Source organism: Sus scrofa, chromosome 1, assembly GCF_054392235.1.
Source record: "Sus scrofa isolate SSC_HxYL_T2T_F1_AM1 chromosome 1, Sscrofa_HxYL_maternal_Yorkshire_Landrace_v2.0, whole genome shotgun sequence".
In the NCBI taxonomy this organism is placed as follows: Eukaryota; Metazoa; Chordata; class Mammalia; order Artiodactyla; family Suidae; genus Sus; species Sus scrofa.
Genome location: NC_139383.1, coordinates 4,620,216 through 5,729,138, shown reverse-complemented (window position 1 = coordinate 5,729,138; position 1,108,923 = coordinate 4,620,216). Strand labels below are relative to the sequence as shown.

Below are 1,108,923 nucleotides of genomic sequence, written 5' to 3'. Positions count from 1 at the left end.
AAGATTCCCATGAGTTTAGCAGAAAGATTCAGCTCTGACAGCCTGTACTAACTCACACTGCCTCCACGGTGCTCCTCTTAATAAAAAAAATCAAAGACATTGTGTTAGCACTTATGGTGTAGCAACAGAAAAATGACTCAAGCCACTTTATAGACTAAAGACCCACCAGGGTGTGTCTAAGAGCCCTAGGCATGGGTGGCCCCAGCCACAAGGCTTTACTGGGTCTTATGGAGATGTGTTTGCCCTTTCCTCTGAAACTAGTGATACCATTTCTCTTTTTGGAACCAATATTCCCCTCAAGACCCAGGCTGGAACCTCTCCGTCTTTTCACGTGCTTCTTTTCACTGCCAACTTCCATATCACTTCTTCAACGTCCCTCGGCTCTGTCCTGTCCTTTCCATTCCTTCTGTCACTATGCTCATTACATCACGTCTAGATTCTTGCAATAGCCTCCCAACTGGAGTCTTAATATACTTTCTTCATTTCCAAACTGTCCGACACTGTCGTGCAAAGTAAACCTTTTTAATCTAGACCTCTGAGCATGCCACAGCCCTCAAATCTTTTCAAGTCTCATCCTGTCCACGGGGGAGAAAAACTCAAGATCCCTCTCATCGGGCACGAACCTATATTCCAGAGTTTTCTCCATTAGTCTCAGCAAGTACTCAGCTAAACTAAGTACTCCCCCCAAAACACATCGCAGAAAACTCCTGCCCCCACTCCTCGCTTTATCCGCGTCACTTCCTTCCTCACCTCTGCCTGTCGAAAGCCTGTTCACCTCCATGATCCACCTCAAACGTGACCTCCTCCCAGAGGCCTCTCACCATCAGCCCCGTCAACACTGAGCTCACCTCTTCAGGGCTCCAGCGGCTTTTACTGTGTGTGTCTTACAAGACTTGCCACATTCTCTCACGGACACAGTATAGCAGAGGTGAAAGACACCTCCTCCTAAGTCAGAGGACCTGTTCACTGACTCCGGTAGGTGCCTTATCAGCTTAGCCAACTCGGGGAAACACAGTAATCTTTCCTCTTAACTTCCAGTTCTTTAATCTTCAAAATATAAATAAGCCACACAGGGTGTTTCAGGATATGCTAAGTAACATTTACAGTGTTTACAATGATCTCATAGTTACCTTCGAAAGCAATAGATATTTGAATGTGTCTTAGACATTTTTGTATATATTTTATCTTTTTTAAAAGATTATGAACACCTCAAGGCCAGGCACTATAGCTTATTTGCTGCTGCTTCTCCTTTAAATGTAGCATTATCACATACTCGTTCTCAATTCAAATGTGAGATGGCCCACCAAATAATAATTATGATAAAATTAAAATTGCAATGCCAATCGTATTCGAGCAGTTACCATGGGGCAGAAGTTGTACTTGACACATGCTACTTTTAAACCTCCTGATGAACGGGTAAGGGCGGTATCTCATTTGATAGCAAAGCAAATGAGGGAGGGCCTAGAGAATTGTCATCACTTTCCTAAGGACATCAGCCACTCTGTAATGGGATCGCAATTTAACTTTGGTTCAATCCACCTCTAAACCCCATTCCATTTCTACTAAAACATACTGCCTGAAATTGCGTCAGAAGTAAAGTCCACACACCTTTTCCTGACAGTAAAAAAAAAATACAAAAAGAAAACCCTCTGAAAAGGCCTTTTCTAATATACTTCAGATAGTCTCTATACAGATTAGCAATAGAAAATGAGGTTTAAAAAAATAAAAGCTCCAATAAGGAGGTAAAAGCAAAGAACAGTGAGCAATAGTCATAATACATGATGAGATAAAAAGACACCAAACTGAGAGTCGGTGCCATACATGACACCACAAGAGCAAAAACCTGACATATTTTACCAGCAGAGAAATATTTAGAAAGAGTAAGGACTAGAGGTGACAAAAATTTTCCAAATTAAGAAAACTGATGAAGAAAAAAAAAAAAAAAAAAAAGAGTTGCAGAGAGGAAATGGTGGCTTTGCTGTACTTTTAAGCAGATGTCATGCGACACTGGTAAACGTAGAGGAGGAGAAATAAAAACGTCTTGGAAGCCCTGGAGGTACATCCCCAGTATCCTCAGATCAGAGGCCATAAGACGACCAGTTCATCAGACAAGACATGGCAACAAGTGAGGCGCTAGAAAGGACAAAAGCTATGGCCCCAGTTCTAAATTTGATTTTCTACTAGTAGGAACAGATTTTTTTTTTTTTAATGTAAAATCCCACTGGGGTGGAATATGGGAAGAAGCAGCTGAAAACTATACCAAAGCTACAAAAAGAAAGAAAGGAAGGAAGGAAGGAAGGAAGGAAGGAAGGAAGAAAGAAAGAAAGAAAGAAAGAAAGAAAGAAAGAAAGAAAGAAAGAAAGAAAGAAAGAAAGAAAGAAAGATTGATTGATTTCAGGAGATCTAATGTTGCTGATTTTCTCCAGGGGTTCAGATCATGGGAATTTCACCTTAAAGGACAGGAATTATAAAGAAAATGAAGGGAACAAATCTTCAAAAAACATGGTAGATAACTCTGCACCACTAATCAAGTCATTACTATCTAAAAGCCCTTTTTTCCCCCTTAAAAATAGAAAATTTAAGTTTATGAGCTTAAATGCAAGTTGGATAAATCATATCCACACTTTTTATAAATGAGTATTTTTGAGCAGCAAGTCAGAAATACAGTATGAATTTATGATGGGAAGACTAATCAAACGCATAGCAGGCATCTGGCCAACGAAAACACGGGTGTGGATAAGAAAAAGCATCTTAGAGCGGCCAGATAAATAACCAAATGCCCTTATGTGAAACATGGCCCCTGCTCAATGGCGGCAGCGTAATGTGAAGTGGGTCTCCATCTTTTCCTGACCCGTGTGAAAAAAGCGTCACGTCCTGTGTGTTCTAGCCCTGGAATCTCAGCCATGATTCCTAAAAGAGGAGAGGAGGGAGCACAAAACCCTCCCTCTACCATGGCTTTAAGAGTCACAGGAAGCGAATGCCCTTAGAGCCAGGAAGAGAGAAGCTGGAATCTTGGTTGTGCCACTTGCTGATTTTATTTCTTAGGAAAAGATACCTGGTTACCTGGATTCTTAGCTTCCTAACCCGCTAAACGTAGATAACGCATACAACCTTAAAATATACAGTAGTTACGAAAGATTTGTTGAGGTTACGGGTGTATCAGGAAGTTTTGGAAGGAGTCCTTAGTACAGACCTTGTACTCCTGGTACAAGGTAAGCTTGTACTTCCAAACTAGTTCCCTGGTTTTGGTCACCTACAGGAAGTAGCACTAATTAAAGCAGCTTCTATTGTCTGCATTGTAACTAAAATAGGTTACAGGGGAGATGAGTAGAAGCTAAATTAAGTAACCTATTCTTCTGGTTTGCTCCTCTTCATGCAGTACAGAAAACTTCCAGGAACAGAGACATAATAAAGAATTTAGCTTACCTCTATTCTCTGACATTTAATTATAAATCAAAAGTTCGGAAATATTGTTTTAACGACAACTTCAATAGCATGAGAAATAAACACCACATCACTGAACATTATCTAAAATGTGTATTAACAATAAACATCATAAAACACTGATAAGATAATGAAATACATACATTTTTTTCTTTTTCTTTTTCTTCTTAGGGCCGCACCTGCAGCATATGGAAGTTCCCACGCAAGGGGTCAAGTCAGAGCTGCAGCTGCTGGGCTACCCCACAGCCACAGCAATGCAGGATCTGAGTGGCATCTGTGACCTACACCGCAGGTCGTGGCAACGCCAGATCCTTAACCCTCTGAGTAAGGCCAGGGATCAAGCCAGCATCCTCATGGATACTAGTTGGGTTTGTAATTCACCAAGCCACAATGGGAACTGGCTACACCCTTATTTTTTGTTATCCCTGACCAGGGTTCAGAAGACCCACAGGATAAGAAAGGAACTAGGAGTAAAGAGGGGAAGGAGTCATAAGTTCCATTTCTCTCAAGGCCATTCTATTTGTCCTATCTGATCAGGAGAGATTTTATATATATATATATATAAACTACAACAGTTTCATGGATGATTATGGTCCTTGTAGGATTCTGACTGCCTTGAAAGTGGCGCCATCATGCTTCTCCTGCGCTGAGAGCAGTCATGGGATCCAGGGGGGGCGATTCACCCTCCCCCACCCCCAACGCCGGGGTGAACTCTTATTAATCAGCACAACCTCATCCTCTTTGTCATAATGACTGCCTCTAGGACGGGCATAAACCAGTCAGTGGCTGGTGTTCCCCAGGTCACAGTGATTGAGTCCCTGGAATAGAGGTGACCTAAGATAGGCCAATCAAAGAGAAATCCAGGACTTATTAAAGGCTTGGTGAGAAAGTGGTTTTAGATGGCATGGATATTTTTGAGCCTAGATATTTTTGCTGAGAGAACCAAATAAAGACTGAGCATTGACAGACCATTGCATACAAATGGGCTCAATGCTTTTCGGGCGAGACAACTGCTTCTCAGGAGAGAATGATCCAAGCTCTACAGTAAATATCAGGAGGGCCTCTAATAACTGTGGCAACCAAACGTAACCCCGCCTATCTCTGAATGTCCCTCAGTGAGGCAGTTCCTTCTTTACTTTGAGAAACGTCACTGTAGTCTCTCCCACCTAAACCAACAGACCTTGTCTTCACATTCCACTATCCCTCTTCTCTGCATAAAACAATGCACTGCAAATTTCTTACAGTCCTGCTCCCCAGGTTTTTACTTTGCATTCTTTTGGAAACCCACCCTGGAAGACTGCTCCTGGTAGCATCTCCACATTTCTGATTCAACGGTCATTTTCATGTTCCAGCATTTGGGCATTCAGATGCGGGGAGCCGAGGAGATGCAGAGACTCGAAAAAAGGACCTTGCCTGACAGCAGAAAAACCTGAAGGCAGGTTCCCAACCAAGGAAGGGAGCTCACCTGAACGGTACAAGCCGAAGGTGGGCTTCTGGTCAGGATGAAAGCCTGCCTGCACGGTACAAGCCGAGGGCAGGCCTCAGGTTACACAGCTCTCACTTTGATGCTGATGGGGAAGAATGGGGGCTTTCCTGGGAAAACAATTTCCATGTTTGCGCTGGAGAACATGGATTGTTGCTCGGGTGACCTAGTCTTTCCTGTTGTTTTATTCGTTATTCAGTTTCCCTCAGTCTTTCCTGATTATTTACTTCTTATTCTTATTTCCCATTCTTATTTTCCTGTGGTGATTTGTGATTTAACAAAGTTACAACAATAATATAACAAGAATTTCATCCTGAAGGACTTTCCCCTATTTAAATCCAACTTAGTTAAAACATAGTGTTTATCTATTAACTAGTTATATAGTAAACTTTAGAGTTAGGATCTTAATGAGGTTCATAAAAGTTAGACATATATTATCCAAAAAACCTAGCTGTGAGTTTTGTCTTTGATTTTAAAAGCTTTTAAGTGATAGCTAGTTTAGTTAAGCTGGTTTATATTTACTTACACTCTCTCCCTGCCATAACGCTTTGAAGATAAGCACCAGTCTACAAACAAGGTTTGTGAATGCCAAATTCTTGTGTCTATGGCCTCTTCAAAGTACTCACTAAGTTAAGTTAAGATAGAGATCTTAAAACATGATGCACATGCTATACCATGTAATAGTTAACCAATGTACTTTTAACACTGTGATGTAATCTGTAGTGAAAAACTGTCTATATCATCAACCACTGTTGCCAATAAAGTTTGAGCAGTCCAGCGCCCTGAAAGAAGGGACAAAGAGGCTGTCTCCGACGCAAAAGCCGACGTCTGTCCATCTTCTTCAGGAAAGTGTACACTCCTTGGCCGCCGGAGCTGGCCTCCGACATTCAGAGACATTCAGTAAGGTTCTTGTTCTGACAACATGCCTGTTCCTCTTGGCATCTGCCACTGGGCCCTGCTGGTTTCCCCCATCAACATAGGACGCTTCCTTAGATTCATCCACCAGGTTCTCTTTTTTATTGTTTGACCTACTGATTGATTTTAGAGTGGCCAGGGGTCTGCTTGAACCCTCTTATTCTCTGAGTGTCTTCCCAGGGTTGTACTGTCTAGGCTGCACATCTTACAATTCTTGAGCAATTTAACATATTTCAACGGAAAATTTTCATTTAACATGATTTTTACTTCATACTCTTATTTTAAAAGCAACTCTCTCACAATCTTCTACCTCAGACCAACGGCAGAAACGTGGGAGTCCATGGAGTTGTCTAATTATGAGGACCAGTTCCTTCACTCCTCAAGTTATACAATTTGTCACAGCTACCATGCTGAACATGTACTTAAAACTTTCACATAGGAATTTCAAAATACATACACAAAGGTAAAATTAACCTCTCACAAATCACACAGCATACACTCGGGATTCAGAAAGCAAAATCTGTTTTATTTATTTATATATATTTTTGCTTTTAGGGCCACACCTGCAGAATATGGAGGTTCCCAGGCTAGGAGGAGAACTGGAGCTACAGCTGCTAGCCTACACCTCAGCCACAGCAAGACAGGATCTGAGCTGCATCTGGGACATACACCACAGCTCACAGCAATGCCGGATCCTTAACCCACTAAGCAAGGCCAGGAATCAAACCCGCAACCTCATGATCAAACCCACAACCTCATGGTTCCTAGTTGGATTCGGTTCTGCTGTGCCATGAAGGGAACTCCAGTAAAATTTGTTTTAATCTTAATTTCCTGCATTTATAATTTAAACCATTCAGAATATTAGACAGTTTTCATAGCTGTACTAGTAAAAAGTTTTAATATACTTCAAATCATCAAAAATTAGTTTAAGAAACCATCACAAAAGAATATGAAGGTGTATTCATATATAGATATATATGTGTGTAGACACACGTGTGTATATATCCAAGTTAACAAGACTACTGTGTATGTGTGAGTATATATATAAATATATATACATACATAATGTATATTCATATATAAATTAGTCAATGACATGTTAATATTAGTCTAAGAAATAATTACAAAGATATATGTATATATGTATATATGTAGACACAGTATATTACACATATGTATATATCTGCATACATGTATTTTTACACATACATATTCATATACAGTATTCTATAAACATAGATAAAAGAATTATTAAATTGTGTACTTTATTGTGTGTTTTAAACTTGAACTTTTTTTTTTTTTTGGTCTTTTGTCTTTTTAGGGCCGCACCTGTGGCATATGGAGGTTCCCAGGCTAGGGATTGACTTGGAGCTACAGCTGCCAGCCTACACCACAGCCACAGCAATGCAGGATCCAAGCCACATCTGTGACCTACAACTCACAGCAACACCAGATCTTTGACCCACTGAGTGAGGCCAGGGATCAAACCCACATCCTCATGGATCCTAGCTGGGTTCATTAACTCTTCTTTCTGATAAGAAATTTTATTTAGTCTCCTCACTCTCACTATCACAGTGTTAAACAGATAGATGCCAGGACTTTTGCTTTTTGTCATGACTGAGTAACATGTCAGATCAACTCCCTGAAGAAAACAGCTATAATATCTGGACTTTTTATAAAAACCAGACACTTGAAAGCACAGAAGAGTGAAAAAAAAAAAAAAAAAAAAAAGGAGTAGGAAGATTCTGGTAGGGATTACATGCCAGGAGAAAGTCATACAAGGTCACTTTCACAGCTTTTAGTTTGCAACCAGGTACAGTCAGGTTGGCACGAAGGGCTGCAGGCACACTGGTGGCAAAAACAATCGTTCTGGCCTAAAGAAGCAAAATATTGAATCTGGAAAAACTTGTCTCTGAGAAGAGCCAGGAAAATCCCAGAAGGAAAAGAGTTGAAAAGAGAATCCTAAAATGTGTCTTCCCACGTATCTGAATGACTCATGAATCATGAAGGCATCTAACACCCTCAAAGCATCTGAGGAAAAGAAAAGATCTTCTCAAAGAGATGGAGTTTAACTCTCCACCCTTTAAACGCGCACTTCAAAAAGGGACTTCCTTCCAAAAAGCACAGTGTGGGGAAGGGGGACAAGGGAAACTTCACAGTGGAAAAAGCTGAGGACCTACGTTAGGTAGGTGGTCACGGCGCACGTGAACAGTGGCAGGCCATACTGATGATGTATACCCTTCATCTGATGTGATGAGGATGGCATTTTATCCCGGGGGGCCTCCTCCCAAAACACACAACCCCAGCCTAATCGCAAGAGAAGCATCAGAAAAAGGCCAACTGAGGAAAAGTCCAAAAAAATCCGACTAGGACTCTTTAAAACTTTCCAGGTCATCAAACACAGAAACTGTCACTATCAAGAGGAGGCTAAGGAAACATGGGAACTAAATGGAACATGATATGATAGATGGGATCCTAGAAAAGTTAAAAGATCATTTGGTAAAAAAAACAAAAAAAAAACAACGAAGTTTGAACCTAGGTTAATAATAATGTATCAACATTGGTACATTAATTATAACAAACATAGTATAATAATGTAAGATGTAAAAAAATGGGGAAGCTGAGTGTACAGTATTTGGGAACTTCCTGAACTATCTTTGCAATTTTTCTCTAAAGATAAAGCTGTTTTAATAAAAGTTTACTGAAAAAAAAAAATTCTTATCTGATTCCACAGTTGCTGCCCAAAGAACATATTTTTTCAGTTCAAATCCAACCAAAATAATTGCCTCATAAAAAAAGAAACAAATGTCATAAAAAAATGACAGAATCAAGATTTTTCCAAAAATTACATTCTTAATATCTGGGATACAATTAAAAAATTACCCAGTATTTGAAAGAACCAGGAAAACAAACAAACAAACAAAAAAAGCACATTTTCAGGAGAAAAGAACATTAACTGAGAAAAACCCTGAGGTAACTTTAATTTTATAACTAGTATACAGAATTTTAAAGTGGTAGTATTACCATCATCAGTGAGATAAAACAAAAATATTCTTGCAATGAATGGAAAGATAGAGTAGATGAGCGGAAAAAAAAAAAACCACAGTAATAAGAATCAACTGGAAATTCTAGAACTAAAAGTACAATACCTGGAATAAATATTTACTGATGGATTTAGTAATAAAATGGGGATAAGAGAGGAAAATATTAATGAGGAATAGAGAGAAAGGAGTTTTTAATGTAAAAGTGAGCAGACCTCAGGGACCTGGATCTGCTAATATTGAAAGGTCTAACATATATGTAATTACAATGACAAAAGGAAAGAAGAGAAAATGGGACAGAAAAAAATATTTGAAGACATAATGGGACAGAAAAAATAATTGATGATGAATATTTGACCCAGAATTTTAAATGTGTGATAACAAAAATGTACATATTCAAGATGCTGAACAAACAAAAGCAAGATAAATATTAATAAGAGTGCATCAAGGCACATCAGAGTCAAATTATTGAAATCCAAAGATAAGCAACAAGTTTTGAAAGTAACAGGAAGAGATTCCTTCATATACAGACTTGAAATAATGTATTTAATTAACACATCATTAAAAACAATGGGGGTCAGAAGTAAAAATACAAGTCTTTAACATATCAAATTAAAAACAAAAACAAAGACATTGTTAAACACAGAATTCTATACCCAGTAAAAATATCTTTCAGGAATAAAGGCAAAATAAGGACATGTTAAGATGTAAGAAAACTAAGAAAATGCATCACAAGCAGGATCACTCTAAAAGAAATGCTAAAGGCAACTCTTTATTCTAAAAAGAAATGCTAGCAGATAGAAATGCAGATCCTCAGACAGGAATAAGACCATGAGAAATACTAAATGCTGGAGTAAATACAGAAAACAATTATATGGAGATTTTTTTGGATTTCTTCATCCTCATTGCTTTAACAATATAACTGTTTATATGAACTAAACTGATGCCCCCTCCAATTCATATGTTAAACCCATACCCCCCACACAATGGTATCTGGACATGAGATCTTAGGCAGATAGGTAGGTTTAGATAAGGTTGATTTAGTGTCTTTATACTATAAAAAGAGACCCCAGAGAGTTTGCTGTCTCTCCCTCTGCTGTGAGGATGCAGTAAGAAAGAGGCTGTCTACAAGCCAGGGAAAGGGCCCTCCCCAGAATGTGACCATGCTGGCACCCTGATCTCAGACTTCCAGCCTCCAGGACTGTGAGAAAATTAATTTCTGTTGTTTAAACCACCCGGTTTACTGGTAATTTCTTATAGTACTGAGCTAGGAAAACATTCAACTCAAAAGTTTTAAAGTTTCAGGGAGTTCCCGTTGTGGCTCAGTAGAAATGAACCCAACTAGCATCCATGGGATCCATGGGGATGTGGGTTCAATCTCTGGTCCTGGTCAGTGGGTTAAGGATCCGGTGTTGCTGTGGCTGTGGCACAGGTTGGCAGCTGTAGCTCCAATTTGACCCCTTGCCTGGGAACTTCCACATGCTGCTGGTGCAGCCCTAAAAAAAAAAAAAAAAAATTCATGAGGAGTCCAAAATACATACAAATATAATAACTATGACAACGACAGCCTAAAGAATGGGAAATGGATATCAACTATTTATTCTATATTTGGGGGGGGGGAACTGCTACAATTATTGTAACTCCTAGAGTAAAAATTAAAATGGATAGAAATATTAAGCCAAAAAGCAAATAAAAATTACAATGGAATCCTACAAAATCTTAAACCCCCTAGAATCAAAAAATGAGTAACAGAGGCACAGAAATGGAAGAGTAAATAGAAAACATATAATGAAATGCTAGACCCAAATTCAAGGGTAGCAATAATTACACTAAATTAAAATAAATACTGAAATTAAAAGGCAGAGACTGTCAGAGAGCACAGAACAAAGTGGACCTAACTATGTACTTTACGCAAGAGCAGCATTTTAAATAGAAAGACAAAAATAGTTCGAAGGTAAATGAATTTTTTTAAAAGCCAAGCAAAATAATTAAAAGAAGTCAGGAAGGCAATAAACTATCACATGGATTGAAAGACAAAATTATTATGAAAAAATAAAGAGGTCTGAGACTGTGTTGTCTTCACTTTAGGTGAGAGGGAAGGCTCAAAAGTCACACTCTGCAGCCTCCATCCCTTCTTGTGTTTGAGTTGGGAGATGTGCCTGATGCCCCATCTAGCCAGGCTTGGAGTGGATGGGTCTCCCACTACTCCCAGCCTCCCAGGATAGACACAGAAAACAAAGTGAGCCCTTCCTACCCTCCTCAGTGGGTAAGAGACCCGGAGACAGAGGCAGGAAAAGCTGTAAGCAAGGACTTTATTTATGGTCTCCAGTCAACCGCTGTGCTTCTTTTTTTTTTTTTTTGTCTTTTGTCTTTTTGTTGTTGTTGTTATTGTTGCTATTTCTTGGGCCGCTCCCGCGGCATATGGAGGTTCCCAGGCTAGGGGTCGAATCGGAGCTGTAGCCACCGGCCTACGCCAGAGCCACAGCAACGCGGGATCCGAGCCGCGTCTGCAACCTACACCACAGCTCACGGCAACGCCGGATCCTTAACCCACTGAGCAAGGGCAGGGACCGAACCCGCAACCTCATGGTTCTTAGTCGGATTCGTTAACCACTGCGCCACGACGGGAACTCCGCTGTGCTTCTTTGACAAAGGCATACCCAGTGGATTTCGCATTAGTCCTTCTTTCTCTCTGTCTCTTTTCTTGTTTTTGCCCCAATCCTAATTTTTGTTCTCTTATTAATTTTATTTTGCAGAAGTGACATTACTGGAAGTGGAGAGTGGGGGGAAGGAAAAATGTAATTAAGGCCCTACTGTATCACACAGGGAGGTCTGGTCAAAGTTCTGTAATAACTTCTATGGGAAAAAAAGAATGGGTATATGTACATATGTGTGCATATATAGATGATTCACTTCACTGTAAACCTGAAGCTAACACAACATTGTAAATTAACTATACCCCAATAACATAAAATGAGAATCAACATAACAAGACGTGTGTGTTGTGGCTAAGACCATGAACTCTGGAACCACCTGCTGAGATTCAAAGCCTAGGACTGACCCTTATCAATTGTGTAACCACGTCAGACAGTTTCTGGTCCTCAGTTTATTCTATATAAAATAACAATAGTACTTGCCTCATAAACTGGTTGTGAGAATTAAATGAATTAATCCACGGAAAGTATTTAGAAAAATGCCTCGCACATTGTAAATTTTAACAATTATTAGTTCTTATCTAAGGCCCAATATGTGGCTTAAAAAAATTGTGGTACTTTGTCAACTGTACAGTATTAATGTTTAGGAAACTAAAAATTCTACCTTTTATTTTCTCTCAGTAAGAAAGGTTTTCCCGATGGAGTTCTATCTCACTATGCTTTAGAGTACATTGTAATTGATCTAAAGTGACTTTAGGATACTGATAATGATAGCTTACGTTTGGATAGAGCTTTCAGTTTTCAAAGTGCTTTTATAGACATTATCTCAGTTAATCTTCACAATAGCTCTGAAAGACAATTGTAACAGCATTTACTACTCCTACTTTTAAAATGAATAAACCGATGTACAAGAAGGAAAAGCAGCTTGCGGAAAGGAGTAGGAACTAGAACCTGTGTCCTGAACCCTCTCCTTTAGATCAGTGAGTTTCACACAGGACTGGACGTTACCCCGGAGGGGCGTCTCCTAACCTCACTACCTTAAAACTGACGTGTCAGAAAACGTGCCGGTGGCTGACGTGTCATTGAATAGTCTTTTGTCCCACCTTCTCTTCAAAAACCCACGTTTTACCATTTTACAAAAGAAAGCCATGTCATTCGCTCTTCCCCAATTTCTCTATGCCACATTAACACAGGGCATCAAAAAAGGACCACTTGAATTATTGGTGACTGAGAAGTTTGGGGGTGGGGGTTGTTTTTGTTTTGTTTTTGCTTTTTAGGGCGTCATACATGGGATATGGAAATTCACAGACCAGGGGTTGAATCAGAGCTGTAGCTGCCAGCCTCCACCACAGAATCCAAGCCGCATTTGCAACCTACACCACAGCTCATGGAAAGGCTGGATCCTTAACCCACTGAGAGAGGCTGGAGATTGTACCTGCATCCTCAGGAATACTAGTCGGGTTTGTTACCCCCGAGCCACAACGGGAGCTCCCTGAGAAGTCTCTCTAACCGAGGTCCCATTAACCTGCAGTAGAGCTTCACTTCTTACACAATAAGGTGAAAGGGGGCTTTAGGAACAGTGTATTTTTAGCCGCTTCTCACTGTCATCAGCATTGGGTTGAGGTTGGTTGTTAGGAATTCAGAGTAAAGAGGGACAAAGATGTGTTTCAAAGTGATGCATAAAGAAATTTAAAGCAAAAATAATCCATTGTTATTACTTGTGTTAGTTGGTTATAAAGTCACCACAAACAGTGAATTAGTGTCTACTGAACCCGTACTCACAGGAGAAATACAGGGTTAGGCTCCTGTGAGCCTTTGGTCATGATTTCACCAACCTATCAATACGTAGCCTTGTTTTATTGTGTGCCTGTTCAAAGACACTTCATTTTATGTACATATAGTTGATTCGTTAACATTGAACTCATGGCCAACCGCAGTCAAACTCAGATCGGACCCAAATGTCTCTAATACACACATTTCTCCGTGAGGCACGTCACAGCCTTCTTCCACTGAGGACACTGAACGGCATTTCAGCACTAGGCCGGGGGGCGGGGAACGGGGCATTTTATTTTTTATTTTTATTTTTGTCTTTTTGCTATTTCTTTGGGTCGCTCCTGCGGCATATGGAGGTTCCCAGGCTAGGGGTCCAATCGGAGCAGGAGCCACCGGCCTACGCCAGAGACACAGCAACGCGGGATCCGAGTCACATCTGCAACCTACACCACAGCTCATGGCAACGCCGGATCGTTAACCCACTGAGCAAGGGCAGGGACCGAACCCGCAACCTCATGGTTCCTAGTCGGGTTCGTTAACCACTGCGCCACGACAGGAACTCCGGAACGGGACATTTTAAACAGCAAAATCACCAACAAAAAGCACAAAAATATGAAAACAGGCACTAAATAGACCACAAAAATGACACTTGCTGTCCCTATGAAAAATGAACCGGGAAAGCAGAGCAAGGCTTTGTTCTGTCTCAGCATGGAATCTGCACAGGGCGCCCAAGTTTTCACCACTCCCTGTAGGTCTGTGAATGACCAGGAAAACGCCACAGCCCTGATTGGAATGCTAGAATACAACACACTTTAATGTGCAGGTGAATTTGCAAATACAGAATCCACGAATAATGAGGGCTGACTGTATTACATCAGATAAAGTTCTGGGGGGGAAGGAAAGAAAAACAAGACTGAGAAAAAGAACCAACATAAAATTTCTGACTATTAAAAATAAGCTTCATGTGTATTACTAAAATGACGATCGTGCAAAAAAGATCATGAAAGTTTTAACCTTCCATTGGAAACAGTTTTTTTCAATGCACTTGTTTTATTATTTAAACCTTAATATAAACAATGTGACAATACTGTGACTATTTAAGCCTATAATTTTGGGGGGAGTTACTATTTTTGAAATTTCCTGGATCATTCAGGTAGCTATATTAAATGATTATAATTCTCTCCAGATTCCATTTGAAACCAAAATAAACACTTTAAATATATTCACCATTGACACATTTTATAATCACAATTTTATGTAAAATAATATTGTGGTATCGACTTGCTATAAATATAATCCTATAATAAAGGAGAGTCCTCAAAATTCCAATTTCTCTTTTTGAAGAATAGTTGATTAACAACGTTATGTTAGTTCCTAATATACAGCAAAGCCTGCAATAATTTTCTATCAACTTAAAGATGTGCAAGAAAGCATGTGATTTTCCAAAGTAAATATTTTTATGGTGTATTAAAACAGTTTGAGGATTACTGATATATAATGCTAATACAACATCACAATGAGGCTGATTAATACAAAGAAATAAAAACTAAACAAACTCCAAATTGAATGTCATCCTACTGAGAGTCAGTGGTGAAAACAAAGTAATCTAGTGATGTGGACACAAACTCGAGGCCACACTGTACTGCAGTTCCACGGTTTGTCTCTTTGTTCCTTGCGTGTTTCACTAGTGGAATATTTTTCAAATTTAATAATTCATTTATTCCTTTGCATAGAGACAATTTTCAAACAATTTAGCATTCTTCCTCTTTATTCTTTTTAGGGACGCACCCACCACATATGGCTCCAGCTGCCAGCCCATGCCCCAGCCACAGTAACGTGGGATGTGAGCCTTATCTGCACCCTACACCACAGCTCATGGCAACACTGGATCCTTAACCCACTGAGTGAGGGCAGAGATGGAATCTAATATATGGCACAAATGAACCTTTCCACAGAAAAAAAAATCATGGACTTGGAGAACAGACTTGTAGTTGTCAAGGGAGAGAGGGAGGGAGTGGGATAGACTGGGAATTTAGGGTTAATAGATGCAAACTACTGCATTTGGAATGGATAAGTAGTGAGATCCTGCTGGATAGCACTGGGAACTATGTCTAGGCACTTATGATGGAGTGTGATAATGTGAGAAAAAGAATGTATACATGTATATGTGTCTGGGTCACCTTGCTGTACAGAGTTACCATACAACCCAGCAACTCTACTAGGCACAGACCCAAGAGAAATGAAGACATAAAGAACCTCGGAGTTCCCGTCGTGGCGCAGTGGTTAACGAATCCGACTAGGAACCATGAGGTTGCGGGTTCGGTCCCTGCCCTTGCTCAGTGGGTTAACGATCCGGCGTTGCCGTGAGCTGTGGTGTAGGTTGCAGACGCGGCTCGGATCCCGCGTTGCTGTGGCTCTGGCGTAGGCCGGTGGCTACAGCTCCAATTCAACCCCTAGCCTGGGAACCTCCATATGCCGCAGGAGCGGCCCAAGAAATAGCAACAACAACAACAACAACAACAACAACAACAACAACAACAACAAAAAAAAAAAAAAGAACCTGTACACGAATGTTCATATCAGCCTCATTTTAACAGCCAAGGCGAATCAGTTAATAAATGCATATGGGCATATCTATGGTATATTCATACAATGAAATATCTTTCAGTAATGCAGAAGGGATGAAGTCCTGATTCACACTACGGCATGAATGAAACTTAAATGCTAAGTACAAGAAGCCAGATATTACAAACGACATATTATAGATTCCATTCAGATGAAATGTGCAGAACAGGCAAATCTATAGACACTGAACATCTACTAGAGGTCGACTAGGATGGCAGTGGAGGGTACTGGGGGAGAAAGGGGAGTTATTGCTAAAGGGCAAGCTTTATTTTGGGGTGATAAAATATCCTAAAATTGATTGTGGCAAGAGTTGCAGGATTCTGCAAATATGCTAATGACCACTGAATTTAAACTTTAAATGGATGAAACTTATCAAATGTGAATTATATCTCAGTAAAGCTTTCTCCCCACAACACCATCCAAAATATTTCTATATATTTCATCACTTATTAAAGTACTTGGCAAGGGACAGTTAGTATTTTGGAAATAAGAAAATGTGTGCCTTCACTTCACTTTAAGTGGCTTTCTTTCCTATTTTTATCCATTTAGAGAAGCCTGCAATTATGGGGAAAAACTATAAAATTTATAAACATCATCTTTTGCATTGGGGTATTTATTTTATAATGTAGTAAGTTTTCTTGTTAAATATCCCAGTTTCTGTGCCTAGAAGTGCTTTAAGGACCCAAACTAGTGCTAATGGTATGAAAAAAGAGAGACATATATTTCAACATTAATACAGAAACTCCAATTTGCACATATTATTAACACTATTCTAATTTCCATATGCTCTAATGTCAGTATAAGATTTAGAACAAGTTGCTGGTGACATTAAAATTCATTCATTCATACTTTCAACAAATATTTACTGAATAAGTAACTATGTGTTAGGCACAGTGCTAGAAACGGATGTCACAAAAATGAATAACAGCCTGAGGGCCGAGATGATAAAGCAGAATTATGCACTACAATGTGCTTATGTTATATTAGGCATTATACCATGTGCAATATATTGAATGCTTTGGGAACAGAGAAGAAGGAGTAGCTAAAGGTTAGAGGAGTTCAAAATCTTTCAGAGTTAAGGGAAAATCTATGGCAGAGAGAGAAAAATAAAGGATTTCCAGGTAAAGTTTTTTCCCCCCACAGGTAAATGTCATAGTTTGCTAATCGCTGTTTTAGGGGGAAAAAAACCAAAGTGTTTTCATTAGCCATAAGGATATGGATGGATATATTTGCAATAGTGAACAGATAACAGTAAGGATCTCAATTTTGAGAACTCTGGGGGGGGGGGTGTTTCTTAAAATTTTTAACAGAGTAACTTTCCTACTGCACAAAGGAACAATCTTTCAATATTCAGACAATATGTTACAATCTGGGGATCACATATTCCAAAAGGAATATGTCAAGAGCGCCATGTTCATATTCTGAGTTATACGATATTCTAAAAGTTGTTTCATGATTATGAACTTCACACCTGAGGCCAACATCTGGTTTACAAATGTCCACTGTTAAGTTGGCCATCAGATGTGTGATCGTACATGGTTTCTCACAAAGGCATCTCTGGTTCAACAATGCAGACTGATATACAGCTGACGCTTTAACAGCTTGGGGGCTGGGGTGCCGACCCTCTCATCAGTTTAAAATCCACATACAACTTATAGTTGGCCTCCAAATAGGCAGTTCCTCAGTATCCATGGTGTCTCAGAATCTGGGGTCCTGCATCTGCGGATTCAACCAACTGAAAATCATGTAGTATCGTAGCATTTACCATTGAACAAATCTGCTTGTAAGAGGGCCCACCCAGTTCAAATCCATGTTGTCCAAGGGTCAACTGTAATTATCCAAAACATCAGGCCCCCTTCACTTCAACTTGACTTTTATGACAAATTTATGTGTGTATATACATATAAATACATAGACACACACAGCCTCTCCTCTAGTATCTGCTTTAGTGGTTAAAAAGCTAATGTGCATCTTGTCCTCTCATCACACACAGTTGTTCTGTAAGAACAACTATGTGCTCTGATAGATGGCCAATTAACTTCCAAATTTTAACAGTTACAGAAAATATTATAGGTCCAAGAGACCATTTTAAAGCTAAATACCTGAGGTTCAAGATAAGGAGTCAATGAAAACTTTAGTCCAGTAAGTTAAAACTAATCTTTGAACATGTTAGTATATGCTTTGATGTGAAGTCTCTGCAAGAGGGTATTAAAGCATTTAACTCTCCATTATTAAATGTTGGTAACACTCTGAACCTATTTCAAATGACTGCTCTTCAGGAACTACAAGAAACATTACGGTAAATATTATTTAAAGCAAAAAGTTTTCCATTAAATCAGTATAGTAGTAATGTATGCCATAAAAAAGAACTCAACTCAAATCTTTCTCTTGGGAGATCATTCTCCATTGGGTCCTTGGTGTTCCTACCATCTTGCCTCCCTCACCTCCATGCTGGACAGTCTTTTCATGGGTCTTTGTATAGTAAACCTCTGGATCAAAGGGAAGATATGCTTACTATCTTTTATAAAAGACTTAGGTTCCCTGACTTTTGGGTTCCTCTCCTTTAATGCTACTCACTACATGTGCAGGTGTCACCTGGCCCTCTTCATGTGGCCCTATGGAGATTGCTATGGGGAGAATGGATATTTTAAAAATACTAATTCTCCTAATCCATTAGCATGGATTACCTTTCCATTTATTTGTACCTTCAATTTCTTTCATATTTGTCTTTTATCAACCCTCCACAGTCCCACAGACTTACATGGATGTGTATTTTCAATATCTAAAAAAGGAATAAACTCAACATGCAACATATTTGTCAAGTACTAAATCCAAACCCATACTTCATGCCTGTGAGACTTAGTTCCTCATTTATAAAATGGAAGAATAATACCTATTACCAAACTTTAGGGGGACTAAAATGTGATGTGTATTTATAGTACCCAACCTAGCACTGCCTGGTACAGAGAAAGGACAATACAGGAACTCAGAGAAAGAGTCTGATTTTGCTCAACAAAATACAGGAACTCAGAGAAAGAGTCTGATTTTGCTCAACAAAAATCTTGAATAGTGAATGAAATGAATTTGGATTAAGGATTCAGTTTGGTACCTAAACGTATTAAAATGTTACATGTCAATTATATATCTCAATTAAAAAAAATCAGTCCTAGAGAGGGAATGCTGTGATGTGTGCCAAGTTTGGGGCAGTGAAAAAGCACCAATTACATAACATAAGAGAGGTGAAAATCCATCATTAAAAGAGAAGGGGAAGATGCCTGTAAAATTTGGAGACATACAAGCAGAGAAGTAAAGATGGCTATCCCAGTGTGGGAAGGCATGCCCCCATTTATCCCTCAGTGCCTGGCCCCTTCCCCCCACCCCAGAAGTCAGTCCTTTTGTACTAGGTGCCCAACAAAACAGGATGTCCTTAGGACCAAGTGGAAGGACATGCAAATACTACTAATAACAGGCTTGCACTTGATGATCACCACAGGTTGGGATTTACTGAAACTACTACAAAAGAGCTGCACCCAATAATAGGTTAAAAATAATCTGCAACATAATGGCAGCAAAATACACTTGTCCATGATTATACCTGGCTCCTCTCCAACCTGGATAGAAGGTAAATGAAATTACAGGTGATCCTATTTTATTTCCTTCACTCTTCCGTATTTCTTGCTGTGCTTTTAAAAGGAGGAAAATGCCTCCAAATTAACTTAATTTTAAACTTAAAAATCAGTTTCTTGATAATAGAAAAACCTACATTAATTAAATAGAACAAAAATTCTATCATCCTTTATTTTTTGGTGAGAAAACTGAAACAGGAGATTATCTTAGACAAGCCAGGTGTCCCTGTTTTGGCTCAGTCATGTGTGTGCCAGAGCCTTTTCAGGCCGCACATCAAAAAATCATGTAATTTATAGTTTTCAGTTCTTTATGATCAGAGGGAGGGAACGAAGGGGTGGCGCAGAGTGGAAAGGGAAGAAATATTTCAAGAAACTTTATAAAGGAAAAAAGGTAACTTCTAGGTTTCTTCATTAGCCTGGAAAACGAGGTAGAAGGTAAAATAGCGTGGGGCAGTTTGGCTTGTGTGGCTCTGCATCTGTGTAAGCTGTGGGGAACGGTGGGACAAGGGACGCAGTGCATTAACTGCAATGACCGACCAGCATCCGCCCAACGCTTAGATTTCACTTCCTCCACTTCATCGCAAATGATGACTTTAGACCTTGTCTTACTAAGTTACGGTTCTTATAAATTTGTATGTCCACTGTAATTTGAAAGTAGAGATGAAATTAGATATTAAGATGAAATTAGGATTAAGTTTCTGGTCTTTTCTACATCTAAAGGAATGATCACTCATTTTAATATAAAGTGTACAGATACATAGCTCTTAACACAGAGAATATTATTTTCTACACATCTGCTGCATTTTCATGTTTGGCATAAATAATATCAATAAAAATGACAAGCAAAGAAATGGAGTGCTCATGTTAGAAGAAACAGATTAAACAAATGACTTCAGAGTTCCAAAGACATCAAAGTGCACACTTCCCCTCGCCCCGGAGTTATTATTTAACTAAATGGTAGTATTTCTTTACAAATTTCAAAATAGAATAAGAAATATTAATGTTATATTAATTAATGTCAAGCACTACTAGCAAGAAAAAAAAAAAACAGAACACTGATTTCACCTGCACACATTATATGGAAATTTTGTCACATATAAAATTATATGGAAGTTTAATCATGGATAAATTCTTCCATAGGTTTTAAATGCCCCAGAAAATCCACTAAAATTGAGTTAGGAGGAGGGTATGATAATATTTAAGAATTTAATAGTTATCACAATAACATCACACTCAAATTTTATTCTCTCTTTCTGCAAACTCTAGATATATGCTGACCAATATATCTTAATGTATTTCAGTATATCAAATATTTTATGATATTATTTCTTAGCATGACAACTTCAAATAACTAGTGCTGAAAGAAAATATCAGAACCACTAATATTTTTCCTTTCTTGACATACTTGCAGATGTATATTTTTATGTTTATAACAGAAGTTAATAAAGAAACATGGCTGGCTTATTATTTCTAGATTGATTGCAGAAATAGCAACTACCCTTTTTGATGATGTGTAAGTTTACACATGTATTGATCAAGCAAGAGCCATGATAAATTACTTCAAGAAAATAACACTTCCCATTGCTTTTCTCTTTTTTCCCGACAACTTATGCTAGGAAGTGATATGTGCCTGGGCTTGTCATTAGGAGGAAGAAGCGGTAATTTGCAGAAGAGGCTGTGTGTACTAATATTTAATATTCACCTATGCCCCAGGTTTTATGCGATTATTAATTTTGAATAAAAGCTGACAGTGTACATTTTTTTGTGCCATTGCTGAATCTGCTTCTACAGCACAATACAATAAGTACTGTTATTCTTTTTGTTTTTCACTTTCCTTCCTTTTAAATTCTATTCATTTATTTAAAGGGTAGATGGATTTGGCTAATTTCTCATCCTTAAGTGAGGTAACTAAGAACTATTCCTGAATATCACACATAACAATACTTTCTTTCAAGAAATTAGCAGCCAGGAAGCCATCTCCTATTTTTATCCCCAAGTTCTAGCAGAAGAGTAGGGGCCATATAAATAAGCAAATACGTTAAATAAAAATACACTGAGCTCAACTATTATGAATCATTCCTATGATTCTACTATTACATTTATTTATTAATATTACAAATCTATGCTAAAATGTCAACTTTGGGGGAAGCCTGTATCAACTACGCTCTTTAAAACCACAAAAAAACTCCTCCTTTGGCACATGTAACCCTCACTCCCTTCTTTCTTTTTTTCCACAGTATTTATCAATATTAGACATGCTTCATCATGTCCAGGATTTGTGTCTGTATTGTTCACCACTTCATCCCAGTGTCTGGCACATACTAGATGCTCAGTAAATATAGGATGAATGAATATTACCAATATGTATGAAGTATGGTAGGTGTTCATTGGGGCACTTACTACAGTTTATCTCATCTGCCATCAAACATTCCCCCCACCCCACCAGCTCCTCTCTTAGTCTTCAATGAATAAGTGGGGCCAACAATGAACGGCTATGCCAAAACCACAGCAGCCATCATCAGTTTATTCCTTTCCCTTATTCTTCTTATTGTTAAGGCCTTGGTTCTATCTCCAAAATTATCTTGGAATTTTCTACTCTCCATATCCACTGTCTCCACTTTTATCTCTCTATTGAATAAGAGCAGTACTATTTTTTTTAATTTTTAAATTTTGTTATTGTTATTTCCCCAATACATTTTATTTCTACTGGACACCATGGTGACCCAATTACACATTCATGTTTACAATCTTTTTTCTCCCATTATCATGCTCCATCATAAGTGACTAGACATTTTTCTCAGTGCTACACAGCAGGATCTGATTGCTAACCCATTCCAAAAGCAGTAGTTTGCATCTATTAACCCCAAGCTCCTAATCCATCCTGCTCCCTCCCACTTGGCAACCACAAGTCTATCTTCCAAGTTCATGATTTTCTTTTCTGTGGAAAGGTTCATTTGTGCCACATATTAGATTCCAGATATAAGTGATATCATATGGTATTTGTCTTTGTCTTTCTGACTTATTTCACTGAGTATGAGAGTCTCTAGTTCCATCCATGTTGCTGCCAATGGCATTATTTTGTTCTTTTTTTACGACTGGGTAGTATTCCTTTGTGTATATATACCACATCTTCCTAATCCAATCATCTATCGATGGACATTTGGGTTGTTTCCATGTCTTTGCTATTGTGAACAGTGCTACAATGAGTATGCGGGTGCGTGTGTCTTTTTCCAAGAAAGTTTTGTCCAGATATATGCCCAAGAGTGGGACTGCTGGGTCATATGGTAGTTCTATGTATAGTTTTCTACAAATAACAAATGCTGGAGGGGGTGTGGAGAAAAGGGAACCCTCTTGCACTGCTGGTGGGAATGTAAGCTGGTACAACCACTGTGGAGAGCAGTACCATTTTAATAGGTCTTTCTCCTTTATACGTAATCCTCCCAAGAGCAGCGGATGAATCTCCTGACCCAAGAATAAAGTCACGTCACCTCCTACTTGAAATCTCAATTTCTTCCTGTTGTTAGAGCAAGCAACTGACACTCCTTATTACAACCTATCTCTCCTCTAACTTTCAGGCTATATTGTTTATCATGTTGCAGCTATTTTGGTTTCTCCTTTGTGTTTCTTGAATAAGCCAAACTCTTTCTGAATTCTGCATCTTGGCATTTGTTGTCCCCTCTGTCTGGAACACTCTTCTCGTATCCCTACAAAACTCATATTCGTCCTTTGGACAGTGTCTCAAATGCCAGCTTCACATAAGACCTTCTCATGACCACCCTAATGAAGTGGCCTCCACAGGCCTTCTCTCATCAGTTTGTTCATTACCACCATAGTTCTTATCATGAGATCACTTGTTTACCTGCTGTTTATTAAAATGTAAGCCTCCACAGGGCAGGGACGTTGCCTCTTTGAACCGGCAGGTTCTAATAAAATGGTCAGCATATAAGAATTGCTCCTTATATGGCAACTGAATCAATAAATATAACATTCTCCTCCCCACAGTGTGCACCATTCATCTTTGTAATTCTAAGACCTATCACAGAAGAGGCATGCTACAAATGTTGAACGAAGTGAATAATAAGCCTAAAATCTTTTCCTGGTATCATGAGTACCTCCCAGAAATACATTTTTCATAAGGATTTGCATATGATAACTGAACTGAGAGAAAATGGAGAATTCATTCAAACGACATTTACTCAGTGTTCAGCAAGTGCTGGAAAGAGCATAGGGTAACTTGGGTTGTGGGTGCACAACAGAGGATATCATTTCTTGATTGTTTTGTACTCCCATAAATGCTGAACACACAGATTTCAGTGGGGCATTTGGCAATATTTTTCACTATATCTTTGTTTTCAAATGCAGGAGTGTGGGTTGGATAGTAGCCCTGCTAATGGCTTAGGTACAGTAAAGTCGCTGGATAAAGAGTTCCACTCCAAGAGTACTGAGTGTGTTCAACAGCTCATTCAATGCAGCAAATATTTGTTGAGCAGCTCTTGCCAGCCAAGTACTGAGCATGAGATGAAAATAATACAAGAATTATGTATAATCTTTCACCTGGGAGGGTGCATAATTTCTCTAGGAAATAAGCACAGACCTATCCCCTGTAATATTAATACCACTTTTAAAATTAATACACTAGATGAATACATAGAGAATATACTACTATAATTATCACAAGAAAATTGTAGGAAGACAAAAGCAATAAATTGATCAAGACCCAAGAGATTATAACTGTCTAGGAGGCTAGGGTGAATTTTTTTTTTTGGTCTTTTTGCTATTTCTTGGGCCGCTCCCGCGGCATATGGAGGTTCCCAGGCAAGGGGTCCAATCGGAGCTGTAGCCACTGGCCTACGCCAGAGCCACAGCAACACAGGATCCGAGCCGCGTCTGCAACCTACACCACAGCTCACGGCAACGCTGTAACCCACTGAGCAAGGGCAGGGACCGAATCTGCAACTTCATGGTTCCTAGTCGGATTCGTTAACCACTGCGCCACGAAGGGAACTCCTGAATTTTTTAAATGAAATTTAACTCAGATAAATATAAGGTCCTACTCTTGAGTTCCAAATACCAACCACATATTTACAAAATCGACATGATAGGGGTTTTTAACTTAGAGTATTATTTGTAGAAATTGACTGTGACACAACTGTCATAGAAACCAGTTTCATTTTCTGGTGCCTTTACAAAGGAGGACCAGTCCTAGGCCAGTCAGACTTCACTCTGAATTCAGACTGTTATGTTCAGAAGTGGGGTACCGCAATGTAAGAAAACATCCAGAGGAATCACCAAGCAGATAATGAGGATCCTGGCTGCTATAGCTCTTGGACTTGCTGAAAGACTGATGCTACTATGGAGTCTGCACAGGCAGGTGGGTACATTAAGAGGGGTGAGTGATGGCTGGGAAGGAAGGAGCCGATGACTGTCTTCAAAGAGTCAGAGGGCAGAAATACTAGATCCCGTATTTATGACCCCAGGACAAAAACTAGGAAGCTATAGTAGCAGAGACTTTTTTTTTTTTTTGCCATATTTTATTTTGATTTATGCCATATTTTATTTTTTAAGATTTTTATTTTTTCTATTATAGTTGATTTACAATATTCTGTCAATTTCTGCTGAACAGCAAAGTGACCCAGTCTCTCTCTCTCTCTCTCTCTCACACACACACACACATTTTTTTCCCACATTATCCTCCATCATGTTCCATCACAAGTGACTAGATATAGTTCCCTGTACAATACAGGGATCTCACTGCTTATAGTAACAGAGATTTTGATTCACTATAAATAAGGACCAACTAATACTGCTTTCCTGAGAAAGTTTGAACCATCTCACAAGAAAAAGAGTCCTCTACCAATGGCAAGTTTCCCGTGGCTGCTGATATGTCCTCTTAGCATAAGTGTCATATGGGAGATCTGAACAGTGTTAGGTGATCAGGTTAAATAAGTTCCAGATTCTAAGATCTTTATATTCTATGATACAATGAAAAGCGATTAAAAATTGGGAAGGGTAAATTTTCATTACTTCAGTCATTCACCTAATACTTGCTATTGCTAGGCACTGTTAGAGGCGCCATAGTTGCAAGAGTAAACTTAAACAGGCGAAAGCCCTGGTCTTGTGAAGCTTACATTTCAGATAGCTTGGAACAAAAGTGCTAGTCTGAGGCAAAGCCATGTTTGAGAGACTGATTCATCATCCCTTTTGGGGGGGGGGGGTGCTGCACTCATGGCATATGAAATTTCCCAGCTTATGTGTCGAATGGGAGCGGCAGCTACCGGCCTACACCACAGACACAGCCATGCCAGATCCAAGCTGTGTCTGTGACCTATACCACAGCTCACAGCAATGCTGGATACTTAACCCACTGCATGAGGCCAGGGATTGAACCCACATTCTCATGGTTACTAGTCGGGTTCATTACCACTGAGGCACAACGGAAACTCCCCCCCCCTTTTTTTTTTTCAGTTAAAAGTTATGATGGATATAGTCATTTGTTTTGGACACAAAAACTGTATCAGAAACTTTTGCCTTTATCACTGCCATATTTTCTCCCTTCTTCTCTAATCTATCGCTTTGCTCATCACCATTGCAAAACAATGATTTATAACTAACTGTTTATACATTGCAATCATTAATAAAATATATTTTTCCATTTACTAAAGTATTAGATATTAATGGGTTCTCTTGGGTCTGAATTCCTACACATTAAAAATGCCCATTTAAAAATTAGAAAATAAACATAAGGGTTCACTATTAAAATTTATAAATTACAGATAAGCATAAAAATTAAAAGATGCATATATTTCTGACCTATTATAATAGCAAGATATAGGAGTTCCCGTCGTGGCGCAGTGGTTAACGAATCCGACTAGGAACCATGAGGTTGCGGGTTCGATCCCTGCCCTTGCTCAGTGGGTTAACGATCCGGCGTTGCCGTGAGCTGTGGTGTAGGTTGCAGACGCGGCTCGGATCCCACGTTGCTGTGGCTCTGGCGTAGGCCGGTGGCTACAGCTCCGATTCAACCCCTAGCCTGGGAACCTCCATATGCCGCCGGAGCGGCCCAAGAAATAGCAACAACAACAACAACAACAACAAAAGACAAAAAAGACAAAAGACAAAAAAAAAAAAAAATAATAGCATGATAAGTGCACATATACAAATGAGGATTTAGGTTGCGTGGTATTTCTCTGGTTTTGTATTGTATTCCACTTCTAAAATTATTAGAACACTAGTCTTTTGGGAATTGATCTTGCAAATCCCTAGACTGGAACAGCAGATGTCTGTCATCATCTCTGGGCTTGTCTTCAGAGTTAAGAAGATACACAAGCTACCATCATCAAATGACACTAAACATCCCGTGTCGGGTACCTGGTGCATAAGAACATGAAGTGCGAAGAATTTCCCTATTTAGTTAGATCAGTTCATCTACATCAAGTCGTTGATACTTGAGAAAGTTCTGTGGCTAAAATAATTGCCTTCTACATCATGATAGGAAACCTAGAAATATACACATATGATTCCTTATTGATTTGAATATATCTGCAACTTATTTATACTTTTGACCGCTGTCACATCATGGAGACGTTCCAAAGTTTATATTTTCTGAATAATTTAGTGGACTTTGAGAAAATATTCCAAAGCTGTTTGAGACAAACAATTCATTGAATAGTATAGGCCCTCACTTAAGCATGGAAAACCCATATCATAGCCTCAATATCAAACAATTGTATTTGCAAGGCAGCTCCATGATATATACCCAAATATTGCAGCCAGCTCCTCCAGAAACCTTTAGTTGTGATCTTTTGATTTTGGTGGGCCAGAGTTATTCAATTAAGGTATAAGGTTTTTTTGGTGGGGTGGGGAGCACACCCATGGCATATAAGGTTCCCAGGCTAGCGGTCGAATCAGACCCGTAACCACTAGCCTATGTCACAGCAACTCCAGATCTGAGCTGCGTATATAACCTACACCACAGCTCACGGCAACACTGGATCCTTAACCCAATGAGCGAGGCCAGGGATCAAACCTGTGTCCTCATGGATGCTGGTCAGATTCGTTTCCTGCTGAGCCACTACAGGAACGTCCAATTAAGGTATAAGTTCTTAAAGATTTTTTATATCAGCTATTTCTGCTCAGGTCCTTGAAAGAAAGCATTAAAATTGCTAAATCTATTGTCTGCCTTCCATAACTGCTCAATTAATCACTCTTTTTAAACCCAGGAAGTTCTAACTTCTTTACATATACCATCATAAATATGAATTTCTTAATAATTTTATCTCCCTTGAAAATATTTTAAGTCTTTCTGGGTCCTTGTTAGGGGGCTTACTAGGACTGGATATTTCAAGTATGGAAGCACAATAATTTTAAGTATAGATTGGAAAGTAACTTTTTTCTTTTGCATGTAAATGCTCTCTCACATTTCATTTCAGGTAAAAGAATTATACTAAACTTCTGTCTTCAAAGAATGGGACTTAATGACTTTAAGCCTTGGTTTCTAATAAGCACAATTTAAATTAATTTTCTCCAAATGCATTTCCTTATTTTTGCCAACATTAAGCTTGATATTAGATACAATAATTTTTCAATGCCTAACTACAAAGAGTGTGACATTTGTGTATCACCCACTTAAACGTCTTAGTATAACAAAAGTTATAAATGTGAATCACATATGTAATTTTTAGTTTTCCAATGGAAAAATTTTAAAAGTAAAAAAAGATGAAATTAATTTTAATGTTTTATGTATGTGCAAAATATGATCATTTCAACATTTAATCAATAGAGAAAGTGTTAAGAAAATATTGTACATCTATTTTTTCATATTGTTTTTGAAATCTGGTGTTTTACAATTACAGAACAATTCATTTCAGACTAGCCATGTGTGGCTAATGGCCACCATACTGGAAGACACAATTCCACAACCCAGCTGTCACGCCACATGCTGATGGAAAGTTTAGAAATAGCAGTTTTCATTCTCAGGTTACTAAATTACCAAGACTCTACTCATAACATCGAATATGAATTCATCTATTAAAATGCTACAATTTACAACAATTTAGGTTAGTTTTTGTTTTAAAATGATGGGAAAAAATGGCTAATTTCCCATCAGCCTTTTGGTTCCAACAACCATTACCATAATGACTTTGGGCCCCAATTTTTTCAATTAATTTAATCAAAACATGGCATTTTAAAGGTAATATGGGTGGCCAGTTTGTTTTACTAGTAATAGACAGGCCTTCCCCCACTCATATGAAGTTAGAACAATATTATTCAAATAGTTTAATATCTTTGAAAGAACAAAGTACACAAATATTTACATACCATAATACCATAGTAGAATTCCATCTTAACCTAATGTTAAGAATGACAAAGGGGGGAGTTCCCGTCGTGGCGAAGTGGTTAACGAATCCGACTGGGAACCATGAGGTTGCGGGTTCGATCCCTTCCCTTGCTCAGTGGGTTAACGATCTGGCGTTGCCCTGAGCTGTGGTGTAGGTCGCAGACGCGGCTTGGATCCCACGTTGCTGTGGCTCTGGCGTAGGCCGGTGGCTGCAGCTCCGATTGGACCCCTAGCCTGGGAACCTCCATATGCCATGGGGGCGGCCCAAGAAATAGCAAAAAGACAAAAAAAAAAAAAAAAAAAAAAAAAAAAAAAAGAATGACAAAGGGGAGATAAACCAGCATAATACATCTCATTTATTTCCCAAAAATACAGCTGGGATATTCCATATACATAACTTCTTCAACCTGTCAGGAAGAGTAACTTATCTGTATTTAATTTCCTCCTGCACATATTGAATGAATAAATTGTGAAAATATGTTTGAATACTTCTTATACAACTATTATTTCTTTTTAGGTTATTTAGTTATTTTGTGAGAAACCATCAAATCCTATTTCAACTAAAAAAAGGTAAATAAAGAATAAAATGAATATGGGGGGCTAATTACATGTTATAAACATGATCTTCAAGCCTATAGTATAAGTTCATACCTTTCAGTAAATCACAGGAAGTCAATATAAAAGGTGTTAAATTTTTGCCAACACATTCGATTTGTTTTAAAATATTCTAACTGTTGATAGTAATATTAATAACAGACAGCTATGTTCAAAGAAATTTTTCAGGGGAAAGAGAAAACAAGCTGTTCATGAAGTCGGATTATGAAATACAAAGATGAGAACCTGCTGGCTCGAGGGTGTGGTGACCGACACCACCTCACAGGCAGCCCGGGATGAAGGCCGGGAGAGCGTCTGAGACTGGAACTGTGAGATGGTTCCTGGGGGTCTCCAGTCAAGGGGGACTGGGCGGGGGCTCAGAGCACGAGTTCTGATGAGATGATGAGATGATCAGGAACTCTGAATACCAAGAGATCAGGAACTAGGGGAGGAATAAGTAAGACCACTAGAAGAAATGTATTTCCTATGTTGGGCCAGAGCTGGGCTTCAGGGTGTGGGCAGACCTGACACCACAGGCCCAATACAGAAAAAGAAACAAGAAAAGGATGAAGGCTCAAGAACAAACTGATACTGCCATTATTTCAAAAGCATGTCAAAATTGAATTTAGAGTAAAATAGACTTTTTTTTTTTTGGCCGTGCCTGCAGCATGGGAAGTTCCTGGGCCAGAGCTCGAGTCTGTGCAATGGCAGTGACCCTAGCCACTGCAGTGACAATGCAGGATCTTTAAGCCACCGTGACACAAAGGAACTCCACAATGAAACAGATTTTCTTTTAATTACCAAACATTCCTGAGAATCCTTCATTTTCCCCTCCAGGAAAATGTAAATCCAAGGAGTTCCCGTCGTGGCGCAGTGGTTAACGAATCCGACTAGGAACCATGAGGTTGTGGGTTTGGTCCCTGCCCTTGCTCAGTGGGTTAAGGATCCGGTGTTGCCGTGAGCTGTGGTGTAGGTCGCAGATTCAGCTTGGATCCCGCATTGCTGTGGCTCTGGCATAGGCCAGGTGGCTGGGCGGCTACAGCTCTGATTTGACCCCTAGCCTGGGAACCTCCATATGCCGCGGCAGTGGCCCAAGAAATGGCAAAAAGACAAAAAAAAAGTAACTTTAAGATAACAAATCATATTTACCTCCATATATGCTTCACGTACTATTTGCTAATTTTTATCAACAATATTGAAAACAATTACCTGAGGACTCATTTTCATGCTGGACTCTCAAAAAGCAGGCAAAAAAATCAAAACAAAAGTTCATCACCATTAAAAATAAAAGTCTGGGAGTTCCCGTCGTGGCGCAGTGGTTAACGAATCCGACTAGGAACCATGAGGTTGCGGGTTCGGTCCCTGCCCTTGCTCAGTGGGTTAACGATCCGGCGTTGCCGTGAGCTGTGGTGTAGGTTGCAGACGCGGCTCGGATCCCGCGTTGCTGTGGCTCTGGCGTAGGCCGGTGGCTACAGCTCTGATTCAACCCCTAGCCTGGGAACCTCCATATGCCGCGGGAGCGGCCCAAGAAATAGCAACAATAACAACAACAACAAAAAAAAAAGACAAAAAGACAAAAAAATAAATAAATAAATAAATAAATAAATAAAAGTCTCTGAAAATGCACAAATGACCTTGGTCCCCAGGGCTAAGGCTCCCATTCACTCAGCATTTACTGAGGGCTCACTAGATGTAAGGGCTCCTAGGCTTATGGAGTCTAGTGTGACGAGTCAAAAGCTGACATAAGCAGAGCAGAAGTATAACTTCAAAGTCTAGCCCAATAATTCCATAGTTGAGAAGGATGGGAGGGAGAAACAACCACAGAAGACAGAAACTGAGAGCGAAGATCACAGTAGAATAGGAACAAGTAAGCAGCAAACACGCTGTTGGTGGCAAAGAAAAGAAAGGGAGGGAGAGGCCAGAGGTGGGAACGGTGCACGTCCGTGTGCAGGCCTGTGTATGTACGTGGAGCAGGTGGGCACAGGGCTGCCTGCGTCACATCTCTGAAAGTTTAAGGCATCTTTGCACGTTTTAAGGGCAGGGTTCACCACCATACACCTCTAACATTTTAGCCCTGAGACTTCTCCAAAGTGGTAAACAACAATATTGCAGACTCATAAATTCTAAGTTTAAACCAAAGTTTAGTAAATCTCATTAAGAGCATTCTGAATAGGCTGTCTTCTCAATCAAAACAAGTGGGTGAAATAAACCATAGCCTCGCTGACTGTAAAGGAGAAAATAAGCAGTGCAGAACCTGGAAATGGCAAACACAGGCCACCTTGATGGGTCAGAAGGATGCCCAGTCTTGGAACAGGCAGCTATTGAAATTCCTCACTGATCAACCTCCTGAACAAGGGAAAATAAGCAAACATGATAATCCCAGCCATAAGAATAATGATGATGAAGATAACTACAACTTTATTTCTACCATTCATGTGTGGGCCTTACGCCAGTTGCTTTTGAATCGTTACCCACAAGAAGCCTGCAAACCTGGCAGCGTCATCCTAATTACTCGCAAAAGCAAAACGAAGCGAGAGAGACTCTCGTCATACAGAAATAAATGGAGGAGCTGAGGGCTAAATCCAAATGTGTCTGCCTCCAAATCTGTGTCTCTCACCTACGCTGGAATCTAACCTGGAACCGAAATTTTAATCTCTGAATGAAAGATAGGTAGTTACTCTACCTCCAGTCGAAACTCAGTGAAGAGGCAAATCACTGAGCAAATGCATTTGACCCTCTGAGGGGGTTTTAAAACATTAAAATGAGGCCAGAATATATACTGGAGAAAATGTGATGTCTGTTTCCTGAAAACTCATTTAAGAGCACAATCTGACTCAGTATTTTTACAAGGCTAATCTAGGGTATTGCATCAAGTCCTACCAACAGTCATCCTAGTAGATACCAGTAAATTAAGGTTGGAGCTTCCAACAAAGGACAGATTGGCTCTTCTTGCTCATAGCGATATTGTCGACAATCACAAAACAAAGTCTCTGAGGAACATGTCACCTCCTAGGCCTTTCATGGATGTGATATACACACTAACGCACGCATCTGCATGGGTCTTTTGCATCTTTAATCCCTCACTAATTCCTGGGCCAGGGATCAAACCTGTGCCACAGCAATGACCCAAGCCACAACAGTGAAAATGCCAGATCCTTAACTGCTAGGCTAACAGGGAGCTCCTAAAAGGTATTTCTGAAGGAGAAAAAAAAAAAAAAAATGCTTGAGGGATGGCTCTTTGTGCTGTGGAATCACAGATGAGCATGACTGAAAAGTAGTCACCCAACCATAACCATGTCCTGATCTGGAGCACACAGCACCACCAGAGAAGTCCCTGAACACTGTGGCATGGCCTGACCTGGAGCATGCATGCCACCATAAACGTCCCTGAACACTGTGGCACAAACTGGCGGGAAGGGTAGCTGGGCATAACTGGTTAAGAACATGTTTTGGCCCACCAACCACCCGCAGATATAAGGCTTCATTGACTCTAAATAATCACAATAACCCAAATACATAAATAAAGATCCCACTGAGTCACCAAGGAAAGACTTAAGTTGCATCTAGTACACTCTGATTAAGATGGTTTGGAAAGATACAGTACATTTAAACTGATTTTCAGGCTAAAATTAATTCCAGAATTATAAAATTAAAATATCTCATTTAAAGGATTAAGCAGACAGCTATATAGCAAAATGAAACTTTCAAAAATAATTGATTCTCTCTTGATCTAGCCAGCTTCAGATTTATAATAGCAAATGGGTTACCAAACTGTAATGATACAAAATCTGTCTACAGATGTCCTAGTTATATTTGTAGCTACATTGTTCTGCTGCCCAAGGAGAGCTAAACTTACATCTCTTCAAAATCTGTAAATGCTATTATCTCAATATCTAAATGTAATACTGATACATTTTAAGGTTTCTCTTTTTAAACTCTACCACTGTTGGTGAAAACACAAAACAGATTTATTTTCTTTACCTACAGTTTTTCCATTGAATAGAAAGTCAAGGGTAGGCAGAATCTATCTCTTGAGAGTGTGCGCCATATTCAAATTAACTACCATAGTGTCTGGCATCTCACTGGGATGCAAAAGGAACACAATTTGCTACCTGGCACCACTAGCAACCAAAACATTTTTCATAAAATGGAGAAGCTCCATTAATCTATTATTTTCTAAGGTCTCCTAGAATATAGATTTGATTAACTAATTTTTTTTTAAATGAGAGGATGATAAGGTAATGACCAGAGCACTACCTTAAAAGTTAAAAATGTGAATTATAGACCAATAATGTCATGATTTTCTATCAAAAAACCAAAGGCACTTTTTGGCCGCGCTCACAGCATGCAGAAGTTCTGCCGCCAGGAATCGATCCCATGCCACGGCAGTGACACCTTGGGTACTTAACCAACTGAGCCACCCTGGAACTCCCCAAATGCTTTCTTTTGTGTCCTTTATATGGACCAATGTGAGCTGTTCCCATTACTTCTAGAGGTATTGGATTTACTAGCCCCATAAAATCAAGCAGACTAAAAATTATTAAAGCATTTCTTTCAGGCTGAAAAACATAAAAGGAACGATCTTCGGTGGTGTGGAATTTTATGGTGCCCTCTACTTGGTTTTGTTCTTACCCTTTCTCTTCTTCTTTGGGTCTTGCCTTCTCAGCATGTTTAAACTTTAGGTATAAAAACCCATGACAGTACTCACTGGATAACTACGTTTACTCAGATGATGAAAAGTGGTGCAGTAATCTTTTCTCGTGAGACAATGAGGTTCAATCCCCAAAGCCAAGCACCTTAATGATCCTTTTCAAATATCTCTACTTTTATAAAGGCACTGACTTTATTGCAAAAATATTTAACAGGATGTGTGCGCAGGCTTTCTGCTATTTTTAATACTTTCACAACTTTATATTTTATATTAGATATGTTCATCTAAAAGCCAAAAAATTTTCTACAGTATATGACCAATATACCATCACATAAATACCCCCTCTTTCACCTAAGGAAGTTCACATGAAGCAAACCCAGTTGAAAACACATAAGTACCACTGTGGTTACTCAGGAAACCTATGATGACAAGTTATGTACATGTCAAAACACATGAGACTATAACTTCATACAGTCACATGACTGAGAGTGCATCGGGGGATAAGCTGCACGACAACAACAGAAGAAACAACAATGGGAGTTCTCCTTGTGGCTCAGTGGGCTAAGGACCTGATCTCTCCATAAAGATGCAGGTTTGATCCCTGACCTTGCTCAGAGGGTTAAGGATCCAGCATTGCCACAATTGTGGCATAGGTCGCAAATGTGGCTCAGATTTGGTGTTGCTGTGGCTGTGGAGTAGGCTGGAAGTTGCATCTCCAATTCAATCCCTAGCCCAGGAATTTCCATATGCCTCAGGTGTGGCCATGAAAAGAAAAGAAAAAAGGAAAGGAAAGGAAAAGGAAGGGAAGGGAAGGAAAGGACAAAAATAGCAATAGCAGCAAAAGAAAAATTAATAACGTAGAATCAGAATAATTGTTGTGGCATCTAGTGTGGATTAGCTATCCATAATTTTTTAAAGATTTTATGTTAAAGTCAATAAAGGAAAAATATATGAATCAGGTATGTTTGTAAAATGAATAAATTAAAGCAGAGAAGGATAAAAATCTACTCCAAAACCCAACTCTAGAAGATGGATAGACGCTTAGAATCACAAAAGCTCTGCAGCTTATCAGGGGAAAGACCCTTAGGGATCATCTTGTCCATCACACATTCCAGTGGGAAAATCTCCTATACATCACCCCTGATACTAAAAGCTGACACAATCCCCACCTGGAGTACGGTTGGGATCAGAGTGCCCACAGATTTCACTGTTGCACAGCTCTATTTGTTAGAATTCAAACTTTTTTTTTTCTTTTTTTGGCCACTCCGTGGTATACGAAGTTCATGGGGCTATGGATCAGATCCCAGTTGAAGCTGCAGCAACATCAGATCCTTAACCCACTACCAGGTAGGTCATGGATGGAACCTGTGCTCCAGCACTGCAGAGATGCTGCTGATCCCATTGCGCCACAGCAGGAAGTCCTAGAACTCAACCTTTAACTGGTGTGTGAGGTCTCGAGCCGTTAAGACTCAGAAAAGAAAAACATGGACTTGGAGAAGAGACCTTGTGGTTGCCTGATGGGAGGGGGAGGGAGTGGGAGGGATCGGGAGCTTGGGCTTATCAGACACAACCTAGAATAGATTTACAAGGAGATCCTGCTGAATAGCATTGAGAACTATGTCTAGATACTCATGTTGCAACAGAAGAAAGAGTGGGGGAAAAACTGTAATTGCAATGTATGTATACATGTAAGGATAACCTGACCCCCTTGCTGTACAGTGGGAAAATAAAAAAAAAAAAAGAAGTGAATGACTATTACCCATTATAATCACTACCTACTCCAAACTATAAAGTGCAAAAAGTCACATCACCAGAGTACACACACAATGTGATATCCTGCCTCAAGGAAAATTCACCTGCCAATTTATCTTATTAATTTGTAAGAATGGCATGCATATTAAAGAAATTAGTCCTTTGATCATATATACTAAACATGCTTTTAAACTTTTTAAATTTTGTTAGAACAGTTTATCACTTTTACATTGTTTATAATATCATTTTTTGTTGTCGGACGCCAGCTCCAGCAGCCAGGGAGTGTACACTTCCCCAAAGAAGATGGATGGCGTCGGCAAATGTACAAATACGGAGACAGCCTCTTTGTCCTTTCTTTCAGGGCGCTGGACTGCGCAAATTTTATTGGCATAAGTGGTTGATTATATAGACAGCTTTTTGCTACAGATGACATCACAGTGTTAAAAGTACATTGGTTAACTACTACATGGTATAGCAGCTATATATCATGTTTTAAGCTCTTTGTTTTAACTAAACTTAGTGAGTACAATTTAAGAGCAATTAGGTACAATACATCATGTGGAAAGGAGGAGACAGTACAAACCATCCCATGGCCAGCCAGTCTTTACAAATTGAAGAGTTCACGACACAAGAATTTGGCACTCACAAACCTTGTTTGTAGACTGTGCTTATCTTCAAAGCGTTATGGCAGGGAGAGAGTGTAAGAAAATATAAACCAGCTTAACTAAACTAGCTATCACTTAAAAGCTTTTAAAATCAAAGACAAAACTCACAGCTAGGTTTTTTGGATAATACATGTCTAACTTTTATGAACCTCACTAAGATCCTACCTCTAAAGTTTACTGTATAACTAACTAGTTAGTAGATAAACACTAGGTTTTCACTAAGTTGGATTTAAACAGGGGCGAGTCCTTCAGGATGAAATTCGTGTTATATGATTGTTGTAACTTTGTTAAATCGCACATCACCACAGGACAATAAGAATGGGAAATAAGAATAAGAAGTAAATAATCAGGAAAGACTGAGGGAAACTGAATAACCAATAAAACAGCAGGAAAGACTAGGTCACCTGAGAAACAATCCATGTTCTCCGGTGCAAACATGGAAATTGTTTTCCCAGGGAAGCCCCCATTCTTCCCCATCAGCATCAAAGTGAGAGCTGTGCAACCTGAGGCCTGCCCTCGGCTTGTACCGTGCAGGCAGGCTTTCATCCTGACCAGAGGCCCACCTTTGGCATGCACCGTTCAGGCAGGCTTTTTATCCTGACCAGAAGCCCACCTTCGGCTTGTACCGTTCAGGTGAGCTCCCTTCCTTGGTTGGGAACCTGCCTTCAGGTTCTTCTGCTGTCAGGCAAGGTCCTTTTTTCGAGTCTCTGCATTTTCTCGGCTCCCCGCAATATTTCTTAGAGGAATTCTGAATTTTCTGAGGTAACTTACTAATATTTTTCTATGTTCTGGCATATATTCCTTTCACAACCAGAAAAAAACTTATTTAAAGACAAATCTCATTACTACCTCTTAATGTAGTTCTACAACAGAGACAATACATTTTATATAATTTCAGGCAGTTTGCAAAAATGAGGCAGGTTTTGAGGGTGTATTTTGTAGTTACACCACTGGAACATCTTTTATAAACTGATAGCATTGCTTATTCCTTTAAAATATATATTTAGGGACATTCTCCAGTCTAAAGTCCGCAATGAACCAAGTACTCCTTAAAAGAATAAATAGTCTATTTTGTTTACAGCATTAAAACTTGGCTAGAGATAGCAATTGTGTCTGTATAGCACATTTTAAAAACATATTGGCAGTGAGTGTCTTCAATTAGTTATTTTTTAAAAAACACAAGAATAGTACGAGAGGCTTTGTTATTTTTTAAAACGCTACTCAGTAAACTAACGACTTCATAGAATAGGTAATTATTTCCTTTGCAGTCAGAAGTAGATTTAATGTTAGAGTAGAAAATCAAAATAAATGTGATTGGCTTTTCTCAAAATAGGAAATTAGCACTTGACTCCCACCTGCACACTGGCATTTATCTTTGTCTCCAGAGCTTGTAACTAAATCTGACGCAGCAGCACGGCACAGAGATGCCACTCACTGTTTAGCTCACCAAGCAACAGCTGCTTTGTACTGACATCCGCCGCACTTGTCTTTAGACCCAACAGCTGTTCACATTAATTTGGGCTGACTACCTGTTGGAATAACCTGTTCAACCTCAGTTACCTCGGTTAGTTCTTCATTAGATGTGAGCAACCCCAAGGTGACTGAGATCCCAGGGAGCCAGAGTTATGGACCGACAAGAATGGACTCTCACCGCTAAGTCTACAGCTTTGCTGGAGACTCCAAAAGAACTACTGCCTACGAAGAGCCCCCAAAGAACCACAATCTTTTATTCCATATGCAAAACATGTCTCACTTCAAAGGATTATTAGCAGCTAAGCTGCTTTCATATAAATCTCTCACCAATTAATCTGATATTAAGGAGAGCTTTATTTCAGCCTTCATAGTGCTAAATATTTGTTTTCTTAAATTATAAATTGATGGCAAAAATTTTAAAAATGGAAGTGCCTCCTCCGCATCAATACCGTCCTAATTTCGCTCTCCAGAAGTCAACACTGTGAACAATTTGGTGTATATTTTTTCCAGACCTCTTAATCCTGCATTAACATGCATATCATATATGTGCATACTTATATTATATATGTGTATATATTTATGTATATATACACATATCAATCTATTCTTCTTTTAAACAAAAATTATATGATAATGAAAGTTCTATAAATTCATTTTGTATTCAATAATACATCACAATATTCTTTCCATTAACGTAACTACAGTTCTGCTCCATTCTTTCTTTTGGTGTCATGGTGTACCATAATTTGTAGGTATCATAATTTATACAAACTTTCTTCCTTTAGGGGACATTCTGATTGCTTTTGGTTTTCATGATTAAAAAATTATCTAATGAAGATAAACTCTTGTTCACATATTTCTGTGGAAGACCATATTAGAAGTGGAATTCTTGGGTTAAAGGATATGTGATTTTAAATGTTTACAGTAATTACCAAAATGCTTTTCCAAATGTTTTTGACTCTTTACACTCACATTAGTAAGAAAGAACATTTTAAGAACCAAGTTACCCATCTGTGTATCTTCTTTGGAGAAAGATCTATTCAGGTCTTTTGAACATTTTTCAACTGGATTGTTGGCTTTTTTTGCTGTTGAGTTGTATAAGTTGCTTGTATATTCTAGACATTAAATCCTTGTCAGGTGCATCATTTGAAACTATTTTCTCCCATTCTGTAAGCTGTCTTTTTGGTGTATTTTATTGGAGAAGTAACAATTAAAAATAAATAAAATTTAAATAAATAAATAAAGTAAAAAAAAAAAAAAAAGAACCAAGTTACATGTAACACACTATACGAAGCATATCACAGGATAAATACATTAGCACCCATTTAAAAATAAAGGGAAGAAATGTTTATAGCCAATAAATAGCACAGACTCCGGTAATGCCACTCAGCAGTTATGGCAATCACCCAATTTTTAAAACCTAATCACACATGAATGCTGATCCCTTGGCTACCAGTTTATTAAAATTTATTCCAGAGGGCCAACTTTTTTTTTCCCCCCACAAAAGGATGCTTTACTCATTGTCGAATGGTTCTTGGTTATCTTTACCAGATAGCTTTTGTAACATTTCCATTTTCTAATACAGGCTTATAAGACGTTTTGCAGAAATAAAAAAAGAATGAAAAAAAAGTGTTGTTTCTATTTGTTCTTACAGAAAGGTTAAGTGTTTTTGATGTTTCTTTTTTTCCTTAAAGAAAAAAAAAAAGCAAACACTAATTTCCACTTTGTTTCTTTAGGGAAAAGACCATAGCAATTAGTTTTCAAGGCAGTAATTCTCAAGTGCACGTCCCTCCCGGCAGAAGCTTCACACGCAGCAGAACATGTCTCGTGGGCAGCAGACCTTTCTACACTCTCTGCCATTCTGCCTTTGCATCTTTATGCTTTCTTACTAATTAATTTTATAAAACTGGAAAAACAAACAAAAAACTACATAAATCTATACAAAGATTTCCTCCAAAAACGTTTCACTGACTTTAAATCCTTAGGATCAGTGATTCCCAAACTTTGGGATTTCATGGAGCAGTAGATGAAAACAAAGGTGGGAGATTCAACATGGGGTCAGCAACTATTTATTTTTTCAAACAAATATATAAAAAATAGAAGCAAAGAAAACAAAATAAAATAACCCACCAACCCAGAATCTGCTAGCAAAACTGTTTTATGAAATAATGGCTCTTTTAACATCAAAAAGGACAGTTTCACAAAGGCTGTCTCCCATGACTCAAGTGCAGACACCACGTACTCTCTCCTCTCCTCTTTCAGGCAGACGGTAAAGAGTCACTGACCGGTACTTTGCAACCACTGCTCTGCAATAGCTCACAGGTGCTGCTAAAACCCAGACTTGCAAAGTTTAACTGTTTCAAAAATAGCTGTGCTGCTTATATAATGAAGAATTCTTGTTAATATTAGCTGAATATTGTGGCTATGTCTGCCTTTCTTTGTCTTATTAAATCAATGAAAATCTCCAGACATGCATGTTTTACATAAAATTCAAGAAACACCCTTATGCCTCATTCTATTTAGAATTCCCATTTTTACTCAAATTTGTCCCAGGAAAACAAATTTATTGAAAAGCAAGTTCCGACAGGGTAGACGTGAAGCCCTTCTCCCTGGACGGGCTTTTTCTACATCTACCAGGTGTGGGTCATCTTCAACCCCAGCCCCCATGTTGTAAAATCGGCAGAGCTCAGACTGAAGACTTTATTACTCGTTTCCTCCCTTGTACAAGTATTTGATGGTCCCAAGAGCATGAGCTTTAGAGCCAGACAGCCATTATGAATGCCAGTTCTGCCATTCCTTACGTCTGTCACACTGGACAGGTGACAGAGCTCTCCGAGTATCACGTTCCTCTCCAGAAATGGGAATGATAACACTTGCTGTACGGGGTTGTGGTGACAATTAGATGAGAGGATCCAGGAAGTGGTGGAACAGGTCCTGACACATAATAAGTACTCAACAGTGTTGGTGATTATGACCAGCCCCTGCCATGTTCCCAAGCATTGGGAATCTGCTGTTGAACAATAAATATCCTGCCCTGATGATATTTACAATTTAATGAGAAAGACAAGTATTAAGTAACCACGCAAATTGAAAAATGTATCCTGAAACACAATACTAAAAGGAGGGCAGGTGCCATCGAAGCCTGTGGTGACTGCATTTGCCAGCGGGGATGTCCCCACGACAGACCTTCCCTGAACTCTGAAGGATGGGTAGAACTTAACAATTAGGCACAGGAGAAACAGAGCAGAGCTCCAGGGAGAAGGAAGTGGCCCTCTTTCCTTCATTTTTCCCCTATATTGTACATGTCAACTAGTGTCTTCAAGAACTGCCTAATAGTTAGAATTTACTGCAATGCACAAAAAATTCCACTAATCCCTCTAAAACAATCAGCAATGACATTACACCCTAAACACCATCCATTATCCCTCCTTCAATGCCATATAAGAGCTGAAACAGCATACTCTTAGCTTGTACCACAGAAAAATACTTATTTTCTAAAGTGCACCAAATAAAACATTAGAAAGACATTCAGGACAGAACACTAAAACTCTATTTTTTTAACTGCCTGCATTAAGAAAAGATAGCAAATATATCCCATAAAAAACTATTTGGACGAGATCTGCTTTTAATCTATGGCTGATGAATCAATTTTGTTTCAAGTCCATATTTTACAGCAAAATCATATTTTGTCCTATAGCATGATGGAACTTGAGAAATAAATATTTTTTGAGACCTAAATTTCAAAGGACTCATAAGTATGTCTGAGGTAGAAATCCCAGAATTACTTTCCCAAGCCCTGTGGCTTCCAGTTTGTAGGAAAACAATTTCCAATTTGCTTTCTACTTTTCTCCCCTTGTGGCACCTCAGATCTCATAGCTATTGTGCAGCAAGTTAGCCCACACCTGCTCCAAACACCTGACGCTGGTGCTGTCTCCACCTCCTTATAGGTAACTTCCTTTTCGCCTTCAGTAGCTCTTCTCTACAGTCTAGGGCCTCAACCCTTCCTCATCACTGGCCTCCAATTCCTTGGAGCAAGTTTTAATAAGTGTGTTAAAACTTAAAGTCTCATTTCTTTTCAAAGTGATAGAATACTGGTGTGAAAAGAGAGGCATATAATGCTGTACACCTCCCCAAACAATTCGTTATCATTCCTTTAAAAATGGAGATGAATGCTTTTGCTACCATGACAGCACCCTCTCGCCCTGCTCTAGGCAGTGCTGGGGCCTAACCTGTCCCCACAGGCAACGTGATGGTTTTCGTAAAGGAAAGAGGAAGACAGCAAAGTATAAATACTGCGTAGTATCAACGAATATGTGGAATGTATGTATTTTAAAGGCGATTCCATAGAGACTGAGAATAGCATCGTGGTTGTCAGTGGCTGGGGGGAGGGAGCTGGGGAGACGTAGGTCAAAGGGTTTAGTTATAGAAGATGCTCTGAGGACCTTCTCGGTCACTACAGCCAATGATACAGCACCGTCTACTTGAAAGTGGCTGAGGGGAGGTCTCCAGCATTCTTGGCACACACACACCTACACACACATACACACAGAGAGTTCACTATGCGACGTGGTGGTTGTGTTAGTTGCCTTGATCTTGGTAATCATCCCGCCATGTATGTGTACATAAACCACACACAACTGTATACACTGCACTGTACACAATTACAGTTATATATAATTACATGTAATTACACAGTTACACACATAAACAATTATATTTGTCAATCATTCCTCCAAAGATGGAGAAACTGAAAAACAAAAACTGAAGGAGGAAGACAACAGAAAACAGTCATGCGGGGTCTCTACCCTTTTCTACATGGGGGGGAATTCTTCATGACGAACAAAAAAACCCACGTGCTTTGGTTTTCAGAGTCTAACTTTTTGTTACATATGAAGAAAACATTGGTTTTCTTTCAAACTACCAGGAAAAGAAAGGAAAACAACCAAATACTACCTTCTTGATGGAAACACATTTTACTAAATGTTACAGCTTTAAATTTTTTAGGTCTGTAAGATCATGAATACCATCATCCATACTTTTCCTCATCAGTGCAATAAAAAAAATATTTACTAATGACGTCAGATAACCAAGATGGCAACAACTAATTCCAGAACCCAAGATTTTGCTAGCTCAGATTTTTCTGTAATTCCTATAAACCTCCAGAGATAGTCTACCTTTTTATCTTTAACAAAACAAAGTTAACTTGACCATTATTTAATGTCTCTGATAAGATTCTATAATGACAGATGAAGACAAAAATAAAGATAGTCTATATTTTCGAGGAAAAAAGGCAGCCATAATTCTATTTTGTGAATGGACAACTTATTTGCTTTCATCCTTAAAAATTTCAAGTGCAAGGGCACAAGATGTGGTGAAAGCTTTTAGAATATTATTCAAGCCTTAAAGTTGCCCTCACTCACACTTAAAAAGTCCCCAAAGATGACCCCAGGGACCATTTGATGGAAGGTATAGCCAACAAAGTGTTGGCGTAAGAAGCAGTTGAAGAACACGATGAAAGGAGTTCCCATTGTGGTGCAACGGAAACAGATCCAACTAGTATCTATGAGGATGAGGGTTTGATCCCTGGGCTCACTCAGTGGGTTAAGGATCTGGCGCTGCCATGAGCTGTGGTGTGTGTCACAGATGTGGCTTGGATCCCTCATTGCTGTGACTGTGGTGTAGGCCAGCAGCTGCAGCTCTGATTCAACCACTAGTCTGGGAACCTCCATATGCTGCAGGTGCAGCGCTGCCCCCCCCCCAAAAAAAAAGCAAAACAACAAAACAAAACAAAGCAAACCACAAGGAAGGAAAACCTAAGATGAATACATTTCACTGGGTGGCCTGCCCGCTGCAGAGGCCTGAGCACTGTGTGGTGCAAGGCCAGCCCCACAGCCTTGGGCCATCTTCTCACTGTGGCATCACTACAGCATCACTAGAGCAGCCAGCACAGCCACTGACACCTGACAGCAGCACTATAGTTCTGGTCACCTTGGCTCCCTCACTTTCCGCCCTGAACCCCGACAGCTCCCAGCTTGTGGGGTGTGTGAGGGGAGCACTCAGTCAATCTGACTCATGCAACAAATCTGGAAGAGCAGGCAGTGACCCACAGGCTCACCTTGACCCAGCTCCTCAGGGAGACTCATTTGACGCCCTCTTGACGCAGTTTCTCAGAGGCTCTCCGCGGGGTGGAGGCCCAGATGCTATTGTGGTGACCAGCGTCACAGTGGGTTAGGGTCAGGGACTGGGCTGGACTGAATTTCCCTCTTTTCCTGAGTCACTCTCCCAGCCAGTCCTGTCCCGGGAGCACTTTCCAAGGTAAAATACCTGCGAGGAAGCTTTTGTCATAGGCTCTGCTATTTTTTTTGGTGGGGGGGGGAGGGTGATGGTAAGAAACCTAGGCTAAGCAAAGACCTAAAAAGCAAAAAGGGGTTTTGAAGGAGAATCCTACAAGACCTCACTCCTGAAAATTGTATGCAAGGACATACCAATTCTTTTTTTTTTCCCCCTTTGGTCTTTTTAGGGCCACACCCTCAGCATATGGAGGTTCTCAGGCTAGAGATCTAATCAGAGCTACAGCTGCCAGCCTACACCACAGCCACAGCAGTGCGGGATCCTCTGAGCCTCGTCTGCAACCTACACCACAGCTAACAGCAATGCTGGAACCTTAACCCACTGAGCGAGGCCAGGGATCAAACCCATATCCTCATTGATGCTACTCGGGTCCGTTAACCACTGAGTCACAATGGGAACTCCCGATGCTTTAATTCTAATCATTCGTCCCTACCCTTTCTGGATGACTGTCTCTATCTTAATGGCTAACCTTTTCGGGTGTGTAATTTTTAGGGCTGCACCCATGGCATATGCAAGCTCCCAGGCTAGGGGTTGAATAGGAGCTGTAGCTGCCATCTTACGCCACAGCCACAGCAATGCGGGATCTGAGCCACATCTGTGACCTACACCACAACTCACTGCAACACCGCATCCTTAACCCACTGAGCGAGGCCAGGGATAGAACCTGTGTCCTCATGGATACTAGTCGGGTTGGTAACCTGCTGAGCTACAACGGGAACTCTAAAGACTAGCTTTTATCATTGCAGTCACTTAGGCATCTGGCGTTTGTTCCTGCAGGCCACCTGTAAGCGGCAAATGTGAGATTCTGGAAGCATAGAAGGAGAGAGGAAGAGATAACAACCGCAGGCAGGAGCCATGACAGAGTTCTGAAGCCCTAGTGGGAATAAGCAGCATCACTTTCACTTCTGCACCTAAGGCACCTGTGCAATAGTCACGTTTTGAAATCAAGGCATTTATTCCCTGGCTTTGGGCAGATAGTTGTCCATCTTATATGTTTTATCCAGAACAATTTCTCAATAGCAGTTTCTTTTCCAAGGACACACTCTGCTGTCTGGATACTTTTGCTTAGAAATGTTCTGGTGACTGGCCTGTTCTCAAGTGGACAACCAGCCAAACCCCCTCGACTCATCCAGGAGGCAGAGAAGACTGGGGCAGCATGAGGTTTCCCATGGCTGCTGGCTGAGCTCCAGGAAGGGAGCCTCCAAGAGCAGAATGAGGGATAAGCTGAGCCTCATCCTCTGACCTCAAGTATCACTTGTCTTTCTCGGATGGAAGAGAGGTCCCTCGAGGCCCTCACACACATTGGGAGGCAGGAAACAGAAGAATGTGTTGCTGACAAATATTATTGTTTTGTGTTTCCCTGCCTCCCAGTCATAGGAGGAGAAGGCGTTAACAGAAGAGATGAGTTTTCCTTTTCCAAGTTCTGCTGTTCTTAGGCCACCCCCCCTCTTACCTCCCTGCCCCGTCAGCAGGGTCAGGTCAAAGGCATGCTTCTCTCCAACCCGATGCTGCTGGGAAGCACCACTCCTTTAGGCAGAGGAAGAGGGGGCCAATTTAAAGTGGCAAAGGAGCGTGTGTGAGGAAGGGCGGAGCAAAGACCGCTTCTCCCTTTATTTTTCCTGGTGGCCGAAAACTGGAGAAGGTAAAAGGGAATTTTGCCACAGTTGTAGGGGAAAAAGAAAAACAAAGAGATACTTGGAACATCTTTTCAGATGGAGGTGGTCACAGAAGAATGGGACGCAGGCAGAAATGTGCCGAGGACACTTAGAAATGACAGGAACAGTGCTTCATTCCACAAATAGGTATCAAGTGACCATAAGGTACTCAGATAAGAGGTTCATATTTCAGATTTAAGAAGATTTATCTCTTTTGTCTAAGAAACTACATATATCAAAGAGAAGGAAGAATAATCAGCTTATTACTAAGAAGACAGACTCTAAGGAGTATTATGAGCCAAATGGGAATACTGACAGTTACTCTGAAGTTAAGACAGTGATAAATAAATAATAAGAGAATTACCTCCCTTTGACTAAAATGTCATGCATGAGACAACTTTTCTTCAATAACGGCACCCTGATGTCACACTGAGTCCACATTACTCGCTGACTACTGTACACCACTGAAACCTGCAAAATGCATGACACTTAAGGAACGTGAGGCCCTTCAACCTCCCATTAGCTCGCCTCACTGGGTGTCTTGAGAAAATTTCTTCACCTTAGTCTGTTGGAGCTGCTGTAACAGAATATTGTAACGTGTAAGGCACATAAACACAGAAGTGTGTTTCTCTCAGTGCTGAAGGCTGGGAAGTCCGTGGTTGAGGCCCCAGGAGGCGGTGTCAGGGGAGGCCTTGCTTCCTGGTTCAGGGTGAATATCGTGGCCTCCTCACCCTGTGGAGGGGGTGGGGGCGCTCTCTGGAGGCTCTTTTATACGGGCGCTAAGCCCTTCCTGAGGGTTCCACCTCATGACCTAATCCTCTCCCAAAGGCCCAAGTCCAAATACCATAGCATTATGGGTAAGAATTTCAGCATTCAAATTTGGGGGCTGGATGCAAACTTGCAGGACGTAACCCTTTTAAATTTTGCCTGGACTTTCACATTCATGATTTGAGGGTGAAAACAATGACATCTATGCCCCTCTCTCACTCTGAAATGTGCAAACTGACTGGATGATAGATGGTCACATTGTCCATATTTAATCCACTCTTTCTTCTTTTTTTTTTTTTAATGGCCACTCTTGCAGCATATGGGAGTTCCCAGGCTAAGCAGTCAAATTGGAGTTGCAGCTGAGGCCAATGCTGCACCTTGTGGCAACGCCAGATCCTTAACCCCTTGAGCGAGGGCAGGGATCAAGCCTCCATCGTCACAGAGACATCATCAGTCCTTAATCTGCTGAGCCACAGTGGGAACTCCCACTCCCCACTTTGAGACTTCCCATCAAACTCTTGTTCCTGGTTGTGGAAACTCTGAGACACGGCAGCTTGGCAGGTGCATCACCCTTGCCACAGTTTCATTCCCCAGCTGGCTCTGACTGGGGTGGGGCCACAGAGAGAGTCTTAGGCAGGAAAAGGTGGAAGGTAGGAAGGAATCAGCTTACACAGGTAGTTGCTCCTTTATGGCCCTTGGTGATGGCATAAGGCCTCAGCTGGGCCCATCATTGCTTGGCCTTCGCCAGGCCTTCTTCAGGGTCTCTGACTGCCAGCCCCGCGTGCTTGCTCAGCTCCTAATGGAAAAGGCCTGGCCAGGTCTGAGGGATGAAAGCGGGCAAGGGTGCCAGGACTGCACTTGTGACTTCCAGCTTTGTCCTGGCTCTCACCCACTTTATCCATTTTTCTTCCCCAGTGCCTGCCCTGTGAATGTCGAGCTCCAGCATGGGGTGTGAAAAGAACAACCTTACAGCGACTCTTTGACCAGTGCCCAGAACTGCATAAAGTCAAACCCCTGTAACAGACCCTCCTATACACATAATCGGACGTGTGTGCGCTGGAGTCTTGAATCCATCGGTTACCGGCCACATGACAGCAGTCAAGGAACTCACCTTTTCAAAAGCTCTTAAACAGGGATTACGACTGTGACTACCTCACAGGATAACTATGTAGGTTAAGTGACACAGCACGCGTAAAGTTGGCACAGAATGCCCAATAAGTGATGGTCACGCGTAAAGTTGGCACAGAATGCCCAATAAGTGATGGTATTATTGATTAACTAAAAATCCCAATTACACAGCAGAGGCAATCTCTTATTATTTGATAGCTCTAGACCTAACAGCAATAGACAACTTGCCCTCTCCTTATTAGAGACTGAGCTAACAGAGCGCTGGTTCCATTGAAAAAGGCAAGAGTTTATCACTCTTTGTTTTTTTTCTTTCTTTTTTTTTTAATGGGAGGACAGAACAGAGTAGCTACCATAGGTAAGCACTGAACTTCTATCCCAAGCAAACGATGGCAAAGCCAGAAATAATGGTATCAAAGTAGAAACCATCGCTTTCAAAGATATTTGAATGGCACTTAATAAAAATATAATTTTAATGGAGGGGTTTAATATCCATATTTAAAGACAGTTTAGGAGTTCCTGGTGGCTCAGTGGGTTAAGGACCTGGCATTATTGCTGCTGCAGCTCTGGGTTCTGCTGTGACAAAGGGGTCCATGGCCCAGGAACCTCCATATGCCATGGGTGCAGCAAAAAAAAAAAAAAAAAAAAAAAAAAAAAAAAAAAAAAAAAAAAAAAATTTCATTGTTAAGGCATCATATAATAGGACTCTTCTGGTGAAAAGAATACTTTTGTTAACTGAAAGCCTAATGAAATAATCTTTCCTTTTTCAGATCTTACTAATGAAAAAGTTATTCAGAGAAGAATTATTTGAGATAGACTTAAATATAAAACTGCATGTCTACTTATTTAAACTACTTATACCATATCTTGTTCCAAAAATATCTAACTATATAAAACTGTTTTTTTCTTCAGGAATTACAATTTAGGACCTTCAAGTAATCTCAAGATTTCTGATCTAAAAGGCACCTTTCTTTTTTCTTTCTCTTTTTTTTTTTTTTTTTTTTTTTTTTTTTGTCTTTTTAGGGCCACACCAACAGCATATGGAAGTTCCCAGGCTAGGGGTCAAATCAGAACTGTAGCCACTGGCCTGTACCACAGCCACATCAATACAGTATCCAAGCTGTGTCTGCAACCCACACCATAGCTCACGGCAACGCCAGATCCTTAACCCACTGAGCGTGGCCAGGGATCGAATCTGCATCCTCATGGATGCTAGTCAGATTGGTTTCCACTTAGCCACGACAGGAACTTCCCTGTAAGGCATTTTTCAGGCTTTTTAATTTTAGTATTACACATTTTAAACGAGGTTAAATGGTTAGATGTTTTACCCATGGTCATATAGTGAGCCAGAGAAGTTTGAGATGAGCAGTTAGGGCCCAAAAGTCAAGAGGTCTGGGGACCATTTTTTTCACTCCATTACGACTGCCAAAGTGACAACGGTACCCCACTGATTGATTTCAGCTCGTTTTACAACCTTTCAACCGCCTCTGAACACATGCATTTTGATAAAATGGTGTCATTGTCCTCAGAGCCATACACCTTTACAGAACTCTCTGCCAATGCCATCATTTTCATAATCTTCCAGGTTTAAAAAACTAGTGCCAACTTTTCTTCTTCTTTCATGACTTGTGTTAATAATCAATCACCGACTTCTCTGAGTCCCGCCTAGAAACATCTCTATTAGGCTGCCACCCTCCTTATCAACGTTCTCACCCCCACTCTTCTGGACAACTGCCCACCTGTCCGACAGACTCATTGCTGCTGCCCCTCCCTTTCCATACACTCATATACCACATAGTCCCACCCCAGTCTTCCTTCGTTGTAACTGTGACTGTGCCATCTTTTCTATATAAACCTTTAATGTCTCCTAGTTTCTGGATACAATCTAAACTCTACTAGTTAAAAAACAATATCTTACTAGGACTACTACTGGCTCTGGAAGCAGTTACCCAGTTTGGATGGCTGCCATAGCTTGGAGAAACTGTTATATAAGGTTTAAGTGTAGACAGATGTTTGTTTGAATCCTGCCTATGCCACTGAGTAACTATGTGACTCACTCAACTTTACTTTCCTGGTATGAACTGAGTTAATTTAGAACCTCATAAGGTTATTACAATTAAATGAGATAATGTATGCAACATGCCTGGCACAGGTGGAGTTCCTGCTGTGGCTCAGTGGGTTAAGAACCCAATATAATGTCCATGAGGAAGCAGGTCCAACCTCTGGCCTCTCTCAGTGGACTAAGAATCCAGCATTGCTTCAAGCTGTGGCATAGGTCACAGATGCGTTTCAAATCCAGTGTTACTGTGGCTGTGGTGTAGACCACAGCTCCAGGTCTGATTTGACCCTCTAGCCCAGGAACTTCCATATGCCACAGATGCAGCCATAAAAAGAAAAAAAAAAAAAAAAAAGCCTGGAACAGGGAGAAATGCATAATTTGTGGCTTTTATAAAAATCAACAGCATCTTCTTCAAGTTTTCTCTTCCTCTCTCCTCATACGGGGCTGAGGATGGCTCCTACGGAGAGAGGGCCAGGTCCCTAGTTTCAGCAATGCTACAGGCGCAGGTAATTGCATCAACCCACTTCCACACTGCATTTTAAACCAAGTTCTCATATCAACTTATTTTCCTTTGAAAAACTAAATGCAAAAGATGTACTCTATTTCATTAGGGGTACTACTTACTTAGGACAGGGTTAATCAGGCTCTTAATTCATATGATTTTTCACCAAGTATTTATAATTTTACGTATATATTATATATATTATATATGTAAATAGATATCAATTAAGGAATTTTATTGAAACATCCTTATTTGGTTCAAACTATCTTAATATTGGTGAAGTCCCCTTAAAAATTAGGTCCCAACAGTATAGATTAAAATGATAAATTGTAGAGAATTCTGCTGGTTGAAAGTTAATTTATACTTGCTTGCATGAGTAACTTCTACATTCTTTGTAATGGATTTTACCTAATAGGAGCATGTATTTTGTGACAATAATAAGCCCACTCAAGCAGCTGGATATACAGCTAACTCTTTATCATTGTCAGGGTTGCAATAAAACTTGGTTTACTTCCTACATGGAAAAAAAAGTCCTGCTTTTCCAAAATACAAAATACATGAACTTAGATTCATTTAGAAGAGTTTACTCCTCAGTAGATAATAAATGTCTCATACAAAACAAACCTCGCTCTCTCTCTCCCTCTAACTCTCTCTCTCTCTACACACACACACACACACACACACACACACACACACCACACAATGGGAAAGAACCAGGAATACCTGGGCTCAAATTCTAGTTGTGCTCAATGATCTCAGGTACGTAACTTTCCATTTCAGCTTTAGTTTGCTCTTTCTTGTGCAAGGTAGAATACGTGTCTACTTGACAGGATTGTAATGAGGGTAAAATTAGATATTATTTCTTTTTTTTTTTTTTTTTTTTTTTTTTTTTGTCTTTTTGCTATTTCATTGGGCCGCTCCAGTGGCATATGGAGGTTCCCAGGCTAGGGGTCTAATCGAAGCTGTAGCCGCCGGCCTACGCCAGAGCCACAGCAACGCGAGATCCGAGCCGCGTCTGCGACCCACACCATAGCTCACAGCAACGCGGGATCGTTAACCCACTGAGCAAGGCCAGGGATAGAACACGCAACCTCATGGTTCCTAGTCGGATTCGTTAACCACTGCGCCACGACGGGAACTCCTAGATATTATTTCTAAAAGCACCTAGTATAGTGGAAAGCAATCAATACATTTTGTCTATAAGCATGTATTTGAAAAAGTTAAGAATATTAACCTCTTTTCATGTTGTTTATTCCTTCAAAGCTGTATTTTTCAGATAATCATTATGGAATTTCTATCTGCTGTTGTCTTGGTTTACAGTAAAATTATCTTATAATGACATCTTTCTAAACCTTCTTTAGATATAATCCAATAGGATATATCCTATGTGCATAAATACACATATTCTTATTTTAACAGATTGATGTTATTGATGTAATTGCTGATTTGTACATTCAAGTTCCAAATCACCCTCATTTTCCTTTACCTCAGTCAATATAAATATACTGGCTCCTTCGCAAATGAAGAATCACAATTACACACTGCAGTATTATCATTACCCTCCCTGTACACCCCATGTAATTTGACTGTAATAAATACTGCAATACTGTTACCACTTTACATAGTAGATGCTCAAGAAATACTCGAAGAATTTAGGAACACTCCCAAAGACACTCTGTGATGCCACCATCACCGTAATTCCAAAACCAGATAAAGATACCACCAAAAAAGAAAACCATAGACCAATATCTTTAATAATTATAGACACAAAAATTCTCAACAAAATTTTAGCCAACAAAATCCAACAACATATAAAAAAAGATCATACACCACAACCAGGTGGGATTCATTCCCATTGCACAAGAATGGTTCAACATACACAAATCAATCAACGTCATAAACCACATTAACAAAAGTCAAACACCACATGATCATCTCAATAGATGCAGAGAAAGCATCTAACAAAGTCCAACATCCATTCATGATCAAAACTCTTACCAAAGTGGGTATAGAGGGAACTTAACATAATAAAAGTCATTTACAACAAACCCACAGCAAATATAATAGTCAATGGAGAAAAGCTTAAAGCCTTCCCACTAAAATCTGGAACAAGACAAGCATGCCCACTCTCACCATTGTTATCCAACACAGTACTGAAAGTCGTAGCCACAGCAATCAGACAATCAAAAGAAATAAAAGGCATCCATATAGGAAGAGAAGAGGTAAAACTGTCACTCTATGCAGATGACATGATATTATATATGGAAAACCCTAAGGACTCAATCCAAAAATTCCTTGAAATGATCAACAAATTCAGCAAAGGAGCAGGATATAAGATTAACATTCAGAAATCACTCGCATTTCTGTACACTAACAATGAAATATTAGAAAAGGAATACAAAAATACAATACCTTTTAAAATTGCACCCCAAAAAATCAAATACCTGGGAATACACCTGACCAAGGAGGTAAAGGACTTAAATGCCGAGAACTATAAAACATTAATCAAGGAAATTAAAGAAGATGTAAAGAAATGGAAAGATATTCCATGCTCCAGGGTTGGAAAAATTAATACTGTAAAAATGGCCATACTACCCAAAGCAATCTACAGATTCAATGCAATCCCTATCAAATTACCCATGACATTTTTCACAGAACTAGAACAAACCAGAACTTTATATGGAACCACAAAAGACCTAGAATTGCCAAAGCAATCCTGAGGAACAAAAACCAAGCAGGAGGCATAACTCTCCCAGACTTCAGGCAATATTACAAAGCCACAGTCATCAAGACAGTGTGGTACTGGTACCAAAACAGACAGACAGACCAATGGAACAGAACAGAGAACCCAGAAATAAACCCAGACACCTATGGTCAATTAATCTTTGACAAAGGAGGCAAGAACATAAAATGGGAAAAAGACAGTCTTTTCAGCAACTATTGCTGAGAAACCTGGGCAGCTGCATGCAAATCAATGAAACGAGAACACACTCTTACACCATGCACGAGAATAAACTCAAAATGGCTTAAAGACTTAAATATCAGACAAGACACCATCAAACTTCTGGAAGAGAGCATAGGCAGAACATTCTATGACATCAACCTTACAAATGTTTTCTCAGGTCAGTCTCCCAAAGCAACAGAAATAAGAGCAAAAATGAACCCATGACACCTAATCAAACTGACAAGCTTTTGCGCAGCAAAGGAAACCAAAAAGAAAACAAAAAGACAACTTACAGAATGGGAGAAAATAGTTTCAAATGATGCAACTGACAAAGGCTTAATCTCTAAAATATACAAACAACTTACACAATTCAACAGCAAAAAAGCCAACGACCCAATTGAAAAGTGGGGAAAAGACCTGAATAGACATTTCTCCAAGGAAGATATACAGATGGCCAACAAGCACACAAAAAAAATGTTCAACGTCACTGATTATTAGAGAAATACAAATCAAAATGACCACAAGAATCCACCTCACACCAGTCAGAATGGCTATCATTAATAAGTCCACAAATAACAAATGCTGGAGGGGGTGTGGAGAAAAGGGAACCCTCCTCCACTGTTGGTGGGAATGTAAGCTGGTACAACCACTATGGAGAACAGTATGGAGGTACCTTAGAAATCTATACATAGAACTACCATATGACCCCACAATCCCACTCTTGGGCATATATCCAGACAAAACTTTCCTTTAAAAAGACACATGCACGTGCATGTTCATTGCAGCACTATTCACAGCAGCCAAGACATGGAAACAACCCAAATGTCCATCGATAGATGATTGCATTAGTAAGATGAGGTACATATACACAATGGAATACTACTCAGCCATAAAAAAGAACGAAATAATGCCATTTGCAGCAACATGGATGGAACTAGAGACTCTCATCCTGAGTGAAGTAAGTCAGAAAGAGAAAGACAAAAACCATATGATATCACTTATATCTGGAATCTAATATACAGCACAAATGAAACTTTCCACAGAAAAGAAAATCATGGACTTAGAGAATAGAGCTGTGTTTGCCAAGGGGGAGAGAGAGGGAGTGAGATGGATTGGGAGCTTGGGGTTAATAGATGAAAACCATAGCTTTTGGAATGGATTAGCAATGAGATCCTGCTATGTAGCACTGGGAACTATGTCTAGTTACTTATGATGGAGCATGATAATGGGAGAAAAAAGAATGTATACATGCATGTGTAACTAGGTCACCATGTGGTACAGTAGAAAAAAAAAATGTATTGGGGAAATAACAATAAAAATTTTTATTAAAAAATAAAGAATTTAAACCTGGCAAGTAGTCAAAGAGAAAAATTTTTAATGAATTTAAAAATCTAATTACACCTCCAGAAATAGGCAAAAAGCTAAAGATAACACAAAGTTTCCAGTATATACATCTAGAAACAAACAAATCTATATTGTCAAAGTGTGAGTCCAGAAATAAATGCCCATACCTTTTCATATTAGCAAACTGGCTTTACAATTTTTACAAAAGAACTGCAGCTCTCCACTCTTAAATTCAAGTGCTCTCTGCACTGCATTTTTCATTAATACAAAACACTTAGAATCATTTTGTAGAGAAGCTTACTTTGTAAAGCAGAGGGATGCCATAAATGTCTTGGTTATACATTAAATAAAGCTTTGCAATTTTAGTCTTCTCTTAGCTAATTGAATTTCAGTGCTTCTATTTCTTACATGCCATGTAAATTCCATAATTTGAAAAATATATTCAAATGCTTCTTATATTTCACCATTTTTAAGCAAGCCAGAAAAAGAATGTGCACGTTCTTTTTTACTGATAGGCTCCTCATATGAATTGTGGTCACTTCCTCCTGTGAATCGTCATAGCATGAGATTCGCACTTGCTGATACTTACTCAGCTCTACTTGGTGTTTGACTCTTTTGTGTACAACTTTCAATCTATTGCCTTTCATGTGTACATCTTATCCTCATGCCCCACCCTATAAATTTTAAGGTCCATGAAGACATAAACCCTGCCTTGTCCTTCTTGCTGTGACAATCAACATGTGATGTCTAGTCTGTGTACCCATCTCTTCCAGCAGAATCTTCCTAGAAAAGTTCACAAACTACTGCCTTTAAATGACTAAATCCTGGAAATAAGTGCCAAGAAGTCTAATATGCATCCATGAAAGCATTACAGTAAATGACGTAATATGAATACAAGAAAGAAATTATATTGTTTTGTAAAATGCAACTAATATTTACAAAAGCTGGATTATCACTTAAAACAGTAGCCTTTAACTGCTATTGTATGATTTATCACCATCCTTCATGTACAGGCATGATGAAACTTAAAATGATCATTGTTTACGTATGTCTGAAAAAAAGTATGTTCATTCATTCACTCATTCATTTATTAAACAAATATTTTAACCATTTCCAGAGTATATATCTATTGTTGCCAAAAAGAAATTTGATTTGAACGTGTCCAACCTAAAAGTACTTCAGTGGGTCCCAAACGTCTTATCCACGGCACACAAGGTCTGGTCCCTCCCTGTCTCCAGTCTCCTTTCACTATTCCCCTACTTACACTCTTTATTCTTGTCTTACTCTTTCAGATCCTTCATCCATCTGTAATCTTATTCTCTCTGTAAGGAAGATTTTTCTCCTCCCTCCTAACTCCTGTAGGACCATAATGCCTCATCTGAGGCCACTCTCTGTCGCGGTAAGTCTTCCATATGTCCTAGTCTATGTTAAGTTCTTAATTAGCGGTCCCTCCTTGAGTATTCTGAGCATCCTGTGTTTGTCTGAGCATTTATCACAACTCTTCAAATCTGTTTCTTTCTTTGTCTTGTCACCTATACTTGTGACAGGCACTATGAGACTCACATCTGTGTGCCCAGTTCCCATTATAGGGCCTGGCAAGCTGTAGGCACCCAATGCATATTTAGAGATGATTATTCATGCAACACATGTTATAGGTTACTGAAAAATGTGGAGAATGGTGCAACCAAGACAGAGAGAAGAAACAATTAACTAGAATTCGGGGGTCCCTAGACTCTGTCCTCAAGATTGAAAGATCTAGGGAAAATTATTTGATCTTTTCTGCAACTCTTGGAGTTCACTAAAGTTTTAAAAGTCTGCCTTAGTTCCATGGTTGTGTGACATTTTCTAAAAGTGACAAGGTTCTAATGTGTCTCTAGCCGAAGGGAACAGTTGGCAACTTGAAAGAAGATTATTTGTTTGCTTTAGGAGGCATTCTCTATCTTAATTCCAGATTGCTTATGACAGGTCTTTGATAAAATGTATGAGGTGTCAAATATATCATCTTTTCCAAAAGATTTTAATCCAAATAAAATCTTACAAAAAAAAGATTGTCTTGACAATACATCTATAGACAGTATCTGAATTAATAAACAGATGACTTATTTTCTTTCCTAGTTAAAGATGTTATCTAGTACTAAGCCTTAACCACAGTCATTCTAAAGTCTATCCAATGGGTCATATTCCTAACATTTGCAGAGATGGGCAGTGTTTCACTCCTGTCCTGCCTCTCATCACTTCAGATACATATCTCTTCCCTTGCAGTCCAAACAGTTATCCATATGGCACTTCTGATGGTCGAGTGCAGCTCCACTCCATCTCCAGAAAGGTATGAGGAATGAGGATTCTTAAAAGCGATCTTCACATACTGGAAAACCTTATCAACCTGAATTATAAAGGAAGAACTACTGAATCAGTGCAGAGTCTGTTTTCTTAAAATAGCTGAAATGCTTTAGAACATAAAAAACTAAATAAGGTATGCTAATAAGTAGATTTGCCATTGAAGTTTTATCTTTCTTTATCTTGTTCTTGTTCTTATCAACAGAACAATATGAAATGAATATATTGTCTATACAGAATCTGAACATGTCAAAATAGGGGCTTTCAAAGTTCTTAAAAGTTATGTTCCTCTGTATATATTTAATGTTGCTAACAGTGTTGAAATAAATATGTTAAATAAATATTGTTAATATTATTACTTTACTCTGTATGGTGTTTTTAATGCTTTTTCTGTCAAGCTCCAAAAGATAAATTCTGAATTAGCAGAGACTGGATTAATAAGGTTTAAATGGAATAAAAATAATCCAACATAGTATGATGCAACATTTCCATCTAGTCCCTTTACTTCAAGTCAGACCTCATGAACCCAGTCTCTTTAAATTTAATTAAGCTCCTGAAACGCTTACCTGTGAATTGAGAAATAGGTTTACATGGAAGTTCTAGGTGGAGGACACACAGAGCCTTCTCAAATTGGTGCCAAAGGCAAAACCAAGACTTATATTAAGAGTGTTGCCAGGGCACCAACTGTCTTGTCAGAGTGGTGCCCTCTGAAGATAAGAAATAACTGACAGCCAACACCAAGTATTTGCCCACTGGCAATGCAGATAAATGCAACTCAGCCCTCTCCAAGCTCCACTCCTTGTCTGAGGACTGAGATACGTGACGCACTGTTGCAATGGAAAAAGAGCAATAAGATAATTTTAGAAATTCTTTGACTAGACCACTTAGCTAGAAAGAATGGTTAGGAGAAAGACCATGGCAGGGAACGCACCATTTTGTTTTTCAAGCAGTAGATTAACCTGATCCCTTAAAATATAGGGACTGCTGTTCAAATTAAGCAAACATCATTGCTAGGATATTTTAGATAGTTAAAACTGATACCCCTTGAGATGAAGCTGTCATAGGGAGTGTCACTAAAGTGCAGCATTCCAAGGGAGAAATATTCATACAATAGGTATACAGAAAAGTTAATATGTCTAATAACTTTTATTCCACTTGAATAATTATAATTTATGACATATTTATTTAATATTTCCTATTTCCACTTAAAACCTGGAAATGAAATGATTTAAATTAAATGAAAAACTGACTTCTTAGAACAGCATATACATTGTCAGGAAAGGGATTATCACAGCATTTTACAGAATTGGAAAATACCTGTGTAATGATCAAATCCAATTCCCTCATTTCATAAAAACAAAAGATACTCGAGAACTTAAATAATTACTCAATTTTATCCAACTTGCATGGGATAAATTCTATAGAATCTACTTCTGGATTTAGAAAGAAACCAGTGTTCTTTCCAGCATAATATTGTGTTACGTAATGTTATATTTATTTAGTAAACTACTTCTTTAAACTTAAAAAAGTCTGCATGTATAAAAAGTTTCATGTACTATCTTCATAGAAAAATAAAATATAATAATTTTGTGTAATATTTTTATTCAAGCATAGTTGATTTACAGCGTTGTGTCAATTCCTGCTGTAAAGCATAGTGACCCAATCACACACACACACACACACACACACACACACACACACACACACACATTATTTCTCACAACATCTCCCATCATGTTCTATCCCTAGAGATTGGATATAGTTCCCTGTGCTGTACAGTAGGACCTCATTGCTTATCCATTCTAACTGTAATAGTTTTCATCTACCAACCCCAGACTCCCCATCCATCCCGTTTCCTGCCCCCTTCCTCCTGACAATGACAAGTCTGCTCTCCCTGCCCATGATCTGTTTCTGTTTTGTAGATAGGATCATTTGTGCCATATTTTAGATTCCAGTACCCAAGGCGACCTACAGATTCAATGCAATCCCTATCAACTTATCAAGGACATTCTTCACAGAACTAGAACAGAATATTTTAAAATTTGTAGGGAAGCACAAAAGACCCCAAATAGCCAAAGTGTTATTAAAAAAGAAAAATGTAACTGGAGGAATTAGGAGCCCTAATTTCAGACTATACTACAAAGCTACAATTATCAAAACAGTGTGATACTGGCACAAAAACAGAAATATAGGAGTTCTCACATGGCTCAGCAGTAACCATCCTGACTTATATGTATGAGGATGCAGGTTTTACCCCCAACCTCACTCACTGGGCTATGAATCTGGCATTGCCATGAGCTGTGCTGTAGGTCACAGAATTGGCTCAGATCTGGTGTTGCCATGGCTGTAGTGTGGGCTGGCAGCTACAGCCCAGATTCCACCCCTAGCCTGGGAACCTCAATATACAGTGGGTGTGGCCCTAAAAAGACAACAACAAAAATCCAGAAATGTAGATCAATGAAACAGGATAGAAACAACCAGAAATAAACCCAAGCAGCCATCGTCAACTAATCTATGACAAAGGAAGCAAGAATACAGACTGGAAGAAAGACAGTCTCTTTGGTAAGTGGCGCTGGAAAAACTGAACAGCAACATGCAAAAGAATGAAATTAGAACACTAACACCATACACAAAACTAAACTGAAAATGGATAAAGACCTAAATCCTGCATAATATTTAATAGGTAATTTCTTAAAATATAAAATTAATATATTAATAACTATAAATCAGGCATTCTTGTTTCTCAGTGCAGAATTTGGCATCCTACAGAAAATAATATACATTTTTCTTTCATGTAATGGAAATATTTATGAAAATAGATTGTGTATTTAACCACATAAAAATTTTACTAAATTCTAAAATGCAAGAAAATTATAGGCCACAATACTTAAATATAATCAAAAAAGTATTACTAACTAATAAGACAGTTTAAGTGTTTTAATCACTTGAATAAAAAGTAAGTCTTTTAAACTTTGAACACAAGAGAAAATCAAAATTATGTTTACAATGATCTAAAAGTAAATTAAATGGAAAAAATACTTAAAATATGAATACAGATAAAGCAGAGGTCAGAGGAATTGAACAGCTGTCATACCCTGAGAGAAGAGGCAGCCCAAAGAAAACCATATGGGTTGAGAGAAGGTGATGAAGGACAGTGGCAAGGACAAAGCAGGAGGACCAAGCTAAGTCAGACTACGTAGGGCTGCAAACACCAAGCAGAAAAACTGAATTACTTTCAGATTAAAAAAGAACAGATAAGAATGTCTCCAAAGAAATACATACAATGACTTTTCAGTGGTACACTTGACTGACCTAAGGGGAAGTAAGTCCTTCCTCTTGCTATCATGTGAAATTGCTGAAGAGAATGAGGTAGAAAGAGAGGAGCAGAGAGAGAGAGAGAGGAAGAGAAGGGGACAGGTAGAGTGGGAGGGGCAGAGAGAGGTCAGGAAAGAGGGGAGGAAGGAAAGCAGTGGGAGAGGCGACCTCCAGATGTTAGAAATGAAGAGGAGAGGCCAGTCCAGAGTGGAAACAACACTAGGTCCAGTGGACCCTGGACCTAGACCCTGCTGTCAGGGATCAAGGATGGAGTTGAAGACACGTACAAACACTAGACATTATTTTAGGGCCCACAGAGGCAGAAAGCTAGATTTGAAAATCAAGCTTAAATTCAGTACCCTGGATGAAACCCATGAAAAGGAGGTTTATAAAGTTTCACCCAAGGAAGTGGCAATGAAGCCAAATGTGAAAAGCACAATGTTGACACCTTAGATATGAATATAGAAAGATGTTTTTATAATATTAGTTTAGGTAAGCTTTTATATAAAAAGGCCATGAAGAGAGGACTAATATATTTGTCTTCATTAAATTTAAAATATCTGTATGTTAAACACACTATAGACCAAATAAAGACAAGCCATAAGCTGGAAGATGACAGCCCTGATAAAGTGTCCAAAATAAGGCAATCCTAGAAGGCAGAATGGAAATTAAAAAAAAAAAAAAAAAGAAACAAAAAACAATAGAAAATAGCAGACAAACTGGGCAATGCCCAGAGGGTGTACAGAGAATAACCACTGGCCATAAAGATTTCTCACTAGTAATCAGGAAACACTGCTTCTTGCATCAATGACATCCAAATTCACACACATCTCACTGGAAAAAAATGTAAAATTCTAAAAATACTAAGTTAATGTGAAAATGAGAAGCAATGATAGCTTTCATAAACTTCTAGGGAAAATGTGGGAATATACATACACAACCCCAGCTTGAAGAGAAATTTGAAAATATCTAATAAAGTTTAATACAGTTCATTGGACTCTGCAACTCCACATCTAAAAATATGTTCTAGGAGTTCCCGTCGTGGCTCAGTGGTTAATGAATCTAGACTAGAAACCATGAGGTTGCGGGATCAATCCCTGGCCTCGCTCAGTGGGTTAAGGATCCGGCGATTACGTGAGCTGTGGTGCAGGTCGCAGATGCGGCTCAGATCCTGAGTTGCTATGGTTTTGGCGTAGGCTGGAGGCTACAGCTCCAATTAGACCCCTAGCCTTGGAACCTCCATATGCTGTAGGAGTGGCCCTAGAAAAGGCAAAAAGACAAAAAAAAAAAAAAAAAAAAAAAATATATATATATATATATATATATATATATGTTCTAGAGGCATTCTTTTTATGTGTATAAGTAAACATACGGAAGAATGTTTGCTATAGCTTTTTTGTGATTGTACAAGTTTGGCAACGTAGGAAATGTTTATCAGAAGTACAATAACGGTCATGTAAATTGTGGTGATATCCATGATCACAATGAGCCTACTAGAGCAATGTTTCTCAAAGCATGGTCCAGGAAGCAGCATTAGCACCACCTGAAAATGGGTAAAATGCAAACTCTTGGGCCCCAGCCCACATCCACTGAATCAAACAGCAGCCAAGACTGAGCATCCTTTGTTTCAACAGGCCCTTGGGGTTCCAACTTGAGAACTTCTCTACCAAAGTTATACAAATAAAAGTTACTCAAATAAACTGGGCAAGGCTATAGCTGCCATAGATACTGATTCTTCTGATGGATTTGGGCAAAGTAAACTGAAAACCTTCTGGAAAGGATACATAAATCTAGGTGCCATTAAGAACATTCATGATTCTTGTGAAGAGGTTAAAATATCAACAATATATAGCATGTAAAAGAATGATACTGGGACATTTTCTTACACCAAAACCAAAATTCAACTCAAAATGGATTAAAGACCTAAATGTAAGGCCAGAAATTATAAAACCCCTGGAAGAGGAGCTCCTATTGTGGCTCAGTGGAAATGAATCCAACTAGTATCCATGAGGATGCGAGTTCGATCCCTGGCCTTGGTCAGTGGGTTAAGGATGTGGCATTGCTGTTAGCTGTGGTGTAGGTCACAGATGCGGCTGGGATCCCCTGTGGCTGTGGCTGTGGGTAGGCTGACAGCTGTATCCCAGATTCAACCCCTAGCCTGGAACTTCCATATGCTGTGGGTGCAGCCCTAAAAAGCAGAAAAAAAGCAAAAAAAGCAAAAAAAGAAACCTCCTAGAAGAGGTTTTTGATACATCTCCCAGGATGATGAAAATAAAAACAAAAATAAATAGAACCTAATTAAGCTTAAAAGCTTTTGCACAACAAAGAAAACCATTAAAAAACCAAAAAGACAACCTACAGAATCCGAGAAAATCTTTGCAAATGAAGCAACCAAAAAGAGATTAATCTTCAAAATAAGCAAACATCTCATACAGCTTTATATTAAGAAACCAAACAATCAAATTAAAAAATGGCCAGAAGATCTAAATAGACATTTCTCCAAAGAAGAGAGATGTAGGGCCAAAAAGAACATGAAAGATGTTCAACATCACTAATTTCTCTAGTGAGAAACTCAAATTAAAACTCCAAAGAGGTATTACCTTGTACCAGTCAGAACGGCCATCAACAAAAAGTGTATAAATAAAAAATGCTGGAGAGGGTGTGAGAAAAGGGAACCCTCCTATTCTGCTGGAGGGGATGTAAACTGGTTTGGCCGCTATGGAGAACAGTATGGGGATCCCTTTAAAAACTAATTATAGGAATATTGCATGATCCAGCAATCCCACTCCTGGGCATACATCTGGAGAAAACTATAATTCAAAAAGACACATGCACCCCAATGTTCACTGTAGCACTGTTTACAACAGTCAAGACATGGAAGCAACCTAAATGTCCACTGACAGAAGAATGGATGAATAAGTATGGTACATAATATACGACTGAATATTATTCAGCCATAAAAAAGAATGAAATAATGCCATCTTCAACAACATGGATGGACCTAGAAATTATCATACTAAGTGAAGTAAGTCAGACAAAGACCAATATCATACAAAATAACTAATATGTGGAATCTAATAAAAATGATACAAAATAGCATTAAAAAACAGCAATGGACTCAAAAATTACAAAACCAAACTTACTGTTACCAAAGGGGAAACATTAGGGGGAGAGACAATTTAGGAGGTTGGGATTAACATATACACATAGTATATACAAAATAGATAAATAACAAGGACCTACTGTATAGCATAGGTAAATCTATTACATATTGCATAATAATCTATATGGGAAAAGAATCTGAAAAGGAATGGATATAAAGATATGTTATATTTATAAATGATTCACTTTGATGTACACCTGAAACCAACACAACATTGCAAGTCAACTGTACTCCAGTATTTTTTAATATATCAATAATAACAGGAATTTGGGAAAAGTTGATTCCAATCCTCATGGACGACTCTGAGGGATTGAAGACTTCATTGGAAGGAGTACCTACCTGCAGGTGTGGTAGAAATAGTAAGAGAACTACAACTAGAAGTGGAGTCTGAAGATGTGACTGAATTGCTGCAATCTCATGAGAAAATTTAATAGTCGAGGGGTTCCTTCTTATGAATGAACAAACAAATTGGTTTCTTGAGATGGAGTCTACTCCTGGTGAAGAGGCCATGAAGATGGCTGAAAGGACAATGAAGGATTCAGAATATTATTTAACCTTAGTTGATAAAGCAGTGGCAAGTTTTGGGAGAACTGATTCCAGTTTTGATAGTTCTATTCTGGGTAAAATGTTACCAAACAGAATTGGATGCCACAAGGAAATGGTTCATGAAGAGTCAATCCATGTGGCAAACGTCATTGGGGTCTTATTTTAAGAAACTGCTACAGTCACCACAACCTTCAGCAACAACTGCCCTGATGGGTCAGCAGCAATCAACACTGAAGCAAGAGAAGGCTCAGATAACGGTTAGCACTTTTTAGCACTAAAGTATTTACAATTAAGGTATGTACTTTTTTTTTTAGACATAATGCTATTGCACACTTAATAGACAATAGTATAGTGTAATAAAACTTTAATATGCACTGGGAAACCAAACAATTGTGTGATCCACTTTATTCTGATATTTACTTCATTATTTATTAATAGAGGAATTCCTGCTAAATGATTCTACTTTTAAGGTCATTTTATATATTGCAGAAGTACAGAGACATGGCCAAGTTTGTGTTTTGTAAGATGACTAGGGTCTAGACAAAGTTGTAACAAGAGAGACGGGGGCCGGCATACAAGTAAGTTAATGTCATTTCAATGACCCAGTTAGGTGAAATGGCTTTAACTGCAGCAAGGGGAGCAAGGGACTCACTAGGAAACTAGTTCAGGTGTCAAGTACATAGGAACCGATAACTTATTACGTGCTGGAAGGAAAGGGGCCGTCAAGAGAGTGTCCGAAATGTATAATTTAGTTGAATAACTAGTGCATCGAGACTGAGAATAACATCTCAAATTGGAGGTGGAAAATAATCAAATTCTTTTGACAAAGTAAAAAGCATAATATCTGAATCTAGAGAGAAACGATGTCTTCACTGTATAGTGAGGGTATGATATAGGGAAAGTAAACAGTGGGGAAAACAAGAAGAAAAGAATGTTGACAACAGAATTCAGGGGGAAATAAAGAGAACAAAAAATGAAGGCGTGCCTTTCAGGTAGAAGTGCAAACAAAAGCAAAACGATGTCTAGCAAGGTCCGGGGAGTTGACAGTGGAAACGAACATGGAGTGGGTTGCCCAGATAGTTAAAGACCGAGAAGAGAACTGGGATTCACGAAGGGGCTTTGAGCATTTGAGAGTCTTCCTTCCTCCCGAAATACCTATTTTATTAAAAGTCTTGGAGAAAAAGCCATATTACGTTGCCTGGAAGGTCAAATGTGTGATATGGACTTGGTGACAGCAAGCATGGACTTATCTTTTAAAATGTTCTGAGGCAAAAATGTAAGTAAGGGAAGCCATAATTAATGGATTAAAGTTAGGAAAAGGTGAGATTAAATGGAATTATGATCTTTTGAAAGGGTCAGTTTTGGAAAAGATGAGGGATGCAGAGAGGGCAGAAGATAGAGAAGAATTAAGATAACAGATAAGCTGGGAGGAGGCAGAGATAAGGTAAGAAAAGTTCAAGGAGAAGACAAATTCCATCAAGTCTGAACTTGGAGGCAAGATCATATAACAGGCACCAGAAGTGAAATTAGAGTCGAGGAGAAGAAACAAGGTTGGGATAGCTGCCATGGAGAATGAAAAATGGAGTTTAACATGAAGAGCGGTCAAAAATTATCCACCAGCATTTTGAGGGCATCGAGGACAAAAAAAAAAAAAAAAATACATATTTTATAAAATGAGCCCAATGAGCATAGCTATGTGATTTTTTTTTTAAATAGCTTGATAGTGGAAGAACAGAAAGGGAGTAACAAAATAGCACTGAGAACTATGTCTAGTCCCTTATGATGGAGCATGATAATGGGAGAAAAAAGAATGTATACATGGGTCACCATGTGTACTGTAGGAAAAAAAAATGTATTGGGGAAATAACAATAAAAAAAATTTTTAAATAAAGTAAAATAATTTAAAAATGAATTTCTCTAACGGTGAAGCCTGAGTAGGCATCACCTCAGTATTCCTGTTATCCAAATATCCAATGATCTGAAAGATGTACTACAGCCACCTCCAGAATATAAGGAATTTACATCCATTCTACTTTCCCCTCTAGCTCAAAATACCATGATTTCTTGTCCAGAAGAGTGCAATATCCGTAACTAGTCTCTCTTCTACTCTACTTACTTCCTATCCACTATGACCCATTCTTCTCAGAAGCCAGGGTAACCTTTTAAAAATCTAAGTCACAGGATTTCACACCCTGTTTAAAACTATCCGAAAGCTTCCCACTGTCCTAAGAATTAAATCCAAAGATTGACCCTGGAAACAGGAAAGGCAGTGGAGAGCTTTTCCCATTAAAAAACCAAACAAACCAATCCTGAAAGATTAAAAACATCCAGTTCATTCCTTTTACCAGTACCGTATAGACAGCCTCAGTGATTTTGAAGAATAAAAATACTTGTGAAATTTAAGTAAGCATAACACCTACTAGACAACATAATTATTGCTAAGTGTGAATTTAGTGAATTAACTGAGTTAAGAACATATTTTCATGGTATGTACAAGATTTATGAAAACATATACTATACTTTTTTTTCCATATGGCATACTTTGTAATTATATATTTGACTGATTATCTGATTAATATCTATCTTTGTTGTTGAATTATAAGCTTTAAGAAAGCATGAACTGGCGTTCCCATTGTGGCTTAGCATTTAACGAAAACGACTAGGATCCATGAGGATGCGGGTTCAAACCCTGGCCTCACCCAGTGGGTTAAGGATCTGGCATTGCTGTGAGCGGTGGTGTAGGTTGCAGACTCAGCTCGGATCCCACATTGGTGTGGCTGTGGTATAGGCCAGTGGCTACAACACTGATTCGACCCCTAGCCTGGGAACCTCCATATGCCATGGGTGCAGCCCTAAAAAGACAAAAAAAAAAAAAAAGAAAAAAAAAAAAAGAAGGAAGGCAGGAACCATATCTCCTTTATTTTCAGGTGTGTTCTCAGCACTTAGGACAGATCTAGTATGTTGTATGTATTCTATATACATTCGTTGAATTACTGAATACATCTGAGCAAATGTTAGCTGAATTACAGAATATAGTAAGAGGTAGAACAGAAAAGGATCCAGATCCCAGATAAGATGAAGGGTCAGTGGCCAAGCCCTGTGACTGAGCAAGTACACAACGTGGTTAGGTCATCTGACTTTCTGAAGCCTCAGTCTTCCCACCTTTGGGGTGCCATAACATGATCTGCATTCTAAGCAAATTACAGTGCTGACGGTCCTATTATCACAAACTCTGAGAACTAGTCATTATATCGAATGCAGTGAGAATCAATTTGTTTTTTGACACAGTAAAAACCGTGAAGGTTTAAATGTGCAACAGAGTCTGCCATTCCGTTTTCTAAGAGGCATCCTTCGTGAAGCAGACGGTGGCAGCTGTGAACGATTGCTCAGAAGACCACGGCGCTTGTCAGTTGAAAATGCTCAGGGTTAAGATTCAGGCACACTCTACATATTTTCTCTTTATGACACTTCAAGCCTAAACATTTTACCTAGAAGAATCTTGGTACTCTAAATGCAAAACTGCAGGTAAGTGGGAAGCTGCAGGTTTTTTACAAAAGAGAGGCACAGTGGACATCACAGGGACGCATACTTAGAAAATCTTCTCAAGATCTTAGAATTATCAAAAAATTAAGAATGAGGAGAAGCCACTGACATTCAATGATGTCATTACACTTCAAATAAATCCCTATAATTCTTCGCAAGTATCCTTGTTATGGACAATAATAAATAAATTTATCATTTATAAAACTCGTTTTAACATCATAGTCCTTCTTTTTTTTTTTTTTTTTGGGCTTTTTAGGGCTGCACCCGCCGCATATGGAGGTTCAAAGGGTCAAATCCGAGCTGTAGCTGCCGGCCTACGCCACAGCCACAGCAACACGGGATCCAAGCTGCATCTGGGACCTACACCACAGCTCACAGCAATGCCCGATCCTTAATCCACTGAGCAAGGCCAGGGATCGAACTCATGTCCTCATGGATACTGGTCGAGTTCGTTCACTGCTGAGTCAAGACGGGAACTCCAGTCCTTCTGTTTTTTTAAATAGGTATTTGTATAAACATTTCCATTAAATCCTATTTACTTCCAATTTTAAAATGCAGTTTTAAAGCTTTCATTACCATCACTGTCCTGCTCCTTTACAACCAGAAACCTACTTTCCATTAGGAGCCTTTTGAGTTTAGTTTGGAACAGAAAATCCATTCCACAAATACTGGCAAAGACTTTACTGAATATTTCTTATAGGTAATTCAGTATATATAGCCACATGTATGTATATTGTTTTGTCGTTTTTTCTGAATATTTAAATATAAAGATCAACAAGAAAAGAATTTGATAAAATGTCTACATGCCAACATTAGCTGATCTTAATTAAAAACAAGCTTACGACATTCTCGCAGGAAAATCATGCATAATTTGTAGATTTGTTTTCTTAAAACATTTCATATGCATATCCATATATCTCAAATCATTAAAAATAAATTATTTGGAAAATGATAATCATAAAATACGATCCCATGATGGAAGAGTTACTGAGACAGCAAATGTCTTATGTCACAAAAGATGTACCTTTGCTGTCCCTTGGGCAGTATTTTACACAGTCACTGCTGTATTTAAAAAGTCATTAGTTGTTTTATTACACAGTTCTATTTATTTATTTTAATAAAAGTGATGTAAATCATTAGACTGCTTTGAATTTGAAAGGCAATTCCTCACTCCTACTAGAAACCAAACTGCTGGAGATGAGCAGCCCTGCTGATGCTGCTTATGTGGAACTATTCCTCCAGGTGAATTATGCAACCCCTTAATACACAAAAGAAAATAGGCAACTCCCATTTGGCATGTCATTCTTTTATGCTGGAGACCTCATTTCACATGCAACAAATCTCTACAGCAGTACTGAAAGGGTATAACAAAGCAAAACGAAGAAACACAAGATTTAGGTCAGCCCAAAAAAGGCTTTCATTTCTTCAAGGAAGAATATTTGGAATCAAAGCACTTACTCCCATGTAACAGGAAAAGATTGAAGTCTGCCAAAGCAACCATCAGTACTAAACACTGCAGCATTGTATGCTCAATAAATATACATTTTTATTTATTCAATCCAAAACCAGAGTGGTCTAAGCATTAGATACATGTGAGCATCCTAGTTTCTAAAATTGTAATTGCAATTCTGTTGGCTGAAAAAAATTGGAACATGTCTTTTCTATGAATGGATTCATGCCATAGAACGTTTAGAATTTGGAATGCATTTTCCCTACGAGGATGGCAGATGCTCTCCCTCAAGTAAGAGGGAGATACTGACTCCTTCCTAGACAAGCCTAGTAACTGTTAAATCTCTGAATTTTCTTAAAATCAGGCACTCATCTGGACCAAATGCTCCTCAGTCAAGCTGCACTGGGGCAACAAGGGCAGCCAATCTGGGGAGGCCAGAGAAACATCCAGCGTCTGACTTCCTCACTGCCTATTTATGATTGAAAAGCTGCCTCTACTCCCTCTTCAATGCTAAATACTTTCTCACTACCTTAAAAAAATATTTATATGGAATACTGAAACTTCCCATCATTTGGGAAGAAGAATAATTTCATAAAGACCAATGGATTTATTATTTTCCACTAATAAGTTTTTAATGATTTGGCCTTTGAGGTTTTTTTTCTATAGAAAGAAACAGTAATTTTACATTTTAATTATGTACTCTTTCTTTTTGTCTGCCTGATTTAATATTACTCTTTGTTTTCTTTGAAGGACTGAAAGGGACTACTCTTTTGTATTACTTAATTGTATTTCTAGGGCTTATTGAGTTATTTAGTGCAAATCCAAATGGGAGCATGAAATGCAATGGTGCCTACTTACACACCTTCTAGATAGACATTTACCAAGTCCTTTAAAATACCGTCTCTTCATTTTACTTGATGGAAAAATGGCGATGCTAGGATTTCAGACTGTACACACTGACTGAAAAAAAGTCTATATAAGATAAAATCTGCTTTCCTTTCTCACTGTTTTCAATGATTTAGACTCAAGTTCTTATATATAAAACGTTCGAACATAGAAAATGTAGATGATTAAGAGTGAATAGGAAAACCGACTCTAAGCCATTGTTGAGGTCCGTATTATTCATGGACTGATATATATGTCTTTAACTAAAGAGATTATACAAACAAAGCCCGGAATTGGGTATATGAAGGGCTCCTTATTCACTTCAGACCACTCTAGAGACCACCATCCTACCCCTCCAGCTCTGGTGTTAAGTCCCAAATTGGCAGCCCCAAGCCCAGAGCTACCCAGCCTTCAGTGACACCAGACCCACAGCTCTGCGTGGAAAAATGACACAACTTCAGCGAGTACTGTCTCTTGGAAGCTGCAGTTCACAGAAAAAGATGTAATTTCTAATAATTTAAAAGCAGTGGGGATTACACAGAACATGATGATTTCTCAGTGAAAATAAGCCTCCTCTAATGCAATGTACATTTGACTGGAGATCCGTTTGACGGGGGCCACTGAATATTTATGCTGAGTTAGGGAAACAGCACAGAAAGGCTGAGGAAAAATGTTCACTGTGTGTCAATATGCTAAACATCACAGGAAGTGTATAAATGGATTAGGATTCTCAGATGAATCTATCCAGCACACAACGTGTAACAAATTAAAGTGGAAGAATGAAAATGTCACTATCATCACTTTCCTTACAGCTTCCCTTTCTAAAAATGGGGTATGTCATTTCTTATGACAACCCAAGTTTCCCGAGATGAGACTATCATTAATATGGTAAGGAGAGGGACAGATATTAAGCCTAAGTATAAGAATTTAGTTGCACAAAGTATACACGAGAAACATTTTAGCTTGAAGTTTTCTTGGCACTGACGTTCCACTGCTGATTTCATATTCTAGAATTAATTAATGCTAGTCTCAATTACTAGCGGGCAATTTGCATTTTCAGCTAACTCATATTTTCAGCTAAAATGCCAACAGAAGAGAATTTCCTTTATGATATTCAGAGGTTCTCATACTTGTTAAAACGTCAGAATACCTGGAGTCACAATGGACTTTGTGGTTATTGTTATAGCTAATGTCTTCATAGGTACCAATAATTTTGCTAAGCATAAATGATAATATTATTCCAAAAATCACAATTATAAGCATGCCCAACAAGAAAAGTAGTGAGCAATCCGTCTAAGTACAATGGACTGCTTCAAGGTTTTCCTGCAATATGTTTGTATTTGTTTGCCTGTTTATTCCTAGCTAATTCTCATTAGCAGACAATGGTAGGTTAAGAACAATTACAGAATGAAATCTTTAAATTTACAATAACTCTTCACTTACTCACTTCTCCTGTAAAACTGGGGAAACATTTAAATTATTCATTTCTACTGGTAAAGATCAGCCCAGCTCACTGTGCTATACATAGGGGTTCAAAACACTTGTAAGACACAGTCTTTGCCCTTGATGTACTTTAATCTGATAGGAGTGACAGAGACTCTAAATTCATAAATATGCTTCTCCAGCCCCTGCAACAGTGGCGGCTTGAGTTTCAAGGAAAAATGGAAACAATAAGCCGCACAACCAAGGCAAGGAGGCATTAAAGAGACTATTGCGAGGAGGAAGACAACTGATGGCTTTTCATTTCTATACTGTTAAAGGTTTTGTTTTTGCTTCTGCGTTTTTTGTTTGTTTGTTTGTTTGTTTTGCCATGGCATGAAGCAGCTTGATGTGGGATCTCAGGTCCCAGACCAGGGATTCAACCCAAGCCATAGCAGCAAAAGTGCCAAGTCTTAACCACTAGATCACCAGGGAACTCCCTTAAATGAATTTTTAAATGCACAAAACGAACTCTTAAAACAAGTGAAATAAGGAGACCTTCTCAAGGCTAGTTATTTTCTTCCCTTTTGAGCCCCACTGGTTGGTTGGACCCAACATACTTTCTCATAGCATTTTACTTTCCATCTTGTTGAAATGGACTTTCAAACAAATTTCTATTAATAAATAAATCAAATCCAGGGTAAGCTTGATGCTCCCAATTTATTTTCAAACAAAGATATGAGGTCAAGTGGGGTGGCTACCGAGCAAGGCTAGAAAAATTGAGTCATTTCATTTGACAAGTGGCAGGGTCAAGAGTCTGGTATTTTCAGGGAACTTCACCACAATGCTTAGCTTTAAGACAATCAGAAAGGCATCTAAACTTTCTCTCTTTCTGTCCTCACCTCTTCTTCAGTAACTCAGATATAAAAGTCTTGTCACAATGACTCAAGTTTCCTTGAACTCTGTACAAAAATATAAATACCAGGACTCTATAAGAATAGAATTCTGGAGAGAATCATGGTTTTCAGTTCTGACTAATAAAACTATTACACTTAGAGAAAATAAGTTTCTTCAATTAAACCCATTTAGGAAGTATATGTAGTTAATAGAATATATTTCCAATTTGCAATATAGTATTGGAGATATGCTTGTTAGACTGATTTTATTTACCAAGCAAAATAGAAGGAGTGATATGGACAAAAAAAGATGAATTTCAGACAACTAGAGACACTTCTACGTTTAAAAAAAAAAAAAAAAGCACCAAATACCATATTTAGGAGGCTTTGACAATGTAATTTTGCTTCTAATTGTTTGGGAGAACGCCAATAACTTTAGTAAGTGTTACAGGAACTTAAAACCACATAAACTTCCCAAATCATAATAATATACTTAAAAATTTGAACAAATACAGTCAGGGAAGAAGTGTATGTATTGGTGAAACAAATTACTATCTTCAATGTGAAGAGAAAGCAATAATCTTTGGAGTGAACTGGTTATGGAATAAATTAAAGGTTTCAGTCATCCAAATGTTTGTAATGATTTATTTTTTTTCACTTTAATCAATTTTCTCCTCTTGTGTCGTCTCTAATTTTAAGTCTTTAGCTTTTTGTTATTTTTCGGTCCATGGAGTTACCAAACAAATACACTAACAAACTCGGAGCTGTTGACCTCAGGGGATAAATTAAGGAGTTCTGATTTCTACCTAACAAGGATTCAGACAATACCTAGACTAAAGAAGTCATGGGTCCCCACAGCTGGCTAATAGGCTAGGCCCCATATGAGAGTTAAGAAGGGAGGCCCAGGGATATTTTGATTTACAGATTAAATGCAGTCATTTGCTAACGCTTGTTCTTGTGGGAACTCATGATGGAAGCTTTCTTATCCCAACAACCTGCTTCTTTGTGCTAATGGGATTGGGAGCTACGGCAGACACTAGCTCTTCCTCCCTGTCACTGATTCCCATTTATCTGCTCTATGTGGTTCTCTGATCCTTCTAGGCCCCTGACATCTAACTACTACGCCCAGTAATCATACTTTTGACCTGTGGTCCCTTGACTCAAAGTAACTGTCTGTGAGATTTCACATCTGCAGCCGCCAGCTACTGCTACTAGAACTCCCAGCCCCTCTTCCTTCCTGCTCTGGTGGATGCCTGGCTGCGGCCCCGGTGCTACACCCTGCATGTGCACACTGAGGTCCCATCAGACTCAACCTGACTCCTACATCAGTATTCCAATTTATATTATTTGAAAATGTTTCTTACTAGAACATTCTTCATTCATAGCCAGTGAACTACACTTTTTTGGTACCTGCTATACACCAGGAATTCTGACAAGAGTTGAGGATATTGATCAGATACACACGGGCCCTCAAAGACTTACAATCTAAAAAGTGAGCTACCGATGTAAGTAAGTGGATAAATGAAGATGTCACCTGGTGGAAATACATATGGGATTGCAGTGGAGGAAAGGAGTCAATCCTTCTGAATGTGCAGGGCGAGGTGGGAGGCGTGCTGAAAGCTCTCAAGTGTCTTTGTAGATCTAGCTGAAGTCCTAACCACACTGACGGTTCCAAATATCATGCATGTCAGAATTCTGTGGGGAGTTTTCAAAATCCTGATGCCAGAGTTCCCCTTGTGGCTCAGCAGGTGAAGAGGCTAACATATGTCTATGAGGATGTAGGTTCGATCCCTGGCTTCGTTCAGTGGGTTAAGGATCCATCATCACCACAAGCTGTGGCATAGGTCACAGATACAGCTCAGATCCTGTGTTGCTGTGGCTGTGATGTAGGGCAGCAGCTGCAGCTCTGATTGGACGCCTGGGAACTTCCATATGCCGCAGGTGTGGTCCTAAAAAAGGAAAAAAAAAAAAAAATAGTCCTGATGCCCGGGCTGTGCCACCAAATAAACCAGAATCTCTGGAGGCAGAACCCAGGCATTATATATATTTTCAGCGTGCACCAAAGTCTGAGAACCAGTGAACTAGATCATTGCTTCCTTGATGAGATAGTCTCATGCTAATTTTAACTCCAGAGAGCCCAGCAAACACAGATCCTTTACATGGATTTGTTAGTTGAACAGATAGTTGAATATGGGAATCATTTTATTAAACTAAAGGACACAAAGCAGCATTTAATTTTATCTGAGAAACTGTTTATGTCTTAATTCAGATATGACATTAACCAACAATATTTTAGGCTTTAAAATTAGAAACTGCATTTATGAATATACATTATATTTATGACTATATATATATAGCATCAGGGAAAAATTCATAATAGCTAAACCTTATCTTATTATTATGTTGATATTTTAAACAGAGCTATTTTTTCAGTAGATGCTATAAATGCACACAAATGGTAAAAGTGATCAAACTGACTTAATGCAGAGTTGTGTAAACTGTTTGTTAGTTGCTTTTAAAACATGTTTTCATGTGCCAAGAGCCATTAATGCAGTTTCAGTGAAACAAACAATCCATTAGTTTGAGAAGATGAGTCAATACACATATAGAACTACTTGCATGGTGAGCTAATTATTCAATAGGTTTACAATATAAAATTTACTAGAGTTTTCACTAAAAAATAAAAACTTAACATTGGGATAGGCACAGATACACACACATATTTGTATACACGTGTGTGTATGTATATATATTTCATATATACACATATATGCATATATACACACATATATATACACCTCATTAAAGATTGCTTAGGATTATTTCATAGTAGTGTAACATTTAAATAATAAAAAATTAAATAATTTTCTCTTTAATAGTAATTATTGCATTTAGCAGGGGTTAATTCTAACTTTAAAGTCACTAGCAGGTATGTATAAGTTAAGTACGTTAGAAAACATACTTAACATAATTTGAATAATTCACAATAGTTCATCATAAGCAAAGAGCAATCAAACAACTGCTAAATTACGTCTGCCACCTTAAATTTATACTACACATACAGCGGTTTCTTAATACATGATAAATACTCATTTTAATTCATGTTTTAAATTTTGCCTTCAAAACATGAGATTTAGCTACTGAACATTTAAAAGCTGCTGGGAATAGGAGATGTACGCTATTTGCAAAGTGGTTCACTTCCAGTAAATAATAACACAAACTGGCATGAGACACTGGATCCCAGTGTAAACACCAGTGACGTAGGCTTGGTGGCACTTGGTTGTCTTCCAAACTCCAAACGTAGTTCAAGCAAATGACCTTAACCTTCTAGTTCCTTACTGTGTAATAACCACTGAACTTTCATGGCTCTAGGCCAGTTATTGCCATCAGTCTATTTGAGGGGTTCCTGCATATGTTTATTTTCTTGTTTTGTGTGGCCAGAATGTGCCCCCTTGGTGTAAATTCTGTTTACACCAACTCTTTTCCTCCTCCCTGACTGCATTTCTTTGAGATGCGCCTACCTTTCTGCTTCTCGTGGAGGTTTAGCTGAAGAGATAACATATATAGAAAAACTACAGAGATAACATTATGCATATAAATTAAACAAAGCCATTGATTAGTTATCTTCCCAAAAAGAATTCAGACTTTTCTCAGATATCTATACTGTGGTTACTATTTTTGTGTTTAAAAAAAAATTAAATTCTAATTTGTTAGCTGATGTTTTAGTGCAAACTGGAACCAGCTGCATTAAAAAAATAACAGCAAAATTAAACAAAGCCATTGATTAGTTATCTTCCCAAAAAGAATTCAGACTTTTCTCAGATATCTATACTGTGGCTACTATTTTTGTGTTTAAAAAAAAATTCAATTCTAATTTGTTAGCTGATGATTTAGTGCAAACTGGAACCAGCTGCATTAAAAAAATAACAGCAGTTATAAAAACTGTAATCATCATATTAGTACCTATTGCCTCCAAACTAATTCCAAATAAAATGCTGAAATTCAGAGAGGCCAAGAGTGACTTGACCTAATCACCAAATCATTTAACCTATGAAATCTATGCTCTGTATACAACTCTCTTCTCAGTAACTATTTCTGTATCTACTGTCAATTGCTACTGTAAACTAATGTATTTAAAACCTGTTCAAACACAAAGAAGGGATAGAGTGTATTGTCTTATAATTGTTGCTATGTTCCCTGATTAAAATTTAGTGATTTTTTTTTCCCCTGGGTAAAAATTTGTTCTTTACTGCACTATTTCTAGTAAATTACTTACTCGATTTTGTTATTCAAATGTTTAAATGGAAAGAAAATGTCTAAGGCTCTTAGTAAAAAAGGAAGATTAAGAGTGTCAGAATTATTCTGATCCTATGACTTTAGCTAAGTAAATCTTTTTAAAACAGCTCAAATAGAATAAGCATTTTACAAATGAGCTTTAAACATCCTTAATCTAAATTGCTCTTAACTTCTCAATACCTAGCAAACTACTATTTGCAGCTTGAATATAAACATTCATGCCAGACTAATACAGAAATATCTAGGGAAAAATCCATGATTAATATTTTTTTCCAGTTTGCAATATCTAGTTCTATTTAAGAAAGGGGTTTAATGAACAGCACTATGATAATTTAAATAGGAAATTGATTTCATTTCTGCATTATCACTGTCATTTCCATAAGAATCGTCCCTATCACTTGCATCTTCTATTCATTACCTCCATTTCTATCTATAATCCATTCACAAAGAAAAAATGCATCATTAAAGTCATCACATTTTCCAAAACTATTAAGTAAGCATACAAAATCCTCTCTTCTTTGCAAAGATCAACATGTGAGGACAACTGCAGCTAACAGAGAGAAGGATGGATGGTCAAAATCTATCCCTGTGAGTTACAGCTACACTTAAATTTAATCGTCCGTAAACCAAAGACCTGTAAACTAGAGGGTGCCTTTCTCCCTCTGGATAATCTTAAATATTTCACCATGTTCATTCAAACTGTGAAAAGTCAAAGCTTCGTGATTACATCCATTTTTGTCTTTCGATGTAAAAATAGTAGCGCTTAAATGCATTATAATCACTTCTCATATTCTATAATGTTAAAGATTGGCTTCTCAGAAAAACAGTATCTTTAATATACATACATAATTACAAACCCATATGGTAATTACATTATAGGTATAGTATATATTATACATATTTCTATGTTTGTCAACCACTTTCAGCCTAAGGAATATGGTTGAAATATAAAATATAATGTGGTTCAAAGTGAAAAAACAATCACACTTTAGATAATGAGAGATTAGAAAAGTTAAGCAAATTGATCACATGTGTTAGAACCAGCCAAGCATTAAGTAGAGTTTAAACAATATCTCATTTTGATTCAGTATTTTTTTGTTTCAGATCATAGATTTAGTGAAACAGAGTATGAAACTATAAATCTGTAAGGAACATTGGGTGGGATTACTTATAGAGACATTTAGCTTTTTTTTTTTTTTAAACTCCCAAGTTAAAAATTATTATCCTCAATTGAAAGTTCTATTTGAACAAGAATTTAGTGCTAGAATATTAATGCTTGTATAACCAATTACAATTTTATTTTGATGAGATTAGTCAACAATAAACAAAGCAATGGTGATTAGCCTATATCATCATAAAGAAGCAGATTAAAAAGAGTACTTAGCTTTTGTTTATTCTTGCTAAACTGTTTTATAATTAAGGAAGCAAGTTGCACTCAGAGCCACTTAATCTAACCAGTTTTCTCCATGGGCTGCTGGGAAGTTGAAACTCAATGACTGGGGCAGGTCAGCAGCTCACCCCAAGAGCCAGGAGGTGAGTCATGTTAACTAGTGCCACTCCATTTGTCTCATGTTCCGAAAATTTTTCAAACAACGAACCAGAAAAACTGTATCCATTATGCAATAAGTAGTCCTTTCTCCCATAATATTGCCAAGCAGAAGATCTGATCAGCTAAAACTCATTAGTGTTTATACACTGTTAGAATTTCAGTTAAAAAAAAGAATTTCAGTTGCATTACATTATGCAACCTTAAAAAAATATAAATGATTTACCCTTCAGCCTTGATCTTTTCAGTAAATAAGTCCTATTGCTCCCTTCAAGCTTCCCTTATCTTCCAGCCTTTGCTCATTCAGTCACCAGTCAAAACCTTAGCATCAAGACCCATGTTTTACTCTGCTACCAACAGCCACATCCTAGAAGGTGCTGAATCCAGGGGGTCAACTGTTTCCTCCTCCCCATTTCTGTTATCACCTAGCTAAGTGACAGAAAGCTTAGAAAGGGGTCAGGGGGGCAACGTGGAGTTAATAAAATTAGGAATGATTTGATGAAAATACAGGCAAGGCTCCGGGAGTGGAGGGAGATGTAAAAATGGGAGATGGCGGCTTGTCGAAGAGGTTCAGAAACAAGGAACGGAGGTCAGTGGAGGCTACGGAAGCTAGAAATGCTACAAAAGAAGCCAGGAAAGGAAAAACCCACTGGATACTTCAGCATATTTATTTATGGGGCCAAGAGAACTGTGATGTTAAAAACTCTAAGATTAATGAAAGCAGTAGCAGTGTGAAATGGGCACTAACAGGTATATTTCAAAATAAATTCCAGAACATTGGCTCTGTTGGCAGATATGGGACTTTGAAGAAGTTATTTCACCTTTCTGTGCCTCACTTAAACCTCAGCTGTAAGATGAGGATATTAACAGTACCTGTACTCTGTAGTTCTTTTGAAGATTAAATGGAAAACAAATAAACATGTCTAATTGCTAAAGGTACAAAAGCGATGAATTACAAAACCTTCTTTAGCTCTGAAATTTGCTTTTCCACCTGGTCATTCAATGGTGTGATGGTGTTCCTCTCAACTACCTGCGTTGTGCTACAACTTACCTAAGTCACCATATTTCTCCATGACTACCCAGTAACTATCCAAAAAATCAGGGACTTTATTTTTAATAGATGTCACTTGAGGTATTCCTGTCATTTAAAGGAGTCATTTACTTATATTTATTTTTTATTTTTTTATTCCTTCTGACTGGATAACTCTGAATTTGGTATTACTTTCAAGTAACCAGATGGTTCAAGGGTTAATAGTGACCTGTCATGGTCAGAACAGTCTGTGAATTCTAGAAATATAATGCCTGGACCTTGACTTAGAGAGGAACAATTTATTCAGGTGTATTTATCAACAATTCCTTCCTCTTGAGCTACTTTCATTTTTATGTGAATTCTTTGCAAAGTCAGAAACAACTGATGTGTTGTCTTAGCTGCACACAATTCACTTACAAAGCATCTAGACCTGGGGCTGGGGTGAGTTATAGGGCTGGCTTAGCAAGGCTAACTAGTTTGAGGTGAGTCCACAACCCAAAACAACAACAATCCTCTTTGATATAACATCAAAATCTTCTTTCCAGATTTTTAGTAGAACAAATCCTCTTTGGGTGAACAGCTTGATTAATTTATGAAGGTTTTTATGTCCTCTAAAGAAGTCTGATGTTTCACACCAGCTCAAGGTTATAATAAGGCCAAAGCCAAGAATACGTGTGATGCAAGGGTTCTCGTCGTGGCTCAGCGGAAATGAATCTGACTAGCATTCATGAGAATCAGTTTCAATCCCTGGCTTTGCTCAGTGGGTTAAGGATCCAGCATTGCCGTGAGCTGTGGTGCAGGTCGCAGATGTGGCTGGGATCTGGTATTGCTGTGGCTGTGGCGAAGGCTGGCAGCTACAGCTCTGATTCGACCCCTAGCCTGGGAACCTCCATATGCTGTGGGTGCGGCCCAAAAAAGACAAAAAAAAAAAAAAAAAAAAAAGAAAAAGAATATGTATGATACATACTCACCTCTGCCTTTTCAATTTGAAATACCACTTACCCTTCAAAAAGGAGGAAGAACAGAGGTCAAAGTGAAAAGAATTGACTTTTCCTTAAAGAATTCTAGAAACAGATGTTGTTTACTCCTATCCAACAATGAGATGAGCAAAGTGAGCAATAAAATGTCAGCCACTTAGAGCAAAGATGAAAACTGTGTCAGAAGACCCGACAACCCCCAAGCCTGGGCTCCAACACATACTAGTTACGCTGGCTCTGCACTTCCTATGTGTAAGCCACTGAGGGGTGGAGGGTGTGCCAGGTCCACTCTGATCATTGGCTTTGTTTTGCTTGGCTCTTTGGTACAAAGGGGATAATCACGCTATCATCATCCCGCTGGCTCTCTGACTTCACCTCCAACTACCTTCCCTTTAACTCCCTTCCCTGGAGACACACGGTCCTCTCTGTTCTTCAGCACCCCGACCTGGGTCCCACCTGAACGGCCTCTGCACTTGCCCTTCCCCATTCTGGAAAAGCTGTTCCTCTTTCTCACAATGACTGGCCCCAAGACGGCTACACAAGTCACTCCCTCAGGAAGATCAGGCTTTATCCATATATCACTGCTCAGGAATGTCTCACCTTATCTAAAACCACAAATAAACCCCAGCCCCATCTACTTCCTCCCAAGTCCAATATCTCTTTTGCTTTGTTACTCCTTATCATCCATCAGCAATACACCATATAGTTAACTTATTTTTTTTATGCTTATATTCTTCCTATCTTACTTGAATGAAAGCTCTGTGAGTCAGAGGCTTTGGTCAATTTTGTTCACATCTCTATTTTTTCAGGACTTCAAATAATATCTGCAATGTCATAGCTATTTTAAAAAACATCTGTGGAATCAATGCCCCATAAGTTTGCTGTGATGATCAAATGAAATATCATAGATGGAATTTACCAAATTGTAAAATACATGATTCATATTTCTTTTGGCTTTAGCATGTGGATGTTCCCTGGCCAAGGATCAAACACACGCTGAAGCACCGACCTGAGCCTCTGTGGTGAAAACACCAGATCCTTAACCCACCACACCACAAGGGAACTCCTGATTCACTATTTTTAATTCACTTTAACATTCCTTCAAAACAATAAAATGTAGGTTACAATTAAGCTGTGGGAGTCAATATAAAATAATCAAATAAAAATGAGTTATAAGAACTGAAAACATAAGGTTTTAATAGAAGCTAAGATGAAAAACAGTTTTAGAAAACAATTCATGGCTTAAACATGTACCAAAAACATAAACAACCTAGGTTTGTGAGTAAACCGGAGCTGTGACCTCTGGTCTGAAGAGCTAAATCTCTGACCTGTAGCCTGCTAAAGGAAAGCCAGATGTGGGGATGGGGGGGAGGTGCACAAGAGAGCATCAATTCTGGAGACAGAGCAGGAAAACAAGGCAAGAGAAGAAAGCTCTAGAGAATTAAGGTCCACTCAGCAAATACACTTACAGATTAGATTTTCAGATGCTGTTGACATAAGCAATAAAAAGTACATCAAAGTGTACCCTGTTGATGAATGGCACATAACTAATAATTTCTAGGTTAGCCCTTTCAGGCGCATTGAAAGATTGGTCATTCCCTAAGTATGACACTGGGAAATGAAACTATTGTTGACCATATCAAGTCTCAGGGGCAATAACCTGGTTTTGGCTTGAGCTTTTTCCAGGGAGAAATCAAAACAAACTAAACAAATTAAAAGCAAAACCCAAAACACAAAATAAACAAAATTCACCTGATACAACCAACTTCATATTTGCATATATTGGGGGCATGTCTCTCTGTTTAGTCCAAAGTAAGAAGAGCAACTGACATATATGCACACAGGGGGACTGGTTTCAAAGCATAATTTCCAGCAATGCTGAGCACTGTTTCCGATCTGAAAATGGGATAAAACATAGTTGAGTATTCCACAGCTCACAGAAAGACTGTCGAGCAGGATGCATAGTTACAGTAGGTATATAATGAAGCTAACTATACGTTTTAAATCTTTAGAGAACGTAGGTTGATAGGTATGCAAAAGTCATTTTCAAAAACAGGGCGATTCAGAATAAGCAGCGTAGGTGATTTTCTTTCCACGAAATAATTACAAAAGTTGCATAAAAATTGTCAAACTGAAAATTACTTCATACTGGGACATAAATTGCTGTTTTTTTGGTAAACGAAAGTCATAAGATTTATTAAAACAAAACCATCAGCATCTAGTTGTAAATCCTTTCATAAAAACCAGTTCTAAGATGAATAATTCACTAAAATAACTAAGCTAGGTATAAAGGTAACTTTGCGATAAGTTAAAACTCAACAATTCAAACAAAGAACTAATTTTCAATCAGCTTATAAAAACTAAGTTTAACAAAGTATCAAGCTGTTTATTATATGCGTAGATGTAGCCTACACATGTTTGAATTTTTAAAAGGAAGGAGAAGGAATAATGAGGGCAAACAACATAACGCTCATGGATACTTTCTGTCAACCATATACACATTCACTCGTTTTAATCTCACAGCCCCCCTGGGAAGTAGAATTAGGACAATTCAGGAAAGTTAAGTGGGCTGCCCAAGACACACTAACAGATGACAATGTCTGGGAGTTCCTGCTGTGGCTCAGTGGAAACGAATCTGCCCAGCATCCATAAGGACGCAAGTTCGATCCCTGGCCTTGCTCAGTGGGTTAAGATCCAAGTTATAATGGAAGCAAAAATCAGGAAGAAAGAAGTGTAAGTAATAAACTCATAATTAACAGAAAGTAATCATTATACTCTGTTTGAGCCCAGATGTAGTCAGGATAGTAAATTCTATTTGCAGAATATTTTAACTTCTCCTTGAAGGGTAGTGTTGTCTTTCTGAGTGTAAATTTAAAGTACTATGTAAATAATAGCAAATAACACAGAAAAAATAGTTAGGCTAAGACATTACCAATTAAATTTTAATGTTTTCCTGCAAAGAGACAGTACCATGAGAGTAAAAATACCTAGAAGAGAGTAGTATAACCATATCAGCTGTTCAGTTATACATTCACACTGATCAGTTTCATTCCAAAGTGATAAAAATAAAATCAGTAGCTGGGAATGAATGTATGGAAATATCACTTTGCTCAGTAGTCACAATCACTTGTTACATTTAAAATACCCTTACACTTGAAGGAGCTGAAAATGCCTGGATGTACACTCTAAATGCTCCTTTTCTTTTCCACACTCTCCAAATCCCACCCTGAAAAGTATGAAACTGATATTACAACAGAAATGTATAAAGATAGTATACTGCAACAGTTCTTAATTTTCATTCACTCTGTGAGTTTCTTAAAATGTACAGAATGAAGGCCCAAACACCAAGACAGGAAACAGAAATTAGAAAAGCAGTTTTCTGGAAAATGGTAGTGGAGTGAGATGGAGAGAGAACTTCATTTGCCTGAGAAAGAGCTGGATGACAATTTCCTATGGTCAGCTGGATGCTCAGCTCAGGCTTTGAAGACAGGCCCAGGCAAGATTCAGAGAACCATGGCTCATTGAAAGTACACTGGCTGTCATAAAGCAGCCTCAAGGCCACATAGAAAAGGCAAAGAATTTGGAGTCAGAAGTTCCAGGTGAAGTCTTACACCCACCACTTAGTAGCCTTTGCCTTGGATGAAGATTTGATTCTTTTTCATTTAATTTTTTTTTTTCTTTTTTCTTTTTAGGGCTGAACCTGGCGCATATGCAAGATCCCAGGCTAGAGGTCGAATCGAAGCTGCAGCTGCTGGCCTAAACCACAGCCACGCAACACTGGATTCCAGCTGGGTCTGTGACCTACACCACAGCTCACGGCAACGCCAGACCCCCAACCCACTGAGTGAGGCCAGGGATCAAACCCACATCCTTATGGATACTAGTCGGGTTCATAACCCACTGAACCACAACAAAAACTCCTAAATTTTTTTATTATAGTTGATTTACAATCTTCTATCAATTTCTGTACAGCAAAGTGATGGGTGAAGATTTTAAATATTCAGTCTCAGTTTCGTCATCTGTGAAAGGAGAAAACACTCTGCCTCAGCTGTCACTTAGAGCTCCTCCGAGCATGCAGTGAGAAAAGCACTGGAAAAGGTCTTAAGAGGCCCAGTGTGTGCCTCTACAATGCTAGTGGCATTTTTAATGGAGCACATGTTCTATAATGAAAGCACAAAAATATCTTTAAATTTAAAGAAAAATAATGAGTAAAAAGGTATGTAATAGACAGTCACAAGCTGAAAGCAGGAGTTAACAAAAGAAAACACAAAAGGACAATAAAGAAGCTTTGGGGCAAAGTTCCATTGTGACTCAGTGGTAATGAACCCGACTGGTATCCATGAGGATGCTGGTTAGATCCCTGGACTCACTCAGTGGGTTAAGGATCCCACGTTGCCATGAGCTGTGGTGTAGGTTGCCCAATGCACTGACCCCTAGCCTGGGAACTTCCATATGCCTTGGGTGGGGCCCTAAAAAGACAAAAAAAAAAAAAAAAAAGCAAAAAACAAAAACCCACTTTGGGGCTACTGCCTTTCTGTCCAACCACTCAAACTTGGCTGGATAAAATAAAATAAATATATACTATATTTACTTTTTTTGACCGTATTGTTGTAAAACTTGGCAATATTCTTTTTTTTTTTTTTAACAATATTCTTTATAAAAAGACTCAGCCTACACCCAGTTCTTAGAGTCAACCACATCTCTACTTTGGCCTAAACATATTTCCTTCACTTCCCCAAATTGGAGATGTTTTCCTAATGTACATTCTTACTGAGATCGGTCACCCCCATTCCTTTCTTTCTCCAGGTAACACAATGGCTACAATCCCTAACTGAACCTTCATAGCACAAAACCAAGCATGTCTCTAGACTCTCAATAGCTGTTCTTACAGACATATAAAACCAGCAAACTAGCTTTCTGCAAACTTTACTAAGATTAGTGAAAATATGAGATTATTATATATGCATGCACACAGCATATTTGTCATTTCTCAGAGCTGAACCTGTATCATGGATACTGAGTGATATTTCATAAGAGCATATCACGCACACATCTCCACCTCCACCGCCCACCCTCACCCCCACCCCATGGGCTAACGGGCAGGGGTTTAGTTTTGTCTTTGCTGCTCCATCCTCTTGCAGTAAAGAATCCCTTGGGGTATCTTCTGCAGGCTCAGATTTGATATTTCTTACTTGGGCTTACGAATTCTGCCCTAAAACTGGCTGGACTGTGATCTCCTCAAGGGTGTTAAGTCTTTTTCTCTGTGTCCAGCACCTGCCCCACTCTGGTACGCACCGGGTTCCCTAGTGATGTTGAGTGAATTAATTTGGTCTGAGTTAATAAGACAGGTAAACCATTTGTGATAAAAAGATACTGTCTCTTCCACACAAAAGATCAGTATAAATCTGGATTCAGAATGCAACCTGAAAGATTTCCTATCTCTACCTAAAATAAAACGCAGTGTGGCCTTCCGTGCATAGAACAAAGGAAAGAGCTACCCTTTTTACGTAGACCTACGTGAGAAAATCTGTGTTTCTCTCCCAAGAAGACGTCATACACTCAGTAGCCAGCATTCTGTGCTGCTGCCAGAAGCCAGAATTGGAAATCATCTTTCCAAGTCTCCTTTAATAAAGCAGAAAAGATGCGATAATGTCTTGGCAATGTCAGTTCCCAAACACTGACAACCTAAACCACATTGTCTGGCTCTGGGTGGTGAATAGCTGCACAGACGCAGCTCACATTTATAATGTGGCTAAAATATGGCCACAGACTTGCGGCTTTCTAATTCTCATGTTAGCTTAGCCAATCCCACCTTGAAAGTACTGTAAACAGTAATAAAGAGCAATGACACTCTCCCAAAACGGGACACTCACGCTTTACCCTCTTATAATACTATTGTTCTCTTGATCAATCCATTTTAAAGTGCATACATTTTACAACTCATCTGTCCATTCTTTCATTCACACATTTAATGAATAAGCATCAGTTAACCATCTTTGAAGGAGGCAATTTGATGCCCTGGAAAGAGATTTAGCCAAAACATATCAGGTTTAAATCCTCGCTTTACACGTTACGAGTTTAATGATAATCTACAAAACACTCTGTTTCCTGAGTACCCATTTCCTCTCTTGTAAAAAGGGATCTGAAGGAGTAAGATAACGCACCTAAAGTATGTGACACAGTGCACAGCACAGTTGTGTTTTTGTTTTCTTTCTCTTTCTTTGCTAGATCATGGGTCTAGAAAGATGAGTAAGTTGGGTTTGTGCCATTTAAGGACATCAAGCATAGTGGAGCATGTGAATACCGAGCAACGAACAAATTAATACCCAAGACGATAAGAGATAAATTTCAAGCTTGACTATAATACTATTATTAAGGAGCAGTAACAGTTGACAGTGATCTCAACTAAAAAAGCCAAGCCAAAATTATTTGGCAACTTACCGGAACTGACCACAATGAAAAAAAGGAGAGTTTCAGTGACAAGCTGCTAGAGGCTACGTGTCATGCTCTCAGATGAATCCACATCAGGAAATCCCTGATGTTGGTCATACAGCCTCTGCTTAAAATTCTGAATATTTGGGGTGCTCCAAAAAAACAAAACGAAACGATGACTTGCCTATTCGATAAAAGGCAAAGTCTTTAACCTCAGCTCTTCTGATCTTGCGTGATTTTCCCCCCAAGGTGCCACAACAGGTATATTTCTCCTCCAAGTGACAGGATGCTCCTGTTCACCCAGACGCTGCTTGTTCTCCAGCAGCCTCATCTCTTTCCACGCCCAGCGCCTTCCTCTGGCAGGTACCTCTGCGCCATCTCTCAGGAATCCTTTACACACACACACACACACACACACACACACACACACACACACACTTCCGATATGTATGTGGCAACACATACACACATATAATGCCCTTGTGCAAGACAATTTACCTCTCTATACAGACAGATAGTAAACAGACATACATGTATATTCTAATCAAAGAACTCTGCTTTCTATTTTACCAGACATAATAATCCATATTCATGAACAATAATTCTCCGACACCCCAGAATCAAAGATAAAATTTTTCACAGGGCTAGAGTGTGCTGGTCTGATGCGTTGAAAATACTTGCAAAGCTTCCCTCTACACAACGGAAAACCTTATTTACAAACAATTTTCTTAAGTAGTACTTGCTTTACACTGGACTACAGCAAGACATGCTGATGATAACGGCACTATCTGACTCTTCCGAGAAGATGGTGGAGGGCTGTCTCCAAAGCATTCTGCTTATAACCTGAGGCCAAACCAAAGAGCTATGGTTCTTCTGCATGATGATAAGAAGATCTCAGGTTATTTCCAGTCATGCCACTTTAAAGGACTGTAGCAACTACCATAAAAATGTGTGGTATAATTCATTCAGCAATATCACCACTACCGTATGTTGAAAATCTGAGTATTTAGGTCACAGCATGGACAAACAGAAAGCACTTCCTATTCTAATATCCAAACAATGACTGTCCTGTCATTGTGACCGTAGAGGTGTTCTGCACAGCCCAGAGTAACTGTTCCACCTCCCATTCTTGCCAGTTCCTCTGGGTACCTGATGGCACATTGGCTCTGAGTTGTGTAGTAAAGGGACTTTTTTTTAAATGAAGACAATAGATGGAACTCAGTATAAAAAGTGAAGTTTATTGCTGCATCTTCAAGGCGTGGGTCCTCCTCTGCTTGCATCTAGGGATCCCACGAGCCACCGTGCCATGCATCTCCCTAATTACTTATCCCAGTGGGTCATCGCTGGGATGCTGACAAACTCCTTTACGTCTAGGTCTCATCACAGTGAATCTCCTTGATGGAGAAGCTCTCTGCTGCCTAAGTTGGAAAAGTCAAGGCCAGCTTTAGCCTTACTTGGTCCATGACAGTCAGAGGTAAGTTTGGAATTGTCTTTTGCAGAAGTCTTCATGTTCTTTAAGCATATTGTCAGAACCAGCATGATTTAGGGACTTCTAAGGTGATACAAAATTAATTAAAATATGACTTATGTTTCTAGAACTTCGACTTTGACATGTAAAAAGGACTTCTTTTGTTGAAAATGTTAACTAGTCTAAGAAAAGTCACACCATTATTTAAAAGAGTGCCAAAATTATTTCCCTGAAGCAGACAACACTATAGGATGTATTATCCACCTGAAGGATATAGTTATTCATGGTAGAATGCCTGGGTTTTTTTTTAAGAACTGTATGAATTATTTTAAAAAATACATTTTTTGAAGCTTATGTTCTATTGTAGCAACACGAAGTGTCTATAGGGAAAAAAAAGTAACACAGGGTGCAAAACTGCATTAATTCTTCTTTGCTTCCAATTCTATATAGTATACATATGTGCATGTGCCTGTGCGTGTGTGTGTAACACGGTTGAAGAAATAGATGGTTGCTGGCCAAGGAAAATTGTATTTTTTTTTGAGTAGTGTTTTATGATTTATGTTTGTTACTTTATCACTTATAAAGATTGTTTTGAAAAGATTCTCATAACTCTCCCAGAAAAGTTTTAAGTGTCTAGCTTCAACAGGAATTGCCTGAACTAATTATATTGAAGGATTTGGTTATAGCAGTTTCCAACTTCGGCTGTACATTAAATTCACCTGGGGAGCTTTTAAAACTATTAAATAGCAGAATACCTGACACATGGTAGCCAATCAATAAGTGGAATTTTTTTTTCTCTATTATCCAATTCCATATTTCCCAAATGCCTACAGAGTATAATCTGACACATCCCTAGTACCTCACTCACCAGACCCCAAAATCTCCTACAAAAGTCACCACATATTCTATTTCCATACCCAAAAACTGGCCAAGAGTATCAGATTTATCTATATGATGTTTTATATTGTACCTTCTCTTGCTTGCAGAATACTTTTGAACTATCTCCCAATTTTAAACTCTCAGTTGACTTCCTGCAGCCTGACTCCACTGCAGGTGTGAACTGTACCAGTGCCATCTTCCAAAGTTCACACTCCTTAGCTCCTCCAAGGTCCCCCTGCCATCAGAAATTCCCTTAGCTTTGTAGCCTCATTTCCACGTTCCCCTTGCTGGGACCCTATATTTTAGCCAAACAGAATTGTTCCTGGAATAAACAGAAAGTTTGAAATAGATGACTTACCCCATTCTCTTCACATTTTTTTTCTAGGTAAACCTCTTGTTAATTAATGCTTTATCCTGTTATCTCCACTGGAAACTTCCATCTCTATGTCATCTGTACTTTTCCTATGGCACTTGTCACTTGTATATATGTGGGATGTTTTAATATAATAGGGAATACTATGTAATTGGTGAAGAAACAAATCATCAAGAATCATTGTATGATTTAATCCAGGGCTCACCCTTCTCTTTTGGTAATATTCACATTTGTGAGTGCTCTTCATAAAATATATTACTCCCAAACATTTAGTGGGCAGCTACTATAGTATTCTTTCAGTACTGTTATAAATATTATAAGCTTTATAAATTAATACAGCTCTTCCACAACAATTCACTGAGGAACAGCAAAATATTATTTCAAAAATCAAAACCAGAAATATCTAAATACCTAAGGCAAATACCACTTAAAAACCATCACTATACATCAAACTAAAATCAAATGTCCTTACTGGAGCACAAAACTAACCTCAACAAATTTAAGAGTGTAGAAATTATTTCAAGTATCTTCCCTGACCACAGTGGCATGAAACTAGAAATCAACCACAAGAAAAGAAATGAGAAAAAAACTCACTGCATGGAGACTAAACAACTTACTACTAAAAAACCAATGGTTCAGTGAGGATATCAAGAAAGAAATTAAAAAATACCTAGAGACGAATGACAATGAAGACACAGCCATTCAAAATCTATGGTGTGCCACAAAAGCAGCACTCAGAGGAAAATTCATAGCAATACAGGACTTCCTCAAAAAAGAAGAAAAATCTTAAATCGAAAATTTAACCCACCACCTAAATGAATTAGAAAAAGAAGAACAACGCAAAAGCTAAAGTCAGAAGAAGGAAGGAAATCATAAAGATCAGAGAGAAAATCAATTAAATAGAGATTCAAAAAAAAATAGAAAAAAATCAATAAAACACAGAGCTGGTTCCTTGAAAAGGTAAACAAAACTGACAAACCTCTGGCCAGACTCACCAAGAAAAGGACAGAAAAAACCCAAATAAACAAAATAAGAAATGAAAAAGGAGAAATCACAATGGATACGACAGAAATACAAAAAAAAAAAAAAAGAAAGAAAGAAAGAAAGAAAGAAAATACGATGAACAATTATATGCCAAGAAATTTGACAACCTAGAAGAAATGGACAACTTTCTAGAGACTTACAGCCTTCTAAAACTGAACCAAAAAGAAATAGACCAACTGAACAGACTGATCACTATAAATGAAATTGAATATGTAATAAAAACCTCCCTACAAATAAAAGTCCAGGGCCAGATGGCTTCAGGTGAATTCTAACAAACATATGAAGAGGAAATTATACCCATCCTCCTTAAACTTTTCCAAAAGCTTGAAGAAGAAGGAACACTCCCAAAGACATTCTACGAGGCCACCATCATCCTAATTCCAAAATCAGACAAAGATACCACCAAAAAAGAAAACTACAGGCCAATATCTTTATGAATATAGATGCAAAATTCTCAACAAAATTTTAGCCAACCAAATCCAACAACACATAAAAAGGATCCTATACCATGACCAAGTGGGATTCATCCCAGGTCCCAAGGATGGTTCAACAGGCGCAAATCTATCAACATCATTCGCCACATTAACAAAAGAAAAGTGAAAAACCACATGATCATCTCAATAGATGCAGAGAAAGCATTTGACAAAGTCTAACATCCATTCATGATCAAAACTCTTACCAAAGTGGGTATAGAGGGAACATACCTTAACATAATCAAAGCCATTTATGACAAACCCTCAGCAAATACAATAAATACTCAATGGAGAAAAGCTGAAAGTGCTCCCACTAAAATCTGGAATAAGACAAGGATGCCCACTCTCACCACTGTTATTCAACATAGTATTGGAAGTCCTAGCCCCAGCAATCAGACAAATAAAAGAAATAAAAGGTATCCAAATTGGAAGAGAAGAGGTAAAATTGTCACTGTATGCAGATGACATGATACTATATACAGAAAACCCTAAGGACTCAATCCAAAAACTCCTTGAAATGATCAACAAATTCAGCAAAGGAGCAGGATATAAGATTAACATTCAGAAATCAGCTGCATTTCTGTATACTAACAATGAAATATTAGAAAAGGAATACTAAAAATAAAGTACAATACCTTTTAAAATTGCACCCCAAAAAATCATACACCTGGGAATACATCTGACCAAGGAGGTAAAGGACTTATATGCTGAGAACTATAAAACATTAATCAAGGAAATTAAAGAAGATGTAAAGAAATGGAAAGATACTCTGTACTCTTGGGTTGGAAAACTTAATATTGCAAAAATGGCCATACTACCCAAAGCAATCTACAGATTCAATGCAATCCCTATCAAATTACCCATGACATTTTTCACAGAACTAGAACAAACAATCCAAAAATTTATATGGAACCACAAAAGACCCAGAATTGCCAAAGCAATCCTGAGGAACAAAAACCAAGCAGGAGGCATAACTCTCCCAGACTTCAGGCAATATTACAAAGCCACAGTCATCAAGACAGTGTGGTACTGGTACCAAAACAGACAAGACAGAGGAATGAAACAGAACAGAGAACCCAGAAATAAACCCAGACACCTATGGTCAATTAATCTTTGACAAAGGAGGCAAGAACATAAAATGGGAAAAAGACAGTCTTTTCAGTAAGTATTGCTGGGAAACCTGGACAGCTGCATGCAAATCAATGAAACTGGAACACACCCTTACACCATGCACAAAAATAAACTCAAAGTGGCTTAAAGACATCAACATAAGACACCATCAAACTCTTGGGAGAGAACACAGGCAAAATGTTTTCTTAGGTCAGTTTCCCAAGGCAACAAAAATAAAAGCAAAAATAAACCAATGGGACCTAATCAAACTGACAAGCTTTTGCACAGCAAAGGAAACCATAAAAAAAAAAAAAAACACGAAAAGCTGTGGTGTAGGTCACAGACGCGGCTTGGATCCTGCGTTGCTGTGGCTCTGGCCTAGGCTGACAGCTACAGCTCCTATTTGACCCCTAGCCTGGGAACCTCCACATGCCGCAGGAGCGGCCCAAGAAATGGCAAAAAGATGAAAAAAAAAAAAACAAAAAAAACAAAAATACAACTTACAGAATGGGAGAAAATAGTTTCAAACAATGCAACTGAGAAGGGCTTAATCTCTAAAATATACAAACAACTTACACAACTCAACAGCAAAAAAGCCAACAACTCAATGGAAAAATGGGCAAAAGACCTGAATAGATATTTCTCCACAGAAGATATACAGATGGCCAACACGCACATGAAAAAAATGCTCAACATCACTGATAATTAGAGAAATACAAATCAAAACTAGTGTGAGGTACCACCTCACACCAGTCAGAATGGCCATCATTAATAAGTCTACAAATAACAAATGCTGGGGGGTGTGGAGAAAAGGGAACCCTCCTCCACTGATGGTGGTTATGTGAACTGGTACAACCACTATGGAGAACAGTATGGAGGTACTTTAGAAAACTAAATATAGAACTACCAGATGACCCAGCAATCCCACTCTTGGGCATATATCAGGACAAAACTTTCCTTGAGAAAGCCAAATGAACCCGCATGTTCATTGCAGCACTATTCACAATAGCCATGACATGGAAACAACCCAAATGTCCACCAACAGATGAATGGATTAAGAAGATGTGGTATCTATACACAATGGAATACTACTCGACCATGAAAACAATAAAATAATGCCATCCACAGCAATATGGATGGAACTAAAGACTCTCATCCTGAGTGAATTAAGTCAGAAAGAGAAAGACAAATACCATATGATATCACTTATATCTGGAATCTAATATACGGCCCAAATGAACCTTTCCACAGAAAAGAAACTCATGGACTTGGAGAATAGACTTGTGGTTGCCAAGGGGGAGGGGGAGGGAGTGGGGTGGATGGGGAGCTTGGGGTTAACAGACTCAAATTATTGCCTTTGGAATGGATAAGCAATGAAATCCTCCTGTATAGCACTGGAAGCTATATCTAGTCACTTATGATGAAGTGTGATAATGTTAGAAAAAGAATGTATATATGTATGTGTGACTGGGTCACTTTGCTGTACAGTAGAAAATTGACAGAACACTGTAAACCAGCTATGGTGGAAAAAATAAAAATCTTTTAAAAAATAAAGAAATAAAATCAAATGTCTTAATGAAATAAGTGGCAGAAAGCTTGGTATGCTATGGGTGCAAAATGTATCCAGTTGTGAGTACTTTCCAGGATGAGTCCGTGTTTTTGTATTTTACTGTAGCCAGAAACACCGAATCTGGATGGGACCTAAGGGGAGGTCACAAGGTTGGAAACTGCCCGTGTAACTTGAGATCGGCTTACCTCTGAATTGGGACATGGCTTTCAGGCAAAGAGGTGAAAAAAAGCCTATGAGTGTTTTGGATTGCAACAAGCACTGCCCTCGGAGTGAAGAACTTCTACAACGCACGAAGCCCTGAACGCTTTCAGGCATTTCCTCTGCAAGGGAGAAAGCACATGATAAAGACAGTGCTGTCTTCAGCGCTGTACATGCCCAGTAACATGGGTGTTATTTACTGATAAAAAGCACATGGCAGTGATTTTAAAACAGGGCTTGTCCTGTCAGTCAAATTAGAGAGCAGGATATCCTCTCCAAGTGATTACTGTCTGGGCTGCAGTGTGGCGGCCTGCCAGGTCAATTACAGTGCGGCTGGGGAGGAAATATGAAGACAGATCGGCTTAATTCTAAACAGGAGCATCAGTAAAATAGAAACCCGAGGACACATTAACGCAATGGCCAATTACTTAAAAGTGTGGCTTTGGCAAGAGCTGCAAAATGTATTTGTATTGAATCCCAAGGAGTGTTTTATTAACTAATGTGGACATACAGGGAGTTTTTAACATAACATTTGGTATCTTTATTTCTGGAGCAAAACATTTCTCACAGAAAAATTAGGATTCTTTAATTTTCTTTTCATCTAAAAAATTAGACGTGGACATATTAATATTTGGGAAAACTGCCCAGTGATATTTCATAATCTTTCACTGGTATGTCAATTTTGCTTCTGCTTTTCCTTACCAAAATTGACTTAAGTTTTAAATTCTCCTAATCAATTTCCTCCTTTCTATTGCACCTACAGCTTCTTTGTCTAGAGGAAAAAATATTAAGAGCTCAGCAGCATCAATCTGAGAATTTATCTCACAGAATATCTATAAACAGGGTTCCATTTCCTTTGTTTCAGATGCAGATTCTAGGAGTTTCATGGAGATGCATGAAACATCAGATTTGCTGAAAAAAAAAAGAGACCACTTGAATCACAGCTTAATTGCCTATGAACTAGATTCTTTCATTCCTATAATAACAGAAGAAAATCCCTGTCAACATCTATGTGAAGAAAATGCCAGGCTGCTGACACTGAATTTTGCAGCTCTGCTATTTTTAATGATGATTAATAAGCTCTCATATTAAAGAGTGAAAGATGATAAAGGACACGCACAAAAAGATGCATATTAAAACCAAAATAGAAGAAATACTATCATAATTTCATACCTACCTAAAGAGATGGCTTTCTAAATAAATAAATAAATAAATAAATAAAAGCTCCGTGAAGAGTTTACACATATTCTAGGACACCACCCATGTTTATTACAACCTCAGTAATACAGGGGGCCGTAGGATGCAATCCTGGAAAAGGTGCCAAAAGCTGAAAAAATAGAAGTTAAATACAGTCTCCCAAGGCCAATATTATGTTATGAAATTATTAACTTATACTTTAATTATATAAATGAAAATAAACACAGTATTTTATTTATCTCTATGTACTATTTATATGGATAAGAAGGTGCCTAAAAAATCTCTAATTGGCGCAAATCAGTTAACCGATGACTTAATAACCAATCACATACCAAATCACAAACAAAAGCTAGTAACAGAATCTATGACATTAAAAATGGGGAAATGACCCTCGATAGTCTCAACATAATTGTCCAGAGATGTGTCACGTATTCAAACCATCTAGAAAGCAATCTCTAAAACTGTTGATGTCTGTATGTCTAAATATTTCGCCATCTTTAATCTGTCATAATAGTTATGATTCACAAGCCAGCATAACTGAGAAGTGTAGGACTAGAGTCAAGAGATCTTAGAAATCTTTGAAGATCCCCTGGAGACTCTTCTTTTCTGCTACCCCGCTCCTTCTTTTAAAAAGTAAGTACCTGTTAGGTGCCAGACCTTGGCTCTGGTAGTGTAACAATGAACAGACAGCAGAAACCGCCCTCACGCAGGGAGACACAAGCTGAATAAACTACATGGGCAGAAAGTGTGGGTGGGATGGGAAAGAAGTACATTGTTTTTATTTGGGTTGGTCAGGAGTGGCCTCATTGAGAAGGGGACATTTCAGCAAAGACCTCAGAAGTGAGTGTGTGCGCCATGCAGATACCTGGAGATGAAGGACTTAGGGGAAGGAAAAGCAAATGCAAGGGTCTGGCCTGTGTGCACCTGCCAGTCTGAGGGGCAGCAAAGGACAGGGGCTGGGCTGCAGCCAGGCAGGGAGGGAGCCCCAGGAAGATCTCTGCAAGGGCAGGGCACTTGGACCCCCATGTGAGTGAGCTGGAAGGCAATGGGGATTTCAAAGTTAGAGCGTAAAAGAATCCCTCAGGGTGACTTTTAAATGAAAATTCTCAGGTTTCCCCTTCACAAGGGATAAATTACAATTCAATGAGTTTGAGCCCCAGGAATTTTTTAGTCCCCAGGCAGTTCAGCTCAGGGTGACCCGAAGACTATTTTCCTTTCATCTCCATTTTATAAGTTTTATCGAATTATAGTTGATTTACAATGTTGTGATAATTTCTGCTATACGACAAAGTGTACGCACACACACACACATATCCCATTTTTTACAGATTCTTTTCACATATGGGTTATTACAGAATAGTGGGTAGAGTTCCCTGCGCTATGCAGACATTTAAATCTTAGTTTCACACACAAACGTCTTTTGTAACAAAAGAAAAAAAAAGCTGTTCTGATTTAGGATCCATTCAAGGATTGCGTGTTGTATTTGGTTCTGTGCCAAAGACCATTTTGAGAAACACACTTCTCAATCCCTGACAGTTTGCCACCCAACCCCTGTTGCACATTTTCGGTCAGCTAGTCACTACAAAATGTCGCCCACATCTGTGCAGCTGTTCATGCTCAACAAGTGGGGCAGAAAAGGGGAGAAGGGGCACCTTATACATTGAGTGTCAGAAACTGAACTGTCCAGTTTTCACTTAGCAAGAGAGCTAAGTTCCAACATCGGCTGAGATATGTTGACACTTGGTGGCTGGCTAGCAACAGGCAAACTGATGAATGATATGAATATTGACAATCCTAGAACCCTCTTGGTGATGGATTTAACTAATGATTCCTGTGTCCTTGGGGCTCGCTAACACATAAGGCTTTTTCGTTTGCTAGAGTTTGTTAAAGTGAAGTCATGTCAAACATGAACTGACAGTTGGAAGTTAACATCACATGACAGGACCCAAATCCCCAGGTTGTGGGAAGCTAAGGAATCCAGATAACTGGCACCATAGGTACAAAAATTAGTTCAATGATGCTAAATAGCATCAGTTCAGGAACTGCTTTTAGGGATATTACTTAGCTCTTCATCACTCTTCCTTTACTGTGTATATAAATCTAGCATATTACACTCATAGAAACCACCAACAAAAGGTGCTTCTTCTGTACATCATCTTACTTAATCCTCAAAACAGCCCAATGAGGTAAACACTGTACAGGTTAACTGAACCCCAGAGAAGTTAAGCACCTTGCCAAAAGGTCACAAGGCTAATAATGGGCAGACTTGGAATTTTAACCTCTCTCTGATTAATACAATGCCTGTGTATTTTAACCATTAAAACACACCATTTCTGAAATCTTTTTAAAAACCACGCTTAATGTAAATGTTTGACATATGGCATTTCAACATCAGAATTTAATATTGAGATGGTCCATTCTCAGAAATAACAAGATTAACTGGGAACACGAGCTTTGGAGTGAAACAGACTTGGAATATGGAATCCCCTACCTGACCACTCATCAACCTGTTCTTAACACACCTAGGCCTCGGCTCCTTCACTCATACGTGGGAGATAATACACCCCAATTAAGTGAGACAAAATGAGCAGTGCATGGGGCACAGAGCATGAAATGTAGATAGTAATTCCTTCGTTACCCAATCCACCTGCCATGAACTCCTGGACCAGGTCCTCTAAGCTGTGCCTAGACATCTCCTGTGGTCAGGTGTCCTCAGCCAGGCAAGGGCAGCTCTAGTAATTGGGAGCATCCTTCCTCTTGCTAACCTGATCCCTTCCTTTACCAGGCAACACTGGACAATGCTGCATCCACTGACACCTCCACTGACACCTCTTTCCAGGTGGCGATGTCGCAAAACAAAAGATAGTCAGTCATGCTACCTGGCCTTTCCTTCTCTACATTAAACACACTCACTTCAGTCAGAAGTCCGTCCCATCACAATAGCCCAATTTTCCTCTATTAGAAAAACCTTAGGGTTTTCCTGTGTGCTTGAAAATGCAAGCCTAGGGCAAGGAATGAAATACACACTGGTGTAATAAGCAGAGTGAAATGGGACCATTACATGAGATGTTGGTCAGGAAAGCATACTCCATAATTCAAGCCTTGTTGGGCCACCTTGGTGCTTTTGTCCAGGGTAGTCACACCAGCAGAAAACCCCCCTTCTAGTTCCTGCTCAAATCTTTTCTTCTCTCCCCCACACCTCTCAAGATTCTGCCCCTGCTCCGCCCAGTCTCTGAAGGCATCCCCTCTTGTGAGCCCAATTCCACACCTAGGTAGCCTCTGTTCTAGGTTCTTCTCAATTCTGTTCTTCTAAGCTTCTTGCCTCCCCAGTTAGCTCAGCAAAACAGCCCTCAATATTAGGTAGAGAGAATGATATAATACTCATAATTTTTGGACTCTGTCCTAATTCAGCCCAAGACTGTTATCACATCTGTCCTTCACACTGTTGGACAGACTGAGGTCATGGTCAAGCTCAAGTCCTAGAACTCTATCACCTCCGCTTTTGTCCAGGAACTCATCCTTGAGCCTGTGGCTATATAATACCATGTTTCTAAAGGGTAAAATCAAATCTTTAGTTTCATCTCCAATAAGTCCAATTTCAGTTTCCCCTTATTGTTCCTTCACCACGATCATTTGATTTTTGATTCTGTTTCTCTTGTGTTAATTCCCCTTTCCAGATTTGTACCATTGGTGAATGTAGTATGACTTCTAAGCCTTCATATGAATCATGGACAAAACTGTTAAGGGTAAAAAGTCTGTTATATACATAAATACCTATGTATAGGCAGTACATAATCAATACGAAGCCATGTTAAGTACAAATCCTCATAAAAGAACACAACCCAATGGACAAACAGATATGACAGCTAAGGTCATCGCACTGAGCATAATAGGCTGCGGCACTCCCACACAAGCCAAAGGGACTGGGATTTTAAGGGTAAGTTGCTTGTCTAAGTGGCCCTGGGTTTTGCCTATTTTTCCACTGGCTACTTGGATTTTAAGTGGTGCTTAATATAGGAATCATATTAACTTTCTTATGTATGCATGTTGTAATTACACCTATGTCATTCTAATAGATGTTTTTTTAAAAATATATAATGCAACAAAACTGATGCAAAATCGTGTCATTTAGGGACCTAGGAATACTAATAGCATAGAATTAAAGTGTGATTCTAAGTTATTTAAAAGGGGCAGCAGGGAAGGGTGGGAGTTTTCTGATTTAACTGACAATAAAGTTATCTTAATTATATAGTGCAGTGGAATAGAAAAGCTTTGTTGAAACCACACACTCTTATTAACCCCAGAAGTTAAGTTGTAGGTATTAAAATTTTACCCATCTCAGTGTCATTTGTTTTCTTTCTCTGATAAACAGTGATGCTTTATTTTTCTTCACTGTCTTCTCACTTTTAATATAGTCACAAACTATTTTCTCCTGTGCTAGCTCAACTTCATTTTAAAATCTGGATTGTCCTGATGGTCCAATGCCAGTTCAAGTTGTTTAGAAGAAACATTAATCTTGATTTCTGTGTCCTGCTAGCATCAGATTTTGCTTCATTTCCCCAAAAAAGTCAAGCCAAAGGGACTGGGATTTTAAGGGTAAGTTGCTTGTCTAAGTGGCCCTGGGTTTTGCCTATTTTTCCACTGGCTACTTGGATTTTAAGTGGTGCTTAATACAGGAATCATATTAACTTTCTTATGTATGCATGTTGTAATTACACCTATGTCATTCTAATAGATGTTTTTTTAAAAATATATAATCGTATCTATTACTCTAACGCCTAGGGAGGGTAATAAATGTCAGATGACACTGAAATAATTAACTTTGAATTAGTCACAGATTATATCACCTTATTGCCTTCAGTTTTTTAACATGTTTGATAAGTTTAACCTTCCAGAAAAAAAAATAATAGAAAAAAGAAGTCTAAAATTTTCTCTTCAGAATTGGTTATTAGGGAAACAACAGATATGGGCGGACAATAAGCAAATGAATGTGGTGCGTGAGGGCTAAAGAATTTAGAATATACCGCAGATGAGTTAGTTCAGGGTCATTATTAGGGGTTAGATGTTTAAACAGAAGTTGAGGAGTTCCCGTCGTGGCGCAGTGGTTGCAGTGGTTGGCGAATCCGACTAGGAACCATGGGGTTGCGGGTTCGGTCCCTGGCCTTGCTCAGTGGGTTAACGATCTGGCGTTGCAGTGAGCTGTGATGTAGGTTGCAGACGCGGCTCGGATCCCGCGTTGCTGTGGCTCTGGCGTAGGCCTGTGGCTGCAGCTCCGATTAGACCCCTAGCCTGGGAACCTCCATATGCCGCAGGAGCGGCCCAAGAAATAGCAAAAAGACAAAAAAAATAAAATAAAATAAAATAAATAAATAAATAAACAGAAGTTGAGTCACTGTATTGTCCATTTCTCCATATAAGGATCTTCTACAGCACAAAAGTAACTGATTATTCTCAGTTATCTTAATTTTTGAAAGATAAAAAGTTAAATCTAAGTAAATAGCAATTACCATGTAGAAGTCTTGATCCCGTAATTAGACCAAGGAAATTTAGCCATCTAAAGCACATTATTTCCTATATTAATTTGATGTCCCCTTTCATCAAACGAGAGCAAAATGTGTGTCTAACTGAAATACAGTGAAAGTGTCACATAAAAACCAAAACAAAAAGCAAATAACCTAGGCACTGATTAAGAAAACATCACTTTTCCCCTGATCCTGACTTTTTTCTCATTTGCCTCTGTTTGCATTATTCATAGGTTTTATCAGAGTTTTGTTTCACCGGGTTAATGATAAAACATTTTCTATTTGTTTCTGCCAAGGGGCTTGCTATTCCATTACTGCTCAGTGCTTTCAGTGTCTCAATATGACAAATGCCAAACATATGCCAATCAAAACATTAGACGGATAACAGACGCTGAATTTCCCAGATGCTAGAGTTCCATCAGGAACTTTTTGGTTTAATGAGTCTTGCCTATTGTGGTTCTAACACACACCATTACGGAATTGTTCCCATCTTCTCCAAAGATCTAGCACTAGTCAAAAGAACAAACAAATTACAACAAAACTTCGATAAATTCCCCCCTATGCTTATAACCTATATGTCATATAACAAAATTAGTTATGCTGGCAGCATTTACTGAGGGCACTGCAGGGTCTACTGAGGGTTCTCATATTACAGGCAAATTTTATCAAAGGTGAAAATAATATGTTGTATCCATATAACTTTATACTATTTATTTCAGAGGACTTTCAGAACTATGACCTAATCAGATATTTGCAACAACCCTCTGATTGAAGTAGGTAGGATTTTTTTTTTCTCATTTAATAGAAACAGCCCAGACTAATTAAATGGCATATCCAAAGTCACAGTTCGTCATTAACAGGGCCAAGACTAGATCAGCACTAGTCTTGAAACTCTCAACCAGGCTTCTCCCCCTATTCCTCCTTAGGCTTGTCTCCAAGGACACAAAGTTGACAGGGACCGAAACACCATCAAGCTCCTTCCTATGTATGACTGTAAGGCAGCCCTCCTCACTCTCTGAGTGATTTTTTTTAATATTTGAAAAAATACACATGCACAGTTTAGATCTATGCCTATAGTCAGTCCCTGAGAGGAAATTATACCTCAACGGCAAACACAAAGACCAGTCTTAAATCTGGACCTAAGAACATCAATCACTCTGGTTAAGTACAGAACCCCATTTCTAACTCTAGAGACCACTGACATTCAAAATGCCTCATTTCTTTTATAAATATTCTTAGGTAGATTCCAATACAATCTCTGGAGACAGATGATTACAATTGTGGGTTTCTTTTGTAAGTACGACGGTCCTTCCTACTGAATCTAAAATAGATTGAAAGTCATTTGAGCTTTAGCATTAATGAGCTGAGGTGCAAATTTCTTTACAAACACAGCTAATGGCAACTCAAAATTTCAGAGAAACCAAATCTTGTTTCATAGGTTATTTTATGTGGCAATCATTCCAAGTTACTCAAACTGACCTTTTTAAATTGGCATTGGGTAAACAGCTCTGAGGTGCGTTTCACAAATCCTCTCATTTCCCTCATCTTCACGCTGACTAGGGAAAGTAAACGATATTCCCTGTCAAGAGATGGGTGACGTTTTATCCCGTGAGATAAAGAGAACCCCCACCAAGTCATCTCTATGTGACATTTTCATCTAGCCTGGAGAAACTGAAAAAAACGATAATCCTGCTACTGGGTTATTTCTCAGGTGTTATAAAAATGCACCCTCACCATGTTCTCTCTGGACAAACTGATGCACTCCTGTACTTATGCACCTGTTTACCTACCAGAAAAGCCGGTGGACGTGACCCAGTTACGCGCTTTCTTTCCTATTAGTTTTTCACCAGAAGTAGCTGTCAACTACATTAACAAAAAATTATGGCTGCAATGGCTCACACTCTTTGGCTTTTCCAAATAAACTCAAGATATTCCATCTTCCTATCAATGATGTTACTGTTCCATAATTAGTTGAAAATACAAGAGAAAAATTTCAGTTTCATCTATAAATAGTATTCCATCGAAATTCCACAGTCACAGTCAATTTCCTAAAGAATTCAAAACTGAACCAAAACTAATACAAGCTGAAGTACTGTTTAAGGTAAATATAAAAGATTACTAGTCTAAGAATTCTGGGTTGTTATCCCAAAATTTTCTCAATAATGAAAAGGATGGTTTTAAAATTTTAGGGCATAGATACGGTTTACAACTATAATGAAACATAATTGTGTATTGTGTTAAGCCACTAGTTTGTGAAGTAATTTGCTACACAGAAATAGGTAATACATGTAACAACCTGGGGAAAAACATCTCAGGCCAGGCCCCAGGCACACTTGGTTGTTTATTCACTATTTTAAGTTGTCTGTGAAATGCCTTGGAAACTCAAATCAGAAACAGTGTTGATCAGAGGCAAGTGGCGACGGGTAGAAAAAAATGAAGCCATAACTACTCAAATTTGCTGTATGTTTGTGTTTTGCAGATTGGCAGAGGACTTTTTCCTCCAGTGTGTTACACTGAAAAGGTTGCTTAAAAAACAAGTGGAACAGACATGCTCGTTGTCGAGAATTTCACCTGTAAGGGGAAGCGAGGGCTCCAGTCAGCCCTGCCAAGGGCAAAGTGGCAGAGGGCAGGAGTCACCCTCTGACTCTACCTTCCATGGGTATAAGACAAAGAAAGGTAAATAAACATTCACCCCATTTGAGGAAATGAAGCAGTAAGAAGAGATTAAATTTAAACAGGCAGATATCCATTTTTCTGATGTCCAAGCACTACTGCACAGAAAGACACTGTCTCTGCACTAGGAGTATAATGAGTGTATGACAGCCCATACATGGGGAAAATCTTTGACATTGCCTGGACAGAAATCAAGACAACAGAAAATTGAACAACTCCCTTTGCCCAATACAAAAAATGTTCAGTAAGGCTCCAGCTTGGAAGAATTCAGAAGGTCTTTAAAACTAACAGCAAATGTTGCTACTGTTACACTTAATCCCATAGGCCTCCTAGTACGCCATCCAACCCAAGGTCATCACAGCATGGGGGCGGGGGGGACGACGATTATCTCAGCGTCAGAGGCTCCTGTCCTTCCTGTGGGGCGTGAGCTTCCCTGAGTCTGGCTGCAGCCGTACTGAGCCAGAGACACCTGGTCCCCACAGGAAAACCACCGACCGAGCCAGGACACGGAACGAGGAGCGTGGACTCCACCAGCTGCCCTGACTGTGCAGTTAAACCACAGCTGGGAGCTGCCACGGCACAGGTCTTTACCAGTTTCTCTCTTGCTTCATGAGCTTCCACTCGGGAGGTAACGTGGAATCAGACACTGAAGGAAACTTCCATAGCAGCAGAATTTGTCGTTATTGTCTAGCTTTCTTGGCAAAAAAGCTAACGTTTTGACTTGGTATAATCACAACAACAATCTATATATTACACAAGCATCTAAATATATCCTTTAAGAAGTTCCCGTTGTGGCTCAGGGATTAATGAATGTGACTAGCATCCATGAGGATGCAGGTTCAATCCCTGGCCTTGCTCAGTGGGCTAAGGACTGGCATTGCTGTGAGCTGTGGTGTAGGTCGCAGACACGGCCTGAACCCTGTGTTGCTGTGGCTGTGGTGTAGGCTGGCAGCTGCAGCTCCAATTTGACCCCTAGCTTGAGAACCTTCATATGCTGTGGGTGCAGCCCTAAAAAGCAGAAAAAGGAAAAAGAAAAAAAACAAAAACAAAAACATAAAACAAAGCAAAACACAAGGCCACACACGCGTGACCTTGCCCAGCCTTCCTATTCTATCCTGTCTGGGTGTAACTAACATCCAGAAAGACATGCCATAGTTACCATGTGGGCTCGGCCTGCCCTTGGAATGGCTTTACATAAAAAGCTAAGAAACTTTTTCTCTAAGAAAGCCTTGGTTCACTACTGAAAGGCTCTGACTCATTTTAGACGAGGCATTTCTCTTACTGCTGGAACCACTGGTGAAAAGGAAAACCTCATCTCTTGAGGTCGTTTAGTTATTGGGGCAATAGAAAAAGCAATGGCCACTGTAAACTTAAAAACATAAACTGCACATTTTTGTGCCTTTCCCCATACGTTAGCAGTTATTTTTAAAACCATTTCCAACCGTATCTCGATCCTTTATTCCTTGCAAATATGCCTTATCAGTTAGGAACAAATGTCCTAATGACATTTTGTTATCAGACACTTTTAACAGAAATGGAAATTGAATAGGAAACAAATGCCTTCCCACATGCGAGACAGGAAACTTACAGAATGAAGAGCGCCTTTAGCAATCTAAGTTTGCCAAGCTATTGTGACCCAATCTGTGACGACCTCTTTAGTCTCCACTTTCTTCCATGAAAAATGAGGTGACTAACTAAGAAGCAAAGTCAATTAACACTTGAGACCATTATTATTAAACTTCTATTTATATTTATGTGTATTTCATCCTCAATTACCTATGATGACAGAAGGGTATACTCATACTTGTCAACTACATTAACAGTTGAATTTCTTTCCCCTACTACACTCATTAACAAAGAGATTATAATTAGCTTCCAAGATAGCCATTCATGAAGTGAAGGACCATAAAATTATTCTGTGTCTGCATGCAGTAAAATATTAAAAAATGTTGTTACTTGACTATGTTAGCTTTGTAACTATAAATAATGCATATATTATAATCTTGGGTTAAAAATCACCTTCTAACCAAAAAATTCATAATGACTTCATAAGAGCATTTGTTCAATTAACTGTGTAAATTCATAAAGGATTAACACATGACAATTCCAAATTGGAAACGGAAATATCAAGGTAATGTCACAATAAACATTCAGTTTAAAGAAATGCAGAGCCCAAACAGAGCCTCAAGGCAGTTTCCTTGATCATGCCTCCTATTTCATGAATATGAACACCCAGGGCCTCAGAAATCAAGTGACATTTAACAAGGTCATATATCTGATGTATCACAAAACATGAACTAGATAGGACCAATCTCAGGACTCTGCTGTTCTGGCGTTCTTTCCATTAAAACAGAAATATTCTTATCTTTCACTTTTGGTATTTCCCTATAGTGTAAATTACAGATTATATTAATGCACTGCCAAATCATGGCATAAATATCAATTGCTATCATTTATTCATTCAATTTAATCAGCATATATGTACAGAGTGCCTACTCTTTTTCAGAAACTTCTCTAAGGTGAGTAAGATGCCCTCAATTACACCCCAGAGGGAGAGGCAAACAGACAAACCATAAAGATATGACATTAAAACCTGGGCAGGGATAAGGATGCCCACCGGGTATGAAGGCACCAGGATGGACAGTAATAATAACGATAACAAAGAGAAGACTTTGTAAGAGGGTAATGCCTGAACTGCATCTGAGCGGATGGGTGTTTAACCAGATGGGACCAAGGCGGAAGGAGGAGAGAGGAATGACAGCAAAGCAGAGCACACGAGCCAGGCTTAGGGGTGAGACTCAGCACAAGGTGTGTGCAGCTACAATCATCTTGGGGCTGCCAAGGCTGCCGTCTTAAGTTCATGGAGAAGTAAGATGGCCAGACTGTGCAGGGCCTTACCTATGAAGGAGCTTGGGCTTTTTTCTTTATGCAATCATGGCTATGAATTAGTTTTAAGTATGGGGATTCCATAGTCATATTTTTCATTTTATAGATAAATTTTTATAGCAGTGGAATAGATATTGTGGAGAAAGACTAAGAACAGAAAGATTACCGTTAAAAAGAATCTAGTTAAAAGATGATACAGGGCCTGACAAGGTCATTCGTAGGGGAAAAAAAAGAAAAGAAGAAAATGCTTTGACAAATTCTGAGTAGGAAAATGTGTGATTGGTTGAGTTGCAGATTCTGGGTGAGAGGGTAAGATGTGAGGAACCCAGTGGAGGCCTAGGTAGATGTGGGCTCATCAAGTGAGAGGGCAGATACATAGTTAGGGACAGAGACGATTATTTTAGCTGAATTTGAAGTGTCTGTGGGACACCCAGGTGGAGGTATCCGACAAGTAGGTCTATGAGCTGGCACCAGGGAGAAGCCCAGCACGTAGCTAAGACTCAGCATCAGCATATTTGCCATGTGTTAGGAGAGGACTGCAGTTGAAGTCACCTAAGATACATATGCCACATGAGGAAAGAGAATCCATAAAAGGCACACAGGATAAGGAGCAAGAAAAAAATGAATAAAAAGCAGGAGGATATAATTGCTGAGCACTATCAATAAAACATTTAAATGTGAGCTATGCTACCCTGTACTGTCATCTCAGACCATTAAATTCAAAAGTTCCTGTAAGAACAAATATAATGGAAGTAGAGATAACGTGAAAGAAAGAATTGCTTAGACAAAACACTGTAAGTAATTACATACATACATAGATAAAATTAGACATTCCAGAAGCAAACTGAGGAGGAAGGACTTGGTGTCTCCAAACCATCCCTCTGCCCAGAGTAAGGAAGCAGCCAGTCTGAATATCTCACTTCTCTGTTACGTCAAAAATCCCGGAAGACAAGGCTTATAGCCATGGTCTTGCTCTGAGAGCCTCCTGACTATCCAGGAACTTCTCCAGTCAATCCAGGCGATATGGGAAGGACAGCCCAGCATGTGGGGAGGTCTGGACAGCCTGGTCCATCTGACAGCAGAGCAGCCCCTACTCCTCCCTCAGAGAGATGTCAGCCAAAAGAGCCACCCGTGAGTTGTCACTCATCTCTGGGGCTCAAGGGCAGAGGCTCAAGGCCTTGGCATTTAAGGTCCTATAAGTGTATTTTATGTTCAAAGCCTGGGTATCAGAAGAGCTTAATGTAGCTGGCCTCTCTAAGTTGAGGCAAAAGTGAGCAGTAGTGCAGGGGCTGACACACGCTATGTTTTTGGCCCGTACCTGGACACGACGTAGGCTCTGGGCCAACTTGGAGGGGCTGCTTTCCTCTCCCAACTTTGCAATTCACCAGCTGAGTGTGTGACACCACACCCAGCATCCTCTTACCTATCACACTGCCCCGTTTTCTTCAGGACCCATATTACTAAGATCTTATCTATCTGTTGATCTCTTCATTGTTTTCACCATTTTCCACCTGTCTTTAAGCTCTGTGAAAGCAGGAACTTCTATTTCCAACGCTCGGTTTTAGCAAGGCACCCGGATATCGACTCAAAACATCTACAGTATGCTTCAGATTACCGACGATGCAACTTCCCATGCATTTGTGAACAAAAGCGCACAGAGCTTATACAGAGACATGATATAGAGATTACATATAGCTTTATTGCAGATTCAGTATGATTTGGTCTATCCTTGCAGGTCCTTGATAGAGAGTAATCAGAAAAAAGTGTAATGGAATGAAAACCAAGAGTAACCAGGGCCAGCATCATTCAGCTCCAGCTCTACATGCCTTTTTTGGTGACCATAATGTAGGTATGTAGTCCTGCAGAAACACGTTCTCTCTGCAGAACAGACTGAGTACTTGTGGTAACAGTACTGTCATTTTAATCTATAAACAGACAATTTAACAAAGCCCAAGAGACCTCTTGCTTCCTCCTTTACTGGGAGAAAAGAGGCAATTCATCAGAAGAACCCCTTCTCTGCTCTCTCCTAACTTATTTCCCTCAACAGGGGCACTGCCCACTTTCCCTCCTGCTTTGATAGAGAAGACCACCTACTTCTGCCCGCCTTCAGCTCACACCTTTCATTTGGATCCCGTCCCCTTATTTCCTCCTGTACGAATTACCTTGTGTGTCACATATGTGCCTTTAAATGTCCATGTGGGTTGCAAATAAGGTCAGAATATAACCTAGGCCTTCAAAGTGCCATGCTGAAAGAGGTAAAATTTCCAGAAAAATCCATATCCTGAATCTCTTGCATAAAATTAAAGAACTCCGTTTTTACTGTACATACTCATATACCACTGCGGAAAACACTCACGAAAAAGAATCTGTGGCTCATAAGGCATATCCAAGACTTATACATGAAAATCTGAAAGTAAGACCTGGCATTAATTTGCTTTGTGATCTAGAATGAGCCATCTGCCCTCCTCTTGCTTCAGTTTTGTCACCAATAGAATAAAGCAATGGAATGGCACATTTGTCAAAGCATCCAAATTACCGCTCTGATGAGCCATATATAGACAGACATCTTAAACTTTGTCACTAGGTAGAGTGACTGAAAAATCCTCGTGGAGGGAAAGAGCAGCTTTTACAGTATTGGAAGCACTAAAATATTCTTTTCTGAGTGCCTTTATTTAACTACGGAATGTCCTACCTGGGAAAGAAATATATTATCAATTCTATGGAAAGAAAAGCATTAAAGAAATCTTACTAAGGTCTTTCAGCAAAATCAATCAGGAAATCATGAATTTTAATATTTATTACATAGGCATGTATTACCCACCCCTTGTTTTAAAAGTATTTATGGAAAACCAACTATATTCCCGTGATTGCACAATTGGCCTCAGTAAACTGTGTGTGACCTAAAAATAGCCCTCGGTGCTCTTCCCTTCACCCCCAAGTATTTCTCCTTTGCCTTTGTTATCCGCATGTCAACCCCTCCTCAGTGATAAAGCTGCCCATGCCCATTCAATAAAAGACAATAGAAATGTTTCATTAAACTCTGGGTTTAATATTTTTTGTGCTTTAATATTTTCAAGCACAAGTATTATAGAATATCTAAAAAACTGCCCTCTGACTGCCCACTTCTCTCAAAATAATCATTATTAATTTTACTTTCTAGGTTCTTCATTTTCCATCTTTGTCATGTTTTACGTACGTATTCAACAACAGAGAATGAGTTCTAAGCAATTCTCCAAAACAAAGTGCCGTCTAAACTTGAAGCCTCAACATTATTCTTCTCAGTGCATACACCCTTTTATCCTGGTCTCCAGTTAAGACGCTGCTCCTCGGGACCAAACAATGCCCCTTGTGTTTCTTGACCCATCTCCTGGGGCCAGGGGCTGCTGTAGCTCTCTTGGGAGCCTGCAGACTTTCAGCATCCTCATGCGTGTGTATTTATCTCCTTTCTTGATCATTTCACATTCCAATTCTTATTTTTATTTTTATGTTTTTAGGGCTGTACCCGTAGCACATGGAAGTTCCCAGGCTAGGGGTCGAATCGGAGCTGTACTGCCGGCCTGCACCACAGCCACAGCAATGCCAGATCCGAGCCATGTCTGCGACCTACACCACAGCTCATGGCAAAGCCGGATCCTTAACCCACTGAGTGAGGCCAGGGATTGAATCCATGTCCTCATGCACACTAGTTGGGTTTGTTACTGCTGAGCCCTACAACAGGAATTCAAATTCTTTTACCTTTTAATTCCCTCATTGTAAATACCTTCCAACCAGTCCCAGCTTACTCTCATTAAGTCTGTTCTTCTCCTGCTTATTGTCTTTTGTTATAAAATAATTTATCCCTTTTTATTTCAGTGATTTCAATTAAATGAGTTATACATGCTTTTATACTAACTCAAGTGACGCTAATTTTTCTTTTCTGCACTTTAAGACTCATAGCCCCGCTCTACCAATTATATATGTATGTATATATTGAGAGAGAGGGAGAGAGAGACTCTCCATACAGCATGTGCTCTCTAGACCCACACTGCTCTCTGTTCAGTTTCATTTGGTTTTGCACCCGGTGGCCATGAAACGTGAATCTTGATTGCATTTCTTCTCTTGGTAAAGATCTTTTTTTGGTTCCACTGCTTTTAAAATGAAGTTGAACCTTCTTACTGGGTTTATGAGACCACAAGAGCCCTGAACCTTGCTCCCTTCTTCAGGCTCTGCCCTCACTCGCATGCTTTGTCATCTCTGCAGTAACCATATCCTAATTTCCAGTTTCTCCATATGGAGTGTTCTCTCTCACCTGTGTGCCTTTGCTCATGCAGTCCCCTCTGCTGACTCACTCCTAAAATACAACAGAAAGGCGAGATCATCCCAGAAATGCTTGGGGAGTTACACGTAATTACTAATCAAAGTCAGGTCTAAAATAGCATGCTCTCTAGAAACACTGAGAAAGGAAACTGGATATTAGAAGACAAAATCAATATCATACTAAGGATACCACTAACTTGAATAAGGTCAAGCTATAGAAAGAGAAACAGAATTATCCAACGTTACATTCAGATTGGATTTGAAATCTCTCAGACTTTCCTAGATAATCATTTATTTCCTCTAAAAAAATAGACTAGTTATTGTAAATTTTGAATAAGAATAGAATTGAGACAGGATCTGACAGCCCTCAGGTCATCTTAGTAACTAAAGATTTACCATCAGTTAGTGAATCAGTTTCTTTCTTCCAAGTAAAATAAAAGTGGCAAAAAGAAATGCCTTTCATTTCCAACTATGACCCTAAAGATAAATCCTAAAAAAAAAAGACAGATTTGATTACCTAAATCTAAAAATTCCATATGTTAAAATGCACATACAAACACACAATTCAAATGAAAACCTAAATTACCAAGTAGAAAAAATTAATCATTATAAAAAAGAATTTTATTTCTAACCTCTAAAAACCTTGACAAAGTAACATGAAAATATTTATACACAAATTAAAAGCTAAGCAAAGAGGAGTTCCTGTCATGGCGCAGTGGTTAACGCATCCGACTAGGAGCCATGAGGCTGCGGGTTTGAACCCTGGCCTTGCTCAGTGGGTTAAGGATGTGGCGTTGCTGTGAGCTGTGGCGTAGGCTGCAGACGTGGCTCGGATCCCACGTTTCTGTGGTTCTTGCGCAGGCCGGCGGCTACAGCTCCGATTGGACCCCTAGCCTAGGAACCTTCATATGCTGAGGGAAGCGGCCCTAGAACTAAAGGCAAAAAGACAAAAAAAAAAAAAAAAAAAAAAAAACCTAAGCAAAGATATGAACATATAACTCAAAAAAAAAAAAAAAAAAGATGACCAATAATATTGGGGAAAAAACACAAGTAAATCACATGGAAAACAATGCACTGTCAGTTTCACTTCTGAAATTGGCAAAAACTAATGGGAAACTAATGTGAGCAGTGATGAGGGTTGGCAAACATCTGTACTCCTGGGAATTACTGTTGGGAATATAAAGATCCATTCAGGAGGCCATTTGGTAATAAATACGTATTGAAGTTTTAAATATACATATATTTCTCTTTTTTTTTTCGTTTTTCTTTTGGCCACCCCAAGGCATATGGAGTTCCTGGGCCAAGGATCGGAGCCACAGTTGCAGCCTATGCCACAGCTACAGCAATGCGGAATATTTTAACCCACTGTGCTGGGCTGGGGATCAAACCTGCATCCCAGTGCTCCAGAGATACTGCCAATCCCATCGTGCCACAGAGGGAACCCCTTAAATATATTATATAAACTAGCAACTTAACTCATAGGAATTTATCCAGAGGAAATACTTAGACATAAAATAGTATTTAGCAATTAAAATAGTAGTAGCCCAAAACCCCGATGTTAATCTATTAAGTAAAAACATGTACAGTATATATACATGGTACAAGACTTTTTGATTGAAGTATTAAGTATACAAAAAGGTGTGTATGGGAGTTTCTGCTGTGGCGCAGCAGGTTAAAGATCCAGTGTAGTCTCTGCGGTGGCACGAGTTCAATCCCAGGGCTGGCACAGTGCATTAAGGATCCAGCATTGCCACAGCTGTGGTGTAGGTGGCACCTGCAGTTTGTATTTGGTTCCTGGCCTGGGAATCTCCATATGCCACAAGTTTGACCATTAAAAAAAAGTTGTGTGCGTGTGTGTGTGTGTGTGTGTGTGTGTGTGTGTGTATGCCTGCCTACACTACACATGCACACCTAAAATGGTCTAGAGATTTCTGTAACAGAAGTTTAACAGTATCTCTCTTTTTTCTTTTTTTTTTTTTTTTTTGCTTTTTAGAGCTGCACCCATGGCATATGGAAGTTCCCAGGGTAGGGATTGAATCAGAGCTACAGTTGCGCGCCATAGCCGCAGCAACACAAGGTTCCAGCCACATTTATGACTTATACAATAGCTCACGGCAACGCGGGATCCCCAGCCCACTGAGCGAGGCCAGGGATCGAACCTGCATCCTCATGGATACTAGCTGGATTCTGTTCCCCTGCACCACAACGGGGACTCCAACAGCAGCTCTCTCTCGTATGCGGACTTAAGTGTGATCACTGCTCTACTTTTCAAATTTTCTAGATTTTTATACATATTTAAAGTCTAAATATTTTTTACAATGAGAAGGACAACACTGTTTTTAAAATGATTATTTTGTTTTGAAGACAGTATTTTTAAGAAAATTACATGTAGACTAATAAAGTAATACATCCATGGAAAACAGAGAAGTCAGTTTTGAATTATTAAGCCTGATCACATATTCTATTTGCCCATCATTCAGAATATTTTTTCAAATGGTTTCAATATAATAAAGCCTTAAATGTTTTGCTCCAAGCATTCCTGATTTGATTTTTCACACATCGTGCATTTTAAGAGCTGTTCATCTGATTGCTTTTTGTTCATTTAAACTTATCTCATCAAAATGCAAAATTTATAAGAGCTATTTCATCCCCCCAAAACATTTAAGTCTAATTTATTTTCTAATTTTTCTTAGAAAAAGGAAAACAAATTTTACTAAAAGTAAATGAACTTAAGCTACAAAAGTTTGAGCCTGACACAGAAATAAGTTAAACATCATGAGACTGAAAAGCACCCAGGCCTTCAATTCTTAATTCAAAAGGTTTATTTACCCACATACGATTAACACTCAGAACAGCTTTTCTTCTCTCTTAGATCTTATATTCCACATTCTTCTGTAACATAGCAAATGGATGGCGACCTTGCTCCTAGGAAACAGGTGGAAATCTGCCATAAGCCTGTGACTGACCTGGGCACTGATTCAACTTCATTCTTTCCTCTTTCTCAGTGTTTGGTGCTGGCCATGGTTTCTTCAAGGTCTCTTCTTAATTAAGATCTTGCTACCTGATCTTCAGCCTCATTTTCTGCAGAGTAGGTTCTGAGCTTGCTTGCTCCTCACACAGACTGGATTTCCACAACAAGCCACACTGAATCAGCAGACTCCAAAGTCTCCATTCTCCTGGTCTGTCTTCCACCTGAGGACGGCTTTGTCCTGAAGCTCTCTCCTGTCTCATATACTGGGAACCAAAGCCTGTCCTGCTTGCCATTTCCCTCCTTCTCTTTCTCCAATCCTGTGATTTCAAGTCCATCAAATCTCTCATTTAGTTTCAAGACTCTTGACACTAAACTTACTAATTCCTCTATCTAAAACGTCCTTTGAAATTGTCCGTCTACCACACCTAGCAAATACTTCGTTGTATGTCAAGACTCAATTTAATCACCTCCTCCCTAGGGACTTCTAATCTCTCTAGTAGAGTACATGTCCACTTTCTTCTCTGAGCAACCCCCCTCCCACACACAGTGACACACACAGACACACAGACACACGCACACACATGGGCTATTTATCTTATGTTGGCATTACTTGTTTACATGTCTTTCTTCTCGACCAGACGCTAAGCTCCTTAAAGACACGCCATGCCTCACTTGTCTACATGTACTCAGTACCTCCTCGAGACAGGCAACAGTCATAACATATTCTCCATAAGTCTGTTGGGTGAATTAAATATGGCGTATCAGGAGGCTTATCTTTATTTTTAGACACTATCCTTGGTATGGTAACCTTCTCTTAGCCTACATTCAGCTATATGTGAGTAGGCTAAAGAGCCTGGAATTTATACAATGGTCAGTTGGGAGACACTGCACTTTCAGAGGCCAGGAACTCTCGTATCAGATGGTACTTTGGAAAAGTCTGGAAATAACATCCAGAAGTGACTGAGACCTGAGAGGAATTTAGCTGTTACCCAACCTCGCCTGGGATGACAAGTTTCTACAGTAAGATGGTGACAATAAAAGATAGAGAAGGAAAAAAAAAATCTCTAAGATGTCCCACAATGCATGTCAGGAATAGTCAGGAAAAGGTTTGATGGGCCCCCCTCTGCACATGCAAAAACACAGTACTGTGTTAGGGAACAAATACAGTGAGGTAATTAGGGGAGGGCCCCTTTCCCATAGAAATTCTATATATATGCATGTGTGTGTGAGTGTGTGTGTGTATATATATGTATATATGTATACACACACACACACACACACATATGCACTTATATATGTATACAGGTAACTGTTTATAGTTAAGTATATATAAATAGTAAAGAAAAAGGTACAGTATCTTGGCAAGTTGGTGAATCTGAGGCTCAGAGGTGCTACATCTGCAGCAAATTCTCAAGGGCTTATTGAAACCAGTGGCTTTCCTACTCCTTCAAAGACTGCTCCTCTCCCCTCAAAATGTGAGATACTTATGACTCAGTTAGATGTACTAATAACACAGTGGGCTGCCAAGCATACTCGCTGAACTGAGAATACATTAATATTCCATGCTTCTTGGGTACAAGGTTGGAGTCAATGCCAGAAATGGCTCTTCCTTATAAGAGCCAAAAGTTCCATCACAGGTTCAATAAGGGTGTCATCACTAAGTTAAGATGCTGTTACAAAGGCTAATAAGAGGATTAAATACATTAAAAAGAGGGCCAAGACTCATACAAATTTGATTTCCTTTCCCCAAAAGAATACCAAGCATCTGAGATATAGGAGGTTAAGTGAAGGGCAAAAGAGATGCCTAGATTCATTTATAAGTGATTTACTTTTGGAGAGATTTTGAAAGATTATTTAACTTAAAATGAAGAGTAAAATATTCAAGGCACTTTTATGCTAATTAATGAAAAAGTGGAAATGGATATTAAATTTCTAACTCACCAGCATCATGGACAAGACAAGAAAAGAAAGCCAATTTTCGGTTTTTCTGAGGAAATTCTTACATAATTCATAGATACACTTTAAAACTGGACTTTAAGAAGTTTTTTCAATTAATATAGTTGGGTAAAGTAAAGAAAATAAGCTTACATGAACTATCTACACATTTTTCTTCAATTTACTTCTGGAATACTGTTATGAGAGGACTGGCCAAAATTGTGATGCAAAAGTTGGCCAAAAAAATCCAAAGGAAGGAAAATAATTTCTTCTCAGAACTAAGCAGAAGACCTTAGTTGTAAAAGTCAAAAACTTAAACAGATAAAAATTTAAATTATTAATTTCTAAACACAGAGTACTAACCACTACAGTCATTTTTTTCCTGTGGTTGAGTCTCTTAACTATAAAACATAAATAAACGGATGAATCTCTTTGATGATATTATTAAGTATTTCACACCTTACATATCAATCGGTGAAGAGAGCACTGAAGCACAGAAGAACAAGATTATGTTTGCAAAACAGGGCTTGTAGGAATAAGTCTTGTCCTTCTACAAAGTTCCGAATCCTTTATAGGTCTTCAAATTTGTAAGAATTAGGCTTAAATACTTTTAAATGGAAAGCAAAATACACTGGAATAAAACGCATGTCTATATGACTTTAAACATCAAATATGAACATATTTTCTGTATCATCTGGTTAATATGCTGGCTTCAGAACTTAACAATTCTGAGGATAACATATGCTGATTATGGTCCATGTGTTTTTTGTTTTTTTTTTTTCACATGGTTTACTCTACCATATAGACAGTCCAAGTGCCCCTGAAAAAAAAAAAAAGATGTTATGACTAGAAATCCATTTCTAGAAACAAGTTCACGCTCAAATTTGCATGACAACGTCTAGGATGCTTTATCCCTCTTAAAACCAGAGTCACAGCTCTTAAAATCACTTCTTGCACCTTAATAAACAGAGTCCAAGCTGATGGTTACGTGGTTTGTGTTTATCTTAAAAGCTCATGAATCCCACAGAAGACTTACAGCCATATTGAGTAAGGGGGGGGGGTGTCCCCAAAAACTTACTGGTTATTTTTTAAATGGTACCTTGCCTGTCTCCAAACAATATGAAACTCAACAGCAAGAACAATAATCCGTTAAAGTGATATTTTGCTCTACACCTAAGCCAAATTCAAAGATGATATCTATGAAAATATGATCATTCTATGTTGCAAAACCTAGATAAAGCTTCAGGGTTTGGCCGGCCTCCGAGGTAAGCAGCAAAGATAAATATTGCGCAACTACTAATCTGTAAAGAATTCCGTGTGGATTTCATGGTTTCAGCTTCTAGACTCCCCTTTCCTTGCACACTAACACAAATAAATAAACAAGTAAACAAATAAAAACCATACCTGTGAAAGAATAGAGTGCTTTAATACCCAAAAGAGCTGACTGGCAGTGAGAGAACAAGTATATTCCTAAAGGTTTTCCTTAAATTGCATAATGGTTTCTCACTGACAAACCCAACAATTATTCCTGAGATGGATGTGTTGATTTAGCAACGCTCTATCACTCAGAATGCCCCTGTTTATGCTTTTCCTCTCCCACGGGGCCGTCATTCTCAGGAGTTATCCCTTTGCACGAGCAGCGAGACCCATATCGGAAAGAGATACCAATTAAGCAAGTTATTCTATAAAACAAAGAAAGTTTTTAAAAACAGAAATAAAGCAAACCTCAGGAAAGTCATGCAAACGTATAATCTACTACCAAGAAAACTTGAAATCTGTGAAAATCTCCACTGATTGAAGTACTTGAAGTTTCAGTGGAGTTCTGTTGCTAGAGCTGACTCTATTTACGCCTGTCTGGAGAGAGAACGTGGAATAATGCGTGCAAAGTATTATCTGATACATCTTTAAAGTCCCTCCGTCAATTAGTAAATAAACAAAGGCAACTGCTAAGGTTTTCACTATGCTGATTCCTGCCCTGCCCGTATAAGAGTTTGAACATAACTGGTGCGTGAGTGTCCTGGGAGTCTCAGAACACCAAGAAAAACTGTGTAATCCTTTCCGATGTGATTGTGATTTAAAAGGGGGAAATCTCTGTGAGGGGCCAGAAGCTGAGTTTTAATTTTATGGCTTCTGCATCCTAAATCACATAGCAAGAGGCAAACAGGACCTTTAATTAAGTAAATGGGTTTTGTTTTTCCTGAAACAGAAAGAGAAGCTCTGTAAAAGTGAACGTGTTTGGAGGAGAAAAAGAGAGAGAGAAGGAAAGAATATGGCAAAAGATACCTGAAATAAAGTTTACAATGGAAGGAATTTATATTGATTATTTATTGAGTTAGGTTGAGTTCGTAGGCACTTGGTGATTCTGCAGACGTGCTCCTTGACAGCAAAGTCCTAGGGATCCAACAGTCATATAAAAGGTGGCTCATGCAGAATGCCACATGCAGCAAACCGTATCCACGTGGAGGAAGGATGTGACTTATTCATTTGCTACTTGAGTAAAAAGACATATTCGGATAGAAGCATAAAGCAAGCATCCTCTGGCATCCGTTAGACTCTGGGGTTACACTTGTCCCTGGCATAAGCACTAGCATTACTTCTTGACCTGGTGGCAACGATCAGAAATAGAAGCAAGGTATCAAGAACAGGCGACAGTCCTTCCCTCAAACAGAAAAATGGCAACACAACCAGTGATAATCAGAGTAAATATTACATTATTTTCATGGAAAGCATAGATTAGTCTGATAATTATTACAGATACATAACATGTAATTGAATATCAGCATAATGATTATCAGTCTGGTTACAGTGATTTACCTTTAAGGATACTGGAATAAATCTATTTGACAATTACAAAGGGGTCTGTCTCATACAGAAGCACAGAAAGACAACAGTCTTGAGCAAAATGAAACCCTTACTAACTTGAATTATCATGCAGAAAAAAGGGAGGAAAATTGTCATTATCTATGTTGCAAGGAGATTAAACATCTCTCTTATAACTTGCGCTCTCAATATCACAAATAAATAGAAACTTTTCATATTTCCTCTGGGAAAAAATTAGGTAGCAAGATGAATTTATCTGAGCTAAATGAGTCTTGCTGACAAAGAAGCCACGTGATATTCTTGACTTGGAAAGTGAATAAGACAATAACCTGAGGGGACGGGATGCAAATTTCCTCGGTGAGGAGGGAATGATTGGACGGTAACGTTAACAACAACAAGGACAGCAAAATAGCAGCAGTGTGAAACTGGGGTTGTTCAAAACCACGGCGTGTCCCAGGACAGAGGGGATGTCACGATGCTCTCAGGCCGGCGGGCGCTTCATCCCCTTTGCTCTGTCGGAGCAGAGCTCAGTTTTCTGCGGCATTCACGCCGTACTCTAAACACAGCACCTGGCAGGGTCCTCGGCACGGGGTGGGCGCCCAGCCAGTTGTGGCTGTTGTCACTGTGGCTGTCCTCCACCGTCCGTCTCCCCGTCCCTCCACGAACTCTACCGTTATCACTTTGGCTCACCACGCTGATCCTGGTCGGCCCCGGCTGGCGTTCTGTCAAAATCTGTGACTGGAAAGCTACCTAAGCGTTAGTGTTGTCTACAGAGTCTCATGAGCCAGAAGGCAGCACGGACAGCACAGAGACTTCACACTGGGCAAACCCACGCAGTCAGAAAATCCCACCACCATACTCTCTTGCCTTCTCCTTTCCTTGAATGTAGACCCCTTACATCTTGGTTGCATTTACTCTTTTTCTTGATTTAGATGGACAACTGGAGCGTGAGGTGTTGGGCGGCGTGGCCTGCATCTCCTCTTCTGTGCTGGGCTGTAGCCCCGAAGACCGGCTTTCTACACGGTGCTCCGTGGGGGAGGGGGCGGGGGGACTTCTCAGGGCCCTTCCCACTAAGCCCAACTGGGTTCATTTTAGAGCAATTTTCTTCTGCTGCTTCTTCAAAAAAAAAGTTTATCTCTGTTTTCTCTTTTAGTAAAGTAATAAATGTTCACTATAGAAGAATTTGACAATACAAAAAAAAAGTTGAGACAAAAATTTAAAAATATGTAGCCTCTAATGTTCCAAAACACTTGCTAACACTTTATTTTTCCTTCCCAGCCTTTTTCTTCCTCATTCGTGCTTCTAGGGAAGGAAGTACAGTGGCTGCCTCTTAAACAGCCATACTACTAAATAAAGTAAGTACATGGGTTTTGTTCTATCTTTCAAAATTTAATGTTATAATATAAGCATTTTTTCTGTGTTTGAACTTATTTGCAATATGCATTCAAAGCAGCTAATTTTTATGGTGTGACTGAATAAAGAGTGTAGCTCCAAGTTTTCCCAGACCCATTAACAGCAAGGATGTATATTAAAAGTAAACATAAACTTGGGGTTATTATTGATATTGTGTCTGTATTTAATACTTTCATCATTGCTGGGAATTTGGTCTTATTACTCTATTTTCTTCCATTAAAACACACCTGGTTGTTATGAACACCTGTTAACACATTGGTATTTTATTGTTTTAGGTTTTTGTCTTTGTCACAGTAATATGATAATTTAGCTTCAAATCTCCAACAGCATCTAGCATATATTTTGCATATAGTAGCCATTAAAGAAACCCTTTTTAAACTGGACTACTTGGGAAGATTTTAATTACAAGGAATAATGACTTATCAGGAATTAAAGAATCTGTGAATGAAATACCAAGTAAATGTATTAGTTACTTTCTACCTTTATAAAATTTTCAGATATGTGTGTGTGCATGTCTGTGTGTGTATGTGTTTGGCCATCTCCCAAAATTATTTTTGCGTAATTATCCTCTCTTTTTCTTTAAAATACAATTTATGAATTTTTTCATTAGCAAAGTAATAAATGTTCATTACGGAAAATTTCCTACCTATAGAGAAAAAAGAGCTCTTCATGGCCCATGCCTAATAGTAATATGTTTTAGAAATAATACTAACATTCTGAAATCATATAATTGCCATTCAGATTATTTTTCCAAAATAAAAGAAAATATCTGGTATAAAATTTTAAAATAACTGTTGATCAATCAACGAAATGAAAAGTGAAAATAATTATCTTAATTTCAACTTACATCAACTTTAATCCATCTGTAAAGTTAACCGCCTTTCCTTTTTATTAGAAAAGTGAATTAGTGAGGTATATAAAAAGCGGCATATATTCCAAAATGTATACAATACATTCCAAAGTCTCCATTGATCCTCTGGGCTTTCCTGCCACTTTCCATCTGAATTTTCTGTCCACCAGTCCTTACAAACTAAACCAGTTGCACTGAAGCACATAATGCAAACAAACCCCAGGCTCCATTCTCAGTGAAGACTAATGAAAACAAGGAAAGCCACAATCAGAGCTGTAAGAAACACTGACACAAGCTACTGGCTGGCCAACCTTTAATCGGTGCTCCTGAGATTTTTTTTTAATGAATGAAGCAGTGCTCCCAACAACACTGTGATCCACACGCACACAAAGACGCCACGTGCTGCTTGGGAGACACGCAAGAGCCAGACACACAGGAGCCTGAGCGTGGTCATTCTGTGATCACAGGTATCTCTGGGACACACAGTTGCCTGAACGTGATCATTTTTGCCACCAGGAAATGGGTGGCTCTCTGCGTTACCTTCCCCATAGCTCACAAAAACCAGCCTCTCAACTCAGGAGCTATGCTAGTTCCAAAGTCACCAAAGTTGATGACATCTTAGAAGAAGTAAGCCGGAGGCAGGGGCCAGATTCTGAAGGAGGAGGCCCTCGCTTCCGGGTGTGTGCTGAAATGTGTACCAACCCGAAATGACACTTCCAGGTCCAAAAGGTTGTCTGGAAATCATTACAAATGGCAAAGGACACAGAGAAGTAAACATAGCTGGAAATACACATGAAGAATGCTATAATTTCAAAAGTATTATTATAAAGATACAAGTAATTAAAAGGAACATTTTATCAGATTCATGTCTATCTCTTCTATGTATTTTAAAATCTTAATACTAAATATAAACTAAATATGAGCTTCCCCCCTCCCCATAATCAATAAAGTGGGAGTGAGGGATTTACCTTGAGGAATTTAGTACATTGAGGATTTAAGTTAAAACTGAGTTAATTTAGCAGCAATTTAAAATATTTCTGCAATGAAGGATAACAATTTTGACAATTATACAGTAAGTGTGAACTAAATAACTACTAATTCCTTTTGCAGTAGTAATCAAAATTAGTGATTTTCTGACCCACATTCTAATTTAGATCTAGTGAACTGCTAGAAAGTATTTTAGTGATGTTAAAAAAAAATGATAAGAGAAAGACGAAGTTCCAGTAACAGCAAATATTTGCTTAAAAGTTTCACAGCCGACATATTTATCCATGTATCCATTAAACACATGTTACAAATAGTTGTTTCAAGAATACATCTTCCAGCACCTACTTGAGATTCTGCTCTGTGGTGATTATTTGGTTCATAGTTCCTGTTTCTGCTCCTCTGGGGTGTTTATAGTTGAGTAAAACCCTGATTTAGGGTAGGATCCATCCATAATCACTTTGGCCCAAGAGAGATAGCCTCTGAAAATTTAAAAGACTTATCAGCATCTGCCTGTTTACTCATCAGCAGCCTGCTTCCAAATACCATAGCTTCAGCATCTGCATGGAATAAAGCAGCTGTCACCAAAAAAAAAAAATGTGATTTACTTTCTGCCCTAGACATATAGGTACTTGTTAGGGAAATAAAACCAAGTAAGTACTTTGGTTCTCTAAACTAGAACAACAACAAAAAAATTATTTTAAACATTCAGAAGAGTTAAAGAGTGGGACATGAAAAGAGAAAACTTCAACAAAATAAAAAATTAGATTTGAGTATTATAAGACGAAAATTAATCTACAGACAGATAGTAAGCGCTCTAAGAGAATGAAATCAAACACAATCTCGGGATGCATGTAACGAAATTTTAGAAATAGATAACATATCACCATTTCAAAACCCACAGGATATAAGCCCTAAATCCTCTGTACAATCAGAGATGTGTGATCCAGGACCACTTATGAAAGGACATCAAGAAGTATGATGAGGTCCCATTGTGGTTCAGTGGGTTAAGGACTAGATGTTGTCTCTATGAGGATGTGGGTTCAATCCCTGGCCTCACTCAGTGGGTTAAGGGTCTGGTGTTGCCATACGCTCCAGCATTGGCTGAAGCTGCAGCACCAATTCAATCCCTAGCCTGGGAACTTCCTCCATACGCCACGGGTGCAGCCATAAAAAGAAAACAAAACCAAAAAACAAAACAAAAATGTATAACAAGGGGCCTAAGAAAGGGGAAGTTTGGGAGATGCCATTTCAGCTTATAATGAGCTCTGCCAATATCTGAAGGTGAAAAACAAGTAGTTACAAAACAGAAAAAAAAAAAAAAGAGTTAATTATAGAATAAAGAGAACAGTGGAGGAATACAGAGGTAAAGTCAGAAAGGCCCAGAAACAAGCACACCAGCCAAGCCTACTGTGGGCAAGTGGAAGCCAAAATGCTAAGATGCCCACTATCATTCATTTTGAAAATGTATGAACAAATTCATTTTTAGCAGTTGGAAATGTTATATGCTCCCTTTTTCCCTTTAAATTATACCGCTACTGAATTTTATTCTAATACATTTTTATGCCTCAAAGTCTTATTGATCACTCTGCATAGTTCCTACAACAAAAAATATGTATGATTTCCATGGCAACCAAATTACATAGACTATTCCACTAAGTAGGCTACTTAGGGGAATTCAGTAAGCATAAATGTATGTCATCCAAGCTATAAAACACCCACATCTCAAATTCTTACTATGAAATTTGTTTTAAAAAATACAGCGGCCCAAGCCTAAAATGCTTTCTTACACTACTGAATATGACATATTTTGGATATTATGTGGGACTATTTTTCTATGCTTGAATTATGGTCCTGTTGCCTATTTCATGTCCTAGAAATTGCTTTCAGCTTTTGAAGACCATTTCAGAAAAATTCATGACACATAACTGCAATATACCCCACAAACAATTGAAAGTTGTTCATAATTAAATTATTTTAAAAAGGTGGTAATTTTTTAAAACACTTAAAACATGGTAATAATAACTTGACTTTTCCTTAGAGTTTAACTCCAATAATTGTGCAATTATGTCTTTTATATGTTTGGTATTGCTCTATTTGAATAATTTTAAAGTGTCATTTTGAAATATAAAGGATATTTTATTGCTAATCCAAAAGTAAATAAAAAACACTTTTAAAAAGATCAGAAAAGAGGGAGTTTTGAACATTTGCACATTTCTACAGCAGACATCCAATAATACTTATTAACTCACTTTTAAGAAAAAGGTTCCATTTTAATTAAAGATGTTAAGTGTTAGCAAATTAAAAAATTATTAGATTTTTATTTCATAATAAAGAACACAGACTCATTCATCAATGTTTATCTAGTAATGCCATAATCAAGTCCTAAGATACCTAACTTTTAACTTAATACGAAATACCTTCATTATTTCTGAGAAATCTGTTGGAGAAACTCAGGTACATTTGGGAAAAAAACAATTCTTAGTTTAATTTGTCTAGGACTGCTTGAATAATGAGACTATATCAAGACAAAGATATCAAGAAGTCAAGACTGTAGTTATCTCAACAAAAGGTAAAATAACGGCATATTAAAATATTTATGAAAATTTGTAGAATTTTCAATGCTCTAACTTGTTATAAAAACCACTCATTTCCACTCCTTCCCCATGAAATAGTGAAAGTCATAGAAGAATAACTGGATTATCAATTTTTCTTTTTCTTGCTTGTATTTTCCACAAGTCACTCAATGACTTATAAATGTTTCACAGTTATGTTTCAATATTTCAAAGGCAGGCTGCAGATATAAAATATTTCATTGTTATTTTTCTTGTTAATCATGTTTATTGAGTGAAAGGTAATGATACTAAAATACAGTATTTCCCACTTTAATCATAAGAAGTAGATCAGCATAATATTTCCAATATTTCCATAAATTGTGCAATAGACACTCAGGAGGAAAAAAAGCAATAACTTGCTAGACAATGAAGTAAAGCAATTAAGCATCTTTTCTTGAACAAATCACTCTTTATAGAAACCAAAGCAGAAAACTGGTATGATCAATGTTAATGTCTATGTCTCATGAATTTTCTGCCATGAAAAAGAGTCTGTACACTTTAAATTATATTAGTGGTTGAAACTAGGTATCTGAGTGTACTAGAACAACTATGCAATCTACCTTTTTTTTTTTTTTGCTTTTTAGAGCCACACTCGCAGCACATGGAAGTTCCCAGGCTAGGGGTCGAATCGGAGCTGCATCTGCAGGTCTATGCTACAGCCACAGCAATGCCAGATCCAAGCCTTGGCTGCAACCCAGGCCGAAGCTCACAGCAACACCGGATCCTTAACCCACTGAGTGAGGCCAGGGATACTCAAGGAGACTAGTCCGGTTTGCTAACCACTGAGCCACAGCAGGAACTCCCGGCAATCTAGCTGTTGACAGAATCCTGTAAGCATTTAGTCTAATCACAATCCTATGTCATAACAGTTTTGAAATGAGGACAAGAGAGGAGGCTTGTGTTCCCCTGGTGCTAAGTGGGGGATGGTCTCTCCCAGAAGCCCAGTGAGGGCCTGACCTCCTCAGGGAAGGAAGCTGCATACACAGGGAATCCCCCTTCCTGCCACCCTATAGACAGGAGTCACGGAACACTGGCGCAGAAAGATACTCATTCCAGGCATCAGACACAGGTGGCCTTCAAGAAATGCAGTGTTTTTTTGAGTCTGAGTAGTTTAATCTAAAAATTACAATTCAGGAAATTTTTTGGAGTTTGCTTTGTATTTTGGGTTTTTTTTTTTTTTGGCCTTTATATTTTTATTCAAGTTTGTGTTGCTTTATAGATACAGACAATGATTGCCTATCATTTAGGAAAGGAAATGGCAGAGAACAAATCTGTCTAAGGTTATTCTAGAAGCACTTTACTAGTTTTCACTACAGCTTTATAATTATGTTTTAATTATTTTTGAGCAACTTCTATTAGATTTTGTTTGTTTTTTTAATAATGATTTTTAGTTTTCCATTATAGTTGGTTTATAGTGTTCTGTCAATTTTCTACTACTGTACAGCAAAGTGACCCAGTCACACATACATATATATACATACATATATATATATATACACATTCTTTTTCTCACATTATCATGCTCCATCACAAGTGACTAGATATAGTCCCAGTGCTACCCAGCAGGATCTCACTGTTGATCCATTCCAACAATTCAGGAAACGTTAGCGAGATGTTCTAACAACTAAATTAATTAACTAATAAAGGCATACCTCCTTTTATGCAACTGCCTTATTTGTGTTAGTTTCCGCCTAGCTTTCTCTCCTAATCTACGGAAATGAGAGTAATGGAGGTGAGACCAGAGAGGTGGGCAGACAGACACCGGAACATTCGGGGCCAGGCAGGGGTCTCAGAGAATTAGGGGTTTACCCTGAAGCCTCGGAGGAACCACCAAAGACTTGAACTCGGAACGAGCAGGCCCACATGTGTGCTTTGGGGTCATCACCCTCATTGCGAAGTGGACACAGATCAGTGTGGGTGAAACGGGAGCAAGGAGATGCATTTGAAGGCTGCTGTGCTCATCCAGGTGAGAGGAGCTGGCTGTGAAAGATGGTGGTGGAAGTCGGCTAGAGATCACAGAAGCAACGCATATTCTTTCACCTCTCTTCCTATTTCACATGGGACTAAATGCAAACTCACATGTTCTAATAATAAGCACATCAAACTCTTTTCAAAGTTCAAAATACCATCCTTAAAGCAACAATGAGTTTTAAAGTAGATAGCAGCCTTCTAGAAAGGAAAGGGGGAAGCGAATTGGTGTTCTCTGCCTGGCAGTGGACAAGTGAAAGGCAGAGCAAGGCTGTGTCATTTCCTCACTTCCTGGTACCCATGGCTGACGTTATCCATTACGACTATTTAGCCTAGCTTCTAAACTCTAGTTGTGTTCCTCAGTACTTATTTTGACAAGCGAGTTCTTCCTGAAGCCCCAGATGCATTGCTGTTATGTCAAACTTTACTTCTCCCCTGTAGCAAAGAATTTGCTCTTTTGGCTGGCAGGATGTTTCTCATGAATGAGCTGGAGAGAACTCTGGGAAATTTCTCTGTCCCTGGGTGAGGGATTCCTTAACTGTGAATTATTAAGGCCATAGAGATGCATCTAAAAGCAGCAGGAAACATCTAGAAAATAATGATCTTTGAATTTCTACATATTTTGCTATTAAGTGACATTGACTGGAACCATAGTCTTCTAGCCTTAGTCACTGAAAAATGTGAATAAAATATACACTCATTTTACCCTCAGCTTTTCTTCTAAGTCTGGTTTTGGCAAACTACAACCCGAAAATCAAATCCAGCAAACCAAACCCTTTTGTAATTAAAGTTTTATTGGAACCCAGCCCCACCTATTGTTTCTATATTGTCTCTGACAACTTTCACTTTCCATCGTCTGAGCTGGAGTTGGGACAAAGACCTTACAGGTCACAAAGCCAAAAACATTTACTATGTGTTCCCTACAGAAAAAGTCTGTAGGACCCTGCTCTCAGCAAAGCTGAAAAACAGCACGTAAAATATCCTCTTTTCTAAACTTTCTTGAAAGGATAAAAATGAACAGTCATTGAAATCACAGAAGAAAAAGAATGGTTTAAAAACTCCCCCAAGCTATACCTTCTATCTCCTCGACACTCAGAGTATAAAACTCAAGCGCTGCCTGAGGGTGGAGCACCCTGGAAGCCACCGTATGTGACATCGGCAGATGGAAAGGCTGCCACTTTTCTGAAAGGGATCCCAGGAAGGTCGATTAACCCGTTAGGAAAACCATCTAAGGGAGATTCGCCAGTCCCCAGAGACAGATGCGGATTTAAGAGGATGGAGATATTAGAGGATCCCAAGTGGAGACTCACGCCCACCATGAGGCAGAATCCCTGGTGAACCCACACTTCCTCCTGCCCCCCACCTGCCCTGCAGACAGGTGTTAACGTGACAGAGGACAGCACTGACTCTGCAGCAACTTTGCCTGTGCGACCAGAGGAGCCTTGCCGCTTTTAATAGGAAAGCTTCGGTGCCACCCCTCGAGTGGAGGGAGACCTGCTGTAATAAATCAGGGCACGAGATGGCAAATCTTCCCTCACTTCCACCTCAAAAAGAACCATCCAGCACTGTTTTAACTGCACCCCAGCACGATCTCCTTGTGTGTTCCCTGGAGCACTTGTGGTAATCCTTATTTGTTTCACAGCTGGTGCAGAATGAAATCCATCCCCGTCAAATACCCTGCTCTAGGGCAGCTGCCCTCGCTCTTCAGTTTGCATTGCCTGGCCAAGCTAGCGTGAAGCACACGGTATTGATTGGAAAGGCACTACCTAGACCCTTGAAGGGCAGTCAAATGATCACCTACCCTGTATTTCCTTATCTCCCCACGTATAACAGCAAATACAATTGATCAGTAAATGTCGGAGCGTAGTTTGGGCAATTAATGAATAAAACCTTCTTGGGGAACATGGTCTACCCCGCCCCTCCCCCCACACACGAAGCGTCTGAGTTGTGAGCCCCTGTGTGACAGACAAATCACAGCCCTTTCCCCACAGGCTGACTGCCTCTCCTCTTGCCTTGTTTTACATAGACCCTGCTCTTCATTTTCGCCTCTGACAGTAAAAACCCCAGGACAAGACTGTCACAAAAAGGATTATCTTTCAGATCAATGGTGAAATCGATTCCAAACTCCACTATTTATCAGCCTGCAGCAAAAGTGCAACTGGATAGGAAATATGTCCTCTCTTTTGAATGCTTGTTTGGTTCATCTAGGCAACAATTCACCTCCTTCTACACTGATGCGGCAGCCTGACTTTTTACCCATAGATGCATAATCATAACGTACACCTCACCGGCCGAAAGCACTCTTTTCAATATCCTTTTATAGGTGATGCAGAGTCCTTCACGCTCAACTTAATATATTTATAGTACACAAGGTACAGGTTATTTTTTTCAGTTAAACTTTCTAACTCTAAAAACGGAGGCTAAAGCATACACTAAATGGTAACAGGGCCAAGAGAAACAGCACATTAGTTAACTTACTTCCACCCTACCTCTTGATAGATTTCTGTTCTCCCACAACTCCCCTCAAGTAATTGTTTTACACCAAAACCCAAGGGAGAGTTTACTAAGATTACCGACAACTTCACTGACCTACGTGTTATGTTACCCATATAATTCAATAGCAATGGATTTTATCAACATCAACTGGCTTTCACAGGACCAGAAAATGTAGGCTTTCAATTCCTTGGTATAATTAAATAAATTATTTAAAACTCCTACTCACCTTAGTAATTCAAAACATTTTCCTTAAAAAAAGTCTAGATACTGAAGTGACCTGTAAAATTGATTTACAACAGGTTGATGTAATTTATTAAAAATAAATTATCGCAGCCAGAAGTTACCTTAAAGAAATATGGTAAAAAAAAAAAAAAAGTCTCTGGAGTTCCCTTCACGGCTCAGTGGTTGACAAATCTGACTGGGAACCATGAGGCTGCAGGTTCAATCCCTGGCCTCGCTCAGTGGGTTGAGGATCCGGCGTTGCCGTGAGCTGTGGTGTGGGTTGCAGACGCGGCTCGGATCCCGTGTTGCTGTGGCTGTGGTGTAGGCCGGCGGCTGCAGCTCCAATTGGACCCCCAGCCTGGGAGCCTCCATGTGCCATGGGAGCGGCCCTAGAAAAGGCAAAAAGACTAAATAAATAAATAAATAAATAAAGTCTCTTTTTGGCAAGAAATATTTATCTATATACTCATATATAGATACATGTGGAGTATTAGAGCAATGATTTATTATACTCCAATAGCAAATAAATAGCTAGAAAGAAAATGTCAAAATGATATATTCATATCACAGTGCCTTGTACAAACATTTTGCAATATCTAGTGTAGACACTTCAAGTTTCTTAAAGTAGAAATAAAGATTGACCAAGACTTGCCAAAGGCTTCTAATTTAAACATTCCTATTTAAGTCAATTATTTAGACTCTAAAATGTATTTTCTCATAAAAATGATTATATGCAGTGACAAAAATTATATATAACTGAAATGCCACTGAATTCAAATGCACAGATTCAAAGTTTATTGTGAATCTTAGATTCCAAGGCCATCCCAGCCAAGCCTTTTATCCAAGACCAGATGTGCATTTAGAAAGATTAATTAGCTGACAATGAAGAGAATGTTCGGCAAAGAATCAGAACACATGTGGATAAAACCAGCTGATAGATTAATCTGTGTGTCATCCATCGCCTCTTAATGAAGTAGGTCAGTCAAGAAAAGATGGTTGAGGTTGTGATGATTGTTGTACAACTATAAATGCAATAAAATTCATTGAGTAATTTAAATAAATTCAAAAAAGAAAAAAGAAAAGATGGTTGACTAGACCAGGCATGGTTATGTCAAAATGGAGACTCAGAGATGAAAGGTTAAACTGACTCTCCTGATGATAGATTTGATACTGAGATAAGAGGAAAGTTGTAAGGAAGATTGCCAGGTAAATGGTTGACAGTTAAACCATCTGAAACAGAAATAAATGCTGGAAGAGAACCCAGCTTGGAAATGGCAGGGTGGGAGAGAGCCCTGAATTTAACTGGGACACATGGGGTTTGAAGTGTCTTTGAGACATGTAACTATCAAAGTCATGAAAGCAAACGGTCTCGAGCACAGAGAAGCAGAAATGTGGAGTAAAAAATGCCCCCAATCCCAAGACCTGGCCCTGGAGTGAGTTTTCTGGGAAGATTACTGTTCGCAACATGGCTGGGCTCCCAGGGAAAGAAGGACCTCAAATGAGCACTGGGGCTGAGTAAGCCCAGGAGGAGAAGCTAGACACCCCGCTGGTCATGCAGTGGCGTCTGAGTAGGAAAGAGGTTTACGACGTGGGCCAGGGGTGCATCCAGCCCTTTGGGAATGAAGGTCAGCGGGATGTGTGTCAGCTGAACGGGGGCTGGGGGACTCATCTCCACGGGGTTTCCTGGGAGTGGGTGAGTGATGGCCCTGCCACCCGCCCAGTGCGGCTTCTCCCTGAGAGAACCAGAGCCGTGATAACACAGCGCGGAAAGAGGCAACGTGGGTGGGAAAGTGGCAGCTTTGAAGCACTTTGCGCAGGGAACAGACACTAGTTCCACCCCCACCACCTCAGGGAAAAAGTTAAATCTACAAGAGATGTTAAGGCAATCTATTCAAACTCCTTTAGTTTGATCAAACTTGGTCATGAATTTAGAAAAGGGCCAGAATAGCCAACTTAAGCCAGAGTCCCATGGTCCCCAGACCGCAAATGTTTCTGCCATCCCCCCTGTCCCCAGCTTGCCTTACACTGGTCACCTGAAGGCTTGAAGAACTAGCTCGTGAAATAAGGGTCATAATAATGAAGGAGGAAAAATAAAATAAAATCAATGCCTTGCGAATAATAACCAATTTATTCTTGTCTTTTTGAGGGAGGGGGGGCTGCAGCCACGGCATATGGAGGTTCCCAGGCTAGGGGTAGAATCAGAGCTGCAGCTGCTGGCCTGCACCACAGCCACAGCGACATCAGATCCGAGCCACATCTGTGATACACCACAGCTCACAGCAGCGCTGGACCCTTAACCCACTGAGAGGGGCCAGGGATCGCATCTGCGTCCTCATGGATACTAGTCGGGTTCGTCTCTGCTGAGCTATGTCGGGAACTCCCAAACCTATTTATACTTCACAGCTACCATGTGAGGTAGATCCTGTTGTTGTTCCCGTTTAGTCACTGAGACAGAAAGGTTATGTAAGTCACCCACAGTTACACAGCTGGCTATTGGCAGAGGCAGGATCTGAACCCAGGCAACTTGCTCCAGAATCCAGGCTCTTAACTATGACAAAGCATGGTTCTTTCACATGAAGGATTCCATTTGTTAAAAAAAAAAAAAAAAAAAAAATAGCTCTAGCAATCCTGCTCACTAATAAGGTTATAATGAGTATGCTACTGTGCTGTTTAGACATCACTATTTCAAGCAATCGTGTCCTGCTATAATGCCTCAGCAGGTTCACAGATTTTAGAATATTAACAAGTAACTTTAAGCTATAAAACAATTTACACATAAATGAAGGATTTCCTATGCTATAACAGTAACCATAGCAACAGAGTAAGATGGGTTTGCAAAGTGAAAAGTATCCTAAGGTATTTGATGCCCTCAAAAAAGCTTTCTTCCCATTTATAATAAAGACATGACCATAGCAGCAAAATAATAGCAAATTTTCATAATGGATTATATTACTATCTAGATTAGCAATATTTCATCTTAGCATTTTTATTTCCAAAAGAACAAGGACTATATTCAAATCTGTCCAATTTACATCTCAATAAAAGAAACGCTAACTTCATTCAAGGTTTTATACTAAATCTTGAATAAAGTAACATTTTTAAATAAATCATGATATGTACAAAGGTTCACTGAGAAAAATATGCAATTAGAATAAATTTTTAACGGTACCATCTGTGTACTATATTTACAAAAGGTAGATATGTATTTAGTATAGAGTATAGCTTTTGCCACAGGGTTTGTGAAGCCCGCCTCTCATTAATGTGTATCAATGACATGGATAAATCAAAGCAGGTTATTGTTTTTCATATATTTGGATGACAGAATAAAAATGCAAAATTCAGAGTTTGGTACAATGTGCTGATCTTATCAAGATGAAGTTTAATAGAAATAACTGTGCCTGAGTTTTCAAAAAACCAATTTTATAAGTATGAGAACTAAGGAGATTAGGTAATAACTGATCACAGCTTTCACATAATCCACAGTGTATGACCAGCAAAAGAGTAAATGCTATCCTAGGTGTGCAGTGGTTGTATCACATTAGAATAAGTGAGTGGACACCTGACCGGTGCTACCACAGCTCTCACCTCAGCTTCTATGGCGCCACCTTTCTAGGTCACATGAACTGAAAGGCATTTAGAGGAAAAGAGCCAGGTTGATGATGGAGTGTTAAAATCATGTCACATGAGGCAAAGCTCCCCAAGGTCAGACACTGGATGCACTTAGTTTTGGCACCAATACCTCGTACACAGAGCAAATATATGTTGTACAAGTGAACAAATGAATGTATTTTGACGTGCATAAAAGAGTTAAGACAAGGCTGAAAATCTTCAAATATTTGAAAGAGTGTATATAGAAGATATAAATTATTCTGTTCGGCCCCCAGAGTAGAACCAAGACCAGAGTTTGGAAGTCACAGGAAAACACATTTTAGCTCAATTAAAAGAAGACCATTTGCGTTTCAGAGGCCGCCTAGGATGCACTGTCTGTGCAGATTCCTTTTCTGGAAGAACCAAGCCAGAGGCGGGACGAGAGGGAGAGAAGCCTTCTGGTGCATGGGAATCCTAGAGGCAAACGGCCAGCACGGGCAGGGTTCCTCCCTCAGGTGAAGATGCTGACCTGCTGATGCTCAGTTTGGTTCAAGGCGCCAGTGTTTCTCGATTCTCCTTAGGGTATGGGGATCATTACTGTAAGTTTCTCCAAGGCATAGTGAGCTTCTTGGTGCTGTCTAGGGAGGGTGGGGCAAGAGAACCCCCAGAGATACAAAGTCGGGCTACACCTGTTCCTGCCCCTAGACGGGCCACTGTGCCACTTAGACACTTTCATACCAGTGGATAATTAAATAGTAGGTTTGCACGTAGTCTCTCTCCCTGACCTGCAACTCCCTGAAGGTAGAATGGTTAAGGTTCCGTCTAACCCTGAAATCGTGTTGTACAGGTTAAGGCGGCTCAGATGAACACTAAGAGGACCTGTGGAATATACACAGGACTGCAAGACTCTTGTTATTTATTGAAGATTATCACTGAATCTTGATGGTGATAACTGATTCCTGCAACAACTGCTTCTATCTCTTCACCAGTAATTGCAATGCTTGAGTTTTTAAATAAACATAAAGAGAACTCTTATAAGAAAAAAATGAAAAAAGTCACCCTTCCCAAGAAGATATGCCCATATGCCACTGTGCACAAGGACAGCTGAAGAAGATTCCTTAGAGGTCAAAATGTAAGACAACCAAGTGTAAGGATCTGAATAAGGGAATGCTAGATGCAACAGAACTAAAAATATAATCTACTATAGTCATTACCTGCGAAAAAAATTACTGTGGATTATTTAGCATCTATTGAAGCACAAATAAAAAGGCCAAGCTCTTAAAAGAACAGATATTAATTACTGAGGAGATTCAGGAAGAATACAGATAATATGAAGAAACAAAGAGAACAACATCCTTGGGAGTTCCCACTGTGGCACAGCGGGTTGAAGATCTGGTGTTGTTGCAGCTGTGATGTAGGTTGCAGCTGTGGCTTGAATTCAATCCCTGGAACAGCCATATGCCATTAGTGCAGCCGAAAAAGAAAAAAAAGAGAGAGAGAGAACAATCTCTTGCATTCAGCAGTAGCAAAATTAATAATAATAAAAAAGTTACGCAAGAATTCATATTATGTATTAGGGAAAATACTTTTTTCATTTAAATATATATCCTCAGTACATATGGGTATCAAAATATCCTGTAAACATTACTTCAGCTTCTCCTAAAGTAATATTACTTCAGCTTCTCCTAAAGTAATATTTCGATCATAGTTTCACACCCCCTAAATACATAAGATCCGTCTAAATTTTGTAGAGTAAGTACCTAAACAACCTGACAGTTTAAGAATGAGGGGATCACCTGGATGTCTCCTACCTTACTGGAGATGAATGAGGCGCTGGGAGAGATGGCACGGACAAAAGTGGTAGGTTATGGGAACGTAGCACTCAAAAAGGTAAAAGGTGATTTACCAAGATCGGCAAAGAAATGGCTCTTGCACTCATTGCCAACTGTACTGTGAAAATCCTAAACTCGTGTTACTGTGATGACAAAAATGAAATAGCGGAGTTCCCGTCGTGGCGCAGTGGTTAACGAATCCAACTAGGAACCATGAGGTTGCGGGTTCGGTCCCTGGCCTTGCTCAGTGGGTTAAGGATCCGGCGTTGCCGTGAGCTGTGGTGTGGGTTGCAGACGTGGCTCGGATCCCGCGTTGCTGTGGCTGTGGTGTAGGCTGGTGGCTACAGCTCCGATTCGACCCCTAGCCTGGGAACCTCCATATGCTGCTGGAGCAGCCCAAGAAATAGCAAAAAGACAAAAAAAAAAAAAAAAAAAAAAAAAAAAATGAAATAGCCACTACAATTTCTGAGTGAGGAAGCTGGCTGTCACAGCCCGTAAGTGCAAAATCATGCAATGGGCCACGTATTTATGATTTACAAACCATTTTACTTTCTCTTTTAAAAATATTTTAATGGTCCTTATGGAGTTGCCATCATGACTCAGTGGTTAACGAATCTGACTAGGAACCATGAGGTTCTGGGTTTGATCCTTGGCCTCACTCAGTGGGTTATGGATCCGGCGTTGCCATGAGCTGTAGTATAGGTCGCAGATTTGGCTCGGATCCCGCGTTGCTGTGGCTGTGGTGTAGGCCGGCGGCTACAGCTCTGATTAGACCCCTTGCCTGGGAACCTCCATGTGCTGCGGGAGCAGCCCTAGAAAAAGAAAAAAGACAAAACATATATATATATATTTTAATGGTCCTTATAAAATGGTTGATATATGTTAATTTACACATAATGTGTGCATAAAATTTAAAAATCTCTAGAACCCTGAATATATTTAAATCATGCCCTTAAATTTGTATTTATATATCACAGATATAAAGGTCAAATACATACATAAATTTTCAAACCCAAGAACATTTTTAAGGATGACCTCTGGTTTAATAGCAGAAGGGGAAATCTTGTCTGCACCAAACAAATGCACATGAAGGGAAGGTTAGACACTAAAGCTTGTTGGGAGAAGACCTGCATCTGAGCTTTGAAAACCAAGTTTTGAATCTACAAATACTATTCATCGATTTTAGATTTGTGAACTGTGATCAATGAAATCTCAAGACTGTATTCAAAACATCAAAGGAGATATAGCATAAAAAGAGCCATATAGATGTTTGAGAAGGTTTTGCTATTGTTTGCACAAAAAGAAAAGCAACTGAGCTCAGTAAAGACTACAGGCAATGCGCTGCAAATGTAATTAACACGTACTCTGTGTCTGTTCCATTTCTACGCAATGAGAATAGAGTCGAGATGTGTCCATGGTGGCTTTTTGCTTTATTCTCACCAATTAACAGACTATTGGATATGACAGTAATTAGGCACCTCAGCTGGAAAAAGATCATTATGTCTTAATGAGATGATTAAAAACAACAAAAAAGTATGCTTCTTGCAATATATTAGCATGTACTTCAAGTAACAGTAGCACAATTTATTTTGTTTCCCAAGTATTATTAGTTCACATTAACAAAAAATTCTCTAACCAAAATACGCCTTAGAAAATTACACAATCTAAATGTAAAATAACTATTTTTAATGACTCATCTGCACATTTTGGCTATATCTATTTTGAGAATGTTTACCACTATTACTCTGACCTGACAAGTTACAGTTGCCACGGGATATTTTAATCTGACACTGGTACACTTAGCATTCCAAGAATTTCCCTTTCCACACTGTTATATAGTTCAGGCCACCTTCCAAAATTTGGCTTATTTAATTTCCATTAGATAGATTAGGTTTAGGCCCAAATACAGATTTAACTATGAACACCCCTGGGAGGCACACACAAACGAGAGCGACTGGTCTCTGAGAATGCACACCCCCACCCAGCCAAGGTCGAAGATCTCCCAAATCTTCTTTGGGTTAGAGTTCTGTTAGCCTAAAGCGGACGTTTCATTGCAGAGGTCATCTAGAAAAGGAGAGGAACTAACATCTCCCCACATGTCACCCTGAATTAATTATCAAATATGCAAGATCTGTTTTGGAGAAACTGGAAAGTGCAACATAAAACCAGGACGGGAAAGAAGAGCGAGACCAAGATTGAATACCTACTGGCCGTCTAGTCAGGCGGCATCTGAGTGAAAGCACTTCCTCACTAATCCACACACTCCCGGCAGTCCTTTCATTCGCTCATTCATTCATTCAGAAGACTTTTGCTGACTACCTATCATCCAAATAAGCAGAGTGTAAATTTATACATAACCAAGGTAAACATCCTTTGGCCCTAAAACAAGAGGTTGCTCTCTTCTTAAGAAGTATTTATTATTGCTAGGATGAAAATAAAACTGTACCCCCTGCAACTCCATGCCTGCCTATTCAAAGCCAGAAGCCATCACCCAGGAACACCACTGCTTACTGCTGTCAGACCGACACATATCACTGCATGCAAACGCGTCCTCCTGGCCTTCCTTCCTGAGGCATGGAAGAGGCTTTCCCTTTTTTATCCAGGGATCATCTATTTGCATTTGCTGGATGCAGGCCCAACCCCACTGCCCTCGGAAGGGTTGCTCTGTGAATTATCCCACAGCAGCTGGCACTTGGAGGGGTAACTATTGGTCTGTCAAGAGTAGGCCCACTGAGGGCAGGAATATTGCTTACTTTACTCATTTTTATAACTCTAGCACCTAAGACACTTTAGCTCCTAATATTCAGCCAATCAACACTTGCTGAATAAACATACTTAGCAACATGTGCCACCTCTGCCCCATTGCTATATCCTCTTCAGATACCACATACACTATTTATAAAAAAAATAAAAGGTACACTGGATCCCAGGGATGAGTGTATCATTGTTTTATGACACAACACACGACTACTCCCCGCTCCTGTCATATGCTCACTTCAAAGTTTTTAAAGTGTAACGACAACCTTCTTATATTATAAAGGTGAAATGGTATACAGCCAAGCATATCTGAGCCAAGATATGTTTTTTTCCTGCTATCTTCTATCAATCAATTTATTGGTATAGCACGAAACCGCTATTCCTCTGAATTGAAGCAGGAGAAAGCCTTACATAATATAACACTATTTTGATATACCTTGACATATACATTATGTAACAGCATCTTCCTTTGCTATACTTCACAATATAATAGAGGAATGCTTTTCTAAAGTCAGCAACATCAGCAGGAATACGACTTTTAAATGAATCTCCTAGGAAGACACAATTCTCACACTTAAAGACCAAGAGTTTATTCCATAAAAACTACTTTTTTTTCGAAATTATTAAACTGCCATGAACAGGTCAAAATTGCATTATTAAGCGACAACAACAACAAAAAAATTGTGAGAATGTGTGAGAACTCTACCTAGACATTTTGGACGATTTTTAAAAATACTTTAATGTAATGGCACTGTCAATTGTATTTTTAATGTAAAAATGAACTTGTTTTCATGACTCTATGATGAAATATAAAACCATTCATAACAAACAAATAACAATACCACCTGAAATTTATAGAGCACTTCATGTGTCCAGGCTCCGTTCTGAGTGCTCTCTACTGACGAGTGCATTTAAACCTCAGACCGGCTCAATGACACAGGCACAATCATCATCGGTGTTTATTATACGCAAAGAATCTGAGGCACAGAGATTTGAAGGCATTTTCTCAGGACTCCCACTGACAAGTGGCCGACGCAGGATTTAAACCCACGCTCTTCGTATTAAATATTATACTTTTTTCAGTGTCTTCATGTTTTAACATGAATAAAAGTAAAATACTGTTCTCCTTCCTCTTTCTCTCTAAAAACGGGAATTGTTTCTTAACCTGTTTCACCAGCTTTTCGGATTACAGTATCTTACGGAGAGGATCTCACAAGGTGTGAATTCAGTCTTACCAAGGCACGGATAATGGTGGGCTACCCAACCACTGCCAAAAGCCCACCACTGCACAACTTTGTCGAAACAAACAACTATTTTCAACACTACTCAATGACTACGCTGCCAAACCGACACTGCCTTATGTTAAATAATACACCTTAATAATCAATGAGTCAGCTTATAATAAATTACATATTTTTAAAATATTTATATAACTACATGGGCAGCCCAGATATATCTCTCCTTTAGAGAGTTAAGCAGAAGCAGGTCTCCCTTCCTGTGTTTGGGAAAGTGAAGGTTCTTCGTGAGTAGGCTCTGAATCTAAATAAGCTTCAGTCCAAAAGGAGTTTTCTTGCAGACTGATAATCCCCTAGGTTTATAATAAAAATGCTGACATAGCTTTAGCTACAGCATAACAAATGCAAGGCTATAATGTTTGCCTGTCAGAAATTCCTATTTATTTGCAATGTCCTAACAGATGTGCTTTACTGCTTTTAAATTCCCTCCAAAAGTTAATTGCTTGTCTATCAAAAAGATAAACATCTTGTTTTAGGCGTTGAGGATATTACTTGTGGAGAGAAAAACCAATACTCTAGCAATACATTGTGTCCAAAATTCTTTTGCAGTAAGAAAGCCAAACTCTCAGAGCATGAGAAAGCCACCAGGAAGGTGTAGCCAAATCAAACCAAGGTCTTAAAAATTATAGGATTCTCTTATAGTAACGTTAAAATATACAATATACTTAGATTTCATCACACGAATGAAGCTTGATTTAATGCTACATAATGACTATAATATTTTAAAAACAAATTCCATATTGAATAAAAATTTAAAGTTAAAAAATAGATAAAATAAAAATAAAAATAAAAACAAATTCCATAACGAAGGTGACATCCTTTCAGACTCTTAGAATCAATTAGTGCTTCAGACAAAATGGGCCTTCAATGTCTCCAGTCCAATACTTTTCAAACTATAAATCCTGATCAATTAATGAGGTACAGAGTTTTTTTAAAAATTAAAATAAATAGGAGTTCCCACTGTGGCACAGTGGGCTAAGAATCCAACTGTAGCAGCTCAGGTTGCTGCCAAGTTGCAACAGCTGTGGAGTAAGTCGAAGCTGTGGCTGGGATTTAATTCCATATGCCATGGGTGTGGCCATAAAATTTTAAAAATTAATTAAAACAACATAGAGAATATCAGAATATTACATCTAGAAATAATAAATATCATTTTAGGAAACATTTCTGTCAGATAACCACAAGTACGGGCATACAGTATTGTGATACAAAATGAATTTTACAGTGAGATACTTTTTTTTTTTTTTTTTTTTTTTTTGGTCTTTTTGTCTTTTAGGGCCACACTGGCAGCATACGGAGGTTCCCAGGCTAGGAGTTGAATCGGAGCTGTAGCCGCCGACCTACACCACAGCCATAGCAACACGGGATCTGAGCCGCATCTGTGACCTACACCACAGCTCACGGCAATGCCAGATCCTTAACCCACTAAGCGAGGCCAGGGATTGAACCAGCATCCTCATGGATGATGTCATGAGCCATGATGGGAACTCCGAGATACCATTTTTAACATTTTTAAAAACACTAATCCTGGGTAATTCTTTTCATAGGTGAAAAAATAGGTTCAAGGGGACTTCCTTCCCTAAGGTTACAACTCATTAACAACAGAGCCTGAAACAGAACTTATTTATCTATGTCTATCCACAGCCCATATTTATATATTATTAATGACTGCATTTGTCTTTAAACACGTATATTTATGTATATATCCTCACCTTAATTGTATATCTTAATTTCATGCTTTAATTCTACTCTTGCCCCTTGATACAGTGCTATATAGTGTTACTATCACAAGGACGAATTAAATATTTACTGTGAAGGTAGATAATAACAACCATAGCAGAAAATTTTCAATACCCCCCTTTATAAAGTTGTTCCTAAAATGTGTGACAACAGCATGAGCAAAGGAGCAGCTACAACAAAGATATGCCCTGTTGTCAGCAGCTTGACTATAGCAAGTTCTTTTGGAAGAACACAGACAAAATACGTTTAGAAAAATGCACACACTACTTTAGATACTGACAGACAGCAGCATGAGTATCCCATCCTCCAAAGAACTGGTTTAAACTGAAAATACATAAATAGCCCCAGGAATGTAAATTTTTAGAATTAACCACTCAGAGGAATTAAGATGTTTGAAAGTAAATCCCTTAATTAGTGATTAACATTAAAGAGAAAAATTATGACTTTAACACGAGTCTTGACACCACTGTTAGATTGGATGACTGACAATTCTGACCAAATCTGGATATTAGTGTGTTCTTAGGTTATTTATTTATTTATTTTTGTCTTTTTGCCATTTCTTGGGCCGCTCCCGCAGTATATGGAGGTTCCCAGGCTAGGGGTCAAATCGGAGCTGTAGCCACCGGCCTACACCAGAGCCACAGCAACATGGGATCCGAGCCGTCTGCAACCCACACCACAGCTCACGGCAACGCCAGATCGTTAACCCACTGCAAGGGCAGGGACCGAACCCGCAACCTCATGGTTCCCAGTCGGATTCATTAACCACTGCGCCGCGACGGGAACTCCAGGTTATTTTATTTATAAACCTAAATGAATGAAAAGTAACAGTTACCTATCATCTTTTGAGTTTTCCCATTCACATAAATATACAAACACACCAACGATAGAAAGGCAGACAGGCAGATAAGCAAGCAGATTAAAGCAAGTTTAAAAGAAATGGTTCCTCTTATTGTTCTACAGAGTCTTTCTTTGACTAAGGAATGTATCATGGGCATCTTTCATGTCCTCATTCATTCTAGTTCCCATTTTATACTTGTTCTAATATTTAATAAATGCATTGATTAAAGTATTTTACGACAAATTTTATTTTTTCCAAACATAAAGGTAATATTTGCACATGCATTATGATAAATACCAGTATAACTACATAACGCTTTAAAGAATATACTCTTCCTTGATGTATCTACTCTGCTCGGCGCATTTTGCTTGTCTGCTATGGCAGATGAGGAATTAAGGGCACTTACATCCATTCCTACCTTCCTCCTACTCTACCTCTTTACTTTTGGCATTTATGTTTTATTTTTTTGCTCTTCTACTGGTTACCATTTACATCTGAAAATAGTCTATACTTAACTCTCTTGTTGGTTTGTCAGCCTGAAATCAATTCCTGCTTCAGTGAAAGGTGAAGAATGTGCTGCACATACACTTCCTTCCACCATCTCCTTGTCCAATCATCTTCTGATTATTGCTAATTATTATTTTTATAACATCAAGACAATAACTTTATCTCCAGTACTTTTAATACAATTTGATTCCAGAAGTTAAAATTCACTGTAAGTATATATCTGACCCTATGCTTATTTAAATATGCTTCATGGCAGAATAAAGTAACATGCTTAGATCCTGAGGGAAGGACTTTTCATACTAACACTGAAGTCTTTCTCAATGAAAGGAGAACTTTCAAAGTTTCAGTCTTCAGCAGATTATCGTTTAACCTTCTTTTGGTTTTCACAGTTCTGTCTAGTTTATATTCAGCCAACAATTTTCCTGTATTTCAACTTTTTTTTAAGGGCCGTACCCATGGCATATGGAAGTTCCCGGGCTAGGGCTTGAATCAGAGCTGCAGGTGCCAGCAACATCAGACCCCAGCCATGTCTGCGACCTACACCACACCTCGCTTCAACACCGGATCCCTAACCCACTGCGTGAGGCCAGGATAACCCACATCCTCGTGGATAATAGTTGGGTTCATTTCCCCTGAGCCACAACCACATACTATCATTTCACTCAAACTGCTTTTGATGACCACTCGAAATATTTTCACATGGACATTCTTATCATCGTTGTATTCTTCTGGAGTGTGATTAAAAATTGGGCATAGGATTCTTTATTTAAATGAATTTTCTCTCAGGTCCTTGAAGATATTGCTTAGACGTCTTCTAGGATCTAGCGTTGGTAATGAAAATCCTGTTACCCCAATTTTCATCTCTTTACAGATAATCTAGTTTGCTCTCATTTGGAGATTGTAGCATGTTCTGCTTTATCATAAGCATTTTGAATTTTCATCAAGATATGTTTACATACAGTTCATTTTTATCCATTCTGCTTGTCAGACTTTTTAATCTGACAACGGATGTCTCTGGTAGATTTAGTGCAGTGATAGCCCCGTTTCTGCACGCCTGCCCAAATCCAAGCCCTTTGGTTCTCGGGACGGGCCTTGTCATTTGCTTTGGTCCATGGGACCTCTGCTTTGATGAAGGGAGGGAATCAGTGTTTGAGAGAGCCATGTAACCCAGAACTTCCACCCTTGCTGCCCTTAGGGATCCTGTACCGAGGGAGCAAGCCCAGCTTGGCAGGATTTTGAGACACGTGCTCAGTGACTCCTGTCCTCACAGTCAGCTGCCAGCCACACCATGAGTTTATTTTATATCAGCGAATCCCCAGCCAGTCATCCAGCTGCCCAGTCACATGAGCTAGTTCAGGTCAAAGAGCCACACCTTGCCCAGGCCCGAAGGACCAACCGGTCAAAGCACAGCATATAAGCTAAACAAATGACTGCTGCTTCAAGCCACTAACTTTCCCAGTTCTGTGTCACACAGCCAAGGTGAACTGGCACAGAGCATTTATTCAGCTTGTAAAAATATTCTTTCATTAAACTGCGTTCCCTGCCTTTCATTGTCTTACTCATTTATATTAACCAGATGCTGACTCTATTGACTCTCCTTCCTGGTCTGCTTAACTTTTCATTTTACATTCCCTTTTCTTTCTGTTTTAACCATTGGAAGTTAATTTTCAATTTAACTTGAAGATAAAGACAAGACTAAACTACAACAATGTCTTTTCTGCCTATCAGTTGGTCCAATAAAATTTTAATTTAGTAATCATATTTTTAATTTCCTGGAAATTTCTTGTCTCTGATTGCTTCTTTTTCATAACAGCCTGTTATGGCTATTACATCCTCTCCAATTCTGCTAAGGATACTAATTAGACTTCTCTTTAAAATCTCTGTGTTCCCTGAATTCTACCTAAGCCTGTGGTATCAGTTACTCTTCTTCATCTAAGAAAATATAGTTTTTCCTTAAATATCTAATGATTCTTGATTGTCAGTTCATCTTTCTAAATAAAAATGCTATCACTTAATACAGGCAGTTCATACTGTCTTATCTATACTGTAAAATGCATTATCCCACAAGGTCTCTCCACAGGACAAAGACGAGGTCAACAATCAGGCTGTCCGGTGGGGCTTCATGAGCAGAAATACGGGCCAGTGACCCCCCTACGACTGCCAACCAAGATGTATTTTATTTTCTGTATGAAATGTGCTATGAATTTCATTACTGGACAACTTTTCTACTTTTCCTCCAAGGTTCGATGTAGAATTTCACTGTAGGGAAAGAAAAAAAATCTGTTTCATTATTTTAATGCTATCATAGGACAAAAGAGAATGGGCTGCTGTGTTTGGTCTGCTGGCTTCAACCACACCACAGTAATTAGCTTCTACCTCCTTCTAGATTCTCATATGTTAGCTTCTTTGGGCCATAAAAGCCTGATGCTGAGACTAGAATTCAGGAAATTTTACCTTTGAGAGAATACATTTTCAGAATGATTTACGTAAGGGATAATTTACTTGTAAAGAATAAAGTTTATAATACAGAGATTTTATAAGGAAAATGTGGCTTTTCTCTTAAATTTAAAAGAACAGATACATTATAATATGTTCCAAAAGAATTCTGAAATCAGCGATTATATAGGCGAATGGTTTATTATTTACTATACTAAACACTCTGGAATTTAAAGTTCATTTAAGCTTTCTGACACCAAATTTTATATGTATACATATATATATATATATATATATTTACATTTCAAACTTAACAAAAGCAACATAAACTCAAAAGGAGTATCTTAAAAGTTTCATGGTGTTTTTTTTCCCCCCAATGGCAATGGAAATAAATCATTTCCCAAGGAGAGTGCATCAAGGCTAGAGACTGTCCAAAGAATGGCAGAAATGGCAGCCTTCACCTTCAAACACACCTATATGCTGTTTAGCTTTGATGTATTAATATGCTCATTTGTCTTCAGTCTCAAGGCTGCGTTCCAACAGGTTATAGTTATCAAAAAAACTATGTCTTATATAAAAATGTATATCCAGTAAGGTTCACTCTATTTTTATTTTAAAGCAGTTATTTTTTAAAAATTGGCAGCAGAACCTAATTTTCAAAAGAAAACTTATAAGGTGCCCACAGATATATATATATATATATATATATATCTCAAAGAAGTAAAGTGGAGTTGTTTGGATTAAGGCAGTTGGCACTGGGGGGGACAAAAAAGAATCCTTCCTCAGCTTTCTGGCCTAGAAACACAGCAGACACCTTTTTCCTTGAAGGAGACTAAAATTCACTCTTCAATTACAGGAAGGAGAAAAAGAGTTGTGACTCATAGTTTGAAATTAATATAGATATATTTTCCATAAATACTTATTGGAAATGATCAAATAAAATACTTCAGCAACTAATTCATTAACCATCTCTATGTAATCACATGGTAGAGGCATGTGGAGAGTTGCATGTAACATAAAAGACACAATTTCTTTTTTTTTTTTTCCTCCGTTCTTTTTAAGGCCACGCCTCTGGCATATGGAAGTTCCCAGGCTAGGGTCAAACCAGAGCTGCAGATGCCGGCCTACACCACAGCCACAGCAACGAGGGATCTGGGCGGCATCTGTGACCTACGCCGTGGCTTGCCGCAACACTGGGTCCTTAAGCCACTGAGCAAGGCCAGGGATAGAACCTGCCATCCTCACGGACACTGGACACTACGTTTGGTTCCTAATCCGCTGTGTCACTACAGGAACTCCAAAAGGCATAATTTTATAATCTCTAGGATCAAATATAATTCCATATAGAGCTGAAGCCATGCTGCGTGGGTCTTAATTCTGCAGCAGACCGATGTGGGCTGGAGTATAAGTCGAGTGAGTAACCACGAAGAAAAGCAGAAGATGTTCCTCAACTGCACCTGTGAAGACCACTGGCACTCAGGCAAACCAGGGGAGGGGGACAGGCAGCAGAGTGGGGGGAGACACGGACGGATTTTTAGAGAAGAGGCCATAGCAGGGATGTGGTGAAAAGAGAGCGTCTGTGTAATGAAGCAGAAAATGCATTTTCAGAGTTTGAAGGAAAATATAATTAAATCGCTAAGCGTGGGGAATATGGTAAGTGTTCATATCATTTGCTTCCGCCTCCTCCTGTGCCTGTCCCTCCGAGAGGGTTATACTTCCCTTCTGCACTCGGGCCAGGCTTGGGCAAATACACCCATTTCCCTCTGCCATAGGCTGGAAGTGGCCTATCAGGACCGGCTCCGTCAGCCTTTATCTCAGTGAGGTCAGCACGAGCAATGCTGTGCCAGCCTGCAATGAACATGTAACTGAGTGAGGAAAAAATCTGTAGTGGTCAAGCTACTGGATCCACAAATGCTGCAGCATAGACTATCCTGACTGATAGGTAGGTTAGAACCAAATTAAGGATGATGTCAAAATGAGGCCCCAATGTCAGAGGAAATAAGTTTCTAAAGTAAGTCACCAGTTTTCATTCCCAAACATGAGTTTTTGGGGGTTTTTTTGTTTTTTGTTTTTTTTCACTCAGTGGTTTTAACCTGATGATGAGTGATGCTGAGTTTGGCTTTTCCTGGTTTTAACTTGATATGGCAGCATGGCAGGCAATATTCATGTCTACCCTTCTAGAAATCAAAGATGAGAAGAAACGTCTTGGCTAAAATATCATGATCTTGGTGAGACTTGATGACCTCATTTAAAATTGTAAAGCAGTCCCCTCCTCATTTATTACACTCTGAAAGTCCTTTTATTGCTGTCTTTTTCTCCACAGCACACCACAACCATTTATCTGTGTATGTATAAATACAAACATATGCATATACATATGCATATACATATATACATATACATATGCATATACACCTTATCACCTTATTTGTTTACTCATAAGTTGCAAAGCCCTGAAAATTTCTATCCATTTCACAATATCTTCCTAAAAAATTATGATCTCTATATTTCCAAGAAGAAGGCAGGTGACAATTTCCTTTTTAACAGATGGAAAGAGGAAAGACAAAGCACTGGGAAATTTACTCTTAGTTCCTCAGTATCCACTTGCAAGGAAGACCTCAAACCTGTTCGCTCTGACAGTATTTCACACTTCAAGCACATGTTGAATTGCACTGGCTTGACAGATTTTGACTAATGAATGACTTATTTATAACTGAGTAAGTGCTAGAAAATCCCCACACATGTTGCCAAAGTCTTACTGGAGATCAAAGTTAGAATATGGAACTCGTTTTTCCCACAAAATGATAGCTAGTTATATTAAAATCATTGATGAGTGAGATCTTTCTGGTACATTATGGGTTAACTTGTTTTTTGGCATGCTGGCTGGTTACCATTTTCGTGTTTGTTTAGTTTTAATGGCAAAATAAACGTGAAGTTTTAAACAAGTGTTAATGTGCTTCTGGAATGGTACTATTTGAAAAGTAGAGACTGAATACATTATATTTGCAAAATATCAGACCTCTCACGGATAGAACGATTTTTTTGCTTTCAAAAAACTTTGCCCCTCAAAGCGAGCCAAAATGCCTTTGAGAACAATTCCCAAACTAATCACAGAGAAAGAACATTTGCTTATGAATTTCTACTCTCATTATTTCACAGAAAATGAAATCTAAACTAGAGCACTCTATAGATGTTCTGAAAAATCACCTGAGCACGGGATGATTAAAATAGAGTACATTCTTTAGTACATTCGTTAGCAGCATTATATTCTAGGAGACATTCATTTTAAAATTAAAAAAAAAAAAAAAAAAAAAAGCAACTGACCTTTCAGGTTTTGAACAGAACAAAAAAGCTTCAAATACCTGACAATTACCACTAGTTTTAAATGTGCTATGTCCTGGGGGGATTCAACTCCAGAGTCAATAAGGCAAAGTTCCTGCTCTATGGAATTCACTACGCAATAGTGATTGAGACAGAAACACATAATTACATCATCTCAAACTGACTAAGGAGAAATGTATAGAAAGTGCTATGACCACTTCAAGGAGGAAATACGTATGTCTTGAAGATAAAGGAAGATTTCTGGGAATTAATGCTTAAGCTCTACCCTAAAGAAGGGATAGAAATGAATCATATGAAGTCCTTCTTTATAAAGAGTCTAGTATGTGCAATGGCACAGAGGCAAAACAAACAAAAAAACAAACAAAAACATATTCGGAAAATAGTTTACAGCTGCCGCATCCAGAATATAGAAGATTCAGTAAGTTAGAAGTTTTAAGAGATTATTCCTTCAAAAAGTATTCGTACCAACTCAATGTTTGTCATAGTAAGTGTCTCTGGCAGAAATGATGCCCTAGGTGTGAAGAGCTTTATACGATAATGAGAAGTCACTTTGGAATTTATTTAATAGACAATGAGTCAAAAGGACTCCCGGTCAGGGGAGTGATAACATCTTTTTTTTTTTTTTTTCTTTATTTGAGGAAGGTAACTTGAGTTGTAGGGTGAGGGACTGGCAATCATCAGGTTACTGAACAAATCACTGTAGTGATTGAGATGAGAGACAAGGAAGGGTTAAAACAGGGCAGTTAGAGTCAGTGGAGGTGAATGGATAGGTTTTAAGAGAATTATCTGTAGTCAAAATGATATGATTAAAAAAAAAAAAAGGCAGAAAGAGGCAAGAATCAGCAACAACTCCAAGAATCTGAAACTTACAGAACTGTCTGGGGCATGTTACCCTTTAGGTAACTGAGAAACAAGTAGAATAAGCAGCGGGTGGTTTCAAACTATGGGATGAGGCCGAGAAACACTGGAGTCATCACTGCACACATGGCAGCTGAAGTCAGCTCAACCATCTAAGACAGCGCCGTGGGATGGGGCCACAGATGAAAATACGGAGGGAATCCAGGAGCCCAAGAAGGCAGGATCCCAGATATAAGGCAACTCAATAGAGAGTGATACCCTAGAAATCAAGGGACATGGGCTTCAAGTCAGAGACATAATGTCATAAGGTCAACATAATCCAACATATGAGACTATAGAAGTCCTTGGATATAGCAATAAGGCAAAGCCATTGGTGAGGAAAATCGACAGTGGACTAGAACTCAGGTTATGTGGAAATCGGGAATGAATGGGAGGTAAGGTAGAGGAAAAAGCTCATTCTTTCTGAAAGTTTGGTGACAAAAAGACAAAGGAGGGAGTTCCCGTCGTGGCGCAGTGGTTAACAAATCCGACTAGGAACCATGAGGTTGCGGGTTCGATCCCTGCCCTTGCTCAGTGGGTTAATGATCTAGCGTTGCCGTGAGCTGTGGTGTAGGTTGCAGACGCGGCTCGGATCCCGCGTTGCTGTGGCTCTGGCGTAGGCTGGTGGCTGCAGCTCTGATTTAACCCCTAGCCTGGGAACCTCCCATATGCCGCGGGAGCAGCCCAAGAAATGGCAAAAAGACCAAAAAAAAAAAAAAAAAAAAAAAAAAAAAAGACAAAGGAAAATAAGGACAATTACTTGAGGGCAAAGTAGAGTTGAAAATTGAGAACTGCAACATAACTGTATAGACGGCAGTGCAGAAGAGACTGAAGACGGATCCATTCCAGATATGAAAGGGAGAAGATGTAATTGTGAGGCAAAATTAAGCAGAAATGACCTTGGAGGTGAAGGAGAGAAGACCATCCTTTCTTGAGCATTCAGTGGGTGCCAGATGTTTTATTGTGCACTTTTTAATTAGGCAAATACTGCTTACAGGGTACTGTTATCCCTCATTTACAGTCAAGGAATGATAGAGTAGAGAGGTTTACTAAAAATAGACTATCTTGGAAGTGATGGCCTCTTTCTGTGAAACAGGAGGCAAGGTCATCTGTTCTAACAGCCTCAGAAGTTGGGTTGTGGAAATGGCAGCGCTCCTGTGTTCAATGCAGAAAGTGATTTCTAGCAGATAAAATAAAAAAGAAGTCATTAGAGTACATAATAATTATTGTATCATAACAAAAAATCAAGAATGGTTTAATTTTTTTCAAGCACTCATTCAACAATTAGTGTACCTTTGTATATGGATAAGGATCCAATAGATGCTTGAATGAACAATGGGCCTCAGTTTCGCAAAAGAATCAAAATGGTTCAAACTGATGTTATCTACATCAATTCTCATAATGTTTAATCTTAATTCAGCAAAGGCATTTCTATAAGGCAGTTGTACTAAAATAATGGCTCATGTACTATTGCACAAATATTTTCCTATATGAAAACTTCATGCTGAGAATCACTATCAAATGATTGATTTAAAACTCAGTATTTCAGCATTAATTTAGATAATGATCCATAATGAATGGAAAAAAAAATCTGATATTTCATGGATTTCCTACTGCCCCAAATTAGATGCCAGAAAATACTTTTGATGTATCTTTTATTTATAGATAAAAACACACCCTAAAATAACCCTAAAGTGTTGTCATATATATAAATTATATTTTAGTTGATCATAGAATGCACTGAATAAATAACAGTTTTAACACTGAGTTAATTAAGGAAAACTCAATTTTATAACTTTTTTTTTTGGTGTGGTAAAATAACTAATACATAATGCTTGACCACATGGTCTCAGAGTCCTTTTGCTAGTTACCGACAAATCACTGCATAGGTTTTACAACAGCTACTTTTTACTATTATTTCCCTAAAAAGTTGTTCCTATTTCACACATTTTTTTAAAACCACTATCAAAGAACGTTTATATTTTTTAACAACATCTATTGCAGATGATAGACTATACAACATGATGCACATATATTTAAAGGAATGATGGTATACATTTAAATTAATGTTAACTGAGAAAAGTTTCAGCAAAGCAAAATATTGCAATAGTTTTATTTTAGTCAACATTTTAAAACTGTTCGTTAAAATCTGGCAGCCTGAAGCACAAAATGTGGCAGACAGGCATTAAAATGTTGTAATAACAGTTTCTAATACAGAAAGCAATTAGCTCTTTTAAAAAATGATCTATTTTATGTAAGCTGTATCTGATTTTGGACATATGCTTTAAACAATATTAGAATTAAATCTGAATTTTGTCATATAATAAATCTATCATGAGAATTAATTTTTAAATTACAAGCAGTTGGATAGCCTGGCAGAGGAAATGCTATGAAATTAAAAATTGAAAAGTATTTAAATCCTAATAAAATCTTTGCTTCTACCCCTCCCAGAAATATTTATGTGTTCTACCTTTTATTCAATTGGATAAAGTATCTAGCCCGAGGTAAAATCCTACTGGGCCAGAAATGTCTGATTCATCACACGCATCAACCATCCACAATGGTCTGTACAAGTATTTATTGAAATATAAGATACTTATTTATTGAAGGTATTTATTGAAATATAAGATCCATAACTTTCTTTTTTTTGTTTGTTTTTTGGTTTTTTTTGTCCTTTTTGCCATTTCTTGGGCCGCTCTCACAGCATATGGAGGTTCCCAGGCTAGGGGTTCAATCAGAGCTGTAGCCACCGCAACCTTGGGATCCGAGATGCGGCTGCGACCCATACCACAGCTCAGAGCAATGCCGGATCCTTAACCCACTGAGCAAGGTCAGGGATCGAACCTGCAACCTCATGGTTCCTAGTCGGATTCCTTAACCACTGCGCCATGATGGGAACTCCTAAGATCCATAACTTTCAACTCCAGCAAGGGTCTTAGAGCAAACACACTGATTTATCACATTAGTCATGTAGTAATAGTGTATAAAAATATCAAGACACTGAATATTATCAAATAGTTAACTGGCATTCTAAAGGCCCTTTTAACTAAAACAACTGTAAAACCTTCCCTAAGCTTTACATTGTCCTGCCAAGCTAACGGGTTTTCTTCTTCTTAATACTGAACAGATCTTCAGAAAAACTAGTATCAATTACTTTGATTTCCCAGGCTGCTGAAACTGCTAATAGAACTTAGTAATTAAAGTCCTTTAAAATGATCCCAAATCTGAGCATCTTCCCATCCAGCCTTGATTAGAAGCCGCCACCAACATTAATATCAATCGTTCACAATGCAATTTACATTCGACGTGGGCAGAGGTGATCATTATCTAAACTTCTTTTCCTAAAATGTGACTTCTCTCTAGGGAAGAACATGCAATGGAGATTGAAGATATTTCCATTTCCAATAACTGATTCTACAATGAACTTGTACAAAGCACTCACATTCAGAGGCAAAGATTTCTTTATTTGTAATATGCTCTATCTTTCACAGTAAATGGCCTTGAATTCTGCCAGCACTTTAAAAGGCTACTTTGTTCATTTCCTCCCTTTCATCAAAAATGCAATAAGATATCAATACATTGTGTACTGTCTTATAAATCTATTTGGAAGCAAGTCCCCAAATTGATTATCAGTAGCCGGAATAAAACACTCTCTAATCAGAACTGCTAACCTGTAAAGCTAAAAATCAATAAGAATCAAAATGAGTCTGAGAAAGAAGGGAAGAAAAAACATTTTATAGAACTACCTGGCCACAATTTTAGGACTTTGGTCAAACTGACTAGTAATACTAGGAAATTACAGTTAGTAGTCCTTAAGTCCTTTGGTAGAATTCTCCTCTTTTCCCAAAGCTTCATTCAAATACGACAGGCCACAAGACCTCACAGCAAACAAGTGATGGTCTGATGAACCTGCCACGGCATCTGAAAGGCACAGTGATCGACTTTCTAGAGAAAAATAAAAGTTTTTAGAGCAGAGTCATCTGCATTTTCAGAGTGGACTTCAATGAGAGGTCAGATCACCAGAGGAAAGATTGTTCTACTATAGTCCATATAAATTTCTAAGTCAGATACATTAAGTAGTCTATAAGTTTAATGTCAAAATTAAATTGCACCTGTCAATAATCACTACAGACTGAAGACCAATTGTCATTATGTTATAGTAACCAGGTTTTCCAAAAGGAAGCTGCAATATTAACCCTGTGACCTCCCTGAGAGTCCTTTATAAGAAGGATGTTTTAGGAGTTCCCTTGTGACACAGCTGGTTAAGGATCTGGCATTGTTACTGCAGCAGCTCAGGTCACTGCTGTGGCACAGGTTCCACCCCTGGCCCGGTGAACTTCCACATGACACAGGCATGGCCAAAAAAAGAAAAAAAATAAGGATGCTTTAAGAATTGATTCTGTATAATTTTAATAAGAAAGAGAAATGTGTAAAAATATATTTATTTGACAGAAGCAAAACCCAACTGACAGGCAAAACTATGACCAAAACACAAATCAAGTTTGTCAATAATTACATAATATACAACTATAGGAAAATAGTTTAATAAAATAATCTAGTCTAATATAGTAAAAAATAATCAGGCTAACTTCCCCATTAAAAAAAGTTATAAATATCTTTCTGGAAAACATCTGCAAAACTGAAATTCAAAGGATTTGGTAGGTACAGTCTTTGTGAGAAGGATTTTTCATTTAAATTATGAAATAGCATTAACTTTCAATACTTGTCATATTTAATTTGTACTTCACGTGTGTATAAAACTTGAATGTATCTTTAATATCTGTCTTTTAGTATTTGGTGCTATTTCTTACAGCAACCTAGGTAAGCATTACTATTTAATTGCATAAAATCGTCAGGCTAGGAGATCCTATTGTGGCTCAGAGGATTAAGGACCCAACTTTGTGAGAATGTAGGTTTGATTCCTGTCCTCATTCAGTCAGTTAAGGATCCAGGCATTGCTGCAAGCATAGGTCTCAGATGCAGCTCGGATCCAGTGTTGCCATGGCTGTGGTGTAGGCTGTAGCTACAGCTCCAATTCAACCTCTAGCCTGAGAACTTCCATATGCCACAGGGATGGCTGGAAAAGAAAAAAAAAAAAAAATCATCAGGCTAAACTTGAGGTAAATTAATCCATTTATCCTTAGGAAAAGAAAGATTATAACTCCTAAGATTCCCATTTCTAGATAAATTCAACTGTGTATAAAGACAGATTTATAGAACTTCATACACTTGGTTGCTTTTTCACATGGGAAGTCTCATGAATGGACACATGCCTGGAGGTTGTGGGTGGCTTGGTTTCCATTCCCTCTCACTGAATGTAGGTGTCCAGTGAGCCCTGTAATGGTCTCTCTCACCCTTGGACCCAGAATGTACCTGGGACGGCAGAATGATGGGACAGAGGGAAGAAGACAGCTTGTGCCAAGAGGAAATTTTTTAGTTTCTCTTGGAACTAAATAATGATGGAAAACTACTGTTTATCAGCACCCCCCAAATCCGAAGTATGAGTGACATATAATCAATGTTTAACTCAACATTAATAAGTAGCTTCTAAATAATTAGGAGTGGAAAATGTTAAATGAGAAACTAAACAGTGACTGAAAACTCAGTGCATGAAGAAACTGCTACAAGGCTACAAGGCGCAGAGACAAGAGAACTAGCCAGCGTTTAGAAAGAGACTGCAGTGAGCCTGCATTTCCTCCGATCCCAGAACAGCTGCTGTGCATTCACGTCTCTACCCTTGGCTCCGGCTGTCCTCTAAGGCTGGAAAGCCAGCAGCACACCCTGGGGGCTCAGACCAAGGCCTCTGGAAAGACTTCCCGCTGCTATTTCTTCAACAGTCTGGATCACTCCGCCTTGTAAATACACACTCGTATGCATGTCTCTCTCCCTGCAGACCAAACACCTCTTAGGATCCTTTTTATGTCTTATTCAGCGCGTATCACCAGTAATGGCTGACACAAGGAGAGTGGTGGACAACTTTTAATTCAGCTAAATAAATCCTCCTAGACTCCAGTTCTCTCATCTGTAATACTGAAGTTTTATGTTTCTTTCAACTTCTATAATTTTAAGAGTTCTTTAAAGAAAAATCCAAATGCTGTACTCTTCCTTCAGCTGTTTTGCGTATGTCAAAGAACAAAGCACCTTTAAGAGTTCACCTTGATTTCTCCCTTTCATGCAAGCCCATCCTGGCTGCTCATAGAAGCCAAGTTTCACACACAGTAGTTAAGAGAATAGCCTCATGCATAACTTCTGTTTGTGGAAAACAGACATCGCCTTGGGTCTTGCAAAGGGTCTGCAATTGCCCTCTGAGCCACGTATTCAATTTCCAAATATGAAATCCCCTTTAGTCTCTCTTCTCCCTTTCCTTCTCCCACTCCCTCGCCCCACCCCAGTCCCTTTCGCTTTCTAGGTGTTTGGAAATCAGCGCAACAAAGGACTTGACTTTTAGGATAAAGTCATCCACATGATTGTAAGTGAGGGACGTATACTCAAAAGGTTCAAATTTGACTTTGCCTGGCTGGGCATGAGACCACGCCTCCAAGGGATGCTTCTCGTACCCTCCATTTCATATGTTCTCTAAGAGTACAGAGAACTTTATCACATTACCGCAATTTGTTATTAATTTTTTTCATATTTGATTTAAATAACATTCTTAATTTTCATTACTCTTCCCACAAATATTATTTCTTAATTTGGCTGACATTCAGATTTTTCAACTGTCATTATGATTTAAGAGTCTGCTGATTCTCAATGATAATCACATAGAAAAATGTTCAAAGAAAAAACAATTTGGTGACACTTAATAGTCTCTGATGGTTCCACTAATTATTTAACAGAGGCAGATCTATTACCTAGTACATAAGACTATGTCAATCTCATGACTAATTTCAGGTTTCAGGGATTGGGAACCTGATCTATTTTGTATGGTGTCGCTAGCTGAAATCTAGGAAATATCACTCACTCTTTCTAGCTCTTCCAATCTCAACTTGCATTCATTCAGTTAGTAGCAATACTACCTCTAAATCAAAAAGGCATTAGGGATATTTGGAGAAAAACTTGGCTCTCAAACAAACAAACAACAGTTAGAAAGCATCCTGCACACAAGGCATTCCATAAGAATTAAAATGCTTCTATTCTCTGGAGTGCTGTGACTGAAAAGCAGTGGAAATTATAATAAACATGAATTATTTGATACTTGCCAAATCTCAGTAACAGCTATATATTACTTAAATATTCACATAATTCACTCACAAAAAGTTAACTCTAAATTGCTCTAATTTTCATACGGTCCTAATTCTACCATTGGACAGCACATCTTTTTCTTTTTCTGTAGAAACAAGTTACTAGAAAAAAACATGTATCTCAGCTACATAAATTTAATTTACAAACCTGACATGAAATAAATACTCAACACAAATACATGAGAAGAGCATTAAACATTTGACTAAAAACTATTGTGGAGCAATGCAGGCAACCAACCGACAAATAAGCTGGGTTTTAAACTTCTCTGTTTTATCAACAAGGAAAGTGTGTTCAAGGGTAATAAAGAGATTACCAAAGGTAACAGGATGTCTTGTTCAAGGCATCTTAAGAGACTTCATTAGATGAAGGTACGCAAATCCTAACTGTCCCTGGAATTTCTCAAAAGAAATTAACTGGTATGAACAGTGACAAAGAATGCATCTAGTGTAAACAGAAATGAAGAAAGAAGGTATGAAGAAGCAAAATACAGTTAGAGACATACACAGTTAGACGGAGACTCCAGGGGGTCAAATCTGCACACACACACACACACATGCATACACACACTCTAACTGAGGCCAAACACCCCTTTTAACTCTAGAATTCTAACAACCGGAAGAGAGGAAAGCTTCCTAAAAGAACTACTGAGCATGAGTTCCCAGCATGGCTCAGCGGAAACGAATCTGACTAGCATCCATGAGGACCCACGTTCGACCCCTGGCCTCGCTCAGTGGGCTAAGGATCTGGCGTTGCCGTGAGCTGTGGTGTAGGTCACAGATGCGGCTTGGATCCCATGTTGCTATGGCTGTGGTGTAGGCCGGCAGCTGTAGCTCTAATTCGACCCTAGCCAGGAACGCTATGCCATGGGTACAGCCCTAAAAAGACAAAAAAACAAAAAACAAAAACTACTGAGCAAAGCTGGCACAACTGAGTGAGAGCAGGATGACACATTTTCAGTCAGAAATGGCCCAACCCTTGAGCTTTCACCTCCACTTTGCCTTAATTTGAGTCCCATGGATTTTTTTTTTTTTTTTTTTTTTTTAGCTTTTTAGGGCCTCACCCTTGGCATATGGAAGTTCCCAGGCTCAGGGCTGAATCAGAGCTACAGCTGCCGGTCTACACCACAGCCACAGCTAAGTGGGATCTGAGCCACGTCTGCAACCTACACCACAGCTCATGGCAACGCCAGATCCTTAACCTCCTGAGTGGGGCCAGGTATCAAACCCGTATCCTCATGGATACTAGTCGAGTTCATTTCCACTGAGCCATGAGAAGAATTCCAAGTCCCATAGAAATTGATTCAATTCACACAAAATTTCTAACTTGAAATTAGGATGAAAATAAAACTATGATTTCATATTTGATTTTTGTATCCTTTTCTTCCCTAGTAGCTGCCTATCATAAATGAAACTAAAGAATGAAAGAGTATCTTAATTAAAAATGTTAGCAAATCATTGTAAATTTGGGTCATTTGTTAGGTTAATAAGAAACTTGCTTTTCTCCATTTAGTTTCGTTAAAAGCCACTAACTTACATCAGTTAAATTTACTTCATCAATACTAATTTTCATGCATTCATGTCTAATTAGGGTTGAATACTTAAAGAAATACAATATTTTTTCTGTACAAAACTATGTTTTTTAATCCAACAGATGATGAGACTGAAACTGCTTGAAGACAGCATCTCTAATTCAGATCCAAGTCCTACAATGTAGTCACTGCGGATGGTATTTTCAAGTTCCTTCATAGTTTGTTTCATTCATAATCAATTTTTTAAAGAAGAATTACTGAATTGTGAAGTTCTTTCTTGACTTACAATTTGTTTTCATAGACTTGTATTCCCCTCTGTAAAGAATTTCATATTATTTCTTTTCCTTTACACCTAACTATAAAAGTAAGACAACAATATTATCCCAAAATGGTTGTAACCACTCTCCAACTCTTTGAGGCATGGGATGAATGATGATAAGCTTTCCAACAGCTCTTTTATAATGAGGTGATAAAGAATAAGCATAAACAGACTAGACAAAAAAAAATGTTCTAGACCAACTGAAGCACAGTTGTTTGTTTTTTATATTTGTATTAAGAAAACAGGAAAGTAGATATATTGTCTATACATATGTACCCAAAATCAGTTAAGAGAAAAACTGGTGAAAGACTATAATCTGGACTTTGTCTCCTTGGTGACAGAAGCCTATAATTATTATACATGAACACAAAGGATTGGGCAAATTACCTAAATTCTTTTTTTTTTTTTCTTTCTTTCCTTAGGGCCTCATCTGCAGCATAGGGAGGTTCCCAAGCTAGGGGTCAAATCAGAGCTGCAGCTTCCAGTCTACACCACAGTCACAGCAACGCAGGATCCAAGCTGTGTCTGTGGCCTACACCACACCTCACGGCAATGCCAGATCCTTAACCTACTGAGTGAGGCCAGGGATTGAACCTGCAACCTCATGGATACTAATCAGGTTCACTACCACTGAGCCATTGCAGAAACTCCCCAAATTATGTAAATTCTAATACTTTCCTCCCATCCATCGATCCTAGATTCCCTCTTGACAAGTCATCATACACATTGACATCAGTTGAATCTTTCTGAAGTGCTAGGCTGTCATTTTTCCAAAGGTTTTGTTGACTGTGCCTTCTATTACACCTTGCACACATATCTCTCCACACCTTTGTGATTCTGGCTGCTATGCAAGGTCGAGTTTGCTAGTCTTCCTCTATGTCCTGTTGCTTCACACTACTATAAACTTTCTCAGGCGAACAAAGATCTGTTTTGAATTAAATATTTCCAAAACAGTATGTTTAATTTTTTTCCAGTCATCTCATTCCTGTCCCTGACCTTTTTATTCCTCAGAATTCTCTGCTTGGATAAATGACACATCCTGCCCCCAGTTTCTCAGGGCTAGAAAAGTACAACTTTCAAAAAGGTAAAACCATGACTCACATGTAAATGTAAAACAACGTATGTCAAAGATTTTGTACACACAGCAATTAATGAAGAAACCAGTAAGATGTTAAAATGAGAAACTGAAGAGTGAGGCATTGAAAGTCAGTTTTAGAAAGTTGTATTAGGATAAGATTGCTGGACTAGATACAAAATGGGTTAATGTCCAAAGGGGTAATAAACTATATTTTTTGAATCACCTTTTTTACCAGGCAAAATTTACCTGCATCTCTACCAGATAATAATCTATAAATTGACCTCTTCCCCAACAAAGTTATACAATAGCCAGGAAAACAAAAAATCAAAGGTAAAACTGTACTGAAGAAACACCCAGGAAAGCCTGCCCATTTTTATGTTTCAGAATATTTTTCTGATATTCCTACCCCTTGATCATAAATAATCCCCACAGATTGTTCTTTAAACAGAAAGTCTAGCCTCATTAGGTTTGGCCTAATTATACACAGAGATGCAATGCAGCAAGAGTTCTAATTAAACAGACAGGCCTTCTTGAGTTTGCTCTGCAAATTCAAGGCCTTACAGTACTAAACAACTATGAAGAACTGAGAATTAACTACTGCCTGGACTTTTCATTGAGGATCTTGTATGGGATTAGTTTAGTTTTGTTTTGTTTTTTAATTGTATGGTCACACCCACAGCATATGGAAGCTCCTGGGCCAGGGACTGAGCCCAAGCCACAGCTGGGATCCATGCTGTAACCCACTGTGCCAGGCCAGGGATCCAACCCACACTTCCGCAGTAACCTGAGCTGCTGCAGTTGGATTCTTAATCCACTGTGCCACAATGGGAAACCTGGATTAGATTTTTTCAAACTTCAATTACTTTTTATGGTGAGTCTAGAAGACCAAATGCAAGACACTTTCTCCAATAGATTTCACCTTTAATATCTATGTATCGGGGTGTATGTGTATATATACTCTCTTCCTGGATTCCAACATTTTCTCAGTTCTCTCAGCTGGCAGACCATTCCAGTTGGGAGGCTGGCTCTAATAAGCCAGTTCCAAAGCCAAGGTTCTTGGAAGGACTTTGTAGGCACTAATCCACATTAAATAGTCTTGCATACAGGCTTCCAAGGAAGTACTTGTTCTCTAATAGTGGGTTCTTCATGCCTGGTTAAATGACAAACACTCTCAATTATGATACTGGTTGCACGATTGATTTTTCCAATTATATTCTGGTAAAAAAAGGGGGGGGTGCAAGATTTCTATGAACCTATCCAAATAATTAGGCTGTCAAGAATCCTAAGGGACAAACACTCTCAATTGTGATACTTGTTACACAATGGATTTTTCCAATTATATTCTGGTAAAAAAATGGGGTTGGGCAAGATTTCTATGAATCTATCCAAATAATTAGGTTGTCAAGAATCCCAAGGGACAAGTGAAAATCACTCATCATTAAAATGCCTCATCTCAGCCTTAATGTCTACCCCAAAATGAGGAAGAAGGTGGTCTCCTCTTCTCCCCACTTCTTTGATATAAAAATGGAGCCCTCTTTGTTCTTGGGGCTGAACTCCTTTGCCTGCCCATTTGTTTTTCTCACAAGTGCTCTATAATATTAAACTCATTCTTTGCCTAAAGAAAAAAAAATTTCATTTCAGTTTACCAAAGTAAATTAAACTTAGACTTGGGTACATCTCAAGAAAGAGAAAGGGCTTCCTCATATAACCAAAAAGAACAGAGTATTCAAACAGTACCAACAATAACCACAAATAAATTTCTCTCAGTTCATTCAGTCCTCAGTGATTAAGTCTTGCTCCACTGAAGAGAAGAAAGGCCTGGAAATCCTGACTGTCCCTAGTAAAGTCTGAACATTGTCTAACAGTGTCCACTTGGAAGCCTGCACTCAAGCCTGCCTACTGAAGTGAGGTAGTTCAGAGTGCTGTACAGTCCTTTCCACAGATTCTGAAACTCTTCTGAAATCCTAGCCTATAGCTTAGAGCAGAGCCATCAGTCAAGTACTGGAGAAAAGAACTCTATTTCATAATGAGACTCATGACAGTGGTTAACTTATTTCAACAGCCAATAATAGCACAACGGACAATAGTAAAATTAGCTCTTGGGATAGAAGGCATAAATATTTCATACACTTTCCCTGAGAATAAAAATATATTAAGAACTGACAAATTTCCAGGGCCTTTTCACTTGTGGTTGCCAAGGGGGAGGAGGAGGGGAAGGGAGTGGGATGGACTGGGAGTCTGGGGTTAATAGATGCAAACTCTTGCATTTGGAGTAGATAAGCAATGAGATCCTGCTGTAGAGCACTGGGAACTATATCCAGTCACTTGTGATAGAACATGATGGAGGATAATGTGAGAAAAAGAATATATATATATATTTATATATATACATATACACCCCCCCCACACATATATATGTATGACAGGGTCACTTTGCTGTACAGTAGAAATTGACAGAACACTGTAAATCAACTATAATGGAAAAAATAAAAATCATTTAAAAAATGCACTGACAGATTTCCAGGGCCTTTTCAAAATGTGTGTAACCTATAAAACAGGTATATAAGTCAATAATATTTTGCTTTTACAAACTTAACCTATTGAAGCTTTCCAGGGGCCCTTTGGAAAACTGCAAAGATAATTTTCAGTGTAAAAGATATCCTGAATTTTTTTTTTTCTAAATTTAGGATCAAATCCAGGGAAAGCAAAATCAAGCTGTCAGAGGAGATTTGCTTAATTAATTAAGATAGGAGCATGGGAGCATGAGAAACAATACCTGGTTACTTATTTAATCAAGGTGGTAAAGTATATGGAAACTTTGGTTCTTCATAAAGAGAAACCAAACATTGATTCTTCACTGTTTATTGATTTTTTTTTTGTTTTGCATATGTTTGGTTTATTTTGTTTTTGTAAATAACCAAGGACATGTTAAGGTCAACACAAATCTGAGAAAATTATTGCTGAGATACAAAATCTCTGACCTATAGGAAAATTACTCACAGCAAGTAAAGAAAACCTTTTCATTCTTGGTTAATTCTAAGAGCAAATTATTATTTAAATAGAGTGAATTACTTTCCAGTTTTGTATTAGTGCAGTCCTTGGCAGCGAAGTTTTCATGGGATCCTTCTAGTTCCTTAAACTGTCTTGTGAATAACTCTATCAACACTGAGCAAACTCTGCTAAATATTTAATACATTTCATTATTTCTTATCAGATTCAGATATTATAAAGCAAGCCAAATAAAATTTACTTTCCTCAATCACTCTACAACTTGCCATACTCACTATCTTTCACAAATCTTCCTTTACTGGAACTAACTAATAATTTACTTTAGGAAAACACTAGTCTTACTTTTTTTCTTGAGAAGCAAAAGCACTTACACACTTGTGTTCCTTTGTCACCATTGCTTTTAGTGAAGTTAGTTATGACTTTTAGCAAATGTTATAACTTCTATCTCATAGAGAAAACTGGGTGGCAGGTACTGAGAGCTGTCTGTCATACCCACCGTTTTAGCAGGGCAGCAAAGCTCATAAACATACATTGCACGATTTTCAGTAGCCGCATTCATCCCCATTATATCTTTCAGAAGTGGAAAAAAATGAACACATTCATTGATGTGAGACACACATTAAGAACCAAAAATATAAAAAATTTAAATTACCTTTAGCATTATTTTATTATTCTATCTTACATAAAAATTGTTATCCAAAATATTATTTATTAATTCAATTAATATTAATCCAAGTTTTAAAATTATCTCAAGCCTTGAAATCACGTTTAAGCTGCCACTCTGCAAAATATAATTACTATTACAAAATCATTGGTCTAAATTATTGTTAAATATATTTGAAAATATTTTATAATCTCAAACACTATGTAGGAGTAATGTATGCATATACTATGCTTAAAACTGAAAAATCAGAGAAAAGCTGTATAACATTTTTCTTAAGGTAAAATTACTAAGTCAATCTAATGTATTTAACTATTCACCTTAATTTGTGAACTTGTAGTCTTAACTATTTTTATTTAGTAGTTTCTGTATGAAGGTTATTTTAAGTCTAGCACAGTAATAGAAGATCAGCTTTCAGGTGTGTGAATTTGGGGAATATTGACTCTATACAACTGCTTTATTTACCTCTATAACCATTAAGGAAAAACATCTATAAATTTCATAACAATCTAATGAACTATACCTGGAAAGGGTAGGAAAATACATTATAATCACATGATAAGTGGATTTTTCCTGAATTACAGACACAGATACATAGAGTTCTACAACTTCAGTCCTACCTTTTACATTCAGTTCTACAACTTTAGACACAGATCAAAATAATCAGAAAAACAAACAAAAAACCTCATTAGTGCTGATCTCAAAGAATTTCTCTCCTTTTTTTTGTGTGTGTGTATACACACACACACACACACACACACACACATATTTCTTTGAGTGCACAGATTAAAAAAAACAGTAATACCAAAACAAAAGACTAAAATCTTGGACTCTCTGTCACCACTCACAGAACAGAAAATAGGTCAGAGCATAAATCCAAATTGCCAATCATCACCACCAATAAGCTTATTTGTGGCAAGGCACCTATGCATTTCATTTCTATATCCCATCTAGAATCTTAGGTGAACTTCTCCCATGAAATAAGCAGCCAAAATATTTGTTGAATTAATTGCAAAGCACAGGATGCCTGAAAAGTAAGAGCATATAATGGCCAGTTAAATTTAGAAACATAGGTTTTAAAAGTTTTATCTTTTCGTAGCTATTTCATTTTCTAAGAGCCAATTACTGAAGCACTGGCTCTGTAATCAGAAATTAAAGTTGACACAGGCATAAAGCCAAAGGACAACAGGGGTAATAAGAAAGAATCAACAGATCTTTCACTTTGTTTAATTATTGAAAATGAGCTGATAACCCTTAAATTTACCTAGAAATTAGATGCTCTGCAGACACATTTCAGCAGAAAAGCAAAACTAAAGAGCACAAACACCTTCCAATAATGAGCTCTTTCTACTGAAGAGGGTGGGTGTCCTGAGACCTCTATCAAGTCTTCATCAGTTTATTTCCAAGTACTAATCAAACAAAACTAGTCTTGGTATGAGTTATAGAAAATAATATTGATGCATGTTTACTTTTAGCCTATAAATATAGTGGAATTCATGAACATGCACTATACTTCGGGAGGATTTTCAAAGCAAAGGTTGTATCCAGAAACTTCCTAAAGCTTTTATGTTTTCCAAAGTATCCAAATTTGCAATTGGATAATTTAGTTCAATTAATACTTATTTTTATTCATGTGTAGTAATGAATTATTCAACTTACTAATACCCTCTGAGATTCTATAATTTTTCAAATTACAACCAATGCGGATTGTCTGCAGTAGATTGTTGAGGTAAAATCATCTATGTACACATATATATATTATACACATTTTGCCTTTCTTGGGCATTGTTTTGGTTAACAGAATAGATGATAAGGAAGAGGTGCTGTGTTGGGAAAATACACGTTTCTACCCTAAAACTACTAGCTAGGTTTTACCGAATGATCATATATCTTCAATAAGCTTCACATTCATAAAAAGGCCCTCAGAAGAGAAATAATTATTTTAGTAAAATTTAAAAGAAACTATCAAACAAAAATACAGTTTTTATGTCACACAGCTAAAAGTTGACATTGAAAATGACACTCCAGACTGATAAATTAGATTCAGCCTTAGTTAAAAACAACAGCCAATATTAGTATTGAGAACTAAAACAAAAGAAAGTTTTAAATGAAAAGTGGAGTTTTTCTGGTCATCTTTTAAACTAATTCAACCATAAGTATCTATTATAAATGTAGTCTCTTACTACTTCTGATATCAATAACCTGAAAAATATAAACATAGCCTCCTTATTACAACCCTCCAGTCATTTTTTTTTTTTTATGTCCAGCAATTTCTAAGGTTTCTACTATTTTCAGCTAGCAAAGCAGACAACACTCTAAAGGAAGAGAACTTGTCTGAAATCACACAAGGCTTCCTGTCTTTCGTAAATCATGAGTGTCTACCTGCTATCTAGTCCCCAGCTCCTTGCCTGCCCTCCCTTCCTCCCACTGTCTTCCAGATAGGCTAGAAAGGCCTGATGCTCCATTTTTTTTTTTAAACAGATCCTGCTCTGCTAGGGAGGGCTCTCACCTGGAGAAGCACACCACCAGTCCAGGCCACACACGGGAGGAGTCAGGGTAAAGGACTAAAGTGCACTTGTCAGGTGAAAGTATATCATGTCCTGCTCACAGCACCTAAAGAGAGGACTGCTGACCACTGTCACTGGAGCTGCCACCATGGCCAGCCCTCACAAACCTAATCCTTGCCGGGGAGCTGACATATCCACAGCCTAAATCATAAACGAAGTCTTTTCACAAAGCCTGAGCCTTCTACCAAGAACACATTTGGCTTTTGGAGCTCCTGTTGTGCAGCGGAAACGAATCCGACTAGAAACCATGAGGACGTGGGTTCAATCCCTGACCTCACTCAGGGAGTTAAGGATCTGGTGTTGCCATGAGCTGTGGTGTAGGTCTCAGATGCAGCTTGGATCCCATGTTGCTGTGGCTGTGGTGTAGGCTGGCAACTGCATATCCAATTGTACCCCCAACCTGGGAACCTCCATATGCCATGGTGAACCCCTAAAAAGAAAAAAAAAAAAGGAAAAAAGAACACAGTTTACTTCTTTCATAAATATAAGTACTCGCTAAGAAAGAGACATAGGTTCCCAGAAAATACAGTAATCCAGTCCCAGTTGGCTAACCCTAAGTCTTAACTCTTGGTAAACTGGTGCTAACTACGTTCTATTGGCCAAGATCTTCCTGATGCCATCTACAAAAATAAATTTCATATTTAAACACTGCGTGTGTACAGGAATATAAAAACAAAACAAAGCTGAAAGCAATATGGTATACTACAAAGGGTATACGTTTTGGAATCCTATTGACTTGAGTCCCTGGTTAGAGGCACTGATGCTAAAGAGCTGTATGTCCTTGAAAAACTACCCTAAGCTCTCACAGGCTTAGAAACAATAGCCCTCAAGTTGTTTTCAGGATGAATGATATGAGAATATACCATTGATATATATTATATTTAAAAATAATGGAAACCTAAATGTCCATGAACAGAAGAATTGATAAAGAAGATGTGGTACACATATACAATGAAATATTACTCAGCCATAAAAAAGAATGAAATACTGGCCATTTGCGGCAACATGGATGGACCCAGAAATCATCATACTAAGTGAAGTTAGACAGTGAGAGACAGACATCATACGATATCATTTATATGTAGAATCTTAAAAAAGGATACAAATGAACTTCTTTGCAGAAAAGAAACAGACTCACAGATGCTAAAAAGTAAGGGGAAGAGAGGGGTGAACTGGAGTTTGGAATGGAAATGTTCTAAAATTAGGATGTGATGATGGTTGCACAACTATAAATATAATAAAATTCATTGAATAAAAAATTTAAAAATAAAATAACAGAAAGGAATATAAAAAGGTATATATGTGTATAACTAAGTCACTCTGCTGTACAACAGAAATTAGCATAACATTGTAAATTAACTATACCTTAATAAAAATTTCAAAGGATATACTATTTATTAAATGACATTCATAAATAATGATATTAAATAGTATTTATATAACATTATTTGCCTATATATAAACATATATACTATTATAAAGATATTATAATCATTAATTACTATAAGAGAGAGGGGATTTGGCATAGTTCCTGGAATGTAATAAAAGTTACAATTTACTGAGCTATTTCTGTTAATACTGATGAACACTATTTCAGTGTATTCCACTTTTTTCAATGGCATATTTATATAGTGTCTTCCTAAATACACATTTACTAGTAGTTTATTTTGTCTGAGAACTTGGCTAGGCTATAGTACCCAGTTGTTTGATCTAACACTCATCTAAATGATGCTGTGAAGGTCATTTTGTCATTATGATTAACATTTACAATCAGTTGACTTTAAGTAAAGGAAATTATCTTCCACAATATAGGTGGGCCTTGTGCAATCAGTTGAAGACCTTAAGAACAAAAAAATCTGAGAAGACGGAATCCTAGAGAAGAAGGAATTTTGTCTCAATTCTGTCACACAAAATCCCTGCCTGAGTTTCCAGACTGCTGGCCTGCCCTAAAAATTTCAGGCTCACGGGAACCTACAATCATGTGAGCTGGTTCTTTAAAATACATCCATATCTATCTATCTATCTATCGATCGATCGATCAATCGATCGATCTATCTATCTGTCTATCTATCTATCTCTTCTTGGTTTTATTGCTCTGGAGAACCCTGATACACATATCAAATATCTGTCAACAAAATATTCAACAAATACTTAGTGACAGTATTTAATGTGCCAGGATGCCGGTGACACAATAAAGAGACAAACATCTCCACTTTCACAGAATTTGTACTTTAGTTATACTGAGATGACTAGTTAAATTCTGGGGATAACGTGACCATGTAATTTATCACATAATCAAGGATACTTTAAGGGTTAAATTGGACACAAAAAACCAATTACGCCAGGAAAGCAAGCCTAAATCACAACTATTCTTTACAAAACAAGATGGTAGGTACAGATCACCTTAACTTTTGGTAAAACTTAGGCCCATCTCCCCTAAATAACCATGTAACTGGTTAATTTCATAAAGCCAAATAAATCTATAATTAATCAAGGCTGAGGGGTAAACCTAGAAAGACCTCAGGTTTAGGGTTCATATTCCAGTTATACCCAGCTCAGTTATACATTACACAGAGCATTCAACTTTTAAGAGTCTCAGTCATATTCTTTAGAAATCAATATATCAATCAGAACTAATAAGATAGAATATATAAATCATCTATAAGAGGAATTATGACATGACAAGTATTTAATAAAGTATATATAAAAGATCACCAAGCTGAGCAAGAGTGGGGATAGTTTTGTTTAAGATTATATAAGTCTTTCTATACTACTTAAATATTCAGCCCTGGAATGAGGCATTTTATGAGATGCAATAGTAGTAATAAAATTACAGCAATGTTATAATAATTGTGAGCATGGGCATGCATCACTGACTAAATATGCCATTAATTATTGCTAAAAGTCACTCTGGATTTACTTTCAAAATTCTTTTATTCACTAAACCAAATTCTTCACCAGTGTGCACTGAAGTAGAAGCTGACTTAAAAGGTGACCTCCTCGCCCAGCCTCTTGGAAACTGCTCCCAAGAAACAATGAAGAGATTTTAGCCTAAAGTGATAGCACCTGAGCCACAACAGCTATAAACAAGCCACAATGCTTTTGAAGCTGGTTTGAGAACTCTTCACCCACAGCTAAAACCTCAGACTGCATACTGGACCATGCCTGCTAGCTATCTGCAAAGAATAGAAATACCTCTGAGTATGATCTCAAAGGTAAGAAAAATCCTCTTTTGTGTCCTGTTTTTACCCCCATTGGTTTATTACAGGGCTCAGTAATTTTTCTCCATTGCCTTAGGGTCCTCCCAATGAAAACATGAATCAAGGGAATCTACTGTGAAAATGACATTAAATCTAAGAAAGGAAGGGACAGGAGTTCCCGTCGTGGCGCAGTGGTTAATGAATCCGACTAGGAACCATGAGGTTGCGGGTTCGGTCCCTGCCCTTGCTCAGTGGGTTAACGATCCGGCGTTGCCGTGAGCTGTGGTGTAGGTTGCAGACGCGGCTCGGATCCCGCGTTGCTGTGGCTCTGGCGTAGGCCGGTGGCTACAGCTCCGATTGGACCCCTAGCCTGGGAACCTCCATATGCCGCAGGCGCGGCCCAAGAAATAGCAACAACAACAACGAAAAGACAAAAAAAAAAAAAAAAGAAAAAAAAAAAGAAAGGAAGGGACAGCTCAGGTGGGACAATCATTTCAGAGGACAAAGCCTAAACGATGCCAAACTGAGTACAGTCCCTTCTGTTATGGCAGAGAGAATGTGGGTGGGTGGAGTGGAGAGGATATCAAAGGAAAGGAAAGCTAAGAGACACAGCACCTTTCACCCACAGGACAGGAATGTGTAGGACTCCAGAGTCCTATATACACACTTAACTGCCATTAGATAATAAAAGCTTAAACTCACTGTAAAAAGTAGGATTTTTTTAACATAATGATTTTTTTCCATTATAGCTGGTTTACAGTGTTCTGTTAATTTTCTACTGTACAACAAGGTGACCCAGTCACACATACATGTATACATTTTTTTCCCTCACATTATCATGCTCCATTATAAGCGACTAGATATAGTTCCCAGTGCTATACAGGAGGATCTCATTGCTTATCTATTCCAAAGGCAATAATTGGCATCTATTAACCCCAAATTCCCAGGCCATCTCATTCCCTCCCCCTCCCCCTCCCCCATCACAAGTCTGTTCTCCAAGACCATGAGTTCGTTTCTTTTCTGTGGAAAGGTTCATTTGTGCCATATATTAGATTCCGGATATAAGTGATATCATATGGTATTTGATTTCTTCTCTTTCAGACTTACTTCACTCAGGATGAGAGTCTCTAGTTCTATCCATGTTGCTGCAAATGGCATTATGTCATTCTTTTTTATAGCAGAGTAGTATTCCATTGTGTATATGTACCACATCTTCCTAATCCAGTCATCTGTTGATGGACATTTGGGTTGTTTCCATATCTTGGCTATTGTGACTAGTGCTGCAATGAATATGCAGGTGCCTGTGTCTTTTTCAAGGAAAGTTTTGTCTGGATATATGCCCAGGAGTGGAGTTTCTGGGTCATATGGTAGTTCTATGTATAGTTTTCTAAGGTACCACCATACTGTTTTCCACAGTGGTTGTACCAATTTATATTCCCACCAACAGTGGAGGAGGGTCCCCTTTTCTCCACACCCCCTCCAGCATTTATTATTTGTGAACTTCATATGAATGATGGCCATTCTAACTGGTGTGAGGCAGTATCTCAGAGTAGTTTTGACTTCTATTTCTCTAATAACCAGTGATGTTGAGCATTTTTTCATGTGCTTGTTGGCCATCTGTATATCTTCCTTGGAGAAATGTCTATTCAGGTCTTTTGCCCATTTCTCCATTGGGTTGTTGGCTATTTTGCTGTTGAGTTGTATAAATTGCTTGTATATTTTAGAGATTAAACCCTTGTCAGTTGCATTGTTTGAAACTATTTTCTCCCATTCTGTAAGTTGTCTTTTTGTGTTTTTTGTTTGTTTGTTTGTTTTTTATGATTTCCTTTGCTGTGCAAAAGTAGGTCAGTTTGATTAGGTCCCACTGGTTTATGTTTCCTTTCATTTCTGTTGCTTTGGGAGATTGACCTGAGAAAATATTGCTAAGGTTGATATCAGAGAATATTTTGCTTATGTTCTCTTCCAGGAGTTTGATGGTGTCTTGTCTAACATTTAAGTCTTTAAGCCATTTTGAGTTTATTTTTGTGCATGGTGTGAGGGTGTGTTCCAGTTTCACTGATTTGCATGTGGCTATCCAGTTTTCCCGGCACCACTTAATGAAAAGACTGTCTTTTTCCCATTTTATAAGTTTGCCTTCTTTGTCAGATTAACTGACCATGGGTGTCTGGGTTTATTTCTGGGTTCTCTATTCTGTTACATTGGTCTGTATGTCTGTTTTGGTATCAGTACCACACTGTTTTGATGACTGTGGCTTTGTAATATTGCCTGAAGTCTGGGAGAGTGATGCCTCCTGCTTGGTTTTTGTTCCTCAGGATTGCTTTGGCAATTCTGGCTCTTTTGTGGTTCCATATAAAGTTCTGGCTTGTTTGTTCTAGTTCTGTGAAAAATGTCATGGGTAATTTGATAGGGATTGCGCTGAATCTGTAAATCTTTGGGTAGTATGGCCATTTTTACAATATTAATTTTTCAAATCCAGAAGCATGGAATACCTTTCCATTTCTTTGAAACTTCTTTAATTTCCTTGATTAATGTTTTATAATTCTCAGCATATAAATTTTTCACCTCCTTGGTCAGGTGTATTCCCAGATATTTGATTTTTTGGGGTGCAATTTTAAAAGGTATTGTATTTAGTATTCCTTTTCTAATATTTCATTGTTAGTGTAAAGAAGTGCAACTGACCTCTGAATGTGAATCTTGTATCCTGCTACTTTGCTGAATTTGTTGATCAGTTTGAGTAGTTTTTAGGTTAGGTCCTTAGGTTTTTCTATACATAGTATCATTTCATCTGCATACAGTGACAATTTTCCCTCTTCTCTTCCAATTTTGATTTTATCTCTTTTGTTTGTCTGATTGCTGTGGCTAGGACTTCCAATACCATGCTGAATAAATGTTGTGAGAGTAGGCATCCTTGTCTTGTTCCAGATAAGAAGGATTAATTTGCCTTTTCTCACAAAGATAAATGATCATGTTCTAGCATATTCTAATTGATATTTATACTTCAAATTTTCAAACCTTCTGATTCATTAAAGAGTAAACTGATTTTTAATGTTTCCTTAATACACAGAAACATTCTTTAAAAAGAACACTCCAATATTTTAATAAAGAAACCCCAATATGATTTTATAACCAATTCTCTGTTATACCAACATAAACTTAAATGATTCAAAATTGTTGCACCAATCAGCTGACTGTGTCCTTCTCCCCGTGGGGTCCCTGTGCAGAATGGCTGCAAACAGCAGCCTCTGTGGTAGCCGATGCGGCCTGCTGCCTGTATGGGCTGCTCTAACAGATCTAGGAGACACCATTTTCCAGTGGACATTCATGCCGGCACACAGTCCCCAACCTGGGCTCCTGATAGGTATGGTGGTGCCTTTGGCAAGCCCGCATTGGACAAGTCTTAAGATCCAGCCTCACCAAGCTGCCAAACAAGGATGTGTTTGAGGCCCTATGCAGGGCCAAGTTCAAATTCCCGGCTGGCAGAAGTTCTGTATTTCCAAGTAGGGATTATTTAATGCGGATGACTTTGAAAACATGGTGGCAGAAGAGCTACTCATCCCCACTGTCTGTGGGGTCAAATACATCCCTAATGGTGGCACCCTGGACAAATGGCAGGCCTTGGACTCATGACAGTCTTGACCCTGCCCCCTTCTTATGCATGGCCACCAATAAGTCCAACTGTCCTGTCAGAAAATTACAAAATAATAATAAAATAAAATAAATAATTTGAAACACCATTGATCTTTTTAGTGGAGTACATTTGAAAGGTACTTTTTAAAAATTCCATGGAAAACATCCCCAAAATAATAAATGATATGGAATCTATTATTATAATATATAAGTGATTTTGTCATTCTTACCTATAACACAGTTATTGGGCTTAAATATTTGACCACATTTTTATTGAATAAAAGTGGGTACTCTCTGACATGCATTCTGTTAAAATAAGTACAATCGCAGTTGGATTAATCCATGGATATTTACAAATTTCCTTAATAGTTTGTTGGTTAATGGTTGCATTCCAACATTTGAGAACTAAACAGCAGGGATTTTTTTGCCTCCAGAAACTTATCTAGAAGCTTAATCTTGCAGTCATATAGAAAGAGTCATATATTCTTGATTTTTTGAGTTTATACAAAGAGAAAGTATATAAAATTAATACTAATTAGCAAGTAAAGCAAAACATATTTCCCCTTAGCTTTTATGAGTGTTCACATGTAATTTACTCCTAAAGAAATTTTAGTGAGTTACAATATTGTGAGAATTATTTTAATTTTATCATTGTAGCAGGGAAAAAAATTACAAGAAGCCCCTTTGGAATTCAATCACAGAAAGGAAAGATTCAATTACTTGGAAGGTCTTTGGCGCTGTGAGATAGATACACAGAAAATAAGAGGCAGACTTGGGTCATCATTAAACTCTAATCCCATATGGCATTTCCTCCTCTAAGCTTCTGCTACAATCCATTTACATAGAATATGAGCTGCAAACCAATAATTACAAACACACATACACTCACAAATGAGAGATAACTATGCTAAGTGAAATGTAAACTGACTTTTAATTATTCATTAATAGTAATTTAGAATATTAGTGGCATGACACGATGTTCTCCTCGGGGTCCATATATACCAGAAATTCACCTTACAGATGAGAATCCCACTATTAAAAGGCCTATTAAGCTTAATTTATATAAATTCTACTTGAACAGGAGAGGGTTTGATATCAACCTATATCATTCTAAATGCTAATCTACATTCAAGGTTAAACAGCACGAAGTAGACTGTACACTTAGACTAGCACCCAGCACATGCTTAGCATTCTCTAGCAACAGCTATTGTATAAACATTCACCCTACTGTGACATTTCAGCTACAAACGTCAGTGTCAACTTAAGAGCAAGAACTGACTCAGGATATACAGAAACATACTCCATCCACAATAGTTTTTAAAATTAAAGAGTTGATCATGAAAGATTCTATGAACTTCAAGATCTTTCTCAATCCAAGGCCCTAGGCAGCCACTATCGATGGAAGAGAGCTGGCAGGTAAAATGGAAGTTATCTTCCATATATGACCTGTGATCTGGTTTTCCCCAGAAATTCAGATTCCAGTGAATTATTTCACCATACATCCTATTTTTTAAGCTAAAAAGGTGGGTGTCATCCTTGAACCTCTCCTTCACATGCCTCTACAGTCAGCCAATACTCTGTGGAATCACCTTCTAAATACACACCTGTCCTGTTGTTCCATCTTCACCACAGCACAGGACAAGACTGCAATCACTCCCTATCATCCTTAGCTGCCCCTCTAACTCTTGCTCTTCACTGCGAAAGGGTGTTCCCCTGGGAGAATACATAAGCCCACCATCAACTGTACCCAGCCCTAGGAGAGTTTGCATGCCTCTTCCTCTCAAATCAGGCCTTTATCTCTAACTAGCCCTTCTGCTATCAGGCCGTTTCAGATAAGTTCCAGCCTCAGGCCGTACTCCTGTCCCCCCCTTGGCACTCCAACCACATCACCTTTTTTTTAGCCCCAAGCATTCATCTTCCAAGCACACTCCCACCACAAAGCTTGGACAGGCTCTTTCCTCTCCTTTTCAGTTTATTAAATATCTACTTCTCTTTCTGAGCTCAGATAAACTGTTCCTCAGTCAGAACTCCTTCCCTCACCCTTGTTTATGGACTCTTGTGACATTGCCTACACTTGCCTTGGGTTTTATTCTATTGCTCCTTGAAGACAGGAGCTGGATTCCGATGTGCTGTCCGTATTATATCCAAAGCACCCGGTACAGTGCGTAGCAATGGTAGATGTCCAACAACTCTCTGAAAGCTGGTGTGAGTGAATAAAAGAGTGAAAGAATGACTAAATGGATGCAATTAAAAACATATGTGATTATCATATCTTTGACAAAGCCAGTATTACAGAAGATTTAGTTTCCAATTCAATAGAGATTTGTTTGGTATGTGGGGCACTCTATTTATTTGATACTGTGTACTTGCTCAGTATTGCAAATATATTACCAATTTTGCTAAAATAATAATCACATGTGGGTATGATCAAAACCCCCAAATCTACACTAACAAAGCTCCTTAAAATCAAAGTCAAGTAAATTTATATCGATTTTCAATCAATAAGTGTTTTCTGTCCACTCATTTAATTATTCCAACGATTATTAAATTTTAGAAAAAATGTTAAGCACCAAAATAATTCTTTTAAAAGTTTTCAGGGCAAAGAATGCATGATGTTTCCTCTACTGAAGAAGACGATGCTATCTAAAAGTTTTAGAACGGTGTCCAGCAAAATTCCGCATAATATAAATTCCGCACAGCAACTTTACTCCTGTAAAAAAGTAACTAACGAGCTTTAAAAGACTTCATATCTCTTAATCAACATTTTGATGTTCTCTGAGCCTGACGTTTCTCTGTGTACAGTTCTCTACAGGGAGAGCAAAAGGGGACAGCCACCCCCCAACTCTCCGCACCCTGGCCCCCTGGGAGCTGGGCTACTGGGAAGATCCCCACAAACAGCACAGAGGCCACCTAAGCAGGAACTAAACAGACAAAGCACTGTTAATGAGCCACCAACAGGGACCGCTTCACAGGACTCTGGACCTCAGCAGTCTCCTCTCTCTTCTTAAAATGACAGCCCACCTTTGCCAAAGGTTCTTTGCATCTGAAGTTCACAGTATCAAAATTCAACTGACATGTTACTTCCTTACCCAGTACCAAAGCAACGTTAAGGTGCGTTCCCACTTCGTTTCTTGACATATCCCTTTAGGTTTGCAAAACAGTACAAAACAATACATTTAAAGAAATTTCTACGTGCTTCACAGTATTAGGAAACATAAGGCTTTTTACTCATTTATTTATTTTTGGTCAGTGTTAAAGTTCGAAGGGGAATTTAAATGCAGTTGTCTCAACTGCTCAGGAGTTCTTAAGTGTTTTTATACAAACGTTCCACATGTAAGTCACTTCAAGTTAGAAATAAAGTAGATGAGCCACAAATTTATAATGTGTATTTCATAAAATATGCATCAATTATATGCGACGGTTATCATCAAAGCCCCATAAAAGATAATTAATAACTAGCTGGCTCTTTTAAAAACAGGGGCAGTGCCAACAACTGAGGCAATGAATAGGAAGCCATAAAATATCATTTCGAGTCCCAATCTGGCCATGAACTCATTGTGTGAGCTAGAATGAACACTGAGCCCACTTGGACCTTGGTTTTCAGATACACAGGTGAAGAGTTTGGGCTAAATGATATTAAAGACTTCTTCCAATACTGGTGTTTCTAAAGATACTCCTGATGTGTTGCATTCCAGTGCCAGCTGGATCAGACCTCTAAGGAAAGCTTTCCTTAGTGCACAAAGAACAGTGAAGCAAGTTTGACCACTGCTTTCTTCCATCCAAGTACTAACCAGGCCTGACCCTGCTCAGCTTCCACGATCAGACAGGGTCGGGCAAGTTCAGGGTGGTATGGCCATAGACTTGTTACTGCTTTCTTAATCTATGCTGAAATACCCATACTTTTATCCTTTTCTAATATGGCTATTTCAAAAAAAATTCCATTTTTATTAACTTTTTTCTTCTCTTCATTTTTTTTTCCTACCTACCAAACTCTAGGCATCAAATAATACATCCAATAAAAGTATTATGTTGCTGCCATGTTATGGCTGAGAATTTAACATGCAGATAAAGATGTTCAAAATTATGGTTCCCACAGCAACTCTAACTGCCAGCGGGAAGCATATATGTAGTATTTTCTTATCAGTGGCTACGCAATAAAATGCATGCCTTATATACACTGTTTAGGCAGTCTACATGAATTATGCTTGCTATGAGGAACATAAACTTTGAGTTTTCTTTCCAAAACTTTAATTCTTAGTCATAATTTCACATTAACATCAGGCCAGGGCAACATTTTTGTCAGAGTTGCTCATATCACATCATATTTCTTTGGAGGAGACACAATAACACAACAAAGAGTGAAACAACAGGAAATTAGAAGACACTGATGCCGATCTATATTCAGGTTTATGCCTGTGCTCATGCTTGAAGACTGTCCCAGGGTTCGCGCAATCACGTTTTCCTGGGATAGAGAGATCAACAGGAGTGGTCTTGCTTAATGTCAATATTAAGCAATAAACACAGTATGAGGTTAAAAGTTGAGAATACGATTTTTTTCACTAAAATCCTAACAGTCTGTTTTTTATTTCTAGATTACACATAACGTCTATGCCAGTCAGATAATAGAAATGAGTGCTAGATATACATGTCCCAGAGAGGCCTGATTCCAAATGGACCTCGTCATACTTGTGATTGCCTGACAGCCCAATACCTGGCCTGAGAAAATCAGACGCTCTATTGCTCGCTCATACAAATAGAGAAAACTTGAAAAACAAAACAAAACGAAACAGAAAAACAATTCTAACCAGGATCTGGAAAGTCAACCATGACAGTGGACTCCAGTGCACCTGCTGCTGCAGAAACCCAGCAATAGGGCAACGTGAGGGGCTCATGGGGAATGGAAACGCCCTCAGCGGGTGGTTCCTCTGACTCAGGGACTGTGTTCAGTACATTATCATTTATAATTAGTAACACCATTCTGCTTAATGAACACCATGACGGGGATGCCATAACCATATCCAATAATTAATTTAATGGGTCATCTTAGTTAAGATATGAAAAGTACTCAGGCTATTTATGTTATATGCTCTCTAAGTCTTGTTTTTGCCATATTCTCTGCTATAATTAGACAAATTAAACTCAGTAAATTAAAATGGATTAGGAAGATACCTGCAAAATATCTAGGGCAGAGAAGTCCCCACCGAAAATGAATGTGAGGCCCTTGATGTTGTTTGTAGACCTGAACACTGTCATCGTGACTCTTGACTGCTGCCAGTTCAGTCTGGAATGAAATAAGGACACGAGGGTGCTGGGCCTGACACAAACACCAAGTTGTTAGGTGACACTATCATCTGAAGTCTTCAGATTCTGCAACTCCAAATCTGAAAGGATATTTGTGTTTCTAGCTCACATATTTATTGGAAGGGGATGATGCATCCCTCAGTACTTTAGAATTCAGAAAAAAATGCTAATATGAAATATCATGAGAACAATTCTGGGATTTTGAAGTCATTTACAAAAGGAATGCAACATATTGCCAACTCCTGTGACAAAAGCCTACCCTTGCATGGTACAATGTTCGTCCATCCTGCTGAAATTTAACCAGATGCATTTCAAATTACTACAGTGCACACAGGTTCCTTAGTTACTCATTCTTACACACTTCCTCCAACATATCATATTGGTATTAATAACTTTTTAGTGGGTAGACATTGCATCTATTCAATTTTTTTCCATAGGGTTATAGCTCTTTATGCAAAGATATACTTAATAACATGCTTATGCAGAGCCAGATGATAATACAAAATATTTACTCACAATAAAACTAGCTGAGGGAGTTCCCGTCGTGGTGCAGTGGTTGACGAATCCGACTAGGAACCATGAAATTGCAGGTTGGGTCCATGCCCTTGCTCAGTGGGTTAATGATCCGGCGTTGCCGTGAGCTGTGGTGTAGGCTGCAGACGTGGCTCGGATCCCGCGTTGCTGTGGCTACAGCTCCGATTCGACCCCTAGCCTCGGAACCTCCATATGCCCCGGGAGCGGCCCAAGAAATAGCTAAAAAAAAGACAGGGAAAAAAAAAAAAAAAAAAAAAAAACTAGCTGAACATTCAGTACTCATAGCCATGTAACCCTTACATGAAATAACCCTAAGATTTGAAGGTAAATATCTATATATCCCATTCTTAGTAAAGCGATTGATAATCAGGTATTTAAGACACCAATATCATATAAGCCACTTGGATTGCAAGTACAACACAAGACAAACTGTACGTCAAAGATCTTATGGAAAAATTTAAAGTGGAGCGTTTACTTAAAATTTTGTATGACATTTAGGAGTAAGCACTGGGGCTCAGCAGGTTAAGAACCCCACATAGCGGGTTTAAGTACCTCACATAGTGTTTGTGAGGATGCAGGTTTAATTCCTGGTCTCTATCAGTGGGTTAAGGATTCAGCATTGCTGCAAACTGTGGTGTAGGTCACAGATGTGGCTCAGATCAGGTGTTACTGTGGTTGTGCAAAGGACAGCAGCTGCAGCTGTGAGTCAACACCTAGCCTCAGGTGGATTCAACTTCCACACGCCACAGGTGCAGCTGTTGGAAGGAAGGAAGATGGAAGGAAGGTAGGAAGGAAGGGAAGAAGGAAGGAAGCAAGGGAAGGGAAGGGAAGGAAAGGAAAGGAAGAAGGAAGGAAGGAAAGGAAGAAGGAAGGAAGAGAGGGAGGAGAAAATTTTAAAAAAGAAAAGAGAAAAGAACCTTGTATGATATTTAAAATAAACCCAGGTCTTAGCATTTCTGTGGTGGCAAATTTAAGAAATAGTACGGAGATAGGAAGGTAGGTAGGTAAATAGGTACGTAGGGATATAAACATATATTTACTTACATATAGATGGAAAAAACCAAGCTATAAAAACCTTGAAAGTTCTTTAATTTCCATAGGTGACAGTGACTTTAAAAGTGTAGCTTTTTATGGTTTAATCATTTACAACCTTTCACGTCTTTGTAATACTGTAGGGGGGTTAAATGCTACAATATTTTCCTTAGTTATGTGAATTCAAGCGGCTGCTATTCAGTAATTATAAATAAAATTCCTTTCTGGCTATGCTAAATAATTATATACTTTATGCCATTCTTCCCTTAACTCAAATATACTGTTCAGTCAACCTCCAGCTTCATATTTTTAAAGTTTACATTGGAGCAAGCTCCATTCCAGTTTGATTTGTGACGTAGATAACACTGTAAGCTCCTTTACTACATTGCTTCTTAAAGGCCATTTCCACTCCTGCACAGTATACAGATTAAGAAAGTTACACATAGTAAGTAATGTGCCACTATAATCTGAAAATATTCATCTTGTTCACGTTCTCCAGCTCCTGCTAAAAGATTTATAACACTACTGAAACAGGAATTGATGAATTCATCACTGTCTGGGGCATTTTGATCATAATCAATAAAATAATTTTACCCTTAAATAGGATTTCAATTAAAGCATATTTTTCAAAGTAATTTTACTTTAACATAAAAATGGGCTCTTGTATCATGAAGCATTAACCCACTGGGTGCCAAAAAGGAAGTTGTTGCTCAGTGATTAAATGCCAGTCCTTACCGAGGCCTGTTCTACATCAGAAAAATAAATGAAACCAAACGCTCTTCAATTTCACATTTCCCACAAGTACATTTCATAAAAAGTTACATTATTATATTTTCATCATGGAAATGAAAAGTCATACATTTTTATAAAATAATAGAACCATAAAAGGTTTATCAGATTAAAGTGATGATCCACCCAAATACATTGCCTCTGCTTAGACACGTGCATTTTATCTGCAAAGAAAACATCTTCACTTAAATAAAATTAATTTGTCATATCATTAATAAATATCATAAAGTATCAAAAATAATCTTTAAAAATCTGTGAAATTTATATATGGTATAACATGTACAATGTATTATCTGATAATCCTGTTTTACCAAGTCATGTATTTTTTTCCTGCTCTATTAGAATGTCCAAAGTATACACATTTCTTCCACAAAACGAAATTGCTTACCTCAAAAGTAAATAACATCTCAAGAGCTATTCTAAGGAATTCACTCCACTTTTTAAGATTTAAAACACAGAGTCCATCCCGATTTGCCATTTACTGAGAAATAAGCCTAAGCAGTTTACTCCTTGTTTAAACCATATGAGCTTGTTGTTGCTCAGTGATTAAATGCCAGTCCTTGCCAAGGCATGTAAGAGGCTTCTTTGTTGCCTTTCCCTCTGCCATGGTCTATACCTCTGACCACTAAAGATCTTTCTGTTTAACCAATGCCCTGTGTCTTCGCATGCAATTTCCTTCGCATGTTCTCCCCTTTCCACCTAGGATATACAAGCCACTCCTTCAAAATGAAGCTCCAACATTGTCTGTTGTGCAGTCTTCCCTGACTTCCTTGGATAACTACTACCTTCTTTCCCTGTGATCCCAGAGCTGTTCATACAGATTCCTAAGTCAGTCTCATTGCATGCTCTACTTATTTATCTATTTGTCTGTCTGTCCCATGTGAGTGGAGCTTCCTGGAGAGTTGAGCTCTTATTCATCCTTGTATCCTGAGGATCTCTCAGATCCACTACACAGAAGACACTCAACCAAGGCAGTACATAGATGAATGAGATGAAGGACTGTAATCCACATACTCTGTTCATTGATTTTTTATATTAAATGTTTAAGGTTGTACTGTATTTACAGTTATTACAAAATATTCTTTATACTGCCCATGTTGTAAAATACATCCTTGTCGCCTATCTTACACCCAATATTTTACACCCCTACTCCCCAGGCTATATGTTGCCCCACCTCTGGCAACCACTAGCTTGTTCTCTATACCTGTGAGTCTGCTTCTTTTTTTGTTATAGTAGTACTTTGTTGTATTTTTCAGATTCTACATATAAATGATATCATACAGTGTTTGTCTTTCTCTGACTTACTTCACTTGGCATAATGCCCTCCAAAACCATCCATGTTGCTGCCAATGGCAAAAAAAAAATCAATGGAATTTTTCACAGAACTAGAACAAATCATTTTAAAATTTGTATGGAAACACAAAAGACCCTGGATAGCCAAAATAATCTTGAAAAAAAAGAGCAGAGCTACAGGAATCATGTTCCCTGACTCCAGACTATATTATAAAGGTAGAGTAATCAAACAGTTCAGTACTGGCACAAAACCAGACACACTGAACTGGAATAGAGCCCAGAAATAAACCCACACAGTATTTTATGGTAAATTAATCTATGATGAAGATGGCAAGAATATACAACGGAAAAAGACAATCTCTTCAATAATTGGTACTGGAAAAACTGAACAGCTACATGTAAAAAAATGAAATTAGAACAACAAAAGGAAAAGACAACCTACCGAATAAGAGAAAATACGTGCAAATGATATCATGGATAAGGGGTTAATATCCAACATATACAAATAGCTCATACAACCCAATCAAAGAAACCAAACAACTCAATTGAAAATTTGGCAGAACTGAGTAGACATTTTCCCAGTGAGGAAATGCAGTTGGCCAGTAGGCACATGAAAAGATGTTCAACATCACTGATCATTGGGGAGAAGCCACTCAAAGCCACAATGAGCTATCACCTCGCACCTGTCAGAACAGCCTCATCAAAGAACACAACAATATGTGGGCAAGGATGTGAAGGAAAGGGAACTCTTGTACCCTGTTGGTGGGAATGTAAATTGGTGCAGCTACTGTGAAAAATGGTATAGAGGTTTCAAAAAAACAAAAAATAGAACTACCATGTGACCCAGAAATTCCACCCCTGGGTATATATCACAACAAAACAAAATACCAAGTCAAAAAGATATATGCACCTCCCAATGTTTGTAGTAGAATTATCTGTGATGGCCAAGGTCTGGAAGTAACCTAAGCATCTATCAACAGATGAATGGATAAAGAAGGTTTGGAGCGTGTGTGTGTGTGTGTGTGTGTGTGTGTGTGTGTGTGTGTGTGTGTGTGTACACATATATATGAACTACTAATTAGCCATAAAAAAAACTGAAAATTTTGCCACTTGTTCATTGATCTTAAAGTGGTCAGCCCTAAAGTGTGGACTTGCCCACTCATTAATAAATGCCTATCTAATGTTTCTACTGTAATCAATTTGTGTGTATATGTTCTGGGATTTGGTTCCCAGCAGTTTGCCTTTCAAACTGAAGAAGAGATGAAATTATGACTCAGAGCTCTGAGTGCTGAGCAGCAACATTCAACTGCGAAAGCACAGTGCTTAGGGAGCATTGGCCCTTACTGATTTCAATTTCTTATACTGAGTCAGGAAATCAAAGAACAAGTTGCTAATAGCAGGTTTGTGACAATTCTAATGCCTGAACACAGCAGGCAGCTGAACAGAATAAAATTGGGTGGAAACTGAAAAATAAAGACAACTAACTAATCCTGGGAGAAAATACAAGGGTGCAGAGACACGGAGTTCCTACAGACATCGGGTAGTTTTGGTTGTTTGGAAAACCAGCGGTGGCAAGAGGCACAGAGAAGAATCTGGAAGACAAGGAGGGAGATTTCATTCCACTCCAGAAGGAAGAGTCAAAGCACCTGCAGACAGAGTACCAATGGGCCCCTGTTTAGTCAAAGTTATCTTGAAACCACTTTATCTCCAGAAGATGTAATCACAAAAAATAAGAGCATTTTTAAATTGTTTTAACATGTGCTTTTTATACAGGTTAAAAAAAAAATGCTGTGATTAGAGATCTTGCAAATGGAAGAAAAGTGTGTACATCCAGGAAAAGACAAGATATGGGGAGCGGAGAAACATGTAAGGTTGCGAATGAAATTTCCTGACTTTAAAAAGAAAAGACAGAATTTAAAAACAAACCAACCAACCCCTCTTTCTAAAACCCCCACCTAGCTCAGGTAACACGACTCTAGGAAGAAAGTCCAAACCTTGGAAGAGAAGAATGCAGTCAAATGCTGCAATGGTGAAGACCTGCCAGATTTTTAATCATTTCTATTTTGATCAATTACATTAATTTAGTTTTAAGACAGCACCAGGGGAAAAAAAATAAAACAGGTAGCATTTGCTTGTACCATGATGAAATGTATGCTTTTTCACACTGTGATTGGAATGAGGCTAGTTTTCAAAGTCTGAAGACCATTATAAGAGTATATATATATTAACACCTTGCATTTTCCACTGATTCCAGGAAAATAATGAAATCTACAAGAGATCTGCAACTCCTTGGAAAACAGATGTGAACTGTCACAGCACTTAAAAAAAAAAAATAACATTTGTGTATATACAAATGATGTTGCCATTCCTTCTAAAAGCCAAGTTATACCACCCAGCTTTCATAGTTCCACAAAGCCCTTAAGAGATTAGTCCTAGCAGAGTGAAATGTTCTGGAAACTGAGGAAAGTAGAGGAGATAAGAACACGGGCAAATGCAGTGGGTAAATTAAGGCTGTTCACATGAACTACCATTCTATAATGTTTTTATGTCACAAATAAATTTAGGATTAATTATTTTAGAAAAAACTGCACAAACTCAATTTCAAAATAATGTCAGAAAATAGAAAAATAGAAAACATTTAAAATAGAAAATTCATTTTTCATTTAAAAACAGAAAACTCATTTCTACTATGTTAAAAATATTATGGTACATCAGAAAAATAACAGAAGTTTCTTGGTACTAAGAGGTAGCTGGTACCTAAAAATCTGCACATTAAAATTTAACAGGTAAGCACTTAGATAACAACAGGACAACCAAATTCAACCAATTCTTGTTTCCATTTTAAACAAACGTCGAATTTACGGGTGAAATATTAAAATGAGGTTATAAAGTATTTAGGATTATGCATTTCAACCCATATTAATAAGGAGAGTGAACACATCAGGTTACTGTTAAACTCCAGTAATTACATACAAATTAATCAAGGACAATAAAGGAAATTACCATCTGAAAGACACTTATGATAACACTACTAAGAACTGTCAAGCCTCGATTATCCATGCTAAGTAAGAGAGCTGGCTAATCCTAAACAACGGATAATTTAACAATTCTTTTCATTGGCACAGATTATATTTCTGTGCTTGACAAATTGACCTGAACATTTTACTTTCCTTAGTTCAGTATTAAAAAGAAGTTTTCCTTTCTTGGTAGATCATAATGTAAGCCAGCTAGGAATTTTTCAGTTTAAAATGGGTAAATTACAAAGTATATAATCCACATGTACGTTAGATTTTTTAGTTTAAAAATACATTTAATAAATGCATGTTAAGGTACATGAAATGGAATAAAAATGAAAAAAGATTAACTTTTCAATCACATTGAAAGTGTCTCAAATTTAAGCCATATAGTAAGTGCTTTGTGAGTCACCATTATTTCATTTTACAGATAAAATTATGGAATCTTTGATAAGTTACACAGTGAGTTACATGAAGTAAGTGAACAGATATATTATTTTTAATTTATTTTTAAAACAATCTATTAAGACATATATTTTTGAGTCCTTTCCTTCTCTCTCTCATTTTTCTCTTCTTTCCACAAATAAGTACTACCAACAAAAATAATTAAATTAATTAAATTAACTACCCTCCAAAAAAATTAACTACCTACCAACAATACTAGAGGCCAAGTATAAGGCAGGTTTTGTTAGACTGCTAAATAAAGGTCTGAATTGCTGGTAAGACTCTTGGTTACACATAATTTATTAAAATAATATTCAGTAACTAATAGAAAGACGGCATACATAAGTAGTGATTAAGAACACGAATACTGGAACTTGAACATCTAGGAGAGAAACACAGTTCACCACTTACAGGTGTGTAAAAGTAGGCAAATTACTTAATTGCTTAGTGCCCCCCCCATTTTTTCATCTATGAAATGAGGATAATAGTAGTACTTACCTCTTAGGGTTGTCATGAAGAATAAATTAGATAATACATACAAAGCACTTGGAACAGAACCTTGCACATAATAAATACTTACTATACATCAGGTCTTATTACTGAAAAAATATTTATTTTCAAATGGATAAATCACAAAAAAAAAGGAAAAAAATGACTTTTTCTTTAAGAGTAATGTCATAATATTTATTTCCCACAGTTAAGCTTATGTGATGATGGTTAAAGCAATGACAAAAAAAAAATCTATCCTTTGGACAATTACAGTAATGATTTTCAATTGGTATTAGGGGTAGAAAGAAGAGGATACAGCTTCTGCTAGACTTATTACACATCTAGTCAATATTTTAATAGAAAATTATATTTAGAAAATAAAAAGTTCATAACCGTAACACTAAAATACGAAATTTTAAAGTAAAAGGGGGCGTGGATTGAAAACGATAAGAAGGATTTAGACCAGAAAGGCATATTATCACATCTAGTAATATCCAAATACCCATTTTATATTGTTTTCACCACTACAGCAGTAGAATTAGAATCAACAGAACCTCACCAACAGAGGACTTGAAGTTGCAGGAGTGCTAAGGGCCGGTTATGCCAGGGACGGCCCTGAACTGAGGTCCTGGGCTATGAGCAGCAGAGAGGTTACCAAAGAGGGACCACTGGCGTGGAGTGGGAGCCGACACCGCAGAGAGAGGGGCTGGCCACCCACAGGAAGCAGGAGGAGGAAACACTAAATGCGCGTGGATGGAGCAGAGCCATCCATGGCCAGACCAAGGCTGTGGTCATCACTCCACAAGTTCCCACAGAGCTCAAGGGCCAGGCAAACGGTGTGAGGGGAAGTACAGGTGCAGGTTGCAGCTGCAGCAGCTTGAAACCTCGAGGCCTGGGCCCAGCACATGGGAGGCACTAGTTCCTGTAAACTGAGGCTGAAAGGCAGGAATACCCAACCTGAAGGTTAGGCTAATTACCAACGTTTCCTTAAGCTCCTGCCAAAGTTTGCCAACTTACAGAAAAATGCTGACTGATGGTCATAACTGATGGCTTAGGGTGATTCAAGGCTGTAGGATGAGAAATACGTAATAGGCCCTGGAAACCTGAAGTAAGAATATAAGAACATCTCCTCAGAAAAGAAAATCATGGACTTGGAGAAGAGACTTGTGGCTGCCTGATGGGAGGGGGAGGGAGTGGGAGGGATCGGGAGCTTGGGCTTATCAGACACAACCTAGAATAGATTTACAAGGAGATCCTGCTGAATAGCATTGAGAACTTTGTCTAGATACTCATGTTGCAACAGAATAAAGGATGGGGAAAAAATGTAATTGTAATGTATACATGTAAGGATAACCTGACCCCCTTGCTGTACAGTGGGAAAATAAAAAAAATTATAAAAAAAAAAAAAGAATATAAGAGACAGAGCCTTTCAGCTGCCTTTCCCCACATCTCCAACAATACCTGCCTTCCACGTTTTCTCGGAGGGTGGTGATGATGACGACGGTAACAGTGAACTTTGACCTACACTGCTGATTTCATTCTCATTTTAAGATCAGTCCATTATCAGCATTTCAGAATGTGACAGACCAAGGCCCAGAGAGGGTAGACAATTTACCTAATTCATAACTGAGTAACTGAAAAATTGAGTTTTGAACTCAAGTTCCTAAAATGCCAAAGTCTATGCTTTTTTCCTTTTTTCCTACTATACCATCCTCTCCACAGGAAAAGGCACCCTGTCATTGTCTTAGAAGCCTTAAGTTTCTACTTGCGAGACTGAAAAAAAAAAAATGTGTAGACATCTTTTATCAAGTAAACATCTTTTTACATGTGTTCACATCTGAACATACTAGTAAAAAATCATCAGGAAATATAAAATGGATATATAGTCACAACACAGACAAAAATATTAAAAGTTCTGTCTTGAGTTAAAAAGTGCCCCCATTTAAAAATATTCTGTTTTAAACATCAATGCTTATTTAGAAGTCTCAACGGTAAGCTAAGCTTCAGGATTAAGAAATTCAGATTTAACTCGTTATTTATATAGGTTTCTACATTTATTACAAAATCACTTCCTAATTCGGGGAAATTATTCTCATTGGCAATCTCTTTCCTAATCTATGTCATTACAAGCCTTGCATTTAGTTCTTGCTTTTATGTACAACAGTGAATTTCTGGATGCCAATAATTCTCACTTCTCAAAACAAGATACTTGAAAACATGAGTCATCCTAGCTGCTTAAATTAGGAATGCACTATTAAGAAAAATAGCTGACAGGTAAATGGTATGAACTAATCTGCAGCTACTCCTTTGGTATCTGTCCCTGAGGTAGCACCATAAAGAAGGCTCCTAAGCATCACAAGGAGCGATCATCTGGTGAGGGATTACAAGGGTGGAGAAGGGGGCCCTGGGCATGGATATACTCAGAATGTCTCCACTCTCTTCCAAATTTAAAAAGCGTGCATGTAAATATTACAGCTGGAGGATAAGTTAAGAAATAACCAAAGATAGCACTTTAGAAACACTTTCTGTCCCTACAAGTTAAAACGAAATAAAACAAGAACCAAATTTCCTTCCTTTGTGCCGCCAAACATTTGCAAAACCTGAAAGTGTCCTGGGTAAAGTGGGTAATATACTACAGAATTATACGTCACTTTTAGGTCCAGCTTATTCCATATATGCGACTGTACATACAAAACTCTATTTATCAATTTCAGACTGCTGTGAAAAGTGCTGAATTCTATTCTTTCAGGGAATAGAAAACATTTATAATAGCAACAGCTCCACAGCCACATCTTCTTGTGACCGTCTCTAAGAATGAAAAAAAAAATCTTTATGACAATAACAAGAAAATGAATTTTCATTTTCAAAGGCAGCCTGTACCATCACTGGCTGTCCTGCCACCCAGCTCTTCTGAAGGCATTCAGACCCTTCATTGCAATGTCTCAAAAATCAATAGCAATTTATTCTCTTTGGACCCCAAGCAACAAAAGTAAATAATACTGTCACCTCCAGTCTGCCTGCAGAACATGGTCACAAAACAGACTTGCCACTAAAATACAACCTTATGCAGCTCCTTATCTATGCTGGTGCCGCTGATTGTATTGGCTTCCATACGGGACAAATACTTCAGCAGAGCCACTCAAAGAGGTACCTTCCCCAGACTGAATGCTGAAGCCTGAATTAGAAAGAAATCTTGACATTCACCTAAGCTTCCTACTCCAGTGACGTGGGTTTCATGGAAAGACAATGAGAATTTTTTTTCAAGATCATTAAAGCTAAGAGGAAAAATGAAATGAAGTATATCATATTTACAATTTGTTTTCCTATAGAATTTAAGAAAATCACCAGGCTTTCTGAAGCAACTATTGAACCACACTGTTTTGCAGTTTAATTTGTACGTAGTCATTCGATATTTACATTATCTGACCAACAGGAATATTAATCAATCTATAAACAAACTAAGAGTCAAAAATGAAAGTTCTATTTTGATTATGCTCAACAGAATAAGTGACAGCAACATCGGGACACTACAAATACTCTGAAAAACGTAATACGGCATTTCAAAGCAATAGAAGGAATCTTAGGAATCACCTAGTACAATCCAATCTATTTACAGATAAAAGAAATTAGGCTCCACATCCAACCCCAAAAAGCTAGTTAATGGAAGAAGCAGGACTCAAATATAGATCTGAAATACTTTTCATTACAGTGCTTACTAATGAAAAATTATTTATAGGGACACTAAAGAAGAGACAAAGTCTTTTTGATGAGACCCTAGAGTGAGCCAGGATCCCTGCAAGATCACAAAGTATTCCTTAAAAGAAAAACCAAGCCCTTAGGAAACTTTGTGCAGCAATTAAAATTTTTAAATCATAGAAGAATTTACCAGTCATACTAAGAATATTTATTGAATTGTTGCTGTGAACTTATTAGCAGCAGGGACTAAGAAAAAATACAAGTTTAAGAATTATAAAAAAATAAATAAATAAAATAATCAAATGTCAAATCATATGGCTGAAGAATTAGCAGAGTTTGGGCAGGTGGGGATGGGGAGGAAGAGAGTTAGTCTAGAGACAGGGAGGCGGCTTATCCAGGCAGGCCCTGGAAAGCACGTCCACTGAGGGGGGAAGTTTTGCGTAGGAGTGCTGGCTTGCCCAGCAGTGGGTACCCGCAAAGTGAAGTGAAGAAGCAGAGTGAGGCCAGATGGCCCAGAAAATCAGGCAGAGAGACTTGAATTTGATGTCATAGAGAAGCCACATAATATAGAATTAAGCATTTTATCTTCAGACAATCACTGCAGTTGAAACTTGGCTCATTCCTAGCTAAAAACCAAACAATTCTTTAAAGGTGCTGTCTTACTAGTCAGAAAAATAAAACTTAAAATACAACTTAATTTTCTAAACTGAAATAATATTTTTTTCTTGAAATTTCATTTAAATAACCAAAAACATATCATTGTGAAGGAAGTGACTCACAAATTATGATCTAGGTTTTCTGGCAAAATCACTATCCCTAAACTAAAGAGAAACATTTCTGAATCCTTCATTTTTATTTTGTGACATTAACCACTTGATAAAGAAAAATTAAAACTAAGATTAAAAGGTTTGATAAAACAGATTTAAATTTTGTACCTTAAAGAAGATATATCAAATTGATATACTCTTGTCTATTAAAATACAAAGTATCTTAGTAGGTTATTCATCAAAGCTGATTCAACATTAAATTTAAAAGCAAACATCCTTTTCTGTTTTTTTAAATTTTAGAAAGTTTAGAGACTTTGGTAGAAAATCAACATTCTTTTTTATCTTACACATTCACTGCAGAAAGTTTGGAGGAAAAAAAATACGTAATACACAAAAATACAAATAATCACATGAAAGCCTCTACAGAGGTGGCTACTGCAACATTTGGTTTTGGCCTCTAATTTAAAAACAATGTACATAATAGATGCAAACTATTGCGTTTGTAGTGGATAAGCAATGAGATCCTGCTGTATTGATTGCACTGGGAACTATATCTAGTCACTTGTGATGGAACATGATGGGAGGATAATGTGAGAAAAAGAATGTATGTGTGTGTGTGTGTGTGTGGGTATGACTGGGTCACTTTGCTGTACAGTAGAAAATTGACAGAACACTGTAAACCAACTATAATGGAAAAAATAAAAATCACTAAAAACTAAAGAATAAAATAAACATAATAAATGATAAATAGTAAAAATAAAAACAATCTACAATGGAGATGTAAATATTTTACCTATAATTTGACAATGCATACAATGTCTGAAATTTCCACATCAAAGTAACACAGTAACCCCACTTATAAGAATTTACCTTAAAAAAACTGTAGATGTGAACAATAATCCAGCAACTGGAATGTTGAATGCAATATTGTTGAAAAGAGTGAAAACTGGAAATAACTGGAATCAGGAACAAGACATTCAAAACATAATTTATAAACAAACAGGCCAATATTTTGTCATGATGATTTCCCTTTTTATAAACACTGAATATAGTCAATGCTCACCTATTTCTTTTTCTTATTGTCCTGATTTTTGAAGAAACGCTCCTAGAATTTTACAAATTAGTTTGTAAACACTGAATGATGGTGGCTGCGCTGACCCTAACATTAAGTACCTTTGAGGCAAAACCACGTGTGTCTCATGGACCCTTGTCTCTTGAGTAGCCAGAGCAGCGTGGGGCACAGAGGAGGTGGTCAATACACATCTAACTTAATGAAAAGAGTTAACTAGTCCTTTATAACATACAACCACGCACTTTAAAACAAAAACAAAGCTTAGAATAAAGCATGATAAAATGTAGGTTTAAAAAATGAATGTAATTAAAAGGAAGGGAAGGGGAGGCAAACGAACACGCAAACCACAGAGTGCGAGGAGGAAAACCACAGAATCGGAAGCCCAAGTTCATACCAACAACCGTATATTCATGCTGGATTCCAGGCAACCATATGCTGTAAGTGAGGCAATAGAAGACAGTGGTTAAAAGTTAAAATTCTAAAAGTCCAGGAGTTCCTGTCATGGTTCAACGGAAATGAATCTGAATAGTATTCATGAGGATGCCGGTTCAATCCCTGGCCTTGCTCAGTGGGTTAAGGATCCAGCGTTGCTGTTAGCTGTGGTATAGGTTGCTGACGCAGCGCGGATCTGCCATTGCTGTGACTGCGGTGCAGGCCGGCAGCTACAGCTTAAATATGATCCCTAGCCTGGGAATTTCCATATACTGCAGGGGCAGGCCTAAAAAGACAAAAGACATACATACATATATACATACATACATACATACATACATAAAATAATGACTAAACAGAACCTATGTGAAAAAAAACAAGCTATACGAAGGAACAAATGGAAACACCTCAATAATAGAGAGGATGTTATGTGTCTGGATGGAGAAATAGTTCGGTTAACGTCATCCATTCTCTAATTAATCTGTAGATTTAATGCAGTTCTAAAAAAAACCTGCAACATAATTTTGGGAAACCTAATAACATTATCCTAAAGTCATCTAGAGTAAGCACCTGAGAATGACTGTTTTTTAAAGAGAAATAATATAAGGAGAACCTGACCTAACACATACGAAATCATATTATAAAAACACAGTAATATAGTACCAACTCACATACAGAAAAATTACTATACCAGAAATACACACAAGTACACATAGTTATTGAAATTATGAACTCCTGGACTTGCAAATCAAAGGGAAAGAGATAATATGAAGTAATATATAAAAAATCTTTTTCTTCTGATATGGGTTGAAGTGGATGGAAGAAGCCTGAACTTTTCATAGAGTGGAAGGCTTCAGTGACATAAACACAAAACAGAGGGTTCACCTACTCTAAGTTATGGAAATAAGGGAGTTGTGGATTCTTTGAATGTTTAATGCTGGAAGGATCAAAGATGAAACCGTCCACCATAATGAAATGAAGCCTTTAGAAAGGCAAGTGTCAAGAAGGATTATTTGACTATGATGATAGGGACAGCTCTTGAGAACAGATGTCTTGATGAGTTTTGATATCTGACCTACAGGAAGTGAAGGAACAGTGGAAGAGAAAAAATAAAACTTTATTGTCAGAGACTGGGCTCGCCAAGCTTAAGATTTCTGAGTTGTCAGGTCTGAGAAATGGCATAATAAATCAGACTGCAGCAGTAGAAATGTCTGGCCAGGATTTTGACAGGTCAATAATGTAAGCTCTGAAATTCCCACAAGAAGTGCTAAGAATCAAGGCAGAAAGGGGATGTGCAGCAAGGTGATGGAGTCCTCTGTTACTGTGGAGCACTGGCCTCCTGGTAAATAAATGAAGAGAGAGGAAAGGAAGTGACTTCACTTAATATTTTTTGAACTTTGACTAAGGTAAAAAGTTACTGACAGCCAGATTGTGAGGCAGATGTGTAATTTATCTCTCCACAGTGTCTAACACACTGCACACGTAGTGGAAAAGATTACCAAAGAATAAAGGGATGTGGTAGGATATGCTAGAAGACACGTCGTCGGAAAACCTAAAGCCAACCCACGATCTGACCACGGCACAGGAGATAAAACAGACAGTGCAGCAGCCACGAGAGTGCATGGAGGTGAGTAGTGTCCAGGGTAACAACTGAGAGTGTGAAATGAAACTACCCAGAAGATCCACTTTTGCACCAGCATCAATTCAGAAAGTTGGCTAGCTTGAAAATTTCTTTGAAAAAAAATTAAAAGGACTATATTTTTTACACGACTTATTGACAAGTATAATTGGTACACTATAAACTGCACATATTTACTGGGTACAATTTGATAGGTTTGGGCACGTGTACGCACCCATGAAACCATGATCACAGTCAAGGTAGTGAGTAATTCTCCCCCAAAAGATTCCTCCCGCTACTCTGTACTCCTCCCTCCGGGCCCTTGCAGACCTGCTCTTGCCCTCTCCCCCTCTCCCCAGGCACCACTCATTTGTTCTTTGTCTCTATAGATAAGTATGCAATTTGGAGAATACGTACAAATAAAATACTCTTTTATTTTTTTTGGTCTGGTTTATCTCTTTTCACACAATGATTCTGGAAATCATTCAGGTTGTTACATGTATAAATAATTCACTTTTTTTATTACTGAATAGTATTAAATTGTATAGAGATAGTAAAACGTCTTTACCGAATTATCTGTTGATGGGCATTTGGATTACTTTTAAGTTTTGCCTACTGCAAATAAAGGTGCTATGGACATTTGCATACAAGCCTTTGTACAGCCTATGCTTTTATGTATCTCAGCTAAATGTCCGGGAGTGGAATAACTGGGTCATACAGTAGTTGTATATTTAACTGCTCAAGGATCTGCCAAATTTTTTTCCTGTTTTTCCATTTCCATCCTCATCTGTGGTACAGGTGTAAGATACTTCTAGTTGTTCCACATCCTCACCAATACTTGGTATAACCAGTCTTTTTAATTTTATGCATTCTAATAGGTGTGTAACGGCATCTCATTGTGGTTTAAAATTGCATTTCCTTAAATAATAATGATGTTGGACATCTTTTCATGTACATATTTGCTACACATGCATGTATGTATGATATATATACATATACATCATCTTATGAAATATGTGTTCGAATAATTTGCTTATGTTTCATTAGGTTATTATTCACTGAGTTGTGAGAATTCTGTATTTCTAAATATAACTCCATTACCAGATATATGATTTTTAAATATGTTTTTCCCAATCTTTCCTTGTCTTTTCACTCTCCTAACAATGTCTCTTGAAGAATTTCTTAATGTCAATAAAAATGTTTTTTTTTTAAATTTTATGGATCATGCTCTTAGTGTTGCACCTAAGAAACAGCTGCCTATTTCAAGGTCACTGAGAGTGTTTTCCATGTTCCAAGAGTTTTATAGTACTAAGTTTTACATATAGATTTATGATCCATTTTTAGTTAACTCTTATATATGGTGTGAGGTATGGACTAAACGAAAATAACCTTCTGTATTTGAAAGTGATCTTTAAGATCTTCCAATCTAAGCCCTATGTTTGTAGATGTTATCTACACTATCGGACAGCGGCACAGTTGGTACGTCTAAAAATATACATCTATAAAGTAGATTTGAACCTAAGTTCAGATCTAAACAAAACTGACAGTCTGTAGTACCACCTTTAAGTTCTCAAGGTAGCCTGATTACAGAAAAATCCTGCAGTTTTAACAGATGCTGATCTGAAAAGCTGTTTTTACATGTTTAAATTGTCATTTCCAGAATATATTTTTAAAACAATATGTAACAAAAAATAAAAAGAAAAGTTTACTGAAAAGGGGGATATTTTAAAGGATAGCTCCCATGATGGAGGTAGGTAACCACATCTACTAATGAAGTTGTGGCATTGTGCCTCAACTACCCGAGGAGACAGGTTAGGACAAATCTTCTCTCATGTTTATTTGATACTATTACTCAAATGAGCAAACATTTTGCCCAAGGGTCAACATCAAGCAAGCAAAAACTGTCGTGTAAGAGTGCTGCTCCCTGATTGTACTTCCTACTTTTCCTCTGACCCATGAAGTCTCAAAATTAAGTGTTTTGAGGAGGAATATGCCAGTGAGGTTGGAGACATGGGTTACAGGCCTGAGCTCAGCAGTCAGAGGGTCAGTATTTTAAATTCTCCCTCACGGTACCTCTCCTGGTCACTGTTTGAGTATATGTCTTTTTCACTATTAGTGAAATATCACTGCCATTTAGGGTTTTTTTCCTTTCTCATTTCTCATTTTCACATTAAAATTTTTTCCTGATTTGCCAAAATTATAAAATTCATACAACTATCTTTCTCTTTTATCCCTCAAACAATATTAAGTATAAACACATATATACATATATATGTTGTTGTATCAAGATTGTTAACATACAAATCCATAGCTAGCTAGCAAAGGCAAAATTTGATTTCCACTGCAATTTTAACTCAGCAAGCAGCCTTGATAAATTGATGAGAGAGAAATAAGTAGTTTAATTTTTAGAGGTACCACTAGATCTGTTTCTAGACTTAGGACATTTCAAGAAAATGTTTCTTTCAACAAATTAACTTAATGCAAAAGATAAGATCATAAAGGCTTGTAAATCATTTTTTTAAAATCTGAAACATGTAAGTTCACTAGTGAAGCTCACTATTTAGATAACAGACCTACAATAAACAAGTTTATAGCATAAATAACCAGTCCTTATTCTTCTCATAGATTCAGGTGTACATCTGTGGGCTTTGTTTAAAGCAATCTTCAAGCGAATCATTTCCCAACCACTATGTCCAAAATACCAATGGAGATGTTTAATATAAACTTTTCCGAATCGCCTTTATTACTGTTTTCACAGCAGCCACAATGCGACAAATATTGAAAAAGGTACTATTATATTCCAGCCTCACTTTCAAGTAGATGCTATTTAAAGTATGAGACAAAGACAAATATGACAAAAAGTTATTACGAAAAAATAGGAAATCTCTGATTCAGCCTCTCAACTTCACAGGTTTTTGAACAACTCTAAAAATAGCCAAGGAAAGTCCTCTTTGCTTAACAGCACATGGCTCTCTTATTTCCTTTTCTTCCATCAAGAAAATAACAAAGTGAAAGATAAGGTAATATACCAGCAAAAAATGCAGAAATTTACCAAGGATAAGTTCTCTTGGGAGACTTCTGCCTATTTAAATTATAAGATAAATGTAACTCAGAAAAAATTTATCAGGAAATAAAATTTCCATGACAGAAATTTTAAAAAAAACAACAAAAACTTAAAGCTGTATTGGATGTCCAGTGTTGGTCTTGGGTGTACTGTTGTATGTGACAACATTTTAGAAAAATAATCTGGCTCTACCTATCAGCTTTAAAATGTGCATACCCTTCAACCCAGTAAATCCCATTTCTCTGAATCTGACGGAAATTCTCAAAACTAATTCTAAATTTGGGAAAAATTCACTCACAAAAGATGCAGAGAGCAGCGTGATACATAACAGCAACATACTGAAAACATCCCAGCTAGCCAACAACGGGGAACTGACTGACTAAAAGGGGGTGTTCCACTCCCTTGGTGGATCGTTATGCAGGTATTAAAATCTCCCTGCGAATAAAACATATGAATCCTATAATGGTAAATTAAATGTTCAGACATAGAATTGTACAAAAAAGATATAGTTACATTAAAAATGACCTGGAGAATCAAAAGCACTATGAAGAAATCCACTATCAGTAAAAATTTGAACAACGGGTTTATTGGGACAAAAAGGTTACAACTTTTTTAATTTTTATTTTACTTTAATTTTCCAAATGTTATTTAATAAGCATATGTTATTTTAAAATGCAAAATATTTGATATTTTTAATAAGAGAGGCAGGAAATAGAAACCCATTCATGCTTCTCCCACGGTGAGGGGGAGGAGGCTATCTTATTCTAGGCCTCTGCTGTTCAGGAAAGCTAGTGATAGCCACACGTAGCCATTAAATTCAAATTGATTAAAATAAAATATAATTCAAAATTTAGTTCCTCAGTCAGACTAACTACATTTCAAATGTGCAACAGACAGATATGGTTAGTGGCTACCCTGTCAGACAGCAATCATCCCAGAAAATCTACTGGAAAAACTGCTCTAGATAATTTGCACAACCACACAAAGGAGGATGATTCAGAGGTGCAAGCTTTCTGGTGAGTCCATGCTAAACCAGCAACCGCAGTCTACTGAGGGGGTCCAGGATGGGTTACGTTCTAGACGGTTGGCTCCTGCGTCAGTAGCAAACAAGCTATCGACCATCACTTCATATATTTCTGCTAGTTTCATGGGGATATTCTTTTTCTGGTGACTAATAAATTCACACAAAAATCATATCTCTAGGAGGTTTACAAACTTTACTGAAAAAACTACACTTCACCCAAAAAGGTAACAATTTCACCAAAAGGCAGCCTTTCCAGAGAATAAACAAATTTGTCTTGTGTTGTAAAAATGGCTTGTCCTGAGACAGAACCAGAGTAAACTGAAAGAGACTTTTAGCAGTAACATTTTAAAATTCTTTTTAAAATTTCTGTTAAAAAGGGCAAAAAGAAATTCTTCTGAAAAACTAGCACTTTTTAGTATCAAAATCACTTTAGTGGATAAATTTTAAGAGTGAAAAAACATACGTCTTTCAGAAAATGCAATAGTATAAAGCAATAAGAATACAATTCACTGCATCATTAATGCAAGTTTTATCTACTACAATATCTTGTGCAGCTGGTATTCCATTACATATTACACATTTCCCATTAGAATGTTTATTTAATTTTCTTGATTTACCCTCATCATCTTATGAAGATGTTCCGATCAATTTCAAATTAATAGGCTGTCTTCATTTCGAATATGCACACTGTATTTCACTGACATATTGTGAACACCACAAAAGGCCGATTATCTTTGTTGAAATATGCAAGATCCTCTGATTTTTTCAGCTTTTTCCACCCTTGAGATTTAAAACTCAACTCTTCAGCCAAAAAAATTGAGGCGGTATAAACTAAAACTATTAAGACAAGTCACATTTAAAAGTGTTTTAATTCCCCACAGCTTTCTACACAATTAAAAAATCATGTATATTTTGAGAGGTTACAAAATGTTCCTTACAGTTGGGACTTTTATTCCCATTGCAATTAATATCAGTGGATAATCCTTAAAAGTATAAACTGGCTTAAAAATGTATCTTTTCTTTTTTTTTTTTTGCTTTTTAGGGCCATACCCACAACATATGGAAGTTCGCAGGCTAGGGGTTGAATCGGAGCTACAACTGCCTGCACCACAACCATAGCCACGCAGGATCTGAGCCGCGTGTGTGACCTATGCCACAGCTCAAGGCAACACCGGAGCCCGGACCCACTGAGGGAGGCCGGGCATGGAACCCGAATCCTTATGGATACTGGTAGGGTTAGTTTCCACTGCGCCACAACCGGAACTCCAAAATGTGTCTATTTAGGCAAAAATCGTCAACAAAACAAGGTTAATATTTGGAGACAAAAGGGTTGGATTTGATTAACAATTCTATTGATTCTTTAAACCTGTTTCCTTAGGAGAAAATAGGGCTTGTAAGACATGATTCAAAAGGGGGTGGCTGTAGCAGTGATACAGAATATGACACAAAGAGCAGGTTGCTAATTTTTTTTCTCTTTTTTTTTTAGGGATGCACCCGCGGCACATGGAAGTTCCCAGGCTAGGGGTCGAATTAGAGCTACAGCCGCCGGCCTACACCATAGCCACAGCAACGCAGGATCCAAGCTGCGTCTGCGACCTACACTTCAGCTCACGGAAACACCAGTCCTTTACCCACTGATTGAGGCCAGGGATTGAACCCGCAACCTCATGATTACTAGTCAGATTCGTTCCCACTGCACCACAATGGGAACTCCGAGGTTACTTATTTTAAAATCTGATCAATGTTAATAAGGTAAATTGTTTGAAACAAAATAGCTATGATTAAAAAACAAATCACAGTAACAAATCCCTTTAAATATATCCAGTATATGAGCAAACAGATCTGAGGGAAATATAAATAAATGTGGCATTAAACAGAACTTCCTGGGGCTTTTCAAATATAACTTAAAAATGTAATTTAGACATAATATTCTTTATGAACACATTTATGACATAAAATAAAGATGTGCAACTTATGTAAATTGCATCTGTGATATTGCTAAGTCAGCAGATCCTGACATCCTCCGGCCCGTGTTCAAATCAGCCCACCACTGACTAGCTGTGGGCCTTGGACAGCTTGTACCTCTGAACATGAATGCTCTCATCTGTCAAATGCAGATGATGACACCAACCTCATGGTGCTGCTGTAACAACCATGATGCTTTGAAGGCTGGCTCAAAAAAGATGTGTACTCTAAAGTTTCAGTGAACATTTGCAATAATCTCAGCAGCATGGTTGGTTATGAACAAATACTGTGTCCTCATGCACTGGTGGGGAGAGAAAGAGGGCAAGCTTCCTGGTGTCTCTTCCGATACTGGCGCTAATCCCATCATGAGGGCCCATCCTCATGACCTCAACTAAACCTAATAACCTCCCAAAGACCCACAACGCTAGGGAGCTGGGGCTTCAATGTATGAATTTGGGGGCCATGGAACAATTCAGTCTATAGCAGCAACTTAAAATGAATCAGTGCTGAAAGAGGGCCCTGAATATTTGGCAGGACATGGGAATTGTTTGGCAACCCTGACTAACTAAAGCTAATTTACCTTCATAAACCAAGATAAAAAAGAAAGACTTAAAGCTGTGTGGAGTAGGACCTAAGCTATATTCCTGAGAACATCTTAAGAGCCTTTTCTAGAAGGACAGTTTCCTTCCACTTTTTCTGTATGCTGGATAAATTTAAGTTAATGGTCACACACTGCCATGCCTCTTTTTTAACGTGGTCATCGTATTATAGAGGTTACGTTATCTAAAAATGATGGGCATGTGATCACACTCTTGATTATGAACAATCTATCTCACCTACAAAGTTAGTCTTCTTAGAAACAATTTGTTATTGAAGACATGTATGCAAATTGTTCCACCTGTGCTACTTTTCACACAGGCCAAACCTAGCAGGAATCTCTAATTATCATACCAGTTGGACGGCTTAACAAGGGTGTTGCCAGCCCACAAATGCAATTTGATTCTCAGCATGACTGCAAGAATGGCAATTTACAACCTCTAGCAAGGAGGAACTAAGAATATTAAGGTCTTATTAATTTATACAATGGAGAGCGCACTGCTCTTAGATTGGCCAGAACAACAGAAAAGGAACATTTCGAGGGCACTTACATTAATACTACACTCATTACTTGATGCTAAATTTAGATTACAAAAGTCATGGTAATGATTCGTCTAGTTATAAAGCACTTACACATACCTGTGATCAAGGTATTCGTTATAATTACTCTGCTCCAACCAGACAAATATTTCACTTAAATAAGCAGCCTGAATTAAATATAAGGTAAATACCTAAATTACCAAATGTTTCTGCTTCACACATGGATAAAACTCACAGACATAACACTGACTGAAAGAAACCAAACATAAAAGAAAACATAATACATGATTCCATTTCGATGCAGTTCAAGAACAAGTGAAACCAATCTGTGGTGATGGGGTCAGAGAGTAGTTAGGTGTGGTGTGGTTATTGCCTGGAACAGTGCATGAGGGAGCCTCCACGACTGTTAAAAACCTTCTATATCTGAACTAAGAGGTGAGAATGTGGGTATTGACATTGGGAAAAAAATTCCTTGAGCTCTATACATAAATTTTGTATATTGCATTATCGCATACCTCAATTGAAATGAACAAAGTCTATAGTATTAGATAACTATCTAATAGAAATGAATAACAGATCAATGGCACTAGATAACTAAAGATAATCTTTACCTTTCATAAAAGAGAATTTTCAATTTTAACTTTAGTAAATACAGACGGTCCCCTTAGAACATTATAAAACCCATCTTCTTGTGGTAGCACAGCATGACATATTTTACATTTCAATGTGGCTACAACTCCTAATCCTTCTGTCAAGGTTCCCACATAAGCTGGGCTATTGATAAAACAATTGCTACTCTTGTGCAGAATTTTATTTGCTCTTGTTGCCTATCGGCTTAATACAGAGCAAAAAATATACTTGAAAAGGATCAAGTTCTATAAACAGGACTAAATGATTACAGAGTAGGCATCTTTATAATTGCATGTTTGTTTTTTTTCCCCCTAGTTGTTTTTCAAGAAATACAGCCAAAGTTGAACCATAAAGCTTGGCTTGACAGAAAGGCATTAGCCTACCACACTGAACCACGAAGATAGGAGAGACAGTAATTTATGAAGAAACACAATTTGCTGTTATCCTTTTGAGATTCTACAAAAGGGCTAAATATTGATGCATTTCCAAGTCACCTTTCCCCTACTTCTTGTATTAACACGCAGGAGTATGTTTTAGATGCTCCTAATTTGTCAAGATCAGGTGAGCAGAACTGTTGTACAGAGCACACTGCTCTCGCTCCTGCAAGGGCTCTGCAACCCTGCAGGTCATTAATAATTCATAGGTCTTTCTTAGTTCACAACAGGGGCATTACTCAGAGGGCATCACTGTTACTGAAAGAAGTTAACAGCAATGGGCCTTCAATGCATAAGTCAAACAAGAAAACTTCTATGAATGTGTGGACATTTAGGACTTGTTAAAGGGCTCCAGTTACTACAGCTAGTGCCCCCCAACCCCCACCCCATGCTCAGCATTCTTCACTGATGTTTACACTGCCTGTTAGGTTAAATCTCACCATTTTTAGAGTTTTATCAGTTATAGTAACACAGACATTTAAAAAAATCATTTCACTTTGTTGTATGTTGTAACAGCCAATACAACTGGGTGTAGTTTTCAGCAGGACTATGGCATCCATGATAACACTGAAACTTTTAGGTTCCAGTATAATTTATTTATCAAGGAAATACATGAAGGATCCCATTCTTTTTTATGACAGAACAAAGTCTCCAGAAAGAGCAACACCATTTTTATAGTCCTCCACAATATGCTTAGGCTCCCCCTGGGTAAAATGCAGATCACTCCATAAAATTCATCTTAAATAACTGGAGTCCCATCTCAGAAGCCCAAAGGGGAGAACATAGCAAGAGTTTAAGACAGCAGAACAAGGCAAAGCCTATGGCCTGTGACATGCCTTGCTTCTTAAAAGCATCTCAAAAAGAAAGAAAAAAAAGACAAAACCAAAACCAAATATTGTTAGGCCAACATGCAAATGGGCGTGTGGTTACCAACTGCAGACCTAGAGCATAAATCAGAACTGTTCTTTCTTAGTACATGATGACTCAGAACAGCATATATTACTCCCTCTAAATGGAAGACATTCATGTTGGTTAAATCAGAGCATTAATTTATTTTTCTGAAAATGTATTTGAGGTTATACACTTGATATTATTTAAAGTGTACTCCAATAAAATATAAGTTTCAAGTAAAGTTTAGACTTTCGAAGTATCAATAAAAAGCAACCTTGTTCTAACTCAAAATAACAATACCTAAATTTTACTGAGCACTTACTATGTGCAGGCACTACTCTAAGCACTCTGTATGTATTAGCACACTTATAATGCTCATGAAAACCTAATTTCACCATCTGTCTTCAGAGCTCACACTCCCAAATTGATGCTTTCTCTCTGCCTCTCAGTTAAAAGCACTGTCTGTTTACTCCACATGAAAAGATCATTATGGAAAAGGAATAGCTTTCACTCATTAGCAACTCTGAATCAATTTGGGGTAGGATACCTAACATTTATCCCATATAAAATAAATAGAACTACACCACCAAAATCACTACATCAATGACAACCTGCTCAGCTACTAGGCAGAAGAGTTTCAATAACTAAGAAAGCAGAGTTCCCATTGTGGCTCAGTGGGTTAAGAACCCAGCTAGTATCCATGAGGATGTGGGTTCAATCCCTGGCTTCGCTCAATGGGTTAAAGGATCCGGTGTGTATGTGGCTCACAGATGTGGCTCGAATCCCATGTTGCTGTGGCTGTGGTGTAGGCCAGCAGCTGCTGCAGCTCTGATTCGACCCCTAGCCTGAGAACTTCCATATGCCACAGGTGTGGCCCTAAAAACAAAAAAAGAAAAAAAACTAAGAAAGGGCTTTGAGACAACCTGTAAATGGGTATGGTTCCCGATAATAATAGATCTCCTCATCACCACACGTTATGCCTTCAGGCTGCAATAAACAGCTTTGGTCGTGAAGGATACAATGTCCTAAAAAATGGAGTCTTCAGTAGATTTACTGAAGTTTTAAATACTATAATCCTTCTCCTATTGACCTTTTTCAAAACGAAAAGAACTCCACCAGAATGAAAGTGAGTATATTACTTATTTTCCACACGTGATAAGCATCAGACTATAAACACGGAACCTCTTCACAAACACATGAAAAGCTTTTGACAGTGAAAGTCCTCACTATATCCAAAGATATAGTTAGAAACGAAAAGCAAGAACATTTCAGTCAGATAATTACCAAGAGTAAAAATATTTTCCTCAATTTATACACACTCAAAATAAAGATAATGAAATGTTTTAGCACCCAATATCTTACCTTTTTCAATGAATTAACAATACATGTCACTATCTCAAAATAGATAAAGCCTTATAAAATCCTGCATAACAGATTAGTGCCGAAAAATATCAACTTTTTCATAATTTCAAGAATATGTCCAAAGTAAAGAAGTTTGGTGTCAAGATTTCAAGATCAAAATCAATATGGTTAAATGTACCTCCCATTCTGAGTTCCTCTAAACAATCATCTCATTAGGCAGCCCAAGGAAAAAAAGTTCTATGGTTAAAGAAGTTTGTTTAATACCTGAAGAATCAAAATGTGCTCTATCTCATGAAAGACTCTGAAGAGTCCTGCTTTTTTTTACAGTAACCTTCAGAACCCACCATTTCTCCAGTTCAGTTGACCTATAACCTATAATCTTTATCAAACCACTAATGGTTTTGGAAAATACTCTTCCATGAACACATGTGGGGGGATGTATTTAGCGTTTTTCAGTTAATAAATTACTTCCACTTGCATTATTCTCACCTAGTTATTCTACATTCAAAACAAGTTTTTATCAGCAAAGAAATTCCACCAAACAACCAATGAGAAATGGTCAATTTATAAGCAAGGGAGAGGAAGGCAGCCCCATCTCCCTGAAGCATCAGTAGCTCAGTACCAGGACAGGGAGAAGAGAAACCTGCCATGCCAATACTTTGGACCACATTGTAGCTACTCTTGCTAGATCTCTTCCTGGCTGGACTCTTAAGCATGTAGGTGATAACACTGTCATAAAAGGCCATGTGTATCTATACGCACAGGTAACAAAAATCTACTGCTTCTTTAGAAGCAGAAAAGACACTAGGAATTATGAACACATATTCAGAGACTTCAATTTATTATTTTGTTGACTCTAAAAATTCATTAAAAATTCTATAAAGAAATGACATTAAAAAGAACTGAGTGCCAGGAAGGATGAATGTACAACCACTGTATTGACAAACATCAGTGGTAGGTACAGGAATACTAGACAGAGACACTGGTCAAACCAATGAACAGAGCTTGCACATCTAAAGCAGCAGCTTTCAGAGCTTTTAAATCACAAAACACAGTAAGAAACACATTTTGTATCACAACCTAAAAATCACATAAACGCTCAGTTTTGCAGAACCACAAGGACCTTACTAGATGAGAAGCTCTCTCCTTTCTACTCTGTTCTGTTCCGTTCCATTCCATTCCACTAAAAAATAAAAGCTAGCTATAACTTGCTAAATTAGTTTCCTAAGCCACTATTAGCTCATTAAGCCACACTAGACAGCTCTGACGATGAGAAAGACAACATAGTCAGGATATTCAGCAGCAGAGAAACAGTTAACAACGCCCAAAACAGAGACATCACGGTTTTCAGACTCCTACTGCTTCCAGCAAGTGATAGCCGAAGGATGTCGCATGAGACCTCCAGAATCCTGAGAGTCTCTGCTGCCCCAGACTTAAAGAGACAACTATTCCTGCAAGTAGCCTCCAGGAGTCTCCTTACCCAGGTCAGGCACAACTTTCAAAACTCCTGGAGTTGGATGTTGCATCACATGGAAGCAACAGTACATCCAGACACAAACATGTTCCCACTGGTGGAGGAGTGAAGAGGAAATGCAGAATCCTGAAAGGCCCTCAAAAAGCTCGGCCTCCTCTCTCTGCTTTCCCCCATTCCAACTCTCCGCAACTTGAGGTCTCCACCATCACCAAAGATATCAGGACTAGTCTCGTTTATGCCCCTCCATGCTTCCTATCCTTTTCCCCGTTTTTTTTTTTTTTTTTCCCATAAAAACATCAATATACGTTATATTACCTACTTTACTATTTGTTCACTCTAAGCTCTTTGAGGGCAGGGATTTCTCTGTTTCATTCACATCTCTCAGTGCTCAGCACACTGTAGGCACACAGTAAATGTTGAGAGAGAAAGAGGAAGGGAAAGAGAAGAGGAAAATAAATAAAAGCAAACACATATAGCCCTAATCCATCATCTCCAATCTCTTTAAACTTGTACAGCCTGGTTGAAGCACTTACCTACTCTTCTACAGACCAGAAACGAGATCAGTTTCCCTGACGACTCCAGGAGCCAGGCTGGCGATCCCTTGGCCAAGCGGCAGGGCTCAGCCTGCCGTCAGTCACAGCTGCAGTTCATTCGGGGAATTCCTTAACCACGTCCTCGCCCCACCTGAGTGCACAGTACAGCAGGGGTATGTTTCCAGAAGAAATGCTTACTACTTAGCAAAGCAGAGCAGCCAAGCCAAGATGGAAAAGGTAAAGGAAAACCGAAGAGAACAATATAATACCCTGTAAAAGGTCAGAAACATATTGATGTAAGTGGTTTTTCTTGGGTACTTCCTTGTAAAATTATAATAGAAAAAAAAAAAGAAACCTTAGAAATGATGTAGTCACTCCTCCTCATTTTACAAAAGAGAAAACTGAGGTCCAGAGATTTAAAAACAGCTAATATTAATACAAACCATTATTGAGAAATTTTGAGAGATTCTCCCTCAAAGGCACCAGGGAGTGTCAGTGAAAGTACCTGTTTTCTCATTGTTTCTGAGACAATAAAAGTTATGAAACAATGATGTTTGCTATAGCTCCTTGACCTTATCTTCCACTGCAACATTGCTACAGCTCCTTGCTCTGCCCTACCCCACCCTAATTCTGGCTTCAGGTAGAGAACACAGAAGGATCAGGTGCTCAGCTTAGGAAATGAGTGTCTAGTTACAAAGATTTTATTGTTATCCGTTTCCTGGTACCAGTTCAGCCCAAGCTGACAAACTATATTGATTCTGAGCCCTTGGCTCCAACTATAGTACAATCCATTGGCCATGTGCTTGTGCATCCCCAGTGCTTGTCTATTTCGAGGATTCCACCCATTATGTGATCACAGTTGTTTGTTTCTAAGACCTTGATCCAGACAGTCAAACTGAAGTTCATGGCCCTATGAACTAACTGGCACAGATTCATGCTATGCTAGTGTGTTCAACCTCTGTACATTCTAAAGAAAGGACTGGCCTCTGACTGGCTCCTGAGACAGAACTTCTAACCTTTAGCATACCCAAGCATCTTTTATATCTAGAGGTTTGAGCCACAGCATATAGTCGACATGAACAGTGTGATTTATGATGAACACCTGCTTTGGTTCAACTAGTGCCTGGGCCAGTTTGACCTCTAGAGGGACTAAAGATGGACCAACTACCATCCATACTGGTGCTCCATGCTACAACACAAACCCCACCAAAATCCCTGGAAACCAAGGCTCAGTGAGCTTCTCTGGCTGAAAATAATCCATGAATGTCATCGTACTTCATTGCTGGAGAATTAAGAACCAGTCCCTACAACTCCACTGGGAGAAGAGGACTAGGAGCTTGTACCCGGTCTCATCTGGGCTCTGTTCTATACAGCCACACCTAGTTTTACTGTACTTTGCAGATATTGTGGTTTTTATGAACTAAAGGTTTGTGGCAACCCTATGTTGTCAGGTGATAGCATTTTTTAGTAACTAATAAATATACATTTTTAGACATAATGCAATTGCGCATATAATAGACCATAGAATAGTGTAAACCTAAGTTTTATATGCACTGAGAAATGAAAAAAAATTGTGAATTGCTTTATTGCGATATTTGCTTGTACTGCAGGTGGTCTGCAACTGAATCCACAATATCTCTGAGGTATGCCCATATTTATCTTTGCTTATTTTAACCTGTATCCTTTGCTGTAATAAACCATAACTGTGAGAATAACAGCTTTTCTGAGTTCTGTTAGTACCTCTAGCAAACTGGGCCTGAGGATGGTCTTGGGGATCCAGGGCATAGACTGTTCTCTCTTCTCACAAATATCTCTAGTATTCATCAGCCTTATTATCCAAGTCCTTGGTCACAACCACCATCTCTTCAAAAACCTAATATCCATTAAACCTCTTACATTTAATCAGCCTCAGGTCTCAGTAGAAATAAATTCACAGAAAGAATAAGCCCATATAATTTGCATCAGAAAAAAAAATAAGCACCTTCTGAACCAATTACAGGAATCGACATAAAATGAATGAATGTGACTGACCAACTGCAAACCAGATTATTTTCAGCTTACTGCTGATAATACACTCTTGTCCTGGAGCAGTCATCTTGCCTCTCTTTCTGACCACCTTGCCACACTGATCACCTTACAACATCCTCAGGAGAGATGGTATGTTGGGCTACCCAAATATTCACCATAAAGGTGTAGGATCAAAGAAGCATGTTACCAGTCCTGCTTTGGGCAATGAAGGATAATAAGAGTTTATCTTCAGGTTTTTCTCTTAACATGGTTTTGGGGTGACAGTGAGCAGCTGCACCAAGCACTGTCCACAACAACGTGAGGGGTGGGAACAGCACTGGAGCCAATTATCATCTCTGACAGCCCCTCCTCCAAATGTATGAAAGGCACCCAAGCTGGAAAGGGAGACTCTCCATCCATTGAACTTCATTCTTCTATCACCAAAATATAAGATGCCAAAAACTAGCTTTTTAAGCTTCTAAGAAACTTTTGTTACTGACACACAGATCTCTCAAAATATTCAAATTAACCCAGTCAGATCTCAGAACTCTAAATGCATAACAAAAGTTTAATTGTAGCCTTTTTAAAAGAGCTGTTTGAGGAGGTGCACAATGACTGAATCATTCAAACAGTAGGTAAATATCAGAAATAAGTCAGCTAATTCAATTTGCACATGAGCTTTTAATGTGACACACAAAATTTACTGAATATACTAAAAAAAAAAAAAAAAAATTGCCTATCGACCTGTGTAGTTCCAAGGATAAATACTGGAGCAACTTGGTGTTTTAAGACATAGACGAGGAAATATGGAGTTCTGGTAGGCATTTCGGTCAACAGCTGCAATCAGTAGCTTAATTGTGATTGCTTCTCTTATTCTCCAGGCCAGAGATAAGGGTGATAATCATGGCAATTGGCAGAACAAGAGGCCTCCAGAAGCAGAACTAAATAGAAATAATAAGTATATATGATGCATGTCTTTTACTGCAGCCCTTTGGAAACCTGTCCATTAGCACTGGTGCTCCTGGAAGCAAACGAGCAGATGGGCGCTTCTAAGCCTAAAAACTCAGTTACTCAGAATTAAACTGTATCACTCCTCAAGAGAAATTATAGTCCTGGAAGAATTCATTTACCTTTGACTAATCTAAGGGCAGTTAACATAATTGAAAATTACATACAAGTCAAATTAAGTTAAATTTTAACCTTTTATCCTTTAAAAAAAAATCAGTATCTGGGAATAGAAATTTTTTTTTTACCAGATTTGAATTAATTTCATTTAATGATACATTTTTTGAAATGTAATGATATATTATATGTGGAATAGTTTAAATTTTCAAAAATAGTTCAAAAGCAGGGTTCATGTTAAACGTGAAATTTCAATCCAAAAGGAATGGTTCTTATCTGTATTTTCTTTGTCAGGCCTGCATTCGTTTTTATAAGTAAGAAATAAAGTTTAGCACTACAATAATTAAGTGAATAGAGTTATCGCTGGATTTGTCAGTGTGCTTTTTAGTGCTAAAGCTTTAAAGTCAAATCCCAGAAACTGTCAATATCCTCCTATCATGTCCACACTCGTCATCTGCACCACAAGTCAGTGTAATCTGCAGACAGAAATGAGAAGAAATTGAACATATTTTATGGCTGTTCTGCTTGAGGGGAGAAGAATAAGGTAAATCAATACTTCTTGTCATTTCCTGAAAATACTGTATTCTCTAAGACATTTAACCAGCATTTGCCCATTTAAGCAACGACAAAAACATAAAAAGAAAGTTTTTAACTCAGAAAATTAGGACGTCGATATTTCTGGGTCACAGAAATTGAAATTTTATCAAGCATTACTCCAAAACCTGAGTTAAATACACTCTCAAGGTTGGTTGCTCCCAGTAATGGCAACTACCATTAAGAAAACCTAAAATTTCAGGAATGAAGAGTCCTATTTAATATGCTATTATTGCCACTGAACTATCACTAAATTTATAGCCCCATTCAAAATGCCAGGACATGACTTTCTTTGTAAAATTAGATCTGTAAAAAATTCTATGTCTTTACTCATACAGTATATTTTCCCTACTCATTGTTATATCGATTCAACAGGAAATTTTCCTTAAAACTATGCTGTTCAATATTACTTCTGATCTTTAGAAATAGACAATTCTTGATTAACTAGCCATATTATTTGTACATTTAAAGAGAACAATGCAAAGTTGAGTCAGAAAGACTCCCAATAATCTGTCATAATTTAGGAAATGAATTCTGAATCTGAATAAAATGTAATTGGACCTGAGTTATAAAACATGCTATAACTATGTAAATTAAAGAGTGCCCCCCCCAGCAATAGTTAGCAATGTTATAAAGTATTAATAATAAAACATGGTAACATTAGAAATACATAGAATGTCAGAGAAACTAGGGTCTTAACTGCTGATCTTGGGGTAATTGCGGCCTCTCTGAGCCTACAATACACTTTTTATACAATAGGGTTATGAGGAATGCATGGCTGCTCTGAAGATTAAATGAGCATCCGTCTACACAATCATAGTGTCTGACACAAGGTGTTTATTAAATACTATTTTCTCTCTTCTACAAATGAACTGATTACAGAAAACACATGCACGTGGGAGTGAGGGCTGGAGTGAGGCCAGTAAGGGGCGGGAGAGAGAAAGAGAGAGAATGGTAAAAGAAAAAAATAAAAGACAAAAGATATCCAAGTAGTAATGATTGCTAAATATCATGAAAACAAAAAATTAGGAAAACACAGAAGCTACATCACTAAAATCTTGTTTTTTGAGGCCAAGAAATTCAATCTATATCTTTAGGAAGATGGGGTTGTGCCTACATGAGAAAAGGCCATGTTCAGGAGAAGAAGAATAAAAGGAACTTCAAACTTTGTTTCCCTTGTGGGTTACCGCTTGAAACTTTTGATTTAGAGGTGGCTCAGATCCTGCACTGCTTTGGCATAGGCCAGAAGCTACATCTCCTATTTGACCCCTCTCCTGGGAATCTCCATATGCCATGGGTGCGGCCCTAAAAAGCAAAAATAAAAAAATTTAAAAAAAGAGAGAGAGAAAAGAAAAAAGATAACAGAAATTGACAAATCTCCACCTGTTTCTCTTGAGAATATCAATCACAGGAACCTCTGGGGACTTGACACATATCTTTAGACTTACATGTAAGGTAAGGAAAAGTCTTTTTGGTGTATAAGGAATGCTTTTCATCCCTGCTTGAGCAAGCGTCTCAGCAGATGTGACAGTTGATCCTAGAGGAGGATCAGCATATATAAAGCATCTGTAACTATGGAAAATCCTGCTGGGTGCCTAGTCTCCCTCCTTGTTAACAGAACCCTGATATCATCGGGGGTAGCGGGGTGCCTAGATTTACAAAACTACACTTAACAACCAGGGGTGGCCATATTACACAGTCCTTGTTACTGAGATTTAAGCAGAATCATTGGTGGGCTGGGAAGAAGTACCTTACAAGGGGATAGATGGGCTGGTTCACAACTTTTTGCCATTAGCCATTTGCTCCTCTAGTCTTCTTGCTGGTAACTCTATGTGCTGGCTAAAGTTCAGCATGAGGACCCAGGCCAAACTCTAAGGATTGTGGCTCCTAAAGCCAAATGGTTTCACTTTTCTGTGTCCCCCACTAGAAAGACTGAGTTTTCCTATCCCTGTGCCTCATGTGTCCAGAAGTACTAGACTTGGCCCCAGGCTAAAATACTTGAACCTATCTCTATAGCTCCCTATCTCCCTTCCCCAAGTCAGCATGCACCTGTCACCAGACTTTCTACTTCTCTTCACCCTCTGCTACCTTCAGTCAGTTGTTCTGTATTATGTCCAAGATTTATAGCTATTTTCCTTTGAAGAGAGTGGATTCCAGTAGGGTCTTAGGTCCTCATACTTGGAAGCAGAATATCTTAAATTTCACCCCTAATTAAGTCCGAAGGAACTGCTAGAATATAGACATTGCTATAAATGGTTTCTCGATCAGAGAATGGTACTTGTAAGACAAGACCCAGCAATGGAGCTCACAGAAATGATGGTACTTCAACATTTTTTGAAGAGCTCTTCATTGTCCACTAAAAAGTTCTGTTAACCATTTTGCAAATATTATTGAGTTACTCCCATGAAGGGTTTAGGATTAAGTGATGGTTGGTATGGGCTACATATAGACACTGGAACAGAAAAAAAGCTATGGTATTTTATACATCAACATGTTTCAGATCATTTCAGGTAATGTAAATCAGTAGATACATTTTGACTACCAGGTGATGGGCAAAGTGTGGGGAAGATATTGAGGAAGCATATAAAATCATTCTTGCCTTTTCATAATCTCACTCAAGAGAGAAAAACTAACATGGAGAAAAAAATTGAAATCAATATATGATAAAATGCTAAAATATGGAGGAAAAAATACAAGCTAAAACTCTACTGTATTATAGCAAAATACACAAGTCTAAGACTAGATAGTTGAATTAACTCCTTCTATATACTATGCTGAAACCGTGAATAGATAATAGATCTAGTAAACCGTGGAACATGATTAGTATCTGTAGGACAACGGAGATCACCAACAATTTAGGCTTACTGTAGTAATGATAATTAAGAATGTTTTTATGCATAATCTACTCTTTGTCCACTTCTTCTTCTACTTTTCATTTAGACATCATATATGAAATAAAAGCTAATTTTAAGAATAAATATGACTCCAGTGTTTTAAGTCTGAGTTACTGGAAGAATGATGAAGGCATTCATAAAAACAAGTTGGAATAAATTGATGTGGGAAGAAGAAAAAGAAATGTTATGTTTAAGTATGTTCGATTTGCATAAACAGCAGGACCATCCTTGTTTTGCCCATCATCTTCGGATGGGACAGGTGAAACAGTAGAAACTTTGACAGCACAAAGACTTGACTATTCACATCTGAACCCGCTCACTTCTTTGTTTGGTGGCCTTCTGCAAGATTCTACCCCGGATTGCAAAACTGTGATCACAACATCAAACTACAGGGTTGTATCTTGAGAAGTACGTGGCATAATTCAAGTAAAATACCCAGCAAAAAGTAGGTGCTAAATGTTCACATCTTTCCCTTCCTTCTTCTATCTAGCCTCTTTCTGAAACCCAGCTTTGGTTCTGTTTGAGTCTCCACCTCAGACTAAGCCGTTTTCTAACCATCCTTCAACACGATATGCTCATATCACTCACGCACCCGTTAATCCTGTCCTTTACATTCCTCTCCATCTTACAAAAGCCAGACATTCTTCAAGGTTCAAGTCAACGTTCATCTTTTTGATGTGCAAAGAAACAATCGTTCCAACCTGGACTGATTTTTCCTTAGCCGCATGTCTCATATGGCTGTTCCTATTAATTATTGCATATACGTAGGTCTTATTTCTCCAACTAAACACAGCTTCTAAACAGCAGAAACTGTGCCTAAATTGCTCTAGTTTGTAACCATGGGCATTGGCTCTCTTCCGAGATCGATTAAAAAAAAACTCACTGAGTAAAGAACTCAGTGATGCTAACCATTAAAACCTGAGGACTAATGTCAATTAAGATATACCTAGTAAAGTTAAAAATGTTGTCATTTTTTTTTTTTTTTACTGTCAATTGGTAAGAAAACCAAAATTCAAGGTGATTATAATAGAAATGAACAAGAAAAATAGCTATTGGTTTGGCCTAAAAAGCACTGCTTCAGTGAGATACTATGATAAGGTACTTCTGTAAAAGTCATAACACCACAATATTTAAAAATTGCACAGAAGACAAAAATTAAGAATGCAAATGGACTTTTATCAGATTCTTTATAAAGTCATAGCAAAAAGTTTAAGTATCCAAGAAGTAATTTTTTAGTTTGCAATGCATTCTTAAAAAAAACACTCACTTGGAGTTCCTGTAGTGGCTCAGTGGAAACATATTGACTAGCATCCAGGAGGACGCAGGTTCAATTCCTGGCCTCACTCAGTGGGTTAAGGATCCGGTGTTGCCGTGAACTGTGGTGTAGGCCACAGGTGTGGCTTGGATCCCACATTGCTGTGGCTGTGGTGTGGTGTGGCTGGCGGCTAAGGGTCTGATTTGACCCCTAGCCTGGGAGCCTCCATATGCTGTGGGTGTGGCCCTAAAAAGACAAAAAAAAAACAAAAAAACAAAAAAACAAAAAAAAAAAAAACTGGCTAAGTTAGTATTAGAATTAAACCTACTATAGCAGTAAATTACACAAACTATCAATCATTTCAAACGTGACAAAAAAACAATGCATTTATACAGAAGTGCAGCATACTTGTATGCCAGTCAATTTACCTAGGGCTTGAAACAAGGTAATAAGACTGCCTGGAAAGTCATGGATCAACAAGCAAGAGTCTTCTATTTATAGGTCAATGTACAATCAGACTCAACATTTAAGACTTCAGTTATGACTTCATCATTTATCACTGAGGTTAGCAAAATTATAGCTTTAAAACCTCACTCTTTATTTACACACGCACACAAAATAAAGCCAACAGAAGCATATGACTGCATGTGGGGAATAGTTTCATTTATAAACAAACTATTTTCATGTATTTTTCTATTAAAAAATGTTTAAAAAAATGAAACCATATTATAATGTCTTTGTAAAAGTAAGTATCTCCTTTAAATTGATGTGCCTTTAAAATAAAAGCTGAGGGAGTTTCTGTTGTGGCACAGGGTTCGATCCCTGGCCTTGCTCAGTGCGTCAGCCATCTGCGACTCAGGGCATTGCTGTGGCTGTGGTGTAGGCCAGCAGCTGTAGTTCTGATTCCACCTTTAGCCTGGGAACCACCCTAAAAAGCAATAAATAAATAAATAAACAAACAAATACATGCTAAAATTTATCTTGACCATTGTTCCATAAGGTCAAAAAAAAGTAAAAATAACAAAGAACAGAAATTTTATACAACAATATTTATGCAAAGTCTGCAGATTAATGAACTTTAAGTATTATACACTTGGAAGGATACGTAAATCAATGTTTCTAAACATCTACCATGATATACTGATTCTCTGGTTTATTTTAAATTGCTTCTTTGAAAGAAACTTTAAGCAACAAAAGTCGTCTAATTTGAAAAAAAAATAATATTCTAGTTCTCCCATAGATGATCACTGCAAAGAAGTTTAAACCACTCTAATTCTCAGCTAATAATATGCAGAGAGCTGATACTCACAAAAGGTTCATTTAGATAAAACGACAAAGAAAACTACCATTTCCTGATTTTCTTCCTCAGCCCTCCCCACCTACCGCCTTGATTCTGCAAATGGCAGAATAAATTAAAGCTCCTTTCTTCTACATCAGCTCCTTTGTCCTCTCAAGGTTGCCTAATCATATTCATCTCTTAAAATGAAGTGAGAAACATTTCAAAAGCTGTATTCACATTAAATCAACTTTCTGATTCCTGCATTGCAGGAATAAAGCAATGTAATCACATCTTAAATTGGTTTACAGCAGGCTGTCTACCTTATCCTAGTTCTCAGGATTGATGAAATGAATAGTTTTAAAATAGCACTTTTTGAAATGACATGAGAATTAATAGTGCATAATTATCTCGGTGTTGACAAGTGAGAGATGTTTAACTCCTTAAATGAGCTTTCCTAATGAATCAGTGTCAGAGAGAAGCTTCATTGCCTGTACATTGTTGATTGATATCTAAGGGATTGATTTAACCATAAAGGCATACTAAAAGCTAACTTTTTAAATCATTTAGGTAAAAATTAAATGACCCAAACCTCACTTAATATTTGAAACATTTACTTCAGATTTTCTTGTGGATTTCAATAGTATTCTACATGTTGGTTACTAGGAAAATCTTATTTTACATTTTATCTGTCTGCTAAGAAATATTCAACTTTTCCATATGGTTTCAGATAAACAGACTTTAGACTAGACTCCATATTATCTAAAAGAAAAAAGTCAAAAGTAAACTATTCTGTTTGAAAAGCAGTATAGAGGTACGTTTCTGGCATTTTTAGAGAATTCTAATGAAAAACAACTACAATATAATAAAATAAATCATTTGCTTTTTAATAAACTTTTAGTAAACATAACAAAAATTATTAAAGTCTTATTTCTACCACATTGAACTTTACCATTTTATATTCATTCCTGTCTCTAATTCATGTTAATTAACTCATAGCTATACTGTTAAATTTCATATTTTAAAGCCTGTGGGTTAAACCAAAACAGATTCATATTTCTAAGCACCTGGAAAAGAGAAAAACAAACACATTCTCAGCAGGAGGGCTATGTGGGTGAAACGTAAGAGACCAGGTCTTTATTTTTCTGTATCTTTCACATACACCAATTGTCTAGCTTGAGAATGTGTCAGGTACTGGGCTAACTTAATATTTAGCCCTGGACGCCTCCCTAGAGGTAGCTCACAGTATCCCCACTTTTCAGATGAGGAAGGGGGTCCTTATGGGGGTTCCTGTCCCACAGTCACACAGATGGTAATGAGTGGAGCCTGATTATGAACTAAGATGACTGAAATGCAGAATCCACACACACTGTTCGGCAAATATTTTTCTACCTAGATTTTCTTTGCAGGACTGCCAATATTTTATCTGTCAGCAGAATGTGGAGGTCTTAGACTATGTTCAGTTGTTCCTTTGTTGAGTCAATATATTCGAGAGTCAGTTAAGTTCTTATGCTCTCCCAGGTGCTGAAACTGCAATAGCCACAACACAGAGTTGGCGCTTCTGCCTAAAAGGCTATAGATAGCCGTTGCTTTGTAATTAAACCCCTTACTTAAGAGACAGCAGGGCCTGGGGATGGATAAATTTGGGACAAAGATTCACATTCTTGACCTGACATCCTCTTTAGTTAGCATCAGAGAGGAGGACTGGGGAGGTTCATTCTTAAAAGCAGGGACTGAGAGTGAAACAGTGAGAGGGAAGAGTGAAGACACTGTCAGCCCAGGTTCTCAGAACTAACACGACTGCCTGAACTGGTAGCACCCTCCATCTGGACAAAAGGAGCCCAATGCCAACGGGCACTGGTGGACCAGAGGAGGTTGTAAGCAGAACATCCAGCCTGGAAGGTGCTCTGGAGAGATACTATCTTAACATCCCTTAGGAAACCGAGGCCTCTGTGTCTGTATTCCTCCCCATGTACAAACCCGCCATTTCTTCCTCCAAAGTCCCTAGGAGACTGAGTATCAGGAGTGCAACTAGAGCACTAGCAGCCAGATTCTCAGCTTCAGTCGCCTTAGATTTCCAATAAAATAATTAGATACATGAATGCCTTAGGCCATTCGAGGCCATACGTCAAAGCTCACTAGAATATTTTCCAAACTGACATCTTAAAATGTTTTCAGGAGTAATGCATTCTGAGTTCCAAAAATGACTTTCTAATGCATAATCAGGAGTTCCTGTTGTAGCTCAGCTGAAGCAAACCCAACAAGTATTCATGAGGACATGGGTTCGATCCCTGAGCTTGCTCAGTGGGTTAAGGATCTGGCGTTGCCATGAGCTGTGATGTAGGTTGCAGACATGGCTCAGATCCCCCATTGCTGTGGCTGTGGCACAGGTTGCAGATGCAGCTCTGATTCGACCCCTAGCTTGGGAACTTCCATATGCCGCAAGTGCAGCCCTAAAAAGCCCCTCCCCCAAAAAAGCATAAAATCAGCTAAGAAACTTTAGTCAATGTTATAACATTTTATAAATATTTGTGACTATATATAAATATGTTCTGAATAGAAAAAAGCAAGGTTTGATTTCCTCACCTAAAAATTAGGGATCATATGGGCTACTTCTTAAAGAATATTAAATTAGTTGTTATACATAAATGGGCCTGATAGGATCTAGCACCAGCAGGTGATCAAAGACAATCGCACATGAAGTGTAAAACAAAAGGACTTCATATTTTGCACTGCAAAAATCTACAAGAAAAATAGGATTATTGTTAACTACCTATAAACTATATCAAATAATTTCATTGCATTTACCAATTGTGTAGAGATTTATATTGGAAAATAAAAACACTGAGAACTACAGAGTTTCAAAGATGAAGATTTTCTTTACACATTACTTTGTATGTTCCTTCATTTTTTTTATTTGCTATCTTTAGCAATAAAAATGAAAATTGTAAGTTCTAGAAATTTTTTCCAAATTTTTTTTAATGTCTGTGATGGACACACTCCACATACAGCCTTATACCAGCCTGATGTCAGACAGGCACTAATAGGAAGTCGGCAGCAGGGCTGGGAGCAGCCAAGTGCAGGAGGAGGAGGGTCAGGGGAACCCTTTCTCAGGCTGCCCCCCTCCTATCCAGCCTTCAAGTGATACCCCTGAAGATCTCTTTGCTCCCTCAAAGGAACATGGACTTAGAAACAACTTTATGGCAACATCATTTGCAATCATAATTCTGTAGGTGCAAACTTGAGACTGCAGGGCCATCCTAATTATTTGGGGCCTGAAATCCCACTGTCTTCGTCAGCAGTGCCCCTAATCAGGTGGCACCTCATAGTATCTCTTTAAGAACACACATTCCCGGGTATGAAATCGAGACATCCTGTCTGTGAGTTGACATTTAAGGAGCAGTATCAGGCCTCTAGGAGGTAAGGACCTGGCTTTTTTGAACTCTTCCCTCAAAATAATGAGATGTGGAAGTCACGGGAAGACATCACCAAACACTGTATGATGACCTCTTGAAACCTGGTTCTAAAAGAAAATTAGAAATTAAAATAATACATTTAACCACTAATAAAGTTTACAAGATTCTTACCTGCTCTGAAACACGAAAAGAATCAAATTATTTTCTTAGCCAGAGAAACTCAGGTTCCATTTTTAAGTCCCCATTCTGTAACCCTCAGTCAGCCCTGTAGGAAGGTAATTACCAGGGCCAGAAGGATGGTCCCTGCGGCTTCTTAGAAAGAAACGCAGAGAGCTAAATTCAGGTACTCAGAGGTAAACTCACAGGCTGTGCAGAGCTTAGCTGTTTGACTCCGTGGATTCTAGAGCAGAACACTAAACACTTCTCTTTATTCAGAGAGCAGGCACAGAATAGAGCAGCAGAAACACGGCTTTCTCAATCTTCCCCTCCAGCTCCTGCTAATCAATGGGAGTCACACAACTAACAACCTTATACAATGGTCTCAGAATGCAAGTTTTAATGATATTTCATTGTAGTGTCCTTGTACCAAAATGTGTTTATTATGTAGTTTCCATTTCACCTGTGTGTTCGAGAGAGCGAGAGCGAGAGGGAGACCACAGACCACAGCAGGAAAGCTGCTATTGTGAGAAAGGACATAAAATTCAAGCAATGAATTAAAGAGGCAAATGAAGGAACTCTTTTCCTTTATTAGAAATAGAAGAAACAGATTGTGTTCATCTCCCTCGGGCCAACAGTCGAACTGTGTGGAATTCAGCCAGCTTCAGTCACAAAGCTCACTTAGGAGCTTTGCTCTGTGAAGAGGAAACCAGATGGGCTATTTACTTTCAACAAGATAATTCTGGAGGAAATTGTTATAAGTCAAAGAAACTTTTTAGCTTCATCTGCTATTTTAGCCTCTAAACTAGATTCAGGAGGCAGACAAGAAGGGTTCTGTTAGGGAAAAAATAAGAGACCTGGAAAGAGAATTGAGGAACTAAAAGAAAGCACAGTGCAAACTTGAGCAGCAGTGTCATCCAAGTACAGCAGCTCCAAGGCCACACGACCTGGGCTCACATCCTTCCTCTCGGGGCTACTCACTATAACCCTGAAGAAGCAACGTGACCCCTCAGAGCTTGTTTCCTCCAGGGGGTCATGGGGATCATTTGGGTCACATCATGTTGTGAAGATTAAATGGCATGATAATGCAGGTACAGCACTTAAAGTGTAACATCCAACGTGAGCTCTCAAACACTGGGAATTATTTTTTTCCATGTCACTTTCTCTTCTATTTACAAAATGTAAAGAGAATCATATTTTATGTATGTATATATATACACACACATGTATTTATATTATATATTATAAGTCATATTTTACATATATAGACTAAATTCTTAAGAACATAGTAAGAGCTAACTGTCATATTAATCTACGGATCATGCTCATGAAATTTCTATGTATAAAAACAACTTTTTTATTTTGTGATCACAAGGAAAGAATAAAATAATCCAGATAATTTTATCCTTGGATAAAGAATTTTAAAGAGATTTTTCTCCATAAAATTACTTCTTTAAGAAAAATAGCTGTGGAATGAATACAGAAAAGCCCATTAAACTGTGCGTTAGAATTCTCATAAATATAAAAGATGCTTCCTAACCAGGAAAGCAAAGTTCTCCCCATCAAGCTATAAGTAATAGATACTGGGATGGAAAAGGCATCCAGCCGCCAAACTCTTAAGATCTGTAACATACATACAGCATTTAGTAGGCCAAAACCAAAAGTATTCAAGTTAAGTTATGGAATCATTTGGCATCCAAGTTAACCTACTTTTCTTTTTCTAATTTGCAGTATTGTTGAATGTTAACTGATAATTTTAAGAGAATAAAAGATACTTTCTGAATGAAGCAAGACATAATTATATTCCAACTATGATTTTAACTATGGTCGGAGAAAGGAATACATTGTTAAGCAGATTATTCAACATGCAGGACTGAAATAAAAATAGTTTAGTTTTGCTTATCTTTGAATTGGTTTTGAGGAAATCACAAATATGTAATTTCACTGCTATATTAAAGAAACAGAGGAGTTCTCTCATGGAACAGTGGGTTAAGGACCTGGCACTGTCACTGCAGCGGCTGGGTTGGTGCTGTGGTATAGGTTTGATCCCTGGCCCAGGAACTTCCACATGCCATGGGCATGGCAAGAAAACAAAACAAAACAGAACAAAACAGAAACAGCATCATTATTTTTTGGTAATACATTATCTTGCTGTAGGGGAAAATATTCCAAAGAAATGATCAATTTTATTTTAAAAATTTACTTATGGGTTCAGATAAGGCAAACAAAAAAGCAAATTGCATATTTTAAAACTAGAAAATCTAAAAAGAATTGTTAATATATTTAATTTTTACAGTCCTAGTGACTCAATTCAGCTGTGCCCCAACACAACTGTTTATAAATATATGAATTATTTGAAGAGTATGAGAAAATATATATGTATATGAGACTTACAGATTTTATGCCCCAGATAAATCAGTAAATAACCTAACAAGGGTCTAAAAGGGAAGGCAAAAAAGTGGAAATATCATATCTTTAATTAGCTTTACACTGTTAATATAAAATAAAATTTCCCTCAGTACCAGGGAAGAACAAATAAAAAAGCAAGACAATGTTGCATTTTCTATAAACTGGAAACAGGCAGGAGAGCTGATTCACTTAGAAACAATCAAATAGGACTATTAAGACACTGACTCTAAACAGTGATGAAATATTAAATGAAAGATAAGTTTGTCATCTTTCTCTTCTACACCTAGAATTTGCTCCCCCGCTTTGAAAATATCTATTATTTCACTAATCCAAAGGCCAAAAATTGAATAGCTTTTGTTATCTATTGTTTCAGCCACTGGTTTCACCCCATTCTGGGTAGCTCTGGAAATAACACTGCCTGCCTGTTCCAATGCAGTGTCTGCAGAAGCGAAAAGTGTTATGCCTTATTGAGAAAGCAGTCTTCTTTGAGCCTAACTGGGTATGCAAAGACTGCAAAAGTCTGGCTCCTTTTTCACCTGGGCCATTTCTCAGAGTTCCTCTGAAGATGAAAGACAAAGACCAGGCTTGACTACTGCTAGTTATAAAAGCAGTGACTTTTCTAAGCTCAGAGTTCCTCAATTGCAATGCAAACCCACTATGTACACAGTTATTTATCTGGACCCTGGGATTTGGGAGCAAAGCATCCGATGACAATATGCTGATGCTCATGCTGCTGTTTGTGCCATAGATGATAACATCTTTTGTCTCTGTCCCAGGAGTCTCCTGTCTCTGCCGGCAGCCATGAACTAGCAACTGGCTAAATTATTATTTGTCAGTAGGGTAAAATCAAATCTCAGATCTGACAGTTTGGGCCAAGGAAGAGATACTGATAGAAACATGGATTTCTGCAAGAAGGAAAAGGGTCAAAGGCTGAGTTTGGTGATATGAAAAACTTCCCAGGATCTAGGAGTGAGTGCACTCACCCAAGTGAGGAGGGGAGAAATAAAAGAGTCCCCACTTTTCTGCTGAGAGGAGAGAGGCAGAACTGAAAAAGCTACACCAGTAGTACCCTGGTAGTTGCTTACTCACTCTCCTCCAGGCAGGGGAGGACGGGATGGTATCGTGACAGCAGGAAACCTAGGACTTAGGCCCAGAAGGAAAGCGCCGTGTGTGGGTGCTGAGCCAAGGCGTCGGCGGTGTCTGTAATGAAGACCTTGTTAGGGACAGTCTCTGAGAGGACCAGCAACATTAGAAATTACTTCAGGAGTTCCCGTCGTGGCGCAGTGGTTAAAGAATCCGACTAGGAACCATGGGGTTGCGGGTTCGGTCCCTGCCCTTGCTCAGTGGGTTAAGGATCCGGCGTTGCCGTGAGCTGCGGTGTAGGTTGCAGATGCGGCTCGGATCCTGCGTTGCTGTGGTTCTGGTGCAGGCCAGTGGCTACAGCTCCGATTAGACCCCTAGCCTGGGAACCTCCATATGCCGCGGAAGCGGCCCAAGAAATAGCAACAACAACAACAACAACAACAACAAAAGACAAAAAGACAAAAAGACAAAAAAAAAAAAAAAGAAATTACTTCAGCTAAGCCCCGAGTGTGCACCTGATTGGAACCAATGGTAAATGTGCCCTCTTCACAAACATGGAGCAGCTAATTCCATTTATACCAACATGATCCCTCCTTCCCTCTACTCTGACCTCACACGCTTTGAGGAAAAAGATCTTCCCGTTCCCAAGAGTTGCTCAAAGTTATACATACCTTTCCCGGTATGACGGCGAAGAGAGGGACTCAAATTGTTATGGTTCTGTTGGGTACCAAAACCGAATCTGTCCCATCCTACCTGTTCCCACAGAGGACGGGACCCTGAATTCACTGGTGGGGTCTGGTGCTTCTCAGTGGGTATGGGAAGCTAAAATAACACTGTGGAAGGAGGCTTTGGGCTTATTTAATGTGTTATTGTTGTGGTTTTCGTATCTGACTGGGTACTAAGAATGGAAGTGTTACATGTCCATACGTCACAGTTCCTGTAGGGGCGAGAAGGGCCATGTTCAGGAACCGCTGCCTGTGGAGAGGTCATTTCCCAGTACAACAGAATCACCTTCTTGGTGATTCTTGGACCCCACAAAGTCCAGTCCTTTTCATACAACTAAGCATTTGCTGAAAACGAACACCTGACAGCCTCATTGTCATACAGGAGTACTCAGGCTCAAAGATTAATGATATGGGAAGAGTCCACAGGCCTCATTAGTCAAAACTAAATGGTATATTTAAGAGTAAAGCTGTTTTGGTACACGCATCTTTTCAGTTTTACATGAAAAAAATGGCAGCTATTCCTTTGGGACAAACTAATTAATACACCCTCCAGGTGAAGCCCAATCAAAAGGGGTCCTAGAAGATGCAAACATAATTTTGGTTCAGCCGCTGGATATCGTGTTGGACTAATACGGCCCCAGATCACGAAGACAATGACCATCTGGGTCACTGAATTGAGTACGCGGCTCAACAAGTTCCTTCACGGTGGCCAAGGTGGTGGACATGATGGGCCTCTGATTTACAGAGACTCAAGTTTACATTTACATTACAAATTTTGTAAAAATGCCCTTATCCTGCTTGCGCCTGACCCTTCTAGACTAAATGTCTGGGTACAAGTAGGGAGTGACTGGAGAGGAGATACAGTGATGGCTACCAGGAAGGGACAGAGCAATTTCATGGCTGTGCAGGGAGAACCAACAAACCCAGAGTGGCAACTAGATCTGATCACCTCAAACTCCATGAAGCATGGTGGGGGGGAGATTTATGCTCTCTTAGTCCCCTGCAGCTGGTGCCTCTTCCTGGCAAAACAGTCATGTGATCCAAGTGAGTCGAGCTGCTGAGGTGGCTGGCATTCTCACTCACTGAACTATTTCTGAGTCTTTTACCCCCTCCATGGGCTACAAAACCAGAAGAAGTTATGTGGACATGGCTGGTGATGAACTACTCTGCTGTGCCTGATGCCATCAACAGCAGCTCCAAAACACGGACCTCCCTCTTGTGTCAGTACAGACGCTCAGACTGGCACAAGCTTATTTCAACCTGATTGGAGAAGAAAAAAAACCTAGGCTTGTCCTGACTCCAAAACAGTCTTAGGTTGTGCCATGTGTAGCACTTAAGGCTGCAGCTACTCAGAATATTGTCTATGCAACTTAATCAAACCAGTGTAATAAAGACCCAAACCAAGGGTAACAGCAAATTCCAAACAAGAAACCTGTGCTCTCTCCATGGGGGAGATGGGGCTATGCACTCTTTTTTTTTTTTGGAAAGAAAAGTCTTCCTTTCTTAGGCATGGATTATACATCTAGAATCACACTTTAATAACCAAAGTGAAAATGTGCATGGGACATCAACAAGCCAGACACTTCTGTGCTGGGTTTATGCACATATTCAAACCAATATACTGTATTAAATAATGTACTCAGGCTTTTTAAAAACCCTTTAAAATAGATGTATTCAAATGCTTCATACATCTCAGAACATTCTTTGTCACCTGTCAACACAACTTCATTTGCTATAAGGGTTGCTTTTTGGATCATCTACTGCCCCTTGTTATTACTGGCAATATCATTCCAAACCTCCTTGTATGGGTCATAACAGACAACAGACACGACTTAAACTGCCTTAGTTAAGAACTACTGGTCTTAGAGTTCTGATCATGGCTCAGTGGTTAACGCGACGAGTATCCACGAGGACGCGGGTCTGATTCCTGGCCTCACTCAGTGGGTTAGGGATCTGGCATTGCTGTAAGCTGTAGCGTACACTGAAGATGTGGCTCGGATCCCATGTTGCTGTGGCTGTGGTGTAGGCTGGTAGCTGCAGCTTGGATTTGACCCCTAGCCTGGGAAGCTCCATATGCCACAGGTGTGGCCCTAAGTAGACAAAAGACAGACAAAAACCACTGGTTTCCCTCCTGGGATTTATTCACACTAGGCCAAGTCAGAAGCCCTGTCAGGATGGAGGCAGGTGGATGGAGTCAATAGGGCAAGTAGGTTTCTCCTGCTGCTTGGGATCCTGTTGATCACAGCCTGAATTACATGCTGTATGAGACAGGATGAATAGATCTGGTCTGGGTTTCTGCTGGCCTAACGCATCAGACCCACCACAGAGGATGAAATTACTTAGAAGCAGAATTATAAAAGCAGGTTAATGTCTAGACTTCTGGCTGAGTAAATATCAAATATGATCAGTAAATATTCTACATTTATGGCTTTATAGCCCATATGATTAAAACAAACTACGCTTAAAATTAGGAAAATTCACATTACTTCGGAAAGTAACTTCATATTCACTTGTCTCCATAATTCACTAAAAATAAAAATAAATGGTTTTTGAGAACAACCACAGACATGACTTTGATGAAAGACCATTTCTCCGCCCCCCTGTGAGCCATGAGGAAAAGGTAGATATGTTTATTCATAAAGTTCTGTATCTTCATGGACAAGTGAAGCTGCTGGCATATCCTGTTATTTAATTGAAAGGAGGCAGAATAAATGCCTCATGTAAAGCCACTGTTGGAGCTGCACTTGCATACTGTAAACAGATACAAATATTTCAACATTATCCACACTTTAAGTTTAAAATTTAAGCCTATCTTATACATAACATGAAAGAACATCTTTAGAACAATTATGAAAAAAATCCGACTTCAGTTCTTTGTTTTAGAACTAGGGCTTTTGTATCATCCGGGGTCTCTACCCAGAAGGCTGAAGAGAAGGTGGATGAATGCTCCAGGCAGAGGGCTAGATAGATGACATCAGAGTCAGTCAAAGACAAAAAGCACGAAAATAAATCTATTTTTCCTATTAAAAAATCGCTCAGAATGATTAAAATGAATTCCTACCCAAATTAAATTGTCTTGAAGTTTTCTGTGCAAGGCTTTAGGCATTATGAACACTCCTTGACTTTGGCCTGCCATGTTTCCTTAATCAATCATGCAGTAGCCTAAAATTAAATTGAAATGATTGGATCAAGGAAAATCAAATTTTTTAACATTTAGTTGCAGTAATGTGATTATGAAGCTTTTAGTGATATTGTAATTACTTTGAAGCTTCAAGCATATGTTTCTACTGAGAGTATTCCATGGAGAAAAGCTGCATTAGGGAAACAAGTAAATACAGACCCCAGTGATGCAAAAATATATTTGCTATAAAGTTAAAAGCTAAAGGTTGGAAAAGTGACAATGCAGTCATGTAATTTATACTCTAGACATCCTTGTAGAGTAAGCATTTTAAAATCCCAGCTCATTCCAGAATTAAAATAACGTCATGGCTTCTCTCTAAAGGGAAGCATTAGAGAAGCAATAAGAAGAAACAACAGTAAAGGACGGGGGTGGGGGGAGAAAAAAGTCATCTTGTGTAAGCTCCATTTGTGCACAGAAAAAAAAAAATGTGACAGACTAAATTCTCTCTCCTAAACTTAATGAATCAACTTCTCAGAATATGAAACATTTTAATACGCTTGGTATTTACCAAAATCCAACCATAGAGTTACTATCCCTTAGAAATTCTTTCATCCATTTCAACACTTACTGGGATTATGCTGGGCTTGGGGGCCACAGAGATAAATGAGATGAGGCCCCACCCTCAAGGCAATTGTCATAGAGATTAGATTCTTTAACCAGGTACTTGGGCCTCTGAAACAGGGAGGGAGACTGGAGAAAACAAAATGAAGAGACAAGACTTGTCTCTCCTTTTCTTTGATTCTTTCACTCATTCAATAACTATTTAAGTACCTGCCTATTTAAGAACCAGGCAGGTAAGTAAACACAAAATAGTCAAATGGAATGGGTTTAGGTCTTCAGACTTTAACAAACAGGAAAATGATTCCATCAAAATAATCAAGGTTACAAAGCTTTTGAAGGATTTGTTCATTCTGATTGCATCAAAGCACAGCTAACTGTCCTAATCACTTAAAGATCCTAAGGAGGAAGCAGTGCATTGTACCTAACAGCGTTTAATTTGGCTAATGCCAATTTTATTTATTTATTTTTAATGTGAATTTACTTCTCACTTTCAGCCATAAATTTTGCCACTTCCTAAACTCTCAGAGGAGGCCGATTCCGATTCACCTGCCACTGACCCCTGCCAGCTTTCGAGTTTGCTCCCTCTGCCCAAGTGGGCCTTACAATACATCACAGAGTGGCCATTAGTTACAGACACACTCCTTTTTGTTAATTTTTATTAATTTTATTATTATGACCAGATTAGTACTGTCATAATCCTGTGTTAGTCAAAAGGAAATGAGTGAGCTTTAACATGGCCCAGCTGCCAAAGCTATCTTTCTAATAATAACTCTGACCATGCCCATTCCTAGCCTTAAGACCAACCGGCTCCTCATTACTTACAGAACAAAATCCACATTCTCAAGCAGGCCCTGACCCTCTTTCCCTGGATTGCTCCTCACTTTCTCCTTCATGTGTCCCATGCTAGAACCCTGTCAACAACTCCCTACCATAGCATCTGCCTCCAAACCTCCATGCCTCACTGTTTGCACTTGGGAAAGGACTCAGCTCTGAAGGTCCAGCTCACATACCACCTCTGTTCTGGAGGGTCCCCGGCTTTATCACACAAAAAAACACACCTCCATTATAGTGTCTGTTGCTGCTGATCATGATCTTACAAGTGGACTCAGCCTCTTCACAAAATTGTGCTTCCTCATTTACATATGGAGACATAGCAATATCTCAGATTATAACTTACAGTCACAATACATGTTTGTTGAAGTTAACATTTATTTTCTTTTTTCCCAATAAAAACCAAAGTTTTTCTTTTCTTACAAATCAAATTCTGCATCTATTTTAAAAATTCACTTCACATTTCCTTTCCAGTTTCTCCTAACTGCACTAACAATGCATAATGGAATATCTTCCAAATATTCAGCTAAAAGTGACTCATGAAACCAAATTCTATACAAACATCATTTAAAAAATGAAGTCAAATTAAGCTTGATTCTTTTTTTGTCCTTCATAACTTTACTAGAATTTGTTTAAAACTTGTAATTGTGTATTTCCAGCCAAGCCAGATTAGTAACTACTTACAAAGGGCAGGACAATGTTAAACTATTCCACAGGAGCATTGGTGTCTAACTTTCACAGTGAGCTGGTAAATCAGAAATCAGAATGTACATAAAATGGTTATCTGCTCCCGCTTTGCCTGATCATGTGTTGTGTGAAGTCCTATTTCCTGTCAAAAGCATAACAAAGCTTCCCCTGCTCTACAGGATACAAATGAGCAACCTGGTACAGCAAATTATGCAGCTGTAATTCACCATTTCAGTTCTGGAGTGGAGCCACATGTTCTTCTGCCACCTGGGAAAACCACCTTGAAAAGTGAGTTATGTCCTTGGCCAGCTTTATCAATTAGTTGTCAAAAAAACCACAAACAATCTAGATTCCTCACATGTAACATTGAAGAGCTGTCAATTCGATGTTCTAGATCTTCATCCTTAGTTTATAATAAGATACTTTAAAACCAGATTTCGAATAGTGAAGGCCTTAATCATTACCGTTGTAATGGTTACTGTTGAACAGACCCCTTCAAAATGTCATGTCCTAGTCTCTGAAACCTGTGGATACAACCTTATATGGCAGAGGGACTTTGCAGGTGCAATTAAATTAAGGATCTTGAGATGCCAGTTCATCCTAGTGGCCCCTAAATGTAATCACAAGTGTTCTCATAAGAGGAAGACAAAGGGAGATTTGACTACAGTAAAAGAGAAGGCAATATGACCACAGAAACAGAGACTGGAGTGAGGCAGCCAGGAGCCAAGAAGCCAGCAGCGTATAGAAGTGGAAGAGGATTCTTCACTAGAGCTCCCAGAAGGAACTAGTTCTGCTAATACCTTGACTTTAGTCCCTTAAAACTCATTTTGGACTCATGGCCTCCAGAACCAGAAGAAAATAAATTTGTGTTATTATGCTAACTTGTTACAGCAGCAACAGGTAACTAATACAGTGACCGAGGCATGCCTCAAAAAATAGTACTGAAAACAGCTAGTGAAACGACGGTACTAATGGTGGGTTTTTTTGAAAACATTACTTTTACGACCAGAACATAAAATCATTAGATGTATGCTACCATTAATAATTTATTTGACAATTTGTCACAAAAATATAATCAGTTTTACATAGTTTCCAGGGATGCATTTGTCCTCTCCTTCACACTACGTTTATAACATTTACTGCATTCCTATATTTCCAAAATATTACATGCTTAATGCTTAAAAGCTGAAAAAACAAAGAAAACCACAGTGAAAGGAATCCCACAACCCGAAGATAATAATTTTAAAGCATACTTCCCAATGTTTTTACATATATAAATGGCACCTAATGCCATCTAGTTCTAGTAAGAAAGTGCTTATATTAATTTTAAAAAATCTTTCTAAACTATTAAGAAATTCACACACAATTATCAGTCTTGGGCCATTAATGCTATCCTATTACCATCACTGCTTGAAGACCAAAAAAAATCATGTCACCCCCAGAAATCAGCCCACAAATGGCATTTCCACCCTTCTCTAACTTTACCTGCATAACTTGTATTCTAGAGGGCATAAAATGATTAAATTGGCTACAGAAGCCAGAAGAGATGTTTAAATTTATATGTGAGTAACTGTGACACTCATAACTGGACTCTAGAGAAGTTCCTTAGATGTTAAACCACAAATCAAAATTATTCCAGAGTTTCCCCTCACCCCTCCAAAAACAGAGTTATAAAATGTGCTGCAGTGATGCTCAGGGCCCAGAAATCGCCAAGGTACAGAAGGCAAGGATACACACCTGGTGTGAAACTCTACAATCATGCACTACGAATAAGATTATTTGATGACTTTCTTGAAATCAAACTGATAGGAAAAAAAATCAGTATATTTGATAGAAAATTTGCATGCAGTGAGAAACATACAAACACATACACACATATATATATATATACAGAGACAATTAAAAAAAGAAGAAAATTCTAGAGAGGACCACAATAAAGGAAGAAATTCCCTTCCCTCCTACTGACAGTGCATATCACCAATTCCTCAGTGACAATAGTAGGAAGCAAGTATCAGGCCTCCACTATACATTACTTTCTGTTTTTATCATCTATCTATGCAGAGTGAAACATATACAATTCGCATCCAACACCCTGAACTCAGGCATCTTTAAAAACATCTTTAGGTACTGTCACACATACTTATCCAGATTTAGGAGATGCCAACTGACTTGTGCAATCTACATGTGTTTGTGATCAGCATTCGGAGAAGCAGCAACTCAGATAAAGCTGCCCCGGTTGTGCTTAAATCTGTACCTCTCACTCCCTACGGATTCACCGGGGAGCTAGAAAGGACTTCAAGCCAGAGTTCAAAGGTAGAAATAAGACTGAGAGCATGAATTACTACTTGTAACCGTCTCTGCAGGCAGCAAGCCTAACGCCTGCCCTATCCTCTAGCCAGCCCAAGGTTCTTCACTCCCCAAAATTCTGGCTCACAGAAAAAAAAAAAAAAAAAAAAAAAAAAAAAATGTAATCAGGTCCAGATTCCCCTGAGAGCAAAATGCAGAGGCTGGGCCTACAAGCAGTTTGGCTGCAGACAACGCCCTGTCCCCAGAGTGTCTATGGGAGGAGCCAGAGGTCCTGGTCTGTTCAGTCATGCCATTCCTGTCACAGAATGACAGGAACACTTGTAAAACCAAGCAAGCCCTGCGGAAACCCCAGAGACAACCAAGGACAGAGCTCACTTCTTTAATTGGTCAGCCAACAGCACTTTAATTGGTCAGCCAACAGCTGCTCCTGTGACCTGAGGAATGAAATGTTAACATTCCAGCTTCTGACAAAATCCGGAAAGAAAAAAAAAAGAGAGAGCGCGCGAGAGAGAACAGAAAAGGGGAAGTGCAGGTAGACGCTAAAACCAAAGGTTCACCTCAGAAACACAGATGGTACAAACTTCGGGTCTATTTCTCCATGTTATTCATATAGAGTGAATTTCAGGTGTCTAATCCCTATCTTTCCGTGTTCTGGACAATGGATCTACTCTGCACAACAAGCTTAAAAAATGTAGCTGCAAAGGGCTTCATCTCAGGTGATCTTACTTATGCACTGAAGCTTCAAAAAACATTTAATAGTAGAAATAACTGCTGCATTCATCAATTACATAGATAAATAATGAGCACATCTCAATCGGAACACCAATATCAGTTCCCTAATCGCTATTTCTTTCTCTCATTTGATTATGGTCGGGTGGGGGGCTTGGGGATGGGTAAGTTGCCCGTACATAGAGATTTTTTCTCTCTTCTGATGTTAAGGGCTCCAATGTTACCCTTTATGGGAAAGCCTGCTCAAGCCCTACAGTAAGAGTCAACGGGAGAAAAAATCAAGAACCCATCAATCCTCAAAAATACAAAGGTCCTAAAATGGTCTCAATATATGGTCAAGCGTATAAGTAAATAAGCCAGGAAGGTGAGCTGCAACATAAATCTCCTTTAATATTACAAAATTTAAGAGGGAATGCATTCAGAATACTACAAAGAAACATTTAAAATGAGCTCATTAAATGCAAATTAAAACAGAAACACTATATAAGCACTGGGCCACAATTAAAGGCTGAAGAAACAGCAGGTAAGAAACAATTTTCATTGATCAAAAAACTAAAAGCTAACACAATAAAGTATTCTGCACTGAAACTGCTTTCATGAATATGAAACATTACCAAGTAAGGAGAATTTTTTTTCCCTGCATTTTTCAAAGAAGCTTTGGAGGTAGAAATGGATTTGCATATCTTAATACAAAGTACTTTCACTGTATCATTTCCAAGCAATGAAGTCACGAGGTTTCAAAAAAAATGCAGATTTCAAGAAAATCCTTAGAAACAGTTCCAAAGTTGAAAAGGGCATAGAGTCATCATTTTAGAGCCTTTGGACCTAAAGAAGAACTGTATATAATTAAATGAAATCTATGCAAAAATTTAGCAGAACTTCTTTTGTGACACAATTGCCATGAACAGCTTTCAGAGCCTATCCTGGGTACTTAGATGTAGGGTCGCTCCTCATCTAAAATTACTGAAATGGCAGAGCAAGTAGCAGTATACAGTATATTTAACTGAAATATAAACTCAGACTTTAAAATTCACCACATACAAGCTTTAAAACAGATATGCAGTTCTGTGGGAAAACAGTACATACAGTTAGACTGTGCATTCCTGATGTCAGGGCATGTTTTTTTCTTTCCTTTTTTTTTTTTTTCTTCACTCATGTACCCTTAGCACCTGGAAGTACTGGGCATAGAGTAGTAGATATTCAATTATTGAATCTGCTTTCATGAAAATAAAGCATTATTAAATGAGAGGGAGAGGGTTTTTTTTTTCTTTCTTAAGTTCATTTTAAAAGTTAAAATACACTGTTTTTCATATAAAAATATTTTACGGTACACATGGGCATTCTTATCAACACTGTCAGGCAGGTCCAGGGCCATCAAAGATAGTGCTGCATCTGATGCACTGATTAAAGGCACTCAGTCTACAGTGGGGGAGGCCATGGTGATGGGGAGAGAGGGAAAACCCAGTAGGTGCTTTGCTGTTGTAAACTGGGTCAGTTCTGGGAAGGATGTCTTTTTGTAATTTTTCAGCTCAGAGGTATTAGGATAGCACTTTGCTACCTTGTTGTGGTAGAGAGAAGTATAAAATAGGGTGATTTATTTTAACCAATTTAGAAATACCTAGCAAAATTCAAAATCTACAAACCCTTAACTAGGAAATCCACTCAGAAATTGTAATAAGATTTTATTTTACATATATGTTTACATGTGCAAACAAAATGATAGGGACACAGGGAGTTCCCATCGAGCCTCAGTGGAAACGAATCTGACTAGCATCCATGAGGACACAGGTTTGATTGCTGGCCTTGCTCAGCTGGTTAAGGATCTGGCACTGCCTCGAGCTGCGGTGTAGGTTGCAGACATGGCTGGGATCTGGCGTTGCCGTGGCTGGGGTGTAGGCCAGCAGCTACAGCTCCAATTCGACCCCTAGCCTGTGAACTTCCATAGGCCGTGCGGGTATAGCCCTAAAAAAGACAAAAAAATAAAAATGATAGGGACACAAACATTCCTGATGATAGAAACTGTCTGTAAACCTATTGTATGCTCATTTAGTGGCAAGCATGTGCATAATTTATGAACATTCATAAAGACAAAACAGGAATTACTGTAGAGTAGATCTGTACGTGCAGATATGTAAGTTTTCTAAGAGATGTTAAGGTAGAAAAGATTATGTTCTAAAAATTCTTTTAAATCAATCAAAAATAATATTTAAGACACTGAATTTGAATTTCAAATTCCGTGCACTTTAACATATGTCACTACTTAAATACATAAATCCAGTTTTATGCAACATATATACATAAAATATACCACAAATATCACTATTAAAATTCAATTTTAAACACAAAATTTGCCAATTCTAAAAAGGATGAAATATATTTTTAATATAGATGCCAAAAATTACTTTTTTCTAAGTTGAATTTTCTTGGTTTTTTTTCTTATTCTGCTTTTTATTATCTTGAAATTCTCTCCAGACTTCTCAAAAAGTCGTAATTTTTCACCTACTTCAATTAATTATGTTTCTGTTGCTGTCTGGGTCAGGGCATTTAACATACTAATCACAATTCAAGTGGAAAATGTAACTACTTTTGAAAGAGTTTCTGTGTCAAGAAAGAATCCTGGGTTTTGAGAAAGTAAAGGAAGGTAATTTTATTGGTAGAGAAGTAACAGTCAATCCTATTCTACTCCTATCCTCCTATTTTAGTCCTATTACTCCTATTCCACTAAGAAATGCAATTTTTGTTTTTCCTTAAAAGTGAAATGAGATTTAAATAAAGTTGAGGAGTGCTATGTGCTTTAAAGAGTGTGTAGCCATTAAATAGATCATAGGCACAAAAGGCCAATTTGAATAGCACGTCTTTAACAAAAATAATCCCCATATATATAAGTGTATTTTAATCTCAAGTATATTACTGGATATGGACTATAATGCCTTTCCTGGCTCCAAAGTTTAGTCAGCAACAAGAAACCCAGCACCCCAAGACTTTCCTTCAATTGCTGCTGCTCTCACTGAACTTTGTCTTGATTCAACACAACCAAGTTCAAAACTGGCAATTCAGACTTTTTTAAAAATATATTTTCTGACAGAATTAGACAATACAAGTAGTTGACTAGCTGCATGGAATAATTTATTGTACATAATCCAGATGGTTTTAATAAGTAAGGTACTTTTCTTGGGAGGGAGCATGGATTTAATTATTTATGTTGTAATACACTTATTTGCACTACGTAAAACAATAGCTGGAGTATAAGCAAACATTTTTATAAATCCACCCTATTTTCTCCCTATCACCACCTGTTAATAAATGCTTAATCATCAAATCTAGGAGTTCCCATCATGCTCATTGCTTAGCGAGCCTGACTAGCATCCATGAGGACACAGGTTCTATCCCTCACCTTGCTCATCAAATCTAAAGGTAATAGTCTTTTTTTATAACCCTATATCCCAAATAAACTGCCTAAACATAGTTCATTCTAACAGATATCTATATAATCATCTATTAGATAACAATTGAGAATTAAGTGATGATTTTTTAAATTTTTTTTTTTTTCTTTTCTTTCTGTCAGCTCCCGCTGCATATGGAAGTTCCCAGGCTAGGGGTCTAATCGGAGCTATAGCCGCTGGCCTACACCAGAGCCAGAGCAACACGGGATCCGAGCCGCATCTGCGACCTACACCACAGCTCACAGCAACACCGGATCCTTAACCCACTGAGCGACGCCAGGGATCGAACCTGCAACCTCATGGTTCCTAGTTGGATTCATTAACCGCCGAGCCACGACGGGAACTCCGATTGTTTAGATCTTAAGTATTTGTCTTTACATAGCTTTACCTATATAGTTTTAGGTAAAATGAGTTTATCACGCATACAAACCTATATGTTTTTAAAAATTCACCTCTCATCTTCCTAGATCTGATTTCAGATGTACTTGAGGCAAGTATAATATGTGGTACCCATCAGGAATAATCCCCAAATAAACTCATCAAACCGATACACAATCTAGAGGAAATCTATCCTAATAAACTCCCCAAAGCAATGTTTTGTAATCATGCTGTGCATTTCCACTAATTTTCAGAGATAACCCTTAAAATAACTTTTGGCCTAGCAATTCTGGAAGAGAGGAACTTTTGTAACCTTATACATTACCGTGTTTACACGCAATTCTCATAGCAACTTCCAAAGCTTTATTCAAGAAATGCCCTTAGGTCATTTTGCACATTAAAAAAAAAAAAAATGTAATTTCTGTTTCCTGCACAACAAGTCGTTAATTCATTATGTGAGAGTTTTAGACCTTGCCACCATTTACTCTTAATTGCCCTTTCATCTCAGACCTCCAATGCGAGACTGGGGAGGCAAAATCCTAGGGAGCAGTGAGTTGAAATCCGCTTGAAGGAACTTCTTTGGACCGGACCATCATCCCAGGGGCCTTCCCCTGGAGCTTACGGCTCTGCCAGCGCTTCCCTTACAGAGTTCTACGGCGGGTCCCCAACTCTCCCACGCTGGGAGACAGCCGCCCCGGCGCCCCGGGGGCCGGAGGTCACGCCGGCGGGAGGAAGGGCCCTGCCACCACCCTCAGGGTCCGGCGGCGCAGAGCGCCCGCCCTGGGACCGCGGGGCCAGCCCTCGTGCCCCTCCGGCGGCGGAGGCGCGCCCGAGGTCCCTCGCCAAGTTGTCTCCAGGGGAGCCCGTCCGACCCGGGGCGCGTGGGGACTTGGGACACACACACACTTATTCTCCAGGACCGCGGCGGGCGCCGGGCCGCGGGCGGCGCAGACGCCGCCTCCCCGCAGTGTCAACTGACAGCCGACCCGGGCGGGCACCTCGGGGTCCCCGTCGGCCGAGGCCCGGCGCGGCGCCCCAGCGGGGCGCGGGGCGGCGCAGAGAGGCTGTACCTGGCAGGTACTCACGTACCTATCATGGTCACTGGGCAGGTGGAGGCTGCCGGGCGGGCAGGGGCCTCCAAGCACACTGGCACCCGCCTGGGCTCACACGAGCCTCGCTCCGGAGTTAAATCCTCCAGGACGCCCCACCCCCGCCCGCCGGCCGGCCAGCCAGCCAGCCAGCCAGCCAGCCAGCCTGCCGGCCTCGGAGTGCGCACGCGCGGAGGGCGTGCGGCCCGAGGCCTTCTGGGAGTCGTAGTTCTGACGCGTGGTCTCGCCTCACGTCGCTCGCCGCCCGCCGCCGGTCGCCCTCCGGTAGCCAACCGCCCTTCCGGCCTGAGGCCCGGGAAACGCACGTCACCCGGAGGCAGCCCTTTCGGTCGCAGTGTTGACGTGTCGCCTAGCAACCGGGAGGGTTACCTTTGGAAGCTTGGTGCAGCTCTAGCCACCGGCCTGCCCTCTTCCCGCCCCGCCCCTCCCTCAACTCCCTTCACCTAGGAGCTGCCAAACATCTGGATCCACCTGGGCACCAGGAGCGGTTGAATTTCTACCATTCACGCGCCTTTTTACAATTTCTCCCGACCTCCCACATCCGTAAAACTCACTGACTCTTTTACTACACGTTTTATGAGACCAAGACATTTTCTAGGAAGATGGTGGCAGAAAAAGAGACCCTGAGCTTAAGCAAATGCCCAGACAAGATGCCGAAGAGGACCAAGCTGCTGGCACAACAGCCGCTCCCGGTGCACCAGCCGCACCCCCTGGTCTCTGAGGGCTTCACAGTCAAAGCCATGATGAAAAACTCAGTCGTAAGTGATCTTCCTGACCCGAACCACTCGCTGCCAGGCGGGGGACACCAGGTTGTAGGGTTGGCCGGCCCTAGGACGGATGCCGAGCCCGTACCCCGGGTGGTCTTTGCGGAAAATTGCCCTTCCGCGGCCAGCAGCAGGCGGTGCCCAGCAGTGTGGAGTCCGGCGAGGGTGTTAGGAAGGGCCTCGGGCGGCTGATGCGCTATGCCCATTTGCAGACACCTTCCTAATAGCTCAGGGTTCTAGACACCCCAGATTACTTTAAGCTATTTACACAAAGAGGAAGATGAAAGGTCCCCTTTACTTACTGATCCCTCAACTGGCCCCATTCAGCGAAGGGCCTAAGAGGAGCAGAGTTCTTAGAAAGCATGAACTCTCCTGCAAAATTTCGACAGGTGCTCCTTTAGAGCTGGGCACATAAACTCGTTTATTAACGATAAATTTCATCAGTTCAGCCTGGGAATTTTCAGAGTATCTTAGCGTTTATTCGAACACTACTCTTTCCCACAAAATGGCATGTTAAGAGTACTGAAAAGCAACTTAATAAGAAGTCTATTTGCAGATAGACCTTTTAAAGCCTTAATTTTTAACAATCTAAGCTGTAGTTCAGGTATCTCTGCCTATTAATACAATTCCTATGTCATTTTTTCTTTTTGTGTCAGTAAAAAAATCAATTATTCTCAATACTATTAGAGGGAAAAGGTTTAAATTATGTACAAATGGTTTGGCTACATGCACGATAATTTTAAAAAAATAGCTTTAAATTTGGTATGCTACACGAGATTTTACTACTGAGTAAGCACCTGTCTGGAAATGAGATATGAAATAAGAAATGCAGCTTTCGAATTTGTATAATTTACACTCTGGGAGGTTCTGACTTACTGTATAGCAACTCATTACGGTAAATGAATAGTGTTGCTTTCCAGGGTCACATTGTTTGCTTTACATAAATGTTGCAAACCTAATACTTTATTCCTAAACCACATCCTTAAAATACATGAATGAAGAAGTTCATCTTTAGACCCCTAGGCTAGATTCCCATGTTGCTACACAAAGTATAATTCTGGTTATTGGAATGTGTGTCAGTTGAATTGCAGTAGTTAAAATTCTTAGAAATAGACTAAAACTTCTGCTTGTTGTGACTGCCATCCTTTCGAATGCCTTTCATGTCTTTATGTGGTCATGGGAGCCAAGATGCTAATTTATCAACAATACGGAATATTATAACATCTAATCTAATTATACTTTATTTTTTTCTTCTAAACAATATTTATTCCGTTAATTTTGGTGATGATTTTAATGTTATAGTTCTCCAAAGACTTGTAAAAAAAATTGGTCAGATTCCTTTTTTCCCTGAGCCTGCATTTACAGTAATTTCTATTAAAAAACAAAACAAAACAAAACATAGACTTTCACCTAAAGTCATATTCTGGAAATCAATAATTTCAGTATTGTCAAAAGTAACAAAAAAGCTTACAGGCTCAAAAAAAAAAGAAGACATTAATTATGAAGCAGACTTCATTATAAACATCTTATTTGAGATAAATTATCTTCCTGTTTTTATGTATTTAAGAGGAATCCCTTAGTGTAATAGTTATGTCTCCTTCGGGATTTTCAAAAGAGGATGAGTCATTCACTTCATTTAGTGGAAATCATAGTTGTTAGATGCAGATATTATTCATCCATCCATCCATTCTTTCAATCAACAACAGTTGTGTGTGTTTGTGGGGTGTGTGTTTAATCTAAGAATTTGCTAAGCACACTTCTGGAGATTTGGAATCCGCAAAACAAAATCCCTGTCCTCACTACTCCAGGGAAAACCATAGCAATAGTTAAGTCTTGATAAAGAGACTGTTGATACAAACTAACTTCAGTGGTACAGGAAATAAAAATGTTTCCCTTTTGCATCCAGTATTTACATTTCAACATTTCTGTCTTTAACAGTATAGACCTTTGAGCATTATAAAGCAAAACACCCCTGTTTCTGAAGGTTTATTTCTATTCAGAAAAGACCATGCCAATCTCCAGCTTTTCTTCATTGCAACCCCTTGTTCCAAAAGCCAATGCCCAAACCATTTTTCTGGTTTTAGGGCTTGCCATCTGTTTCCTCTTTCCACTAATTAAGTCACCATTCCAGTGCACCTCCACAAAAGACATGTAGAACTCTGTCCTAAGGAGGTATATGAAGACTCCCAATATTTCTCTGAGGTGCTGTAGTGATATAAGTCTACAGGCTTGACCATAGACAGATATGATTGGATGGTTGTGTAAGCCGAGATTCTTAAACAGTCATAATCTATAGCTATAAATACAGTTATTTACAAAATAATGATTGTTTTTCAAATCCCAATATCAAATGTTGTTCTTCAATTATAAGTAGTTCCTTTATTTCCTTCACATCGTTGCTGCATTCTATATGGAAACAAACCATGACAAAAATCCTACAGAGAATAGTAAATTAATATTATTATAATGTTTGACTCAAAAGAAGGATATAAAATTTCATAGTTTATTTTTTCCTTGAAAGACCTTATTTGTGGTATGATAAAACCCATAACAAGAAACCAGTAACCCAGTGTTGTGTTGGCTTCATCTCAACAGGCAGTAGATGCTTTCTGTACTACTCTACCTTATGAGGCAAGGATATGGACCCAAGGTTATATTGATTGAACTGACTACATCTTTCTTTTTCAGTAGACTATAGATATTTTATGCTCAAAGCTTAGGGGAATGGGAGAAATAATTCTTTAATATATTATATTAAAACTTTATTCTGGGAGTTCCCCCTTGTTGGTAGAAACGAATCTGACTAGTATCCCTGAGGGTGTGGGTTTGATCCCTGGCCTTGCTCAGTGTGTCGGGGATCTGGCGTTGCCATGAGCTGTGGTGTAGTTTGTAGACATGGCTCAGATCCTGTTGCTGTGGCTGTGGTGTAGGCCAGCAACTGTGGCTCCTATTCTACCCCTAGCCTGGGAACCTCCATATGCCACAGGTGTGGCCCTACGAAGCAAAAAATAAATAAGTAAATAAGTAAATAAAACTTTTATGCTTACCAATTCATTCAACACATTGCTGTAATGGTCAATATTTATAAATTATATACTAAAATATTGATTCAGCTGCTTTAACAGTGACCAAATAACAATAGCTTAACCGAGATGGAAGTTGTTTCTTTCACATGTAAAGTCCAAGTTTATAGGCAATTCACGGCAATGGGGCACTACTTCCCCATGCGATAGATGCAGGACTTAGGAGTTTGTATATTCTTGCTTTGATGCCAGGAGTCTAGGTGGGCTTACACCACTAGGTCAAATCCCTATTCTCAAGACAGAGGAAATAAGAAACAGAGCGCTTTCTTTTATGGGAATGACCCAGATACAGCATCTCACTTTCATTCACCTCCCACTGGCCAGAATTTAGCCATAGGCCTATATTTTCCCTTTTTGCAAAAGCCTATGAAAGACTGGCCCTTATAGCAAGTTAGCCTCCCATACCTGTTCCATCGGGAAAAGGGCTAAGAGTTATATAGTTCAGAAAGGGCATAATCTCCAACACCTACTTCATGTAGGAGGAGAGAAAAGTGGGTAAGAAGCAACTTGCAAGAAGAGGTAGGAAGAAATGGAGAGCAAGCAGCATGTCCCAGAAGCTGCATTCATCACTTTTGCTCGAGTCCATTGCCAAAGCTTAGGCTTATGACAACATCCAGTTACAGGAGAGGCTGGGAAATGCAGTCTCTGACTGCTAGCTCTGAGTCCAGCTATAGCTCAAAGTGCTTCATTACTGTAAAAAAAGGAAGAATGGAAATCAGGGGTTGATTACAAGTGTCCACCACGAGTGCTAAATATTGCTAGTGAAGAAAAGGAGATAGATGAGTAAAATATTTACAGTACAAATAAATCCACATCTATGGTAAGGCTTACAAATCCACAGTTAGGACACTGGAAGCGCTAGTGATGAAAGAACTAAGTGGCAATAACCTGATTGAGGCCGTCATTACCTCGGTTTTTGCCGTATCATCTAAACTGATCTGAAGTTCCTGTTGTGGCTCAGTAGTTAAATCCAACTATGAACCATGAGGTTGTGGGTTTGATCCTGGCCTTGCTTAGTGGGTTATGATCTAGCGTTGCCGTGAGCTGTGGTGTAGGTTGCAGACATGGCTCAGATCCCATGTTGCTGTGGCTGTGGTGTAGGCCGGCGGCTACAGCTCTGATTAGACCCCTAGCCTGGGAACCTCCATATGCCAGAGGAGCGGCCCTAGAAAAGGCCAAAAGACAAAAAAATTTACAAAATTAAAAAAATTAAAAAAATAAACTGATCTGTAGACTCCATCCACCAATCAGCTGATTTCCTCAATCACCTATCAGTGCTATTACACACGTCCTTCCAGTATAAAGTTCTATTATTACTGTTGAAAGCTTTTGGAACTCCTTGGCTCTTATAGGGGAAAAAAAAAAAAAAAAAAAAAAAAAAAAAAAAAAAAAAAAATCATGGCACCTCTACAAGACCGGCAAGGCCTTCTGTGACCTAACCTTATGCTATGGTTTTAATTTCATCTCCCACTATTCTCATTTCCTTCTACTCAGTTCAACTGTAACTCTTCATAGTTTTGAGTTTGTTTATGTTGTTCCCTTTGCTTGACTGCCCTTCTCCCTGCATATCTGCCCACTCAAATTCCTTCTATCATTAGGTAACAGATATCTGCTGTTCACTCTCTGTGCCACGCACTCTTTTAGATGCTGGGAATCTAGCAGCAAGGAAGCATGTATGCCATCAAGCAGCTTATATTTTTGTGGCCACTGCTTCACAATGACTTCCCTAATTCTCTTTGTCAACCAAGTTGGAAACTTTGTTCATTGTTTTCTACCACATGTTAGAGTTGTGTCTGCTCATGTTTTATCTCCTCAAATAAATTCTCTGTGAGGGCAGAACCCATGTCTAAATTATTTTCTTCATCCTACCCAGCACTTAACAATGAACTCAAGAAATATTTGATGAATGAAGGAATGCAATTCTACACTTTCTTGTTATCACATCGTTTTCCTCTTTCTTGTTGCCATAATTTGTTTCTGTCTTTAGTTTGGGTTTTTTTTAAATCGACCGTCCTCAGTTTAGAAGTCCGCAAGTTCCCTTTAAAACTCAGCCATGTCATGATGATGTTCACGTCAAATCCTCAGGTGGCTGATCTTAAAGCTAAAGTTTTTGAACTCCTAAATGGTCCTATGTAATCTGGGGGCTGTTTCTTCATTAGACATGTAATTTAGTACTTTCTCCCTCCCCCAGTCTGTTTCATCCACAGTAGTTTCCTAGCAGTTGCCCGGCTGCCACAGTAGCTTTACCCTTCCTGTTCCCTCTGCCTGAAACACACTTCCCCCTACGTATCACCATCTTTCGATCCTTCAAATTTTTGTTCAAAAACTAATGTTTTAGTGAGGCCTTTTCTTTCCCTGTGTTGTACTTTTCCATAGACATTTATCACTCTCTACTATTAATCTAGTTTTTCCTCTTTTTTTTTTTTTTTTTTTTTTTTTTGGCTGTACCTGTGGCATGTGGAAGTTCCCGGGCCAGGGATCAAACCCATGCCACGGCAGCGAACTGAGCCACTGTAGATGATGCCTGATCCTTAACCTTTTATGCCACAAGAGAACTCCAGTGTCTTTTCACTGGAGAGTCAGCACCGTGAGGGCAGAGGACTATTACTCTTTCACTCACTGCTGCATCCGCAGTTTCAGATAAGTTCCTGGCAGTTTGTAGGTGCTAATTAATTAATTAGCATTACTTCCTCAAGTGAAGTAATGAATGACCGTGTTTTATACTATAATTGGCAATCCTCTTCAAATTAGCACCTTCAGGGAAATACTGATGGTGTTATATAAATATAAGCTATAGGAATGAGAATAATTTACAAATGTTTTATGACTTTTTAAATTAGCTTTTTATTAACATTATACATACCCATTGTAAAATGTTAAAGTGGCTTGGCTTAGTGAAGCTTTATCCTATTTAAGATTATGGGGAATTTTTAAATCTTTTTCCCCCTAGTCCTCTTATAATTTAATGTTTTATTTTAAAGATTTACCACATATTAATTCATTTTGGCTTAAAAAGTGAGATAGAATTTTTTTTCCAAATTGGTCATAAGTTTTTACATTACCTTTCACAAATAGTTAAACTGAATTATATAAAAAATCTTCCCATTTGATTTGAATTATCTATCAGTGTTATATGTGTATTAATCCTAGTGACTTTATATCTGCTCTAATAAGTAATAGGGCTAGTCCTCTCTATTCCATTTGACTTTCCAAGCAATCCTATAAGGAGGCAGCGTAGTCTTTTTCCCATTTAGCATATAAATCTCAGACAATTTAATTTTTGTCGTTGGGGGTCACTTACTAAACAGAAGAGCAAAGAATGGATTCTATATTAGTAGATTTTTCTAACTGAGAGAAGTCGTCTCTTATTTGTTTTTTTATATATGTTGGTTGATGCTTAATATAAAAGTGGAAAAAACATACATAGCACTTGATAAATATTAAACCAAACGCAGTGGTATAGCCAGCACGCAGATCAAGAAATCTTATCAGTACCACAGAACCCCTGCAGGACCTGTTCAGTAACTGTCCCAGTGTACCACAAGCTGACCTTATCCCGGCTTATGTCAACACATTTATAGTTGTATTCATGGAATCATAAAGTATACAGTTGTTTTGCATCTGACGTCTGGGGTCACCATTGTGAAATTCACCCACATTACTGCATATGATTATAGATCCTTCATATTCATTCCTTTATACTGTCTTTGTGTGGGAATATAATTTATTGATCCGTTCCTCTATTGCTGAGTATTTATGTGACTTCTAAGTGAAGACTGTTAGAAATAGTACTACAAGGAGTATTTTAATACTTTTTTAAAATTGAGGTTTAGTTAATGTACACTAAGTTTCAAGTAAGTAATTAGTGATTCACAATTCTTAAAGAGTATATGTCACTTAATAGTTATTATAAAATATTGGCTGTAGTCTCTGTGCTGTACAATATAACCTTATAGCTTATTTATTTTATACGTAGTAGCTTGTACCCCTCCTTATCCCCTACGACCTTCTTGTTCACTCTCCCCTTCCCGCTGCACACTGGAAACCACTAGTTTGTTCTCTGTATCTGTGAGTCTGCTTCTTTTTTGTTATATACACTGGTTTGTTTTATTTCTTAGATTCCATGTATAAGTGATGAAAAAATTTGTCTTTCTCTATCTGATTTATTTCAGTAAGCATAACATCCTCTAGGTCCATCCACGTTGCTGCACATGGCAAAATTTCATTCTTTTTTATGGCTGAGTAGTATACTATTATGTATCTATATCTATATATTGATGGACATATATATGTGTCCATCTGTTGGTGGACAGTTAGGTTGCTTGCATACCTTGGCAATTATAAACAATGCTGCTCTGAACATTGTAGTGTATGTATCTTTTTGAATTAGTGTTTTCATTTTCTTTGGATATATACACAGGGATGGAATTGCTGGATCATAAGGTAGTTCTGCTTTTAGTTTTTTTGATGACCCTCTTTACTTTTTTCCATGGTGACTGCACCAATTTACATTCCCACCAACAGTGTATTAGTGTTCCTTTTCTCTGTATCCTCACCAACATTTATTATTCATGGTCTTTTTGATAACCATTCTGACAAGTGTGAAATGATACCTCACTGTGGTTCGACTTGCATTTCTCTGATGATTAGTGATGTTGAGCATCTTTTCATATGCCTTTTGGCCATATGCATATATGTCTTCTTTGGAAAAATGTATATTCAGCTCTTCTACCCATTTTTTAAATTGGGTAAATTTTCTAAAAATACTGCTAAACCTATGTCAAACAGCATATGACATATTTTCTTCTAGGACTTTTGTGGTTTCTGATCTTACATTTAGGTTTTCAAACCATTTAAAATTTATTTTTGTATGTAGTGTGAGAAGATGTTCTAATTGCGTTCTTTTACATGTAGCTGTCCATTTTCCCAGCACCACTTATTGAAGAGACTGTCTTTTCTCTATTGTATATCTTGCTTCCTTTATGGTAGATTAGTCTATCCTAAGTGCATGGGTTTATTTTTGGGCTCTCTATTCTTTTTCATGTATCTATGTGTCTGTTTTGTTTTTATTTTTGCCAATACCATGCTGTTTTGGTTATTGCAGTTTCGTGGTATAGTATAAGTCAGGGAACATAATACCTCCAGCTCTGTTCTTCTTTTTAGTACAATTTTTTTGGAGAACACATGCGTGAATGTTGCTGGGTCCTAGGGTAAGCACATGTTTCCTTTAGTAACTATATCAAAACCATTTTGAAAATCAATTTTTCAACTTCAAACTCCTGCCAGCTCTGTATGAGTGTCATTTTCTCTAGCATCATCAATAATTACTATTTTCTTTCTTTCTCTGTCTCTCTCTCTCTTTTTTTCTTTTTTGACTGCCCCATGACATATGGAGTTACCAGGCCAGGGATCAAATCCCAGCTGCAGTCATGACCTAAGGCAACACTGGATCCTAACCCACTGTGCTGGGCTGGGGATTGAACCTGCATCCCAAAGCTCCCAAGATGCCACCCATCCCACTGTGCTACAGTGGGAACTCCTATTACTGTTTTCTTTATTGTCTATTTTAGGTATTCTAGTGGATGTATAATGGTATCTCATTGTGGATTTAATATTCATTTTTATTGTGACTAATGAATTTAAAAACTTTTTAATATATTTATTGGCCATTTGGTTCTCTTTTGTGAAGTGATGTTTAAGATTTTTGCCTGTTTTCTATTGGCTTTTGATTAGGTGTTTTGTTTTGTTTTGTTTTGTTTTTGCCTTTTCTAGGGCTGCACCCGCAGCATATGGAGGTTCCCAGGCTAGGGGTCCAATCAGAGCTATAGCTGCCGGTCTACACCAGAGCCACAGCAATGCCAGATCTGAGCCGCATCTGTGACCTATGCCATGGCTCATGGCAACACTGGATCCTTAACCCACTGGGTGAGGCCAGGGATTGAACCTGTAACCTCATGGCTCCTAGTTGGATTCATTAACCACTGATCCACGAAGGGAACTCCCTAGGTGTATTTATTTGTAATGATTCATATTTTTCCTATTTTATTCTGAGTGATATAAAGCATTTGTCAAATATATGTATTTCAAGTATAGTTTCCCACTCTGTGTGTTTCCTTTCCATTCTCTTAATGGTGGCTTTTATCCTTCTCATAATATACATTTGTTAGGAAAAAATGATCGTAAACATTTTATTTGTGTATTTGTTTATAATTTTTCCTCAACCACTTTCAGTAGTCTCACAGTAAAATACATATACATTAAGACAAAAGGCTTTGAAAATAAACTGGAATGATCAGAAACAAAATAGAACATACAATAGTGAAACAATGAAATAAAATATAATTAAAGTAGAAAGCTTGAACTAAAGAAAAGGAGAATCAATTTTTTCATTCATAAGGGTCAGTATATTTATTGATTGATGTTCAGATTTCATTCTGAGCTTCTTGGCATTTTCTGCCAAAAGAGGAAGATTATACACTTCTCATTATCACAAAAGAAGTAGCCTATCAATTCCTATAGGGAATTCAAGCTTTCTCTACACTGAATTCTCAGAGAAATTGATCCTATAGGATTTTCATTTATAGCGATTTTTATTTTTGCCATAACATGCAACAAACCATATCTACACTTTTGTTTCTTACAAAAAATATAATAGCACATTTCATCCATAAAAGACTTCAGTAAGGGCCAGGTATGTGATATTAAAATCTATCTTGAGGAACTTGATTTTTCAAGGGGTTAAATTCACATGTACATTTATGTAGGCTCTTGGTGGTCCAATTTGATCCAAGAACAGAATTCAGAATTCCCAGTGCCTGAGGAGTGTGTAGTTGTTTTTTTGGTTTTTTTTTTTTTCAGCCCTGGATGTTCTCGGTTCATTTTGTGATAGGAGCTGTTTTATAAGGAGTCAGAGGAAGTGCTTGATGCTATGAGACCACATTGCTGAATGGTCTGAAAGAGTAGCTAGGACAGGAAAGACTTCCCAAAGGGAATCTTGTTTGGTGAAATATAAAAAATGAGGGAGACCCAGGGGAAGCATTAGGGAAAAGGCTCAGAGACAAGACAGATGAGGCTTCCTGCTCATTCAGTTTTCAATTTTTATTTTCTGCTTTCTTTCCCAAAAAAAATTATGTCATAAAATCTATTAATTATATATATGTTTAAAATTCTTTAAATTGTATATATTTTATAGAATATATATAAGCAAAGTATATGGGTACTCTATGAAAAACATGACATAATAGACGTGTTTATATAGCTTGAATATTTAGTTTGTATTCTATATAATTTCAATACTTTCTATGAAATATTATGGATTCCTTCTAACTTGCTAATATTTTACAAGTCATTACAAACTCCTCTTGAGCATCTAAAAGGCTTCATAAAATTCTGTCCTCTCAATGTGCCACAATTTATTTAATCATGCACTCAGGTTGCTTTCAGTTTTTTGCTATTATACATAATGTCAAAATGGATTTTTTTTTTTTTTTGGCTGTGTCCACAGTATTTGGAAGTTCCCTGGCTCATGCCACAGCAGGGACCCAAGCCACTGCAGTGACAACGTTGTACTGCATCCTTAATCCGCTGTGCCACAAGAGAACCCCAAAATGAATAATTTTATAATTTTTTCTGTATTTTAGAATATCTCTTTGAAATACAAGATTTTCTGAAGTAGAATTACTGAATCAGAGATCTTCAGAATCTGAAGACTCTGATGGAGGTTTGATCTATACACTGCCTGCAGTGCTTGATTGACTCTGCCTGTTCTACTCTGTCCTTGTGGCCTGCGGGACTAGGCCCGAGGCTTCTAAGTACCCCAGCCCTGCCAGCCATCCACCTTCCCCGTGTGCTGTGTGTTGGGGGCGTGGGGCAGTCAGCAAATCAGCACCTCTGACTCATTATTCATGATATGTATTGTAAATGGGTTGGAAACATCTAAGGCTGTGGGTCACAGATTGAAAATTGAAATCACCTGGGAAACTTAAAAATACTGATTCCTGGGTCTGTCCTCCAAGATTCCAATTTAATTGTTCTACTTGTGTCTGGATTTAATTAGTATTTAATAGAGGTTTAGAACATTCGTGGACATGGTATGATGTTATTCAGATTTTCCAAAGACATTTATTAAAGGATGGTCTAGTCTCTGCTGATTTGTGTTATTCCTTTTTTTGTACTATAATTATACGTAATATTCAGAGATATTTCAGAGGAAATTTTAACCAAGGTAACACAGTTTAAAGTACTGTAGTCATGCTTTAGTAGCGTTTAATATATACAACCAATATATATAATTACCAACAGCTGTATCCCAGATCCTAATCATTAAGTGATATCAGACACTGAAAACGATGCAGATCTGAAGGGTATGAAATAGTATCTTGTTTTAATTTTACATTTCCCTGATAACTAGTGATGTGTTTTCTTTATCATATGGGTTTTTTCCTCTATTGTGTGCCAATTTTTAGCCTTTGCTCATTTTTTTCTTATTAGGTTGTCGAGGGTTTTGTTTTTTGTTATTTGTTTTTTTTGCTTTTTAGAGTCACACCTATGGCATATGGAAGTTCCCAGGCGAGGGGTCAAATCAGAGCTACTGCTGCTGGACTACATCACAGCCACAGCAGCACCTCGGGATCTGAGCCGCGTCTGCGACCTACACCACAGCTCACAGCAACTCCAGATCCTTAACTGAGCAAGGGCAGGGATTGAACCTCTGTCCTCATGAATACTAGTCGGGTTCATAACCCGCTGAGCCACAATGGGAACTCCCTATCCTTTTCTTTTCTTTTTTTTTCTTTTTTTTTTTTTTTTTTTGTCTTTTGTCTTTTTTTGTTGTTGTTGTTGTTGCTATTTCTTGGGCCGCTCCCACGGCATATGGAGGTTCCCAGGCTAGGGGTTGAATCGGAGCTGTAGCCACCGGCCTACGCCAGAGCCACAGCAACGCGGGATCCGAGCCGCGTCTGCAACCTGCAGCACAGCTCACGGCAACGCCGATCGTTAACCCACTGAGCAAGGGCAGGGACCGAACCCGCAACCTCATGGTTCCTAGTCGGATTCGTTAACCACTTCGCCACGACGGGAACTCCCCTATCCTTTTCTTATTGACATACAGATGTTCTTTATATACTCAGGATATTTATATATTCCAGATATGGACCTGGCATATTGTCTTCTGGCCTGTGACAGCATTATACTTTTTTTCATTTTCTTTGCTAAACAGGAAATGTAAATTTAATTTTAAGTATTTAAAAAAATTCTCCCATTCTGGTTTGTATATTTAGTGTCTAGTTTCTGAAATAATTTTTGATCCTGGTATGTTATTTTCTTGCACATGTTTTATTCTTATAATGTTTACAAACAATGTTATTTAGGCACTGATTCATTTTTTGAGATGAGAGATACGTTTAATTTGGTCTATTCCATATGGACAGCTACCCATTCATTGGAATTTATATATAGTAAGTAGAGATTCTCTGGCCTGTCCTATCAGTGTGTTTATCTATTACCAAGCCAACGTAACACTGTCTTAATTGTAGCTTTATAAATCCTGATTTTTAGTAAGGCAAGTTCCCTAAGTTTGTTGTTGCATCCCCTTTGCCATTATTAGTCTCTTACCATCTATAGGAATTTTAGAATAAGTTGTCAAGTTTTATGAGAATCCTTTTTGGGATTTTGATTGGAATTGTATTGAATGTATAGAATAATTTGGGGATGATAGTAACCTATTCTTAATTTCCTAAGGGTTTTGAAAAAAATTGTGACCAGTTTTGAACTTTATTAAAGATACTTTCTGCATTTATTGAGATGATCATAAGGTTTTTCTCCTTCAGTCACTTAATATTATGTTAATATCATCTGGCACTCTAGCATTAATTTATTCTTAAGTTCATGTACTTTATTTATTTATTTATTCATTTATTTATTTTTGTCTTTTAGGGCCACACCCACGGCACATGGAAGTTCCCAGGCTAGGGGTTGTATCGGAGCTACAGCTGTCAGTCTATACCACAGCCACAGCAGTGCCAGATCCGAGCCACATCTGTGACTTACACCACAGCTCACGGCAATGCCAAATCCCACCCACTGAGCAAGGCCAGGGATCTAACCTGTGTCCTCATGGATGCTAGTCAGATTCATTTCCACTGAGCTATGATGGAACTCCTTGTGTACATTATTTAATCATGAGGTGTGTAGCTTAAAAAATTAGTATAAATTAATTTATTAGTATAAATGAAGTATTTCTTTCGTTTACCAAGGAGCAAAATCTTTGCCCACAAAGTCCCTGGGGGGTTAGAATTTAAGCATGAATTTTGAGAAACAAAATATTCAGTCAATAACCATTGGGGAGATGGGATTGCAAAGTTTTACTCATCCTTTGGGCTTCAGGAAGGGCCTCTCTCTCTCTGGCATTCTGTGCTGCTCCAACAAAATGATGTTTCTAGAAACTAAAACTTTCCTTTAGGAAGAAAATTAAATATGTGTACTATGTTTTCATTCTGCAAAAAGTAATTTATTGGATTTTAATGTTTTCCTTTTAATAATGTTTTTGAGAAATTATTTTCTTTGTAATGGAGAAAATTCTTATGTAGAATTTTAAGCAAATGTCTGAAGAGGAAAAAAGAAAATAAACATCAAACGCCTTTCACTAAAGTTAATCACCTCAGTCCCCAAAAGCATCACTAAATACTTTTGAATAAAATTGTAGTTGTCCTATGATACATACATTGTTAATACATTTAAAATTTTACTATCTGCCATTATATTCTCATCGCTAATTTAGTACTTCTTCTTAATTAGGTTTATTTATGGTTTGTTTTGCTCTTCTTATTTCTCTCTTCATGTACTCTCTTCTGAATTTATATACTAATTCTTCTGGTTTTGACAACAGATTTCTTATTTCTGTTCTTATATTTTCTTTTTCTTACTCTCCCTTATTAAAAAATTCTACTGAGTTTTTGATTAGAATATTTATTTCATGTCTTTCTTTTAAAATACCTTTATTTTTAATAGATATGTGTCTTGTTATTTAAGAAGATAGGTAATTTTAATTTTGCTTTCAACTTTTGTATGATCATTGTTTATGAGGGATTATTTTCCCTAAAGGTTATGAGGGATTATTTACTATCTGTTTGGATCATGATTATTTTTTTAGTGGTAGCTTTGTTGATTGACAGTTGTATAATTTGGTTTCTACAGCTTTAGCTGTTTGGAATTTATTAAAGTTATTGGGGTAGAATAAGATCATTTTCTAGAAATGTTCTATGGGTCCTTGAAAAAATTTTTTTGTCTATACTTATTTTGGATTATTAATTCCAGATAATTTGTTTTTGAGCAAAAGATTACAAAAAGCATCTGTATAAAAGTATTATTAGTATTTTATGTTATGAAAAATAAAGATTAGGTCCATCCTAAGGAAGTCTGAAATAGGAAGATAAGTTTTGGTATTTCTTCTTATTTTCTGGATTCCTATTTAATAGTCCATGAGACAGTGCTTTCTCCTAGATTATTTAAATTGTTTGAAGATTTTTAAAACATAACTAGGTACTAACACATATCATCAAATGTTCCTGACTCTTATGATTTTCTCAGTAAGGAGAAAAATACAAAAGAAAACAAGTTACAAACAGGAAGCAGAAAATAATGGAGAAAAATAGATCAAGATGGATTCTTTAGCTTCTCCTTAACCATATCGGAGGACCTAACAAATTCCTGGTTTAAGAGTTCTGAAAATGACCTAACTATGGGTAACCATCTTTACTCATACTTGTGAGACCTAGAATACCAGAACCTGTCTAAGCTATTTCAGTTGTTTAATTTTCTGGAAAATATGTATATGTTTCAGTGTGTATATTTCTATTTGAGTCTTTAAATGAAGTTTTAAAAAGAGGATTCAGGAAGAAATATCTATTGGTTTTCCTTCTGCTTCCTTAATCAGAATTGACTTAAAAATGCATCTGTTACATTATGTGTGGCGGGAGGAGTTGCGTAGACACAGTATTGATCAGAGAGTCCATGTGTTGGTGCAGAGCCCACCGAACTTTAATACATACAGTGATCACAGGTTTTGTAGGACCAAGACAGCGAGGCAAGAGACATTTAGGTTTAATATTTGGGAGACAAGAATTGAAACTAAAGCAAGTGTAAGGTAATTCAGTTAATCTGTGGTAGAGAAGTATTATGCTCAGGGAGAGATTTACTTTTAAATTTTCTATAAACATTTGTTATTAGCCTAAAAAAAATTTCAGATATTGTTATCCATGAATTTTCTTATTACCAAAGTTACTATCACTTAAAGAAAAGCATGTAAATCGATTATATTATAAATAATTTATATTTTAGAAGTATCCTCCTAAAGCAATTCAGAATAAAGTCTGATGTACCACAGACTAGAGAACGTAAGACTAGAAAAAATATGATTATATAATAAATGCCATGTAATGAGTACTACTTCCTTTTGCGGTATTTACTTACAGCAGAATCCACAGAGAAATATATTTTACAGATTGTTTGTTCTAAATCAAAGTAGCTATGAACAAATGGTCTCTGAGACAAACAGTAAATGCTTCACCGGATTTTATGTCTTACACTTTGTATTAAAAAAGTTATTTTATAAGATAAAATTATAGGTTTATTTCAAAATTAGGTAACATTAAATTTTTCACACTAACACTAACAAAATATTATTTGAATTTAACACTGTATTATACTTAAAAACATTTTAGAATTTAGATAATGTAGCGATTATTGACACAGAACAGCAACAGCTGTATAAAATAAATATTAGTACTTTTAAGTCATAATGAAAGATGCCTCTGTATATACTTTATTTCTCTTTGGAATTTCTTGAGTAAATGACATATTATATTTACTCGTGATTACACCAGATTATACATACATTCACGGGGATTTACATACACAAAATTATCTTTGGTCATCTTTAGGAGTAAATAATGACAATGTTTTAGAAGAAATTCATCAAATATAGCTTTTATAAGATAAAGTATAAAGTTTAAGTGGCCAGGGTCTTGTAATTCTTTGTCCCTGGGCCTCTCAGCATTATACACAGTGTTACAGACATCAGAGATGCTCAGCTGTGTTTCTTGTTTAATCCTAACCTACTCTATGAATGTAATTCTTCTGTGGATGTCCATGTACATCTATTAGACATGTCCTACCTGTTCATTACCTATAGAAAACATATAGGTTAAAGAACTTCCTTATGAGTAAAAAGACCTTCTCTAAGTCATATTTGGCCTTTTGCTTATGTGATTAGAAGCTGATTTGAATTCATTTGAAACTTGTCAACACTTGATACTGCAGCAAAAATCACAGGAATGGTGTTTTAGATTAGGATCTATAAAGCCAAGAGAATCAAAAACCTTGAGAGGATCTCAAAGGCATGAATCAGCAGCAAGGTATCAGGTATATTAGATATTGGACATGATTGAAATACCTTCAGTGACTTACTTAGTACAAACATCAGGTTTATCCAGCACTAACACTGACAAACCCAGGATCAACCAAATTGATTCTGCCAGGGTAGGACTTAAGGTGAGACGGACATGGGAGACAGCTTAACAGGATTCAGCTGAGGCAAACATTGGCCTCAAAATCCAAACCTACAGCCCAAGTGAACCAAGATCCAGGCATGAACGATTAGTAACAGGAGGCAGGAGGCTCACAGAAGCCCAAAAATGCTTAACCCTTAATCTTCTGTTAGGAGATGTGGCTAATACCACCCTCTGGGAAGAGTTGAGAGTATTCTGCAGAGCAGATGTTAAGCAGGCTGAAAAATTGTGTCAGGTTCATATGAACAAGTTCAGCTTCACTTTCACTTTTACTGTTCTGTGAAATAATTGGTCTGACTTGCTGATTGTACTCTACTTTGAAACCTTAGATCTCACCTGTATCCCTGTTCAGTCATCCACATGTAGTAAGTGACACTTGTCAGCAATGAAAGTAGGCTGGAGTGAATCTGCTGAAATATATTAAAATATTGGAAAACAAACTCAAGACTTATATTCAGTTTATGATGAAGAGCCATATAATCTCTGTTCCACTGTCAGTGGCTTTTCAAAATGAAAATTATTTCTCCAAGTGTCAATGCGATACAGGCACAGAGTTGATAAAAGTTGTGAGAATAGCTTATCAGAGATTATCAGTCCCTGGCTGCCCCCACCATCCCACCCCAGGGCCACATTCCTTCGCTTCTGTCTCTTTTAACTCTTTCTTATTTTAAATATTTTTTATCACTCAATGAATTTATTACATTTATAGTTGTACAATGATCATAACAATCCAATTTTATATGATTTCCTTCCCACAACCCCAGCGCATCCTCCCACCCCCCAAACTGTCTCCTTTGGAAACCATAAGTTTTTCAAAGTCTGTGAGTCAGCATCTGTTCTGCAAAGAAGTTCCGTCTGTCCTTTTTTCAGATTCCACATGTCAGTGAAAGCATTTGATGTTGGTGTCTCATTGTATGGCTGACTTCACTTAGCATGATAATTTCTAGGTCCATCCACGTTGCTAAAAATGCCGTTATTTCATTCCTTTTAATGGCTGAGTCATATTCCATGGTGTATTTGTACCACATCTTCTTGATCCACTCCTCTGTAGATGGGCATATAGGTTGTTTCTTGTCTTGGCTATGGAAAATAGTGCTGAACATTGATGTACAGGTGTTTTTTCGAGTCATGGTTTTCTCTGGATTGATGCCCAGGAGTGGGATTGCGGAATCAAATGGTCGTTCTATCTTTAGTTTTCTGAGGAATCTCCATACTGCTTTCCACAGTGGTCGCACCAATTTACAATCCCACCAACAGTGTAATGGGGTTCCTTTTTCTCCACACCCTCTCCAGCACTTACTGTTTGTAGACTTTTTGATGATGGCCGTTCTGGCTGGCGTAAGGTGGTACCTCATGGTGGTTTTGATTTGCATTTCTCTAATGATGAGTGATGTTGATCATCTTTTCATGTGTTTCTCGGCCATCCATATGACTTCTTTGGAGAACTGTCTGTTTAGATCTTCTGTCCATTTTTTGATAGGCTTGTTTGTTTTTTTGGTATGGAGCTGCAGAAGGTGTTTATAAATTTTGGAGATTAATCCCTTGTCAGTGGATTCACTTGCAAAGATTTTCTCCATTCTGTGGGTTGTCTTTTCATTTTGTTTAGGGTTTCCTTTGATGTACAGAAACTTTTAAGTTTGATTAGATCCCATTTGTTTATTTTTGTTTTTACTGTCAATACTCTGAGAGGTAGATCTGAGAAGATGTTGCTGTCATTTATGTCAGAGAGTGTTTGGCCTATGTTTTCCTCTAAGAGTTTTATGGTATCTGGTCTTATATCTAGGTCTTTAATCCATTTGGAGTTTATTTTTGTGTATGGTGTTAGGGAGTGTTCTAATTTCATTCTTTGCCATGTGGCTGTCCAGTTTTCCCAGCACCACTTATGGAACAAGCTGTCCATTCTCCATTGTATATTCTTGCCTCCTTTGTCATAGATTAGTTGGCTGTAGGTGCGTGGGTTTCATTCTGGGCTTTCTGTCCTGTTCCACTGATCTATATTTCTGTCTTTGTGCCAGTACCATGCGATTTTGATGATTGTTGCTTTGTAGTATAGTCTGAAGTCCGGGAGCCTGATACCTCCAGCTCCATTTTTCTTTTTCAGGATATCTTTGGCTATTCTGGGTCTTTTGTGCTTCCAAACAAACTTTAAAATATTTTGTTCAAGTACAGTGAAAAATGTCCTTGGTAATTTGATAGGGATTGCATTGAATCTGTAGAATGCCTTAGGTAGTATAGACATTTTGATAATATTAACTCTTCCAATCCATGAGCATGGTATATCTTCCCATCTATTTGTGTCATCTTTGATTTCTTTCATCAGTATCTTAAGAGTTTTCAGAGTACAGGTCTTTTGCCTCTTTAGGTAGGTTTACTCCTAGGTATTTTATTCTTTTGGATGCGATGGTAAATGGGATTGCTTGCCTAATTTCTTTTTATGCTCTTTCATTGTTAGTGTTTAGAAATGCCATCGATTTCTGTGTATTAATTTTGTATCCTGCGACTTTGCCAAATTCATGGATGAGCTCTAGCAGTTTTCTGGTAGCGTCTTTAGGATTCTCTAGGTATAGTATCATGTCATCTGCAGATAGTGATAGTTTTACTTCTTCCTTTCCAATTTGGATTCCTTTTATCTCTTGTACTTCTCTGTTTGCTGTGGCTAGGACTTCCAGAACTATGTTGAAGAGTAGTGGTGAGAGCGGACATCCTTGTCTTGTTCCTGATCTCAGCAGGAATTCTTTCAGCTTTTCACCATTGAGAATGATGTTGGCTGTGGATTTGTCATATATGGCCTTTATCATGTTGAGGTAGGTTCCCTCTATGCCCACTTTCTGAAGGGTTTTTATCAGAAATGGGTGTTGGATTTGTCAAAGGCTTTTTCTCTGTCTCTTGAGAGGATCATATGGTTTTTATTCTTAATGCAGTTATTTCAAATCTGTAAATAATACACTTTTACTACTATATCTCTTCTTAAAAGTGCTTAATTGACATACTAATGATGAACTACATAAGGTACAGTAGTGAATACTCTTTGGCATATGTATATATATATGTGTGTATATACAACTAAAACCATCACAGCCATCAAAATTGTGAACATGTCCATCACCCCCAAGCTTCCTATGCCTCTTTGTAATCCTTCCCTCTTTCTCCCCTATTTCTGCTTTGTCACTCTAGGGGAGTTTGCATTTAATGTATAATTAAATAGAGTTATATGGAATATACTCTATTTTCCTGGTGTCTTTTTCAGTCAGCATGATTATTTTGAGATGCACCCATTTTGTAGAATGTATTGATACTTCATTCCATTTTATTGCTAAAGTATTCCATCCATATGACTATAGGACAGTTTGTTTAAAAACTCACTGTTGGTGAACATTTGAGTATGGCCAGGTGTATGGCTATTGAAAACAGCTGCTATGAATGTTGGTATAAAGGTGTCTGTATGGATGTGTTTATCTCTCTTGGTTAAACACCTAGGAGTAGACTATCTGTGCCAACTGTCAAAAGGTAGAGAGGATGAAACTACATCATCACAGCCCCAACCCTAGCTGGCATATGAAGTTATTAATGAAATGACAAGTTCATCCTTGTCTTCTCTGAACCATCTGAAGGATCTCACACAGTATGTAAAGCATGGTTACTACATGAAGGGTGTTCTCTTAGGCCCATAGTATATAGAATAAAAGAAAAAAATTATTTCTTATTTTAATAAGGTTAAACTGTATCACTATGTACAGCATGGTCATCATCATCTGAAATCATCCATAACTGATTTAGGTATAGTGTTAAGTCTATATTTTATTTTATTTTATTTTATTTTTGCTTTTTAGGGCCGCACCCATGGCATATGGAGGTTCCCAGGCTAGGGGTCGAATTGGAGCTATAGCCGCCAGCCTATGCTACAGCCACAGCAACGCCAGATCTGAGCCATGTCTGTGACCTACACCACAGCTCACTGCAACACCAGACCCTTAACCCACTGAGCAAGGCCAGGGATCAAACATGTATCAAACATGTATCCTTATGGATACTAGTCAGATGAGTTTCCACTGAGCCACAAAGGGAACTCATTAAGTATATAGTTTAAATGAGCTTTATTGAAGTGTTGTTACATTAGGCTATGAAAACAAAGTCGTCATCATTTTCTCCACTAAGTATATTTATGTTCCCATTCACTGTCTTCATTACAAGTTATCCAGCAGATATTAATATTAAGGATCTCTCATTGAAAACTATCATAGGTAGTACTTTAACATTTTGCTTTATTTGTTAAGATCTATTTATTCCTTGTATATAAAACTCAAATTTATATCTGTCTTCATTTATTTTCTTTCAAAGACATCTTAGGAATCCTTCACATTTTATAAGGAACCATAAATTTATTTCAGCCTAGAGCCAACAGCAAGCTTTCATGCTGACCTAAATGCATATATGCAATTTAGTCAATGAATTTTGAAAATTTGAACAATAGCACATTAAACTGGAATAATAATAAAAATTTTTATAGCATTCAAAAAAATTATTTCTTAAGACATTCATACTGTCATTTTACTCATTATTCTAATATCGTAAGTTGGATCATAAATTCCTAAGCCTTGCAAAAATTAACAGATCTTTTCTGCTGATCAGATGATTTGACTTGACTGCAAGATACCAAAATCTTGTTTTCAAAAGCTAGACTAGGCATTTGTAATTAGATTATCTATCTTTAGCCAACAGAGTAAAATTATTTGAAAACCTTTCATGTGGCATCTGTAATGTTCTTCAAATGTTAAATAGTATGGTTGGCCACAATTAAAGTTTGTATCTTCATACAGTCCTTGTCAGGATTTGACATTAGCTTTAAACTTGCAAAGCCTCAAATGCCTCATCAGCTGATGGAAAGGCATAGAAGTCTATAGTCTATAACTTCAGAGGGTTTTTATGGAGATTAAATGCAATATTAGAGTAAAACAGACACATGCTCAGCAACATGGAGATCAAACCTAGTAAGTTCTCAGGAGATAGTGGTTTTCTATTTTTCCTAAACCTGCTAACATGTAATTGGCCTGACCTATAAACTAGACCTTTAAGGATTTTATAGGATTCTAGTCTCCTCAGTGCTTTAGCCACTCAAAGTAATGAGTTATGTGCTCAGAAAGGCATGTTAATGGCTAGGAGTCACTAAGGTACTAGTTTGTGTTTGCCTAATCACTTCATTGGCCTTTAACTTGTTTTACAAATGCACTTAATTCAATAATGTGCTTCCCCTGAAGTTTTTACACTATTAAAAGGTGGTTCCAAGCCATGTGCATTATTTTTATTTGGGTGATATATATGTTTCAAGAAGTTTTTTTTCAATATAATTATTTTAATTATTTTCCATTATAGCTGCTTTACAGTGTTCTGTCAATTTTCTACTGGACAGCATGGTGACCCAGTTACACATACATGTGTACATTCTATTTTCTCACATTATTGTGCTCCATCATAAGTGACTAGACATAGTTCCCAGTGCTACATAGCAGGATCTCATTGCTAATCCATTCCAAAGGCAATAGTCCACATCTATTAACCCCAAGCTCCCCAGTACACCCCACTTCCTCCCCCTCCTCCTTGGCAACCACAAGTCTATTCTCCAAGTCCATGATTTTCTTTACTGTGGAAAGCTTCATTTGTGCCATATATTAGATTCCAGATAAAAGTGATATCATATGGTTTTTGTCTTTCTCTTTCTGACTTATTTCACTCAGTATGAGAGTCTCTAGTTCCGTCCATGTTGTTGCAAATGGCATTATTTTGTTCTTTTTTATGACTTGAGTGGTATTCCATTGTGTATATATACCACATCTTCCTAATCCACTCATCTGTCGATGGACGTTTGGGTTGTTTCCATGTCTTGGCTATTGTGACTAGTGCTGCAATGAACATGCAGGTGCCTGTGTCTTTTTCAAGGAAAGTTTTGTCCGGATATATGCCCAGGAGTGGGGTTTCTGGGTCATATGGTAGTTCTATGTATAGTTTTCTAAGGTACCTCCATGCTCTTCTCCATAGTGGTTGTACCAATTTACATTCCCACCCACAGTATAGGAGGGTTCCCTTTTCTCCAGGCCCCCTCCAGCATTTGCTATTTGTGGACTTATTAATGATGGCCATGCTGACTGGTGTGAGGTGGTATCTCATGGTCGTTTTGTTTGCATTTCTCTTAATCAATCAAGTGATATTGAGCATTGTTTCAAGTGCTTGTTGGCCATCTATGTATCTTCCTTGGAGAAATGTCTGTTTAGGTCTTTTGCCCATTTAAGAATTTTTTTTTAACAGGGCCACACCTGCAGCCTATGGAAGTTCCCAGGCCAGGGGTCGAATCAGAGCTGCAGCTGCCAGCCTACACCACAGCCACAGCAATACCGGATCCACTGCACGTCTGCAACCTACACCACAGCTCATCACAACACTGGATCCTTCCCACTGAGTGGGCCAGCAACTGCACCTGTGTCCTCATGGATACTAGTTGGGTTCTTTACCACTGAGCCATAATGGAAACTCCCAAACAATTTTGTAAATAATTTTTTTTAAACTTTTTAGGAAGCTCTTTAAAGTTAGCATTACACCTAACTATGTTGGTAGTTCTGTTTTATGTTCTAATGAGGAGAGGCCTTATATTTTAAGTAAATAATAAAAATCTAAGTAAAAGATTTCATACATCAGTATTTTTTATTGTAGTTTGGGAACTGAATGCATTAATCCAAACAAATAGAAATTGTAGAGATTATCCAAGTTCCCATTTTGCTTAATCATTGGTGTCTAATTGTCACTTTGTTTCTGCTTTAATTCAGTTCATCTGCTATAATTAAATGACGTCATTCATCTAACAGCAGTCCTGAAATTATCTGTATCTTCACAAAACACATTAAGGAAAAAGAATAAGAATTTTCTATGTAATGTGCTTTATTCTTCAGTTAGAATTTTCTTAAGTTTTTAGTTTTTGTCTTAGTTGTGAATATCAAATTGAGCCTCTCAGATGAGTGATATGGGCTAATTTCAGATTTTCTCTAAATCTACAAATACACTCTTCATTTTCCCTTGGCTGGGCCTAAATTGCTCTGCTTGCATTTGTAATCAGAAATTGATTGGGTTGCTGTGGAAACTGGAAAAGTGTATTGCTGGTTGACGAAAAAATGAGATATAAGAAGTACTGTTATCATATAATTGTCTTCCATCCTAAATGACTCTCATTCTCAACAGTACATTGGTAAAATTTTCGCATTCTCAACCCCAAAATTCTTCACTTCAGAATACTCTTTTGTGGTTAGTGTTAACCAGATTGGTCAGATTGATTTTCTGACACCAATGCCTTTGCTACATATTTAATTTGTTTCAAATTGAACTGTTTTTTTCAATAAAATTAAATTAGTTTCCATTTTATTCATACCTATAAAACATACCATAGGAAAAAATATGAAGCTCAGTAAAACATTATAGTTATTTAGAAGCCAGTCCTCTGAAACATTTCAACTGCTGACCAAGAAGACATGAAATTCGTGCAAAAAAATTCAGTTGAAAAAAGAATTTTTAGAATCTGGTAATGAAGAGTCTAAAAGAAGTGAAGGTCTGTTTTACACACGCCACAATGGCAATTTATGCATTTTACCATGTGAAAGAAAAACTGAACTCTAATTGTCTTTAAAGATGTGTCTTTCAAATGAGAGTTGAGAAAGTGAAGATTAATGAAAGAAGCGAAGCAAAAAAGCAAAGGAGAAGAGCAAACAGCCTTCAGCAGAGACAGGAATGATGGGGATGGGAGTGATGACAAAGCACATCATTCTAATGGTACAAATTTCCACGAACACAAGCAGCTTTCCTGGAGACTTCCATTGATTCCCTGATTTCAGTGGGAATAAATGCAGAAAGTTATGCGGCTTTTAAAGTTTAAAACAAAATGTCCCCATTTTCCCATAAATCTTAGGAATCCAAGGAGCCATAAAAGAGAGAACAACCTGCTAAGAAAGGTTGACAGGACAGAACCTCTCTATACAATGAGCCCCTGCTCGAGAAGAGACTGAATGATGGCACACATCATCTTGGGGGTGTCGGGGAAAAGAAAAATATGGTACTTTCTTTAGTTCTATTGTTATAAATAGTGCTAGACCCTGAACAAAGAAATCTACTTTAGCAGAAAAATATTAAAATATATGTGTGACATACTCTAAGTGATATATTATCTTTTGTATGGATTTTTGATATTTGCATGCCAGATACATGGATCCTAGTTTTGAGTAGTTCATTCCACTGTATACTTCAGAAAGAAGTTTTAAACCATCACTATCTTTTATTATTTATTTATTTATTTATTTATTTATTTATTTATTTTGTCTTTTTAGGGCTTCACTCACAGCATATGGAGGTTCCCAGGCAAGGGGTCAAATTGGAGCTGTAGCTGCTGGCTTACACCACAGCCACAAAAATGTTACCATTAGCTGTAGCGTAGGTTGCAGAAACCATCACTGTATTTTTAGAAGTAAGTTCTTGTCTTCCTTTTAAGAACTAGGACATAGGCAAAAAATACAGATCAGTGTTCAAGTACTGTTCACCCTGATGCACAGTTGAAATTGTTTTGGCATTATAGATTTGTTACTCACTAATTTAGATTCAGAGGAGAAAAACATCTATCTAGATACATATAGTATACTGTATACTTTTTGTTGTTTTTGAATAGATAATAGATTTAATAGGTAATTTCCCCTTTACAAATGCAGCCAGTTATTTGTGTCTTACAGAAGTATATTACACCTTTTGATTATGTAGGTTTATATGCATTACTGTCAGACTTCTTAATTTGTGCTCATCTGAGAATTGTATAGTATATTACTGTTTTGTTTTACCTTCTCTCATTTATGATCAGGTTGAACAGCTTTTCACATGTCCCTTAGCTGTTTGAATATCTTCTTTGTGAAGTGCTCATTGCACTCTCCTGCCGATTTTTCTATTAGATGTCTGTCTTATTATTATTGACTTATGAGAGCTCTTTATATATTGTAGGTCTTTAAACCTTTTATTGGCTCTCCTTCTGTGGCTTGTCTTTTCACTCAACTAGTTGAGTCTTTGGAGAAACAAAACATTAATTTTAATGTCAAATTGGTCAGTCTTTTCCTTCATAGTTAGAACCTATTTGGTCTTAAGAAGTCATTACCCATCTTGAGGTAAAAATATCCTTACTTTTCCCATTTACATCTATGATTTACCTATAGTCAGTTTTTGAGTAAGCTTAAGAAAGGACCTAGTTTAATTTTATCAATCTGCATATCTTGTTGACCTAGCACCTTTTTTTTTTAAATACCATCATTTCCACATTTTGCACTTCATAGTGCAAATTCTATCACAGGTAAAACATTCATATATGTTTGTATTTGTTTCTGGACTCACTATTCTGTTCTGTCTTCTGTCTGCTTGTTGTAACTTTATACCCTGTGATGCTATCTGGAAATGCAAGTCTGCCAATATTTTTCTTCTTAAGGAGTGACTTGGATGTTTTTGGCCCTTTGAATTTCCATATAAACTTTAACTTTCCATATAATACTTATCAAGTTACAGAAAAAAAGAGTTTGGCTATTGATTTGGATTGCAGTGATTTGTATAATCAGTGGTGACGTATGTGTTGGACCTTCTAAGCCATGAAGTTTTAGGTCTATATCACTAATTATGTAATTTCTCTTTATAAAGTTTTATAATCTTCTTTATAAAGGTCTTACATATATTTTTGATCTTCATTCCATAGTATATTTTTAAGCCAGTGTATATGATATGGTTTTGAGATTTTTTTCTAGTTTTTGACATGTACAGTTAATTTTTTATGTGGTGAAAATTGTCTATTCATTTTAATAATGTATGTGTGAGTTTTAGGACTTTTAGGACACAATCATATTATATGTTATTGAGACATTTTTATTTCTTCTTTTCCAATCCTTAGAACATTTTTCTCGTCTTACTGGATGGGGTTGGCTTTCTAGTTCATTGTTGGACACTAAGTAATAATTGCCTTCCTTGCCTTCCTCCTGATTCCACAAAGAGAGCTTTCAATATTTCATGATCAATTGTAGTATTTATTGTAGTTTTACTTTAGATTCCCTTTGGATTGTTGCAGTGTTCTTCTATTTGCAGTTAACTTAAAGTTTCTAGCTTCGATATTGATTTTATAATTTTATATTTATTGAGATGATCACATGCTTGGAATCCATTTGATAATATTTTGTTTATGAATTTTATATTTATGTTCTTAAATGATATTTTCCTCTGAATTTCCTGTTCACATTATCCTTTCTGGATATCTCTGTGTATTGTGGAAATACAATAAAACTGGCATTAGAAGATTCAGGAACATATGGTTCAATATATAAACATGACATGTTTGTTATGTATAAATGAACCAATAAGATACAATGGCCTGGGTGTCAGAGTATTATAGTTTTAGTTTTAGTTTTCTCCTCAGACAGCTGTGTACTATTTTGCAAATCATTATTTTCCTTGATCTCTTACCTTCTTTAAATGAGGGCTTCTTTTTCGTTTTGAAAGCCTCTTGAAGCTCTAGATTCCTGTGATACACAAACAGTTGATGCTTTGCATGAATCTAAATATACATAAACTCATGTTAAGGTCTTTTCCCTTGACCACTGCCTATTTTCGGCTTATGTTTAGGATTTTAAAGTGAGTTTCCACCTGATGTGAATTGCCTAGTTTTCAACTAGTTGTCATGTGGCTACTTAGTATGTTATTTATGGTATTTGTATCAATCCATAGATAGTTATAGATGGGGTTATGTACTATGCTGTAAGCATTAAGAACATATGGGAAGTACTATACTGTAATCTTTCTGAACAGCAGAGGCAGACTGCTTGGCTTGGAATCCCAGCTACACTGTCTGTTGTTGGGTGAGTTGCTTCTCTCTTTCACCTTTTTCTCCACCTATAAAAAATGATAATCAAAGTACATACCTCATATAGGTATTGAGATGAACTAAGCCAATATATTCAAAGTGCTAAGACCGTCTCCTGCTAAACATATGTCAGCTATTTGTATTGGTATGAGGATGTAGCTGTCTATACCAAGACTTGAAGATAAGCCATTTGATAAGCCTTAAACAAAAATCATGTATAGGCAAAATTTATAATCTATTTTCAAGATAAAAATAGTATACATTTTTGAAATTTTGAACATCAATAGTATTTAAAAATTTTTCACTCAAAAAAATTTGCCTTCGACCCAAACAATTCTAAGCTTTAGGGTAGTACTTCACATTTCAGTGTGAAATAAAAGCCTTCGTGTTCCTAGCCATTGAACAAAAATTAAGCTACTTCTGTATAAACTGGCATGAAGTTTCCTTATCATTAATATGAATAATTGGGTAGAAGAATACTCTTTGGATAAGGGAAGTAGCTTCCAGGAATACAGAAGTATTCAGGTGATTTCTACTGATTACAATTGATCTTATTTATAAATTTCCAAGACCAGATTTCATTGAATAAAATAATAAATTGGTCCTACTAAGAGTAAGAATACTTTTGTTAGTCAAGGACATGTCCTTCCAGTTTTTATATTGTCTTCATATGAGTGTAGTTGTTAGGTTAGGATTTGGGCACCTGAGAGTAAATCTAGGTGTGGTTTCTAGGTTATATGAACCATGAGAATTTTCACAGTACCTCATGTTTCTGAAGATATTCTTGGTCAGTGAGAAAATATGCAGTAATAAAGGTCCATAGCCATATCCAACATCGAAAAGAGTAAGAGCTGATGTGAGACACAGGAGGAGAAATGGTGGTTATCAGTCGTATGAGTGAATTTTATAATATACTTGTGCCATGATTTTATTTCCTTAGGAACTGTCCTCCCAGATTTACTAATAATTATGGTAACTCATTTTTTTCACTACTTTGACCAGGTTTGAATGTCTTTAGGGAACAAGAGACATGTATTTGTTGGATATATAGAGGTAGTAAATCTACTATCTGAGGATCTTAGATAATAGGATTACTGAAAATTCATTTAATGGAAGGCATGGTTAAGTGTAGGCTATTATTTTTTGTCTACAGCAATATAAATGCAGCTTTAGGTAGAGTATTTGCATTTAATCCAGTGTTCTAAGAGCAATAGTGAGACTATTTTTCTTGAAAATAAACCTTCAGATATTTGTATGTATGTTTTAGCTCTGATTACCGGGAAGTGAAGCCCGAGCCAGGGATTCTCATGCAAGTATTTTGTGAAGAGAGAACTTTAAGGGAATGCCTCTGAGGGAGTATGTGAGGTATGGGGAAGAAGGAGAGCTGAGCAAAGATGTGGCTCCAAGGATAATCTAGCCTCATCCTGCCCCCTAGCCTCAGTCTGAACCCATGAAGAGATCACACCACAGGTTTGGTCCTGACTTGAAGCAGAGGACTGAGGCTTTTTTGTGCATGAGAGCTGTTCTTGCTCCCTGCAGCTGTCAGGAGGGCCATGACCTGGCTAATCCTGATAGGCGCCGTCACTCCCAGGTCCCTTTGGCAAGAGCACTCCGGTCGCCCAAGCTTGGTCTTCCTGAGAAGGTAGCAAGTGTGCGCCATCCACTGTGACACACCCAGAACCTCCAAGGATTTGCATGGGGCACCAACAGCTTATCACTAACAAAGGTGGGGCCTTCACTGTTTCACCATCAGCAACTATTGAAGGACCTCTGTGATGATCAGAGGAAGGGAATTTCAAGTGGACCCACTGAAGAGCAAGGACACACTTTCAGAGGCAGAAATGAGTGTGAGATTCTTGAGGACCATGGTGAGAAAGGGGGTGGGGAAGTTATAGAAGAGCAGCTCAAGAAGATAGGAAGGAAAGGGCACCAAAAGCCGTATGGACAAAGGAGGAATGTAAGGATTGTTTTAGGTGTCATGCAAAGCTAGTGGAGATGGCTCATGCTTGATGTGATTTGGGAACCACAAGAAGGCCAGAGTGACTGGAGGAGCGTGAACCAGGTAGGAAATGAGATGAGAGAGTGGGAACTTAGAAAGTACAGGGATTTGTAGGCCTTTGGAAGGGCTTTTAGCTTTTACACTGGGTGGGACAAGCCACTGAAGGATTGGAAGACAGCAGTGTCACAGCAGTAGGATCATTCTCGATGCTGTGCCCAGAGCAGACCTTAGGGCTGTGTGGGCAGAAAGTAATGAGACTTTTGCCATGGTTGGGCATGACGTGGTGGTGACTCAGATGAGGGTGGTTGTAGTCCACATATGGAAAACTGAGTAAATTCAGGGGAGATGCCCTGGCTGGCAGCGGATAGCTTGGTTAGGCAGGAGGTAGGGATGTGCATGAGGAAATAGACGAATGAACTCCTAAGTGGCTTTCTTTCTGGACACTCATCTCTGCATGTTCAGCCTCCCCAAGGAGCTGGATGACTTCTCTCTCCCTGCTTCTCTGTTGTTCACACTGCTTTCCCACATGCGGCGGGAAAAACTTGAATTCCTTTATGTACCACAGGAAGAACCTCTGCGCCCTGTCTTCAGATGTCTCTGAGCTCACCTCTGCCTATCTAAAGATGAATCTTTGGTTTGCCCTGCTCAAAAAAGTGCCATCTTCAGTTGGGTCTGACCCTCTCGCAAGTAGTTGAGCTGGTAGAAATATTTACATTGTCTTTCCTTTTTCTGTTCGCTACAGTGCTCTTTAAATAGAAATAAAGAGGGTCAAGGCTTTTTTTCTCCCCCAGTGCGAAGTAGCCTATTCCCTTTAGAAACCATAATATATTTTGGTTTTTAATATTTTCCCACAATATTGGTGCTAAACACTGTGCTAATTATGTATCTTTTTTAATACAACATTTTTAGATGGCAAGATCTCCAATATTTAAGTGGGAAAATTGATTCACAAAAGTTAAGTGAATTGCCTATGATGAAATGCCCAATAGGGGAATTTAAAAAGTTTATCTTCGATGAAGCTAAAACTTAACTACTTTATGTCTTTAAAGATACAAGGAAAAAAATAGATCTCATAAGCTCAATATGATCTAGGAACTCCACTTTCACTGTCATTGTTATATTAACTGGCATTTAGTAGGTCCCCGGTAAGTAATAGTTGAATGAATGAGTGAATCATTATAATAGGGCATTATCAGCATGGCACTGGAATTGCAGAGGAAGGAGGATCTGGTCCTGAGTGGGAGCTTCATAGCAGACATGCTGTTCCAAAGTCTTTGACACTGAAAAGAATTTCAGTAGGCCGAGAAGAGGGATCAGTTTATTCCAAGCCAAGAAAACAGTGAATAAAGCCAAAGACTTATGTAAGCCCTCATATCTTTTGTGTGGAAACACTGAAAATTGAGGCTGGAAAGCTCATTTATGACGGATCACTTTCGGGACCCCGATCACCATGTTCTTCCTTCTTTTTGCACATTGGAGAACCTGTGGGAAGTTAAGAAGTAGGAGTTATGAGAGCCTTGGAATTCATTTTCTTTATATTATTTGTGGATTTTAGTTTAAAAGGTCACAGATACATAGGTGTCTTTTTTAAGACTTTATAAACTCCTTTTTTTGTTGTTGTTGTTGGTAATAAGAGAGTTTAGTATGACAGGGATGCCCATGGTCTTTGACTTTATCTTCTCTTCATCATGGGTACTGATTTACATTATGTTGAATAGGTTACCAGTTGTACCTTGTTGTATGCGGAAGGTATCATATTTTGAAATCAATTTTACATATAGAACAGTGGGTAATCAATTTAGGAAGCAGATTAGGTTTGCATTTCTCAAGCGTAATCTTTGTTTTTCATTCTTGATAGGAACTATTGATTTGAGTATAAATAACCTTGATTTATATTCTGATGTTAAGTATTTATACAGGTTTACCCTATATGTGCACTACTTTATCTCTGTAATCACACTGGATGGCCTAGGTTTTCTTTTTAATGACATTTAATAATACATTTAATTAAAATACCCACCAAAGTGCATGTGGGTTCTGTTTTCATGAAATCAATTAATGAGCCTGGCACGTTCTCTGTTTTTTTTTTTGTTTTTTTTTTTCTAAATTTTAAAACGTGCCTCACACAAATGAGAAGTATCCAGACTTTCAAATTTACAGTCTCCATTCAAACTTTAACTGCCCTTGATTAATAAAAATACATGTGACAGCAAAGTATAGCTCTGCTTTTAAGCTGTTAGAGAGAACATAAAATGATTATGGCTTGCAGTAAATGTTATTATGGCCCTAAGATGTTTCCTGAGGGATTCAGCAATCTCCTGCACATTCCTTGACTGACCCTCTCTCCTTGAGAAGCAGACAAGAAGGGAGCTGCGGAGGCAAGACCACTGTCGGGTCACCTGTCATGGAGCTGACAAGACTCTGATAGAAAACCTAATTTACAGTTTAAGAAGCACATCCATTATCCTTCCGATTTTAAAATAGAACATACATCAGCAAAATGATAAAAGAAAGTGCTTAAGAATTATGAAAGTCAAGGACTGTTTTACATTATAAAGTCACAACCCTCTTTGAATATTACTTTAAATTATAACAGAGTATAATGATATTCGTGTGTTCTGTTCTCTGAAATTTAGCATCACAGTATTCCAACTACTGATAATCTAATAATCATGGATTGACTCTGATTCCCTTTTACACGTGGGTAGATGCTTATCACAGTGTTTATGAAATAGGTGTGCACCAGAAAATAGCTAGGAGAACTTAAATAGTGAATTTCTTTATGTTGATTTACATTAAAAGTTCAGTGATATTTCTAATAAAACTTCAGTTGGCAGAATTCTTATTCTCTCTCTCTCTTTTTTTTTGTTTTTTGTTTTTTGTTTTTTAGGGCCACACCCATGGCATATGGAAGTTCCCAGGCTACAGGTTGAATTGGAACTACAGCTGCCGGCCTATACCACAACCACAGCAACACAGGATCCAAGCCAGGTCTGTGACCTACACCATAGATGATGGCAACGCCAGATCCCAAACCCACTGAGTGAGGCCAGGGATGGAACCTGCATCCTCATGGATCCTAGTCGGGGTCATTAACCACTGAGCCACGAAGAGAACTCCCAGAATTCTTATTCTCATTACTTCTGTCTCACTCCTGACTCTTGTTTCTCCAGTTATTTTCAGATAATTAATGATATGTGAACAAATCCTGGTATGTATTTTTCTTTTAACTCAGCTGTCCTCTTGAAATGCAAATAAACTGTTTCAAAGTAAGCCATCTCTACAAAACCCTTGAATTTTCTTTTAAAAAAGTATTTCATATTAACTAAGATCATGAATTTCATTACAGTAGTTGCCTGTTATAATAATTGGTGGTATAAATAATTTGAATTTTTCTAGCATTTTTGAAACAGTTTCTTGTAACAATCAATACTTAAGCATATATTATAGTATATTATAGGTAACAGAATAAGATTTGAGATTTGATACTTTGACAGCAGAAATGTTGAAATATTTGCTTTGTAGTCTACTCTAGTGGAAATTCAAGTTTATCCTTAACTTACTCATATTCAGATATAGAAAGAAAAGACAGGAGCTCTTGCTGTGGCGCAGTGGATTAGGAAACTTACTGCATTGGCTCTGGTCGCTGCAGAGATACCAGTTAGATCCCCAGCCCTGCACAGTGGGTTGAAGCATCTGGCATTGCCACAGCTGTGGTGTAGGTGCAGCTATGGCTCAGGTTCAGTCCCTGGCCCTGGAACTTCCATATGCCGTGGGTGTGGCCATGAAATTAATAAACAAGTAATAAATAAATAATTTTTAAGTGAAAATGGAAATTAATAAACAAGTAATAAATAAATAATTTTTAAGTGAAAATGGAAACTGATTAGTGTACCCTCTCTGCTGTATTTTAATAGACTAAACTTATCTCTTCCTGTCTGAGAATTTTATTTTAAGTATAAATTAATGTTTAAGATACAAATAAGAATAGAAACAAGAAATGTATTGATAGGCTACTAAAGACGCCGAAATTCAAGTGTCCCGTTTGTATTCTCTATCTATCTATCTATCTATCTACCTACCTATCCATCCGTCATCCATCCATCCATCTATTTATCCATCTGACTTCAATCTCTCTGTCTCTCTTTCTAACTACCTAAGTACCTACCTAAATATTGAACTTATTTGAACCAACAGTGTGAGATGCCGTTTTAATTTGGCTACTTGGCTTTCTACCAGTCTGCCTAGCTCATAATAAATCTCAGGCACTTCCGAGGTCTCCTTATGAGAAAAGAGGGGAAAATGCAGAAGACCTTTTCCCCACTCGGACTCAGCACCTGGTGCTTCGCTCCCAGCCCTCCCCCTTTGCCCGTCCTGACCCCAGGATCCATACCACTTTGGGACCCTCTTGTTTAGGATTCCCTCAACTGCAAGACGACCCTCCCTACACAGTTCCTATTCTTGGGAGAGATGTAAGGAGGACTTGCCATGGTCTCCAGTTTCTGCTCTTGTTTCTTCCACTGCAGTAAGTGGCCAAAGGTTTAACTCCTCCACTTTTTTTACTTGTTGCTTTAATCAGCCAGTCTGATACCCAGCAGTTCAGCTTTCTCTTCCTAGATCAGCTGAGCTTCTGATGCATATGTATATACCAATACATATTATTTTTATATTTATATTCATGACAGAGATTTACCTTGTTACTTTTCTTCTTGTTCCAATTTGGGGGGATCTGATTTCACAGAATTGGTTAGGGTATATTCCAGGTTTTCGCCTTCTGCAAGAGCTTCTATAAAATTAGAATAATCTTACCCTCAGTATGATAAGATTATAGCAGTTTCAGTGGCCCTTATATAAGCTCCGATTAGACCCCTAGCCTGGGAACCTCCATATGCCATGGGAGCGGCCCTAGAAAAGGCAAAAAAGAAAAAAAAAAGAAAAGAAAAGCAAAGAGTTTATGTAAGTAGATGTTGGTGTTACATAGATAAGTGTTGATAAATTGTGAATAGTCATCTATACCTTAGATCTGAAAGGCTGGTTTTACTTAAATAAGTAAATTAGATATATATGAATCCAAACATTATTGTTTTAGCCCTTTCAGGCTGCTTTAAAAAAGTTAAACAGAATGGTTTATAAACAACAGAAATTTAATTCTGACAGTTCTGGAGGCTGGAAGTCTTAAGGTTAGGGTGCCCTCATGGACAAGTTCTATATCTGGCAAATGCCAGTTTCCAGGTTCATGAATAGCTGACTTCTTTCCATGTCCTCACAAAGGGGGAAGAGCAAGGGAATTTTCTCAGATCTGTTTTATAAGAGCACTGTTCTCATTCATAAGGACAGAACCCTCAGGACCTAACACCTCTCAGAGGAAGGCCTTACTTCCAAATGTCATCATATTAGGCATTAGATATCAACACATTGATTTTAGGAGAATATAAACATTCAGAGCATAGCAATTATCCTTCTTAAAAAATAGGTTAATCAGAAAAAATTATCAAAGATTATTTGTTTTTAAATGCAAAATAATGTTATGCAAGTGCTATATATTTGATATGTTGTAGAACCTGTAGTTAGTAATATCATTCTGATTGACTCTTGTTGATTACACTAGAGTGGTATTGCATCTGGATTTTTCAAATATTTTTCTTTTGTACACATAAGGACTCCCAGATTTTCAGTATGATAAGATTATAGCAGTTTTAGTGGCCCTTACATAATTTCTATCAGATACTCTGGGGCCATCCCAAATAATTTAAATATCTATTTAATTTCAAAGCAAATCAATTATTGCTCCACCCATCTAAATAATATCTATATTTCTAGTACAGACTTCTGGAGTATATTGTATTGAGGAATTTTAAACTTGAATTTCATGGCTGTAGTCCTTTCAAGCTTTAAAAGTATTTATACTGGGAGTTCCCGTTGTGGCGCAGTGGAAACGAATCTGACTAGTAACCATGAGGTTAAGGGTTCCATCCCTGGCCTCTCTCAGTGGGTTAAGGATCTGGCATTGCTGTGAGTTGTGGTGTAGGTCACAGACTTGGCTTGGATCCCGAGTTGCTGTGGCTGTGGTGAAGGCCAACAGCTGTAGCTCTGATTGGATCCCTAGCCTGAGAATTTCCATATGCCACGGGCGTGGCCCTAAAAAGCAAAAAAAAAGAAAAGAAAAGAAAAGAAAAGGTATTTATACTGCTCACTGTTACATATTCCCCCAGAATAATTTCCTTTCAATTAAAAAATCTATTAATGATCTTCTCATAATTGGGCATAATCAGGCACTCCTTAGCACAACTGTGTGGATTTACATGCTGGCTGCTCTCATGTGCCAAATTGACTGAGCCCTGAACTATGGCATCCATCTGTGGTATGCTGTGTTTTTCACAATCCTTAACTGCTAATTCTTGAACAATCTTCTGCCTTTGTCTTAAATTAATTGTGGACTAATAGTCTTTCAAACTTGATTCAGTTTTTCCAGCCACATACGGTACTTTATTTTCCCTTTTTCCATTTAATCAACCAGGTTTCCTCATCTTTTGTACTTGATAGTCAGTTGAGCACTTTTCATATGTTTCCTGTGTTTCCTACATAGGGATGCTCCATCCATCATTTCTCATGACTTCCTTCTTATTGTTACCATATCCACATTCATAAACTCCTTCTAAGTATGCTTTGATCACTCAGACTGCTTTGTGCTTAACAGACATAATTTAATGGGCTTAATAACAAATACTGTAACCATTTCTTGGACTAATAAACAACTTGATACTCAGTGAATACCATCTCTTGGTAATGAAAATGTTTGGCTGCTAGCATAATTTTATACTGATTAAATTGCATAGGCTTAATTGTATAAATGCAGGTATTTCTTTAGTCATATAGGGCTATGGGGAAATTCCTATCCTCAAGAAGTTTATAAGTAGGGCACACTTTCTGATATTTCTTTTATAATTCAAAATAAAATTAAAATGAAATGCATTAGATTTTTAAAACTTAATAAGTTATAAATTCTGAAATTAAAATTAGAAATATTTCCTTCTTGTGAAATAGGCTCATACCTCCCTTTTTGGTTACTTTATTAAAACATCGGTTGAATTATTGGATAAAATGTCTTTACTCCAGGTAGATACTCTTTTAATTTATCTATGCAAGTACTTTACTGACATATAAACTTGGATAATCTTTTCACTTAATGGTGGAGAGTGGGGTCTGTCAGGTAGACAGTCTACCATCCCTCTCGTAAGATTATATTTTATTGTTTTATGAGTTTAAAGCATATTAGAGTGTCTGGTGTTTCTACATTTTTGATTTGCATGTAACCAGATCCTGAGAACTATAATTATTGTGACAATAGATGAAGAGAGGAGGATTGGTAGTATCTTCTACAATTTTAGACTGTAAAACCCTCTGTAGAGGAGATGGTGTTTTAGAGAAATCACAGAGACGAGACTTCATTTGTATTCTTCTTGCACACCTTTCTTAAATTGCATTAAAATTAATTATCACCGTGAAAGTGTGCAATAAAGGAGAAATAAATATGGATACTTGTAGCTCCTGACATCTTTGCAAGATAAAGTGGATAATGGTTTGAAAAAATAAAGAGAAATTTCCTTCGGAATAAGGAGAATAACTACTAGAAATATATTGGTAGCGAAATCCTTCCAAGAAAAATGTACTCACTTTATTATGTTATTAATGGAATATTTGTTGATCATTACTGTGTAGGAGACATTGTCTCAGGTGGAGGCAAATGAAACCCCTTTCCCTTTTTAAGGAGTCAAGCAGGGATATATGACAGCGAGAGTACAAATACTGTACTGCAAAGGAGAATAAATAAACTGTGTGGAAGATGGAGGGAAGGAGAAATTACTTCTGGTGTGAGGTGATGGTAGAAAGGATTTGGGAAAGACTTTTGCATGTTTTGAATCTGATGCTAAGACAGAGATAAGATGGGAAATATGAGCAAAGTCACAAAGGTGTAAAAACAAAAATGTTTTCAGTAAATAGTAACTTAAATTATGTTATTAAAAAGTAATGGGACTTTTGTTTGGGGCATGACAAATTGCAGCAAATGTGTTTATTTCCTGTCAATCTTAGCCCCACTAAAACAACAGAAAGAGGAGTTCCCGTTGTGGCTCAGTAGTTAACCAATCCATCTAGGAACCATGAGGTTGCGGGTTCCATCCCTGACCTTGCTCAATGGGTTAAGGATCCGGCGTTGCCGTGAACTGTGGTGTAGGTTTCAGATGCGGCTTGGATTCTGCATTGCTGTAGCTGTGGTGTAGGCCGTCAGCTACAGCTCTGATTCAACCCCTAACCTGGGAGCCTCCATATGCCGAGGGAGCAGCCCCAGAAAAGGCAAAAAGACGAAAAAATTTTAAAAAAAGACAACAAAAAACAAAGAGGTTGTTTTAAAACGGTATGAATTTTACAAAGCATGGGTATAAATATAAGACAAATATGACTTTGGAAGTTACAAAACTTCCAGGGGTGTAACTCAGTTAACCGGGCAAAGAAATCTAAAAATTGATTTGTAGGGTTGCAAATTTTTGAAGAAAGCCTCTAGCACAAAGAGAAAAATCAAAGCAAACAATTTTTTTAATTACATGCAAAGAGCAAAATATAACATGGAAAACACTTGATATTCTTGGAGAAATAAGAAAAAAATCATCGTTGAAACAGAAAAAGGAATGCGCATAAACATTTTTTCTATAAGAGAGATTCCTGTGAGACAATTGCAATAAGACCTCCAGGGTCCACCTTACCCTGAGCCTTGACTTCCTGGTGTTGAACTGTTGATAGCATTCGAGCCAAGGGTGCTCATGATGAAGACCTTTAGAATCACTGACACCGTTACAGAGAATGCGGTAAGATAAAAGCGTGTATACAGGTATGTGTAACTGGGTCACCACTGCTGTACAGAAGAATAAAAAAAATAATGGACTGGGGAAATAAATATTTTAAAAAAGTGAAAGAAAAAAATAAAAAGTAAGAGGAATTCCCTTGTGGAGCAGCAGGTTGAGGACCCAGCATTGTCACTGAAGTAGCTCAGTTTGCTGCTGTGGTAAGAGTTTGATCCCTGGCCTGGGAACTTCCACATTTTTGGCATGGCCAAAAAAATAAATAAATAAAAATTAAAAAAAAATAGAAGCAGAGAGGTATGGTAAAAATTGTATAGTGAAAGGAACTGAGGGTCCAAATTCAAGAGAGGCTAGTAGGAATAGAGGAAGATTTAGGAGAAAAATCATCAGGGAGTGGAAAAGAATTGAGTATTTAAATGAAAGAAGTAGAGGTAAAGTGTTGCGTATTATGTGAGCTAATTTCACTTTTTAGCCTCTTGCATTGAGGCATTGATGGAAACTGCAGACAGAGCGGATTGAGCTCTGAAGACTGAGGACCAAACAGTGAATTTGGCAACATGGAGGACATTGGTGATCTTGAAAAGAACAATTTTTATGGAGGGGTGGAGGTGAAATGCGATTGGATGGGATTGGGAGAACACGAAGAGATGAACCAGAGACTATAGGAAGAATACTGGCAAGGAGCTTTGCAGCAAAGGGACATAGCTAGCAGAGATTTCAGGAGAAGGTTTCAGCAAGGTGAAGTAGAGGAGAGACAGAGTAGGAACTTCTATTTTTGTTTGTATTTTCCAGTTGAGTAGTAGAGAGCATCTGGGAAGTTTTACAAAACTTCACTGTGTTTTTTATAAATAATGGTAAGAGACAAGCTTGGTTTTTAAAATACACAAACTGTCCTCAATATACTCAGACACACAAACTAGTCTGTATATTTTAAAAATAGGCACACATTAATGCTAACAATTTTCTGGTTATTATCATTGATTAAATAAAAAGCTTATTTTAGGTCTTCATGGAAATCAGCATATGATGTAATGATAGATCCTGAGTCTCCCTGAAAAATCCTAAAGAAGTCATATCTGTGATGTCATCTCATGGTCTGAATGAAGGTAGAGCTCTTCCTTTGAAAATAAACAGGAGCTCCCGTCATTGCTCCACGGAAACAAATCTGACTAGTATCCATGAGGACACAGGTTCGATCCCTGGCCTCGCTCAGTGGGTTAAGGATCTGGTGTCGCCTTGAGCTGTGGTGTAGGTCACAGACACAGCTTGGATCCTGCATTGCTGTGATTGTGTACTGCCAGCCTACGCTGCTGGCAGCTGTGGCTCTGATTTGACCACTAGCCTGGGAACTTCCATAGGCCGTGGGGATGGACCTAAAAAGATAAAACAAACAAACAAACAAACAAACAAAAACCTGTGTAGTGCTTTGTAATTATGGAATTGCTTTTCCATAGATTCTTTTTTTTTTGATACATTTTGATCTGTATGACAATACTATGTATAAGATTTTTTTTTTCAGTAGTAGAAATAATGGCATGGGAGAAAAACTATGTTCCATTTACAGAGGGATCATTTTCTCCTTTTATCCTGTGTAGATCTTCTGGTTGCCTCTCTATCTTCTTTAATCCTCCATGTCCAGGCTGATTAAAGGTCTCTATCTTACTGTACTCAGGTCTTGTAGTCAGCTCTGGCTGCTCTAACAACAACGACAACATGTAGACTGAGTGACTTAAACAACAGAAAGTTGTTTCTCACACTTTTGGAGGTTAATCAGGGTGCCAGCTTGATCTGGTTCTGGACTCTCTTCCTGGCTTGCAGATGGGCACCTTCTTGTTGTGTCCTCACATGGCAGAGAGAGAGGTCATCTCCCTGGTCTCTTCTTATAAGGGCACTAAAGGAATTCTTGGGGCTCCACTCTCACGACCTAAGCACCTCCCCAAAACCCAGTTACCAAATACTATCACGTTATGCATTGAGGCGTCAACATATTTAACTGCTTTTTTTACATTTCAGCTTTTTTATAGGCTTTGGTAGAAACACATTAAGACTACACTTAAAAGTTTATAAAACATTATAAAATGTATATGATTACCTAGTAGCAATTAATTGCTCTTATACAATTCAAAATTTTAAACCATATAAAGAATGCTACAACAGACAAGAATCTGCACTTAGAGACCAAGGAAAAGAGAGACTCATGGGCAAGGTCCATTGTCTTTCCCTTAGAATAAGTATTGAGAGTATTTATTTTTACATGGTAATGCAAAAATCAATAGAAATGTAATTTAACACAATGACTAGTCCATTTATAGTCAAGATGGGATAGCAGGAACTGAATTATCTTTCCATCTTAACTCCAGATAAAATATATTTTTTAAAAAAGTGCTCAAGCCACTGAACATCGGGAATGAAGGACACTGATCCCAGGGAGATGGGAAACAAAAGGGGTGAACCCTACAATTGCCTCAACTTACTGCCTGGAGAAAGTTTCCAGGGCATAACATAGGAGGCATGCTATGCACTGAATTATCTCTCCCTCCCTGAAATTCATATATTAAAGCCCTAATGCCTAATATTTAAACATAAAACCCTCGGGAGTTAAGTTTATATGAGTAATGAGGGTGGAGCCCTCATGATGGGATTAGTGCCCTTTTAAGAAGAGGCACTAGTGATCTTGTGCTCTCTCTCATGTGAGGACACAGCAAGGTGACCATCTAGAGCCAGGAAGAGAGAACTCATCAGTACCCAACCATGCTGACACTCTGACATCAGAATTGTAAACAGTAAATTTCTGTTGTTTAAGTCACTCAGTCTGTGGTTTATTGTGGGCTTGAGCAGACTAATACAGGGTGGGAACCCAGGTAGAGCTCAGATGTCACCTCAAGTTCAGGAAAGGGAGCTGCAAATTTAGGTGAGGCAAGTCAGCTAGAGATCACAGGGCAGGGTCTGAGAGAGGACCAAGGTATGCAGAAAGAACCCCAAGATCTGCAGGGGTCCCCTCTCAAGTGGTCTGCTGAGTACTGATCAGTGCACGTTTGAGGAAACCAGCAGAGGCTGGGAAAGGACCACCTGGAAGGATAAAACCGAAGGTAGTCAGGGCTCAGCAAGGGGGAAACAGTTCCTGTTCCCAACAGTCTAACTGCAAACCTAGTAATTCAAAGGGCATTGGTTAGAGTACTAAGAAGAGTCTTCTACCATTAAGGGAGAAATGAACCCTAGTCAAAATGCTGATTTGGTACTACCTAATAAAACTTAAAAGCAAGACTTAAAAGTATCAAAGTGATCCCAAATATTCCAAATAAACTAACCATGGCTAGAGAAATCTCAAGAATATTTATATGAATACTATAATTCTCAGAATTCAAAAAGTTAATGTCTGGAAACCAATAAAAAATTCTGAGACATGCAGAGGAGCAGAGAAGTACAATCCAAAATAAGAATAAAAATCTATTTATTGAAACTGATGCAGAAAGTACACAAATGATAGAAATAGTACATTAAAATAATTCTTTGTCTCTATGTCATATATTCAAGGACCAAGAGGAAATGTCTTACATGTTTGTAGAAACACTGAAGACACAGAAAGATCCAAAGCCAGTATTTACCAATGGAAACTACAATGTCCAAGGTGAAAAATGCGATGGATAGAATTAAAGGAAGATGAGACATTGCAGAAAAAATGATTAGTGAACTTGAAGGTAGCAATAGAAACTATCCAAAATGAAACATGAAGGAAGAAAGAATTAATAAAAAATGAAAACAGCATTAATGAGCTGTGACACAACTAGAAGTGACCTTATATATGTGTCATTGAAATTGCAAGGCAAAGAAATAGTAGGTAAAATAACTGAAGATACTATGGCTTAGATTTCACCCAAATTGGTTGAAATTATAAACCTACAGATTTCAGTAAAAAGCAAGCACAGGAAACAGGAAGAACATGCACCAAGGCCCATTATAATCCAGTTGCTTGAAGCAAGTAATAAGAAAACCTTAAGAACAGATATAGAAAAAAAAATGACACATTGTGAGCAGAGAAAAGAAAATAAGTATGGCATCTCATGGGAAAAAAGAAATTGCTGGCTAGGAAACAGTGGAGGAACGTCTTTAAAGCACTCAGAAAAATTGTCAACATATAATTCTTTATCCTAAGAAAATATTTTCAAAACTGAAGGTGAATTCAGGCTTTTTCAGACATATATAAGTTGAACATTTTTCTCACCAGCAGACATTCACTAAAAGAAATGTTAAAAGAAATTCTTCAAACAGAAGGAAAATGAAACCAGAGAGAAACCTGGATCTACACAAAGGGATGTAGAAACCGGAAACAAAATCTACAAGAGTAAAAATATGCTTTATTTCTTTAATCATTCCAGGTGATATATAACACATTCTAATTATTTAAACCTTTAAAATTTACCTACTATTTAAGGGAAAATAACAATGTGTAGTGCAAGGTTTATAACTATATACAAGTAAGATCTATGATTATAATATCATAAAGCCCAAATAGGAGTAAAGGAAGTACACTTTTGGATGATTTTTATGTGCTATACTTGATGTGTAGAATACTGTCACTTGAAAGTGGACAGGGACAAATTAAAAATATTTGCTCTAAGCTCCAAAGCAATCATTAAAATAACAATAAAAATTATAGCTAATAATCCCAAAAGAAGATATAAAACACAATAATAAAAAAATTCCCAAGATTTCCAAAAGAAGTCAGGAAATAGTGAAAAAGGAACAAATGAAATAAAAAGAAAAAAATAGCATTTTGTATGTTTAAACCCATGATATCAATAATCATATTAAATGTAAAAGGCTTAAAAACCCCAATTAAAGGCAGTGATTATCGATTGGGTTTAAAAGGAAGAACCAACTATGTTTTGCCTTCAAGAAACCCACTTAAAATATAAAGACATAGTAGGGTAAAATTAAAAGGAACAATATGTAACATGGTAGTACTAGTCAAAATAAAAGTGTGGTGGTAATTAGTATCACACAAAGAAGATACAAGAACAGAAAATACAAGGAGTAAAGGGGATCATTTCATAATAATAAAGGGATCAATTCATCAAGTCAAAACAATCCTAAACATTAAGCAAAAACTGATAGATAGAACTGCATGGAGGAATACACAAATATACAATAATAGTGATATCAACACTTCTTCCTCAATGGTAAATAACAGAGTAGAAGGAAAATTAGTAAGGATATAGGAAACTTGAAAAATGCTGACATTCAAATTTATCTAATTAACATTTATAGAACATCCCATCAACAATATAAGGATATCAGAATATACACTTTTTCTGAGTCAACATGGAACCTCTATCAAGATGAGACATATTCTGGAAAAATGGATCATATCAACTTAATTCAGAGTTTTCTACCCCAAAGTTTAAGCTCAAAGTTTGTGTAAATCCAGAAATTTTTTTTCAGATGCTTTTATGAAAAAATAGTTTAAAAATAATTTTGTTGAAAGTGTTAAGAACTTTTAAATATCTAATCTAATCTTACAAGTTTGTGAAGTAGGCATTATTATCTCACTTTTACAGTTGAGAGAACTCAAGCTCATATGGTTTAATAACCTGCCAGAAGTCACACAATTGCATTGCTGCTGCTAAGGATCTTCTAAATCTATGTCACAAAGTTTCTCCACAAACTTTGTACTGCAACTTAAGACAAATATCACCTATATGCATACCCAGAAATAACCACTTTTAACCTTTAACACAAGTTCTAGACAACCATTGACTGGGAACATGAGTGATGAATGCTTAATATTTTGTAAGCATTCATTCACAAGTTCTCAATTTTCTCTTTTTCTCTCCTCTCCATATACACACATACTTACTACTTATAAAATCTGCTTTTTTTTTTCATTCTTCACTATGTGTTGGCACCTCTTTATATGTGAATAATTAGCCTATATTATAATTTTTAATGGCTGCTTTTTAAGGACATTATTTGACCAGTCTGTTTTAGAGACATTTAGTCATTTTTATCCAATTCAAAGTGTGATATAATAAGTATTCTTACATCTCTGTGAACTTTACAATTATCTCATTAGTATAAATTCCTAGAATTATAATTGCTGGATCAAAAGATGTTAACATAAAATTTGAAACCTATTCTCAAACTTCCCTCTAGAAAGACTGTACTTGATTTGGAGTCCCTCTAACAGAAAATGATTGTAAGAATCCTATGATTATGTATGATTTCCTTTCTATACTTGTCAACAATTGATATCATCAATGCATTTTGGCAACTGGTTAGAAGGAAAGGGAATCAACTTGTTTTTATATTAATTAAACATAAGCGTCCTATCTTTTCACATGCCTTGTTACCATTTTAAATATATTTTACTCTTTATTATAAACTTGAAATTATTATTATCTAAGTTCCTTAACCACTCCATTAATTGGGTTATAATTATGTTGACTTTACATATTAATTAGATGAAAATGGAGAGTTTAGAATATCAAGTCTTTCCTCAGAAAAACAAGATTTGAATCTTCATTTCTTCAAGTCTTCCTTTATGTCCTTCAGTAGAGCTTTGTTATTTTGACTTTGTTATATGTCTGGAACTCACCAAACCTCTTTCTGTTTTTTAATTCCCTTACATGTAAATATGTTCTAGCTAATGGACATACCTCCAACCCTTTTTCTAAAACCCCCTCCCATGGTCATCTTATCTCAATTTCTCCATCTGCTTGTCTGGTGGAGAGGAGTGTGAGGATCTAGAGGAAGGTAGTAGACCCACAAGATGGAAGCATTGCCTTAAAGCCCACCCACCAAGCAGGAACCCTGACATTGGGCTTTGTGTGCTTAAAAAATTAGATGTTATAGTTTTAGGCCGTTAAGGGTTTTTATTTTGTTCTTTTGTTTTCTTGTGTGTGTGCGTGTTTTCCTAATACAGAAATTCAGAAATTGGTTCTAGAGTGAGATTATATAACAAAAATCTGAAAGTATGTGTTAATGACTTAGCAATTAGGCAGCAAGGCTGTGAGAAAAAGATACAGCAGACTGAAACACTGAGAAATACTGGGATTCTATGAAAAAATAATGTTCACTGTCAGAGTTCCCGGCTTGGCGCAGCAGAAACTAATCTGACTAGGATCTAACACAGGTTCGATCCCTGACCTCACTCAGTGGGTTAAGGATCCAGCGTTGCAGTGAGCTGTGGTGTAGGTCACAGACGTGGCTTGGATCTGGCATTGCTGTGCTGTGGTGTAGGCCAGCAGCTATAGTTCCAATTCGACCCCTAGCCTGGGAACCTCCATATGCCACAGATGTGGCCCTAAAAAGACAAAAAAAAAAAAAAGTTCATTCTCAATTGTAGAAATTTGAAAGGCAGACTTAGTGTCCTTTGGGACTGTGGCTCTGGGGAGCTGCTTAGAAAGGCTCATAATAATAATGTTTTGGCTACTCTTGATTCCTTCAGCAAGGTGTAATAAGAAAGAAGTGTGATCAGGTAGGAATTTGCTCATTTCCAAACGTGAAAAATGAGAATGGAGACATTTTAGTGATCAAAATCCTTACAGGTTTGGAAAATAGAACTTCTTACTGACCCTCAATAGTAGTAAATATGCTTGAGAACGTTCTTAGCTATAAAATCCCAGTTAAACATCTCAGTTGAACAAACTGATGCAGCCCTGCAGCCCATATCAAAGTATGGCTTTCCCAATTAATTTTCACATAGCTTTAGGGGAGCCACAAGTATGTACACACATATACACTTGCAGAGAGAGAAAGAGTGTCATGGAGGCAAGGAAGTACGGAAATAAATCAAGCTTGAGGAAACAGCACTCAGAAAGACATTTGGCCATGGTTATCAGAACATACCACTGACAATAAAGAAATGCACAATTTCACAATATTTGGGGGATAATTGTTTTGCCAAAGAAACCATGAACTGGGAGTTCCCGTCGTGGTGCAGTGGTTAACGAATCCGACTAGGAACCCTGAGGTTGTGGGTTCGGTCCCTGCCCTTGCTTAGTGGGTTAACTATCTGGCGTTGCCATGAGCTGTGGTGTAGCTTGCAGACGTGGCTCGGATCCCACGTTGCTGTGGCTCTGGCGTAGGCCGGTGGCTACTGCTCCTATTCGACCCCTAGCCTGGGAACCTCCATATGCCACGGGAGTGGCCCAAGAAATAGCAAAAAAAAAAAAAAAAAAAAAAAAAGAAAAGAAAAGAAAGAAACCATGAACTAACCATTTGCTTGTTAACTTCTTAAACAAATCCTTGGATCCTTAATCTTGCAAAGCATGAAGAATATTATGCAAGCTCTACCAATACCGAAGGAACTGAGCCCCCAGTTCTGATGGTGTATACTTAATATCCAATTAGAATAATAAATAAGTAGGAAACTCCTTGAGAGTAGAGCCAGAACCCATGGAGAGCGATATAGGAGGAAGGGTCCCTCCAGAGAATAAGATTAGGTGCTCAAGGAATTTTTCTTACCACCTTTACATTGCCTTTCTGGCAGGAACTGCCACATCTCTATGTTCCCTTTCCTAAATTCAGGTCATCATTGTGCCTGCCTGTCCTGATCCGTCATCGTATATTGGTGTACGGAAGGGCAGGTAAACTGCCCTTTGAGATCATACATATCACATGACTTAGAGGTCCTCAACTTTGAGCTTTATATGATGCCTATGTGGAACTTTGAGTTGTCTGTGGTGAAAAAAAAAAAAAAAAGAGTAAAATGGAGATCTGATGGTGAGACTGGTGGACTTAGGCAAAGACTAGTTAGACTCTTACAAAACCTGTCTTCTCATGTTCCTGAGCACACAACTAGACAAAGTTTCCCATCCTCTTTTTCAGGGAGAAGTAGCCATTTTACTGAGTTTCGGCCAATGGAATGTGTGTGGAAACAATATATGCCATTTCTCGTGTGGTCCATTGTTGCCAGAGGCCAGCTCCAGCGGCCAGGGAGTGTACACTTTTTCCCGATAGGAGAGGGATGCGGCATCGGCGAATGTACAATTACGGAGACAGCCTCTTTGTCCCTTCTTTCAGGGCGCTGGACTGCTCAAACTTTATTGGCAACAGTGGTTGATGATATAGACAGTTTTTCACTACAGATTACATCGCAGTGTTAAAAGTACATTGGTCAACTATTGCATGGTATAGCAGCTGTACATCATGTTTTAAGATCTCTGTCTTAACTAAACTTAGTGAGTACTTTGAAGAGGCCATAGACACAAGAATTTGGCACTCACAAACCTTGTTTGTAGACTGGTGCTTATCTTCAGAGCGTTATGGCAGGGAGAGAGTGTAAGAAAATATAAACCAGCTTAACTAAACTAGCTATCACTTAAAAGCTTTTAAAATCAAAGACAAAACTCACAGCTAGGTTTTTTGGATAATACATGTCTAACTTTTATGAACCTCACTAAGATCCTAACTCTAAAGTTTACTGTATAACTAACTAGTTAGTAGATAAACACTAGGTTTTAACTAAGTTGGATTTAAACAGGGGCCAGTCCTTCAGGATGAAATTCGTGTTATATTATTGTTGTAACTTTGTTAAATCGCAAATCACCACAGGAAAATAAGAATGGGAAATAAGAATAAGAAGTAAATAATCAGGAAAGACTGAGGGAAACTGAATAACCAATAAAACAGCAGGAACGACTAACTCACCCGAGAAACAATCCATGTTCTCCGGTGCAAACATGGAAATTGTTTTCCCAGGGAAGCCCCCATTCTTCCCCATCAGCATCAAAGTGAGAGCTGTGCAACCTGAGGCCTGCCCTCGGCTTGTACCGTGCAGGCAGGCTTTCATCCTGACCAGAGGCCCACCTTTGGCTTGTACCGTTCAGGTGAGCTCCCTTCCTTGGTTAGGAACTTGCCTTCAGATTTTTTTTTTGCCATCAGGCAAGGTCCTTGTTTTGAGTCCCTGCATCTTCTCGGCTCCCCGTGGTCCATAAAAACCTGGTATGGTCCATAAAATCCTTGTGTGGGCACTCATCCATTCTCTCTCTTTCCCATCAGCTGACTCAGTGGAGAGAAATTCTAGGACCTGGGAAAGAATAGAGCCACAGTGTAGAGGAGGCTGATTCCCAGAAAGACCAAGTAGAAGGCAGAAATATCTGCTTTGAATTTTGGAAGAAGCAAAATTTTTCTGGATTTCACACAATAAAAATTGGGGGTTTTGATTGTTATAGTAGCAAGTAGTTTTTGACTAACACAATTTTTGTTTTTTTTGTAAAATTTTTCTTTCTCATTTTTTAATGTTTTGGAGTTTGTCCTTGTGAATTGTTCAAGAATCCATATGAGCAAGGTCCATAATTTTTTTCTTTTTAAGAATGATTTTAATTTTTTCCATTATAGCTGGTTTACAGTGTTCTTTCAAGTTTCTACTGTACAGCAAAGTGACCCAGTCACACATACATATATATACATTCTTTTTCTCACATTATCCTCCATCATGCTCCGTCATAACTGACTAGATGTAGTTCCCAGTGCTATCCAGCAGGATCTTATTGCTTATCCATTCCAAAGGCAATAGTTTGCATCTATTAACCCCAGACTCCCAGTCTATCCCACTCCCTCTACCTCCCCCTTGGCAACCACAAGTCTTTTCTTCAAGTCCATGAGTTTCTTTTCCGTGGAAAAGTTCATTTGTGCCGTATATTAGATTCCAGACATAAGTGATATCAAATGGTACTTGTCTTTATGACTTACTTCACTTAGTATGTGGGTCTCTAGTTTCATCCATGTTGCTGGTAATGTTTATCAATCACATTGTATTACTTAGGTTGAACTTCGATTTCAATAAAAAGAACTTAAGTTCATTATTAGTGCAGAGTTCTCTTAGGTCAAATATAATGTACAGTGAAGTATATCCTATACATAACTTCCAAATAACATTTTAAATGACACAAAACTGTAGCAGTTTTGTAAATATAGAAATGCTAAAATTTATAACATGAGTAATAGTTTATAATAGGAAGAAAAATAAATAAATGATCTGCCCTTAGCGTTTGCATGATGGCAAAGAAGTGATTGATATTAGGTTATTCATTTATGGGTAGCTCATCTGTGTTTTATTTCTTACCCTGCCAGACTGAGAAGACCTACCAATTTTATTAGGGCTGCTGATGTACTCTGTACTTATAGTTTTATTGCCTGGTGGAGAAGCTACAAAATATTGGCAGGCTTTAATAAAGAGCACTTTATGTTTCCTTATGTCAGCAAATTTCTTAGATTAATACTCTGTTTGATTGATAGAATTGTACTGAGGTTTTTTTTTTAACTCTAATTTCTCTAACTGCTTGTTAAAAAAATGTAGCAGGAGGCCTAACATGTATATCTAGTGAGATATATATATATCGTTGACCTATCACTTTCTCTTTTCCAAGGCAAACCATTGTCTGAAACAGATGTTAATATTTGTCTGTGATTATAAATAACACATTGCCATCTGTGTTAGGTTTGTGAAATATTTTTAAAAATCAGCCACACAAGATTTAGGAAGAAAATAAAAACCTTAATGTTCTAATGTTTTGTAACAAGTCAACTAATTTTTTTCAGCTTTTTTTTTTTTTTTTTTTTTTTTTTACTTAGCCATTCCATGTGTAGTTCATTCTTTTAATCTTTCCCATTTCCTTCAGAGTTGGGAGACTGAGATACTTGTCCTTTCAGTTTTTTGAAATGTATTAAAGTTAGTTCGATGTAGGTGTTGGATAAGTGCCCAAGATTTTTAAAATCTTGAGAAATTTAAAAGATTAATTGAAGTAAAAATTTGCAAGAAATCTGAAAGAATGCAGAAGACATTTTTTTCCCCTTGTTTGATCTTTGAGTAATAAGGAAGTAACTTGATGAGTCTTAAAAGTTTGAACAATTTTCAGAGCAATTGAAACTTGACTGAACTTTATTATTATCATTTTTATAATATTTCCATCAAATAATTTTTAGTTCCTGTAGCACTAGGTAACAAAGTGTTGGTAAAATATATTTATTTTATTTTATTTTGTAGCATAACTATATCGGTACATCAAATACTTGAACATGCTTACTATTTTTAGGGAACTAAAGATCTCTGTTGAAAGGAAAAAAATCAAAGAAGTTTACCATAAAAATCCATAGTCATGTTGTTTTTCAAGATATAAATTTTACTAAGAAGCATATATTTTTCTTTCTAGAGATTAAAAAGGAATTTTACTGTCTCATTATTCTTGGTTAAGTTTATAGGGTGAGGTGCCCATTTAAAGTCTCTCTCTCTCTTTTCCAAAATACATTGTAAACCTGATTTTTCTCTCTGCACAAAATTTATTATACATCCTTAAGTAGGCTGAAGATGTAAATTGGTTTTTGGAGGAATAATGTTTTAACATTAAAACACCTCTAAGAGTAGTCTTATCTTGATCTGTGTTGATCTGGCTATGTATCAAAAGACAACTTAAAGCAAGAAGAGATCTGAATAAGTCTTTTAAATTACTTTGCACTTCCAAAATATCGAGTTACATTTTATTGGATAGCTGTAGTAAAATGACAAGATTTATCACTTATAAAACCTGAGACCCTTATTATTGTAGATTGTCCAGGAAAATTTCTCAAAGGGAAAGCATATATATATTTAAAGAGGTAGTAGAATAGATTTTTTGTTGTTTTGCTTACTATTCATTAATTTTGACTTTTTTGAGGAGAAATTGGAATATAACATGTTTCAGGTGTGTAGTATTATAATTTGATATTTGTACACTCTTCAAAGCGATCACCCCAATAAGTCTAGTTACCGTTCATCATCATAGTTGATCCTCTTTATTTTGCCCACCCTTCAATGCCGTTCTCTCCAGTAACCACCAGTATGTTCTCTGTAGCTACGAGCTTTATTTATTTTCTTTTGTTTGTTTTATTTTTCGGATTTTACATATAGGTGGAATCAATGGTATTTGTCTTCTCTTTGACTTATTTTACTATCATAATACCCTTAACGTCCATCTGTGTTGTTGCTGATAACAAAGTTTCTTTCTTTTATTAATGGCTGCATTGTGTGTGTGTGTGTGTGTGTGTGTGTGTCTTTATCTTATATATCTTTTACAATTTCCTTATCCATTCATCCATTGATGGACACTTAGTTTGTTTCCATATCTTGGCTATTGTAAATAATGCTGCAGTGATCATGGGGTGCATACATCTTTTTGAATTACTGTTTTCATTTTCTTTGGATAAATACTCAGAAGTGGAATTACTTGAACATATGGTGGTTTTATTTTTAATTTGGGAGGAAGTCTCCATACTGTTTTTCTTAGTGGCTGCTCTAATTTACATTCTCATGAACAGTGTACTAGGATTCCCTTTTCTTCACATTCTCACCATCACTTGTTACCTCTTGTATTTTTTTATAATAGCCATTTTAGGAGGTGTGAAATGATATTTCATTGTGGTTTTGATTTGCATTTCCCTCGTAATTAGAGATCTTGAGCCTCTTTTTATGTACTTGTCAGCTATCTGGATGTCGTCTTTGAAAAAAGCGTGTATGAGATCCTCTATCCTCTACTTTCTAATTGGATTGTTTGTGAGGTTTTGTGGGGTTTCTTGTGTGTGTGTTTGTTTCTTGCTGTTAAGTTCTTTGGGTTCTTTTTGTATTTTGGGTGTTAAACCCTTACTGGATAAATGATTTCCAGATATTTTCTGTCATTACATAGATTATCTTTTCATTTTGTTGATGGTTTCCTTTTTTGTGTGCAGAAGTTTTCTAGTTAGATGTAGTCTCACCTGTTTATTTTTGCTCTTGGTGCCTTTGCTTTTTGAGTCCAATCGAAAAATTCAAAACCAAAAATGATATCAAAGAGCCTACTGCATATATTTTCTTCTGAGAGTTTTATAGTTTCAGGTCTTACATTGAAGCCTTTGGTCAATTTTGAGTTAATTTTGGGGTTAAGATAGTGGTCCACTTTCATCCTTTTGCATATAGCTGTAACATCATTTATTGAAGAAACTGTTCTTTCCCTATTATGTGTTCTTGGCTCCTTTGTCTAAAATAATTGACCATGTAGGTGTGGGTTTTTTTTTTTTTTTTTCAGGGGACGGGCTGCTCTATATTCTGTTCCATTGACCTATGTGTCTCTTTGTTGCCAAAACCATGCTTTGATTACTATAGCTTTGTAGTATAGTTTGAAAACAAGGAATGTAATAGCTACAGCTTTGTTCTTCTTCCTCAAGATTGCTTTAGTTATTTGGGGGTTTTGTGGTCACATACAAATTTAGAATTATTTGTTCTAGTTCTGTGAAAAATGCCACTGGAATGTTGGTACAGATTTTACTAAATTTGTAGATCGTTTGGGGTAGTATGGACATTTTAACAATCTTAATTCTTTCAATCCATGAGCACAAGTTATCTTTTCATTTATTTCTGTCTTCTTCAATTTATTTCTTCGGTGTTACAGTTTTCAGTATTCAGAGTGTTTTCAACTCTTTCATCTCCTTGGTTTAATTAATTCCTAAGTATTTTATTATTTTTGATGCAATTTTAAATGGGATTGTTTTCTTCAGTTCTCTTTCTGATAGTTTTTTATTAGTGTATGGAAACAGATAAGCTTTCCATTTATTAATTTTATATCCTGCAACTTTACCAAATTCATTTATTAGTTCTAACAGTTATTTGGAGGAGTCTTTAAGATTTTCCCTTTATAGTATCATGTCACTCACAAATCGTTTCATTTCTTTCTTTCCAATTTGAATTTTTAAATTTATTTTTCTTGCCTAATTTCTGTGGCTAGGACTTCCAATACTATGTTGAATAAAAGTGATGCAAGTTGGCATTCTTGTCAGGTTCCTGAACTTATAGGTTTTAATGGTTGTGTGGTGTTAGCTGTGGGCTTGTCATATATAGCTTTATTAGGTTGAGGTACATTTCCTCTTTACCTATTTTTGTTGAGAGTTTTTATCATAAATGTATGTTGAATTTTGTCAAATGCTTTTTTCTGCATCTACTGATTTTTTTAATGATTTTTTTCCCATTATGGCTGGCTTGCAGTGTTCTACTATACAGCAAGGTGACCCAGTGAATTTTTTTTTTTATGATCATATGATGTTTTTCTCCTTTGTTTCATTAATGTAGTGTATCACATTGTGATGTTGAGCCGTCCCCGCATTACTGGAATAAATCCCAGTTAGATCTCCTTTGCTAGTCTTTCACATCATCCACTTTGGTCTCTCACATCATTCATTTTTCCTAGTTCAGTCAGCTATACTCTCTCTTCTTCTTTTTTTTTTTTTTTTTTTTTTGCAGTGTTCCTTTTCCCTTTTACCTTGTCCAGTTTCATCTTCATATTTTGATTTTTTTATTCCTACTTGTTCTTAGAGTTATACCAGCTTATGTTTCATTTTCTTCTATCACATTAGAATCTCTTCCCTTGTCATAATTCTTGCATTTCTAGTTTTTGATCTTTTTCCACAGAACTAATTGCTTCAAGTTGTTGAAATTCTTGGCAAAATGTTTCATGACAGTATTCATCTCTGCATGGTATTTTCTTCAATTGGTAAGTTTTGTTGCTCTCTCATTACTTTTTTTTTCTTACAGTGTTTTTGTTTTAATGCTGTGTTAGGTTTTATTTGAATACTCATCATTGAATGAGTTAGCTTTTCCTAAACGGTAATTTGAACTAGGTTTTTGGGTCGTGTAGAGTATAACATTCTTCTGGAATTCTTAATCTGAAATGCTTCTTTATCTCAGCTGTCAGAAAGAATGATGGTTGCAAAAATTACTTGTTTATATATTTATTTTGGTGGTCATTCTCCTCTGCTTCTCTGATGCCAAATGGATATGAATCATCTTCTTCTGTAAACTCTATATAACCTCATTTTTGCAAATAAACAAAGTTTGCATTTCAGGAGATTTTCCTCATCCAAAATTATTTTTGTGTTGTTTTCTGGATCCTCTCAGTGAACTCTCATCACTCACTGTATTTCATCTCTTTCTGTTCCTCCCACATGACTTGTGCTTTATTTATCTCAGTGAGCTTTTGGTGGTCAAATTTTTCTCCTAATTTTACAGTAAATGGAGTTCATACTTTATTTGTATGATTTTTGAATACAAAGAAGGAATAAATGTTTATTATAGAAGTAATTTTTAACTTTTGAGATTTGGTACTTGCCAAATACTAAGGAACTAAAGTAGGCTGTCAGGGAGGGCATTTTTTGACTCCTATATTTCTTTTAAAGTCAAGGTTATTTCATATTTTATTGTATAATAAAAATAAAGATGCAGTAACATATTTCAAAGGAAGACAGATGAGTGAACTCCTCCCTGACTCAGGCTTTATAGAAGGTGTGTGCATGCATGTGTATAAATTGCATATTCAAGTATGTGGAATTTTGTATGTAATTCTAATATCTAACATATTTCAAATCATGCTTACAAATTTTACTCAAATCATCTAATTACATCCATCTAAAGTAAACTCTATCTGTGCAAGAAGAAACTCTTCTGAATGAAAGGAAGACATTGATAAGTCTGGTTTTATAAGTCGTGAGTGTCTGGTTAGCATTGGTTAGACAAATGGCCAAGACTGGCTTGTTGTTAATAAGGAAGAGGTTAAGAATTTAGTATCCATGTGCACTAGCTGGCTTTATTTTGGCCACAAGCTGACCTAATCTCAGCTTGCTTTCACACATAAAGATCTGGGCTCAGGAAGAAATGTACTTTACTTAAAAATAAAAATATAAGGTAGATAAAAGTAAAAACCTACTGCATACGAGTAAGGAATGATGCATTACTATCTTTACCTCGGATAGATGACACACTCTTTAGGTGAGTCTTCATTCCTTCATTTCCTCTCACATTCTCAACATTTCTCTTATACTTGAACGAACCATGGTAGTAGTAGAAACCATGGTGGGAAAAACCCAGAGTTATAAGACTCTAATATTGTATTTATTACTTTGTTAGCTTCCAGTTAAGTTGTAATATGCATGCTTTGTATGCAATAATACATGTTTTCGTACATTGCTTTCTTCTTTTATCTGACCATTAGAATTTTTAAATTATAATCACAGTAATTAATATCTCTGTAAATTGTATGAACTTTCAAATTACTTTTAGAAGAAGTCATTTGACTTATGGGAAGGAAGAACTCTTTTTTAACCAATGTAAATGTCTTTTTGTTGTAGATAGTTATAAAAATTGTTTTCTATTAAACAGTTAGTTCTTTCTGGAGGATATCAGTTTGCATCATTAGGCACAGGATTTTCAAATTTTCTATTAAAATATGCATTATATGTAAGATGGAAATGCTAATAGTCTCTTCATATACACAAAATAACATTTTTACTCTAATTATTCAGTAAGAAATATCTCTGTTGCCAGACACTAAAGATGCATGTTTAGATATAAACTATTTTCCATACTTTCAATGTTAAAGGCATAAGAGGAATAGAATATATTTTAAACTCTAACCCATTTATATTCTCCTTTCACATTTAGTTCACTCATTTCTTTGGCCTTAGTGTTAGGTGTGACAGTGTATTAGCCAAGCTGTCTCAGTCATTCAGGCATTTTATCAGTTGTACAAGACAGATGCTAAATAGCACAGTCTAAATTGAAATCTCTGATGACTCTCTAGGGACAAGTTGATAGCAAGAATCACACTTGGGCACTTGAATACGTGGCCTTTTCCCATATTTAGCTATAGAAAGAGAGCTGCTTTTGAGTGAACTTTTTTTAGCCTTCAGCTGTCAAGATTTATTTTTTATAATTTGATTGTTGCATCTCATTTTGTTAGGAAAGGCTATCAATCTTCTATTTTTTTCCCCTCTACAACAAAGAACTTAAAGGACCACCAATGCCTATTACTTTAAACAAAACAATTTAAAATAAATTGTGTAGACCAACCATTGCTTTCAGGACTATTTTTAGATAACAGAGACATCATTTTGAAATAAACTCTCAATTCCAAGTGTGTTATATTTTAGTTATAAAATTAAAACTACTTAACTGTAATTTGCTCAGCAATATTTGGGACTTCCTTTTGTCATACAGTTATTGCAGAAGCATTTTTAAATCAAGTTCCATGGATTCTAGCCTAAAAATGTCTAGAATCCATGAAACTGAGCTTGTTATTGTGATGATAGAGCTGAGAAAAAAAAAAAAAAACTTAAAATTTAAACTTGGATGTGTTTCCAGCCCCTTTGCATTTCAGTTTATCAAAAGTAAAACAAGGAATTCATATGCTGCTTGAGATTCCTTTTAGCTCTACAAGTAGATAAATTCTCTGATAATATTGTATGTCCTCAATATTTGGTGAATTAATAAATATGCATGTTAAGTTACAGATGTGTAGAAAGTATTTTAAAGGTCAGCCACTGTAATTTTAAAAAAATTTTTAAAGTAAAGTATGGTTGATTTACAATGTTGTGTCAATTTCTGCTATGTAGCAAAGTGATCCAGTCACATGTATACACACACACACACACACACACACACACACACACACACGTTATTTTTCACATATTACATTGTGTTCTATCACAAGAGATTGGATATAGTTCCCTGTGCGATACAGTGGGACCTCATTGCTTATCCATTCTAAATGAAACTCTAAAACTTCTGTTTGTAATGAAGGTTTAAAATTGCCAAGAAATGTAACTATTTAGTAAATGAAAATTTAATCATAATGTGTGATAGTCACCATGCTCAAGCAGTTGATCTTTAATAGAAATCTTTTTTAAAAATGATTTTTATTTTTTCCGTTATAACTAGTTTACAGTGTTCTTTCAAGTTTCTACTGTACAGCAAAGTGACCCAGTTACACACATATACATTTTTTTTCACATTATCCTCCATCGTGCTCCATTGCAAGTGACTAGATACAGTTCCCAGTGCTTTCCCGCAGGATCTCATTGCTTATCCATTCCAGATGCAGTAGTCTGCATCTGTTAACCCCAGAGTCCCAGTCCATCCTTTCCCCTCCCCCCTGGCGACACAAGTCTGTTCCCCAAGTCCATGAGTTTCTTTTCTGTGCCACCCTAATTTTGAATCTGACACAGGAGGAATCGAGGCTGCAAAGGGTCCAGTCACTTGCCCTTGTAAGGCATCACCTCCACCTCAAGTTTATCCTTTCGTCTGTATCGCATGTATCTTTATGATCCTTTTGGGAACAAGGCAAGATATAATTTAATGTCAAGTAGAGAAATTTAGCACAGTACCAAAGTTTTCTAAATTTTTAATTGAAGTATTTGTCCTTTTATTCCATGTTATTCTTTTCACTAACAGTATATCTTTCTCATGCTACCTATCTGAAAAACTATGTTATTTCTTTTTTAATCGCTATATGACGATGCTAATTTAAATGCAACTTATTATAATATTCAAAAATGCCAATTTTAGGGTTTCTTGTGCTAATTATATTTAAACTAATCTCTGCAAGCACCTTAGCCTAGGTTATTTCATTTTACCTATCAAAGAGCCCTTGACTTTTAAGCAAAAATCTTCCATTTATGGCAGTGAATTTGAAAATAGAAAATATGAGCTTTAGGGTGAGAGGTTTATCATAGAAGAGAAATGTACATTGGTCTAATCAATGGCGAATTTGGGGTTTTAAAGTTGTGGTAATAATTGACGATTACTTAGATGTAAAAATATACGGAAAACCCAGGCTAATTAATTCTAACTAATAATTAATCATTATGTAGGTTATAAATAGACAAATCTATGGTAGCAAACACAATTATCTGATAATTATTTCTAATTAAACAGTATAGAATTCAAGCTTATAGGAAATTATGATATATTTCTGTTTTTTCCTACTGAAAAGTGCAGAGGTACCTTGTAAGGCTAAATGATATTTTCTGATGAATAGTAGCAATGCCTTAAAACCTAAATGTTGTATCCTCTGAGTGTTCAGAATTCTATATATCTTTCTGTGGCATTTATTTCATTCTCACTTTTACAGAAGATTCTGGGGGATATTGTTATCTCTTTTCCTAAATGATATATGTCTTGAGGATAATATATTTGACTTATCTTTTTATCCCCAATAATACCAACGCTAGTGACTTGGAAATATTATGTATTCACTGCACTTTTCAATGAATGAATAATATAAGTAGGATATATTTTAGAGAAAATTTCTTAACTCTGTTTCTAATAAGTATTTTAGTTTATTTGACCATAATTTCTTAAATTCAGACTTGTGAGTTTCTTTCTAACACTGAAAAACCTATACTTTATTTCACAGTTTCCTCTGGGGCCATTTTAGGTAAACGTATTAGTTATATGTGTATCTGTTATTATAAAATCCATCCTGGTTCTATAAGTGATTAAGTAGTTTATGAATTCCAGTATTATAATCTGTTGATATTCTTTTCTTTCCCCCTTTCCAATTACCATTAACTTTACCCGCTTTGACAATGACACCTTGCTAGCCGCTCAGATTTTGACAGCCTCCGGGGCAGGATAGCTCCCCAAGAGTATATTTGTTTTTACTTTCATCTTCCTTATTCATTCCTCAATTCACTGTAGTCTGGCTTCCATTCCCTCATGCCACTATAGATGTTTAATTTTCGGAGGTCTTCCAGTCTTCTTAATTCTCCTCCTTGTATCATTAAAACAAAATAAAACAAAGCAAAACTTCTCCACATTCACTAATTTCTGTAATACCATCCCTACCCCATTTGTGTGTGTGTGTGTGTGTGTGTGTGTGTGTGTGTGTGTCTCTTCTTTTCTTTTGAAGGCCTTACCCACGGCATATGGAGGTTCCCAGGCTAGGGTTGAATTAGAGCTGTAGCTGCCAGCCTACACCACAGCCACAGCAACGCCAGATCTGAACCATGTCTGTGACCTATACCACACCTTACAGCAATGCCAGATGCTTAACCCACTGAGCGAGACCAGGGATTGAACCTGCCACCTCATGGTTCCTAGTCAGATTCGTTTCCACTGCACCACGATGGGAACGCCCCTCCCCCATTTACTTGCCACCATTCTTACTGTCCTTCCTAGTCTCCTGTAGAATCCACTTACTATTTTTTAAATTATTTCTAAAAATTTTTATTGGAACATAGATGCTTAAAGTGTTGTATTAGTTTCAGGTGTACAGCAAAGTGAATCATTTATGCATATACATACATGCATTCTTTTTCAGATGAAATCCACTTATTAAATCTCCAGGTAATGTCTTCAGTTCCCAGCGTTTTGCTCACTCTATACTTGCCCCTTGGGAAATATTGCCAATTTCCCATGGATTTAACCCAACCACTTGCTAATAGACAAACTTTGTTAGCATCCTAGACATCCCTAATAATCTCCATTCAAACTGTTCCAGAGGTCTAATGGCCACGTCTATTTCGTCCTCCAGGCATTTCAATCATAAAGTAAAGGAAAACATAATCCCAACAGGGTCAAATATGGCTCGTTAAGAAAGGTTTCTTTGTGATGCATCATGAAGGTTATTAGTAATTTCAGGAGAAAAAGAAGGAGGATAAAAAGAAGTAAAGGAGTGAGAGGGAATAACATGTTTATTGGACAACAAAATCATGAAGACCAAAGAGCAGAGAGTATCTGAGAACTGCCAGTGTTTGGGTATAATTTATGTCTGGGCACCTGTAAAGGAATGACTGGGACGATCTTGACAGTCAGCTTGCAAATGTCTTTGAGTAGCATGTCAATGGGAGATCATTTATGGATTTTAAGTAGATGAGCGATATGACTTAATTAGTCAATTAAAATATTCATTGTGCAACTGACAGAAGAATGATCTAAGTAAGGCAAAGCCAGAGGCAAAAGAGCAAGTAAAGAGAAAGAAACTTTCCTATAAAAATTTTAAAATATTTGAATGCTAAATAAGTAAACATAGAAAACAAAGATGATTAAGATTTTTGTTGTAAATGCAAACATGGTTAATATATTTTAATATAAAAAGCTCAACAAATTGATTTTAATACAGAAAAGACATGAACATATAGTCACAAATGTATTTTATTGCATTTATGCTAAAATGAACAAATGTTTATCCTCATTTGTTAAACATAGTAAATTAAATTGAACAGTATGAAGGTGTTACAGAATGAGTGTTTGTATCCCTCCAAATTTATATGTTGGGGGTTTCCCGAACCCCTAAGGTGATGGTATTCAGAGGTAACAGGGTTTATAGAGAGTGGATCTCCATGGTGGGATTAGTAAGGATTTTTGTTGTTGTTTGTTTTTAGGGCCACACCTGGGCATGTGGAAGTTCCTGGGCTAGTTGTCCAATCACAAACACAGCAATGCCATACCTGCGACCTACACCATAGCTCATAGCTCGTGGCAACACCAGATCCTTATCCCGCTGAGCAAGGCCAGGGATCAAACATGCATCCTCATGGATACTAGTCGGGGTCTTAACCTGCTCATCCACAATGGGAACTCTGGGATTAGTGCTTTTATAAGAAGAGGAAAGAAACCCAGAGATGGCATGCGCTCTCTGCCTGTGAGGATCCAGCGAGAAGGTAGCAATCTGCAAGCTAGGAAGGGGGCTCTATCCTGAACTTTCCCTGCTGGCACCCTGATCTCAGATATCCAGCCTCTGGAACTGAGAAAATGAAATTTCTTATTTTAAGTCATCCAGTCTGTGGTAATTCCGTTGTAGCAGCCCAAGCAGACTAAAACAGAAGACCTGTTCTCCTATTTAATTAGCAAAGAATTTTATCAAGAATCATAAAAAAATAAATTTCGACCTCATATTGAAAACTCTGTCTGAAGGTAATAATATAAAATGTAGAAAGTGTGATATGCCTGCGACGTTCATAATAATGTAATTATGAAAGGCACAAAAAGAGTATAAACGCCAAATATAATTGTGAATAGTTGGTGGAATATTGCTTAGCCACAAAAGATGAAGTTTTGATATCAATAATAATATCAAAATATATTACATTAAGTGAAAAAGTGCACCAAATGGAAAGGGACATAAAAATGAAAAAATGGTATTTGAATATATGTTTTAGAAAAAAGTCTAGAGGGAAAGCACAAACTTATTAATAGGTGATAGAATAGTAAGTGATTTAATAAGATTTCCCACCATTCTGTTATTATTTATGTAACTTAAACAGATTGATTATTTGCATCTTTGTAGTGGGAAGCCTGTCTCACCTCTGCCTCTAAATCTCTTCCTTCAATTAGCCAGGTGCTCTAGTCATTCCCCTTTTGATTTTTCCCAAACCCAACCCTCTAGTACAGGGACTGAGGACAAGTGCTATAGCGATAGAGGGACTGGGAGTCAAGCCTCTTACCTACTGCTTACTACTTCTGTGATTTCTCCCGGGTGTTGAACTTATCTAAGCTTTGATTTCCTTGTCTGTAAAATCATTTTACACGGGTTTAATTGAAAACTTAAGCCAATAATATCTGCAAACAATGCATGCAGTTTTAGGGAGTTTTATTATCATTCTTGGTACCACCGTCATTTAGGGCCTCTGCCATCTTATGCTTGGACCACTCCAGTAAAATCCAGATTGATCATCTTGACTCCACATTCTCCTGACTCTAGGCCATCCTGTTAGACCTCAGGGGAAAAGCTCCCTAAAATAGGTTACCTACATCACTTGGAAGTTTTCTCTGCCACTCACTGTTACCGTAGGGCCTGACTTTAAGGACTCCATAGTATGTCTTTCTCTATATATATAGAATAGTTATTAAAATATATATATTGTATCATATAAGGTAGCTGTTATCTTTCTTGGCTCTTATAAAAACATTACTATCGTAGTGTTTTGTTATATTGTTAAATCGTTGTGTTGTTAAAGCTTCTTATAAAAAGTTTATTTGGTAATATAATCTCACTTTTGTCAATGTTGAGGTGCCCTACCTACTATTACAACCAGATCTGTTAATTGTTAATCTTTGCAAAGTATTTTTCTGGTTATTTGGTAAACTTAGCTATTGAAAAATGTTCTGATGTACTAAAAGTTATGACGACAAATAGGACAGACACTAAATGACAATACTCCTTACTTAGAAATACAGGCTGATGACAACAAATTTACCAGTCCTGGGCCAGCATTCCAATGTCTGAGTAGCCTGGAGACAATACAACTCTGGTCTACCAGCTGCTTAACCACAATGATTTCATGAATCTGAATTTCATATTGAAATATTTACTAATGAAATTAGGAAATTAATGTCTTTGCATTTTATTATCTCAGTGTTGGTGTATTGGCTAAATGGACCAATTAGAATAATATAAATTCCTTACCTGAAGTAAAAGTCTCTCTCTCTCTCTCTTTTTTTTTTAGCAGTTTCAATTTATGCTAAAAAAATAAATCTACTGAAAAGGAAGCTTTCAAACCATATAGTTTCTTTATGTAATGAAGAGTTTTAGAGAGACTTAACTTCATTCCTACTAATTAGTATTAGTTTTGTGACCACATGCCAGAGACTGTGATCTAAGTCCTAAATCCATTACAGCACATTCAATAAATGTAGGCACATAAAGTATTCTGTCATCTGTAGTCACTTCAAAGCACATTCAATATCTTGGTTCCCAAGTGCATTAGATTTTATTAAAAGCATTCTGCTGCAACATCCATTCTTCCTAATTGGTTTACGGATAGCCCCCACCATTTGGGCGAATCCTAATTGCATTTTCCCACAAATCTAATTTGATTTATGGTTCCTATGCTCTATATTATTTATAATAAATCGGGATAAAATTCTTAAGACATTAAATAAAATTTACAGTAGTTCTTCTTGTACAAATATGAGACTTACATAAGGATTCTTAACAGTATTTTTTGCTTGTTTTTAAAGTTGTTTAGTTCAGCTATATCCATCTGTGCGATTTCCAGTAATATCTTTATTATCTTTTCAGAAATGAATTATATTTCACTTGATTTTGTCATGTACAGATTTTTAGAATTAGTTGGAATATATTATGTATGGAATATTAAAAATGGTATGTCCTTCTGTAAGATTTAAGTGGGAATATATGTATTTGGAACAGAAAAAATAATTGTCTAGGGACATAGTGATGGGGCATCTGCATAAAATTAGGTAATGCCCCGTTGCACTAACAAGTTTTGTAATTTAGTCAGTTTTACAAATTGTAACTTTTGAGATTCTAAGAGTTAGTTTGGAATGGATTTATAGCAGAACTGAAAAAGTATGCTGTTTAAAAATAAGTAAATGACAGAAATGTAAAAAAAACCAGAGGATAACGGTTACTCGAGAAGATTTCCTCACTGTTGAGTTATTATATATTAGCATGGCCAATTTTTGTAAAAATAAGTAAAGACTTCCATGGAACTGTAGGTATAGAATCATTTCTGTAAAGAGTTCAGGTAAGGTTCTTGGAGGAAAGAGGAAGTATAAGCTACCTACCACAATTTATGAAAAGCTTTCTAATCATCTTAGAAATATTTTCATTATTTGAAAAATTTGGACGATTCGAATTTTGAGTTCAGTATCATAGATATTGGAGTATATTTAGAATAAGACAAAAGAGGAAAGAGAAATTGATTTTAACATAAATAACAAAGAAAAGGGGAAAGATGGATAATCTCAAATTTTAGGTCAATTAAACAAATGAAGGGCTTGCTGTCAATGGCATAAATAATAACTTGGCATCTAGAAAAACTGAAAAGGATAGTTACCAGATGATGAGTAGACAGAAGGTCAAAATAATGGTTGTAGCTCAATTTTTTAAACTAGAAACTGTCTTTGATCGCCAATTGAAAGAGAAAAGAGGTCCTTAACCCCCACAGTGTCAGTGGGAAGACACAAGGGAAGCTTAGCTTCCACCCCAGCCAGCAGTAACAAGGTCTTCCCCTTCCCGTGGGGTGCATCAGAGGATGCCTCATGGAGGGACAGGCATTCACCACTGCCCCGTGGTGATGAGGCCACCTTATCTGTGTTGTCAGAGTGAGGGATGAAATGAGGCACCACCACCCTTTCCTCTCAGGGAGCTGACAGTGGAGGTCAGTGATGCCGAAACTCCCAGCTTCACCAAGGATTAATGGGGAGCTCCCTCCGCACTGTTCAGTTGAGGCCAGGTGAGGCACCAGGACTTCGGCCCCAACCTCTTTGCACTCCCCCCACCTCATTTCTGCTAGAGATATGTCAGAATAAACCAGCTGAAACATAAGGTTTAAGATCTGGTGTCTCATAATACACTAATTTCCAAGATTCAATTTAAAAAAAAATCAGCTGTCACATGAAGAATCAGGAAGATTGTAAAGCAAACACAAAAAGATAGTCAGATGTCACCACCCCCCATTCCTGGCAAATAGCATTCCACTTTCTTTTTTTATTATTATTTATTTATTTATTTATTTCGTCTTTCTGTCTTTTCCAGGGCCGCACCTGTGGCACACGGAGGTTCCCAGGCTAGGGGTCTCATCGGAGCTGTAGCCTCCGGCCTATGCCACAGTTAGATCTGAGCTGCGTCTGCGACTTACACCACAGCTCATGGCAAGCCAGATCCTTAACCCACTGAGCGAGGCCAGGGATTGAACCTGTAACCTCATGGTTCCTAGTTGGATTTGTTTCTACTGTGCCACGATAGGAACTCCCCACTTTCTTTTTGTATGAGTTCACAAAAAATAAGGTCACACAGTATTTGTCTTTCTCTGACTTATTGCACTTAGCATAATGTTCTTAAGGTTCATCCATGTTGTTCCAAATGGCAGGACTTCCTTCTTTTTTATGGTTGAATAATATACCGTTATATATTTTTTACCCATTAAGTATTAATTTTTCAGAAACATAAAAAACGAGGCATCTGTTGACCAGTTATCAATACTGTGGAATAATACACACATATGCATTATTGCACTATAATTTTCTATAACTACCTATGCATGCTGGCCACATTTTCTTTCTTTAGTTCATGTTCTAACACTTTTTGAGGGGTGTTAAAATGGTGACATGATGGTAGAGAGTAATTTTTTTAATGTAATTTCTTGGCAAAACAAAAAATTGTCAATTCTTTATTAGTTCCCAAAAGTGTGATTCAGAATTTATTGCTCCCTGACTTGCAGAAGTCCAGGAATGAATCTCTACAAGTTTCCATTATGCTAATATTGTCGAGTATGTTCTCCTTTATGTATAGCACCCATTTCAGAGCTCTGCACCAAGTCGCTGCCGTACACATATGGTTATTTAACAATTGAGTGCATTTGGCTGAAAACAGTGGCTGATAATTCTAATACCAGAGCAAATTTCAAATATTCAAAAAGTAAGTGGGAAAACCTGCTTTCCCACTTCCCAGGGTCATCTCAGGGTCATACATATGTAATTGTATGCTGGGAATAATGTGCTATGTAGTGAAAAACATTTTAAACTCTAATAAGCACCTTTGTATTACCTCACTCTTCACTTCCACTTCAGCATTTAATTATCTTAGTAAGACATTTCTTAATATCCACTCAGTCTGTAACACCAGCCTTTGTGTGTGCTTCAGATAAAATATATTTGTCATTATCTAATAATACCCTTGTTGTATTGGACATAGTTTACATATACTTTGCTAAAATTAAAATTTTTCATACAGGTATTAAAAATCAATAACATTGAATGACAAAATATTAAGATAAGTAAATTATTTGCTTTCTTGTCTATATTAAGAATTAAAGTAATTATGCTTTTATTAAAATAACGAATATTTACCTTTTTTTTACAAGCAGGTAAAGATAATCACAGATTATATGTAAACAGGGTACTATAATTTTCTAAAAAAATTCTCTAGTCACTTTAATTCTATAACCTAATGAATTGGTTCATATGTAAATAATGCAGATTTAAAAGTTGTATTCAATGTGAGTAACACAACGTGAAATATTTCTTCTTTGATAAAAATGAATATTCAGCAGATGAAAGACTTGTATGTAATTTCTTCTAATGTTTCTTTCTCATAAATTAATGTTATCATATGTATACTATACACACTTGGTAGACCAATATTTTTCTTTTTAAATTCTCTCATTTCTCATTACTTAATTTGATATCTTATTTTTATGGTTTTGTTGTTAATAATTCATTACATGAGAATATATCCTACCATTTTTAAAAAAAATTTTGTAAAAGAGATTTTATTTGAAGGTTTTCTCTACATTCATATTTAGTATCTTTTTTCAAGCTTTTTATTTTTCTTTTTTAGTTGATTTGCAATGTTCTCTCAGTTTATGCTGTACCACAATGTGACCCAGTTTTACGTATATATACATTATTTTTCTCACATTATCCTCCAGGGCATTGCATCCCTGTGCTACACAGCAGGATCTCACTGCTTAACCACTCCAAATGCAATAGTTTGTATCTACCAAGCCCAAACCCCCAGTCCATCTAACTCCCTCTGCTCCCCCTTGGAAACCAGAAGTCTGTTCTCCAAGTCCTTGAGTTTGTTTGTTTTCTGTAGATAGGTTCATTTGTGCCATATATTAGATTCCAGATATAAGTGATATCATACGGTATCTGTCTTTCTGACTTAGTATGAGAGTCTCTATTCCATCCATGTTGCTGCCAATGGCATTAATTTGTTCTTTTCTAGGGCTGAATGGTATTCCATTGTGTATGTATACTACATCTTCTTAATACATTCATCTGTCAATGGATATTTAGGTTGTTTCCATGTCTTGGCTATTGGAATAGTGCTTCAGTGAATATATGGGTGCACATATCTTTTTCAGTGAAAGTTTTGTCCGGATATATGCCCAGGAGTGGGATTGCTGGGTCATATGATAGTTGTATATTTAGTTTTCTGAGGAACTTCCATACTGTTTTCCACCATGGTTGCACCAATTTACATTCCCACCAACAATGTAGGAGGGTTCCCTTTTCTCCACACCCTCTCCAGCATTTGTTATTTGTCACCTTGTTAATGATGGCCATTCTGACACATGTGAAGTGGTTCCTCATTATAGTTTTGATTTGCATGTCTCTAATAATCAGTGATGTTGAGCATTTTTTCATGTGCCTGTTGGCCGTCTGTATATCTTTTTTTTTTTTTTTTTTTTGGTCTTTTTGTCTTTTGTCTTTTTTGTTGTTGTTGTTGTTGTTGTTGTTGCTATTTCTTGGGCCGCTCCCGCGGCATATGGAGGTTCCCAGGCTAGGGGTTGAATCGGAGCTGTAGCCACCGGCCCACGCCAGAACCACAGCAACGCGGGATCCGAGCCGCGTCTGCAACCTACACCACAGCTCACGGCAACGCCGGATCATTAACCCACTGAGCAAGGGCAGGGACCGAACCGCAACCTCATGGTTCCTAGTCGGATTCGTTAACCACCGCACCACGACGGGAACTCCTGTATATCTTTTTTAGAGAAATATCTGTTCAGGTCTTCTGCCCATTTTCAATTGGGTTATTGGCTTTTTTGCTGTTGAGTTGTATAAGTTGTTTGTATGTTTTAGAGATTAAGCCCTTGTAAGTTGTATCATTTGAAACTATTTTTTTCCCATTCCGTAGTTTGTCTTTTTGGTTTTTTATGTTTATGGTTTCCTTTGCTCTGCAAAATCTTGTCAGTTTGATTGGATCCCATCGATTTATTTTTGCTCTTATTTCTGTTTCCTTGGGAGACAGAAAATATTTGTAGGGTTGATGTCAGAGAATGTTTTGCTTATGTTCTCTTCTAGGAGTTACTTAATTTTATATCTTATTTTTGTTTTGTCGTTAATATTCATTGCATAGGAATATATGCTACCATCTTATTTATATAGAAAGACTTAAAGGAGTTATTTTAAATTTATTTCTTCAATGTTGCACAAAGTATCTCAGACTTGAGATTAGAATTTGCATTTATTTGGAATCTTAAATGTTTTAATATGCTTAGCTTAGTTGCTTCTATTAAAATGTTTTCCGTATACTAGTTCTGGCTTTTCTTTCTTATGAAGTGATATTTTTAAAGTGACATTCTCTAGGAATGCTTTGTAAAGTAGCTTGAAATAAAGTAAATCCTTAGTAGTGACTATGAAATAATTTTCTTCTCCAAATGTTTGTATTATTGAGATTTCTGTTGTTCATTTTTAGGATAATTTGGTGTGTCTTCCAGAACATTTTGCACAAAATGTAACTTTAAAGAAAACCAAAGTCCTTTCAGTACACATTTTTCAATGTTTTAAAACCAAATTCCTATTTTTCTTTTTTTTTTTGAAGGTGAGAGGCCCACCAACTGCAGGAGCATTTAAAGAAAGACCAACCAAGCCTACAGCATTTCGAAAATTTTATGAACGAGGAGACTTCCCAATTGCCCTTGAACATGATTCGAAAGGAAACAAAATAGCGTGGAAGGTAAGTCAGGGCACAGCTGGGAGAACCAGCTGTGCTTGCTATAGATGTGACATCTCCCAATGCCAAACAAACTTGGCTGATAAATAAATAAGCTGGAGTGATTTCTCGGCGAATGGAGAAGAAGGTGAGTAAGCTCTTAGAGAAAGCCCCCTTGTGTCAGCCGTCCACCTTGACTAACAATTAAATTATAGCCTGCAAAAAAGAAAATGACAGAGTTGCTTTGCCTTAGAGAATTGCCTGCTGCCCAATTCATCTCTATTTTTATGAGAACCTGGCATCCCCGCCTGTTTCAGGCAGTCTATCAAATGATGGAACTGGTGGCTGGTTACAGAGAACACCAGCCATTTATCTCCCCCAAATTTCACCTTCCTGCAGGACACTTCCAAATGGAAGCTTTAATTACCTAAATGGATAGGTCAGGATTGTCTGGTCCCTGGAAATGCAGAGTGGAATACAAAAGAAGGCCAGCTCTCACTGCTGCCCCCTCCTCTCTGTCTGCAGCGCGTGTCAGCCAGCGCAGTGGCTGTCATACTTGCCCTGTTAGAGGCTGACCTCCGCGGCTGAAACCATTACAGCACCGACATTTTTCTGACAAAAGGTTAATTGGCTTCAAAATAAATGTATTGCCTAATGACTCCATTCTAATGTGTCTGTGTTTCTTTCGAAAAGGCTCACTGATGTTATTTGTAAAAACTTGCCAATCTCTTAACTGGAGAAGGCTTTTACATTTAATTTGAAAAATGAATGCTGATCTCTAACCAGCTTCTATTTAATTGTTTTTGTTATCAAGGACTTCGCTTGGGGTGATATTTATCAGCTAAAAGGGCCTCTCTGCCTAAAGACAGAAAAGCGGTTGTACACGCGTGAATATCACATCAGGTTAGGGAACATAAACAGTTTTTGCCAAATATCATTTTAAATTTAGCAGTTGACCCATTTAATGAAGAAGTCCTACAGCAGTGTCTGAAGGTGAACATCAGAATTGTTGTCATTAGTTGCAAATAAGTTTATGTTAAAAAATAAAAATGATCCAAGTGAAGGATTCATCGAAGTCAGTAGTTTAGAAAGATTCATTAAATTTAGCCTTTTCCTTCCTTTATGAAAAAACTAAAATAATTGTTTGCATTGTTTCTACTATGTCTTTAAATGTTTTCATATAATTGTCAGACATTCCTAAGTCTTGAGCAGTCCACGTGATATCCAGTTATTGAATTTAGGATTATTACAAATTATTTGACAAGAGAAATCTGAAAGTCACCTTATTACTAAATTCCGTCATAATAACTTTAGGAGCATGAAGGACATTATTATTTTGCTTTTAATTCTCTCTACTAAAATTTGAATTTGTTCTGTGAAAATGGGCATAATGATGAGAAAAATGTATAGCAAATATAACTAATTTAGATATTTTAGGCTTAACATTTTAGTCTTAAAACCTTGAATTTGGGGGTTTGCTTATATTTGATCAGTTACATGGATTTTGTGTTTATTTGTCTATGTACCAATTCATATAAGATAATATTGTAGAGGTTCTTAAGAATTTCATTCCTTTTTAGGAAAAGAATATGCCATCTTTCTTTATAAAAAGTGAGTGGATTTTGGTGTTTAATGTAATTATAGCACATAAAAATTGTATCAATAAAAAGAATTCATAATTTTTTTTACCTATTCAGATAATCTTATGAGTATCTTTTTAAAGTTTCAAGAGACTAGAAAAAATTCATATTGAAAATAATAAAAATATGGAATGAATCACTTGCTTTATCTTTGATAACCCAATAGTCAAAAGGGATATAAACTGCTTTTCTTTTTTATAGCTATATTAATTCTTTTAAGCTACTATTGACTTTTGTACTGATTCAGCAACTAAAAAGTCAGAATAAAGAGGGAGCAATTTATTCACTGCCACTGGTAGGCTAATAGCATACATTTAAAGAAGCATCTTATCCTGTAACCCGTAGACTTCTATCTTTTAAAGCTTTGCCAACCATATTTCAATTGTACTGCTGTAGTGTTGAAGATAAAACATTAAAATTATTAAGCACAGGCTTGCAAACAGTCTCTCAATATATTCATATTTATTCCCTGGTGCATGTCCTGTGGGAAAAGTCTGATACTTGGTGAGACCAGGAGGCCTTCTTTTAGGATGTCACTTCTAAGCAAGGGGCCTTGAATGTTGAAAAAAGCAGGGCTCCCCATCCATGTACCTGGCAAAAAGCAAAGTAACCAAACACCCCCAAATCCTGCATTGTATTTCCGTGTGTGTGGACAGAGTGCACGGGGCCTCGTCAAGCACACCTCTCATCTCATGCCATAGCTTGCCCCTTGCTGAAGGCTCTTTGGTAGCCATGATTCCCAGGAAAATACCTGTCCCCTCTCCACGCTGCCTGTGACATTCCTGGGACTCCAAGGGCAGTGACGAGTACCTGAAATGGTGTGTGTAATTAAGTAGCAAGGAGATCCGTTTCCTTTATCAAAATTTCCAGAGGCCTGATTGAAAGACCAAAGAGTCACTGCCCTGAACCCTGATGAAGGTCTTCCCTGCATCTCGGGCTCATTGCAGCCTGTCAAGTTGCTGAGAGAAGATCCCTGCCCACGACCTCATGCTCCCCCTGTACTTGTTCTGGATTAGCCGACCCAACCATGGCCATATTGGAATCATTCTAGAAATAATAAAGGCACTCTAATACCGAATACATGACTTACTAAAGTCAGAGCATAGAAGGAAGAGTTAGAAAGAGGTCAACATCTTTGCCAGTTTAGGTTTTTCAGCCCGCTACCTGAACTACCATCATAGGTCAGGGCACATGAAATGGTCATGTGTTCCACATGCCAAAATAACAGGGCAGACCCAGTGCCATGATCCGTGTGTATCCACGTGGTAGCACTAAAGATCCGAGCACTCATGCGACTTTGTGCATATGTGCCGGCCAGTGCATTACCAGCAGCCGTATGTGGCCATTACGCACTTGAAATGTCCCCAGCGAAGCTGAGAAACCAAATGTTTAATTTTAATTAATTTTAATATAGGTAGCCACATGGTTACCGTATTAGACAGTGCTGCTCTAGATAAAGAGAATGGCCGTCAAAAATAAATGCCTGAAACTGCTAGGCAGATAAAAGACTAATATCTATGTGAGAATTATTATTAAAATGAAAATAAGATTGATATATATATATATGTTTGTCATGATGATCATATATTCCTTGGTAAATATAAAAAACGTTTTACAGAATGTTTTTAGTAAAATTTTCTATATGCTTGTTGGTGGCAAGTTAATGATCTATGAAAGATGAATGGATCTAATCTAAATTGTGAAATCTACCAAGCAAGCTCTACCTACTTTTACATTTATTTTTAAATGTGCATTTTCTAAATATAGCTAAAGAACTCTTGATTACCAGTGGTTGACTCCATTACAAAGCGTACTAATTGCTTTAAATGTTTAATATTTTTTTTGACTCTACTAACATTCAGGAAACATGACTTTATTCTGTTGCTAATATCTTCAATATCCAGAGTACAGGCAACAGAAGAATTAACCCCTCTAAGTAAGTTACAAAGCAGATAATCAGCATGAATAGTAGATATTTAAAAATTGTATTAGTTTCTACCCCTTAAATTTCCACTGTTCAATCTCCTGTACTTTTGTGATATAAGATACATTTATGAGCATAGTGTGGGGTGCGGTGCACTGTACCCAGAGGACATTCTGCAGACAAAAAAAATCATACGAACTTGCAAAATATTCAGCATGTTTTCTCCACTTCTGCTGCTTAAAGGAGGGGTGAAGCAAGGCCTAAGTGTAGAAGGTGGTTCTTTGGTGGAGAGGAGCTTTCAATTCACACCAAAGCCAAGGCTCCAAGCAGGAGTCATGGGGAATATGAAATCGTGGGAGGTTACCCTGCTTTTCTGTGAACTGTCCTCTCTCCTTTGCAGCCAGGCATTCTCCACCCAGCAGTTTAAGACAGCCGTCAGGTCTCCTCAGGTGTCCTCCTCTCCCTCCTCCCACTGCTCACTCTTCTCCCTCCTTCCCTATGCGCCTTCCTGCTCCCTCCCCCAACCCTCCTCCTGCCTCTCTCCTCTCCCTCCTCACCATCTTTCTCTCCTTCCTCCCCTTCCCCCCCTTTTCCTTCCTCTTTCCTCCTCCTTCCTCCTTTTCCTCTAAGTGTTTGTTTCCTCCTAGAATCCATGTCCCCCCCACCCCCTGTTTTCCCAGGAGAAGAAGCCAGAAGTCCATTCTAATTCTTTATTTTGGACAGGAGTCTGAAATAATTTCAAGTAGTCGCTCTTGAATTTGGTTATAGCACTTATTACTTACACACGTAATAAGGAGCAAAATATGTACCATTGGTGCATTATAAAATTTAGTTTTATTATAAATTCTAAGACACTTTTAAAATTGTGTAAGAATATTCTAGTATTCAACATACACATTGGGAGAAAGAGTTGGAGTAAAGTATAAAAGTCACATTGGATTTTTTAAAATATTTATGGTATTATAAACTGTTTCACTTATTCTGATGCCATAAGATGAAAATAGCTACAACTGCACTAAGGTGTCTCTAAATGTCTTTACTTTATAGACATTTTGATGTAGTAGATGTCAGTAGAAACCACCTTACTCCATCTGTCCATGACGCCATATGCTTTGTGACAGAATGTGACATGCACTGGGCTGCGCTAAGAGAGTATTGTTTTCCACTAAATTTCAAACGAACATGCTTAAGGATCTTCCAGTATTAGAAAGGTTTGAGTAAGAAACAGACATTAACTGTCTAGCCAAATCAGGATAGAATACAAAGCCTATTACAGATGTGACTGAAAATCACAAACCTTCAAATTGTCTCAAAAAGGGAAAAGCTCAAAATGGGCTTGTGCTTTGCCTCAACCCCTCATCTTTCAGCACTTGTAACCCCTCCTTTGACAATGCCGAGGTGGCATTGTCCCGAGTAGCACTGCTGTCTGGGCATTTCTGCGTTCTTGCTTTCTTAACCTTAATTTGATATGTTAATGATCTTTGGTTGCCAGTTATATTGAAATGAAATCAATAAAGCCAGAGCCACGTGCCCACGATGCACACAGGCAGATACAGGTGATCGTGGACTGTAGGCAGCTCTCCTCACGGCCCAAAAATATCTCCCTCCCTGGCCTCTTGGAGATGTATGCAAGTTCACCACTCAAGGGCACTTCCCCTGAGGTTACTGTTACTAATTATTCAATCACGTGTTGATTAAACCTTGGGTCACAGACCTTTGTTTTTTGATTAGAACATTAATTCACATATTAACATTAGTTAGGTCACTAAACACGTACTTTTGTTTCTTTTTAACCAGTGAGTTTTACATGTATTTATTTATATATTTATATCCCACTTTAATGCTGCAGTATTTTAAGCTGTTTTACAAAGAACTGTAAAATACAGTAATTTAGCCTATAATAGGAAAGATGAGAATGAAAAGCAGATAGGAAGCTGCCATGGAGCCAATATGAAGGTTAATAAAATGACGTATCCTAAGGACTTCTGAGACTGAGACGTTGTATATCCCTAGCTTGTTCACTCCTTTATCCCAGTGCAGTGCTTGGAACAGTGTCTGGCACAGAGCTAGTGTCCTGTGCTGTGTGTTGAATGAATGTAAAATACCCCAGGACTGGTTACCTGCATATTTTCTTTCTCTAGACACTGTTTTCGTGACTGTGCTTCTCACTCTCCAGGCCTTCCTCTCCTCTTCTGTGATGACCATGTACTGAATGATTCGTGTGTGCCCCCTGCCCTTTCTTTAAATTTAAATTTTTTTGGAGTATAGTTGACTTACAATGCTGTGTTGGTTTCAGGTGTGCAGCAAAGTGAATCAGTTTTACATATACATATATCCATTCCTTTCCAAATTCTTCCCCCATATGGGTTATTACTCAGTATTGAGTAGAGTTTCCTGTGCTATAGAGTAGGTGCTTGTTACTTATCTATTTTATATGTAATACTGTATGTGTTTTCATCCCAATCTCCTAATTTATCCCTCCCCCCATTGTTTCTCCTTTGCTCACCAGAAGTTTGGTTTCAAAATCTTTAAGTCTGTTTCTGTTTTGTGAATAAGTTCTTGGTATCATTTTTTATTAGATTCCATGTAATCTACATATGATACTTGCCTTTTTCTGACTTACCTCACTCACACGATAATTTCTAGGTCCCTAGGTTCTTCCAGGCCCTTTTTAATTGGGAGGTTTAGGAAAGTTTGTTTCATAATTACTAAAAATAACTATGTTTTGAGATGTTCACCGAATACTTCAAAGGACAAACATTGATTAGAAATTAGCCATAGAAACCTAGTCTTCTGGTAGCAAATTAGCAAGATTAGCACCAGCAAGTTAATTTGAGTGCACAGCCCAGAGTTATATGCAATCGTTTCTGTAGGTTGAACTTTTACCTTGAAAATGTTTGGGTTATATGCAATGCTTTCCCAATGACTATTGATTTCTTAAATTTCAAAACGACAAGTTTATTTTTCTTTCTAAATGACTAAAAATGTATGTCCAGTCTGAACATCCAAGAAAAAAAATGCTCTACTTAAGTTAATTGGATGACTAAATTTGTTTTAAAATCTTCTGCTGATGGTGGCTGGTCAATACCGTCAATTCTGTGTCAACCCCTTAGTCGCCTAACACTCATAGGTGATTATTTTAGAATTTCTTCTCCAGGATGTTCTCCTTTCCTTTCTTTCTTTTTTTTTTTTTTTGAAGTTCTTGGAGGCATTGGTATTCATGAACTATAAAAAGCTCTGTCAATGTGACTGTTTTCATTGACATAACTGATAATTTCCTACTAGGAAAAACATTTATTGAATATAATTATTATTAAAATGTGCACTAATTTTCTTACAATTAAAATCAGCCCCAAACCATGATAGCTCATTATCTGTAAATACTACTGCATTTTAAAGTAAGTCACACTGTGATATGATACCTGATCCATTAACCCTAAATATATTGTTCTCAAAACTCTGCAATTTTGATTTGTAATTTAGTTTTCTGATGTCTTCAATTTCTTAGTGTTTCAATTTCTTAAGGATTCATTACCCCCTCAGAAAAAATTGATACTGATTTTTGAAATCTTGTAAGCAAATGTATTTTGAGTTGAATGATTTGTTTTACATGGAGAAAAGTGAGTGTATTCTTGGAATTGCCATGGGCTTCTGTTCCTTTTGATAACTGCCAAAGGCTTAGTTTGGATAACAGGCCTTAGTAGAATTTGTAAGGCAAATTTTACAAGAGAAGTGACAATTTACCTGATTTTTGTACAAGAAGGCTGCCACACTTCCACTATTAATTCCTCTGTGATTAATTAATAGGCAGAGCTTATTCTAGAAGTCTTGAAAAAAAAGAATCCTCTGGCAATTAATGTGCTGTTCTGTGTTTTTTGGAAGAGGGGACGGCATATACAATTAATGCCATTCTTTTATTTGATGTAAATTGCTATGTCTTAAAAGTGTACAGAATGAAAATACAGCCATGTATCAGAAATAACTTTAATTTAAATTGGTTAGATGACCTCCGAAAGCTAGATGAAAGATTTTCTGCTGAATGGGCTGGTGCTCCCTGCTGCCTATATAATTTATGTGAGAAATTAGTGCGAATGGTTCACTTTTATGGAGCAGAGCTGCTTGTAGCAAGCCTGCAGAAACAATTTTCCCCCAAGCCTCCATCTGTTCTTCAAACTAGGGCATATGCCATCTCATCGAGCTTGAAAGTCAACTAATTTATAACTCCTGGAAAGTGCATAGATTGAAAAGAAAGGTCGACCGCTGCTATGTGACAGGGATTTGGTAGGCATCGTCTAAAGACAATTCCCATTACTAGGGGCCCAAGGGAAACAAGCAGGGCCATAAGTTTCAGATCTCAGTGGACTGACATCTAGAAGAAAAACAAATCACTCCTGCTTTTCCAGTTACACAACCCCCGCTGTTGAAAAGTAGGAGTGGTCTTGGTAGAGCAAGCATCCCATAGCTAAGATGCCCTTTCGCTATCCTGTGAAGAGGTGGGACTGCTGCCCCCCGCCCAGTGCCCAGTGATAAATGTTGCCACCTCAGAAATGTCGGAACTGTGGTCTTTAAATTAAAAATGTGTATTGCTGCTTTTCAGAAAGTTTTGTTTGGGGACACATATCGGACTTTGATGATTTTTCTGTATCTGCCTGGAGGGCAAAGTTCAAGTTCTGTTCCAATTAGTAATTTAATGAGTAATCCCCTCTCTTGTCTTATTACTTGTCACATATCCCCTCTTTTTATTGAAGTACTTTTGAAATCAAAAATTCTTTGACAGATGACAAATAGAATCAGATTGATGGTATGATAGTAAAAAAAAAAATCAGTGTTTGATGTTTTTATTTAGAGTTGTCAGTATCTTTCTATATGTGAAGCTTCTAGATACTCAGTAAATTTTCAACCCTTTGCAATTATTTTAAAGATTTTCCTTCTCTTTTAGGTAAAATCTAAATATTGTATTAATGAATAATCATGTTAATTCTAATACATATTTGAAGCAGTAATTTTAGGAAATTATATTTTACCTTTATCAAAAGAGGATTATCCCTTTTTTGAAAGTTCTATGCAAAAATTAATGCTAGTGTAATAATCACATGAACACATGCAAAAAATGGAAATTTTTATCCTCATTATTGGTTAAAGTTTTATTCTCAACATGAAATGCATGTTTATTTTATGCATTTTTATGCATATGCAATATGCATCTTTATTTTATGAAATAAAAGAATATGGAGAAGGAGAAGGAATAAATCAATCATCTTTCTGTCATTTATCAAATGTAACTGTTATCATTTTGGAAGGATTTGTCTTATCTTTCTTTTCCTTAGTCGAGATCATAGTATTTACAATACTTTGTAGACAAATGTGTCACTCACTATATGGTATATGAAAATTATATGCACTTAGATTTTTCTGACTTTTTTTCTAGTTTAGAAGTAAAAGGTGATTATTTTAGAAAATTTTGAAATTGGATGAAATATATACATAACTTTAATTCCTAGATAACCATTTTTACTATATTGCTTTAGTTCAGTCTGTCTTCTACATGTATGTTTTTACTTTGTTAAAATTGTGTTTCATATAATGATTTTTTAATTTTTAATCTTTTTTTGTCTTTTGTCTTTGTAGGGCCACACCTGCGGCATATGGAGGTTCCCAAGCTAGGGGTCGAATCGGAGCTCCAACTGCCAGCCTACGGCACAGCCACAGTAACATGGGATCCAAGCCGTGTCTGCGACCTACACCACAGCTCACGGCAATGCCGGATCCTTAACCCACTGAGTGAGGCCAGTGATCCAGTGATCCAACCCGCAACCTCATGGTTACTAGTCATGTTCGTTAACCACTGAGCCACAACGGGAATTCCCATATGGTTATTTTTAAGGAACCCAGAGGAACATTCTAGGACCTGTTTAGGAGAGGAGATTTGTAATGGACATGATGGCCACAGGATCATTAGTAATGAACAGTTTTCTCGAATTTAACAACAGTAACAACAAAAAATTCAACCATGATTTAATGTGCATTTTAAAGTTTCCAGTGGTCAAAGCCTTTGGAAAAAACATGTGCCAATATGTGCCTCTGTGTGGCTTTGCTTTGGCAAGGTACGTATGACTTTTCCTTAAGCAATTCTTAAGCTACCAGGCCAACCACATAAGTGAATCTGCCATTGTGGGCATGTTAGTCTGTTTTTTGGAGAATAGCAACAGATATTAAGAAGAAGCTTTATTAAAAGTGAAACACATTTCTTGCTAGAGGAAAAATTGTAAAAATGGACAAAGATAGTTGACAGAATCATTATGAAACTAGTCTCTGCCTTTGATCTAAGACATCCCTTACAGGAAAAAATCCTGAAGAATTTCCAAGATTGGGTTCCAATTTGAATAAGGGAAAGCATAAAACCTTCAGGTCATAAATTCTTTCTTGAGTTCTTATTTAAGTTCATCTCTTTCTGTTCATGTATATGTTTAGGGAATTTTATAAGAAACAAATACAAGAATTGAATACTTCCGAATTCTTGAATACCTTGAAAATACAATTTTTCAGCATTCATACATGCAACACATTTGATTCAAATTAGCATTCTTAAATTATAACTGTTTCCCTCCAAACCTGAAGACTGTGATATCATTGTAGTCTAACATATGATTGCTGAGAACTTAAGGCCAGTCTGATTTTTATCCCTTTGATCTGTTTTGTTTTCTTGTTTGTTTTTTTTATTTGACAGTCTGGGTAAGTGAACTATTTGTGTACAATTAGAAGTTGCTTCCATATTTTTTTTTGTTTTTATTGAGTCTTTCTTTAATATAGTAAGCTTATTTTGTCTGCTTCCTTGAATCTTCTCAAGTGAGGAGAGTTTTCCATAATGTCATGGATTTTTTTTTTGTTATAACTTTTAAATTCTTTCTTAGAAAAAATATCATGCATAGACTATAAACTTATATTGTTCCTGTCATTTCTATAATTGTCTCCCTCAATATTTTTATCTCTTTATTCATTTGTTTAAAAATTTCTAGGAGAGCTTTCTTATATTTTCTATTTTCTTTAGTATCACTTTGTCCACTACTACCTCAAGTTCAAGTTTTACTTCTTCCGCTATAGTTAATTTTGCAAATCTTTATAAAGATTTTGCTCATTCATTAACTCATATCATTGTACACTCTGGCTTAAAAATTTTGTATAAATGTTTGTCTTAGAAAATGTTCTGATTTTTTCATCTGTATTTTGTAATCCAGATAGCCAAAAATAAAAATATGAATCAACCATAGTCCCACAACCATGCGGTAGCTTCTATTAAATTTTTAGTGTTAGCTTTTCAGACCCTTTTTTCTCTCACATGCAAATCTATGTATGCATGAACATTTTATAAAACATATTACTCATACTTCCTAACTTTTTTCGAGTAATTACAGGTCATAACTTGAATATGCTATTTTAAAATCATTTTGGGAAGTTCTGGAGTGGCAGTCCATAATTTAACCAATTTCTTATTTTTGGATAATAATGTTTTCTTTAAGTATAATGTTTTCTTCAATACTTTGATAATATAAGCAATAGTATTATTAGCACCACTGTACATTTTGTATATATTATGGCTTGCAAATATGTCCAATTATCCTATAATGGTAAAAATCTCATTTTTAAGTCTTTGCCTATTTTCATCATATTAATTTCTGCTCTTCTTTCATAAAGATTTGGCTTCTTAAATCCTTGACCATGCTTATTTCTAAAAATCACTGACTACTAAAGTAGCGAATTTAAAAGGGGCTTTTTCAACATCTAAGTCTGCAAGATGATATTGTTTCCTCTTTTGTGCATGATATTTATAGAACCTGTATATTACTGTTTATTTATTTCTAATTTTACCTAAATCTAGAATTTGTGCTTGCCAAGACTTAGAACTTGTGTTCGTGCGTGACCTCATTCATTCTTTGCTTGGGGACTGAGCTGTCCTTAACAGGTCTGTTTAGGTGGACTGCCAAGCTCCCAGCCCATCCCTAGTGTCCGGTATGAACGTGCTTCAGCTAGTCCTGTTCTGCTATTATAAAAAGAAATTTTCTGTGACTTCTGATATTGACATAGAGGTAGTAGGCAGATACCTACAATCTCAGAAATGCACATGTACTCAGCTGTGTTTTTCTCTGCTCTTTCCAGTGTAAGGTAGCATTTTGCTTGTGGGCACACCCCTTTCCAGGATGCAATGCAGTGTGCCCCCAGGGTTTCTGTCCCTACTCCTTGTTCAGTTGTTTTCTGAAAGTTGGCTATGAATTGGTGTGGATGTGATATTTACGGGGAGGAGAATGGAAAGGTCGCACTTTGTCTCACCAAGCAAGTACTTCACAGCAGTGGGATAGTGGTCTAGTCCACACCCACCCCCGCCCCCAACAGAGTTTGTTCCAGACCTTATGCTTCTGAGGGGGGCAGAAAGTATAGGAGGGATTAAAAACAAAACAAACAAACAAACAAAAAAAAAACAAACCAAAAAACCCCAAACCAAAACAAAAAAACAAAACATCTGTCAAATTTAGGGTGGGTGCCTCTGGTTCCAAAATGTGAGTTGACAGTGAATTGTGGTTTTTCAATCCAGTTCCATCGACCTCTTCATTTGTACAAATTCTTTATTTCTACCTGTGCATTCACTGACGCTTTGGCTTTTCTTCCTACTTGTCTATTAATTATTATATAAACAAGTAGTAAATTTTGCCTCTAAAAGGACTTTGAGGTGATCAATCCACATACCTATTTATCTAAGAAGTATGGCAATCCCAAATAGCAGTGAGACACCACTGACTCCAAAATTCTACACTGCATTTTAAAACAAATACTGTTATTCATATTTTTACCTAGGTGTGAATTTTGAAGCTTTATCCTGTTTGGGACTCAATCTGATTTAAATTTGAAAACTATAGCATCAATATTATATACCAATTGGACTTACTCACTTTAACCTTCATATCTCTTAGTTTGTTTTTTCTTATTTCCTATCTCTTTGATCTGTTGTGTTTCATTCTATGTGGTTTCTTCAAATCTCTCTTCCAATTTAATATTTCACTTTCTTCAGCTAGGTTTAATCTACTGCTTAACTTGTGTGTAAATTATTATTTAATTCGGTTTCGGTGAACACCAGTTTTAAAGTTTATTTTTGTTTCTTAAAAAGATCTGCCTGTTTTTTTCATTTCTCCTTTTTTGCCTTATAGTTTCTCTTCCTGTCTTTGTTGAGTTGTATATTTTAGATATATTCATTTAAAGTTTCTCTCACGTTCATCTACTATCTCTTTTTCTAGGAGTGTGTGTATTTGAATGTGCCACTTTCTCTTATTCTCAGCATTTTAGTTCCTCAAGTGCTTTGATATTTCAACTGAGAGCCTCCCTTTTGTGAAAAGAATTTTCCTTGGGACTCCCTCTTGCCCTGGGAAGTGTGTTTTCAAGTGTGTTCTCCACAGGTGCAAGTTATGAACTAGTTTCTCTGTGATTCAGACTCCTCATTTCTTCACCAGGCTACTGTCCACCATTTAAGATGTGTTTCGTTTATGAGAGCCTCATATTTGCCTTTCTGACTTTTGAGAATGGCCATGTATTTTGTAGTCTTTCATTCAGCATTTATAGCTTTTTTTTTTTTTGTCATATTGATCAGAGGTTTTTCTATAGGATTATTTTTCTCAATTAACCTAGTGTCTTGTCTTGGATAAGAGAAAGAGCTATCTTAAGATGCAATCTTTTTCCATTGTCAGACCAAAGCTAAAATTTTCTCACTTAAAAAAAGACAGTTCCCGTCATGGCTCAGTGGAAACGAGTCTGACTAACATCCATGAGGACACAGGTTCAACCTCTGGCTTCGCTCAGTGGGTTGAGGATTCAGCGTTGCCATGAGCTGTGGTTTAGGTCGCAGATATGCCTCGCATCTGGCGTTGCTGTGGCTGTGGAGTAGGCCAGCAGCTACAGCCTGGGAACTTCCATATGCCGCAGGTGCCGCCCTAAAAAACAAAAAAAGAAAAAAAAGTCATTTAAAAAAAAAAAAAGATGAGATGAAATACTCTTTGTATTTCTCATGGAAGTCTTTTTATGTAAACAGTTACCAGCTAATTTATATTGCATGATTTAACATGTGTGCACATAATCACACACAGACAAGTATTAAATCTGTTTTGAAGGTAGTAAAATTCGGGGTTGGAAAAATCACAGGATAAAGAATTATAAAGATTTTGTATCAGCCCAAATTCTCATATGTGTATATATTGTTTGTGTATACATGTGTATTTGTGTTTATATAGATGTCTTGTTTCTATTTCAATATTGGAGCTAAGGTTTAAATTTTCATTCTGTTAAATTTAACCAGTAAATTAAAGTGAGTGGGATGACACTAGGGAGACCTGTATCTTCTCATCATTTATATCTGGTAATACTGAATCTCTTGAGAAACATTAACCTATCAACTAAAAAACATTTTTAAATGTTTTCCATGTGCAGTAAGTTGTATAAAATTTTACTAAACATAATTATTTTTTGAAATATCAAGCTATAACATTATATTGAAGAGATTTAGTTTTTTATAAATCATCCTTCCCAGAAAGAATTACTTTAGATTTGCTTCTATTTTTGAAGAATTGCTTGGGTAATAAAGTATTTGTATATGCACAAAATAAACTGCTCTTTTATGTACATTTTAATTTTTTCTTTGTATTTTTAAAAATGTAGTACCACAAGCTCTAGTGTACTAGACTGGTAATATTAAAACCACAAGTCAAAAAATAGAAAAGTTAAGATTTTTATAATTCTGTTTGGGAATCTTTAGCCTTCTCTGCCTATGTTGGTTATAATTTTAACACTTCATTATTGTAACTTATTGTATTTAATAAACTAACAATTGGGACTAGCTTCAAATCTCAAGCAGCAACTTAGCAGATGGTTCATTTCATGAAGGCAAAATGTAGACTCTCCTGATTGTTTCTGTATCATTGGGGGAATGCTCTGGTTCATTGCAATGCTACCAGTCATATTTTTTTCCAGTCACAAATGTTAGAATTTAGGTCAGTTTGCAGAAATAATGACCTCAATACCCAATGAATACATGCTCTACAGAATATACTATTATTGTACAAATGGTTTTTGTTAAGAAATTTTTCATGTTATTAAGGTAAAACATCACTATTTGGCATCTTAAACCTTGGTTTTCCCATCATTTTCTGCTGTGTACTTTATATATCAGCAATCTTTGCTCTTGTGGATTCCCAAATATGGCATCTTGTTTCTTGCTTCTTAACCCTCATTTTGGTTTAGTAACCCCCTCTGGGAAACTAGGGCATCCTATTACTAGTCTCAAAGCTGAGAAACATGGAAATCTGGTTCTGTGTCCCCCATTGAGATGGCAGATTTAGATAGGATGGAGGCAGTACGTTATTTAACTTTCACCTACCATAGCCCCAATATATCATGAATAAATATTTTAAAGTTGATGTTTCAAATAATTTATTAAAATATTATATTTTTACATTTGACACATTTTATTTGTTTAATACAACAGCAATTAGAATTTTCATTACCCATTTGCTCAAGAGCCAAGAGTTAGGATGGTTACCTTAGGCATATTTTAAATTTTACTTTCAAAAGGTTTTTTTTCTTTTTCTTTTCTTTTTTTTTATGGCCACAGCTGTGGCCTATGCCACAGCCACAGCAAACCAGATCCAAGCCACATCTAAGACCTGTGCTGCAGTTTGCAGCAACATTGGATCCTTGATCCACTGAGCAAGGCCAGGTATCAAACCCACATCCTCACAGAGACATCAGGTCTTTAACCCACCGAGCCACAATGGGAACTTCCAAAAATCTTTTGATAGCTGTTTATTTTTATATTTCCTTGTAGAATGTGGTTTCTAGTTCTTTTAGGATCTATTTTGGATCAGCTCACTGAACATTACTTATTGCTGATAAGTGGAATAAAATGTATTTAAACTCCAATATTTGGATCATCTTGAAACTGTATTATGTAAGTGTTCTTTTTAAATATGTATCATCCAGTTGATGTCCATGCAACTAAGAAGCATCTGTTTATTCAATAGATGTTACATGAATGCCTACTATGTGCCAGACACTGTTCTAGACTCTGGAAATACAGCAGCAAATAAAGCAGACAAATTATCTGTCCTCATGGAGCCTGCATTATAGCAGTAAGAAAGTAAACAATCACACAAGTATAGAGACTGTTAAATGGTAATATTACGAAGAAAAATAAAGCAGCGTGATAGAGATATTCCTGGGAAGACAGGTTACAGTTTTATGGGGTAGTCAGGGGAGACTCTTTTAATAAAGTGACATTTAGGCAGAGGACATTTGGTAATGTCTAAATTTTTTTTAAGATAAGTGTCCAAACTTGATGCTTTTCTGTTATTAATATGTAGTAATATCAACAAAGAAGGAAATGATAAAGAGAAAATACAGTTAAAACAACCAAATAAATTGTGTGCTTTCAAGACCTATTAATTTCTGAAAATCATTGTCAAAATTATAGTCCAACACTAATGAATTAACAAATTATAATTTAATTAAATTCTTATTCTACTTAAAAACTAATTAAGGGATCATAAATGACTGTGTTTTGTATATTTCACCATAAATATTTTATGAGCACATGCAAATACATATTTTCTTTGTGAAAAATACTTTTCACATTTTAAATAAGAGCAAACCTAAAAACAAGCAAATCTATTTTTTTATGTCCCCCATCACTTTTCTTTTGAAAATAAAATCATTACTAGTAAGTAGATTTAGACCAGCAAACAATAAATGATGAGATACACATGAGCAGACACATCTAGGTACAGAAATGCCGTAGCACCACTGTCTTTCCATGGGTCACACAAAACATGAGCTTCCAGTTCAGGTAAAGCCTGGACTGCAGGGGAGATTTGCTTCTGTGCTTTTGGAGACACAGTCTGATGGATTCACAGCATAATATCCTTTTACTCATATAAGCATATCAAAGTACTTACTCTGACGTTACCCACTATCATGTATCTCAGAAATTAATAGAAGTGAATAAAAGGAGATTAAACTGGGTATTAAACACATGCTCTCTTCATTTGTTTATTCTGAGCATTCTTTCATCCATCACACACTTTGGAGGGCAGCAATTTATTAGGTGCAGTAGAAGTTGTTGGTGATAGAGTCCTTTGTACAGTGTGTACAATTAGTCACAAGTGGAATGAAGTAAAAAGTAACTTAAAACAGTGCAGAATTACCTGTATTTTCAAAACCATAAATCTCAATCCCTGCCCACTGTGAGCCATGACATTGGTAGAGGGAATGTGCTTGAGAAATCAATTGGACATCAAAATTACATTGTCAAAAACCCAAACTCGCAAAGCACTGTAAATCAACTCTACCTTAATAAAAAGTTAAATTAAAAATCTAAATCGTGTGTAATGAATACACACATTTTGTAATTTATTTTGCTTTCTAAAATTATTTTATCAGCACAAAAATGTTCATCTGTATCAATCTAAATCTGATGAGGGTTTTACAGCAGATGGACTCTAAACATATTAAATCTATTTTTTATTGAAAGAGTAATAGAATATTTAAGGGGTTTTTAAATATGTAATTTAAGCCTTCATTTTAAAGAAAACAGGGCCAAGTTCAGATTCTGACCAAAAGAACTTCAGCCATATTTTGGACCTTAGATTCTCTTGAGCTTCTTTTTCATTATTTATTCAAATGTGATTTTAATACCAAATCAGTATATAGTTTGGAATGCTAGAAAAGGGGGACTGGGTATGATTTCTGTGATAGCAATAAACAGAAGGAAGGACATACTGTCCTTTCAGAAAACCCCGATGTTCACAGCTGATTAACATTTTGAATTATGTTTTCCTCTTCTCTCACACACCTCCTTGTGCTGAGTCCCTACCCTAAAGAAACACTAATGCATTTTCTGGTATAATTGGATTACTTTTGATGAACTTAAGCTACAAGCAGACTTCAAAGAGAGGAGATAAATTTAAATGCTTAGATGATGAGGGATTAAAATTTCAAAGCTCCATAGGTCCTGGGGAGATAGTTGAGCTAGGTCAGGAGGCCAGATTGGAAATCATGTGATGTCACTGGCAAGTTTAAAGCTTTTATTTCATCATGACTCTCACTTCCTGTGACCCCAGCCTGCCCCTTACCTGGCTTCAGCTATAGGGTCTGCTTGATTTTCCAAGAAAAAAAGCCCAGAGCTGGCGCTGGCCTTCACCAGGAATGCTTTATCCCCAACTCTTAGCCAAGGTGCCTCCTTCAAGTCTGTGGTCTTGCACATCAAAGCGGCCTTCATGGTTCATCTTCTTTAAATGGCACCCCCCCCCCCCAACTCCCACCCCTGCTCCAGGGCTGATGTGATGTTTCTCCAGAGCTTAATGGAGAACATAAACAGGATGCAGATGTTTCTCCAGAGCTTAATACCATGCCTGTCCCAGGCAAAGCAGCAGACTAAGAAAGACCTTTTGCCTGTGGATCTCTTTGCCAGCCACATTTTTTAGATGGAAGTATTCAAGGATGGTCATCCAAATGGAAGTGTGAAGGAAGTGTGGGGTTAGGGGACTTTAAAGCTCTTGTGTTAAAATGGCTTTTGGTTATCAAGCATGTGGTTATCTGGACAACGTTGGTAGAGGTGGCAACTGAAGAGATGAAGTTAGAGAGAGAGGATGCCCTTGTGATATACTCCTTCTCATCTCTCCTTTTATTTTATTCACTAATTTACTCATTTATTCTAGAACTGTTTATTGAGCACCCTTACTGTCACTAGTTCCAATGATCCCTTTTGCCTTATTTTTAAACTGTTTTATTCTTCTGACTCTTAAAACTCACCTGTGTTAATCACATTAGAGTATTGCTGTGTCCTTCCAAAGTGTCATTCAGTGCTTAGATCTAAGAAGGCAACTTTAATGCACAATTGCCTGCAGGTGGGGTTTAGGGAATTGGAGGAGGAAGAGCCACAGTGTCTTTCAACTATGCTCTTTAGAGCTGGCACACACACTGCTACTTATTCCATCTAAGATAGGCCTACATGATTAAGAGTTAATGGAATTAATTTCTACTTCCTGCTTTTCACTGTGTTATTATATTTCACTCATCAAGTACGTGTTCAATGTCTATATATATCAGGCACTGATTCAGTGCTGGGCATGCAGCATCTAAATCATTGCCCTAATGGTGTTTGTGTCATTGAATATGATGAAATCATATTTTTTAAAAATAGACTTTTTGGTTGTCTGAGATTTCAAGATGCCATTTGATGATATTCTTGGGCATTAGAAAAACCTGAAAACTGTATTTTATGTTTCTTTGGTTAAACTTCTTTCTGCCTTATTAAAAGATGGGTTTAGAGGAAAGTAAAGCTATTTAAGAAAAGAAATATTTAAATCAATAATTTTAATAATGTTGTAAAATCTAAACATGCCGTATCAGTATTCTGACCTACATAGGCTGGTTGCTTTTAAATTTCATTTTTAATAGTTGAATGAAATTGAACAAAATTCTTATTGTATTTGGTTTAAAATTATTTTGTGATCAGCATGTGTTAGTAGCATTTACAAATTCTGAAAAAACTTTCACCACATCTATTATATTCTTTAGTTCCTTCTGGGATTTGCTGCTTAAAGGAAAGTGCAAACAATGTAGCTCACATTATTCTGATAATTAACATCTGTGAAAGACAAGCTTCTGCATAAATTTTTCTCATGATAGGAGAAAGGAAGTACATAGAAACAGAATGATGCATCATGTGCTGTGGTTTTAATATTTAAACATTTTTTTTTTCTCTTAGGGAGTCTCACCTCCAGCTTCTACACATAACAATTTTTTTAAAAATTTTTTTCCTCAAATAAATATAGATGATTCCAAATAAGCTGTTTGGCAATAGTCTTCTACACTTGAAAATTGGTAGTTCTAGTAGCTTTTCAAGTAATTTCTTATTTTTTTTTTTTTTGAAAATCATTTTTGTATGATTTATAAAACAAAGATTTTTTTTTAAGTTCATGGGTCACGGGGTAACTGAACATTTAACTTTTATTTTATTGTATTTTATTTTATTTTTAGGGCTGCACCCATGGCATATGGAAGTTCCCAGGCTAGGGGACAAATCAGAGCTGCAGCTGCTGGCTTACACCATAGCCACAGCAATGCCAGATCCGAGCTACATCTGTGACCTACACCACAGCTCATGGACATGCTGGACCCTTAACCAACTGAATGGTCCAGGGATTGCCTTCACGGATACTAGTTGAGTTTGTTACTGCTGAGCCACAATGGGAACGCCTATAAAAGGAAGATTTAATCAACATTTGATTTTTATCTAATTCCTCTTACTAGCTCTCTCTTGCTATATTCAGGCAGGGATTCAGGCTTTTAAATATTTCCCCCATGGGCTTATGATAATTTTTTGAATTTCTCATGATTCCCGATAGAATGGATTCTGCAGCCTTCCTCTTAGTAGCTTCAAGATTAGCTTTCTTTTGTGGCCTAACCAGAGCTAGGCTGTCAGCCCTCCCATCAGTCCTGGAAAGTGCTCCTCTTCAACACTTGGGTAACGTGGCTTCCACTGGCACCAAGATTTCTGGCTTGGGTGGAATGATTGTCTTTCTCCAGGTAACTGCATCATTCTTGAGAAAACAGCATCAACACTTATTCTCACTTTGGCTATCTGGAGCTCCTCTAGTCACCTTGGCGTTTTATAAAATTGTGAAGTTTTTCTGGAATTAGAGCACAGTTTTTTGTCTTCTTTAAAAAAATGTGTTGATTATTTAAAAAATATTAGGAAATGAACTTTTTAATTATTTGTACTAATGACTTCCTATAAGTATTGATACACTCTTATTGATGTTCTGTTAAAAAAAATGATAAAATATACATGACATAAAATTTCTGACCTCAGCTATTTTTAAGTGTACAATTCACTAGCATGGGTTGGGCTTGAGAATTAAGTTGACATAATAGAGATTAACAGGAGGGAAGTAGAACAAATTTATGTCAGTTATATGTGACATGGCAGACCTCAAAAGGAGTCAAGACTCAAGAAAATGGTGGAACCTACATGCTTTTACAGTCAATTGAACAAAGAAAGGAAAGCATGGAAAAGTAATTAGACTATGTAAGGAGGAAAGGAAAATATGAATCATTTTAGCAAGGCCTATTTGTAAAGAATTGTCTTATTCTCAACTTCTTGCCCTAGGTGATAAGAATCTTACTTACCTATACTAAAAAGACTACATGTGGGAATTTCATTGCTTGCTTTTTTAAAAAAAGAAGGAAAGTCAGTGTTTTCCCTGCATTTTCTATTGTTCAGGTACCTTAACCCAAAGTAATCCTTCTGCCAAAGGGGCATATTGGTGATGGCATTTCTGCCACTCTTCAAGTATTAAGTACATTCACATCGTTGCACAGCCAATCTCCAGAACCCTTCTATTTTACAAAACTAAAACTCTATGATCATAAGGGAACTTTCTATTCCTCTGATTCCCCCAGCACCTGACAACTATCATTCTAGTTTATGTTTCTTTTGGGGGTAAAATAAAGGATTTTATAAGAGCTTCAATAAATATACATAGTTAGATTTATTTTGCTATTTATGTAGGTATAAGGGAGGAAAAATACCTTCCTTCTACCCTCTTAGGTTTTGTGACTGAGGAATGTGTATTAAACTGACCAAAGTCAGATTAACAGGAGTAAATATTTACTTTGTTTGCATACATAGGAGCCTCACAGAACAGAAATAAAACCTCAAAGAGGCTGTTAGATGGTACGGGAATTATATACCATTAAAGATTGGAAAAGAGACTAAATAAAGAAAAAGTGGGGCAGGAGGGCTGGGCATCTGAGGCAAGACAGAGGAGAGCAGGTTATGGGAAGGTGACTAGGAAATGTATGGCAGTTAAGGGTTGTTTAATGAGATATATGTTCTGCAGACTCAATGTGTCTTAAGTGATAAGGTGTCCCCAGAGTCAATATCTTCTTTCTGGTATGGAAGAGGAAGACATTTTTACAAATGGAAATTTCCTTTGCAAAAGAGAAATTTATGTCCTGCTTTTAGGCAAAAAGGGGTGAACAGAAAGCTCCTCCTATATTTGCTGTTTTTTTCTTTCTTTCTTTTTTTTTTTTTTTTTTTTTTTGGTTTTCAGGGCGGCACCCAGGACATATGGAGATTCCCAGGCTAGGGGTCCTTCGGAGCTATAGCCGCTGGCCACAGCAGTGCCAGATGGGAGCTGCGTCTGCGACGTACACCACAGCTAGTGGCAATGACAGCTCCTTAACCCACTGAGTGAGGAGGCCAGGGATGGAACCCACAACCTCATGGTTCCTAGTTAGATTCCTTTCCACTGTGCCACAACAGGAACCCCTGTTTGCTGTTTCTTAGTTGTCTTCAACTCAAAATAATCCTATTAAAGTGGCATATTTTGGGGTGGAATAGTCTGATGTCTTTCATAAGTTACTGGTTATTTTGGACTCCTAATGTTAAAAAATAGAATAGTTAAGTCAATTATATAACACTTATTTGGAATGTTTAGTAGGCACTGAAAGGGGTAAGAAAACTACCTGTGTTACAAAATACATGTGATAGAATTAGAAATTAAAATATAAGGGTAAAAATGTGTTTTTAAATCTGGTGTAAAACTATAATGCACTGCATAATGAATGCATGCAGAAAAGGTTATAAAACCTTTAAAAATGACATAAGTTGTTTTAGGCCAGTGGAACTACGTATATGCCATTTTCCAAATATTCTGTTTAATATCTCTCAGACCTATGAGCATATGTTTATTTGTGTGTGTTGGTATTCAATTTACATTTCTACCAACAAATATACTGTCTTTCATATCCTTACTAAAAATTGGAATTGTTTGATTTTTAAGAAAATTTTAATAATTCTGAAAGGTATCTAGCTAGGCCTTAAGATTTTAGACTCTGCTACCAACTTTTGCTAAAAAAACCCGAAAGCAACTCTAGCACAGAAGACTGGAGGTTCTATTTCTACTTGGGTCGTTTTCACTAATATCATTTGTGTGCGACTTTGTGACAGCTTAAAACCAAGAAGCAGTGACTTCATGTTAAGGAGTATGACGGCTTATCATAAGGTTTATCATATACTAATCTAATCCAAAATTTAATTCTAATGTAATACTTAGTAATGCATTTTGAATGAAAAGGGGTTTGCTTGGTTTACATAACAGATTAAGTCTCTTTTATTTTAGAATATTAATTGAAATAAGCTTAAAAATAACTTAAACATATATGTTTATTTATATTTTTCCCGCATTTCTTGGTATCATTCAACTTTGTTTCAAGGACTTTTGCCTGATGTTTGTTTGTTTTCATTTTCCCATTTCCTTCCATTGTTTGTGGGTTAGAATAAATTATACAAGCTAAACTATATCATTTTTTCATTACCCAAGTACATTTTTCTGATGATGAATATACTTTAGAAATGGCTTATTTAATGAAACAATCTTTCATCAGTCATTCCTATCTGATTCAATATGCAAAGTATACCTGAAATATTACAAAAAAGAATTTTTACATTAAATTTTATTCAGTTCACCATTTGTCATCCTTTCATTGTTGTTTATAAAGCAAATCTTGCTTCTGAACTAAAAATACAATATAATCAGGTCTTTGCCTACACTTTTTATTGCTATCAGTAATTTAGTAATAGAGAACGAAGCACTGTCCTTAGTTATTAGAACAGACTAGGGAATCATTCTTTGATATGCACCAAGGATTTAAGAAACTCTTTACTAAGTACAGAGAAACTCTGGGTATTTTCTGCTTTGTGATGTTATATACTATTACACCTTTTAATCTCTGCTACCATTTATGTTAGACTGTCAGATGCTTTCATTGATGAAAAGAAAATTAATGGGGGCTTATAATCTTACATTGGACAAATTTCAACAAAAAATAATTCACTGCTAATTTCAATTCTTTTTTTTTTTTTTTTTTTTTTGGTCTTGTCTTTTTTTGCCATTTCTTGGGCTGCTCCCACGGCATATGGAGGTTCCCAGGATAGGGGTCGAATTGGAGCTGTAGCTGCTAGCCTAAGCCAGAGCCACAGCAACGCAGGATCTGAGCCGCGTCTGCAACCTACACCACAGCTCACGGCAATGCCAGATCCTTAACCCACTGAGCAAGGCCAGGGATCGAACCCGCAACTTCATGGTTCCTAATCGGATTTGTTAACCACTGCGCCACGATGGGAACTCCTCAGTTCTTTTAAGTTCTGCCATTACAAATTTTAATGAAAAGTCTCATGCTATTTGTATTCTTCAGTAAAATTCTTCTTTCCAATATGACAAAAGGTGATTAAAAATAACATATGCGTTTTCTTTCTCTCTTCTTTGTATTTGTCAGTTGTACGTCCCACATCCTGTTCTGTCTTCTCTTGCTTTATTGTTATTAAATACTTTCCTCTCCTAAATCTTGAGTTCTGACTTATTGTTTTAAGGTTATAATACTTCCTTTCTGACATTCATCTTAAAACAGTTATTTTTTATATCTTGTCCAGTTTGTGGTTATTTTGTATGTGAATTCTAGCTCTGTACCAATCATCAAGTCTAGGTGTAGAAGTACCCCATGCTTTAATTATTATTTTTGTGTGTGTGCAGTTATACGTCTTCCTTGTGTAAGCAGTTTCTTCTGTTAATCCAACCTGAGAGTCTTTGCCTGATAGTGGAGTCATAAAGCTGATATGCTCTTTGATAAAATAACCCCATTTCCTGGGCACCCTAGGAAATGATATAATGAAGGTAATTTTTTTTTTTTTTTTTTGGTCTTTTTTGTCTTTTTTGTCTTTTTGTCTTTTGCTGCTGTTGTTGTTGTTGCTATTTCTTGGGCCGCTCCCGCGGCATATGGAGGTTCCCAGGCTAGGGGTTGAATCGGAGCTGTAGCCACCAGCCTACGCCAGAGCCACAGCAACGCGGGATCCGAGCCGCGTCTGCAACCTACACCACAGCTCACGGCAACGCCGGATCGTTAACCCACTGAGCAAGGGCAGGGACCGAACCCGCAACCTCATGGTTCCTAGTCGGATTCGTTAACCACTGCGCCACGACGGGAACTCCCAGTGAAGGTAAATTTTATAAGAAGATGTTCGTTTTATAACAAACACTTGAAAGTAGTCTAAATATCCACAATTTTGTAATAGCTAATTAAATCATAATACATTCACTTGATGAGATATTACATTGTAATTTTTGGGACTAGCAATGTAGTGAAAATATTTATGATATAGTGCTTAATTATAACACAAAACCTCTGGATATGAAATGGTATATTCCAGAATTAGAACTATGGAAAATACCTTCACATGTCAAAACAGTGAGCAAGACTATCCCAGTTTGCAAAATCTGTTGTTTCAGTGGAAGAAGAAAGTATCATTTTTTAGGGGGGGAGGGTGGGCAGGAAGAAGGGATTGCCATACTTTCAGACAAAGTTAATTCCTTGCACAATTAAAAATAATTTTTACTATAAAGATAAAATGTAAAAATTTCAAATATTTAAATTTTTAGATGTTCTATGTATATATATTGTTCTAAAGCCTGCTATGATCAACATCTACTTAACTAAACTTTTCTTCTGTTATCTTAAGAAAATGTCACTTGCTGCCACCTTGAAATTTTCTGACATCAGATCCCTGCAGACTCATGCCAGCACTCTTTCTCAGAGCCTTAAGACTTTAACCTGTAGGATCTGCTTAGCTTCCTTCAAATTACTTTCTTGAATTACATGTTTACAGTTTAATAGAAAGGTGTTAATTTACCTCCAGCTGCTAAAATTAATTGCCGGTTTGCTTCTTTCAATCTTTGCATTTTAATTTACATGTTATCATACACCACCCAATGTTTCATATCCTAATTTTTACTAAATATCACATTATTATTATTTCCAGGTATCAATAATGATGTAGTCCCTGTGTCCCCAAGACGTCAGATAATCAGACTAGGATAAACATGCAAGAAATGTATAAGGGTAACACCCTTTGAGAGCAAGGAGGGAGCCAGGGAGAGGAAGGAGGGGTGCTGGGTGGAAGCCCTCGAACTGCACTGCCCTGCAACCCTGAGGAGAGTTTGAAAGGTGGTCAGGAGTCCTCCGGGCCACAGTCACTTGCCTGAGGGTCCTGCAGCTCCAGAAACAGGATCGCCCTAGTGTGCCTACAACTCTTAGTCGCTGGCTGGAAACAGCCTGTGGGCAGCTTGGCCTCTGCTGGACTGCAGTGATAAATTTCTGAGGACAGCAGCCGGGCCCAGTGATCAATCACTTCCCTGCAGAGATCTGAGAAGCACATTCTTGTGCCCTCAACACTTTGTAAAAATAATTTCTAATGCTGTATAATATTCTATCTCAAAGCTGTATCATATTAATGCAATTCTTCTGAGTAATCCAGAAATCTAGAAATCTTCCTTGGCAACTCTTTCTCCCTCACCTCCATAGCCAATTCTTCATCTTCAATACCAAGACTCTAATTATTCTACTTCTATCTTTTACCTGATAATGTCCCAAATCTACTCCGTCTTCCTTCAATCTCTACTCCACCAAGGTCACCACAGTAACCTTGGACAAAAAGAACATGCCCAACCACACCCCACTGAACCCCTTTCAAATCCACCTATTCTCTTTGGTGGGTACAAAATGACCTCAATGTTTTCTGTGTGTGTCAATTCTCCATTGCTCTCTATCCTCCTTCCACTGGCCAGTGTGTCCCACAATGGTCAGTGTCCCCTCCACTGACCACCTTTCAGTTTACACATGAGCTATGTCTTCGCCTAGCACAGACTCCACGCATGCTCCTTCTCCTGGATGCTCTTTATCTTCCTCTTCATCAATCATTTGTGCACAACTCAGACCACAGTTCAAGAGCCACTCCCTCTCTTGACGCTTCTGACGACGTCAAAGCCCTTGATGATGAGCTTGTGTAGCACCATGTTTGTCATCTTCATAGCATTTACTATAGCTTCAACTTCCTATGTACTGATTACCACACTCTGTAATACCCTGAATACTATACTCTGTGCTATGAGGGCCCCTGTTTATTTTTGTTCACCAACAATGTCTAGCACTTAGCACTTAGGACAGTATCTAGAACAAAGTAAATACTTGTTGTTGAATGAAAAATTGGGCTAGTGTAAGCTAAGATATAGATATGGGAACAGTTATAGCTGAAAGAATGGATATGGCCCCAAGGTAAGAAGAGAAGAGAAACCTTACTGTAGAGAATGCCTACATCCTGCATTCATGTAGACATGTTAAAGCATCTTTGGAAGCATAAAGGTGCCCACATGAGCTTTCATGTGAAGAAACACAAGTAGTTCTGGATCACTCGAGACAGGAAGATACTTTGGAAATGAGCTGATAATGAGGGTAGATGCAAGGAGAAGTATTTTATGTACAAGTTGAATATTTGGACTTCACATTAAAAGTTATCGAGAAGCACTGGAAGGATTTAAGGAGAGAGACCTGAGCAGTTTTGCCTTCTGGAAACATCATTTCATCAGGAATGAGGAGGAGAACATGGAGGTCCCAGCTGGATCATGAAGCCCTGTTTGGGTATTTCTACGTAGCAGGTGGTAAGGAGGAAAGCTTCCACTAGAATGGCGGCAATAGTGAGACTGGAAGGGGAATGGAGGGCCCATACTCAGGGTTGTTTGAGGAGTTAGCAACTGCAGCACCATGTCAGCATGAAGAAGGCCAGGGGATGAAGTCAGAGAACAGGACTGTGGATTTGGCAAGAAGTCGCGTCGCATCCCTCACTATGAGCCTCACATCAGCTTCTGCCTTCCCCCAAATAGCCCTTGCAGGGAAACGGAATTGTTTCCTTACCTTTTCCTGGGTGTGTGCTGTAGCTTTGGGGGGGCCTAGAATCAGGAAGAGGAATGGGAACATTCAGCTGGCCAGTTGGTCAGGAGAGCTAAGTCTGGGATCAGTGGTATCACGGTGAGCACCAGGAGGCCCAGACGTGCATTGAAAAGATCACAAAATGCCTGGTATGCTCCTTCAGGGCGAATAGGCTGCTTCTCAAATCTACCAAAATGCATTCATAATCAGTAATTCGCTTTGTAAAAGGATATCAAGAAAAGCCTTGGAAAAATACTTAAAATACTCTTTTTCTGACTTTTAAATCAAGGTAACTATCTTTATTCTTTCCAAGGCTTCCTTAAGTCAGTTTTTATGAAGAAGAGGAGAAAATTTTGAAAGCTCCTTATCTCATTCTTTGTGACTTTGTGTGATTTCAGACCTCATTTATGTCAAATCAGTTGGATAATGATCACTGACTGAATATGTTCAGTGAGCCAGGCCCTGTACTAGGAGCTAGAAATACAGACACATCACGAAATGGTCTCCGCCTTCCAACAGAGTGACCTGGGGAGAAAACCCCATGTGTGAGTTGTCGAAAGAAAAGGAAAAAAAAAGAATATATATTTGTAACAGAAATATGAACATCAAATGCTAAGGAAACACAGAGGAAGGAACAACTTGGGGAAAGTCAAGTTAATGCCAAATGGGAATAGTGGTTTGTCAAGAGAAAAACAAGAGAGTTTTGGGGGAGGGAATTCAGGCAAAAGAGACAATATTTACAGAGGTAGCAAAATACCCAAGCAATTGACATTGTTGGAGAACAAGTAAACAACTTAAGGTGTTGGCATTGGGAAGAGAGTGAAGGAGTTAGAAAGAGACCCATTTAGAACGTTTCCAAGCTTTCATTTAATACACACAGAGGAATGGAATATCACACAGATATATGAATTTATAATAAGGCATGAGGACAGGGGAGAGAGAAAAGAGCAGAAAAGAGTAAATCATCTCAAGGTTCCATGGAAAGTTCTGCAATTATAGTCAGTCCCCAGTTCTATCTGTGTCTCTGGTTATCAATTTGTGCTTATGCTTCTTGACTTGCTCTACATATTCACTTTTATCATCCTTCTAAAATTGTGGAGATTATGGAAAACTGCAATTTAGTATCTGCAATAATTAAAACAACTGAAGCTTAGAACTATGACTTATAAATGCTGTTATTAAGATAAAATAATTAAGGTAGACTTAAGATGCATCAAAGGGAAGAAGCATACTTTATTGTATAACATGAAGTAATAGCTGATCGGTATTCTTAGTAAGAAAGAGATATATAAAGATGTATTACATATAAAGATGTATTATAATACATATAAAGATGTATTATGAAATCTTGAGCATGTTACTTAACCTCTCTCTGAGCTCAGTTTCCTTATCTGTATCTCCATGTCTACCTCATAGAGTTGTCATTTATTATAAAAATTAAATGAGATAGTAGATGCTGAAGTTAGAACAATGTTTGATCCATAGTCTGTGACAGGCATAAACACTAACTATTGTTTTTATTGTCATTAGTATCATTATATGTTTAAATACAGTAACCTATGCTATGGTCAAAAGTAGAAGAAAATATATTATTAATATATGCTATGAATTCTACTTCCCATGTATTTTGCCTTAAACTGTAATTATTTATTTTGTGTTTTCATTTAAGTTCTTGGTTCTCAGTAATTTGTGAGTTCTTGGAATTAGGGGGCTGTTTCTTTTCTGGTTTAAAAAATAGGTGATTTTTATCTTATTCCTTTTTACTTTCTCGATCTTATGTAACAAGCGCCTTGCACACAATAAGCATTTAGTAATTGTGGACTTGAATTGTGTAAAGATTCACCTTTTCTTATCTGTGAAAGCCCATGGGTGGCTAATAGTCTATTAAGTTGGTAACAGAAATTTCTGCCTCCTAATTCCGCAGAAAAAATACATCTGTAATGTTTGTTTACCAGTAAAATTAAAAGATGTTTTGAGTTTGCTTTGGGCATTAGAGCTTTACCTGACCCCCAGATAAATGCCATCTGACACAAAGTGATACATTGAGGCAAAGGGATTAAAAAACAAGTATTACAAGTCCTTAATTAATCTTTTTCTTTCTTTCTGTTTTTCCTTTGATTTGAGACTGACTTTATTTTTTACCAAAGAGAAATTAAAGCAAATGTGCTTTTAATAACATATTTGTTTGATAGATAATATCACTGATGTTAGTTGCTATGTACACATGAGAGCATGGCTGAAAAAGCCACTGTGTATCTAGCTATGGTTAAAGTCTTTCAGCTTTGAGGAAGCCCATCTGAACCTAGTAGGAAACGTGTTTCGTTTTGACTCCTCCTAAACAAGCCTGATGATGTGTTTCAAGGGCCCCTCTCAGTAGCTAGTTTTTAGCATGACAGCCTTTTCAGTCACCACCACTGCCACTTCCCATCAAACCTTCATTGGTTTTCCTTTTGGAGGTGGTATTGTGTCCAAAAAGCCCACACTCCTTAGAATTGTATCCTGGCACACTTCCTGGAGAGGCAGTTGAGCCACTGCAGTGGTCAGTTCCTGGGTGTTGAGCCAACCTCTGGCCAGTTCCGGGGGTTGAAGCAACTGGAACAATCCGGCCTTAGTTGGTGTTGACCACCCGAACCCTGAGCAGAGGACTCCTGACTCAGTCTTGAGTGTTGACCATGACTGAGTCGTTCGTTTCCAACCCTGTTTTTTATCAGCTGTTTGAGCTTGGGTAAATTATTGAAACTTTCTGGGGTCCCCGATTACTCCTTTGTACATTGGGGATAATTATACCACAACCCAGTGGGGCTGTTGTGAGGATCGGATAAAACAATGCATGTAAAACACTTAGCCCTCCACTTACCACACAGTAAGAATGCATTAAGTGGCGATCATGTTATAACAACTCATCACTTGTAACACTGAAGAAATCATTAGAAATAGTGGCCTCTAGGTCCTTTAGCTGTTCGGCTTAGACCTGTCCCTGATGACACAGAGACGCTCTGTTTTTCAAGGATATATAAGTATGATCAATTTGTTTTTGATCATATATTATTCTCTGAGGTAGAAATTTTTGTAGGCATCTGCTTCAGATCATTACTATTTTAACAACAACAACAAAAAAAAATGGAAAAAGAAGAAAACCAGGGTAAAGGACTTGACCTACCAAATATTAAAATGGATTTAAAAATAAAATAATCCCAGGAGTTCCCGTCGTGGAGCAGTGGTTAACGAATCCGACTAGGAACCATGAGGTTGCGGGTTCGGTCCCTGCCCTTGCTCAGTGGGTTAAGGATCCGGCGTTGCCGTGAGCTGTGCTGTAGGTTGCAGACGCGGCTCGGATCCCGCGTTGCTGTGGCTCTGGTGTAGGTCGGTGGCTACAGCTCCGATTCAACCCCTGGCCTGGGAACCTCCATATGCCGCGGGAGCGGCCCAAGAAATAGCAACAACAACAACAACAACAAAAAGACAAAAGACAAAAATAAATAAATAAATAAATAAATAAAATAAAATAATCCCAAAACATGGTGCAAAAATCAATAGAGAGATCAGTGAAGCAATAACAAAGAAAAAGCCCTCATATCAACATGGCTATAATGCGTGTGGTGTATGATAAGGGGCTTTGGAAGAGAGCACAGGATTGTTCTGGGAGCCAGGATGAGTGGGTTTTATGATACTGCCATGGTGACTCCTTATTATGGAGAATTTTGTAGTGTTTTCTTCCACTTGAGATGCCTGGGAAGTGCTTCTGTGTATGCAGTAGACATTTGGTAGGAGATAGATGATTTAACTGGTCTTCCTGGGGCACCAATAACAGATACTGCCAATCAATTCCAGTCCTATCTCTCATGGAGTCTGCATTCTCCCTCAGATCCTCTTTCAACAGGGCTCCAGCCCACCTCTACCAAAGTGAAACCTTATGCATACTTGATCTGGAGGGCCTCCTAGCCTTATTCAGTCCTAAAACTATGATTTTAGTACAGCAAAGTGCAGAATTGCATTGTCATCTAGAACTTTAATAGCAGTATTTTCAACTGGCTGTGTGATTTTAGCAAAGTCATTCCAACATGATGAAGGATTTAAACCCCTGAGATTGTCAGGGAACCATCAGGAGTCACTCTGCAGCCCCAGAGCACCTTATGGTAGCACAATAGCAAATACCATACATGGCATTTTATTAAGTATATGTCATGTTTCAAAAAAAAATCTCTACACAAAAATGGCAAAGGCTTTGCTTTAAAGAACTTACAGCTCTTTTGCATGTGCCACATCCCACTTTAAAATATCCTATGTAATGTGTTTATGTGGTTTGCTGATTTAGCTTCATAAGCCAAATTATTGTTCTCTTTAAGTGATGTGAATCATCGTTTAAATTTTCCCATAAAACAACATAGCGTTTTAAATGATGGTTCTTTATGTCTGATGTTTAGACAGTGTTTTACTAGAAGGGTTTTTTCTACTGTCTGGAGGTTTTTCTTCCCCTGAATTCTTCCCGTTTTTGGCTGACGGGGCATTTGGAGTGAATCCAGTTTGTTTACCTAGGTCTTCCCTAAAGAGGTTAGGTGCTTAGACAATAAAAAGAGGAAAAGTGTTGTTGCCAGTAGGTGGCTCACTATGAATGTGCTTGGGACAGGATCAGGAATGTCACCCCTCCTCCACTTGGCCTTTGTTTTCAATCCCTGCTTCTTTGAGCCTTTTTCTATAACGTCTGAGTCATTTACAAGGGGGAAGAAACAGGGGGTTTAAAAAAAGAAAGAGAAAGCAACAGCCTTTGAGATCTGGAATAGGAAAGGCCCCCATCTTACTCTGCGCGCTCCGAAAGTCTAGCCTAGTCCGAGTTCTCTTTTCCACACACAACTGCTTGTTCTTTTGTTCCTTGTGTCCTTGGCAAAGACTGAAAGAACTGAGCCTGTAATACTTGGGCCTCCTGTGTCACTTAAGAAATAATAAGCCATTGTCTTCATTAAGCCACCCTTGTTTTAGCAAATAGAATCCAGAGCCTGGAGAAGGGGGCATTTCGAAGGGGGGGGACTTAGAGTAGAGATGCTTGCAAAATTCCCTAGAGAAACTGCTTTGTCTCCTGTTTTATTGCTTCTTACTAAAAAGATTCATATTCAAATGGGTTGAGGTTGTGAATAGTTGCTTGCACATTCTCATGCACCCAGGAAGGCTATGATTATGGCTAATTACAATGAAGAATGAAGTCCTAACAAGAGTGCTCAATCAGATTGTTGTTCGAGCATGAAGTAACTAAGGCCAGCCAATGGAGGTGTGATTTTGGTAATTACAAACAATGTGGCTATTTGAAAAATGCTTAGTAAATCTGTTCAAGACAAAATAAGGTCTAATTAATCACTTGAGGCTCTGAATTCTCCAGATGATCCGTTTGCTTTTTTTTTTTTTTTAGGGTCCCTTTAATAAACTATATCTAAGGTATCAAATATGTTCTTGTTGCCCACACTCCCATTTGTTGGAGGAATGCAACTGTGACACCTGTTAGGAAGCTTCTTTTCTAACAGTCACGTCACAACCTACTTTTAATGGAACTTGACAGAAGGTTTTTAAAAATAAACATGTATGTATTCTTGTTATTATCCATCAGGAAAATGCATTATGAAAAGTTACTGTAAAATATTAACTACTAATTGAGTAACCATTTTGGTCTCTTCATGGTATTATGTATGTTAACTCTTGAATATTCTGTGTATGTTATTTCTGGCCCTTGAGTTAAGTTACTGACTTAAATAATTGGAAGCCTCTATGAAGAAACTACGATGTAGGAACTGTATCCTCCCCATAATTTTTTCAAAAATTCTCAAATTGAAAATTGCTTGAGCATGACTCTTCTTATATTTATCATTTTGTACCTTTGCTTACTCATACGAAAATAGGTTAATAAAATGGCCAGAGTTACTGCAAGAAATTAGCAGGAATAAAAATCATCCAATAAAGCTTGTAAATGCATTAAGCTCCAATTTCATTTAAATGTCCAGTAGAATGAACTTTGCCTAACAGGTCAAGGAGTTTTATTATTTTTGCCTTATTTGTTTTCTATACATGAACCAAAAGAAGCTAGCTTTTCTTAATTGAATTTACACGACTAAAAATTAAACAGCACAAATTCTGACCTAAGGATCAATGGATGGTGATCTTACAACCTCAGCTGCTATTCTTTCTACATGAAGGGGAAGAGGAGGGAAGGGGAGAAGGAAGACAAAAAGGGTGGAAGCAAATTTTACATAGATATCTTCTTATTTTAACTGATTTCCATCATTAAAGGAGAAGCAAGTAATAAAGTTATTAGTTTTCTCAGGAGGATAAGAGAAAAAAAAACATTCTTATAGCAGGGAAAAAAAAATTCCACACTTAATATATCTATAAAGCTCTGTATTTCATTTACTTAAAAACTAGTAATTTATAATTAGAAGCCTTCTTCCAGTTTTCAACCAAAGGAATTTTACTTACAATGAAGACAGACAAAATAACAAACAATGCCAGGAAAAGATGAGTTTTAGAGCCTTGTCTTAATTCTTTAAAAAATATGCTTTCTATACAATACACTAACATGAATGCCTAATAACAATATAAAAGTGAGTCACATGTACCATATTACACTATCATTGTTTACATTTGCTAATGATTTGAGTCTTTGGATCTGTAATATGCATGAGTTAAAATACTTGTGGCCATTATTTTATTTACCAAAAATATAGGTATTCTAGGATTTGCCAGTATAAAGCATTTGCTTTAATTTACCAGGATTTAATATTTAATGGCTTATCTCAAATTCCTTAATCACTGGTCAATACTTGGTTGTCAATTTTAAAATTTTTAAACAGGAAAACATACATTTGAAATGACTCCACGTGTGTCGTAGTAGAGAAAGCCACGATTATGTTATGTTCTCTAAGCCAGTCGTGGAGAGTATGAGTGGGTAACTACTCTACCCTTGTTCTGGCGCCGCCTTTGAAGAATTTACATTTCGAGCGTAAGAGAAGGTAGTTAAGAATCTGATGAATCCCAGTAGTTGCTTGTGAGAACGAGTAAAGTCCATTTTTTTCCCTGATTAAAATTGAATGTGTTACTTCTCTTCCTGCTCACCAAACACATCAATACAGATGCAAATAAGGTGAGGCCACTTCCTGTAAATCAGCTGTCAGCATGTGTCAGGGAGAAAAACAATGAACAAGGAGAACTGCTTCTCACAGAGGCTGTGCAGTTCTCTTTGCAAGAAGAGTGTTTATGGCCTACACAGCTGGCAGCAAAAACAGTTAAAAATATAACTTCATAGGCATCCAATGCATTTTGTGAATTAAATCAAAGTATAGAATTTGAGAAGGTTAATAGAATTTTTTGGTAACTGTTTAATAACATTAAAGTGTTGCTGGTCTGATGTCTTATTCAACTGCCTACTAAATATTCCTAATTTTCACTCATAGACGAGCCTTGGAAAATTTAATAAAGATTGTTTAAAGGTTGCCAGTTTCCTAAGAATGTGAACACAATAAAGTGCAATTAGTCAAAACATTAGTCTTTGATTTAAGCTCTGTTATGATAATAATAATAATAATATACATATACATAGTGCCTTATATAGCCCTCTAAATGTATATTATTTCCTCTAATTTCTAAATTAAAAAAAAAATTTCAAGAAAAATAGGGCAGGTGTTCCTAGCTACCTATCAAAAGGAACCAACTCTGAGTGAAGTGATTAACCTAAGATGGCTCGCGGGGGAGACGGGGGGAGGAGGGCCAGCCAAAACTCATGTCCCTCTCCCACATCGAACTCTCTCGTGTTAAAAACACCAATTTCTGGAGTTCCCGTCGTGGCGCAGTGGTTAACGAATCTGACTAGGAACCATGAGGTTGCGGGTTCGGTCCCTGCCCTTGCTCAGTGGGTTAAGGATCTGGCGTTGCCCTGAGCTGTGGTGTAGGTCGAAGACGCGGCTCGGATCCCGCGTTGCTGTGGCTCTGGCGTAGGCTGAAGGCTACAGCTCCGATTCAACCCCTAGCCTGGGAACCTCCATATGCCGCGGGAGCGGCCCAAGAAATAGCAACAACAACAACAACAAAAAAGACAAAAGACAAAAAACAAAACAAAACAAAACAAAAACACCAATTTCTCCCACACCGTGGATATGCTGAAATCCTGGCAGAAAGTTCTGAGTAGTTGAGTGTTAGATAAGTCAGTTTTTACTGAATCTTGTTAAAGTATGCCAATTACAATTGTTGGTGGAGTCACTTTACATTTCTGTTGTATAACCATGAAACTTTGCATTTATATCAGTGTCATAAATTATAATTGATAGAGTTGAAATTCTTCAGAGGTAGTTTGCATTAGAAAGATATTTCTGTATCAGTTAGGATCTTTGGTTTTAGACAACAAGTTAGCCTCTGCCTAACTTGGGCACATGTTGGTTGGGAAGAGGCTGGGCGCTGATGACCTGCAGAGGAAGTCCAAGAGCCAGGTTTGGAGGGTCTCTGGAAGAGTTTGTTTCCCACCTTGGACCGTGCTGCCCAAGATTCAGTTATAGGCGAGAGATGGGCAAAGTCTCCATCATGCAGTTGTGCCAGGAAGTGAGAGGCTAACACTAGCTGGAGGAGCTTCCTGGGGCCTGTCTTAGCTCCAGCTGCCATACAAAAATATTAAAGCTGGGATGGCCTCTAAACACCAGTCCATTTCTCACAATCCTGGAGGCCAGAATTCTGAGATCAGGTGCCAGCAAGGTGAGGGTCCTCTCTTGGGTTGCAGACCACCTGCTTCTCCTGGTCTCCTCACATGACAGAGCAGAGAAGCAGCAAGCTCTCTCATGACTCTTCGGAGGCCGCTAATACCACGCATGAGGACTCCACCCTCATGATGTCATCTTATCCTAATTATCTCCCCAAGGCCCCACCTCCTGCAGGGGTAGAGTTTTAACACAGGAATATGGGGGGGGGGGGACATAGACCATCCAAAACAGGACCAGAAATGCTCTTTTCCTTTGGGTATAGAGAGCATACCTCTCCCAGGAGGGTCTCATGACCTGCTTCAGGGGAAGGTCAGAGGGTCCCTCCTGCATCTCACATTCCTTCAGCTTATAACATTCCATATGCCAACGTGTGCCATATTTTGGAGTAGCGTGTCCTGAAACCCATTAACTCAAAGCCAAATTTCTGTTTAATGTGCAAATGATGATGGCTAAGGGACCATCTTTATAAACTAGAAATATTTACATTTTCCAGACTCAGAATTAATTTGAAACCCTCTTCTCTTGCTTCTCTGCAGGTCAGCAATTAACTAGACTTTTAGGGCCCCAGGTTTTTCCTGTTGATTCTAAGTTTGTGTCATACATAAAAATAGGCTTAAACGCAATCAGAATGCTCAATATAATGGAAAACCCGGGCTGAGAATTCTGCCCAAGTGCCCTCACCAGCTACACAGCTGGGCAGCCACAAGGCGCTCAAGGCCCTAAGGCAGGCAGTCTGCCTTCTGTATGTACTCTTTCCCACTTTCATGCCTGGCGGGTAGCATGTGCTCAACTCGTATTTGTCGAGTGAATACTCAGATGACCACATGAAAATGTTACCTCTCTAGGCCTCAGCTTCTCCAATTTGTAAAATCAGAGAGCTGGATTCCTCCTAGTACAAGGATCTACGTATAACATAATGACCCACGTTACCTAACTCTGAAGAGAATATAAGACTTAGGTCCTCACTGACATATTTTAAAACATCTTATTCCATTTTGAAATGTGTTTGAAATTATGTGGGCAGATGCATCCATTTTTCTCCTCAGAATTAAAAATAAACTCGCCTTCTTCACAACCAAATAAGGTAGGATGACCCTGCAGAGAAGGAGCTGGGCCAGAGGTGAGGTACCTGTTGAAAAATGAGTTAACCCAAGTTTAAACCTGGAAACTACGTTTGTGCAGTGAGCGAAAACAGTATTTATAGAGCATCTATGCTGTGACATACCAAGCTAGTTTCATATGTTATTTTATAAAATTCTTAAGAATGCTGTGCAGTTTGTATTATTTAATAAATAATGCAATGTAGGCTTAGAGAGATGACTTAATTTTCTGAAGGACAGATGGATAATAAATGCATAGAGCTAGGATGTGAATGTAGGTCTGAGTAAGTTCTTCATGCTTTTGTTCCGGCCTACTTAATGTTTCATTTCAAAGACTTCCACCTTTCTGCTTTCATTTCCTTTCATGTATTTTTACTCTGCGCGATCCTTATCTTGAGGCCCTCTGTCACTTTTTTCCTCCTCTTGATTCTTCCATTGTTTCTTTCTAATTTGTCCTTTGATGCATCTCTTTTTCCCGCTAAGCAGAGATGTTTTTCCTCCACCCATTTTCTCATGAGGGTACAGAAGTCCTCTACTTCTTAAATCCCAGTGCCAACTTGCATATTTCTAAATCTCGCTTTCAAATAATTATCTTTTTATTTATCTTAATTTTATTTTGTTTGCTTTTTTTTTTAAGGCCACACTTGCAGCATATGGAAGTTCCCAGGCTAGGGGTCAAATTGGAGCTATAGCTGCCGGCCTACACCACAGCCATAGCCACGTGGGATGTGAGCCGCGTCGGCAACCTACACCGCAGCTCACGGCAACGTTGGATCCCAGACCCACCGAACAAAGCCAGGGATAGAACCCACATCCTCATGGATCCTAGTTGGATTCCTTTCCACTGCGCTACAGCAGGAATTCCCTAATTATTTTTTTAAAGTTTTTTCTTCCTTTAAATTATGTGCTGTGCTCCGTGTTGACATTTTTAGTCCTTTACACATGCTACTTGAACTAAATATTTTATATTTAAAATTTTCTGACCACCAATTATCTATATATGCTGTTCGATTTCTGTAATGAAATCATAGCTTGACATGAAAAATGCTATTCTAAAAAGAAGTCAGTTTATTAAAGCAATTGAGCAGAGCTTAAAAAAAAAAAGGATAAACAAACACTTATTCATTCCATACCTGTTTATTGATTAATTCACCATGCATCAGGCATGATTCAGGTGCTAATATGTAGCACCACTGAGCATCCTGTTGAGCCTAGGAGTTTAAGCGTAGACAAATAAGTAGAATGATATAAAATAAGACAGATAAATGCCTTCCATCTGCCTACCTGCCCATGTCTATCTGTCATCATAAGAAAAGGACTCAAGAATAAAATATTGAATGCTTAATTTTTTCTAGCTCTTGTTTCAAAGTTTTAATCCAGTCTTACCTCTATAAATTTAATTTTCACTAACGTAAGCTTTTAGTCCCTATGAATATTGACTTTTAGTTGACTTTTCTCCTTTAGTTGATTGGGAAATCATTTCCGATAAAGTTACTACTACAGGGGAGGAGACTTCTTTGCCTTGGTTATTCCTACCTTTTATTGAGAACTGACTACATATGCTCGACATTTGTTGTTAGCAAGTTCCATGTGTGATTTTGTTATATTTCTACAACTGATCTATAAAGTATATGCTGTTATGTTTTTTCATATCACATTAAATTTTTTTTAACCAAAAAATTGGGCAGAAATACATTTAGACTTACATGGTGATTGTTTTGGTTTTTTGTTGTTGTTGTTGTTTTCATTTTTTTAGGGCTGCACTTGCAGCATGTAGACGTTCCCAGGCCAGGGGTAGGATCAGAGTTGCAGCTGCTGGCCTACGACACAGCCATAGCAACACCAGATCTGAGTCATATCTACACCACAGCTTGCGGCAACACGAGGTCTCCTTAACCCACCGAGCGAGGCCAGGGATTGGACCAGCATCCTCATGGATACTAACTAGTTGGTTTCCTAACCTCCTGAGACACAGCGGCAACTCCCTTACTTGGTGATTGTTAAGAGAAAGGTATATGGCTGCCCTGAGTTTTCAGAACCTTGAGTGAATCTCTTACCAATTACTAAATGTTCACTGAACATTTATGAACACGTGTCATATAGTCCCCCTAGGATAGTATAAACCTTAGGAATTCTAGGAAAATGGCCAAATTCTTATTCTAGACTGTGGCTCTCAGCAATATTTGATATACACTGGTTATTTAAGACCTTGTATCTCCTACATTCAGGATACTACTTGACACATAAATTTTTAGGGTAGCTATCCAATCTGCCTTGGCTCTTACAAAATTTAGGTTTTTTTTTAAGGTGCATAAGTATATTGAGAAAATAATATATTTATGCTGAATATGCTAGTTTTATTCTTTTACCTACTGTTTCTGAATATGATAAAAGGACTCCATCATCTTAAAATACTTTACATTAAAGCTGCTCATGGTAAATTAAAATGGGTGTTTCACATCCAAACGGAATTCTTTTTTTGTGTATCTATCACATTTCAACTGTATCGACTCATTCTAAACTTACCTAAGAAGGTTTTAAAAAGCTTAGACTGTAGCTATCTAGGTTTGTAATTCTACTCAACCTTGTTATATAATCCTAAAAATGTTTAAGTACCTCACGTATAATTTAAATTATTTAAAAGTTTATTTTACACTTCTTGGAGACTCAGAACTCCTTAAAATTATTTCACAAAAGGCCCATCTTCTCTAGAATAAATTTAACTTGCCTCATGCAATTAGTGTTTAGAAAGACTCAAATTAACTAGAACATAGCTAAATAGAACCTTTAATTAACTAGATTTTTTTCTTTTGCTCTACTTTTAGAGAGAGAGCATAAAATCACTAGAAAACAAACAAAATAGCAGGGATTTGTTTTAAAAATTGGACTTCAAGTTTGGAGCTGGTTCAGTAAGTAGCTTGCCCACTTTTCATGTTATAAAATCATAAAGTTACAATTCATTTAAAATAATGAACTGGAGATACCAATGTTCTCTGACTTATGAAAGAAGTATTAACTTATGCCTGGCATACTGTTATTTGCTAAGGCGGGAAAGTGAGCTAATAGATGTTGAGAATACTTCCAGCAATGAAAGATTGAATCAGAATTGGTTTTCTAGTTATCACTCTGAAAACCAAGAAATTAAATTAACCTAAACTCATTTTTACCTGAGCATTCTAATTAATCAAATGGATTAAAAGATGGATGGATGAGAGAGGAAAAATACTTGTGGGGAAAAAAACGGAGGAAATACTTTTGGTGAGAGAAACTGCTCATTTAAAATAATTGTGATAAAAGCTACCCATTTATTGAGAGCAGCAGAATCCTCTTCTAGTCTTTGCCGACTAATTTCCCTCAGGCCCTGATTTCACCCACCCCTTTTCCAGAAATCTTCTAAAGACAACTGCTGCCTCCAAGTCTCTCTAACAAGCTCCACTCTGCTCCAGTTAATCTTTACTGTAACACTGAAAATAAATAAGTATATACAGTCTGACAATATGGATATGCAGGACCCTAGCCTCAGTAGCAGAAACCCTGCTTCCTACAGATCTGGTACATTTGCCATAACTTCTTACAGAGTTCTCTACACTTCAGAATTTGCAAGTTCAGGCACTTTATTTTCCCCGTTTTCCTCAAGAGAGGCTTACCACATGCACAGGAAACAAAACCTCTAAATTAGAATTCTGATTTCCCAATCCTCAATTTCATCTACTTACTGGCTTTCCTATTTCCAAAAAGAATTTGAAAGGATTGTTACAATAAAAGTCCAAATAGAAAAAGGACAGAGGTGGAGGAGGAGGATTCTATCAGAATTTTCACCCAAACACAAACATACCCCTGATACTCACACAGTACAGAAAAAAACCAGGAAATGGAGTGAGTTCTCCTGTTCACGGTGGATTAAAGGAAGTAAATCGGTGCATCAGGAAAACTAAACATTTTTTCTGGACTGTAACTTCAAGAGGTGTTTCCTGTGTGGTTCTTGTCTCAGGGCTTGTCACATGATGGGCATTTGATAAATACTTGTTGAATGCTGAATAACGAATATAAGTGGTGTTTCCCAGGTGTGACTCCCCATCCTCCTCCCACGGTGAAGGACCCCTTGCGAGTGGGTCAGCGCTAAACATTTCACAGGCACCTGAGACGTGTCACCTGAGTCCTCCCCAGTCCTCTAGCCCACCTGGGCACCCAGTTAAGATGGTTTGAGCCTTTATCTCACGTCCTCTCAGACGCTCCAGGCCCCGCCCAGTGTTTTCTTGTTTGACGGTTTGACCTTCTCTTTTCCTTTTTTTCCCTCTGTTTTTATTTTGGTTCGAATTTCCTGCTATAGGGTCTTTTAGGTTATCCCTTCATCGCTATTGCCGTTTCTTCCCCCAAATCTCCAGTGAGAGAGCGCAATGGTAGCAGATTTTTCTTTTTTAACTGAAGCCTTGTGGCGGGGGTGGGGTGGAGGGGAGAAAGTTACGGAATGGGTGAGCCCTAGACCTCATGCAGTGAAGACCACAGCCGTCTCTCCCCCGCTGTGACTTTTTACAGAACTGCAGGGACCTCTCTTTCTCAGTTCCTACCTCGGATACACTTCAGAATCCCTTTGACGTGCAGAACAACCGGCTTCTCTCTCTCTTGTTCTCTCTCCTCTCCCATCCGAATAGTTCAGAAGGCCCATCTTTGCATAGTCAAAATGTACCTGAGGTATTTTCCAAACAAAAAGAGCAACTGTCCCCAAGAGGAATGTAGTCATCCTGGAGCAAGTGGCTCAAACTGGAATCAGTTTTGAAGTGGTGACTTTTCCCCCTGCTGTATACTCATGCCTCCATGAATGGGATCCTGTGAATCAGGTGGTGACCCGCCAGTAGCCTGGAACATCTGCTAATCCAGTCTTACTTGTTGCGTCCGGTAGGAGAAGAGGCCTCTAAGAGCCAAGCCCTGGTCCCGGGAGGCAGTGTCCCAGAGGAACAGAACCTGCCCTCCAGCATGGCTGTCTTTGGGCTGACTCTTCTTCTAACACTCGTTACATGGCTGTTTGCTTTTGCACAGTTTTCAGAACCTTTCAAAGCCTCACTTTTCTCCTCAACGAAATGGAGAGAAGAGTGTTTAACCTCATGTTGTTCTATTTGCCCTTTGAGGTGACTTCATTTTTTAGACTATTTGCATATTGTTTTCTCTTTCGTGATATAAGGAGAGGCTTTACTTCAAAGGGTTTCTGTGCTCCTGGAACAGCTAACAGGTGTTTGCCAGCACCTTTGCGAACTGGATGTTCCACCATATCATTCACAGAGCCGGGCCAGTAGGTGTGCCTGCTTTAATCCTTGAAGATGAGTGTGCTTCCCTGGATGGCCAGTGGGCATTCCAGTCAGACAGCTCTGGTTTTGAATCCTAGCTTTTCCACTTACTAGAGTGATTTTAAGCAAGGCCTTCACCTTTTTTTAACTTCGATTTTTTTTCTCTATTTTTTTTTTTTTTGTCTTTTTGTCTTTTTGTATTTTCTTGGGCTACACCTGCAGCATATGGAGGTTCCCAGGCTAGGAGCCTAATTGGAGCTGTAGCCTTTGGCCTACACCAGAGCCACAGCGATGAGGGATCCAACCCACATTTGTGACCTACACCACAGCTCACGGCAATGCCAGATCCTTAACCCATTGAGCGAGGTCAGGGATAGAACCCACAACCTCATGGTTCTTAGTCGGATTCGTTAACCACTGAGCCATGACGGGAACTCCTCAATTTTTTTTCTCTAAATGAAAGAAGTAATACTGTATCTTAGGGTTGTTATAAGGAAGGTGTTTCTCATCGTGCTTGGTATACCGAATGTGCTCAATTAAGTGTAAAGTGCAGACGCCGGAGCAGGATGGTGATGTGGTCCACAGTCTTTCTCCCTTGGGGCATAAAGGATGGAGATCCATCTGTCTCCCCCTGTTTGGGGAAGTGCCCTTGATCTAGCATCACTAGCTTCCACTCCAGCCTCCCAGAATGCATCTTTCCTTTCTGACTCTCACCTTCTCTTTTCCTGCTGTGTTAAATGTAATTCCCTCCCCATCCACATGCACAGGTGGTCTGCCGGGAAAATGCCCTGTTTTCTACAGGCAGAAGACTGTTTGGGATTGTTATGCAACCACAAACCAATATTCTGAATCCTTTACTGAAGAAGGACACAGGCTCTTCCACCTTCACACTAGAACCTGAAATCAAATTTCTTTTAGACTTCTCAGAGATGACATTAACTCTAGAGCTGTGATGAAACCACAGCATGCACATAATGGACCTCAGTGGGCTGGCTGGCAGCGTTCCTTATTTTTCATTTTTGGATGCTGTTTATGCAGAGAAGTATGATGAGATGAGTACCGTCTAGTCGGTATTGTTTCCGGGGCTCCTTATGGAATGCAGAGAAAGAGAATGGCCAAGAGTTGTTGGTGTTTACCACTGAATAATAGTGGGGGAAAACCCAGAATAATTGTGGATGTACTTTGTTATCAATAAAATGAAGGTGTTGGGATAAATTGGCTTCCAGATCCCTTCTGGCTCAGAATATTCTTTGATACTGTGATTCAATCACCCTAACATATCCTTAAAGTCTTAGAGAATGTTTTCTCAGTATATCCTAGTAAATACCTTGTCTGCGAAAGACTGAACGTTATTATTTGGTAATAATAGCAGACCAAAAAAAGATGTAGAGTCCATGGTATATTATTAGTTTTCAGTTTGCTAATCCTTATTTTATGAGGTTTAATTTTCATGATGTTTACTTTTCCATTCAGCCTATTGTCAAAAAAAAAAAAAAAAAAAGAATGCTTTTTGTGTTCAATGAAGAGCGAGGCCAGAGACTAATGAATGTGTGCTTTGCCCTTTGCTCAGATAAATGCGACAGTTATAAGAAGCAATGGCAGGGTGTGGGGGCACTTCTGTTTACCATGATAAAATTAATATCTTACAAGTTTCTAAGGAGTTTGTAAGATGTCACGGATTTATTTTTAATATAATTTCAAAGTTGGAAAGCCAAGAAATATGAAGTCTGATTTTTGATAAATTCATTATCAATAAAACCAAATTCAGAACATTAAATATTCAGCAAAAAAAAAATGATATTCCAAGGTATTTTATTACTACTCTGAGACCAAAAATTGTAATTTGCAAGTAATTAAAAAATTTACTTGAAAGAAAGTAAGAATCCTCTTGAGAGTATGTGGAACATTTTGTATAACTATTTAATATTCTCTCTTTTTTCTTGATCACTATATTAGGGAACTGTAGTCTATATGGTTTTATAGTAGTAAGGCAAATCATTGAGTAATTGAGTTAGGGGATGCATTAAGAGATCATCTGTCTCTATGAAACATGGTTCTTTTTTTTAAAGGCCTCAAGGGATGGACCAGAGTCATTCTTGAAGGCCTCTCCGGGATTTTATTATCCAAGTAACTACCACTCCATTCACTCTAACATGCCCTGACATTACTTAAGTGCATTTTCACTTCCTTATTTTTTACATTTAGGGAATGCTTGCAGAGTAATCAGCACACTGCCTACTAATTACTAAGTTCTCAATAAAAGATGTTAGTATTGTTCTCTGTACAAGAATTTTTGGGAGGTTAACTGAAATCTGTGGGAAATATTTGTCAATTAATAAATGTATTATTAAAACATCTTCATTCTATAAATACAGATTCATTATTCTAAGTAAATGTTATTTCTAATAATTGAAAACTAGAATGATACTATTATAAACAAAAATTAATATACCAACACACCAACAAAATTTAGTCATATTGAATTGAGAGTCAAAAAAGAAGGAAAGGAGTTTCTGTGGTGGTTCAACCTGACGTTGTCTCTGTGAGGATGTGGGTTTAAACCCTGACCTCTCAAGCTGCAGCATAGGTCACAGACGTGGCTCAGATCTAGTGTTGCTGTGGCTATGGCATAGGCCTGCAGCTGCAGCTTCAATTCAACCCCTATCTTGGAAACTTCCATATTGCACAGGTGTGGCTGGGAAAAGAAAAAAAAAAAAAAAAAAGAAGAAGGAAGAAGGTATTTAAATCTACCATTCCTCACATTTGTGAAGAAACTGCTCATTTCTTAAAAAAGGAGAACTCACAACTGGTAGTACAGAAATACAAAAAACCATGAGAGAATACTATGAACAACTGTATGCCAACAAATTGACAACCTAGAAGAGACGGACAAATTTCTAGAGACTTACAGCCTGCCAAAACTGAATCAAGAAGAAATAGATCAAATGAACAGACTGATCACTATAAATGAAATTGAGTATGTCATAAAAACACTCCCTACAAATAAAAGTCCAGGACCAGATGGCTTCACAGGTGAATTCTACCAAACATACAAAGAGGAACTTATACCCATCCTCCTTAAACTTTTCCAAAAGCTTGAAGAAGAAGGAACACTCCCAAAGACATTCTGTGATGCCACCATCACCCTAATTCCAAAACACAGATAAAGATACCACCAAAAAAGAAAACTATAGACCAACACCTTTGATAAACATAGATGCAAACATTCTCAACAGAATTTTAGCCAACCAAATCCAACAACATATAAAAAAGATTGTAGTACACCATGACCAAGTGGGATTCATCCTAGGTTCACAAGGATGATTCAACAGATGCAAGTCTATCAACATCATTCGCCATATTAACAAAAGAAAAGTGAAAAACCACATGATCATCTCAATAGATGCAGATAAAGCATTTGACAAAGTCCAAAACCCATTCATGATCAAAACTCTTACCAAAGTGGGTATAGAGGGAACATACCTTAACATAATCAAAGCCATTTATGACAAACCCACAGCAAATATAATACTTGATGGAGAAAAGCTGAAAGCCTTCCCACTAAAATCTGGAACAAGACAAGGATGCCCATTCTCACCACTGTTATTCAACATAGTATTGGAAGTCCTAGCCCCAGCAATCAGACAAACAAAAGAAATAAAAGGCGTCCAAATAGGAAGAGAAGAGGTAAAATTGTCACTGTATGCAGATGACATGATACTATACATGGAAAACCCTAAGGATTCAACCCAAAAACTCCTTGAAATGATCAACAAATTCAGCAAAGGAGCAGGATATAAGATTAACATTCAGAAATCAGTCGCATTTCTGTACACTAACAATGAAATATTAGAAAAGGAATACTAAAAATAAAGTACAATATCTTTTAAAATTGCACCCCAAAAAATCATACACCTGGGAATATACCTGACCAAGGAGGTAAAGGACTTATATGCCAAGAACTATAAAACATTAATCAAGGAAATTAAAGAAGATGTAAAGAAATGGAAAGATATTCCATGTTCCTGGGTTGGAAAAATTAATACTGTAAAAATGGCTGTACTACCCAAAGCAATCTACAGATTCAATGCAATCCCTATCAAATTACCCATGACATTTTTCACAGAACTAGAGCAAACAAGCTAAAACTTTATATGGAACCACAAAAGACCCAGAATTGCCAAAGCATTCCTGAGGAACAAAAACCAAGCAGGAGGCATAACTCTCCCAGACTTCAGGCAATATTACAAAGCCACAGTCATCAAGACAGTGTGGTACTGGTACCAAAACAGACAGACAGACCAATGGAACAGAACAGAGAACCCAGAAATAAACCCAGACACCTATGGTCAATTAATCTTTGACAAAGGAGGCAAGAACATAAAAAGGGGAAAAGACAGTCTTTTCAGCAAGTATTGCTGAGAAACCTGGACAGCTGCATGCAAATCAATGAAACTGGAACACACCCTCACACCATGCATGAAACTAAACTCAAAATGGCTTAAAGACTTAAATATCAGACAAGACACCATCAAACTCCTGGAAGAGAACATAGGCAAAACATTCTCTGACATCAACCTTACGAATATTTTCTCAGGTCAGTCTCCCAAAGCAACAGAAATAAGAGCAAAAATGAACCAATGGGACCTAATCAAACTGACAAGCTTTTGCACAGCAAAGGAAACCAAAAAGAAAACAAAAAGACAACTTACAGAATGGGAGAAAATAGTTTCCAATGATGCAACTGACAAGGACTTCATCTCTAAAATATACAAACATCACTGGGTCAGAAGCTCAATTTTATTAGTATATTCAGAAGATAGTCAATTAGGAAGTGAAAGTACAAAACTAATGTGCAGTAAAATAATTTGCAGCACAAGGATGATTCTGACTCAGATTCAGATTTCAGAAATTAATGCTAAGCCTGGGCTTTCTACCTCGTATGTTTTCCTCCTAATGTATTATTTAGATTATGAAATTTGATTATTAAGAAATAAAAGGAGTATTGAATTTCAAGAGTGGTTTTTTTCAGGTAGTGGATAAAATAAAGTTGCCCTATGGATAATTAGCTGGACCATGTTCTTAGTGAGGGCACAGGTCTGGTTTCCCACCAGGTCTCCAGTACCTAGTACAGTGCCCAGTGCATAACAGATAGTTAACAGACTGTTAACCGACTCATTAAAGGTGAGTCACACCATTATTTACTGCATTTTATTGGTAAGAACTACTTCTTACTAGACTGTCACTTTTCATTCACTCGGCAAATATGTACATGTCTTAGCTCTGAGTTTATCATTGTAAATCAGAAAGAAATTGTTTAATTGTTCTTGCCATAATGCCATGAAATTATGTAGTCTTGTCAATAGCAGGGAAGTGTAAATTTGTCCAATTGTCTAAAGCAAAGCCTATTTAGGAATCATCGGAGTTCATTCCTAGATGTTACTGGTAACTGTTTTTGGTGTGAAATCATCAGTGAAGCAAACCAGGCTGACCTTCTTAGATCCCTACTAGATCCTAAATGCCATTAAAAGCACTAAAGCATAAATGCATTAAATTTCATTCTAATCCACCCAGAAAGAGTTAATGCTAACTTCTGCAATAGGCTTAATATTTGTCTAGATACTAGCTTGCTTAAAACCCAATTTGGCACCCAAACTTTCAGTGACTAATGTGTTATTATCAGGCCACCTTTAAAAGAAAGTAAGGATGGCCCACCATTCAGCTACAAACAGAAGAGCCAAAGCACTGCACATTCACTCTAAGGCTTCTTGTAACTCAGGTTATCTTCTTTTTGATAAATTAAACCAAGCTAGAAACAGATTGTATTGCTTGCCAATGAGTGGTGCTTCTCTTGTGCACTCTCATGTTAGACCTCATATTAACAATATTGATTATTTTAGGGATTTGCATAAACTCAATATTGGAATGAACTGTTTTACACTTGTTTTGTATTCTAAATCAGACAGATCAGACAAAAATATGGGAGAGTGAAATAATAAAGCTCGAATGAAGGATAGATTGTCAAAATGTTCAGAGATTTTTTTTTTTATTATTTTAACTTTGCTTCCATTGCCCTTGAAAATGTTCAGGTAACCTAAAGAATGTTTATTAATAAGACAAAGTGCTTTAATCTTTCCTCTCAAACTTGATCTGCCAATGTGCCTTTCATTTTGTGCGATCGGAACATAATTTCTTATTTCTTTATATCACTTATAGCTTTGGGCTGGAATTTGGGGGTATGAATCTAATACTCGTCCATCTTCCTTCTTAGAGTTCTTAGCCACGGGGTCTGTACACAGGAGAACAAGAGACACATAGTAAACAAAGTGCCAGCTAATTAATTAGACTGGAAAAGTGCCCGACAATCATCAAATTCAGGATTCTTGTGGAAAAGTGGCCTTGGCCAGAGGCTCTAGTTTCCCTCCCTAAATCTCTTGCCAAATGAACCCCTCGGATGCAGAGATTAGATTTGCTTATTTCAGTGTGGAGTAAGGTCCATCAGAATTGCCCCACAGCACCTGGCAACTGAGGGAGAAAATGGAGGGTGCCTCGGCCGGGTAGACGCACATACACACCCACACACATATGCAACTATAGTCCCCGGGTAGTGTGGTGTGTGGACATCCCCCATCTGTTCTCAATGAAGATTTTTTTAAACGCTTAGCCAAAAGTGGCTGGGAAAACACCTTCTTTATTATTCTATACCTTTTTTTCCTTCTGAATTAGGGGCCTGTCCTCTTCCTTTCTGTGATACAGCTGGTCTTCTCTGCAAAATTGTGTGTAATAATTGTGTCCTTCACTTAGGGGTCTTCATACTAAATGCAAAGGATTATTAGTCTTGAGATCTGTTAACACTCCACGTTTTATTTTAAAATAGCCTTCAACAATTGTATTTCCAGGGACGTTTTCCCCCTCCATTAAGATTTGCTGGACACTGCCAGATTGTTCAGTCTTGGAAATTTCTTTCTTTTATTCCCCCATTTCCCTGGAGCTTGAGCCCCTGGGTCTGCCTCTAATTGTTCTCCTCCCTGTTTGTTTGAGGTAAACTGCAGTGATGAGAAGCAGCATGTTTATGTGTATTTCCCTGGACAGAGTCCAGGCTTTGAAAGGGTCCCCAGCTCTTTGCCTCTTCCGCACCTCCCCTTCCTTCCTATGCAAAGCCGAGCCTGTCAAGATGCTTCCTGGGTGTCACTAAAGCCACGTGAGATGCAGTCATCTGGGAGCAGAATTTCAGTATCCATGGCCGCCATCATAGGTCTTAATCACAAAAGAACAATTAGGAGTGGAGCCTCACTTTAGGTGCATTTTCAAGGGGCTTTAAGTCACACTGAGGTTTTCTTCTGATGAGGGGAGACTCCTCTGAAAACCTCCTCTTCTTGCCCTCTAATGATGCAGAGAATACGGGGACAGCAGCTTGCAGCAGGTAGGCACCTCCAGAACCAACTGGGTGTCTTGAATCTGGTGAGCTTGTCCTTCTTTATTGTTCACATCAAACCACTTTCATATTCAGGAGTCCTCAGTCAGACACGGACTGTTAGGGACCACATGTATAGCAGATGTGTTGATAGCTTACAGAAATGTTTTACGGAACCTCTTGCACGGTGTCCTTTGGCTCCCAAATGGCCTTTCCCCTTCTTGTCTAGCACAGAAATAGAACATCAGAAGGTTTTTGCTCTCCTTTAAAAAGATAAAGATGTTGATCTTTTTCTTTATAAAGTTAACGATGAACAATCTCTGACCCCTAAATTATTAGGTAGCAACTGTCACCATGGTAACTAAGTTGAGTGCTTTAAATTATTTCTTAAAAATATTATTTTTGGAACTTTACCTAAGGTGGGAGGTAGGTTCATTTTTATGGGTTATAAATTGTATGAACAAAAGCATAAGTTTGTGGGTTAAAATTCTGAGACATTTTTATATTTGAGAAATTACAGTCATAATTAATTAATAATTAATGTTAAAACATTGAAATGAGATATGAAATTTAAAAAACAGTAGTTTTAAAAAATCTATGTGAATAATAACAAGAAAATTATTATTATGAACTTTTTTTTTTTTTTTTTTTTTTTTGCTTTTTAGGGCCAAACCTGCAGTGTATAGAAGTTCCCAGGCTAGGAGTAGAATTGAAGCTGCAGCTGCCGGCCTATGCCACAGCCACAGCAATGTGTGGGATCTGAACTGGGTCTGTGACCTGCATCACAGTTCATGGCAACGCCAGATCTTTGACCCACAGAGTGAGGCCAGGGATCAAACCCATGTCCTCATAGATACTAGTTGGGTCCGTAAGCTGTTGAGCCACAACAGGAACTCCCTGAACTTAATTGTTAATATGTCTTCTCTAGGTGAAGTTACATCAGTATAACTTAATGATTAATTCTTTGACTAGAATAATAAACATGTTTTTATAAATAAGCTAAACATTTTACTTTTGTGCAGTGTTTGACACTTTAAAAAATTTTTTTGGTGATTTTTTTATTATGCCTTTCTATCTATGTATGGGATAGGAATTAGATGGTCAAGTTATACATTAAGATATTTTATTAATACTATTAGAAAAATTAGAAAATAGTCTCGCCTTTGAGTTTGGAGATAGTTAACACATATCAGGCAAATTAAAAATTAATCCTCTGACTTCATATATCTTTTTTTTAGCTTGTAATTTACTATGGCTTGTAGCATGTTATATACACGCGTAAGTCCCACATCATTCTAGATCTGAGTGGAGTGAATGATTACGGGGAAAAGTTTAATTAAAGATGTCTTGCTTTTCTTAGTTTGTGTTCCAGAAATATTGCTATTATAGACTGACTCTTTGTATTTAATATTAAAATTTTAATACTACTTAAATTTTTATTCTCTGAATTTTTCCTGTGATATGTAAATTGCATAGAAGGAACTTTTAGATTTCCAACAGAGCCCAAATGCCTTCCTTACCTCAAAATAACCTCTTGGTTTACATGATGTTCCTCATAAATTAAACCCTGATTTGATTCTCTATCAGTTCACAAAAGAACAATCTTAACCTTTATGTAAAATATATAAGATAAACACTTTCTCACTAGTTGTACCAGAGGAAACACAGCCTTTTTTTTTTTTTTCCGTCTCTTTAGGGCCATACCTATGGCATATGGAAGTTCCCAGTCTAGGGGTCGAATCAGAGCTACAGCTGCTGGTCTATGCCACAGCCACAGCAACATGAGATCTGAGCCGCATCTGCGACCTACATCACAGCTCACAGCAACGCCAGATCCTTAACCCACTGAGCGAGGCCAGGGATCGAACCTGTGTCCTCATGGATACTAGTCAGATTCGTTTTCACTGAACCACAATGGGGACTCCAACATAGCCTTTTCTCAACATTAATTAAGAGTCTCAAGTCCTCTGTTCTATAGAAATCATTCTTCAGTGAAGGGAGATATTACCACAAAAGACAATGCAATTGCATTTAACTCTTTTTTGTGTTCCAAAGTTCTAAGTTTAAAAATTTCATTATAGCTGTTGGACAAAAAGTGGCCTTGCCACTGTGTGATTTGGGGCCAGATTGGCCAGGTATTCAGCTCTCTGTCTTAGTATCCTTCTCTACATTCAGGAATCCTTAGTGGTAATGCATGAGTCTTGCTAAAACTGATGAGTTCTGTTCATTTGGATCAATCGAAACATTTGCAGTATACAGATTTTAGGTGAAGTTGATGACGGACGTAAGAATTCAGTAAAGGTTTTAATCAATGGTTAGGGTAAATGAGGGAATTTATTTATTTATTCATTCAACAAATATTTATTGTGCCTCCGCAGTGTGTCAGGTCCTAGGCTAGTAGACATGGCTAGGGCAGTGAGTGAGATGGACACAGATGTAGATTTTAATCTGCCAGGAGATGAGGAGAAACAGTGGTCAGGCAGCTTATAGGAAGGCATAATGCAAGGAGAAGAGCAGCGCCTCCTAATGAGTTCCTTCTCTGAGTCTGTTTCCTTTTATTTATTTATTTATTTTTGCTTTTTATGGTAGCACCTGTGGCATTGAGTCTGTTTCTGATGCATCTGTCAAATACCTGTCTCATTAAGTGTTGGGACGAATGCAAGCAGGAATATATTTGAAAGCTCTTAGCTGAGCACTTGGCCTGCGGTAGGTACTAGATAACACCCTTCCTCTACTATGTCAAGGTCAAGCCACACCCCCAGAAAAGACAAAGGTCAGTCTTTGTTGCTTCCTTTGTCTTTATGAAAGCCTTGTGTGCTCCACACTAGGCTGCTGTGTCCTTGCAATAAGGAGGCGAGGAAGGGAGAGGCTGACCAGAGGGAAGGGAACAGGGTGATGGAAGGGGGTCCTGTGAGAAAGGGTTGCCTCCAGCAGCCCTGGTGTGGAAGTGCATCTTCAGCTGGCAGGCTTGTGCTGCGAGAGGGAAAGTCTGACCCCCTGGGCTCTGGTTGCAGCTTGTTTTGTTGCCCCTGTATAAATTGTAGCAACTCTGGGTTCTTAGGTACCATTACATTTTAATTTGATTCAGCAAACATTATTTAGCACCCATCATATAAAAGCCTGTGTGACTTGCTCAGGATGTGTAGGTGATATGACCCTTACTGCAATCTACAGAACAGAATTATCACTTAGGTGACATTGTTTTTTGATAGATTTACTCAGGACCTTTGTGAAATATATTGAAATGCCAGTGTGTATTTCTGTCTATTAAGAAAAAGGGAAGGAAAAAAAAAAAAGAAGAAAGTTTCTCATAAAATCTGCTTCAGAAAGTGAGCATCTTGTAGTGATTTGGATGCCTGTGGCAGATGGTGAAATGAAGCCAGAGGTTCTTTTTTGTGGACAAAAAAGGTGAAATATAATATTTTGTACCTTTCAGGCAACTCTAGATTATACGAAGTAAGGTTGGTCGTGGTTATTAAACAAGAGTGCCTTTAAAAAGAGAAAATGAAAATTTATATTCTTTTTAGAATAAAACATCTTACATTTCTATAAATTGTTGTTTTATGCATATTACAAAAATATGCAATAAAAAATAAATTGTGCCTATCTGAATTAGTCCAAGGTGTCCTAAAACAACAAATCCCTGTAATCTTAATAGGCCACCGTGTAAGCTAGGCCACATTTTATGCCAGGCAGATCAAGATGTGCGGAAAGCCTGCATCAGGAACGCAGTGTGCAGTCCTTGCCAGCAGTATTGTGTCAGATGGAGTATTACACACACAACCCAACGCATTTATAGAAAGGCGTGACTCTTCCAGATACTCTTTAGACACGGCTCTCCTTGTCCTGGTCCTGGTAGCGGCTCGTGGCGATGCTGGTCATAGCACCCAGGTATAGAATTGAATTTAAAAACCATTGTATGGGCCACAGTCTTGACCTCCCCCAGAGCGTGTACCTTGTTCTTTGGATAGCGCCTATTGACAGTATATTACAACCTAAAACCTCGATATCTGGCTTAGAGCCTCGCTTGAAGGTCTGCCGGACAGCTAGAGCGAAAATGAATAAACTTTCAGTGATTGCTACCGTTAATGAACCTATTTTCCTTGGGGCTCAGATGAGGTCTAGCTTTCATGTCAAAGTCACACAGACGCCCACACAAAAGATAAGTGCTTATGAAGAAAAAATTGTATTAATGGCTCTACTCCTGTGGGAAATTTAAATCAGGAGGGCAGAGAGATGAGCATCAGTGCTTCAACAAGTGCAGATAAAGAAAGGAGTTAAGAAAGTGGTATTTCCAGTGATGATGTTCAAGAGGTTTGCCAGGCAGCGCAAACCTCATAGGGGCTGAGAAAGGGAGTCCAGGGCTGCTCCCCACACACAGTAGACCTCGTCAGGTGCCGAAACTGCTCCTATGGGGGGTCTGAGCCCTGAGGAGCCGATGAGTTCATTTCAGATGAGACTCATCCCTCCAAACAGCACGTTACACTTTTTTTTAAATTTAATTGGCGATTGATTTTATATTTCATAATTTCTTTTAAATGATATCTTTGATTTTATCAGTTTTTTTAACATTTTACAGTCTGGGACAAGTTCATTACACTTGAACTTTTTTCAGCAAGAGTAAACATGAAATGATTCAGAATGCATCAAGATTTTTTAAAGTATATGTGTGCGTATATATATTTTCACAGTATGCATATGTATGTATATAATATATGGAGAGAGATGATAGGCGGATGGATGGTTAAATAAGTAGATTGAAAATTATACGGCCATTAGGATAAAATATTAACATTAGATGAATCTGGGTAAAAGCTATATGGGTGTTATTTCCACCATTTTTATTTTTGCAACTTTTTTGAATTTGAAATTTTTTCCTAACAAAAGTGAAAAGAAAAAGCAAACACGTAAACCTCTAATTACTTCATAACTCTTAGTGACCAGTGGTACGTGATATGAGTGCTTCATACTAAGATAGGAATAAAATAGTGTTCATGATAAGCCTGAACTAGAAAATGACAGTGTTAATATGTCCCTTTCTCTCCTATCAAGAGATGTGTGTATGTGAGGGTGTGCTATGCCCATGTGCTATGGGTTGTATTCATATGTATTTCCTCAAATCCCCAAAGACTAACTTGTCTCAGCAGTAAAAATTCAGTTAGGGCAAAGGTGTCAGGAATGGAGGCTTACATGTCAGCATAACATGGACATGGCCTGCACAGCTATGTTGAAATTATGCTGTATGATCCACACTTGCTGTGACAGAGGTTCTGTGTTCTCTAGTCATAAGGAACATTTGTTGAGGACCTTGCTTAGCTTTGAGGGTGAAGTAGAGGCTGAAGATTAACCAGGTCACCATGTCTATTACAGCTGCCACCATTGCCATGATAGTACTGCAGTTAAATTTGGTATTAAACCCTTGTTGAGGTTACTATAAATATAGCCCTACACAGAGCACTGCAGGGCTTATAAACTGTGAATGAGAAATGCTTCTTTCTTATGGTCTGTGGCATTTAACGTTTGACCCACACTTCTTTCTGGAAGCTCTCTTTTCAATCGTCTTTCTTGAAAGCTCTCTCTCCTGGTCTCCTTCATCCTCTGGCCAATCCTTGTCAGGCTGAGACCAAGGTTTTATTCCAGCCTCTGCCTTCTCATCATCCACATCCTTCCTCCAGGGCCACTCTTCTGTCCTCATTTATTTGGGGTTATTCTTTTTCAGAAAACTCTTTTATTCTTATGTATCCCGTGAACTTGATAAAGCCTTCTGTGACTTAAAATAAATATATAGCAGGCGTTCCCGCTGTGGTGCAATGGGATTGGTGGTGTCTTGGGAGTGCTGGGACACGAGTTTGATCCTCAGACCAACACAGTGGATTAAGGACATAGTGTTGCCGCTGCTGTGGCTCTGATCTGATCCCTGCCCTGGGAGCTCCATATGCCGCAGGGCAGCCGAAAACAAAACAAAACAAAACTAACTAAATAAATGGTACAGCATCTCCTCCAAGTTCAGAGATCTGTTCCTTAATTCCTAGACCTACAACTATCATTTTTGTGGCAGTGAGAATGTGAGGAGTAGAAGCAGAAGACTCTTCCCAAAGCTGTTCTCATTTTAATTAATTATTTTATAGTTTTAAAGTATCTGCTCTTTTCTAGAGTTTCAGCCATTGGTATGTCACAGAGAGAAAACTTATTTTCATATCATATTTTTGTTATGCAAATCTGGGGGAAAGTGTCAGTGTCTATTCCCTTACAATGACTAGTCACGTCTCTCTGCTTTTTCCTGGAGATAAGCATATAGGGATGAAAACTATAAACTCTAGACATTATTTTTTGTGATTTAATTTCTCACTGAAAAGGAATAAATGTTATCCATAAAATAATTGTGCAACCTCAATTATATTTGGATAGTGTCTTTGGTATTGTGGCAGTGTTCCTTATCAACAACCAGACTGGACCAGGTTCCTCCTGGATGGCAGGTCATTGCTAGTTAAGTGGAAGATGACTTGAGTGGATAATGGGTGGGTGACTTCCAATGCGTACTTTGGAGTCTTAGTGAAAAGACCTAATGGAAGGTACCATTCTAAACACATGGTCTCCCTTGGTGCAAGTGACCACAACAGTTTTGTGGACGGTATTGAGTGAGACTCATTTAATCGTTAGGTATTCCCAGGGAATTGCCATTCACTGTCAGAGAGAAAGAACCAAAGATATTTCTCAATAGACTTATCTTAGGACATAATACAAAATGTTAATAAATGTAACTATTTAAAAATCTCAATTGAAGTTGAATCTTGAGATACTCCCAGAAGGCTCTAGCCTCACTCCATCACCATCCCTCAACATGCTCCCGAGGTTTTTGATTGAAAGAGCCCAGTCCTGATGGTGGAGTGAGGGTCTGGCCCTCAGTCTTGGTTGACTGACTACCCAGTCCCTCAGCATGGAGAGTAGGACTAGTCTTCATCTGTCGGCAGTCCGTGCTGGCAGCACTGAAAGAAGCTCTCGGGTCTGGATCTATGACTCCACCCCTCATACCCATTTGGGTCCCTGGATTCTTCTTCCTGTTTGCTGTTGCCAGGGCAGACACAAGGCATCCTTCTGGAGCTTCCGGAAATCCTGTCTGTACTCCTTTTCCACCTGCAGAATCATTTGGCTGCTTCTGGGCTTTGGCCATTTTCAGACACCATGAGCTGACTGCTCAGATGTGAGGCATAGCTGCTCCAACTGCTGCCAAGCCCTGCTGGCCTGCAGGGGACCCAGGCGTTTTCACCCTTCTTGAGCTCTCCCCAGGTGAGAGGTTCCAGAGCCCTTCTGCTCTTGGACTTACGTCATCTCACTCCCTGACCTCAGCTCATGGGAAAGGTGGAGAATCTGGAGGGCCCAAGCCCAGTCTCTTTCTGAAGTCTCACCACAGCTCCCCCTGCCTCAGTCTGGAGAATATTCTCTGAGCCTAGAGGAGAGAGGGCTTAGAAGCATTTCCTTAACCACCCATTCTCATGTGGAACTCTAGGTTCCCATTGGCCTCTTTCTGCTTTGGAGAAACCAATGCCCAGGAATTGAAGAGACAAATTTTTTTCTCTGATTTTCTTCTCTGGCAACCCTTCCTCAGACAATAAGATCTAGCCACAGCACCAGTTGAATTTATAAGGATTAGCAAGGAAAGAGGGCATAGGTATATACTGCAAAATAATATCCTTCTAGGATATCATCACTACAGCCTTGGCTGTCAGATTAGAAGCTCACTTGTTAGGCTAATTTGGGCCGCAGTGATGGAGAAGTATAAAATTGTCAAAAACATGAGCACTGTAATTACAACATAATAATGATGCTGTGAGAGTGTCAAACTGGATTAAATGAAGTATTCATCTCACCTGAAACTGGATTAGATAAAGTATTCATTTCACTTGATAAGCCATTAGGACCCTCAGGCTTTTGAGGTCCATTTTTGGCTATTATTCATCAAGGTAGTTATAGTAATGAAGAACTGTATATTGTTCCATAATATACACTCTATTTTAAGTCTGTTCAGATGATACCGAATTTTCTACACCATTGATCCATTAAAAAAAAATCTTTCCTTGAATTCTGCTTGCCACTAATCAGGCTATTATATTCAGCTTTTTAGTTAGGTTGACAAATTGAAAACCCAGCTTTAAATGTTGCAGTGGTTTAAAAATAGAAGTCTTTTACTTCAAACTATTCTGAGTTGCTGCTTTAAGCAATAAAAATGTACTTTATAGCTTGTTAACCTAGATCTCATGGATATCCTTTCTACAATGATGTAAGTAGATCATTGTTTACTGTCTAAATCAGCCTTGTCAGAGTAATGCTCTCTAGCGATTTTTTAAAGTCAGAGTAAACTGATACATTCTGCCTTCTGTGATTATCCAGCGTGGCATGGCGTTCTTCTTGTATAGTTGTATTTTAAGTATGAATAACAATCTTTAGCTGACTTTAGCAATCTATAGAAATTTTTATATGTAACTTCTACTTATATCAACATCTACCAAATATATTAACTGTGTTTTATGGCTTGGTTATTTTCTATTTCGGTTACTTCTAAGATTTTTGAATACACATTCATATACTTTATATTCATAAAATCACAGTATTGGGAGCCACTTTATTTTGAGTGATAACATAAAGCACTAGAAAGTTCAGTTACTATACATTTTTACATAATCTACTCAAGGTTAGTACATGTTGCAAAAAGCACAGTGCCCCAGGAGACAATGTAAGGGAGACATGGAATCTTATGATCTGAAATAAAGTATAACAAACTGATTAGAAAGGCCTACGTATATCTTGAAAACTGGCAGATATTTTAGGAAGAAATGATGAGTCATTAGAGCTCAGGCCAATTACATTAGGAGATTAAAATATATCACTTGGAGAGTCTACTGCCATACACTGTAGTTTGATATTGAACACAAAGTCTAATCTAGTTTTGAAACTCAAATGATCATCCTTTATCTTGCATTCTTAACACTTTAGAAATAGTTAAGTACAGTGTGTACTTGTGATGTCTGTCTGTCTATTCCTATCTATCTATCTATCTATCTATCTATCTATCTATCATCTATCTCTATCTGTCTATCTATCTAATCATCTATCTCTCTATCTATCATCTATAACAGGATAATATGTCGTAAAGAAATCATCCTCTCGGTTCAAGTTCTGAAATCCTGACCAGCTATCAGACTCTTCCTTTTTTTTTTTTTTTTTTCTGGCTTCTCATCATCAGCATTTAAAAGCTCTAGTATTTACATTTACCACAGTAAAAGTAGTTTTCTTTCTTTCTTTTTTTTTTTTTTCTGTCTTTTTGTCTTTTTGCTATTTCTTTGGGCCGCTCCCGCAGCATATGGAGTTCCCAGGCTAGGGGTCTAATCGGAGCCATAGCTGCTGGCCTACACCAGAGCCACAGCAACACGGGATCCGAGCCGGGTCTGCAACCTACACCACAGCTCACGGCAACGCCGGATGGTTAACCCACTGAGCGAGGGCAGGGACCAAACCCGCAACCTCATGGTTCCTAGTCGGATTCGTCAACCACTGCGCCACGATGGGAACTCCAAAAGTAGTTTTCTTGACATAACTTTCTCTCAGGTACTGTCCCAGTGCTCTCTTGCTCTTCAGAACCAGCCCTGCTAAGGGTTGTTCTTACATTTGGTGGCTGCACTTCTCAAGATCACTCAGACAAGAAAAGACTTCTGCCTCTTTGTCCTCACCACTAAAAGGTAGGCCCAGTGCCTTCCTTATTCTTTGGATTTTGGGAACACTATGTGCCCCACTTGAGACTTCTCCTTGATCTTATCTTTCACATAACCCACAAACCAGCCTCCTTGGGGTGGGACCCAAACCAACAGGTTGTGCTGGAAGTCATCCAGCAAGCTTTAGTTCATGCTCTACCCTGGAGGCCCCATACGCTTTGTGACGCATTGAACTCCAACTCTCTGTGACTTGTGGTTTTAATAACTGGAGCCTGGAAAGGGTGGCATCCTCTTCCTAGAAGCACCCCTTGGAGTTTTGTTCTTATACCTCTCTGATTCAGCTGTAAGAAAAACCTTTTGCAAAGCAGCTATTAGCCTACAGCTAGATTCTTTGCAAAACTGAGTGCCTGATCCAAAGAGGCCTTGTGATTCTTGGGCCTAATGCCAACATTTTGGCATGCGCCAACTTAGACTCAGTGACTAAGGCATGGGAAGGGTCCAAGAAGCTTTCCTGGTCAAATGGCAGTAAAATTTTCAGGGACATATCTAGCCTAACCCCAGTGGCATTGCAGCTTTTCATGAAAAACTGACAACTGTCCATTAGGGGAAATTTATCTCCCACTCTGCTACCTGAGACAAAGCTGGTAGTTCTCTGGGGCCCCCAATCTATAAAGGTTTCCCTGTGTGCCTACACCAGGGCCTGGTTCTCTGAAAATCAGGCTGAGGTCCAGTGGTGTCCAGTGGACAGTCCCCACTCCAACTTGGCAGAAATGAAAATGATCATGATTGTTCCTTTCAGCAGGCGTAACTCAAGGCCATTCTCAGTTCTGGCCAATACTCCTCTTAATAAACCTTGTTATAATTTTCCTGACTCTTACTTTAGACTAATGCCAATGGCCAACCACTTGGTCTGCCACGTTTGGAAAACTTCAACCTGGCAAATAAAATGTGCTTACTTGGGGGGCTGCAGAACCATGGAAACAAGTCACACTGATGATCAAACCATCTGGGTCGCTCGTATAGGTGCCCACATATGGGCCATACAGGTTTGTTCTTTGACTAGACCTACTGGACTCAAGCTACTGATGGAACCACCATGGCTGCCTGGACCCATCTTCATACTGTATATGGCAATATGTCCACCATCGTGGACTGGGCACAAAGCGAAAAGGCGAACTGCTCTGTTTCTGCCACCGAGCTACCACTGCATGCCAGATTCAAGACCCACCTATATCACAGGGACATTTTTTTGCACAGGGCGTTACCACCACCTGTTCCAAGAAGACTGATCACATGGGACCTTTGGTCTCCTCTTGAGGCTGTTGGCGAATGGTGCTTCATCACTGCTGACACTTCTTCAGGTTACGGTGTTACCACTTCATTCTGATCAGCTCACTTCAGCCGTCCCATGGGCCCTTGAAACACACTTTTGGTTCATGTTTGCCATCTGACAAAGGTACACTTTTGATCTCAAAACCAACCACCCAAGTATGAACTGATGGAACTTCCACGCTGCCTATAATCCATAGGCAACAGGCATTACTAAGCATTGGCACGATCTCTTCAAAACTGACTCAGAAAAATCTTTTACCTCCTCCTGGTACACATGCTTTAGTAGGATACTTTAGTCACTGAATGGAGTTGTCCCAAGAGATGGATCGTCTTCTGTCCACTCCCTGCGTAATGGTCAGAATGAGGAGTTAAATAAATATGTAGACCTGTTTTGAAAATTTGACAGTCCACCCCCGTCATTCCTGGACATAAAGCCTCTTTCTTTACCCAGTGGCACCCCCAGGCCCACCTGGTTGGTGCACCCTCCAGCACCCTGTGGGTTCAAATCTGATTTTGATTCAGCCACCTAGATTCTCTTGTGGGGTTGCCATTGACCTGGATCATTAGGAAAATGGTCACAGCTGAGCATTCTGCTCATTGAACCACAGAGTGCCCAGTGTGGACCTGTTCTCTGATTAAGACCACAGTATGAACCTGTCCTCACACAGGCCAAAGTGGTCGTCCTAATGGATGCCTATACATTTTATAAAAATGTCCTTGTATTGCTTACACCTGACCCATCAGAGAAAAGGTCTGGAGTCGAGGACATTGGAAAACAAGACATGGAGTGTGCCAGTTTGTGATGGTGCGGGGATCAGCCACCTCAGCACTGTGTGGGGACACCTCAGACCCAAGGAAGCTTGGAGAGGTGAGGGACATTCACCCTTTAGAGTCACCCCTGGTGTCTTTTTGTGAAGGAAAATAACCCAATGCCGTTCAATCAAATTATCCTAAGCACCTTAAATTTAACTGACTACTGGATATGCCATCTGTCACTAGACGGATCTGACTGGATCAGGTTGCTACCCCCTTAAGTTATGGAGAAATTTGTTGGAAATGGCAGGGAAAGGCCCCAGACTGGCTATGGTATCGACAAATGGGGCAGGTGGACTGATGGCTCTCAGGCAGTTCCTCCAAAACCAAGGGCTTAACTTATTCAGCCAGAGCTATAAATCTGGAATTTTACCAGCTGGCCAGCAGGTCATATATATTGTCAAAATACACCTCCCCATTCAAGTTGAGTCTGACTTAGAAGCTCCAACAGCTGGAACTAACACTATTTTCAGAGGTTCCCCATGTGCTCCCCAGTCCATGAAAGTCAAGCATTAACTTGCTCCCCTCCTCCTTACACCAGATGGGTGCTCATAATAGTTTAGGGAAACACCAGCAATAGAGCACATAGCCCTTAGGGGGACATCCTAAAATGAGGCTGCCTTTGGTGGCCCACCCCCTGTGGGAAGTTATCCACATGCTGGGAGTCATCTAGTTAGGAAAGTGGTATTAATATGTCCCTGACTTTAACTGAAATAATCACTGGCGTCGCCCTGGAAGGCTATCAAGTCATCGTCAGCTCAGTGGCCAGAGTTGCTATGGTTGATGGAATTGCCTTAGACTTACTCTTAAGGGGCCAAGACAGAATCTGCACGATCACTAATGCCATCACTAACTCCTTGGGACAAGCAGAAGTCAGGTATTGTGTCAGCAGTAACAAAAGCATAACATGGCAGGTAGACTCAAGCTGGGTGCACAACAGTACTTGTTCACTCTCGTCTTACTAAGACGTTATACTTGAAGCAGTTTGGGTAATTATATAACATAACTGTGATAATTCCCAATAATAATTAGAGGAAAATAGTGGAACTATACAGCTTAACTCTCTGTCTTTGATCTTTCGTCCAAAGTTCAAGGTCATAGAGTTAGTTCTATGACTGTCAGAGTTACCAATATCTAAGGAGCGTTATGTATATATATGTGCTCTTATATCACTTAATCTTTACTGAACATCAGATGAGATTATTACTTACTTCTTTATATACTTAAAAGCTTTCTTATGAAAACATATTCCCTTTGCCTCATCTTGACAATAATGCCTAGCACTAAGCAAGTCAGCGTTTGCATTTGTTTGCTTAATCTTTGCAAATATAATGGCTTAAGACATATATAATCTGGAGATAAAACCTGCAGTACTTTTTATATATGAATAATAATCTTAGTTCTTTCTGAAACCTTACAAAAACCTGCATAGATGCACACGCTGCATATTATGTTTCCGTCAGTCTTGACTGGAGTTATCTGATGATTACAGGATACAGTGAGCTTTAAACACATTTAGTTTACACTACAGGAATATATTTTGGTTACATCCTCAGCGAATTTGTTGCTGCTTTTGCCCAAGTCAAAAAGGCTATTTCTTTGTAATATTTTGTAATGAGGACCGTTGAATGTTTTAGCCAGGCTTCTTCTTTCTTTTACAGGATAATATTGCCAGTGATTAACAGAGAGAGACCTTATCCAGGGTGCATCAGGAAAGGCTAATACAACACCTGATTGATCCCAGTGCATTTGGTTATGTCTATACAGAGATGGATTTGCCATCAAGACCAAACACCTGGGAGGGCCTAGGCAGGGGGTTCACATGGCATGTACCTTCATAAAATTTGCGAAAGTAGATATTTTAGCTGCATTCAGATATGCTGCTGCCTCTTTATATTCTGACTTCCCTCCCATCTCATTCCCCATGTCCAGTGGAATTAGAGTGGCACTTGGCAGTTCTGGGATCCGGCCGAGGGAACATTGATGTGGAAATACACTGAGTATGAGTTTAGGGTGATGCATTTTGTGGTTCACTCTTCACGTTGACTGTGCTGACCTAACCAAGGACATTACACGGAGGTCCAGCGATTGCATGATATGAACATGTTGTGAATGCATCATGTGGGAAACATGTTAGGAGAAAAAAGAGGAGACACAAAGTCAGGAATATGTGGAGCCAGAGTAAGTCTCTGGTAAATTCTTGGGTATGTAAAAATTATGTGATGTGTTGGTTGTTCAAGAAAATTCTAAGAGGAAGGTTGTGTTCTCTCATTAATAATGCACCCGTATATTGATTTGTTTTTTCATGTGAATTATGTAAAACAAAACTTATCAGCATTTTTTTCCTTTGTAGGACAGCAACCTGTAGTAGCACTTCAATAAGCAAGTAGTCTGTGTGTGGAGTTGAATGTATTTTGCCTCTCAACATATTCAACCATGTCTTAACACGTCTGTTATCTTGTCCTGCAGCAGTCTGGCATTTCCAAACAGAACGTATGTTGTACCAAAAACAATAATTCATTACGAGAAAAACATAAATTTTAAGTAGTTATCAGATTGTTTGATAAGCCAATTAATGCAGAGAAGTGATGCATATGAACCCATAGGGAAAAGATTTTAATTTCTTGCTATTTTTAGATAAACTTCTGACATCAATGAAAATAATCTAGTATGTCATAGATATATGCCAGTAAGCCACTACCACAGGGGACTTACCTCAAGCTAGTTAATGAGTGGCATCAGTTCAGAATATTTAAGATTAGTTTCCATGCAAGAAAAGTTGAAAAACACTGAAATCATATAGCTCGCATATAAGGGAAATTTTGGGTTGCCCAAACTTGACAGTTCTAAAAATGTGTATGATATATCCTGTAGTGAGTTGTGAAGATGAAAGAAAGCTATCAGTAATAAAAAAGAAATTTGGACTAACCAAGTTAAATGAAAGATTGAATTACCTCTCTATTTTCTCAAATAGCATCCCCAAATTGTATAAGCCTCAGACTAACAGAACCTGGATTTACCTTGTATCTTTGCATTTTGCATTCTTTCCAGAACTTGAAGTCTTATCATTAGACTAGACAGTGAGATAGTAATTAGCACATATTCACTCCTCCATGGGGTAGACAAAGCAAACTTAGCAAGAAATAAATGCGTGGCTGTAATAGAGTTGTTCGTGCCAAGATAACAAACCCATGCCTATTAAAAACAGATAGTGTGGTTTCATTTGACAGTGGCTTCTGGTCATCACAGAAATATTACACTGAGGTATTGTCGGAGTCTGTGGTCCTTTCAGATCTCATGTTTACTGATTCTGTTGCTCTGTCATCAGTGGATTTCTTCACTCCACACAGAGTTTGTGCTCTGGGAGTGAGTAGGTGTGACGTATAGCTCAGCGGCATGCAGAGTCTTCTGACATTGTAAGCTTCAGGGCACAGAAAGGGGATAGCATGGGGGATGGTTTTTGGTGTGTTGTCAAGGCCATTCTTCCACGGGAAGTAGGGTGAGGGGACTTTCGTGTTATGAAGGGGGTCTCAGGCGAGCTGGAACACCTTGTCACCCTGATGTGACGGGAGTGCACAAAGCAGGAGTCCCAGTGCTTAGTTTCACACCCCTGTCCTCAGCTACATCCACAGGAGACCCCCCACTCTCCAGCAGAGGCACTGCCGAGTACTCGGCAAAGGGATTCTGGGACTCTAGTATATGTCTTGAGGACAGTAACCCAAGCAGTCTGAGTCTCTGATAGTTACATCCGTCTTTACACTGAAAGGAGATGATATATACAAATATACTCTGTGTGTGGGAATAAATCACCATGTTGAAGTATTTTGATAAAGAAAAGACCCTTAAATATACATAGCAACATTTCAGAAATTTCAGCCACATGCAGGTGCTGCCGTGGTTATGACCACAGACCCCAGAGCCAGACAGTGTGCCAATCCCAGGTCTGCCTCGCATCAGCTCTGTGACCTTTGGCGAGTCCCTTAACTCCCTGTCTCTATTTCTTCTTCTTCAAATAGCAATAATAGAGCCTGCCTCACAGGAGGTTGTTAGATTAGAGGAGCTCATGCAAGTACAGAACTTTAATTATTAGTCCCCACTGCGACTCAGAGGGCTAAGGAACCGACCTGTTTCTGTGAGGATGTGGGTTTGATCCCTGGCCTGGCTCAGTGGGTTAAGGATCCGGCATTGCCTTAAGCTATAGCGAAGGTCACCGATGTGGCTGGGATTCAGCGTTGCCGTGGCTGTGGCACAGGCCAGCAGCTGCAGCTCCAATTCAACCGCTAGCCCGGGAACATCCATATGCCACAGGAACTGCTGTAAAAAGGAAAATAAATAAATAAATAAATAAATATTAGCTATTATTGTCATTGCTGTTATTATTATTGGTGCCTGAAACAATTTTGAACTAAAAATCAGGGTGTAAGATTTTCTTCCAGAGATTTGGAATTATTACTAAAATCCACCAAACCTTGATAAAATATTAAATAAAATAGAATTTCGGTTAACATTCCGATTTTCTTATCTAATATCTAAATACATTATTTGACTGATTTATAGCATGCGCATTTATACTTTCAAAACCAAAGAAAGTGGGTTTAAATCTCATCAGGTGTTAAATTTAAGTCTGAGAATGATCATCCCCTGGAGTGAACAAGTACTGGGGTTATCTCTGCTGCTGCGCTGCAGCCCTGGAAGATGGGCGGGCCTGGGTGAGTCTCTAAAGATATTTTTTGTTGTGTGCTGAGCGGTTCCCGGTTGTGCAGCTGTCATAGCCCAGTGTTAATTGCTGAAAATTAGTGGCACGATCAGGCAGGGTGAAGAGGGGATACCAGTATGAAAGAGGCTTTGGTAAAACGACCACAAAGTGAGAGGGGAAGCAGCTTACTAGCAACCAGCCGGGGCCTAGAGGACTCCTGACCTTTCCAGATCCTGTGTGCACCACGGCACCGTCGTTGCCAGGAGCTGTTGGGAATACTGACTCTCAGGCCCACCTCAGACCTTCTGAACCAGAATCTGCATTTTATGGCTCTCATGGTGCCTCTTGAGCCAGTTAACATCTGGGAAGCCCTGGCCAGGAAAACTTCCTTCCGTTCTTTTTCTGCCTTGCCCCGCTGACATCCTCTCTGAAAGGAAGGCCTTTCTCCCAGCCAGGGCTGGGCCTTATCTGAAAAGATAGGATGCAGGTAAAATGTGAGCATGGCTTGAACTACAGTAATCACACCAGGCATGTAAAGAAATTGCTGGGCATGAAAAGTACTAAGATATTAAGATACGAAATGCTGCTGCCTGGGAGACAGAAAGGTGATGATGAAAAGAGTGGCTAGCACTTTCTTAAGCACTTAGATACTTCCATTATCCCTGTTTTTACAGACAAGGGAACTGAGTCAAGAAGAAGTTAATTCGCTCATGGTCTCAGAACCAGGAAGGGGTAAAGCCAGGGTCCTCGGCTCTGTAGCCCGCACACTTGGCCACCATGTATGCAGATGATGAGAACAGGGAATGGTCAGGCAGGACGCCCAGACAGTTCTGTAGGGGAGGGCTCGGGAGAGGAAGCATCAGTTTACTGTGGTCAGACGAGGACGTGTTAAGATTCCCTAGAGAGCTAACATTCTTTTTTCCGGAAAGGATGAGTCTAACCCACATACGCATTCACAGCACCCGCATCTGTTTCTCTGGTTATTGAGCTGTGTTCCCACTTACCATCTGAGACCCTTATTTTATACCTCTCTTCGGGCCTCAACCTTCCCTCCCCATCTCACTCTTACTTCTTCATCAATTATGCCTAAGTCATCACATGCCTAGTAGAAATGATAATATGAAAGACTCCTGTCTTAGGTGAACTCTAAATTTAAAAAGAAAATATGTGGGTGTATAGATACTTAACATAGTCTGACACTAAAATACTATCACATAAATGCAGAACATTTGAAACCATTGACCCTTCTCTCATAAGATCCTTCCAATTTCTGTGAGTTTGATCTCTCCTCTTATTTCGGCTCCTTGACTGTCTTCTCCTCCTCCTGCGCTCCTAAAAGGTGGAGCACCTCAGAGCCCTGCCTTAGGCCCTAGTCGTCTCTGTTTTCTTTCGTAACATAATAAAGACCAATTCCATGGCCTTAAATCTCATCACCATGACGCTGACTCCCACGTGGATATCGCTAGCCCCTACCTCTTCTCTTGAACTTCAGATGTGTATCCATAGCCACCTACTTGATGTTTCCATTTGGCTGTCTGACACCTCACAGCTAGTGTGTCCAAAACATAACTCATTTCTCTGCGCCACTCATGACTTCCTGCAAAATGCTCACACCCCATCTCAGTGAATGGGACCAGCATCTTAACCTGTTGCCCAGATTTGAAACTAGAAGTCATCATTAATCCTTCTTTCCCTCAAATCCTCACATTAGAACCACAAGCAAGACCTCTTAACTCTCTCTCTCAGAGATGTTCTTGTATGACCACTTCTCTCCATCTCCAGTACTACCTTCCAGGGATAAAGTCCCATGTGTCTTGCCTGGACTATTATAGTAAGCGTCTCACTAGACTTCCTATGTCTACTCTGCCCCTATAATCCATTCTCCAGCAAGCAGAGTTATCTTCTTTTATCTTTACAAATCAGATTAATTTCCTAATTAGTATTCTTTCAATAGTTTCCTACCAGATTTAGAATATGATTCAGCACCTTCCACCCCCACGGAGTCCTGCATGATTTGGCCTCTAACCCACCATTCTAAACTCACCTTTTATTGCCACCTTTCTTATTCTCCAGGCTCCACACTGGGCTCCCCACTATCCCTTGAACATGCAGGTTTTTGCTGCCCCAGGGATTTCATGTTTGCTTTTCTTTCTGTCCTCATCAGGTCTTTTGCATGGCTGACTCCTCATCAGCTTCAGGTTTAGATCAAATGTTATCTCTCTGACAGCCCATCCCCAGACAGTTTATTTCCCTCGGTTATTCTTTATCTCATCACCTTGTTTATTTTATCCAAAAGACGTATCATCAGCTAAAATTATCCTATTTGCTCATTCCCTTTCTCCCCAGCTGGAATTTGTGAGATCTATACTACATCTATCTTACTCACTTCCGTATCTTTCATGATTAGAATGTGCGCTTGGTGAATATTATAAGCTTATTAATATTTAATCAAGCGCACATATATTAATGAATGTAAAATGCATAGAAATATAATACAAACAATTTAACCTGGTATAGAATGGACCAGGAGAGATAGAGCCTCTGTCTTCTAATAGCTAGAAGATTGTCATGAGGGACTTAATTTATGCTAGCAGTAAGAGCTTTCCAAAGAGGCATCGCCCTGTTTTGGGAAGTGATGAGTTTCTTGTCACTATAGCTGTTCTCAAATAGGCAGCATGGTTTGGGGGCAGAGACATTGCAAAGGAGATTCATAGTTTTGTGTGATAATGGCTTTTAAGGTCCCTTTCAACCCTGACTGTCTTTAAGAAGTTGAGTGCAGTGATTTGCTCTAAGATGCCTATTCTAGAATAGAGCTTAGGTTCATAGGAAAATGGACTAGGTTCTTTAGTCACATCCCAATACTCTTCATTGAAGACTAAGTTGGGCATTTGCACTTTTTAAATTAAATTAGATAGAAATAAATCAAAACTACAACACATTCTTGTCCTGTGGAGCTGCCTTTGCTCAGTGTCCTTAGTGTGTCTGCTCCAGAATTTCATTCAGAGTCATGTAAAGGGAGGAATCTCATTACTTTGTAGTTTCACTATAATATTTGCAACAAATTTGATTACCCACATTTGTCACACATTTTATTCATTAGATCTCAAGTCAAATAACTTTCACTTCAAATCCATCCCTGAAGAATGAAGTTTACCTCCATTGAGGATATTTGGAAAAACAGGTTAAAGTCTCTGAAAGCAAATCTGTCCAAAATATTTTGTATAAGGGCAGGACTAAAATATTTAGAGTTCCTTCCAAGGCAATCACTCAGAGATAAACATCTATTAGATATACTGGTTCTGTTGAGAGTGCTAAAGAAAGATGCATGAATGTATTTCGTTAATGTCACATGATATACGTATACGTCATTGTGTACATATCAAAATACCAAAACTCTTTTCTTAAGGATTTTATTTTGTTTTGACAAGAATATCATTGCTATGTTTCTTTACATAGTGCACACACGTAATTACCTATGCCTTTGCAATTAAAAAAAAAATTTTTTTGGAGGGTCCACCCATGGCAGATGGAAATTCCCAGGCTAGAGGTTGAATCAGAGCTGTAGCTGCCAGCCTTCACTATAGCCACAGCAACTAGGATCTGAGCTGCATCTGTCACCTACACCACAGCTCATAGCCACACCAGATCCTTAACCTCCTGATCAAGGCCCGGGATTGAACCTGTGTCCTCATGGATGCCAGCCGGGTTCGTTACCACTGAGCCACAATGGGAACTCCTGCATTTGCAATTGTAACTTGCATTTATTCTGCCATTTTCAGAGATTTTTTTCATAGTATTTAAAAAAAAAAATTATGTGTTTTCCTCTGCACGTGTACAATCAATGTGTAGTGAGGCTCTATCTGTGATTATAGCACTGTACTCACAAGGAAATAGCTACTAGTATGAAACGATCAATTTGGATGTTCCAAAGAGTAATTTGAATGGTCTGTAAACCTTTTAATGTTTTGTATAGAAAATATATTGCTGATTGTATACCTTTAAATCACCTTGAAATAAAGTAGTTTATTTTCTATGAGTGATTATAGAAATTCTAAGCGTATTCTCAGTGCATAACATATTCTAAATTATATCCTTTTCTAATTTTTCAGAAAGGAAATGCCTTTTCATGTCTAGTTCTAATTTGTCATTTTGTAGTTACATCCAATGAAGTGATAGACTATTATCCTATCTTATTAAAACACTCATGGCTTTCTATTTCAACAATATATCAAAAGAAGAGCAAAACAAGGAGATGTATACAGAATGCTTCAGTCAACTTCATCTCTAATATGAGATTTTTAGGTATGTAGAGATAATGCAATTCTTTTTTAAAATTTATTTATTTATTTAATTGTTATTTCCCCAATACATTTTTTTTCCTACTGTACCCCATGGTGACCCAGTTACACATACTTGTATACATTCTTTTTTCTCACATTATCATGCTCCATCAGAAGTGACTAGACATAGTTCCCAGTGCTACACAGCAGGATCTCATTGCTTACCCGGTTCCAAAGGCAATAGTTTGCATCTGTTAACCCTAGGCTCCCAATCCACGCCACTCCCTCCCTCTTGACAACCACAGGTCTATTCTCCAAGTCCATGATTTTCTTTTCTGTGGAAAGGTTCATTTGTGCTGTATATTAGATTCCAGATATAAGTGATATCATATAGTATTTGTCTTTCTCATTCTGACTTACTTCACTTGGTATAAGAGTCTCTAGTGATGGAACTAGATAATGTAATTCTTAATGATAAAGGCATAGCATGGTTTGGTTTTGCTTGAGTTTCAGATCAATTTTTTAGACAAAAGTTAGTTCAGTAGTTTCATATTGGTATTCTTTTTTTTTTTTTTTTTTTGTCTTTTGTCCTTTTTAGGGCCGCACCCAAAGCATATGGAGGTTCTCAGGCTAGGGGTCTAATCGGAGCTGTAGCCACCAGCCCATGCCAGAGACACAGCAATGCCAGATCCGAGCCGTGTCTGCGACCCTACACCACAGCTACAGCAATGCTGGATCCTTTACCCACTGAGTGAAGCCAAGGATCTAACCCAAAACCTCATGGTTCCTAGTCAGATTTGTTTCCCCTGCGCCACATCAGAAATTCCAGTAGTTTCATATTGGACCAAATTATTTTCTTCTGAAGCTCCTAAAAGGAAAATAAAGCATTCCTTATATCAGTTTGACCTTGTTATAAATGTTGCCCTTGAGGTTTTGTTCTTCAATTCCAAAGACATTTTAGCAACCATAATCCAAGAGAGAAGATATTTATCATTTGATCACTTTCACAACTTATACATTTCTGCTATAATAATATATGTTAATACCCATCCTCCACAGCTATTAGTGTAAAACTCTTAGATTAAACTATGTCGGGTTATTTATTTATTTATTTATTTAATCTTTTTAGGGCTGCACCTGCATCATATGGAAGTTCCCAGGCTAGAAGTCGAATTGGAGTTGTAGCTGCCAGCCTATACTGTAGCCACAGCAACGCGGGCTCCAGGCCACATCTGTGACCCACAGCATAGCTCACAGCAACGCCTGATTCTTCACCCACTGAGCAAGGCCAGGGATCGAACCTGCATCCTCATGGATCCTAGTTGGGTTTGTTAACCACTGAGCTACAAAGAGAGCTCCTATGTCCAGTTATTTAAACATCCAAAAACTGAGATCTTTTATTATTTCTACCTTTTCATTAAAGGAAAGCTGAAATTTTACCTGATATTGATAATGTTGGAATTACATTAATATGAATTTCCCCAACACTATGGTTTGTTGTCATGTCCCAGATAGTAATATTGTTATAATCAGATTCTTCCTCTGCACCCAACTATATGAGCAAGAAATATCACTTTATATGCTAGCAGCGGACTAGAGGATGAGGCATATTGGAGAATATTATTCTCTGGGGGGAAAAGAATAATGTATTAAAAACATAATTAAAATTGGGGAATATATAGATGTCTTTTACTTTTTTTAATCCTCCTACTTTGCTTAATTTGGGAAACGTTCCCAACTCTCATGTGATTGTGGTAGATTTGTAAACCAGAGGCTCTATTCACCCTGCCTCTGGGCGAACCAGGGTAGCACTCAAGATTCTCCAGAGAAGCAGAACCCATAGGATATACAGAAATAGACTTATTTTAAGGAATTTTCTCACATGATTGTGGGGGCTGGCAAGTCCAAGACCTATAGAACAGGCTAGCAGCATGGATATTCAGGTAAGAGTAAATGCTGCAGTTTTTGAGTCTGAAATTTACAGGCCAGGCTGGAAACTCAGACAGGTTTCTATGTCATAATCCTGAGGCAGAATTCTTTCCTGCCTTCTCTGGAAAACCTCTTTTCTTTCTCCGTGCCTTCAACTGATTGGATGAGGCCCATCCACATTATAGAGGGCAATCTGCTTTATTTACAGTCAACTAATTACATGTAAAACTACCTTCAAGGCAACATCTAGACTAGCATTTGGACAAACATCTTGCCACCATATCCCAGCTAAGTTGACACCTAAAATTCACTGTCACAGCCCTGCCCCCTAGGGCTCTTCTGTGACACTGATATAGACTCAGGAAAACCAGGTCAACATTCTCTTTCTTAAATCATAGCTATAAAGACTGTGCTTCAGCTTTGGGTTGGGTGAGGATTGGGGAGCAACAGTTCCAGCTGGTTGAAAGAACCTGGTAGAGAGTTCAGCACACCTTGGGTAGATCAGGAACATGGGATGATGGAAAGAGGGAGAGAGGGACTGGCAGCTAGTGAGGCTGATCTGGTGAGGGCGTTTGAACCCTGGACTCAACTGTGTCGTGAGTCTAGCTCAAGCCAAAGATTCCCTCCTTTTCTTGAGCAACTAAGACTTGACAAATGAAGAGGACCTTTGAAAAACCCTTTAATACTTGGAGTTATCATGATGCAGTTATGCATTAAAATGATGCTCATAAATCCACTGAAAATCACAAATCATAAATGTTTTAGGGCCTATTTTTGCCTTTGTAGAAATGTTAAGCACTGTGCAAAGCTTTGGAATAAAGCAGTGAGCAAGAGAAACACAACGTCTGACCTGTCTGGTAGAACAGGCAAACAGTGAACAATTGATGGCAAGTGACATAAAGTTTATAGAGAGGATTGAGACGATCTTGGGTTAAAGAATTAGACTTCCTTGAAGAGATTTGAATATGATGACACCTGGAGGATGAGGTGGAGAGGCTAGAAAAGGAGAAAGAGGGTTCAAGTCAGAGGGAAGAGTATGAGTAAAGGTACCCAAGTGACAGACCAGGAATTATACAAAGAATTGCAAAGGCAGAATGGCTGAGACAGAGACAGAAAGAGAGGCACAGAGGCTTTGTAAGAGGAGACAACTGAGCATCAGCCAAAGCTTCTCAGTGCCCTTACAAGCCATGGCCAGTTTGAAGGACAAGGTAGATGGTAGCACCATTACCTGAGACAGGTGTGCTGAAAGGAGGAACTTTTTATAAGGAGCCAACATAGTCATCCACCTTTGGATATACTAAGTTTGAAAGGAGATATTAAAGAAGGTACATCAATGTTTGGAGCTCAGGAGGCATGTCTGCACTGTCACCTGGCATCTGGGTGAATCGGGTGGGCAGAGCCCTAAAAATGGAAAGAATTCTTTCTGAAGAATATTTTAAAAAAAGCAATGGGAAGATGGCGCTTTAGTTTACCGCCACTTAAACAAAGGTGTCAATTATTAAAGAAAGGAAAACTTGAAGTTGCTGATTGCACACCAGAGATGCAGTCACAGTTGGAACAATCCTATAGCTCATCTAAGTTAAAACTTTAATTTTAAAAAATTAAAGAAAATTGAAGTCAAGAGATCATCAAAACCAAAACTAAAACTTCTTTATGGGGTAGAGAAAGAGAGTACTTTAATGTGATAAATATTTCAATTTTCCCATACCGCATTCTCAATTTTATTTCAATGCCTATTCACCTATTTTCGCCTTCAATTAGTGTTGAGCTGTGATTTATTGGCAGTAGCTGCCTGAAGCACTGTATCTGAAGCCACAGTGGCGTGGTGTCTACTACAAGTAGGCCATATATCTAATGTCCAAAACACTCTCAAAGGACAGTGGAATGAAGATTGATTATCAGTTTTTCAGGGATACTGGGCAGGATCCAGGACTGTCCTGGCAAACTAGAACCTCTGGTGGCCCTAACCACAAGGGCTGGAGGAAGAAAGTGGGGCACTGTTGCCATTTTGCCATTCCTGTTTCATACGGTTTCCTCATCAAAGTTAGGATGTGTTTTGATTTTGACAGGGGAAAAAAAGAGAAGAAAAAAAAATTGATTCCCACCTGGAGCAAGGTTTTAGGATTTTTTTTACCATCATCTTCTTCATGGAGATTTATTAAATACTGGTACTGGATGTTAATAATATTTTTTCCAAAGGGAGTAATTAAAATAGAGTTACTTTTTAGAACTCTACCTTGATCCAAAATACGTATCTCAAAATAGGAACCGTGTGTAAGTATTGGTCTAACCCAAAGCTCATCCTTCTGCTCTTTAAGTTAATTCCTCTTTCCTCTGAAGGAACCTCTTCTGTGAAGATAATAGCTTTGTCTCTGCTTTTGATGGGCATTTTTAGAGCACTGGAAATAACTTTGACAGGTTGGAAATTTTTTAGTAAAAGCTAAGTAATCAGTAGAGAATAGTGCTTCTAAAACAATTTTAAATGCCAAATCATTTTTGAAAGAACCAGATAATTAGAGTTAAATAAATTTAGGAAATGTAGTTACCACCTATGTTAAGAGAAAATTTAATATTTGTAGTAATTCAAAGATATACAGCAAGGACCAATGAATGTATCTGTTCTGGAATTTCCTCTTGACCTTCTTCACCGGTAGGTGATGCCAGCACTTCTGTGATGTTACCTGCACATCAATACAAGCAACATCCACAAGGAGTGCAAACTATCGAAAGTCTTAATCCTTCAGACCATGGAATTTCTATGGGGAATCAACATGTTGCCAAAGAATAGACTAAATATTTAGTACCACTTCGTACTGGAATCCCTGTGTCTCAAATTTCACTGAAAACAGTAATCGTACACCTAGTGAATCAGAGAAGTGTCCATATTATGGGAAATGCACAGTCACTTCTAGAATCTAGTGCATTAACAGCATCTGAAAATCCAGTGAGTTTTAGGGACAGGTATAAATGTGGACAATGCAAACTGAACTAAAATGTGGAATCCTCTGTCATGTGAGGAGCCGAGGTTTTTAGGGTATTGAAAGTTAATATTCTATGAAATTCTTCTTAAGCATAAGCCTTAAGTGAAAAGCCTCCCCAAATAAAACTAAGTCTCATTATTGAAAAGGAGTTTGTTCATATACCATGAGCTCTTTAACTATTGGCGTATATAAAAATTTTTTTCAAGACATTTTGCCCTAGAAAATATACATTTGTTTATGCAAATTTTGCCTTTTAAATCTTGCAGCTTTTTGTAAATCAACTATACTTTAATTTAAAAAAAGATTAAGATAGTAAAAAAAAAAAACTTGCGGATTTTAAATTTGCTTTCTATTCTATAGTTTTGGTTTATATTTAGTCACATTACTAAACGTATCAATATATACCTAGTTCTCCGAATCTAGTAAATGGATATCTGAATTCATTTGTGGAGCAGATTTGAAATTAAATAGTTTTTCTCCCAATTGGACATTTATAATATTTTTTCATAGTCTGAAAATCAACTCTTAGCATTATTTGAAAATTTTTCTGGTCAAGAGAAAGGAAAAAGCATGGAAAAATATTTTCTACAGATTTATCCCAGTAGATAATAGGACCCAAAAGGCAAGGTTAGGGTGGTAGAATTTCATCAAGCATAACATGGTAGGAAAAAGAATGAGTTAATTTGTTTTCATCTATAATCTCAGATTACATAGAGACCCATTAACTTTTTATATGAGTGGCTTGCATTTTGGGGAGCAGGGGGGAGGGAAACTATATTATTTAGTATTTATTATTTCTAAAAGTTGCATTTACATTTGAACTAGACTCATAGATTCTGTTGAACCTATGGAACACATTTTTTAAAAAGTTCTAATATCTTCAGTATCTGTCCATTCTTCTGGTGGAATAATGAGCTAAGCCCCCTTTATCTTTCAGAATTTATGTAGCCAAATCTCAAGGACCAGACTTATTACGTAGCTACCATCTTCAAGTATTTTCCCCCTGATTTCAGTGATTGAAATCTCATATGCCTTGAAAACTTAAAAATTTATGTGATATCACAATAGAAAAACTCCAAGTGGCATTTCCTGCAAATTTTAAGAGATATTTGTGCCTCTCAAAAAAAAATCAAAATTTCAATTTGGGTATGTCACCACCAAATGTCACTTGGGATTTTTAGATGCTAATATTAAATCAGAGGTTTCTAATTAATCAAATCATTATTGCTGACTATAGTGGACAAGCAATAAAAATGATACTACATTTCTATGTGATTCTGCAGTTCAAAGTTCAGTCAAGTTGTCCAAATTTGCATGTATGGGTTCTAAGTAGTAGTTATCAATGATTCCCAATGGATACTTTTCTGCAGTTTCAAACTGGATTACTCTCCATCATAATGTTCAGGACTATTTGGGTTGTAACTTAAGGAAACCCTACTTGGCCTAAATACAAAACAGGGAATGTGTTGCCATATATCCAGAAGGCCCATGGCTTACTGTCTTCAGATATGGCCAGTTGCAAAAGCTTTAAACTATTTCATCATGGCATCATCTCTCAGAAGGTTCTCTACCATGTGGGGGATGATACATCCTGGAAGCTGAAGTCCCACGTTCTGTGGGCTCGTCAACCCCAGCAGACCACCTTCCCCAGTAACTGGAAGAAATGAGCAGGAGTAAGTTTTGATTAGCCAACCTTAGGGGATGTGAACGTCAAGAATACAGTCACTATGGATGGGGGGTGGGGGTGGGTACTTTGATTAGCCCTTATTGTTTATCTACCCCTTGGCTGTGACCACACAACCAGTGGCTGTAGGATCAGGCTGATTTAAAATGTGTGGGAAAGGAGGGGCTTATTACTAAAAGAGAGGTGGATAGAATTCGGATGGGCAAAACCAGTAGACGTGCATGACAAATTGTTGTATGGTTTTCCTGCATCTCTACACTTTTGAGGAGAGGGAAGTTATACTCAAGACTGTCAGACTGATATTTCTAGAATAAGATTGAAAATGACACTCTTTTATCAAGACTGCCAAAATTCAGTCCAAATCCCTAGGACACAGATGCCTCTCCAGCTAACTTCTTCTTTGTCCTTCTTTACTCCTCTCATCTCCAGTTGCTCTCCTCGACTCCAGCCACACAGAACTTGGCTAATTCTTCCAAATGTTCATACTATTTCATGTACCATTTCCCACCTCAAAGTCTTGTTACTCTTTCTCATAACAGAGATTTTCCCCAAGTTATATCTTCTTCCTGAAGCCCTTCTATACTGTTGCCTTTATTCATCATTTAAAATCCCCCTTAAGGAGTGTTTTTGGTTTAGCAGTAAGGAACCCATCCATGAGGACACAAGTTTGATCCCTAGCCTCGCTCAGTGGGTTAAGGATCTGGCACTGCCATCAGGGTGGTGTAGGCCCGCAGCTGCAGTTCTGATTTGACCCCTAGCAGGGAACTTCCATATGCCACAGGTGCAGCCCTAAAAAGCAATAAGTAAATAAATAAATCACCCTTAAGCATTGCCTTCTCCGAATTTCCGTCCTTGACCACACTCCCTGTTTCTTCTCAGACAGAGTTAGATAATATACTCTTCTACATGTCCATGGTACTTTGTGCATACAAGTATCATTAGCATTTATTATACTATATTATAATATTTGGTTTATGGGCATATCTCCCCATTAAACAATGAACTTATTAAAAGTAGCGTCTGTGAACTATCTGAGTGCTCTTTCATGAATTATCTCATAGTATTTTGTACAGATCTTGGCACATAATACGCATTGGATGAATGGGTGATCAGCAGATGGATGGATGCATGAGTGAATGAGTGGATTCAGACTAGTTTCACGCTGAAGCAATTACTTATATCCTCATCAACAACTAGCTGGTTTGGAAGGCAGTATGCATTCAGTGTAAGCTGCAGAGCTAGAAGCCCAGTGCTCAAAATCCTGCTTCTTCACTTGCCAGTTGTACAGCTGTGGGCAAAGTACATAATTTTGTATTCCTGTGCATTCTCCAATGTGGAAAGAGAAGGATAATTGTTTCCACTATATTAAGTATTCCCTTCTTTAATTTTTGCCAACTCTGCAATAAATATAATTATTCCTGTTTTAGGGGTGAGTAGACTGAAATTCAGAGTGGTTAAGCAGCCTGCTCAAAGGCACACAGGTTTTAAAATGGGGAGCTAACATTTTGCTGAAAGACATGCCTGATTCTAAAGCCCTCACTGTATAGTCTGCATCGAGATTTCACAACTTGTTTTTATTGACTGGAAAATGGTACAGGGAAATATTTTTCTTACCTTAGATGAATATTCTACTAATTATTTTTTCTGTATAAGAAGAATGTAAACTGAACCAGTTCTTAGATGTCGTTATAGTTGAACTCACTACTTTTTAAATATTTAAGGATTATTCCTTTGAGTGGATAGTCAATGAATAAATGACAATTTTTTCATTCGAATTGAAAAAAACTCTTCTATCCAACTTTCTATCTATCCTTATTTGTGTAGATACGATCAATTTGTTCACCCCAAAGAATAAGATCTATTGAAAAGTATATTTGCTCATAATAGTAGAAGTTTATTCAGGATGCATTTAAATTGGGTTTCTTTTCTCCATTTCCATGTGTCAGATTGCCTAAATGGAGACAATTGGGTCTCCAAAGCACTCGATGGAAGCATTAGCAGTTCATTGCCCATAATTTTCTCTGCAAATGAGTTCTGAGACCTACCCAGAAATGAGGAAAAGCGGATCAAACCAAAAGTGAAAGAAACTTTCTCACCTTCTGGCAAACCACTGGCAGCCAGCACTAACTGGCTATAGTAATTCTGAGGATTATATTATAGATCATTTTACCATCCCAAACTCATAAAATTAGACTTTGCATGAGAGGCTGATTGACCAAACTAAGTCATATTAAGAAGATAAGGAAAATGAGAAACAATTGTTTCAGCAGGATAATCGATATATGTTCCAAGTCATGATATATATCCGCATGATATCAATTTGTTTTCATTAACCTAGACAATTAAAATCAAGAACTAAGTTATTTTAAGCAAACAGCTTCATTTTACATTCATTTATTTCTGCTTTGCATGAAGCACAGCTGCATTGTAATGTAATCAAGCTCAATAAAATGTGTTCCATTGTTTATAGATGGAAGAATTATACCTCTAAGGTAGATGTACAATTTCACCTAAAGTGTTTTAAAAGCACAAGCGCATGAGATTTTGTTCATCCCAAAATAACTCTTACTCAAACTTCAGAAACTAGATTTTCTACCTCCTATTGACAAACAAACAAAAGGGAATGTTCTGGGACAGTGGTCTGGAGTTATTTAATTGAAGTTATTTAACTGGTAGGAACTTTCCCAATGTTTTTGAATCCTTTGGACAAATAAAAGCAAAAATAGCTTCTTCATTTGAAATATTTCCAGAATATATACAAACATACTACTACAAATTATACAAATGTATGTAGTATATATATACTATATATGTAGTAAAAAAAATAGATGATATATACATATATTTATATAACATATGGTAAATGTGTGTGTGTGTGTGTGTGTGTGTGTGTGTGTCGTAGTTTATTTGTAGATCTTCATAGATCTTTCCTGGCACACACGTGTATGACAGTCCTCTAGGTATAGAATCAGAAGTAGAGTCCCTATCTCATATAAAATATCCACCTTTAGCTTTACTAGATGTCACCAAATTCCTCTTCACTCAAATTTAGGTTAATTCAGGAGGGTTTATTTTCAAAGATTGACAAAGTTGTGAGGAGAGGGCAAACCAAGTGACAATAACCCAGGGCTAGTGGCAGCTGAGCTTCTAACACTCCCAGGGCCCAAAGAGTGACTGACAGAAGGGGACGTTTACTTGAATGTGGAAGTAGTAGAAAAAAATGCCTTGGGAGGAGTGGTAACCTACAGTGGAGAAGACCTAGCATAGAGGAGCCAGAGTAATAAATATTGTTTTCACTCTCCACTCCTCTTCCCTTTTTATACCAAAGCCCTCCATTGGTCCTTCTGCTGGAAAACAGAAGGTATTGCAGTCTTAACATTGACCATCAAGTTAGCTTCTCAAGTGGGGATCAGAGGTGGTCTGGAGAGGGAGATAAATGTGTCCTCTGTAATATCTTCCCAAATCATTGAAAGTGACTCTCATCTGTTACTGCTGTCTGCTGTAAAGTACTTCCTAGCACGTTTCCATTTTATCCTCTTCTACGGTGATGAATTCCCTCATTCTTTCCAGTACCTTGTTGTCAAAATAAAGCTGCAGCAAACCTTGTCTTTTTATGAACCTGATTTCTTAGGGCTAAAAATCCAGGAGCAGAATTGGTCGGTCTTAGGTGCATGTTTATACTTCACTTGACTAAGAAGTGGTGGTTTTTCACTAAAAATGATTTTCATGGTCCGCCTTATGAGTAGCAGTGATTCTTTCCCTTTTCTTTCTGAATCGTGTTTTTACTGTACAGATATGCTATAGTTTATCCTGTTGATTGATATTTGAGCTATTTCTGATTTGAGGACTTTTACAAATAAAGCTGCTATGAACACTGGAGTATAAGTTCTTGTTTGGACACCTATTTTAATTACTCTCGAGAAAAAGTCTGGGAGTATAATGGCTGGGTTTTATGGTAAATGGCACGTGTGTATCTTTTTAAGAGATTACCAGGTAAATTTTCAAGCAGCTGTGCCATTTTACATTATCACTAACAGTATATGAGCTTTCCAGTTTCTCCACAGTCCTATCAATGATTTCATATGGTCATTCTTTTTAATTTTAGTCAACTAAATGGATGTGTAATGAGATATGTCTTTGGGCATTTTCCTCAACTAATGAAGTCGATTATCCTTTCATATACTTTATATACTTATGTAGCTTCTTCTATTATCTGCTCAAATAGTTTGCCCATTTTTATTGGGTTGTCTTATTTGGTTGGAAATATTCTTTCTGTATTTTAGAAGTAAGTGCTTTATCTAATATTTTGTTATATTTTAGAAACATTATATTAACAATATTATATTATAATATAACATCAATATTATATTATATATTATGACAATATTATAATATATTATATATATAATATATTCTAACATTAATATTATATTATAACAATATGATACTATATTAACAATATTATATTTTATAATATTTTCTATATTATAGAAATAAGTGCTTTATCTAATGTCGTGTTTTAAATATTTTATCTGAGTCTTGGTTAGCTTTTTCATTTTCTTAATGGTGACTTTTTGAAGAGCAAATGTATCTAATGTTGATAAATTTTAATTTATCCTTTTTTCTTTTATATGTGGGTTTTTTTATACACTAATAAAATTTTGCCCACTTTAAGATCTATGCATCATTTGTTTGTTTTTGTGAAAGTTTCATATTTTTAGTTTTTACATTTAGTGCTATGATCACTTTTGAGTTAATTCTTTTTTTCCACACAGATATTAAATCAATCCAGCATAATTTGTTAAAAATATTCTCTTTTCTCCATCAAACTCCTTTGACATCTTAATCAGAAATCAATTGACATTATATGTATGGGTCTATTTCTAGACTTTATTCTATTCCATTGATCTATATGTCTTTTTTGCCAATTTCAAACTGTAACTTTATAGCAAGTCTTAAAATCAGGTAGAATAACTCCTGAAGGTTTTGTTTTTGAATGATTTTCACTTTTGCCCTTTGCATTCTTTATAAAGTTTAGAAATGAACTTGTAGGTTTTTACCAAAAAAAAAAAAAAAAAGTAAAAAAGAAAGAAAAAAAAAAAAGCTGATGGACATTTGTTTGAGATTACATTGAATCTATAGATCAGTTTGGAAACAATTGCCAGTTCCAATCCATGAACATGGCACATTTTTTAATTATTTAGGTCTTCTTTATATTCTCAAATTTTTTAGTGCATAAATCATGAATATCTTTTGTTAGATTTGTTCATGGGTATTTTCGTAACTTTTGTCATTAATATAAGTTGAATTTAAATGATTTTCCGGAGTTCCCGTCGTGGCGCAGTGGTTAACGAATCCGACTAGGAACCATGAGGTTGTGGGTTCGGTCCCTGCCCTTGCTCAGTGGGTTAACGATCCGGCATTGCCCTGAGCTGTGGTGTAGGTTGCAGACGCGGCTCGGATCCTGTGTTGCTGTGGCTCTGGCATAGGCCGGTGGCTACAGCTCCGATTCAACACCTAACAGTTAGTATAAAAGAATATAAGTAATTTCATGTTAACCATATGTTCTGCCACTTACTGAATTTATTTATTATTTCTAGTAGTTATGTAGATTCCTTGAGATTTTTTGTGTGTGAGTAGTTAAATATATGAAATAGGGACAGTTTTACTTCTGCCTTTTCTGATCTTATTGCCCTATAATTCCTTTTCTTGACATCAAAAAATGTGATATAGGAGCGATGAAAGTGGGACTCCTTGCCTTAGTCTTAGGAAAAGCAATTTAGTCTTTCATCACTAAGTATGATATTGGTTATAGGTTTTTCGTAAATGCCCATTATCAGTTTGAAGAATTCCTTATGATTCTTAAATTGCTGAAAGTTTTAATCGTGAAAGAGTATTAGTTTTATACATTGCTTTTTCTGCATATACAGAAATGATCTTATTTTTTTCCCTTTCATTTTCATTTTATATGGTGAATTACACTGAATGATTTCAAGTGTTAAACCAGTCTTGCATTCTTGGAATGAACCCAATTCAGTCATGATGTATTACTCTCTTCATATATTCCTGGATTTAATTTTTTAGTTTGTTAAGAATTTTTGTGACTGTTTCATGAGAGATAGCTGTAATTTTCTCTCTTTTAAATTTTTTTTGGATCAGACTTTGGTATTATGTTATACTGGCCTCCAGAACTTGTTGGGTAGTGATCTATCATTTTTTCTTTTCTAAAAATGTTTATGTAAGTTTGGTATTATTCTTCCTTGAATGTTTGATAAAACTCAGCAGTAAAACTATCTTATCTGGGATTTTCTTTTGGGTAAATTTTCCGTAAAAAATTCACTTTCATTAATAGATAGAGGAATATTCAGATTTTCTATTTGTTTATGGACATTGTGGTAACATGTAGGATAAAGAAATGCATCTGCTTTATCTAAATTGTCATTTTTCGGCATAAATTTGCTCACAGTGCTGTATTATTATCATTTTAATAACTGCAGAGTTTGCTGTACAGCCCTATTTTCTTTCCCCATATTGATGATATTTGTTGTCTCATTTTTCCTGATCAGTGTTATCAGGGGGCTGACAATCTTGTGATCTTTTTAAAGATTCAGCTTTTGCCGTTGTCAATACTCACTATTGTTTGTTTTCTATTTCATTGATTTCTGCTTTATCTTTATTATTTCTCTCTTTCTACTTTGATATTACATTCTTTCATTTGTCTAGTTTCTTCAAGTAGAACTTTGGGTTAATCATTTTAAGTATTTCTTTTCTAACGTAAGCATTTAAAGTTTAAGTGTCTTTATAAGCACTGCTTTAGTTGCACCCCACAAATTTTGATATGTTGCATTTTAGTTCTCATTTAGCTTAACATTGTCTAATTTACCTTATGATTTTGTTTTTGAGCCATGAGCTTTTTAGAACCGTGTCATTTATTTTCCAGTTATTTGACGTTTTCCCCAATATGTTATTATTATTTATTTCTGACTTAATCCTATTGTCAGAGACTATGCTCTGCATGCTTTTAATATTTTTAAACTGTTTATGGCTTATAGTATAATTCTATCTCAGCAACTACACAATCTGCACTTGAAAAAATATGTTTTCATTCTGCTCTTGTTAGGTGTAGTATTGCATTATGTAATGTCATTTGTATAAAGGTAGTTGATCTTGTTTTTCAGTTCTTATTCACTTTTTGTCTAGTTCTATCATTTCCTGATGTATTAAAATCGCCTACAATGGCTATGGAATTCCCTCTCTCTAATTCTGTCAATTTTTGCTTCCTATATTTTCTGAATCTATTTTTAGGGGCATACTCATTTATAATTATAATGTCCTCCTAATAAATGGGACCGTTATTACAAAATGCTTCTCTTTGTCTTGAAATCTACTTAATCTGATATAAAATAGCCTCTTATACCTACTGTTTGCATGTTATGTTATGTTCTATGTCACTACTTTTAATCCATTTGTTTATTACCATTTAAAGTGTGTCTCTTGCAGGCAGCATGTAGTTATGCGTTGTTTTTTAAAAATCTGCTCTGTCAATATCTGCCTTTTAATTGTCATGTTTGGACCAGAGGTAAGAAAGTTTTTCTTAAAGGCTGTATAATAAATATGTTAGGTGTTTCAGTCCAAAAGACAAATTTGAGGACACACACATCATTTTAGGTATTTCTTATTTTCTAAAATGTGTGTGTGTGCATAACTATTTAACAATGTGAAACCATTCTTAGAGTGTAAGTATTAAAAAAAAATGGGTGACAGGCAGTTTAGGCCTGTGGTCTATTGTTTGTCAATCTCTGTTTTGTACTATTAATATCTAGTATTATTGCTATTGCTAGATTTGGGTCTATCATTTTATTTTGTGCTTTCTATTTGTACCAATTATTTTTACTACTCTATTCCCCTCTTCTGCCTCCATTAAGAATGTTTGAATATGTTAGTTTTCATGTGAGTGTACTCTTAGATATCAGCTCTATCTTTTCTATTACTCTTGAGGTTGCTTTATGGAATATGACATGTATGCCTAAACTTTGACATTCTCCTTAGAGTTAATATTGCACTGCTTGTTATATGAAGAAAAAGTTTGCAACCATAGGGGTCCCTGTACCACCCTCCCTCCCTTTATGCTACAGCATGATCTTGGTTACATCTACCTACCCTGAAAACTGCACAAGATAATGATACAACGTTGCTGCTAATTAGTCATCTGTATTTCAAAGAGCTTAAGAGGAAAGTGCCTTTTTAAACTTACCCAACTATTTATCATTTCTATGGTTCTTCCTCTATCCCAAAGTTCCAAGGTCCCTCTTGTATCATTTCTCTTCAATCGGAAGAATCTCCTTCAGGATTTCTGGTAGAGTAGGTACACTGACAATGAATTTTCTTGTTTTTGTTCACCTGAAAATGTTCTTATTTAGCCTTTATTCTTGAGGGATATTTTCACTAAATATACAATTTTGAGTTGATAGTTCTTTTATTTGAGCACTTTAAAGATGCTGTTGCTCTGTCTTCTAGCCTTTGTAGTGTCTGATGAGAAATTTTATAATTCATGGACATTTGAATCATTGTTTCTCTGTATGTGATGTGTTTATTTCTAGCTTTTTTAAAGGGTATTTTCCCTATCCTTGTCTTTCAGCAGTGGGATAATTTTAAGTCCAGGCATAGTTTCTTTGAACTTATTCTGTTTGTGGTATTTTGAGATTCTTTAAATCTCTAAGTTTATGTCTTTAACCAATTTGGAGATATTATTTATTCTTCAAATATGTTTTCTGCTTTAATGTCTTTCTCCGCTCTTTCTGGAAGTTGAGCTACACATCTCTTATGCTGTGCGTTTTGCATTCCATCCTGTTTAGCTTGTTTCTTTAACCTCTTTTCCTTAGGACAGTGTCTGCTTTTGTAGAGACCATGTCCTATGGTACTGATCTCCAGAGACCAAATAGTTTCATGATTTTTTCCTCTGCAACGTACAAGTAGATAAGTTTTATAAATATATACTTACGCTAAGTCTTCCAGATGCTATTTTATTTCTCTTTTATATGCTCCAGGTCACGTTTTTACATTTTTTTTAAAAAACTTGTATAATTGATATACTATATGCACGACATATATGTATATGACATATGTTATATATGATATAATTGACATATAGTATGTTGTAAATTTAAGGTATCCAAGGTAATGATTTGCTATCTATATATGTTGTGAAACGAGTTCTGCAGTAAGGTTAACTAACACATTCGTCACCTCACACAGTTATAATTATTAAAAAAAAAAAAAAAAAAAGAAGGCCTGCCATTTGCAACAACATGAATGGAACTTGAGGGAATTATACCAAGTGAAATAACTCAAAAGAGAATGACAAATACTGTACAAATCTCACTTATGTGTGGAGCCTAAGAAGACAGAACTCATAGAAAGAGCAGATTGCTGGTTGGCAGGGATGGGGTGGAGGGAGACCAGGTGAAGGAGGTCAAAGAGTTTGTTACGATTGTTACACGTCCTCAAACAGAGCAAGATCTCACAGGAGTCAGTATCTGTCAAGAGACACACTGAATTAACAGATCTGTGTCCTCGTCACTACCCACAGTTATAGCAGCCAAATCTCCTTCTCAGAACAGTGGTAGTTAATGTATGACATTCCCAAAGTTCCCGTTCCTCTTGGGGGCTTATTTCTTTAACCCATACTGCCCTGTCTTCTAATTGTCTGGAAGATTATAATTCCAAGAGTGCATTAATTTTTTTCTGTATCCTAGAATGTTTTAATTATGGAGATTATGCCTTCCAAGTTGGCCTATAGCTTCACTCATGGTGTCACTTTGGCTTGGTTTTTAGGCTGGCTTCATATTGACTGTGCTATATTTTAAAAGATTTTATTGAAGTATAGTTGATTTACAGTGTTTATTTTTTGTCTTTTTAGGGCCACACCCATGGCATATGGAAGTTCCAAGGCTAGAGGTCGAATCAGAGCTGTAGCTGCCAGCCTACACCACAGCCTTAGCAACGCCAGATCCAAACCACATCTGTGACTACACCACAGCTCATGGCAATGCCAGATCCTTAACCCACTGAGTGAGGCCAGGAATTGAACTCACATCCTCATGGATTCCAGCTGGGTTTGTTACTGCTCAGCCACTGTGGAAACTCCCAATTTACAATGTTTTGACAATTTCTGCTGTATAACAAAATGATCCGTTGTACATATACACACAACCATTCTTTTTCAGATTCTTTGCCCACATAGGCTGTCACAGAATATTGGGTAGAGTTCCCTGTGTATACAGCAGGTCCTTGTCGACCATCCATTACGTATACAATAGTGTGTATGTGCCCATCCCAAACCCCCAATCCAGCCTTCCCCCCTCACCTGTCCCCTTTGGTCACCATAAATTTGTTTCAAAGTCTGGGAGTCTGTTTCTGTTTTGTAAGTTCAATTATATTCTTTTATTTTTAGATTCCACATATAAGTGATATCACATGATGTCTTTCTCTGTCTGTCTTGACTGTGCTATTTTGATAAAACTAAATTGGGATATTACTGGTTTTACTTAACGTGGCTGGGTTACATGAAGACACCTTGAAGTGATGCTCATGAGTGCCCTTCCCAGCCCCCCAAGGTGCACAGGAAAGGGGACCTCTCTCATCTTCAGCTTCAGCAGCGTGACCATCTCTTGGTGCTTCTGGCTGCTGCCAGCCTCCTCTGCTTCTGCTTGGAATTTAAAGAGATTTATAGTCTTGGCAAATGATCCTATGCCTGGGTTAAAAAAATGCAACACTCCTTTTTTATATGTTTTACATGAGATTTTTAGCACAGATGCAAAGGTTTATTTAGCCAGTACTCAACTCACTTATGAAATGGAAACAAACTCACTGATTTTGAAATCAGACTTATGGTTACCAAAGGGGAAACCGTGGAGGGTGGGGGGATAAATTGGGAGAATGGGATTAACACATACACACTCCTATATAAAACAGGTAGCTAACAAGGGGCTACTGTATAACACAGGCAGTTCTGCTCAATGTTCTGTAGTAATCTGTATGGAAAAAAGAATGGATCTATGCCTGTGTATAACTGAACCACTTTGCTGTACACCTGAAGCTAACACAATGTTGTAAGTCAGCTGTACTCCAATTTAAAAAACAAAAACAAAAACAAAAACAAAAACAAAAACAAAAAAAACCCAACAATACAAGGCAATACTCCTTAAGGAGTAGAGCTCTCAAGGGCCTGTAGGGTCAGTGTTCTGGCCCTGTTCCTCTGAGTCAGGGGACAAAAGTCTCTATGTCCATTTTAGAGAAAAATAGAAGAGGCAGGTTTGGGGTTCAGGTAGCCAGACATTTTAAATCAGAAAGCATACCTCACTGCCCAGTATTTTAGCTAAGGAGCATTCAAATCTATCTACCTCTCCCTACCTTTAGCCTTTTGGTTGCAAACTCCATGCCAGCCCCTGGCCTCTTCCTAGCACACGGCATCATTGGAGCACTTGACTCCTGCAGCCTGTCCGTTGCCTCATGCAAGTCTCCTTTGCTTCACCTCCCTTCTCCCTCTAAGCATGAGATTAGTTTACCAACAGTGTTTGGAGATAAGAAACCATCCTGCAAATAAGGACAAAATGGAATATATTTATATTTGTAGGCTTCCGCTCATGTCTGTGTAATCATTCTTCCAGTCTTTAGGTCTGTAAACCATTCTGTAAACAGCAAATGTATTGACAAGGTGTAAATTTTGTGCTATGTGACTAGTTATTTAAATGATGTAACACAGTGACCAATCATTTTACACATAGATAAGCAAGCTATTACTTTTCCTTATCATTTTGTTAGCATATTCTATAATATAGTACTTTTTAGACCACCAGATATTTTAAATTAATAATAGTCAATAAATTAGAAATCAATTTTCTCCTCATTGCAGAAGGAAGCCAGTTGTCATAGGCATTATTTATTAATCTTTCTGGATTAAATTCATTAAAAGATGTGTCCTCTTAGAAAATTTGATAACATTTTATTTTTTAGTGACCATTAACTAATACTAAATTACTACATAATGCTTCTGGAAGTGCATGTGACATCCATATGAATACCAAATGAACTCATAATTATCTATACTATAATAATGAATATCAAACCAATTTATAATGGTACACTTAAAGCACTTCTGAAATGTTATATTCTCATCAATTTTATGAATGAGACATGACTGACTGACTGTACTGTACTGTAGTTTGTTGGAGCAATTGTGGGCACTCAGTGAATTGCACTCCAGGCTGCAGTTTTGTTTGCTGGTATTTCAGACACCATTACGATGACTTTGAAAACTGAAAAATATCATGACAGCATGGTGGGGAAGGGTGTATATATTCAAGAGAGGAAGTGCTTATTTGTAGGTATGATTATGAGGAACATTTTTAAAAATAGAATAAAATGATTATATTTCAAAATAAATGACAGACATATGTATTAATTATTAAACAATTGAGGAATATAATAAAAAATGTCCAGTGGCTAGCATGTGGAAGTATGCAGCCCTAAGCAGGCCTGGCCAACTACAAGTAAGTAAACTATTCCATTTTACCTTCAAATATCAATTCATTGCTCTAGATTCCTCTTTTGTATCACAAAAGAATAATTTTACCGAGTTCACAGGTTGTCTTATTAGGTGTAATAATTAATACTCTAGAGATTTGGCATACAGGCCTAATATTACAAGGGTGAGAGAGGCACCAGTCATGGTGAAGCTGGACCACCATGACTGAAGAGAGGACCAAGCTCTACAGAGTTCAGATAAGGTAGAGGAGTTAGTTGCATATTTTACAAATAACGTTTGTAGCAAGGCTGAAAGAATGTAATATTGAGAAACACAGCAGTTGAGGGGATGTGTTTTAGATGACGAACGCATGGAGACGGAAAAGTACCGTGTGTTTCTGGAATAGCAAGGATGTTGTGCGTGTGTAGAGCTCGTGTCTGTGGTTTCTGGGAAGTTAGCATGAAAAGCATAGTCTCTGATGACCTGAGGCCTACAGTGACCAGATGAGAAGTCTGGTGTTAATTCATAAGGATAGTGCGTGAATGACTAGGAAAGAGAGAAAGACAGAAGCTTCTTAAGTCATGAGTCTTCTGAGCCGTGCTCCTGTCGCAAACGGAATAAACTGAGGAGTAGAGAAACTGATGGGGTTCCCAGCGAGGGGGTTAATACAGTGTTTAGGTGAAAGTAATGACCAACAGTGGCAGCAGGAAAGGAAAGAAAAGGTACGGATGAGTGATGGGCACGGTGGGGGTGGCTTCAGCAGGGTCTGAGCGTGTGGTTTTCAGGCCACTTGTTTACAATGAAGTCTTTCCCAGCATACTATTGTCCTTGAATATATCAGTATTAATTGAAGGCGTTGCACTGAATTTTATGTATGCCCTTATGTATTTATATAATTCTAGTGTACATGACTCATTAAAATTCATTTAAGATGATGGCAAACATTTAAAATTTAAAATGTATTACCTGATATGAGTAATACAAATACCTGTGTAATGATAAATCAATGCATTATGCATTTTAAAGTATAAGTATATACATATTTTATGAAAAGAACCTGTGCACATCTTCCTCTTCACTCCACCATCTCACCATCCCTCTTCCCAAGCACAGCTCTTGGTGCATGTCAGGTGTTTGCTGTTGTTCACTAAATGAATGGATGGAGGGAGGGAGGGAGGGAGGAGAAAAGGAACGAGGGACGAAGGGGAGGGAGGACAGGAGCTGTGTGTTCACCTCACCAGCTTTATCATCTCAGGCAAGTTAATTGACTCCCTGAGGCTTTAGTATTTCTATTTGTGAAAGGGAAACAGTAAGACCGTTAAGAATATTTAAAAAGCAGCCAATTACAATGTCTGGTATTACGCCAGGCAGATAGTAGTGGACGCTCAGAGCTGCTTCCACTTTTGTTAACATCGAATTTTACCCCCTGTGTTCCACTGCCTTTCTTTGGGTTCCTTACTTGCACTTAGATGGCACAGAGAACCATGAAGCCTGACAGTTATGGATGGATAAACAAGTGATGGATCAGCACATTTCTAGTTACTAGATTTATATCAGTCCATCAAAATTCCCTTACCTTGTCTCTTTTATAATTATTGGTAACTATTTTAAAACTGTTGACTGGATATGAAGTGTGGGTGATGACCGTGCAGCAGAATAACTCAGTGGTTCCGAGCATGAAAGTCTCATTTTGGCCTTGTAAGTACAGTTCTCCAACTGAGCAACTGGTTACAGGTCATCATCAAATATAGGTAAATAAACATCCTCTGTCACTTTCAGTAGAGCACAACTAATATAGAGAAACTAATTTGGTTACCACAATTAGTATTTTTTGGCAGCCAAACAGAAGGTAAAGTTCATCAGTCCATATTTAAATTAGAGCTTGTTTTTATTCTAGGTAATAGGGAGAAAAAGCTATTATTTTTAAATTCTACAGAAATGACAAAATAAAGCTATTCATATTATATCTGCCTAAGGCTTTCATAAAAACACGGTTAATTTCCAAAATAAGGTATCTATTATATTTTATGTTCATGAGGATAATTTGAAACATATATTTCTACTCAGAGACTTTTGAACTAAGCAATGGAACAAACTGCAATAATTAGCTGAACTGCAAACTTGAGTGTTAATATGTTTTTACATAAACACATTCTTGTTACAGAAGATTGTCTGAGGAACTTAAAACATTTTTGTATACTCTGTACCTGAATCAGTCAGCCTTGTATAGACCCGAAAGGGGCGGAGTCAGGAGTAAGCAAGCAGCTGACCTTCCAAGTTTAAGCAAAGCCTTTCTCCCTCTTCCGCTAGGCGACCGGGCAGTGGGGCAGGGCCTGTACAAAAATCGCCTCCAATATTTTCTCCAACATCCAAGGCCAATGTTAAGAGGAAAAGTCAGTGTCAGACAAGGGGGCCTTATTGTATCCTGGTGCATCTCCCTTCCCTTTGGACCTATTTTCCTTGTTATTTGGATATCTGGAACCTTTTTTTTATCGGATGCTAAATATTGTGATTTTACACATTTGGAACCATACATTTTTTTTATGCCTCTAAATATTCTTGAGCACAATGAATTTTTTGAATTTTTTTGGAATGAAGTTAAATTGTTTGCAAACAATTCATCTTTCCAAGGTTTTTATTAAATCTTTTTGATACCTTACGGTAGATTTTTTTTACCGGTTGCTGAGCCAATCCCCGTCCTATTCCTCTACCCAAGGCATGTTGAATCATGAGGGTTTTCTACTCTGTCTGGTGAGAACACGATCTCGTCCCAGCCCTGTGTTGCTTTGGGGAGTATTTCCCCTGCCCCTTTTGGGTTGTTCATTCCCCTGGCTCTGGCAGTTTCCTTGTATGCATGCACTGATCAGTAACGCTGTCCAGGACTCTGCGTGTCTCCAGAGCTCTCTCTCTTTCTCCGAGCAAATCTCTCCTTGCTTCTGTCCTGTGAACCGTTGTCATGTTGACCTCCCAGGACTCAGCTCCACCTGGTATGTGTAGGCTCTCCTGCTCTGTGCCTGGAGGCGAGTTGGAGCCACTGTAGGGCTCTTCTGGGGACCTAGCATCAGTCCCATGCTGCCTAATGCTAAGTATCTGACAACCATTGCTTCTTACAGTCCATGCTGCTTTAAGTATTTTAAGGAGGGAGAGTAAATCTAGTCCCTGTTACTTGAATTTGTGGAGATGATAAAAAAGTTAGAGAGAGACCAGATATTCCTAGGATTGTCAGCTGTTACTGAACAAAGTAAAGATTGGCACCTTTTCGATCTTTGTGGGTGGATAACGTGCGGAGAAGCTGTGTGTTTTGTACAGTGATATTGACTATGAATGAGAAGACTTTTGGGACTACCTGAATCTTGAGAGTGTCATCAGATGACCTTTCAAATGTGAAGGTGGCCAGGAAATCATGTGATTTTTCTCATTTTATATAAAATGTCCTTATCACAGTGTAGGAATTCATAAAACCCTACATTTATATTTTCTAGGTATTCAAACTAAGAAGCACTGTAACATTGTGTATCATCCGAGAGAAATTATAAATATTTCATAGCTGCTCTGACTGAAAAGAAAAAAAATCAAAACGTACTCGCCAAAGGTGTGACGTCTAAAGCCTTTTGAACATAAAGAGAAAATTCTGAAAAATTAGAGAGCATAGGTAATTGGAGGACAGTATAAAATTACTATTTATCATTATGGATTGGATAACATATTACCAAATTTAACCTTAAAATTTAAAGACTGGGAACAAAATAAAACACATTTCAGAATTACTGTTTTCAAAACACCATTACCAATCGCTACACATGCTCAAGAATTCCATAGACTTGCTATAAGTAGCATCCCAGAGCTCAATTTTATTTATGAGTATATTATTTTAGGCAGTCTTTGCTATTCGCTCATAATTTCATTGCAAACTTTGTATGTTGCTAAGCTGTCATATGTACATATTATTTTGATTTAGCCAATTCCCTAGAGCAAGCATCATTTGCAGTCCCTAAAAATATACTTGGCGCTGGGGGTGCAGGGACATTCTGGTACTGAATACTGCCACGTAGATAATATTGTGGAAAATTTTGTCATGCCATCCAAATGATGACTGATGACTTACACCAATATATTGTCTCTATTAGAATTTTGTATTTCAATTACTTATGTTGTATATCATTTTGTTAAAATGGGTTCTAAGCCTTGCTTCTATTAATAGGCTGTTTTAAGAGATATCCTTGCATTATATAAAAGCAAATAGTCCATTTGAAAAGTGTATAGCTAAAATTTGTCAGACCTACTTACTTTCAGGTTCCTAAAATGATGTGCATTTTTAAAATACTTTAGAAACCATGCATCTGTATGCCTGAGTTAAGTATTGAATACAAGAGATAGGAGAGAAGTCAAGGACTTATATTGCTAATGAAAGCTGTGACTGCAGAGGGAACACGAGGGATATGATAGGATAGTGATAGGTTTCTGATGAGAATGAGACAGGTAAGTTGAATTTGGAATATGCTGAATTTCAAAGTGTCATTCAGACTATCAAAGGAATTTATAGATTTGAAGCTCAACAGAAAGATCTGGGCTGATGTTGTTTACCAGAAAGGATGGTTAAGCATGTGGTAGCTTGTGTAGGGCAACACTATCCAATAGAAATATGAGTCATATAAGTAATTTAAAATTCCTCTAATAGCCACATTTAAGAAAATTAAATTTAAAAAAGAATTTTAATGGTATTAGCCAAATATATTCAAATCATCTCAATCTGTGGCACTAGCCACATTCAAATGCTCACAGACACATGTAGGTCCTGGGTTGTGCTGGTTTAGAGTGAAGAAGGATGGTTGTGGACACACCTTGAATGATACCAGTTTTAAAGATTCAGAGCCCTGATTTGGAGGTTATGAGAGTTCTTTCTAGATCTCAGCTTGCCTGAAAGTAGAGAGCAGCTTCTTGACATCTCTCACCCAGGGGCTAATTTCTTGAGAGAATGCAGCATTCAAGGTCACTCCGAAAACCAGCTTCCATTCTGATAAAGGATGTCTTCTTTCCAGGCTGCAAGTGAGTGATGACCTCTCCACCTGAGGCTCACAGGTGTGTTAACCAAGCAAATCTTCTCAACACAGGTGCAACGCGTAGCGTTGCTGCAGCAGTCATACACATTTAGCGTCACATCCTACTCTCTCAGTGGCCCTGGGACTTGCAGTCTAGGAAGTGCTCATGTTGGGAGGGTCGAAGACAGCAAGCCCCCTTGCTTGGTGCTTTGCAGTGTATTTGCAGCCACTGACAGCCAATCCCTCCTCTAGACCTAGAGACAACACTGCCAGAGATGGAAGTTTAGTGGGGGGGAGGGGAAGGCCATCAACTAAGCTCTCTTCTCTTTAGTGTTTTCCTTTATTCCCTACTCTTCCCCTCCTGCTCCTCTCCCCTTTTCTCTTGTTTCAACTCTCATGTGACTTTTTTCTCCTTCCTCCAAGGAAACTATCTTATCTCCTCTTTTTTTCTTATTTTCTCCCATTCTTTGGTTTTATTTCTTCCCCATTTATTATCCTCTATATTTTTCCTATACTTTATTATACTTATAGGCATTACATATCTATAACTAGATATAGAGATTCTACATTTTATATATATATATATATTTCTACCTACTCTATTTGCCAAATCATTTGACTGCCTTGAAGAGATAGTTCCTTTATCAACTATTGGCATTAAAAAAAAAAGTCGCACATTCAGGGAGGATTGTTTTCATTTAGCTGACTCCAATATGGACTTAGAAATGCATGTTTTATGATGTTATATTATTGAACACTGTTGTATGTGCCAGGCTTTTATTTTATTTTTAAGTAATATTTTAAATCCGTAATTACATTTAAGTTGTTAATTTGCAAAATTTATTTAGTGCCTGCTGTCAGTCTTTTTCTTAAATTAAGAACCATGCAATAAATTAGTTCATACTGGTAATTATATTTTCTGAAATTATTGAAGCAAATCAAAACTAGAATGTCAAAGTATTTTCTCAAGTGAAGCTGAACCAAACCTATAATTTAGGTTTGTTGCTAATTCTAATTGCATATAAATACTCCTTATAATAGATTTCTATACTTCTTCTGGGTCATGGATCTGGAGCTATGGAATATTAAAGTTGAAAAGAAACATCAAGAGCAAATCTTTCAAATATCTCATTTTACAGATATTTATGCTGAAGCTTGGGGAAGTGCCCTGATGTGCCCAAGGTCAGAGAGCAAATTCAAAGCAGAGGCAGATTTGGAGGAGAAGTGGAGAGAACTCAAACCTAGCAGACCTGCTCTGTTCTAGGCATGGCCAGGACTTGATACACCCTGCCGTCTGTTCTTTTTTGTAGGTGGTTCTCTATGTTTTCTCTCTCTCTCTCTCTCTCTCCATAATGAAGGAAAGAGAGCAAGAGACCTGCTTCTCTAAGAGTTACATAGTGTCAGGAAGGAATCTCTTCCTTCACAAGTCATGAAAAATAACATCTAAAGCTCCGCCCTGCTCATCCCCAGACCTGGACTGGTCACCAGCACTCTCCGTTGGTCTCATTTTTCATCATCAGCAGGCGCAGGTGATAGTCTTTCCTCCTGTCTTGGTTGTTTTGTGGATATTTTTTGGAGGGGTGAAATGTCATGAAGAAAGGTGATGGCAACCACCATCATTTAATCACACCAGCACACATTGCTATAGAGTCACAATCTGGAGGAAATGAGATTTTATTAGATTATCAGAAACTACAGTACAGGATATAAAAATATTGTTAAAACTCAGAATTTGTTTTTCAATCAAATTACGTGGGTAAATGTATGCTTAATGCCTAGAGTAGGCATGCTTCTCTTTCATGCGTGTGAGCCTGTATGATCTCAGTGTCTGCCACCTGGTATCTCCACATCTTCCAACCTTTTGGGGTCCCCTTCTCCTTTACTGTTGAGTCAGGTAGCTCAAGCCCTCATCCCATGTACTGTGAGGATGTAGCGGCTTATCGCCCCCCTTCGTCTCTCCAGCAGCCCCCAAGTTTTTTATGCTTTAATTATATGACTTCCCGCTTTGTGGGATTTTGTCTTTCTTGGCATCCTGCATATGGTGTCCCCTCTTTTTCATTCCCCAGAAGTACCACTAACACAAGGCTCGTGTGTTACATGCTCTGACCAAGGGTTTGGGAAAATACGTGGTGATTAAAGCTCATCACAGTAAGAGGAAACAGAAGCAGATAAAATTACACACTAGACACCACCCTCTTCAAAATTCACACAACTTCCTGACATGGGGAGGTTTTGTTTGTTTGGGGGCTTGGGGGCATCTTTGTCTCCTTTAAGCCTCTCTGACTCCCTCTCAGCTCTCTGGACTCCAGAATCCTTTTCTGACCTGCTCTGTCGCTGCAGATTCCAATCCCAGGTGACTGCTCCTCTCCGTGTGCAACATGTGAGCGATTCCACTCCTACCCCCGCACTACATTCACCCTCCTTGACACAGCCTAAATTGACGCTTTGCTCAACAGACCACTACTGCTTATTAACTCCTGATACCACCTAAACAAACAAACATTTTTTAAAAAAATTTCCTTTGGAACTTTGAAATTATAGTTCTATAACATCATCAAATTCCTAAGCAGATTTCTTTAATCGGGAGAACAACAGAGGGAGGGAGGATTATCTTCAGTTTGGGAAAATTATCAGCCAGTATCACTCTCACTGTTACTGCACATTCTCAGTCTCTCTGCAGGGAAACAAAGGATGTGTGTCTGTCACCAACTCTCTTCTTAAAAGTGTGTATCCTATTTTTCCCTCTGTGATAATATGGATATTTTGTGTTCACCAGTTTTCCAGCTCATTAGTCATCTCTTCAATATGGCTGATCAGCTGCTAAACCTACCTACTGAATTCCTGACTTCAAAATATAATGGTGTTTTTCAGATCTAGAATTTCCATATAGCATATTTTATATGGTCTAGTTCTTTGATGAAATTCTTCACAGTTTCATCTTTTTGAGCACATTAGTTATAATTATTTAAAGTCCATATCATTTTATGGTATGTAATTCATCTGTCAATCACTTTTAGTCAGCTGCTTTTATTCTTGTCTTTTGGTCATTTGGTCCCAGTTTCTGGAATGACTGGTGGTGTTTGGTTGACTACTAGAAATTGTGTATAAAAGGTTTTGGGACATTGCATGATATATTTCTCCAGAGATGATATATATACTTCTGAGTGGCAAATAGCGTTGGGGCAGAACCATATCCTAGGGTAACCTCAGGCAGATTCTGCTATCTGCGTGGCTCTAGGCCTCTCCCCTGGGCAGGTGGAGCTGAAGCGGCAAATGTCTCCAGGGGAAGTTGCATCAAATGTCAGATGTCAGGCTCACTTCTCTGAGGTTGGTTCCTTTTTCTCTGGGATCTTGGATCTGCAAGACCTACTTGACAAAAAGAGCTCAAACTCCAATATTTTTCCCCTACATGTGAGACTGACAGGAATTCTAGGCCACTGTTTTCTAAAACTTAGTCTCTATGCCCTATGAAGTTTGGAATGTATCTCAAGGAGGAAAACCATCTGTGAATTTTTAGGCACTTTCCTTCTTTCTAGGATTTTGGCCTTTCAAGTCCTAGATGCCTTGGTTACTATTGAATGTCTTCACACAGTTTGTGTCTGCATTTCATATAAACACTACATTTGTTTGGAATATGAGATTAGTTTGATATAAGATGTCCAGAAATAGGAGTTCCTGCCGTGGCATAACAGAAACAAATCTCACTAGGAACCATGCGGTTGCGGATTTGATCCCTGGCCTCGCTCAGTGGAGTAAGGATCTGGCATTGCTGTGAGCTGTGGTGTAGGTTACAGATGTGGCTCGGCTACCGTGTTGCTGTAGCTGTGGTGCAGGCTGGCAGCTGTAGCTCCACACGAACCCCTAGCGTGGGAACCTCCATATACCGTGGGTGCAAAGGAAAAAAGATATCCAGAAGTAGAAATTCTTTTATATTAATTTTTTTAAGTGTTATCTCACCTTGCCTCTCATCTTTCTGCCCTCAAAATACAAAGAATAACGTATTTCTGAAACTTTAATTACCTGAAGACTCCAAACCTTTCCTATTTTGGCAAAAAATATCCAGGAAAATTAATACAAATATTGTCCTTGTATATAAATATATCGGTTTTTATTCTGTCATTCTATACTCATATATTTAGAAGACTCAGTGCCATTGGGAATGCTTATGTCGAGTTTGTAGAACTTTGAATTTCTTTTAGCAGTTTTGACAGATTTTACCATTTTGCTGCTTTACATCTTAGAAAAATATATTTAAAAAATTAGAGTATTGAAGATACATGACAAAATATTATTTTTTTAACCATTCACATTTTTCCTGTAAATTCTTATTTTTGGGGGGAGTGAATTTGGAGATCATACACTGAACAGAACAGAGAATAACTCCATCAGCCAATGGAAGGACTCTACTCCTCTAAGCATTGCTCTGGCACATTCTTGGTCCACAATGCACACAGAGGTCCAGGCAATTTGTGAATGATACTTCATTTTTTCTCTTCACCTTAAACATCCTTACTTGAAATTTCATTAAAACAAGTATGTAAAACTGTATTAGAAGAGGCATGAAAGCTCAAACATTCAGATTAACCTTAGTCTTGAAAGATTTGTTTTTGCAGTGTTATATGTTTGCACTTTTAAAAAACACTCTTATATAATTATTTTTGAAAATTAAATTACATTATTCATCTTTGTGGAAAAAAAAAGCATTTGATTTCTATTTTTTCTTTGAACACATTTATTTCCATGAATTGAATTTTCCTAATATATGGTGCAGTTTTGGGAAAATTATTTTTAAACTTTAGTGAACAGATCAGATTTTGTACAGAGAATCACGTACCTTCTCTTCCCCAAATTAAAAATATGCTAGGTTTGGAAATATGTTCATTACTCACAATGTTTCCACTATTTAAAGCATATCAATCTTTTCAAATGTATTTGTTCTTTGTGAATGAATTAAATAAAAAAGTACAATAAATATCTCATTATTCCTGGATTCAATCCAAATTGATTTTTTAAGCTTATAAAATATATATGGTAAGGAATTTAATATGACCACTCAAAAAATTCTTTCAGTATGGAAAGGGCTGAAAGACAAAAAAGAAAAAAAAGAAGCCAGACAGAAAGAGGAAGATAAACCACTGATGAAAATAAAAAACCTTGTCCTAGCTCTCAGGGAAAACAAGTAAACAAATGTTGAGAGTCTTAAAATACAGCTTTTAAACTGATATAAGGAAAAAAATACAAAATGAAACAGATGGCATGTTTAACTTTTCCCTGAATAGATGAGATGAAAAATGTTGTCCTCTTAAAGAGAAACCTGAATCTTATAGTTAACGGTGATGGTTGATGGTATTCATTTCCCCTGTAAGTTGGGTGGCATTAATTTATATTCTAATTTCTTTTTAGTTTACCCCAATTCATCAGTTACTGGGTTGTGAGCATTCGGAGATGAAATTTCAGTATTCTTTCAGCTGATGGTTTTAAAAGAGCAAATTTGTTTAGCCTTTTGCCCTTGTTTTAGTCTCCCCAGTGTGAGGAAAGCCAGCAAACGGGGTGGGGAGCCTTTCTCTCGCAGCCAAATAGCTTTCCTGGCCTTAACCCCTTCATCTTTGCTTTGAGTCTCAAGAATTCTATTCTGCTTTCCAGGTTTCTGCTGGTAAATCCTAGGAGAGAACTCCTGTGCATTCCACAAACATAGAAATGAGACCCACCATTAAACAAAAGTGTCAGTAGCTCCCCCCTAGCCGAAGTGGATGAGCAAAGGGTAGTAACCTATTTTCCCAGTGCTTCTGAGAGTCGCTGAAGATGGAGATTCATCTTCTAATAAATTTCCTCTCCCCTCTGTAGGCTATAAGACATTGTTTGTTTAGTTACTAACGTAGTCTCTAATTACAACACAGTACTGAGGGGAAAATATAACTAAATTTTTTACACTTTTGTTATAGGTCAGTAAATGGTTTGAACTTATTTACATCCAATTGCTTGCCTTCAGCAGCTCGAGTATTCAAACGTGGGAATCCCTGGCTGCTCTGTAGCTTACTGAATTTTCATAATATAACCTTTCCCTCTTTAATGCAAAATATCCTAAAAGAATCTTCCATCAGAAACCACTTTAACAAAACCTAAGGAATTGGGGCTGGTTCAATAGATAAATAGTACTGTTCCACGGGGAGCGAAGTTCACGTCCAGCCTCAAGTCTAAATTAAATGAGCTTGATAGTATCTCTTCAGTCTCTTGTGAACAGCAGTCCAGAATACTGAGCTGTATGAATAATTCCACCGTTCGCTGTGATTGATAGTCTTGGCTCAGGAGAGTCCCAGAATTGAACTAACAACCACACTAAATTGTATCGCATCTTTAAAGGAGATAGCCCTGTTTAGTGAGGGCCCAGCTACACGAAAGGGGCATGTTAAGTAACATGCACCATCCTTAGCCTGTGACTAGATGTAGGATGGCTCCCAGCGCTGCTGCTGGCTTCCTCTCTGAATCAGATTGTGCAGCTCCAATTGCACAGAATGATTTATTTTCTTCTCTGGGGCTGCTTCTAGCTTCGAATTTTTTTTTTCATGTGATATTATATCTACTGATAAATATGTGAATTTTTCTTGCTAAATAATTTGTCTCTTGCAGTAATAAGAAAAATCTGTATTTCAAATATATAAGAATATTCTTATGGCTGTAGTCCACATGCATTCTTGGCATCCAAAACTTCATTGGATTTTTTACCTTCTATTTGTCTTTAAAAAAAAAAATCTTAAATTGGTGAAACCTGAGATTTCAATTGACTTCTCTGCTTAGATGTAAAGAACTAGAAATGTCATAACTGCATTGAAAATGTTTTTTTTTAATAACCTATACTTAGTCAATTGTGTTTATTGCCATTTGGGCTCTGTGGTAACAGTAGTTAAGGAGTGGCTCCAAAAGAAATAAAATTCAAAGTATGGTTTTAGCAATCAGTATTGCTTTAATATTTTAAGATTGTAATTAAGCTTTCACAAAATGAAATCTACTCATAATTTTCAGGCTTAATTAAATTCCTTAAATGATATAGAAAACGTTTCTTTTGAATATACAGTATGTAGATGACTCAGTGGAAGAAAAATAATTTAAAATGAAACAATTATTCCTAAATAAAATGAACTTTTTTTTCTGAAAGGGACCAAAAAGCAGTAACTTTTATTTACTAAAAATAGAAAATTTAATGTAAATTGCTCCCACAAATGTTAGGGTTTAAATGACCTTGAGATTATTCTTTGACTGTCAAGCTAACATATTAGATAGTGATGATTTTCCTCTGGAACTGTCTAGAACTGCGATAGTACTTGACTGACAGAACTTTCTCTCTCTGAGTCTCTCTGTCTCTCTCTCTCCCCTTTATTGTTCCACTACCAAATGTCAATCATCCATGATTAAACAGGAAAGAATGATGGCACATTCTATTCTCAAACATAAATTCACTTTTTCACTAACTGTAGACCTTATGGTGCATAGATAGGCTGTGGTTTTGTTTTGCTACTCTGCACAGGCCAAAAACTAGCAATTGAAAGTAATATATGAACTTTTTGATGCTACTCTTAAAAATTCTATTAACACTAAAGTCAATAAGGGTGAAATATTGCTATGGAATACTAATTTTTATTTGAAAAAAATTTTATGTAGAACTAAATAGCTGTAAACTCAATATTTTTCACATAGTTTTTATTTACTAATTGAAAAGTAACTAAAACAATGTAAAATAATAATTGCTTTTCCTGTGGATAAGTGTATTAGAAAGTAACATTTATCTTTACAAAAGGTGCATTCCTATCATATGTTATAGTATAATCTCACAAGTTGGAGATTTATTAAGGATTTCATTTTGCACGTGTTGTTACTAAACATTTCAAAGCAGTAATCTATCGTATTTTAGATTAATTTTCAGATGAACTAGAAAGAATGATGGCTTGGTTATTTAGTTGCCACACTAATGAAGCAGGTGTTTTAAAATCTTTGACCTTCATGTTTAACATAAGAAACATAGGTAATGTATATAAATTTATCTTAATCTTCCCTTCCTTAAACTTGCAGGCTAGGAAAAAAACTACAGCTTTCATTATTGTTTGAATAACCCAGAGTTTCTCAGTTTAGAATTGATCACCCAAAATAGTTAAACATTATTTCTATAATTGTGCAAACTTTTAGCCTCAAACACTAGATCATTATAGCAGTGTTTTTGGCATCGGTTGCTACATAATGTTTCCCACTAATTAATTTGGAGTGATTTTCTTCACACCTTATTAGCATTCATTTATTATCTCAAAAATTTTTGAAGCCTACGTATTAGAAATTAGGCTGAAATGAATAAAACTGTATGGGTGAATAAAAATCTCATGTCAGAAAGATATTATTAAAAAGGAAACCTCATGCCAAGTAGCTTACAGGGAAGTATAGTAAGATAGAAAGAAAAAAAATCAAATAAATTCAGTGTTTTGGCAAGTGTATTTTTTTTTAACCTTAATCCTGAAAATTGGTTCTTATGATACTTTGTAGCAATAATTGCTGACTACTCATGTCATAGCTGGCTTCATATGTTTAGGATTAACCTGAATTACTAATTGATAGCAACAGTAGCAAAAACTGGTAATTAACCCATCATGACAAATCCGTTGGAGACCAACAGCATCTGCTGCTACTGGGCCATTATAAATATATCAGCTTTTATGTAAAAATAACCAATAATTCTTATTTCATAGTCCCTTTGACTTGAAAATCAAATTATTTTGACGTTGTCTGTGGCTGTTCACACTCACAGGAAAGAAAGCCCCAGATACATGAGATCAAGAGAGAAAGAAAAGGAACAAGTAAAAGCAAAATGGAGAGTTGACGGAGTGGGAAGGTGGCTGGTGGGCTCATAAACAGGAAAAAGGGAATGTATTTCAAATTCCCTTGGTGGTCTAGAAATATGTTTTAGTATTCCATTTATAGTTTCTGGGAATACTTAGAAACAATATGTTATTTATTTATGATACTGAACCTGTCCCAAAGTTCCAAGATGCACTGCAGCCCATCCTTCCAATTCTAGTTGGAGCAGGGTGGAGTTTCAGTCTTAGACATGAATGTGTGAGGTCTAGGCTGAACCATACTTTGTCTTTCTATTCTGACTGTGATTTCTACTGCTTCCATTGCTTTCTGAGCCTGCTGTCCACAGAAGGACAGCAGGCAGCACATGTGTATAGACAGCCAGTATGGGCAAGCAGGTTCATGCAGGAGATAAAGGATGTCTGAGTAGCATCCAAGCTCCTCTCTCCAGCCCTTTTTCTTTTGCTGTGTGCGCAGTGCCAGCATATACTGTGGCTCCAGCTTAGTCCACTCCTCAGACTATCTTTGTCTCACGTTAAAGCTTAAGATAAGGTGGAAGTCAACACTGATGAAATAGCCAGGAATATTTACATGGTGCTAAACTGAGGATCAAAGAAAATAGCATCCGGTTTCAGAGAAAGGCAGAGAGTCTAGACACCAGTTATGGGATCACATCATAATGTTTTCTGCACAAGATTCCCAGTAGGTGGGGATCACTCTCTTTTACCAGCATGTTCTTAACAGTATCTTGTGATATTTTCCTTTATCCACCCCAAATTGTCAGATTACTCTTAATCACCTGCACACCAATAAGCAGCATCATCACCCTTTACCAGTCAATCCAATGTTCCTATGTTAGTTCCCTAGGGCTGCTGTGACAAATACCACAGACTGTACAGCTTAAACAAGAGAATTTTATATTGTTTCACAGCTCTAGAGGCCAGAAGTCTGAGATCAAGATGTTGGCAGGGTCATGCTCCCTCTGAAACCCATAGGGAGAGGATGCTTCCTGGCCTCCAGCATTTGGTGGCCAGATGTTCCATGGCTTGTGGCAGAATCTCCCAGTCTTCACACAGCATCCTCCTCGTGTCTCTTCATACAGTCCTCCTGCTAAGTGTGTCCATCTCTGTATACAAGTGTCCCCTTTTTATAAGGACATTGGTCATACTGGCTTAGGGCCTATTCTCATGACCTCATCTGGACTATATCTGCGAGGACTAATTCCAAGTAGAGTCACATTCTCTGGTACTATAAAGACACAATTTAACTCATAATAATTATCCAAGTTGTTCCAATTAGTTTACTACTTTATTTCACCAATAGAGGCTTATAAAATTTTTAATATGGACTTTGTATGGATCTCCAGTTATGCTTTTAGAAACACAACCGTTTAACCTTTCTTTCAGTGAAAAGTAAAAACAAAGTGAACGTCAGAAGCAGAGATTCAAAGACAGGCTCTGCTGTCAGACTTGGGCTCAAATCTCATTTGTGCTCCTCACCAGAAGTGTGACCTTGGGCTTCGCCTTTCTTGAGTCTCAGTGTTCTCATGCGCAAAACAGGAGAATAGTCCTCACCTTGAAAGGTAAAGGAATTAAGCTCCTTGATCTAGTTAAATGTTTGGCATAGTGTCTTGCAGGTAGCCAACACCCCATTCCTCTTGAGATTATTGAAGCCTATTGTCTCTTGGCTTCCAGAAAAATCTTAGTTTCGGTAGAATATAAAAATACGCCCCATGAGGCACTCTCTTGTAGTCCCTCTTTCTTTCCTTGTAAATGTAGGGCATTACATCCTGCTCCCTGAGCCGTGGATAAGCAAACCAGAATCACCTTGTCACCCGTTACCATTCTGTTGGTGCTAAGAGACTTCCTTGGTGCGACTGGAGCTAGAAGTCTGGGCAGACTCAGTGCAGAGATGGTAGGCACAGAGAGTAGAGGAGCCTAGGACATGAGGAGCTCAAGGGTGCAGGCAGCAGGTGTGAGAAACGGAGATAGTCAGGGTGGTCAGAGGTTGAGAACCCGAAGTGTCAGAAACAAGCATCCAGAAGTACCCCTTACCAGACACAGGGTGAGCCCGATCTCGCTGTGAAAGGAGGCACCAGGCCCAGAGGTGCTGGCAAGAAATACTTGATGGAAATTCAAGCCATTTGATTTTAGGTATAATCAAGTGTGAGTAGGGCAGGAGACAGACCTCAAAAGGCTTCTAAGTGTCATGAGAAGAGCTGTGCTTTTCACCATCAGGCATCAGCAGGCCTGAGCCACAAAATCTGAGAAAGAATTAGGTGGCAGCCTCTATTATTTGATCTCGGAAATATTTCATAGGTCCTGAGAGACACACTAATCCTCTTAACTGATGTCCTCAAATTCCAGACATTTTAAATAATTTCTGTTGGTTGATATTCTAAATCTACCCTTGTGGAAAATCCATTAACCTGTTATTAATCATTGATTCCAATTATGGGATTGTATTATTAACGAGCACCTTTGGACAAGGAGGTATGTGGCATCTGAATTGAGAGCAATCTCAGTGACGGGGAAGGGGCCACACATTCCCAGCTTTATCTTCTGACCGTGGGCAGTCCAGACAGAGGATCAGGAACAGAGTCTTGCTCCCTACCTAGGGTGTAAAAACCATATTATAAATACTGCTTACATTTCTAGGTAGCGTACAGAAGCCATTGTAAATGTTTGTGCAACTGAAATAGAATGCATTTATTGTAAAAATGAGGGGGAAAATGTTTGGCAAAGACTCAGTAAACCTCTTTTCCATCTGCCAGTGACAAATATCACTTAATTAAATCACTTGGTTGTTGGCTGTACAGAACAGTGGCTCCAGCATTTACAACAGGTGGATCTGTTAGCATAATGTGTTTTTCTTAAGGTGAAAGGGTATTATGTCTACTTTGTCTTGGGTCTTATTTTTATTTATTTGTTTACTTATCTGTTTGTCCAACATCCCCATGAGATAGGGTCACTTGAAAATGTTTTCCTTTCAAAATCAACAAGTGGAGAACTTTAGTTCATTTTACGTACTGAGTTAGGAAGATGCAAAATTTAATTGTGAAGAATGTATATCAATCCGCAATGCCAGGAAACAGAGATGCAAATGTAAATAAGCAGGAAGCAGACCTCCCTGTTCACTTGCTAAAGAAATAAGCCACATGTATTACTCTGGGTGTAAGGGAAAGCAAGATGAAGTTTATTTGGAATTTCCAGTGATGGTATTTTAATTTCATTATTAAAGGTATTGAAAAATATTCACTAATGATATAAAACATATTTTTGCTTTAGTGAAAATGGAAAGGTTTTGAAATCCTCAGAATAACCAGATTTTTGACTGAATGAATCACCCAGATATCCTCCAGAACTTTAAGCAAAGAGGCTAAATTAATAAAACAAACAGCCATTAATTAGACTAGTGTGGTTCATGGATTGTTTGGAGCCTTGATGGTGGTGCTTTGTGAATTTAGCTAGCAAAAGGTTTTAAAAACTATGCCAGCCTCAAGATTAACTCTACTTTATGAAAAAGAATGAATTTCAAATATTAATATCCCATATTAATATTTAAATATTCATTTAAAAACCCATTTTTAAAATAGCTCAGTTAAGGATTTTTTACAACATACCTCATTTGTATGACAGACTGTTGCCTACAGTGGCTCATATAAAATTCTTAAAATGAAAACTGTGAAATTCCCAAGCACACCTGATGCCTGTTTATAAACTCCTATTTCCAACGCATTGCATTTGCTAGGTACTCTGAATGGCCTGAACAGTGGTGGTCATTTTTGCTGTAGCATCTGCCCTATTGATCCATAGTCAGATGTGTTGCTTTGCTTTTAACATTAATTTATTCACCTGATAAATATTTATTTGAGTTCTACAGTATGTTGGGCATTGTCTTGATGTGAGTTTCATCGGTAAACAAAAGCCAAAATCCTTAGTTTGTGGAGCCCAGGCATGTGGAGGCTGATAGTACATGAAATGGGTAAGTATTTTATGGTGTGTGTTGGGAGGCAATAATTGCCAAAAGAGCAACCAAAGAAGGAGGATGAGAAGTTCAGGGCTAGTGTGTATGTGTGGTCCTGGCATAGTTAGAGGGACGAGGGGCTGCCTCACTGAGAAGGTATCATTTGAGCACAGAGAGGAGGGTCTGGAGAGTCCAAGAAGAGGAGGGAGGCCAGTGTGCCTGGTGGGAGTCAGGAGGGAGAGGGTGACCGGAGGTGTGGTCAGCAAGGCCGCAGGGTCAGGCCCTTCCAGCCTTGCAGGCCGTGGTAAAGACGCTGAGTGATGACAGGAGGAAAGAGTGGAGGGCTTGAGTGGAAGAATAACACAATCTGACGCATGTTTTAGAGAGGTCCTTCTGGCTGCTGTGTTGAGAGAAGATTGTAAAGATTGTAAGGGAACAAGTATAGGAACAGGATGGCCGGTTAGGAGGCAAACATGTTAACATGTTGACGCAGGAGAGAGATGACGGACCAGGGTGAGGAAGGAGCAGACGAGATGAGGTTGGGTCCTGGGCCTACGGCTGTCCCAGCAGAACAAAGAAATGAAGCACTCTCTATGTATGCACCTGGGCATAACTGTACAGACCCACAATATTCCTTGTGTTTGTAACTGAAAACCCTGTACCTTTACACTGATCCACCTGCACACCAGGAACAAGTGCCCAAGAAGATCCAGAAACATTTCAGCTTTGTTTGCGGCTATGGGCCAGAACCTAGCCGCTTCAACTCTACCTGCTTTTGGTCTCAGCAGAGTTCTGATTTCCCCAGGTTTCTAACCCTTCAGCTCTGTTTGTGGATTCAGCAACTGAATTTGCTTTCTGGCCTTCTGTATCCACAGGGCATCCCACCAGGCTAGGCAGGTGCTCACCTCTGCCAAGTGGGCAGTTACGAAAGTTCGCTTCTGAATGTCACAGCTAGGGGTGATTGAGCATAGTTCAGGAGGTGAGAAAACCAGAGAGCAGGGCCAGTCAAATCTAAAGAATTGAGTCAAAAAGGAAAATTAAGTCTTCAGGCTAAGAAGTTGAAAAGAAAATTATACAGTAAGGAAGTGAGAACCAGGGAGGAAAGGAAGTGAGCAGCTCAGGAATAATTTCTATGAACGCAGCTGGAGCCTGGGGGCTCGTGAATCCACCATCAGCCTCCTAGTGCTTGGGTAGGTCACACAGGCTTTTTAATCTTGGCCCTTCCACATATGTCAGGCTTAGTAACGACTTTATCTTATCCTTGTATGTGATCCAAAGGTTGGGTTTAGAGAGGACAGTATCCTTCTGAATTCTTCAGGACAATTGTGGACACTGGTGGCAGATTCCTAGCCCAAATTGCCTTAAATAAATAATTTCTTGGCTAACACCCAAAATGTTCAAGGATGTGCTTCTGGCATGGCTGGATCCAGAGACAGACGGCGCCACGAACATCCGGTCTCTTGTTCCATTGCTCAGGTATTTTCTTTGGTGTTGGCTTCATTCTCAGTCAGCTTAGCAACCCCCTTAGGAAGACGACTTCTCTTTCCCAACAGTTGAAGCCAGAATCTAGGATGCACCACCGTAGCCTGGTTTAGGTCAAGCGGGAGCATGGTGATGTTCAGGTTGCTAACTAAGCTTTCTGGGGCAAGAGTGTGATGGCTCCAAATCCTGATTATCGCACAAACAATTGCAAAGTACCCAGCCCCACCTCAGGGTGCCACAGCCTAACTGCCAGTGAAGTTGACCTTGTGACTAAATACAGCCCAGGGTTTCTATCATCATGACCTATATTCTTGACTCCCAAATTTGTGTTTCTACCAGAGCTTCAAATCCTATTATTTTCCTGCATCCTGGCCTTTTTTAATCCAGTGATTGCACGGGCCCCTTGAACTCAATTCATCTGGCACCAAATTCGTCATCCTCTCTTTTCCCTTCACCACCAACTCTACCACACCCCGCTCCATATCTCATCTTCATTTCCCGTTTTGGTTGATAGCAGCTCCTCTCTCTTGAGGTTCCTTCACTGTGCCCGCCTCCATCCACTGCCCTTCCAATCAGACCTGCCCTGAGCTGGAATGATCCATCTGAGGTGAGAACCTGGCTGCATGTTCACTACTTAAGATGCCTTAGTGACTCTCCATTTCCAGGTCAAGGCCCAGATTCCCTGTGGGAGAACCCCGGACTCTCGATGCTGGCCCCTGCTGACCTCTCAGTCTTTGCCCCCTCCCCATGTCGTCTCAGCACCCATTGAGTGCTCCAGCCATGCATTGCTTGCCCTTTGCTCCACTGGGTTTAACTCTGTGTCCTGTGAGTCCCACTCAGTTAGGCCCCTTGATCCAGCCTCTGCAGCTTGTTAATGATTTCATTGCATCTCCACACCTAGCCCCCCCAGTACAACCGTAAGCCTCATTGAAAGCAGAGACCATACCTTGCCCATGCTTTTACCCTCAGTGGCTAACATCTATGACCACTGAATAAATGTTTTAAGGGGAAGGAATGAGTTAGTTTCTCTGAGGAGGTTGTTGACACCACTCTTTCCTTTGAAAGTATGGCTAACATGGTTGGTCTGAATACTAAATACATGTGCTGGAAGTGGGGATGGGGAGGCAGAGGACTGTCACTGGGGACAAAGTGAACAGCACACTTGAGCAGAGTTCCTGGCCATGAACTTGCCAGTGCTCGGAGAGACCATGACGTCCTGGTCTCACAATGAGGGCACAGTGATTAGAAGACCGCTGGAGTCCTTGGAGGGCTAGCATCCTAGAGCTTTATTAGTTTTAATGACACTAGTTTGCTAGAATAAGATGAAGATGTCTAGGGAAGCACTGGATAAAAGTCAGATTGGGGCACAATATAGTTACAGAAAGAAAGGCAGATTTTCTATAATGAACTGCTTATAAAAATCATCGAGATGCTTGTTTTGGCAGGTGAAGACAGGTGGGGGAATTTAAAGTATGAAAGATCACATTTGTTTAGGGAACATAGTTTTTAATGACTAATTCTATGTAACAAAAGAGTCTCCAAGAGGTTATTATATCAGTTATTAAAAGATGTTCACGTCTTGGGTGTGCAAATATCAAAGCGTGGAATTTCTAATCTCTCATTATGTGATGCCAGAATCATAAGGTGCCAATAAAAGTCTTGTGGATCACAGGTATATTGTGTGGAATTTTCAGCTCAAAATAATATAAACAGAGTGACACGGATTACAACAAGAATACATGAATTAATGTTTAAATATAGGTACATAAATAAATAACTCCATGTTTACATGTACATAAAGTTAAGGATCTTGAACAATTTTTGCTCACCTTGAAATTCACCAGTCTCAGGAGTAGTTTCAATATTAGAGAACTTGGAGTTCCCGTCATGGCTCAGTAGTTAACAAACCCAACCAGTCTCCATGAGGATGCAAGTTCGATACTTGGCCTCGCTCAGTGGGTTGGGAATCCGGCATTGCCATGAGCTATGGTGTAGGTCGCAGACACTGCTTGAATCCTGAGTTATGGTGGCTGTGGCGTAGGCTGGCAGCTACAGCTCCGATTCAACCCCTAGCCGGGGAACCTCCATATGCCATGGGCGAGGCCCTAAAAGGACAAAAAAATATATTAGAGAACTCTATCCCAGGCCTGCATATTTTCAGCATTTTAATTTTCCTACTGTATTTCCTTGTATTATGTCAGTTATGTCATGGTTTGAAACTACACACACACAGTCACTTTTAAAACACTCTTTCAATCTAGATAGTAATTCTCTGGGGGGACGACTCCTGCATTACACATCTTTGTCAACTCATAGAGACTAGTTAGAGGAGGAGCTAGAACTCACTAAATATTTATTTAATGAATTGTTGGAAAACAAATAAATAAACACAACAGAAGTATACTAGCAGACTGGTAATTCTGGAGCAAGATAGTGAAAACAGGAGCAGATAATGTATTATTACGGTGGTTAAATCCTGGACCGCAGAATCAGGCCTGATTCACATCTCGGCTCTGCCCGTTTACAAGCTTAATAACTTTGGGAAAATTACCTAATCTCATTAAAGCTCAGTTTTCTTATCTGTGAAATAAATGAGTTTCTTGGAAGGTAAAATGAGATAATGCTTAGCAAAATTTCCAGCACACAGTAAACTGTGATTACTTTTACTATTTTTATGAAAAGTAATAATCACAAAAATATTAAATTAATGCTACCATAGGCCTCCTTTTTGTTAATCATTGGCATTTTCACTGAAAGATGTGATTTTAATAACTACTAAAGGAAGACCTGAAGTTCTGAAGGAATCATTCTGGAGTAGCATGTGGCTAGTGAAGTGTGGAGGGATGGGCTTGAAGGAATCAGCAGGGTTTTTTTTTTGAGGATTTCCAGGCAGATTAGTTGCATGGAGCTTTTAACTTGGATTTGAATGCATTAGGAGGTCAACACTGAGCCCTTGGAAAGGGGAAGTCCTGGTCAATGTCAAATGCAGAAAAGTAACTTTGCCACATACTGTGAGGAATGAGTAAAGTGAAGACAGTATTTGAAGCAAGATCTTGAGCTAAGACTAGGAAGCGACCCACCGAAGGAACAAGGGGTCAGAATTATGGGCTTAGACATCAAAAATGGCAGGAAGTGGTGTCTCAGAGGTGACACCTTCACAAGGAGTTTCCCGCTGGGAAGTTCTCCAGGTATTTTGAATACATCTGAGTGTGAATACCTCACGTTGTGTTGTGATTATTGTGTTCTTGTGGCCTCCTCTCTGAAGAGTGTGAAAGGATGTGGGGCCACTGAGCCGTGAGTTGGAAGTGTGTGCATGTGCAGTGGGGGTGGGGGTGGAGAGGGATGTGCTCAAGGACTCCCAGTTCAGGTGGAGTAGGGTGGGGAGCAGATACAGAAGCAAATGGTCACGCCGAGGATTAGACACTCTCCCTGTGGGGGCGCCAGAAATGTTATTCAAGCATAGGATCGATCTGAGCATGATTGCCCTTAGGAATATCTCTTGATAGTGTCGTAGAAAATGAATGGGAAAAGACTGATGGAGAGAGAAGAGAAAATAAGTTTTTGAAGCCTTCCGATGAGAGGTGAGGAATGCCTGTTCCGAGGTGCTGCAGGTGAGGGAAAGGAGACAAGGAACAGATTACAGTGATGGGTAGGGGGTAGAGTTCATAGATACCAGCAGGCAATGACAGGTCTGGATTCAGATAAATTTGTAGGTTTGGTAGAAAGAAAAAAATAGGATTTACACCCACTGACCTCTTCTTTTTGTCTTCTTCTGAAATAGAAAGGACAGGTATCTCCTGAAAATAAAGAGGCAAAGATGGACTAATGGGCTTGAGGGTGTAGGGAAGTTTGGGCTGGGAGAGAGAAAGCATCCAGGTCATGTAAAGTAAATGCTGTGCAGCTCAGTGAGCAGGTTTTCACGGTTTCCCTGCTGCCTGGCTTATGGAACGAAGACAGCTGATGCTTGGGTTGATGTAGGTACAGGATTTATAGAGAGTGTCAGGGAAGGATATGGTCTGGCTGAGCAGGTTTTCAGTATTTGTTGGGTGAGTGGATGCACTTAGACACAATGGAAAAGAGTCTATGAAGAGAATTGTACAAGAAAATACAAGTCCGCAAACAAGTAGATAATCATATTTCCCGAGACATCCCTTTCAGGAAAGCCTGATGGGGCCACAGGTAGGTTCACTTCCACCTAATATCCCCTGTGGTACCTGTTGCCTTCCCTTGGTGGCATTTTGCTTTCTTATAATCAATCACTTGGTTATTCATGATGATTTGTGTGATGTCTACTTTCCTATTGGTCTTTCATCTCTGTTTTGTTGGTGATTGTATCCTAAATGCTTACTCACAGTATCTTCTCAATAATTCTGCAGTGTTCACTATGTATTTTAAGTGAAGGAATGATGTATTTTTAAATAGTATGTTGCTTGATGGTCTCTTGTAAGGTTTTGTGAATTGCTTTAGTTAGGAAGAAGACTAACAAATTAAATTTCAAACAGTGCATTGGAATATAGGTTCTTTCTGGCTCATAGACATGGGAATTTGTGTATTTACATCAAAACTGCAAGGAAATTACACGATGATTAGATACACAAATGAATACATCTAAAACTAGCTTTGGGGCAACTTAAATCTAGCTCTGTACCAGACACTCTGTTACTTGACACTCTGTGATTTCTCTTTTTTCCCCCATTGCACATTTTATTATATTAAATGTTTCAAGCTGTAAAATGCTCATAAGTGGCACATGATATTTTTTATTATAGAAAGGAATGCTTGCTTTTAAGAACAGATGCTTCTTTTTGGAATTTGAAACAAAGAAGTAGATAATTTGCTAGAATGCATCTGGTAGCAGTTCTATTACTAAAACTGAAACAACAACAACAACAACACGTTTTTCATGTGTTAAATGTGTTTAGTCTCTGATATATCTAGTTTCTGAATGCTTGCTCCAACACCATCTATTGGAATCTAAAAGTGTGTTATTAAAAGTTAAACTGTTCTCTAGGTTGTCTGCGTAGTGTTAGAGCTTAGTTTAGCAGATATGAAACATGTCAAATCCACCATGTGGCCTTCATATTTTCATATTTCAATTACATTTAGGCTTTTGACCAGTGTATTTGATCAATAGAGAATGCTGGCAGATTTTCTCATTCTTAATTATCTTTTTAAAATCCTGCAATGTAAACTACTTTTCTTAGCAATATAACATTTTCTTCAATAATGAGCCCATCATATAAAACCAATCATAAATTAAACATGAAATGGAATATGAATGCATATTTTGAAAAATAACTCATGGTTTATATTAAACTTTTTTCTATGTTTGTTCCTTTTAAACATGGAATGTTATTCAAAATAGTTCTAAATGATATTTTCATTCAACCAATACTATTCTGTGGATTATTTATATAGTGATTTACACAGCACCTGTCTCTTCCTCTGTCGGGTTGTATCCCAGACCACTGTAACTAAGTAGACAGACAAATGTCTTGCGACTTGTGTGTCTCTTTCTATGCTTCTCAGTGTTCTTCTCTTTCTTTGATGTAAAGCTAAATAAATCAAGGGATATATCACTCTCTGGGATTATCTTAACATGTATTTCACCTTCATTGGATGCACAGACTGTCCAAAATTAAATATACCCATATATACATTAGATCAAAATTTATTTTATAAAATAAATTTTAAAAAAATTATAATGACATTGTTATATATTCAATCTCACCAAGAATACTGTCAAAACAAAAGAAATCTACACTTTCCTTCTTCACTGAAATGTTGTGAGGATTAGTGAGACATTTGTAGTTAGATTCTGCAATTCTTCCAGGAATCTCAAAGCAAGAACAAGATAGCACTTTCTTTTGAAAGGCAGATGTTTTCCTGTCAAACCGAACTTAAAGCAGTCAGAATGATATACATTTCTGAGTTAACTTCCTGCTTTCTTGGACATGTTCAATTATTGATGTTCCAATGTGACAGAATTCTAGTAATGAAGGAACCAAGTAGGTGGGAAAAAATTGCTACCCAACTTTCAATCAAATAATAGAGCACGGGTATATAATCCAAGAAAAGGAAGCCAGACGTCCATGTTAAAATAAATAAAAAGCTTAGAAACTAAAAATGGACCAGAATCCTACTCACCTATATCATACTTACTTCCCAATTTAAGTTAGACACTAATAAAGGTACATTAACTAATTTTATTCGCTCAAATAATATTTGGTATTTTCTATCTTGTTTACCTCAAAGTAAAGCTATTAATTACTGATGGATGATCAGGTACTCAAGACAGAAAACCAGGAGTCCCCTTGGTTCTTCCCTTTCCCCTCAGCCTCAAGCCATTAACGAGCGACAGCACTTAATGTCCCCAAAATATGTCTCGAACCCATCCACTTCCCTCCATCTCCTTTGCCACCACCCTCTCTTGTCCGGAACACTGCAGCTGACCCCTGCTTGTCACTTTACCCTCTCTCTTGCCACCCTGGCCCTATCACCAAAAAACAAAGGTGAGCCTAACAGGTCACTCCACTGCAATGACTTTTTTCACACTTCTTTAAAACACCAAACTCTTTACCTGGACCTTGCCTGCCTCTCACTCACCAAGGTCTCTCCACTTAGGCGTTATTTCAGTCCTTCAAAGCTCTTAGGTCTTCCTCCACAAAGCCTGGGGGCTCTATGCTGCCACTCCCTCTGCATGAAATGACTGCCCCTTTCCCATTCTTTAGATCTCAACACAGTCCCCCTTGCAAAAGGAAAAGGTCTTTCTCAACTTCTTTTTTTTTTCTTTTTTTTTTAAATCCTTTATTTATATATATATTTTTTCTAGCGTACAGCATGGTGACCCGGTTACACATACAGTATTACATTCTCTTTTCTCACGTTACGTGTTCCATCATAAGTGACTAGACAGAGTTCCCAGTGCTGCACAGCAGGATCCCGTTGCTAATCCATCCCAAGGGCTTCATTCCGCATCTATTGACCCCAAGCTCCCAGTCCCTCCCACTCCCTCCCCTTCCCCCTTGGTGACCACAACTCTATTCTTCAAGTCCATGATTTTCTCTTCTTTAGAAAGTTTCCTTAATTAAAGTTAGTTTTTGCCATCTCCTTCCCCACTTTATAATCTATGGTAAATTCAATGAATTAAACATAATGTGTCTGCTTTAGAGCATTTATCACAAATTACTATTATCTATCTGCCTGTTTGTTGCATGTCTACCCAAGGGAATGCAAGCTCTCTGAGGGCAGGGGCATGCCTGTGCTGTTAAGCCCTGGCTCCCGGCACCCAGCACCCAGCATTACCGAATGAAAGGGAATGGTCCATTGAACCCTGCCAGCAGGCCAGGTGTAGTAGAGATTTCTGTGCCTGACATGTTTGCATCCAGTTGGTTGGATGTGAGGTTTGACGGGGACCATTTAAACTAGACTTTCAAACTCTGCATGCAGCCTTGCAGTGCAAGTAGTCCCTTCTCATGTGAGTTAGGTTTTCAGTGAGGTGAGTTTTCTCATCAGAAAGAAAAGAAGGGAGAGAAGATTGTCATCAGGTTCTCTTCCAGCTCTGAGATCCTCAGTTGTTTGGGAGGTATCCCCCCGTTTTTCAGCTGCCACTTATCCCAAAAGTGCCTCAGAATGCCGCATGAGGCTGAGGAATAGATGTGTGAAAAAATGAGCACAGTTTGAATTGAGCATGTGGGAACACCCACTGGTATTTCAGAGCTATATCAGGGGTTATATAGTTAAGGTTCTATAGAGTAGGTTATCTTGCAGTAAGCTGGCTGTATTGAACATGTCATGGCTCACCTGGTCCCTCTTGTCTCATTTGGCAAGAATCTCAGCTACCAGTGAAGAAAACATTTGCTTTCCTATGTACCAAGAACAATAACGTTTATGCAGTTTCAAAACCCCTTACTTACTCCACTTAGTTTCACTCCTAGCCATTCCCTCACCCAAGAAGAATCTTGCCAAGTGGATATTGGATTAATAAAATGCTTCTCATTAGTGGTCTGTTCAGAAGAACTTTGTAAGCAGTCCTGGAGCATCCAGTAGTGTCTTTTCACAGCGCTTTATCTCTTGAAAGTTGTTGAGAGAGTTCAAGTTGCCTATCTTTAATCCTTGTTCTGAACACAGTAAATCAAAGGAATGAAATACTTCTCATCACAGTTCACACCCCAAACAGGTAGAGATGACAACATAAAACAAAATTTAATGCTGGCATTGCCCTGTCACCTAAGCCATATATTCTTGACTGAAGTAATCAACTAGAGGGTATCCTTGTGCTGTAACTCAGTGATTGTTTCAAAGGCTGCAGGGTTTGTAACCACATCCCATTTTTAATATTCCTATACTGAAAAACAAGTTTGGGTAGAGATGTGGATATCATTTTCACTTTATTATTAAAACTGATAGTTTTGTTCTAGTCTCCACAACTACTCTGCAATTTCCCTTTGTATTGACAGTTTTCTTAACCCAAATTCAGGTTATAAAGACTGAGCTTTCTTCACTGTCATAGAGCATTCTTGGGTAAAACTTTTATTTGCAAGTTGCACTTGACATGAGCTTTAGAGAGGAAAGGTAGGTAAATAAAGAATTGGACAAGGAGTAATAGGAGCAAGATTCTGTCTGGGGCCCTGATATTGATTTGTGGAGCCTTGTGTCATCCTGCCTATCTAGGCTGTAGTTCTGCCCTTTACAAAATATGGATTATGGGCCAGATTGTCAATCTGTGTAACCTATGAAGTCACTCATTATAGATAAAGAACCAGCAGCGAGCCATTGCTCCTGCCTGTTACGACCACAGCAGTATTATGAAGATCTATAAGTGAGCCTTTACAGAGCTTCCCAGATACCTTGGGAGGAAACCAGTGTCAAAGCACAAAGAATTTATACACAGTATAAAAGAGAAACCGCTAAAATGTGGCAGCCTCAAATTTCCTTGCAATCACCTTTCTTGAGATTTTAGATTCATGGTAGCTGTGCATCTTCCTCCAGAATTATACCCCGCATCTCAGAGGTACACATAAATGGAGTCAAGGTTTTACTAGAGAATGTTGGTCAAAAAAAAACCTGTTTCCAAAGCAAATCTTATTGGATAAAATTTTTAATATTGCCAAAACTGCAAGCAGTCCTTCTTTTCCATTCAAATATCACTAGGGTTTGGGGGGAGGGGGTTGCGTGCACCCCTGTTATTAAGCCCAGTTCTGCCCAGTTTTCATTAGGTCCAGGAAGAAGCTCCTCCATTTCCCTGAGTGGTCCTGCATCTCCGAGGTCCCTGTAGAGGGGAGCTGCCATGTACTGGTGCTGCCTTTTTTCTTCCCTTCCTGTGTCTCTGCCCACTGTAACCAGAGGACTCACCATTTTCCTAAGGGACACATGTATTCTTCTCACTGTGTGGCCACGTGTGGTCTTGAGGGCTCTGACCCCTAAGTGGGGACAGGTCAGGATGACAGGAGGTGGAATGCTGGGCCAGGAATCTGAAACCCAGCATCTAGTCCTAGATGTCTATCTAGCCTCCAGTCCAAGATGCCTGGCACAGATTTTACGACTTCAGTGAGTCTCCAATTTTCGAGACCCAACTTCCTTATTTAGAAGACGAAGAGATCTTTGAGATCCTTTCTCCTCTGCAGTGACTTGTTATGAAATGAAAATGTCTCAGCCTCCTATAGGCCCGTTGAAGAGTAAAACTTCCTAAGGCCATTTATTACGTTACCACTTGACAATTGCATTAAGGAGGTCCCAAAAGATTGCCCACTTGAGCCATTCAGTCCAGTCTGGTCCACATTTTCTTATGAAGTTTACATCATTCAGTTGGCTGCTTATCCTGATCATATCCTTCTTAGTCCACTATGATCTGAATAAACTGTGCCCTCTCAATTAATACTAGTATGGAATTATATATCCTTTCAACTGCGTTCACCCAACTTTATCTCTGTTATAAATCATGAAACAAATGGATCACTTCAGACCATCCCTCGAACTTGCAGAAAATTGGACTTACCCATCGAGTCACCTTCATCCTCTGATCCACCTGCACAGCATCTGCTGAAGTATGAAATTTTTCTAGGTTGAAATGAGGAGGTCTCATAACTCAGCTGCTGAACCTGGCTATCTCAAGACCAACTATACCCTCTTGAGATTCCAGATAGTGATCACACAATAAACTGAAGAATCATCTTCTCAATATTTGGCACAGTTTAAGTGGTCTTCGATATCTAACACTCTATGATGGAAGACAGTGTTCTTTGATATATGAGTTCTGAAATCATAGCCACTGTCCTGATTTTTTTTAATTTAAATATTTATTATGTCATTTAGAAATCCCAAATGTGTATTGTAGATTGTAGCTTTTATTATAAATCAAATTCTTTTATGTTTATCTACCATATACAAAGAAGCTGTGACCTCAGGATTAAGAAATATTCCTAGGAAGGGTCCTCTAATTTGAAGAAATTTACTTTTGAGCCTGTAACATTGACAGAGAAAAAAATCTAGAACACAGACAACTTAGCATAGCTCCTACTATGGTAAAAATAATGTGAAAGATGGTGATTGCTGTGGATTTTGAATGGAACTTGGATGAAACACTAGATAATTCAGGAATTGGGCCCCCAGGACCTGGCATTAGAATTGACAAGCCGTGGTACACCAGACAAGCCATGCCCCTCTCTGGTCTCAATCCTTTGGCTATAAAAGTAGAAGACGGAGATCTGCCCTAACTAGTGCCCATTGCCGAGTTGAAATCCAAATGAGAGAATGGATGTGAAAGTTCTTTGCAAGTATGAGGCCATTCTTGTCGTGTGGATGAAAGGCCCCACCCTGTCTCATGCATGGTAACTCTTTAATTTTAACTGCAGCTATTGTTTATAAGACCCACTCTCAAGGGTCCCCAGTCACTCCTCATTCTTACAGCTGCATGCCAGGTTGAAAACATCTACTATTGCTTTGTAGCAAGCCAAGGAATTATTTTATTTGAAATGTCATATCATTTTGCCTATAAAGTTGTTAACCTTCTTTCTTAAATTTCCCTCTGAGTTCCTCCCCCCAGAATTAGATGTTCCACCACCTGTCTACTTTTTTTCAGGTCTTACTCAGCATATTTATGCTGTAATAAACCATTGTTTCAATAAAGAGAGACTAATTAAATTTTAGAAATCCATCAATTATCCTACTTTGCACATCAAGAGGGATGTGTGTGTGTGTGTGTGTGTGTACACAGTTCCAAAGATGTACCTTCTGAAGAAGAGGAAAATAACTGTGGGAGTGCCATTATTTAGGCTGGGCAAAAGGGTAAATAGAAAGGTTTGTGACAGTCAGGAGAGACTTGGATTTCAGAAAGAAGGTAGATGTCATAAGCCCCACGGCTACATATTTACTCGGGTAGTTTAAATACTCTTTTGTCTGTTATTTTCTAAATTTTCTCTCAATATATTACCCTTTTTCACTTGAAATTTTATTTTTTTAATTTTTATTTATTTATTTATTTTGTGTTTTGTCTTTTTGAGGGCCTCACCCACTGCATACGGAGGTTCCCAGGCTAGGGGTCCAATCGGAGCAGCAGCTGGCAGCCTATACCATAGCAATGCCAGATCCGAGCCGCGTCTGAGACCTACACCACAGCTCGCAGCAACACCAGATCATTATTAACCCACTGAGCAAAGCCAGGGATCAAACCCGCAACCTCACGGTTCCTAGTCGGATTCGTTAACCACTGTGCCATGACAGGGACTCCTTCATTTGAAATTTTAGTGGAAAATTTGGAAAAGAATTTATTGTAACATTACGAAACAGTCACACACACAAAAAAGCCCTGTAGATTATCAAAACTTAAACTAAAAAGGAAGTTTCATGCCTGTAATAGAGCTCATGTAAGTACTTCACATAGCTTCAGTGTAACCATAATCCCTCGTTACAAATGTAGGATAAAGTGCCACCAGATGCCACCTCCATGGTGAACATAACTGGTGCAGTGGTATGATAAGAGAGCAGGCCCTTTTTGTTTTTAAAATTTCAAATTTTCTGACTTTGTTCTATCTTCATGCATCGTACCTCCTTAAATAATAATTCTGGTAACAGCTAACACGTATGTAATGCTTAGTATATCTCTAAGGGCTTTATATTTAATCCTCACAAGAACTGCCTTACAAGGTAGACGTTATTATGAGCTCCTTTTTATGTCTGATAAAACTGCACAGTCCACAGTCGAAGTCACTTGCCCACCTCCCCTTATAACAAGCTGGTGACAAGTGGCACTTAAACCTGGTGATCACTCCCAAGTCCTTGTCGTGCCAGGCAGGTACAGTAGCACTGGCTGTTTGCCATGGCTGCTGTGACTGAGTCTTATCGCTCTCTGGTACTCAAGGCCTGTTTTCTGCCTTTCACTGCAAACACAGAAAACATGTGGATCTGGTGGAATTTCAAGCACATCAGTGTAGCAAATTGAGCTGACTTTGTTGAGTTCCCCTGATCTCTTGTCTGGAGCATGCCTAGTGCTGTGTCTAGCCACTTAGTCCATGTGGGTTAAGAGAGTGAAGATACATATTGAGGAACCTTAAGCGAGCAGATGGTGATTCACGCTATGGGAGGGACCCCGTCACCTTCATGTAAATTACTATTGCAGTCTAAGCCCAGTTATCTTAGTAATAATTAAACGTGGTATTGTAAATATAAATATGTCCTGATCTGTGACAAATGAACAGCATGTATTAACACTTGTTCAGTTAAAAACCTGACTTAAAATACAAGGTGTTGTTGCAATAAGTTCTGTAGAACATGAGAAAATTCATCATCTGCTCTTTACCAAAATTCAGTGGTACAAGGTATCTTTTCTTTATATTTTGCCTTACATTTTAAGTGCAATAAAGTGTTTACAAAGCATAAAGCACTGTGCTCATTTTTCATGTTTAACGTCAGCTTTTTCATTTATTTTTTTGCTCTCTAAACCACTTTTCACTGAAGATAAGTTTGCTGACATACAGCATAATTACTTATTTTTTTCTCTCAGTTACTCAATTCTGCCCTAAATTTTTGTGTATTAAAAATCAGCTTTGTTTAGTATATCCTTCTTAATCACTTCAACATTTTTTATTGATTTATCTGTTTTTAGGAATAGTTGTTTTTAAAATAATTCAATTCAAATAAAATCTTTAGTAGGTCTTCCTTCCTTCTTTCCATTAAAGTCGTTATTAAAGTCGTGCCACACCGAGTGTTATGCTGTGGATACAAAGCTGTAAGGAGTTCCCACATGCAGTGTTATGAGAGTTCAGAATGGGACAGGCAGCTGGAGAGGGCTGGGTTTCTGAGACAGGATCTGAAGCATGGAGGTGTGCAGAGAGGCCCTGGGTGTGCAGGGAAGGCACAGAGACGAAAAAGACCAAGTGTGTATTTGAGAAATCTTGAAACCACAAGGCATTGAACAACACCTTATAGTGAGAAGTGGCAGCAAGGGGGGCACAAGAAAAGACTAGGAGGAGTGTTTTGTTCTAGAATATGAAAGGCACTGTGTGCCATATTTAAAATTTAAATTTTATTCTGAAAGCTCGTAAGAGACATTGAGTTTTTTAAATAGAGGAATAAAACTGTTTTGTATTTTAACAAAACTTTGGGAACAATTCTAAGAATGCACTAAAGTGAATAATGCAGGAAGGTCTAGCCATGAGAACAGAATAAAATAGTTGTGTCATGGATGGAAAGACGGAGAAGGGTTTGAGAGTTATTTTTAAGTGGAGTCATCAGGATGTTATAACGGTTTGGAATTGAGAGGGAAGAAAGGCAGTTGAAGGGGTAAGAAAGAACGTAGTCAAAGTTTCCGACTGAATGATTTAGTAGAAGGCCCCATCAGTAACCATCAGGAGACAGAGGAAGAAAACTATGTGTACAAAGATAATCCTAGTTTAAAAATGTGGTGACTGAACAGTAGTTAGGCATCCAGATTAAAATATCAGGTAAAAAAGCTGGCAATAATAGTCTGGCAGTGATCTCTGACATAGATCATACTAATCTTAGGTCAGTATCCAAAGGGAATAGAAATAAAAGCAAAAATAAGCAAATGGGACCTAATTAAACCTTTAAGCTTTTGCATAGCAAAGGAAACCATAAACAAAATGAAAAGATGACCCACAGACTGGGAGAAAATACTTGCAAACAATGTGACCAACAGCAAAGCCTTAATTTCCAAAACATACAGTTTATACAACTCCCTAACAAAAACAAAGCAAAACAAAACACACACACACACACACACACACACACACACACAATCAAAAACTGGGCAGAAGACAGAAATAGGTATTTCTCCAAAGACAGACAGATTTGTCATGTGCTAACAGGCACATGAGAAGATGCTCAGCATCACTAATCACTAAGAGAAATGCAAATCAAAACTGCAGTGAGTATCACCTCACACCTGTCAGAATGACCATCGTTAAGTCTACAAGTAACAAATGCTGGAGGGGGAGTGGAGAAAAGGGAACCTTCCTATACTGTTGGTGGGAATGCAAATTGGTGCCACCACTGTGGAAAAGTATAGAATTTCCTTAAAAAACTTCAAATAGAGTTACCATATGATCCAGTAATCCTATCATATAACAACAATCAAAAAGTAATCAAAGATCAGATATCTCAAACCTGAGATATCCGATTAAGTACTATTAGAAGTACCAAAAAATTTGGTAAGATGGATGGATATAAAATAAATACACAAAAAAGTGCTTTTCTTATATCAATATCCAGTTGGAAATGAAAATGGAAAATCACAAAATTTAAAAACTATATAGTTACTAAGAAGAAAATATGCAAATTTCTTAAATAAACATGAATATAATAGCATTTAGATTAAGAGAGTATTTTTATATCATTATTAAAACTTTGGTACAGTGAAAGTTACCTTAAATATAGATTAACAATAAAGAACAGAGCCAGAGAATATATATTTGTAAACATTTGAAAGACAAATAATATCAGTCACATACAAATGGCTCCTTCAAAATGATAATAAAAAGGTAAATAGCACAAATAAAAATAGGCAAAAAATTTAAAGAAATAATATATAAGTGAACATAAATTAACATCTAAAAGTCATCCTTCTAAACTAAAACTTGAGGAAACACAAATTAAACATATCAACGAGATACTACTTTTGGTCATTAATTCTGCAAAAATGTTTTAAAATTTGGTAATATTCAGACCTAGCAATGACAGGGCTGACATTTATCTAATAAGTTTAATGTGACCCTTGTAATATTAATATTTCAGTTCATAAATATTTGCCACTTTGATCTCCCTTCCTCTCCCAGAATTCTGTCCCACCTTCTCTGATTGGTCAGACTCTTCCAGCTTCAATATGCAGCAAGTAGAAGGTTAAAGCATATCACCTGAATTCTTGAATGTTTTTGCTTTGCTTATTGCTAAATATTTAGAATATTATCCCTGGGCAAGGGTATAGCCAAATGGATATTTGCTAATACTTCAGGAAGAAGATGAATTGCTAAAGCTTCTTTAAAAGTTTTGTGATAATGTCCATGATTTTATGAACATTCCAATCACACTCTATTTTTTAATCCTATAAAAATAAAAACACCTGCATATAATGGTATGCGTATAAAAGTGTTTATAACAACAATTTAAAGACTCAAAATCATAAACGACATCAATGTTTATCAATTAGAAAATAAGCAAATGAATTATAGTATATTTCTACAACAGAATATTTTATAGCTATTTAAAAGAATAAATTAGATTTAAGTGTACCTACCTGGAAAGATGTCCATGGTATATTGTTTTAAATGTGTATAGATTTTGCACTTCTTGTTTAAAATAGTACCATTTTTATTTTGGAAAAAGAAAGCATGTCTATTACTCTCTTTGCTTTCACATATATACGTGTGCATGCAAACAGTGTAGACATAAATCTACATGGGGTGAAGATTAAAAGCTATGAACAAATATATTCCTAGTTGTGGGAAGAATTAATGCAAAGGTTATGCAGTGTATTAACTTTCTCTTTGTACAACTCTGTATTTTTAAATTTTTTTAAATGTGTATTTTATTTTTGCCCTTTTCTAAAAAAGTAGAGAAAACAAAACAAAGAGGAGGTTATAGAATGCCATCCTTTAGAGTTGAAGCAGAATGATTATAATAGAGCATGACAAATTAAATACAAGTTATATTATTTGGTAGGAAAAGAAAGTAATAAAAATTTAGTGTTGTTTAAAACTAACCAGTTTCCTCTAGAGCAGTGATTTTTAACATTTTTTTGGCTTTTTTTTTTTTTTTTTTTTTGTATTTTCTAGGGCTGCACCCAAGGCATATGGAGGTTCCCAGGCCAGGGTAGGGGTCTAATCGGAGCTGTAGCTGCCGGCCTTTGTCAGAGCCACAGCAACACCAGATCCCAGCCACGTCTGCGACACCACAGCTCACGGCAACGCCAGATCCTTAACCCACTGAGCAAGGCCAGGGATCAAACCTGCAACCTCGTGGTTCCTAGTTGGATTCATTAACCACTGAGCCACGATGGGAACTCCATGATTTTTAACATTTTTAAGGGTAAAGCACCCTTAGGAGAATAGGATGAAACTCCTTTCCCAGATAAATGTGAATAAATTCTCAAATGCATAGGTTGCATATAATTGCATTGGTTTCATGAACCCCTATTCTCAAGTCTTCTGATTAATTTTTTAATTAAAAAGAATTGAAAATAAGTTAAAACAAATACTCCTTGATTATATCCTGTTTTCTCATGGTTTTGATTATAACCTATCTTTAGCATCACCTAACTTAGGAAGAAGTGAATTCAACCCAGTCGCACCAGGGTAGAATGCCTTTATTCCCTTCATACGTTTTCACATCATTCACACCAGAGTATTACCAAGTCCACAAACACCGTCTATATTGGAGAAGTTTATTTCTTTGGTCACCTTTGCTTCTGCATAGAATATCCTTCTCACTACTCATCTTCGAGCCTTCTTGCTGCTTTCTGTCTAAATCCTAACCATTCTTCTAGTCCCAGTTCCAATGCCATCTCTCTAAATCTTCCTCTAGTCCATCAGCTAGAACGAATCTTGCTACCTTTGTGAGCCCCACAGGGCTTTGTTTATATTTCCATCATGTTTCTTAGCACATCTATATAATGTTATGGTTAATTGCATAGATGGTTTAGCTTTTCTACTTGCCTACTCTTTCCTTGAAAGTAGAAGTCATATCTTGTCCGTTTTAAATATTCCATAGCACCTAGCACAGGGCTTTGCTAGTAGGTCTGAATAAATGTCAAGTTGGATTGATTTTGAGCTAACTGTGATAGGAACCTGAAGCAAAATGGCTTTTGGGCTTTGGATTTTTATAATGCAATTTTGCTTCTTCTGTACGAATGTGTCTCAGCCAATCTATACAAATAGTCCATAATTCTAGCTTTCAAATTGTACCCAATATTGGTTGATTCTAGTAAGTGTTATCTATTTAATAAAAGAACAGTGAATGTTACTTTTTCTATTTTATTTATTCATTAATTAGTCCCCCTTTAAATGGTGCTAGTAAAGTAAATTACTTCAAAATTGTTAGATGTGCTTTCATCTCTTATCAATTTGAAATTTTAATATAATTTGATACTTTGCATAAATTTTTTTCATTGTAAGTACATTTTTTGGTTTATTGTCCTATCAGAATAACATGTATGCCACAAAATACTAAAGATAGGTTGACATAACTTTAATGCCACTTATGTTCTAAAATTTTAGAAAATTTACTTAAATAATACAAATTAACAAGGATTAAGATCTGCCCCATCCCCCCCAGGACTTTAAAGACCTCAAATTAGCAAATAATATTCAGACTAGAAAAATAAAGCATAAAAAATTAACAGAAAATAACAAGAAACTGTCAACATTTTATATCTAGAAAGATGAAATGTCTGAGTTTTAGAAATCTATATAGTTCTGTGGTGGCATTTAATGGATGGTCAGTGTAATAGCTTCTTTCATTCAGCAGGTTCATGATGTTAAGAAGGTTCAAGGTTTTTCTGATACTAATTCCCATCAAAATTATGTGAAACACATGCACACATGGACTCAAATTTCCAATGTAATTAGTGGCATAACTTTAATAATATTGCATGCAAATTTTGTGTCATTAGGTCCCAATCACAAGTATATGCCTAGTATTATCCAGTCAATTCCCCACTGTTTAACCCTTGAAAAGTTTTCTTTCTTCTGACTTTTCAGCAAGGCAGTTGGGATCTAATTCCTTTCTTGCCTTATATTAAGAAAATGTTTCAATTAGATGCTATCATGATGTTTTTCTCTCCAGATCAAATTAGATTGATTCAGAAGTAGGTTATAAATAAGGCAGAATTAGGAGAAAATTATAATATCCTGGTTATATGCATTCATTTGTTTGCTTGTTTAGAATCTCTAAGCATATTTATATATTATTTTTTACTTTAGAAATATCTTATGGAATAACAGCAGGGAAATATTATTTTATCTACCACTCAACCTACAGAGAGAAACTAAATGCAAAAGCATACTTAGCTCATTTAAGACCTGACTTTGTCGATCTGCATCTATTGAACTAAATATAGCTTTATAAACACTGCTAAGTTTTACCTGTGTGGAGGCCACTTAAATAGTAGCAATAGATGGTTTTAAAAACCCTTTAAAAACTCATTACATCTACCTGTAATAAACTATACTACAAATATGTGGCAATTGCAACATCAGAAATGTAAGCGAAATATAGCATGAGAATAGAAAGCAAGAATTGGGAGTGATTATTTTTAGGCTGAGGAAGGATTTAGGGTAAATTTCCCTAAGGAGTTAGGTTGGACTTTAAAGCAAAGATTTTAACTGAATAAGGAAAAGGGATAACACCCCCTAAATATGAAATATTTAGGTACAAATTAATAAAATATGTATAAGATCTATGTGAGTAAAGCTACAAACTCTAATGAGCAACAACAACAACAACAAGTCAAAGAACTAACTAAACAGATATTCCATGTTCATGATTAGGAAGACTCAATATTGTCAAGATGTCAATTCTTCCCAACTTGGTCTACAGATTCAGTGCAATCCCATTCAAAATTTCAGCAAGTTATTTTATGGATATTGACAGACTGATTCCAAAGTTTATATGGAGAGGCAAAAGACTCAGAATTGCCAACACAGTATTGAAGGAGAAGAACAAAGTTGGAGGACTGATGCTATTCAACTTCTAGACTTACTATAAAGCTGTAGTAATCAAAATAATGTGATATTGGTGAAAAAAATAAATAGATCAATAGAACAGCATAGAGAGCCCAGAAATAGACCACCATAAATACAGCCAACTGATCTTTGACAAAGAAGCAAAGGCAATACAATGGAGTGAAGATACTCTATTTAATAAATAGTTAAAACCAGACAAGAGTTCCATTATGGCTCAGTGGGTTAAGGACCTAACATAGTGTCTGTAAGGATGTGAGTTTGATCACTAGCCTCACTCCATAGGTTAAGGATCCAGCATTCCTGAAGCTGTGGCATAGGCCAGCAGCCAAAGCTCCCGTGGATATCCCTAGCCTGGGAATTTCCATATGTCTCAAGTGTGGCCCTAAACAAACAAACAAAAGACAAACACCCATATGCAAAAAATGATTCTAGACTCAGACGTTATACTCTTCACAGAATTTAAGTCAAAATGTTTCATAGACTTACATGTAAAATAAAAAAGCTATAAAACTCCTGGAAGATAACATAAGAAAAACCTAGATTAGCTTGAGTATGGTGATGACTTTTTAGATACAACACCAAAGGCACAGTCTGTGAAAGAAATAATTGATAAGCTGGACTTCATTAAAATTAAAACCTTCTGCAAAAGATCATGTCAAGATCATGAGAAGACAAGTCACAAACTGGGAGAAATATTTGCAAAACACACTCTTGGAGTTCCCACTATTGTGCAGTGGTTTAAGGATGTGGCATTTGCTGCCAATGTGGCATAGTTCACAGCTGCAGCTCAGAATCAGTCTCTGGCCCAGGAACTTCCATATGCCATGGGTGCAGCCAAAAACAAACAAACCAAAAACAAAAACCAAAGGCACTCTGACAAAGGACTACTATCCAAAATAGATAAAGCACTTCTAAAACTCAACAATAGGAAAATAAACAAAATGGGCCTAATTCCTGGGCACCTCATCAGAGAAGATATACAGATGGTGAATGAGCATGTGAGAAGATGTTCCACATCATATGTCATCAGGGAAATTGAAACTAAAACGAGATACCACTACACACCCATTAAAAAGGCCAGAATCCAAAACACTGACAACAGCAAATGCTGGTGAGGATGTGGGGCAACAGGAACTCCCACCTGTCCTTACTCCTGGGAACGCAAAATGGTATAGCCACTTCGGAAGGTAGTTTGGTAGGTTCTTATGGAACTGAACATACGCTTACCACGTGAACCATAATCACCGTCCTTGTATTTACCCAAAGAAGTTAGAAAATTAGGCCCACCTGAAAACTTGCCCATGGATGTTTAGAGCAGCTTGTTTCATAATTACCAAATCTCAGAAGCAACCAAGATTTCCTTTAGTAGGTGAATAGATTAAAAAAACATACATGGTACACTCAGACAATAGAATTTTATTCAGTGCCAAAAAAGAAATGATCAAGCCATGAAAAGCAGTGGAGGAATCATAAAGCATATTACTGGTTGAAAGAAGCCCATCTGAAAAGGCTACATATTCCATGTTTCCAATTATATGTCATCCTAAAAAAAGACAAAATTATGGAGACAGTAAAAGGATAAGTGGTTGTCAGCATGTTGTGGGTGGGGAAGAGATGAATAGCTGGATCACAGAGGATTTTTAGGGCGGTGAAAATATTCTGCATGACGCTGCAATGATGGGCACATGTCATTATACATTTCTCCAAACCTATAGAATGTACAATGCCAAGAGTGAGCCCTAATGAAGCTGTCGTCTTTGGATATTTATGATGTGTCCATGTAGGTTCGTCAGTCATAGGAAAATTACCCTATGATGAAGTATATTGATAATGGGGGGGGCGCTGTGCATGTGTGGGGATGGCAGGGAGGAGAATATGAGAAACCTCTGTAGTACCTTACTCTCCATTTGGATGTGAATCTACAATGACTCTTTTAAAATAACATTTTTAAAAGTTTTAAGTTTTTAAGTGAACATCCCATTTCTGGGTGTTCATCATAAGGAAACAACTGAATTTACTAGAAGAAGAAGAAGGAAAAGAAGTGTCCATCTAGGTAGAGGCAGAGATAGGGACAAATTACAGAATTTTATTTGAAGAGTAAGGAACAGTTCAGTAGAGTTAGAAGCTAGGATGCTGAAGTTGAGAAGGAAAGATAAGCAGATAGACTGATGAACATGAGTGTGATAGGCCTTAGAATGGCAAGCTAAGGAATTTAGATTCCGTTTATAGAACATGAATGACCAGCCACCTATCTGTCACCTGTTTTGGAAAGGGAAGTGGTTACAGAAGTGTTCAAAGAAGATACATGTATAACCATAACATGGAGAATGGATAGAAACATAATCTTTAAAATGTTTATAGGCTTTGATGGCAAATCACATTTCTGGGTGTTCATTGTAAGCAAACAGCTGAATCTAGTAGAAGAGTTTATGCACAATCATCATCATTAAAATACTGGACAATAGGGGAATGGTTATATAAACTGTGGTATATTCACTTAATGGACTATTAGGAAAACATAATAAATCTAAAAGTTTACAAAGAATTTTTAATAATACTAGAAAATTATCAGGTTATAACCAAAGAAAAAGCAAAATAGAAAAGTATGAGTATGGTTTGGTCGCAGCTAAATTAGCAAAATTATGTGTAAGAAAAATCCTAGAAGGAGATGCACCAAAATAGTGAAGTGGGAGGTGAGATTATTGGTGATTTTTTTTTTCTTACATACAGTTTGCAATATATTTCCCTAAGCATGTTTTACTTTTGCACTGAAAAAAAAAATCAATAAACTTTTAAAACAGCAGCCATAGCCTGGATGCAGAGGAAGGGACAGACTCTATTTGAGGCAGCACCTTTTTCTCACAGACAGGGAGGATAAGAAAGATCTGAGGAGACGATGTGGGCAAAGCCTTGACTCCTAAGCTGGTTAGGCAGTGATGCTCCTCGTCACAAGAGCAAATGCAGGGGAAGAAAGTCTGAGAGGAAGAAACTGAATATTTCACCTTGTCCATGTTTTTTGGAGAGATTCTTAGTCTCTCCAGAAGATTTATCTTTTTTCCACTTTATAGGGCCGCGCCTGCAGCATATGGAAGTTCCCAGGCTAGGGGTCGAATCAGAGTCAGAGCTGCAGTTGCCAGCCTGCACCACAGCCACAGCAACGCCAGATCTGAGCCGCATCTGCAGCCTATGACACAGCTCAAAGAAATGCTGGATCCTTAACCCAGTGGGAGAAGCCAGGGATCAAACCCACATCCTCATGGATACTAGTCTGGTTCGTAACCGGCTGAGCCACAGCAGGAGCTCCCAGAAAATATATCTTAATGGCAGGTAAAGATGAAATTACTCAATACTGACAAAGATACACTAAACCACCACTTTCTGGTCTCATGATGGAGGCAATGATAAGAAATTTGGTAATATGTTCATGCTTTTCAAACCAAATATAGAAGATTCATTATGCATTTTGATCTGAAATAGACCAAAGAAATCATTATCTAAAATGATGTCCATTGCAGGATGTTGCCTAAAACCAAGAGAAAACAGAAATAGAGGAAAACAAAACATTCCCTGCTAAATAGAGGAAGCTTAGTTAAATTTTGGTGAATCCGTTCAATGAAATATTGTGTGGCAATTAAAACAACATATGAATGAAAGAAAACACATGTTACGTGTTTAAAATTGTGTACTGAAATTGTATGCACAGTGAGACATTGTAAAACATTAAGTAAATTAGACTGGAATAGTCACATATCAAAGTATTAACAGTAATTATCTCAATTTTTGGTGGTAGGGTTATGGGTGATCTTTCTGCCCTTTAAATTTTATTTTTCAAATTTTTTTCTACCAGGAGCATATATTACTGTTATAACTAGAGATTAAACAAAAAATAAAGAGAAAGAGTATATGCTGAGAGATGAGGGCTAAAATGTGACTTTGAGAATCATGCACATGTAAGTAATAGTGAAAGTCATGGGTAGTCGGTAAACTCCAGAGGGAGGTGGTGCTGTCTCTCTTAATACCTGTTTAGTACATAGATTTTATACAATAAACTGAAACATTTTAGTGATTCAGTCATATGTTTATCAAAAGTCAACTGGAGCCTTAGGCCTTTGTCGTTTTCAGATGTTCAACGGAATGAGCATGGTTTTGAAATTGATTTGATAAAGATGAAACTTGACATCAGTGCACAGTAATTCATTTTCTTACTTTTCCTCAGAAAATATGTCACGCTCAATTTTAATTTGAAGAAAATACAGAGCAAATCTACATAAGACAAAAATACTAAAGACTTGTTTGCCCTGAGATATGTCGTGCTCACTATAATTAGATTTGTCAGAATGTGTCCGACATTCGCTAATGAAACAGTGAGAAAGCCAACATACAGTCTATTTGGTTACATTAGTCCTTTTTATAGTCAAACCAGCAATATTTATTTGGCTCCTACTCAGATGCTAGGAATGAAAAATTACAAAACAACACCTCCCTGGTGCTTAAGTAACAGATGAAATGTACCAACCGAAGGCAGCGAAACTTGGTTCCAGCGAGTAGCAGAAAGATGTTGGAAACTTGAGGAATGCAGTGTCACTGTGAGCCCATGGGTTCATGCAGACTTCATAAAAGAGGTACCCCTGGGCATGGGTCTTGAAAGCAGGATAGCTATGAAGAAGAGAGGGCGTCGCATAAACTCACTAGATCATTCTTTCAAGTGGCAATTTCAGTTTATGTTCCAATCAGCCAGACTTAAAGAATCCCCATCCTTCCTCATGCCGGAAAGTACTTGACACTGTCACCCTTTTAATCTGCATTTGTCATGTTGGGCATCTTTTCTTGCATTTATTCAGCAATATATGTTTTCTATGAATTGCCTATTAATGTCTTTTGCGCAATTTCTCTGGCGTAGTTTATCTTTTTCTTCTTGACTTGGAGGAGTTCCTTTTTGTATTCTAGATGCTCATTCCTTGCCAGGAGTACTCTGCTCTCTTCTTGGAGCCAGGCTGCCTGAATCCCCCACTCACTAACAGTATGTTCTAAACAAGTAACTGCACTTTACTTTTCTCAACAGTAAAATTGGCAGAATGCTGTTGTCTGCCGTGAAGATGAAAAGGGTAATATGGAAAGCTCTGGGAATCATCTTCAGCACATCATAAGCACTAATTAAATGTGGGTTCTGGTTGTTGCAGTTGTCATGGTTATCTCCCTCAAAGGTGAATTATTTATAACACCCCCCCCCACTAAAGGGGCCATCCTCTGGGAGGCCTGGCTTAAGCAGGGTTAGGGTTAGGGTTAGGGTTAGGGTTAGGGGCCATCCTCCCGCTAAAGGGGCCATCCCTGGGAGTCCTGGCTTAAGCAGGAGTCTTCATTCCAGATCCCCACTTGGAGAGGACCCAAGACTTGTCTTCTGTCCTTGTGTTTTCTAGCCTCAGAACCCAAGTCTCTGGAATGAGAATGCCTCCAGGAGAGGCATATGGTCCAACCGTCACACGGCTTACCTTTCCTTGACTCTCCTTTCCTTCTGTCCTTTCTTTTCTTTTCTTTTTTGTTTTTGTTTTTGTTTTTGTTTTTTGCCATACCCACAGCATGTGGAAGTAGTTCTGGGGCCAGGGATTGAACTCGAGGGTTAGCACCGACCCAAGCCACAGAAGTAACAACACCAGATCCTTAATCTACTGAGCCACCAGAGAATACTCTGTCCTTTGTTTTCTTAAGGAGTGAATATGAACAGATATTTGTTATTTTTACAACATTTTTAGTTTTTAAAAAAGTTTTAACATGGAAATTGTTCCTGAAATATTTAGCATGTCATGCTGATGGATGTAGAAGTCTTTTTCCATTTTGCTCCTATAGTATGATATTTATTTTCCTTATTTATGAAAAGTCATTCTTTATTATTAAGAATATGAGTTTTTTTCTCTTATGTTACATGTATGCTTTTTTTATTATTATGTCTTTTTTTTCTGGCTGCAATGTGCAGCACCTTCATGTAGCATCTCAGTTCCCAGATCAGGGATTGAACCCAGGTTGCAGTGGTGAGAGCACCAAGTCCTAACCACTAGACCATGCTTTTTTATGTAGCAAAGTTTAATAGTAAAATCCAGAAAAATTTCTGATTTCTGATTTTGGAAACATACTTAGGAAGGTCTCTCTCAGCCTAAGATCACACAAAAATTATTTATAGCATTTAAACTTTCTTACTCTACATTTTTGAGACTAAATATCATTTAGAATTGATTTTGGCCTGTGAAGTCAATCAGGGAATCTGATAATGCGCCTCCAAAATGTCTATTTAGTTGTCATGTCACCTCTTACTGAGTAATGATTTCTTCCTTGATAGACAGGACCCTAGATGCAGGAATTTGCATCAGTTCTGTTGCCACCCGTACTTTGCAGTCCTTCTGTGGGCACCAGTCTGTTCTTGCCCACACCCAAATAGTAAAATATTTGCTGTTGTTTCCTAATTAACAGATATTCACATTGGCAGAAAGAATGGGGGGGGAATGGCATTTTAATTACTTATACAATCATCCCAAAACTGTATTTGACCTGAAATATTTAAATGGGGGGGGAAGGGATTGTTCTGAAGGAGTCTAGAAATTAGTATAAATAAGTGGATGTTGGAGCTCCCGCTAGGGCAGTGGGTTAGGAATCTGACTGCCATGGCTCAGGCTGCTGTGGAGGTCCGGGTTCAGTCCCTTGAGTCAGAGGACCTGGTGCTGTCACAGCTGCAGTATAGATCACATCTATGGCTCATATTCAATCCCTGGCCCAGGAGCTTCCATACGCTGCAGGTTTTAGACGTTTTCCCTTAAGATGGAAGTTGTTCCTAAAATATTTAGCATGTCATATTGGCATATGGCAGCAGGTGCAGCATTTTATGTAATAACCTTCATTAACTAAACAGATTCTTTTGAGCATTTCTGTGTGAAGCCTTATAAGCCTCTCAAGCTATCCATTGGCCTACAATTACCTTAATTGTAACCTGTATCAGACAAGTGTGTGTCAAAGCCCCAACTCAGAGTGGGAGCTCAATAAAATATTGGGTATTCACCGGCCACATAAACTTAAATTGTACTAAACATGATAAAACTCAGAGTTAAATAGGCCTGGGCTTCCAATACATTTCCTTAACATTGTAGTGGCACAGGAGATTTCCTTTCTTAAAGAGTATTAACATTCTAGAAGGTAAGACACTTTAATTATAAAAATTGTGTTTACTGGTGATGTCTGATTTTCCCGTGCAAGGTTTAATCTGCTAAATATGACTTAATTTTTTGTGAATTTTACTTTAACCTAGGCATTTCAGAATTTATAAGTGGAATATTATTAATTCTAGCGACTCAAGGCCTGCCTTGGTATTTTGCAGTCTTTAGTGTGAAGTCGTTCATTTAGAAAACTGCAAATGGAGGTGTGAACCTAAAGTATTACTTAGGAAGATTAATTATGAGACATAATTATAAACGTAAATGCCTACATTCATAATCATTTCACAACTTATAATTGTACCAGAAACCTCTAACCAAGTATACTTGTAACATCCTATGGTTGAATTCATTTAAATAGGCTGCAAAATCATAAGCCATAATCTGAATTTGAGTTAGATTAGTCTGATAATTAAGGTCCTTGTACAGGGTTTCAAATCTGAAATAATTTTAGTCTAGGCTCTAGATTTTAGTCGAGATTTATTTTTCCTTTTCCATTGCAGACCTGGCTGATAGCCTCTAAATGGGATCAGGCTTCTTCAGTCAGTAGGTAGTGCCCAGTCACCAAGATGGACCACAGTCACCATGTGGGTCGTTGGAGGGCCCTGGCCTCTTCCTGTGCCCTTTCTGCTTCCAGGACCAATAAATGTTTTCAGAAGTCACCCATTAAGGATGTTGATGGACCACTTCCCGCAGGGCCCCCACTGGCCCTCCCTACACTATGCTGCTCCAAAGGGCCCCCTTTGAGACCGGAACAGCTCATCCCTACCATTCTGCTGTGGCAGCCTCCTTACTTTGTAATGTTTGGAGTCTTTGGAGATAAAGTAGTCTAGACTTTAACTGTAGTTCTGGAATCTTCTTGGATGTGTATATGGACTTTATCTCAGTGTCTTCATCTGTTAAATGGAAGGCTGTCGTGAGGACTAGGATAGCATTCATGGGGAGCCTCTAGCTGAGCAGGACTTAGGAAGTGATAATCCGTCTTACTTTTATTTCATATCATTGTTTGCTTACTTTTTTCAAGGCTTTATATTCAACGTTCTATACTCTAGGTGCTATGTTAGGTACTGAGGCTACAGCCATGAGCAACATAGCTCTGCCCTCAGAGAACCTGTGGTTTAGTGGTGATAGAGACAGGAAACCATGCAATTACCCATCATTCAGGGAGATGAATATTGAGTTTGGGATGAGTAGTGGGGGCTTCTGGAGCTGCCAGCAATAGCTTCCTGAAAAGCCGATGGTCCCAATTTCTGAAAGAGAGGCAAGAGTCTGGGTAGGGAAGAAAGGAGGAGCCTCTGCAGGTGGAAGTATATGCAGAGGCCACGGGAGAGGTCAGATGTGCTTGTGGGCTCTACAGTGACCCCAATATGCCTGGAGAGCTGAGTCCACTGGATCCTGCAGTGAAGGCTGAAGACTTACATAGGTGGGGTAGTCACTCTTCTGTCACTTGTTTTATGCATTGTCCAAAGCTTTAATGAAACTAAACAAGAAGGAAATGAGTCTCCACTAGGTGAATAGTGAACAACACTGCAATTCTCTAAAGACAGGTGAGAGTCCTGCTGATGGTGGGAATTTGGACTGTCTTCTCCACCATACATACATTCCTGAATGTATGCATATTTCCTACATGTTTCTAGCTACAGAGAACATAGCATGTGAACTAGCATGAATTACAGTTATTTTTAAATGAGGTGGGAGTGACAGCTAATAAAGGGAGAACAGAACTAACAGGTTTGAAAGCCAACAGACCAAATCAAAGAGAAGAAAAGGAGAGGAAACCACAGACCTCTCTGGATAACTTCTGATTTGACTCTGTCTCTATTTTATAAAGTGAAAATAAGCAGTCTTTCTAAAAAAGTGATATTGTTTTTTTATTTATACCACATAACTACTACTCTAAGAAATTGTCTCCACTGTATTTGATTCTTGGTAGAATTTGATTTCATTATATGATCTTGTTTGTGGGTTTGGGGGCTTAAGCAATAGACAGCATTAACTCATTCACACAAGAAAGTATAGAAAAGTTACACTGAAGATGGCAGAATAGAAGGACTGGAGCTCAACTTCTCTCCTAAAAACAACAAAATTCACAACTAAAGGCTGAGCAGTCTCCACCCAAATGGACCAAAAACCTTCAAAAAGATATCCTACTCCAGAAGAAAAAAAGGAGGCCACATCAAGAGGTAGGAGGGGTGATTACATGATATAAACAACCCCATACCTTCTGGGTGGGAAGCCCCACAAACTGGAAAACTAACTGATTCACAGGGACTCACCTACAGGAGTGAGAGTTCTGAGCCCCACATCAAACTCTCATGTGTGGGGAATCCAGCACTGGGAGAAAGAGCCCCTGGAGCATCTAGCATTGAAGGCCAGTGGGGCTTGTGCACAGGAGATCCATGGGACTGGGGGAAACGGAGACCCCATTATTAAAAGGCACACGTGGACATTCACGTGCACTGGGTCCCAGGGCAAAGCAAAGTCTCCATAGGAATCTGGGTCAAACCTGACTGCAGTTCTTGGAGGACATCCTGGGAAGGCAGGGATGAATGTGGCTTGTTGTGAGGGAAGGACATTGAAAGCAAAGCTCTCAGGAATCTTCATCAGCACATGTTTCTCTGGAGGTGGCAATTTTGAGAAAATCTGGCCCCACACATTGGCAGTGAGAAGCCCCAGGCCAAACAACAATCCAGGTGGGATCACAGCTCCACCCATCAGTAAACAAGCTACCTAAAGAACCCTCAGGCACACAGCTGCCTCCAATACCATCCAGAGACTAAGCCCCACCCACCAGAGGGATAGGAATCAGCTCTATCTACAGTGGGCAGGCTTCAGCCCCTCCCATCAGGAAGCCTACAGCAAGCCCCCATACCCACTTCAGCTACAAGGGAGGCAGACACCATAAGTAAGAGAGGCTACAACTCTATTATCTGTAAAAAGGTCACCACACCAAAAACCTGCAAAAATGAAAAGATAGAGAACTATAAATCAGATGAGGGAGAAAGGAAAAATCCCAGAAAATCAGCTAAGCAATGAGGAGATTCTCAGCTTCCAGGAGAAAGACTTTAGACTGTTGATGCTGAAGATGATGCAAGACATTGGAAATAAACTGGAGGCAAAGATGGATAACTTACAGGAAACACTGAGCAAAGAGATACAAGATATAAAACTTAAATAAGAAGAGATGCAAAATACAATAAATGAAATAAAAAACTCACTAGACGCATCTAACACCATAATACAGGAGGTAGAAGAAAAAATAAGCGAGGTGGAGGACAGATTAGTGGAAATTATGGATGCAGAACAGAAAAGAGAAAAAAGATTGAAAAGAAATGAAGAGAGTCTCAGAGAACTCTGGGACAATGTTGAACGCACCAACATCCATATTAAGGGATGCCAGAAGGAGAAGAGAGAGAGAAGGGGACAGAAAAAAATATTCCAAGAGATAATAGACGAAAACTTCCCTAACATGGGAAGGGAACCACTCACTCAAATCCAGGAAGCACAACGGGTACCATAAAAATAAACCCAAGGAGGAATACACCAAGACACATATTAATCAAACTGATTAATAAAAATTAAAGACAAAGAGAAAATCTTGAAAGCAGTTAGGGAAAAGAAACAAATAACATACAAGGGAACCCCGATAAGGTTATTGGCAGATTTTTCAGCAGAAACTCTGCAGGCCAGAAGGGAGTAGCATGGTATACTTAGCGTGATGAAAGGAAAAAACCTCCAACCAAGATTACTTTACCCAGCAAGGCTGTCATCAGATTTGAAGGAGAAATCAAAACCTTCTCAGATAAGCAAAAGCCGAGAAAATTCAGCAACATTAAACCAGCCTTACAACAATACTAAAGGGATTTCTCTAGGCGTAAAAGAAAAGACAGCAACAGGAAGCAAAAATTTCACAAATGACAAAGCTTACCAGTAAAGGTATATATACAGTAAAGATACGAAATCATCCATGCACAATTATACCACCGAAATCCGAAATCATGAGAAGAGGTGGGTACAAATGCAGGACACTTGATATGCACTTGCAATTAAGAGAATAACAACTTAAAACAATCTCATATACATATAGACTCATATCAAAACTTCAGAATAACTACAAACCAAAAATCTGCAATTGATACACAAAGAAAAATCAATTCAAATACAACACTAAAGATAGTTGTCAAACCAGAAGAGGAGAGAACAAGAGAAGAAGGGAAGAAAAAAGAGCCACAAAAACAAATCCAAAGCAATTAATAAAATGGCAATAAGAACATACATATCAATAATTACCTTAAATGTGAATGGACTAAACGCCCCAACCAAAAGACACAGACTGGCTGAATGGATACAAAAACAAGACCCATATATATGCTGTCTGCAAGAGACCCGCTTCACTTCTAGGGACACATACAAATTGAAAGTGAGAGGATAGAAAAAATATTTCCTGCAAATGGGGATCAAAAGAAAGCTGGAGTAGCAATACTCATATCAGACAAAATAGACTTTAAAATGAAGAATATTTTAAGCACAAAGAAGGTCATTACATAATGATCGAAGGATCAATCCAAGAAGAAGATATAACAATTTTAAATATCTACGCACCCAGCATAGGTTCACCGCAATATATAAGGCAACTGCTAACAAACTTAAAAGGAGAAATTGACAATAGCACAATCATAGTGGGGGACTTTAACACCCACTTACAGCAATGGACAGATCAACCAGACAGAAAATCAATAAGGAAACACAGGCCCTGAATGAAGCATTAAACCAGATGGACTTAATAGATATTTATAGGACATTCCAACCAAAAGCAACAGAATACACATTCTTATCAAGTGCACATGGAACATTCTCTAAGATTGATCCCATCCTGGGCTACAAATACAACCTCGGTAACTTTAAGAAAATTGAAATCATCAAGCATCTTTTCTGACCACAACACTATACTATTGGAAATCAACAAGAAAAAAACTGCAAAAAACACAAACACGTGGAGACTCAACAACATGCTACTAAACAACCAATGGCTCACTGAAGAAATCAAAGAGGAAATTAAAAAATACCTAGCAGCAAATGACAATGAAGATATGACACTCCAAAACCTATGGGATGCAGCAAAGGCTGTTCTAAGAGGAAAGTTTATAGCAATACAAGCCCACCTCAGGAAACAAGAAAAAGCTCAAATAAACAAGCTGACTTTACATCTAGAGCAGCTTGAGAGAGAATAACAGACAATACCTAAGGTTAGTAGAAGGAAAGAAATCATAAAGATCAGAGCAGAAATCAATGAAATAGAAACAAAGAAAACCATAGAAAAGATCAATGAAACGAAAAGCTGGTTCTTTGAAAAGATCAACAAAATTGATAAACCCTTAGCCAGACTTATCAAGCAAAAAAGAGAGAGGACTCTAATCAGTAAAATTAGAAATGAAAAAGGAGAAGTAACAATGGACATCACAGAAATACAAAGGATCATAAGAGACTACTATATACAACTATACACCAATAAAACGGAAAACCTAGAAGAAATGGACAAATTCTTAGAAAAGTACAATCTTCCAAGACTAAACCAAGATGAAATAGAAAAGATGAATGGACCAATCAGTCACAAGTACTAAAATTGAAACTGTGACTAAAAAACTTCCAACAAACAAAAGTCCAGGACCAGATGGCTTCACAGGCAAATTCTATCAAACATTTACAGAAGAGCTAACACCTATACTTATGAAACTATTTCAAAAAATTGCAGAGGAAGGGATACTCCCCAACTCATTCTATGAGGCCACCATCACCCTGATACCAAAACCAGACAAAGATACCACACGAAAAAGAAAACTACAATTTCACTGATGCACATTAATGCAAAAATCCTCAACAAAATGGTAGCAAACCACATCCAACAATACATTAAAAGGATTGTACATCATGATCAAGTGGGATTTATCCCAGGGATGCAAGAGTTCTTCAATATCCACAAATCCATCAGTGTGATACACCACATTCATGAAGTGAAGAACAAAAACCATGTGATCCTCTCGGTAGATACAGAAAAAGCCTTTGACAAAATACAACACCCATTTCTGATAAAAACCCTTCAGAAAGTGGGCATAACGGGAACCTACCTCAACATGATAAAGGCCATATATGACAAACCCACAGCGAACATCATTCTCAATGGTGAAAAGCTGAAAGAATTCTCACTGAGATCAGGAACAAGACAAGGATGTCCGCTCTCACCATTACTCTTCAACATAGTTCTGGAAGTCCTAGACACGACAGTCAGAGAAGTAAAAGAAATAAAAGGAATCCAGATTGAAAAGGAAGAAGTAAAACTATCCCTATTTGCAGATGACATGATACTATACCTAGAGAATCCTAAAGACTCTACCAGAAAACTGTTAGAGCTCATCCATGAATTTGGCAAACTCGCAGGATACAAAATTAATACACAGAAATGGATGGCATTTCTAAACACTAACAATGAAAGAGCATAAAAAGAAATTAGGCAAGCAATCCCATTTACCATCGCATCCAAAAGAATAAAATACCTAGGAGTAAACCTACCTAAAGAGGCAAAAGACCTGTGCTCTGAAAACTCTTAAGATATGATGAAAGAAATCAAAGATGACACAAATAGATGGGAAGATATACCATGCTCGTGGATTGGAAGAGTTAATATTATCAAAATGACTATACTACCTAAGGCATTCTACAGATTCAATGCAATCCCTATCAAATTACCAAGGACCTTTTTCACAGAACTCAAACAAAATATTTTAAAGTTTGTTTGGAAGCACAAATGACCCAGAATAGCCAAAGATATCCTGAAAAAGAAAAATGGAGCTGGAGGAATCAGGCTCCCGGACTTCAGACTATACTACAAAGCAACAATCATCAAAATCACATGGTACTGGCACAAAGACAGAAATATAGATCAGTGGAACAGGACAGAAAGCCCAGAATGAAACCCACGTACCTACAGCCACCTAGTCTATGACAAAGGAGGCAAGAATATACAATGGGGAAAGGACAGCTTGTTCCATAGGTGGTGCTGGGAAAACTGGACAGCCACATGGCAAAGAATGAAATTAGAACACTCCCTAACACCATACACAAAAATAAACTCCAAATGGATTAAAGACCTAGATATAAGACCAGATACCATAAAACTCTTAGAGGAAACCATAGGCCAAACACTCTCTGACATACATAACAGCATCATCTTCTCAGATCCACCTCTTAAAGAGTATTGACAGTAAAAACAAAAATAAACAAATGGGACCTAATCAAATTTCAAAGTTTCTGCACAGCAAAGGAAACCCTAAACAAAACGTAAAGACAATCCACAGAATGGGAGAAAATCTTTGCAAGTGAATTGACTGACTAGGGACTAATCTTCAAAATTTATAAACACCTTCTGCAGTTCCATACCAAAAAAAACAACCCCATCAAAAAGAGGGCCGAAGATCTAAACAGACAGTTCTCCAGAGAAAACATACAGATGGCCGAGAAACACATGAAAAGATGTTCAACATCAGTCATCATTAGAGATATGCAAATCAAAACCACTCTGAGGTACCACCTTACACCAGCCAGAATGGCCATCATCCAAAATTCTACAAACAATAAGTGCTGGAGAGGGTGTAGAGAAAAAGGAAACCTATTCCACTGTTGGTGGGATTGTAAATTGGTGCAACCACTATGGAAAATAGTATGGAGATTCCTCAGAAAACTAAACATAGAACTACCATTTGATCCAGCAATCCCACTCCTGGGCACCTATCCAGAGAAAACCATGACTCGCAAAGACACATGTAGTCCAGTGTTCATTGCAGCACTATTTGCAATAGCCAAGACATGGAAACAACCTAAATGTCCATCGACAGAGGGAGTGGATCCAGAAGATGTGGTACATATACACAATGAAATATTACTCAGCCATTAAAAGGAACAAAATACTGGCATTTTTAGCCACATGGATGGACCTAGAAACTATCATGCTAAGTGAAGTCATCCATGCAATGAGACACCAACATCAAATGCTTTCACTGACCTGTGGAATCTGAAAAAAGGACAGACTGAACTTCTTTGCAGAACAGATGCTGACTCAGAGACATTGAAAAACTTATGGTCTCCGGAGGAGACAGTTTGGGGGATGGGGAGATGTGCTTGGGCTGTGGGATGGAAATCTTGTGAAATCAGATTGTTATGATCATTATACAACCACAGATGTGATAAATTCATCTGAGTAATAAAAAAGAGGATAAAAAAGAAAGAAAAGTTATACTGATAAGATTTTGTTGATAACTTTTTACACAAGCTGATTAAATTCTGGCCTAATGTGGTAAAACAGAATTGTCTAATATACATTAAGGCATTTGTTTAGCCCAAGAAAATTCACTCATCCAAGAAGTCCACTGATAGTATACTCATCTAATATAATTACCCTATTATGCATAAAATAATGTGTTTAAAGAGAGTCAGGCAACCTGCTTTAATCACTGCAGTAAGTTGTTAATGAATTGAAAAAATCCTGAGTATAGTGTTAAAAATGTTGAGATCATTTTGTACCCTCTCTGCTGTAACTGAATAAAGACAGCTTTTTCAGAATGATATCAAAATATTGTAATCATATTTGGAAGTGAGAAGTCTTAAGAACTTTTAATTAAGAAGGCCCCTCTCTTGCCCCATATTATACACTATAGGCCTACCTGGATGATAGCCAATTAATGCTTGTGGAGTGCGTTGAGTATAAAAGCACGGTGGTTTGGGAGCCATTCTGACCTGCTGGCCATCACAGCGTTTGTTTTTTCTAGATAATGTTTTCCATAGAAAAGTCTCTTGATTGACTCAGTAAGATTCACATGTTTATCTTTGACACCTTCCTTCCATCTGATCTTCAATAAATTCTCTAATGCCGTGTATATAAATAGGGATTGAAAGAAAGAGGGAAATAATTATTTGAACCAAACAATAGAGTGATTTTTAGATGTCGTTTTCAGCTTGAAAAATGAAAAGGACAGAAATTCAGAGAACAACAGCTATACCTTAATTATCTGAGCATTGCCACAGTGCCTTGATCTTAATAGATGTTCAAAAAAAAGTCATTGAATGAATGAATGAGTGAATGAATGAATGAGTCCCTCAGTTAGTAAATGAAAGAAATGCCTTTGCATTTCATAAGACAGTTTTATTGAATAGTTGGGGTAAGTTCTGTTTACTGGCAAATGAATAGAGAATATTACTATAGATTGTAAAGCTACTATAAATGGACATTTGTTATTTTGTAAATCATTTTCTTATAACCAAACTCTATTTGATCTATTAGGTAGGCCTGCTCAGCAATACCTTTCAAATTGTGGAGAAACTTGAAACCTCTGTAGTGAGGAAACAACCCGGGGATCTGAAGGCTGAATCCAGCTCTCAGATGTGTTTGATAAACCTGAGTCATGTTATTGTTTGAGATATTCAAAAATGAAGAATTCCCATGTCCAAATTTCTGACTTCTCTTGAATACGGCAAGATCTGGCCATAGTGGACCCACATTCCTCCGTGTTAGTGAGTACCTGGAGTTGAGTCACACTTTTCTCTTCCAGACGTCATATGGGTCCCACTTTTCTCCTTTCTCACCAGTTGTTTCTAATTTCAGAGTAGTAGTCTGATGTCAGTTGATGTTAATTATCCTGCCTGCATTATTATTTTTCTTAAAGTAGAGAAATATTTCTATGGGCCCAGATTGACTGAGTGAGCTGTAAGTTGCAAGAAAAATGGAAGAGAGCAAATTTTTGTTTGGAAGAGAATACTCATCTCATCAATTAATATGCAAATGAAGTATGTCTGTGGGGGAAAGACTATTAACACAGCCTGCTTCCATTTTTCACTTTATGTGCATAATTCCTATAACCATATGAATTTTAATTCCTGACTTACAAATATTAATGGTAAAAGGAAGAGAAAATGGAGTCTAGATTCATTACAATAATGGAGTTAGAAATAATATGCAAGTGTAGATAGCAGGAGATAGAGGAAGAAAAAAATATTTCCAACTCAACTCTCACTTTTTTTATCTACTTCTTATTGAATATTACTGTTTGGTTTCTGAAATATTCTCTCTCTTTCCTTCTTCACATTTAGCTATTCTTGTTGTTCCTATCTTTGCCCCAGAAATTATTTTATCAACAGCCAAAACTGGATGGACTTGTAAGGAAATGAAATCTAATGCCAACAGCAGTAATGATGGCAATAGCTGTCATTTATTGTCCTCGTCTCTGCTTTCCCCTGGGTTACATGTTTTAAAGAGACTAGCCTTAATCCTCACAATCATTACTTACGGTAATGTTGCTATCTCCGTTTTTATAGATGACATGACTGAAGTTTAGAATGGTTAATCTTCCCCAGCTAGTGAAAGCAGAACGAAGAATCAAATTAGGGCTACATGACTGCATTGTGCATATGCCCTTTCCACTTGGACTTGCTTAATAGTCGGCTAATCATTCCAACTGGATCATTAACTCATGCTTGAAAAAATAATAACCATATCAGTCCATTTCAGAGTTCACTGCTTCTGAAGCATAACGTACAAAGTAAAATTTTCTAACTGTAATTTAAGCCACAGTTTGTCCTTACTTTCCAACCTAACACATAAAAAGATTTTAAGAGCTTCTATAGTTTTCCAATATGGATAGGTACAATATAATATTTTATATAAATATATTGACTATAAGGTATAGATGTATAAAATCCTAATGTGTCTTATATACTTTCATATATACAAATTTGATATATATGGAATTTGTTTCCTAGTGAAAATATTTATTATTTATTTGGTCAAGGTAGTAACATTTAGACAAAAGCCTAGGCTATGAATCAGTCAACCCTGGACACAAAATCTGACTCTTCCTCATACTAGCTATAAGACCTTATTCACGTTTGTGATTGAAAAATAAAATATATATACACACACACACACATATATATATATATAAAGTTGTTCAGGTTATCTCTTTCTCCTTGAATGTGCTTTCATAGTTTGTGTCTTTCAAAAAATTCATCTATTTCATCTACGTTGTCATATGGATTAGCATAAAGTTCTTTGTAATATACTCATCATATCTTAATATAATAATTCATTACAGAATAATATAGACTATTATAGAATCATATAGAATAATAATGTAGAATCTGTAGTATATAATCACTGTCTTTCCTGTAAGTGGTAACTTGTGCCTTTCTCTTTTGTTGTGATCATTATGGTCAAAAGTTTATAATAGTTATTGATCTTCTAAAAGAACTAACTTAGGTTTAATTGATTTTCTCTATTACTTTTCTGTTTTCTATTTCTTTTCATTAATTTCCACTCAGGTATTTGTTATTTTGTCTGGTTTTCCCCCTTTGGTTTGCATTTTCTATTCTTTTACTAGTTTCTTAAGGTAAAAGTTGAAGTTGTTGACTTCACATATTTCTTATACTTTTCTAAAAGAGATTGTAGTGCTATAAATTTTCTTCCAAGTATTATTTTACTTTCATACCACACATTTTGATATACTTTATCTTCATTCAGTCAAAATACTTTAAAATTTTTTCTTTTGATTTGTTCTTGAAGACATGTGTTTTGTTTAGTCTCCGAATATTTGGGGATTTTCCAGATATCTTCCCATTGTTAATTTCTAATTTAATTTCATGTGGTCAGCTAGTGTACCTCGTATAACTTGAATTGATTTAAGTTTATTGAGACTTGTTTTATGACCCAAGATATAGTCTATTTTGGTAAACATTTGGTAAAGAATGCGCACACGACTGTTGCTGGCTGCAGTGTTCTGTAAGTGTCAACTGCATCAATTGGTTGATCGTGTCATTCGCATCAACTGACTGATGATATCAGCCTTGCTTTCTGTGTCTTTACTGATCTGCTGATCTGTTGGTTCTGTCAGTTATTGAGGGAATCATGTTGAAATATCTATCATAATGGATTTCTCTTAATTCTTCCTGTAGTTCTATCAGTTTTTGCTTGATGTATTTTGATGCTTATTATTAAAAGAAGAGAAGGTTAGGTTCAGTGAATAGAAAAGAACTAAAAATTACAGATTCTCTGTTTTCAGTGACATGAGACATAATATTAATATTTAAATAATATGAGATACTTATATCTTCAGGCATTTATATATTTGTATCCATTTCATAGCTGGTCTTCTGTTAATAGGAAACATATAATGTTTACATTAAAAAATTAAAATTCTGATCTTGTTGAAATTTTGAATTTGAGGTCATTTTGAAGACCTAAGATTTCAATATCATTTCATCTGGTAAAACACATCCAGATTCCTTTAGAACCACGCTATATAAGACGGAACTCATAAATTAAATTTAAAACCAAAGGATTATAGTGTGATCCACTATAATCAAATTGGTTTTGCTTTACTAGATGAGACTATAATTTAGTTGTTGTTTACAGAGTTAATAAACAAAATACTAGATTCTGATTTATCTAGTGTTTCACAAAAGTAAAATCCATTATTTGTAGTTTTTGTATCTCATTTCCTCAGAAGCATCAGAAAGAAATGAGGAGGTCATGCTGATGATTTTTATTAGCTTGCTTAAATGTAGGTGACCGTACCTGTGACAAGGAGGGTAGAAAAGAGACCTAAAGGCAGGGACCCTCACTCCAATTCAAATCCTGCTCATCCATCAGCACAGTGCCTCCTCTTCTATGAAACCTGCCCCACCTAACCAGCCTCATTCAGCCATTCTCCTTTTACAGTACAAGAATAAGTTCAGTATCTTTATTTCAACAAGCAGTCATATTTTCTGCCCAGGGACATCTTTGAATCACTGTTAGATGAGCCTCATTGTGTTATTTTTTCTTTTTAGGTTTACATCCCATCTTCCAAGGTTGGGTCTCTGAGTTTTTTTATAAATATCACCCTTTCCTCATCAGAATTATGAATAAATTGTGAATTAACTCATTCAACAATAAGCATCTACAGGGTATCACATGCTGTTCTAGGCAGTAGACCTCAGTGAATGATATGAATATAACTTCTTGTTCTCCTGAAGCTTATATTCTAACTGGAGGAAACAAAAAATAAATAATAACATCAATGAGTAAGTCATATGGTGTGTTAGAATGTGGTTATTGCCACAGGAGGACAAAATGGGGCAGAGCAAAAAGGATCAGAAGGACCTGTGAGTGTTCAGGTGGAACTTTGTTCTATTACTCCTGGTATTTCCTTTCATGTAACAGGAGCTCAGTTAATGTAACCCCTGGCCCTCCTCCTCCTCACTCACTGTGTCCCGGAGGTAATGGAGGGATTGATTCTGTTGGTGAAGCTGGAAAGAATTAACTGGGTAGACTATGGTCACATCATCCAGTTTCGTGAGAACAAGAGGCAAACCTCATACTTCTTGGTATATACATTGGTATATACATGCTCAATAGCTACTGTCCCAATTAACATATTGTACCCTTTTACATCAGTCCTAAGGTCCAAAAGAATTTTGTCAATATGTTTATTTCCATAGTCGAAACAGAATTATGAATGCATTTGTTGTTGTGACATTTCAGATTTATTCAAGTGGAACTCAGCATCTGGAAAGCTAGAAGAAACAAAGTTTTGTGTTTTACTGTTCAATAAGAGCTAAGAACATATTGAACTAAATAGATTTGGGAAAGCGACTTGTACTGATAAGATTGACAGATAGTGGAAAGCACAGAGAGCAAAAAATCTAGCAAGAAAGTTGGAAATTCAATATTGAAATTGACCAATAATGTGTCCATAAGTGTATATGTTATTTTAAACCATAGATCTCAATCTGCTCCAAACCCACAGGTGTCTCACACAAGGACTGCCAGGATGCATAGCTCAAGGACGTTCATTCTTGTTACTGTCTATTTGACTGGCTGTGCATAGCACAACTCTAATGGCTGCTGTCACAGACCCTACTGTGCATGTGCCCTCCGGAGCTGGGCCTTGCTGTGCACTTGTTTACAAGCCATAATGGGCTAACTTAACAGGAAGAAAGCACTGAAATGGTTTGATTATCACTCTCTAGTTGTGCAGCTGCTTATTCACTTCCTTGACAAAAGCATTACCTTTGCACACTTCTGAATACATAGCACAGTTCCAGGTATACAGCAGGTCCTCAATAAATTTTCACTTAATGAACCAAAGTTGTTAGGGTGTTTGAACCTCTAGACCTGTGCTTCCAGCATGGTGGCAACTATCCACGTAGGATTAATGGGCATATATGGCTAGTGGGCACATAGGCACATGTGATTGACAGGGGTAAATGCAGTTAGTACAAATTTTAAAACACACACCGGATTGTGAAGACTGCATGAAAGAAAGAGTACAGAACATCTCAGTTTCTATATTGGTAAATTCAGAAATGATAATATTTTGGGTATATTGAGTTAATACAATATAATGATAATATTAATTTTAGTTGTTTCTCTTTATGTTTTAATTTGACTAGGAGAAAATGTTAAATTTGTGTGTGGTTGACACTGGGAATTACCTTAGGTATTTTTTTTTTTTTTTTTTTGGACAGAGCTGCTTTGGATGAAAATTGTATAGTGGTTTTGAGTTAAAATTTTTCTTTGGTGGCCATAACACACAAGTAAGCACTGTGAAAATGGAATTGAAAGTTGTACTGTCATTGGATTGGCATAATATTTTCACCAAGGAATATGAAAGATATTTGCACTGTAATAACAGCAGTGATTAAAGATTGAAATAGTAGCTGTTACATGGAATCCTACTCAGCTTAGTAATCAATTACCTTCTGTTAGCATGAAAGGTTTTCCCTTTCTGTAGCTACCTTCAGATATACTTATGCTTTGGAGGACCTTCTAAGGGTGATTTGATGTCAGGCTATGAATGAGCTCAGATTTTCAGGAGCAGTCCATGCAAACTTGAATGTTATACTCTGGAAGACACACCTAGGCATGCAAACCAAAGTATCTGGATGGTTGCATTGGTATCAAAACCCAACACATCTAACTCTTCACACTATTTGAAAATATATTAAAATAATGATGATATATTCATATTTAAATAATCATGTATAAAAAAGAAGACTATTCTTTAGGATAAGAAAAATAATTTTACCTTATAGAACTTACCTATTAGAAAACAATTGCTTTAAATTAACTCTAAATTAAATCAAATTTTGACTTTGGATCAAATCCAAATTAACATAATAGCTGCATACCTGATAAAAAGTTGTTATGTGACGTGATAACATTATGTGGGTAATTTTTCTACCGCTTGTCATAGCCTCAACTAAATTTCGTAGTATATGCCATACAGAAGCATCTTCCTTATGATTTTATGAAATTTTGAAAAAAAATCACTCAAATATAATTCCATAAGCATATCTTTAACAAACTTTTTTTTATTTTCAATTACTGCAATGAGCTGTATTGTTGAAAATATTTTTAAACATTTGGTAATAATATCAATAAAATCTTTGTCCTTTTTAGATAAATTATTTTGTTATCTTTTGCGTTATAAGAAACACAATGCTGTATCAGATTTCTGAACTCAAATTCTAAACCAAAAAAAAATCCTGTAGCAACAGCTGCACATCATAAAATAAGCCAATACTTTCTGAATAATATCCAAATTACTAAGAATTATTATGGCACGTCTTCTAAACATGTATACATGAAAAGGTAAATCATCTTCCCATAGAGAAAATCTATACCTTACTATTTTAAAAGAATGTTATCTTCAATGTATTTGAATGATTAACTGTTACATTGTAATTGTGATTCAAGTCATAGTAGCATTTTATAAACCTTTGCTTGGTTGAATTGTGAACAAAAGGTAAAGGGCATAACCTATACAACACTTCGTGTTTCTTTTCTTTTCCTCTTATTTTCCTTGTCCCCATCTTATTAAACAAATAAGACGTAAGAGATGTACATCACTTTGGGGGAAGCAGCGGATAATAATCTAGAAAGATCTGGAAATAATCTAGAAATATCTGTGAATTCTCCTAAAGACACAGCCCACAACTCTTTCTGCAGCCAGCACATCTCAAAGTTGAGGTGTCCAGACTCATGGGTCTCTGAATAACTAACTTCTATTGCCTGTTTCTTTCAAATTTGACGATGCTATTTGACTTCTTCCTCATGTACTTTTTAAAATAAATTTTAAGGAAGAATTTGCTCCTCAGTCATTAGCTATGTTCAGAATAGGGATAGATGGGGAGAAGGGAAAGAATGAAGTGAGAAGTGATAGGATTAGAAAAAAGCTATTCATAAAAGTCTGGAAACCTCTAGTTCTAGTCTTTTTGTTTTCGCAACATCAAGTAGAAATAGTGAGCAAAGGACCAATGCCGGACTCTCTATTTAATTCCTCAAGTCTGCCACCAAATTCAGTACCTAAATTTATAATATTGATGCCAGCCCTGTTTACAGAACCGGAAATGTATTTGTAATGACAGTAGACTTGTAAAATCCTTTTTATTTGATTCCCATTAATTAATGATTCTAAAGGTGAATATGAGGTTTGGATAAAACATACTAACTAGAGGATCTAGAGATATTTTTAATGATATGAGTAACAGGGAAATTACAAAATGATAGAATTTCCATCTTATATTTATTTGATAAGAAAACTAGAACTATCAAAATTTGGTTTTCATTGAACCCTATAAGCTGGCTATTCAGTTGGACCTCAACAATGTAAATTTTAGGAGTTCAAATGTATTAGAATTCCATAAAATTGTAAATTCTAGTGTATATATATATATATACAGGGTATGTGAACTTATTCAAACTCATTTAGGTCTGTCTCTTTCTCTTCTATCAAACTTAAATATTTGGATAGTATTTCATAAAGTCAGTAGGATCAGGCCTATATGAATTTTTTGTTATTTCAGGTATATTGCCTAATATAAAACTGAAATCAGAAACTATGTTTGATCCTAAACTATATTCAAAAGTTTTATAATCTAGAAAACTAGTCATGGCCAGGAGAGTTGTTTTCCTTCTTTTTTTTTTTTTTTTTTTTTTTTTTTTTTTTTTTTTTTTGTCTTTTTTGTTGTTGTTGTTGTTGCTATTTCTTGGGCCGCTCCCGTGGCATATGGAGGTTCCCAGGCTAGGGGTCGAATCGGAGCTGTAGCCACCGGCCTACGCCAGAGCCACAGCAACTCGGGATCCAAGCCGTGTCTGCGACCTACACCACAGCTCACGGCAACGCGGGATCGTTAACCCACTGAGCAAGGGCAGGGACCGAACCCGCAACCTCATGGTTCCTAGTCGGATTCGTTAACCACTGCGCCACAACGGGAACTCCTGTTTTCCTTCTTTAAGTGGTTATTTCTGGTCTCTTTTTATTTTATTAACTCTGTTGAGCCCATCACTTTAATAAACTTTTTTTAAAAAAAGACATATATTAACATATAAAAATATAAACTAAATACAATCCTGATAACTATTTTATACATATCTATGTACATAAAAACTTCTACTCAATTATATATATATACATATATGAAATATAAATTATAACTCCATGAAAAGAAATTTAACTCCATGAAAAGAAATTATGAGAGCGGTTAGCAATCAGATTTTTACTATGCCTGTATTTAGTGCTCCATAAAGTTATTAAATAATACCAATTATTTACAAAATCCATAGGTCCTAGGAGCTGACCATAACATAGGTCATTATGAAGTGAACTAAAAGACAGTTTCCAAAATAGTAAGAACCTTCTTTGTATCCTTTTTTAAATTCACTTTTGATATTATAGGATGTTCCAAAGGAGAGAAATAATTTTTTAAAGTATTTCCCTACTTATCCCTTATAAGTAAATCATGCCCTATATCCTTTATACCTGAGTTTTAAAATATGAGGTAGGCAAATATTAAAAATGAGAAAACATTCTATCTGAGAAGTTGTTGAAGAAGCTGATGGAAGCATGATTAAAAGAAAGAGAGTATTTTTTTTCTTATTTTATTATTTTAATTTTTTTCTGCTGTATAGCATGGGGACCAAGTTACTCTTACATGTATACATTTTTTCCCTCACCCTTTGTTCTGTTGCAATATAGGTGTCTAGACACAGTTCTTGATGCTACTTAGCAAGATCTCCTTGTAAATCCATTCCAAGTTGTATCCAATAACCCCAAGCTCCCAATCCCTCCCACTCCCTCCCATTCCACCTGGGCCGCCACAAGTCTGTTTTCCAAGTCCATGATTTTCTTTTCTGTGGAAAGGTTCATTTGTTCTGTATATTAGATTCCAGTTATAAGTGATATCATATGGTATTTTTCTTTGCCTTTCTGACTCATTTCACTCAGTATGAGATTCTCTAGTTCCATCCATGTTGCTACAAATGGCATTATGTCATTTTTTTTATGGCTGAGTAGTATTCCATTGTGTATATATACCACATCTTCCGAATCCAATCATCTGTTGATGGATATTTGGGTTGTTTCCATGTCTTGGCTATTGTGAATAGTGCTGCAATGAACATGCAGGTGCATGTGTCTCTTTCAAGTAGAGTTTTGTCAGGATATAAGCCCAAGAGTGGGATTTCTGGGTCATATGGAAGTTCTACATATAGATTTCTAAGGTATCTCCAAACTGTTCTCCATAGTGGCTGTACCAGTTTACATTCCCACCAGCAGTGCAGGAGGGTTCCCTTTTCTCCACAACCCCTCTAGCATTTGTTATTTGTGGACTTATTAATGATGGCCATTCTGTCTGGTGTGAGGTGGTATCTCATGGTAGTTTTGATTTGCATTTCTCTTATAATCAGCGATGTTGAGCATTTTTTCATGTGTTTGCTGGCCATCTGTATATCTTCCGTGGAGAACAGTCTATTCAGGTCTTTTGCCCATTTTTTCATTGATTGATTGGCTTTTTTGCTGTTGAGTTGTATAGGTTGCTTATATATTCTAGAGATGAAGCCCTTGTCAGTTGCATCATTTGAAACTATTTTCTCCCATTCTGTAAATTGTCTTTTTGTTTTCTTTTTGGTTTCCTTTGCTGTGCAAAAGCTTTTCAGTTTGATGAGGTCCCATGGGTTTATTTTTGCTCTTATTTCTGTTGCTTTGGGAGACTGACCTGAGAAAATATTCATGAGGTTGATGTCAGAGAGTGTTTTGCCTATGTTTTCTTCTAGGAGTTTGATGGTGTCCTGTCGTCTATTTAAGTCTTTCAGCCATTTGGAGTTTATTTTTGTGCATGGTGTGAGGGTGTGTTCTAGTTTCATTGCTTTGCATGCAGCTGTCCAGGTTTCCCAGCAATGCTTGCTGAATAGACTTTCTTTTTTCCATTTTATGTTCTTGCCTCCCTTGTCAAAGATTAATTGACCATAGGTGTCAGGGTTTATTTCCGGGTTCCCTATTCTGTTCCATTGTTCCGTCTGTCTGTTTTGATACCAGTACCATACTGTTTTGATGACTGTGGCTTTGTAATATTGATTGAAGTCTGGGAGATTTATGCCCCCTGCTTGGTTTTTGTTTCTCAGGGTCTTTTGTGGTTGCATATAAATTTTTGGATTGTTTGTTCTAGTTCTGTGAAAAATGTCATGGGTAATTTGATAAGGATTGCATTGAATCTGTAGATTGCTTTGGGTAGTATGGCCATTTTTAAATATTAATTTTCCCAATCCATGAACATGGAATATCTTTCCATTTCTTTACATTTTCTTTAAGTTCTTCAATTAAAATTTTATAGTTCTCGGCATATAAGTCCCTTACCTCCTTGGTCAGGGGTATTCCGAGGTATTTGATTTTGTGAGGTGCAATTTTAAAAGGTATTGTGTTTTTGTATTCCTTTTCTAATATTTCATTGTTGGTATACAGAAATACGACTGATTTCTGAATGTTAATCTTATAGCCTGCTACTTTGCTGAATTTATTAATCAGTTCAAGGAGTTTTGGGGTTGAGTCCTTAGGGTTTTCTATGTATAGTATCATGTCATCTGCATACAGTGACAGTTTTATCTCTTCTCTTCCTATTTGGATACCTTTTATTTCTTTTGTTCGTCTAATTTCTGTGGCTAGGACTTCCAAAACTATGTTGAATAGCAGTGGTGAGAGTGGGCATCCCTGTCTTGTTCCAGATTTGAGTGAGAAGGCTTTCAGTTTTTCTCCATTGAGTATTATATTTGCTGTGGGTTTGTCATAAATGGCTTTGATTATGTTAAGGAATGTTCCCTCTATACCCACTTTGGTAAGAGTTTTGATCATGAATGGATGTTGGACTTTGTCAAATGCTTTTTCTGCGTCTATTGAGATGATCATATGGTTTTTTACTTTTCTTTTGTTAATGTGGTGTATGATGTTAATTGATTTGTGTATGTTGAACCATCCTTGTGAACCTGGGATGAACCCTACCTGGTCATGGTGTATGATCTTTTTTATATGTTGTTGGATTCGGTTGACTAAGATTTTGTTGAGAATTTTTGCGTCTATATTCATCAAAGATATTGGCCAATAGTTTTCTTTTTTGGTGGTATCTTTGTCTGGTTTTGGAATTAGGGTGATGGTGGCATCATAAAATGTCTTTGGGAGAGTTCCTTCTTTTCAATCTTTTGAAAAAGTTTAATGAGGATGGGCACCAGATCCTCTTTATATGTTTGGTAGAATCGCCTGTGAAGCCATCTGGTCCTGGACTTTTATTTGTAGGGAGTGTTTTTATGACATCTTCTATTTCATTTCTAGTGATCCCGGTCTGTTCAGTTGGTCTCTTTCTTCTTGATTCAGTTTTGGCAGGCTGTAAGATTCTAGAAAATTGTCCATTTCTTCCAGATCGTCAAATTTGTTGGCATATAGTTGTTGATAGTATATTTTTATTTTTTATTTTTTGTATTTCTGCAGTATCCATTGTGATTTATCCTTTTTCATTTATAATTTTGGTTATTTGGGTTCTTTCTCTCCTCTTCTTAGTGAGTCTAGCCAGGGGTTTGTCAATTTTGCTTACCTTTTCAAAGAACAAGCTCTTGGCTTTATTAATTTTCTCTATTGTTTTTTGAATCTCTATTTTATTTATTTCCTCTTTGATCTTTATAATTTCCTTCCTTCTACTGACCTTAGGTCTTTTTTGTTCTTCTTTTTCTAATTCATTTAGGTGGAGGGTTAAGTTGTCAATTTGAGATCTTTCTTCTTTTTTGAGAAAGGCCTGTATCACTATGAATTTCCCTCTGAGCACTGCTTTTGCAGCCTCCCATAGATTTTGAGAGGCTGTGTCTTCATTATTGTTTGTCTCAAGGTATTTTTTAATTTCCTTCTTGATTTCCTCATTGACCCATTGGTTTTTTAGTAGCATGTTGTTTAGTCTTCATGTAGTAGGTTTTTTCTTATTTCTTTTCCTGTGTTTGATTTCTAGTTTCATGGCATTGTGGTCAGAGAAGATACTTGAGATAATTTCTATGCTCCTAAATTTGTTGAGATTAGCTTTGTGTCCCAATATGTGGTCGATTCTTGAGAATGTTCCATGTGCACTTGAGAAGAATGTGTATTCTGGTTTTTTTGGATGTAATGTCCTGAAGATGTCAATTAAGTCTAACTTTTCTATTGTTTCCTTTAGGATCTCTGTTGCTTTATTGGTTTTCTGTCTAGAGGATCTGTCCATTGGTGTGAGTGGGGTATTAAGGTCTCCTACTATGATTGTATTCCCATCAATTTCTCCCTTCATGTCTGTTAATAGTTGTTGTATGTATCTAGGTGCTCCTGTATTTGGGGCATATATGTTGATGATAGTAATATCCTCTTCTTGGATGGATCCCTTAATCATTAAATAGTGTCCTTCTTTGTCTTTCTTTATGTCTTTTGTTTTAAAGTCTATTTTGTCTGATATGAGTATTGAACTGGACTGGTCAAGGCAGGGAAAGCCTTTGTGGTGGTCGGCTTCCTGCAAATGGTGAGGCCAGCCCTCCTTGATGGCAGGCAGTCTTAGGTCCAGCATTTGACCGTGGGGTAGGGGGAGGGGAGATGCACTGGGAAGCACAGCTTTCTGATAGCTGGCAGGCAAGTGAGCTCGCTATGGTGTGGGGAATATTCTATGGCAGCCTACCCCTTCTCCTCTACCCTCCCCAACACTGGCACCTTGTCTCTCCTGCAGATCCACCTCTTCTGCCAGGTTCCCTCTGATGTGGCTTTCCACTCCCTAGCCCTTAGCGTATTGCTCCCTCCACCCACGACTCTCCACTTTCTAGACTCCCAGGTAGTCTCTGCCCCGCCAATCCGATAGACTGCTTCCTAGACCCCCAGGTCAGTCTCTTCCCTACCACCCTGACCAACCGGTTCCTAGTTCCCCAAGCAGTCTCAGCACCACCCTCCCCAGCCCATTCCCAGGGACTAACCTCCAGAGCCGAGGTCTTGGTGCCCAGCCCCCACCCAAGCATCTCCGTTTTTGGTGACTGTGCCAGTAGTTTGGATGATCTGTTCAGTTCTCGCTCTGCTCTTTGGAACTCAGACTTACTGCTGTGCTCTTCTCTCCATCTGGAGATCCCTCTGATTTGGCTGATCTTTTTGTGGAGTAGGTGACTTTCCAGGGTGTGGGATCCCTTTCTCCTCCACAGTTCCCTTTCAGGAGCTCCTGTCCAGCCCCAATTCCCCTTCTCTTACTCTCTTCTTTTTTCTTGTTTTACCCAGTTATGTCATGAGATTCTTGCCGTTATTGGAGTTTAGGTTCTTCTGCCAGCGATTATTGCTGTTCTTTGTGAGTCGTTTAACCTGTAGATGTATTTTTTTTTTGTTGTGGGTTTGTGGGAGAGGGCAAGCATGTCCCCCTACTCTTCCACCATCTTGCCTCTTGAGAGTATTATTTTAAAGCAGTATATATAGTTGAGGAAAGAATTACCACCTTTAAAAATGACCATTCTTGTATTTTATTTCCTCTTTTTCTGTTTAACATAGCAAACATAGCAAATAATTTTATTAGTTTGTTTTCACTTCAACTTTAAAACTATGTCTTCCTCCTTTTAACCTAATACTTTATTTAGTATAAGAATGAAAAAAAAAAAGAATGAGACTCAAATTCAGGCTCATCTACATGACTTGCTACACACAGCATCTATTTATTCCAGTCAAAAACACTCCTGAGAGCATGCCTTTACAGAAGAGAAACAGATTACTAATGTCCAGATGTCCAGATGTCCAGCAGCAGTGTCACTGTCCTTTCCTTTAATTGTTGGAAAATGATAGAAGCTACCTCTATTTTGTTATATAGGCTCTTATGTGTATGCTCATGTTTCTTTTGCTGAGAAAAATGCTAGCCTACTCACCATACTTTTAGGAATACTCTCCAGACATTTGGTTGTGTGAGCTCCAAATTGCCCTTAGGTAGTGTCCATGAGTTGTTGAATATGTCTCAGCAATTTGCTTGAGACTTTAGTAATGGAAAGTTATTATATCTAGGTATAAAATTTTGCTTACATGTTTTCCTTTGAGTTACTCTACTTCTGGCAAAAACATTATTGTCAAAAAGTATGACAACTTTTACAGGTGAATTGATGATTTTGTCTGGATTTTATTTTTATTTTCAGCTTAGCTCCTCCAGTAATTTTTTTTAAAATATGGCCCAATGTTGGTTTTTTAGGATTAACTTGTCCAGGAATATGATTTTTCCTTTTAATATGTAGTTTCAAGTTGTCCTTTTTCTTCAGGAAAGTTTCCTTGAATTATATTTTAGTATTTGTTCTGTTCTATTGCGCTGGGTTTCTTTTCTGGGAGTTTGTATATATTGAATCTGTTTTCTTTGTCTTTATTTGTATCTTTTTCTTCTTTTTAATCACTCTCTGATGATTTTATTTATTTATTGCTTTTTAGGGCCGCACCTGCAGCATGTGGAAGTTCCCAGGCTAAGGGTCAAATCAGAGCTACAACTGTTGGCCTATACCACAGCCACAGCAACGTGAGATCCAAGCCACACCTGCGACCTACACTACAGCTCATGGCAACGCTGGATCCTTACCCCACTGAGCAAGGCCAAGGATCAAACCTGCATCCTCATGGATATCAGTCAGATTTGTTTCTGCTGAGCCACAAGGGCAACTGCAGATTTTTTATCCTTTTCATCTCTTTCTCTTGAAGCACTATCTATTGTTACTTTTCTTTCTTGTGTTTATTTTAGGCTTCATTTATTTATTTATTTATTTTTGCAATTTAGATTATTTTTTGAGTTCTGTCACTTTGTGTTTGAATTTTTTCTAATTCTGTTATTTTCTAATTTCTTCTATTATTTTAAAACTTTTATCTCGTTTTGAAACATTAGCTCACAAGTTATCTTTAGGAACATGTCTTACCAGCATGCTTTCATTATTGACGTCTATGTTAATATTACATTATTGTATTTCTTATTCTCTTTTTTAAATGATAATTTTCTGTGAGATTTGTAAATCCTTTTGTATCTTCCTACCCTTTTAGGAGGGAGGGATTGATTAGATTAGTCTTTTCAAGCTTCACAGCTCAAGAGCTTCTTCTACTCTCTCTACAAATCAGTTTTGAAAAACGGTATGGTAATTTCTATGATTTGCACTCTATCTTCCTGTTCTTTTAGATGGATATTCTTTTTTCCTTTCCTCCTTTGACCTGATGCTACTCTACTCAATTTGGATTCTATTCCAAGCTGTTCTTCTCAATGGAGGGCTTTGTACTAGCAGAGACTGGGGATGCATTTGGTTCAAGAGCCATTCAGATCTTTCCTCAGACCCCTTCACTCTCCATGAATTGGAGTGGCACAAATCTCTCCTAGCTTCACATGCTATCCCACTTTGCTTCCAGCATCTGCTGGGGGAAGTTCCAGTGCTAAGATCAAGGGACTCCACTTGGCTTCCTCAACCTCCTTCTACACAACCGGATCCTCTATACAAAAATTGCAACAACACAGTGTGCAAAGTGCCTCTGGCTCTCAGAATCTGCGTTGGTGGGCAAAGAGCTATGGCCCATGTGGCATTAGCAAGGAGCAAAGCGAACACCATGGCCATTTCAGATATCTTCGGCAAGATGTCTTTGTAATGGTAAAAAATAGGAATCCTTAGAGAATCCTAATTACGGGAAACAATTATTCAGACAAGTTGCTCTTCATTTAAACTATCAGAATACCAATGTGAAGAAAACGTAATACTTCCAGTCTCTACCAGTTGAGGGAATGGGCAATCTTAAGGCTGACTTCCAAGAGCACAGGCCAGCTGTTTCAAGATTTAATTAAAACAGTTTTGATAATTAGCATAACTTGTTTATGAATGTGAAAATATTTCTTATGTGAATATATAGGTCACCTTGTCAGTTATGAGGGGGGGCAGAAATCCTACAACATATGGAGCTGTGAACCAATTATTTTAAAAAACCCAATTTGGAATTGCTCTTGAACTATCCTCCATCCTATCACCCCCATAAAAACAATAAAAATAAAACCAAATGTGCATGTACCCCTCCAACCTGGTTTCTGCATCTATTTTAAGAGGCAAATGACATTATACTTTGAAGTTCTATTGGTTGAAATGAATAGAAATGAACCCAAACCAGTTTAAGCGGTGGATGTCTACAGAGTGGTTCCATTGATTTTAATAACCTGTGTTAGGATCACAGTTCTGCTATTTTCTAGCTCTGACTCTTAGTAATCTTTCTTAATATTGTCATATTTTTGCTTTTATTTACTAAAAAAATAACAAATCACCCAGATAATGTCCTCTCAGAATTTTATTCTGAAAGATCCATTGCTTCCCAGTGATATTTTTAGTACAAATTTAGTATTATAACTGTTCTAAAAGTGTTACATTTGGAAAGAAGAGGAGAAAAAGGAGGAGGAGGAGTTAAGAATGTTCCACCTGCCTTTTACTGCCCAGTACCTCGAACAGTCTTGCCCTAATTAATCAATAAAATGCCAGCAATAGTCTTTCCGCTATCTTCTTCAAATCCTTTCTGGTGTCTGTCACCCACTGCGCCAGGCATACTCCTTTCTGCACACTTCCCTCACTGGCTGCACAGTCTGATCATCCTGTGTCTTGCTCTTTCCTCAAGCTAAGGGTTCATCCCTCTGTTTGCCCATTCTTTGTGGCAGAGCCCAGCATGAGGTCCTTGGGCCTCTCCCTGTTCATTGTGAATGCTCTGCCTGGTAATCTGTCACTTTGACCTAGAATTCGCCCCTACATTCCCCTACTCATCCAGATACCTCCTGGCCATCTCCACTTCATGCATACAGTACATAGCAACCACTTCAGAACTTAGCATGTCCACAGTGGAAATCACAGCCTCATCTCTCATAATTGCCCTCCACCTTCTAGCCTAAACCTCCGCCACCCTGAACCCTGCAGTTCCCCAGTGGCAACACTCACAAACATTTCCATCTTTACTCTCCTGGCCTCTGCCTGGGACTCTCTGCCTTCTTCAAGGGAGCCCAACTTCCTGAGGTAGGCCTCCTTCTTGGAAGGCAGTGTGTTCTCCACTGTAACACCAACACACACAGGCATCCTTCTTGTACCTGCCCTAAATTTGAGTTTCCCTTTTATAACGTCTAATTCATCATAACACTATCTTATAAAAATCCATTTAGTTTTTCTTTCTAGAATTTTTACATTTTAAGAATGGTTATGTGCCACCAATTACTGACTGTGGCTAGGCTATGCCTGATAAATTTATTGGTGCTCTTTAGAGCCATCCTAAATCGGCCTGGTCAATAAAGGACTGCTTGCTACTGGCCACAGGAAGGAAAACGGACCCGAGCCTTTTGCAGGAAGATAGAATCAGAAACCCATTTATTCATTTCACTCTTGACATATATTTACTGAGAATCTCCTAGGTGTTCAATAATGTGCACTCTATTAGGAATTTGGAATTTAATAATGAAAAAGGTAGCCTTAGTACTTTCTCTTATGGACCTTGCAGTCTAGTGGAGAAGAGAAATGATAAGGAGATTAACACATTGTTGTAACCATAGCCTATAATAAGCACCACATCAGAGAATGTTCGTTGTCTCTGGATGAGTTCCTTGTAGCCTCAGGTTCATACTGTGTTTCATCTTAGTGATTTTCTCACTGGTGAAGGCACTGGACACTGCTTGGAAAGATTCCAAAGAAAATCCACAAGAGAGTATGACAGCCAGGAGCCTCCTGGTTGTGATGTGAAAACTCTGGAGCCTGGCTCTTCCTGAAGCTGCTTTGCAGAACTTGCTTCTCACTAACATGACTGTCCCGAGAAACACTAAATTCCAACTAAGTAGGCTGCATGCCAATTCTAATTACCTGCTCCAGTGATTCATCCATTATTATATGTAATAGAATTAACTGTGGCACTGAACCCACACATTTGTGGATTATTTGCCATTTTCTTCACAGTTTTCGACATTTAAAAAATCTGTGTGTCAAGTTGGAGATTTAGGAATAATGACATTTCCTTAGATTTGTCCTGAGTCATGGTTTACTTATAATAAACTGACAGTGAATTTGCTTAGGTGATTTTTCTGCTTCCATTTCCGTGTTGCTATCATCCTACAAAAAGGAAAGGAAAAAATTTTTGTGAGTAACTGGTCTTCAAGGGCTACCATTCTCAGAGATTTTTAGAGAATTTTTTTGATATTTTTACTTTTACTTGGTGAAGAATTGTAAACCATCTATATCTTGTTTTCAAAAAAATGAGGCAACATGTCTATTAAACTCTCTAAGCAGTTCTCTTTGTCTGGCAATTCTCTGATGCTTAATAAAAACCACTATTTTAAGCAAACCACTGAGTAATTTTGAGAGTAAAATATGGATGAAATTTGCTGCAAGCATTAAAAATCAGGGTACTTAGGGCTTATTTTCCTCTTGAATTTCAAGACTGAGATTTTCCTTTGATTTGTGGGAAAAAGAACGAGGCAGTGCTGATTCCAGTTCGCTTCAGGAATATGGAGCTACTGGTTCTTTCTGCGGCAGGCTGCAGGGCTGAGCTGGGGGTCAGCTACCTGAGAAGTGGAACTGCCCAGGAGAGGTCCACCATACCCATGCTCATGGGCCAAGTGAAGAGATCAAAATTTGTTCAGCAAATGCAGAGGGATAGGCAGCTTAGGCAATTAAAAGCAAACAATTTAAAGGTATTTTTTTAATCAAAAATCACTATGATAAGGGAGAACAAAATAAAAGTCTATCACATTGAAAGCCTTGCGTATGAATCAGAAATTCAAACCCAAAGGGAAAAATTACATATATTTACCCAGCTGATGTCCTTCCACCACCGATAATAGTCAAATAACTTTCTTCTCTATTGCTTATTCCACTCAAACAATACAGAGTACTTGAAATTACAAATTGATCTACCACCCTCCTCTGTTTTCACATTTAATAGAATTTGTTTAATAGCAGACCCTATTGAATACTATACTTTCCCACAAATTATTCCGATGTAATTCACCTGTTACTCTTGTATCAACTGTGACCTTTCTAATTATTACATTGCTTTGGTAAACAGTTTTATAAAATGATTAATAACATTTGTAACACCATTAAGCAAGAAGATGTCCAGTAGCCAGATGTATGCTAGAATAGAAAATATTTTTTTAATGTTTAAAACACATCAGAATCCAACTGTTACTATTATGTGTTGGCTGAAATTACATGTTGGCAGGACAGCAGACGTGTGTTCCCTATCAGTTACCTCCCACATTCCCCATCACACGTGTAAGCATCCGTTTACTTGGTTGTGTTCTCCGTTCGACTGTAAGCTCCTTGGATGAGGGAGGAGGAATTGCACTTACTTCATACCAGGAGTACCTAGTTTATAGTACATGGGAGCGCTCAGTAAATATTTGCTGAACGACTGAAGTGTTACACAGCTGGAAACCTCAGGACAGAGGGAGGCATGTGCCACAGCACACAAAGATCAGGCGTGCAGATGTCACAGCAAACTTAGGATGAACCAAAAACTTCTCCCCAGGACAAGTTTTCCACAAGTTGTCCTTTGGAATTACACACCTGCTGGAAGCCCTGGGGTAGGTAGGTCATTTCTCATCAAAACTGTGGGATAAACTCTAGTATCTTCCTGAGCTTCTGACAAAAGGGAGCACTCAAGGTGAACAATGAACTCAGTAGGTTTGTCTGAAAGGTGCCTGCACCTTTTAAAACCTACAATGGAGTTGAATGGAAATGAACATAATTTGAGGAAGAGAAATTTATGTTTTATCTGGGCTGGAAACAAAGTGTGACTCTGGTTGCATCTGTTTCCTTCATACAAGCTCTGCTTGCAGGCCTTCTCATTTATCTGAGGTTTGCAGAACATTTTTTTCCCTAAGTTCATCCGATTGCTCCAGCTCTTTTCATCTTTTAATACTGAGAAGATCTAATTTCTATACATATCATGTTCATTACACTGAAAATTGTGCAATGTTTGATGACACAAGTAAATTGAAAAGTGCTAGCTAAAACATGGAAATGTTATGGTCTATGTTATGGGAACATTTTCAGGATGACTCTTGATGTACTTTATGTACTTTTTAAACCCAGCATGAATAAAAGAAACCATAATATGTGTTTCCTTCCTGGTTTTCATAGCCAGTCATAAAATGACAAACCAAAATTTAGAAGGAAGCAGGTGTTCATCTCCTAAGCCCATTAGGGTGGGGCTCCTTTACATACATAAAACAAGCAAAGCCAGTGAGTCATTTCCCCGGTCTCTGCCTGCATCTCTTCTTTCACCATCTTCACCACTGACTTCCAAGCCTGCCATACTCCCCTGTCTCAAGCCAAGGGAAGGGACAGGAGTGTGAGAACCACACAGGCAATCACTGGCGAGGGCTCCCATCACTTGCTGTCACACTCAGTTGTCTAGAAGCTGGTTACATGGTCACACCCAAACCCCAAAATAGGCGAGAAGATGTAGTGCAGAGGTGAACCCCAAATGAAGCAGAAATAAGTGAACAACTATCTAGTTTCTGTCCCATTACAGTAAGCCAGGGAAATATAAGTAGAGAAAAATAGACTATACCTGATTGAAAGAAGTACATCCTGTAAGATCACCTGTTGTTGATAAACCTGTCCATATCTAAATGTCGCAGGCTCACGAGACATCTCCTGGTATGGTTTTGGTTTTTATAGGCCTTTTTTTTTTAAAGCTTAAAAGCTGCTAGATAAAAATTACGGAAGTTTTCTAAGTATCTAGTGGTACTCTGGACATTCTAGAGCTCAACTCATACCTTCCAAAGTTGATTTTTGATCATTCTGCCCCTCCACTGGCAGACAGAAGGCAGTGTAAAATACGGGTTCTAATATAGCTATTCCTCGGTATCAGGTGACCCTGGAGAGAGCTAGTTGTCCACAGTGATCTGTTTCAGTACATCAGATTTTACCACTACCTTCTGTTCTGCTAATGAGTAAAATTGGTTCCATACCCACAATATTTTAAATGTAATTAAATGATAAAAATTCTACTTTTGTGTAAAGTTAAAATTATTGAAACTGACTTCAAAATTATAAAAATACTGGTAAAAGCTTTGCTTGATGAAATTATAAACCATGTACATGCTAAGAGGAGGCACTGCAATAATTTCATTTTTTCTCATGCCTTGTTCAGTTACTGCACTTTTGAGTCTCACCTTTGAAGTAATTTAATGATTTTCTTATAGATTTGTTAGGAGCATCATTTTACAACCCACAACTGAAGTAGACAGAATAATAGCCCTGAAAAGTACCCCTGTCTAATTTCCAGAACCTGTGCAGATGTTACCCTACATGGCAAAAGGGACTTTACACATTTGATTGAGGATATCCAGCCGGACTCAATGTGGTTGTTCCTTATAAAAGCGAGGCAACAGGGTCAAAGTTAGAGAGGAGATGTGACAATGGGAGCAGAGGTTGAATTATATGCTTTGAAGAGGGAAGAAGGGGACCTGAGCCAAGAAATGCAGACAAACCCTGGAAGCTGGGAAAGACAAAGGAAACCGATTCTTCCAGAAAGCCTCCAAAACCATTGCATCTCTGCCAACACCTTAATTTTAGGACCCATTTTGGACTTTTGATCTCCAGAATTATAATAAATTTGTGTTGTTTTAAGCCTCTAAGTTTGTGGTAAGTTGCCATAGGAATATGATACATCAACTGTTTTAAGCCAGTATATCAAGGTCTCTCTATACCTATCTTTCTAGCTTTTCAAAGTTACTCTCTGTAACAGATTTTTTTTTAATGACCTTACCCATCACCTATTCTCTCCTTTATCATCAGAGAATAAAGATTGTATGAGGTAATCGTGGTGAATACATTTGCATTCGGATTGCATTGCTTAATAAGGAGATTCTGACCAATTCTAGAGTAACAAAGGGAAGTTTTTGTTTCTGAGATATTTTTCTTAGCTATTAAGAAGAGATAAAAAGAAAAATTAGTTTCAGTTTCTGTTTCTGGATGTTTCTATGTCTGGCTGTGACTCTTGGAGCTTCCATAGCATTTTGTGATTAGGAAGGGAGCCAGCTGACCATCTGTAATGGCACAGAAGAAAACTGGAAATAAACTGGCTCCTCGATGATAATGTTAAGCTATTCAATTAACTGACCAACTGTGGAGCTCCCCTAACATGGGACTTCTTGATTCATGCTGCTGACTAAGCCTAACTGATCAGCGAAGTAGCCGTTTCTTAGTCATAGCTTCAGACCTTCCAGCAATAAATGGGGACAGGAGGAAAGTAATTATGAACAAGAGAAGGTGGAAAGAAAAAGAATCACATAAAAGATAGATGCCATAAATTCTGTGAAGACCAGAAGGAAAACTAATTTTTATAGCTTTAGTAAAAGAAAGTGTTTGTTTGTTTGTTTGTTTATTTATTTGGCTTGCATTCTCATATATTTTTACAACCAGTTGTTTTTATTTCATTTAGAGTAGAGATGACATCTTATTCTGACATAAAATACATGATCAGAATCACATATGCGTCTATCTGTACTTTAGAAGGTCAAAGTATCAGGGCAGTCAGGAGACAGACTGAACATCTTACGGATTTTTATGACCAGTCAAGTTATACGGTATGAGAAGCATATCAGAAATGTTTATATGACAAGTAAGTTCCTCCGTATGTGTAGAATTAGCCAAAATTCTATTTAAGATACAGTAAGTCACAACATAACGTTTCCTATGATGTGCAAAAGCTTATTCTGTGCTTCTCTTCCCAATTCCACATTCAGTGATTTCAAATTGGTAGATTGAAATTGGCCATGGTGGGAGTTTTTACACCACAAAAATCAACAAGTGCTACTAATCAGAACTCCCTTCTCCAGGAGCTAGCTACACATTTACCAAGCACATCACTGGGAGCAATGACGATAAAGATGTGGTCTCTACCCGCACTGATGATTTTGAATTTTTATTACTTTTGATGGAATCTTACTTCTAACAATAATGCAGTGATACAATATTTTAATTCACTAAATCAATCTGCTCAAATTTATTGAACTGATCTACTAAAATTAGTTGCTAATGTGCACAGTACATTGCAAGACTGAAGGCTTCGCTATCTGAAATATTTTCAGACTTATTTTGTTCCATTTTTCATCTTTATTTTTCATCTCTCTGTGTGAAAACTTTCTAGACTATCAGGAATTAACAGTAAGGAATTCCTTAGCTCTCCTGTTTCCCAGAGTTCCAGGCCTTGAAGAGAGTTGTGATGTGACTATACGCTGTGCTGAATCTAACAAACATTCTGGAAACTGCCAGGCTGCCTATTGTGGGTCGTAACACATAACCCTGGAACGAGGCAGGATCTAATAGACCTAATAATCTGGGGCTTGTTTGACACATTTCATGAACTGAAAGTGCAGGAAACGAAATGAAATCAAAGGCCCCTTTCATTTAGAAAAAAAAAGAACAGTGAGCCTAAATAAGTTAGGATTGATGAGTGAGCAATTCAATCACTTTCTGCCTTTGGGCAAGTCATTTTACCCTAAATGGAATTCTGGTTCTCACTTGTGAATCAAAAGGGGATTGAAATGAATGATTTAAAGTCATGCAAAATGACATGGTGCTCCCAGACGACTAAATCTAGAAGGTCTGAAAGCAACACTTGCTTGATACATTTTTCAGAAATTCCCAGAAAAACACACTGAAATGGAGGGACGTTTGATCTAGACAGGGTGCAGAGTAAATTAACTAAAGAGAAACTCACTTATTCATTTACTCATCTTTCCAACCATCCATCTATCCATCCATCCAGGGCTACGTGACCAACCCTATGACATGCTAAGTTCTGGTCCAGATATAAAACAGTTGTAAAGAGAGACTTAATGAGAGAGACAAACTTAAAACAGTTTGTGTATGTGTGTGTGCACACACGTGTGCATGTGTGGTGGGCTTCTGAGTGATGCCAGGAATAAATGCCACCTGTGTGCAAACCACTGTAATGCCTTCTATTGCCTGAAGTTGTTCTTCTCTTGCTTTGGAGATTCAGTTTTCACTCATGAGACCTGGGAGGTGGGAGTGGGGGAACCCATCCTGTTGAGTGTTTCACTTCCATTGCTCCCTTCTCTCCTTCCCGGTGGGTATCACCTGGGGTAGGAGGAAGTTCAGATGGCCTCACAAGAGTGAAGCACTTTCTGGAATCAACCTCATGCCGTTCTTCTCTTCTTATTCCCACAGATGTTCAGTTGAACTTAAAGGACACCTCACAGGGTAAGGGCCTCTGTCCTTGTATCTGTTGTGAAGGTAGCCATGGTTGGGATTGGTTCTTGGTCTTCACTCTTGGCACCGATAATGCCTGATGGCTGCTTCTGAAGCTTAGCTTCTTCTGGCTGAATCCCAAAGCTCAACTCACAAGGGTGACGACAAGATTCAGCCACATCCTGTCTCTGGCTTAGAGCCATTACCTCCAGTCTCTGTTGTGACCTGAAACTTCCTTGGGCCGTGTCCTGAGAAACCGAGCACGGCTGGCAAACACTATCCTTTACCAACATACTCACGTGCCCTAGGATGTCCCTCAACCCTCTCTTGTGTGTGTTTACAACACACCTGTAATCATGCCTGCATGCGTGCACACACACACACATACACACATGGCTCTCATCTGAGTGGGAGGTTCTGGGACTCTAACACTGACCACTTGCTCTTCACCGTCCCCTCCCCTACCTTTACACCCCCCCCCCCGATGGGCAGGATATCCTCCTACTTCCTTAGTCCAGCTAGAAAGGCAACAGGAGATCTAGTTCCTATTACTGAAGAGGTAAATACTTGGGTATTCATTTAATAATTACTCATGTAATTATAATACAGTGTGTCTAATGCTGTAATAGTAGAGCAAAGCGATAATCATGACAAGCATGTACCTGGCACTATTCTAAATGATTTGCATGAATGAACTAATGTATCATTTACAACAGACATTTGAAGTATATGCTGCTGTAGTCCCCACTTTAATAAGGGCACTGAAGTGACTTGCCCAAGGACATACAAGTAATTAGCAGCAGAACAGGGACAGAATTGGGATTTAGGCTACCAAATCTACTTACCTAGCCTCCAAGATAATCTTAGCTACTTTTATGTGGAGAGGATGCAGTATGTGTAAGATTTCACACAGAATAAATAAGCACAAAAATGAAAAAGTACTTAAGGCATACCGTAAAGCGGGACGTATTCACCGAAAGTTAAGATACTTGGTGTAATTAAAACTTGGGTTGTGAGAGCGAATATCAGAACATGAAGCTAGAAAGGGAGTTTGAGGACAGAGTCCAAAGAGATGAGTTCAGTAGAGTGAAGAGTTTAGGATATACCCTGCACACATCCGGTGAAGGACGTTCTGAAAACAAGTGACATGGAAAGAACATATTTTTAGAAAGGAGGGTCTGACGGCTCTCTGAAGAATGAACAAAACACAAGAGGGACTGTTGTCAGGGGGATCATTTGAGAATCTACTCATTCATTAAGCCATTCAACAAATATGAGGTGGCTTATATACCAGGAATTAAGGTGAATGTTACAGGTCAAAAAAATGGATGGAATATGGCATCTAGGACTTACACAGTGCATGTGACAGAATGTAAACAAATATATAAGCTTAAGGAGTTCCCCTGTGGTGCAGCAGGTTAAGGATCCAGTGTTATCACTGCAGCAGCTTAGGTTGCTGCTATGGCACAGATTGGATCCCTGGCCTTGGAACTTCCAAATGCTGCTGTATGTCCAAAAGACAAACAAACAATGAAAAAAAAAAAACTCAGAAAAAACATATAAGCTTAATAAATACACTAGTAGAGACCTATGCAAAATGCACAGGTGCTACAAAGACTTAATTCTCCTGGAGGGGAGAACAGAGGAGGCTTTCTGACCTGGTGCAAAGTCGAAGTCATTTTCAATGGAAACTAGAAGCACTTGGAACATAGTAACATCCCTTTAAGATTGGCAGTAAAATTATGGATCCCATATGTCTAACATTACCACACGTTCTTAATAAAATAAGTATTTTGTGGATTTACAAGTCAGGTATCTTAGCTGACCATGTTTGCTGTGCAGTGAAATGGGTAATCAGAGTGTTGTTTCTACTCTCAAGCTAAAAATGATCCATTTATTCGGCAAATGTTTAAGACTCATGGGAAGCAAGCGATACTAGGTATCAACAGTGAATCAAACACAGTCCCTGTCCTCAGGGAGCATACAGATTCTCTTCAGAAACCTTGCTGCTGATGAAACATGATAGCATAGCAGTATCCTCTTAAGTGGCCATGTCAAATTAATAAGAAAAAGCAGTCCGCACAGTGTAGAGAACCCAGGAGCAAAGAGAATAGGTGGTACAGGGAATTTAGAGAGAGAAAGTACAGGATCACAAAGAACATCCTAAGTAGTAACGCTTGATCTTCTCTAAGTCAGCTGTCTTAGCAGATGTGGGAAGGCAGAGTTCTCAGTCAGAAGAGAGATACCAGCTCCCCAAATTGTATACTGAGAAGAACTAAAATGACCCTTTCACTCTGTGTGGTTTTGAATTTTCTCTGTAACCTTCACCGAGTTAAGGGAAATGCGGTCTGTACTGTGTACTAGTTCAGCCTTTCTTATGACAAGACATAGCAACCTTTTTAGAGCTCTGCTTGGATATTGTCATTTAAGGTGCTTGTTTCCAGAACTACAGCTTGACGTACAGATTGTAAATCTTCCCATGTGTCATTGGTATACAATTCTAAAGTGTCAAAATAACTCGACTGTCAATATCACATCTTCTGTAATAGGAGTACACTTAGGTATGTGGTCTAAGGTTAAACTCTGAAGCAGAGAGTCAATGAGGCAGATAAGTATTTTTTCATTAAAAAAATTGGCAAAGTTTCAGCTGATAAATATGAAATCAGTCATTTTATGTGCAGTTTATTTGGCTTACGTACATTTTTTGCTGTCGTTTTGGTGTGTAATACATATTTCCACTCGTATGTTACTACAAATAGTAATGTTTTTATAATAAAGGTGGGACTTTCAGTATTTTGTGTTTCTATCCCATAGATTTATTGTTATATCATGCAAACCCGGAAAGATGCTGTCATTTTCTATATAGGATACTGTGACCTACTTGAAAGTCCCCTGAATCACTGGCAGACGTTGACGTGTGCCCGGCTTTAACCTGTGAGCTCTCTGGGCTCCATGCTCTGTGTCCTTCACAAATGACTTCTGTTCTTCAATTGCTTTAAACAAAATGACAGCAGAACAGGAATAGTTTAAGAAAACGTTGGCATACCCAAAAGAAGATTTTTTTTCTGTGCAGAGGGAACAAAGCACGATTTAAAGAACATGATAACTGGAGAGGAACTAGACTGACAACTGCGGTTTATGAAGCAGCAAGTCAATATGGAAAACAACGGAGGGCACTTTGTTTCTTAGCATCCATCTGTTGATCCCTTCTACTACCCAAGCACTGTTTTCTCAGCTTTTTGCATGTACTAACTCACAGCATTGCCCGGGAGGCAGGTGCTGTCATCGTCCTATTTTACAGATGAGGACACTGAGGCATGATGAGATGGGTAGCTTAGGAGAGGTCAACTGCTAGGAATGGGGGAGCCATGACTCTGCCCCTGAGCCAGACCCTTCTGTCCTCTGCCCTCCTGCCTCCTTCTTTGCCAAGAACCCTCACTTCATAGTACAGCTTTCCTTACACACGCCAAAACACCATCAGGCACATGGACTTGCTTTTTAGCCATGAGATGGCATCTCCGCTGAAACCTTTCCCACTGGCTCCTTGCATCAAAATCACCTCTCTTTTCTTTACCCAATTACACAGTCCAATTCTTTCAGTACTTGGAGAGGAGCAATTAGATGTTCTAATTTTAGTTATACTTCAAGATGTGAAAGCCTATAAACTGAAGCATATCTAAGGGTATTTTGTTTCTAAAAAGGAATGAAATACAACTTTGATAAATCTGCAGAGATGTTTTAACAGTAGGCTCTTCCCAGATACCCTCCTCTGCTCATGACTCCCCTCCTCCCCTGAGTGTTGCACAGAATGGAGAATAGATTCACAGACCGGAAGGTCTGCCACCTGCTGCACAGGCCCAGCATGAGGATTTGAGAGGGAGAAACTGGTGACACTAATAGGTCTCCATGAGATGGTTCAAGTGCCTCTGTAAATAGTCTTCTCACTGAGAAAAATGTTTTTACATTGCCACAAAGCAATCAGGACCATGACTTGTGTTTCACACGTCATACCTTATTTCATAAACGTTGCCAGTTTTCATAGTTCTCATAATTATCATTTGTTTCCACTGCGATGGGTTAACAAGGCACCAAGCCGTATTTTCCCTTAGAGCAAAGCTGTGGGCCGTGATTGTCCTGCAGGATTCTCTTGGCTCCTGTCCCCCAGATCCCCTGGCTCCTCCCTCTCCTCACTGAGGACAGTCCTCACGGGTTCTCTTGAAGATCCTCATACTCTTGAGAGAGCATGATCTCTATAAAATGATGCTGAAATTTGTCTCCCTAGTACTAACTCATTTCTAAAACCCAAAATATGTATCTTAAATCTTCAGCCATGTCCACCAGGAGGACTCATCGTCTACGTCTCACACTGAACTGGTGATCGTGTGTGTCCCTGCTCAGGCCCTTTCATTCTGACATTCACCTGTCCCACATGTTGGAAACCTAGCCACGATTGTATATATGTATGTATTCCATCGCTGTCTTTATTCTCCATGTCCAGTTAATCATCCAACCCCGTAAAATATTTGTGCATTTTTTCCTCTCATTTTAAACCTACCCTCCAGACCAATATCGCAGTTCTGTCCACTCTGTAGTCTATTAGCTGGTGATTCTACCCCTAGACATTCACCCCTACCTATATTTTGATATTTCCCAGTCATCTTGTATTCCACTATCAGGCTTTTCTTTCTTATACACACACACACACACACACACACACACACACACACACAAACACACCCCTCAAAATGGATCCAATACTTAAAAGTAATACCTAAAATGATAAAACATAGGAAGAAAATATAAGAAGAAGGTTTCCTCACTGGTCTTGGCAGTGATTTTTTTGGATTTGACAGCAAAAGCATAGGCAGCAAAAGCAAAATAGACAAATGTAACTATATCAAACTAACTAGCTTCTGTACAACAAAGGAAAAAATCAACAAAATGAAAAATCATTATACAGTATAGGAAAAGATACTTGCGAACCTTATATCTGATAAGTGGTTAATTTCCAAAATATAAAAGAAACTCCTACAACTCAATAGCAATAAATAAATAAATAAATAACCTGACTTAAAAATAGGCAAAGGACTTGAATAGATATTTCTCCCAAGAAGATATCCAAATGGCCAGTATATGAAGAGATGCTGAACATCACTAATCATTAAGGAAATGCAAATAAAAACTCATCTCACATCTACTAGGATAGCTGTTATCAAAAGACAACAAGTACTGGGGCATAAATGGAGAAAAGGGAACACTTATGCATTGCTGAAGGGAGTATAAAATAGTGCAAGTGCTGTGGAAAACAGTATGAGGTTCCCCAAAAAATTAGAAACAGAATTACTGTATATGATCCAGCCATCCCACTTCTGGGTATATATCCAAAAGAAAGGAAATCAGGATCTCAAAGAGATATCTTCACCTTCGTATTCACTGTCGAATTATTCACAATAGCTAAGATAACAGAAACAATCTCATGTCCATCAATAGATGAATGGATAAAGAAAATGTAGTATATTCATACAATGGAATATTATTCAGCCTTAAAAAGGGAAAGGTTATGTCCTGTCTTATGTGACAACCTGGATGAACCTAGAGGAATTATGTTAAGTGAAAAATTTCAATAACAGAAGGACAAGTTCTACATGATTCTGTTTATATGAGGAATGTAAATTAGTTAAATTCATAGAAGCAGAGAGTAGAATGGTGGTTTCCAGAGGTCTGGGGCTTGGGGAAATGAGGAGATGCTGTTCAGTAGGTAATGTTTCAGTTGTGCAAGATGACTGAGTTGTAGGTTATTCTTTGTTAAATGGATATTTAATCATATCAGTCCCTTACTTGAAAACCATCATTATTTTCCTCCTTGCCTAAAGTATCCAGTCCACACACAGTGGGCACAGAAGACCTCTTCTTTCCTCTCCAGCTCTCCAACGTCACCTACCTGTTCATCCCAGCTCAAGTCACGGTAACTCAAACTAGTCATTGTCTCTCTGATGATGCTGTGCCCAGTTCTCACCCCTGAGAAGAATTGATTCTTTGCCCACAATGCTGGTCTCGTCTCATCTTACAGGACTGAACAAAGATTTCCACTCCAGTGAAACTTTCCCTTTTTTATTCCAGTTCATAACTACCTCTCCTTTCTCTAAACCAAGACTTCTTCCTATATCCTCTTGGTATGCACTCCTCATTTGGTGTTTACTCATATACTTCCTTGGGGTTTTATGTAACTTTTTGAATTGTTTTCAGGGAACAGAAAGAGAATTAACATCATTTAACACGTGGTATCTCCTTCAATCTTTATGAGAACCCTGAGAATTAGGTATCTTTTTATTAATGGTGACCTAAGCCCCAGAGAATCTCAATAACTTTATACTAGACACAGTTTGAAAGTGATAGAACTCACTAAATAGAAGTGATAGCTCTGAATGCAGATCTGCTTGATTCTAGTCCCAGGCTGCTCTCAAAAAGGGACTATGTCATTCATTTATTCTTTCTTTTTTTAATATTTATTTATTTATATATAATGATTTTTCCATTATAGCTGGCTTACAGTGTTCTGTTAGTTTTCCACTGTACAGCATGGTGACCCAGTTACACATACATGTATACATTCTACTTTCTCCCATTGTCATGCTCCATCATAAGTGACCAGAAATAGTTCCCAGTGCTCCACAGCAGGATCTCCTTGCCAATCCATTCCAAAGGCAACAGTCCACATCTATTAACCCCAAGCTCCCAATCCATCCCACTCCCTCTCCCTCCCTCTTGGCAACCACAAATCTATTCTCCAAGTCCATGATTTTCTTTTCTGTGGAAAGGTTCATTTGTGCTGTATATTAGATTCCAGATATAAGCAATATCATATAGTATTTGTCTTTCTCTTTCTGACTTACTTCACTAGTATGAGAGTCTCTTGTTCCATCCATGTTGCTGCAAATGGCATTATTTTGTTCTTTTTTGTGGCTGAGCAGTATTCCATTACATATATATGTATATATATACACCGTATTTTCCTAATCCATTCATCTGTTGATGGACATTTGGGTTGTTTCCATCTCTTGGCTATTGTGAATAGAGCTGCAGTGAACATGCAGATGCATGTGTCTTTTTCAAGGAAAGTTTTGTCTGGATATATGCCCAGGAGTGGGATTTCTGGGTCATATTGTAGTTCTATATATAGTTTTTTAAGGTACCACTATACTGTTCTCCATAGTGGTTGTACCAGCTTACATTCCCACCAACAGTGCAGGAGGGTTCCCTTTTCTCCAGGCCCCCTCCAGCATTTGCTATTTGTGAACTTATTAATGATGGCCATGCTGACTGGTGTGAGGTGGTATCTCATGGTCTTTTTGTTTACATTTCTCTAATAATCAGTGATGTTGAGCATTTTTTGGTGTGCTTGTTGGCCATCTGTATATTTTCCTTGGAGAAATGTCTATTCAGGTCTTTTGCCCATTTTTCAATTGGGTCATTGGCTTTTTTGCTGTTGGGTTGTATAGGTTATTTGTATATTTTAGAGATTAAGCCCTTGTCAGTTGCATCATTGGAAACTATTTTCTCCCATTCTGTAAGTTGTATTTTTGTTTTCTTTTTGGTTTCCTTTGCTGTGCAAAAGCTTTTCAGTTTGATTAGGTCCCATTGGTTTATTTTTGCTTTTATTTCTGTTGCTTTGGGAGACTGACCTGAGAAAACATTTGTAAGGTTGATGTCAGAGAATGTTTTGCCTATGTTCTCTTCTAGGAGTTTGATGGTGTCTTGCCTTATATTTAAGTCTTTAAGACATCTTGACTTTAGTTTCGTGCATGGCATGAGGGTGTATTCTCGTTTCATTGATTTGCATGCAGCTGTCCAGGTTTCTCAGCAATACTTGCTGAAAAGACTGTTTTTTTCCCCATTTTATATTCTTGCCTCCTTTGTCAAAGATTAATTGACCATAGGTGTCTGGTTTATTTCCGGGTTCTCTGTTCTGTTCCATTGTTCTGTCTGTCTGTTTTGATACCAGTACCACACTGTCTTGATGACTGGCTTTGTAATATTGCCTGAAGTCTGGGAGAGTTATGCCTCCTGCTTGGTTTTTGTTCCTCAGGATTGCTTTGGCAATTCTGGGTCTTTTGTGGTTCCATATAAATTTTTGGATATTTGTTCTAGTTCTGTGAAAAACGTCATGGGTAATTTGATAGGGATTGCATTGAATCTGTAGATTGCTTTGGGTAGTATGGCCATTTTTACAATATTAATGTTTCTAACCCAGGAGTGTGAAATATCTTTCCATTTCTTTACATCTTCTTTAATTTCCTTGATTAATGTTTTACAGTTCTCAGTATATAAGTTATTTATTCTTTCAACAGTTAATATTCAAACATGAATCCAAGGAAATAAGTCATACTTCTTTGACGCACTTTCATTTTTTTCCTACTCATTAACCCCATCACTTCAATATTCAGCATAGCACTATAACTAGTGAGGTGATTCAGTCTATTTTTTGCTTTTTTAGGTGAAGTTTAAGAAATATAAAAACTCCTGAGTATAAATAACTTCATAACTAAGCCCTACAAAATATATACATAGCAAAATTATATGCCACTATAAGAGATGGCAATACTAATATCACAGTTTTGTTCTGAAAATTGCTTCACAGCATTAACTTCACCTGAATTAATCCTTTCCAGATCTCTTTAATTCTGCTTATTTAGTTGAGTGTATTAAAGTTCACAGTACATTATCTAATTCATGAAGAGTATTTGTAAAATAATACCATGCTTTACAATTGACGCCAGTGGTAATAACCACGAATAAATTGTTTCTAACTCTGTCTCAATTCCTACAACTGTGCTAGGACCTTCTAGGCCTATCATCTATTTCTTGCTTCTCCATTTAATGAACACTGTTATCCAGAAATATAATTATTGTCTCTCTACCCCTGACAAAATTATCCTATTTTTTTAGCATTATATGGAAATGTGATAAATGAAAGAAAAACTTTGAAGATGTATTTTAATACATATTTTTCTCCTTTATATCCACCTTCCAATTAAAAAAAAAAAGACTATTTAAAAAGTTTTAGGAGATTCCTTTAACTTTATGAAAGGCCATGGAAGGCAGGGATGTTCAGAGCTGTGGAACACGGAATTATTTCTTTTTTATTTATTACACTTGAAAGCATCACTCATTGACTGCTGCTGTTAGGAACACACAATTCCTGGAAAATAAAGGTTAAGTGTGCATAAATTCGAGATCTGCTTACAACTGACCTTTAGCTGTCTTGTTAGCATTTCTGACAGAAATTCGAAATAAGGTTATTCCATAAAATAATTTGATTCTCTGTTCCCAAGTCCAGATTTGTTACTCAGAAATTAATACCTTCCAGCTAGACAAAGCTTTCAGTATGTGTACTAAAACAGCAGGCCATCAAGGTAGTGGGAAAAAGGTGAGCAGGTCAATGGAAAGAAGCACTGAGTCTGGATTCTCACCATCACTGCTTGGCATTGTGTTCCCAACATGTTTCAGAGCCTCACAAACCTTCTCCTTTGCTTCTTGAGAATGGGAAACAGGAGGAGTTCCCGTCGTGGCGCAGTGGTTAACGAATCCGACTAGGAACCATAAGGTTGCAGGTTCGATGCTCGGCCTTGCTCAGTGGGTTAACGATCCGGCGTTGCCATGAGCTGTGGTGTAGGTTGCAGACGCGGCTCGGATCCCGTGTTGCTGGGGCTCTGGCGTAGGCTGATGGCTGCAGCTCCAATTAGACCTCTAGCCTGGGAACCTCCATATGCCGTGGGAGCAGCCCTAGATATGGCAAAAAAGACAAAAAAAAAAAAAAAAAAAAAAAAAAAGAATGGGAAACAGGAGTTCCTGTGGTGGCTCAGCAGAAACTAATCTGACTAGTATCCATGAGGACGCACGTTTGATCCCTGGTATCCATCAGTGGGTTAAGGATCTGGCGTTGCCGTGAGCTGTGGCGTAGGTTGCAGACGCTGGGATCTGGCATGGCTGTGGCTGGCTGTGGCTTAGGCCAGCGGTTTTAGCTCCGATTCCACCTCTAGGCTGGGAACTTCCATATGCTGTGGATGAGGCCCTAAAAAGACGAAAAAAAAAAAAAAAAAAAGAATGGGAAAATTGCTTTCAATTTAGGTTGAATTTCTGAATTTAGACATAATTACCACCTTTATAAGTTTAACTATGAGTTGATATATTCATTTTTTTCATATTCCTATTTTCCATTTATACCTGTTAGTAATCTTTTATAATTGTCTCCATAAAGGCTTGTGTACTGGAGTTCCTGTCGTGGCTGAGTGGTTAACGAATCCTATGAGGAATCATGAGGTTATGGGTTCAATCCTTGGCCTTGCTCAGTGGGTTAAGGATCCGGTGTTGCCATGAGCTGTGGTGTAGGTTGCAGACGCAGCTGGGATCCCGAGTTGCTGTGGCTGTGGTGCAGGCCAGCAGCTACATCTCCGATTAGACCCCTAGTCTGGGAACCTCCATATGCCGCGGGAGCGGCCCTAGAAATGGCCAAAAGACAAAAAAAAAAAAAAAAAAAAAAAAGACTTGTGTAGTGACAGTTGATTTTATTACTAGTTACCTTAATGGGTTTGTTTTGCTTCATTTCTTACTGTTGTGAATATTAAATGTATGTATATTTTCTGAAGAGCTTTTAATGGCATATAAGAATGCTACTCTTTTTTAGTGTGCTGGCCTTTTATGCAGTTGCAGTAATTTTTCTGAACTCTTACTAATTAAACTTGCTTGTAGATTGTCTGGGTATACTATGCAGATAGCCATATCATCTTCACATAACAAGAGGGTTTTTCCCCCCAGCGTTCATATGTATTTTATTTTCTGCATTAGCTGGAACCACCAGTGCAACGTTGAATAGAAATAATGATAACAGTTTTCCTGTCTCTTTTCTGGATTTTTCCGTAATGGGAATGTTCTTAGAGTTTCACCATAAAGTGTGATATTTGCTGTGGGTTTTTGCTTAGTATTTTAAATTTTTAAGGAACGATTTTATCTGCTATTAGAGTGATCTAATTTTTCATCCTTTAAAAATTTAAACATGATGTTGAAATATTCTGATATTTCTACAATACAGCCAATTTGGTCGTAATTTTTAACATGCTATTGAATTCATCTTGTCTAGTATTTTATTGGGTTTGGTGAGATTGGACTATAGTTATCTGCCTTTAGTGGCAAGATTATGCTGTCTCATATAGTGAGTTGTGTAATTTTCCTTTTTTCTCTATTAGGAAGAGTCTATAAATGGGCAATTTTTTTTCTATTATTTTAAGGTTAAAGATTCCATTGTGATTCAACTCTTAGCATGTTGTTACTCCTAAAAGGATTTTCTCTTTGATCTATGAGTAATTTAAAAGTGTTTTTAAGTTTCCAAATGTGTGGAGGTTAAAAGTTTGGCTACCTTTTAGTTAATGGTTTGTTATTTTAATTTTCTTAAAAAACATGACACATGGAGCATAGCTGTTTTGGAATTTCTTGAGACTTACTTTGTGGCTTGTTTTTCACTTGGTTTTCTAAACTATCTCAAGTATGCTTATAAAGAATGTATTTTATCAAATTTGAACACAAGTTTTTATAAAGATCCATTAAGCAAACCTTATGTCTAAATTTCACATTATAAAGTAAAAAAAAATCATTAAAAAACAGAAAAGGAAGGTAATAAAGGGGGCTAGCCCATTAGATATTTTTAAAAAAATTACTAAACCATTGTGATAATTAAATCAAAATAGCACTGGTTCATGAAGAAGAAAGGCCAATGAAATAGAATAGGAAGTCAAGAAATAAGGCTTTGTAATAAGTGAAACTTCTATCCAATAAACAACTATTCAATAAATACACCGGGACAACTGGGTAGCCATTTGGAAAAAAAGTTGCCATTAGAAGCATACCTCATCCCTACACCAAAAAAAGTTAGAAATGGATTAATTACTTATATGTAAAGAAAAAAATTATAAAAGTACCAGAGTAAACAATTTTAAATTGTCTTTTCTAAGTGTTTCTATTATTTCTGCTACAAAATGAAGGGCAACTTTTGTAATGATGACTCAAACTTCAGAACCCATTAGAAGATTTATAAATTCTAAAACAAAAGAAATCTGAATGACAAAAGAAAAACTTGAAACTCTTGTCACACACAGAAGATGAATCTCCCTAATATAAAAGAGCTCCTAAAAAAAAAAAAAAAAAGGTGAATGTCACAGAAAAAAAATGACAAAGAATATAAAAATCCAATTCAAAGAAAAGGATATAAATATGACTTCCAAAAATATCTTTAAAAGGTGATTTTTCTCGCAAAAGAGAAATGCAAGTTAAAATAACAAAGAAACACCCTTTTACCTATAATATTGTCAAAAATCAAACTTTGTTAGCTTTCTCTTCACTTAGACCATGAAGGAACAGGTACTCTCATATATTGCTAATGAAACTCTAATAAGTTAGTATCGTTCCTATGAAGCATGACTTGGCAATACCTATCAAATTTGTGAATATATACATCCTTTGATAAGGCAGTCTGTCTTCCAGGAATTTATCCTACATCACACATTTTTTTTTTACCATATCTTATTTTCCATGTTTTTCTGACATATTTTGCATGTGCTTCTTATAAACAAATTTATAACTGATGCATATTTTCCCTCTTTTGAGAATCCTTTAACAAGAGAATTAAATCCATTTACTCTTACTACAATTACTTAAATATTTGGATTCATCCTGTGTATTTTCTTCTCTCCATGTTTTCTCCTGGAGGCAGGTGGGATATTTAGCCAGCCTTCTGTGGGGTTGATAGAGCTTTATTCACTCCCTCTACCGCATTCTATTCTCAAAGTTAATTTTATCTCTGTTCTTTCAGTGTATCCACGCACTTTAATATGCTTAAGTCTAAAGCCAATCAATAATTTTATCCTCTTTCCTATCAATGCAAGGACCTTACTTTGACTCAGATCACCTTCCTGTCATCGTCGCTACTTTTCCTTTCCTTTTTAAGGTAATTGTAATCAATGATTTTTAATTTTTTATTGCCAATGCTTATTTAGTCTTATCAATTTGTTTGACAGTTTGTATACTATTATTTCTTACATCTCACTTTTTGTCCTGTGATCACCTTACTTTTTAGTAAATTCTATCTTTGGTTAGTATAATGATCCCTAGGTTAAAAAATAAAACCAAACCCAAACAAACAAAACGGTCACATATATTTAATTTGTCTTTGTTTTGAACAGTGATTTAACTGAGTATTGCATTAAAGGTTAACAATCAGTGCTCCTTCAGCACATTGAAGGATTTTTGCCTTGTCCTCTGGCCTCTATTTTGTTCATGAGAAATGAAATTTCAGTCCAGTGTTGATCCTATATATGTAATCTCCCTTTTGTTTCTGCCTACTTTTAATTCTTTTCCTTGACTTTGGAGTTTTATAGTTTTTCTGTTAAAGAAGTGTCTAGAAACACATTTTCAATCTCAAGATTCACAGTTTTCTTCAATTTTGAAAGAGTCACGATTATTTCTCTAAAGACTCCTTTCTCCGCTCTGACTTCTCTGTTTTAACTGGTGGGTTGAGCTTGGGAACATCTCAGGTTGGGACTTCCCTGCCGTCTTTTCCACAGCCTTACCTCCCCGGACGGACGGACTCTGTGTTGACTCCTCAGTCCTGTGAGCCAGACCCCTGCTCTCTTTTGGTCTATTTTCTGGAAGTATTATCTAGGTTTTTTTTTTTTTTTTTTTAAAGACATACTCTTCTATGTTTTACGCATCTTTCAAATGTTTCTTTTCAGAGTTTATTCTGTTATGGCCAGCTGCTAGTTCTAGAGCCCATTCTCACACTTACTGGTTTAGTGGGTCTTCCTCATGGTGACTCCATCACCATAATGAATGCTGAATTTTAGTTGGGAGTTTCATTTTCTGTGGCAGTCCCACATACCTGGATTATGTAAGTGTTAACATTTTCAGGTTTGCTTTTATCTGGCCACAGAAATTTCCTTTCTGTGGTCCAAAAACATTTTTTTTTATTAATTCCTTGACTTCAGATTTCCCTTGGGTTTCTATTTCTTAGAGGAAGTTTTCTCCATCAACAGCTTTGTCACATATCGAGTTTCTTTGTAGTTCCATAAACTGGTGGTAAGAAAGGTCCTCTTTTCACAGGCAAAACAGCTCTTCAAGGGTCCTAGGGGTTTCAGCTTAACCCCCTTCTCTTGTCAGATACCCCGTTTTCCTGAACTCTTGAGACATTGAAAGCTCATTCCCAGTGTTGGAATTCAGTCTCTGTCTGATGCAACCCAGGGTCATGGGCATCATTTCTGTCACTCTGTTTTTTTGGGATTTTTTTTGTTTTGTTTTTTCTGTAGCATCTGAGGATTTCTTGACTTAACTTTTACTTTAACACATTTTGGTATTTTTTTAAACTTTTAAGGATATACATCATCCTTATCTGCTATCCTGTATGAAATCTCTCTCTCTCTCTCTCTCTCTCTCTTTTTTTTTTTTTTTTTTTTGTATTTTTAGGGCTGCACCTGCAGCATATGGAGGTTCCCAGGCTAGGGGTCAAATTGGAGCTGTAGCTGCTGGCCTACAACGCAGCCACAGCCACAACAACCTGGGATCCGAGCTGCATCTGCAGCCTACACCACAGCTCACCACAATGCCAGATCCTTAATCCACTGTCAATACCAGGAATCAAACTTGCGTCCTCATGGATACTAGTCAGATTAGTTTCTGCTGAGCCATGAAGGGAACTACCCTGAAATCTCCTTTTTGCTGCTAAAGAGTATTTTGCATGTTAAAAGTCTTACTTTTTGCATCGTGTACTTTTATAGGATTTTAGTTATATATTCAGTATTGTTGAGAAAATGTAAAATGACATAAATTATTTTCAGTTATTCATTACAAATGCATCCACCCACATTTGAAAAAGAGACGTATATCCACATTTGAAATACGTTATATATCATCTGCAGATAGTGCATATACAATTTGTAAAACATCTTGCAATTACTCAACAGCTGCCTTAAGTATTCAAAACAATGAGTTAACATTTTATTTTAGAAACATAGTAAGTCTAAATGAGGTCATAATATATTAATATGTAAGTATACTTTTTCAGATTTTCATGATTCTAAGCGAGATCTTTGGTTATAAGACTCATAATAACAGATATTGTTAATGATGTTTCATTTGCTAATTGAAGCAAGGATATGAAAAATGCAAGAGTAAGTTTTCTGACTTGAGGGTTTTTTTTTTAAGAAAATCATAACCTCACTGTATTTCTGGCCTTTTAGTGCAGGGTTGAAAAGGCATATTTGATAGGACACATCAAGTTAGAGTTGTATTGCTTTTGGCTGGAGGTCGCCGTAATATGTAGAGATCAACCTGTAGGTACTATGTGACTCTTCAAAAAGCTATAAAACATAAATTTAAAAGGAAGATTCTCTGCATAAAAATACTTGATGTTTCTGGAGTTAATACCCAAGCAATCATCCATCAGTATATTACTGTGAAATTTTATCTATCTAATATGTTTAAAACAGCCTTATCCTTTGTCTCACTTCAAACAATTTTCTTTTAATTCTGGAATCCTTGCATAAACTTTGAAGAAAGATTCCCAAATTTTATAAAGTTTGAAAACTACTATCTTTACAGTAATAGCAAAGAAATATAAAGTTTAATATTTGTTATTAAAAAGTTATATTAAGAGAAAAATAGTTTACATAACCGAAAAAGGTTTTGCTAAATAAACAAACTGATCTCTTACAAGTTTAAATGAATAAAGGAAGCCAGCAATTTAGAAGGCCTCTAAGGAGTAGTAGTCACTATGTGACAGATACACTCACAAAGATAAATAAGGGATCTTCTCATTTATCTCTGGTTTAAATTTTGGTTTTAATCTTGAGTTATTCTAAACATCTAGATATTTTAGATATTTTAGAAAGATGGTCTTGTATTATTATTATTCCAATATATTCATTATAGACACTCATTAATTGTTTGTTTTTGATGATACAATGAAAAACAGAAACTTTTCCTTCTAAAGTTTTAAACAGAATAACAAAATAAGCCCTAAATAATTTCTAGTGAAATGAGGATAAATAAAAGCACCAAGAAGCCCATCCTGATTATCAAAATACAGAATTCCTGAAATGTAAATAATCACTGCCATCCTCATAGAGAAACATGGCATTTTATTTGTAGGACACATAAGTTTATAGAAACATACGTACTTCCTCATGCTACAGGGTCCTGTTCAACACCGCACCTCTGTGTGCTCTGCCATCGTCTCCAGCCTCAGCTCTAGATGTGGCCATTCATCATCTGGCCATTGTTCCTTAGCTGAGTATGCATCTCACAGAGTTAGCACAGAGGATAGATTCAAAAGGTCAGAATTAAAATTCAAACACATGCTTATTGAGTATTCACCTATTATGTGCCAGACACCCTTCTAGGCAATGACAAGCTCCCTGAACAACAGAACTTAAGAAATGGCAATGAATAAATGATAAGGGCCACAAAGAAAATCAAACAGGGCAGTAGGCAATGGTAAGAGGGCCTCGCTGAGCTGAAATCTCCATGAAAGGAGTTGCCAGCAACCAAGAGGTCTGGAGAGAAGGGGAGGAGCACATTCAAAGAAAGTCTCCAGGGAGGAACGAGTGAGGCCTGGGGAACAAAAGGCACTGGTGTCTCTGGGAAGCGTGCTGCAGGAGGACGGTGTGCAGCCAAGGGAGCAACAGAGCAGGGAGGCCCTGGTGGGACATTAGTCAGGAGCCACCGCAGGCCAGGACCCAAACGTATGGAGAATGGCAATAGGGGCAAAACAGAAACAGGGAGATTGTTAGGAGGCTGTTGCAGTAATCCAGGCGGGGAAAGCTGGTGACTTAGACGAAGCTGGCAGAAAGCAAAATAGGGGAACAGTGAATGAAATAAGGCTTTGTTTGGAGACAGAATCCATCAAATTGTCGATGGATTGGATACAGAATTCGAAAGAAGGAAGTCAAGGCTGAACCCCAGTGATGAGGGTGTGTTATCAGGAGGCCCAAGGAAGACAGCTTCACAAGGTCAACTGTATCGGTGTCATGCTAATGAGCCGAAAAGGGCCTGGAGGACTAGACACTGAATGAAGGGCACTGGGAACCTGGGTAAAAGCAGCCTCAGTGAGCTGAGAGAGAAATGGTTGAAGAAAGAATGGGAGTGAGGAAGGATAGGTACCTTTATTGTGGAGAACAATGTGAAAATGGTGTTGGTGGCCAGAAGGAGCTCTTCAGATAAAAAGAAAAATATATTAAGCCAGGGATATCATTAAAAACAAAACAAATACACACAAAAGTTCCTGATTATAAATGGAATGTGAGCGTTTTCCCTAAGGCCTATGCCAAATTCATCAACTGAAGCAATATTATAATAATAAAGAAGAAATTTTAGAAGATATACCAACAGAACAGAAAGTTATGTACAAAAAAAATTACCCTGTTGCAAGGAGAGAAATACCTGTAGTGTTTAAAGAAGTTTTGACCTCAAAATGGAATAAGTTTTTATTCCATTATTAAGACCATAGATCTTCAGTGAAATATACATGCCAAACAATTGATAAACAGGTCAAGAGAAGGGCTTACAAGAAGAGAATTTCTGGTAGGAAAGAACTGCTGTGTCAGTGAGCTAGAAGAAGTTAAAGGCAGAGATAACTTTTTCTTTCTCAATCTCTCACTCAATCTTTCATTCAATTTTGCTATCTTTCCAACGCTCTCTCTTTTTTCTCTTCCTTTATCCTTTCTCCCATGGCTTTTCTTTCTTTTTCAAAACTTTTGAAACAAAGGATCATGTGTATGCTCAATATTTGTTGTTTGAAGACATGTTACAAAATAGGAGAGGAACAAACAAGCCTAACTATAAGCTACTTGGAAAAGATATGTAATGTCAAAAGAAGGAAGAAAGTAAAAGATAGTAAGAGAAAAGAAAAATATGTAGTAGACAAACCGGTGGTAGCAATATTAGATTAGACGGAGACAAACTGCATTAGTAATGAAATGAGGATAGAGGGGCCCATTTACTAGATTACAATAATGCTGAAACCTGACATGTCTAACAGCAAGGGAGTAATACCACTTCCTGCAGCCAGACTGCCTGAGTTCGGATCCTAGCTCTGGCACTAACGAGCTGTGAATCTTAGGCAAGTTATTCAACTTCTCTGTGCCTCAGTTTCCTCATATTAAAAACTGGAATGCCATTAACACCTACCTCATAGAGCTCTTATGAGGATTAAGTGAATTAATACACCTAAGTATTTATAATTGTGTCTGGTATCCAAACGTGGCATTTTTATCATTGCTGTTGTTGGACTTGTTGCCCCAAACCATACCAAAAAAATCTACAAAATTACAAGGAAAAATTAGTATGTAAGTAATCATGGTAGGAGATTTTTTTAACTTACTTCTCTAAGATAAATCTGTTTTAAAATATTTGAGAACGCTGTGAGATAACTGAAATAAAATATTTAAATAGGCTGTTTTACCTTTTAATCATTATGCACAAAATTAATATAGAACAATCCACATGACAAAACTACAAAATTGAAAGGAAAATGGAAATGAAAAATGACATTCCAAAACCAAAAAATAGGATGATAGATATTAACTAGACATAACTATAACTGTGAATGACTTATTGTATAAAATTCAAAGTCTTAGACCATATTAAAGTACAAAATTTAATGATTTGCTGTTTATGAGAGACACAAGTAAAATTGTAACAATGGGTTAAAAAAGAGAATTAGCAAAATATCAAAACTATGAGTCAAAATATAGTACAGTTGACATTTTTATTATAAAGTTACAAGGTAAAATTATAGATCAGAACATTTTGGAGCTAAATGATGTAACTATAATTTTTTTAATTGCACAAACTAATTTCTAAAATGTTTTCAAATACATGAAAACCCTTGAGAAAGTTGGTATTAAATATATATTCCATAAACTTTTACCGTGAATAAAGCAAATTTTACAAATGTTCAGGAATATAAAATAAAGCTGTTATCTGTATATACCTCCATTAGGGATTCATTTTACCAAGCTCTACTTCCAAGAGGGCATCTAAGAATTGAGTCGTGATTGCTTACTTCCTTAGTTAGCTGTGTGGTCCATGAGCAGTCTGGAGGACATTTGATTCACCTAGACTCATAGTAAGCACTCAGAAATGTGGTGGGCTTTTTATCAGTTACTCACACCCAGGGGCAGGCAGGCATGTGTCTAAAAAACTCCGGAATGCTGGGAGTATGAAAACCTCCCAGTACAAAGGGGTTTCTCCAAGGTTTTATGGGCTCCTTATTTAATTTTAAGGTGATAACTGGAATCTGGGTGCATGCGCAAGGACTGGAAAACCAGGCAAGTTTGCACCTCTTACTGGGAATGCTCCATCCTTTGCTCTGTGTAGGTGTGTCATGTCCACAGTCTGAGTCTGTTGTCTTCTTCCCATCCATGATATCTCCATCACTTCTGTCACCTTGAAGGTAGTAAGTCAGGTCAGGGATACTCTAGATAGCAGAGGACCCAGGTTAGAACAAATCTACATGTGAACAGCTCCCAAACTACCATCTCTTTTTTCTGTTCTAGAATTTTTTTCCCATTCTTTTGGGTGCTTGATACCATTGCAAAGGTCTGGACAAAAGGTCATGCAGGCATTATTGAGGCTGAAGGATATAGACGTGGAAAAGTGATATTTCTCTGCCCCCCAGAAAAGACAGAGGAGAGATTCAGGATATTTTATTTTTGAGGGGTCAATGGTCTGTTTAGGTTCAGCCCGCTGTGTGTCTTGCCCACTCTGTCTTGATGGCACTAGCATCCTGCTTGACTTCCAGGCTCCAGAGGACATCCACAGAATCATATTTTACCCCTCACTCTCGTATTTGCCGGGTCCAAAAGAGACGTATCTCACAAGAATATATTAATGTGAAATCTCTATTAGATTTTTGTTAGAAATTCAGACGCTAATCTCTTGTCAACATTTTTCACATCTTATTCATATATATATCTTTTCAGCATACAAACTGTGGACTTCTTGAAGCTTTTTTTAGTATTGCATTTAGCATTCCCATTGTGCCAAATGGTTAAAAAAAAAAAAAAAAACCTAAGAACCCCAAAACAAAGTGCTCCCAATATAGATTATTTGTGATTTTTAATCGGTTAAGCTTTTAAAGGTCAATGATTTTAAACACATTGCTACTAGATCAAAAATGTGACAACACACTTGAGGTCGTTAGACGAGTTGGTTAATAAAATCTTCCTGAAGTTCTGAAGAACTTGCTTCTCCTAAGTTGGTGACAGCTTCGCAGCTGGCCCAGCCATGCTTTGCCTCATTTTTGTTTTCACATGGCATCTTTTCTCTCCTTTCAGGTAGAAATTGAAAAGCTGGATTACCATCATTATCTGCCTCTGTTTTTTGACGGGCTCTGTGAAATGACATTTCCCTATGAATTTTTTGCTCGGCAAGGAATCCACGACATGCTGGAACACGGGGGGAACAAGATTCTTCCTGTCATTCCACAGCTCATTATCCCGATAAAAAGTAAGTGAACAGGTGAAAAAGCATCACTCAGTTTATATGGTGCCACTTTTTGACAACCTGCTAATTAAGCAATAAAACACAACAGACTGGAGCTATCCCCAGGTTTTGCAGGAATTTTCACAAATTGGCTTATGGGACCAGGCATCCCAAATCTCCTAATATATCCCATCATCAGTATAGCATTGTGGCTTAGCAACACAAATAAACTAAATTGCATGGGCTTTACACTAACTTAAAACACTCACAGTGAAGACACAAACATTAACATTAATTTGTGCATTCAGAAGTATATAGTATACAATATAAGCACAATTGTTTAGTATCTTTTAGGTAGTACAATTCATAATATTAAGAAAAATCTGGAATGGAGAAAAGATTAATGTTATTAAATATTTGAATTTTTTTATCTATAGTAGGTTATCTGGGAGGCCTCTTGAGTAACCCTGTCACTGGCTTTATCTATTTGTCTATTGAATGAGATTGTGCTTCCTTTCTGTGGCCGATTTATTCTGACCTGAGTCCCTACAGACTAGCTGGCTGAAAGCACCCCTTTAAATGTGTTTCTGAGATTTTCATTGTCCAGTAAGACGGCCTCTCGTGACTCCCAAACAAGACCCTTAGTTTCTTCCAGTCTAGTCTCCTCACCTTGCTGCCATCCTGCTGATGGCCATTGTAATAGGGCCACCTCACAGGTGCAGGACTCCAGGAGGAATACTGTCCTTCCCTAAGTCCAAATGGCCACTCCTGGCCCCCTCATCACCCACCCGCACGTGCCTAGATGCCACCTGCACCACAGCTGCTCTCCTGTCCTACTGCTCTTACTGCTGCTTCAGCTTCTGTCGCTGCTGATGATTGAAAGCAGGGCTTGGTGCCTTTGAGCAGCTCATAAGCAGGAGAAATTCCACTCTTTCCAGCCAGCATTGCCCCAGGTGCTTCACCCACTGGATATGGTCCTGGCTGATCCACAGCTTCAGAGGGATGAGCAGGATGGACTCCCACCTCCAGGATGGACTCCCACCTCCAGGATGGACTCCCACCCACGGTGATTGACAGGATGCCTGCCTAGTTTCCTAGCTATGGGGGAACCCCACCCTCACTGTCTCAGGGGCAGTCTTGCCATGTGGTCTGACCAAAACAAGAACGAAATATTTCAGTGTTGTGTCCTTTCCCACAGTCTGGATTACTTAATCTTATCCGTGGTCACTATTTTACTGATTTGAGTTAAATGTCACTAGAATTCGATTTTGGCAGTTCTTCCATCACAGTCTAAACTGAGTCAGCTCTAAAACTTGCTCTCACGTCTTTGAGATTCCTCTAAAAGATCTGTAACTGACCACTCCCCATTGCCACCAAGACACAGAAAGTGAAACCAAGCAAGAGGTCAGTGCTCCCTGCTGTGAAAAGCAGTATGGTAAGAAAAAAGACTCAAAAGGGACTTTATTAAAAGTAGTTTTCCTTTCCCCTTATGCATCAATGAGTGAAGGGCTGATCTTTAAAGGCTTTCAGGAAGGATGTATGATACTGAGCTATATTAAAATCTTTTCCAAATGTGATTTATTATTTCTAACAAGTCATGATTTTTTAATATGTGAAATTCTAATAGAAATGCTGCATTTTCTAAATATGATGCACAAGTTTTATTGATATACAAAAAAGGCCCAGAACATTCTCCCCAAGAACTATGTTGAGAGTATGTTATCCTTTTCTCCTGAACTCATCGGAATAGCTGCACCCGAAGTATCTGTTTTTTTCTTTATAATAAACTGTTTGCATTGGGTCCCTGCCGTCTCAGGAGTCTTTCCCCAACAGCCCTGTTGAAAACACTGAAAGGAAGAAAGAGAGTTACTAAATAATATTTTGATTATGCCATTTACAATGGAAACATTCCAAAATAGAGTATTGTAGGCCGAGGTGAATTAATTTTCAATTTTATTCGATTAAAGTATTTTGAAGATACTTAAATGAGTTGAGAGAAGTGATGTGTTCTGAGGACACTCGCTAGAGGTCGTTTGCTGATGAGTGAAGCAAGACATGAAGAGCTCAGCAAACGTGATTTGTCAGAGAATAGTAACTGTGTATGGGCTTGTCCATTTAAGTTTCCAGAAGCAACGACCTTGTTTGCCTTCCTGGACTTCTGCTATTATGCGTTGATCCTGAATCTAACTCAGCTTGCTTCTTCTCAATCTGTCTGTGTCACTCAAAGCCAGACGTTTCTCAAGAAGAGTGACTGACTACACGAGGTCATGCACGGTTCCAGCAGAGTGTGAAGAGCATTATGTGCATAAACTACATTGTTTAGGTGGAATTCTGGAATGAAGCTAATTTACCCAGAAGCAGGCTGCTGCACCTGATCGGCATAACATATAATAGACATGTGTACCTTAATTTTCAAACCGTACTATTAGTAAAATTTTGACTCATTCTAGGGGCAAAAATTAACCTCATCATCACCAGCTAGCAGTTCTTTAACAGCTTTGCTTGAATTCTAACTACTTCTATGACGGCAAAACAAAATATAAAAACTCCCTGTGAAGCTGCGAGCAGAATTACCTGCCTTTCTGTTTCTGGAATCGGAGGTTGATTTCAGCTAATTAAAAGGCTGAAAATACTGGAATGAGAAATAGACACATTCGGTGGCTCTGGAGTTTCTAATATAAAAAGAGATGAGAAGACACTTTTCCTTCTCCTTCTCTCCCTGGCTCAAGACCCCAGTGGGGCCACTGAGTACTGACAGGAGCAGCACAGGTTTGACGCCTCGCTCCGTTTATGTTGCTTTTGTGGCATCTCTGCAGGTGCTCGTCCTTTCTCCCCACTTGCTAGTTTCTACCTTCTGGAGTTCCTCGGGATTGGAGACTACAAAATCCCAGTATAAAATAGTCAGGGTTGGCAATGACGCATTGGTTGCTGAGAACAACAGCAAAAGACTGTAGGCGAGGATGAGATGAGAGGGAACCTCTGAGCAAACCAAACTATTGAGTTGTAGATTTCCACTCACTCCAGCCAGCGAGGGGAACATAAATCCATCAAAATCCAGCAGAGCCATTCCAGGAAGGAGTCTCTGGAAGCTTTGCCTAGTTAATGCAGAAAGGGATTCCAATAGCGGCAGAGAGGACAGGAGGTGCCATGAGCAACCTGCACACTGGGCTTAGAACTCTCTCTGCTCAATAAAAGCAAGAACAGTAGCAATAGCACAACCACATGGGACCATTCAAAAAAAGTTGCTACACACGGGAAAAGAAATATTTTGAACAACCAGAAGAAAACAATGCCTCAACAACATTCTGCATAGGACCCAGAAGAAACTTGTAGAAATGTGTTTGACATCTTCAGGGTTCAGAAAGATAAAGCCTCTATGAAACAGAAGCAGAAATTCACAAGAAGAGACCAGACTCATATGAAAGTAAGCCAATGCTAAGTGAGAAAAGGGAAGCTAAAAAAAATGCCAGAGCAGGATGAACATCGCCACAGAAGCACAGAGAATAATCAACAACTGCACAATGCAGAATTATAAATGTAGACCATCACCTTAAGAATCCCCCTCAGAAAAGACAAAGATAAAAAATAAGAGGAGAAAGGAGTATAAAACTGAGAACACAGGACACAAGCAGGATCTAGAAGTTTCAGGGGTTCCCAAGAGGAATCATCAAAACAACAGGAATATGATAATGACACCAGAGATTGAAACAAATTTTCTGAGATGAAAAATATCCCTTATTTTGCAGGTAGAAAAGGCTCATTATAAGGAAAAACATCTGGACAGGGGAAAAAGGATATATACCAAGAAATAAAAATAACTGAGCCTAGGATTTTTGTTAGAATAAATTGCAGACAGAAATGAGAATAGGAGAAAAAACACCCTACGTGCATTTCAACCCAGTCATATGAATAAAAGGATGTAATAAACTGAATGAAAATTAGTTTAAAGAAGAAGGAGCAAGAGAAGAAAAAACTCATGGATTCAGTGTCATACCCGCCTACCCCTCATGTAAAAGCTCATTGTGAGCGTGCTCCGACTCTCAGAGAAAAAAAACAAAAGTTAAGAACCCAAAGATGAAGATCTTATAGTGTGAAAAGCGGTTAGCATTAAGAGCCACTAAATCAAGAGTTAAGTTTAAATGGTTGGTGGAAAAGAGCTTCAAAACTGCATGAAATGTCAAATAATCATTTTGCAGTAATATGGCAAAAAATCCAGGGAAATTGGGTATAAACCTTCAAAGTCAGTGGAAAAGATAAAAGTGTTTAAAACAGAGTCTGTGTATTAAAAGGACGAAATTGAATAGACAGCAAGGACATACTAAGAGCCGAAAGCACAAAATAAGGTGAAAATGTGAAAGCAAATATATCAGCTATGAAAATTAACTTTCAAATCAGTTTGTGAGAAACAAACTCTGAATATAAACTCTCCATATATGTAAAACAATAATACTTAAACATTTAAAAATAAAAGCTATAATGGGGAAAATGAAGGAAAAAAAAGAAGGCAGGAGTAGTTATCAATTTTAGAAAAGTAGAATTTACTGTAAGGAAGTTTCAAGTATATACAGAAGATCAATTTATATTGATAAAATTTTTCGCAATAAATTGTCATGACCCTTTGTTCTGTGCAAACTGTGACATCATGTATTAGAACAAGAGTCAACTGCTATATATGTATATATGTGTGTATATATATATATTTTTACCTCTGGAAGAAAAGTAAACCTCTGGATTGAGAGACAATAAGATGCTGGTCCTCCCTCTATGACCTGTCCCTGGGCTCTAAATTTTGCATATATGGAGTTACCTGGTGGCCTAGCAGTTAAGGATCCAGCATTGTCACTGTTGTGGCACAGGTTTGATCCCTGGCCCAGAAACTTCCATATGCTGCAGGTATGGCCAAAAAATAAAATAAAATAAAATAAAATAAAATAAAATAAAATAAAATAAAATAAAATAAAATAAAATAAAATAAAATAAAATAAAATAAAATAAAATAAAATAAATAAAATAAAATAAAACCTATGTATGATCTTAACCAACCCAAGGGGACAGCCTGATGTCTAAAGAGCCTCTTCCCAAACATCACTGTACACACGAATCATCTCTAGACCCCAATAAAATGTAGGTTCCACTCCAATGGATGTGAAGTGGACCTGAGATGCTACATTTTTTCTAACACAAGGCTGAAAAGGCCACGATTATGTTGGGACTCCCCAGCCCCTCCCACAAGATCCTGAGCATGAGAGCAAGGTGGGAAATGAGCTGATGGAAAAATAATTGAATGATCATTTCTCTTATATGTGCTAAACCCAGAAACACTGCTTCATTCATGATGTGACTAATTAGAGAAATGTAAGATTATGTTTTTACCCCTTAAAAGTAACCATTAATAGATTAAAGTAGGTGGTATATCAGATGAAGTACTGGGGAAAGAAAAATGAGACACTGTCAATAAGGCAAGACCTTAAAAAATAAAACTAGAGTGAAAATTTTGTAAAAAAAAATACACAAAACAATGACGAAAGCAGAACAAAATAATCTGTACTGATCACAAATAAATGGGAGAAATAATAACTGATCACAAGCACAAAAAAAGTCTTGGTTTGGAAACTCCTTTGAGAGATTATTCCCACTGTGTGATTGTTCTCAGCAGATGGCTGTGGTGGGGGCTGACAGACACCAAGTAATGATAGGTATTCAGCTCTTTTCCCCTAACTTGCCTTCTTTCCCTCTCCATCCTTTCAAATTTGGATAAATCAATAATCAATTGCTACACTAGTGCGATGGCATAAATACCATTCACTACAAATCACACAATTATTATGATGACATTTCTTTCTTAGACAACTTATTTTTCCTAGCATTGATAATTGCCTCTCATTTTGTTTGCTTGATTTGTATATACTTACTGGGTATTTTTTTTTTCAAATATTTCAAGATCCAGCAAATGAATATTATTTTCCAGGTGTTCAGAACATCAAACAAGCCATCAATTTTCTTTCTTTTCCTAGAGGTGTTTGTCCTTGCTCCCTCCCTCTTTCTGCTACTTCTTACTCCTCTTTCATGTTTGACCTCTTTTTCCTTAGCTGTTTGCCCTATTTTCCTCCTCGTTTTTACAGTGCACATCTTCCGTTAATTTCTTGTAAATACATGAAAGGTATATTTTTCAGTCCTTGCTTATCTGAAAAATTTTCCATCACACCTGATTAGCTTGGCTACATTGAAAACAATTTTCATCCAAAATTTTGAGGTCATGTCTCTACTGCCTCTCAGGTTCTTAGGTTGCTTTGAAAATCTTGATGCCATTTGAGTTTCTAACCATTTGCTTGTGGCTTGCTTCCCTCAGTCTCTGAAAGCTTTCTGGTTCTCTTTATCTCTGGTGATATGAAATTTCATGTTGATATGCTTTGATGTGGCTGTGTTTTCATTCATTGTCCTAGGAAATTTCAATTTAGAGTCATTTGTCTTACAGCACTAGAAACTTTTCATGTATTAGTCCTTTGATAATGTTCTTCCTGTTTTCTCTTACTTCTCAGTCTATAGTTCTTGCTATTTGCACCTAGTGGACTGATCCTCTAGTTTCTTTATCCTTTTGCTTGTATTATCCAACTGTGTCTTAATTCTACTTCCTAGGAAATTTCCTTCACTTTATCTTCCAAAAATGTGATTGAATATTTCATTAATTATCATAATTTTCCTTTATCCTCATTGTTTTTTTAAATAGCACTTTGTTCTCTTGCCCCCCCCCCGTTTTTTTGTTTTGTTTTGTTTTGTTTTTTTGTTTGTTTGTTTTTTTTGGCTTTTTTTAGTGCTGCATTTATGGCACATGGAGTTTTCCAGGCTAGGAGTCAAATTGGAACTACCACTGCCAGCCATATCCACAACCACAGCAATGCCGGATTCTAGCTGTGTCTTCAACCTACACCACAGGTCACGGCAACGCCAGATTCCCCAGCCCACTGAGAGAGGCCAGAGATCAACCTGCATCGTCATGGATACTAGTTGGATTCATTTCCACTGTGCCACAACAGAAACTCCCTGTTCTCTTCCTTTATGAATACATTATGCTCATTCTCTTACCTCTCCATAAATATTTCCTATAGGTTTTTAGGATTGGTGTTTATGTATTTTTTTGCTTCCTGACTCATTATGTCCTTCCTTCACTCATTCAGTAACTCTGACTCCTGCATATAGGTCAACAGGATAATGCACTAATTGTGAGCATAGACTATGGAATCAGACTGTTCAGTCTCTAATCCTGGCTGCACTGTCTGGTTGCCACATGACCCAAGGCAAGTTGCTTTACTCCATGTGACACTGTTGCCTGACCTATTAAAATGGGGATAATATTATGCATTTATAATTTCTCTTTTATTGTCAGCCAGTGTTTTCTGTATTTTGTTCTGTGTCATTTTTTAAAAGTTTCACCTTATTTCTATTCAACTTTATAATTTTTTTACTTTTTATTGAAGTATAGTTGATTTGCAATTGTATATTATTTTCAGGTGTACAGCATAGTTATTCAATATTGTGTAGATTATACTCCATTTCAAGTTACTATAAAATAGTACCTGGGTTATACAATATAGTCTTATAACTTATTTATTTTGTACAAGGTAGTTTGTCCCTCTTAATCCAATTCCCCTGTCTTGCCCCTCCTTTTTTTCTCTCCCCATTGGGAACCATTAATTTGTTCTCTGTATCTGCAAGTCTCTTTCTGTTTCATTATATTCATTCTTTTATTTTTTATATCCCACATATAAGTGATAACATACAACATTTGTCTTTCTCTATCTGACTTATTTCATTAAGCATAATACCCTCTAGGTCCATTCATGTTGCTGCAAATGGCAGAATTTCATTCCTTTTATGGCTGAGTAATATCACATTGTATGTATGTGTTTGCCATATCTTCTATAATGCAGTTAGTTTATCTGTTTTCCTTAAGTTTTTATTTGTTCTGCTTTTGTATCATCTTGACTTAAATGCATATTACTTTTATTTTTATTGTTTCTTTTGGTAATCACAGTATGTAAAGTTATGACTTTGCTTCTATGTGCAATTTTGAATTAATTCCATTTATTTTGCTATGCCTGTTTCTCCTTGTCACTATTTATAGTTCGTATTTATTTGATGATTCATTTGAAAAAATAATACTTAAAATTTCCAAATATTTAGGGATTTTGTTCTTATTGTTATTTTATTTATATTTAATTCTTGTGGCAAGAGACTATGGCTTCTGCTCAACTTACCTTTTTTTAGAATTAACTGAGGCTCTTATTAGGAATGCTGAGTACTGTCATCATGGAAGTTGAAAAGAAAGTGAATTCTCTACATGATATAGATCTTAATATATATTTATTCTACCAAGATTTTCAAATAATTTATTTTTTTTCACAATCTGTTAAGTCAAAAATAGAAAATTATGCAATAGTTTCTGACTCCAAAAGCAAGGAAACCACCACAACTGACACTCCTGAAAGCTTTCAATGGGCTAGGTGCGTTCCTGGAGTCATGTTATGCAATCCAGCTACTGTAATCCTCATTTTACAGGTGACAAAGTTGAAGCATGTAAAATTCAAGAAATTCATCCATGGTAGGGAGTTCCCGTTGTGGCGCAGTGGTTAACGAATCTGGCTAGGAACCATGAGGTTGCGGGTTCGATCCCTGGCCTTGCTCAGCGGGTTAAGGATCTGGCATTGCTGTGAGCTGTGGTGTAGGTTGCAGATGAGGCTCAAATCCTGCGTTGCTGTGGCTCTGGCGTAGGCCGATGGCTGCAGCTCCAATTAGACCTCTAGCCTGGGAACCTCCATATGCCATGGGAGCAGCCCAAAAAATGTCAAAAAGAAAAAAAAAAATTCACCCATGTTATACGATAGCCAAATGATAGGAGTCTCCTGAGGATCTTGTCTTCTTTACAAAACCTCAGTGTTGTATCTACCACTGCAAATGACTTTTTTTAGGTACACTAGAATATTTACAGAAATTAATCATATGCTAGGCCATAAAACAAGTCTCAAAAACTACCAAAGCATGGAAATCATGCAAAGCATATCATGTAACCAAAATGCAATTTATATTAGAAATCAATTTTTTAAAGCAATAACTAAAGCATTCCCATATATTTGAAATATTTACATACTTTTACATACCCCATGGGTCAGTCAAATAATAAACTCTAATTAAATTATAAAGAATTTTAACACAATGATGAAAATATCACTTAAATTATATCTTAAAAAATTAGAATAATATTACGTGAATGTATTACAAAATTACATTAAAGTTTTTGCCACATATAACATGATAAAAACAATGTTTAGGAGAAAATGTGTAGCTTTAAATGTAGTATCAGAAAAGAAAAAATGGGGCGTTCCCGTCATGGCTCAGTGGTTAACGAACCCTACAAGTATCCTTGAGGATGTGGGTTTGATCCCTGGCCTCGCTCAGTGGGTTAAGGATCTGGTGTTGACATGACCTGTGTTGTAGGTTGCAGACACAGCTTGGATCTGGTGTTGCTGTGGCTGTGGTGTAGGCTGGCAGCCACAGCTCCAATTCGATGCCTAGCCTGGGAATCTCCATATGCCATGGATGCAGCCTTAAAAAAGACAAAAAGACAAAAAAATAAAAAGAAAATAAAAGAAAGGGGAAAATAGTAAGTTAAGCATCCATATCAATAAGTGACAGAAAGGACAGTAAAAGAAAGTCAAAGGAAGAATAGATTATTAATGTAAAAATGTAGTAAAATAAAAATCAAAAACAGCTATGGAAATGAGAGGACCAAAAGGAAATGTTGATTGTTTCAGGACATGATTAATAAAATCAACAGACACTTGTAAAAGCTTAAAAATAAAAAATGAAAGAAGGTAAAATTAACCAATACTAGAAATGAAAAAGGGAATATTATACAGACCTTACAGACATCGACAGTATCTTGATAAGATATTATGATCAATTTTATACCTAAAACTTTAAAATTTCAATTAAATAGTCAAATTTTTGAGATATATATCTTACCAAAATTGATACCAGAAAAATAGAAAATAAGTTAAAAACAAACAGTAATACAATTGAAAAAATTAAATTAGTAATTAAATTTTCTCACACAAATTAACTATAACTCAAGATTCACATAGCCTCACTGGCTAGTTGTCTCAAAGACGTAAAGAAGAAATAATTTAAATCTGGCCCAAATTTTCTCAGAGAGTAAAAATGGAGAATATACACTCAGACTCATTTTATGATGCAACATAAATTTGATACCAACAAGGACATTACAAGAAATTACAAGAAGGGATCTTTTAGGACAATATCATTCATGAATATCAGTGAAAATTTTCTGAGCAAAATTACTAGCCAATTGAATCCATTGACATATAAAAATGATAGTACCTCATGACAAAATTTTATTTCAGGAAGATAAGATTGGCTTAACGTTAGAAAAATCAGTTAATGCCATTTACATTTGTGCATTAAAGGGTAAAAAGCATGTGATCATCTCAAATCATGGTAAAAATACATTTGCTAAAATTCAACACCCATTTTTATTTTTAAAGCAAAGAATAGAAGGGAATTCTCTTAATATGATAACGGAATTTTTTTCCAATCAGAGCAGGCTAGGTTATATTGAAATAACAGCCAGTGTCCAAAATCAAAAGCTTAAAACAATAAATGGCTTATAATAAAGGTTTGTTTCTCACATCTACTCCTCACCTATTGCAGGTTGATGGGGCGGGGGAGATTCTGCTCATCATAGTTGCTTGGTGGCCAGAATGTGTAATCCTATATGAATAATATATTGTAGATTCTGTTACATTCTTTTGAAGAGTATCAGTTCTAATTTTAATGGACAGTTAACCTGCTAAATACAAACTTCAAACTGTCTCCCTAGGGATGAACCGCAGGCTAAGTTTTTTCATCTTCATTTTCATCTTTCAGCCTCTGCCTATCATTCGGGCCTACTGGCATCTCTCTCATGTGTGTAATCCTTAGAGATCAGCTAGGGCAGAGTTTCCATGCAGGCTTTTCTTTGTTTACCTCATGTGTGGGTCTCTACCTTCCAGAGTGCTCCCCCCTCTAATTTTCTGCAGGCTTTGCCAGCACAAAACTCTCCACTCTTGACACCGTGCATATGTATACCTTCTACTTCCTTCTGCCTCAGGACACACACCTTAGTTCTCAGAGGCACAAAGCTTTCAGTTCACAAATCTTACCTAGTACACCTCCATCTCCCAAGATCAGACTCCCATCCAGTTTCTGCCTACCTTCCATTCTTTAGCATGTCATTCAAGGATTCCCATTGAATATCCAGCTCCAAATTATGTTTTTGACTTAATTTCTTATGTTCTAGCCAAAACTGATTATGCTACACCCCATGCTCTAGCCAAACTGGTTGTGCTGTAGAACTTGTCTTGTGCTTTTCTAATTATGTATCTTTGTTCTTTTTTGAGGATACCCATTGTCACATATCCCCAAATGCCTAAATGTTAAGGAAGCTTCAAAGCCCAGTTCCAATAGGAATTATCCTGGAGAGCCTCTTCTGATTCCCTTCCCTCTCCCAACCCTCACCTCCAGTCCTCTCCCACCTGCCTTCCTTTGCCCACAGAACTTTCTATCTTCCTCTCTTATACCACTTAGAACATGGTGTTAGAAAGCAGTAGGCCCCCACAGCATCTAATGTACTGGCTAGTACAGGGAAGATGCATCAGAACATTTGCAAAATTAAATTAATCAGGAACATACCTGCTGTTTGTACTGAAATGTGTATAGGAGTAATAATCAAAAGCGTGAAATGGCCACTTAGGCTTCGCCTCTGTACCGTGTATTATATAAAAACTACCTTCTAAAAATCCCTAATATGAAACAGCAAATAAAGAGTATGATGATATACTGCTTTCCATTTATTAGGGAAATTATTTACGTAGTGAGAGTAATTGTTTATTCATCTGCATCCATTCATGTGTTTCTTTTTATTTATGAGCAGCAACATACATTTGTGAGATGGTCTACTAGGTGGCAAGGTGACCTTGACTGCTAAAGAATTATAGAAATATCACTGATCTACAAATAGACAGAACCTAAGACAGTGGCCTCATTAGGAGGGCTCTAATGAGCTGAGGTCACCCAGCTATAAAGGACAAACATGCACAGACACAGCTGAAGCAGTCTGGACAATAACATTTTCAAAAGCAAAATGGTCTTTTTAAAGAACACCCAGTGGGAAAAAAATACACCAAGTAAGGATAAAATAACAGAGTCTGTATCACGATACAAAAATTGTTTTGAGAATTCTATTTAATTAGAAAGGAAGGAGTCCATTTGAAATGCATAATTCTTTGTGATCTAATGATTTTACTTTTTCCTCTTTAAATTTTCCAGGTAAATTATTTAAAAGTGACAAAAAAGTAGTAATTCTAAATTTAAGAATATATTAATTCTTCTAAAAATACACAAAAAAGTGGTGTATTATTTAAGATTATCTTGGTTACAAGATACAAAAAAGAAAACTAATTCAAATTGTCATAAAGAATTAGGTTTGCTTAATAATTCACATAACTGAAAAATCCAGGGTCTCATTTCAGACTTAATTTAATTTGATGACTTATCAATGTCACTCTTGTTCTGTTTTATGCATGGTTATCTTTTTTTTTAATGATTTTTATTTTTTCCATCATAGTTATTTTACAGTATTCTGTCAGTTTCTGCTGTACAACATGGTGACCCAGTTACGCATACATGTATACATTCTTTTTTCTCACACTATCATGCTCCATCATAAGTGACTGTAGTTCCCAGTGCTATCCAGCAGGATCTCATTGCTTATCCATTCCAAAGGCAATAGTCTGCCTCTATTAACCCCAGACTGCCAGTCCATCCCACTCCCTCTACCTCCCCCTTGGCAACCACAAGTCTATTCTCCAAGTCCATGATTTTATTTTCTGTAGAAACGTTCATTTGTGCTGTATATTAGATTCCAGATATGTGATATCATATGATATTTGTCTTTCTCTTTCTGACTTACTTCACTCAGTATGAGAGTCTCTAGTTCCATCCATGTTGCTACAAATGGCATTATTTTGTTCTTTTTATGACTGAGTAGTATTCCATTATGTATGTATACCACATCTTCTTAATCCATTCATCTGTTGATGGACATTTGGGTTGTTTCCATGTCTTGGCTGTTGTAAATGGTGCTTCAGTGAACATACGGATACATGTATCTTTTTCAAGGAAAGTTTTGTCTGGATATATGCCCAAAAGTGGGATTTCTGGGTCATATGGTAGTTCTATATTTAGTTTTCTGAGTACCTCCATACTGTTTTCCACCATGGTTGTACCAATTTACATTCCCACCAACAATGTAGGAGGGTTCCCTTTTCTCCACACCCTCTCCAGCATTTGTTATTTGTGGACTTATTGTTTTATGCATGGTAATCTTAAAGCTGGCTCCCTTTTTGGCCTCAGGTTGCTCTGAGTAGATCCTCGGACTACATGCTCACTTATTTATACAGGTAGGAAAGAATATGTCATTGTCCTTTAATTTCCAGAAAAAATAGAAATCAGAGATTCACTGAGATTGCACCAGCTAGAGGCCCATGCCCAGCTTTTAACTGTGGTCGCAGGAGATGGAACATGCTGACTCAGTTAACTCACATCATGTGACCTACCCATGGTACCAGTCAGCGAAAGTGAAAAGAGCTAACTTCTCAAAACACCATGAATTCTATGGCAGAGACATTTACTGCACACCAAATATCTCTCTGCTCCTTAGTATTTCTGTCACGTGGTTATGTGGAACCATGGGACTAACTCTGCCAATGGGCAGTGAATGGAAAAGAGAGGTGTGTGTTCCCTTCAAACTAAGCATTCCAAAGCCAATGCACAATCCTCTCTCTCTCTCCTCTCAGCCCAATGTTTACATGAATTGAATGTCTACCATGGATGAGAAATGGTCCTTTTCTGTGTGAAGCCACTTAGATTTTAGGGTTGATCTCTTACTACAGCAAACTTAACCCCCACTGAACCATTGATATTCCCACATGAGAATTCATAGCTATTGAGGGCAATGGAATCTGGAATCTTACAGCGTAAAACATCCATTTCCTGGAGAAGCTTCAGTAGGTGGTGCCAGAGACCATGGTTCTCTGCCCCCTCTGAGAATTGGTGTGGCCCCGGGAAATGCTTGGCTCTGGCTCCGGGTTCTAGCACTGCCTCTACCGTTTTGTGCAAGTTAGTCCATCTCCTTGAGTTTGAGAGATTAGTCCTCACCTCCACCATAAGGGAATTACCACCACCCCAGAGAGTTGTGGTCATTAAGGGAGGTCAAGTAGAAATGCCCAGGTCGGATGATAAGTAGGCTCTTAATAAGCAGCAAGTGTTGTGTTGAATACCAGCAGCCATAGCTGGATGGGGCTGGGCCATCCAGCCACCTGATGGGTACTGCCCTTTCTCTCTACCCATTTCTCTTACATTAATCTGTCAATTGCCTTACTGCCTTTAATTCCCCCATTAAAGAAAGTCATAATAGAAAACCTAGTTTCCCTCTATGTGAACTCCTACACAGAAATAATGTGTTAGTAGATGCAAGATGATAGCAATCTGAGTCAGAGATTAGACCTTCTCAGAAGTATTTAAACAGTTACCTGGTCACTTGCCAGAGGAAAAATTCCTTCTGGACCTGTGAGGGTGAATAAAAATCAGGCTTAGCCCTGTGTGCATAAGAAAAAAGACTCAGAGCAATCCAAAGTAAAAATGATGAGAATGGAGATTATAGCTATCCATGCCAGAAAGCCACAATAGACTAAAAGAGACGAAAAGCTAAAAATAGCACCACTGCGTTTTCAAACTGAATTCACCACATATTGACCACCTTTCCCATTCTCAAATAAACAAATTCTAACTCTCATCCCGTATAGTGGGATAGCTCAGAGCAAGGGCTCTGAAGTCAGACAGACGATGTGGTCACAGTTCAAATTCTGCCACATACCAGCTATCAGTCAAGGCACCACTTTGGGGCTCAGTTTATAAAATTAAGATGAAAACAGCACCCAACTATGGGCTATTGGTTTAGTGATTAAATGAGGCAATGCATTTTAAGCTCTTAGCAGGGGATGTGGTCTGTGATAAATGTCGTCATCATCTTCTGTCTGGACTATGGCCACCGTTACCACCACCATCATCCTCTGTCTGGACTATGGCCACAGAGTCTGGTCACCCAGGCTGAGACCTCTTATGGGAATCTTTGTCCTTCCACGTGAGAGCTGAGCTCTAATCAGGCAATGACACGACTGCAGAGGGCTGCTTGCTTTCTCGGAAGATGCTGGGAAACCTAGCTCCATTACGATGATTTGTTCTCCAAGAACAGACCACTTGAGCTCAGGTTCCAGTCTACATTTAGGCTGATTGTTCAAAGTCCCTGCTGGATCCTGTGTTGTCTGTGAAGCACTGGATGTTTCTCCTGAACAGGCTCCAAGTCTGGCACTGTTGTCCACTGGGATCTAGTGGGATGCCAGGAAGAAGTGGGGTCTCACCACAGTGAGCACAGGCCTTGGGCTCATTCAGACATTCCCCAGCTGACCATTAACTAACTGTGTGGTTTTGGTAAATTAATTATTTCATCTTTCCCAGGGGATTATAAAACCAACTTCCCAGACATTGTGTAACAATTAACAGATCATACAAATAGGAGGTTTATCATGGTGCCCAATCAAAGTGGTAATAATAGCACATTATTATTTTTAACTCCTTAGTATTCCTTCATGGTTGTGTCTCTGCAGACTTCCTAACTTTGGGTCATAAAAAATTGATAAATTTGGATTCTGTAACTTTCATCTAAGTTACAATTAAAATGTTAGATGGAAACTGGACCAGGTCAAGTATGGACCTCTACAATATTCTAGTAGGGGCCACATAGGTTGATACCAAACCATCAGGGCATATGACTTAAATTCAGGTATTCACACAGTAAAGAAAAAATAAAAAACCTAACTTTTCAACCATTTATGTACCTTGCCTACAAGAGAGGTCTTGCCAGATGCCTTGCAGTATAGTCTGTTTATGACCTACTTTTATGAGTAAACCTATTAGAATGCATGAGGTAAGCTTGACCTGACATTCCAGAGAGCTCACTCTGACTCCTGGTAATCACTGCTATTTTCCTGGGAGCCCCCAAGTTGCTTGCTTAAATAATCAGTCCTAGAATTGTTCCAGATATTGAAGTCAAGCTTGGCAATGTGTAGTTTTTCAGACTCCTTCTTTGGGGAGGATAGGGCAGCTCCTCTTCGAAAATTAATGTTTTTACCCATCTTCTATTTTGTAGCATAGCTCTCAACTTTCTTGTTTTGTGAAAAGCCTGTGTGTATTGTATCCTTCTTCATAGTCCACTACTTCTGTTATCTTAAAGCTGCAGCAAATTTAGACACTTTTTCTCAACCAGAGAAAAAGCCTAACTGTAATTCTTAGAAGCAGTGCCTGCTTGTCACTGCAGATTGTCATTGAGTTTTCCTCTAAGAATGGTGCCAAGGCTGGCTAACTCCTTCCTTTGGTCATCATTCCATCTGTCAGCCGACTCCTTCAAGCTAAACTGAGCCAGCAGTGAAGGGACAAGGGAACAGGGTGCTCCAAAGAGACAAATCCTCCTCTGCTTTCTGACAAAGCAGGATACTGGTAAATTGACTCTCAATTACTGTTAGAGGCTTCAGTATGAAGGAGCACAGACACAGGCCCAATCTTGTTTGCAACAAGACTGATAAAGAGTGTGTTGGATTACACTGTTCTTCAGGTTCCTTTATGTCTGGAAAGTTGTGAGTACTAAATAGATCATGCTAGTGACTACAACCTTGAGACCATTTTGGTAACTGAATACTGTCATTTCCTTAATTTGTATGTGTCCCTAGAAGTGAAATGGGTTTCTTGAAGACAGCGTATATATGGGTCTTGTTTTTGTATCCATTCTATGTCTTTTAGTTGGGGTGTTTAGTCCATTAACATTTAAGGTAATTATTGATATGTATGTTCTTATTGTCATTTTATTAATTGCTTTGGATTTGTTTTTGTTGCCCTTTTTTCTTCCCTTCTTTTGTTCTCTCCTCTTCTGGTTTGATGACTATCTTTAGTGTTGTAGTTGAGTTGATTTTTCTTACTTGTTTGTGTATCAATTGTAGATTTTTGGTTTGCAGTTATTCTGAAGTTTTGATATGAGTCAGTATATATATATATATATATATATATGTATATATATATATATATATATACAAGATTGCTTTAAGTTGTTGGTCTCTTAGTTGCAAGTGCATCTCCAGTGTCCTGCATTTGTTCCCACCTCTTCTCATGATTTCGGATTTTGGTGGCATAATTGTGCATGGATGATTTCGTATCTTTACTGTATATATACCTTTACTGGTGAGCTTTGTCATTTGTGGAATTTTTGTTTCCTGTTGCTGTCTTTTCTTTTCTGCCTAGAGAAATCCCTTTAGTATTGTTGTAAGGCTAGTTTAATGTTGCTGAATTCTCTCAGCTTTTGCTTATCTGTGAAGGTTTTGATTTCTCCTTCAAATCTGAATGAGAGCCTTGCTGGGTAGAGTAATCTTGGTTGGAGGTTTTTTCCTTTCATCACGTTAAGTATATCATGCCACTCACTCTGGCCTGCAGAGTTTCTGCTGAAAAATCTGCCAATAACCTTATCGGGGTTCCCTTGTGTGTTATTTGTTTCTTTTCCCTAACTGCTTTCAAGATTTTCTCTTTGTCTTTAATTTTTATTAATCAGTTTGATTAATATGTGTCTCAGTGTATTCCTCCTTGGGTTTATTTTTATGGTACCTGTTGTGCTTCCTGGATTTGAGTGAGTGGTTCCTTTCCATGTTAGGGAAGTTTTCAGTTATTATCTCTTGGAATATTTTTTCTGTCCCTTTCTCTCTCTCATCTCCTTCTGGCATCCCTGTAATACAGATGTTGGTACCTTTAACATTGTCCCAGAGTTCTCTAAGACTCTCTTCATTTCTTTTCAATCTTTCTTCTCTTTTCTGTTCTGCATCCATGATTTCCACTAGTCTGTCCTCCACCTCGCTTATTTGTTCTTCTGCCTCCTGTTGTTAGCTGCTTCTAATGAATTTTTTATTTCATTTATTGTATTTTGCACCTATTCTTGCTTAAGTTTTATATCTTGTATCTCTTTGCTCAGTGTTTCCTGTAAGTTATCCATCTTTGCCTCCAGTTTATTTCCAGTGTCTTGCATCATCTTCAGCATCAACAGTCTAAAGTCTTTTTCCTGGAGGCTGAGAATCTCCTGATCACTTAGCTGATTTTCTGGGGTTTTTTCTTTCTCCCTCATCTGAGTTATAGTTCTCTGTCTTTTCATTTTTACAGGTTTTTGGTGTGGTGACCTTTTTACAGACAATAGAGTTGCAGCCTCTCTTACTTCTGGTGTCTGCCTCCCTTGTAGCTGAAGTCGGTATGGGGGCTTGCTGTAGGCTTCCTGATGGGAGGCTTACTGCATGTCTATAATAGATGATCTAAGTCTCTGATGCTTTAATTGAGAACTCATACCACATCATATTTATCTCTATAGCAATCGAGTTCTATTTTGGAAGGAGAATAGTTTCTATAATTTTGAAACAAGTTTGATTTGGAAACATATGTATCATTGTTTGCTGTACAACAAAATGCTATACAACAAAAAATTGAAAATCAACTATACTCTAATTAAAAAATAATTTGAATTTCTTCTATTCTGAAAGTTAAAAACTTATATGATTAGTGCCCCCCAAGTAGCAAAATTTATATCTGTTTCAATCTAATTTGACTAATATGATATTCGTCTTGGCGATTTCAATTATTAATTATTTCAACAACAGAAAAATACATTAAAACATCTATAATAGGCAAATTCATAGAGACAGAGAGTAGATTAGAGGTTGCCAAGGGCTAGAGGGGAAGTAAGGGGGAGGGTTTTTTAAGGGGTATAGAGTTTCTATTTTGGGTGATGAAAAATTTTGGAAATAGATAGTGATCATATTATACTATATTGTGACTGTAACTAATACCACTGACTCACACAGTTAAAATGATTAAATAATATTTATATGTATTTTACATAGCAAAATAAAAATATATCATTTAAAATATTAATATAATTAAGAATGTTTCAAATACTAGTAAACCTAATGAAAATATCCAGAATACACATGAAAAAAATTATAACGCTTTTCCAAAGAGCTTAATAAAAAATAAGAACAATCAAAGACATACATGTTCCTAATGGAAAGAAGACTATTTTCTCCAAAATTACTCTTTAAATTTATTGGAAATTTTATTGAATTGTGAAGCATAATTTTTAACCTGACCAGATTATTCTAAATGTTGTCTCAAAATGTAAATAGTTAAGAATAATCAAAAAAACATTGAGAAAGAATAAGGGGATAGGGCTGGAATTCTGCCACATAAAACACATAAATTAGGGAGTTCCTGTCATGGTGCAGTGGAAACAAATCCAGCTAGTATTCCTGAGGATGCAGGTTTGATCCATGGCCTCATTCAGTGGGTTGAGGATCTGCCATTGCTGTGAGCTGTGGTATAGGTCTCAGATATGGCTCGAATCCTGGATCCCGTGGTATAGGCCAGCAGCTATAGCTCCAATTTGACCCCTAGCCTGCGAACTTCCATATGCCACAGGTGCGGCCCTAAAAAGAAAAAAAAATAGGTTATAATCATGAAGAGTAACAGAGAGATATGCAAAGGATGTTGATATATATTGTTAAAGCAGTTTAAAATACAAAGGTATTTTTTAAATGGAATAATATCCTGGGTCTGTATATGCCAGTGGTAGATATAGTCTCTATTGTCCATATCTGAACTTACAAATCTCGAGTATTTTGTGTTTACATTGTATTTTCAAAATGAGAGAATAGCGAAAATGTGCTTTATAACTTCCTTCGTTATTCGCTTGTATCTTATAAAGGTTTTCCTATTTTTAAAATATTTTTTCTATGACTTTAATAACTCTATAATTTTCCATTGTATGGATATACTGGATTTTGCTTAAATAAGCCAGTGTTTTGGAAACATTTAGATTGTTTCTTATTATAAATAATAGTGTTAATATACCCTTTCCTAAAGCTCTTGCTGCACAGCTGCATACTTCCTTTGACTAAATGCCCAGAAGTGAAAACACTGGGTCAAGTGTTCTATGCACGTTGTAGAAGGGTTGTGAGGGTTTACAGTATCATGTCTGTGACAGTTCCTCTTTTCCCAAACATATATCCATACTGAGGACTAAATTTTCCAGAACTTTTGTTAATATGAAATTCAAAATTAAAGAGTAGTGCTTCATTTCATTTATTTATCAAAGAAGTTGAACATTGTGCGATAGTAGTTGTTCATTTGTATTTATCAATTTGCGTACTATCTATTTATATTATTTGCCCATTTTAAAAATGATCAGTTTCAGTCTTTATTGGTTTGTGGCAGCTATTTTGTATATCAAGCATATTAACATTTATACCATGTGTCCAAAATATTTTAGAATTTTAGAATTGTTTGCTTTTGCATTTTGTTTGGTGTATCCAATTTTAGAAGAAGTGGAAATATTTCTATCTTTCCTGATTCTACAGTGGTGAATCATATCTAATAGCAGAAAAATGTTCTCACTTTGCAAAAATATCACAGCAATAATGGATTTTATGCTGGAGGAAAATCATACATGTAACTTATAACCATCTAAGATGAATAAGTTTTACCATTTTGACTTTAAATTATTTTTCCTTATTCTTCAACAATTTCTATATATCCAGAACCTCCGTCTTGTTGATTATACATGAAAGCGGTAAGCAGTACAATAGAAATCCAATTTTCTGAATAAAAAGGTTCCCCTGGTTGGTCTATAATGTCAGTAGATTTCTCATGTTAGACCTTTTTCAAATCCTTAAATCTTGAGTTCAAAGTCCTCCCTTACATCCTAAGAATAGTTTTCAGGCCCATCAACACAAGAATAAACACATCTTCTCTTTTAAGCTACAGAATCATATTCTCTTTATATATGTTAACATACTTTTTCAAAAGAAAAGAACTTTGTTTCAAAAAAAAATCTCTTTTTTATTTAATTCTATTGGGACAGTAAGAACAAAAAGACTTCCAGCTTAATGGTGTATCTTAATTCCCTGAGAATGAGGAAGAAAAATAGAGGAACTGAAGTAGAAATGGGCAATATAAAACAACCCCTGGATGAAGTTAAGGGGCTTTTATAGTTCACACCGTGGCTCTCTGTCACAGCAACGGCTGAAGTTTTAGAGCCATTCCCTGGTCTTTTAGGATGACTCGGGGTTGCATTTTAGATGCCATTAAGAGTAACATTTCAGGCGTTTTACTTGTCAGTCATTGCCAGTTCAGTAATATTTGTCACAATCATGTTAATTCAATCAGGTTTTCTGTTATATAAAATAATTATTTCCTAATAGCTATTATTACTATCCGTAGTGAGAAAGATTACCAATTTATCCTCAAGTGATCAATTAGCTATATGGCCTGGGATAAATGTAATCAAGAAATTTTGATATCATATTAATCATTAATGTATAAATTTACTACTTATTATATTTCACATGGCAAGACTCTTCTCTAACAGTAATAGTAGATAAACATATTTCAGCCTGTTTTATTGCAAGATATAGACATACTCCAAAAGAAGCCAGCATTTAGTTGGCACTATGGCTACCAAAATCTTTTCTACAATCACCAGCTGGGCTCTGCATATGCCCACATGACTATCTCTTCTAATAATTTCAATAGGTTCTTCTACTTGTAACTTTATAGTGTCAACAGAAAGGCTTTCTTGGGGGGAAAAAAGCTAAACCCTCAAAATGGCATGAAATTATATACACTCAATTATACATTTTAATATATAAAAATTAAAACAACACACTCATATAATTCCGTTTCAATGTCTAACCCTTCCTCACTAAGCAGTTTATAAAACATTTAGCTAGATGTAGCTGTGAGTCCTTTTTAAGAATGGGGTGTGACAGAGGGATGAATAGAGAGAGAGAAAAGACAGAAACCCAGAATCTTAAACATCTGATTCTCCTGGGTTACTAAGTCAAGACAGGATCTAGAGATCTTTTAGCTTGGGGAAAAGTGTTACATCCTCACTCTCCTTTATATGTATGGTTACACATACTGACATACTCCCTCCCACCATTTCTAAATGAGTTCAAGAAAAACATATACACAATTGTAAAAACTATTTTTAAGAGTGTTTCTTTGCTGTCTTGGGCTTTGTTTCCACATCACTAAGCAGAACTTTATTCTCTCTGAGCTGGAATAGATCTTATGAAAGAAGAAGTTCTTTATCTAAGAGGGAGCAATCTAGCATGCTGTCCTCTCTCCACCTAAGTAACATCTACTCATCCCTTAGGTCCTTACCTTTGTCTGGAAGCCTATGCTCTGGACTGGGCTGAATGCCCCCTTTGATTTTCTGCTTAAATATCCTATCCTTCTTATGAAATCTCAGCAGAAATCTGTAATATTTGGTCAGTATCTTCTTCCATACTATACAGGAAGCCCAAAGGAGCTGAGTACTATATCTTTCTAGTTCACTTCTATCTCCAGTTCCTAAAACAATGACTGATACATAATTCATTCTCAATAAATATTTTACAAATGCAGATTAAGTAAAGTAATATATGTAAAGTGCTCAGTTTAATTCTTGGCATATAGAAGTGCCCTGTACATGTTAGTTGTTAGTGTATGAACCATCACACACAGATATGTGCAGTACTGAACCCTAAACATGTTAAGCCTCATTGGTAGACTCTTTGAAAGAATGCCCACTGCCCATAATATTCAGAATGACATTTCTGCAGACTCCCACTTCTCTTCTGTTAAATGATAACCTCTGGCTTCCTGAAAAGACAAAACAACTTTTAGTTTGGATAAGACAAGAGAAAGGATCCCTACTACTGACTGCAAAACTATTTGCCCTTCTCCCTCTCCAACTTACTGTGGTTCTCTGAAGCTGTCTTCTTGCATATCTCATTACTACAGCTTTTAGTCTAAATTATAGCATTCTATTTTTAGTTGTTTTTCAGAATATATGGTATGGCCTACAGTGTGTCTAAATGCTGTAATAATGAGCCATCATGCAATCAAATTCCATAGTTATATTTAACTTGGTTCCCTGAGTTAAAGCTGAGCTATCTCTTCTTTGGATTCATGTTTACTTACAGACCAAATAGGAATGCAGGCTGAACTGGACCAGAAGTTGTGGTGCTTCCCTGAGGTGTTTTTCATGCCTCAACCCCCATTTTGCTGCTGGAGGAAATGAAGCTTATCACATTTTATTTTTTAAAACTTCCTAATGAGTCCAGAGGGAATAGCTGTAAAATCACTAAATGGTACCTTTTGTTGTTGGATTTTTAATTGAGAATTTAATTTGGTTGAAATTTACCCTGTCACCCTTGTGCCTGGCTAGTTTTCACTTTATTCTGTAGGAAATGGTATGAGGGAGACACTGAATTCTGAGCAGGTGGAGAGATCATCAAATATGCTTTAAGGAGGTTAATCCAGCAGCAGTGTGAAAAGACAACTTGAGGGAGCGGATAAAGATAGAAAGAAGGCAGGTGGGTTAGGAGTATAGCAGTGCTCCAGTGAAGAAGTGCCAAGGGCCAGAATCAGAAGAGAAATGGTGAGGATGGAGACCCAGGACAAGAAGACAGGTGGTGAGAATGGGGCCCCAGGACCAGAAGACAGGTAGTGAGGATGGAGCACCAGGACCAGAAGACAGGTGGTGAGGATGGAGCACCAGGACAAGAAGAGAGATGATGAGGATGGGGCCCCAGGACCAGAAGACAGGTAGTGAGGATGGAGCACCAGGACCAGAAGACAGGTAGTGAGGATGGAGCCCCAGGACAAGAAGAGAGGTGGTGAGGATGGAGCTCCAGGACCAGAGGAATGGAAGTGAGAATGAAGCCCCAGGACCAGAAGAGAGCTGGTGAGGATGGAGCCCTGGGACCAAAAGAGTAGTGAGGATGGGAACAGGACAGAAATTCAAGAGCTACTCCAAAAACAGAACAAGATGACTTTGCAACATGAGGAATGTGAAAGATGGGAAATGGGTTTCGACCCTCGTTGGCTAGGAACTTGGTTGTATGGATACTAAATGTGGGGTAAATAGGAAAAAGATAAAGTTTAGAGGGGAAACTCATCTTTTGAATAAACTGAATTTGAGGTGATCGCAAGATGCAGGCTACTGGAAATGTGAGCTGGAGTTCAAGACCAATATTAGGACTGACTCACAGGTATATATGTGACCATGGTATCGTTCCTTTGGACAGCCTGGTTCCTTTTGTACCTCCGTATGTGGCACATACTTTAAGGTCATAGTCAGTCTTTTCTTTAGAAGGTAGAATATGACAATTAAGAGCTCCTTTTTTTTGTCCTGAAGTAGTCCCTATATCAGTCACCACCTTGTCCTTCCGTAATAGATGCTTTATCTGGTTATTCTAAATCTTGAAATTTTTTTAGTCACACTTTAGAAAGTAAATAATAGGTTCCCATGGTTAAGGGCACTGAGACCAAGAAAGTGGGGGTGAGTTGGCCGAGTTTGCACAGTCAGTTATCAGTGTCCTGGTCTTCTGCATTCCCTACTGGAGTAAGTTAGACCCTGAAAGTGGGGGAATGCCGAATAACTTACTGTCTACTGTTTTGTCTCTGCTGTACAGCTTGTTACTGTGCATTCAAAATTGTTCTTTAAAAATGTTTTGTATTCCTTCTAAAGCTCTGAACATTTACAAAAAAAAAAAAATGTGGCCGTACAAGAGAAATTAGAACAACACTGTAAAACAACTATACGTTAGTAAAAGAAAAAAAAAAATTGCTGGGAGTTCCCCTTGTGGCTTAGCAGTAATGAACCCGACTAGTAACCATGAGGACATAGGTTTGATCCCTAGCCTCACTCACTGAGCTAAGGATCCGGCTTTGCCATGAGCTGTTGTGTAGGCTGCAGACAAGACTTGGACCCCATGTTGCTGTGGCTGTGGCACAGGCCCACAGCTGCAGCTCTGATTTGACCCCTAGCCTGGGAACTTCCATATGCCACCGTGCAGCCCTAAAAAGACAACAACAAAAAAATGCTTTTCTTCCTTACTTTTTTGAGAGTCTAAATATAATCACTTTATGATCAGTTCTACCAACAATGTTCAATGTTTGTAATCAGCCTATAGTTTCTACTTACACATACCATACCCAAGCCCCTTCTCCCCCTAAAATGTTTGTTTCACAGCAGTAGTTTTAAGCATAGCATGCATTGCTAACTGAAAGGGATTGTTGCATAAAAATTTATCTGTTCTCAACCTTCGTGGGATCCTTTAACTCTAGTGACACCAACTGATCTTTTATCTTTCATGCTACCTATACATCACCAGCCTCTTCTGTGAAGGACAATGAGCTGCTTTCTTAGGGTTGGTAAGGAATCAGTACAAGTTGGGAGGACAATAATACATAAACCATGTATTTAGATCCTGTTTATAGCACGACAAGGCGCAGTACATCATTCATAGCTGTAATAATCAAGGCTCATCCCATTGGTGATCCCCAGTGGAGCACAGTTTAATTAGACGGTCTATGACACTACTTTGTCTTAACATTGTAGAAATTAACGCTTTCTGTGTTCCGCTTGCTCCCTTTCCTACTGTGTAGATGCCTTGAACCTCCGAAACCGACAGGTCATCTGCGTCACTCTCAAAGTCCTCCAGCATCTGGTTGTGTCGGCTGAGATGGTGGGTGAAGCTCTGGTGCCCTATTACCGTCAAATCCTCCCCATCCTGAACATCTTTAAGAATATGAATGGTGAGTTATTCCATGAGTCAAAGTGTCTTTTAAGCACTGAAAAAGGAAGTAGATTTAATTAGCAACCCATTCAGGATTTATTATGGCATATAAACCAAGATCCATTGGAGATCTACATAGCATAATTCCCAGCCCTTCTCCACCTACTCCCTAGGGAAATAGAAAAATTAACAGCTTCACGTATTACTCCTCACATGTACAGCTTCCTTACTCAGGACAGAAGCGCTGAAGCAGTTTTATAATCTTCCAATAATTAAACTGTAAAGTTTTTTCTAACAGTCTTTTGAATACATTACTAGATTTTCAGTTTGCCCTTTCTCTTGATGGCAATTGTACCTTTAGGTATTTCCTGTTAAAATGATATTTGGTGTTTATTAACTGATTTAAGATGAATTTTCAAAGCAACATTATTAAAATCTGGTAAGGTGGTTTGAAGTTCTAGTACATGTTCTCCTATTTTAAAAAAAAAATAGAAGAATAGGTAATTTGTAGTTACTTAGTTGATGGTGAGTATTGATTAAAAATATATATATGCCGATGCGTTTATTTTTTAAAATATCATTCCATAAGCTTTGGAAAGTACTGATGGGCTCGAATGAATCTGCTTCCACTCTAACAAAGGCGTTGGCAAATTGTGCCGACCTCCTGGCAAGCGGTGCATGTACATCCGTTCATTGATTGTGATTTTCCTTTCGTCCCTCTTGAAATGATGTGAATCTAATTTTCTTTCATGTTGCTAACTTTGAAGTTCCATACCTCTCTTATGCATGGAGTAAGTCAACATTTGAAGTTGATTTCTGACAGCCATGTAAATAAGTTAGCAATTTAGTGGAACAGTGCATGAAAATTTTGCAACATGATCTGCTTATTGTACATAAAAGAAAAAAAAATAGCAAACAAAAAAACTAAATGTATGACAGCTTCTGTCGCAAACAAGCCTTTCGTTTGGAACTGTTCTTTTTCATGGAATTCCTAAATTGCTTTTAAATGTCTCCTTAATCAACCCTACTATCCAGGAAATCATGGAATCTTCAGACTCTTTAGCTGCCTACTTATATGTTTAACATTAAACATTCTTAGTAAAAAAAAAAAAAGAAAGAAAAGACTTCAATTGAGCTTATGGGAGTTTAAGAATGCTCATCATGGAAGGAGTTGGTATCCATTCCAAAATGCCTAAAAACTGCAAAGTTAATGTGGACATTTAGATGAGAAGTTTACTCTTTCAGGAAAGTAATAATTGGGTGTTAGTAATTCAGTTTCTTATGGTCTAAACTGAAAGTTGTAGTAACTTTCTACTATGTGGAAAATACTTGCACTTCCATTTTGTGGGAAATACTTGCTTAAATATTCTTGATTTATAATTCATATTTTTACTGTATAGCAGCATCAAATAAGAGAGATAAAGACAGAAATGAAAGAATCTGGGAGCACGCACCCCCAGAAGTCTCAGTTGCAGTTAACATTTTTGAAGGATGTGATTCACAAATGTTTCCTCAGTAGTCCTCACAGAAACCTATGATAAATGTACTATGACTATTTCCATTTTTCTTTCACTATAGACGTTGCCTCCTAGTGACTCCTCCCCCACATAAACGTTTCCTTCTGTGCTTGCCCGCCATGGAAGATGAGTGCCAGCACCCCCTCTCCCTTACTTGTGTGGGAGAAGGGGGCCACTGCCACACACCTTCATGCTCTCCTTGTCCTTCGGTAGGATCCAGGACTGAAATCGAGGCATCATTTCATATCCTTGGATAAAAGAAGAAAAACAGTGATATTCAAAGGATGATCCGATTCTCCCTATCCTCAAGGAGCCCCATAAAGAAAAATAAATACAGCTGCCACCAAGACAGATAAATCTCTCTTGGGAGCTGTGGACCATTAAACAAAACCCAGCAGTTCCTACATCTTCCTCGTTATATGACTTGTTTAATTCTTTAACTTACAGACGTTCTTCTGCTTAACATAAGAAGTGCTTGGGTTTAGGACTATAACCCTACTCAGATTTTATCAAAAGGGAGAATTTATATTACGGCCTTAATTTGTCCTACACATAGCTAATTATTTTGGACCATTTCTAAATATATGCACCAGGAATTTTACATTTAACTATTTTTCTGGTTAATATCATTCTGACATTTGAGAGGAAAAAATATTAGCTTCAGCTTCATTTCCTACTTATCTTAGAAACCTGTCAGTACAATGCCAGAATGCAGTTTGCTTGATTTCCAGAGGGTCATAGTACAGAATTGGAGCACTCTAGCTATAAAACTTAAAACTAGTCTTCAAAGTGGCGATGTTACAGATCCAGTTCCACCAGTAGAAACTTATCACAGGATTCCCAATTTATTTTAATTATAATACTACTTTGTATTTTCAGTCTAAAAATAATTTAGCCTTACTAGCATTTTAACAGATCTTTATTTATGATTATGTAAGTCATATTCATAGAACCAGATATAGTTTTCAATTTAAGCAGATGTTTTTAGTAACAGAAGTATTTACTTACAATTAAAATTAAAGTAGAAATCCATAGCATGTAGCATCAGAAAAAAATTTCACCCTCAATTCCAATGTATTTAAACAATTTCATACCTTTCTGTTTCCTCTTTCCTTACCTCCATGTAATCAATATCTTGTTAAATTCAGATTCAAAGAGATTTCTTTCCAGTCCTACAACAAAATATTTTTGATGATGAGATTCTATATGAATGGCTGAATGAGAGAGAGACTATTCCTTCAAATGTAATGACCTTGTCCTTCTGTTGCTATTCCCTTGAAGCACAAGCTTCAGCATAATTTCTACTGCCTGCTCTTTTCAGCAATTACTCTTCTATTTTAACGTCAGCTGGACTTCCCCTGAAATGATCAGAGGGCTGAGCAGCTAGCGATTGCACCACCAGCTCAGTGGTCTGGTGGGAAGTAACGCAGAGCAGAGAGGAGCAGATGACACTGGTAGCACCGATCCGTGTCCCCATCTGCACCTCTGCAGGAATGAAAACTTCCAACCTGCCCCCCAAGATCAGCCCGCTTCTAGGAGAAAGAGTGGTTTGTGTTTTATTTGTGAGTAACATACTTTCACAGGTTTAATTAGGCTATAGTTAAAAAACAGCAGGTAGACAGGTGAATTATGATGTAACATTTTGGAACAAGAAGAGATATGACCTTTGGCAAGTCATGGAACTTCTCCAAACTTACATTTCTTCATCTACACAAAATGTCTGTAATAATATAAGGTTTTCTGTAAGGTTGGCATAACAATTGCGATCTTAGTCTCCCTTTTGTGTAGGGCCAGGCCTTCACTGAGCATTAAGTGACATGGTCATCATCATCATATGACATTGTATACACATGCAAGGGACATATAGGACATTATATACAAATACAGCAATACTCTATAAATTACTACATAGAAGCATGAATAGGCCATTTAATGTATTATGTCCACCGTTGGTAACTCCTCCCTTGGGCCCTTTCGTGAGCCTGTGAATGAGGTTGCAACCTCCAGGTTTTTCCAGCTGCTACTCCCCTTTGCTTCAGAGCACTCGCCTGGCTTCTGATTGCCAAATGCAAGGTGGGTGGCCTCATAAATTAAGGACTATGGGATTCGTTCAGGGATGACTGGTTTCCAAATGCATCCCTCCCTTGGCGCACTAGAATATGTGACTGATGTTTGGGGGAAGGTGGTTCTTTTCAATAGCGAAGTGGAGCATGACAGACAAGGGGTGCCTAGATCAGGGTCCTCTTTGGAAGATCCAAACTAGTACCTAAGCTTGAACTTAATTCTAAACAATGAATTTTGGATGTGTCTAAGACACGCTGTCTTTCCAACCACTGCCGTGGGGTGAACAAAGAAGAAGAGTTTCTTTCCTTGTTCTTTCACAAATGGTATTAAAGATTACAGAAAATTAAGACAATAGGAATGCTCAATTTATAGCTTTCAGAGATGAAACTACAAAATTAATGATGCAGTGTATTGCATTTGAGAAGTATGAGCCAGTGAATGGCATTAAAACATTTGGAGCTAAGGAGTTCCCATCGTGGCTCAGTGGTTAACGAATCCGACTAGGAACCATGAGGTTGCAGGTTCGATCCCTGGCCTTGCTCAGGGGGTTGAGGATCCGGTGTTGCTGCAAGATGTGGTGTAGGTTGCAAATGTAGCTCGAATCCCATGTTGCTGTGGCTCTGGTGTAGGCCAGTGGCTACAGCTCCGATTAGACCCCTCACCTGGAAACCTCCATGTGCCGCGGGAGCAGCCCTAGAAAAGGCAAAAAGACCAAAAAAAAGAAAAAAAAAAAATGGAGCTAAAATATGGGTCTCTGCCAGCAGATTACAGCTATCCAGTAACTTTTTTTTTTTTTTTGGAGGTAATCCTTATTTTGGTAGTAACTGCACTGGTAGTCCCGAAAGAGCCTCTAATGGAAATAGTTCAGAGATTCCAGGCACCAGAAGCCCTGATAGTATAGTAACTTTATGTCATGGAATATGCAAAAGTAGATGTAATAATGAAATAACGTGTCCCCACGTATGTGAAAATCAAACAGTCAGATTTATCCTGGATAGTTTGAAGATGTAGGCCAGAGACTAATTAAAATCTATGGAAAGAGATTTTAAATATAGTAATTCAAGTTCAGACACATTAAAAAACATAAGAAATGAAAATGCATTAAATTTCCAAAATTTGGGAATGTTTGTACCAGGTCTTTCCCCTGAAATTTAAGTCGTTTCTAAAAATTAGAAATAATTGTTTTCTACTGATAGTTTTTAGACATTTAATAAGAGACTAAGAATTCTCAGTCAACCTGCTTCAAATCCTCTTAGTATTTGTATAAGTTCTGTGGGACCTATTTTCATGGTCCTTCAAAATGTTGATGAACTTTCCAGAGCTGATTCTTTAGCAAAAAATGTCTTTAGTTCTCCTGTCCTGTGATTGACTTGTATAAAGTTTATTTCATGGAGCTTTAAATGTTATTTTGAAATTAAGGTTTCTCCCCCATGGGATGCTCTACAGTTTTTAGTAGGAGTTAGACATTGCTTGAGAGTTCCTTTGGCATCATTAGGTTAATCATACTTGGAAGCATCAGAAGGGCCTGTTTTCTGGGGGAAGCATTAGACTGCTTATACTCTGCAGTTGCTGAGAGTTAGACCTGCTATGGCCAGGTATAGAGCTCATCTCTCCTGAGCTCTTCTTCTGCTCAGAAACAGCCAGTTGCCTAAAAAGAATCCCAAGTCTAACACAGGTGGCCGATATGTGTAAGTGCTCTTTGTTCTGCACGTCTCTCCAAAGCGACTTCACTGCATGGAATCACACTATAAGTTCCACACCCAAAATGTGTTGGGCTTTCTTTTTTCTGTGGCACATGGCACACCTGGAAGAATTAGGTGCTTACTATGTGTTTGTGTGGAGTTTATTCACTACCCTTCACTACCCCAGTTTCTGTGACCAATAATACATGTTTTTTCAGTACCATCCTAAATAACCTCACTATTCCATGAGGTAGCCTGTCTTACTTCAAACGTCGCTTCCTATAATGAAGGAAACACATGCCTAGGATTTCTCTATGGCTTATCTCTCTAGTCTAAACATGGAATAATATTTAATTCCTTTTCCAATAGCAGACCCCCAAAAAATTTTATAAAATTTTCCTTCCCTTTCCATCTTCACTTTTCCAAGTTCAATGTCGCTTCTTCCAAGAAATCTTTATGAGCAGAACTTGCAGAGCCTCAGAAACCTTAGGGGATAGAGACGGTGGATTCATGTACCTGTAAACACTGATGGCTCTGCAATGATCCAGGACAGCAGCCCCATGGAACAGGTGGTCCTGGAAAAGCCAAGACTTTCAGATCCTCATCTGAAGCACCTTACCTGTGGTCAGCCCATAACATGACCATCTTACCATTATGACATCTCACCGCTATGTTGGGGCAGGCACAACACTGTAAACCGCCTCTATCTCTTCTCCTCTGAAGACATCCATTGTAGCATCTGTCCAGGGGAAAAATTATCCTCAGAGCTGTCTATCTGCATCTAGAAACACATGACTGGGTAGGATGCTGATCAATGGAATCAGAATCCAGTTCTGAAGGCTGCATATTAGTTTTCCAGGACCACTGTAACCAATGACCACAAACTGGGCTGCTTAAACAGTGGAAATTTACTGTCTCACAGTTCTGGAGGCCACAAGTCCAAAATCAAGGTGTCAGTAGAGCCATGCTCACCAAAGCCTCTGGGGAAGAATCCATTCTCTGCCTATCTCCTAGCTCCTGGTGGCTCCAGTGATCCTTGGCATCCTTGGTTTACGGATGCATCACTTCAGTGTCTACATTCTTCTGCAAGTGACATCTTCCTCTGTGTGTCTCTCTCTGTGTCTCTTCTCCTCTCTTTATAAAGATACCTGTCCTTGTGAGGATGGGATTAAGGGCCACCCTACTCCAGTGTGACCTCCTCCTAACTTTTCTAATTACATCAGCAATGACCCTATCTCCAAATAAGGTCATATTTGAAGTTCCAGAAAGAGCATAAACTTGGGGGGTACTCTTCAGCTTAGGACAGACTGTGTAATGCCCCCCACCCCCAGGTGTGTGGACATAGGACCCTGTCCTGGAAGAATAAAGCTGGAGCTTTCATGTGCCTTCCGTTTTCACACATCGCCATGATGCACCTGGACTGGCTGTGCAAAACCTAATAACTCCGTCTCTCAACAACAATGAAAAATGCTCTTCCTTTCCTTTTCATCTGGAGGGTGTTAAGAGAAGAAAGGGGTCCAGGTAAGTTTGGAGTAGAGGAGATGGTAGGAAATTGATTCTTTTTTTTTCTTCCATGATATTGCAGACTAACAAAGAGAGGTGAGCACTTTCTCAGCTCTGGGTGCTGCCAGGGATATTCTGGACTCCCACGGGCCCTGCACCCACCAGCCTTCCAGAGGACCCCTGGGCCCCACTCAGGGAGCAGACTACATCGTCTGCGTCTGTCTCTGCCCACCCAGCTGGGCAAGAGGGTCCAGCCACTCTGCCTGCATGGGCTTTGGAGCATTCAATAGGGGCTCAGCCTGTGAACAAGGACAGGTGGGAAGATATGTGGAAAAACAAGACATAGGAGAGAATTTCAGAGTTTTTTGGGTTTGAATCCTGGCTCCGGGTTTACCAGCTGTGTGAACTTGGAGGGGTTACATAACTACTCTGTGCCTCAGTCTCCTTAATTTGAAAAGCAAGTTGTTGGAAAGATTAATAAGAGCTCATTGACCTGCAGAAAACTGCAAGGAGATCATTTTGCAGAAGTGTGAGCAGCATGAGGGTAAAGGAAGAGACGGTGAAAGGCAGGTGAAATCGCTTTACAGATCAGCAGGCGCTACAAAAGTCAGCCTGCCTCACCGGGTCATGGAGAAAACTGTATATATGTGGGTTTTGGTTCCCTCAAAGGAAGATAAGTGACATCTATTAGAATTAATATGACAATATGGTGATTTGATGCGAAATGCATGTTCAAGAATCAATATCTTTTTATATACCAGCAGTCAGAAATACAGGTCAAAATTTGTTTCCTAGGTGCTAATGGTTTCGAGTTGCAGAAATATTCCACCACAGGCAAACTTTTACTGTTCAGCTCTCCCTCCCTCTGCAAGATAGTTTTAGTTCCTTCTTTGGATTCCTCAGTTCACTTTGGGAGACGGCCAAAGCTTTTACCTAATCAAAGGGCTTTACCTTGGTAAACAAGATGTTTACCAAGAATTGCCTGCCCTGATGGCTTATTGAAATCCCAGCCTCTTTCCAAGACAGATACTGCTTTCAGTTTTTAAATAACCTCTGTATGACCCTCTCCAAATCTTATTGTCCAAGTTTCATCCTGGGCATCCCAGATTCACTTGTGTCTGCGCCGTCATTCTTGTTTTACCACTGCTCCCGCCGTGTAACTTCGCCTGAAGGGATCAGACTTGTCAGAAGAACTAGGGATTGCAAATCCATGGCCCACGCGCATCTTGATAGTCCCAGACTAAAAGCAAGTTTGGTGTATCTAGAACAATTTTCATAGTTAATCATAAAAAGTTAATTTCCATAAATCATTTCTAAACTGAAATAAAGGGGCTGCTGTTGCATGGAAAGAAGGGCTTGACATGGGACCGGAAATGCGTGGGGCCATCTGTGCCCACCACCTGCTTGTTGGAAGGGGCCATGTGACCTAAACGCCAGTTTTGACCTTGGGTAACTGTCCTAAACCCAGTCCAAAGACTCTCAGGAAATAGCACCAGAAACAAACCCCAACTTCAAGTCCTCTCAGGATCCTTCTCTGATGCCCCTCTGATTTGTAGAATGAATTGCTCTCCTGCACTCCTTCCCGGCCTCTCTCATTTGCAGCAGACTGTATTTTCTGACTTCCTGGGTCTGTCTCCTCAATAGTCTGGGACAAGAGTGCAGATGCTGGGAGAGAGTGGGCACACCCGGCCAGTGCTTGACCTGTCTGCTCTGCTACGTTTGGCAAGTGTGCTTTGACGCCCTCATACCCCTGCTGAGGTGAGCCACAAAGGAGCTACAGACAAAATGATTTGGTTCCAGCTGGTCCCCTGGAACCAACTGGAAATCTCCACTGCTCACTGGAAACTGGCACATTTCTGAATAGGAGATTTCTACAGTTCAGCTAAGGCATTAAAGATATGCCTCCAGAAATTTGTATAATACGCTTTACTGTATTTAAAAGCTCAAGATGGGCCCCAAATGAGCAAGCATGCAGGTATTAGCCCAAGAGAAAACAGCGTTCTTTTCTGTTTATGCAGCAGAGAGGTTTACTGCATCTGACCAAGAACGCACTTAGTGATTTCTAAAGCTTTAATTTAAGGAGGCTCCTGTATGCGGTAGATCATAATGTGTGCTTTAAAAATCACCTAAAGTATCACCTGTTCTGGATTTGCTCATAGAATTCTTGTTCTCACTTTCCTTTATATGCATATCTTTCAGGAGCACCAATAAATGACTTTTTAGAGGTCTCTGTGGACAATACAGAGAAAATAAAAGTGTCACTGGTGTAATTGTTATGTTGAATAGTCACTATGCATGACGTAATTAAACGGCAAGTTTAAAGGGGGGGGTGAAGACAAAAAAAAAAAACTTTATTGAGGGGGTGGGGAGAGCCTTTCCCTGACCCTGCCCAAGACTTAGCCAGGGCCTTCACTGTTCTACGGGCCCCAAGATCCACAGGCAGTTTGAGCTACACACTCAACTCCAGTACTTAGAATCCCCTTTTTAAGAGATTGATCAAAACTCAGAACTTGATCTACCCTCACTTAGTCTCCCCTCTCCCAGTTCCGACTGCTCTGGGCTGGAAGCTTCCAATGGGAAAGAAGGTGTAGAGGGCTTCACTGCTAGTTTTCTGCCTGCGTGTTGTCCCCTCCACACCCCACCCTGGATACCCAGTTCTGTCCCACACGGTTGTCAGGGTCAGGGCGACAGACGTGAGGAGAGGGCAGGTTCCCACTGAACTTGCTGCCCCAAGCTGGTAGGCATTAAAGCCGATGCTCCCCCAAGGGCGTGGCTCTCTATTCTCGAAGTTCACACTGCCCCCTCCCTCAGCCCCTAGCTTTCCTGCACTCGCCTCGTTTTTGTGCTCAGGGCCCCTCTGCCCTTCCAGGAAGCCCAGTCATCCAGGATGGAAATGACCCCACATCAGCCCTTCCTCCCCTGTGGAAAGTGCACGCACTCCACCTTGAGCCCTGGAAATTGGGAGCACAAGCCCTCTGGTCCTGCTTCCCGGGCCCCCTTAGCTTCTCAGCCGTGAGGAAGACCCAGGCGCTCATGCTGCCCAAGCCTCGGACACCAGGGCTCTCAGATGGCATCTCAGCGCATGGGCGGGATGGGCACAGAGCACAGTGATATTGTCCCTTAAAGAAATCCCCCTGTCTCCTCACCAGCGTGGTCTCGCTTTCAAAGCCTGACCTGTCTGGTTGTGGACTTGGCCCTCTGACCCCTGTCAGCCACGCGGGCCCCACGCACAGTTCCCATCTCAACTCCTTGCCACACTGGCTTCGGTTTACTTGAGTTAAGCACAAAACTGTAGGAATTTTCCACTTAATATGAAATCAGCTTTCCATTTTTATTGTCCTCCTCAAAACTCTGTATTTTTCACATTGACCGAGTGGAATGTTTATAGCACAGCATATGCTTAACCATCAATGAAGGAGGAATTGAAAAAATACGATTGATATATTTCCTTAGAAAAACTGCAAATATTATTGGTATTTCTTTGCTTGCCTGCTTTCTGTATTATACTCTCATGTACATCTTGAATTAATGTTCCAAGTAATAAAGAAAAAAGTAATGATTGCAATGTTGTTATGAGTAAGTTCTGTTTGGATCCTTCCAAGATCAAATTACTTTCCACCCCCCAAAACACAGGACTTTAATATGAGCTTTTTGTGAGCCCATTTATATCCATTTTGAGATGATATTGAACAAAAAATGACTCTCCTTTCAGGGACTTTTAGGTTTTGCATACGTATTACAACTGTACTTCTACTTCCCCAATGAACCCCACATTTTTCTTAAAATTTATTTCTTGAGGCTTGAAGTTATCTTTATTACAAACTAAAAAACTAATTAATGATATAATATTTAAATTTTAAAAGCAATAATGGGCCATAATAACAGGTTATGGCCCAGTAATTGTCCCACTATCTCAAGCTTTGTTTTTACCTTTAGGCAAGGTGGATACTTATTTATACACATAAAGGGCCTTGAAGAATTTGTAGTCTTTCTAACAGAAATCACTGGATATTATCTGTTTGTGTGGTTATTTATTATAAATAGTGTAAAAAACCATCTAACCAGGACATAAGTCTGCCTGGAAGAATATGTGTTATCCTTTCAAAGTTTCTTATAATCTGTGAATATAGAATGACGATATTCAGAGGGAAGCAGTGCAATATTTGTATATTTGTGATAAACACCTAAAATTCATGAAAGAGTTTCTGTTAGGCTTTTAGGCATCAGTGGAATGAGGAAGAAGAGTGTGATGACAGGCCTGTCAAAACCTGTTCCATGCCCACCCTTCTTAAACACCTGCTGGGGTGTCCATTGCTAGTCATGGAACACTGGGTCTCTTGCTCTCCCCTAAGGCTGGCCTCACCACCTCCAGAAGGACAGATGTAGCAGGCGGGCTCCAGAGCCACAGAGAGCAAGGCGGTTTTTACCAGTTGTTCGGAGGATGCCAAAGAGAGGTTCACATGGTTCATCACTCATTAATCCATTGAAAAAGAGTTGAGTGTTTACTCTGTGCCAACACAGCAAAGCATCCTAAAGATCCTTAAAAGACCGAGAGTTTGCTTCCAGGCAGCAGTTTTCCACTTAGCACGTGCGTCAGACGTCTCTGCAGCCTTGCCCTGTGTCCCTGAATCAACGCGTGCCTCTACAGGAGACTTGAGGAGTGAAGGAGGTTTCCACTCTCAGGAGAGAAGCAGACCAGAGGTTCCTTATTACCGTACCCTCTCACCTTCTGCTCTCTTCAGTAACTTGACCTGAGGTCAGGGTACAAATTTGGAACCGTAAATTCCTAGATTTGACAGGAGGCTTGTTGAGACTCTTCAAAGGGAGGAAGATCACTGCTTAGACTGAATCCCTTTTCTGAACAAATGAGATAGTGAGCTACACAACAAAGGTTCAGATTTACCACAATTACCATTATCTTCTTGGGGAAAAATGGGAGAACCAGCTTCCTTGGTCCTAACTGCATATACCCCTTCCTGGGAAGATCATGAGCAGAAGCTCTCTATGTGGGCAACCTTCAAATACTGTGATTTGTTTCCTTTTAATTCCCAGTTTTATTGAGTTGTAAGTCATATGTGATTTTATAAGTTTAAGGTGCACAACATAATCATTTATTGTATGTGTATAACATCCATCATCTTACATAGTTAAAAAGTTGTTTTCCTTGTGATGAGAATTTTTAAGATCTACAGTCTCAGCAACTTTCAAATACATAAGGCAATGTTGTTTAACTATAGTCACCAAATATTGTTAATCAATTGTCTCAGAATTTTTCTATGACCGGTTTTTGCTGAATCTTTGCTAGGAGCTCCATTTATGTAATCAGTGCTAAATCTTTGCTAAGAACTACATTGTGATAGCTATACTGTGTTTATAAACTCAACCAAAGAGTGTTTCAGATTATTAGTCCTGAAACTACCAGATTTGAGAGTCATTCCAAATGCATATGATGCAGGCCATGGAGGACAATGCATCATCTGGTACCTTCTCCATCACGAGGAATGCCTAATAGGTCCAGTCTTGTTCTAATCTAATAGGCCTATGGGATGAAACTGCAATGAGCTAGAGGCCCTAGGATCTTTTTGAATATCTGGATGTTGTTCCTAGGACATAAATTCCTTGAAGACAAGAACTTTTATCTTTTTTTTTTTTTTTTTGTCTTTTTAGCTATTTCTTGGACTGCTCCCATGGCATATGGAGGTTCCCAGGCTAGGGGTCGGATTGGAGCTATAGCCACCAGCCTACGCCAGAGGCACAGCAACATGGGATCCGAGCTGCATCTGCAACCTACACCACAGCTCACGGCAACACCGGATCGTTAACCCACTGGGCAAGGCCAAGGACCGAACCCGCAACCTCATGGTTCCTAGTCGGATTCATTAACCACTGCGCCACAACAGGAACTCCAAGAACTTTTATCTTTATCTCTGCTTTATCATCAGCTCAAGAGCAGTTCCTGGCAGTTCTTAGCTCAATAAATATTTGCTAAATAGATGTATGGGTGGATGGATGGACGATGTATTCATTTTCCCTTGCTACTGTAACAAACTACAACAAATTAAGCTGCTTAGACAACACCCACAGTTCTACAGATCAAAAGTCTAAGGGACTTGGCTAGGTAGGATGATTAGAATCTGATAAAGCTGAAATCAGGTGTCGGCGACCCTGCATTCATTATAGATGTTCTGGACTTCCAGGCAGAAATCATTCCAGGTGGTCATAGAACTGAAATCCCCATGCCCTGCCTGGCTGTCAGAATTAGGTAGCTCGCCACTTCTGGAGGCTGCCCATCTTCCCTGGTTTAAGGCACTCGTCATTTTCTAAGCCAGCAATGGCAGCTCAAGTCCTGCTCACCCTTCTAATCTCTGACTCCCTCTCTGCCACATCTCGTCTGCCTCCTTCTGCTTTTAAGGGCTCAGTGATTACATACTACATTGTAATAGGTGTACTGTGTTTATAAAATCCACCAAAGAGCATTTGAGATTATTAGTTGGGAAAATATCAACCAGTGTTTAAGAGTCCTTCCAAATGCACGTGACACAGGCCATGGAGGACAATACATTATCTGGGACGGTCTTGTATAAGACCATCTCCAGAGTCTCTTACCTATACTAATACCTATAGTCTAGTCTAATACCTATGCTACTGCTGGACTGAGTAACAAGAGGACAGGGGTCCTGGGGACCATCTTCAGAATGGTGCCTGTGGACGAAGTCATGCAAAAGTTGATGTCCAGACAGCCATGACTGGAACCCCGAAGTGTATGTTCAAGAGGACACAAAATGAATCTTGTTTCTTAAACTCTTTGCAAAGATAGCACAGCTCTACACTCCTGTGATAAACTCAGAGAAGACTGCAGATGTGCAAAGTTTGGAATGTGTGTGACAAGACACAGACTTCAAAGGTGTTATTGTCATTTTCGAGTTGAATCACATTATCTAATGATTTGATGATTCATGTATAAGTGGAGAATAAAATCAAGTTCAACTTGTCTTCCTGAAGATTGGCCAGTGGGAAAAGAACAGCATGCCTAGCCAAATTCAATTAGTCTATTAGCCAATGGTGTCCTCTGTCCTACCTTATGTTCCTTGTCATAGGCAGTATATTTCATTTCCTGAGTAATTTCATCAGCATACCTAAAATTCCCAGAGGCCAGCAATAGAAAGGACAAGGAAGTATAGCTTTTGGAATTGCTGTGGTTGCTTTACAGATGAAGAAGCTAAGTATTGGATCAAATGACTTGCCCAAGGTCATGTGATAGAAATGAGCCACAGCCAAGGCCTCAAAAATAGATTCTACCTCCAATCTTGAGTGCCAGATACTCTGAAATGTAAATTGCTTTGCCAGAAGTAGGGGTTCTGAGGCAGTTCTGATCAACAAATTATTTTATTTAATGTACTGAAGTAAATGGAAGTTTCATTGATCCATTTTAACAATTATTACATGCTGTCAGATCAAAGCAGCTATTGCTAATCTTCCCCACAAATTCATATGCATTATAAAGCAAGAATGTTTTCATATCATCAATTTCTATTGTGAAGTGGTAATCAATAATAGCTTGAGAAAAACTCTGAACACAAAAAATGAGCAGAAAGTTTACCTGATTAAAAGCATCAAACATAGAGTATTAACTAATGCTGTAACGTACCTCCACTCTTTGCCAGAAGGAGTTCAAATGTATATTTAAATCCAATAGCATTCTCGCTCACAGTTATCAATAAAAGCAGTATACATAGTGCAATCATCTTGAGGACCAGGTCTTTCTAGAAGAACGTTACTCCCTAGTGTACATTTCAAAAAATACGTGGGAGCATTTGCCATATATTTCATTAAATCTAAGATGTAATCAAGTGTAAAAAATATTTGTATGCAACCTTGAGAAAGAAAAATTGTTTCCAATTAAACTATGATGCACTATTAGCATCCTGAATCAGAAATGCAAAAATGTAAAAAACGTGACTTAATGAAACATGCTGAGTCTAAGTCAGCTTTCAAAGTGAGGCAGCAGCCACCTTTACCATGAAAAATAAATGCTTGAGAGCAGAATGAGCACCACACACCATCCACTCTCTTCGCACCTTCCTATACATCACCGAACCTGATCCTCACAACCAACAAAGATAACAAGTAGAAAAACAAGGGGATCATTTTAGTGCTTCTCCCAAGGTCATTCAGAAGCAATCAAGTTTCAAAATTAAATTAATTTGATTCAACATGTGTTTATTTTGTTTTCTAAGAGGGTTAGAATCTCTTTTTTCCCTGCTCAACAATTTCTTGGCCAGTATATTCACCCATTTCTTAGGCATAGACCAAGATGATGAAGGAAGAAGAGGCCACACCAAAGACTGTATTTCAGAATACTTGTTACATTCTAAAACTAGCATCCATCAAAAATGTAGCTGAACTCTATAATTAGGATCTGCGTGAACCAGACACCCACACGTATTTTTAAATCAAAGGAATTTCTGGGGGGATACATTAATGAATGCAAAAATAGATATACCTCAATTTCTATAAAGTACTCTCTACCTTTCACTGATCGTCAATAAATTAGCATTTTGAAACCAGTATGCACTTCAGTCTTCAGTAAACTTAATTATTTTTTTATTTCAAAAAGAGCTACTTTTCAGAATAATAAATCTGGAATTATAGCCCTAAACAAATAATAGGACTTTAATTATTCTTTATAAGCAAAATAGAACAAAATAATGAAAGCATTGTAATGAAATTAGGAACGTAGAATAAAATAGACATTCTAAGAACAGTTTATTTTATAACAGACCAAGTAAAACAACTATGTGTCTGCATGACAGATTAAGGACTGTAGTTACTAAACTGTTTATGTAGCTGATACCCAATAATTTTCTTAAACTCATAATTTAGTAATTTTTCCCTGCTTTATAAACATGATTGTTTTTTATCAGCTAGTGATATTTGATGTTTATGTTAGAATTACTTGATGGGAAAATCTGAAATAATGACTCCCTTCCGACTATTACTTTGATTTGGAAAACTTTTAGTAAGTTATAGAGTAGGTTTAAACCTTACTCCTTTAGGCAGTTTAATTTGAGGAATGTTTCTGTTTTTCAAACACAGCTCTTTATGAACATTTGTTTTAGGTGGACTAGTTCACAATCTCTTCATCGTAACCAATCGCAAAGCCCTTCCAACCATTCTTCCAAATGACAACAGGAATAGAAATTTAAAACTGCTCTTGCCATTTATCCTTCATTTGTTTAGCCAAATCAATATTCTGATTTAACCACAGGTGTAGATTACACAGAGAACAGTGTTCTCTGAATTTTGATATAGTTTACAGCACTCGTGTTCTTTTACTATTTATGAGGTGGTCTGAAATACACCAGTTATCTACACTTACCCATGTGCCATGGAGAAGCTCTTCCATGAACCTGTTTCTGAAAACTAGCCCACTTTTTCTTAGAATTTTTCACCTACTTCTCCTAGAAAATTGATTGCGTTATTAAACGTCTTTTAGTTTTCCGTATTTTAGAAAGAAACCATAATTCATTACAAATAAAACCTTTCCAGGGTAATAATCACTTAGCATATAAATGATTTTAGTATTGATATAGCTAAGCTTCTCTAAATAATTTCCATGTCCACTGCATAATCTACCAAGTATGCCTGTTAAATGATAGTTTTGTAATGCAAGAATTTCTATTATAAAAACCTGTGAGATACAGTCTAACACATTTGGAAAGGTAACACCCTTAGACTGTAATTGGAAGATAAAGTTCTAATTACTGTTTAGTTTCTTGGTTGAAAATCCTTGGCATGTATAATATAAAATCGACTCTGACATTACGCAATTAAAATTGTTAGTATTTAGCTATTCTTTTGAAGCCGTAATAGCTTGATTTGTTTGGCTCAAAAAATGTTCAGCTGGAAAAAAGTACTTGAAGTTTGGAAACTTTAGTAAAGTAGCCATTGATACAGTTAAATCCATAAATGCCATGTTCAGGTGAACTGGTTCAGTGTTGGGTCCTTAAAAAAATAATATGTTCTGTAGGAGGTATACTATTTGAAGTGATTCACACCAGGAAGATAAACTTTTTTAGAATTCCCTTATCAAGGCCATGAATTAACATGCAGTGTTGTGACATGTTCCTGTGGACTTTGTCAAATCAATTATGGAAAGTTAGAAATTGCTTCTCTTAAAAATTGACTTGGTCTTAGACTTGATTACTTATCTAAACTATGTCTTTCATTAATAGAAATCTCATAGAACTGTTCTGCCAATTATATTTCTAGCGTAGATATTCCTATCTTTTTTATTTTTCAGTGGAATTATTTATTTGTCCCAAGTTTTTTATATTATTTAACTGTTAACAGTAGCTAATGGTTATCTAATGTTTCTATGGCAATATGCCAGATACTGGGTTAAACACTTTCCATGAACCATGTCATCTAATCTACACAAACCCACAAGGAGGAAAGAAAGTATCCTTAATCTAATTTAAGTGAGGAGAAAATGAAGGCAGTGGGATTAAGTTATTTGCACACAGTCAGTCAGTAAAAGGGCATGATGGCACTATTTAAATGGAAAGAAGAACAAAAAATGAAAACTTCTCTAGTTTTCTCCATTTTCTGTATACTCTGTATTTCAGCTGCGCCTAATTGGGGATCTCATTACACTGTTAAAGTCATTCCGATATATTGATTTCATCTTCCAGTGTTTAAAGTAACCACCTTCAACTAGCAACACTCCTAAACTTACAGCTTCTTCCACAGGCTTTTTTGTTTGGTTGGTTTTCAGTCTTGCTACTAAATGAAAAAAAAGCAGTATTCAATACTAGTTATTTACCATGATTTATTTTTTTAAATATCAAGTGGCATTGATCTTGGACAAAACCTAGACCCCAATTTATTACCTATTCAGTAGGATGGAATTTTTTACATGGCTATAGTTTATAAAGGAGTTTTACTAAATATACAACAGATATCATAAACAAGATTTTTTATGGCACATAAATATTTATTAGAGCTTTTTTATAGTAGTTAATATGGCATGCATACACTTTTTCTGGAATTATAAATCCAACCTCAAGTACCACTTGGACATTGATATGGATAGCTTTTAAAAGTGAGAAATGTTATACTGAAGTGTACAGTTCTTCATGTGCAGTTGTTTGTTCTTTGTGTAGAAAGATGATTTTGCTGACGGTGTTAGTTTCTGCACAGAAGTCCTTGTCGTCAGCAAGACTTAACTTGAGATGATTCAACACAATTGCAAGAAACGCACTTTAGAAAGAAGAGCTTATAAGATTTGTCCATCGAAAGATGTGAATTAAATGTAACTTGGAGTGAGGAAGAAACCCTAGTTTTCACTTTTTTTTTTTTCCTTGTTTAGGGAAGATGAGTTGCTAATAATGATTAAGGGAAAAGTCATTCCTTCTAAGTTATGGCTTGGTAGATCTTCAGCTTGAATATGCAGCTATGTTGAGAGAAAGAGAGAGGAAGCAAGAAGAAGAACAATGAATACAATTAGAAACACAAAAGAAATTTTAGTAGAGAGGGAAATTAAAATCTAAAACCAGAAGGATTTTTTACTTTTTTTGAAACCTAGGAAAAATATGACAAGAAATGAAAAAACTCTGAAAACATACAGAAAGAATATCAAGTAGAGCCACTGGTTTTTGTGTGTTTTTTTTTTAAATTTTTTTATTTTCCCACTGTACAGCAAAGGGGTCAGGTTATCCTTACATGTATACATTACAATTACATTTTTCCCCCACCCTTTGTTCTGTTGCAACATGAGTATCTAGACAAAGTTCTCAATGCTATTCAGCAGGATCTCCTTGTAAATCTATTCTAGGTTGTGTCTGAGAAGCCCAAGCTCAGGATCCCTCCCACTCCCTCCCCCTCCCATCAGGCAGCCACAAGTCTCTTCTCCAAGTCCATGATTTTCTTTTCTGAGGAGATGTTCATTTGTGCTGGATATTAGATTCCAGTTATAAGTGATATCCTATGGTATTTGTCTTTGTCTTTCTGGCTCATTTCACTCAGGATGAGATTCTCTAGTTCCATCCATGTTGCTACAAATGGCATTATGTCATTCTTTTTTATGGCTGAGTAGTATTTCATTGTGTATATATACCACATCTTCCTAATCCAATCGTCTGTCGATGGACATTTGGGTTGTTTCCATGTCTTGGCTATTGTGAATAGTGCTGCAATGAATATGCGGGTGCACGTGTCTCTTTTAAGTAGAGTTTTGTCCGGATAGATGCCCAAGAGTGGGATTGCAGGGTCATATGGAAGTTCTATGTATAGATTTCTAAGGTATCTCCAAACTGTTCTCCATAGAGCCACTGGTTTTAACTGGAGATAGAAGACAGGGATGCAATGACCATAAAATGTAATGAAATGCCGCAAAATGTAACGAAGATGACAAACAATAGGCTCCTTGATTGAGTCTGAAAGACCCTGGTGGGTCTCCAGCTAGAACTGCCCACCACACGTGTCCTTTGAACTCTGCTTAGACGCCCTGAATCACATGATATTCACAGCATCATAGTGCACCCAATACCTTTTTGTCCTTTTTTTTTTTTTAGGACTGCAGCTGCAACATGTATGAAAGCAGCATGTATGAAAGTTCCCACGCTAGGGATGAATCAGAGCTGCAGCTGACAGCCTATGCCACAGCAACATAATACCATTTTAAAATAGCGAACTGAAGAATATATATATATTTTCCTATATTTAAGCAAAACCTTCATTCCTATAACTTTTCTGCTTTGGTCTTCATTTGACTGTATAGTTCTCACTCACATGTTCTCCTTGTATCCAGGCTCTTCTTTATTTCATGGCTTTCACAGGTTTCTTGGTATACATGCTTCTTGTACACCCTTTTTTTTAACTTTTTGATTTTGAACAAGGTATACGTTCACTTTGTCATATTTCAAATATAGTAAGACTCCATCTTAATTACTTTTTCATGTTGACATTTCAAAACATTTATTTGCTTTGCTTATCTCTTTGTTTCTCCTCTATCAGTTTCTCTAAAATCCTGATGCATGTTGAAATTTGGTTTTATCTTCTTATACAAGTTTGCATTTCAAATTATACTATATCCTAGATGTATAGGAGTCTTGTGTTTCTCAATATGTGAGAAATTCTATCATTGTCGATAGTCTTCTGTTACCTGAGTTTTCGTGTTGGCACAAGTGATACTGTTTGAGGTCAAAGTTGTCCACACAAGTTCAATAAATGTAGGTCCCTCTTGTCACCTCAGGATGAAACTGTTTTAGCCTGAAAGCAAAATACTGTGGTGAAACACTGGGTCAACACGTCAACAAACATGCTGAGATCTTGATTATTTTTGGTTAATAGCATTTTATTGGACAGCCCAGCAAGCTAGTGTCAGCGACATGTTTCATATTGCCAAAGAGAAATCTGTGATTTCTGTACCAGACAGCTTCTTTTTAAAAAAGCTTCTTTCCCTTGCCCTCCAAAATAAAATCACTTACCAATCTTATTATGTTCTCATTTGCAACTTTATTTCCACCCTATTCTTAACAGCCACCTCTGCTGCCTCTGCTCTAGTTCAGGACATTAGTATCATACCTAGAGTATCATCGTGAGTCCTTGTTCTCCAGGCAGCAAAAATCACATCTGTTCTTCTGTCTCACATGGGAAAACCTCTTTGCAATTCTAGAAACACATGGTCACCAGCCTAAAAAATGCAGAACACAAATGAGCAAATAGGTTGTCATTTTATTTTCTTTCTTTCTCATAGTTCTGTCTTCATTGTCTCATAATACTCTCTTAGTACCAGCTGTTATGGGAAAGGGAAAATTCAACTCCCTAAGCTATTCCCAGGACTTTGATGCTTCAGTACATATGCTCTTGGGGCAAATGACAGTTTTGTAAAAGAAGAAATACGTCAACTCACTGAATGGTTGAGAGATAAATAAGAAGGGATTTCTAATTAAAAACAAACAAACATCTCTTTGCGTTGCACAGTGACTTGATCAGTGGTTCTGAGGGAGCTATGCCTGAAGAAGAAGTCAAGGGAGTCATAGTTCTCTCTATGAAGAAGAACCTGCCTTCTTCATAGAGAGAGTGAGAGGGGAGTTGGGGTTGAGAGTCCCACAAGGTCAAGTGTATGATTGGGTCATGGCAGAGACAGCACAGATGAACGCTGGTTTATGGAGATGGCAGGAGAGCCACAAGACAAGCATGGTCACTGGTGTTTCTAGCATGGAGAGATTATGTTCTGGTTGGACTTGTGAAAAGGTACATTTATGGGGAAAAATCCAGAGGGGGAAAAAAAGGTAGGCCCATCTTCACAGATTCAGGCAAAAAAGGGTAGAGAGAAGCAGGATTTTGTCTGCCTAAGGCTGCTAAGGCATCGTTTCTCCTCTTACCCAGGATTGTGCAGCCAGACTGGGTGGGATTTGCTTTCTGGTACTTGCTGTTCCTCTTTTTCTTACAGAGAGTCGTTCACTCACTCACTTATTCCGTGACTTTTTTTTTATTATTATTGAATGCTTTATGTGTGCCAGGCAGCATTCCAAACACCAAATATGGATAAGTGAATGCAAATAAAACCACAAGTTCATTCTCATAAAATCAAAGCGATGATGCTGATGATGAGACGGCAGCAGCCAGCAGTACAGAGGACGCATGCATGAGGCCCCTGCACTAAGTGCGCTCACTGGAAGATCCTGAGCTGTGTCGAGCCAGACTGGAGAGTACAGCGGGGTTTGCTTTGTTCTTCCCTGCGGCTCCTGGTGGTCACGTCACTTTCTTCCCCGTAGAGCTCCTCCGGCAGCCAAACAGCCTGGGTTGTGAGGCAAGGGTGAGAGGGACTGCAGAACGTCGAGTTCTGGTTCACATTCCGAATGAACGTCTTCCTCTAGCAATCCACCGGAGCAGCCGCTGGACCGACCCTGTGACAGCCCTTTGCTCATGGGCCCAGCAGAGGGGTTGTGTTGGCATACGGCCCGCTAACTGAGCTAAAGGCAATGAAGGGAGCACCCTCTTGAAAGGACTGCTGTGTGGCCGATCAGGAGAACTGAGTCCAATTACTGCTCTGTCTTGGTGGGTTGTAAGACCCTAGGGGAGTTGTTCAATCCCTCTGTCTGTGTATTTCTTCAGCGAGCAAGTGGGAAGAATAAATATTCACATGTCCTTAAGTATGTCACACCAGAGTGGTTCCTGACTCTGGGTGGACTTTCTCTGTGACACAGATTCTCTTTCCACTTCTCACGTCTGTTTTCTTTCTCTTCGTCCTCAGAGCTGGTTGTCATTTATCATCGAATAATGTGTCCCCATTGCAACTCACCACCTGCTTTGTGCAGAGCCTTTTACTCCAGCACCCAAGGAAGGAAGGACCTGGTTCCCACCGCAGGGCACCCCTGCTCTCCCCTCCCTCTTCCACTCAGTTCATCCCAGTCTCCTGGCTCTGTCTCACACCCGAGCTGCTGAAATCAGTGGTTTCTGGGTATTATGATCCTCTTCTAAACACTGGCAAAATCAAGGAGAGTTCCATAGTGCAGGGTGAAGAACATTGATGTCGATGCTACCGATAAGAAGTTTCATTTCATAAATTCGAAGCAAATTCGGGGTGCTCCTGCCGCATTTATGCATAATGAGGCGTTTATGCAAACAACAACCACACAGCTAGTTGAACTGCCTGGGGCAAAATAATATTCAACCTTCAAGCTTAATAACTGCATAAACTTAGAACCGATAGGAAACATTCTGCTCCAGCTTGAAGTGTCTAATTAAGTACATTCAAAGAGTTTTGTCCAACCTCCTCTCTTTGGAGCGCACTTATGGCCAGTGTCAGAGAACCGATGGCTGTCTTCACGTTTCATTGTTATAGAACATTCCTCTGATTCCTGTGCTTTCTAATGCAGTACCTGTGTTCTTTTGAAATAATCTGTGAGATTTCAGGCTAAGCCTTGCTCTCTTTCCTTCCTATTTTTATTTTAACTGTATTAACCAATTCTCTTTGGAGAATGTGCTTGCAAGCTTAGGTGTATCTCACTTTATCTAATAAACGTGTTCCTGGCATGTAGTATGCAAATCCAGTTTTAATAAATTGCATCATATATTTAAATGCCTCAGGGGCAGTCATTTTCAGAAATGAATCATATTCTGAATTTTAAGTGAATTTTTACACCCTAATTTTTTCTTTTCTGTAATCTAGAAAATTCTTTTCACTTGGGTTTGCTTATTTTGTATCAAATCAAAATATTGAGAAATTTTTAAAAGACATCAATCGAAACCTACTTCTTAACGACCCTTGTGTTTGTATCATTACTGGCATAGCTAATTAACTACAACTAAATACACCCAGTTAAAACTTAAACCAGTTATGGCATTCCTGTCGTGGCGCAGTGGTTAGCGAATCCGACTAGGAACCATGAGGTTGCGGGTTCAGTCCCTGGCCTTGCTCAGTGGGTTAAAGGATCCCGAGTTGCCATGAACTGTGGTGTGGGTTGCAGACGCGGCTCAGATTCCCGCGTTGCTGTGGCTGCGGTGTAGGCCGGCGGCTACATCTTCCATTCAACCCCTAGCCTGGGAACCTCCATATGCCATGGAGTGGCCCTAGAAAAGGCAAAAAGACAGAAAAAAAAAAATTAAACCAGTTATTTGCATGGGTAAGAGAGTTGGGGGAGGGTAATGGAAGTAGTTTGTGAGATTTTAAAGTTAGGTAAGATTTGTCTTGGACAATCATGGTAGGCTAGCCAAAGCTTTCAAGGGTTTTATCATAGACCTATTTTAAAAAAACTTTTGGAGTTACCATTGTGGCTCAGCGGGTTACGAACCTGATATTGTCCATGAGGATTTGGGCATGGCTTCTATGCCTGGCCTCACTCAGTGGGTTAAGGATCTGGTGTTGCTGTGAGCTGTGGTGTAGGTCACAGAACCAGCTCGCATTCGGTGTTGCTGTGGCTATGGCGGTGGCTGTGGTGTAGGCCCGCAGCTGCAGCTCCGATTTGACCCCTAGCCTGGGAACCTCCATATGCTGCAAGTGAGGCCCCAAAAAAGCAAAACAAAAACAAAAACAAAAACCAAAAAACAAACTTCCTTAAATAGCAGTTGATGACATTTTAGGATTGTAATTAACCATAAAATAGTTAGTAATCTGCAAAATCCCCTACTTGTAAACAGAAACTTTGAATCTCATCAAGCCAGTGTTTGACAAATGCCTGCCTACTTTGTGCTGGGTTCCAGAGCTGCAGGCCAAGAATTGGCAGCCTTGCTGTGCTGGGGTGGGTTCTGCGATGAAGGTCAGCCCCGGAAACAGTGGAGGGCATGACGCATTTTATCTTCCAGGGGACCAGCCCAGACCTTGGAACAAACAGAGAGATGCTTTATACTTTAATTGATATTAAAATTGCCCAGAGGTGAAGATTTATATGCTATGTAGATGACAAATGTTTTTTAGTTAATCAGAAAAGCATCCTGAGAGTGATGGATTCTGAGAGAGAACTGATTTTTACTGCCCTGAAGCCATACAGTCTATATTGGCCCATAATTCCTGTAACCTGAGGGACAGTTTGAAAGATTGTAGGTTGGCGAGAAAACAACCTGGGCAAGATTGAAGGAAGCCAACTGATTTGACGGCCTTGAGTTGAAAATAAAAATAAGCAGAAGGAGGGTGCAGTTTTATAGCAAAGTCAGCACGTGTCCACATGTAACACTCAGCTTCAACCAGGTCCAAAGAACAGGCCAGGCTCCCTTCCGTCTCCTCCATGTGCACTCAACTCTTGAATCCATAGTCCTGACAGGTCATGAGATTGAAATAAAACTGGGGTCTCATGCTCAGGTGCAGCTCCTTGTCTGCCTCTGGTGTGTAATAATTATACCGCAGCCTGTCAGTATATCTGCACCCTACAAGCAAGCTGCCGACTTCAGCTGCTGCACAGCCCAAGACCCGGCAGCCAGTTCCAGTGTTGAAAGTAAACCAACCATCTGTGTCAGTGGACACTTGGGGTCTTCCTCAACGGCTGAACATGGGGCCTTCACCCCTACTCTGCCCCCCGCCATGAGATATTTCTCTAGGTCACTAAGGGGAAACCTCCCGAGGGATGGCGATGCCTTGGGTTGGAAGTTGGTCTTTTCTAAAGTTGGGGTGATGAGCCATCGGAGTCAGAACCACACCATGTGAGCGGAGCACTCTTGGCTGCAACTTCGGGGGTACGCTAAAGCAGAGAGCAGGGGCGGAGGCCCAGGCACAGCGGAAGACAGATGTTAGCTGTGACTTAGCAGAGGTGTGCTCAAGAAGCCAGCGAGAGTAGGTTTCTGCTTGTGTTGTGATTTAGGTCAGAGGCTCAGGGTCTGAATTCCAGTTTGCACCAAGAGAGTGGGGAGGAGAAAAGGCCAGAGAGGCAGCACTTGACACATTAGTGTGGGGGCTGCAGAGACAAAGGCGATGCGGACAGGACTGTGAAAGCCTTGGCTGTGGAGAGCGTAAAGTGACCCAGAGGTGAAATCAGGATGCGGGTGAGAGGAGAATGAACTCGGGGACTCCCATCCGACACTTTGCACAGTCTTCTTTTTAAGGATGCCAGCATCACAGCCTAAATCCCCTTGGAAGCCAGCACCTCAGTCTCACCCCAACCCCCTGGTGAATGTGATCCTCTTCCGGCGGCCGGGGACAACTGCAGAGCTCCTGCGTGGCCTGGGGCCATGGCCTCAGCCCCCTGCTCCCGCCTGGGGAAGGCCCCAGAGGGAGGTTTCCTCTCAGACACAGAGGAGGTGGGCACTGAACACCTCCAAGAAATCAGAAAGGTTGTGGGAGGAGTGGAAGGTCTGAGGTTTCAAGAGAAGGTGTCTAGTGAAAAGGGAGTCAAGGTCAAGACCTGGAGCCCTGATTAGACCACATGACCTTCAAACTGCTCAGCTGAGGCGAGGAGGCAAGATCGTAGACAGGACAATGCATTGACGTTGAACTGTCTTAATCTACAGAGTCGCCAGCATTTATGAGCTTAAAGTTAGAGTGAGGTTGAAGGGAACTCTGCCCCACCCCCCGAGTGATGTCTTAAATGGGACGTGGAAGACCTGAGGCCTGCTGTTGACTCCGATGGCAATTCATTACAAGGCATGAGATAGTCTCTGTGCCTTCAGGAGAGATGGTGAGAACAGTAATTATTTCCTGGGAGCACGCTGCCTGCCGAGGTATTTACACACTGTGCAACGGAGAGAAAAATAGTACTTGCCACCTACCTGCCCATTAGAGGCGACGTCTGCGGAACAGTTTCAGATTCTTGGATGAAAGGGTGTATGAATAGCAGTGGATCATCCACTTCCAGCAGGTCCTCTCTGGGCGCAACTTAGCTTTTTCCAGAGGGACAGCGCTAAGGGTACAGTTTGTCCTCCGAGATGCTGATTTCCAGCGTCTTCATCTGAGTGTGTGGCAGAGCTTGGCAGAAGTGGGAACCCATTCTTCATGGCTCAAGAGGGTATTGCTAACTTAGGTTAATGACAACTGTTTAAAGACAGAAATTTAAACAAACAAACAAGGTTACTGCATGGAAACTGTGTTTTACTTATAGAATCTCCTTTCTGAGTCCTTTGAAGGAAAATTGTTATCTGACAGTTTTTGTAGCTTCGACTAATTTTACCTTACCTATTTCATTGGGCTACTTAGTAAAAAAGAACTAGTTTTGAAATTCAGAGGATGTCATATTTATTTTCTATACATCTTGTCACTTACTACGTATGTTTGTAAACAAATATGTTCCAATTTTTAGAGGAGACATATGGCTTCTAACTTGTTTGACTTAATAAGGTAACAGAAGTTCTGTGTAAAATCTGCCTCTGAGGGTTGTATTCTCTTGGTGATTTGATGCACCGGAGTCGGTTCCACTCAAGGGCAGAGCCTGATCCTCTATCCCCTCTCCTTTCCACTTGGCCTTTTCCTCCCCAGACGTGTGGGACAGTGACCCTTACAAAGAGACTCAGAAAAACTCTAAAAATAGAGCAGAAAAAGCTTCAGGCTATTTTCAGTGACCCACTCCTGTAGCCTTTCCTTTCCTTGGAAGAGTTCAAAAAGTCCAGTTATTCTTTAGGATGTCCGCCATGGTCACTCAGCCTGAGTTAGGACAGCAGAACCAGCACGGAGCTGCATGCAGGGAAGGTCACCGTGGGTCCCAAGCATGCGGAGCCCTCAAGCTGCTCTTCCAAGGGCAGGAAGTCCCAGCTCCAAGGCAAGGCTGCACTGCTCTCAGCGTGGGAGGCTCTCTGGGAGACTGCTCACTGTGGTCATGAACCTGGGAGGGTGACAGGCCTCAGAGCAGACAGCTGAGGACCCAGCCCTGCAGCTGGACCCCCCGGTTCCAATGCCACCGCACCTCTCAGCAGCCGAGGGCGCATGAGCGGGCTAATGAGCTTCCCGCACCACCACGTTCTGCCTGTGAACGGAGGGTGTTAATAGTACCACCTCATAAGTCTGTTTTAAGGGCTGAGTTAACTTTAGCAAAGCCTGCAGAACATTGCCGGGCACCTGGGGAGATCTGTGTGAGCGGCAGGGAATGGACTCCCCCTGGCACTGTGCCTGCTGGAGGTCGAGCAGAGACCCCAGAGGGTTGTTGGGAACGAGTCAGCTCCTCGTAGGAGTCCACCTCACCCACTGAGGGACAACGACCACCGGACGTATCTTGTAAACTTTACAAATGTGAAGACACACAGAAGGGCGATTGTAACTTAGGATTTTCATCTGTGAGTCTTGTCTAGAGACAAATTGCTGGAGAGAGATAGGACCGTCAGAGATGCCTAAAAGCCACTTCATTAACAGCGTAGGATAGCGGCAGCAGGTGGTGAAAGGCAGGAAGACTGCGGAGGAGCAATTCTTCCCTAGAGAAGTTTCCATATTAATTGTAATCCCAGCATCCTTTTATGTGTTTGCTTATTTGTTACACCTTTAAATGCTGGGGTTATATGTGGGGGCTTATAGTCCAAACTATTCATTTCATAGCTCCATATTTTAAAAACCAAAAGTTCACCATTTCTGGTGTCACTCTAAGACACATTGTGTAGAGTCTTAATTTCCTCATTCATGGCATAAGAAGAATAATATATTCCTTTTTAATAATGAAGTAGCGATTTGAAATTGCTTCCGGAAAAGGGGACAGCCTGTGTTTTGTGTGGCTTTGGAGTGAATGAAACAAGAAAGGAAGCTTTAGTGGGGACTGACCTAGTATCCAACTCTTTTGGGAAAGAGGCTGTGCTGTGTTGTAACTCCCGCCGGCCTTCCTGTGGCACCAGCTGCATCATACCATGTCCTAGGCCGTCTCCCTCGGTTCCTCTTTGCACTCGCTCCTGTGAATAGATCAGGTACGTGTGATGTGATCACTTCACTTGTTCCTAGCTACTCCCCCTTCAACGTGTAAAAGGTCCACTCTCAGTGGCTCTGTCAGGGCAAGACCTTTTAACGCCGGTCCTCACATCCCAAAGACAGGTGCCCTGGGCTAATGGGGTAGGTGACAAGTGAATACAGGTAGCCAAGGGGAAGAGCAGAGAGGCAGACATACGCTTGTTCAACATTTAAGCACCACTGTGTGCACAGCAGGGCTCTCCTCTACTTTATCCTCCTCTATAACCAAAGTAGTTCCACTTTTAGAATTTTATACACATTGGGGACTTCTGAACAATACTGATTTAGACAAAAGTTTGCAACTGAAGAGTCTGAAAGAACTGATGTCTGTGGCTTCCTTGGATTAGTTCTGGCAATGAAGGCGCTCAGATTCCCCATTGTGTGGGAAAATGAGCTAGGCCCAAACCTAATCAGGCCTGGGCTCATGCTTTGTCATGTGAACCACACCAGACCTCAACAGACCTGGCCACCCATTCCTTCTGCCACCAGGAGGTGTCTGACCATTAGTCTTCAAGGCCAAAGTGTTGCTCTGTGAATAAAATGAAAACCATTCTAAATTCAAGAACTGTGACATATACCCCTATATTCATAGTAGCACTGTTCACAGTAGCCAAGACATGGAAGCAACCTAAATGTCCATTGACAGAGGAATGGATAAAGAATATGTGGTATATATATACAGTGGAATATTACTCAGCCACAAAAAAGAATGAAATAATGCCATTTGCAGCAACATGGACGGACCTAGAGATTCTCATTCTAAGCAAAGTAAGTCAAAGAAAGACAAACATTACAATAACATCATTTATATGTGGAATCTAAAAGAAATGGTACAAATGAAGTTATTTATAAAACAAAAACAGACTCACAGACTTCAGAAGCAAACAATGGTTCCCAAAGGGGAACTATGGAAGAGGGGATGGATTGGGGGTTTGGGATGGGTATATGCACACTACTGTATGTGGGATGGATGGTCAATGGGAACCTGCTATATATATAGCACGCGGAACTCTACTCAATATTCTGTGATGACCTATATGGGAAAAGAATCTGAAAAAGAAGGGGTATGTATATGTGTATAACTGAATCTTTTTGTTGTATAGCAGGAATTGTCACAATATTGTAAGTCAACTATACTTCAATAAAACTTTTTAAAATGAAAAAAAAAGAACTGTTAGGTATATAGTCTTTCACTTTCCAAAGTCATAAAATGAAAACATTTTCTCTACAAATTTAAGAAATGAGTACACTTATCCACCCCTGACTCAGTGAATAATTTCAGGAATGATTGAATTCCTGAAATTTGGTTTTTTGACCACATATCTACCTCAAGCCTTAATGCATCAAGTTTGTTAATCAAAAAATAAAAATATCTATTTTGTTGTGGAGATCACAATTGATAAAGCATTTTGTAAACTATAAAGCACTATTCACTGATCACTTCTTTCTTTTCCATTCCTTAGGCAAAACTCTATCATATGGCTGCAGCTTTATATCTTAGTGTCATTGAGTTCCCTTATGTGCTAGATACTCCTAGTCCTTTTACTTACAAATTAGCATATATCACATCTGTTTGATGAGTATCACTCTACCACAGGGCTTCTGTGATGCAGGTTGCCCCACATCTTATTTGGGGTCGTCTCATGGGTGTGATGATCACTTCCAGCCAATCCAGCACTGAGGTGGCCCTTCTGTGTTTGCTTTACTGCACCCACTATGTGAGTGTCACCCCACTTCTCAATCAGAGGAACTCATTTTCCTGAATTCATTTTAACTTCATAGAACACCCATTTCCTCCTTCTTGGCAATCTGTTTCATTGTTAATCTATAAAAGCTAAAGGTCATTTGGGGAAAGAAGGTGCTGCCATAGTGGTCATTTCTATTGATGCTGCTTCTCATTCTTTTGGATGCCTCCTGTAAGCATCTAAATGGGTCTCTATTTTGCCTGGAAAGATTGAAAAGCCTCCAGCATAAAAAATTCGGAACATTTAAATAATATCCTAAAAGAAAAAAGTAGACAAGCTTACACATTTTTCTTTGACCTAGTAATGTATTTCTCTCTAGCGTGTTTGCGTTTTCCATTTTCATCCTACTTAAACTGTTATATTTTTTAAAAAATTTGGGAATGCGTCAAGTGAAAAAAAAGGGGGGAAAGGTCAACTTTAAGACAATTTCCTTAAATTTTCATTTTTAATTTGGAAGAAATGTTTAGAATAAATTATGATTGGAGTTCCCGTCGTGGCGCAGTGGTTAACAAATCCGACTAGGAACCATGAGGTTGTGGGTTCGGTCCCTGCCCTTGCTCAGTGGGTTAAGGATCCGGTGTTGCCGTGAGCTATGGTGTAGGTTGCAGATGCAGCTCAGATCCCGCGTTGCTGTGGCTCTGGCGTAGGCTGGTGGCTACAGCTCTGATTCGACCCCTAGCCTGGGAACCTCCATATGCTGCGAGAGCGGCCCAAGAAAATGGCAAAAAGACAAAAAAAAAAAAGGAATAAATTATGATTTAGAAAACATATTCTGTTAGCTAAGCCTCGTCTTCAGTTGAAAGTCTTATATTCTAGAGTTAACTATGCAACCTTAGGCCCATGAACATAAGTTAATCCTCTGTATTTGTTAATATGATGCAGAAAAAAAAATCCTGCTTTCCAGAACAGATACCAAAATTAGAAAAAAAAAAAAAAATATATATATACAGAATTTTATTTTTCTCAAGGAAATGGTATTAAAATAGAGCAAAGCTTTCTTTCTTTCTTTTTAATTTCCATATATTTTATTTTTTTTGTTTCCCCAAAACATTATTTTTTTTCCTATTGTACAGCATGGTGACCCAATTACACATTGTTTTTTCTCACCTTATCATGCTCCATCATAAGTGACCAGAAATAGTTCCCAGTGCTACACAGCAGGATCTCATTGCTTTTCCATTCCAAAGGCAATAGTTTGCATCTATGAACCCCAGACTCCCTGTCCATCCCACTCCCTCTCCCTCCCCCTTGGCAACCACAAACCTATTCTCCAAGTCCATGATTTTCTTTTCTGTGGAAAGGTTCATTTGTGCCATATATTATATTCCAGATATAAGCGATATCATATAGTATTTGTCTTTCTCTTTCTGACTTACTTCACTCAGTATGAGAGTCTCTAGTTCCATCCATGTTGCTGCAAATGGCATTATTTTGTGGTTTTTTATGGCTGAGTAGTATTCCATTGTGTATATATACCACATCTTCCTAATCCACTCATCTGTCGATGGACATTTGGGTTGTTTCCATGTCTTGGCTATTGTGAATACTGCTGCAATGAACATGCAGGTGCATGGGTCTTTTTCAAGGAAAGTTTCGTCTGGATATATATCCAAGAGTGGGATTGCTGGGTCATATGATAGTTCTATGTATAGTTTTCTAAGGAACCGCCACACTGTTCTCCATAGTGGTTTTACCAGCTTACATTCCCACCGACAGTGCAGGTGAGTTCCCTTTTCTCCCCTCCTTCCAGCATTTGTTTTTTGCAGACTAATGAATGATGGCCATGCTGACTGGTGTGAGGTGGTTTCTTGTGGTCGTTTTGATTTGCATTTCTCTAATAATCAGTGATGTTGAGCATTTTTTGGTGTGCTTGTTGGCCATCTGTATATTTTCCTTGGAGAAATGTCTATTCAGGCCTTTTGCCCATTTTTCCATTGGGTTGTTGGCTTTTTTGCTGTTGTGTACATTGTTTGTATATTTTAGAGATTAAGTATCCTTGTCAGTTGCATCATTGAAACTATTTTCTCCCATTCTGTAAATTGTCTTTTTGTTTTCTTTTTGGTTTTCCTTTGCTGTGCAAAAGCTTGTCAGTTTGACTAGGTCCCATTGGTTTATTTTTGCTCTTATTTCTGTTGCTTTGGGAGACTGACCTGAGAAAACATTTGTAAGGTTGATGTCAGAGAATGTTTTGCCTATGCTCTCTTCCAGAAGTTTGATGGTATCTTGCTTTAAGCATTCTAATTGTAGAACCTGATGACCAAATTTTTTATGGAAGTGGTCACTTATACTACCTTGATGAAATATTTGAATTGATTTTATATTTAAACCTTAATTTAATAAATCATAATGTAACCAAAAATAAAAATGGTTTATTTTATTTTTCTTGAGAACTCTTTGGAAGAGAGACAGAAGTTAGGAAGGAGGCTCTAACCCTATAAAAAAGGTCCAGAGTTTCCACAGGAATAGGATCTTGCACAAGAACTGAAATTGAAGTGGGGCAGAGAAGAGTGGAGGAAGGAAGTAGGGCCTCAGAGCTAGGGGGGAAGACAAGTGTTTCTTATATGCCAGAGTCCTCCAAAAACTGGATAGTTAATAGGATGCCTTTTGCACTTCACTGTTTAGTGTAGGCTCTACTATTAATCATAAGGTGGCAACTGTTGAATGACTAGTATTCTGACACCTCAAAATAATCTTCTCTATAGGAATCTTGTAAACTTTTAAAAATTCTTTTATACACTCCAAAATGTATATTCTCATGGATTATATTCTTCTGAAAAAATAGCAAAGAAATATTTAGAAAATAAAGGATGAGGAGGAAGAAATAAAGAAAAAGTGTTTGCCCTACTCTAAATAAAATAATGTGACAATGGAAAGATAAATCAGTAGAAAACAGTGGAAAGTCCAAAAATAAATCTCGTGGTATATGAAAATCTGAAATTCAGTTAAGGAGACATTTCAAATCAGTAGAGGAAAGCTGAATTATTCAATAAATGGAGTTGAGTTCATTGTTGTCTCTTTGAAAGAAAGTAAAATCAAAATTCTACAAATACTTTTGAAATAGTACAAAGATTTAAGTGTAAAATATTAAAACTATAAAAGTACTAGAAGAAAATATAAGATCTTTTTTTAAAAATATCAGGGTGTAGAAGGGGTTTCTTTTTTTTCCCCAATACATTTTTTTTTCTACTGTACAGCATGGTGACCCAGTTACACATACATGTCTACATTCTTTTTTCTCACATTATCCTGCTCCATCATAAGTGACTAGACATAGCTCCCAGTGCTACACAGCAGGATCTCATTGCTAATCCACTCCAACATCAACACAAAATCTAAGAAACACTGAGGAAAAGATTGATGGATCTGATTATATAAAAGCTAAAATTTCATCTACAATGAGAAACAATTCAACATAGAGTTACACAGCAAATAGAAAATTGGGCCAAAATAATTTTGATAGATAAAATAGTAAAGACTTAATGCCCCAGATGTAAAAAAGCCCCTAAATAGCAATAAGAAAAAGATAATCCAATAGGAAGAAGCAGTTCAGAGAAGAAGCACAAATAATAAAAAAAGAACAAAGAAATGATCAAAACTGTTAACAATTATCAATATAATGAAAATTACAATGAGACCTCTTGTGTTTATGAGATTCTTAGGAACAAACGCTCTTGTTTACGGTTGATGAGAAGGCAAACAGGCAACATATGTTGAAAGGTAGTTTAATGCATTCACCTTAAGTGTGCATTTTGCTCAACCCCTAAACTCTGCATCTAGGCAGCTATCTTACAGAAATAACAACACAGCTGTCATTGAAATAGTAAGGATTTGTGATGTGTCAGAGTGTTCATCAGTAGGAGAATGGAAGGCTGTGCAGAGTTTTTTATAAATTAGGGTATAAATTCTGCCTTAGCAAAAAGAACCACTGCTTATTGTGAGTAAAACATGCACTCATACATATTGGAGCACCAAATGAAGATATGATTCTACTTTTATCCAATAGATGACACATGTCTCTGTGTGTATATATGCAGAAACGTTTATATATATTCTAATAAAGGCACAGCAGCAATGTTGGATGAAAGGCAGTGGATGAAGAATTGGTGGGGGAAGGGAGAGTTTGGCTGCGTGAGAGACTTTTATTTTAATCAAAATATGCTAAACGGTGCTTTCATTTACAAGGTACCAAAATACAATGGTTTGCGATTGTACTCAAGAAGCATGAGTTAAGTACTGTCTCATTAACCCCTAGATGAGGTCTTCTACCTTCTGCAGAAATGGTTGACCTTGAGACAAGGTGCCAGAGCCACCACATGGCGTCTCCCGAATACATTTAATTCCTCTAGATGACTCCTTCCACATCTTCTCATTTTACAGAACTAATTTCTGTGACATTTTGTTTTTACACAGCACTGAACCCGAGACTGTCTTCAGTATTTACGAGGGCATTTACAAAAGGAACAAAGCAAATGCAGTTTAGACAGGTCACAATAATTTTCCCAGTCTTTCTGACACCCAGTGTTTCAAGCTTCACCTTTTCCTACACATACTCAATTAAATTAAAATATGGCACATAAAACAGTGGCAAAAGAATCTGAAAGGGCACGGCAGAGATGAAAATAAAACAGCCTCGTATAAACCATTCCTATTATGAGTGAATATATTTAGATTTTGTTAAAAATAAAGACCCAGGGTAATTATCAGAGCAAAATGGCCCAGACCAAGACAGAAAGGAGACGATCAGGAGAGTGCTGTGTGTGCACATGGTTTATCGTTCTTCTCAGCCCCGGGCTGTCAGCGGGCGCTGGTACTCGCCAGGGGAGACCGGGCTGCATCCCACTGGTCAGATGCACAGGAGGATGGGCCCTCCGCACCACTTCTCAACCTCTGAGTGGCTGGAACTTGCTGGGAGCATCAGTGGCATTAGCACAGCGCTGAGGAATTTGCAGATTCAAACCATAATGGTGCCTTCCATTCTTTACATTAGAATATAAAAACCAATACCTACCGAGTAAGTGAAATTTAGCAAAAGAGACATGTTTCCAAAGGTCTGACTGGCCTCTCTTTCCTGGGGGTTATAAAAAGAAAAATAAATACATGTATTAAAGACATCATGTTTTCAGACAAATATTTTTCAGTTATGATACTTTGTCAGATTATGAAGTTTAAAGATCAGGTTGCCTCAGCCTACTACTGCTTGAGCCTCTTTTTATCACTTATAAAAAATAAGCTATGCTTCAGAAATCCCCTGTGGTGCCTCAGGTTAAGGATTTGGTATCGTCACTGCTATGGTTCAGTCCCTGGCCCAGGAACTTCCGCATGCTAGGGTGCAGCCAAAAAATTAAAAAATAGCCTATGCTTCAGTTGGTATTTTTGTTAATTTGTATTTCTACAGAGAGAACACTGGCTGTGACTTCATTCTCCCGAGATTTTAGGCCCCATGAAGAAGGGATTGTCTGTTCTGTTTACTCTGTGACCTCAGCGCCATCTGCATACAGTGGGAGCTCAGTAAATACTGATGTAGAATAAGAGTCTTCAGATCACTTTATAATTATATGGCCTCATTTGGACTGATTTTTATTAGTTTTATTTACCGTGGCTGTAGAATTTAGTCAGCCATGACATTTAAATAGCAAAAGGCTTGACCATACCTGGAAAAGTATAAGTACTCTTTGCAACATATGTGGAAGAAGCCTTTACCTTTAGAGCTTACAGAAATGATTTGTCACATCATTTAGGTAATGTCCTGTCACCTGAACACCACGTGCCCGTTACAAAGCCCGCTTGCATTTGAAGTGCATAGTAAGCCTGATTTAAGCCTGCTGATTGTTTTTAAATTAAGAGATTGTTTAATCTCTTTAATTACATCCTTTGCTTTTTCGCTGGATGTATATATTTTAATATGCCTCACTTGCCTTTATAACCCATCTCATAACATGAAGTTCAGAATATGTGCTATGTGTTTTTAATATTCCTTTGTTCCTTGATAGTGATTTATTATTTTTCAAAGAGCTTTGAAATTTTCAATTTCCAAAAGGTTTTTGAATTTAAAGTGTAATTGTTCTAAAATACCAAAATTGGTGATATTATCTGGAGAAGATGGTACTGTACACTCAGAAAAGCCACTTAAAATTGGATGAAATTGAGGAATTAGAGCAAAAGCTTAATTCCCAGGATATTAATCTAGGCTTACTTTGGAACAAGAAGCAAGGCTGAGAAATTGCCCTCAGTCGTAAATGGAGAATGAGTTTAAACATCCTCCTAAAGAATCATAATTTAGTTCTAGTCAGGAGTAGCTGAGCAAGAGAAAACGTGATTACTTGAAGGCGCTAAGTATCTCAGGAAGGAGAATACAAATACCTTCAACCACTGCCGCCTGGCTCTTTTAAGTTCTGAGTTCTGGTGGGGAACGATGGGCTATGTTACAGATGTCCTTCAAGGAGAAAATGAAATGAGGATGCCTTTTGTCATTTCTCTCGTCTGCAGACTGAGCTTCTTAAAAAATCAAGCTACACGCTTGCAAGTTATATAAGATAACTTACTACCAAACTGGAACGTAAAGTGGTCAGTGCAGCGACACTCAGGCTCTGAGGCTTAGAACCCTGGCAGGTCATGGACATGGATTGTGCATGACCCACGTGACACATACCATCAGAATCATCACACAAGGTCTCAGACTATCATTCGACAAAACTGGGTACAGATGATGCATCACTAAAGGGAAATTTTCCAACTCTGTGAATTTTGGATACGTTTACCTCATGGAAGGTTACGTTTGTCCATATCATCAAGTTTCCAGAAGTAGTAAATCTTTAGTCTGTTTTAAAGAGCTTATCATTTTAAAACCTCACTTATAAAATTTGATAGCTATCTTACACCATCTGTTATTTTAGTAGAAACTTAGATGGCGTATATTAAATGTTAAATAGAAGAGAATGCTAGATATTCTAAAAATAATTCAAAATATTGAGGAAAACCCCAAAACTTTAAAGATGGTTCTGGTAGTTCAGGCTCTAATGGTGTTTCTTAAAGTACGTCTTTGGATGAACAGCTTTAGCATCACAAATCTTGTTTAAAAGTGGAGGTTCCGGGCCTCACCCATTCCTTGAATGAGAATCTGAGGCAGGGTCAAGAGTCTGGAATTTACACTTTAACGAATTTTCCAAGTGATTTTCACATACACCCAAATTTGAGAACCCCTACTTTGAGATCATAATGTTAATAATTTTGGAGTCAGATTTAGTCCCATCATAGGAACCTGTCATCTGTATGTGTCCAGGTTTTTGGACACAGATGTGCCAGCGCTGGGCTGAAGATGGGCGGGTGCATTCCTGCAGCCCTCACCCCCAGTCCAAAAATTTGCCAGTCCCATATTTAATCAGAAGAAGTTCTATTCTGGACATGTAGCTGCATTTCAAAACTGTGACTGTTCCTTGTTTTCTTATGATTAGAAGTTACACAGTGCTGTGCATCCAGTGGCTGCCAGGTCTTAAAGATAAGCAAACACCCTCTTGATCAGCAACTCTTGGTCTTCCTACTGAACATGAGGCAGCATGGCAGTGATTAGGAAAATAGACTCCATCTCCTACCTTTGGTCAGGCTTATCCAACCTCACTGCACCTCCGTTTCGTCAGCCACAAAATGGAGCTAACACTTAGGTTGCCTATGAGGATTAAATGGACGTAAAGCTATAGAATGTTTAAAACAGTGCTTGGCAAATAGTAAATGCTATATAAGAGCATCTTAAAAAAAAAAAAGTCTAGGCAAGGTAGATTATTCTAGGGAATGAAGGAACAAGGAGAAAGATGAAAGGATGGCTGCCAGCCTGGAACAGGCATCAGCTTCTTGTACATGGTACATCTCGTGTCTCTTAGAGCTCCTAGGGAACTGGTGGAACAGAAGAATTAAAAAGAGAAATGCAGTAGAGAAAATAAACAGTGGCTCAGATATGGAGTCAAAGAATAATGAAAAATGGAGTTGTGTAGTTTTATAACCACTGACTGACTTGGTTCTGTGCATATCTTAATGATGTGCATTTCATTGGCATGAAGGGTGGGGGTACTTAGCCACAGGTAGGGATGAAGGATGCCAAAGTTAACAGATAAAATTGGATGGTGGGCCCCGTTTGCCTGTGTCTGTCAATAGAGCCCTCACTGTCTTGCGTCTTCGGGGCCCAACATTTTCATCTGCAAAACCTTTTCTCTCCCTTCCTCCTTTCCCCTTAAGATCATCAATAGCTAACTTTGGCCCATTTTTACTTTCCTATGTCATTCTTCTTTCCTTTCTCTCTCGCTTTTCTTCTGACACCCTATTTCAGTCGCTTACCACTAATCTCACCTACTGGAACAGGCTCCTAACCAGTGTCTTCTAGACCTCACCACCTTCACCACTTTTCCATCAAAATGCTTAGTGACTCCCCTACAATAATATCAAAACTGTGTTAGGTGATTTTCAAAGTTTTTCTCACTCAGGTCCCACTAGCCATCCTAGCAGCATCTCCCAGTGCTGCTCCCGGCCCTGGCATCCATGTCCTCACCCTCCACCCCCATGAGCCAAGCTTCAGCCACACTCAGCAGACCTTGCCTGTGCGCACAGTGGGTCATGCCTAGACCTCTGTCCTGAATTGGACAGGGAGCTGTAAAGGAAGCTGCATTCAGACAGAATCATTGTAGGAGGGGTAACAGGTTGAGTAGGATCCCCCAAATTTTGTATCTTTCCCAAAAGCTCAGAGTGTGACCTTAATTGGAAGTAGAGTGCTGTGGATATAATTACTTAGGATGATGTCCTGCTGGTATAGGGTGGGCCTTTAATCCACTATGACGTTGCCCTTAGAGAAGAGAAGACACACAGAAACAGCCACACCCAGAAGGAAGAGCCCCCTGTGAAGATGGAGGCAGAGACAGAATGGTTCTTTGATAGACCTGAGAACTGCTGGCAGCCCCAGAATGTGGACAGACATGTGAAGCAGACGTTTCCCTTGGACCCTTCAGAGAGAGGCCCAGGCCTGGGAGACAGTACTTGGTTGTCTGAGTCACCATTCGTGTGGCAGGTGTTTTACCAGAGCCTAGGAAACAAATACAGCAGGTGTTGACTCTTGTGTCCTGTTCAGAGGTAGAGCTGTCCTGCCCTTCCCACCTCACAAAAGTGTACTGGGGCTTAAAGGAGAGGAGGGTTGCAAGTGTGTTATTAGACGTAAAAAATCCTACACAGGGTGACGTAAAGTTCTTATTTTTTGCAATTCCCTTCATCCCTTTGCATAATCCCTACCACAGTACTGTGCCCACGGTACGTGCTCAGTAAACTTGTTCAATAGTTTTTTTCATTCGTTCTTTTAATGTTTTCCTCTCAATTGTATCTTAAAAGATCCAAAACAAAGATATGGAGAACGCAGGTCATATTCAGATTACCGTCTAGAAATTTACCTGCAGCTTTTACTGCATTTAGTATTACTTCAGAAAGATACAATCTGGTTTGTTGAGTTAGATATAAGTAATACACTATATTTTAATATTATTCTACAGTATATTCATCTTTGATCTACTAATGGAGTTAAATAATAGATTTAAAATAAGATTTATTTTATTTAAGATAAAAATGTTTATTTTCACAAGTGTGGCTGGTTTTATATATGCTACTTACTAGAAATCTAATAAAGGTATATTTTATTTTTAAAATGGCTGTTATAATGCCATTGCTTTGAATGTGCTCATCAATAAATTTAATCAATCAACTACTCAAACAATAGAATACACCTCCCAGTCTTAGTACAATAAAATGGTCTCTTGCAAGGAAAAGAAGAAGAACCTGAATACTGGGAGTCGTTATTTATGAAATGAATGAGCACAAATTTTCCTTTTGATACACAACTTTTGTTTAAAGTAAAACAACCAGAATATTATTCTTTTTATATTCCTTTTCCTCTAAGACCCATTAAGCAGTTTGCCTGTATCCTGTAGTTAATACAGCCTCATAGTAACCCAGCCAAACTGATGGCAGTATCCGCTCCAAGGCAGAAACTAGACATTGAAAGTTACAAATGCTCATCAACCAGCAAATCCAGGAGGAAAACCTGAGCCTTATGTCACCCCCTACTCCAACACCTCCTTGGCAGGAACTTTACTCAACTGATAAATTACTTCTGGGCTCTTCGTGGCATTTATTAAGTCCAGAAGAAAAACCACCCGAATAACTCTTAATCATGTTTTATATCAATTTGGATTCTTGGGAGTCTGAGCAAAAGCTTTATTTCCAAGTGATATTCAAATAGTATCAACTGGATGTACACTAGGAAAATATAATTTGGAAGATTGTTCTCTAGGATTAGTGAAGAAGAAAGGTAATGGGCATTAAAGCAAATCATTTCTGAGTAATTTTTTTTGGCTGCTTTTGTCCATATGACATTTATGTTGAACATTTTAGTTAGGTTAAGCTAGGCTATGCCAAAGTAACAGAATAGACCCCTAAATTTAAGTGGCTAAAGAAATAGCATGTTTATTTATTTTTCAGTTGAATAGGCCAAAGCTGATCAGGTTCAGATGAGATGGGGAGAAGAGGAGAACTCTGGTCCACGCAGTTGCAGGAACATAGAATGATAGAGCCTTTGTCATAGTCTTTCTTTAAATTGAAGTATAGTTGCTCTACAATATTATGTAAGTTATAAGCACACAATAGTGATTCACAATTTTTAAAGGTTATACTCCATTTATTGTTGTTATAAAATATTGGCTATATTCCCTGTGTTGTGCAATATATCCTTGGAGCTAATTTTAGGCGTAATAGTTTATACCTCTTATTCCTCTATCCTATATTGCCCCTCCCCCCTCCCCTCTCCCCACTGGTTTATTCTCTTTATCTGTGAGTCTGCTTCTCTTTTTGTTATATTCACTAGTTATATTTTTTATATTCCACATATAAGTGATATACAGTGTTTGTCTTTGTCTGACTTATTTCACTTAGCATAATGCCCTCCAAGTCCATCCATGTCGCTTCAAATGGAAAAATTTCATTATTTTTCATGGAGATATATATGTGTGTGTGTGTGTGTGTGTGTATCACATATTTTTTATCCATTCATCTCTTGATGGACACCTAGGTTGCTTCCATAACTTGACAAATATAATGCTGCTATGAACATTGGGGTACACATATCTTTTTGAATTAGTGGGGGGTTTTGCTTCTTTTTTTTTTTTTCAAATGTATTACTACCAGGAATGGAATTGCTGGATCATATGGTAGTTCTGTTTTTAGATATTTTTTTTTAGTATTTTGCGTTTCTGAGTTTACTCTTTTCCATAAGGGCTGCACCAATTTATATTCCCAGCAACAGTGTAGGAGAGTTCCCTTATCTCCCCAGGCTCATCAACATTTGTTACTTGTGTTCTTTTTGATGATAACCATTATGACAGGTGTGAGATGATACATTATTGTGGTTTTGCTTTGCATTTCCCTGATGATGAGCGAAGTTGAACATCTTTTCTTGTGACTATTGGCTATCTGCATTTCCTCTTTGTGGCCTTATGATCCCAGTCATCCAAAGAAGGAAAAGGCATAAAGAAGAGTGTGCAGGAGTGGCACATACCATTTGCACTCTTGCCTTCTGACTAGACTCAGTCATAGGACCATGCCTTACTGCAGAGGATTCTGGGAAATGTAGTCCATCGAGCACTCATGAACAAGAGGAAATGGACATTAGCACAGCTATCAGTCTCTGGAACAAGAGGAATGTGCACTCCATGTTTATTGTGAATGACGATAAGAATAAACTATTTGTGTGTGTGTAAATCTCAAGCAAAAGAAGTCTGATTTACATTAGTTTGGTTCTAAAGCAGAAGCAGATCATTTGGGAAATTAAAATAGCCTTGGGGAGGAGCCTCCTGTGCAGCTTTGTTTCCATGCTTCCTGCTGTAGGGACACATTCTTCCTCATGCCTGTCCACTGAGCCTCTGCCATTGGCAGGGTGATGCTATAAAATTTGCCTATAGAGAGAGCAGGGATAGCTACATAATTCTGAGGATCCCGTGAAAATGAAACTGTGGAATCCCAAAAGAAGGAAAAAAGTGCTATTAACTAAAATATAAAGGTTTTTAGGTTTAAAGGTTTTCTTCTATGGTGTTTTTCTCTCAATTTGTCATGGTATTTTCTTTTATTTGTGCTTTAATATTATTCTAATTAAAGAAAAATTAAAATTATAAACTATCAGCATGAATTTTATCATTTATCTTTATATTATTCAATTCTGATTTTAAATGCAAACATATGAGCATCTAACTTATATGTAAAATCACTGAAATTACATGATTTCTATTTCATAGCTCATATATACATATGTTTTGTTTTTGCAAGAACAGCGGAAATGCTGCACAAAATGAATTCACCTGACTTCATTTCACTTCCTGATACACACATATTCTACCAATATTCTAATTTCAGCTGACTGATGAGTATGGAAGGACTGAAAAGAAAAGAGAGTGTGGGTTCCACTATCTGTTCCTGTTGTTATGTGTTATCATTTTCAGCTTAAGGTGATGACTAACACAGAGAAGTAACAGGAGTAAGAGAGAACATGAAAGAATCCTTTGCTATGCATATTTCTTAGAATGCCATTGTCTTCTTTCTGCATTCAAAGCACGTCTTGTTTCAAACAGAAGTATAGCCTCTCAGAGCTGTTAAGTGCTCTGCTTACTCAGTCTTAGACGTAAAGCTTACACATCGTGGGTCTACCAGAATTCCCGTCCCACAGCAAGTGCCACGTGAGAATGGAGAGCAAGGAGGGCAGGGACACACATTTTCCTCCCGTCTCCTCTGCACATGCACACGCTCCATTATCCTATCACTTAAATCACAGAGCACAGATTCCAAGATAATGATATTAAGAGCTTCAAGACAACAACAGCAGAGCCTGAAACCAAACATGGGGGCCCTTCTGAGCACATGGCCCTATGCAGCTTCACAAAATGCACACCCACGAAGCCAGCCCTGCTATGGAGAAAGATTCTCCTTCATTGCTTTTGGAAAAATGAACCAATAGTTTAAAGCAGCCAAGCTGCCTGATCCATAAATCCATGTCTATGCTAAGGAACATAGAGATTGAGATCTGGTTTAACGAGACCAACACTGTCGTCTAACACCGAGAATTTTTGGATGTGCCATGAATTTATTGTGGCTTTACGGGGGTGGGGGGATGCTCTATTAATGTACAGCTTGGTTGGAAGGTACATGTTAATGTCTGAAGTCCAAAATGAGGGCAGAGGATCCTTCAATTCCTAGAACTGCAGTTTAGCATTTGATTTCCTATTATGTTACTGCCTAATAATAACAGTGGATTAGTGTTTATTTTTAATATTTAAAGCATCCAGAAAAATATAGACCAGAAATGAATACCTGTGTACCCAATCAATACATTTTATCAAATCTTTACAGTTTTCCATGTTTACTGCAAAGGAATTTTAAGAGAAAAAACATTTCATAAACATTGACACCCTCTGGGGACCCTTCCTCTGTTTATGTTACCCCTCCTCTCTCCTCAGAAGTTTTCTGAAATCAGTATATATATCCATACCATAAACAATACATTTTTCATGTTTTCGCATTTCCTATATGTTGTGTAATAGTCTATATATCATTCTGCAATATGCTTTCTCATGCATCATTATTATTTTGAGATCTGTGTGCTACGTATGATTCTAGGTAACTCATTTTAATTGCTGAAGAGTGTATATTGCATAAATATACTGCAATGTATACATTTGGTTGATGGTTATGTACAATGTTTCCAACTTTATTTTAAGCAGTGATTTAGGAAATCTTTCACCTCTCTCCTGGTATGTAAGGACTTTGAGGATGTGTCTCTGGAAGTTGGCTGGAAAGCTGTGAATACCCTATCCCTCACCTCTGCAGCTGCCAGGGCCTCTCCAGCTAAATGCCCACGGGGAACAGAGCAGAGAAACCTCCCTCCACATGCTCGCTGTCACTTAGCAATGTCATCACTTTAATTCTTGCTAAAGAAATGGCCATAAGATGGTACCTTTTGATTTACATTTCTTTAGTGACAAGTGAAGTTGAGCTTTTTTTTTTCCATACAAGCTAATCAGATTTCTCTTCTATGAATTTCCTATTTAAGTGCTTTGCTCATTTTTTATTTTGAGTTGTGTACTTTTTTCAATTTGCTGTATTTATTGATTAGGGTACTATGCCTTTGTTATGTGTATTTCCAGACTTTGTTTGCTTTTCACCCTTATTCATAGGATCATTTGCAAAAATAAGACTGTAGCTTATTATTTCAGATTCATGAATCCTGCTTTTGTGATTTCAGGTTTTTGACCTTGATTTAAGACATGTGTCTCTTTCCTCTGTCCATAGATATACTCTTGTATATTTTTTCCGAAGATTCAAAGTTTTTGCTTTTCACTTTTTAATCTTTAACCCATGTCAAAACTTTTTGAATGTCTTACCATAGGAATATAATTGTGCCAATATAATTTACTGAATGTTCCATCCCTGACCCACTGATTTGTTCCATGGCCTTGATCATATGGTCAGCTTCTCCTTACACGTGCGTGATTCCTGCCTCCCTTGTTTTAACCTTTGTAGCTTTATGTGGCTTCTGTCTACTTCTCCAAAATTACCTGACCTATTCTCCATTCTGTGCTTCTGAGAGTCAGCTTGGGAGGATCTATGGGAAACCTTGCTGGGATTATTTTTTAGAATTGCTTTTAACTCATAAGAGATTAATTTGTGGGAAATTGGCATGTTTAAGTGATTGGATTTTTCCATTCACAAACAAATTATATATCTCTATTATTTAGTTCTTTTCATACTTCATTCACGTTTTAAATTTTTTTCCATAACAGTTTTACACAGCTCTAGTTAAAGTATTTTTTTAAATACTTTACTGTTTACTACAATCTTTAGATTTCTTTTATAACATAATCTAAGCTTATATATTTATAACTGAAGCAGTTTTACTACATCTGATTTTTTGCCAATTTAGAGATTACTATATGAATTAATGCAAAACCGATTTTATGCCAACTATACACTTGACTTTGAATAATTTACTCAGAAAAATACTTTTTAAAAAGAATCATATACTGTGAATTAAAATATCTTGACTAATTTGGAAATGTTCTTATTTGTTTCATTTTAAAATGCATTCTAAATAATATAATATATAATAATGATATAGTATACTATATATTATAGTGATATGCATCTTATATATATATATATTATAACAATAATACTTTTATAAATAGCACCAACATAGAAAGCCTCAATATAAAGGCTTTGGACATATCATTACTACAGAAGATGAATAGTTGAAACAGTACTTCTGTTTATAGCCATGTTTTCAAATGCAAGAGGACTTTTTTTTTACTTGGACTATTTTCAGATAAAAAAAATAGCAGAGAGATTTCATGATAGCTTTAAAGCAAGCAGTAGTTTGGGAATGTGAAGTAAGGGGACGGTCTGTCATCCCCGCTGAAATCAGCAGCTTAACAAGCTCCCTTTTATGGATCTGCCTATGCCTTGTTGTAACACTCCCCATTCTTTGCAATGCCACGCAGACTTTGGAGATGAATGTAAATTTCATCACTACCCATGACCTACAGTGTGTGTATTGACCATAATACATGTCCCCCTTTTGAATATATTCCCCAAATTGCACCACCTTATTCTGCTTTGTTGTTGGCTCACCAGTCCTCGGGGTCATTTTATTCTCCAACATTCTGAACACAATAAAGATTCAGTCTTCTTCCAGGCAGGATGGAATTAACCCACCAAGATCCTCAGAAAAATCCCAAAGGGCAGCCCCAAGTTTCCACATGTGACAAAGGGAACAGACACTCCTACACCGGGGAGAGCTCTCAGACCCCTTCACGCCCTCCTCCTCAGGAGCCCTTCAGCTCCCCGGAAGACCACCTGTTCTCCTTTAGATACAGGATCTGAAACTGTGCTCTAAGTCAGCTGTGGGTCTCCACCTAGCCATGCCATCAATAATACCAAGAGTAGTAGCTGACTCTCATAATGGGCTCCCACGGTACCTGACGCTTTATAAGTCTCCTCATTCAATCCTCAAAACAGACCTAAAAGGAAGGAACGTACTTGGCAGAGGATGAAACTCAGCAGAGTCACACTGCTGGTAAATGAGAGAGTCTGGATCCAAACCCAAGCCTGGTCCCTGGTTCTGTGACCCCAGGACCCTACAGCACTTGGGACCAGGACCTGAGCAGGTTTATTAGACATCACAGTTCTCACCATGACCCTGGATGGTGCATGGTATTTTGCCACTTAACAGGGGAGGAAACTGGAACCCAGATCCCCCTGCCTTCGAGGCCCGACACAGAGGTGCTGTGCCCAGAGTGACTCAGTAGATGAAAGAGACAGAGAGCTTGTCCGGGAAGCCACAGGAATTAGCACATCCAAGTGCCAAATACTGCAAACTTAAAGCAAATTGCATACCTGCCATCATTTTGACAGTAATGTTTCCATAATTACATGTTATAAACCATGAATGGTGCTTACTTGAATTATAAAGAAATTTAAGTATTTTCTTGTTTAACACCTCAGCTTAGATTTAAAAGTTTTCCTAACACCAGAACCAAAATTAGGGTCACAAATGGGCTTCTAAAGTGATAAATGAAAAATATCTATTTACAAGCACAGATGAATATCTGACAACTCTGCCCAAAATTGAAACTGTTTATCGGTCTGATAAGCAATCTCTTATGAGAAGGTAATTAGCACTAGAAATTTATTCTTTATCCCCACCTGTTAATTGTACCACTTGAATAAAGATTTCGCTGAAACAGTCATTACAATACAAATACTTGGTTGTATTTAGGTGATTGGCATAACTTCCTAAATGATCTCCCAGGTCTATCTTTGTCTTGTCTGTTCAGTTTCAGGCATCACTTCTAGAATAATCATATAAAAAAACTCAGTGGAGTTTTTTCCTAGGCCTTGGTGGAAGTATGAGTCTAGAGTCACAACGACAGGTCATATCCTGAGTCTGCCTTATACTGTCTGCTTTACTGTCCTGCAGCTGCCATTGTCGGCGAGGACCCCTCTCCCTGGGAAGCTCGGAGCCCCCTCCAGCTTCTGGTGGCCACTGACATTCCTTTGCTTGTGGCTGCATCACTCTCGTCTCTGCCTCTGTCTTCACATCACCTCCTGCTCTGCAGTCTATATCACGTCTCCCATCTGCTTCTCTCTTATAAGGACACTTGTGATTGAATTTAAGGCCCACTGTGTAAGTCAGGACAATCTCCCATGATCACAATCCTTAATGACATTGGCAATGACTTTTTTTCCTTATAAGGCATCATATACAAGTTCCAAGAATTAGGACCCAATATCTTTCAGACCCTTATTCTGCTGCATATGTGATTTTAGGCCTGCTCTACTGTCTGTGAGGTTGCAGGCAAATTTTTTTAATCTCTCTCAATCCAATTTTTTAATCTATCAAATGTATATTGTAACAGTATCTACTTCATAAGGTTGCTTGAGGCTCACATGAGATGATGTATGTAAAGCACTTAGCACAGTGCTTGGTAAAAATAAGCTTTCAATCTGTAATAACCATTCTGTTCCTATATGCAAAAAATTCAGTATCTTTCCATCACTTTGGGTCCAAATCTGAGATAGCCCCAATAAGTTCACCCACCTTTCCTTTTACTAGTTTCTTTATAGATCTTCCGTTCTAACCAGATTTGTTTGCCAGCTAGTCCCTCTGTTTAGTCTCCTGTCTCTCTTCTTGGCACCTCTATTCTTTGTTGCTCCTCAGCACTTGAGCCCTTCCTCCTTGCTTGTCCAAACACCGACTGTCCTACCAGGACCAACTCAGTTCTCTCCGGTCCTTGTCTCCTTGAAGGCTTCCCCGACCAAGCCAAAGTGAGCTAGTCGGTCCTTTGGGGAACCATCAGCAGTGCTTTTGGAATGCTTTATCCCTCTGACCACGATGGCTCTGTGCACGTACACCCTGCTGCATACAAAGGCATGCTAGGTGCCAAGCACATGGCAGTGATGAATAAACCATCAAGGGAGAGAATTCAAGGAAGTCAGATCTGGGCTCAAAGTCTAGATTCACATCTTATCTCTTTAGACCAGAGACAGAATAGAAATACTAGGCAGTGGATGGGCCAAGAGTTGCAGGCCTCCTGAGATCCCACGCATAGAGCAGGCAGTGGTGGCTGAGAACTGGGTTCTGTGGGATAAAGAGGACTAATAAGAGTCTCCCAGTAGAATGGAGATTGGGACAGGCTTAATACTCAGAGTTAGAAGCTAGACTGGAGTCTTCCACTACTGAAAAAAATAAATAAAATCTCTGCCAACTGCTGCCTGGTGCTAGATGGGGCTGAGAAGTTGAGAAAAGACAACCCAAAGCTATGAACAGTAGGAGTGAGTACAGATTGCGGAAGAGTGAAAGTGTTAAAGTAAGTACATCAGAATGGACCCAAAGCCCAGGCTGAGAAAACAGAAATAATTGCAAATTCTAAAATTGATCATATGTTAGTAAGATTCATTAACTATTGGCTGCTTGGAAAAAAACAAACCAGGAGTTCTCTGGTGGATCAATGGGTTAAGGATCCAGCATTGTCACTTCTGTGGCTCTGGTTACTGCTGTGGTGCAGTTGCTCACTGGCCCAGGAACTTCTGCATGTAGCAAGTACAGCCGAAAAAAAAAAAAAAAAAAAAAAAAAAGGAAGAAGGAGAAAAGAAAAAATAAAGTAAAATAAATAAATAAACTCCAGACAACCATGGCAGAGTATTACAGGAGCTTTAGATCATCAGCTACAGGTTAATTTTATTTAGGAGAAGTATGAAAATACTAAATCTTGACTTTTCATACATAAAATCATGCTGAAAGTTTTCAGGGTAAAAGAGAAAGTGGAAAATATTTGTGCCAAGGAAATACTAAGCTAAAGAAAGCTTAATAGCAGTTTGTTTGTGGCGCAATACGCTAAGGATCCAGGGTTTTCACTGCAGTGACTTCGGTAGCTGCTGTGATGCAGGTTTGATCCCTGGCCCAGGAACTTCCACATTCTGTGCATGGGGCCAAAAAAAGAAAGAAGAGAAAGCTATGTAGCAGTAGTAATATCAGACCAAAACTATCATTATTAGAGAAAGGAGGGACATTACATGATAATAAGAAGCAAAATCCACCAAAATGACATAAAAGTTATGATCTTATATTGACCTCGCAACATAGTCTGAAATATATAAAGCAAAAGTTAACCAAATATAAGAAAATTTGACAAATCCATAAAGTGGAGATCATACTTCTAACAAACTGACAGGTCAAATAGACAAAAAAAAATATTATTGAGGCCACAGATGATTTTAAGCAACAAAAACTCCAGGTCGATGGAAAACTCAGAGCTCTGTACCCAGCAAGCTGGGAATGTACATTCTTCTTTCGTACTCATGGGACATCAACAAAATTGACCATGGAGGATATTAAAATCTCAACAAATTTATGCTAACAATTGAAACTTAATAGAAAGGAAAAATCTACTGGGAAAATATAAATTATCACTCAGGAAACAGTAAAAACCGTAAATAAACCAATAAACATTAAAGGAACAGCAAATAATCAAAAGCTGCCTCTCCCAAAAGAGGGAAAAATATAACCCAGCTTATAATACAGTCCATTTTCCAAATCTTCCAAGAAGATTATTCCTTTCTCTCATACAAGCATTCCAGAGAACTGAAAAAGGGAGAATCCAAGAAAAGGTGAAATAACTCTTCACAGAGAAACTAGAGACATTGTTCCAAGGAAGACTAGTACAGACCAGCCTTTGGGTGTGTAGATAAATGCAAACATCTAAGTAACATTCCGTCAAGGCAAAAAAAAATCCATCACGATCAAGTAGTGTTACCTTTGCAATGGAAGTCTCGTTCAACACCAGAACACTTATTAGTGTAACTTAACGTAATAGCTAATTAAAAGCAATAGGATGGTTAAATGCGGTGCTGTAGCCCAGTGGAACCCTGGAACGGAAAGACATCACGGTTTCCAGACCACAAGGAGGGATTCTGTCTTTCTCACACTGTAATAAGGGTGACATGAGGCGACACATATGAAGTGGCTTGTGAGTTGCTGTCAGTATTCTGTGATGCCAGGTGTGGCTTTTAGTACATGGCTTTTGTATTGGTGTCAGCAGCACTTTGACAGTCCGCTAAAGCCTACGAATCCCTTCTCAGAATGTCAGTAAAAGTATAAATTTGACTCATAGAGTTACTATGTGTTTACATGCATAATATATATACATATACATATGCGTGCATACATTTCTACATATATATGATGATGCTACAATTCTATGTGAACGGAAAGGAGGAAAAGAAGGCAGAAGGGGAGGAAGGAACTATCCAAGGTAGGAAAGAAGGAAGGAAGGACAAAAAGCAGGAGAGCAACACGGGGAAGAAAGGGAGAGCTGAGTAATCTCCCTGGATGGCAGTCAGAATGGTTTCAGCCTGGTCAGACTGCTCGTTAATTGACTTACTGATCCATTTGCTCCTTCAGTCACTCGCTTTGTCATTCATTTTATGGATGTTTATTGAGAGTCTGATTCGTGTGGGTAACACATGAAGTGCCCGAGAACATGGGCCCCTTGCCCGTCTGGAGCTTCTCGTCCTTCGGAAGAGTCCTAAGAGCAAAGCAGATGCTCAGGGCTGAACCGAGTGTGCGTCGGCACCAGGGGACACTTGAGGACAGCTCCCGGCTCCAGGGTGTGGGGCAAACAGGTCAGGGCTTCTGAGGAGGAAGTGCCCGAGTTGCATTCTGGGAGCCAAAGGGACATCAGTGGGAAGGCAGAGGGCAGCCTGCAGGGGCTAAGACAGAGTGAGGAGGTGCCTGGGTGCCTGGGGGTAGGGGGTGGCAGGTGAGGCCTGGAGGCAGCCAGGGGCTCTGGGCCTCCACAAAGGGCCCCAGACAGAAGCAGTAACAGGACCTCACTCACCTCCTAAATACACGTTCCTTTAAGTTGCAGAGAAAGAACTGGAGGGAGCAGGGCTTGAGGTGGATGGACAAGCAGGTGTTACGGGGGCCATGGGGGCCTGAACCACACGGGGTCCAATTAAAGTGAGAAAAGGAGCAGGATTGGCAGGCCCGGGCGACCTCAGCATGGGGAGGTGAGGGAGAAAGGAGAAGCCACTTCCAGGTTAGGGCCAGGCCTCTGGGGTGGCGGGGAGAAGAGCTTCTGACAGCAGACAGAAGGAAAGGACGAGAGCGCCATGGAGGACTTGTGGAGGCTGAGTTCAATGAGATTTCTAGTGAGTAATTGCATAATTTTTTTAGAAAAACAGTTTTCAATTCTTTTGGTTGCCCATGCACTTTATGAGTTAAATAGAAAATATGCATGAAAACCCAACATGCATCCCATAGGTATATTATATCTGTTATATGTTAGGTATATTACTGTAATAATATATAATAGTAATATATTATATAATGCAATGCATAAATTACTATACAAATATTTGTATATTAAAAACACAAAATAAAAATTTTATAGGATAAAGTTAAAAAAAAAGTAAGATTTTTCTATCTGTACCCTGTTGGTTTAGTGAGTTCCAGGCAATAACATCAGATACAAGATTAAAGTGTGAAACACATAGAGGAAGCTAGTCTGCAAATGATCTCTCGAAACAGAAGACAAATGTTTCACAGGTGTAGAGAGTGGGGACCCCTCCCAACCTCTTTCCTCTTCCCCTCTTCCTCCCACTACATTTTAAAGGTAACTGATGCCTCCTGTTGCCGCTCCGAGCCCTACTGCTGTTAATGCTGCATCTCAGTGGTTTCTGGCTTGGTGACCCCTAGTTCTCTCCACCTTCCCTGAGAGACATTTTATGAAAAGAATCCAGAATCTGGAGTCTGAAGGCCTGCATTTAAGCCTGATCTTGATCTTTTTCACTGTATGATCTTGGACAAATGACTCAACCACATCAAGCCTTGGTTTTCTAATCCAGGGCTAGAGATAATATATTTTTCACATATATATTATATGTATATTCACATAAAATATATATAACATAATATGTGACAGAGTTCCACATTTAATGTATATGTACACATATGCTATATATTTCATAAATTACACATTTTCACATTACTACAATATATAATATAAGTTAAGGATCCAATGAGGCAATATTTTTGTAAGTGATGTGTGAGCAAAACTTAGCATTTCTTGTGATGCCAGGAACCACACCAGCCTTGTTTGCTGTTGCTTTGGCAGAATGACTCTTAGCAATGCTGTCCGCATTTTCTGTCCACATCTCCCGTTAACTGTAAATACCATGGTACTCCCTTGGGTCCAGAAACAGCACTGACTCTTTGCCATCATTAGGTTACTTTTTCCTATCCTATCTAGAGTACTGGTTTTCAACTGGGAAAGATTTTCCCTCCTAGGGGACATTTGAAAGTGTCTGGAGACATTTTTGGTTGCCTCAAAGGAGGGTTGGAGGGTAGTGTTGGCGTCTAGAGGGAAGAGGCCAGGGACGGGGCTGAACGTCCTACCCAGTGAAAGACGGTCCCACGCAGAGGATGTAAAGTGGCACCTGTGCCCAGGTTGAGGCACTTCCTTGAACTGTTAATCCATCTTCCAAACCTGTGTTCCCAAGAGGAACCTGAAAGTGCTTGTGTGAGATGTAGGAGAAACTGACTGGGATGAAGGGCGGTCTGGCTGTTCGAATTCCGTTTTCTGTTAGAGGCACTTGGCTGCTTAGCTTAAGTCCCTGCAGAGGAGACAGGGGAGCTGGTCCTGCAGTGCACGATGGTGTGTGGGGGAGCGCGGGGGGCGCTTGCACTCTGTCGTCCCTTTTTAAAGGTACCCGTTTAATGTGTGTTAATTCTCTGATGGCAAAAACCTTAAAAGTGTCAAATGTCATTTATGCATGAATAACAGTAACTTGTCACTGCTTTCCCTTATAGGGGTTTTTTCTCCCTTCTGTTTAGTTCTCTGACCTGTTAACATGCTTATATCTGACACTTCTGTGGCGTAGAAAAACCCTCTGTGGCCATCAGCATTCTCAGCTTCTTCTTCCTCTCACAAGTTCACGGAGCGCCCACTAGCGGCCAGGAGATGCCCACGTGTGGACTTGTCTCCATTTCTGGAGTCTCCAGACTTGGTGTTTACCCCCATTTCCTCATCACCGCAGGATAATCAGCCACCAAAGGCACCTGGGGTATCTTTCTTGCCACCCTTGGTCATGTACCCTGGTGGGGTCTGTTGATTTCCCAGAACAGAAATCGAGATGATCATCTGAATTGTGAATTATTCAGTCTAATGGCACGGAAATTAATACAGCAAAATCGTGAGACTACCATCTGTCTCAAACTTATCTCCTTGTAGATGTTTATCAAGCTAAGAAAATTGCCATATGCGTAACATATTGTCTGAAGGAAAGAAAAATCTCTACTTTTCTCTAGAAAATCCTGACACTGTATGCTCTGTTTTTGTTCCATCCTGTTAGACCACCTTCTCTTCTTGCCACCGGTGACTCAGATAGCGGCCTTGCATTCATCTCTTTCTATTAGCTTTTCATAATCACAATTCTGAAGGTTTCCGTTTACATAAGGTGTTCAACTTCATTCCACAAAGGGTCTGAAAACATCTTTTAAGACAAAGCTGTTCTTCTGTTTCGCCTTACAAGCCAACTTGTTTTTAAAATGCCTTTCAGAAATGATACATTAGAATTTTTCTCATAGTGGCTTTTGTCCAAACATCTCTAATTGCTTTGGAGGTAATATCCCATTCATTTTCACAATATTCCTCTGAAAATGCAGACAATATTATGCCACCTCGCACATGGTTGATTAACTCTCTTCTCCCTGCCCCTAAGCCACGTACCCCTTTTCCACCCTTCTCTTCTGAATACCCTTTGCAGTGAGCTGAACAGCACTCATGAGGCTGAGTCTCAACTCCCACGGTAGTTCCTTGAGACCGTCTCGTCTTCCTTCATCGGTAGGTTTAATATCCACACCTGAACTTGGCACAGCTCAAGGGGTAGAATTAGGTGTGTTTACGATTCAAGTAAAAGTACTGTGATCATTACAAATGGATGTGTTGTTCAACATATTACAAAACACACTTGTATAAATTTATTTCTTACAGAGAAAGATAAGAATTGAGCATTTTAAGGATAGTAGTAGTGTGTGTATTTGGACCAAACTTTTGATCCCTTGACTACCTCAGTATAAGTCAGGGTTGACATCCCCAATTTAGAGCTGGATAAAACTTAGAGAGGTTTGGTTGCTATCCCAGTGTTTTAAGTCTAGTAAAGAGTAGGGCATCTGCCACCGAATTATGATGAATATGGCAGTTCTTTCCACTGTCGCCTCCATCCATTCTTCTCTAATCCCGCCGCAATAACCAGTCCTCCTCCATGTCTACCGCCTGTGTTCAGAATAGCTAACTTCCCTAAAACCCAGCTTATGTCATTTCTCCCTTACTTGAAAATCATCAAGAGGTACAACTGCCCTTGTGAGACAATAATAAATATATGTAGGTCTCTGCCCCCAGTTCCTGACTTAGAGTCCCTAAAACCCTTGTAACTTCCTGGATGATAGGAGCGTCTTTTGTTCTAATGAGAATCTGATGGGCTCCTAAATAGCTTTAGGACGGGGGCTGGTCAGCAGAAAGATCAAGCCAGGGTTAGAAGTTTGGAACTTTTATCCCACCCACTGTTCCCTGGAGAGGGGACAGGGCTAGAGATATGGCTGGTAATCTCTCATGCCCACAGGATGAAGCCTCTATAAAAACCCCTAAAGTATGGGCTTCTGAGAGCTTCAGAGTTGGTGAGCTCATCTGAAGGCCGGGAGGGTGGGGCATCCCATCTCTACGGAGACAGAAGCTCCTGGGCTGGGGACCCTTCGATTCCTTGCCCTGCCTGTCTCTTCATCTGGCTGTTCATTTGCACCCTTCAAATACCCTTTGTCATAAATCAGCAGTAGTGAGTAAACTGTTGTCCTGGGTTCTGTGGGTAGTTCTAGCAAATGAGCAGATCCAAGGAGGGCTCATGGGAACCAAGTCAGATAGAAGTCGTGGGTGCCCAGGGGACTTGAGGTTGACGTCTGGACCAGGGGGCAGTCTTGTGGGACTGAGCCCTCAACCCACAGGGTCTGCTCTCACTCCAGTTAGTGTCACAATGGAACTGAACTGGAGGACACCCAGCTGCTCCGTGCCGAGGAAAACCCCACGCATCTGCTGTCAGAAGTGTTTTCTCTTACAGCATCTCCAAAGAAATAGCAATTATTTAGCATGTCAGTGAAGGCCTCTCATGATGTGATGTGAAAACTCTTCTCGTAGATTTCCCTCTTGTGCTAATGCCCTCTTCTCCACACTGGTCTCTTTGGGGTCCCTGAATATGCCATACTCTCCGTGGCCTCGGGGTGCACCCCCCCACCGTGTGCACAGCCCCACTCTCTGATGCTCCTCAAGGCCCAGCCACACCCACCTCGTCTCAAGGGCCTGTGTTCAGCAACCACAATAGATGGACTCATACTTCCTTTGAGACTCCTCACTGCCTCTTCCTAAGCACTTTAAGCATCTTTCTACATCCCACCACAATGCCTGATCCTGTGCCTTCTGTCTGGGGAGATCTGGTTAGTAGGCATTGCTTGGTTGATACCATCCAAAGTATGAAATTAAGCAGAGGAGTCAGTCAGTTTTCCTGGGTCTCTCCCATGTATGTATGTTATTAAACTTTGAATTTCTCTTGTTGCAAAAAAAAAAAAAAGAAAAGAAAAGAAAAGAAAAAAGAAATTAAGCAAAAAATTAACTTTGGGGGGAACAAAGGGATGCTTAGCTTCTGTCCACTTGCAGAAATGTTAGAAATTTGTACTAAGTCATAGACTGTTATAACATGAAGGTTATTATTCTTACCAAAACTTGATTTTAATGCTATCAGAACCCTGAGTTGTTTGAATGCCGGTGGCCACTAAAGGCAGCTGTTTGAGGGCAGTTTTCTTGTCAATCACATGTGTACCCTTCCACTATACTTAGTGCACCATCTAACATGTATTAAGCAGCTTGTGGATATTTTAAAAATTTTCTTTCATTATATAATTCATTAACTTTGTTCTGCTAAGGGACAGACATACTTTCCATTGGATGCCATATGACCTGTGCAAGGCAAATCAGGCCTTCCTGGGTTGCTCAGCTTCTCACCAGAAGGCCTTTATTTCCTGGCCAGAGAGTCTTCTCTAAGGCCACCACCCTTCTCTTCAGAGCACACTGCTTTCTGGAAGAAGAGAACAATAGCCCCTCAAAATGCACACCTTTCTCTGAAGATTCGACTGGCAGCATACCCACTATTGAAATACAGCATGGCATGTAGAATGTGGAAAATAAAGTCCAGTGGTACAGCTTTTCTTTCGAAAGAAAACATGCACACCACCTCCCCCAACTCCTTTCTTTGGTTTCAGCTTTGCATGCTATTTGTGTTTGAGATGGAAGATGAGAGGCGGGACAGCACACAGAACTGCAGGCGGTCCCTAACACTGCACGTGTTTTGTACTCTCATCCATGTGGATGTGGTCTGTCTGTGCCACTGTAATTAAAGATTCCAGGGCCGCTCATAGGAGAGTAAGAGATTAGGCACCGGATGGTTAACTGGCTGCCCCACAACTGACCAGCAGTTACGCACAGGGGTCTCAGAGAAGTGAATGAATGTTTTGTGGAAAATCTACGGCATGAATAAATGTCCCTGATGTCGTGTTGAAAACTGTGTAGCTTGCCTTTGATCTGTCAGGAGGGAATGATTTCCAGCCCCCACCAGCCCCGCTGCTCCCTTCCATTCCCCAAAGGTCCTTGGCATGTGCACCTTCCCCTCCGCACCTCGGCCCCTCCCTCCTGCGGCAGGCCCCTCCCTCCCGCGGCAGGCCCCTCCCTCCTGCGGCAGGCTCCTCCCTCCTGCGGCAGGTTCTTCAGCGCCATCTGCCGCTTCCGCTGGCCGGGCCTTCCTGTCCCTCCACCTGCTGGGCCCTTCTGTACTCCCCTTTCAGTCTCCGTCCAGAAAATGAAAGGGTGGAAACCCAAAAGGCCTCTCCTGCCTTCGGCCACGCCAAACTTCCCTCGAAAACCCTGCCTTCCTAGGAAACCCCGGTGTTCCCATTTGCCATTGCTTTTCATTCCGCTTTGAACATTTTCCTGAAGATTCTCTCATGGAATAGCCCGGGGTCTCCTCGCTCCCAGAATCCTGGGTTCTCTCCTCTCCCGACTCCTCCACACCCCGTTCCTTGTGCTGGTTTCCCTGCTGAGCGACGTCGAGATGCCTGCCTCTGCCGCACCCACCTGCCTTTCCTCCCTCGGCTTCTGCCTTCAGGGCGATCGCACTCATCAAACAGCTGAAAACACCCAGTTACTGGAGTTCCAGAAGGTCCCCTGCCTCCCGCCAGCTGGGAGGCACCACCTCCAAAATGTTCGCTCTAATGTGCTCCCACCTGAGCCCTGTCGCTACGGGAAACGCAGCCTCGTTTCCATTTCTCTAGAAGGGACCTCTCCCTCCTGCAACTCTCCACAGAGTTGTTATATTATGAAATTGTTGATCACAGAATTTATATTATGAACTTTTCATTTCCCCAGAGTCTTCTGGTCACACCTTAGTTCAGCCCTTGCCTGCCGCCCGCCCACTTCCATCGTCCTCTAGCTGAGGTTCCTGCTGCAGGCATCCAGCTCCCGGTCCCACCCCCGGCCCTTGGCGCACAAACGGACAACGTCCCTCAAACCATCCAGGGCCCCAGGCTAGCCCACCGTCTGCCAGGCGCTGGGGGTCCACCCACCCTCCGAAACAGTTTCATCACCTGTAAAATGGGGACCTCAACAGACCTTCCCTCGGAGGCTGCTGGGAGGATTAATGAAGTCCCCTCCTGCAGCCCTGCCGCTGAGTCGGGGGGCCGGCTGGGGCCGGGCCTCCTTGGGACGCGAGCTCGCGCTGCCCTCCTGCTCCAGTCGTCCCTCCGCCTTTGTCCTTCCAGCCCCTTAGCCACCCTCCCTCGTCTCCTGGCCCGCCCACCACCGGTTATACTTCAAGGGCAACTGAATGTCACCTTCTTCGGCCTGTTCCAGACCCGCGTCACCTGCCTCCCCCAGAAGGGAGAAACTGGTAGAATGACTTGCTCCCTGTGTCCTACAAGCACTTAGGCGGCGATTTAACGCGGCATTTACAACAGCGTCATCTCTCCTGCTGGACAGTGGCCTTCCTGACTGGAATCTGGCCTCAGCTGAATTGAAATTCCCTAGCCAAGGAAACGGTATACATTAGGTGGCACCTAAATATTGGCTGCGTTAAATGTCTTAAATTATAAATTTAATGAAAACCATGGCCAAGTACTTTTCTACTGTGTTTTGATTATATCATTATTGGATGATATAATTGGATGTTTGTTCCGCCCTGAAACTTGAAAAACCAAGTTCAGATCTTCTCTTAAAATAATGATTTTTAAGGTTAAAATTTTCTTACATAGGATTTAAACCTAGCAAATAGTTTTATTTTCTAAGAGAAACCTTAAGTAAGTAATACATGGATTTTTAAAAATTTCTACATCCCCAAAAAGACATGAAAACTGAAAACTGCTCCGTTGGCTTCAACAGAACTGCAATTTTATAAATATTTTGGACATTTATTTGCAAAAGAATATAAAGAATCTTTATTTCAAAGACATGGTTGGTGGAGCTGAAATATCGCCATTGTACTCCACTAGAAGAAAGCATTTGTTGTACTGGGTTGTTGTTGTTGTCTTTTAAATTTCTTGCTCTTTAGCTTCTTGTTTAATTCTTATGTTTTTTTAATGTGTTACCGAGGAGAAAATGTGATAGCAACTTCCATGGTGTAGAATGGCTGCCCTCCCAACCCCCCCTCCCTCCCCACTAACACACACATAATGATGTCTGCACATTCTAATCCTTATCCACAGGGGTTTTGTTCCAGGCCTGAAAAAGACAGCCTCCCACGGAACAAATAAGCTCTCCAAAGGATGTGTTTTTCTTTGGTGTTCCTGCAAATTAGCACATATCTGTGCTGTGTTGTATGGTATTGCAGAGAGGCATTTTATTATTTGTCCTAAATAGGAAAATGTGCAAAGAAAAAAAAAAAAAGTGTGGTTTGCTTATTCCAGATGCAACTGCTTCTGTTTTACTTAAATCAGCATCAGTAGGCCTGAATTCAGTCACACAAGTAACCTTACGTTGAAAATCATGAATACAATTTGAGTTTACCACTGAATTTGAGTTTACCCTTTGGTCCAAGGACATGATATACATAAGCCTTCATTTGTTTAAGCCAACTTATTTTCAAAACTATTTCCATGATGAAGTATAAAATGAAATCAATGTGTTAGACATTTACAGATATGTTGTATAACAATATTTTTCCTAATAAATGCTTAGAAAGTCAAGTTTATACTTTTGTGCCCTTAAAGTCTGCCCCTAAATATTCCTTCTAGAACGCACTGTTTTTCTTTTTACCTTAATTTTGGTTTGTTTGGTTTAATGATAGCTACATGCCATTTATGATGGCACTTTCCAGCTGTGTGCGGAACTGTACATTTAAGTACCAATTTGTGATGAAAGAACGCGTCCAACTTGGTTCTCATCAGCATTAGAGGTTTTAGCAATTGCCAATTATTTTTCTAAATTACCTATTTTAATTAAGTAAAATATTGTGAATTTAAGATTATGAAGTGCTCAAGTCATTTCATCTCTAACTAATTAGAGGGAAAGAAAGAAGAAATAATATTTTGTGACAGTGAGTGACTATTAATAGGAGAAAATGCTTCCGTGGTCCCAGTGTCTGAATATATGGAAAGAATTACAAACTCTTCTTGAAATCCTATTACATGTAGGATCTTGGCTGGAGTATATCCTGCACTGATCATTTATACTAATTAGGTATACATGTGTATGTTAATTAGAGCCAAACTGTTCAGGATGTTGAGGTGATCTCTCCCTTGCCTGTTGATACACATCTAGAACCCCCAACATTTATAAGTACCTGTTTCTGTCTCACACTCACTGGACAAGAACAAAGCCTAGAACTTGGGGAAAACCCAGATCATCCCTTGTGAATACCTGGTCAGGTTTAAGAATTTCCATCCCATCCCCAACCTGTCGCGCCAGGTGCACATTCCACTCCTGCCAGGAGTACAGTCAGGGGTGCGTTCAGACCAGGGCAAACCAGCTCGCAAGCCCTTCTGCCCAGCAGCCCTCAGCAGTGTTGGAAGGCGTTGAAAGCCTTTGCTGACCGACTCTCAGCAGGACTGTGAAAGATCTTTTTTACTACATTAGTAGGGAGCATGACACCCCTAAACTGCTGTTCAAGGCAGAGATCACCAATTTTCTAATAGCACACGTGCGCACACACACACACACACACACACACACACACACCAGCATTCTCCCTACCCTCAGTGCTGCACTCCGCTCCTGAGGGCAGGGTGAGGCAGGGATTCCACCTGGCTGCTTCAGGGCAGGCAGGACAGCACTTAGCAGCCAGTGAACTAATCATGCACTCTTGATGAGAGCATGAGAGGACAATAAAGGAAAATGGAAACAATTTGCAATATGTGTGGACAAATTTCCATATAGAATAATTTTTGTTTATATTTAAATGCCTGGTAGAACTTTCTATCTTGCAGAAAAGTTGGGTGCCTTGTTTTTGTTTTTGTTTACTCTTTAGATAGAAACTTGTCCTTTAAGCGTAGAAGCATAGGCAGGGATCTGTGTCCTTTATGACCAGCATAGGTGATATTGATAGTTTTGCATGTCCAGTCTACAAGATAAACACTTCTCTTCCAATGCTCCCACATGGAAAAGGGGAAACCTTGGATTCCCACCTATGCATTTTTAGTGTGTTTGTTTCATGCATCCACCTGACTATAATGAATGCATCTGAGAGATTTATACTTAAGAATTGTTTTCCAAAGTATTCATCATGCAATTTTAGGTAATACATTTAAAAATACAAAAATAATGAATTTTGTGATTATTTCCAGTGTAGTCATGTTAATTCTTGGAGTCTCTAAAAGGAGAATTTTTTACGTCAGTTTAGAGCCTATGACACTTGACAATTTGAAGCATCCAAAATGATACAGGCAAATTGGATGGATGGCTCAATTAAACACAATAGAAGTCAATAAAGACAAATGCAAACTACTGTCTTGAACAGTAATAATCCTATAAATCCAAAATAAGAAAGAAAACCAATTAGATTTAGTATGGGGGAAAGATGAGATTTTGATAAGTGAAAACGGAGTACAATTGGGAAAATGGCCAACTATTTTGTGACATATCAATTCGCCTGCTATTGAGTATAAGAGGCATGAAGTAATTCTTCCTCCAAATGGAAAGCTTTCAGCTGCAGAGTCAGGCCCCATAGGATGAACACAGTTTGGAAAAAGGAAAGAAACATTTTCCAGCGATGGTCAGAAACAGAAAGATGTCAGGCTATAGGCAGAAGAACTGCAGTGGCTTTGCACCAGCGGTGAGGCATCTCTGAGGAAAGGTGGGTGTTTACAGGAGGCTGAGGAAAGAGCGTTTTTAACGTCTTCTCTCCCCGGTGGGGATGTCACAGGACACAGGGAAAAAGGGCAGAGTCTTGGTTCTGGGACTCCCCGGGGATCAGAGATCTATAGGTGGTGATTCCCTAAACAGCCAGCCCCGCAGCCTCAGTGCACCTGTGCCCACAGATGCGGACGTAGTGTGAGCCCAGAGGTGCTGGGCCCAATAGAAAGGTCCAGGGAGAGAATAGCATAACCAGCTCCCATGTCCTTATAAAAGGTTTTCCTAGAGCCTTTGTAATGTCACTGTAGGGGCGATGAGGAGGACGAGTAGCAACCTAGACATTTAGGTTAAACACTAGAAAGATCATTTTGACAGCTCAGGGAGATACCCTGTCAGTTCATCGTAAAAGACTATTGACACTTCCTCGTTTGTAACATGTACTACCACGTGGAGGAATCCTTACGTTTTCAGTATTGAGACAGATGAAAGATCATAAAACTATAGGGGGAGCAAAGGAACTAAATGACCCACAGAATTTGTCAGAAATCACTTCACCTTGTATCTGGATATCTCTTTCTGCCCATAGGCAATCTAAGCTTGCTAGATAGAACCAATGAAAACATGAGATGTCCAGTTAATCTGAATTTCTGATGAACGATAGGTTATATTTTAAAAGTAAAAGTATATGCCATGCAGTATTTAGGACACACTTACACAAACACATTTTTGTCATTTATCTGAAATCTAAAGTTAATGTTGTTTTGTCCAGCAACCACAGCTGTAACCACATGTTTCATACATACATGGTCTCTGTCCCACGGTCACCTATGTGACACATGCCAAAACTATCACATCAGTAAAACAAGTCCAAAGTCCCTATCTTTGGAACACTGGAAGTTAAGTTACTAGATGTTTCTACTACTGCAGAAGAGACTAACATAGGTTTAAATTAATGTGAAAAAAACATGGGAGATATATATATATATTGATACACACACACACACACAGAGTAACTGATAATGCAAAGTGAGTTGTCCTTGGCCTCCAAAGCCTTCATGCCCAGATTACTGCACCAACTTTCTGACCAGCACTTCCTGCTTTATTGCTTTTCCCCTCACCTCTATTCTGCCCCAAAACTCCCAAATCAGCTGGTGGAGCCCCTGCTTTCCTAATGTGACTTCCCTGCTTGAAAAAACTTCAGTGACTATCCAAACTGGCATAAAAGACTCATCCCCATTCCCCTTTCCAAAGATGTTTCTACTTCCATTGCCCATGAGTCACATCCTGTGCTAGAAAGTCACAGATTTGGCTGGTGAGGAGAAGACATGCCTTACCTACAAACTGTGACACTGGTAAGGGCCAGAGAGGGATCCCAGCAAGGGCAGTGAGTAATTCCAACTGGTGGAATCAGAAAACACCTTCTCAGTGGTGGCGTCTGAACTGTGCTTGGAAGCAGAGTAGAATGTGATACAGAAAGAGTGGAGAATGAAAAGCATGGTGGGCTAAGGAGACTGGCCTGGAGGTGGGGGTGTGCCTTAGGTGTTTACCAGAACTGAGAGGCCCTGATGGGCTGAGTATAAGAGGATGCCCAGATCCAAGGAGACATTGACCTTTTTGCAATCCAGAGAAACTTTTCGAGTGCCGTGTCATAATTAGGAAACTTTATCTGGAAGTTATTTTAAGCATCGGAAACTAGGAAGTTAATTAAAAAATATCTCTGATCTGTGCCTTTAAAAATTCATTTTCAATATCCCTGTAAATCCACTCAACTGATTCTAAATCCCATGCCCAGTTCGGAAATCCTTCCTGACTTTCTATTCTGTTCTGTCCCCTCTTCGATGGAAGGTGATGTTCCCGTGGGCCCATCTGCCTTTTTGTCTAAGCGTGTTCTCTCATCTCACTTTCCAGCTCTCAGTACACAGCTGTGCCATTTTATGGCTTGTCAACTTTATGCCTTCTCTTATTCAGCTCCCTCTCAGGGATGCCCTCTCTCCTCTTTTCTCTGAGTTGTCCTTCAGAACTCAAATGGGTTATTGCTTCCTTCAGGACCTCCTCCTTGCGTTTGAGTCAGAGTGTCCTTTTTCAGGACTCTCCTGTCAAATCCCCCTGGCAATGTCTGGAAACCCTCCTTGGGTCTGTCCCTTCCATCTCTCTATGAGCTGGATGATTTTCTCTTTGGATCTCACTTCATGAGGCTTCTTTCCCTCAAGGATGTCAACCACTCTTCTGGATTCAGTCGCCACCTGCAGGCTCGTGACTCCAAAAGTTAAGGTCCAGACTTTCCCCTAAGCCCTCTACCTGTTATCAAACTGCTTGTCTTCCCCAAAGTCTCAAAGACACTCACTTAAAACTAATCTCTCATGTTCCCCCAATCCTGCTCCGCGTCTGACACTGCCCTCTCTAGCTACCCAATCACTAGATAAATCTGGAGGAATTTAGACTCTCTGTCCTTCTAAACTATTACTTCTGGTCCACTTAGTCACAAAATCCTACCAGTGCTGTCTCCTTACTACCCCGTGTCCACTGAATCTTTTCCTTTCCGTTGCTACTGCCCTTGTTCAAAGGATCACTCTCTTCTTGTCCTCCTCTATAAAAAAAAAAAAAAAACCTGCTATTTTTCTATTGCTGCTGTAATAAATTGACAAAATCAGTAGCCTTAAACAACACCGATTTATTATCTTACAGCTCTGTAGTTCAGGAGTGATGTCCCTAAAGCATATCTTTTCCCCTACTTATAATTCCTAATTCCTGCCTGTAGGATAAAATCCAAACTTCCTAGTCAGGTGTTTGATGCTCTCCATCCTCTATCCCGACATCGAACAGCATCTAGAAACCACAACACAGTGTTGTGCCTTTGCTAACTCTGCTCTCCTTTCCTTTCTCAGCTTCCCTGAACATCCTCAAAGCCTTCCCAGACCCACCTCCCAGGGGGGAAATACACACTTCCTCCTACGTTCCTTGCTCTGCCCACACTGCTTCTCCCATGTCACTTCTACCACTTCTCTAGGAACCTGTTGACCCCACCCACACACTAGAAGGCAAGCCCCTGAGGGCTGGGGAGTGGTCTGACTTGTGACATCCTCAGGACGGTGCGTTACTAAGGTAGTTGAAGGAGTGAACGGATGTGTTAAACGATGCCTAACACATGTCCCATTGATGGAGCTCATGTTTGTTCCCAGCTTAATCTGAGAATAGTCATCCAGCAGGTTGAGAATATAAACAGTTATCTCTCACAATAAAAAAAAAAGAAACAAACTAATTTTTCACTTAACTATACCTTTCATAAAATAAACAAAACTGGGAGTTCCCATCGTGGATCAGCAATAATGAATTCGACTGGAATCTGTAAGGAAGCAGGTTCGATCCCTGGCCTCACTCAGTGGGTTAAGGATCCGGCGTTGCCGTGAACTATGGTGTAGGTCACAGGTGCAGCTCAGATCTGGCAGAGCTGTGGCTGTGGCGTAGGCCAGCAGCCACAGCTCTGATTCAACCCCTAGCCTGGGAACTTCCATATGCTGTGGGTGTGGCCCTAAAAAGACAAAAAAAAAAAAAAATTTTTTTTAACTGCCAGCATTGGCCTTAAGGATTCTATTATTCCTTCTGTTCTGTTTCCCATAGTTTTGGTCACCGAGTATTTTATTCAATCAAACCTTTCTCAGTGTTGAGTAACTCTGAAAATTGCCATTAGACCAGAAATAGGGTATAATTTACTCGGCATTTGACAGCTAATGAATATTGGCAAACTGGTGGACTTCAACTTTGACATTTCTATTAGAGCCTGAACATCCATGGAAAAGACCCACAGTTCCTAGAAAAGGATGGAAAACAAAATATTTGGGTTTACCTTCAGACCATGGTCACATCTCTTTCCTTCCTCACCGCGGCTCTGTGAGGTAGCAGTACTAATACCCTCCATTCACGGAGGAGAAAACTGAAGCTCTGAGAGGTTAAGGAATCCTCCCAGGTTCTCCAGGAAGAAGAAAAGCCCAGGGTGAACCTTAGCCTGTGATTTTCTGCCTCTGGTAAAATGAGACTGCAGATTGTGTTAAGACCTGTACCTGCAGGGAGTGTCCGCCTTAATTCGTGTTCTAGCCGGGGAGATAGTGAAATTGGCTTGAGTGGAAAATTACAGTAAAAGCAGCCATGGTGAGATGGAAGAGGGAGAGATGGATTTTAGTAACCTGTTTGTGCATGCCTGGTTGAACTGAACCACTAAACTCCTTTCACCCATCATTACTTGTGTCTTAGGATGGGGAATGAGCTATTTGAGCTGATGAACCCTTAAAGATCAAAGATTCTATTTTTATGCAAATAGCCAAGAGCAATAAAACCTGGGAGAGGGAAGCCAGGCTTGTAAATTACCATAGGCTGTGTATCATTTAAAGGTGCAGCAAGCCAGGCTGTCACTCAGAATTAAACTCGTGGCAATGACAACTTTTAAATTTGTATTTTAAATTATTTTTAAATGAGAAGAGGTAATGGTAAAGTATAACCCAGAATTGCATTGCTTCTGTAATACATCACAATCTGAAGATGACTTAAATATGCGAGTTTGAATTACATATCACTAGGGAATAATATTGCAGACCCCATCGTGCCAGGCACCCCTTCACGCCACATCAGGCACAGGTTTGTGGTGCTAAAGCTGTTGGAAACTGACTTGCATACGATTCTCAGCCTCATCGTACCTTCTTTTATTTAGAAACCCAGTTATTCATTTTGCTACTGTATTAAACTGTGTGTCTACCCAAGAATTCATGTCCACATCCTTCCTGTGTAGACTGCTACCATGTCACTCTGAGGAGGAAGATTCCATTACGATTAAGCTACTTTCAGTGGCAAGAGCGTGGACTTTGAAATAATAGAGACCCACCCTATTCACAGATGATCCGCCTGCTGTCTGTGTGACCTTGGGCAACTTAGCTAACCTCTCTGAGCTCGTTTAGTTATTGCATGTAGTTGTTGTGATATAATTCTCAAAGGATTTAAGTGTTGCCTATATCTGGCATTTGGTAAGGGCTTACAAATGTCATTATTGTTTTTAGCTCACAAAGGAAATTCTTGTGTTTCTAAAGGAAAGGTTACTCTATTCTTACTATAATTGCATTTACACAATATTAAAAAAAAAAACAAACAACTAACAAGGACCTACTATATAGCACAGAGAGGTCAACTCAATGTTCCATAATAACCTACATGGGAAAAAAGAACAGACGTGTGTATGTAAAACTGATTCACTTGGATATAAACCTAAAGCCAATACAACATTGTAAATCAACTATCCTCCAATATAATTTTTAAAAAAATAATGTTGAATGTCTAGTGGAAAGAGTACTGGTCCCAGGTTATGGGTTTTAGTCCTGGCTCTATACTCCCTAGCTTTTCCCTCCCTTCTGGAGCTACTATATTAAGTATTTAATTATAACAAGCATTCTGCTAAGTTCTTACCATATATTATCTACTGTTACCAGGACAGCAGAACTTTGATCAAACTATGTATCCTTTCTAGATTCTTCTGCCAAACAGTAGCACTGAACACTCCCTTGGGTCACTTCAGCAACGGTGTGCTAAAGGGACAACCCCAGCAGTTGTTTGCCCATTCTGCCTGACGTCCAGAGCCAACAGTTCTCATGACACTACTTGACACTCTCCCTCTCCCTCCTGGTGGCCCCAGACTCCACTATGTTCCCACCACGTGATTCCTTCACCCTCTCCGCCAAGACCCACCACCCTGCAAGAGGGTAAGGACTCAGCCTTACCCTCCTGTCTCATAGAGCCTGGTTTTCTCCTGCAGATTGTTCCTCAGCCATAGCTTAATTATTCTTCATTTTAATTATGTTTTCTGTGTGTCTAGGAGCCATTAGCGGATTAGGAGACCCAAACCAAAGAAATGACTCCCTATCTTCCCTCCTCTCTCAAGCCCAAGGGATGGATTCACTGTCATCTCTTGTATTTTGTGGACACCGCAGTTTGATGAGATGTCTTAATTTTGACAGACTCGATGTTTCCAGGAAACTTAATAGAAATTCCACGGCCATTTTAATAATCAGGAAAAGATAGCAAAAATCCATCTACTTCAAAGCTGTCACCACAGACTGAATAATAATGTTTCCTGTTCAGCATCCTGTCCGTACCTCAGGAAGTCTTGTCGAGTGTATTTAATATCTAGGGTATTTAATTTACCACAGAGTTAACTCAAATAGATTTGTATTACTTTTCATGCAGAGCTCTGCAAGTCACCAAGACTTAAAATAACGGAGGTCTGACCTGTAGGTGAATAATTACTTTCTTCCTTTCCATGTATTGTACTCACTAAAATATATTGATGCATTAATAAATGGCATACCTTTTGTCCCAAATTTTAACAAAATAGCTGTTTTACAGGAGCTTGAATTGCAGCGTGCATAGTATTGACATCACGATAGGAAAGTGCGGCATTTTAGTAATTAAGTTAAGCAGTTCTTTTGCCCCCACAACTCAATTTTCTTTCCAATTTTCCAACCCCAATTCAGAATTACTGAACCTGAAACTTGCTGAGAAGAATATATGTACTCAGCTTAATTTCCCCCTCAATATGCTTAAGGGAACAAAACCCTCTCTTCTTGGAGAAAGTCCCTCTACATTCCCTATATTTTTTCTTCCCTCCTCAGTGATCATATTGAGCATTTAATCTTGGGCAAGCATTTTTTTTTTCCAGCCATGCCTGAAGCATGTGGAAGTCTCCAAGCCAAGAATAGAACCCGCGCCACAGGAGTGACCAGAGCCACAGCAATGACGATGCCAGATCCTTAACTCCCTGAGCCACCAATCTTTTTTTTTTTTTTTTTTTTTTTTGAACATCTTCTGTGGAGGTGAGGCAGCTGCTGAAGCCCAGAGCTCTTACATGCCCAGGGCTGCAGAAAGGAGGCAGCAAATCCAGAGTGCTCACTGCCAGGAAGCCCCTTTTCATATCTGCTCCACCAGAAAAAGCTCTGCTCCTTAAAGGAACATCTCCGTGTCATGTCACCAACGCCAGGAGCACTGGCCCTTATTATCCTTGCCTCTTGTTGACATTTCATAGCCAGGAGTTTAAGATTCCCCAGAATTCAGTTTTTATTTTACTGACTCTACTTTGTCATTTCTCTGGAGTTGCCTCTTCTACATCAGTGAGGCTAATCTTTTTACTCCCCCAGGTGTGCCATATTGGCAGTCTTCTTGATAAAATTCCTGTTTAGAGTATTCATTTCCAAGATTTCAGGAAGTGCTCATATTGGTTCTTGTTTCTCCTGTTTGTGTTTTTGTCTTGTTTTTCCATTTAATACAAGAATGCCTGTCGAAACATTTTCTATCAAACCATTTAGATCTACTCATTTGTTGAAAGTCTGACTGGATTTCTTTGCTTGGCTCTGCATTTATATTTACCAGTTCTGTTTTGATGGACATTGAGTTTATCTCAAAGATCTCATTGCCAAAAACAATACTATTACGTGTTTTTTTGTGTGGTGTTGTGCGCGTGTGTGAATACATCTGAAAAGTATATTCTTAAAAATAGAGCATGGGAGTTCCCATTGTGGTGCAGTGCAATCAGTGGCATCTTGGGAGCACCGGGACGCAGATTCGATTCCCAGCCGGGCACAGTGGGTTAAGGATCTGGCGTTGCCACAGCTGCAGCTTAGGTTGCTCATGTCTGATCCCTGGCCTGGGTACTCCATATGCCATCAGGCAGACGAAACAGAAAAAAAAAAAAGAGTTGTGAGTGTTTCATTTTGATAGATATCCGTCTTGACCTCTTCAGTCCTTTGAAGGTCTAAGAGGTTGCTCATCAAGGTCCACACCTTGAATTTTGCTCTCAGTGCTCCTCTAACACCCAGTCTGGGAGCGAGTTTTCTCTGTGGCTCTGGGGACTTAGTAATTTGTATGACACAGCACCTGACAGCAGTTACTTAGAGCTGCACGGACATCTGAAAATCCAGGAGCTACGTGTTTAGGTTTTACAAAGGCATTACAATGGCAGACATGTGTTTGGCTTAGCCATAATAATAATAGATTCTCAAGTGGTTTGGCATGAAATCTTAAGTAAGTCTGGATCTTTGAGTAGAACAACAGGCTGGATGTAGGTACCTACCAAAGAGGCCTCGCCCTGAGAGATGATGTACAACTCATTAGAAGAGATGCCTGACTCCACCTGCAGTACACATCCCTCAGGCCCCTTGAGCTTGGGGTCCGCTGGAGCCTCTGAAGCATGGACTCTGCAGAAGGACAGTCTAGGAGTACCTGACCAGCTGCTGGGGCTCATCCCAGCCAGGAGGACCAGAAGAGCTAGATCCGGGCAGGCGGGACCTACGCAGAGGATGGCCCCACCCGGTGGGTACGGCCGGGGAGCAGCAGCAGGTGATGCTGGGAAGCAGTCATCGTAGTCCTCGTGGCTCCAGGTTCAGCCAAGCCCGGCTGGACGGCGGCGCTCCGTCTTGACTGGACACGGACATCCCGCGGGCAGGTTTAAAGCCCCGAGGCTGATTGACTCCATCGACTCCAGTCCCCCTCAGATGCCTCCGACTGATCTGAGTCACATGTATTCATGACATAGCTTTTTCACCTTTCGTTTAGCTGCCGTGACTTTCCTTCTCTCCTGCGGTATCTGATCCTAGAAGAGAACACCCTTTGAATTGGCCCGTGCAGATCACCTGAGTGACTGTCCTCGCGGTTTCCTCTGGTTTCCTGGCCCCACAGAGGTTCGGGGCTGGGGCTCAGTCTGGACATGGGCGTTTCTTTAAACTCCTCAGGTCGTAATGTGCCACCGAGGCTAAAACAACTCCAATCAGACCACAGACTCAAAGCTGGCCAGAACTCGTCAAGGGTCCAGGCCCCAGATGAGCAGGGCACGGTGCTCGTCTGTTCCTACTGTGAAAATGGGGAAACAGCAAAGTGATGGAAACAGAAAGCTCATTAGGAGGAGTCGATCAACCCAGCAGAGCTGGAAAGACTGCAGAGAGCCTAGCTAAGTAGGGCTGCCTTAGGACTCGCCAGCGACCAGCAGCAAGACTAATTCAGATCTTATCAGCCTGGCCGGCTAATGCAATTCTGTTCTGACCAAGTTTCACTAGAAATGAGTACAACTCGGCCTGCAGGGGGAGGGTGTCAGTAACTCCAGCAGGGAGGGGTAGGAGGAAAACAGGACCTGACCTCCTTCTTTTGAAATAACTGGATACTTTGTATACAGGCCAAAATGTGGCTAGAAGTTCCCACCTGCAGATTTTCAACCATCTCCACACTTCCTTGCCAATTCAACTACTTTTTCATCAACTCTATATTTGTGCAAGGTTTAAATGAATTTTAAATAATAAAAATATTATTGCCCATATTCTTATATTTTTGTATTCATATATCTAACTTTATAATTGTACTTTATAAACTTAGAAATTATCTATGAATAGTTTTTAAAGTTTTAGTAGCATAGTAAATATTAAAATCCATAAGAATTTATAGCAAAATAGATTTAGTCCTTCAGGCTGAATTCCTTCTGGTGTGAGTACAATGCAATACTAATATATAATACAAAGCAAATAATTGCAAAGATGATTTTTTAAAGGGAAACAGAATTCACAGATCTGGATTTTTTATTTTAAACCTATGAATACTGTGGTTTAGGGGTAAATAGACATTGTAATTTATTTTATTTTTTTAATTTATTTATTTATTTATTTATTTTTGTCTTTTCTAGGGCTGCACCTGTGGCATATGGAAGTTCCCAGGATAGGGATCTAACTGGAGCTGTAGTCGCTGGCTATGCCAGAGCCACAGCAACACGGGATCCGAGCTGCATCTTCAACCTACACCACAGCTCACAGCAACGCTGGATCCTTAACCCACTGAGCAAGGCCAGGGATCGAACCCATAACCTCATGGTTCCTAGTCGGATTCATTAACCACTGAGCCACAACAGGAACGCCATGATTTATTTTTTAAGCTGTCATGAACAGTCTTTCTCAGATAAGCAGAAATTGCTTAAACAGACGTTATTTCCGATTTCCATTTCTTGTTTTTCTGTTCTCATGCATAAGTGCGAAGTTCGACAAAGTTCCACATTTTTTAAGAAGTCTGACAAAAATGACATTAAATACTTAGTTTTGCAAATTCTAAGGCCATGTTGAGGAAGGAAATTGGGAGATAAAAACTATGTCACAATAAAAAACAAAATAGTATTTGTTTCTTTCTATTTCCACTCATTCTGCAAGAACCCTAATTCCTCTCACATTCCTCCAAATATCTGAATCACATGTGCTCATGACACAGTCTCTTCAGCTTCCATTTGATCTGTTCCTATCTCCTCTCTCGTTCCTTCCACAAGAGGGTGTCTTTTGCATTAGTCACTGTAGCCTGTGCCCACATGCTGGGCTACCAAACCTAGGCCCCAGTTGAGGACCTGGGACCCACCTTGCCCAGATGGGAGTTTTCTTCCACGTCTGGACAAGACTCCGCCATGACTTCCAGCCCAGCCTCCACATCCAACCCATGTTCCATGGGTTCTGGAGTGATGGCAGGGGGGTCTTGTGCTCATCCCTTGTTTGGGTTAACAGAGAGAAAGCATCTCTTGAAAACTTTCATTGCAGCAGTAATCCTGGGAGCTGGATTGAGAACTATCAGAGTGACAAATATTAAAGTACTCAAATTTGTTCCACTTCTCACCCACGGGTGCAATGGTTTTGGACCTTAGATGAAAGCAGGGGCCCTTATCACACTTAATTTTAAAACCTTGCTGACCTAGATAGGCCACCCAGCTTAAAGAGAAACCTAGATTTAAATCCCCGCATTCAAGTTAGCTGAGTGGCTTTAGGGAAGTCACTGAACCATTCTGAGACCCATGGTTTTGGCCCAAGATGTTGACCTTGTAGACCAGCTGCGGTGATTTGACAAGACAATGCAAGCTCAAGTGATGAATGGAGGGATGGCCGGTTGGCTGGCTGGATGGATGGATAATAGACGAATGAAAACTGTAAGATGCTGGACAAGGATTTGCTGTTGTGGGCTTGGCAGTTTCATGCCAAAAGCCTGTACTAAGCATCTTCTAAGTCTTGTATATATGCTATGTTCTATAAAAGTTTTAAAAAGTAAAAGATTTAGTCCTTATCCCCAGGAGCCAAAATGTGTGACAAGGGCTACACAATTACAAATAGGATGCAAGGGAGGATGGCTCCATTAATTCTACATGTGAGTCTTAAAACTGTCTGATGAGGAAAAGCCCTTACATAGGGCTTACAATTTCCTGAGATGAACATTAAGTGCCTTCCAGGCAGGGGGACAGGACAGCAAAGGTACAAAAACAGAGAGGATGTGGTACCTATTCAGAAAAAATGGCCTAGCGTACAGACAGGGACCAGAGCTGAGGAGCAGAGGGAGTGACGGCCATGAGAAAGCCACAGAACAGAGGCCTCCCTGGAACCCAGCAAACCCCAAGCCAGGGAGTTTGGTTTCACCCCCAAAATTCAAAGAGGAACAGCTGACAGGGAGTGACGTCATTGATTCCATCTCCCACCACATGTTTATTGTGACCTAGAGCTACCGGGTGATGGGAATACCCTGGTAAGGAGACCAGGGCCCTGCCTTCAAGGAGACTGCTGCATCGTGGGGGAGACACTTGTGTAAATGCTGTGGTGGGGATGAGCCCTCCAGGCTGGGCCGTCAAGGAGGGAGGGCAGATTCAAGCCTGCAAGACTTGCCCACTAGCTTTTGGGGTGGTAACTGGAGGGGAGAGAAAGAGTGGGGAAAACTGGAAAGAGAGAGAGCATGTCAGAGGCAGCCGTCATAGTCCCGGCAAGCTCCCTCAGGGGAGCTCACTGAGGACAGTGGAGAGGAGAAGGGCAGAGAAGAATGAATGAATGTAGGACATCACTGCATCTGCAGAGCATTAGCTACTTTTTACCAAGTCACTCAATGCAGGATATATCGAAAAAACATTTCCACTCAAATATAATACAGCTTTTCTCATTTGCAGTTTTCACTGGTTTTGCGGATGGGATCCCTTAATTCCATCCAAATACAGATTTAATATGAGACAGATGCATTGTTTTGAGTAACACAGAAGCCCAGATTCCTTGGCCACAGTGGGTTGGAACGGGGTATCTGGGCAGTGCTACCCCGCCTAGCACATGGGACCACAGGTCTCTGAGCCTTTCCTCTATCCCTGCCAGGACACCACTGAATCTGTCTTCTTTCCCTGCTTTCCTTTCTATTTTGTTCATGTCCCTTGCCCTGTACAGCAGCCACCCAAAACTGTAGATGAGAATCAACTCTTCATTTCAACTGCAGTGAAAGAATTATTTTGTTAATTGGTATATTGATATATCCCAAGAACTGCTTACTGTGCCAAGTTATTAGGAGTAAGTAGACAAGGGGCAAATTAAACTTTGAATCACCTGTTCCTTTGGGCAAAATACATAAACCAAATTGACTGCAACCAAATGTCATATTATTTACATGGCGTGCACAATTTATTTTCCAAAAATGTGCTCAACAAAAGATTTGAATTTGCTCTTAAGGGTATAATGGATCCCACTTAATAGTGACGCTCTCTATGTGCCCTTCTCTCTATAATTAAATCATATGGAAAAATGTCACAAAACAAAATAAAATGTATTTATTTCAGCCATATCTTCCCACAGCATGACATGAAGTCTGAAAAAAGAATCGCTAAGCATTTTTATGCCATCTGCGCTGGTAGGGGACGCGTTTACCAAGCATGTCACTGTAAAATATTCCATTTCAAATTAAGCATAGTCTACTTATTACTACATAGTATGTGACTGAATGAGTATGAAAGCAAACTTCTGTATCTGATACAATTTTAGTTTTTATTATATGCTGTTTTGTAGCACAACTAGTCCACCCTAATGTCTTTTTCTGGATTTCAAGAGATCCAGAAGAGAAGGATCGTCAATAAATCATATTCAAGTTAAAAATCTCTGTGCTTCTTCATCCAAATAAAGTTCTGAAAATATTTTTCCAGACATTGAAATTATAGTCTCCCCTAAGCAGAATATGGATCACTGTGACAGCTTGGATAATGATGTTATTTGGGGCTGATAATCCCTTGCTGCAGAAGGAAAGCTGAAATGTCTGCACAGTCAAAAAGCCTTTGTTTCGGTTAGCTTATGAGGCATAGTTACAGTCATTAAAACGTCTACCTTCCAACACAATAAACCTAAGGCTTACGCTTTGCCATTATTATGACTAGATTTTATGAATACTTACAGAAAAGTTTATTTGCTATATTCGTGAGGCCTTGTTATAGTTTGTTTCCGAGTTGTGGAGACCCTGTAAATCTATCAGAAAGCATCTTGATCGACTCAGAGAAGCACCAAAGTTTCCAGCTTAAACATGGACTCAGCCCTGTCCGTATTCTCCTTCTGAGTGTTCCTCCGAGTCGCTATCCAGCAGGCCACTGTTTGGAGAAACACATGAATAATGAAATGCAACATTCTTTACAAATGAAAAGTTCTCTATAACTACGTCAAGCTCCTTCCAGTTATAAATCTTCCTAAGTCGACGACATCCATGGTAAAACTTTCAAATCTAGCTAGAGTAAGAAGATACGACTTACTTTAAATAATTCAACCTAAAATTGTATCATTTTGAACACAATTGTACAGAAAGGCAACAATTTCTCTAAAATTATAAATTATAAATTACACAGTTTGCCAGAAGATCAAGGCCTAGATTTTCCTACCTTGATTCCACTCAAAGCTCTGCAAAGACTTAAAGTTTCATAAACTGTTTGAAATCCCACAAAGACCAACCCTACCATCTCCCTTAAGATGCCTTTGACAATGACAACGTCTGTGACATTGTTTCATAGTCTATTAAAAGAGATGCAAAATTTCACCTTTGTCACTGATATCATCATCATTCAAATTGTAAAACTGTGGCAGTTACTCTTTCCAGTGTTGGTCCCACAGCACTTTCCTGTGTGGCATTAATGTTATCAACTGGAGATGTTCATTTTAGGATGCGTTTGCACACTGCCTTTGAAATGACCTTAAATGTTTTCTGTCTCTGGCTTACCGCCCACGTAAGTGCAGACCACGGTCCAAGTCACAGATAGGGGGAGATCCTGTAGGAAACAGAATAAGCAGTCCAATAAACATTTATCAAAGCATGGAATGCTTGCTTTAACCGCTATTCTAATGTAAACAAACAAACAAAAATCCCACTCTAAAGAGACTTTGATCACAATTATGAAAATGTTACTCTTCTTGGGGAGTTCCCGTCGTGGCGCAGCGGTTAACGAATCCGACTAGGAACCATGAGATTGCGGGTTCAATCCCTGGTCTCGCTCAGTGGGTTAAGGATCTGGCATTGCCATGAGCTGTGGTGTAGGTCGAAGACGTGGCTCGGATCCTGCATTGCTGTGGCTCTGGCATAGGCCGGCGGCTATAGCTCTGATTCAACCCCTATCCTGAGAACCTCCATATGCTGCGGGAAGCGGCCCTAGAAAAGGCAAAAAGACCAAAAAAAAAAAGTTGCTTTTCTTTGGCCCAGCTATAATTCCTTACAATAATTTACCTCTTAGACTGAACACAGGTGGTCAATAGAATGAAAAGAAAGACCACCTTTGCAAAAAGAACAACCAGATCCATTTCAAGTTCTAACTTTTGTTCCCTGGCCACCTACCTGAATATTTTTAAATGAGAATTTTTGAAGTGTTAAATGTTTATGACTGTGTTTTCCCTTTAGCTTTTGGTGGGGTACTGGTGGTTGTGGCCATCATATTCTAACACAAAATATAGTTCAGCCTGAAGTCTGAAAGTTTGCAAAGTTAAGGCACTGATTTTGCCATTTGCAAAGGATGATGATATTTGAATAACAGCTGCCAGGACTAAAACTAATACAATTCAATTGTATGTGTGGTTATTTCCTCCTTGTTTTGAAATCCAGAAGGGTAGAGAGATCTATGTGGTCCTAATTTTGTTATGAGTTACTAATTTTTCTCTGGTTCCTCTGTTGAACATTTTTGACCAAATGTCATGACCAAAACAAAATGTGAAGCAGTATTGATTATGAATGAGATATTAATTCTAGTTTACTTTTTTAATTAATAAAAACATGCATGATCTGGATACACTGCATTCTAGTCTGTTAAGATAAAAACTAACCACAGTGCATGGATTCCATTTGATGTTGATGAATCTCATCTAGAGAAGAAAAGGAATCCTCTTCTTCAGCCTGGGGGAAATGAGGTTATCATACAGGCAGAGGTGGCTGCATTAGTGAACCCCAGGGAAGAAATTCCCTCACATCCTATTGGAGGTCTTTACACCCAAGGTCATGCACCTGCAGTTTTCTCCAAAAGCCACTAGAGGGTGATCATCGATTCTGGGTAATGACCCAGAATCCTCTCCTCCCTCTGGTGTCAGGACCCACCTCACCCATCCCTCCAGGATAAACCTTGCTCTATTGCCTAGCATAAGCTGCTATCACAGGGACAGCTCATCTTTTATTCTAGTACCTGATAACTGGAAAAGAGCCTTGCATCAGGCTGAATAGCATAGACTCCACCTTGTGTGTGCCTTTGTCCTCTGTCCCCAGGCATTGCCTGGCCAGACTCATTACGCCCCACCTGGCGCCACCTTTCCCAAACCAGCTCAAGACTCTTCTATGGTCTTCTCTAGGGAGGGTCCAGTTCCACCTCTTTTGCAACTTTGACTTTTCCTTCTATTCCTTCTCTTAGTCTCCTATCCCTTTTAATCTGTCACCTACACTTACCTGGAAATCTCCATATTGCTTTATGACATGGCTCCTAAATATCCGCTCATCAAATGAACTATAAAAGTGGAAGGATTTCACCAGGTGTTAGATTATGACAGTGTTCTCAGAAATTATTAGGCTTGCTTTTCTATGAAACAAGAGCATAAAGACTTCTGCATCAACTAGTTATAATATAGCTAATTTAATTTGGGTTTTATATTTTGAAAGATCAAAAATGCAGGTTCAGTCATAATTTTAAAAGCAAAGCAGACCATGGTGGTGGCTACATTAAGAATCCATTCGGTGACAGAGTATACTACTGAAGAAGTGGTGGCAGTAATGTAAAATGACTGGGAAGAGTTGTGAAGAAATAGAAACAAGCTTATGACTCAGTAGTCAAGATGAGAGAAAACACGTCAGTCAAAAGGAGGAACTTCCCAGGAGGAAGTCGCCAGCGGCTAAAAGTAGCATTAACTGGATGCTGACCAAGTGCCAGCATGTGTACCAAGCAATGTATCTCCTCTGGCTCATTTTAGCTTCACCGCTAGATGAGGGAGTTAATGCTGTTGTTCCCAATTTAAAGATGAGAAAACTGAGGCTCAGAGAGGCGAAGCAATATGCCCAAGATCACATAGTATCAGAGGTGGGACTCCAGTCTCAGCCAATCTGCTGTAAAGCACAGGATCTTATCTAGTCCCAATGATGTATCAATAATACCACAATAATTACAGCTTTTTCACAGGTGCAAAAGGGTTCAAAATTAATCCTCCCCAAATTCTCACAATTTCTAAGTCTGTACTGGTGGGTTGCAGCCGTTGGATAGTGACAAGGTAATGAAAGGAAAGGGAGGGGTGCGGGGGCAAGAGGATAAAGACTAACAGATTAAAAAAGAACTGTTTCCTTCCTTGGGGTAACATGAGCCCTCGGGGCAGGAGCCCTGAATTAAAGGTTGACCTCAGTCGGCCCAGTTGGCCTGAGAGTGTGGAATCTCCAGCTCTCCGCTGTGAGCACTGGGGGTGGGAAGGGGCATTTTCCATCACAGACTCTACCACGGATGTATTTTTATACCGAGACATGTAAGAAGGCCATGGACTCGATACACAAAGTTAATGGACCAAGGACCCTGTTTGTCCTTCGTCATCTCAGCAAGGGCCGCAGTAAATATGCAAATTACAGAAGTGTCTTCCAAACATAGGAAGATCTTTCATTAGAATCCCAGGAAGCCCTCAGCGTCTACATTTTATTAAGCCACAATTGTTATTTTAGAACAAGGCCTTATGCCTCTTGGTATATACTTAAAACTTGCAAAGTGCTTTTTAATGTCTAAAATTTGAAGCCAGCATTAGAAATTTGCAGTTACCCTACCTTGGTCCGCTCCAGAGGTTTCCACCCCCTCAACCTAAGTAAACTGGCCTTAACTTCACATGCAATTCTCTAAATGAATGTTCCCAAAAATACAATAAGGATAACTGGATTTTTTTTTTTCACTTCAGTTATTTTAATTGCAGAAACTATATTTTGCTTTGGCATCAGGGTAAATAGCAATTTAGCCCAGAGAAAGCCTCTTTGACCCAGGTCATTGAATGATTTTTATTAGTACACACACACACAGACACACACACACAGACACACACAGTCTGAGAAACTCCCAAGGATCTTTTCCCTGGGAAAAAGAATGCTGCTTGCATTGATCAATACACTTTCTTGCTTCCTTCACTTTGACTGGATCCTGAAACGCATGCGAGGGAGCTTTACTGGGTGTCAGGAGACCTGGGTTCAGGGCACACTTCTAGCACAGAGCTATGCAATCTCTGGAAGATTCTAGACCCCTTGACTTCAAGTCCTAATCCCTAATACAGAGAGATTGGTTTGCCAACTAGATTTTAAAATACTCACAAACTCAACATAATCATTTTTAAATCCAGGAATTAAACCTAAAGAAATAATTAAAGGTAGAGATAGACTGAAATCATTAGATATTTTAAATTTGTTTTTAGTAACAATGACGAAACAGAAATAAGTAAAATGCCCACCAATATGGAAATGGTGAAGTAAATTATATTTTATTCCCTTGATGGAATATTACATTGCTATTTAAAGTGAAACATTTTAAGGATATGATAAAAGCAAGATAAAAAGTTTAAAATTAAGGTATGAAAATGAATATAATATAACTTTTTTTTTTTTTTTTTTTTTTTTTGCTTTTTAGGGCCACACCCGCAGCATATGGAGATTCCCAGACTAGGAGTCTAATCTGAGCCACAGCTGCAGGCCTACACCAGAGCCACGGCCACACCAGATCCGAGCCACATCTGCGACCTACACCACAGCTCATGGCAACACCAGATCCTGCTGCTGAGTGAGGCCAGCGATTGAACCTGCAACCACACGGTTCCTAGTTGGATTCATTTCTGGTGTGCCACGACGGGAACTCCGTATATAATATAATCCAAATTGTGTGTTACTATGTGTGTGTTAAATACACATATATGCGCACACACGCATACATCAGAAGGAAATGCATTTAAATGCAATAATAATGGCTATTTCTTGGAAGGGAGGGTATAAAGGATTGCCTTTGGTTCTTTTGCTTACCATCTCTTCCATAACGAACTGTAAAATGAGAGAAGAAAAGTTGTTTTAAAAATTAAATTTTGAGATTCGTCTAGATTATGTCAAAATTTCTCTATAATTCTAAACATCTATTGCATTTATGAGCCAATTAAAAATTCAAAAATAACGAATAGGTTTTAGAATTTCCAAAAGTAGTCTGTCCGTAGAATAGAGACACTTTGTGCCATGATCTTTTCTCCTCCGGGGCTAGACTGTAGCAGACCTTGCGCCTGGGTTATAAAGATACCATACCCCCTTTTAGAAGCCAAAGCATGGCCATTCTCCACGGTTTAGGCGGGTCTGCTTCAGGCTTTGAATCCTGCAATAAGGTAGAGCCTCCTGGCTTAGGTCCTTGCTCTCCATCTCCTCACGTATTTCAAAAGATTTTGCCTCAAGGCCTCCAGGTCGTGGGATAAGAATTCAAGTCACTGCTTCCCTTTTTGTAGGAAGTACTTTCGAGGCCCCTCCCTCTACACCTCCAAGCAGGAGAGTACTTAGTGGGTGTCTGGAAGCTCCCAAACCAGCAACTTCCACCCACACGTGTCCAGCAATTCGTGAGTCCCTGGGTTAAAATTTGCATCTAGGGTGGCGGTGTCTCATTCTTCCCATTTCTTCGAGCAGCGCCCTGGGCTCCCAGAGCGAAGATAATTCAGTGCATAGAGGGTGGCACACACTCCCTGGGGCAGCTGCTAGCAGAACGTTTATGACAAGGCAAAGCTCCCAGAGCCATCCGCTGTCATTTCACGACCCTGTGCAAGACGAGGCCAGGCTCAGGAAGCGTCGGCCAGCCACAGAGCGCCGCGCCAGGAATTCCGGGTCCCTGGAAAGGGTTTCTTCTGTATGATGTCCTTTCCCACTTACTTGGAAACACGTGTCACCACCCAGTCTAAGAACAGAACAGCACATGGAGAATCTGACTTTTCAAAACTTCAGTTCCCAACGCCTGGTCACAGACTCATAGACACTTCCTCCTCCCACAGACCCATCAGTCACTTCCCTGCTCTGGCCAAACCATGCCAGGGGCATGGCTGACTCAGAGAAAGGGGCATCTGGTCTAGAGGCCCTTGCAGAAGAAGCCCAGACTCCTCCGCTTCAAGCCACGTTGTCACCGTGAGGAAATTACTTCGGGTACCCAACTTAAACTGCTCCTAAGCGTTTGTGGGTTTCTTTTTATTCAATTCTCATTCGAAGTAGAAAATAGCTGGGCACTATCTCTGACCCTCACTCCTGTCACTGTCACTGATGCTGCCTCTGCCGTTACCTCAATTACCTCATTTAATCTCACAGCAATCATAAGAAGGAGGCCTTGGCTTTACCTTATTATACATCAGAAAACTTAAGCTCCAAGAGATGAAAGCATTTGTCCAACGTAGAGCTGGGTAAGAGCAGAGCTGAACTGCCAGTTTTTTCCATGATGCCATGTTGCCAAATCGTACATCTTATATACCTGAAAGCTGCTCAACTTCCTGAGTCTTCATGAGGTGAAATTATCCTTGTCTCTCATCCTTCTCCTAACCTGGATTTCTGCATCTCTTAAATCCCTGCCGATATCTGCGTGTTGAGAGGAAGGCTACCACTGTTAGTATTTTCCCCCGAGACCTGCCCTTGCAGATAACTGGGTTTGGCCTTGGCGGGGGTGGAGGAAGGAGAGTTAATTTTAAAACCTGGGGAGCAGTGTCAGCTCTGAAATCTCCTTAGGGAGGTGAGCCGGTCGGAAGGGAGCTTGGGAGACTCCCCTGGAAGCTGTGTTTGCAGAGAAGCACAGTCTTTGCTTTGCTTATGTGTGTATTTGAGTCGGCTTCCGGGGGAGACCCAGGAAGGCTGGAGATGGTGGTGAGTGAATCCCCGACCCGGGTCGCCCTGGATGCTGCCACTCCTGAGGAATTTTTGGAGACAGTTATTTTTGGTGGAAGGCGTCGTGGGATTTCTCTGGTAGCCCAAGGGGTGCGTAAAAGTAGCTGTTGAGATCCAGGCAGACAGTAAGCTGCCGTGAGAAAACCAAGCGTCCCGTAAGCTGCAAAGCAGCCAGGCCTTTGAGCCCTGGTCCACGACACTGTGAAACGTAAGGAAGGGTTAGGCCAGATGGGCTCTGAGCGACACTGGACGGAAGAGCAGGCACAGCGCTGCTTCCTCAGGCAGCCTCCCCGTGGACGAGCCTGCCGTTTTCGCTTATTAGCCCACATTTTGCTTCTGCGACATAGTGAGTCAGAAGATAAATAGGCCGTTTTGATTTTGGATTTCTTATCTCGGATGCTAAAATCATTTAATGTTTCCATTCTCCTGTGCAGAGCCCAGGTAAAAAGATTTTTCTGTTTATTTCCAAGCACGTACCTAATTTAGAGGTTTTGACTTCCACGTCAAAATAACCCTACTGAGAGAAATAACAGAATACAAGTAGAAGAGTTAGGATTAGTCAATGTTAGTTTCTGTGTCTTGCTTTCCCTTACCTGTGGGGCGTCTTTGCACACAAACATTCACTTCTTTATTCTAATAGCTCTTTTATTTCTTCAGGTGCCCATGACCATGGGCGGGACAAATATACAAACATGTCTCTGATTCTCTTGCCATAACATTTGCTTCAAGAGAAAATTGTGCCATCTCGGGCTAAGTCACAAGAGCAAAACTTCCCCTTTCTTTGGTCAGTGACACTCTGCCCAATAGTGGAGGACAAAGGAAAATTCCCAGACAGCACACCAGCCTGGTCATGTGCTGGGCTTGTCTTCTTTTGATTAGCATTTGTTTATTTGTGTAGTAAATATTTTTTGAACACCCACCAGCTAAGAGTCACTATGTTCAGTCCTGGAAATAGAAAGAAGGAGGGAGGGAACCAGGGAGAGAAGTAGGAAGGGAGGGAGGAGGGAAGGAGAAAAAAACCTGGACAAAATTCCTGTCCTTGCAGAAACAGTAGCCAAGCTCAGGAGGTAACTTCCCCAGGTTGCAAGTAAAGACGTGCCTGGCTTTAGAGATGAGAGGAGATTTCTTTTTTCTTTTTTTTTTTTTTAATTACTCAGATGAACTTATCACATCTGTGGTTGTATAATGATCATAACAATCTGATTTCACAGGATTTCCATCCACAGCCCAAGCACATCCCCCCACCCCCCAAACTGTCTCCTCCAGAGACCATAAGTTTTTCAATGTCTGTGAGTCAGCATCTGTTCTACAAAGAAGTTTAGTCTGTCCTTTTTTCAGATTCCACATGTCAGTGAAAGCATTTGATGTTGGTGTCTCATTGTATGGCTGACTTCACTTAGCATGATAATTTCTAGGTCCATCCATGTTGCTAAAAATGCCAGTATTTTGTTCCTTTTAATGGCTGAGTAATATTCCATTGTGTATATGTACCACCTCTTCTTGATCCACTCTTCTGTTGATGGACATTTAGGTTGTTTCCACGTCTTGGCTATTGCAAATAGTGCTGCAATGAACACTGGAGTACATGTGTCTCTGCGAGTCGTGGTTTTCTCTGGATAGATGCCCAGGAGTGGGATTGCTGGATCAAATGGTAGTTCTATGCTTAGTTTTCTGAGGAATCTCCATATTGCTTTCCACAGTGGTTGCACCAATTTACAATCCCACCAACAGTGTACTAGGGTTCCTTTTTCGCCACACCCTCTCCAGCACTTATTGTTTGTAGACTTTTGGATGATGGCCATTCTGGCTGGTGTAAGGTGGTACCTCAGAGTGGTTTTGATTTGCATCTCTCTAATGATGACTGATGTTGAACATCTTTTCATGTGTTTCTCGGCCATCTGTATGTTTTCTCTGGAGAACTGTTTGTTTAGATCTTCGGCCCTTTTTTTGATGGGGTTGTTTGTTTTTTTGGTATGGAGCTGCAGAAGGTATTTATAAATTTTGGAGATCAATCCCTTGTCAGTGGATTCACTTGCAAATATCTTCTCCCATTCTGTGGATTGTCTTTTCATTTTGTTGAGGGTTTCCTTTGCTGTGCAGAAACTTTGAAGTTTGATTAGGTCCCATTTGTTTATTTTTGTTTTTATTGTCAATACTCTGAGGGGTGGATCTGAGAAGATGTTGCTGTCGTTTATGTCAGAGAGTGTTTGGCCTGTGTTTTCCTCTAAGAGTTTTATGGCATCTGGTCTTATATCTAGGTCTTTAATCCATTTGGAGTTTATTTTTGTGTGTGGTATTAGGGAGTGTTCTAATTTCATTCTTTGCCATGTGGCTGTCCAGTTTTCCCAGCACCACTTATTGAACAAGCTGTCCTTTCTCCATTGTATATTCTTGCCTCCTTTGTCATAGATTAGTTGGCTGTAGGTGCGTGGGTTTCATTCTGGGCTTTCTGTCCTGTTCCACTGATCTATATTTCTGTCTTTGTGCCAGTACCATGTGATTTTGATGATTGTTGCTTTGTAGTATAGTCTGAAGTCCAGGAGCCTGATTCCTCCAGCTCCATTTTTCTTTTTCAGGATATCTTTGGCTATTCTGGGTCATTTGTGCTTCCACGCAAACTTTAAAATATTTTGTTTGAGTTCTGTGAAAAAGGTCCTTGGTAATTTGATAGGGATTGCATTGAATCTGTAGAATGCCTTAGGTAGTATAGTCATTTTGATAATATTAACTCTTCCAATCCATGAGCATGGTATATCTTCCCATCTATTTGTGTCATCTTTGATTTCTTTCATCATATCTTAAGAGTTTTCAGAGTACAGGTCTTTTGCCTCTTTAGGTAGGTTTACTCCTAGGTATTTTATTCTTTGGATGCGATGCTAAACGGGATTGTTTGCCTAATTTCTTTTTATGCTCTTTCATTGTTAGTGTATAGAAATGCCATCGATTTCTGTGTATTAATTTTGTATCCTGCGAGTTTGCCAAATTCATGGATGAGCTCTAACAGTTTTCTGGTAGAGTCTTTAGGATTCTCTAGGTATAGTATCATGTCATCTGCAAATAGGGATAGTTTTACTTCTTCCTTTTCAATCTGGATTCCTTTTATTTCTTTTACTTCTCTGACTGCCGTGGCTAGGACTTCCAGAACTATGTTGAAGAGTAATGGTGAGAGCGGACATCCTTGTCTTGTTCCTGATCTCAGTGAGAATTCTTTCAGCTTTTCACCATTGAGAATGATGTTTGCTGTGGGTTTGTCATATATGGCCTTTATTATGTTGAGGCAGTTTCCCGCTGTGCCCACTTTCTGAAGGTTTTTTATCAGAAATTGTTGTTGTATTTTGTCAAAGGCTTTTTCTGTATCTACCGAGAGGATCACATGGTTTTTGTTTTTCAGTTTGTGAATGTGGTGTATCACACTGATGGATTTGTGGATATTGAAGAACTCTTGCATCCCTGGGATAAATCCCACTTGATCATGATGTACAATCCTTTTAATGTATTGTTGGATGTGGTTTGCTACCATTTTGTTGAGGATTTTTGCATCGATGTTCATCAGTGATATTGGCCTGTAGTTTTCTTTTTTTTGTGGTATCTTTGTCTGGTTTTGGTATCAGGGTGATGGTGGCCTCATAGAATGAGTTGGGGAGTATCCCTTCCTCTGCAATCTTTTGGAATAGTTTCATAAGTGTAGGTATTAGCTCTTCTGTAAATGTTTGATAGAATTTGCCTGTGAAGCCATCTGGTCCTGGACTTTTGTTTGTTGGAAGTTTTTTAGTCACAGTTTCAATTTTAGTACTTGTGACTGATTGGTCCATTCATCTTTTCTATTTCATCTTAGTTTAGTCTTGGAAGATTGTACTTTTCTAAGAATTTATCCATTTCTTCTAGATTTTCCATTTTATTGGCATATAGTTGCATATAGAAGTCTCTTATGATCCTTTGAATTTCTGTGATGTTTGTTGTTACTTCTCCTTTCTCATTTCTAATTTTATTGATTTGAGTCCTGTCTCTTTTTTGCTTGATAAGTCTGGCTAGGGATTTATCAATTTTGTTGATCTTTTCAAAGAACCAGCTTTTCGTTTCATTGATCTTTTCTGTGGTTTTCTTCATTTCTATTTCATTGATTTCTGCTCTGATCTTTATGATTTCTTTCCTTCTACTAACCTTAGGTATTGTCTGTTATTCTCTCTCGAGCTGCTTTAGATGTAAAGTCAGCTTGTTTATTTGAGCTTTTTCTTATTTCCTGAGGTGGGCTTGTATTGCTATGAACTTTCCTCTCTGAACGGCTTTTGCTGCATCCCATAGGTTTTGGAGTGTTCTATGTTCATTGTCATTTGCTGCTAGGTATTTTTTAATTTCCTCTTTGATTTCTTCAGTGATCCATTGGTTGTTTAGTAGCATGTTGTTTAGTCTCCACGTGTTTGTGTTTTTTGCAGTTGTTTTCTTGTTGTTGATTTCCAATCGTACAGTGTTGTGGTCGGAAAAGATGCTTGATATGATTTCAATTTTCTCAAAGTTAGTGAGGTTGTATTTGTAGCCCAGGATGGGATCAATCTTAGAGAATGTTCCATGTGCACTTGAGAAGAGTGTGTATTCTGTTGCTTTTGGTTGGAATGTCCTATAAATATCTATTAAGTCCATCTGGTTAAATGCATCATTCAGGGCCTGTGTTTCCTTATTGATTTTCTGTCTGGTTGATCTGTCCATTGCTGTAAGTGGGGTGTTAAAGTCCCCCACTATTATTGTGTGATTGTCCATTTCTCCTTTTAAGGTTGTTGGCAGTTGCCTTATATATTGTGGTGAACCTATGTTGGGTGTGTAGATATTTTAAATTGTTATATCTTCTTCTTGGATTGATCCTTTGATCATTATGTAATGTCCTTCTTTGTGAGAGGAGATTTCTTAAATCATTTCCTCTGACTTCAAAAGCTGGACAGGTGGGAAAAGCATAATCTAGGCTGAGGAATAGCCTGACTTCAGGTTTTGACCCTAAGCAGCCAACTCGCAGCAGCAGTTGCTGGAAAAGACTAGAAGGAGGAGTGATGTTTGGGAAGAGAGTGGGGAGTAAGGGAGGGTGTTTGTGGACACACCCAGGAGCCCAGGCTGGAGGCCGCAGGCAATACATTGCCATCGAATATGTGCAGATAGATGAAGGACATGATCACAACTGTGCTGCTGGCCAAAGGAGAGTGGCAGCCTCGTATAAAAGGGTGTTGGGGCTGGAGGTGGGCCAGCTGGCCTGCGGGTGATGGCTGCAGCCAGGACAGAGAGTAAGAGGCTGGACCAAGGTGGTTCAGAAACTGTAGGAGGGGAAATGGGAACATGGGAAGGAACCATGGTTTTATGAAAGCCTCCCCAGGCATCACATACCCTCACAGTTCATTGTACAGAAAGTCAGGGGGAAGGGTAGAGGGAGAGGAGTGTCCATGGAAAATGCCAAACTGAACAAAATTACCAAAGTAAATCCTGTGGTTAAAAAAATCAGAGTAGGGACTTCCCATCATGGCTCAGCAGAAATGAATCTGACCTGTATCCATGAGGACAAAGGTTCAATCCCTGGCCTTGCTCAATGGGTTAAGGATCTGGCATTGCCGTGAGCTGTGGTATAGTTCTCAGAAGTGGCTCAGATCTCATGTTGCTGTGACATGGACCGGCGGCTGCAGCTCCAATTCAGCCCCCAGCCTGGGAACCTCCATATGCTGTGGGTGTGGCCCTAAAAAAAAAAATCAGAGTAAGTCAAGGGCAGTTCTGTTGAAGACCACCTATATGTGAAAGATGCAGGGAAGCAGAAAATGAGCTGGAGGGCGACTTAGAAGACCAGAGCTTAGAGAAAACCAAAAGGCCCCCCCATCCCACGGCACAGTTTCCAAAGTCAGGGTCTGTGCAACACTGTGGAAGCTCCAGAGGGGACAGAGGAAAGGTCCCAGCTGTGGACAGAGGAAAGCTCCAGGCTGTGGATGTCAGTGGGCATGTGGCCTCCAAGACAGAAGTCACAGCAGAGCAGCAGGGACAGAGCCCGTCAATGGAGGGCTGAGGGATGGACACGCTAAAATCCTCTTTTGAGAAATTGATGATGGAAGGAGAGAGTGAAAGTATCAGGAAAGAAATTAGAAAACCGATATGGGGGGGGGGGTTTGTTCAACCATGTTTTCCAGCCAGAGGGCCTCATAAAAGTTCCCAAGAAGACTCGGGTCCCTACCAAAGCACTTCCAGACCTCCCACACAGGCAGAAGTCTTCCCATAGCACGTACCTGCCCCCTGAGACCTGTCAGCGCTTCCCTACCATCTGCTCTGCCTTGCTTACTACCTGGCACATAGATGGGGCTCAAAGACCATTATTGACGGAATGGCCAACTGCAGATTCAGAACAAAGCAGGGAGCATTCTCCTGAGAGGGTTTGGCCCTGGGAAAGACAGTGGGATTAAGAGCAGATGGGGCCAGTCCAGGAAGAACAGGAGAGGACATGAAGACAGTGCAACTGTATGATAGGCTGTCTCCATGTGCTGACATGCACACTGAATCAGGGGCTGCCAGATGCTGGAAACACCCATTCTCCCCTCCTCCTTAGTGACCAAACTACTGTTTTGTTCAGGGCAAGACAAGATTCACAACCACCCCTGCAGCTTAGTGTGGGTGTGTCAAGTAAGTTGTAGCCAGTGGCAAAGGAGAAGTTTTGTGTGGCCTTCAGCTGGAGAGGAAAGACCTCTTGTCCTTCCTTCCTTTCCTGCAGCCTGGAACTCTGATGAGAAGGCTGAGGCTCTAGCAGCCATCTTTGGCTATGAAGTCATTGTGAAATGGAAGACACAGGCAAGAAAGTTAAATTCAAAAGTTGGAGGAGTCTGGTTCTCAGATAACTTTGTGGAGCCCTTAGACTTCCTAATAGCTGATTCCCTCCTTCCAGACTTTTCCTGACCTAAGAAAGAGTAAACATCTGTCTTAACTAGCCAGTATTATGTAGGGATATCTGTCATATGCAGGCAACCTGCCCCTTACCGATGGACACTTAACGAAAGTTTGTGCCTTGGTAGAATGGGCTGTGTCTCCAGGCAGGGTGGATGCCCTACAGGCCAAACACCCAGCTTCTCGTCTTCCCCACACCTGCCCCACAGACGCTGCACACAGAGAAAAGAAAGAATCAGCCACAGTATTTTCAGCGTTCTGTAATCACTGATAGTTTCATGGAACTCAGTGTCTCTGGGGTGTTTCAAATTGCCATTCAAAGATAAAGCACTCGTGTAATACAAGCAAATTTTGATCAAACTACATGTGACAATTCCTATTTGGGTTGATAGAGTTCTTCCTTTAAAAAGGCCGAATTTCTTCTGTTCTTCTAGAATTAAAGTTTTTACTTTTCGTTTGTTATAAGTTAAATTTTTCAGGTTGATGAAATAAGTCACAGAGACTTACCACTGGGGACTTAATGAAATAGCTTGAGTTTTAAATTGTGGTTTCTTTTTTAGAAATGGAAAGATGTTTTATGGTAAAAAGCTCTTTATCTTGGTCTGCATTGACATCCCGTTAATCTTCGCTTAGGCGAGGTGAATCCGCAGGGCCCCTGCCAGGGAACTGAGACAAAGGAAAGAAGCAGGTGCAGGGAGAACTCTGCTTTCCCTCCTGGAATACCGACCCCCCCTTGCTGGGCCACCCTGAAGGAAATGAAGCCAAAATCCCCAAGCGACCTGGCCTCAACCTAATCTTTGGTATTTGGTGTTCTTTTTTTTTCTTCTTTTTCTTCTTCTTTTTTTTCTTTTTAGGGCTGCACCTGTGGCATGTGGACGTTTCCAGGCTAGGGGTCAAGTCAGAGCTGCAGCTGCCAGCCTGCACCACAGCCATAGCAACACCAGATCCAAGCTGCATCTGCAACCTACACTGCAGCTCACGGCAACACTGGGTTGTCCTTAACCCACTGTGCGAGGCCAGGGATCGAACCCACATCTTCATGGGTCCTAGGCAGGTTCTTAACCAGCTGAGCCACATAAGAAGCTCCTCATTTCATATTCTTAACAAAAAACAAAAACAAACAAAACAAAACAAAAACCAAAACAAAAACTTACACAGTAGCTGTCCTGGCACACCACATGCTCACAGCTGGTTTCCATCTGGACTATAAGCTCTCTGAGGGCAGGACCGCATCAGATGTGCCTTCCAACCATCTTAGCCACGGCCAGAGTGGAAGCTCTGAAACACCATCTGCTTCTATCCATCCGTGTACAAATAAAATCCTGGAAGCCTGGACAACCTGTCCAGACAGGTCCAGCCAGCCTCGGGCGAGATCCACTGCCCTGAAATGCCTGTGAGCACTGAGCATGCGCTTAGTAAGCTGAAATCACCCACCCAAGTAATCTGGTGGCTGTACTACCTTCAGGAGGTCTTTCTAAGAGGACATGGACTTGGATACCACTATGTTATCCAGTTATCAGCTCAAATATTGTATTCCTTTCCAAGCCATGCATAACATTGGGTTTTGTTCTGTCTTCTCTTATTCTTCACCTGTTCTTCCATCTGATCCATGTCTCTGATTAAGGAATCAGGCTTTCTCTTCAAGAATACCTGCCCATTTCCTGGGCATATTTGCTTCCCCAGTGAAAGCTTTAAGTGAGTCATTCACCTGATTGGTACTTTCTGAAAAAAAGAGAACCATGTGAAGATAAATGCTTCTTTCCACCTGGGGAGAATGAATCTTGGGTTTATCAACAAGTCAATTCATTAAAATATCATGACCCTTCATAAGATTTTCTTGTATAGGCACAATGACACTATTTGCTTTTATACTCCTATATGAAATAATGAATTCACATCAGTTGTTACATAACTTGTAATAAATAGATCATGAAAATACTGCTAAGGAATGTCATTGAGTTTCTGAGGAAGCGGTTTAATTTCTTCTATATTCGTGAGCAACTTACTTGGTTGTTCAAGCATATGGAGAGGCCAACAGGCTCTGTTTCTTAGGTTGAAATTGTGCAGAAAATCAGATAATAATCTGATTTGTAATCTCAAAGATTATCCACAAATTATTAACAACAATTTCTGCCTCTCACAGAGTGAGCACTCCACGATCCCACATCAGATGCTGCGTGTCTTTTGCTGGATTGGTATTTTTATACATAGTAATTTGGTGCTCAAGCAGTTACAACATTTAACGGGTGGCACTCAGGTTGTAAATAACAGAGCGAGGGTGTGGTCCAGATATATCTGCTTCACAATCTGCATGGCTAACTACTTGGCTGTGCAACCTTCCCCAGAAGTCAAAGCAGCATTAAATCACTTAGTCACCTGTGTCGGTACCTGGGTAGGAGAGGCTGGGGTGAGATGACAGGGCTGAGATGCTGGGCTTAAGGACGCTGGCTTGAGAGATGCTGGACTGAGGGGTGTTGGGCTGAATGATGGGTCCAGAGATGATGGGCTGAAAGATCCTGCTACACATTGCTTCTCGCTGCTGGCACCAGAGTTTGAAGCCAGGTCAGATTGACTCTTATACCTGCCCATCCATTACCTCAGTACCACACCGCAGGCTGTTTTGTAAACTTAGGCTTAGATGAAGAGTACACAATAAAGCCTTGTTAACAGAAGCATCAGCAAACTTTTATCTACACACACAGCATCTCAATGGCCGACTGAGTGATCCAGATGGCCACTTGGGGACAGCAGAGGCTCAGGGGCAGCAAAAAGGCAAGCAGGGGTTGGAGATGAAAGAGGCAATTCTCAATTATTCTGCGGGTCCCTAGAGATGAACACTGTGAACTTGTTCCCAGTCTCTGAGTCTCATGCCAGCTGTCCCCCGCCCCTTCCTCAGCCACCACCCAAGGACGTGTCCCTGGAAATGTTCCACGTGTGTGGGGGAGGGAGAACTGGAGGTTATTTGCTTGTGATGGAAAAAGAAAATACACATACATCTCCAGCCAACCCTTGCTATAGACATATTTTTGCTGTTTTACAAACTAGACCACAGCACTTCATTAGTAGTCAGTAACCTGCACTGGTTTATTTCTCACCATGAACCACTCATTTACTATGAATGTGTTTTTCATCACTGACTGAAGCAAAGTACCATGCTCACCATGACCACCTGAGTTCCACCTGGTCACCAGTGCACAGGAGGCTGGCAAGGCTGGGGAGGCGCAGCCAACTAACACGTGCTGATGGGAGCCGGTGCTGAAGCAGGGCCAAGCTGGCCCAGCAAGCTGTTGGAGCTGTCCTTGCTGTTGATCTAAAACAAAGCCCCTGTTCCCTTCCCATCCTTTTAGCCCTAGTGCTCTTAGGGAAGGTTTAATGATTCTTGATCAAATCTCAACTCAGATCGGTTATCTACATACATTCTTAGGGCTTAACCTCCTCAGTTCCTCTTATGGTTTCCACTGAAAGCAACAGGCTTTTCTAGGCCCTTTTTTATTCCCCTGCTCTGTTGCGAAATAGCTGCTACCTTTCTCTTAGTGAGCCGACTGCTTCCCAACCACGAGCGACGTCATTGCTTTCACTAATTTCTGAAAATTTGTAGTCACAAAATCAGCGGAAGGATAATGTTACTGAAGAAATCCCAACATTTTAGGCCTTGCTTAAATTAATACTTTTACTTTATCCTGGTTCTCAGTTAAAACATGAGGCAAGAATGGTTTTTGGAATGTTGTTCTGTCTATAAAGTCAATCCAGTTAGGACCGTGGATGAGTCTTATTGCCTTCCACCATGATAATAATCCCCACTTATTTCCAAGCTGCTGAAACTAATCTCTTAAGCCATGATATATCCGAAAAGAAACTCTTGCTGCTTAATGTGGCCTCTTACTTAAGCCTTATATGGCAGGCTTCACTGGAGACAAGAACTTCAAATTATTTAACTGACAACATTAATAAAATGATGCTTAAAACATGGTCATATATGAAATAATAATTATTTATGTAAAGAGAACACTTCCACCAATATTATCTCACTTTATCTTTACAAGCAGTCTTGTGGTGTACATATTGCCCTATTTTGTTGACAAGGAAACTGAAACTTATAGACGTTGATTGACTCCTTCAGGGCCTCAGAGGCAGTAATTTGCAGACAACGGTCTTGTTGGAAGGTTTTAAGTCAGGCTCAAACGGGAGCGTAGCTTTGCTAGGCAGGAGCAGAGTGGTAGACAGGCTGCAAGTCCGGGGAAGAAAGAGGTCCTGGTGGACCTTTGCTGTGAAGGAAGCCTGTGGAGGAAGCATAGCTTGAAGAATCACTGGGATTTCATTGTGTAGAAGATAGAGCCATGAGGGAGCTCCCTGGTGACTAGAGGTTCAGGGTTCGATGTTGTCACTGCTGGGGCTCAAGTTCAGTCCTTGGCCTGGGAACTTCCGCATGCTTTGGGTGAGGCCAAAAAAATGATAATAATATTTTTTAAAAAAAGAAGAAGAAGAAGATACAGCTGCGAAACAATGTGTTCCATATTGCACAACCGTAAATACTGGTTGAACGGATGAGGATGGAAGGTATCGAAGATCAGGAAAATGACCCAGAAGCTGAGAAGGCAAACTTCCCGTGGTGGAGGGGACCCTGAGTAGGACCCTAGCTCTGGGAGAGGGTCCCTCGGGGGAAGCAGGAGGAGATGGGGAGGGAACGGTGCTCTGGTGCAGAGAAGCACATGGGAGGCGAGGCTAAAAAGTGCTGGCCTCGTCTGCGGATTGAGGTCAAAACTGCTTTGCTTTCAGGGTAATCAACTTTACCCTGAAAACAAAGGGAAGTCATTGGCGACTGGTAGGAAGTTTTAGGACAAAGCCCAGGGTAGGAAGACGAGCAGGAAGTGAAGCACGAAGTCTACAGAAGCACCTCTGCCCCTGATTTTAAGAACCCCACCCCGTGTCCTTCCAAAGCCTCCTTTCAAGTCTTCCATCAGGGGGAAGCAGTGGGTCTAAAAGGCAACCTAGCTGGAAGGGGTAGGGAGAAAAAAAAAGAGAGAAAAAGAAACCTTGAAAACTTCCCTTTCTTGATTTGTACCCAAAGAGATCTGTTGTAGGGTCACTCTTTTCATTAGGGTTTTTAAGCTAATCAGTAGACCTTATTAAAGAATTACAAAGCTTTCACTGTAAGAATAATTAAGTGAAGTAATTTCCTACATCTAAAGTGATCAAATATGCTTGTGAAATTAAAAAAAAAATGTAGGCTAATGATAAAAATATAGTTGTAATGAAACTGTATGCCATTTATTGATTTTATTATGTACGTCCTTTTTGCATTCTTAATTCAAAGCATTGAAATGCTGATTTGGTTTGTAATAAAATATGGAAAAATCCTGGTACTGTAGGAAGCTTGTCACTCTAATGGATGCCTTGCTCACTAGAACAGTATTTTGGCTGAATTGGAGCACATTGAAAGGAATTGGGTTTGGCTTTGCCAAAATTTCACTGTGAAAGAGTTTGCTATAACAGTGTTTTATTACATTCTTATTGAACTTCAGCCAGTTGAAAATAGAATCTCCTCACCATCCTTTTAAATTAGCCTTAAACTACAGACAAAAGACAAAAATCAATGTGCAAATTTAGCTTCTTGCTTGCAGTTTCTTAAGAAATTTACCCTGGTGTTGATATGCAGGATTCATAGATAATAGAATACGGAGTAATTGGAAATTTTAAAGTAGCATTTCTTATTCAATTTAGGTCTATTTAAGTGTCTAGTAAGTCCTGTACATAAATTGTTTCTTTAATGCTACAGGTTATACTGAATATCTCCTTCTACCTCCTTGGTGCCAGCTCAATAAAACTGTCTGTGATATATTTCCTGTGGCCACGACAAATTATGGGGAAATTTTGAGTGACAAACTATAATAAAACTATAAGGAAATTGTAGTATGCAGATAATCCTATGATCTGCTTAAATGTTACATGTCATTAATAATTGCAAACAGCTTTGGGTACCTAAGCAGAAAGAAGTACACAAACACACACACACACACACACACACACACACACACACGCTAACCACATGGTTTAGCGCCTCTGACTTTTCTAAGTGGTCCACATTTGGTGAGTTCCTAAACAACCCTTAGGGGAAAAAATAACCATGAATCCCTTAAAATATCCCAGACTGAGACTAGTTAAAATTCAGGGTCTCACATACCTTGTTCTCCAGCAGTGGACAAGAGAGGTCAGCAAGATAAAGAAACACAACTTGGCCTGACTTAGAGCCTTCATATAAAAAATAAACCTGTGTACAGACACTGAGAGGCCCAAGGAGAGAGAGGAGGCTGACCATTCCTGAGAAAGTCAGTGCTGCGGGCACCACAGACAAATGTGCAGTGCACGGGAGACACAGGACAGGAAAAGTCTGGCCACGCTCAGACCTGATGGGCTTGTGGAAATGGGACAAACAGTGCAGGTTAGGCCAGATCACTGAAGATTTGCTTTGTTTTCTGGCTTGACACCTGAAAAGCTGGGAAAGCTAAAGCTAGAAAGGCAGTGTCATGAGCAGAAACCAAACCTTAGCATGCATGGTCCATACAATGGATGTAGTCACCGCCCACCCCAGCAAGCGAAGGTGGGGCTCCCTCCCCATCGGGCAGCCCCTCTCCGAGCTCGGGTGGGTGGGGGAGGAAGATAAAAGAGAGATGGGCCCTCCTCTGGGAGGTGTCACAACTGATTTTTACTGCAAAGGTATAAGCGGGAATGATTGGCCCGAATAAGGCTGGATTGTAAGAGAAAATGAAACTGAAAAAGAAGGACCATTGGACCTTGTAATAAAGCAGTGTGCACAGCTCCATCGCACGCATCCATCCGGAGGTGATGTTCTGAAGGTCGGGTCCCAAACCCAGTCTCAGTAAAGTTTAGGGCTGCTGCAGGAAATGTAGATTTTTCAAATGAACAGGGCTTAATGATATTAAAAGCTGTTAGCTGAAAAACTGTTACATTTCCCTGCAGAGATGTTATCCACTGCTTAGGAAAATACTCGATGATCAAAGGATTGCTTAAGAGAAAGAACTCATCGAGGTCCCACCAGACTCACTGTCCTCCGTTCCTCCTGAGAAGGTCCCAGGGGCATAACTAGACATCACTTCATCCTACCTGAAACAGCACGTACAACCTGGAGTGACTGCCTCCATTTTGTGGCACCTGCTGTGGAAATGAACCTCACAGACACAAAGCAGGTGCCAAAAAGAAGTGTGCTTTGCTTCGAACCTCAAAACTCACTTCCCTATGCTGAGCCCTCAGTCAGGACACTTCTCAGGCAACTCAGGGGCATGATTCTTTCACATTTAGGTTGAAAGCTGCTTCCCCAGCTTGTCCTCTCCTGTTTCTTGCCCACCCCCACCTATCCTAAGGCCTAGAGAATCACCCTACTTCTCCCTCACCCACCCCTCTATTTCAGCCCTGTGCAGGCAGTACATAGGCATCCCGAGGTGGTGACAGGGCCATGCCTCGGCTGGCAGGCACGGGCACCTCTGAGCCCGCATGACCTGTGACCTTCTGGAACCTTCAGATGTGCCACATGGCCTGGAGCTTTGCTGTGCAGCCCCCTACTCTGGTGAGCTTTCAGATCTCCCCCACCTCTGCTCAGAATGGATCCTTCAGGGCTGATCCAGCCCTCCGGTCAACATGGCCCACCTGCCTGCCTGCCTGCCGTCTCCCCCACGGCGGAGGCACAGCCTGCGCAGGGCTCCAGAGCCACAGCTGGAGAGCAAGATTCCACTCGTCCACCCTGAGAGCCTCTCAGGGGAGGCTGAAGGAACCCCTCAGCATTTGGTTGGTTTGTGCCCCACCAAATCTCTCCTGTCTTGTGATCTAAGAACTTGGGCTCTTGCATCTGCTGGTCCATCCCTAGCAACACTTGCCTGGCGCGGGGCGTCTCTGGCTGTAAGACGGTCACATGTGGATGTACATTTTGGACCACTGCTGCGGGATGACCCCCTTGGCACTCTCTGCGCCATCTCCTGAACTCAAAAATGGCCTTCCCTAGCTCAATTTAGTTTGACAGAATTCAGCTCAATTCAGCGAATATTTACTAACCACCAACCTGACCCCTGCCTGGGGCGCTGTCCTGTCCGAGCCCTGGTCAGCCCGGGCAGGAAGCGTGTAATCAGCCTCAGTGGGCTCAGGACGAGGACTCTGATGATGCCCCTTGGACTCTCGGCATCTCCCCTTAGACCCTGTGCCATGGTTCCCTCTCCTTCTTTCACCCCTGCCTTCTCCGCCTGCTTCCCTCACCTCCAGCTGCAGGCACTGATGCTTTCAGGACATCAGCTCCACATTCTCCCCTGCAGTGTCATCTGTTTCACTTCCAGGTCAGCGGTTCCCAGGTCTATTTTTCTAAAAGCCTGTTCTCTCCTGAATACCAAACTCATGTTTTCAACGGCATTTTAGAAACTCTAAACCCAGTATGGCCAAAATTAAATGCGCTACCCACTTCCCATACTTACTCCTATGGCATGCCCCAAATTTGTTCATAAATCATTTCATCAGCTCTGCTAGAACCTCAGAGCCATCCCATACACGCCATCCACTCTCTCGCCCCCCTCCAGCCAACTCATGCCGTCTTGGGGACTCCCCCTGTGAAAAACCCTCTCACGCTCGCTTTCCATCATCTCCCCCCCCACCCCCCGAGTTCAGACCTGCCACATCTCCCCCAGGCTGCGGAGCAGGTCCTCCGGCTTTCCCTCTTTTTCCTGGACTGTTAAAAGTCTCTTAGCCGAGCTTGCACGCGCCTCTCCTTCGTAAACGCACCCTCACTCTCCCGCGGAACTGCCTTTCTAAACACAAAATCTCATGCTGCTACTCCTTGGTGACAACAAAAATTCCAATTGTCACTTTTCAGCCAGATTGGGCTTGTGCCCATTTATACGAGGATCTTTTCCTAATGGAATTGTGTGACCTGTCGCAAGTCGGGTCTCCAAGCCCGGTTCTGCTTGCTCTGTGCCATCGGGAGATGGGCCCTAAATCAGCCGTTCTTCATGGGGAAAAAGCGCTCCCAAGTGACTGTCTCCTTTGGCTTGTATGTCGTAGGCACTAACCATGTGTTTACTCAAGGTTGAACTGATGTGCTGTTGTGGAAATTGTTTTGAAGACAGCTAAAGCCAGAAACCTATGCCTGATCAACATGATTAGTTAATAACTGCATCAAGGAATATGTATTTAACCCCCTAAAGCTGCAGTGGAACATCTAATGGACTCTCTTGGAAGCAACTTTGATAAAACTCTAATTAGATGCCGTTTTTGAGTGTTCCCCCCCACCCACCCCTCATAAGAGTCGAGGGACTAATCCTTAGATCTGAAAGCCCCCTCCCTTGGGAAACAGGGCTTCCACACCACAGGATGGGCCTGTGAGCTCAGAGGTCCTATCTGGTTGGAAATGTGAAGAGTCTTTGATTCTATGGTTCTAAAAGGCAGCCTCCCTATTTTCTTTAAGTAGCCCTTCGTATGCTTTGTCTTGTTCCCTCAGTCGTTGCAATTACACTGCAGTTCATGTCTAGCTTTGTATGTTGCTCCTGTGTTGTGTCTGAGGTCCAGGAAACAGTTGTCATTGTCCATCCAGATACCCTTCAGTAGTGAGGAAAGAATTCCTTTTTGTGAAGCAAGCATGAAGCTTAAGATCTTTCAAATGCTATTCATTGTCCATATTTAGTAAGACGAATTGAGGAATGTACACTAGAACTTGAAAAGCATCTCTTACATTTTTATTCATCCTGTAAGCAACCAACACACTTTCCTTTGAAACAGTAGAGACCATCCCCTTTTAGTCTAACGAGATAGGAGAGGATAATTGTAAAAAAATGTCAAAGACAGTGAAATGGAATGACACTACAGAAAACATTTTGCCAAAACAAATTGAAGTGGAGATTTACAATTCTTGTATAAAGCCCTTTTGTGTGATCAAAGAAAGCATCATCTGTACCACTAAGTTCTATGTCTAACATGATTTTGTTGAAGAGGAGGCAACTTGAGATGAACTGATGAGCAGTTTGCTCACAAATGCATAATAGCTGTAGTGAGGACTTAGGGTTTCAGGCAATGCCATTCTACATGGGAACATTTAGCTTTTAACACGGTGTTTTAAGAATCCATCATAGACCAATGGCAAAAAAGAGACTGTGTCTCTCGCTGCCTAGGCGTTTGTTACATAATATATTGGAGAATAACAAGTGAACTGGATGTTTTTTTCCCTGCCATTTATTATCTGATACCTTTAAAGACTGGATGTCCTTGCCTGCTATATATTGTAGCCAAGTACTTCAGTCAACACTTTGAGTTCACAGACTGCTAGTCCTTCCTGGGTTCTTTTTCCAGGAAACAGCAGCTATTCCATTTCATTTGCTGCTAGGAAGTTTTCCGTCCTAGCCCCGCAAGGAGCTAACTCCATCTTGGTTTCTTTGGGAAAAGATACAGATGAGTTTTGTGAAAGTGTGTTTAAATGCAGCCGTCAAGCCATTGGCATCGAAAGAAAGTCAGCCGTTCCTGGGGCCCTGCGCACAGAGCCCACGACTAACAAGGGCTTGCATTCACACCCGGTTTACATAAATGCTGGTGCACTGGTCCCCAGGACGTGCTTGGTTAATGCTTACACAGTCAGACTCCCAGGTGGCCTGCCGCTTATTTTTGTAAGTTCAATCTGGTAGCGCTACAAAGGCAGTACAGTTCATTGATATAAAGTAGACATAACAGAATCCAAAAATAAGAAAGATTCCTCTAAGTAGACAGGGTCAATCAACAATAGAAGAAGGTAGGTTTCTAATGCAGGTCTTAATAATGCAACTGTGTTTAGACTGCATTAAATTAGTTTTCTCTTCTCAATAGTTGGCAAATGAAAAACCACCCATTGCCATCCTAACAGAAAGTTTCTAATCTGTAAACCTTACCGGCAGCAACTCATTAGGAGCCTATTAGGAGCCAAAACACTTGTCTAAATAAAATATAAATAGAATTTCAAATGAAGATATGAACATTCTTTGACTAAACCCGAAGTCCCAATCTCTGCACAGGTGTTTATTCTTCAGAGCCCAGTTGTGAAAGTGGGACCCAGCCAGCAACATGAGGTTCCTAAAACTAAAATACAGATTAAGGAACAAACTGATGTAAAGAGTTGCATAAACTCAAGTGTTCAGACAGGCCCCAGGGGAGGGCACTTGGACTCTTAAGCAAAGAGCCCAATGCACTGAAGTAATTGTGAAGGTTAACTGTGTGTCTGGAAATTATCTAAAGGCCCCGCAGAGCAACACAAGGGACTCTGAAAAAATGTGCTTCCTTATGAAATCTGAATTTCTTTTCTTAGAGGAGGTAAAATGATCTATTTTCTGCTTTTTTCTGATTGGACTTCAAAGGTTAAAAGTATTAACAAGAATAAAAGTTAATGAGGACAAACTCACCCCTCAGTTTTAGAACCTCAGCAAAATCTGTGTCAGAGCTGGGACCGAGAATTGGGCCAGTGTGTAAGGGTTCTCGTCAAGTCCCTGTCTCAGCCCCCATGTCCTGTTCTACCTCTTCCTCCTTGGCCAGGTGCCCCCCCATGTCCTTTCTCAGCCCTGGCTCGGGTCCCTGTGTCTCCCCATCTGGACAGCCACGTCCCCACTCTGTCCCATGCCCTGCCCTCGGCCCCCTTCTGTGCCATCGCAGGCACAAAGAGGTGTGGGAAGTCACTGCTCCTCACTCACGTCCTTTAGAAGGTTCCTCTCGGCTCCAGATGCTGCGTCTGTCTGTCAGCTATGAGGCCTCTACGGCCACCCTCTCTCCTATCCTTCGCCCCCCAGAGGGGCACTCTGGGCTCCAGTCATGCTGGACGACCCCTCTGTGACTCCCACTCCACACTCTGCTCTCACTCTGTCCATCGACAGAAGACCACCTTCTTCCCGCTCCCGCCTCCAACCACAGAAGCCCCGGTGCTTGGAGGCTGTTCTTAGGTGAGCCCTTCTCTTATCGGGCGGCATTCCCATCCAGCCCTTTTCCTCTAAACTAATGTGACACTTCATCACTGTCTCCCCTATGAAGTATACATTCTGCCTTGCTTCTGTTGGGCTCGTCTTGTACCCCAAAGTAGACTGTAAGCTCCTTGAAGACTATGTCTCACTCCTCTCCGTCTGTACCCTCCCAAACCAACAGTGCCTTCAGCGCAGTAAGCACTGAGGGAGTGTTTGTTGAATTGATTTCATTTAACTCGGTTTTTAACTGAATCAAGCAAAGGGTGTCACAAGCTTGCATTTATAACTGAAGAAAGCACAGTTGTGCAGCTGTCAAAGACAGTCTCTGGGGGTTGGAGGGAATGCAAAGGGAGAATCCTCAGAAGCCAGCTGACTGCTGGTCAAACCAGGTGCAAGTTGGGAAAAATTCTATAGTGAATGAAGGAAAATAAGATGCACAGTGGAAAAGAATACCAACATTCTTGCAAATGAATCTTAAAGTATTATTTTTACAAAGAATACAAGGATTATTTCTGTTCCCTTGTTGACTACTTTGTATGTTCTTCCTACAGATACTTTCAGAAAAAGACCTATTGTTTGTTTTTCTCCTCACTGACACAGTATCCATTGTTTATAACTGTAATCATAGCACACATAGTTGAAAATGTGGGACTAGGGACAAGCTGTATTTCCCCCTCTGGTTCTTTAGACAGGGAAGACTGTGTTCTTTATCTCTTATCACAGCTCTTTTGTCAAACATTGAATGATTTTTTTTCCCCAGACAAATTTGTAGTTTATCAACCATAAAAATGTCTTTATTGCCTTGTTTTTAAACATTTACACTTTGGTATGTATGTCTCAAGATGAGCATGAATTAAAGGGTTTATTTCACTTTAAATACATTTTTATTACAGTATATAAAGCTAGCTTTCTCCGGCATGTACGGCTTATAGGGAGCTATATTTAGACTTGATGAAAATATATTTTATTTTAGTACATGCTTGTACCTTTTAGGAGAGCGGTTATGCCTGCTGCTTCCCAGGTCAGGTGTGTTGGGAACATGTGTCAGAGGGAGACGGGCCCCAGCATCTCTAACTCCCTGCACCAGGTGACTGTCACTAGATTTCCTGCTGCAGAAAACACTGGGCACACTTCTCCACTTCTGGGTCTTCATTTTTCTAAAAGCCCAAGACTTCTTCCTGGCCCATAATTCACATGCCTATTCCCCAAGCCTGTAAGAGAGGAAAAAAAGTATTTTTTAACACAATAAGTAGTAACTCTTTGTTTTTCCTAGTTTCAAAATTTACAGTTTGCTTGATATGACATTGGAAGGCTTTAATTCAAATGAATATTTATAACAAAGAAATAAAATATATTTCTAGCACACTTGGCATGTAACTTCAGGGCAATTTTAAAATATTCATTTTTCAAGTTGGTGGTAGAGTCTACAAAAAGTCTTAATGTGCCACTTTATATTTTTATGAATATCAAGTTATAGAACATATTTTGCTGCTCTAACCATTTCCACTAAGCTTCGCTTAGATTGAGGGGATAAAAAATGATTGTCAGTCTTTCAGATGCCTAGAGGAAAATGCTTCTGTTTTGTTCCGGATTTGTTTTCAAGGGCTAAGTTGAACTTTTGAGATGATGTGTCAGGAGTCAAGGACAGAGTCCTTTGACCTTTTTCAGCTTGGATTGCTCTAAATTGTCTTACAAAGTATGGAAAACTATTAACAAGGCAGTTCTCCCTTGGGATTCTGAGGCAGACAATGCTTAGGAATCCGGAGACTGCATAAAATGAAGTCGCCCTAAGAACTGGAAGGAAAACCCTGCAGACAGACCTGGACACATGGGCTTTCAGCGGAGGAATTTCCGTTTTGTTATTTAGTGTTATTAAATTTGATGACTTTTACTTGGAGACAATTTTTTTTTAAGTTTTCACATTTATTAAAGGTTGAAAGCATACCAGCATATTATATTTTGAAAGCATTCCTACCCTATTTCAAATTAAAACGTATTTTAGATGTTGTGCATATTCTAAACATGTTTGGAAGAGTACAGGATTTCCTCAAGTCCACACACGGTGGATTAGCCGACTGTTTCTAGTGCTGGTCAGATTGGACAACAAAAGAGGCCATCGGCCGTGGGGACTCTGCCTCCAACAACACTTGCCCTTAAGAGGCCAGGTTTGCCCCTCTTTCCATGGAGACCCCATAGCCAGTGTCCTTCGCAGGCTGTGTCTTGACCTTTGGAATTCCAGAACTTTGTTTTTTAGTATCTCTCCCTCTCTTCCTCCCTTCCTTCCTCTTCCCTCCATTCGTATCTTTGTCTTTATTTCAGTCTTTTTTGCCCACAGCAGGACCCCAAGAATCCCAGGCTCCTCCAGGGTGGCAGCTTTGTTTGGGGTGCCCACAGCCACATGCTTCCTGCCCTTGGCATAGGAAGCAGGCTGGACAGAGGCCACTGCTGCCAGTTGACCTTGGCCTGTGTGGAGTGCCGCCCAAGGTTCCACACTGCGCTCGTCACAGAGGCGTACCTATACCCATACCAAAGGGGCTGGCGTTTTTTTTTAGGCCATGGTTGCTTTACTCATCCAAATGGTCTGTAAGATGTCCAAGTATTTTGGAATTACTAAAATTAGTCATGGAGGGAGTTACAAACCCAACTAGCATCCATGAGGACCCAGGTTCCACCCCAAGTCCTGCTCAGTGGGTTAAGGACCCAGCATTGCCATGAGCTGTGGTGTAGGTCACAGATGCGGCTCTGATCTGGGGTTGCTGTGGCTGTGGTATAGGCCAGCAGCTGCAGCTCTGATTCAGCCCCTAGCCTCGAAACCTCCATATGCCGTAGGTGCAGCCCTAAAAAGAAAAAAAAAATTCATAGAGATTAAGACGTGCGTGTCTGCTTGGCCCCTGGGAATGGGGCTGACTGTTCAGACTCAGCCCACTCTGCCTCACGTCCAGTCTCCTTGTCTTTTACTCTGCTTCTCTCCTCTATTTCTACCTCCTCATCCCTTCCTCCTCCCTCTGTACCTGCTCTTATTGGCTGTCAACGTACAGTGTAGGCACTGAGGGTGTTCCAGGTATTTCTCCTCTAAACTAATACCTGCAGGCTGCGGAAGTGTCCCCACCACCAGCCTTCTCCCCTGAGAATGGTCCTCTCCAACTCACGTCTTGACTTGGGGTCCACCTTCAGAGGGAGTCTACCTCCCCCTCCCCACAGCCTTCGCTGTGTTCAAAATGAGGCAGCATCTCAAAGGTGACAGTCAAAGCACAGTATAGACAGGATTCAGGATGCGTTTGCTCCTCCCCACTCTGCACAGATGACTGACTGATTTTGATGGTTTTCATATTTCATCATAATCAACTACAAATTGTGTTGGCTAATTGTTGCTTTCCTTTATGATTCCTTAAGTCTCAATCTAATCTTGAAATCTTTCAATCAAAGAGAGCGCTGCTCAAGAAAAATTTACTACACGCACCGCCCTAACCATGTTCCCGAGACTGTCTTTTTAGTTTGGTTGTACTTACATTGTAAATTTGACCGTGAAATGTATCAAGCCAGGTGTCCAACGAAGTAGAGCGATGCTGGTCCTCTGCTTCCCTTTCCATGTGTCTCTTCAGTGCTGCATAACTTCCTTCTTCTAGCCACGAAATACCCCACCTATTTCCTGGAAATACATTTTAGAGGCTTTTTATGGTAAAGGGAAAATAATAAGGGATCCCTTCTTATTATTCCAGTGCTATATGTAGGCTTAACAGCCGAGGAGAATTCTTTTAAGAAGAAACCTCGCTATCAAACATTCAGACCTGCCTCCCTCTTTTCCATTCTTTTCTTCCTTTTGCCATCATTTTAAGCCTATTGTGCTTCTTCAATGATAGAAATGATATATAGATAGATAAATAGATAGATGATAGATATATGGATAGATAGATACATAGATACATAGATACATAGAGATATAAATAAGTGATAGGCAGGTGTATAGATAGGCAGACAGATTTTCAAACAGGTGGATAGATAGAAAGTTGGTTTGGCAAATGCATAAATGAGAAAGATGAAGGAGAGAGAAAACAGGTAGAAAAAAATTAGTTGAATATTTAATGATTTTACTGAACTTAAAAACTTAAACCTGAGATTGGTCAACATAGTTTCCTTCCCACCAGAAAAAAATAAATAAATAGAAATAGATAATTAGTGGGTATTTAATCTTTTTCGCAGTAAGAAAATTTCCCTTCAAATACAGTTATAACTGCTTTTCCACTAGTGCTAATCAGTTCCCATCTATGTGGACATTTTTGGTGCTTTCATCTCTACAAATCTATTTTGAAATCACCTGTGGTTATAAAGAAGAAAGAAACACCCATCTGTAAATGCTTTTGTCTAGAGGGAAACCATGAAAATACAGTCTCATTCACCCACCGTCCTTGCGAAACTAGGGACTATTTTCTATTCTTATTTTAACTTTTCTCTGTTTATCTTCCATTTGAGGGAGCAATTCAGAGAAAGAGCTCTCTTATCTTCAGAGGAACATAGAACGAACTAGCCACTTCCAAAAGGAATTAAAAAGACTAGCTCTCCAGTTCGTGTGAGATGCATAAATCAAAAAATGCAAAGTTGTGGTGTCATAGAAACCATTTTGAAACACAACTCTCAGCACGAGTTTGTAAGACTTTATTATTATTGCAGAGGAAGAGGTGTCTAGATATGGATTTTCGGTATGACTCTCTCCTTTTCCACACTAATATGTGCTAGTATCTTGAGGGAAATTGGAATTAATGTTAAAACTTTTATCCAGTAATATACCTTCCTTATTGAAATAGCCATTTGAATTTGCTCTTCCAGTGTAACACATGTTTTAACCAAATGAGAGGAATTATTTATTCATTAAAATGATTTTCAGATTTTTAGTATAATTCATATTACCTGTTTTGATTGTGAAAAATGTCTTTTTGCTAATATAATGAGTCAAGATCGCTCAGTAAGTTAGAAAATATTACCTTCAGAATCAGGTCATTCATTAATCATTCATTCCAAACCCAGTATCACCTACCTAGATTCCAACTTAAAGAAATGATAGACCATCTTCATAGTGCTTAGCATACATCAGGCGCCTGCTGTGAGTACGCTTCCTCTCTTCACATGTATTTATATGATTTATCACACAATCCTCACAGTCCTATGACATGGAGGTCATTGTTGTCCTCAGTTGACGAATGATGAAAATAAGTCACAGGGATGTTAAGTAACTTGCCCAGGATCACACAGTGGGAACTGGTGGAGCCAGGTGGAGGCAGTCTAGCTCCAGACTCCACAGTCCCAACTGTTCTACTGCAGGAATTGTGCATGCCGCCCTCACGAGTGAGGCCCCAGAATCTGCCACACTGTCTGGGTTTAATAAGGGTTTAATAACCTGTGTTAAAGGGATAGATACATCCACACCAATAATGTTAAATGCACACGGTTCTAAGCACTAAAGCATACCAGTGATGAGATGTTTTCCTGCCCTCAACTAAATTGCGGTCTGGGCCTGGCAGTGGGGACCAGCAATTCTAATTCACAGTCATCAGAAGAACTTCAGCTGGAACGAAGGCTCCAGAGAGTTTGAGTCAGCCACATTCTAAGTGAAAAGCAGTGTTCTAAGTGTCTTCATTCCTTCACGGCTCATAACCCTATAAAGGAAATGATGAGGAAACGGAGGCGTTGAGCAATTAAAGACCTAGGTCATGGTCACACAGGCAGAAAGTGGCAGGTCCAAGATTCAGACCTCCGCAGAGTAGCCCAAAAGGCCTACCTTAAACCATCAGGTCTGGGCCTCTCTGGCACCTAATACCTTCTTGGGGAGGAGGAGTAGCAGCGTGGGGGCAGGGGGTGAAGAACATGGCCAGACTAAAAGGTCACTGCGGAAGGGCGCTCGAGGGGCCGTCCTTATCCTCCAACCTCCTCCCAGAACTCATCTCTCTTTTGCCCCAGAGCTGATCACTGTTCCGTGTGATTCTTCAGCTTCTTATGTGTTATGTGCATGTATAACTTCATACATACACACACAGAGATGTATAGATATGTCTACACACAAAAATTACAGAGTTTGGGAACTATGTAGGCTCTAGGTAATATATCTGTATTACTATATTCCTGTATATAGTCATGTTTCAGCCATTTCAAATGTTATTAAGTAGTTCATAGCATATGCATCTTCCTGAGAGACTTGCCTAGGGACACAAAACATTTAACTGTTAAAGAATAGAAAGCGACAATATTCATTTTTTAATATTAGAAGTTAAAATGTTATCAGAGACGTTGATGCTTGGAAGAGCAGAAAGGGGAGAAATTTGCTTTGATAAAGACTAAGAACCAGAGGAATCCTCTACTCCTCTTTTTCTGTTTCCAGTTCTGAGTCTATATATAGTTTCTATTTTTGAAAAAAAAGAAAAAATAAGACAACTATTTTTTTTCCCTTAAGATGGAAGAGGAAAGTCCTAGGCCTGCTAATCCCCATAGAACCTCTGGCCTCCCCTGAGGAGGGGGTTCCTCTCTGGGAGCAAATCCAGACCCTGGGACAGAGGCTCCTCCTCAGGGTGAGACCCCCAGGACTTGCACGAACACCTGTCCAGTGTCCTCATGGCGTGTGATTCCATGATCCATAGCGCTTGCTTGACCTCACGCTAAGGCAAATAGTGTTAACCTTGGATTTTAAACGCCAAGGTTATGAACGTGGGCACGTGTCACATACTTCTAAGTTCATGCATACTTTCCGAACAACACACAGCCATGAGTGGGAGAGGGAAAAGGATTGAATTTCATGAGCAGCATTCCATATGTATTGATAGAACTGCTGCAAGAGTCTTTTCTCTAAACAAGGTCAAATTTTAACCTTCTAATGCTCAAAGGGAGGACACCTGCTCATGATAACTGATAAACCAATGACCACTAAAAACCTGCATAGTTTGAACATTCTTTTATGACCCTTGTTTTGGATGGCTCTTCAATAGGGTGGCCAATAGCCCGTTTACTTGGGACCGAGAAGTTTCCCAGGACACAGGGCTTTCATGAAGCTAAACCTGGGACAGATGGTCACCCTGTTCTACATCACTGTGCTGGAACGCCCTGCTTCACCTGCTCTCCTGAGTGACCTGACCCCCAGCAGCTGGCCCATTCCCAGCTCCCAGAACCCAGCGTCTGGGCTGGGTCAGCAGAATGCAGGCCCCACCTCTCAGCGGTTTCCTGCCCTCTGGTTCTCTCTGACATTTCCAACCTCCTAGGAGCACGTGTTCATATGTTCTGTAGCATATGAGTTTTCTCTAAATTTCTATAAATAATGATGTTTGTTATTTCTTACCTTACAGTTTGTAAAACAATTATAAGGAAAGTTAAAGAGACAGAAAGGTATGAGAAAATACTTTTAAAGCATCATTAAGAAAAAAAATGCATATGTTAATAAAATTAGTGAAAGCTTTCAATTTACAGAAAGGGTTTTTCACAAACTCATTTTCCACTTCATTAGAATAAATATAGGTTATTAATTCTTAATAGTACATATAAATTTTTAAAGGAATCAGGAAATCTAAATTATCAATAGTCTCATGACTGGCTCTTTCTTAGTCCTACGGTCTAAGGCATTCGTTTATGTCCCAATCCCTTCAAGAAATGAAATCGTAGAGGACACAGTGAAGACGCCCCCCTTGACCTCTCGTTGGGAGCCTCAGAGGAGGTCCAGCTTGTAGGGAGGTTCTCCCCTTGACCTTTGGGCCTGGGGTGGGATTAGAGCACTCAGCTCACTAACTCCTTTCTTATCTACCTCCTGCCCAGTTCCACTCCACAAATATTTACCACTGGCTACAGGTCCTTGGGGAGACAGAGAGGAGCATGCCAAGGCCCCACACTCAGCAGGGGGCACAGTGCATCCTAAGTGCCTAAGCTTGTGGGTCCTGCTCACCAGTCTCACCCCCTATCCTGTCACCTGTGTAACCTGAGGCCAGTTAGTCTAACTGTTGTGTTTTCACATTTGTAAAATGGAAAGTTATCAACCTCAAGGGGACTCTACAAGGGTCTGATGTATGCAGAGGCCCCTATGAATCCAAATTGCATTACAAATATTCATCACTCCTCCTACTCCTTTATAATTAAGGAGTCTCTGGTTCAATGGGGGAGGCAGATGTCCTACAGAGCTACCTTGGAGGGCAAGCCCGAAGTACAGGAGTTCAGAGGTAACCGGGAGTCCTAACTGCGAGGCTTCCCAAAGATGGGATTAAAGTTGGACTTTGAAGGACGAGAAGAGTTAGAGTAGCTGGCAAAGTGGGAACATTTCAGCCCGAGGGAACAAACACTGAGCAGAGGTGGGGGGTCAGCAACCCTGTGCCAGGGCTGCAGAGGGAGCTGAAGGATGCATCTGCAGTTCAGAAGTCAGGTGAGTGTGAGGGAGCCGATGAGGGAGTTGTCTCCATGACACTAAGGCCAGGGGGCAGGTGACAGGGCAGAGAGGAAAGAGGGAGGAGGCGAGAACTCCATGTGCTCCCTGGTTGATGGTTAGAAATCAGTAGGAGCTAATACCTCGGAATCAAAATTAAGTCTGTCTGAATGAGAAGCCTCATGCAATGACTGATCTCTGAGTCCCTCTCCAGCCCCAGTGCTCTGCCATTTCTGTCTTCTATTGCTGTTAAAAAATATATAAATGTATATGTATATATGTGTACATATATTACAGATTCAGAGTTTCATTCCTATGTTTTCCCACATTCTGCCAACAGTAATAGAACAAGTTACATAAATTGCCACCAACTGTCAAATTTTCAGAATTCTCCATTCTCAGAGTTCAAAGAGAAGTCGTTGTAACGATGGTTTTCATGTTGAAATGAGAAACAGTAAGCGAAGCTAACCTAGGGAGGCTTCTAGCAGGTAAAGCTTGGATTGACTCCTTGCCTGCGATTTAAGCAATTCCTACCAAAAAAATGAAATAGAAATGTGCAATTTTGCCTAAATCTCATGGATAATTGAGAGAAAGCCAGATTATCTGAACTTCAGTAAGTACTTTTGTGTGGGGTCATGAGTAAAGAATCCTGAAGGAGTGGTTAGGAGCCCAGGATCCCAAATCCCACCCTGAGAGTCTGGTCTGTGGGTATCTTTTCATCTCTAGTCTGTTTGATGGGCTCTGGAGTGAAATCTCCCACAAAATCTCAGAGTGCACACAGACATAAGCACCTTTGGAGACTGTTTGCCACAGCTGAGAGCCACCGAGCCGGTGGATAATTGTCATCCTTCGTCTCCCTCTGCCTGCTCCTGCCTACCAACCCACAACTGTCACTCACTCAAAAATCAGTCGACTTAAACAATTTGAGACGAAGAACACACGCTCGCTGTGGATCAAATGCCTCATTTCTGAAGATTTATTTTGATGAGGGAAGAAACTTTGCCTCAGCTTTTCCATTGATGTTTCTTCTTCCTCAGTTCATCGGCTCATACAGCAGCTCTCTGAGTGTCCATCGCACTTCCAGGACCTAAAGGAAAAGTTAGTCCTGCTCCTTCCGAATCTGCAGGACGATCGTGACACTAATACATGTGTGTCACAAGGGCTGCAGGCAGTGTGCCAACACTGTTGTAGTCATGGCTTCATAGGACTAATTATCTTGAAAATAATGTGAAGAGAAGTTACCTGTCAATCAGATGCTGCATGAAGAGCTCTACCTGGTTAATGCAGGTTGCTGCAAATGACTGGCACACACCTTCTGCAGTTTTCCAGGCACATTGGGATGCAGTTTGTGGCATTTTCATACCTGAGTGAGGTGTGATCATGTTTTAATCAGTCCCCTGAAAGGTGAAAATAGACTGCATAGCCAAATAGTTAGAAACAAGTGTCTATGTTCATGATAAATAGTGATTTCTAAGAAAAATCATGATGAAGTTTTAAATGAACTAAAATTATGGGATGATGTCTAATTTGAATTCTGTGTGAGCTTTGGGAGTTTCTCATCCCTAAAGAGGAGTTTCTTTTTTGCTGTTTCATTCATAGGCACCGAGGAGCGCAGGCAATTACTGTGTTTGCACAGATTTGTAAAAAGCTGTGAGATAAGACTATTAACATTAGGTTGACCTCAAAATAATTTTCCTTTAGAAGTGTTTATATATTTTAAAACATAACTGATAGGTTATTGGGGTTCCACATTCTTTTATTATAAAAGAATTCTTTTATTATAAATTCTGATCCACGCTTGCGTTATCATAGTATTCGGTTTTCTCTAAGATTATACATCGCTACAAAAACTCTCACCTTTTCGCTCTGGATGACTGTTTTCTTGCATGTGCATGTTTTATATGTATAGGTGGAAGTGTTGACAGAGATGAAATACCCCATCTGTGTGACACACTCCCTTTTCTTCTTTCGTTACCCCCACCAATCCTGGTGTGGGATGCTGGGAATCTGGGGCTACAATGCATGAAACAGCTAGAAATTAGGAGACACTGAACCATGTAATAGGAAGATCCTATAGCCAAAAGCCATAGTAGGGCTATCAGGAGCTAAAAAGGAAGAAAGTAAAAGATTATTAAGCCATGCAAAAGAGGAGAGGAAAAGGGGACAAAAGGATATGTAAAAGGAGGGGTATATAAGGAAAATATGGGAGAGGTATGTAAGTGGGGGAACATACTTTAAGAAAAGGCTATGTTTTTTCTGCCCTTTAAATTTCCCAAAAAGAAACTATATCACAAATAATCTCAAATCTAGGTCTCATTGAATCCTGTGGAGAGAAAGAAATGCAAAATAATTTCTTAACGTAGGAAGCTACACTGAGAAAAGGTGATGATATCTGCTTTTGTTATTTCTGATTTGCGAAATTTATCACGCATTTTCTGTTTACTGTTGGGTGGCTTTGGTTTGCCTCCAATCTTTCTCCAGGATTTTTTTTTCTTTCATAAATTGTAAATATTTGTTAACATATCAAAGTTCTGACCTGCTGGGTTTTTTTTTTAAAAAAAGCTTTGTAGGTGTTCCCTGGTGGCCTAGAGGTTAAGGATATGGTGTTGTCACTGCTGTGGCTTGGGTTTGATTCCTTTTGCCTAGGAACTTCCTCAGGCTGTGGGTGTGGCCTGTGTGTGTGTGTGTGTGTGTGTGTGTGTGTGTGTGTGTACATATATATATTTGTAGAAAATACGAAATTCTTCAAATTAAAAAAAAAAAATTTTAACCAACAAAAGAACACACACTCCCTGCCATCTACTCTCTAAGTAGTATTTATCTCCTACTAAGAAAACAGGCTCTCCTTTTTAAAGTATTCTCTGCTCTTATCCTTTTATTTATAATTTAGATTATGGTTAACCTCTCTGCTGAAATGAAAATAATGACCACTGCCGGTTTTCTTTGCCAGATGAAACAGGTGATGCCCAGTGTTTCGAAAAGTCTGAAAACAACAGATATTCAATGAGCAAAGAAATGAATGTGTAAGGCCTAAAATTTGCAACATGTGACTAAACCTCAAGAAATACTAAAATCGATTGTCATTCTGGAAAAAAATCCTTCGTTCACATTTTTGCTCGTTGTATATCTGACACTCCCACTAAAGTCACCTCCATTCCGTTTACACATTGAAACAGTAACGCACAAGTGCAGCGACATGTTTTTTCTTATTTTCTGACTCCCCACGACATAAAGCATAGATGGTAGCCTGACCCATTATAACATTAGATTAAAAATCCATGCAAATAATTTCTTTCTATAAAATTAAAATACAAGACTGTCAGGATCCATAACTGTCTCTTTGAAGAAGGTGGAAGAACCTAGTATCATCATCTTATTTTTGCAATAAAGTTATGAATCACTGTTCACAAATATTCAGAGAAATAGAATACCAAGTGAGATTTGACTGTCTCAGAAAAGGCAAGCTCTCAGTCTGTGGATACCATATGGATGTCGCCGAGAAGGAGGTGGGACTTGGGCTGCAAAGCTGTCAGGCGTTGGAGAGCATATGGAAGTGGCCTGTTTGGGGCCACAGACTGTCGGCGGTGCTTCCTCTTCTCTTCACAGTTGTCTAACATATTGCCACTGTCTACACGAGCATAACTTAATAGTCAATTTGAATTCCATTGTAGTTACACTGGTGTTATCCTGTTAGTAAGCTAGCTTATACTGCATAATTTAGTCCAAAGTTTACTTCTGCTTTATTTGCTAAATAAAGCAAATACTCTAAAGAATTAAAATAACTTTTATTCATAGGCTATTTCCAAGCTTTTTTTCTTTTCTCGTCTTTTCCTAAGACATAATATGATCCATTTTATCAAGATAAGATGAAGGGGATGGGGACAGTGGTGGTTTTTTTACAGGATGTAACTTAAGAAAGAAAGCAGAGATCAAAATTGAAACTAAGTGTAGCTTTTTAAAAAGAATGATAGCTTATGTTAAAAATTAAAATCATCTCAATATTAATTAATTAATAAGTTGTATCAAAAAACAAATAAATCATGCATTTGCTTGGCTAATTTTGGCATGTTGTTGGCTTTTAAGCTGTTTGGGCCGGTCAAACCTTTGGATTTCATCTTTTCAGTATAGCTTCCTAGGATTTTAGTGCAATGACTCCCCAAAATAATACTAAAATAATACTTAGAATCCAAAAAAGTATATCTTTGTGTAGAATAAAATGTGAATTAATTTGGAGAAAGGAACTGTTCTAAACATGTATTTTATTAATGTAAATATTCATCTTACCCTGTGTGAATGAGCATGTCTTAGAATTGATGTTACAATGCTAGTAGGAGAAAAGGAAAAAAACTCACCTTTCTCCTAAAAATATTTGTCTAATGTTAGATTTTTAAGCAGAAACATCACCTTAGTTAATGTGAGAGGATATTTTTCTACTAATTTATTACAATTTTCCCCTTTTGCTTTAGACTTCCTTTAAAAGAAGTTCCAGTAGGAGTACGTAGGCAAGCTGTATTTGTGAGTAGCTACAAATAGAAGCACAAGTCCAAGTAATCTACAGCCTAGCACTCAAATTCATTTACTAAATAAGGTTGTGAGCAATATTAGGTACATTTTTCTGACACCTTTCCCTGTTGACAAGGAGTTGGGTGAATTTAGTAAAGGAAGTACACAGAGAACTATTGTTAGCGTTTATCAGCACATGTGATGAGTGGCCCTGAAATAGAGCATCTTATCATCCAGATTTCTCAGTAGCCTTAATAAAGAGCAGCTGGAGTAGACCTAAACAGTATTAACGTGACACCCACCTCACTCTGAAAGTGGAGCTTTGAAAGGAGCCAGAAGATGGATTTTGGTGGGTAAGGTTGAAAGTAGTTGTAAGTTGATCTAGCATTTTATATTTCATTACTCAATTCCTAAATCTATAATAATAAAAAAAAAACTACAGTGAGTGACTGAGTATAAAGTAGAGGTTGAATGGTACAAACAACAAATGATTGTTAATATTGACAGGTTATGGTACAGGGATTACCTAATTTCACAGATGAAGCTAGCACAAAATGAGACAACTACTGTGTAATGTTTATTCTAAAGGAATATTATGACTTTACTAAGTTTTTTAATTTCCTTAATATCGATTTTTTTCATAATCCGTGAAATAAACATGCATAAACCTAGTTAATACTCGAACAAGGTTCCAATACATTCAAACTATAATTTGATATAGTTTGACACAAAGGAAGAATTGTATTTTAAATTAACAACAGAACACTGAGACTATTCCATATGTCTAAAACACACAAGCATATACCTTCATGTTCTTTATTTTTCCTGAAAAAAGTCACTGTGACTCAGTAGTAAACCAGGTCTAAGAATCAGCATTCCATCCCCACAGCCAACATGTGCAGTCCTTGAGCCAAGCTACCTAAACTTCTCTAAAAACATCAAACTGTGTCTGTTGGGGGACCTGTTCTCAACCAAATTGTTCATTGTTGGCAATGTCTCCACTGTGAAATGGACCTGTGGTGACCATAACAGTCATAGCCCATTCCTTCATATTTAAAAAAAAAATGCTATTTAAAGCATTCCCATTGTGGCTCAGTGGGTTAAGGATCTGGTGTTGCCGTAAGCTGTGGTGTAGATCGCAGACACACCTTGAATCCTGTGTTGCTGTGGCTGTGGCATAGGCTGGCAGCTGCAGCTCCAATTCGAGCCCTTGTCTGGGAACTTCCATATACTGCAGGTGGAGCCCTAAAAAGAAAAAAAAAATACTATTAAAGATAGCAGTAGTCATGTGTGTAAACAATTATAGTAAGAATATAAAGAAAAGCCAGCATACTGTATTAATTTGCTGCTCTTAATGGACTTTATTTGGGACCCATATTTATTTCATCTCAAGAACTTATAGAAGAACTAGTGAAGAAGTCTGTATATTTTTATACCAAAATCCTGTCCATCGCATGATGTACAATATCATTCTAGAATGTAATATAATGCCAAGTACTCAATGGTCTACAATATCTATTAAACATGAGGATGAAAAAAATCCATTGGAGAGTCCTCATTAAAAATATCTCCACCAATACCTTAGAAATCTATACATAGAACTTCCATATGACCCCACAATCCCACTCTTGGGCATCTATCCGGACAAAACTCTACCTAAAAGAGACACGTGCACCCGCATGTTCATTGCAGCACTATTCACAATAGCCAGGACATGGAAACAACCCAAATGTCCATCGACAGAGGATTGGATTCGGAAGATGTGGTATATATACACAATGGAATACTACTCAGCCATAAAAAAGAATGACATCATGCCATTTGCAGCAACATGGATGGAACTAGAGAATCTCATACTGAGTGAATGAGCCAGAAAGACAAAGACAAATACCATATGATATCACTTATAACTGGAATCTAATATCCAACACAAATGAACATCTCCTCAGAAAAGAAAATCATGGACTTGGAGAAGAGACTTGTGGCTGCCTGATGGGAGGGGGAGGGAGTGGGAGGGATCGGGAGCTTGGGCTTATCAGACACAACTTAGAATAGATTTACAAGGAGATCCTGCTGAATGGCATTGAGAACTTTGTCTAGATACTCATGTTGCAACAGAAGAAAAGGGGGGGGGGGAATGTAACTGTAATGTATACATGTAAGGATAACCTGACCCCCTTGCTGTACAGTGGGAAAATAAAAAAAATTATTAAAAAAAAATCTCCACCAAGAATAAAGCAGAGAGCAGGGGGCCCTAGACAGGGCCTTGGAAGGTCCGACCCCCAGTCAGGTGCATCCATTTCTGAAGGCAGTAAACTCTAAGCGTTAGTTCCCTGTCTGCAACACATACTGCAGAAGTATGCTGCGGGGGTTCAATCCATTAAAGCACATTTAAGTAGCCGTTAAGTGACTGGATTCAAACTAGGAGCAGACTCCCGATGAAATGATGAAATATGTATCTGTTCCCTTTACTTAATGCTGAGGATAAAATAATATCCATTCCTCATGCACTCAGTTTGTTGACCTGAGGGCCGCAACCCTGAATTTTTAAAAAGGAATTTCCTCCTTAGAATAATGCCAAGTATAAAAAATGTTAAATAAGAAACAGCAAGCTGTCTAAGTCGGTGAACCATGTTTAGAGAGAGAAGAAGGCATTTCATTTCAGGAGCCCAGATGCTGAGCCCTAACCCAGTCACCACTTCTGACCCTGGGCAGTTCAAGGCCCTATTTAATCAGATTGCAAACAGCTTTCAAGTGGCTTACAGTGCAAGAGTGTTTTCCTTCAAGTAATAGTGACTTAAGCAAAGTCTTTCTTCCTTCACTGGAGTCTTATTTGATGATACCAAACTTTTTCTCTTAGGCTTCCATGATAGATTCTAATTATAGACCTCTCTCTCTTAAAAAAAAAAAAAAATCCCTCTGGCTGCTAACAGTGTCATTATGACAGCAACACTTAAAGCTGACCTTTTTTTGACAGAGTTAAAAATGCTTCTGCAGGCAATGTGGTGATCCTTTAATGTTTATGTGCAAATAATGCAACGACCTCACCTCTTGCAGGAAGTTCATAATTCTGTGTCCTCTTCCATCATTGTTTTAATGAAAACATTAGTGCTTGATTTCAGTCATATTTTCCGTGTAGAAGAGTCCATTTTAAGATTAAATGAACAGACATCTGAGGCCAATCTAAATAATTGTTTTAAAACTTACCATGATGGTCAAAATGTTTTTCCTTATCCTCTCCATCAGTAGCACAGAAACATAAGGCTCATACATGCAAGTAACTTTTTTTCAATGAGAATTTAGACCTTTACCATATCTGATTGATTATTTTCATAACTTAAATCTAGGCTTCTTGTGTATGCAACTTAGAAAAATAAGACTTTGGACAAGAACAAGTTCGCCATCATTTTCAGTATTTAAATCAGTTGCACATAATAGAATAACTCACAAAAACATTTTGCTTTATATGGCCATCTATTGGAATAAAATTGGCTTCCTAGTTCCTTCCCCCCAAAAATAGTTACTATGTATGAACAGTTGACACAGTTGAGCCTCTTGGCTTTGCAGTCTTCTTAGGCTTGGTTGGGAACTAGGGAAATAAGCAAACAGGAGATGCAGGATGAGAGTTCTTCCTCTTCCAGAGATTCAGTGCAAGCTGCTAGCTATGGCCCAGCAGAGTCAGCATCCACCTGCACTTGAGGTGGGGGGGCATGGTCCAGAGGGGGTTGTCAGAGCCTAAGAAGAGTGAAGAGGACTTCCCACATAGAGGGAAGCAATGCCAGTGACCCTGCAAAGGGGGTTGGGACAGAATGACAAGAAAGGCATCCATGCCAAGGTGGTAGTCCAGTGCAGCGCAGTAGTGGAGGTGGAGACTGGTTACATGCAGTAGTCAAATAAGTAAACATAAAAAGGGGAATGGGAGCAGAGGGAGCTACAAACACGGAAAGAGAGCCACTTGGAACATACTGTATGGCATTGGATTAGATTTAGAGTTAATGATGTGAACTCAGATTTTTCCATACAGGTAAAGACAGGTATAGATATGAACGTGGGCATAGCTATATGTGTGTACTTTTAGCACTTCCTACTAAGCGCCTGGGAGCAGCAGCACCCCAAAGCAGTGAGCACAGCTAGTACCTAGATTTTGGTTTTTAAATACCTTTCTCCCCAGAAAGGAAACAATACTCCTTGTAGTAATGGCTGATTCAAAGACTAAGGCAGGAAAAGTACAAGGTGAGAAATACAGAGAGCTAAGAAAGAATGAGAAGGGGGAGAAAGGAAGAAAGAAAAAAGAGCTTAAAGAAAAATGGGACATGTGCAAGGGACCCAGACACTGCCCTGAAACGGCCCCCACTTGCCAACCTAGGAACAAATAGAGCATCAAAATAAATAACAGTAGTAAAATGAAGTATAACCCAGTGAAAAAATTAGAAATTAATAAAATATATGCTAATATAGTAAATACATGAATAAAATTTGACAAGGAGCTGTGTATTCAGATAATCTCACAGAATCTCCCCACAAAATACTATCAACTACAGAAGGAAAAAGAGTAACTTCACTGTGGAGATGCTTGGCAGGCAGTATATTAATCAAAGCACCAAAGTTGACATGACAACAACAACAACAACAAAGTCATATGCCCCCTAATAGAAGGCCACACAATATCCTTGCCAAATGTAAAATCTGAATCTAGTCATTAGGAAATAACAGACAAACCCAAACTGAGGAACATTTTATGGCCTGTAGTCTTTTATAAATGTCAAGGGCGTGAAAGTCAAGGACAACTGAAGAACTATCCAGACTGAAAGAGAGTAAAGAGACATGGCAATTAAATACAACATGTGGTTCTGGACTGGATCAGGTGCTGCAAAGAGTGTCCTTGGACCAACTGGAAACATTCGAATGGAATTGAAAAGTCAGTGGTACTGAAGTGTCAATGTTATTTGCTTGATTTCAGTGCTTTTACTGTGGTTATACAGGAGAATGTTCTTCTTTGGCAGAATAGACCCGAAAACACTTGGGGGTAGTTGTCTCACAGTGAGTGGGGTTGAATATCTCTTCAAATGATTGCTAGCTGTATGAATTTATTTTCTTATAGAGTTTCTATTTACACCTTTTGGTCTTTTTTTTAAGATGTTTTGATTGTCTCATTGATTTGTATGAAATTTTTGTCAGTTAAGGAGAAATTAGGCCTTAGTTATGTGCATCGCAAATATCCCTACTTCAAGTTTATAGATAAATTCACTCATCCTTTTCTTCTAGAACATTAAGGGGGTTTGCTTAGTTCTGTTTTGCATTTTAGATCTTTGTTCTACCTGGAATTTATATGGATATAAATAAAGAGGTAAAGATCCAGCCGTGTGTTTTTTCAAATGGTTGGTCAATTGGCCCAACTTCATATAAAAACATAGCCTCTCTTTTCTTTACCTTTGAAATATCACCTTTATCACAATCCATAATTTCCCACATTATTTTCAACTCAGTTCTTTTTTCAACTGTTTCCTGTCTAGTTCCAAATTGTTTTCATTATTAAAGTTTAATAATATGCTTAATAGAGCCCTACCCAAAAGCCATCTGCAATGATGAAATGTCCTCTGTTTGCCCTGTCCAGTGCAGTGGCAGCTCATCACTCTGACTCCTTGAAAGGTACCTTGTGTGACTGAGGAGTGAAATTTTTATTTTATGTGTTTTAGCGTATATTTCAAGAAGCCAGATGTGGCTAGTGGCTACTGTATTGGACAGCCAAGTTTTAATATCTTTTTTTTTTTGTCTTTTTGCCATTTCTTGGGCCACTCCCGTGGCATATGGAGGTTCCCAGGCTAGGGGTCTATTCAGAGCTGTAGCCACCAGCCTACACCAGAGCCACAGCAACGTGGGATCCGAGCCGCCTCTGCGACCTACACCACAGCTCATGGCAACGCCGGATCCTTAACCCACTGAGCAAGGCCAGGGATCGAACTCGCAACCTCATGGTTCATAGTCAGATTCATTAACCACTGAGCCATGACAGAACTCCATAGTTTTAATATCTTATTAAAGATATTAAATATCTTTATTTAGTGATATTAGTCCCTACTAACTAAACTTCCTTCCAGAATTTGCTAGGCTATTCTCACGTATTTATTTTTCCTTATTTTTTTCATCTCATAAGAAAACTAGATTTTCTGGCTGCCCAGAAACAGTCACACTGAATGTATAGGACATTTCAAGTAGAATTGTTATATTTATAATATTATTTCATCAAGCCTTCCTTTAAGTCCTGCGTAGAGTTTTAGTTTTCTTTATACAATTTTTAAGTTTTCCCTTAAGTCATTCATAAATGTCTTCTCTTATTTTGTTTGGTTGTTTTTGTTCTGTTTTGTTTGTATTGCTATTATAAATGGCTTGCTTTCCTCCATTTCTCTTACAGCTTTCTCATTGATAATTATTTATGCAAAATATACCTGTATGTAATTTGTAATCCAATTGAAATATCTTATGTATAACAGCTTTGGGGTGATTTGCTTTGTATTTCTGGTTATTAATCATAAAATCTGCAAAGGGCAGCAATTACTCTTCTTCCAATATTTGTGCCTTTTATTTATTTCTCTTGTTTAACATCATTAGCCACTGTTTCAATAACAGCTTTAAAGAGTTGTAGCAATGGTCAACATTCTTGTCTTGTTTCAGGTTTTAATAGGAATATCTTTAGTGTTTTATCTTTAAACTGAAGGTAGCTTAAGAAAGTAACTATCAATTCTTACCGTCCTAGCTGTTTTTAATATCAGATGTCGATATTGGTGTTTTTAAAATGCCTCTTTTGCAATTTCCTCTATAAGTGATATTACCCCTTCCTCTATCATCTGATATACTACTATATATTAATTTGAGCCATTTATAATTTTGTTATTGCCCCACCATACATTCAGGAAATAAATGCAACTTACTTGGGGCGTATTTATCTTTCAATGTACTGCTAAATCTCTTTAATAATTACTTTAAGATTGTGTAATATTTTGAATAATTATCTAATTTAGAGCTATTTCTATCAGGTTGTGATATCAGTAGGATGCTATCATCATTTAACAAAAGGATTGTGGAGGCTTCTTTCTTTTAATAGAGTTTAAATAGGGAAATAACCATTCCATGGAAGGTTGGATTAACTTCTCAAGCCACTTGGTTATGGCATATTTATAAAGGTAATTTATTACTAGCTTTAATAACTCTATTATTGTTATTAGTCTGTTTTCTGCCTCACCTGGAGTCATCTCAATAGATTCCGTTTTCCTTTACTAGGTAGATATTAACCTAGAGTTGAATTCAGAAAGAGAAACTTCAAGGCAAAATGATGATTTAAGTTTCAGGCATGTTACATGGATGATACTTATGAGACATCAAGGTGGAAACAGCCATTAAGCAAGTAGAATACATGTCTCAGAGATATTTATGAGATAGCTGGGCTGGAAATATAGCCACCTGCATGGCTATATTGGTTTATGAAATCACCCAAGGAAAACAAAGAAATGAAGAGAAAATGGTCATTAAAGGAACCCCGGAGACCCCAAGATTTCAGTGGGTCGGGGAGAGCCGGCTCTTGTGCATGAACAGTGTTTTTGTTTGGGGGGTTTTTTTTGCTATTTCTTGGGCCGCTCCCGTGGCATATGGAGATTCCCAGGCTAGGGGTCCAATCGGAGCTGTAGCCTCTGGCCTACACCAGAGCCACAGCAACGTGGGATCCGAGCCGCGTCTGCAACCTATACCACAGCTCACGGCAACGCCGGATCGTCAACCCACTGAGCAAAGGCAGGGACCAAACCCGCAACCTCATGGTTCCTAGTCGGATTCGTTAACCACTGCGCCACGACGGGAACTCCAAGATAGTTTTCCATTTATGTTAAAGGAACAGGAACACTGGAGACAATGTGGAATTCAACCTTAGGAGCAGCAAAAGCGTGTCTCTTCCCCCAAAGGAGAGATGATACAGGGGAGAGAAAGCTGGAAACTGAGGGACTTTCAGATTATCCAGGAAACCAAAACCTGGTGGAGGTTGGGGCAGCAGAGACTCACATGATCATCCGATGTCACGAGGCTGCCATCAAGAGAAAAGAGGAAGAAAAAGAAGAGGAACAAAAACTCAAGGCAGGATTTTTGGGGAAATATTTGTAAATGCTTGGAGACTTTAATGTAGACCTGAGCTAAATGAGAAACAGAAAAAGAAATCTAAAATGCAAATTACAGCTTGATGGTTTAGCAAAATCAAAGTTGAGTCTGACTGCTTCAAGGATTCTGCCACACACACCATCTACCCACCCTCCACTCTTGCAGCACATGTGCACACACACACATATACATGCACACACAGGCACGTGCACACATGTGTACACATGGACACGTGCACACACGCACACATGTGCACACACACACACACACATGCAGTGATACTTTTTAATAATGTGAGATTCAAGACTGGCACTTTTGCTATATTTCCCCCCATTTGCAGTCCAATTTATTTTAATCAGTTTTACTCAGGACACCATTTTCCAAGAACAGAACCACCTTATTTAAGGTTCTGCTGTTACAAACCAGCACTGCAACTTCAGGATATTCACTCTGCTTGCTTTCAACTTTCCTTGTTTAATTAAATCCTTCAACAATCCACATCGAAACAATGATCATTTGTCTTTGCTGAGCCTGCAGAATTCGTTTCCCCACTAGGAGTTTGAAATACCCACTAGCGTTCTACTAACATGACTATGTAAGTGAAGCTTCCCAATTTCATTCAGAACGTCCTTTGAGCCCTAAAAGGACTGGGCTTAGGGCACGTGTGTGAAGGGACAGCCACAGGACTGGTGGTGGAGGGTAATCTCACTGAGTAAGGTCTCACCCTCCCTGCTAAAGTTAGGGGTGCAGCCCTATGGTTCTAGGTACGATAGCAGAAAGCGTGAACAAGCGCCCAGCCCCAAGTGGCAGCTCAGACTCAGGAAATCCAGCCCCACAACAGGAGGCCAGCCCTAAAAGAGCAGGGAGTAGTGGACAGAGCACACGCGCTGATCCACGTGGATATCAGAGTCCACACGGGAGGCCAGGGTGCAAGGAGAGACTCAGTCACGGATCAGAACCACACCATTCCATCACCATGCGGCTCAAGGAGACAAGCTCTCCGCAGGTCCCTGGGGAGTCCGTATTCACACTCTCTGAGGTAACTGTTCCATTCCTCAGTCTTTGCTGACAAATTAGCTTCCTATTTTCCTAGGAAAATAAAAGCACCATGAGAACTACCACACCTTCCCACAAAAAAAAAAAAAAAATCAACTTACCTACACCTGTACCCATATATCCCGTACCCATATATCCTGCTTCCCTTCCTCTTACAGCAGACATTGTACTCTTTGTGCAGTTATCTAAAACTGAAAGCCATGCTCCTCACCCACCCAAAATTTTATTCCTATGATGCCACTCTCTACTGCCTTCGTCATGTTTTAAAAAGCCCTTGTTACCGGCACGTTCTCTTATGGTGTTCATACCATTTGTTTTTCTCTTCAACAGAACTCCTCCAAAGTGCTGTCCACACTTTCTGTGTCCGCTTCCTCAACACTTGGCCCCATTTTCTGCACGCCCCCCCAATGACTCTTTATCCCCTCTGCCACGTTAAGATTCGTCCTGTCCAGTACCCCAAAGCCTCCATCTTCCCCCAACCTGTGGTCAATTCCTATCCTCATCTCACGCAAACTCTCAGCAACTCACCAGTCCACCCACCCTGAGGTGGTCTCCTAGGATTCAGGTACTACTACCCCAGCTCATTGGTCACCCCCTCACTCTGCATGCTCCATGCTGGCTTCATGACTGTGCAGGCCACAGGGCTCGGAACTTGGGCCATCTCTTTTCCAGCTGCCCTCTTGAAACAGCTATGCCTGCAGGGGTCACTTGGCAATGTCTGGAGACACTTTTGTCACAACTGGAGAAAGTGCTGTGGGTGTCTAGTGTGTCAAGGGCAGGCAGCTGCTAGAAACATCCTGCAACGCACAGGACAGCCGTCCACAGCAGACTTATTGGCACAAAATGTCGATAGTAGCTGCTCTGTTGAGAAACCCCCCTTCCAGGACATGATTTTCAAGCATTTCACATGCAGATAACCGAATCCAAGATTCATATGTTCCGCCCTAACCGTGCTTCCAGTTTCTGTAAACACCTGCCCACTCACTGGATATCTTAAGAGGTGACTCAAAAGTAACCCCTAACACACAACTCCTTAGTTCTCCCCCAAATCCACTCTTCTTTGGTCATTGCTATCTCGGTCATGATAACAATACTTAACATGTACTATTTACCAAATGCCAGATCCATCCTGAGGGCTTACCTGGATTATTTGATTTAATCTCACAACATCCCTAAGAAATAAGGTCCATTATTTGCCTCATTATAGAGAAAGGCAAATTTTGGCTTAGAGATGGACACCATCAACCGTGTCGCTGAGTGTGCTACCAGCACGCAGGAGGGCACTGTGTGTCAACAAGAAGAACATGCGAACAGAAGTTTTGCACAGAAAATACTTTTACAAATACCATTTTATGCAAGCTCACAAATAATGAAGAAACAGCACAATTGACAGAAATCCTAAAATTGCTGAAGCATGTGTCCACTCTGTCCTTGAAAGGAAAATTAAGAAATTTGAACCACTAAGACTGTAGGCTCTGCAAAATTAGATATTGACATCAGATAAATAAGGGAACATTTATAAATGGTAACATTTATAAATTACTAGGTCTAGATTGCATGCATCCCAAGTAATTAAGAGAATTGACTATAACACTTTAAATGTTACTTTTGAAAAATCACATAGAGTTGAAGTAATATCCACATGTCATATGTGAAGTTACCAGTTATTGAACTCAAAAAGGAAAAACAAATCAGACTGTAAAATTATTGGGATAATTTGACTTCATGTGTAGACATTTTGCCCTTAAGTACCAATTAACTTTTGCTAAAAAAAAAAAAAATATATTAGTAGGTGTGGTATATGCATATCATACACAAGAAAATAGAAAGAAAATAAAACGCTGTTAAGAAGAGATTAAAATATTAAGAATAGGAGTTCCCGTCGTGGCACAGTGGTTAACGAATCCGACTAGGAACCATGAGGTTGCGGGTTTGGTCCCTGCCCTTGCTCAGTGGGTTAACGATCCGGCATTGCCGTGAGCTGTGGTGTAGGTTGCAGACGCGGCTCGGATCCCGCGTTGCTGTGGCTCTGGTGTAGGCTGGCAGCTACAGCTCCAATTCGACCCCTGGCCTGGAAACCTCCATATGCCGTGGAAGCGGCCCAAGAAATAGCAAAAACAAACAAACAAACAAACAAACAAACAAATATATTAAGAATAAAAATGTATATTCTATTGAGAAGGCAGTTGCTGAGTGCCTACTCTGCTCCAGGCAGGTGAAGTTCCAGGAGGAATGAAACAGAGTCCCTGCCTTCAGGAAGCTTGCAGTCTGGTGAGGGAGGAAGATGACTCCAGCTGCCAAGCACAAGGCCAAAGTCAGTCCTGCAGGGGAGGAAGTCTAAATAAAGGCAATGGAAGGATTTCAGTTTGGAAGAGGGAAAGGGAAAGAGAAGAGAGTCCGCAGAACCTTAGGGAAGAGCGTTTGATGCTTTTCACTGACTTCACGTTTAATAATAGCCAGTTGGATTAAAAATTATGACAGGGAGTTCCTGCTGTGAAGCCGTGTGTTAAGACTCTGACTGCAGCGGCTCAGGTCACTGCGAGATGAGGGTTTGATCCCTGGCCCAGGCAGTGGGTTAAGGATCCAGCATTGCCACAGTGGCTGCATAGGTTGCAGCTGTAGCTTAGATTCAATCCCTGGCCTAGGAACTTGCATATGCCCTGGGAGCAGCTATAAAAATTTTAAAAAAATTTAATCATGATAAACTGTATAAGATTTCAGGCTAATTTCCTTGTGGCATACAAAATAAACATGACTTCCTGCTATTCTGATGAGTTAGAAATTGAAGGTGCGCCAAACATACATAAATTGAGGCTAACAAGAGGACTGTGAGCCGTTACCAGTGGTGTGCCATCCCTCGTAAACAGGCTGGGGCTGTCCGCCCACCAAAGTCACAGGATGTGCCCTGAGCTGTGTTGGCAATAGAAGAAATAGCTTTATAGTGACCGAAACTGCAACGCTTTAACACCCATGTCTTCAAAAACATGGACTTTTTCACTCAGACCTTCATGTGCATTTGCAAGAAGAATGGCCAAGATGGGTGAGCCAGGTAGTGCCAGAGAGGTTAACCACCCACCTTTCCGGAAGGATTAAGCCGGTATTTGGTTCCTCCCCTCAGAATAATACAACCAGCCGAGACTCGAATGATAGGGAGTAAGGCAGATACAGCTAATAAGATGTGTTCAAATTGGAGAAACTAATTTCAGCTTAGAAATGTAATACACTAATGAAGATTTTAAAATTAATATATGATTAAGGTTCATAAGGAGAGGCTGCGATTGTGAAAAAAACGCAATGAACATCAAAATGAGCATGAGCACAAAGTTCGGAAATGTAGCCAAAAGGAATGCTTTTAAAATATATATGTATACAAGTACAATTGTTACTATGTCCAATGTTGATATAAGTTACAAAGAAATGATTTTTTTTTCAGTCTGCCACTAATGATTCCAACAAATGCCCATGTTCACCCCAGAATTTGACTAGTTCTCCAACGAATTCTTCAAGTGAGAACACAGAAGGATTTGTGGAATCAAAGTGTAAGGTGGAGTGCCTGAGCCCAGGGGATGCTTTTTTTTTTTTTTTTTTTTTGAAGTTTAGTTGATCTACCTTGTTAGGTACAGCAAAGTGATGAAGTTATACATGTCTCTTCTTTTTCATATTCTCTTACACTGTGGTTTTCTTACAGGATACTGAACATAGCTCCCTATTCTATACGGTAGGACCTTGTCGCCTATCTATTTTATATATAGTAGTTTGTATCTGCTAATCCCAAACTCCCAATTTATGCCTCCCTTCACTTCCCATTTGAGAACCACGAGTTTGTTTTCTATGTCTATGAGTCTATTTTTGTAAAGTTACGTAAGTTTATTTGTGCCATATTTTAGATTCCACATATAAGTGACATCGTATGGTATTTGTCTTTCTCTTTCTGTCTCACTTCACTTGATCTCTAGGTCTATCCATGTTGCTAAAGATGATATTATTTCATTCTTTCTTGTGGCTGAGTAATATTCCATTGTGTGTACACACACACACACACATATATACATGTATATATATATACACATATATATATATACCACATATTCTATCCATTCATCTGTCAATGGACATTTAGATTGTTTATATTTCTTGGCTATTATAAACAGTGCTGCTGTGAAAACTGGGGTGTATGTATCTTTTCAAATTAGAGTTTTAACTTTTTTGGATTCATGCCCATGAGTGAGATTGCTGTATTATATGGCAACTAAATTTTCAGGTTCTTAAGGGTTCTCCACAGTGGCTGCATCAATTTACGTTCCCACCAACAGTGTAGGAGGGTTCTCTTTTCTCCACTCCCCCTCCAGCACTTGTTACTTGTGGACTTTTTAATGATGGCCATTTTGACCTTGTGAGGTGATATCACATTGTAGCTTTCGTTTGCATTTCTCTAATAATTCGTGATGTTGAGCATCTTTTCCTGTGCCTATTGGCCACCCAGAGGATGATTTTAATCTGTGTCTGAAACATATTGAGTGGACTCTGCTGGTGGTGGCTGATGAGTTTTGGGAGATTTCCTCAAGCAGACCAATCTTTTTTTTTTAATTTTTATTCATTTATTTATTTACATATAATGATTTTTTTTCATTGTAGCTGGTTTACAGTGTTCTGTCAAGTTTCTACTGTACAGCATGGTGATCCAGTTACACATACATATATAGATTCTTTTTTCTCACATTATCATGCTCCATCATAAGCGACTAGATACAGTTCCCAGTCCTACACAGCAGGATCTCATTACTTATCCATTCCAAAGGCAATAGTCTGCATCTGTTAACCCCAAGTTCCCAATCTATCCTGCTTCCTCCCCCTTGGCAACCACAAACCTATTCTCCCAGTCCATGATTTTCTTTTCTGTAGATAGGTTTGTTTGTGTCATATGTTAGATTCCACATAGAAGTGATATCATATGGTATTTGTCTTTCTCTTTCTGACTTACTTCACTCAGGGTGAGAGTCTCTAGTTCCATCCATGTTGCTGCAAATGGCATTATTTTGTTATTTTTCATGGCTGAGTAGTATTCCATTGTGTACATGTACCACATCTTCCTGATCCAATCATCTGTCAATGGATATTTGGGTTGTTTCTAAGTCTTGGCTATTGTGAATAGTGCTGCAGTGAACATGCATGGGTCTTTTTCAAGGAAGTTTTGTCTGGATATATGCCCAAGAGTGGGATTGCTGGGTCATTTGGATAGTTCTATATTTAGTTTTCTAAGGTACCTCCATACTGTCTTCCATAGTGGTTGTACCAACTTACGTTCCCGCTAACAGTGCAGGAGGGTTCCCTTTTCTCCACACCCCCTCCAGCATTCGTTATTTGTGGACTTATGGATGATGGCCATTCTGACTGGTGTGAAGTGGAAGCAGACCAATCTTTAAAGCAAAAAAAGAGGAAAGTGCTAAAAGTAGACCCAGAAGAGTACCTGATGCCAAGTGGAGGTTCCACACTTGCTGGATTAACTCATTAACTCAAACTCAAGATTGCAGCCAGATTGTGACAAAAGGGTTATGATAGTGCATCTAGTCTCCTATTATGTGCTGTGATTAGTAAACCAACTTTACACCAAAGGTTTCCTTTTTATGGAAAAAGTATAATCATATTTTTTAAAAGTTTTGGAGATACTGGAGAAATGAACCAGAGTAAAAGGATATAATTCTTTTTTTTTTTTTTTTTTGTCTTTTTGTCTCTTTAGGGCCATACCCGCGGCATATGGAGGTTCCTAGGCTAGGGGGTCTAATCGGAGCTACAGCTGCCAGCCTACAGTACAGCCACAGCAATGCCGGATCTGAGCTGCGTCTGTGGCCTACACCACAGCTCACTGCAACACCAGATCCTTAACCCACTGAGCGAGGCCAGAGATCAAACCCACAACCTCATGATTTCTGGTTGGATTTGTTTCTCTGCGCCACTACGGGAACTCCAGGATATAATTCTTTTTATAAAATTTTCCAAAATAAAAATTTGGATTGAAAAAAGTTTTTAAATCTTTATAAATTAGAGTAAATATGGATTGGAATAATTCTCTAGGAAAGTAGCCTACTCTTAAATATGCCAAATAAATCTTATAGGCCATGGAATGAGTCTAGCTATTTTTTTTTCATTCTACGTGCCTTGAAATTTAATGTCTATTCACATATTCAAAACTTTAAAGCACTGTCTGAAATAAGTTTTCCAAATGACTAGTTCACTTTCTCCCTCGCATGTAAACAAAGGGGGGAAGGGATTATTAGCTCTGAGAAAGGTGACTCTTCATTTGGTGTTTTTTTTAATTAAAATATTAAATCTCACCACACTAAAACTGCTAAATTTTATATCTCAACTTAAAAGTGTTTGCAAAACGCTTTTGAAACAGTTTCTTCTGCTTCCTGGAGCACTCAGATTGCATCTCACAGTTTGCTTGTCAGAATCATTATTTTATGGCCTAGCAAGGAATTGTCAGTGGGCTTTTCCCCAGATTTTAGGCTTGAGTTACCAGAGCCTCAGCACCATAACCTTATTAACAGCCAAATGCCATCATTTTTCCTTTTAATCAGTTTCACAACTTTCTGTATCATGGATGTGCAGTATTATGTTAGTGTCAGGTATACCACATAGCAATTTGACATTTGCACGCATTACGAAATTATCATTCTCATCAGGAGACTCTAGCGAACATCTTCCTCATGTGATGTTATAATAACATTATTGACCATGTTCCTTATGCTGTACATTACATCCCCATGGCTTATTTATATTGTAACTGAAGGTTTTTACCTCTTAGTCTTCTTCACCTCTTTCACACACACACCCAGTCCCCTTCTCTCTGGCAGTCATTCATTTGTTCTCTGTATCTGAGTCTGTTTTCATTTTGGTTTTGTGTTCACTTTGTTTTTAGATTTCTTGTATACATGAGATCATATGGTGTTTGTCCTTCTCTGTCTGACTTAGTGCAATACCCTCTAGATCCATCCATGCCAAGATTTCATTTTTTCTTATGTCTGAGTAATATTCCACTATCTATGTGTCCACACCACATCTTCTTTATGTACAGAACCACTGATGGACACATAGGTGGCTTCTGTATCTTAGCTGTTGTATATACTGCTGCAAGGGACATCTTTTCAAGTTAATATTTTTGTTTTCTTTGGTTAAATACCCAGAGGCAAAATTGCTGGGGTATATGCCAATTCTATTTTTTAATTTTTTTGTGGAACCTCCATACTGTTTTCCATAGTGGATATACCAATTTGCATTCCTACCACAGTGCATCAAGGCTCCATTTTCTCCCTTCATCAGTAGTTTTTGTTGTCTTTATTTTTTTGTGTGTCTTTTTTTTTTCCGGCTGTCCCACAGCATATGGAGCTGCAACAATGCTGGATCCTTAACCCACTGTGCCGGGCTGGGGATTGAACCTGGGTCCCAGTGCCCCCAAGACACTGCAGGTCCAATTGCACCACGGTGGGAGCTCTGGATGTCTTTTTCATGATAGCCATTCTGACAGGGGTAAGGCAATATCTGTTTGTGTTTTTTACTTGCTTTTCCCTGATGATTGAACATTTTTTCATGGGTCTGTTGACCACCTGAATGGACTCTTCTCTTCTCCACCGTCTTAGCCACACAACCCCTTCATGACTTTTTTTCCTGCTCCCATGGCATGTGGATGTTCCCTGGCCAGGGATTGAACCTGTAGCACAGCAGGGACCCAAGCCACTGCAGTAACAACATCAGACCCCTAACCCACTGTGCAACAGAAGAACTCCATGACTTTTTAAAAATAGTGATCCCACAGCTGTCAAATGCTGTTAGGAGAGACCTTAAATAGTTCTCAGAGAAGCCATCTATGAAGAAATTAGAACCAGAAGAATTTTTCTTAGGAAAGAAAGAAGTGCTGACTTTCATAAGGACCAACAGACTCCATAATTCTTCTCCTTTCTATTTCACTGAGGCTCTAAACCCTCTCCAGGGGAGATTAAAGGAATGTTTTCAATTTCAGGTCCAAAGATTCTCACTAAGCTCCCAGAATTTAAAACCCAAGTCACTCCCAGCGCCCTAGTGAAACTATTCAATAGCTTGCTACTTGGCATTAAAATTTTTTTTAAAATGGCAAATTTAGCATTAATATTGTTGACATCCTCTCTAGGGACATCAGAAAGGACCCCTTGGAGTTCCCGTCGTGGCGCAGTGGTTAACGAATCCGACTAGGAACCATGAGGTTGCGGGTTCAGTCCCTGCCCTTGCTCAGTGGGTTAACGATCCGGCGTTGCCGTGAGCTGTGGTGTAGGTCGCCGACGGGGCTCGGATCCCGCGTTGCTGTGGCTCTGGCGTAGGCTGGTGGCTACAGCTCCGATTCGACCCCTAGTGTGGGAACCTCCATATGCCGTGGGAGCGGCCCAAGAAATAACCAAAAAAAAGACAAAAAAAAAAAAAAGAGAGGACCCCTTAAACCCTGTTTACTTCCAAGTGGCATCTTCAGGAGTCGGTTGTGCTCCCCAGTGAAAGCTCTTTGCAAAGGAGAATTCATGTCCATATATAATACTTGTGTTATGTGTTACATCTTTTAAAGAACCTGGCAAATATGAATCTTCTTTACTATACAACACGACTTTAAGATCAAGCATGCAATAACCAGTTTTTAATTTCTCCATGGCAACACAAATAATTATATTCTTTACATTATGAAATTCATACCAGCTATCCAATTTATCAGACACAAATATTCATGGAGAACTTAAGAGAGTCTACCTGTCTGCTATTGTTGTGGGGAATAACAAAGGCATAGTCACCTTAATAACCCTTAAAACATGGTTGGACATACAAGGAAAGAACACAGGATGGAATATAACTGAATGCAAAGTTGCCACGAGTACAGTAAGATTTAAGGGAGAAAAAAAAAAACCAAAATGTTATCTTATCCTTAGATTGTCAGCAAAAGCTTTCTGGAGGACCTCAGCTTTGAGTTAGGCTCTGGCTGGTGGTATTTGGAGAGAGGAGGAAATAGGCAGAATATCCCTTTGTCAGGAAAAGTAATCCCTGAGAGAGGACTGGAAAGTAGTGGTGAATGTGGTAGGAAGACGGAGGAGGGGGAGTGGAGGTGGATGTTCTGTAAGGTGCAGACACAGCTGAGGAGACGCAGGCAAGGACGCGTCCCTCCCAAAACCCACCCAAAGGAGCCCCCAGACAGGCCCGCGATGGCTGTTCTCACAGCTGCGGCAGAGTGAGTGGCGTGGGCTTGAGGATGTCAGCAACAGGAGCAAACCAGCAGCCCGTGACATGGGACTTCTTCCTCCTGCCCATGGCTCTATCCCGACTCCACACGTGCTTCTTGCTGCTCTTCCCATCTCTTTCCTTCAGTGACCAGCTTCTGTCCTATTAACCACTCACGGCCACGTCAGTGACTGTAGTCTGCGTCATTTTATTAACACAGTCAAGGCTTCCTGACCACACCCTCCATAAAGCAGAGGGCAGTCTGCACTTGTACAGAATACAGGAGAGTCATGCTGCTGTTAGGACTACATTTTTGCATGCTTTGTACCCCTGCACTGATGACATCATTCCTTGCAGATTTATTAGCTACTTTGCAGGTCATGACAACTATAGTCCAGTTCATCTTAATCTGTTCAACTGTAAAAACGTGACTTCAGAACATTTGTCTGTAAGAGGCTAGTAAGCCTTGAATCACTTCATCCTTTCCACAGGACCAGCATTCAACTCTGTGACTCAACCATGCTCCTCTATAATTTTTTTTTTAACTTCTGCATCCTCTTCCCTGCTTGAAGTTACCCACACCTACTTCTTCTGTGCTCCCTAGATCAATATAAGGATTGGGTGGTGACAGAAGTGAGCAAAGAGGAGAGAAGGAATTGACATAGCCCTACTTATTCAAGCCCTTAGGAGGACTTGGGAGAAATTTGTCTGTGCAGTGGCACAAATGTCATGAGCTCTCTGCCCTTGGCACAGTTCATGCTCAGAGGTACCGGCAGCAAAGAGGGGGTGAGATGACCCCCTAACTCTCCTCTGGCACGTTGCCCTGTCCCCCACCCCCATGCTCTTGGCAGATAGTGTTCATCAGTCATATCCCCTTGCCATGAGCTGGGACCATTTTAGAATCATTTGGCAGTTGTCAAAGTTGGCCACAGGATGAAACCCATTTGCCCTCTCTGAGCTAGGAGCTCATACATGCAAGAGCCTCCCTAGACCACTGGCTACACGACTGACCACAGGCCAGCCCAAGAATGCTGAGCATCCCATTACTACCTGAGGGCTAGTGCTCACGCCACTCAGTTAGTGTTGGCTCTAAGTTGGTATCACACAAGCCGCACAGGCAGACATTCCCTCTGTAGTAGGTCAAGAAACAGACCGATAACTATTTAGAACAAATACAGTTAAGTTTTCTACTATGTAGACTTTTTGAAATGGGCCACTTACTTGCCCGGGCTCATCATGCCAGCCCTGCTGTCACAGCAACCTCTATGATTTGAGGTGGCTTTCTACAAGCATCACCAACCCATGACAAGGGCACAGCCCAACGTTAGTGACTAAGCATAAGCAAACATGGTTATATTCATTTCAAGAAAACTTATGTAAGGGAGGAAGCTGAGATGCCCGTTTTCATAATAGAAGAATGCCCCCTTCCCAGGTGTGAGGTCCGCTGGGGCTGTGGCTCCAGGGCTCCTTCAAGGTCCTGACAAGGGCTCCAAGCCCACATCTGGGTGTTCTTCTGAGGTGGTAGCTCTTGGCCCAAGCCTGTGGGTACAGAGAGAAGCCCACCCCTTGTCCACCTGGGCAGTGAGAAGGGAAGGGAAAGAGGAGCAAAGGACAGAGGAGCAAAGGAAGCGGATGGAAGAAAGGAAGAAAACCAGGAAAGAACTAGGCGGGTAAGATGAGGGAATGAGCAGCAGAGGAACGAGGAGGACAGAAGGAAGGAGGCTCTGTGTCCCACGCACCGTTACTGGAAGCAGTATGTCTCCTAAAGGTACAGTAAGGAAAGTGAGTCATTTCCGTAGACCAGAGAGACAAGGAGCCCTGGTCAGGAGAAGCTGGCAGAAAGAAGAGGCCAACGATTGCCTGGGAGGTGCCAGAGCAAAAGACAGCCCAGGATGACTTGGGAACAGACCAGGTCAATGACGTTTTCCCTCAGGAGTTTTACTCCCATCCGGAGGCCCTGAGCCCCACATAACTGGCCCCTCCAACCTGCCTCCAGGAGCCTCCACCTCTACACCGGCCCTTAGCCTGTCCTGATCTGTTCTTCCAGCTGAAGCCCCACCCCCAGCAGCAGGGCGACATCCCTGTGGGGCTTCAGCTGAGGTGCTTTCAGCTGAGGTGCCCCTGTTCATACAGTCCAGCTGGGGCAGCAAAAGCTGTCTCCTGGGAAGAGATGGTCTCAGAAGTGAAGTTGGGGACTCCAGAAGCATCTCCTGCTAAACTTTGATAATGTTCAGTGATGTTACATAGGTAGCACTCTCAGCAGGGGGGTTGGCCCGCCATGAAAATATTTTTTGGTCCTTTTTCCACAACAACATCATTATATATCCTCTCAGTTTCTGATCTTGGATAACTCACAATAGGAATAGCCTGTAACTGCCCTGGATGCCCCCACCTACTTGTGGTGTTTATACATGCTTTTTAGGAGACTTAAATAATTTAGAGACAAAGCTGGAGATGGATGGGTGAATGGAAGAAAAGATGGAGGGACTGACTGATGAACAAAGAGTATGCTTACCAATCAAAAGAGGGAAATAGAGAAGGAATCCAGGAGAGGAAAGACTAAGAGAGGCGTTTTACAGTTTATTAGATGTTAATTTAAAGAAAGTGAAATTAGAATAGCATTGAATTTTGGATGCTCCTTTGCTAATTTACTTTCGTCAGTTAAATGACTTTTGCATGTTAGGCCAACGAAGTACCTACTCTGAATTTCATCATGTGAGAAAGTACACCATGAGCTCAAGAAAAAAGGGAAGTTTTTAATGTACGCCGACAAGGGACTAGGGTAATCGGGGACCATTCAGGAGCCGCACACAGCACTCCAAGGAAGAATGGCAGGGGCAGCAACACATCAGCGACAGAAGAGGAGAGACAAGGAAATCTTTGAAAAATATTTAAGTACAAAGAGCACATCTTAACAATAGAGAAGTGTGTGCGAGAGAGAGGAACGAGATGAAGATGAAAACAGGGTTCTGAAATCGCCAATACGGGATGAGACGTTTGTAAGGGATAGAAATAATAGGAATTTCCATTGTGGGTCAGCAAGTTAAGAACCCCACTAGTATCCATGAGGATGTGGGTTCAATTCTCACCTCGTTCAGTGGGTTAAGGATCAGGCATTGCAACAAGCAGCGGCACAGATCACAGATGCATCTTGGATCTGACATTGCTGTGGCTGTGATCTAGGCTGGCAGCTGCAGGTCCAGTTCAACCCCTAGCCTGGGAACTTCCATATGCCACACCTGCGGCTGTAAAGAAGGAAGGAAGGAAGGGAAGAAGGGAGGGAGGGAAAAAAGAGAGACGGAGTAAGTTTCACTTTAGTGACGATTTCACCATCTAGGGGACATCCAAATGAAAATGTTCCTAAATAAGTAGATATGGTTCTGGAACACAATTTTTTTTTAATCCTTGGTAGAAAATAATAGATTGAAGTGTCTTGGGTTGTCGAGGATGACTGGAGTCGTTGATGGAGGAGGTGGTCCAGAGAAAGCCATGAGTGAGGGAGAAGTGAAGTCTAGGGTTCAGTAGGCGTGACATCAATACTTGAGGGACAGAGAGCTCCAAGGAGACCAAGCAGATGAAGCCAACGATGTAGGAGAGGAGTCAGGAGAGTTTGCTCTTTGGAAGCCAAAAGGAGAATGTGTTTAAAGAGAGAGAGAATAGTCAAAAGTTTCTCTTAGAAGCAAAGTAAGATAAAGTCTGAAAAATGTCTGGTGAACTAACAACAATTCTTGTGCTTGGGGAAAGCGCTTGTCAGAGAGAGGGAGAAGAGAAGCCGATGACAATGCATAGAAAAATAAATGAGTTGAGGAAGAGAACAAGTGTAGGCAATTCCTTCAAGAAACTGGGCTGTGAAGGGGATAACATGGAGCCAAATCTTGGTAAAGTTTTGGGTTTGGGAAGACATTTGTTGCTTGTTTTAAAAAGAAAAGACTATGACCACGTTAAAAAGAAAAGAGGTATAAGCTCCACGAAACGGAAGACACAGAGGAGAAAGGAAGTCATCTGTTGGATGACGCAGATGAAGAGGTGGGAAGGCATCGCGGGAAGTACATAATTGCCAGGATTTGCCTGAGACAGAAGGGGTTCACCCGCATGTTAAAAGGAGGGAAAGAGGAGAGAGTGGATGTTTCTGGCATGGTCTGAGCGTTTGAGAAGGACTCCATTTCCTGTTGCTATGTCATACACCCAAGATCTGTATTTTCTCTGTCACATGTTATATTCTAAGGATAATCCTGAAGCGTATAAAAGCATATTCCATCTCCATTAATAAAGCAGAGTACAACCTACTAGAGACAGAGGCTCAATTAAAACAGTTCCCCAGTCTCCCCATCATACGTAGCTGTCCTCCATGAAGATACATTATAGCCATAAAATATCATATGAGTAAGAGGGGGTAGTTTTGTGATTAGAAAATTTATGCCTCAAGAGTATGGTTCTCTTTTACTTCTATAGTATGAAATACCTACTTTCAAATTCCTTAAGATGCTCCTTCATCAAGAAGGGGTTTCCTTATTGCCATTCAGTTCCCTTTGTCTTCTGTGTCGGTATCTATAAACCAGCGAGGAAGTGGTATGCCTAAAATTCAACCACTGACCCGAGCCTAAGGGAAATTATCAGAAATATTGTTCACTTCCTCTTATTTCTTGTATTTCTCTCTGGAAAATGTTCTCAGTTTCATAAGGATTTAATGTCTCTGTTATAGAGATTTGTTTTTAATTTTTCAGAATTTCCTTATCGTCCTCCAAGGGGATCCTTGAAGTGTACAGTTTCCTTTTTAAATTCTGCCTTTGGCAAGACAATTTATAGTTTGGTTTGGTGTTTTATTAATGTCAAATATTGTTTAGAAGGGAGACGCTTCGGGAAAACCTGCAAACTTTCTGTTTCCCCAAAGGTTCCTTGTTACGGAACTGATCTCCAAACACTTCTTTGTCTACAAATAGCTGTTGGAATTCTGCTTGTATTAGGGCAATGACGGCCAGTAGATACTTTGGAACAGTGATGGAGTACACCACACAGGTACTGTACAAATGCCCAGCTTAACCTTAAAGTGGAGCCATTGTTACCCTCGCATCTGCCAAAGCACATCTATTTTTCTTCAGTGGGGTTTCCTAAACATCACTGCCCTTCTCCATTCCTCTGGTGCAATCATGAGCTCACCTTCTTCCACATACTCCTAGTCATCTGTCACTGTGATTTATTTATGTACATTTATGCTTTTCCGGCTTCCTTCCCCTTTTGGAGATTAATCCCGGAGACAGAAGTCATTGAGTTGAATTGTTTCTATGTGTTCCTGAGCATAGAAACGTGTCTACTGACTGGTTGAAGATTTTTGTTGAGCACTCCGTAAACATGTCTACTGACTGGTTGAAGATTTAATCTTCTGTAGATGCAAATGAAATTCATCTCACTTTCTAACTGAGATTGATTAGTGGTAAGATTGTGGTACAAAGGATTCTGAGTCTTTGCACACCCTCAGGTGAATAAAGGGTCATGATTAATTAAAAGTGTCTACTTTAGGGAGTTCCCTTTGTGGGTCAGTGGGTTATGAACCCAGATAGTATCCATGAGGATACAGGTTCGATCCCTGGCCTCACTCAGGGGTTAAGGATCCCACATTGCTATGGCTGTGGTGTAGGCCAGCAGCTATAGCTCTGATTTGACCCCTGGTCTGGGAACTTCCAAATGCTGCCCTAAAAATCAAAAAAAAAAAAAAAGGTGTCTACTTTACCGAATGTGAGGGTGATAAGGGTGTACACCTGGTGCCAAGGATTTGAGGAGGAACCAGCAAGGAAGTGGCGTGCCTTGAATGGTTGGCGGAGAATAGATAAAAGTGCTTTGGGATACCATAATGTGTAGACATCTCCTTTTATTTGTCAGCATGAGGAATTTCATCAGCCTTAAATATATGATTTGCATTTGTCTTGTTTGTTGATAGGTAGGGTCTTTTTAGTTTTCATCTCTTTAGTCTGACACTGTAATATTTGGCCAGATGGTTGTTTCATAGAATTATATCAGGATTCTATGCATCATATTTTACTGTAGTTTTATCTTCTGATAGATGGTATCTTATATAAATGGATTTCTGTCTCAATGAATGCTTTCTATTGAAACGTTTTCTGCCAATGTAGCTTACTTGACTAGATGTTTAAGTGGGGGGGAAATCTAGTTTAGTTCCCTTTTCCTTCTATTTGAGCAAAAAAAAAAATGCTCAACTTTTGTTCAGAATGACTATAAGGCCAACAGTGGCATTATTGAAAAGGTAATATATTCTTTTAAGACAAAATAAGTTGGAGTGTTCTCTTTGTCATCCTAGTCACTGTCTCTAAGGCCACATTTCTGTTCTCATAAGATAGTTCCTCTGAAAAGAAATTGAAGCACCGTAATTTCCATTAGTGTATGGTCACTAGTTAATCACTTAATCGTCTATTTTCCCTTGAAACTCTTTCTTTGTAGAAATTCTGCCATGAAATGTCCCATACCATTTAATTTAATAGGTTCTGCCGACATGTTTTGCTTGGTGTTCAAAGCCAAGCCTATTAGGAAAAGACTGCGGTTGCCAGCTACCATTGTCCTGAGCGACATCAAGGAAAAGAGGCTTTGGAGTTCCCGTCAATGCTCAGCAGTAACATACCCGACTAGTATCCGTGAGGATGCGGGTTTGATCCCTGGCCTTGCTCGGTGGGTTAAGGATCCGGCATTGCCATGAGCTGTGGTGTAGGTCACAGACACAGCTTGGATCTGTGTGGCTGTGGCTGTGGCTATGGCAGGCAGCTGCACCTCTGATTCGACCCCTAGTTTGGGAATTTCCATATGCTGTGGATGTGTCCCTAAAAAGACAAAAAAAAAAAAAAAAGAAAGAAAAGAAAAGAAAAGATGCTTTATTTATATTTTAAGTGTCATTTATTCCTTCCATAAGATACATGCATTTTATATGCTGCTAAATTCCCTTGGGCCTTTCCTTGTTCCCTTAAAGAAAGGTATGCTTTAAGAACAGCTGTGGAAGGTGGTCTTAGCAAACCTTTTATCTGAGATTGGAATTGCATTTCCTTTTTGGTTAACAAGAAAATAAAATTGTGTAGACCAACATCAGAATTACTTCAATTGAATTTATGACCAAATTCTTCATATTCCTATTATTTAAGAATGTTTTGTTCTTTAAATGAAACAGACTCTACTGTGTCCTCTTTTATTCCATCAGACTACATACAAAATTACGTATTTGTTTAGGAAAATATTTCAACAGGTGAGTTTTATGTAAAAGAGTGAATAATTAAATTAAATCAATTCCAGAACAAATATGGTGCTAGTCTGATTGATTCTATCACAGCAATATCACATAGGAGGGGAAGAATTTAAGCACCAGGGCAGAACCGAATTTGGATCTAGTTTATGTGAGAGGAAGTCTCTGTAAAGAGCTGGCATAATGAAGGAAGAAGTGATCGGACAGAGGTTTTTTCCCTGCTGTCTTTCTGGTCTGAAGAAGCTTTTTCATCCAGTGTACCACTGGGCCTGTTAGCCAGTTGACTGCTGGTGGTCTAGGAACAAAGAAGAAACACTTTCAACACTCGTCATCAAGGATTATCCCAGTTTCAATTCTTATACTTTGAATAACTCTTCTCTGAGGTCAGTTGACTTTAATCTTAATTTTTCTCAGTGTTAGGGAGAATATGTAGACTTCCCAGAAATTTTTTCTCATGTAAAAAGCTCCCCTAAATTGTCTCTCCTGTATTTCTACCAATCTTTCTTCCTTTATCCCTCATACTTCAATTAACTCATCTCGTACTTCAGCATCACTTTGGGTGTACAGTCACTGGTAGGATTCTTTGCTGTCCCAGCTGATGGGAGTGAGTTTCGTGAACACAAAGCTGGTGTGTGGGTCTGTATCCCCAACAACTGGCCTAGTGGTCAGCACATATCATGTGGTAAATACATGTTCGTTAAATGAATTGAAAGAAAGCTTTTCAAATTTCAGATCCGAATCCATAAGCTAGATAAAAGACTTTAAACAAGGCATTATTTTTAAGTACTTTCCTCATCTATAAAATAAGACTCATAATATCTTCTCTCTGGGTTGTTGGGACAACCACATAAAATAACGGCAGAGATGCAAGATGTTGTATTTTTCTAGCTTCTACCAAGATGTCGTTCTAAGGGTCTGACTAGTATAAAACTGTGCTTTCTGCTGGCACTCAGCAGATACTTACCGCCTCTTCCTCTTTTACTACAGTCTTCTTAAGGCACTTGCCTGCTCTCTTGGTTTCAAGGACTACCTTTGTCAGAGGACTCCAGGATGTATACTTCAATGTTTGATCACCAGCCTCTCCCCAGAATCATGTGTATAAGAATTAGCTCTATCAGAATTACAGCCAAGAATCCCTAGTTGGACAGCCTTGCTTCCTCTACCTGCTAAAACTAGACGCCTCTTCTATCAGTTCTTTATCCTTCTTACCATGATGAGATGAAGTGCACACTGCCCAATGGTCATCACTCTCTCCCGTTTTTCCACTCGCACCATGGTTTCACCCACACACAAGCACACATGTGCACAATGTGGTGCCCATTTGGCTAAATTAAGGACTTTTGCTAGGCTTTGTTTGGCAGGTAGGATACTGATGAAGAATCATTAAAGAAAGATTTAGGAAGAGGGTGGAGTGTGTTAAGAAAGATACTCATGGGAGAAGGAAGCTGTGTTTTTTTAAAGAGCAGAAATACTTTTTAGAATTTTAGGAGATGTTTGGATTTTCCAGGAACATACGTTCTACTACCCTCCCCATGAAATCTTCTATAAAATCCTTAAATTAGGAGTTCCCATTGTGGCTCAGAGGGTTAAGAAGTTGACATCTGCCCATGAGGATGCAGGTTCAATTCCTGGCCTCACTCAGTGGGTTAAGGATCCAGTGTTGCAGCAACTCAGATCTGGAGTTGCTGTGACTGTGGTGTAGACTTCAATTACAGCCTCAACTGCAGTTCAGATTTGACCCCTAGCCTGTGAATTTCCATATGCCACAGGTGTGACTGTAAAAAGAAAAAAAAAAAAAGCATCAGTAGGTCTTCAAAATCCTTAATCTAAATATTTAATGCGATCTTTGGTATTAAATTTAGGGTCTGTAGGTAAAGGCAGGATGAGATCGGGGGTGACCAGTGAGTCTGGGTCAAACACATAAGATTGCCTTTCTGTCCAAATCCGCCACTCGTCTGTCCTGTGAGGTGCTTGTTAGAATCTGTAATTCCCTGCCCTCTTCTGGCTCCTTTTTCCCCAGTTACAGGGGCTGCCTTTCCGACACCAAAATGTTGCTTCCAACTGGCCCTCTTTGATCTGTATTCTCAGTTTGATTCAGATTAATAATCTCAAACACCTCTTCTTCTCATTTTTGCTCCTGTTTTGATTTTATGCTCCTACAAAGTCTGACTTTTTTATTTTTTTATTTTATTTTATTTTATTTTTGTCTTTTGTCCTTTTATGGCCACAAGCACGGCATATGGAGGTTCTCAGGCTAGGGGTCTAATCAGAGCTACAGTTGCCGGCCTTCACCACAGCAGCCACAGCAGCGCCAGATCCAAGCAGCACCTACGACCTACGGCCAGATCCAAGCAGCACCTACGACCTACACCACAGCTCACGGCAACGCTGGATCCTTAACCAACTGCAAGAGGCCAGGGACCAAACCCACAACCTCACAGTTCCTAGTCGGATTCATTTCCACTGCACCACGACGGGAACTCCAAGGCTGACCTTTTTAGACATAAAGGCCATACAGCCTAGACTCTCTGTTCCTTTACCCAACAACTCCTTCCACACTCTCCTGGTGGACTGAGCAGAGGAAAGGGCCCAGAATGCTAACCAACAGTCCTGCTCCCAAATCCCAGCTCTGTCCCTGCAGGCAGGTGACCTTGAGCAGGTTACTTCCCTTAGACAAGCTGGTGATGAACACAGCTTTCTTCATAGCCTGGGAGTCTGAGTCTTCTCCTTTTGCTCTTTCCTCATGTATTCGTGTTCCAGAAACATCTCTCATGACATCCATTTGAAATTTTACAAAAGAAAAAGTTGGATTACTTTTTAATGTTTTTAATTCTACATGAAAGCCAACTTAAGAATGTCTTTGAGGAGTTCCCATCATGGCGCAGTGGTTAACGAATCCGACTAGGAACCATGAGGTTGCGGGTTCGGTCCCTGCCCTTGCTCAGTGGGTTAACGATCCGGCGTTGCCGTGAGCTGTGGTGTAGGTTGCAGACGCGGCTCGGATCCTGCGTTGCTGTGGCTCTGGTGTAGGCCGGTGGCTGCAGCTCCGATTCAACCCCTAGCCTGGGAACCTCCATATGCCGCGGGAGCGGCCCAAGAAATAGCAACAACAACAACAACAAAAGACAAAAAAAAAAAAAAAAAAAGAATGTCTTTGATATTTTTATCTGCCAATCTTTCTTCAATTCTTACCAGAAATTACATAGCAAATTGATGTTTAATATTCTTAAGCATGTTTTTCTAGTCATAGAAAAGATTTTACGTACCATATACATGTCATTAACTCAGTCAAAGGAGGAAAAAAGGGTGACAGAGCTAGCATTGAACCAATAGGTTGCACAAGTTTCATTTAAACTTATATGTGCTCATTGAGGGAGATCAATAAAATATCCAGCTGGACAGTTATATTTTTGATGCAATCTCACTTTATCTTCTCGAGCCTTTATTAGATTTTCATGTGAAGGAAACCAGAAAGGATTACAGGGTTAGAATACAAAACAAAAAGTCTTTTAACTTTGTCATCGTTTCAACTTTTAACAACCACAACAGCAAAATGTGTGTGTGTGTGCGTGCGTGCGTGCGTGCGTGTGTGTGTGTGTGTGTGTGTACAGTGTTCATCTGGCCAGAACCATATGAAGATGATGTGTCCGAGGGTCTAGGCAGCTCCCTCATGGGGCTCCCAGCCTGAGTGACGTAGCAATAGGGACTGTGGGGCTGATGGGTCAGGCACAAAGAGGGATGAGCCAGCAGCTAGAGAGCCAGGGCAGGTAGGGGGTCACCCCCCAAACTGTCCAGATCTGGAGAAGGAGCTAAGAGCCACCATAAAGTTGGTCTGGGTAGCTGAGTGATCTGGGTTTAGAGATGGGTGTTTCAGTTTTTTGAATGGGAGGTGAGCGGCTGGATATCAGCAACCTATTGGGAATCGGAAAGCAGGGCAAATGTGTGGATAAGCTAAGACAACACAAAACCCGCTGAGGGGGGTGGTGGGGACAGAAAACCTTGATTTTAAGGTGAAGCTCAAGCCCCATCAGGAATTTCTGACATTCATATCCATCTGTGAATACACCTGGCAGGAAAGGTTGTGAGGGGCAATGTGAGAGTGGATTCTGACCTGGGAAAAACACTGTTATTACCGAACGGGTATCTCCAAGTTTAAGAGGTGATTGGTTTGGTTCGGGTTTTTTTAACGAAGTATGTTAACCAAAGCTCTAAAAAAGACTTTGACTTATCTTTGAGCTGTAATTTGTGACTGTTTTCATCCATGCAACAAAAGTGAGATCAAAAGTCAGAAAATTAATTAGGTTCACTCACAGCCCTCTGAGACCTATGAGACCTACTGAGTCAAAATTTCCTCTTCCTTCTCTTTAACAGCATTTTCAGGTAAACGACAATCATCTGATGAACTGCACTAAAAGCTAATCACTAACAGATACATCAGCACAATTGTTCTATTAATTAATGCCACTACGTGTTGTATGTATAACCAAGGCAAATCACTTAACAGGGCACCATTTTTCCCCATACATTCCTCAGTATAACTCAGATGCATTTGGAAAGTGCCACTTGTTAACTAGTAGATTATAATTACTGTAGCATTTTCCTCTTGATTTATAGAGTTCAATTATCTTTCTTCAGTTATATGAAATGTCTTTTCTAACAACAGCAAAAAAAAAAAAGAGACAATATCTTTAGTGTCAGACACAGAAGGGAGATGTGATATCAAATTTTCCTATGATTTAGCAAACAGTTACAAATAAGGAAAGTTAGGATTGTTCATCCAACATATTTTGGCCTCAGTGGATTCAGTTAATAAAGTAACTGTAGAAAAATTAAATATGGATAAGCCACAGCACCTTTAGAATATTTAACAGATTACCAAGTTGTGTCATTATTGCAAGAAATGTTTTCAGGCTGCAAGCAGGGGAAAAATATTTTTTTCATTTTACTTCAGAAGAAGATGATGTCTCTAAATATTACAGGGAATTACTTCTTTTGTGTTCAAATGAGCTCAGATTGAAATAACATTTAAATGGGCTTCAATCATGAATTGCAAATTATAGTTGGGCTGAGCATTGTTGTGCTGGTACTTTAGTCTGAAAACAATTGCCTTTTTCCTACCAACACAGTGCATGCTTGATTAAGTGGGGGGAGGGTTGGGTTATTTTTTTCCATAACAGACGAATATTTGAATAGATGAATTATCCCAGGAAACCCAGCCACCGTGGTCCTGACCCAAACCTGACTTTTCTCTGTACTGAGGTGTGGTCCAGGACCTGCCATCTACATAGTGTATTGGTGGCTGGTGCCATTGGTTCCTCTTAGAGTTTGGAAGCCAAGGCCCTATTATTAAACAAACTTCCCTAACACATGAGTCTCATTCAGCTCTGCAGCTGGCTGTAACTGACACTGCCACACACAGTCACTGCAGGGACCCAAGCTCCCCAGGGAAAAGAAACGGACATGTGCCTGGCACGAAAATATGCCTTCAGTAAAAATCTGTTAAAGTTTGTGCATGTTCTTGCAGACTCTGTACTTGTCCTGCCCAGTAATACCCAAGGGTATGCATGTACCCACTGTTGACTTTAAAAAATGCACAACCTGAAAGTTGAGAGTTAAGTTATACTAGGGACAAAATTAGGTCTTAAGCCTAGGAGACATCCTCTCAGGTGGCCCTGAGAAACTGCTCTGAGGAGATGAGTGAGTGAGGAGCTAGCATATACAGAGTTTTTTGCAGTAAAGGGCAGGTAGCAGGAACAAAGGGAGTCTGGGCTCACTGAAATCATTCCTTTGATATATGCACCTCAGCTAGAGGGCCAGTATCCTGAGTTTTCACAGCCTCTGGGACGACAGACTCTCCTGGCCCCAAAAAGGCAGGGGGAAATATCCATGTCTCTGATAAAGGTGAGGGGGATGTGTGTGCAGCTATGCACGCATTTTACAAAACCTCATTGCTGGTCTCATGAAGGCAACTACTGGTCACAAGGAGCAGAATATCACCAAGAAAGATGTGTTAGTGTTTTTCTAGATAGGAGGAAAGGCAAGAATTGGGCACATAAAACCTTTTCCTAAAAATGTCTGACTATCTGAAGACCTGTTCTCCCAGTTTTCCCAGGGCACAGAGTGCCTCACTCCTGGTCTCCACCCTGAGCTCCACTCAGGGGGGGGCTGCGGGTTGGCAGCTGCAGTGGCTCATGTTTTACTCCATGGAGAGGCTGATGGCAAGTGCCAAACTTCAGTTCACACCAAATGAACTTCTTAGGGTTTTTTTTATTATTGTTATTATACTTTTAAGCTTATTAAAAAAACAAAATTCAACTGAGTAAGTTTCAAAGATCTTATTGGCTTTATTCAACAATTCATAAATTGGACAATATCCCATCTAACTAGAAAGAAGCTCCAAAAACCTGTACAAAATGAAAGACTTTATAGGCAGAAAAGGGCAGGAAAAGGAAAATTTTTAGTGGATTGTTTCAAGCCAGTCACCTTCCTATTGAGGATAGAGAGGGGTCTATCCAACAGGTTATCTCACTAGTGATGACCAGGCAATTTCACATTGACTGGTTAAAGGTTACATTCCTGAGAAAGGCAGAAACTGCTGTTAGGTTAGGTATTAAGTCTTGGTTTGCTGACATGAGGCTTAGCACAAGTGACTCCATTTAGGGCCTGTTGTTTCTTTTTTAACAATCCTCTCTTTTGATCAGACTCTCAGCCTAATCAAAATTTAATGTAATCAAAATTTAAACTCTCAGCTTCTGATCTGTGATTCTCACAGCTTTAACTGATCCTCAGCATGATATTCACAGGTCATGATGGTTTTTGCTGAATCTCTGTGCTATTCACAGGTCACAACTTCAGGCTGGTGATATTTTAGTTGGCAATTTTCTTCATTCCTTTTTGGTGTCCCAGTCTTAGGGAGATCTTTTGCTTGATGGTTAATGGCTGCAAACATACATTTAAAGTCTTTGAGAGAATACAATACACCAGGGAAACTACTCTGGCTCTAAGCAGGGTAATTCCCAGTGTATGGAGTACCCATCAGATCTGTGGTCTCCAATACCCAATCCAATCAAATGGAATAAGTCAAGCAAAGACCCTGTTGAAGAAGTCATCCTTTTAAGCCAAGTACCTTGCTCAGTGATCTTATGTAACTGAGTTTCAACCTCCCCAGAAGTGTTAACCTAGGTGCAGCAGGTGGCCACTCACAGATTTCTCCTTTCTCAGCCAAAAGATAATCAAGGGCTTTCCTACTATTAAGAAGAATTTTGTCTACAGAATCTAAGAATTTTTGTTGAGCAGCTATTATCTTAACAGTGGATTCTGCAATATTTTCAAGAGTTAAGAAGACATCCCTGATCACATTCTCATTCACATTACCATGGAGGTAGGGATCTGCCAAAAGAAGAAAATTCTGAATCATGAATACCTCCTAGTAGGTCCTTTCTAAATCAAAGAGGTAATTTCAGGGGAGTTCATCAATGAAGTGTCTTTAGTTTATCCGTGAAGAGTTAAGGGCAGTTAGATAACCTAAAAGAAATTGTCTGATTATACACCAGCCATCTAAGCATTTTTGACACAAGGAGAGCGATAACCACCACAAACAGAGATGACTCTGTTGGGGCACAAAATCCACTCCCACCCAGGAGGTACTGTTAATGGATGTATTTGCAGGGGTTGTTGCATTTGTCTGTTCAAGCGGGGGTCCATTAGGTTTCCAGTGTATTCTGGAAGTAAACCTCCTAGAGAGCTCTTCTAAATACCTTGCAACGGTAGGTACTGCTGGGGAGATCTTTTTGTGACTGGCAGCATTACTGATTTAGATAATCATAAGAATATGAGGGTACAAATGCACTAATTATAGGTAGTTTTTTCTATAGTGTGACCCATCCACAAACAAAATTAGATCAGTATTAGTAAAATAAGTTTCTTGTAAATCAGGACACAGTGTCACGAAACAGGACATTATTACCTCACAGTCATGAGGCTCAACTTCGTCAGACAGGGCTAGTAACATTGCAGGATTAAGAATGTTGCAACATTAAAGATGCAAATTAGGTTGTGAAAGCAGAAGGATCTCGTAGGAGGTTAGTCTGCTTGCAGAGAAATGTTGAGTCAATTCAGAATTAAGAAGGCTTTGGGCAGCAAGTGGAGTTTGTAAATAAATGTCATTTCCTAGGGTTAAATCCTCTGAGGCTTCCACAAACTTTGCAGCTGCAGCTATAGCCTTAAGGCAGCTGGGATAGGCCAAGAGCCACTGAATCAAGCTGCCCGCTATAATAGGCAATAGGTCTGTGCTTTTTACCATGTTCTTCTGTGAGTTTTCCCAGGCCTGGTTATTGCTCTCCTGCACAAACAAGGTGAAAGGTTTTGAAGAGTTAGGTAGCCCGAGGGCAGATGGTTCTTACAGCTCTTGCTTTAGTCCCATTAAGGACTTCTCATGTTTATCTTCCCAAAGAAAGGGCCTAGGGATTGAAATTTTAGTAAATTCCTAGCATATGGGGAAACCAGTAGAGAAAATAGGAAGCCATAGTCTACAGTAAGCTGCCGGGCTGAGGAATCCATGAAGCTGTTGCTTGGTTGTGGGCCTAGGATATTCTTGGATCAGCTTAATTCCTTTCGGAGATAGCTGGATTCCTTCAGTACTTAGATTATGACCTAGGTAACAAACAGCATCTAGAGATAATTGTAATTTTTCCTTAGAGACTTTATGTCCATTTTTAGCCAACTGTTGCAGCAGATAAATGGAATCTTTTATGAATGCCTCTCTGGTAACTGAAACAGCAAGAGATCATCGACAGATTGTAAAAGCGTCAATTTCCTGGGAACTGGAAGGCGCTTACATCTTGGTGGTCACTTAGGAGAAATAAGAAAGGGCCTCAGTGAACCCTGGAGGCACAACTGACCAGGTGTTTATTGACTGTTCCAAGTAAAGATGAATAGATGTTGGCTGTTGGAGTCAACAGGGATGCTGAAAAAATGGAACATGGGTCCACCCCAGAGAACCATTCTGAGTCTGATAGAACTTCTGACAAAGGGTGTCTGGGTTTGGAACAGCTGTGAATAGGGGAATTACCATCTCGTTAATAGCTCTCAAGTCCGGGACAAATCACTGTCCCCACCTATTAGGTTTCCCTACTGGCAGGACCTGTGTGTTGCAAGGGGACGGTACAAGGACCATTTAGCCCCTGGGCAATTAGGTCTTCCACTGTGGGTGTGAAGCTTTAGTGTATGTGAGGCCATTGGGGAAGAGGTTTACTTCTGCTTCCCATGTCTATTTTGAACTTCACCATGTCCTACCAGCATGCCCACCAGCTGATGAGGAACTGGCATCCTTGGGTCATAGGCCCGGATAATGATAAATTCTTCTGAAATCTTCTGGGGATCTCCTTGGTTTTAGGAAATTCCTTAACATGGCCCTTAGTTCAAATCTCTGACGAAGGAGTGAAAAATACCTGAGAAAGATCTCCTGCAACCTCTGGTGGTTTTATTTTAAAAGGCAACTGTTTAAAAGTCTTGTCTTAGGATTTGCAGAATGTGGGTACTAGGTGAAGGAGGATAAAGAGGCGCAGTAGGGGTCATGCCAGTCTAATTGTCTTTTGTTTTAGGTCCCCCTTTAATTTTGACTAGGCTTTAATTTGTCTTTAGCCTTTTGTGACAAATTTTTCAATGAGGCTATTTCAGAATCTTAGAGGAAATCTTTTGGAAGCTTCTGTGTACCAATTAAAATAGGTATGCCATTCTGTTTGTTTAACTAGGGAACCCTGGCTTTCAAGAGTACTCCACAAATGAACAATCCTGTCAAATGGGAATGTTCTCCATAATGGCCATTGTAATTCTGGGTTGTTTTTCATAAGAGTTTTTGCAATTTTAGTAGATATTAATGCTTCCAAGACCGTAGATCTTAAACATAAAATAAGCACATATGCCAAAAAGTGGAATGCTTGATTCTTTGGAGCTTAAGAATCCCATTTTTTTTTTCAGCCAAGTCTTTGGGTATCTTGGAGCCAAACTAATACTTCAGTCTGTTCCTGAGTTGGGGATTGTGTAGTGTTTGACAGTGTACCTCACTGCATGGAACTTTCCTTGAGATTGGCTCTTTACTTAATGTCAATCTAACCCATTCTGTGACCAAATTATCCTAACATGGGAATCCAAGTAGAGTTAAGTAGTGAATGCTCTAATGACTTTTAAGTGCTCACCAATGCCTTTATTGTGCCCCCCAATTTTTGCCATTTTTTTGGCTTTTGAGATGCCCATCAGCAATAGCCTTTACCTCATGTGTACGTTACCACACCAGCAGTAGCCAAAGAGATGCTACTGTGGACCGGCCCTGTGTACACCACCAGCAATTGCTAGGGACCCAGGAACCAGGGACTGGAGAAAGGATTATACCAGTAGACCTCAACAAATGGGGACTTCAGACTGGGGTTCAACATAGTAGGAAACTGCAGATTGAACTACCAGCTATTCCCAGTGTGGAACTGGGGGACTAAATCAAGGGCTGGGGTTTCCAATCAAATGGGGAATTGTGTATTGAACCAAGGGCTAGGAGCTTGGGTGCTAGGTGGGACTGTTTACTAGTTCAAGCTGATCTTCCCTGGACTGGAATTTAATTGGAAGCTCAATGCGGAGAAAGCAGAGCTCAGAAGAAGAACTAGAAGAACTTATCCAGAGTTTCTTGCCCTCAGAAAGCAAGAAAGAGAGAATTCAAAAAGGTTTGCAGGCACCATGCTGAGTTTCCATTGTCCCAAAGCCATCAGTCATAGCTTTCTGATCCCACCACTGCCACTAAATCTGTTAAAAAACAAAATTCAACTGAGAAATTTTAAAGATCTTATTGAGTTTATTCAGTGATTCATAACTCATACAGCATCCCACCTAGCAGCTAGTAAAAAAGCTCCAAAGAGCTGTACAAAACGAAAGGTTTTTATAAGGAGAAGAAGGTGGGAAAAGGAAATTTCTAACAGAGAGTGAATTGTTTCAGGCAAGGTCACCTTCCTACTGAGGATGGAGAGAAGTCCATCAGGCAGGTTACCTCATTAGTGCTGACCAAGTAATTCCAAACTGACTTGTAAAGGTTACATTCATGGGAGAATCAGAAACTGCCATTATATTAAACATTAAGTCTTGGTTTGCTGATATGGGACTTAGCACAGGTGACTCCACTTTGGGGCTGTTATCTCTTTTTTAACAAGCTCTCAAGTCTCTCATGTTTATCAGGAGAAATCTCTTTATATGTAAGGCTGAATATATAGTTGGAATCTCTGAGCATCAATATACACACACAGGCATATGCACGTGTCATGGGGGCAGGTGGAATGGGGGACCACCACCTCAGCTCTTCCTCGCTGGGTTCCCAATCACCATCTGACCCACCCCACGGTCTCCTCCAAGCTCTGCACTTGGTCCTGTGCTTTCATCCTCTAAAATAACTAAAGATGCTTAGAGAACAAGAAAACTTGAGTCAAACCTTAAAATGCTAACTTGCTTGAGATTTTGTTATATCTAATTTAGGAGATAAATAATTGACCTAATTATAACTGAGATATAGGTCCTATAGTTCCTTTAGGGCCTATCTCACTTTCATTCAAGGCATATGATTGAAGTCTGTATAAAAACTAAGTGTAGTCAAACAGAATAAGCAGAGACTGAGCAAACATTTATTAGGACTTAAGTATCTCTGAAAGCATTCTTACATTTGCAGTCTCTAATTTGACTATAATTGAGTTTTTTCTGTAGCGTCTTTGCCCACATTTGTGCATTCATTCAGTGATTAACAAAGGTGAATGCTTTTAGTATCATGTATGATTGTATTTCAGATCAGGTTAAAGGGTCCTAACCTGGGATATATTTTCCATTTCATTTTATAGAACAAGATGGGGCATTTCGTTTAGTACCATTCACTCAAATTGTTTTCAGTAGGCAGAGTTTTGTGGAGTGTTTTTCCAAAAGGAAAATTCCTTTCTTAGATCTCGTCTTTCATTTTTCCCGATACATCTAGTTTTGGTTGAGCTGATTTATAAAATTTTTCTATATGAGCTTAACCAAGGATCTATCCTTGAATCATCTAGTATTTTTCTGTAATATTCTGTAATATTGGGCCAAGGGGACTTAAAATGTGCACTTATATGCACATTTTAGACACTGAAAAGGCACTGCAGTGCCTTGCTCTTGTAAAAATTATTTAAGAGCCCCTCTGTTGTAGGAATAGCCTGTCTTGCTTTGTCATATGCTTCCATTTACAAAAGAAATTCCTTACTGTTTATGTTATGTTTATAGAAAAGAATGCCCAGCGCTGACTATATTTCATCCTACAAAGCCCCATCTGATCAGTTCAAGAGCAGCGAGGCTAAATCCAGCCCTGGAAATTAAAAGTCCAGCAGACTATTGTGACTTTAAGGATCTAATTTAGGACAACATGAACCATCGCTTTGGTTCTTAATACATCTGTCCTCTAAAGATACCAACTCATTCAGTTGCCAAACTAATTCTTCATTTTGATCTAATCTTTTGGGATAGTAAAAGTGAACAGTACTAAAATAAAAGTGTTTTTCCAAACACTAATAGTGCCAGAACTTGAGATTTTAACGTTGGCAAACAAAAGCATTTTAGCTGCTAAGAAATCACAGAGCTGTAAAAAATTGTGGAGGTTTTAACAGAGGAAAATAAATTCTCTGTCGTGTTTCTCTTTTTTAGTAAAACTCAGCTCCAAAGAAGCTAAACAGCCCTCCATATAAGCAAGGGAGGAAGGCAAGACTCCTCCTTCTTTTCTGCCATTTTCAATCCTCATTTTTTTTGTTGTTGTTTTTGTTTTTGTCTTTTTAGGGCTCACCCTGTGGCATATGGAGGTTCCAAGGATAGGGGTCCAATTGGAGCTGCAGCTGCAGGCCTACAGCACAGCCACAGCAAGTAGGATCCGGGCTGCGTCTTCGACCTACACCACAGCTCATGGTGATGCCAGATCCTCAACCCACTGAGTGAGGCCAGGGATCGAACCTGCATCCTCATGGATACTAGGCAGATTTGTTTCCACTGAGCCACGACGGGAACTCCTCTATCCTCATTTTTAAAAGTCCGATCTTTAAGTCAGTTTTTATTTGCCAGGCTAAACTCTCCAACAAATAATATTAATTTCAAACATTTTGCACATTTATAATTAATTTAAACTAAGTAAAACAAGAGATTGTAGAAATTATTTTTACCTCACGACATCCCACATACATTCAGTAGTAGATTATTATGGCTTTTTCTGTTAAAGTCTTCTTCAGGAATGCTTTTTAACTTAATTCTATACTGTTGAACTATCACTCTTTAAGAATCATGTAATTCTATCTGAATTATAATTATAGCCTAAAGCCAAGTTTAATTTAGCAGATTACCAGACTGGTTGCTTCTCATATTAATCAGGGAGGACTCCAGCTAAGTCTGACTTCGTTCATTCAAAAAAGAATCTGTCTCTTTTTTTTTTTTTTTTTTTTTTTTTTGTCTTTTTTGCTATTTCTTTGGGCCGCTCCCGCGGCATATGGAGGTTCCCAGGCTAGGGGTCTAATCGGAGCTGCAGCCCCCGGCCTACGCCAGAGCCACAGCAACGCGGGATACCTACACCCCAGCTCACAGCAACGCCGGATCCTTAACCCACTGAGCAAGGGCAGGGATCGAACCCGCGACCTCATGGTTCCTAGTTGGATTCGTTAACCACTGCACCACAACGGGAACTCCCCCAAAAAAGAATCTGTCTTGATCCGGCATCTCTCTGCAGGTTCTGCTATACCCATACCTTAATGTAGTTAGTTATTGAAGCAAACATGAGGAAACCAGAAGGAATCTGTGGGTGAAGAGAATTCTGCCCTCGGTTCTCTTCTATCCTATCCCTGTCCGTGCCCATGGCGACCTCACTCAGTCCCACTACTGCCCACATGGTCTATACACTGATTCCCATATGTGACCCTGCTCCACCCCTACTCTGAGCTTCTATGTCCAGCTTCCTAAGCAACAGCAGCTCTTATATGTCCTGTAGGCATTTCACGAACTGTGTTCAAAACAACCCTTGACTTGGCCCCTGGACATTTTCTGCCCCCATCGCAGTGAAAGGGTCCACTGTCCACCAGCCTCCCCAGACTTGTAGAGTCATTTGGAGTCTCCGTTTCCTTTACCGCCGACGTCCACATTCTGCAGTAACTAATCAGTGCTCCACCCTTTATTCCCTGATAAAAACGGTCATTTTCCATTCTTTCACCATAACCTCTCACCTGCATTTCCGCAACAGTTTCTAAGAAGTGCCTCTGTTCCCACTACAGTCCATTCTCTACTTTGTAGCCAGCACGGTCTTTCTCAAAGTTAAATGAGATTTTGTCATTCCCTTGCTTAAAGTCCTCAATGACATCCTACTATAGTAGAATAAATTTCTGTGTCCTTCCTACTGCGTGTAAAAGACAACATCATCTGACCCTCATCTCCTCCATCTCCTCATTTGTCTCATTCAACCTTCAGTACTCGACATTCTCCAGTCCCACCAGACATCTCACTGTTCTTCAAACGCACCAAGTTTGCTCCTGTCTCAGGACATTTGCACATGCTCCTCCCTCTGCATAGAATACTCTAGGGCTGACTCTACGCACGGTTCTTTTCTCCTCCTGGTTCAGATTGCTGCTTAAATGCCACCTCCTCTTAGAGGCGTTCTTTGAACATCCCAGCTAAACTATAGGCCAGACCTAAAGATGGGCTCCAACACACTCCCCTTACAGTGTTTTATTTTCTTCCTATTCGAAGCCATCTGAAGTATATAATATTTCTAATACACACACACATGGAATATATAGCAGTCTTCTTGAATTGTAAGACTCAGCCAAGTGAAACGGCCACATCGTGAAAACAAGGACCTAGACTTCTCAGGGTTGTATTCCTTATTCCCATAAAGTGCACAATAAATATTTTGGAATTCTTAAGCCAAGTTAGAAGACATTATTTACATAAAAATACTCACTCTTTACACGTTTGTTTCTTTTTTTATAGCGGGTTTGAAAGAGCTTTAATCAAAACAGACAATAAAAACAAAAAACTTAGCCTCCCCCCGCAAATATAGGCAAAAATAATGATAATAAAATCAGATGGTCAGTTACATTATCATGAGACAGTTGGAAGGTAGAAAGTATTGTGCTTTAAGAGAACAAACTTTTCCTAAAGTTAAATTCTAAATGCGTGTTCTCTAGCAAGCTTTCACACAGTAAAGAGCAATGTCCAGGGCAGTGTTTGTAAAGCAGAGGCGACGGTCCTTTTCAAATGGCCGTTTCTTTGATAATGGCCAAGGGCCCAAATTAAAATGCAGTAGAATGGAGGGGAATCATTAAGGGCTGAGTTAATATGTGCCTAGAATATAGCATTCTGGTACCCTTACTTGGGCCAGGGTGGCTTTCATCCATAAGGCTCACCTAGTAACATAGTCAGCATTGTTTATTGCTAGGAATTAAGGTGATTTCAGTAATCCAAAGAAAATATTGCATCAAGAAATGCTAGTGTGACATGCCTGGATCCATATCACTCCAGCTACAAAGCCCTGCACCTGCCAGATTGGTATTGTCTTACATGAGCCATGTCCCTGGAAAAATGCCCATTATTTTCTTCTTGTAAATATTCTTCCCTATATTGTCTACTCTTGATTGAAGCTTGAATCTGGATACTCTTTTCCATTAACTCCTTTTACCCCATTTCTGCTCTTCATTGATCTCTAGTCCTATTTTACTTTCCTATAAAGTAAAAGAAAAATAACTATTATTATTAGAAACATTAAGAAATATCAAGGGTTATAATGTACTTTATCTTCTAAAAGCCAAAATGCTAAATTATTGTCATTACAGATATCCTGTCAGATATATTGTGATATTTGGAGTTAACATAGAGCTAAACCAGAATTTCGCTTCAAATAGTATTGAACGTTCCTGTAGCAACAGTTTGATCAGTTCCCATGAGCACTCTCTATTTCTAAAAGCATCACTTAGCAAACACTTCTGCAAAGTCTTTAGTGAACCTCAGGTTAAAGCAGCGGTCATTTCTATTTGGCTCCCTCTGTAATGAATGGTCTTTAACAAACATCAGCAAGCAGCTGTAACCACACCACTGCAGTCCACTGGCTATAGCCACTGTCCCAGCCCATCAGTAAACAAGCAAGCAGTTGTCACCTTTCCCACAGAGGCCTCTGCCCCCAACTTCAATCAGATTCAAGAATAGTTCTTCCTTACTTTTCCCCTAAGAAATTGGGTTTTTTCACATGTTAAAACCAGAATCCTTTGAAAAATAAGATTCTGTAACATTGGCAAAAGGTGGAAATGCATTTCAGTATTTAAGGTTCCTTTGTCTCTCCTTCCAGCAACAGCAGACATCTCGGTAAAGCCAAGGCCATTTTTCCTTTGCTGAGAAGCCATCTCCAAGATACACCACCTCTACCCCCAACACACACACACACACACACACACACACACACACACACACGCACACACACACACGCACACATACACATACACGCACGCGCACACACAATGGCAACCAGTGTCTTCAACACTTCTCACCGCTTGGCAGAGGGCAGTGAGATGGCCAGAAACACACGCAGTGCCAGGCAGAGAGGTTTTTGAACATTGCCCGGATGGGGTGAGGAGACGGTCACAGTCACGTGCCCCCCAAGAAAAATATTCCCTTGTGTTTTTCATTCAGCTAAGAGTCAGAGCCCACATCGGCAATTGCTATTGTTTGCAGCGTTTCTTGTGGTTCGCAGCCAGATGACTGCCCTTCATGAAAAGCTGATTGTGTCCCATTTCATAATATCTAGTGTTTCATTTCTTTTTGCAGATACTTTGTGCAAAAAAAAAAAAAAAAATTCTTTGCTACCACATTCCTCGATTATTCTAATATTTACCATTAATAGAAATATTCACTGGAGTTCCTGTCATAGCTCAGCAGTAACAAACCTGACAGGGATCCATGAGGAGGCAAGTTTGATCCCTGGCCTCGCTCAGTGGCTTAAGGATCTGGTGTTCCCATGAGCTGTGGTGTAGGTCATAGACACGGCTTGGATCTTGCGTGGCTATGGTGTAGGCCTGAGGCTATAGCTCTGATTCATCCCCTAGCCTGAGAACTTCCATGTGCCACGGGTGAGGCCCTAAAAAGAAAAAAAAAAAGAGAGAGAGAGAGAGAGAAATATTCACTCACAATGTAAACACTCTTCTGAGAAGCAAAGTACCTTCCTTAGTGTAAGTTGTCCAGTGGCTTATCTGGAAGATGTGCTGTGGCAGTAATCACTGATTCCCTTGTCCTATTAAGCCCCAGAATTCCCAGTTTCCGACAGAAGTCTGCATCTAATCCAAAAATCTATTTGACATCTAACAGCTATTAGATTTCCTAATGGTCTTGAATAAGCAATGACACCTACTCACTTCCAGAGAAAAGTGCATGGCCCTCTGCCAGCTTAAAACAGAACCCAGGACCTGGCCTGTTCTCAGAAGGACCAGTACCTAGCAAGCCAGTTGAGTTTTCCAATTTTTGTGTTTTCTTAGCCATAATAGAAAGAATAACATATTTATGAAAGAAAACAATTTTCTGCAGACACTTCCTTCCTGAAAATTGATACTAGCTCATCGCCTAGACACCGAACCCAGGGTCTACTCAAAGTCTCGGGGTCATTATTGTCTTTCCTGTAGACCAGAAGTCACCCTCAAATGCGAAGTTCTCAGTACACCCCAACCTTAGGTAAATGACATGGCTCATGGTTTCCAAACACTAACAATTCTTCCAATATAGATCTCATCCATTTTTCAATGTGCCCATTACCCACGCAAACATTAATATATTTGTGAGCTATGTTTATTCGATTTCTTTGGGCCAGCCAGGGCAGCTGATAAGCTCATACTGCCAATAGAAATCTTAAGTTGTGATTGTGAATGAGAAGGTCACAAATTAATTTTGGTGACGGGCATGAGCCCTTTAGATGCAGGATTCCCAGAGCCCAGAAAGGGAACTGGCCCTCTCGCCCTCCAAAGCGTATAGTGGCCTGTCACGCTGTCACGTGCGCGGCTGGAGCAAATTATTGGATTCTGCAGGCCGAGCGGTCTCCACATGCTGGGGAGAGGGCACTGCCTGCCGGGCCAGCGGGCTCAGCCACCCGCTGCAGCCCCGCTCTACTGTCCGCAAATCACCGGGCAGTGTGGGCCCGGGGGGCTGACCCTGGGGTGGCTCCTTGGTGCAAACTGCAGTTCCCATCAGAGAAGGCTGTTGTTTGAATTGAAGAGAGTCTTTTGTGCCAAAACCACCATCCATCCTCTTTTGTTCTTCTCCAAAGGGAAGTGACGCCAGCTGGCTGGTCTAGGCAAGTCATCCGTACGGACGCTGGTCGGATGACACTTCCCTTCCTTCCCCCCCGTGCAGCTTGGACCACAGGGAGTGCCAGCGTCAAGCCCCCCAGAAGGCGACACCCGGGCCCCCTACTCCTTTGAAAAAAGCTGGAGGCGATCTTCCAAGTGACCCCAAGGCGACAGACGGATGTTCTCATCACCGCCTTGTCCATCAGAGGGTCTCAGTGTTTGTTACCCCGGTTCTGCCCACTTGTGATAAGTCTGTCCATCGCGTACAGTTAAATAACCGCTTAGGAAGCTACACAAAGTTCTGATAAATAAGAACAGAGAGACAGCAAGGCAGCAGGCTTGCTTCACTGAAATGTGCCGTGAGATTGAATTTGCATCATAAGCTTTGAAAAACAGAAGTTAAAAAAAGAGGCGATTTCTGGCCACTGATTGCCTGGTAATGAGACAGCATGTAACCGTGCTTGGCTATAAATTACTTAGCAACCGAGACGCCGAGGGGCCCCGCTCGCAGCCACTTCAGCTCCTCTACATTTAGTTGGGGGGAAGCATTGCATTTGACTACTTTTCAAAATCATGGATGTTGGAAAAGAACTGGAATAATAACACTTTTACTGTAACTTCCAAGACTTGAGCTCTGCACTTTCAGGGTTGCTGCATACTCTGTTTTCTGTTGAGAAAGCATCCATAACCTCACAGGTTCCTGCGATTTGAGATTTTGGTGGATCTTAAACAGGTTTATCAATATTTAGTGAAAATCTTTGGTAGCGTAAGTAGAAGAAACATTTGTTTGCTACGTGCGCTCAGTTCTAACAAATACCTTGGGGACATGCTTGGATTTTGTTAATTTCCCTCCTTAGCTTCACTGGCCAACTAGTTCATGAGCCTGGCATCAGGAGGGTTAAGCATTACTGTCCCTTTCTGAGCCATCCTTGGGACCTCCCTAGATGTACAGGTACCAAATATAAGTGAGAGATAATTTTTGACATGTTATTTAAAGCATAAATCTGAATTTCACAGTGCTCACACTTCTAGGATATCTGAGACATAACCACTGAAAAATAACAAACATGGAGTTTTTTTCAGCAGGTAAAGGATCTGGTGTTGTCATTGCTGTGGCTCAAGCCACTGCTGTGGCACAGGTTCTATCCCTGGCCCAGGAACTTCTGCATGCTGTGAGCATGGCCAAAAAAAAAAAAAAAGAGAGAGAGAGAAATAACAAACAGGCTTGTGGCAATAGGTTTTGTTTTTTTTTTTCAAATTATAGGTGATTTACATTATGTGCCAATTTTTGCTATCATATATAGTTTTATTTATTTATCTGTTTTGTCTTTTTAGGGCCACACCAGTGGCATATGGAGGTTCCCAGTCTAGGGGTCTAATCAGAGCTGTAGCAGCAGGCCTACGCCAGAGCCACAGCTACATGAGATCCAAGCCACATCTTTGACCTACATCACAGCTCACAGCAATGCCGGATCCTTAACCCACTGAGCGAAGCCAGGGATGGAACCTGCATCCACATGGATACTAGTTGGGTTTGTTAACCACTGAGCCATAATGCGAACTCCAGCAATAGTTATTAATATGGGAGATGATGAGACCAGTTTGGGAAATTTTACAATTCATTACATGAGTGACCTTGATTCAATTACTTAGCTTCTTGGTGTTTCTTTAAATGGAGTGATAATCATTTTGAGTATTATTATTACTAGACGGATGAAGATTTAATGAGACAAGGCATATGCCTAGTATAATACAGCTCAGCACCATGTCTGTTTGTAGGGAAACCTCAAAACCGTTAGTCAGGAAGGGTGTGTCTTCCAACTGTGAGGTGTGTCCTCTAACCTGGCTCACAGTAAGCCCAGGAGACAAGAGACAAGCAATGTCCCACCTTGTAGATAAAGAACCAAAACTCACAGAGACCGACTGGTCATCATGCTGAAAGCCTTGATCTAAGAGAAGTCCTCTCCCACTGCTATTAGCAAGCATCCCACACGTTACTGAACTTCCGCAAGCATATGACCCTGAACAAGGCACATAGATTTGGTCTGGAGGCAGGAGAGAGACAAAGCAATGAGTAGAGGGAGTTCCCATTGTGGCTCAGCAGGTTATGAACCCAGCTAGTATCCATGAGGATGCGGGATTGATTTCTAGCCCTGCTCAGTGGGTTAAGGATCCAGTGTTGCCACAAGCTGCAGCATAGGTCACAGATGCGGCTCGGATCTGGCGTGGCTGTGGCTGTGGCGTAGGCCAGCAGCTGCAACTCTGATTCACCCCCTAGCCTGGGAACCTCCATATACTGCAGGCCCACCCCTAAGAAAAAAACAAAAACAAAACAATGCAACGAGTAGGTGACCTCAGGCAGCAGTAACTGTCATGAGGGAATGAACCCCGTAGGGGATAGAGGTGACCAGGGGAGGGTGAACTCTTCCTGGGAGGTGCTGTTGAAGTGAGCCCTGAGTGAGGACAAGGACCCAGCCTGGGGCATCCTGACTCACACAGTTCCAGGCAGAGAAACGCCACAGCAGTGGCCCCGGCAGAACCAATTGGCACTATCGAGGAAAGCAGGCCAGGGCCCTTGAGGCTGCAAGTTGGGAAGTGGTTGGGGTTGCAGAAGATGAGAACGGAGAGGCTCAGAGAGAGACAAGTAAGGGCTCTCTTTCGGAAGAGGCCTGACGGGCGTGTTGAGACAGCCTCTAAGTGTGTGAGCAGGGGCTCGGGCTGCAGGGAAGGAGGCAAGGGAGACGTCACCAGCCTGTGGGCTGTGGGCTCATGGAACCCCTGACTCTCGGAAGCAGTCTGTACATGGAGGAGGGTTATCTCACCGTTTTTTAAAAAAGCTTGGAGGTACCCTGGAGAAACTGTCCGTGCTAGCACTTTCTCAGCGGTCATTTCATAAAAATAAGTATCCCTTTAAGTCCTCGACATACAGGGGATGGCAAATAAAGAGATACAAGACACCCATCGGCATGAGGAGATAAAGACGTGATATCAGGACAGAGACAGGTGGGCCTGAGGGGCAGGAGGAGCGCTGGGGGGGGCAGCGGCCGCGGAGGAAGGGCTCTGACCCTGGGCCTCCGTCCTGCTGTGGCTCCACAAGGAGGTCACGGGGGCAAGAGCTGACCTTGAAAGAGTTGCCCCTTATGGTCTGTTCCAGTCATGTAGGGGAACTCTGCCGCCAGCTCCCCCTAGGATAACAGCCCCTAGCCCAGCACTCGGGACCCTGCGCCAGGCTTCCAGAGGCTCAGCTGAGAACCACAGACACCGTCACAGGGGCCACACACACTCCACTCCCCACAAGGGAGCCAGTGCAAACGAGCAGCCCAAATTGACACACAGGTTATGGCAGAGCCATGATAAGAGCCCATGTCTCTAGTACGTGGTTGACAGCATAGAGGAAAGGCAAGCCTTTTCTTCAGGGAAATAGCGGTCCATTTGGAAGTCTCTATAAACAAACGCTTCAGGGAGTTCCTGTTGTGGCTCAGCGGGTTATGAACCTGACTAGTATCCACGAGGATGTGGGTTCAATCCCTGGCCTCGCTCAGTGGATTAAGGATCCAGTGTTGGAGTTCCCGTCGTGGCGCAGTGGTTAACGAATCCGACTAGGAACCATGAGGTTGCGGGTTCGATCCCTGGCCTTGCTCAGTGGGTTAAGGATCCGGCGTTGCCGTGAGCTGGGGTGTAGGTCGCAGATGCGGCTCGGATCCCTCGTTGCTGTGGCTCTGGCATAGGCCGACAGCTACAGCTCCGATTAGACCCCTGGCCTGGGAACCTCCATATGCCGCGGGAGCAGCCCAGGAAATGGCAAAAAGACAAAAAAAAAAAAAAAAAAAAAAAGGATGCAGTGTTGCCCTGAGCTATGGCATAGGTCACAGACACAGCTTGGATCCTGCATTGCAATGGCTGTGGCGTTGGCTGGCAGCTGCAGCTCTGATTCAACCCCTAGCCTGGGAACTTCCATATGCCACAGGTACAGCCCTAAAAAAGAAAAAAAAAATTACAACCAGATGAAACAAATGTGGATAAGTTTTGTGTGTATGTGTGTTTTCTTTTCTGGCTGCCCCGAATATGGAGTTCTGGCCAGGGATCAGATCCGATCCACAGTTCTGACCTAAGCTGCAGCTGTGGCAATGCCAGATCCTTAACCCACTGTGCTTGGCTGGGGATTGAACCTTTGTCCCAACGCTCCAAGATATTGCCAATCCCATTGCACCACAGTGGGAACTCCAGAATATGGGTAAGTTTTAATAATGTCCGTGGTCCCTTTCTTAGGTGAGTTGCTGTAGATGAGATGAGTTGTTTTCCTTGCAGCAGTTCTTGCCCAGGCCTCCTGTGACAGCGATGTGCATGGAGTCTGGACCGAGACTCGTCCCCACTGTCCCGGGCCCTTCCCACAAAGCCAACCACCCGCACAGTGCCAGGACGCACCCACAGCAGGACAGGAGAGGGAAGGAGGCAAGGCTGGGAATCCTTGACCCGTGCCAGAAGGACCCTCCAGAGGGTCAGCGCTGGGTACCACTGACTTCAGTAGCCATGTGTATATTTCTGATTCTTCTAGAACTTCCTAATTCACTTACTCGTCATCACTGTATCCCAAGTCCCAGTCTTTCTCCTTCTCCCATGAGTTTGCTTTGTTCGTAAAAACTGGTGGACTCGAGCTTTCGTAGCTTCTTTTTTCAAACCCCAAAACCTGAGAATCACTTCCATCACTGACTTCTTAGAAACTAATGGCACGAGACAGGGGTGGAAAGCCACCAAATGCAGATTTTTCTTGTGTGCCACGGGAAACGTCGCACCGATAAGCCGCCTGGGTAACTTCTGTGACCATCATCTTTCTGTTCTTAAGTTTGGGCTTAGAGATGGTTAACCAGAAGGCCTGTGTCTCAGACCCGGTCATCTGCCTTATCTCCAAAGGGGTAACTCACCAGGGCTGTCCTCACACATTCACAAGGAAGATTTCAACCTGTTAACAAGAAGCAGATGCAATTGGAAAAGGGTCTGCCTTTAACAAAACAGAAGAGACATAGTTACCATGTTAAAATCCTGAGCCATCAGTCACTTAATACACCAGCCTGGGTCACGAGGAAATGGAGGGGAAGCTGGGAAACGGTGAACGGGTAAATTGTGATGGATTCATGTCCAGTGATGCTGCATGTGTTGCTGGGTTTCTTCGCTTTGACTGGTTTGGCCTAATCAAATTTAAAAGCTACGAAGAAAGAAAATGCTAGAGAAATCGGAAAATGTGAAAAATAGAGAAGCACATGTGATATTTCTAAGGAATAGAATTCCAGCAATAAAATGAAATCGGTTGGAAACCAAATGCATTTTCAAGTTCCAGAACAAACATCTAGATGTCTATCTAAAAACTAGAGAGTTTTAGGAGTAGGGGGCGATCAGACATCCATAGCCTCTCGCTTTATAGGAGAGGAAACCGAAGCCCAAGGAGTTTACACACTTTGCCGAAGGGCGCACAGCAGTGAAATCAGGTGCAGACTTGATGTTCTCCATGTCCTGACCCAGTCCTCCTAACTGTAGCCTCTACCTATCAATATGATGCATGTTATCAGGGCCAGAGGAATATTAGAGGAGATTAAACAGTGCAAAACTCCCTTCCCACACCAGGTGCCTTCCTAAGCCTGGAATTCAACTCTACTCATAGGTAAACATCCTTTGGGCAAACAGATTTCCTAGTCGGTCTGCTCCTACATTGGAAATGGGAATGGGAACAGCCCTCTAGGCACAGGACAGGCTGCACTGTAGCTGGGGCAGCAGAAGAACCTAAGTGTTCCTAGAGTCGGTAGTACCTGGCATGGGGTGCGGTGGGCCAAGGAAGGGCCCAGGAGGAGGGGAAAATGCAGCAGGCAAGGGTGGAAGTGGAGCCCCAGCCCCCTGCCTCTCTGTTGGCTGGGCTCTGTCCCTCCACCTTGCATGCAATAATAGGCAGCAATTTCAGTGTCTCCCTGAGCAAACTAAAAATACAGATTTTAAAAATCTCATTCGTCGTGTAATATTTCTAATCCTAAAACTGACAACTGATTTTTTTAGGAGACTGCTTTGGAAAGAATTCTCTGTTGGTTGCAAAAGAACTCAAACTTCATTAATGACCAGAAGTATGTGCCGAAAAAAGAAATAAAGCTGATGAAGGGGCAAAGGATAGGAAAAAAGGCCCTGAAATTGTTTCTGACTTTACGAAAAAGGCACAGCAATAAAAACAAATGGGCCTATTGAAGTAGAACTTTACATTCCACCCTAAAAAATTCCCAACAAACTGACCCATTGTTATATGTTGTTTTGTACAATTAATAGACAAAGCAATTGTTCAGCAAGCCCAGAGCTGCCCTCTCAGCACATAGTCCGGGCTCTTGGCTTCCGAGTGGGCACAGAGGGGCTTAGGAAGTGTGGCTGGCTCACCCCTTTGAGGTCCTCCTCCGGAACACATGAGGTGCATAAGCGCTCCCAGGGAGCCTCAGGTTCAGGGGCAACTATAATTGTATTGATCCAAGGAGGACAATGAGAGCAAGAATGTTCTGGAATCCTCCTCTGTGCAGCGGTGCAGCACCGTCGCCCACTCCCCGACCCTGCTGAGGGCGCCCCCACCCTCTCAGCCCCACCCAAAGGCCAGCTCTACAGCTACATCTTGAGCTGGATCGGCCTGCTCTCTGCTGAGGTCTTTAAAGCACGAAATAGAACAGCGGAGGCCTTCAGCCTCCCTCCTCCAGGCGTCTATTGTTATCTTAATGCCTCTTTAATTATGCAAACCACAGGCTTTCTAAAGGAGGTTCTCCATTACCTGTCAAAATGGGGTTTATGCAACACAAAAGAAGAAACCTGTCACACTGAGAAGTTAATGGTTAACCTGGACTTACACCTCTCATCAAGCTGGGAATGTGAAGGACCCCACGTCCACGACAACATCTGACCAAAAGAGTGCCTCTCCCCAGAGTTCCGGGTTTTGCCTCACTGCAGCTTTTAAATGCTGCCCAAGCGGCAGGGTTACCCTCGCTCAGGAAGGCTCGAGAAAAGAGAGCCCAGCTAGGAGGCAGAAGGGGCCAGGATCTAGGTACTGGCCAGGCGTGGGTCCAAGGTACAGCGAGGCTTTCCCAGCAGGTGGCTTCCACGCTCAGGTCGAGGCAGCGGCCACTCTGGTGTTTTGTCAAGTCACCTGACACGGTCCTCTGGGCCGAAAAAAAGGTCTGGGCAGGAATATGCTTCCAAACAAGGAGCAAACAACACAGGCACAAGGTCAGGCCAAAGGTCATTTGGGGAAGGAGAGAACTGGGAGAACTGGAACCTAGTCACCTGGGAATAATCTCCAGTAACAGCAGGTCCTGATTCTTGGTGGAAATGAGGAGACCTGACTGTACAAAACTTTTGATTTTTAATTAGTTGAATCTATCACTAGCAGCTTTGTAGCTTCCTCAGTTGCCCACCTCGATTCTTTAAAAGTTATTATCCTTCCAGAGACTCATGTACTCTTCTACATTCCGCTAATTTTGCGATGAATTTTTAAACATATTTGACTTTAATTTTCTTTTAGTGCACAGGATAAGATGTGTATCTAAGTTAAGTTTTCTCTAATGTGCTGTATCTCAAAATCAGATATCAACTAATCCTCCTCCACTGTTTTGTACTGCTCGCTTTACTGTACAATCAGATCCTGCTCATCCTTCGGTGTGTTTGCACTCATTCAACAAACACACACCTGCACGCACTGTTCTGGGTGCTGGAGGCACAATTGCGAACAACTCAGCCAAAATCTCTGAGTAATTGTATTTGGAGGAGACAACAAATAAATAAAGTTGATCAGATGACTGTAAATGTTATGAGGAATAGAGAATTCCAGCCAAGATGGAAATGTGACAAAGACCAGAAGGGCTGATGCGTATGTGCAGGCACCACGTTCCAGTTCTCAGAAAGCAAGTGTGAAAGTCCTGAGGAGGTGACATGCCGGCCGTTGGGTTCCCGTGGAGCAACGTCTGCGAGGGTGTCGGCAATTACCCTGAGATGGTGGGTTCCTTTCCTAGGGAAATTGTAACAAATGACCACAACCTGGGGGCCTAAAACAGCAGAAATGGAGCCTCTCACAGTTGTGGAGGCCAAAAGTCTGTGATCAAAGCATCAGCCACGCAGATTCTTTCTGCAGGTTCCGAGGGAGAACCTGTCCCGGCCTCTCGTCGGCTCTGGCGCCTTCAGGCATCTTTTGCTGTGCGGTGGCTTGTGGACCCAACCCTCCGATCCCACCTCTCTTCTCATGTGGCTCCTGCCCTGTGTGTCTCTCAGTGTCTTTTCCATGTCCTGTCTCTTCTACGGACAGGGGTCATTGGATTTAGGGCCCACCTTAGATCCAGGATGGTCTTACATCTGTATCCCTAACTCGAGGACACTTGCAAAGATCCTGCTTCCACATGCACAGGTACTGGGAGCAGAGGCTCTGACATACCTTTAGGGGAGACACAATTCAACTCACTCTAGATGGGCAGCCGTTGCAAGGTCTTTGAACACAAGAGGAAAGATCTGATATGTGTTGCAGGGAGTGGTCTGGCTGCTGTGTGGGTGTGGGTATGAGGTCAGGATGGAAGAGAGACCAGCTAGGAGACCACCCTGGTTATCAGGAGAGAGACGTTAGAAGTGGTGGAAGTACCTGACCCCCCTTGCTGTACAGTGGGAAAATAAAAAAAAATTATAAAAAAAAAAAAAGAAGTGGTGGAAGCAATAGTTATCTAAGGGGTAGAAGTCATCTTCATGCTGGAGGTTGATCCTGATTCCTTAGTGGGTTCCACTGATTTAAATCGCTATTTTTTTTTTTAACCACTACCAAACTATTTGATTGCTCTGTCCCTGTATTTTTAACTCTGATAGAATTAATCCCCTCTTGGGAGTTTCCGTCAAGACTCAGTGGTTAACGAATCCGACTAGGAACCATGAGGATGCGGGTTCGATCCCTGCCCTTGCTCAGTGGGTTAAGGATCTGGCGTTGCTGTGAGCTGTGGTGTAGGTCTCAGACGCTGCTTGGATCTAGTGTTGCTGTGGCTGTGGTGTAGGCTGGCAGCTGCAGCTCCGATTCGACCCCTAGCCTGGGAACTTCTATATGCCTAGGGTGTGGCCCTAAAAAAGAAAAAGACCAAAAAAAAAAAAAAAAAAAAGTCTTCCTTTTCCTAGTAAGATTATATAAACGTATACAAATAAATTTGCTTGAGGAAATAGTTTGTTTTCTCATTCAGGAATTCAGATAGATAGACAGACAGACAGACATGTGTCTGTCAATTTACTCGTCTTTCATTATCTTTTTAAAGATTTTTTTTAATTGTTCTTTACAGCAACAGTATATGCCTCGATAGGTTTGTCCCCAATGATTTCTCACGAGAAAAGAGTTAATGTTATAATCAGGATCTATACTTTTATTACATTGTCTGGTGGCTGCTGATAATTAGCAAGGCAATTAATTTGGGTGTGTTTATTTTGGATCTAGCATTTTATTGAATCACTTTATTAAACATGATTATTTTGCTGGTTCCTCTTCATATTCTGGTTTTCCATTTTGTTAAGTGCAAATAATGATCTTTTCTCGCTTCCCATTATCACACCTCTTTATTTTTTCATGTCTCATTGCATTAACCGGGGTTTTCCGAACACTATTAAGAAACCATCCTTGTTCCAATTTTTAGACAGAATTTAATTTGTCCATCCATTAAGCACAATACGGGCTCTCGTTTCCCACAACTTCCTCATAGTAAAGAAGGAGCCTCTGTTCCTATTTCTTTAATGTTTTGCGTTACCTTATTAAACATCATCAGTTGTCTCTGGGCATCCTATTCACCTGAATTTAACCTATTGATGTTATGTATTGTATTGGCACATGCGCTGATGTAGATTCCTTCTGGCGGCATGTCACAGACCTCCCAGAAGCTTCCTTTATGTTGGCTTAGAAAAAGATTTCAGGGTGTTCGATTTTTGCATTTCCTTGTTTCTTTTTTATAATTAGGGATCTGCTTTATTTTGGTGGCATCCTCATTAAAATCAATATTCTTGCATCATATTACAGTATTTGTGATATTATGGCACCTGGGGACGGGATCTTGGAAAAGTGCCTACCAGTAATTTTTTTACTAACACTTCTGGAAAAAGCACTAGCTTTCCATACCAACATCATTATCATAAAAATGTACTTATGAAATGCCTCTAATAATTCCTAGTGCTTTGGTACAACCCGGAATCCTCTTGTCTCCTAGGAACTAATGACACCTTGCAGATTGCTTAGTATTGTGCAGCTGATAAGCCGTTGCCACACAGATTATCACAGGGTGGCATTATTATGCCTATTTTTACAAATGAGGAATCCGAAACTAAGAAGATTAGGAATGCGCATAAGGTCGTCAAATCAGGCAGGACAGGTAAAGACAGAACTTGAACAGGGGGCTTCTGCTCCAAACCCAGAGCGGTCCTCCATGTCCCACATGGACTCACTGCCTAATAGCTTGCATTTGAGCCCCTGGACAAGAGCACAGGAGGACATCGCACTCTGCAGCCAGGCTGCGGCAGTAATTTCTTTGGGAGAAACTGAAAAGTGCTTCTGAAAGTTCTGTGCTCCCCAAGGCTGCTTCCCGGCCGTCACCATGTGGTCCCCATCTGTCCTGGTCCTTCCTTACCCGGCAGGCCCCTGTCTGCCTTGGGTAAACCCACTGCTCCTTCAACAGCCAGACCCGAGGGGCATCATGCCGCGCCCTCCTGACCTCCGTCATGGGGGTGCGTGGGGCTCAGCCACCGTCTCACCCTGATATGAGCATCTCATCACAAGCTTCCTCCCCACCCCAGGCCCTCCGCATCTGAGCTGCTGGCCACATTCCTCCAGGGCCCATCCAAGACGGCTTCTCTTGCTCCCTGCATCTGTCCAGTTCTAGTGATCATGCTGACATCACGCAGCCCCCCAGGCCCACAGCCTCACCTGGCAGGACCTCTCCCCTGTAGTACTTCATCTCACCTGCCCCCCTCATCCTAACTCTGCTATGTGGTCCCCGTCTGTCCTGGTCCTTCCTTACCAGGCAGGCCACACGGTTGGTCATTCACACTGCGTGAAGCCTTTCAATGGCCTCCCATCCTCCCCCACGAGGGTGTTAGGGTTGAGGGATGGCGAGGGGGTGGGGGCAGCAAAGGTAGGGGAGGAAGGAGGTGCTCTTCCATGCCCCATCGTCTGGAGGGTGGAAGAGAGGTTTGCCTGAACGTGCCCCTCCCTTAGCCCGTGTGCCACAAGGCCACGGTCCCCCTCCGGCCCTCGGCTGTACATCGCATCTCAGCCCGTCTGTCCCTAGGGTATTCTGTGTGGCATTCTCCAGGGAGCTCCACCTCCTGTCATCGCCGGCCATCACCCAGAACCTCAGGGGACCCCTTGGCCAGCACTGTCCTGGGGCTGGGCTCTGTCTCCGTCTGGACTTGATCTCCTGCCATCCGGGCGCCACCTCGTTTCCTGCCGCAGGGAGCCCTCTTCAGCTCTCACATTGGTCCAGATTGGTTTGGTCCCTACTAGGCTTCAAAGCCAGCTCACAAAGAACAAAAACCAGTTAGTCTCTAACTCTGCAATCATTCAAAGTTCAGTCTTTAAAATGCAGAGATTTTTCTGCTTCATCTACCCACAGCTCAGCAACTGTATTTCTACAGCTATTGTTATTCTATTTCTGCTCCTAATTGCTATTATGGAAAGCCGTGCCTTGCTGAAGCTTTGGGAGTTGCCAATCTGTGGGCTCCCTTCAAATGGAAATGTGTTATGCAAATGCCTTCCGAGGGTGAGAGTGGGATGCTCTGGTCTTCCCTGGATGGCGACAGGAGAAGAATACTTTCTGGGCCGGTGAGAACCAGAAGACAACCGCTCCCCTCCGGATTTAAATGTGCACAGTTCCGAGATTGTTTTCTGTCTCCAACTTCCTCTCCCACTCCAGCAGCTGAATTTCAAATACTTGCTCCAAAATGCTGCTTCCCAGGGGCACTGCTACTTAACTGTTTCGTGGTCATGCCCCCCCCCCGGGGGGGGGGGGACATAGGCATATTTCCTTCCCCATGGGGCTCAGAAAGGAGTTGGTAAGGTATATACTGTTAGAATCTAGGAACCTCGTTGTTTTTTTTGTTTTTGTTTTTGTTTTTTTAATATGGAAAAGCACCTTTCTGGATAACACACTGAAGTGGATGGGAGACTGTGTTGTTAGCAAAACCTGGACACATCCATGTAGTTGGAGACCTCCTGCTTCTGAGCGAGCTGTAAGCCTTTGAAAAGCAGCTCCTGGGAGTTCCCGTCGTGGCTCAGCAGCAATGAACCCGACTAGTATCCATGAAGACGCAGGTTCGATCCCTGGCCCCTCTCAGTGGGTTAAGGATCCAACGTTGCTGTGAGCTGTGGTGTAGGTCGCAGACGTGGCTTGGATCCTGCGTTGCTGTGGCTCTGGTGTAGGCTGGCAGCTGTAGCTCCAATTCGAGCTCAAAAACTTGAAAGTTAATGAAAGTGTTCTCTTCTCTTCTCAGGAGGTCACTGAAGCTGGAACCTTGGTCCCATCATCAGAACCTCCTTCCAGGTGCTTCTTTTCCTGTGCCCAGAGCTGCCCTCCCTGCCTCTGTGGCCCTCACCCTGCCTCACCTCCAAGGTGCCAGGCAGACCCTTCTCCCTGGCCTCTCCGTCTTAGGCATCTTCCCTGTTCCCCAGCATCACCATAGCAATGTGGGCCAAAAGAAGGTTCTCTGCATCTGAGTTAATGAGGCCCCAGATCCCTCAGGTACTTGCCTTTATACTTACTCTGTGCCGTGCCAGGCACTTTTGTAAGCAATTGGCAGTATTCGTTTATTTATTTCCTTTGAATTTATCAGTAGCGTCTATGTTCAATATCGTATATATTTGATATTTTCAAAATGGATAAAAAAAGTTACCGCAGCTGTCTAGAAATGCACTCCAGACATTCTAAGATGAATTCGGAACTGCAGGAAGGAGGGGGCCGAGGCAGAAAGCGGTGGGGAAATGGCCCTGGCCCGTGAGGTTTAGCTGTTCGTCTCCTGTTTTCACACAGTCACATTTTTTAATGTGCCCCACAGCTCGACTGGTTCCTTCTGAACTTCAGGAAAAGGAGAGGGGTGAGAATTCTCCCCAGGAACGGCGCTTACATTCTCAAGTGCTAAAAATACTTTCAAGCGCAATTAGCTTATTTAAGAGGCAGCGACTGTATGGTTTTCCGCCTGCCGCGTGGGGTCACTGGGAGGATAACAGGCATGGGAAATACATACTGGTGCTTTGAGCACAGTCAGAAGATCTCTGTCAGTTGGAGGTGGCGTTGTAATTACCTGGCAGGATCAGAATATCTGATCAAAGAGAATCACTCTGGTCTTCCCAATTACAGCGGGGTCTCCTTTGGGGGGTTAATAGTGTATTACAAACTGGCACGTGTGGTGAACGTGATCTGCGGCTCCACTAGACCACGCAGACGTGCCCCACGGGGGCCAGTGAGGTTCCACCCCACTGGTTTCCACCACAGATCGGCCCGACGGTTCCTGTTACTCTAACAATCTCCAGCGCCTTTTGCTCAGGGAAGAAAGGGACTCGGGACTTGCATAAAGCATAAATTTGCCCCGGATTGTGAAAAACGGATACGGTGACATGCTAGACCCAAGGCCCAGCTTTTAAACTTTGCTCCTGGAGCCCTTCTGCTTCCCCTCTGGGCTAAGGCCTTGCAGACACCACTTGCCTTGGCACCGTACTGGTGCCAAGGCCCTAGGGAGCCCAGGAAAATTCCACAGCTGTCTAGGAGCCAACCAGAGTCCAACAGCCCTGATCCTTCCAGCCTTGCTGCCTACGTGGAAAGACCCCATCCCCACGGCAGCCCGCACGGGGCACGCTGCATGCCAGGACCCGAAGCCCACTCCAGAGGAAGCTCAGTGAAAGCTCCATTATACTCAGAAATATGTTACGATTGCAAACCCTTCTCAGCTGGATCACAAAAGCTCTTTGATAGCTTCTCCTAAACAGGCAAAAAAAAAAAAAAAAAACCTGTGGGAAACTTTCTCACATCAGGCACACCATTTTTTCTGGTGCTTTCTGGAACTAAAGACCCAGAGTAAGGTTAAAAATGACAATCTCACTGAAACCATTTATGAAAAGCCTATTACCTAGCAATTTCGTATTTGAATGCAATTATGTTAATGTTATTAGTACATTATGAATGGTACTAATATGATTATTGTTTTGTGTGGTATTACAGGAAATTAATTTGAATGGATTTACATATTTTCAGATAAGGGGCACTGCTAACATGGGTAAATAAGGAGGATGTTCCTTTGAAACAAAAATAAACCCTAACAGAAAACTGGGCTGTGACTTCGTTTGGAATATTAACACAGCCATTATTGTGGGGTTTTGTTAATGTAAACATTTTGCCGTTTCAAAAGTATTTTTCTTCTTTAAGGAGCAATCTAAATTACTCTCCCAGCGCCCTCAGCTCCATGTCAAGTTGAAGGAGTTGACAATCAAGGGAATGGAACTTGTCCCAAATTATACCCAGAGTCTCAGACACTGCAGTATTCAAACTCACATCGCCGAGAACTCAACGCCTACCCCCAGATCACAGGGGAATGCAGCTTTGTACGTCAAGGCACGCGGAGTTCTAATTAAGTAAGCCTGGGCTTCTGAAAATCCTCCTTCCCAGGATTTCAGTGAAAGGAAGTGCCTCTCAAAGAACTCCTGCTTATTTCTACCTTGGGCGAGGCTGACTTCCAGAGCTTGCTCTCCCCAGGCTTCCTTCTTATCTGGAGGCAAGTCCCATCAAACTCACAGAGCAACTACTGTGTGCCCGCCCGTGCTGTCAGCGCTCTGCCCCTGGGACCTGATGTCCGCAGGAGACCGGCTCCTGCGTGAGACCACGTGCACCCACCGAGGCCGGCTGAGGTTGTTTAAGGGCAAGAGAGAGGTCACTAGGGGCGGTTGGGGAAGGCTGCCCAGGAGCGGGATTTGGGCTGGGCCTGGACACAGCACAACTGGCTGGCAAGAGACAGGGGCCTCTGAGGGCAGGGAAGCTATGGGTGCGACAGGCAGTGGTGGGAATTTGCAAGGCATGTTCATGGTGAACGCTGGAAAATGGAGGGAAAGGGTAGGTTGGTAGTGACTGCAGGTGACCTGGAGGCAAACGGTGGTGACAGCAGGGAGGGGAGTTGCTACAGCTTCTGAAAGTATGAAACTGATGAGGAGAGAAGCCGCATTTGCGAAAATGAGTCTGGCATCCGTGTGAGGAAAGAATTGGAGCAGGAAGAGCAGGGGTTAGGAAAGAAGAGTCTTTTGCAAGAATCTAGGCCTGGGGTGACAGCCCCTGAGCATCTGGAGTGATGGGCACTGCCCAGGCCCAGGAGCAGTATCTCACCTGAGGAAGTAAACCAAGGCTCTGAGTCCACAATTTTATGGTGACTTATGCTAATAATCAATGATGTCCTTTTAAACTAAAAGTTCCTGGGGAGTTCCCGTCGTGGCGCAGTGGTTAACGAACCCGACTAGGAACCATGAGGTTGCGGGTTCGATCCCTGGCCTTGCTCAGTGGGTGAAGGATCCGGCGTTGCTGTGAGCTGTGGTGTAGGTTGCAGACGCGGCTCGGATCCTGTGTTGCTGTGCCTCTGGCGTAGGCTGGTGGCTACAGCTCCAATTTGACCCCTAGCCTGGGAACCTCCATATGCCGCGAGAGCAGCCTAAGAAAATGGCAAAAAGACAAAAAAAAAAAAAGTTCCTGGGAGTTCCCATGTGGCACAGTAGGTTAAGAACCTGACATAGTGTTCCTGAGGATGCAGGTTTGATCCCCAGATTAAGGATCCAGCATTGCTGTGAGCTGCAGTGTAGGTCGAAGATGTGGCTTGGATCCTGCATTGCTGTGGCTGTGGCACAGGCTGGCAGCTGCATCTCCGATTTGAACTCTAACCTGGGAACTTTCATATGCTGCAGGTGCAGCTGTAAAAAGAATGAATGAATGAATAAATAACTGTTCCCGGAGGACCAGTACTCTGTCTGTCTGTGTGTCTTCCGCACAAAGTAGATAGCAGGCTCCCAGTAAATGCCTTCTGAATGCATGCGTGACGCCATGCAGGCACGAATGCGTGGAGGGACTACACGGAGGTCTGTCTGCCGGAGAGAACTTCCTGCTAGTGACAGGGATTCCAGGCGTCCCGGTATGCCTGTGAGGAGGCAGCCTGGCCGTGGGGTGGCTGCGTCCCCTGTGCGTGGACTCAGGAAGCCCCCAAAGCTGGGGGATCCAGGTGTTTCCCATGAGCCCTTTCGGGGGCATGCAGGCTTCCTTTCTACCTGGGAAAGGACCACAGCAGCTTCTCTCCCCAGTGAGGCTGAGGACAAGCGAGTCCCCAGGCACAGCATGAAGCAGTGTAATTCCTACCTTATATGACTGTTGTAAGGATTCAATGAGTTAATAAATGGAAATGATTAGAGTAGGCATTGATGTCTAAGAAGCACACAGTGTTAGCTGTTTTTATTGCTAATATTAGTATTATTATTATTAACCTAACAAGTTGTGTTACATTTGAAATATTTCCATTCTAGGTATAGGATAAATAAAGATTAATTCCTGGATTTTTTTTAAGCAGTGCAAACTTTCCCACTTTCCCTTAAAACAACTCTTGATTTTTCTAAGTAGCTAGTTGGTATGTTGGTGATGGAGGTTAAATAATTTCTTCAGGATTTTATGTTAGGATTTTAAAAAATAACACCGAAATTTTTATATTTAGCATTTCCCATAATAGAAAGTTTCTCGGTTTTGAGTCAAAGATGAACATCATAATATTTTGACTACTGTACAGTTCACTTCTGCAAATAATAATTTGATCCATAAATTTAAATGGATATTGGTATGTCTCTAACTATTTAACATTAAAATCATTCTGTCATCACTTTCTAATTATCTTTTCATGAAAAAAATGGTAATAGACCAATTCCTATAAAGTCATTTGTATTTAATTGAATTAGCAGTTGTCTTTGATTAAAATATTCTAAAGCGACTACATATCTTCTTACATATGTCATATTGGTGATTTCTTTTTCCCTATGCTATCACAATGGCTGGAAACATCAATTATAAGGCTTATGGATGGGAAGCGGAAAGGTGTCCATTCTATTCTATCAGAACAGTAGGTAAAAATAACATAAAATCAGAATTCCTATCATGGCGCAGCGGAAACGAATCCGACTAGGAACCATGAGGTTGAGGGTTTGATCCCTGACCTCACTTAGTGGGTTAAGGATCCGGCATTGCCGTGAGCTTGTGGTGTAGGTCGCAGACGTGGCTCAGATCTGGCGTTACTGTGGCTCTGGTGTAGGCCAGCAGCTATAGCTCTGGTTAGACCCCTAGCCTGGGAACCTCCATATGCCGTGGGTGTGGCCCTAAAAAGGCAAACAAACAAAAAACATAAAATCAGAAACTAGATTTAGGTTTCAGAGATGACAGGTAAAAATAATGCTGGTAAACGGAACGATTCATAAAGAGGAAAGGCACCGTAGTTTAGGAATGTGTGAACTGTGAGGGGAGGGTGATGCCGGGTCCATTTAGTATTTTTCCGTCTTGCTAAGTAGCAAGAGGCTGCCGCGCAACACACTTACCTCTGGTGAATCTGAACTTCCTGGTCAGTGTTCTGAGGACGGCGACAGGATTCTGGGGAAGTGAACGGGACCACAGCCTGGGAAAAGCCAGAGGGGGTGGGGGCGAGGTCAGGTGTGTGCAGGCAGGACCCGGGGCACTGCTGGCTGACGGTCTTGCATCTGAGTGAGCGCGCTGCACCCTCTTCATGCTCACGCCCTCGCCTGACCTTCCTTGGCGCTAACCTTTATTCATCATTTACAATGTGCAAGCAGAATGTGGGGGGTTTGCTTCTATGACCTCTCAATCCTCAAAAAAAGCCCCTTGGATTAAATACTCTTGTTAACATCATCTTGCAGAGGCTCAGTGACCATTCTGGTCTGACAGCCAGGCTGGCACTGGCACCCAGGGGGTCAGATTCAGGGCTCGTGCTCCGGCTGCTGCCTCTCCCGAAAAAGAGAGAGCCCACACTCCAGGCTATGTCATTTTATTATCACACTGCTCCATCCTGCCCTAGTGGATAGTTAGCCCTTTACCATACGGCTTAGTAACAGAAACAGAAAATGTCGGAAACATATAAGGCTGTGTGCCCAGGATCTGGCAGAGATCCAGAGGTCAAGGGTCATGGAGGCCAGAAAGTCAGAGAATACTGAAGACCTAGGGAAACCAGGGGTCACTCGGGGTCTTGCAGAGGCTGTAGAACATTCTGGATAGGTCCTGGCAAGGGGTATCCTCTATGAACTAAACTTCCTGAGACTTTACCCTCCAAGCAATGCCCAGTTGGCAGAAGTCTTCAGCCAGGAGACCAATCTGTGTTGTCCCTGTGACCACAGATGGTCTCACATCCTTCCAGGAGCTGCTAGTGTCACTCTCGGTCTGGTCCAAGCAGCTTCTGATGAGGTGCTTCTGCTCCCAGAACCTCTCCCGACCCATCGGTGGTGAAGTCTCAGCCTTTTTGTAGCTGAATGATTTATCTTGGCTCATTTATTTACCAAATAACTTTTGATGCCTACTATGTGCCAATGTGTGAGAACAGCTGTCCTGCTTCTAACTCCCAATTTCTAAAGTATTTTTCAGACTTTATATATCCAATGGGCCCATAATATTTCACACCAGTTAGTGAAAAGCTTAGATATCACTCAGTTGAACAGTAACTGTGTGATGCTCCTTGAAGTATCTAATTCATATTTTATTAAGGAGATAATAAAGAGAACCTGCTTTAAGGGTAAGATTAAAACGTAATTTTTTATATATCAATTCTACTTGTATATGTAGATCTTCTAAACTGTTATTAAGTGTTTAAAGATAGTTTATTCTTGGAAAATATCCTATAAATCCTGTCGTGTTTAACCTATTTCCTCTATGAGGAAAGGCTTGCTAAGCAAACAAACTTTAACACAGTGCCCAATAAATTGTTACTCATTCTTAATTAGGATAGTCTGTCTATCTCTTCTAACTGCTGACTTTCTGGCATTTCATGATGCTTTTGCAGGATTGGCAGGTTTGGGAAAGAAAGCTAACATTCACATAGATACATTACTTCTACTCTTGAGAAAAAGAGCCAAAGTAAATTACATACTTTGAAAATGTTGAAATATTGTACATGATGATCTTTCATTCAAATAATCTACATTTAAAATCTTAACCATAAAAATCTTTTGTCTAACCTGACATAATTACAACTTCACATTGTTGATACAGTAGGAATATTTGCTTCATTTCTTTCATAAAAAAAAGTATTAGTTGAATTTGCTGTTCCTATTTTTTTTCCATCAGCTAAGTCTGTACTTTTTTAAAAATTGTTTTATGGTTCTATCAGCTATAACATCAGATTTGCCAAACTTCATTCTGAATCTTCCAGGGTCATGGTTTTTGCCTGGTTTTATGTAATATTCATTTGTGGTTTATTTTTATCCACGCCTCCTTAAAAAGCAGGAAATTAGGTTTGGATCACTGTTAAATTTCTCTTTCTTTGCATCTTCAACCTGCCTGGGCTCCCTGTAGCTTTCTTCTCATACTTGCTGAATTTCTCCTTTTGCCTGGAACCTAACATATGCTTCCAGCCTGGGCCGATAAAGCAAAATAATGTGCTTCTCAATTTTTCTGAGTTGCTATTTTAAATGTTTCAAGCTTCCTTCAACTTGCTATAACAGCCTTCTCATCTGTCAAATGAATTAAAATATTTACTGATCTTTCCTAGATCCTAGCAACAGCCAGTTGGAAGTTTCAGTTTTTACAAGATCACATTCACAATTCTAAGGAGTTAGAGCCAAAACTATACACTTCCTTGGGGTAAATTTAATTAGACATCTGCAGGACCCCTCTGAAGGGGACCGTTCGGGAACGTAAAAGGCTGGACTAAATGGAGACACATCCTCCTGTCTGGGGGGATGCGTGGAAAGATGGTCATTGTTTAGTCTGGGAACAGGTCTTCTCTGGGGGCCTAGCCTTGCCATCTATAAGCACTCTAGGTGGGGTGGGACCACCAGCCAAGAGCTGAGCCTGGGAGCCAAGTCAGGCCCATGGGGCTCTGCCAGGGATTTGAGCTTTACTGAGAGTCTGAGAAACTGAAAATGCTTGGCGATTACTCTTCCCGATGGCGGGTCCTAAGTGGGGGGTGTTCTTACCGCACCACCCTGTCTGGGGAGTGTTTTCCTAATTCCTGCCCCTTTCTGGGGTCTGGGACTTCTCTTCAGTTGCAGGCTCCTTTGATTCTATAAGCTACCTCACACCTTTGCAGTAAGTTCCTTTCCTGCTTAAGTTCTCTAAAGTTCTTTTTGCTCCTTGTGAACCTAGAACTCAGCTATTTTCTTCATGTGGGCCAAATGTAAGCTATCGAAGTCTGCGTATTTATCCCAGTACTTTATTACATTCTATTCTCTTGGGTTCTCCGGTGTAGTAGATGTATTCTCCCTATTTTGTCCTCTCCTTTCCAGTTTTTCACCTCTAATTTCTCTCTCTCATGTAGTAGCATGGGCTATTACCTATAGCATAGGGTTAAATAGTTGTAGTGATAATACCGTCAGCCGATCTTTAGTGGGAATACTTGTGATATGGCTCCATTAGGCACAATACTGACTTTTGGCTTGAGATAGATATATTTTAACTTATAAGGCGAGTATTCCACTCTTTCTGCTTGGTTGTTTTTATCAATGCATGTGGAGTATTATCCAATGCCTCATTAGCATCGTTGGAAATGATTATTATTTTTAATCCCTAATATTGGTAAATTTTATTAATGTAATTCTTAATATTGAATCATTCTTATATATCTAAAATAAACTACATTTGATAATGATGAATCTCTCTTTTTTTTTTTTTTTTGCTTTTTAGGGCCACACCTGTGGTATGTGGAGGTTCCCAGGCTAGGGGTCAAATTAAAGCTGCGGCCGCCGGCCTACACCACAGCTATAGCAATGTGGGATCCGAGCTACATCTATGACCTCCACAATAGCTCATGGCAGTGCTGGATCCTTAACCCCCAAGTGAGGCCAGGGATCAAACCTGCACCCTCATGGATCCTAGTCGGGTTCGTTAACCACTGAGCCACCAAGGGAACTCCTATGAATCATTCTTTTAATATGCTTCTGAATTTAGTTTGCTAATATTTTATTTGAGATTTATACTTTAATATTAATAAATGATACTGATCTATTGTTTACATTCTCTACAATTTTTGTGTTTTGATATAATGTTATCCTTCCTCCAAAGAAAACATTTGGAAGTTTCCAATATTTTCGCTGTAAGCTCTGGATTGGTGGAGTCCTCATGTCTGGCCCTAGTGATTATCTCTCTTTTTGTTTGGAGAGGGTAGCTCTTTGACAGTCTTTGATATTTCTCCCATAAATAGCAAGTCTTTTTTAGGTTCTCAATCTCCTCTGGGGTCAGTTTTGACAAACTTCATTTTCCTAGAAATTTTCTCAGTTTATCTAAATTTCCAATTTACTTGCATAGAGTTGAACAAAGTAATGCCCCGCGTTTCTTTTGATTCCCTCTATGATCTTTACTTTCCACCTCCGGCCCCCCCACCATAGTTATTATTTCTTGTTTGCACATTCTCCATTTTTTCTTGATTATATTATCTGTTGGGTTATATCTTTTATTGAGTTCTTTTTCTTTCAAAAGTCATCTTTTGGATTTATTTTGTAGCTCTGTTCTTTTGACTTTATTAATAAATTTATCTTGCCCTTGCAAAAAAAAAAAAAAAAAACTGCTCCTTTCTTTTTTTGCTAATGCTCCTTTCCTGACTTTTTGAGTTAATTTTTAATTATTTACTTTTAATTGCTATAAAAATTGAAAATACTTCATCTTTCTTTGAGCATTTTAGTGGCCTCTTATAGCTTCTAATATGCACATTTTTATTACGTTGTTTTCTATTTACTCTCTAATTTGAGATTGTATTTCCTCTTTGACCTAAAAAATTGTTTAAATAAAATCAAGTTATTAGTATTTACCTTTGCTTCCGTTAGATATACTTACTTGTCCCTCACTTGATATATGTTCTTTAAATGATGTTCTGTAACCCCAAACTTGCAAATGAGGCAACCAGCTGGCTAACTCTACTCCCCGTCCTCCCTCCCCTTCTTCCTCTTCTTTTTTGTTAGTTGTGTCATTTTTACAGTGTCAGGGCATCTGACACTTACACTGTATTGTCTTCCTAATGCCCTCACTAGTTTAGCCTTGGTCCTTCAGTTATATCTACTCAGCACCCAGCATTGATTGTGTTTGTCATCTCAGGCCTCAGAATTGACCTCCAGTAGGGCCTTATACGGAGAGAAACACTTTTCCCTAATGTCACATTTTCAAAACTGTTTTTAGCCTCTGTATTTAAAGATGAGTATGACTGTGTCTAAAATCTCCAACATATTCTATTTCCTCTAGTTTATGAAGATATATGTCTACAAGCTTCCAACCTCGAAAGCAGCTGTAAAACGTTCTGAGACTAACATGAGTTTTTCCCTTTATGAGTGACTTGATTCTTTTGTCTGGCGGCCCACTTGTTTTTCTTTGTATTTAAAAGTCAATAACTTTAGAGATGTCTTGGTGAGACAATACACAGGGTCAGATTTTCAAGTCAAGCTCACAAGAATCAGAGATCTTGCCTCTCTATTAATAATTCAAGTAACTGTAAGATACAAAGAAAGCATGAAGTCAAACTATTTGTGTAGCTGCTTAAATCCTTTCTGGAAACATTAGGATACCCCTTCTTCCGGATGTAACATTTGGGGTCTCCAAGGAATGTGTGGAAAGCATTACTTTCAGTCATGAAATAACCCCACTTCATATTCCAACAACTGACATTTTCCTCCCTTGTGTTTCCCTCGTAAACACTGTCATAAGATCCAGAGTGTGTTTACAAGGACTTTAGCTTTCCTCTTTTTCTCCACCCGCGCGCCCATCGTCCCCAGGATAGAGGTTGGGTTACAGACCCCCCTGATGCTGAGCATTCTGAGTTGACTTTCACTGACACAGGATGTTTTTCTAGAATATGGGTTCAAGTTTTCCTTTAATTACAATTTCTTAATTAAGAAATTGTCTTTTAATATTTGTTCTGTTCCGGTGTTCCCCCTGCAAGAGTACCAATTATGCATGTTTCAAAAATATCTGTCCCTGTCTTCTCCATCTCTCACTTTATCTCTAGCCATTTTATTATTTATTTATTTATTCATCTTTTTAGGGCTGCACCTGCAGCATATGGAGGTTCCCAGGCTAGGGGTTGAATTGGAGCTGCAGCTGCTGGGCCTACACCACAGCCACAGCGATGAGGGATCCAAGCCTTGTCTGCGACCTACACCACAGCTCATGGCAACGCCGGATCCTTAACTCACTGAGCAAGGCCAGGGATCGAACCTTCGTCCTCATGGATGCCAGTCAGATTCCTTTCTCCTGTGCCACAAGGGAACTCCCTCTATAATCATTTTAAATTATCTGTTTCACTTTTATTTTCCTCCAGTTTTGCATTCCTATTATGTGTGTCTTTCCTGTGTTTTCTGTAGGCTCTTCTGTGCTTCCTTCAATTTGATCTCCACATCTATGATCTTTCCTTCACCTTCTTCCCTGAGTCCTGGTTTCTATTTCCCCCTTTCTTCTTGATCTCTGTTGCCTGAGGTTTTTGTGGTTTTGCTCCAGGGGCTGTTTTCATAGTTGTGATCCCTTCATTATCTATTAGCTTTTATCAATTAAGTTTTAATATTTACTCAGAAGTTCCATCATCTTGGCACATGGAGCTGTTGAGTGTGCGTGCATATTCTTCCCCCAGCAAGTTTCATTCGTTACTCTTTCCTGTCTTTTTTCTTGGAGTATCAAGGCTATGCCAGCTTTTGTTTCAAGCTCCTCACTGTGAGGAGACTTGGACTTTCCAGCTAATGGGAGGACCTTCCTGTGAGAGAAGGAGGGTCCACTCTACAAAAATAAATGGCTCCTGCCTTAGTGAATTATCTGGGAGGAATTGTTTTCTGTGCTTCCCCAAACCAGCTCAATCTAGGAGGGCATCTTCCCTGGGCCGCCTCCTCCCCCTGGCTTTGAGCCCATTTCTGCCTCGAGAGGTGTGCCCTTTGTCCCTCGTCACCGCCGAGAAGCAGGTGTGGAGGCGTTCTCGGGGATCTGCCCCCACCCGGGCTGGTGATTCTTCCTCACATGTCCCCCTACATGTCCGCTCCACAGAGCTCCTGCCTAATCTCTGCCTTGTCCTCCTCAGACCTGGCAGCTCTTGTCCTTGCGTGGGATACAAGTTTGTCACTGGGGGGGGGGGGTCACCTCCAGAAAGTGCATTTCTGTTGTCACTTCCTGAGCTCTGTCACCTTTGCACCATCTCAATACTCACTCCCATGTGTGCCCAGGCACAGCTCCTGCACGGGTCTCACCTGCTCCTTGGCCATCCTAACAGGGTTTGAGCTTGCCCTTTAGACCTGTGCCCCGACACTGCACCTGGAGCTAATAGAGGTGACCCTTTGCACAGTCCCTGCACCCCTGGCAGCTCACACTGCACACTAAGCTGATGTTGTATCAGGTAAATGTTAAAGGAACTCTCACTTTGAGAAAGTGGCATTCTAAAAGAGAAGCTACCATCCATCATGTGTGTAACCCTAACGGATGACAAGCAATGATATCATGAGAAGTAAAGTTGAAATGACTGAGAGCATGGAAGAGCAATTTTTCCATCCAGCAGATCCTGAGCATAGTATCATTTGAACTGAGATAGGAGTTACACACCTGGAGCTGGGGCAGGATGCTCCAGGTACAGAAGCCAGTACAAGCAAATGCATGCAAACCCAAGCATGGACAGGCAGTCACCCTGAGTCCATGAGATCTGGAGCCAGAGCGCTAGTATGGCAGGTAGTAGGAAAAACAACTGCAGGAGCGCTGACACCCCACCGTCATCATCAAGGAAGCCCTTGAACTCTTGATGATGGGAGATTTGAGTCATCACAGGTGTTTGGAGGGGATGGGGACAGTGGGTGGGGAGCTCACACCGATGAAGTGTGCATGTGCAGTGTTATGCAAAATAGATTGAAAGGTGAATGGAAATCAAAAAACTGCGACACACGTTAAAAAAATAGTTAATAGCCAAAAATCAGGGTAAATCTCTTTTTTTTAACATGAATCTTTTTTCTCTTGCTATGTGAAACCTAGATAGAAAATCTAGAAATTTACTTTCATTTAATTTCAGAAGTAGAAATCTATAGCAAGCTCTGTAGACAATGAACCTTCAAATTTTTCACTTCGAAGATGAAATTTAAACAACTTATATCCAATAATGACCAATTCTAAGCAAAATACAGTATTAATAAAATGATATGTAATTGAAATACACTCTGTATGAGTCAGTCTACACTGAGCCAACCTTTGATCTAGTAAATTAATAGCATGGGGAAAAACGGGGCTCACCTGACTTTAGCATGCATTCCAAATTCAATGAACTTTAACCAATATAATGACAATGTTCTTTCCTTTCTTATTAAAATAAAATGTCTTAAATATTCAAGATAGAGTCAGATGCCTATCTGCAAGAAGCAACTCAAGTTTTTCAAGAATGTTTTTAAAATATTGAAGATTAAATCATTAGCAATAAAAGCATTCATTTGAATATTCTGGCAGGATTTTTTTTCTTTAAAAGAATTCTTGTTTGGATCACTTGAAGAAAAACATTGCAGTTCTCTTTGCCTCACTTAATAAGGCTTTTGAATAATATTAAGACATTTAAACTGAAGGATCCATAAGGGAAAAAATTCTGTCATAGTAGCACTAATCTTAAATCAAAGCCAAGAAGGTGATGCACATACTGATGTTAATATGTACACAGGCTCACCTCGCTTAAAAGACATGTTTCTGCCTCCTCGCAGTCATCACCAGTCAAACTGGTTCTCTGAGAGCCAAAAGTTAGCACCGAAGCAGAGTCTTGGTCAAGAAATCTCAGCTCAACCGCTGCCTTCTCCATTGCTAATTTATTATGTACAAAAATACTTTTTCCTCTTATCTTGTAATAAAAGGAAATTCATTTTCACAGTTTGGAAACTTGCTATGAAAAGATTTGGACCATCCGGTTTTCTGCTCTTCCTTTGAGTCACCAAAAGCAATCGGTAACAGCAGCTTCTGTCTGCGAATCCAGTGCCAGGCTGCCCCCTCTGCAGCACATCTAGAAAGCAGGTCTTCGGTTACCACTGGTACAAGGCCTGACACTTGTACAGATTTGGGTAAATGTGTCCGTTTTGGTGATTATTATCAAACCAAAGAAGCTCTTACCATGCAGAAGTGAAATGCATTATAGGATGTTTTTCACTATTAATTCTTGGCATTAGGTATCTTTTGTGTGTCATAATTCAAAAATCATTTTGAGCATGTTATACACATTATTATGAAAGAAAACTCAATCAACTTTAAGATTTTGAAAAGTTATTTCTTAATCTTACCCAGTTGATGAACGTGTGTGACAGCCATGTAAAGGAGCAGTTACAGCCTTAAAGAACGATGTTTGGTGATTCTATTTTGGTGTCTGAATTCTCCAGCCACGTACACAAAACTGATGATTTCCCAAAAGAATGTGACTCAAAGATACGGAAGTTGTGATGAAGGAATTCTCTTCTAAATTACCACCAGCAATTACATATTCCAAAATACCGGAAACTAATGGTTAAATAAACTAAACAAAGAAACAGATAGTCCTTTTGATTGAGATTGTATTTTCATATAATGTTTCATACTAGGGTATCACACACAGTCTTACGGATAAACAAGTATTGGATTTTTTCCAATAAAGATAAATTTAGAGTTTAACAAAATCAGAGTGATTGCCTTTAAATGGCTGCAGTCCCTTAGAATCATAGGACTATTCAGTTCTAAATGACCTAGAGACTTTCTTGTCTCTTTCTCCATCTTACATGCAAGCTTCAGGGAGGTTGCAGCTGGCCCGAGGCCCTACAAGGGGGGCTGGCTGAAGCAAACTGGCTCCCAGATCACCAGCTTCCCCAGAGAGACTCCGTTCCAGCTCTGTCCCCACAGAGCTCACAGGCCTCCTCTTTGCACACGTAAGGAAAACAGTGATCTATCAGAGGATGCCCGGAGAGTTTGTATTTAGCTAATTTATTCTAGGCATTTTAAAACCTAGAGATATGAGTGACTATTAAAAAATTGCTCATTAAAATTCTTAGTGTATTTTGGAGTAACCTGGTGGCTCAGGGGGGTTAAGAATTTGACATTGTCACTGCTGTGGCGAGGGTTTGATCCTTGGCCTGGGAGTCTCCACATACCATAGTCTTGGCCAAAAAAAAAAAAAAAAAAAAAAAGTTCTTAGTATGTTTAACAGATTAATCCAATTTATTTATTTTACACATTTTAAAACCTGAAACAAAACAGTATCACTACATAGATTACATCACATAATCAGTCTCCCAGGGGTGTTTGAGTTCTGTATAGAGACACCTGCCCCCTTGGAATGTCCTGGAGGGACTTGACTGCAGTGTGGCCACTGTCAGCTCCATGCTCTTCCGTCTCCCTCAAACGCCATCCTCCCTCGGTGCTCCTTATCACAGCGAATGCTGTTGCCATCTTTCCATCTGGCAGAAATCCCAATGTGCCCTTTTCTTACTCTATCAAATTTCACACCAAACTCTATTTTTTGGTAATTTTCCAAAGTAATCTTCATCCCTCTATCACCCAAGACCAACCTACTATCATCACATTGCACCTGGACAGTGCAATCGCCATCTGACTCACTCCTCCTTAAAAACTGTGCAAACAGTAGTCAAAATACAAAATGAGTTGTGTCACTTGTCTCCTTACAGCCTTCCTTGGCCTCCTTTTTACCCTTAGACCAAAGCTGACTGCCCTTCATATGGCCCATATCACCTGAGGCCAACATCACCTGACTCCTGCTTGCTTCTCTGGCCTTGCCTGAGAAGCCCTTTCTCCTCCTCCAGGTCTATGGGATTTTCTCAGCTTCGCAACAGGCCAGCCCTCTTCTACCTCAGGGCCTTTGCACAAACTATTCTCTTTACCTATAGTTCTTTACACACACACACACACACACACACACACACACACGCTCAACGCTTCCTGCATCAGGCTTCCCCTGAAGCATCCCAACTCAGGGAGCAGCCCTGACCCTCCGCACCAGGTCAAGTCTGTGTATGTCATGCCGGCATCGCACAGCAGAAGTAATGGTTTCTTTAGTGCTCCTCTTCCAGGCTGGACCGAAGCCCCATGAGGTCCGGGACTGGGTCTTCTCTCAACCACCGTATCCTCAGTTCCTAGCACAACAATCCCGACGCCAAACGGATGGTAGAGTCCATCTTTAACTTAATCTTGCTGCCTGTCGAGGTGGGAGAAACCGCAACTTCACAGACAAATGCCTATGATGCCATCAGGAAGAAGCCAGACAGCGAAAGCGGAAGCAACGCCGAGAACGCACGCACCACGGGGGCCCTGGGGATGCTGCGCAAGGATGATGGGGAAGGAGGAGTGGCGTCCAGCCCTGCAGAGGCGGAGAGCGGCCACGCCCGGCAGCGCTCACGCCGGCACCCAGACACTGGGGCCAGGGAGTGATGTGCAGCACACACCACGTGCTGTTGTAAACGTGCTGTAGGTAGATGACCGCACCCGGCCTGGCGCTGCCCACGGTGGGAGCTCCACACGCCTTTGCTGGTTTGATTTCACGGCCGACTCTAAAGTGAGCCTCGCTCTTTCCCCAGGCCGCTGGAAGGAGCGGATGACTCAGCGGTCCGCCTCGTCTCGACACACGTGGTTGCTTGTATCGATTTCACCCCTGAATGGGAAGGAAAAGTACTTACTGTCTGACATGGTTCTGTCGTGTAAATCACTTTTCAAAATTATTCTTACATCTATAAAATTATGCTTATTTTGGAACATGATCTATCTCTATGGAAATGGAGGGGGGAAATGCAATATTTCTTCAGAATAACTATTTACTGACAATTCATACTATTTTATAGTCCGTGCCTTTTGGAATGGATGGGAGTTCATTATTCAGTGGTTTATAAAATCTTGCAGACTGAATGATAAACTCACATCTGTTACAATTGGTATGGATGATAAAACTGGTGTGAACTGTCCATAAATATTTATTGTCAGGAAATATCAGCATGTATTGCTGTTTTTAGGAAAATAATGTGTGTTTTATTATTGATACATAAAGCAGGACATTTCTGTTTACTACACATAATAACATAGTGATGAAATGATATTCTGTAGACTATCAGAGAGGCAGACACAAAGTCAAAATTGGGGTTCTAAAGTTAGTTTTACAAAAACATTGTAAAAGACCATGCTGCTTGTATGAACCCCTTTAAAGTATTAAAACTCAGGGAAATCCATCTTGGCTCAGTGGTTAAAACCTGACTGGGATCCATGAGGATGCAGGTTCAATCCCTGGCCTTACTCAGTGGGTTAAGGATCCAGCATTGCCATGAGCTGTGGTGTAGGTCGCAGATGCGGCCCAGATCCTGGATCCCGCGTTGCTGTGGCTATGGTGTAGGCCGGCAGCTACAGCTCCAATTTGATCCCTAGCCTGAAAACCACCATATGCCATGGGTGCAGCCCTAAAAATTCCAAAAAAAAGAAACCAAAAACCTCGGCTCTTGGGCTGTGGAAATAGTTGACCTCTTTTGCCTTAGAAATAAATATATAAGTATATAAATAAATCTCAGTTAAAAATTTGGGTTTCAGAATCAGGATGTAGTTATGATTTCTGCCATAGAAAACGGAAGGCTGTCAAAGACCATCTCCTGAATAACCAGTATACTCTCCCCTTGCCCTTGGCCCCCACTGGCCCCAGAGACCGTGTGAAACTCTGCGTTCAGCTCAGTTCCCATGAGGCCGAGCTAGGGTTACCCCGACCCTTTAGGCAAAGCCCAGCAGGGTTTGTAGTTCCATCCCAACCAGTTCTGGAGACCCACTCAGGGTTCTCCTTTCCTATACTTTTCTTTTAAATGCTGACTTTCTCGCGTATAATCTCCCAAAATGAACACCCCCGGCCCTAACACGTTGCATGGATGCTCTTTGGACCCTTGACATTGAAGTGTTGGATCCCAGGGCTCCCGCCATGCTTTGGCTGGAGATGTGAGGTTATTGTTCCCTCGTCTACACAGAAGAATCATAACGGAGACGCTCCGGGCGTGCTCTGCCCTGGGTGCCATGGGTGGCTGGAAGCCTCACAGAGCGGGCACGGTTTGGAGGGCTTGAAGGTTTTCAGAGCATACTTGAGTAGAATGCTATGTCTTTTGCTTCGTTGTTTTCTAAGATGTTAAGGAAGTGATCTTTGAGAGGCTAGGCTTCTAGAGCCTTTCTTTTCTTTTCTCCCCACAGAACTTAGGTATTTACTCAAGCAACATTTATTCTCCATCATCTTTTTCAAGCTTGTTTCTCAGAAAAAGATGGTTAGCATATGATACTGGATAGTCGTTGAACTTCACCAAGGCGCTTGTGTTTTTTTCTTCTCTGCATTTTCATCCAATGCACTTGAAATTTGAGGGACTAAGAGTGTTTGAAGTGTTCTGTCATCCATTCGCCTTCAGAATGATGCTGAGCTTTCAGTCACAAGAGCCTTGTACACTTGGGGGTAAAGAAAGGCCCTTCCTCCTCGCGCTCCAAGTGCGTGGAGTTCTGTAACCAAAGCGCTGAAAGCAGAGCGCGTTGGATCCACAAAAGCCCACAGACCTGCGCCCAGGTGTGGCTCTGACCTCTATCAGCTCTGTGATGGCAGACTAAACACTTCCAGTTCCTCAGCCTCTGTTTCTCCATCTGTTAAATGAGGATAATAAGCTCTATTGCGCAGGATTGTTGAGCAAATTAGATTCAATGTCTGTAACATACACACGGAAGAACAAACGCTCCATAACTAACGGCTGTTATTAGCATTATCTGACATTTGAAATTTAAAATGAGGATAAAAGAATTTGGCTATTATCAGCATACCTTTGAGTAGGAACTAATAAAACTAAAATTCCGTGTTACCAGATTTATAATGCTGAATCATTTTATGCAGCTCTTTACCTGAAATTTGAGCATAAAATTAGTTCTTGATTATCTTAGAAAAATAATGCATAGAGAACTTTTTAATCACAAAATAACTACTCATCCATTACACTAAACATTTGAGAATGACTTTTCCCAATTACCTTCCCAGAATACACAGAGAACATAAAGTAGTTTCTGCACAGTATCTAAAATAACTACGATTGGGTGGGTATGTATGAAGCAGAGAATCATCAAATGAATTCTGAAGAGACATGCAAGTGAATTTAGGATTCCCTGTTGTTTGGGGGTGACTTGTTCAGAGGCTTCCCTTCATTAGAACAGTTAACCGAATTGCCATCGTGAAGATCAGAAGACCGTGACCAGTAAAGGTGGAACCAAATGATAAAAGTCGTCCTCCGTCTTGGAGGATGTGTCAAGGTCAGCCGCACGCCATTGCGACGTTAGACGGCAGCCTACAGATGGGAGGCTGAGAATGGTCCCGGGACCTTCTCTGTGCTGGTGTCTGCCCATGCTAGCAGATGCCAGGTTCTGCCACGGGCTGACCTCTGGGTCAGGCACCTGCTGTGGTCCAGAGTGCTTGCCTGTATTGGATTTTGTTTGTTCTAACGTACTGACTTTCCTGATGTGGCATTAGGTGCATTAGGACCAAATCAGTCTAAAGGTGTTTTCCTTTATGCGGTTCCTTTCCTCAGTGTTTCCAAAGCACTCTCCTTAAGGACATCACAGATTGTAAGAATCATTACAATTTTAGCCTTGTGTCGCTTTTTCTTTTGTAAATATCTCCTAATTTTTCCAATGACATCATCAATCTTTTTTAGAAATGATTTTAGTTTTTTGAATGTTTAAGATTATATCCAAAAAGAAAAAATTAAATGAAAGCTAAGAAAGCCTTATAAGTAATCTAGTTCCACAATGTTGTTCTATTGATAACTCCCTGATGACGCCAGTCTAAGTGCCCACAATAATGACAGGTCAACTAAGGTGACACTCACCATGAACATAGTACACACACCTGCTGCTGATCCCAGGAGGGAGCTGTTATGATCCTCTTTCAGCAGAGCTAAGTGACTTGCTCATCAGGTTCCATGCAGGTGGGCCCGTCGCTCTCAGCCTCTAGCACAGGCCTGTGTCTTCTCTAGACCACCCCCACCCACAAGTCCCTGCCCGTTCTCACTCTGCGCCGGCTTCAGATTCAAACACATACACACACACAGCAGTGACTGAATGACTGTCTTAACAGGATGAGGTTATAGTCAAAACCTATTTTTTAGGAGAAAATTTCCCAAGGCACCGAAAATGTTATATCAGCACCCAAATCTTAAAGCTATAGCTGCCTCTTTCTCTGGCCTATGAAAATGGAGTTGATTAAGCCTAGATCCGACCAAAGGGAAGAAGCAGCCACAAAGCTGGCTGTGGGGAGGAGGGGCTGAGAGCCCCTAGCCTTCCCCCGCCCCTCCACCAGGCTACCTGTGTATTCCTCGTGTGAACTGGGCTAATCTCTTCATGTCCTGAACACGCCGTTGCTGAAACTCCAAATGCACATGGTAGTAATAGCGCTCACCTCACAGCTTATTACAGAGATGAAGCAAAACAACACGTTTAAGCACAGCTTAGCACCTGGCAGTAGAAAACACTCCACAGATGTTAGCCTTGTTATAATTATTACGTCCTGGCTCAAAGGAGGGCATCCAACTAGGTGCTCAAGGTAAATCCAAGGTCAGGGAGAGGACCAGAGTCAGCCAGGAGAGGGTGTCTTCTTAGGGCCTCCTCTGTGCCTCTGATCTGCCTCTTTGATCTTGTCCTTTCTCCTCAAGGATTCTTAAGCAAACCATCTCCTACCAGTTCTAACACTGACTTCCCTTAGAGGAAGCACCAACTGCCTGACGGTCCAGGCAGTCAGTTTAACTTAAAGCCCTCACGCTCCTGGCCTCAGTTCTAGTGGCTTCTCCCTGGGTCTTTCTCCACCTCCAGATGACCCCTCTGCTGGCCAGCTTTGGTCCTGCCCTGTCACCTGGGTCCCAGTGATGGAGGTACAGCAGGGTCCCAGACACCTTTCCATCCTGCAGCAGTATTAACCCCTCATATTTATTTTGCCAAGGAACCTTTTCTTCAGCACCCACTCTTTTAAGATAGACACTCTAGATGACTCAACGATGGTTCCCATCTTCAAGGAGCTGAATTCCTGTCAAGGAGATAGTTTCACGATACCTTTAGGATCGGTTTCTTGATGAGAAATAGTGAGAGAAGCATAGACACTTTGTAAATGATTAAAGGAAAGAAAAATGTCTTCTGGCTTGTGTGATCAGGAGAGGATTCAGAGATAAAACAACTCGTATAGATTGTAATAAGCAGAGATGGGAAGGAAATCAGCATGAAGGAAAACTGAGAAGGTGGGGAGCCCTTAACTCTTGTCTGGGGACAACAATTGTCATTTGCCTGGAGCCCGATGCTCCTGTGGGAGAAGATTAGATGATAAGGATTGGCCTCCAGCCCACTCAGGAGGGCTTGATGCCAGGCCAAGGAAGCTGAAATTTACTCAACAGATAATGGTAAACTTCTGAGTGTTTTCGGCAGTGGAGAAATGCGAGGCAAGCTGAGTTAATGAAGGTTTAATTAGGTGGTTGTGGAGGAGGAATCTGAGCGGCTGGGAAGACGAAAGGCAGGAGAGGACAGTGGAGACGTTATTGCAATGGTAAGGCAAGTCTGGGGACAGCGCTTAAGGGACAGCGTGTGACGGTGGCCGTGGAAATGGAGAGGATGACCAGCCTTGACAACGGAAGGGCTATGGCGTGTGGGAGGGGTCTGAGTCATTCTTCTCACACTTCGCCATGTGGCAAGTCCAAATGCTTTTGGCAACGTAATCCAATGTCTAACATTTTTCATAGAACAAAATTTTTACTAAAATAAAGCATAAATATATTCAGAATGAAGGGGAAAATGTCAGAGGACACCTCTGTCATTGAGCCAGTGTTTGTTTTAAATAGTGCATAATTCAAATGTCACTTCTGCATGGACTCGTGGTGTTCTTTCATAGTATTGAAAAAGTCTAAACCAGAGTAATTCAAAGTTCTGTTTCTTCTGATTCCTTTAAAAAGCTTTTTTTTTTTTTTTTCATTCCTTTCAAGTTCACCGTGATAGCAAACGAGCATTACCTTCCGACTAGGGCTTGTCGAAATGAGTAAGCAATCTCACACCCTTGCAAGGATTTTTTCAAAGATAGAAACAGATATAGATTGATCCTGAATGTAAAATCAAACATAGTGCTAATATTTAGACATCTTCCCAGTGTATCCATGAATTATTCAGGTTCCTAGAAAAGATTTTGCATGACTTCCCTTTATACTTAATAGGAAAGGTTTAACAGCAAGCGAAGTTTCTAGGAGATCCTATGAAGCATGTCGTTCTTTGGAGAGTTTAATGACACTTAGGTCCTGGGCAGAGTCAATAATGAACGATTGATCTCGGCTTCCACAACAGATGGAAGTGCCTCACATCCTTCCTGCCAAGCTCACAGTCCACGTGCCTGTGTCCACATGGGCACAGCCGTGCAGGCACCTTCCTGGGCAAGCTGTTGTGTGGGTGCCAAGTTACCTCTGCTTTTGGAGTATCTAGAGGCCCAGAGCCAGCCCTTGTCTCCTCCTGGTAATCAAGCAGGCTTTACAAACGTCAATGATTCAGTTCAACAATAAAATTAAGTCTTATGCTCATTTCTGGGTGATCCAAGGCAATGAAGCCTTCTCAGCCAGATTGCCGTATAGAGTTGATAGTTACATCAGGAACTACGAAATATAATTTTTGGAAATTTCAGTTATTCCCTATATACATATGGCCCACGAGGTCAAACATGTTTGTAACTAAAATGTTTATCTTCCACAATATGGGGATAAAGAAGGCGCTGTAACAATAAGACAAACATACCTAATGATAGTGCACGTGACTGTGAACATAAGTACTCAAAAGTATGACATGTCTTGTTTTGTTTTCTTTTCTTTTTTAGGGCTGCACCGGCAGCATATGGAAGTTCCCAGGCTGGGGGTTGAATCAGAACCACAGCCACACCAACGCAGGATCCAAGCTGGACTGCGACCTACACCACAGCTCACGGCAATGCCAGATCCTTAAGCCACTGAGCTGGGCCAGGGATCGAACCTGAGTCCTCATGGATACGAGTCGTGTTCATTTCTGCTGCACCACAATGGGAACTCCCAGAAGTATGACATGTTGGCTCTAGATCGATAAAGAATATAGGCTTACGGTGTTATGAGATTTTTAATGGAGCTTTTAGTCATTTTTGAAAGTTAAATAAGGATCTAGAAAATCATATTTTTTCAACATCAACAAAGAATACAAAGGACATAACTGTGAGAAGAAAACAAAAGTATTAACCGCATTTCGATACATCCTTACAAAGTCTGGTAATAATATCTTCCAGTACTTTCCTATTTTCCTATTCCAACTAGATTTTATCTTGGCCAAAATACTATCTAGCCTGATCCCTCCAATAGTGATTACAGAATATGACTCAATTTATTTCTTTAAGGAAAAAAAGTGAACTTTATTTTGGTTAGGAAACAGAATATTTTAATGAAAATGATGTAAAACAAAAATGCAATTGTAGTAAAATAGATGAAGGAATTGTACTTCTTTGTATTAAAATATTTTTCATAAAACATTAAAAATATATTAATGAGAATTTAATCTCATATAAGGAAGTTAATCAGCTATAATGTTGCTTTATGTATGTTTCTATGAAATTTCATGGAAATAAAACAAATTATGTCATCATGATATTGTTTTGTATCCCCTACGGAAATATTTTTATAAAACAATTTAAAAAGCATATTGCAGAGGGAAAAAAAATCTCAAGCAGTGAAGATGGTAACTTTAACCAAGTTATTTTCATGGAGAGGAGAGGAAAATTACTAAAAACAATATTTAGATTTAAAATTAATCAATAAAAATCAAGCTGCCAATGTTGATCTCACTTTTCTCCAAATATAAAATGTAAAATTTCAACTCAAGGAAAAGAAAACATAGGGGAAAACTTGGAAAAGAAAGAAATATCTTGAAGGATCAGATACAAACTTTTTCCCTCACAGTAAATTTTCTGACCACCATACCTGTCCTTGCATTTAATTTGTGCCGATCACAGTGACTCAACATTGTTATTTGCGCATTAATTCCACAGGTAATTCCGAAGCTATAAAGCTATATAGAGGAAAAGCAGTTTTCATTCAGTTGAATAATATGTCCATTATTAAGGAAATTATTTAATACGACTTTTTTTAGTTCATCTTGTTTTCGTATGTATCAGAATCAAATTTCTTGATCAAACTATCCATAAAGACATTTGGTTACATTTTAGAATTGAAAGTCAAATCTCACCTTTCCATATCTCAGGCTCCTACAGGTAAAACTGTGGTAATAACATTACCAACCTCACAAGGTGGTTGAGAATCAAAATTAAAGAAGCCAAATGCACCAAAGACGCTTACACAGCTAGTGCCTACAATACGATAGGAATCACATGGCAATTCTTTCCACATAGGAAGAATTAAAATGTAAGGAACAGACTTCCGGTTATAAAATAAGTCCTGGGGATGGAAGGTACAGCATGGTAATTATAGCTAATAACACTGTAATGCAGGCAGTTCCCGTCATGGCTCAGCGGAAACGAACCTGACTAGTAACCATGAGGATGTGGGTTCAATTCCTGGCCTCGCTCAGTGGGTCCGGGATCTGGTGTTGCCATGAGCTGTGGTGTTAAGTCTCAAACACGGCTCGGATCTGGCGTTGCTGTGGCCAGGGTGTAGGCCGGCAGCTCTAGCTCCAGTTCAGCCCCTAACTTGGGAACCTCCATGTGCCATGGGTGCGCCCCCTCCCCCCCCAAAAAAAACCCAAAAATAATAATAATACTGTAAGTATTTCTATATTTGGAAGTTGCTGAGAGGGTAGAGTTTAAAAGTTCTCATCACAAGGAAAAAGGTTTGCAACTATAAATGGTAATGGATATTAACTAGACTTACTGGGGTGATGACAACATATATAAACATCAAATCCCTATGGCGTACACCTGAAACTAATGGAATGTTATATGTCAGTTATGCCGCCATTAAAAAATTAAAATTTAGATTAAACCTATATGAATTTGACATTTTTATAAGTCAAAAATTGTTCAATATTGGCAGTGTCACGTGGTTAAATATAAATAATTTCATTATTATTCTTAGAGGCACAGGCACATTTTAAAATCTTAAATGCATTCCAGTTTCATCTCCAACTCTGGTTTCTCTGTTATTTGAATTCTTCTTGGATATAGAAAGAAGAATGACATAAACCGAAATATATTTAATACCAAATATTCCCCGGAGATTAGGAGGGACCCCCTTTCCAAAGTGATTACAGGATCAACTGTCAGAAATTTCTGAGAAAACTGGGTTTGACCATACTGACCCTGAGCTCCCTGAGAGAGGAAGCAAGTTGTGATGGAAATAACTCCGACTTCAGCTTTAGAGAAACCTGTGATTAAACCCCATCTCTGACCATTTACGCATCTGCACAATGCGTAGATTTGGCTTATTGATGCGTATGCTATCTGCTCAAGAGGCGACCCTGGAGGGACGTGAGGGACGCCAACACTTGTCTAGTGCCCAGTACCTGTCCAGCTTTGGGCTAGGTGCTTAATACAGGTTAGTGTATTTAATTCTCACCACTACCCTGTGATGAGGCATTGATACTGATGTTATAATGATGATTATAGTGTTAGAAACACCAATACCATGCTTACGCATGTGTGACCAGAATTTTACCTACTTAAGATTTCATCTCTATGCCGTCACTTACCTAAGTACCTGGGAGGAGAAATCATTATGTACCTTTCCATCCCCTTCATCCTCGTCACCAACCTCACGGAACTGCTTGAGGATTAAGGGAAGCAACGTAAGACTCCACTTGATGCTGACACCTGCTCTCCGCAGAGGGTCAGTTCAGTATCCTGAGGCCCCAGACGTGTTTCCAGGACCGGAGAGCACGGACCTTCGCTCAATCAGAAGTTTGCCCAACAAACCGCAGGCAGGATGCCATGGTCACCTACCTCCTGGGAGCGAGAGACACCTCTGCGGCTCCGCTAGGGTCTGTGTCTGCACAAGGCAGCCCACGCCCTTCTCTGGGTCACCTTCCTTCAAGCCCACGGTCCCCTGCGTCTTTGGTAGACTTTTGAGATCTTGTTTTTGGTAGAATTACAACTGCATTCGGCAGAAAATAGAGACCCCTGGAGTCTACTCTGCTCCCCAAATTCTGATTTGCCATCTTAAGGTTTTTTAAGGAAAGAGTAGAAAAAATTAAAAGTGAGTCAATTTCGTTCCCTCAAGCAAAATAACAATTTTAACAGGACTTAAAGGAACTTAGAATTTGAGTAGTTTTATTTACCATGTGGCTTTTTAGATCCGTAACATTTGGGGTCCTAGGTGTGTAGTTTCCTAGAGGATTAATCACTGGTTCCCTGACAGACTCATCACTGAAGAAGGACCGTAGCAGTGGGCTAACATGTGCAGCCTGGATGTGTTTCATGGGTTATATTTTACCTGGGTCTTTGAGAGAGCACTGATTAGACTTGCCAGTAGCTTGTCCATATAAGAAAAACAACTGTAAATGTTCCACACTGATCTCTGTAAACAGCTGGCTTTTTCTTAATTTTTAACATTCCATCTTGTAACAGGCTGTAACTACATAAAAGGAAGTGAAAAATGTACAAGAAATACCCAGATAGTTCAGAACTAAGGGTCATGTGTCCTGAAATAGCTACCCAAATAATGACATTTATCTTGACTAATGGAATGGCACCTCAATTATCAATCTGACCTTGTCAGAGCTCAGCACCAATCAGGTTCAAAGTCCTTTCGTCGAGTTTGTTTTCACCTTAAAAATCTCCTCTCGATGTCATATGCAACTTTCTTCCCACTAGAAAGCTTTGTCTTGTTAAAGTTGCAGTAAGAGGTAAAGACATTTTTTCCCGGTGATTCAGTAACAAGGGCCCACGGGTTAATCACCTGGCCTCAAAACAAAATGGACCCAACAGTGCTCATCTGTGCCTGAAAGAGCTATCAGTCCACCCACTGAAATGCGTCTCCTGCCGGAGGTCACGGTTAAGGGTACTGGCATGGCTTTACGAGGAGGCTCAGGTTGCAGCTGTCTGCACTATCCCTAGCCTGAAGATAAATAGCAGACTTCAGTTTCCACTGCTACTGGTCTTTTAACATTTAGGGAGAACAAATGCTCTGGCTTAGCTCCGTCTGCATCCGGCTTGTACCTCCCGGTGCCACCTTCATCTTTAGGGGCTCCCCATGCAATACAAAAAGGTAGACATGCCAACACAGGTTGTAGTATATCACAGAGTTAACATTTAACAAATGAACACTTCGCACAGATAAACCAAAATAACAGTGATTTTCCATGTGGCCTCATGTGTAAATCATCCAATCTGAAGGTCACCCCCAAAGTCTTGATTTAAGGTACACTGTAAGTGAAGGCTGGACTCGCCCTCTCATGAGGTCCCACCTATGACTAGCCTGGTGGGTCACTGAGCATGGTCCTTCAGAGAATGACCTAGGAAGCAAGAGATGGGTGGGTGGTGGGTGGACAGATGGATGGGTGATCCTAAGGAAAGGTGTAAAGAAGCCTTTTAGAAATCTCCACATTATAAATGTTCCTCCTTCTGGAGGTGATAATCCATTAAGTTACTCAAAGTAATTGAATTTATTATGCTATTGCCTCCACATTTCTGAACACAATCCCTCCGATTCTTTCAGTTCCCAGGGTACCACTGCCCCGGGCCACCTCTAGAAATTACAGCATTTCTTTTCCACCCTCCACTCTCTGAAATAGTGCTGATTCAGACAAAGGAAGAGAGCGTAGGATATCTAACTGCAGAGATCTGTCCACTCCCTATTCCCAGGATGTCAGGAAACTTTGTTTATCTTGTAAAAATGACCCAATAAATAAACAGACTAAAGATAAGAACAAATCATTCTCACAAGTGGAAAAAAAAAATCCATGTAGCAAAAAAAAAAAAAAAAAAATGCATTGGGAAATGTTAGCACACCTTAGTAATTAGAAAAATATTAACAAAGTAACATTTTATATGTACTGAATTAACAAAATTTACAAAATTTTTTATTACGACATCCAGTGCTGTGATAAACAGGTAAGCTCTTACGTTGCTGGTAACCTAAGTTGGCATCCTTTCTGAAAATCAATATGGATATATATATATACCAATAACCTACTAAGTTTTTGTATTCTTTGAAGCAGTAACCTCACTTCTGAGAATTGTTTCAAGGAAATAGTAGAACTAAAGAAAAAGACTGTATACACAAAGATACAGTCATTATTGCATCGTTATCCAAAACTGTGAAAACCTGGCAGGAGACAGTGTCCCTAACTAGGGAGGGTCGACGTCCGTCATACCCCTTCACCCCAGAGCTGTTAAAGTCATTAAAAACTGCAGTTATATGGAGCAGCGTCAGCAGTGGAAAGAGCAACCGCAAAGCCGGGTGATACCGTGCTCTCTGATGACAACTTGTTCCAACCTCAAGGCCTTTCTTGCAGTGGCTATTCTGTGCAGCACATTCTTCCCAGGCTGCTTGTTACAATGCTGGCTTACTCTCAGCATTCAGCACTCAGCTTGAGTTTAACCTTCTCAGCAAGACCTTCCTGGTCACTGGCCCAAGCTGATCCCTCCCAGCCCCTCTCTGCCACAACCCATATTTTCATTCCTTGCTAGAACTTCTCACTCAAGTACTCTTGTTCTGTCTGGTTTATCAGGGTATTAACATCTGCCTCCTCTTCCAGACTGTGAACTCCTTCTGTACCCCTCTAGTTCTTCACTCTACCCTCAGCTCCTAGAACCCCACACCGTTGACCTTCCTAAAATCACAGAACTTAGACCACCACACTTGGGGTCAGATTAGAACCCAGCTCCTGATTTTCTCCTGGGATTTACATCCCTCTACCTTCTCCATGGGCCTCTCCCTCAGCCCACGCCCACAGACATATCGGGGTAGTTGAGTTCCCCAGTTCCTGACTCCACACCTGGAGCTGTACCATCTGGAAGGAGAGAAAATGACAGATTTGCTGTCATCCCAAAGCCAGGGAATTTGTCCACAAGTGCTGGCAAAGCCAGACTCCTTTGACTCCTAAAATCCCCACCAATAGAGCTGCTCTCGTGAACCAAAGATCTCTGTAAAAATATGAGCAGCTGAGGCACAGGGGCTCACATCACGTGGCAGATCTGCAAATCTAAGAATGTGTATCTTGTGCATAGAAGCATGTAGAGGGCAGCGTTCCTCAGCAGACAGTATTCCAAAAGGCTGAAATTAAACGGGATGGTTTATTTAGAGGCCTTGGGGGGTTGAAGGATGATTGATCCCTGGTAGGGAACCCCAGAGTGACGGCCAGAAATCAGCTGAGCCCTTGGACCAGTTTTCTCCACCAATCTGAAGGTTTTTCCTCATCCAGATTAACAGAAGTCGGCAAGTGTGCTTGCTTGCCAGGATGTTTGCCAAGGTCACTCAGAGCTCTGGGTCTACCATGCAAATGTCAGATTTGAGAGCCTGTCCAGGAGTGGGAGCCAGTGCCCACCATCATCCCAAGGGGCCTAGGGTCATGGTTTGAAAAGTCCAGAAGTGTAGAGAGGGCCTTGGGAGTCTCAGAGGTCAAAGTAGCAACCCATGCAGTGAAGGGGGGAGATGGGGTGATTTGGGCTACAATAGAAAAAGCAGGAAAGCAAGTTTTCTAAACCTCTCCATCTTGGTAAGACATGAGCCAGAACGTTGCTCCAGTTCTCCCTTCTGTTCTACTGTCTCCTCCAACATAGCTGTTACCTTGTGGTCAGCAATAGGCAAGGACACCTCCTCTCCCCCTATCTCTCCACTCAACTCAGCGACTTGCTTGATATACAATCAGAATTATAACACATTGTCATAAGTATGTATTAAGTGCCAATTAGTGCTCCAAAACACAAAATCAGGAAATGTGAATATATGTTATTTTCCAAATATTAGGTCTCATAGGAATGCTATGTGTGTGTGTGTGTGTGTGTGTGTGTGTGTGTGTGTGTGTGTCATATTTTATATGACTTGAGGCACAAGGATCAGGTTTGCATTCAAAAACTAAATCCACATTTTCCTGTTGGTTTACAAAGTCTACATTTCGCACAGTCAGCCAGTAATCTAAGGAATAGGGTAATCTACTCCTGAAGTTAGAAAAATCAGGTCTTTGCTGAAGCAAAAGAAAAAGAAACAAGACAGCCAGGGCTCAGATGGTCAAGCCTGAGTTCATACGCCAGAGGACAAGAACAATCTTTCCCCATTTATTTAGGCACCAACATATTAAACTCAACCTGAGGAGAGAGGCAAATGAGGGCAGCTAGTGCGCATAAGTTTATGCCATACATTGCTTTGCTTATAAAGTCCCACAAGCACATGCCTTGATCATGATCTAGACAGGGTCCAAGGAACCCATCTAGATTAGAACAAACTGTGCCTCAGTAACAAACATCCCCAGCAGAGCAGCTCTGTGTTTATGGTGAGTCCAGATGACTGACAATAAACTCACTTTCGGAGTTCCCCTTGTGGTTCAGTGGAAATGAATCCAACGAGTATCCATAAGGATGTAGGTTCAATCCCTGGCCTCAATCAGTGGGTTAAGGATCCAGCATTGCCATGAGCTGTGATGTAGGTCACAGACGTGGCTCAGATCTGGCACTGCTGGAGCTGTGGTGTAGGCGGCAGCTGTAGCTCCGATTTGACCCCTAGACTGGGAACTTCCATATGCTGCATGTGCAGCTCTAAAAAGCAAAAAAATAAAAAAGTAAACTCACTTTCTTGCAGGACTTGAAGTTAAAGCAGCTCACCTCTGCTCTTTCTCTGAGGCTATAGAGAGCCCATTTTACAAATGAAAAAGCAAAAAGCTCACTCCATGGTGTTCTGGGGGTTTGTCTTTGTGTCCAGCCCAGGGAGTGTTGAATTATAAGCAGTCTACTGTTACCTGGAAGGTTGGGGTACAGATGTCACAGAAACTACAGTAATAATAATTGTTGAAATTTATCAACAGCTTGTTATATTCATAAAGACACAGCATATGTTATTTTATCCTCAAACCTATCCTTACAGGTGGTAATTATTATACCCATTTCAGTCAGGGATTCCGAAGCAGGCCAGGGCGCATCCTTGTGCTCGTGGCCTCAACCCCATGGGGAGGCTCCTGTTTGTTTCCAGTTGACTTTGTCTGGACTCACCTACTCTGAAAATCCTGATTCAGAGGAAAGTAATTGTGTGCACTAAACTGAGGAATTTTAAGAGATAAAAATGTAATGTAGGCAAATAAACAGTCTTTATTCAAAAGTATCAAAGTCAGCATATTTCACCTATCAGCATTTCCAAGAAGCTTTAGTTTCAATTCTTGTGCAAGCCCAATTTTGCTGCCATGGCAAATTAAATGGCCACATTTTTTCATTTCGTCCCCATGATTTAGCTACCTCCCTGTTTCTTACCATGCAGCCAAAACTCTGATTGGACTTCAACAAAGCCCTGAACATTTGTAAAAATGGAGCGAGGCGCACGCAAATATTTGCAGCTTGTGCTTGCATTAATACACTTGCTGGCAGAGCGGATGTCCCCTGCCGCATTGAACTAACCAGCGCAGATGCTGATACAAGTTGATAGTCAGAGCTTTGAAAGATATTTCGAGGTTATTTAAACTGAGACAGTTATAAAAGTCTTGAAGGTTTTAGCTCTGTCACTTTTACAGCAGTTAACTCTGTTCAGCCCCACAGATTGCTTTGATTTGTTTGTTAAATATATTATTTTTGCATTAATTGAGTTCATTTGATGAGATAGATTTTCACTCGGTAAAATTTCCAGCTAATGGCTTGGAAATCTATTAGATTTTGCACCCAGTGATTCATCTTAGAATTTTCAAAGTGGAGATAGTTTAGGCAAGCTGAGATAAATCACCGATAATCGAGGAATCATCTCATCTGCAGAAATGGTGTGATGTGTTTGTTCACTGAAAGCCCCATTAGTGAGTTTATCTATCTAATTATTTTCTTCAGCAGAACAAAGGGTACATTAAGGCCAGGAAGGTCGTATATGTTGTGGTTCTGTGCCCCGCTGTGCAGCTATTCATCTACAGTGATTTAACCGAACCTCGTCTCGACCGGGGTCACCAGTGTAGACACACAGGCTTCCAAGTTCTGAGTTCATTATGAAGATGAAAGTCCTAACAAAGATAATTTGAGGAGACTATCTCCCCGTGGTTTATTGCGTTTGCTGATAAAACTTGTTAGAAATCCATGATTTCTTTTTTCATTTTTGTACCTCAAATGCAAAAAAAAAAAAAAATTTAGAACTAAAAAAGGAGTGTATCATTAATATTTATTGGAAGTGAAAAGCCATGCTAACAGCTGTCATTCTGGCCCAGTTTTAAAAGTTTTCAGCAGCATCTAAAAGCAGTAAAATTATTTCCAACAGGTTTTCATCCTTCCTGAAAGCAGCAATCAATATTTCCTTTCCAATTGAAATCATTTATTTGCCTGACTGAAAAGCATCATGAAGCTATGTAAGAAATTATATTAAGCAAAAATTAGATATTCAATGAAATAGGATAACCTGATTTTTTCCATTCTGGAGAAAGAAAGTTTTCTCAGATGTAAGGCTGGTCCAAGTAAACCCCACTTTAAAATCAAGAAGGATTTTGGAAAAGCATGTCTTTTCCAAAGGCCATCTAACTATATAGACCCTCTACGTATTTAAACTCAACCTTTCTGAATCCACATAAATACTATCTCCATGGATAAGAACTCGCCAGTTTGGAAATAATAGATAAGAATAAGAATTAGGCAGATTTGGGACACTACATTCAAGAGACAATTTATTTAGAACTGAATTTGCTTGTATGGTATCTGAAGTCTGTAAACACACAAAATACTAATTCATTCATTCATTCATCCCTTTTATAAATAATCAATTTATGTTTGATGCCAGCAAACAAAGTTTACAAGTCGTGTGATCCTATCTCAAGCGATAGTGAAATGTAGAAGAAAACTAAGTAACTTAACGCACTCCCAAGGGTCCTGAGTGACCTGTGAGGGAGGGAGGGTTACTGGAATTCAAAAGAAAGATGGTCATGGAGTCCACCTCACGGAGGACGTAAACCCCAAACTAGCCTTAAAAAAGAGGTAGGGTTGGGTTTACCGGAAGGGAGAAGGAGGCACGTTCCTATGGGGAATTTTTAAAGACATGAATGAAAAATGCGGGCCTCGGGCCGGGGAGAAATGCAGGTGTGAGTGGAGCAGGTCTCACTGGGAGGAGCAGAGTACAAGGCGGACTTCATAAAGGAGAGCAGATACAAAGGGCCCAGGTGGCCAGGGATTTGACCCATCCTATAACGCGGAACTGTTGCTTCTGAATCAGGAGAGAAAGCGATGAGGAAAAGCCATGTGCAGAGGGTAAATCAGGAAGAGGGGAGTTTGTGTTGGCTACAACCAGGGCCAGAGTCGTGGCTCTGGGGCTGGATTTACTAAGCAAACCCGCCACACACAAACGAGAGCAATCTGACCCAGGGAAGGAGGCTTCAAAGATGAGCTCACACTGCCAGTAAAGTGAGCACTTTCCTCGTGGGTGCCACTTGAAAACCCCCACACAGGCACTAGATTCCATCAAATACTATTCGAGAATTAAGACAGTTTCCTGAAGAAACACTGGAACCTTCCCCCATCTTCATGGACCATGGGAACCTTGAACTTTGGTTCATAAACTTCCCCAACATCTGTGACTTGAAGTTGGCTTTTTTTGAAGGCTATAGAAAGACCATCCAGATACCTACAGAGTCCTACTTTTTACCTGCTTACCCTCTTCCTACTGTTCCACAGTGACAGGTGTCCCCAGCACCTCAGGTGTGGGCCTGCCAGGTGTCCCTGGACAGCTCTCAGGCTGCTTTTGTCTCCTGCACATGAAGTCCTCATGGCTTCCCCATCATCTGCAATACTGTATGGCTAAGACCCTCAGCTCTAAAAAAAAGTCATCAGTGCTCATAAAGATAGGAGGGAGGGAAATGTGAGGTTAATCCTAGAATTTCCCCCTAGTCCTCCTGTAGCGCACAGCCCTGGAAAAAGTCCTTGAAATCAGTCAGCCTTGATTTTGTCTTCCTGCACATATTTCAGCAAAGGATGTCATTATTTCAAGGACCTATGCAGAAGGAAAGATAGCATAATCATCTGTATCATAAAAGTGAAGCAAAGATGAACAGTTGCCTCCCTAGGAAACATGACTTGATTGCTAGCAGTGCCTAGAATATCTGCCCCAGCATTTATTCACCTAGCCCCTCTCTCCTGATGATATTCCCTCTCTATAGGGTTGAGAGTCTTCTAGAGTTAGAAGGGCAGAGGTCCTGCTCCCGGGACCTGGCATAGGAGGCTTAGACCTCTCTTTCCGGATCTTATCAGCCTCCTCATTGTTCCTCAGCAGGCAGCCCAGGATCACCAGCAGCTCGTGCCACTTTACCAAGTGACTTCCCCTCCTAAACCTCAGTGTGCCCCTCTGTGCTGACTAGTGATAGTATCTAGCTCATAGGACTATCCTCAGCTTTCAATGACATTATGCTAGTATTATTGTTGTTGTTATTATTCCACCCTGAGAGAGGCAGCAGGAAGCAGATTTAGGGCAAGGGCTGGGGCTTAGAACTCTCTGCTCCTTTTGTGTCGGGTGTTCACCGAAGGTTCACGGAATCATGTTGGCCAACAAGAAGAGAAAGACACCTTCGCTTCACAACATTGAATTCAGTTTAACCAGTGGCACCTGAAGCTGTTGTTGTATCATCCTGTAGAGGGACGAACTTGTGAAGCCACCTTCTTTTCTCAGGATAACTTCCAACTCAAAACACTCACTAATCAGAGATGAACCTAGCTTGCCTGTGTGTAGCGTTGGCCAAATCACTTTCATTGAATGTATTAAAAATCAACTCATTTATTTGGTTTTATGCTAATAAATATATATGTATATATATATATATATATATATACACATATATATATATATACACGTATCGAAATGACAGAATGGAATGATTTTTGGTAACGTGTCAACAAATAATTTGAGTTTTTGACAGTGTTCCCTTTCTAAACTAGAACTAGCTGTATAAACATTTGTCCTTTGGGGATTTTTTAGAACTTGATTTGAAAGTTGATTTTGGTGCTATGAGATTTGTGACCTTCCTTGAAGAATTATGCAGTTGCCTTGTTACTGTCTTTTCAGTTAAGATACAACACATCCATTGAATAATGTCACTTCCAAAGCTTGCTCCGAAGTTGTGTTGTGATATTATATAATGTAATGTTAGGATGGGCAGGAAGGAGAGATCACCCAAAGTTCAGTCCCTTCTTTGTACAGGGAAGGTAGCCAAGACGCAGAGAAATTGAGTAACCTGTCCATGGTTAACCATCTAGTAAGTTAGTGAACATTGCCGCTGCTGAGGTTTGAAAAACTATATTGCCGGTGATTTGCCTTTGAACTTCACTGTTTCTTCCACTATATCACTACACTCCAATCTTTCTGTCGTTAATTTCCCGCAGAATAAATTACCTTTCTGTTGGAAATGGCAATTGTTTGGAAAACTTCATTGTCTATCTGAAGGAACATTTAAATGTTTAATTGACAATCGGTCCAAGATTTATGACATCTTTACTTTTGCAAGTGATCGGTGCCCCCATTCAAAGATGAAAACCTTTCCTCCCTTGAGCTTTCAAAACCATGATGGCTTAGGAAGCTCATGCTTTAGTCACCCAGCTTCAGCGTCAAAAGGAGAGGGAGAAAGACAGACATCCAGCTGGGAATCGAGGCCTTGCTTCAAAGCTTTTTATCTTCAGAGGAGAGAAATCTTGTGAATTTCATTAATGTCAACAAGATCTGAGGAGATTTGGAGTGTTTAAGCCCTTGGGTATCTCTAGCATGACATATGCTCTGGTTATTATAAAGTTTTGGTTGCAGAACCACTGCAACTTTGATTTACACCTGCCATGAACCAACACTCTGGAAATATCCATTGTATGGTCAGACTTAAGGCTATTGAAAACCATCACTTTCCAAGAAAATATGAAGACAGCCAAGGAAGTCGTGGTTAAGCTTGGGCCAAAGAGGAAATATCCAGAATTCTGAATAGAGTGACACATGTTATTGCTAAGGGAAGAAAAAAAGAAAAAAAGAAATGAATCTCCTCAAAGTAACATAGCAGAGCTAAACAGGAAAGTGAAAGAAGCATTTCTTTAGGATTCTAAAAGCAGATAACCTCAAAACATCTCCCTGAAAGCCTTCTTCTCTTATTCGGTGTAGAAAAATGAATTTTGTCCTAGCTTGTCTTTTCTTCCTCTGTTCTCCTCCATTCCCTCATCTCCAGAAAGAATCAGACCGGAATTCATGATTGTTTCCACTGTAACTTTCCAGACTTTATGGGAGAAAGCCTTTTTATTCCAAAAGAGGTAATGCTATTTCTTTAACGCAAATTGGGTTCAAATTAATTCTAAATAAACAGATATCTTTGGCAAAATAAACGTCGACAATTTAACCTGGGTCTTGAAATTTAAAATTCCTTAAAAGACGAAATATATCTGTTTCTTTTCTCCTTTTTTTTTTTTTTTTTTGTCTTTTTGCCATTTCTTGGGCCGCTCCGCGGCATATGGAGGTTCCCAGGCTAGGGGTTGAATCGGAGCTGTAGCCGCCAGCCTACGCCAGAGCCACAGCAATGCGGGATCCGAGCCGCATCTGCGACCTACACCACAGCTCACAGCAACGCTGGATCGTTAACCCACTGAGCAAGGGCAGGGACCGAACCCGCAACCTCATGGTTCCTAGTTGGATTCGTTAACCACTGCGCCACGACAGGAACTCCTCTTTCCTCCCTTAATTCAAATTAAAAAGAAAAAAAAAAAACTCACAGCAACTATTTATAAACCCATAAATACTGTTATTTTTTAAACAAAATCTTTTTAAATGATGTTTCATCTTTTTAATAAATATCTTTTGGAAAATGTGAGTTTTATCCCACTAAAACTAACCTTTCTGCTTAAATGCCCATTAGTACAAATGGGGAATTACTGTTTGCGGGTCATCTCAGTCTTGTAACTGCTAAACACAAGGAGAAAATTTGTTCAGAATCATCCAACAGAAAAATCTATGACGGTTGCATGTCATCAAGAAACATAACAGTAATATTTGCAATAGATTCCACGTGCAAACCTGCCAAGACCTGAACCTGGGCCCTGGGCTCACTTTCTCTCCAGGGCAGATGACATCACGGGGAGCCAGGCAGAAGGAATGCAGCCTTAGGTGTGACTGGCACTGCTGCTGGTTACACGTCCTGACAGGAAAAACTCCTCTCAGTCGGGCTTTCAACCTTTTGAAATCTTTTAGTTCGGCATTTGTGAAACCAAAAAAAGAAGCCTTTTCTAATCCAGAAAGCAATGGATTTAGCTTCTTCCGTTGGTGTCTAATTCCACTCGGAGGTGCTTCAGGGACCAGCAGCAAAGGACCAGAGTTACTGCCGCCTGCTGAGTGCATCGGCGTCTCACCTGGGGATGCAGTGGACAGGTGGGTTCTCTGCAAGTCTCTTTATAGCGATGGATGCTGTCATGCTGAGTAAAGCTTTAGGCTGGACTTGGCCTGGATTCTCGTTCACATACTGTGTATGCAAAGTGGCCACATCCGACAACACACCAGACCCCATGCACAAATGTCCAGAGAATAAAGCAGCAGACCCAAGGAGGGTGTAGCCGAACCACGATGTGTCAGCAGCAGTTTATTCCAACGCCTGGGTTTTATGACTGTCATTTAGCCTTAGGTGCGCTGGCTTGGAGAATCGCCCTGCCTGGCTCACTGTCTGGTGCTGCCAGAGGCTGCTCTGAGTGTTGCTCCATCAGGTTCATCATCTTTTTATTTGTGTGCGAGATCGGCTAATTTCCACAGTTATTTAAAGTGCCTTTGAACACTTAAGAGGTGATACGAACCATCGCTGTCGTGAGCGTGGTGAGTTACAGCGTAGAACTGCAGCCTCCAAGAGTCAGCACTCAGTGCCGAGAAGGACTGGTAGCAGCAGCTGGACATCATGTGAGTCACTGCTTCTCGTTTGCTGATTCGCTCAGGTGGTTTCTCATTGAGTTTCCCAGGCCAGTGTTTTCTTTAGGAATGTTTGGTTCGTTGGCTCTGAAAAGCACCCAAGTCCCAAGCGATTAAAGATGACAGGTGCAGGTGGGCCCAGGGCCTTCCTTCCTTCCTGCAGACCCTCTGCCTCGCCTATGTGGGGCCTGCTTGGCCTGCCCTGCTGCTGCTTCAGCCAGAAGCTTGCAAAACTAACAGAAGTGCTTCTTTTCCCCAAATCTTCATCATGACTGCAAATTGTAGGTAGATTTTATCAATTATTTCATCCATTCATCCAGGTATGTTTGATAAACAACCTGAAGTTAGCATTTATGTGGTTTATATTTCCAGTGCCTCAAATAATGCTTTCATTTCCAATGACTTTTTTGTGTCTTACTATTCATAAAACAATATATATGCACTTAATATTTAACAGCATTTACCAAAAATCACTGGAGTGAGAAAATCCCAAATTTGAATTTAACTCTCTTGCTCCTCCCCTGGCCATCCCATCATTTCACGGCCCTTCCTGTTCTAAGATACGGGGACGTGAGCCTCTGACTAAAACACACGGGATCCTGTCCAGTGGGCACACAAGCAGCAGGGGAGAGGCCTGCTGTGCTGGGCTCTGAGGTCAGGCTGATGGGCCCATGCTCGCCTTCATGGGGCGGGTACATGATCCACAGCGACTGCGGCCAACTGGGCTCCCCAACTAGATGATCCAAGCCCCAGAGCCTTTTCCTTCCCATCTTGCATTGCTCTGCAGGGCCCAGTCTTGTGCTGTCCACAGAGAGAACATCGTTCTTCAGGACAGCCAAGCCGTGCCGTCGACGCCAACACCAGCACTAACTTGGGAAGACCTTGCTCTGGCCACCAAAACGGTCCTTTTTTTCTGCTTTGCTTTATTTTTTTCTTTTTCCTGTTCTAGCAGTAACTAAAGAAGGAAAAATAATAAAGCTTCCACACAGTCTAGAAATTGCAAAAATGCTAAGAGAATATTTCATCAAAATCCTACGTGGTGTGTGTCTCCTGTTGGGCAGCATCCATTGCATTGCAGATACCCACCCGTGAAATGGAAACGCATCTGATGCAGCCTACCTTTGCGGTGGCCCTCGTGGCGAGGTGTCCAGATGGCCGCTTTACAATCGTGAGCTGAGTTCATTCCCTGAGAGGATGCCATTGACAGACGCCAGCCTGGGACCCAGACACGTCCCAGTTCTGACCAAAACGGCTCCTCGAAAGGGGAGGCATCCAGGTGAGGCTGTTTAAAGGGTGGTGGATGGAAAGGAGGAGGCACACACTTGAACAGGCTGCTGCGGCATCAAAAGCAACTTCCATGTTCAGAACGGAAAACAACTCCTAACCGAGAACGACTTTCAAGCAGAAGCTGCTTACCTCCTGCACACAAGCTCTCTAAGAGGAATAAAATCCCTTCTCTAGTCTATTTGCATATTAACCCTTCAGAAATGCAAAGTCTGCCTACACCGTTGTTACCGTACTATTTGGTTATAAATAAAACATACCCTCTCCATCATCAATGTATCTTTCCAGCTGCTGGACATAAAAGAGACTCCTAGCTTTCCGAATCGAAATACCATCTTCCTAATCAGAATTGACAATTGTACATAACCATCTGTTTGGGTTTTTTTTAAGTCCTTTTCTCACAAGCATATTTTCCAAAAGTGTTGTATGTATTTCAAAGGGTGACTCGAGCTAATCACCTCCAGCTCAAATTCTCCACAAAAATGACAAAATAGCAGCTTTGAAATGGAGATCACATGGCTTGCCTGCCACTCCACTTGGCTTGACATTGAACTGTGCCAGGTCATCACGGCAGCACCCAAAGTAACGGATGTGCTCCTCTGTTGGCCTTTGTTTCCTACCCCAGTGCTACACATTCCGCCACCACGAAATATTCCAACTCCAACTCCCTTCTTGAATAAGCACCTTTTATTCTGTTCTGTGCTTCTTATCATCTGGTTTATACACTGTTGAGACACAAAAAAAGCCGCATAGTCCACTTACTCCTACAGTTAAATATTTTTTAAAAAGTAAGAATAGGTTATTATTGAAATAAAGTGTTGCTTGTCAGTATAGCATTCTGGAAGGCAGTGGGAAAAACAGGGTGTGTTAAGCTTTCCATTGTGTGCAGACTTTCCAACCCCCCCTGCCTCCATCAGGAAAATATGTCTGTCCTGTGGTCTATTCAGTTCTTGACCTTTGGACTAATATGCCAACAAAAGGCGCCATTTATTCATGATGACTTTATGTATCTTTGTCCATAAGGAACTGGATCAAGGCTGTCACAGCTCGGCACCATCACCCATCACATTTTCCATGTGTCCCGAGGAGTGTGTCCATGGCCTTAGCGGCCCATGCAAACATAGGTGCTGCCACCTCTCCCCTAAGTCCACCTCTTCCATGACCAGGAGGAGTTTATCAGGAATGTCCTCTGGGGCAAGAAGCCTACAATGACCAGCCAAACCCCCTCACCGGACTGTTTTTGATGCTCTGATCAGGATCCTGAGAAGCTGCGGCTGCTCCCGACACCTGCCGTGGTTATGGGCCTCCCTTATCACCCCCGCCCTCTGCACCTCTCACTGCTTCCCCTTCTTTGGACTGTGCTGCTTCCGCACGTCCCTCCAGTGGACTTTCTTCCTTAACATTTTTCACCCGTGGCCCACATCACAGCCCCCCCACCTCACGTGCGCGCACACACAGAGAAACACAGACACACACACAGAAGTTTCCTTTTCTTTCAATTCAACCCAAGACCCTCTCTGTTGGAAAGCCCTCCACATGAATTGATACTTCGTTTTCCTCCCTGGTGGGCAACCCTCACTGCACTGACTCTCTTCTCAGACCACCTTGAAAATCTTCAAAACAGAAGGGAGGAAAAAAAAACCTATTTAAGTGTGCATTTGTCTACATTTTGCTTTTCAAAATTTCACCTTTGGCTCAAAAACAGGAGGGCAAGAGCCCTTTGGTTCCAACCTCTTGTCTCCTGTTTGTTCTGTACAACTATCGTATGCGAATAGTTTGGGTGATCTGTTACTCTGGAAATCAAGACTTAGCTTAAATCTAGCATGCCCCATCACAGCAGAAAGCGTCCTTCTTCCACCACGAGGAAGGAAAAAAGACCACCTAATTGCAATGGCTTTGCCAACCATTTTAAGTTCATTTGTTATGAAAAATTGATATGCGCTGTAGCTGTGTGACTCACGATGTTTCTCTTTTGGAAAATGAGTAATATTCCTGCTGCCTTCACACCCCACCACCACCATCAAAAGAAGCTAATCAGGAGAGCCAGGTATTTTCTCTATGGAAGACTGTGATATTTCTCTAATAAATTTCTGGGAAAATCAAGCAAAAGAACTGCTTATCTCTGCTGTGTGGGATTGTAATTGTTACCTTTATTACTGGTCTGAATCGTTACTCCATCTCTTTGAAAATGTTCAGAATAACTGGAGAGAAAAGGTTTGAAATGCCATTTTTTTCCCCTCTATTATTTTCACACTCAAGCAAGATAAGCATTTGGGAGCTACATTTGAAATCTGCATAAAACAACTACTTTAATCGGGTAAAGTGCACATTTTCCAGTTGCAGCTGCTTGCCCCGTAGCACCCCACTGCCTGAGCTCTCCTCCTCACCCTCCTGGGCCTCTCAGCCCACCTTTCATCACAGAGAAGGTGAAGTAACAGGTAACGTCAGCAGGGGCACAAAGATGACTCGCTCGCTGGGTATTGAGGGAAATGCAACCTACCTGCATGTAATGACTATTATTAGAGAAAAATAGGGGAATTTTTATACTCTGGATTGAAGCAAAGGGGCTCCCATTTTTGTCAGACACCCCCCACACTTGGGGAGCCTCCCAGGTGTGATGCAGTCAGATACTTCTTGTCCCAACAGTTTGCAACTGTGCTGTGTGGAATGAAGCACTTTGAACTCAGGCTCCCCACCCCAGGCTGTTGAAGGCCAGCCCTAAGAACCCCCTTCTCTCAGAGTCTGAGAGGCAGCTGGATGGTCACTCCAAGGCTCTGGGAGGCAGGGGGGCCTTGGTTGGGTCCTCCAGGTGCCTCCCTGGGCTGACCACCTGCCTGGACTTAAGACTCCTAAACTAGCAGTGGCACAGTGCACAGTGTGAAACAGTAACTGATGATTGTCATCTGAGATTTCCAGGATGGATCAAGCAGCTACAGCAGGAAAGGCAGTTTCCTCCTCCCCCGCCTGCATCCAGAATGATGGAGACACTATCAGAGAGCCAAACACCTGGATCAGTGATACTGAGAGGAGAGCTCACTCCTTGCAGAAAAGTAGCAAGGACGTGGGATTGGGCCAAGCCTCTTGCTCTAAAGCAAATCCCCTTAAAATCATATAAGTCCAACCCCTAACCCAACCATGGGCAATTCCTTCTCAATATGCTCTGTTGGGATTTTGAAGAACTCAAGGTCCAACAGAATGCTCTTAATGCAATTGCCAGGTATAAGAAAGAGATTCCTTGACTTGTGTGTAACCATGATCACCTCACTTTCATTATGGAGTTCTCATCAACTCCAATCTGGGATTTCATATTTTTTTGCATTTGTCACCATTCCTAAAACTCAACAGGGCCATGTGAAAATGTTAAATGCTTGCAACTCCTGACAAGCATTCAGAGAACAACGCATAGACTACTGTATAGGACTTTTTGGGAAACTGTGGTGAAATAACGGGCCTCTTTGTGTGTTTGCATGAACCAGTAAACTCTGGAGATGGCATTGACTACAGCCAGCAGAAGAGAGAGAACATCGGTGACCTGATCCAAGAGACACTAGAGGCCTTCGAGCGCTACGGAGGAGAAGATGCCTTCATCAATATCAAGTACATGGTCCCTACCTACGAGTCCTGCTTGCTGAACTAGTGGTGGGGACAGCCGGGATTAGAGGAAGGCTTCTCTTAGCGTTCCGGTCATCTTTCTCTGCTGCTGTTAGCATCTCATTATCTGTGACTTCTACAGCTTACTTTTCTACAGCTGCTAAAATAGTGGCTCATGGGCCATTGGACTGTTAGCCCTATTGAGAGCAAGGCTTTCCAATACATAAATAGTGCCTGTTTCTTAGATTACAATAGTGTACTGTGCTTATTTGTTCTAGGAGAAGAATTGCTTCTTTATACAGCTCGGAAAGAGGCAGGAGTCCGAGTTAAACCTTCAGTTGTATAGACAATACAACTATAATTTTCATACGCAATTCAGCAATTGTGTCTGCCTGCCCCGAGGGTGATGTCAGAGGTTGTAAGGGAAGGGTTTGTGCTGACTGCGTAATAGGTGTTTGTCATGGACGAGAAACGCTCCCCAGCAGCTGTGCAGAGCAGTGGGCTTTGACATTCAATATGACTATTGAATCTATATTCCAATTACAGGAGGACAGTTTTGCAGCCCATTATGAACCTCAGCTATAAACGTAATAGATGCATCTAGCCCGCTAGTGATCTGGGCTTGCAGGGGCTTTCCAGTTTAAAAACTCACCAGAGGTGGGGGCGGAGAAGGCGAGTGTGATATGCAACACAGCAAACATGACGTTTTTAAAAAACTAGTTTGCATCCTTGTCCCTCTATATTATGACAGACTGCATCTCAGGACCCCGTGTTATTGACAAAACGCGATCCAACCGTTTGTTTAGGGCTTTTAATCATTTTTGAAAATGACTCGTATGCATCTTAATGATTGCCCCTTGAAATGAATCAAATCCTTTTCCTTGGCAATTCTCCTTTCTTTTACCCCCTCCCATCGGATGGGATGGATGGGTGAGTTATAACTCCTTTCTGTGGGTCTGAAGGCACTGTTTTGGAATTTTATTGAGACTGGAAAAAAACAAGGCAAAAGACATGCACTTTTACATTCAACTGAAAAAGACAAAAGGCGCCCAAAGAGAAGAGCAGGTCTAAGGAAGCAGCCTTGACCAGGGCCCTTCAGGCGTGCCAGGCAGTGAGCTTGGGGCATTTGAAACTCAGCCCAGAACTCTCCAGAACAATGGACCACTGACTCTGCACACCTGAGAACTACCCAGAAGTGCATAGCCTGAAGTGTCTCACTCTGCAGCAAAGTGCAGCTTCTGCACAAAAGTGAAGAAATGAAAAGTGTTCCCCCAGGCACCTGGCCTTGGCCTCGAGATTGTCATCACTAATTATTTAAGACACAAGTTTCCAAAGGCAAACACCGAATCTGAAAACTGCTTCATTATTCATCTTCCTTGATGACAGGCTCAGCATATGAAAGCTAGTCACTGCCGCCTCGTTTCTGTAAGCATTTTTTAGGATAAACGGAGATTCGGCAGAACCAGGTAACACAGATTGGCTTTCATGTTTAATACTTTGAAAAGACAGAGCTAGCAGCAGACATGGGCAGGTTAAGATGGGTTTTTCTCCAAACTCTGATGTTCAGTTGTACCCCTCAGCAGCCGTCCAGGCATCGGCCGTATGTTCAAAGTGACCCCAAAGTCCATGAAAGACGCTGGCTGCTGGTGCATTGGAATCTTCATACCAGAATTTCCTGCACGGCTCTGTCAGGACTCAGAAGCGAGCCTGGCCTCTCAGTCTCTGTCCTGCTTGTGAAAACTGGCCTGTGTAGAAGCAAAAATCCTGCCACTGATACAAGAGTCCTAACTCTGGTGTAGAATTAAAACTTCGGGGTGCCTTCCCCAGCTCTGTCATCCATTAGCTGTGCTGCCTTGGGCAATGTATGTAACCTCTCTGAGCCTCAGATTTCCTCAGCTATAAAGTGGAGATTACACCTACCTGCAGGGAATACTGCAAGGACCAGCAGTGACTTTTATGACGTGCCTGGTACAGTTTCTTACAGCTGTTGGCCTTTTATTTCAAAGAAGCCACATTTGACCAATGACTAATTTCTACCCTAGCCAAGTAATATATCTTTGGAAAATCCTCGGACGATGTGGTGCTGCCTACAAAGCAGGAGTGAGTTCTTGGTCACAAGAAACTAATTGTGCGGAAAACCAAAATGACTATATAGACAGCACGCTGTTCTCTGGAGAGTTTTTGGAAATGTGTTGTTTATTAGCATGGAAATAGGAATGACTGCTTTTGCTCACTGCCACCTCTATCCCAACTTCAACCAACGGAGGTGGTTTTCCTGCTCCTAGGGACACACGGGAACAGCGAACGTCACCTGGGGGCAGGCAGGTGGGCGGAGGCAGAGGGGCGGAGAGCACCAGCTCCCTGGGCCGTGTCCCCCACCAACGTGATCGGCCAGGCAGCAAGAGGATGCCGGCCTCACAGACGGTGGGAGCTGGTGGCCGAGCCCAGCCCAGAGCTCGAGAAACCCTCTGAGCCAGTGTCCTCCGTGGGGGAGTCGTCCCCAGGCTGAAAAACAAAGGGACCCTGGAAAGAGCCAGTCCGGAAAAGGAAGTTAAACACAGCTGAAGAACACACGTTCCTGGATGACGAGACGGAGGAGGCCTGTAACGAGAACTTGAGAGAGTGTGCAAACACCTAAATGACCGAAAGGCCAGAAGCAGAAAGCCCCCTTCTGGAAGGGTGAGTGAGTCTATTTGCGAAGACAAACGCTGCCTTGAACCCCAGGCCTCCTGAGGATGCAGAAGCCTGCGAGCTGGAAGAGGAAGTGAACGTGAAATGTATTTGGTAGGGGGCCTCTTGGAAGAAGCTGGTCCACAGGCCTGCCGCTGCCTGCCAGGGGGAAGTTGCATGGAGAGGCTGGCAGGATAGTCAGGCTGCCACCAAACAGCTCTCTCCCTGCTCAATTTACTGTCTGGCCCACCGGAAGTAAGCGCGAGTTAAAGCATGGCGAAATGGGAGCATTCCATTGGAGGGTAGAGGGCAGGGTGGCTAAGACCCGCCCTCACAGCAGGCTCTGAGGGCACCACCCCAGGGCCAAGCTGCAGGGCCTGGAATCCAGCAGCCTCTCACAAATCCCTGGGATATAGCTGAGAGCTGCCGTACAGATTAGCAAGTAAATGCACAGCAGTAACAAACCCGGCTAGTATCATGAGAACACAGGGTCAATCTCTGGCCTTGCCTCAGTGGGTTAAGGATCCAGCATTGCCAAAAGTTGTGGCATAGGTTGCAGATGCGGCTCGGATCTGGTGTTGCTGTGGCTGTGGTGTAGGCTGGCAGCTCTAGCTTCAATTCAACCCCTAGCCTGGGAACTTCCATTTGTCTCTTGAGGGTGTGGCCTTAAAAGGACAAAAAAAAGGGGCAGAGATGTGAGCAAATGCTCTAAAGCTTAGAAAATACCCAGCAGATAGATACAGAGGAAATATTATTGGGTTCCAGCTACAAAGAAGAGCTAAATATTGTATCATCATAGCTTAGAACATGTGATTGCTTACTTGATTTGAACTAATAAAGCTACTATGCCAACAAACAAGAAAATGTGACTTTGGAATTGTAAGTAGTAAGACAGTAAATAAATTGAATTGCATTTAAAAAAAAAAAAGAGGTTTCCCTGTTCTCAATTTAACCAAGGAAGTGAAAGACTTGTATAGTCAAAACTCCAAGACAGTAATAAAAGAAATTGAGGAAGACACAAATGTTTGGAAAGGTATTTATTTCATGTTCATGGATTGGAAGAATCAATATTGTTAACATGTTCACACTGCCCAGAGCAACCCACAGATCCCTATCAAAATTCTAATGGCATTTTTCATAGAAATAGAACAAATAATGCTTAAATTTGTATAGAACCACAAAAGATTCCAAGAAGTCAAAGAAATCTTGAGAATGAAGAATAAACTGGATGTATCATGTTCCTTGATTTCAAACCATATTACAAAGCTATAGTAATTAAAATAGTATGCCATTGGCATAAAAAACCAACAATAGATCAATGGAAGAGAATAGAGAGCCCAGAAACAAACCCACCTGTACATATAAGGAAACCCACACGTAGATATATAATCCATCCATAAGAAAAGAATGAAATCCTGCCAGTTGTGACAACAAGGGTGGACCTCAAAGACATGATGCTTAGGGAAATAAGACAGAGAAAGGCAAATACTGCATGATCTCTCTTACATGTGGAATCTAAAACAAACAAGGGAATTCCCATTGTGGCTCAGTGGAATTGAATCCGACCAGTATCCTTGAGGACACAGGTTCGATCACTGGCCTCGCTCAGTGGGTTAAGGATCCGGCATTGCCGTGAGCTGTGGTGTAGATCACAGATGCAGCTCAGATTCTGCATTGCTGTGGCTGTGGTGTAGGCCTGCAACTATAGCTTCAATTCAACCCCTAGCCTAGGAACTTCCACATGCAGAGAGTGCAACCCTAGAAAGACAAAAAATAAAACAAACACGCTCACAGACATAAAAAGCTAGAGGCAGAAGGTGGCATTGGGAGACATGGGTGAAGGGAGTCAAAAGGTAAAAAGAAAAACAAAAAGATTAACTATCTCTACTGTCACCCCACTGCTACCCCGCCACACTACCGCCCTGCCGCCACCACCCCCACTGAGGCTTCTATGGCTGGTTTAATATCTCCAATAAAAAGTTAAGAGATTAAAAAAAAAAAAGACTGCATTGTTTTACTGGTATGAAGATAGGAATGGCCTGCTTTTTTCTATCCTCTCTACCCCGGGCTTGTCCTCTCCTTTTCCCAAATAATTTCCAATTAACTGAAAGAGAAGACAAGTGTTGCCAGGTTTCAGAACTCTGAGGGAGACGGCGGCTTCTTTCTCCAGCTCCATTTTTACACTGAAACGCCCTTTCTTTTTATGTATGTATTTATTTTGTCTTTTGGGGGCCTCACGCTCGGCATATGGAGGTTCCCAGGCTAGGGGTCCAATCGGAGCTGTAGCCACCAGTGTAGGCCACAGCCACAGCCATGCCGGATCCGAGCCGCGTCTGCCACCTACACCACAGCTCATGACGACGCCGGATCCTGAACCCACTGATCAAGGTCAAGGATGGAACCCGAATCCTCGTGGATGCTAGTCAGGTTCATTACCACTGAACCACGCAGGATGAAACCTCCGAACCTCTCTAAGTTGTCCAATGGGACACAACGGTGACAGGGAGGAAACAGACACTGGAGTAAGAGGCAAGGGTTTGTGTGTGTCTGTCTGTCTGTTCGGGACTGTGTTCACTTTACTTGAGGACACCACCCAGGGGGCCAGCTCCCCCAGGGAAGCAGTCGGTAAGGCCCCAGACGTGAGGCTGATACAGAGGGTCTGGGAGGGGGGCACTGAGCCTGGAGCAGAGGGGGTGCCAAGGAGGCCCTGGTTCCAGCCATGGTTAACGAGACCCCCGTGGTCTCTGGCCCATCACAGGCCATAGGCGTAGGTCTTGACCGTCACGCTGGACCTGGTGACAAAGAGACCAGGATTTCGTAAGCCCCCCTGCTCTCCTAGGAGTCACCTCCACGGGCAGCCCCTCATCCTCGAGAGTGGCTGCTCTCGCCCGCAGACTGGAAGAAGAGCACAATTTTCTCTGGAAACAGCAGACAGAAATACAGAATTCACAGTTCTGTGAAACGGTTGTGTGCATGGGGAATATGATTTTCCAGCGTGAAGCTTCCTTACACAAACAAGCCCTAAGTCCTCTGTGGTTTACTTACACACAAGCTAGAAACTTGAGACGTTTCAGAGCAGGTTGTGGGGCCTCTCAGAACACTGTCATTTGGAGAGGCTGCAAAGTGATTCTAAGTCTGTCTCAGTACCCACTGCTTCTCTTACTTCTTTTGGCTGTTTTGAGATGCTGGTCACTAATTCTTCGTTAGAGCAGAGGCTGGGAAGCTCAAAAATGGATTTTAAAGAAGTTATATACCTGGGAAAATATTCCATGAGCATTTTTGTAATTACAAATTTTTACTCTCAGATGGGGTTTTACATGGAGTCAGAAAACTTCAAATGTTTGTTTGTTTGTTTTTGCCACACCCATGGCATGTGGAAGTTCCCTGGGTCAGGGATTTAACCCAAGCCACAGCAGTGACAACACTGGATCCTTAACCTGCTGAGCCAACAGGGACTTCCAGCCTCAAATGCTTTTTAAATGGTTCAACCCATAAAGTTTCCTTTTTCTAGAATGTACCAATGAACCAAAGTTTTTCCAAAATGGGACATTTTCAGATCTAAACTAAAAATGACCAGGCTTCCAGACATGTCAAGACAATTCGTGTCCATGATTTAAATATTCAGAGCCCAGAAGACGCTCCCCCCCCCCCCCCACCCAGCCTGCAGGTCAGCAATGCCCCACCTGGCAGAGCGCCCAGGCCCTGACAGGTCCCCAAGCTCCACCTCCCCCACTCAGGGTCCCTCTGGGCCCTGCCGGGAGACTCACAAAACAGCATCCTTCTTTACAAGCCCCAGAAAGGAGGCCTCTCCCGAGCTCCGCCAACCTCATTTCTTTGAAAAGAAGATATTAGAAGTGAGTTAAACATTCTGGTTACCCTGTGCACTTGGACGCAGCATTTCTTTGCTCCAACACTGAGTGGAGAGGGAAAGGCCATTTTGAAAATAGCACTGCCACCGCTGTCCTGGGATTATTTGTAATCATGACATTTTAATGCAAAAGAAGCCCTAAGTATCCTCTCGGGCTTGGCAGTGGGAATAAATATAATAGTACTCGGCTTCATCAAGGACACTTTCCAGCAGGAGAATACATATTGGTGTTGAATCTGATTCTAAAAATATCTGGAGTCGCCTTTGTCTCTTCTGCAGCCTTCAAAGCATGAGTGCGAACAAGCCCGGTGTGGATACGAAACCCAAGTCGGCTTAGTTTCTGGGAAACCCTAACTAGCAGTGGTTTGCACTAACCTGACGATGGTGTAACGGGGAACATGGGGGCGCCGTGGAGCCCCTAAGGCACCCGGCGTGGTCTCCTGGGGCGGCGACGAGCCCATTCCTTGTGCTCACAACGCCGCCCAAGTTCAGATCTCACCGCTGGTGTAGACGGCCTCTTCCTCCGGGTTCCTTGGTGATGAACCAGTTCTCCCGTCCCTGGTTACTGATGGAGCCTGACTTGAGGTGGAAAAGGCTCTTTGCAGGTTGGTTCATTCGCATTTCTCTGTTTCAGGAGTTCATTTTCATTTTCCCCGGTGGGAATATTTTTAAGGTTCTTGGCTAACGTTACTCACGTTTCCTTTGCCAAACTTCTGTAAGTTTCAATCTGGGTGAAAGGATTTGTTCTCTTCCTGGGCTTGATAAGTTTAAAAATGTATGACTTCGGTTTCTTTTTTTATTTAGAAACTATTGAGAAATAACCCCTGGTCTCGCCTTCAGAGGCTGATGGGAGCACCACACCCTCCTCTCAGATTCGCGCGTGTGCCCGCAGTGTTTCTCTGGGAATTTCAGGGCCACTGCAGGTATTCTCACCCTGACCTGTGCACCAGTGGACACCAGCTTAGGCCCTTGGGTTCAAAGGAAAACCCAATTTCACCCACTAAGAACTGGCTGCGCCCCCATGAGGAGAAGAAGAGAGTGTGCTGCAGGCCTGCCTGGGATGCTCCAAAAAGGAGTTCCCTGGTGGCTCAGTGGGTTAAGGATCCAGTGTTGTCACAGCTGTGGCTCAGGTTTGATCCCTGGCCTGGGAACTTCCGCATGTCACAGGTGTGGCCAAAAAGTAAATTAAATTAAGTTAAATTAAAAGGGGGGGAGGCTTGTTGATGCTCAGATGCTACTCCTTGTCACCTCTTGTGCTGGTCCTTCCTTGCTTCCTGACCTCCCAGTGTCCCGGGACCCTGGGCTCAGGCCTCAGTCTCCTCCCATCCCACGGCTTCAGATGCTGTCTGTGCACCCCGAGTCTCCAGTTTCATCTCCACTTCCCTCCATTCCCCCAGAACAGTCCACTTGGATGTCTCAGAGCTTCTGAAACCAAATGTGTGAAACCAAACCCCCATTCCCGCCACTCTCCAGGTGCCTCCCCGACCCCCAGGAGCTCCAGCTCAGTCAACAGGAATCACTTCCCTTAGTTGGCTGGAAACCCAGACTCAGTCCTGACGCTTCCTCTCAGCTCCCCATCCAACCCTTACAGATCCTGTCTGCAGAGCCATCCAAAGAGCCCTGGAGCCCCATGGTGTCCCCAGTCCTTCCTCTGCTCCAGTCCATGCGCCATCCTGCCTGGCTAACCACCTGCCCACAGGGACAAGCTGCAGGGGAGGCAGTGCCCTTCAGGCGCAAATGCCATCAGCTCACCCAGCGACTGCCACCCCTGCACCATCGCCCCACCCCACCCCCACCCCCGGAGGTGAACTCCAGTCTCTGGGGCTTCCGGCTACTCCCCTGCTCTCCGACTCTCTCCCCTTCCTTCTTGTTAGCCATACAGACCCCAAATCTGTCTCACAAATAAGCCGAGAACATCTTGGCCCCAGAGCCTGGCCCCACGGTTCCCCAGCCCCACGCAGCTTCCCAGGCTCCCAGGGCCTGCTCGCTGGCCTCTCCATGGCAGGTGGGCTCCCTGGGAAAAGGGCTCTGATTCTGTCCCCGCCGCCTCCCCTTCGCCGCGAGGCCTGCCCGGCGCAGAGGCGCCCCCGGAGAAGGGGCCCTGAGTCAGTGAGGGGACGGCCCTGTGACACCAGGTCCTCGGCTGCCAGGCCAGGGAGTCCGAGCGGCGGGGCCGGCCCTCGGCCCCACCAGGCAGGCGGAGGCCACCCAGCTTCCCCGGGTCCCCTGTACCGCTGTCCTGAGACCAGGAGAGCTCTCCGTCCAACGTAAGCTTCGCTGGAGATGCTCAGACTTTGGAGGATAGAGAAAGGCTTTGCCATTGCGGGGAGAGGCCTTCGTTGTTTCGTTTGAACCAAATCAGAGGGAAGTATTTTAAATGGCCTCCAAAGCTCCCGGAACCCAGGTCCCATCTGCTCTTCAAGGACAGAACAACGACCTCCGTGTGGGCTGGGAGGCAGCGCCACCCTGGCACTGGGCGGCCCCGCGGGCTCCCCGACTCCGCCCGCGGTCTCTCGCTGGGTCCCCCGGGGGTCCATGCAGGTCACTTCCACACACTTCCTCCCTGGTCATACGGGCGTCCCCTGTAAGGGAGTCTTAGTGTAAACTGACCTCGTTGTCCATTTATTTATTTATTTGCTTTTTAAGTGCTGCTTCCACGACGCATCCAGGTTCCCAGGCTAGGGGTCTAATCAGAGAAGTGGCTGTCCGCCTACACCACAGCCACAGCAATGCCAGATCCTTAACCCACTGAGCAAGGCCAGGGATCGAACCCGTGTCCTCATGGATGCTAGTCAAATTCGTTTCCACTGTGCCACAACAGGAACTCCCAGTTGTCCATTTAAATCCACGTTCTCTAGGCGGCTGAACGGAAGCAGCCCAAGTGCCCCAACCCCACTGCCACCCGGAGTTACCCCCACACCCTGGCACAGTGGTTCTCAAAGTGGGGTCCCTGGCCCAACAACAGCAGCATCACCTGGGTGCTTGGGAGGAACGCACCGGCCCCTGCCCAGACCTGCTGAATCCACACTCCAGGGTGGGGTCCAGCGTCTGTGTTTGAGCAGGTCCTCCAGAGCACCTGGAGTCGGGCAACCCCTGGTCCAAACCAAGGTTGATTCCTGCCCTTCCGAGGGCTAAGCTGAAAGTCTGTGGGCCATGAACGGGTCTCCATGGAGCCCGCTTTCAAGCCCGGCCACTCTTGCTATTTTCCATGGAGCACTAGGACTCTTCAGGGAAATTAACTGAATATAGCCTTTAAGAATAATAGGAAAGCTTCAATGTCCCTAGTCAGGAAGGTAACTAAATTGCCCTCAGTCTAGAGACTGAGCAATTAGTGTACCTTCCAAAAATATGGTTTAAATCAATCGGTAAAAAGCTGGTAGTAAAAATCTACCATTTTTGCTTCAAGTATTATCAGGAAAAAAATATATAAAAGCTTAAAATCTCACTGTTCAAAAAAGCGTTTCCAAATATTCCATGTGTTGTCATCTTTATACTTGAAACTTTTTTTAAAAAAATGGAATAATTTATATTAATACAGAAGGGGAACTTTCTAATGAATGTCTCAAAGTTCAAAACATTGGCATCAGCTGTTCTACGACAGCTCCCATATAATTTCGCTTACCAGACACCTTTCCTGAAGGAGGATATCTGAATTAACATTTTCTCCATTGCCCCAGGTTCAAGTCTCCGTGGGTGAGTGACAGCAACCTACAGCTAAAACTATGTCCCCACACAGCACGGCCCATGTGTGTCACTTGATTCAATTCAATGCATAATGGGAGCATTCTGGAACCAGAGCTTTAAATGGCCTTTTTGTCTCCTCCCTCATACAGCTGGGGCAGTGAACATGACATTAAAATGCAGCAAGAAAAATGTCCCATAAAGAACTTGATTGACAAAAAGGTAAATTTTTAATAACCCTTCAGGAGGCTCCATTCAAGAGGGGGACATACGTCACAGGAGTAGGATTTTTACAGCCCTCATAGGAATTCTCCATATTAAAGGAATGTTTTCAGTTTAGAGGGAACCCAACTGCAAAACATTCCTGAACTGTGACAATCTATGCCTTAAATCGAATGTACTTGCTGGATCTTTGTGCACTGAGCGGGGAATAAACTGCGCCCTGCTTCAGTGATTTTCCCTGGTGTTCAGAGCTCGGCAAAAATGACCCAAACAACGAAATTGATTAAAATGCTTTATTGGGAGGGAATAGACAGTCTTTTGGACTTGCCCGAAGATCTAATAACGTCACCGCCAAGCAAAGGCCACATATCTGACACATAGCGTCTCACAAGAGGTCGGAGTCCCAACTGAATGAAGCTTTTCTCTGGGAAATATCTATTAGAATCTACACAGTGGTTACAAGGCAGAGAGGGCTCCTTCTCCAGCAGCGCAAGGGGCCGCTGTGAGGCTTTCCCTACCCCAGGGGAGTGTCGTGGCCTCAGTGGGATCATGTGTGTGAAAAAGTGCTGTTTTGTGCAGGCAGGGGAATTACACGCAGCACTCACATGGAAGATCAAATATTGCACTCTCTTTCCAAAAAGGGGGTAAAATCTGAATGCCAACAAGCAGGCCAAGATTTCAGGGGCTTTGCAATAACCCTGCGCTATGGCTTAAAAAAAAAAAAAAAAAAAAAAAGAAGGTGTCTGAGTTCCCTTGTGGCACATGGAGTTAAGGATCTGGCATAGTCACTGAAGCAGCTTGGGTTGCTGCTGTGGCACAGGTTCAGGAACCTGGCCCGGATTCTTCCACATGGGGCAGGTGTGGCCAAAAAAAAAAAAAAAAAAACAAGAAGGTGTCACGTGCAGACATTCTAGACTGGCTTGAAAAGTCCAGGGAGAGGCTGTGGGTGGGCGAGGGCGAGACACAGTGAGCTGGGATTTGATTGGGATTCGGGTTAAAGCCAAGATTTAAACTGCAGGTCCCCCACCTCCCTCTAGACGTGTTGACCTTCCAGTATGATCTTCCACGCCTCAGTTTCCCCATTAGAGAGAATACTTCAGAAAGTACTGGGAGGATTAAATGGGGAATCTTGTGAAAATCACTCAAAACTGGGCCGGAGACTTAACCTTTCAATAGAAGACAGCCAGAGCCTATGAGTATAAATGGACACAGAACAAATAACATGAGTACCAATCCACGCTGAAGCCCTAGACACACTCATCTCGGGCGTACGTGTCCATTCGGAGCACAGGGATCAGCCTCGTGTTCCTGAGACACAGTGTGGTTTTCAGCAGCCATGCGGGCGTCCAGCCGCTGACCAGGGAGGACACGGCTCAGGGAGACGCTTCTGGCGGAAAAGACCAAGGCAGAAAACGCGGCTCCCCCTGCATCGCAGACCTGGGAAGTGATGTTTGGTGTTAGGACAGGATTCCAGAAGGCCTTTACGTTCAGCCACAGTGAACATAGGCTCCATGGCACTAAAGCGTTTCCTCCGCGTTGTGTTAGTGAGAGTGGCAGCTCAGCTCAGCTCACCCTGCAGCACGCGGGGCCTCCCTGGACGCACAAACCCCTCCCGCCGCCTGGCGTCGCTTCCGGTCTCACATCCTACATCACACGCTTCTCCCCGGGACCCTTCAGTCCCCTTCTGGTCTTTAAACCCCGGTGGACAGTGGGTGGACCAACAAATGTTCATCTCCCGAGAACCACCGACGTGGCTGGGATTTAATCACAGCTGCGAGTGCAGTTGAGTATTTGACGCTTCGCAGGGAAGCTGTCGTTTTCCTTCAGAGCCTCACGATTAATGCCCCTGCTTTACCCCAGTGCGCTGGGAGCAGCATCTGTCCTTGGAGGAAGGTTTCCTCTCGCCAGACGCTGGACCAGACACTGGCCACGGCCGAGTCCCCGCCCCTCCTCCGGAAGTGGGGGCGCCAGATGTGGAGGAAGCCCCTCCTCCACCGCGATCGGGCCCCTGCAGGTGCGGAGGGGAGCCCCGGCCCCGCGGCAGCTCCACGTGGCCGCGGCCACGTCCACTCGCCATCACTCCTGTTTCCGCTTTGGCTGAGTTTGGGCCCCTGCCCCCCCACGCCCCCGCCCGCGGCCCACGTGCAGAAGGAGGAGTCATGAGTGACATCGGATGTGCGGCCCAGACCAAGCGACTGAGGACAAGGTGAGGCCGAGTCCCTGAGCAGCGCGCGGCCTGGAAAAGTTGCTGCTAATCCACCACCACCCCGACCCCGACACTGCCTCCTTTTACAGGTGAGAGAACTAGCCTTCAGATGAGTTAGTTTGCCCAAGTCACACAGCTGGTAACTGTGAAGCCCAGGGAGGGGCCCGGGGCTGTGCCCCCCCCCAGGGCCCCCTCCACACATGACCTGGAGCACAGCTGAGGGAAGCTTGTGGAAGGATCCTGCCCTGGAGCAGAAGGTAGGGGTCCCCCACCACGATCCCTGCAGTATTTAAATCCAGCGGGGAGCTGATTGGCCACCCCAGGAGCTAGAGACTTCTCTTCCCTTTGGAACCTTCAATAATAGCCAACATTTGGAAACAACTTAATTGTCCATGGATCCATGAGTGGGTAAAGATGTGGTTTATATACACAATGGAATATTACTCAGCTATGAAAAAGAATGAAATATTGTCATTTGTGGCGACATGGTTGGATGTGGCAAGTATTATGCTAAGCGAAATAATCAGAGAAAAACAACTCGTATGATTTCATGTATATGTGGAATCTAAAAAAGAAAGCAAAAGAAACAAAATAGGAACAGACTCAAGAGACAGAGAACAAAGAGGGGGGCTACCAGAGGGAGGGGGTGAGAAGTCAGGCAACACAGGTGAAGGTGACTGAGAGGTGCAAACTGCCAGCTATAAAGTCACAAGACGTAAAGTACAGCATAGGGAATACAGTCACTAATATTGTAACAACTTTATGTCCTAATGGATGGTAACTGGTCTTCTTGTGGGGATCATTTCATAATGTATAAAAATATCAGATCACCATGTTGTACTCTTTTTTTTTTTTTTTTTTTGTCTTTTGTCTTTTTTTTAGGGCCACACCTGCGCCACATGGAGGTTCCCAGGCCAGGGGTCTAATCGGAGCTGTAGCTGCCGGCCTACACCACAGCCACAGCAACACGGGATCCAAGCCGTGTCTGCGACCTACACCACAGCTCACACCAATGCCAGATCCTTCACCCACTGAGCAAGGCCAGGGATCAAACCCACAACCTCATGGTTCCTAGTCGGATTGGTTTTTGTTGTGCCACAATGGGAACTCCTGTTGTATTCTTGAAACTGACACAATGTTATATGTTAATTATAACTCCACTGAAGTGGGGGGAATAAAAGAAGCCAGTGACTATTAAGAGCCAGTCCAGGGGGAGTCCCACAACCGGCACTGGGAAGTCAGCCCACAGAAACCCCCAAGTTCCTGGCAGCCCTAACATCCTGAGTCCACACAATAAAATGAAACCCTAAGAAGCTGGGAAAACAGTAAAGAGCAGTTTATCCAAAGGTCACAGCACCAAGGTGGGAAGGACGTCTCCCACGGCCGCCACGCTCACATCTGCCATCAGTTCCTGGCGCCTTCTCCACTGTCCCCAGATGCCAGTCTAACCGGGACACCCCTGGTGGGACTCAGGCAGGACAGGGAGGGCACCCCAACTTGGTCCCATCTGTGTCCTTTCCCTTGCAAGTGACACCAGGGGCCTGCACTAAGCTGGAATCCAGGCGGCTGGTTTCAGACGAGGCTCTGCCACCCACTGCTGACAGCTCTGGGCCTGTTTCCCCTTCTGTGGAATGAGGTGGTGGGCTAGATCCGGGCTGGAGCTTGCCCTCGAAGTTCCTTCCCAAGAGGAGACTCTGGGAATCCAGTCCCTGCTCGCAGGCTGGTGAATAATGTGCCACAGTCATCTCCCAGCCGGCACAGAGCAGCCCCAAAGCAGCCCCATCTGGGCCCCTCTGCAGGGGGGAGCTTGGCCCCCCGAAGACGCTGCGGTCCCTGCCCCCCTCGCTAAAGCTTTGCTCGGGAGGAAATGGGACGCGGCCCAAGGTTGTGTGCCCGGGGCCTGGGAACGCACCACCGCGGAGCGCGGCCGCCCAGCCGCCCGGTGCCAGCCCGCGGCCTCCCAGCGCCTGGGGCAGCGCTGCCAGCGGCTGCTTTCACTGCAGCTGAAAGGGCCCGGGCGCCCAGGCTTTCTCACAGCCCCTCTCTGCTGGAGGGGAGCTGGCGGTGGCAGGCCCGCAAAGAGGCTTTGTCCTCAGCGGAGCCGCACGTTCTGCTCCCTCCGCCTCCCTCCCGGCCCTCCGGTCCTTTGTGGCCTGAGGGGGACACACCCCGGGCAGCCCCAGCTGGGCCGGTCGCACCGAGGGGCCTGCCTTCCTCCTCGCGGTGCTCCCGGAATTTTCCTCTTTTCTCTCTGAGATCCTAGAAGGTGGTAACCGCTGCTTTGGGCGGCTTCTACTTCCGATGAGGTGGGATGATGGCACGGTATGCTTTTTTTTTTTTTTTTTTTTTTTAATTTAGCTCATTTGTAGGACTTCTTTTTTATTTTATTTTTTATTTTTAGGACCGCTTCTGCCGCATATGGAAGTTCCCAGGCTAGGGGTCGAATCTGAACCACATCTGTGACCTACAGTGCAGGTGTGGCCATGTGGGATCTTAACCCACTGAACGAGGCCAGGGATCAAACTCATATCCTCATGGACACTGCAGGAGTCTTAACCCACTGAGCCGCAACAGGAACTGACAGCACCGTCCCCTAAAGGGACAAAGAGAAGGTTTAGATCCCGCCCCAGAAGGGGCGTATTTTTATAACACGAGTCCCCACCAGTTAAGACAAGGCTTTGTGGCCAGAGATCTCTCTGGACTGTCAATTCTTACTTTCCTAATATCCGTTGGCCATTTCTTTTTGGCCAAAGGTGTTCTGAGCCTGTGCTTGGAGGTAAGGTGGCCTCTCCAGAGGATGCAGGGTCCTCAGCCCTGTTTCCCCCTGACCCCGAGGGGACGTCTCACCTGAGGCAGGAGCAGGAACGGACAGATCAGGTCTACAGCTGCTGACCCTCCACAGCAACTGTCACCTCCCCCTGCCCCCTTCGCCATCCCAGCTTCTTTTTCTCTTCTTCTCCTTGTATTCCTTCCCTGTGGCCTGTTCTCGGGTCTTCCAGTGACATTCTAGGGTGGCTTAGTAAAGCCCCCCCACAATGAGTCTCTGTAGATGAAGGGGTGCAGTAGCGGGAGTGGGCGGCAGTGCTCCCCACGGAAGGACAAGAATAAGGTCAAAGAATAAGGTTGGGTGGGGTCTCCATCACCAGCTGGGCAGGGAGGAGACAGGGGGCCACCCTGGAGCAGGGTGGGAGCTCCTGCTGGTTCCCTGAGGTCTCAGAGCTCCTCTGGCTCAAAGGAACCTCTGCCAAGGAGGGGAGCAAATGATAGTCTCCATTTAAAGAACAGGATTCTACCTGGAACTGCAAGAAAGCTCTCTGGCGCCGTGATTCTCCAATGGGCAATTGTCCACTCCTAGAGGTAGCGTGTCAATTCTTCCCTCTTCTCAGCTGCAGTCTCTGTACTTCTACTGCCTTCCCCCAACAAACCCCATATGGCGAACACTTTAGGGCCAAGGGGTCTTCTCTGCCCTTTTTCCATGTCCAACCCTGTCTCCCCTAATGTATCAGAACCTTCTAGAACACCACGCCGTGCTGGCCAGCCCCACCTCGCCACCAGCCTCTATCCCCTGCTATTGGACTCACCAGAAACCCAGAGAATGGGAATGAGGAAGAACTAGTTTGTCCCTCTGTCAACACAAGGGACAGAGGGACGAACTAAACAGTGTCACTCAGAGATCACTTCCTATCCACGTATCTTTGATTATCTTCACTGAAAGATGACAAGAAATTCAGTTAATGGAGTTCCCACTGTGACGTAGCAGGTTAAGGATCTGGCATCGTCTCTGCAGTGGCATGGGCTCCATCCCTGGTCCAGTGTGAAGAGATAAGGATCTAGCATTGCTGTGGCTGTGGCGTAGGTTGCAGCTGTGGCTTGGATTCGATCCCTGGCCCAGGACCTTGTGTACGCCTCAGATGTAGCCGAAAAATAAAAAAATTAGAGCCACACTGAAACAGCACTACGCAGCCACCAGAATGGCAAAAAATAAATAGGCTGACGACACCAGAACTCCCTTTCACCATCGATAGGAAGGGAAATGCTACTCCCTCTTTTACTGACCCGCTAATTTCACTCTTGGATATTTACCCAAGAGACATGAAAACATTAGTGCACACAATTATTTGTATGTGACGATTCATGAAGCTTTATTGATAACAGCTGAGACCTGGAAACGGCCCACGTGTCCATCCACAGGAGACTGGATGAGCAATGTGCGGTGTGATCGCACAACACGGCAGGGAGGAGGCAGTGAGGTGCTGACACCTGCAAGGCCGAGGAGGAAGCCCATCTTGGTGCTGTAGATGCCGTGTACACGAAGAACAGGCAAAGTGATCCACTGTGGGAGAAGCTGAAAGTGTGGTCAGCTCTGGCCACGCCGGGATTAACTGGGAAGGGCCTGCAGGAACTTTGCGGGTGATGGGAATTTTCTGTATCTTGATGGAGGTTTGGGTTATACGAGTGTATGAATTCGTCAAAAGATGAGCAAATTTACACATAAAGTCTGTGTTTCTCTGTAAACTGCTTCTCTTTGCAGAACAAAAAAACCCTGTAGCATGCTGGAGAGAAAGGGCTATGGTCCTTCCTGGAAAAGTTCTGGGAGGGAGACGGGGATCCAGCCACGTCCTGCAACACCGCAGTGTGGGGCGTGGACCGTCACGAGGCCCAGGTCTGGTGGGAAAACATTAGTGGACTCAGTGTCGGAACCCAAGGGCGGGACTTCTTAGAACTGAGAATCTTGAGACTGGTGAGGTCTCCAAAGGGCCCTGATGCGGGTGGCACTGCAGGCCCTGCCACACTTCCTCTCCCAGTGCCAGCTGTCACCAGAAAAGAGAGCGTTCATGTCTCAACTATCAGAAGCCTTCAACTCGCAAAAACCTCAGGGCTGCCAGGAGCATTCACAATCACCAAGTGTCACTTCCCACCCAATGCAGGACAATCCCCCCACCCCAAGGCACCATCCCCATGCCCGGCAAGGCCTGCCCTGGGTGCACCAGATGTTCCATGTCTTCTGCTGGGGGGCACTTAGAAGTGCCTTCAATGCTTTCTATCCAAAAATGCTTAGCTTGACCTCGTCAGAGGCTCTACAGCCCCACTTTACAGGCAACACAGGGGACAGAAGGACGAACTAAACAATGTCACAAAGAAGCAATGGGACAAATCCAGGAGGTGAGGTGTCGCACAGTGTAATTGGCCCAAAATAAGTTGATACCCTAAAAAAAGGACAGTTATGAATTAAAGAGACTTAAGGAACATGACCACCTGTGAAAACGAATGGCCATGGATTTGTTATTGATTTGCACAAAATTACGGTAAATAACACACATTTTGAACATAGACTATTGATGAGAAGAAATTTAGTGAAGTAGAAAGGTAGAGATCATTGAATAAAAATATGAAACAATACACTCATTTTGTCTAATTTTAAGATTTTTTTTTTCGGGCCTCTAAGATATTCACAGCCAGGATCACTCAGTGATAAAAGGGTTTCTTCTTCTTTTGTGCTTGCTTCTATTTTCTAGATTTGCACCATGCATATGTACCACTCCATCTATTGTGGGTTGAATTGTGTTCCCCCCCAAAATTCACTGTGACTTTATTGGGAAATAGGGTCCTTGCCCATGTAATCAGTTAAGATGAGTCATCCTGGAGTAGCCTGGCCCTGAGCCGGTATCCCTGCTGTCCTCATAAAAAGGGGAAATGTGAACACACGCGGAGCATGCCAGCTCCGATGAAGGCGGAGATTGAAGCCGTCATCTCACAAGCCAGGGGGGGACTGGGAGAGCGCGGCCTCAGCGGGAAGCAGCGCAGCCCGCACCGTGTCTCCAACTTCTGCGCGCAGCACCCCGAGAAAGCAAATTGTGTTGTTTAAGCACCCCGGTCGTGGTACTTAAGTGCTGCAGCCAAAGGGAGGTGATGCAACATCTATAATAAGAAGAAAGGACTTAAACGCAGAAGTTAAAATAGCAAAGCCTGGGGCCCGGGTGGGGGGCGCCCGCCCTCACCGGTTCAGGAGCTTCTATTTCAAGGGCAAGAGGTTCCATTTTATAAACAGCTTGGACCAGAACTTTCTTCGTTACACTGCCTGCCCGGCCTTCCTGTCCGGGGAGCTCATGAGTCAGGCTCCTCTTGAGTCACCTCTGCTCCCCAGCAGCGCGGGGAAGAGGCTGCGCTCCCGGGAGCCTCCGGCAGCGGCCCTCACTGCTCCCCGAGGCCCGCCGCTGAGCCAGCGTGGTCCCGGTGCCCTCAAAGAGCCGCCGAGGCTATTCTTATAATGAAGCGCCTCATCCTCCCGTTACGTGGCCCAGAGGCCCGGCCAGAAACCTGAGCCGTCGGGGCCAGGAGATCAAAATAACTTCCAAGAATAACCCGGGCCTCTCTCGCTGCTCCCCGGGCGCCCCGCGGAAGCCCCGGCCGCCCCCGCTTCCTCCCGCGCTCCCCAGGAACGGGCCTATCATGTCCCACACGCTGAAATTCAATAAACTGGAACAATCGGAGGAAGTGTGGAGCTTTCTCCGCACCGGGACCCTGCTTATCAAAGTGACAAGATTGATTCAGTTGCTACAAACGTCCGAAGACTTCCTTTCCCAAAAGAAAGGCCGGGAGGAAGGTCATGTCCTTCGGCCACCTCCCCCGAGCCAGGCGCTGCATCTGCTTCTCTTCAAGCTGGTCCGGCAGGCGGCCCCCTTCCCAGCTCCTCTGTGCGTCCCTCCAGGGGGCGGGTGAAGGCAGCGGCCCTGTCACCTGCCTGGGAAGCGGCAGGGGAGGGAGGCACGTGGAGGGGAGACCCCAGCGAGAGAGGAAAGGGGCGGGGAGAAGAGGCAAAGGAGGGGGAGGCAAGGGCCCCTCCCCAGTGCCCGTGGTACCACCCTCTGCAGGGACCAGGCCCTCCAGCCAGGGCCCCCACCTGGGCTCCCCGCCTCCTCCGCTGCCCACCGAAGCCAGCACAGGCCCTCCCCTCCCTCCCCCGTGCCAGCCCTCAGAGTAGAGCACATTCTGAGCTAACTGTGTCGCTCCGAGTCCCGTCCCTGTCCCAGTCCTTGTCTGGGCTGCTCCCCTCAGGGAGTGACTGTCCCGTCCTTTTACAGGTGGTCAGGCAGAGCCTTCCCCCGACCTTGCTGAAGCCCCCAGCCCCTCTGCCCTGCACCCTGCGCCCTTCCCCTTGGAGGTGGCTAAGCTCACACCCCCTGCACTTCCCACAGTGCCCAGGTGAGCAGGGGGCACTGCCCAGCGGGCACTGAGGAAAGCTGCAGCCCGACCAGAAGCAGCATTGTGACATTAGAGCAGGTGTCCTCGGGTCTACCTCGGGGCCCCAGGGCCCTGCAGCCTCACCACAGGCCGCAGTCAGAGGAGCAGCCGCTGGACTGAAAGCCAGGCTCCCCCCTACCCCCCCCCAGTCTGAGCCAGGACAGCACGACCGTGGGTCCCTCTGAAAAGAGGGGACGCATCAGAGTTTGGCCACCGCCGCTGGCGGAGGAAGAGGCTGCTCCAGGGGTAGATGGAGCTTCATAAACCTGAGACAGCCGGAAACAGCGCCTCCACCTGCACGACCCTGGGCCTCAGAGTCAGACTGTTTTTGAACAAAATGTGTCAAAGGGATGAGATCTTTTTCAAGAGCTACATGGACCCTCTCTTGACCGTCTCTGCTCTGGGAGGACGCCCTGACTTTCCTGCTCCCAGAAAGCCAAGAACCAGGCCCCAGACAAGGAGGACAAATAACTGCCTGAATGGGCTGCCTCATTTGTGTCCTTGGGAGACAAAGGGATAATCCAGGCCTGATTTAGACACAACTTCAGAATCCTTCTGAACACGACTGACCAGCCAGGGTTGCCTGTAAGCTGAAGCCTGCTTGCCCGGCAGGCTCCTGGTGAGAGGGACCCTCTGGTGCCCACCCACCAGCTGGCTGGGTCCTCTCGCAGGCACGCTCAGCGCCGTGGCCTGGACCCCTGCTTGCTCAGTACTCAGTTTCTCGAACTCTCTCTCCCACGGTCTGGCCGTGCAGAGCGCTGGGCTGGACCGTGGGATCCACACACTCCAGTCAGCAGCCTCCTCCAAACAGGCCGCCGCGAATGTCCATGGTACCTGGGTTACACGGAGCCGTGTCAGTCTGTCAGTCAGTGAGTCAGTCTACATCCTCTGAGCGCCTTCTAGAGAGATCCTGAACCCTGGCAGGGGAGGGGAGGCAGATCCTTTTCTTCAGCTAATGAAAACTACGACTTCCTGTCAGATGCATCGGCTACAAAAATAGAGGAAATGCAATGAAAACTCCTCCAGAAACAGTGTGTGTGCGGTATCACATGACACGCCGAGTGAACCAGTCAGGGCTGGTGGAGGCCACGCTCGGTCACACCTGAGGCTCCAGTGCCCCCCCAAACACATGCACTTCCCACTCTGCTTCTGTCCTATCAGTGGCCTGTGGTCCCCAAAGGGCCCGGGACTGGATGAAGAGGGCCGGCCCCCTCTGGCCTCCCCCACCCGTGAAAACGCCCTGTCCCCCAGTTTCCCACCATCTTGCCCTCGGCCCCATGGGTCTGAGAGTCGCTGGCCAGCGCCTAAACCAGTCACTGGCCATGGAGGGGAAAGAGGCCTCCGGGACCGGCTCAACCCCCAGGGGGCTTAAAGGGACAAAGGAATCGAGAAACCCCTGCTGGGAGGCCTCAACCTCGCCATCTGCCTGTGCACACAAGCTGCCCACGATTTCAGGGACCTCATGGACCCTTCTAGTCCCTCCAAAGACCACACACTAAGGTTCCTCCAGGGCCCATGGGCCAGACACCATGTCACCACGAGGTAGACACCCACGGTTCTCCCCTGGACAGGCACGGATCCTGCTGGGAGGGGACCCACAGCACCCGCCCTACGACGACGACCACAGTCGGCGTGAAAACAGCTGCTCCGGAGGCCAGAGGGAGGGAGGCGGCCTGGGCCACGTGGGGGAGCGGAGTGGATGTAAGAATGGACAGGGGTGCAGGCTGAGGCCAGGCAGGGAAGGCGTGGCCAGCAGGCATTCCAGACCCAGAAAAAGCCCGGCGAGTTCACATGACGGAGGGTTTGCAGCTGTGGTTACGGCTCAGCCACTGCGGGCCCACTGCTCTATTTGTACGGAGTCCCTTTTGATGACAGCGTGAGTTCTGAGAACAAAGCGCCCAGCTCGGGCTGTGTAACTGGAGCCCAGAGACAGAAATAGCTCCTCTTCACATGCGCACGTAGGGCCTGATCTGAGGCTTTGACAAAGTGTTTTTGTCATTTATAAAACTCGGAGGGTTCCTCAAAAACTACAGAACCGGTGAATGACCAAACATTTCTGTTTGGTTGGTGCCATCATGTATAATATTCTTTTAGTTATCTGCTACTTTCGTAAGTGACTTTTGAAGCTGTTTTCACATCTAATAGAGAATGATTTCCCAAATTAAATGTCAGAGTGCTTATAATAATATGAAAGAGCGTCGGGGAACCAAACTCCAACCTTAAGAAGTAAAGTTTTCTTTAGAGAGACGTTTTCAGGTGTGTTGTCAACGGTATTTCTCAACTGAGCCAGGAAATGCCCCTCAGAGCTTGTTTGTGCCTTTACTGGGAGTCCCTGAGTTGGATTTTATACCTAATATTGGTCACTCCATAAAATGAATCACGAGGAGTTATTGCTTCATAATAGAGTTATTTTACCATATTTATTAATAAAATAATACACATATAATTATATCCAAAACCCTCTACCAATATAAATGAATTGCATTTCTTCACAGCATCCTTTCATCTGTATCCATATATATTTATACATGATTTTTTTCAATACTTCTAGTTACTTCAATACATTGTATCCTACTGGACATCATTTTATATGTACTCCATTTTGTATACCCTCTGCTATTTTTAATCACCATATAATATCTCATAGAGCTACTATTCTATGACAAAGTGACTACTGCTGTATTATTAGATTTTTTTATTCTTATAATCTTAGCTACATGCCTTGTTATAAGTATAGCTTCCTCCTAACTTGAGTTAGTTCATTGCCAAGAACAGAATCAGGAGATCAAAATGTAGAATGTTACGGCTCTTGATAATATTTACCAAATTCTCTTCCAAAATAATAAACACACTTCTACCAGGAATTCCCGGATATTCCTAGTTCACCGTGGTTTCACCAGCGTCTCCATTATTATAATGGCAACCGAGATTTGCATTACCTTTTACTTCTTTACTAGTGAGTTTAATGAGGAAGGGGTTTTTTTTTTATCTGTAGTAGTCATTGAATTCATTCATTAACTGTTACTACCACCTCCGTAGGCTGTGACCACTTTTGACCGTTTTTTAGGATCCTTATATGCTTGGAGATTTGTAAGGACCCTATGCGTAGTTTGCTCCTTGAATCTCTGTGGTTTATTGCAAGTATACCTACTGCACCTACATTCCTACTCTTCACTGCCTACTGTGGTTACTATGTGCCAACTCCGTGCTCAGTGACTTCACCACCACAACCATATAAGGAAGTGTTATCCCCATGTTACAGCTGGCAAAGCAGCGCCTCTACCACGTCCGAATTCGGGGCAACATCACAAAGCTAGAAAATGCCAGCCCTGACTCCAGACCGTCCCCACTGCGCCGCAATCCTCCCAAAGCTGTTGGCATCGCTTCCTTCTGTCTTAGTGTATTCCCGTTCCTTGGACTTTCTAACACCGTGGTTTTTTTTGTTTGTTTGTTTTGTCTTTTGTCTTTTGTTGTTGTTGTTGTTGTTGTTGTTGCTATTTCTTGGGCCGCTCCCGCGGCATATGGAGGTTCCCAGGCTAGGGGTTGAATTGGAGCTGTAGCCACCGGCCTACGCCAGAGCCACAGCAACGCGGGATCCGAGGAGCGTCTGCAACCTACACCACAGCTCACGGCAACGCCGGATCGTTAACCCACTGAGCAAGGGCAGGGACCGAACCCGCAACCTCATGGTTCCTAGTCGGATTCGTTAACCACTGCGCCACGACGGGAACTCCACACCGTGGTTTTTAATTCCACATCATCATATATGTCCGCACTGTTTTAAATTGTTTGATTCCCCATAATTGTAATTACCACGAAGGACGTGTGTGCTGATTTTACCTGATTCAGGGATTTAATAAGCCCCTGTGAACAGGCTCATTCTGCTTTTACGGAGGGAGTTTGACATCCCAGGCGCCACTTGAAGGAGATCTTTTTGTTACACAGAAAGTTTTGAGGGATTTTTTTTTTTTTCCCCATAACTCAAATTCCTCCATCTTCGTTTTAAACTAGCATGTAACAATACCACTTTTCGGGGAGTTCCCTGGTGGCCTAGTGGTTAAGGCTATAGTGTTGTCACTGCTGTGGCTCTGGTTACAGCTGTGGCAAGGGTTTGATCCCTGGCCTGGGAACATCCACATGCCATGGGTGCGGCCAGAAAAAAAAAAAAAAAAAAAAAACTACCATTTTCCAGACAAGAGAAGAAAAGTGAAGCTTCGAAAAGTTGTCCTTTGGTCAAAGAGTAGATGTGAGACAAACTGGAAGACTCTGGGGTGACGGTGCCTCGACATCATGCCAGGTCACCGTTCCCAATGCCAGACGTAAAAAGCTGTGCTGTCAACGGTGGGGAATCCCTGCTCGGTGAGCAGACCCCTCAATCAGTGGCGTTCAGAGGGAGCTCAGATTCCCTCCTTGGCTCCCGAGTTCTGCCTGCTCTTCCCCTCTTGTCCAGTTGACACACACCCTAAGACTTTGGAAGTCCACTGTTGCCACCTGAGCCCGACCTGGTGTCCTGCCTGCCTCTCAGCCGCAAGTCAAGCTCTCCTTTTAGCTTGGTTCTGCAGCCCCCGGAGCTGGCAGGCAGCTCGTGCCAGCTCCAAGTGATGAGAACCACGGCTCTGCTGCCATGGCTCCGAGGTGACAGAGGATTCTTAAGCCACACGTACCGGTTGCTTTGGGATACAGACCCTTTGATTTCCAGATTTCCCGCTGCTGCCGTTGCCATCATTCTGATTGGTGATGCTTCTCAGAGCATCAGCTCCTACAACTGTCTAAACCCAGAGGCCGAGTTCCTGACAGGCCGTGCATTCTCTCCCAGCTGCTGGAGGAGGCAGCAGGGGACCCTGACATTCCCCTCAGGTCCCGGTCGGCCTGCTCCCACAGCGCCAAGCTTCTGCCATCAGGGGTCAAGCTTTGATGTCCTGCCTTAATGTCTCAGATCAGGAGCCGGAACCTGCCTTTTATTTCTGACTTGCCCACTTTTCCTGGGCTCTTGCATCCTCTGAGTTATAGGCCTCACGCACGAATCTCTTTTTTTGTGGCTGCTGCATCTGCCTGGCCTTCCGGGCTGGTCCTTTCCACGGGGAAGCGCTTCCTTTCTTGGTGGTGCCCACCTCCAGGCAGCTGGGCTCTGTCCCCACAGGGTCCTGCGGGCCCTGTGCCCACAGCCAGCCCCCACCGCAAGCCTTAGGGCGAGTTCTTTTTTCGGCCCATGGTTTATTCGGGGACAGAGAGCCATACCTTATTATATGATCACAGTAATGCCTGGGATTCATCATAATAATGAAATGGTTTTTAGGAATGAGTGAAAAAGCCTGTGTCACCTGCCCAAGGCCACGGTAACAAAATACCATCATTTGGGGTCTGACATCAACAGAATCTCTTCCCCCCACAGTTCTGGAAGCTGCAAGTCTGCAATCAAGGTGTTGAGAGGGCTGAGCTCTGTCCAAAGCCTCCATGGAGGAGCCTCTCCGTTGCCTCTTCCAGTTTCTGGCAGGCCCAGGTGTCCCTTGGCTTGTGGCAGCGTCACTGCAGGCTGCTTCTGTGTGTTTCCGTTGTCTCTTCTTGTAAGGACCCCAATCATGTTGGCCCAGGGTCACCTTAATGACCTCATCTTAACTTGATGACATTTGCAAAGACCCTGTCCTGAAAGTTACCTGCTCAGGTGCTGCTAGTTAGGACTCAGCATCTCCTTGATGGAACCATTGGACCTCGGACAAGCAAAGTCTGCCTTTGATCTCCTCCCCATCATCCTTCTGCATTTCCATCTCTGTCTCCCTGGAGCCCCTCCTTTCCCTATCTCCAATCCCTTCCCCAGCCCCCACTCCCACCCCACCCCCCCAACCCCCACACCCCCGGCATCCACAGCATGCAGATCCCAGGCCAGGGATCAAACTGGCACCAGAAGCAGCAGCCAGAGCCCCAACAGTGATGAGGGGGGATCCTTAACCGGCTGCATCACCAGGGAACACCCCCAGCCCCATCCAAAATCGACATCAGCAGGAGGTAGGAGGGAAGATCAGTCTGTGTTTTGTTGAGGTGGGATTAAAATTTTACACCAAAAAAAAAGACAAAAAAAAAACAAAAAACAAAAAACAAAAGCACTGATGGAGTTTTTGCACCCAGGAAGGAGGACGGAGGAGAGCTGGGGGTTTGGGGTCCTTGAAACCAACTCAGGAGCATTTGCCTAACTTGCGCGAACACTTGCGCTAGGACTCAGTGACCCCGGGGTCAGGGCAAGTTTGCCTCCCCCCCCACCCCTGGCAATGCAGGGTGGGCTGAACCGTCAGGGCTCGCAGACCGTGAACACAAGACGCACAGGCTCATGGAGACCAGGAGGGCTCCTGTGGGTGGCAGGGGGTCCAGTCAGGATTGCTCAGAGTCCCCACTTGGGTGGAGAAACCGCTGGGCAGACAGGGACACAGCCATGCTGCCGGGAGCCTGTGTTCTCCGCTCCTGCCCAGCACCTGCTGCCCGGTCAACCACTTAGAGGCACGGATCCCTGCGGGCCTGGAGGTGCCCTTGAACTCTCCTCAAACACCAGTCCAGGCCGTAGCTGCCGTCAACAGGAGATGACACAGAAATGAAATCTGCTGTCCTTTGTCTGGATGTGGAAGGGCAAACATCGCTCAGGTTCTAAACTGAGCTGCCTTGACTGACTAGTGTTAATTAGACCCCATCTGACGGGCAGGGGGGAGGGGGGTGGGGAGAAGGGAGGAGCCTTCGGAAAGCCCGGAGGCCACATTCCTTAAGGGAGTAGGGACCACTTTCCGATGCCCACCTGTAGAAGGTGGCACTGGAGCAGGGCCAGGCCACCTGAATTGCATTGTTCCTTAGCCTTTGTCCTCTGCTGGGGGTCAAGGTCAAAGCCTGTTAGTTCTAGCTCTTGGCTTGAAAGGCTGGTGGTTAGAGGGGAAGGTGGGATTGTTCACAAATACGCTATTTGGAAAGTATTTATAGTTGGAGAAGGTAGTATCTGGGAGATTTTAGAGTCTGCCATCTCTTCTAAAATTAAATGTATCTCCTCTTTTTAGAAATACGCTGCATCAAAATTTAAATTTAAATTCAAACAATGGATAAAGCAGCTATTCATTTAACAGATAGGTTTCGGTTCCTCCTTCAGAAGTTTCCTTTCTAAAAAGATCCATCACAGATCCTTTACGTGTTTGGGCACATCTTTAAAGCTCTTTTATTCATGACAACTCGTTGTGACACAAGTAGCACAGACTAAGTGACACCCGTAGATCAGGCGCTCAGGTGGAAATGGAAATACACTGGTCTGCCAAACACAGAAATTCTTCACTTTCTTTCTTAATCACCTACCACGTATCAGAGAAACATCAGATTCCTGAAAGCACATCTGTCCCCTGTCACTAAACTCCCCGTGCAGCCCTGGGGTCCTGCCACCACGGGACCCCAGGCCCCGTCCACCTCCAGGGCACACCCTCCCTCTCTGGGGGCCCCCTCCAGGGCAGTGCTCCCGGCAAACCAGCGAGGCCGGTGGGGAAACGGCAGGTCCGAGTTCAGGCCCTGACCCAAGCCCTGCAGGGTGAAAACGAGAGAATACCTGGAACGCGCGCGCGGGCCTCTGCTCACCGTCCGCCTTCCCTGCCCAGGCTCCTCCTCTGATTTTTCAGATCCTCCTGCGCTGGCTTTTCTCTTCTGCCCTCCCCTCCACACCCCACTTTCAGTCGGCACAGTGCCCACCCCGAGGCCGTGCCCGGGGTCCCGTAAAGAATTCAGATGGGACCTCCGCTGGGGCGGAGGAAAGCTTGGGGCAGTTAGGGTTTCCAAGCCCATGGCCGTCTGTGCTCCTGACCCCGAAGGGCCTCTGCTTCCCAGGGAAGGGAGCCCAGGATTTACTGGGGGAGAAGGCTTGGAAAAGGACAGGGAAGGAAGCAGGACTGGACCCGGAGAGCTCTGACTGCAATGCAGGCCTGGCCGAATCTCCAGAGCAGACATTACCTGGGAGAGGGTCCAGGGCTGGGTTGAAATGCCCCGGCTTCGTGCCTCAGGCAACCCTGAGTTCGGGCTCCTTGGTGTCCCTGTGTCGGGATTTCACTCTGCAGTCATCACCCAGCCCGTGCCACTTCTGCTTCACAAGCACAGAGACACTCGAGCCACCCTGGGTACTAAGCTCAAGGTACTCAGAGGTTCCTTGTGTACCTTTTCTGGGACTTTTCTCCAAGTGCCGGTGTGGCCAGCAGCATACCAGCCACCTCCACGTATTTCAGGAAGGTGGCGGGACGCAAGGCTATAGGCACGAGGGCGAGTCAGGTAGTGCAAGGGGCGTCACCAGGCAAGGGCCACCTACTGCCTGGGGGTTCCGGCCTCTGGGTTGGGTGGCGGTAAGCGGACAGTGCATCTCTTCATGGTTGGGTTAGTTTCTGGGGTTTCTGCAAGTTGGGGAGTGCTGGGAGGCGACTCCAGGTGCTAGTTCATTGGAATGTGCCTGCATCCGCTCCACGGAGCTCCCTGAGGGCACCAGGCCCACCCCCGCCCTGCGCGAGTGTGATTTTAATGCCAAGAAATGCATTTGCTGACACCGTCCTCCTGTCCCCCGCTCCCCTGCCCCCTCCCCTCCGATGGGCCTTGCAAACAGAACCCCTGGACCAAGAGAGGAAGGCACTTAGGCTGGAACCGCTTCACTGTCAAGTGCTTATCAGGCCTATTTATAGCTCCAGTTGGGGATTGCAATTCGGGAGTATTCCATTAAAAGGCCACATTAACGAGTCCACAGAGAGAAGCTCTCACAAAGCTTTCGAGCTCGTAACCACTTGGCCATGTTATGAGCTCCCTGTGTGTTAATATTCGTAAAATAAAAATATTCCACATGTCGGCGCTTCCGTGTTCCAGGCTTCTGTCCACCAGAAGCTTCTCCCTGGGGGCTGACCCCACGGGCACAGGCCTTCGTCACTGTCACTTGGGGCCCTTTCCTCTTTGTGCTCACTGGGCAGCACTGCAAGAACCCCCACCGGGAGCTGGCTGATAACAACCTAGGCGGCCTGCTAGGGTGGGGGCGGGGAGGGGGGTCCCAACAGCTCTGGTTACCGTCCAAAGTTCAAAGCCGGGAGCTCTGGACGGGCCTGGCAGCTGGTGGGATGAGAGGGAGGAGGTTGGGGACAGGAGGAGGGAAGGTGTGTGGCCGGGAGAAGGGACATGCCTGTGTTGGACCTCAAATCGGAAAAATCACATTTGGATAAAATTCCCTGCTGGATCATCTTCACGGGAAGGCAGGCATGGCAGGGCATCTCTCAAGTTGAAGGGCGCCGTCCGCGGGCACTTGATTCCTCCATGTCCCCAGGAAGAGACACTTAGGACGGAAAACTGCTCTCAGAGTTTTGCTCTGTCTTTCTGCCCTTCCACCTTGAGCTTGCAATCCGCCAGCTTCATGACATCAGCTCTTATTTTTAGGGATGTTTTGATGTGACAAGTTTAACATGCGGCTGAGACCCAGGCATTCGGACAGTGTGGCCAAGAGGCCCTCGAGCTGATTCACGGTTGCTTGTCCCTTCGTCACCTGGGGGGGGTGGGGGGGAGGATGGGAGGCCGGGGCTGGAGTCCCCGGCTCCTGGAGGATGCGGAGGAGGGGTGGGGGTGAGACCTGAGGCTGACCCAGCCCCCCAGCCCCGGCCGGCAGGGGCCAGTCCTCTCTGGTCCTCCTCAGGACCTGACCTTGCTCACTGCCCAGGCCCCTGTACCCTGCGTTATCGTGGAGGTGGCTGTTAAGCTGCTGGCCACCCTGGCACTTGAAGTCCCAGAAAAAGTACACAAGGGACATTTGAGGTACCTTGAGCTTAGTACCCGAGGTGGTTTGAGGGTCTCTGTACTTGTGAGGCAGAAGCCACACTGGCTGGGTGATGACTGCAGTGAAACCACACTGTGCCCAATACATGGACACCAAGGAGCAGAGTGACCTTGGCCACAGGCGGCCCCCAAAGATGGTCAAGGGCAGGGATGAGACGAGATGGTTCCTTTTGAGAAAGAACCTCAACAGGGCAGCAGAAATAAGACACTTTCCTGATGAAAGTTTTGCAAAGAACGGGACCACAAATGAAATCACTGACATAGAAGAATACCTCCAATTCTTTTTCTTTTTCCCCAGTTGGCTCTTTAATGCAGGAATTGTCTAGTGCGGTTGAAGCCGAGTCCAGTTGCAGCCCAACCCATCACCAAGCAGCGCTCCCCACAGGGCCTCCCCGCCCCAGTGGCCAAGGGAAGCAGCCTGCAATTTGGTGGCACACAGGCCCCTTGTGTGCCTGCCTCTGGGCCCTGGCGCTGGTGTTTGCTGAGGAACGCTTTCCCCGGCTCCAAGCAGCCAAGTCCTGCGTCTTCGAGGCCTGGCTCCTCAGCTGGCCTCCCCAACTCCTCAGCCAGGAACAATCCTTCAGTCCCTGGAACAGCGAGTCTGGCTGCCCACCGCACCTTTCTGCCGGCCCTTCACCAGGCCCAGTGTCAGGATGACGTGCATCACGTCTCCGTCTTTGGGCCACAAATTAGTTCACTGAGGTCTGCCTCCACCAGGCACTTTGCATCGCAGACACCAGAAACCCATCCCATGGGGCTTAATCAGAAAAGGAGGAGTTCCCATTGTGGCTTAGCAGGTTAAGAACCTGACTAGTATCCATGAGGATGTGGGTTTGATCCCTGGCCTCACTCAGTGGGGTAAAAGCTGAAAGCTGCTGGTTTAGGTCACAGATGTGACTTGGATCTGGCGTTGCTATGGCTGTAGAGCTGCAGCTCCGATTCGGCCCATAGTCTGGGAACCTCCATATGCCGCAGGTGCAGCCATAAAAAGAAAAGGGAAAAAAGGAACGAAAAGGAAAGGTTTGTATCATGGGAAAGTACAAGCTCGGCCCATAGCTCCGTCTGCCTTCATGACTACCTAAAGTAAGGTACCAGACCAGGGTGGGGGGTACACAACAGAGGCCCCCCCAGTTCTGGAAGCCTGAAGTTCGAGATCAAGGTGTGGGCAGGGCTGGTTCCTGCTGAGCAAGTGAGGGAGACTCTGCCCCAGGCCTCTGTCCTGGCTTCTGGCTTGATGTGTCTTTAGTGTCCTCGGCTCCTAGCATCCAGGGGGTCTCCGCCTCCTCCTTCATGTGGTGCCCATCTGTGTCTAAACGTCTTTTTGATTTCGGCCACGCCTGGGCCAGGGATCGAACCCACACCACAGCAGTAACAGACCACAGCAGTGCCAACCCCAGCTCCTTACCCCACTGAGCCACCAGGGAACTCCCAAATGTCCTTTAAGGACTCCAGCTTTTTCAGACTAAGGGCCACCCAAGGGCCTCACTTTAACTGAATCTACCAGCAAGGGCTCTATTTCAAACAAGGTGACATTCTGAGGTACTAGGCTTAGAGAATAACATATGGATTGGGGCTGGGGGGGACACAACTCCACCCCTACCACTAGGTGACAGAAGCCTCCGGGCTGAGATGGCAAGGTGGCCGGTGAAAAGTACTTCCCTTTCCACAAGTCCTCTTATCTCCGGGAGGCCACGACACCCAGCGCTGGCAAGGAAAATGCAAATACAGTTCTTTGGGGGCTCCCCACGCTGTCCCCTTCTCCCTGCTGGGCGGGCGGCACAGTCCTCCTGCTGCAGCCAGGACTGAAGCGGTGGTGACTTCCATGAGCCGCTGCTCTGTCTCTGCGCCTCCTCCTTGTCCCGTGAGAAATCAACTTCTCAGCGACGTCAGAGGTCCTCAACCAGGCGCAGTTTGCCTCCTTCCCTGACACCTGTTCGGGCGTCTCTGCTGGGGACGGTCCCACCCGTACAAGCAGCCCCCGCCCCTCCGCGGAGCCTCATCCGCCCCAGGTTTGAGGGGGCCGGACTCGGGCCACCGGGCAGACTTTGTCAGGTCTCATCCAGCGTGTGGTTGGAAAGACTAGAAGTTTCCTTTAAAAAAAAAACTTTTTTTTAATGGAGCCTCTGAGTGGATAGACTCCCCGGGTGTCCCTTCCCGGGGACACATGTCCTGTTTTGCATCCTTCGGAGCGCCCAGCCAGTGCCCTGCCCGCAGGAAGTGCTCAGGGATCGCGCAAGGAGCGGTTACCACGACACAGAAACAGCGAAGCCTCTGCCCAAGGCCCTGTGTCATTAGTCTGTGTATTTCGGAGTCTCCGGGCCACCACTGGGTGGTTGGGAAAGAACCTTTCCCCATCGAAATGCAGAAAAGTACCCTGCACCCCCATTGCCCCAGGGAGGTTTACTATGCGCAGTTTTTCTGGGTTTCCGGAAGACTTTGACACCTTTGTCCTACATACATTGTACTTTTTTTCCGGTTGACATTTGGACGCATGGCTTTACATTTCAAGGTTCTTCCCCCGGAGAAGTATCAGAGATTGAATAATAACATACGGAGCATATCATTTGAAAACAACTAATACACTGGCTTAAAAAAAAAAATGTCAAGCTTCAAAACCCTTTGGACGCTTGGGAACTCGCTCTTTAAGGCCCATCCCACCCCCCACCCTGCCCTCCCCAGATGCCATCCTCCACCTTCAACTCCGTTTATTTATGTATGTATTTATTATGTATTTTTAATGGTCGCACCGGTGGCACATGGAAGTTCCAGGCTAGGGACTGCACCAAAGCCTCAGGGGTGACCAAGTTGCAGCTGCAGCGGCGCCAGATCCTCTAACCCACTGTGCTGGGCCAGAGATGGAACCCACTCCTTCCCAGAGACCCCAGCCGCCAAAGCTGGACTCTTAACTCAGTCACCGTAACCACAGCGGGAACTCCTCAGCTCCCTTCTTCACCCCCACCCCTCCGGCCCTAATCCATTGGCCCAAACATCAGCCCTCTGGGATCAGGCCTTTCCCCCCTTCCCTAAGGCCCTTCTCACGCCACCCCTCCAAACGGGTCCAAACGGGTCTGCAGTTCCTCCAGTTGTCAAGGCTCTGCTCACTGACTGACTGGTTGACCTGATAAACTCAGTTCAGACAAAGGTGTTTCGCACTGGGAAGGGGCTTCTTTCCCAGACGCCTCCCCGCCAGCCCCTGAGAGGTGGTCTGTGTTTAAACAGAAGCCTTCGAAGGACATAATCTCGGGACCGAGTGGTGGCAGATGTTTCCTTGACACAGGTCAGTGAGGAAGATAATTTTGATTGAAGGGCTTTTCCCAGGACCCATCAAACCTTTGCGACCACCTCGAAGGGCCAGGCCCCGAGCCGTGCACTTACATGTAATGTTGCGTCCTCTCGAAGAAGAAACCCAGGTCTGTCTCAGCCCCACACAGCTGCTCACCCTGCCTCGTGTCCAGTTGTCTTCTTGGTGTGATCTACAGCAGCCCCTTTAAAAATAAACGTGTGTCCCCGTCTAGCCATCCAGCCCAGGAGGGGGTCATGGTGTCTGCTTTGCAACTTGCACAGGAGGTCCTTGTCAGTGGTGAGGCTTCTGTGACATCTCCCTGCTGGAGGCCCTCTGACCTGACCCTTCTCCGGTCCCTTCCCAGCTCTGCAGCTACTAAATGAAGACTTGCGAAGATGCAGGGGGACGAAAGGACTGGGGCACTGGAGCAGGCTCACTGCGTCACTTCTCCTAGGTCTATAGCCTCAGGTCAGATAGGAACCTGCTCCTGAGCTCTGCAGCCCAGAAGGTTCCTCAAAGCTGGGGGCCCATGCTGCCTACCCTCTCCCCTTCATAAGCTAATCCACTGAGGGCATTCTCCAGCGTTTGCATCTGGCCTTGCCCCCCAGGGGGAACACTGAATCAAAACCCATGGCCAGGCTGGAATCCTGACCTTCACTTTCCCCAGAAATATCTACGTTGAAAGAATTTTTACAAATCAAAATCATAAGAGCCTGAGAGTTCATTACATACTATTAAATTCACTGCTGTGGCAAAGCCTTGGAAAATGAAGACTCTTTTTCGAATTAAAATAAACAAATTTCAGTTCACCTTTTTGCTTTACTTTTCTGTAACATGCTTAGAGGTGAAAATGAAGCACATTCGTATACCAAAAAATGTTGCCAACACAAAGGTAAAAAAATCTAAGAAATTTTTGCTAAACCAGAATTCTAGACCCTTTTTAAACATCTTCCACAGCAGATTTCAGCCTGTACTTTTCTCCCTGAAGAGCTCAAGGGGTTGGAGGGGCAGGTAGAATGGAGCAGGGGACACAAAAAAGAGCTAAAGAGTTGGAAACATGGCAATAGTCAGACTGTCTGAAGCAAGAATGAACCAAAGTCTTCACAGAGGCCGGAAGCAACAAGCTTGATAATAAAGCTTTTTGCATAGTCAGTTCTGCAGCTGTGGAGTCCCCACTGTGGCTGAACCACAACACCGTGTCCATGAGGATGCAGGATCGATCCGTGGTTAAGGATCCCGCGTGGCCACAAGGTGCAATAGAGGTTGAAGGTGCGGCTCGGACCCAGCATCCCTGTGGCTGTGGCATTGGCCCGGGCAGCTAAGGCTCCAATATTCAAGCCCTAGCCTGGGAACTTCCATACGCGCGCAGGCTCGGCCTTAAAAAGAGAAAGAAAATCTGCAGACAGCCTGCTTGGTTATGTAATTTGAATAGGAATTTTAGGAATGTGAGGCTGTGAACTATTAGCAACCCTCTATATCATTATTAAGGGTTTTTTTTTTAGAGTCAAAAATTATGATGGAGCTTCTGTACTGGCTGAGAGGAACATTTCATTCATTTTTCTTTAAAACAAATAAATCAAAATGTATAATAATGGCACTCTCGTCAGTAAAGAGTGATAAGGCTGAGATGTCTTTTTTTTTTTTTTGGCTTTTTGGCTTTTTATTTATTTTGTCTTTTTGCCTTTTCTAGGGCTGCACCCGCAGCATATGGAGGTTCACAGGCTAGGGGTCTGATCAGAGCTGCAGCCGCCAGCCTACCCCACAGCCACAGCCACACGGGATGCGAGCTGCATCTGCCACCTACACCACAGCTCACGGCAACGCCGGATCCTTAACCCACTGAGCAAGGCCAGGGATCAAACCCGCAACCTCATGGTTCCTGGTGGGATTCACTTCCGCTGCGCCACGTCGGGAACGGGAACGCCGAGATTTCTGATTATGGCTGATTATGGCTCCAAATGCTTTAAACAGTGATCATAATGAATTATTAAGGGAAGCCTAAAACTGAGAAAGGGGGAAAGAGAGGCTGTCAGGGCAGCCTTTAAATGGGACTCACGCTGGTCAGCATTTGGAGCCCAGAGTTGTCACTCGTGAGGCAGTGTCTCCAGGCGGTATCTTTGCCCTCAAAAAAGTCATGAGAAAGAGAGTGCTGCTCTTTCAGCGGGGGCTGTTTGATGCTGGAGGGTGAGGGGAACATCAGACACTTGCTCTTCTGTTTCCTCCCTATGGTTCCAGACACTGATCTGACTCGAAGCTTGTCTCTCGGCCGCATGGAAGGGTCTAGACGAGGCCGGTTGGGGTGGGGGGAGTTGCTCCCAAGTATCAGGGAGGAAAGCAACGTAGCCAGCTAGATTCATTTCCTTTTTTGATCTCGGAGGTCAACTTTCATTTCCCCAAAGTACATGCCGAGTTGGCATGAAGCTCCCAGCCTGGCCACCCCTGGCAGGAGCTGTTATCAACCTCACCCCACCCCCTCCCCTGGGACTAAGCCTTCAGAAGTCCCTGCAAATGCCTGCAGACCTGAGGGCTGCTGCCTCGTGGCCACACTTTGGGAAATGTAGCCAAGATTCCGTGCCAGGCAGTTAGGGAAGCGGGTATCCTACGGCTCGTCCGCATCTCTGCACAAGCTCCCATCTGCGTGTGGGGTGTGCGGTCTGGGCTTTGTTAGCAAGAATAAAAATCACAGACACTTAGCCCCCACGTGCAGCTTTTTTTTTTTCCTGCCTGGCTACAAATGTGCAGAGGAAGTGAATCTCCACTGGCCATGACCTCATTTCCACTGTTTCTCAACGAGGTCCTGGGCTGTCAGGAGGACGCTTACTCAGCGGGTCCGAGGGCCCGGGGAATGGAGAGAGCTGCGGGCACAGATGGTGGCAGTGCTTCCTTGTGCCCTGCTGTCTCCAGGCCCCAGGCCTCGCCTTCCATGAGGGCAGGTGGCCGTCACTCTTAGGATGAAGCCCTGAGCAGCCAGATCTTCCCAAACATGAAGAGCCCAGGTGGCCCTCGGCCAGCGAGTGGGATTCTGTGCAGAGACCAGAGCTCTGATGCTGACATGGGTTTCCTGTGATTATGCCATGAAAATTAGCCACGCGGCAGAATCAGCAAAACATCTATTATTGATGACGTTGGCCAAGCTGGAGATACATTGAGGGCTTCGTCTCATCCCAACCCAGTGACAACGATAAATAACTTTTATTCAGTCAATAGACCAATTCAAAGCCACTAAGTCAAGACATCCAGAGGTCAGTCAAAGCAGCATTCTATCACAGGGAGCCCGGAGGTCAGCTCCGCACGAAACACGAACTTTCCAACACCCCAGACCGCCCACGGGTGAGCGGGGAGTTAAGTGCGCCACGCTTTTCCTTTCTCCACTGAGTTCCTCAGTTTCAGAGAAAACTCGAACAGGCTGAGTTTTGCAATTACATCCGTTGCACACAGGATGCAAAGAGGTGGTCACCCAGGACCCCCTGGAGAGAAACTCTCCGTGGAGTGAAGTGCTTTTCCCCAGCAAAGCCCGCCCTTGAATTTTCCATCTCATCCAGTCCTCACGGAGCTTGCGCTCATTTTGCTCTTGGGAACTGTCACCGTTTCACACGGGAAAGCCGAGGGGGTTGCCAAGGTCAGAATGTGGATGGGGGGCCCAGCTCCCAACTTTGGGAGGCCTCCGCACGCCCGGCTTCCCCGACGGCGGCCGGAGTGGCAGGAAGTCAGTCACTCAGGACAGCACCTGCCCTGCCACCTCGCCGCCCGCTCCCCACACTTCTGGTCCCAGTGGGCTGGGCGCCAGCCTCCCCAAAGCTGGGGGCTGATTCTACACACACACACACTCACACACAAACACACTCACACTCAAGTGCCTCACATGCATACTCACATTGTTGCACACTCACACACACACACCGTTTCACACTCACGCATATACACTCACAGCATCTCACGTACTCACACACATACACGCTCACTCATAGGCACTCACACCATCTCACACAACATAAACACTCACACTCACAAAAGTGGACACAAGCACATACACACCATGAACACGCCGTCACCCCCCCACACACACACACACACAGGCGTTCACTGTCACACAGGCGGGGCCACCAGGGCCCTCCGGCCAGGCCTGGACGTGCTTGTCCCCGTCCTCCCTGTCCCCACTCCCTGACCCGCGTCGAAGGAGCAGTCACAGGCAGAAGACTGAGAAGTAGCCTTACTTCTTCACGCCAACACTCGTGGGGAAGAAACGGCGTGGCCGGACCGTTCGTTTCGTGCTTCCGTCTGAGAAGAGCGGGTTCTCAAGTGGGGGTGGGGTTTTCTAAGTACACGCTGTGCTTGGGAAACTTCAAAGCTTTTTGGAGAGTGTAACAGCCCGCAGATCAGGCGGTGTCGACGCTGGGTTTTATGCTCTTTGGCAAAGCCTCTCATGAGGAGTTCATGGATCTTTATTTAAACAGTTGGATCAAACCCACTTGGGTAAGACTCAGGCTGGTGGATCAGACCTTGGACAGAACGGTGGGATGGAAGCCACGTGGTGGAGGACAAGCCTCGATGAAGATGGTCCTGCTGTGGGGACGGGGAGGCCTGGAAACGCTTAGCCGTGTGAAGACAAACTGAAGAAACTAATATCGTTCTTTCTTGGACACTCATCTCCAAACCACACTTTCCCAAACAACACGCAAAGTTGTCCAAGTAACACTTAACCAAACCCATGCATATAAATAAAACAAGTTCTTAAAGGACACAGAGCCTGAACCCAAAAAGCTTACATTCGAAGAAAGTCCAGAAAATGAGAAAGACAGAAACAGAGGAATACAGGTGTTCCTTCGAGCTGTTCATAAATGTCCAGGAGTTGGTGAAAGAGCTGGAGTGTCTCGGAGTCCTGAATTCCCTGAAGGGAATTTGGTTCCAGAGCCTCTTAAAGGAGTGTGATGAGGTGTGGGAGGACGTGGGGTGCTGTCCAGGAGGGGGGCTGGAAACCCTGGAGAACACACGAGGCAAGGGGGTGGGGGGAGTGGCTGCAGCCCGTCTGTGTCTCAGGTAAGAGGGAGCCCATGATGGGGGCTGTGAAGATGGGGAGAGAATGGCTAGCCTTGGTCTGGATAAGCACACTGGAGTACACAGCCTTGGACCTGTAAGGCTCCAGGACTAGAGACACCCAAACCCGGGGGACAGACAGTGTTGGCAAAGACCCAGCTTCGATGACGGAGTCGTCCAGCTGAGCAGCCGTGTCGTCCGTGAGCAGGGAGCTTGTGCTCAGCCTGATGCAGTAGAAGAAGGCTGATTGTTGGACCAAGACCAGGGGCAAGAGGTCGCTAGTGGAATATCTCAGATTCTTCATTCTTGCCTATTGAACCTCATCTTAATTTGTTGTTGTTGTTGTTGTTGTTATTGTTTGGTTGGGTTTTTTGGTTGTGAGTGTGTGTGTGTGTGATTGGCCATGCCAGCTGCATGTGGAAGTTCCGGGGCCAGGGATCAAACCTGAACCCTAGCAGTGACAACGCCCAGTTCTCAACCACGAGGCCACCCGGGAACTCCTCGATCATCCTGTTAAAGCTATGAATTTTCCCTTCCTTTATTTTTGTTTTTAGTGATTTGGGGGGAGAAACCATTTTAGAGACAGAAAAGCACATTTTTGTGGTCAGGTTTCCTTGGCCTCCTCCGCTCGGTGACAGTTTCCCCCGTCTTCCCTCATTTTGGATGGCTTGACAGTTTGGAGGACGACCAGGCAGCTCCTTTGCAGAGCGTCCCTCGATTTCATTTTTTCGGATGTTTTCCTCACGAATAGACTGCGGTTAATGGATGTGGGGAGATCACGGAGGTGAAGTGCCTCCGCCTCTCATCACAGCAAGTGTGAAACCACCCACTGATGGACCAGCGACACCAGTAGCCCCATCACCCGGCCAAGGGAGGGGTTACCAGGCTTCTCCAGTGGGGATGTACTCCTCTCTCTCTTCTGGACTCAGCTCTTTGGAAGTCCAGCCACACTCAAGGGCAGAGAGCGGGGCTGGGGAGTGTCTGCGTAAATGCTTTGGAATTCTTCTCAAAGGTATTCGTCCCTTCACCCCCAATCTGTGTATTAATCCAGTCATTTCTTTATGTCAGTGTGGACTTGGGTAGTTTTTTTTTTTTTCCTTTTTGAAAGCATGACTCTATTTGTTTGGACGTTAAGGATGGTTACAGGAAATGTGTGTAGGTACCAAAATAAGAAGTTGACTGGTGGTATTGGGCTGTGTCAACCTAGCTAGGTTTCCCAGAGCCCGGGTAGATGTATTTTTTTCAATCTTTTTAGTACCGCACCCACGGCACACAGAAGTTCCCAGGCTAGGGGTCAAATTGGAGCTACAGGCCTACACCACAGTTTAGGACAACACCAGATTCTTAACCCATCGATCGAGGCCAGAGATTGAACCCACGTCCTCACGGATAGTAGTGGGGTTCGTTACTGCCGAACCACAGTGGAAACTCCTGCAATTACTCTTGTATCCAGCTATCCGAATCTGTACTAAGCTAAACGCACGTGCATCCTGATAGCCTCTGCCTCTAACCCCGCCTTGCCCCTTGGGCATCTGTAACATCCCTCCAACAGGGGAAACCCGGCCCCTGCCATCCACCATCCATTCCTTATTTCACGGACACCAGGGCACATGCAAAGCTGTTCAGAGCAGTGAACCTGTGCCCTTACTGAACACGCCCGCCTAGGCTTTGGAAGCCCACAATTCATATATTAATAAAAACAAGGGTAAAGGCACAAGAAAGAATCAGGATTCGAAAAGACATCTGTCAGCTAGCATAAGCTATCCTGGTGAAATAGGAGTTAAGAGGATGCACCAGATTTGGAAGCAGAGAAGAATCGGGACCAGGCTTACGGCACCTCAGCAGTTGAGAGGGGAAGAGGTGGATGTATTTGGTTGGCCACAGCTCAGGGTGTGATCACGCTGCTAAACAAAACCCATGGCAAGACTCGGCACTGATGAAATAGACTGTTCCAGCCAAGGCAGGAGAACGCCCCTGGTCCCTGTGCAGGTCAAGCACCATCTCCACACACAGGCATTTATATCCACCCTTTAAAAGAGCGCACAGGACAGGGAGCAGAGCCGTGCCGGAGGGGTGGGGTGATGCTCCTGAAATACCAACAGGGATTAGATGTACCCGATGCTGCTCCAGAGGACAGAGCTAAGACCTGCAAGGCCAAGGCTCGTTCCCAAACTGACGGGGCCCAACACTGGTGGGGCGAGCCATCACCCCGGCTACTCCTGACTTGGGGGGGCAGCAAACTCAACACCTTCAAGATCTAGGAGCCGGGGTGGTGGGGCGGTCGATGCCAGAGGAGGTGTCCTAGAGAAAGTGTCAAGAAAAAGCCGGGGGGAAACTCCAGCTGGGTTGTCAATGGCAAAGCTTCGGTGAAAAGTGAAAATAGGATGAGGGGTCAAAATGAGGCAGGTCAGGGGAGGGGACGGCCACGGTCAAGGAGCAGGGCAGGGAAAGACCCAAGTCTGCTTGAAGGTCATGGAGCAACACGGACCCAGGAAGGGCAGTAGGATAAGGCAGAGTTGGCTTGATCAGAGGGGAAACTTTCTAACAACCCGAGCTGTCCAAAAATAAAACGCAGTCCCTATCAAGAAAGAGATGCAGTCAGTCAGGCAACATGAGGGGGCATGGCTGCCAGCGACAACTGTTGCAGACACATGGCCATCACCGGGGGTTAACAGATGCTGGGAAGAGAGGCCCGGGTTCCATCGCACTGGGAGGCCGCCTGGACCAGAGTGAGCTTGCAGGGTCCCCGAGGGGTTAAGCAACACAAGTCAGAGGCCCCAGGAGCCTGGGATGAAGGGCACGTTTGGGGCTCAGGGCACGGGAAACATGTGTGATTGATGTGGCCTTGGGTGTGGTTTTACTCTTTTTTTAACATACCTATCTTTGATTTAAAAAAGTAGAATTCATACTAAGTGGAGTAAGTCAGAAAGAGAAAGACAAATACCATATGATATCACTTCTATGTGGAATCTAATATATGGCACAGATGAACCTTTCCACAGAGCAGAAACAGACTCGCAGACATGGAGAGCAGACTTGTAGTTGCCAAGGCAGGAGCGGAGTGGAATGGACTGGGAATATGGGGCGAGTGGACGCAAACAATTACATTTAGGGCGGATAAGTAGTGTTCTCAACGTGGCTCAGTGGAAATGAACCCAACCAGTATCCATGAGGATGCAGGTTCAATTCCTGGCCTTGCTCAGTGGGTTAGGGATCTGGCATTGCCATGAGCTGTGGTGTAGGTCGCGATGTGGCTTGGATCTGGCATTGCTGTGGCTGAGGCATCGTCTGGCAGCTGTGGCTCTGATTTGACCTCTAGCCTGGGAACTCTGGGAAATTTGCAAACTTCCATATGCCTTGGGTGCGGCCCTTAAAAAAAAAAAAAAAAAAAAAGCAATGAGGTCCTACTGTACAGCACAGGGAACTCCAGCCAATCCCTGTAATAGAAGCCGATGGAGGATAATGTGAGAAAAATTGTGTATATGTATGTATGACTGGGTCACTTTGCTGTATAGCAGAAATTGACAGAACACTGTACATCAACTATACTTTAATTAAAAAATAAAAGTAAAAATATTTTTTTTTAAAAAAGGTAGACTTGAAAGGGGACCCACAGACCAAACTGAGGCGGGAGGCCCCGAATCTAATCCGGACTCAGCACACCCTCCCCACAGAAGCTCAGGTTTGGGGGAAGCGATTCCTCAGTTCTCATCCAGCTCTAAATTTTTTAAAAAAAGAGACGCGGTTGCTTAAAACGAGACTGTCTAAATTGTTACTTTCCTAGAATGTAATTGAGCCTCTCTTCCAAGCCTGGATATAGTTTCTTTCACATCTTTGTGAGCAGAAGGAAACCGGATTGAAAAACAAGCGTCTGACTTCCCACCAGGGACGCAATTCAGATGGTGGTGAGGAGAAAACATGTGAATGGATTCAAAGCTCGCAAATACAGAGGCCGCAGAAGATCGCCTTAGATCTATCCCAGCCCTCACGACGTGGGTCAGACAGGGACCGAAATGTTTGAGAGGTGAGGCCGGGCGGCGTGTCAGGACGAGATTAGAAAGGAATAGGCCGCACAAAGGCCAGTGCTATTTTGGTTTGCACCCGGAAAGGCATCCTGTCATGGGATATTATGCGCTGTGTGGGCACCTCGGAGCGCAGTCACACCGAGGACGCCGAAGCAATGAAAAGGAAGACGGAGAGCAGCAAGCAGCACAGGCGCTCAGAGGGCGGCGGGTGGAGCCCCCAGCCCCGCACCTCGGAGGAGCTCAGCGCCTGTGAGCGGAGCGGACAACTCAGAACTAAGGCAATGAAGGGCCGGGCCCAGGAGGAGACGCTTAGCTTGTAAAACGGGAATAAATAAATACGCGTCCAGGGTGAGGCGAACCCGATCTGATACTGACATTGACCGACGTATGTGTTTGCAAGGCATTTGTGCAAAGGCCTAAGGTCGGCATCTGAACCAAGATGCTGAACCAAAAAAATGTGGATAAAAGTAAATGTCGGCAGAGGCACAAACAGAAAGCAGACGCGTGTTACCAGGGAACGGGGACATTTCCCCCACGGGAGAGGGGCAGCCCGGAGCGGGACGGAAAACCCTGCAGGGGGACCCACAGGTCTACATGGCGGGCCTTGGGCCTCGCAGAAGGGTGCCCCGCGTTGGGCAGGGTTACTTCATGGGTCATCTCCGCATCTCCATCGGCAACATTTTTTCCAGCATCCATCAGCCCTGCGGCCCACCCGGACCGCAGAGGACTCCCTGACCCTGCAGTTCTGGGGTTTGAGAAGGAAAGCCTGGGTGTGGGACGTTCTGATCATTCTGTTAGTCAGTCAGCAAACTTCTTGACCTTCTAAAACACAGAGCAGATAAGAGCGTTAAAAGAGAGAGAGAGACATCCTTTCAAATCACAATGTCAAGGAAGGTAAACAATACAAACAGAAAATTGATTATAAAAATTGGCAGCTTTAATAAAAGCTAAAAGTAACAAGACAAAACAATAAAATGTTAAAACTGTAAAACAATCCAGGGATACACAAAATGGTTTGTGAATAAGATAAATGGTCATCGGGCATTTGGGGATGACCAAGGCGGGTTCAAACACGCCTGGGAAAGAAGTTTGGAAGCCTGAGGGTGGGGGGGGGGTTGAACAGCTTCCAGGACCCGAGGGTGCCCCGTGGGTGCTCCCCTTGAACCCTGATCACCGTGGAAGATCACCGCCAGCTTGCGGGCGAGGGGACCAAGCCTCACAGGAGGGCGGTCGCTTGTCGGCCTCCCTGAGAGTCGGTCTCCTGGTGGCTTCACGGTGCCTCCCACGCCTCTCCACAGCCACGTGATTGGCAAGACGATGGCGTAGAACAGAAACTAGGTTTGAAATGTGTTGGCTTTTGGGAGTTCCCATTGTGGCGCAGCGGAAACAAGTCTGACTAGTATCCGTGGGGATGTGGCTTCGATCAGTGGGTTGGGGATCAGGCGTTGCTATGAGCTGTGGTGTAGGTCACAGATGCAGCGTGGACCCCACGTTGCCGTGGCTGTGGTGTAGGTTGGCAGCTGTAGCTCCGATTCGACCCCTAGCTTGGGAGCTTCCATATACTGCCAGCGCAGCCCTAAAAAAGGGGTGACAACAACCAAGAGTGTGAGAGAGCCAGCCTCCAGCCTTGGAGGGCTTTCCGGAGGAGACAGCAAAGGCGACACTCCAGGAGCCCTGCGATGGGGCCTGGCCCCCTGTCACTACAGGGCTGATTTTAAGAGTTTTCCCTTAAACCCCATTGGGCTGTGACCAGTCCCTGGAGGAGCCCAGGCCTGACACCTGGATTCCATCTGCTCCCCTTCTCAAAGACGTGGCCCGTGAATCAGAGACAGGAGCCCAGGAGCAAAAATGCAAGAAAGGGCTGTTTTTGTAAATTATTTGTAAATCGCTTTTTCTGGGCTAATTTGGAACAAAAAGTTATTGTCAGAGGCCATGGACTGCTTGAGCAGGATTCCCACCCACCAAGAGAGAACCGGGAGGCTGCTTGTGGGAGCTGTTCCCTCTCTCCAGCTCCACTGCCTTTCCCCGTAGGACAGGGATGTGGGATGGTCAGTCCTAAAGGTGGAAAGGTCTTCTCCAGGTGTGAATTTGCTGCAAGGCTCGGGAACTGAGGTCAATTCTGAATGGGGAGTTTATGTTTGAGAGCCTTGAAGATTCTGATAATACGATGTCAGATTTCTCTGTTGAAATATCAAGTTCTGGGAGTTCCTGTTGTGGTTCAGTGGGTTAAGAACCCGATGTCTCCATGAGGATGCGGGTTCCATCCCTGGCCTTGCTCAGTGGGTTAAGGATCCAGCATTGCTGTGAGCTGCAGCATAGTTTGCATTTGGCTGGCATGGCTGCGATGTAGGCCTGCAGCTGCAGCTCTGATGTGACCCCTAGCCTGGGAAATTCCATATGCCGCAGATGCAGCAGTAAAAAGAAAAAAAGAAAAGGAAATTAAGCTCTGAAAGTCAGAAGTGGGTTCGACATGCAACTCTTGGTTACCAGGGTCTCGTGGTAATTCTACACTTTGGCCCCCAAACTTGGCGGACTCATTGAGCAAAGGCAGTCAGATCCTATTTCCAGTCTTGACCACATGAGGCAGCGAGAGGGGACGAGCTGCTTGACTTCTCTCTGCTCAGTTTCAGCTTTAAAAATCTAGAAGTTCCGGGAGTTCCCATCGTGGCACAGTGGTTAACGAATCCGACTAGAAACCATGAGGTTTCGGGTTCGATCCCTGCCCTTGCTAAGTGGGTTAATGATTCGGCATTGCTGTGAGCTGTGGTGTAGGACGGTGGCTACAGCTCCAGTTGGACCCCTAGCCTGGGAACCTCCATATGCCACGGGAGCGGCCCAAGAAATGGCAAAAAGACAAAAAAATTAAAAAATACAATAAAATAAAATCTAGAAATTCCGAGGCTTGACCTGCAAAGAACTGACTCCAGAGCTCTCAATATGGCCTTCTGCATAAAACACAGACACTGGCAATTAAACAGCTCCTTTTGCATCTGTCAAATGAATGAATGATTGGACAAATGGGTTTGGGGCTCTTGAAAACCACTTTCTTGGAAACTTGGATGGATCAATCAAAGGCAGAGCTCAGCAACCAAGAACTGGACACTGATTTATTGTCACCGAACAAGTTGCAAAATCTTAGGAAGAGACCCTTGAACATTTTAAGTTGTCGCCTTGTGGTCATAATGACGTCTCATGCATATTCATGCACTTGGCTGTATAATAACCACTTGAAAGATTGGGGGTTTTTTCCCCTGGGGAATGAAACGTAACAAAATATTCCAAGGTCAAAGGTCCGAATATGTAAGAAGCAAAAACGTTGGAATTTCTTCCCCAAGTCGAAAGCTCCTTAGCGTGTATTGACTCAGGGAGCATTTGGATACTCAACTCATCCTTGAAACTACTCAAAAGCTTGCCTCCCGCTGGCCTCGCTGATGTGTAGGTGGGTTCCTCTGGGTTGAATCAGGTAATGTTTGAAGATGGAGAAAATGGTCAGCCGTTGGGTATTTAACAAAGAATTCCATCAGGCTCTGCAGCCAGAGTTGCTTTGCAAAACACTGTCCCCATTACTCAGTGTCATTCATTACCCTCTGAAAGTAAAATCATATGACCCCATTTCCTCAGTAAGTTAATTATTTTATTTCTTTGTATGCGGCAACACACTACTTTTATTGTTAATTAATATGCCAAAATTAGGTTAAACCATTCTGGACATGTGAAATTGAGTTTAGTACTTTCAAATATGGTTTTTAAAAGCCGGACAAAAATAAATGCCTTCAACGTCTTTTCTTTCTCCAACCGAGCATAAATGTCCTTCCTATGAAATTTCACTTCTTCCTGCTGTTATACATGACATAATACCACTTATTTTCTAAGGGGAGGGAAGAAAAATAATAACAAGACATTCCATTAGCATTTTGAAATCAGGTATTTAATAATCAAGCAAAAAAGAAAAGAAAGAAAATACAATGAAAGAGATATAATCATCCATACGTTTTAGGACCCAAATAATTCAATGGCAAAATGAGGAGAATTATTTATTTTTGGGCCAATTTCAGGCACTTAAGATTTTTCTTGGCCCGTTGATTAAGGTGAAGATATAATAGGAAATTCAGAATTTTCTTTTCTGGAGGAGAGGCAGAAAGGACGTGTCCGGCCCAGAGACAGGCAGCAGGAAAACTCCATCACCACCAAAGGCCGAGACACGCGGCGACTTCGTGGTTCCCTCCGTTCTTCCGCTCTAATGAAATTCCGCCTGATACATCTGCCATGGCGCTCTGTTAATTACTTTTCTATTTATCTAGTAGACCTACAGTGGAAAGCAATCTATTGCCAGGGAATTGTTTGACTCCTATGCTAAGTAGACGGCATTCCGATCCAATGAGGTTGACAGCAGCCAGGGCGAACTTTTATCTCATTGCCACGTTAAATTAGCACCGAGCGGGTTTAGATACAAGAAGGTGTTGGGGTTGTTTTTTTCGTCTTCTTCTTCTTTCTTCTTCCTCCTCCTTCCTCCTCCTCCTCCTCCTCCTTCTTCTTCTCGGCACTCTCTGCTGTTAGGCAGGCCCTGCTTCTTTTTCGCTGAAGATGATAGGAGGGATTGAATGGAGTTTACAGGGCTGGAGCGGAGGGGCTCGTTCTGAGTACCACAGCCCTTTTTATCCATCAGGTCAAGTGGCTCCTGGAGACGGATGGGAGGGGGGTTCATGTCTGGAGAAGGATGATGCTTACAAGTCCATGATGTGGCTTTGGTCCTTTGCCCCAGGTTTCACCAAGCAGCTGTGTGAATTATGGCCACATTACTATGGGCCTTACCCTCCTTCCTCCCGTCGGGGTCTGCTTGCGGTCAGTTAAGAGGAAAACAGAGGCAGAGATAAGGCTGATCTTGGCAGTCCGCTTGGGGTTTTCCGGGAGCTGAGCAAGAAGCAGATGCCATGGCTGTCCAGCTAAGGGACACTTGTTTCAGGCAAAGAAAGGAGCACACACCCCGCGAACCAACGGTGCATCCACGCTTCTCTCAAACCGCAGAGCGAGGTTGAGGACGGGGGCGCTCCCCATCCAAGGGCAGAAAACAAGCCTCTCTCCAGTTCAGCCTCCTGGCTTCGGGTGCTCTGTTTCGCTCTGTTTAAGACTGTAAGGAGCCTGGTCTCTTTCTGGAACATTAAAGTAGCCAAGAAAAGAGGCACAGTTGGGGGAGCAGCAGAAAGACAAGCTGGCAGTCAGAAGTCTACTTCCTGTTTCCATCTTTTAGGAAGACTTCCTTCCTTTATTCAAGTCACCACTAAGTGGCTGGTTGTTCTGTTCCAACTGCCAATGAGGGACTGCATCGGATGGAGCCTGGGCCTTGGAGGGCCACCCTCCTGGCCGCCTGGTCCAGGCGCACCTCCCTCCACGCTGGTCTCTGAGCTTCCTCCAGTGTCTGCGCCTGGCTCCTGCCTCCCCCGTGTCATGGTGCCTTCTTCCCTGACCCGATCACCCAAGGCCTTCGTTTCCATTGACCTTCAACCCCAGGAAGGCCCACACTGGCTCCCCAGGGCCCACGCGGGTGACACCCTGGCTCTGAGACTTAGGAAGACTCGCCATGCCATCTTTACCAGCTGGTATTTGCCTTGAAAGCGGGATTCCCATGTGGCACAGGAGAGGTCCTTCTGCAGGTCCTGGTGCCAGATTTGGGGACCCCAGAAAGGGAACGAGGAGCTGCAGGTATCCTGGCAGCCCCCGGTGGGTCCCCCGTGGATCCATGTCCCTGTCCTTCCTCTTCCTTCCTTCCTGGGGCCCCCTTCTCCTGTGGCTGCCTCCCAGCCCAGGCCGTGTCCCCAGCTGCAGAGTTGGCTCCCGTCACGGGGGCCAGTACAGCCTCTGGGACAAGGGGAGCACCCGTGTTCTCCCAGACCACCCTCCCCAGGGCTGCTCCCCGCCACCCTTGCCTCCTTGTCACCTGGGCTGTCAGGGGTACAGACACCATCTCACGATGGGAGTGCTACTTCTGTGAGGGTAAAAGCAGACGCTCTCTCTTTTCTTCTCCAGTGGGAGAGTCCATTCCTCATCAGAGTCTATTAATCTTATAAACAGCTGTGAAGCTGAAGAGGCTGAATCGAACAGCTGAGGCTTTAAAGAAGTTGCAGCACCGTAGCCATTATTATAACGACGTCCCGTGATGTATAATCATGTCTCTAGGTGACCAGGCACAATTCTTTAGGTCTGAGAAATTGTAAATGATGTGTGTTGGGGGGGAGGGGTTACATATCAGGCAGCCTCCCAAAAGCTTGTGCTCATGACTGGCCATCCTCAGGTCCCCCGTCTGGGGGACACCTATTCTTTGGGATGAAGTCTCAGGCACCTTCATCCTGAACCTGGCAAACCCCGCAGGCTGGACAGGACCTCTTCCTCTTTCCATCCTGTGGGCACCGGACCCAGGGAAGAGGAAGAGAGATGTGCCGCCGTCTCCTTCTGTCAAGACCTGCTTGTTTGTCTGTCTCTTAAATGTGGTTCAGAGGCATTTAAAAAAAAAAAAAAAGAGGGAATTTATCTTTCTTCCCAGATGCAACAAACAGATGCTGGGGACCAGAGACCTTGCATAGTCAATAAAAGATAAGTTATAAAATCTATAAAAGTGCTGAAAGAAATCAGAATTTCAGCAAATTCCAGAGTTGTTTTTTTTTCAGGCTGCTCCTTTTGATCAACTGTGGGGAGAGGGGAGGAAAAGCCCGTCGTGCATATATTCCATCTGTTATTCCGGCATGGGATGTGTGTGGTGGAAGGAGCAGAGGATGGAATGAAAAGTGGAGCTGTGATATTGACAAAGCAGAAATGGCGAATGGAGCCAGTGATACAGACAAAGATGTCATAATCAATTAGCATTTAACTTTTTGCAAAGATCTGGGAGGCAATGGATTCTTTAGATTTTAATGTGCATCTTCAAAGTGATTTTGTAAGCTATTTAAATGATGCTCCCTTCTTACAACTCTACACAATTTGATTATACAAACCATCCTCCAATCCTGGGATATGCAAATACAGCATCAAAACGATTTTGTCCATATTTTGCTAGAATTTGCTGTTTGTCACGAGGATGAGAAGTGACACAGATTGCAGCAGGGCACGGATAATCCATTTGTCTGGTGCACTGAGGCCATTCAGCCTTGAAACAACCACTTCTTGAGAATCAGCCTTAAGAATCAAACTTTGGAAGCCAGAGACAGGGCAGCGATCAGGGTTTGGAGTCAGACTGCCTTGGTTCTAATCCCGGAACTGCCAGGATGCTGAATTTGCCAATTAAACTATTAGAGCCGGGAGTTTCTGTTGTGGCTCAGTGGGTTACGAACCTGATTAGTATCCAGGAGGATGTGGGTTCGATCCCTGGCCCTGCTCAGGGGGTTAAGGATCCAGCGTTGCTGTGAACTGTGGTGTAGGCTGCAGACAAATCCTGTGTTGCTGTGGCCATGGTATAGACCCCCAACCACAGCTCTGATTGGACCCCTAGCCTGGGAACTTCTGTATGCTGCAGATGTGGCCCTAAAGAGCAAAACAAACAAACAAAACCTTTTAGACCCTCAGTTTCCCCACCTGCAATGTGGGAATAAGGAGACGAAGTTCACAGAAATGTAAGGATTAGCAATTCGAGTGAAAACAGCTGGCAGAACTCGGAGAAAACACTCATGGCAGCAGCTCCTGTCCTGACGTATTATTACTACTATTACTTCGACTGCTACTGTTACGACATTACTGTATTACTACTACTGTTACTATGACTACTGCTGTTACTATGACTAATACTATTACTCTATTACTACCACTGTTGCTATGACTAGTGATGAAACCTGGGTTATTTCTTTGGCCAAGTTATTTTTCAAGCAGGCATCAAGTGATACAGTGATGTGGAGATTGTGTCACTGGCTGAGCTGTGTGGTGGTCTTGGATGGGAAGATGACTGCAGTGCTTCTGGGAGGGGTGGTCTCCAGGAACCACTAGGCTGGAACGGCAGATTGCCCCCACACCCTGCATTTTTTCAACTCGCCCTGTGGAGCAGACACTGTGCTAAGGGTTGAGGAGATAAGAACATAGATTTGGAGCCATGATCTTTGACCTCTAGGAGTTCACAGTCATTGTGGGCGAGAGAGGGAGGTAAAAAGTTACAGCCATAGAATCAGCATCCATTGAGCGTGTGAGTCTATGAGGCTCAGTAATCAGCCCAGAGAGGCATCCAGTTCTGCTGGAGGCCAGCTAGGGGTGTGCTGCGATGCACAGGGCGGCCCCCCAGCATCCAGCATGCCCAGGTTGAGCTGAGCAAGCACTTGGGGCACCCAAGACAGTGCATCCCCGAGGAGCCCCAGGCGAGTCACCTTTCTGTGCCCTTAAGGTGGAGGGAGAGGAGTCTGGGTGTGCAGGAAGGGGTCCATCATGAAGGACCTCGCAGGCCCCCATGAGCTGTTTGTTCCTGCGTGTGTGTTCCTTAAACCTCGCCTAAAGTAGACTCCATCTGCCAGATTGGGATGCAATGGCCCGAAAGAGCTCCTGTATTATTCTACAAAGTCAGAGAAGCTTTGCTTCTTTTCACAATTAAAATAAAAGCCAAGGACCTGGTCTTTTCCCCTTAAAGTTGCAAACCGGTGCTTTGGGGAGAACAGCACTGATGTGTGACCCAAGATGAGAAGCTGGAATGGGCAGGGCGGCCCCTGAAGACTTTTGAAAAAGGGAGTAGTGAGCAGATGTGTGGGTTCGGGTCCTCGCCTCACACGGCCTGCACCAGGGTGGGCCACTCAGCAGCGCTGACAATCCAGGACACATTTGTGATCTGAGGCCACTGGGATCCAAGGTCATGACTGGTTTTGAGCTGTCTGCCAGCAGCAGTGAATCAGAGGGGCAGGGTCCATTCGCAGAAAGGTCGCTGGGTGGGGACACCAAGGCCTTCGGAAGGCTCTGGTTCTGCTGCTCACTGCCTGTGTGACCTGAAGAAAACCATGTGCCCTCCCTGGCCACAGGTGACAATAGGAGGCGCGGTGAGAAGAGTCTGCAGGCTCCCAGCCTTCGCATGGCTCGCCTCCCTCCCAGCAGCTCAGTGACGGGCTTGGGGGAGGCCCCGTGGAATTCGGCAGCCGTGAGTTTAATTTTCCACTTTCATAACTTCATTCCTTTGAGTCTTGAGAACTCTTTGGCCTTCAAGAGTCCCTTATTATTATACAAATCTCCTGAATCCCTTATCAGCTGACGTCTTAGGCTGCAGAGAACCCTTCAGCGAGTATTAACAGGAACGCAACTTAGGAAAACGAGAGAAGCCAGCTTTCATGACAAGAGTACAAATACCGTTCGTGTTTTCTCAAACGTATTTACTTACCTGTTCGTTTAGGTGAGGCGCTTTCTCTCGGGAGTCGCAAAGCCTTTCGCAAAACCAGAGATGGGTGTTTCCTACCTGCCAAGGAGAGAGGAGTGTCGTGGAGCCGAGGACCTTTGTCCCCCTGTCCCCTGGGGTCAGGGGGCTGGGAAGCATCCTTGCTGTCCACCGGTAAACCCTTAGTTCCTCCCATCTGTAAACTAAGGAGTTGAAAGAGATGGACTCTGTGGCCTGTCGATGCCACACTCTCATGACTCTGAGACAGGAGCCTGTGGCCCTGAGCTGCCTCAATGCTGACAACTGGAAACGTAGCCCAGCTGAGCAAAGAGCAGGCCGGGGCGGCAGGGAAGTGAAACCCTGGCTTGAATGTGCTGCTTCGGCTCAGTAAATAACTGACGAGGGAGGAGAATGGCCCCAAACTGCAAGTTGCCCCATTGAAGGGAGGAAACCAGAGAGCATGGGGGGAGGGGCAGGAGGGGTCCCAAGAGGAGGGGATGGAAGGCTCGTGGTGGGCATCGCGGGGACCCCTTAGGAAAGCAGACTGATAGGCCTAATTGGGGGTGGGGGTTCTGGACTCACAGAGCACGTGTGAAACGAGTTCTTCCTTTTCATCCGCACTTTACTGCAATCACAGCACCAGGCAGTTCTCCAGGGCAGCCCAGGGGCCTGAGCCTGTGGCCGGCAGGCCATTGCGTGTGTCTCAGCTCCCAACATCACCTCCCAGCCCTCTCCCATCCCATCTGTGCCCTGGTTTGGTTTGTCCCTGCACCCCCTCCTAAGAGTAACCCTTTTTTTTCTTTTTCTTTCTTTCTTTCTTTTTTTTTTTTTAAGGCTGCACATGCAGCATAGGTAAGTTCCCAGGCTAGGGGTCTAATTGGAGCTGCGCTGCCATCCTGCACCACAGCCACAGCTACTGGGGATCCGAACTGCAACTATGACCAACACCACATCTCACGGCAATGCTGGATCCTTAACCCACTGTACTGGGCACAGAACCTGCAGCCCAGTGCCCCCCAAGAGGCTGCTGATCCCCTCGTGCCACAGAGGGAGCTTCAGAGTCACCCTTTATGCATGATCCAGTGCCTGGTTCTCCCTGGAAGGAAGCTGGAGTCCCGGTGTGAGCAGGTGTGGAGGCAGAGGCTGTGGTGATGCAGCTGATGGCAGGATCTGGCTCCAAGGCTGGGCCCCGGCTGATCTGACGCCCTGAGAAGCCCTTGGGAGGTTGGAGGCATATCGACAGACATTTTATCATTTCGAGCATTAAAAACTTAGATTTGTTATATATGAAATATTCATAAGTTGGCCCAGTTTCACATTTTATTGATTGATGCTGAGAAATCCGCGTTTCAGCAACACGAGTCATGGCTACCAGAAGAAAGACCTTGTTAGGGAATTGGCTTTGCTGGGGTCTCAGACCGCAGCTCCCCTCACATCAGAGAGCATCTCATCTTCACCGGCTCCCGAGAGCAAAGGCCGGTCCTCATGCCCCACCAGGGGCGAGCCGCCTCCCCGCGGGGGGAGCTTGGTGCAGGAACACCCCGTGGAGCAGAGGCCCCGGTGTTGGGTCCAGGCCCCCAGGCCAGTCCTCAGCCCTGCTGCCCCATCAGAGCGGCGAGGCTGAGCCCACGCACTGGAGCTGCTGGACCGTTCCCGGTGGCCCCAGAGGAGGCGCCGAGGTTCCCCATCTTCGCGAGAGGACGTGGAGCCCTGAGTCGGTGAGAAACTGGCCGCATCAGCCGTGGCAGAGCCGAGATCCCACCCGGCGGTCTTTCTCTGGGGCCCACCGTCTGAATCGCTGGGCCAGCCAGTCCCCGGGCACGACAGGGATCCGTCAGGACTCCAGGCCCTTTCAGAGCATCCCAAGGTCAGAAGCACTTTCTTAATAACACTAGGACGTCCCTGACCTTTCCCCCTACTCTCGGGAGGAGACGGCGCAGGTTTCCGGAGGCCGCCCGAGGTGCGGCCACACCGTCACCCCACGGCTAGCAACCCTGCGCGCTCTTGCTCGCGAGTCTTAAAAACGTCTCGGGTTTAACTTCTAATAAGGTCAATGTTGATAGATATTATAGTCCACCTGCGTCTCTCTGGGCCTGCCTATCGTTTTTTAGGGTCTGATGGGGTCCTAAAGCAAAACGGTTTGAGATCTGCAGCTCCGCAGGCTGCACGCCCAGGGCCTCTGTGCTCCTGTGCCCTGGCCCCACTCAGCCCCAGGCCGCCGCCCAGGCCCTGCACCCTCTGGCCACCTCCGCCCCCGCCCCCGACCCCCCCACCCGGTCCCAGATCTCAGGAGGGGAACTTCTCCAGCTCATTGCCACCATGCTCACACTTCGCTGGGGCCAGATTCTCTTGGGGAACCCGAAACTTGACAGTGGAGAGAGCCTGGATGCTATCAGAGCAGCAAAACATCAACGACGGATTCTAGAAAATGGCAGTTCAGTGACACCACCTACCCTGGATGGTGAATGGGCAGTCCTGAATGGGACTGTTGACCTGTCAGTGCTCTGAGCTACCCCAGGAGTTGTCCCTTAAGGCTGCTTGAAAAACACAGAAGCTTAACTATTAGGAAAAATGTAATAGACCCTTCCTGGATCCCCCAATCCATCTGCTTATTAAAATCATCTAATTTACCTTTCAGCTCAGTCAACGAGCGAATCACGCGTCCTCTGCCTGAAACTGCCAAGGGCTTTGTCCCCAGCCAGCCTCGGCCCCAGGCTCCTCAAAGGAAACATCATGCCTCCAGCCCGGTGTTAAGATGGAACGAATGAAACCTACAGTCTGACCGGTCCAGGAGCCCTTCGGAATATCTCATTCTACAGACACAATCCCCCACTGAGCAATCTGGGTGCCTTTCTCCCCTGAGCAATCCAAGCAACAGGCACAAAATTCTCTGCTAGGAATAAGCTGGCCACTACAGAGCAAGAGAAATTAATTTTTAAAAAATTAGCAAACATTAACTATGATCTAACAAGAGGGATGCCTGAACTCCTCGTTCCACCATGAGTGTTCCCTGTCTGCTATTTAGCCTCAGTCGTATGTTGAATCCAGTCCCCACGCCCAAAGATATGGCCACGCTCTGACCCCAGGAACCTGTGCGGGCGGTCTTATTTGAAAAAGGGGTCCCTCCAGATGTAATGAAACTAAGCATCTTGAGAGCAGCTCATCCTGGATTACCTGAGTGGGACAAAGTGAGACAAAGAGGGGAAGGTCCTGTGAAGATGGAGCCGAGATTGGAGTGACAGAGCCATAAGCCGCATCGTGCCTGCGGCCCCCAGAAGCTGGAGGAGGCAAAGAACCGAACCTCCATGAGAACCTCTGGAGGGAGGCCAGCCCTGTCGACATCTTGACTTTGCACTTGGCCCTCCAGGTCTGCGAGAGGCTAGATTCCCATTGTTTGAAGCCACCAAGCTGTCGTGATTTGTTGCAGCAGCCCCAGGAAACGAATCCATCACTTTACATGGGAAGGCTCATGATTTCAGGGACTCCCACCTCTGATTCTAGGAGGGGCCCCCAAGTCCTCCCGGCAGCGCTGGCCGTCCACCGTTGTCCTCCTTCCCTCCCTGTCCCCTGTGTCCCCACAGCTCCTAGGTGGAGAAGTGTTTTACATGGTAGAGGCATCTTGTGTTGAGCTTACTTACGTTTGGTCTTCGGCCTTTTCCAACATCTGGGCGTGGCCAGTGTCATCCCCAGCTCTCCTTGGTCACCATGACTAGGTAAACTGCTTTATTGGTACAGAGACCTTAACCGCAGGAGTTTCAGCATTAAAAAAGAGGCGTTTCTTCTATAGATAAATAGTGCCCAAGGGCCAGAAACACAGTCAGACCTTACAAAGGACCAAGAGCAGACGCCCGATAAGCCTCGATAAGACTCAGACCGCAGGCAGTACTTGATGGCTTAGTTCCCCCAGCGCCCCCTCAGTTCTCTCTCTAACCCAGCTCTCCTTGCCTGTCAGCTGATGGCCACCCACACCCAGAACATCAGTTCAGCCTCCTGATCTGCCTTATCTCCATCCAGGTAAGCAGCCGACAGTGAGTGCCATTCATCCCAATTTCAAATTCTTGGGAGAGGAGTTCCCTGGTGGCTCAGCGGGTTAAGGATCTGGTGTTGTCACTGCTGTGGCTCGGGTGCCTGCTCTGGTGAAGGTTTGATCCTTGAGACCCAATAGACAAGATCACGTGGTATAAGGATGGCCACTGGGCCCACTGGGGGTGGTGAGAGGGTCTCAGTGAAGGGCCTGGGTTCGTTCCACATAGCAAAGTAGCCCAAGAGGACCAGACAGTGAAGGCTGCTTCTCTGGAGAAAGGGCAACCCTTGGAATTCCTGTCGTGGTGCAGCAGAGACAAATCTGACCGGTACCCATGAGGATGCAGGTTTAACCCCTGGCTTTGCTTAGTGGGTTAAGGATCTGGCATTGCCGTGAGTTGTGGTGTAGGTCACAGATGAGGCTCAGGTCCAGCATCGCTGTGGCTGCGGTGTAGGCCAGCAGCTACAGCTCCGATTCAACCCCTAGCCTGGGAATCTCCACATGCTGTGAGGTCAGCCTAAAAAGCATTAAAAAAAAAAAAAAGGGTGCAGCCCTTGCAAGAAGGGGCCGTCTCGGGGGTCATCCTCGTCCTGCAGCTCCGCCCACACAGGTCACCGTGTGGCTCTTCACTCCCCACAACCTTTCTTCTCACTTGTCCCCTAACTGGGTTTACACACGCATAATTACTGTTAGACGGGTGACCTTGGGCCTGCTTGGCTCTCTGCATCCCTGTGTGCCGCCAGCACCCCCAGTCGGGTAGAGCATCTTTTAGGGAGGGCCTCCTCTCCATGTTCCCCACCCCACCTCCTTCCCCATCTTTGGGGCCCGGGGACAAACAGGAAAGATGCAGGGCACTGAGCCCACCACACCCCTCCCTCATGGAGGGGTCGGGGCTCGTTCTGGGGTGACTTCTGAGTATTCATGCCTGGTCACTCACTTTCACTTTCCCTTCATATGCCACCAAGGTCAGAACGAAGGTGACTGCCCTGGCTGGGCACTGATGGCACATTCCTTGCTGCCTGAGGGCCCTTGAAGGGAAAAGTATTCCCGTTTTGTGTATGGGCGTAGGTGTGTAGCTACTCACATAGCACCAAAATCCAACCCCCAGTTTCCAGGGAAGGGTGAGAAGCACAAATAGCAAACAGGGGGAAAGAGGAACCTTGTGCCCTGGTGGCTCAGGTGGGTCTCTGATTCCCTCTCAGCCCTCGCCTGCGTCATGGTCGGCTGCCCCCGGATAATGGAATTTGAAAGTGCCTCCCAAGCAAAGGGCAGAGCAGCACCCTGTTAGGTCTGAAAAATGAATAATGATGAACCCCAGGCTTAGTCCTGGTTGGATAAGGATAAATAAAATTAAAAATTGGAAATTTGTTTTAAATGGGTTGTTAATTGCTGTTGAGCTTTAAATATTTGAGTTTATTAATTTCTCCCTCACCCCCTGAATTATATTTCAGCAAGATTCCCCTGTTATTAGGCTATTAAATCAGACATATCAAAAAGGAAGCATTTATTTATATCTTCAGAGACATGTACATCTAATTAAGATAGTGCTACTGTGCATATTTTATATCAGGCAAATGCTGCCTGTGATTTGTCTCATCAGCTCTGAAGGGCCTTAATAAGTGTTTGGAAGATTTGACTTCAGCAGGAGGAGGACGATGCCTTGTATCTATCTGAGCAGTCATTTCTCAAGAACCTTCACCCTAAAAGAAGGAGATCTTCCTAGATATTGTAAAGCCCCCTCTTAAAGTTAAGGAGTCCAACATGGTAACTTTTGAAAACAAAAGAGATTTGAAAACTGGCACAATGCAGTACTATTTCTGTGTTGACAAGGAAAATAAAACCAGCCAAGATCTAGAGAGCATCTCGTGGGAGCCACAAGCCCTTGGTGAACACTCATCACCGTCTGAAATCCTCACAACGGCCCAAGGCCGCAGAACATCTTACCCCCATTTTACAGATGAGCCAAACAGAGAGGCTTAAAGAGATGGAGTGACTTGCCTAAGAGGCAGAGCCAGGACTAAAGCTAGCCCATGCCTTTTCCACTTTGCCCCTCTCCAGTTGCCAAGAGGCGCTAATCCAGCAGCACATCCTTAGCCAAGGTGATATCACCCCTTCCTCCTAGAAGGTGATGAGAGTTGGTTCTTGGGGCGGGCGGGGGGAGAGGGGGAGTGGCGGCAATAAATCCCATTCTTTTTTTATTTAAAAGCACGGATATACGTACAACAGAGAAACAAGCAAGCAGTACATCTGTGGTACTAAAACATCGTGGGCGAGAGCAATTAGGAAAAGAGGTCTGAAAAGGCACCTTGGAGAGATGAAGATAAAAAAGGCAGAGAAAAGGCTATTTTAGAGCAGCTGCCGTAATTCACTGCCTCCGCAAATCACCCCCCACCCCCACCATCCTTGTGCACAGCGATGGTGTCACCGTCTTGCCTTGCGACTACTGCTGCTCTTTTATTCCTACAACTCAGATAACTAGATGTGAACTAACTGCTGGCTTACTGTAATAGTAGCACACAAGCACCATTGTTGCTCTGCAATTCCTTTTGGCTGTGATAACTTTCTTATCTGATGAACTTTAGTTAAAAGACAATGGATTCCGGGAGTTCTCTTGTGGTGCCGTAGGTTCAGGATCTGGCTTTGTCAGGTATTGCCAAGGCACAGGTTCAAGTCCTGGCCCGGGAACTTTGCAATGCCACGGGAGTGGCCAAAAAGAAAAAAAAAACACATTTCTAAAGGATGATCAAATTTTTCTTTGTTTTTTTTTTTAATTAAAATACAGTTGATTTACAATGTGCCAATTTCTACTGTACAGCAAGGTGACCCAGGCATATATATATATATATATTCTTATTCTCATATTCTATCATGTTCTGTCCCAAGAGACTGGATATGCTTCCCTTGCTAGACAGCAGAGTCTCATTGCTTATCCATTCTCAATGTAATGATCTCTGATGTTCCCATTCGTTTACATTTTAGGGCTCCTTTAGCCCAAGATTCCTCATTTTTTTTTAATGGGAAAGTGGTGGAGAAAGTATGAGTTTGGATTATATCGGAAAAACTCAGGATTGAATCATGGTTCTAACCCTTACGATTCATGAGTCTTCAGGCAAGACATGCAGTCTCAAAGAGTCTTTTTTCTCATTGGTCATGTGTGGCTATTTAAAATTAAATTCATTATGGAGTTGCCTCATGGCTCAGTGGGTTAAGGATCTGGCGTTGTCATTGCTGTGGCTCTGATTATGGCTGTGACTTGGGTTCCCGACCCAGGAACTTCCAAATGCTGAGGGTGTGGCTAAAATAAAAACAGAAATTAAAAATGAAATTGAATACATTAACATTAAACAAAATTTACTGTTTGGCTCTTCAGCCAACTGGCCACATTTCAAGTGCTGGGTAGCCACTGGTGTTTACCAGCTGGACAATGCAGATAAAGAATGTTTTTATCCAGGAGTTCCCGCCGTGGCGCAGTGGTTAACGAATCCGACTAGGAACCATGAGGTTGCGGGTTCGGTCCCTGCCCTTGCTCAGTGGGTGAAGGATCCGGCGTTGCCGTGAGCTGTGGTGTAGGTTGCAGACGCGGCTCGGATCCTGCGTTGCTGTGGCTCTGGCGTAGGCTGGCAGCTACAGCTCCGATTAGACCCCTAGCCTGGGAACCTCCATATGCCGCAGGAGCAGCCCAAAGAAATAGCAAAAAAAAAAAAAAAAAAAAAAAAAAGACAAAAAAAAGAACGATTTTATCCAGCAGAAAGTTCTATTGGACAGCACCGTCTTAGGGACAGGAAATGGGTGGCTACTTCTCCCTGAACACCAACTTTGTGCAGGCCCTGTTCCAAGCACAAAGGACAACTTTCGGCCCACCTAAGATTCCTACACTTAAGGGAGTGCTGCTATTACTCTTGCCATAGGTTTCAGTGGTTTCCTACTGAGAGGGCAGTGGCATTTTAAGAATATTAGTGTGGAGGCAGAGTGCCATGGCCTTGAGTCTGAACCAAGTAATGTGGACACTTATTAATTCTCTTAGTTTTGTTATCCGTGAAATGGGTACACTGATAACTCACAGGATTGTCGAAAGGATAAAACAAGGAAATGGACGAAAAAGGTGTAACAGTGTCTGGCACGGCAGGTGCTCAATAAGCTACTGCTTCCCCTACTAAGATATAAATCAGTTGGTTCCCCTAATTGCTAATTGTTCATATAATAGGATATTTCTCCTGCTGTCTGGGATTTGTTGGTTTTTGAGAAAGGCTCTATCTCAGGATATTCCTAGAGGTTACTTGGTAAAATAGTACTACAGGCATACTTAAGTTGCCATAGGAATCCATTTTTTAATTCACATTTGAGAATTCACTACCCATATAATAATCTTAACATACTTGCTTGTATCGGTTGCTGTAATTATGGAATATTGGCCCTTGAACCTCCGCCTACAGCAGCCACGTGTCACCCACGGTGGCCGGCGGCCCCTTACCTCCCCTGCCTTAGGTGCTGCCGTGGCCTTTTGTCACCTCCCCACCACCTTGGGACTATTTCCCCCCCCCCCCCCCCGCCCCCGCAAGACCACAGGCCTGGGAGGGGCGACCCTTTCCCCTGGATGTTCCTTTTATCCAGAGTGCTAGTTATCATTTCAAATGAGACAGGCCAGAGCCACTCCTCCTTTCTGGTCGCTGGATAGAAAAGAATCTTGTGCTTTCAAGCTCTTTTTTTTTTTTTTTGCCACACACTCAAATTCAGCTAGAAAGAGAATTAATATGAAGAGAAATTGAACATGTAAGTCCTTGGACACAAAGAAGGGACTGTAACCCTCGGCCAGGTTTGAACTTTCCTGTCAGAAAATGAAATGTTTTACAAAGGTGATCAATTTCCCTCGATGGGCAGTGAGGCTGTGCATAAGCCGGCTTTTTAAACTATATACATGAAAAGGGCTTTTTCTGGCTTTCTCGTCCTCCAGAGTCCAGAACTTTTTAAATAGTCCCCTCAGTAAACCCGGAGCGTGATTATTCATGGGCCACCTGGATTGTTTCCGCCTCCTGCCGCCCAGGTGGGTCTCCATTCAATTACACAGTCCAGGAGGTGAGGGGGGGGGGCCCTTCCGACATCAACATTTCAGAGCAGAATAACAGCGCAAGAATAATTCCATCACCCAACAACTGGAACTGCTAATGTGTGCGGACTTCGGGGAGTTACATTGTTTGAATTTGTGTGTGCGTGTGTGTCAGAATTTTTTTTCTTTCCTGGCTACACCCGGGCCATGCCGAAGTTCCTGGGCCAGGGATCGAACCTGTACCACAGGAGCAACCAAAGCAGCCACAGTTGACAATGCCGGATCCTCAATCCTCTGAGCCAGAAGAGAACTCCAGAAATGCTAAAGAATTAAACAATGTAACGTCTAAGTAACAGGGACGGACATCGTTTTGCCTTTAGTATGAGAAAAGTATGTAATGATTCAATGGCATTGTAGAAGCAATGAAATGATTCTTGGGGCTTGGAAAGTTTTCTTTTTTAAGGCCTATGGTTTGTTTCTATGATGTGATTGAACTTGTAACAGAAAGCCTGGCCTTGCCTTTGGACTCTGATTAAGAGCATCATAAAGTGCTTGTGTTTCCTTTCGAGTCTTCCGCCATTGGGTATGTATGAAAATGTCCCGCCAGGAAGAGGAGAGAAGAGGAGGAAGTGCATGGATAGTTAGATAAAGTAGGGAAACTGTCACGAAACAGTGTCCGTCCTGTTGTCCCCTCCACACGGGGGTGGAGCAAGCAACCATCACAAACTCCTCTCCTCCACGTGGTGTTGGGCGTGTGACTGCCCGAGCTCCTTGGCACTAAAGGCCGTGGCATTCTGGATAGTCTGCAGGGCTGCACAAAAATGGGGAATAAAGGTAATGGGACTAAACTGGTAATTGGCTCTGCATGTATCCAGGCTGGTTTGGGACTAGAATAACAGGAGAGTAGCATTTCCTGCCCATCTGTGAAGAACTTTAAATCAGAGACCAGAGGAGTTCCCTGGCGGCTCAGCAGGTAAAGAACCTGGCGTTGTCACTGCTGTAGCTCGCGTTCGATCCCGGGTCCCAGAACTTCTGCGTGCCTCAGGCACAGCCAAAAAAAAAAAAAAGTTAGAGATCATAGAGATCAGAATTAACTTGGAGGTGGGTTCCCAGGAGCATATGGAACAATCCAGTAAACGAGCAGGCACACCCTTGCCTCCCATGGCTGTGGGCCTGGACCCTCCCAGACCTGGCCAGCCTATAGCAGGGACCCCTAATGTCCTTCCCCAGGAAGGCCTGTTGTACTTTCTCCCTCTGCATTCTTGGCTGCTCTGGGCCTCAGCACCACTCACTTTGGCTCTGTTAACTAAGCCACGGTTTTCCAATAGTTACTTTAATTTATGACATGGTTTGGACATCTTTGCTGGCCATGACCTTGGCCCTCACCCCAGAATATTATTTTCAGCATTTGCCCTCTAGCTCTCCCATTGCAGCCACAGGCAGGAGGTGCTCCATCCTACCTGGGCCCCACATCCCAGGCTCAGAGGGACAAAAGCAGGGGCAGATGGAGTCCAGCCCCCACCCAACCCTTGCTCCCAATCAGGTAAGGCCCCCCCCCACCACCACCACCGAGGGAACGGGGCATAGTGATGAAACTGGCCAAGCTGGTCTACTCTGCTCCTGCTTTGACAATGACATGCAAAATGCTCGTGTTCTGGCAGCATTGAAGGTCACCCTCCTCCTGTGAACTTGGCCTCATTCAGGTCTTAGCTTTGGAGACACAAAACCTGCACAGATAGCCATTTGAGAAGATGCATCAAGCTATGCCTGAGAAGTACCCACGGATATGGTCAGATCACACATTCACCCAAAAGAAAGCAGCACTCTTTAAGAGAGAGGTCAACGGAATAGTCTACCCTACAGCATGAAGCTTGCCCCAGTCTTAAAGGATGGGGTGGACAGAGGCTGCCACTGGCGGTGGGAAATCAAGAGATACCACCCAGGCAGACAGCACCTACGTGATCCAATGCAGAGAAGCTGGTCCAGCCCACACACCAAGTGTCAAGCATGGCACATAAGACCCCAGCACGGGGCCACACTCAACTCCATCAAGGGACACAGCTTCTGCCAAGCAGAACAGCTTCCATGGCAGACAAGAGTCACCAGAGAAAAAGCTGTCCAGGAATGGAGACGTTGTACAGAGAGACCTTTGAGGGAGAAGGCAGATGGTTTAAACCCGTGTGATACCCAAGAATCTATATTTGTGTTGGCCTTCTATTGTTGCCTCTTCAGGTGGGACTCTAAAACATAGTCGACTCTGCACACTTTATAAATAACGTACTTGTAATGTACATTTTTCTAATTGAAAAAATTTCAGCCATTGCCCCAAGTAAATCATAGGCATGATTTAACAGGAGATGAATCAGATTTTAAAACTGGAAAAAACCCTCTGAAATAGTGCTGGTTCTTAACAAAAGAGAATTAGAGAATGGTTTTAATCCTTGGTCCTGTGGTTCCACAAGATTATAAACGGGAATGGTTTAGGTTATAGGCACCAGAATAAACTTCGTCTACCTTTTATTGCTTCAGCAATTTAAACTTTGAAGGCGCGCTTAAATCTGTTCTGGAATGTTCCTCATGTCAGCCGCCGAAGGCCGAGTGGGTCTGACGGAGAGCTTCATCCTTTCGGCCTAGGGTCACCCTCGCCGGAGAGGAGAGAAGGCCGACTGTCCGTGCTTCTGGTGAGCATTTCTTGCCTTGACAGCCAAGGACACGCTCCCACCCCAGGGCCCTGATCCAAGCTGAGCCCACTAGAGGCTTCTCCTGGGACTTTACAACGGGCGTCAGTCTTGGGGTGAGGAGGTGGGCGATTCTATTTTTTTTTTTTTTTTTTTTTTTTTGTCTTGTAGCAAAATCGAGAGATGTAAGGCATCGCTGTTGCTGGGGATTGTGTGTCCGGCCACGTGGAGAAAGTTGGCCTGGGAAAAGCCAAACCATATTCGGTGCGAAGAGAAAAGAGAAAGTCTTGTTCGCCTTCAAACTTCTGGGTCCAGTGGTTTTAGAGGCTCTGCTGCTTCTTTTCCATGGTTGCTTGAGACTTGTCAATGAACACTTTTCTTTTTTTTTTTCGTTTAAACTATTTCCAGTTGAGTTTATGCTCCTTAAAGAGCCAAACTAATGTGTCTGCCTGCAGCATATTACACTGCAATATCACGTCTACTGCCATGAGTTTGTTATAACCCTCCCATGTAAGAAGGAATAAGACTCAGTCATGTTAGATAAATTATCCCAAATCTCACATTGTGTCATTGGTATAATTATGTCACTCTCCAGGAGATGCTATTAGGGCCCTGATTTCTTTTTATTTCTATGACAAGCCCTTGAAAGGGTAGACCTGGACAAGCATTGTTAGTCCTAATTTTATTTTATTTTTATTATTTTATTTTGTCAGGGTTTTTTTTTTTTTTTTTTTTTTGTCTCTTTAGGGCCACACCCACAGCATGTGGAAGTTCCCAGGCTAGGGGTTGAATCGGAGCTGGAGCTGCAACTGCCGGTCTACACCACAGCCAAAGCAATGTGTGATCCAAGCCACATCTGTGACCTACACCACAGCTCATGCACAGCAATGCCAGATCCTTAACCCAATGAGCGAGGCCAGGGATCAAACCAGCAATCCTCGTGGATACCAGTCAAGCTCTTAACCCACTGAGCCACAACAGGAACTCCATTAAGCCTAATTGTAGATGAGAAAACTGAGATTCAGAGACAGTGGGTAACTTCCTTCCTATCAAACAGTCAGCCAGTGCTGGGACCGGCCTTGGACCCATGACTTCCCACATAACATCCAGTGCTCCCTGCAACCACACCTCATTGTATAGCCGCGAGCACATGCTCTTTCTCACGCATGCACGCACACACACGCGTGCACACAAACATGCACACATGCACTCGCATGCACACACATACGCGTGCACACACGCACACACACACACACACACACTCATAGACATGCATGAGCACCAAGGTCAACGTCAGTCAAAATGACTGTTCTTAGGAATATCTTTAAGTGTTTTAAGTTACTGCTGCCCATAATTATTTATTTTCTGCCAAAACACTGGTTTAGGAACCACCTAACTCTTCTGCAGATCTAACTGTGATAAAATATTTCCCATTATCTTGAGACTTAATAACACATAAATAGCTTGTACTTTGTCTCTCTTGGTTTTGATACCTAATGAAATGTGAAAAAGCAAGATGACACATAAAAGAAAAGCAAAAGATAACTAATTCAGAGATTAACTTTGGAAAAGCTCCAAAATTAGATCGTGTAATTAGTTCACACTTTAGAAGCCTTTGGTGGAATTAGATTTATGCAAACAAATTCCATTCACATAGTTTAGGAAGACTGAATGATTTTGTAGGTGAATTATGCTTAAAGTGAAGGATTACGTAAGTCTTATTCCCAACTTTTCTCTCTGTAAGAACTAGTTGCTTTTTGCTTGTTTGTTTGCTTGTTTGCTTTTTTCTTTCTACGCCCAAACCTGTGGCATATGGGAGTTCCCAGGCTAAGGGTCAAGTCAAAGCTGCAGCCGCCAGCCTACACTACAGCCACAGCAATACAGGATCCAAGCTTCGCAGCCTGTGGCAACGCCCAATCCTTAACTTACTGAGCTAAACGGCAGCAACTCTTAAAAAAAAAAAAAAAAATAGACCTAAACATTCCTTGAAGGCAAGAGGCCAAGGTTGGTAGGTTCCAAACTTGATCTGCTCTGGTTTTCACATCTCTTATGCAACACTGTACAGAGGTTAAAGGAGTAAATGGCTAGACAGTGCCCCTGGGTTTTTTTTTAATTGTATTTTTTGTTGTTGCAGGAAATCCATCATACCAAAAGTCACTGATGGGATTGCAGTCATTACAGTGCTCAAGGAAGGAAATACTGAAGCTCAGGGCTCTGTCAGCCACTGGGCAAGACAAACTCTGCAGGGCTTTCCCACTTGAAGCGTTTATTACTCAGTATTAGCTGCGTTTAACCATATGCTTAAATACCAACTACAGTACTTAAGACATAACTTAAGACATTTCTCAGTGGACATTCTTCCCTATATTATGAAAATCAGATCTAAGATTCACCTCGGTAGATAACAATGAACCAATATAAACAAACCATCCAGTCGAGTTCAGTCAACTCAAGAGATGTTAAAAAGAACAACAAAAAATTTTTTTTTACCAAATGGACTGGTTGTTTGTCTATATGGACAAAACGAAATGATTATTTCATTGTGCAAATATTTCTTGGACAGTTTCCCCCCTGTTTACGAACCAGCTATTTTCAGACTAGTCAGTACGTGTATACGCTGTCAGAGACTAGAGGAAGACAGGTCAGGGAAGTTTTGAATGTGGCATTTAGCCAAAAAGTTTTAAATTCGGTTTGGATTTGGGCTCAGCTGTGAAACACGTGCCTGGGTGTAGGGAATAAGAGTTTCAGTCTGGAAAAATATCGGGATGTGTAACAGCTGCCACTCCCAGCGCTTCCATGAAAACAGCCTGGGCTGGTCTGCCAGTTCCCATCGTGTTTGAGAACCGTGTGTAAACATTCCAAAACAGGCAGTGTTTTTAAACCTGGTAATGAGTTGGGTGCAGTTTTCAAGGATCAAATATTTGAGAAACAAAAATCATACCATGAGATAAAAAAAAAAACCCTTGTGAAAAATGAGATGGAATGCAAAACTGTCGTTTTTGATATTTCAGCTCTGAGTTAAGACTTCATAGAGATATTTTCATTTATTCCTTGCTGGCTTAATACAAATTCAGATCAGTTCTGGTTTGAGAAAAGATGATGTCCGGCGTTACTTTTCTATTTGCATGAAACTCCATGGCAATGAAGTTGAACTAGAGAAAAACAGAGGTGGGGTGAAAGAGGAGATCTCCAAACTTTTGAGAGTGAAAATGCTGAGATGTCTATATTTTCTGTGTATTTAGTTGCATTTTTAAAAAAGCAAATGGATGTTATAAACTGTCACATATATTTATATATAGGAGTTAACTAAAATTTTCAAATTTTGTGTGCATTTCCCCAGACAATGACCGTTTCTCTGACATTTTGCATGGTTTGCTCTGATGTCAGGAGAGGCACTGTCTCAAGAGTATTTGCACGCACCTTTTTCATCCGTCTTTGGATCTGAACATTTCTGTGATCCTGGGGTAGCTTCCATGAAGTTCCAGGAAGGGATCCTCAATCAGTCGAAAACAAAGGAGCTCCCTGACTATGGACAAACAATTTTTCTTAATAGATTTTATGGCTGATTTCTTATTACATAATGAACTTTGTCATAGAAAATATAGCTTGGCAAAAATAATGAAGAATAACAAAATTAAAATTCTTTCTTCTGTATCTGCCACATTGGAAATAATTTTGCTATATCTTTAACTATTTATACAACATAAATTCCAAAAAGTGAAATTATAGCTTAAAGGCACATATAATTCTAAATCTCTTGATTACCTATAATCAAATGGACTTGCAGAAATTCATAAATTTTTAGGATTATTATTAGTGCATCATGAACATGTCTGTTTCCTCACTGTTTTTTTTTTTTTTTTTGCTTTTTAGGGACGCACTCACAGCCAATGGAGATTCCCAAGCTAGGGGTTGAATTGGAGTTGTAGCTGCTGGCCTATACCACAGCCGCAGCAATGCAGGAGACTTAACCCACTGAGCAAGGCCAGGAATTGAACTTGCATCCTCATGGATACCAGTCAGATTCATTTCCGCTGAGCCACAACAGGAACTCCCATACACGCTATTTAAAGACTGTAACTAATAAAAACATTAAGAAGTAAAGAAAACTTGTGAATAGTGTTAGTCAAAGGAAATCTTTCTTGGAGACCCACCCCTTACTGCGAGCAAAACCTGGCCTTCTAGGGTGATGACATAAATGGCAGCGCTCGTGTTTCCTGTCTTGTGTCCAGTCTCAGCCTAGACCAGGTGATGAGTGTGGGCTGGCTCAACAGGAGGCCTCATTCAGGTGCTATGATGCCTCTTGCAGATGCTCTAGCAGCTTGAAGAATGAGCATCAATTCGGCTTGAGCAATATACTATCAGAGAGGTAATAGTTCTATATCTATTGATGCACAAATCAATAATGAAGTACACATGTGTTTAATTTTTTGATAAGAGCCATGCAATATTCATGTTAAAGTATTGTGAATATTCACACTGCTTTCCTCAGTTTTATACAAAATCCTCTTCTGAAATACTTTCTAAGCAATGCATTTCCCCCCTCCAGGTGGAATTTGGAATAATTTTGTGAACCTTTCATTAAATTTTTCTTTAAAACCTAGGTGCAGTTTCTTTAAACTTAGATATAGCCAAGCACCTATTCATTCAGACAAGCAAGTAATAAATGACTATGAAATAATGCTGAGCTAATACAATTCCCTGTCAGGGTATCAGATGAAAGATGGTTAAAAATTTCTGCGTGAACGTTTTGTCTTCGTTTTTATTGATGAAACTGATTTACAGACACTCTGGTTGTACACTAAGAATATGTAATGCTTAGCTCATAACAATAGTTACATAAATTGGCTATAGCCAAATACTTTCTGGACTTGGGATCACCAAGAATCAAGTAACCAGATCTGGAGGGGGGATAGGAACCAGGGGACTCTCTTCTGCATTTGACTCTAATGTGAAACAAACAAGTAAATCGTAACAATTAACAGCCAACATTCTGCTTGTCACACAAATGTGTAGGGAAGCCTCCTCTCTGTGGAAGGGGACTTTGGAGATTGACTTTCCACCCTCCCTGCCTTCGGTGGCAGGCACCAGTGTGGGCTGGGAGGGGGCCTGAGGCAGGTTTTCTGAACCTTTTTACCCCCTGTGGAGATAGGTGACAAGAACCAGGCCAAGAATTTCTTGTATTCATCAAGAATTTTCAAAAACGACAAACACAACCTTAATCTGTTTGTATATTACAACCTACCAATGAAAACAAATACCAGGCGAGGGATAACATTTTTTCAAAAAAGAAAAAAAAAAGCGCTTTTAAACCTAATACCCTGATACACAAATATTAAAGATGATGACAGAGCCACCCAGCCCATCTTAAGCAGGGCTCTGACCCACCACTCTGGCCTTCTGTGTTGACAGGAGAATAGAACAGAAGATGATTAAAGGTTGGAAAGATGACGGTTTCTGGCAGTGTGATATTAATGCCATTAATATGCCTGCATCTCCGTTCCACTGTGCTCATATTTTATTCTATCTATTAAACTATCATAAAGATTACCTATAATTAAAGATGATTTAGCGTCTAAGCCATAACCGGATATCATTTCATGCAAACACATTTAGGGTGAATTCACTTTAAAGTAGACTAATAAAAACATTATCTACAAGGCACGAGATTAAAAACCAAAAAGACACTGTATGTAGGCAGTACAATAAAAACCCTGGTAACCTCTTCATGGATTCATACCCAAGTAGACAGCACTACATAAAAGAAAGGGCTGGCCAGTTTTTTGTTTCCTAATAAATCCTTTATTTCCAGTATTTCCAAAACTCTGTCCTTAATTTTCTTCATCACCGGGAAGAGCCAGGCAAGCCCGTTCTCACTTTTCCATCACGGTTTAGTTCACATTTGTACCGACTTGACCCAACAGTTACATTTGCAGCTCCAGAAAGCAACGATGAAACTTTGTACTGGCTTTTGTGTTGAGCTGTACAATTTATTTCTCTCCTGGCAACAGATTTTAAATCTCTCTTCCTCCCCCTCGCTCTTTTCTTCCTTTTCATGGGAACTGTTTGGTGAGCGCCGACAAAGCGCTGTGTGTGTGTTTTTTTCCCCTTTGCCTGGTTTCTGTGTCGGTGTGTGCAGGCACGCATTCATTAACGTAATTCCTCCACATCCAACAAGAGCGCAACATAAACCCGGGAGAAAAAGCCTCATAAATATTTAGATGCTCCTTCTACCTTCCAAACGGGAGCGAAAAAAGCGTCTTTAGTGAGGAGTTGGTCTGGGTTAATCTGCATGTGAATCAAGAAGAGGCACAAAAGGATGAAAAGGTGTTGGAAACTCGAATACAAACCCTCTGGTCTCCAGGGGGTCATTCATCTTGTTCCTGTCAATACCGCGGCGGGGCTTGGCTTTCTTCTGCGCATGAGCACACAGAGCCGGTTTCCAAAGACGGATGGCAAAGGATGTGTGTGCTTTGTTCAATCTTGTAGTTTTCTAAGGAACGAAATTGCTTTACTCTCTATATTTGACCGATTTCTTCATTCTTCTTAGCTGCTGCTATAGCCAGGGATGATGCATCTCTATTTGGCGATGTATACAAATACGTAAGACAGGACGTATGGACAAGATTTGTGTGGGGGGCGCAAAATACACCTGAAGCTTACCACTCTTTCCATTTTTAAGTGTACAATCCGGTGGCATTAACCACGTTCACGATGTTGTGTAACCGCTACCACTATCTGTTTCTAGAACGTTTTCCTCACCCCAAACAGAAGTTCTGCACACATTAAACACCTCTGACTCTCCTCTCCCCCAACATGAACAAGGATTTTTTTTTTTTCTTTTTTTTTTTTTAAACGCCATACCTACTCCAGACTCGCTCTATGGAGTTAGAACTCCTGGCACTTGATTTTGGAGGGACTTGGGAGTGAAGGAAAGTAAAGATAAAGAAGTGCCTTAAAGCTGGAAAAGTCTTTCCTCCGAAGTGTGGTTTCACTGAGCCCATGAACTCAAAGCCTAGAAAAGACTATGGGGAAAGAAAACTTGGATGCCATATGGCTGGTCTTGTTTTCACCAAAATGAAAGACAATGACAGCAAAAAGTTATAAAAAACTCTCCCTTCTTGTAAGGAATTGGTTTAAGTAAAATTTTCAAAATAGAATTCAAAGGGAAACACTTGTAATGCCTAATATCGTTTGAGACAAAAAAGTGGATTTTATATTTTATAGAACTATTCCATCAAATATTGGGGGATATACTATACTTGACAGAAAAACTGAAGTGAAGGCTGGGAGGATAACCAACTGTAAACATTAATTTATATTGCTCTTTCCCATTTTGCAAATCTCCGGGGTTGCAGCTGTGTTGCTTTAAATAAACATATCAGAGTATTACTGGTCAAATTCTATTACAAGGCAACACATTATGGAGGAAATCCAAACCTCTAGACTCACCGCTTTGAGATATTTTTAATAAAAGTTCAGGGCAATTTTTTATTTTTATTTCTTTTAATTTTTAAAATTTTTTTGTCTTTTTTTTTTTTTTTTTTTTGGTCTTCTTTGGGCCACACTCGTGGCAAATGGAGGTTCCCAGGCTAGGGGTCTAATTGGAGCTACAACTGCTGGTCTGCACCACAGCCACAGCAACACCAGATCTGAGCCGTGTCTTCGACCTACACCACAGCAATGCTGGATCCTTAACCCACTGAGCAAGGCCAGGGATCGAACCAGCAGCGTCATGGTTCCTAGTCAGATTCGTTTCCTCTGCGCCATAACGGGAACTCCCAGTGCAATTTTTTTTAAAAGTGTGGGCAGTCCTATGGAGTTTGTTCTGACGGGATCTCATTTTTTGTTACACAGAGACAGGCTCCTTCCCTAAGAATGAGTATTATCAGTTGAGACCACATGTCCGTGACTAATACTCTTCTTTCCCTAGTGGAAGTCATGCCTGTTACTGTTGCTAATTATTTAAGGAATTTTAATATTCTACATAATGTGAAGATAGGATTATCAAGAGGACTTTCAGGGCAAGTGTTGGGGAAGGGGAGAGAGCAAGCAGAGTCCGAGGCCCAAGGGAACTGGCTGAAAGGGCAATGTTGGTAAATTGGAACCGGGCAGTTATGGTTGTTATTATTTAATGAGAAAGCTATCTCTAATTAGCTCAGCCAAAAAGGAGCTAATGACCTATTCATTCATTAGGCAATAAGAATCAAAGATTAAGAAGTGCAGGGTTCTTTTCTTTTCTTTTCTTTCGCCTTTTCTAGGGTGGCTCCCTCGGCATATGGAGGTTCCCAGGCTAGGGGTCTAATCAGAGCTGTAGCTGCCGGCCCACACCACAGCCACAGCAACATAGGACCTGAGCCGTGTCTGAGACCTACACCACAGCTCATGGCAACGCCGGATCCTTAACCCCCTGAGTGAGGCCAGGGATCAAACTCACAACCTCATGGTTCCTCATTGGGTTCATTAACCACTGCGCCACGATGGGAACTCCAGGGCTCTTTTCATGGGGCAATTGACATCCCTCAAATAGCTTCATCCTCTGTTGTCAATAATCTCACCGAACAGAGAGACCCTGCTTTTCTGGGAGTTTCAAAGAGAGTGGTAGCAATGACTGATGAGCCTGCCTTGGGTCAGGTGGCTCTGTGGGAAGGGCGGGGAGTCCTGTGTGTGCCAGCCACGGTGGCAGAGGTATTACTCCACACCCAAATCACACTGCGGTTCCCACCAAACAAGAGAGGTTCCTTATGGAAAGGAGGAGGAAGAAGGGAAAATATGCTGCATAGACAACTCTAGCTGCAACAGTTTACCACGAATCAATCCTTTATTGAGCTCAATGTATACGAGCTGTGCTGGCAAAAGTTAGCTCGCCAAATGCATATTAATCTAAAGACAACCACAGCATTTCTTATTGAGGTAACAGAATGGTGCAGCTGAAGAGATCTGCAAGGTGGCCGGCCCTTCTCCGGCCGTGTTTTCGGGATGCTCATTTTCAACAAGCCTTCATCCAGGAGGCCCCTCTGGGACAGGTGACGGTGGAGGGCATTGCCTCAGCTCATATTTTGTCTACGGGAACTCAGTCACGTGGCCGTGACTAACTTCAAGAGAGGTGGGAAGTGTCGATTAGCTGCGTGCTCAGGAAGAAGAGAAATACCTTGACAAACTGCTGTTGATCTTTGCTTCATCAGATGCCAGGATCCTGCAAGTGGACTGCAAACCAGAGGCACCTGTTGGGGCCTAACAATAGCAATTACTGAGCTGTGACTCTGTTGCCAGGCCTCTGCGTATCTGAACTCACACAGGCCCACTCCTCAAACTGAGAGTTGGGACAAGGAGCCTCTTTGGAAGATGAAGAAGCAGAGGCACGGAGTGGGGACTTAACGGGCCCAAGGCTGCAGAACTAGAAACTGTTGGAGCCAGGATTTGATACAAACCTGGTGAACAACCCAGGGGTGTTGGGGAGACTAAGTGGGGTCACGCTTGTAAAGGTCTAAGTCGTGGGGAACACAAAGGAAATAATCAGTGGAAGTTATGAACCCCAGAAAGCTCTTTCCTACCAAGTCCCAGGGCCACTGTGGGGGCCGGGACCCATGACGGACAGCATTTGTGAGTCTTGTGAGGTCATCTAATTTAATCAGATTCCAGTAACAAATGACAGGTCCAAGGGCCCTTTTATTTACTTATTTTTCCTTCTCTGAAATAGTTTCCTATGGTTAACATCACACAGAAACCAGCACCTTTTCCTCAGCAATGTAAATCTTGCCAACAATTTTAATAACAGCCCAGAATCTTAAAGCTCTCCTGAGCCACCTCCAACCAACCTGAACCTGAGGGTATATGGGAAGACCAGAGCCACGTGAGCGCTCTGGGGTTGAGAGGTAGATGAGCCGGAGGCCGGGCTAGCGGCAAGGGGGGGCATTTCTGTGTTTAGAACTTGAACAATAAAACTGCTATTAAGCTCACTTCCTAGCAAGTTTGCCTTCTGGAAATTGTTTCCTTGTACTCTTTTTTTTTTTTTTTTTCCTCGTGCACTTCCCTTTGCTGCTTTTATAGAATGACATTGGTTTTTGTTCTGTTTTGGTTTTGTTTTGGCTGTGCCCGGGACATGTGAGAGTTCCTAGGCTAGGGATCAAACCCGGGCCATAGCAGCGACCCGAGCTGCTGCAGTGACAACACTGGATCCTTAACCCCCAAGGGAACTCCTAGAATGATATCGTTAATGAATGTTGTACAAGCAAAGTTGAGGCCACTGAACACAGTATCAGATGAAAGATAAATGACAAGGAAAAATCTTACGAATTTTTTTTTAAAGCTATATTTGCTGGCAAGCCTGCAAAATCTCCCATCCAGAAAGTGCAATGACAGACATTAAGAACAAAGTTATGGGACATACACATTGTGCTGCTAGTAGTGCACAGTACGTTATAAAAATAAATAAAAAGCTCCATCAGTCACAGCAGCAAGCTTCAAGTAGCCCACACTCATGGCACCTCCGGGACAGGAGAGGCTGTTGGGCTGGGAGAAGGCAGAGGCAAAGAGGCAAGCTACTGAACTTGAAACTGGGTGGGGGAGGGGAAGGCCAGAGGGAAGGCCCAGCCCTGAGCTCAGATTTGGGCCCTTTGCACCCAGTTCAATGATATGGCCAAGATTTTGCCTTGGGCAGATCTGGCCGAAAATATGCGACAAGTTTTTTGCAAATGGTCTGAAGCATTACCTTTGCTTAGTGCATAATTGTTGTCCACAAGTTACAATAAGCCAGTTTTATAGAAACAGATAACTGGAGGAAAATTCTTATCAAGCCCTTAGAACGTCAGGGATCCAGTTATAGTTCAGACTGAATCACACCCCTTAGGAATCTATTGATAACTCTGGCCCTCTTGGTAACCAGAAAACATATGATGCAAATGTAAATTTTGTTCAGCATTAGTATTATAACGGGTATGTGATTCACTGTGAAGCCAGACTCATAATTATGAAACTGTTTATTTGAAGATTCTTTTCTCCTTTCAGCTACCTTGATTAAATTGTGTGTCCTGGCCTTCATGCTGAAAACCATCTGGATACCTTGAAAACCTCTAAGAGAAAGTGTTGGCTCCACCGGTAAATTTTTCCGAGCCTCGATGCAGGGCCTGGGGCTGGGACTGGATCTGACCCTGGTCTCAGATCTAGTCTTGCTGAAGCTGAGGCTGCTGGCTCCCTCGGAGACACCAAGGCCACTTCAGGGAGGGCCCTGGGAACCCAGAGCTGTCACTGTCTTCCAGTTGCTTCATGCACGACCTAGTGGAACTGACATGCAGCAGCCACTTGTGAGTGTGAAGGCAGTCGGCTCCTCCCACCCCACTTGGCGATTTCAAGTTCCCCAAAACACGAGCTATTTTTTCCCATGGTATCTGATGTTAAAAACAGGGTGGCGGTGTTCACTGCTTTTCTTACCAGTGTCTGCTGAGACATAAGAAAGCCTGGTTTGGCTCAGCAGGCAGGGGGCGGATGCCCCTGCTCCTTCACTCGGCTATGCTTGCAGGCCGGAGCCCCGGGGCCAGGGATGGGAGAAAGCCCATCCGTTGCTCAGACCTCACATTTTAAACCCTGGGTCCGCTCACAACGGTTAGTGTTAGAAGGTCTGGATGGAGTGGATGGGGTCGTGGGAGCTCCCGCAGGTCTGGAAGGCAGAGCCTGTCCACCTGAGTCACGGCCCCTCCACCAGGTGGCATCTTCCCAGGTCCCTCCACTCGCTGCCAGCTCAGGGGTTTACAGGACAGGGACGAGAGGCAGGCAGTCTCGCCTTTTCCACCTTTACCCCGCAGCCCCAGAACTGTTTCTATCATCTAGCAGCTGAAAACTGGGTCTTGGAGAGCACGAAGGCCCCGCGCCAGCTTCGGATCAGCCATTGTTGCTGCTGACAGCACAGCCAGCCTGGGATCAAGGCTCCTTTTCATCGAGTTATTTGTCCTTTTACTTCCTAGTGTCAGCAGTCCTGAGAACAGGAAAGGCTTTTGTGCAATAGGAAGTGGCAGGAAACTGATGACTAACTAGTTTGAGCTCTGTAGATGCAATTTCAACGTAAATAGAGATATTTACACACATTCCAAGACACGTGTGCACTGATAAATAAGCACTAGAACCAAGCCTTACTCTTTTCAGTTTTTAAAATCATGCTGTTTCCTGAGCGCTTCCGGTGGTCCAGGGATTTTGCTGAGCACTTCACATGCATTTACTCACATCATCCTGACAGCAGCCTTAGGTCGCATGGTCCCATTTTACAGGTGCACAGTGAGAGTCAGAGGTAATTTAAAGGATCCCAGGACTTCCGTGGCAGCCGGTCTAGACCCCTGTGCTCAGCTGCCTCCTCCAGGGACCAGCAAACTCTTCAGGGTGAATGAATGTTTTAGGACCTGTTTCATCGCGTGGGGTTTAAAGATACGTCATCGACATCGTCTGTGAGAAAAGCATGTCTATGGTTTGGCAGGTGGTTATGTAGGGCCACGTATCATAATTTCATATTTTCACAGTTCACAAGGAAGTAGTTCTCAGACATCCGTGGTCTGAGCCTAGAGGTGAACGACCTCCTTCCCCCACCAGGCTCATGGCTAATGGCCCTGCCAGCAAGATGGCCAGCCCCTCCCGTCCTGCTTGGTGTCTGCTCCATGTTCCAGACAAGTGACAGGGCCTGGCTGATGAAGTGAAAGTGTGCCTTTGTGCAGTCAGGCACCGGACCAGCTGAAATGCTGAAACCTGGTCAGCTGAGGGAGAGGAGCAAGTCAAGTCGGCTACCAGTCCCTAGGGGTCCAGGAACCTGGCACAGAGAACGCCTGCTGTCTCGGCCCATCAGCCGCTGGGCCAGAGAGGAAGCCGGTCCTGGAGGGGAGGGAGCGGGATTATTGCTGACACGGCAGCTGGTGGGATTGCTCACAAGACTGCCCAAGAGTTCTGTGAACCCAATCTTTTCTCTCTTTCCTCATCTCACAGTCTAGCAGCTTCGTGATCTTGATTCCATCCTTCCATTCTTTCTGCTCTTTCCGTGGCTTTACCCGCACAGAGAGATGACACCGGCACGAGGCAAGCCCCGTCCCACTGCCTGCCACAGTGTCCGGTCAGCGTGCCACTTGCCACCACTACTTAATTCCAGGCTCCCGGTGTAAATACCGGGCACCGGATTTAGAACTGTTGAACCAAAAGTGTTACTCATTTCACTATGTTACATTTTATTTCCACCTTAAAGTGATTCTTCCCACCAATGGGGGTGGAGAGAACATCCCTGTAATTAATGCCAGTTCATCAAGTTGGTGACCTTGGAGATCTGTAAAAGGTTACAGGGACGCATTTTTACATGCAGGCTGGGACAGAATACTTAGGCAACAGTAAATGCTGGCCTCATCAGCGTGACTTGGACAGGTCAGCGAGGGAGTGTGAGTGGCTATGCAGGACTGGGGAGAGAGCCAAGTGGAGGTTCTTGGGTGGGAAACAAGGGTTCACCATAAAGAGGATGATGAATCTTTTTTTTTTTTAACCTCTGGCAACAACCTGTTTACTAAAACATTATTTGGTGAAAAATAGAAAGGAAAACTGAAGACTTTGATATTTCATGGTAACCCAGTAAACATGATTTTCATAAATCTTCTCAAGTTGGATATATGCTCAAACAACTTACATTTTAGACAAAAAATTACCCATTTTAGTTGCAGTTAGTAAAAACCAGTAAACTCAAGTTTAACGGACATGATGACATGAAACAAACAACTGTCTAAATAGGTAAATACAAATAGAGGTAATATGAAAATGTTTTTAATGACTTGTATGGCGGGTGCACAAAGGAGCTGGAGAGCCTGCTGGCCAGGTGGGAGCCGGGAGCCGGGTGTCAGGCCTTTGGTTGCTGGGTCAGGGGATTCTTAAGGGCTCTGGGGAAAGGGCTGGCAGTGTGGTTAAGAGCTACGGGCAGGAACTGGGCCCTAGGTGGTGTGGAGCATCAATGCTGCAAATAATTGTTTCTAATCTTATACCTAAATAAATATTAAGGTTAAAGTGATCCTGATGAAATTTCATTGCTGTACAAGTCCCTTCAATATTAATCAAGAGGTACTCATTTTCTGGCCTGTCACAGAAGCAGAGGACTATTGGGTGTTCTAGGCCGCCCCAAATAGCATGTTTCTTGCAGAGTGAGACCTACCTCATGCTCCAGGAATCCTTGCAAAAGCTGTTCATCAGCAGAGGCCCCTCCCTCCCCTCCTGTTTTCATAGCCACTGAAGACAAGGACCTTCAGACGCTACTGTTTACTCTGGTAAGTATTCTGGGCTGTGAGCAGCCTACACAGCTGCTTGCCTTCTCTAGAACTCAAATCTGTCCGTGTTTCCTTCTTCACTCATTCATTCATTCATTCATTCAAACAAGTCATCATTGAAAGTAGATGACTCGTAAAGCATATAAAGAGCAGAAAGAGGAAAAGGCCTGGATCCCACCCTCTAGGAATTTTTATGTTCTCCTGGTAGAAGTTCTTCCTCTAGGAGATCTAGAGGCAGTTTTTTTACTGTTCCACTTTTATTAAGCTGTAATATGTTTTTTTTTTTTTTAAAGGAAGGTTTGGTTTTAACACTTTGGAAATGATAAAAATAAGATCTTCTGTCAAATGTCTTGTGTTGTCTAAGGGAAACAAAAATCCATACATGGAATTTTTTTATTTCAATGAGGGTGCAAAACTGGACACCGAAGATTTTAAAATACATTTCTTATTGCCATGACATGATCACTATTTGTAGACAGGGTTATCCTAGCACAGAAATTAAACTACAACAGAGTATTTGCTGATATGGATGAAAACCTCTGATTCAGAGTCACAGATTCTAGAACTTCGAAAGACTTTCAGGAGCGCTCCGTTCAAATCTCAGAGACCTGGCGCTTCACTCAGTGCCGCACAGCTCACTAGGCTAGGACTCAGAGAACCTTTTTCTACCCAGCACAGCATTCGTTTCTCCACAGGACACCAGCAGGGTCTCAACTATCACCATTGGTTGGAAGACTGACAAAAGAGAGACTTGGATTACAGCATTTCAGTCATGAAAAGACAGCTCTTCAGGGCACCCAAATTTAACTTAGAGAGGGGCAAGCAACGTGGCGTAAGTCACTCAGGACTTGGAAGGTCTGGTTTGGACATTGTCCCCAGTGTTTACTAGCGGTGTGACAATTTACTCAGTCAACTCTCTGATCCTCGGCTGCTTCTCTGGGACATGGGGGGTAGTTGCTGTGTACTCAGATAACAACTGAGGTGACTGAGCGTTCTCAGGGACCCTGTGAACATCAGCCCTCTGACTCCCTGGTCCCACTGAGAACTCAGTTTAGAAAGCAGGGATAGAGAGAAATAGCTAGAAAAATGGAAGGTTTAGGTTATCAGTCAAATTTCATTAAAAGATAATGGCATTCAATTAAATGTCTGCGACATGAGTAGGCACTTCCCTTGCTCCTAAAACATTTATTCACATTCGTTATTTAAAACTAACACATAGGTTATGAATCACGCAGTATCTTTTCAATATGTTAAAAAAAAAAAAAAAACACCTTAATCATAGATTCATCAGGAAGGAACCAGAACCTAAAAGAAAAAAACAGAAAACAACAAATCAACCCAGTCCAGCGAAACATGACAGGAACAGTTTGGCAATCCTAAAACCATGCATGTCGAATGTTGATCAAAACAAAATGCCTTTTTAGCTCACTCCCATACTCGCATAACTAACAGACGATTTTTTTTTAAGATAAAGTTTCTGTTTAAATATAAAATGAAGATTAGATTACATGGCACCAGGGCCTGCACCCTGGCTGAAAATGTTTTACCTCTAAAGTTTCATTTAGGGTCAAAGGAGTAGAAACCTGACACCACCAGTTATCATTTAACCTGGTACAGCGGTTTAAGCTAAATGTTAGTATTGTATCTGCAACTAATATGTTAGTGGTTTAAAAAGGCAGCACGGTGGACATTAGATGGGAGCAGTGTCTTTCATTTGACAAATGCTGTATTTACACTAAGATATAAATATTGCGCACTGAAAGGAATCCATGGTACTATTTTATTGATTCATTTCTTTGTATTAAAGAAAAAATTCCCAAGGCCCTCCTCTATGAACACTTTAGCCTGACATTTGAGGCCAACTGCAATCTGGCACCTCCTGCTTTTAATGGAAACTCCTACCCTAAAGCCTATACTTTACCACTTGCCAAGTTTTCAGCTCAGTTGCTCTTCCTCAAGCAGGAGAGCAAAGCTAGCTCCCCGTACTATCTTACTTTGGTTTCCAGGTAGCTAGTGCTTATTTCCATTCTTAAGGCATTTTGTCTTTAGCATATACCTTCACTAGGTAACTTTTCATATGTATGTGATATTAACTCCCAGCATGGTAGTAAGTGTCTTAGGGATAATGATAGGTATTCAGATAAAACAGGAACTCAATATTTGTCGATTAAGATATTCACACTTAAAATCTGCCATTTTCAACCTTTTAAATAGTACCTGATAAGCCATCTCACAGTTTAAAAGGATACTCAAGAAATCTATTGGAGTTCCCACGGCTCAGTGGTTACCGAATCCGATTAGGAACCATCAGGTTCTGGGTTCGATCCCTGGCCTTGCTCAGTGGGTCAAGGATCCGGCGTTGCCATGAGCTGTGGTGTAGGTCACAGACTCGGCTCGGATCCCGCATTGCAGTGGCTCTGGCATAGGCTGGTGGCTACAGCTCTGATTCGACCCCTAGCCTGGGAACCTCCATATGCTGCGGGATCTGCCCTAGAAATGGCAAAAAAAAAAAAAAAAAAAAAAGAAAAAAAAAAGAAAAAAATCTATTAAGACATTGGTATTTACAAAGATACTAGGGGGAGGGAGTTCCTGCTGTGGCTCATTGGTTAATGAACTTGGCTAGGATCCATGAGGATGCAGGTTCGATATCTGGCCTGGCTCAGTGGGTTAAGGATCTGGTGTTGCCGTGAGCTGTGGTAAGGGTCACAAATGTGGCTCGGATCTGGTGTTGCTGTGGCTGTGGCATAGGCCAGCAGCTGTAGCTCCGATTCAATCACTAGCCCGGGAACTTCCATATGTAGAGCGTAGCCCTAAAAAGAAAAAAAAAAAAAAAAGCTGTCAAAGACTGATGCTTAAGTCCAAGAAACATTTTAGTTCCTGTAAGAACTCCACGGTACTGAAGAAAAAAAATGTTTGTAATACTGTAATTCTCTATTTTTAAGTGTCAAGAATGGCAACGAACAAATGGAGCCCATCAAATTTAAAAGAACAGAAAACGTATTTCCACTCATGGTTAATTAATGATATTAAATATGGAACCATTTTTAGTGTCGACATATAGATGACATAATTTCTCACACAGGAAAAAGTCGTTATAAGGATCTACAAATTGGGAGTTCCCTTCGTGGCTCAGTGGCTAACAATGCCGACTAGGGTCCACGAGGACGCAGGTTCACTCCCTGGCCTCACTCAGTGGGGTAAGGATTCAGTGTTGCCATGCGCTGTGCTGTAGGTCTCAGACACGGCTCAGGTCCTATGTTGCTGTGGCTCTGGTGTAGGCCGGCAGCTACAGCTCTGATTAGACCCCTAGCCTGGGAACCTCCATATGCTGCAGGTGTGGCCCTAAAAAGCAAAAAAAAAAAAGATCTACAAATCGCAGCAAACCGCAGCCCACCCATACATATATTGTAACTTACCATGTAACTTACAAATACATTTAACGTATTATGAATGTCACAAAGATGACTTTTTTGTAATAATGTAGTTAAAGTCTTTCTACATTTAATTTTTAGATGTTTAAGCTTCTGGAAGGCGAGTGATGAATCTCAAGAATTTTTGTGCTTCTCACTGCGCTTGTCATTTGCTGGGTAATTAAAGGTGTAATATATATCTAAAATGCTTGAGGCAGGGCTTGAGAGAGAAAAGAGAGAGATATTGTGGATACCTGAAGAAGGTGAGGGGGCCTCACCCTCCACAGATCCAGTTCTGCCCTGACTGGGACCAGCCACTTTCACTCTCAAGCATCGGCTATCTTCCTTCAGAACTCTGGCTATTCGCATCCACCTCAAATGTTTGCTGATGGATTAAAATACAGAAGTAAAGGTTTTGTACAGTTCCTAGAGCATAACAAACACTTAATACTTTTTTGGGAAGATATATTTAATGTGCCTACATGTACTATGCACTCTTCCAAGTGCTGGGAGTTCCAAATAGAACAAAATAAAGTCCTTGCTCTCCTGGAGCTTACACTGTAGTGGGGGAAGGCAGACAAACAAATATATCCATAGATAGAACATGTCAGGTGGAAATAAATGCTATGAAAAGTAGTAAGGGGGGGTAAGCAGATAGAATATAGAAAGTGTGTCTACATAATGCATATGCTATTTTATATAGGGTGGTTGGTTAGTGAAGCCTTCTTTGATAAAACTTGAGAAAGAGTGGGAGGAGCTTGCAGATGCGTGGGGAAAATCCTTCAAGGAAAGAAAACACCAAAGCAAGGCTTGCTTGGCCTAATTTAGAATCAGGAGGGATCTGGAGGGGGGTGGGCTGCAGGCAGAGCCCAACATGTCACCGAGGCAGCAGGGGACCAGAGCACCTGGGGCCTCACAGGCCCCAGTAAGATCTTTGCTTTTCATCTGAGGGGGGAGACCACTGAAGAACTGTGAACAGAGCAGTGGTCCATGTATATTTGAAAAGGTAAAACGTGGTAGCTATTATCAAGTGTTGTAACCAGAAGGGATTTAATACACGGGAAATTGATACTGCCTACCACTCTTCTTTTCCCCTAATCTGGTTCACTGAGATTTTAGGAACAGGTCAGCCATATAAAATTGCAGTTTCTATGAGTCAAAAATTGTCGAATATCATCAAAAGTCTCAATCCCATTGGATAGGGTTAGTAGCAGGGCATAGCACATGGGCTTTAGAAGAAAATATAGGTGGACTTGAATCCCAGTCCCAGGACTCATGAGCTACAGACTTGGACAAGTTACTTAACCTTTTTCTCCTTGAGTTTCCCCTTATATAAAATGGAGATAATAGCATAATCGAAGCCGCAAAGTTGAAAGAGAAATGAAAGGAGAAATACAGGTAGAACATTTAGCACAGGGCCTAGGCGATTAATAAATAAGTGAAAAGACCAAGGAGGAGAGTGAACGTGTTACATTACATAATCAAATGAGTAACTTAGTACCAAAACCACTTATTTTCCCAGGTACTCAAGAAGCATACCTTAATTAGTTTTCGAAGAAACAACAGATTTTTGATCAAATTACTATTCCCTGCATTTATAAAATTCATCCTTCGATAGATATTAAGTAGGTGAATATATTACAATTTTACTAACAGTGATGGATGTTAGTGAACTTAAACTATTTGAGAATTAAATGTTTTTAACTTTGTCTAGCAAAGCAATTCTATTTCCTTTATTAAAGTAGCTTAATTTTAAAAGTACTCTATGGTTTTTAAACGAACAGGCCAGAAGCTACTTGCCACTCAAGAGTATTTGAAATTCATTTAGTAGTTTCAATACAACTCAAACAGTGTTCCTCAGAATCTGAAGCAAAACTACCAAAAACCCCAAAAAGCCAACTTAGGTTCTTACAGGTAAAACACTGTAGACATGAGATAGCTATTTCAGCTATGTGCCACTCTTGGAATGGTCAGTTTGATATTAAATAATTTTGTCTCTATTATTAGTTGAACGTGTTATAAAGGGCTTGGAATAAAATGCAGATGCAGATTTGGTGGCTGACAAAATTCAGCAGTTTTCTGAACCGTAATTGCATTGTTGAGGTTCAGAAAATTCTTGCCCAAACAATATTTGAAATCTATTTTGATGCATGAAAAGACTCTTGCTCAACGTATGATTTCTTTTTCAACTTTGCAAATATGAGTGTTGACTTTCGCTTTTCCCACTAGGTACACGCTCCTTATTTCGCTTCTCCAACTAGGTACACGCTCCTTATTTCGCTTCTTTATTGCGGCTGCCTTTTATTACTGGATACTGATGCCATCACGAAGCGCTGATGCCATCACATCGCAAACAGCGTTCACGTTCTGCTCCCGACTCGGTCCAGCCGGTGCGCCCTCCTCACTGCAGCTGCTCTCAGAAGAGGGGGATGTCGCAACAGAGCGGACCCCAACCCCAGAGCGCGACCGCCGCTCCCACCCCCGCGGCCACCGCGACGGCGACGTCGTCGGGGCTGCAAGAGGAGCCCAAGCAGGACCCGCAGCTCCTCAGGCTCCATCCCGCCGTGTGGCTCCAGAGGCCGGAGGAGACCGGGGGGACATGAGGGTCGTCGTGCGGTCCCACCAACCACACAACCACAGTCCGAGCCCATCGTGAACACGTCCTGCGCAGGAGGACTCGGGGCAACACAATCGTTACAGCGTGGGGCAGGGAGCGAAGACCCCTCTACTTCCCACCACCACCACCACCACCATCACCACGGGTCCGACGGCCCGGCCGCTGCGCACAGGGCTCTCCGCACTAACACTCGGGCATCGGCCCCATCCTCGCTCTCCCCCTTCCCGCCGGCGCGCCCCCTCCCCCGCCCGCCCCACGCAGGCGCGCGGCAGGCCCCGCACCTCCCCCTTCGCTCGCGGGGCCCCAGCGGGGGCGGGGCGACCCTCGGAAGGGGCGTGGCCGCCGGCCTCGACGCACGCACGCGCTCTCGGACCTTACGGCTACGTGTCGGGCCACGTGACGCCCACCCCGAAAGTCCCCCGTGAAGCAACAGGACGTTAAAAAAAATTTTTTTTCGGGGTGGCGGGGAGGGTGGTTGGGAGGCTTTTAAAGAACCATAATAACGGGGGAGAGGATGGGGCCGTGCGGCGGCGAGCGCAGCCCTGGCGCGCCGTAGCCCGTCCCGCTGGAAATCCCTCTCACCAAACGCCACAGCCCGACCGCGCCCGCCAGACGAGCCGGCCGGCAGCGGGGAGCGCGAGGCGACGCGGCCCGCGCCCCCGCCCCAGTCGAAAGCACAGCCACCCGGCGCCCTCCCCCGTCCGTCGGCCCCGCAGCGGCCCCTCCCTCCGCTCCTGCTCGCCCGGGGCGCCCACCCCGGCGCCCAGGCCGGGCTCGCCCCGCGCCGCCTCCGTCACGCTGCCCGCCGCCGGCCCTTCAGGCCGCCCACCCCGCCGGAGGGCGACGGCTCGGCGGCGGCGGCGCCTGGGCCGGGGGCTGCGGGGGGCGGCGGCGGCGGGAGGAGGAGCGCGCCGGCCGGGCCCCGCTAACGGCCGCCCTGCGCGGCCCCGCCCGCCGCCCGCCCCCGGCCCTCCCCGCGCCGCCGCCCCTCCCCCCGCGCCGCCGCCGCCGCCGCCGCTGGCAGCGCCGCCTGAACTGAGGCGAACTCCGCCGCCAAGTGAGTGAGGAGGAGGAGGAGGCGAGGAGGAGGAGGAAGAGGAGGAGCGGAGTCAGAGCGCGGCGGCAGCGGCAGCGGCAGAGGCGGCCGCGGCGGGGACCAGCCCAGAGAGACCCCGAGCCCGCGGCAGAGGCGGCGGCGGCGGCTGAGCGGGCGCGACCAGCCGAGCGAGCGGCGGCGGCCCGGCTCCTCCTCGTCCGGCGCCGAGCGGCCCGCGCCCGCACTCGGCCCGCGGAGACCCGCCTCCCGCCCGCCGGCCTCGTGAGGGACGCGCCGAGCCGGCGGCCGAGGAGCGGCGGCGGGCCGGGAGCGCGTCGGGCCGCGGGCGGAAAGTGCCTGCGGGGGCGGGGAGAGCGCGGCGAGCGCGCGGTCCGGCCGCCCCGGCGCCCGGCGCGGGAGCGGAGCGGAGCGGGACGCCGAGTCCCGAGCGGCCGGCGGCCGGGGCTCCCCGCCCCTCCCTCCTCTCCGGCGGCGGCGGCGGGCGGAGTGAGCTGCGGAGCCTGGAATATGGTCGGGGAAATGGAAACGAAGGAGAAGCCGAAGCCCACCCCAGATTACCTGATGCAGCTGATGAACGACAAGAAGCTCATGAGCAGCCTGCCCAACTTCTGCGGGATCTTCAACCACCTCGAGCGGCTGCTGGACGAAGGTGAGTCGCCTCGCCGGCCCCTCGGGCCCGCGCCCGGGCGGCGGCCCCTCTTCCCGGGACCCGACGCCCGCCGGAGTGGGGAGGGCGGGAAGGTCGCGGTCGGCGGGGACCGTGCGCCCGGGGACGGAGAGGCCCGGGCGGGGCGCACGGAGGCGGCGCCGAGGCCGGGCTCGCGGGGCGCGCCGGGGCCGGGGCGCGGGCGGGACCTGCGGGCGGGACGCCCCCCCGCCCCGGCCCCTGGGCCCCGGGTCCCGGCCCCCGCGCCCCGCCCGGGCCGGCCTGGGCGCCGGCGTCGGAGCGCTGGGGGAGCCTGCAGGCCCGCCCTGCTGCGCCCCGGCTCCCGGCCGCGCCTGCGAGCACCGCGACGGCCCGCAGCCTCGCGGGCCTCCGGGGGAGCGGCCCGGCCTGCCCGCCCCGCGCCCCGCGGGCGCCTGAAGGACACCGGCTCGGGGCCGCTCCCGAGGGGCCTTCCCGCGGGTCGCCGGCGCTTCCCCCACTGGGAGATGCCGTGGGGCTTTGGGTTTTTCGAAGTTTGCGTGGCTTGTGAGTACTCGAGGGGAGTAGCGTGGGCTCGCTAATTGGGAGGGGTTCCACAGCCGACCGAGAGTAACGCCGCTTCAGCCCGGGGCGAGGACCGAATGACAGCGGAAAGCACTTTTTGTCCTTTTGTTTGGGGAAGCGAGAACTGTTGGGGAGTTTAACTTCACTTCGGGGGGGGGGGGGTGTGAACGCGAAATACCGCGAGGACAAGTGTAAACGTAATCCCGAGTTTCAAAGAACTTCGGCGGAGAGCTTCTCCCGAGGACGCCGTTGCCTTAGTTTGCAAGACAGGAAATCAAGACGTTTGAAAGGGCGACGATAAAAACGAGTAAAAGTTTGCCAAAACGCTGTGTTGGTGGAGAGCTGTGAGGAGCGACGAATGTCGAGAAGATTAATTTTGACCCACTCTGGAATTACTTTAACAAGGTCTTGTAGCAGTGACCCGGAGTGTTAATTTCTGGTCGCTGTGCACGTCTGTGGACGCCGAGGGAAAAATATGACCAACAAAAATGTCTGTTTTGAAAGTCGAGTAGCAAGGAGTTTCTCTTTTCTGTGTAGAAGCATCCCCGGAGGACTGTTAAACGAAAACGGAAAAGTATATTTTATACAATGAACAATGGATTCCAGATTTTTCACAAGAATTTTGAGGAATTTTAACCATATAGAGCTGGAGAAAAAGGAATCTGAACATTAGAGAGTTGGGATGTCGCGAAAGAACAAAAGACCGGAAATGTCTCCGTGATAAAAGGTGGTTAAAGAAGAATCCCTGGAGCTTTTCTTGTTTTGAAAGTCACAGAAACAACTTAAAAGTACAGAACTGTTAGATTTTGTACTTTTTTGTACGAACCAAACTCGTACTGCGAACACATTTTTTTGCTTACGTGTGTTAAGTATACAGCTGTGGCCCATCTTGAAATGAGCTTTTTCCTAGTTGAAACAGCAAATTTGTTAATATCAAATTGTTCCGGAGAAAACTTGAGCTGCCCCTTTAAGGGATTCTGCTTTTCCTATTTGTGCTGGCATTTGAAAGATTGTGGAGGCAGAAAACTTTCTGGAATGTCAAAAAAAAAAAAAAAAAAAAAAAAAAAAAAAAAAAAGCTGGAACTCTTAAATTGAGTATTTCCAAATGTGGGCGCTAAGGGGCGCCAGTTATTTTTTTTTTAAACATGAGAAATGTTTGGAGCAAAATGTGGACCATAACTTAATAACCTGACCTATATTGCAACTTAAATCATAGATCATTTCCTTTGTCATTTTGTGTCCATATATGTATTTGAAAACATTGAAAACACTTTCTTTAAAACTGTTGGAAAAATTTTATCACATTGCTGAAGTAATACGCTATTTTTTTCTGGGCATATTTTGATGAAGGTTAAGTTTTACTAGTAGTAAAAATTTTTAAGATTTTTTTTTTCCTTAAGCCCAGTTGTGTAGAAGGAATCCTTTATAGTAAATGAAAATTGACTACGTTAGAGTTAAATTGCATTCTTTAAATTAATATGTTGAATTTAATCAAACAGCATAGGAGATTATAAAAAAAGTTTAGAAATATTTTCACTTCATTTGTACTATTTGAAGTAAATAATTTGAGTTTGTCTGATTACTTCTAAAAGCCTTCTCGTTTGTACTTCCAAGTTCGTCTAAAATCTCTAAATGATAATTTGGAGTTCTGTGTTAAAAAGTTTCTAACCTTTGGCTTGATTTCTAATCTTCTAAATCTATAATTCCAATTATATTGTTATTTCTAACGAAGGTTTGTTCCATTTCTCTCTGGTTGGAAATAGTAACCATTTGAGTTTTAAATGTTGGACACCACATTTTTTCCCCTTTTAGTGGGGCTTAATCCATCTCTTGCCTTAGTCTATCATTTAGTCTTTTCAGCTCTTAAGGGTAAAGATTGCTTCTGTATGGTAGCAAGGATGTTTTAAAAAGGGACAGCATAATGCCTAGGAAGTTTGATTTTTTTTTTTTTTTATCAGACCCGTACAAACATGCAGGAAAAAGGGCTATTCCTTAGTGTGGAATAAGCTGCTTCCTATAATTGTTAGCTTTATTATAAACAATTTGACTTGAGAAGAATATTGGTTTCTGAAGTGCATCGCATTTTTTCTATTCTGGGTGATTTACTTTTGAAATTTGACAGGTTATGCTTTACCCCTTTGTGGCCTGTCGTTGTCCAAAACAAATTAATCATGACTTCTGTTTGTGGTTAAGAATTACAGTTTCCTTTGTCCATAGGATTGGCAGAAAAATTCTTTTTAAATATTTATAAAACTATAAATGTTGCTTAGTGATTAGTTTCATCAAGTTAAGATACTGTACTTGGTTACAGTAGATTTATCTTCTGATAAATGGAAGTTTTGAGTGAGTATCAATTCTATTTCAAAATTTCTTAGAAAGTAAGCTTTTAAAGAATTTGCTGGTCAGTTTGAGAGTTTTTATTTCTCTGGTTTACATTTAGGAGGTCTGTGTGCTACTTTGTTTTTTTTGATTAAAACTTGACTTTAGACAGCATTTTAATTTTATGCCAAGTTAACCTTTAGCCTATATTTTGATTATGGATTGTGAACAATGTTTTTGTTTTCTGTTTCTTTGGGGGTAGGGGAGGGGTTGTCAGATTTTTCTCCTAACTATCTAGGACATGGTTGCTTTGGTAGGTTGTGAATGCATCTAGTCTGGACCACTCTTATAAAGGACATAATTTCAGTTGATAATTCCAATATTTAGTCTTTCATTGACCCTAGAGATGCTTACAGATAAAACAAGTTTTAAAGTCTTGTCTTCTCTCTTTAAAGAGAAGTTTTCCACTGAACCCTGGGATCATCCGTGGGAAAGAGTAATTACTCCAGGGTTTTTTTTTTTTTTTTGAAATGTTTGTCGTGAAAATGAAACTTAAGCAAGAACACTGAATGCAAATTCTGTTTCAGTAAAGTATTGCAATTTAGAATTGAGAAGGCATAAAAGTAAAAATCAGTTTGACTTAAAAATCTCAAATGGCGGAAATGAAGATCTAGGGATATTAAAATTAGATTTTGACTTCATTTTTTAAGTAGGTATGAAAATTAACAAATGTATGGTTTATGAGGAAGGCTAGCATAAATCTTTTTATTGTAAATAACTGAAAAATTAGTGTGTGGCTTAGAAAAAGTGAGCGAATGTGTTAGCTTCTGCATTACTGATTGAAAAATTTGTTTTCATTTTTTCATGGTCTTTTAGGGTGGAGGAGGTGGGAACATATAAATTTTCTTTTTGACCACAATTTATTTTTTCGCTCTGCTCCTTCTCCCTTGAAAATGAAGGCAAAAAAATATTTTAAGTTAAAATTTGCTTTACTAGTTAATATTTTCCACATTAATATTTTATTTATTATGCATTTATTATGGGATGTCTCATACCCTTAATTTTCCTACACCTAAATTTTTTGAGAAATCTTGCTCAGTTTAAAAATTGCATGGATATTTGTTGGTATTGAAAAGACTCTTGCTGTATATTATAGTTTTAGAGGGTTTTGTTTGTTTTTTCCTGAAGAAGCATTGTTGACAGTAATCAGTGTCTGTGACAAACAGCTCTTATTTAAGTTGAAGTAATTAATGTGTTCTTTAGGAGCAAAGATTGTGCTTTTATATGCACAATCCCTTGAATTATTAGTAATGAGAAGGAAGACAGTATTTATAATCAGTTGTTCTTTCCATTCTTTTTTCACCTCACCCAGGAGGTGTCACCAGCTATATTAAGGTAATATTGGAAGTGATAATTTGTATCAAAAGTTATTTATTCTGTACTTTTGAAGCTTAATTTCTCTGTAGGCAGAATACGTATTCAAAATGCCCATAAATACCATGACTCAGGTTATTCTTTTTTCTTAACTCTATCCAGTTTACATGTTCTGTAGCAAAAGCTCTTCTCCTAGGGATATAACGTAGTTGAGTTAATAGAAATAGGTCTCTGCTAATCGCGTTTGCTAGTGTGTTTGGTATGAGTACCTTTTCTTAAGTGCTTTGAGAATATCAAGTGAAAACAAGTTAATCTGGCCTTTTTGATGCATTGTACACATTATATTTCTGCTATTCTCCTCCTGCTAGTCACTGTCCTGCAGCTGCTTGAAGTGCATCAGTTTTCCATAAGAACAGATGGTTTTTTGGCTTACTTTTTATAAGTGAAATAGATGCCTGCAACAAAAGACATGAAACGTACCCCTCCTGGGCTTTACTGTGCATGATTCAGAGTCCCCTTTTTTGAGGCCAATGTAAGGTTTTTGTTGTGTTTTTTTTTTTTTTTTTTTTGACTTTTTTTGGTATTAAGAAAATTACACCAGTGTGATTATAAGGGTAGCTTTTTATAATCTGACTGGAACCACATTTTAATTTCCTTGAGAATTCAATGCTGCTAATACACTTTGAATTGTAATGCTGCAGGTATAAATAAAACCTGCCCTACTCTGTTGGAGATGGTGGAAATGCTTTGCCATTATTAGGTTTTATTTTTTGATTTCTTAAAAGACAGAGCCCACTGAGCAGTTTTGTGCTTCTGATATGTCAGCCATTGGGAAGATCAAGGATCTGTTTTAAGGCCAAGGGAAGGGGGATAGTGCATTGGCCCATGTCAAGAAGTCATCGTTAGAATTATGTACCAATTTTTTATTTACACGATTGACAGGACTTCATTACTTTTTCTGACCTCTCCTTTTTTTTTTTGACATTAAGATAGTTCATTGTGAATTTTAAGTGCATTAATGTATTTCTCTCTTAATGAGAACTTTTAGGAAATGCTTATATGCATTTTTTCAATTGGCATTTCAGTTTGGGGGCTCAAAATACTAGATTGTTTGATGTCCGAGTAAGATTTTTACAGCTTTATTTTCATTTAACAGATAGCGTTAAACTTCTCATAGTACAGTTTGTTTTGTTAATGTGACTATGTTATGAAATTTGACTATAAATATAAATAGCCTGTGTTAGGTACTACTTTCTATGTAGTTATCATACTTAACATTGTAATATTATTATCTCTTTCTGTTTCTGTTTCTCCTGTTAGAATTAGTTCTTTGAAGGTGGCCACTTCATAGCTTAGCACATGTATGATCTCATATGTTTGTTGAATTAATGAATGGGTTCACACTTTAAATCCTTTTTTTCATTTCTGGTTTCTCTAAAACATGGGATTAAGCAAATAGTTTTGGGCAATTAGAAAAAGGTATATGTATTTTTTTTCTTAAAAATGGTATTTTTTGATGTCTCGAAATATTTTTTTGCAGTACTTGCCCTCAAGGAGCCTTTACTACCATTGGTATGAATAACAATTAGAAAGACAAAATTGTTTTAAGCAGTAATTTCTAGCTAGTCCTTATACAAAGTATACCAGTCCATAAGCAGAGAAGACTCATCAGTGCTTATCTCAGTTCTTAAAAGTTTTGGCATTTACGGAATTGTATAGGTTATAGGTGAATCTTCCCTCAATTACCTATAAAAGTCAACATTTCTGCTCATATGTAGGTCTATGTGCTCCCTGCAAACACAATAAATGAGAATGATTCCTTGTCCCTAAGTGCTGCTTTGATGTGCTCAGGATAAATAAGGATTCTTTGAATGGTTTTAGTTTAGAGGAAAGCTGAGTATAAACATATGTGGCCGTTATAGTAATTTAACACAAATAGCACTTTTTAAAACACAGGTGTTTCTTGAAGCTAATTTGAAACAGTGCCATTACTTAGAAGACTGATAAATTGAAATTTTCAGTTAACTGAAATTTAACCCTTTTAAAAGGAGTCTACTTTTCTGTTTTAGTCTTAATAGTGTTTTAAAATAAATCTTTCAAGAGTTTTTAACGAACACATAGCTTGTAGAAGACAGTGATTTTCCCACAATTCTTGTAATTAACAAAGCAATAACTGAACTTAATGTTTTCAACATTTCCTCAGTTTCCTGAAGCCAGAAACTCTAGTTTGAAAACCCAGCAATCCTAAAAAGTCTAATAAAATAAACAAAATTTTGATTATGTTAGTAATTTTGCTTCATATATTCTAACCTGTATGTTTTATTAATCTAAATTTTGAGGTTGGTGAAATGAATCAATTTGCTATAGCATTTCTATTATATTACTTTTGATAAAGCAGAATTTGTCAATTTGGTTGCATTTCAAGGGTGTTGAGGTCTCAGAAAAGCATCAAATGTGCAGTTAGATCCATTAAGTGGACCTATGCTTATATGGCCATGGTGATAAAGAAGGGGTGTGTCTGTGCAAGCATGCATATGTATAAAGGGAGACATGCAGTACAACTGAGCTGGCCTTGAAATCTTAGAGAGTGGGTGCTTGTGAAGGTGAAGTTCAGAGCAAGGAAGGTTTTCAAAGTAATATTTGCTTCGCCTCAGGATTGAAGTGATTGTATATCAGCAGTGAAAAAGGGAGTAGATTTTGAATAAACATTGCTTTTGGCTTTTGTGCAGGACTAGTTGTAAAGATTGGGAATGATCACCTGGTCAGTTGCAAGTTATTAGAGGAACTTTTGGCTTTTATGTTAATTTAATAGTTTAAAATACATAGGAAAAATTAAAAGTACATAATATATATGTTTATTACATCAAGGAGAAAGGAAAGCACTGGTAAAAAACAAATTTTTATGCAATTTTTACTTGATCTTTTTTTCATTAACTCTTGTCGTGGTATTTTATAGTCTCAAAATTCTTCTACAAAGGTATTTGAAGAAATGTATATGTTTAAAAAAGAAATACAAAACATTTCTTCTTAGATGCAGTTGAGTGTGAGGTATGTTAAAGCAATAGAAGCTCATGGAATTTCAGAGCTAGCAGGGACTTGAGAGTTGAGGGATGAGGTCTTTATTTCATAGTGCAGAGACCAAGGTATGGAGAGGTTGTGACTTGTCCACATCACAAGGCAAGGTGATCTGTTTGATGAATGTACCACTCTCTAAAGGGAACTAGAGAAGGAAAACCCAGAATAGTTCGTGCGCTAAAAAACTGCTCTTGCCTCAGGTTGTGAACATGGAGAAAAAAAGTAAAGGGTTTTTGGTGATTCTGTGGTATGTTGGGCTTGAGCAAAATATTGATCAAGATTTTGGAGCTAGAATATATATATTATAATGGAAATCTTTATGATAGTTAAAGGACTAAAAATAAGAAAGTAAAGGTGTAAAAAAAAAAAGTGAAGGTGTTTTTAGAGGATTTCAACTTAGTCATTTAAACTTAGTAACCAAAGGATAGAACTTTACCTTTTAAATTAATATGGTACAAATCTAGTGACTATTTATTATTGTTGTGCTCTTTTTATTACTGTGATTACTATTTTTAATAACTACTCGAGGAAACAACCTGTGACTGGGATTTTTTTTATGTAGAGTTTTAATATTGTTAGGTGATTCAAGTCAGGAATATACATTTATATCAGTTTTAGATTAGCATAGGGTAGTTAAAAGCATGGTAGGCAACTCTGAAGACAGCCTGAGGTGGATGATGATGAGTGGAAAAAGAGCTGTGCTAGGTGGCCCCTACCTCCCAGTCCTGATGCCCACATCAGGAGCATCCACTGTTTCTTTCAGGTGTTTGCAAAAAAAAAAAAAAAAAATTAAGTATGAACCACAGTACTTTGCTTGTTGTGCTGCAGTTGTATTTCTCTGATAGAATTGCTGTTACATGGCAGGCAAATAAACTTTTTTAGAGGAAATAAAAATTTCAAGCCAACACCGAATACAAATTTCTCTATTAACTGCCCTTAATCCTTTATTACTGTTGCTGCTGTCATCATTGTTGCAGTGATGCTCCCATTGTTATTATAGGTTTTCAAGTATTGATTCTGTGTGTGTGTGTGTGTGTGTGTGTGTGTGTGCATGTGTGCCTGTGTACAAGCCTGAGCCAGCTTAAAGATGAAAATGAATTTGTGTTTCTGACTACAAGCTAATGAAACCATGTTGCAAAGTAGGAGGAGGTGTTTGATAGACCTGGAGTCCAATCATGACTTTGCAGTCAACTAATTAGTTTGGTGATCTTGGACAAGACGTGTAACTTCTCTGAATCTCAACTGCTTCATCTGTAAATGGAATTATCAGCTGCCCTGCCAACTTCAAAATACTCCAAGGCTGGAGAATAGTATATGCAAAAGAGCTTCTTAGACTGTAAGGCAGCATCATCTAACTTCTGTCAACATTTTAAGGTTGTTGTTGATAGGATGGACAATCAGATAAGCGAAGCAGTTTGTAGAGAATGAAAGAAAAAAGGAAAAAAGTAATTTATTTTATCCATATACTTATCAGCTAATTTTTATGTGCAGGAGAATCAATCACTACTAGCATTCTGAAGGTTCAGAAGTCATTTTGAGCTGAAGTGTCTAGTAAGATTTTTTTTGAGAAGTGGAACCTGAGTTTGTATTAATAGTTGGTAGAATTTAGTGAAGTGAATGGGAGGGTTCTTCCAGCAGAAGGGGGCGTGAAGTATTGTCAAAACAGTACTGATGGGAGATAGAAAGACTTTCACAAAGTGTGTTTAGATGAAGTTAGTTGGAGTGGCAAATGCATGAAGAAAAGTAGTGAGGCGAGTAGGTTAGGGCTATATGTGTGGGTCTGGAATGCCAGGGTGAATAGTTTAGGTTTTATTCTGAGTTTTGTAAGGAACCATTGACCGCCTGAGTTATATTCAGATGCTATAATGAACTCTTTGGGGGTAAACTAACTAGTATATAGAATATATGGATTTGAGGAAGTAGAATTTGGACATGGTATGGAGAGTTAAGAGATTAGGAAAATTTTAAAAAATTGTTGTATTTTCTCAAAATATTAAAATATATTTTGATCTCTCTATATTTAAGATTTAAACTCGAGTTTTTTTTTTAAATGTTTTAACTAAAAATAAACATACAAATTTATTTTTCTTTAGCCATAAGTAACTGTATTCATACTGAAGTATTGAGAACACATGGGACTCATTTGTTTACCTGTCAGCCCAAGTTGTGGTTTTTTAGAATTGGGCTTTCATTTCTATGTGAATTAAAGAGAATTGAAGAAACTCTTGCTTTGGGGGAATCTTAGGAATTCTTGTGCAAGTTTGACTTAGAGAAAATTTTGTCCCAACTGCATCTGTCTAATATTGTTAAGTCTATTCGTGTTATCATGTACAGTGTAGACTTTCTGAGAACATGACTGTGCTCATCATCCATTTCACTTTTATTTAACCTTATTTTTAGGTTGATTATTTTATTTTAATTAATTAATTTATTTTGTCTTTTTAGGGCCGCACCCGTGCAGCATATGGAGATTCCCAGGCTAGGGGTCTAATCAGAGCTGTAGCTGCCAGCCTCCACCACACCACAGCAACATGGGATCCGAGCCATGTCTGGGACCTACACCACAGTTCATGGCAACACCAGGTCCTTAACCCCACTGAGCGAGGCCAGGTGGCCAGGTATCGAACCTCAACCTCATGGTTCCTAGTCGCATTCGTTTCTGCTGGACCATGATGGCAACTACATATATTGATTATTTTAAGTAGAGACATTTTGACATCTCATCTCTAAATGTTTATCTCTTTAAAAACTAATAGTTTTCTACATATTGACTTCACACTGAACAAAATAGATTAATCCTGCACTTCATGTAATAAGCAGTCCATATTCAGATCTCTGTAGTTGTCCCCAAAGTGTTCCTTATAACTGAACTGGGCTTGTGCAAATCAGGATCTGACTCAAGACCACTCACTGAACCTGTTTGTTAGGTCTTTAATCCTTTTAAACCATGAGCCTTCTCTCCCCCCCCCCCCCCCATGGCACGGGGGTAACTTTGTTTCAGGCGTGTTTCTTAATGTCATATGTCTATTACTTTGGAAGTTCAGTCTGAAGGATTGGTAGGTTCAAGTATAAGATCATAAAGGATACTACATACTTGATGTTGCGTAACTCTTGGGGCACTGTTCTAGTTCTGCCTAAAATTAATATCTGGGTTGGAGTGGCGATGAACTGATCTTTCCACTGTAAAGTTTGGGTATTTTCTTTAACAGGTAAAGCTTTCTTTCATCAGCAGAGGATATTACTGTTCTAAAATAAGTTCCTAACGGAAAAGTCAGATCTTATTAATTATTGGTTGGTTCTCAGAGTAAAGTCTTGGTTTTCTAGCTACCTCAAATGAAGGCTAATTTTTTTCTGTCTTTCATGATAGTTGTTATGGGCTCATGGATCTTCATAGACCTACTGCAATAAATATTCTTTTTGATGTTCAAATTGTTACAGTTTTGGTCTGTGATAATCTAATTGGCCCTCGTGTCTTTTGAAATCATCCTTGCTTTCTGGGGCAGTTTGATGCCCCATGCTCACCTGCCTCACAGCTAGAATTAGCCCTTTCTCCAAGGTTCTTTTTTTTTTTTATACTTTTTTTTTTTTTTTTTTTTTTTGTCTTTTTGCTATTTCTTGGGCCGCTCCCGCGGCATATGGAGGTTCCCAGGCTAGGGGTCGAATCAGAGCTGTAGCCACCAGCCTACGCCAGAGCCACAGCAACGCGGGATCCGAGCCGCGTCTGCGACCTACACCACAGCTCACGGCAACGCCGGATCCTTAACCCACTGAGCAAGGGCAGGGACCGAACCCGCAACCGCATGGTTCCTAGTCGGATTTGTTAACCACTGCGCCACGACGGGAACTCCTCTCCAAGGTTCTTTTTAGTGAAATTGATTTTAAGATGTGAATTTAGGCACTAAATAGGTTGATTACTGTCAGGGTGAGGTTACTTCCAGGCCACTGGCCATTTTTCTGTGAACAGAGCTAGACAGCATCAATTTGAAATTGATGAATTCATGTTTGTATTTTCATTTAACATTATATTTAATTTTGTAATCATATCTTTCTTTTTCTGCCAACACCAAAATAACATGGTTTTTGAATAATGAAGGAATTGCTTATGTACTTTATCGTACAATATAAAGAACATACTTACAAAATAATATTACTAGTAATAGTAAAATTACTAAATATGTTTAAATATTTTTTATACATTTAGACGTTAAAAATTATAGATACAGCTGGTGAGTGACCTCTTGTTCTTCTAATTGATTGTAATTTTCTTCCTTTGGCTTTATTCTATTTATAGGAAGTATTTTTTTATTTTTACTAAATCTTGTTGACCTTTTGATGTCACTTACTAGCTAAGTTCTCTTGTTATTATACTGACTGTGTCTGTTGGCTTTTGCCCCATGTCCAGCAGGAATTAGAGGAAAATATATTTTCAAATCAGGGGTTAGTGAGTGTGTGTGTTTATGGAGATACGATCCAGAAATAAGGAGAAGGTTGTGCTGTTGAGGCTAGTGCTTTGTATCTTTAGCCTGAAGTGTAGGAAGAGAAGAGAACCTAACAGGCAAAACATTTTAATTTAGTAAATTCTTCTGAATATCAGTGAAAGAATAAGTATAGCTCTTTAGGCTTTTAAAGTCCTAGGAGTTAGAGAAAATCCCTTGGTAGAAATTCTGATTTTATTTCTAGGTAGTTGCAAAATCTCTACTGTAAAGTTTTTGTCCTTAAGAACTTTCAATAGTAAGGGAGCTATGTTCCAGCAGATGGAGATATGAGTACACAAAAGACACTGTTTAGTGATTAAAATGTGTTGAAAAATAACCCTCTTGCCAGAATAGGACATTTTTCTCTTTTAAATTGTAAGAGAAGAATTGCTCAGGAATATGATCAATACAAATTATTGAACTTAATATTTGGGGTGGTATGTAAATCAGTTGTGATATTTCTTTGGAGAATTTGTCTTTTTAAGAGACCATGTGTTGGTATCTTGACTGTATAAAATATGATTGGTTTCAGACATTGGATTGATTACAGCAGTTTTCTGAATTACAGTTTCTGCCTTTACAGCTTTGAAGGGTTGTTTGAAAGGTTTTTGTTTGTTTTGGCAGGGAACTGAGTCAAGTCTGTTTAAAGGTATTCTATTGTATATTATCTTTGCAATTCTAAAGTCTTTAACCAGGCAATTGATGTCTGTTTATTAATCTAAGCAGAAAATGTGTGCCATAGTTTACTATTATGTTATTTGAAGAGAAAGTTCTTTTGGAGATTATGGTTTTATTATAGTAATAAAAATTATCAGTAGTAGAAAGGTAATCTTATCTCAACTTTATTGTAGTTTATAGCATTCTGTGTGTGTGTGTGTGGTTAGGTAAGTACATATTTTGCTTTAAAATAAACCTTGAAATTGTTAAAGAAACTGGTTATTTAAGTTCCTTCTTGGATATGATTTGGAAGTAATGTGTTTTGTTGACAATTAATACATTTATATTTTTCTAGCTATTACACTGAGCTTTTTTAACAAATGCCAAATCAGTTTTAAAATAGCATTTTTCCTTCCATCACTTCGAAGTTGAACTCAAACCTGAGAGAAGAATGTGTGGGTTATGTCTTCTTTGTTTATGTGCAGAGAACCTGGGAAGAAGAGATCTACTATGGTACCTTTGTAGAACTAATGGTAACTTGCATTTTACTTCCCCCAGGGCTGTTGCTTTTCTCTTTTTTGTTACTTGTGAAATGTAGAGAATTGAAGATGCAAACATTACCAACTCACTTTTCACAATAGCGTGGTTTGTGGTCTCTGAATCCTGGGAAAGGTGGTGGTGTGAGGGCAGAGGAGTAACATAGCATATTGTCTTTGAACCTGAATGTGAATTATTATTTTTCTGTGGAAGTTAGGAATGGCTTATTCTGTTTGTACAGTTTTAAGATTGTTTCTTGTAGTCTTTTGAGAGTTTATGAGAATCTTAAATATCTTACTCCTAGTAATCATTAAAAATTTGTTATAAGGAACCAGACACATTCATTTTATTTTTATAGCAAGTACTCTTCATCTCATAGAAAAAAACCGAAATTAAAAAAAATGAAAATCACCCGTAATTCAGTGATAATGACTCAACATTTTTGTGAATTTCCTTCTATTCTTTTCCCCCTCTCTATTTATGGATATGACAGAATTGGGATCTCATTGTAATACTACCCCTGAGAGTTTTTTTAACTCTCAAGAGCATTTCCCCCTGCCATTTTATGTTCTGTAGCAACATACTTTTTATGGTGACATAGTTTTCATCTTATACAGGTATATTATAATTTATTGACTCTTCTGTATTAGACATATTTTGCTTTCAAGAATCCTGCATGATGATATAGTATCAGTGGTTTCAGAAGTTTATCACTTACTGTTTAAAAGCCTTAAGTTTCTAAGTATTGTAACTGGGCCCTCTGAATACCGAGCTCTTTTTTTTTTTTACATCATGGTTGTTGGAAATCAGGGTTTTATGCTACATTCCAGTAGGAAGTGATTGGTTTTATGTGACATGCAATTTTTGAGTAATGCCAGAGTTGTGTATTTTACGTATTAGTTTTTAATGACTTTACATATTTATTTGAAAATTTTTATTTCATTTGCAAGTATTTGAATGGATACTGTATGTGGGATGTTAGGAGGAGTACAACAAAGCTTCAGATTCATTCTGTACCTTCAAGTTGTCTGAGTAGTAGGGTAGATAGCATGAAATAGAAGTAATATAAAGTAATACAAGAGAGGACTAAAGAATGTTGCTAAAGCAGTCACTTTAGGCTGGGAAGGCTATGGAATGTTGCAGGAAAAGAGGTACAATTTTATTTTTTACCTGGCTCTTGAGGGATAGATAGAATTGAAATGGAGAGAGGTAAGGGAGTAGCATTCTAGCTAGACACAGGGAACACCATCCTTGAAAGTGGGAACACAATCCACTGAAAGTGAGTAGGAGAAAGTAATTCTCTACTGTGTAGAGCTTTAAATGCCTGGATTTTAGAGTCTGACCTATTGATAATGGGAGACCCATTTTGAAGGTTTTTCCTTTTATATCTTTCTCTTAGTTTTTTTATTTTTCTCTTTTATCTGCCTCCATATTTCTGTTATTAATGTGGTAGATTGCTATACTTGGTGCTTATTTTCAGGTTTTCTTCTTAAACTAACAACTGCCACTTCACTTTTTTTTTTTTTTTTTTTTTTTAATCTATACATAGTTACTTTGGTTTTCTTTCTGTTCTCTTTTGGATTTACTTAACCCTTTCTTAGGATGCCTTTATTTTCTTTTCTGTAGGAGTCTGTCCATGATTGTGTTGGGTTTAGGTGCATGAAGGAAAAGGTTCATCTGGATTAGTGAGCGAGTGACTTCTCGAACGATGAATCTAAGCTGTGTACTAAAGGTGAATTGCTAGTGTATCTTGGTCTATATGTGTGGTATATAGGTCTTTGTTTTTATGCCTCCATTTTGCCATCCTCTCCAGTTGCTTTTGCTCTAATAGCTTGAAAAGACTACATGGTTAGGTTGGAGAGGAGAGATTGAAGATCTCAAACTGTGGTTTGAGGGAGGCTTTAGATAAGTGTGTTTGAAGCCTGTTTCATGTAATGCTGGCTTCCTGAGGTGGTCTGAGAAGAGAAAGGCTCTGTAGTCAAAGGAGTGCTGCTTAATTCTTTTGTGTATTGACTGTGTTGATAACATTCAATATCCAGGATCTGCAGTCTAGAAAACTAACTTGGTTTAACTGAGCATTTTTTGATATTGCTTGGTAAAGGAATACCTTTTTTTCTTTTCTTTTTGGAGCTAAAAGTGGTTTGAGAATACATTATGGGAAATATTAGAAGATTATAAAAGCCTGTGGATCTAGGGAAAGGAGAGCTTGAATAATAATTATTTGGGAATCTTAACCTATTTTTTGAATGAAAATACTGGTTCAAGTCAGATCAAAGTACCCTTTGAAAAAATAGTTAAGTTTTATTTAGTTTGGGGCTATTTCAAATTCCATCTTACAGGAAGCAAGAAAAGTGTCCTTTCTGGTTTTATATAACAATTGAGGCAAAAGTTTTCAATGGTGAATTTTATTTAAATCAATGTATGTTATTTAAATAAAAATGTGGACTTAATATTTAAGAAATATAAATCAATGTATGTTATTTAAATACAAACGTAGACTTAATATTTAAGAAATAGAACTCTCTAACAAAATTAACATAGACTCTTGACAGTTTAAACATCAGTGAGACTTGCTTTGAAATAGATATGCACATAAATATCTTGATCTAATATATGCCTGGTTTAAGTCTAAATTTTTTTTTTTTTTTTTTTTTTTTGTCTTTTCTAGGGCCGCTCCTGCGGCACATGGAGGTTCCCAGGCTAGGGGTGGAATCGGAGCTGTAACCACCGGCCTACGCCAGAGCCACAGCAACGCGGGATCCGAGCCGCATCTGCAACCTACACCACAGTTCACGGCCACGCCAGATCCTTAACCCACTGAGCAAGGCCAGGGATCTAATCCGCAACCTCATGGTTCCTAGTCGGATTCGTTAACCACTGAGCCATGATGGGAACTCCATGTCTAAAATTTTTAAATTTGGAAACTGAATTGAAAGTGAAGAGGAGTTATTAAATTTTGAAAAGAAAAGTATTTGTCTTTTTTGGATTGTTTAATAAACATTGAGATGCAGTGAGGTCTGTAAATCAGTAGCCAGTTGAGTGTTTTTTGTGAACCCAGATTTTAATCTATTTATATAAGATACCAGCTTTTTTATTATAGTAGTTATTCAGTCTTTTAAAGTTTTGATGACATTTATAATTGGCAGCAGCCCTTCTAAAGGGTGGGGGTACAAGAGTTGGATGGTAGACTGGCATTTCACTTGGGAGGCCCAAAGGATTTTTATTGAAAATGTGTTCTTGTTCAAAGAAAAACCCTATAAAAATTCAGATTTTAATGCTGAAATGGATCTTAGAGATCACATTTCCATTCTTTGATTATATAGTATGTAAATACAGTTCATTTATAAAGAGTATGAAGAAGTTTTACAGATTAGAAACTGCTGGTTTCAAAAATGGTAGCGTATTTGGCTCTTGTGACTGTAGTGTGCCTGTAAGCTGTCGTTGGCTAGAGAGTACCTTTGGGTCATCCCTTTTATGGAGAATTATGTCATGACTAATGTGACTACCTTCTGACATAAGTGGTCTTATTTTAAATTTTACTTCATTGCTTGAAATATCTACGCAGGATATTTTTTAGCTTTTCCTCTACAGAAGAGTAAAATTAGGAGTTCCCGTCGTGGCGCAGCAGAAACTAATCTGACTGGGAACCATGAGGTTGCAGGTTCGATCCCTGGCCTTGCTCAGTGGATTAAGAATCCGGCGTTACTGTGGCTCTGGTGTAGGCTGGCAGCAACAGCTCCGATTTGACCCCTAGCCTGGGAACCTCCATATGTTTCGGGTGTGGGCCTAAAAAGACAAAAGACAAAAAAAAAAAAAGTAAAATTAAGCATCTTATGCCCACAGTGATACTGTCATTAAACTGGTGGTAAAGACAAAAGGCTCCCCTAGGTTTGTGGTAGTCTCTGTTGGCATTTTCCTGCAGGCCGAATCCAGGTCTAGGGACAATTTAGTGTATATTTGCGAAGAACTTTCATCATCCATATTTTATGCAAATACTTTAAAGCGATTTGTTAAGAGTAAGCTGTAGTCCCCCCTCCCTGCCTCCCATTATAGATCTAAATCATGCGCCCTAGAACAGTATGATAAAAGTAAAGGAAGGTAAGAAAGCTACTTGGTATCTTCTGAATGGATGGGGAGGGCCAGCGTAGCCTGGAATTAACCACTCCTTTGTTTTAAGGTCTGTTTTGTTTACAGTGGTAAGGCATGAGAGAGTCTAATTTTTCACATTTCATTTTTATTCAGGGGCTGACACTTTGGATTTTCTTATGGTTGCTTTGTTACACAGTTACTGCAGATGTGTCTAAAGTTGTCCAAATTTGAGTAACTTTTTAGTTATTTATGGATGTTTAAAGGCAGGTGGCTTGAAGCCTGAGAATGGGAAAAGAGTGAAAGTGTTGGAGCAGGTAATGTTAATAATTAAGAGGATCTTCAAAGTGGAAGTCTTTTATTTTGTAAATCAAGAGTCTCTTTGATTGTTAACATTATTTATTAAGTAACAAGTATATATATATATACCCTGACGGTATAAAAGTGCACCAGAAAGATGGTTTAAATACGAGCCAGAGAAGGTATATATCTTAATTTTTTTAAAATAAATACTACCTATAAAGAGAAATACTTTGTTATATATACATATATATATTTATGTAACAGCTGAAATGAAAGTTTCATGAAATAATAATTTGTTACCTATAATGTAATCTAGTATTTTTCTGTTCTATTCTATTTTAAAAATGCTAGTTGTGATTACTACTATAGATTTAACAGATTATGACCTGTGTGGTTTTAGGAAAACTGTTACTGGCTCCTGCTTTAATTTAGTTTTCAAACTTTTTTTTCCTTTTCTGGTTACTGGAAATACAGAGATGAATAAGGCATAGTCAATTTTTAAGGATACATACACTGGAATGGAGAGAGAAATGAAATAAGAAACACACTACAGTGCTTTAATTGCTGTGACAGAGGCACGTACAGGTTAAGATGGAAAGGGACCACATTTCCTAGCAGGAAAATGAAAATTTATTCTAGGTTCACGTTATTCACATCTGATAATTCCTCTGATTACAGACTTCACTTAATGTGAAATTTATTTCCCTGTTTTTTTTTTCTATAAATGCTAAAATGAATACTATCAAGTTTATATGAAAATAAGATTCCTGAATTTTTGGTGTATAGGCCAAGTTTGTAAAAGTAAATGTTAATTTTATTGATAATCTTTTTTAAAAAATCTGAATCTCACAAGTGAGTAATATTATTGTCCTAAATAATGTCATGGTGTCTAGCTTCAATGCTGTTATTTGGGAAGTATTATTTCTTTTCTGACCTTTTTTTTCCTTTGAAGTTTATATTCTGAATTATTAAGAAGGTAAAGTTAGAAATGTTACATAAATATATATATTTTATAATTATCTTTGACCATTGGCTCTTTGCCCAGAGAGGGAAAGTTAAGCTACAATACAAACCATGAACTTTTGAATAATAGGATAAAGATGGATATTTAATTACCTAATACTTGAAATTACTTTGTCCCTTTGTAGGAATTTGGAAATATTCTGTATATGGACTTTTGTGGCTAGCTGATTCACAACAACACTGAATGTGAAAATTAGGGAATTGGCTGCAGTTTATCTTTGAAAACTTAATACATGACATTTCTATAGAATTTAATTTCATTCTGTGGGTTACACAGTTGTTACACATTTTTCCTGTGAGTGATAGGCTACTGCATCAGGTTGAGGAAGCTAATGTCTGAGTGGATGTGGTGGTTGCCTTAGAATGATTTTGCCGTTAGCAGTGAAAAATGTTTTCCTTATAGTTCTTGTGCAGCAGGCCATGGAGTAAAGCACATTTTTATAATAAAGGTGATGAATTTAATCGCAGACTGGCAGCCAAATGGAAATTGCAGACCTTGATACTGGGAGAAAATTGCCTATAAAGCAACTCTTGAGAGAACAGGCTTTAAATTTATCCACCCATTTCGACATTGAGGAGAACATAGGAATCGCAGGATATTTTGCTTGGTCTCTTTAGTTCAGATGAATGACACCTGAGTATTCTATTTAAGGGTTAGAGATAGTTTGTTTAAAGTTGCTTATTCTTCGTCCTAAAGCCTTTAATACATACATTTTTGTATTTTATTAAAAAACTAAAATATTGCTGTCTTTATATTTTAGCTCATGATACGCCTAATGAATTAAAATCCATTTACCACACTTATGGTCATATACTCTGTAATTCATGTTTCTGCTGTTTATATGACAGACTACTGTCTTGAAAGATGCAGAATACTCTGGGCTTATAACATTCAATTGATAGGTCGTGTCATGTAGATTATCAGTCTTTACTGTTTTGTATTTAAACAGTCTACATTATAACATTTAAACAGAAAGGTAGAATTTCTGTTATGGGAGATCTGGACTTTGTCACTTTTACTCAAAGTAACTAATATTTATCTTTTTTTTTTTACAAATAATCCTGATCCAACATGCAATATTTTAGAGTGTTTAAACCTGAATTTTGGCTATATTGTAGCATATATTTTGGGGTGTACTTTCTCCTCATGATACATGTATTTGTTAACAGATATCTGTGTCCAAGTTTAGAGAATTATTTGTAACACTTGGAAAGTGAGGCCTATCTAAGATGGTAAATGCTTAGAATATAAAAAATGTCAATGTAAAATACAAAAAATAGTATTTCTTAGTATACTTACTGAAACTGCTGGGTTCCAAAGGGAAATAAAGATTACTTGTAGGAGGTTTTCAAATTTTGCTTGGATATGCAACCCTGATCTCTGATAGATTGTATTTTCTGGGCAGCATTGTCACTATATAGTAAGAATATAGCTGTGGCAAGTCTGTGTTCTCTTTAAGTATGGAATTATAAAGTGTTTAATTTTAAGATAAATAGGGGAGTTTAATATTTGATAGTTTAGAAAGCAAGGATAGAAGGAAGAAAAAAGTTACAAATTCTGTGTTTTTAGGAAATAATTTGTTGAGGTTGTACACATGGGAGTGAAGGCATGAAAACAAGAAATTGGAGGGTTTTTTTTTTTCTTGTTAAAATAGGTATCAGTAATTGTTACCTTTGCCATTGAAAGTAGTTTTATTTAAATAACTTGAAGTGCTAGGTCAGTTGTAATGTACATCCATATGAGAAGCTTCCATATTGATCATAAATTAGAATGTTTAGTCATCTGAAATTTGCAAACTTAAAAATAAATCAGCTATTTTCTTATCAGTGATAGATGCTTTGTTGTTTGGTTTATTCGACTTAAGCAAGCTGTGGCAAGTTTAGAATTCAGAGATAGAGCCTAAAGGTAGTATTTATGTTTGACCTTTGTGAGATAAGTAAAGTATGATTCTTTTAACTCTAATGCTCCCTACTTAACATTATAATAATATTTCAACAGTATATTAAATATATTATATATAATATATATTTGTATATAAACATGGTATATATATATATAACTTATGTAACTTTACTGATAGGTGAGTATTTGTGTGTTTGCATGCTTGTGTATATAAGTGTGTACACATCTGTATACATAGCATAGTACTTATTTCATTAAAACTGTAATCTGTAGTAGGCCGAGTATAATTACTCCTTTAGAAGCTAATACTAGATTCAGTTTCCGTAGGTATTGGTGGTGGTTTACTTTTTAAAAAGGTTTTTTATTTTTTTGTGATGTTCTTTGATTGACCTCCAAGTCTATTGTTGTGTTAAAATAGCCACCATTTAGTTCTAGATTATTTATGCCAGAGTCTGAAACAACTGAAGCATCTAAGTTTCTGAGTTCTGAAGCTGAGTTCTGAAAGGATTTTAGAATTCCGAATTTGAAGCCTTGTCACTGAATTAGTCCAAGATTACAGGATTGTCAATGGAGTGAAGTAAAGGCGTATTCACAGCAACTTTGCAGTTGCAAGTTGACAGTGTGAGATGTAATCCTTTTGTGTTGTTTTGTTTGTTTTGTTTAGATAATTATTTTAAGGTATTAAGGTGTAGTTATGCAAAGCTATATCACAAACCCGAATATCTCAGCCTTCCTTCCCCTGAATTATTCATTTGAGGTGAAAATAATCTTAAAACTCCTGAAAAGTGGTTAAACCATTAAAACAGGTCAGATCCTGGCACAAATGTCTTTTTTAAAGAGTGTGTTGTGGGAACTTTTGCTCCAGGTATTTAAGAGTTACTTTTAATAAGCCGAATGTACTGTGGGGGTTTGTATTTGAGTGGTTTGTAAGATTTTCTGGATTATATGTTCGAATATTTGAGAAAGAGCTTAGTAAAAATGAGTTGGAAAAATTAAGCTGTATCTTTGTTACTTTCTGTCTTTTTTGGCATTTATGGTGACTTTACATGTAAGAAATCATTTGCAAACAGTATTTGGTAGGTGCCTTTTCTAAGTATCTTTTATATCTGTGGCTTCTGGGAAAAGACCTGCTACAGATTTTATATAACAGATATTCATCAGATCAGCACATATTATCTTTCAGACCTTCTTGTCAGGGTATAGCATTTCCACAATACATAATTTTGCATCATAAAATCATGTCATCATTCATCATGATGATAATACAGACATATTTAGGTATTTGAATCAGGCATGGTCTCTCTCATCTCATCTCATCTCATTTAATCTTTCCAGCAATCCTGTGAGCTGGAAATAACTCCACTTTATAGATGGAGGCCAACTGAGACATTGTAGTGGTTGCTTTTTTTTTTTTTTTTTTTTTAAAGATTGCACTTTTCAGCAGTTTGTTTCTGTTCTTTGTCACAGATGATTATTTACAGTCCTTCGGCCAGCTGTTTTGTAAATTTTTTGTAAAGTAAAATTTTACCTGTGAACTGATAGTTTAGGTTCGTTCTGGACAAAGACCTGGAAAGGCAAAGTTTTTTGCCTGTCTTAAGTTGTCCTCCTTTACATGCACGTTATGTTAAATTTTATCTTTAGCTACTGTAACTACAGCTCTAAGGAAGGTGGTGTGTCGACTGTATAAACAACTTGATTGACTTGAAAGTGATATTTTCATAAGAGAAAAGACAGCACGATGTGTTCAGAATGCAGGAAGTATATTAAGTTTCTTTCAGACTTGTTCCATTTAATATTGACCCTCTGAAAGTGGGTTCGTTTTTAGTTGTCTTAATACTCTGATATCTTACTGAAAGTTGCTACTAATGCCCCCAGATACCTATGAATTGGCCTGGTTTTGAGAGCTTTTGCGGCCTTTTCCACTTAATTGCTTTCAAAAAAATATACTGGGGGCTCTAATGTACATCTTACCCTTTTTTTTTTTTTTTGTCTGTGAAATTATCTGACTGAAGATGGTAGATCTTGCTATACTTTGTCTTCCTATGGGTTTGGTTTCAGACCACTATTAGGAAGAGTTTCATCTCTGAAGACTGGATTTCATCCATTTTTCAGTGTTGTAGGGGTGATACAGTTTTGTTTGAAGTAAGGTTGTTTTATAGATTTTGGTTTATATCAGTATTTTTCCACTTGCCCTCATCAAGGCAGGCTTTGGTGAAGACAGAACTTTGTTCTTAGAAATTCTGTTCATTATGAACTTTTCACTGGGAAAAATACATATTTTGTTTCAAGGAACAAATACCCAGTTTGAATGATAACTTACATATCTTTAAACCTATCTACTCTAAGGCTAATCTAAAATGAATAAATATTCATTGGCTTCTGTCTTTGAGTTGTTTTGTTTTGTTTTTGGTCTTTTTAGGGCCTCGCCCGAGACATACGGAAGTTCCCAGACCAGGGGTTGAATCGGAGCTACAGCTGCTGGCCTGCACCACAGCCACAGCAACACCAGATCCAAGCTGCCTCTATGACCTGCACTACAGCTCACTGCAATGCCAGATCCTGAACCCACTGTTCGAGGCCAGGGATTGAACCTGTGTCGTTATGAATGCTCGTCTGGTTTGTTACTGCCTAGCCACAATGGGAACTCCTGTCTTTGAGCTTTTGAGTAAACAAGAAGAACAGAACCACTTGCCTTGATAATCATAGAAAGTACTAAAAATAGATGGGATTAGGATTCAGAAAACTAAAGTTTGGGAAAAATCCTTGAGTGGGACAAAAACATATTTTAAGCTTTTTTCCATGTATCAGATCCATCAACAAAATTATGAATCATAAGAGTGATAAATACATGTCCATGTTTTTCCACTTGTATCCTCCTTTTCTTCGTAATAATTAGAGTGAGGGCTTATGTATCTTAGAGTACAATTTTCCCTAGCTTGGTCTTTTCTACTATCGAATGAAACGAAACCATAGACCTCTGGCTTACTCTCTAAAAATTGCTTTGTCTAGTATTCAGGCCCGGGTATTTATAGCCAAGGATACTCAGCCTCATCTTTCAATCACTTCTAACGCTCTAATCTTTTTACGTAGAAACCAGTTTTTACTGCTGGAGGAATTGTGATGGCAAAGACCATGTTGCCCAGCACAGTGCTTGATACCGTAGAACAATGGGATGTATTCAGTCCATAATAGCAGCTTCTGGAGCATCTGTTATGTGCTGGACACTCTACAAATATTTGTTATTTAAGTGAAATAATTTTTTCTGTCCAACTCAGAAGCTTAGGTCTAGAGTTATCTTAGAAGTGCTTATAGATGAGAGTAGTTATAGACCACAAAACGCTTAAATGATTTTAAATGCAGTTAGTTCCTGCCAGAGCTTAAATGAGAATCTCTACTTTGACTTCATTCTGGTTTTAATTTGCATTGTACCATTTCTTTCTTTCCTTCACTCTTACTGTGTCTGTGTGTGTGTGTGTACACACACACATTTCCTTTATCGTTATCCTATCTAATTTCTACCCTCTTCTCATTCCCCCCACCCCCTTTTCTCTTTTCCCTTTTCTTTCTGGCTCTTACTGTCTGCTATCATTGCTTTTCCCATTCTCAAGACCACTTGTTCTAATAGCATCCAAATGTAATTTTGGGAGATGGAGCAGTAAGGTTTGGAGTCACACGTAGATTTGAATCCTGACTTTTTGACTTTCAAGGTACATGATCTTGGCAAAAGTATTTAATCTCCAAATCGCAGTCTCCTACTGTAAAGTGGAGATGAGACTAGTACTCATCTGTAAGGAAATCCACCCAGCCGGACAGCAGTGATACAGTGGGTCCTCCAAGGCAGACTTTGAAGGGAGAGGTTTGACCTCATTACTCTAATATGAGTTTAAAAGATTCCTCTCCTCCTTAGTAATTGTGTGCTGCCCTTCCCAACGTCAGTCAACTCTGTTTCATTGCCAGTACCACCTTGCTTGTGGCATTTCAGTCAGCCCCCTGGGGAAGGTCTGGATAACTGGAAATAGAGACAGAGTAACAGCTGGATAATTAGTTTACAAAGGAGAATTCGTTTTAAATTATCTCCTGTAGAGATGCCTCTTAGTGCGGTGGTGTCTGGTAGGCTTGCTTTCCCTGGGGCTTTATCAACTCTTGGAAGTCCAGTTCCAAGCAGGAATGTGAAGTCTAGAGGAATGTGAAGTCTTTTTGAATTTAGCTTTTGGCTTCCTGTCTGAGGACTCAGTATCCCCTGAGTAATGACTTTTAAGATTGTCTATCTCCTAATCATAGAGACCACATAACCACTGAATGCAGCATAATACTCGTGGTATTTGTGTAACTTTCATAGATTGTGTTATGGGATGATAGGGAGGAATAGAAATTCAGTAAAAGCTAAGATTATTATTACTCTGCAATAAGAATTAAAGTATACATATTAAATGTCTTGAAAGGTGCTTCTTTAAGGACATCTGAGTACTCTGCTTCAACTATTATTTTTGCTAAGTTTCTGATAGAGCAGGGACCATGTCTATTTTGCACATGACTGTATTCCTAGGGCCTTGGCCAATGCCTAGTTCATGGTAGATGTACAAAAATATTTGTTGAATACATATATGAAAACCATTGTATCGTACCATGGATTAGTAAAAGAAGTTAAAATAAACTCAGATTATACTTTATTCAGGCTAATCCACTTTATAAACAGTTTGTACTTTTAAGAAATAAAATTTAAAGTCTTCTTAAAATTTTTACTAAATATGCTTTGAATGGTTGATCAAAACTGTGCAGACTGTAAATATGGAGGTTATGGAAAAATCTCAAGAGAAGTGAATTAGTACAACTCCTTTGGTGCTGTCCTGGAAGGGGCAGCCTTTCCCTTAGGGTTAGGTGTTTTTTTGTTTGTTTTTTGTTTTTAAGCTAAAACCAATTATATTTAGTTGCTTGTGCATTTTATCTTCTCATTTGATCTACAATACGATAGAGAAATTTAACGTTGATGTAATAAACATGTCATTATCCAAGTGTTTTAGATTCTCACAAAACCTGAATAAAGAGAGAAAGCCCTTTTGAGAAGAGGCACATTCCTGTTACTTTAAAGGGAAGAGGAGTAAATTGTCAAGCAAATAACCTGTTGAGGCTTTAGTGAAGTTTCAGGGATGTTTTGTAGCTTTGTGTGTTTTTGTGCTAAGAGCCCTAATGTTTGTTCAAATGATGTTTTTTTTCAAGGATTTAGATATTTGGAATATAGCAAATGGCAAAAATAAAGCTGTCTTCACTCTTAGAGTTTACATTGTTTTGTTAGGAGATAGGCAGTAAGCAATTAAATACATTCTGTGCTATACTAGGCAATATGAGTTATGGGAATACATTGAACAGGATGAAGGGTATCGTAGCATTCTGGGTGGATTGGAGGTGGCGAGGCAAATTGCAGTTTTAAATAGAGATCTGAGTGGGCCTTGTTGAGAAATTCACATTAGAGCAGAGATTTGAAGAAGATAATAGAGTGAGCCATGCTGCTCTCTGGGGAGAATGAATAGCTTTCTAGGGGAGAGTCGAGTCGGTGTAAAACTGTGAGGTCAGGACCCTCAGTTCCTTGTGTGGGTGCAGCTGTAGCTGTGAATGAGGGATGGGTAGATTAGTTAGAAGAGTAGGTCAGGAAGGTATGAGGGGAGAGTGAAGGGGAGCCTTTGTGGGTGCTGTGGGCCCTCGTAGAGCTTTGTCAGAACCTGGGCCTTTACACTAACTGCAGTGGGAAATCAGAGCAGTGGTTCTTAAATGTGATCTGGCTTTGGGAGTTTGTGAGTTATTTTCATGATAATGTTATTTGACTTTTTCACCCTCATTCTTGCATGAGTGTTTGAGTTTTCTAGAGGCTATGTACTATGTGATACCGCAGCAGATTGAATTGAGAAGAAGATAGGAGAACCCCATTTTCTCTATTAAGAAAGACATTTAAACAATGTGCAAAAATATAAAACTGCCTCTCACTATTCTATTATGTTGGAAAATATATTATTTTCCATAAAAAGTTTTCTATAACATGTAATAGGGTTTACTGTTTTTAAAAGTGAATCGAAAGTAATTTAAACACTTTGCAATTTTGATTTCTATTATAGTAAGTGCTAATAGATATAAACCTTACAAACACATACTCTTTAGACTTCTTGTAGTAATATTTTAATCGTGGAGTCCTGAGATCAGAAATTTTGAAAATAGCTCTATTAGAGGGTTTTGAGCAGAGCAGTGACATATCAGAGTTGATAGGCTAACTCTGAAAAATAGAGAATAGATTGACAGGGGCAGTGGTGGAAACAGAGAAACCAGGAGGGTTATTTTAGTTACTGACAAGGTGAGAAATGATTGAGGCTAGAACTAGGGTGGCAGAGGATGAAGGGGTGAGAAGTGAGATTCTGGATATATTTTAAAAGCTAAGTGAGTATATAGTACTTGCCAGTGGTTTGAACGTGATGTGTGAGAGAACAGATTGGCCATTTTCTGAGATCAGGAGGAACAGGTTTGAGGCATAGATGAGTTTGATTTTGAATGTGTTAAGGTTACATATTTAGAAGGCAGTTGGATACAGGTGTTTGGAGTTCAGGGAGAGGGTTTGTCTGGAATGTCCTCAACCAGGGCTTTTGCTGGATTATATTGGTAATATTTATCTATGATAGCAATTTAGCTTCCATTGTAATGAATTAAAGTTTTATAATCCCAGAAAGAGTGCTGTGTCTGGCATTTAAAAAGCTCACATTAAAATATTTTCCAAGAACATTGTTATGTGACAGTAGAATGTATACTTTAAGAGTCAGTAAAAATGTCGCACATGGACTTCTGCCAGTAGCATATGTAATGTTACTTAGATTGCGGTTTCTTTTCTTCTTTTTTAATGGCTGGCACCAACAGCATGTGGAAGTTCCCAGGCCAGGGACTGAATCTGAGCTGCAGCTGTGACCTCCACTACAACTGTGGTAATACCAGATCCTTTAACCCCCTGCACCGGGCCAGAGATCCAACCTACGCCTCTGCAGAGACGTGAGCCCATGCAATTGGATTCTTAACCCACTGCACCATAGCAGGAACTCTAGATTTCCTGAATCCAGTTCTTTGTAAAGTAAAACAGCTTGGGTTTAATTAAAGGGGATCATATTGTTTACCATATTAAAATAATATTTTCAGTACCAGTTATGTTGAATTTGAGGGTGCTGTATATATTGCTTCTGTTACAAAGATGAAAGTTTCATTTATTTTTTTTTTTGTCTTATGTCCTTTTAGGGCCACACCTGCAGCATGTGGAGGTTCCCAGGCTAGCGGTCTAACTGGAGCTGTAGCTGCTGGCCTACACCACAGCCACAGCAACGCCAGATCCGAGCCACATCTGCGACCTATACCACAGCTCACGGCAACACCGGATCCTCAACCTACTGAGCGAGGCCAGAGATCGAACCTGCAACCTCATGATTCCTAGTCAGATTCATTTCTGCCGGACCACAATGGGAACTCCGAGTTTTATTTTTTAATTCAATCTTAATACTTGCTATAAAAGGACTTTTCTGAATATTGTGTATTGTAGATTGTTTATTATGGCTTAAAAAAACCTCTCCCTAGCTTTTTCCTAGTATGAGGGATTTCTCTTGTATTTGAGCTGCTGTAACATCTGTGAATGTCATTTGCCATTCATTTGCTTTAGTTTATGGAATTAGGTGATGCTCAAATAAAATGAATTGTGTGATTACATATCTTAGGCTTTTCCTGCATTGAGCTTAGGTGGAGTTTGGAATACAGTTGAAAAGGATAATTAAAAATCAAAGAAATTGTTAGCTAGGAAAAGTACATCATCTCTCCCCCTTACACAGACATAATTGCCTCAACGTTTTGGGAATCTTGTTTCGTTTTCACTCTGGTTTACCAAATTCCTTTTAAAGCCCTAAGGGATTTGGAGTTTGAAGAGAATAAAATACATAGAGACAGTGTCACCTTTCCAAATACAAATATGTAGAGCCTGGTTACATGAGGATTTAGTGCTTTACAAAAATATCATTTAAGCTGAGTCCTAGGGGGAGTTCCCATTGTGGCTCAGCAGAAACAAACCTGGCTAGTATCCATGAGGATGTGGGTTTGATCCCTGGCCTCGCTCAGTGGGTTAAAGATCTGGCATTGCAGAGAGCTGTGGTGTAGGTTTCAGATGTGGCTTGGATCCTGTGTTGCTGTGGCTGTGGTGTAGGCTAGCAGCTGCAGGTCTGATTTGACCCTTAGCCCAGAAACTTCATATGCCTCAGAAGTGATCCTAAAAAAAGCAAAAAAAAAAAAAAAAAAAAAACCCCAAACCAAAACCAAACCAAACCAACCTGAGTCCTGGTGCCCAGTAGTTTGACATTTTGGAATGTGTAATTCTGAAAAGAGTAGGATTGTCTGAGGTTCTCTCAATTGGTCATTGTATTTATATGCTCTTTTTTCGTGGGATATTGATACAGAGGGAACACAGAATGGGCTTCTCTCTGAAGAAACAGGAAGGTACATTCCTAATTGATAAACTTTTAGAACTAGAAGAAACTAGTTGTGATCTGGTCTAATCTCATTTTACAGAGTAGGAAACTAAGACCCAGAGGGTTAAGTTTAAGCTGCACAACTATGTTTTGCAGAAAGTCAGAATTAAAATCCAGATTGTGTAAACTGAAGGCTAGTGCTTTTTTTCCCTTTGTGCATGCAGTACTTAGATTCACTTTCTGCAGAAAGGTCATTTTTATGGATTTTAATCTTTTTCCATGTTAATTTTTAAGGAGGGTTTGAAGTGCATGTGTTTTTTTTTTTTAATTGTATAGCACAGGAAACTATATCCAATCTCTTGTGATAGAACATGATGGAAGATAATATGAGGAAAAATGTATTTATGTATGACTTGGTCACTTTGCTGTAAGCAGAAATTGACACAATATTGTAAATCAACTATACTTTAATAAAAAATTTTTTAAAAAATTTTCCCTTCTTTTTAGGGCTACACCTGCGGCATATGGCAGTTCCCAGTCTAGGGGTCAAATCAGAGCTGCAGTAGCCAGCCTATATACCACAGCCACGCCAGATCTGAGCCTCATCAGCCTTTGACCTACCCTGCAGCTTGTGGCAACACTGGATCCTTAACCCACTGAGTGAGGCCAGGGATCAAACCCGCATCGTCATAGTTGCTAGCCAGGTTCTTAACCCTCTGAGCCACAATGGGAACTCTGAAAAAATTTTTTTTAAGCACTATGAAATCTAGAAAAAAAAAAAGTGAATATATATTTTTTAAGTAGTATCTGTTAAAGAAAATTAAAGAAATTATTTAAATTTTTTAATTTTTGAATTAAGCTACTTTAAATAAATTTGAGATCCTCAGTTTTATTGTTAAGCAGGCATTTCCTTTTTTTTTTTTTTTTTTCCCTAAACTAGAAAAATAAGATATTTCCATGGCTTTGATTCTCTCCCACAACTGTCCTCCATTCCATTAAAATAAATAACTCTGAAGGCTAAAGCAAAAACTTTTAATTGTTTTTTGAAATGAGTTTAGACATATAGAGAAACAGAAAAAATAGTGCAGAGGTTAGTGTTAACAACTCATATGACCAGAGTACAGTTATGGGGGAAATAGGAAATTAACATTGATACAGTATTATTAACTTATATGCAGATATTTATTCAGATTTCTCCAATCTTTATGCTCATGTACCTTTTGTGGTCCAGGATCCAATCCAAATCCCACATTGCATTTAGTGGTGATGTCTCTTTAGTTTCTTCCAAGCTGTGACAGTGTCACATTCTTTCATAATATTTTTCTTGACACTTTAGAAGATAACTGGTAGTTAGTGTATAGAACATTTTTTGATTTGGGCTTGTCTGGTGTTTTCTCAGGAGTAGATTGAGGTTATGCATTTTTGGCAAGAAAACTGCAGAAGTGCTGTTGTACCCTTGTCAGCTTATCATAACCCAGAGTGTATGTCTTATTATTCTTGATATTAACTTCAATAATCTGCTTAAGGTGGTGTCTGCTAGGTTTCTCCACCGTAGTTTTTCTTTTTTCCTTTGTAATTAATAAATGTCTTGTGGGAAGATGCTCTGAAGCTTGGACATAGATCCTGTTTCTCCTCATACTTTTGTTAATTTTTAGCATCCATTGAGTGATTCTTGCTTGCAGTAGTTATTACTGTGATTGTTTTCTAATGATGATTTTCTTTATCCATCCTTCCCTCTATATTTGTCTATTGGAATTCTACAAGGAAGATCTCTTTTCTCTCACATGTGCTTATTTATTCAATTATTTATATCATTATAGCCTCATGGATTATAGCCCTTACTATCATGATCATAAATAAAAATTTCTTAAAGTATTTTTGAAAAGTTAATACATTTAGATGATTGAAAAGTTAATACATTGAGATAATTACAAATTCAAAGAGTCTATGTGGTGAAAAGTCTTGCACTCATATCCTGGTTACTGATTTCCATTGCTATGAATTTATTTTTATTCTTGCAGAAATATTAAAAGGGTTGGGAAAAGAGTCATTAGTAAAAATTGCTAGTTTCTCAAGTATTATTTTTTATCTGGATTCTCATTTTACTGTTATGTATTCTTCAGATATTCGTTGACAGATGTTTCTTTTTTTTTTTTCTTTTTTTTTTGTCTTTTTGCCATTTCTTGGGCCGCTCCCACGGCATATGGAGGTTCCCAGGCTAGGGGTCTAATCGGAGCTGTAGCTGCCAGCCTACGCCAGAGCCACAGCAATGCAGGATCCGAGCCGTGTCTGCGACCTACACCACAGCTCATGGCAACACCGGATCCTTCACCCACTGAGCAAGGCCAGGGATCGAACCTGCAACTTCATGGTTCCTAGTTGGATTCGTTAACCACTGCACCACGACGGGAACTCCCTGACAGATGTTTCTTAACCTCCAGATTTAAATTTTGATACAGTGGATATTGTATAAAGACTAGTTTCCCTTGAATGTTTTAAAAAATTAAATGATCAGAAGGCAACATTTTTATTAAATAATACTTGATACATAATATGTAAAACTAACCAGATTTAAAAGTAATTAACTTTCAAACAAAATCTAATTTAAATGAGAAAGGATTCCTGTTTCCATTAAATAGTTGATTTTTATTCACTTAAAAAATGCTTTCCCCTACTCGGTTTTCTCTGATAGCCTATTTTGCCTTCTTTGTATACCAGCAGTATCCATTTATTCATTTAGGATTGTTGCTTTTCTTGGAACCTAGGCCTAGATTTCATCCACAAAACTGCTTTCTGTTAGCGTGGAGTGAAAAGGGAGGGCTGCAAAGACTTTTTTGTAGTCACTAGTAGAACAGTGAACTCACTGGACTATACAGGTTACAGAATGGCTAACAATAAACCAAAAGTTGGTTTATCCCACTTTCTTATTTTCCATTCTCTAATTACCATCTCTCAAAGTGAGGTTTTTTGTTTTTTGTTTTTTTTTACTTTTTGGAGCAGCACCTGTGGCATATGGAGGTTCCCAGGCTAAGGGTCTAATCGGAGCTGTAGCTGCCAGCTTACGCCACAGCCATAGCAACATTGGATCTGAGCCACATCTGTGACCTACACCACAGCTCACAGCAATGCCAGATCCTTAACCTACTGAGTGAGGCCAGGGATGGAACCCTCATCCTCCTGGTTCCTAGTCGGATTTGGTAACCACTGAGCCCTGACGGGAACTCCTCGAAGTGAGTTTTAAGGGCTTCTTGTTCCAGAAGTCCTTTATGAAGCCCTAAATATAAAAGTTGGTTGGACTAGCTGTGACCTTGGACACATTCTTTAATCTCTGAACATTCTTCTCTTCATTCCTTTCTCCCCTCTTCCCTTTCCCTATTCCTTTCTTTTCCTTCTTCCCTTTTTGTAATGTAAAATGGATATTAAAGTATGTATTACGTCATATTTTTGTGAGGATCATGTGATAATTCAGGTACAGTATTTTAACGTGGTAGAGGTGCTCATATGTAAAAAAATTTATTAGGTATTTGTGGTTTATTTTTATTTATTTATTTATTTTTTGTCTTTTTGCCATTTTCTTGGGCTGCTCCCGCAACATATGGAGGTTCCCAGGCTAGGGGTTGAATCTGAGCTGTAGCCATGAGCCTATGCCAGAGCCACAGCAATGCAGGATCCGAGCCGCATCTGCGACCTACACCACAGCTCATGGCAACGCCAAATCCTTAACCCACTGAGCAAGGCCGAGCATTGAACCTGCAACCTTATGGTTCCTAGTTGGATTCGTTAACCACTGCGCCACGACGGGAACTCCATGTGGTTTATTTTTAGATTTGGAAATTATACTTAATCCTTAATATAATTTTACATGGGGAATCCAATATTCTGCATTTTGACTTTAAATACTTTCTGTCATCCTAATGAGAATGTGTCTTCTAAGTGTTATTATTGTTAAAAAATCATATAGTAATGTGAAAGCTAAATTGTCCTTGTAAATCCATCTCCCAGAGATGGTTACTCTTAATAGTTGTTATATCCTTTTTTTTGACTTCTATGTTACTATCTAAAAATTCACATAATTAGTATAAATTGGATCATATGTAGATGTTATTTTCTGTAACCTTTGAAAGAGCCTTTTTAGGGAAATGCAGCTCCTATTAAATAAATACCTTTTATTATTATTATTATTATTATTGTTATAGTGTTACTATTTTTTGACTGCGTCCACGACATGTGGAAGTTTCCGGGCCAGGTATCCAACTTGAGTCACTGCAATGACCACACTGGATCCTTAACCCTCTGAGCCACATGGTAATTCCTTAAGTACCTTTTATGATGCAAAACTGCTGCTGAGAACATTCATGGAACTAGGATGGACTGGTTCATATTTTGTGCATGAAATTTATCAGTAATTTTGAACAGTTGTTAATTTTGGCACTTTAAAGGAGGGCTGATGAATTTAATTTTGTATTTGATGTAAGTGTTTGTACTTATAGTTCTGAAGCTCAAAATACAGTTCAACCTAAAAAAAAAAAGCTCCTATCTAGAGAATTATTAGTAGCTTAAATTTTTTTCTTTCCAGTTTCAATGTAGTTGCTTCAAAATTAAATCAGATTTATTTTTTTAAGCAAAATATATTCCATTAAACTCTGCACATTTTCTAGTAACCTGATTTTTAATTCATTTGTTTTCTGTGTCTTGAGGACGTGGCCTTTTAAAATGAGCACATGAAGTTATATTATTTTGTGGGTTTTGCTTTGCTCAAAATATTTTTAAAACTTTCCCTGTATTTAGAAAACTCTGGATTAGAGGTTTCTTTTTTTTCAGAAGAGCTCTTTCTTGCCCCTAAGTACATAAGGGCACATAATAGCCACCTCTTTGTATAGTGGCACTTCTCCTTCAGTTATAAATAGACTCTTAATATTGTTGTAATAAGGTTTAATGAATTCCATGTACATGGAGACTGGTGATTTGTTCATTAAGACTGAAATAAACTAGACGACTACTTTTTATGTATGTTAGTGTCCCAGTTTAATGTGCAGCAAGAGGTGGATTGCAGATATGAGGAAACAATACGTCCCAATTAAATTTGATTTGGAATGATGGAAGTTGTTCTTTTAACTTTTTGTAAAATGTATACTATGGATATCAAAGCATATATTTTTTATAAGTAGTTGGCTCTTACTGAATAAATTAATGGAAAATGTTAAAAGTGTGGCATTGATGGTCAAATAATAGTGTAACGTTTTCATTTCTTTCTGTATTTTTGCTCAAGCCATATTACAGTGATAAGGTAATTTGATGGATTTAAATGTAAAGCCTAAGGAAAAGCAGATGGATAACCAAATAAAATATATGTCTATAATATCAGCATAGTCTTTTGAATAATTGGAAATAGCTACCATAAGATGTGGTTTGCATGACATTTTTTTTTCAGTGTTTTAAAAAGTCATCTTTTAATTTGGATTGTTACAAATCTTGAAAATAATTCTTTCATATTGTGTATCATTAGAATTTTTTGTTTACTAATAAGCTGGTAAATTTTCTTGTATTTCATTTCCTAATTTTTATTTTCTTGGTTTACATATGTTGAAAAAATTCTAACCCAGAAAGTAAAATAGGTCTGTATTTTATCTTTATCTACTCTTCCAACTTTGCAGCATTGAATTTATATAGAGCCATTACCTGTCTTCAAAATCAAAGTGCTTAATTTTGTAATTTAGATTTCTCAGCCTGCATTTTTCTATTCTCCAGTGTTTTGTCATGTCTTTAATTCTAACATTCTTCTCTTCCACAGAATGGTTGATCTCTTAATCTAATAATTCAGACTTTAAAAATGCAAATTTTTAATGTGGCAGAGGATGGGATGCACATACAATAATTTAGATATAATAAAAGTGGTGATACAGGGAAAACTAAAAGCCAGAATGAGTTAAGGCTTATGAAGTGTATGAATGATTTTGAAACAAAGGTTTTAGTTAAATCCATAGTTAGGTGAGTTAAAGGAAAGGGAAAAGACCTAAGGCTGATGATGTAATGTTATAGGTTACACAAAGCAGAACCGTGCAATGCCTATTTTCCCTCCTAGGAGCAGAATTCACTGACTGATAAATGAGCTTTAGTTTGGAAAAGGAACCAAGATAATTAAAGCAGAGAAGTGTGAGGGAGACAGTAAATAGTATAAACCAAAACAAGTTTTCAGGCATAATAAACAAAAAATAGTTTTCAGGATACTGAAATTTGAAAGAATATGGTCAGTCAATATCAATTCAAGAAAACTTGGAAAATGAGAGGAACCTGGATGCTGGAAAGGTGAATACTCTCCACAGCTGAAAAGTTGATATTCTCGACTTGATGGCACAGCCTGTGGATTCCAAAAGCAATCTACTGTACTCTGGTGGGTCCAGAGGAAGGTTCTGGTTCTAGTGTAGCTTGAGATGTCATCAAATAGTTGGTAAGATGTACCTGAACTTTAATATCCAGGCTAGAGAAATGTGTGGGCTGTGAAACTGCAGTTAGTTTGATCCTCGACTCATAGAATAGTCATGCCTAAGGAATGTCAACTGATAGATTAATACCCATCTAGTAGACAGCAACCAGGGGGAAAAACTCTCTGCTGGTGTCTGAAGAAAAACTTGTGGAAGTATGGAATGGTGGAATCTTGGCTTAGGACCACCGTTTCAGCAGTTGATGTGCTTGCCAAAAAAGTAAAAGTACTCTTCAACATGCAGTGGATGCAGAGTGGGACTGGAGGTAGGCAGGCCTCAGTCTGCATACTCATAGATGGTCAGGGAAAGATGTGTGTGGTACAGGGTTTTCCATTTTAAAAGGAACATAGGCAAATGGATTGTGTCTAAATGAGTGGGAGGGTATAAAACCATGTCATTATAGAGGACACTTAGATATTATAAAACTTTTTGAGTATTTGTAGGGCTGTCATATAGTAGAAGAGGCATTTGACCTGCTAGGAGCTTTGGAGTATTGAGTTGGGGGTGAATGGGAGAAAATTTAAGAAAGAATTTGGTTCGGTAAAATTCATAACATTTGAGGCTGTCAGAGATGTCTAAAACAAATTGTCTTGATAATGGGGATATTTTTGTAGTGGGAATTTTTATACTGGGTGATTAAGCAAATGGTTCTGAACTTTTAATTGTCTGAACCACTTCTGTAGTTTGATGAAGGTAGTAGTTTATGCATTATCATGGAATATTTAATGCAACCGAAGAATATATAAAAAATACTGATTATGAAGCATTCCTGTGTTTCATAAACAAACACTTGTGAACTTAACAACTTAGGAAGGAACTAGAGCATTACCCATTCACATACCCATGATGTGTTTCTGTAATATTTTGGCTATGATCATATCAGCTTGATAGGATGATGTTAAAGCTCCTACTGCCGGGCCTTGAAGAATGGAAAGCTTAGGAGACAAATCTTAAAACATTGGAGTCATAGGGAAAATAATAAGTGAGACTTTGCCTGTTAAGACTGGAAACCCGTAGATTCTGTCAGGTCATTCAGTAAGCAACCTTTAATTATATGAGGTACAGGCACAGAGAGGTTAAGTAAAAGACTTACCTAAAATCACATAGTTAGTGACAGGCCTGGAATCAGAACTCGTTCTGACTTGAGTGTCATAAATACCATGCCAAGAAGTGCTAATGATGTCCTGGCTAGAAAGGTGCTGTTGATAAAGGTTGTATTCAGCTGGTTAGATTCCACAATGAAAATTGTAAATTCCTTGAGAGCTCAGACCGTCTTAGTTAGGCAGTTCCCATCAGTTTCATTCCCATTAGTCCCGTCTTGTATATAATTTGTGTTATTAAATTGAATGATGTCTTAGAAACTGAAGGAAACATGGTGGAAATATTTTTTAATTTTAATAAAAGTAGAATATATAATAGTTTTGCCTCTCATACTCCTTCCTTTAAAAAACAGACTTCTGAGGTTCCTGTCCTGGCACAGCAGAAACAAGTCCAACTGGAAACCATGAGTTGTGGGTTTGATCCCTGGCCTTGCTCAGGGGTTTAAGGATCCAGTGTTGCCATGAGCTGTGGTGTAGGTCGCAGACGGGGCTTGGATCTGGCATTGCTGTGGCTGTGGCATAGGCCGGCAGCAAAAGCTCTGATTAGACCCCTAGCCCGGGAAATTCCGTATGCTGTGGTTACAGCCCTAAAAAAGACAAAAGACGAAAAGACCAAAAAAAAAACACAAAAAAACAAAAAAAACCCCACAAAACAAAAAAGACTTCTTTCTTTAAGTCTGGGGCAGAGTTGATGACTCCTGCTTTTTGTGTCTCCAATCCATACTTTTTACTGTTCCTCTTGTCTATTTGTTTATGTACTATTATATTAGACTAAATTTCTTTGAGAGCTGGAACCACGCCTGTGTTTAACCTTAACGCCCTAGAATCTAGCTCATTCCTCCTTTCATTTACCCATCCATCTATCCAGTTTACTGAGTATTAATTGAGGACCCATTGTAAGTGCTGGGAATATAGCAGATAACAGAATCTCATGGAACTTTAGTGATTAAGTAATTATAAAAATGTTTATAGAGTCTTTTTTCTTTCATTATATCACCTAATTGGCTATATAAATTATTGGTTTTTGTATATTTATATAGTTTAAAATCCAGTCTTAGCTGAATTTTCTTGGTTATAATTCTCTTATTCTTTCTAAGTTTGATAAATTTGTTTACATGGAAATCATTTTTTTCCCTTCTTCAACCTACTGTATGTGTTTATAGACTTTTTAGAATATTGAACTATTCTTACATTCATGGTGATAATTCCACTGTCTTGGTGTATTCTTTTAATATGCTGGTGGAGCCTGTTCATTTAGAGTATTTGCGTCTATTTATAAACAGACTTTATGTATAGCTTCCTTTTATGCTATTGTCAGGTTTTTATGAGTGTTAATTAACTTCATGATAAGAATTGGGCAGTTTTTGAAGAGGAAATTTTAATGTAAAACATGAATGTTGAAATTGCTTTTATATGGAGACCTGAACTAAAGGGTAGATGTGCAGTTTTAATTAGATTAAATTTTTCTAAGCCTTCAGTTAATTAACATGCTGTAATTACATAATTATGTAAATAATCATGTATATTTAAGTTTTTGGTCATTGAAAATTTGAGAATTGCTATTGTATGCTAATTTAAAATAAATACTTAGATACTAGACATCTTTAGGAAAGATTTCAATTAGCAAAACAAAAAAGAACTTAAGGCTTTCCTTTATAATGTAGTTAAAATAGCAAGATACCTTCTTTTGATTTTTTTTAAAATTTTATTTGCTACACAAGATATAAACATTTGGTAAGCTTTGACAAGCACATTTTTAAGAGATAAGATTTGTTATAAAATGAATATTGCCTTCATCGAAGCAGAAAATATAGTGCGATATATTTTCACTGATTAAAACTTTATAACTGGGTAAGAACATTTTTGATCAAGCTATTTCACTGTGGTAGATTTTATTTAACTGAAAGTGATTTAAATAACCAGTTAAAAAAATTAAAGTGTGCATTTGTATTTGATAATTCTTTAATAGCAATAAATTGAAATTCTATTTGTTTGGAAGTATACAAATTTAACTTAGGTGGTGAATGTATTTTTTCTTCCATATGAAGTTACTGTTTTTTTGGTATATTTGTATATTTTCTAATCTTGTCATCTGAATTTTTCTTACCTATAGTTGATTCTCTTGGGATTTTATTTATAAGTACTAATGGATGCAAGTCCTTTCCCTAAAGAAGAAATAATCTATGAGATGGAGAGGTGGTTTCAGAGACATTCAGTAAAATTCATAATGACCACCCTTATTAGTATATTCCAGTGGGCAAGGGCCTATCCTCTAGCACACTGTGTAAGTTTAATACGAATTCTTGAAAGGATTAATTGATTTCTTTGTCCAGGACTTGATCCTTTAAAATATTTATCTCATTTATTTTGAAAAGTTTATTTTTTTTTTTTTAAGAAATAAAACTCGTACCTGCGAACTGTCCTAATAATTTTTTAAAAGATCGTTGACTGAGTATCTCTCCTTCCTTCCTTCCATTTCATTCATTAACCCAGTGTAGTTTGGTCTCCATACCATCTCTTCCTCAAAACTTCTGATTCACTGGCGACTTAGTAGTCACATCCAAGGTACCTTCTCTTAGTCTTTTCCTTCCCGTACTTTTGTGGTATTTGCTAACTGTTGATCACCCCGATCTTCAATCTGTTGTTTCTTTGACGCTTCGCTTCCCTGGTTCTCCTGTCTACTTCAGTTTCTTCTTGATTTGGATCTTCCTTCTTCACTCCGTAAATACTGTTTTTCCTAGATTTCACTCAGTTCTTCCTTCTCCCTGTATCCTAAGACATCTCTTCTGTTCTTACAGCTTTAACCAATACATTCGTATCAAATTCAGATTTCTCCTGAACTTAAAATCTGTGTATATATTGGACATCTCTGTTTGGATGTTCCAGAGATACCTAAAATATCTAAGGAAGTGTCCAGTTTAAATCTTGTTCAGCTAGGTTATTTCTGAAATACAAAGGAGCCTTTGGTATTAGTTTTGTCTGATAGGCAGTCTTATGATACCTCTTTGTCTGCAGCTATCATTTGGAATGGCTAGCTTTAGGTATCAAGGAATTAGGTAAAATAATTTGTATCATAGTGAATAAGAGCTTGGACCCTTAGTTTTAATAAAATATTTGGTATGAATTTGATTTCTGGTAGAAATTAATTTAAGGCTATAGTTCTGTTAAATGTGGACTTAATACAGAGGATGACAGAATAGGTCAACAACTCTTTACTTCTTTGAGTTTTAACACTTTATCAATGAAATCCTCCCCTACCCTCTTATTTTTTTTTTTTCCTGAACTAGTAAGAATATTTTTTTTGTCTAACACATGTAAAATTTTTACTTTTAACAGAAATTAGCAGAGTACGGAAAGACATGTACAATGACACATTAAATGGCAGTACAGAGAAAAGGAGTGCAGAGTTGCCTGATGCTGTGGGACCTATTGTTCAGTTACAAGAGAAACTTTATGTGCCTGTAAAAGAATACCCAGATGTAAGTATATTTTGTTTATATTCATTTTTTTTTTTTTTCTGCTTCACATACTTTTAGAAGAGATATATCTGGTGGTAAATACTTACACATTGTCAGCTGCTTTAAAAAGAATTTATGTGAGGGACTAGAGGTGTGAATAATTTGGTGTGGATAATTTAAAAAAATCTTTTAAAATGTGTTTTCATTTGAATGCCGTTATCTCACATTTTGGAAATATACATACTAAAGACTTGATTCTGGATTTCAAATCAAGGCAAGAATTTGGGAAAGAGCTTTGGCCTGAGAGTACCAAGTACAACTCTGCTTGCTTGTCTTTGACGTGACCTTAGAGAAGCCACGTTATCCTTTCAGTAAAGTGAGGTGTTAGACTGTATGATAGGTAAGGTTCCTTGCAGCACTGAAATTTTTTATCGTAACTGCTATTTGTAATTTTTAAAAAAATCTTTGTTTCCTGCTCACATGTTCTCTGTGAGCATCTTGTTGCAGATAGTCTCCTTTGTACTTTTCAATTAGTTTATAAATGGCTCCAAACTCTTTGCCTTTCGTTATGAAGCCCTTCTATCTCTGACCTCATCTTAAATGATTTTCCCTCTTCCTCCATACACTGTAGTCACATTGGCTGTTAAGAGTAAGTCAGGTCTGTTTCCAGCCCAAGTACCTTTATGTTTACTGTACACTGATCTTAACTAGCTGGTTTCTTTTCATCATTAAGATTTTAGCTTAAACGTCACTTCAGAGAGGCCTCCTCTGACCATTTTATCTAGACACAATCTCTAGTTACTCATTATTTCACGTTTCTCTATTTCTGTGCAGTAGCACTTATTATCTGATGATTTTCTTTTTCGTTTGTTTATCTTTTTGTCTCTCCCCAGCAGAATATAAGGTACCTAAAGCAAGAATTTGTTTTTATTATTTACTACTGTATTCCCAGTGCACATAATATTGGCGTGTAATAGTCATCCAACACCTATTGAATGTTTAAACACAAATGATAGCCTTTTGCTATATTTCAGAGAATGATTTTGAAAGCAAATATAAGGAGTTGGTATTGTAAAGTCAAAAAATGTGGTGTGTACGCTAAGATTCACTGATTTTTATGGACGGTATCTTAGTTTCAACGTGGAAAATAAAGAATTTGAGTTAATGGGGAAAGAGGTTAGTTCATATGATGCATTTCTGATAAAGTTTTCTTACAAGCTAACACATCGACTTTTTTAATAAATGTTTTTGTTGGAAATATATAAACGGTTCTGGACAATATAGGCAAAGGAGGAGTTTGTTGGAAGATAATTGGGTGTAGTACAAGGGGCTAGAGGAATAGATGGGGAAGAACGGTCCAGGAAGAGTGAACACAGTGCATTGACTTTGAGGCATGAGCATACTTGGGAAGTGTGGTAAGATGAGAGGTTAGAAAGATAGCAGAGGGGCCACATCCCGTAGGCTGTGGGCCTCAGTAGGGATTTCGGATGCTGCAGAGTGAAGTGGAAAGCCAGGGAGCCACATGAGTTCATTGGGTTTTCATAGGTTAATTCTGGTTGCTTTTTGGAGAAAAGTTGTGGGTGATGGTGACAGCAGGAAGACCAGCGAGGGGGCACAGGAGGAACTGGAACAAGAGGACTTAGCAGTGCTTGGATCCTGCATAGATGGATAACTCAGAGCCAATAGGATTTGCTGGTAGATTGAGGTGTGAGGGAAAACCAGTAATAGCTCAAAGGTTTTGGTCAATTAGGGTAACAACAAAGTCACCAGTTCCTGAGCTACAGCAGACAGGAAAGAGCAGGTTTGTAGGCGGGGGTTCAGCACTTCTGATTTAGGGATGTTGAGTTTGAAGTCAGATATCCAGGTGTGGGCATGTCATATAGGCAGATGGGTGTATGAGTTATGGATGACTCTTGGCCCCCCAAAATGTCCATTTTATCAAAGCTTTTTAAATGAGAACTTTAGTTATTCATAAGAGGAGAGAGATAGGCATAAAACCATTTTGGGCCTCCAGATCATTTTTTTTTTAAATACTTTGATTTTAAATTTCTGTTTGGCAAAATTGGGATCTGCATGTAGTTTTTCTTTGAGGTTGTCAGTACATACCAAATGAATAGTAACTGTTTCGTAGTCTATTTTAGGAACTGTATCTCATCTTTTAAAAAAATAGTATTAACCAAAATAAAACAAGATAGTTTGTGTCAGATTTTGGCAATATGGAAAAGATTTTATTTCAGAATTGTGAATTAGATACTGGCCACAGTGAAACAGGTACACATTTGTCTTACTTTGTTTCACTTACTGTGTCTTAGAGATCATTATATAGTCTTCTCTCCTACCTTGCCCTTTGTGTGTAGCCTTGATTTTGTGAGAGAATTAATCTTATATGACATGACTTGAAAAATGCCCTTGTTATTAGAGCTTCAAAGGGATAGTGTAGCATAGTGGTCTTGTATGGTGACTTTGGGCAAGTTATCTGTCATTTCTGGTCCTCAGTTTCCTCATCTCTGTAGCAGAGATAGTCTTCCCACAGGGTAGTGAGGGATTCTAAGTGAGTTAATGCATGTAAAGCACTTGGAAAATGCCATTATGCTATGTACATGTTACCAGGTTGTAAGCTCTGAGGGTGGGGATTTTGTCCTTTTTTATATTCTCACTGTCTAGGATAATGTCTGGTAAATGGTAGATGCACAATAAATATTTATTTTGACTATCTCTATGAAAGTCTCACTCTTTCAAATATTGCTGAACTTTAAAAAATGTGTTGTCTTTTGAGTTTGCACATAGCAACTTATTTACAAAAGTAAATGTTACTTTGGAGGTTTTGTTCTAGAGTTGGCTGTGTATATTTAGCTTTGGGACTGATAAGAAAGTCTTAGATACAGTGTTTTAAAAATGAGGTAGTGCTGTATAATGTCCTTTACAATGTTTTTGAATCAGTAGTTTAATGGTGTGGGAATGAGAAGGTAATATGAGTAGCTTGTTGAAAATGTATTGAAAAGTTTTACAAATTTATATTTATACTTATTTGTAAAGCAGACTTTTATTTCATCTCTTCTGTGTACCACATGTATCCTGGCAGTGAGGATGTTAATTCAGTAGAGAAAACTCTGACACAGTTGAGGTCATACTGAGTTTTGAGCTAGACAGGCCTAGGTTTTGAATCCTGGCTTGCTCCTTACTTGGTATATTTGTCAACAGTTGCTGCAACAGGATCCGTATAAGCTGTGCTGAAACTCAGTGGCTTAAGATAAATAACAAGCGTTGATTGCTGTGCTCCTTATTTCGTCTGTACTGTATTTTGGCTGAAGTTCTGCAGATTGGGCTTAGTGGAGATTGGTCTAGGCTGGCTGCAGGTGGGATTCGATTACCTTTATGTTCCTGCTGGGCTCAGCCCCAGAGGGGTAGCAGCTATTTGGAGCATGTGCTTCTCGTGGCAGGTTGCTGGAGTGTCAGAGTCAAGCCAAATTGTGTAGGTACTTGTAGGACTTCTGTTCTTACTCTGCTAGCTAATGTTCCATTAGCCCAGTGTTTGTCAACTGTGGATAGTTTTGCCCCCTCTGGGATGTTTGACAATTTCTGGACATATTTTCGATTGTCAAAATATGGAAGGGGCACTAGTGGCATCTAGTGGGATGCTTCTAAACGGCCTGCGGTGCACAGGGCAGGCCCCACAAAAAAGAATTATCCTACCCCAGATGTCAGCAGTGCTGAGGTTGATAACTGCATTACTTGTCTGTCCACATGAGAAGGGAATTGAAATAAATGTTAGGGAAAGATAATTGAGACTATCACATTAGTTTTGAGCACGTTTTAACTTTTTAGAACCTGTTTCCTTGTCTATAAGATCATAAGGTCTACCTCATGGAGTTATTTGGAGGATAGAAGATAACAAATACATGGTTTCTCACTCAGTATGATTCTTGTGATTGTGAATAAGGAAAAAATTCCTATCCTTGAAGGAGTCCTCAGTTTTCTATGAAAGATAAAAGGTAATGCATTAAGTCATTTAAGGCTAAGTTTATAATTCATTTGTAAAATGATAGATATGAATGGAAATTAGTTTTGCATAGGCCATCAAAGTGGTGATTTGGCCAGTTAAGTTACTAAGGACTTGTTTGAATCCATGGAGATCTTATAAATAGGATATTAATGGAGTTAACCTTGACTGATATAAGTAAACGATGTTAATGTTTCAATGAGTCATTAAATTTTCCTGGTTATCATTTTTGTGTTGGGAGAAGTTTTATAGGATCTGCCAATTGTGGTAGGTTAAGTTTCAAATATTGGCGGAAGGTCTAGCTATTAGGGATATTGGCTATCCTGTATATACCTGAACAGATTAGATGGCTAAACTGTTAGCTTGGGACATGATACGATTAAATTGTAGTGAGACTTTTCCCAGAAATTTCATATGAAGAGAACGTTGATTTTCTGATGTTTTTAAAATGGGCTATAATGAATGATTATAGCCTTGAAAAGTTCCTCTTGGGTCTAGGTTATCATGATGACACATGTTGTCAAAGGGTTATAAGATGGATAAATGATCTTTTGTATATTTTTCCAGATTGTGAGATCCCAGTCTGGGATCTGTAATTAATAATACAGATTTTTAGAATTTTTCACAGTACTCACTATAGCTCATAATAATAATCTGTATTAATGGTAGAGCATGAGTTTTAAGTTTCTTTTCTTTTTTTAAAGCTGGTAAATGTTTTATTTTTATTTTTAAACTTTTAAAACCTCAATGAATTTTGCTGTATTTATAGTTGTACAACCATCATCACAACCCAGTTTTACAACATTTCCATCCCAAACACCTGGTTCATCCCTTCCCCCACAACCTGTCTTCTTTGGTAACCATAAGTTTTTCAAAGTCTGTGAGTCAGTTTTTGTTCTACTAAGAAATTCATTGTATCCTTTTTTTAGATTCCACATGTAAGAGATAGCATATGATGGTTGTGTTTCACTGACTGACTTCACTTAGCATGATAATTTCTAGGTTCATCCATGTTGCTGCAAATGCCATTATTTCATTCCTTTTTACAACTGTGTATATGTACCCCATATTCTTTATCCACTCCTCTGTTGATGGACATTTAGGTTGTCTCCGTGTCTTGGCTACTGTATATAGTGCTGCAGTGAACGTTAGAGTACATGTATCTTTTCCAGTCATGGTTTTCTCCCGGATAGATGCTCAGGAATGGAATTGCTGAATCAAATGGTAATTCTATTTTTGAGTTTTTTGAGGAATCTCCATACTGTTTTCCATAGTGGTTGCACCAAGTTTACATTCCCATCAACAGTGTAAGAGGGTTCCCTTTTCTCCACACCCTTTCTAGCATTTATTGTTTGTTGACTTTTGATGTTGGCCACTCTGGTTGGTGTTGGTGTAAGGTGGTACCTCATAGTGGTTTTGATTTGCATTTCTCTAATAATTAGTGATGTTGAACATCTTTTTGTGTGTATTTTGGCCACCTGTATGTCTTCTGTGGAGAATTGTCTGTTTAGATCTACTACCCATTTTTTGATGGGGTTGTTTGGTTTTTTTGGGTATTGAGCTGCAGGAGATGTTTATGTATTTTGGAGAGTAATTCCTTGTCAGTTGCTTCATTTGCAGATATCGTCTCCCATTCTGTGGGTTGTCTTTTCCGTTTTGTTTGGGGTTTCCTTTGCTGTGTAGAAACTTTTAAGTTTAATTAGGTACCATTTATTTATTTGTATTTTTATTGTCTTGACTCTTGGAGCTGATATTGGTATGGTTTATGTCAGAGAGTGTTTGGTTAAGTCTTTATTTTGAGTTTATTTTTGTGTATTGTGTTGGGGAGTATTCTAATTTCATTCTTTTACATGTAGCTGTCCAGTTTTCCCAGCACTGCTTACTGAAGGGACTGTCTTTTCTCCATTGTATATTCTTGCCTCCGTTGTCATAGATTAGTTGACTGTTGGTGTGTGGATTTAAGTTTCTTTTCATTTTATTTCTCTTGGGCTTGCAAATAAAATTTGGTTCATCATAGCTTCTGAGTTAATATTTGCTTTTATTAGTGGTTGTCTGTTTCTCAAGATTGTCACCTGCAGATTGGTTGTTGAACTGACATTTGTTTTAGAGGAGCTCTGAGAAAAGAAAAGGGGTCCATGCAGTTGGTTATCGCCACTTGGGCCTTTGTTGCTTTGACTCTTGGAATTTCTTATCATGTTATAAGATGTAAACTACTTTCTCTGTGTAAACTTGATATATAGACTACTTTGATTTTTGTTCTTCTAAAAAAACAAATGGACATTAAGTCAAAATTTAATGATGTACAAAATCTCTTTCTCAGTACCTAGGGGTTAAGCTTTGAATTTTTGCCAGGATATGATCTTAGCTAAGTGAAATATTTTGTTTTATTCTCTCTTCTTCAATAGTTTATATAGGAAATTGAAACTGTTAAAGATAGATTGTTGATTTGAAGAAGGTTGGATACATATTTTTATTGAATGAAGTTGTGAAGTGTTTCAGATTATATTTTGACCTATTAGAGTGTTTTTAGCAGTACAATTTGATAATACAGAGCATATCTTTCAAGTTTTAGGTAGAGAACTGTTACTGTTAACTTAGAATTTTAAACAGATCAATTTAGTGAAGGTCAGTTTCTTTGTGAAGTTTCCTTTCTCTCTGCAAGAGTACCTTGAGGGTCTGTCGGTACCAAATATTTAATAGGCTCTATATGGTCTGAAATATACTCAGTTTCTTAGGATGTTAATAGAAATTATTCCAAAAAGAATTTAAAGACAGTCTGAAAACAATAAATATGTTTAGCTCAGGTTTTTTCAAAGTTAAACAGTTTCAAAAATAAGCCTTCCCAGAGTCTTAAAATGTGGATGCTTGCTTTTGTAAGTAATATATTTTGATATTAAAAAGGACTACTGTCTAGAAGAAGTAATTAAAAGATGGAGTTAGTTTTTAGGGAAGAATTAGTGCTTGTAAGCAAATGTTTTCCAGGCTCAGCTGAGATAGAAAGTTTCACCAAAAAGAATTTGTTAGGGTTTGCTTTTTTAACATTCTTGTTACAAAGGATTTATAGAATCAGTTGGAAGCCTAATCACAGATATCAACCTCCATATCTCTAAGATTCTCACTGAAATAACCACAGGAATATAATTCAAAAATTGGAGAGACACCTGCTTCTAAGTTTTATTGTGTGTTTCTGGTAGATATTAAAGGAAATCTCAAGGTGCCGATCTGTCTTTGGCCCGTCTTGAGAGAGCAGTGTCTCCTGGATGTGAGTGAAGCAGTCAGTAACAAAATCTTCCTGACCCTAACCCCGCCCCTTCCACAGCGGACAGATGAAATGGGGTGTTGTGTCACTGGAGCTTGATCAACTGTTTTTGTGCCTGGCTAACAGAATGTAGTAATTAAAAACTGCTGTAAACTGAGTTGTTTTTAAAACGTAGGATCATTGAAGCAGGGTAATAAAAGCCACTTACCAGTAAGTCAGTCAGATGTAACTAAAATTTGTGCCAAAAAGAGCAGATCTCTTTAAGAGCTGAATTAGTCTTTTGGAACAGTGTATGAGGTTGACAGTTATGCAGCAAAACTTAAGTTATCAATTTCAAAGAGCCTTAGATTATATTTGTAATCTCTGGTCAGAACTGCTTATGTATTTGATCTCCAGGAGTCTGAGATAATACTTGTAAGCTCAGTCTTGACTCAGATAATTGTATTCGTATGTGTGTCCCCCCTCCCGCCCCCGTTGCACATATTTGTTGAATTATGTGGATGAAATAATAATCACGTAAACTTTTTTTCGTTCATATAAAAAGTTCAATTAAGGTCAAAAAGATGTATGTGTTGATTATCAGCTCAGTGATCCCAATCAAGAGAAGACAGGTGAAAATATTGCAAAAGTAAGGTGTGGTTTTGTGAAAGTAGTGTAGTAATGATAATTTTTGTGATGTAGTTAGAAAAGAAATTATCAAAATATAATTGCACTCATTCTGAAAGTAGATCTGAATCTGAAGAGGGTTTTTATAAACTTTGTACTAAACGTTTTGAATGATTAACAAGAATGAGAAAACTAAATATGTGTATCTGGTATGATCAGGGTGTGTGTTGAAGGGCTTTGGAAGAGAGGCATGATATACTGATTAAGTGTCTGAACTCTATTCAGTCTAGGTGTTCTAGGATTTGGACGACTTTTGTAACTTCTCAGGTGTTAAATGTGGGTGACAATAGTAAATACCTTCTAGTGTTGTGAGGATTAAATGACTTAATGCCTGTAAAGTGCCAAGCATAGAACTGGGCTTTTACTGGAAGGCTCGTAATAAAACATACTTCAGCTTAGTCAACACCTAAGATGTGTTGAATGACATAGTCCTTGCACTCATGATAGTTCCGTATTGAAATGGAAAGTGGAAATAATAGTGATTTTGTTTCTGTGACATCATTGACTCTGTCATTTAGAATTTATCCTGAGATCAGTCAGGCTCACCATTTAGGAAATTTGTTTGGTGTGTTCTTACTAAAGAAATGTGTGTGCTTCCTATGCTGCCTATAACATTTATCTAGTGATTGAACTTTTTACTGAGAATTAAAAATCATTGTGTGATTTCTGTGAACCCTTTTAAATTGTATTATCCAACAATCAATATATATGTTTCTTCTCTGCTGTATATGTGTGAGGCACTGTAGATGATAAATCAAACAAACAAAAAAGAGATGCTGGTTTCTGACTTCAAGGAATACCCTGCAAAAAACCATGCAGATCATTGCATACTATGTGGCAGAGGGCTGTAAGAAGTGGGTACAAAGTATTCTGAGATCTTTACTTTGCAAGAAGAAAGAACTGTCATTAGGAATCAAGAGAACACACAGATATCACAGAAGGAACACTTGAGCTCAATACACTGTGATGAGGATTTGACATGTTTGGTGGGAAGGAAGGAGAAAGAAAAATGTTACAGGGAACGAAAAATTTGAGGTACCTGTGAACATGTGTGTGAACAAAAGGGTAATAGCAAAGATAAAGGTTTGAAGGTTAGGGATTTCTTAAAGGGCCTTGTGTTTGTACCTTACACTGTCAAAAATATTGTCATCTCTTTGTGTCGTAAAACCCTTGTTGGCTTTCATTGTTTTAATGTTCTAATTTTAATTGGTTAAATAATTTTTTGTTTTTCTAAGTACTTGTTACTTAGCTTCTAGAAGGGTAATCATCATGTTATTCATCTGAGTTTGTTTTGAATGGTTTCAGCCTCTTATTGTATCTGTACTCAAAGGATGAAGATTTGACATAAGTTAGGATATCCAATTTCAAATGCCACAGATTTCATATTTTGGTTATTATTGGTTACTCTTCTTCACTTTTACATCTTCTGGGTGTAAAAGCGTCTTCTTAGATAGCCGTGTGCCATGAACAGAAGATGGGTGTAAAGGCCTAATATATGAAAGGTTTTTGCAGAGTGATTCCTATCATAATTACTATGCAGCATAGTAAGACATGTTTGGCTGCTTATCTAGAATTAATATAAAGTTAGAGAAAGGATATTCATCTCCCCAGAAAGTAGGAGACATTTTGATATATTTATTCTTTTTTCTTTTTTAAAGCATAATAGTTTCCTTGATTCTTTTTCTCAACTATTATAAGCCTGAACAAACTGGTTTTAGTTGATGAACGAGTATAGTTCTGACATGAATATTGGTTGGTATTTCATTTATGCTAATGAGTAGATGAAAGTGAGAATCACAAAGACATATATCAAAAGTTTATTTGTTCGTAAGTGACCAGAGCAGTTTATTAGCTGATTGGATCATGGTTTTGCTACAGGAAAAACACTGTCCTATTCACAGTGACTTCAGACACAGCAAACTTAAATTTAATCTACATTGTTAACGTTTCCTCCTTTGTTATGGTAAGTCACTAAAACAATAAATCAAATCAGAGTATTCTGGTACTTTTAATTAAAAACGATTGTATTACTAGACTAGTCATGGCTCTTCTCTCCTCTTCGACACTTGCATAAGATAGGCTTACGAGTGTTGACTAAAGTAGAGGTGGCCATTTTTGATCATCTGCTAAGTGGAAGACTTTATCAATATACGTTTGTATGTGTGTGTTTCATACCTCCTAAATTGGTTATATGATATGAGGTAAGGTTTGTAAGATATCTAACTAAAATCACCTTAGGTATATTAGACACAATGTTTAAAAACAAATTATCAATTTATTGTACAAAAAGCAATCCAAAGAATTGCTGTTTTAAATTGTTTCTCAAAAATTTAAAGCATAAATTACTCTTTAGCACTTCTTATAAGTGTTTCACTGAAATGCTTTTGGAAATGTACTTTTTATTAATTATCTGTTTTGATGGTGTGCCACAAAAGGTTTTATCTTTAATTGTAGATTTCTTAAAAGGTAAATGGAAAGATTTGCTGTAATACTTTATATTTTGTCATTGGGAGAAATCTATTTAAAATTAAGTTAGTATCAAATAATAGCATTAGACATGGTTGTTGTTAACCTCTTCTGTGGAAATTAACATGCCACTTGGTAGAAATATAATTGGCAAGCCACAGAGAGGGTCTGTACTTAAACACTAGGGTTAATGAATACCTTTCTTTTTTCTTTTCCTTCTTTTGGCCTTTAAAATTGCAGTTAGCTTAGGCTGTTTGAAATGATTTTCTTTGAATGTGTTGTGACATTGTTTTAATTGAATGAAATTGCAGAACTAGCATGATAAATCAACACAGAATGAATTTTAATGCAAAGCAAATGATATTAACTTGGAAATTGGTTGCAGTAGACAAAGCAGCTGCTATGATTAATTTTTTTTTCATTCTCTGCTTTTACACCCTTTTGAGAAGGATGACCTTGATGGTTTAAGAATCCTAGTGGTTATACACTTTAATACATTTGAACTGTTTTTGTTTTTTTCTTTTTGTTTGGTTCTGGGGCAGTAGAGATTGGTTCGTTTTTAAGGTTTGGAAATTTTTGTTACAGATATAATATGTTGGTTTTGACTAGTTTTAAAACATTTTTAGGTTAGTAAATAATAATTGCAAGAATTACTTAGCCATGGTAGAAGTCCTTTTCTGTGAAATCTTAATAGCATGGTTTCAACACGAGAGATTAAATATGCAAAGAGAATGGGATGTGCCGGAGAGTGTCTTCTGAGTATTTGTGTGTCATGAAGTGGAGGAATACTTTGGCAGAGGACGCAAATGAAAAGCAATTACATATTAGATATTTGAAGTAATAAAGTACTTCTATTCATAATGCATTTTTCCAAACATTCTTTGCCATGCTCAAGCTATATAATGTATATCTACTATATGAATTACTTTGGGAAAAATACCTATATAGAGCACAACTATTATTGAGGAAGAGCTGGTAAAGGCTACTTATTTTAAGAAACAGTCAAAATAACAAATAGACCAAAGGCATTTTCACAGATTTCTTGAGCGCAAGGAGAATTTCTTTCCTCCTAAACAAAATACAACACAACACAACAAAACAAAACAAAAAAAGCCCAAACCAAAAAAAAAAAACCCAGCATATCTTTCACTCTTTACTACCTAGCAAGCTTTGAACATGTTTCTTTAAGTTGAATTTGAAAATGAAAGTTTGTTTTCTATTCTACTGAAAAATACTGAAATGAAATAAAATGAATAAGGGATGGGATGGGATTTCTTATTTCTGATCAGGTTGTTTGAGAGAAGGAGAGGGAGTGAAGTTTTCTAGAATCTGTGACTGTGTATAAAGGTGGATTTAGCAAATTGCAGAAAAGCAAGAAGAGCTTGCTCTAAATGAACACAGAGCCAGGCCTGTTGATAGGTTGTCTGTGATACGTCTTTTTTCTTTCTTAGATCCTCATTCTGATGTTGCCTGTGCTACCTGAAATTAATGTCGGTTCTAGATCTATTTAGATTAAAAGATAATCTCTTAAAAAACTTCATGGACTTCTCTATTAAGGACAAAGGGTAATTTAGACCACCTGAGCAATTCTAGTAAAACAGGACACAGTAGGAAAAAACATCTACTTGAATGCATCAGTGACCCAGCAAGATTGTGAAGAATTGCCAGTTCAGGATCCTAGGGAGGACTGAGAATCAGGGGGTTGTAAGCCCGACTTTGGGGAAATCCTTGTCTTCTAGGTATGCTTGCTAAAGAGGACAGGTGAGAGGCTGAACTTTGGGGGACATGGGTTGGAGTCTGTAACCTAACCATGTGAATTCTCTCTCATGCCCAGTCTTTGCTTTGGGTAGGGATTTGATGGGTATCATTCTGAGGGTAAGAGTGAACCTTAATTTCCTAGGCATTTACAGACTCCACATATCAGCATCAGAATTGTCTCAACCTTAATAAGTGAAATTGTATTGAAGTGATCTTGGGTTGCTAGTTAACTGTATGTGCCTGGCAAAAGCTAACATTCTCTCTGGAGGAAGATAACATCATTTTTGGCCTATTATTTCTGTAAGCTATTTAGTAAGTACATTGTCTGGCACAGTACTAGAAAGAAAATAATCAAACTCATAAAGTAAGGTGGCATTTACAAAAGTCTGAAGAAACAAGACGAAAGAAACAAATTCATTGGGACTCTAGATACTAGAATTATTAGACCCAGACTTTATAGAGTTATGCTTACTATGTATAAGGAGGCAAAAGACAAGTTGGAGAAGTATGGCAGAGAAATGGGAGCTATGAAAGAAGAGTCAAACTGAATATCAAATATGGTAGAGAAATAGAAATTTAAAGGAAAATCAAACTGAAAAATTCCTTAACTAGAATTAATAGGATTAATAGAAGGTTAGAAACTTTTCAAGAGAGAATTAGTGAACTAGAAGTTAACTCAGGAGAAAACTCAGCATGGAAAGGCAGAGGGGTAGAAAAACTAGGAGAGAGTGTAAAAAATGAAAGGAATGTGCTAAGAGTCTAATACATTAGAATTGAAATATTAGGAGAAGAGGAGAGAGAGAATGGGACAAAAGCAGTGTATGAGAGAGGTATGGTTAAGAACTTTCAAACCAAAGAAATAAAGTCAGAGATTTATGGAACTCTGAACTAGAAGTTGCAAACTGTACTTAGGCCCACCACAGTAAAACACCTGAAAACTAATGTTGAGGAAGAAATCTTAAAAGTCAACAAAAAGAGGGAAAAGATTACTCTTAAAGAAGCAACAGTAGGTCTCATAGTTCATATCTCGGAAGTGACAGAGGAAATCCGAAGACTAGGTAAGGAATCTTCAAGCTGCTGAAGGAAAAATAACTACCAAACTAGAATTCTGTACCCATAAAAATGAACGCATTTTCAGATGAGGAAAAACTGAGAGAATTAATCACCAGAACACTTTTTGCTGAAGGAATACTAAAGTGTGTTTTTCAAGCCAAAGAAAAGTGACCTTAATTGGAGAGTTGAAGATGCAGAAAGGAATAAAGAACAATGAAAATGGAGAATGCTTAAGTAGATCTGTTTTATTTTTATTTTATTTTGCTTTTTAGGGCCGTACTTGTGGCACATGGAAGTTCCCAGGATAAGGGTCAAATCGGAGCCACAGCTGCTGGCCTACACCACAGCCATAGCAACACTAGATCCAAGCCTCGTCTGTGACCTACACCATAGCGCACAGCGACGCCAGATCCTCAACCCACTGAGCGAGGCCATGGATTGAACCTGCAACCTCATGGTTCCTAGTTGGATTTGTTTCTGTTGCTCACCATGACGGGAACTCCCGCATGAGTAAATATAAATGCATATTATCTGTATGGAATGATAATGTCCTTTTGAGTTAAAAACGTTAAGTTTGAAACACAACTAATGGTACTTAAACTAGATGGGGCATTGTATGGGGAAGGGGTGAAAATATGGATTAACAATAGTGTTTGATAATTCAGCCATGCTTGTCTAGGGTAAACAAGTTTATAACTTTTGAGCTAATAGAAGGGAAAAATGAAATAGAAAACATTTAGTTTTTTAAAGCTATTTAGTAAGTACATTGTGGACATAGAAATATGTCCATATTATTTAAATTTTCAAATTTGTTGGAGTTTCCTGTTGTGGCACAGTGGAAATGAATCCGACTGGGAACCATGAGATTTCGGATTCGATCCCTGCCTGGCTTGCTCAGTGGGTTAAGGATCTGGCATTGCCGTGAACTGTGGTGCAGGTTGCAGACGTGGCTTGGATTTGGCATTGCTGTGGCTCTGGCGTAGGCCAGAGGCAACAGCTCCGATTCAACCCCTAGCCTGGGAACCTCCATATGCCGTGGGGTGTGGCCCTCAAAAGAAAAAAAAATAAAGAAATAAATTTTCAAATTTGTTGATATAAAGCTTTTGTCTACTTTACTTATTAACCTACAGGATCTATAGCAATGCCCTCTCTTCACTCCTTACTGGTTATCTATGTTTTCCTTCTTCTTGATCAGTCTTCTCATATAATCTGCTTTTGCTGACTGAGATAGGCTGATTTCAAAAAATGGCCATAATTATCCATTTACCCCTAAAGGGAATCTACCATTTGCATAAATGTGCAGCTCCTCTCATCCCCTGGAACTGTGCCAGCATGGTGACTGGCTTTGAAAAAATTCTCATTTGCATCTGTGTACAGCCCACCACTCCCCAGGAAAGGTGGCATGAAAGAAAATAAACAGGATTGTAAAAGAGAAAGTATTTAGTAGGAAGGTGGATACATATCATATAGTATAAAGGGCAAAGTGTTCCAGTTAAAACTCAAAGATTGCAAGATTGGATAAAGAAACAAAGCTCATCTAGGTAGTGTTTAAAGGAGTTCCACTTAAGATATAAATACAACAAAGAGTCGAAAGTAGTAAGATTGGGGGAAGATATACCATGAAAAACCAAACAACAAAAAATTTTTATCTCTATATTAATATCTAGGTTTAATGGCAGAAGGTATTACTAGAGATAAGGAGGGCCACTTCATAATGACAGAAGGATATAATTTTGTGTATACCAAATAACACAGCCTCTGCACATAAATAGAACTAGAAGGAGAAATAGACAAAAGTTAAATCAGAGAAATTTGGACAGTTTCTGAACACCCATGGAATATTTAGAAAAACTGATTATATGCTACACTTTTTAAAAGCAAATCTCAATATTACAGGATTGATAATATAATATATGGTGTGTTTTTTAATTACAGTATAGGAAGTTAGAAATCAATAACGCAGATGCTTAGGAAATTCTTGTATGTTTGAGGTGAGAATACATTTAAATATTCAATAACTATCAAAATATTTGGTCTGAATGATGGTGGATATAGTACATATCAAAACTTTGGGATACAGCTGATGGCAACTTAGAGGAATACTTAAAACTTGAAAAGTATACATATTAGAAAGAAGAAAGAGTACCATAAGCTAAGCGTCCATGTTACAATGTTGGGAAAAGTACAGCAGATTAAACCTAAAAGAAGTAGATGGAAGGAAGAAATAAAGGTAAGAGTAGAAATCAAAGACCAAAAAACCCTACAAAACGAAGATAATGTTTTGAATGGCTCTTGCTATGTTGTAATGAACAACCCCAGAAATTTACGTTAAACCAACCACTGTCTGTTTAGCTTCTGCTTCTCTTCTGCATGCTGGTCCTTGGCTGGGATCAGCAAAGCAGTTCTGATCTGCGTCTGCAGTCAGCTGTGGGTCAGCTAGGCATCTCGGCTTTTATGAGTTGCCTGGCTGTTGGCTGGGTGGGACATTGATGGTGACTAGGTTACTTGCCTTTCATTCTCCAGTAGGTTAGTCTGAGATTGTTTACTTGGGAATGATAGGGCTCTAGGAGAGTAAGACTGAGACTTACGTAGGCTTTTATTTAATACACGTGTTTCTTTTCATACATTGTATTGGAAAGCCTGTAACCATGCTGGCACAGTTCCACTGGATGAGAGGAACTGCACATTTACACTGCAGATGGTAGAGATTCCCTTTAGGGGTAAATGGATAACTATGGCCATTTTTTGAAATCAGTCTGTCCCAGTCAGCAAAAGTAAATTATTTGAGAAGACTGATCAGGAAGAAGGAAGATATAGATAATCACCAGTTAGGAGTGAAGAGAGGGCATTGCTGTAGATCCTATAGGTTAAAAAATAAAGTAGTCAAAAGCTTTATATCAATGAATTTGAAAATTTAAATAATATGGACATATTTCTAGATAAACACAAATTACCAAAATTGACGTATGGAGGCATGGTGAATTAAGTAACAGTTACATTATTGTTGAAAATTATGCATAGAGAAAAAACTCTAGGGCCCAGGTGGCTTCACCACTGGTTAATCTTCAATATTTAAGGAAGAAAGAACACAAATCAGTTTCTACAAGCCATTCCAAAGACTAGAAAAAGGAGAAATGCATCCTAAGATGCTTTGAGGCCTGAATAACCTGATGCCAAAACCCCAAGATGCATATTCTGAAAGGAAAATTAAAAATTACAGATTCCATTTGTGAATGTAATTAAAAAAAAATCATCACCAAAATGGTAGCAGATTGAACCTTAGCGATTTATAATAAAGTATAATGCATCATGATCAAGTTTATTGTAGAAATGTAAGGTTGATTTAAACATCCACTCATGGTTTTAAAAAAAACAAAAACTCCGCAAACTAGGGCATAGAATGGGAATTTTCTTAATCTGGTAAAGTATATCTACACAAAGTCTACAGATTACTTCAACTTTATAGTAAACTGTTGAAAACTTTGTTCTTGAAATCTCGAACAAGTCAAGGATGGTAACATTTTTATTTGACTTTGAACTCAAGATGTGCTGGCCAATGCCGTAAGGATGGCAAGAAAGGAAGAATGTGATTGAGTTACATATTTTTTTCTGTCCATTATTTACAAGTGGTATGATTATTTACCTAAAGAATTCAAAAGAACATACAGAAGAATTAGGAGAATTAATAGCGAAGAAGTAAGGTTATTGTGTTCTTGTTGTGGCTCAGCAGAAACGAGCCTGACTAGTAACCGTGAGATGGGGTGTAGGTCGCAGATGTGGCTTGAATCCTGTGTGGCTGTGGCATAGGCCAATGGCTGCAGCTCTGATCCGACCCTAACCCAGGAACTTCCATATGCCAAAAGCAAAAAAAAAAAAAAAAGGTTGCTGAGTACAAGATATGATAAAGAAAGATAGATTATATATGTTCATATGTAAAAAATAAAAATATCATTTACACTAGCAAAAATGGACCCCCAAATGTCTAGGAATATATCTAGCAAAAACTGAGTTAAGGCACAGTATAACAAACTTTTGTATTGTTGAGAGAAATATAAGAATACCTAACCAAGTGACAAAATTATGACATATTCATGGTTCTAACGATTCTGTTGTACTATTCCAGTTAAAATGATTGCTAGTATCATTTTAGAAATTGACCAACTATTTGTAAAATCTGAATGGAAATCCAAAGGCTGAGACTTAAAAAAAAAATCTTCAATGAGTATTCATTGCACACTGGGCATGGTTCTTGATGTTTTGCATGTGTTCATCTTCTTTATTTCTCATACAAACCCGAAGGCTGAGGCACTCTTGAGAGAAGAGCAAGGTGAAATAACATGCTATCTTGCATATTAAGGTTTTAAAAATAAAGTTAGAGTAAGTAATACAGTGTGATGTTAAACCATGGATAAACAAATGATTAATAAAGTGCCCAGAAATAGACCCAAGTGTATTGTCATAAATATCACTGCACTCTAGAGTAGTTGGGAAAGGGTAGTCTCTTCAGTAAAATATGCTAGGACAATTGGGTATCCATGTGAGAGAAAAAAGGTTTTTGTCTCATCACAGACACTCTTTCTTGGTCCACTGTAGACATAAATATGAAGTCATAACTATAGAGCTTCTAAAAGTTAATATGAAAAGATGACTTGATGACCCTGGGTTGGGGAAAGACTTCTTTTAAACAGAACACTAGCTGCTAAGAGAAGACTGATAGTTGGAGCTACATTAAAATTAAATGTGATTTAATTGAGTTCAATCAGATTAAATTCAGTCATCATAGGACACCATTAAAGATGGAAATGGGAGTTGGAGTTCCAGTTGTGGTTCAGCAGTGACGACCCCGACTAGTATCCCCGAGGTTGTGGTTCGAACCCTGGCCCAGCTCATTGGATTAAGGCTCTGGCATTGCCATGAGCTGTGGAGTAGGTTGCAGGTGCAACTCGGATCCTGTGGTTTGGTGTAGGGCGTTAGCTGCAGCTCCGATTCAACCCCTTGCCTGGGGACTTCCATGTGGTGCTGGTGTGGCCCTTTAAATAAATAAATAAATAAAATAAAAGATGGAACTGGCAAGCCACAGGATGGGGAAAGACATTTGCTACACGTGTAACCACAAAATAGAAATCAATAAGAAAGTTCAACAACAATAGAAAAATGCTGTAGGAATTTCAAATGTGCTTCAAAAAGAGTATATCTGAATGACCAAAACCATAAGAAATGTTGGAGGAGTGGGTCAAAAACTGTTCCTCATCTCTTTGGGGAATATAAATGTGTACAACCATTTTAGAAAACAATTTAGCTCTAGCTGTTGAAGGAGATTTTTAAGGATAATATCTCCTTTATCAGCAGTCTTTTCCCTAAAAGAACAGTCTTTCGTCTGCCTTTATTTTATACTCTTTCATGTTAGAGCCTTCCTCAGATCTTTGATGAACCTTCTTTCTCTGTACATGTTTAAGTATGAAACACTGAGAATTTGAATTCAAAACTTGTGTTCATGAACTGGGCTTGCTTACTGCAAGCTTCACTTTCAGTTGATCCCCTGAAGCTATGCATCAGCCTTTGAGAATGGAGCCAAATGCTGGATGGTGGAAGTCTTTTCTTTGGGGCATTTCAGATTTTCTAGAAGTGAAAACTCAAGCCTATAACCTCAAAGATACCTGGCTTTGGTGTTCTGTGGTCAGGGAATGGTCAGTTCTGTGTATTATTTCCATCTCTTCTTCCTGGTTTTCTGCAGAGCTCAGTGTCAGGTCTCTCAGGAGTTCTGTAGGGCAAATTTGCTTTTTGATCGTATGCCCCTTCTGTGGGCATTCTGAGCTGAATTGTTGATTGAGGGCCCGAGATTTCCTAAAGTGAATTGTAGTGGACTTCATAGGCTGTTGTCCACTCTGTGCTGGACTTTGTATTGGACCTTTTATATATATTGTGCTGTGTACACATGGCAGTCCTCACTGGAGCAATATCTCCATAACACGATTGAAGCTTATTTTATGTGACTTTCAGATTCCTAATAGTTATTTAGAATTGGGCTTGGATACCAGTTGGGATCTATGTGCTTTCAGAGTTTAAACAGTTAATCATAGTACAGTACTTCGGTTTATTTAGATTGGAGATATTAGAAGGGGTTCTAGTTGGATAACTACAGGGATTTAATTTGGGTAAAGAGATAGATAAAGTATTGTATGCCAAGGAACTAGGGAAGGAGAATGGGTTTTATTTGAGTGTAAAGAGGTCAGTCAGGCAAATTTCATAATTTATAATCTGTAGAGCTAGATCAAGGATTTAAGCCCTTGAGTCTCAACTTGGGATCGAAGTTACATCATAATCCCCTGAGGGAGGAAAGCATTCTCCTGTCTTTATTATCTACTAGCCATCTTTCATTTGAGAATCACGTTTGTAGGACAGGAGTGCTGTTGACAGCTTAGGCAAGGTAAGAAGCTGGTGGAGTACAGAAGATGGAAGAATTGCTCTGGCAGCAGTAAATTTTGGCACATTAGTATTATATAATGGTACTCTGACAGGAAAAAATGCAGGAAAAAAGTAGGAAGCATAAGAAGCAGTAACTTACTTGGTTTAATGAGTAAATAAACCACTCATGGGTTTTTGTGAAGCTGATACTATGAACACTCATTTTTTTTTTTTTGATCTTTTATTCAGGTGACATGTAAATGCAAAAATTTACTTTTCGATATTCAGAGTTTGGTATTCTTCTGTTGGCCTTTTTAAAAAAATGACTAGAGTTTCCTCGTGGCTCAGTGGGTTAAGGATCCAGTGTTGTCACTGCTGTGGCTCTGGTTACTGCTGCGACACGGTTCACTCTCTGGCTCGGGAACTTCTGCATGTTGTGGGTGCAGCCAAAAAAAAAAATAACTACTTTATATGAGTTCTTGAAGTTTCTGTGGAGAGATGATAATTCTTTGTTTATACAGTTATTTTTATCCTATTTATGATGAGTTAAGATTTCTTGCCAGAGTAGTAGTATAAGCTAAAGATAAAATGGAAAATAGGAAAATAAAGATGTATATGTAAATAAAATTGTGCAAGAAATGTGATAGAAAAATGTAGACTCATGACTTAAATATTTGCCATAGGGTAGAATCCAAATTTGGCCATCAGTGTTGTGGCAGCCACCCCCAAAATACCGTTGTCTGAACAGTTGCTTTGGAGAAAGTATAAAGATAAATAAGATAGGAATTTCCCCTAAGTATTTCTGTAAAAAAGGCAATCACTATTTAACACAACAAACAACAGTTCACTGAACGATGTCATGAAGAATTTTTAGAAGGGATTTGCATTCTTGTGTGGCACCCAAGATTTTGTCAAACTCTTTAATATACTGTGGTTTAGATTTTGTGTGATGGATAGTTCAGTACGTGTTTCAGTACTGTTGTTCAGTCCCTGTTTTATGTAGATCCTGTTATTCCTAATCCATAAATTGTATTAATACATAGGAAAATTATGGTCAGACTAAACCATGAGCTACTGTAATTACACCCTCAAACTTGGCAAGAAAATTGATAAGATTTTATTTCAACTTAGTATTTTTAAAAATATATCTACAGTAAGTATATACTTTAAAATAAATTTAACTGAATAATATATGGTGATTTTTTTTTTTCCTCAGTTTAATTTTGTTGGGAGAATCCTTGGACCTAGAGGACTTACTGCTAAACAGCTTGAAGCAGAAACAGGATGTAAGATAATGGTCCGAGGCAAAGGCTCAATGAGGGATAAAAAGAAGGTAAGTCTTTGTTTTCCTTGTTTTGATTTTTTTGGGGCGGGGGGGGGGCTGCGCCTGAGGCATGTAGAAGTTCCCAGACCAGGGATCAAACTTGCACCATAGCGGTGACCCAAGCCACTGCAGTGACAACACAGCTGCACCTCAGGAGAACTCTGAAAGTAAGTCCTTGAAAACGGGGCAGGTCTTTATGTCTGTAGTTTACTTACGCTTTTGAATTTTAATAACAAAATATCCAGACCCTAAAGCACTATACATTATTTCGTGTCAGAAACTTTTAAACTTTTTAAAGGGGTTGTCATGATATTCCCTTGTTGACTATCATTTTTCATTTAGCCAACTAATGTATTAGTCAGTCCATCATATTAATTTTGGCATTTACACTTGAGAAGCTGCCAGTTTGGAAATTAGTCACACTATAGTGTGTATATAAAAACATAACTGAAAGTTTGAGAAATCAAAAATGTTTCTTTTGATGAAATTTAAATGAGAAGGATCAAATGAATAACATTGGATGTATGTCATCTCATCAGGAGAGTTGGTAAACAAAAAAAGGCTTATAACTAGCCTCTCTAACATGAGTCATTTTGGTTGTCACCAGCATTCCGTGCTGATAAGTTTTCTAGACAATGTACTTTAAAGCATATTGTTCGTGTTTTCTGCTTTTCTTTTGCCAGTTCTTGTTTTTTTCTAGTTTAATTAATAAACATCTAATTACCTACTTTAAATATTGTAATTAGGAAGGCTTCATTTGCCTTATTTCCTTTTATCCAGTAATATTTTTGAAATTTCTGTCTGTGCAAAAAAAAATTTGCTTTTTAAAAAAATAATCTAGATTTTGGTTGTCAAAGATTAAATTTGTTAGGAAGGATTTGTTTTTTGTTGGTTATTTTTTTTTTTAAATGCGTTGTCTTGAAAGAGATAGCAAATGATAAACCTGTGGTCAGCTTATGTTACAGCATTGAGTTGCTTTGTGGAGCTTATGGAATGAGCACCAGACCTGTAAGGTATTCTGACTTTATTCTGATATGCTTCCGTTTGAACTTCGCATCTCATTTTGTTTAATCTCTTCCATAAGCTGATTGGATCTCAATCATTTTCTTCTCTCCTTACAGACAAATAATGACTTAGTGGTTATATTGCAAGTGAGAGGTCCTTTATAATATTGATTATCTTTAAATCATATTGTAAGCTATTCTTGTCAGCTAAGTATAAAGATATTTTGAGGCAAGCATGTGAATTCTCCTTGAGCATATGTAGCTGTTGTAGTTAAAACAATTTTTCTTTTTTTTTTTTAATTAGAATCTTAAAAAATCTTTGAGCATGTTCTGGATCAGCTGAGTGGCAGTCTGGTGTTGCCATGCTCTTTTTGCACAACTCCCATGTTTGCACTTGGTTTCCTTGGGATTAAGTAATGCCAATTTAATAGCCTAGGGACAATGAGGTGAACTGTCAGCAACTGAAAGACAACTCTTTACCACAAGGTTAGTGTATTCATCAGTTAAACAATTGATTATATGTCAGTTAACAAAGCGTGTTTTGCCCTTTCCTCAGTCCCTGTAAATTCTGTAGTAATGGTCCCATACTTATTCCATTCACACACTCATAGGCACTGAGGATTAGAGCTTGGAACATTGTAATGAGACATCAGGAGTTCTCTTTTCATTGGGAGTTGAACTTGTAGCTTGAAGAACACTTCTTGCAATCTTTGGCAGAAGATCATAATGGCTAAGAGAGTAAGCTCTGTAACCCTTCAGTTTTTAGTAATTGAAAGGCATAGATACCCCTCCCTCTTTTACTCTCTCTGATAAAAGATTTTGTTTGAATCTTGTTTCTATCACTTAGCTTTGTGATTTTAGCAAATTAATCTTTGTGCCATATAGTGGGAGTAATGATGTCACTTAATCTCTTATGATGGTTGTGAGGATTAAATCAGTTGTAAAGCACTTAGAACAGTGTTTTGACATAGTATTTGATCAGTTAATGACTGTTCCTTATAAATTTTATATTAACATTATGAGTTAGTACATTTTGTTTAAACTCTTAATATTGTATCATGGGGAAATACTACAGTTTTTTAAGCTTTGGAAATGACCGTACTTTGTTGTTGCTTTGTGACTTTTGAATATCCCATATTCTCATGGCTTTTCTGTTTTGTTTTTCTGATAGTTGTGGTGTGTCCATATTCTCTCTTGTTCTTAAGCACAAGAAGCATTTTATTTTATTTTTTTTTAAATTTGTACTGCTGTCTAATAAAATTAAAAACTTACAGATTATACATAATGCAAGAAAACAATAATAAAATAAGATCCCAACAGAATTTTTACTGCAGGTTGCATTTTTAGTTTTACTAAAGTGCTACAGATGAACATACTTTGTGAGTTATCAAGTTAATTTGAACAGCTACCATATGTTTTATATTAGGGTATGTGGCTTTTGTGAAAAATTTATGTATAGATTTATAATACCAGGAGTATTCTCTGTATTCTTAATTTAAATCTCTACATAATAAATTGTCAACCAAATCATTTTGGTTTATGCTGTAGTTAGTTCTGCTCAATGAGTTTTTAAAAATGTTAGTAAAAGTCAAAAGGGAAGGTACTATCATTTGTTGCTTGGCTGTTATTTTGAGAAAGAACATGACAAACAGATGGAGACAGAAATATTGAAGTAACTAATAAGGTTGATTGAGGTATATTTCAGGTTTTTAAAGGAAAACTTCAAACATTTCTGCAGTTTTTGGTTTATGTACAAGCTGAGAAAGCTAGGAACTACATCTTAATTTACTGATTGCTCGAAATATTGTGATGGAAGTGCTATTTGCTGATTTGTTTTCTTTCCTGCTAGTCTGATAAACTCAGTGAGGGTGTACCATGTCAATTTGATGAAGTATTTCCCTGATATTTGATGAGAAGCTGGCACAAATTAAGACCTAGAGAAAGATGAAATATCTGGGAAAGGAAAGAATGTTTAATAATTGAAAGGCATAGATACCCCTCCCTCTTTTACTGTCCCCGATAAAAGATTTTGTAAATAAAGAAGATTGTAACTTGGACGTGCTTTTAATTCTTTTGGGAAAATAGGCAGTACTGCATCACTCTAAGCTGTTGGTTTTAAGCGTGTGAGTGAATTTGCCACTTTAATTTACATTATCTTGAATTGATATTGCTTTATCGGTGGGAACAACAGCAATTGTGGAATAAATAACCAGTGGAATGATACTGGGTAAACTCATGGAACCTAAGAGCAGGAACTGTGCTCATACTTCTTAAGAAACTGATCAAAGCTTGGGAAGCTTGTCTCTCATAGCCAGCATATGGCAGTGCTGGTCCAAAGCAGTCCAACTGTTATACTCTGTCACTGATGTTACATAGATGGTAACAGGGTGTCTGCAAGTGGAGACCAGTTTTTGTGGTTGGTTCTTTTGATTTATAGAGTATGTACTTTGTATCAGGTATTATTTTAAGTATTTTACATACGTTTGTTTGAATTAATTCGTGTTTTTTTATTCCCATTTTGTAGATGAGGAAACTGAGACTCAGGGGGTCGAGTAATTTGTCCAAAGATTGCAGTCAAAATTTAAGCCTAAAGCCTGTGTTCTGTTTCATAGCGCACTACTTCTAATTATAAACCTCTCTAAGAGTGATACGAAGTTCAGAAATATTAGAACTTGAATATCGAGTCCTCTAAATTTTGACTACAAAGTCAGTATGCATATATTTTGTAAAATTTCTCCAAGCTTTTTATTTTTTTCCCCTCAGTGATAATACATTTTGACATTTTGTTTTTATGTGTCATGTTTTGTAGTAGAATAGTATTTACTGGAGTAGGTTCAAGATATTAGAGAATAGAAGGTGATTATTTGTCGTTTGTCACTTGAGGTAGCGTGGGGATGCAGGGGCCACATGGAGGCCAGTGGGAAAAGTGTCTTCATGTGAGAATGAAGCACCTTAGCTTCATGGTCTGCCTTCACATATCAGAAATGGCCATCACTTGGTTTCCAGGGTAGCAGATGAAAACATGTAAGTCATTAAGATGTAAGTGTGTTGTGTATAATTAGATGTTGATAAATTACTGTGAGTGACAGTTATTTTATTAAAGTGGTAAGTGAAGATCACCTTCGGAAGTCACTATTGAGTGGTCTTTGTAGGGGGACACTCTTTGGGGACTTGTCTCATCCACATTGATTAGCCCTTCTCTGAGACCTCTCCTGTCATAAATAGGTGAGGATTAAAGAGCCATGCTTGTGTTTCTTCTCTGCACTCCCACCCAAAAATATCGATGGGTGAAATGTCTACAGTTGATCAAAACTGGGTTAGTCAAATGTTGTATCTTCTGGAAATTTTCAGTGAGACCCAGCAATTCTAATTAGAACTCTTTGCTTGAAATGAGGGATGTGCACTCAGGGGATCAGATGGCCATTCTGTGGCTGCTAATAGCAGGAGCCCAGATGGTATTAACTACTCTCGATCTGTGCAGTGTCTCATTCAGACTGTGCAACAGTCTCAAGAGATAGTTTTTACTCTTCTAACAGGAGTGGAGGGAAAGTAACTTATCCAGTCCCTCATTTCTAACTAGTTACTATACTAAATATAAACATGTATCTTGCTGGACATTGAAATTCACCTGTACAGTTCATTCTCTTTGGGCTTTGAATTTAAAATTAGATCACTCTGATAAAGTTTTTATTAATTCACTTTTTAACTTTGTTTTTCCCCCAAATATATTTGACTGCAGTCTCTCCTTTTTCAGACGTGTCACTATAGCTTCTTGAGGAACTATGGTGTCGCATGGAACATGATCTATGAAATGTTATTAGAGAGCCATAGTGTATAATTGCAAACATAGGCAGAGTTTCATAACTTTTTTTATATGCCACTTTTCATTACAGATACAGATTTCTCTTAACTATCTCTTATAGTCCTGTTGATTTCTTGTTTAATGTGTATTTTAGTTAGTTAATATGTGATATGTTTAGAAAAGTTTAAAACTACATGTGGTATAGGCACCTGATTCTGCCACTCTGGAGATAGCTCTTGCAAAACAGTTTTGGCATGTTTTCTTTTTTTTTTTTTTTGTCTTTTTTTGCCATTTGTTGGACTGCTCCCTCGGCATATGGAGGTTCCCAGGTTAGGGGTTGAATCGGAGCTGTAGCCGCCGGCCTACACCACAGCCACAGCAACGTGGGATCCAAGCTGCATCTGCAACCTACACCACAGCTCACAGCAACGCCAGATCCTTAACCCACTGAGCAAGGCCAGTGACCGAACCCGCAACCTCCTGGTTCCCAATCGGATTTGTTAACCACTGAGCCACGACGGGAACTCCTTGGCGTGTTTTCTTGTAGACCATTTTTCCTGTAGTTATATACAGTTTCGTACTATCCATAATGATTTATAATTAGCGTTTTCTCCTGCAACTCTATACCTTGTCCTATGTCAGTTTGCCAAATAATTGAACTTTATAACATTGTAAGACTGTGCTGGATGATAAGAAAATACACTTAAGGAATGTTTCAAGGTAGTATTGAGAGTATATGCAAAAATAAATTTGCTTGATTTGTGGGGGCAGCTTATTAAACTTCAATTTTTATAAAAGATGTTGCTGTTGTCTCAACACTTTGAAAATGAGCAAATTAATACAGTTTTTTGTGTGACATGCTAAAGCGGCTGTGATAGCCAGTGACACAACATCAAGTACAGGCATGGTTCCAAACAGACTGCTTTATTGATCTTGTTGAATAGTAGGCTTTCGGCAGCATTGAGCATAGGTGTGGTTTGTTTAAAAAAAAAAATCGGGAAGCCAGCTTTTCATCCTGGCAACTGTGAAACTGTGTTTATTCGCTACCAGTGTCACTGCCACCTCCTTCCTTGTGTGCCCTCATTCCGCTCCCTCTACTGTCCAGATGATTTGGGGAGCATATTCCTGGCATAATTTCAGCTGTAAACGTTTTCTGAGGTGTTTCTAAAATTGGAGACCTCTTTAATGCTGTCATGTTGTTTGTTTATTATTTATTTACTTGTGTATTTTCATACTAAACCAGTTTCTTTGTGTTGTTAAATATCTAGTCAGTGGTCATAGTTCCTTGGCTCATAACTGTGCTTTTGAAAAAAAGTTTGTTACGGTGGTATCCAAATGAGGGTCAGATACATTGCAGTTCATTGAGGTATCTCTTAAGCCATTCTCACCCTTGCCTCCATTTCTCCATCTTGCAGTTTATTTGTAAAAGGACTGAGTTATGTGTATCAAAGAATTCTCATAGCTTTTGCTGATTGCATTTTCATGGTGGTTAAACAACAATTGTCTCTGTCCCCTGTGTTTTTGGTAAATTGGTAGTGAGAAAGGTTTAATCAGTTTTAGATCTCCTACCCTCCTCTCCTCATTTCCCTTCTTCCTTTTGGAAAAATAAAACAGAAAACAAACAAAACCCAGTCATTAAATGAATAGTGGTGGTAGTGGTAGCTAAATTGTCATTCTCTTCCTCTGATTTTAGGAATCATTATTGATTGTTTTTTAGGTCCTCTATTTCAGTAAGAACTACAAAATAGTTACCCTGTTTCTTTGCTAATTATTAGCTAGATATACTTTTCATAGGAAAGGCTGGATAAGTGCTCATTCCTCATTTTCTACGTTTAAAATAGTGAGTTGGTTCCTAAGAATCCTCTCAAGGTGAAGAATGAATTCTTCTGTTTTTATTTCCTTCCTTCCTTCCTTCCTACATCCACTGGCTTATGGAAGTCCTCGGGCTACGGGTTCAGTCAGAGCTGCCCCTGCCGCCGTGCACCACAACCACAGCAAGGCAGTTCTGAGCTGTGTCTGGCTCATGGCAACGCCAGATCCTTAACCCACCGAGTAAGGCCAGGGATCAAATACAGATCCTCATGGATTCTAGTCAGGTTCTTAACCTGCTGAACCCAATGGAAACTCCTGTTCTTTTTGTTTTTATTTAAGTGTCATTATGAATGCAAACAGTTTTGATGTATTTCAGTTCATTATAGTTAATATTTTTAACCAGTGATTGTGTTTTTTGGCCAAGGAGGGCCTCTTCAAGTTCACTTCTAAGTCCTTTTGACACAATCCTAGTAGTTTGAGGCCAGGAATATTGTTTTCTAGTGTGTAATAGTTTGAAATCAGACATTTCTTTAAGAAACTGATTACTAATAGTGAAAAGTAATATTTGGAGACTGTAGTCTGGGCTCTAGTGATACTCATTTGTAGACCTTTTCAGGGCAGATCTAAGAAATGCATATGTACACACACGCACACACCGGAATAGAGATAAAATTTTACAAGTTCATTCTCATTCAGAATGAAGACTGCAGTGTTTTATTTAATTATCTTGTTATTTGCATTTTCTTCTTTTCCCAGTAAAAATCCTGGTTCTTCTAGGGTTGACACAAAATGATTCATTCATTTGCTTTGTTCTGAAATGTACAAAACAGTCTCGATAACAGTACGAACACTGCTACCAAAAACATAGTCAGTGGAAATAATTTTTCCCCAGTTCTTAGTGTTTTTAGGGTATATTCCACTGGAGATGGAAATTAATATCTTTTAAAACACTCAGTAGTTTTTCGCTTTATAAGTTATGCCATCATATGGATAGACAGTTAAGCTCATTTGTTACACTTGGTTGTCTGTTTTCAGAAATTGCCTATTTTTTGTTACTTGTAAAATATTTACATGGTTCCAAAATCAAATCTATAAAGTAGGGAATTTTCAAAGTAGGAAATTTTATCCCTGTCTCTTAGCTCTTCCCCCTCTTGCAGTTTGGGTACATTTTTATTTTAGTATTTGTTTTATACTTCCATTTCTTTTTTTCACATAAACAGTTATGTAAGTGGTGCATGTGTGTAATTTCTCACTTCATAGATGATTATATACTCTATACTCTTCTGTGTCTTGCTTTGTTGATGTTTACTTAACAGTGTATTGTTGAGGTCACTTAACGAGATTACATAGAGATAGTCTTTATTCCTTTTAATAACTTTGTCACATTCCATTGTGTCAGTATACCATAAATGATTCCAGCATTCCCCAATTAGTGGACAATGTAAATTGCGTCTAGGCTTTGGCTGTTTCAGATAGGGAGAGTACTATATTGAATAGCTTTTGTATATACATCTTTTTTTTTGGTCTTTTTGCCTTTTCTAGGGCTGCTCCCACGACAAATGGAGGTTCCCAGGCTAGGAGTCGAATCGGAGCTGTAGCCGCCAGCCTACACCACAGCCACAGTAACGCGGGATCCGAGCCATGTCTTCAACCTACACCACAGCTCATGGCAATGGAAGATCCTTAACCCACTGAGCAAGGCCAGGGATCGAACCCCCAACCTCGTGGTTTCTAGTCAGATTCGCTAACCACTGAGCCACGACGGAACTCCATATATACTTGCTAGTTTACCTTTGGATAGAATTCCAGCAGTAGTATCACAATATATAATTTGGCTAGCTAGTGCTAAATTCTTCTCTTTAGGGATTATTCTTATTTTGCATTACTTTAGCAATGTATGAGAGATCCAATTTTCCCACAGGTAAACTTTCACGTAAGGCACTATTAAAGAAGCTGCTCTCTAAGTATATATTTATGTGTGTCTTACTGTTACAAGCAATGCAAAACTATCTCCGATTTCCTAATTAGGCAGTTGTTTGCAGTATATTTCTTATTTTCCCACTGAATGTGTTTATAACAATTGGTTAGAAATAGTTTAAATAGCATAACTATTCTTAAGGAACATTATACTTGTAATAACGTCTGATTGGGCCCAAGAAACTAATTCCTACTTTAAAAGTTTTCAAGAAGGAAAGTGCTCTCATTTTCTGTTAATTTTTTACACAGCCTTTCTCAACTACAGTTTCTCATCTGAACCCCAGGACATAGAACCTCTTCAGTTTCACTGAGAGTGGTTCAAAACAAGTACCATTCCAGGTAGTTGTGTGGGAGAGCAGTTAATTATGTATAATTATGCCTTGGGCCAGGTATTAAACCCTTGATTCCCTTGTGGAATCCTTAGCTGAGAAAGGCTATACTCGGGTAAGGAATGTTTTTTTCTCTTGACTTTATCCCTTCCTTACCACCCTTGCCTCAAACCCACTGCTCCATCCTCACCATTGGTACTTAGGACTGGATGTACTAGAGTAGGAATTTTTATGGATTCTGTCTTAAAATGTTAATTTTGGAAATTTGGCATACTTAGAAATTTCCATGAATCTGATTTGAATAGTAGTATTTAGCTTAAAAAAAAAAAAAACAGATCAGTTGCTTTAGAAGAGTGATTATGAAAATTACAGTATTGTATAATCTGGTTTGGAAGGAACCTTGTTACAACTATGAAAGTCTAAGCCTTGTTACGTTTAATTCTGTGATATTTTAGTTCCTGTGCTGCACATAGTTGTTCCTCAGTTTTCACCATCTCTCATCACAGTTAACTTCATACTTTTTCAGGCAGCAAGTGTTTTTTCAGTGCCTATGACCTTTGCTCTCAAGGAGCTTTCACCCCAAGAGTCCGATGTATTGACCGTGAACTAATGCACAGTGTGGTAAATACTACAACAGATGTTATACATTGTGCTCTGGAAAGCCAAGGAAGTGATTAATTCTTTTACAGGTTGAGAGTTTGAAGGAAAGCTGGAGAAGGCTGGATTGGAGTAGGAGATTACAGAAGGAAACTGTGGGGTCAACCAGAATAGTCCTTATGCTGTTCCTTGCAGTGGAAGCTGTAAGGTATAGTGGGAGAAGTGGTACAGTTATTGGAGACATGGCTGAGATCTGAGGACATAGGGCTTTGAATATCAAATTTTTTGAATTTTGAACACAGTGCATTGGCACTAATGTTTTTAAGGTAAGAAGTTGTATGATATGTATTAATTGTTTTAAAAAGATAACTTGCTAGTAGAAGGAAGAAGAGACCAGAGGCTACAAACAAATGACCAAGTCTTAGATTTTCTGAACACAAGAACTTTCTAAGCAAAGCTGTCTATCTTTGAAACTTAGATCCTCTGATCTTAATTCTACTTTGAATTCAAAACAAAATATTCTCTTAACCTTAGAGCCGTTGACAAATTTAACTAGAGTCCTGTGTATCAAAGGTGTCCTACTCCAGCTATAAACTAATTCTCTAGTAACTTCAGTCCTCCTCTGCTTTTTTTTTCTTTCCTTTTTTTTTTTTTTTATTAGCGTCATGAGACAGCATTGAATTCAGCTCCGAAGTGATTGGTTTCTTTTTCAAGAGAAAGGAAGGTCCACCTTTTTGGGGAGTTTTAATCAGTACTTGTCAAATGATCTGCCATAAAAGACCATTACAACAAAATTCTAATTCATTGTAGACCAATTCTTTTGTCAAATATAATGAAATTAATTCTCAGAGAAACGGCGTTTTAAAAAGAAAAAGTAATCTTATTCAAAACTTTTTGTATTAACAGACAGAATTACCTAGTCAGAATGCTGTGAAAACGTCTAAACACACTGAACTTCTGTACTCCCAGCAGCACTGGGTTAAATACCAGTTTGCTATGTGATCTGCTGGTTTTTCAGGACTAAACTGCGGTGTCCATTCCTCTCCTTTTCTTCTTAATTGTATCCTCACTTTTGCTGTATTTTTAACATAAATTTCATTTTAGAATGTTCTGTTTTTGGTTACATGTCCATTTTGGACTCAAGTGAATTAGCTTTGTTTTAAGATATAAGAGTATAAAGTAATGCAATAAAAATTAAATGTTTTCTTCGGATTGGACAGTATCTCAGTACACTGTTGTAAAAAGAATAGAGTCACTGCTTTGCCAATATTAATTGCTAAGAAAGATAGGGAAGATTTGAAATAAAAATTCTGCTACTACTTAAGGCATAGTTGGTTTTTTTTTTTTTTTTTTTTTTAATTTGTAAGAAACTGGGGTAAAAAGATGGATCCTATAAAAATAAACCTTTGTTTCCATTGCTGAAGTAACACTTTAAGTAACCTGTAAAACTTAAGCTAATTACTCTGCCATAGATCTAATACCAAGATGAGTTAATTGTCCGTGTCTAATGAAATGAGACATGAGTTGCAGTGAAGAGAAAGTCCATCTTATCACTAGATGCTGTTAATGAGCCTTTTAAAATTAAGTCTTGATTGGATTGCAGTCAGTTTAGTTAAGGAATCTTTGAGCACCTACAGTGTGCTATATCTGACAGGTTTTCTTTTCAGAGGGTTCAGTTCTCCACTGACAGAATTAGTACTGGAATGTCGCTTATGTGTTTATCATTATGCTGCATCAACAGATTTTCTTTTTCAGAATCCTTTAATGAAGAACTTTGATGGAATTTTTTTTCAGTTATTTAGTGACAGATTACTAGACAGTTTCCTAAGTCTAGTGAACCATCCTACTTTTATTTTTCTGTTTACTCCTTCAGTTATGAAAAATAACTGAAAAAATTATATTGTTACTTGAATTTTAAAACATGGTATTTTATTTTAAATCATGAGTAATTGTTAACTCTGGCTTTTAAAGATACGTAATTGTTAAATTTTTCTTTCTTTCTTTTCTTTTTTTTTTTTGCCTTTTCTAGGGCTGCTGCCGCTGCATGTGGAGGTTCCCAGGCTAGGGATCTAATCGGAGCTGCAGCCGCCGGCCCATGCCACAGCCACAGCAAACTCAGGATCCGAGCCAAGTCTGCAACCTACACCACAGCTCATGGCAATGCCAGATCCTTAACCCACTGAGCAAGGCCAGGGATCAAACCCGCACCCTCTTGGTTCCTAGTAGGAATTGTTAACCACCGAGCCACAACAGGAATTCCAAATTTTTCTTTTTTTTAAATCAGAAATTGTCATAGAGACAGGATGATACAGTCTTCGGGTTCAAAAAAGTTAACACTGATTCTTCATTTTGTGAATTGTTACTTAGAAAAGAGCAAATAGAAATTATAGCAGGTAGAACTTTTTTTTTTTTTTGGTTTTAGGGCCGCATCTGTGGCATATGTAAGTGCCCAGGCTGGGGGTCCAATCAGAGCTCCAGCTGCTGGCCTCCACCACAGCTGCAACAATGCCAGATCTGAGCCATGTCTGCGACCTACACCATAGCTCATGGCAATGCCAGATCCTTAACCAGCTGAGCAAGGGCAGGGATTGAACCTGCATCCTCATGGATACTGGTCAGGTTTGTTACCACTGAATCACAATGGGAACTCCTGAGAGCTGTTTTTTAAAGATCTTAGTAAGTTTTTAACTTAAGCTTTTGCTGAATTCAAATACCTATAAAAGTATTCTCAATACAAACTATTAATCACTTCATATAGAAAATACTATTATTTTTCAGATCCTGTTGTAAAGGAAGGTAAAATCCTTTGTAACTAATAAGATTAATTTCTGACTAGTAACTTTTCATTCTTGGCAAGGATTTTTTTTTAAGCGATATACCCTCAGCACATAATATTAATTTGCCCAATATTGATAATATTAACATTTGTCATTTGGTTAAAGTGTTGTCAGTCATATTTTTTTTTACTGTAAAGAAACTTTTCCCCCTTTTTACTTTTTACCTTTTTTTTTTTTGGCCACCCCAGTTCCTTGGCCAGGTATCAGGCCCAAGCCACAGTTGTGACCTACACCACAGCTGTGGCAACACTAGATCTTTTGGGTTTTTTGGTTTTTTTTCTTTTTGGTTTTTAGGGCCACACCTGTGGCATATGGAAGTTCCCAGGCTAGGGGTTGAATTGGAGCTACAACTGCTGGCCTACACCACAGCCACAGCAATGCCAGATCTGTGACCTATACCACAGCTCACGGCAACACCAGATCCTTGACCCACTGAGCGAGGCCAGGGATCGAACCCGCATCCTCATGGATATTAATAGGGTTCATTTTTGCCATGCCACAATGGGAACTCCCTCTCTCCTTTTAAATTAATAACTAATCTAACTAAGCTAATCTTTGAAACTTTGTAAATACCTATTTCCAGCAAAATTTTGCCCAGTTGGTTTCAGTGTTGGACAAATTAGAACTAATTGCCTGGGCAAATTCTTACCTATGTGATTAGAGCAAATGCCTCCAAAAACTAGGTTACTGTACAAAAAAAAACTTCTTTAAAAAATTAAAAGTGCCATATTTATTACCAATTGATCTAGGAAAAATAAGAGTGAATAATGTTATTTTTAAAAACCCACAGTGTTTCTAAACCACATTACCTTCATCTTTTGAAATTTTTCTTCTCAGTATAAGGGTGACACTAGTTTGGGTTTGCCCATTACAATTTCGGCTATGTGTATTGTCTAGCTGTAATTATTAGCATCTCCTTTCACTTCGAAAATATCCTGATTTAGATGACAAATTACATAGTAACGTCATCCTTAGATTTGGGCATTGTTTTGGTGTTTGTTCAACTTTCTTCTGCAAAACATTAGCACTGTTATTAAATCTACTTGTCTACTAGCTGTCTGAGATTCATCATTGGAAAGATGCTGTCACCTTATGAAGTTTTTGATAGAAAATTTAAAATGTTGGTTTTAATATGTCTGTTTCAGAGTGCCCTGAGAATGAGAGGTGATTTCTGTATAGTTAGAGGAAATAAATTGAAAAACTGTGTATGTCAGAGGAATGTTCTCTTCTCTAGTACTTGATCCCTTGATTGCTTATAGGATTTGATTCTTGTTCTTTATTAGTTTGCTCTTACCAGCAACTTTGGTAAACAAAGCAAAAGCTTGGGGACATCTTGATTGTTTTCTACCCTTAGTCAGTCATTTCGAAGATTTGCACAGTGGTGCAGCTCAGTTGCTTCCGAGTTCCCACAGTTGCCTCCCTACCACCATTGACTCAGTCTGTGCTCTCAGTTTTTGCTTAGACTGCTGCAGTCATCTCTTAACTGTCTTCTCCCTGCCCCAAGAATATGCATGATATCTGCTTATTTTTTAGTAAGGTCATTTTTTTGGTTATTTCTAGTATCTTTTTAGTCTTTATGTATGTGTGTGTCTGTCTAGGTATATGCAAGGTTGTAGTACTCCATGTCTGGAAATAAAATAAGGGTTCTTCTCACCTACTCCCAAGCAGTTAAATTTCTGTTAACTGATTTACCATAGTCCTTTTATTTGCTTATTTAAGCAGTGTAAATAATTTATGCAACAAAAAATTTACCTGTCAACTTTTAGAATTCCTTTTGTGTACATGGCACTTTTCTTTTACTTGTCGATGTAAGACAGCCTAAGATTTTTGCATCAAGGCTGTATTAAGCATTTGTTCAGATTTTTCATATATTTTAACAACCTTAGTAAGCACTGGTAGTTGTTCAAAAGCATCTTACATCATCTAGTAACCATGAGATTGCGGGTTTGATCCTTGGCCTTGCTCAGTGGGTTAAGGATCTCGTGTTGCTGTGGCTGTGGTGCAGGCTGGCAGCTATAGATCCTATTCGACCCCTAGCTGGGGACCTTCTATATGCAGCGGATGTGGCCCAAAAGGAAAAAAATGAAAAGCATCTCACATCACAAATGTGATGGTTTAGGACTTAAGCTTTTTAAAAATGTAGTTTTTATGGCAGTCGTGATTATCAGAAGAAAGTAACAAGGTCACCATGTGAAACAGCACAGGAATTTATGGTTAGAATATTATACATATGTAGAACTAACTGGTGGAAGAGTTCTAAATTAAAAAAAGAAAGTATATATGTATTTGGCATGAAGGCAGAAATTAGTTGACAGGAGATAAACATCATTATCCTGATCTGATCTTTCCGATAAATTCTTTTTCACAGTGGAGTGTTCTGTTGTAGTCAAAGTTGAGGTGCATGAAAATACCCCAGAATGATCTTTCATGTCCTCTGTCACCACCAGTTAGAGGATACCTTACAGGAATATCTGCGACTGAGTACAGTATGCTCGCTATCCCTAACCTACCCCGCCTCCCGCACAGGCTTGTTTGATTAGAACTGGCTTTAAAGTAGATCCAAAAGCATGTTGTCATTTCTCACTTAACTAGTCTGTTTCTTTTCAAGTGAAATGCCTAGACCTGTCCTCTGTCCAGTAGGGTAGCCATTGGTCATATGTGACTGTTTAAATGAAAACTGAGAGAACAATCGAACTGATTGGTCACACAGTCACATTGAAGTGCTCAGTAGAGACATGTAACAAGTGGCTGCTCTTTCAGACAACACATACAAACCATTCTCATTGTTAACACACAGTTCCGTTGGAGAATATTTTTGTTTTTTTAGGGCCGCACCTGTGGCATATGGAAGTTCCCAGGCTAGAGGTCGAATTGGAGCCACAGCTGCCAGCCTACACCACAGTCACAGCAGTGTGGGGATCTTTAACCCACTGAGCGAGGCCAAGGATCAAACCCAAGTCCTCAGTGGCTGCTAGTCGGGTTTGTTACTGCTGAGCCATGATGGGAACTCCCAGAACTAAAGGTTTGGGAACAAACAATTCCTGTTTTTAGTTTTGTATTTTGGATTAATTTTGAATCTACAGAAGAATTGCAAAAAGAATACATAGAAATCTCCTCTGTCCCATATGCCTTTCACCCTCATTCACCAACTTTTAACATTTATTGCCTGCTCTCGGGTCTCTTTGTGTCCCTCACTCCTTCCCTCTCTTCCTCTCTTCCTTTTAATTTGGAATAATTCCCCTTTTTTGTTTTTTTCCTGACATTGATAATTTGGGGAAAATAATTTTTTTATGATTAAAAATACTTGAGATGATTGTGAATGCTTGGCAAGCCTGTTCTTTTATCTCCTGGAATGTAAAGCAGATTCTAAGGTCGCTTGTTTTTCAGGTCTTTCCTTCCATTGCTGTTGATGTAATACGCACTGAGGTATGTTCACTCAGAGAGTCCCTGGTTTCAGTGCCTTTTTCCCTTCTGAAAAATTCTTTAAACTCATTATAAAAGGTATTTTAAAAAATCCAGAAATGTGCTGATGACCAAGCTCTTAACTTTTTATCCTTATTCACCTAGACATATAATCTATTTTGTACCTATTTGCAATATATGGATAGGCCAGTCATAAGTGAGACCTAATCTGGACACAGCAAGTGAGTTTTATTGGCAGTAAAGATGTGAAAACTCACTGATAGCGTTTTTGAGCAATTCTTCTTAGATGGAATGATTAGATGAAAAAGAAAAACACTTCATCAAGCTACTAAGGAAGACCAGCACCCATTGTGACATTAGGTGCCAGACCTGTGAAAAGTCTGAGCAGCATTGGCAGTGGTGTCACCATGCTCAAACATATGATCTTGTTTCGTTACCATCACCAACAACGTACATTTAATTTAACCTTAAATGACAAAGTAAGGCACCCAAGTCCATTATTTCCTTCAGAGTGTTGTTTTGCAGTATCTTCTATGTCTTCAATTCCATCCTCCTACCTTCTGGAAAATCAGGCTATTCTTAATTGCCCCTACACACAAAAGTATTATTTGATACCCTTCTCTGGGCTACACACAAAACCGGGAGGTTCTTATTCCTGTGGAGCAAAACTAGAGAGGAGGACAGACAAGAAAGAGGTAAGTAAGTGAACAAGACAGTATTGGGTAATGGTTAAGCACTGTGAAGAGAATTACTTCAGGTGATATAATAAGTATGATCAGCATTGAGTGCTTTTAACTAGGGTGGCCAAGGCAGAGCTGTGTGAAGAGGCGGCATCTAACATGTGACAAGGAGCCACTGCGAAGCACTCATTGGACTCTCTGAGGAATAGCACGGTCAGCATGGGTGGAAAAGAGGTGAGGTTGGAGAGATCCTTCTTTGTAGGCAGGGGAAGGAGTTTGAATTCTGTTGCAAGAGCAGTTGGGAGTCAGTGGAGGTTTCTAAGCAGAGTGGCATGACTTGAAGCCCTTGGAGAGTGTGTAGTGAAGGGATGTGTGTAGGGAGGTTAGTTAGAGCAAGAAAGAGACTTGAGAGTGGGCTCCTGATCTCCTCAGTGAAGGTGGACACAGTTGGTGCCCACTAGAAAATTATGTTGTCCTTACCACAGAATTTTAGCCAGTTTCCTGACATTTCTGTATATAGGAGCATCAAATAGCAAGTGAAGACGAAATACTTTAAAAATTGAAACTTAAATTATAAACACCTGACACATGACTTAAATTACAAAAAAAAAAAAAAAAGGTTAAAAAGAGAGCCAGTAAGCACTTTGTAAGTTAATTGAATAGGACTTTAGGTGAAGAAACACAGTTGTGTTTAAAACCTGCAAGTAAAATTAATTGCCAGGGTAAAGATAATATGTGAATATATTTTTTAAGAACATCAGTGGCTATTTAACTTTTTCAGGTCACACCCAGACATGGGTAACAATTTCTGATCTTCTTGAAGTAGAAATGTTTCTCCTCTCCCCAATATTGATGATTCTTCTCTATTTTAACACCTGCATATAGCTTATAATGTAAACCCATTAAGTAAGATGAAAGTAGTTTAAGTGGTTGGAATAATAGGTATCATTTGAAATTGTATATTAAAAAATTTCTTGACAAATGTTGAAGTAACTCTAAATAGTGTGAATTAGAGTGTGTCCTTTCCTTTGGGACTTAGTGCCTCCCCACCCAGCACAGGCAACATGAACTAGGTTACTAAGAGAGATTTATTCCAGGGATGTGATTTAAATGTGTTTTTTTTTTTTAAAAAAAAACCAAGGCATTTGAAGCAGAGATTTTTTTAGACAATAGTCGTTTAATGAGCTGCTTGTATATACAAGAGAAGAATAGGCCTGATTGCTCACAATCTGATGTTTGAAAAAGTATTTTCCCAGATCTTACATATTTGCATATCTAATTGCTATGTAATCAAAACTAAGTGAACTGTAGCTACTTGAAACTCTAAAATGAAAGGCAATCATCTCTATAGGGAGGAGGGGAAACCCCCTTACACGCAGGCTACCCTGAATATTAGCATTATAGGCTTCTTGTGTTTAATTATAGGTGTCTGAATGAGCAGTAAATGTATGCTTGTGTAATAAAGAAGTGAATGTGACCCTGAAACACCAGCTCTGCTTTTTGGTAAGGGAACATTAGCTTTGAGGAAAGTTAGCATCCATTGTGTATTTTGGTGATAAGGGATTGTGCCAGAATGGGTGTTAATTACCTGCTTTGTTTGATATGGAAAGTAGTGGTTCCACACTTTTCTTCTTACCAGTGACAGCACTCAATTAAAATGTGTATTAAAGCAGCTGTAATGCCCTCGGTTATCTGTTGGGAAGACCGGAGGTGAAGAAATTTAAGTTGACTTTTCCCAGCTGCTTGTTGGCAGCTTTGTTTTTGGTAAATGGAAGGTAAATAGAATAGAAAACTAGTTATTCCAAGATGTACCCTTTATCCTTTTTAATGTTGTATTATTTCTTGCTGCCTCACCAATGGATTATTGAATTAAGAGAGATATCCTTAATATTCTTAAATGCCATTTGGAAGTTTAGTAGCCACTGATTACCAGTTAAATCTTACATTTTAATTTATTTGAACTTCTAAATCTAACACAGGTTTAAAACTCTGCATTTTTAATTTCCTTTTTGTCAAATCAGTAAATTACTGTTTGGTATCAATTCACCTTCCTAACTTGGGTCTTTAATGAGTGTAATTTGGATAATTAATAACAACGAAGGACTGCTGTAGGGAGATTCCAGTCAGGCATGTGAAGGGTATAGAAACGTGTATACATCCTGTGGGTGCTGTTCGATGTTGCTCTACTGGATGCAATTTCTTTTCATGTTTGTCTCTGAAATACTTTCTATTAAAAACCTATGTAACTTGCACTGTGTTACATTTTTTTTTCCTGTGCTCTGCCTCCTGTCATGAACTCTCAGCCAATGAGTGCTAGTACAGTGTAACACACACTTAACTGTGTCTTTCTCAGTGAGCATAACATTGTATCAGAGTACTCCCAGCAGTTGAGTGTTGTATATTGTGTATGGTTTACTCTGATCTCTGCTTTTTGTGTTTTGCCCTTGAAATTAGTTTTGACTTAGGATGTCTGATAACAGATATATAAGTTATAGTTCTGGAGAATATACCAAATGAGAAAACAAGAATTTTAGTGAGAATTTTAGGTATTTTCAGGAAAGAATGTCACAAAGGCTAAGTGCCAGTGAAGACTTAGTTCCAGTTTATGGCCATGGTGAACTGACCAAGGATAGGCTGAAGAACCAGGATTTGGGAAGTAATGAATCATTATATTTGTTGAAATGGGAGAAACTGAGAAACATTTTCAGTGTTTTAATAAATACAGTGGATAAATTAAATTTAAAAGCAATGTACTTTGCTGTCACAGTTGGCCTACATGTAGAATTCAGGGGTGAGAGAAGATATATTGTATTTAAAACAACACCTGAAGATCTAAGCTCCTAAAATTTTGAACAAAATAATGTTTGCAGTCATTTCCATAATATTTTAATTATATTATTTACTGTTAAGGTAGGGGAGTAGGGTAGAGATTATTGGTACATAGTAATTTCTTCTTCAGTTTTATTTTGAAAATACAAGATGGGCTAAGTGGGGATTATTTGATGGAACACTATGAGAGTTTTAAGGAAACAGTTGGAAAATACTTTTGTAACTTACTAAGCTGATGTTTATAAATCTACAATTTCTTCTTGATAATTTAAACTTTGAGAAGAGAGCAGGTTCAACCTGAGAACAAAGTTAAGATAAAAGGATTCCAGGCTAGACAATGCTAAGTATGCACTGTTGTCCTCTTAAAGTTTTTGTACTTCAAAAAGAACACTATATTTTGAATCAAATAGAAAAATAATGATTATTTTGTGTAGGGTGGACATGAAATTTATATTATTGTCTTATTGTCATTTTAAATGTAACTTCTGTGTGTGAATTTACTAATTTTCCCTCCTCTTTTAAAAAGCATGTTACTTCTGGAGTTCCTGTCATGGTGCAGTGGTTAATGAATCTGACTAGGAACCAGGAGGTTGCAGGTTCGATCCCTGGCCTTGCTCAGTGGGTTAAGGATCTGACGTTGCCATGACCTGTGGTGTAGGTTGCAGACGAGGCTGGGATCCCGTGTTGCCATGGCTGTGGTGTAGGCCTGTGGCTACAGCTCCAATTAGACCCCTAGCCTGAGCGGCCCTAGAAAAGGCAAAAAGACCAAAAAAAAAAAGTATGTTACTTCTGAATGTAAACACTTACTCTGAGGTAGAAGTTAACAGAGCGAAGTCATTTTTTTCTTGAGGTTTTCCCAATTTAGTTGACATTTCTCTTGTTGGTCTGGTTGCATAATTAATGTGCTTGAAATATTATTTTGTAAAAAATTGAGGAATCAGTCAGCAAAATCTGAGTGTATGGGAGTTTTATGGCTGAAGAAAAATCCTTTACTCTGTGAAGGACACGTATAGCTACAGGAAGTTTCATGGGACGAATGGGGAAGAGTACCCCTTTAAAACACTTGATTTGTGATCACTATGAAACATCCGAGTGCTTAATCTATGTTTTGGATCATATTTGCGTTTTTCAGATCTCTTCTAAGTGAATTCTATAAACACATGTAGTTGTGTTCTACCCTGTTGATCCCGTCCATGTCTAGATCATTTAGTATACTGTTTTTGAGTTGATTACAGACTTTTCTTAGTGGTAGCTGTCTTAATCGTCTCTGTAGCATGCACAGTGTCTGGTACTTTGTAGATGCTCAGAAGTGCTTCATTAGCATTTCCCTTAGTATCTTGTATTTGAGTTAATCACTTAAGCTCTTCATCTCTACTGTTAATTCTCTGTTTTCATACATAATAGCAGTTCTTTCAGTATTGTGTTCAAGATTTATATTGCTCAGCAGCAGTGTTGGTTATGGTGAACGAGAAATACATAGCTGTTAAGCCAGGACTAAAATAAAAGACTCACTCAGTTTTGGGATGAATAAGGATAAGATGGCCTGGAAATTGACTCTAGGCATGGGTATTGGGTATTGGAGCCAGTTACACTAGAGAAGTAAACTGGGCATTGGGCTGGGCTATGTGACGTATGAATAGAGACTAAAAGCTATGACTGCCACCTGGAAAATGTTTCTGATGGCAGGAAGGAGAGATAGTATTGTAACCAGAGTAAGCGCGGCTAGGTTTATTTAAACACTGGGATATTGCTATCCTTCTGGAAGAAAGAACTTTTGAACTTGAGTCTTTCCGCTTCCAGCAGGGAGTGAATAAATTGCTATCAGACTGATTCACCTTTAGAAAGCAAATCTAAAAATATACCTTGTATTATATAAGGCTACTGCCAGGAACTGGGGAGCAAATACAAGCAGAGCTGGAATGGAGTTAGTACTTGGAGGAGGGAAATTTATATAGCTGGTGCTTGTTTGCCTGGCTTTTAGAGTAGGTCAGGCACAGTAGGTAGTTCTAATTCCAACTTGGGGGAAGTCCCTGTTAGAAAAAGGGGAATCCAAAAAAAAAAGGAAAAGGGATCCTTCAATTCTTACTGACCCCTGAAATACACATGTGCAAAACAGACTTTAAAGGTCTGACTTGACACCCAAGAAACGAATTTTATAGTTTTGAATTATAAGCCACCTTGACCTCATTGGTATTTTATAAAACATTATACCTGATAACTGGTGAATTCACATTTTTTTTCAAGTGCACATGTCCATTCACCGGGATAAAACATACGGTAGGTCATAAGAGGGAAAAAAGATTCAAATTATATAGAAGATGAACTCTGACCAAATGGAATTAAACCCCAAATGTTTGGAAATTGAACAATATACGTATAATCCATTGGTTGAGATATCATCAGAAAAGCTAGAAAATATTTTTACCTAAATGATAATGAAAATGCAGCATAAAATTTGTGAGATGAAGTTCAAGCAATGTTTACAGGAAATTTAAATCTATAAAAGTTCATATTTTAAAAACTCAGTTATTTTCATTTTTCTAATTAAAATTAAATTATTTTCATTTTTCTAAAAAATTAAATACAGCAAACTGAAACCAGGGTAGGTAGAAAGAAAAAAATAAAAATAAGAAATTACTGAAATAGAAAATGGACAACTAGAAAAAAAATAAATTTTTTTAAAGATTAATTAAATAGATAAGGCTATAGCTTGGCTGAATCCAGAACGAAAGAGAGAAGACACTAATTACCAGTATCTATAATAAAATGGACATCATTATAGATCCTACAGGTATTAAGAGAGAGCTTTTAAGGGAATATTACAAGCAACTTTAAGCCAGTTAATTTGAAAACTTAGATGAAATGTCTTTAAAAAAAAAAAAATTATAACCAAGAAGTAACAGAACACTTGAATAGCCCTATATTGACTAAAGAGGCTGAATTTATAATTTAAAATTTCCTTACCTCCCCCCCCCAAATGTAAAGCCTAGGTGCTCATACTAACGAATTTTATCAAACTCTAAGAAAGAAGTAGTATGAATGCTATATGAAGTCTTTGGTAAAAGGTATAAGAAGGGAATACTATGTTTTAACTTTACCATAAATTGGTCATTACTAGCATTATCATGATACCATCACAAAAAGAAAATAAATATTCCTCATATATACAGAAATTCTTAATAAAATTGTAGCATGTTGAATTAAATGATATATGGGGTATATCTTGGTATCAAGATTAATTTAACGTCTGTGGATTGATCAATGTAATTGATCATATCAGTAGAATATAGGTATATGGTTATTTCAATAGATGCATTGAAATAAACCACCTAGCAAACTTTGAAAGGAACTTTCTCAATTTTTTTTTTTCTTTTTTTTTGGCTGCACCCCTGGCGTGTGGGAATTTCTGGGCCAGGGATTGAACCCATGCCAGGAACTTCCTCAATTTGATAAAGGCCAACTATGAAAATAATGAGAGCAACGTCATACTCATCATGAAAAATCACTGTATTTCTCCAAAGACCATCGATAAGCCAAAGATGTTTGCTTTCACTATTTCTATTCCAGTTTGTACTGAAGGGCAATAAGACAAAAATAAATTAAAAAGCACACATATGGGGGAAAAAATGCAAAAGTTGCAAACTTCCTGATTGCTTATATAGAAAATTCTAAGTTATATAAAAGGTCAGTCCAACAGGAAGAGATCATGATCTTAAACTTGCACATGCCAAATAGCGTAGCTTGAAAACGTATAAGGTAAAAACGACCAGAACTAAAAGGGGGAAAACACAAGGCCGCAATCGTAATTTTAGCAGAACTCTAACTGGTAGAATAAGCAGACAAAAATTAAGATACAGATCCGAACAACACAACTCGCAGGCTTGACCTAATTAATAGAAAAGGACATTGCACCAAACAATAGAATGACTCATTTTTTTAAAGTGTATGTGGAACATTTTGCCCAATAAATGTGTGTTGGGCCAATAAAGAAAGCCTCAGCAAAGTTCAGAAGTCTGAAATTATTCATAGTGTGTTCTATAATCACAGTGGAATTGAGCTGGAAGTCAGCTGGAAACTTAAAGTTAAGGATTGGTCATAAATGAGGTACATTTAAACCTAAGGATCTAGAAAGAAGAGTGAAGTATATCAAAGCAAAATTTAATAAAAAGCATACCGAATATTACATTAATGATTAATTAAAACATTTTTTTGAAAATTCTTGAAGTAGGTAAAACTTGTATAAAACTGATTAAGAAAAAAGCAGGCAGTTCCCGTCGTGGCGCAGAGGTTAACGAATCCGACTAGGAACCATGAGGTTGCGGGTTCGATCCCTGGCCTTGCTCGGTGGGTTAAGGATCTGGCGTTGCCGTGAGTTGTGGTGTAGGTCGCAGACATGGCTCGGATCCTCCGTTGCTGTGGCTCTGGCGTAGGCTGGCACCTACAGCTCCAATTAGACCCCTAGCCTGGGAACCTCCATATGCCGCGGGCCCAGAAATGGCAAAAAGACAAAAAGAAAAAGAAAAAAGCAGAATTAAATTTTATTTTGTAACTGTAGCACTATTATGTATTAGCAAGGGGAAAAAAGCAACCAGATAAACTGACAGAAAGCTTGTTCATGTAGGATTTGTTTTATATAGAATTATTTAGTCCTATCTTTTTACTATATTCTGTGATATATGTTAAAAATATTAGTGAAATTAATTCATTTCTAAGACCTTCTCAGAGTTTTGTCTCACCTTTTTGGTCATGCTGTACAGTAGTTCAGTCCAGGAATGTTGGTGATGTAGCATTTTTAAAGGAGTGCTTCATTATTCTTCCCTGTAGTTTTTCCCAAGTCATTGTAAGTTTTAATATACATTCTTGACAAGGAAAGTGAAGGGTCTGAGATTTTTATACTACTTGTAAGCTGACCAGTTAACTTGTCACCATATTTTTGAGTATTCTGGTGAAAGACCCAAGACTCCTGGATCAGAGACCAGACTTGATTATTCACAGCAAAAGTAGTAGCAGAGAGGAGTTCCCTTGTGGCTCTGTGGGTTGAGGATCCAGCATTGTCACTGTTATAGCACAGGCCTAGGAACTTCCCCATGTGCTGTGGAAACACCATCCACCCACTCACCCCCCCCCCCCAACTCCTAAGGCAGTAGCAGGGTATTAGCCTATTTGCACTGACAGTTAAGCCCCAGTTCCCAGCTTGATGTCTGTTCACTCAATGTGCTATGTTGCTAAAGAGGAACTGGGGCCAAAGTCCCAGCACTTGTGACCAAGCAACAGACAATAGTTCCCTGTGCCAAGGTTCTCAAGATGGGCTCTCTTTGTCCTCCTTAGTTTCCTATGTGAGGGACAACAGAAGCTGCTCGGTTTGAGAAGATAGATGAGCTTTGTACCTGGCACACCTCAGGGGAGTATGCTGGGATGCACCAGGCTTGTGACAGACTGCCTCTCCTCAGAATGGTTAGGCAGGAGGAACAGCTGTGTCCTACTGCCAACTAGCTTACAGTACTAGTAAGACACAGCAGGTTTCAAAGATGTTAAAATATTTTTGGGAGAAATTTCTTAGAATGGATGACATACTGTAAATAAATATTAAGAATGGAAACGAGGGCCAAATTAGAAATACTGGAGGTATTTTTTAAACCATGGAAAAGGCAGTGAACAACTTTAGTGTTATAAATTTTAAAACTTACTAACTGAAATTATATGTTTTACAGATGATTTGTTTCTGAATCATTTTTTTTTTTTTCCTTTTCTTTTTGGCTATACCTACAGCATGTGGAAGTTCCTGGGCCTAGGATCAAATGTGTGCCACAGCAGTGACCTGAGCCACTGCAGTGACAATGCCATATCCTTAGCCCACTGAACCACAAGGGAACTCCTCTGACTCAGTTAATAGTCAATAAAGTCTAATTCTTTTTTTCTTACTGGAAAATAATAAAACTTTTTCTGTGTGTATGGAAAGAGAATATGGAACTCTGCATTCAGAGTTCTTAAGATAGTAAAACTGACCATTGGTAACTGGGACAATTCTAAAAGAAAAGTAAATGCAAATGGAGGAGTGCTCTGAGTGCATTTAATTCCTGTCATTTTATTGTTTGTATTACTGAGGGACAGCAGATAGACCACTAAAATTAGAATAACACCTATTTTAGTATAATAACTATGTGTATGTTGTGAAAAGAAGGGGTAGATGAAGAAGAATGGCAGTTGAGAAGTGGAGAAATGACTCTTCAATAAATGATACTCGGAGAGTTGGGTTTGCATATGCAAAAAGAAGTTCCAGGTGAATTAGACACATAAAAGTTTTTTTTTTTCCTAGGGCTTCACCCACGGCATATTGAGGTCCCAGGCTAGGGGTCAAATCAGAGCCACAGCTGCAGGCCCATACCACAACCATAGCAACACCAGAGCTGAGCCACATTCTGCAACCTACACCACAGCTCACAGCAACACTGGATCCTTAACCCACTGGGTGAGGCCAGGGATCAAACCCTCCATCTCATGGTTCCTAGTCGGATTCATTTCTGCTGCGCCACAGCAGGAGCTCCCAGACTTGTAAAAGTGAAGAGCAAAATATCAAACTAGTGGAAGAAATTGCAGGAAGATGTTTTGTGACTTCTGGATAAGGAAGGATTACTGACAGAAACACTCGTAAAGGAAGACAGATATGACTACATTAGGAAAAAAATCTTTTTATGTGAAATACAAAATGAACCATTATAGGACAAGCCGCAAAAGCATTTGAATTCAGAATATAAAAAGAATTCATTCAAAAATAAAAGTAAGGCCACAAATCCAGTAGAAAACTGGGCCAAGTGTTGTTAAAGGACAACTCACAGAACAGGAAACCAGAACAAACAATGAACACAGGAAAGGGTGCTTTACTTTATTAATGCTCAGGGGACTACACATTACAATGAGAGTGATACACCATTTGATACCCACTGAGTTGCCAAAAATAAACACACTACCGGGGTCTAAAATGTGGAGAAAAGCCAACTCCCATGCAGTGAGGTCGGGGGTACACACTGATACAGCCACCTTGGAGTGCACTTTGGCAGTGTCTGTTAATGTACGTGTTTGTTTTGTTTTGTTGGGTCTTTTTGTCTTTTCTAGGGCCGCAACCTCGGCATGTGGAGGTTCCCAGGCTAGGGGTGTAATTGGAGCTGTAGCTGCTGGCCTGTGCCAGAGACGCAGCAATGCAGGATCTGAGCTGCATCTGCGACCTACACCACAGCTCACGGCAACGCCGGATCCTTAACCCACAGAGCGAGGCCAGGGATCCTTAACCCACTGAGCAAGGCCAGAGATCGAACCTGCAACCTCATGGTTCCTAGTTGGATTCCTTTCCACTGCACCACGACAGGAACTCCCATAGGTGTTTGTTTTTAAGGCCTGTCAATGGAAATTCCACTATTTGTCAATTCCTTAAGAGATTCCTGCACATATATTCTGGAAGATGGACATCAGAATGTTTACTACAGCATCGTTTTTAATAATACAGTAATTGGAAACAGCATAAATGGGCATGAATGAGGGGATGGAAATTCTGGTGTCTTTATGTAATAAAATATGTGGTAATGAAAAGGATCAAACACACTTGATTTGACGTACACTCAGTCTTGAAATTGTGTTTATAAAGGGGCACAGTTTTACATTTTTATCCTAGGTAATTTTTAGTGTATTGATGTGTTCTTCATACATAGAACAATTAGAAAAGGGAATCACATCACATGGTGATAGGATGATGTGTTATTCTATATGTGAGATGGAATTTCAAGAGATATTATGTCTCATTTATTAAACTATTGAGTCACTTTAAATATTGAATATTTAACTTTTGGGGGGAGGGGCATAGATAATTAGCTACTGTTTTTTACTTAAGATACGAAATTAGTCAACTGATGGTTAATAAGTGACCAAAGTTTTTCACTTTCTTTTTCTCAAATCTATCTCCACATGACAACATAATTTGTTCATTTATGTAAGAAATTGTTTTCAAAGACTATCCTCTTATGATTAAACACCAATAAACTAAATGCAATTATATTCTGGGATGTTGAGGTAAAAATGAGATTAATATCTTTCTGTGGGTTATTAATGTCTTAAGAGAGCGGAAACTTAAAAATATGTATGCCTAGACACTGAAACACATTCTACTCTGTGTCTGTTGCTGCAACTCAGTAATATGAAGGTCTTTCCCAGTTCAAGTGGAGAATTTCTAAAAATTCATCTTAAATTACTAGTTGTATCTAGTTAAATTGGGGGAGGAGTTTGTGGCCTTTTTAATATGTCCTTAATGCCTTGATGAGTTACTTAAAGAAGTCTTTTAATTTCCCATCATAACTCCTATCCATTGTTTTTATTAACAAGGATTAATTCAACATAGTCAGTAAATGAATTTTTTTTTCACACCAAAATAATTCTTTCCTAGCAGTGTAGGTTTGGTCTGAATTCTGAAATAATCTTTAATTTTTTCAGCTTAAAAAATATTCCTTAAACGTATTACGACTGGGAGTTCCCCATGTGGTATAGCAGAAATGAATCCAACGAGTATCCATGAGAATGCAGGTTCGATCCTGGCCTCGTGGGTCAGGGATCCTTCATTGCCGTGAGCTGCAGTGTAGGTCACAGACATGGCTTGGATCCCACATTGCTGTGGCTATGGCATAGGCCAGCAGCTCTGATTCTGCCCCTAGTGTGGGAACCTCCATGTGCTGTGGGTGCTGCCCTAAAAAGCCGTATATAGATACAGATATATACAGACTACTTCAAAACACATATTGAACAAGGTTAGCCTCCTTGCCTTCATGTGGTAATTATGCTATGGTGGCTTAATGGGATACTTTAAATTTTACTGTATAATTTTTATGAGGGTGAAACCTTAACAGTAAGAGTATGAGTCCGGGTTTAATCAGAAAAGCAGCAGCAGCAGGGGAGACACACACACACACACACGGATTTGTTATGAGGAGTTGGTTTATACACTTGTGCAAGAACCTATTCAGGGGTCCAGAGCAGGCACTCAGGAAGGAAGATCCATGCAGGGAGAGTGCTTGTAGACCCATTTGATGTTTCATGTAGCTTGAGTTTCAGGAAAGGACAAATCCCAAAACATTTCCACCTGAATGACTCAGGCCTACAGAGGATAATCTCCCTTTGGAACAACGTGAACGGTTAGTGACTAATTACATATGCAAAATTCTTTGACAGCCCACCAGATTAGTGTTTGATTGAAATAGCTGGAAGAAAGTGTATAATATATATGCTACAAAATGGCCACTACCTCTCTTTTGTCCTCCAGTCTCTTGGGAAGAAATACACTTTATTTCTCACGCTACCTGGAAACACGCTAGAATGGAATTCTGGCAACTGTAGTCTACACACCCAGATAATTGTTCTTCTTAAATAGTAGCTTTATGTGGTTATTGATAATAAAGGAGAGTTTCATAGACGAGCAAGGGATATAAATTTAGATGTTATTAGAAGATATACAGCTATTTCTAGGTGGCTAAACCAGTCAGAAGTCACCTGGCCTGTTTCTGGCCTGTATTTAGTTTTTCCTTAATAGGTAGGTCTACCTGCTCCTGCTCAACCTGTTTTTTGTTTTTTGTTTTTCATCCTTGGCTTTGATTTTCTATGTTCAGTGTACAAACTAAATAACATTTAATGTGAAGGAAAGTGGTAATTAAGGTTTTTATCTAGGTAAGATTCCAATTTATTTGAATTCAAGTAATCTAGAGAGACTTCTGATTCTTAAAAAGGAACTGTAGAAGCTGGCTAAGGAATCCCCTTTTCCAGAAAAATAGGTCACATCAGTTGAAAATTAATTCATTTCTTGATTCCTTTATTTAGCAGACTTAAAATTTTTTTGTGTTTGTATGGTAGACAGTCAAATACAAGATACAGTGCCTGCCTTTTTATAGGCAAAGTGGACAAGTATAGATTTTAATTAGAAGATGCTTAGATAAACAGTGTTGCAAAATAATGTGTTTTACATATAAATAATTTTTCATTGGTCATACATACTTAGTTTTATTTCCAGTAGTGGCTTAACTGAGGGGAGCTACAGACTTAGGAAGTCTCCAGGTTTCCTGGATATATTTTTCAAAATGATTACAAACAATTGGAATATGTTAAGGAAGAGAGTGTTTTATACTTTATTGGAAGGCCTTCATTATTGTTGGTTTTAAAGATGTTTCATTTATGAGCAAGGAATATAGTTTAGGTATTGTTGATTGTAAGGTTAAATTTCATGTAGGTAAATTGTTTGCAAAGTATGAGCTGCAGACAGAGTTTCATTCATAGTGTAATAGTTTCTATTAACTGCTGAAAATAAAATCACTTGTTCTTGTAGCATGGAACAATTAGAAAACACTATTTTTCAAAGAAAATCCAGTTAAATCAATTTATGAGTTCATTTTTCCCCATGGAATATCAGTTTTGTATTTTGGCAAGAAGAGCCAACGAGGTAAACCTAGGAAGGTCACAACAATTCCGCCATTTCCAACTTGGCCAGATGCAGTAGGTGTTTATACAGGATTGCATTTGTCATGGTTGTGTGAATTTATTTATTTAATGTTATTTTTTAAGGTAACGTGGAAGTACTTACCAGACTTTGTGTTCACTGGGAGGATCTGTTGGTACATGTTCTGCTCTGTAGATGAACGTAGCTGGACTAGCGTTGTTACATGGAGTTGGTGTTTACAGACCATGATGTTTTCTCTCCCACTCCCCACCGGCTTGTGATTTCACTGAATAAACACCTGAGTGTGAAGCGTTGGGAAGGAATCCTAATCTTAGGTACAATCCTAACCCATAGTAGAAATAAAGACATGAGATGCATAGATATATGAAGCTTCCTTATCAAAATGTGTCGTTAGTAAGAATCAGGTGACCAGGAGTACGAGAGAAATTCAGGATGAAAGAGCTCTGGAGACAGCTTGACAAATAGGGGGCCTCAGAAATAATGTCAGATTTCATGTGAATCTGAGAAGAGAACAGGTTCAGGGAAGATGCTTCCAGCATGGTTCAGTGGAGGAGGGAGAGTCAGATTTGTCTTCAGTTTTGTATCTTTTACTTAGATTTGTGGTCATTTTCAAAAAGATGTTTTCTCTAATTACAGTGATTACTGTTAACATTATTTAAGTTGAACTTTATTCTCAAACTTAACCACAGTAACTGTTAATGGTAAGCTTAATTCATAAGTATTACGGTCATTTCATATGGTTGTTAGAAAGTTTGTTTCAGACCTGAGAAAATGTTTTCCGTTGCATTATATTTCACTTAGATGGTGAATAGCAGCTGTTACATGTGCTGCGTAATTAAGAAGTAGAGCCAAGTAATATTCTGAAAGAATGGACTTGAATTTCCTGTCCAAGCAAATCTTATTGTCTCTAATTAGTAGTGGAGAAGTACTTACTGTTCCTTGGTCACTGAAAATATTTCCTTAGTCACCGAGAAAATATATATGTATATGTGTATATATGTTTAATTGGAGTATAGTTGATTTACAGAATTGTTTCAGGTGTACAGCAGTGTGATTCAGGTATATATCTGTATATATATTCATATATAATTTTTTTCAAATTCTTTTCCATTATAGGTTATAACAAGATATTTAATATAGTTCTTTGTGCTGTGCAGTCAGTCCTTGTTGTTTATCTATTTCATATATAGTAGTGTGTACCCATTAATCCCAAACTCCTAATTTATCTCTCCCTAACCCTTTCTCCTTTGGTAACCATAAGTTTGTTTTCTATGTGAGTCTTTCCATTTTTTAAAATAAGTTTGTTTTATTTTTTATAGGTTCTACATTTAAATGTTATCGTATGATATTTGTCTTCCTAAGGCTTAGTATGATGATCACAAAGTCCATGTATGTTGCTCACATGGCAGTATTTCACTTTTTTGTGGTTGAGTAATAGGCTGTTTTACATATAGACCACATCTTTATCCATTCATCTGTTGACAGACACTTAAGTTGCCCATTGGGGTGCATATATCTTTTCAATTGCAGGATCATATGGTAACTTTATTTTTAGGTTTTTAAGAAACTTCTATACTGCTTTCCATTTTGGCTGCACCAGTTTACATTTCCATCCATAGTGTAGGCAGGTTCCCTTTTCTCTACACTTCTCCAGCATTGTTTGTAGTCTTTTTAAGATTATCTGTAATCTTTTTGAAGGTGGCCATTCTGACTGGTGTGAGGTGTGATGCTACATTGTAGTTTTGATTTGCATTTCTCTAATAATTAACAGTGTGGAGCATCTTTTCATGTTTTCTTTGGTTATCTGTATGTCTTTAAAGAAATATATTCTGCTCATCTTTTGATTGGATTGTTTTTAATGTTGAGCTGTATGTATGAGCTGTTTGTGTACTTTGGAATTTAAGTCCTTATTGGTCTTATCATTTGCAAATATTTTCTCATTCCATAGGTTGTCTTTTCGTTTTGTTTATGGTTTCCTTTGCTGTGCAAAAAAAGCTCATATGTTTGATTAGGTCCCATCTTTTAATTTTTGCTTTCATTCTGATGAAGCTGTTTGAAGAAATATTATCTGATTATACAGTTATATACATGTCAGTTGATAACAGGGAGAGGAATCCATGAATTTTACTTTAGTTCCATATCTCTGAAACTTAAACATACTTGAAATGATGTCTAATAAAAAACAAAAACATTGAGTCTCTGAACTTTTATTTTTCATTATAGCTGAGAGATTATCCTTTTCTTGACTGATATGGTTGAATTTTCAGGTAATTAGAATAATTAAAAATAATAAGATGGTTAACACTTGAGTATTAACTATTACAACATTGAATAATGTATAAAAAGTAAGAATTTGTAGAGATAAAAAGTCTTAAGTGTAACAGGCTAGGTTTTAGTTAGCAAAAATTCAGGAATTTTTACAGTTTTTTTGGAAATTATAAATGTTGGCTGTATAGCTATAATTTATGAAGGAAAGCATTCATATAATTACTTTTACCTATTAAAATCCCTATAGAGTGAAAGAAAAAGAGAGAGACTGTACTAAAAATTACCTTCTTTTAGCTTGACCACCACCTGTTAGATGCAAGTGTTTGAAGTAGTTCTGTTAGTTGTGTTTATACTTACTTATATTCAGACTCCCTTGATCCCCGTTCAGGTCATGCTAACAACGTCACTGAGGAGTAATTTTAATGTTTTAAATTTATTAGCATCTTTGTATATGTCAGTCTTACTCTGGGTTGGTTATATTTCAGAAGTAGCCACAGGAAGTCAAATAATTCAGTATATATATAAGGGAAAAGGAAAATCGTATTACAAAATACACTGTTCATTAAGTATCACTTTTATGGTTATGTTTTGCTAATCAGTTTATACTGAAGGGTTGTTTGAAAGGTAACACTTTTTATAGTTATATCTTGTTAGCCAAATTTTAATAAAATATTAGAAGAAAAAATTTCTTTTTTATAGGTTTTGATTGATAGGTAATATAATATAGGAAAACCTGAAACCCTAGATTCACTTTATTTTTCCAGTTAAGTAAAATTATCCTTGCTTTTTGTCCATTGAGGAGTATGGATATGTGAAATATGTATTAACACTTTGGGAATATTAGAAAAAGAACTCTGCTCATAGTCCATTAACAGTTTGGACAGTTTAGTGTGATATTTTTGATCATCATCAGACATGTGTCACCCAGACTACTAGCCGTGAAGTACAGAGATTTGCTATTCATAGTGATTAGACCTACTACTACCTGTCTGTGCACTAGTACTATTTGTATAGTTTTTAAAAAATGCACATGTTTGGAGTTCCCATCATGGCTCCACAGAAACAAATCTGACCAGTATCCATGAGGACACAGGTTTGATCCCTGGCCTTGCTCAGTGGGTTAAGTATCCAGTGTTGCCATGAGCTGTGGTGTAGGTCACAGACATGGCTTGGATCTGGCATGGCTGTGTCTGTGGTGTAAGCTGGCAGCTGCAGTTCTGATTCGACCCCTAGCCTGGGAACCTCTATATGCCATTGGTGCGGCTCTAAAAGGACCAAAAAAAAAAAAAAGCAAGCACATGTTTGCAAGGCATCCATGCTGTAATTTCTGGGGTATGTAGTGGATTCGTATCTCCTTTTTTGTTGTTGTTGTTGTTGTTGTTGTAATAAGAGGACTAATCTTTAAGATACTTAAATATGCCAAGTAATTTTAAATGTTACAGATATTTTAGATAAACACACAAAGACTGTTTGCCATGGATTTTATTTACTTTTAGCATTTTAATTCTAAAGCTTTTCAAGGTTGATAGTCACTGCCTCAGGTATTTGGGGGTGAGTACCTATATTTTTTAATCTAGAGGAATCATTGATTAATTCCTAGTTTGTTTATTTTTGTTACTAATACTTTTTAAATTTTGAGGCTTTGTAATTGAGGAACTATGACTTCCCTAATGGTTGGTTATGTTAACATAATATTAGGAAGTCCTGCAGTAGAATTAAGGGAAATCCCTATTAGCTGGAAAGCCATCTTTTAAGAAGACCTAGGAAACAAGTAGGAATAGTAGGAGTTACACAGTGAAAGTATTAGGTACTCTAAGCTAGTCACTGTCTTAAACATCCTTTCTTTCATTTAATCCTTGCAACCCTAACTAGAGATTATCATACTAAATAAAGTAAATCAGAAAGAGGACAGATACCATATGATATCACTTATATGTGGAATCTAAAATATGACACAAACGAACCCATCTACAAAACAGAAAACAGACTCACAGACCGAGAACAGACTTGTGGTTGCCAAGGGGAATGGGGGAAGTAGGGAAATGGGCTGGGAGTTTGGGCTTAATAAATAAGGTCCTACTGTATAGCACAGGAACCTATGGTCAATCTCCTGGGATAGAACGTGATGGGAAATAATTTTTTTTTAAAAAAGTAATCCTTGCAACCCTATAACCTTTACAAATGAGGAAATCAAATTTCATGAGATAATTTATTTTACCATGTAACCTAGATCAGTCAAGCTTAGTCTGTACTTTTTTAGACATTGAACTTTGGTGTCTGTCTTCCTCACTAGCCTGTAAGCTTTTCAAGGCCTTGCATGTTTGTCCATTTACTGTCCTAGACCTTGTTTGCCAGCAGAGTATCTTCCAAGTAGTGGAAAAACTCAGTAAATATTTATGGAATAAATAAGTGAATATATGAGTGAGCTACTCAGGGTTATTAACTGCGGTAACTGAAATAGGGCTGGCATTCGAGTTTGTGTTCTTTCCTCACTGTTTTATGTACCCTCTCACTTTTGGAGAGTAAGGAAAATTTAACTCCAGATATTTCTGCAGTGCTTACTATATACAAAACATTTTGCCAGATATGTTAAGGAAATGGTTTCTAATATGTAAGGATGATAGTTGAGCATATACTGAGTGAAGAAAATGCATAATGATTTTTTCAAATGCCTACTATGAATTTAATAATGCCTTTTGGATGACTGTTGTGTTTATTATGGTAGCATGCATATAAATAAAGTAGTAGTACGTTTATTTATGACACATCATTTTCGTTTATAGACTATATACACATAAGAAAGACAAATACATGGCTAAATATTCAGGAGACACCAATGAAAATATGATAAAGAAGTGCAAGTCCAGATCTGTGCAGGGCGGGAGAACAAAAAAAATATTAAGCTACTGGTTACGTGCCAAACTCTTACTCAGGCATTTTAAATTCAAAAACGAGTAATTCAGAAAAACGAAATGTCTTGCTTTCTAGAGGCTTATTATTATTGTGTATACCAGATGCAGTATGCTGTATTACAGAATTAAGTATTCTTACAAAGCCGTAAAATTCTATGAAAAGAAGCAAAGGGGGGAAATAGCGGGAATGGCTTCAGAAAATATTATGGAAGAGGTGGTATTTGAATTTTGTCTTCAATTTCATTAATTTTTTATCAGTTCTTTTTACTACTTTTAGTCTCTTTTGTGTAGAGCTCATGGAAATAATCATAGTTTATTCCTTTCCGGGAAACTGTAGTAGTCCTCCTTTATATAGTGTTTCAAATCCAGCCCTATGTGAAAGGTAGTGCATTCCTTTGATGAGCTGAGCTCTCCTCCAGTCTAGAACCCCAGAGATTACAGATAGACCTTAATTAAGCTTCTTTCTCTTCCTAAAAATTGTATTTTGAGGAGTTTCCATTGTGGCTCAGCGAAACCAACCCGAGTAGTATCCATGAGGATGTGGGTTCAATCCCTGGCCTCGCTCAGTGGGTTAAGTATCCGTGAGCTGTGGTGTAGGTTGCAGATGCAGCTTGGATCTGGCATTGCTGAGGCTGTGGTGTAGTCCTGCAGCTCTAGCTCCAATTCAACCCCTAGCCTGGGAACCCCATATGGATGTGGGCCTAATATATATATATATACACACACACACACACAAACACACACACATACATACATACATACATGTATATGTATATATACATATACATATATGTATATGTATGTATGTATATATGTATATGCATATATGTGTGTAAATATGTATATATATAATGTTTTATATATTTTACTGTCTAGGTTAATTAAAAAGTAGATTATCTTAAGCTAGTACTAATTCTTTATCCCCAAAGGACATTCTCAGTTTTTTCTGGGAAAAATTGTAACACCTAGTTAATCCTTTCTCTATGTTCCTACTTACTTCATCTTCTGTAATCCTCTGTTACTCTTAGATTTCAGATAGCCTTTTCAAATCATGGTAACATTAGTTATGAGATGCTAGCTACTCTCTTCTGTGCTATACAGACATAATATTATTTTACAAATGAGACCGAGGTTCAGATATTTTGCCTGAGGAAGTGACTAGTAAGTACAGTATCATAAATTGCTTAGAATATCTTCAAATGAATATTAAAAATTGTATTTTAAAGTAATACTCTAGGACAGATAATTGTTTTCTTTTGGGTGTCTGCAGCATTACTTTCTGAATAAATTCCCTCAGGAAAAAGTAGCTTTATAACAGTGAATCATGTGCTCCTGCTCTGTTGCTGTTTCCTTGAAACTCACACATGCAGACCTGGTAATGACCTTTGCCTGAGGCAGCAAGTTACCCTGTAGTTAGGTTTGTCAGAATACTCATCTTGTTTCTTGTTTGCGGTTGTGAATGAAATAATTGTAATCTTTTTTTTTTTAATATTAACCTTTCTTGTTTTCTTAGTATACTTTTAGTTGTAAAGTCTTTTTAAGGCAGAAGTGTATAATCTGAAGTCGGTTTAGCTGAATGACATTAAGTTTCTGCCCATTGGTTTATCCAATTTTCAAAGTAGAAATAGGCATTATAAAATATCTACCTCTAAGCTTTAAAAAGGATTAACTTTATGAGTATAAAATGCTGAGTACAAAGCCTTATATATGTTATTTTTTGTTAATATTAGCTGTGATTTTATTTTTATATCTCATGCTTTATCTAGTAAATGTTGAATAGTTATGGGGCACTTATTATTAGGTCAGTGCTAAAAGGTAGGAGTTCTCTGGGCAGACTTTTTGGAGCTTTTTAGACAGTAATATATATCAGACTGAAGTCAAAAAAACAAGTGATAGGAGATCCCGTTGCTGCTCAGTGGAAACAAACCTGACTAGTATCATGACGCAGGTTTGATCCCTGGCCTTGTTCAGTGGGTCAGGGACCCAGCGTTGCGATGAGCTGTGGTGTAGGTGGCAGACACGGCTCAGATCCCACATTGCTGTGGCTGTGGTGTAAGCTGGCAGCTGTAGCTCTGATTAGACCCCCAGCCTGGAAACTTCCATAAGCCACGGGAGCGGCCCTTAAAAAATAGTGAGAATGGAAACATTCTGTCTGAGAGGACCTGGGAAATTTTTATTCAGAGGTGATTTCTGAAATTGGGTTTTTGGTGATTTGGGAAAGAAAATTGGTATGAGTAGAAATGTTAGCCTTTTTTTTTTTTTTTATCTTTCCTTGGTATACTGTCAAATATTTCACTTTAGCATTTTAAAACATCACATTTCAGAACAAATGATTGTTTTTCTGTGCCTTTAATAATCTTTTTAATGTCTGCTGGGTGGGGGAAAGAATAAGATGCAATGTAAGATTTCACATATGAATAGTGAAAGGATTCTCTTAATGCTATGAGGAAGCATTTCATGCTTCCATGGGCAGTAACTATTTTTATATAAGTGATCGTAGCATCAGAAACACAGCCCAGAGTTTCCCAAAGGATTTCATGCCAGTTCTTTATTTCTCTTCTTACTCTCTTTCTTTTTCTTAAAAATACTAGGTAACCATTGATATTTAAACTTTCTGGTAAATGGAAATTAAAAATCAGTTGATCGTTTTCCTCTTTTTATGGGGAAAATTTGCATATATTTAGTTCAGTCTTTCCAGCCTTAACTATGGTATTAGGATCATATTTAGCTTTCCAAATGGTCATGTCCAGAATCGCTTCTGCATAGTGTAAGCAGTGCTGACCCAGCGAAAGTTCACCCGCTTTGGTCAGGATTGGGATAGATTATCCAATATTATTTAACCATAGTTTGCCCATAACTGGTGACACATAACTAGTTTCAACACACAGTAATTACAGTTAAATTAGTGGAATTAAATGTGAAAATTGGAATAAGAACTTACCTGACAGTTTTTTACTATTGTATTAGTAGGAAATAGATGTTTCTTATAAAGGGAAATTACTGAGACTAGTCCTTTTGTTTTTAACTTGGAAAATATTTGACATAAAACAATAAAAAAGTTCTTTGAATTTAGCAAATTATTTAATTATGCTAAATTGAATAAGTATTTGTTAAATGCTACCTATGAAAACATAACCTAGATGATAATTTCAACAAATTGAATATAAAAGTATTCGTCTCCATATATTATTAGCAAATAGCTTGCTTTTAAAACATGATTGTTGTTGGACTCAAATTCAAGTTTAAAATGTTTTGAAGTCAATTTTGTAGCTCCAGTTATCAATTAAATTATATGTAATCTGTTTTAATGTTCCTTAGTGTTCATTTCTTAAACTGAGATTGTATATTCAACTGGAGGACTGTGTATTCACCTCTCCCCAATGTATTCAATTCATACATTGGCTTAAAATGTACATGTTCATAAGTGTGTTATTAGAACCTTGGCTTGCTTAAGCCTGTAACACTGTAGAATTTCCTGTCTAGGAGGTTTTGGCGTATGAACTTTAACGTTAAGAGCACAGTAGGAGAGAAGTCTTTTGCTCATTTGCCTGACTGCAAATGTATAATTGAGAGAGTCCTAACAGGTTGGGGCAGTCAGTGTGTTCTGATGCTTCATGTTATAGAATTACTTTGTTCAAAAGATACTGTAATTAGAGCATGTATTTTTTTTAAATCAAAAAAGTAGTTTCTCAAATGTTGAAGTTTTTTTGGTGTTTTTACATTTCTGTATACAGCTAATGAAATGGATGATGTTTTACTGAAAAGTAGTGGTTAGAAATCATTTCAGTGATTTTAATTACTCCTAACTTGGTAGTAATGTTGGATATGCATACACACTGCGTTTTAAGACCAGATTTTCATTTTCCCCTATTGAAGACTAATGACTGGAGGAATTCTGTTAAGTGGCTACAGGTTTATCACTTTTGTGTATTTGTGTCATTGAAATTTAATAGGTAGTTCTCTCTTCTGGGAAAAAAGCTTATTTGTAGGTGTAAGAAATCTGTTTTACCAGGTGCTTCTCTGCCAGTTGTTGATAACAGTTCTTCATGTGACTTAATCAGGAATTCAGTGATGGAGAAAGAGCACTTGACTTGGAATTGGGGGGGGGGGGACAAATTTACCATATAACTTGAATTAATCTGTTTCTTTATCTGCATCCAAAGTCTCTACCAGCTCTAAAATTCTGTAAGAACAAGATGTGTTTAAAATTCCTTGCAAAAAAGGGTTCAGATAAAATAGCAAAGTAGAAAAAATTCTAAAGACTTGAGACGCCAGTGTTCTGTTTTTGGCTGTTTCACCGATTTACTGTGCTACTTTAAGACAGTGCATGTACTTAAATTTGGGTCTCTCATGGAGGTGATGTCCTGTGCTAGGAATTAGTTGTTGAGAGTACAGGCTCTAAAGCTCTGCCTGGTAGAACACTGTCTGCATGATTTGGGCAAGCCATATCTGCCTTAACTTTGTCATTAACATGTTAGTAAGAATAATAATACCGCAGTCATGTGTGGTTAGGAGGATTGAGTGAGGTGATTGTTTATATTGCTTAGCATGGTACTGGGCAAGCATTAGGTATTTAATAAAAGCGTGGTTACTATTGTTATCATCATTTTCATTTCTGAATTTGTTTCTTTATCATCACCTGAGAGCTTAAGAACTACTTGAAATTTATTATTTCTTTATACTTGTCAAGAATATAAATCACAATAATATACTATTAGTAATTGTGTCTGCTTCGTAATCAGGTATGAATGATATTAGAGAGTTGTTTCCTATGCTAACAAACTTTAACTTACTGTAAGTAAAGCTATATTTCGTTTCTTTGAATGCTCTCTTGTCATTTCAGCCTCCCTTAAGTAAAAAAATCCAAGGCCATCGGTTTTGAGTATTTATATACGTAGTAATTATGTATATGTAATGTCTTTCTCTCATTTTGTTTTCTTATATTAAGATATAACTTCAGTCTTGTAGTTTTAAAAAGACTGATCCCTAATATTACTCCATTCTTCTGATATATTGAAGCAAGGTAATATTGAGATAAAAGAAAAACACTTTTTTGTGAGATATGAAAACCAGACTTCGTGAGCATTATCGTAAAAACAATTATTCTAGAACAAATGTAATGGCAACTTAAATAGGGGGTCAAATGTAACTAGAGATTATAACTAAATGAAGTGAGTCAGAAAGAGGATGAATACCATATATCATTTACTTACAAAATGGAAGCAGACTCATAGAGACATAGAGAATAGACTTGTGGTTGCCACGGTGGAGGCAGGGGTGAGATGGCCTGGGAGTTTGGGGTTAATAGATGCAGACTATTATATTTAGAATGGATAATCAACAAGGTCCTACTGTTACAGCACAGGGAACTATATCCAATCTCTTTGGATAGACCATGATGGAAAATGCTACTTAAAAAGAGAATGTATATGTATGTATTACCGAAACACTTTGCTGTACAGCAAAAATTGGCATAACATTGTAAATCAACTATACTATAATAAAAATAAAACTAAATAAAATTTTTAAAAGAGCAAAAGATAGGTCAAAATGAAGCAGGCCCAGAAACAAAGGTAAATGATCAAAGGAGACTATCTGGAAGCTTTTATAGGCAGAGGCACAGCAATGAAGAATACAGCAGAGCACTGTGTGGAGAACAGTGGTATATTAATATACGATTTGGTGTTTGATTTTAGTGATGGTCCCTCAAAATAGAAGCTCAATTAAATTTAGTAAATCTAAAAACTAGATTAGGACAATGCACAGTTATAGTATGATACTTAGAAAAAGATAAATAAAAGTAAATACTAAAAGCATTCTGGACATAGGTGGTAAATTGCATAAAATTGAGGTTGTTAGAATCCATGTTTGTGAATAGGCCGGTGTATTTATGACATGGAGTGAATGTAAGTGAGAGTTGGCATCTGAAGGTTAGTGTGGGTTGAAATGAGTAGGTGAATGTACAGCAACCTCTCTCTGTTGAGGTGCAGTTAAACTTATATCTGCATTTCAAAGATTTTCTACCAAAAATTTGGTCCCTGTCCTCAAGTATTAAAAATCCACACTTACTCAGAAAACTCATTCAGGATCAAGAATAGCTGAGACATAATCGTGGACAAGTTTGGAGAAGGGAGATAATGAGCTCCAGTTTGGACATGGTGAGTTGAGAGTGCTTTAGAGACACTGATACGTACATGTCAGGTTGGCAGTTGAATTTGGAGGTCTAGAAGTAACCAGGAAAGACTGTGCTAGAAATGTAAATTTGGGAATATATAGATGCACAAAAACTCATATTCTTGTATATTGTGAAAAATTTAATAGCCTATTATATGACATTGCTTTGGGTGAGTGTAAAACAGAGATTATAATAATTTACAATCTATTTTTCCAAATCAGTTTCTCAGCACTTTATTCCTAAAATACTATTTGAAATGTAACTGTAAAAAGGAATTAATACCTCCTTAGCCAAAATTTCTAGAATCACAGATTCACCATATTTGGTTAATCTACATTTTGCCATTGCTCCTCTCTGCTTCATTTGAACCTGTTTTTTGTCCTAAATTAATTATTAAAGTGAGAAATTGGGGGAGTAGATTCTTATTACAGGTATTCTGGGGTATAGCGAATAGGTACCCTGTAATCTTACTCTAGTTCTTGTTTGTTTGTGGATGAAAGAGAACTTGTATGGATATATTTTATTGACATTGCTATAGTGTTTGCCAATTCCAGCTTGCCTTTATTATCTGTTTAAGAAGCAGAATACAGGGAGGAATTATATTTGTATTGAATAATTTCTAGGCTCAAAGCTCTCTGTTGAAGAAATTTTCTTAACTCTTCCTAAGTTGGAATGGACCACAATTGTATAAAAGTGGCTTTTGGGTGGAATGTCTTAAAACTTTTTTAAAAATAAAGTTTAATGTGCTCATAGATTAAAAATATGTAGTTCTGTAAACACTGACTTAGAAAACATCCTCTTTGCTGTGTAACAGCCCCCACCACCCACAGTCACTTCGGTATGCTTTAATAGACTCTTGGGACTTACTCTCTGTTGCTTTGTGCTTACCTTGCTACTACTAGTTGGGTTTTTTTTTTTATTAAGTTTTCATTTCACTTTTTCATCCTGAGAACTCATTGGGCCCTTTTCATTTGGAAGCTCTTATCATTCAGTTTTGTTTCAAAAGTATGTATTATGCTGATGATTTTTTCCCCGTCTTCTTTTTTTGTTTTTTGGGGCTTTTGTTTGTTTTGTTTTGAGGCATCTGTCGTTCAGTTTCTGGACCTCTTGGGCTAGTCCTCTAATTTTTATACTCTTCTCGGTCTGACATTTTCCACATCTGTCTTTGCTGCTACTTAGAGGAAGAATACTTCAGTGTTTAATCTTCAAGCCCCTCTATAACATTTTTCATTTCTACTATCATATTTAGGTTTCAAAAGTTTCTTTTTATGTTTCAAATTCTTTTAATGGTAGCATTTTTTACTCATTTCAAGGATGCAGTATCTTCCCTTAACTCTGAGGATTTTTTGAGTATTTCTTCTCCCTGCCCAAAGATTGCTTTCTTTAGGTTGTTTTCTGTAGTTGATTTGTCCGGACTTTTCCAGGGAAGGTCTTCCAGTCCCTTGCCCCCAGTGTGTGGGCTGGCTTGTCCCATTTTAGGTGTGGAGTAGGAGAAGACCATACCTCAGCCTTCCGTGGGTAAATGTTTCTGTCATCTGCCCCTCAAAACCCAGTTCCAGAAAGTGGATCTCTTTAGGAATACATTTCTAGTCTTTTGCTAGAAATGAGTGCAAGGTAGTGGCTTTTTGATGAGAAGGGATGTGGAGATGCAGCTTCCAATCCTAGCCCCACCCTTACCACTGCTTCCCCTGGGGCCACTTTCCTTAGCCTTGGGGAGGCTTTACAGCATAGGGCGGTTCCTTTTAGCCTGAGCCAATCTACTTTCTAGTATCTAAATAGTTTCTTTTCCCATTTTCTTCTCCCTTATGAGTTAGTTTGTGCATTTAGAAAAATTTCAAGAAGTGGAAGTACATGACTACATTAGTTTCACCATCCTTGTCTGTAAGTTTTTGTTCTTTCAAGTGTTCTAAAACTGTAAGCAAAACAGTTTTGAAGCAAACATTGGGATAGATATAACTTTCTTTTGTTTTTGTCTTTTAAACTGGCACTTAAATTGATGAATTTTTTGAGTAGCATTAAGATGTTATACAACTCAGAAATTTATTCCTTCACTAAAGCACAATTCAGATCATACTGCAGCCTTATTCTTTGTTCCTGTCATGCAAATAATGTCCCTTCCCTTTAAAATCCTCTGACTTTTATCTTCCCTGTGTATAAAAATTTCTGTGGAAAATCACTTGAAATTTTAATTTTCATTTTTAGGCCTTTCTAAAATATTTTGGATTGTGAATGTTTCTCAGTTGTCCATGTGTTAGTATCTGTATGCACCAGTGTCATACACACACACACACACACACACTTTTTAGTCTTTGGTTACTGATTGTAACAACTATGTCAGGTATAGGTTGGTTTCAATTGATTGATTTTTCTTCTTATATATGTTTCATTTTTGTGCCTCTTTGCCTGCTTGTTAATTTCTGATTAGATGCCAATTAGTGTGAATTTTACCTTGTTGGGTAGATATTTCCTATTCCTACAGTTATTTTGGAGCTTTGTTCTGGAACTGTTGGAAACCGTTTGACCCTTTTAGGTCTTGCTTTTAAGATTTATTTAGACAGTACTGGAACAGTGCTCAGACTGCTGACTAATTATTTCCTACTACCAGGGTAAGACCTTCTGTGTTCTCCACCCAGTGTCTATACATCATGAAATCTTTCTGGTCCAGCTCTGTGTAAGAACCCAGTGCTTTTGCCTTGAATCCTTTGGCTGGTTATTCCTCAAGCCTCTCTCGTTTTCTAACACATATGCACTGATCAGTGTTCAGTTGACTACTTCTGTAGACTTTGTGCAGAGCTCCAGAGTTCTCTTTCTGTGCAGCTTTTCCTGTACTCTTTTTGGTGAACTCTAGCTGCGTTGGTCTCCCAGGACTCGAAGCTTAGTTTTCTCAACCCAGAGAGGCACCCTAGCACCTTTCCTAGGGCTATAGCCTAGAGACTTCCAAGCCAGGGAGCTGAGGCAGTAGTGGAGCTCACTGCATTGATTTCCCATCTCCCAGCCTTATTGTCCTATTGCTTGCAGTCCAGAGGCTGAGGACTGTCATTTCTTGTATTTTGCCTTATTTTTTGGTTGTTTTAGGCAGGAGAGTGAATCGTATTCATGTTACTTTATGTTGGCCAAAAGCACAAGTCCCTTATTTGTTTGGATATAGAGACACTTTCAGGTTCATTTATGTGTGTATATTGACACATACACATGGAACTTTATTAGATCTATCTACAAAAAAATGATAAATTTTAATGAGAAAGTATTATCAACATTTTTCAACATAAAAATTAAAATCTGGATTTTGAGATTGATTTTTATTGCCACAGTAGACATAGCACGTTTTATATTTGGCACACAGATAACCCTGATGTTTCCAGTTTCTTGACTCATTGACTGACTCCTAGCATCTCTGAGTTTTCCATGGTATTCCCTAGGTGAAAAGAAATACTTAATAATTCTTCTTTTTATTAATAGTTCATTCCTAACAACTTAATTCATTTATCAAAACAACTTAAATTGAGCATTTTTCTTTTTATGGCCACACCTGTGGCATATGGAAATTCCCAGGCTAGGGGTTAAATTGGAGCTGTAGCAACACTGGATCCTTAACTCAGTGATCAAGGCCAGGAATCAAACCCACATCCTCACAGAGACAGCATTGAGCCCTTAACCCACTGAGCCACAGTGGGAACTCCTGCAAGAAATTTAATTTTATATGTAAATAGCCACATTATTTATTAATGGCATCTGTGTTTCTCTTGGGCACTATTCACATTCTTACACCTGGGAATCAGATTGGACACTACCACCATCTCTTCCTGTTCCACATTGATTCTTGCGTGGACATGGCTTTTTATTACAGTAACCACAGAAAACCTAGCATTGCGAAGATAAGACAAGGTCAGAAGAAATGTAGCATGATCTAATATTGAGAGAGTCAGATATTGTAAGCTTAGCGTTTGCATGGTATCCGACTTACATCACCCATTGCTGTGTCTTTTGAAACTTCAGATACCCTTGTAACACTCCTGTGAGCATTTTCTGGTGTCTGGGAGTTCACTCCTTGGGAACACAGAGATGACCTGCCATAAGTCGGTGTGCTTTCTTTGGCTTCTCATTTTCCTCTCAACATTTGGGTGCATGTCTACACTAACACCATTAACAGAAAATAAAGGCAGAAGCATGTACTTAATTTTAGAACTTATTTTTATCCTTATTGGTTGAGTTCCATAGATTTTTCCTAGCATGGCCTCTGCAGACATGTGAGTTGTAGTAGAAAGATGTTTTATTATATCAGTTTTATTATTTTATGCTAGTTTTATTTTCTTTGCTTGGGATCTCACAATTTAGTAAATAGTGATTTTTAAAGATAAAAGTTCAACAGTAGATGCTGTTTATTGTTTATGTACCGTAGCGTGCACTGAACCATATGCAGTTATTTATTCCATTTTTGTATTTTTAAATTTATATTCTTGTTTTTTAAATTAAAAAAATATTTTATATACTATCTCCAAAGCAAAAAGCATTTCTGAAATTACAGTATCTTAGGTGAGAGGGAGATATGGCCAACTCTACTTGTAAACTTCCCTGTATTGTTTTCAGTCTGGGGATCATGAGGTGATTTGAAGACATCAAGGAAATGAAATGTAGATGTTCTCTCTTAAACTGGTATTTATGAGTCGATATGACTAAAGAGTGACTTTACAGTTCACTGGAGCTGATAGAAACATAGTTAAGACTATTCTTACGTATTTCTTGTTGTAATTGTTTTTATAATATGAAATGGTCCCATAATTACTGCTTGAAATATTTAAAACAAATGGCATTTGTCATACACAGTATGTCTTTTCCTAATCTTGAATTCAGCCAATGTTATTCAGAGTAGTTGTAATGAAATAGAAAGATCATTGAGTTTGAGAATGAAAATGTCGATTCACTTCCTAACTGGGCAGATTATTAGCTACGTGACCTTGATGCTGATTTGCTTAAATTAACCTTGATGACCTTCTGTTTATTCATAAGTAAAATATGGAAATAATCACATGCTTTTCATGATTACCTAAGGATGATACCATATATAAGTTTCTTAGTGTGTAAGAGCAGTCAGGGGTTGTGATTGCCTTATTGACTCTTGTATTCTTAGCATCTGGCTCCATGCTTGGTACCTAGTAGGTGCTTGGCAAATAATTGTCGAGTTGCTATCAGTACCAAGGAGTCTCATGCTTGGGCTTTTTGCTGGGAAGAGAATTTAAAACACTTATAATGTCATAGCAAAACAGTGCAGTTATAGCATAATAATTGGCAGCGGGTTATTATGAAAGATGTACTCTCTCTTTGAAAAGGAAAACTTGTAATAATGTGCTTTCAAAATTTTTTAGGAGGAGCAAAATCGAGGCAAGCCTAATTGGGAACATCTGAATGAAGATTTACATGTACTGATCACTGTGGAAGATGCTCAGAACAGAGCAGAGATCAAGCTGAAGAGAGCTGTTGAGGAAGTGAAGAAATTACTGGTACCTGCAGTAAGTAATCATTTCCAAGTCTTAGATTTGAGGCCAACGTCTTTTTCAGTTGAATTTTAAATTATTTTAATGTTTATGTTAATAAAAATAGGTTACTTGTTGGAAGTTTTATTGAAGCACAATATAAAAGAAATTTTTAACTCATTTACTGTAAAATAATAGACAAACAATATACATTGCTCTAGCCTTAAATGGGACAGTATATTCTCTATTCCTTTTTTCATTTTTATGAAGAAAATGTTGTGAGAGGAGCAAACTCAGTGGCTCATCTTTCGAAAGTGTCATTACCTTTGCATCACTGTGTTAAAGGGTAAGAATGCAGGTACATCATCAATAAGTAGGGTTATGAAAGTTTTCTTTTTTTGGTGGAGCATTGTCAGCAAGTAATGAGTGTACAGAAGTCTGTACCAGTTAATGTTTGTGTTGAGTGGTTGAGTGAGCTGTGTTAGTAGGAGCGCATTATTTGAGTTGCCTGTGAGTTTCAGGTACTCCACAGGCATGTCATTGTTTACCACAGAAAGACTGTTTCATACTGAAAATTTCCCCTAATGTACGATTTTTCTTTTCTAAAAAATAAAACTCTTACTAATGTACCAGGCACCATTCTGAGCACTTCTCACACTTTTAGCTCATTTAATATTTCTAAGATAATAAAAACAATTTAAATTCATACTTAGGGGTTGTATATAAGACTCTAAATGAAGTTTTGGGGGTGACATAAGAAAGGACCCCAGGTACCTTTGTGTTCTTAGCCCCCTCCCTTCCGTTCTCCTTTGTTCTACTCTGAAACCCACCCCACCCCTCCATTTTGTCTTTTCCTCATTGTAACTTTAGAAGTGATGATTGAGCTGTCATCCGAGTATCATCTTTTTCAGTGAAAAATAAATTATGGGTTGATTATTGAACAACGCTGGGGTTAATCCACTTTCAGTTGATAGTTGGCCTATATATCTGCAGTTCCTTCACATTCCACGATTCTGCCAACTAGAGACCAAATAATAGTACAGTATTTACTGTTGAAAATACCCACATGCAAATGGGCCTGTACAGTTCAAATCCACAGTGTCCAAAGGTCAGCTGTATTGGTATTCTAAGTTATTATTAAACTAATTTTTATATTAGTAAAAATACATGGAAATGTGGATCCAACTTGCTATTGAAAAAAACTAGAAATATTGTTAGTGTTTTGTCTGACAAAAACTTATTGACATTTACATAAATGAATATGGCATTTGCATTCTTCATTCCCCAGATAGTCTTTTCTACAAATAAACTTACAAATTATAAACATTTTCCATTTACTTGACAAAATTGGCTCCTTGCAAGAAAAGAATTTCAATTCTGTTTTATAGGTCTAATAAGAGATATAATCAAATAGGTTAAATATAAACAAAAATCTATAATTGCACACTTGTTAAACCATATAATCTACCTTGTTTTTTAATTTTCTTTCCCCTAATTCAAGCTACAGTTACCTCAGAGGCCCCACAGCTGGTGTCTGTATTTGTAGCCTTGGGCCCTTCAAACTGATCTTTATAGTACAGTCTGTTCATTACTTTCCCAGTTTAAAACTCTTTTAGTGGTACCCTCTTAATCTGAGAAAGGAATACAGAATTTTTTAACATGGCCTGGCAAGTTTCTTCATGGTTTGCCATGGCTTATCTTTTGTGCTTTGTTTCGCCCTGTCTCCCATACGTAAAATACACTGACACATTCCATACTCACAGATTGAATTATTCTGTATTTATTTCAGTCTCTTCAGTCTTTTCACCTCTGGGCTTTTGTAATTTATTCAGTAAATGCTTATTTCATGCTTTTACTTTGTCAGTTGTCGAGTCTACAGAGAGAATAAATAAAGCTAACCAACATAGTGCTTCCATATTGAAGCTTACCTTTTGGTTGGAGGGGGGGACAAGTTATATAGATTATTGACCATAAGCAAAAAAACAAATATAAACTATGCTAGGTTATGATAAAGTGATGTGAAGAAAAATAAAGGAGGATAAGGGGATAGAGAACCTTCGTTTAGGGAAATACTGTTGTATATGGGCTGACTAGAGAATACCTCTGAGATGGTGAAAAACAAACCTAATTGACCTACAGTGCGATCCTTTGGGTATTTGAGGAGCTTTCTAAGCAAAGAGAAGAGAAAGTGCAGCGGCCCTGAGACATGTTGAGGAGCATCAAGTGGGTCCAGTGAGGAACTTAGTGGGCAGCTGGGAGAGAGGAGAGGGCAGGTTACAGAGGCCTGTGGCCATTATAAAAATATTGATCTTTGTCTGAGACAAGGAGTTATTGGATGAATTTGAGGAAAGGATGACATGGTCTAATTTATATTTCAAAGGGTCATTCTGAGTGGAGAGCAGACTTTGAAGGTGATGGTGAAAGCAGAGATTTCAGTGTGCAGGCATTTGTAGTCCATGTCGACTAGTGTTGAAGTTGCCGAGCAGTAGTCTGATTATGGATATTTTGAAGCTGACAGAAATTTAGATGGATCGGATGTTGACTGAAAGGTTTTTACGCTGAGCCTTGTGTTCTGTGTGTATACTGTTGGAGGCACAGGTTTGGGAGGGAGGTCAAAAAATTGGGTTTGGAAGTGTAAAAGTTGAGATACAAAATGTTGAGTGGGCATTTGGTTATAACTATCAGGCAGAGTGAGAAGGTGGAGCTAGAATATGTCAGTTTTGGAGTCATCATATCAAAAGCTTTAAGGGCCATGGGACTGGATAATATAATCTAGAAATTAGGTATAAATGCAGAAGAATTGTCTGGCTGAGCCTCGGTACTTCACTAAATAGAGGATCTAGCAAAGGAGACCAAGGAGAGGAATCACTGAGGTTGGAGGAAGACCGGGAGTGCGAAGTTGTGGAAACCAAGAGAAGTTTGTTGCTGAAGATCGTTCAGTTAAGATAAGGATGGGGAGTTAACCACTGGATTTGGCAAGCAGTGATGGTGACCTTGCTAGACAGTTTTTTGGATGGTGGGTTTAAAAGCCTTATTGGCTCACGTTCAAGAAAGAATGGGACGAGAGGAAAAGGAGTTGAAGTTTTTTCCCCTAAGATACCGTTACTTATGTAAATGAACCTTTCAGTCTTCTTGGCCTATTAGTTCTTTTTGCTGTTTCACCTTCAGCGATCTTGTCCTCCACTTCCTGTTGGCCCCACTCCGTGATGGTTCCTTGGGCCTTCTAGCAGATAGGCCAGCCACAAGCAGTGCCCTTCTCTTCAGTGAGAGGTGCTGCATAAGTTTGGCAAGGAAATTTAATTAACTTGTGCATATATACTTGTAGGGTAACTCTCTGGAAGTAGAGTTTACTAGGTTAAAGGGTAAGTGCATTTTAAATTTTAGTATTTCACTCATATTAAAATTTCTAAGATGCCTAATTTATGGTTCTGCTGGTATTATATGAAAATGCCTCTTTCTCAACACAGTTTTAAACCCTGGGTATTACCAAAGTTCTTAAACTTTTAAATAGTTTCTTTTTTTTTTTTAATCGCAAGAAATGTGAATAATTCTCATGGTTCTAAATAAATATTTATGTCAGTTTTTATAATAAGATTTTTTAAATAAAAATTTATTTTTATATGTATCTTTCATATGAATCCCTAGTTTAATATTGTTTCTTTGGGGAATATGGTTCAGTTTACATTATGATTTACAGAATGAATTTATAGCTAAAGTGTGGAATTGTCTTTGTATTATTTCAGTATAAATGTTCCTTACTCAACCAGGTAAAATAAGTTCTTTTTTTGTAGAGATGTAGAAAAAGAGCTATGTGTATTTTAATGTTTTTATGCCTATTCTGTTTAGTGTTTTGATCCAGGAAAAGATCTAGCCTTGGCTCAAGAGACCTGGGGATGGGGGGGGGGGAAGTGGTAGGCTTTGTGCTTGTTTTAAAGTTTCACAGTTGAATGTAGTAAATACTCCACTTCGTTTCACATCAGCAGATTCTTAAGGTTCATGAATTTGGGTAAAGGTTGTTCCTAGACTCCTTGTGACATGACTCTAATTTTTCTTGTAATTTTGATGATGTGAATATGTCTCCATCAGTTTACATAACAGCACACATAGTTTAATGTTTAGAGTTTAAACCCCTTAAATTCACTCTGGAGTTTCAAAACAGCGTTATGAAGTAAGTTTTTTCCCCCATTTTCCCAGCAAGCATAAGAACTCAGAGAAACTGTAGCATTTTCTAATTTCACTGCAGAAGTAATTGAAATTTTGAGATGATCATACTTCATTCATTAGTAGAGTTGTAATATTTTACCTCATGAATTTGTTTACCTTGGAGAATACCATATTTATTGCAGATGTTTCTTCTTTTTTTAAACTTTTTTGGCCACCCTGCGGCATTTGGAATTCCTGGGCCAGGAGTCAGATCCTAGCCACGGTTGTGACCTAAGCCTCAGCTGTGGTAATGCTGGATCCTTAACCCTCTGGCGTGCTTGGGGTTGAACCCGAGTCCCAGCGCTCCCAAGATTCCACCAATCCCATTGCACCACAGCAGAACTCCTGTTTCTGTAATTTCAATAATTTATCTTCATCTCTTTTGTTTCTAAGTCACAAACAAACCATGCACAAATAGGGAAGAGTTATTTCTCTAACTGAGTGTAGTGTTTTTGTCTGTCAAGTCTATATCTGTTACAGTTCATTCAGTAGCTACTGAATATCCTTTTCATCATAAGTACAGTTAAGCAGTTGTTTAATCTCATTTCCATAAACCTAAACTACACCTCCATCAGATTTCTGAGGTCTTCAATATTCTATCACAGTTAGAATGTGACGTTTGTGAAAATCAGATCATGCTCACTGATGGGAAAGGACTATTCAGCAGTGCCCTGGCTTTGCTCATCTTCGAGGACTTCGGTCATCCTTGACAGAAGCCAACTACTGATAGAAATCTACCTCCAGAGTATTTCTTGAACACATGTGTACTTGCCAGCCCAGTTGAAGTAATCCTAATCTCTCTTCACTTTTAGTCTTACCCCTCTCAGTTCATTCTCTCCTCATAAATTAGTAAGAGTGATTTGTGACCTGCCATTTCACTCCCCTGAAAGTGGGGTAATGAGTAAGTCGTCTGCTGTGTAGCTCCTTGCTGTGTACTGAAGTGGCTCTTCATTGTAAACGAAGTATAGGTAGTTGTGAAAACTTTCAAAGTTAGAAAAGGATGGAGTTCCCATCATGGCGCAATGGTTAACGAATCCGACTAGGAACCATGAGGTTGCGGGTTCGATCCCTCCCCTTGCTCAGTGGGTTGAGGATCCGGCGTGGCCGTGAGCTGTGGTGTAGGTCGAAGACGCGGCTCGGATCCCGCGTTGCTGTGGCTCTGGTGTAGGCTGGTGGCTACAGCTCCAATAGACCCCTAGCCTGGGAACCTCCATGTGCCGCGGGAGCGGCCCAAGAAATGGCAAAAAGACAAAAAAAAAAAAAAAAAAGGAAAATGTTTATGAAATAATTTTAGGATTTGGGGGGTTGCCGTCATGGCGCAGCAGAAACGAATCCAACTAGGAACCCTGAGGTTGCAGGCTCGATCCCTACCTAGCCTCGCTCAGTGGGTTAAGCATCTGGCACTACCATGAGCTGTGGTGTAGGCTGCAGATGCAGCTCGGATCCTGAGTTTTTGTGGCTGCGGCTATGGTGTAGGCCGAAGCTGTAGCTTCAATTCGACCCTTAGTCTGGGAACCTCCGTATGCCGCAGCATCAGCCCTAAAAAGCAAAAAATAAATAAATAGTTTAGGATTTTGGATAGCTTCCTAAAAGTATTAAAGCAAAATTTCCCATGTTTTATGTGTATTTGTTTTCTTCAAGCTATCTTATAAATGGCAAAAAGAATGCAATGTAAGGAAATGAGTAAAGAAAAAAGTGATTTCTTCTAAAATGATTATAAGGAAATCCTCTAATTGGTAGAATTTTACTAAGTATGTAAATAGAACATTAAGCAAAAGTTACATAATGATATTACATGATATATAGACACTGGATATCCAGAGAACACAAAAGGTCTTACCTTGGTAGTAGGAAATAATTAGCAGTCTCAGTGAAAGTTACACAGGCTTGCCGCTGCACCAGATCTTGACCTTTCCCTAACTGTATTTCATAAGATACTTTTCATAGGCCTTTCCCTAACTGTATTTCATAAGATACTTTTCATAGGCATTCTTAGTAAAGGAAGCCTTTAATATGCTAGTAAGTATTGTGAACCTCTTTGGTAGAAACCATTTCCAAATTTAATTGACCATCAAAAAGTTTTTTCTGAGAGTATATTAACATCCTAGTGTTGTAGAAATAACTTGTTTGAGAAATAATCTGGAAACCCATGAGTCTGATTAAAATACATATGAGCTTTTTTTGTTTTTTGTTTTTAAATGCTGAAGAGTAGTCATTTTGAAGACATGAAGGAAGAGAGGTTTTTTTTGAGGAATTTTTCCTTCTTTTTTTTTTGCTTCTTACGGTCACATCTGTGGCAAATGGAGGTTCCCAGGCTAGGGGTCAAATTGGAGCTACAGCTGCCAGCCTACACCACAGCCACAGCCACCTATACCACAACTCACAGCAATGCCGGCTTCTTAACCCACTGAGCAAGGGCAGGAATCAAACCCATGACCTCATGGTTCCTAGTCAGATTTGTTTCCCCCGGCACCACAACGGGAGCTCCAGCACTTGTTCATTTTAAATGTGACCTTTGATAACTGTATTCACTTAGAACCACTATCATGGTCAAGATTTCCATCACCCTGAAAGACTACTTAGTCCTTTGCTGTCAATTAACCATCTCCACTCCATGCCCCCAGGCAACTACTCGGGTTAGTTTTGCATTTTTTGTTGGTGTTATGGTATAAAAACTTGATTTTCTTTTTCTCCAGTTCTGTTGGTGTAAGATGGACAAATAAAAATTGGTTATTTTTGCTTGTACAGTCTGCTTTTTTTAAAGGTGTACAATGAATGTGATAGTTGGATATAAATATACATTGTAAGATGATTATCAAAATCAGGTTAACACATGCATCACCTCACCTAGTTACCTTTGGTGTGTGGTGAGAACACTTGCGATCTGCTCACCCAGCAGATTTTGAGGTTCCAGTACAGTGATATTAACTGTAATCACCGTGCTTTACATTAGCCCCCCAGAACTTACTCATCTCCTGACTGAGAGTTTGTAACCTTCCACAGACATCTCCCCCTTTTTGCTCCCACCCCCCATGCCTAGCAACCCCCATTCTACCCTGGTTATAGGAGTGGTTGACCTTTTTAGATCAGTTTGCCTTTTTGAGATTTATTATTAATGAAAATTTGTAATGCCTTTTTTCATGAGGTTCATCCATGCTCTTGCATGTGTCAGTGAGTTGTTGCTTTTTGTTGATAAGTACTATTCCATTAATAATAAGCCACAGTTCATTTATCCTTTCACCTGTCATAGTTTGCATTTCTGTTTCTCTGAGTACAAATGATACGGAACATATTTTCGTGTACTTCTTGAGAATTCATATGTCTTTTTTAAAAATTATATATTGTTAATTTCAATATGCTGTTTTTACATGCTCATAAAACACCCTTATTTTATTTTATTTTATTTTTATTTTGTTTTTTACAGCTGCATCTGCGACATTTGGAAGTTCTCAGGCTAGGGGTCTAATTGGAGCTGCAGCTGCCAGCCTACACTACAGCCACAGCAAAGCTGGATCCGAGCCGCTGATCGTGGCAGTGACATATCCTTAACCCACTGAGTGAGGCCAGGGATCCAGCCCACATCCTCACAGAAACTGTGTCGGGTTCTTAATCCATTGAGCCACAAAGGAGCTCTGACAATTCATATATCTTCTTTAATGATCTTTAAATCTTTCTATCATTTTTTTATTGGCTTGTCTTTTTTTCCTCCTGTTAAAACAGTTCTTTGTATATGTTGGGAATAAACCCTTTATCAGACATTCTAATCTGTGGCTTGCCTTTTTCTTGTGTTTTTGTAGGAAGACTTTTAATTACAAATTCCATTTCATTTGCAAATATAGAACTTAAGAGTTTTTTCTTCTTGGTTTTTTTTTTTTTTTGTGTGTGTGTGTGTGTCCCAAGGAATTTGTCCTTGTCATCTAAGTTCTTAAAATTTTTATCATGGAGTTGTTCGTACTATTCCTTTTTTTTTTTTTTAAGGTTAGTAGGCTCTGTAGTAGTGGCCTTGCCTTCATTCATTAGGTTACTAATTTGTGACTTCTTTTTCTTGATCAATCCAGCTTTAGAGCTTTTTACTAATTTTATTCATTTTTAAGATGTGCTACTTCCAGCTTTTGGTTTTGTTGATTTTTCTATGTTTGTTCCTTTTCTACTTTGTCAGTTTTTGCTTTTGTACCTTTTTTTCTACCTTACTTGGGTTTAATTTTATTTTCACAGCTTTTTAAAGATGGAAGATCAGTGACTTAAGACCTTTTATACTTTTGAGACTTGTTCATACTAAAAATTTTCTCTGAATAATGCTTTAACTGTATCTCAACATAATACTGTAATTGTATTTTTATTACCATTCATATCACAATATTTTCTAATTTTTTCATGATTTCTTCTTGGACTCATGGGTTATTTTCAAATGTTTCCAAGTATTTTGGACTTTTAAATCTTATTGTGACTGATTTCCAACTTCCATTTTTCTCAGAAAATGTTTTCTGTAAGATTTCATTCTCTTTGAATAGGATTAATACTTTTAAAATATTCCATCATATTGTCTGTTTTGATGACTGTCCCTTTTACACTTAAAAGCACATGGCTTCTGCAGTACTTGGATATATGTTTTGTAAATGTCATTTAGATAAAGGTGGTTGAAAATGTTTAGGTCTTCTGTCGTTACCCATTATAAGTTTTGTTAATTACCAAAAGAGATGTGTTAAGATCTCCATTCATTCATTATAATAATCTGCATACTAGTGTGTTCTTCTTGAAGGTACTGAAATGGCAAACTGATGTGATCTATGCGTGTGTGTGTGTGTGTGTAGAGTTTACACAACCTGTATGAACAGAGTTTGGCATCATTATCATTAAAAGATTTCATTCTTCATTTTATGTAATGACAGCATTCCTCTTGCTTTAATTTTGAAGTCTTTGTCCCCTACCCCCAGCCCCTAAATGCCAGTTATTTCATGCAGCACATTTTCTAAAGAGATAGGAACAAGCAGCATGTAGGTGGCAGTCAGTGTTACAGAAGACCTTGAGGTTCACTGGAAGATGTCGCAGGGGACTGGGGTATCAAGGGAAGATCACACACAGGGGGGTGCGACTTGAGCTGGAACTTCAGCTCAAGAGACTGAGGGAATCACCTGGAACTTCAGTCTTAGAGACTGAGGGAATCAGTGTATATGTGTTTAGAGGTAGGGAGTTATGCATTTGAATTCATTTAAAGTGATGACAAACACAGTAGGACTGCATAAATCATCCATGGCCAGGGCCTGTCACTTTAAACTCAGAACTTTCATTTCCTTATTTGTAAAGTTGTGTTGTTGTTGCTTACTTGCCTTAGAAGGACTTTATACAGTTAGAAATTACTATCTTAGCTATGGGAAAGTCCAAAGTGCACATTCCCTGTTTTCTCTTGTTTGTATGTTTTTTTTTGTTTTAATATGTGACATGGATTGATTTCCTCAGCTACATCATTGCCCATGTCAGTTAGAAGCTCAATGCTGGTCACAGGAGGCACCACACCAAAAGAAAGTAATTGCATTCCCTAAATACAAAATGTATCCTCATTACTAGTCCACGATCTTATCAATATAGGTTTTTGTTTACAATGGCATAATTAAGAAAATTGTAAACCATCTAATGTTACTAAAAAATATCGTGTAAAAGTCTATTCACACACACACACCCCTCTCACACACGCACACTCACTTACTATGGAAGTACCTCTACCATCTCAGGTATCAGATACTAGCTCTCTTTCAATTAATTTTCATTCCAGTTAGTTGGAAAATAGCAAATAACACTGAAATAGCAAATAGCAAATCTCATCATTAGCTAAGCCCTTATATAGATACATATCCTGTGATCTTTTCTCATAATTTCTGAAGGGACCTAAAAAACACTAGAACGGTGGAAGTAGGGGTATATTGTTGATCAGATGACTGAGAAAGTATAGGTGAGGGATATATGCTGTAATCTCTTTTTTCTCACTGTCTTAATTTTTCATGTCAACAGAAATGGAGGTAAAAGATTTGTGTGGGGGAGATAGAATACTAAACTGGAAAGGCTAAAGGAATCACATTAACCTGTATTAGAGAAATTAAGTGATTTCAGGCACTTGACATTTACATTGTCTCATAAAATTTAAGATTGGCTTTGATCCTCAAGATGCCACCAGTCCCAGACAGTTCACAAAATGTTTGTTTCAATTTTTTTATTTTTAGTTAGAGTATAGTTGCTTTACAGTGTGTGTTAGTTTCAGGTGTACATCAAAGTAATTCAGTTATACATAAATTTATTCTTTTTCAGATTCTTTTCCCATATAGGTTATTACAGAATATTGAGTAGTTTCCTATTATCAAAACAAAAGTAATTTAAATTCATTAAAAAAAAAACCCCACATTTGTCAAATCTCCTAATTTGGGAGAGCAGTAGAAAGTGAATCCATCACAGTAAATTTTTTTTTATTTAAGTTTGTTTTTCATGTTTCCCCAAGATTATCTTCTGTCCATTGCCATAGTTACAGCCATAGACTCATAGGTGTCTGTGTATTAATTATAATCTGAAAATAAATGGAAAGAGTTAAAGTGTACGTTAGGAAAAGAGGTGTAGTAACTCTGGAAGGAGCTTAGTCTTATCTTGGAGCGAAAGTTTTTTACTGAATTGTTCATGAACTAATGACCCTACATTTAGTTCCTGACTAAAGGATCAATAATTGAATTCTGTGGTATGGTTGGCCTCTTTTTCGTTTTATTGGGAAAGATGGTAAGGTATTAAAAGATAGATCAAAAGACATCTAGCTGTAGGCACTTGCCCCTTGATAGAGTTGTACTGGGAGAGAGTCTCTCTCCCTGTAAAGGGGGCGTGGCTGCTATTTTCTGCCTTACACGACCATTTTAATCTGAATGGGGAATCTGTCTAGGGACCCAGAGTACAGTAATTAGCAGTCTCTTCAGAGTGTCAGAGCAGAATTACCATTGTAATGGCTTAGCTGCAGAATAAAAGGATTGAATTTGGGTCTTCCTGTCTGCCAAACTAAATGAGTTGCCATGGGAATTTTTAAATGTGAGAGGCGTTTACGTAAAGCAATTTGGCGGGTTTGAATAAACTCACAAATTACAGGTTTGAAAGGAGCCAGTCCTTGCTTCCTCTCATATAGGCAGGACTATATAGAAGACTGATAGCTTCTTAAAATCTCCTTAAGAATAAGTTGATCCATGCTCCTATCCAGATGCTCCAATTATCTGGGCTTGATTTTCTACTAAATATAGCACATTTAAGGAAAGATACTTTGTTCCAGATATCTGGAGGGAGAAAAATGACAACTCAAGGCATAAATTTGCCTTCCTAAATTAAATTTTTCTTCAGATAATGCTATTAAAATGATTGTTTTAATAACCATTAACCTAATATTAACTTTAATTTTGCTTAATGCATGTAATAAATATGTATCTTTACACTTGTCATATTTGTCTCACAAAGATGAACGTTTTAAGCTTTTTGGAAAACAAGTTGCTCATGCTGGTAGACTGCATCATTCAGGTTTCATGTAAACACTTGCAGAGATATCTTCAGCTTTCCCCATCTCTCAAGAGAACTGAGCTTTATAGTGTAATGACTTTTTAGTGAGAAAATAAATGCTCCATTAAATGCCTAAGGTGGTGAACATCACTGATGCTTACATAATCTCATCTCTCCTCAAGATATTGTTAATAATAATAGGTTCTTACATTGGTGGTTTATATCTGCCCTCCAGAAAAAACACTTGGTGAAATTTAGGTATTTAAAATGTTGAGACTGTGAAATATTCTCACATGATGAATAAATTCTTTGGACTATCTGTTAACATTTTCAAGCTACTAGGTAACAGTTTTGTAAGGAAAATAAAAAATTGGTTGTTGCTAACCTTAGTGGCCTGAAAATGTAGATGCATCTTTCAGAAATGTTTCACAAGGAAATGCAGGTATGCATCTGATGCAGGTATGTGGAATGATTTTATAATTCAGATGAGAAATTATAAAATATTTGTAAAGTACAATGACTTTTTATATGTTAATCTTTATTTAAGGTAAAATTATTATTTAAGGTATAGATTTTAAAACCCCAATTACTGTCAAACCAAAATTTTTTATTAAATCACTGAGCAGCCATATGAGCTCTCTTTACTCCCTGTCCAGCTAAACTGTTGTCTGGCAGCGGGTGAGGCTTTTTAAAACAATCAGAGGGGCTTTTCCCCAAAACTTGAAACTTCAGTTTGATGAAGCTCCTTGGTGATATTAAAAACATATGTCTTGTCTGCTGCAGTGCAGCTGTGAACAAGCTCTCACAAATACACACTATGAAAAACATCCTCTTTATAAGGATTCATTGAAGGGTAGCTTTCCTAAATACAACATTTTGTTGGGGTTGACAGTTTTAGATCGCTTATACCTCTAAGTTTGAGGTGTTACAAATATAAAACAAAGGGATTCTGGGCTTAGAATAATAGGGCAATGTATATTTATTTCCTAAGTAATATTTTTGCAGTTGGTATAGGAAATCCTTCCATTTTAATCTTTATTCCTTGCGTCCCTCAGCATTTGCATGTTGAATTTATTATGTAATGTTTTACACTTGCTCGTACCTGTTTATTCTTAAATATTAATGTTTCTATTCCATAATTAAGTATGCTGCTCACTAGCTGGGATAATGCATTTTAATTTCTTCTCTATTTCCCTATTAAATGTATGGTATTCCAGACAGATCTCTAAAACTAATTTAAAATACAAATATTTCTATCAAATAATTAAAATTATTTAAGAAAAAAAGTTGAGTGACTTCTCAGTGTATTTATTAGTTCAGTTATTTTCATACATCCCTTTAATTTATTTGCATGCCCTTCTGATGGTTGGTAAGTAGCATCATGTTCCTTATATATAGGTGAAGCATTTGTAATCCATTCACTTTGTATTAATACACATTGATATTGAACTGGCAAAAAACTCAAGAAAACCAAATGCCCCTTATTTTACTTGCTCTTATTTTTGACCCTTACATTTAATTTTTCTTGATAAAATTTCAAATGTTTTAGTATTATGGTATTTATAAGTAAAATTAAGTGCCATTGTGAGATTTTAATAGTAATGATTCGGATGAGTGTTTTAATACTAAGATTGGTTTAGGTAAACTTATTTGATAGCTCATCTTATGACTTGATTTTCTTCTAAATTTTTGATAACTGAATTTTGAAATTTAATTTCAAGAGCAATACTTATTAACAATAATACTTCTTTATGGGAATTACTCTCAAGCCTGTATTACAGAATTACATAAGTAGATTGTTTTGTTTTTTATTCTTTTAACCTTTAATGACTTTGTGAACATTTATACATTAAAAAAAATAGTTTTTAATGTATCAGTCAAATATAAATTGAATTGTTTTAAAAGTTATGTCATTAAACTGACATGCATCAATATTTTTGCTAAATCTCTTTGTAGACTATAATACCTCTGAGCAGGTTAACAGTTTCATGAATTTGCTTACTTTGTGATATTATTTTATGAATTTTGTGAGTGATGGCAGTGTGCTCTATTTAAATAAAATACTTTGGTTACTGATTTTAGCATTTGTTGAATTATAACAACTTGTGGAGATTAAAAACTCGCTTAGTGACTGTTAAAAGCAATTCACAAACTTCCATTGAGAAACTGCTATTTACCAGGGCAGAAACCAAGACTTCAGGTACCCAGAAAAATTTAGATTTAGTAATACAAATGAGAATAGGATAAGGCCAATGAGTTTCCCAGTTACTTATTTCATCACTTGATGCTTGTTCTTCAGAAATGTTGTGTGTGCACTAAAAATGGATACTTTGCAGTGTGATCTTTCCAATTCGTTGTTCTTGGGCAGTCTCATCAATAACCGTCTCCAAGGACGAGTGCCATAAGCGATCATTTTTCATTATGCTTTTAATCTTGAACTCCAGATCACCAATCTATTACACCCTCTCCATGGATGATGTATAGGCATCTCAAACATGACGTTTCCGAAACTAAATTCACATCCTTCCCAGCCCTCCTCCTACAGTGATTTGTTGCATTGTTTTCTCTGTGTGAATGACTTTAGTTGCCTATGAGTCAAATGTTCTTCATTCTACCTCTGCTCTCCTCCAGGTCCCACTCCTTTCCATCTACTTCTGCTTTATCATCAGGTTTTGATTCTGCTTCTTAATAGCGCACAGCTTAATAGCGCACAGCTTCTTCTCTGTTTTCACTGTTGGGCTAGACCCACTGGTACTCCCTTCTAGCTCACTCTTTTTTTCCCTCTTGTCCCTTTGTTTCCCCCTCCTTCTTGCAGTTTTATTGAGATATAGTTGACATACAGCACTGTGTAGGTTTAGGGTATGTAGCATAATGATTTGACTTACATCATGAAATGATGATCACAATAATTTTAATGAACATTCTTTCGTTTGTGTGGATACAGAATTAAAGAAATAATGAAGTATATTTCTTTGTGAAGAACTCTTAGAATTTTCTCTCACAACTTTCATACACAAGATACAGCAGTGTTGATTATATTTATCATGTTGGACATTATATCCCTAGTACTTACTTATAACTGGGAGTTTGCACCTTTTTGTTGCCTTTATCCAGTTACCCCACCCTCCCATAATCTCATCTTTCTTTATTAGTTCCTGTTATACAGCATAATAATTTGATATTTCTATACATTTAAAAATGATCACCACAATAAGTCTAGTTATCATCTGTCACTACACAAAGATAGCACACAGTTGTAGATTCTGTTCCCCATACTGTACATTGCATACCTGTGACTCGTTTATTTTGTAGCTGGAAGTTGGTACCTCTTAATCACCCTCACCTATTTCTTTCTGCCACTGCCCTCCCACTGTACCACCTGTTTGTTCTCTGTATTTATAACTGTTTCTGTTTTGTTATTTGTTTGTTTGGGGGCTTTTTAGATTCCACAGAGCTCTCTTTTTAATATATAGAAGTATCATCACACTCCCTGTTTCACGTCTTCATTTGCTTTCTGTCACTACCTGGTAAAAATGAAAACTGTTTAACTTGGCATTCATAGCTCATCTCCATCTGGTGTGTACCTAACTTCACGGTTTTGTTTCATGTCGTTTTCCCTTTACCCACTTATACTCCACCACCTCCCCATATTAAATAACTTAGAGTTGCCGAAACAGTCTCTGTTTATTTGGTAGATTATAGTGACCTCTGGATTGGATGTGGAGGAAGTGAGTAGTAGGTTTTACATTACCCAGCATCTTAGTTTCAGAAACTAAGATGGGAAAAGGTTCAGGGAAGACTACAGGATGTGAAGTTTCCTCTTATACTTTTGTGCTCTAAACAATTTAAAACTTCCAGTGAAAGCCAGCAGATAGGAAACCTTTTCCCTAAAAACGCTACATAGTGTTCATCAAATTTATTAAGTAAGTGCCTATGAATATGCAATAGTAGTAAAGTTTTGCTTTGATATTCATGACCTCTTAAAAAGCTCTGTTCTTTTTTGAACCTTATCACATTACTGTTTTTGTAGGTCTATAAGTATCCGCTTATGCTCACTGAACAAATATTTATTAGTGTTATAGATAGCAATCTAATAATACAGTTTTTTTAAAAAAAATTAAGGTGTGCAATCTGTTCTGCAACAAATGAAGTGGTGTGCTCCAAGTAATGTGCACTCAAAACTTGAGTTATAAAAACTTTTGACTTATAAAAAATGTATATTCATGGGAAATTAGAGTTTCAGATACAATAATAGTTACTTTTTCCTATGGGAATTTCTGTAATCAAAGATTTCTGAAAAGGCTGTAACTCTGATATTAAGATAAGACCAAACTATAATGGGCAGATCAGAATTGAATTACTTCTAACTCTGGAATAAGAGCCATTTCCTTTCTTTTCAACATCAGCAAGTTATTCCTTAATACTCATAGCAAATATTTAAAGCATTAACCAGCCTAACAAAAAGCTCCTTGCCTGTGGAACATCGATTATATTTTAACCAATTGTGGCTAGCCAGGTTGTATGTTCTTCTCTAAGTTGTTACTTCCTAATTCTGTTTTTTAGCATGAAGACGTATGTTAGAAAAAATAGCACTGTCCGTCCATATTTTGATACCTGTGGTAAGAACTGTACCACCACTCAAAATAATCATACAAAACACAAGCTCTAGAGCTTGCTGAAACAGAGAAATACTTCTGTAGCTTAAAAACCAAGTTAAAGCAGTTATTCTTAGATTTGATCATGAGTGTAGTTATAGGCCAATTAAAATGTCTTTGAGCCAGTCGGCTTAATCTTTTGTGGGTGTTCCTAAATTAAGGAAATGCATTACAGCAATTTCTTTCTAAAGCATACTACTTTTACCTGAACCTGATTTTAACTACTAATTTTTGTAAATTAGAAGTATTTGAAATATAAAATCTACTGGACTCTAACATACTTCAGAGTATACTGATTTGTGGAGTTCCTGTCGTGGCGCAGTGGTTACCAAATCTGACTGGGAACCATGAGGTTGTGGGTTTGATCCCTGGCCTTGCTCAGTGGGTTAAGGTTCCAGCGCTGCCGTGAGCTGTGTAGGTCGCAGATGCGGCTTGGATCCTGCATTGCTGTGGCTCTGGCATAGGCCAGTGGCTACAGCTCCAATTCGACCCCTAGCCTGGTAACCTCTATATGCTGCAGGAAGTGGCCCTAGAAAAGGCAAAAAGACCAAAAAAAAAAGAGTATACTAATTTGATATGTATGTGATATTTTCCCTGCTAAAGAGAAAAAACTAAAAGTACAACTAACTTTTAAGAACTCTATATACTGGGAGTTCCCATCGTGGCGCAGTGGTTAACGAATCCGACTAGGAACCATGAAGTTGCGGGTTCGGTCCCTGCCCTTGCTCAGTGGGTTAACAATCCGGCGTTGCTGTGAGCTGTGGTGTAGGTCACAGAGGCGGCTCGGATCCTGTGTTGCTGTGGCTCTGGCGTAGGCCAGCGGCTACAGCTCCAATTCAACCCCTAGCCTGGGAACCTCCATATGCCGCGGGAGTGGCCCAAGAAATGGCAAAAAGACAAAAAAAAAAAGAACTATATATTGTACATACGTACATATTACATATATATATATATAAAATACACAGAAGCAATAAAGTAGCGCTAAAAGCAGTAAGCCATCAAAGCAAGTGGTATTGGTACTCTAATCTTTTGTTGTTGTTCCTGGGCTAGCTTGTCGGGTGAATGCCACCAGGCACAGAGAGAGAGTGGTTATCAAGTTTGCCATAACTTTTTAGTGAACTAGCATATTTTAGTAACAATCTTAGCAGATGGTCAGTTTCCATGGGGGAAAAATGTGGGGAAATCACAGCTCTTTCTTCAAAACATCTGAGAAAAATCCAGTTTGAAAGAACTATTCAAGGAGTTCCCTTCGTGGCTCAGTGGTTAACGAATCCGACTAGGAACCATGAGGTCCCACTAGGAACCATGAGGTTGTGGGTTCAATCCCTGGCCTTGCCCAGTGGGTTAAGGATCCGGCGTTGCTGTGAGCTGTGGAGTAGGTGCAGACATGGCTTGGATCCCGTGTTGCTGTGGCCCTGGTTGTAGGCCGGTGGCTACAGCTCCGATTCAACCCCTAGCCTGGGAACCTCCATATGCCTTGGGAGCGGCCCTAGAAAGGACAAAAAGACCAAAAAAAAAAAAAAAAGGAAAGAAAAGAAAGAACTATTCAAGGAAACAGTGGCATTGTTCCCATTTGGTTAGCAAGTATTTTGATTAGATTTTTTCCAAAAATAGAACCAAATTATTGAAAGGGCCATAAAATGAATAACCATACCTTTGTGTAACCATGTCCATTGGAAAAGCCTTTTGACTAAGGACACAGGCTAACGTGTGCATCTTCTGGAATGAAGTAGGGAGTAAATAAATACAATTCTTCGTGGTATTTATTCAAAAGAAGTAATCCCCAATCAGAGCAGTTCATAGCAGTATTCTTCATAAAAGAGAAAGTTAATGTTGAGCAGTGGGGAACCATTAAACTGTGGTTTAGGCTTAAAATGTTAGAGATATAAAGAATAGTGTGCCACCATTTAACACGTACAGTTAGTTCTACCCTCTAACCATCCTTCACTTCTATTCTCATCTCTCCATCCCCACGGGAATTATCTCACTTGTTCAGGGTATCATTATGTGTTGCCTGGATTAGGAACCTATAATTGGCTCTTAATCGTTGTGATCTTGCTGTACTTTTCCAAATATTCTCCTTATTGAAGCTAAAGTGATGCTTCTAAATAGAGATCTAATCATGATTCTCCTTAGGTTAAAGTACTTGAATGACTTCTAATTACTCCAAGGAGTACGTCCAATTGCTTGAGCATGACGTGCAAAAATTATCACCTTGCCAGTCTCGTTATTTATCTTTTACTCTTGCTTCTGAATTTTTGAACATGTTCTTTTCCTCAGAACCAAATTCACTCTTTCTCTTTAACTCTTACTCATCCTTTGGGTCTCAAATTGTATGTTGTTATGTATTGATGCCCCAATACATCACCTGGTTATCAGTTCATCACCAGATTAAACAGTTCAGCACGCTTGCTGTGTGTTTCTGGAAAGTCCTTATTGTCAATTTAAAAACCATTGCTTGATTGTCTGTTTCTAGCTCTTTTGACCCACTTCTCCGCTGCCCCCACTCACTTTCCAGGAAAGAAAGCTTTTAGTTAAAACCTATCCAAGATAGATTGTTTCAGTAAACATTTATATAACGAATACAGTATTTTTAGAATTTGAAGGACTATAATATAAAAAATTTTGGTAGAATATTTCATTAAAAATATATAAAATTGAATAACAAATATTAAAGGAAAATTTTTATTCATAATGAAACTTACATAGGAATAAAAATACTGTTTTCCTGGAGTAGTAGATTATGGGTAAATTTTAAAATACAATTTTAAAGCAATATAGAAGCACTTGGATTTGAAAAGACCGCCACAACACACCGTCATCTGTGACCCAACTGTCATCAGTTCATCTGCTCCTTGAAGTGCTTATAATGCTTTTCAGCATTTGTCATTTTTTCACCACTTTTCAGTTTTGTTTCTATTGATAATTGTATGTTACTCAAAGTTTATGGGCTCATTACTGGAAATAATATGATTCTTAAAATTCATAAACACCCCCCAATACAGGGTAAACACAGCCACCACAAAGAATATAGGAAGACCCAAAATCCAAAATGGCAGTGCATAATCAGCTTGCTAAAGGAGAGTGGTTTTATTGGTTAATAAGGTTCAGAGCTCTTAAGCAGAGGAACTTACTAGATTGCTTTTCTCTGAAATAAGGTATGGTGTACTCCAGCAGAACAGCTGTTTCATTCACAATTGGTCCTGCTATAGAAGAAAAATTTTCAAAGGCAAGTTCTAGAATTGACTTCTATTTCTAGCAGCTGTACTTAACTTTCGCTGATGTATTTTATGCCTATTTAAAATGAGGTTTTTAGATTGCTATTATATAGATAAATAGATTATTTGAAGTTTATTCAGAAGTAAAATATTTTTCGTCCTTAAATGTGTTGTTTACATTCCAATTTTTCCTTGTTATTATTTGATTCTTCATGTGTGACTAAACCAAGCCTGGCTTCCTAGCTCTCATTGGATGGTTTAGTATAAGAAGTGTTCAGGTGCTTTATTCACACACATAATGGCCAAATTCCTACCTTTTGTTTAATTTTACCCTAAAGTGCAGCCACCGGGAGAGATAATACTTCAGTTATATGCCTTACAGAGTTGTTAAGAGGATTAAATGAGATAAGAAAAGTTAAAGTCTTTATAAACACTTAGAATAGAAGCTGTTATTCAAATGGGGGGGGGTCTTTTAAAAAATGAATACATACTTAATTAGCTTAATTATTTTTTTTCTGACCAAGGAAAAAGTGATGAGTCTCAACAATCTGGAACAAATTATAGTGCAGAAGGCAGTCTTACCAGCCTTTACTGCATTTGCTGCTGTTGTACATCACAGAGGCCAGATGCAACCAGGTGACATCTGAAGAAATTACCAACCTTTCTTCTTTTCTGCTTTGTTTTCTCTTGGCCTTAATTTGAGGTTCACAGTATTAGCTATTTACAATGAAGGTATGACTTTAGATGTCTTGTGAAACAACCAAGAAAAGAAAAGTTAAGGTGGGAAGCAACCAAAATTAAGGGCCTCAGGTGTCACCATAATGACAGTATTCAGAAATAGTTTGAATATAAGGGAAACTGGCAGTGGTGACTTGAGATTGCTTAAGGACCAAATAGCTTTCTGCCTCTGCTCGCCTTTGAGGTCATTAGACTGTGCGTGATGGCTCAGAAATATCATATCTCCTGAGTGAAAAGTGTGTTACTTTAAAGAGTCCTATACAAGACTGACATTATACTAGAAGTCTTTCAAGACCATTTGGGGTGAATGAGTAGTTTTATCTCAGTAGATACTCATGGGTGAGTTTGGTTCTCATGTTTAACCCCTAAAGTTGTATGTCACATTGTGTCGACATACCACTGTGTGTATTCTAGACAGTCTGTGTTTGCATCAGATCCTGAGAGCAGTCTGTGATCCTCTACCCTTACTTTGTCATCTGGTCTTCCACTGGAGCCAATGTCATAATGTATTATTTTCCTACTCCTCTCTCACGACAAATAGATTTTTAGGCCATTATTTTCAAGTTCCCACTCTTCACCGTCTGGTATAGAATAAGGCTCTCTTAAGCTCACAGTTTAGTTATCCTTCCTTCTATTGCCCCAACCATATAGTTTGATAAAGTCCACCTAAAAACACAGTCAACTTTAGAGGTTTTTTTTTCTTTTTTCTATAAAATAATGATGTGGCTCTGCTAATACTAGTGTATGGATCATAGAAATCTTTCAGATGAATCTTTTTTTTTTTTTTTTTTTTTTGTCTTTTTGCTATTTCTTGGGCCGCTCCCATAGCATATGGAGGGTCCCAGGTCAAATCGGAGCTGTAGCCGCTGGCCTACACCACAGCCACAGCAACACGGGATCCAAGCTGCATCTGCAACCTACACCCACAGCTCATGGCAACGCTGGATTCTTAACCCACTGAGCAAGGCCAGGGATCGAACCCGCAACCTCATGCATGGTTCCTAGTCAGATTCGGTAACCACTGAGCCACGATGGGAACTCAGATGAATCTGTTTATAGCTTTTTGAAAAAAGAACGTATTGTCCTAAGGTAAAAGTTTTACATAGTTTAATGGAACTTATTTAGTATTGCATATATGTGTTTGTGAATGAGTGTGTGTGATTTAAGCTTTTCTGATTAAATACCTCATGCCTTACCTTATCTTACCTGGGGTAAATTGTTGCTGCTAAACCAGATTTAGGCTGTTAAGCCAGGTATGTTGATTAGTATAATGGAAATACCAAGGTTTTTTCCCCATTGTTGTGTCTCTGACATTTTGAATTTTTCAATGAAACAGTCTTTTTTGCACAGTATTTAAACTAAGGGCTTGATCTGTAAGAGATAAGCAGGCTGTGTTGCCCAGGTGAAGTAATGATGCTAATTTGACTTTACCTCTCCACCTAAGTATAGCAACTCTGATACCATTTTTTTTTTTTTTTTTTTTGCTCTTTAGGTCTACACTAGTGGCATATGGAGGTTCCTAGGCTAGGGGTCGAATCGGAGCTACAGCAACATGGGATCCCGAGCCAAGTCTGCGACCTACACCACAGCTCACAGCAATGCCAGATCCTTAACCCACTGAGTGAGGCCAGGGATCAAATCCACAACCTCATGGTTCCTAGTCAGATTCATTTCTGCTGCGCCACAATGGGAACTCCTGATACATCTTTTTGAGATTGAGTTTCTGTAACGATTCTGGGAATTTCTCTTATGTTCTGTTTGTGAACATCATTCCTTTAGTATTGGACATATTTAGCATAGTATCTACATCAAAGTAGGTGCTCACTAGCCTCTGTTAATTGAACATTGAAGAGTGGGAAAAGGAAGGAACATGGAATCAAGGAATCTTTAAATAATCCCAGAAACAGTTAGCAGATCTCCAGAGTCCACTTAGATTTTTGACACAGAATGAATTTCGTGACAAAAAGGAGAGGAAGATGGTGTGGCCATAAATGCCAGACTGGGAAATTCAGATTCTGTGAAGTAGTGATGGGAAGCCACTGCTTTATTGGGAAAACAGAAGCCATACTAGATATTTCAACAGAGAGAATTAATAAAGTACTTGGTTAAGTAAGTGTTGAGAACTGAACAAGGAGAAAGGAGATAGGGTGTAATACAGATTTAGAAACTCTAAGAAGCAGCTATTACACTATAAAAGAGAGAGATTGGTACTGTTACTAGATCTTAAACACTTTGAGAAAGTTCTCTGCAGAGGTAGCAACTCTGACAAATGACACCCCTTGGCTGATAATGGAAGCTCAGTAGCTCAAAAGAATGGATACTGTGGTTGTAGCTGGAGGATGGAATTATTCAATGAAGCTGATTCTAGAAGTGCTGGGAAAGAAGTGTGGAAGCTGGAAACAGCGGCCTCTGGTCAGGTGCATAGCTGAGGACAGCTGGCACAGGAAGGAGCATTCCTCCTCCCCTCAGCCAGCTCTTCAGTCTTGCTTTAATGCCCCTCATGTATCTCACTTGTGAGCCTGACAGAATCAGCTGGCTTAGAAAACAGAACGAGATAGAGTCCTAGGCCCAGCGTTTGAAAGCACATAGCAGGTAAGTTTGGAACTTAATAATTGTTACATCATGGAGGATAATCTTCTGAAAATGGTGTAGGAGATAATTTTTCTACTAGCTTTTTATAGGATGAGTTGAAGTGAGTAGCCCTCATATTCAGCTGTCCCCTTGACATCTCCCCTGGGGTGTTAAAGATAAGCATTTCAAGCCTAATATTTCCAAAGCTTTCTCCATCCCCGCCCAGGCTAGGAGTTGAACCCAAGCCACCGCAGTGACAACACCAGATCCTTAACCCGCTGAGCTGCACAGGAACACCCAAAACAAAACTTTTTATTCCATATCCCTCAGCCTGTATCTTCTCATTAAATGGAGTCACTGTCTACTTTATTGCTTAATCCAAACACCTAAGCATTAGTCTTTAATGTCTTTTCTCTCACACCCTACATCCAGTAAGTCACCAGGTCTTGTCAAGTTGACTTAATTTTTTCATCTATGTTTTTACCTCCACCCCAGTCCAGTTCTTCTGTCACGTGGACTGGATTATAGCTGGTGACTGGTCTCTTTAAATGTACTTGAGCCCCCAGCAGTCCATTCACAAAACTCTGGCGTAAATGCCTTTAAAGACAGATGCTGTCATGTCACTGTCAGTATAAAATCCTCTATTAGATTTAAGTCAGTTAAATTCTTGGCCAGACTGTCTTTATTTGGCAGAGCAGATGCAGATGATGATTGGTATTAAAATTCCTTATAAACTTTAGTCACTCTTCTTTTCCTCTTTTTTTCTACTTTTTGTTCAGCCATTGCTCTTCAAGTGGATTGGGTCATGTGCTTTTTCTTTAATGCTTGGAAAACCTTTTATAGACATTGTTTCAAGTTTAGGGAAAAGTAAGAATCAGTTTTTTAGAAATGTATTGAACACGTACACGTTTTCAACGCATTGGAGGCTATTGGTTATTAGTTAATTTATGGCTATAAGTCATGTAAGAAATTTCCTTAAGCGCAAGGTATATTGGAGAGATGAGTTTTGACTAGTAAAACATTTGCAGATAGGGCTGCTTATATAAGTTGTTCATTGCCTTGAATGCTAAGCTGAAAGTCTGGACTTTCATTACAGGCAGTGGTTCAAATTATTATGCTAACTGACATTTTAATTACTTGGAAATATTTATACATTTGTTTTAGCTCTCTATTGTAATTAATTGCATTGTTGTGGGTTTAATATGTACTTTATAGATTTTAAAATACCAAATATGATTTTCTTTGTTTCTTACGTGAAGTCTTTGTTGAAATCAAAAGATACTTCCACTTAGAGTCACCATGAATGACGCTGGATATATTGTGGACTTTGGGTCAGGGACTCTGGTTTGAAAGCCAGTTTTGCATTGTGCCCTTGTGTGGTCTTGGATAAACTACCTAATAACCTAGCTGAGCTCAGGGGTAATAAAGTATCAGTGCTGTAGATCTGTTATGAAGCATTTATGTTTAGATGATGAAGCTCTAATATCTAATTTCAGTAAGGTAGAACAAGTATAAATTGTTCCGCTATAAAATATTAAAACCATGTTATTCTCATCTAATATTAACCATGACCTATTTCAATCACTTTAACATAGATGCTAAACATAGCTGATAACATAGCTGTATCTTACAGTAATATGTGCACAGATCCATAATCTGTATGTATCCCAATTGGAAACCCCAAATAGTTCGGAAAAGCGTGTTTACACTCTGTCTTCATCCCACTTAATGTTGGTATTTTTATGTTTGCTATAGGTTGGATCACTGAAGTGCACCAGGCCCACTGGGCATGTTATGTAATCATCAGTATATTATGTTCCTAGAAATTTGAAATATTCCCAAAGTACTTCTGATGTCACAGGTTTTAGATATAGGACAGTGGACCTGTAGAGAAGTTATTAAATGTTTGTTATGTTTTTAAACTTTTATATTTCAAAGACGAAGGTTTTATTTTTTATAATATTTGATAGTTTTTGCATAATGTTTTCCATACAAAATACATCTACCCCATAACACAGCAGTTCCAATTCTAGGTAACTATCTAAGAGAAATGAAAACTCATGTTCACCAAAAAAGCCTTGTACAAGAATTTTCCTTCCTTCCTCCGTCCCTTCCTACCTTCTGGTTTTTTTTTTTTTGGAGGGTGGGTTGGCTATTCCTGCAGCATGTGGGAAGTTTCATGGGCTAGGGATCAAACTCATGCCACAGCAGCAACCTAGAGCCACTGGAGTGACAATGCCAGATTCTTAACCCATTGCACCACCAGGGAACTCCACAAGGGGACTTTGCTGAGTTGGTGGAAAAGTCCTGTCTTGATGTGCCTTCATCAGAACTGAGTGACTGTTGTCCTTGAGATCTTAGGATTTCACTGCGTGTCAGTTATACCTCAATTTTTAAAATACAGAGCCTACAGATACTTAAAGATATTAGAAGTTTTGAGGGTCCGGATGACCACTTGGCTTCAGCGTTGTAAAATAGCATTTTATGGCCATAGTTAGGTTGCTTAAGAACAGTTTCCTTTGTTATAAGTGGAAAAGTTCCATCTCCATAGAAGTGCTTGTCCCTCAGCAATGTTCTACAAAATAATTTTTGAAGGATGGATTCAAGATACCATATTTGAGAGAAGACAGGAGGTCAAGTAAACTCCAGTAAGAATCTTGGCTAGTAGAATCTCTAGAATCTCTGGACTGTAGAAAAAACTTAATAGTGACAACTTAAGAAACTAGCAGGCTTCCAAACTTAACGTTTGAAAAAGAAGTGTCACACACCTTCAGCAGTGTTGAGGCAGGTATATAGTGCCAAGTTTCATTGACAAAACCACGACAAGATGGTTGAAAGAACCTCTTCTGTGTGACAGTAATTCTGTAATGAACTCTACCGTGTCTTTAGACATGTAACATCATGCTCTGTGAGTGCAGAGAAGTAGCAGGAATAGTGAGGATGCAAGAGAGGAGCTCATTTCTGGAGTGAGACCAGCAGGTTCACATTCCAGCCTTGCCAACTAAATTCTCTGCTGGGCCATAATGTGTATAATGTGCCTGCCATAATATGGTATAATTCAGTGGACAAACCAGTATTCATAACTTGTAAGTCTCAGTGGCCACCAGTAATGTCATTATGGCTTACTTCACTGATACCAGCTAGTGAAAGTTGTGCTTTTTATCTCTGCTGATGTCATTAGATTAATTTTTCATTTCCTGCACCATGTAAAAGGCACACACAAGCACGTACATGCCCTTATGTTTACGCACCTATTTCTTCCATCATCTTTCCCTTTATCTTTCTCCCATGTTTGACACTGTATCACCGGCTAATGAGTGTGGTTAGTTTGTTATCCAAAAGAAGCAGTTCCATGAAAGCATGTGGTGTTCAAGCACCTCTTCTCTGTATAGCCCTGTGTACCAGGTATTGTGTCACCACATCACTTCTTTCATCTTGATTTTTTTTTCTTCTTACTCTTCTGACATTTTCAAATGAGCAGCACTTTATCACTGGAAGGTTACTGAAGGTATATCTATTGCTCTTCTTTCTATTTATATACAGTATCATTTATATACTTGTTTTGATATTGTTATATAGAGATTTAAATTTTGGTACTACTAGTTTTCAGTGAACAAGTTAAAGCAGTTTTATCATTATGGATTTCTGATTCTTCTCTCGAAGTGTCAGTACTTTTATCTTTAGCAAGGAATTTCTGTGTCTTTCAAGTAAATGATGTTAGGTTAGTTCATCCTTAAAATTCATCTTTGTATAAAGTCATAGGGATCAAGGAATAGTAATACCACAAGTATCTTCTCTATTTTCTGCTACTGCAAAGTAAGTTTCTGAAAAGTTGGCAGTGGCACATTAAATAAACATTGTCTTCATGATGTTTTCATTTTTCTGTAAAAAAATTCTTTGTGGTTTTTCTAAAAGCCCATTCAGCTGTTTTTATTATAAATGATAGTGCCCCATTTGCTGTTCAGGTGCCAGGGACAGAGTTTTGTGTCATAGAAGAGGAGGGCTGAGAAGCTTATTGCCTTGGCTCTCCTTTCTTGAATGAAGAAGGACCAACATTTGCACCAGAAAAATGTACCATTGGGTTACTTTCTTTTTAAATGTTAGGTCCTCAGCATTAGATAATACATAAAATATGTGAGCAACACATAGTTCCATTTCTCCCACCATCTTCAGGGATGAACCTCATATTTCAGTGACTAAAGTTTAGACATTTGAGATTAGGAAATAAAGATTTCTTATAGCTGTCATTTAACAAATAAATCCAGGCAAATGACTTGGGAGGATGAGATGAGTGAAGAGATAGCAGTGATAAACAAGCAGTAGGCTCTGTTTGCTCAGTAGTAGCGATACACAACAGACTGTCTTTTGGGGCAGAAATAGTATGACCTAGGGATGGCCCTTTGAGAAGGCAGCATTTAGGTTGAAGTTGTAGGGATTAAGTAGGATTTGGAAAGAGTGAGGAGGCATAGAGTGGAGTGCAGAAAAGCGTACAGGATGGAGGAAATAGGAATATGACAGAGATAATAACAAGGAGTGATTTGGTTTGACTTATATGTGTAAAAAATAGTAGGAGATTAACTGGTTTAACTTGAGAAGATAATTTGGGGCCAGATCATAGGTAGCTTAAATGTATTATTATTTTTTTTAGATAGGAAGAGACCATGAAGGGTTTTGTGACATGAGAATATTAAGAAACATTAAGATGAAAGTTGTGTTTGGGGCAGTTAATCTGGCCACTATTCACAGACATTGGAGCAAGGGTGGCAAGAGTAAATGGAGAGGGTGGGACAAACCCCAGGTAAGTGAAATGGCCAGACGTTTCGGTCATCAGACAGTCCTTGGGTTTTGCCTGTTGTCGTAGCATAATTACTAATAGTGCCCCTTTTTGCTATTACATTTTTCTTGGTTTGATCAGTACATCCCATGATGACCTTAAAGATGGATTTGCTTTAGAACTGATAGCACTTGGTAATTGAGAAGGGAGAAGGATGTTGGCATAAGAAACCAGAATATATTACACAAATTTTAGAAATTCTTAATGATTTCATTACATTTTCCTTTTTTGGAGAATTAAATAAACATTTCCGTACCTGAATACCACAACCAAATTTTACATGTTTAGGAGTTCCCCTTGAGGCTCAGTGGGTTAAGAACCCAAATAGTGTCTGTGAGGATGCAGGTTCAGTCCCTGGCCTTGCTCAGTGGATTAAGGATCCAGCATTGCCAAAAGCTGCAGTGTTGGTCACAGATGCAGCTCCGATCTGGCTATTGCCATGGCTGTGCCATAGACCATCAGTTGCAGTTCCAATTGGACGGACCCTAGCCTGGGAGCTTCTATATGCCATAGGTCTGGCCATAAAAAGAGTGAGATAGACAAATTTTACATGATTGAAGTCCCAGTTTTTGTTGCTTTTGGTTTTTTTGTTTGTTTGTTTTTTTGGTTTTTGTTTTTTAATGAATACATGTGAGTTTTGGCATCTTCAACAAAATGATAGGTGCTGTAGATACTATACTGTATTAATCTAACATTTTCATTCATTCCATTTAATAGCAAAGCTTTTTAGGAGAACATTAATAAATCAATGTTGCTTATGCAAGAAATGTCTGAATAGAAACATAACTAACTGGTGTCAGTCAAGAGTACCCTGTGTATCAGCATGCCATTAGAGTGGGCTTCAGCATGAAGTACCTTCTGGTTCCCTGATCTTTTTTTTTTTTTTTTTTCCTCTGATTGAAACAGGTGGCTATAGTCATAGTTACATGATACCTATTTTAAAGTTTGTGTAGATATGGCTGTAATGTATATGGACCATTTCAAGTGCTTAATGCTTTTGTATTTTCCACGTGTAGGCAGAGGGAGAAGACAGCCTGAAGAAGATGCAGCTGATGGAGCTTGCGATTCTCAATGGCACCTACAGAGATGCCAACATTAAATCACGTAAGGATGATACTGAGGCCCAGGGCTACACACCGTCTCAGCTGTTTTGTCCACATACCTATCTCTTTATTGGCAGGACAATACATGAACAGTTAAAAGTGAAGAGTTGAATTAATTGTTATTTGATATGTGGCTAACTGTCCCATTTTTACTGCTTTCAAGGATTGAGGACTCTCTGTTTTATGCCAGCATGCTTAAGTTTTAAGTTTATAAACTTTTATTCTTTTGATGAAATTTCAACTTCTAAATTGAAGAGTTTCATAAAATTTTACTGTTAACTACAGATTTAAGACTTCCAACTTATTTCATTTATGCAAAGGACAGAAGTTTTTTGAAAACAATTTTTGAATAAAAGCTATTTTGGAATGTTATCTGAATGCAGTGATTCTTCTGTTGAATTCTGTTCTTTCACTTTGCTTGCATGTTTTTCCCTCTAGTAATTTTTTTCTCTATTGATTTCATATGTGAGTTCACAGAGAGCAGTATCTTAGATACTATTTTAATCCTGTTTTCCCCTTTATATGTATTTTGCATGCTTTCATAAACTATGAGGATTGCTTTTTCTATATTTAATGAAATAATGTGAAATTTATATTTTGAGGCAATCTAAGTTTTACATAGCATTCATATGAGTATGATAGCATTTAATTTTTTTTCTTTTTTTTTTTTTTAAGAAATAGAATTTTAAAGGCATAGCCAACTCTACAAAATGTAGGCAACCTAGTGGGTTTAGAAGAGGTCACTTTTGCAAATGGTTGTCATTAATTTACTCACAAAAATGAGTATATCATTAACAATCATGTGTTTGGGAGTGCAGCATTTTTGTATTTTTTCCTGTGAAGGGACTTCCTACAGATACAGGAAATTAGTAACTGTTGGTTACTTGACTAACTTGATACAATGAAATTTATTCTTTCCTTAATTTGAAACTGAAGCTACCCTTTAGAAATGTATCAAAAAACTGTATTTCTGTGGACTCCAATTACAAAGTATTTTTTAACATCTTTTAATGCAGGTGTTTTCTTGTGCTTCTGCATGCACCTTTAGTCTCATGAGATCTTAAAAGCATAGATATATCAAATACATGAATTAAATATAACCTGTTTTAATGGTCTCATTCTTTTTTTCCCCCAGTGGCTTTTTAATTTTTGCACATTTATTCTTAATCACATTGGGAAAGGGGAAGCTGTTTGCATTTGATTGGTATGCTTTGGCATTTTTGTGTGATCAGTGCATGTACTAATGATTTCCTTTTATTTTTCTTCTTTTCTGCTTTTTCTTTTCTTTTTCCTACTTCCCTCTCATTTTTCATATTTTACACTGCTATCTCTGTACTTCCTTCTAAATTTCTTTGCTTACTGTAGCAGCCCTTGCCTTTTCTCTTGCAGCAACAGCCCAGGCTGCTCCAAGGATTATTACTGGGCCTGCGCCTGTTCTCCCACCAGCTGCCCTGCGCACTCCTACGCCAGCTGGCCCTACCATAATGCCTTTGATCAGACAGATACAGACCGCTGTCATGCCAAACGGAACTCCTCACCCAACTGCTGCAATAGTTCCTCCAGGGCCCGAAGCTGGTTTAATCTACACACCCTATGAATACCCCTACACGTTGGCACCAGCTACATCAATCCTTGAGTACCCTATTGAACCTAGCGGTGTATTAGGTAAGTTCTTCTCCGTATGTGGTGAACATTTTTCTTCATGACTTTTGCTGCCCCAGACTTGAAACGATTGCATCCATTTCAGAGAGGCAAGACAAGTTTCCATTGGGAAAAACTGTAAACCAAATTTTATTTTATTTCAGCCTCTTTGTAAGAGTTCTCCCTTAAAATAATTGTACCTTAGATTTATTTAGATTGACTTTGGTAACTGAAATTCACTGGGATGGGTTAAATTTACTAAACATTTTAAACAGAGAGTACGTTTCATATTTGACATCACTCGGGTTGTTCTGAGTTTTAGATCCTACCTCAGCCTATCCCCATCATCAGCTTCAGCACCCAGAGTTTTTAGGTTCCTTTGGCTCAGAGACGTATTTAATTGTTGGCTAAATTTTAAATTTCTATGTGAAAGTGCTTTAAGATCTTTTTAAAACTGATATTACTATGTGTGGTTTTCTTATATTTGTGATCACTTTAAATATGAAAGGGATCAGGTGAATAGTTGCGTTCTTCATGTTTTTTTCAGTTTTTCTCTTTTGAAGTCCTTGTTAATATTAAACGTAAGAGATCATCTTAATTTTAATAATGCAGTATGGAATTGATAAGTACACATTTGAGGCAAAAATTAAGATCATACTATAAACGCTCGGTTTTACATGAACAAAAAGTGGTGTGCTTGAAAAAGACATTACTGATGCCTTTTTTTTATAGAGTGGATTGAAATGCCAGTCATGCCTGATATTTCAGCCCATTGACTTGCTGGATGAAGGACTAGAGTACAGCAGCTGTGCTAACGCGACCCGTCCATGTGGGACAGACTGTTCCCGGGCTGCCCTTGTTTTACCAGACAAAATTTGAATTCTTTTTTCTTGAATTGTGTATGACCTTGGTGCTGCGTGCATGCTGTTGACTTTTAGGACTTCGATCTTTCAAGGTTTTTTTTTCCAGCATTAATACTGATTTATAAAAATTTGAAAGTCTTTAATGAACCCGGACACTAAGATTTAAACTTGAAAATTCGTTGTTCAATTAAAGAAAGCCACAATGCTCTGTATGTTATCTGTGTGTGTGCATGCACTCAGGTGCCTTCTGTTTCATGAGCAAATACATTTTACTGTACATGTTTTCCGTTTCTCGCTAAATCATTGTATAAAGTATTGTAGGTCAGAATTATACTTTAGAACTGTTTATGAGGGCTTGTTTCTGTTGCACATTTCTTGAAGCATTTTTAAAATAACATGTAACCTGTAACCCGTTTACGTTTTCCTTTCTGTTAACTCTTGTCCTGTGGCCCCATGCCTGCTCCTTTCCCTCCGAGCTCCTCTCTGCTGCACGCACAGCGTCTGTTCGAGGAGTTTGACTGTTGCTTCCTGCAGGGCTGGCACTCATAGCCACCAGCTGCTGTTCCAGCACTCAATGCAAGATCTCACTGATTTTGCCTCATGGAATTATACTTACATAAGATTAGTCTATCTGAAATGAAAAAGGGGTGATGGACCAGTTTACTGCTTAGAAACAGCAAGAGGCACTGCAGTAAAATTTTGTTTCTCATTTTTAAAGCAATGTGGTGTTTGTTGTGTCGGAAAATTTTTATTTATAATACTTGTTAGACTGACAAAATTAAAAGCAAAATATACAGATACCTAATTGGCATTCATAAGATGAATAATAATGAGTACTAAATGACAAAATTCCATTGTCAGTTTTATTACTCGCTTTGCCACCTAAGCAGTAAAACATGATATTGACCAGTTGGAGAACTGAGAAAATTATTTCAAATTGCTACATTATAATAAATTTGCACACAGATAACATGCATGCTGTATATGAAGTCTTACATCATATTATTTTAAAATAAGCAGTGCCCTTCAAAACAGATGCAGACATGTGTGTTGGTGGTAGTGAGGAGATTGATATTAGCATCAAATCTTCATTGATGACTAATTTTTAATTCCCTTCCTTTTATCTTTAGGTATGGCTTTCCCAACGAAAGGCTAAGAATTCAAGAACGGTCTTAACTGAACCCTCATCAGATCTGAATTTAACAAATGCTTAGTCTCAGCAGCCTCCGGGGGGGTGGGAGGGAAGCTTAGCCTAGCAGTCAGTGACTTACTTGCACTTTTTTGCACACTGATAGAAAGCAAAAGTCTGGTATTAATTGGTTTAGTCAGTAATCTCCCAAGTAGTGGTAATTTATAAAGGAGTGTATAGTAGTGTACTGACTGCTAAGTGTACTATACTGTTTGCTTTACTAATCACCTAATTCATTGCAGTTCATACTTAGTGACTCAAAGTTTAGAACCACAATCTGTAGGCTTTAAGAATTGCTTTTAAACCTTTTTAAGTGATAAACTCTGGAAGTGGTCTTAAGGTTAGCAAATAATTATCAGTATTAAACATGGCATTATTTAATTAGTCCTGCTGCAAGAAAGGCACTTCAGTGAATATGTGACTAGTAAAGCTTGACTATGTTTGGATCTAATAGAGTTCATGAAATCTGTAACTTGGGATTGTAAATGAATGGATAAAATAGGTTAAGGCCAAGATGTTTGAAATGAATGCAATATTAATAGATGCATATATACGCAACATATTATGGTTAATTTTAAAACTACTGTGCCTTAACGTGTTTCCTAAAACAAAACTTTTGTAGTAAATGAACATTTGAAATCCATTTTGATAAACCTACTGTTAATGTTTGTTTTCTTTTCCCTTGTGAATGTTTTCTAACTTTGTCTTGGTAATTGCAATTTAACTAGGTGCGGTGGCTACTAAAGTTCGAAGGCACGATATGCGTGTCCATCCTTACCAAAGGATTGTGACCGCAGACCGAGGTTAGTTTAGTTCTGCAGTTCTTGTTTATGAGAAATGCTTTGGGTGTCCATAAAATTTGCAACACCACACCTGACGGAAAAATATTACTGCTTACCTGCACACCATTTCTTAACCTTTTCTAAATTAATTTGTAATAATTGACAGATTTAAGGGTTGGGATTTGGGGGTGTGGTTTTTTTTTCCCTCCATCTTTTAACTTATTCTATATTAGTATGTACAATGATTTATTTCTACTAAAATATAAATTAGTCCATTTGGGGAGCTATTCAATTTTGATGTTGCCTTAGTTATTTTTCAATAATAATTTTGGCTAAAATTTACCTTTTAATTGTTCTGAAATTTGGGGTTGGTTTTGCAAAATGAACTAAGAGGATGGTGCTTTAATGAGAGAAGTAAAGAAATATATGCCTCCTATGTCCTTTTGGAGAAAACTGAAGATTTAGTTTCCATTTTCCTTTCTAGTAAAACACTTGAACCACTTTATACACATGAGGATATACATGTCAAGTACTTAGCTGAAATAACAACAGAGTAAGGACTGTGAAGGTATCTTTAATTCAGTTGGATGTTTTTTTTTTAAATCAGAAAAATCAATTCCCTTAGATTTTCTTACCAAAATGGATCCTTTGATTTTTGTCATTTGCTGCTAAAATATATTAACTGAAGGTAAACTGTCTCTTCAAGTTCTGTGGTGACATGAATCCAGCTGTTTGAAAATCCTTTTTGACTAGCCTGTGACTGGAAAATAAGTCTTCATTTTTCTCCTTTTCACCATTTGTAATTTTTGTTCTATATATGCCCTTGGACCCTTTTATAAAGTTATTTATGTTTATTGAGGAGTGATGGTTTCGGTTTATTGACATTGTTTTCTAAGCTTGTCTTTATAAGAAAGGAATCCAGAGCAAGATAGAAAGGATTTTTTAATAAGCTTCTGTTATGGCACATTTATTACCTACTAGTTAACTTGATCAAAGTGTGTATCTAATATTAGTGGGGGAAAGTGATGTATTTACACTCTAGTCCTATATTTTCTATGAAATTATGAAAGACCTACCTGTTTCACCTTGAATGCGCATGATAAATATTGGACACAGCTATCGTCCACATCAGGATAAAATACCTTTCCAAACACAATGGTATTTATTTGGCTTCATACATAAAGAATTTGACAACTGCAACCTAATAACATATATTACTTGTGATGATTCAGGAAACAGACCCCCAAGCTCAATTTTGATCTATGAAGATAATATACCTTACAAGTGTGTCATGCACAAGCATGCACACCATCCTTCTTGCATCAGAAAAAGTCTCCTGGTGAAGGGAGAAATTTAAAAAAATAAATTTGTTTTTAAGCAACTTTTGATTAAGGAAACTAAATAATCCCATGAACAATTTGATGCCTTTTTTTCCCTACATTGTTCATGTCTGAAACAGTTCTAAAGAGTATGTTAAAGTAGTCTGTTCCTCTTTCCCTGGGTGCCCCTTTTAAGAAATTTCCTCTAATGTTGTTTTAACACAGTAAGTATTGGTCTGCTCAATACTCCAGTGCCTTGAGATAGGAAGATTTTGCTGTATTTGGAAATGATAGCACATTCCATGTGTGGCTCTTGTGTAGTTATATGTGTTTTGATTAGTCCTGTCAGTTTTTATTCAGAATGCAATGTCAGCAAACCGAAATGCTACTTTTTTTTTTTTTTTTTTTTTTTTTAAATAACAGAATACTCGTGTACTGCTGTTCTATCACTGTATGCACTCATTGGGTCTAAGGGAGATGTCTGAAATCCTTCACTTAAATTATTTTATGATACTACTGTTTTCTCTATTTTTGAGGTTTTTTAATTATTATTTTTTAATCTTTTGAAGGGAAGATTAATATAAGCATTCGTTTAATGCAAGAAAACTCAGCCCTTGGATATATAACCATGTAATTCAATATGAGCATTTAGAGTTCTGCGTGGTTGACAGATACCTAGTTCTTTACTAAAAGTAAACCCATCTCTACACATATTTCAAAACTGAATTTGAAACCTATAAAAGACCAACTGACTTTTTAGTTGTAATGAACCATAAGTGATTTTGCACGGTTGACACACCTGTGTGTACTGTAGGAGGCCAGGACTTGGCAGAGGAAATATTCTCGGTTTACTGGTATATATATATAAATGGTAGTTTGCTTTGTTTATATATTCCACTCTCAAAAAAAAATCAGCATTTTTCTAAACAATGATTTTACAAAAACCATCATTTACATATTTGTATAAGAAACTTAATACAATTTTAATCAAAATTTTAAGTAATTTCAAAAATGCTTTAAGATGCTATATTTCTGGAGTACCTATGAAGTGGATGACTACATCATGTTAAATATTTATTTTCTTTTTTGATTTTGGAATAGCAGTTTTATTTTAAATAAAATTCCACTTATTTTTAAGAAATTCAGGGAAGATTTGGTCCCACTGAAGATGCAGTATTTTTGTAGTATTTATAAGCTGTCCTAAATGATAGACTATAGAAAGCATTTTTGCTGTATGAAGGTAAGCCAGCCCATTCTATAGGTCGTTTAAACTCGAAACGTTTCACCCACTGGGTTTTGATTTGTGAAGTGGCATGGAATCTACCTTTGCACTGAATATCTTTTCATTCATATCTCCTCTGCCTTAGTCACAGTGGCAACAGTACAGAAAATTCTATCAAACCTCAGAATATAGTAGAAATAATTAAGCTGTTGAATGAGTCTTAAAAAATCATACTACTGTTAAGTGGACCAAGTTTGGTGAAGCAGAATGAGACAGAGGTTGATTAAGGAAGGAACAACTCAAGGATATTGGGAACGATAACTTTTCCACTTGAGAACTACTTTTATGTTTTACTGTAATTTTAAAAAAAGATTTTTTTTTCTGTTTGTTATTTTGCAAAAGAAAATAGTATTTACAGGTGGCTTCTTTTAAAATATAAAATATAAAGCAGGAATGTATATGAAATGTCAGATTTTATTGTATTTGCAGAGTATTAGCTTTGAAATTGAATAAAGAAAGCTGTTTGTAGTTTTAAAATGGCTTATTGGTATCAATTAGAAATTTCTTCTATTTTTTGATGTACTTAGAGCTTTTTGAGTATAGAATTTTAAATGGCAGGATTTTACAGTGTTTACATGCAAGTGCATTTTATAAGTGTTCTATATGTGTAAAATAGTATTTTCAACTGGAAAGTCTTGGCTAGTGCAGAAGGCCTGGCCTTTTTCTGGTTCCCATGATGTTGCCTACACTGCTAGACTACAGTTTAGTATTGCTTTGTATCATGAGGCCAAGAAATTCCCTGTTGTTTGTAAATAGAATAATTGAAAAAGCAATAAACATTTATTGAACAAAAGAAACCTTGTTTGGCCCAGAGTTTATGTTGAACCAAATTATTCATAGAAATTTAAATTTCTCTAGATTCATTTCTGTTAATCATCAGTTATTAATAATCACATCCATCATTAATAGTTGCTTTAATGCTTGCATCTGAGAGAATACTAATGCTTAATAGCAGTCAGATACTGATAACTGCACTGACTGTTTCAAAATTCTGTATACCAAACCTATTCATTGTTGTTGTTTTCCAATTTCCTTCATTGACTGCTACTAACTATTAGTTGTTAGTTGTTATTTTATTTCTATTTTTTCTCGTTAACAGTTTTTTTTTTTTTTTTTGTGGGAGTGGGCTTTCCTTCATTTGTTCAAATCATGATATAAAATTGTCATGATTTTTATTGTATTCTGTAGATGGTGTCAATCAGTTTGTCAGAATTAAACATGCTTTTTTTTATTAGTTGTGATTAGTTTTTCATGTTGTCATTAAGCCGTCACTAGCTGAAACTAATCTCTTCTCTATCTTTTCTTTTCTTTTTTTTTTTTTTGTTTTGTTTTTTGTTCCTAACCACCCAGCCGCCACCGGCAACTAACCTATGACCTTCTGACCTCTGAACTCTTCACCCAATGATGACCTGACCATGCCTGCCTGCTGATCAGTTAACTGGTAATCGCCTTTGCTTGCCTGTCGTCAGTGCAGCGAGCTGAGGCACTTGTCCGTTCGTCTTACCATCTAACCAAACAAAAGACAAAGAAATTGTTGTCCTCCAACTCAGCTTTTGTTTGTTTTTTTTGTTTTGTTTTTTTTTTTTTGTTTTGTTTTTTTCCTTTTCTGTTTGGGTGAAAGTGGTTCTAGAACCTGCACTGAATAGTAGTAAAGCAATAAGGCCCAATTCATCCCACAGCACTGATCATCTTTTAATGTCCCACCCTAAGCGAACGGTAAGAAGGCCTCACTTCAGAAGGGGAGACAGATGGCCCTTAACTACTCAATGACAGAGGCAGTTACTGTGAGAGACTTCTAGGAATCTTTCTTCTCATAGCGAGTCAAAGCTCTCTGAATGTACTGTGTGATGATACATCATGCATGAACCTTTGGTCAGGGATGTCATTGGTGAAGTGATTTCAAAAAGTATTCAAAATTTGATATGCTGTTTAGTCACTACAGTGCCCTCAAAGGGCAGAAGTTGCAGCCTTTTTTATATTGCCTGCCAAAATTTGAAGTATTAGAAGTGTGCCATGAGAGAAAAACTTAACAAGGAATTTTGAAAAGTAATGCAAAGAACAGAACTGCAACACTATTTTTAAAATAATAAATATCTGAGTTAAAATTACTGAACCTTTATTTTACACCTCCTTTAAAAAATATACGAGAACAAGGTACATGCATTATGTGTCACATTACTGGGCAAACTGTTCAAATATTTTTTTTAAACCTCCCTGTATAGAAAAAAATCATTAAGGATGTAAAAGCCATGCTTGCCTATTTGCTGTATACATGTAATGAAATTGTAGATAAAGTGTAGTGCATTGAAACAAATGAACAAAAAGTAGATACTTTTACTATACAAGGGTGCTGGTGCAGAAAAAATATATATATTTTTGGAAATGTAGCATTTTATACTTTCAAGTGTTATAAAAAAAAAAAAGAAAAAGAACAAAGAAACCCTTTATTTCATTAAATGATTTTTTCTGGTGGTTGTCAAGAAACAAAAGACCAAAAGAGCCTTTTTGTCTTTCTTTTTTATTTTTTAAGTATTGGAATAAGTCTAAAGAAAAGAAAGTGCCTTATTTTCCTTCATGGTCATTTAGTCAAGTGTTTGTAAGATCAGCTCCTCCCTCAGAATACAAGTTAATGCATGTTACTCAGTCGCCCAGTATGTGAAAGAAGATAAGAGGGGAGACAAATGAGTTGATGGTTTGAATTATATGATTTTTGCCACGTTACCTTGATATAAATTTGCCAAATCTGATACTGTGAAAAAACTCGATAACTTCTTTTGTAATGCCCAACAAGTTTTAAAATATTCTTTTAAAATCATAATTGCTTTTGATTATTTCAGTATTTAATGTTAGCCCAAAGAATTCTGACATAAAAATTATGTATGATCTGAACATCAGTTTACAGACAAAATTAGGGCTTCTGTTTTATTCAAGGGGGGTGTGGGTTTGCTGGATTTTTTTCTTATAAATTGGCAGTAATAGTATACCTATAGTGATCTTTTTCACGAATTGAATATTTGTGATTTTCATTCTGGAAAACAAATGTTTTTAGCGACCTAAGCCACCCCCCCACCACACCCCCCCCTTGACTTTAAAAGAATGTGAAAGACTAGCATCATTGTGCATGTAAATATACTCAACTACATGTGATTTTTAAACTTCCAATTTCTTTGGAGTTCAGTTAGTTTTGTAGTTGAAGTGATGTGTGCACAAAACTTCCATCTAACTCTCAAGTGGTCATTAACTGCTCAGTACCAGATGTGGCAAATAGCAAGGGGCAGTGGATCCCCAGCTCATCAGCTCCTCCCTCTTAACACCTTCACAGCTTCACAAAGGTCAGCAGTAAGCTCAGTAAGCACCTTCACGGTGACCTCTTCATCATCTTGTCTCACTCGGAAATCGTTTTCAGTTTATTTACTATGCAATAGACATTCATTGTTTCGTATTCAGCTAGCTTTGGTTTAATGCGCCACTGCTTTGTCTTTCTGTTACATATACAGTTGTTTTGATTTATTTACAATATATGCTGTGCCATTTTGATTTTTACTTTGGTTGGTTGAATAAATTTGCGACACTCAAAACACTTGAGGTGGTAGTTTAAAAAAGATACCAGTATTTGATCCAGTTTCATCTCAGCTATGTTATACCTGGACATTTTAGATGTTTATCAAAGGTCTTTTATGGGGAAGAAAGTAAATGTATGAAATAAATGTGTGACATTTATGAGTAATGTTGGCTCTGAACAAACTTTTGAAAACTTAGTTGACAAAATTTTGGATCAACTGAAAAAAAAGCATGACTTTTGAAATCTCTGAATGCCTTGGTTCTCAGTATTATCATACTTTATTGAATTTATTTCTTATTAAAATACGTAGTTTTTAAGACTTTTTTTCTGACAGTATTATGTAATTTTTTAGCGCGGGTAGATGGGAGTGTCGCTTGTATGTTACCGTACAGCTGACATGTATTTTTGTCTATTCTTTATTATCTTAGTAGTTTCATGCTATGTATGTACCATAACCAACCTATTGCCTATGAGAAACATGTAAGATAATGTATTTACAGCCATTGTTACAAGTTTATAATGTATTTTTCTATCTTGTTTTATATGTATGTTATATAACATTCAAAAAGAATTTTTTTCTTGATTGAGAAAAGGATACAAGATGCAAAATCCACAATTTTGATAACTGAAAATTGCCAATTGTTTTGCAGTACTTTATTATATTGGGTGTCTTGTCTTTCTTGGGCTTTTAGTTAGCTAATGAATGAGTACATTAGACACTTTTGGGTTTTAGTTGGGATTTTACATAGCTTGCATTTTAATTCTTTGGTTCTTTGCTGTTTCTATTAACCCATAGCATTATTTTAATAAATGTTATAATACCAACCTACTAACTCCGGACTATGTCTGTTTATTAACCTTTACGTGTTTAATTAAAATAAACAAATAAAGACAAAAGAATGTAAAGTCTTGAATTACTGGACTAACCCTGAAGAACGTGACCACAGATAACATAGCGTGACTTGTTTTTATGTTGTTTGTCAGCTGACAATTCCGCACACTACTGTTAAAATGGCCTTTTACCTTGGGGGGTAGGTGCCAGGAGAGACGGGAACAAAGTAGTGTTGGTTTGAGGCACTATTCTGGTCTTGCCACTTGGCTTTCAACCTCTGCATTACTAATTCCACACTTTCTTATTTCTCCTTCTCCAAAATAATCACTCTCTGCTCACAGCATAAAGAGTATAAAGGGATTCATTGTAATGATATGCCCGAAAAACCAGTTTGATTCTTTGTTGAACCATTTTTCGAAATTTCTGTTAAGTAGATAATTTTATGCTCACATTATAAATCAAAGAATCTGTTGAGGTTTTACCTTTATTCAGATTTGTGTTTTAATTGGATGTTTTTCCTTAAAAAGTTTTGAACTGTTTTAGCCAGCTGTTCCTGTTGGGCGGGGGGGTGGGGGCTAAACATAGGTCAAGGCAAGGGTGGAGTGGCTCTTGTCTCAGGACAGTCCAAAGCAAGCTGTCCATGAGGATGACACACCCACCTTTCCTCGTGTCCCCCTCACAAGACAGCAGACAGCATTACTGAGCATCTTCCTCACCCCCCAAATACAACCAATCAGAAAACTACATTATTACACAAAGAAGAATGCTGGCATTTGAAAAGTTACATACCATTAATTGTTGGCATGCAAGTGAATTTAAGAAGATTCATTAAATATCTTCATGCTTTTCCTGGCTGCAAGCTAGGTAAACTGACCTCCACTTATCGGTTCCTTAATTTCTTAACTCTTGAGGTGCATTTCTGTTTCACAGACATTGGCAGTTTCCTTTTCTGTGAAATAGTTCTCCTGGATAGTAATTCTCAGGATGAATTTCTGCATTTGTAAATAATGCCTTATTTTTGTAAATTACATTTTATTTATTTTAAAGTTTAAAAATTGGGGCTGAAATGAGTCACATGTTATAGAAAACATAACTACACCAATATGCTATTAACCAGACTGTCAAAGAATTCTTATAGTACATACACATATATAAAATACATAGAATAGTGATAGCGTCTAATTTAATCGTAACTGAGATGGTTCTTTGGATCAAACAAATACAGTGTTTCTCCATTAGGGAAGGGGGCAATGTGTTATTGTTAGGTAGCAAGAGCTTTAAGATGATACTATCTCTAAAGGTTCACATTGCCTGTTAATGTTACAGTTAATATTTTTCTGTAAAAATCTGAAGCTGTCTGTCGCGCTGCTAATACGTAAGTCATCAGGGTACCATGTCACTGAAATTGATGAGGAATTTCTATGCAATTTACTCCACATTTTCTGAAGCCTATGAATGCAGTCTCATCTCATTTTCAGTTCAGGGTACTCTTGTGTATAATTATATCATATTGCCACCTTTTATGTTGGAAAAGTCTATTTTTAAAAGGTGAAAACAACATTACGAATCCCTTTTTTATGGAGGCTCTAATCGTATTAAACATGAAATCACCAAATTGTTACAAGAATCAGTTTACTGTTTATACTACTAGTATTTGACAAAGCAATTGAAACTAAGGCTTTCAGTTGAGAAGTTGATGGAATTAATGCACTCTGTAGTCAAGCATTTTTTTCTTAGGCAAAATGTTTGGGGAAATGTGGCATGAAAGTAGATACTCGCATCGACCCTTGTGGAGGCAGTAGGAGTACCCTAAAGCCAAGACGTGCACGTGTTTACGCAAAATAGAAGGTTAAGCTTTCCAAATACATACTGTATAAATACGAAGGATCTAAATTTTCTAGTGCACCAAAAGCAGGTTTAATTTAAATTGCTCATTACCAAATCCAGAGTCTACCAGCTAACACTTATATAACTTATGTATGACAGTCCAAGGTTTCTCCAGTTTTGTTTTTTTGGAGCGGGGGTTGTTTGCATTTTGGAATAAGATATCATTATTTCTTGATAACAGCTATTGTATTTTCAAGTGATTTTTAATAGAATAAAATGTATTACTAAATTATAATCCACTATTAGCAAAAATTACTCAAAACTTTTTGGACTTACAAACTTTCTTAAGTACATAAGGTAATTTCTAAACATTGTCACATATTTAATACCTTTATTTAAAATGGAAAAATTAATTCATTTTGTAGACTACATTTAGCAATAGTCATATGGTACATGTGTGATTTTTTTTATCTGTGGTTTCTTTAATAATTATCTAAATTGAAATGCCTTTGCTATGAAAAGAGTTAAAATTATAGACATACCTGGTACTCAATGCTGAATCAAACTGGTTCACCTAGGCGTAGTACTCTCCTTTCTGTATTTCGCTGCACTAATTGCAGGGGGTGGGAGAGAAGGAAGAAGAATTAATTCACAGTAGAAGTGGATGGTAGGTGCGGCACAGAGCAACACAATGTTGATGTCTCATTGCTTATGATTTTGCTGTCCCTTCTTGGGAAAAGATACCACATTGGAAAAACACAGCTCCCGGGGTAAAAAATTATATCTTTAAAAAATGCTATTATTGAGAAATTTTGATTACCAAATACATCTTTTATGGCTTATATTGTAGAAGTGTATATAAAAACGTTTAGTTTTCCTCGTGGAAATTGTGTATGTAGAGAAAAGTTGGAATAGCTCTCCCCAAATCATATGTGAATGGAGAACCACGTACGACTGTACATGACGTGCAATAAACCAGCTGGAAAAAGTGCATGTGCTTCATCCTCTTCCAGGCAACTGTGGCTGAAAATGCTGCCTATTGCCCCTCCCCTGAAAAAGCCACATGTGTGTAAATGTCAGAATAAAGAATGCACATTTCATTTTTAATTTACTGGTGCTTTTAACACTATTTAAAAGAAAACATAAGACTGACATTTCCGGAGCTCTAATTCACTTCACTAGAAGCTGATCAAAACACGTCCCGATTTCAGTGATGAGAAAAGGAGATCAGTGAACAGGCACACGACCGCATTTCTCAGCTGGATGTGCACCCAGGTGTGCTGACCAAACTGTGGTCCTCGACCTCCAAGTTTTAGGACTCCCTTGCACCTTAAATTTCCCAGGCCTTGTTTATTATAAAGTCTCCCACGTTTCTTTTTCTCCTTTCTGATCACTCACTAGGACCTTCATTTTCCTCGGCAGTATCCTCTCCACAGACCTCTAAAAGCCGCTGACAGGTGGGACCTAGAGCACAGGGCACAAACCAGCAGCCCCCAGGTGGTGTCTGGCTTGGCCTATCTATATACCATGTTGCGGTTGCTTTAATTACCTGCCAGCATTTAAAGTCTTCATAGCAGGCTTTAAAACACCTCTTCACAAAGTCTGCACTTCTTCAAAGAACAAATTATCTAGAAAACTGGAGCCTACATACACCATCGGCTGAAAGTGAACACTATCCTTTTTAAACTGAGTGCCCCCCACTTGGGCTTTGCCCCCAGTATCACATCCGGACTCTTGATTTCCTTACTCCGATCTTAGTTTAATTTTTTCCTCACCTCTCTGGTTCCTGCAGGCATCTGTGCTGGCCTCTCCAGGTACAGAACAGTAGTTTTGACTCTCCAAACACCAAACTAGCTTCTCAAATGGTAAAACGGGGTTTAGCGTTTTTCCTCCTGGAAAATGTCATTTTTTATCATTATCTGCTACCTCTTTATGTGACTCTTTGTGGTCTTGTTAGAAAGCAGTTAAGCTCACTGAACATTTAAAAAATACCCACATTTAAAAGAAAATATTAGTGATAGTTGGGAATCATGTTTTTCCAGAAAAAGTATATTAAAATTACACTCTCCAGTTAAGTACTATTTTGTGACGTATGTAGAGAGAGAAGAGCCCATCAAACAAGTGCTTGTTTCTATGTACTATATACAGAGCAGTTCCAGTGTCAGCATCTCAAAATTAGGATGAAAATTTTACTGCGGTCCTGTTTTCTTAATGAGTGCTCTAGTTTACTTAATGGAATACTAAGAAAAATTAGGGGGACGTGATTAAAAGTAAAATACTAGAAAACATTTGCAAATGAACCCACAAGTATCTTCTTGCAGAAGTGTTTGGAGTTGATACTAACATAAACTTCTATAATCATTTAACTTAAAACTTCTATCAAGGTAAGAAAAAAAGTACCTGGCTCTGCTCAAAACGTGAATTTTAAAACCTGCTCTTCTAAGTGATTTAGCCTATGAAATTAAAATAGACTGATAGTGCACGTGGAAAGTTGCCTTGGATACTTTTAAATTATATTAATGATGCTTTTGCCCACAGTTTTCTCACTGAGGTAAAAGAATATAGAAAAACTGTTCAAAGGTTAAATTTATTCTAGATTTCTAGATGGTGGGAAAACGGAACACCTGAAGTTAGTGGGTGAAGCACTTTATATGTGAAAACACTGAAGCTAAGACTCTGAGAAGCTAAGGTCTAAATTGGTATACTAGGGAAGAAAACTAGATTAACAAGTCCAATGTACAAATGCCCCACCCTAAACTATTATTCAAGCATCAGTTTGGGGGTGCTGACAGCAGGAAAATGGGTTTTTAAGTCAAAGAAAAAAATTAACTGGGGAAGCTTGATAGCACATCTGATAGTCCGTCTTCACCAAGTCTCAGTGTTGGTTTTAAAATGAATTAAATATCTGTTGTTGCTCTTGGTGCTTATAATAAGAGCATCCTGGCATGGGGAGACGCATAAGAAAAAATGTGGTTTATTACTTCTCTGTCTTCCAAAGGGCATAGATTGTATTTTCATTCAATTCTATATAAGTCTAAACAAAGAGATTTCTGTACTCTTCAAGGAAAGCATCACTGATGTGGACAGACTCCTGTACTAATAAATACCAAGAAAGCCTTGTAAATACCTTGACTGCTTCTGAGAGGCATTAACCCCAATTCTTCTAAGTTGCTTGTTATCCTCTACTAAAGATGCTCCACCTCCACACTTAACGCCATCCTAGAGAATTTACAGCAAAGAAAAGGTACTGCGTCAAAGTATAGATTGTATCTGAACGAAAACTGAAGAGAAGTACCCACCAGGAGCTATAACTTTTTAACTTATTAGAACACATATGTTTGTTCTGCACAACTCCACACTGGAGTAAATACGCAGAGAACTTTGCTCAGGAAGAGTGAGTGTCAGCAAGAGAAGCGTCGGGAAGCCCAGCCTTTCCTTACCCCTCTTTCCCCTCAGTTCAAATGCACTGCTTCCTTCAAGACCACACTGAGCAAAGCTAACTGAAAGGAAAAACAGAAAAAAAAAAAAAAATGTAAATTTAAACAATACAAACGTGAAAAATGGAGTAGGTTACCACACCAACTCCCATTTAAGCATTTTTTCATTTGTGATTCTGCTGGCCCAAAGGTGATGAGAGCAATGCACGCTGCGCCTGTATCTTGCTAGCCGGGGATCTAGCCCAGGGTACTCAGCAGCCTGGATGGAGGCTTTATGCACGGGAGGCACTCTTGCCTCTCCTTTTCCGTCTCAGTTACTACCTATCAGATTATCGATGGACATTTCTTAAGAGTAGGGGCTCTGTAGATTTGCTGAAATGAAATTAAAGTAAAGGAAATGGGGAAAGTCATTGGGTTTTACATTAGAAAAGCACTGTTGGAGTACCCAATCATTTACCAATGGCTTTAAAAAACAAATATTAAAGACACTAGAAAAGATGCCATCAGGAATCATACCTGCCTTGTACTCTGCGTTACTCACACTGATGGCTCGTTAGCGCCACAGTCAACTTTGGAGTGTTAACTGCACTGGATACATACTGTTGATTAGATGCAACATCAGTACATGATCTAATAAAGTCAGTAACATACAGTGAACAAAAATAACTATTTCTGCAGAGCGGAATGCTTTACAACTAAACTGCTGTGCCCCAAACTTATGTTACCCAAATACTATTAAGCCAGGTAATAAAATAGATTGATAGTTTAAAATCAGAAACCAAGAGGAACCCACACACTTCGAGTAGCAATGTGCTTTCAAAAATGCTCCCTTAGTGACCAGCCTGGGAGATTTTACTATTGTTATTCTCATTCGTCAGAAGCCTCAATACGTGCTCTGGGGAGAGAGCAAAGAAAGAAAGTTTCAATAGAAGACAGCATTTATTGCACAAGTAATTTTTAGCCCCCCCCCCCTCTTTTTTTAGCTGCACCCACAGCCTACAGAAGTTCCTGGGCCAAGGATGGAACCCAAGCCACAGCAGTGATGAGCCATAGCTTTTAGCCTCTTTCTAAAACAAAACATTATTTTTTTTTCCCCTACCACTCTTAAGATATGCCCTTCAAACAAAGCAGTTCTACGAAATCTTTAAAATATTTGTGAGGGAGTTCCCGTCATGGCGCAGTGGTTAACGAATCCGACTAGGAACCATGAGGTTGCGGGTTCGGTCCCTGCCCTTGCTCAGTGGGTTAACGATCCGGCGTTGCCATGAGCTGTGGTGTAGGTTGCAGACGCAGCTCAGATCCCGAGTTGCTGTGGCTCTGGCGCAGACCGGTGGCTACAGCTCCGATTTGACCCCTAGCCTGGGAACCTCCATATGCTGCTGGAGCGGCCCAAGAAATAGCAAAAAAAGACAAAAAAATAAAATAAAAAATAAAAAAATAAAATATTTGTGAGGCCCCATTAAAAACCAGAGAGATAAGTGTATCATGTTTATATTGTGGTTTTTTTGTTTGTTTTTCAAAGCAATATAAGCTTGCTTTCCACAGTGGCACTGTGGACTTCTTTTGCTGAAAATATCCAAGTGTCCATATAGGCTGCTCCTTAAGAGTTTACACGCTTTGTTGAAAGGAAGATGAAAACTGCATATCCAATATCCAAATGAAGATTTCAATTTTACATTTACATTATACCATACCAAGTGAAGTTGGAATATGTGTGTTTACAGAGACGAGTATTTTCATTGAGGTTGCTTGATCAGTTATTTTTCCACGGTTCCTTCCATCATAGGGAACATCACAAATAAATAAGAGATCATTTTATGTTATTAATTTAAAGCACCAGTAATTCTGTCAAAAGTTTTTGTTTTTGTTTTTTTTTTTTTTTTTTTTTTTTTTTGCCTTTTAGGGCTGAACCCATGGCACATGGAAGTTCCCAGGCCAGGGGTCGAATTGGAGCTACAGCTCTCAGCCGACACCAAAGCCACAGCAACTCAGGATCCAGGCCATGCCTGCAACCTACACCACAGCTTATGGCAACACTGGATCCCCACCCACTGTGGGAGGCGAGGGATCAAACCTTCGTCCTCATGGATACTAGTTGGATTCGTTTCCGCTGTGCCACAGTGGGAACTCCTCTTGCTCTGTTTTTAATAGACTACTTTTTAGGGGCGTTTTAGGCTCACAGCAAACTTGAGCAGACAGTACAGAGATTTCCTACATCCCCAATCCTTCCCCGCGCGTGGCCTCCCCCACTTTCTACACCTCACACCATAGGGAACGTTTATTACAAGCCACAAACCTACAGTGACGTCACCATCACCAAAGTGGATTACACTGCAGCTCACCCTTGACACTGTACTATGAGTTTGGACAAACATGTAACGACATGTATCCACCACTGAGGTAGCGTAAGAGTGTTTTCACTGCCTTAAAAGTCCTCTGTGCACCGCCTGTTCATCCCAACCCCAACCCTGGCAACCACTGATTTTTTACTGTCTTGTTCTGCCTTTTCCAGAGCATCTTATAGTTGGATTACAGTATCGAGCCTTGTCAGACTGGCTTCTTTCACTTATAATATGCACTGAGTTCCTCCAGGTCTTTTTGTGATGTGATGCCTCATTTTTTTAGCTCTGAATAACATTCCATTGTCTGAATGTACCACCATTTATTCCTTAAGTAACTGAAGGACTTCTTGGTTGCTTCCATGTTTTGGCAATTATGAATAAAACTTTTTTTTTTTTTTTTGTCTTTTTGCCATTTCTTGAGCTGCTCCCGCAGCATATGGAGGTTCCCAGGCTAGGGGTCGAATCGGAGCTGTAGCCACCAGCCTACGCCAGAGCCGTGGCAACGTGGGATCCGAGCCGCGTCTGCGACCCACACCACAGCTCACGGCAACGCCACATCCTCAACCCACTGAGCAAGGCCAGGGATCGAACCCGCAACCTCACGGTTCCTAGTCGGATTCATTAACCATTGAGCCACGATGGGAACTCCATGAACAAAACTTCTATCAGCATTTGTGTGCAGGTTTTTGTGTGGACATAACTGTTCAGTTCCTTTGGGTAAATGCCAGAAGAGCACAACTGCTGGACCATAGGGTAAGGGGATGCTGAGTTTTGTAATAAATTGCCAAACTGTCTTCCAAAGTAGCTGTATCATTTTTCTTTCAGAGTTTAATAGGAGGAGGATGATTAAGGAGATATAGTATATATACATATATATGTATATATGCATTTTGAGACTGGTCAATTACATTGTTTCAATAGACAAATCCAATTTGGAATTCATGCTGTTTATTTAAACTACAAATATAAGTGAAAGAAGAACTCCAAATTACTAAGCCATTTTACTCATAACAAAAAGTATTTATGTGCTGAGATGATTATGCTGAATGCTATGCCTGTGTCCTCTGTTAGACAGAGAGGGAAGATACAGTTCTTGCTTTAAACCGCTCACAGCCTAGGACGAGGGAAGACAAATTCACTGAATAATCAAAATTATCCAACCTACAGAACAAGAGCGCTACAAGCCCCAATTCTATGCAGAGCATGTAGCAAATTTACAATTCTTTCTTCTGAAGATGGGAGCAAAGCATAGGTTTATGGGAAAGATGGCCAGATTCTAGTAGAGAGTCTTGCTCCCTGGGGCAGTCACATGAGAAGTAACCCATGTCCTAGAGCCTATCTTACTATCATTCCACAAAATTATCTTTAAACAGCCACTTCATTTCAGCTGTCCAGTCTTCAGGGAAATATCCCGTCGGACCTCATCCAGGTTGGGAAAGGCATTTCGTAGGCTCAGACCATCAGCTCAGGTCTAGGGAATCTAGCTAGGGCTCCCATCGGGGTCCAAAGCCAAGACCTAGTGTGACAGCCCCAGCCCCAGCCGGGTAGGATGCCGTGGCCCTAGTACCACTAACTCCCTTAACCAGCTCTGAACTCGCTCTTGCTCCCTGGGATATGGTAGTAACAGCACTGAAATTAAACATTTCTCCTTTCATCCTCTTACTATGGGCCTAGTCTGAGAAGCGAATCTTACCCACCATCGGCAGCCTGGCATTTAATCTTAGTGGTCTACATCCTTTTTGAATAAAGTTATTCTTTCTTGGGACTGTTAGTCCTTTCGCCGGCTCTGTGCTTTGAAAGCAGCCTCAGAGATGAGTGACAATCCATCCCACGAGAGGGGTCTTCACGCTTGGGGCCCTGAGGAGGTCCTACCTTCAGTTTCTATCTCCGCAGTTAATTGTCATTGGAACGTACGTGCTCAACAAATATTTGCTGAGTGAATACATGCCACCCTATGCCCTGTTGCCAAAGCTGTGCCCAGAGAACTGTGAATGCAAGGGACAGGCTTTGGCCCCGAGACGGGGAATGTCGGTGAGGGCCTGGAGCCAGGGAGGAGGTGGTGACCACAGGATCCAAACACACCTGAGCCTGAGTGTGGACGATGCCGGCAGCGCCAAGACTGTGCCGTCTCTTCCGTCTGCAGCAGGCTCTGCTCCCTCCTCGTGTCCCGATCTGCAGGACTCTCCTCGTTCATCACTTGAAACCTACACCTAAGTTCCTGAGGGACCAGCGGGATCCGGAAAGCAGTTGATTCCAGTTCCCTTACCTGAGAGGTGGCTGAGCATCTTTTATAACAAGCATTACAAATAAAAATGAGAACCAGAAAAAAAAACTGATCAAAGTCCCTGAGAAGTAAAAGCGCAGACAAACACCTCACAGCTCACAGAGGAGGAAACCGAGAGACCCAGAAATGATACCCCTATGTCCCCATACAGGGGTGACAGAGCTAGGAGGGGACTCTTCTGCTGTTTCAAACCCCTGCCACGTGCTGAGGAGGGGCACCTTTCAGGGCAGAACCATCCAAATGTAAAAGCGCAGTTTTCTCAGGGGGTTCATGGACAGAACCATCTGCATGGGAAGGAAAGCCCCTCATTTCGATCTATTTACCCTTTCAGGTGGCATCTGCTAAAAGCACAACAGAACCCAGAGATGCGCGTTTTCCAAACACGTGTCTCATGGAACTCCACCAAGACAGACAACGTACAGAATCTAAGTGCAGAAGGGCCAAGTGAGAAGCAGGTCCACACTGGGACGGTTTAAGCCACTAGCCTATTCCCACTTCCCAAACGTGCTGGGCACGTGAGAGGCGCTCGACAGTGGCGTCGGAGGGACCGGTCCTGCCGATGAGCCCCCGTCCACTCGTGTCTGGATTCCTGAAGCAGCAGCTCTACCCTCCTGCCTGCCTCTCACTTATCCCAGAGTCCCTCCAACTTTATGCTTTCGGCCAAACTATTCCGCAACTGGCAGATTTCTCTTCATCTTGTCTGACACCATCCTAGAGACCACCCCACCTTCCTCCACAAAGCTGGGGGGGGGGTGGAGGAGGAGAAAGCGGGGTGTCAGGAGGCCTGGCTTTTGCCCCCAAACCCTGGGGGTCAGGTTGCCTCCCCAGAACAGGGCACCCAAATTACCCAGTTGCGGTACACTTAGGAAGTAAGGGACCAGGGGAGTGGGAGCAGCGGATGAAACCACCAGTGGCCTGAACCACGAGACACAGGTTCAGAAGTCACCGGCTGCGAGGACAATATTTCAGATGCGTTCACACCCAGGGTGGGGGATGGGGTAAAGCAGAGCCTGGTCCCCTGCGGGAAGAAACAACGTGACGTGAAATGTGAGAGCCCCGAGTTGAAAGGCGTTGAGAAAACAATTTGAAAACCAGAATCGGGGAGTTCCCCGCGTGACTCAGTGGAAACGAATGTGCATCCATGAGGACGCACTGGCCTCGCTCCTCAGTGGGTTAAGGATCCAGGGTTGCCGTGAGCCACAGACACGGCTCGGATCTGGCGTTGCCGTGGCTGTAGTTGTAGGCCAGTGGCTGCAGCTCCAATTCAGCCCCTAGCCTGGGAACCTCCATATGCCGTGGGTTTGGCCCTAAGACCAAAAAACAAACCAAAAAAGGAGAGTTGTCAACTTACCTATTACCTTCTACTTAGGACACTGCAAGTGTCACATTTCACTATGTGAAATTTATCTCTGCTTCCTATCACCAAAAATTGTTGTAATCTGTTTATTTTTCCGACCAAGACGTAAGCTGTCATCTGTAAGACAGGATTTCTGGTCTCCCTGGAATCCAGTCTCTAAGTTCTATGCATAAATCACTGGTCTCTTACTTTGAGCCACAGCAGAATATCCTACCAAGATCCGACCCCGGGAAATTAATTTATACCACTGTACACGGTGAGGAAAGCGTACCGCAGACGTAGCAAAGTCTGAGTATAATAAAAACGAGCTTGATTCTCACCTTGACCTGCACCGAATGGTCACATACTCGAGATCAACTAATTGTCTGAACCCCTGGTCCACACATCTCCTTGTGAAGAGGTGGGAATTGTTTACTGACAACTTCCACTTGGTTTCAATGATTCAGGATCAACCCCCGCCCCTCCCCCGCCGAGCACTCTGACTCGGGGGGACCATGTGATTCTGTGAGATTTCCATTTCCTTGAAGTTAGCACGATCTGACTCTCTTCCCACAGAATCTCGTTCTCGGTGGGTCACAGGGTTCGGCATCACGACCCGCAGGGTGCTTGAGCGGGAAATGTCCTGTAGACGGAGACAATGCATTTCTTGGAGAGACATCCATGCTAACGCTTTCATGGGAAAACCATCAGCTGCTTGGGCCTGGTGCCCTGGACAAGCTCTTACATCGGCTGTGGGCTCCTCCAAACGCAAGAGCTGCCCATTCATGCCGAACTGAAACAGCTACCATTAAAACACCATGCCACATCGAATGGAGCCTGGTCTACAAAATCTTGTTTATCTAACCTAAAAATCATTGACAGCAACAATTACGACTGAGTTCAAACACCTCATTCCCTATAACAAAGTCTTAAAAAAATCACCCACTGCTAACATTTGAGACAATACACAGAATAACGCTCGCCACACAAGTGCCTGGCAAGTTTTGCCTTAAAACATGACTATCTGGGCTTCTGAAGGGAATTCTGCAACTGTTTTAACAACAGGAATCCGTCAACCTTGACGGACTTTCACTGCCACATCCTCGGAAGGTACAGACTTGGAGCAGGACTGGGAGAGTGGACATAACCTAGTTTTAAGCTCTTTCTGGTGATGGGGAAGCCCAGGGCCGACGGCAGTGCCCGGGTCAGCGCCAGGCGCCTGATGAGCATCCGCAGCGGGGAGGCGGCGGGACCCTCAGCCCTCGGGAAGCCCTGGGAACAGGAACTGGGGTTTGGGAGAAAAGCTGGTCCTTGGGCTTCCCTCTGGGAGGCGTGCACCGTAACTGGCGTACCTGCCCTCCACTTCTCTTCGTGACGGTGGCCTGCTCCTGGTTCCGAGGCGGCGGGAGGCCCCCAGGCCTGGCCCCTGGGCTCCTGTCACCCACGGGGCGTGCCTTCTAGCGACTGGAATCTTCTCCCTTACCTGCCATAAACTGACTTTCCCGCACGTGCAAGGCATGAGGGCTGTGTGGCCCTCGGAGGTACCGCTGCAGAGGGATTGGAGGTTAAACACGCGTCTGCTGCCCGTGTCAGCAGCCAAAGCTCTGTGTGTGTCACAGACCTGCCTCAAGGGGACCTGGGAACAGACCTTGAAAACCACGGCCTTGAAGACCTGAGGCGTCACCCGTGTTCCCCCCGACGTTGTGTGTGTGGTCCGTCATGCCAGTGACACGAGCCACAGCCCAGGTGGGGATAGAAAGAAATGGGCTGTTCTTCTCCGGCCCAAGAGCAGCCCCTTCCTCCCCTCCCAACAGGACAAGACTGAGCTCACGACTACTTTCAAAAAATATACGTGAATTTCGGAGAAAGATTAGAAAGTCCTTGTCAATCACTCAGAATTGCCTTTTTTTCTTTTTCGGGCTGCACCTACAACAGACGGAAGGTCCCGGGCTAGGGGCCGAAGCAGAGCTGCAGCTGCTGGTCAACTCCCCAGCCACAGCCACACCGGCTCCCTGCCGTATCTGCAACCTATGACACAGCTCGCAGCAACGCTGGATCTTTAACCCACTGAGCAAGGCCAGGGACTGAACCCTCATCCTCACAGAGACGACATCAGGTTCTTAACCTGCTGAGCCACAATGGGAACTCCACTCAGAATTTCCAATTAGAATCATGCATCACTCACTCAGGTTTTACAAAACATCTTTCTGGAGTTCCCATCATGGTGCAGTGGTTAATGAATCCGACTAGGAACCATGAGGCTGTGGGTTCGATCCCTGCCCTTGCTCAGTGGGTTAAGGATCCGGTGTTGCTATGAGCTGTGGTGTGGGTTGCAGATGCGGCTCGGATCCCGTGTTGCTGTGGCTCTGGCATAGGCCGGTGGCTATAGCTCTGATTTGACCCCTAGCCTGGGAGCCTCCATATGCTGCGGGAGCGGCCCTTGAAATGGCAAAAAGACAAAAATAAATAAATAAATACATAAGTAAAATAAAAAAAAACAAAAAAAACAAAAAACAAAACATCTTTCTCACACCGAAGTCCATCCACTTATCAGCATAACAGAGGTTATCTGCGTTCACGGCTACTTTCTACCTCTGGTGATTCTGGACAGGTTATTGAAGTCTCGCGTCTCAAACTTCTCATCCCTAAAATGAGGAGGCCACGGCCACCTCACAGGGCTCTTCAGAGGATTCAAGGAGCTACTCAGTGTAACCTTCTCAGCGCACTGCCTGGGGCTGGGCATCTTCAGCCAGTACTTGTCCTTACTGTCTCACGTTTTTCCTGGCACAGCACTAAAGACATATATTTGGGCTACCTGGAGTCACCAAGCAGGGATATTTCCTCATTATAGCAAATACGCCTATATTATTATTATATTATTATTATATATATTATTATAGGAAACATGCCTTCCTAAAGAAATGTGTGTGCTTAGACCAGGTGTCCAGGTGCTCTTGGCAACACTAAGCAAGATTTTTTTGCACATTTTCTACACGATTAAAACAGTTTACACATTTAAGAACCAAACTGGAGTTTTCAAATAAAATCTAGGTAGACTGCTCCCACAATTGTAACTGGCATATACAACTGCGATTGCTGGAAAAGTCATCTTAAACAAGGATATTTAAACTTCGTAGCCTTATGACAAATTCTATTTTGAACATTCAACTTCAGTTTCCATGACCAGAGAATTTCAAAGATCAATAATGCCTACACGTCCCCCAGTAATCAGGTGGGGATGTTTATTCCCAGCTGGTTCCTTTTATTAACTGTATGACTATTCGGAGGATCACATACATGTAAACAATTTGGTGGGAAACCACAAAGCAGCACACCGGATGCCAGCCTAGTGCCACAGCCCCCCACCCTTCACTAAGAATCCTTCATAGAGGAGTTCCTGCTGTGGCTCGGTGAGTTAAGGACCTGACACAGTGTTCATGAGGATGTGGGTTTGATCCCTGGCTTCACTCAGTGGGTCAGGGACCGGCGTTGCTGTGAGCTGTGGAGTAAGCTATAGACGCGGCTTGGATCCTGTGTTACTGTGGCTGTGGTGTAGGCTGGCAGCTGCAGCTCCGATTCAACGCCTACCCTGGGAACTTCCATATGCTGCGGGTGTGGCCCTGAAAAGTAAACGGAAGAATGACAAGAAGGATCTTTCATAGAGATGTGTTATAAACCTTCTTGTTCTCTGCTCACCCATGACCTGCAATGACCAGACATCTGAACGTTCCTTTTCACTGACCATAAAACTTACTGAATGTTTATTCTTTTAAACCCTGAAGGTGATGAAATGCAAGCAAAGAACTAACAAGCAGACGGAGATGAAGGAGGCCCCCTGATCATTTTGCCCATGTTCCTGCAAAGGAAGCCCCCACCCCTTTATGGGGTCTCCAAGACCCATCAAGGGCTTTCTTAGGAAGTGACAGGCGCTGTCACTGTCCAAGACTGGGGTGCCTGCAGCCTGGAGACAGTCCTCTCCTGGTGACTAGGGGGGAGCTTGGCCAGGCCAATCGCCCTTCGTCATTGAGGGAAGCAATCCCATCTGAGCACCACCCACTCGCCAGGCTACTGACTGTAGTACAAATTTTGCTATTTCCGCAGGGACCAGCCAGGAGGCAGATATTTCTTTCTTTCTCTCTTTCTTTTCCTCTTTCTCTCTCTCTCTCTCTCTCTCTCTCTCTCTCTCTCTCTCTATATATATATATATATATATGTATATACACACATACATACATACACATTATTTCCGCAATACATTATTTTTTTTCCTATTGTACAGCATGGTGACCCAGTTACACATACATGTATACATTATTTTTTCTCACATTATCATGCTCCATCATAAGTGACTAGACATAGTTCCCACTGCTACACAGCAGGATCCGGGTGCAGTCTTTGAAAGCAGCATCGGCTCGGTTCAGGTGTGACCAGGCATGGGGCATGCTTACATCACTGAGTAGCTTAGGCCCCTGGGTTACCTATGGAAGGACAGCTTTGCTTTGCAAGAAACTGGCCCCTCTGAAAGATATGATAGAAAATGTCATAACTAAATCACTCCGTGGAATGCTACATAGATCTGCTCTTATAGAACCCAGAGAGCAAGTCAGAGTTATGGGGAGGTGGAGGGTCGAGCCTGGGCCCCTCAGGGGGTCACAGGAGAGTCCTATTAGAACTGATGACAAAGAGGATCAAAGCAGCCTTCTAACAGGGCAGTTAGAGAGAAATGGGAGGGAAAGGAGGAGGCAAGATTGGTTTTGTTTTGTTTGTTTTTAACCTGTAAACGCTTACATTCTTGGGTTTTACCTATCACAATTTCTATAGTTAAGTAAAGGCTAGAAATATTTTTTTCTTGGAGCAGACTAGAATGCTTGTCAGAAAGCCAGAGTCTTGTCACTGGCATTGTAGCAGCTTTCCAGGCTCCAGATTCCAAAAGAAAGTCAGGATAGGAGCTTAGTTGTAGTGTGGCAGGGACAGGATTGTATAAATACATAACCACAGTAGGCATTGCTCAAACAAATGGATTTCTGAGGTTGGAAACCCTGTTTTTAAAATAACGGTGATGTGAGAATGATGCCATAGGTGAACTGACTAGAATAGTGAAATTGAATTGGGAATAAAGCTGGGACAATGCAGAAGGTCAGCTTCTATGTGCGACATGCTGGCCACCTCATTTTTTCACTCAGAGTCTTTTAGGGAAGTTCCATTTGCATGGCATGGATTTCAAAGCACCACGTAATGGGACAGCCTCTTCCATCTGGACCCGTAAAACCTCTGGGGCAGGAATGAACTTGAGCTTAGTGGGCATGAACTTAAGTTGTGGACACTGCTCACAATTACACATCATTTCACCAAAGATTATTTCCACTTTAAATTCTTATCCACTATTTAGAATCAAATTCAATATACTTCCCTGCCCTTGTGGTGGATGTACTCAGAGCTACAGAAGAAGATGCTAAGACCCAACAGGTCCAACCTGGAACCCAAATCTTCCCTTTCAGATGTGTCTATCTCACCATCCACCTCTTGCCCACGGACACGGAAGTCAGCCTGGACGCCTTTCTTCCAGGGTCTCCCTGCTTCGGACACGGAAGTCAGCCTGGACGCCTTTCTTCCAGGGTCTCCCTGCTTCGGACACGGAAGTCAGCCTGGACGCCTTTCTTCCAGGGTCTCCCTGCTTCGGACACGGAAGTCAGCCTGGACGCCTTTCTTCCAGGGTCTCCCTGCTTCTGTGTCATCCTCTGTCCTCCTCCTGCCCACGCATGGCCGCCACGTTGATGGCACATGTAGAGGGACCACCACAGAGACCACCCTTGGATGGCTCCTCTGCTTCCGACCTCCTGTCTCCAGCTGATCCTGCCCACGGCCCAGAAGCCCTTCCAAACCAGAGAATGCTCATGCCTGGGCTTTCCCACTCATCCCTCATTTTCTTTTGGAATCTGGGAGTCCAGAAATATTCTGTTTTGTATTATTCTCCCTTCTACAAGCCCTGACGTGCCAGTTACCACTTAACTCCATGGACAAGCTATTGTTACTCAGGGAGTGCTATGCTCAGGGCAGTGATTCCTCCAGATACCCCCTTTGAGATATTTCTCTCTTTCACATAAAATTCATATCCCTTTAGCAGCTACTTTAATCAGCTTTATCCCCACTCTATGCCTCCATTTCTATTCCAGCCTCCTCAGTCACCAGAATCCAGCACCCCTTCCTCAAAACACCCACAAGTGTAATACAGTCTTCTCCAAATCACCTCAGCACACCTGCCTCCCTCACCAAAGTAAAAGCACTCTGGTGAGATAAACCATATGTATGGTTCTTCCCAAAACTCATTCTTGAAGGGCTTCAAGTCACTGAACACACAGCCAATCATCTTACTCCAGCGTCCTGGCAACACTCTCCCGTCCTCCGTGCTCACCTTCCCACCTTCGTCTCTCCCTGCCTCTCTGCCCCTCATGCTCTGAATGCTTGTCCTACCTGAGAGAATGTTATGCAAACAGATGTGCTCCTTCACCTCCAAGCATTAACCCTTCCACTTGCTATTTCCTCTGAACACCATTATTCGCTTGCTGCTTTTGCTGAATGACTCTGCGTTTCAGCACTCCATCAGAAGGTCTTCTCTGACCTGCCAAATGGGTTAGTCACCCCTTCCAAGTACCTGAGGGCTCCCATAAGCACTCTGGAAATGTCTGTAGTACTTCTTACACTCTGTCTACCACCATCTCATGATGACCTTGAGATGGGAACCACATCTTATGCATCTGGTATCTCAGCACCTAGAACTAACTATGAGACTAAAAGATAATGAATGGTGGGAGTTCCCATCGTGGCACAGTGGTTAACAAATCCGACTAAGAACCATGAGGTTGCAGGTTCAATCCCTGGCCTTGCTCAGTGAGTTAAGGATCTGGCATTGCCATGAGCTGTGGTGTAGGTTGCAGACGCGGCTTGGATCCCGTGTTGCTGTGGCTCTGGTGTAGGCTGGCAGCTATAGCTCTGATTAGGCCCCTAGCCTGAGAACCTCCATATGCCGTGGGAGCGACCCTAGAAAAGGCAAAAAGACAAAAAAATAAAAAATAAAAAAAAGATAATGAATGGTAATCCCACTGTGGCACAATGGGATTGGTGGTGTCTTGGGAGCTCTGGGATGTAGGTTTAATCCCTGGACTGGCACAGTGGCTTAAAGATCCTGCATTGCTGCAGCTGTGGCTTAAGTCAAGACTGTGGCTCGGATATGATCCCTGGCCCAGGAGCTCTATATGCTATGGGGCAGCCAAAAATGAAAAAAAAAAAATGTATACACACACACACACACACACACACACGTACATATATAGAAGATAATGAATGATTGTTCTAAACTGAATCTGGTAATATTGCAGACTGGGTATTCAAATACATGAAAATTCGTATAAAATATATTATCAAAAACTTTTAAACCAACAAAATAGCAAAAGAGCCAGGCATCAAAATTTAGATGATGGCATGAACCTAAAGAAGTAATTGGAGCATGGAGGTCAGCTCTCGCTAAGGGGATATTTGCTAAGCCAGGAAAACCAAGTCTCAATTCTATTATTTTGTGAGGCACAGAGTACAGCATGCAAGACCTGGGGCCAGCCCAAGGTGGGGAGTCTAATAAGAGACCCCCCCCAGAGAGGTGGGACTCTTTAGTACAAGGGTAGATTAGAAAGAACCTGTCCACAGAGACATACAGGGGACCATGAGGACAAGTGCCCTCATGCACCTCTGAGTCTGCCTGGTGGAGGAAGAGAAAAGTTTTATCATGAGGTGCTTTCACAGCAATTTTCAGCCTGATTTCTAGCCTTCTTGATGGACTAAAAACAATCTCAAGCCAGAGATTTAGTTTAAATTCTCCAGAGACAAACATAAATCGTCTCTGAAAAAGTCTCCCTTCATCCCAGGCCTCAGACTATTCCAACATATACAATTACAAAAAAAAAAAAAAAAAAAAAAAAAAAAAAAAAAAAAAAAAAAAAGAACAAACAAACAAATAAGGAAATAAAGCATCATGAGTGAAAACTCATATAAGTATGTGAAGATATAAGTACAAATACAGATACAGCAGAAATAGAGTCACAAAAACTTAAAAGTATGAGAGGTACCAAATACAGACTATAAAATTTCTATGTCTAATACATTTAAGGAATCAAAAGACCAACTTGAAAATACTTGCAAACAATAAGAAACTTATTAGAAAGAATGACCAAAAACCTGTAAAAGACAAACAATGTCTATTAGTGAAAAAATTAATAATTGAAAGTAAAATCCTAATGCATGGGTTTGAAAGATTAGATACAGCTGAAGAGAAAATTTAGAAGATATCTAGAGGTATCACAGAGAGGCAATATGAACGAGATGCTGGAAAAGACGAAGGACGGAGTGACATCCAATACATATTAACAAGGGTTCCAGAGGAAGAACGAACCATTAGGCAAAGTTAATAAGTGAAGAGACAGTGAGAACTTTCCAGATGTGATGAAAAACAAAATCGTAAGTTCAAGAAGATTAGTGACTAAAAAGAAATCCACACCTAGACGAAGTTTCAGTGAAAATATTTCAAGAATAAGTACAAAATATATTTTAACATTAACCGAAAGTTTTCTGGCAGACCTATGCTAAAAGGAATTTTAACTGACATATTTCAAACAGAAGTATTCTTGATGAAGTATCTGATGTGAAAATATAAGATAACAACTTATACATATGTGTGTGAGTCTAAATAAACTTTGTGCAAGATAATATTTTGAGGCTTATCAAAAAGCAAGATAAAATCAAATTAGAAAGGGGTGACTGGAGTTAAAATATTGACTCATTCAGGGCAGGTGCAAGATGGCAGAGTAAAGGCAAACACATAATAAAGATAGGAAATGACTCATGCACAAAGCTAATAGGAAGGTTAAAAGACAAAAGTAGGAAAACCGTCTATACTCATAATATCAGTGAAGGATATACAAAACAATTAAAATGTAAAATATGATATCCAAAATAGTGATTGTGAGAGGAGGAGGAGAGTACAAACACAGGGTTGTTAAAATGATTTTGAAATCAAGAGATCAGTAACTTAAAACAATCATGTATACACACAGACTGCTGCATACAAACCTCATAGTAATGACAAATCAAAAATCTACAGAAGATACACAGAAAAGGAAAAGGAATACAAACAACACTAAAACAAGCCATTCAATCACACGCGAAGAAAACAAAATAAGGGAAAAAAAAACCCTACAAAACTCCAAGATACACGAAATGACAATAAGAACATATATATCAATAACTAAATGTAAAAGGACTAAATGTGCCAGACAAAAGGTTAACAGTGGCTGAATAGATTAAAAAAACAAGGTCTGTATATATGCTGCCTATGAGACTCACTTCAGAGATAAAGATGCACAGACTGAAAGTGAAAGTGTGACAGAGTGCATTCCATCAAAATCAAAAGAAAGACAGGGCAACAATACTTACAGCAGACAAAGTCGACTTTAAAATAAAGACTTTAACAAGAGACAAAGAAGGACATTACATAATGAAAAAGAGATCAATCTAAGGAGAAGATAAAACAATTATAAATACATCTATATATGTATCCAACAAAGGAGCACCTCAATACATAAAGCAAATATTAACCCAATAACAGTAAGGGACATTAACAACCCACTCACATCAATGAACAGATCATCCAAAAAAAATAATAATGTAAGGAAACACTGGCCTTAAATGACACATCAGATCAGATAAACTTCATAAATATAAATGTATATATATATGTATGTATGTATATATATATAGAACACTCCATCCAAAAGCAGCAGAACACACGTTCAAGTTCACATAGAATATTCTCCAGGACAGATCACATGTATGCCACAAAGAAAGCCTCTGGGAGTTCCCGTTGTGGTGCAGTGGTTAACGAATCCGACTGGGAACCATGAAGGTGCAGGTTTGATCCCTGGCCTTGCTCAGTGGGTTAACAATCCGGCATTGCTGTGAGCTGTGGTGTAGGTTGTAGATCCTGCGTTGCTGTGGCTCTGGTATAGACCCATGGCTACAGTTCTGATTAGACCCCTAGCCTGGGAACTCCATATGCCGTGGGAGCAGCCCTAGAAAAAGGTAAAAAGACAAAAAAAAAAAAAAAAAAGACAAAAAAAAAAAAGAAAGCCTCTGAAAATTTAACAAAATTGAAATCATATCGAGATATTTTATTTTATTTTTGTTTTTTTGAGGGTTGTACCCACGGTATATGGAAATTCCCAGGCTAGGGGCTGAATCAGAGCTGCAGGTACTGGCCTACACCACAACCACAGCAACATGGGATCTGAGCTGCATCTGCGAGCTACACCACAGCTCATAGCAGTGCTGGATCCTTAACCCACTGAGCAAGGCCAGGGGTCGAACCTGCATCCTCATGGATCCTAGTAGGGTTCATTACTGCTGAGCCACAATAGGAACTCCCTCTGGTCATAATAAGACTAAGAATCAATTACAAAAAAACCACAAAAAAACAAAAACAAACCTGCAAAAAAACTGGAGAAAACATATGGAGGCTAAGTAATATGCTATTAAATAATCAATAAATCACTGAAGAAATCAAAGAAGAAATCAAAAAATATTTGCACACAAAGGAAAATGAAAACACAATAATCCAAACTCTTGCAGGGTGGGACAGCAAAAGCAGGTTTACTTCAGGAAACAGGAAAAATATCAAATAAACAGGCTAAACTTATTACTAAAAATAAATTATAAAACACAACAACAAAATCCCTACATAGAATGAAAAAAATCATGAAGATCATAGCACAAATAAATGAAATAGAGACTAAAATAATAGAAAAGATCAATGAAACTAAGAGCTGGCTTTTTGAAGAAATAAGCAAAACTGATATAAACCTTTAGCCAGACTCATCAAGAAAAAGAGAGCCCAAATCAATAAAATCAGAAATGAAAAAGAAATTCTAATTACCACAGAAATGCAAAGGATAAGATATATTCCAGCCAATATATTCCGGCCAATAAAATAGACAACCTAGGAGAAATGGAGAAATTCCCTGAAATCTACAATCTCCTAACCCTGAACAAGGAATAGAAAATATGAACAGACCAATTACCAGTAATGAAACTGAATTCATAATTAAAAAAAAAAAAACACCTTAAACAAAAGTTCAGGAACAGATGCCTTCACAAGTGAATTCTACCAAATACTTAGAGAAGACTTAACACTTATCTTTCTCAAACAATTTCAATTTTCAGAGGCTCATCTTACAAGGCCAGCATCACCCTGATATCAAAACTAGACAAAGATGTCACCAAAAAAGAAAACTACAGGCCAGTATTACTGATGAATACAGATCCAAAACTCCTCAATGATACAGTGGCAAACCAAATCCAAAAAACATCAAAGTGATCACACCTTATGATGGTAAGTGACTTATTCCAGAGAAGCAAGGATTTTTCACTATCTGCAAAATTCAACGTGATATACGATGTTCACAAATTGAAGAATAAAACCCATATGATCATCTCAATAGATGTAGAAAAGGCTTTTCACAAATTTCAACATCCATATAAGATAAAATCTTTCCAGAATATGGATATACATCAACATAATAAAGTTTATATATGACAAGCCCACAACTATCATCATACTCAATGGTGAAAAGCTGAAAGCATTTTCTCTAAGATAAGAAACAACACAAGGATGCCCACTCACCACCTGCAGTCAACACAGTATTGAAGTCCCAGCCACAGCAAATCAGACAAGAAAAAGAATCCAAATTTGTAAAGGAGAAGTAAAACAGTCATGCAGATGATATGATACTCTTCATAGAAAATTCTAAAGATGTCACCAAAAAACTACAAGAATTCAATGGATTTGGTAAAGTTGCAGGATACACAGTAATTTGATGCACTTCTATACACTAACAAACTACAGAAAGATAAATCAAGGAAAAATCCCATTTACAATTGCATCAAAAAGATTAAAATACCTAGGACTAAACTTTCCTAAGGAAGTAAAATGGCCTGTACTCATAAAATGGAAAGAAACTGAAGGCAATACAAAGAGATGGAAAGATATTTTGTGTTCATGGATTGGAGGAATTAATATTGTTAAAATGACCATGCTATCCAAGGCAATCTACAGATTCAATGCAACCTCTATCAAAATACCAAGGGCATTTTTCACAGAACTGGAAGGAATAATCACAAAATTTATATGGAACCACAAAAGATCCTGAATTGCCAAAACAACCCTGAGGAAAAGAAGAACAAAAGCTGGAAGTATTCCCTCCCAGACCTCAGTCTATACCACAAAGTTATAGTAACCAAAACACCATGGTATTGGTGTAAAACGAGACAAGCAAATCAGTGGAACAGAAATGGAGAGCCCAGAAATAAACCCATGGAGGAGTTCCCCACTGCAGCTCAGTAGGTTAAGAACCCAACATAGCACCTTTGAGGATGTGGGTTCCACCCTGACCTCACTCAGTGGGTTAAGGATCTTGCATTGCTGCAAGCTGCAGTGTAGGTTGCAGATGTGGCTTGGATGTGGTTTTGCCATGGCTGTGGTGTAGGCTGGCAGCTGCAGCTCCAACTTGATCCCTGGCTCAGGAACATCTGTATGCTGCAGCTACAAAAACAACTAAATAAACCCACATATTTATGCTCGATTAATCTACAAGAAAGGAGGCAAGAATATACTGTAGAGAAATGACAGTCTCTTCAATAAGCAGTGCTGGGAAAACTGGACGCCACATGTAAAAGAATGGAATTAGAACATTCTCTTATACCATGTACAAAAATTAACTAAAAAATAGATTAAAGACCTAAATATAAGACTGGACACTATAAAACTCCTAGAAAGAAACACAGGCAGAACACACTGGCTTAAATCACAGCAATATTTTTTTTGGATCATTCTTCTAAAGCAAAGGAAATAAAAGCAAAAGCAAAAAAAAGAGACCTAATTAAATTTAAAAGCTTTTGCCCAGCAAAGGAAACCATCAACAAAACAAAAAGACAGTCTACTGAATGGGAGGAAATATTTGCAAATGATATGACTGATAAGGGGTTAATATTCAAAATATATAAACAGCTCATAAAACTCAACAGCAAAAAAACAAACAACCCAATTAAAATATGGGCAGAAGACTTGAGTAGAAATTTTTCCAAAGCAAACATACAGATGGCCAACAGGACATGAAAAGATGCTCAACATCGTTAATTAGAGAAATGCAAATTAAAACAATGAGCTGTCACTGCACACCTGTTGGAATGGGTATCATCAAAAAGACCACAAATAACGAATGTTGGCAAGGACATGGCAAAAAGGGAACCCCTGTACACTATCAGTAGGAATGAAAATTGGTATAGCCACTACGTAAAACAGTATGGAGGTTTCTCAAAGACTTCTACCACATGACCCAGCAATCCCACTCCTGAGTATTTATCCAAAACAATAAAAACACTAATTCAAAAAGATATATGGAACTCAACATTCATAGCAGCATTATTTACAACTGCCAAGATACGGAAGCAACCTAAGTGTCCATCCACAGATGAATGAACAGAGAAGATATGGTATGTACACACACACACACACAGAGGAACACTACTCAACATAAAAAAGAATGAAATTTTGCCATCTGCAGCAATATATAGATGGACTTGGCGGGTATTAAGCTAAGTGAATTAAGTCAGACGAAGACAAATACTATATGCTATCGCTTATATGTAGAATCTAGAAAATAAAACTAGTGAAGATAACAACAACAACAAAAAAAACAGGCTGACAGATATAGAGAACAAACTGGCATTACCAGTGGGTAGAGGGAAGGGGGAGGGGCAATACAGAGGTAGGGAATTAAGAAGTACTGACCACTGTGGATAAAACAGATAAGCAACGAGGATATATAGTCTAACACAGGGAATACAGCCAATATCTTATAATAACTCTAAATGGAATATAGCCTTTAAAAATTGGAATTGCTATGTTATATACCCGTAACTGAAGCAACTGTACCACAATACAAACATTTTTAAAGTCTAGGCTGGGTTTTCCTACAATAACAAGCAGCCTTGAAATGTCAGGGTCAGGACACAATAAATCGTTATTTTCCCTTATACCACCTGGCCACATGCTGGTCAGTACATGCTCAATCACAAGCCCTCAAGGACCCAAGGTAACAGAGTCTCCATCTTGACACATCTTTCCATATTCATAACAGCAGAGGGAAAAGAAGAAAGGGAATCACTCACTGGTTCTTAACCACATACAACCTCCTTCACCTCTTTGTAGCCAAAGCAAGTCCCATGGCCACTTCTACCTTCAAGTCTCCTTACATGAGACTGAAAGGAAGGGTGCTAGACACAGTCTTGTCTCTGCGAAGGCAGGATAACAGGGTTTCTTCAGAGAAGACAGCGTTTGTTTATGCAGACATGAGAAGACATGATGGGCAACCACTAAGAGAAGAGTTACAAAATAATAACTTCCATTCTGAGGAGGAAAAACACAGGGAGAGGAAAATGATCTAAAAAAGGCCAAAAAAAGTGGCGGGGAGTCTGTATAAGAAAAGGTACAAAATAAGGAAGTAGATAAAAGTGTAAACGTATCACTTATAATAAATTATAAATGAACTAAAAACTCCAATGACAATGCAAAAGAGTATTATATGGGATTTAAAAAAAAATCTAGCTACATGTTGTTTACAACAGACATATCCAAAATAAAGGCAACAAAGAGATTGAAAATTAGAGGATGGAAAAGTATATACTGGAAAAATTCTAAGCATACGAAGGTAGGTGTTTCTACAGGAATATAAGACAAAATTGACTTAGGACAAAAAGATATATTAGAGATAATATAAGATGTTTAATTTGGCAATTTTTAATGATTTTAAAATTTGAGGCAGGGAGTTCCCACTGTTGCTCAGTAGGTAATGAACCCAACTAGTATCTGTGAGGATGCAGGTTTGATCCCTGGCCTCACTCAGTGGGTTAAGGATCCAACATTGCCATGAGCTGTGCTGTAGGTTGCAGATGCAGCTTGGATCCTGTGTTGTTGTGGCTGTGGTACAGGCCAGCAGCTGTAGCTCCAATTCGACCCCTGGCCTGGGAACCTCCAAATGCCAGGTGTGGCCGTAAACAAGCAAATAAAAAATAAATAAAAATTTGAAGTAGATACATTAAAATAAAAAATTATCACATCTTGAGAATTTAGCCAAGCCACATTCAGAATGGATTTTAATGGTAGTTGTCTCATTAACAGAAACAGGTACACAGAAGTAGGGATATAGAAAGTAGGTAGAATATTATTTAAATATTGCTTAAAGTTTGACTAAAAATACTGGCCCTTCTTGTTTTATAATATAAATTTCCAAAGCTATATGTTTCCCTCCATTTACTGCTTTGGCTATATCATACACATTGTGATATATGGTAATTCTGTTATCATTCATTCAAAAGATGGTCTTTCATTATTATATTTTATTTGATCCATGGTGTCAGTAATGTGTTTCTGAATTTCCAAACATATGGGAAATTTCTGGTTATATTTTTGTTCTTGATTTCTAGTTTGTACTGTAAACAAACAGCAGAGTCTTTATTAATCTTTTGAAGACTTTCAAAACCTTTTGAAGACTTTTGCTTGAACACAGTATACAGTCAATGATGTGTATTTTTAAGATGGAGGAAATCTGTAAACTCCAAAAAAAAAAAAAATCCGTAAGTTTTAGGGGAAAAAAAACCCATAGAAATCAGTATAATCAATATGGGTAACAGAAGTACCATACATGAAAATGTATATGATATAGCCAAAGCAGTAAATGGAGGGAAACATATAGCTTTGGAAGTTTATATTACAAAACAAGAAGGGCTAAATGACTGAGCAGGTTCTAGCAGAAGTATGGAGGCAACTGTATCTTCATGTTTCTCCACCTCCCAAAACCGTCAGAGCAACAAGGAAAATGTATGACAACCCTAATAATATGCACCTTTCAGTAAAACTGTTAAGATGGAGGAGATCTGTAAACTCCAAAAAATCAGTAAGCTTTAGGGGGAAAAAATACCCATAGAAATCAGTGTGATCAATTTGGGGAGCCACTATGGGGTGACAGAAGTGAACAAGGGCTCACTTCTGGGGAGAGAGGAAAAAAAAAAAAAGATCTAGAAAAAACTTATGGGGAACAGAGCTGCCTCAATTAAAGAAGCTGTTAGCAACACACGAGGTAGCCCTTTCGCTGAGCAACCAATAGAAGGAGTCCTTCAGCTGATGTGAGTTTTCCTTTTAAGAACCTGTCCAATAAAATTCAACTCAAACAAAAATGAAAAGTGAAACATCTGTATTCATTGAAAGATACTGTATGAAAAAATAAAAGGGAAAATGAAAGCTTCTCAGCAGAAGGAAAAAAATCAACCACAGAAAGAGCGAAGAATTCACAAAGCAGAGGATAATTGACATACAACATTTCAAAGTGAATTTTAAGAGAAAAACAATCCTACAAAGCAATCGCAACTCTGAAAGAACATCACAATTTTTAAAAATTCAGAGATGAATGGAACTCAGGGGACATTCTAGAAAAAATGGAAAATCATTTCATATTGCAAGGTACACAAAGGAGAATGAATACCATAGAAACAAGAATAAGAGAGCGAGCTCATGAAATGAACAAATAAAATGTAACACACACACACACACAACTGCTTAAAGGAACTAGGCAGAAAAGAGAGACTAAGTCAAGTAAAAATATTACCGAACCAGGTCCCTTCCCCCAAGGCCAAATCGTGAGACGCTAATGTTTCCAGCAGAGAACAAGTGTACTTAAAAGGCAGCCGCTGGAGATGCTAAGGGGGACGAATTCAAACCCAGCTCCCCAAACTACGAGCGCAGGATACTTATCAGATGAAGCTGAGGCTTGGGGTGCTGGGGTCCCTGGGGAGAGTAGGGGCTTGGGACGCGTAAGCAGCATGAGCAGTGTGGGGAGATGTGCGCGTCGTGGGCGGCTTGGGGGAGTGTGGGGAGCCTGGGGAAAGGTGACTGGCAATAAGAAAAAGGTGTGAGAACTGTGGTTCTGCGCAGGCGCAGCCAAGCTACCGGCACCCTCACGGGACACGCGTTAGCATTTTCCTGGGGGAGTTTCCGGCACTCTGACGTCCAAAGGGCACCGAGGAGACACGCATGCCCAGTTAGAGCGTCTGTGGTCCCAACCATTCCTAACAGACTCCAGCTGGAACTGGACGCAGCTGACTCCAAGTCCCCGAACAGCAGCTCAGGCAAATAGCCTCTTGACGCCTGGAGGACAAGCAGGTTTTTTTGCATCAACAACCCAAAGTGAGGCAGGTTACAGATCTAATGGATCGGTTGATTACCTTCAGTTTCAAAGAGACCTAACGTTTGTCTAACTGATAGGTACAAAGATATAAAACAATAAAATAGAAGAGATATTTTAAAAGTATAATTCAAAAAACCGTGTGTAGCTTTTTAACTGTGTAAAGTGGCCCGAATGTTTATATGGGAGAGATCTAGACCTGAGCATATTCCGGAGAAAGAAGAAGAGTGAGGAAGGACAACTCACCAGGCAGCAGGGTTAGAAAACCTCTGTGCTCAGATCGGTTTGAGAGGTGCTTAGAACAGACGCAGATATCAGCGGAAGGCATAGCACCTGCAGAAGTAGATCTCAAATATGGGAGGATTTGGTAGGGAGTTCCCGTCGTGGCGCAGTGGTTAACAATCCGACTAGGAACCATGAAGTTGCGGGTTCGACCCCTGGCCTTGCTCAGTGGGTTAAGGATCCGGCATTGCTGTGAGCTGTGGTGTAGGTCACAGAGGCGGCCCGGATCCCGCGTTGCTGTGGCTCTGGTGTAGGCCGGCGGCTACAGCTCCGATTAGACCCCTAACCTGGGAACCTCCATATGCTGCAGGAGCAGCCCTAGAAAAGGCAAAAAGACTAAAAAAAAAAAAAAAAAAAAAGATAATTTGGTATATGACAAAGTGGTATTTCAATTCAGTGAGCAAAGAATTGATTATTTAATATATATTGTTCTGGCATACCCACCCATCTGTTTGTGAGAAAATAAAGATAAATGAAATATACAAGATTCTTATCATACATTATATAAAAATAAATTCTGGGTGAATTAAATATTCAATTGAAAATTAAGAAAAAATAAAAATAGTAAAAAATAATAGTTTTTCAAGAAAAATAAACATTACATTAACAGTCTAGGAATGAGAGAGATTCTTATCTGGCAACCTTGAAACAAATAATAGATTTATGTGACTATATAGAACTTAGAAATTTTTCTGTGGGGGAATTCCTTTGGTGGCTCAGCGGTTAGTGAACCCAACTAGGACCCAAGAGGACTCAGGTTCAATCCCTGGCCTTGCTCAGTGGGTTACGGATCTGGTGTTGCCGTGAGCTGTGGTGTAGGTCACAAACTCAGCTGGGATCTGGCATTGCTGTGGCTGTGGTGAAGGCCACCAGCTGTAGCTCCGATTCACTCCCTAGCCTGGGAATTTCCATATGCTACAGGTGTGGCCCTAAAAAGAAAAAAAAATTTTTTTTTCTTTCAATGGGAAAAGAAAAAATAAGCACGCCTAAAAAGGAATGAAAATACAGGCATTGCTGAGGAAAGAGTTTAATCTCTGTAATATGCAGAGAATTTTTACTAATTGTCAAGATGGGTGTAAACAACCCCATTAAAAATGGGTGAGAGATTTGGAGAGGCAATTTACAAAAAAGAAAATCCAAAAGGACAATAATACGAGAAGATGGTCAACCTTTCTGGCAAAATTTTGTCAGAGTAAGACGGCAGCCCAGTTCCATGCTGTTTCTCAACTACCAGGGAGGTGGGCAAGAAAAAAACCAAAAAACTGCAAGTGAGCATGTGAGGCCAGGGGGCCATTACCAGGCAGGGCTGGTGGGAAAAAGTCGACAACTGTTTTGGAAAACAAATTGGGAATATTTGTTAAAATGAAAACACACTGACCCTTTAACCCAGCAGTTCCACTCCTGAGAGCTTATCTCATGGAAACAAAGCATCAGCCTGCATGAATACTTGTCAAAGTTACTTATCACAGCATCGTGGTCAGAGTGACAATGCCTATGAAGATGCAGAGTCAGGGAAAGGATTAAGTTACAGTACAACCATTTGGAATATTATGCAGCTGTTACAAAAATAATGAATTGGAATATACGGAGTTGCAGTGATTTCATAGCATATTGTTGAGCGTGGGAAGAGAAATGCTCTATGAGTTCCCTTTGATTAAAAAAACCAATAACCAAACCCTTCATCATCTATGCCCAGGTGTGCGCATGTCATAGATATGTGTGAGTATATTATCTGAATACTGAGGAAAATATCTAAAAATCCCTAATACTGTTGCCACCAGTGGGGGAGACGCCTTCCTCACCCCTAGACCCCAGCTTGCCACGTCGACCTCCTTGCCATCTCTAACCTGACCCCGTGCCACTATCTCTCTTTTCCTGTATACGTCACCGCAAGGTCACAATTTCTGTGTGTGTTGGGGTAGCAGGAGCTGCTATAAAAAAAGAAACCAGGAATTCTAATGGCTCATATTAGGTGGATGTTTACTTCTGGTTCACAAGGTGAGTGTTCAGGGTTGACTGACTGCTCTCTGTCAAGAGGTAATTTGAGGAGACAGATCCCTAAAGAGCTGGTGGCTTGTTTATGCTACAGCAAAACATTTGGGAAAACTACTCCTGCAGGAACCTGGAAGGCAGACCACATGCCTACTCTCAGTCTGTAGCTCCGGGAAAAGAATTCATGTCCTTGATTTTTCTATCGTGTGCAGGTGGCCGACATGTCTTGGTTCATGGCCTCCCTCCACCTGCAAAGCCAGAAGCGCAACTTCTTTCTTCTCTAACTTCCTTCCATCGTCACATTTTCTCTCTGACACTGACCCTCTTGCCTCTTTCTTACAAAGATCCTGGTGATTACACTATGCCCTCTTGGATAATCCAAAAGTCTCCCCATCTCAAGGTCCTTAATTGATCACCCTTTCAAAGTCCTTTTTGTCATGTAACATGCAAGTTTGGGGGGTTTAAGTTGTGGACATCTTTGGGAGGACACATTTTTCTGTCTACCAAGGAGGGAAAAGAGAAAGGACAGGGAAAGCAAAAAAAAAAAAAAAAAAAGACCAAGCATTGGTATATTTTTGCAAATTGTGTGTTTGTGTAAACAAGCAACTTTTAAAGATAAAACAATATCTGACATAAAATCATAAAGGAGGAAGTAGAAGAAGAGGAGGCAGAGAAAGAGGAGGCAGAAATGGAAACAGCAATTTTCAAGGAAGAGTTTAAGCGAGTCAATCTGTTCATGTGTCTGGGCAGGCAAAGTTATTTCATAAGAAATCATTTCAAAATTTGATTTTATTTCTCAAGTCCGAGTTTCAGTTCCCTTGTTGGGAACAGAAAAGCAAGTGAGGACATAGATGGGGATTTTCATTCTTAAAACACTCCCGAGGTGCTGCCTTTTTAGAACAGAAGCCTGCTACTCTCTCTTCATTATAGACTCAAAATCTTTTTTTTTTCTTTCCCCTCCTGATCTGGTGTTCATTGAACAGTCTATCAACCTGACAGTCAGAGGCTTCATACAATGCCTGCCATTGCTAGGTGCTGGGAAGATACTTAAGGAAGCCAGATAACTTTTAAAGATAGTTTTGAGAAAAAAAGCAACACCTAAAATAAAATTCTTCGAGAGAGAGAGAGAGAGACTCCCTTGGAGAGAAATGAGCTGAAATTAGACATAATACCTATTTTTATCCTCTTGAAATTCAAATTTTCTGGAACCTAGAGTAAGGTTACTATGTGAGCTTTCTTCTTTTCTTTAATTCCTAAAGGGTTTTAAGAATAACTATTTCCTTTCCTTCCTCTTATCTTTCTCTCACACTTGAGACTGACTGTATTCTCGTGGAGGGCACCAATGAACCAATTCTAGTTTATGGGCATCATAGGACTGCATATGTGACTGCAATGGCATCTTCCCCATGGAATTCTGGCAGGACATCAGAATCCTCGTATGGTGCTCCAGTCACCCACTAGAGCCGACATGCCAGTTGAAAATCTAGTTGCCATCCTGACATAGAGAGGTGGCCTGCAGTGGAATGGGGACCCAGGTGACCCAACAGAAGGGAAGGAGGAGGACAACAGTCGGTGGATGGGCTGGGGAAGAAGGTAAGAAACAGGATGAGTAATGAAGGAAGGGGTGGAGAGGTAGACCCATGCCTGGGCACTCCTTACATGGGCAGAGAGAAGTGGTTGGTGAAAGTGACAAGGTTGAAAGTTCAGAATGAACTTTCTGGTGTGAAGTTGCTTCTTGGCTTGTGTAGGTCAAGGCTGCTCAGTTATTTAATATTGGCATCTAACAGCATATGTAATGTCTATCTATGTAGTTCCTTTTTTTTTTCTTTTCTTTTTAATGGCCACATCTGCCACATACGGAAGGTCCCAGGCCAGGGATTGAATCTGAGTCACAGCTGCCACCTACACCACAGCTGCAGATGGGAACGCTGGGTCATTTAACACACTGTGCCAGGCTAGGGATCAAGCCTGCACCTCTGCAGTGATCTGAGCCACTGCAGTCTGATTCTTAATCCACTGCACTACAGTGGGAACTCCTATGGTTCCTTTTTTCTCTTATGTTTCTAATAAAGAAGATCATACAACTCACAAAATTAACTTGAAATTGATTAAAGACTTAAATGTAAGACCTGAAGCCATAAAACTCCTTGAATAAAATGTAGGGAAAAGCTTCCTGACATTGGTTTTGGCAGTGATTTTTTTGGATATGACACCAAAAGCACAAGCTATAGAAGCAAAAATAAACAGGTCGGACTGTATCAAATGACAAAGCTTCTAAACAGCAAAGGAAAACATCAACAAAATTAAAAGGCAACCTACTGAATCAAAGAAAATATTTGCAAATCATACATCTGATAAGAAGTTAATATCCGAAATACATAAGGAAGTCATACAGCTCAACAGCAACCCCCCCCCCAAATAATCCAATTAAAACGTGGGCAAAGGAATGGAATAGGCATTTTTCCCAAGAAATACAGATGGCCAACGTGTCCATGAAAAGTTGCTCAGCATCACTAATCATCAGGGACATGCGCCAGAACCACAATGAGACATCACCCTACACCTGTTAGGACGGCTAGCATCAAAAAGGCAAGAGATAACAAATGCTGGGGAGGATGAAAGGGAAGCCTTGCACACTGTTGGTGGGAATGTAAACTGGTGCAGCTACCGTAGGAAACCGTGTGGAGGTTCCTCAAAAAATTAAGAATAAAACCACCATAATGACATCCGAAGAAAATGAAACCTCCGTCTTAAAGAGATAGATAGCCGCATCCTCAAGTTCACTGTAGCATCAGTCATAAGAGCCGAAATATGAAGTGTCCCTTGACAGATGACTGGATAAAGAAGAAACAGTATCTACTCTACATACAATGGAATAATCTTCAGCCACGAGAAAGAAGGAAATCCCGCCATTTGCTACAACACGGATGCATCTTGAAAGTATTATGTTAAGTGAACTAAGTCAGAGAAATAAAATATTGCATGCTCTCACTTATATGCCCAATCTTTTTTTTTTTTTTTTGTCTTTTGTCTTTTTTGAGGGCTGCACCCACGGTATATGGAGATTCCCAGGCTAGGGGTCAAATCGGAGCTGTAGCTGCCAGCCTACACCACAGCTCACGGGAACGCGGGATCCTTAACCCACTGAGCAAGACCAGGGATTGAACCCACAACCTCACGGTTCCTCGTCGGATTCATTTCTGCGGCGCCACAATAGGAACTCCTATATGTGCAATCTTTAAAAACAACAACAACCCCAAAACATAGATATGCAGTGTAGACGGGTGGTTGCCAAGGGCAGGAGGATGGGGTGGGAAAATTGGATGAAGGTGGCCAACGGATGCAAACTTCTGGTTATAAGGTGAATAAGCCGCGGGGATGCAAGCACAGCATGGCGACTATAGTTAACTGGTGTTGTATACCTGGAAGTTGCTAAGACGGTAGACCCTACATTTTCATCACACACGAAAAGGTTAACTATGTGATGTGATGAACGTGTTAAACTTTATTGTGGTACATGTTCTGCGATACATATGTATATCAAATCATTACATTATATACATATACAATGCTGCATGTTCGTCAGTCTCAATAAAGAGGCGGAAATACACAAGCATCAGTATTGCTAACAATACTGAATCTGAATCAAATCTACTTTTTTTTTCTTTCTCTTTTTGCCTTTTCTAGGGCCACACTCGCGGCATATGGAGGTTCCTAGGCCAGGGGTCAAATCGGAGCTGTAGCTGCCAGCCTACACCACAGCTCACGGGAACGCGGGATCCTTAACCCACTGAGCAAGACCAGGGATTGAACCCACAACCTCATTGGTTCCTAGTCGGATTCATTAACCACTGAGCCACGATGGGCAACTCCATACTTTTAACTGTTTTTAATTAGACCCACTGAAAAGAAGATAAAGGCTAAGAAAGAAATTTAGCGTCAGTATATTTAAGAAAAAAATTAGTAAATTATGGAGTTCCCACTACAGTGCAGTGGGTTAAGGATCTGGTGTTATCTATGTGGTGGCGTAGGTTGATACCCAGCCCAGCACAGCGGGTTAAGGACTGATGTTGCCGTAGCTGTGGCATAGGTTGCAGCCATGCCTGGGATTCGATTCCTGGCTTGGGAACTTCTGTATGGTGCAGGTGCAGCTCAAAAGAAAAAAAAAATTAGTAACTTAGAAAAAGAAAAATTTAGAAGCTTAGTAATTTGACAAAGTATACATCCTTTTTATTATTATTCCAAAGGTGGCAATTACTAAATTCAAACATCCTTGGTGAGGTTTTAATTTGGTTTGGAACCTACACCATTTCTAACATTTGAAGTGGGAAATTGTCCTGTTAAAAGTTACAACCTTTGGAACCTCAAGAAGCTAAAGTTTCATCAACAAAGGGCAAGAAAGGAACTTTGCCTTTTGCTAAAAATGTTTCATAAATTATGCATGGCACATGTTGGGAGGAATGTTAAAAAAAAAAAAATTGCTAGAAACCAGCTTTCTGGTGTTGTTTTTCCAAGCTTCCACCTATAGCACACTGCGGTGCTGGAGCTTTCTGCTGTTCTATTGCAGAAGGTGGGGTTAAACAAGACCTGGTTTTGTGTCTTCGAGAAACTCAAAGGATACAGGGGAAGAGTCCCAAACTCAGTGCTGAATGCATGAAGAGGGATGTGTCCAGGATGAGATGGAGCGAAGGAAGGGCAGGGGTGGGGGGTGGGGGGGGGCTGGAGAGGGACAGGGCAGGTGGAAGAGGTTCCCTGAAGGCTTTCTAGAGAAGAGACTCCCAAAGGTGTGAGTTCATGAGCCTGGGAAATTCCGCCCCTGCCCCCCACACCAATTGCTGTAACGGCTGTTTTGATAACTTTTAGTTTTTCAAATTACATTTGAATGATGCCTCCGTCTACTATTGCTCTCACTTGGTCTCCCTTGCAGGGGAGTAGTATCTTACAGGGCTGTATTTGGAATGAGGATGGCAAAATTGTATGAAAATCCCCCCCGTGGGAACACTGATGCTGGGACCCCTGGACCTGGGGGCAGGAGGCTGTTTTGGATCTAAGGAAATTGTCTTCCCATGAATACAATGTCGCTTTTCACGCCACCGCTTTCTCACAGCACCTGTTCTATCCCCACCTCAAATTCAGGCTTCCTCAGAAGCCAGATTGGGTTTTCTCTAAACTTCAGCCTGTTTTCCACTCCCATGGCCCATTCCCTGCCTCTGGACCTCTCCACCTCATTGTCAGGGCCCACTGACTCTACCGTGGCCTGGCTGAGTCTGTGTCTCCTCCATCACAGGTTCACATCAAGCATCTGTTTGGTACAGCCTGCCCCTGTTGGAGTAGAGCTTTAGGTTTGCAGGTCATGCCTCAGCTTCCAAAGAGCTTGAGCATTAGCCACTCTTGGTCCAAGTCAAGAGCCTTCTGCTGGTCCAGCCACTGGAGGCTGGAGGCATGAGGTCATGGGTACCAAATAGGGTTTTCCAGTTGGGGGTGGTGCCTCGTGGACACAGCTAGGGAAGCATGACTAGTCCGAAGCAACGCACAAGATCTAACCCCCAGTGACTGCTCCCCAAGCCTGCGACGCCAAAGAACTCCAGATCCCCTTTCCACGCGGCTCGTCCCTAACCCCGAAGTGCTGGAAATCCTCTGAGGCGTCCCTCAGTGAGCAAATTGGCAACAGGATTCAGAACCTGACTTTGCTTCTTTTCCAGAGTTGCTTTATCCACCCACCTGCTGCTGGTCCCTAAGGACAAGGCCGGTTTCCAGGTGAACATCGCCTGGACCTGTCAGAACTGTGCTCTATTATGATTTGTTTAGCCCGCTGCTGTTCCAGCTCTAACTCTGTGTAAAAATAAACAGATAAATCCAACACTTAGCCATGCCCCTCAATAAGTTACTATTATCCATGAGCCTTTAAAAATATGGCTTGCTCGAGAAAGCATTAGAGCGAAATTATCATTTATGTTTGTCACAGGAGTTGCCAATGTGTAATAAGATTCTAGAGTTAATGTTTTGTACAAAGCACTTAGGAGAGCCGGGGTGAAATTGGCTCAGAATTCTGATGCGGTGTTTCAATTAAAGATAGTTTCTAATCAAGGGTGGAGCAAAGGCTGTTTAGAAAATGTCAGTTCATCGTCCAATCCACTGGTGCAGGGAGGGCTGGCAGCTTGGATGGAGTTCCTGTTGCAGAAAGAGAGGGAGGGAGGGGGAGGAGGAGAGAATGCAGCAGCCGTAGGAGTGCGGGTCCTGTCTGAAGGGGGTGGGACACCTTGGACCCCATGCATGTGGCCGCACAGCGGCTCTAGTGAAGCCTGGCTGGTCAGCACTGGCCAGCAGCCCCGCATGAGTCACCACAGGCCGGAACAGAGGTGGTGGGAGCAACCCCCCCCATGCACACAGGGCACTGGGCAGCCCCTTCTCAACACTTCCCGCCCCCCATGGAAAGAGGAAGAGCGTGAGCAGGGTCCTGCCCCTCGGCCTCGGCTTTCCACCTCTCAGGCCCTCTGTGCCTGGTTCCTGGAAAGGTTGCCCCAGGGCGGGGGCGCTGGAGAGAGATGAGTGTGAGCTGAATGTGGCCCTAGCCGTCTGCCTCTACACGGATTGATCCTGAGCCACTGCAGCTGCTGACCCGCAACACCCCCTGGAAGGAGCTCAGGGTAGAGACCAGAGGGGAGGCCCTCTGTGCTCTGGGAAATTTGGCAGAACAGGTCTTCCGAGAGTTAGATGTTGTTGGGAGAAGATTTTATGAGCCCAATTCTTGCATCTCCTCATATCTGGAGAAACACTAAAACCCTTCATGGTGACATCTGCTCCTTGTGACAAGTGGTGACCATCATGAGATGAGCAGTGACCTTGTTCTTCCCCCTCACCAAAATCACATGTATACTGGCCTCCCCCTGCTTCTTTGGAGTGTTTTTTTCAGAGCTCTCTGAAATGCTGCCTCCCAGACTATCATCCTTATTTTGCCCCAAATAAAACCTAACTCTCAAGTTTTAGGTTGTGCATGGTTTGTTTTTGTTTTTGTTTTTTGGATCAAACAAAAGAAATTTATTTTCTTACAGTTCTGGAGGCTGGAAGTTATCAAGGTGCTAGCAACATAGGTTTTATTCTGAGGCCTCTTGGCTTGTAGGCAGCCATCACCACTTTTTTTTTTTTTTTTTTTTTTTTTATGGCCTCAGGTGCGGCATACAGAAATTCCCAGGCTAAGGGTCAGATTGGAGCTGCAGCTGCCAGCCTACACCACAGCCACAGCCACAGCCATGTCTGATCAGAGCCGCTTCTGCGATCTACACCACGGCTCATGGCGGATCCTTAACCCACTGAGCAGGGCCAGGGATGGAACCCACATCCTCATAGATACTAGTCAGGTTCATTTCCACCGAACCACAACGGGAACTCCTCTCTTCTTATAAGACCACAAATCCTACTGGATTGGGGTCCACAGTTATGACCTCATTTAATTTAATTACATCCTAAAGGCCTATCTCCAGATACAGTCACACTGGATGTTAAGCTTCAACCTATGAATATGGGGGGGGGGTACATGATTCAGTCCCTAGCATTACAACACGGGCACCCCCAAATTCGCATCCTTCTCACATGCAAAATACATTCATTTTCATTCGGGTTGAGCATGTTTTTTAAGTCCACCCTGGTATCCAGTAGAAATAAAGGGATGTAGCAGGTTCTAGAGCTGATGGGAGACCCTTTCCGACTTCTGATAAGGAACCACCGCTTTTTTGCTCATATGCTGAATTCTTTCCTACTTCTTTTTCTGTTCGTTACGCAGAGAGCAGGCAGCCTCTGAGTTCTCCTCTTGGTATCGACCTTTTCAGAGTCAGGGTGTGACGTCCCAGCGAGGAGATCCCCAGTCCCGGTGGGAGGAGGTCTGTGGGGAGCTTCTGGCTGTGCCCCCTCCAGCGCTGCTTGCCCACCTTCTGCCTGCTGGCTCTCTCTCTCTCTGGACCTGTGGGCATCAGACTGAAGTGGCTGTGAAACAACTAACTCTCATGTGTGTCATTTGGAATCGCCCCTGAGCAGGTGGTTCCCCCTGCTCTGTACCTGGAGGCAGCGTTGGGGGGGGGGGGCAGCCGGGGTCCAGATGGATTCCAGTTTCTGTCCTCCTCACCTGTCTGCACTCTTATTGAACATTTTTAATCCCAAACCCAAATCTTTCTAGAAACAAATGGAACCAGGTGAATCTCCTGCTTTCGACCCTCTGCCAGCTTCCTGTAACACTCGGAATAGGAATAACAAAGACAGGCTCTTGCTGGGACCTCACCTGGGACTCTACCAGCCCTACCTGGGACTCCTTGGGTCCCCACAGAGCCCACCTGGGCCCACGTTCCTCTTGCTCACCAGGCTCCCCACCCCTTAGCTCCTGCTGTGGCTCCATTGTTCCACCCCCACCTGGGGACTTTTGCAACCAAGGGCCTTGACCAGAACTTCCTCCACACGCTCCTGTGGCCCCTCCTGGCCATTAGTCTGAGATCTACTGTCTCCTCTTTCCTGGTAGCTAAGGTAGCCTTGAAGCAAGCCCACCCCATCACCAGGCTTACCTGTCAGGACACTTACCTCTAGCTGAAATCATCTCACTACTGATTTCCTAGTTCACCACCACGTCTTCCCACTGGAACATCAGCATCCTGGGGGCAGGGACCTTGTTTGGCTGCGTCCCGTGTCCTCACATCCGGGAACTGCGGGCGAGCAGCATGGGTTCAAATGTGTCCCCCGCGCATGACTGCTTGATTGTTTCTCCCTGCGAAAGAGCCCAGACTGCTTACCGCAGGTGTAAGAACACCTGCACAGGTGAGAAAGTGAGATCATCTTTAGAGGTCTCCTGGAGCCCCCCAAATTGCTTTTGCTCCTCTCAGTGGGCGTCGGTAGTAACACTGCTGTTAGGAGACCACAGCCACTGGCTGGCACCACCTTATGTGAGAGCCACATAAGGTGATGCCAGCAGAGTTGCGTCTTATAAAGGGGTTACAGATTAAGTTTGGGAAGTGAGGGCTGGGGAGGTGGGCAGACAGGTGTGACCTACTGAAAGTCTACTTACATCCAGGAGATGATGAGCTTGGACACACTTTGTGGGTGGTGGGCAGAGCCCAGCTCCATCCACTCTGAGAGCTTGGCTCCCTGTCCAGCAGGAGCCAAGAAAACCGTCACTATTTTCACTGCATACTGGCTGGCAGCTCACTTACCCTTGCAGGGACTTGGTGAGCTGGGGGGGTGACGTGGACCCCAGCACCCCCTGCAGCATTACTTAAAGCAATAACATTAATGAGGATTTTGCCTTAGTGTCTGAAGAGTGACTGCCTCTAAAAAGGGCTGATGCAAAAGCACAATGTCTGGGCAGGAAGCAGACAAATGATATCTGGGCACAAACTCTCATTTCATTAATGCCGTTGCTATGAAGCCAAATGAAAGCTTATGAAGTTAATTGAATAAAACACTGAGAAACAGGCATCTTAAAGTTGCAGCGACTGACGAGCCCTGTGGGAATCATGGGGCCATTGTTATGGTGAAAATGATGTATGAGACTTTCCCTGAATATTTAAAAGCATAAATGAAAGTTCTAGGTAATTCTGTATGGTTGTTCTGGGACTGTTCTAGACCAGACTATATCCTGATACACTTCAAATGCTTTTTTTTTGGTATATCAGAGAATAATAAGATCCCAATTAGTTTTTTTAATCCAAGCCTCAGCCCTCCTGTTTGTGTCATAATCCTTTTACTATTAACTTACATTAATTCGCATCAGTGCAGCCAAAATGTTTTGGGTGTGAGTTAAACCCATTGGTGAAAGTGTGGTTGAGATAAAAATTAACCTGCACTGTCTCTGACTCTTTTCCCTTCCCAGGTCCAGGGGAGACAGTGGATGCTGGGGTGACCTCCAGGAAGCAGAAGTCCTAGATGGACCATGCAGATTCTGCCCGGTCCCTTCCTCTTGACCCCTATAACCATTCCACTAACATTTTTCTGAAATTCTCCTGTAGGATCCATTGCTGTGGAGTAAAAGTTTAGTCTTTCATTAAGATGCAAATTCCCCCGGGGGAGAGGACATATTTTGAGCCTTATCTCTGCTGCTGTTACATTCTTGGGGTGGATAAGTTGACCTGTCTTTCCTCTGAGCAGAGTTTAGGAGGCAGGAGGAGGCTGAGGTGGGGAAACGCTGCAGGGGGGCGCGGTGGGGCCGGTCCAGCCTGGCGCCACTGCCCGGCTGCAAATTTGCCCAGGTGGCGGCCATCTGACTGCCTCCAACGGGCCTTTGTTTGCATGACCAGATTTTGAACATTCCCATTTTGAAGCTTCGATCACAGGATAACATTGCTTTGAAACAGCATCCTCTGTTTTAATGTGTAGATTTTGAGTCACCTGTTTGGCATTTTGTCTTCTTGGTGTTGCTTTACTATAAAAGCCAAATCATTTTTCCACTTTCAGGCACAATAGTCACCAAGATTATTAAGATGCATAAGTTAATAACATCCTGTCATCCAGAAAACTAGTTTGCATTTCATTTGGGGAAAAGGGTTTAATAATTAAATATAATCAATAGCAGAGTTATTATTCTAGTAAGTACTGGAATCTGAGAAAGATGCTGTCAAGCTGCACTTAGTAGCAGAGCCGTGGATTCCATTACTGGCTCTTCTTTCAGCAAAGCTTAATCATCTTTATAGGTTTCTCTCTGATTCCATCTCCTTTCCCTCTTTTATTGCTTTGGTCATATAAATGCTTCCGTGATTTAGTTAATAGGAGGCGGAGAAAGATATGTATATTTCCTTTTCTATATTAACATTAGCAGGGATCTTTTGATCACCCATATAGCATGTGGCTGATACTTATATTTTTAAAAGCGCGTTTAATTAAAGCAAAACAGGGTAAGTTCCATGGTCTTAATTTCCAGACTCAGTGAGGAGCTGTGCTTCCTTTGTTCCGAGCTGCATTCGTTTCCTCCTGTCCCATTGGTTCTTTGACAAGGGTGGAGGGAGGCGGTGGCGTGGACCAAACCAGTCAGCAAGCTTTGGAGGCGGGACCCTCTGTGCACAGCGCCCCACAGAGGTGACGCCTGGGGCATCTTATTCAGCGCTGCGGAGGGTGCTGATGGCCTTTTGGCCTGTTTTCACACCACCACACGGGTCTCAGTTTCATAACCTCCATCTGAACCGTAAATCTTGTGACGGTCTCTGCTCCTCTTCCGGGGCCTTTACCCCCTCCTCCCCGGCTTGGGGGTGGGGGGCCGTCACCATTAACACTGATGGGAGTGAGAGGTGGGAGAACAGGAGACCGGTGCCCAAGGTGACACCTGACCGCGTGCTTCCGGGATGCAGAGGGAGGAGGAGGGTGCCTCCCCTCCTCACTCCCGCCCCCTCCGTCCTTCACTCCCTCCATCTCCCGATCTCTTCTAAGGCGCGTCACAGAGGATGGCGTCACTGATGGGGGTCCCAGAGGGTGGCATCACAGGTCACACAGCTGGAGGCTGAGGGCGGAGCTGCTGAGGGCTGCTGGGAGCCTCCTGGGGCAGCCCTGCTGGGCTGTTCATCCTGGGCTGTGTTGTGGAATGTTCCCTGGCCCCTGAGGGATAGGGATGTCTGGTTCTGCTGGAGCATCCAGCCTGACATGGAGACTCAGGGCCCAGGACGAGGAAGGCTGAGTGTGAGACCTCACCTGGAGCCCCGCTTTTCTGGGACTGATCTGTACACAGTCACAAGGAGAGGATACAGCCCTTTTGAACCTTTATAGTTTCTTGCAGTCTCCACTTAGAACAAAAGCAAAACGCTAGGTTTGCTTAAAGCCTCTGACATCCAGTTTGCATGTTGTATAGACACTTCATAGAGATGAAATGTACTGAGGCTAATTCAGTTTCTAGGAAGCACATTCGGTCCTTACTTCTGGAATCCGCACCCCCAGCGTTCTGCAAAGAGCTGGCGGCACAGGTGCAGGGGGATCACAGGTGTGGTGGCCACAGGTGCAGGTGGAGCGCAGGTGCAGTGGGCCGCAGGTGTGGGTGGCTTCATGGTGGAGCTGTGCTGCTCCCACCTGTCCTGTAGGTGCTCCCCAGGGGGCAGGCAGCCAAGCAGGATGGCGGCCTCTCTCACTGCATTTCATGCTCTGTGCTTTTTGCAAATCTTTAATAATCAGGATGTCACATGCAAGAATGAAACACAGAAACAAGCCCCTTTGCGAACCTGTTCTCCCTGCTCTGATGCCGCTGCTGGCTGTCTGCTCTGCATGGGCCCTGGTGATTTGCAGGGCTCGCTCCGTGAAGCCTTTGGTCATGGGCTTTGCGAGGTGCCCACCTAGCTGCTCCGGGTGCCCAGGCCGTCCCCACTGGCCTTTCCAGGTGGGCTGGAGGTGATGGAAGGAAGGATGGAGGAGAGAGACGCTTCTGCAAAAAAATTTTTTTGGAAAGAAAAGTGGATGAAAGCTGTTATTTTTCAGTTTATCGATCCAATTCATGGAATGAAGGGTGCAGAATCGCTTCCTGTGAATCCTGACACCCACCTGCTACTCACTTGGGGCTGAGGAATCTCTAGAATTTTTGTCCAAAAATCCGCCCCAGGGGAGGGGATGAGAGAGGGCAAGAGAAAAGGAGCATCCCACAGGTGTTCCAATGAGTTAATAGAAAACCGTTCTTGTCTTCACTTGGAAGAAAATGTGTCGGCATTGGAATGAGACGGATTTCGAGTGTGGAGCTGGGAGGTGAACGCGCGTCACACTTAAGAGAGGTGCCCCTGGTCCAGGGCTCCGCTGTGTGTAAGCTGCTCGTGAGCAGGTGGGCGGGTTTATGCTTCCCTTAGTCCAGGCTCAGGTTGCTGCTGTGAGAGAATAGTAATGATGATGAGAATGATAATAATACGTATAACCCCACATTTCGCCGGAACAAACCCAACAAACGCTCAAGATGGATTGGATGTTTCTCCCCGGGACAGGGGGCCGAGGGCTCCCCTGGCTCCAGCACAGGGCTTTGTCCACACTCCGGCCTCCACGTCTAGTGGCATCAGCATCACCTGGATTCATCGTTAAACCGGTTTCCAAGGCAGCAGGTCCGGTGGCCGGCCTGAGGTCGTCCTTATGTTCTGCTCATGTCCCACGTCACGCGGTCGTTGCTGACCGGGGACTGAAGCTCAGGTGTAGAGGCCTTAAGTGACTTGCCTACATTCCAGTCAGAGCAGGTCAGCCTCTGAAGCCTGGAACCAAACTCACTGTCTACATCATCCAACCGTGTGAGCCGGTTGTAACAGTGGCAGCTAGCTGTTAGCCTTGGCCTTGGAAGACTGCCTTACTGTTTGCTGTAACCATCCTTATTTCTTCATATGGAGCTTGCCCAGGCACTGGGAGATAATAGACTTGCAGCTTGGCTTTATGACCCAGTGATAGACAGGAATCCTTCTGATGAAACTTGTTCCAGTGATGAGGTAGCTCTTTTTCCACTAGGCCTGGGATGGTAGGACCTTTGCTGAGGAAAGGCACTGGATTTTTCCCTCGACTCTGTTTTGTTCCCTAAAAGCAAATATCTTTACCTCCTTCCTCACACATGAAGCAATTTTTAAAGATGCAATAATCAACCATTGCTAATGAATTTAAGCATTGTAAAATACATAAAATTTTTCAAATGTAAAATTTTTATTCTGTCATATTTTAATTCAGAAAATTGTGATTGACTGATTTCCACATCAGCTCTCAAACACTTGAAAAGGCACCTAATGAAATGTAGAGGGAAAATGTGTGTTGTATAATCAATGAAATAAAATTCCCTGAGGTCACACCACAAAAAATAAGAAAGGGTACATCAACTTTATTTTATTAGAGTTGATTTACAGTGTTGGGTCAATTTCTGCTGTACTGCCTAGTGACCCACTCATACATATACACACATTCTTTTTCTCCTACTCTCTTCCATCATGTTCTATCCCAAGAGATTGGATACAGTTGCCTGTGCTGTACAGTAGGACCCCACTGTTTATCCATTCTAAATGCCATGGTTTGCATCTCAACCCCAACTCCCCGTCCACCTCACCTCCTTGGCAACAAGTCTGTTTGTGATCTGTTTCTGTTTTGCAGATGGGTTCATTTGTGCCATATTTTATATTCCACATTTAAGTGCTATCATATGGTATTTGTCTTTCTTTTTCTGACTTAACTTCACTCAGCATAAGAATCTCTAGTTGCATCCATGTTGCTGCGAATGGCCTCATTTTGTCCTTTTTTATGGCTGAGTAGTACTCTGTTGTATCTATGTACCACATCTTAATCCATTCATCTGCCAATGGACATTTAGGTCATTTCCATATCTTGGATATTGTGAATAGTGCTGCAATGAACATATGGGTACATGTATCCCTTTTATCTTTAAAAGTCAGCAAACTGAAAGGGTCCTTTGTAACTGAATGCTCTAGAACCTGTCGGAGTCCCAGGAGCATACTCCATCAATTATAAATCTGTGCTGGGTGTTTACAAAGGTTTCGTGTTTAGTATTGCTCTGAATCTGGTTTTCAGGCAGATGACAATCTCTCCTGTTTTGAGAGCAAACAACTCTAAAATAACCCACGTGTCAAAGCCCAGATTTTCAAAGGTGTTTCTTAGCTGGGGTGACTTTTTTGATTTGCAAGAGAAGCAAACAGGAATTTCTTCACCAGTTGCAGCCATAATAAAGAAGCGTAAGAAGGCTCCCTCACCACCAGTTTCCAGCAGCTCGTGTTTACTTCAGTTCTGCACAGTGGGCTGGGCTGGGCCAGGCAGCAGAAGACATTATTCTGGCCAATCAGCAGAGCATGTGAAGCAAATAAACCAATGGATGCAAGGCTTCTGCTTGCATCACAGCCACTGAAGTCAGGGGGCAAAGCTGGTTGCAGGGCTGAGCCCAGCTACAGGGTCAGAATTCTCTCCTGCAGCGGAGAGGGGCCGGCAGAGAATGCCGAACAATGATTGCTGCCATCAAACTCGCCACGACTTGTAGTTCCATTGAAAAATCAATCAGTTCAACAGGAAATAAAGCGAAGTGGTCATTGCATAGTTTGAACTCTCTTAGCAGCTGTTTCTTGCTGCAGAAATTTAGCTCTAGGTTGATGAGGTTGCTGAATGTCCGCAGATTTGATATATTTCCACTTGGTTCAGTTAGTAGTGAGCAAATTTGCTGAAGGAGCCTGCTCGTATTGTGCCAGCAGAGACCCCAGTCTCTCTTCATCTATTTTAATTTTACCATAGTTCGGAATCCTTTTGGCCATAGGAACCTGAGGCTGAGAATTATTTCCTGCAAAATTATGTATGGTATTGGTTACAGAGAAAAATCTCACCACCTGTTTGAAAGGAACTGGATGAAATTATTTGTTGGACTAATTTTTTCATTTTTAGCTCCTTTTAGGGTTTGGGCTCAGGTTGTGGTCAGTCACATGGCCTCACACAGACCATGACTTGTCCTTGTCACAGGTGTAGGCTCTCTCCACCCCTTCAAGCTGGATGACCCTGAGGAGACACCAGGAGGAAGGGGCGTGAGGACTGGAGTGTCTTCTGAGTCTGAGGCGGCTCCGAGAAGTCTGGACTGGGCTGTGTCGTGCATGACCTCAAGCCCCAGGACAATGGATCTTCACTTTCTTTTGGGGTCCCAGCCCCTTTGAGAGTCTGATGGAAGCTATGGATTTCCTCTCTAGAAAAAGAAAAAACCACATATGTACCCAAGTTGTAACATTCAATCTTTAATATTCCTTAGAAGTGAAATCCTCGAATCCCATATGCTTCTCTGGAATTTTAGCTCCGAATTGCTGTAGATGCTAAGATTTTTAAACATATGTAAAGTTAAGTCCCTACTTAATTAGATTTGCTAACATGCTTGCTTTATGATTTCATTCACCCATTCTTTGGGTTCACTGTTTTCTTCCTGAAGTACATCCTTTGGTATTTCTTTCAGTAAAGGTTTTTTTTTTTTCTCTCTCTCTCTCCCTCTTTCTCTCTTTTTAAAGCACTTGTGCGTGTGGAAGTTCCTGGGTCAGGGATCAAAACCACACCACAACAGTGACCCGAGCCACCGCAGTGATAATGCTGGACCCTTCGCCCACTGCACTGCAATGGAATGCCAGCAAAAGTTCTACCACCCTCACACAGGAGTTCACACTTCTAAGAGTGATAATTTGTAACTGCATGTATCTGCAAATATCTTAATTTCACAATTTCATTCACCTCTTCTGTTACCCTCTGGCAGTTTGCTCTCTGATTTGTTTGGTCTGTTTCACATTGGGTTTCTTCATCCACTGATTTCCTTGTGCCGTGTGTAACTTCTGTTTGAGAGCTTATATTTTATGGGATTCCCTCCTGCATGTACCTCACTTAGGCTCCATTTGGGGCTGTGTTGTGTTTTTTGGGTTGTGTCTTAGTCAAGGTTCTCCAGAGAAACAGAGCCATTAAATCTGTCATAAGGAACCAAATCACACAATTACGGAGGCTATGCCCCGTGATGGAGCTGGAGGCCCAGGAGAACAGGTTGTGTGTTTGGAGGCCAGAGAGTGGAGATCCAGTGGTGAGCCAGGTGTGGAGAAAGGCTAAGGACCAGGAACACTCATGGCGTGAGCCCAGTCCATGGGCAGAAGACCCAGTGTGAGGCCAGTCCAAGGGCAGCAGGAGACCCGGTGTGAGCCCAGTCCAAGGACAGGAGGAGACCCGGTGTGAGTCTAGTCCAAGGGCAGCAGGAGACCCGGTGTGATTCTGGTCCAAGGGGAGGAGGAGACCTGGAGTGATTCTAGTCCAAGGGGCAGCGGGAGACACACCCCAGCTCACAGGCAGAGAGAGGGAGTTCTCTCTCCCCTGGCTGAGGACTGGAAGGGCCCACCCGCTCCAAGGAAGATCCACTTTACTCAGTCTGCTCTTCCAGAAACTCCCGCACAGTCACGCCTAGACTCACAGCTGACTGAACAGCCGACACCTGGTCATGCTGACATAAGATTCACAACCATACAGGTGAGTGGAGCTCTGTTCGTTGCTCCCAAGTGTGGGTTGTTGACACCACACACGTGGTTCATGGAAGGGACCCATGTAAGGGTGGCTGTGGATTTTAAGCACACATGTAAAAGCTCTGATCTCTTGTTTCAAGGTGTTTGGAGAGCTCCGTGTGTTTCTGTCGTGACCTTGACCCCGTAGTCCCCCCTCAAGGGAAAGCAATGGGTGACAGAAAATAGGACAGGCCCCCGTGGGCTTCAGAGAGCCTTGCCACGCCGCAAGGGTGTGAGGTGCGACAAGAGATGCTAATACAGACACACAGGCAGTGTGGACATTGCCTGCCTCCTCCAGGTCTGCCGCACTGTGCGCCCAGAGCAGGGCTGCCCTTAACTCCCTGTGTGGCCGAGGCTGTTATTGCTCAGGTACATCCATAAAATGATTACCTTTTATTTTTAGGGCTGCACCCATGGCATATGAAAGTTCCCAGGCTAAGAGTCCAGTCGGAGCCTCAGCTGCCGGCCACAGCCACAGCCACAGCAATGCCAGATCCGAGTTGCGTCTTCGACCTGCAACACAGCTCGCGGCAATGCTGGATCCTTAACCCACTGAGAGGGGCCAGGGATTGAACCCACGTTCTCACGAATACTAGTTGGGTTTTTTACTGCTGAGCCACAACGGGAACTCCACAAAATGGTTACCTTTTAGCTGAGCTTCTCGAGCCTCTTTACCTTGAAACCACAGAGTTTAGTTGCAAGAATAAGAGATTGTTGTGTTTAAGCTTCTAAACACTGACTTTTATGGAGCTACAGTTTCTGTATGGGAAATGAACAATGTGCCTGGAGCCATTTCAGCTCACTGGCAGGAAGCACAGAACACTCCATCGCCTCACCTCTCTAGCTCTGTGTGTTTATATTGGCTTCCTCTTTGGAGAGCTGTTTTGCAACGCCAGGAGAGTAAATCTGTGCAGCCAGAATTGCAGCGGCCACAAGCTGAGCTTTGCAATGGTCTCCAAGTCACACCTGTGACACCTGGTTGGCAGCATCTCCTGTGAGGCTGAGGCTCAATGCATCACCCAGAGTCCAGGCTGGCTGATGGCACGTTTCTCCATGAGATTTTGTCTATCATGCTAGAGCTTATTGGAAGCTGCTGGTTGGCAGTTACTGAGAAAGTTTCAGCAGTAATGTCTATGAGTGCTCACCCAGAAGCAAATCAATTTAGTTTCCATACACAAATTCCATAATTTTGCTATTCATAATAGAATGCAATTATAAAATGAATTAGGACAAGTTAACAAATATAAGATATATGTATGTATATGTATGTGTATATATACACACACAACTGAAATACTTTTCTGAAGGTCATAAAATATTACTGAAATTAAAAATGTGTGTGTGTGTATATATATATATATATATATATATATATATATATATATGCATGGCAACAGAAAGTTGAAAAAACTATTTGCCTCAAATTAGTTTATCAATTTACTATGGTTTTTACTAAATTGTACTAATTTTATAAATTGATTACAATGGATTCTTTAGCAAATTGATAAGATAATTCTAAGAAAGAAAAATATTCAAAGAAATTTTGAAAAGGAGATTCTTTCTTCCAAGAGAGAGTTGCTAAAATAAATAATAAAATCAAAGCCGAATGGCATCAAAACAGTATGGCATAGATCACATAAAAGGGCCCACATAATGGAATATTTCAATACCATCAGTGTGAGAACTGAACACTTCAAGATAAATTGGGATACATACTGCCTTTCAGATCATTTGATATTTCAGATCAATTGGGAAATATACTCTAATGAGTGCAGTGGCAAGTTTGTTAACTGCTAGAAAAAAATACATTAAATGCATAGTTCACACCAGGCAGAACATACTCTAAAATAAGTTGAATATGGGAAAACAGTTCAACATTTAAAAAATATAAAATAAAGGGAAGTAGGTAAATATTTATCTAATCATTAAGGAAATAAAGGTTTGACTATATATAGATAAAATCATCAAAAAGTAAAATAAGCAGCTGTCCAGGTTTACTGGCAATATTTGCTGAAAAGCTGTCTTTTTCCCATTTTATACTCTTTCCTCCTTTGTCAAAGATTAATTGACCAAAGGTGTCTGGGTTTATTTCTGAGTTCTCTATTCTGTTCCATTGGTCTGTCTGTCTGTTTTGGTACTAGTACCACACTGTTTTGATTACTGTGGCTTTGTAACATTGCCTGAAGTCTGGGAGAGAGATGCCTCCTGCTTGTTTGTTGTTCTTCAGGATTGCTTTGGCAATTCTGAGTCTTTTGTGGTTCCATATAAATTTTTGGATTGTCTGTTCTAGTTCTGTGAAAAATGCCATGGGTAATTTGATAGGGACTGCATTGAATCTGTAGATTGCTTTGGGTAGTGTGGCCATTTTTACAATATTAATTCTCCCAACCCAGGAGCATGGAGTATCTTTCCATTTCTTTACACCTTCTTTAATTTCCTTGATTGCTTTATAGTTCTCGGCATATAAGTCCTTTACCTCCTTGGTCAGGTGTATTCCCAGGTATTTGATTTTTTGAGGTGCAATTTAAAAAGGTATTGCATTTCTGTTTTCCTTTTCTAATATTTCATTATTAGTATACAGAAATGTGACTGATTTCTGAATGTTAATCTTATATCCTATTTTGCTGAATTTGTTGATCAGTTCAAGTAGTTTTTGGGTGGAGGTCTTAGGGTTTTCTATATATAATATCATGTCATCTGCATACAGTGATAGTTTTACCTCTTCTCTTCCTATTTGGATGCCTTTTATTTCTTTTGTTTGTCTGATTGCTGTGGCTAGGACTTCCAATGTTATGTTGAATAACAGTGGGACAGCTGCATGCAAATCAATGAAACTAGAACACACCCTCACACCGTGCACCAAAATAAACTCGAAATGTCTGAAAGACTTAAATATAAGACAAGACACCATCAAACTCCTAGAAGAGAACATAGGCAAAACATTCTCTGACATCAACCTTACAAATGTTTTCTCAGGTCAGTCTCCCTAAGCAACAGAAATAAGAGCAAAAATAAACCAGTGGGACCTAATCAAACTGACAAGCTTTTGCACAGCAAAGGAAACCAAAAAGAAAACAAAAAGACAACTTACAGAATGGGAGAAAATAGTTTCAAATGATGCAACCGACAAGGGCTTAATCTCTAGAATATACAAACTTATACATATACAAACAAGAGCAAAAAACCCAAAAACCCAACTGAAAGATGGGCAAAGGACCTGAATAGACTTTTCTCCAAGGAAGAAATACAGATGGCCAACAAGGACTTGAAACAATGCTCAACATCACTGATTATTAGAGAAATGCAAATCAAAACTACCATGAGATACCACCTCACACCAGTCAGAATGGCCATCATTCATAAGTCCAAAATAACTAATGCTGGAGGGAGTGTGGAGAAAAGGGAACTCTTTTGCCCTGTTGGTGGGAATGTAAGCTGGTACAACCACTATGGAGAAGAGTATGGAGGTACCTTAGAAAATTATACATAGAACTACCATATGACCATGCACCAAAATCATGCATATATCTGGACAAAATCTGCTTAAAAAAGACACAAGCACCTGCATGTTACTTGCAGCACTATTCACAATAGCCAAGACATGGAATCAACCCAAATGTCCACTGACAGATGATTGGATCAGGAAGATGTGGTATATATACGCAATGGAATACTACTCAGCCATGAAAAAGAACAAAATAATGCTATTTGCAGCAACATGGATGGAACTAGAGACTCTCATTCTGAGTGAAGTAAGTCAGAAAGAGAAAGACAAATACTATATCACATATATCTGTAATCTAATATATGGCACAAATGAACCTTTCCACAGAAAAGAAAATCATGGGCTTGGAGAATATACTTGTGGTTGCCAAGGGGGAAGGGGAGGGAGTGGGAGGGACTGGGAGCTTGGGGTCAATAGATGCAGGATGTTGCCTTCGGGATGGATTAGCAACGGGATCCTGCTGTGCAGCACTGGGAACTCTAGTCAATTATGATGGAACACATAATGCGAGAAAAAAGAATGTATACATGTATGTGTAACTGGGTCACCATGCTGTACATTAGAAAAAATATATATATAAAGAAATAAAAAAGTAAAATAAGCACAATGAAATCAAAAGACAAATTGGGTCAACAGTTAAAGAGTAAATTTTGTGATGATAAAAACACCAGTAAACAAATGGAAAAATAGCAAATTCACAAAACAAAAAATACAAATGGTCAAAGATCTTAAACATTTAAACACTCTTGTTTTTAAAACAAATGTAAATTAAAACAACGACGTGATTTTCTCCCACCGAACTAACCATGATTTCAATATATCAATAGTCAGTGCTGATGAGAATGAAAAGAATCAGGCACTCACAGTCTATGAAATTCAAAATGTAATCTTTTAAGAGGGCAATTCAATAGAACTTGCCATATGCCTTCATAATTTCCTTTGCCTGAGTAATCCCACTTTTCTATTAAGTTGGAACAAATGAAATAATCAATACTTGATCATTTTGACCTAAAGAAGTGGCAATTTCACATGGTTGAACCTATTAATTTATTATAAGGTAATTATCTAGAGGGGATAGGACAAAGATTTAAGAGCAAAGATATTCACAGTAGCATTACTTATAGAAAAGAAAAATTAGTCAAATGTAAACATTCAATAGTAAGAGTTAGTAAAATACAGAAATCCATATGGTGGGGTATTAGGCATCTGTGGAATTATTCTCCCAGTGTATGATTCTGGATTGGATGATGGACTGTGAAAAGAGAAAGAGTATAAATACAATATTCAGATAATTGGAGGAATTTAAAAGTGGACTGTGGATTAGATAATAGTATTTGTATCAATGTTCAATTCTTGGGTTTTGATAAATACACTGTGTTTTGGCAAGAGAATGTTCTTATTCTTAGTGAATAAACCTGTTAAAGTATTGGGGGATAAAGGAGCATGCTATTTGCAACCTACTCTCAGATGATGTAGAGAAAAAAATATATGAAGGGTATATATGTATGTATTTATGTTACCTATATTATCTATTTATCTTATGTTTATAGATAACTATAGATTATATAATCTACACATTGTTTTGTTATTTCATATATAGTCTGCATTTTATATAGAGGAAATATAACAAAACAGATATAAAACACATATGTTGAATATCAAAGAACATATATATATGAGGGGAGAGAAACTGAGGACACAAATAGCAATGGAGATAAAATGTTAATAACTGGCTAATTTGATTAATCTGAGTAAAAGACACAGGCATGTTTGAACTACTAGTCTTGCAACTGTCCTCCAAGTTTGACATTTTATCGAAATAAAAATGACAAAAATTCTCCAAGGTAAAAGCCATGTTCTCAATTTAAAGGCCTGGGAGGAGTTCCTGCCATAGTGTAGTGGGTTAAGAACTGGACTGCAGTGGCTTGGGTCGCTTCGGAGGCGCAAGTTTGAATCCCCAGCCTGGTACAGCAGATAAAGAAGGAAATGGCATTGCTTCCTATGTGTAGGTTACACAGGCTGCAGCTGTGGCTCAGATTCAATCCCTGGCCTGGGAGCTTCCTGGATGCTGAGGCTGCCGCCATAAAATTAAATAAATAGATAAATAGGAGAAGTCTCACTATATTATTTAAATAGAGCATCTACCAAGCTATCCGCCTATCTATACCTCTAGCTGTCCAGTTGTCTAGAGGACTTTTATCCATATAAATATCATTAGAAAGATATACACCAATATGCTAATGTGCTTTCGTTTTTTATGGATGATGGACTCACATTTCAATTTCTTCTTACACGTCCGTATTTCCTAAATTTTCCAAGCATAGAGCTTAGAAATTCCATTTTAAAAAGAATGAGAGGGAGTTCCCGTCGTGGCTCAGTGGAAACGAACCTGACTAAGATTCATGAGAACACGGGTTTGGTTCCTGGCCTCACTCAGTGGGCCAGGGATCTGGTGTTGCTGTGAGCTGTGGTGTAGGTTGCAGACACAGCTCAGATCTGGCTTTGCTGTGGCTGTGGTGTAGCCTTGGCGGCTGCAGCTCTGATTTACCTCCTACCCTGGGAACCTCCATATGCCATGGGTGCATCCCTAAAAGGCAAAAAAAAAAAAAAAAAAAAAAAGAGAGAGAGAGAGAGAGAAAGAATGGATGGAGGAATTTCCCTGTGCCACAGGGGTTAGGGATCCAGTGTTACCATAGAAGCTGTGGCTCAGGTCACAACTGCAGTGCAGGTTTGATCCCTGGCCTGAGAACGTCCAAATGCTGTGGGTGTGGTGGGAAAAAAAAAAAAGAAGAGGCATGGGAAAAACCTTTCTTTTTCTGATTTGGTGATCTTTCTCTTTGACCCATCCTCTCCTTGTGATTTTGAAGGTAATCTCACAGATGGGAAATCAAAGTCATGAACCAGATTCACAGTGGGATTTTGAGAGATGCTTTGAGATTCATAGATCCCAAGACCCCATTTGAACTAGTAAAATCCTTACGAAACGGTTGTGACTCGTGCCCTGCAGAAGTTTTCGGGTATCTCCAAAGCAAACCTTAACTGTGGCATGTGCTCTTCTTACTGGAGACCAGGGTATTGTCTGCAGACACGATCAGCAGTGGATGCCAGTCACAGAGGGCAGAAGCCTTGTCTTTGCTTTACACAACTGAGGAAATGGTACAGCAACAGAGGGAAGACAGGTTTCTCCCACTTTTTTACCTCTTCTCACAGAGGCAGATCAGTGACAGGAGTAACTCAAAATGTTATCACAAGTGGTTTTGGATCTTGTAGCTCATCACAGGACCAAGCCAAATTCTAGTACCCGACAAGAGAACCAGGAAGGATCCACGTGGCCCCAGAGGTACCACAGGCCTCAGTTAGGTCACCCTCCTTTCAAATAGTGTTACTATTAAGCATTCTAATGTAGCTGTAGCTATTAGTTTCTTACCCAAGGCCTCCTTCCTTCCTTCTTCCCTCCCTCCCTCCCTCTCTCCCCTTCTTCTTCCCTCCCTCCCCGCCTTTGTCTTTTTAGGGCCACACCCGCAGCATATGGAGGTTCCCAGGCTAGGGGTCAAATCAGAGCTGTAGCCACCGGCCTACACCACAGCCACAGCAACATCAGATCTCAGCCGCATCTGAGACCTACACCACAGCTCTTAATCCACTGAGTGAGGATCAAACCTGTGTCCTCAGATACTTGTCAGATTTATTTCCACTGAGCCACGACGGGGACTCCACTAGTTGGATTCTTCACCTGTTGAGCCACAATGGGAACTCCTACTTTCTCCTTTCTGTGTCTTGACTTTGTTCAGATTTTCCTGCCTCTTCCACGTAGCCATAGAGTTCAGAAGACATTTAGCAAATCTCCAAATCCAGGGTGAGGTCTGAAGTTTACATTAGCCAAGGGGACATGGACATCTTCTGACAACTACCATGGTTCAGTAGGGCCCTGATCTAATTTGGCTGAAGCAGACATTTACCTGAGGTTTGGAGGAGGATTTTTCTTGCTCTCTTCTGCTGGCCATGAATGAGAACACGATGCCCTGAGGATGACTGTCACCGTTGTACAGCAAGCCTTGAGAAGAAGCTGAGGCTAGAACAGGAGAGTGGAGAGGGGAAAAACCCTAGGATCTGTGAGTCCTGCTCCACCAGCCTGTGCTCCCCCTGGGTTCTCTAGACCTGCAGTCATGTGAACTAAGTTCCTTGCTTTGAGCTGTGATTTCTGTCACTTGCAGCCAAGTCTCCTATCTGGTCCTCAGAAACTGTTCATGTTGTGGAGTTCCCGTCATGGTGCAGTGGAACCGAATCCAACTAGTATCCATGAGGATGTGGGTTCGATCCCTGACCATGCTCAGTGGGTTAAAGATCCTGTATTGCCGTGAGCTGTGGTGTAGGTTGCAGATGAGGCTCAGATCCCATGTTGCGGTGGATGTGGTGTAGGCTGGAGGCTGGTAGCTTGGATTAGACTCTTAGTCTGGGAACCTTCATATGCCATGGGTGTGGCCCTACAAAAAGCAAAAAAAAAACAAAAAACCATGTTCATGTTCTAACCCCTGAAGCCTGCGAATGTGATCTTATTTGGAAAGATGGTCTTTGACGATGTAATTAAGTTAATGATGCTAAGATGAGATTATCCTATACAACTCAATAGCAAAAACCATCACCATCATCATCATTATCCAGTTAAAATGGGTGGAGAGCTGAATAGACATTTTTTTTTTCCAAAGAAGACATACAAACGGCCAACAAGTACAGGAAAAAAGGCTCCACATCACTAATCACCCGAAACTGCAAATCAAACCACAATGAGATATCATCTCACTCCTGTTACAAGGGCTGCCATCAAAAAGAAAAGAGATGACAAGGGTTAACAAGTGTTGGCTGGAGTCTGGAGAAAAGAGAACACTTCAGCTCTTCTGGTGGGGATGTAACTTGTTGCAGCCACTATAGAAAACAGTATGGAGGTTCCTCAATAAATTAAAAATAGAACCACCTATGATCCAGCAATCCCACTTCTGGACATATATCTGAAGAAAAAAAAGTGGGATCTCTGTGAGATATCTGCACTCCCATGGTTATGACATTTGCAATAGCTAAGATACGGAAATAACCCAAGTGTCCCTGAACAGATGAATACGTCAAATACTTGCAGTGGGATATCATTCGGCCACAAGAAAGAAGGAAGTCCTACCATTGGCGACAACACGGATGGACCTCGAGGGCATGGTGCTAAGTGAAATAAGTCAGACAACGAGAAACAGCACATGATATCACTTATACGAGCATCCCTGTCCCTGAAATCATAGAAGTGGAGGCTGGTGGTTACCAGTGGATGGAGCGTGGGGGAAAAGAGAAAACGTTGGTCAAACTTGCGGTTATAAGATGACTAAGTTCTGGGGATCGAAGTACAGCACGGTGATTAGGTCACATGACTGCAGATACAGAGAACGCAGGTGTGGCACAGGCCGGTGGAGAAGGAGTCACAGATCCAGGCTGTTTTGGTCCTCACCAGCCTGCCTGCCACTGGACCCCTCCGTCAACCCTTCAAATATGCTCCCCAGGTGTCTCCGATTCCTCTTCCTCCCTGTCCTTTCCTGCATCACACCAGTGAGTGCAGAGAATATGTATGTTTGGTCTGCCCCTGGGTCCTCAGCCTGGCATAGGTGGTTCGTAGGATGGTGCTACCGTTCACAGCAGTCCTCTTCCAAGAGCTTGATAAGCACTGAAGCAATGACTGCATTGCTTCCCTTCAACCGATCCATTAATCAATCTCAACGGATCCATTAATCAATCTCATATCACTTTCTCTCTGCTGCTGCGGTTTGTAGAGAAAGATGTACATGTAGGAAGACTGCCATCACCTCAAACTCATGCAGTAGTGCTTGGTCAGCTCTCAGAACTGCTGGGATAGACTTATACTCATCTTGAATGACTTCTTCTCATAGGTCCTACGGAGTGAATTACAAATCCACAATCCTCCTCAAACTCCTGTGCAAGTGCTTATTTCTGGGGAAAGAATGTCCTACCTTCTGCATTGCTAAACCACCTTCCAAACACTTGAGGCCATTTTTTTTTCCAAATTCTGTATTCTCCATTTCCTTCCTGTCTTCACCTCCTCCTTCACACCCCAGTCAAAGATGTGTCCTTCCTTTTCTACCAGGCTAAGCCCTCTCTTCTCACCATTAATCAAAGCTTTGGCCGTCTCTTCTGGAAACTTGCTCTACCAATTTTTTCCCTGCCATGTCTGATAGATATAATCTCTTCTGCCTGCTCTCTTGCCTCATTTTCCCAGGTTGGTACCCCAGTTCTGGTCCCTGCCACCTCTTACCTGGCCATTTCCGCAACTTCCCAACAATGTCCCTTGACCAGGTACTTCACTCTCAGGCTGCTGGGCTAATCCTTCAAAGGTTCATCCTTTTGATTGTAGCACCTCCCCTCCAACTAAAACCATCAAAGGCTCACCGATGGCTGATACAGGATGGATTCCAAATCACATATCCCATAGCCCTTCAAGGGTCTACATGTGCTGGGTTCAATGGAAAACTACAGCCTTCACTGCCATAATTTATGGTCCCCATTTGTACTGCAGTAAGCAGAAATATTTCCTTTTTCATAATCATGCCCATGGTTTGTACCTCTGGTCTTGTGCATGTGCATGTGCTATGTGAAGTGCCTTTTCCTCCAAATCCACATATCGGAATTTTAGTCATTATCCACAGCAAAGAGTAACTGTCACTTTCTCCTCTAAGCTTATGCTTTATCTGCCTTGTGAAAAGTGGCCTCTGCCTTCTCTGAATTTATACAGTAGGTTATTACCTCTTTCTTGGGGGCCTTCCTTTCTTTCTTGTGATGTAGTTTGCACGTGCATGTCTCACCCCCCACTTCTGGACCATAAGTTTCCTTGGGGTCATGACGCCACACAGGCCATCTCTGCATCCTCCAAAGGCCCCGTAGCTCCTCCCCCAACCCTAACCACATACAAGCGTTTTTCAAGCCATGTTTACTTAACAACAATGTTTTCCTTATTTCTTTGTTCTTATATTGTCTGCTTCTTCAAAGCATTCAGGGCAGCTTAAAGGTCAAGAATATAATGGATTGATAAAATAAATATAAAGGTCAACACATGTAGAAGGAAAAAGTGGACAAGAGATATGAACAGACAATTTACAAACACAGGATACTGAGCAGACACACACACATGAAGAACTTTTTACTTCGCTAGCAATCTAAGAAATAAAACTAAAACAGCTACAAGCTACTGGTTTTCAACTATCATGTTAGAAACCAGTAGAAAAAGACAATAGCACATCGTGTTGAAGAGGCAGTGGGAAACAACCACATTTAGTAGTTAAAAAACACCACTCTTTTTAAAATTTGTTGAGAACTCCCTGCAGGCTGTTTTGTCAACATGGGTTTTTGTTTGTTTGTTTTTGCTTTTTAGGGCCACAGGTGTGGCATATAGAAGTTCCCAGGGTAGGGGTCAAATCAGACCTACAGCTGCCAGCCTACGCCACAGCCACAGCAACGCCAGATCTGAGCTGTGTCTTCCACCTACACCACAGCTCACGGCAACGCTGGTGCTTATCCCACTGAGTGAGGCCAGGGATCGAACCTGCATCCTCATGGATCCTAGCTGGGGTCGTTACTGATGAGCCATGACAGGAACTCTGTCAATATGTTTTTAAAAACCTAAATATTATGTGTACAGTAATTTTACTTCTAAGAAATTATTCTAAGGAAATAATTGGGTATGAACACAAGATTTAGGCAACACTTAAAAGACAAGTATATAATTTTTCTTACACTGAAAACCTCTTCCCTAGTGTTGCTAACAATCATTATTTGTCTTATCCCCATTACGTTTTTCAAAATAATAATGATATAACAAAAGCTAGAGATAGAAATTTAGGATGACTTGCAGATGTTATGGGCCTTAGAATACATCCCATTAAAGATATACCATCCAAATGGTGTGCTTTAGGGCTATTATAAGAATTCTTCTGTGTGGATGAGATACCAGCTGGATATATATTTTTTTCTTTTCTTTTTAGGGCCACACCCACAGCATTTGGAGGTTCCCAGGCTAGGGGTCTAATAGGAGCTATAGCTACCAGCCTACACCACAGCCACAGCCACAGCCACTGGGGATCTCAGCTGCATCTGCAACCTGCACCACAGCTCATGGCAACGCTGGATCCTTAACCCACTGAGCAAGGCCAGGGATCAAACCTGCAATCTAATGGTTCCTAGGTGGATTCGTTTCTGCTGCACCATGAAGGGAACTTCCCAGCTGGATATTCTTTCAGTTTATTTTCAGTTTTTTGAAAGATGTTTTTCTTTCTAAATTAGTTTTGCTTTTTAAAAATTTTAAAACATTGTTTTATAGATTTAAAGGCAAAACCATTGAGTCAGGTGTGTCCAACAAGCTCTAGCTTCTGACTGTGGCCCCCTTACTCTTTTTCTTTTTAGGGCCATACTTGCAACAATGGAAGTTCCCAGGCTAGGGGTAGAATTGGAGCTGCAGCTGCACAGCTCACGGCAGTGCCAGGGATCAAACCTGCATCCTCTCGGTTACCGGCTGGGTTCATTACCACTGGGCTAGGATGGGAACTCCACCTCCCTTCTCTTTTGATCATACAAGGTAGCAAGCAAGTGATGCTATTCTACAGCTTGTTTTTTCAAACTTAGCCACGAGTCCTATAGATCACCTCATAACCATGGAGGGATGTTCTCTATTCCTTTTACGTCTACACATATTCTGCTGTCCTCAAGTTCAATCAGCCTCATTCTCTATTGGCAGACATTTAGGTTGGTAACAGTCTGTGCTATTATGAGCTGTGCTAAGTAAAAAAGTCTTGTGAATATGTCATTTTGAACTTTCTTCAGTGACTCCTTGGTACCAGGTCCTAAATATGGAACTGATGGTTCAAAAAGGTAATGCACATGTACTTTTGTCAACTCTCGCCAAATCTCTGTCGGGACTGAATCATTTCCACTTCCACCAGCAGCATATGCAAGTGCCTGTTTCCCTACGTGGGGTCGGAGTTTTGGATTTTGCTCATCTAATTGATGAAAAATGGCACCTCACTGTAGTTTCAATGTGCGATTCTCTTATGATGAGCAAGGTTGAGCGTCTTTTTCCAAGGGTATCCTTCGTGTTCCTTTCCAATGAACTGACCTTTCATATCTCCCGTCCACTTTTCTGTCAGAGCACACTGTCCTTTTTAAGGAGGAAAACTGTTTCTATTCCCTTTTATCCCTTCCACGTCTTTGATGGTGAGGAAATGGTGGAATCCAGAGGTTAACAGAGGCTTCAGAACCGAATAATTACCTGTATATACATAGTTGCTATTTTTCTTTGAAGAATTGCTGCCCTTCTAGGATTCTACCACTGCCAATTAGACCTACTGACCAACATTTCATGGTGTCGTTGCTTCCTCCCTTCACCTCCCTCCAGCCACAGATCATCATGAACACACAGCTGTGTCTGAACGAGTTGGGCTGATCACCTGTTGCAGGGAAGGGCAATGTCCACCACTGGGACCTGTAAGGAGTCGCAGGAGGAGGGTGTTAAGGAGGACTTATAGGATTTGGACTTTTTTTGGGTGACGGGGAGGATTTCAGCTTTGCTCTGAGTTGGATGATGTCAGTAAGTGGTGGTAATTCTCTGGGTCTCACAATAACTCTTATCTAAAGAGGGAGACTGGGTCAAGGCTAGGCTGTAGCTGGTGGAGAAGCACCATCACTCACGTCAGCTGGGGTTGGGGGACGCCTCGTAGTCTGTGGCTTGGACAATGTGCATGGTTTGTCTCTGTTGAGATGTGATAATTTGTGGTCTTATTCTTTGTTTTTTTTTTTTTTTTTTTTTTCCTTTTTAGGGCTGTACCTGTGGCATATGGAGGATTCCTGGATGAGGGGTCAAGTTGGAGCTGCAGCCACCAGCCTACACCATAACCACAGCAACGCAGGATCCAAGCCTCATCTGTGACCTATACCACAGCTCACAGCAATGCCGGATGACACCGAGGACAGGGATCAAACTGGCATTCCTCATGGATCCCGGTTGGGTTTGTTTCCGCTGAGCCACGGCGGGAACTCCATCTTATTCTTGTCTTAATCTTCATCATGGTCACAAAGTAGCCTTGGCTGTTGTGACATTTGGTGAAGTTGTTTGTGTTCACCAGGAGAACACCAGAGCCTGCCAGGCCAGCTTGCAGCAGCACTGCCGTCCAGATGACAGTGCCAGGCCAGCTTCTGGATATCAGGGCGGTTCTTCTGCTTTGCAGCAGGTACCAGAGCAGAGGTTCAGGCCCTGCGATGTGAGCTATCTGAAATGTTTAGTGAATGAAATTCTGAGGAGTTGAAAATGCCTACATTCCCATGACATTGTATAATATCTCATCACAGGAGCCTTTTGTTTAAGCTCTACCTGAGGGAGGGCCAAGGTCCAGAGATGCGTCTTCTTTCTGGCTTAGCCTCTCAGTATCCAGAAGGTCTTGTTAAAAATGACGAAGCCTAGGGGAGGGAGACCTGGCTCTCCATGAATGACTTTTGGCTCAGGAAAGAGGGAAAGAGAGGAAGAGAGGAGAGGGGTAAGCAGCTTAGTGACGGGGGTGGTCAGCTCAGGGCCCGGGAATTAGAGGAACTCAGAGTTCCCCCACTTTTCTCCAGTTTTTCTTAAAGCTCCCATTTCTCCTCAATCCTCTCCCCACAAACAGGGCTTCTAGAAGTGGATGGCTCTGGGGTAAATGTCAATGAATGATAAACAAGAGAAAAGAGGTTCAACCATGTTTGTAACATGAGATATTGGAACTAAAAATCGTTAAGCTGTCATGGAGGAATCTAACAAGAAGGGCGTGGTTAAAATGCTTTAGCAAGTATACTTTGGTTTGATTAGAAATTCTAATGTGACATCTAAGTCTCTTGAACATCTCGAGACATAAATGATTCACACTTCATATTTTAAAAATAGCATATTAGATCAACAGGAAAACAGATATTTAGGTACTTAGAAATAGCTCTACATATTTGAATAGTAAAAACAGGTATTGCAACCACCTGGGAAGTTATATCACTTTTCTGAACTTCACTACTTTCATTTGTAGGAAATCTTTCTCTGAAGCTGTAATGATAATTAGATGTGGTAAAGTGTTTTTACAGGATCTGGTATACTTCCTGGCATATTGTAAACATCCATTAAATCATAGTCAATTATAGTAATAATGAATTTGAATCTTCTGCTTTAAAAATATTTTGCATACCTCTAACAAGTTGATATTACCTTGTTTTCTCTTTATAATGATTTTAAGTTATAATGCAAAGGTCATGAGTGGGGCTGTCTACTTCGTCGGGATGCAAAAAGTTAAATATAATTAGGTTGCAGGGGTCTTTGGAACCACAGGGAGGCTGCAAGCCCTCTCCTTCTTGCAAAAGAAGTTGAAACCTTCCCAACTGCCCCGAGACCTCTTCATGTGGTGTGGGCAGCCATGCTCAGATCCTCCAGGAAGATGTAGAAGCAAATCTTCACGGCATGAGAGACTAACCTGAGTGTGGCCCCACCCTGGCTTAGGGCATGCCTGAAGGAAGAGCCTCACTCCACAGTCATGGTTCTTCTGCCCTGAAAATGCCTGAGAAGCAGCAAGAGCCCCCAGAGAGAGGGCAGAAGGAGGCTCACCTTCCTGTATGGTGCTGAAATGGACAGCGCCCTCTGAGTATCTGCGTCCCCAGGCTCCCAGGAGCAAGAGCAGACTGCCTGGCTAGGAGAAATACCACCTTTCAAGGGAAAAGTAGGAAGTTGTGGGTACTTGGAGCATACTTGATGAGATCCTGCCTTTTGCCCTGGAGAAACAACTTTTTTTTTTTTAAATCTTTTTGAATGAAAGTTTTGTCTGCATATATGCCCAGAAGTGAGATTGCTGGATCATATGGTAGTTCTATATTTAGTTTTCTGAGGCACCTCCATACCTTTTTCCACAGTGATTGTACTAACTTACATTCCCCCCAATGGTGTAGGAGGATTCCCTTTTCTCTATACCCTCTCCAGCATTTATTGTTTGTAGACTTACTAATGTTGACATTCTAACTGGTGTGAGGTGGTACCTCATTGCAGTTTTGATTTGCATTCAAAAAGATGCATGCACCCCTATGTTTACTGCATCACTATTCATAATAGCCAAGGCATGGAAACAACCTAAATGTCCATCAACAGATGAACAGATTAAGAAGATGTGGTACATATACACAATGCAATACTACTCAGCCATTAAAAGAACAAAATAATGCCATTTGCAGCAACATAGATGGACCTAGAGATTCTCATACTAAGTAAGTCAGAGGGAGAAAGACAAATACCATCTGATAACACTTATATGTGGAATCTAAAATATGGCACAAAATGAAACTATAGAAAAGAAACAAACTCATGGACATGGACAACAGACTTGTGGTTGCCAAGGGGGAGGGGGAAAGAGTGGGATGGACTGGGAGTTTGGGGTTAGCAGATGCAAACTACAGCATTTGAAGTGGATAAGCAATGAGGTCCTGCTGTATAGCACAGGGAACTATATCTAATCACTTGCGATGGAACAAGATGGAAGATGAGAAAAAGAATGTCTGGGTCACTGGGTCACTTTGATGTAGCGCAGAAATTGACAGAACACTGTAAATTAAGTATAATAACAATTTTAAAAAGCTTTTTTGGTGTTAAAAAAAAATCCAAAATCTTCTCTTCAGGGCCACCAGCAGCCATGAGCCTGATGCCTCATCTAAGTCTTCTTCCTAGCACTGGTGTTTGTCATGTAATTGTAGGTAGCTTCCAGAGCTTATTGAGCAGATCCAACAAAACCAGAATTTAAAAAATATCAAAAATTTTATGGCTTCTATTAAGTGGAATCCAAGAACCTAACCAAAGTCATTTCCTGTCACTTTCTTCCAGACTAGACAATGCTGTGCCCTTAGTCTGAGGCATTGCCCATTTGGTCATTGATGATACAGTTAATCACTGATCACATTTTGAGTATGGTTGAAAGTTGCCACTCTTTACCTTTGGGAGTGATGTAGATAGAAATGGACAATATTTTAGATGACTTTTTTCTTTTTTAAAATATGAAATGCTTTGAGGATGGAATAGTTATCCACTGGCCATGTGGCTGTCCTAAATAATCAGAGTTATTCATTGACTCAACACTCACTAAACATATCTTTTAAGCACTGTAGTATGTAAAACAATAGTCACACAAAGAGGTCTGGGAATTAAGGTTGGCAGTGAGCCAACTTTAAAATAGGGAGATTATGCTAGTTTATACAGGTGGGGACCCAATGTAATCAATCACATTTTCTTTAAGTGAAAGAGGGCAGTGGAAGAGTCAGGGTCAAGTGACAGGATGTGAGAAAGACTCATGAGCCCTCGCTGGCTTTGAAGCTGGGAAAGGGGCTGTGAACCAAGGAATATGGGCAGCCTCTAGAGGCTGGAAAAACCAAGGAAATAGTTTCTCCGCTAGAGCTTTCAGAAGCAGTCATACCCTACCAGGGTCTTGATTTCAGCCCAGTGACAGGTGTGTCAGGCTTCCAATCTCCAAAACTATAAGATGAGAAATTTGTGCTTTTTAAAGTCAGTTATGTTTGTGGTGATTTGTCATAGTAGTAATAAGAAACTAATACATCATTTTCTACCTTCTAGGCTCTGGGCTGGGCCCTAAGGAGCCTGTGAGAGGAAGGGGGCAATTACACTGCAGTGTCATTACTGTTTAGAGTCTAATCCCCTTGCTCACCCAGTTCCTGTCTACACGGTGCTGTGACAACCTGCCAACCTATGTGGAGGGAGTGGCTGGAAAACCACTGAGCTTGGTGAGAAGAAGTGCCTATCTAGAATCACCTAACTCTCTCTTTATTCCAGTAAATTACATTACATATTACTTTGTTTCTTGGCCAACTAATTGTTTTGATTATATACCACAATTGAACTCCTTTCCAATAAATCATTTCTTCCTTTGGTCAACTGAATTGCCTTCTGGCCATGTACTCAGCTGTGAGGTTATCCTAAGCCTCCGTCCAGAGAACCCGGGCCTTGGGTCCTCTCGGGGGGTAGGCGCAGGAGCACTCTGGCCTTTGTGGGCTTGTTGGCTGTCAGAGGATGCAGAACCCTTTCTTGTTGGTTGTCCATGCTCTGGCTCTGAATTGCTTAGGACTTGGTTTTGTCATCATGGCATCTGTGGGAGAAGAAGGAGAAAGGAGCAGCATTGGGACAAGAGGCCGGTGGAAGAGGAAATGCTGACAAGCAGGAAAGTGAACAAGCAGAAGGTCCAGGCAAAGCTCTGCTTAAGAACCCAAAGCAGAAACCACAGGAAACCACAGGCTTCCATCACTAGGACCCAACTTGAGTCCTAGCGGTGGGTGGAGCTGGGGGCAGCACGGACCTTCACACTCCCATTGCCCAGGCACATTGTCCTGAAAAGAAAAAATGACGTCTGTCTACTTGATTCCACTGCAGCCACATTCCGGGCCAAGCCATCCATCTGTTTTCTGTTCTCTACAGATCCAGTGGCTTCTGCAGGAACAGGAAGCAGCGAAATACATCATCATTAGAGGGTTCCTGGCGCAGTGTCAGCGACGGAACCTGAGCTGAGCACGCTGCTGTCCTGTAACGAGGCCGGTTCCCTGTCATTTCACCGCAGTTGCCATTTAGGCTCAATTATAGCATGGCTCTCATTACCCCTCAGTTACCAGGTTATCATCACCTTGCAGAACACGGAATATGCATTTTTCACCAGTGGCGAAGGGTGCATTTGTCTTGGGTCTTCGGGGCCATGCCTTTAAGTGTTGAGACAGGAGGGGCTGACATAGAGCCGGGCTGGTGGACGCGGTGATCCCAGTGGGTGGCTTCATTCTTCTCATGTGTGTGAGGGTCTGCCCTGCAGGTGGCTGAGCCACGGCCCCCCCCCCCGCCCCAAACACTGCTCCTGAAAATAATCCAATAACGCTTCCTCTAATGCCTTGCACTGTAGAATAAGCCAGCATTTTTCTTTCCATGTTTCCATTTTTTAAAAAGATCTTCCTTCTTTTATATCCTCATAATCCAGTTCCTTGGGTTGCTGGTGCAATAATTGTGCCTTTTTTTTTTCTTTTTCAGATGCTTATTTTTTTTTTATCAGCAACCTGATTCAATTCACTCATTCATTATCCTGACGTGATGACTCTGTGCTGGGCATTTTCACGTGAAGGAGTCACAGACCCTGCCTTCCTGGAGTTCACATTCCAATAGGAAAATAACTTGCAAATGAGTGAGTAAACACATAATTTCAGGAGGGGATGGGGGCCCAGAGGGCAAGCAGGGTACAGGGAAACCAGGTAGCACAGGTGAGCCATGTATAGAAGGGATCAGGTGGCCTCTCTGGGCCAGGTGAAGTGACTGGCAGGCTGGACAAAGAGCTGGGCAGAGAGCACTGTGATCAGAGGACTCAGCTCGAGGTGAGGAAGGTCATGCCAACTAAATACGCCCAGTAGGGTCCAGACAAAAGGGTCCCTTCCCTCACTCCCCCAGGGAGAAGGGTCTGGCTTGGCCAGCAGAGGGATTCAGGACCACAGGATGCTTAACTAATGAAAACTCCCCTCCTGCATATTTTTATGTCAATGGTCGAGATATTTTCAGCCCAAGTAGATGGTGGAGAAGATGCCTGAACTATCCAGATAGTTGCTTCAGTTTTCCAATTTGTTTTGTGGGTGGAGACCCAGTCTGATTCAACGCCTTCTTTTATGAACGCTGCTTATGACTTATGTTTTGTCTGTAGAAGCCTCCAGTAGAAACAGTAAAGATGCTACTTAGAGCAGTCTTGACTTGGCTGAAATCAGCTGAGATATCTGGTGGTGTTCGATGCAGCCGCCCCATGGGGCAGGATGAGAAAAATGTCATGATCCCACAATACACTCACGGTAACCAAAGCATTAATTTACCAAATAACAGTTCTTTATATTTTGCACAGTGATTGCACTGCCAGAGCAGCTAGTGCCTTAGATATGAAAAGGAACAATCTTTCCAGGTAATGTAGGGAAAAATGTAATTTTGCAACACTTGATAGAGCAAGAGGCTAGAAATTGAGATTGAGGGAGCATGTTGTTCTCTATTTAAAGAGCATGAATACTTTTTGCTGAGTGAATATCTTAGCTTTGCTTTTTTTCCTTTCCTTTTTTAAGAATTAAAAATGTAAAAACTTAAGAGGTAAGGAAAGTGTTGTCAGGTCCTGTTATAAGCAAGGTAGAAAATGAAAAAGATGATTTAAATGGTAGCGGCTAAATTTAGCTTTGTTTTTTATGAGCAGCTCATAATATTTCTTACTGAGTAAAAATTGAATGAATAAATTCTTCCTCATCCTAGGGAAAATTTGAGATTATATTGAAAGAAAAGAGCATATAGGCAGTGTCTTAGTTATCTGTTGCTGTATAACCAATTACCTCAAACTTACTGGGTTTAAATGACATTTACCTTCTCAGAGTTTCTGCAGGTTGGGAATTGGGTGCAGCTTGGCTCTCTGAGTCACCCACGTGGCTGCCATAAGGTGTCAGCTGGGGCTGCTGTCTCATCCGGAGGCTCAGCTGGGGGAGGGTCCATTTCTGAGCTGGGAGGATTCGTTCTCACTGGCTAATGGCTGGAGGCTGTCCTCAGCTCCTTGCCACGTGTGCCTCCCTGGAGCAGCCCAAGGATGGGACCACTGGTGTCCCTCAGAGGGAGCGTGACAGGGCCTGGAAGACAGAAGCCACGGACCTCATAACCCAGCCTCAGAGGTGACATCCCATACCTTCTGCTTTCTGTTCATGAGAACGTTCCACCAATCCCGGTCCATTCATGGTGCAGAAGCAGAGGTACTGGAAGGGAGCCCATGTCATTTTCTGGGAGGATGGAAAGGATGTTTGGGGCAAAAGGATGTTTTTGATAGTTAAGGCAGGAAGGAGGGAGGAGGTGGGTCTTTGCAGATTCTGGGATTTGGGACAGAGCTTTAGATCCAGCAACACCCTGAATATGGTCTCTCGATAAAGGGGCATCACCAATTGCAAATCGCTTTCCCCTCTGCTGGCTTTTCCCAGGCACCGGCGAGGCTACTGGCCCCCACATCGCACGTCCTGGGCTGTGGGCGGAGCCTGGGGTACTTAGCACGTCCCCTCCCCTCCTCCTCTGCTTTGTTTTCACGAGAGTCAGTGACCACAGAGTGGATGCTGGGGTTTCCAATGTCAGATCACAAACTCAGATGATGAAGTAACCTCCTTTTGCTGAAACTTAGGTCACGTCTGTGTTTCTACACCTCAGTCTGTTTCTAAATCTCTCACCTTTTCTCCAGGCTGCACCTGAGGCTCAGGGGCAGGTGGGCGCGAGCCTCCCGGGGGCAGGGGGCGGCTCACGCCTTTGTCCCTGTCCATACCCGCATCCCCAACGGGCTCGCTGCTCTGCTGTGTCCCGGGGTTGGGGCGCATGAGAGAGCTCCCAGTTTTGCCTGTGAAGCTCTTTCAGGGCCTGGCCCTTTCGTGAGAACATCCTGCTGCTCCGCCGCGGCTTTGGGCCGCCCGAGGGTGCAGCCCCTTCTCCCCTGGAGCCGCCACCTCGCCAGAGCCCCACAGGCGTTCCCGCCGTGGGAGCTCCGCCTCGGGGCCCGGCGGCCCTGGGGTGCGAGACGGAGCCTCTCCGGCTGCTGCCGCGTCTCGGGGCCCCTCGGTTGTCGCACCGGGGAGGCGCTGTCTGCGCTGGTGGACAGCGCCGCCCGGAGCCCTCGTGTGTCTCCACACACCTGGTGTCCCTGGTCGAGGCCACTGGCCTTTCCTCTGGGACGAGCTTCCAAAATTCAAAAGACAGAGAAGCTCCTTCTTCTGCCGTCGTGGCTGCGGCCTCACCAGTCTGACCTCCCTACCCGCTGCCTGACTGGGTGCTGGGGTCTGGGTGGTGGAGCGTTGGAGGGGGGGCGCTCACCCGGGCTGCGTGTGCCTGTGGGTGTGCATGAGTGTGTGATTGTGCAAGAATGTGCCCACGAGTGAATGAGAGCGTGAGCATGTGTGTGAGCAAACAGGAGTGACTGTGAGTATCAGTGAGAGCGAGCGTGTGAGGAAGTGGGAATGTGTGTGAGGGTATGTGTACAAGCGTGTGTAAGGGAGTGAGTGAATGTACATGAGAGGGAGTGTGAACCTAAGTGTGAGAGTGCATGTGTGAGCCAGTGTGGGAGCGTGGACACAAGTGTGAGTGTGAGAGTGTGGACCTAAGTGTGAGAGTGCGTGTGTGAGCCAGTGTGGGAGCGTGGACACAAGTGTGAGTGTGAGGAGAGTGTGGACATAAGTGTGACAGTGCGTGTGTGAGCCAGTGTGGGAGCGTGGACACAAGTGTGAGTGTGGACATAAGTGTGAGTGCGTGTGTGAGCCGGTGTGCGAATGCACACTGGTTACCATCCAGTGGGTGTAACCACAAGGAGGAAGCTGTGGTCCCCAGTCTTGCCGGGGTTTGATGAGAACTGGGATGAGGACACGTCGGAGTGACGGGACTGCTAAGGGCTGGGGCAGAAACCAGAAGATGCGCCAGGAATGGTGGCGGCACAGCCCTTGCGCAGAGAGAGGTGACCCCAGGCATGTGGGTTTCTCCCCCGGGCCCCTGGATTCGGGGGGGACACGCTCGTGAGGCGTGAAGAGGTAGAAACAGGCCTGCGGAGATGGGGTGGCGGCTCCGGTGCCCCCAGGCCCCAGGCCGTTTTCGCAGAAGCCCCACCTGCGGCCCCCAGAGCACCCACCTGCTCTTGGCTGAAGGCTTGGTGTTGGGGGGACTTGGCTGGGAGCCTCGTACCCCAGCTGTGGGCATTTCCGTCAGCAGCCATCCTGTGTCCACACATTCCTAACTGCACATCACGAGAACCGGCCACTCCAGGTTTGTGAGGTAAATGTCACCACTGCACTTCAACGTAAATGCTCAAATCAGAATTCGGGTTTTGATTCTGGGAGAAGAATCACACGACACAATTCTGTGGACAGTGACTTTCTTACGTTGTGTTTGCTCTGTGGTCTTTAAACAGGGCGGCTTTTCACCCGTTGCCATCATTTTGTTCGTCGATCGATCCGATGGAGGCCCTTTGATGCAACACCTCAGTGAACCTCAGGGGTCAGGCCCACGGGGCCGGTGTTCTGACGAGCGCCGTGCAGATGAGGAAGATAAAACTGAGGGAGAGGAAGGAAGCTGCCCGGGTTCTCCCTGCAGGGATGGCCCTGCAAGCCTCGGCTTTCTCCTTCTCGAGCTCCAGCCTCCCGTGTCGGGCTGACTCCCCTGCCTTAAATCACAACCACTGGCAAACCCTTTCTATCCCTTTCCTGGGCTACGAACTTCTGAAGGAAGGGACTTGACCACAGCAGGCAATCAATAGGTAATCTGTGAATAATTAAATATGAAGGAATTGAATAATTAAGTCTAAAAACAAGTGGTTTACGTTGAGACAGTCTTTTTTCACTTTCATTTTTATTTATTTATTTTTTAGGGCCCCACCCGTGGCACATGGAAGTTCCCAGGCTAGTGGGTGAATCAGAACTGCAGCTGCCGGCCTACACCACAGCTACAGCAACACCAGATCCAAGCCACATCTGCGACCTACACCACAGCTCACGGATACTTAACCCACTGAGCGAGGCCAGGGGTCAAGCCCACATCCTCATGGATACTAGTTGGGCTTTTCATCTGCCAGGGCACAGCAGGAAGTCCCAGAAAGTCTTTTTTTTTAAATTTTTTTTTTAAATGCAGGTTCTATAAGAACATGATATTTGTTAAAAAAAAAAAAAAGGCTTAGTTGCTATAAATGCAAATTCATGACCTACCACCGACAGCACTGTACTTCTGACAAGCAATGTTTGTTCAAACAAGAGTGGTTTAGTGTTATGAATTATTTAATTTCTCCTTCAACATGGAAGATAATTCAGATCTGATCACATCTTTTGAAATGTCAAGTGTGACACTGAACCATTTTCTTAACGTCTCTGCTGCTGGGAGCCAGGCAGCCCTGGATCCTTACCGCCTGATCCATCCTTGCCAGACCAGCCCGGGGGGGCCAGTGACCCTTCAAAGCCAACTCAGGAATGTTCCTGGGAGGAAATTAAGGGATGAAGTGGAGGTGGGGCGAGCAGCTTGCTGTGCCCAGCATCTGGATATTGGAAACACCAGCAGGAAAGTGCCCCCACTGTCATCAGGAGCAGGGAGAGCCCGGGAGATGCAGGCGTGAAGGTGCTGGTCCTCAGAGAGGCAGCCCTGTCACCGACACAGAGGGTTTAACCCTCACACCAACCCCAGGAGGTGCTGTTATCAAGCCCGCTTTACAGATGAGTGAACTAAGTCTCAGAGAGGTTACGTAGCTTCCTCAAGGCTCACAAGCCAGCATTTGCACCCACTCTGATTTTAGAACGTGTGCGTGCTCGTTTTCAATTGGAAGAATGTGCTGTTTGCCCATCTTCAGCGTCCTGACATAATGCGGTGCTCCCGAGAGAGGTTCCACGGTTATTACGTGGAACACACACTCGCCACCCCTCAGTCTTTTTCAGGGGAGACGGTGGGTCTGCAAAGCTGGGAGGTGCTAATCCTCAGGTCCCATTCTGGGGGCGGGAAGAGAGGAATGCCCTCAATTAGCTGGCTCCTGCACAGAAAGGACTGCCCCCTGCCAAGGGCCCTGTCCACACACGACGACGTCCTTTATGTCAGGACGTGTCTGACGGACCAGGAGGAATTTTACGTTTCTGCTCGGCCCCCCGGGAGGCTCAGGGCCCATCACCCCTCGTTTGACATCTGATCACATACAACCTCTGCCTGTGTGGGAAACTCACCAGATGAGTTCCGTATCGTCCACTAGCCCGGATCCAGATCAGGTCCCGTCTTCTTCGTACGTTTCCAAATGGGAATTTACTGGAAGCCTTTCTAAATCCTTCCCGGGAAGCAGGTGGGTGTTGAAATACAAATGCAAGTACATAAATATTTCACTCTGTGGGTAGCCGATCCTTACACTCTCTGGTTTGTAACAAGCGTGGCCTAGGTGGCAGCGTCACCATTCTGGGTCCACAGATGCCAAACAGCGCAGGGCCTGGCAACAGCAGCACGTGGGCCGAACCTGACCCACCTCGTATTTTTGTGAATAAAACTGAGAGACAGCCACCCACGTTTGTGTACTGTCTGTGGTTGCTTTGGTGTTCAAACAGCAGTTCTGAATAGTTGCAACAGAGACCTCACAGCCCACAAATCCCCAGGTATTTACTACATGGCCTTTTATAGCAAAAGTGTGCCGACTCCTGAAATAAGATGCAAGAGTAGTATTAGAGGAATTCATGTTTAATTACAGCTGGCCTTTAGGTAACAGGGGTGTGTTTCTTTGTGGATGCCAGGAGCCGCTGGCACCCTTTGACTATACCCCATCTGCTTCTTGGCCCACAGTGAAGAGCGCTGGGTTCAAAATTCAGTGCGGGTCCCAGCAGAAGTTTTGCCCTCGGCGTGTGCCTTTGGGAGGCTGCCCTTCTCCCTCAAGGTGCCTGAGCAGTTGGGTGGGTCAGAAGTCACAGACATGAATTTCTCTGTGCTATTTTGAGAGAGGTGTGGCTGCGAGCTCTGCTTGGCCCTGGCACTGAGGTATTGTTCAGCCGCGCTTTGTCTAGGGTCCATTTAATCTAACAACGGGCTACAACCTTCCCCACCCGACTCTCACTTAGAGTGGGGAGTAGTTTGTCACATGATGTATTTCCTATAACTCTCAATCCACATTACAAGTACGGGAGAAAACTATGATCCATCCATTCTCAAACTGGAGGCAGGGGAAGTAGCAACATCAATACTGAAGGAAAAACAGTGAACTAAAGCAGTACCATATGTAATTCCATCTATTTTGAAAATACGGAGTTAGTCCACTTTCCTTTTCCCCACTTTGCCTATGTAGACATACCCTTAGTTAAGTAAACTCATAAAAAGTCACAGAGATGAGAAAACTCTGCATTAAAATAAAATTTAAAGGAAATTTTCAGTATGGATGGAATACCAGAGCCCATAAAAACTTATTGCTATTATTTCAAACATCGTTGAAATGAGACTTAATTATCTGTGCAATTTGCCGGAAAGAGCGTTTTAGAAATTTTGATCAAGTATATGTCATTATTTTAAAAATAGAAATGTACCAAGCTGCTTTAAAAAAAAATTTCCCCAAAATGTAATTGCTAAATTGCCTGTTTGAAAAAGACTCTCTTCTTCCCTCCTCATCCCTCATAATTTTGCCACCCTTCTCTCTTAAATTGGTGAGAAGTCTTTTTTGCTTCTCTGCTGGTTTTTTCAGCCGTGGCAATTCCGTGTGCCCAGACGGGCTGAGGTGAGTCCCCGGGATATTCGCTCTTAAGGAAGCTGTAGTCTTTGAAAGGACATAGGCTAAAGGCTTTGCACCGCTGGGCTTCTCTTTGGGTCCAAGGGGTCTTATATTTTTTGAGTGGGCCTCTGTCTACACCGTGCGGAGAAAAGCTGAAATCCATCAAGTTAATTAGCACGGATATTTCAACCAAGTCATCGGGCTCCGAAGTCCCCTTTTTTAATGGCTCATTTTCATCAAGGAGACAGTGTTAAGTGTGCGGTGCTTCCGCTGGAGACTGTGATTTGTTTTTCATACTTGGCTTCTTCATGGGACTCTCCATCACACAGGTGAGGCGCGGTGCTCCCAGGGGCCGTGTGCACACACTCCTCTCTGTGGACCGAGCCATCTGGGCTCATTCCTGGCCTGGCGTTGCTGCCAGGCTGCAGGGTCCGCTCTGAGGCCCCCAGCACCTCCTGAATGTGGTTGATACCTCGGCGTCCCATCTGCCTGCCGCCCTCCCTCATGCTCTGTCTTTGGCTTGGTTCTCTCTGCTGCCCATCTGGCCAAGTTCCACCACCGCGCTGTCTGGCCCCCGCGGCCTTCAGAGCCCATATCCTACTGGCCTTTGGTGTCCGCATCCTCCCTGCGTAGGAAGAAAAGGCCAGCACGTCCAGTGCCCGGGGGGCCTTGGGGTCCATGAGGAAGTGGGTCACAGCAGAGCCTGGGTTTGCAGAGACCTTTTCCCGGGGCTGCTTAAGAAGCTGCTCCATGTGTGAGGACGGGGTGACCCAGTTTGGGACAAAATAGAGCCCACTTCTTGGGTTTAGATGTGCTGGGCAAGCCTAGCCAGTTTGGGAGCCCAGAGCCCTTGCAGTCTGTACGTTTAAGACAAGTGCAGGCCAACGACCAAGGGCAAAGAGCTTGAGGATCCAGGGCCCTAGGAATTGTGTGTGTGTGTGCACGCGCACATGTGAGATGTGGGTCAGGGAGAGGGAGCAAGAGAAAGGCCAGATGGGGAGGGGGATTGCAAAATACGATCTAATAAAAATAAGTAAGAAAACATGGAGTAACCAGACTTCCACCCGGGCAGAGCTGCCTCTCTGCAAAGTGTTTGTTTTTCTCTCTGTCAGGACCTAAAGGCCCCTGTCCCCTATGCTCCCCCAGCCTAGGCTGGCCCTGTGATGACATGCTCTGACCAGTAGAATTCAGTGGGACAGACATGCTCTGGCTTGTGAGACAGTGCTGCTCCCACTCTCAGAAAAGGGCCGCAGGGGTCCTGGGAAGACACTGCCTAATGTGACAGAGAGGTGGTCACATGCAGAGAACTGGGTGTCCAGCCCGAAGCCACGCAAGCACCAGGCTGGGTGGTGAGGCCACCGAGGCCCTTCCAGGCCAACACCCAGTTGCAGCTCGGTGCCGCTGTGTGAGCCCACGGGAGGCCAGTGGAGAAGCAGCCCCGTCAGATTTCATGGACATGTGAACCACAATAAATCAGTGTTGTTTTAAGTTGTGAGTTCTGGGGTCGTTGCTAGGCAGCAGATGCTAAGCTAAGTGGCTTTACTACGACTGCAGTGACAGATTTGGGGCTCTACCTCCACGTCTTTGGGGAACATAACATGCTTCCAATGTGTTGAGCAGTCGAGAGAATTTCCCTCAAGGAGGGACTATCCTTTTAGGGAGTCGGGTGGCGGTGGGGATGGATGAGGCTTTGAGAGCTGCTCTGGGGCAGAAAGAGAGCAGAGGTGCCAAGGTAAGAAAACTTCTCTACATGAGAAAGGGACGGTAGCCTGGGTGCTGTGGGAGAGCTGGGGCAGCTGAGCCTCACTTTGGGACTTCGATGGAGAGGCGTCCGTTGACTTTCTGCAGAGTGTACACCTCCATCCTTTATACACAAGCAGCTTATGAGAGTGTTTATTTGGACGCTCAGGGAATCTGGGTTACCTGTAGTTTCGGTATCTTGAGGACCCAAGAAGTTCCAACACGTTGTAGGTTTTGGTGAAGTCAGCGGTGGGGAAGCTGACTCTTTGGGTCCCCAAGAGAGGGATCTCATTAACAGGTGGTGTGTGGAGGCCGGAGCAGAAAGCCGGGGAAACAGGGGACCCCAAGCACCAGCCCCGGGTGTCTGTTCAAACCTGGGTGATGGCTCTGGAGAGAACCAAAACTAACCTGATCCTGGGTGGGGACCACACAGGGGGGCTTGGATCTGCTATCAAGAAAAGATGAGAGAGGCAGAGGAAACAAACCCGACTAGCATCCATGAGGATGTGAGTTCGATCCCTGGCCTTGCCTAGTGGGTTAAGGATCTGGTGTGGCTGTGAGCTGTGGTGTAGGTTGCAGACGAGGCTTAGATCCTGCATTGCTGTGGTGCAGGCTGGCAGCTGTAGCTCAATTCAACCCCTAGCCTGGGAACTTCCATATGCCACAGGTGCAGCCCTAGAAAAGAAGAAAAAAAAAGGAATCCTTTGCTGCTGGATTTAAAGAATTAATATCGTACTCATGGCCATACTATCCAAGGCAATCTACAGATTTAATGTGATCCTATCAAATTACCCATAACAGTTTTCACAGAACTAGAATGATCATAAAATTTATGGAACCACAAAAGACCACTAATCACCAAAGCAATCCTGAGGAAAAAGAACAAAGCTGGAGGCATAACCCTCCCAGACATGAGACAACTCTACAAAGCCAGTAACCAAAACAGCATGGTGCTGGCCCCCAAGCAGACAGATGGATCAATGGATCAGGATAGAGAGCCTAGAAATAAACCCACATACGGGTGGTCAATTAAGCTTTGACAAAGGAGGCAAGAACTTACAACGGAGAAAAGAGTCTCTTTAGAAAGTGGTGTGGGGAAAGCTGGACAGCTGCATGTAAATCAATAAAGTTGGAACACACCCTCATACCTTACACTAAAATAAACTCAAAGTGGCTGAAAAACACGACACTATAAAACTCCTAGAAGAGAACATAGGCAAAACATTCTCTGACATAAATTGTAGCAATGTTCTTAGGTCAGTCTCCGAGACAAAATAAATAAAAGCAAAAGTAAAGAAATGGACCCTAATCAAAATTCCAAGCTTTTGCACGGCAAAGGAAACCATAAACAAAAAGACAAGACAATCTACAGAATGAGATAAAATATGTGCAATCAGTGTGACCAATAAGGGCTTAATTTCCAAAATATACAAACAGTTCATACAGCTCCACATAAAAAAAACAACGCAGGCAAAAAATGGGCAGAAGACCTAAGCAGACATTTCTCCAAAGAAGAAAGACTTTGGACATGGTCAACAGGTACAAGAAAAGACACAACATTTCTAATTACTAGAGAGATGCAAATCAACACTACAATGAGGTATCACCTCCCGCCGAACAGAATGGCCATCACTAAGTCTATAAACAACAAATGCAAGAGAGGGTGCAGAGAAAAGGGACCCCTCCCACACTGCTGATGGGAATGCAAACTGGTGCAGCTGCTATGGAGAACAGTATGGAGATTCCTTAAGAAACTAAAAAGAGAGCTACCATATGATCCACCAATGCCATTCCTGGGCACATATCTGGAAAAAGATGAAAGCTCGAATTCAAAAAGATGTATGTACTCCAATGTTCACAGCAGCACCATTTACAGTAGCCAGGAATGGAAGCAACCGAAGCATCTATCAACAGATGAATGAATAAAGATGTGATCTTTTGCGCGCATGCACACATACACACACACAAGGAATGTTATCAGCCATAAAAAAAGAATGACGTAATGCCATTTGCAGCACATGGATGGACCTAGAGATTCTTATCCTAAGAGAAGTTAAAGGCAAATACTTACGATGTCTCTTAAATGCAGAACCTATAAATGTGATACAAATGAGCTTATTTAAAAAGACAGAAACAGGCTCATAGACAAGGAAAAGGAACTCTTGTTTACACAGGAGTCTGGGATCAACAGACTCACAGCACTCTGCACCCCACTAATATGCTCCAAATACTGTTATGCATCTGTTCCAGTTTCCTGTTATAACAAATTACCACACACTGAGCATCGAAAACAAGTCCTCACCTGATAGTTTCTGTGCCCTCAAGGTCAGGGCGTGGTGGTCTGAATTCTCAGTTCTCAACTGGGGTGGTCTCCAGAGGCTGAAGTCAAGGTGTGGGCGGGGGCTGGGTCTTGTCCAGGCTTGGGGTCCTCTTCCAAGCTCACGTGTCCTTGGCAGAAGTCCTTTTCTGTGGCTGCTCTCTACTCCTTGAGGCCCTGTGGGCTCACGGCATGGACGTCTGCCTTGTCGCAGGCCCTCAAGAGCGAGTCTTAGAGCGTCACCTTCTTTCAAAGGCCCCTCTGATTGGGTCCGGCTCCTGCAAAGGCAGGAGATGGGTGACCTAACCACAGAGATATCCCGTGGCACCCACAGGCCCCATCACACCGAAGGGACATATGCACCAGGGTGGAGGTTTGCAGACCACTCAAGAGTCCCCACCCTCCAGATTCCGTGTTTCAGCAGCCTTGTGCCCAGACTTCGGAAGGGCCCATCACAGGCTGCAAGCTGTCGTCCGCCCAGTTTCTTCTCACCCCGATGGGGCCCTCCCTCCATGCATTTCGACTTGCATGTGCAGCAAAGCCAATTTCTCTGCCCCTCCGCAGCCTGGAAGGCCTGGCGTTCACATTCCTGCCTTGAAACGGGGGCGGGGGGGGGGAGGGTAAAGAGGCAAGAGTTCCTCTCTTATTGGTCCTGCAGAATTTATTTGCAATTCAATTGAGGTGAAAGGGAAGAACTGGGTAAATCAGGAGAGCCAGGGAAAATAACGGACCCAGGTTCCATATTCCAAAATCATCTTTTAAGTGACAGGAAAGGACAGTCCACCGCTGGGCGTTTTCACAGAAACCATATCCACCAGATGTGTGCCCGTCCATCACGCCAGCCCGCTCCATGGAGGAACCAGCCTGACGCCCTGACTGTGGGGCGGTCCCAGTAGATGCCAACGGAAACCCAAGTATCCATGGCTTTGCATTTTCCTAGATTCTCCCCAGGCCTCCAGATGACAGTTTTATCCTTTTTTCCCTCCCTTGTTCTTAGGTGTGCTCTGCTCATTTAGAGCACAACTGATTCAGAAATCAACCCCTGCCGTGTTTCTGCAGCCGGTGCTCTGCGCGGGGAGGTGATTCAACAGGGTAATTAATGCCAACATGAAACCACCAGCATGTGTGGGTGATCAAGTCTAAATAATTCAGAAAGAAAGACCCGATGTGTTTGGCATGTTTAGATACAGGCTCTCACCTTGTTTGCCTTTAAAATAGCTCCTAGATTCCAGGTTGGCTGGTAGATTATGAATAATGAGAATATTACTCATGCCCAGAAAGCATGGCATTTGCAAATCACATCATCGTTTCCCTCTTAAGAAAATATCGCATTCTTCTATTTTGACACGGTTTATTTTCAGGAAGGAGAGCAGTTGCCTGCACAGGCTCACCTCAGTGCGCCTACAACCGATGGGGTCTTATTACATAAATAATTTAGGCATGTCATTACAGGTATAAATCAAAGGGACAACCTCTGCTTCCAGATTCGCCTGCATTTGTAAATGGAACCTGCACCTCGTGAGGAGGTGCATAACCTGCAGAACTATTCAAATGGCTTAATCTTTGCTAGCTCTTGGAATCGAGCAAGCCACCCAGAAGCTGTGACTTCATTGTCAGGTGTGACACAGCCCCAACGTTTACCCCGCAGATGGGAGCGACGATCTGTTTAAACGCTGGTCAGGCTCCAGAACAGTCGTTCCCTGGCCTCAGGGTGCATCAGAGTCACCTGTTAAGACACTGATGGTGGGGCCACCCCCAGACTTTCTGACAAGGCCCCCGGATATGCTGACCCCACTAAGGAACAAAGGATTTCTCATGGAAGGAACGCTGGGCTTTGGTTTAAGGAAACACTGATGGCACCTGTCAGTGGACAAGCTCAAGGAACCCAGGCCAGCAGGTTCTGATTCAAAAGGAGTCAGCCAAGGGGAACAGAGGGAAGAGAAGGGGAGGTGCCTTGTGTGTAGAGTGGGGGTTGGTGGTGGAAGGGCAGCCAGAGAGCAGAGCACACCTGGGGCTGTGATGATGGGAAAGCATGAAAGGGAGGGGACCTGGCCTAGAGTAACGTGGTGGCAGATGGAGCATAGACAAAACTCCTAAAAAATTTCCTGAGATACAGAAGGGCCACCGAAGCCCCGGGAACACTGGCGCCTCCTCTGTAAGTCTGTTGTTCAGAAACACTTCTCACTCCCCTGACTGCCCCTCTACCCCGACATTAGTGTAACCGAGTTAGTGCCCCGTGGGCTCCTAGGCACAGAAGGCTTTCCCTGTCCTTCATTTCTTGTTTTTAGGGAATAAGCTTCAGCCTCCAGGACCTTCCCGAATGGCAGCTGCCAATCAGGGAAGGGAGGGGATGCAGAGACCAGGGAGGAAGAGTCAAGAGACAATAGTGCAGCCTTGGGGGCAGGGTCCTGGCTCCTCCTCTGGGAATCTATAGAACAATATGTTAGACGCTTTCTGCAGAACCAAACCCCCAGCAAATGGAAGAACTTCTTGGTGGAGCAGTCTTCATTCCGGGAAGAAGGAGGACCACCAGAACCAGTCCTGGGGCCACTAAACACCCGCTCGGAAAGACAATGCACGCTTGGCTCTACCTTGGTCCTTATCTACAGCCCTAATCCTTATTCCACTCCCTAAACTATAAAACCACATCCTAACCCCTTCCAAGGAGGGCACAGTCTTTAAGGCATTATTAGCCTGCTGTGCCCCTCCCACCCCTTGCCTGGCAAAGCAATAAAGCTCTCTCTCCTTCACCCAACTCCACGTTTCTATTTGGCAACAGCAGACAGAGGCCGAGTTTTGGCACCATGATCTCAAATCTGATGTGTTTAATAGCCTGTTTGGTCCTTTAGGATTTTGCTGCTCAGGGGTGGTCTGTAGGCCCTTTGGCCCGCTGGCCTCCCTGAGAGCTGCTCAGAAATGTGGAATCACAGGCCCCACCCCAGACCGACTGAATCAAATCAAAATCTGTTATTTAGCAAAACCCCCAAGGGATATGGTTGCTCAGTGAAGTTTGAGAAACACCAGGCAGAACCTCCGAGATTTTAGGATGTCAGCAGCACCAGGGACATTTGTAACACACAGGTTTCCAGGGCCAGCCCCCCACTCCCCAGCCCGGAGACAGAACGTGCAGAGGGAGGCCTGGGAATCTGTGTTGAACAAGATCGGCTGATTCTTGTGATGAAGAGTGTTGGGGAAAACAAGATCTGGCAGTGAGGGGGAGCTCTGTGCTTCCCGGGCATGGAGGTTGGAGGGGAGCGCAGCTCGGGCACCGGGCAGGCGCGAGAAGAAGCGAGCAGACAGGAAGTGTTCCCAAAACAGGTGCTGGAGACGCGTAACCTCACTGCCAAGAAGCCCAGACCGACTTACTTACCTTAGGAAGTGCCTGATTCCCTTAGAGCCGCTGTTCTCAACTGGGTGGTGGCGGAGAGAATGTTCGGACCATGGGGGGCATGTGGTGAAGCCTGGAGACATCTTTGGTTGTCATAAGTCAGGGCGTTACCAGGTACTAGGTTGGTTTTGCCCAACACGTAGCCAAGGTTTTCAGCAAAGAGGGTTCATTGCCACGGCAGCTGAGGGAGGAGATGGAGAAGCGGCTTCAAGTCAGCCTCCCCAAAGGCAAGGGGCTCAGGTGTTTACGGGACGAGCGGGGGTTGATGGGATGGAGCGCGAGAGGCGCGTGGTCACGTGGGGAGCGGGGTTGGGATGGAGAGGCCCGCATGGCCACTCTGCGCAGGCACAACTAAACCCTCAGCCTCTGCATGTTGAAAACAGCGGCGCTCAGCGCGATCCGAGGGTGGAGTTTTCTGCCCTCTGACGTCAGAAAGACGGCTGAGCAGACCCCCACGTGCCCAGCTGGAGGGTGGGTGGTCTTAACCAGCCTCCCCCAGCTCAGTTTGAATCAGATGTGACTAATTCCAACTTCCTGGGAAACAACTTGGGCAAACATTGTAGTGTTTCGGCACAGGTGCTGCTGGAGGACAGGGGAGTCTTAAAACAACCCTGATTTCTGAAGCAGGTGAAATGGATTTAACTCATGGTTTCAAGGCTGCTGCCACTGCTAACCATCCTGCAAAGCTCGGCCAAAGAATTACCCAGCCCTTAGTCTTAGTGGCGCAAATTTGGGGGCCTGTGTATCAGATGTCCTGAGTCAGATCCTCCAGTGGGGGCCCAGTGATCTGTGTTGTGCGAATGTTCCAGGTGATTCTGATGAGAGCTGCAGTCTGAGAACTACTGCAGTGGGTGGGGTGCGGTTCACAGCGTTGCACACACAAACTGCGCATCACCCACAGGGGTAGCTGTAGAAAGTTCCAACTCGAGGACATCTATGTCCGTGTAAGGATTCCCCCTGGAGCTCCGTCAAAATGCATGGTCCTGGCCCTACCTTGGACCTGGAGATAAGCAACCAAAACCCCCACCCCCACCCTAGGTGGTTCTTAAATTCTTTCCAAGTTCGAGAAGCATTGCCTTAGACTCCTCTCTAGAAAGAAGGTCATGGTTTCCTGGCTTCCCTTCTCTGGCAGCAAATGATTTTATTTTTTCCATTTTAAAGCTGTACTTGCCATTCAATTTAGCCTGATTTCATGGATATGTGAAGGTGGCTAGACACACCCTCAGGGCCGTGATTTCACCACTGCTCTGCCCACAGCCCACAGCGTCCTGGGGAGGTGCCTGTAGGCCTCGCCAGCGGTGGCCGGGCCACCTTTGCTTCTTACCTTTCCACTTTTTTGGCTTTTGCTTTTGCTTTTAAGGGCCACACCCCACCCCCACCCCCGCATATGGAAGTTCCCATGCTAGGGGTTCAGTCAGAGCTAGGGCTGCTGGCCTACGCCACAGCTACAGCCATGGGGGATCTGAGCCGCATCTGCGACCTACACCACAGCTCATGGCAACACCGGATCCTTAACCCACTGATCGAGGCCAGGGATTGAACCCGAAACCTCATGGTTCCTGGTTGGATTGATTTCTGCTGCGCCATGACGGGAACTGCTAACATCTGAATTTTCAACCCTTGTACTATCCACATGGGTACTTTTATTATTAACACAGCAGCTTAGAATGTATAAAATGAAACCTATGTTAAAAAAAAAATGAGAGCTAGCAGTATATGCAGCCTTTGGGGTCAGCTAACTGAGCTCAATCAGACGAAAGATGAGAGGAGAAGATTCTGATTTGCAGGGGGAGGCCTCTAATTATTGGCATTCTTCGCTCTGGGTCCTTGGATTCAGCGTACTTCGTTGAGGTAACCCATCCCACGAGCCTTAAACTCCTCGCAGAGAATGTACTCTTCACAGGCCTTGTGAGGCTGAGAGGTGCTGTTTTCCTTTGCCTCCTCTGGCCTGAGGCCTTTCCCCAGGTTCCGCCAGGCCAAAGAGCAAGGGTCATCACTGATGTCCTGAAGTCACGCTGTGGTTGGGGGAAGACTTGAAAAACCTATGTTCCCAGGTCTTTGAATAAGATGCCCATTATCTGGTGTTTCTGTTTTGGCTCAGCGGGTTAAGAACCCTACTAGTATCCATGAGGATGCAGGTTCGACCCCTGGCCTCGCTCAGTGGGTTAAAGGATCTGGCGTCGCCGTGAGCTGTGGTGCAGGTCACAGACGCGGCTCAGATCTGGTGTTGCTGTGTGGCTGTGGTGTAGGCCGGCGGATGCAGCTCTGATTTGACCCTGAGCCCGGGAGCTTTCATGTGCTGCAGGTGTGGGCCTAAGAAAACAAAGCAAAACAAGATGCCGATTACCTTCGTGAAAACCACCGCCTGCAAACAGCAAAACAGCCTCCAGCCTGAGTGTGTGAGAGGAGGTCGTCTCCCTGAAAGCCTTACCAGGCCTGCCGAGCACAGAACTTCGCATGCGGGACTGACTTTGGCAGGCCCACAGGGGAGAACAGCTTACAAAGCAGTTAAAAGCCTGAGAGGCGGAGGAACCAGATTTGAGAAATGGATCACCAAGGGTTGGTTATGTTTAATTCAGAGCGGAGTCGGAACTGCCCTGATACGGCATTCCTGAAACCAGAAGAATCCTACTTACCACTTGGAATATAGTTAGAGGCTTGATTTTATGAAAGCGAAGACTCTTCCCACGAAGGCAAAGAAAACAAGATGAAGACATCGGTGTATGGGGAGCTCGCTCATGGATTCCAAGCAACTTATTTCAATGCAGTTTAATTCAAGGGATCAGAAGTCATTTATTATTCTACCTTGTCTGGAAAGAATATGTGTTTCATATTTTTCATCATATGGTTATGAATAAAATAAGTTCCCTAGCGGGAAAATATGAAAAAACTCTTCTTGTGTCAGGAGAACATTTAGGAGTTGTGTGTGTGTGTGTGTGTGTGTGTGTGTGTCCTTGGGCCTGTGTGGGAGATGCAGAAGGATGTTCCATTGTATGTCCAAGGGTCGTGGTGGATGAAGCTGACCGTGCAGCACAGACACCGTGTGGAAGCCAGAGCAGGCGCGGCACTGAGGGATAGTCAAAGCAGGCTGACGCAGCAAAACTGCAGAGTAATCCTTCTTTTATGCTCTGTGCTGGGCAGTCGGTGGAAAACATGCTTTGCAAATAGCATTTCATTGAAGAGTCCATGGGAGAGGTCAGAAGGAGGTCACAAAGGAGGCCTAAATTTGGAAAATAAGAACCCCGAGGAAAGGCAAAATGTGGTCTGCAGACCAGCATCCTCAGCATCCCCGAGACCGCGTTAGAAACGCACATTTACCCCATGTCTCCAGAATCAGAACCCGAAGGAGGGACCAGCACTCTGTTCGACAAGCTCTCCAGGTCTTTCTGACACAGGCTAAGGATTGAGCCCCCTGGAGGAGGGGAGCAGCGCTCATCAGCATGGAGAAGAGAAGGCAGAGGAGACGAGGGCTCAGCTGTCAGCAGATGGCTTCTTCCCATCCCTTCTCCACCCCATTTCTCCCAAGGGCTGGTCGGCAGGCCATGGGGGTTGGTACGAGGTGACCCCTAGGGAATCCCCGTGTGGCTGCTGGTTGGAACCCCGGGGGAATTCTCCTAGGCATGCACACCTTTGGGTATCCTGATTTTGTTGGCCTGTTTAATTATTTATTTACCTCTTAATTTACTTAAGCTCCCCAAGTGAATCCAATGTGCAACCAGGGTGGAGGACCACCAGTGTCTGGCAGGAGTCCCGATGACGGCGGTCATGAATGGGAGTAAACGTGCTGCTGCCTCGCTGGGGACTCGCAGGTGGAGCGTCCTGTGACCATCAGGAGAGTTTTCCTCAACAGTATGTTTTAAAGACTTGCCTGATCATTGTCATGCATCCACCTCCCCAGCTGACTCAACCACAGACCAAGGCCCTTCTCCTGGTCAAACAGAACCACTCCCTATGGCCACAGGCATGACCTGAGGAATAGGTGCTGGTGTGACTGTGGTGGGTGCCATTGGAGTCTGGGTGACCTCCTCATACAGCTCTCCTGTGGCCTCTGGGCTGATTCTTGTTGGAACCCACATGTGCTGCTTCCATCTTACAGTAGATAGTTGCTGGGCCTGCTTGCTTGCATTTGATGAGTCTAAAAGGCCCTAGCTCCTCATGGGCAAGCTGGTCACATGGTTACCTAGTGTCCCCTGCTGGGCATTCTGTTCCTACCATGACTCTGCAGAACATCAGGAGTTGCTTTTTGAAAGACTCATGAATCTCTGCTGCAGGTGGCATGCCTTTTTTCCAGAACCCCAGGAGACTACACTGTGACTCTCCCAGGGGTGGCCCCAGACTTGATATGGCATAATTTCACCAGTGCCTCCAACACACTAGGGTCTACAAGACCACATGGCCCAAATGGCAGGGCTGCTTGAATCACAGCTATGACCAGAGCTCTTTCTTTTTCCTGGTCCCATTCAAAGCTGGCAGAAATTCACATGATCCAGCTCTGATCTTCATATGGACTCAGGCAGTATCCTCATTTTTGCCATGTTAAAATCAGGAGGAAAAATCTCCTTAAAAGAATGATATATTTAGGTCTTTAATCAATTTTGAGTTTATTTTTGTGTATGGTGTCAGAAAATGTTCTAATTTCATTTTTTTACATGCAGTTGTCCAGTTTTCTCAGCACCACTTATTGAAGAGACTATCTTTCCTCCACTCTATGTTCTTGCCTCCTTTGTCTTAGATTTGTTGACCATAGGTGCTTGGGTTTATTTCTGGCCTTTCTATCTTGTTCCATTGATCTATTTCTGTTTTTGTGCCAGTACCATGCCATTTTGATTATTGTAGCTTTGTAGTATACTCTGAAACCAAGGAGCCTGGTTCCTCTAGTTCTGTTTTTCTTTTCAATATTACTTTGGCTCTTTGGGCTCTTTTGTGTTTCCATATAAATTTTGAAACATTTTGTTCTAGTTCTGTGAAGAATGTCATTGGTAATTTGATAGAATTTGCATTGAGTCTGTAGATTGCCTTGGGTAGTATAGTCATTTTGATAATATTGATTCTTCAAATCCAAGAGCATGGTATATCTTTCTCATACTAAGTGAATTAAGTCAGAAAGAGAAATACAAACATCATATGATATCACTTATTGTGGAATCTAAAATACGGCACAAACCAACTTGAAACAGAAACAGACCCACAGACATAGAGAAAAGACTTATGGTTGCCAAGTCGGGGGAGGAGGGAAGGGAGTGGGATGGATGGGAAGTTTGGGGTTAATAGATGCAAACTATGACATTTAGAATACATAAGCCATGAGGTCTTAATGTATAGCACAGGACACTATATCCAATCTCTTGGAGTAGACTATGATTGAAGATAATACCAGAAAAAGAATGTATATATATGTATGATCGGGTCACTTTGCTGTACAGCAGAAATTGGCACAACGCATTAAAACAACTATAGTAGAAAAAAGAAAAAATATCAGTGATATAAATTTACGTGATGGTTTAATTTATGTATCGACTAAGCTACAGTGATCTGTCATTTGGTCAAATACCAGTCTAGATGTTGCTCTGAAGGTATTTTGTGGATGTGATTGACATGTGTAATCAGTTGACTTTAAGAAGATTATTTTTACTAATGTGAGTGGGCCTCTTCCAATCAATTGAAGGCCTTGAGAACAAATACTGAGATTTCCCAGTCTGCCTGTCTGTCTACCTTGTGGACTTCAGATTTCAGATTTTCTGTCCTCACAATTGCATGAGCCAGTTTCTCAAAGCAAATCTCGCTTATTATATAAAAATATGCCTCCTATTTGTTCTCTTTCTCTGGAGAACCCTGACTAATGCACGTGGTAGGTACATCTTTATAGGTAAAGAGTTAAAAAAAAAAAAACTGGATGAAATGGATGACTTTATAGAAAAATAAAAATTACAAAAATAATGGCCTTTAAAAATTAATGAATTTAAATACCTAATTAGACCAGAAAACCAAGGGCTAATGGAAAACACAACTTAAAACAACACAACAAAAACTCTGTCTCCCAAAGTGCTTACATAGTTTTATGGACCAATTCTATAATACCATCACAAGTTCATGTGGGTAACTGTTATACTATTAAAGCGTTTCAGAGCATGGAATAAGATGGAAAAATTTCCAGTTTATTTTATGAAGGGAGTTGAACCTTGGTACTAAAACCTGACAGAATGGCATATCAGTAACAACAACAGAAACAACATCTACAGATGAGTATTTCTTATGAATAAAAATATATTGAGTCATTTCAATATAGTCTATTTTTTATTTTTTGAATTTTTTTATTTTAATGATTTTTATTTTTTCCATTATAGCTGGTTTACATCAATATAGCCTCTTTAAAGTATAATCACAATGACATAGGGTTTGTTCTGAGAGCATAGAATAATTAGACATTAGGAGAGCTAATTATGTAATTCATTAACCAATCGAAAGGAATAACCATATCATTATCTATATTCTGCAAGGATACATTTTATAACATTCAAAAGCCATTCTTGATGATTTCCTTTAAACAGTCTTTGTAAATTCAAAACTAAAATCGAATGGTAAACCTGCATTCAAGACCAGTTCAAGAATTCTCTGTGATAGCACTGTGGTCCCTAAACAGCAGAGTTTGTGCATGCCTCCCTGAGCGTGAGTAAATTAATATTACAGAAAAGTGTTTTTGTGTCTCTCCCAGTGCACGTTGTTGCTTCGCCACAGTGGTTAACTGACAGCCCAGGCATCCAATGAGTGGCTGCCCTTCCCCTTGTTCTCTGGGCTCTCATTGCTTCCCTGCTGGTTTAATACGCCCACTCTGACCTACTGCTTTCAGCAGGATCAGTTACGACCCTTTACCACAGGCTTGTGTTGGAAAGCTGAGCATATTAAAGTAGAAACACGTCATTTCAAGAAATACTGGCTGTCATCTGTATGAATGCATAATGATTAAAAAAAAATCGTGCTGAATCCTTTGTCTTTTTATTTTAGGTGTATCTTCTCAAAGCCTATTTTCTTACGTCAGAAGGTGGTTCTGCCACAGCAGAGAAATATAATAAAATCTTAGCTTCCACACTTAAAATATATATGAAGTCTATTAAATAAAATGGATCCGTTCCAAAACAGATGCTACTTTGAAGACGAGAATTTCTGGTAATTTACCTTTGAATATAAATTCAAACCCATTTTTTGAACATTTACTATGCTATTAATTAGAATCATGGTACATTAAGCAGTAATATACTTTTCTTTCATTTTCAGAAAAAAACTTACTTCTTATTTCCCTAAAGAAATTCCTTTGAAATGAATAGAAAGGCGGCCAAGATGGAATCTTCCTAATCCACGCAACTCTGCATTTGAAATCTGAGTCACTCTCAATAGCATGTGTTTGAATCTGTTTCCACGTTCATTCCATTTTTCAAAAAGTGAACCGATGACCTTTGAGGCTAGAGCCACAATCCATGAAAATAAAGTTTTCATAAGCAGGTATACTTGGGACCAAATATAAATGTTGAAGTTATTTTTAGATATTGACTGCCCCCAAATGTTGAATTAATGACAGCCTTGTTCACAACCTGAGTTGGCCTCTTCCATTGGCCTCCTTCTCACCTACCCAGATGCCAATTTCCCACTTCACAGAGTCCAGCAGTCCCCCATCCCTCACTTCCCACCCCGACTCACCTCCAAAGCATCCTTGCACGTTCTGGATTTCTCTGTTAGGAATGGAGGGAGGGTTTGTGCTGGTCTCCTGGTCTGCCTCCTCCCTCTCTGACCCTCCCCAGACGCCACTCTCACCCTGATGCTGACGTCACTTCTCTTTCTCTTCTCTCTTTTTTCTTCTTTTTCTTATTTTTTTCCTTTCCTTCCACTTTCATCTTTTCTTTCCCATTAAAAAAAAGTCAGTCATATGTATGCATAGAGTCAGATAATAAAACTTCTCGTCTTCCTTTCCCCAGAAACAACCGCTTTCAATTCTTTCAGCGGATTCTTTTATTTGCTTTTGTTTCTCTTTCTCTAAAAACAGCTTGTATTAGTATGTCTCATTTTATTTTAGTTTTTAGCATTATTTAATGAAGATTAGGATTTATTTATTTTTTCACACTCCCCAGGCCAAGCCCACCACACACGCATGTACCTTCAAGCTCTTGTTTTTTTTAACTTTTGCTTACTATTCTATGTTGCTAGTTAAGCCCAAACGCTCTTTTAGTTGTATAAACTGCTCACTATCTTCGAACACATGAGGTGGTTCATGACTTTAATCTTCAGCACATCTCTGGAAACGTCTGAACTGCCCAGTCCAGACTGGTGTCCTTCAGTTCAGCCACCAAGCTCTGGATTTTGAATTGCCCTTTGTCACCGCTGGGGCATCACATGCTTCTTGATGGTTTGGATCTCCAGCTACATCTTTTGCTTTGGACTTTAATCCTTACTTCATGGAGAACATCCTTCTGTTACTTCTGGAGAAAAGGTAGTAGGTGGTGTATTGCAGAGAACAGGCTTTTCTGGAAATATCTTTGTTCTACCCGGGTGCTTCGTTATCACTCTGGCTGGCTGCCAAATTAGAGGTTAGAAGTAGTTTTCCATGAAAATGGTGAAGGATTCCCTTCAGCTTACAATACTGATGGTGAGATGTTTGACGACATGTTGATTTTTTATCCTTTGTTTGATACCTGCTTTTTCTTCTGAAAAAGTTATAGAAAATTGTCTTTGTCCCCAGGGGCATCATTTTACAGTGATGGGCCTTGGGGCGAATCTGTCTTGACCGTGCTGCTGGGCATTCAGTGGTCCTTTCCACCTGTAAACCCACGTCCACTTTTTGAAAACATTTTCTTGAATTATCTTGGCGATGAGTTCCTCTCCAGCATTGCCTCTATTCTGTCTCTCTGGATCTTTTCTTTGGAGGTTGAATCTTGTAGCCTCGCCTCCAATTTACTTGTACCTGTGTCCTTTCCCCCTCCTTCCTTCTGTCTCTACCTTTTGGAGATTTACTCAATTTTATGACTCTATTAGGTAGAACAAATTTGGCTGCTGAAGTAAGACACAGTAGCACACACAAGTCACTTCTCTGCCATATGACAGCCCAGCATAAGAGGTCCAGGGCTGTTGTCATGTTCTGAGATGTCAGGCACCCAGTTTCCTTCTACTCCACAGCTCTACTGTCTCTACAGCATTGCTCTCTTGTGCAAGATCCAAACTGTTTCATCTCTGTGTGCACATTCCAGCTCTTGCAGAGGACGAAATGGAAGATGACGGGGTGGGGGGTAGGGGGTGGGAACACACTTTGGGTGTTTTGTACATCATTTCTGTTTATGTACTCTTGGCCAGAGCTTAGTTACCTGGTGACATCTAACTACAAGGGGCTGGAAAGTGTGGTCCTTAACTTTGAAGCATGTTTCATGGCTTCTATTTCTGTGGAAAAGGGAAGAACAGATATTACCTTGGAGCTAAGAGTCTCTGTCATAATCCTCCCTTTTGGTAACTCAAATATCCATGTACTTTCTTTTTGTCTCCATACAGAACACATTCGCACCTTCTTAAGAAAGAGAACCTGCAACTCCAACCCACTTATGGCATCCAGCCCTTCTGCTCAAAGCCCTCTATAAGCAGGATGTATAGGCAGAATAACCTTAGGGACAACTCCCACTGGACAAAGGAAGACTGAGGAAACCCACAAGAATTACTGATCCATTGCGATGCTCAATTCTGCTGGAGACAAAGTGTGGGCTGGCCCTTGGCCACAGCTGGTTCTGCTCTCTGGAAGGAACCGGCTCCTTCGCCCACTGGGCTCTCTGGGTGGTTCAATTTTGCCCTTTATCCTCCAAGGCCACATATAAAGTGGATACTGCAGACAGTGTCCTTTTGAAAGACCAGTGGCTTTGTGGTCCACTTCCCACAGGTTTGGAGAATCCTCCTGTACAGCACAGGGAACCGTGTACAGTCTCTTGGGTTAGAACATGCTGGAAGAGAGAATGAAAAACAGAATGTGTATATATATGTGTATATATATGTGTATATATTATATATATATATATATATATATGGCTGGGTCACTTTGCTGTACAGCAGAAACTGAAGGACCATTGTAAATCAACTACACTTTAATAAAAAATTTAAAAGAGGATTTTGAACTGGCTGAATGGTCACAGTTGGGTTTCTGTGGCAATGGGATTCACTCAGAGACTTACAAATCTTCCAGTCCACTTCCTCTGTCCAGCATGCACGAGCCAATAGCCAGGGATTGCGTTTGGACAGTTGTCAGCTTGATATCTTTGCTTACCCCCTCCCTCCTCCTTCCTCCTTGAGAACGTCTGAAAAGAAAAGGGCTTGGTTGGAAGGCAGCACCCTTTCTGTGACTCTGCCTGCTGGGCTGGCTCCCCTGCTCTGCCTGGGAGCCCTTAAGGAGAGGTAATTGAATCAGGATTGGGGTCGCAGTCTTCTGTTCCGTCGAGGCTCTCTCTCTATAGGGCCACCTGCTACCGCAGCTTCATCTCGGGTCGCAGAAGCCTTTGGCATTTTCAACTCTTCAAAGCTGCAAGGGACCTGACCCTTACTGAATCCAGATTGCGGGCTGCAGCTGAGTTCTTGCCCATCCCTGGTTCCTTGTCTCTGTTTTGTAAAGCTTTGCTGAAAGGGGCAGCGAGTGACAACATGTCTCAGTGGATCATGCTCTGGCTACCGGGAGGTGCTGGGAACACGGGTTAGTGGGAGCCTGAAGTGAAAAAGGCATCGTCCTGTTGCAGCTCCAGAAGTTCTATTCCAGGGTGGTGGTGGGGGGGGGTCGGTGGGGGGGGGGTGGTACTGAGAGCAGGAAGAATCGAGGAAACTTATTTTGAAACTGTCTCATAGTCATACAGTGTTTGTACTTAGGTGCTGTGCTGCCTGGAGGGGTTTGGGAAGAGTTGCTGGAGACACAGGAGGGTTTAAATGCTCCCTGGTACCACTGACGCGTCCTCTCTGGGCTCCAGTGAGGGTGCTCGAAACTCCCCCAAGAGGCAGCTGGCTCTGAAGCCTCTGAAGCCTCTTTTTTCGCCCTGTGTCAGTTTGTTTCTCATGGGCTCAGGCCAAGAAGAAGCTGGGCGCAGATCTGTTTTTGTCCTTGAGGGTGAGTGAAGCTTAGCAGAAAAATAAGCTCCTCTCCATATCTCCAAATCTCCTCCCATCGCTAATGCCCGTTGTAACTGGAGCACGACAGCATGAGTCAGGCTGATTCATGATTTTATGGCGAACAAACTAGAACAGATATGGCCCTGCTGGCAGGAATTCAAAGCTCGTATACTTTCCTCAGACCTCTGACTTGAGTAATGAAAATTCAGCTGCTCAATCCAATAGGGATCCAGGAAAACAAGAGAGAGGAAGGTGAAGAGGAAAAGGTAAATTCAATCGTGAAGCCAATGTCAAGCAGAGGGCAAGGTGGGAGCCAGGCCTGAGGTGGGATGATCTTGGCTGCAGGACCAGTGTTTCTTGCTGCTGTCCTGACAGCATCAAATAAATGTGGTAAATGGAGGCGGCTGCAGGGCAGGGGTCTGTAGCATCAATGGCGGGACAGGCTCCCTCCCTGCTCCCCACCCCGCCCCCCGCCCCAAAGGGCTGAGAGTTCCAGCCATCGCTCTGTGGGCCACCGTGGGTTCTGGCACTGCTCAGTTCTGCTCAAGGACCAGGTTTCCTCGGCACAGATCAGGTCCTCCGAGCCTCAGCCTCTGGAGCTGTGGAGACACAGCACTTTCATTTGTGCACCATCAGCTTCAACCCTGGCCAACAGGCTTTAGACTGGATCTGACCCGGTCTTTATTCTTGGGCAGATTGACTTTTCTTTCAAGACAGGAAGGTCTTGCAACTCCAGAAGCTCAATCCTCTGCTCTGGTGGAAAGCCGTTTGTCAGGAAGGCATGTGTATATGTGCCAAGGGTTCAAATCAGGGTCCAAATCCACGTCCGTGGCAGGAGGCACCACCAGCTCACAGCAGACATGCAGGTTCCATGGCCCTGAGCTGGATCCCTGAGCCATTTCACTGTTGACTCCCAGCCTTAGGAGTGACATATTTCAGGAACCCTTAAACAGAAACATTGGTTATGCTGTGGATTTAAAACAAAACAGAGAGACGGCTTAACTAAGGTCCTTCAAACGCCCCAAGGCGGGAAAACGTGGTTTCATTCTAAAGCCTGCATCCTGGCCCCACGGAACTGGAGTCTGGTTGGAGCGATGACATGGGCACATTAAACCACAAAACCAAAAACTGAGGCAAGGCTTTGCCAGACTGTGTGTCTGGTGAAAATGATAGGCGAGAGCAAGGCCTCAGGCGATGTTCTGGGTTGGGGTGCAGAGGCAAGCTCTAGGGCCCACGTGATGGGGTTTGTCCCCACTTGGTGACTAATTAGCAGCGACCCAGGCAGGTTAACTGTCCTCTCTGTGGCTCAGTTTCCTTTACTGTGGATGGAGGTGATGAACGGTACCGACAAGGAGCATTACATTCCTTCTTCGCCCAGAGCACTTGGAGAAGCGTCTAGAGTACAGTCGGCACCCCAGTTTATAGGGTAAGCTGGTCATTCCCTTTTCATAGACAGTAGCGCTTGTAGAAATTCAGGGGAATGAGCAGTCCCACCTGCTCGGGTTCAACAAGGAGGAGGGGTAGGTGTGAGTGGAGCCATGGGCGATGGTAAGATTTGGGTGGAGAAAACAAGAGAGGTGTTGCTGGCGGGAAAACTGCAACAACAAAGACTGGGAGCCTTGTTGGGGTTGGGGTGGTAGGATCCAGGACTATGTGGCCACCTACCCCTCCTGGTCCATTCTTCTGGGGTGAGAAGCTGGTCTGGATGGCTGCTGAGGACGAATCAGAAAAGGCTGTAGCACCTTATCATCAAATCCCGCTGAGCCCTGGGAATGTGAGGTGGGGTCATCTGTCAGAGAGAAGCGGCCAGCTCTGGCTTTACTTTGGAGAGAAAGGAGAAACTTTGCGAGCGGGACATGGTGGAAGGGAAGGACAATGGTGTCAAAGTGCCACCGTGGGGACAGAGTGACAGCTCACCATAGCTGGACTCACATCAACACTGGGTGTTCTGAGGAAGTCACGGAAAGACTCTGAAGCCTCGAAGATCTTTCTCACCAAGACGCTTTCGTTCCATCATCCCTTACGCACTTCAGCTTGCTCCCTTTGCTGAGCCATCAGGGAGGTCCGTGCTAACCCCACTGTATCCTGAGTCCTGCCCCCCGCTGGGTTGAGATGACTTCTCTTCCTCCTACTGTGGGACCCTTCCACCTGCACAGAGACGAACACTCCCATCTAGACCTATGGCCTCCATGCGACACCTACATTCCTCATGGTTTCTGGGCTCCTCCACCAGACAGAGATCCACACCCATCCCTGGTAGCAGGATGGCTCCTTTTCAGTGAACCTTCAGGCTATAGTCCATGCAGAGTTTTCTTGGCTTCCTGGGGGACAGTGGATGCTAAGTAGCCAGGAGTGTTGGGCCAGGACTGGACCTGAATTGAACCCTGAAGTATACCAGACCTTGAAAGTTAGATTTCAGAATCAAATTTTTGGTTGAAAATACTTAGGGTACCACATCCAACATGGAATTACACTGTGATGGCTGCTCAAGCCCTTCACTGGTCACAGATATCTGAAAGTTCCAGAAGGTTCCTTTGAATGCCAGAGAGAAGACTGACTCCTTAAGGAGCATCCTTGGAGATACTGGAATCTTTGGAAGGTGGGAACCAGGCCTGATGAAGACGTTCTGCCTGTGACATCAACCACAGACATTCTGGAGCAGCCCGTGCAGCCTTCCGGTCCACCCATGAGCGTCATTTATGTGCTCTACTGGCCTCCGTGGGTGGCAGTTTTCTATTAAAGTAATGGAGCTGCCTCTCAGATGGAAGAATGTGTTTTGATTGGAACATGGTTCTTCAGTCTTAAGAGCAGGAAGTTAAAGATTGACCAGGTACTCTGAATTGGCTTAAATAAGCAGACTGGACCCCCCTCACCTGACCGCTCAGAACCCCGTGAGCTCTCAAACACGCAGAGGAGGGATGACGTGGAAGGTGGTTCTGTCCCCAGCTCTTAGGAGCCAATCGTTTAAGGCATATTCAAGCTTTCATAGGTCTTGGTTGTTCTTGGGATTAAAAACAAGTTAGACAGTGGATTTTGAGTATATGGTCTCCAATGCCCTAATTTATCTTGAAGGGAGAGAAACGATCCAATAGGAATGGAAATCGACAAAAAGGCTGCCTTGAATCCATCTGTTAATCAGCGGGGATATATTGGCAAAGTGATTAACTCTGCTGCAAGATCATGGTTCTGGCCAATTCTATTTGCAGTCCGAGTAAGGGTGGCAGGAAAAGTGTGTTTCTTTTCTTGCTTAAGAGTTAGACACGTGCACACATTTCACATACGGGGGCAAAGGGCAGGTGTCTGGGGAGGGGTAGTTTGCCTCGCTTGTTTATTCTTTGAAAAATTCAGTGTCTGTTATGTCCAAGACACAGGTTTCCGCATTTTGGACACACACACTCCAGACACACGCGCACAGAGACACATACACACACAGACCCAAAATTATACCCTGCTCTCAAGAAATTTTACATGGAAGCTTCTTTGATCTTTTGAATGACTATATCACATCAATTTAAAACAGTTTAGTTTGGGGCAAGGAAATGATCTGTCTCTGGGGAGACGGGCAAAGACTAGAAGACGGATACGAAGACCATCTATTAACAACTCTCCAGGCTTGTATTTGAAACTCCTCCAAGTTAATAACCATCACTCTTCTCCAAACCCCGCCCCATGCTCCTATTGGATTACATAATAGACCTCAATAACTCTAAATGAGCTATTATATTCTGCCATATAATTATATATTTAGGACACATGTATGGTTAAAAAAAGAAATCCACAGAAAAACACTGAAACAAATTGCAGAGCAATTTCAGTGACTGATTATATTTAAGCTGTAGTGTGTCAGCTGTTCTCATTTTTTTTTTTTTTCCAGAGTTTCCAAATCCGCTAGACAATACTCCAGAGCTATCAAGTGCTGGTCTTTATTTTGGAATCAAAGTCATTTTGGAAATGTGAAAAGCCTGCTTCCCTGATCTTTTCTTTTCGAGACTCATAAAATATAAAAAATAGTACCTCATTTATTTTTCTTGGCCAAGCCGTTTATCTACGTGTCCTATTCAAATAATAAGAAGTAAAATAAAAGCAGTTGTCATTTACTAAGCTCTTACTTTTTGCCAAGTACTGCGGCATGTATTTCTTATCTTTTTTAAACTTTTTTTTACTTTTATTATTATTATTATTTTGCTTTTTAGGACCACAACTGTGGCATTTGGAAGTTCCCAGACTAGTGGTTGAATCGGAGATAGAGCTGCTGGTCTACACCCCAGCCACAGCCATGCCAGATCTGAGTCACGCCTGCGACCTACAACGCAGCTCAGAGCAACACCGGATCCGTAACTCACTGAGCGAGGCTGGGGATGGAATCTACATTGTCACGGATACTAGTTGGGCTCCTAACCCACTGAGCCACAGTGGGAACTCCCCCACATCCTCTCATCTAGATCTTCACAGCAAACTTAGGAATAAGCCAGGAGTCCTGTAAAGACCCCCAAGTATAAAGTATCTTGTTTAAGGACATGTGGCTCAGACATACTGAAGTCCTGGTTAAAACTGGGCTGCTTAGTCCTTTCTTACAATTTTTAGCAACAAGGACAGCTAATGTATTTTCATGTTGTATTTTCACACGCGGTGTCTCACCGACTCTCAAGACAATCGTGCAAGTATGGATTTTGGTATTATTCCCACTTTACAAACAGGGAAGCTGCAGGTCAGAGACACTGCGATTTGCCCAAACACAGCACACTTCCCCAAAGGGCTGCAGAGGCCACACCGTGGGTAAAGCAAAGCCAGCATGAAAACTGGGCCATCTGACTCCAACTCTAGTGCCACTCACAATTCTATACTGAAGAAACAAAACAAATGTACAAGACAGACACACACACACACACCATTTATGGCAGCAGGAGAGTCTTCCCCTGGTCCCCAGCATCCGTCAGGGTGGAAAAGGAATGTTTGCTAACATCAGCACCGTGTAGCCCACCACCCTGGGCACCTGCGCGGGAGGCTGAAGGGGCGCGGATGGAACGGTCCAGCCTCAGCACCACGGGGCAGCCGAGGAGTCCGGCAAAGCGCAAGAGCCGGAGCTCACTTGGACTCCTGTCACAGGCCAGGGCATGGCGGGAGGAGAAACTGGGCAAGCCTAGAAATGCGGAGGCGTGTGGGGGATGTCCCGGAGGCTGGAGGCCAAGAGGGGTGCGAGGGAGAAGGCTGAGGGGGTCAAGGTGAAGCTGACTTCGTGGGTGTCGTGTGCGCCGGGGGAACACTGAAGACGTCCCTTTAATCTTCAGGATGAGCTCAGAGGTGTCCAGGGTGCGTGTACAGCCTCTGCTCATTCATTTAAGGCATGATTAGATGTCGGTGCTGTTGGAGCTACATTTTAGGAAATGACTATTCATAATGGAAGTCCTGGCAAAGTTTCCTTATAATCAGCAAAACGGGGTGGAGGGCTCAGCTGCGGCACCCACGCAAAAGGCTCTTAATTTATGAGTGATGTTAAGTGATGCCGGCTGCCAGAGAGTCAGATACGGGAAGCGATACAGTAAGTCATTGGGGATATGCTAGTTTTTCTCTTTTCATTTGACAACCGCAGGAAGTGGCCATTAGCCAAGCCAGCTGAGGAGAGAGCATCGTGATGGCTCTGCTACGTGCTCGGGTTCTTGAATAACTCCAGAGGCCCAACAGGAAAGACTGCTGGGCGTGGGGGTGGGAAGTCTGGGCAGAGGTCGAAGGACCGGGTGGAATGCGCGGTGTGTAGTTAAGCCCAGCAGGAACAGGCATCTGAAGGGCTCCTAGGGATTTTCCAGGTTGGGCTGACCTCACTCAGATTTGTCATAAGCCTTATAAAAATAGTTTGGGGGTCTTTGAGGTGCAAGCGGTGCATGGAGAACTTTCAAATATCTAATTCCTTTCTTTGTTCATTTCTAGAAAGAGCAATTCAGTATGATGAGATTTCCAATGTCATTTTGCATGAAGGCAGAGGCACACTGCAGGCTAGGGCAGGGCTTTGCAGCTGAGACTAACTGTTGGGTGCAGGGTGTCACCTACTCCTCTCCTTTCTGAAGCCTAGACTGAGACCTGAACCGTAGAGAAACTACCAGAACTCTCAGATAATATCGGAAGCCCAGGAGCCTGGGGAGGACAGTGGGGCATGCATGTTTGGGAAACTTGTCTTTCACAAAAAAATTCCAAAGATGCTCATATTGTGCTGAAGAGTTGACTCCTTGAGATGTTAGGTAACTAAGGCCACAGACGGGGTTCCCTTAAATGCGTACGGAGCAGGCAGTACAGGGGTGTTGGGGAGCAGAGTTTCCGCCCTTCCTACCTGTGCCAGGTGCATAAACTGCGATTTGCCCTCCCAGTTGGATCATTGGCTTGACCCTTCCTTTTCTAGCATGGCCGCCATCGCTCTTTGTCTTCCCTGACATAAATATTTTATGCTCACTGGAAGTTTCTTTCTTTCTTTCTTTCTTTCTTTCTTTCTTTCTTTCTTTCTTTCTTTCTTTCTTTCTTTCTTTCTTTCTTTCTTTCTATCAGCTCACACCAGTCGGAATGGCCACCATCAAAAAGTCCACAAATAATGAATATTGGAAAGGGTGTGGAGAAAAGGGAATCCCCCACAGTGTTGGTGGGAATGTAAATTGGTGCAGACACTATGAAGAACAGTATGGAGGTTCCTTAAAAAACAAAAACTGTAATTACCACATGATCCAGCAAGCCCACACCTGGGCATATATCCAGAGAAAACTCTAATTTGAAAAGATACATGCACCCCAATGTTCACTGCAGCTCTATTTACTATAGCCAAGACATAGAAGCAACCTAAATGTCCAATGACAGATGAATGGATCGAGATGTATATTTACATTAATGGAATATTTATCAGCCAAAAAGGGAATGAAATAATGCCATGTGCAGCAACGTGGATGGACCCAGACATTATCATAAGCTGGATAAAGACAAATATCATATGAGATACCACTTATATGTAGAATCTAAAAAAAAGTGACACAAATGAACTTATTTACAGAGCAGAAACAGACTCATAGACATAGAAAACAAACTTGTGGTTACCAAAGGGGAAAATCCAGGGAAGAGTTTGGGATTAAGATATAAACCCTACTATATATAAAGCAGATAAAAAAATAAGGGCCTACGGTATAGCACAGGAAACTATGCTTAATATTTTATAGTAACCTATATGGGAAAAGAATCTGAAAGAGAATAGATAATTACTTTGCTGTATAGCAGCATTGTAAGTAAACAATACTTAAATAAAATTTTAAGGTTGAAGAAGAAGGAATACTCCCAAAGACATTCTGTGATGCCACCATCACCCTCATTCCAAAACCAGACAGAGATACCACCAAAAAAGAAAACTATCGCCCAATATCATTGATGAATATAGATGCAAAAATTCTCAACAAAATCTTAGCCAACCAAATCCAACAACATATCAAAAAAAGTATACACCATGACCAGGTAGGGTTCATCCCAGATTCACAAAGATGGTTCAACATATGCAAATCAATCAACATCATACACCACATTAACAAAAAAAAGTCAAAAATCATATGATCATCTCAATAGATGCAGAAAAAGCATTTGACAAAGTCCAACATCCATTCATGATCAAGACCCTCGCCAAAGTGGGTATAGAGGGAACATTCCTGAATATAATCAAAGCCACTTATGATAAACCCACAGCAAATATAATACTCAATGGGGAAAAACTGAAAGCCTTCTCACTCAAATCTGGAACAAGACAGGAATGCCCACTCTCACCACTGCTCTTCAACATAGTTTTGGAAGTCCTAGCCACAGCAATTAGACAAACAAAAGAAATCAAAGGCATCCATATAGGAAGAGAAGAGATCAAACTGTCACTGTATGCAGATGACATGATACTATACATAGAAAACCCTAAGGACTCAACCCCAAAACTACTTGAACTGATTAATAAATTCAGCAAAGTAGCAGGATATAAGATTAACATTCAGAAGTCAGTTGCATTTCTGTATACCAGTAATGAAATATTAGAAAAGGAATACAAAAATATGATACCTTTTAAAATTGCACCTCACAAAATCAAATACCTCGGAATACACCTGACCAAGGAGGTAAAGGACCTATATGCCGAGAACTATAAAACTTTAATCAAAGAAATCAAAGAAGATGTAAAGAAATGGAAAGATAAAAATTTTTTTAAAAAATTAAGATAAAAAGACTTTGGTGGACTGGTTCCCAAATTTTCTTGCACGTGGGAATTACTTGGGATCTTTATAACATTCCAATGCTTGGCTCTCACCCCTGGACATTCTGGTTTAATTTGTGTGGCTATCGACCTGGGAATCAGGATTATTAGAAATGCCCCAAGTGAATGTATATATATGTATAACTGTGTCACTTTGCTGTACAGCAGAAATTGATGGAACGTTGTAAATCAACTCTGTATATAAAGAAATGCCCAAGTGACTGTGACGTACGCGAAAGTTTGGGACCCACTGCCCTTGTCTTTCACTCTTCACGACATTCCTTGGTGTATCTGCTTAAAAAATTCCTGAGCAAATTTTCAGTCATTTCAGAGGTCTTTTTCTCCAACTGGATATGTCTGCATTATTTAGAGTGTGTTTGTTAGCATGGAGTCGTGGTCCCATGGGACAGGTTATGGTGCTGTAGCAGCCAACTCTTAACATCTACAGTACAGGTTGCTTCCTCACTGAAGCTGCATGTCCAGTGTGGGTCGGCAGGGGGCACTGCTCATGGTAGACCTTTGGGGACCCAAGTTGACAAGAAGATTCATTTTGACCTGTGTTTCCTTATAATCTCAATGAGATGAAGAGAACTTGTCAGAATGCACCCTGGTTCTTAAATCTTCAGTTTCGGAATGACCCTTCATTTGAATTCTCCTTTCAATGGCCAAAGAAAATCATATGGTTTTGCATCCTGTCAAAAGGGGCATGGAAGCATATTCTTATCATGTTCCTGAAAGAAGGAAATCCAGAAATATTTGGAGAACAGCAACAACTACTACACATGGCTTTCTAATTTTGCAAACCTAAATTCTTTCAGTTTGGCTAATTCCTTCAAGACTTTTTTTCCCCTTCACTTTACAGTTTTGAGAATTAAGAGATTACATTTGCTGCTTCAAAATGGAAATATTTTCTTGGTCTGGACCCAGAGGCTACTCTGGTCTCCTCAGACCCTTTTGCGACTATTTTCTTGGTTCGATTGCTCTCTTAGCTAGGAAAGCGTTTTTTCCTCCCCAAATAACAGCAGATCCTACTGCTGGGTCTGAAATAGCTTGTGATTTTTATGCCTCGCATATCAGAAGTCTGGGTACCAGCAGTCTAGGGCTAGTCCTGTGCCATTCAGGACTCAGGTTCCTTCTGAATTTCTGCTTGACCATCCTTAGTATTTATGCCTTTGGTTTCGCATTTGCTAATTCAGCTTTGTGAGATGCTGGCTGCTTCTTCAGACTCCCAGGCCAAAATACATACAGAGAAAAGACAAGGGGAAAGGAATCAAAATGTCTGTGGTTTCTCTTTGCTAAGGCTGTGCCTTTTTATTTGGGAAGGAATCTCGTCTGTGACTTGCACGTCTGTCTTATTGGCCAGGGCTGTGAGCTGCAAAAGAGCCTGTGTTATAGAGGAAGGCAAGGAAATGGAGCTGTGTGAATGGATTTTGTGGAGCCAATCTGCAGTTTATATCACCAAGAGTGAGCTAAATGTGTGCTGGAAACTTTAAGTCTGGCCCTTGGGCTGCCACCCTTGAGAAGTCCATAAAACACCCAAGTTAACTTCTGCTAACTTTGCAGCCTCTGAAATGGAGTCCAGGCTCTAAGCTATAAAAACAGTTAAAATACCTTCTATCACAACGTGAGTCTCTCTTGGTAAACATGGTGGCTATTTACAATGGACCCCCACCTAGATTTTGAGTCAGGTCAGGGTGACCTAATCAGAGTTGTAATTGAAAACAAAAATGGGAAATATCCTCACCCAAAGGATACATCTGGTGCAATTACAGACAGAGAGTTTGAATGCAAGAGTTTTAGAATACGGAGACTGGCTGGAAACGGGGAAGCAGGGCAGTGAAAGCTGAGCATTGCCTGTTGAAATAAAGTGAAGAATTAAAACAATTTACCTAGCACTTCAGGCAAGAAGAGGAGGTGCCTGTCTCTCTGAGAGTGACCTTCTGGAGTCCTACACTGCTGCTTTCCCCAGGCCACCAAAGATCCACAGGCCATTGCCATCTCTTCCCTGGACTATTGAGTTTTTTCATTTTGGAGGAAAGTGGTTCTCAGGAGTTAATGGCATTAAGATGTGGCCTGGGCTTTTGGCTGGTAGATCTTCAGTGAAAGCAGATGGCCACAATGGTATTAAAAACTAAAGACTGCAGTAAAGCTTTTAATTGAAAACAATTGGACCCTGCTGGATGGTAATTACCTTGGCTGCTTGCAAATAATATCCTGCCCCTGATGCCATGAAAGAAAAGCTGAAACCAAGTGAACAGGATCTGCTTGATCTGCATCTAATAAGGATGAAGCGCCCCAAACTACTTTCTCCAGGGGTCCTCCAGTAAAAAGAGATAGAAATGAAAAGGAGAAGTTGCTGTAGCAAGAATTATAAAAACAAAGCATTCTTTTATAAAACAACCTAATGGGTCCACATTTACTTGGAGAAGATTGAAATTCCAGCCACCTCCAGGAGAAAAAAATAAAGATGCTTCACATGCTTTTCTTTCCTCAGTTAATGAGAGACCCTAATGAGGAAGATGTCTCATTCGGATGATTACCTTTAAGATGTTTGCACATGAACTGCTACCACGCCCGAGAAGGCACAGGAAGCCTAGGCTGCATCCAAATGCCAACTTTCCCCTGCTCTTAACTGCTTTACCCTCTCAAAGCCATCATGGCTCAGCTAACATTTAAATGTGGACTATAAATATTCTGGAGGCCGTGCTGTAATAATGCTCTGACGGACTCAGCCCTGGGGGTTAGATGCACCAGCAAATTTTGGGCACAGGCTCCTTTCTAAATCTAGACAACAGGCCATCTTAGAAGGGATGTCTTGGGGAAGGTGGGGCGGGAAAGGGTCTTAAGAGGCCATTGGTTCAGGTGGGTTCAATGTTTCCCCTAGAAACCACAACCTAGGATTCCACTCATCGGACCTTACTGGGGGCTGTGTGATTACTCTTCTTTAAGGGGCTCTAGGTGGTTCCATTGAAAAGCCCTGATCTAGCCGGGTCTGCAGGGTAGTCAGCGTCAGGCTCTACATTCCTGGTGGTGATTCCTGGAAATTTGCATCTCCCCTTAGTTTCACACACACTTCAGGCCACTTAGGTTAGAAGCACTCAGTCCTGGTGGCGACTCTTAGGGCTGCTCACAGGCTGTTTCCCTTAACTTTGGACCCCTAATCTTTGCTCGCATTGAAGTCAGGTGTGGCCATGTGACTCACTCTGACCAATGACATGCAAGGAGTGTGGCCACATGACTCATTCTGACCAGTGACATTCAAGGGGCGTGGCCACATGCGGGCCCAGCCACGTGAAATGGGAGTGGCCACATGACTTGCTCTGACCAGTGACCTGCAAGCGGAAGTGAGTCTCCTCTTCCTCCCTTGGCCTCTGCCACTGGCTGTGTTCCCTGCAGTGGCTGCCCTATCAGCCTGGTTCCCTGTGTGAGTCTGGCCCTCAGCTGAGCTGTGTGGGTTGAGCATAACATCACGTTAATCCCAGAATAACCTGAGACCCTGTCCTGCCAAAATCTATGCTCAGCAGGGCAGGTGGGTTCCCGCGGGGAAACACCGAGTTCACCGGGAGGCTCTGCTGGGGTGAGAATGGAACAAAATGACATATGTGAGTGCAGATTATTGAACTGTTAATGGGGTGAGGTCTGAGCACCTGCTGCCACCTCTGCAAAGCTCCCATCAGGTGTAGTTTGCGGTCCTGAACCTGGCGAGACTTCTGGTTTTCTCCTTCCCAGTCACTGGAGTCACTTTTCTGGGCAGCAGTACTGTGCTAACGCTTTAGGCAGGGTGTGAAAACAAAGCCCACACAAAACCAGTGAAATGTTACAGCCTTATTCACATGAAATGGTTATTTAACCATGATAAAATGTAAAACCATCTATTTTAGCTTCAAATATACTGTAATAGTTTATAGAACAAAAATGAAACACAAAAAAACAAAACCCAAACAAAAGAGGAAGAATGCATATAAAAGATCTCTTTTAAAAACATACCTTTTCACTTTACTATGGCAACTCTGGCTTGGTTAGTTCCTTCTTAGAATATTCTCAGCCGTGTTTAGCAGGTGGGTCATGTGCTATTTCACCCGCTGGACATGCGTTTTGCTACTCATTAGCTTAATAAGGGCACAAGTCCTCGGATTCCCCTGGTGTGATTGTTCCTTGGCTTTCGGAGCAGTTACCTGCTGTTAAGTTCTGGAAGGTTCTCCTTCCTAGAGCAGCCAGGATATTTTCTGTCTAAGATGCTCTTTTGCCAGCAGTGGTCCTGGCGCATGGCGCCATTCCCTTTCAAGAGCCTAGGGTGTAGACTGACGATAGGAGTCATCAAACGCCTCTGAAGGGTGAGCTTCTCTGCGTTTGCCTGGTAGTCTGGTTTTGGCTGTCTTCAGTGACGTGACCTCTCTAGGGCCTGAGATGGCTTATTCCTGTACCGGGGGGCCCAGGGTCTAGGAAATCCTTCTTTACACTGGGAACAATCTCTTCCAGGAGCTCCCACTGTTCTGGCTGTGGGTCCTTGGAGAATGAGTCTCATCCCTCTTTATGTGACACCTGTTTAAGTATTTGGGGCACGGATCCTTTTCCTCTATGAGTTATTTTCTTCAGGCTACACTGAACTATTTTTTTCACCCTTTCTTCATGCCATCGGGTAGCTAGTCTTACAAATGATTCAATCACTTTTAGACTTGGCTGTGGCCCTTTTAAAGATAAAGCCTTCGGAACTTGAGCCCATACCATTTAGAGTCTCATCGATATCAAGTAGTGACCTTAAAATGGGTGTTCAGAGCTCCTGATACGGATTAAAATGATGTTCAAACTCTCGGGTCTTATTTCCTTTCATTTTATTTTTTCGTTTCTTCTCCTGTCTTTATTTCTCTATGTTTCTCTATGTTTCTCATGTTTCTCATATGTTTCTCATGTTTCTCTATGTTTCTCATATGTTTCTCTATGTTTCTTTCCTTTGTTTCATCTCTTCCCTTCCTCTCTTCTTTTTCTGTTCCTGTCTTCTGGCCGCATGAGCTGGGTTTTGGGCCTGGGGATATGCCTGCCGCCACGGAAGGGATATATATTCTGACCAGATGCTGAGGGGGTGGGGGTGGGGCAGGTTCCATTGGGAATCTTCAGCTACACAAGTTCTGGTGACAAAGAAAGCACAAAGTCGACAGCATGTACACCTGTGGGGAAACACTGCTTTCCTCCCACGTGTGCTAAGGCAGGGACAAGGAAGAGTAATAGAGTCCCATGAAAGGATGCGAGCGGGTGGGCCTAGGAGCACAGACTGCTTCTTTGGAAATGGGGACATGGTCTTTCTGCAGCCCCCAGCAGCGTCCTCTTTGGAACCCAAAGGAGCTCGTGCTTGGATACAATTTTTGAATCACTGCCTTAGTCCTGTTTAGCACTGAAGTGACTGACGGTACCAGGATATGTGAATACAGGACTGCAAATATTCTCCTTAATATTGGATTTTGAGAAAGACATAATAGGAAATCAAGTTAACTTCAAACATCCCATAATTTTTCACGGGCAGTTAAGATAACGGCTTGCTGATGGTATTATGCTATATAATTGTTTAGTGTAATTGCTTCTTGCTGTCCCATTGTATCTGCTCTGTAGCATTCTATTTTATAGGTATTTTTAAGGTGTATTTTTTATTGATTTGGCATCTACACAGCAATAAGCTGCTCCTGGATTGATTAGATACTAGAGTGAAGCTGAAACATTTAGTGCATTGATTCTTAATCTATAAAGCAGTTTGTTTGCAGTTCTGCACATATTTATTACCATGGTGTTCGTAATGTTAACATTAACAAAAATATTTGGGGGTGTGTATGTTCCCAGTGATAAATTAAGAATTCTGTGGTTACTTCTTTCAAGGTTGGGGTTCCCGTCGTGGCGCAGTGGTTAACGAATCCAACTAGGAACCATGTGGTTGTGGGTTTGATCCCTGGCCTCACCCAGTGGGTTAAAGATCTGGCGTTGCCATGAGCTGTGGTGTAGGTTGCAGATGTGGCTCGGATCTCTCGTTGCTGTGGCTCTGGTGTAGGCCGGTGGCTACAGCTCCAATTTGACCCCTCGCCTGGGAACCTCCATATGCTATGGGAGCGGCCCAAGAAATGGCAAAAAGACAAAAAAAAAAAAAAAAAAAAAAAAAAAAAGGTAATGACCAGCTAAGTCCAGGTCAGTGATAGAAAACATAAAGCTATGCTCAGTGGGTCACCTTCGAGGTAGGGTCTGTGCTTCTTTATGCCCTTATCAGGGCTACACAGTGCTTGATTAATGTCGGTTGATTGAGTGATTCCAAATTTCAAATTGTTGAATTTTGCAGAACCTAACACAGTCAAATGATGTATTTCCTTCCCCTTTATTTTCCTCGAACAAAAATGGGATGATTTTGGTTCCTTCACTGAGAAAAAGCATGTTGTCCTCTAAGAATGGATTATGGGCTGTCTCACTGGTTCCTGGACAGGAATTGCTTGTAGTTGTTTTTCTGTCTTCTTTAGTGTTTTATTGATAATTTTCTGGTAGCTGCTACAATTTATATTTAGATAGTATCTGGTTTTAAGATGGAAGGGATAGGTTCATTTGTGCCATATTTTAATTTCCACATAGAAGTGATATCATATGGTATTTGTCCTCTTTCTGACTTACTTCACTTGGCATGAGATGCAAATGCCATATTTTGTTCTTTTGTATGGCTGAGTGGGGGGGGGAAGGATGGGTAGTTTGAGGTTGGTAGATGCAAACTCTGACATTTAGAATGGATAAGCAATGAGGACCTACTGTACAGCACAGGCAACTGTATCCAATCTCTTGGGATAGAACATGATGGAAGATAGTATGAGAAAAAGAATGTGTATGTATGACTGGGTCAGTATGCTGTACAGCAGAAATTGGCACAACACTGTAAATCAATAATACTTTTCTTTTTGTCTTTTGTCTTTTGTCTTTTCAGGGCCGCACCCGTGGCACATAGAGGTTCCCAGGCTTGGGGTCTAATTGGAGCTGTAGCTGCCGGGCTATGCCACAGCCACAGCAATGCCAGATCCAAGTTGCATCTGTGACCTACACCACAGCTCACAGCAACGCCGGATCCTTAACCCACTGAGTGAAGCCAGGGATTGAACCTGCAACCTCATGGTTCCTAGTCGGATTCGTTACCCACTGAGCCATGACGGAAACTCCAAAATCAACTATACTTTAATAAAAAAAAATAAGTTAGGAGGTTGGGATTGACATATATACACGACCATATATAAAATAGACAGGTAACAAGGACTTACTGTGTAGCACAAGGTAATCTACTCAATACTGTGTTATAACCTACATGGAAAAAAATCTGTAAAGGAATAGATATTATCTCTAAGAGTAACTGATTTGCTTTGCTGTACACCTGAAACTAACACAACTTTCTAAGTCAACTCTAATCAAATTTATTTTAAAAAAAAGATGGAAGTTTGTTCTTGGAAATGACATTAACATTTCAGAGTAACGGGGGACGATTTAGTGCACTGATTTTTACGTTTTTGAAATGTTCTCATTATCTTTTTTCCACATTTTGACTTGCTGAGTGAAAACCAGAGTGAAAAGGTGAAAGACGGATGGAGAGAGACTAGATGTAGCCACCCTGGGTCTCACCAAGCTTACGGACGGACGGAGGATGGCCTGTAAATGGCTGGAGAAGCCTGATTTAGTTTCTGCCTGTTAGAGGTAGCTGACTGAAGAAGCCAGGGAACATTATTCACAGCTCGCTATAAAGTGAATAATTTACTCCCTTTCCTCTGATGGAATGAAATCTGTAAAAGCCTTTGGGACTCTTTGGATAAAGTGCTCTGCAAACATGTCAGAGGGGTTTTGGTTTTATTACGGAGGAGCCTGGTTAGGATGGAAAATGGGAGCTGAGTTAAACATAAGCATTTATCGCTTGAGGGAGCATCTCTTCACATAATTGTTGTAAGAAACAACAATTTGTCATGAAGGAGTTAAAGTCATCTCTGTTATAAATTTTCTTTGATACAGTTACATTTCAATGCAGGTGCAAGTCCTCGTTTTGGTAAATAATTAATATCATATCTGTAGCCTTGCAAAATCTCATGCTATCACTTGAATGCAGTGATTTTCACTCATGCTCTCCAGCTAAGCTTCTAGGTACTGGGCCTTACAGGTGTGCACAGCAAGGGCCCTGCGGCAGTCGCTAAGTTCTACTCCAAGCTGGGAAGAGCGGCGTGTGTGTGATTGACTGCTACTAAGGGAGGGAGAAGGAAGGGCTTGCTGGAGAGGAAGTGGGGGTGAGGAGTTAGAGGAGAGCAAGGCGGGATTCTGCAGAGGAACCTGATCTCCGAGTTCTCCGTTTCCTCCTCCAACAAGAGTGTGACGAGTGTTACGGGCCACAGCGGTGGTGATAAAGTGCCGATCGTACTGTTGGATGGGTAGGGAACGTGATGCTGAACTCACAGAACACTCTGTGCTCCCCGGAGAGTGGTGCGTTAGGTTACTGTCATCCAAAGCGGAAGTGGGCTTCAATTGCAGGAAATGAGAAAAGGAATCGTAGGCGACGTCCTTGAAGGAGTTTGGTGCAGTGGCCTGGCGGCGTGGTTCCAAGCAGTTAGGTAAGAGTTCTCTTCTTTCCTCCCGCCCGCCCTCCTTCTTTTCTTTTCTTTCTTTTTTTCTTTTCTTCTGGCTTTTGTCTTTTTAGGGCCGCACCTGTGGCATATGGAGGTTCCCAGGCTAGGGGTCTCATCGGAGCTGTAGCTGCTGGCCTACACCACAGCCACAGCAACTCGGGATCCGAGCTGTGTCTGCGACCTACACCAAAGCTCACGGCAGTGCCAGATACTTAACCCACTGAGAGAGGCCAGGGATCGAAGCCGCAGCCTCATGGCTCTAGTCGGATCCGTTTCCGCTGCCCGACAATGGGAGCTCTTCCTTCCTTCCTTTTTCTTTCTTTCTTTCTTTCTTTTTCTTTCTTTCTTTCTTCCTTTCTTTCTTTCTTTCTTTCTTCCTTTCTTTCTTTCTTTCTCTTTCTTTCTTTCTTTCTTTCTTTCTTTCTTTCTTTCTTTCTTTTCTTCCTTCCTTTTTCTTTTTCTTTCTTTCTTTCCTTCCTTCCTTCCTTCCTTTCTTTCTTTCTTTCTTTCTTTCTTTCTTTCTTTCTTTCTTTCTTTCTTTCTCTTTCATTCCTTCCCTCCTTCCTTTTCTCTTTCTTTCCCTCCCCTCCTTCCTTCTTTCTTTTTTTATGTTTTTCTCATGACTGCTACCATTGCTCTGTTAATGTCATAGATCAGATTATATTCTTAGGGGACACCAGATCAGAGTCCATAACTGCATGGCACTCTGGGCAAGTGAAGAAACATTCTGATCCACAGAGCAGGGTATTTATGGAACTTAAATACGCTAGAGACCTTTCTCTTTTAGCTTTCTTCTTCCCTCAGCTTATTTATTATTAAAACTGCTATCGCGCTACTACTACACATCATACATTACATAAAGATATAATCATGTATTTACTATGTATTTTTATATTATATATACAACTTTCTGAATAGCTTATATTATGCTCTGTTATTTACATATCATTTATTATAATTGTAAGACTGGGCATAAGAGGTGGTGGCAGCTTTGAACCATTCGTCTTCTGGCAGCTGACAGCTCTGATCCTTTGCCCCCTCTCTAGGGTAATGGAACATTTAGAGAAAATACAAACAGCCACTTTCTTTTGAAGCAATGGTTGTTACCAAGCAATTTATTTTATTTACTCATGCTGGATGCAAAGTTGGGCAGCACCAAAGTGATTCATTGTTTTTGGACAACACCCTGAAGAAGCCTTCTCCTCCACACCCCCCATGCTGCTGTCTCACGGGAGAGCCAGGCTCCAGGACCATTGGTCTGCTTTTGACTGCAAGGTTCACTTGTACTCTTGCACAAGACAATATGTGTGGCAACTTGAGATTCAAACTCAGGTGAATTGATAGAGAATTACCGGGCACATGGCCGTTGGCCCAGGCTCCTGAATCCCAGATGGCTAACTGCAGAAATCCTTTGTGCGCAGTGGGCTCCCAGGTGTGGGCGACTAATCCAGAATGCAGACTTATCAGCTTTGTGTTATAACTTGGCTTGAACACCGGTGAGAAAACTCGCGGTTTTTCCTGACATGCTCACAATTTGCCTTTGAAGCCGGTTTCCTCTTATTCTTGATGATGTTTAGAAGAGAAAGGCTGTGAACCTTTGAGCACTTGGTTTGAAATAGATCATTATTCTTTTCACTGAACACAGAGCAGGTAAGAATGGTTTCCTGAAGCACCTGGTTTGGGGCACTGGCCTCAGGCGCCCACATTCATGCTCATAATAAAATTAGGCTTAACAACCATCTCTGTCATCATGCTAGAGAAAGGTTTTAGCAGAAAAACGTCAAGCAATACAGCAAACCATTTGACTAGTGGGTTGACTGACAAAAGACCCACTTGACTGTGCTCTTGTGCAGCTGATAGGATAAGGGGGTCAGAGCTGCGATGTCCTCATGGACAAGGACCATTGCTTATTCATTTTTGCCTACCAGCCCTTAGCACAGTAGTTAATATGCTATGGGCAGGAGGAAATGTTTGTTGAATAAATACTAAAAAGGTCAGGAGACAGAGCAACAGTAAGAAATATTCTCTGAGAGACTGACACCTTATTCCCACACTGCAATGCAACATTAGCCATAGACACAGCGTGGAAGACATGCAGAGGCTTCCTGGCTCTTTTGCCAACTGAAAGCTGTCGTGGGCAGAATACAAAGATGAACCCAGTGACCTACACCCTTGTACAATATCCTCCTCTTGAGGGAATTTTACTTGCTTTCAATAAGTAAAATATGGCAAAAGTGAAGGGATTTTTCAGATGTAGTTAAGGTTCCTAATCAGTCTACTTTAAATTAAGCAAAAGGGAGATATATGTGTGGGCCTCACCTAATCAGGTGAGACGTGTAAAGAAATTGAAGAGGTCAGAGACTGAAGAGGTCAGAGACAATCTCTCCTGCCGGCCTTGAAGAAGCAAGCTGCCATGAGTTCTGTGGCTTCAGTGAAGTGGGTTCTGCCAACAACCATGTGAACTTGGCAAAGAAACCAAGGCCTGGCCCACAGTGTGATTCCAACTTTCTAAGATCCTGAGCTGAGAATCAAGGTAAGCTGTGCCTGGATTCCTGATCCACAGGAACTATGAGATATTAATGTGAATTAATTTAAACCACTAAATTTGTTGTAATTGGCTATATAGCAACAAAAAACCAATACAAAGGATGCCTGCATACATGCAACATATATATATGCAACAACATATGTATGTATGTTATGTTTCAGTGCTGTATATCTAGTGTGTGGTATGCGAATTATGACCTGCAACCCATGTGTCCTTTCAGGTTAGATATCCTCTTGGTAGGCTCTTGAACCAAAGGAAGATTTCGGGAAGAGATTTGCTTTCCTTTTCTTAGCTTATACAAACTCCCAGGCAACTTCACTGACCTCTTCAAACTTCAGCTGGCACATCCAACCGCCTTTCAAGAGTTTAACAAAAATCTATCACTTTTCTAAAAAACTATCACTTGCCCGTAGAACATTTATAATTCTCCACATGTATTATCTGCAGTTTCAGTATTGATCCAGCTGATGTAATGAGGATCATTTTTGTGCCAATGGGCACCTCGTCTTATTCAACGGCAAAATGGAATTTAAACAAATTGTTCTCTCTTGATTCTTGCGACTTTGGGGAGATCACTCATCTAATTTTAAGCGTTTTCAGTGTTTGTGTGTGAGAGGCAGTTACAACTCAATGGAAGTAAGTGCTGACAGATGTGTTAGGTGAGGAATTTGCGTGTAGATTGGCCCTTTCAACCCACCCCCATTCTTTTAGAGAGACAGACTCTCTTCTAATTAGATGCCCTGATGTGAAATTTGGAAGGTGTTAGAGAAGCAGAGGCAATTTTCATGCCTCCTTTTGTCTGTTTTTGTGTTTGTGTGTAGCGGTGGTCCAAAGTCCGTGTCCTGGGTTACAGGAGGCCGCTGTGGTTGTGGCTGTGACATCGGCTTCCTGATCCTTTTATGGCAGCTGTGGAAGAGTATTCTTGACTTTGCTGCTCCAGTGGTAACTTCAGAAGAAGTGTCTCCTCTTGGGGTACTTCTAAATTGTTATTGGAGTCATACCCACAAGTTCAAGCTGGAAAAGTTCTTTCAGACCCTCCAGCAATATTTAGGCCCTAATTCCTTGCACTAAAATCTTTAGCTTAAAACACCTTGAGTGAGTTCCCTTGAACCTTGATGCATATTCCTGGGTTTGCCTGAGTACTGAATAGTTTCTTTGTGTGTGTGTATGCATTTCAGTATTTTTCTTCTTCCTTGCTACTTTTGGATTGACAGGGATTTTCCTCTTTATTATGTATTTTTTCCTCTGCTTGTCAGAAGTGACATACTACCTTCTAGGGGTTTCCCTAAAAAAGTTAAAATATAAAGTTGATGAAATCGAAAGTCAGTTAATGTATTTACTTGCTTTCTAAAGACTACAAGAACCTTAGAATGACTTAATTTTAATTGCCCCTCCTAATTAATATACCATTGTTCTTAATATTTTAGATATATTTTCCTACTCAAAATTTGTTGGGATTCTTGAATCTGAAGATTTATGTTTATTGTTAATTTGGAAAAAATTCTCAATGCTCATCTCTTCACACAGTTCTTCCCCACTGTATTATCTCTTTCAGAAGATTCGGTTGGATGTATGGTAGGTTCTATGACCAGTATCTCTCAACTCCTCATTAATATTTGTTTTCTCTCTTTATATTTCTGTGTTTCATTCTGTGATAATTGTTCAAATATATATTCCAGTTCATTAACTCGCTCTTCAAATATGTCTAATCTCCTCTTAAAATCTATCCTTTGCATTTCTAACTTTGCTGTGTTTTTTTTCCCCAATTTTAGAAAATTTATTTATTGTTTTTTCAAATTTTAATATTTTGGTAGTTTTGCATCGAGTTTGATATCTTCTCCAATTTTTTCAAACATAGTAGACATGTATTTTATATACTGTATTTGGTAATTCTAAATTCTGTTTCTTTGAGGATTTGCTTTTTTGTGGGCTTACTTTTGATATTTATTGCTTCTGTTGATTTTTTTTCATGGTGGCTTATGGCTTATATTCTTGAATGAATTGCCTGATTTTGCATTGTGAAATACATTCCTTGGAAATTTATGTTTAGGAATTCTTTGAGGTCTAGAGTTAAGGTTCTTGCCCTGTTCCTGTGGACACAAACTCCAGGGCTTCAGGGAACTACACAGGTAGTGTGATTCTGGCCCCACGTATGGTTCAGAATCCTCACGGTGGAATTCTCCCCCCTCTATTCAGCACCAGTGTTGAAGCAGTCTTTTCATACTGTCTCCTTCTTGGGGGTATTCTTTTCGGAGGGTCCTGGTATACATTATGTGGTAGGATTGCTCTGATTCAATGCCTTATGTAGATCCTAGAAGTGCCATTATTTTTCCTACACGGCCCCAGAGATTAGCGAAGTATCTTCCAGTCCTAGCCTTTGCTTACCAATGTCTATTCAGTAAGATTTATCATTATTTTTGGCATGTGATAATTTTAAGTTCCTACAAGCTAGCTATAAACATATTTAAAATGAATATTACACATATATAGACACATATACATCAGCTGTAATAGTTTTGTATTTGGAGGCTTTTGAGTATATAGTGTTGGATATCAGTATATAAAAATACGATGGCAGGTGCTAGAGAGCTACTGGTTCACTTGATCCATATACTTAGACTATAAATTCCCAAGAGCCTTTAATTGTAGTCCTCCTGGTGAAAATAAAAAGGATTCTATGAAAGAGCATCACAGCAGGAGGGCCCTGTCCTCCACCTGATCAATTTGGTTTCCTCAGCTGCAAGGCTGCTTGGAGAAACGAAAAGTCATCGTAACGTAAAAACAGTCACTCACCAACAGAAGAATGACCAGTCCTCGCGTGGAAACTGCCTTCCTTATTTTGTCATGGTCTTTATTGCATCAGATACTGTCCTGCGTTCAAAACATTTGCAAAATGAAACTGGGGCCTCTTACCATAGAGACATTATTGTTTGAAGTCGATGAAAGTGAGGTTGGGGAGCTATTCCAGTCTTGTGATGAACCTTAAAGAGCGAGCCTCTAGTAGAAGTATTTCAGCTAATAAATGAAGAACTGCCAAGGACAGTGACAGGTACATGTCTTAAAAGATCATGAGAGACACTTGGAAACAGTGAAGTTCCCTGACTCTTGCAAAATCGCCACTTCTGAATGTGTGAAGAGGTTATTATGTTGTGACATCTCTCCCCATCAACACTTGATGCTTGTTTGTTTTAATGAGAAGCAGAAATGATGTTAAATATAAATAAAACAAATTTGTTTTTCTGGTTTTCATGTCAAACTCCAATCTAGTCTATTTTTTTTTAATCTCTATGAAATACTGGTTTCTGTTTTATGTGAATTCACTGTGCCAGCTTTTCTTCCTATACCAACTGTAATGATAACAAGGCCTCCTGGGCAACAGGTCATATGTAGCACAAGTCTGGTGTAAACTCCCAAATCCTATACGCAAAGGAACCGGGGAAAGTCATAGCCAGGCTGGGCAAGGGTACATGCCTTCCTATTCTTTTTGTTGTGTGGTCTTGATTAAGGTGACCCTCTACTCTGTGTGCCATGCAGATCTGCCCTTGGAGGGTCACTTTTTTTGCCCAAGGACCTTCATATCCTTTTAGGGAAAAATCAGAGTATGCATTGGTCAATAGTCAACATTTATGCAGAGCACTAAACATCTCTTGGTGGTATTCTTACGGTTGTTCCTGATACAGGCTGTGAATTGCCCCACTACTTCCTTTCAGCCCTGGGACTCCCTTTTTCTCTGCAGGGGGCTATAGATCCAATCCAGCGCTTGGCAGTGTCTCCTTGTTGTGTTTTGTGTCTTGCTGTTGCCATGCTGGGGTAAATGGAGAACATTTTTTTTTTTTTTACTCACAGGTTGATGGGGAGAATCACTGCTAGTTGGGATTCAAGCTGAGAACAGGCTTGCCCAACTGGGCAGAGATCCACCCAGGGTCTTGACCTTCCTTGGGCATGTAGTGGAACTGCCATAGAACCCCCTTGGAAGCCTCTATTACTCTTCTAATGACCAATATGACAGGTGCTGCAAGGGTTAAGAGTACAGACTCTGCAGCCTAGAGAGCCTGCATCTGAGTACGAGTTCCACCTCTCCCAGGGGCGTGGCTTGGAGAAGTGACTCCACCTCCAGTGCTTTTATTACCTCATTTCCAAAAGGAGCCTCATTGTGGTTCCTACCTAATAGATGTGTTTTGAGGACAAACATGAGTTACGGTTTGGGATGTGCTAAGTAAATGCCACTTAATAAGTGTGGGAGTTCCCGTCGTGGCACAGTGGTTAATGAATCCGACTAGGAACCATGAGGTTGTGGGTTCGGTCCCTGCCCTTGCTCAGTGGGTTAACGATCCGGTGTTGCCGTGAGCTGTGGTGTAGGTTGCAGACGCGGCTCGGATCCCGCGTTGCTGTGGCTCTGGCGTAGGCCGGTGGCTATAGCTCCGATTGGACCCCTAGCCTGGGAACCTCCATATGCCACAGGAGCGGCCCAAGAAATAGTGAAAAAAAAAAAAAAAAAGTGTTTGTGGAGTTTTGTCCTGGCGCAGTGGAAACAAATCCGACTAGGAACCATGAGGTTGCAGGTTTGATCCCTGGCCTCCCTCAGTGGGTTAAGGATCCGGTGTGGCCGTGAGCTATGGTGTAGGTCACAGACACAGCTCAGCTCTGGTGTTGCTGTGCTCTGGCATAGGCCGGCAGCTACAGCTCCGATTTGACCCCTAGCCTGGGAACCTCCGTATGCCATGGGTACAGCCCTAAAAAGACAAAAGACAAAAAATAAATAAATAAAAAGGGTTTGTTACAATAAATAGTAAGGACCCCATCATATTGAAAATGAATTCTGAGATTTCAGACCTAAAGTGGCACAGAACAGCTAAGAGGCGCATGTGCACGTGTGTATGGCCGAAGATGATGCTGAATGAAAGAGCACTCGGCACCATTAAACCTTCTTCAAATGTCAGCACCCAATATTGGCACATAGACGGTGAGTGAATACAACGGGAACTGAAGATTTTAAATTATTCATGAAGGCTTTGTAATCTTGAATCCTTTAATTCCATCACATCTCTAGTACAAAAGGCAAAACCAATGTTTTCTGGTTATAGATTTTGTGAAATAAAACCCTTCAGCTGTGCCAGACTGGGAATTTTTTTTTTTTTAATATAAGGCATCAGCTGCAGTAACTCTTGCTTCATTGAAAGCCTAGCACTGGAGAAACACCAGGAGAAATGTAACTCCATGCAAGGAATAATCCTGAACCAAGGTATTTTATTTTATTTTATTTTAATTTTTTGCATTTTAGGGCCATACCTGTGGCATATGGAGGGTCCCAGGCTAAGGGCCGAATTGGAGCTACAGCTGCTGGCCTACGCCACAGCCACAGCAACCCCAGATCCAAGCTGCATCTGGGACCCACACCACAACTCATGGCAATGCCAGATTCTTAACCCACTGAGTGAGGCCAGGGATTGAACCCACAACCTCATGGTTCCTAGTGGGATTCGTTTCTGCTGACAGGAACCTCTGAACAAAGGTATTTTAATCTCTGGATGTGGCATTAAGCTCATGAAACCGTGCTGTGGGGTTTCTATGCAAAGACAAAGATCGAAGGCAGTAAATTAGTTTTTTCCTGATGGCAGCAATACTATCTAGTTCCTAGAGTCGAAGGCTTGAACTTTGGGGACTTTCTTGTTGACCAAGTGCCATTGTCCTCTTCCTGGCCTTTGTGATTTTCACAGTGCAGCTCTCTGCTACCCCCACCCCCCCACGTTCGTTCTCTTCTCCATCTCTCCAAGCCTGTTCTTCAAGCCCCAGAACAAATTTCACCCTTCCCAGGCATCTCCCAAGACCGACCCAAGGAAAGTGATCTCTCCCCACTTGAGCTATCCAAGTACCATTTTCTCTTCCCTTCTTTTGACATGTAGATACTTCGTTGGCTACTGTTTTTCTGTTGCAGATTTTCAGCTAGAATGTCATTTCAACAAGGATGGACTTTCTATTTATACTTTTTTAAATTCACACACTGCCAAGTACAACAGATGCTAAATAAATAGCTACCAAAGAATTGGATTCTCAGAGCCTCACTTCTAAGCCTGCCTCTGCGGCCAACTTGCTAAAGTAGCTTGTGGCTATTAACCACATGCACCATCACACATATACATCTTAAACAATAGTAACAATCATTATAACAATAGGTAGCACTTACTGAGTGCTTATTGGTCTAAGCAGTTTCTGTGACAGCTAATTTAATCCTTGTAATACATCTATAAAGCATCCGTCAGCATCATTTTAAAGTGGGGAAACTGAGGCACTGAGCCTTTGAATAACGTGTCTGTAGACACAGCTCCAGCAGTGAGGGCCGGAGCCCAGGTTCAGCCCCAGGCAGTCTGTGCCTCCGCCTCTTGATGACGTTAGCAGGAATGAGCCCATATGGTGAGGTGTTGAGCTGGTGAGGCTGCAGTCCCAGTTATCCAGTCGAACACTGTCTAGGTGCGGCTGGATTGGAAAGGAGTTATTAAGTCCTTACTTGGTTGACTTTAAGTAAAATAAATGCCCTGGGAGAATCTGTAGGTCCAGGTCAGTTCGTTTGAAAACAGGGCCGGGGCTGCCCAGAGAAAGTAGAAATTTGCCCGTCTTTCCCATGGAGCTCATCCTGCTGTGATCTCCTTGCCATTGTGTATGTCTCTCACACTGGTTCTGCTCCCCTGGCTGGACCCTGACCGAGACCTAGCAGGATGCCTACTTGGTGCTCTAGTTTACCTACAGCTGTCCTGGGCTGTGGTGCCTAGACTCTCTGCTCCCTTAGAGGCTCTCCAGCATCCCTCACGGCTACCTCTCTCCAAGGTTTGGCTCTGATGTGACACCGACAGAACCAGCACTTCCTTTTCTGGGCTCCAGCAGCCCTGGCACACGGCCCATGATTTCCAGCACCTAGAACATTCATCTTGGCATTATAGGGAATTCCACCCCCTCTCTGCAGCAGACTGGGAGCAGTTCAAGGGTAGTGGCCAGTCTTGCGTCTGTGATCGTTGAGGGCGATGCCAGCCTAGGCGTATTCATTTGTGGGCACAAAGCGTTGACGTGGTCTTGGGCCACGTTGAACGGGATTGCTTTTCCGCTTTGGTGGTCAGGACATTTGCTTTCCCCACGGGGGTGTTGACAAGTGCTTTTAAACCTACGAGACAACACAGCTCCAAACATTAGGGTTATGCTAACTAATGCTATTCATGCTAAGAATCAACTTTAAAAGTGTTTCCCCTTTCACTGCAATGTTTACATAGTTCCCTCCTAAATTAAAATATGCTGCATAGCCACACATTTTGGAAAGAATGAGTGTGAGTATGTGAGTGTGAGTGTGTGTGTTGGCTGAGCACAACCACTCATTGGTAATTCATGCATACAGTGCACACACAGTCAGCAAGGATTATTGTGTGTTTGTAGGAATAACTGGATCAGAGAAGACTTTCTTCAGAATATCCAGGCCCCAAATTAACGGACATTTCATCAGGGGAATATTCTAATTACTCTCTCTCTTCTGCCTTTTTTTCTCTTTTCTCAAACATGCAAAAGCTGCCTCCGGGAAATGACTGGGATACAATTCAGAGCGTATTCCCGTGGTGATTCTGTCCTGGGAAAGAGCAGGCGGCGGCGTGGGGTTGTTCAGAAAGCAGGGGCTCCATCAGGCTGGCGGGGCCCACAGTGCCGGCAGCAGCTCTGCTCCCATCGTGTCCCAGCACAGAGCCGCTGGGGGCCGCATCCCGACTCAGGGGCTGGAAGGGTGTGCTGGCTCCGTGTCTACACACGCGGCTGCTCTGTCAGGACTCAGAGGAGGACAGGTCTGGACATGGCATCACGTGTGACGTTTACTGCATCCTGTATATTCCATGTGGGGATGCCTTGTGTGGGTCCTCCTTGAGTTCGAGTTCATGGGAAGGAAGGGCCCCCACCGGACCAGTTCCAAATAAACTACTTGGAGTTTGAGGGAGAAGATGGTGTTGGTGAAATTCAATTTTAACTTGAATTCAGTGGTTTTCTCACCAAGTACAAGAAATCAAATACCATCTATCCTTCTGTTTACCCTGCACAGATGCATGTCCGTGTGGGATTGTATGTGCATGTGTGTACATTGAACAGCTGAAGATGGGATTTTGAGTTAAATTCTTTATTTTATTTTATATCATTTTAAACAAGTGGCTGCACCTGTGGCATATGGAAGTTCCCGAGCTGGGGTCGAGCCACAGCCACTATAGAAGCAATGCTGTGTAGTTATGCTGTGAGCCACAAGGGAAGTCCCATTGTGGTCATTTTAAAGCCTAATTCATTTTGATCTTTCTTAAGGACAACCTCTGACTTGTTTGATCATCAGAGAAAGAAATGATTTCTCATAATGTTCTAAGAGCAGAGGAGACCTCCAAGAAAGAAGCTGATAAATGTGTTCACTCCATACTTTGGGGCTCACTCTTCAATTTTTCTATTCAAACCATTTTTATATGAAAACATTTCATTTGTTTTGAGGGCCACCAGCACTTCAGAGATTGGTCAAGCTTGGGTTCTTAAGGGCAACACTTTGAGAGGAGAAGATTGCTTTTCTTTCTCTCTCTTTCTCTTTCTTTCAACGGCCCCACCAGTACCATATGGAATTTCCTGGGCTAGGGGTTGAATAGGAGCAGTGGCTTCTGGCCTACGCCACAGCCACAGCAATGCAGGATCCAAGCCACATCTGCAACCTATGCTGCAGCTTGTGGCAATCCTGGATCCTTAACCCACTGAGTGAAGCCAGGGATCAAACATGCATTCTAATGGACACTACGTTGGGTTCTTAACCCACTGAGCTACAACAGGAACTCCTACTTATGTTTCTTTTTGAATTTTGAGGCACAGGGTGGGGAGCTGAAGAAAGTCAAGCAACCCCACATGCTTCTCCCCTTCAATAGAGTGTTTCCCCAGGTTGGGGGTGGGAAACAGAGACCTCAGGAGCTTCAGGGACTGTTCAAAGTACAAGTGCCTTCGGGGGAGGAGGGCGGACCAGCCCTGGTGAATGAATCAAAGACCACCCGGTTTTCTTCCTGTGGTGGGGGGGGGGGCTCACACCCAGCCTTTAAAAAGTCTGCTTTGGTTGCTGGCTGGGAACACTGGGCTGGGCCTGGGAAATGCGTGCTTGGCAGCAGGAGTGAAGAGGAAAGAGCTCATGCACCTTTTTTTATCCCATTGTTCTAGGGTGGACATGACTGCCTCAGACAGGGTTGTTAGGAAAGAAAGTTCCCAGCAATGCACGAGGCATGGAGAAGGCTCTACATGAAAGGCCCTGGGGAAGGGCCACACGCCAGAACACGCCCCAAGCTCAGGATGGAGCAAACGGTCGGCATGTTCTGAATTCACACACAGGGTTAATCTGGGTCCTTCCAGACAGTGGAATTTCAAACAGGAAGAGCTTACCTGTGTCCAGAGGTGGCTTCTCAAGGTTGTCCACCTGCTCGCCTGAAGGGGAGCAGGGGAAGGAGAGTGACTCTGAAGGAGTGGGGGGGAGCCGGGCTGTGTCCCTCGCTGCTCCGTGTTGCTGGGGGCCCTCAGCCTCTCAGCACCCGCATTTCCTCCTTGTGTCCTGCAGGTGTTTGGTTGTCCTTTGCAGCCTGACATGTAGCGGGCATTTAATAAACATCATCTATCCTGAGAACCAGAGTCCCATCTCCATGAGAGTCACGTGGTTGGTGACCGAGGGACGATCAACTCTGCTCTTGTGAACAGCTGCTAGTTTCATATTTAGGGGCTTCTGCTGAAAAAACATCAAATTTGCTCCGAAGGCTTGAAGGAGTCCATGGGAAGTAAAATAATAGTCGAACCTGGCGCAGTGTCATCTGTCCTCTAGAATGGAAAGCTGTATTCAATTCTGTAAAATGTCAATCAGATAATTTTTTTATTTTACCTATTAAGTGTGCCAGGAAGGGCTCACAGTTTAGTGGGGGAAACAGACTTACGGACAGATAATGACAATGTTGCATTGGTTGGTTGAACCAAGTGAACCTCAGGGTTTGGTGTCAGAGGAGGGAGCTGGGTGGGGCTTCCGTGGTCCCTGCGCATTCAACATCCTGGGCAGAAAGAGCCAATGCTTCCATCAGCATTCTGCGAAGTACCGTGTTTGCTTAGCCCTTCTCTGAAAAGTGTGCATGGAATTTTGGTTTTAAAAGTCATATGACATACACGTAGGTATTTATAGCCAGAACGACATGCTTTAGTAACTTGGAGTAAAACTATGGTCATATTTCTTTCACTTTTTGGAGAGTTGCTGAAGGTCCTACTTGCCCACCATCTCCCTTTCTAGGTCTTTCTTCCCCTCCCTGAAAATTCCCAGTGACCTGGGGGTCGGACTCCGTTCAGAAGCGATGGGGGTGGTGGCTTTGGTGCCTGCATACCTGTAGCTGGTAGAGCCGCCCCCTTGGTCCAGTGTGGGCTCCCTGGGCACCTTGCTCTTGGATGTCATGGCATTTCAGTCCACCCTCACTTGCAGCCACTGCTCCCAAACCACCTCCAGGGGCTTTCAGATTTAGCCCCAAGCCCTGAAATCTTAGACTCTTGCTTTGCATTAGGGCAGCAGGCCGGTTGTCTTCTTCCCTTACGGGGTCTCACATCTGTCTTAGGTATCAACTACTTTCAGTGGAGACTGTGACCTGCAGTATCAGACTGTCACAGAGCTTAACAAAGCACAGAACTGCAAGGGCCTCCTTGCCCCCCTTCCTCCAGGAGGGTCCGGGTCCTCAGACAGCATGGACCATGCTCCAATGCCTCCAGTTTTGCACAGTGTGAGGTATTATCAGGCAATAAAAGGTCCTTAGGGAAACGGCCTTACATCTCTATAACTAGAGGATTTTCCAAATATGTAAAAATAAGCTTCTAGGGGACTTGTTTTCCAGGACAAAGCAGGCCTTACATATTTAGGAGATAAACTGATAGATGGACATTGGAATTGGGGAAGAAACATGTTAGTAAGTTGGTCTAAAATTATGCAATGCATATTGCTGTTGAAAAAAGTTTCCCCAACATCTGTGATGAGGCTTTTTAGGTCAGTTCTTACGGCTCCTTCTACCTAGTTAACCCCCCTCCCCCAGCACTCACATCCCCCTGGTAACCCCCCCAACACACACCCAACACTCAGGATAGCTGGTCCTCACCCACGGGCTGGCCACACAGGTGCCACCTCGTGAATGATGTGCCGGTTGGCTCAAATTCCTTCTTTCTTAAGAGCTTGAACTAGAAAGGAAGAAAGTACTGCCAGGAGAAAGAGAAGACCGAGGCGCAGGTGTTTCTGGGACTGCCGATGTGGGGGGAGGCGGGGGTGCGTGTCCTGGGTCCGCTGTGCGTCATGACCCTCCCCGTCCTCCAGCCGGACCGCGGCTACCGGATTATGACGGTAGTTCTAGGCCTCAGCGAGGGGCCTCTCATCACTCAGGCAAATGCCTCCTTAGTGGTTCCTCTTGGGGAACATCTTTGTCCCTCGCAACTTAAGGAGCTTAGATGGAACATGCCAGTGGGAAGGGATCGCTCTGTTTGGAGAAGAAATAAAGAGCAAATCATCTTCTGGGGTATTGAGACTTTTTGGGTGTTGTTTGCTTATTCTTTTGAGCTAGAGACCAACATGAAAGGCAGAGTTGGTTTGGAAGATGACTCATTTCTGGTCCTGCGTGGTTGCAGCTGTCTTCCACGCTTTCTCCCTCCTCGAGGCTGCAGACGGCACTCCTGGAGCCTGGGTCAGGCCCCTGTGGGGTTGAGAACGCGCCTTAGTTTGCTGTCCCAGGCATTATGCTGGAGGACCGTTGGACAGAGGTTCTTACACACCCTGATGTTAAACCCAATGGAGCATCTGGATTTCTTAGCAAAAAGGACAAGGTTCCTTCTCAGTGTTCTCACAATGCTGTAAGGGGAAACCCCCATTACATGGCTCACGGCACTTGCCCCATGTCCTTGAAGCAGAGCTACTATGGCTGGACCTGTGTCACATGCAATCAGGTGTCAAAACTACAATGAACCTTTTGACTTCTTGTGGCTCAGATTTCTGCCTCGACCCCCTGGACTGCCCTCATAGGGAAAAGGTCCTATTTATGTCTCCCTTAATCTATAGGATGAACAGAGGCAGCTTGGTGATGGGCTGTGTGAGGCTGACTAATACGCCACTGTATATGTGTACCAGCCTCTTCTTGGTATTACCCATGGCTTGTGGAGGATTTAATTTTTCTGGGAGAAAGGACAAGGCAAGTGAAAACCTCTTGGAATTCAGAGTCAGACAGCTAGTTTTGCATCCTAAAATTTTTTTTCTATTCCAGATAATGGGGTCTTGGGCAATTCAAAACTCTCAGAGTCACAGATCCACCATCTCTGAAATGAGTATACACTCTGTATAGGACGCATACATAAGTACTTACGAATTAGTCAGGACAGGCAGCAAAGTCTCCAAATCTCGGTGGCTAAACAAACACGTTGATTTCTTGCGCACAGGGTCTACCGGTCTAGATGACTCTCCAGGGCAGGTGTCTTCTGCCTGGGGGCTCAGGGATCCAGGTTGCTGGGTCTTGAGGCACCTGAGCACCTGCTACTGTGATCACTGTGGCAGTTATGACAGGGGATGTTCACTGCTAATGCCTGAAGAGCTGCTCAAATGCTACCCCACCACAGGAGTGGCCAGGAGCATGATGCTGGGTACCTGGGAAAGCAGACTTTAATACGGACGAGCATGGTGGTCTAGGTCAAACACTTACCCTTCCTTTCCAGGTACCCTTCTGCTCATGGAATGAATGACACTGGCTCTTCAAACTGAGAAGAGATTGGGGTGCTGGTGGCCTCCAGCTCATGTTCTTTGCAGTGGATATTCCTATGGGAGTGCTCAATCTCCCATATGTGATTCTTACCCGTTGGAGAAATACTTGCCTAAAACTTCAGTACATGGGGTAATAATATTCCCTTGGTTTTCTTCAACAGTGTTGGATTTAAGTATTTTACTCTTCCATGTCCCAGTTTTTGGTTTGGGAAATATTTTTATGGTTTTATAGACAAAGATAAAGTGACCTTAAGACTCTGATTTGGGCGTTCCCGTCGTGGCTCAGTGGTTAACCAATCCTACTAGGAACCATGAGGTTGTAGGTTCCATCCCTGGCCTTGCTCAGTGGGTTAAGGAGACGGCATTGCTGTGAGCTGTGGTGTAGGCTGGCAGCTACAGCTCCGATTAGACCCCTAGTCTGGGAACCTCCACGTGCCATGGGAGCGGCTCTAGAAAAGGCAAAAAAACAAAAACAAGACTCTGATTTGGATAAGAATAGGGATTTCTTAGTTTAGGAGGATATCTTGGCCTTAGAGAATTAACTGAAATAATTGAGTTCCCTGGGTAATTACCAGAAGCCCACCTCTTCACTCTTCCGTGGGCGTATCCTTTATCTCACCTCTCTTCCTGCTCATTTGATTCTTTGCCTAAAACGGTCTCCTTCCTCTCTACTCCTTCTCCCACCTTAAGGTGCAGGTGCACATTTGGCCTCATCAATCAAGTTTTGCTTGATGACTCCAACACTCAATGTTTGCTCCCCCACTTTGCCAAAGCCCTGAAGCCTTCAGGATCTGTATTGTACAATCTAGAAGTTCACTGTAAACTGTCTATTTTGTTCTCTACTTGCTCATTGCATTACTCTTGTCTTTTTGTTGGATATACCTTTTTTTGTGGGTGCGTAAGGTCCACTTTCCTCATTCTGTTCAGCTACCATTTTTTTGTATCCTATTGATGGGAATAGTTCCCAGCCTTGGGAAGCATGTAATCTGGTAGAGGACAAATCTATGAATTAGTCAGTGGGCAGATGTGAGCAAAGCATCATGGAGGCTGAGAGACCGAAATTTCCTCCAAGAGGAAAATAGCAGTGCGATGGCAGTTTAAGGATTGGATCAGATTGGCACTGATTTTCTAAGGCTGGGATGGATGTTGGGTGAGAAAAAGATGTTTTCTGCAAGAAGGAATGAAGTATGGAAAGATTCAAGGTCCATCTGTTTGAAGGATAGTAGTATATTTTGACTGATGAACAGTTTACATTTAGTGGGACGTAAGACTGGATATGATCAGAGTTGGACTTTGGAAGATTAATCTGGCGTGAGGTTTGGAATGTTCTGGATGTAGAGATACTACAATTATCACAATTAGAGAAAGCAGTAACCACAGTCCAGGTAAGAGATAGAATGGCTCAAGGTGGAGTTCCCATTGCAGCTCAGCAGGTTGAGAACCTGGCAGAGTGTCTGTAAGGATGTGGGTTGATCCCTGGCCTCACTTAGTGGGGTAAGGATTTAGCATTGCTGCAAGCTGTGGCATAGGTCAGATCTGGTGTTGCTGGGGCTGTGATGTAGGCCAGCAGCCACAGCTCCAATTTGATATCTAGCCTGGGAACGTCCATACGCCACAGGTGTGGAGGTAAAAAGAAAAAAAAAAAGAAAAGAAAGAAGAATGGCTCAAACTAGAGTGGTGGAAGTAGAAATAGAAAGGGACAAAAGAAAGTTATTTACAAAAGTGGAGTTGAGGGACTTGTGAGTCTTTCATGTAGCTGAAGTCGAGAGAGGAGTTTCATAAGGAAGATGAAGCCAGTGGTATCTGTTGCTACAGAAAGTATAACAAACTCTTGAATCTGGTTATTAGCTGGTTAGCAGCGGTCATATCTTGGTGGGACCTGCTCCAGTTCCGAGCACACAGAAGGTGATAATACAAATTACCGTTTGATGTTTTGGAGGGCTTATCTCATTTACTGTGAAAATTCATGCCGTAAGAATCGTCGTTTGATGCATAATGAGTGACTTTTAGAATTAGTGGCTTAAAATATTAATGATTTTATGGTATTTCACAATTCTGTGGATCAGGAATTTGGACTATGGCTCAGCAAACCTTCTGCTTCCTGCAGGGTTGCCTGGACTCCCTTGCTGGTCATAGGAGGCATGTAGGCGGGTCTGGATGGTGTGAGATGGCTTGACCCCTGCACATGAGACCTGCAAGGCCAGCTGGCAGGCTGGGCTCTCCTGGGCGCCTCTCCTTCTCCATAGCCACAGAAGTCCCGGACTGATGAAGGACCCTCTTTATCTTTCGCTCTGGAAACACACTCTTAAGATTCTTAGAAGCCATCTTTTTTAACAGAGAAGTTCTTGGAGGCCTGCCTTGGACACCCCTAGCGGGACGTGCATCTGTCTCAAACCATCGATGAGACACCATTGTCCATCTTCCGAGGTCTTAACAAAGAATCTTGCACTAACACCCTGGATTTGGTCTTTGCCTGGAAGCCATTTTTTTTTTTTTTTTTTTCTCCTTTAAGAATCTTTGGCTGGGAGAAAGAGGCTAAGGATAAGAAAGTTTTATTTTCAAACCTAGCAAGCCCTGGCTCCTTTATATTTCTTCTATACTCTGCTGAATAAAAATGAGCCGTTCCCTCTCTGGTTCATCTTTGTCTTCCTGAATTTCATCCTTCGGCAGATGAGGAAGGGTTCTACATGCTGCAGAGAACGTGCCTCAGCCCAATTCAGGAATTTATAGACAGAGCTTTCCCTTTTCCCATTACTGCAAGGGACGGTTTTGTTAAACAGTTTGCCCCTGCGTGACACGTGCCATCTTCTCCTCCCCTCCTGTAACTGTTTGTCACTGTCCTTCCTGTCCACCTAGAGACCCTCTGAAGCCTTCCAGAGCTCTCTCTCCACCAGCAGGTCCCAAACCCAGGCCGCATGCTCTAACTTTCTTGTCTCAGCAGCACACTCCTTCTAGGTAACAAGTTTCTTTTGTTTGCTTCCTAATACCCAGTGGCTGCCTGACAAGCTAACCCCAAACGTAGCAACTTAGAACATGAACAGTTTTATTACATGTCATATTTGGGGAGTGAGGAATTTGAGCAGAACTCAGCTGGAGGGTTCTTCCATTCTGTGTTGCATTGATTGAGATGAATGAATGAATTTATTTTTAGGGCTGCAGTTGCGACATATGGAAATTCCCAGGCTAGGGGTTGAATCAGAGCTACCTTCCAGCCTACGCCACAGCCACAGCAGCTCAGGATCCAAGCTGCATCAGCAACTTACACCACAGCTCACAGCTATGCTGGATGCTCAACCCGCATCTTCATGGATAGTAGTCGGGCTTTTTTCCACTGAGCCACAACAGGAATTCCGAGAGGACTTGCTATTATTTAGCTGGTAGCTAGGCTGCCCTGGGAGTCCAAGACAGCTTCTCCCAGGAATCTGGCACCCTAGCAGGAACAGGGGGAAGGCTGGACTTCACCGAGTCCCTCTCCTTCCCCGGGCATCTCAGGGCCTCCCTGTAAACCCTCTAAAGCAGAATTTTCAGCCTTTAACATGGCAGCTCAGGATTCCAGGAGGCCGAGGTGATGGCTGGCAGTCCCTTTGAAGGCTATGTCCTGAACGGGCCTGGTGTCATTTTCTCCCTACCCTCTTGGTCAAAGCAGTCAGAGACTAGCCTAAAGCCTATAGGAGGGGAAACAGCTCCCTTCTCTCCGTGGGGAAAGTGTCAAAGAGATTACGTGGCCATCTTCACGCTCTCAAAATAGCTCACCAGTCAAGGTCACCGTCATAATGGTTATCTGCAGATATATTTTATCAGCATTTAGCACATAGTGGGGGCATCTAGTAAACGCCTCTTCACTTGCTGCGTGGAGCATTCTCATCCATCGCCTGGAAGAAATGATGGAGTTGAGAGGGGCCTTTGCGGTAGAGTTCGAATCTCGGTTTCTGGGTACTTGCTCTGTGAACTCATGCAAATCTCTCCACCCCACTGAGCCCCAATTCTTTTCGTATTTACATTCTATTATGTACCATACAAGACTGTTCTGTTACCTACCACATAGAAGTCTTTAGCAAAATATGTTCAAGATTTTACAGACTCTTAAGTTTTTCCACGTTCCATAGAGCTTTAGTGATTCAGCCTAACCACTTTGGGGTTAGGATATCAGGTTTTATCTTAGCTCCTCCTTTGACTCATATGAGGTCTTGGTCAACTCCCTAAACCATCTGAGCCCTGGTTCCCCTCATTGGACAATGGCTGTCACAATCTGGAGTTCATGTAGCCCATGAAACGCAGCAGACTCAACAGAATCGACTCAGTATTGTTGGAGCTTTTCCTCTTTGGTGCTCGGAGGCTAGACATCAAGGTTGGGTTTGGATGCATCTCGCTTTAGGATATGTGTGAACAAGGCAGGAAGAGTAAGGGAGAGAGCCACTCACAAGCAACTTGAATGGGGCAGGAATCAGACAAGAGTTTGAAAAATGTCTCTCCAATCAAGTCTGTCTGTTGCTATGTGTCAACGCGTCTAACGGTGCAAAATACTCAGCCATAAAAACGGCTTCTTCCATCGCCATTTGATTTCTCTCTAATGAGACAGCCTGTTATTACTCGTTAAGTACTAGATTTAGCAGTTATGTCATGAGTCTGTGCCTGTTACATAGTTAATTCTCAGTGGGAATGCCTTTCGTGATCAGTTGGTGTTTAATTAACATGTGAAACTCTCCTGTTAAACCTAAATTAAATGTGTGGTAGGTCTATTTGAGATCGTTTAGAATGTTGTCAGAACATTCTCCTCGGCTGCGATGCTGTTTTGTTCACTTGAATTCTAGGGTTTTGAACAAGGATGCGAACACACAAGTGGGGACTCCTCAGGAAAGTCTGCAGCAGTGGTTTGGCGTGATGGTTAAAGTGAAGGATCTCCTAGCGGCCCTTCTCTTTGCCCCCAAGCAGCAGTGCGGTCCCCAGTCAGCTGCATCCGCAGCCCCTGTTAGAAATGCAGGTTCTTGGGCCCCGCCCCAGGCCCGCTGAGGCTTTCAGATAATTCTGAAGCCTGTTGGTTTAAGGACCACTAAGCTAAGGTCTGGTGATGGGATGGGGGATAAACTACATACAAACCACCCTGGAAAGCTGACACTCATTAAATCTCCACGTAGAAAAGAACCCACACCCAGAGGAGAGCTGTATCTTGGCAATTTTTGCCTTCCTTTTGTGTCTTTATTATATTAAACATGTCAGTCAAAAATCCCTGGTTCCCATGGTGATGAATAATTGGGATATAAGCGCACGGTATGGATGCAAATTCCAAACTGCTTGCTGGAGGTTCCTATTTGCTTGACATTCATGGGAAGAGAAGGCTGTTTTCTTCTGCCTGGGTTGCATTTTTTTCCCCCTCTGCCTATAAATTGGTTTAGCTATATCCTTTACTTTTCTAGCTCCTCTCTCCCATAACTCTAGAATTCAGGTACATCAGGAGACATTCGTAAACGCCATGGCCAGAGAGTCAGATGTATATATCCTGAGCCCATGGGGAGGCCATGTGATAATTTAAGCTGAAGCATTTATGACGTAGAGAGAGCATTAAAAGCAGCTGTTTGGAAGGTTGGTGGCCATGTTTAGAAGGTGTTAGCAGAGGGCTGGAGGCGAGGAGTGAGAAAAGAAAGAGAGGGTATTTCTGACGGTGCCCTTGGAGTGGACCCCATTTGTGACAGGTATGACCCCCAAGCAGAGTGGATTTTCAAAGGTGAGCTGAGGTTGGCACACCTGTTTTTGCCGAGAGGCAGAGACAGCATCTCAGGAAGGCCGGGCGAGGCTCAGCCTCCTGGGAAGGGCTCACAGCATGATTTCTCCGTAAATAGGACAGGACAGCCAGAGCGACACACCGGCCCCACTCCCAGTCTTTCCTGACACAAAGGCACAGAAGAGGAGAAGGAAATCAAATCTCAAGGTTGGTGGCAGACAAGGAGGTAGCGTGTGACCAAGGACAGCTGAGGTAGAGCTGGTTTGGCTTAGATTTGGCAAATGACTGGCACGGTGGCTGATTCCGAACCACCGGCGGCAATGTGCCCTCGTGACGGAGTGATTCTATTCCGAAAGGAAGCAAAACGCTTCTGCTCTACGATTTTTATTTGTAAGAATTTCCCCAGCTCCATGCTTCCCCTTAGCTTTTCCTCTTTCATTTCCAGGAGGCTGTGACTTTTCCAAACAAGAGGGCCTCAGATAGAAATGGAAATAGTTATTCCAGAAAATCTGGACTTGTCTGTGAACGAGGCTATGAAGCCTGGTCCAAAGCATTCCCCCAGCAGCACCACTGCCGACGGCCACCTAAGGGATGCAGACATCTCAGGGTCATGGATAGTCACGGATATTTGTTCTCGGAAGCTGCGTGAGTGAACGCGGATTGACACAAGGTGCAGAAATTAAGAAAACCTGTCTTCTAGATCATTCATAGACAGGAAACCTACCCCAGTGCCACAGGATCACAGAAACAGAGACGGGCTGTGCCCACTCCCAACCCTCCCAGGCAGAATGTCCCCTGGCATCTGAGTCCTCAAGCCAAGGCACAGGTCCTGGAACTTTACCCCCAGAACAAATGGCGAGAGGCCGAGAAAGCAAGGTGCAAGGGGAGGAGGTCGGATGGGGAGGTAGGGTGATGACGCATCGCTCTGGTTTCCCAGAGCTGACATCTGTTTTATTTGCATCTGGGGCCTGGTCTTGTGGTTCGAGGGCTCTTCAGAAAGCCGACCTTCACTTTCCTCGTGTAAAGGGCGATGGTGAACTTGCAAGACTGGAAGAATTCTCTGGGATTTTACACCTGCTCTCCCCATCTAAAAGGGCCTGGTGGAGCGGGGGGTCTTGGACCACCAGTGGGTGGGTTTGCTGGGCACAGTGGCGTTCATACTGTGCCCAGCAAACTGTTCCTTGGCCTGGAGGTGTGAAAGCTGATTTCTCATCCCCTTCCCTTAGGATTTCCATCATACCCACATCATACCACGGTAATGCTGGGTTGTCCCTATAAGAAGAGTGGAAAGAAAAATGATTATAAAATACAAAAACCCCAAAAGCCCATGCTATTTAAATAGAAGGTTTACTACCTACTATTTAGAGATTCATCTTACCTGCCATACAAGTTCACCGATGTCATATACAGTTTCAGTATTTTATCTTCATCATCAGATCTTAAAGGGAGGGTCATGAGACCCAATTTGTCTCAAAATCAGTTTAATTGATGGGTTGGATAAATACCCTCAAGCCTCTTTTTAGAAGCTTCATGATGTTTGACACGCATGACTTTGAGACTTTGGGGGTCCTCTGACTGAGGGGTTCCAAAGGGCGGGGAGTGGGCAGGGGTACCAGCCACGCTCCTGGGTGCAGGACCTGTTGTTACCCCCACACCCTCTGCCTGAGCTTCGGAGGGAGGAAGATGCCAGGAGGTGGCATGGGTGTGACTGCCCTTTGGTGCCACAGTGAGCCCACCAGGAAGAAAGGACCCTGGCCTGCCTCCTCTCTCCCTCTCCTGGGAGCGTGGTCTGCTCACCCTGTGGGCCCTGCTCTCTGCTCCAGCAAGAAGTCTCCAGAGATGTCTCTCCTTTCAGCAGATGGGTAATTGACGGGTAGCCACGGGGAGAAAATGTTCTCTACAGCTGCCCAAGAGGTGACCCCGCGCTGGGGACACCAAGGAGAGAGGCCAGGGTGGCTGGCTGACGGAAGGGAGGGACGCACTGCTGTGGCGTGATGGCACACACCCCACCCCCTAGATCCTCAGGACACCTGGGGGAGGCCAGTCGGCTCAGGGGTCCTCTCCTTTGAAATTTTCTTTTTAGGGCCGCACCTGTGGCATATGGCGGTTCCCAGTCTAGGGGTTGAATCAGCTGCATGCTGGCCTACACCACCACCACAGCAATGCCGGATCTGAGCCACTTCTGCGACCTACCCCACAGCTCATGGAGATGCTGGATCCTTAACACACTTCTCAAGGCCAGGGATTGGACCCAAATTCTCCTAGACACTAGTCTAGTTCTTAACCCGCTGAGCCACAACAGGAACTCCTTCCTTCAGAGGAAGCTTCTGGTTGGTAGAGATGGCGTGACTCACTGTTCCCAGGGTCACACACTCCCCTCCATCCCCCCCCCCGTGACTTCTCTCTCTTCAGTGCCACTCCCTCCAGTCCAGCTCTGACAGCACCCAGGCAGGTCTAAGGGCAGCAGGGAGTACATAACCAGCTTCGCAAAGGATCCCGCAAACCTCCCACCCCCTGCCAGCAAGGGGCTCTTCCTCGCCTGGGTCTGAACCTGGAAGCGGAACTCAGAGTCCAGGACCACCAGGTGCCCAGGGCCCAGTCCTGCTGAAGTAACAGAGCTGAATGGGACTGCTCTTCATCGTGCAGGAAGTATAGACATTAAAGGGCTGCCCATGGAGTTCCCGTTGTGGCTCAGTGGTTAACAAACCCGATTAGCATCCATGAGGATGCAGGTTCCATCCCTGGCCTCGCTCAGTGCGTTAAGGATCTGGTTTTGCTGTGGCTGTGGCGTAGGCTGGTGGCTACAGCTCCTATTGGACCCCTTGCCTGGGAACCTCCATATGCCTCAAGTGCAGCCCTAAGAAGACGAAAAAGACAAAGAGAAAAAAAAAAAAGGGCTGCCCATGAACTATGATCCTGGCTGGATGTCCCCCCCAGACTAGCGCTCTTCCACAGCTCTTCAGAATAACACAAAAACACACAGGCTGGAGGTTAGGGAAAGACTCTATCAACAGGTCATTGAAATTTAGCAGCATTGGGAGCTAGCTGTCCAAGCCAGTGGCTCCTAAGCATCACTTCCCACAAATAAATAAAACTGATTTTGAGACATATTAGCTACAGGGGCCCTCTCAAAACTTGATTATGAATATAAAATGCCTTATGAAAACCTTATAGAATGTTCACAAACTGGTATGGCCCACAAAATGAACGCCAAAATAATACTCAAGTAAAACTTGTATTTAAATAGCCCGGAACATTTTCCTTGAGTTTTATAATCGATTTTCAATCCTTTTTTTTTTTTAATAACAAAAACCCAACATTTGCATTTCATAGATATGGGAAGAAAATCAGCAAGTCTGAGTTCTGGAGATAAGTCTAAATCTGGCTGTGTATCCAGATCACCTGGAGATTATCAAACACACAAACAGAATCCTGGGCTGTGCTCAGACGCACAGCGGCAGACCCTGCCAGGAATCTGTGCCTCCCTACATCACGTGATTCACAGGCATACGCCCACCTCAGGGTGGGGAGGGCGGGTGGCCTCTGGACCACAGGAGACCTTGGTTGTAGCCGAGGAGGGGCTACCCTGATTAGTTTGGTTACTTCTAGGACTTCCTGTCCTATTTCCTGCTTTCATACAAGCCTTTTAATTTTTTTTTAAATTAAAACTTCAATCAGCTCAAGAATAGCAAGTCCTCTTTCTTACTCCTTGAAGGGAAAACTGCCCCGAGTGTGAACCCAGTCTCTCCCGGCAGCAGGCTGGGGGAAGCTGGCTTATCTGTACCGACGCCCCTCCCCCCATCTTGGCTACTTGCCAACGTTGACTGACTAACTTCACGCGGAACTTTCTGCCTGTGCCTTAACCTGCGGATCAGAGCCCCTTGTAACACCAGCCCCTAGCATCCTGGCGATGGATGACCTTGGAGCGGCTCTCGGAGCATCTGGAAGGACGGCCAAAATGAGTAATGGTCAGAGGAACCAAAATGAGATGAACTGTCATCTGAAAGGGGGGAGCAGCATGTGATGGAGGAAACAAGACGCCTTCAGGCTTCAAAGTCATGATCGACCATAAGGCACACAAAGCCCAAGACCCCCTGGTTCTTTCCTTCCTGGCATTACTTAAGTCGCGCTCAAGTGCCCTGTGTGTCCTTTGGGAAACTTCCACCTGCTGCGCACAGAGCATGCGCATTCGGGCTGCGTTCGCCACGGTGTTGACACCGAGGGTGAAAGCAATGCTCACAACCTTTGGGGATTGTGGGGGGAGAGGTCAAGGGCAAGATCTGGCCCTGCTGATCGGTTGTCCGAGGGCTTCATGCCCTGCACCCCAGGACAAACGAGCTTTCCACACCGCCCGCCCACGCAGGAGTGTCCAGCCAGTTAGAACGCTCTGTTCTCCCCTCCGAGTCCTTCAGGGAAGCCGTACGTTGAACGCCAGATGAGGAAGGCAGATGTTTTCCTCTTCTCCACCCACCGCAGCTCTGCTTTTGCCAAAAGAGTGGGACACCGCCACAGTTCACTGCTGGGGACCGGGCGGCCCTGCCGCATGCGCAGTGCGCCTGCGCGCAGCACCTGTCTCCCTCCCCCACAGCCCCCCAACCCCATGCCCCAGGACAGGCTTGGGGGAGCGAGGTTCCGCTAAACTCTGACTTCTGGGCCAAGGCAGGCCTTGGAAGGGTGGGAAGAGAAATATTATTTGCACATGGGTTGGGTGAATAATATTTCCTAAATTTAGAGCCATTTGCACTTGCCAGTTCTGAGTTTTGTAGTATTTCTGAAGCAAACATCCTTTTTCTGGCAGCAAAGTGATGCTCAGAAGTAACAACAACAACAACAAAAAAAGGGTTTGGAAGAACTGGCACAAGACCGCAATGATGAAGGCCAGATTTCAAAGTTCTCTTTGGCCACCCTTTAATGTACATCACGAGTTTGGAAATGAAAGGAATTCTGTGGCAGGGCTGCGGGGAAAATTGTACGTCTGCCGCAGAGTGTCCGAAACACAGCTGCTCCGTGTGCCCACATCCTGCTTGGCAACTCCAGCCGACCTACAGCTGGGAGGCAGGGACGCTGCCTCCTCTGCTCTTTGCAGCTGCTTGGAGGGTGTTATCAAACCCGAGGGCTCCTGCCCCTGCACTGTGCCACCTTGTTGGAAAGGGCGACCCCCGACTTTGTGTCAGCGTCTCGGGGGCTCCCAGAGAGGGTTAGACAAGGCTCCGATTCGGTTCAATCTGGTTTGCTTCTGTACAATTCAGTAGCTCTTTGGGCGCCTACTATGTGCAGAGGCTCAAATTTTGTGGAGCAAATGAAAATGAATCAGACTCTTTGTTCGCAGGAATCTGTTCTCTGGCGGAGGAGACCCACCAACGCAGAGACACCCGTGCAATAGGGCAGTCGTGGAAAATTTACATCTAAAGGGAGGGAGAGGCCCGGGGCAGGAGAGAGAAGGTCTTCCTGGCCTTTATTTCAGGAGGACAGAGAGGGCTTGTATGGGTAGTTTTCAGCCACTGACCTCTTGCATGATCTTTCTTTCCTGGCTTACAGCTGATTTGGTCTTAAAAAAATCAGATTTTGGATAGGGAAAAATACAGCGTTTTTCTGATCTTCTGGCTGTGGGCTGTTCTGTCGTGGCCACACGTGGCCACTCTGGGTTTGGGGACAGGATTGAGCCATCAGCTGGAGAACACGCTCATGGGAACAAGATTCCATCATTTTCCCCAGCTCATCATCTGCAGGCCTGGGTGCTGGCAGGTCTCCGGAGGGAGGGAGGCCTAGCTCCTGAGCCTGGCTTCTGGTCTGGGGCGCAGGTCCTGGGGGTTAGTCCTCAGTGTGGCTTATCCTCCTTGGGAGTTCCCACTGTAGCCTAGTATGTTAAGAACCTGGCTGCAGCAGCTGGGGTCACTGCCAAGGAGGCGTGGGTTGGATCCTCCGCCTAGTGCAGTGGGTTAAATGATCCAGTGTTGCCTCATCTGTGGCTTGGACTCAGTCCCTGGCTGAGGAACTTCCATATGCATGGGTGTGGCTATAAAATTAAAACAAACAAAAACCACCAAAAACCAAACAAAAAACCCAAGACATTTATAATCCTTGGGTGCCCTTGAAATCCCTTCCCCCTCAGAAGATGCCTGGCGTTCTGGGCAACTGCAAAACCCCTGCCTCAGGGCTGTGGCCTCTGAATTTTAGTGAAGTCGGGGGAGAACCCAATTCTTTGTCCTCAGGTCCCTGTTGGTGGCTTTGCGGTGTTCAGTTCCTTACATCCCTCCCCCCCCCCCGCCCCCCGCCCTCACCAGTCCTCTTCCCACGCCTCTCTGTCCCCCTCTTCCCACGCCTCTCTGTCCCCCTCTTCCCCTCCCCCGACTCCTTTTGCTTTTCCCCTCCCTCCATCATGTTGATGGGATTCCCCACCCACTGTCCTGGTCCTGCCCCCCCACCACCACTTGTCCCCTCCTTTCTCCTCGCCCTCCCTCAATCCCTCCCTCCACCCTTTCTCCTAGAAACCATCCTTCGCAGCAGGGCCTGGGGGCAGTAAAGGGGGGCCAAGGCCTCAGTCTGGCCTCAGGCTAGTGAGTTCTGGGGGGAGGGGGACGCCCGCCCCTGGAGGTGCAGCAGAGGAACAGGGGACAGGGTTGGCACGGGACACTGGGTTGGGGGCTGGGAATGTCAATGGTGAGAATCAAGAGCGGCTCTGGCAGAAGGAGCACAGGACAGACGACAAGGGGACAGAGCCAGGGGGGGCGGTGCTGGGTCTGCAGCCCCCTAGGGGGATCAATGGCGGGGCCCCTTGCAGAGCCCAGGAAGGAGGAAAAAGACAGAGGACTCTGACTTCTGTAAGGCGTCCTGCGGCTCTGGGGCCTGGGAGGCATAGCGTCCCCCAGTAGATCCTGCGCCCTCTTCATTGATCCTGCCACCTGCCAATGAACAGCATGCACGCTTAGGGCCTAGGACACACGTCTCCTATGGGGAGCCCCCTGAAGCCAGCAGGGTCAGTGTTTGTTGAACGCTGTGTTTGGTGTGTTTGGTGTCTGCTGCCCTTTGAAGCTGCTGGTTTGCAGGCAGAGGCGTCCTTTCTTGGGGAAACCCTGAGTGCCTGAGCCTTTGTGGTCGCCCAGGACCAGGCAGGGTGATTTCTAAAGATGCTGAAAAAATTAAAGCACGTTTAAAAGGCAGTGCACAATAGTCATGAATTTATAATGTTTACTTACTAAGAGGATTTGCAATTTAGAGGCCCCCAAATTAATGTGTTGATATTTGCCTGGAGGGCGTTGAGCTGTGTTTTATTATCTTTTTTCCTTGATAATCACCGTTTTTGCTGACCCTCTCCCTTGTGGCATAATTGGGCCCCTTCTCAGCAGGTCTGAGCCATTCTTGGAATGAAAGTCCCTCTGGGATAGACTGACTCTGCAGCTAATCAAGCCTTTGGTGCTTCAGGAGAACTCGGTGTCCAAAGCCCTTATGGGCAGTGTTCCTTCACTTTTTTGATCTCTTTAGTGGAGGTTTAATGAACTCCCTAATTATGTTTTGTCCTTTGAAGGTTTGCGCTCACAAAAACTGATGAATGAAAAAGGATACGGGGCTCCTGTTTAACTCATTTACCAAAGCCAGTCTCCGCCCCTCTGCCTGTTCCATCCTCACCTCTCCAGGCTCAGAACTGGGTCCCTTCTCAGCACCTCTGGTGGCTTCCAAGTCTCTCCTAAATTTACTGATGAATTTTCAAAGGCCTGACTCCCCACCTGTGCACCTGTGCACCTGTGCACCTGCACTTGGGGGCCCCGTTGGAGCAGAGTTCAGACGCTGGCCATGACCCCCTGGCGTCAGCTCTGGGACTGGCTGGGGAGGGGACGGCTGGTCTCCAGTGATGTGGGTGGTGGTGACCTTCGCCTCTCTGAGCCCTGACCTTGGGCTTGAAACCTGGCCACGCCCCTTGCATGCGTTAAGTCCTTTGCTCCTCGAAAGTCCCTTGTGACATGGACATATGATATTCTTCTTATTATAAAGGTGAATCATGCCTGGCACAGAAGTGCCCTCTTCCAGGGCCAGAGCTGGGGAGTAGCCATGACCTCAGGGGTCATGCTCTCAGGCCGTCCTCTTAGGCTTCTCTCCCTCCTATTTTTTGAGGGGGCCGCACCTGTGGCATATGGAGATTCCCAGGCTAGAGGTTGAATCAGAGCTGTAGACACCGACCTACACCACAGCCACAGCAACGCCGGATCCTTCACCCACTGAGCGAGGTCAGGGATTGAACCTGCATCCCCATGGATGCTAGTCAGATTCCTTTCCACTGAGCCATGATGGGAACTCCTCTCTCTCCGATTATCTGCTTATTTTCTCTCTCACAGTTCACTCTCATGCTGAAAACTTGTGTGCAGCCTCACAGAGCTCTGAAAAGAAAGCGCACCCCGTGGCTGGTCCACGCGGGCTCCTCTGACCTGCTCCTGCCACCTCCACCTCCCTGGTTGGCACTTCACTCCAGACACTCTGGGCCTGCCCTCTGGCCCTCGAGCCTGTCGCCCCAGCCGCCTGTGGATCCACTGCGGCTATGCTCATGGATGGATCCCAAACCTTAATGGTGTAAAACAACAGAACTATTTTCCTCTTGGATGAGAGAACACAGGTGTCCCAACCCCTGGCATCCAGGGGGCTCTGCTTCAATCAGGCACTGGGAACCCAGCATCTCCTTGTGGCTCCCGTGACGTGGGCAGAAGTGGGAGGGGGACGGGGTCAATTGTGCACGGGTGCCCGAAGCAAGTGACCTGGCTGTATAACATCGGGGGGGGGGTGCCAGGGTGTCCAGGGGCTGGGGGATGGTGCCGGGCACTGCACCCACCGTGTGATCTCTATGTGGGGTCTTTGCACGAGTTGTTCTCCCTGCTGGGATGCCGTGCCCGCTGTTTCTGTGGCTACAATGGACTTAAGCATCCAGACCTCAGCTCCAGTCGCCTCCTCAGGGATCTTCCTGACCAGACAAAATAAGATATCCACCTGGCAGTCACATCACATCACTGCCTTTTATTTTTGCCTGCCCTGAAATTTTTCTCATTTGCATCTCAAAATCTCTCTCTCTATCATTTATCTCATCTCACTGTCTCATATCTCTTTCTCTGTCTAATCTCTGATTCAAGCTCCCTGGCAAAGGCTGTCACCCTGATGCTCACTGCAGCGTCCCCAGGCTCTAGCCACGCCTGCCATCTGGCAAGGGCTCGGTAGTTCATTGCTGAATGAATGTGTGAGAGAGCGACCTGTGTGTGGTTGCGCACAAACAAGCAGTAGAATCAGGCCACAGGCAGCCATCATTGTCACCTGCCTCTATCTGTCACTCAGGGGGGCAGAGAGCCAGGAGCCACTTTGTTCAGTGGGGAAGGAGGAGGAGCAGTGGTGGGGTCTAGAGAGGTGCGGCTAGTGATTAGCAGGAATGTAAGCATCTGAGGGAAATGAAAACATCTGGGCAGCTGTTCTCTAGTATTTCATGTTTGCAGGATACTTTCAAAGACCAGAAAATTTTGGCAGTACCTTTGAATTTAAAAGTCTAAAATCAGGAGTTCCCATTATGGCTCAGCAGATTAAGAATCTGACTAGTATCCATGAGGATGAAGGTTCAATCCCTGGCCTCACTCGGTGGGTTAAGGGTCTGGCGTTGCTGTGAGCCTGTGGTGTAGGTTGCAGATGCAGCTCGGATCTGGGGTTGCTGTGTCTGTGGTGTAAGCCAGCAGCTATAGCTCTGATTCAACCCCTAGCCTGGGTACTTCCATATGCTGCAGTTGTGGCCCTGGAAAAAAAATAAAATCTAAAATCACCACTACACAAGTGAGCACTGAGTTGTTTGGAAAAAAAAAAAAAAGAGCGTTTACCACCTGTGTTAGTTCCCCAGGGCTGCTGTGGTGAAGCACCACAAGTTTATTCTCTCGAAGTTCTGGAGGCCAAAGTGAAGGTCAGCAGGGCCGTGTGCCCTCTGAAGTCTTCAGGGAACATTCTTCTGCCTCTTCCAGGTCTGGTGGGTACAGAGACTCTCCATGTTCCTTGGCTGGTAGACGCATCACCCCGTCTCTCCTCTGATCTCACACGGCTTCTCCCTGGGTGTCTCTGGACCAACTTTCCTCTGTGTGTGTTGGCTCTGCATCTCTTTTCTTCTTGGCAGATATCAGTCAGAGGGGATCAGGAGCCACCTTACCAGCAGCATCTTGACTGGGTTACATCTGCAGAGATGATTTCCAAATAAGCTCACACTCAGAGTTACTGGAAGTTAAAACTGCAACACATCTCTTGGGGACACCGTTCAGCCCAACAACACTCTAACCTCATTCTTGCACGTTCACAGGGTGTGTTTCAGCGAGTCCACCATTTCTCTTAGTTCAGGGCTTGACCCTGTGCTCTGAGTTCATCTGATAGACATTGCCAAAGAGTGGGTTTCCTTGGCGCATCAAATGAACCAGATCTGGGGCGACCTCTCTGTCATGTGCAGGTGCTGAACCACCGGCTGCTGAGTGGGAAGCGAAGTGACATGCTATAGTGAACTGTCTGCAAGCCAGGAAAGTGTCTGCACTGGATCCAGAGCCCTGCTCCTGCCTCCCTGGCTGTCCCTTGCTCCATGGCCTGGGAAGAAGCGTGACTCCCCTCTCTGGGCCTGACTCTTCTGTAACATCAGGCCGGAGGTGGGGGGGGGGGTAGGACCAGAACACTCGCAGGTCACTTCCAGCTCTGAGCCACCTAATCTGTACACCTTGGAGAAGATGAGCCCATTCCTAAAATCTCTTAAGAGTGGTGGTGCTCTTTTTATCCCATATGTTGGTTCAGAGAGTCAGATAATCAAATTTGAATGGTTTCTCAGTCTTTCCGTTGGACAATATATTTTCCCAAGAAGCCAAGATGACTCCATTTCTTATCAAGGTTTCCAAATCATTAATTCATTCATTAAAGAGCTCAGTTAAGGTCCACATGCCAATCAAGAGACAAAAAGAACACGCGTTTCCTTGTTTTTCATTATGAAACCAGCCAAGCAAAGTGGACAGCACGGCTTGGAGGGAAATGCTGGTGCCAGTGGCGAGAAGGGCAGCCAGGTGCTGTGGGTGTGGGGCCAGATGTTCTGCTGCTGGTGACAAGAACAGCACCAGCCTCTGGTGGCCCTGGCAGTCGAGACAGGAGTCCCGACAGGAGGAGGGCCTCAGCTGGGTGTGCCGATTAGCCTGGAGGTCTGCTCGTCCTGGGCGGCGGCAGACGGAGGCTGACTCTGTAAGTGACCCCACGGCTCAGTGAGCTTGTGGAACAGGCTAATCTCGCACCATCTCTCTCCCTTTCCTGGAGCCGAGGACCTGAGTCCCGCATGGCCTGTGGTCTCTGCTCTTCCCTCCTGCCCACTGAGACTGCTCTTCACACCGAGAAGAGGCGAGAACCTGCATGCATCTGGGGAGGCTGAAGATGGAGAGTGGAGGATGCAGACGTTTCTTTGAACTTGCCGGCTCCTGGCAAATCAGATTTCTTTCCGTCTGCACATATGTGAGGACTTCTTTGACAGAAAATAGTTCAGGGGCATTGTCCGAAACCTGACAACTGGATGGCTGCATGGTTCGGGCCATGTTCCCCCCAATTAAACAATGTATGAACCCCTTTTCGAAGACCCCCTGTTTTGACTTAATTATGTTTAGTATTCCATTACGTGAATAACTGCACCTATAAAGCTAAGCGAAAATGTGTACTTCTAGTTCTTAAGCAACTATAAAGCTAAGACAGTTACAAGTTCAATACAGCCAAAATTATAAAAATAAAAAAAAACTCAGTATAGCATTAATTTATTGTGATGATGGATGCTTTGCTGGAAGAAACCTAATGAATTTGCTTTTTACGGTCCATCTCTTATTCCGATAAGAGAATCGATTTATTAGTGTGCCCCAAATATGATACCAAATAAAATTTTTAGGGCCACACCCAAGGCACATGGAAGTTTCCAGGCTAAGGGTCGAATCAGAGCTACAGCTGCTGGCCTACACCACAGCTCACGGCAATGCCAGATTTTAAACCCACTGAGTGGGGCCAAGGATCAAACCCATGTCCTTATGGATGTTAGGTTTGTTACTGTTGAGCCACAATGGGAACTTCTGATACTAAACAATTTTAAAAGCATTTACCAAAATTCCTTTCTTGCATATATGTTGTTATCCTCACTACAAATGAATGGTTAGCTGTTGGTCTGTACCAAGATTGAATCCAAATAATACCCCAAGTATCATACTTATACGTGTGGTCCCTATGCTAAATTTAGCACGTTATTGCTGTGTTTTCCATGACAACTCCATTCTCCCCCACTCTCCTCTAACTATTGCAAAACCTTTATCTGTACCATGAGGTGGGAAAGTACTACTTACATATTAAAACTTGGCCTCTCTTCTTTTCTCACTACCCCCTAAAAAATATCATCATCATAACTTTTTACCTCATCGGACCTAAGAGGCACCATTCCCTCGTGGACCATTTAGAAAGAAACGATGCTGTCCATTAATATAGGAGATGCAGAATGTGTATGTGTATGTGTAGCTGGGTCACCTTGCTGTACAGTAGAAAATTGAAAGAACACCGTAAACCAACTATAATGGAAAAAAAATCATTATAAAATAAAATATATAGGAGATGCCATCAATGACAAGATGTGAAATGTGAAAAAATATGCATGTTGGAATAACTGCAACAGAGAAATTTTGGCAAATGTTTCTATGGCTTTTATGAGCTAGGCGTTTTTTAAGTGTTTAGGTACAGTACTGGATTTGTGTCACACCCTGTGGGGAAATGTATAGGTCAGAACAGGCTAGTGTATGCTGCAGTAACAAGCAACACCAAAATCTCAGTGGCTTCACTCAAGTGATATCTATCTCTTATGCATGTCAAGTCATTTATGAGGCTGTTCCCACTTTCCATGGTCGTTTCTTCAGGGGAAGAAAACCTGGAGAAAAGCTTGGAGCACTAGCTCTTAAATATTTCTCCCCCAAAGTCATATCACTTTCCCTGGTATTTCATTGACCAAAGCATTCACACGACCGCAGCTAGAGTCAAGGGGATGTGTACCTGGAAGAAGAGGAGAACTAGAGATCTTTCGGAAAGTAATGTTTACCAAATGTAGATTAGACCCATTTTAGAGTCAAGAAAACTGAGGCACAGACAGGTTAAGTACCTCATCCAATCCTGGCAGTGCTAGGATCTGAATCCAGCGAACACAATGTTTAACCACTATCCCTTGCTCTCTCTCTGAGATGTTATACATCACTCCCTCTTGGATTTCATAACGTCAAATGAAATGTATTAAATAATTTGAGAAATCAAACTTGCAGTATTTGAAAAATGCTTCTTTCTTGATTATAAATTATCATTGCTGAAGAGAAAGTTTAAGACTGGTTAAAAAGAGAGGTTCCTGCTGTGGTGCAGTGGGTTGAGGATCCAGGATTGTGTCTACAATGGCTCTGGTAGCTGCTGAGGCACAGGTTCAATCCCCAGCCCAGCACAATGGGTAAAGGATCTGGCATTGCCACAGCTGTGGCAGCTCAGATTTGAGCTCATAGGTTGCATCTGCAGCTCGGATTTGATCCCTGGCCCAGGAGCTTCCATATGCCTTCTGGTGATGCCCAATTAAAAAAAAAAAAAAGTTAAAAACCCCTCAACACGAGCTCACTTGGAAGATTATGGGATTTTTGCAGGAGGGGACAGCAACCTAAAAGCAGCATTTAAAAATATGCGTGCCAGCACATCAAAGGCAAGGCAGGTTGAGGTGGTCCCCGGGCTTAAACACACGGCAGGACCGTTCAGGGACATTCACCTACATCACATGATCCAGACAATACACAACTTTTAAATATTTTCAAAATAAAACACAAAATAGGAAATAGTCTCAGACCAACATACTCTGCCCCCCAACACTGATGCATATGATTTCTTTCGAAACACATTGACTTAGAAAGTTGTAAACCAACAAAGGTGCGAGAATCTGCAAGCTCTTCTGAACTGTGAGACAGGGTCATTGTGGCTTTCCCTGCTCACGGACTCACTGGTGTTATAGCAGTTATGTGATATTATGTAACGATAGATGCAAAGATCAGTGACAGGCACGCGACTGTCAACATGCTGGACACCAGACGATGTCCTTCACTGGCCCCAAATTCATCTTTCCCTTCTCAAATTTATCAGCAGTTGTCAAGGTGGGGTGCTAAGTCACTTTAGAAAATCTGAGGCCTTCAGCAAAGGATTTAGCAAAATGACAGGGGGTCGTTATTCTCAGCTGTAAAAGGCTTTTAGTATTAAAGTTCTACTTTATTATTTCCCCCAAAAACTCGTTAGTGAAGAGTTGTTTTTTGTTTTGTTTTAAATAGCTGTATATAGAAAGGATGGGGGGTGGGAGGGGGTGAGCTTTAGGCTTGGAGGCCGCTTAGCTGGGGGAGGCTGCGAGGAGGGTGGTGCGTCTGGGCTGCGTGAAGACTGCCCCTTCCAGGAGCCTCGCTTCCCAGCAGCTTTGTCCCCAAAGTCAATGTAACTCTCTCGCTACAGGCAAGATGGGGCAGACAGTGTTTCTT

At 40.4% G+C, this 1,108,923-nt stretch overlaps 5 protein-coding genes, 12 long non-coding RNA genes and 1 other non-coding gene across 59 annotated transcripts; 9 read left to right on the top strand and 9 right to left on the bottom strand.

Annotated features, from left to right (window-relative positions):
* The first annotated feature begins 25,062 nt into the window (after nucleotides 1-25,062).
* Nucleotides 25,063-34,007, top strand: LOC146405896 (uncharacterized). Its single transcript, XR_014843846.1, has 3 exons — nucleotides 25,063-28,936; nucleotides 29,231-30,782; nucleotides 31,105-34,007. It is a non-coding gene; the product is annotated as an uncharacterized LOC146405896 (long non-coding RNA).
* A 126,842-nt stretch (nucleotides 34,008-160,849) lies between these two features.
* On the bottom strand, nucleotides 160,850-166,037 carry LOC146405895 (uncharacterized). The gene is made up of 2 exons (XR_014843823.1): nucleotides 162,417-166,037; nucleotides 160,850-162,362 (listed from the first exon to the last, which is right to left on the bottom strand). It is a non-coding gene; the product is annotated as an uncharacterized LOC146405895 (long non-coding RNA).
* A 4,550-nt stretch (nucleotides 166,038-170,587) lies between these two features.
* LOC146405894 (small nucleolar RNA SNORA70) lies at nucleotides 170,588-170,722 on the top strand. The gene has a single exon (XR_014832300.1). It is a non-coding gene; the product is annotated as a small nucleolar RNA SNORA70 (small nucleolar RNA).
* Nucleotides 170,723-234,409: 63,687 nt separating this feature from the next.
* On the top strand, nucleotides 234,410-735,110 carry PACRG (parkin coregulated). 2 transcript variants are annotated; one of them, XM_021071855.2, is made up of 5 exons: nucleotides 234,410-234,961; nucleotides 303,456-303,590; nucleotides 493,114-493,285; nucleotides 518,951-519,100; nucleotides 731,398-735,110. In XM_021071855.2, exons 1-5 carry the CDS (start codon nucleotides 234,806-234,808, stop codon nucleotides 731,556-731,558), a joined length of 774 nt encoding a protein of 257 aa, XP_020927514.1. In that variant the 5' UTR covers nucleotides 234,410-234,805; the 3' UTR covers nucleotides 731,559-735,110. The 2 variants fall into 2 exon arrangements, with proteins under 2 accessions (XP_020927514.1, XP_084878429.1); XM_085022303.1 differs by lacking the exon at nucleotides 731,398-735,110 and adding an exon at nucleotides 531,515-537,370.
* Nucleotides 327,030-334,150, top strand: LOC146405893 (uncharacterized). The gene is made up of 2 exons (XR_014843832.1): nucleotides 327,030-327,901; nucleotides 328,225-334,150. It is a non-coding gene; the product is annotated as an uncharacterized LOC146405893 (long non-coding RNA).
* Nucleotides 681,221-702,447, bottom strand: LOC146405892 (uncharacterized). Its single transcript, XR_014843787.1, has 3 exons — nucleotides 702,292-702,447; nucleotides 694,007-694,083; nucleotides 681,221-681,358 (listed from the first exon to the last, which is right to left on the bottom strand). It is a non-coding gene; the product is annotated as an uncharacterized LOC146405892 (long non-coding RNA).
* Nucleotides 735,111-749,493: 14,383 nt separating the features above from the next.
* Nucleotides 749,494-752,367, bottom strand: LOC110259878 (uncharacterized). The gene is made up of 2 exons (XR_002342280.2): nucleotides 752,236-752,367; nucleotides 749,494-750,078 (listed from the first exon to the last, which is right to left on the bottom strand). It is a non-coding gene; the product is annotated as an uncharacterized LOC110259878 (long non-coding RNA).
* A 25,086-nt stretch (nucleotides 752,368-777,453) lies between these two features.
* LOC110259875 (uncharacterized) lies at nucleotides 777,454-784,378 on the bottom strand. 4 transcript variants are annotated; one of them, XR_014843624.1, is made up of 4 exons: nucleotides 783,938-784,088; nucleotides 783,455-783,547; nucleotides 782,879-782,953; nucleotides 777,454-780,332 (listed from the first exon to the last, which is right to left on the bottom strand). XR_014843624.1 is itself a non-coding variant. In XM_085022024.1 (3 exons), the coding sequence occupies exons 1-3, from the start codon at nucleotides 784,236-784,238 to the stop codon at nucleotides 779,877-779,879; spliced, it is 522 nt and encodes a 173-aa protein (XP_084878150.1). In that variant the 5' UTR covers nucleotides 784,239-784,378; the 3' UTR covers nucleotides 777,454-779,876. The 4 variants fall into 4 exon arrangements, 1 of the variants encoding a protein (XP_084878150.1); XR_014843619.1 differs by lacking the exon at nucleotides 783,455-783,547 and having other exon boundaries at nucleotides 783,938-784,072; XM_085022024.1 differs by lacking the exon at nucleotides 783,455-783,547 and having other exon boundaries at nucleotides 777,454-780,022; nucleotides 783,938-784,378.
* On the top strand, nucleotides 784,278-795,176 carry LOC146405891 (uncharacterized). Its single transcript, XM_085022104.1, has 4 exons — nucleotides 784,278-784,590; nucleotides 785,511-786,886; nucleotides 791,848-791,937; nucleotides 793,602-795,176. Exons 1-2 carry the CDS (start codon nucleotides 784,358-784,360, stop codon nucleotides 785,638-785,640), a joined length of 363 nt encoding a protein of 120 aa, XP_084878230.1. The 5' UTR covers nucleotides 784,278-784,357; the 3' UTR covers nucleotides 785,641-786,886; nucleotides 791,848-791,937; nucleotides 793,602-795,176.
* Nucleotides 795,177-803,420: 8,244 nt separating this feature from the next.
* On the bottom strand, nucleotides 803,421-805,901 carry LOC146405890 (uncharacterized). Its single transcript, XR_014843691.1, has 2 exons — nucleotides 805,630-805,901; nucleotides 803,421-803,852 (listed from the first exon to the last, which is right to left on the bottom strand). It is a non-coding gene; the product is annotated as an uncharacterized LOC146405890 (long non-coding RNA).
* Nucleotides 805,902-809,270: 3,369 nt separating this feature from the next.
* On the bottom strand, nucleotides 809,271-810,534 carry LOC106506356 (uncharacterized). Its single transcript, XR_001301609.3, has 2 exons — nucleotides 810,163-810,534; nucleotides 809,271-809,626 (listed from the first exon to the last, which is right to left on the bottom strand). It is a non-coding gene; the product is annotated as an uncharacterized LOC106506356 (long non-coding RNA).
* A 5,482-nt stretch (nucleotides 810,535-816,016) lies between these two features.
* On the top strand, nucleotides 816,017-967,222 carry QKI (QKI, KH domain containing RNA binding). 25 transcript variants are annotated; one of them, XM_085011524.1, is made up of 9 exons: nucleotides 816,878-817,912; nucleotides 855,107-855,277; nucleotides 856,330-856,472; nucleotides 877,275-877,391; nucleotides 923,877-924,020; nucleotides 952,732-952,819; nucleotides 954,184-954,483; nucleotides 957,240-957,314; nucleotides 961,245-967,222. In XM_085011524.1, exons 3-9 carry the CDS (start codon nucleotides 856,353-856,355, stop codon nucleotides 961,259-961,261), a joined length of 861 nt encoding a protein of 286 aa, XP_084867650.1. In that variant the 5' UTR covers nucleotides 816,878-817,912; nucleotides 855,107-855,277; nucleotides 856,330-856,352; the 3' UTR covers nucleotides 961,262-967,222. The 25 variants fall into 25 exon arrangements, 23 of the variants coding, with proteins under 23 accessions (XP_020939302.1, XP_020939330.1, XP_020939291.1 ...); XM_085011556.1 differs by having other exon boundaries at nucleotides 817,347-817,912; nucleotides 954,208-954,483; XR_002341609.2 differs by lacking the exons at nucleotides 816,878-817,912; nucleotides 855,107-855,277 and adding an exon at nucleotides 816,263-816,624 and having other exon boundaries at nucleotides 955,192-957,314; nucleotides 961,245-964,289.
* Nucleotides 838,428-845,251, top strand: LOC146405889 (uncharacterized). Its single transcript, XR_014843695.1, has 2 exons — nucleotides 838,428-844,252; nucleotides 845,155-845,251. It is a non-coding gene; the product is annotated as an uncharacterized LOC146405889 (long non-coding RNA).
* On the bottom strand, nucleotides 839,259-848,438 carry LOC146405888 (uncharacterized). Its single transcript, XR_014843698.1, has 2 exons — nucleotides 846,091-848,438; nucleotides 839,259-845,016 (listed from the first exon to the last, which is right to left on the bottom strand). It is a non-coding gene; the product is annotated as an uncharacterized LOC146405888 (long non-coding RNA).
* LOC146405887 (uncharacterized) lies at nucleotides 885,565-893,041 on the top strand. The gene is made up of 3 exons (XR_014843696.1): nucleotides 885,565-888,963; nucleotides 890,066-891,666; nucleotides 892,680-893,041. It is a non-coding gene; the product is annotated as an uncharacterized LOC146405887 (long non-coding RNA).
* Nucleotides 888,239-894,461, bottom strand: LOC146405886 (uncharacterized). The gene is made up of 2 exons (XR_014843697.1): nucleotides 890,174-894,461; nucleotides 888,239-889,082 (listed from the first exon to the last, which is right to left on the bottom strand). It is a non-coding gene; the product is annotated as an uncharacterized LOC146405886 (long non-coding RNA).
* A 43,216-nt stretch (nucleotides 967,223-1,010,438) lies between the features above and the next one.
* Nucleotides 1,010,439-1,045,864, bottom strand: LOC146405885 (uncharacterized). 14 transcript variants are annotated; one of them, XM_085022085.1, is made up of 7 exons: nucleotides 1,045,340-1,045,864; nucleotides 1,041,955-1,042,247; nucleotides 1,036,399-1,036,857; nucleotides 1,034,584-1,034,962; nucleotides 1,034,334-1,034,494; nucleotides 1,032,056-1,032,312; nucleotides 1,021,067-1,021,526 (listed from the first exon to the last, which is right to left on the bottom strand). In XM_085022085.1, the coding sequence occupies exons 1-3, from the start codon at nucleotides 1,045,438-1,045,440 to the stop codon at nucleotides 1,036,835-1,036,837; spliced, it is 417 nt and encodes a 138-aa protein (XP_084878211.1). In that variant the 5' UTR covers nucleotides 1,045,441-1,045,864; the 3' UTR covers nucleotides 1,021,067-1,021,526; nucleotides 1,032,056-1,032,312; nucleotides 1,034,334-1,034,494; nucleotides 1,034,584-1,034,962; nucleotides 1,036,399-1,036,834. The 14 variants fall into 14 exon arrangements, with proteins under 14 accessions (XP_084878171.1, XP_084878205.1, XP_084878209.1 ...); XM_085022045.1 differs by lacking the exons at nucleotides 1,021,067-1,021,526; nucleotides 1,036,399-1,036,857 and adding exons at nucleotides 1,010,439-1,010,758; nucleotides 1,019,559-1,019,731 and having other exon boundaries at nucleotides 1,032,025-1,032,312; nucleotides 1,034,334-1,034,962; XM_085022079.1 differs by lacking the exons at nucleotides 1,021,067-1,021,526; nucleotides 1,036,399-1,036,857 and adding an exon at nucleotides 1,010,439-1,010,816 and having other exon boundaries at nucleotides 1,032,036-1,032,312.
* Nucleotides 1,045,865-1,073,200: 27,336 nt separating this feature from the next.
* On the top strand, nucleotides 1,073,201-1,079,139 carry LOC110259867 (uncharacterized). The gene is made up of 3 exons (XR_014839444.1): nucleotides 1,073,201-1,073,320; nucleotides 1,074,382-1,075,868; nucleotides 1,076,104-1,079,139. It is a non-coding gene; the product is annotated as an uncharacterized LOC110259867 (long non-coding RNA).
* Nucleotides 1,079,140-1,108,923: the final 29,784 nt, after the last annotated feature.

Bases quoted from the DNA above. Each gene is read 5' to 3' on its own strand.
- PACRG (XM_021071855.2), top strand. From the start codon at position 234,806: ATGGTGGCAGAAAAAGAGACCCTGAGCTTAAGCAAATGCCCAGACAAG. The intron at 234,962-303,455 runs GTAAGTGATCTT...TTTTTTTTGAAG, and splicing joins CCATGATGAAAAACTCAGTC to GTGAGAGGCCCACCAACTGC. The intron at 519,101-731,397 runs GTGAGTTATTCC...TGCATGAACCAG, and splicing joins CATCTTTAAGAATATGAATG to TAAACTCTGGAGATGGCATT.
- LOC110259875 (XM_085022024.1), bottom strand. From the start codon at position 784,238: ATGACTCGTGTTGCTGAAACGCGGATTTCTCAGCATCAATCAATAAAA. The intron at 782,954-783,937 runs GTGACTCTGAAG...TCTCCTTGGCAG, and splicing joins CACTGGATCATGCATAAAGG to GTAGGAAACACCCATCTCTG. The intron at 780,023-782,878 runs GTAAGTAAATAC...ACCACATTTAAG, and splicing joins CGCCTCACCTAAACGAACAG to AGACAGACAAACAAGCAGGT.
- LOC146405891 (XM_085022104.1), top strand. From the start codon at position 784,358: ATGCCCCACCAGGGGCGAGCCGCCTCCCCGCGGGGGGAGCTTGGTGCA. The intron at 784,591-785,510 runs GTGAGAAACTGG...TTTACCTTTCAG, and splicing joins GGACGTGGAGCCCTGAGTCG to CTCAGTCAACGAGCGAATCA.
- QKI (XM_021083688.2), top strand. From the start codon at position 816,483: ATGGTCGGGGAAATGGAAACGAAGGAGAAGCCGAAGCCCACCCCAGAT. The intron at 856,473-877,274 runs GTAAGTATATTT...TTTTTTCCTCAG, and splicing joins CTGTAAAAGAATACCCAGAT to TTTAATTTTGTTGGGAGAAT. The intron at 952,820-954,183 runs GTAAGGATGATA...TGCTTACTGTAG, and splicing joins AGATGCCAACATTAAATCAC to CAGCCCTTGCCTTTTCTCTT.
- LOC146405885 (XM_085022030.1), bottom strand. From the start codon at position 1,045,440: ATGTCTCCAGGCTTCACCACATGCCCCCCATGGTCCGAACATTCTCTC. The intron at 1,042,248-1,045,339 runs GTAAGTAAGTCG...CTGCCTTTGCAG, and splicing joins GGAATCAGGCACTTCCTAAG to GAGCCGGACCCAATCAGAGG. The intron at 1,036,497-1,041,954 runs GTGAGGACTTGT...CTTCCCGGGAAG, and splicing joins GAGGGCACAGAAACTATCAG to GATTTAGAAAGGCTTCCAGT.